Raw genomic sequence first — 1,153,433 nt, forward strand, 5'->3', positions numbered from 1 at the left:
CTCCTGAGATTTACCTACTAGGCTATTCTGTATGTTGCATATCCCTTAAAAAATATAAGCAAAAAAAACAATTCCACCGACTATATGCCACGATGAACATTGAAAGCAAGTCTTCGATTGAAATCAACCACGCACCCTCATAGTTGTATGGATAATATTAAATTACGAAGTTTTGAGTTTGTGGAAAGGAAAAAATCATGGGGCGATAGATCCGGTGAATAGAGTGGCTATAATTTAAAAATTTGACTGTAGAACGAACTTCTTCTCGTTATTTAACAATCAGATTTTGTATACTGTCGATTTAATACCAATACTTGATTATTATCGTTATCAAAACACCATTTTAATAAAATTCAGCCATAAATACACGATACTGATAACATTATACCTTCTCTTTGGTGAACATCCGCGTATATGACAACAAGTACACTCCTGTTTGGGAAATCGCGACGTGTCGTTCACGCAACAACAATAATTTTCTGCAGTTTGTTTGCAACAACATCTAGTAATGTAATCCTGATTGTTTTCAGGGCAATGTCCACGATATTTAGAAGAACGATGTTTTCTTGAAGGAGATACAGTGCGTATAGTAATGCAAGGACCCATTTCTGTACGTCTGGGAGACGTTTCAGGTCTATCTTCGGCATAAAGATGTTTGGGATTACTAAAATGAGAAATATTAAGTTTCTCTAAGCAGAATCATCGAATTACCAATATAAAAATTATTAACTTTCTCGTCATTTTTACCCAATTGATATCTATTTATGTTACCAGACCCATTTAGTGCTTTAAACTGAAAATATAGTCTTGTCTCATTAACGTAAGCCGTCTATAAAATAAAAATCATCCGACAGAACTTGAAACATAGAGGAATGAATTGTATACTTCAATTTTAATTAATTCTTTTTTAATTTGCTGATTCTTACTGTGTTTTTTTACATTTTTTGATATTTTAAAGTCTCTATTGTAGTTTTGTGATTTTTTAAAAAAAATTCTTATTTTTATTTATAATTAACAATATTTTTACAACAAAAACGCGTCATTTTTACCGAATTGATATCTATTTATATTACCAGACCCATTTAGTGCTTTAAACTGAAAATACAGTCTTGTCTCATTTACGTAAGCCGTCTATAAAATAAAAATCATCCGACAGAGTTTGAAACATAGAAAAATGTTTCCCATTTCGAGGTTATGGTTATGACATCACCTTGTATATAAATTGAATTGGATACTTCAATTTTAATTAATTTTTTTTTAATTTGCTGATTCTTACTGTGTTTTTTTACATTTTTTGATATTTTAAAGTCTCTATTGTAGTTTTGTGATTTTTTAAAAAAAATTCTTATTTTTATTTATAATTAACAATATTTTTACAACAAAAACGCGTCATTTTTACCGAATTGATATCTATTTATATTACCAGACCCATTTAGTGCTTTAAACTGAAAATACAGTCTTGTCTTATTTACGTAAACCGTCTATAAAATAAAAATCAGCCGACAGAGCTTGAAACATAGAAAAATGTTTCCCATTTCGAGGTTATGTTTATGACATCACCTCGTATATAAATTGAATTCTATACTTCAATTTTAATTAATTTTTTTTAATTTGCTGATTCTTACTGTGTTTTTTTACATTTTTTGATATTTTAAAATCTCTATTATAGTTTTGTGATTTTTTTAAAAAAATTCTTGTTTTTATTTATAATTAACAATATTTTTTACAACAAAATCGCGTCATTTTTACCCAATTGATATCTATTTATGTTACCAGACCCATTTAGTGCTTTAAACTGAAAATATAGTCTTGTCTCATTTACGTAAACCGTCTATAAAATAAAAATCAGCCGACAGAGCTTGAAACGTAGAGAAATGTTTCCCATTTCGAGGTTATGTTTATGACATCACCTCGTATATAAATTGAATTCTATACTTCAATTTTAATTAATTTTTTTTTAATTTGCTGATTCTTACTGTGTTTTTTTACATTTTTTGATATTTTAAAATCTCTATTATAGTTTTGTGATTTTTTTAAAAAAATTCTTGTTTTTATTTATAATTAACAATATTTTTTACAACAAAATCGCGTCATTTTTACCGAATTGATATCTATTTATGTTACCAGACCCATTTAGTGCTTTAAACTGAAAATATAGTCTTGTCTCATTTACGTAAACCGTCTATAAAATAAAAATCAGCCGACAGAGCTTGAAACGTAGAGAAATGTTTCCCATTTCGAGGTTATGTTTATGACATCACCTCGTATATAAATTGAATTCTATACTTCAATTTTAATTAATTTTTTTTTAATTTGCTGATTCTTACTGTGTTTTTTTACATTTTTTGATATTTTAAAATCTCTATTATAGTTTTGTGATTTTTTTAAAAAAATTCTTGTTTTTATTTATAATTAACAATATTTTTTACAACAAAATCGCGTCATTTTTACCGAATTGATATCTATTTATGTTACCAGACCCATTTAGTGCTTTAAACTGAAAATATAGTCTTGTCTCATTTACGTAAACCGTCTATAAAATAAAAATCAGCCGACAGAGCTTGAAACATAGAGAAATGTTTCCCATTTCGAGGTTATGTTTATGACATCACCTCGTATATAAATTGAATTCTATACTTCAATTTTAATTAATTCTTTTTTAATTTGCTGATTCTTGCTGTGTTGTGTTTACATTTTTTGAGTTTGTGATTTTCTTCAAAAATTCCAGTTTTTATTTATAATTAACAATAATTGTTGCAAAAAAATCGCGTCATTTCTACCGAATTGATATCTATTTATGATACCAGACCCATCTAGTGCTTTAAATTGAAAATCTAGTATCGCTTCAATCTTGTCTCATTTACGTAAACCGTCTATAAAATTAAAATCAATCGGTACAGTGTGAAACAAAGAGAGAAGTTTTGCATTTTGAGATTTTATTTATGAAGTCATATTTGCTTCAATTCAAACTTAAACAAAAATGGAATTTTCCAGTACTAACATTTTCCGTAATCGAAACTAATAAATTTATCCCAAATTATCATATTAATAAGAAAAATAATTCAAAAAAGTAATTAAATAATAATATTTCATAATTAATATCAAACTTACCCCTGTCTCCTCATATTAATTCTGTTGTAGTAATTTGCTACCTCTCTTGGAATTGGGAAAGCAAAACAATACGACTTGTCTTTATTGAGATCGGGTAAACAACTACAAGATTTAATAGCCTTTGATGAAATATTCTGGAAACACAATTAAAAAAAAAACAAATTCGACACAAATCACAAAACTTTAATACTTAAATCACCTTTAAATCCGATGGTATATGTATATCGTATTTTTTACAATAATTGAAAGTTGGTGCGGGAATCGTATTTTTTAAATGCCCGGTATCTTCTTTTGCACAAATACAATTTGGCGAAGAAACTACTCGACAAGTTTTGTGTACTGGCTGAGAAAATGATTCTAAATCATCAATAATCATACCATAACAGCGGTCACAAAATATATCTCCTTGAAAAAGTCTAGCCGAATATTTATTCAATAAACAATTACAATTACCTGAAAAAGTTTACTACAAAATTTTGAAATAAAACGGAATATTGACAACTATTTTTGAAATCTATTTACTTCAACAATATTTGACAGAATGTAGTTACAATTTCTCTCAAAAGATGTCTTAGAAATAAATTAAAATTATTGTAAATTAAATTATGAAATAACCTGTTAATTCATATATTTTACAACAAAAATAACCAGTGTTAACAAATCATTTAAATACAATTACCATATAATTATAAAAATTCAAAAATTACAACAATTTTTAATAAATAGCTCATGCTTAAACTAAATTTCAAATTAATAAATTTTCATACATAGGTCTTCCTGACATCTAGTAGACAATATGGCTACTATCATTCGATATAATGAAGAATACTTCTTTTGTATTCGTTTAATGGATTTATTTTGTCTACATATTTTAATAAAGGTGAAAAGTTATCTTAATATATTAGTTTAGTTATTGCTAATTTCACAAGATTATTGAATATAATTTTTAAATTAATGTTATTGATAAACTCACCGCATCGAAAACAACATTTGTGCCACACTTTGGTCATTATAATTTGATCCTCGGCTCTATAAACACCACAACCACATCTCGCACAGGTCATTTTAATCGGATATTAATTATTAAAATTTCCGTGAATAGTTCCAAAATTTAAGTCAATTTACTTGAAATTTTGATTAACTAATATGACAAAATTAAAAGTCCCGCTGAACTTGTCAAAATATTACGTCCAAAGCGGCATCTAACGGTGAACTTGACTAGTAAACATTGACAGTGAATTTTGTCATAACCATGAAATAATAAAACAATCTAAAGTAAAAGTACTAATTTTCCTAAAAATACTGTGATTTATTGGTGTTTTTTTTTGTGTTCACATGACCTATATATATGTTATTTAGGTAAGTCTTAAATACTTCGATTAAGTTTATTTGATTGGATTCGCTTGGTGTGGGTGTTGTGTATCTTCACCTACAACTGCAAGACAAGTCGAAGTTATTTTTAGATTATATTTACGTTAAATGGACAGAATTTATTTACTTATTCTATTTACAATGAAAACACCGAGCACTGAAATCTGTTATCGTCACGGAAGTTCTGCAAAAATAGCTTAAGTGTGAGTTTTAGTTTTGTTTTTCTTCTCGAACTGGGTAGCGTAAATCTTTTAGTTTAGATTTCCAGTCCTTCAGTGGTTACCAGTTTAAGTAAGCTTACTGTTTTGGGAAACATATTAATTAACACGAATGTTTTTATTTGCCGCAAAGTAACCTTTTCCTTACGTGATGAGTCATATTGACCTAAAAATATTCAAATTTCATATCTTGTGTTGTTTTTTCATTGAAAATGTTTCAGTGTTTCATTAATTTTTTATTAATGAAAGCAGATTATCGCTGGTATTATATTTTTACAATAGCTTGTAATTATTAATAAATCATACATATTATTGTAAATATTTAATCTATAAGTTAGATAATATAATATATGAAGTTATAAATAATTTTTGTAGCGTACTGAACAGTATATAATCGATTTCTGAAAGATAACGTAATATATATTTATATTACCTGTCTAATTAGATAGAACTTGAAATTTAAAAGTACTAATTAACCTTAATTCATCTATGGCTTGGTACTTTATTTTATTTGTCCAAATCAGGGAGTTTTTCTTTTAAAATATCCCGATTTTAAATCAAAATGTATTTTTATTCATGAAAGTGTGAGACTAGCAACAAATTCGATCAAAAATTAAGGGTGAAAGTAATTATCATTATAAAAAGTGAAAAATACACAAACCAGTTCACAATGACTACAATTTAAGCACAATAGAAATTCACTCTCACTATTATCATGGTTATGTTTCACAGGAGTTAAATAATGATTAAAATTTATTTATGAATGATAAATAATCTTTCCAGTTATTCATAGTTGTTAGCTTGACTAGGTGAGTATCTAAATTGAAGTGTCTTTAAAGATATTTGTTAATTGTATGCAATTTTTAGAAATTTTTATGTAGTTAATTCTTATGTTATCACAGTTCTACCTTAGATAGTGTGAAAATTGAATATTTAGGTATGTAAAATATGAACAAAATGATCAATTTTTATCAAAAAAAAAAAATCAAATCAAATTTAGTCTGTAAACTTTGTGAAACACAAAGTTTCTTAGCAATAATCATATCATAATGACATGTTATGTTCCAAATTGAATCACATGGACTAGAACTAGAAGAAAAGCATGGAAAAAAATCATGTTAATAGACTGTATGATGATTAAATAGCAAATGAAGAAAGATTGTTTACCAGTAGTATAAGAAATGTAACATATCATTAAAGACAAAAGACAATAAAACTTCTAGCTAAAGAGAGAAAAAATAATTCCACTGACTGTATGCCATGATGAACATGCTTTTCTGTTATAAGAGATCTAATAAATAAGTAATGGTGCTTACAAATTCATTTTTATAAAATTATTCGGTGAAAAAGTCAAAGTGACTCCAGCAGTTTTTTCAAGCAGTGCAGCAAGTCTTTGACTGTAATTTACAACAACTCCCTCATCATAGTTGTTTGGGTATATTCAATCGTTCAACGAAGTTTCCGATTTTGGGGAAGGGAAAACAGGCATACGATGATTGAATAGCAAAGGCAGAAAGACTGGTTACCAGTAAACTTCAGGGGAGACCACCGAAGCCAGTGTAAAAGTTGGATTGTTGGTTAAACTATGATGGTGATCTTGTATATTATGGTAGATATGTAAAGATATATTTTAAATCAAAGATTACCCGTCAACAGTAGCTGACTTTGTAGCTATTGCATGATGGGGAAGAGACTCACTAATTTTGATTTCCCTCTGCAGACTGTAGTAGCTTGAAAAAAGGTACCAAAAGCAGGCTACAACTTCCTTTTGTCAATATCTAGGTAATACTGGAATGTATTCAGCTATGGAGCTACCAAATACAATATAATTTTTTTTGGTACATACTTTTCTGCAAATCGTTTAATTCTTGATGCGAGACTGCCACAAATCAAGTTCAATAACTAATTCTTTCTTGGTCTAACATTTTTTCTGTCTTCAAGTATAACTTTCACATATAAGATTGAAATATTCACTGAAGGAGTCATTATGACAAAATTATACAGTGTGTCATTGAAATATGACCAACCGTGTCCAGAGTTTTCTTAAAATTGTGACTTCTAAGGTTTAGAGGTAACAATATGGTCAGTTTTGTTTACCAAATGGAAGGTTTTCACTATTTTGCAATCTTATTTTCTGACAGATTTCAGAAGAGTTCTCTTTTGCAATCCACTAAATTAGTCAATATTATGTTATATTATATATGCTATACAGTGTGTCCCTAAAAAATGACCAACAACCCGATAGTTTTCTTAATATTGTGACTTATAAGGTTTATAAATAACAATATGGTCGGTTTTGTTTAACAAATGGAGGGTTTTTACTATTTTGTACTGCTTAGTTATTTTCTGACGGATTTTAGAAGAGTTTTCTTTTGCTATCCACTGGATTATTCAATATGATGTTATATTATATATTCTATACAATGCATCACTAAAAAATGACCAACCAAGTCTATAGTTTGCTTAAAATTGTGACGTATAAGGTTTATAAATAACAATATGGTCTGTTTTGTTTAACAAATGGAAGGTTTTTACCATTTTGTGATGCTTAGTCATTTTCTGACAGATTTTAGAAGAGTTTTTTTTTGTTATCCACTGGATTAGTCAATATGATGCTATATTATATATTCTATACAGAGTGTCACTAAAGAATGACCAACCAAGACCATAGTTTGCTTAAAATTGGGACGTATAAGGTTTAGAGGTAACAATATGGTCGGTTTTGTTTACCAAATGGAAGGTTTTCACCATTTTGTAATGCTTAGTCATTTGCTGGAAGCTTTTAGAAGAGTTTTTTTTGCAATTCACTGAAGGAGTCATTATGACCAAGCTATACAGTGTGTCACTGACTGACCTTAGTTTGCTTAAAAATATTACTTATAAGGTTTAGAGGTAACTATATGGTCGGTTTTGTTCACCAAATGAAAGGTTTTGAAAATTTTGAGATTTTTAGTTTTCTCTGTAGTTTTTGAAAGAATTTTCTTTTGCAATCCACTGAATGAGGACAATATGACGCTATGTAATCTAATTTTTTACAGATCTATTACATCACGGTATATACCATGGCAAAACGTCATCGGCACCTAAGTCAAATTAAAAAATACTACAGAGCTTGCATCAGTAGGTGAAATAGTCCTCTAACAATGTAGTTTCTCAGGATCTAATCTGTTAGTTTATATGAAATACGTAACAGAAACATTAAGACTGTATAAAAAAAGAAGAAGATTGAATTCAACGTCCTTTTAAAGACAAATAAGTATTGTACATATATTTTTTTTGTGGTACTACATTCGAATATGGCGGTCCAAGAAGACAAGAAGAAGTTTTACTGCAGGGAATGGGCGTTCCAGAAATTGGCGCACTGTTTGGACCAGAGACCAGTTTCGAAAACTTGCGGTGCATTATTATTAGGGGGTCCAGGATGTGGTAAAACGACCTTTTGCTCCGAATTATGTTGGCCTTCCCAAGGACCGGCTAGTAGACAACAGAGGGCCTTAAATAGACGCCTATTATGTTATCATTTCCTTCAAGGTCATAACGAAAAGAGTTTGTCTTTAAGCGAGTTCGTGAGATCTCTAGTAACACAGATTTTGAATCATTCCACCGAAAGTCACAAAGAGCGCAGCATAAGACGAAAATTAGCTCAAGACGTACAAAAATCGGAAGACCCTAAATTCGTTAAAAATATTTCGTACGAACAAAACCTTTCGGAAAATTGCAATTTACCTCAAGAAAATTTATATTGTAACGTCTATTCGGAAAATCTCGTATCGCCGTGTTTAGAATCGAAGAAAATCCAAGAAACTCCTCCTATACCAAGTTTACCGATAAACCCACGCACCGTAATAGCGGACGCTTATTTGGAAAAACTAAAATCGGATCCCGAAATCCAGATAGCTCTTAGAGCTAAAAACATAGAACTAAATCCGGACGATTGCCTTAAGAGAGCTCTACTATTTCCTCTACTCGAAATAGACCCTCCGAAGACTTCTCTATTCATCATCATCGATTCCATCGACGAACATTCATTCGTTTATTCGAATTCGACGCTCACTAGGTGCAAACCACGCGAAAGGACGTCGCAAAGTAAAACTATAGCGGAATTATTAGCGAATCACCATCACCTGTTCCCCCAATGGTTGTTATTAGTTTGTACGGCCAGGAAACAATCTAAAAGCATCGCGAAAATGTTTACCGGTTTTAGGAAATTGAGTTTGGACGATTTACGTAAATCTCAAGTGGTGCGCGACGTGCAGCAGTACATTCTAGCTCGGTTAGACCAAGAGAACAGTCTGCGACAACACATAAGTAGAGACACGGCCGAGATGCTCAATCAACTACACATAAAAAGCAACGGTTGCTTTTTATATTTAGAAAAAGTGTTAGACGGCGTGTCGGATAATTTCATAGTGCTTAGAGAAGTGCGAGAAATACCTGGTACTTTGAACGGTTTATATTTGTGGTTATGTCAGAGGTTATTCAACCGAAGACAATTCGCTAAAGTCCAACCGCTATTGAACGTCATATTGGCGGCTAAATGCGCTCTAAACGACGCTCTTTTATACGACATCATCAAAGTTTATAATCCTAAGATAACAGCGGAGGATTTTAAAAAAAGATATCAGCTGTTAAGGAGAGTGGTGGTGGTTTCGAAAGGGGGTACAATAAGATTATTCCATCACTCGTTCGCAGAATGGTTATTAGATATAAAACATTGTACTCAAAAATATCTGTGTAACATTTTCCAAGGACATTGTATCCTTGCTATGTACTATACTTTACACGCTAAAGTACTGAATAATCAGGAGATATACGATTACGCTTTCCATTTAACTAGAACCGAACAATATTTATCGGACAAACAAAATCAAAAATGTCCTACACTGATGTGTAAATTGACCCAAGAAAAGAACGTCGCGTTGTCACAAGGCGAAAATAGTTTAGAGAAAACGTCGACGGAAATTTATTCGGACTTGAAAGCCCTACAAGAATTAACGAAAAATTACGAAAGAGAATTAAGTCTCGATGTCGATAATTTGGAGACCAGTTTCGTTGAAACTGAAACTAGTCAAAACAATCTCGACGATTGTCAGTTTGATTTGAGTTTGACTAAATTGGAACAACAATACGAGAATATTAACGTCAAAAGTCCGATTTCCGATAAGAATCCCATTTACGCCGAAATAAAGAAACACAGAAAGAGTAAACAGCAAGTTAAAGTGGAAAACAACGATTTGAATATAAACCCTTCGCAAGATTCGAATAAAATTAGTTTGGACGTTCATACTTTGACGGTTCTTTGGTTAATTAACAGCGGATGTAACGTGGAAGAATGTCTTTTGGAAGGTAACGAAATGGCCGGTGTTAATTTCGGCGCTTTTTTACCTACCGATCAAAAAGTGTTGAAGTTACTACTGGAAGCGGGGGCAGTGGAACAGGCCGATGTTGATGGCTGCGATTACGAAAGTCAGGTGAATATAACATCAAAAATTTCTTTAAAATCTGTTTTATTTTTAATTAATTGTCTTCTGATTAGTAATTATTTTTTAAAACATGTAAAAAATTTATTCTTCAACCTATTTGGGTGGTTTCAAATTATTTTACAGCAAAAGAGACCTAAAATCAAGACAATTCCTTAAATCTTCACATGTTTTTCTTGTTAAATTATTGATAACTTTTTAAATATACATTTCGTCTCAATTTCTGTATATCAAAATACGAGATTCAAGTACGTAGCTGACCTAGAGATGGCGGTAGTTGCTTCAAAAATACCACTGTATTAGAAAATACACAATCTGTACAGCATATGTTTCAAGTTTGAAGACGCCACGTTGGATAGAAGAGTTTAAACGAGGCCGTACAATCTATGAAGAACAGCATCGCAGTGGTTCACCAAATGCTTCAGAAATGTTGAAAAAAATAGCAGACTTATTAGTGGGGTACATCGCATATTAATCGTTTCCTAACCATGGATGAAAGAACAATCAAAACAATCGACTGAAAAGGAAGAACCAGTTCAACAGAAGTAAAAAACCGTTTCACCTGAAGACAACGTCAAGGCGTCGGTTTTTTTTGGAATGCGCGCGGGATAATTCTCATTGAAAAAGAAAAAACTATCAACGTCGAGTAGTATGCGAACTTATTGCAACGTTTCAGGGAAAAAATTGAGCAAAAACGGCCGACTTTGGCTAAGAAGGAAGTGTTGCAACTAGGTTTTGGTTTCTTCTTTCGCGAGTGACCGAGCACTGAAACGCGCAGCCTTCGATCAGCAGTTTTTGAAAGACTGTTTCACTAAATCACGTTATGGCTTGTATGCGATGTTTCAGCGATGAAATCAAGCAAATACGACCGAATTTGGCTAAGAAGGAAGTGTTGCAACTAGGTTTTGGTTTCTTCTTTCGCGAGTGACCGAGCACTAAAACGCGCAGCCTTCGATCAGCAGTTTTTGAAAGATTGTTTCACTAAATCACGTTATGGCTTGTATGCGATGTTTCAGCGATGAAATCAAGCAAATACGACCGAATTTGGCTAAGAAGGAAGTGTTGCAACTAGGTTTTGGTTTCTTCTTTCGCGAATGACCGAGCACTGAAACGCGTAGCCTTCATTCAGCAGTTTTTGAAAGACTGTTTCACTAAATCACGTTATGGCTTGTATGCGATGTTTCAGCGATAAAATCAAGCAAAAACGGCCGAATTTGGCTAAGAAGGAAGTGTTGCAACTAGGTTTTGGTTTCTTCTTTCGCGAGTGACCGAACACTGAAACGCGTAGCCTTCATTCAGCAGTTTTTGAAAGACTGTTTCACTAAATCACGTTATGGCTTGTATGCGATGTTTCAGCGATGAAATCAAGCAAAAACGGCCGACTTTGGCTAAGAAGGAAGTGTTGCAACTAGGTTTTGGTTTCTTCTTTCTCGAGTGACCGAGCACTGAAACGCGCAGCCTTCAATCAGCAGTTTTTGAAAGACTGTTTCACTAAATCACGTTATGGCTTGTATGCGATGTTTCAGCGATGAAATCAAGCAAATACGACCGAATTTGGCTAAGAAGGAAGTGTTGCAACTAGGTTTTGGTTTCTTCTTTCGCGAGTGACCGAACACTGAAACGCGTAGCCTTCATTCAGCAGTTTTTGAAAGACTGTTTCACTAAATCACGTTATGGCTTGTATGCGATGTTTCAGCGATGAAATCAAGCAAAAACGGCCGACTTTGGCTAAGAAGGAAGTGTTGCAACTAGGTTTTGGTTTCTTCTTTCTCGAGTGACCGAGCACTGAAACGCGCAGCCTTCAATCAGCAGTTTTTGAAAGACTGTTTCACTAAATCACGTTATGGCTTGTATGCGATGTTTCAGCGATGAAATCAAGCAAATACGACCGAATTTGGCTAAGAAGGAAGTGTTGCAACTAGGTTTTGGTTTCTTCTTTCGCGAGTGACCGAGCACTAAAACGCGCAGCCTTCGATCAGCAGTTTTTGAAAGATTGTTTCACTAAATCACGTTATGGCTTGTATGCGATGTTTCAGCGATGAAATCAAGCAAATACGACCGAATTTGGCTAAGAAGGAAGTGTTGCAACTAGGTTTTGGTTTCTTCTTTCTCGAGTGACCGAGCACTGAAACGCGCAGCCTTCAATCAGCAGTTTTTGAAAGACTGTTTCACTAAATCACGTTAGTGCTTGTATGCGATGTTTCAGCGATGAAATCAAGCAAATACGACCGAATTTGGCTAAGAAGGAAGTGTTGCAACTAGGTTTTGGTTTCTTCTTTCGCGAGTGACCGAGCACTAAAACGCGCAGCCTTCGATCAGCAGTTTTTGAAAGATTGTTTCACTAAATCACGTTATGGCTTGTATGCGATGTTTCAGCGATGAAATCAAGCAAATACGACCGAATTTGGCTAAGAAGGAAGTGTTGCAACTAGGTTTTGGTTTCTTCTTTCGCGAATGACCGAGCACTGAAACGCGTAGCCTTCATTCAGCAGTTTTTGAAAGACTGTTTCACTAAATCACGTTATGGCTTGTATGCGATGTTTCAGCGATAAAATCAAGCAAAAACGGCCGAATTTGGCTAAGAAGGAAGTGTTGCAACTAGGTTTTGGTTTCTTCTTTCGCGAGTGACCGAACACTGAAACGCGTAGCCTTCATTCAGCAGTTTTTGAAAGACTGTTTCACTAAATCACGTTATGGCTTGTATGCGATGTTTCAGCGATGAAATCAAGCAAAAACGGCCGACTTTGGCTAAGAAGGAAGTGTTGCAACTAGGTTTTGGTTTCTTCTTTCTCGAGTGACCGAGCACTGAAACGCGCAGCCTTCAATCAGCAGTTTTTGAAAGACTGTTTCACTAAATCACGTTATGGCTTGTATGCGATGTTTCAGCGATGAAATCAAGCAAATACGACCGAATTTGGCTAAGAAGGAAGTGTTGCAACTAGGTTTTGGTTTCTTCTTTCGCGAGTGACCGAACACTGAAACGCGTAGCCTTCATTCAGCAGTTTTTGAAAGACTGTTTCACTAAATCACGTTATGGCTTGTATGCGATGTTTCAGCGATGAAATCAAGCAAAAACGGCCGACTTTGGCTAAGAAGGAAGTGTTGCAACTAGGTTTTGGTTTCTTCTTTCTCGAGTGACCGAGCACTGAAACGCGCAGCCTTCAATCAGCAGTTTTTGAAAGACTGTTTCACTAAATCACGTTATGGCTTGTATGCGATGTTTCAGCGATGAAATCAAGCAAATACGACCGAATTTGGCTAAGAAGGAAGTGTTGCAACTAGGTTTTGGTTTCTTCTTTCGCGAGTGACCGAGCACTAAAACGCGCAGCCTTCGATCAGCAGTTTTTGAAAGATTGTTTCACTAAATCACGTTATGGCTTGTATGCGATGTTTCAGCGATGAAATCAAGCAAATACGACCGAATTTGGCTAAGAAGGAAGTGTTGCAACTAGGTTTTGGTTTCTTCTTTCTCGAGTGACCGAGCACTGAAACGCGCAGCCTTCAATCAGCAGTTTTTGAAAGACTGTTTCACTAAATCACGTTAGTGCTTGTATGCGATGTTTCAGCGATGAAATCAAGCAAATACGACCGAATTTGGCTAAGAAGGAAGTGTTGCAACTAGGTTTTGGTTTCTTCTTTCGCGAGTGACCGAGCACTAAAACGCGCAGCCTTCGATCAGCAGTTTTTGAAAGATTGTTTCACTAAATCACGTTATGGCTTGTATGCGATGTTTCAGCGATGAAATCAAGCAAATACGACCGAATTTGGCTAAGAAGGAAGTGTTGCAACTAGGTTTTGGTTTCTTCTTTCGCGAATGACCGAGCACTGAAACGCGTAGCCTTCATTCAGCAGTTTTTGAAAGTACTGTTTTACAGTCTAGTACAAACCTAAAGCACGTTATGGCTTGTATGACAGTTCTACTGTGTGAGTAGATTGAGATTACTGTGTTTATATGACATGGATTGATTATCAAACATCTACTTATCTACTTCGGCTTGGTCGTATGTTCCCCAAGCCAAAAAAATTACTTATTTTGAAGTTTTTGTCTGCAGAAGATGGCACTTCTATTCGAAAGTCGTAGAAAAACATCGGACGAAAATGTTAAAAATCGTATGACAACACGTTCTGAATAAGTTCCACATTTAAAACACAGGAGTGCTGACGTCACACACACCGCCATTGTTAGCGCAAGACAGGGATCACTTTCCAAACAAAGTTTTAACTGCGTTGACGATTTATTCGTAACTTCTTTGACAAATTTTGAGAAAAAACCTTCTGGTACAAAAACACTATACATGCTAACTTTGTTTTGAAAGTTAACTATAACGTAGGGTAACAATATGACGTCCGTGACGTCACGCTCCGGTTGTCACTTTATAATGACAATGTCACATTTGACATATTGAAATCAATGTTGCCATATCTCAATATTTAAGTAGCAATCCTAGTATTTTTGATATTTTCAACATTATTCTTGTTAACAAAGTTAACAAAGTTTGATTCCAGCTGGATTATTGGATCTTCCAATTTCTAAAATCGTATCCAAACATTTCATTTCAAAATATTATTGTTTCATTTGAACTCAATATCAATGTCATTGCTACTTATCAGTATTCTATCTGTCTGTTTATTGCGTTTCCTGTCAACAGACCAATCTCTTATTTCTTTTTTTTTATTTTTGTGTGATAAATCTTTATTCGCAGCTCGTACTTTTAAGATTTACAAGTCCATAATAATATTTAAATCGAAGGTCGTTGTGCATAAATGTGCGAAGGTTAATTTTTATTAATATTTATTAAACAATAACAAATATTCGCCTGCGTGTGTGTGTGTGTCTTTTTATGTTTAATTGATTTAATTATACAATAATTGTATTCAATTAACCCAGTCATTTAGATCCGACAGATAATTTTAATAATTTGCATCTCGGTACCGCCCCTCGTTTTATTTAATTGCAGTTTTCTGAAATGTCTCAACAACTTCATAAATTGAATAATACATCGATTTAATAACATAATTAATAACGAAAATAAAAAAAAAGATGCCGTCCCAAGTGGTCGGCCATTTTGGTAATACCCCGTCTATTATGTCTCATCGATTTTGAAAATATATATTTTCGAAATCACCTGAGTATTTCGGGGAAGATTCGCACGTCAGATTGTATTGGAAAGATGACTTTATCGATATCAAAACACCGACATTTTCATGACTTTTTGAAGTACTAAAATGGAAAGTAATTATATTAGCGGCCATAATTTTAAAAACATGGTCACAATACTTTGATATCGCCACCTTATTACCCCGATCTCGATTCCATTGAACTCGTTAAAGCGTCTCTTAAGCAATACGTTTCAAATAAAAAACTCTACATTTAGATTGTGAGATGTAGAAAATTTTTAGATAATTTTTCATTATTGGAATGGAAAAGTTGCTCTTAAATGCGAAAATGATTTTTTAAATTGGGACTGAAAGTTCGCGAGCTAGCAGACATAGTAGGCATGTCAAGATGGGTGCCGCGTTTGCGCAAAATCAAAGTAATCGATTGAAAAGGAAGAACCAGTTCCAAAGAAGTCAAAAACCGTTCCATCTGAAGGCAACGTCATGGCGGCGGTTGTTTGGGGATGCGCGCGGGATAATTTTCATTGACTAGCTTGAAAATGGAAAAACTATCAACGTCGAGTATTATGCGAACTTAATGCAACGTTTTAGCGAATAAATCAAGCAAAAACGGCAGAATTTGGCTAAGAAGAAAGTGTTGCACCTAGGTTTTGGTTTCTTCTTTTTCGAGTGACCGGGCACTGCAACGAGCAGCCATCATTCACCAGTTTCTGAAAGACTGTTTCACTAAATCATGTTATGGCAACGTTTCAGGGAAGAAATTAAGCAAAAACGGCCAATTTTGGCTAAGAAGAAAGTGTTGTTTCATCAAGACAATGCGCCAGCTAACATATCTGATATCGCAATGGCCAAAATTGATGAATTAAAGTTTGAATTGCTACCCCATCCGCCCTATTCGTCAGATTTAGCACCATCGGATTACTTCGTCCTAGGCGGTCCTTGGCAGTTCTTATTATAAAAAGGTTTTACCGAACTTATTGAACATCGCTGTGAGAAGTGTATGGAGCTAAAAGGAGATAACGCTGAAAAATAAATAAATTTTTTTCCAAACTTTTGGTGTTTTCTTTGTTGAACCACAGTCGTAAACAGCAGAGCTAACTGCAGGGACGTCTTTAAAAGATTAAAAATTCTAAATTTACTCTGATTTAAACACTTTTGGAGTGTAGATAGATAGAGGACGATTTAGCAACGAATCTGGGGTTTTATTGAATTATTCAAATGGAGTGGGAGTTCAAGAACAAATTAATTTTTTCAAAAACTCGGATGTTAGAATTAAAATAGAAGAGACAAAATACATGAACAAAGGAATACTCGAAATGGTTGAAGAAAAACTTAACAAGCTACAAGATATAGCAATATATCAAATTATTATTAATCTTGATGATGATGATGATGAAATGAAAATGATATAGTGAATTCTGTGATTTTTCATCTAATAAAAGACAAAGTTTTCCCTAAAATTAGTGTTTATTCCATCTTGTCAGTGGATGTGCCAAACTATTAGTTATTTTACATTGAAAGTAAAAAGTATTGGAAAGCCTCAATTATTTTTAAATAATAATGATAATAAATTAGTTCTTCAACTAAATTAATATGTTGTAGTGAATCAACCGGTATATTATGCAAATAAAGTTAATTACCTTTTTATTTAACGAATCCGCTAATTATTTCTTTGGAAATTAACTCAATTTTGTGATATTTTTCAATATTTGTACACGACTAATTTAAACAGTGGCATGAATACCGTTTTCGGGAATTCAATGTGTCATTTTATTTGGTGTTAACAAGTTACACATTTTCTAAATTCCTTTCCTCGTAAACATCATTAACATGGTATTTTACAAACATTTGCGATATATTAAGTGTCAGGTAGCCGACTGTGTATAGTGCAATAATTAATCCATGACGTGAATATTATCATGTAAGTCATTTTCATAAATTATAATTACTTCGTATTATTAAATGTGAGGTTAAGTTCACACAGAACCAGACACTAACTAAGATAGATATACGAAGAGGTTCAGTAATTTTGTGTAAATTAATACTTCAAAACAATTTTCTTGTAAACAGGAATCTGCCATTTCATTTGTGTCAAAATTTGTACAGATTTGTAACCGTGTATCCACCACATCTTCCAGAACTGACACCGCAATCATTTTTTGGGTGAATTTATTCTAAAGTTGAGATTTTCAACTTATTGAGTTAATTGCATGAAAAAATAAAACAAAAATGTCCTTTTTTTGATAAAGAAAAGGTGCTGTAGTATAAGAACAAGGCAATTGTGAAGTTTCCGTGCTAAAAATCCATGTATCAGACTACTTTTCGCATCCTCATCCACCATGCTCTCAAGATTTAATCTCTAGTGGTTATTTCTTGTTTCTTAATTTCAATGACTATTCAATAATTTATATTCATCTATCTCACGTACCCGAAAATTACGCTACAATCACCTGCTGGGTGGTGGGTGCCGCGATTGATTAATGCCGATGAAAAGCTCGCTCGTATTAAAAAATCTCATGATTTCCATAGGAATTCAGCTTCCTCAACGCATCTATTTAGAAGGGTATTTAATAGATTTTTTTATATATAATCTATTCCTTCCCTTGATCTAACTTCTTGTTGTATGTTAATAAAAATTAATCAAAATTATAGTTGTCACTGGCTAGTACGTCTAGTGAGCCGAGTCCGGAACCATTATTCGATATACACGATATGCATGGTCAAGCTGCGCTTCACGTTGCAGCGAGATTGGGACAGGCCCAAGTAGTAAAGGTAAGTTAAAAATCACATTGACTCGATTCTGGATATCAAAGGTGACTTATCTTACAGTTTAAATATGATCCATAATTATATACAGTCGACTTGTGGAATTTCAAATGTTTCAGGTACTTTTAGAAGCAGGCGCTAACGCCGATCAAGCAGATGTCGATGGTTGGACTCCTCTTAGAGCGGCGGCTTGGGGAGGACATACAGAGGTAAGTCCACAATCTAATATATAAATGAGAAAATCTTATAAAATTTAAACTGTTTTTAACAATGGGGTGAATTTATATTACTTATTATTTATTTATTACACTATGCACTAAACTATTCACTAAATTATTCACCAATACGTAACTATTCACTGACTTTATAATTTATTTAAATTTCTTTCACTATTTCTCGATAATTAGGTTCTAGAATGTAAACAAATGGTCTCTATATAAACGGCCATAATATATTGTAATTAAAGTATAAAAACAAGCTTTTACCGTTCTCGGAAATTTTTTTCCCGGCGCGTCTACCAAATTGTACATTCTATTAATATAATAGAACAAGACCATCCTCACGATCTAGGTCAATAGACGAATTCGTATTATGAAACAACTGGAATAAGAAAAAGGACGATTTTTTCACAAAAATATGATATTTTAATTTCTTAGGTTGTCGAATTGTTGGTGAAACATGGTTGTAGTCTCGATAGCGTCGACGCCGAGAATCGAACCGCCTTACGAGCCGCCGCTTGGTCCGGTCACGAAGAAATAGTAAAAATCCTTCTTCAAAATGGAGCTAATGTCAATTTAACCGACCACGAAGGTCGAACAGCCCTTATAGCTGCCGCTTATATGGGACACGCCGATATTGTAGAACATTTACTAAATTTCGGAGCCGATATTAATCACGCCGATGCCGATGGAAGAACGGCTCTATCGGTAGCAGCTTTGTGCGCTCCGAGAACACCAGGGGCTAATGTCGTCGCGACGTTATTGGAAAGGAACGCTACCGTCGATCATAAGGATAAGGAAGGGATGACGCCGTTATTGGTGGCGTCCTTCGAAGGTCACAGGTACTATTAACATGTGGTTATGATCGATTTTTTTTTTAATTTTCAATTTTTACAGGGACGTTTGCGAACTTCTTTTGGAAAACGAAGCGGACGTAGATCATTGCGACCACGGTGGTAGAAGTCCTTTATGGGCGGCGGCTAGTATGGGACACGCTCCTGTTGTTGCTCTACTATTGTTTTGGGGTTGTTGTATAGATTCCATGGATTCCGAGGGGCGAACTGTATTGTCAGTTGCAGCCGCTCAAGGTAGAGACGCTCTAATATCTCTATTCTCTATTTATCCGTCAATATCTTTTGTTTTTTTATTTAGGTTGCGTTGAAGTCGTCAGACAACTGCTGGACAGAGGTTTGGACGAACAACACCGCGACAATTCCGGATGGACGCCATTACATTATGCAGCATTTGAGGGTGAATTTTGTACATTTAATAATAAAAATATAGTTTTAATACCCTTATTATTGAAAAAATTTGACCAACGCATTGATTTTGAAGTGATTTAATGATGATTTACTATTTTTTTGTTTTCTTTTTACCAAAATTGTATGTTCTACGGTATGACTTTTTGAATTTCCCACCTTAAACTAAAACTTTTGAATTAATTGAATGAGAATTTAAAACAAAAACGACCTTTTTTGATAAAGAAAAGGTGCTTTAGCATCAGGACAAGGCAATTGTGAAGTGTCCATGCTAAAAATCTATGTATTAGGCTACTTATATCATCCTCATCCACCATATTCTAAGTATTTACTCTCTAGTGGTTATTTGTTGTTTCTTAACCTGAAGGTATGGTTCAGAAATATCTCAGGTATGAGTTTCTTGGAGTTATTCGATACCAAAGAAGATCAAGTTGGGTTTTTGAGTTCATTGGGTCAATTTAATAAGAATTTGAAACAAAAACGACTTTGTTTGACAAAAAGAAACTACTTTTGTATGAGGACAATGCATCGGTGTAATTTCCATGCCAAAAATCTATGTATTAGCCTACTTCTGGTATCCTCATCCACCATATTCTCAGGATTTAGTCTCAAGTGATTATTTCTTGTTTCTGATCTGAAGAAGTGGCACACGAGAAATGTTAGATGATTAGTATAAAGAGTCTTAGGGAAATATAAAATGTTTTTTATATTTAAAGAAAACTTGTTGACTCTCCCTCGTAATACTATTGTAACTATTATTAATGAAAAAAAAGTTATATAACTTTTTAGAAATTTGAAAATACCAAAACCAGAGGCTTTTCGCATTAAAATATGACAACAGTGTAGCTTTTATGACAAAAACCCATGAAATAGGCTACTGCTAGCTTCCTTATCCACCATAATCTCTGGATTTAGTCTCCAGTGGTTATTTCTTGTTTTTGAACCTAAAGAAATAGGTTATAAATAACTGTTTTGATGTCATCGTCAAATATTATTTTTTTGGGTTTAAAAAATTTAGACAAACGGTATAAAGAGTCCAAGTGGAATACGTTGAAATATAAAATGTATTTTTTTAACCCCCATGATACCATTTCAACAATTGTTAATGGAAAAATTTTCAAATAACATCCAGAAAGTTTTAAAATATCAAAATTTGGTTGTTCGTTAACATTTTTCGATTCAAAAATAACCGACATTAATTGTTGTTAAAATTTTTCTACATATTAACTAGGAAACATTCAACTACTAGTTTATATAAGCTGAAATACTCTTTTGGGACCAATACTGTACCAAATACTTATTTACCTCAGTAGTGAACCTTCTTCGGCAATGAACAATGGTTCAAAACATGGAGAATGAAAATCAAATGATTTAATCCCCATTTTGAACAAAAATAATATCCTCCAATTTCCTTAAACGTCAATTCTGATGTTTTTTGAAGCCATACGGGTTATTCCATTTTCCCATGTAACTTTGCTTTTGTCCATATGATACAGTTAACGATTATTATAGAAATCGCATTATCTATAAAAGGAAACGTAAGGAACATTATGAACCATTTTTTTCTCATCATTCAGGACATCTTGATGTTTGCGAAGCTCTATTGGAAGCAGGAGCTAGAGTAGATGAGACTGATAACGAAGGAAAAGCTCCTTTAGCGTTGGCCTCGCAAGGGGGACACACGGCCTTAGTTAATTTATTCATAGACAAATATAACGCACCTGTCGATCAAAGACCTCACGATGGAAAGACTGCTCTAAGGTAAGTACTAACAAGATTAAAACTCAAATTATTATCGACGAAGATTTATTTAATCCCGTAACTTGTACCTTTCAGTGTTCAATTTGTATTGTCTCATCTACACTTTCCTTCCATATTTTTCTAGTTCCATTTTTTCAGTTCTCTTTTTCAATAATTATCCTTCTTGAACTACTTTTTTTTTAATATTTCATTTACTAATTAAGTTTTAATTCTTATTAACCTTCTTAATTATTCTATCTAAGTTTCTACTGGTTTTCCATATTATATTGCCTCAATATAATCTCTTGTCTTTTGGTTTTTTTGTTCTACTCCCAACTTCCCGGTACCTTCATCAGATATTGTATAAGGGCTCCAGTCACTTTGATACCTAATTCTTCCACCGTATCCTCAATTTTTTCTATCTTTCTCAACTTATACTACAGTTTTTCTTCTTTTTTATCAAAGACCATGTCAAAGGGTAATTTCAAATTAATTATATTTACAGATTGGCTGCTTTAGAAGGCCATTATGATATAGTCCAAATACTGGTTTCCAATGGTGCTGATATGGACTCCAAAGATGCCGATGGTAGAAGTACCCTGTATGTATTAGCTCTGGATAATAGATTGGCAATGGCAAAATATTTTGTACAACAAGGTGCTGATGTAGAAACCAGAGATTTGGAGGTAAAATATTAAATAAAAGCAGATTTTATTCACCAAATTAAATTATGTAGAAAAAATAACTGCAGCAAATGGATAAATAATGGAAAATATTCAATGAATTTTTTTTATTTTTGAACATAATTATTAAATATTTGTCTTGTACTATTCTTCTCTATTTCTCGTTCCACTTTTCCATGTTTTGATCTCAGAAGTACCATGGATAAAGGATTAGTCTGTTTAGGACATCGTTTGATTTAGAATTGTCTTTTTCCACTAGTTTTCTCCACTTTTCTTCATTGTTAACTCTGCTGTATATATATATTTGTCTTTTTAAACCTAGTGCTAAATGTATACTGGTATCTTATTCCTTTATTTTTACTATTATTCTCCATTCGTTTCTATTTCTGGTACCACCTTTCCATGTTTTGATCCCGGAAGTACCGTGAATAAAGTATCACCCTGTTTAGGACCTCGTTTGATTTAGAATTCGCTTTTTCCACTATTTTTCTCCACTTATTTTGACTATTATTCTCCATTCGTTTTTATTTCTCATTCCACCTTTCCATTTAGTGACATTTATGGTTGTTAAATTTTCCAAATTTTGGTTTTTCCTCTCATGCCTTGATCAACCTTTACATGTTTTCTCTATATGGTTCCTGTCTATACATTTCAACTTTTTACAGTTGTATATCAATAAATTGAGTTCCCTATTCTTCTCCATTCTTCTGTCTTAATTCTTCCATATATATTCTCAGAATTTTTCTTTTCCACTGTTTTACAAGCTAATGTACTGCAGATTAAGAATCTAGAATCTCGTTTGATATCGAATTCATTGGGTCATTTGATCTACTATACTCTACGTCATTCTGAACATACTGTATATTTCATATTGGATTTAATCTTTTATATTTTTAGGGTCGGACGCCTTTACATGTGTCATCTTGGCAAGGACACACGGAAATGGTATCACTTTTATTAACTTACGGTAAAGCACAAGTAGACGCTTGCGATTTAGAAAATAGAACGGCATTACATTCTGCCAGTTGGCAGGGTCACAGCGATATTGTTAAAATGCTTTTAGAACATGGAGCAATGCCCGATCATACTTGCAACCAAGGAGCCACAGCTTTAGGTAAGTTATTTAAAATTTCTTTCGTTCCTTATAAACATTTTCCTTCTCTTCTTCACTCATCTACTGGCGGCTTCACCAATGATTTTTTTTTATTTATATTCCATATCCATGTATGTTGCCATTTTCCTTGGAGAATCATCACCCATTGATCTGGTTCCAAATATTTTGCCATCCGCTGGTACAAAACTGGACGGATTAAAAGACAAACTTAACTTAATTCAGTTAAATTGAATTCTTCAAATATCTAGTAGATTCGACCCGAAAAGCATCATATGGTGGTATCGTTATTCATTTTTGTCACTTAACTGAATTATGGAAAATCTTTCCACATACCAATATTGTTGCTTCGTTCATTAAAAAAAATGTTTATTCATCAAATACTTATAGGTATAGCGGCTCAAGAAGGTCACGAACTGTGTGTGGTGGCATTACTGGAACATGGTGCAGATCCAAATCATTCGGATGCATGTGGGAGGAATGCATTGAGAGTTGCCGCCAAATCGGGGCATAGGGGAGTAGTAAGACTGCTGGAAGAGTACAACGCTAGATCACACAAAGTGGCGCATACAAGTAGTAGTGCCAATTCTATTACCTCGGGTAAGAGTCATCGATAACAGTTTCTTATGATGTATATACATTAACTTTTTGAAAGCAAATTGTAAGACCAAGTAGTTAATTGATTGGGTGTACCAAATAATGAAGAAGCCGACAGCTTTGCCAAAGAGGAGCAACGATTCCATATTTTGGACTAGAATTCTATTGAACTGAACATGTGGTTAAAAGATTAGATGGAGTTTTACTAGAGACACACTCCAGGCATAAGATAATCTAAAGGAGTCATAACTTTTTCTCGAATTGTCCAGAAACGACATTACACTGGTTACTGATCCATCAAATACCATCTTAAGATGATGGTCACAGCAGAGGGCTACACCTGTAGATTCTGGGAGCAAGCCAAAGAGACAGTAGAGCAATTACTCTGCCCATTTCAGCAAAAATCTTGGTTACCTCGAAGGAGTAGTTTTAAGGGACAGAAAACCCTAGAAAAATGGATTTCTTTGGGAGGAGTCTACGTATTTTGGAGACAGAACAGTGACAAGCAAAGTCATATACAAAATATCCTTTTAGGTATAATTACAGAGCAGCTGGAAGACAAAAACGACTTCCCAAACTATTCTAATCTAAGATATTTTGATATTGTTCCTACGATCATTATGAGATTATTATGGGAAGTCGTATACCATGAGCTTGGCTAAAATTAAGAAACCTGGTCCTCTCTGACTAGTCACTTTTTATAGCAGGAAATCTTTCTATAGATAAAATAGGCATCAAAAAGGACTTTACGACGATACTAATAAAGAATAATGACAGAGGGATACACCACCGAATTAAAACTCAGATGTCTCAAAAAAATAGCCCAAAAGGTGGTACTAAGGTTTTTGGGACTGGTACCAAAACTTTCATCATCCATGTGTCTTACAAGCAGAAATATTTGCAATTGAAAGATTAGTGAGCTCTGAGGTCGTCAACTCGAAGGTAATCCTAAAGAAAAGGAATAACAGAGAAAGTTGGGTTCCTTGGGTATCATTCCCGATGAAAAGTTCCCGAACCGTTAAAATGTTTTGGACAAGATACCTGTTGTAGTACAGATCTAACATCCTTGAAACCAGTACATGTACTGGATTAAAGTCGAGAGCTGTAAATATCAAAAAGATTTCTGGTAGTTGTATATATCTATTTTTGTTACTAATTATTTATTATTTTCAGCTTCAACTGCAGAAACTAAACCATCCTGCGCTATTCTATATCCTTCCGGAAGTACAGGAGACTGGTCTGATCAGCAGAGGAGATCGATGGTATCGTTAGGAAATCACAGTTCTAATTCAAAGTCTAGTTCCAATTTGACTGGATCGAGTCAGTCAAGTAGACACGGAGATAGACAAAGAGAAACCGTACAAAATACTCAGGTAATTAATTATGGAGTAAATTAATTTCGATAATTTAAGAATATTTTTTGTAGCCCATGTCGTTTACGCAACAACTTCAACAGTGTACCAGAGGTGGTAAAACCAGACCTCTAAGTAAACTGCTGTCGCCTTTACAAAGTGAACCTCAGAGTCCTATTTATGCATCACCTCCTTTAAGTCCTGTTAATGATACTCCCAATGTTTTCGGTAAGTTTAGGCCCTCCAATTAGTTATGAACAATAAAAATCGTTTTAAACAATTATATTTCCTCTAATTAAATTTACAGATTCCTTCTTAGGCGCAATGAATATATACCAACCGGTTTTGAGACACAATAATTTCGCTAAGGCTCCTGATACTCATTTCGCTCGCGATACTCACATGAGAATCATTTTGGGAAATACGAGTAGTTCGCCTTTTAGCAAAGACAAAAAACCGGAACCTGTACAGGAAGCTCCAAATTCCAAATCAAGGTAATCGAATATGAAATTAAACCACAATTGAAATATAATTTCACATGTTTTTTAGTAATCACAAACCAAAAAGGAATGGAATAGTAACTAATCCAGCTTTAAGACTCGTCGCCAACGTGAAAAACGGACTCGATACCGCGGCGGCGAATTTACGAAAATCCACATCGGGAGCTAATCCCGCTTCCAAGACGAACAGTTTCCATTGGCGCAAGGAGACACCTTTGTAGAAAACAAAAGGATTTAATGCGCCAACAACTAGTCAATATATAACGGTAAGTATTACACCATGGTCAATGTCCAATTGGCGTCCATAACCCATTCTTGGAGTTGCTAAGACACACTTAATATGAAACAAGATAAGACACATAGATGGATTTTCTGCCTCTATTATCAAAAAAACTACTTCAATTAAACAGGCGCGAAATTCGAGTAGTGACTGGCTTTTAACTGGACATGGTCATCTAAGATGCATCAGCATTCGAACAAGTACAGTTCAAACACACAGTTTGCCTGACAATATCAAAAAGGTGCTTGATTGATGTTCAAATTGAATGGGAAGAAGCATAATGAATTCCAATTTTGATATCAACTTGAATAGTCTTCTTTGAAGTCTACTATCATTTTCAATACTTGTTCTTTCTCTTATTAGAAGACTATGTTTTGATTTTTCAAAAAAGTTGTGGCTTTAACTACAAACTCTCACGGTCTCACCTGCAGTCTACTCGTATTTGGTCACACTTTTTTTATCATTTTTACAGACTATTTGATAAAAATGATCTTTGAATGCTGTTTTCATTGTCCAGGTGCATCTTTTTATATCTGGGATATGAGATATTCTTCTTATTTCACATCTCCTTGTTTTAATCACTTCCTGTTTCATTGAACATAATGTTTTCATCAAATTGTCGATTAAAAGCTGTTTAGTAGCCGGTAACTCTGTCCTTGTGAATCTAACATAGGTTTTATTTATATTTTTAATAGGGTTTCGTCCCTTAAAAGTAAATTTTTCCATATTATGTCTCGGACGAATCTCAATATAATAGCAGATGCTACTGTAGGTGCTTTTACTTCTAATTTCAGATTCCCATGGCTTATTCTTCTTCTTATTTTCATATGTTGTCTTGTTTATATAAGATGGTCTTCCTTCAAGTCTACTGGTATTCCATATGACTTCTTTTGTCATTTTCACAACTCTATCATCGCCCATCTTGTGAAAAGAATCCTTAAGTGCTCTTTTTCGAATCTATGTCAATTTTGCTATATTTGGCATATTAGATATTGTTTTGATATCATCATCCCTTGTTCTAACTGTTTTGTACAGTCATTGGTTATAAATTTTCAAGTTAATTTCTTTATTAAAAGCTGTTTAGTAGTTTTGTTTGTTGTTAGTTTTTTGTTTTAACCTCAATATCATAGCAGATATTGTTGTTATTGCTTTTAATTCTTGTTTCAGATTACCATAACTTGTTCTTCTTATACAATTTTTCATTCAATATGGTCTTCCCTCAGTTCTACTGGTATTCAGTCTCTTCCTTTATCATTGTAACATCGTCCATCTCATAAAACTGACCTTTGAAAGCTCTTTTCCGAGTCCAAGCCCACCTTCCTTTTTTGTTAAGAATTTGCGGTAACTGTTGGAGATGTAACCACTACCACTATCTTCTGCAGGCAGTCCAGGTTTATATTACTACATCTGGAACACCAGGTATTGTTCAGATATCAACGTTTCTTGTTTTAATTGTTTAGTACTGTTATTTAATGAAACTTTTTCATCTAATTCGTTCTTAAAAGCTATATCCACCCCTTGTGGACCTTTCTATTCTTAGAAAAATATTTTTCCATATTAATATTTCGAAGGAATCTCTATAACGTAGCAAATTTTGTTATTTGTGCCTCAAGTACCAAACACATTCATTCATGATTCAGTTCCCATACTTGAAAATATATTTTTCTTTATTACATCTTAAAGGAGTTTGTTGTTTGGACTTAGACCTTCAAAATCTGGATTCTTCAATCATTATCATCAATAATTAATTTGTAATTACTTAATAAATTGTTTTTTTTTGTTGTAGGTTTTAAAATCGACTTTAAAAATAAAATGAACAATGCTAACGTATAACAACACTCACCTAGTCTTAAATATATCAAAGAAATAATTTTTAATAGTGATTAATTTTACAATAAGTTTTTTATGTTTAACTTCCGCCCTCTTCTATTTTTTTATACAAGATTTTTCAAAATATTATTTACTTGTACTCCAATAACAAAAGCCATGAAATAATCTGGAGTGGTAATGTTTAATAGGTTTAGATGGTTCTAGTAATGATATCTTTGGGATACCCAGCACCCGTGATTCTTGTTTGGATTGTTGGACTACTCTCGTGCTCTCAAAATTATATGGTAAATCGTTAGACTTGATTTTTCCATATCCTGTGAACAGTTTTTGCATTTTCTTACTTCCAGTTGATCTTAAAGATCCATTGTTGGTGCTACTTGCTATGGTTCACGCTAGAAATAAAAAGGCACAATAAATTATGTATATGTAACTGTATACTTACTTTTGAATCACCCTATAAATCTAACTGGAAAAAATAAAACAAGCACAATAACTTTGAACCTTAAACTGTTGAATTAGTTCAATTTTTCTGTAATTCAACTTCAAATTTTGAAAAATCTTGTATATGACTACTATTCATATACATAGTGTCCGAAAAATCTCGTACCAAATGCAAACTAGTTTCTAGATGTATAATTTTATCCGAAAGTTCATTCTAGAAAATATTTTTCTAATAACTTTATGGTAAATTTTTTTCAAAAACTGCTCAATAAACTGGCCTTCAAACCCCCGTATTTATTAATAAAGTTAGATGGACATCACATCTACTATCTGTATTTTACATTTGACTGGAGAGTTTTGGACACCCTGTATATATATTTCGTTCGGCCTATGTTATAATTCAACGATGTATCATAATTTTTTCGATAAATACGTTTGACTTTTGTGATAGCTTAGTGTTTAATAATAAGTAATTAAGTATTCTGTAAATTGTTTGAAAGGCGTTGATTAGGGTGTTTTTGTAGTGGTTTTTTTTAATTGATAATGGATTACTGCCGATCTAATATAAAAATGTCTGTCATAACGATAATAAAATATTCAATATCAACGTTTAAAAATTATTATTAACATAATTAGAAGCATCCAGTATAAGAAATTATCCCCGAACATATTTTATTATAACCAGGTACTAATTTTTTGTCAAAAGTTGCATTTATTCGTTTTTTTTTTGATACATTATAGAAACTAGTGTATTTATAATCGAAAAATAGTTTGAAAAACCGTATTTGGTTGGAGTAAAATTCAAAATCTAGTTAAAAATTTGATAAATCAGACATTTGAAATTTGTTGCAAAGTCAACTTTTTCAAAAATTTTGTGTTTTTTTCTCAATTTTACATTAACGATAATCAGAATATAGCTTTTGTTAGCTTTGGGCACATTATGTGATTTGATTGGACATTTCATATGAGAATTCCAAACTTATGAAGGGAAATTTACAATCTTTCTCTTGAACTTTTAAATACATAATTAAATGGATAATTCGAATGTGTAACATCTTATTTTCTCCAAAATTAAAATAACTTTTATGGTCTTCCATTTTCGTTTAACCTTGGCAGGCTTTGGTCTGTGTTGTACCATTTTTACCTATAACTTCCTATTGTACCTATTTCTCCCACTATCTTCTGCTTTTGCCTTTCTACTCAATTATCCTAAAACTTTTTATCTTTAGTCCTTTTTATGTTTGTTGTCTTCTTCATATTTAATGATTTTTTCAGTCGTCTCACCAATTCAGTTATTTCTTGTTGATTTTTTTGTATTCTTAGGTATTTCATTCTGTTATTTCTATTTTTGTCTCAATTTGCCCTCTAATTGTCAAATTTACTATAGCATATGTTTATTTTTCCATTTTCATATCTATATCTACATTTTTGTGTCACATATTTTGGTAATATTTGATCGGCAGTTATTTGAGTTGTAATAATACCAATATGAAAAGTTCTCTAATAAAACTGATGAGTAATATTTTAGGGCAATATGAATTTTTTGTTGCAAATACCTACAGTTTGCCAAGTAGCTTTATAAATTTTGATAAAGTATCCAGATATTCTATTTGTTCAGTAGGATCTCAATTAAATATTTTTTATATTCGTCATTATTAGTTTATAAGGATAAAATTAACTTCCGGGTCTAGTTGCAGGATTCATATATCGAATTTTGTCGCTATTTACATCACAAATATTACATATTTTCACAATCGCTAAAATTTATAAAAAAAAAAAATAAAAAATTGCGCATTTTCACTTGGTGTATTCGAAAACAAATTAAAATACCGATTTGTTTACAGTACACACAATATTCCCATCGTCTTACTTTTTTTCTCTTCGAATGTGATCTTTCTATTTAAATATTTTGTTATGTACTGGGTGAGTCAAAGAGCAACCTGTTTGAGGCCTTTTTGTCTTTTTTGAGCAAAATTTCCCCTTTCTCAATTTATTATTATTGGTTATTCCTAAAACTAGACCTCGAGATCAATAATCAATTTAATTACCAATGAGTTATAACAATCGTGGAATATTTTTTTGTAATTATTTTTGTAAATTTTTTTTATTTATTAAAAATGTGTCCTAAACTAGTTTACATTTGAACAGATTGGTCTAATTTTGTTTTCTGAGACGTCTGTGTTCAAATGTAAGTTCAGACCACTATTGGGGTAGAACCCCTTTATATCAATTAATATTATATGCCTTTTGTATTTACATAAAGCTTTAGTTTTATACAGTTTTAAAACTTGTGCACTGTATATGTTGAAACAGTATTAAATAAAACTATTTAAAATATATATAACAATAAACTTCTGTTTTTCGATTATTTCCCTAACATGTAAAAATTAGTCAAAAACTAAAGTGGCTCATGAAAATTTCGATATTTGACTCTGAATGTTCCTATGAAGGTAGAGGAAACTCCTTCTATGCCTTTTTTATTTTAATCTTGTTAATAAGACAAAATATAGCAAAAAAGTCATCAAAAATGAGAAAAATGTTCCAATGAAGGTATTGGAAACTTTTTGTACTTTATTTTAATCTTGCCGAAAAAGACAACATACTACAAAAAAAGTAATTTTTGGTTCATTTTTTCTACTAAAAACTCAATTTTAGAAGGTAAAAAGTAAATCTTAGACGGTAAATTAAAAAGCCAATCTTCGAATCATCAAGGAGAACACAACAAATTTCAAGAGCTTCAAGAACACGGCTCTAATGAACTGCCCATCATAAATGTCTTATATATAAATAATTTTATTCTAGATCTGTTTTAGGATAAATCTGTAACACTCGAATAGTATCGAACCAGCAAATTGAAGGAACGATGGGAGAATATGATTAGTGTTTTAAAATGATGTGGAGGTGTGGAAAGGGGAGATAAAAATGCTACTAAAGAGTCAAACAATTTATTAATATACGTTCGACAGTTTCTATCTATTTGAAAGAAGCTTCATAGTTATCATATAAACGATATCATTCAAACATATTCCCGATATCTGATTTAAAACTAAAAATATTAAAAACGGATAAACATCATATTTACATGTGTTATTTCCCGATGTAATCATAAACAAATATCTTACTTCGGGAAAAGTCCGCTTTAGACACACTATTTTTATAAATAATTGGAGATTAATAAATGATAAAAATAAAACAATACAAAAATATCAAATATTTAAAATGTACTTTTTGTTTTTATATATTTTGCATAAAACTAGAATTATGTTGAATAACGTGATGAAAATGTACATTAGTTGACAAAAGTCTAAAACTTTAGTGAAAAATAAAGGAAACAACTTCTGAACAAAAATTAACATATTATAATAAAGAAACAAGAATTTCTTGTAACAATAAAAAAGTAAATTGAAACAATTTTTAGTCCATACACGATTAACTGGAAAATTATTTTGTTAATAGGTGAAAAACTAATCACATAATTGAAAATTAGTATCAGAGTTTTTAATTTAGCCCAAAAACTTTTTTAAGAACTTGAGGAAGCAGATGGATAACTTGGAAAAAATGAAAATTCGACAGGGAACAAATGAACCACTAAAAGAAATTAAAAGTTTACTGAAGAAACTTGCTTTAACAACAAAATAATTGATGGAAAAAAATAATACAATATATGATGAACAAATTAACTACTAAAAGAAATTGCAAAACTTTACAACAAAATCATTTTCTACATTTCATGTAATAATGACTTGGTTTTTTAAGACACTAAAAGGAAAAAACTAAATTAAGCAAGAGGTCAAATGAACTATTAAAATAAGTTTTAAAACTTATACTAAGATCATTTTGGATTACTTTTGTCTGTAGCGCCAAAAGAAGCAAATTAATTACCAGTTGGTACCATGAAAATTGGAAAAAGAATAAATGAACTACTAAAAGAAATTATAAAGGTTATAGTACACTTGTGATACTACAAAAAGCAGATGGATAACCAGGATGAAAATTAAATGATGAAAGGGACCAAATGAACTACTAAAAGAAATTGTAAACGCATACAACAAAATTATTGATGGCCAGAAAAACCGGACAGAGACCAAATTAATTACTAACAGTGTAAAACACAAAGTTGTTCTGTGCTACATTCCATATAATTTGTTTTAGATACTAAAAGGACCAAAGAAAAACAATCGAGGAAGTTCGAAAGAAGTTAAAAAAGCGTACAACAAAATTATTGATTACTAAAATGGAAGTGGGTCAAATGAACTACTAAAAACTAGTAACACGATTAAAAACAACTTTTGATAAAAATAACTGAATTTGTTTTTTAAAATAACGTAACTACATTTTATTTAAATTTTCACCGATTATTTCAATTTGTATGTATCACAACAATTAATATCAAACACTATAATAGATGTAATTGTATTTGTTGTCACTTAAAACTATATTTTTTTAATAAAATCGACTATTATTCTGGCTATATACTGGAAATAATTTGTTTTTCTGGATTTAGACTAGGGCGCGTTTAAAAATAAATTCAGTGATTTCAGTTCAATTAATAGAATACTTGGTATTTGTGAAAGGTTTTCACTTTCTACGTAAACATGATCCAATAAGAACACAATGAAAACCAAAAATATTGGTAGTGAAAAATCCTAATTAAAGAAAAAATGAAGATGTAAGACAAGCTATATGAGAAAATAAAAGCATAAGGGTTTAGACACCTACCAATATAAAGTAACCGATGGTCAAAAAGGGACAAAACCTGAAAAGAAGTATATCGAGGAAATCATCAAAAGATTATTGCACAAATTTCGGAATATCATCAGTGCTTCTTTACGGGACATGAATACGAACTATGGAAGTTAATATGGAACAGTTGTTCCAATGGACTAAAATAGAAGCGCAATAATATTAAGACACTTTGGGTATAGGTGTATTGAGATTAGTGAATAATCAAAAAATTACAATAACCAGAATGGTAGCCCACCTTAGACATCATAACATGAAAAAGATCAACAAATAATTCCATTACACCTATTATTAAATAAAATTAAAAATACAATACGTTAAATAAGTTAAAAAAAATTTCAGTACCGTTTGCAAGTTAAATTCAGTCTTTCCCGAAATGAAATTGAAGGGAAAAAAATAACATACTTTCAGAAAAAGCTAAAAATTTTTCATTTACTTTTCAAATTTACTTGTAACGGTTTAATAAGAAAATACACGTTGAAACTAGAAATTCTCACATATTTATTTATCAAAGAATTTAGGAGTTACACTAATTAATGAAGCTTTCAACATTTTCTAAACATATAACAAACGTTACAAATACCCAAAAAGTGAATGTCACTACCATAAAAACTATTTTACTTTTAATAAAAACGTATTAAAATGGAAACTTTTCTAACCATGCTTTAATAAAAATTTGCATTTTATTTACATAATTTGTCATATTTTTTTTATATCTGACCTACTTAATTATCCATCAGCAAATAAGATAATCATGAAATTTTCTCAACGATATCCTGGAAAATTTCATCCACTCACATAATTAAAGACAAAAAAAGCAAAGACAAAAAAATCTTTGCTATCACTATCATTTCAACCAAAACAAACTATGAAAAAATCAATGAGTTCTATTCTGAATCAAGTCAAAAAGTATCGTATTCAACCCAACAGGCATCAAATTAAAGCTGATAAACAAACAAATAAACTACCAACAAAATGCCTAAAACTTTCAGAAGATTTACATTTTTAATTTATATTTGTTGAAAAATCTGCCAATTTCCATTCCGAATCAAAAACAAAATAATTATGCACCAAAGTACACATAATCTTAATTTGACTGTTACCAACAGAAATAAAAGAATGACCAGGAAAACAATGAAAAAGGAACAAATGAACTACTAATAGGAATTCTAAAGCTCATCGAAGATACAAATTTACACTTTTAATTGATGATTATGAAAATATCTACTAATTTATTTGTAACACAAGGAAAACCATAAAAATTGAAAATGGAACAAATGAACTACTAAAAGAAATTCTGCTAGACATAATTACTCTGCACAACACTAAGCAGGACTTAATGTGTTACGTTAACCACTAAAAGAATCATATGGATTACCAGAAAAAAACATTGAAAGTGGAATGGAAACAAATGAACTACTAATAAGAAATTTCAAGCTTATAGAAGATACAAATTTACACATTTAGTTGATGTTTGTGGAAAGATCTGCCAATTTCCAAATCAAGTCAAACTAAAAATAAAATATTTTGTGCTAAATTACATATAATCAAGAGTGTGTCAATAAAAGAAGTAGAAGGATGACCAAGAAAACGCTGAAAATGGAATAAACGAACTACCAAACGAAATTCTGTTAAGGTCCAAATGACTCTGCATTACAATCAATATAAGGTCAACTTAAACTGCCACTAAAAAAATCACATGGATTACTATGAAAAAAATGAAATTGAAATGGGTCAAATGAACTACTAACCGATATTGCTAATTATTTCAAGATTAAATATACTAAGAGGTTTTAAAAATATCCAAAGATATAGATTTTCTTTGTAAAATTTATTATTGTGAAGATTGTTTTTAAAAATTCTACCATAGGATGTGAAACTAATCACTTTTATAACAAAACAGAATTTTGAAAACGATTAATAACTTGTTGAGAAATTTATTTGCTCAGAAACGTCATTTGTTAGTTGTAGTTGATTACCAGGATATGGTGGAGAAATGAATATCTAAGTGCCGACTATGCATGCAATAAAAATTATTCGAAACAAACAAATCCACATAATAAAAATTGACATGTACATTAGGCTGCCTATATTAGTATTAACATACTAATCCATTTATCAACAAATATCAATTTTTGATAATAAATCTAGTTTTTCTTTTGTAAAAATAATTAATACAAAAAAGACTCACCTTACACTTTTCAAGTATTGTACATAGATCTCTTTAAAGTAAGAATTTAAAAAAAATTGATAATAAGTTAAATTACAAGCATACAAAATTGAAGAAATCATTTTTCTCTTAATTTTTTTTACACATTTTTCATTAATCACTCATATCTCACTTAACTCGAAGTTACAAGTGAAATATGGGAGATAAATTGCTAATATATTTATTTAAACGATGGAATTACAATCAACAAAATATTTTTCCAACAATGATCTCTTGTCAAATTTTAAAATATTAAAACGATTGCAGTGCTTGTCAAATATCGGCGCTGGTATAGTATCTATGGGAGTAGGTATCTTGTTAACAGTTTCTATTTGTTGCGCCCAGCTGACCAAGAAATTCGACCATGTATTTTGCTGTTTTTCCGTTACGGAATCTGATGATAGGAGGCATTCAACTCTTATTAGTAATACTACTAACGCTGACACGCCAAACTAAAAAATATTTTTTAAATATACAATTTTTCAAAAATTAACGCACTACTTATTAAATTAGTTTTATTTAGATAAATAGATAAAAAAATTCTCCATTTTGGGTCAAACCAAATTCAAAATGTTGGGGAAAAAATTACTTACCTTATTTAACAACACAAAATACAAGGGTGATTTTCCCGCGTGACTTAAAGGTGTACTCCTATTATTTTCTTGTCTAACTACCTCCACTAAACCAGTAACAATATCTAAGATATCAGACATATTACTAGACTGTATGTACCTAAAAAAATATCATTACAATAATAGTTAACCATTAATATGCAGTAGGTTTACCTTTTGAGAAACGGATAAAATTTAGGTAAAATATTATCACCAGCAGTGTCCCTTCTTCCAGTAACTGGTAAAGTGAGGAGAACTTTACTCCACAATTCTAACAATTGTGTACCAAACATATCTATTGAAAGATGAGGCAAAAGTCTCAAGAGCAACATCTAAAAAAAATAGTATTTAGGACTAAATCTACCATCTAGTGTTTAGGAGGTGTACAAATAGAAATATTTTCTAATCATAAATGGAGTCAGGCAGAATTGAAAGAGATGGATAGAAACAAGACCAGAAGAGATGAAAAGAAGGCAAATGGGTAGATGATATAAGATAAACAGCATATATGAATCTGAAAGGAGACAAATGAACTACTAAAAGAAATAATATAACTACAATTTTCATAAAATATTTATGGAAGGAAAAAATAGACCGAATAAATTACTAAAAAAAAGTTAGTGACACTAAAAAGAGACGAATTATTAGGGAAAAAATGAAATTTTGAAAGGAACCAAATGAACTAATTTCCAAAGAAATTATAAAGCTTATAGAAGATACTAGCTTTCACAACAATATTTATAGCCAGAAAAAAAAAATAAAAGTAAGAATGTTGGACCATTCCTTTTACTAAAAGATTGTGACACTAAAAGCGGATTGATAACTAGGAAAAAAGTTGAAATTGGCAAAAGATCAACTGAACTACTAAATGAAATAGAAAAGCTTGTAGAAGTTATAAACAAATACAACAAAATTATTGATGACTAGGAAAAATTGAAAAGAGTCAAATGAATTACTAAGAGTTTGTAACACTAAAAGCGGATTGAAAACTAGGAAAAAAGTTAAAATTGGCAAAAGATCAAATGAACTACTGCAAGAAATACAAAAGCTTGTGGAAGTTATAAACTAATACAATAAAATTACTGATGACTAGGAAAAATGGAAAGGGGCCAAATGAACTACAACTTACCTTTCCTTTTCTAATATTGAGATAACTGCTTATTTTATCTTCCTGTAAAAGACCTTGAGTAATTTTCATGATATAGTCATATTGGTGTTCAATAACAATTTCGCTTTCCAACTTGAACAATCTCAAAACTTCCCTTTTTTGTTCCGGAGTAGGTGCTAAATCTAATTCTCTAAGTCTAAAAGACAAACATATAGATAATAATTTGAAAAATTGATAATAAACAACATGGGTTTGTTATTTCTGATATTTTAGACTTTGAATTTATCTAAAATGCTAATCATCAAAAAACTTATTATTTTCAGTTGCCTAAAAGTTTTATTTTTCTTATCACATTTGTGTTAATACTTATTTGTATTATCTCTGTCCTTTAAGCAAGCCACCAACTGTTTAGTACAGCATCTCAATAACAGATTCGATTTCATAGTTAAACTGTAGAGTATAATACAGGAACAAAATTGAATTAAAAAATTCAGTATCAGTGAGTGATAATAAAAATATATATTTACCTTTGTTTTTGCTTGATTTCCCTTAATTTGTCCATATTGCTTATATACAAGGGATTATTGATATCTTCTGCTTTAAGAAGCAACGAATATAACACTTCCAATTCTAACAATAATTGCTTGGTCTTTCTTGTATCTCTAGATACTTGAGGATTATCGGTATCTTTGTCTGGAGTTACAATATCCATATCGATAATCTTCCTTGGCGCTGTCACTGAACCGCACTAAAAATACAAATTTTTGATCCGATCGAAAAACAATAATTGAATTGATACTTACCTGTAACTTTCCTAGAGAATTTTCAAATTGTAGCGGCGTGTAAACTTTTGGTGTTAACGTATTTTGATTTTCCTGTCTATCGCTATTTCTATGTATTCTCTTTATGTGGTGGGAAATGCGCTCATTTTCTTTGTTATTTTTAGCTTTCCTTTCTTTAAATATCTATGTAGATTAAAAACAACATGTGAGTTAATAAATTAGGAAACTGTTAGGATAATTTGATGAAAATGAACTAGGAAAATCAAACCATAGAGAAAAATAAATATAAAACAATGTATTTGAATAGCTAAAATCTTTTTTTGACATCAAAAAACATAATATTCAACCAGTGTGTACTTTTATGACCCCCGAATGTCCTAAAAGGAACAGATAAAATTGCCAAAGCACAATATGATAAAAAAGGAAAGAGGGTAGCAGAAACATAAAAAACAAACAACCGAGTATAAGCAAAATGATAAAAAGAAAACTTTTAAGACAAAATATCAGACAAAAGAAAAGGATAATACAATAGAAGAAGTGGGAATATAGAAGAGGCATTCATCAATGTGGAAACGTGTCAGAAATTATGCCTGTGAATATTAGATACCCCTTAATTCAGATATTAGTAATTTTAGATCACTGACAATATAAAGAACAAACATATAAATCACTGGAAATCGTGAAATTATAAAAGACTAAGACCACAAGTGATAAGGGCAGATTATCTGGAAAAAAATGTTAGATTTAAAGAAAGGAGTCTTTGTACAAAAAAAATTATCCAAATAGGATAATAGATAAGAAATACTACCAAAGTAACAGGCAATTTGGTATTTGCATCAAAGATAAGTAAAAAGAATTCCTGGACTTAACGGAGCAAAGTGAAATGAAATAAAAGAAAAACTTGCTAAAGTAGGGGTGGATAAACCCTTTATAGAACCTGAACCGTGTTGAATTAATTAGAAGATAATAAGAAAATTCTAGAAAAGCAGATAGAAAAAATTAGTTAATGAGACAATCTACAGGGATTGAAAGAAGCAAAGATATTCGTAGGAGCCTATAACCAAACAATGCACTAGTCAAAATAAAATAATTTATAAGGAGTCTTGTAAGAGCACCTGAAGATAGTAGGTTTAGTAGAGATAATATGGGAATCACTGGATTCACAAGAAGTACTGCACAATCAGCAATCCTGCAGCCTATAAAAGTCTCAAAAAATTGCCTTTGAAGGCAAAAGAATTATGGACATACAGCTTCTCAAAATGAAGATCTCTGACAGCTAGAGTAGTATCTCGAACTTTTTAAAGGGAATGGGATTAATAGAGCATTAGTAAACATTGATTATACTCAGTGGCATGTCTAGCAAAGAGGATACAATAATTGGGGGATACTATGAGATTATAAAAAAAAGAATCACAAATTGGACAGACGAATCAATGAAAATGATAGGGAGAGATCTCCACAAATTGATTATTGAACCATTTATCAATGTGAAATAAGTGATTAGAATGTTTGTATCATCTGTTGGAAAATGTTATTAAAAATTACCATCTAGGTGGTAATCGTATCTTATTTTTGAAGAATATCAAACTGGTATTTTGTGAACAAAACTTTCTTTCAACAAGAGAAACAAAAATTGGATTTTTGTTATCCATTGTAAAAATCACAGAACAGAGTTGAAAAAATTAAACAACAGATGATTTTTCAATGACACATAATATCACAGTTTTTAAATGATAAATTCCCAATACTTTTTTGACTCTATGTATAATATATTTTACCAAAACCCGAATCTACTCACTGTATAATAATAATCGTCAAAATATGGTGTCCCTGTGTTTAATTGTAGCATTTGAATATTCAGCAACCACTGTTTTTCCTTCATGGACATTAAACCAGCATATTCATCTTTAGGTTCTTGATCTTTATGCGGATGTCGATAGTTACCACTGTCGATTCTAGATCTTAAATCAGACATATCAAAATATTTACTATAATTAGCATTAAAATAAAAAAAATAGAATATAGAATAATATCAGATAGATTTGTATGGAGTTATGTGAATTTGCAGATCCCCACAGAGAAAGGTTGAAAAAATAAATTATAATTGTGACAAATGAAGCAATGTTCTTTCTAATTTGGTCTAAAACCACATAATTTCAAATAAAAGTGAAATAAACCGGATACTAGATTTGAAATATGATTAAAGAGGTCAGAAGGTCAGTCAAGAAAAAACTAATAGCTGTTTGATACCAAGTCATCTACTACTTTCCAACATTTGAATAAATCAGTTTATATTTTATTGAGAAGAAGACATTATATATCATAAGTATCAGAAAATAGAAAAATATATGTGGACTGCTACTCAAATTTTTATCCCAAAAAGAAACTAATCAAACATGGAATCCATGTTTAACAGAAACTGACTTAAAAGATATTGAGAATCAAATTATGAAACCTTTACCAATTTATTCCTACAATATTTTGTAGTGACTTCTTAGTGTTTCTTTCGGATTTCTAGTCAGTTTCTAATACTATAATTTATTAAAACTGGAAATTACTTACCTTTCTTTTAATTGATGTGGAGGATGTTGATGCTGACCGATGTTATGGTGTAATCGGACTTGTTGTTGGGGATTCATATTGATCATATTACGTGGTGGTGGTGGAAAAGTAAACGGAGGAGCAATCTGTAACATACAGATCGTTTATATATACTTTAAAGAAGAATATTCATAAAAAAATAATTTAATGAATGTATTTATACTTATAGATTCACCATACTCATTTCAATAGCTATTATAGTTAGCGGAATACCAAAGATACAGTGAAATGTTACAAAATCCACCATGTCTTCAAATTTACTTTTCTCATATACAGAGCTATATAGAATAATTGAACAGAATTCACAAATATGAGTATTCTATACAACGCAACAGAAGCATTTAGCGAAATGCCTACATCTCAACAGTGCTGTAGGAAATGGAGTCTTTGATGGTAATATTATGGATCATCTTGATGCCTCCCAGATGTAAAGCCCTTGAAATACCTTGCACAACAAATTTGAAAGTAATAAGAAATTGGATAAACCACGATTAAGTTGCTTTAAGATCTGCTTTACTAAATTTAGCTGCTTATTTTGTGTTTTTTTCAAAAACAACAAAAGTTATAAATTATAACATCATTCCTGACATTAAGAAGACGACGACATATCATTGATAGCCATTTCTTTAAAAGAAATGCTTCTAATTATGGATGCAATATTTTAATTTTGATTTAAATCAAACTCATTTTTTTTATAATCACACCTTGTATATTGACCCAAATACTCACTTATTCGATATATAAATAAAATTCTTTGAATGTCCTAGTTTGAACAAGACTTTCTAATAAATGAAATAAATTTTCAATAATATTATTGTTTACAAAATTAATATTTATATTATATATATAAATAAGAAAGTGTCTTCATAAAAAAGTAAATTAAATTGATTGCTTCAAAAAATAACACAAAAATTCTGTTTTCTTATTAAAAACTAAATTACTTCACAAACAAACCCAAAATATAAATTGATACAACATCTACAGAATTACATAAAATACTAAAATTATTTTATTTACATTAAACTAAAAATTTTTTGTATTCCTACAAAGCAGATTACAAAAAATGTGTAAACAACGAACATATAAACCTTCCTATGTTGCCAAATGTTCTAAGAAATAATCGGATAAAAAGATATTTGAAACTTAAAACATATAAGAAAGGAATGAAAGAAAAAACCAGGAAAACAAGTACCAAGGGAGAAGACAAAGGAAACAACTGAAAAAAAATGTCCTCTCTAAAGGGTATAAGGAAGAAAATAATTGTAGGTACTGCTAATTTATATTCATAAGCAATCTAAAAATAAATTGCTGTTGAGGTAAAAATTGATCTTGGTTATAAAAAAATATCTCATAATACTTACAGGATATTGATTATGGGGTGGATATAAAAATCCAGGTGGTCGATGTAGACCATTTTGCATAAACTGAGGATGAGGTGGTATCATCCGTAACATTCCAGGTGGTAGCATTGCTGGATGTGCGTTCAAAGGGGGTCGCAGTCCCGGTGGTGGGATACCCATTGGAGGTAAACCAGGTGGTGGAAGTCTAGTATTTGGAAGGGGATGCTGTAATACCAAAATATTTGTCATAATAAAGTGATGATTGATGATCATTTAAATAATCAGTGTCTATATATTTTAGAACATTTAAATAAATTAAATTAAATATAAACATTGAGATAAAATACATCATTTTTTAACATACTTGCAATATCGGATGAAAACCATGTGTCTGATGCTGGTTAGGTACAGGTAATAGTGGCCTGGGTAATTGCTGAGGATGATTCGCCGGATGAGGTAAGGTATGAGCTGGAGTTGGAGTTTTTGCAGCATTCTTACTTGAGTTGATAAGACTTTTTTCCAGTTCTTCGACAGTACAAATTTTCTTGGGTTGCGCAGGCAATATTGGCGTCGGCAATACACTATCGAGGTTGCTGGGTATATTGTCACGAGAATCAATCTATAAAACGGGCAAATTGGTCAGAAAATATTTCAGCAAACTACAATTATTGCACGAAAACAAAAATCAAAATATCATTTTTTACATGTATAAACTTACAAATGTTTTAGAAGAAGATAAAACTGAGCCATTGTAGACATCTCCATTTTTAGCTGAAGGAGTATATGACCAAACAGAGCTAGACAATGATACACGGTCTTCATGCTCATGAAGAACCAACTGCGATACAGATTTTTCTGGAAAAAGAAGAAATATTACAATAAAAAAATTCTGATTGATATTTCATTGAAAACAAGAAAATACAATATTCAAAAAATTTTGTGGACCAAATGAATATCAATATAATATCAACTGGTAATATAATAAGAGCACTGGATCAGAAGAAGGCTGTCATCACTTTGGATTACTCCAAGGTGTTGGATGTGTTGGATCATGATCTTCTTTGTGCAAAGCTGAAATATATGAGATTTGATGACATCTTTTAATACCTTTAGGTCTTACTTAAAAATAAGAAGGTAGAGTTCAAGTGAGGCTGGCTAAATAGTAACTGGCAAACCACAAGGTTTAATACTTGGCCCACTTTTATTCCTCGTATATATTTTTGATATATATGACATTGTCTCTCAGTTTCACATTCATTCATATGCTGATGACACTAAGGTCCTGCACGACTTTATTTCTGCAGATCCAGAAGCAGCAGTTATACACCTAAATAAAGATCTGTTAAGCATTCTTAAATATTTCCCTGAACATAATCTAAAGCTGTTTTGTTTTCAGAGATGTATAGACAATTTGCTAAGACTAATTCTAGATTGGATTGCACTATTGAAATATGTTCCAAATTTGTTCAAGTTTAATTTAAATAAAATCAAATTGAATTTTTATCTAAAGTAAATATAGAAATTAAAACAATTAGTAATCTATTCATACTACAATACAACAATACAAAGAAACCAAAACATTACCAGTATAAAATTGTGGGTTATTTTTTGTCTTAATAGCTATATAGAAGAATTTTAAAGTAAGATGACTGTAAATTGGATCAATTTCTAAGAATGATTTAATTTAATAGAAAATTGTGAATACTAACCTATGTTATCTCCATGTATAGAATTTTTTGCAATTTCTGCGAATTGTTCGTGCTGCTGTTCCCAGTCATCCAAACTAGAGACATCTTCCCCGAATGTTTCATCATTAAGTGCATCATATTCTTCCTCATTTTCTAAGCAATCATCATCATCAGGTGCAAGCAAATGATCATCACCCTAAAACAGATGGTTAAATCGAACTAGTCAATCGATTCGGTACAAAAAGTGTCCCAAATTTAAAGTTATTATAAATTGATGATTTGTATTCTTAAAATTGTTGCGCAAATCAAAAAGAAAATTGTCAAAAAGGAATATTAGTATGGTTAAAAAATTCCAATATTTTGATAAAATTTTATCGAAGACACGTAGCTCGTAAATAGTGAAAGTTGAAATAATATATAAGCATTATTAAAAAGTTTATAAAAACAAACAAAAAGTTTATTTTGGCAATAAAACCCTGTAATTTTTTTCTTGGGAGATAATAAAAAGCCATATAATTTGAATGAAAACCAGTATTTATTAAAACTAATATGAATAATAACTTACATTTAAACTTGTATCAAAATTGAAAAACGTATTAGCCATTGAATTTTTCCAAAAATACCATTTCTCTCATATTGTCTAGACTCGAATGAAGTTGTAAGTTGTAAGCAAAATGTGGAAGATTTTAGAATATCGACTTATTTTATATAAGCTATACAGTTGCATAATAAACCGTATCTGTGGTATAATATAAAATTATAAGTAATTTATCCATCAAAAGCCCATTATTTATGTATTTATCATTTGTACTAGAGAAAATACAATTGAATACAATACGTTTATATTTACTATATTCAATATAGTAAAGTATAGAATGGTACATCGCTGTCCTATTCTGTAGTTGAAAAGAGAATAAATAATAAAAACGAAGAATAAAATGACATAAATTGACAATTTGTCAACCATTAAAACTAGTTGTTTATGAATATAATATTTCTAATCTATAGTATATATAGATGATTAAACAGTTTTTATTCAAATACTTCCCTTGATTATTTTTTTTACAAAAAACGTAAGAATATAATAAATCGAAGTAGTGACCTACTTTAACATTTCTTTCCATCTAAACATTTCCAGGTGAACGTTGCGATGGACGAAAATGTATCGGAGGTACCCTTTTCTGGGGCCGATATAAAACAAGAAAGATCGGAAGAAGGGGTGCCGCAAATTTCTACAACTATTCCCTTATTTATCAAGAAACTTTGGAAAATGGTGAACGATCTTGATGCCGAAAATATAATAAGTTGGAATGATAAAGGAGACGGTTTCATCATACACGATCAACTTGAGTTTATTACCAAATTATTACCATATTTTTTTAAACACAATAACATGGCTAGTTTTGTAAGACAATTAAATTTTTATAATTTTCACAAAGTACCAAGTACTAAAAATGACATAGAGTTTTCACATGAATGTTTCTTAAGAGATATGCCCGAATTGTTACCATATATAAGAAGAAAAATCCCAATCATAAAATCAAAACCGGAAACTACGTACAAAGGTAAAGAAGTCGAAGAACTTCTTAGAGATGTTAAAAATCTCAAAGGCAAACACAGTTTGGTTGATAAAGAATTAGCTATGCTGAAACGTGAAAATGTCGCTCTATGGAGAGAACTTAACTCGTTAAGAGTTAAATACACCAAACAATCCACTATTATCAACATGCTGATACATTTTTTAATAACTTATATCCATTCACATCAGAGCGCTTTTTCCAAACAAAATATTCAAGTTTCCGCGGATCAACGCAGCGGTAATATCAGACCGCGACCCACGTTATTAGAAATAGGTTACAAAAACCCTAGAAAAACCACATCTAAAAATTATTCCATTTTACAACCAGGAACAAGTAATTCTGTAACATATTCATTAAAACTACCTAAAAATTGTGGACCTGACATTAAAAGACAAAGAACCACTGGTCCAGATATAAATAAAATGCTTTCAGTCGAAGATCAAGTAGGATTATCAAGTATGAATAGGATGAAAAAATCACAGAGACCTGGAATAACATATTCAATAAAATTACCTGGACAAAACGATCAGCTTAATCAATCAGATATCCAAAGGTATTTATGTACCTATAAATATAATTATTTTTTTATCATACTTATTTATCTTATTTTCAACTTATCTGTTGAATTTGAGTTTCCAAATCTCCGAGAAGTTTGCACTGCACATGGTGCAATGAATCTTAAGGTAGCAACTTGAAGTAACTCCTAATTGTATCTATCTATTTATATTCTGTTTCATTAAAATATTTAATTCTTGACGAATTTTTAAAAAGATTACAATGTTATGATTACTCAGAAGTTTTTTAAGCTATTGAAGACAAGTACTTTTGATCTTGACCCTCTTACTAATCTGTACATTGAGGATATTTATTTCATCTAGTAGTTTTTCAGATAATTTAATATTTATATCTGCATCTGAAAATGTATAATAGACACTTTTCCCCAAGAGTAATTTTAAAATTTTTTTATTGGTTTAGGACATCGACTTCCAAGTACAAATTAATTTTTTTTCATTCTCAAGGGTAAGTTAGTGATAAAATCATCATTGTTTTGATAGGTCCTCATTTTTTTCAAAATATCTCCTGTACTATTTCAAAAATTAAATTAAAAAAATTGTTTTTTATAGAACCGAAGTGGACTTTCCATAGATGTAGGTCAGTTATTATGGGGGCACATATAACATTTCTTAAGTATACAATGTATTTTATATCAATTAATTTTTATTTTTTTAAGGTCTCTTCTTAACATATTGAAGGAAAATGAACAATTGTGTGAAGAAGATAACAATGACGTGATCACAGAGCTGGATTCTGAATATGATCATTTAGATGAGCAAGAAGAAATGCAAGATGTAATGTATGATACCGCTGACGAAATTACTGCTGAAGGTTCACCTGGGTACACTGTCAGTTATCCTAATGAAAACCCAGATGAACTGTACACCCAAGTTTCTGCTGCTGAAGAACCAATACCAGAAATCCCACAAGAATATGTTGATATAAATGAACAAGAATCTAAATATGACAATCCGAAAATTCTTATGAAGAAAGTACCAATTAAATTGGGATCTAATCTAACTAACTATACAATTACACATCCAAATTTGGAAAATTTCGATCAGAAAGTTATAAAACAACCTATTAATATTGTCGATCACGTATTGGTACCGAATAATAACCAGCAGACGGTCCAAACTGTACCAAAATTACCAGCGAAGAATGTCAATGTAGGGAATACCACGCTAGGAAAGAATAAAAAAATATTGAAAGTTCCTCAAAAAAGTGGTAAACCGAAAGCTATGAAAATGGCAGCATCACCGCAATCTAATAATATGGTAAACGCTGAAGGAACTCTATTGGAAATACTGAAGGAAAACGAAAAGCTTAAAAATGATGAATTGAACGTACAGTCATCAGACATGAATATACAGAAAAGTAATTTGGAAAATTTAATTAACGACGTACAAATGGGCGAGGCTTTTGAAAATTTCTATCCAGATGGTAAGTTCATGGAAATTACTTATTTAATACTTATGTCTACCTTTCAAAATTCTCTCTATATCGTTCGGTCTTTTGTTTGTGATAGTACCTCATGTAGTTTCTCCATCCAGGTCTTCTCCTGTTCTGGCTCCTTGCTTTATCAAGGATCTCATCAAGTCAGGGGGACACAATAGATCTTTTGGGTCACGGTGTATATGATACCCTCCAGAAGGGTTAGATCGGCTTCTACTTCCCATTATTTAAAACCCTTATCATACAGTGTATTAAATTTGGAATTTTCAAGTTGAAATTTTGCAAAGAAATTAATTTTTTTGATATTTTGAGACCCTATAATTTGTCAGACTTGCAACTTGGTATATAGATAAATCACCCCCAAATTATTATATATTATGCACCCCTATACGCCTTTGTCCTGTTTCAGTTTTTATGTAAGACCCTTAGAATTTCTCTCTTAAATCGTAAATCATCTTCTCTCTTTATTCCTTATTTTCAATTTTGTTTAGTATTAAAATTATCATTATTATCTTCTTCTCCACTATTATCAAGTTTTTTTTGGTTGTTTCCCTTTAATTTCCTCTTCTCTCTTTATTCCTTATTTTCAATTTTGTTTAGTATTAAAATTATCATTATTATCTTCTTCTCCACTATTATCAAGTTTTTTTTGGTTGTTTCCCTTTAATTTCCTCTTGTTGTAATTCATCTTCTCTCTGTATTCCTTATTATCAGTCATGATATTATTATCTTCTCCACTGTTATTAAGTTTTCTTCGGTTGTTCCCCTTTACTATTATTCTCTTCTCCACTATTATCAAGATTTCTTCGGTTGTTTCCCTTCAATTTCCTCTCTTTTATCTTAATTTATATACTCTCTGTATTCTTTACTATCAATTTTGTTTAATATTAATAATATCGTTATTATTATCTTCATCTCCACTATTATCAAGTTTTTTTTGGTTGTTTTCCTTTAATTTTCTTTCTTTTGTTGTAATCCATCTTCTTTCTGATATCCTTATTATCAATCTGTATGAGTCATGATATTATTATCTTCTCCACTATTATTAAGTTTTCTTTTTCTTTCTTTACAACGTTGTAGCGAACTATCACATCCAATGGAACAATATTGCTAAGAAAGCTTCGACCTTGTAGTTTAAAGACCGAATTCGTTCTTTATACCATGTTTTTATTTAATGTGACATATTACATTTTAAAAAACATTATGCTGCTTCAGATGCCGATACGTCTGAGAAAGATCCTGTCATTGATATTCGACCGCAATCCCAACAGCCGATATCAAATACAGACAAAAATATAAAAAAAGAAAGTTCCACTTTCAATATTTTAGCGAATCCTAAAGAACATTTGAGCACCTATGTGGATAATACTCAAGAGGAAATCGATATGTTGCAAGATATTTTGAACGATTTGACGTCGAAGGATCTATCCGAGATCCTGAATAGCCAATCGAGTCAGATGCCTATAAACGTGGATGATTTCCTGGTGGTAGAAGACGATGTAGATAATAACGAAAGTGTTAAAGAAACAGAAGCTGAAAAAAGTGAAACTAATAGCGAGTATAATTACGACGAATCTGTCGATAAGTATTTTAAGAAGCATTTTCTAGATTTTTAGTTTTTTTGTTGTATATTTTTATTAATAAAGGACGTTAATATTTGATCGATTAATGAATTGTGATTTGAAATTTTGATTATTGGAAAAGGGTCGTCACGCTTTGTATAAATGTTGTAGTTAAATAAAACACGTGATGAATTTTTTTGTTTTTATTTTTTAAAAACCTTACATGAAGAAAGGGTTAGATTACACCCCTCCGGTTTCGTTGAAGTTTTACTATATTATAGAGAAAAAGAATATATATATATATATATATATATATATATATATATATATATATATATATATATATATATATATATATATATATATATATATATATATATATATAGGGCGCGAAAAGCACCCCTCAGGTACTTTTTTTCGTTTAAAGACTGGAAGACTGGGATAATAATGATAATATCTCTACCTAACCCAAAAATTGTAAGAATTTATTAATAGGGCGAGGAATCCATCCCTTCAGGTACTTTTTTTCGTTTAAAGACTGATAATAACCTAACCATACCCAAAAATTGTAATAATTTATTAATAGTGCGAGGCAACCCCCCTGAGGTACTTTTTTTCGTTTAAAGACTGGGATAATAATGATAATATCTCTACCTAACCCAAAAATTGTAATAAGTTATTAATAGGGCGAGGAATCCATCCCTTCAGGTACTTTTTTTCGTTTAAAGACTGATAATAACCTAACCATACCCAAAAATTGTAATAATTTATTAATAGTGCGAGGCAACCACCCCTGAGGTACTTTTTTTCGTTTAAAGACTGGGATAATAATGATAATATCTCTACCTAACCCAAAAATTGTAAGAATTTATTAATAGGGCGAGGAATCCATCCCTTCAGGTACTTTTTTTCGTTTAAAGACTGATAATAACCTAACCATACCCAAAAATTGTAATAATTTATTAATAGTGCGAGGCAACCACCCCTGAGGTACTTTTTTTCGTTTAAAGACTGGGATAATAATGATAATATCTCTACCTAACCCAAAAATTGTAAGAATCTATTAATAGGGCGAGGAATCCATCCCTTCAGGTACTTTTTTTCGTTTAAAGACTGATAATAACCTAACCATACCCAAAAATTGTAATAATTTATTAATAGTGCGAGGTAACCAACCCTGAGGTACTTTTTTTCGTTTAAAGACTGGGATAATAATGATAATATCTCTACCTAACCCAAAAATTGTAAGAATTTATTAATAGGGCGAGGAATCCATCCCTTCAGGTACTTTTTTTCGTTTAAAGACTGATAATAACCTAACCATACCCAAAAATTGTAATAATTTATTAATAGTGCGAGGCAACCACCCCTGAGGTACTTTTTTTCGTTTAAAGACTGGGATAATAATGATAATATCTCTACCTAACCCAAAAATTGTAAGAATCTATTAATAGGGCGAGGAATCCATCCCTTCAGGTACTTTTTTTCGTTTAAAGACTGATAATAACCTAACCATACCCAAAAATTGTAATAATTTATTAATAGTGCGAGGTAACCAACCCTGAGGTACTTTTTTTCGTTTAAAGACTGGGATAATAATGATAATATCTCTACCTAACCCAAAAATTGTAAGAATTTATTAATAGGGCGAGGAATCCATCCCTTCAGGTACTTTTTTTCGTTTAAAGACTGATAATAACCTAACCATACCCAAAAATTGTAATAATTTATTAATAGTGCGAGGCAACCACCCCTGAGGTACTTTTTTTCGTTTAAAGACTGGGATAATAATGATAATATCTCTATCTAACCCAAAAATTGTAAGAATTTATTAATAGGGCGAGGCAACCACCCCTGAGGTACTTTTTTTCGTTTAAAGACTGGGATAATAATGATAATATCTCTACCTAACCCAAAAATTGTAAGAATTTATTAATAGGGCGAGGAATCCATCCCTTCAGGTACTTTTTTTCGTTTAAAGACTGATAATAACCTAACCATACCCAAAAATTGTAATAATTTATTAATAGTGCGAGGCAACCACCCCTGAGGTACTTTTTTTCGTTTAAAGACTGGGATAATAATGATAATATCTCTATCTAACCCAAAAATTGTAAGAATTTATTAATAGGGCGAGGAATCCATCCCTTCAGGTACTTTTTTTCGTTTAAAGACTGATAATAACCTAACCATACCCAAAAATTGTAATAATTTATTAATAGTGCGAGGTAACCAACCCTGAGGTACTTTTTTTCGTTTAAAGACTGGGATAATAATGATAATATCTCTACCTAACCCAAAAATTGTAAGAATTTATTAATAGGGCGAGGAATCCATCCCTTCAGGTACTTTTTTTCGTTTAAAGACTGATAATAACCTAACCATACCCAAAAATTGTAATAATTTATTAATAGTGCGAGGCAACCACCCCTGAGGTACTTTTTTTCGTTTAAAGACTGGGATAATAATGATAATATCTCTATCTAACCCAAAAATTGTAAGAATTTATTAATAGTGCGAGGCAACCACCCCTGAGGTACTTTTTTTCGTTTAAAGACTGGGATAATAATGATAATATCTCTACCTAACCCAAAAATTGTAAGAATCTATTAATAGGGCGAGGAATCCATCCCTTCAGGTACTTTTTTTCGTTTAAAGACTGATAATAACCTAACCATACCCAAAAATTGTAATAATTTATTAATAGTGCGAGGTAACCACCCCTGAGGTACTTTTTTTCGTTTAAAGACTGGGATAATAATGATAATATCTCTACCTAACCCAAAAATTGTAAGAATTTATTAATAGGGCCAGGAATCCATCCCTTCAGGTACTTTTTTTCGTTTAAAGACTGATAATAACCTAACCATACCCAAAAATTGTAATAATTTATTAATAGTGCGAGGCAACCACCCCTGAGGTACTTTTTTTCGTTTAAAGACTGGGATAATAATGATAATATCTCTATCTAACCCAAAAATTGTAAGAATTTATTAATAGGGCGAGGCAACCACCCCTGAGGTACTTTTTTTCGTTTAAAGACTGGGATAATAATGATAATATCTCTACCTAACCCAAAAATTGTAAGAATTTATTAATAGGGTGAGGAATCCATCCCTTCAGGTACTTTTTTTCGCTTAAGACTCGGATAATAATGATAATAACCTAACCAAACCCAAAAATTGTAATAATTTATTAATAGGCGAGTAAACCATGCATTCAGGTACTTTTTTTCGTTTAAAGAATTAGATGATAATGATAATAGCCTAAGCTAACCTAAAAATTGCCATTGCGAGGAAACTATCCCTTCAGGTACTTTTTTTTAGTTTAAAGAAGCAAATAATAATGATAATCAAACCTAACCCTAAAAATTGTAATAATTTATATATACAGGGTGTCATACGACGATTTAAAACTCCCATACGATCTTTTTAATTAAAATATTTTCAAAGATGACCAACTTCCGGTTCTACCGTTTACTTTGTTATTTTACATGGAAACCCTGTATATTAATATATTTTTGAAATCTACTTAAAATTTTATATAGTTTTGTCGAAAAACTTTTTCTAAAAATGCATACTTTTTGATTTATTAATTTTTTTGTAAAAAAATTGACCGTTGAACACCCTTATAAATTATTTTTTTACGAGGATACCCTTAAAGATATGAAAATGGGTTCTATTCTGTTGCTTTTAGCAAAGTCAGATCTATTTGAATCTATGTTGAAAATTTTTACATTTTATACAAGGTTTGTATAAAAAGTGTTCAAAGTTTAATTTCATAAATATGAAATTTCTTTTTTTTTAAAATAGAACCATCCGGTTTTTTGTATTTTAATGCATTCAGGGGTAAAAAATAAGTCGAATCCATGTATACATTATTTGCTTTCAATACATGGTGACTGTGACAAAGTTGTTACAAGTACTTCATTTGCTGCTATTTACATAATCAAATTCAATAAACAAGTTGTAGGCTAACGAACTTGAGTAACACGATGTTCGACAGTATGAAGTTCAATTAGAAATGTTCGAATGTGTTTTGATACCCTTTGCAATAATTAATTACAATTTATAGCAGTACCTAACAGGCACAACATATCCAACAGTGTCTCAAAAAAATGTTTTGTACATTTCTAAAGTTGAATAGAACATATAAAGACAGTCCAAAAGTAAAGGAAAAGCCGTAATTGTCAGTTCATCACCATATTTAGATGAGTTATAACCCAAAAATAGCGTCATTGAAGAGGCCAAGAAAGTGGAGAGAGTAAAAAGAAAAAAATCATTAGACAATGAATAAAAAGAATTAAATTAAAAAGAATTCAAAGAACAGAGAAATAGAGACATTGTCAAAAAAGAAAATATTTCAATTGAAAAAAAAATCTGATTATTCAGATTTAGATTTTGAAGAGGATTCAGAGTGTTTAAAATGTCTGCATCTATTTGAAGTAGATTGGATTTTCATATTTACAAAACGAGTTTAAATCTAACCGTTTCCCGTCTCCCCTATATTTCATCGGGACGAAGAATCTACCCCTACCTTTATTCAATTATCATAAGTATCATACTATGTCTCTTCAAAATAGATCGATTTTCATTTCTATACTTTTTTATGACCAATAAATAGCTACGTCGCCACATTATTAAACAATGTGATTCTTTGTTATCTTTTTTTATCGATCGTCATCTACGAGAAAATTCTCCGTAACTTGTACGGCCACATTGAATATCACTTTATTAATTAAATGATTAATACAATTAACAATTTTAATTCGATAAACTCATATAGAAGCTCTCGCTATTTATGTATTTACAACCTATATTTTAAATACAAATCCGTAATTCCCGTGGGAATACATATAATCCCCAATTGACGTTATGTTTATCAATTTTGTTCTCACAAAATAAACCTCAACTACTAAATATAAATACAAAAAAAGTCGTAGACTTATAACTTTACTGAAAAGTCGATTTCAATGTTTCTGTTTCGACGTCCTGTTGACTAGACACTACGGCGCTTCTATTATCCTGGGGAATTTGAGGGGTTTGAAAACTAAACGCAACGTCCTTAAGTTTGTTATTTTTTCAATATTAGTAACCCTGTTCCAAATTGATATTAATGATATTCTAAAAAACAAAATTTACTTTTTAACCAGAAAACTAATTTTGGTTACAAAATTTTCAGCAGTTAGAGGACAAGCTCGTGTTTTAGGCAGCAGTGCAAGTCCTGTAGATGTTTATCGAAGATTCTTGTGGGATATGTAGCGGTATAACAACCGGGAAAACAATTGAGTGAAGATAATTAATAGTGGAGATGAAGAAGAGACCTCTACAACAACGATAAAAAACCAAATGAACAGTTAAAGCAACAGATGCGTATGTAATGGTCCAACAAAACAAAACGATTTAGACTTTCATGAACAGGTATCGTAAAGGTGATTTCGAGGAGCACAATACTCGACCGTTTAGTGGACAATGACATACTTGACACCACTGGAGGCAGTCTTTTTGTACACAGGATTATCTCTCGTTGTGACGAATGTCCTTTGAGTGAATGAAATATTAAATTTTTGACCATCGGTGCAAAGGGTTTTCCACGAGGAGTTTCAGCATCGGGAGATTTATAGCTGTATCCTTAGTTGAAGCTTCTGCGCGTCTCCCACGCCTCTTCTAGGAAACTATAAAGAGAAAAGTTTCCCGAAATTTCGCTTAGTTTTGAGTTGAAAGTCCATTAAATATTTCGTTCATTCTAATACCTCGGAAAATCATTTTAATTGTGAGTATAAAATAATTAGATACAAATACACTTCTTCAGAAAATTCAATGGGCTATAATATGTTATACATTATTGTCGTATTTGCTTACCATTTATTCAATAGTTTGTAATTTACAGCGAATGAATTTTTTTTTATTAAAAATTCAATCATACACTTTTCAATAAGGTCGTTGAAGTAGGCTTGATCGAAGATTTAGATAAAAAGCTCGTAGATTGTCTGTAAGATACTTTGGAACTGATCTCATACGACATACCATAGTTTAGAAATTTATTGTACCAAGCGGGTTTGATATATAGTGCAGTCATTGAATCGAAAAATAGGGTTTTACCTCCGAATTTTTTTACTGTGAAGCGATTTGCATGAAATTTGGGAATTAGGCTAATCCTACCCTTAACTTTAAAAGTGAAAATGATCTGAGCTCAGCCTATCACTTTTAAGGGGTGTAAACAACCCCTTAATGGAAAGATTGACATTCAGCGATTTTATCGCTAGAAAACGTATTTAATATTAAGGGGTGAAATTGTAAAGTGTTTTCTAACACAATTACCTCATAATAAAATTATTTTAAATCCCTTGAAAACCTCATAACTATTAGAAACAACCCCTAAATTGAAAAAATTACTTGGTATGACATAAAAATATTTAAATATAGAGAAACTAATATTTTATGTTCTCTATCTTAATTATCGAATTTTTATCACCCTTTTGACCCTTAAAAAAACAACTCTTTGATAAAAAATTGTTTAAAAAAATTTATGTTAATAAAATAAAAGGGATTTTGTTATAAAAAAACTATTTTAAAGGTAATTGAAATAGCTGCAACTTTTTTCATTATAATATATAGTGAAAAACCTTTTATTTTAAAACAGTGAAGGGTCGAAGGGCTCGAGGGAGACTGTGATTGTCTTTAATTTGATTTGAAACGATACATGAAACGTCTAATTTTATATAGTTGCTCTGGTACCTCAGATCAACCATCTACTTTTGATAACCAGCTTCGGCGCCATCTCTGGGTACATTAGCTATATTAAACGTAAATCGAAACAGCTTCCTTTCTGCTTATGACAGTATATTTCAAATTATATGTTGATTAACTCTTTTTCGAAACAATTCAATGAAGTAGAAACTAACCTAACCTTTTTTAAAAATTCGAAATTTTTTTCTTAAAATCGTAATTTTTTGGAAAAATATGTAGTAGTAGCCAAACTACTAGAATCTATCAAACTCTTTATATTAAAGTTAATTTTATACGGAATATGATTAATTTTGGTGGAAATGACACTTATGAAACCCATTGATTTAAAATTAAAAACCATTAGATCCTCTTATTTGCATCACAGCTCACTCATTTTACGTGCAGAAGATTTTTAACAGTTCTCATTTTAAGGCTTATTTCAAGCACTACAAAATCATATTTCATTAGAATGCATAAAATGTATCTGCTCGCCGGTAGATGGCATTGAACACATAGATTAAATTTCAGACACAATATAAAATTGATCTTTAATATATCGCTTAATATTGCACTTAAAACATTTTATAAAAAAAGCGATTTGTTTAGTTTTTTACCTGCTACAATTTTTCCACAATAACATTTTCGTTAAAATGCATATTTTTGGAGATTTTTATAAAAAACCGATGAAAAATGTGAAAAAAATTCCGAATTTCCAATTGCCAATAACTTGAAAAGTATTGGGTTTTTTGAAAAACTTTATAGAACATTTTTTTCTCAAAATTAGGCAACCATCCCTAGGGTGGATGCAGATCACTTTCAAATTTAAGGCTAAGATGAGCCTGATTCCAAAATTTCATGCAAATCGGTTCACAGTAAAAATTAACGCTTCAATGACTGCACTAATATGGTATATCGTTAGTTTCCGTCATGTTTTCTATATCTACAGTCAAATTTTAACAAAAAGAAAACTGTTTTTACCCATTATTTCTTTTAATTCCTCATTCCCTAGCCTAGCTAGTTTCTATTAGACCTATTTTCGAATATTCTAAAGTTTTCTTTTTTTTTCGCGTAATGAAACACATAGTTTCTCTGCTGTATATGACAACAAGTTCAATGACTACTTTGCAGATTTTAAACTTCAATTCTTGCCTCTTATAAATATGTTTTACGAGGGGTTCTACTTAAGTTCTTAGATAGTCCATCTTCTCTGTCAAACGTTGGTAAGTTATTTCAATTTTCATATTTGATTACGATAATGCCCATCCTCCAGCATATTCACCCGATCTGTCTCACTCCGACCTTTCTGAGCATGGAAAAGATGCGATCATCATCAAACGAAAGCTAGGGACTCTCTTGAGTTTGCGACGCAATTTTTAACATCTCCTGTGCAATTGCTGCTTCAATTTTCCTTATAATTAACTGTAGTTTCGTTTTTTTTTCCAGTCAAGATGTCAAAAGCGGTTTTATTAAGTGCTCTCGTACTCATTTTCGTCACAATAGCCTTAGAATCATCTAAAGTAGATGCTAGGTATCTACCAACGAGATCCAATGGAGATAGGGTAGAAAAATTAAGAGAAATGCTCAAAGAAGTGAGTAAAGTTTATTCGGTAAGTCACATGAAATTCACATCCTTTATTTCCTCGCTGTTCAATACTACCATGTTTTTTATACAGGGTATGCTAGAATCATGAAATGGTGGACTGAAACGAGAGTTTGGTATTCATTTATTAAATTAGCGAAACCCTGTATAATAGCATTTGATTTTTGCAAATTTTGGAGGAGGATTTATGAATTGGATTGTATTAATATTTTTTTGTTGTGAAAAAAAGTAGCAAACATTTTCTGTAGATCCAAATTCTATCGGAATACGACTGCTTCTATAAAAAAGCAAGATTTATGCCAAAAATTTGATTTTTCAGTTCACCTCGTATCTAAAATCCAATAAATGACATTAATTTACTTTCCAACCTAATTGCCTACAAAATTTGTGAAAAATTGGAAATAAATAGGGTGTTAATGTTATGTGACAGCTTAAAATTATATTTTGTTGCTTATTTCAGCTCCAATAAGTTATTCAAATATTTATTCACGAAGTATTCATCTGTATTATCAGACGAATACTTTCGTGGATAAAACATCGTCTTCAATTTGTTTTGAAACGATACATGAAACGTCTAACGTCTATAGTTGCTCTGGTACCTCAGATCAACCATCTACTTTTGATAACCAGCTTCGGCGCCATCTCTGGGTACATTAGCTATATTAAACGTACATCGAAACAGTTTCCTTTCTTCTTATGACAGTATATTTCAAATTGTATGCTAATAAACTCTTCTTCGAAACAATTCAATGAAGTTAAAACTAACCTAACCTAACCTTTTTTAAAAATTCGAAATTTTTCTTCTTAAACTCGTGATTTTTTGGAAAAATGTGTGTCCTAAAGCGACCAAACTGCTAGAATTCATCAAACTCTTTATATTAAAGTTAATTTTATACGGAATACGATTAATTTTGGTGGAAAAGGCACTTATGAAACCCATTGATTTAAAAGAAAAAACCATTAGATGTTCCTTTTGTTTGCACTACAGCTCACTCATTTTACGTGCAAAAGACTTTTAACAGTACTAATTTTAAAGCTTATTTCAAGCACTACAAAACCCTATTTTATTAGAATGCATAAAATGTATCTGCTCTCCGCTAGATGGCATTGAATACATCGATTAAATTTCGGACAAAGTAAAAAACGGCTTCGATCTTTAATATCTCGCTTAATATTGTACTCACAACACTTTATAAAAAACCGAAATAATTTCCTTTCTGCTTATGGCAGCATATTTTCAAATACATCTTGATAAACTCTTTTGCGAAACAATTCAATGAAGTTGAACCTAACCTAACCTAACCTAACTTAACCAAAAGGATCACGATACTTGTCCAGCATCAGAAAAGGGCAGGAGACATAGTATAATAAGTTAGTAGATAATAGTACACATGGGCGGTTTAAATGGTTTTGTAGTTTATTTACTTTCGGATCTACTCGTACCGTCTACCATGAGGACATGATTGCTGATGTCTTTAAAGAATGGTCCGAACAAATTATAGATCTTCCTCGGTACTATAATAGTAATTAATAATGGAGGTTAATTAAGTGAAAATATAAGTCTACATGTTTTATTATTTTAATACTCTCTCAAATTATAAAAATATATTATATTTATGAATGCCCAAAAATGTAAGACAAATTTTAATTCAATAATAAAGAACAATTATAATATTTTCAAAATATTCCGTAGAGAAATCCTGGTAGAAAGGACGTAGTTTGTTAGTTTTGACTTTGAGACGCGGCAACACTGTTGTTGCCATGCGACACTCAAAAACTTTTGAATCGATTACAATCGAAATTGCACCCGCGTCACTTTTTCTTTTTTGTTTATTCAATAATTATCTCAACACCCTCGTATTAACTAACCCTAAGGGCTTGATTATTCTTGAGCTAATTTTTTATGGCGAGTTCAAGATTGAATTTTCAGACAAATCCGAAATAAAACCGTTCGTTAAGAAACAAGTTTTTTTTTGTTACTGTTCGACACCCGTTTAAATGATGGACTTTTTATCGCTTTCTAAATTCTTTTGGTGTCCAGTCGAAAGACACAAGGTCATTCTGTTTGGAGGACTATAATTATAACTTGAAAAGTCCGTCATCTTTGCATAACGTAATTATATTAGAGTTACGATTTTATCAGGTTTAACCATCATCTAAAACTTTCACTAGACGAATATTTATCTAAAAGGTATTCGAAAAATATGTCTCACAATATTTGTAATGTTATTTTGATATTCTCAATATATAGGGTGTCCACGATAGTGATACTAAGTGGATTTAAAAAAGGCAAATTTTTCGAAATGAAAACTTACGTTCAGAAATGTAGTTTGTTCCAAATTAGTTGAATAAAATGGAAAAAAACTTTCGGGTCTCTAAAATTATTTTAAGTAAATAATCAATCAAAAAACAAAAGTTTTTCTTCTACTATGTTCTAAAAAATAAACTGTTAAATAATATAAGAATTAATTGGGAACTTCTGAGTTAATACGTGCACATTATTTGACGAATTTAAAACAAATTATTACAAAATGAAGAATTAATTAATTAGAATAATTAGAATTAAAACGTATTCATACGAGGATGGTCCTAAAACACAATCTACACAACATAGTGAACGTTTTCAGTGAATTTGTAAACATGGAAAAAATTGTATATGTAATACAATACAATACTAAGCCGTTAGTCCAACGAATAAAAAAAGCTGAACTAGATTTTACTCTAGGTGAGAATGCTTCCTTGTTATCAACAGTAAAATATTAGTTAGTAAAGTTTAGACGAGACCGTAAGATCTGCGAAGACCAGCAACGCAGTGGTCGACCAAATGAGGTGACGACTCCAGAAATGTTGAAGAAAATCCACAAAGACGTACTGGATGGTCGTCGACTGAAAGTGCGCCAGCTAGGCATTTCAAAATGTTCGGTACATCGCATATTAACTGAAAATTTGGACACGAGAAAGTTGTTCGCAAGATGGGTGCCGCGTTTGCTCACAAAGGAACAAAAACAGCCTCGAGAAAATGTTTCCATCTTTTGGTGTTTGGTGATCTTTCAAAGAAATGAATGATCCATCACTTCACACCCAAAACAATGCTCTGAAATGGGAGAACCGGTTCTAAATAAGGCAAAGACCGTTCCATTTGCAGGCAAGGTCATGGCGTCGGTTTTTTGGAATGCGCATGGAATAATTTTCATTAACTATCTTGAAAAACGAAAAACTATCAACGGCGAGTATTATACGAACTTATTGGAACGAGATACTGGTTATATAGTATCAGAGTACAAACATTTAAACAACGTTACGTTCATAAATAATCTAATTTCTATTTCTTACGAATCCAAATTAGAATTGGAATCAGATGATGATCTGTCGCAACTAATATTTGCAATGAGTAGTTTGATCAGTTCATCAGTATTATTATCCAAGTAATTTTTCGGTGATTACGTGGCTTTCTGAAGTAATCTTTTATACAAAAAGTTTTTGACCAGTCCAAACTTTTCTTTTGTTAACATCTCTTACTAAAAACGATCTAAATAAGTTTAGCGATCGGAGAAGTTTCAAAGCAAATTAAATCCATGAATCCAGTTAATTTAAACAGAAAGAAAATGTTAAAAAAAACATAGAAACTCGCGGTTTTTTTGGAGGCACTATGGATTTTATGTGTTTTAGTTATTGGAAAGTGAGATTGAGAAAGAGGAAATGGGCGAAGCACCAAGATGGCATCCGGAAAGCAAACTTTTCTACAAAAGGGAAGCACCTACAGAAACCAAACCGTCACTCAAAAAACAAAAAGATTAATACCCGGATGAAGACGACAAACGCAAAGGAAACGGAAATGATTTTTGGTAATTGTAAATAAAATAGTAGTTAATATAAATTTTAGATATTTTTATGAATGAAATTTTGGCAGACTATAAGATGAATGTTAAATTTTAAACAAAAAATGTGCAGAGTATTTGTCGTAAATATAAAAATTATTTTTTGATTGAATTTGTGTAATATTTAAAATAAATATATTCATAATATTATAGGTATTAGGATAGTACCATGGGGAAATAAAAAATTATTACGCGAAAATGTCACAATCTAATGCTCTGTATATTTTTTTAGACATTTGTTTAATTACCTGATAGTAACTAGAAAAATTGTAGCAGAAATTGTAAAAAAAACATTTCTCATTACCAATATACAAATTGCTGTATAACAGGCAATCATTGGTAGAATCTACACCACTGTGAATATGAAATTTGAATAAACCAATGGACTGAAACCATTTTATAATATTCTTAATAAAACATTTTATATCTTGGATGATTCTCCAAATGGTTTGGGTTGAATCTGCGTGTACTTTGCTAAAATTTTTCGAGTTATTATATCCACAATTGTTAAGGTAACATCTTGTATATTGTCTTTATATTTTCTCGAAAAAATTCCGAAATTTTTATAAACAATATTGTTGAGATTTCAACAAAACTCTTTTTGGATTCTTTCACTAACAATTCATTAAATTATTAGTTTGATAACAAATAATACCGATTTTAAGTTAATTATTTGTTTATAAACAAAATAAATCATTCTTTTTATTCGTGCCGCGCTTTTTTCTTTCTCGGTTAGGTCGTTCTTCTTTTTTTCTAAATCAACTAATGTCTTGTAGTGTATCATAGAAAAATGAAAAACAAGAATCTCTGATAAGGAGATTTTTAGAGATTTTAATATATTTTTTGCTAAATTCGCATTATTTAAGTAAAGAAAAGATCAACCAATCCTAAGAAATGACTGAGATATATTTTGTTTACATAAATTGACAATAAGAAGCATAAATGTCAATTATACATCATTTTAAATTGTCAAATTAATGATATATATTTCAACTGTGTTTTAATCGAACAAATAATTAGAAAACTACATTGAACACAGTTTCAAATCAATTTTGACATATTTGCAAAAAAAGTAGTAACAGTAGAACTTAGTCTTGCAGTGTGCCAAAAGATTGATAACAAAAATAAGTTCCATGCAATTTATGTAAAGCAATATTTTAAAAAACAACAGATGTTTAAAAATAATGAATGTGATTCAATATTGATGTGTCTTAAAGTAAAAAAAAATGCATGAAAAAAAATTTATGAAGTTAAAATGTGTTTTATTTAGAAACAAATCCTTTGCTCATGTGTTAATCAGATAACCCTCACCTCATCATCAAACAATAAAAGAAAACAGCTGATCTACGTCAAAATGTAGGGTAAATAATAAACTTTCTCGTATGTACCCGTGGTAGATTTTCTTGATTATTCCAGGTAGTTCGGTGTTTTTGTATTGTTTTTTTTAATTTTATGGTGATAGTAATAACACAAGGACGTTGAAAATTTCAAAAGTTATAAAATTTTTGAGCATTTATCAATGTTGGAAGGTTATTCGGATAGAAGATTTTTTGCTAATTGTAGAAAAAATACGCAGCAATAATAATTCTTCTTCAATGTTCAACTAGGGTTTTATTGAGTAAGCATAGTGGTGACACTTAATTCATGCTCTTGTACACCATTTTTGGCCAATAGACTAAGCGAGGTCGATCTATTGAAGTGATTAGTAGTTTTGTTTCTTTGGTATTCAACCCAATCGCTTCGTCAGAATAGAACCAAATCGTGGCATTCGCAAATCGAAATAAATCATGTACTCATGGCAACGTTGTAGAGTGAAAACAGCCCATTGGATCCGCTTTCAGTATAATGTTGTACTAATTGGTTGTCCTCAATCAGATGCCTTCAAATCAGTTGATTTCATTGGATTTCTTCCACTATAATAACCTGATTGGCCAAAAATGAGCTTTTGGACCAAATTTTATTTGTGTTTTAATAATGTTAAGTAGTTCCTTAGCACGTTGCACTACAGCTCCATGTGGACCTTAGCCTCATCAATAATGTAGTTCATACTTACCATCTCATTTTTCACCTCCCTCTTCTCCTGACTTTGTAAAATTCAACATTCAGATGTTTTTTTGACATTCGGGAAGTTCCCCATGCATTCTTCGAGCATTGATGAAAATCAATGTCTTGGTTTTGTTGAATGTCTCTTTTCTTTTTCTTGCCTCCATAATTTTCCTGATACTTCTCTTTCAAATCTTCTTAATCTTCTTTGTCGCACTCCATCAGCGTTCATTTATCAAAGAATAAAATGTAGATCTATATTTTGGTAATGCGGTTTGTTCTTCAGCAGACTCAAATTTGCACAGTAGACCCTGAATCCAGCTTGTATTCGCTTCCTGATGGATGTTGAGCAATTTGCATTGTTGCCTATTAGATTTCCGAGGTACTTGAAGGCTGTAACTCCATCAAAAAATCTGATTTCTATTGTAAGGATTACTTATTGGAAGTTTTCTGGAAGTTTCCATTGGTTATGAGTTGAGTAGTTGTAAAAATATGAAGAATGCGGGACTCACACAAATTGTTGTGTGAGTCCCAGGATCTTTTAATTTTATTAACCTTCCGGATAATTTAACAACAAAGAGTTTAATGTAGCCTAAGGGGGTCGCTGTGGAAGACATTTATCTAGCACGGTAAAAAATGTGGATATCTTTGTTTTTGTGACAGGTATATTGACGATAAGAGCTCCGTTGAAATCTTCTTCACCTTCATTTCCATAGAATTTGAGTCGTCTTGAGATAAGTTTCCATTCAATCCAAGAACAATGCTTTACACAACTTCATTGAGACTATTCTCGTATATTTAGTTGATGTGGCGAAGGAAAATTTTAATACATTTTTGGAAATACCTAGAAAAGTATTTCAGAATCAAAATATCAAATAAACAACCCATTAAAATGTTGTTAATATGAAATTATGAAGGTGGCGAAAGAATCGAAATTTGTAACGAAACTAAAACTCAAACTAATGAATTTCGAAAACAATTCCTAAGTGACAAAGTGGATTTTAAATGTTGTGAATATGTTAATAACGGTAAGTTTTTATTTTTCTACAACACAAGTTTCACATAACTCAGATCAGGGTCCATTAAATTGTGGGAACGTTCAAATCAATTTATCGACTTTTGAATACAAACCTGAATTGTCTTCCTACTATCCTCGTATACCAAGATTATTCTGGAAGTGATAGAGATTAAGACAAATGCTGCTAAGACAAAGTTTATAGTCTTTAGAAGCCATCCATACCTCAACGCGTTACTACAGATAAATGAACAGAACGTTGAGAGAGTCTCCAATTTTAAATACCTAAGATGATACATCACCAAGCAACTGGACCAGAATGAGAAAATTAGATGTAGTATTGAATAGAACTGTCCAGCTTTTCGGAAATTGAGATCGATGTTTTGTAACAACAATATGAATTAAAAACTGAAACAGAGAATGATTGAATGTTATATTTGATCAGCTCTGTTGTACGGAGCTGAAGTGTGGATACGAAAGGCAACAAGAATCAACCAAGTGTTTGAAATAAGGTTACGAATGCTAAAAATACGAGTGGGGGTGCCGAAAATTGTCATACTTTGATCTCTTCAAAGGAAATCGTTGCCCATTTCTACAACTTCTAATAAGAGGCAAAATAGAGGGGCTTGTAAAGAAAAACTATGGTTTAGGAACATATATAGCCTCGAACAATTGCTTAGGATGGCAGAAAACAAGGAGCAGCCTGCTATTTTGATTACCAATGACAAGGCACAATATGAAGAAGAGCATCACCATTATTTCATATATAATCTGAATCTATTTACATTTATAATCATTATTATATATAAGATATCCTGATTAAAACAAGGTTTTCGAAGTTAGATTTTCCTTTAAAACAAAATTTCCTCTAGGAATTTAACTGTAACTGATGTTTGAGCATCAGAATGTTTGAATTTTTTCCATATCGTCGTTGATCAGATTGTAATTAATGAGTACGAGGTCTGTCTATTAAATAATGAGACTGCCCGCCTAGAGGGCACCCTAGACGGGTGAGGTGTAAAACAAGTAGTGCGTTAGGTATCTAGATATCTTGTCTATGCACGTACCAAAACACGTTTCCGTCACTATTATAATATTAGAGCACAAGCGACTTGAAACGAACGTGTTTTTTTCTCTCAATCTCAATATTCTTGTTAAATTGATAAAAACTTCGATTGAGTGCTATAAATTGTTGCAAAAAGCCTATGGGGACAATTATCTATCTCGTGGGCTAGTTTTTGAGATGTGCAAGCGCTTTAGTGATGGCCGAGAGAGCACTGAGGATGATCAGCGCCCGGGATGCCCTGTGACTGTTTCAACTACGGAAACAGTGACCAAAATCAACCGAATGAGCATTCGGATTATTACCGAAGCTGTACACTCCGATAAAGAAACTGTTGAAAAATTTTAGACCAGGAATTGCACATGACGAAGTTGGTGCCAAGAAAATTGACTTCTGACCAAAAACTCTTGCGTCAACGGATCTGCTGAGGTTTCCTTGAAAAATTAGAAAAAGATCTGCTTTGAAAAAAACTCCTAAAGGCGCTTACCAAAGAAAACTTCCATCACTGCTTCTATTAATGGAAAAAACGTATGGAAAGGTGTGTGGCGAGGGGAGGGGAGTATATTGAAGGGAAGTGTTCGAATGTAGACCCTTTTTCGTAACCAGTCTCGTTATTTGATAGCCAGACCTCGTATATAAGAAGAAGAATATAACAAAGATAAGTGCAACATCAATAAATGAGTTTTTGATATTAAAAAGCTTCCTGGAGCACCTCAAACTCCCTATTCACCTTATTTTGTATTCTCTTGACTTTTCTTATTATCTAAATTGAAAAATTATCTAAAAGTACGTGATTTGGAGACATTAGAAAACTCGTTTTTCACTAATTCGATTCTAAGTAGAAAATTTCTATTTTATTTGTTCTCTATTCAAAATTGAACAAAATGAAATCAATGGATTTCCTTTTTTTTTTCAGGAAAAAATGATATTGCCCCAAATTTTAATATGGCTATGCTGGATCATTTCGATCAATGGATATTCAGATCATTCCAGACACTTACTACATCTAATAGATACATTCAAACATTCCCCGATGAGGCGCTTCTTTCAAAGAGATCACACAGACTCTAATTTGATTAGAATATTTCTTCCAATGACTCACCAAACAGATTATCGCCATTTTCGAAATGGTGAAATGGTGTTTCATTATACAGTAACGCCTCACAAAGATTTAGATGTCAATAAATATGAGGATAATTCACCTTTGGATTCACTACCGATAATAATGCAGCCTTCTGGACCATCTGAAACTGATCCACAGCCTTTTTCTGAACTATCTCCAGCTGAAAATAGTCCTAGTCCACCAATATCTACAACTGGCTCAAAGTTTTCGAATGAAAAAGATAAAATATTGATCGATACTTTAGCGAATACCACAAAACAAATCAAAGATGATGTATTTTCCAAACTTTCGGGGGATTTACAAACAAAACCGATCACGGGATTCGAAAAAAATGAAGATATAGAGCAAGTATTTCCAATAATTCCAGTTGTAGGTAGCCAGAATGGATATCTTGAAAAGACCCTTCCTGCAAACGAAATAAATCAAACTATTGATGACAATATTGTTGGTAAGATTATTTTTCAACTTTTGTCGGTCCTTTTTTATTTGGGAATATATTTGCGGTCCTTTTGGTCACTTTAAAACAAGTCCAACTGCTTTATCTCACTTCGGCCACGCATAAATGAAGCCAATCCTTTTTGTTTGTTCCCTTTCCTATAGGCTCCGATTTTGATAGTGATTGAATGACTCTTCTCTTATGTCCAGGGGTCTAGAGCACCTCTATTATTGTTACCACATCCAGATTATACTTGGGATCGTTATCATGCTGGAAGATCAATTTTTGACGATCTCTAATATTTCTTACAACCTTTTTGCAAAATTCCTTCGATTTATCCAGGTTTTTAGTCGCATTTCTTCCAGGACATCCCCAAATCATCTTCGAACCTCCGCCGTGTTTTTCAATCGGGATTACACATGGATCTCGCACCCGATCTTCCTTCTATCTCTTTATAAAACTCTCTCTCATACATCATACGTTTAATTTTTATGTTATTTAGTCCACTGCAACCTCTTAATTTTATTTTGACGTCTCAAAAGAGATTTCTACACTACTACCCTCCAAAAAGTATCCAAAGGCAGACACCTCTAGATTCATTGATCTAAGCTACTATCTCAAGGCTCGGTTGTGGTTTTTCGTGGCCACCCTGAACGTTTTCTATCGCCTTAGCTCCTGTGGATGCATATTTTTTCACATTGTAATGGTGCTGTTACTTTGGCCTAGATTATGAAGATTTGCGATTAATGTACGAGTTTCAACCGATAGTTTCTTGGTTTTATCCTTTTTAAAACTTACGAACTTCACAAAAAGATGTTTTGGTCTAGAAAGTATAAATCAAATCACGTTTTTGCTTAACTGGGACTAAACTACAATCATAAACACCGAAGAAATTATTCACAGTCGGTACTTGCAAGCTTTAACTTGTCACAAACACCGACAAAATATAAATATGAGCTCGTACGAGTATTAAAGGATTGTATGTGATCCTCTATCTCTTCTGATCTATCATTCTTTCTTAAATTTGAGCTTTTCTATGTTTATGGTGGTTTCATTAATTTTTCATCTTATTTGCTACTTCTTCTATGATCCTAAAAGTCGCTTCCTTTTTATATGTTGCCATTAGTTCTATGTCGTCTCAAATGCTACGTCTATCTCCTCTGTCAAACCTTTAGAAAAAATAAACGAACTGTCAAACTTTATGATGACAGATTTGACATAATCACATCAGTGTTGCCATATCTCAAAATTTAAGTAACAGCCTTCGTATAAAGTAAATAAATAACGGACACTGTTACTTTTGGTGAGTAAATCACCGTTCCGACGTTCCCTAGACAATATGAAAGATACATTTTTTGAAGTGTATTATTTTGAAATTAAATGAATGTATTGACCAAATTTTTTGACCTCTAGTGTATTTCAAAGATTTTTGAAATAATTGAAGCAATGTTTATACGTCAATTAGAAATATAAAGAGTGCATTACTCTAAAAAAACTCTTTAAATATAATATTATATAATATATTTAATCATTTTTGCGATTTCAGAAGATTTAATAGCAGTTGAAACTACAACGAATCCTATAGATGGAACTGAGCTTGTTATAAAACGTCCATTGTTTGTATCACCTGATAACAAAAGTGTAATAATTTCACCAAATTTTGATAACCTGGAATATTTATTGAATCAAATAAAACCAAATACGACAACAACCGTTCTAACAGGATTGGTTGAAAAAGCAGATCTTAAATCAGTACCAAATTCTTTATCTTACAGAACGAATTTTTTGAGCGAACCTGATCCAGATATTTCTCCGGCTTCTTTGAATCAACAACCGAATACTTTGCTTATAGACGACTGGTTAGATTTAAGCAAGAAAATGTATGATAAACTTAGCCCGGAAGATAGAAAAAAAGTATACGAAAATAGTAAAGCAATCACTAAATACCCTGATGATGAAATAGGTTATAAATCATTAAAAGATGTGTATTTGGTAGAAGGAAAAGATAATAGTACAGATAAAGTTGACGTTGAACTTGTAGACGATGATTTGAGTGGAAATAATTTGAAAGTATCCAAGTATTTGAATCAAAACGTTTCAAAACAAAAATTATTGGACGCATCCACGAATAGTAATAATGATACTGAAAATTCAACGAGTACTACTGATTTATCACCAATATTTGATCAGGAAAATAAACAGATTATTAATAAGAATTTGAATATTAGTAATTCTTCGAATGTCAATAAAAATGAAAGTCTAAAAAACAAATATAATTCACCGATTAAAATATTTCGAAATAGAAAATTTCGACCGCGGAATAAACACGAAAAAGCTGTTAGAAATAAGTATATTTCAAATTTCAATATTCCCACCAACTTACTTTCAATATTTGACAGAAATTTTAACTATAAGAAAAATATAACAAACAAATCTAATGATTTAAATCCCAAAAAAGATCGTGAAATAAAAATAATGAATATAAATATACCAACCGATTTACTTGAAGTATTTAACAAAAATTTCAATAGTAAAAAAAGTGGAACACACAATTCTGCTTTTAATAATTATAAAAAGAATAATACTGATAGAATCAGAAACAAAAATATAACAAGTTTTAATATTTACAACTTACTTTCAATATTTAATCTTAATTTCAATAATATAATAAATGGAACGCACAGTTCCGTTCGGGAATGTGAACATAAAAATAATAATAATAATAGTATAGAAAGTACTAAAAATAAGAATACAACGAGTTTAGATGTTCATAAGGGTTCACTTTCAATATTTGATGGTAATTTTAATAAAAAAACGAATGGAACGCTTAGCATTGAAAGATTTGATGTTAATGAAAATAATGAAAGAAATAATAGCGTAGAAGTTGATAAAAATGGTAATACCACAAATTACGATATACGTAATGAATTATTTGAATACAATTACAAAAATAAAATAAATGGAACACACACCTCCATTCCAGAATTTGGAAAACTTGATATCAAAGATAGTAATGATAGAAATGATTCTGTAGATGTTACTAAAAATGATAATAATACTAATTTCGACATAAATAATAAATTATTATCAATATTTGATCGTGATTATCAGAATAAAATAGATGGAACACCTAACTCCGTTCCAGAATTTATAAAATTTGATATCAAAAAAAGTAATGAAACAAATAATATTGTAGATGTTACTAAAAATGATAATAGTTCTAATTTCGACATAAATAATAAATTATTATCAATATTTGATCGTGATTATCAGAATAAAATAGATGGAACACCTAACTCCGTTCCAGAATTTATAATTTTTAATATAAAAAAAAGTAATGAAACAACTAATATTGTAGATGTTAGTAAAAATGATAATAGTACTAATATCGACATAATTAATAAATTATTATCAATATTTAAACGTGATTATCAGAATAAAATAGATGGAACACATAACTCCATTCCAGAATTTATAAATTTTAATATAAAAAAAAGTAATGAAACAAATAATACTGTAGATGTTACTAAAAATGATAATAGTTCTAATTTCGACATAAATAATAAATTATTATCAATATTTGATCGTGATTATCAGAATAAAATAGATGGAACACCTAACTCCGTTCCAGAATTTATAATTTTTAATATAAAAAAAAGTAATGAAACAAATAATACTGTAGATGTTACTAAAAATGATAATAGTACTAATATCGACATAAATAATAAATTATTATCAATATTTGATCGTAATTATCAGAATAAAATAAATGGAACACATAGCTCCGTTCCAGAGTTTATAAAATTTGATATAAAAAAAAGTAATGGAACAAATAATATTGTAGATGTTACTAAAAACGATAATAGTAGTAACTTCGACATAAATAATAAATTATTAGCTATATTTGATGATGGTTATAACAATAAAATAGATGGAACACATAGCTCCGTTCCAAAATTTGAAAAATTCGATATACAAAATGGTGACGGAATAAATAATAGTGAAGAGGTTACTAAAACGAATACCACAAATTTGGATATTCATAATAGATTTTTATCAATTTTCGATGGTAATTTTTATAATAAAATGAATGGAACACATGGTTCCCTTCAAAATGTTTAATAATTTGATATAAGAAACAATAACGAAATAAAAAATAGTGTAGCTGTTATCAAAAATGATAATATTACGGATGTCAATATTGATAATCAATGTTCAATCGTAATTTTTATAATAAGATAAATTTAAGATGCAGTTCCGTTTCAAAATTTGAAAAATTTGATATAAAAATTAGTAAATTAATAAAGAATAGCGAAACAGTTATTAAAAACAATAAAGATTTAGATAATCACAACTTATTTTCAGTATTTAAACCAAATTTTAAAGTAATGTTACCAAATTTTTCAAGACATTGATTGTTTCAATAGAATCAAAAATTTGGAGGACGCGTCGTGTACAAATTTCGTGGAAATAGCCTTTGATATTGTTTTTTCTAATTCATCGTTGTCATCTTATTCCTGATATCCAATTTAAGGGATGAAATTGTCGAAATTGAAAATGAAATGTCGTCCTTAATAGTCGAAATCTTCTCGTCCATTGTCTTAGAAATATCGTCCTTCATCTTAGAAATTGACCAGTTTCACTCTGAGTCTTTCTACTAATTCACTCTTCTTACCGTGCGTTTCTAACTCTATTAATAAACTATGCACTAAACACTGAATTACTCGCTATTTATAATAACTATCCACTAATAGTTGACTAATCACTAACTTATATAATTTATTTAAACTCATCACTCACTGTGGCATAACCAAGCTACTATTTATACAAAAAGAATTTCTCGATCGTTCGGTTCTACAAAGTAAATAAACAAGTAAAAAGTCCTTTCTAGAATTTGTTTTCACTAAAATCATATAAACAAATGAGTTATGAAGAGGAATATTAAAGGTTTCCGCTTTATTTTCATGAAATTTTTAGTCACCGCGTCCATCAAATTCTATTGAAATAATCAAACCGGCTTCACAGTGCATGTCGTGGACGAGTTCGTAACAGTAAAATAAATGACTACACTTTGAAATCAAATAAATTTGAAATAAAAATAAACACGGTTCAAATATTCCTGACGACCTCGCATTTGGATAAAATTTTGATGATGAAAAAAGAGAAAACGAAATAAGTTGAAATAGAACATCGCTGGAAAAATTAAAGAAAATCCAATCTTATCGATATTTAAACTACTTCTAAAGCCTCTAATTTTGAAAATATTACAAGGTCTCGTAATATATTTATAATATGATCTGATTGACGGCGGAGTATTATATTTTTTAACGTTGTATATGTTTTCATTTGTAAAATTAAATTTTATTCTAAAATTTCTAGTTTTTATATTACAACCTAACCCAATCCATTGTTTTTATGTTTCCCAAAGAAAGACAAAAAATTAAGTAAGTAAGTGTAGGAACTCTAATAGATCATAATTTTGGTGTTTAGTTTTGCCACATTCCCACTTCTAAAACGCTCATAATCTAGCTGGCAAAGACTTCGTTTCATTATATATATATATATATATATATATATATATATATATATGAAGGAAATGTTTCCGCGGTTAGGATTATGAACAAAAGGTCATGGATTAAACCGTGCTGGAATTTTGAAAATTTTCGACGTTTCGGCTCCCACTTTGAAGCCATTATCAATAGAGGGTTGGTTATTCGTTTATTGGTAAAAAATGATCCGATTCAGTGCTCTTAATCTGTCTACGCCACACAAAGAATCACCCTTCTTTATTGGTTGATTTCAAGGCCCCAATCTGCCTACTCCTAGGAATTCCATCGAGGAAACGAAAAACTGAAACAAATAAATATAAAATGATTAAAATAAATATAAACATTAATATGTTTATCATCGAAAACACTATCACAATCAATTATGGTCTTGAGCGTTTTCGTGGCGGGATTGTGGCAAAATTAAACACCAAAGTGTACTAATTCTAATATATTCCGAGTTTATAAATACTTATGATTTATTCATCGTTTGAAAATTGTTTATTTAAGATTTGCGGTGTGATAAATTTTTATTAGCGAAATTATAAAATCCAGAAGACTAAGATGGTTGTGACATTTAGAAAGAATGCCGGAAACAACAAAGGCAAAGATGGGTCTAGATGGCGCGTGTGTGGCCAAAACTGTCATTATCAGAAAAAAATTATAGCGGAGAAGAAAATTCTCATGTATGAAGAGATATCTGTAACTTAGAACAATGATAGACTTCTAAATATTACGTTACTAGATCTACTAAGTAAAACACAAGCTTCACTTCCTTTTTGGGTGTTATTAGGACTAACTAACGATTCTATTGTTAACTTAATAAGTATTTCTGTTCCTCGATACCTTTTCTCAGCAGTTCATAACTCTTCTTTGCGTTAATCAGATGTATAGTCGTAAATACCAAAGAAAATTCTTTAGAAATGTAGTTCGATGTGATATAATCTTATATATTAGAAAAATTGATGATTTCCATTCCGAGTCCGTTCAGGCGTTCTACCCAACCGATTTGCTTAATTTTTTTTTTCAATGAAAGGTATTGATGCAGAGATCAGACATCAACCATCGGATTTCATCTAATTTTCACCATTCTCAAGTTATACTCAAATGCGATTTCCCCCTGTACATTACTTATGGGAGTTTTTCACATACACACGTTCTATCCTCAATATCTCCGGTTCTATTCAAGATAGAGACTTCGTTTTTTGGTTTGAGAACACTTGCTGAAAAATCCTCTTTCTTTTGAGTTTTTGTACACTTAAATCGGTTGAGTTGGAGAGGAGCTAGGCGCGGACATTCAATGTGGAGTTATGGATTTTTGTAGGTTTTTGGCAATTTTTCGACATTCAAAGATCTATATCTCAGGTTGGATTCAAGATAGAGAATTCGTTTTGGTTTAAGAACACTCGCTACAACACCTTCTTTCTTTTGAGTTTGAACTCTTAAATCGGTTGAGTTGGAGAGGAGCTAGGCACGGACATTCAATGTGGAGTTATGAATTTTTGTAGGTTTTCGGCAATTCTTTTACTTTCAAAGATCTATATCTCAGGTTCGATTCAAGATAGAGACTTCGTTTTGGTTTAAGAACATTCGCTGAAACACCTTCTCTCTTTTGAGTTTGAACTCTTAAATCGGTTGAGTTGTAGAGGAGCTAGGCGCGGACATTCAATGTGGAGTTATGGATTTTTGAAGGTTTTTGGCAATTTTTCTACATTTAAAGATCTATATCTCAGGTTCGATTCAAGATAGAGACTTCGTTTTGGTTTAAGAACACTCGCTGAAACATCCTCTTTATTTTGAGTATTTGTACACTTAAATCGGTTGAGTTGGAGAAGAGCTAGGCGCGGACATTCAATGTGGAGTTATGGATTTTTGAAGGTTTTTGGCAATTTTTCTACATTTAAAGATCTATATCTCAGGTTCGATTCAAGATAGAGACTTCGTTTTGGTTTAAGAACATTCGCTGAAACACCTTCTTTCTTTTGAGTTTGAACTCTTAAATCGGTTGAGTTGGAGAGGAGCTAGGCGCGGACATTTAATGTGGAGTTATGGATTTTTGAAGGTTTTTGGCAATTTTTCTACATTTAAAGATCTATATCTCAGGTTCGATTCAAGATAGAGACTTCGTTTTGGTTTAAGAACACTCGCTGAAACATCCTCTTTATTTTGAGTTTTTGTACACTTAAATCGGTTGAGTTGGAGAAGAGCTAGGCGCGGACATTCAATGTGGAGTTATGGATTTTTGAAGGTTTTTGGCAATTTTTCTACATTTAAAGATCTATATCTCAGGTTCGATTCAAGATAGAGACTTCGTTTTGGTTTAAGAACATTCGCTGAAACACCTTCTTTCTTTTGAGTTTGAACTCTTAAATCGGTTGAGTTGGAGAGGAGCTAGGCGCGGACATTTAATGTGGAGTTATGGATTTTTGAAGGTTTTTGGCAATTTTTCTACATTTAAAGATCTATATCTCAGGTTCGATTCAAGATAGAGACTTCGTTTTGGTTTAAGAACATTCGCTGAAACACCTTCTTTCTTTTGAGTTTGAACTCTTAAATCGGTTGAGTTGGAGAGGAGCTAGGCGCGGACATTTAATGTGGAGTTATGGATTTTTGAAGGTTTTTGGCAATTTTTCTACATTTAAAGATCTATATCTCAGGTTCGATTCAAGATAGAGACTTCGTTTTGGTTTAAGAACACTCGCTGAAACATCCTCTTTATTTTGAGTTTTTGTACACTTAAATCGGTTGAGTTGGAGAAGAGCTAGGCGCGGACATTCAATGTGGAGTTATGGATTTTTGAAGGTTTTTGGCAATTTTTCTACATTTAAAGATCTATATCTCAGGTTCGATTCAAGATAGAGACTTCGTTTTGGTTTAAGAACATTCGCTGAAACACCTTCTTTCTTTTGAGTTTGAACTCTTAAATCGGTTGAGTTGGAGAGGAGCTAGGCGCGGACATTTAATGTGGAGTTATGGATTTTTGAAGGTTTTTGGCAATTTTTCTACATTTAAAGATCTATATCTCAGGTTCGATTCAAGATAGAGACTTCGTTTTGGTTTAAGAACACTCGCTGAAACATCCTCTTTCTTTTGAGTTTGAACTCTTAAATCGGTTGAGTTGGAGAGGAGCTAGGCGCGGACATTCAATGTGGAGTTATGGATTTTTGTAGGTTTTCGGCAATTTTTTTACTTTCAAAGATCTATATCTCAGGTTCGATTCAAGATAGAGACTTCGTTTTGGTTTAAGAACACTCGCTGAAACACCTTCTTTCTTTTGAGTTTGAACTCTTAAATCGGTTGAGTTGGAGAGGAGCTAGGCGCGGACATTTAATGTGGAGTTATGGATTTTTGAAGGTTTTTGGCAATTTTTCTACATTTAAAGATCTATATCTCAGGTTCGATTCAAGATAGAGACTTCGTTTTGGTTTAAGAACACTCGCTGAAACATCCTCTTTCTTTTGAGTTTGAACTCTTAAATCGGTTGAGTTGGAGAGGAGCTAGGCGCGGACATTCAATGTGGAGTTATGGATTTTTGTAGGTTTTCGGCAATTTTTTTACTTTCAAAGATCTATATCTCAGGTTCGATTCAAGATAGAGACTTCGTTTTGGTTTAAGAACACTCGCTGAAACACCTTCTTTCTTTTGAGTTTGAACTCTTAAATCGGTTGAGTTGGAGAGGAGCTAGGCGCGGACATTCAATGTGGAGTTATGGATTTTTGTAGGTTTTCGGCAATTTTTTTACTTTCAAAGATCTATATCTCAGGTTCGATTCAAGATAGAGACTTCGTTTTGGTTTAAGAACACTCGCTGAAACACCTTCTTTCTTTTGAGTTTTTGTACACTTAAATCGGTTGAGTTGGAGAGGAGCTAGGCGCGGACATTCAATGTGGAGTTATGGATTTTTGTAGGTTTTCGGCAATTTTTTTACTTTCAAAGATCTATATCTCAGGTTCGATTCAAGATAGAGACTTCGTTTTGGTTTAAGAACACTCGCTGAAACACCTTCTTTCTTTTGAGTTTGAACTCTTAAATCGGTTGAGTTGGAGAGGAGCTAGGCGCGGACATTTAATGTGGAGTTATGGATTTTTGAAGGTTTTTGGCAATTTTTCTACATTTAAAGATCTATATCTCAGGTTCGATTCAAGATAGAGACTTCGTTTTGGTTTAAGAACACTCGCTGAAACATCCTCTTTCTTTTGAGTTTGAACTCTTAAATCGGTTGAGTTGGAGAGGAGCTAGGCGCGGACATTCAATGTGGAGTTATGGATTTTTGTAGGTTTTCGGCAATTTTTTTACTTTCAAAGATCTATATCTCAGGTTCGATTCAAGATAGAGACTTCGTTTTGGTTTAAGAACACTCGCTGAAACACCTTCTTTCTTTTGAGTTTGAACTCTTAAATCGGTTGAGTTGGAGAGGAGCTAGGCGCGGACATTCAATGTGGAGTTATGGATTTTTGTAGGTTTTCGGCAATTTTTTTACTTTCAAAGATCTATATCTCAGGTTCTATTCAAGATAGAGACATCGTTTTGGTTTAAGAACATTCGCTGAAACACCTTCTTTCTTTTGAGTTTGAACTCTTAAATCGGTTGAGTTGGAGAGGAGCTAGGCGCGGACATTTAATGTGGAGTTATGGATTTTTGAAGGTTTTTGGCAATTTTTCTACATTTAAAGATCTATATCTCAGGTTCGATTCAAGATAGAGACTTCGTTTTGGTTTAAGAACACTCGCTGAAACACTTTCTTTCTTTTGAGTTTGAACACTTACATCGGTTGAGTTGGAGAGGAGCTAGGCGCGAACATTCAATGTGGAGTTATGGATTTTTGAAGGTTTTTGGCAATTTTTCTATATTTAAAGATCTATATCTCAGGTTCTATTCAAGATAGAGACTTCGTTTTGGTTTAAGAACACTCGCTGAAACACCTTCTTTCTTTTGAGTTTGAACTCTTAAATCGGTTGAGTTGGAGAGGAGCTAGGCGCGGACATTCAATGTGGAGTTATGGATTTTTGTAGGTTTTTGGCAATTTTTCTACATTCAAAGATCTATATCTCAGGTTCTAATATAGCTACAGGGTTCGTTTTGGTTTAAAAACACTCGCTGAAACACTTTCTTTCTTTTGAGTTTAAACACTTGAATCGGTTGAGTTGGAGAGGAGCTAGGCGCGAACATTCAATGTGGAGTTATGGATTTTTGAAGGTTTTTGGCAATTTTTCTACATTTAAAGATCTATATCTCAGGTTCTATTCAAGATAGAGACATCGTTTTGGTTTAAGAACACTCACTGAAACACTTTCTTTCTTTTGAGTTTGAACTCTTAAATCGGTTGAGTTGGAGAGGAGCTAGGCGCGGACATTCAATGTGGAGTTATGGATTTTTGTAGGTTTTTGGCAATTTTTCTACATTTAAAGATCTATATCTCAGGTTCTATTCAAGATAGAGACATCGTTTTGGTTTAAGAACACTCGCTGAAACACCTTCTTTCTTTTGAGTTTGAACTCTTAAATCGGTTGAGTTGGAGAGGAGCTAGGCGCGGACATTCAATGTGGAGTTATGGATTTTTGTAGGTTTTTGGCAATTTTTCTACATTCAAAGATCTATATCTCAGGTTCTAATATAGCTACAGAGTTCGTTTTGGCTTAAGAACACTCGCTGAAATATCCTCTTTCTTTTGAGTTTTTGATCACTTGAATCGGTTGAGTTGGAGAGGAGCTAGGCGCGGACATTCAATGTGGAGTTATGAATTTTTGTAGGTTTTTGGCAATTTTTCTACATTCAAAGATCTATATCTCAGGTTCTAATATAGCTACAGAGTTCGTTCTTTTCTATTATAATGATTTCTGATACTTATTTAATGGATTCGATGCGAGCGAAGCCGCGGGTAAAAGCTAGTATGCAATGAACTTTTAGTTTTAATTCGATTCGATAAAACAACTTGAACAATCTATTCGTTTTATTATTTAGAAGTTTAACCCTCTAAATGGTGATTCTGTCGGGCATTTTTGCTATTGTTGTACGTGGCAAACGCTCCACGTCTTCAGTTAAAAGAAATAATCGTTGTTGAACTTGAAACCGCGTCTAAGATTAATGTAATTATCTCGATAATATTTAATAGTTGTCATAAATTAATTTTTAATAGCATTACCATCGTATCCAACATATAAATACAAGATGAACCGAAATTCCCCTCTGATACCTGAAAATGTAAAAGGAAAAAAGAAAAGAAAGCTTTTCCTTTAACGTGAGGACAATCCTAATTACCACTACACTTTTTTACAAGTTGAAATATAGAAAACTTAATACATATATAAAATACCAAAACACGCGAGTGAATGAACCTATACTTAAAATATTAATTTTACGGAAAATTATACGTCGAATCGAAATCAACTGAAAAGAAGAAAACATGTTATTAAATCACGTATACGCTTCTTAAATTCCTTTGATACATTTCCTTGCGTAACAAGAAAATAATTTGATAAACCTGAAGCTGTTTACAATTCACTGGTATTTTTTTTATCGATTGTATCAGTTGTTCGGTTTCTTCTTTTATGTGTAATTTGTACAGTATCTCGAATGGAACTATTATTAAAACAAAACAATATTCGATTGCAAAAAGGAGGCTCTTCATAATAAACGTACGAATCGAAACAAAAATATGTAAATGATAATAATATAAGCAGTTAATTAATTAATTAACAGTACAGCCATTCAAGCTTAAAATCGACCGAAAACTCGCAATTTTAAAGACCTTCATCATCGATCTTCTTGAAGAAAAGTTCATCTTATCCCCCTCTTCAAACCTGACTTGGTTGCAAAGTATGCTTTTTATTTTTAAGGGGTGAAAATCAACCCTTACTCCAATAAATTGATGACTAATGAATTAAAGCGGTAATGAGCTATAGTTACATTCGAATATAATAAATATTGATTGTTTTGTATCATGACTTTAATATTTTGATATTTTACAACTCACCTACCCTTAAAAACAACCCCTCATACAAAGATTATTTAAAAAATGTGATAAAAAACAGAATTTTTTTTTATTTTGGATCGTAATAGGAGAATTTTTTCTCTTCAAGTATAAGAAATCTGACCCTCAATATTTTTTATAAAGCAACCACCAAAAACCACCCCTCAGAATGTAAAAAACTGCAAATTAATAAATGGAAACAGTTGTAGGTCTTATTATGTTCAAACATGTGAAATGATTGTTTTTTTAAAATGTAAGTAATATTTCTATTTTTTATATGTAACTACCCTTAAAAACTACCCTAATACAGTTATTTTAAAAACTTAAAAACTCTCTCTAAGAATTACGACGGAAGAAACGCACCTTTATTTTCTATAAAAGAGTAAATACTCCAAAAAGATCAAAATTTAGACGTCTCGTGATTTTCCAACATTATCTCTAGAAAAATGTTTTTTAATAATAACTCGGCTTACCTTTAAGCTTTTTGCATTCATCCATACATCATTTTGTAGGGAATTTCATAAGCTATAAAACCATGAAAGTTGGAACCCTTCTAGGCCCTTTTCTTCAGAGAATTTTGATGTCAATTCCCTTAGCATTGAAATCAATACTTTAAAAGCTTATATCTTGTTTAATTTTTAACCTACGTCAGTTTAAAAAAAATTTTTTCAAAATATACGTGTTCCAAACTATTCAAACTGTTGGAACGTGTTGTTAGGCTTAAATGAAGATAATTTTACATGGGCAACGATTAATTTTAATTTTTTTGCACATGGTGTCAAATTTAGCGACACTTACTCAAATTATTTTCGTCATAACTCGCTTAATTTGCATGCTAGACGGTTTTATAAAAGCTCATTTTAAAGGTCTGAGAAAGTACTTTGAAAATGTTTATTACAATTTTTTATGAAAAATTGATCATTTTCCGTTATTTGAGATCAAACCTCTGCACAAATTTACGAAAAAGAAAAAATTGGCTTTCAGTGACTCATAAGTTGCTGAATTTTATTTAAAAAATTTAATTTAAACTGACTAATTTCTTTGTTTTTTTATAAGCTCCAATTTTGGCAAGAGTAATTTTTTCCAGAAAATGCGTAATTTTCGAGTTTTTCGTGAAAATATATTGAAAAACGTGTTTTTTTTAATCGCGAATAACTCGGAAATTATTGAGTTAAATAAAAAACTTCATTCCACATTTTCTTCATAAAATTCATTTCTCTATTGATTTCTGGTGTTATTTAGAAATTTTACATTTCCACCCACGAGTAAAGGTGGCATTCACTCCTAAGGTAGACATTGCATTGCAAGCATACATTGGCACCAAATCAGGTTTGTAATTTGTATCAATTTTGAGCTTCTGTCAAAATTTCAGACTAATCCATGAAGGTCTTGGTTCACTATACTATAAAGGATAAGATCTTTTGTTTTCTTTCTTTTCTACAGCTGTTGCATTTGATTTGAACGCTTAAACGCTTCTTCAGGTGTAGAAAAACCTTGATCTCAAAATTTGATTTTTTATTTGCGAGAATAAAAGCCAATCAAGGACTGTACGGCGGATCTCCCATCAATTGGTGATGTTTTGACTGTTCAAAAACGTTTCTGATGTGTGACAACTAGCATTGTTGTGGTGGTGGACAATGATTCGTCGTCTTCCGCGATTGGTTTCCCTGATTTTTTCGTACAATTCCGGCAAACCTGGTGTACCATTCAGAATTGACTGCTCTTAGTTGCTTTAATGGAACAGTTATTTCGAAGAAACAGGCTACCATTTCCTTCGAAGACCCATACAGTCGATTCTCGTTTAGTTTCGGGTTCATATACGTAGAACCACGATTCTTCTTCTGTCACAATCTTATAGACCTCTTATGAAGCACCGCGATTGATTTTTTTTTTCAGTATTTCTTTGCAAATTTTTGTTGAACGATTGTCCAAATTATGCAGTACCCAACGCGAGCAAATCGTGGAACTAATAACGCCTCAAACTCACCGTATGTCACATTCCAATTTACTAAAAGTATCGATGTTTTCTGGCACAACAACCGATTTTGGACAATCTTGTAGCAAGGTGCGACCACGATTGAATCCAGAAAAACCACGGTGGGGCGAAGTATCTGCCAAAAACTCAAATAGCGTACTGAGTCCGTTCACCATTAAAATGTAAATAGCCATCCACGTGTAATTACAAACATATAGTGAGCCTTCTAAATTTATTAGAAACATGTTGAGGTATCCTTTGTTCATTTGTAGTTGTCTTGTCCGTTTCATCCATTGTTAGTATGAACAATAAGTAGGCGTAAGTCTATCCTTGTTTTATCCCTTTTTCCATCTTAAAATTTCTTTGTTCAATCTGTTTTACGTTCCATTTTACTCTCTTATATACGCTTCTTTGGATAGTGTCGAATGCTGCTCTCAGATCTATGAACGTAAAGTTAATCGCCATTTCTTGGTATGAAAATATTATCTAATTGTTTGTCTTCCATTTTTGCTGCTTATTATTCTTCCAGTTTCTTGTCTACTTCTTTCCTTAGTCTTCATTCTATTATCCTATATCTTGTAGAATACTGAAGTTAGACATATTGCTTCATAGCAAGAAGAATTATTATTTTATTTACTTTATTCAGGAACTGAGCGTCTAAGAGCTTCGCAAATCAATTCTAGTGATTATGGCTGCTTCAGATTTAAAGTTAGAAGCGGAAAATTGTTTTTAGAATGAATGAAATACCTGCAGTTAACGCTAAGTGCACGCAAGTTTTCAATAATTGATTTTCCATTATCGGAAATTCTTTAAACGATTTGCGAGTTAGCTTAAATTGAATAACGTTAATGACTTTTGAAATCATCATTTGCGTTAATGACAGGAATTTAAAATATAAATGATGTGTAAAATTTTGGAAATTTCAAACCCAGTGTTGATTGAGAATAGACAAGAAGTTCGTGTTGTATCATAGTTGTTCAAAATGAAGATTTTCCAGTTATCTTTGGTTAGTATATGTCATATTATCTATATTTTGTCTCATAATAAGTTATTTCGATTTATATAAAATTCAGGATCATATCTTAAGGATAACGCACGAAAAAATTCATTCTAAAAGATATAATTGAATTATATGCCATTCGGATTGTTAGGTTAGGTTTTCGTTCAAATATTTCGAATACTCCTTCGGTCATTGAAAAAAAAAAGAGTGAAAAGACAAAAGCATTTCATTTCTTTTTCTCGCAGCTTCTCTCCAACATCTATGCTTCCTTCCTTCCAGGTCTTTGAGGGTCTTCCTCGTCTTCCTCTATTCTGTGGTTGATACATCAATGCTTTCTTTGGTCAACTGTTCGGCTCAATCCTCATCACATGTCAGTTGCCAGCACTCGTATCCATAAGTTCGAATGGGTTCTACTATGACTTTGTATATTGTTATTTTTGTGTTAAATTCAATTTTTTCTGACCAAAGCAACAAATTCAGATTTTAGTTGCACTCTAGGTTCTATTTCTTCTTTTGTTGTTCCATCTTCCAGAATTATGCTTCATGTTTTTGACATATCCATAGTCAAACCCCATTTTGCATTTTCGTCATCCAATTTTCTCAGTATATAATCTGCATCGACCTCGTCGCAAGCTATAACAACTCAGAGCTTCCTGAATGTATATTTCAAAAAGTATTCGTGATAAACCTTACACTTAACCAATTTTCTTAAATATGTTTCCTTGAATATTTTATATTCTTTGTATTTGTATGATTTTTTCAAAAACTTGTGGGTTTTTCTATTACTTTCTTAATCAAAGCAAACAATTCACTACAACTCGTTGTTAAGATATGGTGCAGTCTGTCGTTTTTTCTCTGGGATAATTCAACGCTCGTCGTGACATATAACTAGAGTAGCAATTGTTTTTCTCAAAATCTAGTTAAAATGAAAATAATTCGGTGCTTTTTTTCAACTTTTCCTAAAGTCTTTTGATTTTTAAATCACAAAGAAAAAAGAATGTATGAATATCTTCAACGTTTTGTTTCTTTACAGATTCTCTTTTTGGTTAGGTTAGGTTAGGTCAGGTTGGATATAGCCGTTAGTTTAGGTTCGAAACGTTCCGTTTTTTTACAGATTCTATTTTTGGTTAGGTTAGGTTAGGTTAGGTCAGGTGGGATAGATCCGTTAGTGTAGGTTCGAAACGTTTCGTTTCTTTACAAATTCTATTTTTGGTTAAGTTAGGCTAGGTAGATCCGTTAGTTTAGGTTCAAAACGTTTCGTTTCTTTACAGATTCTCTTTTTGATTAGGTTAGGTTAGGTCAGGTTGGATAGATCCGTTAGTGTAGGTTTGAAACGTTTCGTTCCTTTACAGATTCTATTTTTGGTTAAGTTAGGTTAGGTTAGATCAGGTGGGATAGATCCGTTAGTGTAGGTTCGAAACGTTTCGTTTCTTTACAGATTCTCTTTTTGGATAGGTTAGGTTAGGTTAGATTAGGTTAGGTCAGGTGGGATAGATCCGTTAGTGTAGGTTCGAAACGTTTCGTTTCTTTACAAATTCTATTTTTGGTTAAGTTAGGCTAGGTAGATCCGTTAGTTTAGGTTCAAAACGTTTCGTTTCTTTACAGATTCTCTTTTTGATTAGGTTAGGTTAGGTCAGGTTGGATAGATCCGTTAGTGTAGGTTTGAAACGTTTCGTTCCTTTACAGATTCTATTTTTGGTTAAGTTAGGTTAGGTTAGGTCAGGTGGGATAGATCCGTTAGTGTAGGTTCGAAACGTTTCGTTTCTTTACAGATTCTCTTTTTGGATAGGTTAGGTTAGGTTAGATTAGGTTAGGTTAGGTTAGGTAGATCCGTTAGTGTAGGTTTGAAACGTTTCGTTCCTTTACAGATTCTATTTTTGGTTAAGTTAGGTTAGGTTAGGTCAGGTGGGATAGATCCGTTAGTGTAGGTTCGAAACGTTTCGTTTCTTTACAGATTCTCTTTTTGGATAGGTTAGGTTAGGTTAGATTAGGTTAGGTTAGGTTAGGTAGATCCGTTAGTGTAGGTTTGAAACGTTTCGTTCCTTTACAGATTCTATTTTTGGTTAAGTTAGGTTAGGTTAGGTCAGGTGGGATAGATCCGTTAGTGTAGGTTCGAAACGTTTCGTTTCTTTACAGATTCTCTTTTTGGATAGGTTAGGTTAGGTTAGATTAGGTTAGGTTAGGTTAGGTAGATCCGTTAGTGTAGGTTTGAAACGTTTCGTTCCTTTACAGATTCTATTTTTGGTTAAGTTAGGTTAGGTTAGGTCAGGTTGGATAGATCCGTTAGTGTAGGTTTGAAACGTTTCGTTCCTTTACAGATTCTATTTTTGGTTAAGTTAGGTTAGGTTAGGTCAGGTGGGATAGATCCGTTAGTGTAGGTTCGAAACGTTTCGTTTCTTTACAGATTCTCTTTTTGGATAGGTTAGGTTAGGTTAGATTAGGTTAGGTTAGGTTAGGTAGATCCGTTAGTGTAGGTTTGAAACGTTTCGTTCCTTTACAGATTCTATTTTTGGTTAAGTTAGGTTAGGTTAGGTCAGGTGGGATAGATCCGTTAGTGTAGGTTCGAAACGTTTCGTTTCTTTACAGATTCTCTTTTTGGATAGGTTAGGTTAGGTTAGATTAGGTTAGGTTAGGTTAGGTAGATCCGTTAGTGTAGGTTTGAAACGTTTCGTTCCTTTACAGATTCTATTTTTGGTTAAGTTAGGTTAGGTTAGGTCAGGTGGGATAGATCCGTTAGTGTAGGTTCGAAACGTTTCGTTTCTTTACAGATTCTCTTTTTGGATAGGTTAGGTTAGGTTAGATTAGGTTAGGTTAGGTTAGGTAGATCCGTTAGTGTAGGTTTAAAACGTTTCGTTTCTTTATAGATTCTCTTTTTGGTGATATCGTCTTCGATAATTCAAGCGGCTCGATCAACAGAATATGTATCCGGAGATACCGACGTCGAAGAATCTGACGCCACCAACTTAATTGGTTCTATAACATCTACAATAGTGCAAATAATCACCAGATTCGTGCAATACATTTACGAGATTTTCGATTTAAAGCTGCGCACTATAAGGTTTATCGCTTCTTTGTACACAGACGATAATTTGCAATTGTTCAAAAAGTATGTGAACTTGATGTTAAGATTCGGTAGCTGGATCTATAGTGTGGTTCCTGATAATACTAATGAAGGTGGGGCGAGATTGTTATCAGCGATCTTTCCCGAGCAGAATCTACCGAACGAATATTCGAGTCAAAGTTCCAGAAATAATGAGATAGAGATGGATAAGGATACGGAAGATCAACTGATAACGTTGGAGAGGCTCATAAATTCTCGGGGGGCCGGTAGTAAACGTTAATAGTTTATTCCATTTTGTACATATAAATAAATAGTATTTATAATAAACGTATTATGATGATATATGTATTCGAAAGTTCCGAATATATTAGAGTTAGTACACTTCGGAGTTTAGTTTTGCCACAATCTCACAACGACAATCCAAATATGTTAATATAAAAATTACTTTGATACACCAAAGTTATTTAACAAACGTTCTATCAAAGATAAAATATACGATTAACGTTTTTTTATGACACAAAAATTATTTATGAAATATTTACATTATAAATCAATAACGGATCTACTAAACACTTTCTCTTATTTATAAGCTATTGTAATACTACGAATTTGCTTTATTAAAATTTCCCGTAGTCTATTTTGTACCTACCACACATCACGTAAGTCAAATAAACCCAATTATGTATTTCGCATTGGATGTTTAACCTTTTTTGATGTCCACCAAGTACCGAACGTGAAAATATCTACAGCGAAAGTGAAATGTAGTTATAAATCCGATCACGATACAAATTTTGGTGATTGCTACGATCAGTTAAAAGACATAACAATCGAAGATACCCAGAGCTGTTATATCAAACCTATGAAAGGTTAAGTACCCTTAGTGATTGATACAGAACATACTGTAAATCGACTCTCGTCATAAAACTATCTGAAGTACGTTTCGATCATCTTCAGAGATCGATCTTGAAGTTTATTTCGATAATAAAAGAGTGCAAAGATTGGAGAACAAATCAAATTCAATGCCTCCTTTGAGGAATTGATCTTCACATTTTAAAATTATTTACAAATTTACAGGGTATTCCAAAATATGGCAAATATCAAAATTTCATTTTTCTAAATAAAGCACCGTATATTTAATTGCATATTTGGAATCAGCTTGACTTCCCCGTGTCGAAGATATAGAGTTGTGATATGTTATACGGGGTATTTTAAAAGTTATAACCAATTTTCCATAAAAATCTTAATAAGTTCAATACCCTGTACAATGTAAGCGAAAATCAAGAATGAAGATCTGCTTTGGTCAAAACATACGAATAGTAGTAAAAATTTTAGAAAATTATTTATTTCGTTAATATTCATTGAATCTGATACAGGGTGAATCGAAACAATAATATATTATTTTCTCGATTCTTTAAAATGAATCACCCTATATATTATGTGTCTAGCAAAAAGTACTACCAACAAATTTCTTTTTCTATCAAGCATTTTATTAGTTATTGAGATATTTTGATTTATCTGAACATTTTTTGCCCAAAATCGATTTTATTCATCCGTTGTTTATTTTAGGTCAAGTCGCGTGCATATTTTTAATTTATTCATGAGAAAAAACAATCGAAATATAAATAAAAAACGTAAATGTAATCTCCTTCAAGAGCTATACAATCATTCCAACGCTTTCATAACTTAGCGATGCCGTGCTTGTAGAAGGATTTGTCTTTTACTTCAAAATAGGCTTCAATTTCAGAAATTGCTTCTTCATTTGAACTGAATTTCTTATCCACGAGCATTTTTTTGAGATCAGCGAATAGCTAGTAGTCACTGGAGGCCAGATCTGTACTATACTGTGGATGAGGAAGCAATTCGAAGAGTAAGTCGTACAATTTTATCGTCCTTTCCATCGAATTGTAAATCGGTATATTGTCTTGGTGAAACAGTAGTTTTTTCTCGATATACGAGGCGGCTTTTTTTTTCATTTTTGCATTCAAACGATCCAAAAATTCTATGTAGCATTCGCTATTGATTTTCTCTCGCTTTTGAAGATAGTTGATGAATAATATTCCCAAAATACTGAAGCCATAACCTTTCCAGCTGATCGTTGTGTCTTCGAACGTGGTTCACCGGCTGCAGTCCACTCAGATGATGATCGTTTTTATTCCAGAGTGAAGTAATGAATCCATATTTTATCCATTGTCACATATCGTCGCAAAAAATTTGATTTATTACGTTTAAACATGCCCAAACACTGCTCTGATTTATCAACACATTGTTGTTTTTGATCGACTGTGAGTAAACGCTTTCTCATGGACAAATTTTTATGCATAATTGTAAACACACTGTCTTCTGATACCTTTAAGGCATCAGCTAACTCAAACAGTTTCAATTTACGATTAGAAATAACCAATTTTTGATGTTTTCTAACCTCAATTAGACGATCAGAACGCTTATCATCCACGTTTAAATTCCGCAATTCATTGTTTTCAAAATATAAAAACTAGCTCCACTTCAAATGGCTGTCACTTTTTTCTGACTAATCGAAATATCTTTAGAAACGTCATATTGATTTGACAAAGACGGCGCCATCTGTGTATGAGTCACACGAGTTATTGAGTAATGTTATATGTACTTATATCTAATAATTTAATAATTAACACATTTTCGAAATAATTTTGAAATATAAAGACTAATTCATCAAATTTTGAAATTGGACAAAGGAGGCACTGTACTTTATCACAGTAATCAATCACCCTGTATAATTCATTTGCTAATATTTGTCGGAACGACAAAAATATCAATATTAGTTAATATCAAAATCTCAATTTGAAATTTATCTCTAAATCTTCTATGATATATTAACAAAATGGCAACACGATCTTGTTTGTTATGTCATCATCTTTGATAAATTATAGAAGTTTTTTTTATTACTTTTACCAAATCATCATAATTAAGTGAATACAAAAATGTGTATATTATATAACAACTGCAAGCAAAAAGATTATTTTTTAATAGTGTAGAATATTGCAAACCCTTTCTATTTCATATGCAAATTAAATGTTACATACACACAAAATAAAAACAAAACGTATTCGCTCTAAATAACTTAAATTCATCATCTCACATTTGAAAGAAAAATCCGGATGTATGGTAGCTTCCTTTCCTGAAATAATTGTTTTTTAAACACTTTTTATTGTTCTTCTTTTAATTTATTTCATAAGCATCAAAATATTTAATTAACAATGAACTTTCTTTTCGTAGTTTTTCAAGATTGTAAGTTTAAATTATTCAAACAAAAATTATTGTCACTAATATCTCTAGGAAACATTTTAATACAAAATGTAGTATTTCAGTTGCAATATGATATTTACACCATTTTTTATTTACTGAAGGAAACAAAAGAGAAATTTCGTATAGTTACGAGGGTGAAGTTACCTCAAAGTTAAATTAATTTAGCACACATGGAATCAAAAGAATTTTTTTTAATGGTAAACCCAAAGTCTCCTCAAAAATTTATCTCGCTGATGATTTTTGTTATTTGAAATACATATTTTGACTAAACAATCATTAGATAATAGTTATTTATATAACAAGCGCGTAAAATAGCCTTTTTTCCAAGATTGTGAATACGTTTACACACGAATTGTATACAATTTTCCTTATAAAATACATTATATATTTATTAACATTTTAATCGAGATTAGAACAAAGTTACATCAACGCGACTTGAACCTGGGACCTTCCGCATGTGAGCCTCATACACTACGAAGACCTTAATAATACGTTTTTCACGCACTACCGCTAAAAATATATTTCTTCGCGTCCTAGTCCGTAAAATAAAGTTTTACGCACTCGAAGATGTGTCTATAGTACGTACTTTACTCACGGTAGTAGAAAAAGTCATTTTTCAGTTATTTTTAAATCAATCATATCGTTATTGAATATTAGAAAGTGAATTAGGAGGTGTTGGTATTAAAAAACGAGATTACTATTACTACAAAAAAAGTACGCAGCTGTTTGGCCTGAAATCTACTCTTTCGAATGCGATACCTACTGTGACAAATCAGTGTAGCCGTTCCTTCGTTTGTATACAACCTGTTTTTTTTTGTTTATTCGTAAACATGATGAACATAAAATTTGAACAAACCCAATTATTTTGCACTCTTCTGTATCATCATCATATACATACAATCTTACGAGTTTTTAATCTATATTATTAGTTAGTCGGGTCCAAGTTTATCCTTTTATCTTCTTTATATCATAGTCCCATCTTGGGTCTATTTCTGGGTCTTTTTTTGTGGTTAGATCAGTCTTTCTTAGAGACTAAAGAATACAAAAGACAAAAGACTAAGTTATGGATAGGTGACGAGAAAACTTTGAAGGGCTCCTGGTTAAGATGAAAGTGAGGAAAAAAAGAGAAGATGCAAATGGATAAATGAAGACAAAATGGTGAAGGCATAAAGATACGATAATGTGTCAAATGAAATGATAAAAGAAACATCTAATAAATGTCCTAATGAGAGTTTAATACTGAGACAAACTTGGAGGAGGCGATACAAGAAAAGAGGACTTTAGAACGAGATAGAGAAGACAAATGTGAGAAATTTCAACAGGCATAAATCAAAATTTAATAAGAAATATCAACCAAAGCAGGAAAAAGGTTTAAAGCGTTCAAAATATAATTTCTAGGAAGCAATAATACCCAAAGAAATGAGAGTTGAAATTTACATAAGAGTAGTTGTACCCATACTAGCATTAGGCTCAAAACTGTGAAAAGGGATCTGAAGACATAGGAAAAACAACAGATATGAGAAATTGGGAAAAGTCTCGATCAGGACACACCAAAACTATAATATATAAGGGAGAATCTACTAAGATTGTTCGGATATATGAAAAAGATAACTGAGGAAATAATTACAAGAAGAATACCAGAATCCAGAACAGGAAGAACAAAAACAAAGCGACTGAGAACTGAAGGAAGAAACCACCACACCCTAAAGGGTAGATAGATTAGGTAAATGTAAGTTCTTGATGAAAATAAATGAAATTGAATGTGTACATCCCAGTTCGTCTCTGTCTACTGCATACTTCACGCATCGGCCGACTTAAAATTTATAATTGAAGCCAACGGCAAGGTCTGTAACAATTACTTTTACCTGCACTTATAGAACATCTTCCTTTAACGCTTTTTTATGTACTAGAGTGGGGTGAAACGTAACCAATAGTCTCTTACTTTTATAATGAATAGATCGGGTGCCCTTTTGTGTAGATTATATAAAAAGAAAATCTTCCGAATTTTCATTTAGTAGTTCAGTACACTTTGGTGGTAGTTTACAGCCTCCTCAGCTTGAAGATGATTATTTTTGTGGTAGGTATTCAAAGGGTTGTCGTTTAATTGCGAAAATATAGTGATAGTGATTTTTTTTAGTAGTGATAGTGAATAGTGATTTAGAGAAATGGATTGATTCATCGATGAATCTCTGATTTAATTAAGGACGTAATTGATTTCTTTTGTCGATAAATTGTCTTCATTTCAGTTTTCTCTCCATTTAAAATTATTTTTTTAAGCAATTCGATCTATTTCGGACTGTATCGAAATATAATTAGACAACCGAATCAAGTTATTGTATAGTGATTCAAAATTTAACTAAAATCATTACAAATTTGGCTATTAAATTGTAATAAATATTTTTCAGTTGATGCTTTTAAATCTAACTTTAATCAGGTAGGAATTTCACTCATTATTCATCGAAAAAACTGTTTGATTAGAAATAGATCGCAATCAATTTGACAGAATTCATTTGGTACTTTCAAAATAAATTTCATTACATCATTTTTGTTTTTTAAGAAAAATTTTCTGCTAGAATAAGTTTATAAACATTTGTATTTTACATTTAACAAAATCCTAGATGATTTCTTTAAATCTTTATTTTATTTGACTTCCAGTTTTTTATAATATACTTGCGTCCATAGAAACTGTAAACTATATATTTCTTTTAAATTATTCATCAGCTATGAATAGACTGTTTAGTCTAGCTCAAATTCTGTTTTTAGCTCATCTCATAACTGTTCTATCGGATTTAGGTCAGGAATGTATGCTGGCCACAGCATAAGTCGAAAACCGACTTTATGCGATGCTGGAGAACCCAGTGTTTACAGCTGATCCATGAATTTCACTCCTTTCAAAAAGTTTAAAATGTGCGATGGCTTTAATTGCCAGAGATCTTCGTCTTTTATTTCAAGTGTACTGCTCTGGAGTTTCTTAGCCCACCCAGGTGTAGTGCTCTGGTAGTTTTTCACACTTCGAAAGAATGTGGATAGAAATTTCGTCCTCCAAAATCTGCTCGCTGCTTCTTTAGCGTCTTCGGGTGTTTGTTGAGGCGATGTAAGCTTGCCCAATTCAAGCACAAAAGTAAATTCGTCTCCAATTTAGTCGACGTAAGGTACCAAATGAATTGCTAAAGTCTCCTCGATATATCTAACAGCAGTTAAACCTCTTCTTCCGTCAAGACGCACCCCAGATCATGCAGGAACCACCTCCATAAGCAGTCTGTTCTTCAAAGCAACAGGCATATTCTGATCTTATTTGAGAAGCGTCTCGCTTCAATTATTAATACTCCCTTATCTAGTTTATGTATTTCATTGTTTGTTATAAGAAATTTTAATTTCATCTGTTTGTTTAGTGAAATCTTTTTGCAACAGTTTGTTTTTGTTTCTTCGTTTCTCTTAAAAATTTTACTGAATTCTCCACCGCATTTGTTATTTTTAATAGGTCTAAAACCTTTCTCTCTTTTTCCATCATATTTGCAATTTATTAGAACACAACTACCCAGAATTTTTTGTTTTTTTAAGTTTATTATTATCGTTTTCGATTCCAACTGAAGTGGTTGCAGTTTCTACATTTCCTTTTCCATTTAATCCTTTATATATCAAATTCAAAAAACCGTGTAATAACAATAATTAACTAAACAAAGTATAACGAAATTATTAATAGATTTTGATAATTGTTTTTTCAACTTTCTAATAATTATTATATATAATGTTGTTGTTAATTATTTGTATCAATTTTTACGTTAACAAAGTGAAAATATTGAAACCTATGGGAAAGTTATAATTAGTTACAGTTTGTTGATAAATATCAAGAACCATATCGATGGTTTGATATATAAATGGGTGCAATATACGGTCAAACTAAACAGAAAAAGGCAATTTCATTTTATATCATGATAGTTTTAAATAGACTCAAAAAATTCTCAATATCCTCAGTACGATAGAACAAACGGTGTAAGATAAAATTAAACTACAAAAAGAATATGATGAATACAAGAAAAGAAAAAAGAGTCCAATATAAAATAAAGAACTTATGGATTCGTTTTAATTGATTTTCAGGTAATATTTTTGTTCTACGTGTAAGATACAGTCGAATTTATTACCTGTGCACTGATTGCAGAAGTTATCAAACTGGGAGGGAATGAACTCCTCAAAGCAATAACCAAACTCTTCAGTAAATTCTTGAAGGAAGGAGCAATTATAGACTGATGAGTCTGCTGACGCATCTAAATAAATTATTCACTAAAATCATCACTGCACAGCTGACTAATAAACTTGACCTATATCAGCCTAGAGAAGAAGCAGGCTTTCTAACTGGATATGGAACGAATCACCATCTTAGTGACACAATTTCTCCCAAATTTTTCACAAATCTCTTTGAATTCTAATCAGTTTTTGATATTGTGGAGCCACGACATTCTCTTCCTGCCCAATCCTCTTTCCCTTTATCTTTCCTTCTATCAAGAGTTGAAGTAACGTTTTATCGTGACAAGAAATTCACGTTTTCTTTCTATTCTCCTCAGAATTTCTTCGTTGGTTTCTCCTGCCATCCATAAAACTCTCAAAATTCTTCGGTAGATCCATAACTCAAATGCCTCCAATCTGTTCATACTGACCATACATACATTTTGTAATTTTAGTCTAAGGTTTAGGTCAAAGTTTGTATCCTATACTTGATCTCTACGTCTGACGACATAACCAAGCTCCCAGATAGTTAAACTTTGTTACCAATTCAATCACTTTTATCTTTCTGTGTATTCCAATTATGTCCGGGAGGCTTTGGAGGTCATTCAAGTCATTCGCTATCAGAGCTGTGTCATATATTGTTGATCCATGCTCCTTTTAATTGTTGAACCTCTAAGTTTTCCGTATAAATGTTAAACCTGAAGATTTTCTGGCTTTTAAAAGTTGATTGTCAATAGTAACTGTCGATGATTGGTTATTGCACTGTTTCAAAGGCTTCTTCATAATCTATAAAAATATACCTACATCTTTTCCTCTGGTCGTAGTAGTACTTGGTGCTTTGTTTGTAACCAAGATCCCTTCTAAATCCGAATTGGGACGAACCAATAGAGCTTTCACATTTTATGGCATTTCAGAGTATGACGCATCAAGCTAATTAATCTATGGTCTTCGCATCATGGTGCGTTTTCCTTTTTGGCAATGAGATGGAAAAAGATGTAAGCCGTTTGGTTGAGAAGTTTCCTGTGTTGTAAATTTAGTTAAAAACCTGTTGATACCTTTGATGTCTAATAGTTTGAGCAGTTCAAGAGGCACTAGATCTGGCCCATCCATTTGTTTTATCTTTTGAGATATTTCTAGCTCTAGTGATCTCTTCTGTTGTAATTGACAGCCCATACAAATCATCTTCCACGGTATTTTCTAATTGAGGTCTTTCATCTGCATATAAGTTCCCACATAGCTGTTCTCTGTTCGTTGTTCTTGGTCTCTGCTTCCTTGGCTCATTTTGCCGACGATTATGTTGATCTCAAAGCTACTAGAAGAGGTAGTAGCAGCAGCATTGTCAAGATCCAATTAATGACAAATTTGGTTTCGTCTTAGCCTAATGCTAGAAGGAAAAGAAATCGAAAACGTACAAATATCTGGGACATGAGATCCGGATGGGAAAAGATAATCAAACATTTGAACTAAGTCACATTTAAATTGAAACAGCGCTAGCCATGTCTCATGTCAGACACTAGGTGGACGAAGAAAATAATAGAATGGCGTCCCAGGAATGAAGAAGGGACGACCACCGACGCGAGTGATGGATGATTTGTGAAAAATATCTTCCAAATGGACCCAAGATGTCCACGACTCAGCATAATGGTCTAGGAGAAGCTTATATCCGGCCTGCTAAGTGATGATGATGATTTATGATTCATATAAACTATTTTTAATGGTATTTCTGTGTAAACCGCACATGTGTTTGTATGAGTGACAGTATTAGATGAAAAAAAATATTTTGATCGTGAATTTTTATTAAAATTGATCGCTTAATCACAAGTATGACATATTGGACACCTATTTAAGATAAAAACAACGACCCCTGAGAAGTTTTTAAATCAGATTATATTTTTAATACTTATAGTTGTTTTTGAACTGATATATTGATGAAAAAAAGTGATATCACATATTTACTATTCAAGGCAATTTGGAGTTTGGTAGCGGTAGCTACAGCGAGACCTGAAGCCGGATACAGTTATAGCGCTCCTAGTGGTCCTAGTGCTTCTGGAGGTGGATATCCTTCTGGACCATCACCGCAATACGGACCTCCACAAGCCGCGCCCGTTGTACAAAAACACGTGTACGTTCACGTACCTCCACCGGAAACCGATATACCAGCTCCCAGGAAGCCAATTACTGTAGCTCCCCCACAAAAACATTACAAAATCATTTTCATTAAGGTAAGATTCGTTTTTTGTCTTTATTTTGCATTAATTAGAAATATTTGGTTCCGTTATAAAATTATTTACTTTATCAAAAGTTTTCTCCAAATACTCTTGTTTTGAGTTTACCATGGGGGAAAACACAAAGTATTTTCTATTAGTGGAAAATGCAAATATTTTTAAAAAAAGGTGAAGTCGCCGGGTCTTTCGATTCAATGAGCCAATTTGTGAAAGGAACATTTCATTATATCGCATAAATTTGTTTTTCTATGAATCAAAATATTCTATTTTGCGTTTTTACTATTCTATATACTACAGGGTGTCTCAAAAGTAAGTTTACATTGAAAAAAAAAACAATTTTAAGAAAAGTAAGCAGTTTACTTTACAAACGATTCCGTAAGGCAATAATAGCGGTCAAATCATGTTCAGAAGCCAATATGAAGTCCGATCACGTCCCAGTTGTGGCTCAACTACAGGTGCGACTAAAAATTTCAATAAAAAAACTTGTTAATGTAAATATTTTAAGAAAAAGGTGAAGTCGCCGGGTCTTTCGATTCAATAAGACAATTTGTGAAAGGAACATTTCATTATATCGCATAAATTTGTTTTTCTATGAATCAAAATATTCTATTTTGCGTTTTTATTATTCTATATACTACAGGGTGTCTCAAAAGTAAGTTTACATTGAAAAAAATTAAGAAAAGTAAGCAGTTTACTTTACAAACGATTCCGTAAGGCCATAATAGCGGCTAAATCATGTTCAGAAGCCAATATAAAGTCCGATCACGTCCCAGTTGTGGCTCAACTACAGGTGCGACTAAAAATTTCAATAAAAAAACTTGTTAATGTAAATATTTTAATAAAAAGGTGAAGTCGCCGGGTTTTTCGATTCAATAAGACAATTTGTGAAAGGAACATTTCATTATATCGCATAAATTTGTTTTTCTATGAATCAAAATATTCTATTTTGCGTTTTTACTATTCTATATACTACAGGGTGTCTCAAAAGTAAGTTTACATTGAAAAAAAAAAACAATTTTAAGAAAAGTAAGCAGTTTACTTTACAAACGATTCCGTAAGGCAATAATAGCGGTCAAATCATGTTCAGAAGCCAATATAAAGTCCGATCACGTCCCAGTTGTGGCTCAACTACAGGTGCGACTAAAAATTTCAATAAAAAAACTTGTTAATGTAAATATTTTAATAAAAAGGTGAAGTCGCCGGGTTTTTCGATTCAATAAGACAATTTGTGAAAGGAACATTTCATTATATCGCATAAATTTGTTTTTCTATGAATCAAAATATTCTATTTTGCGTTTTTACTATTCTATATACTACAGGGTGTCTCAAAAGTAAGTTTACATTGAAAAAAAAAACAATTTTAAGAAAAGTAAGCAGTTTACTTTACAAACGATTCCGTAAGGCAATAATAGCGGTCAAATCATGTTCAGAAGCCAATATGAAGTCCGATCACGTCCCAGCTGTGGCTCAACTACAGGTCCGACTAAAAATTTCCATAAAAAAACATGTTAATGTAAATATTCTAAGAAAAAGGTGAAGTCGCCGGGTTTTTCGATTCAATAAGACAATTTGTGAAAGGAACATTTCATTATATCGCATAAATTTGTTTTTCTATGAATCAAAATATTCTATTTTGCGTTTTTACTATTCTATATACTACAGGGTGTCTCAAAAGTAAGTTTACATTGAAAAAAAAACAATTTTAAGAAAAGTAAGCAGTTTACTTTACAAACGATTCCGTAAGGCAATAATAGCGGTCAAATCATGTTCAGAAGCCAATATGAAGTCCGATCACGTCCCAGTTGTGGCTCAACTACAGGTGCGACTAAAAATTTCAATAAAAAAACTTGTTAATGTAAATATTTTAATAAAAAGGTGAAGTCGCCGGGTTTTTCGATTCAATAAGACAATTTGTGAAAGGAACATTTCATTATATCGCATAAATTTGTTTTTCTATGAATCAAAATATTCTATTTTGCGTTTTTACTATTCTATATACTACAGGGTGTCTCAAAAGTAAGTTTACATTAAAAAAAAAAACAATTTTAAGAAAAGTAAGCAGTTTACTTTACAAACGATTCCGTAAGGCAATAATAGCGGTCAAATCATGTCCAGGAGCCAATATAAAATCCGATCACGTCCCAGCTGTGGCTCAACTACAGGTCCGACTAAAAATTTCCATAAAAAAAATTGTTAATGTAAATATTCTAAGAAAAAGGTGAAGTCGCCGGGTCTTTCGATTCAATGAGCCAATTTGTGAAAGGAACATTTCATTATATCGCATAAATTTGTTTTTCTATGAATCAAAATATTCTATTTTGCGTTTTTACTATTCTATATACTACAGGGTGTCTCAAAAGTAAGTTTACATTGAAAAAAAAACAATTTTAAGAAAAGTAAGCAGTTTACTTTACAAACGATTCCGTAAGGCAATAATAGCGGTCAAATCATGTTCAGAAGCCAATATAAAGTCCGATCACGTCCCAGTTGTGGCTCAACTACAGGTGCGACTAAAAATTTCAATAAAAAAACTTGTTAATGTAAATATTTTAATAAAAAGGTGAAGTCGCCGGGTTTTTCGATTCAATAAGACAATTTGTGAAAGGAACATTTCATTATATCGCATAAATTTGTTTTTCTATGAATCAAAATATTCTATTTTGCGTTTTTACTATTCTATATACTACAGGGTGTCTCAAAAGTAAGTTTACATTGAAAAAAAAAACAATTTTAAGAAAAGTAAGCAGTTTACTTTACAAACGATTCCGTAAGGCAATAATAGCGGTCAAATCATGTCCAGGAGCCAATATAAAATCCGATCACGTCCCAGCTGTGGCTCAACTACAGGACCGACTAAAAATTTCCATAAAAAAACATGTTAATGTAAATATTCTAAGAAAAAGGTGAAGTCGCCGGGTTTTTCGATTCAATAAGACAATTTGTGAAAGGAACATTTCATTATATCGCATAAATTTGTTTTTCTATGAATCAAAATATTCTATTTTGCGTTTTTACTATTCTATATACTACAGGGTGTCTCAAAAGTAAGTTTACATTGAAAAAAATTAAGAAAAGTAAGCAGTTTACTTTACAAACGATTCCGTAAGGCCATAATAGCGGCTAAATCATGTTCAGAAGCCAATATAAAGTCCGATCACGTCTCAGTTGTAACACAACTACAGGTCCGACTAAAAATTCCAATAAAAAAACTCACTAACAAAATATTAGAAAGGAATCAGCTCGGAAGCTTTAAAATAAAAGCTCAGCTTACGGAAAACAATAAGAATAGTCTGGCAGTAACAGCTACCACCAGTTATATTCAAAAGGACCGGATTTATTTACGTGACACTATACGAAATAGCGCGAGAAGAAACTTATCAATGACAATCTTCGATACCGGTCAAATTCCATCTGATTGGTTGAAATCTACTCCCCAAAAAGTGCAACGAATATCGCATGATTAGCTTAATGAGCCACATCCTGAATGTATTCTTATGAATTATTCATTTCAGGTTAAGAAAAAGATGAGATCAGATGCGGTTATGGGACACAGGAGCCCCTCTTTGCGATGTTTGCTTTATCAATTACGAGAAAGAATTTGACACTATCAACCACAACAAACTTCTTCTTCCTCTTTCAATAGGACCCAGTCCTGTCCAATTCTGTACGTTTGGTCCTCTTCTTTGATCTTCCCGAAAAGCTGAGCTCCAGCTCTCGTACCACCTCTTTGGTGGTCTATCCACAGGTCTCTGAGTTTTAGCTAATCTGTTGTCTGGCATTCTTTCTACTTGATCCCTTGATCCAGAATCTTTTTCGTGCCCTGACCCATCTCACCACATCCTGTACGCCCAATTCTTCTCTTATGTCATCACTCCTTATTCGGTCCCTGAGGGTGACTTTCTTGATGGTTCGCAATATTTTCATCTCTGTGATTCTCATTATTCTTTTTGTTGTTGATGTCTCGGCTCTAGTTTCTGAGGTCTCACACACGTTTTATAGATTCTGGTCTTGCTCTGACAAACTTATAAAACTATTATATCGTTCAGGACTCGATACCAAGTATATTCATATTATAAAAAATTTGTATTGGAATCAAACAGGACATATCCAATATGGAGACATGAAAAGTCAGGACATAGGCATTGGTAAGGGAGTTAAGCAGTTAGGCATTCTATCGCCATTGCTGTTCGACTTGTACTCTGAGCAAATATTTGTAGAGGCACTCGAAGAATGTGATAAGGGGATCAAAATTAACGGTGTACCAATCAACAATACTGTCTTAAAATCAACAGAAAGAAAACCAAATTTATGGTGATTAGTAAGAGAAAAGCACAAAATGTAGACCTTTATATAGAAACGAATCCCATTGAATGAATAGAATCTTGATTTAGAGATTAAGATTAGAATTGAAATGGCAAGATCCACGGTCATAAAAATGAGAAAGCTTTTGAGCAACCGCAACCTGAGCATTGATATCCTATGGCGAGCCAATCTGCTTTACGATGTGGAAGGGTGGACAATAAAAGTAGCAACAATGCAAAAATTAGAAGCATTTAAAATATGGTTGTACAGAATACCTTGGACTGATAGAGTTACCAATACGGAGGTACTGAGAAGAATGGCTAAAGATCTAGAATTGCTTGTAAATTAAGAAAAGAAAAGCGTCCTTCCTAGGCCATATATACAGCTTATCGTGGAAGGCTATAGGTAGGTAGAAGATAGGTTATATAGAAAGAAAAAATCCTGGCTGAAAAACCTAAGCGAATGGTTCCAAATCTATCAAATAATGATTCTCAACCTTAGGTAGAAGACGGTACTGAAAAGAAACAAAAAAGCAGTTTACTGAAAAAATATTCGTTACATTGGGAGGTCAACTTGAGTCACCTTTTCTGGAGATCAAATTGCCAGGAAAAATTTCACGAACTCGTGACATCTACTGGACGTGTGTGCAGTTGCTTAGTCCTGCTGGAACTATAATCTTTGGTTATAATCATGAAAGATTTGGAGTTTAGGCACGAAAAAGTCGTTTAAAATCTAAATATAACGCTCTAATTTCACTGTAACTGAGCGTCCTCTTCCTTCTTCAACGGTTTCATAATTTTACGCGCCAACACCGCAACCCATACGGTCCTTTTGGACTTTGGAAAATTGCTTATTCGTTTTTGGGTTCGACACAGTATTTGAGAACATTATTTCAAAAGCCAATTAGAATAATTATCTTCTTTAGTATTACGTCATTTATTACAAGAAATTCAACACTCTGTATCTCATTAACGACAAAACTTATCACTACAATATTTTATATTACTTAAAAAACACTCTGTATATTTACTAATTTATCCGTTTTCGTACTTTTTTCTAAATATGGAAATGATTTATTTATGAAATTGGTTTTTATTCAGGCTCCAACACCACCGACTCCCACAGCACCGATAATTCCCGCTCAACCACAAAACGAAGAAAAAACTTTGGTCTACGTTTTGGTCAAAAAACCAGAACCCGAACCTGAAATAGTCATCCCGACACCAGCACCGACTCAACCCAGCAAACCTGAAGTATACTTCATCAGATACAAGACCCAGGTATAGTTTTATTTCTAAGATTTTGATATAGACAGCGTTTTCACTATTTCATAAAATAATAGAAAAGACAAACATTATGTGGAAAATTGAACTGAATCTTCAGAGGATGATACATACAGGTGACACCGTCAGCACGCTTTAACCGTCTCAGCGATGCGCCCAGCTACCTGGATTCCGAAAGGTATCAGCGCGTCTGAAGCGGGTATACAGAGCCTTTAATGCTTAAAAACCTTTGAATAGGATTCCTTCTTAATCTTTTATCGATTTTGCAACGGTTATTTGAATCTAAAGATTATATACACGGAACAATATCAAACAACTTTGCAAGATGGACGTTGTTCATTAAATAATCTTAGGTTGTTTCTCGATACAAGATGCATTTTAGTTTCAGAATCCAGATTGACAAACATTCAAAAATAAAACACCAAAAAGTAAGCTTTTAGATGTGTGCCTGTCACAGAGATGGCGTTGAAAATCGTCCTGAACCTCTCCTATTCCAGTGCACAGACACTGTTTGAATCCGTCTTCGACATTGGAAACGAAAACATCGTAGCGTCTCTATTTTTTGTTTTTTCATTAATTTCGAATAATTTATCCAAAAATTGTACGCGAAAGATCACCCGAAACAGTACGGGTGCAAAAATTCGCATCTGTAACCCCCTAATATCGTTCACAAGCACGTCAGCGCAGAAAATTTTGCAAAGTGGCAAAATCAACTAAGTGTACTGCTTTTTAAACTTCGTATTAGTTTTTAACTTTTTATTCGATAACTTTTTGTGTAAAATGCTTCTTGTGCACTTACCGGTAAAGTAGCATTGTGGCCAAGATGCCGTTGAGCACGTAGGCCCACACAGAATTACCCCACTTGACGTTACCGATCAGGCTTCAGCCCTTTGATCTAATTAGCTGTTTAAAGCGCGTTCATGAGAGTGCTGGGCATTCACATATGACGGGATCTACAGTTCATCTTCCTAGTGAGACGCCCAAGGTCCATCTATGTATGTCTTTGCTTGTCTCAAGGTGTCACTATTCATCTCCGCCGAACCCGCCTTGCTGGCAGACAATTGAGAGAAGCAATAGCAACACTTTTAGCTACATCAAAGATGGGCTTTGAGTACGCCGGTGAGTTCGTAAATCCCAGTCTTCTGCCTCGTTTCTTGTTCGAGTGACCGGACTCACCACTCACCAGATTTTGTACGACTTTCTTATACTCAAGCACTAGTAGAAAGCACATCTTTTCGATCGATATGATATGTATGGCATCTCTGCTGTCAAGTCATTCCTTCTGAAGCCGTCTGTGTACCAGGCAGCGTCGGATTAAGATGTAGTGGGACCTGGGGCTCAAATCGACTCAGATCGCACTTGAGGAAATCAAAATCGACTCGAAATTGCAAAGTTTTACTACGGATCCAATATTGCTTTTAAAGTGAATGATCAAATTAGTTATTTTGCGGTGCCTTTGCGAGGCCCCCACCGGCTAGGGGACCGGGGCTTCAGTCCCCTTTAGATCCTTCCAAAATCCTTCGCCAGTACTAGGTAGCTTCATTATACAGTATCAATATCCATGTATTCATGCATTCGATTTATTTTTTAGAAGGAAGAAGGCGGTTATCCTGCTAGCGGAACTCCAGATACCTCCTATGGAGCTCCATCTGCTGGTCCTTCTAGCGAATACGGCGCTCCAAGGACGTTCTAATTCAAATTTATTAACGAAGAAGAGCTGTAAATTTGTAAATATAGTTAGTAGATGCAGTTATATACTTTTTTTTATACAATGTGATTTTTTACGGTGAATTTAGTATAGATTTATATATAAAAAAATGCGTTTACGTAACCGATTGTAGATTAGATGATCTCCTGTTCATTTATTAAACATATAATGTTATATATGACAACGTATAAGGTCGAAATAATTTAAATGCTGATGGATTTGCGTATAAACACTTCCAGAAAATTCGTCAGTCATCTTCTATTTTTCATCTACTTTAATCCTTTTGCTTTCCCTGTACATTTTCGCATTTCACAGCCTCTAGAAAATCTAAATTCTTAGCAGACTTTTTATGGTTTTTTTTAGAGATCAGCAGATCCTTTAATCGTTCATTTCTTTTTTTTGTATTGGAATTTGCTATTTGTAGTTTAGTTATTTAATTTTATTTTTCGATACCTGGCAGCTCTTGAATTAACACCATCAAGAAAAATTTCAACAGGCACGAAATCTACTGCAAACAACTTGAAACTGTTATTGGTGAATATCTTACGACAGCAGTATGAATATTAAAGAAAATGTATAGTGATATTCAAAAATTAACCCCCTACGCATTGAGTAATCAAAGACAGGAACTAGTTATAGGGTTAACTGAGTTAACTGAAAATATTCCACAAATTTTTCCCATAAAAATAATTTTCCAACATAATTTATTGATTTTATAGTGAATTTCGTTGTCAAAATTATTATATTCATTATATGTTTTCCCACTTTCGTGGTTCCTATTTTTAAATTTTATAGTTTATAAACAAAAGCTTTATATGAGTATCATGATCCCCTTAATATTCGATAGAACATAATTATATTTTAATATTTCATATAGATTGTAGAGAAATATCCATTTTATATTCTTTTTTTGTAAAAAATAATAAAATATTACAATAAAGTTATATTATTCAGTTTACAACATTAAAATATATATTGAAAAAGAGCTGAAAAGTTCGTAGGCTGACACATAGATGACGCCACTAGTATTAAATCTATATGATTTTGACGATTTTGAAAAGGACGCTCGTTGAAAATACATTTGGCAACGAGGAAATTGCCGAAACTGAAGCCTATTTTGAGGATAAAGACAAATCTAATATTATCGACTTACTTAAGTTTTGGCAACACTGATGCAAATATGTCAAATCTGACAAGTTTGACATTTTTAATGAATGAATAAATGAAATATTAAATGAAATCCTGCGATTAAACCAACAACTATGTGCCGATTAAATCGCTTCGATATTTGGTGATGAAATACCATTTCGAGCACGAAAATTTTAAAGCAAATGGTCGCTGGTAACATCAGTTTAAACAAAAACGTTTTTGAACAGTCAAAACTTCGAATTGAAGAGTCATCCGCCATATAATCCTTGTTTGGTACCAAATGATTTCTTATTATTCCCGCAGATCAAAAATTAATTACTTGGTCAAAGTTTTTCTACACTTGGTATGAAAAAAGCTAGAGAATTGGTTCAAATACATGATAATGATGGAGAATATTTTGAAAAACAATCAAGCCATATCCAATTATAAAGATTTGTTTTTATTTGTCTATTTTAAAACTTGAGTAGCAGCCCTGGTATACGATGAGCTTATGCAGTAGTATATAGACCCGATTCCCGCCACGACTTAAATAAAAAACTATGTCCTCGTTCATTGTAAGTGGCACAAACAAAAAAAAAATTAAGAAATATCGTCGTGTGTCTGCAATTCGTTACTTTCCCCAAAAAATCGAACCTGTAATTTCACTAAATAAAACTGCTCTTCTTAAAATTAAATAAGGACAAACTGGTCAATAAACAAGCGTGGGTACGAAGTTTTAATTAATTTAATGATAAATTACATCTTTCGAACTTGTACCATCGATTATTTCAATACCAAATACGGATGGTTGTTTCTTACATCAACTCGATCAGAAAAGTATGAATGGGAAATTTTTCGTTATACAAGAACACGTGATTAAAGAAGTTATTTTATTTTTATGGTAAACGTGAAATAGATGTAGTAAATATGCGGGAATAGTGAACAATCTAGACGAACTAGTCATAAATGAAGACTGTACACAAAAAGTGGAAATTCGAAGAAGAAGCGGTATGTCAATTGGATGTTTTGACTGTTCAAAAACGTTTTTATTTGAAGTTGCTGGTGTACCATTCAGAATTGACCATTCTACGTTGATCTAATGGAACGATGTCAGTTATTCCGAGACAACAGCGACCATTTGCTTCGAAGTGCTTCATGCGCGAACACCATCTAAAAGCTAGTACCACCACTTGACGTTGATGATGATTATGTTTAGTATATAATACATTTTCAGTTTAATATTGGACATTTGAGAACCAAATATATGTAGAATGATAAATTTCAAGTTTTGTTACAAATTAAAGTTCGGAACGCACCATAATATTTGACATTTGACAACCGACCATATATAGATTGATAAATTTTAAGTTTTGTCACAAATTAAATTTCTGAACGCACCATAATAGTTGACATTTGACAACCAACTATATGTAGATTGATAAATTTTAAGTTTTGTTACAAATTAACGTTCGGAACGCTCCATAATATTTCACGTCTGACAACCAACTATATGTAGATTGATAAATTTCAAGTTTTGTCACAAATTAAATTTCTGAACGCACCATAATATTTGACATCTGACAACCAACTATATGTAGATTGATAAATTTCAAGTTTTGTCACAAATTAAATTTCTGAACGCACCATAATATTTGACATCTGACAACCAACTATATGTAGATTGATAAATTTTAAGTTTTGTTACAAATGAAAGTTCGGAACGCACCATAATATTTGACATTTGTCAAACAACCATATGTAGATTGATAAATTTCAAGTTTCGTCACAAATTAAATTTCTGAACGCACCATAATATTTGACATTTGACAACCAACTATATGTAGATTGATAAATTTTAAGGTTTGTTACAAATGAAAGTTCGGAACGCACCATAATATTTGACATTTGTCAAACGACCATATGTAGATTGATAAATTTCAAGTTTCGTCAAAATTAAATTTCTGAACGCACCATAATATTTGACATTTGACAACCAACTATATGTAGATTGATAAATTTTAAGTTTTGTTACAAATTAAAGTTCGGAACGCACCATAATATTTGACATTTGACAACCGACCATATATAGATTGATAAATTTCAAGTTTTGTCACAAATGAAATTTCTGAACGCACCATAATATTTGACATTTGACAACCAACTATATGTAGATTGATAAATTTTAAGGTTTGTTACAAATGAAAGTTCGGAACGCACCATAATATTTGACATTTGTCAAACGACCATATGTAGATTGATAAATTTCAAGTTTCGTCACAAATTAAATTTCTGAACGCACCATAATATTTGACATTTGACAACCAACTATATGTAGATTGATAAATTTTAAGTTTTGTTACAAATTAAAGTTCGGAACGCACCATAATATTTGACATTTGACAACCGACCATATATAGATTGATAAATTTCAAGTTTTGTCACAAATGAAATTTCTGAACGCACCATAATATTTGACATTTGACAACCAACTATATGTATATTGATAAATTTCAAGTTTCGTCACAAATAAAATTTCTGAACGCATATTTGACATTTGACAACAAAAACAAATATGTCGATCCATCCTCTATGTCGATCAATACCTCAGACAAAGAGTGCATCCTTCTATCTTTGTAAGTAATGATGACTTCGGTGATCCTTTGTGATAGTGACATTTCAACTTATGAACTCTTTTTTTGTTGATCTTTTGTGATAATGACACTAAGTGCGTGACAACTTTTTTCACTTCGATTAATTACAATTTACGATGCCGAGGAGAAGACTTAGATCGTCGCAGCTACCTCACGTTCTAACCGCACTGAAGACCAGAGAGAGACAGATAAAGAAAATATTCGCTATGTCAGAAATACGAACAATCATAAAGTAAGAATATAAAGAATAGGATGTCTTGATCTCGCGTATACCGATGATTCCTAAAGATTTACCATTCGATTTTAAGCAATTTCCGGTACGTCTGGCCTTTGCGATGACCATAAATAAATCACAAGGCAGTCATTGGAAGTTCGCGAAATCAACTTGGAGTTTCCCCTGTTTCGCGAATGGACAATTAAACGTCGCGTGTTCTTTGTTAATTTACGCAGCACAAAACAAAATAAAAAATTTATCAGAAAGCTTTAAATTGATTAACAGACTGTATCATAGCTGTGTGCGTCTGTTAATATCAAATTAAAACCTTATAAAACTCTGTTTTATAAATAAGCAACATCATGTGTAATTAATCGAAGATAATAATAAAACTTCATTCATACCGAGCATTTTTTTTTATTTGTTTTAATAAAAAAAGAATTATTTTAGTTTGTTTCAAGTTTTTTATATACAAAAGTTTAGGTCTTTTAGTTACCGATTCAAGCAGTATGAAGTCTGCCGAATCAGCTAGTCTATATATAAATTCACTTCCAACTCAAATATTTCATCTACTATGTCAACTTTATTTGATCCTTTTGGATTTTCATCCAACAAGGCTGCTTAAAACAATTAAATCTGTCTCAAGGACTCTTTAGACCTAGCGATACAATTTAAGGTTTTCAGAATGTCATGTAGCTTAGTAACAGCTGGCTATGCGACAATCTGTTTGCAGTCCTTCTGGATTTTCATCCAACAAGGCTGCTTAAAACAATTAAATCTATCTCAAGGACTCTTTAGACCTTGCGATACAATTTAAGGTTTTCAGAATGTCATGTAAGATTGTTAACAACTGGCCATGCGACAATCTGTTTGCAGGCAGTTGAATATTTTGATACACAGATGAGTCTAGGATGATAAGCTTTGTCAAAATAGAATTCTGCAGAGGACACTCCCAAAATAAACCAAATATTCTCGCTTGTGGAACACACTACTGTCTATCAAGTCAAAGTATTAGCTATGAAAGGATATAGTCGGCTGATACTGGCCTAGATGTCGTGTAAACTATCCTTGCAAGGTAGTCTTTGCTAAGATGAAAGGAAAGGCAAAGGCACACGTAGATGGTCTGTCTGTTTAACTAATCACCTGCTTCATTTGAACAGGCAAGATTGGTCTTCAACCCGAACACAGTCAAGACACCCCCTTCATAGTATAGACATAAATCAATCTAAACGTCGCTTGAATATGGAGGATGAACCAACCGTGAACCACGCGCGAGGTTCAAACTTCTTGTGGTGACGATGACCTACAGAGATTACTACTCAAATTAAACACAACAGGTTTAAAAATGAAGGTATCTGCAGCAAAAACGAAATGCATGACCACCTCAAAAACACATATAAGATGCAAACTGGTTGTAGATGATGAAACCAAGCAGCACGAACTTCAGCTTATCTAAACGATACAATCTTCCGAAACAAGTATATCGGAAACGAGACCAAATTCCGAATCTAGACAAGTCCTTAGCCCTTAGGGCGCCGAAGCGTTGGAAGACCCATCAAGAGATGGAGCAACAACCTCTCTAATAATTAAACGGCAGAGGATACGAAGAAAAACAAGCATTTTACTTACATTAAAGAAGATCGGAAATTCATAATTTTTACTTGAACTTTTAGAACTATGCACTATAAAATCTAACTCTAGTATATCGTTCTATATGAATGGAATAGGACTTATGTTTGATTTAGTTCATATAAAATTGATTAATGATTCAAAATGTATATACAGTGCGTTAATAATAATTTTAACAACAAACGCCGCAAGTGAATTGCTTTGTATAATCATCTTATCCACTTCATTTGAATGAATTTCATTTTATAATACCGAATATTACGAGTCATCATAAAATTGAAGCAATAAAAATGTTTTTACAAACGGTAGTCTCATTACGATCGTAAAAATGATTTATATAAGCCTTCGTTTCAGCTAGCGGCAATCTACTTTTCCAATACATAAATCATTAAAGTGAAGTAGTTGACCTAAAAACAGTTAGTGCCGGTAAACAAAGTTAGTTTAACTGCCACTAATCACTTTCATTCGTTACATAACCTCAAATTTTTTTAAATCTTTGTAGTATACTCAGTTAAATTAAAAGTATAACACTTTTTCAATAGGGTAATTTAGAGTATTTAGATAAAAGTATCAACGTATACATATACAATACGTTTTATACAGGTTTTAATGCAGTTTAGTGTGTCAAATATATATAGAGTGTCTTAAAATGTACGTGACAATGAAATGGTAGAATTGATAATGTTTTTACCGAAAAAATAATCAGAAATTCAAGATATGCGATATAAAAAGCAACATGAACATATATCTTGATCTAAATGGCAAAAACATATGTTTTTTCACTTAATTTTCATTGAAAAAACGTGTTATTATCTAAAAAACCCTTTTATATTTGATATTTCATCATTTTTAGAACAAATGCTGCTTAGTGTACGAAATAAATAAAGGGTGTGTTAAAATATGCGTAGCAGTTAGATTAGAAAAGTTTTCGTGAGAAAAATGAAAAGTTGCTACAAAAAGCTTGCTTTTTCACTTTATTTTGATTCAAAAACGTATTATTCCCTAGATATTCCTTGTGCAAACTCTTTTGATAATGTTTTTGCTAGTAAAATAATTAGAAATTCAAGATATGCGATATAAAATACGACATGAACATCTATCTCGATCTAAATGGCAAAAACTTATGTTTTTTCACTTAATTTTCATTAAAAAAAGTGTTATTATCTAAAAAGCCCTTTTATATTTGATATTTCATCATTTTTAGAACAAATTCTGTTTATTGTACGAAATAAATAAAGGGTGTGTTAAAATAATGCGTAGCAGTTAGATTAGAAAAGTTTTCGTGGGAAAAATGAAAAGTTGCTACAAAAAGCTTGCTTTTTCACTTTATTTTGATTCAAAAACGTATTATTCCCTAGATATTCCTTGTGCAAACTCTTTTGATAATGTTTTTGCTAGTAAAATAATTAGAAATTCAAGATATGCGATATAAAATACGACATGAACATCTATCTCGATCTAAATGGCAAAAACTTATGTTTTTTCACTTAATTTTCATTAAAAAAACGTGTTATTATTTAAAAAGCCCTTTTATATTCGATATTTCATCATTTTTAGAACAAATTCTGTTTATTGTACGAAATAAATAAAGGGTGTGTTAAAATAATGCGTAGCAGTTAGATTAGAAAAGTTTTCGTGAGAAAAATGAAAAGTTGCTACAAAAAGCTTGCTTTTTCACTTTATTTTTGATTCAAAAACGTATTATTCCCTAGATATTCCTTGTGCAAACTCTTTTGATAATGTTTTTGCTAGTAAAATAATTAGAAATTCAAGATGTGCTATATAAAAAACGACATGAACATCTATCTCGATCTAAATGGCAAAAACTTATGTTTTTTCACTTAATTTTCATTAAAAAAACGTGTTATTATCTAAAAAGCCCTTTTATATTTGATATTTCATCATTTTTAGAACAAATTCTGTTTATTGTACGAAATAAATAAAGGGTGTGTTAAAATAATGCGTAGCAGTTAGATTAGAAAAGTTTTCGTGGGAAAAATGAAAAGTTGCTACAAAAAGCTTGCTTTTTCACTTTATTTTTGATTCAAAAACGTATTATTCCCTAGATATTCCTTGTGCAAACTCTTTTGATAATGTTTTTGCTAGTAAAATAATTAGAAATTCAAGATATGCGATATAAAAAGCGACATGAACATCTATCTCGATCTAAATGGCAAAAACTTATGTTTTTTCACTTAATTTTCATTAAAAAAACGTGTTATTATCTAAAAAGCCCTTTTATATTCGATATTTCATCATTTTTAGAACAAATTCTGTTTATTGTACGAAATAAATAAAGGGTGTGTTAAAATAATGCGTAGCAGTTAGATTAGAAAAGTTTTCGTGAGAAAAATGAAAAGTTGCTACAAAAAGCTTGCTTTTTCACTTTATTTTTGATTCAAAAACGTATTATTCCCTAGATATTCCTTGTGCAAACTCTTTTGATAATGTTTTTGCTAGTAAAATAATTAGAAATTCAAGATATGCGATATAAAAAGCGACATGAACATCTATCTCGATCTAAATGGCAAAAACTTATATTTTTTCACTTAATTTTCATTAAAAAAACGTGTTATTATCTAAAAAGCCCTTTTATATTCGATATTTCATCATTTTTAGAACAAATTCTGTTTATTGTACGAAATAAATAAAGGGTGTGTTAAAATAATGCGTAGCAGTTAGATTAGAAAAGTTTTCGTGAGAAAAATGAAAAGTTGCTACAAAAAGCTTGCTTTTTCACTTTATTTTTGATTCAAAAACGTATTATTCCCTAGATATTCCTTGTGCAAACTCTTTTGATAATGTTTTTGCTAGTAAAATAATTAGAAATTCAAGATATGCGATATAAAAAGCGACATGAACATCTATCTCGATCTAAATGGCAAAAACTTATATTTTTTCACTTAATTTTCATTAAAAAAACGTGTTATTATCTAAAAAGCCCTTTTATATTCGATATTTCATCATTTTTAGAACAAATTCTGTTTATTGTACGAAATAAATAAAGGGTGTGTTAAAATAATGCGTAGCAGTTAGATTAGAAAAGTTTTCGTGGGAAAAATGAAAAGTTGCTACAAAAAGCTTGCTTTTTCACTTTATTTTTGATTCAAAAACGTATTATTCCCTAGATATTCCTTGTGCAAACTCTTTTGATAATGTTTTTGCTAGTAAAATAATTAGAAATTCAAGATGTGCTATATAAAAAACGACATGAACATCTATCTCGATCTAAATGGCAAAAACTTATGTTTTTTCACTTAATTTTCATTAAAAAAACGTGTTATTATCTAAAAAGCCCTTTTATATTTGATATTTCATCATTTTTAGAACAAATTCTGTTTATTGTACGAAATAAATAAAGGGTGTGTTAAAATAATGCGTAGCAGTTAGATTAGAAAAGTTTTCGTGGGAAAAATGAAAAGTTGCTACAAAAAGCTTGCTTTTTCACTTTATTTTTGATTCAAAAACGTATTATTCCCTAGATATTCCTTGTGCAAACTCTTTTGATAATGTTTTTGCTAGTAAAATAATTAGAAATTCAAGATATGCGATATAAAAAGCGACATGAACATCTATCTCGATCTAAATGGCAAAAACTTATATTTTTTCACTTAATTTTCATTAAAAAAACGTGTTATTATCTAAAAAGCCCTTTTATATTCGATATTTCATCATTTTTAGAACAAATTCTGTTTATTGTACGAAATAAATAAAGGGTGTGTTAAAATAATGCGTAGCAGTTAGATTAGAAAAGTTTTCGTGGGAAAAATGAAAAGTTGCTACAAAAAGCTTGCTTTTTCACTTTATTTTTGATTCAAAAACGTATTATTCCCTAGATATTCCTTGTGCAAACTCTTTTGATAATGTTTTTGCTAGTAAAATAATTAGAAATTCAAGATGTGCTATATAAAAAACGACATGAACATCTATCTCGATCTAAATGGCAAAAACTTATGTTTTTTCACTTAATTTTCATTAAAAAAACGTGGTATTATTTAAAAAGCCCTTTTATATTTGAAATTTCATCATTTTTAGAACAAATGCTGTTTAGTGTACTAAATAAATAAAGGGTGTGTTAAACTATACGTAACACTTAGATTAGAAAAGTTTTCGTGGGACAAATAAAAAGATGCTATATGAAAAACTTGCTTTCGATCTAAATGGCAAAAAATGTGTCTTTTCACTCAATTTTCATTAAAAAACGTGTTATTATCTAAAGAACCTTTTTATATTTCATCATTTTTAGAACAAATGCTGCTTAGTGTACGAAATAAATAAAGGGCGTGTTAAAATAATGGTGTAGCAGTTAGATTAGAAAAATTTTCGTGGAAAAAATGAAAAGCTACATAAAAAGCTTACTTTTTCACTTGATTCTTGATTTAAAAACGTATTATTCCCTAAATATTCCTTGTATAAACTCTGCTTGGGAATATTTCATCATTTTTATATAAAATTTTGGATAGAAAATTTGATATTAACGGTTTGTCGAACTTCTATGCGACAAATTGCAGACCGATGCTTTGGAGAGAGAGCTTTTGTCTTTTTTCATTACGTTTTTATCAGCTTTACCTCTATATGAGCTTATTGTAACACTTCTTAGGATTAAGAACTATTGGCTTGTTAGTTTACCCCACCACTTCAATTGCGTTCGTTAGACGAGCGGGCTAAGGCGTCAACCTCCGGAATCGCCGGTAATGGGTTTAATTCCCGTTCATGCTTTGTTCCTTATTTCTCGTACAACGAGCGCCCGATTTTTTTTCACAATAACAACAGTATTTTTCTTTTATTAATATATTTGTAACGTCCAAATATTGCACGTCTACAAGAACAAAAAACCTTCGAACCTTCGAACGTACTGCTCGTACTATTTATTATAAAAAAATTGTTTCGTAAAATAAGTTTTAATGCTGATTCATCTAGGTACGCTTTACTATTATGTAAAGAGATGGTGTTGCGAAAAATTTAACTGTAATTTGTTATAAAAAGATACCTTGACATAGTCGCTAATATAAGAATTATTAAAAGAAAGTTACGATATAATAATTGACAGGACTATTGTCGAACTCTCGTGGAAAAAGTAGAAAAAATAGATTAATGAACGAAATAATTATCATCAAATTATTTAAATAGTCTCTAATATAAGAATTAATTGTTATTTATTGGATTCGCATCGTTTAATTCAATATCATTTTGATTTAATTTGAATAAATTTGTTCATTAATCGGATCTCAGATCAAAATAAACGATTCCTACTGAAATAATTTCGGAATTTATTATTTCGAAAATATATTTCGCCGTTCTTCAAAAGAGAAAACAACTACTTTCCTGGCTAATCCTTCGATTAATAGTCAATTACATCTCCTCTGAGGTGCGTGATATAAATCGACCTTTCTGGCGATGTTAACATCCCCAATAACTTGCTTGTAACAACTGACTAGTTTGGACGTTATTATATCTCATCAGAGTGGTATAACAGCCTTTGCTTGCCGAAATTGCTGCTTTTAGAGTTCTGTGTCATATGTGATTGTCGAAAAACAAATACATTCACAACGTGTGACTGTTAGGTGTGTATTTTGGGCTACAGGTATAATTGGACTTGAAAATGATGACACAGCTGGTTTTGCCGAAATTTTATGATATTAATGTGGTGAAACTTCAATAACTACATGAAACATTGCTAGGTCGTTTCGGTGATCAAATTTGGCCCTCTATATCGTGTGATCTAATACCATTAGATTTCTGTTTATGGGGTTGTTTGACTACGTCAACAAACTCACAACTACGAGTGTCTCAAAGAAAGAGATTCAACGTTGCTTCAACGAAATTCAGCCACTTCGATCTAAAGCCGTGGAGGCGATTTAATCGATGTATTATTCTATAAATTATTCTGTTTTATATTTAATTCAAATATTGCGTTAATTTTGGGACACGCATTACTATTTTTCCAAAACATTTTGGGTGGTTTTATTGTCCCAAGAAAGATATATATCCTTTTATTTCTCAATTAACATCATTTAAAATCATTTTTCTAATAATAAGTCTAACAAAAACGCGATTTTTGATTTAACTTCTACGAGGAGTTCTACTTTTGGCAAAGGTACTTAAAACATGATTCAAATTTAGTTAAAACCTTCAAAGGGCTTAACTTAATATGTTGATGTGCTAGGCGTCCACACACACACCAAATCGTGAGAATAAAAACTTCTAAGCAAAAGCAATAATTGCATGAAAACACAGTTTTTTTTCTTGTATTGAATAACTCGTTCAGAGAGATACCAAGCGGATTCAGATCCAAAGAATCACTTATAGAGACTATATTTTTATTCTGAAACAAACGCAATTGATTTTTAAATCAAGTTTCAAGTGAAAAAGTAGCATCTTTTAATTTTTCCCACGAAAACTTTTCTAATCTCACTGCTATGCATAGTTTAACACACCCTCTATTTAATTCGTACAATAAACAGAATTTGTTCTAAAAATGATGAAATATCAAATTTAAAAGGGCTTTTTAAATAATAACACGTTTTTTTTATGAAAATTAAGTGAAACAACATATTTTTTGCCATTTAGATCGAGATATATGTCCTTGTCGCTTTTTATATCGCATATCTTGAATTTCTGATTATTTTTCCAGCAAAAACATTATCAATAGAGTTTATACAAGGAATATCTAGGAAATAATACGTTTTTAAATCAAAAATCAAGTGAAAAAGCAAGCTTTTCATATAGCATCTTTTTATTTGTCCCACGAAAACTTTTCTAATCTAACTGTTACGTATAGTTTAACACACCCTTTATTTATTTAGTACACTAAACAGCATTTGTTCTAAAAATGATGAAATATCAAATATAAAAGGGCTCTTTAGATAATAACACATTTTTTAATGGAAATTAAGTGAAAAAATATATTTTTTGCCATTTAGATGGAGATATATGTCCATGTCGCTTTTTATATCGCATATCTTGAATTTCTAATTATTTTACTAGCAAAAACATTATCAAAAGAATTTGTACAAGGAATATCTAGGGAATAATACGTTTTTGAATCAAAAATAAAGTGAAAAAGCAAGCTTTTTATGTAGAATCTTTTCATTTTTCTCACGAAAATTTTTCTAATCTAACTGCTACGCATATTTTAACATACCCTTTATTTAATTCGTAAAATAAACAGAATTTGTTCTAAAAATGATGAAATATCAAATATAAAAGGGCTCTTCAGAAAATAACACGTTTTTTAATGAAAATTAAGTGAAAAAATATATTTTTTGCCATTTAGATGGAGATATATGTCCATGTCGCTTTTTATATCGCATATCTTGAATTTCTAATTATTTTACTAGCAAAAACATTATCAAAAGAATTTGTACAAGGAATATCTAGGGAATAATACGTTTTTGAATCAAAAATAAAGTGAAAAAGCAAGCTTTTTATGTAGAATCTTTTCATTTTTCTCACGAAAATTTTTCTAATCTAACTGCTACGCATATTTTAACATACCCTTTATTTAATTCGTAAAATAATCAGAATTTGTTCTAAAAATGATGAAATATCAAATATAAAAGGGCTCTTCAGAAAATAACACGTTTTTTAATGAAAATTAAGTGAAAAAATATATTTTTTGCCATTTAGATGGAGATATATGTCCATGTCGCTTTTTATATCGCATATCTTGAATTTCTAATTATTTTACTAGCAAAAACATTATCAAAAGAATTTGTACAAGGAATATCTAGGGAATAATACGTTTTTAAATCAAGAATCAATTTTACAAAAAAAATTTTTTTTGTAAAATCTTTTCTTTTTTCCCTAGAAAAATTTATATTTCTATATTGAAAGCTATTAACATGTGAACTACAACAGTGACACATTACTGGTCACTTTTTTAATGAAAACCATGCTTTTCAATACCAAACTAATTTATCAAATGAAAAATATTTAACAGTATATTTAATCAATCAATCTAGAGGCAACCAATTCAACTTTCCTCTCAGTTTTCTTCAATATTTTGGTATAGTAATATAGAAATTTCTTTAATTTCTCATTTCTTAGACCTTTCGATATGTTTTTGCTTCCAAATATTCTTGATTTTGAGTCTTTTCTGTTTCAAAATTAGTTCTTTCACTCATTTTTAAAAGATAGATAAAAATTGACGTTTCGACTAATTTTGAAAAGACATAAAATTAGTCGAAACGTCAATTTTTATCTATTTTTCAAAAATTAATAGAAAAATTAATTTTAAATCAAAAGAAACCTAAAATCAAGAACATTTAAAAACATAAAAGTAATATAGAAAGACATATGTCTTATGGTGGTGAGTGGTTAAGCGTTGAATTTGAATGAATGAAAAGAAATATTTAAAAAAAATACATTTATTTGTCACCGTATTTTAAAAAAATATACAAAAATATATGAAATATATTATATAAAAACATACACTAATAATACAATATTTACATAATGAAATTATTGTCGATAAAATTATAAAAATTGCCTCAAAAATAATTTCAAACAAATCAACAAGTCCAAATGAACAAATTGCAAAAAACGGCGTCCACAAATCGAACAAAACCTTCATCACCGTTATCAAATAAGACCAAAGTTTAATCAAAACTTAACTTCTTCCATCCATAAACAAACTGTACGTTAAAAGATATTTCCGATAACCATTAGCTGTTTAAAGGGGGGGTGGATGTTCAGCTATAACAGCAACGACCATCGAACTTATCCATCTTGATTATAAGTTTGTAAATATGAAGGAAGCAGTAGAATTGTTTGGGATAAATTTTGGTGTAACGATTGATTGACGCCGTCTTAGAATATTTAGTAAGATCCGGATTTACCAGGTGGTCCATAGCTGGTAGAAACACCACCACTTGATCCACCAATACTTCCGTGTCCACCTCCGATTCCTGATCCAAGACCACCTCCAATACCGGAACCATGACCACCTCCGAGTCCATCTCCTAGTAGATTAACATCATTATAATCAAATATATTTGTAACTTATATGAATATTTATCTACCTCCTCCGATACCGCTTCCAAGATCACCTCCAATACCACCTCCGATTCCTCCTCCAATACCACCTCCGATTCCTCCTCCAATACCACCTCCGATTCCTCCTTCAATACCACCTCCGATTCCTCCTCCAATACCACCTCCGAATCCAGAGCCACCATCAGCTGTTTTCTGTAAAAAAAAATTCGAATGTTCATAAAAACTTCATTATTAAATGGTTAATGGATTATGTTTTTAGAACGTACTGTATAAAAACTAAACTAAACTTACTTGTGTCTTGTATTTGATGAAGTATACTTCAGGTTTGCTGGGTTGAGTTGGTGCTGCAGTTGGGATGGTAATTTCTGGAGCTTCTTCTGGTTTTTTAACCAAAACGTAGACCAAAGTCTTTTCTTCGTTTTGTGGTTGGACTGGAATTACTGGAGCAGTTGGAGCAGGTGCACTTGGTGCCTATAATAAAGTAGAAAAATTATTAATATGATTAAACTTGAAATTCCAACAAACTCACCTTGATGAAGATGATTTTGTAGTGTTTTTGAGCTTGAGGAACAGGGATTGGTCTTTGTGGTTTGAATTCTTCAGGTTCTGGTGGGGGTACGTGAACGTAAATATGTTTTTGGACGGTGGTAGTACCACCTCCGAATCCACCACCGAATCCGCTACCAGCACCATCGCCGAAACCACCTCCGAATCCTACAACGAATTTTTTATATAATATTTCATTCATTTAAATAGGACTTATGATTTTAAATTACCACTTCCAGATCCACCGCCGATACTACCTCCGAATCCGCTACTGAATCCACCTCCTAATCCACTGCCTCCTCCAATACTGCCGCCGTGACCACCTGCTTCAATGAGACCTGCGCTACCTCCAAAACTACCTGAAATTTTTTTATTGCTAGTAATATAGTTTTGTTTATATAAATAATGATAATTACCTCCACCGTGTCCTCCTCCTAATCCACCTCCGATGCCTCCACCGCTACCAGATGGAGCTCCGTATGAGTTAGATGGGGCGCTGTAGCTGTATCCTGCTTCAGGTCTGGCACTGGCCAGTGCCACTAAAGTAGACAATAACTGAAAAATGATTTATTAGTACTACAAACGATGAATATAAAAAAGATATTCGCAGAGTTTGACCAAGAACGAAAGAAGAAAATTTAGGAAAAGTAGAAATCCTGAATATGTTCAGTCGCTAAATTAATGCGCAGTTTGAAATGTCCAGGATTTGAAATCACGTGTTTGTGGAGTACAGACCACCGAACCGGTTCTGAATGCGTCAGATGTATCCTCGGACATGGGTGAGGATTTTTACCACGAAATAACCTCTAACCCATTTGTTTTTTTTTACGTAATTGTATTTAAAAATACAATTAGTGGAAGAAGGTTCAGCTCAGAACATATTTTGAACAAAGCATGCGCTTATTTGACACATTCAGGATATATTCAGAATACATTCGGGATGTGTCCGAAATTATCGACCATGAAAAAATGATGTTCTCCGTTAAAAAATTGTTGTATGATTAAATAAATAGATAGTCAGAATTAAACAACAACTTTTCTATCAATAGCTTCAATTTCTTGAAGAAAAACACAAAATCATCGATGTCTTCTGACCAAATTAAGTTTTCATATTTCATATTTTCGTATACCCTGTATTAATTAATCAATTTTATTAATCTTGTATCTCACGAAGGAGAATGTCTATAAACGCTACTCGAGCTGATTTATTTATACTGTTGATTATATAAATAATATGGAATAGAAATCGGACGGAAGTATATTTAACAACAAAATTTGCGTAATGATTGTCGAGAAAAATTTCATTTTGTTTAAAATAATCAAAAATTACGTCAAATATACGAGAAATTTGAGTGAATTAATTAGAAACTTTCGAGAGTCGACAGATAAACAATTATCATCAAAATTTACATTAATTAATTGAATTAATTTATTTTGACTCGTGTATTTGTTGTTGAATTCGTATTTTAAGCTATATGGATATGACTCATTTTTAATTTTTATTTTATAATCAAGCAAAGATATTGTTTCTTGTTATAAATGAAAAATATTGGAAATATGTAAACTATTATATATGACACGACATCCTTTTTATGGCACGTGTCTGACCTTTATGAAACCCTTTTAAGCGGAGGCTTTTTTACATCTTCAGTTTGTTCACCAACCCTTACTTTTTCTATTGTTTTTCAATTCACCACCCCCATTCTATCTACCACGTCAAACCGTCTCGATCTTAAATCTTAGACATTCTTTTTCATCATGTTTTCGGCTTCTTTTTATCTCTTAGGTTTATTGTTGATTTCTATATTTTTAATTTTGTTTTTTTTGTATGCTCTTCATTATTTTTCTATTCGCACCACCATCTAAGCTTTACGGAGACTCATTTTCCATTTTCTTACACCTTCAATTTGCTCTTTTGCTTTTTCTATTTCTATTTTTTCTCAAATCCTCACCCTTATTCTTCTCAAACAAATTTCCACCTCATTAAACCATCTAGATCTTGATTTTTTTCTCCAACCTAGAGATCTAGCTCTCCATGTTCCACTCATCTTATTCTTGTTTTTTTCATTATATTTATCACATTCTCTCTCACAAGCAGTTCTTCTGTACACGTCATTTGTTTTCGTTCCCATAAGAATTCTTCAGTATCTTTTTGACCTCTTTCTTTATCTCTGCAGTATAAGTCTTGACAAGGCTTATTATTGATTTGTATATTTTAAATTTTGAGTTTATTTGTTTTCTGTACCATATATTTCTATTGGCACCAAGTGCTTTAGTAGCTGCTTGATTTCCTCTTTCACTTGTTCTGTCATCTGCAGTTTATGAACCCCTTGCTCAATGCATAATATACTTTATTATCCTTCTCTCTTTTCTATTGTTCAAATCCTGTCTTCCTGTTTCTTCCAGCACGATTCTTGTTCCTCCTCAACTCTGATTTCAATTTTTTCCACTACCATAAGTTTAATTTTCTTTTCGATCATTTTTATTCAATTTTCTATCAATATTTGGTTCCAATAGTTCAAATTTACTTGTAGATCTAGTTATCGAAATCCAATTTGAAGCGGATTTTCTGCACTTCCATCTAATTCATCAATTATAGCTGTTAATAGTAATAGCTTAAGACTGCTTCCTTGTCTGACTTCATCTTTCTGAACTTTTTCTTCGTCAAACTACCAAAATAGAAAATGCAGAAAGAGAATTCACGTGAAGGCATCAATAAATTTGGTAGATTGGTTCAAGACATCGCTAAATTTTTGAAACTACCTAGAAACTTCCAATCAGCGATAAAACTGGTAATCCTCTGCCTCTTAAGCGCCATTGTGGATGGCAATCCAAAGTAACTACTGAAAGTTAAGTAAACGATTCGATCAATCAGAAGTGTAACTACAATTGCAGCACCAGAAAGAAATCGTTAGTCTGATACGCATCAAATCCGACATCTTGTATTAATTGAGGAACATAAAATGGTCAACTGGTTGTTGCCAAACTTCACCATAAACTTTAGTTAAAAATAAAACTACGTTTTTAGTAGTTGTAGGAAACATATCGTGTACAACACGTGGCTCAATTATGCAGATACGTGTGAAATTTTCAATTTTCATTAAGATATTTATATATCTAAATGATGATCATCATTATCCAAACATTATCACCATACTATTGCAGAACGAAGATTTACTATTGAAACGACATTGATTGGATTAAATTTTAGAACGATTATGATTCTTAAGTTATCGCAAGATAAAGAAAAACGTCGGATTTTCAACTAAAAACTTGGAAGAATCCCGAGTATGTAATAGAATATAGTTCAATTGATATTGAACGATATTTGGTAGAAGAAAATGATGAAGATGACGAAAAAATCATAAAATATTATAAAACTCGTTTTTCGCTTGAAAAATTCGTTAACAAACAATGTAACCACTTAATAACTGGTAATGTACCCCGAGAAGATACAGTCCTTGATAACGTAAAAAATTTGATGTAACTTTGGGTATCCGAATCACATCTCACTGTCACTACGTAACCAATAAACAATAACAAAAAATTATGTACGTACCACAAAAGGTCTCATGATGTAAAATCACTAACTAAAATGATCATATGATGCAGAATGTACATCCCGATTGATTTAAATACGTTTGTCTCCCACTAGATTCCTAAAAAGATTCACACTGGTTTTTACCTTCACCTCACAATTACGAAAAATTACTTTTACTAATTTGATGTTCAAAACTAATTCGGTTTACGATGTTGATTCTAAAAGTAGTAAAAGTGTTTTATCCCTTTCAATGTCGTAAGTTGATTTTAGTTTTTACGTAGGATCAAGATCAAAACAATTAAAATCTACATAACCAAATACTCGAACAGGATTTTAAACAAGATGCGATCCTTATACATTATTTTCGAATAATCTATTCAATATATTTGGAAATAAATGTCGATCGTTTTTTGTGAGTAGAGCAAAAAAATAATAATTATTAGATAGAATAACTTAGATTTTGAACCAAATGATTCTCACGAAATCTTCTATTGAAGCAATCTTTATACTATTAACAGGCTTTCAAAGACATTGGATTGCTTTTCGGGTAAGATATGAGTTTGGTCTCGATTTTGCCTTATTTTGATTGATTAGATTTAGTTTAAACATTATCCACTTATCAATAACTTAGATTCTGAACCAAATGATTCACACAAAATCTTCTATTGAAACAATCTTTATACTATTAACAGGCTTTCAAAGACATTGGATTGCTTTTCGGGTAAGATATGAGTTTGGTCTCGATTTTGCCTTATTTTGATCGATTAGATTTAGTTTAAACATTGTCCACTTGTCAATAACTTAGATTCTGAACCAAATGATTCACACAAAATCTTCTATTGAAGCAATCTTTATACTATTAACAGGCTTTCAAAGACATTGCATTGCTTTTCGGGTAAGATATGAGTTTGGTCTCGATTTTGCCTTATTTTGATCGATTAGATTTAGTTTAAACATTGTCCACTTGTCAATAACTTAGATTCTGAACCAAATGATTCACACAAAAACTTCTATTGAAGCAATCTTTATACTATTAACAGGCTTTCAAAGACATTGGATTGCTTTTCGGGTAAGATATGAGTTTGGTCTCGATTTTGCCTTATTTTGATCGATTAGATTTAGTTTAAACATTGTCCACTTGTCAATAACTTAGATTCTGAACCAAATGATTCACACAAAATCTTCTATTGAAGCAATCTTTATACTATTAACAGGCTTTCAAAGACATTGGATTGCTTTTCGGGTAAGATATGAGTTTGGTCTCGATTTTGCCTTATTTTGATTGATTAGATTTAGTTTAAACATTGTCCACTTGTCAATAACTTAGATTCTGAACCAAATGATTCACACAAAATCTTCTATTGAAGCAATCTTTATACTATTAACAGGCTTTTAAAGACATTGGATTGCTTTTCGGGTAAGATATGAGTTTGGTCTCGATTTTGCCTTATTTTGATCGATTAGATTTAGTTTAAACATTGTCCACTTGTCAATAACTTAGATTCTGAACCAAATGATTCACACAAAATCTTCTATTGAAGCAATCTTTATACTATTAACAGGCTTTCAAAGACATTGCATTGCTTTTCGGGTAAGATATGAGTTTGGTCTCGATTTTGCCTTATTTTGATCGATTAGATTTAGTTTAAACATTGTCCACTTGTCAATAACTTAGATTCTGAACCAAATGATTCACACAAAATCTTCTATTGAAGCAATCTTTATACTATTAACAGGCTTTCAAAGACATTGGATTGCTTTTCGGGTAAGATATGAGTTTGGTCTCGATTTTGCCTTATTTTGATTGATTAGATTTAGTTTAAACATTGTCCACTTGTCAATAACTTAGATTCTGAACCAAATGATTCACACAAAATCTTCTATTGAAGAAATCTTTATACTATTAACAGGCTTTTAAAGACATTGGATTGCTTTTCGGGTAAGATATGAGTTTGGTCTCGATTTTGCCTTATTTTGATCGATTAGATTTAGTTTAAACATTGTCCACTTGTCAATAACTTAGATTCTGAACCAAATGATTCACACAAAATCTTCTATTGAAGCAATCTTTATACTATTAACAGGCTTTCAAAGACATTGGATTGCTTTTCGGGTAAGATATGAGTTTGGTCTCGATTTTGCCTTATTTTGATCGATTAGATTTAGTTTAAACATTGTCCACTTGTCAATAACTTAGATTCTGAACCAAATGATTCACACAAAATCTTCTATTGAAGCAATCTTTATACTATTAACAGGCTTTCAAAGACATTGGATTGCTTTTCGGGTAAGATATGAGTTTGGTCTCGATTTTGCCTTATTTTGATCGATTAGATTTAGTTTAAACATTGTCCACTTGTCAATAACTTAGATTCTGAACCAAATGATTCACACAAAATCTTCTATTGAAGCAATCTTTATACTATTAACAGGCTTTCAAAGACATTGGATTGCTTTTCGGGTAAGATATGAGTTTGGTCTCGATTTTGCCTTATTTTGATCGATTAGATTTAGTTTAAACATTGTCCACTTGTCAATAACTTAGATTCTGAACCAAATGATTCACACAAAATCTTCTATTGAAACAATCTTTATACTATTAACAGGCTTTCAAAGACATTGGATTGCTTTTCGGGTAAGATATGAGTTTGGTCTCGATTTTGCCTTATTTTGATCGATTAGATTTAGTTTAAACATTGTCCACTTGTCAATAACTTAGATTCTGAACCAAATGATTCACACAAAATCTTCTATTGAAGCAATCTTTATACTATTAACAGGCTTTCAAAGACATTGGATTGCTTTTCGGGTAAGATATGAGTTTGGTCTCGATTTTGCCTTATTTTGATCGATTAGATTTAGTTTAAACATTGTCCACTTGTCAATAACTTAGATTCTGAACCAAATGATTCACACAAAATCTTCTATTGAAACAATCTTTATACTATTAACAGGCTTTCAAAGACATTGGATTGCTTTTAGGGTAAGATATGAGTTTGGTCTCGATTTTGCATTATATTGATCGATTAGATTTAGTTTAAACATTGTCCACTTGTCAATAACTTAGATTCTGAACCAAATGATTCACACAAAATCTTCTATTGAAACAATCTTTATACTATTAACAGGCTTTCAAAGACATTGGATTGCTTTTCGGGTAAGATATGAGTTTGGTCTCGATTTTGCCTTATTTTGATCGATTAGATTTAGTTTAAACATTGTCCACTTGTCAATAACTTAGATTCTGAACCAAATGATTCACACAAAAACTTCTATTGAAGCAATCTTTATACTATTAACAGGCTTTTAAAGACATTGGATTGCTTTTCGGGTAAGATATGAGTTTGGTCTCGATTTTGCCTTATTTTGATCGATTAGATTTAGTTTAAACATTGTCCACTTGTCAATAACTTAGATTCTGAACCAAATGATTCACACAAAATCTTCTATTGAAGCAATCTTTATACTATTAACAGGCTTTCAAAGACATTGGATTGCTTTTCGGGTAAGATATGAGTTTGGTCTCGATTTTGCCTTATTTTGATCGATTAGATTTAGTTTAAACATTGTCCACTTGTCATTAACTTAGATTCTGAAACAAATGATTCACACAAAATCTTCTATTGAAGCAATCTTTATACTATTAACAGGCTTTCAAAGACATTGGATTGCTTTTCGGGTAAGATATGAGTTTGGTCTCGATTTTGCCTTATTTTGATCGATTAGATTTAGTTTAAACATTGTCCACTTGTCAATAACTTAGATTCTGAACCAAATGATTCACACAAAATCTTCTATTGAAGCAATCTTTATACTATTAACAGGCTTTCAAAGACATTGGATTGCTTTTCGGGTAATATATGAGTTTGGTCTCGATTTTGCCTTATTTTGATCGATTAGATTTAGTTTAAACATTGTCCACTTGTCAATAACTTAGATTCTGAACCAAATGATTCACACAAAATCTTCTATTGAAGCAATCTTTATACTATTAACAGGCTTTCAAAGACATTGGATTGCTTTTCGGGTAAGATATGAGTTTGGTCTCGATTTTGCCTTATTTTGATCGATTAGATTTAGTTTAAACATTGTCCACTTGTCAATAACTTAGATTCTGAACCAAATGATTCACACAAAATCTTCTATTGAAGCAATCTTTATACTATTAACAGGCTTTCAAAGACATTGGATTGCTTTTCGGGTAAGATATGAGTTTGGTCTCGATTTTGCCTTATTTTGATCGATTAGATTTAGTTTAAACATTGTCCACTTGTCAATAACTTAGATTCTGAAACAAATGATTCACACAAAATCTTCTATTGAAGCAATCTTTATACTATTAACAGGCTTTTAAAGACATTGGATTGCTTTTCGGGTAAGATATGAGTTTGGTCTCGATTTTGCCTTATTTTGATCGATTAGATTTAGTTTAAACATTGTCCACTTGTCAATAACTTAGACTCTGAACCAAATGATTCACACAAAATCTTCTATTGAAACAATCTTTATACTATTAACAGGCTTTCAAAGACATTGGATTGCTTTTAGGGTAAGATATGAGTTTGGTCTCGATTTTGCATTATATTGATCGATTAGATTTAGTTTAAACAATGTTCACTTGTCAATAACTTAGATTCTGAACCAAATGATTCACACAAAAACTTCTATTGAAGCAATCTTTATACTATTAACAGGCTTTTAAAGACATTGGATTGCTTTTCGGGTAAGATATGAGTTTGGTCTCGATTTTGCCTTATTTTGATCGATTAGATTTAGTTTAAACATTGTCCACTTGTCAATAACTTAGATTCTGAACCAAATGATTCACACAAAATCTTCTATTGAAGCAATCTTTATACTATTAACAGGCTTTCAAAGACATTGGATTGCTTTTCGGGTAAGATATGAGTTTGGTCTCGATTTTGCCTTATTTTGATCGATTAGATTTAGTTTAAACATTGTCCACTTGTCAATAACTTAGATTCTGAACCAAATGATTCACACAAAATCTTCTATTGAAACAATCTTTATACTATTAACAGGCTTTCAAAGACATTGGATTGCTTTTAGGGTAAGATATGAGTTTGGTCTCGATTTTGCATTATATTGATCGATTAGATTTAGTTTAAACAATGTTCACTTGTCAATAACTTAGATTCTGAACCAAATGATTCACACAAAAACTTCTATTGAAGCAATCTTTATACTATTAACAGGCTTTTAAAGACATTGGATTGCTTTTCGGGTAAGATATGAGTTTGGTCTCGATTTTGCCTTATTTTGATCGATTAGATTTAGTTTAAACATTGTCCACTTGTCAATAACTTAGATTCTGAACCAAATGATTCACACAAAATCTTCTATTGAAGCAATCTTTATACTATTAACAGGCTTTCAAAGACATTGGATTGCTTTTCGGGTAAGATATGAGTTTGGTCTCGATTTTGCCTTATTTTGATCGATTAGATTTAGTTTAAACATTGTCCACTTGTCAATAACTTAGATTCTGAAACAAATGATTCACACAAAATCTTCTATTGAAGCAATCTTTATACTATTAACAGGCTTTCAAAGACATTGGATTGCTTTTCGGGTAAGATATGAGTTTGGTCTCGATTTTGCCTTATTTTGATCGATTAGATTTAGTTTAAACATTGTCCACTTGTCAATAACTTAGATTCTGAACCAAATGATTCACACAAAATCTTCTATTGAAGCAATCTTTATACTATTAACAGGCTTTCAAAGACATTGGATTGCTTTTCGGGTAATATATGAGTTTGGTCTCGATTTTGCCTTATTTTGATCGATTAGATTTAGTTTAAACATTGTCCACTTGTCAATAACTTAGATTCTGAACCAAATGATTCACACAAAATCTTCTATTGAAGCAATCTTTATACTATTAACAGGCTTTCAAAGACATTGGATTGCTTTTCGGGTAAGATATGAGTTTGGTCTCGATTTTGCCTTATTTTGATCGATTAGATTTAGTTTAAACATTGTCCACTTGTCAATAACTTAGATTCTGAACCAAATGATTCACACAAAATCTTCTATTGAAGCAATCTTTATACTATTAACAGGCTTTCAAAGACATTGGATTGCTTTTCGGGTAAGATATGAGTTTGGTCTCGATTTTGCCTTATTTTGATCGATTAGATTTAGTTTAAACATTGTCCACTTGTCAATAACTTAGATTCTGAACCAAATGATTCACACAAAATCTTCTATTGAAGCAATCTTTATACTATTAACAGGCTTTCAAAGACATTGGATTGCTTTTCGGGTAAGATATGAGTTTGGTCTCGATTTTGCCTTATTTTGATCGATTAGATTTAGTTTAAACATTGTCCACTTGTCAATAACTTAGATTCTGAAACAAATGATTCACACAAAATCTTCTATTGAAGCAATCTTTATACTATTAACAGGCTTTCAAAGACATTGGATTGCTTTTCGGGTAAGATATGAGTTTGGTCTCGATTTTGCCTTATTTTGATCGATTAGATTTAGTTTAAACATTGTCCACTTGTCAATAACTTAGATTCTGAACCAAATGATTCACACAAAATCTTCTATTGAAACAATCTTTATACTATTAACAGGCTTTCAAAGACATTGGATTGCTTTTCGGGTAAGATATGAGTTTGGTCTCGATTTTGCCTTATTTTGATCGATTAGATTTAGTTTAAACATTGTCCACTTGTCAATAACTTAGATTCTGAACCAAATGATTCACACAAAAACTTCTATTGAAGCAATCTTTATACTATTAACAGGCTTTTAAAGACATTGGATTGCTTTTCGGGTAAGATATGAGTTTGGTCTCGATTTTGCCTTATTTTGATCGATTAGATTTAGTTTAAACAATGTTCACTTGTCAATAACTTAGATTCTGAACCAAATGATTCACACAAAAACTTCTATTGAAGCAATCTTTATACTATTAACAGGCTTTTAAAGACATTGGATTGCTTTTCGGGTAAGATATGAGTTTGGTCTCGATTTTGCCTTATTTTGATCGATTAGATTTAGTTTAAACATTGTCCACTTGTCAATAACTTAGATTCTGAAACAAATGATTCACACAAAATCTTCTATTGAAGCAATCTTTATACTATTAACAGGCTTTCAAAGACATTGGATTGCTTTTCGGGTAAGATATGAGTTTGGTCTCGATTTTGCCTTATTTTGATCGATTAGATTTAGTTTAAACATTGTCCACTTGTCAATAACTTAGATTCTGAACCAAATGATTCACACAAAATCTTCTATTGAAACAATCTTTATACTATTAACAGGCTTTCAAAGACATTGGATTGCTTTTCGGGTAAGATATGAGTTTGGTCTCGATTTTGCCTTATTTTGATCGATTAGATTTAGTTTAAACATTGTCCACTTGTCAATAACTTAGATTCTGAACCAAATGATTCACACAAAAACTTCTATTGAAGCAATCTTTATACTATTAACAGGCTTTTAAAGACATTGGATTGCTTTTCGGGTAAGATATGAGTTTGGTCTCGATTTTGCCTTATTTTGATCGATTAGATTTAGTTTAAACAATGTTCACTTGTCAATAACTTAGATTCTGAACCAAATGATTCACACAAAAACTTCTATTGAAGCAATCTTTATACTATTAACAGGCTTTTAAAGACATTGGATTGCTTTTCGGGTAAGATATGAGTTTGGTCTCGATTTTGCCTTATTTTGATCGATTAGATTTAGTTTAAACAATGTTCACTTGTCAATAACTTAGATTCTGAACCAAATGATTCACACAAAAACTTCTATTGAAGCAATCTTTATACTATTAACAGGCTTTTAAAGACATTGGATTGCTTTTCGGGTAAGATATGAGTTTGGTCTCGATTTTGCCTTATTTTGATCGATTAGATTTAGTTTAAACATTGTCCACTTGTCAATAACTTAGATTCTGAACCAAATGATTCACACAAAATCTTCTATTGAAGCAATCTTTATACTATTAACAGGCTTTCAAAGACATTGGATTGCTTTTCGGGTAAGATATGAGTTTGGTCTCGATTTTGCCTTATTTTGATCGATTAGATTTAGTTTAAACATTGTCCACTTGTCAATAACTTAGATTCTGAACCAAATGATTCACACAAAATCTTCTATTGAAGCAATCTTTATACTATTAACAGGCTTTCAAAGACATTGGATTGCTTTTCGGGTAAGATATGAGTTTGGTCTCGATTTTGCCTTATTTTGATCGATTAGATTTAGTTTAAACATTGTCCACTTGTCAATAACTTAGATTCTGAACCAAATGATTCACACAAAAACTTCTATTGAAGCAATCTTTATACTATTAACAGGCTTTCAAAGACATTGGATTGCTTTTCGGGTAATATATGAGTTTGGTTTCGATTTTGCCTTATTTTGATCGATTAGATTTAGTTTAAACATTGTCCACTTGTCAATAACTTAGATTCTGAACCAAATGATTCATACAAAATCTTCTATTGAAGCAATCTTTATACTATTAACAGGCTTTCAAAGACATTGGATTGCTTTTCGGGTAAGATATGAGTTTGGTCTCGATTTTGCCTTATTTTGATTGATTAGATTTAGTTTAAACATTATCCACTTATCAATAACTTAGATTCTGAAACAAATGATTCACACAAAATCTTCTATTGAAGCAATCTTTATACTATTAACAGGCTTTCAAAGACATTGGATTGCTTTTCGGGTAAGATATGAGTTTGGTCTCGATTTTGCCTTATTTTGATCGATTAGATTTAGTTTAAACATTGTCCACTTGTCAATAACTTAGATTCTGAACCAAATGATTCACACAAAATCTTCTATTGAAGCAATCTTTATACTATTAACAGGCTTTCAAAGACATTGGATTGCTTTTCGGGTAAGATATGAGTTTGGTCTCGATTTTGCCTTATTTTGATCGATTAGATTTAGTTTAAACATTGTCCACTTGTCAATAACTTAGATTCTGAACCAAATGATTCACACAAAAACTTCTATTGAAGCAATCTTTATACTATTAACAGGCTTTCAAAGACATTGGATTGCTTTTCGGGTAATATATGAGTTTGGTCTCGATTTTGCCTTATTTTGATCGATTAGATTTAGTTTAAACATTGTCCACTTGTCAATAACTTAGATTCTGAACCAAATGATTCATACAAAATCTTCTATTGAAGCAATCTTTATACTATTAACAGGCTTTCAAAGACATTGGATTGCTTTTCGGGTAAGATATGAGTTTGGTCTCGATTTTGCCTTATTTTGATCGATTAGATTTAGTTTAAACATTTGCCACTTGTCAATAACTTAGATTCTGAACCAAATGATTCACACAAAATCTTCTATTGAAGCAATCTTTATACTATTAACAGGCTTTCAAAGACATTGGATTGCTTTTCGGGTAAGATATGAGTTTGGTCTCGATTTTGCCTTATTTTGATTGATTAGATTTAGTTTAAACATTATCCACTTATCAATAACTTAGATTCTGAACCAAATGATTCACACAAAATCTTCTATTGAAGCAATCTTTATACTATTAACAGGCTTTCAAAGACATTGGATTGCTTTTCGGGTAAGATATGAGTTTGGTCTCGATTTTGCCTTATTTTGATCGATTAGATTTAGTTTAAACATTTTCCACTTGTCAATAACTTAGATTCTGAACCAAATGATTCACACAAAATCTTCTATTGAAGCAATCTTTATACTATTAACAGGCTTTCAAAGACATTGGATTGCGTTTCGGGTAAAACATGAGTTTGGTCTCGATTTTGCCTTATTTTGATTGATTAGATTTAGTTTAAACATTATCCACTTATCAATAACTTAGATTCTGAAACAAATGATTCACACAAAATCTTCTATTGAAGCAATCTTTATACTATTAACAGGCTTTTAAAGACATTGGATTACTTTTCGGGTAAGATATGAGTTTGGTCTCGATTTTGCCTTATTTTGATCGATTAGATTTAGTTTAAACATTGTCCACTTGTCAATAACTTAGACTCTGAACCAAATGATTCACACAAAATCTTCTATTGAAGCAATCTTTATACTATTAACAGGCTTTCAAAGACATTGGATTGCTTTTCGGGTAAGATATGAGTTTGGTCTCGATTTTGCCTTATTTTGATCGATTAGATTTAGTTTAAACATTGTCCACTTGTCAATAACTTAGACTCTGAACCAAATGATTCACACAAAATCTTCTATTGAAGCAATCTTTATACTATTAATAGGATTTCAAGGACATTGGATTGCGTTTCGGGTAAAACATGAGTTTGGTCTCGATTTTGCCTTATTTTGATTGATTAGATTTAGTTTAAACATTATCCACTTATCAATAACTTAGATTCTGAAACAAATGATTCACACAAAATCTTCTATTGAAGCAATCTTTATACTATTAACAGGCTTTTAAAGACATTGGATTGCTTTTCGGGTAAGATATGAGTTTGGTCTCGATTTTGCCTTATTTTGATCGATTAGATTTAGTTTAAACATTGTCCACTTGTCAATAACTTAGACTCTGAACCAAATGATTCACACAAAATCTTCTATTGAAGCAATCTTTATACTATTAACAGGCTTTCAAAGACATTGGATTGCTTTTCGGGTAAGATATGAGTTTGGTCTCGATTTTGCCTTATTTTGATCGATTAGATTTAGTTTAAACATTGTCCACTTGTCAATAACTTAGATTCTGAACCAAATGATTCACACAAAATCTTCTATTGAAGCAATCTTTATACTATTAACAGGCTTTCAAAGACATTGGATTGCTTTTCGGGTAAGATATGAGTTTGGTCTCGATTTTGCCTTATTTTGATCGATTAGATTTAGTTTAAACATTGTCCACTTGTCAATAACTTAGATTCTGAACCAAATGATTCACACAAAAACTTCTATTGAAGCAATCTTTATACTATTAACAGGCTTTCAAAGACATTGGATTGCTTTTCGGGTAATATATGAGTTTGGTCTCGATTTTGCCTTATTTTGATCGATTAGATTTAGTTTAAACATTGTCCACTTGTCAATAACTTAGATTCTGAACCAAATGATTCATACAAAATCTTCTATTGAAGCAATCTTTATACTATTAACAGGCTTTCAAAGACATTGGATTGCTTTTCGGGTAAGATATGAGTTTGGTCTCGATTTTGCCTTATTTTGATCGATTAGATTTAGTTTAAACATTTTCCACTTGTCAATAACTTAGATTCTGAACCAAATGATTCACACAAAATCTTCTATTGAAGCAATCTTTATACTATTAACAGGCTTTCAAAGACATTGGATTGCTTTTCGGGTAAGATATGAGTTTGGTCTCGATTTTGCCTTATTTTGATTGATTAGATTTAGTTTAAACATTATCCACTTATCAATAACTTAGATTCTGAACCAAATGATTCACACAAAATCTTCTATTGAAGCAATCTTTATACTATTAATAGGATTTCAAGGACATTGGATTGCGTTTCGGGTAAAACATGAGTTTGGTCTCGATTTTGCCTTATTTTGATCGATTAGATTTAGTTGAAGCATTGCCCACTTGTCAATAACTAATGATAATACAATGATTCGATCAAAATATCTGATTTTCTCTTTAGATTCGCTAGGAATCATAAGTTTTCTTATGGATGAAAATAAGAAAGGCAAAGCTAGTGAGTGAACTACGTATGATCGCCCGATATGCAAATATCAATATATCTGTACATGTTAAGTATAGGTTTAAAAATGGTAAAAAGCAAAAATTTAAAATACAGTGTACAAATAATAACATGTTTTCACCTATAATGAAACTTGTCTTTATTATAAAAGATTGGGGTGGGTGCTTTCTATGAAATTTTAGAACTGACTCTGTATTTTGGATGAAACTAGTAAAAATATCCAGTAGAGTTTTGGTAAGAAGAAAATGGATCATCTGAGGAATGTGCGTAGATACAAATTTTCGTCTGAAATTTCAATAATTTTCATAAAATTTTTGGAAAATTTTGCAAATTCATTCCAAATGTCAAATTTTAATTGTCAAGTAGCATTTTTATTTCTAATTTCAAAAATACATCTTGGTTAAAAATAGAATTAAATCGTGACGATTTTCTATGACTTTCGACGTGGTTTAAACCAACAGCAGTACGCCGATGCTTCTTAAGATCGTGTTAGGCGTCGAATCATAGATCAATGCATATGAACCCGAAACAATCGACTGTATGGGTCTTTCAATACGATCCAAATCACAAACAAAAGTTGTTCGCACACGAAGTACTACGAAGCAAATGGTTGCCCGCTTTTTCAGACTAATCAGAGATGTCACCACAGTTCCATTCGAGCATTTCAGCATTTCAGTCAATTCTGAAAAGTTCACAAATATTTGTTTGCCAGAAGTGTTCGAAAAAATCAGTTAACAGAAGACGAATCATTATCCACCACGACAAAAAGTTTTTGAACAATCAAAACATTGAATTGATGGGTCATCAACTTTCTTAACATTGTATTTTTCTATTATGTTGAATAGCATTTAAAAAATATATCGATACAGGGTTCAAACGGGTCAGGCAAAATCTGGAAAACAGACAGGAAAAAGTCGGGGAATGTTAAAATTGTAAAGGACAAAATAGGTGTGATCCGATCTCTTAAATAGTCCAAATGCTTGAACCAAAAAAGGTGAAAAATTGTCAAGAAAAATGTCAAATTTCACATACCTATATGTCAAAAGTTTCATATCGAACGGTGACCAAATCGCCGTATACCTAAAAACGGAATTTGGCATTTAAAACTTATATACGAATTTTTACATGCGAGACACATCTCCCTTTACCTAAAAAAACTTGTATTTTTTTCGAAAATTTGGAACTTTTTCTATCTCATCCAAAAATAGAGTAACTCGCGCTCCGTTCAGAAAATTTTCGTCGTAGTTGTCGACGGTCCATACTTATAACCTATGCAGGGACCGTTTAAAATTTCATGAATTCATCAAAAAACACGTCAAATCGATTTTTTTTACTATCAAGTGTTCTGCTAGGGAGATAAAAAAATCACTTTGAACCCAGGTTGGTTGCTCTAAACACTTCTCGAGATATTGCACATTTTGCACTTATCTTATTGCTGTTAATAATAAAAACACAACAATATTTAAAAACAAAAGCTGCTCAGTTGTTGTCAGATGTTTTTTTAAGGTAGTAATAAAATTTTGTGAGCAATCAATAAAACAAAAAATGTTTCGTTTCCATGTGATGCAACTTTTTTGATTAATTTGCATATGTATAGATTGCTAATATGTCATATTTTTCATAGTCAAGGGAGAGAGATCGTCTCAAAAGTCCTTGACTTTATTAAAAAACAAAAATTGTGTGTGTCAGCTGCGACGCACGACTGGAGTTTACTCCTCAAGTTCGATAGTCTAACCAGACGCAAAATAATTTTATTTAACTTAAAAAAGATTGATACTGTATAAAAAGGTAAATTTGTTAATTAATGAAAATAATATACATATATAAATATATATTTATTCAATTTATTCATTTCATATACATTTATTATCTAACTAATCGACGAAATATTTTACATTAAACTTTTTACAATAGTCAATAATCTCGATAATTCATATTGGGTTGATTATCTAATTTTATGTGTTGTTTTCAAATATATATTTATATGAACTACATCGATAATTATTAAAATATTTAATAAATACAAATTGCACATGCTCATACATATAATACATGAATTATAACGTACCTTGCAACCACGTGTTTGTTAGATGTTCCGGCAATATCATTTACACCTCTTTCTGCCATAGTTATTTGAAAATACTTTCAGTTCACTTTAGCGGAACACAATGATAAAAATTAAAACGTCACAATAACAATATTAATTATTGACATTTATAATAGAAACAGCAATATAAGTATGTTGACACTGACAAATTAGAAAGTTGCGCATCATAGGGTGCGCACAAAAAACGTAACGAGGTCATTCATCGATAGATTTTACTCCTCACATTTTTCTCATACCGGGCCCCTTATATATGCAAATCGATTCTTAAGGAGTAAACTCCAAAAAAAAAAGAATAAGTATTCATAATATCATCATTTTATTTGACAACTCAACAACACATCAACTAACAAAATTCAAAGTAACGGCTTTGAAATAATATTTTTTCCTTCCATCTATTCGTTTATATTAAATGGCAATGACGATACGTACGGCCCTGCTACAGAGTTCGGCCCTGCCTTAAACAGAGACGACAAGCGAACGCCGCGCATCGCCCTTGATTATTGTGGCCCATTTACTTAATAATCGGACTCTAACTTTGAGTTCTAAATTTCGTTATCACCATTTGAGGATAGTCCCAGAAGTACCTGGCACAAGAAATAAAAAACAAAAATTTTGGAAAAAAAATATATTTATATTTCAACGTAATCTCATTTTATCTCCATTCGCTTTTTTCCAGCGATGTACAGTAAGTTCGGTAACCTTGTTATAATAAAAATCGTCAAAATAGTCATTAACTGCCGTCATTATTGTAAAATCTTTGATCGCCGCTCCATTTTTTCAAGTTTGGGAATAGAAAATAATCCGAGACGGCTAAATCTGGCGAATAGGGTGCATTATGTAACAATTCAAACCTTAATTCATGAATTTTGGTCATCGAGCTGGTGCATTGTCTTTCTTCTTAGCCAAATGCGGCCGTTTATGCTTGATATCTTCGTTCAAATATTGTGATAATGAAAATTATTCCACGCGCATTCCAAAAACCAACGCCATGGCCTTGCTGCAGATTGAACGATCTTTGTTCTGGACCAACGTTTCATTCATGTTACGAAACAGCACAAAAATTCATTTTTATCACAAGTGCAGTTTTTTTAGACTCTAAATAAGAGACAACTTCATATAAAACCCCAACCAGGTCATCTAAAACGGTAGATTTGCGTCTTTGACCGCCTTCATCATGCACACCATCACTCATGAAATTTTCCCCATACATACGACTCATTTTCCTATGGATTTTTGCAGAAATATGACCTTCAGCCTATAGAAAACGAATCATAATTCGCAATTCACGCTTGATGGAATCATTAGTAATGGCGGACATGTACATGGCTGTAGCATAACGCCGACTGAATGTCAACAATAGCGGAGTGTGTAGTGCAAGAGCTTCGCAGTCAACTAAAACGCGTGCCCGCTTTCTTCTGTCCGCGTAGCGTCTGCACGGAGCGATTGGAGGTTGAAAAAAAAACAGTTCTCGTATTTATCTATCTCAAAACTTAAATAGCAACCTTCGACGTAAGAGGTTTGTTTTCGAAGCAATTAGAATGCCCTGCACAATCACTTGCTGATTGAAATCAAATCTATAAAATCTTTTCCGGCATTTGCCAATAATTTGAATGCATATTTACTGGAAAGTATATTGTAATTTATATATAAAAATTTTGAAAGGTAATCCATTTTCTTGTGTATACCTTATATTAGATTTCATATTGTTTGTGTCTTTATTCAGTTATTTGTATGTTTTTTTACAAGCTTTTGTCTACAAATTGTGAACAATTTTTTTTAAATAAAGCATTTCTCTCTCTCCCTCTATTCTAGTTTTTTTTTCATTCATGTTGATTCCTAATTTTGTTTTATATTTCTTTATAGTGTAATTCAGTAATTTTTTAGGCTTTAGCAAGTTTTTCTTTTTCTTTCTTTGACACCCTTTCTGTTTTATTGTACATAACCCTGTGTATGGAAAGAATATGTGTTGTAATAAATAAACATGTAAAATTATTAAAAAAATACATTTATTTGTCACCGTATTCATAAAAAAATATACAAAATATATAAAATATATATATATAACATATTTATATTGCACGTATTTACAAAACGGAACCATTTCCATTAAAGTTACAAAATTCTTTGAAATAATACGGCGAACATTTAAAACTTTTTGTAAGGATTTTAAAACTTTAACAAAATCAGTCCCATAAAATCAACCTGTCCCATAAAACAAATTGAAAAAATAGCGTCAGCAGTTCGTTCAAAAACCAAATTCAAAAAAAATATGAATTGGAATTTTTGAAACGAAACGCAAACGTACCAGCATCACCATTCATTTTTTTTGAGTAAAACCTATAGTTTATTAAAAGATCATTCCATTCCACGATTTTCTGCATAGTAGTTCGAAGACCGTTTGCCGTTTGTGGGGGGGTGGATGTTCAGCTTTGACAGCATCAGTCTTCTTAACTACACGTCAACATTTGATTTCAAATACAGGAATGATTTGTAATAAACTATGTTGCAACGATTGGACATCGTCAACCGTTGCAGAGGTATCTTAGTATGATAATTAGTACGGTCCGGATTTACCAGGTGGACCGTAGCTTGACGATACGCCACCACCTGATCCGCCTCCGATACCTCCTCCGATTCCACCTCCATGTCCACCTCCGGAACCTCCTCCAATACCACCGCCGATTCCTCCGCCGATACCACCTCCGATACCTCCTCCGAGTCCATCACCTGAAACAATTCGTAATTATTACGATTGAATCTATGGGAACGTGGACGCAATTACTGAATTCGTCCTATGAGGATTTTTATTTTTCAGTAGTCAATTTATGATAAAAATTTATATTTACCTCCTCCAATTCCTCCTCCGATTCCACCTCCGATGCCACCGCCAATACCACCTCCGAATCCAGAACCACCTCCTGCTGCTTTCTGTAAACACAAATAGAGATCATTAAAAACTAATTTTTCTCAAGAAAATTTTGAAAAAAGACATGAGAGAATTTTGAAAATGATGATGAAGATGAAGAAATGCCTCCAAAAAAATTCGATTTGTACAAAAAGGTGTAGGTGTGTAACAGCTTTTTGTCCTGCTGAAGGATGATCGTTTTATTACACGAATTGTTGATTGTGATGAAATATTAATTTATCTAAACAATTCCAACATGGAAAATCAGTAGTTTAGTGAAACTATTTCAGATAATGGAACTGTCAACGCCGATGTATATACTAGACATTTGATTCGAAAGTTTTATCAGAGAAATATCCATATTTAATTACTTAAAGCAGATTCTTTTACAACAAGACTGGTGGTATCGAACTTCTACTATATCCAGCATTTAATCCGCACCCTGCACCGTCAGATTACTATTTATTCAGATCTATGGTGAAATTATTGAATCCCAAGAAGATGTTGACAATGCAAAGCGACAATGTTTTACATCCAATCCCAAATAATGGTTTAATCAATGCTAGCTGAACTTTAGAATACATTATTATATTATTTATAAAACACCCTATATATTTGTTTTCTATTTTTCGAATAGCAAACATTCTTTACAACATAACTCTCTCATTGCTTTTTGTTGAAAATAAAAAATACTGTCGTACAGACAACGATGATGGTGAATGTTCTGGTAGTCCAATTGAAGTGGTTACTCCAGAAAATATCAAAGAAAGTCCACGAATTGGTTATATCTAATCGTAAGTTGAGATAGTTGAGGCCATAAAGACACCAGAAGGCAATGTATTTACAATTATGCATGAACATTTGACCATGAGAAAGCTGTGGGTGCCGCGTTTACTTACAGTCGATCAAAAACAACGCGTTGATGATTCAGAGTAGTGTTTGGACATGGTCACACTTAATAAATCATATCTTTTGCATCGATATGTGACAATGGATGAAACATGGATCAAAACTATCTCCAAAAGGAAAAACAATCAATAGGGAATATTACATAGAGTTATTGGATGCGAAAATGCAAAAAAACGGCCTCATATATCGAAAAAACCACCAAGACAATGCGCGGATTCACAAGTCTATGACAACGATGTTTAAATTGAACGAATTACCCTTCGAATTGCTTCCTCAACCACCGTATAGTCCAGATCTGACCGCTAGCTATTCAATGACTTAAAAAAAATGGTCGTCAGGAAGAAATTCAGCTCAAATGAAGAGGTAATTGCTTATACTGAATCTTATTATGAAGCAAAAGACAAATCCTTCTACAAGCACGACATCTAAAAGTTATAGAACCGTTGGAATGATTGTTTTGCTCTTGAAGGAGATTAAATTTACGTTATATATATATATATATATATATATATATATATATATATATTTCGAATGTTTTTTCTCATGAATAAATCAAAAATATGCACGCGACTTGACCTAAAATAAACAACCCAGTCGCTGACTACTTTCATTCCTTCCGTGACCTCTGGCTTCCGCGTGAAGATCTGCGGAGAATTCTCGATATAAACAATCGTAGGTAGACGGTAAACGTACGTGAGAAAGTGTTTACTTTCACCTTGTATATATAAGTATTAAACAGACGACTGGGATGACTAATATAAAATTTTGTGAATTCTAATTATACCAAAAAGATAGTTATAAAAATAATATGAAGGAGATAATTTTAATAAAGAAATCGCAACATCTGCATAAATTATATACTGAAATCTATTAGAATATAAAATTAAAAACGAAGTTTCTTCAAAATTTCAATATGCAAAGAAAGGAATTACCACAAAAGGAGGCGGATGTCAATACAGCCTCAAAAAATATGAATCTGTACAAATAAATAATTTAAGCAATCAGGAAAGTTGTAGTTTAATAACATATTTGAATAAGATGAAGATAGTTAAGGTTATTTTTGTGTATTGGGGCTCTTATCCTGATGAATGTGAAGATGTTTTCTAATCGCAAATTTACCTCAGATTGCTTGTCTAGTTCGAGGAAGCTACTCTTTCATGGTAAACTACATTCAGAATGCTTTAAATTCCGGTTTGAACTACGAATGTATTTATTCAATAATTAAAAAATTGGGCTTCTCAAAGTACGTTGGGTTCCAAGGTTGCTGGATGATGACCAAGCATTCAATTTCATCCAATTCGTTTTGAATAAGAATTGGAAGCATTTTTGCATAAAATGAAACCTAATCTAGAGGAATTTGATAATTTGCGATACAAATCGTGGATATTTACGTAGTTTTTTCTACATAATGTTGATGACATTGTGTACACAGAAATTACAGTGTTGCTAAACGTATATTTTTCTCTCAGACTTTATTAAAATTGATAATTTGGTAAACATGAAAATTGACATGTTGTCTAATATACTTTTTATCCAATATTTCGTCAGCTTTGAGGACATTTTATACCGAAAAGTGCAGTTGCGGTATTACCAAGATAATAATTTTTTGGGTTCTATGTAATTTGATGATTTGTTGCACAGAAGCATATTGAGGTGTCGCCAAACAAATTTTACTCAATCGTTTGCCAACTTTTACCGTCATGTTTACTAAAGTTATAGTTTTTTTCTAGTTTTAATGAAATTTCGTGATTTTTACAAAAAAAGTAAAGATAAAAACTTTATGTAGCGTAATTGTCTCTAAATCTGGGAAATTTCGACGTATTTCACAGAAAAGTAGAAATGGCAGTGTTGCCGAATGTAAATTTTTATCCCAGATCTAACAAAAATCGATAAACTGGTGAACATGAAGATTTATGTTGTCAAATATACTTTTTATCCAATATTTAGTTATCTTTTTTTACAGAAACGCATACTTGCGGTACTGTCAAGCGTAATTTTTTTCTGAATTTCGTGAAATTTGAATGTTGGTTATACGAAAACATAGTGAGGTGTTGCTAAGCACAGTTTTCTTCGAGCTCTTACCAATTTTTAACGTCAAGTTCCCTTAATCTGTTGCCAAATGTAATTTGTCTCTAGTTCTAGAGAAATTTCTTTTTTTATATAATAAAAAAACACAAAAAAAGTAGAGATTAAGACGTGTAGAGATTTCAGTGTTGCTGAATGCAAAATTTTATCCTAGATCTAACGAAAATCCATGATTTAGTGAATATAAAAATTGATGACATACTGATGACATACAGTTGCGGCATTGCCAAGCGTAATTTTTTCATGAGTCTCATGAAATTTGATGATTTTTTATAAAAAAAACTTGAAGATTAAGACGCTGTGTAATTTTCTCCAAATCGAATTTCTTCCAACTCGTTTTGAATAAGAATTTGAAGCATTTTTGCATGAAATGAAACCTCAGGGAAGCAACATCTGTAATATCTACAGATTTATTGATTCCATTTTTCGTTTTAGTAATTCAAATCATCGTTGTGTGCAGCTCTGTGAATCTTGATCCAAACATCTGACTTTATTTACCAGGAACACAACAACGAAAAGCTAACTAGCATTGAGATAGTCTATAGATCTATATGAGAGTCCTCATCCTTCTACATCCATCAGCATTCACTTTAACATGTCTGATCGTCGTTAACTTCCTTTTTTTCCCCCTGTTCTCTTCATCTAATATTCGATATCTTTTCTTTTCGGGTTTGTTACCTATCTTATCTATATTTGAAACGCAAATCCATGTCATTCGAAAAATTCTAATGAGATCTATTATTACTTATCGTATTTGCATTCAATATAAGTGAAAAGAACTAGTCGAGAGTGAACTTAAACGAGTTTCTCTTCGATACTTATCTCGAAGGTGAATGCACAAGATTATTTGATAGGTATGGGTCACGGTCTTCATCGCTACCTGGGTCATACGTAGAAAAGATGAAAATGTTTATTGTAGGTCGATTCGATTTTATTGACACTGCTAATGAAGAAGTTGCTTCTACATTCTTTGTATCAACATTGTCAATAACGTCATTAATTTTCTCCTAATAGATCATAAAAGAATGTAAACGTAAATGAAAAATTAACTATTTTCGTTTAAAATTTGAAGTACTTGATGCAAAATAATATTATATATATTAATTATATCTAAATAAATATCAAAAATATGAATAAACTTACTTGTGTCTTGTATCTGATGAAGTATACTTCTGGTTTGCTGGGTTGAGTTGGTGCTGCAGTTGGGATGGTAATTTCTGGAGCTTCTTCTGGTTTCTTAACCAAAACATAGACCAAAGTCTTTTCTTCGTTTTGTGGTTGGACTGGAATTACTGGAGCAGTTGGAGCAGGTGCACTTGGTGCCTAGAATAAAATAGAAACATTATTAATATGATTCAAATTGAAATTCCAACAAATTCACCTTGATGAAGATGATTTTGTAGTGTTTTTGAGCTTGTCCAACAGAGATAGGTCTTTGTGGTCTGAATTCTTCAGGTTCTGGTGGTGGTACATGTACGTAAATGTGTTTTTGGATGGTAGTAGTACCACCTCCGAATCCACCTCCGAATCCACCGCCGAATCCGCTACCACCGCCTCCTCCGATTCCACCACCGAATCCACCTCCAAAACCTAATAAAATAAGTATTAAATCCATTGTTTTTTACTTATATTCATGATAATTATATAGATTAATTGAGAAAAATTACCTCCTCCAGATCCGCCTCCGAATCCACTACCTCCTCCGAATCCGCCACCACCGAATCCACCTCCTCCTCCACTGCTACCTCCGAAACCTCCTCCAAGTCCTTCAACATAGTTTTATATTATAATGTGATTTACGAGGGTTGCGATATTTATATTTTTAGCCCTGACTGTTTTAAATATCCATATGATCCAGATATAAATCAAAATGAACCAAATTCAATAAAAGTTCTTCGAGAAGAAGAAAATATCGATTTCATCCACCATACAGTCTTGATTTGGTACCCTTTGACTTGCTTTTGTTCCCGTAAAACATAAACAAACAACATGGTCAATGATTTCATTACTCAAAGTTCGAAACGACTATTTTAGAAATATTTAGAAAGTCGAATTCAAAAATTTGACTAGAAATATAAATAACTTTAAGTAAACTTTAAAAATCAGGTGGTTTATAATTTACCTCCTCCGTGTCCGCCCCCTAGTCCACCTCCAAAGCCTCCACCGCCACCAGATGGAGCTCCGTAAGAGCTAGAAGGGGGGCTGTAGCTGTAACCGGCCTCAGGTCTGGCACTGGCCAATGCCACTAAGGTGGACAATAACTGTAAATAAAAATAAATTAAAAAAATATCATTTATTTGATATTTCCACTCCTATCCCTTTAGATACATTTTTTTAAATCTGTATTCGATAATATAGCACAATTTTTTGACGTATTTTTTAGAAAAATTAATTTATTTGATATTTCAACTCCAAAAATATTCCAGAGAAGTCTGATCTCAAAGATGACCGGTTGTACTGCTGCATATTATGGTCCAACTCAATATTGTGTAAAAAATTTAAGTTACAAAACAATATGGTCTAATTTCTATGGTTATTCAGTTCAAAATCAGTTCAATTGCTGTTTCTCTTGAATTTAAGACATACGGCTAAAAATGGTTAACAGGTAACGAAATTTTGGTTGTAAAATGGACGTCGAATAATTCAGATCATCTGCTGATTCAAACCTTGTGGTATAGCATGAAATCCTGCAAAAACCATTCTAAATAGACCAGTCAATCATGACAAATTATTGACCTGAGGGTTATTTCTTTGTCCACAAATCCAACTTTCTTAAATATCTAGGTCTTAAAATCAAAAACGTACGATATTCCTGAAGAGATTAAATTAAAATCCGGTATAGTTCCATATACCAAATGATCCTGCTGCAGGACTATTAATTATTGTTAAATTATCCGTTACTTCATATTTTTGTCTTAGTACACAAAATTATAGTAATTAATAAATAATAGACGATGTAATTTAATGTTATTATAATTTGTAACAAAGATGAAATTTTTTGATATACTTCATAATATAAAATTATCTTAATCAGGTTGTGAAAGTCTCAAATAAAATATAAATAAATAATTTTACACATAATATAATAAATATTGCTAAATGGAAAAATTCACAAAATAAACAAGGAATTTCTATTTAATTGGAGCAATGAATTTCAATTTTATATATACTGACAATAGATTTGATTTACGTGAGATTTTATTTCGAAAATGTGGGACAGCAATGAAATTCGCGAATGTTTATTTCTGATTCATCTTCACCTACATTTATTGTTAAATAAAAAACACATATGTTGAATAGAAAGATAAACAAAAATTTATGTGAGTACAGTTATAAGAAAGTTGCGTTTATAATGATATAAAAAAAAATCATCAATCAACAATAATGATTGAGGCAGGTTTAGATGATCAACTTTTGCTAGCATTTCGTTTACTGTAAGATATCTTTTCATTATTTGTAGATTGTAATCTGCTATTAAATGTGTCTTTGGTTTTTAAAGTGAATTCTGCAAATCATTCGTTCAAAATGACGATTTTGGGAAATCTTTTTTCCTTATAGCTTCCTCGGTGTCTTTCTTCTATCCTTTTTTTTATTTATTCGATTGTAAACTGCAGAAAAGCTCTGCTCAAAAATGTGTCTTTGATTTTTAAAGTGAATTCTGCAAATCAATCGTTCAAAATGACGATTTTTGGGAAATCTCTTTCCCTTATAGCTTCCTCGATGTCTTTCTTGTATTTTGGGAAATCTCTTTTTCTTATAGCTTCCTCGGTGTCTTTCTTGTATCCTTTTTTTTATTTATTCGATTGTAAACTGCAGAAAAGCTCTGCTCAAAAATGTATCTTTGATTTTCAAAGTGAATTCTGCAAATCATTCGTTCAAAATGACGATTTTTGGGAAATCTCTTTCCCTTATAGCTTCCTCGATGTCTTTCTTGTATTTTGGGAAATCTCTTTTTCTTATAGCTTCCTCGGTGTCTTTCTTGTATCCTTTTTTCTATTTATTCGATTGTAAACTGCAGAAAAGCTCTGCTCAAAAGTGTGTCTTTGATTTTTAAAGTGAATTCTGCAAATCATTCGTTCAAAATGACGATTTTTGGGAAATCTCTTTCCCTTATAGCTTCGTCGGTGTCTTTCTTGTATCCTTTTTTCTATTTATTCGATTGTAAACTGCAGAAAAGCTTTGCTCAAAAATGTATCTTTGATTTTCAAAGTGAATTCTGCAAATCATTCGTTCAAAATGACGATTTTTGGGAAATCTCTTTCCCTTATAGCTTCCTCGATGTCTTTCTTGTATTTTGGGAAATCTCTTTTTCTTATAGCTTCCTCGGTGTCTTTCTTGTATCCTTTTTTCTATTTATTCGATTGTAAACTGCAGAAAAGCTCTGCTCAAAAATGTGTCTTTGATTTTTAATGTGAATTCTGCAAATCAATCGTTCAAAATGACGATTTTTGGGAAATCTCTTTCCCTTGTAGCTTCCTCGGTGTCTTTCTTGTATCATTTTTTCTATTTATTCGATTGTAATCTGCAGAAAAGCTCTGCTCAAAAATGTGTCTTTGATTTTTAAAGTGAATTCTGCAAATCATTCGTTCAAAATGACGATTTTTGGGAAATCTCTTTCCCTTATAGCTTCCTCGATGTCTTTCTTGTATTTTGGGAAATCTCTTTTCCTTATAGCTTCCTCGGTGTCTTTCTTGTATCCTTTTTTTTATTTATTCGATTGTAAACTGCAGAAAAGCTCTGCTCAAAAATGTATCTTTGATTTTCAAAGTGAATTCTGCAAATCATTCGTTCAAAATGACGATTTTTGGGAAATCTCTTTCCCTTATAGCTTCCTCGGTGTCTTTCTTGTATCCTTTTTTTTATTTATTCGATTGTGAACTGCAGAAAAGCTCTGTTCAAAAATGTGTCTTTGATTTTTAAAGTGAATTCTGCAAATCATTCGTTCAAAATGACGATTTTTGGGAAATCTCTTTCCCTTATAGCTTCCTCGATGTCTTTCTTGTATTTTGGGAAATCTCTTTTCCTTATAGCTTCCTCGGTGTCTTTCTTGTATCCTTTTTTTTATTTATTCGATTGTAAACTGCAGAAAAGCTCTGCTCAAAAATGTATCTTTGATTTTCAAAGTGAATTCTGCAAATCATTCGTTCAAAATGACGATTTTTGGGAAATCTCTTTCCCTTATAGCTTCCTCGGTGTCTTTCTTGTATCCTTTTTTTTATTTATTCGATTGTGAACTGCAGAAAAGCTCTGTTCAAAAATGTGTCTTTGATTTTTAAAGTGAATTCTGCAAATCAATCGTTCAAAATGACGATTTTTGGGAAATCTTTTTCCCTTATAGCTTCCTCGGCGTCTTTCTTGTATCATTTTTTCTATTTATTCGATTGTAAACTGTAGAAAAGCTCTGCTCAAAAGTGTGTCTTTGATTTTTAAAGTGAATTCTGCAAATCATTCGTTCAAAATGACGATTTTTGGGAAATCTCTTTCCCTTATAGCTTCGTCGGTGTCTTTCTTGTATCCTTTTTTCTATTTATTCGATTGTAAACTGCAGAAAAGCTTTGCTCAAAAATGTATCTTTGATTTTCAAAGTGAATTCTGCAAATCATTCGTTCAAAATGACGATTTTTGGGAAATCTCTTTCCCTTATAGCTTCCTCGATGTCTTTCTTGTATTTTGAGAAATCTATTTTCCTTATAGCTTCCTCGGTGTCTTTCTTGTATCCTTTTTTTTATTTATTCGATTGTGAACTGCAGAAAAGCTCTGCTCAAAAATGTATCTTTGATTTTCAAAGTGAATTCTGCAAATCAATCGTTCAAAATGACGATTTTTGGGAAATCTTTTTCCCTTATAGCTTCCTCGGTGTCTTTCTTGTATCCTTTTTTTTATTTATTCGATTGTAATCTGCAGAAAAGCTTTGCTCAAAAATGTGTCTTTGTGTTTTAAAGTGAATTCTGCAAATAATTCGTTCAAAATGACGATTTTTGGGAAATCTCTTTTCCTCATAATTTCCTCTATACCTTTCTTTTTTGCAATACCACGAAGGTTTTTTTCTTGAAATTTATGTACCGTTTTTGAGGTATGTAGACAGCTTAATCTAGATATTATTGAAGATACGGAATACATTGTAGTTGTAATCGCAACTTTTAGGATTTTTTTCTAATTGAATCTGGAGCTCAAGATATTCGATTACCCTGTTACCATTATACTTTTCAAACTAAGCTAAGCCTCATTTAAACGATATGTTTTAGGTTATAAAACAATCATCTAATATAAAAAGCTTTAAAAATCAAATTATTGAAAAGAATTAGCTCAAAATTGGACAAAATCACTCGAAAGTCATAAAATTTATACATTTTGCTAACTTTATCGTTAGAATCAAATTTTTTTGTTATTTTTCTATTTTTGCACCATTCCACTTGAAAAAAATAAAATTTTTAACATAGAATTTTATAAAAATTGGAAATACTAGAAAATAATGCATCTTATAAACCTGTTTGTACTTGTTCCCATTATTTTCTTCATTGTTAACAACTTCTATAACAGTATAACAACATTTTGTTAGTTTGAAACCAAAAAAGCAATCAGAAAACGGAAAGAAACGTCTTTGCTTTATAGATCTCGAAAAAGCATTCGAGAAGATACGACAACATTAGGAGAGAAAATTCGAATTGACCAGGTTATGACAATAGAGAAATGACAGGGGAAAACGAAGAAAATGATGACAGGAAATAAATCAGAAGAAACAGATGTAAAAAAGGAGGTTAAGGAATGACTTAACTCAAATACTTATACCTGAAAAGGTAGAAAAGCATCAGGATTAAGTACGTAAGATGAAAATACATAATTTGATTCGAAAAATAGTGAAGGAAAATTGTTCTCGAGTTTTTGAGATAAAAAATTTATTCGTAGGTTTTCCTATAGTTTTCATAATTTTTTTCTTATTTATATTACAGTAATAAAAGTGGAAATAATTATTTTTCAATAAATTAATAATTTTTATAATTATTTATCATTCACAAAAATAATTTTCAATTTTTTATAGTTTCTAAATGTTTGATAATTTTTCTACTGAAAAAAAAATATTTTAAATTATTATATTATATGAAAATATCGTTTGAAAAAATAGTTTTATCATAGTTTACAATTTCCTATGTTTCGAAATGAATTTGATGTAAATCAAAAATTTTTATCACGAAATCTGTCGAATAAATAAAGTATCCAATAAGTTTCACTCACTATCACTTTCTGTGTATATCAAAAAAAAATTTGTACGTACCACAAATGGTCTCATGATGTAAAATCACTAACTAAAATGAACATATGATGCAGAATGTACATCCCAATTGATTTAAATACGTTTTTCTCCCACTAGATTTCATGAAGATTCACACCGGCTTTTACCTTCACTTTACCAATAAGAAAAATTACTTTTACTAATTTACGATAAGGACTAATTTGGTTCAAAACAGTGGATGCGAAAGAGGTAACAGTGTTTTACCCTTTTAATGTTTTTATTGAGAACGCGATAGGAAAATAATTCTTTCAGTAGATAATTGTATGGATTCCAAACAACATTAAACTTTAATTTATTCCTATTCGCTCATGAATTTATTCGTATTTAATTTTTTGTAAGTAAAATTTATCATTTTCAAAGTTTATTTCCAGATAATTTTCATTGAATTCAAATAAATATTTAGATGCCACAAATTTTGTATCATTGCATCTAAAATATTATATGCAATTCACAAAAATTTATTTCTCTTCAACTAAGTTTTGTATTTGAAATATATTTCATAGATTTCGCATCCCTTGAACTATTTCAACAATGATCTACTCTATGAGTTCCATTTCTAAAGTCAGAATACACTTCCATGGTTTCTTTTTGCCTCTTTGCTCGATAGAAATCATTTTCTAGTCATTAATTTTTTGAAAACAGTCAGAAATCACCGTTAGATCTATATAGAACGGTCAAATGTTCGAAAAAACCAATCGAAGAAGACGACTCATTCTCCACCAATGCGAGCTCTCTCACATCAGTTCAAACAAAAATGTTTTGGAACAGTCAAAACATCGAATTGATAAGTCCAGTCCTTGTTTGATTGATCAAATTTTTTTCTACACCTGAAGACGTGGTTGATGCCTTCAATTCGTCAAAATATTTTGGAAAACAATAAAGCCATATCCAATTATAAATATTTGTTTTTTATTTGGTTATTGGGGATATCCACAAGCAAACTTCCTTTTGCATCTCAAAAAAACCTTCTCGTCTGCTAATTGGACCTCAACTCGCTTTGGAAACGAAGTACCGGATACCCACAATCTCCAGGACCCATTGTTTTGATTCAGGATCATGATGTTTAATCTCAAGTTACAAAATTATGTACAAAATCTTTTTAATCGCTTAAAATATTGTCGATAAGTCACGTACGAGTATTTTAGTTCAAACAAAAACGTTTTTGAACAGTCAAAACATCGAACTGATAAGTCCAGTCCTTGTTTGATTGATCAAATTTTTTTCTACACCTGAAGACGTGGTTGATGCCTTCAATTCGCCAAAATATTTTGGAAAACAATAAAGCCACGTCCAATTATCAATATTTGTTTTTTATTTGGTTATTTGGGATATCCACAAGCAAATTTCCTTTTGCATCTCAAGAAACACCTTCTCGTCTATTAATTGGACCCCAACTCGCTTTGGAAACGAAGTACCGGGTACCCACAATCTCCAGGACCCATTGTTTTGATTCAGTATCATGATGTTTAATCTCAAGTTACAAAATTATGTACAAAATCTTTTTAATCGCTTAAAATATTGTCGATAAGTCACGTACGAGTATTTTGGTTCAAAGAAAAACGTTTTTGAACAGTCAAAACATCGAACTGATAAGTCCAGTCCTTGTTTGATTGATCAAATTTTTTTCTACACCTGAAGACGTGGTTGATGCCTTCAATTCGCCAAAATATTTTGGAAAACAATAAAGCCATATCCAATTATAAATATTTGTTTTTTATTTGGTTATTGGGGATATCCACAAGCAAACTTCCTTTTGCATCTCAAAAAAACCTTCTCGTCTGCTAATTGGACCTCAACTCGCTTTGGAAACGAAGTACCGGATACCCACAATCTCCAGGACCCATTGTTTTGATTCAGGATCATGATGTTTAATCTCAAGTTACAAAATTATGTACAAAATCTTTTTAATCGCTTAAAATATTGTCGATAAGTCACGTACGAGTATTTTAGTTCAAACAAAAACGTTTTTGAACAGTCAAAACATCGAACTGATAAGTCCAGTCCTTGTTTGATTGATCAAATTTTTTTCTACACCTGAAGACGTGGTTGATGCCTTCAATTCGCCAAAATATTTTGGAAAACAATAAAGCCACGTCCAATTATCAATATTTGTTTTTTATTTGGTTATTTGGGATATCCACAAGCAAATTTCCTTTTGCATCTCAAGAAACACCTTCTCGTCTATTAATTGGACCCCAACTCGCTTTGGAAACGAAGTACCGGGTACCCACAATCTCCAGGACCCATTGTTTTGATTCAGTATCATGATGTTTAATCTCAAGTTACAAAATTATGTACAAAATCTTTTTAATCGCTTAAAATATTGTCGATAAGTCACGTACGAGTATTTTGGTTCAAAGAAAAACGTTTTTGAACAGTCAAAACATCGAACTGATAAGTCCAGTCCTTGTTTGATTGATCAAATTTTTTTCTACACCTGAAGACGTGGTTGATGCCTTCAATTCGCCAAAATATTTTGGAAAACAATAAAGCCACGTCCAATTATCAATATTTGTTTTTTATTTGGTTATTTGGGATATCCACAAGCAAATTTCCTTTTGCATCTCAAGAAACACCTTCTCGTCTATTAATTGGACCCCAACTCGCTTTGGAAACGAAGTACCGGGTACCCACAATCTCCAGGACCCATTGTTTTGATTCAGTATCATGATGTTTAATCTCAAGTTACAAAATTATGTACAAAATCTTTTTAATCGCTTAAAATATTGTCGATAAGTCACGTACGAGTATTTTGGTTCAAACAAAAACGTTTTTGAACAGTCAAAACATCGAACTGATAAATCCAGTCCTTGTTTGATTGATCAAATTTTTTTCTACACCTGAAGACGTGGTTGATGCCTTCAATTCGCCAAAATATTTTGGAAAACAATAAAGCCATATCCAATTATAAATATTTGTTTCTTAGGGATATCCACGAGCATTCCTTTTGCATCTCAAAAAACACCTCCTTGCCTGCTAATTGGACCTCAACTCACTTTGGAAACGAAGTTATTGCAATGAACAAAATTAATGAATTAAAGTTTGAATTGCTACCTCGTGCACCCTATTCACCAGATTTAGCGTCCTCGGATGATTTACTGTTCTTAGACAAGCTTGACGATTCTCATTATAAAATATTATTATCGAACTTATTGAATATCGCTGGGAAGAGTGTATGAAGATAAAAGGAGATTACGTTGAATGTTTTTATCATACCTAAACTATGCTCGAGGTTTGTTATAAAAAATTTATGCATATAAACATTTTATTACTATAATGTATAATAAAACAAACTGGTGCCTAAAACTTTTTCTTTACGACAATAATAAATAGATAATAAAACACTTTTACTGCTTATATTTCAATAAAAAGCAAAAATGTCAAGAATTTAACATAAATATCGACGTATAATTTATTTATAATGTCGAGGATGTTCTTCTTTTTAAATTTTTAAAATCGTATAAATCTCCAAACAAAAACGAATTATACCCGATATTACTATAAAAAAGACTAACAGTCTTTATTAGAAGACTTATCGTGTTTTTTCGTGCTAGCTTCACGTGGAATCACATCTCTGAGTCTTAAAGAAACTTTAGAGTTAGTTGAAAGAAGACTTAACCCCGAAACTAATATATCAACCTTCCTTTTATAAACGAAAAAAAAAATTCATTCATTTACATACCGAAAGTTGCGTTTTAAGTGTTCCATGTAGTGAAACTGACAGTTCCGTTCTGCAAAACACTTTCGGAACGCTCTGGAGTGACTCTAGCCACTTCAATGTTGACAATTGACAGTTTCATTTAGATGATTTTGACAACTGACAGTTTCACTTCGATGATTTTGCATAACCTTAAATTTTTAATTTTCTGAAAAGGTACTTTCTCCAACATTCCAAGATATTCCATCCATCAAGCACCTGTAAAACCGGGGATGAAGCAATAACGGCAGAAACGAGAGACCGCCAATCGCTAATCAACACAAAATATGAAGTCTACGGATGTGCAAATGTAATCTTTAAGAGATGAAGGTCTGAGTATAAATTAGTATGTTCCAAAACTCATCATAAGAAGTCGAACTAGACCTTGAGTCAGAAACAACACCTTCAAGCAGTAAGTCATAAGGTTCGAATTGGTTTATACAACTGCTGCAGTATCATCGGCGGAACATATAGTCATAAATCTAAAAGAAACAACCAAAATTCTCTGTGAGTGCGTGACCATAGATAAATAATAAGTTATAACAATTTTTTTAAATTATACAACATATCTTCGGTTCTATCTTCATAAATATTAATAAAAAACCTCAAGTTTTAACTTGAAGTGATGGTTAAGTAAGACAAGATGTTAAAGTATTTCATGGACAAAATTCTTCTGTTTTAACGCATTGTAACTTCTATATGGTCAGGTTCTTCAAGTGGGAGCTGCTCCGACTAGGGAAGACAGAATAGCAACGATTTCTCTATCCTCCGAGGTTTCAGCTCGGTTCTGCGCATTCTCAAGCATGCGCAGTATAAATAAAGTGTTTCGAACGAGAGAGATAATGAATATTGACTGCACAGTAACGTAGAGACGTTTTTACCCATACCAACTATAGGATTACATCTATAAGTACATTATTTTCGCTTGGTTAACTTTAAGTGTCATTTGAAGGTGGAGGAATTATAAGCCTTACTGACAGGTGAAGTTATAACCTTTCTTCCCATTCAAAACTTCTTGAATTGCTAATATTAGATGTTCCTCACTTAACTCTCCTCAATTAGTTTCTTTTATTTTAAAACTTAAAACCATAACCTAGAAAAAATATGAGTTACCAAGCCTGTCTTGTCCTCATCTTTCTCAAATTAGACTTGTATTACATTTTTTTTGAGGTTATAAATCAAACCGAGAAGAATTAATGAATTCAGTTATATTAGAAATGGCGATTCTTTTTAAAAAAAGCGATTTTTAGATCGATTCGAAATTTTCTGAAAGATCGATTACTAAGAAATCTAATGTCGATTTTCAAAGGTGAAATATCGATATACTGAATCGATTCAGTACACCATATTGATTTGAAAAATCGATTTATTTAGTCTGAGGAATCGATTATAAATAACTATTATAGAAATGTATGATATGATACATCTCTTTACACATTTTTGTTCAATCTTAATGTGAGTATAATGTTAGGTTAAGTAACCAATGCGCAAACTTCAAATTTTTCATTTCCGTATCGCTTTGTAAACAATGATTCATAATGTAGAACAAATGTGCTTTGATTTGGATGAATTATTGGTTTATGTTTACCAGACCGTAATACATAATGTTATAATTTAAAATACGATTATTACTCAAAGCTTAACCTACCGTAAACTACCAATAAAATCCATTGTTTCCTTTAGTTTACGGTGTTTGACGCAAGCTATTTCATTGATGGATATTTTGTAAATAAAAAGCGCAGTAAAACGTAATAAAAAATCTTTCGTTTCACTTGCAGAAAAATCTTTGGTGTTAATGAAAATATAAATAACAAATAAATATATCAACTATAATTAAAGCGAAGACAACCAGGTCCGCGGGTAAGATTATGTCAACTGTATTCTGGAACCGGCGATTTATGGTGATTATAAAATAAAATTTGAACAAAAAATGAGGCCTAAGAACTTTCTACTTCCACTTATTTTAGTGCTTGCCCTGTATTCTCCAATTTCTCCAGTCTCGATCTAAATGTCGTTGTCCATGATTTGGGAGCAGCCTGCTAATCTTCTGGTGGTTGGCTTCGCCTTGAATCCTCGTTTCGCCATTCCTCCCCCATTCTGTCATGATAAAGGGGGTCAAGAATACAAATCTGCCTTCGCGACCCTTACGGGAGCTATTCAAAACAAACTGACTTCTGGAATTGTTCTGATCCACGAGAACGACCGTCCCTACAGCGCTTTTCTAGCCCAACTACCCCTTCCGCAAGTTCTATGGGACATTTTGGAACACCCACCGTACAGTTCCGACCTAACACCGAGTGATTTTCATCTTTCTGAAGAAGTGGCGCTTCCAAACTAAAGTGGTGCTCAAATAAACCGTCATAACTCACTAACTCAAGATTGTTCTTGATAAGACAAATACCTTAATCATCAAGGTGTTTATGTAATACTTGTCCCTTATTTTTAGTGATAAATTTGTTTTATATTCACCTGTCTTTTTTTTACAGCCCATCGGAGGTTGATAGAAAACAACCCGCGTAATTTATTTTAGAATCTCTTATACAGAATCACTGGAAGTATAACATCTTCATCGGTGTAAAATTTCTATTCTGCGAGCATACTCTTAAAATCTGAGAACAGGAAAAGGTCACTGAGTGCCAGATCTGGGGAATACTCTGGATGCGGAAGCGATTATTTCAATTTTAACCATGGTTCTAATTGATTTGTGACACGGTGTATTATCTTTATACAACAGCGCTGTCTTCATTTCAACTGAGACCGTTTTTCGTCTTTTATAGTTTCTTTCTCATTTCGAGATGGTCGATGAATATCCTGAAACGAAGTCCCAATAATTTTCAGGCCAAGGCTATGCTATAACTCAAACTGACAGCTGTCAATTTAATACACGTGACATTTGATACTATCGCATACTAAAAGTCATTTAATTTGATATTAGTGGCGCTATCTATTTGCTAGCTGACGATCTTTTTAGCCCACCGGATGCCTTAGCGTGCGTGATATAAAAACGAAACTGAAGTTCTGAATCGTACGCGGCGGGAAATCAAAATTCTAACCTTGTATTGGATTTTACCATTCTAAATCAACTTCATCGAAACGTCTATTGAATTTTGTTGATTTCTGATCAAATTTAGTAATCGATACCACCGTATACGATACGTTAAAATGAAAGGAAACTAACATTTAATTAATAATTAATAAACGAATCTAATTATTATAATTTTTAAACGAAAACACGAACATCATAAATCCTCTACTATGAATAAACTGTAATTATGATAAAAGTAAATTCGGTGATATAACATTTATGTAAATATAAATGAAATCTATGGTATTAATCCATGGTAAATTGGGTCATAAGTGATTTTATTTTTCATATTAATTATTCGAAAAATACTGCGACCGATTTGGGCAATCATATTTTCGAAAAGGTGAGTAGCTGAATGGGCCACACAATCTACATATTTGGTAATATTAATTAGAGGTGTTTAGATCTCCATCGACTTCTATTTAATCATGGGTAAATGTTAGATGAAGATCTAGACCAGGTTTGTGTTGGTTTTGCATATGTGATCTTTATCTTGGTCTTGCTTTTTCTGCAAAACCAAGGTCTCAGCACCAAAACTAAATACCCAAATAACATTTTTCGACTCCTGATTAAAATCACGTAACCCAACGTCATATTGTATCTAAATTGAAACATATCAAGTATTATTTTTTTTGTTTTTGTTTCATTGTGAGCAAAAACACGGCTCCTATTTTGCGCACAGCTTTCTCATGTCCATATTTCCAGTTAATATGCGATGTACTGAACTTGTTGAAATGCCTAGCTCGTGCACTGTCCGTCGACGATCATCCAGGGGATTTTGTTCAGCATTTCTGTAGTTTTTACCTCATTTGGTCGACCTCTGCCATGCTGGTCTTCCCAGATTGTACAGCCTCTTCAATGATCAATTATTTACATATTTACATGAAAACGTTCACTATTGATGGCTGCCAAACAAATACTAAACATCTCTATGTCAGACCAGGTACTTCCCTTCCTTCCTGGGACTTTCCTCCTGAATCATCAGTCTAAGTTGTTACTGAAGAGGACTTAGTGGTAGATCAGCAGTAAGAAAGAAGTATAACGTTAGCCTTAGGATGGTACTCCAGCAGATAGTAGTAGTATTTCAGAGTGGGATTAGTTTATGTTGACTTGATGATCTGTTGATATGTTTGATGATCTGGTATGAGTTTTCTTTCGCTCACATTTTCCAATAACCGACCGTTTCATAAATTTTGTTCCTAAAATAACCTCACCAAAAAAAATCAAAGTGACTTAAATCGTGGTATCTTGCGGAGCCATAAAGTCTCTTCTCCCAACTCATCTATAGTAATTTCGTAAAAAGTTTTTGGTTTTTGAATGACTGGGGGCGTTCTCTCATATGAGCGGTTTTTTTGATCTAATAAAGATAAAAGTCATTTTTATTTGTTAACTTTCAAAGAAACAAGCTGGAAATTTTTTTGAGAATCACCCATTGCAAACGTAAACTTTTCAAACAACTCTTGTACAAAAAAACTGTCAATTTGATGTAAGATGATTTATTAAATGTTTGTTTTTTAAAACATCACGTAATATCACAAAAACTGTACTTTTTCAAGTTATTTTAATAGAATTTTGATCGGATAAATATAAAATGAACATCAACAACTTTTTAACAAGAATTTACCACCAACTTTCCATTAAAGAATGAATAAATTGTGTTTGTTAACACTTTCCCGGCACCACATTGTTCATCAAATGAATATTTACATATTCAAAAACGGTTTCATGCATTTTTTTCCATTATCGTTAATTTACCTATACAAGACTTTCACTTTACTTCACCTAATACCACAAAATTCGTATGAGTGGTTAAAAAATATCAAGGTTAAGGTCAGATATCGCGAAATAGATGTTTATTAATAAATATGAACGAGTTTAAACTAATATGAATTAATTGTATTGCATCAAAACAGCAAAAACCGCATGCCGATATCTTTTTTCTGATTCGCCCAATCAACCAACTTTGAAAGATAAAATCTGGAACACACGTTGGACGTATCGTGTAGTAACGGCTTAACATTCCTCGTTGGATGCACACATGTTAGACGTATCGTACAGTACCGGCTTAACAATCCTCTTTGGATGCCCACACGTTGGACGTATCGTGCAGTACCGGCTTAACAATCCTCGTTGGATGCACGCATGTTGGACGTATCGTGTAGTACCGGCTTAACAATCCTCGTTGGATTCACACCCGTTGGACGTATCGTGCAGTACCGGCTTAACAATCCTCGTTGGATGCAGGAGATTCAGCATCAGGTCTGTGGATGTGTGGTGCGGGATTCTAGGCGGACAAATAATAATTGGACAATTTTTTTATGATACAGTTAATCCAGACCAAGGCGCAGTTACGTGGATCATAATTGCAAGATGCACGAGATGAACGAAATAAAAAGAGACAATAAGAACGAAGAGAAACGCGCAGATTCATGATCAACAGACGTAGAGAAATTGACCAACAAGTTCTTCGAGCATTTACAATGTTTAGATATCTGTCAAGAATTATACATTGTCTACAACGTTTTCCAAAAACAACGTTTGTCGAATCAGCTAATCTCTAGAATACGTCTAAAACTTTTTGTTCAAAGTATAACAAATATAATATTATATATTAGTCCGGATCTGTCTATTTATATTGTTCGTGTGTCATTGTTAATTAAATATTTGTTTTGTTTGAACCTGCCACCTTTGACTAAAAGCCAAATACCAGATCTCTCTCATGAATATTTAGAGCGGAGATGAAATGACCTACGAATATTTATCATTACCTCAAAACGTCTTGATATTGATCTTGAATAATGTGGAGGTTTCTTAAGAGAAATTTTGATTAAAAAAATTTCAATTTAAATATAATAGCGACGACGAAATTTTATTGTAATATGAAGGTATTGTTCTAATAAAAAATATATTTAAATTATTTTTTTCGAAGCAAAAGTTGAATACTAATTTAATAAAAAAAAGTAAAGAAAAACTTCTGTAGAGATACTCACGAAGAAATGCGCTCCATCAAATAAATTTTTTTCCAGCTTCTATCAAAATAATGGAAATTATTTTTATAATTCTTTAATGGCTGCTAGGGATGTTATTAAGCTTATATTATCAAAAGATAAAATAATAGGCGTCCCTATAGTATTGGCCCAAAATATACTATATATTTTTGCAATAACATCTCTAATAATTCTTATTTGAAATAATCAACGGATTAGGATAATTCTTCCAACGAAGCTGTCGGAAAGCATATGTACACAATTTCTTCGAAATATTCCTGCTAGACAGTTCGTATAAGCAGTGGCGTGGCTTGGTGAGATTTATTTAATTCATATATTTCAAATATGGCGATCGGGGGCGAATTACGACAATGAAATTGCATAGTGTATTGAGAATAAAGACAGGTATGAATTTAATAATGAAGATTTAGAAATGCAAACACAGTATATATTCGAATGTTTAAAAAAGGAAAAAATCTGATAATGCAATCATAATAAGAAAATGTAATCAATCTCCAGAATTGAGTAAGGAGGTTGTAAAGCTCGCGAAAAAAATTCTAGCAGCAGATTTTCAAGAGTTTTGGAAAAACTGTGTTGAGCAAAGAAGAAGATGAGTATGTCGCATCACCCTTTTCACAACCCTTCATAATTCAATCAAATGATGACTTTAGTTCAGACGATTCTGACTACTATGATTATTTATAGAGATACTTTGGAATTGAAGTATTTTTTTTTGTTTTATTTGCAAAGAATTTATTTTGTCTATGGTTTTAGCTTTGAAATTTCGTTTTCCAGAAATAAAAAACGAATGGAGTACAAAAAGGGCTCAGTTCACGTCTGATATCCTGTTTAAGCCAAACTCCCTTACAGGCTGCTACATTTCACTCGTCTATTCACGTTTTATAATTTAATGTTCAGTTGTAACAAGTTAACGAGGTTTAATAATGATTTTTTTCCAAGTTTCAAGTGAGACTACAATTAAGTGTATCTGCCTAAATAACAGCGTGTAATGCCGTCCAAGTATTTATAAAAATAATAAATGTATAAAATGAGGTATCTACGCCTATGGTATATCAAACAAAATTGTCGGCAACGGTTTTTATATAAGTTTTTATAATCTACAATTGATATTGGAAAAACTATAACTGCAAACATCTTCCATTAGGTTTTGGATGGCCAAAACATTATATCGTCTCCAACGTAATAATGACCTACAAAATCAACTAATTTAGTGAAGCAGTTAACTTTGGATATCCCTCTATCCGAGATCGAACAAAAGACCAGAGCTTCACCAGCGAATTTTTCTTTTTCTTGTACATTGTCAGGCGACAAATTTCCATTAAGAGAAAAAATTGTAGCGTCAAAGTGAATTTATTAAAGAAAATTACAGAAGGGATTACTGTAAATGTTCAAATTGATCCCTTTCTTGATCAACGCATTCACGGCAACGTTTCTCAACGCAGAAGCAGGTCCAGCGATTTATGTCTTACACATTTTTCTTCAATTGCAGTCCGAAGATCGGGAACTGTACGTGGTCCTCTTGCAAAAACGCGGTCCTTGAAAAGACCACACAAGAAAAAAACACAAAGTGTTTGGTCACATGATTGTTAGGCCAGATATTCAAGTATTTACCCTCCGAATAACGCACCACAGATTTATTTAAAATTTTGACAGATGATATATATGATATAACCCCAGAAATCGAAAGATCAGCAAATTTAAAGTAAAAAATGTCATATACAGTTTTTCCGCCAGATCAATAGTTTTTGAGTTATTCGCAATTGAAATGTACGATTTTTTGTCAAAAAAAAACTGCATTTTTCAATAATTTTCAACGATTTATGTCTTTTCAAATTATTCTTCAATTGCATTCCGGAGGTCGGGAACTGTACGTGGTCCTCTTGCAAAAAGGAATCACAAAGTGTTTGGTCACATGATTGTGAGGGCCACTCAACAAATACTTTCTCCAAAATGATTATTAGGGTAATCCCGCAAACAAAACTCTTAGTACCGCGAAACTCCATCTTGCAACTTGACTTTTTTGGATGATAAAATTGGTATGACGATAATTGTACAACTAACAAACAGTTGATTAATGTTCTACTTTTTGTTCTTAGACTGGTAGTTAAGTAGTAGTGAAAACATTCTTAAGAGGGCGGTATGTTAAGTCTTCGCACGCGGACTTCCGACACAGTGTTTTCACCATAAAATTTACGTATTAACTAAATTTTAAAACGCCCCATTGATTAAAATGACATTATTCATCTTAATCACAATAATTTAATGGATAAATAATAAAAATAATCGAACAATTTTCCGATAGAATCTCAACTCTATTAAGACATATTGTTTAAGAGGTCATATAGTAGGAAATGTAAAATGAATATGCTTAGCATGTCTTCATGGGATTTCGAGATTCACTTTCACAATACAATTTAAGTTTAGTGACCGGTAACTAAACACACCGTTGAAGTTACTGCTTTTTTACTGTTTCAGTAAAATTTACCGGTTCTTATGTAAAATGGTGATTGCGAATATCATAAGTAAAATTATAAATTTATCAATGAAATATTCTAAAATAAGATACATTCTATTTTATCTAACGGAAGTTAACAATATACACAAAATTTTGTCTATGGAATATATAATTTCATCATGCACGAACGTCAAATTTTTGACAGTTGAATTCAAACGTCGTCCTATCCGTTTGACAAACGACGAGCGTTCGTGATTTGCTAAATCGTTTGTTCCTGATTGTTCGATCAAATCTGATATTTGTTCGAAATTCATTTTTTTATAAATTATTATCAAAATTTTGGCGTTCATCCAACTCTTAAGGTAATCAATTATGAGTATTTTTTATTATTCTCCTCAATCTCAGTCAGTTATGCGCATGCGCGCTTATACAAGATTACGCGGTTCATTTGAATCTTGTTTATGTGCTCTGTAAATTTGACCGGACTTTTCGAAGTATTTTAACCCGCTGAATCCGAATCCGAGGTCAGTTTGACCTGTATACTCCTAAAACTTCAAGAAAACTAAAAAAAACGAAAAATAAAGGAATTTATGGTAGTTATGGTGATATAAAAAATTTTTGGAACTCAACCAAATATGATTATCGTGAATTTTGATCCGCCGAATAGAAGTCTAAAGTTTATTTTGATCATTAGCTGTTTAAAATCTCAATATATATGTTAAAAATTGCTAGAGTATCGCATTTTTGATGATGTAAAACATTTTATGGAGCCAATTTATGATTTTCATGTATGGAGCTGTACGACCATCACAATAAGTTTTGATTTAGAGATAGAAAAGACTATTGGCATATCAAAAGAACGCATTAGCTATAGACTGATTGAGTTGATTGCCACAGCGCATATCCCAGGACTTATTAGGATTTGGAATAGTCATGGGATTGTGTTCATCGAGTATCTTTAATTTTTGACCCTATTTGACCGCAGAAATCGAAAGATCAGCAAATTTAAAGTAAAAAATGTCATATAAAGTTATTTCGCCAGATCAATAGTTTTTGAATTATTCGCAATTGAAAATTACGATTTTTCGTCAAAAAAAATACATTTTTTCACATATAACTCTGTAATGATGCATTTTTTAGAAAAAAGTGTAATAAACAAAAATGAAGCTTATAAAAAAACAAAGAAATTAAGCTAAATTTCAAGATATTAATGTTCTACCTAAAGCAAGTTATAGATACTTGAATAGCTTTTGTTTTACGTAATTGAACATTTTACCTCAAATAACGGGAAAGGGGTACATATTTCAACAAAAAATCATAGAGTATTTTTTAAAGAGCTTAAAAAGACCTTTCAAATGACTAGATAAAAGTCGTTTTGACTGAAATTTCAGTGAGATATGATGTAAAATAGTTAAAATCGAAAAAAAGTTGCACTAAAACTGAAGACATTCCATTGAAAATCAAAATTAAATTTATTCCTTGTACCAAATACCTTATTTGGATGTTATGTACGACATATGAAAGTTTGGTTGATTAGAAATGCCTAATTTCGCAAAAAAATGTGCATTAAATGATACTTTTTTTTGAGTTTTAAAAAAAATTTTTTTTGTTCAATTTTCCTCCATAACTATAAGAGATACGGAAACAAATTAAACAAAACAGAAACAGTAACAGAAACCGTCAAATTAAAGCATTTTTTATGACGATTATTTTACTTTTTTTTATTTTTTTGTAGAATAAAAATTGACGGAGTTATAACCAAATTAATCTGTCGCTTAGTGCTAGGATTGCTTATCCATAGCCCTTTGACCCTTTATTAATAAAACGTGGAGAGTTTCAAGCTCTTCTAACATACAAAGGCTTATAGCCCTGAAAATTATCTTTGAAATGGTTGTTTGTACGATGTGATAGCTTCAAAATTAATGGAGTTACATAAAAAATTAGAATTTGAATTTTTTTTTGTGAATTATAGGATATGAAGTTTCAAATTTTGGCGCACGGATTTTTTCTGTTGAGACTAAGTTGCCTGTAGATACATTTGAGAGTACCAAGAGATTATATACTTATAAACTTGGTGAAGGGGTGGTTCTTAAGGGGTGTCAGGGTGTAGAGAACGAAAAATCACTTCGTGTTTGCAAAATACCCTTGAATATCGAAAGAATTCAAAATCGAAACATTAACAGTCATTAAATTTTTTTATTTTTTATCAAAGGGGTGGTTCTCAAGTTATAAGTTGGCACTCATTAGATTTATTTTAATTTCATTTTCTGGAAAGGGGTAGTTTTTAAGGGTTGAATAATAAAAATTGATAACCAATCAAATTCTATTAAAATGCTATGAATTTTTCACAGTAAAAATGAAATTGTAATGTTTCAAATCGTTAAAAGATTTTTTCCTACATTATTTTGATCAGGAAGATAGTTTTTGAAGTTTTTTAAGGGTTGATACTTCAAAATATATAAATTTTCTATTATATACTATGTTAAGATATTTATGCTGCATAAACGAAAAACATTTGAATTAAAAAAAGTAGGAAAAACGATAATATTAGTATTTTTCGATAAGGGGTGGTTTTCACCCCTTAAAAACAATTTGCACACCTTGCGACCATTTAGATCTTGATATGGAGGGTAAGATGAGCTTAATTCTAAATTTTCAGGTAAATCGGAGCTGCATTAAAGATTTCGGAAGAAGTTTGACACCATTTTTTTGAGCTTGAATGCCTGCACTATGTAGATTTCATTTAATAATTACTAACCTATTTTTTATTCTTCTTTTTTAACTACATTAGTTGAATTAAATATAAATCAGTGTTAGTATTATATAATCTAGTCGGTATATAAACTTTTTATAGAAAATAATTACTATTGCAATCAAAATCTTTGTTCAATAGAAGCTATTACTCAATAACAATGAATAATTACCAGTTCAAAATATTAAGATCTACAGAGGATCAATTTAAATGGTTTCCAAGCAATAGCGCACATTTTGCCATGCTCTTCTTTTTACAGTGTCTAATTGATCTTTGAAAGTATAAGGAAAGGTATTTTTTTAGATAGTGACAACGTTCAGTTGGGAGCACTGCGTTATTTGAAAACCAATTGTTCTTAGTTGTTTATTTTGACATTTCATTATGAATTGTTCACTGTCATATCAGAACCATGGGCAACCGGCATTTGTTTCCGCTGTATAACAACACTGATTTCAAGTTAGTTTTTGACTTGGATCACATTCAAAATTACAATAGACTAAATCATCTGCTTTAGAAAAGTAATAATCCATTTCATCGTCACGATGTAGAAATTTTCGTAGCTGAAGAAAGTAAATTCCAGTCGTATAATCTAGACACCGAAAGCTTGTTTTTTAGACCAATTCCAATCACGTACTAAATCGTTTAAATCACTTTGTATCAGTGAGTGCAGTTCTTTTGAAGTTGACAGTTGTGGTACTTTTTTTTAAATGGAGGATTGTTTTAATAAGATATCTTAAGTGGGAATAGAAACTAAGAAAAACATCTTAATCAATAAAAAAAATACGTTGGAAAGAACGATTTATAAAAATGTACCGTACTATCAAATAAAAAGATATTCCGGTTAGAAAATTTTTCGAGATACGCCTATGAATAAACAATCTTATTACATGAAGGCGTTTACAAGTGATTGTAATTAAAATATGAGATTTATGTGTTAAGAAAATGTAGTTTCATTCATTAAATGTCAGTATTAGGTCAAGAACCAATAAATAAATAAAGTGTTGAGTCATTTGTACTTACTCTCTCTAATAACTGGAATATTTATTTGTTAAATATGTCTAAGAAATTCATTGGATTATTATTATATGAAAATATTTTTTTAAATATGAAACTTTATCATTATTTGTACCAATTCAAATCAAACTTTCGAAATATAGTTTACGGTAAAGTAAAAACATAAAACTAAATAAATTATAGTTTATTCGAAAGTACACGTGAAATAATAAACCTTTTTCATGATGAACATTTCTCTGCCGAATCAAATAACTTAATTCACAACTTTGAAAAAACTATTTATCAACATGAAATATAAATAACTAAAGTTGTTTCAATAATCTGACTACTGTACTACTGTTGGATTTCTTAAGTACTAATTCTATTTTATACAGAAGCTATAATTAATTATATTTATGGTCGTCAAGTCACAACAATACAAAAATAAGTGATTTGATAAGTAAATGGAACTTTAAGTGTCTAACGGACATGTGGAATCGCTTAAGTAAGACGTTGAGGACGGTTAGTTAACAATAATATAAGACAGAAATTAGATAATCCGCGATGATAGGTTAATAGAGCATAAAATAAGAGACATATTCTATAATTCAACATAAGGTTAATAGATTTTAAATAGTTCCCGTTAGGAGTGGCGGAATAATTCCTGAAAATGAAATTTTTAGGTTAGGAAACAGGATAATGTAGATGAAATAGTGAATTTTGGCCATATCCATCACCGAAATGGAAAAGGTGCGTTGTCCTGATGGAAAATCACTTTCTTTCCTTTCAAAAACATCTTACAACAAACTAGCAGTGACTAAACTTCAAATAGAGATAATTATTCAAAGATGGTGGTATTTAGAAAAGCATTGTTGCCAGTTACGACTTGTTTCGTGGATCTTAGTATTTGAAGAGATCTTATTTCAAAATTCATATGAAAAAGATTTCTCGGACTAATCACTTTAGTTTCTTTAATAAATACGAAATTATTTTTTATATTTACTCGTTTAGGACAAAATTATATGGAGTAAGCATTTGTTGCTTACAACTCGATCTGTTGGTCTCATAAATTTTACTTTACTATTAGCGAAGAAATAAAACACAAAAAGAGCATAACCGAAAACATTCTGAGCAGTAAGAATCAAGATGCAACAAAATTGCATTCGTGCATTTTGAGAAGTACATATTGAATAAAATGAAAAATTTAGGGAGGGTTAAGTCGCAGAAAACAAGAATAACATAACTGAAAAGATTTACGAGGTACCTAGTGCCCAGGGTGGCGGTTTATACATCTTCTACGAACAAATATATACATCGTGGGGATTTTCGAGATTTTCCAGTGCAAATGTGGCCCCACTGATTGAGGATTTTGCGGATGCAAAAACGGTTGTGGCAATGCATGGGGAAACAGAAAGCATGGTTTACAATGCAGTGTCGTTAATTATCTCACCAGCACTTGTCTACTAGATATTTATAATTTTTTTGTATACGATAAGATTTAGTATTTAAGACAGCTTGCACGTATACTCGGTTCTTAATAGTTTGATAAATAGTGTTTTTAAAGCGTTTGTTTGTACAAATATTTAAAATTATCCTTCCAAAGGAACTGCAGACGAAGATAATGAAATGGGAAGCGACGAAAATGAAGAAACTGAATTATAATGTAGCAAAAAAATTGATATTGAATTATTGTTGCGCAATTTTATGTAGAAAATAAATGAAAAATAAAAATGAACTAGTTACTAAGACTTTTACTTGCAATCATTAATTATGAGAACCTGTCTTAATATTCGTACTTAACGACCTCGAAAATCTCCAGGATATATCTTTTTGTCCTGTTTCACGAGGTTCCAGAGAAGGGCGTACGAATCAGCCACCCCGTGCACCAGGTATCACTGTCCTGATCTCAAAAACCCCAAGGATGTATATATTTTCTAAATTTCATAAAGGATGTTAATAGGGCACCAAACTATGACGTATAAACCAGCCACTATGGGTACCAGGTAGCTCGTAGATCTTTCCTGCCATGATATTCGTGTTTAGCGGCCTTAAAAACACCAAGGATGTCTATATTTGGCAAATTTGGCGATATAAAATCATAAATCACGCTAAATTAAACAGTTTTTTATTCATTACGAAAAAAAACTTGATTTTCACTTATACTTCCTTGGAACATTAAACAAAAATGAAAAAAAGGTCTGATGACCTGATGTTGTTGAAAAGCAACCGATTCATTTGATTCTAAACTACCAGATTCAGTTTGATTAAGAAATTTCATCAAACCTGAACTTAAAACCTAGTTTGATGCAGTTCTTTCTGCTTTTCTTTTTCCCATTTTCTCCCTTTAACTCTATCTCTCTTAGTGCCTAAGCCTGACATGACTGATAAAAAAAAATAAGAAAAACCTTGTGGCGCGTACTTTTGGATTTTCCATACTTTTTTAAATTTATTTTCGGCTGTGAGGCGCAAGGCCCCTAGCACCACGAGGCCGTGGGCTGTGTGGGCCACTGGGTTCAGAAGTCGACGTATATACCAGTCACTCTGGGCACCAGGTACCTCGTTGAACTTATTTGTCGTAGAATTCCACTTCAGCAGCCTCTAAACCCGTTAAGATATATATTTGACTGCTTCCATAACGAATTTCAGTGGGACTTCAGAAGACGACATATATATCAGTGACGATGGGTACCAGGTAACTCGTAGACCTTTCCTGTCATGATATTCGTGATCACGACCTCGAAAACCCTCCAGGATGTATATATTTGGACAATTTCATAATGAATCTGAACAGGGCATCAGAAGTCGACGTATATACCAGCCACTCTGAGTACCAGGTACCTCGTTGAACTTATCTGTCGTTGAATTCGACTCAGCAGCCTCTAAACCCGTTAAGATATATGTTTGACTGCTTCCATAACGAATTTCAGTGGGGCTTAAGAAGACAAAGTCTTGATATTTGTATTCAGCGACGTCAAAAACCCTCGAGGAAGTATATATTTGGATAATTTCATAATGAATCTGAACAAGGCATCAGAAGTCGACATATATACCAGCCACTCTGGGTACCAGGTACCTCGTTAATCTTATCTGTCATAGAATTCGATTTCAGCAGCTTCTAAACCCTTGAGATATATATTTGACTAATTCTGTAACGAATTTCAGTGGGGCTTAAAAAGACAAAGTCTTGATATTTGTGTTCAGCGATGTCGAAAACCCTCTAGGATATATAAATTTAGATCATGTCATAATAAATCTCAACAGGGCATCAGAAAACGACGTATATACTAGCCACCTTGAGTACCAGGTACTTCGAAGAAGTAACTGTCGTAGAATTCGCGTTCAACAACCTCTAAAACCCCTAGAATCTGTATATTTAACCAATTTCATAACGAATTTCAATGGAGCTCTAGGAGACGACGTATATACCAACCTCTATAACTTATTAACAATTCGAAATGCACTTTTCAAAATGCATTTTTCCCTGCGCGAATGAAATTTTCATTTCTTTCGTTTCTCGAATGCATTTTGTTTCATATTTTGGCGTCTTACTGCTCAGAAATCCTTATATTTTGTGCTTCATTTTCTCAACTACATGTAAATTGGTTTTCTCTAGAAATACAAACATTAATTTTTATAATAAAACGATTGTATCTGTACCAAGAAGACAATTATATTAGCATCACTAATTGCTAAGAGAAGAAAAACAATATATTTCGTTATTCCATGTGAATATTGCAATTAGATTTGGTAACGTGAAAAACGAATCCTTGTGTAAATATTATTATACCGTGGTACGAAGTACCGGTTCATTATCCATTATGTTTCTCCTATTGCAATGAGAATTGTGTATGAAAGCATAGTGTTGATTAAGTATTTCTGTATTTTCTAAAAATATAAGATACATTCTCAAACCAAACAAAATCACATCTTATCATATAGTTAAATAATCCAAAACAACCCTTTTCACAGCGGCGCATCATCATAAATTGTCTGTGTTTAATATTTCTGTCAGTTTAATAGATTCAACTTCAACTCCATTATAGTATCGTTTTCAATTATTTATTATTTAATCATTATTAATGAACAATAAATATATTTATCTAATTTTATAATTATTATTGTATATAAAGAAGTTGAGTTTATTCAATTTGATATTCGTCTAGTACGCCGGTCAGATTAGTGTAAGAACTTGTAACTTTAAATTATTAAATCCTCAGTTTGCTAAATAAATTGTTTTTAAAAAAGCAAATTGGTTAATTGAGTTATTTAATTATATCAAAATTTTGAAAGAGATTTAATGTTTTGGTTACAACTTGACGAGATTGGTTAAATCATAACCAACAATGATGAAAAAGCAAAATATCTCAAGGTAGTTACGAACGCAGTTTTCTTCCGTAGCAAAGAATTAGTGAAAGCAAATAACCTTGAAGATTACAGGTGTTTTTCAGTCAAGTAACAGTCGGGGGTTAATTAAGAATCAAAATAATACATCAACACCGGCTGGTAACTTCCTCAAGAAGTGGTATTTAGTTGAGAGGATGATTTGATATTACCACCAGCTTTTTAATGTAACGAAATTAAAATACAGATAAGAGTGAAGAAGCGGAAATCATCTTCGTGGTAATGAGATTAATTATATCAAAATGACAAAAATAGTTTTCCGAGACGATCATGTACACGGTGTTTTTGGTGTTTTGGTATCCCCTTTTGATACGATTTAATAATTCGAGGGTGGAATATGAGTATAAAACTTTATTTTCTTCATAGTCACCTGGACAGACCTCGGACAATTTAGGAGATATAAGCGAAGAACAGGGAAAGCATATAAATCGGGACTTACGCGATTTGGAAGAGCTCTATCGGGGTTTCTAGGTTATGAGTATATCTGACAATCGTTGGTTCATTTCACGCCTACGGCGTAGGTCTGTTTCCAAGCAACAAGCTTCCGAAATCTGTTATCAACTTTTGTCTAACAACACTGGCCGACAAGATTTTCATAACACAGGCCAGAGCTTTATTTTTCAAATAGAAATAGAATAGAAAACATATTTATTAAGCGCTAACAAGTACCACTTTTTAATAGCTTAATTATTCCTGTTTACATTAGCAGGTAGATAATTTTATAAACGGGCGGTTGATATGAGTGAATTTTATGGCCGAAAAAATACTTGAACTGTATTATTCAGAATAATAAACATAAAAATTAGTATTTTGTTGAGTTTCATAGTAAGTTCAAAATGCAAAAAGTGATTATAAACTTCTTGCAAATTTTGCTATATTTGTGGAGAATTTATAGTGAAATCGCAAGCATTTTCCGAAAATATGAAAAAAGCCTATTTCAAATATTTTGGTTCTTTAATTGGAGACAAGCAGTGGGCTCCCCACGTGTGCTGTATAAGTTGTAGCGTGTATTTGGTGCAGTGGATGGATTGGAAGATGCCTTTTGCAATTCCAATGGTATGGCTGGACCCTACTTACCATTTTGGCGACTGCTATTTTTGTCTAACAAATACTGAAGGTTATTCTAAGAAAGGAAAGCACAAGTTTGCCGTCTGCTATACGACCTGTTCCCCATAACGAAGATTTACCAATACCGATTTCACCTTTAGATCCGCAAAATATTGTTTTAGAAGATACTGGAGACAAAACGTATCATCAGAAAGCTTTGAAGAACTCAATTACCAGTTCTGGCGAGTCACATTTTATTGTTCAAAGTGAGTTGAATGATTTGGGGTTATCAAAGCAACAGTCTGAACTTCTTGACCAAAAATTACGACCTTTAGAAAAAGAAATGCTACATTTTCTGCATTCTACAGTATGGGAAATTCATTGTGTGTTTGTACGGATATTGATGGTTCAATGAAGGAACTTGATATTGAGCATAATTCTAGTGGGTGGCGTCTACTTATTGACTCGTCTAAATACAGTTTAAAAGCAGTGTTATTACACAATGGAAATTTAAAATCGTCTATTTGCTCATTCTGTAAAGGTGAAGAAAATTCGCTTGCTTTTAGATAAATAATTAACTACAACAAGTGGCAGATATGTGGGGACCTGGAGGTGATTGGAATTTTAATGGAACTTCAGGGAGAGCTCATGATACATGTTGTTTTCTTTGTCTGTGGGACAGTTGGGTAGTAGATCAACACTGTGTAGAAAAATTGGCAAGCAAGAAGTGAGTTTCAACCGGGATTTCAAAAAGTTAAGTTTATACCCCTTGTATATCCCAAAAATGTAGTTCTGCCCCCCTTCACATTGAACTTGGATTGATGATAAACTTTGTAAAGGCTACGGATAAAGAGGGTGATGGATTCAAATACCTTACAGAAGTCTTTCCCCAATTGAGTGATGCCAAATTCTTCTCTTCTTCTTCTTCTTACGTTAGGACTAGGTCCTGTATTTTCATCAAGGGTTTGCCAGGAGTAGTTGGGATTAAACGAATTAAACGAAGGTATTTGGCATTTGGTTATTGTTGGACTATGAAAATTTTCCAAAGAAGCTCACCAAGCAGGAACTCAGAGCATGGAAAACATTTGTTAGTGTAGTGAGATGATTTTTGGACAACAATATGGATCCAAACTACCAACAGTTAGTTGGTGAACTTCTAGACGCCTACAAATCCCTTGGTGCTCGAATGCCATTTAAAATTCATTTCCTCCATTCCCATCCGACAGTTTTTCCCGAAAATTTCGGAGCTGTTAGTAATTAGAAGGGTGGAAGGCTCCACCAAGATATTAGCACAATGGAAATTCGGTATCAAGGATGATGGGATTTGGCCGTGATGGGTGATTACCGTTGGTTTTCAAAAAGAGAAAGTGCAGCTAATCAATATTTAAAGTGATTGTTTTTTTTAAGTTTTTGTTTTTAATAGATGTGAGCCATGTTTATTAGATGTAAACTATAAATATTATCAATATATACGATTTAAAAAACGTGAAATTATTTTATTACACTATGGTATTCATTGTTGAATAACTACAAAAAATGTTTTTTATCAACCAGTGTAATTAATGAATCAAACTAATTTTATTTACAAAAAGATGAAACGAAAACAGGCCGCCGTTATGCTGATTTGTTTACAAGTCTTAAATGTACAGTAAAGTATCTTTTTTATTAAAACTACCCTCGTATAGTTGGTAGACGTCAACGCATTCCGTCACATGTAATCTTCTTCAAGAGAGAACAATTTGTCTAGATAATAACGCTTTCTACGGGTAATAATCAGTATAGTTAATCGGTAAAAAAGAAAGGCAATGTTCTTCTATGCGAATCTGCATCGAGGAAATTAATTAAATGAACTCGACGACCTACCGAAGATCTCAATCTTCTCTACTGACAATTATTCGATATACCAAATGGTGCAACTCATCTTGCGTTAGTTGTTATTGCAATAATAACACTCAATAAGACATTATCTAATACTAAATTTTAATTTTAACTCAACGTTTTGTTATTTGCATAATATTACTTCATTATAGCGTTAAGTTAAAGTTAGTTTTCAACTATGAAACAAATTAAAGTCTGTCAAACTAGAAACAGTCAAATTAGAGTAAAAATATAATCTGTCAAAACAGAAAAGTGGGATTTGAGCACAGGAAATAGAAAACAAGAACTGGGACACAAGTTAAAGGTGCAGAAACTTTCTTACATGCTTTAGACCTGGTTGTAATTTCAACAATCATACACTCAAAAACATTCCGATTGAACCACCCTTCGTCTTTTGCCTTTTCCGAATCCAAAGTGTTTTTATGACTTTGACGCTCTTCACGTTTTTCTTCGATTTTCTTACCTAAAGCGCTTAAATTATTGGATGCAGCGACTGAAGATAAGTTTTTCCTTCGCAACAACTTGTTTATAAAGTCCACGTTTACTAATATTTCAAATTACAAGTGGAGGAGATTTTGCAATCAATTTTCTCGATATGGATCTCACTAAGGCTCTTAGAGAGTTTCGAAACGTGGATCTTTCGGAGGATACTTGGAATTCCTTGGAACGCTCATATCAGTAATGCAAAGAATAAGCATGTAATTCTATATTCGTCGAAGCATTAAGCAAGAACATATTTGTTTTCTCCATTGGACAACAACAGACTATATTTTCAAAATAATTTTGGTATGATAAAGTTAATTGCCTCCTTTTTTACACCAAATCATGTATATTAGATGATCTACTTTCGTTAAATCTTGTCAAATAACAATTCATTGAATCCGATTAATGTCGATTGTAACTTTATGTTAAATGAGGTCTATTGACGTAGACTGAGATCGAATCACTTCAATTCATGTATAATCAAGTGTATTGGCGTCTACTTTTGTCAGAAATTGTCGATTAACAATCGATTGATGTCAATTGTCACTTCATGTTGATTGATGTCAATTGTCACTTCATGTTGATCGATGTCAATTGTCACTTCATGTTGATTGATGTCAATTGTCACTTCATGTTGATTGGTGTCAATTGTCACTTCATGTTGATTGATGTCTATTGACGTCGACTGAAATCGAAGCACTTCAATTCATGTATATTCAGGTGAAGTGGCTTCAACTTTTGTCAGATATTGTCGATTAATATCCATTGAAGTCGCTGAAATGAAGCACCATTCCTTTTTTCCCTTTTCCGAATTTAAAGTGTTTTTATGGAAGCTTTAGTCGACGCTTTGAAGCTCTGCACGTCTTTTTTCGCTTAAATTATTGGATGCAGCGACTGAAGATAAGTTTTTCCTTCGCAACAACTTGTTTATAAAGTCCACGTTTACTAATATTTCAAATTACAAGTGGAGGAGATTTTGCAATCAATTTTCTCGATATGGATCTCACTAAGGCTCTTAGAGAGTTTCGAAACGTGGATCTTTCGGAGGATACTTGGAATTCCTTGGAACGCTCATATCAGTAATGCAAAGAATAAGCATGTAATTCTATATTCGTCGAAGCATTAAGCAAGAACATATTTGTTTTCTCCATTGGACAACAACAGACTATATTTTCAAAATAATTTTGGTATGATAAAGTTAATTGCCTCCTTTTTTACACCAAATCATGTATATTAGATGATCTACTTTCGTTAAATCTTGTCCAATAACAATTCATTGAATCCGATTAATGTCGATTGTAACTTTATGTTAAATGAGGTCTATTGACGTAGACTGAGATCGAATCACTTCAATTCATGTATAATCAAGTGTATTGGCGTCTACTTTTGTCAGAAATTGTCGATTAACAATCGATTGATGTCAATTGTCACTTCATGTTGATTGATGTCAATTGTCACTTCATGTTGATCGATGTCAATTGTCACTTCATGTTGATTGATGTCAATTGTCACTTCATGTTGATTGGTGTCAATTGTCACTTCATGTTGATTGATGTCTATTGACGTCGACTGAAATCGAAGCACTTCAATTCATGTATATTCAGGTGAAGTGGCTTCAACTTTTGTCAGATATTGTCGATTAATATCCATTGAAGTCGCTGAAATGAAGCACCATTCCTTTTTTCCCTTTTCCGAATTTAAAGTGTTTTTATGGAAGCTTTAGTCGACGCTTTGAAGCTCTGCACGTCTTTTTTCGCTTAAATTATTGGATGCAGCGACTGAAGATAAGTTTTTCCTTCGCAACAACTTGTTTATAAAGTCCACGTTTACTAATATTTCAAATTACAAGTGGAGGAGATTTTGCAATCAATTTTCTCGATATGGATCTCACTAAGGCTCTTAGAGAGTTTCGAAACGTGGATCTTTCGGAGGATACTTGGAATTCCTTGGAACGCTCATATCAGTAATGCAAAGAATAAGCATGTAATTCTATATTCGTCGAAGCATTAAGCAAGAACATATTTGTTTTCTCCATTGGACAACAACAGACTATATTTTCAAAATAATTTTGGTATGATAAAGTTAATTGCCTCCTTTTTTACACCAAATCATGTATATTAGATGATCTACTTTCGTTAAATCTTGTCAAATAACAATTCATTGAATCCGATTAATGTCGATTGTAACTTTATGTTAAATGAGGTCTATTGACGTAGACTGAGATCGAATCACTTCAATTCATGTATAATCAAGTGTATTGGCGTCTACTTTTGTCAGAAATTGTCGATTAACAATCGATTGATGTCAATTGTCACTTCATGTTGATTGATGTCAATTGTCACTTCATGTTGATTGATGTCATTTGTCACTTCATGTTGATTGGTGTCAATTGTCACTTCATGTTGATTGATGTCTATTGACGTAGACTGAGATCGAATCACTTCAATTCATGTATAATCAAGTGTATTGGCGTCTACTTTTGTCAGAAATTGTCGATTAACAATCGATTGATGTCAATTGTCACTTCATGTTGATTGATGTCAATTGTCACTTCATGTTGATTGATGTCATTTGTCACTTCATGTTGATTGGTGTCAATTGTCACTTCATGTTGATTGATGTCTATTGACGTAGACTGAGATCGAATCACTTCAATTCATGTATAATCAAGTGTATTGGCGTCTACTTTTGTCAGAAATTGTCGATTAACAATCGATTGATGTCAATTGTCACTTCATGTTGATTGATGTCAATTGTCACTTCATGTTGATTGATGTCATTTGTCACTTCATGTTGATTGGTGTCAATTGTCACTTCATGTTGATTGATGTCTATTGACGTCGACTGAAATCGAAGCACTTCAATTCATGTATATTCAGGTGAAGTGGCTTCAACTTTTGTCAGATATTGTCGATTAATATCCATTGAAGTCGCTGAAATGAAGCACCATTCCTTTTTTCCCTTTTCCGAATCCAAAGTGTTTTTATGTTTTTAAGCTCTGCACGTCTTTTTTCGCTTAAATTATTGGATGCAGCGACTGAAGATAAGTTTTTCCTTCGCAACAACTTGTTTATACAGTCAACGTATACCAATATTTCAAATTACAAGTGGAGGAGATTTTGCAATCGATTTTCTCGATGTGGATCTCATTGAGACATTTAGATAGTTTCGAAACGTGGATCTTTTGGAGGATGCTGAGAATTTCCTCATATCAGTAATGCAAAGAATAGGCACCGACAGGGAACCTATAGAATTAATAAAAACTCAAAAAACCTCGTATCTGGGACATGTAGCTTCCATTCTTTATTGTTCGTTTTCTCTTTTAGAATAATGTATAAGCGTTTAATATTCTATCCCACAGATTTTATTGTCTGCCTCTTCGATGACCATCAAGTGTATCCTTTTAGAGTTGTGCTCAAGTATGGTTTTACAAATTCCCATCGAAATGGAACTGGAAATAGAAACCCGTTTAGTATCTCGACTGACAATGGAATGGAAACATACATCTGAGATCTGGTGGTTTTAATCTCACTAGAAAAACATCTGTCAAAACATTACATAGACAACACTGTACAGACGCATTCTAGTATTGCTCGGTTGCAATTGGACAGCGAAAATTCCTCATTTTTTACGAACTTGTTGTTTGATTATTTGGAAGAATATCTTTTGGTTAACATTTCCTTTCGCAAATATTATTATTATAAGTTGCGTTATTTTATGAACATACTGTATAAAAATGGTGTAGAAAGTTTGTAGAACATTAGACTGATTGTATCACTATCAAAATAAATGTATTTCAAAAATTTCGAAATATGAGGACTGTCTGAAAATATTTCGACCATACAGAGGACCAAGACATCATTCTTTCATAATGATTTTCATTTTTCAGGCTTCTTTTAAGTCTATAAACTTTTTTCAACGACGCCTCAACTTTTTTAACCTCCTCAATTGATATGATAATCTCTCTCCTACAAGCACAACTTTATGGTTAAGAAACAGGAGTCCAGATCTGGTAAATACGATGGATGGTCAATCAGGTAGTGAATTTTCACCAAAATGATCACCGATGTATGAAGATGAAGATGCGGTCGCTTGTTATTGTTTTCACTGTCACTTTTCCGGCCAATGAAACTGTCTCTGCCTTTCTCTAAAACGGATCAAGATGTATAGGATTCGGGACAGCTTTAGGAAACTGTTTGAACAAAAATTATGATTAAGAAATGTAAATTTTGTATTTTTGTAACGAATTCTCGCAGAATCCTAGTAGACGACGTAGATGCTAACCATCCTGAGCACCAGGGACCTCTTAGACCTTTTCTATCTTGGTATTCGTACTCATCGACCGCGAAAAAAGTTATTTAAACTCATATCCTCGAACTCAAATGCAATTTTCATTTCTTGGCAATAATTTTTGTTCACGAAGCTTTCCGGAATCAATGTTTGTTGCTTTTGATCCTTCTTACTGCTTCCTAGGAATTCCTTGGGCTTTGCACCGTGCCAAACATCGTCAGTCGAGCTAATACGGCCACTTCGAATTCATCTGCTCTAAATTTGCGTATGACTGTTACCAAAAACAAATATTTAAAGATAGTTTATTGCTCAGAAAAATTATCAAAGCCCTCGTATTTACGTTTCGAAAAAAGTATTTGTATTATTTCGAATGAGATATATTCATTCCACGAACAACTATAAACTTTTGAAATGCTTTAAGAAGTAACTGGTCAACAAGAAATAAAGTGGACGTTTCGAAATAAGTTATTAGATGAATTGAAATTAGCTTTAATTTGTTAGCTATTATGAAACAAATCTTTAGAAACTGATTTTAGAATTTATTCCATCAGCATGTTAGATATTTCGCGTTCGCCGTATGCTTGGTTTTAACGTACATCTTGATAAATTACGTTATGTAATAATTTTTTTAGAGAGTAAGATTTTATTTTTATAGATTGTTGATGCAATAGATGGTCGTCAAATAGTTTTCCTACCATATAATTGTACCATGTATATAATATACATATATTTGGTTGATTATTATAATTTCCACCGAAAAGTTTATGGTTTTATTATTGCGTTACGTTCCAATGTACGTGTTAGTCAAAATTATGTAATAATTATGAAAATATATAAAAAGTAAACAGGTAGATCGGTTTATTCATTCGCAACGTCTATATCGATCGTACAACTTCAACATAAGCTTCAAGATATCGGAAAAACCTATGAAATTTCTGCGCATGTAGGTATATGTCATTTGTCAGCTCATTGTGATGATTTTTTTAAGGTTATACTGACTTTTTCATTACAGATAAGTGTGAGGTGAAAAACATATCCGGCATTATATGCTTCTTTTGTTTTGTAAAGGTTTCAGTCTTTATCAAATAATTTAAATAAGTCGAAATGTCAATGAAACTAATCTAAAATCAAAAATTTATCAAGAAAAACCTCTCCAGAGGAGATCTAATTCAATATTCGTCGAGGCATTAGGCAAAAACATAGTTGTTTTCTCCATTGGACAACAGTAGACTATATTTTCAAAATAATTTTGGTATGATAAAGTTAATTGCCTCCTTTGTCACATCAAATCATGTATTTTAGGTTATCTACTTTCGTTAGATCTTATCTAATAACAATCCAGGTAAATTGGCGTCTACTTCTGTCAGACATTGTCGATAACAATCAATTGATGTCAATTGTCACTTCATGTTAATTGATGTCAATTGTCACTTCATGTTGATTGATGTCAATTGTCACTTCATAGCGATTGATGTCTATTGACGTCGACTGAGATCGAATCACTTCAATTCATGTGTATTCAAGTGAATTGGCAACTACTTCTGTCAGACATTGTCGATTAACAATCAATTGATGTCAATTGTCACTTCATGTTGATTGATGTCAATTGTCACTTCATACTGATTGATGTCTATTGACGTCGACTGAGATCGAATCACTTCAATTCATGTATATTCAAGTGAATTGGCGTCTACTTCTGTCAGACATTGTCGATTAACAATGAATTGATGTCAATTGTCACTTCATGTTGATTGATGTCAATTGTCACTTCATGTTGATTGATGTCAATTGTCACTTCATGTTGATTGATGTCAATTGTCACTTCATGTTTATTGATGTCTGTTAACGTCAATCGAGGTCGAGTCACACAGATTTATGTATATTCAAGTGAATTGGCGTCTACTTCTGTCAGACATTGTCGATAACAATCAATTGATGTCAATTGTCACTTCATGTTAATTGATGTCAATTGTCACTTCATGTTGATTGATGTCAATTGTCACTTCATAGTGATTGATGTCTATTGACGTCGACTGAGATCGAATCACTTCAATTCATGTGTATTCAAGTGAATTGGCAACTACTTCTGTCAGACATTGTCGATTAACAATCAATTGATGTCAATTGTCACTTCATGTTGATTGATGTCAATTGTCACTTCATACTGATTGATGTCTATTGACGTCGACTGAGATCGAATCACTTCAATTCATGTATATTCAAGTGAATTGGCGTCTACTTCTGTCAGACATTGTCGATTAACAATGAATTGATGTCAATTGTCACTTCATGTTGATTGATGTCAATTGTCACTTCATACTGATTGATGTCTATTGACGTCGACTGAGATCGAATCACTTCAATTCATGTATATTCAAGTGAATTGGCGTCTACTTCTGTCAGACATTGTCGATTAACAATGAATTGATGTCAATTGTCACTTCATATTGATTGATGTCAATTGTCACTTCATACTGATTGATGTCTATTGACGTCGACTGAGATCGAATCACTTCAATTCATGTATATTCAAGTGAATTGGCGTCTACTTCTGTCAGACATTGTCGATTAACAATGAATTGATGTCAATTGTCACTTCATGTTGATTGATGTCAATTGTCACTTCATGTTGATTGATGTCAATTGTCACTTCATGTTTATTGATGTCTGTTAACGTCAATCGAGGTCGAGTCACACAGATTTATGTATATTCAAGTGAATTGGCGTCTACTTCTGTCAGACATTGTCGATTAACAATCAATTTATGTCAATGGTCACTTCATGTTGATTGATGTCAATTGTCACTTCATATTGATTGATGTCAATTGTCACTTCATGTTGATTGATGTCTGTTAACGTCATTCGAGGTCGAATCACACCGATTCATGTATATTTGTACAAAATGGCGTCTACTTTGATAAAAAAATAAGTATGTAATGAATTTTAAATTCATTACATCCAAAAAACATCCTTAAAAATGACAGTAAAATACAAATATGAAGTTTATTGATTTTGATTGCCATTCATATGTTATTTTTCAAATTGAAATCCATCTAATACAAAGTTTAGATCGTTTTTTATTAAAACAGTGATCAATTTGAGCAATATATCTTGTTTCTAGAAATAGAAATATATAAATTTTTTATATAATCCATAGAATTACCCTCATAGAAAACGTGTTCAGCAATCGAGCATCTATAACTGTATAGTTTGCTGTCACTTTTGTGAGAGGTTATCCGATTAAATCTCTTAGACCGACCAATGTATTTTTTATCACAATTTAAACAGAAAGATTTCATAAACGATGTTAGTCAATTTATTGCTTGATGTTTCATGTTTAATTTTAGTAAAAGCTGATTAGTTTGTGAGGTTTTGTCTGAACGCTATCCAAATATTATGTTGCTTAAAGATACCTGAAAGTTCAGTAGTAACTGATTTTATACAGGGTGTATAAATAGGTACGACAGCACGTTAGAACTATTACTGTTCTGTGTCTAATGTCAAAGTCAGTGTACAATGTATTATATAGAAATTATAATGACCATGTGCAGGTTTAACTTCGTCCTTATTGACATGGTCATTATGGTCGAGCTTATTATAGCAACATAGGGTAAATATAAGGTTAGGTCAATTTTTTTTTGATACATCAGTCCACTTTTATCAGTGACTTAACCATATTAACTCGTGACTTGGTCAAATTCTAAAAAGACTAAAAAGCAAATCTTGGTTATTATCTTACACATTTGATTATCTGTTTTTTCGAATATTATAATTTGTATAATTAAATTCCAATAATTCGTTCTACTCTAATAGAAAAAATTTCGAGCAATTATTTAAAAGTTTATTTAGGTGTGTATAGAAAATAAGTTTCCCCTTCACGATTCTCAAATTTAATGTACATCCGGCAATAAAATAAGCAGGTGGATGTCAATATCATAATCGAAGCAGCACGTTAAATTATAAAGACTCCAATTACCAGTTTGATATACTCGAAAATCGAAGATAAATTAAGAAAAGAAAGTGATGCGCCTCCTCGAAGTGAAACATCAATATGAATCAAGTGTATTGGAATTTTTTTTCTAAAACTGCGTTCTCATTTCCCTTTCAAACAAGGTCGACAAACTCTTGATATTTTCATATTTTAATCAGATTTATTATGAAATGTTAGGCCTTCTCTTCTAATCTTCTATTTTTGTCATTATTATTTATGCATTATTTAATTTATTAGTTTAGGTTGTAGATTATCTCGTCTCACCTCGGCCTATAGCTTTTTACACAAAAAATGGTCTGACTAGGCCAAGTCAGGGCTATATGGTGGGTCTTCAATATCTGTGAAGCCACATTCGTGTACAGAAAAGAAGCAGTGTGGAATGGAGCATTGCCATGATGTAAGAGCACACCTTGGTTGATTTTGCTTGCCCTTATTCGATATTTTTTTGATTCAACGGCCTTAGTAAATCAGAGCAATATCCCGAATCCAATACCTTGCAGTACCAAAAGATTGTAGCTATCACTTTTTTGATGCTTCTCGCGACCCTTTCCAATACCATTCCATGGAATATCTTTCCCATGATTTGCTGATAAGACACAGATTTTGCACCTTCTTTTCGCTTTTCTTCCCTATTTTCTATATAAAACTTTCCCAATTGATTCTTATTTTGTGGATCGAAAAAGTATTATCAGGTAATTACCTCCAATTTTCTTTATCTAAAATTTCCGAATTATGTGGTTAATGTAAGATCTATGACCGAATCGCTAATCCTATTTACGAAGGAGGGTGTATTCTCCCTTTTGCTAATATTAGGGGTAGTCGTATCCTAGCACCAGCAGCTTCCTCTGTGACCTGGTCCTTACTCAATCAATTTTTAAAAGCTTTGACTCACTTTTGAGCAAATATTCAAAATACAGAAAAAGAACTTTTTTATTACTCCCTGTATTTTACTATTAAAAGCAAAATACATTACTTAATAATCACAGTGTATTAATAACAATTTTAATAACATTTATTATTCCACAAATTCTTCTTTTTTATAGCTAACAGTTCATTAAGCAACAAAATGTTTTCAATCGAATCAATCGTCGAAAATTTTCCGAATCGGTTCAAACTTTTATTATAAACTGTTAATTAGAATGCGGTTAGAAGCAGAAATATCGTCATTTGATCAAAAGAAACGTGCAATAGATAAATAAATATCATTCGAACAAATACTCACTGTTGCAAAGTGATAGTTGTCTCATTACGTGTATATACATAATATATTGTTCAATTACATTTAATAAAAATGTGGGTACCTCTGCAATGAACATAGCAATATTAATTATCTCAATGGGGTCATCTTAATTAGATGTATATAATAATCGATTTCATAATAAGTTTGTCGTAAAAGTACAAAGAAGTTCATGATGCATCGTCTACTAAGTAAACTCTAATCAGAATCAACGTCGTTTTCAAAAGTCCTTCTTTTTACATACATACGATTATATACAAAAAGCTTTGTATTAATATAATAATGCATTCATTCTTTTATATAAAAATATATGTATAAAGTCAAAGAACATAATAAAGTTAAAAGAAAATGTATAGAAAGAAAAATATCAAAAAAATGAGATATTAGGGAAACGAAGATGAACAAAAATCAATAGAGATGAACGAAGATCATAATAAAAAACATAGCAATTAGTAGAAATGAACGGAGATGAACATAAATCAAATGAAACGAACGGAGATTAATATAAATGCTCAGCAATCAATAGAACTCAACAAAAACGTACATAAATGAGAAAGCAATCAATAGAACTAAACGGAGATAAACATGAATCACTTAGCAATCAATAGAATTGAACAGAGATGAACATAAATCAATTGAAACGAACGGAGATGAATAAAAATGATCAGCAATCAATAGAACTCAACAAAAATGATGCAGCAATTAATAGAACTAAACGGAGATAAACAAATGACTTATAAATCAATATAAATGAACAAATATGAACAGAAATCAACACAAATGAACGGATATGAACGTAAATGACTCTGCAATCAATAGAAATGAACGAAGATGAACAGAAATGAATTGAAACGAACGGAGATTAATATAAATATCCAGTAATCAATAGAACTGAAAGGAGATGATCATAAATGACGCAACAATCAATAGAACTCAACAAAAATGATGTAGCAATCAATAGAACTAAACGGAGATAAACATAAATGACATAGAAATCAATAAATATGAACAGAAATCAATACAAATGAACGGATATGAAAGTAAATGACTCTGCAATCAATTGAAATGAACGAAGATGAACAGAGATGAATTGAAACGAACGGAGATTAATATAAATATCCAGTAATCAATAGAACTGAAAGGAGATTATCATAAATGACGCAGCAATCAATAGAACTCAACAAAAACGATGCAGCAATCAATAGAACTAAACGGAGATAAACATAAATGACATAGAAATCAATAAATATGAACAGAAATCAATACAAATGAACGGATATGAACGTAAATGACTCTGCAATCAATAGAAATGAACGAAGATGAACAGAAATCAATTGAAACGAACGGAGATAAATAAAAATGGTCAGCAATCAATAGAACTCAACAAAAATGATGCAGCAATCAATAGAACTAAACGGAGATAAACATAAATGACGTAGATATCAATATAAATGAACAAATATGAACAGAAATCAACACAAATGAACGGATATGAACGTAAATGACTCTGCAATCAATAGAAATGAACGAAGATGAACAGAGATGAATTGAAACGAACGGAGATTAATATAAATATCCAGTAATCAATAGAACTGAAAGGAGATGAACAAAAATCAATAGAGATAAACGGACATGAACATAAATGTTTGTCGTCGTGAAGAATTATTACGAGTACATAGAACTATTGATAACATCGAAGATATTGAATTGTCTGTATTATCCCTCCCAAACAAATTAAAATTTCTGATAAAATTGTGGAATTAAATCTACAAGAAAAATCTTAACGTTCTGATCAGCAACAACATGGAATATCTTCAGAAATTTATGTTGAAAGTAACTGTACAAATTCAAAGCAGAATATTATCTCACATATACGTGTGGGTGCATAAATATCATTTCATATTATACAGAGTGGGCCACAAAAATTGTAAAAATGCATCAACAAAACTCGACGTAATTTCAGTATCAACTTAAAATCTAATGAATACTACCAATGATTTCTATTTAGAACGTTATATTTATAGATACGTTTTTTTTCTTTTATTGATCTTGTATCGGTTTAAACTTAAACATGAATGTTATGTATTTGGAATTGACCCTCAGCTGTGAAGTCTGTTTATACATATTATATAATATTTATGTACATTGATCTGCATTACTAATTGTTATGCTCCAAATACTTATAGAAATCGAGGTGATTCTCGTAGACATTTAATCTCAATAGTTCTTGGTAACTAGAACGCTGCTATTTTATCTTATTTCGGCGTTCATCCATTTTAAATAAGTGTTTGAAATATTCAAGTACCTTGAGATTCAAATCAAAATTGTACCCCGAAATTTTGGGATTAATTCATAAACAAAAACTCAAGTAAAGTAAAGAAAATAATGTAGAAAAAAACCGAAATTAGCAATTATTTTAAAAAATGCATAATCACGCAGTTTATTGACCTGCAGCGCTAAAATTTTCAGATAGTAATGCAGAAAAAACTTAAAGAAGAACAGAAGAAATAACTAGAGAAAAAATCGCTTGTAGCACCAAGGTTTATATAACAGAATCATCCTCAACTAATAACTTAGGTACCATTTCGACGACCTAGTTGACAAGATGAAGGGAAAGACCCATTGGGATCCTTTCCAAGCAACAACTAAAGACCAAATAAAAGAAAATCTTAACACTAGCATACTGTACATGTCTACAGCGTGGGGATACACTTCTAAGAGCTTCTACAAGAAACTTCGAGACCCTGCATCGACGATATCGCCTGGAGAAAACTCGAAGAGCTGTGGACTAGCCCTAATATTCTTCTGAGGAAAGTAGAGGAAGATTTTGGAATATCATGTACCGAATCTACGACAGGTATATAATGTGGAAAGTCATCATCATCATAGATAAACCACAAGCAGTATTCGTCAAAAAGAACAAGACATAACTAGAGATAAAAGCGATTGTACCATAAAGGCGAATATCATAGAACCATCCACAACCAATGACTCACTCCATTTCGTGGACAAGACTCTACTATACTATCCAAACTGCAACTGAAGATCTAATCCCTAGCATAAGAACTGTATGCGTGTGAAGCGTGGGGGTACACTTCAAAGAGCTTCTACAAGAAACTGTACGACCCCGCATGCCTGCCGAAAGTTAAACCAGAAGAAGACACAAGAAATCGTCGATGATAACGTCAGAAGATTCGAAAATATGTGGACTAACCCCAATATTCAGCTGAGGAAAGCAGGGGATAGATATAATCAGAGAAAATCTTTTTTATACGCGTTTACAGCGGGGGTACACCTCAGAAAGTTTCTACAAGAAAATTCGAGTTAAACCAAATTGATATGCAAGAAATCGTCAAGGTTACCGCCAGAAGAAGATTCGAAGAGCTGTATACTACTCAAACATCGAGATGAGGGAGTTGACGTACTACATCAGACAGATATCGGGAGTCAAGTTGAAAAAAACAAAATGCCGTTAGTTTATCCCTCAATACTGATGAAATATCGTGTGCTTTAGAGTTGTTACTCAATTAAATCTTACGTGGATGAGATTTTTAATTCTTCTTCCTGATTATCAATACCCGGCAGTAAATAAATTTATCGCGGGAAGAAGTACGATTAGAAACTATAAAAGAATACAAGAATAATAGACCAACGTTGTGATGTGGCTGCATATAAATAAAGGTAGAGATGAGATATTCTGTTAAAAAAACGTAAAAAGTAACATATATTATAAAATCTTCATCGATTAAAGCGAGTTTGTTTGTTTACTTCATAAACTTCAGCTTTTAACGCTTTTGACAGTCATAAAAAGGTCTTATGACAGTTATACAACAATTTTTCTTATAATTTAACTAGGGAGATTTAATTTGAAACGTTGGCAGCCGTGTATATCGGTCTTCTATGTTGTAAGATTTATTTTTGTCGAACCAAGCAATTGTGAAATTTTCTGTTTCAACATTTTAGAAGTAAAAAGTCATATAATTATCATTACTTTCATATTATTTAAAAGAGGCATGGCGTTCTAATAATTTTATAATTTCAACTCTTCTTTCTTATTAAGTGAATTAAATATAACTATAATCAATTTAAATCATATCAGTAATAGGAAAAAATTCAGAACGTGGCAACGATGTAAAACATCTGTCATATTATGTCTGAAAATGTCGTAAAAGTTGTTTACTTTCGTAGATATCGTTTTCCATCTTCATTCATTCAACAATACATAAAAAGATTTGATAATTAATAAAGAAATTTTCAATTAAGAAATTAGCTACTTTCCAATTGCACAATTTGAGCACTCAATCGAGCACATGCGTGCGCAATGCTACAATGCATGTTCCAAATTGTCATTTTTGAGACCTGCGCGTCAAACACAGTTGCGTGAGCTTCAAAATTGCGTTTTAAACACAAAAAAGTGCCTAAAAAGGTTATCTATAGTGAAGAGGATATTTATAAATAAGGACTTTCATAGTATTCCTATTCCTAACAAATAAATAACTCGCCGATTTTTGTTCCATTTGATTCTTGTCCGTCAAGCTCATGTGCGTCGAGCCTACGAGTTTCGTGCACAAAAATGTACTAGATAAATTGGAAAGCGATTATTATTGTAACCGTCCATCTCTACAACTCCGTCCGAAGATGTAAATGGTATAAACTACATAATGTTGCGCTCAGACACTGAAGGCAATAGGTCAGATATTCTTTAAACTTTCATGTCTTTACTTTCACACAGATAATTGCATCGACCGTTAATGTGTTCATAACGCCCATCTTTTTCTTACTTACATTATTCTCAACCAGGAAAGCTTAGTGCCGCATATACTCGTATTTCATTTACTCGGTGATACGCCGTCAACATGGATTTTATGAGATAGATTAGGTAACTCCTAACGGTCAGTTGTTAGAAATGTATAATTAAATTATGTTACAACAGAGACTTCATGAATAATTGTAAAAAATAGTCTTAAACTCGTAGTTTTGACAATAATAGTATACTGAATTTTGTAATTCTGTGCTGATTTTAACACTTATAATTATTATAGGCTAGAAGTCATGTTTCCAAAAATTTATAACTCAAAAATCAATAATTATCCTTCCTTTAAGTTTTATATCATCGATTCTACGAGTTTAAAGTATTCAAACCATCAATACAAAATTTTGACGTTCGTAATTTACCGCCATAAATATTGAAACTAAAAAATAAAATATATAAATCATTGATGATACCAACTTAACCGTTTCTGTTCGTTTCGTGTAATTCCAATCAGTTCGGGTCATTTTACTAATGATGTATTGCTATATTAATTTCAATGTATATTACAATTTCTATATTATTTTATACAAAGTAATAAAAGATATTTTTATAAAAATTATACCCAGCTTGAGTCTTATTATGTATTAATTCTGTATTTTTTTGGATTGGAACTCTGAGAGCAGTTGACAGTTAATGTTGGCAGTTGAACGTTTTTGACATATTGCCAAATTAGTGTTTTACATTTCCCAATACAATTTTACTTATTATTGAGGAAATAAAACAGTTTCGGATATTTCAAATAAAACGATTTAATATTTTATTAGTCTTTTTCTTTTCTGATAATTCTGGTCTGAATTTATGTAACTTAAAATAATGAATCACAATTTATTTCTTACAATGTCTATGGAGAAAGGATTCAAGAATTCAATAGTTTCAAGGAATTGTAGACCTCGATGCTTAAATTTTTGGTGCTAATTACCTGGCTAAATATAATTACTCGTCCCTTTTTATTGATAACATTGGCCTCAATTGAAATATTAATACACCAATATGTTATTTTTGTAAATAGAAAGGTTTAAATAAAAACCACCGAATTATCCAATTATTATATTAAATGGACAATAAAAATAACACAAACCATCTCTACTGACCTCCATAGTTAACGTGATTGTATAAAATAACCTTTTGAGCATTTAACGTTACATAAACAGTAAAAAGAAATCACTTTCGATCATTTATAGGTATTCTAATGAAGCTAATAAATATTGTTAACTTCAATTTCATACTATTAAATGTTTATTTTAAGAATTATTGTTCTAAAACTCATTATAATACTTTGGAATATTCTCATTATATAAAATAACAAAATAATTTTTTCCCATAATTTATCTGTCGTATCTTTGTATTTGTTATATTTTTACGAGAAGATACAAGGGAATTGGAAATTAATTTTGTTTTAATCGAATCGAAATTGACGTTCGACGTGGGCTTAGAGCATCAAATGACGTTACGTGATATAATTTTGGCTGGGGCGCCATTTTTAATTAATGCAACGTCAAATATAAGAGTGGTATGATGTAAAAAATATTGATAAACTACTACAAATTATTTACTTTGTAGTTCATTGCACTTTTCAGAAAACTGGTGATTTATAAAGTTTTTTGCTATAATATACGATTTAAAAAGCTTAAAAGTATTTAGTTTCGACGCTGCATCAATTTAAGATGGCGCTCTAAATCAGCGTCGAGCGTCAACATGTAATTGCACCTTTAAAAAAATATATGGCGTCACCTATATATGATTTAAGATAAGTTGGCAGCCCTGTTCTTATGTCATATTTATTTTTGAATAAGAAAATTATTATTATCCGGAATATGTATTGAACAAAAATTTCATACATTTACACCGAACCATGTAAATGCACTTCACCATATTGTAGGATTCCAAGGAAAATGAAATTTAATTGAACAGTAGTTTTTAAAGATTTGTAAGCTGACAAACATACACATTACCTAAGAATAACTACAAAAGATAAGCACGTACATTAAAGATTTGTTTATTTTGTAAATTCCAAATATTGAGGGTAAACAGGCCGAAGAGTCAGGTACCTAATTTTGTAATGATTGGGACAGTCTTGAATATACGTTGTTTGGGTATAGAACTCTGTTTGCTTTATTTCGATCTCTGCATCTTAAATTATTTACAGTCAACACAATATTATTTTCGATTGCTGATAAAAACATTTGAATTGGAGAAAAGTAGAAGGGAAAAATTTTATAGTTTAATATGATTTTATTTGGAACATTATGAAACAGAGAAAATATTTTCAACAATAATGCCACAAAATACTCCAAAGTGAAAAAGTAAAGGTATTTATGCCATTATTTTTAAAAGGTTTTTTTGGCTTTATAAACTGTCTCATAGTATGTACCTATGTAGGAATATTAATATTTGAGGGTTTATGTGACCCCTCCATTTGATGTCTATTGACCCTATTTATAAACTTTGTCGTTCTTTTTGACATGTGAAACAACTTTTGTTTTCGAGATTTTGTTTGTAATCCGCTATTTACGGCCGATATTATGAAAAATAACAAAGAAAATTTTTATTGGGAGCATTAGGCAGTTTCATAAACTTGACGACTTTCCTTTTGCCGTTGCCGTTAGCGGGTGACGTTTGCCGTCCATTAATAAAGTTAACGTTGCTGCCGTATGTTACAAAAGTAGAATATACCAAATATATCAGCTTATGGTGCTTTGAAATAAATATAGTTTAATGAGGACTTTTTATTGAACTTTACATTGATAGATTTTGAATTTTTAATATTTTACTATTTACACCCTTACAGTAGTGGGTTGTTTACAAGAGTTGAGTATGTTAGTCTTCTTCTCCAGCTTTCTTCTGATTTATTTTTGTCCTGCCTTATTTTTCCATTTCTTTATACTCCAAGTTTCTTCAACTATGATTTTCTTGGCTTTCCTCTGCTTTTTTCTTTTAAATTCTAGCTTCAAATACTCGTTTTGATATTCTTTCTTTCATTGTATGTAATCAAACCATCTGACTGGTCTTCTGTTGGAGTTTCTCAATATTTGCATATCTCTTTTACCTCTCCTGGTATTATTTTCTAGATTGCATACTATGAATAGGTAAGAAACTAATTTTGTAGAAGATATCCTTGTAGAGAAAAACATTACAGTTTTTTTTGTTATATTCTCAATTATACTCAAATTACGTGTAGAAAAAACCTTTCATGATGAATCAACATTCTTATAAATGTTTAATTATCCTGAAACTATATGTAAATATATACTAAAGGGAAAGGATCATCAGAAAAAAATTAAAACAGGTTTAGTACTGAAAAAATTATTTATTTTTGCAATCGAATTTACAACTTTATTCTTATTCATTATTTTCAAGCTCATATGTAAAATTTCAGATTACTAAAAATTTACTACTCCATAATTTCACGCTCTTTCGAATAATTTTCATATTTGAAATTTACTGTATCTTCGCAAACAATTTCCATATTTTCATGAATAGTATTCTGATGAACGTTTAAATCCTCTTCGGCAGTAAAAATTTCTTCGCATACCTCGCATTTATAGTTTGTCTCTTGATGTTGTTGAATGTGTAATGTTAATTTGTAATTTTTTTTACATGTATAAGAACAAATTCCGCATTTGAAAATGTTCTTTCCTAAAATTTCGAATTTATTGATATTAGAAAATGGGGCATTTCATAAAAGTTGGTTAAATCTTTATATTTAGTAATGTTTTTTATAGAAAAATAATTTAAATAATGCCCTTTTGATGGGAAAATTTGATACAACACATATTAGGTCAAATGTCCCATCAGTTAGCTATAATATGTCATTATGTATTTCACTGTATCATTTTTTACAGCATAATTATAACAAAGTAGATCAAATGTCACTTCAGTCACAATTACTAAAAAATAGAGGAGAAATAACTAAGGAAATAAACAGTTTTTTATAAGTTTTAAACAGTTCTTAGTTGATTTATGTATTTCCCTACTTGTCATTATGTATTTCACTGTATTATTTTTCATTATAGCATAATTATAACAAAGTAGGTCAAATGTCCCATCACTCACAATGAAATGTTTTGGGTCAAGTTTGACTTTGAATACAGAAAAATTACAAAAAAGGGTATTTATACTGTGTCACACTCTTTTATTGTCACTTTCGTTTAATTAATAGACATTTTTTTCATGATTTTTAAAAGTGATTTATTGAATTAGGTATTTACCAATATATCATCATGTATTACAATGTTATAATTTCCATTATAGCATAATTATAATAAAGTAGTTCAAATGTCCCACTAGTCACAAAGATTTGGGTTTAATTTGTCTTTGAGTACAAAAAATAATAAGAAAAAGGTATTTCACCCTCCCAGACTTTTTTTTCACCAGAAGAGCTGATGGAGATGTAGGACGCCCATACCCCACAAACTAAACCACCATCTTCTGGCATATCCGTCCAACCAGGAACTATGGTGACATTACTTCTGGTTGAGGTATCTGTCAGTGTATGCCTAGTTGTTTTCAACTTCTGGTTGAGGGATCTGTGCATGTATGTGTGGTTGTTTCATCCCAAACTTTTTACTGTCAATTTCACCTGATTAGTAGTCATTAAAAAATACATTTTTTTATAGTTTTTCACCATTATAGTTTTTATTATAGCATAATTTCAACAAAGTAGTTCAAATGTCCCACTAGTTGATATGTGTTCCAAAAGTGAAATATGCTCTCGTATTGAATACATGAATTTTTCTATTTAATGAGGGTCAAATTAATTGTAAAACTTACCTTCATGCACACTAATATGCCCTTTCAAGGTACTGGATTGCTTAAAGGCTTTATCGCAAATGTGGCATTTGAAAGGTCTGTCATCAGTATGAATTTTGATGTGTTCTGTTAAGTGACTTTTTTGTATGAAAGTTCTATCACAATATTGGCAAGCATACGGTTTCTCTCCTAAAAATGTATGACCTTTACATGAAAATAATTTATATTTAAAAAAATATTCAAATTCCTAATTTGTTGATATTTTTGGAAATATGGAAATAAAAATGTATCCAGTTTTTGGTGAAGATTTTCGTAACTAACAACAAATTAGAAATTTGAAGAAAAGAATCTTGAATAAGAGGGAATTTTAATTAAAAAAGTTCCACTGCTCAAAATTTTGTTACTGTAATTTATAATTTTTGATTTAAAGTTGAAAATAGGCTACCAAGTGTCTATTTCAGCATGCAGTTTGTATTTTATATATATTTCCTTATACTTTATAGTGGATCAAATGAACTACTGCACATATTTTTATCTCTATGTGAATTGAATAGCTAAAAAGAAGAAAAATTATTTCTAAATGGTACCAGTATGTTTCCTCATATGAGTTCGCAATTCTGATGGTCTACAAAACTTTTTCGGACAAAGATGACATTGTTCAGTACGACCTGTATGAATTTTCAAATGTGTTGATAAAATACTGCGTTGTATAAATGCCTAAAATGAAATGAAAAACATTATAACAAAATAAGTTAAGTAGTGGTAAATATAATAAATTATCATACTTTTCCGCAAAATTTGCATTTGTAGGGCTTTTCACCGGTATGAGTCCTTTCGTGTTCCTGAAGATGTGCTTTGGTTACGGTAGTAACGTCGCAATATCTACATTTAAACGGTGTATCTTTGGTGTGTCTTCGTAGATGTATCGTTAAATATGACTGATTTCTAAAAAATATAATTTTCTATGTATATAAATAAATATTTTGATATTAGTCATAAGCAAAAAATCATAAAGTTTGGATTTTTTAGAGCACTTGTTCTCGTTAGAATTAAAATGAAACTTTACTTGAACTGTTTCCCACAATAAGTACAAAGGCCTCTTATGTTATCTCCTTTATTATGTTGGGCTTTTATGTGTTTATCCATGTCACCTACTGTCTCGTTGCAATCAATGCAAAATTTATCGAAATCTGATTTAGTAACTCTAAAAAATTAAATAATCACCAACAAAAATAATTAGTTCAATTAAACTTAAATTTAAGGATGTTTTCGTCTTTTTTTTGGTCTATGTAGTCTATGTAGGAAAAAATTGAATAGCAACGATTTTAATGACAAAATATTATCAATAAAGAAAATCGGTGATTACAGGGTGTTTTACCTTTCCTGTTCGTTTTTTCCTTCTCCCCGAAAGCAAACATGTGTATCAAATTTTTCAATATTAAAATTTTCATTGCATATTTTGCATTTCAGTATATTGTGAATTTTATTGTGTGCCAATAAAGACCGCCTGTTTAAAAACGTTTCGGAACATATCTCGCAAACTATTTGATGGATTTTTAAGTGGTATTTCAAATGACGGATAGTTGTAAAACATTTCTTGCACGTTTCACATGTGAATTGATGATCAACTGCAAAATAAAACAAAGTCAAGCAGGGGAAATCAATTTAATATAGAGGAGGAGAAGTAGCATAAGAAGATGAAGGAGAAATTTATATTAAAAATGACAAAAAAGAAAAAAATTAAGTTGAATACCTTACCGCAATGATGCATCAAATGTTCCACAAAATGGCTCGACATCCTACATTTTTTACCACAAAATTTACATTTTAAATCATCTTTATGAACGGTTTCTACATGTTGGGAAATATTTTCAACTATTTTATTACACTGCCGACACCATTTATCCTTAAAATCACTAAAAATGATTGATGTATACTCGTATATACTTAATAATCTGATATTTAGATGATGATTGTTTATAGATTTAAAATATAATAAAATAGAATAAAAAACCTACAAATCATCATAATAAATAGTCCATTTAACTAAATTTCAATACTAATCATTCAAATAATGATAATATTTAGATATCATAACAAAATATCAATTTTCAATGCTGATTAGATAAGGATTTCTTCTTTTCATTGGAAACACTACAGACCTTGTTAATAGCAGAGACCTACAGTTGAGAAGCATGGATCCTGACCCTATTTTGAAGCATAAACTAAGGAATATTCAATGTTTAAACAGATAGATATATAATTAGGTATTATATTATGCTGCAACTTTTGCGCCCCCTCTATCAAAACTGTTTTCGACATCTATAGCTACCTTTAAATTAAAATAATATATGTGCTGGCTTCAAGAGCATTATATCTTCACCCAGTTTCTGCATTATCTTGCAATTATGAGACATTTTAGGACTGGGTGAATGGAAACATAATTATCCTTTCCACATAATAACATAATCCACAGATTCTGCTATAACTAATCTCATCAATTATTATGTGATGAGATTCAATACTTATAAGCATAGTCCAAAAGTAGATATCTGCAGTGGGTTCAATATGTTAGATTACAAAGATATATGAGACATCCATGGCTCAGCTGGAGACAGGATAAATTTTAAAATTGGTTAAAAACCTCCAATTAATAAAAGACCTATGAGACGGCTGGAGAAAGGGCAAATTGTGAGATCTGTTGAAAATCTTCAATTAATAAAAGACCTATGAGACATCCAAGGCAGGCAGGAGTCAAGATAAATAGTGAGATCTGTTAAAAACTTTCAATTTATAAGAGACTTGGCTGGAAATGAGGCTAATATTAGAATTAGTTGAAAACCTCTAATGAATAAAATACCTATGAGACATTCAAGGCTCAGCTGAAGACAGGATTGATTCTGAAATTAGTTCAAAACATCTGAGCTAAAGAGCTCAGTTGAAAAACTCCAATTAATAAAAGATCTATGAGATATCAAAAGCTCAACTGAAGACAGGGCAAGTTGGTTGAAAACCTTCAATTAATAAAAAATAAATTGTTACCTGTGATTTTTAGTCATATGACGAGACAGTGTCCTATTGTTTATCGCGGTAAAATTACACAATAAGCATTCTTTGGATTCATAAAATTTTAGTTTTGTTTCCTTAATAATGTTCATTACTTCATTTGGATCATGCTGACTGAGCTTAATTTTTGTTGTATTCCTTCCAATTTTCTTTTTTGGAAAATCTTCATCTTTACTTTCATTATCACTACAGCTATTATTGTTATTCTCGTAAAGGACAGAAATTTCTTCCACTGTTTCGATATTTTCCACTTTCAAACTTTCATTTGGTGTGAATTCCGCAATGGAAATATATGGATCTTTTTGTTTAATAACTATGAGTGGTGTATCTATGTATTGTAAAATTAAATTATTGGATTTTTGGCTCATTTGTTGAAAGTCGAAACATAACTTTAGTTTCTCTTCACAAGTTTTACATAAATAACTTGGAAGACAATCCATAAGATTGATCTAAAATTGACAGATAATTGTTCTTTTAATCAGTGCTATCCAAAATGTTTTCAGTATTCATTACATATTATATTTTTAAATTTGGATAATAAAAAATATCAGAATAAAGTCAAAAAGAACGAAAAAAAAATAATAAAAAGAAATATGAATGGATTAATCAGATAACAAAAAAACGGGAAAATAAAGTGTACCAGAAATGAAAATAGAAGAATTAAAAACGAATGTGCCCAAGAGAAATAAAAATTTTCCTTTCATTCCTAGTAATTAGAAAAATATGATACTTAATCTTATTGGATCAAAGTTATCTTATATATAAAAGATATTATACCTCAGAATTAATAATTGAAGATAACATTGAAATTATCTCTGTAATTTCTGTAGAGGAATCAAGCAAATATTTCATATTGTCTACTTTTGATAAGCAAATTCGACACAATTCTCCAAATTCTATATTCATATTGAGATTAAATAGTTTTTAAAATATTAAGATGTAAACAAATAATTGACATCGTAACCTAAAAATTGGTTTATCTAAATCGACTTCTTTTTTCTTGGACACGTCTTGAAGCATATTAAAGCAGTTTTATATATATATATATATATATATATATATATATATATATATATATATATATATATATATATATATATATATTACTTTATATCGGTAGAATCAGAAAATATTGAAGTTTAACATCCAAATATTCATTCATGTTCAAGAATTCTATATAATTGGTAAAAAAATATAAAAGAATTGTAAATATTCTAAATTGAGTGAAGTTATGAACGAATCATATGACAGTTAAAACCTCGTTAGTTGTTTTACACCGTGTTGTACTAGGGACGATAAGATGTGAAAACTAAATTACGTTCTCCAATGCAAAACAAATTCGAAGCTCTATTTGAAGTTTATTGAACTTTTTTTCCATACCACCTTCAACGACTACTTTAGTAAAAAATTAAACGAGAAATATGGTAGAATTTTTATTAAATTTATCAAAAATTTTCAATTATTAACAAAAACATTAAAATATAATACCAAAAAACTTAATCAAAGAATGTCTTCATAATTCTTCTTTATCTTTAGAAACTACTTGGTCCAAAACGACTCTAACTCCATCTTTGGTCTCCCTAGAATAAATATTTACAGAAATTTTGAAAAAAATCCACTGCTTCATCCACAAAACCACACATCTCCTTAGAAAATGGAATAGAATATCATTTCATTAGTTATGTTGATACTGTAGGCACGTCGAGAAGCTCCAAATTTAATCCTAAATGTTACAAAAAAATTATATACTGACCTTTTTAAAGAATTTTCTTTTTCTTCAACAAACAAATCATATATTCCCATTTTGTTTAATAAATTCAAACCATTGCCAGCTGCTATGTTACGGGCACCAGTATCTGAAATACTTTCTCCAAAACAAGTCTACAACAAAAGAACAAGAGGAGTAATCCATCCCCATAAAGGGATTTGTTAGCCAAGATATTGAATGACATAATGATTGATGATAATAATTGGAACTAGATGACCTAAAAAAAATTAAAACTTACGTATTCTGGATTAGTGTATAGAGATAACAATGATACACTTTGGTCTTTTTCTGTAAAGTCAGAAAATGACATTTTTATATTTAGTATTTTACTAAGTTGTAGCAATTCTTCAGTGAAACATTTCTTATTGTTTCTAGGTATACCACCATCATGTCGATTTGTACTTTTTCTCTTGCTATCAAAATCATCTGCAGCTTTAGTAGACTACAATAAATAAAAATGGTATACAGGGACTGGCTACATTAAGACAGTGACAATAAGCAAAAATGTTATCAGACAAAAAAAGATGAACATTTTGAGGAAGTTTTTGGGGCAATTATTGCAATAAAAACATGAAAAATCGTTAGAAAATGAAACAATTGTCTCAAAAAAATAGTAACTCACCAGAACATGAAGCACTTGTCCTAATAAAAAAATGGAAAATAAAATCAGTAAACCTGACAAAACATCAAAGATTATTTATAAATACAGAAAATTTAGTATTGTAATTTTGACGAGTACTTTTAATTCAAAAAAATGTTCTAATATACAGGGTGTTTTCATAGTAATTAGAAGTATTTCCATAGAATCTGAAGTACTTCAAAGCCAGCTATACCTGGAAGATTCTCCATGGGATAGGGAAATAGTAACCAAGGTTATTGCAAAGATAAACATTTTGAAGAAGTTTTTGGAACAATTGTTGCAATAAAAACAAGAAAAATCATCAGAAAATGAAACAGTTGCCTCAAAAAAATAGTAACTCAGCAAAACTTAAAGCAATAAACAAATGGAAAACCATAAGGACATGAAACAATAAACTCTAATACAAAAAACAGAAAATTAAATCAGTAAATCTTCATAAAACAGCAAAAATTATTTTTAAAAATAGAAAACATTGTACTGAAATTTTAACCAGTATTTTTAATTTGCAAATATATTTTAATATACAGGTTGTTTCAATAATAATTGGAAATATATCAACTGAATCTTGAAATCAAAATAATATAAGAGAGCTATGACCAGAAGATTTTCCAAGGACTAGGAAGAGGGTTGCCAAGGGGGTTTCAAGCGGATTGCCCAGGTAAATATGACTGAAAATGCCTTCCCATTCTTAATAATTAGTAATTTTACTATTGCTAGTGTTTAATTTGAAAAATTAAAAACTATTTGTACCTGTGATACTTTAAAACTAGTTTAGGTACTAAATTATGTCAAATAAAGGGGTACAACAAGAGAAAGTTTCAAAATTCTACACAGTTACTGGACATTGTTGTACACTTTTGGTTATAGCTAGTTGAAAATGACAAAGATACTTCGAAACGTTTAAAAGTGCTGGAGACAAATAGTTCAATTTTCCAACTGAGGAACCCTGTAAGATGCTAGGTGCTGTTTAAGTTGAATCTCAATAATTTGAGGATAAGAATTGATAACCAAAATATTTCCAGTTGTTATTGAGACACTCTGTAAAATGCTATATATTGTATAAGTTAAATCCCAATAATTTGAGGTTAAGATTCGATAACTGAAATGTTTCCAATTATTATTTAGACACCCTGTATAATCAAAAGAATTCCAATATTGAATAAAGTGATACACTAAGATAATTATATTGAAATGGTTAAAAAAATGATTTTAGGAATTTACAAAAAAGTATTAACAATTAAACAGTTAATAAAAAAAATGGAATAAGGGCTCAGTATTCATTGATTTAGAAAAGGCATTGGACAAAGTTGATCGAAAGATGATCAGAATAAAAGGTGATATGAAATCTGATTAATCTGATAGATACTTTATGAAGCTCCGGAGTTAAGATTTGCTCAAAATAGAGAATATAAGGTGAGAAACAGGATCAGAATAAAGGATAATATGCAGTTTGATATTCCACCTTGATCTTCAATTCCAACATTTCAATAAAACCCAGTAACTACAACCAAAACCTGAAAACCTGTACCAGTAAGTTATTTCACTTGACTAAAAGAGAAAAGTAATAAAATAATGACAAATTAACATAAATAGAATAGAATAGAATAGAATAGAATAGAGGAGATTTTAGAAGTTACCTCATCAGAATCTCCAAATATCGATGTCGCCATTCCTAGTACAGATTTACCAACTTTATCAAGAACCATTTCTATTTCATCAAGTTTAGTTTTGATCAATTTATTCTTTTTATTTCGTTTCTTATTCTTTGATTTGCCCAACAAATGTTTGGTCTCTGCTTCTATCGATAAAGGTTCCAACTCTGCTATTTTTTCCAACATATTAATTGCTGCAACTTTTTTGGATTCCTTTTTAGACTTGCCTTCACCTGTAGTAACCAATCCACCTAGTCTACATTGCGTAATGAAGGTTCTTTTGTGAGGAGGTCCAGATTCTTTAGTTATTTCAAACTCTACTCCCAATTTTCTTTTTTGAGCTTCCTCGTATACTTTGGATACAGGAGATTTTAAATCATTTTTGTTCTGTTTACATTCAGCTTCTGAACCTACAACCGGGACATCAATTGGAAATGTATTAGTCAAAAAATCAAATTTTACCTTCTTTAAGACATGCAATATCCATATTATCCTTATTTTTCACCAGGTAATCAAGTGCCATTGAAGCCACTTCGTGTCTACCTGATTGTATGGAATGTGATGTAACAAAAAAAGTTTGTTCTCCAAATTTCAATTTTAATCTAAAAGGACCTTTGGTTGCGTCTATATCTTTTTTCATTCGTAAATTTTTATCAGCATAAATAGAGGAGTTCAGTTTCTTCAGGTAATCTTTTGATTTTTCAGTTAGGATTATATTTGAATGAAGAATTTCCTAGGATATGAGAAATGCAATATAATTTTTCACTATAAAGATATTCTATGATTTACTAACCTCTTTATTTTTATCTAAAAGGTAATATGTAACACCAATGCCCAATTTAAATGCGACATTGTTTAATAAAACTGTTGGAGTTAATTCTTCGATTTCATCTTTATCTTTAATCGGAGGTGATTCATACTCAGTTTTTCCAAAAACTTTCATAGCAGCATCTTGTTTGGCCTTCTTATGACTCTTTCCTTGTCCAAAGTAAGTTTCTTTGCCCAAAGTTAGCTTAACAGTGAATAACTTATTATGAGCGGGGCCCTAAATTTATAAATAGTATTTTAGACAACTAAATCTGTGTGAACTAAAATTATTCGATTTACCTCTTCACTTTCAAGGTTAAAATATGAATCAATTTGATTGTAATCTACTAGTTCGTTTAATCTAGATAATACAGACTTTTCAGATGCTTCTGTTTTTCCGAACAACGTGAGGTTCAAAATACCATCTATACTTGTGTCTTTTTCGTTCTTGTGATCCGATAATTTCGAAGTAATTGAATTTATGTTTCCTATAACAAAATTACAACGATTTTATTTTACGTATATAATTTTGAGGTTATAAATCATAATAATTACTACATATTATTAATATATTTATATATAATTACCTTCAATACAAAATTCATCTTGAAAAATATTTCTTAATTCTTTAACAGAATAAGCATCCAAAGGGGTTAGAAAGATTAAGATATTGAAATAAATACTGAAATCAGATAACATTTTCGTCTTTTTGTACATAAAATATTAATATGCCAATTATTAAGAAAATTAAAAGCTAGTGAAAACTGAAAAAAATCGGATTACGTGTTCATTCTACTATTATACATATAGTTATGTACTTTCCTTAAAATTACAAAAACAGTTTGACCAATCGTCCAAAGACAAACGGATTTACAGTAATATGTAATATGTTTTTCCAGTTCGCGAATGTTTTTCTTTTAAATATATTTATTTCGACTTATAATTTATCACTTGAAACGGTTGAGAGTTTTTTAATTTCTTTTATAACAGAATCAGAAATCGATACTATAGATGGATATCGAACAGATTTTGGATTTGTTAGAAACAAAAAAGAAGAATAAGACGTTTGTCAATTTGTTTTGAATCTGGTGAGGAAAAGCAATAACAGAAAAATGGGTATAAAACATTTGTGGAGTATTTTAACTCCTTTTTGCGAAAGGAAACCTTTGTTTGAACTTCATGGAAAAACTGTTGCCGTAGATTTATCCTGCTGGATATGTGAAGCCCAAAATATTGCAGAATATCAAATACAGCCCAGAATGTATTTAAGGTTGGTAGTTTTAAATTTAATATTTTAAATAACTTACAATTCGGATTTATGATGTTCAATGTATAAACAATTATTTAGTTTCTCGTTAAAGGAGATTATTCTTTTAGAAATTTGTACTTCAGAACTTGCTACCTTCTACTGCTAGATGTAAATCCTGTTTTTATTTTGGAAGGTAAAGCACCAGAATTAAAATATGAAACTATTGCTGCTAGAAATGCCTTACAATTTAAAGGGGCAAAACCTAAAGCAGATGGTATAAAAACCGGCAAAGACAGATCTAAATTTAATTTTATTTTGAAAAGATGCCAAGAAATGCTCCATTTGATGGGACTTTCGTGTATAGTAGGAAAGGGAGAAGCTGAAAGTTTATGTGCATATCTTAACGATGAAGGGGTAGTAATTTTATATTCTATAGTTAAAAGATAGGATATATATTAGTAGTTTAATTTGAATTTTAGTTAGTGGATGGTTGTATATCACAAGATTCAGATTGTTTCGCTTATGGTGCTAAAGTAGTTTATAGAAATTTCTCAGTTACTTCTCAAGGGGCTAATAAATCAAGTGGTGGTGCTGTTGATATCTATGATATAGCAAAAGCCAATGAAAGTATGAGTGAGTAATTTTACCTTAAAAACTATTTAATCACTTGATTTATTACAATATTCTCTGTGGTGGAAACTTCAAATCGTATAGGTTTTGGTAGAAATAAAATCATTGCAATGGCCTTGTTTTGTGGAAGTGATTATGGTGATGGTGTCCATGGAATTGGGAAAGAAACTGTATTGAAATTCTTCGAAGATTTATCAGATGAAGAGACATTAAACAGGATACGTTCTTGGAAACAAACTCCTGAAGTATATGAGGAATATGAGAGGTTGATATCTGATAAAAATATATGTACATCCTGCGGACATCGTGGGAAGATAAATGCACATAATAAAAGTGGTAATTATATAAAAAAATTTCACACATTTTGCATTTGACTGTAAATTTGTAACAAAATTAACTTATTCGCAGATCTTTACTTATTTAAATATTTTTAACTTTATTATTTTTATGGTTATTAAGTTAATAGATGGTATCACTACATTTGGTTTGTTATTTTTTCTTGATAATAATGGATTTATTCCTTAAGTGGTATTTGGCTACTTTTACTACTGATATTTGTGTTGTCAAGTCAAAGTTTGCTATTTCTTGTACAACAAGGATCATCAGTGATAATCCTTAGTATTTTTATCTGGAACCATTAGATTATTCATGAGAACTGGAAGATTATTCAATGCAATTAAGACACAGTTTTTAGCCAAAAAGAAAATACTAAAACAAATAATAACATTGGCAATAAAAATAATGAAAAGTACAGAAATGATATTTCCAAGACAAATAGAGAATAATTGAAGGTACAAAAAAATAAGGAATAACATTGGAAGAGAAAATTTCAATTCAAAACAAAATCAAAGAAGGACAATTGAGATTAATACGGATGATATGTGAAGCACAAACCTATAAAAAAAGGAAAGGAAGACCAAGGAGGAGCTGGACAGAAAAAATTAAGATAACGGAAAATCGAGGGATAAAATAGCAGGAAATAGAACAAAAAACAGAGGATAGGAAAGAATGGAAACTGTTGTGGAAAAGGGAACCTACGTAATAACTTAATTCCAGCAAGCTTTACACCTGAAAAAGTAGAAAGGCATCAAGATTAAGTAGATTAATCATAATACTTTCTATTGTACAATCCCATAGTTGGATATTGTAGATCCATAATGAAATAGTCTCCTATTATCCAATAAATTTTTCTGAATTTCCCAACTTCTATTTGACATGGAGTTTCAGAGCAACCTTGCACCTAAATTATTCAGCTGTATTGATATAAATTACCGGAATATTTAACTGGTACATGTATTTAATTTTGAAATTTAAGGTTGTGGCCCTTGTGGAATGATGAAAGGTTGTTCCGATAAAGAATACAAAATGAAAAGATTCAAGATAAAAAATGAACTGCAATTGAGAAGTAAAGCTTTACTGGATCCCAATTTTCCAAACGAAGATTTAATTAGAGAATTCTTATCAAAAAAAGAGAGAATTTCTAAACTAGATCTTGAATGGAAGAAACCAAATTTAGTGGAATTTGTAGTAAGTATTGAAATATTTAAAGACAAAAAAATAGGTGAAGGAGTCGATTGTTTATAATATTTTCTTTTTAATCTGAATTGAGTTGTTACAAACACTATTACCTACTTTTGAACACTACTGGAGATGAAAATGTCTTATATCCTCAGGTGTTTTTTGATCACATATCCACTTTCGATTCACTTTCATTTTATTATATTGAACTTGGTTTTATTAATTTTTTTTAGCGCTTTACCACGAAATATTTGCAATGGGAAGAAATTTATGGATTTGAAAAGATACTTCCTATTTTAACTCGGTGGCAATGTCTTAATTATGAAAATCTGGATTCAGAGAAGACCAACGGCATTGTATATCCAGATTACATAAAAAAAATACGAAATCCGAAAGGTATGTATGTATCTACAATGGGGTTGGAACTGAAAGACTGTCTTTGAAGCCAGTAGGTCTTTTATTCTTGATTCTTTGATAAATTTTAGGAAGTGCACTAACTTCAGTTTGAGTAAATCCTCTTGCTCCACTCAGTATTCCAACAATTTATGTCTTGTATTCGATAAATATATAAATAGATGTTTCCTTTATAACCCACAGAATCTGCATTTTTTTCCATCAGTTTGAGTGTTTTGAGGTGTCTATTCAGGTGGAATATCCTGTTGGAAGTCTTAGATCTTTTTTGCTCAAAACCTTTTCTTCCTGCTAAATCCCAGAGGAAGATAAAATGGGTTATATAATTTACAATAATGCCTTCTCTATACCTTATTCTGTATAAAAATTTGAAATTAATTTCGTTACAATTTTTTTTCCAATTTTTCACTTGTACAAAAATCCAGATATTTATTATTAATTATTTGCAGGTGTTCCCAGTTATGAAATAATTTGGTCAGATCCGCAAGGATATTTTACAAATCTCATTCCCAAAGAACAAATCGAAGATTCCAATACGAATGTGGAAGAACTGTGGTCGACGATAGAACGTCAAGACTTAATTAATAAAGCTTATCCAGAATTAGTAGAAACGTTTCAAGAAAGTAAAATTAAACCGAAGAAATCTACTAGAAGAAGAAAAAAAGATGCTACTATAGAAGGGATTGAAGGAATGATGAAAAATACTTCAATTTCAGAGCCTAAAATCAAGAAATCGAGGAAGAAAAAGGAAAACCATGAAAAAATCCAACAACAAATAAAGAAACCTACAGTGTTGGATAATTTTTTAAAAAAAGCGATATTGAAAAATCACAGAGATAAAAATAATTTGAGAAATGAAATTGATTATCATACTTCAACACCATGTAAATCGTCAACGAATCTAATGGACATTTCAAGATTCGGTGATGAAGAAGATGATTCTGATCTGTCAGATATAATCGATAATATTATTTCTCGAAAACCAGCTGGTATACAAGAAAATTTAGTAAAACTGAAAGACGTTGTCAACTTGGAAAATGAAATAGGTGACAAAAATTCCTCGAGTTTCTTCATTACTGGACCGGTAGAAAATGACTTGTTTGAAAAAACTTTTAATGAAATGTTTCACTGTGATACTGACAGTACTGTGGAATATGAATATGATAAGCTTGAATTTTCAGATGACACTGAACCTGATCAAAAGGAAGATAAATCTGAAGAAAATAATGAAATAGTAAACGAAGATATCAAAAGTGATGAAAAAGATGAATACAGTTTTTGTAATAGTTATGTACCGTTAATAGAAAGGATAAAAAAGAAAATGTAACCGTGAAAAACTCGAATTTGTTAATATACGAGGTGTTTTCAAAGTAATCGACGTCTAATGGATTGAGGAAACTAATAAAAGAACCAAAGATTAGTACAGAAAAATGATATTTAATGATTTGCATTGAATTATCTTCTTTAACTTCTAACAACTGAAAATGGTAATTTGAAGTGATTGTTTAGATTTTGCAGAAGAAAAAGAGAGATGTCAACGTCATTTTAGAGAAATATAGTGATTGTTGGATAGTTTTTACCAATAATATCAAGAATTTTTCACAAAATGAAACAAAACAGGATGTTAAAGAAAAATAAACAAGAAGTTCTATGAAATACCACAATATCTTACTTGGTATGTAGTATATAATGGAATAATCATGTACTAAAGCAGAATAAAAAGAACATATTAAGAAAAATTAGAGTGGAGATGCAGTAAAAGACCTAGAATATAAATAGAATTAAAATATACATGAAACGGAAAAGAAATGAATAAATTTCATTTTTCTATATGAACTGTAGTGTATTTGCTCTTAATTATCTTGTATGACTTCTAACGAATGAAAATAAGTGCTAATTTGGATTCTGTAAAGAAAAAGAAAGACATTGAAGTCATTTTAGATAAATATGATGTTTGTTGGATAGTTTTGACCAAAAATTATAAGCTTTTTGAGAAGATACCACAGTTTCTCAATTGATACGTAGTGTACAATAGAATAAGCATGTACTAAAGCAGAATAAAAGGAAAGTGGCAAGAAAAATAGAGCAAAACCCTCATAAAAGATGAAGAATACAAGTGAGTTCAGAAATGACATGAAACAGCAAAACAAACAAATCAGCTAAATACAATTTTCATTTTTCCATATATACTGTACTATATTTGCTTTGAATTTTCTTTTCCGATTTCTAACGAATGAAAATAGGTACTAATTTGGATCTGTAAAGAAAAAGAAAGACAGCGACATCATATTATAGAAATATGGTGTTTGTGGAACAGTTTTGACCACAAATATTAAGAATTTGTTACAAAAAGAAACAAAGCAGAACATGCAAGAAGAATGACCAAGAATTTGTATGATATTTGAAGAAATTCCACAGTTTCTTTCTTAGTATGTAGTGTAACTATCATCTTGTAACCATGGAAGAAGCATATATTATAAGAGAGTAAACAAAAAAGATCAAGAAACAATAGAGTGAAGCTGCAGTAGAAGATCTAGAAGATAAGTTAGTCTAAACCTGGAATTAATTAAGAAAGGCAGAAATCAATGATCTACATACAATTTTGTTCTTTTGATTTACACCAGTCATTGTTTAGTTTGTTTAAAACGCTACATCTATCTTAAATTTTGTATTGCAACATTTCATTTTTGATATTTCTACCCAATCACATATTTTTGACGAGAATCTCCATATTCTCCCAAAACTTAAATTACCACTTAGAATTACCAGGTTTCAATTCATAGAGCATTGAAGTCGGTTCCTGAAAATGTGCTTAACTTTATATTTTGGAGAGACATCTTTTAAAGGCGATTTAATAAATTTTAATATTTATGGTGTTCCATTGATTGATTGATTGATTTATGTCCTTCAAGTTCATTTTCATTTAATACCACAATGAATAAAACATTCAAATCGAATTCTTAACATTGTAGATGCTTCTTGATTCCTCTAAGGAAAGCATTGACATTACGTCTTGTGCTTTCTATAAAATTTGGTAGTTTCGCTCGATAACAAACAAAAACCATGGGCTTTATTTGTTATTATTTTCCAATTTTTTTTCTTCATTTAATTAATGTTTAACATGCAGATCTTTTCGATTTAGTTTCTGTAACAAACTAACAACAGCTATTGTACATTAAAACAACTTAAATCATTCAAATATAAGTATAATTAAACTATTCATTAGATAAAAGTATAATTTTTGGCATTATCACATACTATATAAAAACTACTTCCCACAAAATACAACGCTGCCTAGTTTTTTATACAAATAATAAAGCTAAAAGTTTTCCTATATGGGGTATTCAATTTTTTTTACACTGAAATATACGTCTTAATACTTTTAATAACATAAACAGAATAAAATAATACCATTACGATAAAAATATTAAGGCACCTTTCATTTTTTTCTTTTTATATTTACACTGTTGTAACCATCTCGTTTGTATAATGAGGATATTCGCTACTGTTGGTCAAAGATTCCCATTCTTGTTCATTCGAATCAAATTCATACATACTAAGAATATTTTTACGTAGTGTATCCAGCCTCCTTCTTTTCGCCATAAAATATACCTATGAAAACAACTTATTTTATAATACATTTAGTGACATATAATAATAATTTATGGAGAAGCTTTGTGTTGATTGAAGGGTCGCCAAATGTTGTAGCAGGTTCGAGAGCCTCCAATCTGTGGAAATTTTAAATCAATGGTATATCTTCAACTTACACATTTAATAACAATTTATAGTATTCTAATATTGTCAGTACTGACCTCCGACTACATGTCAGTATAATAGTAAATTGATAACTAGTCACTGTTGATGCGTTTCGAGAAGAGAGGACATACTGAAGCATTGCTAGTGATTATAATCTTACTGTTTTTTAATGACCTTCTGGTCTATCAACCGTCACAGCTTATTGGTGAAGTCAAGTTTTTAATACAAATTTTTCAATAATTTTTGATGGGGTTTCTGTTGTTAAAAAATAGGCACAGGTAACTAACATTGAAACAAAAAAATTCTAATGTTGCAAAATTTGAATACATATACTTCACAAATACATATTTACTTAGATATGTAATACCGAATTACTAATATAGTCTTGTATTTCCAACACTGTGATACCTACCAACGTCCTAATTTTTTTCTACGTGAATTTAACCTTCAAAAACACCTCTCTATAATTTCAGCTCAATTCTCCAATTATTTTGGCGTGAGTGAATTTTTGCATATAGTTTCCTTTGATATTTGAACAAGTTTGAATCTTGAACCTATTTGTAATATTGTGAGACCTACTAATTTCCTGATTTTTTCTACACAAATCCAATCTACAACATTTCTCCATAATTTTAGCACAATTCTTCAATTATTTTGGCGTGGGTGAATTTTTAAACATACCTATGTTTTTCGTTGCTATTAGAACAAGTTTGAACCCTCATATTTACAATACAGTAAGTCCTAGCAACTTCCTGATTTTTTTCTACACAAATCTAATCTCCTTCAACATTTCTCCATAATTTCAGTACAATTCTCCAATTAATTTTAAACATGCCTATGTTTTTCGTTGATATTTCAACAAATTTGAAGCCTCTTCCTTCCAATATTGTGAGACCTGTTGTTTTTTTACATTAATCTTACTCTCAAAAACACCTCTCCATAGACTGGCAGAAAATATGCCATGAATTTTACGTACTCAATAATTTTATATGTAGTCAAGTGAGCATTAAAAAATATAAAAGATTAACCAATACAAGTAAAAATATAAAATTTGAAAAAAGAATAATGTGGAATACTATTTTGCAGTTTCATTATATTCAAAAATATCTCAATTAATCTCACTTATTATATAAAAAAAAGTACATTTTTTTAATTGATAAGGGATTAATTAGTATCATGTATATTCAATTATAATGACTCTTCAATTGCAATTTCATAAATGATAAAAATAATTTTTCTAAGTACAGATATTTATAATAATTTACAAACAAAAAAATTCTCAATTTCAGTTATTCATAGTTACATTAATATTTATATTTTTTGTTCAAATGCTTAGGGTTTTAAATTCCTCTTCTTTTGTATTTGTTCCTGAAGATTTTTAAATTTATTTTGCTGTTTCATATTTTAACAATACAATTTTATAATTGAATATTTGTTTTCCAATGATTGCCAATTAAATACTTTAATCCAGATATATTGAATGTAAAACTGATACTAATTTAAACATCAAAGCATTTATATATCGCAAGTGAAGACCAAGAATGTTAAAATTTCATACTTACGACATAATTAACTTGATAAAACCCCAAAACACCAAACTTTGTCCATATTTTTTTTTATCAACAGTTTTAATAATAACCGTTAAAGTTACTTGCAAGAATCAATTTCGAGTTATATGTAAACGAATTGTTAAACTTACCAACAATGATAAAATCATTACGAATATTATAACAACTAAAGGTACTATGAGATATTTTGAATCATCTGGAATATCGTCAGGATTTGGTACAGTGGATGGCGATTCTGTTGTAGAATTTTGAAAATGAGACATAATTTATTTTTACCATCATGACTCGTTACATCCGTCGTTAACCCATAGTTATTATTTTTAAATATTTCTAAATTTTTGAGTAACAAAAAATACCAACTTAGAGGTTAAAAAACAAAATCTAATAAACGTTTGACAGCTTTGCTTTTTTGCATTCAGAGTAAATAGAGTAGTTCGATATTTACACCGAAACATTCTTTTAATAACCTTCTGACGTGCGTTTCGATAACAAAGTTATCGTCTTCAGAGACTGTAAACAATGTATTCAGTGTGAATATCGCTAGCGGTTCTAGAAATTCCAACTTAACTCTTAGTAACCTGACAAAAAGATAGATGATAATTCATTTAATTATCTACAGATATTAAAAAATGTAGTAATAACGCTCATTATATCCCCAATTTTGATTAAAATTATAATTTTATTAATTTTTACCATAAAAGTTGACCTAAATCAACTCTAGTGTAGTACGGAATCTATAACAATGACTTGTTACAAACGTCACTTTTATTATTGTGTCAATTACATTTCAATTCATAATATTACTCACCTATAGTATTTTAAGGATTAAATAATTTAATATCAAAATGTCTATTGAAATACTACAGGCTGATTGCAAGAGAGCTGTAGCAAATATATCGTCTTTAAGCAACGATGAACTAGATGCCATTATAAACGATGATGAAAAAATTCAAGAAATTATTACAAACTTAGATCAGGTAAACCAAAAAGGAATGTTATACTAATATTCATTTTAATTTATTAAAAATTATGTCCAGGCTTTCAAATGAAATTCACATGAAAATTTTAATAATATGCAACAAATATAAAAGTAAAATACGATTCTTCTTATTACTTCATTTAATTATAATTTTGATATTAATTCTTACATTTTTTCTTAAGTTTGTTGTAAAATTATTTAACTATTATCCAAAATACAATGGTTATGTCTTATATTTGTGCTGTAGTCATACTTGAAAGAAATAGAGCAAGAAAAAGAAAATATATTAGCTAGTAATAATTCTATGGCTGAGTTTAATCTTTCAAAAGAGCCAGAGTTGGTTGAAGGGAGAGAAAAAATAAAAGAATTATCAGAGTTAGGGGAACAGTTGACAAGAACGATTGAAGAAAAAATGAAGGAATTAAGTAAGTATTGATATTTAAGATAACAATTGAATCCCTCTTTCTTTATCAAACATTTAAAAGTAGAAACAATGTGTGCCTGTTTTATCATTGGATAAACATTCTTGAACTATAGTTTTTAGATAAGATCTAAATTTACAATAATTTGACTATAAAGTTTAATACAAGATTTCAACTATTAAACTTAGTTTTCACAATTAGGAAAATTGAGCAGCACATTTTTTATTTTTTTTTTTTTTCATTTATTACGATTGATGCAGTGATTGGGGTTTGTAATTGTTAAGGATGAAAGAAGTGAGTGAATAATGCAATCACTCAGAGATTTAATTTTGTGAGATTAAATGTGTCATTTACAAAGGCATATGAACATAAAATGACATCCAGTATCTGAAGCTTTAGGTTTTTACAATTTTTCAAAATAAATAGTTGGTTAAAAATTTGAAATGGTTTCTAGGAGACAAGGGAGGTGACATGTCTTTAGAAACCGCTTTGGCATTACTACAAACATCGGCTAGTGAAATGGAAGAAGAATCTGATAAAGTAGCAAAGAGATATTTGGATGGGGAAGGGGAATTGGATGATTTTCTAGATGACTTTTTAGAAAAAAGAAAAATCATGCATTTGCGTTTAGTAAAAGCAGAAAAATTATCCAAAATCCTACAATCGCCATCAATGAATAACGTATCCAATTATATAAACGCACCGCCTGTTAATATCAACTCTAATTTCTTTCCGGGGGTTAGTATACCCGGATCTATGCCACCACCGTATCCCATCGGGCAAATAAATAATTACATGCCCATGCCGCATCCTCTTGGCAATAATTATTTCCAGAATCACTATTAACTTTCAAATATATATAAAAAAATGCATTAGATGTTCGAAATTTTAAAATAAAAGTCCTAATTTACTGTGAATACCTATACTATACAGGATGTTCTAAAAAAAAGTGAGTCATAATTATTATAACACAGCTAAATTACCTTGAAGAGATTCATTTATTTGTTTAAAATAATTTAGTTTATTAAGAAAGTTAGTTTATACTTATACCTGTTGATACAGGGTGTCCCATAATTTTGAACTAATTAAAAATTTATCATTATTTTGATTATGTTTCTTATTTTCTGTAATTAATCCTTTTGTAAGTTGTTTTTTATATCATTATTTTTTTATTTTCTTATTGTTTCTCATTATTTGGCATGAATAAGTAGTTTCATCGAATATTTCGTCCATATATGTTTCAGACGAACTCATTCTGCTCCATAATTGAACCCTTTGTAACTATAAAGAAAGTTAATTGTAAATCACACGAAATATTTGAAAATTGAACTTACCAGACTGGTTACACCAGCACGAGTTACTCCATACATAAGGAGTTACTTGAAAAAAACTCAAAAGTGACTGAAGTCACTAACTGATTAGTGATATGTCTCTGCAAACACAGCAGACTCAGTGTTGTGATCTAACCTAACCTAACAACCAAAAATAAGAAAAGTTTATAACAACTTGAGATAAATTGAGTCACAAATATTTGGACAGTGACAGGAACTATTCTACGCCCCCCTTTGAAATTTGACTATAAAAAAATGTAACAATCCAGTCCAAACTTCTTTTGCAAATCTACATCATTAGATTCGAATAATAGGCGATCTAGAGTTTACCAAAAACTTTCAGTTAGAAGCGTAAAAGAAAGTTCGCTAACCTGAATCTATTCTATTGATACTACCAAGGCAGATGCTCCTCAACATAATCCCACCTTCACCAGTATCTTCTATACCTACTCGACATTTATCGGGACTCCTTTTTTTGGAGAATTGGCTTAGCTGCTTATACACCTACATCTCGTCGAAACTTATATGGATCCACAACGGTTGTTAAATACAATGTGTGTTAATGACTCGTTGTATTTACTTCTCACGGCGTTAAAAATATTCTTTCAAAATTTAGGTTCGAAGAGTAAGGAAGTAAAATGATTTAAATATTTTAGACAACAGTGGCTCCCCCGATGGCACCTGGCGGAGTAATAAGCATTGACTAGCGACGTTGCTACGTTGTTTATAATATAATACTTCTTATAAAATAAAAATAACATTTAAGACGCAAATAACGGTGTAGTTGGTAAGGTTATCGAAGTGCTTGGTTTCCAACACGGAGATCGGAAGTTTGAATCCTCTGCCGAACGATTTTTTTATTAAACAAGCCACTTGCTCTTAGTCCAAAGGAAAGTTACAAACAAAAAAAATAAATGACTCTCAAAAACCTAACGAGAAAACAAAGCAATATAACCAACTTTACTCACACAATCATTCAAAGTGTGTGTAGGTTTTAGGTAGTCAAAAAATCGAATTAATACGTGTTATCTTCATATATTTGTAATATTATATATTCTTTAAACTTCATCGTATATTCAGTTTTGTCACTTGGGTGGTTGTTTCGTTGACCACTTCTTTGTTCAAAGTAAACGTAATTTTCGTAAAATACGCTTTACGACAGAGTCTACTATCCGAACAAAAGTGAATAAGAGAAAACTCTTTTTCAACGACCCAGGCGTATCCTACTGACTGCGCCAGTTATAACTTAAAAAAATAAAGATAGGTTTTTAAGAAACATACAAAGTACAATTAATATATTAACAACGAATTCTGAACAAAGGCTAAGACAAGATTGAGTATACACAATGAATTTTGAAAAATATATAAGGTGGCTTCGTAATTAGGTAGTCAGATTTTTACAGATTTTCATATAAAAATAATTTGTTTTTAAAAGATGTGATTAAAAAAGCGGAAATTTGGTTATTTGAATGTTTCACATAAATTTTGAGGTTATGTGAAAAAAATGTGAATACAAAAGTTGTAGACTTTTTATTTCCTACAAATTTTTTCCATACGACTTGTACTTTTAACGAAAATCGAGATAAACCCTTGAAAAATCATCCTCTTCCATTTCCTAACCTCAAATCGCTCGTAAATTATTTTTTTCTCTGTTTTCCCGATAGGTTTCATCCTAATACTACTACTTTTTACCATGTTTAAAGGATTTAACCCTTGTCTGTAATGAATACATTCGAAAATAAATTTTGTTTGGGTTATCAAGAAATTTTACTAGACTTGGCAACGTTTTTAATCCATTTGATGTTGAATCAAATTAGCACATCTCGTTTTCAGATACCCCACACCCCTTTACTTTATATTAAAAATAATCAAAAATTTGTTAAAAGTATTTTTTATAATTTTATGTATAGAAAAAGAAATGTTTTTCTTGGCAACGTTGATAAAATTGTATGTGCACAAATTGGAAATAAAAATACTTTTCTTAAATCGTTTAAATTTATTTGAATCAACAAATACACATTCTTGGAATTATACATTCACTAAATTAACTGTAATCAAAGTACCAGTTGTCCCCATGACGGTCTTTAAAGAAATGCGTAATTTTGCGAATGTATTTTATATACAAATATCACTTTTTATCCAATCAAATGTACAAATAATAAAGGCACTAAATAATACAGACCAAATACTTTGATTTCAAACTGTTTAATTGGTACTTTCGTTCTAAAATAAGAAAATGCAAAGTTAAGACATATAATGATACCCCATAGTACTATTTATTCTGAGGTGATAGTTCCATAACGAAGAAGATTAGTGCTTCTCAAAGCTGCACCTAACCCTAACCTCTATTTTTTTTAATGAAAAGATTGGGGTCAATTCACAACTAACTACCATTACTACTTTTTTGCTTTGGCATCAGAACACAAGGATTAAAAGTTGTAACAGCTGAAGAAGACAATGACGTTGAACATACAGACATAAAAGAAAATAATAGCAGCTCCAAAGTTGTAACTGCGGGTTCCGATAAAAATTTAATTATATTTGTTCGGAGTTCAAAGTTGGGCAAAACTCTTGAAGACTTGGGAACTGCTGAAGAGAAGTTTCTGCTTCATTTGTATGGTTTAAAAAAATATTCTGTAACATTGGCAGAGAAAAGTACGATAAAATCAAGATTTGACCTACCACCAACACATAATTAGAGTCTTTTCACAAACTCCCAGCTGTAGAGAGGAGTTGGAAAATTCAAAACATTCAACACAATGTAAAGAACCCCGAAACAAGTTACAACCATCAAACCATTTGCTCCTAATGAACTGTTGAATCAATTATCATATAAATTGGCTCTAAATCCACATTATAGTGGATCAAAGTACTAAAAAAAGGAAGATATTGAAAACTCCTTCAAGTTCTTGGTTGGGTCAAAACTTTCCACAACGATTTTTACAAGCCTGAAAGATTTAGTAAAAGATATGAGACTTCCAAAAGCAAAAAAAATTGTTTGTCTCACAAACTACCTTCTTTTGGTATAAAAATCGTGAATTTGTAAAAAATTTGGCACAAAATGAACCACTTATGTACTACCAAGCAATTGCTGATCTAGTTACACGCCTCTGAACCATATAAAGACGTTTTATATTAATAAATCTGTTAAACGAAATATTTAACAATTTTTACTCTATTTGGGAAACGTGTAAAGTCATTTTAAATCATACCTGGATACGAATTTACTGTAGTAATGAATCTGAATAAAAAATTTTTAAAAATAATACCAATGAATCCTTTCCACTTACTTATTCCTTATTTGTTACAATTTTTTTTATAAAAACCTATAATACTTACATCCGAAGAATCACTGGATAACTTCCCAAACAAAATCTCTAAAAAACGAAATTAAAATGGTCAACAACAATGTTATAACTATCGAAACTCATCAAAACCTATTTTGTTCCAGATGAAATAATAATCATACTGCATACATATATAATTTCCTGTAGTGTTAGAATTAGATACTTGATAAATATCTTACCATTCTGCCTTTCCATATTGGTAGCATCATTTTCAGAATGGATCAGTTCGAACCTAGAAGACACCTGAAATATAATGGAAACTAAAAAAAATTGGGGCACTTTAAATTATGTTTCCCACTGACCGCATCCAAATCAGCAGCTAACAAAAAATGTAATTCTTTTGATAAAGCTTCAGCTTCGATTGCAACATCCTTATTATATAAAGTTTTTCTAAATCGATTTTTTTTGCAGTTTTTTAAAGGTGGGCAATAACCATGTTGTAAGTGACGCGGGTTTGTAGTGTTTTCTTCATATCCACATTCTGCTATATAGCATATATCGGCAGTTTTAAACAACAGACATTTGTTGTTGTTAATGTTGGTTTTGTAAGATTCTATTATAGTGGGCAGTTTTCTTAGAGTACCGAAAAGTTTTGTTTTTTTTATATCAACTATTAATTTAAGACTATCTGGATCCAGGGAAATGTTCATTAATTTTTTTATTTTTCTTGGTTTGCTGTGTAAGAGTTTTCTAACTTTTTGTGCTTGTTCCTAAAAGGTATTTTTTATTCGACAAAATATTACATGGTTTTACTATCGACCAAACAAAAAAAATCTCACTAAACATTAAATATTGACCTAGTGAAAAAATTTTCCAGTGGAATAGCATTGGATGATTAATACTCTGAAGCTTTTCTAGATTTTATTTATATTTCCCATTTTCTTAAAAGGCATTCTAATAGTGAGATATTTATATTTTACATAAACGTCAATAAAAAAACATTTTTTTTACTTTGTGCTTACATACAGTACAAAAAATGCATACGTGAGTTGAAGATATGATATTTAGGAAAAAATAGAATAAATCGATTACATAGGTACGTAGTTTGCTTACCATTGGAAGCCGAAGAATAAATTGCTCTTCTAAACATATCTTTTCTTCTTGTTCTTCCATTCTTCAAATAAAAACTATGGTCATTAATTATTTTTTCACTTGTTTTATTTGAACATGGAACACTTATCATAGAACATATAGTTTTACAGGCTGTCCAAACTAGAATTTAGTTCCACTATACGAATCACTTTTTAAATATGATGTTAAGTATTTTCAAGAATAATGTTACGATCATAATCAAATAAATTTTAACAATAAAAAAATTGATTATTAAATTCATGACGAAACAGTGACTGTATATTCTATAGTACTAGAATTGAATTTATTATAGAAGAAAATGTCGTATGCGGCAAAGCGACATCTGGTTGGGAATAATGAATATTTATTAGTTTTTAAAGGTGTCAAAATTGTTTCGGGGTGGTGTCATTTTTCTCTAAGAATGTGAGTTTTTTTCGTTAATAAATTGCTTTTTTGTTACATTATACATGTGTTGGAGTTTTTACAATATTCTTGGATACCTAAGTACTGTTTGCCCATTGGATTACGCATTTACATATATGAAATTATCATTTTAGTCGGACTACGTTTTATTCGATCTAACTTAAAATATTTATTGTAATTATGTGTTTATTCCAAACGATATCCTACATTTGCAATAATAAGAACTCATTTATTATTAAACACGTAGAAATTACAGTGTTTTTGACCATTTAAAATCGGCATACCAGATCATCTTTTGACATAAATTATCAGTGGCGTTACACAAGGTTGAATGAAGGTTTACGTTTATTCATAAAGTGCTTATACTAATTTACATTTATTTTTCAAATCAATCTTGTATCGAGGTTATATCAAAACTTATTGTGTATATTTAATTGTGGTAACTTCAAAACCCCAAGTAAAACCTGGATCATTAGAAAATAATAGTGTTTATTACTACTTAAAGGAGAAATAAATATCTCATCAAAACTTTTAAAAGGTAATTAAGCTTTTCTTAAACAAATATATATCATTTTATTTCAATTGAAATTACAAATTTTCAACATGACTTTGATTAGTTTCACGTTTTTTATTGGAATATTTTATGTCGTTAAATGTACGTAATTTAACAATATTTGCAATTATCTGGGATAAGTGATCAAAACCTGTGACCTAAGGATGTGAAAAATTTGTATATATTTTTGTAATTTAAATTGTGACATTGATAACCATGTGGAACACATATACTATTATTCAAAGTATAAAATCATATATAATGTCCTATTTACTACTTGTAATTATATTTTTTAATCATTTCTGTATTAGTAAATGAAAAATATGCAATTTTATAAATTAATAGGATGGTTTCGGAGCATATGGACTTTGGCTTTGGGCTTTGTCTTAGCTAGAATAGGAAGAATGTTATATTGACTTCTCTAACCTGTTCAACTTTCAGCTATATAAAGAAATACATTGTTTGTATTCAAGCCTTGTTTCAAGATCATTATTATATCCTCAATTTTAATTAGCAATTTAATTGTTAAAAGTGTAGTTTATAAGTACTAAATCTTAGTAGATATATCAATCAAAACTCTTAATATTGATATATCTCGTTTTCAACAATTTATTGACACAAAATTTGAATTTTATTATTTAATAATTACGTTGTTTATTTAATTCTTCGATGTGTTGAAGATTAACTTTATTAGTTTTTATTAGATTTTCAATATCATAATATAGTAATTTTATTCAAAAAACATTTTTCCACTATAAATTTCTTTTCATTCATGCAATAATAAATGGTAATAAAGACAAACTTTATTACGATACAATGATATTTGCTATTATTAAATACACTCAAGTATGGAAATTAATAGAACTTTTTTAAATAGAATTCAAAGTAAATTTGTCATTACATAACTTACATATTTAGAATGAAAAGGTACATGTAAAATCTGATGTTACTTAACTTCTTTAGCTAACGGCTACAAAAAAACATCCTGTATCAATTGAGAACTATGGAAATTATGCTATACATGTGTCATAGTGCTTACATAAGTTTTTAATTACATTCCTAACTTCTTGAGGGATAATTTCTATATATGCCCATCAAATTCTTGCACAAAATTCGTTTCTGTCTATTTTCTAAACTTTTTGTGTGATTAGTTGCTAGAGAAAAAGTAAAAAAATTGATAGATCTGGGTTTTTTATGTAAAAAACAAGAGCAGCCCATCAAGTAGTTTGAGTGGTGCTTGCTGTATGGAGATATCTGTGGATATTGATGTTGTACTTTTCTAGGTGGAATTATGTTGAACATCAACCGATGTGGTAGTATTGGTAAAACAGAATCAGATTATAAGTCAAAAGGCTTTTTTCTGTATTGAGTCAAGCATTTTCAGATGGACAAATAGACCTTGTAGAGGACTAGTAGCTTTTGCGAAGTATATAGCTTTTTGGTCTTAAAGAGGGCTCTAAGTTTTTTTGGACCTGCCAATTTGGCCACATACCTATGCCGGAACATATTGCTCCTAACCTCAACACCCAACAAGCGAATTTATGTCCAGACAGGACCAAATCCTGAGCTGCAATGTCAGCCATCTTTGCTGGATTTAACTCAATTGCTGTCTATGGATTTGGGTGTTAGCTGATTTGAACGGCGACATAAAAGCTATAGATTAAGGCTGCAGTTTTAATATACAGGAGATAGAGAGTCTATGAAAAGATTCTTCCCTGAGGAACACCAGTGTTTGCCTCAAACCTTTCCGATGGGTTAATTTAATATTTATTCACTCATTGCCTCACACATTTATCATAACGAACTCATCTAAGTAGTATATTTCATTGTTCATTAATAATAATGAATGTCATCCTACAAATTGTTATTTAAAAATTATATAAAGGACCAATAATTTGTTTCTTTAGTTTCTCTGTTGATTTTTTGGGATACTGGCTTTTACAGCAGGTATTATCTGCTGTACAATAACGTGAGATTCTCATTCGTTTGCATTGAACATGGTTTTGTCAGTAAATATAACTTTTTTAAATAAAGTTCTGTTATTTTAATATTACTTTTGAGGTTATAAACAATTTTCGAAATGTTTTGCCTAGTCGCCTCCTCAAAGTGTGTTAAAATATTTCACTTTATAAAAGTTTTTGTAATTTATAGTTTTATCATATTTTTGATCTAATTTAGATGAATTGCCCTGTATATGTTCTACTTAATAAATTAACCGGAAAATTGAATATTATGATATCAAAAACTGGTTATCAATGTTAGTATTTTCCTTTAATTCGTAAATTAAATAGTTCACTGATTAAAATTTCTTTAGTCCATTATATTAATGATGGAATGTGAGTAGTAATTTGAAATTAAGGTTAGGAGAATGCAGAATAGACCCAGTTATTTTTTTAATTGTATAAATTATTGCTGTGTGCATAAATATTCAGTTTTATCGGCATTTTAATTAATTACCATCCCAAACTTAAATAATGTTGACAAACCATAATTCGACGTATTATTATCGTCAAGGTCAGTTAACAATAAATTGTTATACATTAGCGTCTCCTACTGGAATAATATTTATATCTTAATATCTAATCTCAAAATAAATAACATTTTTGTTTTGTTTTAACAATTTCGTAAGCTGCAACAATAAAAAATATTTTCTAGAATTTAAATGAAGTAGAGTCACATTAATAGAAATTTTTTATGGTCTGTTTGTTGATCTGTCGAAATAATTAAAAAAAATTTTGAATGCTCATTTAATCTGTTTTAAATATTTTTTTCTTTGTTGAACATCTTTAAACAATTAAAAAAATTTTGTGAGTAAAATGAGCGTTTCAAATACCATTGACTTGAGTATTATAGCGACTGTTCTGTAGGAAAATCAAGTGGAAAGTATGGAAAAGTGAAATTGAGAGTGATAATAGACATGAAGAAAGCATATGGAAGTGTTTACACTATTTCATATGAGCTTTTAAGCACAAAAAAGCTTCTTTCCAAACATAAACGGATTGTTAATTTAGAGCACAGTTTGGAAATAAAAAAATTTATGTTTTGAGTTGATATGTGACTATGGATCAATCTTAGATTCCCTATTACATATGAAGGAACTGGACCGGGTGAAAACTGTTCTTTTTTCCTGAAAATTAAAGAAAAATTGGATACCATTTCCTTTCTTTTGCGGAATCCATATTAGTCCTAGCTGATTACCATAATTAACTAGAAAGTTATCCTATATTCAGCTCCGAATCTTTAATACAATGCTAAGTAGGGAAGAAAAATCTATATCTATATAAGATTGATATAATTTTAACCTTTTGATTACATAATTACTGTTTTTTATTGCATAGCTATGATATGAATTATTTTTTTCATCGAAAAAATATTTTATAGCACGTTTTATTTTTTCTTTGTAAACCAGGACAAACAAAAAGGATTCCAGCTACTAGTTTTCTTACAAGGACATGCATAAAAGTCCAAGGATTCAATAGATTCATTGCTCCTCCGACTGCTAGCAACATCATACGAAGACCTCCCTGAAATCTACCTTAACTTAACACACACATAATATTTTCAAAAAACAAACAACAGCATGCAACCACTACAATCCCTGGCCTGCAGAGGAGCAATTCCTACATCAGGGCCAACCCCAACTGATCTTCCTCTAACAAAAAAACTTTCCTTATCCTACCTAAACAATTTTTCAACGATTATCTCTCTATAGGTCCATTTAATAACATTAGAAAAGGCAATGTCAGCATGTTTTATATCACATGAACATTCGAGATTATTTTACATTTAATTATTCGTTTTTTTCCAGATTTTTCTATGTACACTAAGATATTAAGCACTATGGACTGTCTCAGAACTGAGTGAAATATGTGATAATCGATTGAACTGAAACTCTTTCCTAGAATATTTAAAATTGTAGTACAATAAGTTATTTTTTTGTTGAAACCTGGTGCTGTTTAGTAATCTATTAGGAAGAAAAATCAATCCCGTAGATATTAGTGATTCGATCGGCCTTCATACTGGAATTAGACGATTTAAAAAAATTTCCCATACGTATTTTGAAACATGGCACTGCAAGGAAAAAAATTGTCGGCCGACAAATTGTAAAGGGAAGCCGTTGTCAAGTTTGTTATCCGGAACAAATCAAAAACACGGGACAGTCTTGCCCAAAACTCGACTCCAGAGGGTAAGTACATTCTAGATGGTATTCAATTAGACTTTTCCTTACCCCTATGAGTGTTACAGCGGTTTATTCAACTTTGGTTATTCTTAATTTTAAACAAGGATAAATATAAGAAATTTTCCATTTGGTAACCTGTAGAGGTACAAGTAATTGCATTTTTAATAAAAATTTAATTTGTGACAGTTTTTTTGTATTCCTATGAATTTTAATCCCAATTTTTATAATAAATTATCTAGAATGTCGAGTTGTTATACTTTTAATTTGTACAAATTTAGCATAGTTGATATTTTCATTCAATATATAATATCCGTTTTCCATTTCTGATATAATTTTGAATTTAAATAATTCGAAAATGTGGTCTTCCATTCCTTAAAAGGAAAACACAATTACTTTCCGGGCTAATTCCACGACGAGCATTAAATTACATCTTCACCGAAGAACGTGAGGATCTTTTATTCGTAACGACTCACAAATATAATGACATGGAAGTAATCGCTGACTGACATGAAGTGTGGGCTTTTGATGTATACAGTGGGAACAAATTTTGAAACCGCATATGGTATTACAATATTCATTTACTTTCAAACAATTTTTTCACAGATTATAAGAGTGGTGTTTTTTTAAATAATGCCACTAGTTTCCAAGACATCTCTCACCTTCCTCCTCAGATGTGCAAAGGGGTCACTATACTACGCTTTTCAGTAGAAACATTTTTTCTAGATCCTTTCGCGTTGAATACGATTTGTGTTTTGTTATTGTAAATCATCCCCTGTCACCACTTCTCAGAGTCATCTCTAAGGCTACCACTATACTAGGATGCTGGCATCTGGATGGTTAGCGGGGCATTAGTCTAGGGATGCCAGTATCGGATGCTAAAACAGCCACCCGGAGGCTCGATTTTGTGCATATCCGCTGGGATGATGAAATGCGAGCAGCCGGTCGCTTTTTGCATCCCGGAATGCATAAAATCGGTTGTAGGGCATTAGTTCAAATGCGGCGCATTATACTAGGCTGCTAGCATCCGAGCAGGCGCTCTATTTGACATATGCGTGCGCGCAGTTTGATCAGGGTTATGACTAGTTTTTCTTCGGGTGAAATTGGTCTGAGGAATCTTGTTTAGAGATGAGATGTGACATTCTAAAGTAATTAAAAAATCTTGTTTCACTATTACACATTTTATCAAACAAGTAAAATACAGGCTTTCAACACGACTGACAGCTAAAAAGGGGTCCACACTAAACTTCCTTTTTGCACGACGCTTTCTTTTCTTAATTAGTAACATCAGCAACAACAACTCTTCATTAGTTGGAGCCATATTGACGACTGGCAAAAAATTAAAATAAAATAGCAGTCCGGGATGCTAGCATGCCAACACAAATTCGACTCAAAGTGGGATGCTAACATCCCGGATGCTAGCATCCTAGTAGGTAGCTTAAGGTCTACTTGTTTTAAACCTCTTTTCGTTTCAAAAATTGCGGATAAGTTTCCTTCGACAACTACTTCATTTTCGCGTTTGGAATAAATGCTTTCTACTTTTTGAATAATATTTTTGCTTGTGATCCACAAGAAGAAACTTCAGGTTTCATCCTTGGTCATGGCTATTGATCTGGATTGCCTTCAGACTGAAAATTTGATCCCTACCCTTTTTTGAAACCCCTCTGGTACTTAGGGAAAAAACAATTACTTTCCCGGCTAATACCATGACGAGCATTGAATTACATCTTCACCGAAGAACGTTATAATCTTTTAGTCGATATTTTGCCCACTTGTTCGTCCAAGTATTTGCCTAATCTATTTCTAGCTAGGAGTTTGTATACGATAACCAACAAAATTATACTATAACTCAAACAGTGTATCCAGTTTTTCTTTTTTACCCCCTGTTTGGTATCTTACTTCTTTTTCCCTCCCGATAAAAATTTGTATTGTCTTTGTTTACATAATTTCAATTTTTGTCAGCTTGTCCTCTAGATGCTTTCGTTTCCTCTCTGCTCATTTTCTTTGCTTTCTTCCTTTCCTGTGCGTACTCTTCTGAGTCCTCCGATATTCTCAGTCCTGTTTGGTATCTTACTTCATTCGCTCCATCTCAATATCCTCCCATGTTTGTTTTTCAGATTTGTGGTCATTGCATTTTCGATTTTTTCCTTTGCACCTTTTTCATTTAATGTATTTACGTCATATTTTACTAGATACTGAGGCTTCCCTCTGTTCTTCGGTATTTCTTTGGTATTTCTTCTTTCAGCTTTTTTGCTATTTCTTCTTACAGTTTTTTCAGCAGTATTTGGTCCGCGTCCGCTCCTCTGACATTTGTTATCAATTTTGAATGCTCTCTTTCACATATTTTTTGCAACTAATCGATTTTATTCATCGGTGTAATCTCCTCAAAGAGTAATAAATCATTCCAACGCTTCTCTAATTTCTCGATGCCGTAGTTGTGGAAGTATTTGTCTTTTGATTCAAAATAGGCTTCAGTTTCAGCAATTGCTTCATCATTTGAATTGAATTTCTTACCGGCGAGAATTTTTTTCGAGACCAGTTAATAGCTAGTAGTCATTGGGGGCTAGATCTGGACTATACGGTGGTTGAGGAGCAATTCGTTCAATTTAACCATCGTTGTCATCGACTTATGAATTATCTTGGTGTAAAAGTGGTTTTTTCTTCGTCGTTTTTCCTTGATTTTTGTATTCAAACGAACATTTGTCATTCGTCATCAAGTTTCTTATAATTTCTGAGTACGTACTTTTTCGTATAAGGTTGAATATAGTGAAAATTTGAATGATATGATTTAATATTTGTATGTATGTTCGGAGGCCGGCCTCCAGTTTGACGTAACTTTTTGTGTACCTCTTGCCTACCGATTTTATTACAGATACAATAGTTCTACAATTCCACGCAAGAGTAGTGAAAGTAGTACGACCAGCAAGGGAAGTACCCGTGCCGGCAGTATCCATGCGTGGACCAAATCCTTAACGAGGCATTCGTCGAAATTATCGTCTGGCGGAGGCGGACATAAGAGAACACCATCGAACGCTTCGTCGACGTCTTGCGAATTGGGGGAGGAGGCTACCCAGGTACTCGTAGGCGCGGGTACCTCCTCCCCTACAGTTACTTGTTCTCAACCAACGCCTATTCCTAAAAAGAATGCTGTAAGTGTTTGTTAAGTTCGCTTGTTGGTGCTTGCGGTGTTAGGAAATGAATTTTAAGCTAACTCTCGAATAGATTCGGCAATAACACGTCAAACTGGCTTGCTAAATATTCGCATCTGTATTTAGATATCACTATGTATTTTGTTATTAAAGCACTCGCTTCGATATTTTCGTTTATACTAAAACAATTTAAACGTCGCATCACGTAACTTCATTTATCGAAAATTTCGTCGACAATAAGTCCGTGAAAGAGATAACTCAAGTTTTTGTACCGCCCCCGTATCTAAAATTGAATCACGCTCATTTTTAGATAATCGCGTAAATGTAATTTGACCAATCCGGTATTAAAAGCTAATTACATTAGTTTACGAAATTGAACTTTTTTTATATCCCAAAATAAAACTATATAAATACAGGATGTTTCTAAATTCACGCGACAAAGTTTAGGAGGTGATTTTCTACAACAAAATCTCCTCAGTTTACCCCTTTTCGAGATATAACCCTCAAAAAGTGGTGACTAAAATTGTCATTTTTTTTTCTAAAATTTCAGTAATGCTGGAAAATCTGTAATTTTCGTACACTCGCAAAAAAATTTCAAGTTTCTAGTAGCTTTACTAAAATTAAAAAAAAAAAAATGAAAATTTCAGTCACCACTTTTTAAGAGTGATATCTCGGAAAGGGTTGGGCTGAGGAAATTTTGTTATAGGAAAGTCCGATCTTAAATTCATACAAACAATCACCTCCTGAAATTTGTCACGTGAATATAGAAACACCCTGTATATTAATCCACCTTCCTTAAACCTAAAAGTCACATGTCACAATTTTTTGTTTATTTATTTGTTATGTTTTATTCGCTTCAAACGACAATTACGACAAGTCTGGCTATCAAATAACGGCATTGCGCGCCTAGAGGGCGCCCTAGACGGGGCACGTCGCAAAACACGTTTGTCTCATTATAGTATTCGTGCAGTAGCGGTTTGAAAGGAACTATTCCAAAAACCATGTGTGACGAAAAACAGGATAAAAAACTCCGACAGAGTGTAATAAATTGTTGCAAGAAAAATTTTACACAAGGAATTACACATAACGAAGTTGGTGCCAAAAAATCTGACTCTTGAACAAAAGATCTTGGTCAACGGGTCAGCTCAGATTTCCTTGAAAGGTTAGAAAGGAATTAACAGACTACCTGCACTGTTTGGAACAATGGAAGATTCGCATGGAGAGAGTAGAGCAACAGATTGTTATGGAATTTCACACGAAACTTGGAAAAATTGCAACTTGCAAAACAAGTGTTTGGTAATGAATTTTGTCACGTCCACGTGTTATTAGGCGTTTTTAAGATGGCCGATAAGATATTGAATATGATGAAAAATCTGATTCCTGACCCAAATCTCTTGCATCAACGGATCTGCTTAGATTTCCTTGAAAAGTTAGAAAAATAACTGCTTTGAAAGAGACCCGATTTGAGTGGATGGAAGCGGTAAAGCAAAAAACGGCAGAGCTCCTAAAGACCCTCACCAAAGAAGACTTCCAGCACTGCTTCGATCAATGGAAAAAACGTATGGAAAGGGGTGTGGGAAGAGGAGGGGATTATATCGAAGGGGAGCATTCGAATTTTCGATTTCCTGGTGCAAATCAAGATAAAAAGTGAACGCTTCACGTGTTTTGCTAAAGCTGGAGAATCGTTTTACTCCAGTGGAGAAATCGTCGGCCATTTGGTTCACTGATGCTATGGATGCAACTCATCCAGTGTGAGCCGGTAATTCGAGTACGAATATACTAGATGACAATGAAAGTGATGTTGAAATTAAATCGATTTCTAGTGATTCTGATCAGTTCTCACTTCAAGAAAATACTCCACATTGAATTAACCATGCCTATTTGAATGATCTTGTATAATATTTACAATGATCAAGATCTAAAGTAGAACTTCTTGTATCCCGCTTACAACAATGGTATCAGGTACGTAAGTAAAGTTTACTCCTGGGATTTTTTGAAACAATGAATCAAAACTATGATTTAAACAGAGTGTAGCGTCCATACTAATAGGACACGTATTTATAAAAAAAATCTTTCCAAACATAACAGTGGCAAAACTGAAAGATTCTCACTTTGAAAGCCTTTTATCTATTAATGAAAAAGTCATTCGAAATGGTTGTGATAAACTCAGTTTCCTGTTTCCATAGTTTACCGTCGATACCAAAATACTGATAACTTCCATCGAAGGTGCACATTAAAAAGAAATGGCCGATATTGTTCTGAGCCGAAAAGTCCAGCTACTGCCCCCAAATTACCCACAGCTCATCGATCATCGAGTAGCCCGTCTAAGAATAAATAATTCAATAACGCTAAAACTAACGGCTTTAACAGTTAAAATAAGAAAAAAAACATGGAAGATCCAGATTTTTTGGTAGCTTTCCACCGCCCGCGTGCGACTTGAGTCGATTTTTTTGCTCACAAGATAAGTAATTGTAAAAAAAATCATCCATTGTATTTTCTTATTTACCCTCGTAATTTTGAATTTATCGAAGTAAACTGGTTACAATGATAAAAAAACATCCCCCACCTCGTTAAAGATAAAAATCGCCACATGTGTTTATAACAATACAATACAATAATTAAGTAATGTATATGTTACGAGGGTAGTTCGATAAGTATTCGCCGCCTTATGGCGTCAATATCGATCGGGGAATCTAGTATTGTCTTTGCGACCATCAAAAAATGTCTCTACTTGATTTTCCATGCCCAGTTCTCCAGTAAACGACTACCACGAAGGATAATATAACAAAAATCGACGATCTGGTAGTGGTATGCCGTCGATTTAAGATGATAAACGAAGCTGAGGCAGTAGAAGATCCAAGAAATTGCGTGTATCATGTCCTGCATCACATTTTCGACATGGATGCTCGCCAATGATAAAAAACGCCACCGTAAGACTGTTTCAGAGCAGATTTAAGCGAAATATGACCAAGAAATAGTCGACTTCATCGTCTTATCGGCGGAAAGGTAATGGCTACCTTTTTCTGGTATTCACTAGGTGTGATCTACCTGAGAAGGATAAAACCATGATAACACACCAGTTCTAAATTTCCATCTTCGACTTGGCCATATCGGTCGAATTGGCAACTGGTAGTTTTACCCACAATATTTTCCAGATTTCGTTTCGTACGATTTCTTTTTGTTTCTATATTTGTGGAAGTAAAATCGTCTCGGCTCCAAAATTTTCGATTTTTTTTTGGTAAGAGAGTACTTATTGAACCGCCGCCGTATTATTGGTGGTGTTATTGAAAAAACCACATCCTGTTTTATTATTGTCTTATATTCAATTCAGCTGTGGTTTTCTAGGCGAAGAAATCAATCAAGATATTCAGACCAGTTGTAAAATTTCTTATCGATTTTCGTAAGGCAACAATTTCGAAAATACCACAGGTCCGTAGTTTAAATATTTTCAAAAGTATTGCTAGATATCATGTAATATATGCTAGTCGCAATATTAAATTTTTTAAATATGTTCAGTCAATTATAAAAATAGAAAATATTTAAAAGATATTCAAAAATGTGAGAAATTGGGTCGTACGAGGTCTGGCTATTAAATAACGATGTTCTACTTCAAAATACTCCCATCCTCCCGCCACACATCTTTCCATACGTTTTTTCTATTGATCCAAGCAGTGCTGGAAGTCTTCTTTGGTTAGCGCCTTTAGGAGCTTTGCCGTTTTTTGCTTTACCGCTTTCATCGATTCAAATCGGCTCCCTTTCATAGCAGATCTTTTTCTAACCTTTCAAGGAAATATGAGCGGACCCTTTGACCAAGAGCTTTTGATCAGAGTCAGGTTTTTTGGTACCAACCTCGTCATGTGTAAAATTTTTCCTCGGCTTCGTTTCTTTATCGGCTTTTTAAGCCTCTGCAATAATTCGGATGCTCATTCGATGATCTGCACGCACAATTTGGTTGACTTTGGTCACTGTATTCGGAGTTGAAACAGTCACAGGGCGATCTGGGTACTGGTCATCTTCAGAGCTCTTTCGGCCTTCACTAAAGCGCTTACACCACTCAAAAACACGCCCACGAGATAGAGAATTGTCCCCATAGGCCTATTGCAACAATTTATTGCACTCAATTTGAGTTTTTTATCCTGTTTTTCGTCACACATGGTTTTCGACACGTTCGTTTCAAACCGCTACTGTACGAATACTATAATAGTGAAAGAAACGTGTTTTGGGACGTGCCCGTCTAGGCGTCTGCTAGGCGGATTTATTCTACGTATTTTCGAGAAATATTATTTTTTTTTAAAAAGGAAGGTCATTTATAAATATAGGACAATAAAAATTAGGACTATGCTTCTGGTTTTTTATCCCTCAAGGTCCCATAAATGGAAAAATCTTAAAAAATATTATACAGACAAAAAACTTGTTATATTCATAGTTTGATATCAAATTTTATCGAATAGAAGGAATTTATTGTTTTCCTGTACTATACTTCGTTTAAAAATTTATTAAGTGCGAAACCCATGGGCTCGACGTTCATGATCTCCACAAGCTTCAATTGGAACAAACCCAGTGGGTTATGTGTCAAATGTCAAATTCGAAAACATTTTACAAATAACTTGTTTCCGTTTCCGACATACAAGATACTCGATTAATCGATTAAAAGATACGAATGTTTGAAACATGTATTCATATTAGGACAGATAAAAAAGAAAAAGTAGAAAATAAAAAGTAAACCGATTTTATAAACATTCAGAAAGCATTCGACAGTGTAAGAAGAAATATAATATGGAAAAGTACGATAAAAAAGTTTAAATTGATGCGTGAAAATCGATCTTATTTAAAACGCTGTTTCCACCTTAATAGTACAGTAAAAACTGTTATTAGTTCGGAATATTTACTATTGACTTTTATCGATTTTCAATTATAAAGAATTGATAGCCACACAGTCAGTACATAACATCTAGGCCCACATACAAAGTTTCTAAATCAATCAATCAGATCAAGTGATGGAAAACGTATCGAGGATTCACAGGCCCAGAGATAGCAGCTCAGATCAATCAAACTATGGATCTGCTTTTGAGTATTTCTACAGTGAAAAGGAGATTGAGAGAAAGTGGATCTTTTTGGGAGGGTGGCATTGGAAAAAACGAAACTGATGCAGTAAAATATTTATCCCAATCATGGTGCAGAAAACCTACAACAACTGAAGACAAATCTTTAAATGTTTATGTCATGTTAGAAGTAATACAGTAAAAGCCATTACAGCAGATGCTGTTGTCCATTTACTTGAAAACAACAAGTCATGCGATTTTTAAAACTTTGCAATACTTTTTGCAACATCCCTAGCTGTTCAATTCTTCTAATCTCTGTGGTAATCCTATCTTTTAATTCCTGAATCATGGCAAGCTTTGTTTTATAAACGATGTTTTTTAAGTAACCCCAAAGGAAATAGTCTAAAGGATTCATGTCGGGTGATCGTGGGGGCTAATCGCTTTTCAGTCAATCTTCTGGAAACACATTATTTAGGTATTACCTCACCACCCTCTGTAAACCAACGACTTTCTCTCGCCTTAATAGTAAAGTCAAAATTGTTTTTTTTTTTTAATTTTGAAGAATTTGTAGCCATACACGAGTGATAAGAGTTGGTTGAAGTTATGATCATGTCTCGTATTCCATTTTTATATATTGAAATTCAATTCTGCTTGTCAAAATATTAATTTAAGTTTAGAAAAATCAATAATTTCGGAAATTTTTCAAGAAATATATTTTTTTTTTATTGAGAAAAGTGGTTTGGGATCAATATCTAGGCCCATTTACCAAATTTTTGCTACTAATATTATAACCCCGTTCTTTGTAAAGCATAAATACGAAAAAATCGACTAAGCTAACCAAATGTCATCAAAAAAAAATATTATTTTTTAGAAAAAAACGTTGTACAATACATATATTTATTACTGGGCTCAAAAATAGCTCTGGAGTAATATCCATTAGACAAAATTAGTTTTGGCAAGTATCTATGTAAATATAATCGTAAGATTCATAGTATTATGTCAACCCTTTCGGTAGTAGGTTTATATTTGGCATACTTCGCTTTAAAACTCTATGGAATATCATTTGAAAATTACGAAGGTTTCTATATTAATGATTAACAGTTGCAGCTTCGATTAATTGCGTAGACGATTGAGTAATAGGCGACAGTTGTCATTTTTAAATAAATTTCATAGTAATTACGTCTCTGTAATAATTTTAAAAGATCGAACATATAAAAAACTGGCCAGAAAATTAGAACACAACTTTATTGAATATGAAAGTTTGTAAGTCACCTAACTACAATTTAATACAACACTTTCAAACATCCTCATAACGTAAGTCACCTAAGGACAATTTAATAGTTGTTTTTGCTCAGTTCACACTCTCAAACATCCCCATAATGTTTCTAAACCTTTTAACGTTATCTAACTACAATTTATGAGTTGTTTTTATTCGGTTTACACTTTAAAACATCCCCATAACGTTTCTAAACATCTGTAAGTCACTTAACGACAATTTATGAATTGTTTGTGCTCAGTTTACTCATTGAAACATCCCCATAACGTTTCTAAATCTTTGTAAGTCACCTAAGGACAATTTAATAGTTGTTTTTGCTCAGTTCACACTCTCAAACATCCCCACAACGTTCCTAAATATTTGTAAGACACCTAACGACAATTTATGAGTTGTTTTTGCTCAATTAACACTTTCAAACATCCCCACAACGTTCCTAAATCTTTGAAAATTACCTATGGATAATTCAACAGTTGTTTTACTTAATTTACACATTGAAACATCCCCATAACGTTTCTAAATCTTTGTAAGTCACCTAAGGACAATTTAATAGTTGTTTTTGCTCAGTTCACACTCTCAAACATCCCCACAACGTTCCTAAATATTTGTAAGTCACCTAACGACAATTTATGAGTTGTTTTTGCTCAATTAACACTTTCAAACATCCCCACAACGTTCCTAAATCTTTGAAAATTACCTATGGATAATTCAACAGTTGTTTCACTTAATTTACACATTGAAACATCCCCATAACGTTTCTAAATCTTTGTAAGTCACGTAACGACAATTTATGATTTTGTTTTTACTCTGCTTACACTCTCAAACATCCCCATAATGTTTCTAAATCTTTTAAAGTTATCTAACTACAATTTATGAGTTGTTTTTATTCGGTTTACACTTTAAAACATCCCCATAACGTTTCTAAACCTTTTAACGTTATCTAACTACAATTTATGAGTTGTTTTTATTCGGTTTACACTTTAAAACATCCCCATAACGTGACATTTGTGAGTGACTTAACGACAATTTATGAGTTGTTTTTGCTCAGCTTACACTTTCAAAGACCCCCTTGAAGTTTCTAAACCTTTGTAAGTCAATTTTCATACTATATTCACCGCTTACCCACACAAAGCACATCGACAAAACTATGTTGTTTTGTCGTTGTTCAACAGTTGTTTCCTCGAGGAAATCTGTAGTTTGTAAGACACTTTTTTAAACAAATAATAGTCTTTAATCAGTTATATATTTTCCATTTCGCTCAATGACCTTTTACCATCTTTCGTTCAGCTTCATGATTTAGCGTTCGTAAAATATCTGGTCCTTATCAGCAAAAAACTGAACCAGGTACGATTGAAGGTCATCGGCATTTGCGTAAGTTTCACCATTCAAAGAAAACTGCAAACTTTGAAATAAATGGTAATCAGATGGTGCCAGATCAGGGCTGTATGGGGGATGTGGCATCATCATAGTTTTCCACGAGTTGCCAAAGATGTGTGAGGCCTTGCATTATCATGGTGGAACACTAAACCTTTCTGATTTTAAATTTCTTTGACAGTAAACATCAGAATTGATCGTTTGGTTCCTTGGAAGCAGCAACACCTTTCATAAACTGACAGCATGAGCTTTTTTTGTTGTTTTTCAGCTTTCGATGTGGTTTGTACTGGTTCATCGTATTTGCTACATGAACTATGTTACTATACATGATCCATTTTACATCACCAGTAATGATTGTTTTCATTTCTTCCAATTTGTGATGTACCCAAATATCAATATCAACTACTCCAAGACGTTTTAAGTGTTTTTCAATTGTGTGTGATACATGTAGCCTCTTGGCAACCCCTCGAACAGTTATAGGACGAACCTTTTCAATTATGACTTTGATTTGGTCATCATCAACGTCAGTAGGTCAACCAGAACGTTGCTCATCTCCAGAATGGAATTTTTTATGCCAATTTTGATACGTGCGTTCTTGTTAAGCCATCCGCACCATAAACTTGACATATTTTGTTGTGAGTTGCAGCTTTATTTCCTTTAATGAAATAAAAAAGTAAAATATGTCGAAAATGTTCGTTTGTGCACTCCATTTAAAATTTACCCTTAAATAAACATTACGCACTACTTCTGAAGTTACCTCAATGTGACCAATAACACGTGACTAACGGAACTGTAAGGAAAGGAACAAAGACCTATCTCCAAATGGTTTTTTCCATAAAATGTTTTATATTTATTAAAATTCTGTAATATAAATGTGAAAAATGACTTGAATGTATCAAAATAAGTAAAATAATTTCAGGATAAGTCAAATCTTCCACCTATCAAAGGCAGCGTCCCGACGCCGGATACACTGTCGTCTGTTATCGATAACATCGAATTCATAGATCAGGTGACACCTACCGATATAAATAATTTGAATTACAAGGGATATCATACAATCGATACAAATCAAGAAAATAAAACTAAAGAAACGTCACCGGGTGACGATGATGTCTTCAAAACACAGCTCGGCAAGCAACAGAAATCAAAGGTGAGATAAATTTACATATCATTGTGCTATTTTAAACACCCTGTATAACAATCTTCTAATATCAACTATTAATTCATTTAATAATTAAATATATTTTTATTATTTAATAACAATAGACAAAGTGGGGCCCACCGGGGGGCAAAAATCGAGCAATCACCAACCCCAATCAACTTCCCGTTGGGGTGGTAAATACCTCTTGGTCTCCAGATCATAGTAAGCGAGTTTGGTCGAGGTGGATGGTTGTGGGTGGCGAAAACGTGAAAACATATATTTCTGTCCTTTTCTAACGCATTAGTACTTCTGAAAAGATCTCTAAATTTCTAGGATGATCTAGAAACTTCTATATCTATATATAAAATTCTATATATATATATATATATATATATATATACTCGATTTAGAATGTTCAAGAAAGTTCTAGAAGTTTCTAGAATGGCATAGAAAATTCTACAATGAGCGCACTTTATTATGATTGAGTTAGAATGTTCGAGAAAGTTCTAGAAATTTCCGGAATGATCTGGAAAGTTCCAAAATGATTGCACTTTATTATGATCGGTTTAGAATGTTCGAGAACGTTCCAGGAAGTTCCTGAATGATCTGGAAAGTTGTAGAATGAGTGGAAACTATTGTAATCGATTTAGAATGTTCGAGAAAGTTCTAGAAGTTCCTAGAATGTTCTAGAACATTATAAAATGACCGCAATTTATTATGATTGAGTTAGACTGTTAAAGAACGTTTCAGAAATTTCTAAAATGATCTGGAAAATTCTAAAATGAGTGCAATTTATTATGATCGATTTAAAAAGTTCGAGAAATTTCCGGAAATATCTGAAAAGATCTAAAATGAGTGCATTTTATTAAGATCGGTTTAGAATGTTCCGAGAACGTTGTAGAAGTTTCTAGAATGATCTAGAAAGAACATTCTAAAATGAGCGCAATTTATTATGATCGATTTAAAGAGTTATAGAAATTCCCTGAATGATCTGGTAAGTTTCATTTTATTATGATCGGCTTAGAATGTTCAAGAACGTTTTAGAAATTTCGAAAATGATATGGAAGGTTCCAAAATGAGTGCAACTTATTTGGATCGATCTAGAAATTTCCCGTATGATCTGGAAAGCTACCAAAATGAGTGCAATTTTTTTTTGATCGATCTAGAATGTTCGAGAACGTTCTAGATATTTCTAAAATGATCTAGAAAGTTCCAAAATACAAAAGTGGGTAATATTTTGAAAAACAATAAATCCATATCCAATGATAAATATTTGTTTCAATACTTGAGTAGCAACCCTCGTATTAATATTGCTTATATTTTTCTCTGTCATAATAATACATTTATTTTTAACACTTTTAGGTTTATATCTATAATCTAAATATATAAAAAAATGCAAAGATCGTCTAAAAGTAATAAGTTATTAACTTTTGTCTAATCATTTTTATTTGTTCACCATTTTTCGAGTCAAGTTCATAACAGTATCGTCTTACGCAATACGAGTCAGCAAATAACAACTTACCTACGTTAATAGTGTTTGAATTGAGATTTCTTACTTTATTTAGCTTATAGACGAAATTCCAGTTTTGATCACCCTGTAATTTCGACTTTGAATCCACTGTCATTTTGTTTTCTTCGTCTGGTATATGGTCATTCGAGAAGACATAATACCATTATCGTTTTTTTATGTATAACACGTGGAAATGTGTGTCGACGTATCTAATGTTCAATTTATTTTAGGTTAAGCCAAAATCAAACGGCAATAAAAAGAAAACCAAGAAAGATAAGGTAAAACCGATCATAAACATGGAACTTTCTTCAGAAACTTCCGATGTTATTGAAGATAAGAAGAAGTGTGATTCTATTGGGAAATCGGGAGGGAAAGAAAAATTACAACAGAAAGAAAATATCACCTCTATACGTACCGTTACAACTGATACCGAAACAACTAAGATTATTACCACTACTACGAGCTTAAATAGGTATATTAAACAAAATTTTTGAATTATACCAGTTGATTCTTGAACTTTTATAATATTCCTACACCTTTATTTCGCAATTATTTTACTGACAACACTGTGATTTTGAGGTATCAGATTCAACTTTTATCTCTGTTAAAACTTGTTCTTTATCGTATACTTATTAACTCAGTTTTCAAAATTTATCAGATTAATTTTTATTGTCTACTATAAATAATTAGACTTGTCTCTGCTTTTACGGTTTTCTTTGGGTTTTCTGTATTTTTGGCTTTATTATTCACTACATCGAGCTTTCCTTTTCCTAGTGTTACCTTCAAGCTTTCTCGTCGTTTATTTTTCACTGAAACAAATTTTTCTCTTCTTAGTGTCAGTGTTTGAGATTTCTCATAGTTGTTTTCTCATTACATCAAACTTTTCCTATCTTAATGTCATCGTTTCTGTTTTCTTATGGCTTATTTCGCACTGTGCCAAGCATTTCTTCTCTTATTGTCATTATTTGAACTTTTCCTTGGTTTACTTTTCACTATATCAAGCTTCTCTTTTCTTAATGTCATTGTTTGACTTTACTTATGCCTTATTTTTTACCTTTCTAAGCTTTCCTTTTCTTAACATCATCATTTGAGCTTTCTTATAGCTTATGTTTCACTATTTTAAGCTTTTCTTTCCATAGTGTTATTATTTGTGCTTTTGTATAATTTATTTTTCACTATATCAAACTTTCTTTTTTTCTTAGTGTGATTGTTTCACTTTTCTTTACCTGCACCAAGCTTTCCTTTTCTTATTGTCATTGTTTGAGGTTTGTCATAGTTGTTTTCTCATTGCATCAAGCTTTTCCTGTCCTTGTCACAGTTTTATATGGCTTATTTCCCACTATGTCAAGCTTTTCTTTTCTTATTGTCATTGTTTGAACTTTCTCTTGGTTTACTTTTCACTATATCAAGCTTCTCTTTTCTTAATGTCATTGTTTGACCCTACTTATGCCTTATTCTCCACTTTTCTAAGCTTTTCTGTTTTTTAACATCATCATTTGAACTTTCTTATGGCTTATGTTTCACTATTTCAAGCTTTTCTTTTCTCGGTACCATTGTTTGAGCTGTTTCATGGTTTATGTATGTATTCTCAATGTCTTTCTTTGAGCTTTCTTATCATTTCTTGCCAACTGTATCAAACTTTTCTTTACTTTGTGTCATTGTTTGAGTTTTCCTATGGTTTATTTTTTACTATATCAAGTTTTTCTTTTCTCAGTGTCATTATTTGAGCTTCTCTATAGTTAATTTTTCACTGTGTCATATTTTTCTTTTCTCAGTGACATTATTTGAACATTCTTATAGATTATCTTTCACTATTTAAAGCTTCTTTTTTCCAAGCATTATTAGAGCTTTGTTACAGTTTAGTTTTCACTACGCCAAACTTTCCTTATCATTGTTTTAGCTTTTTTATGTTTTATTTTCACCGAACCATGGTTTCCTTTTTATGATATCACTGATTGAGCTTCCTTATAATTGTCTACTTATTACATCACGCTTTTTTTATCTAGTATAATTGTTTGACTTTTCTCGTGATTGATTTTTCATTATATCAAGCTTTAGTGTTATTGTGTGACCTTTCTTATGGTTTTTGTTCCACCATATCAAGTTTTTCTTTTCTAAGTGCCACTATTTAAGCTTTCTTATAGTTTAGTTTTCACTACACATTTTGTAATTTATTGTGGTTTATTTTTCACCATATCAAGATTTTCTTTCCTTGTGGTCATTGTTTGACCTTTCTTATGGTTAATGTTTAACAATTTCAAGCTTTTCTTTTCTCTGTGTTATTATTTGTGTTTTCTTATAGTTTATTTTTTACTACACAAAGGTTTTCTTTTCCTAGTATCATTTCTTGAGCCTTTTTATGATATATTTTTCACTGGTCTCATTGTTTCAACTTTCTTATTGTTTTTTTTTCACTATATCAAGATTTTCTTTCCTTGCGGTCATTGTTTGACTTATTTAGGATTTCTGCTCTTAGTGTCTTTATATTAGGTTTCTAATAGGTTATTTTAACTGCACCAAGCTTTTCTTCACTTATTATCACTATTTAAGCATTCTCATAGTTTATTTTCATCGGTAACCATATTCAATCGTGCATAATATGAATTGAGTACTTATTGGTTATTATGCTGTGTTGCCACTCGTTTATTTCACTAGTTGATTAAAATTTCACCGCTTCTTGAATCGTCCTCCTCTAGCGCCGACCCTGATCCGATACACATATACAAAACAAAATTAATGAAGTATGAAATTATCACTAGAATGAATCAGTCGACATAAATTTGTGAGTACTTATTTTTATTGAATTACCTAAATTGGTAATAATGCGAATTGTAAGCGGTTGATAAAGCGAGACATCTTATAATTTAATGCAGTACATATTTACATTACTAATGACACTACCACAAACAAATTGTAAGCTCAATAACTATTCCTTAATTATCATCAATATGATTGATAAATAAATTTTTAATTGTGTTCATTGATTTTTTGTTGACCCACGTTTAAATATGTTTCTAATTAGTTCAAATAACTCTACAAATAATTTCAATTGGATATTTTCAACCGTGATACCTTCCTCTGTGATACCTTCCTCGACAAAATTGACAAACAACAAAAACATCCGTTCTCATTTTAGATATACTTTTATGAAAATTATGGATGAAGATAAAATCGTGAAGGATGATAAGAAGATACGAACTCACAGTTGCAGTAGCATTCCTTATGATAACATAATAGAAAATTTGGCGCCTTTCAGAAAGAGATTTTGCAATATCCAGTTGTTTAGAGACAAAGAAGACGAAGAAAAGGAAGAAGGTCGACCTGGTAAGGTTTTTTTATAGAGCTTAAATTTCCACCTTATTGTATTCTATTCGTTATTTAAAATTTTCAAAGTTTATAGTATTTTTATGCTTTTCTTTTACACATTTTTCATCAATACTTTCCCTATTAAAACCCTGTCAAATACTTTTACTAGATCTGTATAGGTTACAGTAAACTCCTCTTCTTTCGGTTACTGAAGATGATAACTCAGTTATTGATACGCATATTAATGAGTGTTGAAGTAGTAGTGTTTAGTAATTTGATTATCTTCAATAATTAATTGAAAAAAATTAACATTTTAATTCTTAAATTCTCTGGTTTTATTTATTTTAACAGTTGGATTTTTTTGAACCTTCTTCTCTTTCTTCTATTATAAGTCTATCGTCTGTTCCTTCTTTAATATTTTTCTTCATCCTGGCTCTAGGTGTGTGTGTGTGTGTGTGTGTGTAAAAGAAAATTGCTTGGAAGCAAGTCCATCAGCTACAGAATTTCATCTCTTTCATGGTCGACATCTACTCGTATTTCTGATGTATATTTGGAGTTATTTCATCTTTTCTATTAAATTTCACTATTTCAAGCTTTTCTTTGTGCCACTTCACTCACAGGTTTTCTTGTCCTAGTATCATTTTTTTTATATAAGTTTCAATAAACCAAGCATTTTTGGAACCGTTGGTGCGTTGGTGATATACATATCAAATATGATTTTAAATTTCATACACCAACTCTCACAATTACACTGTCTGGTCTTCTGGTCTTTCGAGCCGGATATAAACCAGGTATCAGGCTCGAAGGACCATAAACTGTGTATTTACTAATTCTCTGTCTCGAGGATGATTTCATTGAATATTTATTCGGTCAAAGGAAGATTCGGTAGGTGTTGAAACCAAAAACGAAGATGTTGCTAATACTTGTGTTAATTTTGGTTTATATTCGGTAGGTATTGTTTTCTGTCACTATACTTGCTACTATTTTATATGTTTAATTTCTGTTTTTCGTTGGAAAATAATATTCTGAACTTATATTAGGCAGACAGAAAATAGAAAGTTATTTCATCTTGAATGCGACATACTGTATATGGTATCTTTTTATTTTCCACGAATGTTTTTGTGCGAGTCTCCTGAATTATTTTTGTCCTTGTTCGAAAAATAATATAGGCAGATCCTGAAACCGATACTGATTAATATCGTTATTTAAAAGGAAAGTGCCTATAAATAAAAATTATCAACCAATTTTAACATTCGCAAATTGATAAATGATTTTATTACAACGAAATATAATATTTTAATCGTCTAATTCAGATAGACACTCAAAATTGAGGGAATTAATTTAGTTTTGTCTTCGAACTTGTCAAATATGGATGAGAAAAAAATGTTTTTAACGGTAAGTGTGTTTTTCCATTATCAAAATTTAATAAATTTAAATAATGAGGGCAGTAGTTAATAGAACCAAACAAATTTTTAATAAAAATATGTAGGATATCATAATAATTCACAAAAACTTATTTAACGATACAGGTGTTGAAAAAAGTGAGAAAAAATGCATATGAGGCAAAATGACTATGTGAAAACAAAAAACCAACAATAATGAAAAAATTAAAATCCATTGAAATATTGCTACTTCTTTAACAACATTTATAACGTTTTAAAAAGGATAACAAGGATTTAGTACATAGTTTCATAACTGTAGATGACATTCCGGCTTACTAAAATGATCTTGTTATCAATTTTGTTGATTCAGAAACACAATAAAAGGCTAAGAAGTGGCACGAACCCTGTACTTTAGTTCTAAAGCGAGTAAGAACGTTTTAGAAAAGATAACAAGAATTTAGTACGTAGTTTTATAACTGTAGGTGACATTCCAGTCTACTAAAATGATCTTGTTATCAATTTTGATGATCTGCAAACAAAATAAAAGGCTAAGAAGTGGCACGAACCCTGTACTTTAGTTCTAAAGCGAGTAAGAACGTTTTAGAAAAGATAACAAGAATTTAGTACGTAGTTTTATAACTGTAGGTGACATTCCAGTCTACTAAAATGATCTTGTTATCAATTTTGATGATCTGCAAACAAAATAAAAGGCTAAGAAGTGGCACGAACCCTGTACTTTAGTTCTAAAGCGAGTTAGAACGTTTTAAAAAGGATAACAAGGATTTAGTACGTAGTTTTATAACTGTAGATGACATTCCAGTCTACTAAAATGATTTAGTTATCGATTTTGATGATCTGGAAACAAAATAAAAGGCCAAGAAGTGGCACGAACCCTGTACTTTAGTTCGAAAGAATATTGGACGGACTGGATGTAGAAATCAGTGGAAAAATACCACGTTTATGCACGGGACCTTACCAGTTGCAACCTAACTGAACTGTTGAGATTACACAACTTGGACTATATGGAAAAACCTAAAATAGTATTTTTGTTGGGAATATATTTTTAGAATTAAAATAAAATAAAATTTCTAACCTTTAGTGGCAATAGAAAAAAATATGATTCGGCTATGTAATCTTTAATACAGAGGGCTTATGGCCACTCCAAACCTTTTTCTATTGTTCTGTACAGCTTACTTGTATTGACTCAGATATATTTATGAAAAGTTTTGCAATAGAAATTAGGCTTCATTACTCTCCCATACATAAAAAAGTGTCTATAAATTCCGAAGTTGGTAGATTGACTATTAATAGAAAAATATGTAAGTGTGACATCAAGGTAAACATCAATTTCATCGACTACATTAAGCTAGACTAGGTAGTAGGGTTTGGTATGTGAGATGGGATAGGAGTGAGGAGGCTAAATATGGAATATACAATTGTCAATGTGATTTTTTGACCATTATAACGTATTCTGGGATTCTTATCAAATCCATAAATACAATAATTTCTTTTAAAAGGATAGTCTAGATTAGGGGATAATGAACTTTTAATCGTGCAATATCTCCTAACACATGCATAGTCAAATTGATGAAGATGCTTGACATGGCGTATACCAAGGTTCTGGATCCGAGTCTAAAAAGAAATTTTTTAGGTTAGGTTAGGTTAAATTAAGTGAGGTTCGTTCTAGTTGTCGTTTCAAACTAAAGTTATTTCAAGCAATTTCTCTTCAAATTATATACCCTTTATGATATTTTCTCGTTAAAATACCTTTTTTTTTCCTCATTACAGCTGTAGAATAACTTTTTCATAACCTCCAATCCTACCTATATACCAAACCTCATCCGTCATCTGCCAACGTTTCGATTCGAAAGTCTTATCCTATATCGATTATGTTCTACCTAAGTATCGATTGTAATCGTAAAATCGATTCGTTTCTAAATTTAAATATATATTAATATTTTATTGATAATATCGAAGGCGTTTCCTTTATCCATCAATAAAAAAAATAGTAGAATGATTCATTAATTATTATCGATATATAATTGTAAACAAATCACTACCGAGCGCGCTTATCGTTTTATATTATATACTTCGTTTTGTTATCAGTTTATCAATGACCGTATTTCTTATTCGTATTTACTGCGCCTACCGTCTACTTAACGAAATGCCAATTAAAAACAGTTATACTCTGATGGTATTATATTACGAACCCGGCGGCGGGCGGCGGCGGGATCCGATATTTTTTTTTATCGTATTGTGATGTTGGAAACATTTTTTTTTTCTAATTCAGTTTATTATTTTTTTATAAAAAGTGAGTATTAATACTGCATATACAAAAACAACAAAAATTTACAACATGAGTTGTGTAATTTACTAAAGGACTAAATTTACGTACAGGGTGAGTCGACTTGTAAATTAAATATTTTTCCGAAAGTATTTTCATTTTTTTTTCATAACTTTCGGTTATACTTGAAGGGTTATCTGTTGTTTTAGTGGAAATGAGTTAAAAAAAATTTTTTATAATACGAGGTTCGTTCGAAAAATATCTAGCCTACGTTCATATCTCGGAGTCAGTGAGGCCACACAGAATGGTCGCCATGCTTAACCAAAACTCGACTGATTTAGCGTAAACGCTTATAAAATCGTAATTTAAATTCTCAAAAACTTTTCTAGTGCTCAATAGTATTTTAAACTAAAAAAAGCTTGGATTTAAACATGGCGGCCACTCTCATGTGGCCACACTGTCTTTTATCAAGCCACTGTGTGCGTCAAACCCTCTCAGCGACCTCTGTCGGGTAAGAGCGTCACCAATAAGACTTTAAAAACTCGTAGGCGTATACAGTTATCAACTACATCATCATTATAAAAACGATTTTTGAAGAAATATTTAGATTATTACTGATTATGGATCTGTTCTGATCCAGAAACAACCGTCAGTCTTTATATTTTGAACCGCTTATACCAAAATAAAGTACAAACTGTTTTTTTTATTGTTATGAATGTGTTGGCATCGAAAGGTCACACGATCGGCCACAGCTATGGACAAACTATGATTGGCTACCTTTGATAATTATTATCCGGCGCTTTGTTGAATTTTCTGTAACGATATCTAACAAAATAGTAAGTCGTACAGCGTCGTCAGTTTCCGTAAATACTTGAAGTAGCTCTCTGCGACTTTTGTCTTTCTCTCAGATAAAATTGCCGTTTTAATCCATCGATATATAAGCAGACACCATTATAACTGAAAAGGTTACACTCTAAGACGAGTTTTCAATATTCAAAGTCAATTTTCAAGGTATATATAACCGGTTCGAGGTGGTCCGGAACCTCATCAGCAATCGTAACCTAACACAGACCAGAAAAACATGTTTTCAATATTCAAGGTCAATTTGCGAGGTAGATATAACCGATTTGAGGCGGTCCGGGCCCTCATCAACAATCACAACCTAACACAGACCAGAAAAACATGTTTTTTGTCCAACTTTGATTCTTATCGGGGTAAAAATGGAATTGGTATTCCGTATTTGCGTTTTTTTATACAAAAAATATTTTTTTGTCTCTTTTTGTCATTTGTGATTGTCTTTGACAATATTTGCGTTGATTTCTTTATAAATTTTTTGACGGTTATATATTTAAAATGTTTCAAACAATTATTTTTACTCGTTTATTAGGAGAAATATGCTTGAACAAGAGAAAGTAACACGTGTTTCGCGGAAAACAATATTATAACCATAGATTTTTACGCAGACACCATCATAACTGAAAAAAATTACACTCTAAGACCATATAAACGATTTTTCAATATTCAAGGTCAGTTTTCAAGGTAGATATTACCGGTTCGTGGCGGTCCGGAACCTCATCAGCAATTGTAATCTAACACAAACATGTTTTTTGTCCAACTTTGATTCTTATCGGTGTAGACATGAAATATGGATTTCCTATTCATATTCTTTCATCAGTTTTATCAGACAAAAAATAAATTTTCGCCTCTTTTTGTTATTTCTAATTGTCTTTGCGTTAATTTCTTTATAAATTCTTCGATGGTTATAGTCCCATTGTTATTTAACTAACGGGTAGGTGGTTAGACATGAAAGTATGTAGGTCATAACAATGGGGTGTTGTCTAGGACAGATTTAATTTTTTTCTTGCATACTTATTCATTGTAATAACACAATATATCTATTAATTTATAAGTCAGATTTATTTGAGAAAAAGTTCCACCGTATCTTGTATTGTGTTAGTTTGTTTTAATGTCTGTTATCGTTTATTTGTTTTAAAAATGGTGGATAAATATGAACCAGTACTTTGAACAAAACGTAGGTAAAAGTAATCATCACTATTTTTTTTTTAAATTTCCATTCGTGATACGAGCATATAAAAAAATTATTTCTATCAAATAAAATATTGGAAAAGTATCAATCTAATAGTACATGGCAACACTGTTAAAAATATTACTAGTGATTAAAAAATTGTTTAATGTATTGTTTGAGAACTTTCTGCAATGTTTTGATTAAAAAATAAATTCGGGGTTAATAACCACCACATGATGTTGTAATGCAGTTATTTTTAATTTTAACACCCCATAACTCGTCAATGCCTATGTGTAAATTTGCTTTTGCAAAAATTCACGCCTAGTTTGATTATACAAATTGTATGTTTATATAAATTCCTAACTTTCAAATGTTTAACAATATTGTGAACGTAACTTTAGTTTCTATCCACCTTGTCCTCGCGGCGGTTAAATTTAGTTCATATTGGGTTTTTATTACCTTAGGGGTTGATATCCACCACATAATGTTGTAACGCATTTTTTTTAACTTTAACATCCCGCAACTCGTCAATGCGTATGTGTAGATTGGCTTTTGCACATTGTATATAAATTATTTATTAATCGCCAGAAGTGTTATTTAAGTTCATTTGTTTATCATATTCCTTGAAATCCGCATCTTTAAAGAAAGAACTTCGTCGTGGTTCAATGGTAAAGATTAAGCATTTTAAAGCATTAAAATAATATTAAGATAAATAGCGATAAAGAAGTTAATATACCAATAATCATCGATTTATACATCGTACGACATTGCTATATCCTGAACTAACAGGTGTCGTCAAAAAAACAAATCTACCGAGGGTATTCGAAATTATAACTCTGATTATAAATCTTGAATGATTTCGAATGTTTTTATTTTGATTATAGAAAACTTGATACCAACCAGATCTGAAATTCAACCGATAGTCGAATCAATTCTCGATAATATCATCGATATGGCCGTCGAAATTATCGATAAGAATCAACTCCATATTGAAAAATTACACGAAGATACTAATCGAGCCATCGAAGTGACTCGCTTAGATCCAGATTACAAATGTCGAATTAGATGCAATACTGCAGATACTATAACTCCATTTTACGTACAGAAAATTATGCATACGTCTCCTAATGATAATTTAATAGATGCCAGAAATTTTGTCGAAGAATACGAAGAGTTCCATGAATCTTGTACTGAGATGCAAGAAACTGAATTGACCATAGGACAGGTAAATAATTAATATTTCGTTATTTTTTCATTTAGTTAGATCTAGGCTATTCTACGTATCAATTATTGACCCAATTAAAAAAAAAACGCCACCTACCGGATCCAATTGTTAAACCATCCAGATAATTATAATCAATATTTAATTTTTTTTTATTTCTTCAATATTTTATATATGTTTATGTTTCTAAATCGTTTTGATTTCAGGTCTTTTTAGTTATAGAATTATTATTTTTTATTTATAATATTAGTTTTCCAAAAATTACAATATTTATTATACATTAAATAAAAAACAATTTCTTTTGGGCACTTTGTCATAATATAATCTTTTCTTTTCTATATTTTCCTCATTTTCAGCTACTAATATTCCTTCTTTCACACTAATTATTGATATAAGTAGAAATTTAATACCACAAAGTCTACTTTCCCATAAAATTTTCTATTTTTAGATAATGACAGAGTTAAGTACCACCGTCGATAGAATAATAGCAGAAAAACAAAAAAATAAGAGAAAGAAAGATAAATCTGTGAAACATGGTGGAGTAACCAGTTTGATTTCAATAGAAACCGATTCGAATGCTGAAGATGATTCGGAAATAGTCCAAAACGATAAACGACTGTTGGAAGTAAGTTTGGATACTATATTTTTTTTTGTTTGCGGGCGTGTCATTTTCACCAGAAAATAATCAGATCGATTTGACTCATTATTATTAACTGATAATTATTTATCGAGAAACAATAAATAAATTATTTATCCAGAAAAATAGTAAACAGAACGTTATTTTTAGACATTTATGGTTTTAAAAATTCATTTATCGTAGAAGATATCATACAACAAATTCGAAATTATATTAGAAGAAAAACAGGGTTGCAACTTTGGAAAAAAATTGAGCGATAAGGAATAGAATACTGGTACTATTTGGATGTACTTGTGACATGGTAATGTAGGCAAAAATAAAAAAAACCTGGAGATGTTCAAGAAGGTGCTACAAAAGAGGATAAACAAAGAAAAATGATGATCATGTTAATAGGAATGAAATAATTGTATACAGTACATACAGAAGAAGAGGAAATGTCTAAATAATGAACTAAATAGAATGCCAGTACTCTTCGGATGTGCTTGTGACATGCTGACCGTTGGCAAAAATTGAAGTAAAAACTGGAGATGTTCAAGAAGGTGTTACAAAAGGGGGATAAACAAAGAAAAAATTAATGAAATGTGAATAGAATAAACAGTTTATACAGCCAGAATGGCAAAAAAGTGGATTAAAACAGTCTTAGCAAGTGGAGAGGGTGGAAAAAGTAGAAGACAGAAGTTAGGGATAGCGAATAAGCCAAAAACAATCGTATACAAAATAAAATTAGAGAAAAGCAGTGGAAAGACTTCAAGCCATAGGCCTATGAGGCCTGCTGTGCCTACCAATAACTTCAACAATAGTAAATTTACTTCTAAATATTCTTTGAAACAAAAATGTGATTTGAATAAAGAGCGTCTGTTGGTGCATACAGCCAGAATGGCAAAAAAGTGGATGAAAACAATCTTAGCAAGTGGAGAGGGTGGAAAAATTAGAAGACAGAAGTAAGAAATAGAGAATGAGCCAAAAACAACCGTGTACAAAATAAATTGGAGAAAAGCAGTGGAGAGATTTCAAGCCATGCCTGCAGTGCCTACGAATAGTCCAAATAGCTTGAATTGTATTAAATTTAATAGAATTAAAATCTTGAAAATTTGAAACTACCCTCAAACTTGTAAACGGACATCTTTCTAAGCTATTGGATAGATTCCGTTAAGAACCTGGAGAATTTTTAAAACTTACGGTTTATTACATTATGGTTTTGTAATGAACTTTCCAATTACTATAACTTTCAATATACCCGGTGTAATAAAATTTATCTGTTATAAAATTATTCCAATATTTGCTACTTAGGTGGGAGCGATGTACAATATTCCGAAGAATCTTTTTCTCAGTACAGAATTAACTGAAATTACGGAACAGACCATCGACGAATTACATAGAAATGACGAGAACGCGGAAAATAATCCAGACATGGTCGAACAGAGCGTGATGGTGGTGAATTTATCTAAAGAAGGAAAAGTCGAAGATGACGACGACGTTTACAGACCGATAGCTGTCAGTCCCGATGGAAGATTCTTCAAATACGAAGAAGAGGTAAAAAATATATAATTTGTTTGTCGATATTTCATGTATGTCTTTAATTACAGATCGGAAGAGGATCTTTCAAGACTGTTTACAGAGGTTTGGATACTCAGACTGGTGTTGCGGTTGCTTGGTGCGAATTACAAGAAAAGAAACTAAACAAAACTGAACGACAGAGATTTAGAGAAGAGGCTGAAATGTTGAAGAAACTTCAACATCCGAATATAGTTCGTTTCTATAATTATTGGGAATCCCCCGGTACTAAGAAGAAGAATATTGTTTTGGTTACGGAACTGATGTTAAGTGGAACTTTGAAAGCGTGAGTTCAGGTCGAAATTGAACGATCTATCGAATAAATAATATGTTGAATTTTTATTATTTTTCAGTTATTTGCGGAGATTCAAAAAGATCAATCCGAAAGTATTGAAATCTTGGTGTAGACAAATTTTAAAAGGATTAGCTTTCCTCCATTCGAGATCTCCACCGATTATCCACAGAGATTTGAAATGCGATAATATTTTCATAACGGGTGGTACTGGTTCGGTTAAAATTGGCGATTTGGGTTTGGCAACTTTGAAAAATAGAAGTTTCGCCAAATCGGTAAAAACTTTTTACTATATCTATAGGAAAATCTACGATTTATTTTATTGAAATGCTTTTTGTGACATTTTCTTCTATTTTGATACTGATTTCAAAAAAAATAGCAGAAACACCCTTAATGTAAGCTTGTTCTTTTCATATATTAATTTTTTTAAGGTAATTGGTACTCCTGAATTTATGGCACCTGAAATGTACGAGGAACACTATGATGAAGGTGTGGACGTTTATGCTTTCGGGATGTGTATGCTGGAAATGGCTACAAGTGAATATCCGTATTCCGAATGTACTGGGCCTGCACAAATCTACAAGAAAGTCATTTCGGTAACTGCAATTCTCTATCCTCACAATATAACGTTTTTCACTACATTTTTTTTTCAATAATTCCGTCTTGTAAATCATGTTTTCTGGTATTTTTTTTTTCTATTTTAAATAACTTCTCAAACAATAATCCAGTAGAGTCGAATTTTGTCAAGTCTACTGATCTTTCATTGTGAAAAAACTACTGCATCTTGGAAAAATAAGCAACAATAAACGATTTTTCTTCAGCCTGGGAGCTGCTTATACAATAATGAAACAAAATCAAAATGCCAGCAAACTCTTCAGAAAAGTAGAACCTTTTATTGAGCTGGAACTTTTCTGTTGTGTAGAAAAATGCTCCTATAATATTTTCTGATGAGAAAACGAAATCCTGGGTGTTAATTTTCAGACTGGGTCTCCTTTTGCTACCTGAAATCCAAAAAGTATTTGGATATCAACGAAAATAGCTTACTGATGCAGAAACTGATGAATGTAGATCTTGTGATGAGGAATTTTAGTTCTGCTAGTCCTAAAATTACTTCTCATTCCAATACAACGCAAAAAATGCTTCAGGAAGGAAAAAGAAAGTTCAGTTGCTTGAATAGCTCCGAACAACACCCCATAGGAATCAATTTTGCTAACTATTTCGAACCCTTAATGTGGAAAAACAGCTGCATCTTGAAGAAATAAGCAACAATTAAAGATTTTCTCTAGCACTGTACCACAATCGTAGTAAATGAAGCTGCCTGTTTGGTTCCCGCCTTTCTCATAGGGTATTATTGATACAAACGTTTTATTTATATTATTATCAACTTTTTCTGTGAGTTTTCCTCAACTTTCCACAATATATTCAATTTCTCTGATACTAATATATCAATTTCATTAAGGTTTTAAAATTGTGCCCACATAAGCATCAGGTTCAGTTTTATTATATGCTTCCTTTTCCAACCGTGTTCAGTACAAACTTTTAGCACTTTTTATCAAAAACCAGTTTCCTTTCGATAAATTTAATATAATCTTGACTTTTTACAGGGAATCAAACCTGCAAGTTTTGAAAAAGTTCAAAATCCCGAAATAAAAGATGTAATAGAAAATTGTATAAGACCCAGAAAGGAAGATAGACCGAAAGTGAAAGATTTACTAAACCATGCTTTCTTCGAAGAAGATCTCGGATTAAAAGTGGAAGTTGTTTCTCAAGAAACTAAAAAGATCGTTTTCAGATTGAGGGTAATCGATCCCAAAAAGAGGACTCATAAACATAAAGAAAACGAAGCCATTCAGTTCGAATTCGATATGGAGATGGATAAACACGTTACGATTGCTGAGGAAATGGTAATTATATTTATTTATTGTGCAAAACCACCCATTTTAAGAATAAAGTTGGAGTATAATCGAATTTTTTACTATAACGACATTAATATTATCATTTCTTAATTTTTGCTAACTACTTCTTGTAGTAACCCTGTAAAGCATGCTTCAGTATTTTGACAATTCTTTCATTTTATTTTGACATTTTGGTTATTTTGAAAGATCATAATAAATCATTTTAAATGTTATTCGAAGCTCACATATTACTAGAATTGCTTTGTTGCTTAAATAAACAATTATATTTAGTTTTAACCATATATGTAAGTATTTTTAAGGCTCTTCCTACATATTTTGTTATGTCAATTTTTATTGTTTCAACACCATTCCAAATTATTTATTAATTTCCTAGTTTTTGCTATATTTATTGTAAATTCTCTTGATGTATGTTTAAATTGCTGCTAACACAGATTTAGACTCAGTCAGAATAGAAAATTTTTAAAATAATTTGTTATTACAACAAAAAAAATTTTGCAAACTGCTTAGATAGTATATTGTGTAAATAATTAAAATACTCATTTTTTTTAAAGTGATTAATACCAAAAAAGTGAGGATTTTTATACAATTTGAATCATATATTGAGTATTATATGATTGATGAAGTAAATTATGCTCAAACATAGTTTAAATTAACGGTTACAACATATTTCTTCAAAAAATTATTATTCGTAACGTTTCCCAAAAGAAAATTACATTTCAAGCACTATATATCATTAATATATTCAATATTTGTCAACAAAATAAATTATAAACGTTATTTTCTATTTATTTTTTAATATTTTCAGGCAAAGTCAGGAATTATCTTTGAGGATGACGCAAAAACGGTTGCCCAACTCTTAAGAACGCAGATAAACCAAATAACAAAAGAAAGAGAAAAGAAATCGAAAGAAGAAGAAGCGTTAGCACAACAATTACAATATCAACAGTACTGCATTCAGCAACAGGTAATTATTATTTACAAAAAAAACGTTTATTCTGTCTTTAATAAACTTCTTTTATTTCGATAGGTTGAACAACAAATGTCTCAACAACAGGCCCAAAGTGCTGTTTCCCAACAAGCACCACAGCCACAACAACAAGCTCAACCACAATCTCAACCTCAGACTATGACTGGTTATCCACAGGCTCAGCAACCTCCCCAGTTTACGCAACAACAGTCTTTCCAACAACAAAGTTATCCACAAAGTCAACCAGTCATTCAGGTACGTAATTTAATAATGATGCCTCGCTTTGTATACTAATCGAGTACTATTGTAGACTACTGAGCAGATTCAATATCAACAACAGCAGGAACAACAGTATCAGCAACAACATTCAGTAGAGCAACAACAACAGGAACAAGTGCAGGTCTTACAGAATCAGTATATCCAGCAACAACAACAGCAACCACCTCAACAGACACAACAAGGGGATGCAACCGTTATGTATACGCAACAGCATTCTATAATTCAACAAGAACCACAACAACAAACTTTCCAGCAACAACCAATGGCACAAGAACATTCAAATCAACCCATACAGAGACAAGGATCCATTGAACCTGTTCAACAACAACCAATTATACATAAGCAACCTGCACCTACGCATTTCGTTCAACAAAACTTTTTAGAAGGACAACCTCAACAAGCTGAGTATCTACAGGTATGATACTAGTTGAATTTAAGTATTGGAAAAAACATTTTGGTAATTTATTAATTTTTCATTTTAGGTTCAAGCTCAACAGCATCAAGAGAATCAACATAAGATGTCGAGTATATCTCAGCCAGAGTTACTCCATCCCGCTCCTCCACAAAATGAACATAGATTAAGTGTTGATAGTCAAATTGACAAGGTACAACAAGGATTGATACAAGATCAACAACAACAATCCATAACAAATTATCAACAGCATAATTATTCACAACAACCACCGCAACCAACATATGCGCAAGTGGTACAACATCAATCACAGAATTACCCACAGCAACAGGCATATCAACAGCAACCGGCTTCCAATTATGCTCCACAACATAGTTATCAATCCCAAGATAGCCAGAGTTATCCACCGCAAAACTTCCAACAACAACAGAGCTATCAACAAGGACAACAAGATCAGATTTTGCATATCATACCCGGAAATATGCCACAGATAAACCAAGAATTAAATCAACAATTTGTACAACAGCAAGTTAATTATCCACAACAGCAAAGTCAACCGCCATCGCAATCCACTTACCAACAACCTACCCAACCACCAAATTTCGCTCCACAACAGACCACTTTCCAGCAGAATTATCCTCAACAAACAACTACTCTGCAATCTGCTAATTACCCAGCACAACAGCAACAACAACAACCTCAATCAGCTCCTCAAACTGCATATGTTCCTCCACAACTTAACTATCAGCAACCACCTCAACAACCAACTTACCAAGGACAACAATATTCTCAACCAGAACAGCAACAGACGTACCAAGGACAACAGTATCAACAGAGCGACCAACAAACGTATCAAGGACAACAGTATCAACAGAGCGACCAACAAACTTATCCTGGGCAACAATATCAATCACCTGAACAGCAACAGGCTTATCAAAGTCAACAATACCAACAACCGCCCGAACAACAAACTTACCAGGGACAACAGTACCAACAACCGGAACAACAGCAAGTTTACCAACAACAGTTTATTCAGCAAACCGTCGAACCTAACCAACAGTATATTCAACAGAATATCGATCCGAATCAACAGTATATTTCCCAAAGTATTGATCCTACACAAACTCATACCGTCGAACAGACCCAGCAACAGGTATGTACAAATCGCGATCTATAATTTTTTTTAAATAAAAATTTCAATTCATCAGGTCCCGCCTCCCCAATATGTCCAGCAACAGGGTACTCAACCACAATTGCTAACCCAGCAAGTTGTACAAGGCGATCCTAATACTAACGTCGCTACTCCGCCTACGAATTTGGTCGAACTCCAACAAAAATTAGCACAGCAACATTTACAACCTGTTAAGCAAGAACACAGAGCTTCCACCACCTCTTTACCGCCGATGCCTAGTTTCGAGGCTCAGAACGATCATAGACGTCTCTCGACTATGTCGCAACCAGTTTCGGTACAGGATTACGTACAGGCATCTCTACAACAACAAATTAATGATATACATAGTCAGGAATTTGTCCAACAGATTACAAATCAGGTATATTATAGATATGAATCTAAAAAATTAGCTCCCTTCATGTAAAGGTGAGGATTCAAAATTTTATGCCAAAAATCAACCCAATTGGCTTTCTAGTTCATTTTTGACCAATAAAACTATGGAATTTATGACTTTTTGAGCTATTGAACAGGGAGTACATATTACCATCAAGCTTTTTATACGAATTTCGAATGGTGTTTCACTATTTAACATTGTCGGAGATGGAGAAATGGCTGGATATTGATATTTATTGTCTTCAAAGTTAGGAATGTCACTTTGAGAGACTTATTAGACAGTGTTTTACTATTTAGCATTGTTGGAGATGGAGAAATGACAAGGGCATTGATGATTGCAGTCAGTGTTGGTACTTTAGATCGATAGAAAGGTGTTTTGTTTGCTCACAATGGAGCTAAAACCAGAATAGAATAGTCAAATGATGACGACGTGTCTAGGATACTACAGATAGTAGTGACGTTGATTCTGGCCAAGGAGAAAAGACAATGGTTCCATCAATGGTATTAAAGTTCAAGGTTTCAGGGTTCTCAGGAATAGTTTAAGTTTTTTTAAGTAGATAGAAGTAAAAAATAAAATAGGAACCGATATAGTTCACTGTAATTGTTAATTTTTTAAGGTACCATTACCGCAGCATCAAGATTCTCAAGCGTTAACAGTCGAAAACGTAAATACTATCCACACATATACCGCCCCTTTGGAAACAATTATTTCGGTGGATTCGTTAACGCCAAAATCATCGTTGGATGTTATAACCCCTAACCAAGAGATCGATCAACCCGAACAACAAGTAAGTCAAATCGTGGAGATCTCCTCCTCGTCTTCTTCAGACGAGAAGCCAAGGAGAAAGAGGAGCTCTTTAAAATATCAGCTAATCGTTGATAACGTTCAACCGGACGGGATCGTTGAATGTCAACTACTTTGCAAACAGAAGTCAGTTAGTTTTAAGTTTAACAGATTAGAAACTACCCCTTCCGATATTATCGATAAGATGATAAAGCAAGAGGTATTAGACGAGCCTCACAAGCAATTGAAGGACCATTTGCAGGACGTTATTGATAAATTGAATCTGCAACCTTCTGAAGGCGCCAAAGTTAAACCGTGGACTTATGTGCAAAAGGTAAGTATTCTGTTAAATGTTGTCTTTGATGAGTGCCATAATTGATGTAGGTACATATCTGATATTAAAAGACTCATTGCGTAACAACCGACAACTCACTTTTTAGATTAGAGTTAATTTGAACATATCACCATATATAAAAAAATTGAAAATATAACATCTAGTACATTTTTTCAAAATATATATCGTATCTGATGAAACCGGATGTTTTACAGGAGTATAAATGTTGATTAAACATGATAGTTTTTCTCATTTTAGTCGATCAGGTCTGATTAGTCTTTATTCGAGTCTTCGGGAATATAATACTTGTTTAGTAACCTCCTTAATGTCACATCATTTACGAACTAAACAGATGACTGAAAAATCAGTTGGAATCTTACTGGAGAAATACTCCAGGCTTAAGACAATCCGAAAGATTCCAGAAACGAAATTAAATCGATTATTTATCTTTTGACAAGTCAAATTCGACCTTTTAAGAATGGGCATAGCAGAGGATGTTAACAGCAGATTTTGCGAGAAAGGGCAAATATCTTGTTCATTTCATCAAAAGGCTTGAGAAAATAACCACTTTTGGGAGTAGTCTAAATATTTTTGATCTGGAAAATGCGGGGTCTTCTCAACTTATTCTTCTTATTTTTCCTCCATAGTTTTCAACTGTAGTTGCTGCTGCTGCAACGTTTAGTTCCAGAAATGTTTTTTCTTTGCCATTCCTATAATTTCCTTCGGTGTATTAGTTTGGTTAGGTTAGGTTAAGTTATTTTTCTCCTCGGTTAGGTTTTACTATTTTTTGTATGCTAATATGAGACAGACGAATTGTTTTGTTGTTCTTGTGTATTTATTTATTTCTATTATCTTCCATTATGTTAATCTGCGTAATCTCTTTCTATCATTTTCAAGAGATAGATATAAGAAGATATCCATTTTATAGTTTTGACCCTATTCAGTCACTTCCTTATCCTTTATCTTTCAGGTTAACTTATACTTCGTTCTTTACCAATTCTTGTGTTTCAACTTTTTAAAATTTATTTTAATATTAATCATTCAATTCTTCTGATATGTCTTCTTCTTTAGTGTGTTTGTAGTATCACTTATTTTACTTCTTTTCCTCTTTTGCTTCTTAACTTCTTTTTGTTCATCCTATTCTGAATTTTGTTATCGTGATTCCTACCTATTTTAAATTTTCTGCTCCTATCTAGTCATTTTTTTCTTTTTTATTTACACCATGTACTACTTTTGATACCTGTATTTCGATATTTCAACTTTAATTTTCATAGTAATCTTTCCATTCTTTTAATATGTCTTCTTGTTTGTAATATAACTTTTTCTACTTCCTCTCCTCTTTCGACTCGACTACTTTTTTATCCTATTCCTTCTTCTTTTCCACGTATCCAACCGTTTCATGTTGTTCTAATTGCTCTACATGTCTTATAATCATCTTGATACAGATTTACTTTTTCTTTTGTTATTAGAAACTCACAAAATTGAAATTTCTGAGTACTACCACTACATAAAAGTCAAAATTATACCTTCCGTATGTAATTGGTTAATATCCGGCTCGAAGAATCAGGCATTATAATTGTAATTGATGATGTAGTGGTAGTAAACAGGGTGTTTATTTATAAATTCATTATTTCCCGCATACCATCTTTCATTATATGCACATAACATTAATTATTAGAGTTGTTTTGGTACTTGTAGTGGTACCAAAATAAAAAAGTACAGTGATTTTTTTAATAATAATAATAATAATAATAATAAAAATTTAAAATCTTCCTTTGACATCTTTACACCTCAATAACATTGAGGTAATGGTTAATAATAAAAATTTGCATCGTCTACATACAGTGATCACCTATAGTATGGAAATATGAAAATATCTTTAATACTTTTTGCATAGCGCCATCATTAATATTTGTTTGTGTTAAAGATATTTTAGAATTTTCTAACACATCCCTACTTAAAAAACTTACATTTTGGTAGCACATTATCAAATTGGCACAATGAAATCATTAAAAAAATTTTTGCACGCTGCAATAAAAAGGTTAGGCATGCTTCACTTACAAGGCACTCCCACAAAAAGACTCATCGAAGACATAGATCGGTAAGTATCGTTTGTATCGATAGAAAATCCATTTATAAACACTTATGGTACATTTTAATCACATGCTAACTATGGTTTTCGTTTTAATCGTTTTTTTAACCTGATTAATATCCGGATTTCTTTACCAGTGTCTTTTCGTTCTTCGATATTAAAGTACTGGTACTAGTAGCCCTAATATATCTAAAAAATACCGATATCTGGTTTTATTTATTTTTCCTTTTTATTTTCTTTTATTCTGTTTGCAACGTAGACCATTAATTTTAACTTTAAAAGCATAAGTGGTTTCTTATAATTCTTAAATTCATTGATAAATAAAAATCTAAAATTCGATCTTCAAATAGTATTATAAAATAAACCTATAAATTGTAAATTGTAAAAAAAATCCGGAGGATTAAGATCTGATTATTTAGGAGACCATAATACAGATACATACATTTTAATCTGATTAATAATATTTAAAGATTGAATTCTAGATTTAAACTAATTTATTACTCAAAATATATTTAATATAAGTTTGTATTGTATTAATAATTCATTTTTGAATCCAGAGAGATGACTCCAGCGGACAGACATTCGTTAAATCTGTGTACGTGGACCCGACGCCCGTTCCAGATGAGTTCCAAAATATAAAAACAACTTTAACGGAAAATCTCTATCAGAATTTGAGGTGTCGTGAAAGTTTAAATTCTAGTGGGACTGTTTCCCGTAAAACTAGCACAGCTTCGGAATATACTCCGGAGCATACTTATATAGTAAATAGACAGCCAGGAAATGTTGATCAAACTAATCTTGGTTACGTATCCGAAAACGTTACTGCTACTCCAGTCGAATTACCTTCGCTTCGCCAGAACGCACCGGTAGATTTAGAAAAGAATACTTTAATCGGAAGTCCTCCTAATGCTTCTTCTCAACCTGATTGTACTGATAATACAGATGCATTTAAAGCCGAACTTAATGATAGTTTACTTCACCAAGAATCTGGTAAATTTACACCGGTACCAGGTCAAAAAGTTAATCTCAAAGTATTTGTAATGTCTGTCGATCAAAACGCCGATCATCAGAAAGAAGATTGTACGGAATCTCCAAAGGAAAGAATAATCGAGGTAAAACTTACCGATGAAATTGAAAAGTCGACCGAAATTGATCCAAAGAATGAAAAAGATTCAGAACACAATTTAAAACTACCACCTCAAAGAAAGATATCTAGATTTTTAGTCAGTCCTGTATTATCTGGACAATTGAATATGCCGAAAGATAAAGATGTAGTTGAAACTCCCATACAACAATCTCAAGTTTCCGAAGTAGTACCATCTGTTGATACTACAATAGAAGTAATACACCAAGGAAATGAAGTTAAAACAATCGTTCCGAACAACGTGATTGCTTCTACTGAACCTTTAAGAAAAACCTCAGCTCCTTTAGAGACAACTAGAAACATGATGGAGTTGGAAAAACCAGAACCTAAAATGAGTGTTTCTTCTTTAAAAGAAGATGTTATTAGTAAAGATGATCCAATTCCAATTTGTGGACCCGAACACATTAATACTTTAGAACAATTAAAAATTAGTTTAGATAATTTGAAACATAGCAGTCATCCTAAAAAGGATACCGGTGAAACAGAAAGCAAAAAAGTTTCCTCAAGTATAGACGTTAGTACAAAATCATCGACTATCGCATCACAATCTTCTACAGCTCAATTTGCCCCTCAAGCTTCACCCCAACAATCATTGCAAACACAACAAAATTTTTCTATTACCTCACCACAATCCCAACAGTCTCTATCACAATCTCAACAAATGTCGAATTCTCATCAATCCCAACCACAGCAGACACAACCACAACTAGCAACTGGACAACAGGTATCTCAAAACCTTCCGGGAATTCCACAGAATCAATCACAACTTCCTGCTACAATACAATCGAACCAACCACAGCAGCAATTACCACAACCTTTACCCCAACAACAACAATTACCACCACAACAAACGATAATACAATCGCAACAACCACTCACGTTGCCTCAGCAATCGATGCCTCAACATCATCAAACTATACCTCAACAACAGCAAGCTATATCTCAACAACAACAAGCTATGCCTCAACAACAACAAGTTATGCCTCAACAACAGCAAGCTATGCCTCAACAACAGCAAGTTATACCTCAACAACAGCAAGCTATGCCTCAACAACAGCAAGTTATACCTCAACAACAGCAAGCTATACCACAACTGCAGCAACAGTTACCCCAACAGCCATCCGTACCGAAACAACAACAATTACCGATACCCCAACAGCAGTCAATGCCTCAACAGCAACCCGTATCCCAACAACAACCATCGATGCCGCAGCAACAGCTGCCGATATCTCAACAACAGACAATGTCGCAACAACAGCAACCAATGACGCAACATATACCTCAACAATCTCAGCATATGCCACAGCCACCGCAAACCGCATCTCAACCGCAGTCAATCTCACAACAGACGATGTCTCAGCAACAGCAGCCGGTTCTTCAGCAACAGCAACCTGTTCCTCAGCAACCGCAGCCGATTTCTCATCAACAAACAATTTCTCAGCAACAACAACCGATGCCTCAGCAGCAACCACAGTTGCCTACACAATCACAACCAATGTCACAACAACAGCAACAGTTTGCGCAGCAGCCACAATTGTCCCAACAGCAACTTTTGCAACAACAACAGCCGGTACCTTCACAACAATCGCAAATTCAACAACAGCTGTCTCAACAACCGCAAATTGTGCAACAATCGCAGTTGGTGCAACCTCAATTGCAACAGCAGCAGATGCCTCAAATTCCGCAGGCGCAATTAACGCAGCAACTGCCTCCTCAACATCACCCACCGTTTTCTCAACATTTATCTCAAACTCAATTATCTCAAATTCCACCATCAAATGCAAATCAGCCTCAACAGGCAGTTGCATCTGTACAGCAGCAAAATTTTGTAACTTCTTCGGTACCACAACAGTACGCACCGACACACGCAATGAACATACCACATGTTAGTGCTTCCATACCACCGCAACCAACATCGTCTGTGATGACCGGTTCTGTTCCAACTCAACCAATTTCAGTGCCATTGCCTCAGTCTTTATCAAGTAGTGTGCCACATCAACATGATATTCCTACATCCGTAAGTATTTTCATTATTAATTTTTAAATAATCTACTAAAAATGTTGCACAGTTGCTAAACTAAAAAAAAATGCTTTGATTGTTGACTAAATAACTCAAGACAAATACTTTATGTGCTTCGTGGTCCTCACTTAAGTTATTCGCTTCAAAGGTTGTGTAATGTTCAAAATGTTACATTTTATATTTTGGTATTTTACATGAAAAATAATTGTGAAGAAATGTGCCCTGAATTTGCCCCCCCCCCCCCCCCACAAAAAGAATATCGTAGCGCATTTTTTGTTCTTTAGATAATATACGAAAGGAGCCAAAAGGCTTCTTATAAAAATTAATTTAACGTATTACAACAATTATTTTTTCACCTTTTGGACATTTTTTATATCACATATAATTAACTCGAAACTATCAATCTCTTAATTCCAGATACCTCAACCTCATATGATGCCAAATAATGCAACTAGTACATCTCACGCAATCAGCCAATCGACAATACACCAACAACCACTATCTCAAAATTACCAACAGTCATCGGTACCTCCCATATCTCAACATCTCCCTACGTCGCAGCCGATGGTATTGAACATGAATCAACCACCCATCGATATGCAAAACGTTTATCAACAACCAGCCTATGTTAGCCACGGACATACCATCTCTAGTTCTGTATCTGTCCAGAATTTTTCATCGTCACCTGGACAACAGTTGGCTGGTTTTCAGCATTCTATGTCTATAGATGATACCTTGCAAAATTATGCAGCTGCTGTTAAAAAAGTTCCAGATAATCTCAACCAATCGTTAGAAAGGTGAATTTTCTAAGCAGATTTATACTGAATTTGAGGGATATAATACGTAGAAGTAGCTTTTTATTACTTAACCTAAAAACAAAAGAGAGCGAAATTATTTTTTGTTGCAATTTCTGGAACCGATGGTGATTTTTTTTATTAAACACACTGTTTACTAACCAACGATTACTATATCTGGTCCTTCGAGCCTGTCATATGTGTTGCTAATTTGTATCATGCTCGAAAGACCAGACCGAGTAGAAGTAAATAGTGTGTTCAGTATTTTATTAATTTACTTTTCAAAAATTAATATGCTCATTATTTTTTAATTAGTTCCGTTAAAACTAGTCAAGCCTCCGCACCTCAAGGTGATGTTAAATATGACGCTCATCTTCAGACTTTGCAACATAAACTGTCCGCCATTCCGTCTTCAAGAAATTCGCAAACAAACACCGTAAGTAATGATCTCAGATTTTTTTTATGTCGTTTAAAAATTTATTAGGTACTTGTCAACGTTTATTAACATGTTTTTGTTTTTAACATTGTGTTTTGTTTAAAAAAAATTGAATATAGTAGTTGTTATTTGGTTACTAATTGTACCAATAAGATAAACTATTGGAATTTAAAAATTAGATGCCACATAAATGTTTTTGGAAGGTTTTGAGGTAGTAAATTGGCAATGATAAAGGATGTTTCAAAATTTTTCTATACCTCATAATCATGATGGAATGAATTCTGCAACTGCAACAATTTTTATTTGTTTGTACTGGTTTATTCTTCTTTGATGTGGAAATGAAACAAAGACAATGCTTTACGAGACTGTCTTTTACAAAAACGAACCGTCATTTGTTTTTGAAAGTTTTTGTTTTTCTATAAACCCTATGTGAATGTCTTTTTCACAAAAAAAACTGTTATTCATCTTTAGAGACAGTCTATACAATGTCCATATGTCAAAAATCAAGTTACTCCAATGGTTTTCAAAAAAATTATCATGATGTTGATTGGGAAGGAAAAGGGGTTATATAAAACTAGTAGATATTTTTGGAATACATGAATTATAAATAAAAACTGTTTTTTTATTATTCATATGTTTCGCATTCGATTTCATTTAGTAGGTTTCCACTCCGAATACCCTTTTCCCACCTCAAATTTTCTTGTTTTGGAAATTCGTTTCCCCCATCTTGTGTACTAATGCTACTAAACTTTTTAATGAGAATATTGTCTATTTTTGAATTCTGTTAGGGCCCACCCTATAGACCATTAAGGTGAAGTGAGGTTAGGTTTGGTGGTCGGTCAATTGATATTCGTACTGCAGCAGTCAAAACTCTTGGAAGACACACTTATAAATAAATAACATTTTAATGTTCTACTTTTATTAAATTTCCAAGGTCTAAATACTATATGAGAATTATAATCTTCGTGTCTTTTTTGTTCAGTAACAGTTATTTTGAAATATATTTATGAAAAGCTTTAATATATCAAATTAATATTGAATTTTGCTGATACAGTTCCCAGCAAAATTAACGCATCATTTCCATTTTTTTTATTTAGGAAATATATTAATTTGAGCAAAATTTACTAATTGGAAATGGGATTAAAACTTACCAAACGCAAGATTTGACAAAAAAAGTACACAAATTGAGAAAAACAACGAAAAAGTCTATTTTAATAGAGAGCAATTCCCCCCCCCCTGGTGTCAATTAAATGTTGGAAGCATCTTGGATCATTTTTTAAATTTTTTCTTTACCACAATTCCAATTGCCAATCCAACTGGTTTTTAAATAACTGTAGTCCTGCTCCTTAGTTGTATTGCGCTTAACGGAGATCATGCTACAATAAGGTCTGTGCCTCAAAGTGTCCTTAACTTATCATTGATCTAATAAACCTTGTAGTCTCAAAAATCGGTCCTGATTTGTGTTACTAACATGCTTATAGCCCTGACCTGGTCTTCTTTGATTTCTTCTTTTATAAATCGATTCTACAACATGGTATCTTCGTACTTACTGAACACACTGTTTACACCAACACTCACAAGGAGTTTACCGGAGGTAAACCGTCACCAAATTAACCCTAATGCTCATTAAAATCATTATTTCACCCCAACTGCGTTGGTCGTATAAAGCACAAGTTTAAATGGCAACTAAGTTGGAATTTCTGAAACTGTGACATTCATGGTTAACACTACCAGTACACCAACACTCACAATTACACTGTCTGAAGCGCGTTTCGATAACCAAGTTATCGTTTACCTTCAGTGAACTCCTTTATCTTTAATCTCAGTGTTGGTGTAGTTGTAGTGGAACAGTTCACTTTTAATATCACCAACGGTTTCAGAAATTCCAACCTAGTTGCCATTGCAATACTTACAGTTGGCGTGAAATAATGATTTTTATTAGCATTAGGGTTAATTTGGAAAGTTTTTCACGATTTCAAATAAAATATTTTTTTGAATTTCATCAAATTTACATGTTTTTGAGCAGCAATAAAATGTATGTTGATAAGTAGTTATTGAAAAAAAATTTGACAGCAATAAAATTGAGTCAGTCGAAGAGACCTTTGGAAAGATTTTAGCAGTTAACAAATTATGCGTTAATTTTTGCTGGGGGTGTGTATATTGCATTTTTTTGAATGTTGCTATGCATGTTTTTTTCAGGCGCCATCTAGCCCCCAGCTGATAATAGCTTCGCCAGAATTCCCACAAGAAAATTTGCCTACTAATGCAAATGTTAATACAAGCAAAGTAACTAACTTTTTTGAATACAATAATTTTCGTTGTTAAATTATTTTTTTCTATATATTTAGTAACGAAAATGCATTTTTACAATATTTGTTACCGAATAGTGTATTGGCAAATAAATATTTTCTGAAATAATTTTCAAATACATTGAAAATGTTGTTAAAACACTAATATATTCGCTAGATTTTTCTTTTTTGACATAAAATTTATCATATCATTGATATTTGCTGAATAACACAAGATATACAATGTGTCCACTTAAGTTAGTAGCACACGGATAATATTTGCACCTAAAAGGCAACTACATAGTTCAGTGAAAGGTAAATAACTATATACCATAAGCTAATTAGGCACCTTGACTTGAACCTTTTGACGTCACTGGACAAACTGTAAGGTTTGTTTTTTCACATTTTTTAAAAATATTTTTAATAAAAGAGTTGCGATAACTGAGTGAACACACTGTGTTTTTAATAATAAAATTCTGAAAGATTTAACAAAAAAATTTGCTATATAAATAAACAAAAAAATATAAATTATTCAATAATTATTTATTTCTAAATATACTGTTCATTTTTAGAATACTAAACTCTTAATCTGGTAATAATTGACTATTTAACAGTTAGAAAATATTTTATTTTCATATTGATAGTGTTTTTTAGCTTATATACTGCACAAAGCTTCTCACCTGCCCAATTTCGCAGTACCTGCGCTGCTTAACTTGAATTTTTGATATGCATTGTCACTTAATTTACAACAGAAGAATAATACAAAGAACCAGTATCACCAGATATTCAACAAAAGTCATCAATGCTTAGCTTAAGCCGATGATGTGACTTTGATAGCAAGAAACAGAAGAAACCATGCTTACACTTCAATGATAACAAAACAAAGTTTATGGAAATGAAGAATGAATGTGGACACAAGACAAAAAACAATTTCAAAGTACATAAACATGATGGGACGTTAATAGAATTCGAGAAAGAAGAAAATTTCATGTATTTGGTTGTACTAATTGATAATAAATGCCAAAAAGAAGAAGAAGAAATCGAACTAAGAATTGCCTAAAGTAACTGTGAAACTTGGATAATAACGAATAAAACTAAACAGAATTTTGGATATCTGGGGGAGGAAAATGCTAAGAATTTTTGGAGGAAACCATACAGAGTTAGGAAGGAAGAGAAGATCAAACGGCCGTTGCTTGGAAGATACCAGAGGGCAAGAGGTAGACTATGACAATGATAGAAGGAAGTTGTGGAAGAAGACCTTAGAGAGAAAAACATCCAGAGCTGGAGACAGTTGACATAAATGCAAAACTACATGTTCATCGAGTAGTGTTTTCAATTTTTTTAATGATAATTAAAACAACTACATTTGTGGCTTTAACTAAATCTTGATTTTTCATTATTGTTAATAATTTTGTTACTAATACTGATTTTATATTTTAATAATTAATCCAAACACATTTTATTTTTTTAACAGCATACCACAAGTTTTATACACTTTTTATTTTTTTCATAGGTACTCAAATACCACTGTTTATGTACACATTTCCATATAAAACGTAAATGGTGCTTTAAATTATTTAAAAACCGTGCTCTTCAAGTATACTCATGAATTTAGTTTCCGGACTCTAAGAAAGCCACTGTAGGATCTGAAACTATCACTTTGAGTCATTATACTATCGAAATATGACTCAATTTAACCAGAATTTCAACAGATATATCATGTACTTCCTTTCATCTACATTTTCTTTGATTTTATAAATTGGTTTGATAGTATGAACCATTAGACAACCGTAAAATTTATTATGACCACCACTGTGTGTTCACCTTCTTTCTCCAGGTCCATTTATTTAATTTGATCAAGATAGTCCCGTCCAATAATTCTAGTTTAATTAATATATTGTTTTGCAGATTTTTTTCTGGCTTCAGCACATTTATCTCATTTCACTTATTATTGACGTATCAGTATATTTGAAAACATCATTTTTACATTTCACTAGATTTCGATCAATAAATAACTCCCCTCGCGGTTCTAATTCTTCTTTTTTTAAATTAAATTCAACTCTTGCCTATGTTTCATGTTTTTCCAAAAAAATCTCATTTGTAGCTGCATTAGCTCAGATCATTTGTGAATAAAATGTCGCTGTGATACATTCCTAATGAGATTCTCCAAAGGAAAACATTTTTATTACCTCAGCACACTGATAGTATAGTAGTAGATATAGTAGAAACTCTGCCAAAATTCACATTTGGCAACATCGCTTCCGTAAGGCGAATACCTATAGAGTGCTGTAATTTTAAAATGTTTACTAGAAAGAAAAGTGATTTTTGTATACAAAAAACATGATTTTTTATGCATATACCCAGTAAAATTAATTCATGTACAAAAGTCGTTTTACTGAAAATCTTGAAAATTTCTTATAGAAAAAAATTGTGTGGACAACCTTGCTTAGTCGGTATTTTTTTTATATGAAGAAAACTATTTTGGCACCATCTATTCCATGCAACTATTCGATAAATTTGTATCTAAATTTTGTCTAATGATTTTATCTTTTCAAAACCATTATTTTAAACAATTGTCCTCAGTTTAAGTAACAAGAAGAAGAACTTCAAGATATATCGGTTGATAAATATCATACGTAAACTATTTTGTCACATTAGTGATCCTCTTTGTGTTAATTTCCCTTCTGTTGTCCACAACTTCCAATCTCTAACAATTTTTGTTCTCCTCTCCACTTCTTCTATCCCTCCAACTTTTATATCATCAAAATTACAGTAACAGTTTGGAAACGAATTGAAAAATTCGTTTCCAAACTTAGTCTAATGTTTAACAGTTTTTTTTCTCCTCTTCATTTCTTTTATCCCTTCTACTTATATCTTAGTACTTCCTACAATTGATCTTGATCTTCTTCTGCCAATATACCGTAAGCTTATCAATATAAAGTGAAGAAGAAGTGCGTACAAAATGGAGTCGAATCAAAATGGTGATGTTATTATAAAGATTTTGTAACCTCACTTTTCATTGCCAGATTAAGGGTCTACAATTTATTTTTTGAACGTTAAACTCCATAGCAAACAATATAAACCCTATTGCAGTTACCGATAGAATTGATAAGCGGTCCTAGTAGCGGAACCACGACGTCAGACATCTTATCACCAGTTATAGAACCAGAAATTACATCGTCTAACGCTCCCGCAGAAGATCCGCTTGTAGAACTCAATAACAAGTTGAAACAGATTAACAGTAGATCTGAAGCTGTAGAAAAAAGAGATCATGCTAACGTTATAGAACAGATAGACGATATTAAAATCGAAAATAATGTCGGTCCAGATATAACAGGTGCCGCACCGGGGGCTGTCGGTGGAACTAACGTTAATGTGTTTAGTGGTAACCAGGTTAGGGCTTTACTAATTGAATTTATTTAAAAATGTAGATTTAGTAAATGTCTTTTTATTTTTTCTTAACGAGGATCATTAGATTTTGCAATAATATTTTGTTTCCTTAATATTAACCAAGTAAATGACCGTGACACAATTCAATATCCTCGTATACTAAGAAATAGTTAGTTTTTTTTCAAATTGTAACAGGGTGGATAAAAAAACCTATCAAAATAGTTAATTCAAACAAAAAAAATTATATTAAATGATAATAATCTGAATTTATTTTCAGTATTTTGTAGCATATAAGGTGTTACTTTCCACATGTCCTACCAAATTTAGGTCTATTTTGAAAAATTAATAAAAATTTTATTACAAGAACATTTTCTGTATTATTTTCTTAAATTTTTATAGACCGCTTTGTATTTAATATTAAGTTGTAAAATCTAATATCGTCTTTAAGAATCGTGCGTTGTATGTGGTCGTACTATTTGGTTTTTGCTAAAAATCCTTAGGGGTAGTTCATTTGTTTTTTGTTCGATGACTATTTTTTAAAATTTTTTTAGGATCCAAATGTGGAACCTGCTTCTTCGCCTGCTTCAAAAGACCGCCGCATATCTAGATTCCAAGTCAGTGTAGTAACTGAACCGGATAAAGCTAACGATTTAGAGGACATAGAGATACAAGATAGAGACGATAGTACGGTTTCCGTAGATTCAGAAACTAGAAGAGAAGCCGATTTCACTACAGTTATTAATACCACTTTTGATTCCTTAAAAACTACTTTAGTTAAAGCCTGGCCTACTGGAGGGGGTGAGTAAACTACCGGAAAACATTTTCATTAGTTTATTTCAAGTACTATGGGACGTTAAATAAAAATAAATTCTCAATTTTTTACACTAAAATATTTTTCATATGATTTTCGTTTCAGTAAAACTCAATTTGAAATTATAAAATGTCGTTTTTCAAAATCAGGTTTCAGTCGCCACCATTTGGTAAAATATTCCTCAATCAGATTTGATTGATTCCAATTTTATACTATGAAGATTGTCCCAGAAGTTTCCTACAAAAAAACACTAAATAATGCTTGTTTTGAGCCTTTTTACCATTTTGAAGATTTTCTTTACCTTTGGGAGAGTTCAATTCATTTGGTCGACTATTACAATGCTAGTCTCTGTAGCGTTTAGGACCTGTTACCATTTAGAGGATTTTCTTCACCATTTAGAATACTTGAGTTCATTTGGTTGACCATTAAGATTTTTATCTTGGTAGTACCCCTTCCTTTTGATCACTTTGAAGATTTTCTTTACCATTTAGAAAACTTCAGCTCATTTGCCTGACCATTTCAATGCTTGTCTTGGCAGCACTTAAGTCCTGTTATCAATTTGAGGATTTTCTTCACCATTTGGAAGACTTCAGTTCATTTGGTCGACCATTAGGATTTTTATCTTGGTAGTACCTCAATCTTTTGACTACTTTGAAGATTTTCTTTACCATTTAGCAGACTCCAGCTAATTTAGTCGACCAGTAGGATGCTTGTCTTTGTAGCATTTGAGCATTCTTACCAATTTGAAGATTTTCTCTACCATTAGGGAAAGTTTACTTTATTTGGTCCACAGTAACGATGCTTCTTTTTGTAGTATTTGGTCCTGTTAACATTCTGCGACTTTTCTTGAACATTTGAAATACTTCAGTTCATTTGGTCGACAATTACGATTTTTGTCTTGGCACCATTTGGACCTGTTACTTCTTTAAGACTGTTTTTCATCATTTGGAAGACATCAGCCAGACAATGCTTGTCTTGGCAGCATTTAGGTCTTATTACCACTATGAGGATTTTTTTCACTATTTGTGACCACTGCCATGGTCGTCTTGGTAACCCAGTTCTGAATCAGAATCGACTTGAGTGGAATTTAACTCACTTTTAAATTGGTAGAGATGATATCTGTCGATTAAAAGTATCGTATCACATTATGGTAACAAATTTATTCATTAGTGCAAATTCACTATTAATGGTTATCGAACAAATACTAAACAACATGGTGTCTTCAAATTTAAAACTGGTACTTTCTAATACTGTAATATTCTTAAAAAAACTACCCTTTGGTGAGTCTGGGTACTTATGGGACCACCTAGGTATCAAGAAAATTTAATTTTTGATGTTGTATCAAATTAAGTAAATAACTATTTTTATATTTCAGCTGAAGAAGTAAATTCAGAAGAAGAAGTACAAATTTCGAATATAAAAGTAAGTGCGTAAGTTGCTTATGTCGATTAACTAATAATCTGTGTGACCCTTCTTAATGTTGTTATGATTTTTGTGACTCACATTTTCTATATCTCGAAGGCTGGCTAGGTTAGAACAGGCTATTTATTTAAAAAAAAATTGTAGGAATGTTTTTCTTTAAAAGAGATGGAGATTTTATTTGTGAAACCTATGCAATATTTGAATAATATATCTGAAGGTACTGCCATTTAGATGGAGAAAAAAAAAGAAAAATATGGAAACGAAAAAGGACCACCGATGAGGATTTGATAAGAAAATAACAAAATTGGAAAACTAGTAGAAATAAACTTTCCATTTATCGAACCAAATAAAAGAAATTTGAAATTTATGGAACCGTTGATGATATTCAAACACCAACATTCACAAGTTCCATTTATCATAACTTATTGGTATATGAACCAACTTACCATGGAAGGTTGGAAAGACTAATAGTGGAATTATAGTGGTAGTATACTACATGTTCAGGAAGAACATATAGAACTATATAAAAGGGAAAGAAAATCAAAGTAAAAATGGAAGTTCTACCAATTTAACATATAAAAGAAGATGATTGTACGATTGGAAAACTTGACCGGTTTAAAATCATACACTGTGTAGATTAGTTTCCTGCATTGTATCGAACAGTTTTTTTATTGGAAATTGATCTTATATTTTAAAATGGAGTCTTTTAGTTCCCTATTTGAGACACTACACATGTATAGGGTGTACCAAGTTGACATGTATATCAGAATCTATTGGTAACTGAAAATTTGTATATGTCAATTGTCTGTAGGCCCAAATTTGTTCTTTAATGGAAAACCCTGTTTTAAATTGTTTTTTTTATAATCTACGATGATTTTCGAAAGAACTTTCGGTAATTTTTTTTAATTTTGACAGATGCAGTATTTTACAAAAAAGTTAATATTTTAGAAAGTTTGAATCAAAATTATCAGAAGTTAGCAGAAAATTTCTAAAAAATTAGAAAATTTTCAAAAAATAATTCTATTTATTGAAATTTATCACGTAGTTGATGAATTTTATCATATTCCACACTTTATGACAACTATCGACTTCAAGGAAGCATTCAATATTGTCAAAAAACATTGGGAATTGGTTTTTTAAATAACAGCAGATGAAAATTTACGTTCAAGAACCCATTGAAATAAAAATAGGTCTAAGACACACTTGGAAATGGAGATGCAGAGTTGAAATGATTTTCAGTAACTCCCAGCAGTTATCAGTAGGGACTATTATTGTCTATAAAAATAACATCAAAAGAAAAAAAAAAGGAGGAAACGAATGTTTTAGTAAAAATGGACATAATATCATAAAAAAAGGACCGAAAAATTCACTAGAGCTCCTGAAAATAAAATGAAAGAAAATTACAATTGGGATGAGGATATATTCCAAAGGAACATCCCACATAGTAGATAGATATAGATAAATACACTACTGCCCAAAAGTAATAAGGTAGAATCAAATGAAGTTCATCTCTTATTGGTTCAAATGATATTCTGCGCTTAAAAAATTTCCCCACCATTTACACTAAGGCCTTGAATCAATATCCTGTGGAAATGTGAGATACTAGGTATAAAAGAATCCTTAAAAATGGTCAAATAACTTTCCTCTGTCTATAACTGTTATATTACCTGCACCAAAGGGTTGTTCAGATGCAGGATTTTACTGTACACCCAGATCATCTTCTGATTATATACTGATTTTTCCATATCGGTGTCAAAAATCTTTAATTTTTCGGATTTCGATTTCATTTTTGTACAAAAGGCTTTTCTCTTATTTGTTATTCATCATAATGATAAATAATACACTGTGTCTTTTGTGTCCCCTTTTCTTGCTGCAATACTGGGCAAACCAATGTTTACAGCTGATCTGTTAATCCCATTCCTTTTAGAAAGTCCAGAATGTGGGATAGCTGCCAGAGATTCTTCTCCTCACCCTCAGGTGTCTTGGTAACAAAATCTGCACATTATTTGCTAAGTCTAGCATCTTTAGGTGTCCATTGAGGCGACAGTTCCCCAATAGGAATCCTGTTGTTATCCATCTAGGTATTTTATGCTGGTATTTTATTATCCTTAAAATGAGCTTCTTGGTTTGTATGAATCTGCTTATAACTTTTGGACGATAGTGTATATATTTTAAATAAGAGATTGTTTCTAACAAAAAAAAATGTATATTATCAAATGGTGCATAGGTTTGGAGCAATTTAATGTATAATTTGATTACCTCACAAATTTTTTTAGGGGAGGGGTCAATAAGAAATGAAAAATTAAATAATTATTGTGAATTACAAATAAATGGTATCTTAAATTAGAAAATTTTTAGATACACAATAATATAATATTGATAATAACTTTCAACTTCCATGGTCTTGTATGTATGCTTCATGGGGTGAAGACTGAGATCTCTCCTCCACCTCGTTTCCGAGGACTCCCTCTGGAACCAGTAGTGTATAGCGAATCCTTTAATAAATATTAGAAAATTCATTGGCTTTAGTTTTTCTTGGTGGTGCATTAGAAGTGGGTGCAGATTTTTTTGAAAAGTCTCATTCGGGTTTAACTAACTAGGGGTAAAGAGGATTTTTATTTTGTTGGTGGTGCATTGGGGTACATTAAAAGTCAATGTTACCGCCATACCATTTTGGAAAAATTGCTATTGGTGAGGGTTAACTTTACATCCAATAATATAACCATGAAGAGGGAAAATTTTTGTCGAAAATTGTCTAGGAGTGTAGGAAGTTTCCGCTGGAATTTATTTTATTGGAAAATATAACTTCCTATGGAAATGGATAATGTTAGTTCTGTTGGTGGTACAAAAATTTGTATTAATGGATGCAATTATTGGTATTTTTTTGAAAAATGTCGCTAAAGGAAAAAGGGAATTTTATTTCACAAAATAATGTTGATCTAACTAGATGGATTTTGGTGGATTGAAAATGGATACCGCTCACATATTCTTTCGAAAATAGCCTTTAGTTTTGTTAAAAATTATCATTTTGGAGAGTGCTAGAGGGAAGAAGACGTTTGATACTGTTGGGAGTACATAAATGTGAATTATTAATGGGAGGGTTAATTCTACTTCAAATAATGGGGCATGATTTTTTTTATTTGTTAGTGGTGTATAGGATTGCATCATAAATAGACGATGCTACCTCATTTTCCTAGAAAATTATCAATGGGGAAGTGAAATCTACTTCAAATAATGAGGTTTCAACTGACTAGGGGTATGTTTTTTTTGTTTTGGTAGCGAAACATAGGATTGTATCAGAAACATATGATGCTACCTCATTTTTGTGGAAAATTATCAATGGGGTAGTAAATTCTACTTCAAATAATGAGGTTAAGCTGACTAGGGGCATGATTTTTTTTGTTTTGGTAGTGAAAAAAGGATTGTATTAGAAATGGACGATGCTGCCTCACTTTTTTCGAAAATTATCAATGGGGGAGTGAAATCTGTTTCAAATAACGAAGTTAAAACTGACTAGGGGCATGATATTTTTTGTTGAATCATTCATTTCGAAAATTATCAATGGGGAGTAAATTCTACTTCAAATAATGAGGTTTCAACCTACCAGGGGCCTGAAACATAGGATTGCATCCAAATTTATGAGGCTGCCTCACTTTTTTCGAAAATTATCAATGGGGGAGTGAAATCTACTTCAAATAGCGAAGTTAAAATTGACTAGGGGCATGATATTTTTTGTTGAATCATTCATTTCGAAAATTATCAATGGGGAGTAAATTCTACTTCAAATAATGAGGTTTCAACCTACCAGGGGCCTGAAACATAGGATTGCATCCAAATTTATGAGGCTGCCTCACTTTTTTCGAAAATTATCAATGGGGGAGTGAAATCTACTTCAAATAGCGAAGTTAAAATTGACTAGGGGCATGATATTTTTTGTTGAATCATTCATTTCGAAAATTATCAATGGGGAAGTAAATTCTACTTCAAATAATGAGATTTCAACTGATTAGGCGCATGATTTTTTTGTTTTAGTAGTAAGACATAGGATTGCATCCGAAATGGACGATGCAGTCTTACTTTTTTCGAAAATCATCCATGAAGGGGTAAATTTTATTTCAAATAATGAGGTTATGCTGACTAGGGGAATGTTTTTATTGTTTTGCAAGTGATACATAGTATTGTATCGGAAATAGATGAAGCTACCTCATTTTATTAGAAAATTATCAATGAGGTTTCAATTGACTAGAGCCATGATTTTTATTGTTTTATTGGTACTGCTGTACTTTTTTTCAAAATTTGTTCTGTTGGGGCGGTACTTCTACTTTTAATAATAATGTATAACTAAATAGAAGAAGTTTTGGTTTTTGTTAGCATAGGAACGTGTTGAAAGTGAACATTGCTATTCGCAATGGATGAGGCAACAATTCGTATTCCTTTCAATCCTATTAATTTAGGGAAAGGGTGAAAAGGATTTTTTAATTCATAATAATGTGACATAACAAGATTTTGAAAGTGTAAAGTTTAATTTTGTTAAGCATTTATCTGTGGGGTGCAAAATATCATTTATGTAACATATTATTCCATAATTACGAAATTCAGGAAGGAAATTGAAATAAAATTGATCAAAACTAGATTTTTCTTTTTTACGATACCTATTGGGAAAAAAATCCTCCATCTCTTCCTTGGAATATCGGATTAATTTAGTGGGGTATACTATATGCATTATTCGTTTTTCCTGAGTAGTTTTTTTTCTAGTGTTTTTTTTTATTTTTGTATTTGTAGCAGCATGAAGTTGGTAACAACAACGACATTAAGCACCCCCGTAACATTGGCACCACTCATCACAGTCACCACCTTAATAATAAACTGCATTTGCATAATCTAACATACCCGAAAGATAATTCCATATTGCACGGTGTCGGAAATTTCAAAAGGTCATTATCCTATATCGATCTGAAAAAAGAAATCGAAAATTTAATGCCCATCAAAGAAAAATCCGAACCGGTAGACGTTAACCCGAGAAGACTCACTACCGGTCGTAAACATTCGAAATCTTTCAGGCATTTCCCAAAGATAATCGTCCATCCAGCTGAGGATACCAATTTAACTAGTAGTCTACCGAATATCCACACAATGGCTACCAATAAAACGACCGGTTTCGTTATTAACAACGTTTTCGATCACAACGCTTCTTGTCCCGATCTAACCGACGAAAGATATTTCAACGAAGAAGACGTTTCCGTTTGCGGCGATAGAGGATTCAGAAATTTCGGCGAATCTCTTCGTAAATACGATAAACAAGCCGTTGTGGAAGCTAGAAATTTCCACGTCAAGCAACCCGATAAACGGAAACGTACGAAGAAAAACGAAACGCCCAGCGATTTACTGAAACGTTCTTGGATCGAAAAACATTCGAATTCGATGCCGAAATTACACCGAAGGACTAATCTGGATACTAATTTGGAAACTTATCACACTTACCACGGCGGTATGGATATCAGTAATAATTTTCCGTCGTTAAAACGGCGAGAAAATACCGATTCTCGTTCTACGCCGATTCGAGATTATTGTACGTGTTTTCATGGTAGTTTGAATAGATTCGACGTCGAATATCGATGTAACGAAAACAGTTTATCGACTAGAAGTATGAATTCTTTACCTAGCGTCGATACTCAACGTTACCCTCAATTATATACCGACGTCGTAACTAAATGTTGTTGCGGTGGTGTAAACTGTAAACAAGTGGTGCCAATATATGAATATTTGGAAACGTATTTGCCTAAAACGGTAAGATATTAAAATGAGGCGGGTCGTAATCATTTTTGTGAAACGTAGTAGTAAAAAAAAGGTTATCATTCTGTATCGACGTATGTTTTAAGTGATTTTGGTGTAGAGTGAGTTTTGAGTATGGTACGCCTTATACATTCTATTTTACACATTTTTGTTATCATTTAAATCACACACACACACACACACACATATATATATATATATATATATATATATATATATATATATATAAGCTTTTGCTTATGTAATCGTTGATTACATTTTACTCACCAGATTTACCACTACGTGATTTTTGGTGCCGGAAATAAAAAATGTGCTAAAAGAGAAACGTTTTGACATTCATAATTTAGAAAAGGTGACAGAATAGCGAATGAAAACCGTTATAAAAATAATTTTGTCACCTTTTCACATCGTTGTACACTTCTCGAAACGTACAGACAGTTCCTGAACAACCCAAAACGCTCGTGACATCTAAATGTTAATTTTTAATTGTCATAGCATATAACTGTTATGATATTGCCCCCTTCGAACTATCGAATTTTGTTTTTTACTCAATAACTCGATAAATATATCAAAAGCGTGCTTGTATTCTTACATATCGTGCGACAGACTCGCCAAGGTGGAACAAAAGAGAAAGAATTGGAAAAGAAGAAGAAGAAGACACTCATGGGAAACTATAACCGCATGCTGAACGTATCAATCTAGGCAAGAACAACCTACGAATACTGACAAAGAATCCTGTTGGAGTAATATCGTTTCAATGGATACCTAAAGATGCTAAATTGAACAGATAATCTCTATCCACATACTCCCGAGGAAGAGAAGAAGACGAATATCTCTGGCAGGTACTAACCATCCCACGTTCTGTACTTTCTGAAAGGAGTGGGATTAACAGATCAGCTGTAAATATTGGGTTATCCCGTATCTCAGCAAGAAAATGGGATATAATAGATCTTTTGGATTGCAGTGTATATAACACCCCCAGTATGATGAATAACAAATTAGAAAAAAACTTTTTGTAGAAAAATAAAAAAATAAATGAAATCGAAAACCTCCAGAGCACTACGCCTGGGAGTGTATAAATTAGAAGACGAAGATCTCTGGCATCTACAGCCAACCCGCATTTTGAACGTTTTAAGAGGACTGTAATTCCCCAGTATCGTAGCAAGAAAGGGGTCACACAATAGATTCTTCGGATCGAACTGTACATGACATCTTAATCATATAATACGTGCTGTTGTGCTTATAATATTCTATTCATACTATTCTTGTGCTTATCATATTATTTTTGTACTTATAATATTATTATTTTGTCCATAATATTATCATCGTGCTTATTATTATCATTGTATTTATTAATTTACTGAGATTTTTATGAAAACCGAATTAGGTCGAAACGTCAATATCTTTGCTTTGTTCTAATCTAATTTTGAACCAGAAGTGACCTAAACTCAAAACAATTTAATAACAAAATTATAATTTTTGTGCTTAATATGTGAATAATATGATTATTGCAATCATAATATTCTTATTGTGCTTATCATATTATTTTTGTGCTTATTATATGATTGTGCTTAATTATGGTATTTGTCATGTTATTATTGTACTTATATTATTTTACTCATAATATAATTATTGAGCATATAATTTCATTATTATCGTGCTTATAACAATATTATTACAGTATAATATTATTTTATTAATAATTTAATTCTTTCACTTATTATTTTACTCTGTACTTATCATATTATTATTGTACTTATCATATTACTTTTTGCATATAATTCTATTGATTTGGTGCTTATAATTTTGTTATTGTTCTCATAATATTAGGATTCGTTTGTTATTATTGTACTTAAAATATTATTTATGGCGCCTATAGTTTTATTATTTTCGCGCTTATCATTTTATTTTTGTGTTTTGTGCTTATAATATTATTTTTGTTGTTTCTATTATATTATTCTGTGTATAATATTATCATTGGAATTGAATTCCGATTGAGCCTGGCGCCAACTAGTTCTGCCATTGTACCCCGTCGTTATGAAGGACCACACATAGTTGGAGTGTGGTAAACCTACTTTGTGTACTGAATGAACACCACGAAGAAGAAAAACAATATGTGGCATCTTGGCATTTGGATATTGAGCTTCTTGCTTCGTTTGAAGCAAAGCAAAGTGGTATCTCATTCTGTAACTCCACTTTCTATCCACATTCCAAGGATACTTTCATGTTCTCTCCACTGTCTTAATGATTCCTTAGATCCTGTTCTTGGTGCCCTATCTGATAAAATAATCCACGTTTCTGGCGATTCTCGATTGTTTTTGTGTTCGATATAGAATCGCCAATAGAAATTTTGAACTCGAACTAAACTTTATAAACGAAAATGTGTTGAAATAATGGTTGTTACCGAAATAGCGCGTTCCATATTTACGACTCACTCTGTTTTTTGATAATTGGGTACCATCTAATTGTTGGAATGATTTCCTTTATTTAACACGACTGGATGTAATTCCAAAATTTTTTAATCGATAATTATGAGGGTAGAACTTAGAGAATTGTTGAAATTTTAGAAATACATCTTCCGTTATCGAAAATATTTTAGCTATGACTATTAATAAAGGGCTGAAGATCATTAATAGATGTAGAGTAGTTCTAGTGGTAGAATTATTAATAATTAGTTATATTGGACATCGCGAACTAGGACATCAGGCCAATTATAAAAAAAAAAGATATTCTAGATACATGTTTTCATTAAATTGAATCCTCCTCAACACAATACTCTAAATCCATCTTTTATTTCGTCCACATACCGAATTTTAATTTTCTCAAACTTTCGCTATCAGCTATTATTTTCCATGGATCTTATCTACAGGGTGTTTAAACATTAAGCTTTTAACTCAATCCCTTGTTGAGTTACAGCGTGTCATATTTGGGAATTTAAAAAATTGTTTGACATACTTGAATGATTGTGTAGGTCTGTAATTTTTTAAATGGAAAAATTATCCGAAAATTTATTTGTGAGCGTATGTCATCATTCAGGTTTATGAAAATATTCACTAGAAGCTAAATCAGGAAAATAGATTGAATGAAGAAGTAATCTACAACCTAATTCGTAGATTGTTGGAATGTAAGAGTTTTTTTTTGGCTCTCAATGGCATTCTTCGGTGTGAATTTACCTTAATGTGAATCTTTGTTCATTAGTTTCCGATATATTTGGTTATGAAATAAGTAGGACAACGACAAACACTAGGTAGAGACCCCGACTGGAGGGTGCAGTCGTTGACATAACCTCATATTGCATCTCGAAGACCTAAGAGGTGTTTTACTGTATATAGCGTTGAGTACCCGGTGTACAGCTACCCTTAATTCATCAAAAGGGGTAGTTGAATAACTTTATTCTCTTAATCTCTTCTTCTTGTCGATCAAATCTCCGCTAGATATTTTTGGAAATGCAATGCACCCAAATGCCTGTAAGCTTGAAATATTATAAACTGCATCTAAACGAGTAAGTAGAAGTTATTAAAATATGTTTAATAGTGCCTTTTGTCCAATTTTCAGATGTCTCGATAGTTAGATTTAGCTTATACTAATCTAGTTAGTCTCCTAACAGCTAGACGTTGCTTGGCGTTTGACTTGATAATGTAGTTACTAATATACTTTTTTTCCAAAATATATGATGCACTATTTAAATATTAGAAAAGTAACATATTACTAATTATATAAACATTTTCCTTTTAGATTACGTTATTTATTCTTAAAAATATGTTTCTCATCATATGTATAATGTTAGAAATTTTAATATTTTCATCAACACACTGTATATTTTTAGTTACAGATTACGGATCAACTCTTTTTATTGCTAAAAATGAACAACTACTTCTTCTTTTTCATTAACACGTGTAGGACGAGGGTTTTTCATAGAGATATTACAGATAGAGTAGGCATGCTATAGACGCCCATACAAGTGGGAGCGTCTGGCCGATAGAAAGAGAGAGAGAATAATTTATGTATTGTTGTGTCTGTCTAATGGCGCATGCGCGTGTACGCACTTTACCGTTGCCCGTTGAATCAGAGACACGCGTGCGCAGTACGCAACAAAAGAAAGAGATAGAAATACATAAATGATTCTCTTTCTCTTTTCATTCGCGAGACGCTCTCACTTGTAGGCATGCCTACTCTATGGTAATATCTCTATGGGGTTTCTGTACACTATTTTGTGCCTTTTTTCTTCTCAGTTTATTTTTTTTGCTGCTGTTTAACAAATAACAAAATTTATCCCAAAAAAAATTGTTTTGTAGTTTCCAAATAACCATCGTGACAATTTTAATGAATAGTGGAAGTACTTTCTTCTTAAAATACTTCTTTTTCTTCCCATTTGTCACTAAAGTCTATCTTCAAATCAATAAACTATTTTTTAACATCTTTTTGATTCTTAGTACCTTGATGGTTTTTCATTCATCCTTCTTCGAATTCTTCATACAACTAGATATGTTTTTCTACACTTATTTCTGTTTTTTTTTCTATTTTTTTTAATCTTTCGTAGTCAAAAGTATTTTTTATCACATCTCGTATATAGCGTTAAAATTTTTCTCGGGGTATTTTCAGTCATGTTTTTCTACAATTATATCTGTTTTATTTTATTTTTCTATTAATCTTTTTGTAATTTCTGTAAACCCCAATTTCTTTTGGATTGCCACTCGTATAAAAATCTAAAAGTGTACATAGGTAGAAGATCACATGTTAACAACTAATAAAAATTTAAAATTTTGTTTATAAAGTATCCTAACAAAAAAAAATTGTATACATTATTTATTTTAAATATTTCTATTTGCTTAGGAGGAAACATTCGAGGAAATGCTGAATCGACAAAAGGCTGAACTTAATGCTTTAATGGAAGCTCACAGAAAGCAACAGTTAGAATATATGGGTAAATATAAAAGGCAGAAAGACGGAGAAAATAGATGAGTTTTATTTTCTTTTGTTTTTGTTACAGAGTTTCATCGAAATTTAACTGAAGGTACTTATATTTTTTCGTTTTACTTTTTTTATTTATTCGTCTTAGTCAATAATCAGAAAACGAGGTTATGTACATTGTTCGATAGGTTAAGTAATTCTTCTTTCATACTTCTCTTTTGTAAATATTAGTTATACAGTTATCGAATATTCTAGAAAATCCTATTGAGCATAAAAACGTCAAAATTGAAGTAAAACATTTTATAAATAAAAAATTTTTTGTCAAATTTTAAGAGAACGTTACAAGGGTTTTACATAAAGTAACGTGTCACTCTGCCTCCAGTAATCACATCATTTTTTTTATATTAAAATTTTATCTCTCAAGTTTTGATGTGCAAAAGTTTTTCTTGGTAAAACCTCTGGAAAGTCTGTCCAAAAACAGTGCATCTAGTTTAAAAATGACCGATATAACGTTCACTATGAAATAAAAGTGTACGACCGACAAATTTGATTATAAAGTTGATAAAAAGATTCGTGAGTCCATTCAAATGAAAAGTTTTCTCTTGTCCTCTTTATAGTCCGGATCTTGCACTCAGTGATTTTTACAATAATAAATATTTGTTTAGCAATACAACGCTTTGACGACGACTAGGAACTGCAGGTTCACGTCACTGTCCACATCTATGATAAGTGCTTCAATCTGTACTTCCTTTCCTATTATCTCAACAACCCTTGAAGAGTTTTTCTTTGATAAAGATCCATGAGGCTTCAATTATAAATTTTGACCGTCGCTGTCCACATCTATTATAAGTGCTTCAATCTGTTCTTCGTTTCTTCCTTTACGAGGGCTGTTGAGAAGCTTCTATGAAAAACTATGAGGCTTCAATTATAAATATTGACTGTCACTGTCCACATCTATGATAATTGCTTCAGTCTATACTTCTATGAGGGCTGTTGAGAAGCTTCTTTGAAGAACCATGAGGCTTCAATTATAAATATCAACTGTTCAGTTTAAATATCTAATAAATGTAGTAATTGTTTAAATATTTTCTTATTCGGTTATTTTTTTTACAGACAGTAAGAACCATTGAAGAGGATCAATTGATTAAAGTGAGAATGTAAGGCTGTATAATAAATAATTATTATTGTTTATATTGTATTATATTTCAAAAATTAGATATTAATAATTACGATTGATGATAATTTATTTTTAATATCTCCTTTTATCTCTGGTTTCGTTTTATTTACTTTAGAACGTGAAATCAGTAATCTTATGGGAGATGATTAATTTTTTTGTTGATCTTTTTTTCTATTATTCCTGAGATTATTCCTACATTATATTCATGTATAATTTCGTCTTGGAATCAATATAATATTGTTATCATTTTATTGACGTACTAATTTTATTTCTACCTATATTTCGCTTCCCGAAATATATATATATATATATATATATATATATATATATATATATATATATATATATATATATTATGAAGATACAAGGAGGAAAATAAAAACTAGCAGGTAATTAACTTATTTATTATGGACATTGAACTATCAATTAGTTTTACGTTTTTTCCCTTTACTATTAAAATTCTCACCGACCCCATTTTCTAACAAGTTTTCTAAACATTTCCTCTTCTTTTTAGATTTCTTATCAACTACCACTACACTTTCTTGTGTCCTTTCCTCACTACTTTCATCATCGTTACCACCTGTTACCATATTTTCTTCATTAGCCGAGGCAAAATCTAAATTTTTAAAACCTTCTGACAAACTCTCCAACCGTAAAGCTTTAGCATCTTTCTTTAACTTGAGTTTCTCTTTATTCATCTTCTGTTTATTCTTTTTCTTTTCTTTCACATCTTTAGGTTTTCCTTCGACTGATTGTCTAACACTACTGACGGTTGGATTCATTTTAACTATATTAGAAATTTTTAAACGATCACAAAGTTTATTGAAAGCAGTTTTTGCATCTTTCGCCAAGGAAACTGTGCTCCTGTATTCCCTAATCGTTTCAGCTATTCGCTCCCAATCGATATTCTCGATATTCAATACACAAGTTTTTAAAACTGACAGTAATTTAAACATTGAACAGATAAATTTTTCCGATGGTTTCTTATCACAAAACGATTTAAATAAAGATATAACGTTATTTGAAAAAGCAGCATGGCTCTCATTTAAACTTTCTCTAATCGATTCTGTATTAACACTCAAATATCGTTGATTTGTATAGAATAATAGAGCCAATTCAGTTGCTTGAACTTTTTTAAACATCTTAACGTTTTCATCGAATATGTATTTCAATATAAGAGGCATCAAAGTTATATTTCCCGACCAAGATATTTTTACGAGGTTTTTAAAAACCAGATAGGGCGTTATGCACTCCCTTTTATTAAAATAAGTATCGAATTCATTACTTATCAATTCATTTATAGAATTCTTCAATCGTTTTCTCACTTTCTTTGGGGTTGATTCACTATTCGCTAACAAATCCGAACATTTTATAACAAATATACAACAATCGGATATTTGTTCTCTCATATCTTGAACGATCCAAGTATTCTTCGTTCCTTTTTCTAATAAACTTTTAAGTAAATCACCCAGTACTGTCTCGTTTACAAGATCAGTATCACTGAATTTCTTCAAACTCGATAATTTTTTTATGGAAGTTTTCAATCTGTTTAATAAAGGACTTTGATGTTCATCTCTAACACAAAACTCTACGGTTTTCAAAAGAGGTAACATAATTTCCAACGATAACATCATAGATGGAGTCGAATCCAAATATTTATCGATTAGATCCAAAACTCTTATTCTAAAATGAGTCAAACTTCGTTGTTCTTCATTTTGTTTATTGCTTTTACCATGATTAGGTCGGAATTGCTTGAAAGCTCCCGCTAAAGCCTTATCTAATTTTTCTCCTTCAGTTTCACTCATTTCATCAATATCAATACTTTCCTCATCAGATTTATAACCGTTGGAATTTAAAACTTGATGTAGTGCCATTCGTAATTTATCGTGGGTACTCTGGTCTTCAACATCATCCTCAGAATCATCATCATCATCATCGTCATCAACATCATCGTCTTCCTTTTCTGATTCTTCATCTGAACTATCAGAATCTTCTTCATCGCTAACAGCGTTCCCTTTGGATAGCGGATTCTCATTTTCTGGGTCCAGAACTGAAACTAACTGTTGAATAGTGGATGGGGTCATGTACTCACATAAATATGGAAATACAAGGTTAATTATGTTCCTCAGTAAATGAGAATTTTGCGATAAAAAGTTTAAAAATAAATCCGTTACTACTTCTATCCACATCATTTCTTCGTTATCATCTACTTCAGTCGATTGATCTTCAGACAATACACTATCGTTTCGATTTTTTCTAGTTTTTTCGTAACATACAAACAATTCATTCAAAGCATCCGAAGCTAATTTAGGGTCATTAAAAAGTAGTAGCGCCAAATGAAGGAAGAGAGTTAAAAAAACCGATTTCAATCCTCTCTTTTTCCTCTTTTTTTCAATTTTCTTGATGATGGCTACAGTTTTCTCCCAAATCGCAAATTCTTCTGAGGTAATTGGTGTCCTTAAAATACTCTCCAGATTTTCTGGGGACAATTTGGAATTTAAATGAAGTACGATGTGCGATAAAATGTTATGCAACTCTTCCAGTTTGGATAATTTAAGATCTAATGCTCCAAAAAACGCCGCTTTTAACGAAGCTGAAATAAAAAAAATATATTGAAAAACAAAAGATTTTTGTAGAGTTTCTAAGAACATACCTGATAATTCAGTACCGATTTGAATATTGTTTTCTTTCAACAATCCTAATTCCATTATGAATATGAGTTGCTGGATTTTCCATTCATTTTCTTCTTTCATGTTTTTATGATTCAATAATTTAATTAATAAATGGGCAGCATACAATTTATCATTATTTAACCAGTAATCTCCGTGCCCATATTGGCTGTCCACTATTTCACTACCATCTATTACACCTGAGAATGAAATGAGATCACTTGGATTTCTTACAAAACCATTGGAGTGCTAGATACAGTCAAATAATTTATTATATCCACATACAACGATTGGAACAGACACAATTTAAACACGGAGCAGAAGGTCAACCAAGAAAGAGGTGGAAATGACAATCTAGAGCCAGGATAAGGAAAGATATCAAAGAAGGAACAAGCGGTAGACCTATTATGGAAAAAAAAAGTTGCTACTAACATGCAAATTCTAGTTTATATTCGAATGAATACATCTGTAAGTCATTTAAAGAACCTATAACCTCCTTAATTCCAATCTATCAGTGCAAATTTCCACATATTGATTACATTAAGTTTTATTTTTCTACTATATTCCCACTTTTTGATCCTAGTTTGGTTATAAGAAAATCAAAAAATCAGAAAGACCTAACCAATCAACCTATTAATACGATTTGCCCCAATATATATATATATATATATATATATATATATATATATATATATATATATATATATATATATATCCTAATCATCCACCATTTTGTTCTGATTTGATCTAATGTACTTATTGAATAGATGATCAACAGGAAATTAGCTCCAAATGATTTCAAAGCTGGTAGAACTGAATGAGCCATTAAATAGATCAGATTTACTCTCAATTGACTGGTATAAAAGACTGAGTTTTAAAAAATTAATTCACCAAGCTCTTATTCCAAGTAGAAAAAAATGTGTCTGAAAAATAAATCAGATACTGGTATGAAGAAGTTAAACATCAAGCTGAAGAAAAAAAGAAAATGTTGACCAAAATCATGAGGATTAATTTGCAGAAAAAAAGATGAAAATATTCAACAGTAAAAGGGAAAATGAAAAAAGTGAGGTTAGAAGAAAGAAAATGAAGAATGAAACAGGGGTAAGATTAAAAATAAGAAATACAAAAATATATTAAAATAGAATAGAAAGCATAATGAAGAGTCTGAGACTTCAGATGAAGAGTGGTAGTAGTTTAAGAATGGGCAGACAAATTTTTGTGTAGGAAATTATATTGTTGCATTATTTTTGGAAGATAAAAGAAGATTTTCAAAGAAGTTGAAGTTATGTACATAAAATCAGTTAAAAGCAGAAACATTTTATATTTGTCGAGAAAGATATTTCGTTTATCAATAAAAAAATCGATATCGGGAATGTTACCAACCCCTGAAATTCACCGAAAAGGTAAAAATATGAATTTTCTAGACTATTTTAGAACTTTCACATTGCTATTGGCAAAATATATCAACAAAAATCACTTCGTTTGATTAAATTTTGGGTATTTGAATTGAATGTTTTTCATATTTCATGATGTTTAATTTAAATCAATTATTTATTTCAATAAACTGTTAATAATTATTGCTTGTTAGGTAGCTTATCATCCTGTATGTATTTTTAATTTGTAAAAAAAAATAATATTTCCATGTATCCGATGTCGATAAATACTTCTCTATAAAAATTTGAAGTCAATAATAAGGTTTTTGTGGTGAAATTGGAATCAAAAAATAATTTAAAAAACGAAATAATATATATAGTGAAATCAAATAAAATACTTTTTTTAATGACTATAAAATTATTAATAATTAATTGCTTCGAAATAAATTGAAGACAATGTAAGACAAATCTTCACCCATATCAATATTCCAATTTTTCAAATATTGAATAAAGGAGAAAAAAATGTCTCCAAACAGGAAATGACTCAAAAAATACACAACTAACTGAGAAAATGATACTAAAAAGAACAATTAAAATTCAGTTTGGTAAAATGATTAAATCCAATATTTAAGCCCCACAAAAAAACAAATTATTCCACTCTGTACATTGTTCAGATGTTATTACTTACCTTTATAAACTTCTCCCAGTTTTTTGACTCCCTCTGTATCCAAACTCCAAGTAATACTTTGAATTATTTTAGAATGCGTTATTTTTTCGAAGATAAAAGTTCCTGGAGAGAACAACAACTTTTTTAAGATGACAATTTTAATAGTCGATGTAACTGTTTCCATCTTTATTTTTTCTGACAATGTTCCAAAGAATTTGGTGATTCTACTTTTGAAATCTACATCTTGATCTTTGCCTTTCAAACTTTTAAAATGATTCAACACTTGATGAATGAAATTCTTTGTTAATATAAGTGGAATTAAAGAAACGTCTTCAAGTTTTTCCAAAAATATGGTAAACATTTTAACGGCAACCAAGAATTTATTCCTGCTAGGAATCTCTAGGTATCTATCGATTTCTTCTAAATATCTTGGTAGAATATCCGAAGTTACTAATTTCGTACTAATAACATCATAAACTGGATGTTGTAAAGCTGCAAGTTTCTGAATTATCTGTAAAAAGTGTAGATGTTAATTTTATTCATTAATTACTATATACCGACATAAAAACCTAGCTTACCATTAAAATCTTACATAACTTAGGAACATTTTCTTCCGAAAAGAAAGATGGATATTTTATATCAAATTTTAACTTCTTCGGTAGGTTGGGATACTTTGTTTGTATATTGAAAATCAAGTACAGTGAATCCAAATTGTGCTCTTCCACTGGCTTGGAAATTTCATCTTTAAGTAATGGACATAGGTGGTAAAATTCTTGTTCATCCACCTATAAATTATATTAATCTAGAGTAAAAGCACCAATGGTAGACACTTTGTATTTAAGTTGACTAAATGCATATGTTGGTTTGGTTGAAAGATACCTCACAACAGTAAAGGAAAAAAGTAAATATGGTTTTAGTCTTTGCTGTCTTGTAATAAACCCTATTCCATGCCCAGCGATTTTAAGCATCCCACCCAATAGTAGACACTATTGGTTACAGGTGTTCTAGCCATAGCAGAATGCAAAAAGGCATCCCAATTAAATTTGAAATTTCTAAACATAGGAAATGTTGGTAAAATGGGCAAAAGAAATGTTTAGATTACGATTTCCTATACCAAGAATACTGTGAAAAAAAATGTTGAAGATTTGCACCTAGATACACCTTTGAAAAGAGGTAGACCTGGAAAGAAATGGTATTGAACTGCCACAAAATTTGATCAGCTCAAAATCCTTCTCTACTAAACCCCAGTTGTCCTAACTCCAAAAGGAGTAATATACCTGGAGATAAATTCGAAATAACAAGAATGATACCTACAAACTCTTTTGGAAATAGTGAGATGGTACTGCTAATGATTCTTTTTAAATATGAAAGAATACTAAAAGGTGTAGTCCCCTGTCAATACCCCCATCAGGCCAGTGAAGGTTTCACAAATATGTAAGCATCATTCAGAAAATGATGGACAAATCTTTGAGATTCTTCCATTGCCAGCAATGATAAGAGCAGGAGACAAATATAAATTTGAAGTAGACAGTTGAATAAAATCAAGTTTACTTAGACCCAAAAACAGTTTTTTATGTGTAGTAAATAAGAAACAATGATCAAACCCTGACCTTCTTTTATAACCTTCTTAATATTTTATTAGCAAGGAATTTACTCAATCCTCTCCGATATACCCAGTACACGTTTTAGGAAAAACCAACATACTTACATGAGCCTAGCGACTCCTGACCCAGAAATTCCAAGTTACCTTTATTTAACATTTTTAATATCCTAATATGAAGCATATCGATATATCTGGTACAAGTTTTAGGAAAAACCAAAACACTTAAATGAACCTAGGCGAGACGTTTTAAATTCAAGATAAGTTCACTCTTTTCTTAGAACAGAGCAGTGTACAGAACTCAAACGCCCAGATATCAGTAGATCTATAGTGTTCCTAGAAATTCGGCACGGGCGACTTTGTTTAAATTTTCGTTTTATATATAATTTTGTGCATATTGTTTTATATAGTAACTTTAAGTAGTTACTGAACTTTGATTATTTTGCCACCTCTTTGCAATCCTCGATCTTAAAACTATCGCTCATACAGCTAAATATGTGTTATACGAGTTTTTCAAACTTAATAATACAAATTACTCAGGTTAAAATGCCATAAATAAGTTTGTTATTAAAAAATACCCTTTTTCTTCTAATAGTGTCTAGCATTGGTGCTTTTACAATACCTTTGATTAAAAGTATAACTCAACCTACCTTGTTGAATGCATTTATTAAAAATTCGAATCCTAATAATCCTTGATAATCGCGTTCCTTGCAAGCATTTAAAATACATTCGATAATTCTGATTCTTTCTTTATCGGCTTTAAACCAAAGATTTGATCTGATTATTGCTCCACATGCAAGAATTTGACCGGTTAAAATATCTGCATTTTCCTGTTAAAACATTGATAACAATATTTTGAATAGTTTTAGAAATAAAAGAGCTTACTGATTTTGAATTACTTCCCGACGTGTGGAGATGTTTATGAATTAGTTCAAAAATTTGATCAACTGAAATATTAGGTTTTAAATTTAAAACTGCGACTAAAATAGTGTAAAATCCTGCCCTAGAGTTACTAGAAGAAGAACCCAAGCCTCTTACTATTCTAGATAAGGCATGATTTAATTCACCTTCCTAAAATGAAAACAATTAAGCATGGTCTTAAGTATAATCATAACCTTACCTTTTCTCCAGTATCACTTAAATGTTTTACTATATTGAAACTACCTTTTAAACGAATTTTTTCTTGTGGGCTTGTTATTAATTCGAACTGATCTAATGCGTTTCTTTTTAAATTCTTAACTTTCTCTTCACCATTCATTTTTTCCATTTTTGACCCTTATAGTTAAAAATTGAAAATAAGGAAAAATTGTTATTATCTGTTGGCGAAACTGGCTGTTAAATTTTATTTGTCAATATAACAGTGTGACCAACAAATAGTAGAGGCTATTTCGATTATTTCGTAATAGTTATGATGCACTAAATAATCGAATTTCACTCATTACATGATTGATAACAAAACGTTATCGCTTTTAAAACTTAAATATTTAGTAATATTTTCTGCAGCTAAATTGTTCTACGGATATATATTTATCATAACGTATATTAAGTAATTCAATATTGATAATATAACCGTTCAAACATATTTATTGAAAGTTGTCAAATTTCATAACATTTATTATCATCACATTTTGTTTCCCATTATAGTGGCAATTCTTGATTGACATATTAATTCGTAAAATTATATTACTGCATAAAAAAGTCCATATCATTTATCTTGGCCGATATATTTTCGAAAATTTATAGTGTTTTAAAATGGCATGAATCTGTTGGCTGCCTTTTTGTGTTCAAGTACGCATTGCGCACGTCTAATTAGATGAAACATGGCCGGCCGTAGCGGTTATGACGAAAGAGACAACAGGTAAAAATTAAAATTATCACTAAACTAGTGGACAATTATTATGTGATTAAAAGTGAGGTTGAAGAAAAATATCCACCGATTGCTGAAAGTTTTAAAAAGTGGAAGAATAGTGTTTTTAGTGATTGTTAGTGGGAAGCGGCAATGCTGATCGTGATGCACATGCTAAATTTTTTCTTTACAAAAATAAAAAAAATCATGTTTCAGCAAATATTCTAATGTTTGCCTCTCGTTAGCCATTGCGCTCATATTGTAAAAAATGTATAATTTTTCTAATGTTACTAGTGAACCTCGTTTTTTGTTTACTAGCGACTATCAAACTACTTTGTGTCAAAGAGAATTCAAAGCTGAGGATAATTAAATATTATCATTTTCAGTAATAAATAACATCAACATAATCAAATCACATTACTTTATTTATCGATAAGCTAAATTTTTATGCAATGGAAACTTTTGAATTTAAAATACTGTGTTTGTTTATTATCAACAAATTATGAAAATCATTTACAAATATCCACACCTAAATGCCATGAGGTTGAAATATATTAGAAAATGCATAGGTTAATGAAAACAAATATTTATTTTGAATCATATTATTTATCATGATCAATTTAAATATCTATGTTTAGGATAGAAATGAATATCGAAATTTCCCTCTTTGAATTCATGCACTTTATTTCAATTCTGATTATTATATGTTGCATTAGAGAAAGTTAAAACTGAACATCTGAAGAATCAAACTCAATTACTGTGAATACACACAGCAATATTAAAAAAAATCAGTATGTGAAGTGTGAATAAAGATCAATTGGGAAATTATGACGTTGAGATAGCATACATTGTCTTATCCATTTTTCCCTATTCGTTCTTGTAATAAATGTAAAACATTTTTATCTTTTATTAAATAAATTTTTTATAATAAATCGTCTTGATAGAAAATCAGTTATAACAGGTAAAAATTGACATTATTTTAAACTAATTGTGATCTATAATCAAGACGAATTATGAAAAACATATACAAAGGTCTAAGAAATAGGAGTGGACCCAGAGATCTGTGTTTGAAGAGAGGGACAGTTAAGATTCAAAAAAGTCAATTGTTTCATATTTACTAGTTTTTGCAATTGACATCTTATAGTACCTAAGTTAACAAAAAGTTCTAATTCTTCAATTTCTGTAACTTCTCATTTTGAACTTTCTTATTTATGATTCAGTTCAGGATTCCTGTTGTGATAGTAATTTTTCCATTTGTAAGCAAATCTAATCAACTCAATTCGAACTACAATTATATTCAAATACGTGCTTGCCTCTATTAACCCAAATCAGCTTGCACTTGGACATATTTACATCCTGCCCATACAAGCCATAACGGCTGCAAAGGTGTGCTCTAGGCTAGTGCTAGAGTGCAAGTCCTACAAAATCTGGTTAGTGATGGTTGCAAGATCCACTTTGTTTGGGTGTCCGGTCACTCGGGCAACAAACCAATGACGAGGCAGACCCACTTACCAGACTGGGATTGACGAACTCACCAATGGGCCCAGAATCCATCCTTGGTGTAGCTAAAAGTGTTGTTATTGCATCTACTTTTTAATATACTAATATTAGTTTAAACTGAAGTTGTTTCTTCGATTTTTATTTATTTTTTTCGTATTGGGATGATTTAATTGGGGGAGGCGATCACGCCCCATCCCTGGATCCGACCCTGTTAAGAAGTTGAAAGAAATAATTTGTTCTCCATAAATGTTACTTCAATCACTTTTGTTCTAGTATGAGGAATTTTTTTTATTCAATTATACATTATTCCAGAGATTTTGGTGGCGGAAGCCGAAGAGGCGGTGGTGGTACTGGAGGTGGTAAAAAGCCTCTTCCCACTGAACCACCATTTACTGCTTACATAGGTAACCTTCCAGCTGGAGTGATCCAAGGCGATATAAATCTTGTTTTTAACAATTTAAATGTCAAGAATGTGAGACTCGTGAAAGATAAAGAAACTGACAGGTTTAAAGGATTCGGTTATGTGGAATTTGAAACTTTGGCAGATTTGGAACAAGCCATTGCAATGAACGGGGCTGTAGAAGTAGATGGCAATCTAGTTAAAATTGATGTTGCTGATGGTATGTGTTTTTACTTGATTGTTTATAATAAATTTCATTCTCTTAAATATAAAATCATTGTATTTCTTATTACTATTGTTAGTCAAGTAGATACTTATTTTGATTTTTTAGTTATTAAACAACGGTTCACTGTTAAATATGGTGGATATTTTATAATCTATTCAATTTTAGGTAAAAGAAATGATAGAGGAGGAGGCTTTGATAAAGGTGGTAGAGGAGGTAGAGGAAGAGGCGGAGGAGGAGGATTTAGAGGAGGTGATAGATATGGTAATGACGAATTTGATGGACGGCCTCTTTCTAGAGGAAATTTCAATGATAGAGATAGAGGTGGTCATCGAGGAAATTATGGTAACTTTGCAGGTGAGCAATTTTTAAGTTACAATCAGTTTTTTCAAGGAAATAATAATAATTCTTCAATCCAGTGGTTGCTGTAGTATATTTTCTATAATTTTATTTTTATCGTTTTGTTTCCTATCTCATTCTTTTGTTGGATTCTACCTTAGTGTATGGAAGTGATCTTGTGGACTTGGATCTCCGAGTTGGAAGCACTGGCTGAACGAGGGTTGGGAGTCGAGGCAACCTTATAATCTGGGGCCGTTAAGCCCTGAACTCTCTCGGCAGTCTTAACTTTCCTTTTTTTTCTCTGCACCACTGTTACTGCGGCGTTTGAGCTGGGTTTTGTCAAAAGCAATGGTCAGAGATAGGATCCATGGTCTCTGTTTGCTCAGAGGCCTCAGAGGGAAGAAAAGGATTTGTCATTGTTCACGACGCCTGGTTAAGACTTAAGTACCTTTAATCTTTTGGTTTGATTGCTGCTGCTTTAGATTAAGCTCATGAAAATGAGCCCCTCATCAACGTCAAGGTCCAACGGCTCCTTGAGGAGAGTTATGCAGCCAATCATGTGTAATTTTAATTCCAAAAGCTTGTTAATGTTAATAAAGCAACAGTAACTTCAATATTAGTGAAAGGAAACACAAGACCCATTACACTGTGGTAAAATGAGGAAGAAATTCAGTTAATGAGTTCTATACTAGATTTTTATGGAGTTGATTGATGATTTTCCATTGAAAGTTTTGTAATTTTTTTCCAAAATTGATTTTTCTGTTTAGGTGACGATGGACATAGAGGTGAGTGGTCTTCTCAAAATAGAGGTAGAGGTGGTGGCGGTCCCCCTAGCAGTGGTGGTCCTCCTAGTGGTGGAACGGGTAGTACTGGTGGATTCGGTGGAAATAGGTCGCGACCAGATAGGAAAAGTTTTTCAGAAGAGCTTCCTAATCCTGCCCCAGGTAAGTCAATAAGTTTTCGTTTGTAGTAAACCAAACATTTCTACTAATTATTATTTCAGTACGTTTTAATGGAAAATTTATTTTAGATACATCGGGTAGACAGAGATTAAAATTGCTACCAAGAACAGTAAAAGCACCAATAAATTCAACGGCAGATACGGAACGAAGTGTATCTATATTCGGTGCAGGTAAACCGAGAGAAGAAAAAGTCTCTACGGATAGCAAAGATGATTAATTTTGTGTGTGTCTCTTGTTTTCTTTTTATTAAGTTATTGTGAGAATAATTTTACATTCATGCAGAATGTAATCCTAATAAAAGTATGCGAGGGAATTTTTAAAAAAGAACTTCTGTTCTACCATTATTTTTTTTGTTTCAATTAGGTCTTTAATAAATGCCGATTTATCTGTTTAATATCTTGGAGAGAAAGTTTTAGTTATCGCTTTTCATGAGAACGTTCTAATAGCTGCATTTTACTGTTTTCTTTTTTTTTCATAAAGCAGGAGTTCCTTGTATTTAAAAAAAATCTATATATGTTAATATATATTTTTTTCTTCTATAGGCGAGACTCTCCCAAAACATACTAGTTATTAATTAAGAGCGTTATATCGCAATCACTTTAAAATTAAGAACACAAGTGTGATACATCGAATTTTTTTATTTAATTAAATGTTGTTTGTTGAGAAAGTGTTATTCTTTTTGGGGCATTTTATTATTTTAAATATAATTTTTGCTTTTAGTAAAGTTGAAACCTTATTGATTTTTTTGGAAACTATTTCTAGCTTCCCGTTTAATCAAATTGTATTATATGAACAAATATGTTTTTTATTAAACATTGTTCTTTTGTCAAATTTCTTACCTTTTTATCCCTTAGCTTTTCAAATTTTCTACTGTAGCTCTTATTCTACTTCGAATTATTTACTTCACTACTACTCCAGGAGTTCCTATATTATCCTGTAAGGGCTTCTTCAATCTTTCAATCGAGAGAGGATCTTCTCCATATTGTTTTTTGGCATATATATTTTCTTGCCTTTTTGGTTTAGTCTATCCTGCAATGGATGATTACTTCCACTTTTTCTATTGTACTCTCTTGAACTGGATCAATTCAAAGGACTATTTTAAGTACTCACCCTTCAAGGGCTGTTCCTTATGACAGCTTTTGTTTTTTCATATTCCATATTGCTCCAGGATTTCCTCTACTGTCCCGTAGGGTGTAGGGGTTTTATTCATAGAGATACAATCTTCTTATGTTATATTTAGTTTTTATTCTTCTGGGGTTTCTTCTCTCTTGAATTAGTTGATTATTTCTGCCCTTTCTATCGTATTCTCTGGGATTGGTTCAATTAGAACTTCCACTATGATGAAGACTTTTGGAAATCCTCTTTTTATTCTGGCAGCTTTTGTTTTACTCCTCAATAGTTTCTCCTCTTTACCATTGTATTATAACTTCTTTTATAACTAACATATTTCTCCAAGAGTTCCTCTATTGTCCTGTAAGGGTCTTCTTAATCTTTTGCTGAAATATATTTCCTGGATAATTCTTTAAGTTCACGTCTCTTCTTTTGACCATTTATCCAAAATGCAAAGACTTATCCCATATTGTTCTGGAAGATCCGGTATGGGCTTTAACTCTTTGAGAAAGAGAGAGAGACTCTTCTCCTTGTTTCCTTCGTTTCAGTATTTCAAAACCCTTTCTCTTGTCAACTATGGATTACAATAGAAGATCGTATCGTTTCTTTCATAATACCTGATTTAAATCAATTCGGAGGACTTGATATAGATTTTACTTGAATATATGGAGCATTTTTTAATTATCTTCAATAAATTAAAGCTCGATGAGGATTATTTCGGAATACTTTGTTGTATCTAACTAAATTGACACTATAATCCACTGTGGATAGAAACCTAGTTATTTCAAAATAATTCCCAATAGCGTAAAAAGTTTCTATCCACATTTTTTTAATATTTCTAATAATAAAGTGTCAGTTTTAATTATACCATTGTATGGTCACTATTAATAATATTTGCTTCTGGTATGTTTTGGTGAAGCTTCCAGTTAAAAGTTTATTCTAAAAAAATTGTGTATTTTGGTTAAAAGATGGCATTGTAAAAAGTCCGGATACAGCTTCTGTATCTTTTTTGTATATTATTAAATTTTTACAATGCTACAGACGTCGTTTACACATATTGTGCGAACTACTGTCATGTATAATATATTTAAAACAAATAAACATTGTCAAGTTCGTGCTTACCTTTTATTTGCATAGACACACAGATGATACCTGTACAAGTAGAAGGAGTCCCAAGAATGCCCAACTTGCAGCAGAGTATGTCTTTTTTGAATGCCTAAAATTTGAGACATACCAACAAGAACTGGTCACCACCCTGGATGAAGGCATCACACCTGAGACCTTAGGCTATACAATGCTTAGCTCTGAAGACATCTTCCATCACAAAAATTTTCCAGGACCTGCGATGCCAAGAACAAAGTAGGACGTGTCACAACTGACACAGTGCGTGATCCCAAGATATGTAATAGCTCCTTACACCAATTAGAGGAACGTAGAAGTTTGGGTTATGCCTAGTCTCCCTAGAGGAGGACCGGATGCGCTCAAATAAGAAGAGAAAGTAATCAAGAGGAAAGAGTGGAGTGGGTTTTCGTGATATACTCATATAGGCACATATACACACTCACTAAGACTAAGACCAAGCATATAGACACGAACCACTCACACAAGCAGATACACCGATGTCACACTCACACAAGCAGATACACCAATGTCACACTCACACAAGCAGATACACCAATGTCACACTCACACAAGCAGATACACCTGTCACACTCACACCCAGAAACAACTGTTTTTTAGAAAATTTGAATTTTCATCTCTTCCTCCTTGTTGTATGCATGAAAAAAGGTTTTATTTCCATTGGTGCAATACAATAATTAAATTTCGAATTATAGACTGAATTTCCACTTATTTTTTGGTTTGAAATCGAAAGGGAGTATAGTTACAAGAAAAGATTTGCAATACCATTTATTAAAATATTTTTCATTGTTCACACAAGTGGGCAATATAATAAAACCAATTTTATTACAATAAAACTATTCTAAATATTTTTTTAGGGCAGTTAATCGCATAAAATAGTTTCAGCTACAATTATCATGGCTAGAAGCACAATTTACAAAAAATAGAAAAAATTATTACAAAACTACTTCAAAAGTTTATAAAAATCGTAGCTATAAAAAATGATTTCATTTCAAATTGTTTCTAACGACAATTTTTTAGAATACATCGAACTAAGGAATGAATCTTATTGAATTATTTTGTAATTTTTTAATAATTTACTCAGTTTGAATTTTTTTAATACATCGAACACTAAAAATTGAAATGGCAGTGATTTCCGACACTCTATACGTTGCTGAACCTTTTTATGCCAAAAAACCTTTGGTATAATAACAAACATTGAATACGGAACATAAAATGCTTAAAATAAAATATTACAGGGTGCAGACAAAATGTGCAAATTTTTTTTCGTACTTCGATTATATTACAAACCAGTGAACACAAAAATCAATAAATTGACACTTAAGGCTTGTATTCCGAAATATAGACCAACATTGTAACCAATGGTTGATAATAATGATAAGAATCGACACAGTTGGTGGTATTCATACTGAATTATGAAATTAGTCTCATCATTATCAGCTTCGTCGATTAGTTAAATTATTAAAAAAAAAATCTAAAAGGTTAATTGTTCTCCCTAACATGGATAGTAGTTCAAATGTACCGCTATTGCATTTATAATAAATGAAGAAGCCAATGAAGTTCATATGTTCATAGATACATTTCAATGTTGAGATACGTCGTTAACAAAAACGAACATTATTTTACATATTGCTCCCACATATACACTGCCCAACATATTCAGTTGATTTACTGATGTAAATCTTGGACTACAAGCAAAATTGTTTCGTTCGGATACTTGAAATATTAAAGTCCGCTTACATATAAGTTTTAATTATTTGGAGTATCATGTCACAACGATAGAAATTATGGAACCGTTAACCATCTTCAAGACCTGAAGATAAAATACTGATGAAGTAGAAAAAGTGTTGAAGTAGCAGAGTAAGGAAGTTGATGCACATAGTAAATTTGGAACCATATGTATTAAACAGGAGTAGAATACAACATATTGGGACTCTTTGGAAACTATAATGCTGGTTCAGGTAGATTATCAATCAACTAAATGCTGCTACTACTCTCCAAAACGAGATTTTATTATCAGAATTTCCATTTTGTTTACAGTACACATCAATGCTGGGCAATTTAAGAACTAAGCTGCTCCTAGATGACCATATATACAGGAATTTCATAAAAAAGACAAAATAAATCAAGGGATTCCTAAGGAGGAGTCTAAATATTTCAAAATATCCGATAAATTTTTGAGCAGGTGCGACAAGCAGCAACATTATCTTAATATCTATATTATTTATTAATATTTCCAAATTTTTAATAAAAATTTGTTTGCAAAAACTACTTCGTTTGTGATGTAAATATTTTTGAGAAGTAGCTAAAAATTTGCAAATTTTTTTTACAATTTATTGAAATATTAACCCTTATTAAGCCGTAATTAACAATTCGTGAGTTTCAAGCTCGAGATTGTTTAAAACAGTCAAGGTCCCTTATATTATAATAGTAAAAGAAAAACAAAAATTAAAATATAATAAAATGATAATTGATACAAAACAAAAACTAAATATTATATATTATTCTTTCAGTTAAATATGTGAAAACTTTTTTGTTTTACAATATTCTGGAAAACATAAACGTCCAACATTGCGATAGATATAAATATTAAAAACAAAAAGACTTAAGTGAATTCGAAATATATAATTTTAAAAGTAGTTTATTAAAGTTATGAAATAATTATTTGGAGAGGAAAGGAAACCAAAAATAAAACATTTCTTCATCAGCAAGATTGTACTTCCATATCTACCCTGTTAAGGATCAACACATTCATTTAGCATTTTCGAAGTCTTAAAATCCATTTATCGAGCTCCCAGATTTTACCGATTTCCAGTTCGGCTTTGAAAATTGATAATTCTCTGGTTAGGTTTGGATTATTTTTAAAATCAGTCTAATTACAATTCTGACCGACATTATCTTTGCTTGGTAGTGTTGTTTTGACCTAATGTACGAAATGGCTGCTGCATAGACCTTCATAGAAATATGTGTTTATACTGGCCGGGTCATGAAATAGAACTTTTCTTTTTCTTGATCCTCTTTACACATATTCCTTCGAACTATAAAATCCATATTCCAACTGTATCAATAGTATTTTGATCTGATACAAAAATTCGTCGTTTTCTTTATTTTAGTTTCCTTCCAAGTTTCATTTGAAAATATTCCGCCGTTTAGCTTTTGAAAAATTATAATTATGGATTAAATTTGATGTAGAAACAATAATAATTAGCTTGATTTCTATTGAAGAAGAATCTTTTTGATTACGTTTTTTTTTCCAATAAAGTCTGTGGTTCAAGAAAGAAGAAGATATTTCTATTATAGACCAGGGTCGATAATTTTTGAAACAGTAGAATAATTGGAAAATGAAAGGAAAAATAATTCGGCGATTTCAGGCCGGTAAGGAAAAGGGGTAAGTTTTTAAGAGTAAAAAACAGTTTATCTCGATTTCCGGTAAAATGACAATTCCTATGGGAAAAAGTCACATAGCATAGTTGTAGATAGTAAGAATAACTACAAATTTTGTACATATTGCTTTTTCACATAACCTTAAAATTCATGTGAAAAATTAAAAAAACTAAGTTTTTGGTTTTTTATTTATATCCTTCACAAAAAACATTTTTTTTCATGAAATTCGGTGGAAACTTACCATTTTATGTCCCAAATATACTTTTTGCTTTGAAATATTTATTTTTTAATCTTATTTTGACTTAATATCGAAAAATTACCCGAATCTTCAATCAAAAATTGTCCCGTCAAAATATTAGCTTTTCTTAAAAAGTTTTTTGTTCATTTAAATCTCTACTTTTTGATGGTATAAAGAAATATTACCATCACCATGATAAATTTTCTCAGAGTATTATGAAAAACTCAAAAATAGTCTCATCATATCTAATCAATTTTTAATTATTTATTAAAATTTCACTTTCTATACGAAAAACATAAGATTCCATGTTACATTGATAAATATAACTAATTAAGAGTCCAACATGTTAATAAATATCTAACTTTTATGTAATAAAAAAATTTTCAAATGAAATTTTTTTGCCTTTTCTGAGAAAATTTATTACGATAATAATCATAGTTTTTAATACCATCAGAAAGTAGAGATTTTAACGAATAAAAAACTTTAAAAAAAAACTGACTTTTTTTACGGCTTCTACCCTGGTCTATTATTATAGTGTTTATTTTTCTGTTGGTTCCAGTTTTAAGGGAAATAATAGTCACTAGATCAGATTAATAAATAAAAAATGTATAAAAATTGTTAATTTGCAATGTGAAAGACTAAAATTTATACGAAGCAATCAAAACTGTAAAGAAATTAGTCTTTTATTCTATATATGTCACACGAAGAACAAGCTAATTTTGAAGAATTGTACACTGTGTATAAAACCAACTAGTTTCACCACTGCTTGAAGTTTCTATTTTATGTGGACTATTAACATCAATCTCTCAAAAAGTTTTATGAAGAATGTCTTTATATTTATTTCATATGTCTAACTCATTTTATACATCAAGTTATATACTAGAAAAAAAAGTATTTAATAAATTTTTCTATCGATTCATTACAAGGCTTTTATGATGGGTGTGAAAAAATAAAACGTTTTAGAAAAAGGGATCTTTTAGGGGAGTAGAAAAATACATCGATTGTGTAGGTCTATTCCTAAATATTTTTTTCCTACAATTTATGAGTTAAATTTCTTTTAGAGATACAACCTGTTAACAATGATATTCGAAATATGACCTGCATCTCTAGTATAAGTTTAATTGTACCAAAAAAGTTATTACTATTTCTATAATACATTTTAATTAATAATTACTTGGAATTAGAAATACCATAATTGCATTATCGAACTCATGTGTCTATAACCAACTATCAGAGACTGAAAATGAATAGTTTACCCTTGAAGATGTGAGTGTTTGTCTGGAAAAAGATAATTCTTTTTGATATTATGTGCAAGAAATATTCAAAGTAATAAAAAAAAATGAAGTTTGGAAGGTTTGAAAAAAAACCACACAAATCACAATATCGACAAAATTGACATTTTGTTGATGAAACTTTTAACAGCAAGAGATTAAAAAATATTCAATCTTCAATAATTCTTTTTTCTGGTGGGATCAAAAAGAATTTGTGCCGAAAACACAATCTTCAATTTCAACTGGACATAATTCTGAAATAGGAGCAATACAAGCTGATGGATCGAAAATAAATAGCGAAAGGGAACAAACCGAAAAACCCAAAATGTGGTTTTTCTTTGTGCAATAAATGAACAAAATTAATTTCACAACAAAATCTCATCATTATCAGCTTCGTCGATTAGTCAAATTATTCTTAAAAAAAAACTACAAGACTTATTGTTCAAGCTAACATGAATAGTAGTTCAAATGTACCGCTATTGCATTTATAGTAAATGCAGAAGCCAATGAAGTTCATATGTTCCTTTAGATACATTTCAATATTGAGGCACGTTGTTAACAAAAACGAACATTATTTCAAATATTGTGTCCACATATAACGTCAATACACTGGCCAACAAAGAAAAGTAACCATCTTTAAAATCCGAAGATAAGATAAAATATAAGGTAGTAAAAAGAATGTTGGAGTAGACAGACTAAGGAAGTTTATCAAAAAGTTTGTTGTCAAACTTTTTGATTTTGTGTTTTTTTTGGAAATATTCTTACACATCACATTTTAACCAGTTATAATTTTATTAATTCCAAAGTAGTAACAATACGAATGAATGAAAAGAAATGACGGAAGGGTTTATGGTGAATTAATATTGAAGAGAACAAACTGAAAAACTTCTTAAACACGGGTTAATGGGTAAGTGATCTTGAAAATGAACGTCACAACCATAAATCCCAATGTTAGAGGTTAAAACCAAAAAATTCGTTGGATTTTTTATTTTTTTGAAAATGTTCTTGTATAACGCTACATTGATGGACCATAATTCCTAAATAGGAGCAATAAAACTTGGATTTAATCAAAAATAAATGGGGAAAGGTTCATGGTGTATTGATATTAAAGGAAACAAACAGAAAAACTTAAACGTTATTCTTCTCCGTGCAAGAACTGCGCAAAATGTACCTGATCAATTTAAAAAAGTTCTATAAATCATTTAGTTTTTTTGAAAATAGCCTATAAATTCTAAAATAAGAGCAATACAAGCTTATGAAACAAAAAGGTTCATGGTACAATAATATAAAAGATTGTAAATTGTTTCGAAATATCAGTTTTCAATTGTCTAAACATTCATAGTAAAAAAATGTATAACATAAAAAAGAAAGGACGAAAAAGACTATTATCATTTGCTATAGATAAGGGAGGAAAATTAGTTTTCTTTATCATTGGTAACAGGTTAGTAAAAATTAACAGTTATATGAACAATATTTTATCGCAGTACCCAATACATTTCTTAATTTTTGTTTATTAATTTCTTGTATTTTATTTGTTTTGCAAATTCAAAATATACTATAATATTATGGCAAATTAAATCCGAAAGGTAATTACTGATTTTTTAATTAGAGTAAGATCACTTAATCATAATTTACTCTGTTACAGTATATTTTATATTTGTCTGAATTGAAAAAAAAAATAATTAATTTAGTCTAAAACCTGAGACATTGCAAATGCAAGAAACTAAATTAACAAAACATAAATTTTTATAAAAAAAAATAAAACATTCCATAGACATATACCATATTCAGAACACATAAGCTGTAAGCCAAGCCCATAAGAGTTTTGTCAAATTTTATTTTGAAATAGTAAAAGATAAATTTTAACACGTTGACTGCAGTTTAAATTATGATTAATGAGAAATTTATTCATAATAATGTTGTTTTAATTCATAGTTTTAATATCTCGCCAGTAAACGTGTTAAATGATAAATTCTTCCATTATGAAGTGTGAATGTGGTAATAGTAAACATTGATTAAACTTGACTGGAATATTCTAAAAAAAAAATTTGACAAATTTGTTTCCAAATTACAATTATTTGACAGCCGTCGGTTTAGGGGTGTACGAAGCGCCAGGAATTTTCGATAGAGTCTTTGAAATATCGACTCCGGTTAAGGCATTAATTGCTGGTGGTATCTGACCAACCAAACGAGTAAGGTCCGCAGTAGTATTATCCGGGCCCCCGATAAGAACGATTTCGTCTGTCTTTGCAAGAGGTGATGCAACTTCGGCAGCGATCTAAGAAAAATATAAATTAAAATATTAAAAATTGTCGATAAGTTTGATAATATTTGATATAAATACCTTAGGTAGTGCTTCGAGTACTAATGACATAATAGCGGCATCTCCATATTGCTTATAAACAGCGGCTTTTTGTCTCATTCTTTCGGCCTCCGCTTTACCCACGCTAGAAATAGCCGAAGCTTCAGCGGTACCAAGCAATTTGATCTTTTCACTTTCAGCTTGAGCAATCTTGACAGTTTGAGTTCTAAAAATTACCACATTAGATATAAAAATTATAATTTTTTCACTATCATCGATATTTTCAAATACTTCTTGAAAAATATCAGTTTAATGTTCATGTACCTTCGTCCTTCTGCGAGTATTTCTACTTTGTAGCTTTCAGCTTCGGCTGGTAGACGAACAGTAGCATTCAATTCCCTTTCTTTTCTGAGTACTTCCTGTGCTTCAATTTCGATCTGCTTCTTCCTTTCTACTACTTCTATTTGGATTTCTTCGTTCTTTATTTTTTGTCGGATTTTCGCGGCTTGTAATTCGTAGGCTAACTGAGCTTGTGCTTTCTAAAATAAATAAAAAGAAAAATATTTAAAATCTGTGAAGAAGAACTCCACTACAAACATAATGACAACGATTTCAGCATAATCAAGATGTTGGTGTCAACCCAAACAAAACTAGGAAGCAAAAACTCAATCTTAAGCTCATCAATCTAGATGAGCAAGTCATTCAGTGGGAAACAGAGAGGAAATATCTTGAACTCATCCTAGATAGTGAACTCCTCTGGAACAAACACGAAATGGAGATAACCAGTAAAGCCACAATAGCCTTGATGGCGTGCTGAAATTTCGTAGGGAAGATTTGGGGTTGTAAACCAAATATCCCGCTGTGGAGATAGTGAGATCAATAATCACATATTGGACAGTGGTCTGAGGCAAGAGATTCAAACTCTTGAAGGTACAAAGACAACAGACGCCATGAGAACATGCCCAATGGCTACACTAGAAATGATTCTAAATATTCTGCATCTCGAAATATTGTGTGATGGAAAATACCTCATTCTGAATGTTGAGAGAAGGAGTCACCATATGCATCAGGATGAAATACCGAAAGACTATAGCTTTGACAAAAAGTTTACCTCAAAACTAAACTGTACACACAAATGGGATCAAAACAAGATACTAGAAATAAAGATTTGCCATTGAATAGTATATGGATGGTTCCAAAGTAGTAGGCATAACTGGTATAAGAGTGTATGGGCCAGAACCAAACACTCTGGAAGCCTGGGTAACACACCAATTATTTTTTCAAGCAGAAATATACAAAATTGGAAAATATATGCAGTTCAATTTAGACAGGAATTATATCAACCAAGATATTAGAAGACTGAACTTCAATGTCATAAGATCCAGGCTGGTCTGGGAAACTATAACCAAAGAAAATCTATAAATCTTAGTAAGTACGACTACTAATAGGAGTTATGTCGGGAAATTGCCGCCTCAATGTATACCTGATGACGCTAGGTTTAGCAGAAAATGTAACATACAGATTATGCCACGAAGAGGACCAAATCTCTATACAGATTCTTTCCAAAGTGAAGATATTATAGCTTCAGATCATATAAAATAGAAGATTAAGATCTTTAGCAGTTAGAGCTATTCCATATCTTGAACTTTCTGAGTACTGAGCATCCTCAGTGTCGCAGCAAGCATAGGGGGTACATCACCAGTTTCTTATAGATTCTAAATAAAAAATATAGAGTAATACATTTGAGAATTAGCTTTAAGCTTTCTAGTCCAGCGCACTACAATTTCCTTTTCGAGTTAGTGTTTTTTTGCTATTTGTAGTTAGTGCAGTGTTGCCTATAACTGAATGTGAGTATATTCTTGAATTTTCTATGTTTTTTTTTGTTAAATATGTATTACCAGTGAAAGTTTTGAATAGAAAATCTAATGAGCAAGCAATCAAATTTTGTTAGGTTAGGTTAGCATATACTTTTACTTACAGCTGTGTTGACTTCTTGGTCGAAATTGGCTTTCTGTAATTTAAACATTCTGGAATTGTCTTCGATCTTTGTGTCTGTGGAATATTTAATGTCCATAGCCGATTTTTGGCATTCGGCTTCCTGAAACAAACATTTATTTATTTAAAATGAGGTCAAGATAATAAGGAAATGAATTCTTTTCGAATATTCATATTGAATGCTAGATAACAAACCAGAAATAAGACAATATTCAGTTACATACATACGTGATGCGATTTATAAACAAGGTCAAAAAAATTGCAGTGATTTTATATACAATGTGAGGCATTTAGAAACGCATAAATTAAAAAACATATTCACAGGTTTTCGAAATTTAAGTAATCATAATTTGAATATTTAACATTCTGCAAGACACTCTTCATTACATGATGGCTGCATCTAAACCTTTTCTCTAACGTGTGGTTGTTAATCGTCAACCATTGAAATCAAAGTAAATAAATGCTAGTCAGAAATATCAAGAACAAATATTAGATTTACCCCAGCAAGGATTATCAAAAACTAAGGTTATATTCACTACAAAAGACGAAAAATTTTGATTCGATTGAGATAAGTAACTGAAATATTGAAATTGATGAATACTGGACGTAATTTAACATTCTGCAAGACACTCTTCATTACATGATGGCTGCAATTAAACCTTTTCTCTAACGTGTGGTTGCTAATCGTCAACCATTGAAATCAAAGTAAATAAATGCTAGTCAGAAATATCAAGAACAAATATTAGATTTACCACAGCAAGGAATATCGAAAACTAAGGTTAGATTCACCACAGAGGACTTAAAATTTTAATTGAACATATAATATTAAATCACAAAACAATTTCCCAAATCTTTATCAGCTCTTTTGGTTTACTCACCCTGATACCAGCATCTCTATTTGCTTCAGCAACACCCGCATCAGCGTCTCTCTTGACCATGGCGGTTTGCGCTTTACCGAGAGACGTGAGGTATTGCACATCATCATAAACGTCCTTGATGGTAAAAGATAGTATTTCGATACCCATTCGGCCGACATCTGGAGCAGCCACTTCTCGAACCAGGGCAGCAAATTGGTCCCGATCGCGATAGACCTCTTCGACTGTAAGAGTTCCTGGAAACAAAGAATTAAATAGAATGATATAGGAGTACGTAATAATTCTTTTTTCATGGTTGTCTATCGATTTGGTAAAATTTCATCAAGCCTCTATCAACAAATCTTCTATTTATTCCAATATGAGTGATAATTGAAGAACGATTAACTATTTGAAAATCTTCTATACATGCCTGACAAGCATCTCTCACAAATAATACTTTTTCCAACAAACACTTTCAACTTTCTTAATTTTTTATAGCTTGGGCTATTAAGCCGTCGTAGAAGATAACTATTGCTACTCAGAAGATCCCACTTGGTAACAAAAGCGTATTGACGCGGTTTAAGCAGAATGAGTCGGATTTTTTTAATCGATTAATAACTGTGTGCTTTCCCATCAGGACAACTCACTTTCTCATATTTCTGAGATCGTCATGGCTAAAATTAAGAAATTTCAAATCGAACTGGTTAACCGTCTACCGTATTTACCAGATCTAACAAACTTTTTCCTGTTTCCTTATCTTAAACTTTCAGTTGAAGGAGAGATGGTCTCATCAGATCATTTTCGGTTTAATGGAGTTTTTCGTGAGAATTTTCATTTCTGTAGTCTCGTTTTTGATGTTTCTGATGTATGAGTTATTAAAGGTCTGATTTGATTTGTAAATGCGTGTCTTTGTTTCTTGTCTCAGGTGTTTGTTCTGAATTGTCATCTTACCGCACCTAGCCGTCTATCATTATTTTAAATAACAAAAAAAGAAACATTTTGAATAATAAGCATGATTATGAAATAAAATGTTTTGTTTCTTTGATATATCGCAAATTTTGACAAAAAAATCATGATAAACATTTCTCAAAAAACTACGAAAAACTGACAAGAGGTTTTTGAAAAAAAAATCGAAAAAACTTTTAATTTTAATATTGCAGTTGTTTTGTTTTTCCTATATAATCGAAATGTAGTGTTTATGTAATAATTAAATATCAGCTTTTTGATAATTATTCAAAATAGACTAGATACTTAAAGAAATGTTGATAATTGTTGAATTCCACTTAAAAATTTTTTTTATCAGTATTTTTATAAGATACATAAATGTGTTTAGATTTAATAAAATGATATAAAACATTTACGTAAATCGTATAGAGACGCACGTGCTTTCTTTATCTTCACAACAATCGACAATTGTCTTATTCCTTTTATGGAAATAAATAAGATAAAATTTTAAAACACGTTTCCAACATTTCTTTTATAATTATTGCCCATAATTCTTCCTCATCTGGTAAGGTACTGTTTATGATTTAGGTAAAGGCACTTATTGGATCTTTTCCTTTTAAACAGTACCCTGAGAACTATTTTTTTTCGAGATAGTCGACTCCAATTCAACGTCTACTAAAGTTCAATTCCATAACCCGATTCAAATTAATTTCCAATCTGCTTGAAAATATATCTATGTACCTAAAGTACAACACACTGATGTTGGCTTTTGCGTGAAAGATTATTTACAGAGGACACACCAGAATTATATTGATCAGTAGAGGGATTCAGATCATCAACAGCGTTTTCATCCACTCATTTACATAAACCAAGTTTTTACATTTAGTATCTATCCCATACGTGACGATTTAGGTAAATATTTTCTGTTTATGAGCACCAACTCCCGATTACGTCGTTCAAGAAAAGTCCAGGATGTACTAAAAGCAGGATATATCACCAGCCAACTCTTTCTTCTGAAGTGAATCTAAATGATCGAAAGCCGATGATTTAGGTATATATTTTCTGTTTATGAGCACCAACTCCCGATTACGTCGTTCAAGAAAAGTCTAGGATGTACTAAAAGCAGGATATATCACCAGCCAACTCTTTCTTCTGAAGTGGATCTAAATGATCAAAAGCCGATGATTTAGGTATATATTTTCTGTTTATGAGCACCAACTCCCGATTACGTCGTTCAAGAAAAGTCCAGGATGTATTAAAAGCAGGATATATCACCAGCCAACTCTTTCTTCTGAAGTGGATCTAAATGATCAAAAGCCGATGATTTAGGTATATATTTTCTGTTTATGAGCACCAACTCCCGATTACGTCGTTCAAGAAAAGTCCAGGATGTACTAAAAGCAGGATATATCACCAGCCAACTCTTTCTTCTGAAGTGGATCTAAATGATCAAAAGCCGATGATTTAGGTATATATTTTCTGTTTATGAGCACCAACTCCCGATTACGTCGTTCAAGAAAAGTCCAGGATGTATTAAAAGCAGGATATATCACCAGCCAACTCTTTCTTCTGAAGTGGATCTAAATGATCAAAAGCCGATGATTTAGGTATATATTTTCTGTTTATGAGCACCAACTCCCGATTACGTCGTTCAAGAAAAGTCCAGGATGTACTAAAAGCAGGATATATCACCAGCCAACTCTTTCTTCTGAAGTGGATCTAAATGATCAAAAGCCGATGATTTAGGTATATATTTTCTGTTTATGAGCACCAACTCCCGATTACGTCGTTCAAGAAAAGTCCAGGATGTACTAAAAGCAGGATATATCATCAGCCAACTCTTCTGAAGTGAATCTAAATGATCAAAAGCCGATGATTTAGGTATATATTTTCTGTTTATGAGCACCAACTCCCGATTACGTCGTTCAAGAAAAGTCTAGGATGTACTAAAAGCTGGATATATCACCAGCCAACTCTTTCTTCTGAAGTGAATCTAAATGATCAAAAGCCGATGATTTAGGTATATATTTTCTGTTTATGAGCACCAACTCCCGATTACGTCGTTCAAGAAAAGTCCAGGATGTACTAAAAGCAGGATATATCACCAGCCAACTCTTTCTTCTGAAGTTAATCTAAATGATCAAAAGCCGATGATTTAGGTATATATTTTCTGTTTATGAGCACCAACTCCCGATTACGTCGTTCAAGAAAAGTCCAGGATGTACTAAAAGCAGGATATATCACCAGCCAACTCTTTCTTCTGAAGTGAATCTAAATGATCGAAAGCCGATGATTTAGGTATATATTTTCTGTTTATGAGCACCAACTCCCGATTACGTCGTTCAAGAAAAGTCTAGGATGTACTAAAAGCAGGATATATCATCAGCCAACTCTTCTGAAGTGAATCTAAATGATCAAAAGCCGATGATTTAGGTATATATTTTCTGTTTATGAGCACCAACTCCCGATTACGTCGTTCAAGAAAAGTCCAGGATGTACTAAAAGTTGGATATATCACCAACCAACTCTTTCTTCTGAAGTGGATCTAAATGATCAAAAGCCGATGATTTAGGTATATATTTTCTGTTTATGAGCACCAACTCCCGATTACGTCGTTCAAGAAAAGTCCAGGATGTACTAAAAGCAGGATATATCACCAGCCAACTCTTTCTTCTGAAGTGAATCTAAATGATCGAAAGCCGATGATTTAGGTATATATTTTCTGTTTATGAGCACCAACTCCCGATTACGTCGTTCAAGAAAAGTCTAGGATGTACTAAAAGCAGGATATATCACCAGCCAACTCTTTCTTCTGAAGTGGATCTAAATGATCAAAAGCCGATGATTTAGGTATATATTTTCTGTTTATGAGCACCAACTCCCGATTACGTCGTTCAAGAAAAGTCCAGGATGTACTAAAAGCAGGATATATCATCAGCCAACTCTTCTGAAGTGAATCTAAATGATCAAAAGCCGATGATTTAGGTATATATTTTCTGTTTATGAGCACCAACTCCCGATTACGTCGTTCAAGAAAAGTCCAGGATGTACTAAAAGTTGGATATATCACCAGCCAACTCTTCTGAAGTGGATCTAAATGATCAAAAGCCAATGATTTAGGTATATATTTTCTGTTTATGAGCACCAACTCCCGATTACGTCGTTCAAGAAAAGTCTAGGATGTACTAAAAGCTGGATATATCACCAGCCAACTCTTTCTTCTGAAGTGAATCTAAATGATCAAAAGCCGATGATTTAGGTATATATTTTCTGTTTATGAGCACCAACTCCCGATTACGTCGTTCAAGAAAAGTCCAGGATGTACTAAAAGCAGGATATATCACCAGCCAACTCTTTCTTCTGAAGTTAATCTAAATGATCAAAAGCCGATGATTTAGGTATATATTTTCTGTTTATGAGCACCAACTCCCGATTACGTCGTTCAAGAAAAGTCCAGGATGTACTAAAAGCAGGATATATCACCAGCCAACTCTTTCTTCTGAAGTTAATCTAAATGATCAAAAGCCGATGATTTAGGTATATATTTTCTGTTTATGAGCACCAACTCCCGATTACGTCGTTCAAGAAAAGTCCAGGATGTACTAAAAGCAGGATATATCACCAGCCAACTCTTTCTTCTGAAGTTAATCTAAATGATCAAAAGCCGATGATTTAAGTATATATTTTCTGTTTATGAGCACCAACTCCCGATTACGTCGTTCAAGAAAAGTCCAGGATGTACTAAAAGTTGGATATATCACCAGCCAACTCTTCTGAAGTGGATCTAAATGATCAAAAGCCAATGATTTAGGTATATATTTTCTGTTTATGAGCACCAACTCCCGATTACGTCGTTCAAGAAAAGTCTAGGATGTACTAAAAGCTGGATATATCACCAGCCAACTCTTTCTTCTGAAGTGAATCTAAATGATCAAAAGCCGATGATTTAGGTATATATTTTCTGTTTATGAGCACCAACTCCCGATTACGTCGTTCAAGAAAAGTCCAGGATGTACTAAAAGCAGGATATATCACCAGCCAACTCTTTCTTCTGAAGTTAATCTAAATGATCAAAAGCCGATGATTTAGGTATATATTTTCTGTTTATGAGCACCAACTCCCGATTACGTCGTTCAAGAAAAGTCCAGGATGTACTAAAAGCAGGATATATCACCAGCCAACTCTTTCTTCTGAAGTTAATCTAAATGATCAAAAGCCGATGATTTAGGTATATATTTTCTGTTTATGAGCACCAACTCCCGATTACGTCGTTCAAGAAAAGTCCAGGATGTACTAAAAGCAGGATATATCACCAGCCAACTCTTTCTTCTGAAGTTAATCTAAATGATCAAAAGCCGATGATTTAGGTATATATTTTCTGTTTATGAGCACCAACTCCCGATTACGTCGTTCAAGAAAAGTCCAGGATGTACTAAAAGCAGGATATATCACCAGCCAACTCTTTCTTCTGAAGTTAATCTAAATGATCAAAAGCCGATGATTTAGGTATATATTTTCTGTTTATGAGCACCAACTCCCGATTACGTCGTTCAAGAAAAGTCCAGGATGTACTAAAAGCAGGATATATCATCAGCCAACTCTTCTGAAGTGAATCTAAATGATCAAAAGCCGATGATTTAGGTATATATTTTCTGTTTATGAGCACCAACTCCCGATTACGTCGTTCAAGAAAAGTCTAGGATGTACTAAAAGCTGGATATATCACCAGCCAACTCTTTCTTCTGAAGTGGATCTAAATGATCAAAAGCCGATGATTTAGGTATATATTTTCTGTTTATGAGCACCAACTCCCGATTACGTCGTTCAAGAAAAGTCCAGGATGTACTAAAAGCAGGATATATCACCAGCCAACTCTTTCTTCTGAAGTTAATCTAAATGATCAAAAGCCGATGATTTAGGTATATATTTTCTGTTTATGAGCACCAACTCCCGATTACGTCGTTCAAGAAAAGTCCAGGATGTACTAAAAGCAGGATATATCATCAGCCAACTCTTCTGAAGTGAATCTAAATGATCAAAAGCCGATGATTTAGGTATATATTTTCTGTTTATGAGCACCAACTCCCGATTACGTCGTTCAAGAAAAGTCCAGGATGTACTAAAAGTTGGATATATCACCAGCCAACTCTTCTGAAGTGGATCTAAATGATCAAAAGCCGATGATTTAGGTATATATTTTCTGTTTATGAGCACCAACTCCCGATTACGTCGTTCAAGAAAAGTCCAGGATGTACTAAAAGCAGGATATATCATCAGCCAACTCTTCTGAAGTGAATCTAAATGATCAAAAGCCGATGATTTAGGTATATATTTTCTGTTTATGAGCACCAACTCCCGATTACGTCGTTCAAGAAAAGTCCAGGATGTACTAAAAGTTGGATATATCACCAGCCAACTCTTCTGAAGTGGATCTAAATGATCAAAAGCCGATGATTTAGGTATATATTTTCTGTTTATGAGCACCAACTCCCGATTACGTCGTTCAAGAAAAGTCCAGGATGTATTAAAAGCAGGATATATCACCAGCCAACTCTTTCTTCTGAAGTGGATCTAAATGATCAAAAGCCGATGATTTAGGTATATATTTTCTGTTTATGAGCACCAACTCCCGATTACGTCGTTCAAGAAAAGTCCAGGATGTACTAAAAGCAGGATATATCACCAGCCAACTCTTTCTTCTGAAGTGGATCTAAATGATCAAAAGCCGATGATTTAGGTATATATTTTCTGTTTATGAGCACCAACTCCCGATTACGTCGTTCAAGAAAAGTCCAGGATGTATTAAAAGCAGGATATATCACCAGCCAACTCTTTCTTCTGAAGTGGATCTAAATGATCAAAAGCCGATGATTTAGGTATATATTTTCTGTTTATGAGCACCAACTCCCGATTACGTCGTTCAAGAAAAGTCCAGGATGTACTAAAAGCAGGATATATCACCAGCCAACTCTTTCTTCTGAAGTGGATCTAAATGATCAAAAGCCGATGATTTAGGTATATATTTTCTGTTTATGAGCACCAACTCCCGATTACGTCGTTCAAGAAAAGTCCAGGATGTACTAAAAGCAGGATATATCACCAGCCAACTCTTTCTTCTGAAGTGAATCTAAATGATCGAAAGCCGATGATTTAGGTATATATTTTCTGTTTATGAGCACCAACTCCCGATTACGTCGTTCAAGAAAAGTCCAGGATGTACTAAAAGCAGGATATATCACCAGCCAACTCTTTCTTCTGAAGTGAATCTAAATGATCGAAAGCCGATGATTTAGGTATATATTTTCTGTTTATGAGCACCAACTCCCGATTACGTCGTTCAAGAAAAGTCTAGGATGTACTAAAAGCAGGATATATCACCAGCCAACTCTTTCTTCTGAAGTGGATCTAAATGATCAAAAGCCGATGATTTAGGTATATATTTTCTGTTTATGAGCACCAACTCCCGATTACGTCGTTCAAGAAAAGTCCAGGATGTACTAAAAGCAGGATATATCACCAGCCAACTCTTTCTTCTGAAGTTAATCTAAATGATCAAAAGCCGATGATTTAGGTATATATTTTCTGTTTATGAGCACCAACTCCCGATTACGTCGTTCAAGAAAAGTCCAGGATGTACTAAAAGCAGGATATATCACCAGCCAACTCTTTCTTCTGAAGTTAATCTAAATGATCAAAAGCCGATGATTTAGGTATATATTTTCTGTTTATGAGCACCAACTCCCGATTACGTCGTTCAAGAAAAGTCCAGGATGTACTAAAAGCAGGATATATCACCAGCCAACTCTTTCTTCTGAAGTTAATCTAAATGATCAAAAGCCGATGATTTAGGTATATATTTTCTGTTTATGAGCACCAACTCCCGATTACGTCGTTCAAGAAAAGTCCAGGATGTACTAAAAGCAGGATATATCACCAGCCAACTCTTTCTTCTGAAGTTAATCTAAATGATCAAAAGCCGATGATTTAAGTATATATTTTCTGTTTATGAGCACCAACTCCCGATTACGTCGTTCAAGAAAAGTCCAGGATGTACTAAAAGTTGGATATATCACCAGCCAACTCTTCTGAAGTGGATCTAAATGATCAAAAGCCAATGATTTAGGTATATATTTTCTGTTTATGAGCACCAACTCCCGATTACGTCGTTCAAGAAAAGTCTAGGATGTACTAAAAGCTGGATATATCACCAGCCAACTCTTTCTTCTGAAGTGAATCTAAATGATCAAAAGCCGATGATTTAGGTATATATTTTCTGTTTATGAGCACCAACTCCCGATTACGTCGTTCAAGAAAAGTCCAGGATGTACTAAAAGCAGGATATATCACCAGCCAACTCTTTCTTCTGAAGTTAATCTAAATGATCAAAAGCCGATGATTTAGGTATATATTTTCTGTTTATGAGCACCAACTCCCGATTACGTCGTTCAAGAAAAGTCCAGGATGTACTAAAAGCAGGATATATCACCAGCCAACTCTTTCTTCTGAAGTTAATCTAAATGATCAAAAGCCGATGATTTAGGTATATATTTTCTGTTTATGAGCACCAACTCCCGATTACGTCGTTCAAGAAAAGTCCAGGATGTACTAAAAGCAGGATATATCACCAGCCAACTCTTTCTTCTGAAGTTAATCTAAATGATCAAAAGCCGATGATTTAGGTATATATTTTCTGTTTATGAGCACCAACTCCCGATTACGTCGTTCAAGAAAAGTCCAGGATGTACTAAAAGCAGGATATATCACCAGCCAACTCTTTCTTCTGAAGTTAATCTAAATGATCAAAAGCCGATGATTTAGGTATATATTTTCTGTTTATGAGCACCAACTCCCGATTACGTCGTTCAAGAAAAGTCCAGGATGTACTAAAAGCAGGATATATCATCAGCCAACTCTTCTGAAGTGAATCTAAATGATCAAAAGCCGATGATTTAGGTATATATTTTCTGTTTATGAGCACCAACTCCCGATTACGTCGTTCAAGAAAAGTCTAGGATGTACTAAAAGCTGGATATATCACCAGCCAACTCTTTCTTCTGAAGTGGATCTAAATGATCAAAAGCCGATGATTTAGGTATATATTTTCTGTTTATGAGCACCAACTCCCGATTACGTCGTTCAAGAAAAGTCCAGGATGTACTAAAAGCAGGATATATCACCAGCCAACTCTTTCTTCTGAAGTTAATCTAAATGATCAAAAGCCGATGATTTAGGTATATATTTTCTGTTTATGAGCACCAACTCCCGATTACGTCGTTCAAGAAAAGTCCAGGATGTACTAAAAGCAGGATATATCATCAGCCAACTCTTCTGAAGTGAATCTAAATGATCAAAAGCCGATGATTTAGGTATATATTTTCTGTTTATGAGCACCAACTCCCGATTACGTCGTTCAAGAAAAGTCTAGGATGTACTAAAAGCTGGATATATCACCAGCCAACTCTTTCTTCTGAAGTGGATCTAAATGATCAAAAGCCGATGATTTAGGTATATATTTTCTGTTTATGAGCACCAACTCCCGATTACGTCGTTCAAGAAAAGTCCAGGATGTACTAAAAGCAGGATATATCACCAGCCAACTCTTTCTTCTGAAGTTAATCTAAATGATCAAAAGCCGATGATTTAGGTATATATTTTCTGTTTATGAGCACCAACTCCCGATTACGTCGTTCAAGAAAAGTCCAGGATGTACTAAAAGCAGGATATATCATCAGCCAACTCTTCTGAAGTGAATCTAAATGATCAAAAGCCGATGATTTAGGTATATATTTTCTGTTTATGAGCACCAACTCCCGATTACGTCGTTCAAGAAAAGTCCAGGATGTACTAAAAGCTGGATATATCACCAGCCAACTCTTTCTTCTGAAGTGGATCTAAATGATCAAAAGCCGATGATTTAGGTATATATTTTCTGTTTATGAGCACCAACTCCCGATTACGTCGTTCAAGAAAAGTCCAGGATGTACTAAAAGCAGGATATATCACCAGCCAACTCTTTCTTCTGAAGTTAATCTAAATGATCAAAAGCCGATGATTTAGGTATATATTTTCTGTTTATGAGCACCAACTCCCGATTACGTCGTTCAAGAAAAGTCCAGGATGTACTAAAAGTTGGATATATCACCAGCCAACTCTTCTGTAGTGGATCTAAATGATCAAAAGCCGATGATTTAGGTATATATTTTCTGTTTATGAGCACCAACTCCCGATTACGTCGTTCAAGAAAAGTCCAGGATGTATTAAAAGCAGGATATATCACCAGCCAACTCTTTCTTCTGAAGTGGATCTAAATGATCAAAAGCCGATGATTTAGGTATATATTTTCTGTTTATGAGCACCAACTCCCGATTACGTCGTTCAAGAAAAGTCCAGGATGTACTAAAAGCAGGATATATCACCAGCCAACTCTTTCTTCTGAAGTGGATCTAAATGATCAAAAGCCGATGATTTAGGTATATATTTTCTGTTTATGAGCACCAACTCCTGATTACGTCGTTCAAGAAAAGTCCAGGATGTATTAAAAGCAGGATATATCACCAGCCAACTCTTTCTTCTGAAGTGGATCTAAATGATCAAAAGCCGATGATTTAGGTATATATTTTCTGTTTATGAGCACCAACTCCCGATTACGTCGTTCAAGAAAAGTCCAGGATGTACTAAAAGCAGGATATATCACCAGCCAACTCTTTCTTCTGAAGTGGATCTAAATGATCAAAAGCCGATGATTTAGGTATATATTTTCTGTTTATGAGCACCAACTCCCGATTACGTCGTTCAAGAAAGGTCCAGGATGTACTAAAAGCAGGATATATCACCAGCCAACTCTTTCTTCTGAAGTGAATCTAAATGATCGAAAGCCGATGATTTAGGTATATATTTTCTGTTTATGAGCACCAACTCCCGATTACGTCGTTCAAGAAAAGTCTAGGATGTACTAAAAGCAGGATATATCACCAGCCAACTCTTTCTTCTGAAGTGGATCTAAATGATCAAAAGCCGATGATTTAGGTATATATTTTCTGTTTATGAGCACCAACTCCCGATTACGTCGTTCAAGAAAAGTCCAGGATGTACTAAAAGCAGGATATATCATCAGCCAACTCTTCTGAAGTGAATCTAAATGATCAAAAGCCGATGATTTAGGTATATATTTTCTGTTTATGAGCACCAACTCCCGATTACGTCGTTCAAGAAAAGTCCAGGATGTACTAAAAGTTGGATATATCACCAGCCAACTCTTCTGAAGTGGATCTAAATGATCAAAAGCCAATGATTTAGGTATATATTTTCTGTTTATGAGCACCAACTCCCGATTACGTCGTTCAAGAAAAGTCTAGGATGTACTAAAAGCTGGATATATCACCAGCCAACTCTTTCTTCTGAAGTGAATCTAAATGATCAAAAGCCGATGATTTAGGTATATATTTTCTGTTTATGAGCACCAACTCCCGATTACGTCGTTCAAGAAAAGTCCAGGATGTACTAAAAGCAGGATATATCACCAGCCAACTCTTTCTTCTGAAGTTAATCTAAATGATCAAAAGCCGATGATTTAGGTATATATTTTCTGTTTATGAGCACCAACTCCCGATTACGTCGTTCAAGAAAAGTCCAGGATGTACTAAAAGCAGGATATATCACCAGCCAACTCTTTCTTCTGAAGTTAATCTAAATGATCAAAAGCCGATGATTTAGGTATATATTTTCTGTTTATGAGCACCAACTCCCGATTACGTCGTTCAAGAAAAGTCCAGGATGTACTAAAAGCAGGATATATCACCAGCCAACTCTTTCTTCTGAAGTTAATCTAAATGATCAAAAGCCGATGATTTAGGTATATATTTTCTGTTTATGAGCACCAACTCCCGATTACGTCGTTCAAGAAAAGTCCAGGATGTACTAAAAGCAGGATATATCACCAGCCAACTCTTTCTTCTGAAGTTAATCTAAATGATCAAAAGCCGATGATTTAGGTATATATTTTCTGTTTATGAGCACCAACTCCCGATTACGTCGTTCAAGAAAAGTCCAGGATGTACTAAAAGCAGGATATATCACCAGCCAACTCTTTCTTCTGAAGTTAATCTAAATGATCAAAAGCCGATGATTTAGGTATATATTTTCTGTTTATGAGCACCAACTCCCGATTACGTCGTTCAAGAAAAGTCCAGGATGTACTAAAAGCAGGATATATCATCAGCCAACTCTTCTGAAGTGAATCTAAATGATCAAAAGCCGATGATTTAGGTATATATTTTCTGTTTATGAGCACCAACTCCCGATTACGTCGTTCAAGAAAAGTCCAGGATGTACTAAAAGCAGGATATATCATCAGCCAACTCTTCTGAAGTGAATCTAAATGATCAAAAGCCGATGATTTAGGTATATATTTTCTGTTTATGAGCACCAACTCCCGATTACGTCGTTCAAGAAAAGTCCAGGATGTACTAAAAGTTGGATATATCACCAGCCAACTCTTCTGAAGTGGATCTAAATGATCAAAAGCCAATGATTTAGGTATATATTTTCTGTTTATGAGCACCAACTCCCGATTACGTCGTTCAAGAAAAGTCTAGGATGTACTAAAAGCTGGATATATCACCAGCCAACTCTTTCTTCTGAAGTGAATCTAAATGATCAAAAGCCGATGATTTAGGTATATATTTTCTGTTTATGAGCACCAACTCCCGATTACGTCGTTCAAGAAAAGTCCAGGATGTACTAAAAGCAGGATATATCACCAGCCAACTCTTTCTTCTGAAGTGGATCTAAATGATCAAAAGCCGATGATTTAGGTATATATTTTCTGTTTATGAGCACCAACTCCCGATTACGTCGTTCAAGAAAAGTCCAGGATGTATTAAAAGCAGGATATATCACCAGCCAACTCTTTCTTCTGAAGTGGATCTAAATGATCAAAAGCCGATGATTTAGGTATATATTTTCTGTTTATGAGCACCAACTCCCGATTACGTCGTTCAAGAAAAGTCCAGGATGTACTAAAAGCAGGATATATCACCAGCCAACTCTTTCTTCTGAAGTTAATCTAAATGATCAAAAGCCGATGATTTAGGTATATATTTTCTGTTTATGAGCACCAACTCCCGATTACGTCGTTCAAGAAAAGTCCAGGATGTACTAAAAGCAGGATATATCACCAGCCAACTCTTTCTTCTGAAGTTAATCTAAATGATCAAAAGCCGATGATTTAGGTATATATTTTCTGTTTATGAGCACCAACTCCCGATTACGTCGTTCAAGAAAAGTCCAGGATGTACTAAAAGCAGGATATATCACCAGCCAACTCTTTCTTCTGAAGTGAATCTAAATGATCGAAAGCCGATGATTTAGGTATATATTTTCTGTTTATGAGCACCAACTCCCGATTACGTCGTTCAAGAAAAGTCCAGGATGTACTAAAAGCAGGATATATCACCAGCCAACTCTTTCTTCTGAAGTGAATCTAAATGATCAAAAGCCGATGATTTAGGTATATATTTTCTGTTTATGAGCACCAACTCCCGATTACGTCGTTCAAGAAAAGTCTAGGATGTACTAAAAGCTGGATATATCACCAGCCAACTCTTTCTTCTGAAGTGGATCTAAATGATCAAAAGCCGATGATTTAGGTATATATTTTCTGTTTATGAGCACCAACTCCCGATTACGTCGTTCAAGAAAAGTCTAGGATGTACTAAAAGCTGGATATATCACCAGCCAACTCTTTCTTCTGAAGTGGATCTAAATGATCAAAAGCCGATGATTTAGGTATATATTTTCTGTTTATGAGCACCAACTCCCGATTACGTCGTTCAAGAAAAGTCCAGGATGTACTAAAAGCAGGATATATCATCAGCCAACTCTTCTGAAGTTAATCTAAATGATCAAAAGCCGATGATTTAGGTATATATTTTCTGTTTATGAGCACCAACTCCCGATTACGTCGTTCAAGAAAAGTCCAGGATGTACTAAAAGCAGGATATATCACCAGCCAACTCTTTCTTCTGAAGTGAATCTAAATGATCAAAAGCCGATGATTTAGGTATATATTTTCTGTTTATGAGCACCAACTCCCGATTACGTCGTTCAAGAAAAGTCCAGGATGTACTAAAAGCAGGATATATCATCAGCCAACTCTTCTGAAGTGAATCTAAATGATCAAAAGCCGATGATTTAGGTATATATTTTCTGTTTATGAGCACCAACTCCCGATTACGTCGTTCAAGAAAAGTCTAGGATGTACTAAAAGCTGGATATATCACCAGCCAACTCTTTCTTCTGAAGTGGATCTAAATGATCAAAAGCCGATGATTTAGGTATATATTTTCTGTTTATGAGCACCAACTCCCGATTACGTCGTTCAAGAAAAGTCCAGGATGTACTAAAAGCAGGATATATCACCAGCCAACTCTTTCTTCTGAAGTTAATCTAAATGATCAAAAGCCGATGATTTAGGTATATATTTTCTGTTTATGAGCACCAACTCCCGATTACGTCGTTCAAGAAAAGTCCAGGATGTACTAAAAGCAGGATATATCATCAGCCAACTCTTCTGAAGTGAATCTAAATGATCAAAAGCCGATGATTTAGGTATATATTTTCTGTTTATGAGCACCAACTCCCGATTACGTCGTTCAAGAAAAGTCCAGGATGTACTAAAAGCAGGATATATCACCAGCCAACTCTTTCTTCTGAAGTGAATCTAAATGATCGAAAGCCGATGATTTAGGTATATATTTTCTGTTTATGAGCACCAACTCCCGATTACGTCGTTCAAGAAAAGTCCAGGATGTACTAAAAGCTGGATATATCACCAGCCAACTCTTTCTTCTGAAGTGGATCTAAATGATCAAAAGCCGATGATTTAGGTATATATTTTCTGTTTATGAGCACCAACTCCCGATTACGTCGTTCAAGAAAAGTCCAGGATGTACTAAAAGCAGGATATATCACCAGCCAACTCTTTCTTCTGAAGTGAATCTAAATGATCGAAAGCCGATGATTTAGGTATATATTTTCTGTTTATGAGCACCAACTCCCGATTACGTCGATCAAGAAAAGTCCAGGATGTACTAAAAGCTGGATATATCACCAGCCAACTCTTTCTTCTGAAGTGGATCTAAATGATCAAAAGCCGATGATTTAGGTATATATTTTCTGTTTATGAGCACCAACTCCCGATTACGTCGTTCAAGAAAAGTCCAGGATGTACTAAAAGCAGGATATATCACCAGCCAACTCTTTCTTCTGAAGTGAATCTAAATGATCAAAAGCCGATGATTTAGGTATATATTTTCTGTTTATGAGCACCAAATCCCGATTACGTCGTTCAAGAAAAGTCTAGGATGTACTAAAAGCAGGATATATCACCAGCCAACTCTTTCTTCTGAAGTGAATCTAAATGATCAAAAGCCGATGATTTAGGTATATATTTTCTGTTTATGAGCACCAACTCCCGATTACGTCGTTCAAGAAAAGTCCAGGATGTACTAAAAGCAGGATATATCACCAGCCAACTCTTTCTTCTGAAGTGAATCTAAATGATCAAAAGCCGATGATTTACGTATATATTTTCTGTTTATGAGCACCAAATCCCGATTACGTCGTTCAAGAAAAGTCTAGGATGTACTAAAAGCAGGATATATCACCAGCCAACTCTTTCTTCTGAAGTGAATCTAAATGATCAAAAGCCGATGATTTAGGTATATATTTTCTGTTTATGAGCACCAACTCCCGATTACGTCGTTCAAGAAAAGTCCAGGATGTACTAAAAGCAGGATATATCACCAGCCAACTCTTTCTTCTGAAGTGAATCTAAATGATCAAAAGCCGATGATTTAGGTATATATTTTCTGTTTATGAGCACCAACTCCCGATTACGTCGTTCAAGAAAAGTCCAGGATGTATTAAAAGCAGGATATATCACCAGCCAACTCTTTCTTCTGAAGTGAATCTAAATGATCAAAAGCCGATGATTTAGGTATATATTTTCTGTTTATGAGCACCAACTCCCGATTACGTCGTTCAAGAAAAGTCCAGGATGTATTAAAAGCAGGATATATCACCAGCCAACTCTTTCTTCTGAAGTGAATCTAAATGATCAAAAGCCGATGATTTAGGTATATATTTTCTGTTTATGAGCACCAACTCCCGATTACGTCGTTCAAGAAAAGTCCAGGATGTATTAAAAGCAGGATATATCACCAGCCAACTCTTTCTTCTGAAGTGGATCTAAATGATCAAAAGCCGATGATTTAGGTATATATTTTCTGTTTATGAGCACCAACTCCCGATTACGTCGTTCAAGAAAAGTCCAGGATGTACTAAAAGCAGGATATATCACCAGCCAACTCTTTCTTCTGAAGTGGATCTAAATGATCAAAAGCCGATGATTTAGGTATATATTTTCTGTTTATGAGCACCAAATCCCGATTACGTCGTTCAAGAAAAGTCTAGGATGTACTAAAAGCAGGATATATCACCAGCCAACTCTTTCTTCTGAAGTGAATCTAAATGATCAAAAGCCGATGATTTAGGTATATATTTTCTGTTTATGAGCACCAACTCCCGATTACGTCGTTCAAGAAAAGTCCAGGATGTACTAAAAGCAGGATATATCACCAGCCAACTCTTTCTTCTGAAGTGAATCTAAATGATCAAAAGCCGATGATTTAGGTATATATTTTCTGTTTATGAGCACCAACTCCCGATTACGTCGTTCAAGAAAAGTCCAGGATGTATTAAAAGCAGGATATATCACCAGCCAACTCTTTCTTCTGAAGTGGATCTAAATGATCAAAAGCCGATGATTTAGGTATATATTTTCTGTTTATGAGCACCAACTCCCGATTACGTCGTTCAAGAAAAGTCTAGGATGTACTAAAAGCTGGATATATCACCAGCCAACTCTTTCTTCTGAAGTGGATCTAAATGATCAAAAGCCGATGATTTAGGTATATATTTTCTGTTTATGAGCACCAACTCCCGATTACGTCGTTCAAGAAAAGTCCAGGATGTACTAAAAGCAGGATATATCATCAGCCAACTCTTCTGAAGTTAATCTAAATGATCAAAAGCCGATGATTTAGGTATATATTTTCTGTTTATGAGCACCAACTCCCGATTACGTCGTTCAAGAAAAGTCCAGGATGTACTAAAAGCAGGATATATCACCAGCCAACTCTTTCTTCTGAAGTGAATCTAAATGATCAAAAGCCGATGATTTAGGTATATATTTTCTGTTTATGAGCACCAACTCCCGATTACGTCGTTCAAGAAAAGTCCAGGATGTACTAAAAGCAGGATATATCATCAGCCAACTCTTCTGAAGTGAATCTAAATGATCAAAAGCCGATGATTTAGGTATATATTTTCTGTTTATGAGCACCAACTCCCGATTACGTCGTTCAAGAAAAGTCTAGGATGTACTAAAAGCTGGATATATCACCAGCCAACTCTTTCTTCTGAAGTGGATCTAAATGATCAAAAGCCGATGATTTAGGTATATATTTTCTGTTTATGAGCACCAACTCCCGATTACGTCGTTCAAGAAAAGTCCAGGATGTACTAAAAGCAGGATATATCACCAGCCAACTCTTTCTTCTGAAGTTAATCTAAATGATCAAAAGCCGATGATTTAGGTATATATTTTCTGTTTATGAGCACCAACTCCCGATTACGTCGTTCAAGAAAAGTCCAGGATGTACTAAAAGCAGGATATATCATCAGCCAACTCTTCTGAAGTGAATCTAAATGATCAAAAGCCGATGATTTAGGTATATATTTTCTGTTTATGAGCACCAACTCCCGATTACGTCGTTCAAGAAAAGTCCAGGATGTACTAAAAGCAGGATATATCACCAGCCAACTCTTTCTTCTGAAGTGAATCTAAATGATCGAAAGCCGATGATTTAGGTATATATTTTCTGTTTATGAGCACCAACTCCCGATTACGTCGTTCAAGAAAAGTCCAGGATGTACTAAAAGCTGGATATATCACCAGCCAACTCTTTCTTCTGAAGTGGATCTAAATGATCAAAAGCCGATGATTTAGGTATATATTTTCTGTTTATGAGCACCAACTCCCGATTACGTCGTTCAAGAAAAGTCCAGGATGTACTAAAAGCAGGATATATCACCAGCCAACTCTTTCTTCTGAAGTGAATCTAAATGATCGAAAGCCGATGATTTAGGTATATATTTTCTGTTTATGAGCACCAACTCCCGATTACGTCGATCAAGAAAAGTCCAGGATGTACTAAAAGCTGGATATATCACCAGCCAACTCTTTCTTCTGAAGTGGATCTAAATGATCAAAAGCCGATGATTTAGGTATATATTTTCTGTTTATGAGCACCAACTCCCGATTACGTCGTTCAAGAAAAGTCCAGGATGTACTAAAAGCAGGATATATCACCAGCCAACTCTTTCTTCTGAAGTGAATCTAAATGATCAAAAGCCGATGATTTAGGTATATATTTTCTGTTTATGAGCACCAAATCCCGATTACGTCGTTCAAGAAAAGTCTAGGATGTACTAAAAGCAGGATATATCACCAGCCAACTCTTTCTTCTGAAGTGAATCTAAATGATCAAAAGCCGATGATTTAGGTATATATTTTCTGTTTATGAGCACCAACTCCCGATTACGTCGTTCAAGAAAAGTCCAGGATGTACTAAAAGCAGGATATATCACCAGCCAACTCTTTCTTCTGAAGTGAATCTAAATGATCAAAAGCCGATGATTTACGTATATATTTTCTGTTTATGAGCACCAAATCCCGATTACGTCGTTCAAGAAAAGTCTAGGATGTACTAAAAGCAGGATATATCACCAGCCAACTCTTTCTTCTGAAGTGAATCTAAATGATCAAAAGCCGATGATTTAGGTATATATTTTCTGTTTATGAGCACCAACTCCCGATTACGTCGTTCAAGAAAAGTCCAGGATGTACTAAAAGCAGGATATATCACCAGCCAACTCTTTCTTCTGAAGTGAATCTAAATGATCAAAAGCCGATGATTTAGGTATATATTTTCTGTTTATGAGCACCAACTCCCGATTACGTCGTTCAAGAAAAGTCCAGGATGTATTAAAAGCAGGATATATCACCAGCCAACTCTTTCTTCTGAAGTGGATCTAAATGATCAAAAGCCGATGATTTAGGTATATATTTTCTGTTTATGAGCACCAACTCCCGATTACGTCGTTCAAGAAAAGTCCAGGATGTACTAAAAGCAGGATATATCACCAGCCAACTCTTTCTTCTGAAGTGGATCTAAATGATCAAAAGCCGATGATTTAGGTATATATTTTCTGTTTATGAGCACCAAATCCCGATTACGTCGTTCAAGAAAAGTCTAGGATGTACTAAAAGCAGGATATATCACCAGCCAACTCTTTCTTCTGAAGTGAATCTAAATGATCAAAAGCCGATGATTTAGGTATATATTTTCTGTTTATGAGCACCAACTCCCGATTACGTCGTTCAAGAAAAGTCCAGGATGTACTAAAAGCAGGATATATCACCAGCCAACTCTTTCTTCTGAAGTGAATCTAAATGATCAAAAGCCGATGATTTAGGTATATATTTTCTGTTTATGAGCACCAACTCCCGATTACGTCGTTCAAGAAAAGTCCAGGATGTATTAAAAGCAGGATATATCACCAGCCAACTCTTTCTTCTGAAGTGGATCTAAATGATCAAAAGCCGATGATTTAGGTATATATTTTCTGTTTATGAGCACCAACTCCCGATTACGTCGTTCAAGAAAAGTCCAGGATGTACTAAAAGCAGGATATATCACCAGCCAACTCTTTCTTCTGAAGTGGATCTAAATGATCAAAAGCCGATGATTTAGGTATATATTTTCTGTTTATGAGCACCAACTCCTGATTACGTCGTTCAAGAAAAGTCCAGGATGTATTAAAAGCAGGATATATCACCAGCCAACTCTTTCTTCTGAAGTGGATCTAAATGATCAAAAGCCGATGATTTAGGTATATATTTTCTGTTTATGAGCACCAACTCCCGATTACGTCGTTCAAGAAAAGTCCAGGATGTACTAAAAGCAGGATATATCACCAGCCAACTCTTTCTTCTGAAGTGGATCTAAATGATCAAAAGCCGATGATTTAGGTATATATTTTCTGTTTATGAGCACCAACTCCCGATTACGTCGTTCAAGAAAAGTCCAGGATGTACTAAAAGCAGGATATATCACCAGCCAACTCTTTCTTCTGAAGTGAATCTAAATGATCGAAAGCCGATGATTTAGGTATATATTTTCTGTTTATGAGCACCAACTCCCGATTACGTCGTTCAAGAAAAGTCCAGGATGTACTAAAAGCAGGATATATCACCAGCCAACTCTTTCTTCTGAAGTGAATCTAAATGATCGAAAGCCGATGATTTAGGTATATATTTTCTGTTTATGAGCACCAACTCCCGATTACGTCGTTCAAGAAAAGTCTAGGATGTACTAAAAGCAGGATATATCACCAGCCAACTCTTTCTTCTGAAGTGGATCTAAATGATCAAAAGCCGATGATTTAGGTATATATTTTCTGTTTATGAGCACCAACTCCCGATTACGTCGTTCAAGAAAAGTCCAGGATGTACTAAAAGCAGGATATATCATCAGCCAACTCTTCTGAAGTGAATCTAAATGATCAAAAGCCGATGATTTAGGTATATATTTTCTGTTTATGAGCACCAACTCCCGATTACGTCGTTCAAGAAAAGTCCAGGATGTACTAAAAGTTGGATATATCACCAGCCAACTCTTCTGAAGTGGATCTAAATGATCAAAAGCCGATGATTTAGGTATATATTTTCTGTTTATGAGCACCAACTCCCGATTACGTCGTTCAAGAAAAGTCTAGGATGTACTAAAAGCTGGATATATCACCAGCCAACTCTTTCTTCTGAAGTGAATCTAAATGATCAAAAGCCGATGATTTAGGTATATATTTTCTGTTTATGAGCACCAACTCCCGATTACGTCGTTCAAGAAAAGTCCAGGATGTACTAAAAGCAGGATATATCACCAGCCAACTCTTTCTTCTGAAGTTAATCTAAATGATCAAAAGCCGATGATTTAGGTATATATTTTCTGTTTATGAGCACCAACTCCCGATTACGTCGTTCAAGAAAAGTCTAGGATGTACTAAAAGCTGGATATATCACCAGCCAACTCTTTCTTCTGAAGTGAATCTAAATGATCAAAAGCCGATGATTTAGGTATATATTTTCTGTTTATGAGCACCAACTCCCGATTACGTCGTTCAAGAAAAGTCCAGGATGTACTAAAAGCAGGATATATCACCAGCCAACTCTTTCTTCTGAAGTTAATCTAAATGATCAAAAGCCGATGATTTAGGTATATATTTTCTGTTTATGAGCACCAACTCCCGATTACGTCGTTCAAGAAAAGTCTAGGATGTACTAAAAGCTGGATATATCACCAGCCAACTCTTTCTTCTGAAGTGAATCTAAATGATCAAAAGCCGATGATTTAGGTATATATTTTCTGTTTATGAGCACCAACTCCCGATTACGTCGTTCAAGAAAAGTCCAGGATGTACTAAAAGCAGGATATATCACCAGCCAACTCTTTCTTCTGAAGTTAATCTAAATGATCAAAAGCCGATGATTTAGGTATATATTTTCTGTTTATGAGCACCAACTCCCGATTACGTCGTTCAAGAAAAGTCTAGGATGTACTAAAAGCTGGATATATCACCAGCCAACTCTTTCTTCTGAAGTTAATCTAAATGATCAAAAGCCGATGATTTAGGTATATATTTTCTGTTTATGAGCACCAACTCCCGATTACGTCGTTCAAGAAAAGTCCAGGATGTACTAAAAGCAGGATATATCACCAGCCAACTCTTTCTTCTGAAGTTAATCTAAATGATCAAAAGCCGATGATTTAGGTATATATTTTCTGTTTATGAGCACCAACTCCCGATTACGTCGTTCAAGAAAAGTCCAGGATGTACTAAAAGCAGGATATATCACCAGCCAACTCTTTCTTCTGAAGTTAATCTAAATGATCAAAAGCCGATGATTTAGGTATATATTTTCTGTTTATGAGCACCAACTCCCGATTACGTCGTTCAAGAAAAGTCCAGGATGTACTAAAAGCAGGATATATCACCAGCCAACTCTTTCTTCTGAAGTTAATCTAAATGATCAAAAGCCGATGATTTAGGTATATATTTTCTGTTTATGAGCACCAACTCCCGATTACGTCGTTCAAGAAAAGTCCAGGATGTACTAAAAGCAGGATATATCACCAGCCAACTCTTTCTTCTGAAGTTAATCTAAATGATCAAAAGCCGATGATTTAGGTATATATTTTCTGTTTATGAGCACCAACTCCCGATTACGTCGTTCAAGAAAAGTCCAGGATGTACTAAAAGCAGGATATATCATCAGCCAACTCTTCTGAAGTGAATCTAAATGATCAAAAGCCGATGATTTAGGTATATATTTTCTGTTTATGAGCACCAACTCCCGATTACGTCGTTCAAGAAAAGTCCAGGATGTACTAAAAGCAGGATATATCATCAGCCAACTCTTCTGAAGTGAATCTAAATGATCAAAAGCCGATGATTTAGGTATATATTTTCTGTTTATGAGCACCAACTCCCGATTACGTCGTTCAAGAAAAGTCCAGGATGTACTAAAAGTTGGATATATCACCAGCCAACTCTTCTGAAGTGGATCTAAATGATCAAAAGCCAATGATTTAGGTATATATTTTCTGTTTATGAGCACCAACTCCCGATTACGTCGTTCAAGAAAAGTCTAGGATGTACTAAAAGCTGGATATATCACCAGCCAACTCTTTCTTCTGAAGTGAATCTAAATGATCAAAAGCCGATGATTTAGGTATATATTTTCTGTTTATGAGCACCAACTCCCGATTACGTCGTTCAAGAAAAGTCCAGGATGTACTAAAAGCAGGATATATCACCAGCCAACTCTTTCTTCTGAAGTGGATCTAAATGATCAAAAGCCGATGATTTAGGTATATATTTTCTGTTTATGAGCACCAACTCCCGATTACGTCGTTCAAGAAAAGTCCAGGATGTATTAAAAGCAGGATATATCACCAGCCAACTCTTTCTTCTGAAGTGGATCTAAATGATCAAAAGCCGATGATTTAGGTATATATTTTCTGTTTATGAGCACCAACTCCCGATTACGTCGTTCAAGAAAAGTCCAGGATGTACTAAAAGCAGGATATATCACCAGCCAACTCTTTCTTCTGAAGTTAATCTAAATGATCAAAAGCCGATGATTTAGGTATATATTTTCTGTTTATGAGCACCAACTTCCGATTACGTCGTTCAAGAAAAGTCCAGGATGTACTAAAAGCAGGATATATCACCAGCCAACTCTTTCTTCTGAAGTTAATCTAAATGATCAAAAGCCGATGATTTAGGTATATATTTTCTGTTTATGAGCACCAACTCCCGATTACGTCGTTCAAGAAAAGTCCAGGATGTACTAAAAGCAGGATATATCATCAGCCAACTCTTCTGAAGTGAATCTAAATGATCAAAAGCCGATGATTTAGGTATATATTTTCTGTTTATGAGCACCAACTCCCGATTACGTCGTTCAAGAAAAGTCTAGGATGTACTAAAAGCTGGATATATCACCAGCCAACTCTTTCTTCTGAAGTGGATCTAAATGATCAAAAGCCGATGATTTAGGTATATATTTTCTGTTTATGAGCACCAACTCCCGATTACGTCGTTCAAGAAAAGTCCAGGATGTACTAAAAGCAGGATATATCACCAGCCAACTCTTTCTTCTGAAGTTAATCTAAATGATCAAAAGCCGATGATTTAGGTATATATTTTCTGTTTATGAGCACCAACTCCCGATTACGTCGTTCAAGAAAAGTCCAGGATGTACTAAAAGCAGGATATATCATCAGCCAACTCTTCTGAAGTGAATCTAAATGATCAAAAGCCGATGATTTAGGTATATATTTTCTGTTTATGAGCACCAACTCCCGATTACGTCGTTCAAGAAAAGTCCAGGATGTACTAAAAGCAGGATATATCACCAGCCAACTCTTTCTTCTGAAGTGAATCTAAATGATCGAAAGCCGATGATTTAGGTATATATTTTCTGTTTATGAGCACCAACTCCCGATTACGTCGTTCAAGAAAAGTCCAGGATGTACTAAAAGCTGGATATATCACCAGCCAACTCTTTCTTCTGAAGTGGATCTAAATGATCAAAAGCCGATGATTTAGGTATATATTTTCTGTTTATGAGCACCAACTCCCGATTACGTCGTTCAAGAAAAGTCCAGGATGTACTAAAAGCAGGATATATCACCAGCCAACTCTTTCTTCTGAAGTGAATCTAAATGATCGAAAGCCGATGATTTAGGTATATATTTTCTGTTTATGAGCACCAACTCCCGATTACGTCGATCAAGAAAAGTCCAGGATGTACTAAAAGCTGGATATATCACCAGCCAACTCTTTCTTCTGAAGTGGATCTAAATGATCAAAAGCCGATGATTTAGGTATATATTTTCTGTTTATGAGCACCAACTCCCGATTACGTCGTTCAAGAAAAGTCCAGGATGTACTAAAAGCAGGATATATCACCAGCCAACTCTTTCTTCTGAAGTGAATCTAAATGATCAAAAGCCGATGATTTAGGTATATATTTTCTGTTTATGAGCACCAAATCCCGATTACGTCGTTCAAGAAAAGTCTAGGATGTACTAAAAGCAGGATATATCACCAGCCAACTCTTTCTTCTGAAGTGAATCTAAATGATCAAAAGCCGATGATTTAGGTATATATTTTCTGTTTATGAGCACCAACTCCCGATTACGTCGTTCAAGAAAAGTCCAGGATGTACTAAAAGCAGGATATATCACCAGCCAACTCTTTCTTCTGAAGTGAATCTAAATGATCAAAAGCCGATGATTTAGGTATATATTTTCTGTTTATGAGCACCAACTCCCGATTACGTCGTTCAAGAAAAGTCCAGGATGTACTAAAAGCAGGATATATCACCAGCCAACTCTTTCTTCTGAAGTGAATCTAAATGATCAAAAGCCGATGATTTAGGTATATATTTTCTGTTTATGAGCACCAACTCCCGATTACGTCGTTCAAGAAAAGTCTAGGATGTACTAAAAGCAGGATATATCACCAGCCAACTCTTTCTTCTGAAGTGAATCTAAATGATCAAAAGCCGATGATTTAGGTATATATTTTCTGTTTATGTGCCGATGTCAAGCTAATCAGGCACCTTGTTTTAAACATTTAACGTCATTAGGCAAACTTTAACGCTTGCCTATGTGTTAGAACCTCGCGCATGTCAGTGCTGAGTATTCACCAATGATGTGGCCTGAAGATGCTTTCTTATCCATGCACTAGCCCTATTCCAAACCGCCCGTGACGCCTGTAGCATAGAGATGGATACCTACGTAGATACCTGTGTCCAGTTAGAAGGCTAGTTATTAGCCGTAAGCATGTTGGTAGAACAAGCTTGTATCATACCAGGTGTTTCCGTAGAGACTGTCTTATGACTAGATTTCTAACAGCTATACCAAGAAGATACTGGAGATTTTGCTGTTACGAAACAATCAAATTTGTTAACGATAGCATGTTTCGCAAGCATGAAAAATTGCTTATTTTCGAAGTATTCTCCGCAGAAGCTTGCTCCGGGTAAGCCATTCATCTTGGAACCGTCCGTGTACCAAATGACTCCATTATTTAGTATAGCGGTGGCTTCGAGTCCTCCTTCTACTTATCTCTGTCACGTGTTCATACCAGAGGATATGGGATCCAACGTGATCTAGATACTTCATCAAGAATACAAGAACTATTAGATGAAATTTAACTTTTCTCATTGTTGTTATTTCTGAAGGATTCCATGGAAAAGTATTTTTTTTGGTACTAAAATTAATTACACATTCGCTTTGGTGGAACTAGCTTTTTGTTGATGTGGATTTTGTTGGAATTACAAGTCAACTGTCGATTCACTTTTGGTTCTACTGCGTGTCTTGTGAAATTCTCTAGTATTAAAAATTGGATCTGAAATGTCAGATACGCTTGTATTTTTTCAATCTCTCCACGTCCAACATTCCCATTCGCATAAAATTGAGGATAAAGTTAGGGATTTTGTTGACCCTCTCACAAAGTTGATCGTTTCTCAGATGTTTACACCTTCCGGTAGGTTTTAGTTGGACCACTTAGTTTTGAGGTTCACAAATGACATTGAAACACGTGAATCCAACATTTACGTGTATCCGTGACCCAACAACGAATTCCAAATGTCTAGGTCACTGAATATTTAATCCTAAAATCGATTTCTTGTTACTACACGCAAGTGAATCGATCCATAATTATGCTAAACAATAAAGGGATTTGAATTCTCGTGGCAACTACATATTTATACCTTATCGTTGGTTCTTCTTGGATAACAAAATGTTTTGTTAAAACTATAAAATGGACTATAGAGAGCGGTTCAACATGAGATTGAATAGTATAAGTTTATACCTCTTAAAAATGAAAAGTGATGTTTTCTTATGGTGTTATTATTTCCCAATCAATTACAGATAATTCGCTGAACAAAAAAAAAAATGCTCGCCGGTAAGAAATTCAATTCAAATGATGAAGCAATTGCTGAAACTGAAGCCTGTTCTGAAGCAAAAGACAAATCAAAGTTAGAGAAGCGTTGGAATTATTGTATTGCTCATGAAGCAGCTGACATTGATGTATAAAATCGATTTTTGGGAAAAAAATATGTAAAATACTTATATAAATATATAAAAACAAGGATTATTTCGGTATTGGAACAACGTTATTCTCGCATCCATTTTTACTTCATTCTTAAGCGATTTTTGGTAATTTTCTGCCGTGGGTTGGTACCCCTGAATAACAGTTTCATTTTGACAGCTGACTGGACGAATATTTAACGTTAACTTTAACATGGAATAAGTCTTTCACATTGTTAATCATTTATAACTTTTATTCTTGGCATCAAAAACACATTTTCTGTGATGATAGAAATTATTTATAACGTTATAACGCCACGTCCCGTAATTCTTGTGATGTAAATTGAAATTCTACACCCGTTTTCTTCTGACATAAGCAGATTATTTTTCCAAAGTCAACTGTCAAACATGAATCAGTGCTACCAACCGACCACCTACGTTACAGCGTAATTTCCCTGATGTATATTTTTTATAATTTTTTTATAAATTGATGTGAACACAAGCCGAAACAGAGGAAATAGTATAAAACACACGCAACAAAGTCCATTCCAGTATTCGAAAATTTTGCTGGATTGAAAAACCTTCTGTTCCTTGTGTTTTAATATACTACTCTGTGTCTCATAAATAAATCAAAAGTGACAATATTCTTCGATCATAGGGAATCAATCTAATGAGAAGTTGAATTAATGTCGTTCATTATTTCAATAGATAACTACGATGACCTCTGCATGCCTATTTATTAGAACAAATAATAAACTTAAATATTTAATTACAAAATTATTTAAGAAAAAATCGATACTCATAGAAACACTTTTAATAAGTAATATTTGGTACTAATTATAATATTTTTATTGCGCAATATCAGATTATATCATCGGTTCGTATTGGAAGTGAGAGATATCGGAAACGTGAGATCATTTATCCGAAAAAAGTGAGTGTAACTAACCTACTTCAGAACCGTGAAAGGGACCTTGTTCTTGACCTGCTACAACAAAATTAACAACGTGAATTATGGAATGGATTCTACTAGATACACAGGAACTTGAGGCAGAAATTTCGAGAAGTAAATAAAGATCGAAATAATATTAGAAGTTGAAATAAGTTTTTAGGTTATGTTACCCTTACCGATTATTTAAATTACATACAATAATTCTCAAGTTGGTGTTTACTGATTAACAATAGTAATAATAACAGGGACATCCTGTATACTTCAATTTTCCAATCTATATAATAAGAACAACGTACTTTTGTACAATATGGATAGAATGAACGATTTCCCAAAGATCGATATAAATGAAAACTGATTTTGAACGTAACTTTTTTATTAATTACTTCATATCTACTACTTTCATTTATTTCGTTAAAATTTCTACGAGATTCTATTGAATTTACACATTCAAAAGACGATTTTAGCTACTGGACAACAAAAGTCGTCTAACGTAAAGGCCTAGAGGGGGCTTTAAGTTTATCAGCCCATGCAGAGTCTGTCCACCTCGACTAACTGGGAATGGAAACATAGCAATGGATGTAGTTGAAGAAGGATTCTTAGCACAATTTTTGGTTCTAATAACCCGTAGTTTGTGTCCATTGTTATTTTAAAAGACGATTTTAGCTACTGGACAACAAAAGTCGTCTAAAGTAAAGGCCTAGAGGGGGCGTTAAGTTTATCAGCCCATGCAGAGTCTGTCCACCTCGACTAACTGAGAATGGAAACATAGCAATGGATGTAGTTGAAGAAGGATTCTTAGCACAATTTTTGGTTCTAATAACCCGTAGTTTGTGTCCATTGTTATTTTAAAAGACGATTTTAGCTACTGGACAATAAAAGTCGTCTAAAGTAAAGGCCTAGAGGGGGCGTAAAGTTTATCAGCCCATGCAGAGTCTGTCCACCTCGACTAACTGGGAATGGAAACATAGCAATGGATGTAGTTGAAGAAGGATTCTTAGCACAATTTTTGGTTCTAATAACCCGTAGTTTGTGTCCATTGTTATTTTAAAAGACGATTTTAGCTACTGGACAACAAAAGTCGTCTAAAGTAAAGGCCTAGAGGGGGCGTTAAGTTTATCAGCCCATGCAGAGTCTGTCCACCTCGACTAACTGAGAATGGAAACATAGCAATGGATGTAGTTGAAGAAGGATTCTTAGCACAATTTTTGGTTCTAATAACCCGTAGTTTGTGTCCATTGTTATTTTAAAAGACGATTTTAGCTACTGGACAATAAAAGTCGTCTAAAGTAAAGGCCTAGAGGGGGCGTAAAGTTTATCAGCCCATGCAGAGTCTGTCCACCTCGACTAACTGGGAATGGAAACATAGCAATGGATGTAGTTGAAGAAGGATTCTTAGCACAATTTTTGGTTCTAATAACCCGTAGTTTGTGTCCATTGTTATTTTGAAAGACGATTTTAGCTACTGGACAACAAAAGTCGTCTAAAGTAAAGGCCTAGAGGGGGCGTTAAGTTTATCAGCCCATGCAGAGTCTGTTCACCTCGACTAACTGGGAATGGAAACATAGTAATGGATGTAATTGAAGAAGGATTCTTAGCACAATTTTTGGTTCTAATAACCCGTAGTTTGTGTCCATTGTTATTTTAAAAGACGATTTTAGCTACTGGACAACAAAAGTCGTCTAAAGTAAAGGCCTAGAGGGGGCGTTAAGTTTATCAGCCCATGCAGAGTCTGTCCACCTCGACTAACTGGGAATGGAAACATAGTAATGGATGTAATTGAAGAAGGATTCTTAGCACAATTTTTGGTTCTAATAACCCGTAGTTTGTGTCCATTGTTATTTTAAAAGACGATTTTAGCTACTGGACAATAAAAGTCGTCTAAAGTAAAGGCCTAGAGGGGGCGTAAAGTTTATCAGCCCATGCAGAGTCTGTCCACCTCGACTAACTGGGAATGGAAACATAGTAATGGATGTAATTGAAGAAGGATTCTTAGCACAATTTTTGGTTCTAATAACCCGTAGTTTGTGTCCATTGTTATTTTAAAAGACGATTTTAGCTACTGGACAATAAAAGTCGTCTAAAGTAAAGGCCTAGAGGGGGCGTTAAGTTTATCAGCCCATGCAGAGTCTGTCCACCTCGACTAACTGGGAATGGAAACATGGTAATGGATGTAATTGAAGAAGGATTCTTAGCACAATTTTTGGTTCTAATAACCCGTAGTTTGTGTCCATTGTTATTTTAAAAGACGATTTTAGCTACTGGACAATAAAAGTCGTCTAAAGTAAAGGCCTAGAGGGGGCGTAAAGTTTATCAGCCCATGCAGAGTCTGTCCACCTCGACTAACTGGGAATGGAAACATAGCAATGGATGTAGTTGAAGAAGGATTCTTAGCACAATTTTTGGTTCTAATAACCCGTAGTTTGTGTCCATTGTTATTTTAAAAGACGATTTTAGCTACTGGACAATAAAAGTCGTCTAAAGTAAAGGCCTAGAGGGGGCGTAAAGTTTATCAGCCCATGCAGAGTCTGTCCACCTCGACTAACTGGGAATGGAAACATAGCAATGGATGTAGTTGAAGAAGGATTCTTAGCACAATTTTTGGTTCTAATAACCCGTAGTTTGTGTCCATTGTTATTTTGAAAGACGATTTTAGCTACTGGACAACAAAAGTCGTCTAAAGTAAAGGCTTAGAGGGAGCGCCAAGTCTTACAGCCCACGCAGAGACAATCTAGTTCGACTAATTGAAAATGGACATAGCAATGAATGTAGACGAACACCTTTATAGCCTAGGCTACCAAGTGCAGGAGCGAAAGCAAAGCGCATTGTTGAACCAAAATGAACTAAATTTGTTATTAGAATTAGTACCAAACCGATAAAGTTATTTTTCACACGCTGTTTTAAACTGATTTTCATAAAATACACACCTATCGAGACAAATTAATACGAACAGCATATAAAAAGATCTATGAAGTGAAAACGTTAATGAGAACTATGTACAGAAAGTTTTAATATAAATAGTGTATACACTCAAATTTCCTTTTTTTGTGTTGACTTGTCTTGATTTTACAAGTCTTTTTCATGAAAATCAGTTTAAAATAACATTTAAAAATTTAACGTTTTGACATACTTCGGTCTATATCAATATCAATCAGCTACATCATGAATATCAAAATAAAATCAGAATAGAAATCTGCTTAAACGAGGAAAATTGACGTTTCCTCAGTTTTTACATCTTAAAAACCTATAGCAGCCATCAATTAAATGATTACATATTTCAATTAAAATTTATAAAATAGAACCATAAATTTTACACAAATTATTTAACTCTTTTTTATCACTGATAGCTTTCTCTATGTATGCGAATCATTTCTAAAAATTCTCTTTCTCGTATATTTGATTTCGTTTCAAGAATTTTTGTTACCTAATCTAGTTCTTTTTATCGTATTGATGACTTCTTAGTCTATTTTCTAAATACTGAGATGTCTGCCCTATGTACACAGCGTCGCAATCATTATAAGGTACTTGACATATAATATTATTTATTTTATTTTTTATTTCATTCATCATATTTATTGAAATAATTTCATAGTTGTTGGGAAAATCCTTTACATATGGTAAGAAAAAATGTTTTTTGTTTTAATGTTGTTTGATTCCTGTTTTTATTTTTGATTAGTTGAAGTTAGTATTTTATCGTATAGCTTTAATAAATTCGTTTTGATTTATGTCTAGCATGTAATTTTGTCCAATTTTTTCATTAATATATCTTTCATCATTTGTATATATGGAAAATACATCTAACGAAATCAATACATAGCTATTCGTCAGGAATTGTTATATTTTTAATTTTTTCTTTGAAATCTCATGTGTTTTTGATATTGTTTATATATATGAATATTTGAAACTATTGGTCGAGGAGGTATGTCAAGTTTTGCAGATTTGGGTGTATAGCATTGTGAGTTTTCAATTTTCTTCCACCTGATGGCGAAATCAAAAAGATACAAGCTCTTTGACGGACTTTTCTATCAATTGCAATGAAAATATGTCTCTTTACATTGACTTTATACTCAAAATCTCGTCGAAGTCGTTTACAAAATATATTGAAAAATTACTTATATTGTTTATTCCATTATATTGGATCTAGACTTGCTCGATGTGGATTTTTTCCTTCAACCAGCATTAATTTATATGAAACAGAGTTCTGTCAAAGAAATTTCACACTACAAATATGTTAGCAAACAATCTTCATCATATTTTGAAGTGACCAAATTGTAGAAATATATAAAACCAGTTGAACAAACTGATAAAAAAAACAATATTTCATATTTTTTATTTAAAAATCAATTATAAAAATAATTATCTAATCGGTAGACTATAGGTTACTGACTAAGATAAATATTTTAACATTAGAACTAACTACCAGTTTTTTGGTATATTGTTTTCGATTCAAAAAAAACGTTTAAAATCAAGCAGCGAATTATTGAAACAATCATTTTCGTTTGTTCCTGTATATCCTCAATTCAAACATTTCGAGGGTAACGACATAAATAGTTATTTTTTCAAAACATACCTCGACACTACTCCATATGTAGCTCCGATTGTTAGCCCAAGACTTAACATACTCATCCATAATAATTCCATGTCGTAAACACAATGCACTATTGAATATAATCGCGTTCACAATGTTTAAATAGTTCTCTGAAGTTAAAAGGGTTTCAATATTTTATGTATCTAGTCAAAACGAATCGAGACTACACGATTTTCAAGCCGTCTAATTTATTTAAGCACGTGTGTTTTCCCCGCCAACGAACAAAGCGCAGTGGATTGTTCGCTGTATTTACAAAGTTTGTTTAGAATATTATGAAGAAAAAGGATACAGAACCGGTTTGGAACTTTTTTATCAGAAAATAAACTCAACAACAAAAAAAACTTTTGGTAATCTTATACTTTCCCGGTCCCTTCGTTTTTTGGTTCTAGGAAATAGAAAAATCATCCGATTTCGATTAACTTTTTTTTTAAATATTTTTTTTGCGGCAGATTTATGAAAAAAAATATGGGAAATATTTCACCTGGAAATTTTATATAGTTTTATGACTTTAAATGTGATCATAAACGCATATAACTTTTTCACAAAGCATCAAATGCAGTTTATATATTTTTTTTTGTTAATGTACACAAAAAATCGAATATTTTGAAAAAAAAATTTTCAAAATCTTTGTCTATTCATTTTTTAACTCACTTAAAGATTTCATATTGTTTTCTGACTTTAAAAGTTTTCATAAACGCTCTAGAAAATCGAAAAATCATCCGATTTCGATGAATTTTTTTTAAAACCTTCGTTTTCACGGCGAATTTATGTGAAAAAATATAGGAAAAATCACATTTGAAGATTTTATATGGTTTTATGACTTTAAATTCTCTTTAACAGTAAACCTTAGTAACATACCGTTTTTTGAATGTTGAAAATTTTGGATTTTTCAAAATTAACTTATTGTACACTTGTTTACAATAAGTACAATTTTAAGAAAAATTGTTTTAATTTATTTTAATTGTAAAAACATGATAAATCAACATTTTTATATAATTTTTTATTCAATTTATTCGTTTTGTATGTAGATTATAAAAAAAATATAACAACTTCATTTGATTATTTGGAAAAAAGTTATCAACAATTATACGTGGATAAGTGCATTTTCATAAACATTCAAAGCCCTGAAACCAACATAAGTTTTAATTTTTTTTTATTCCCATAATTTTTTTTTCGTAAATACACCGTAAAAACAAAGATTTAAAAAAAATTCATCGAAATTGGATGATTTTTCGATTTTCTAGAACGAAAAGTATAAAATTAATGGTAAGAATTGGTAAATTTATAAGTTATTTACACAAAATCAAGTCAAAAGTGAATTATTTTTATTGATTACTTACGAAAAATACGAAATAAAGAAAAAATAATAAACTAAAACATTTTAAAAAACCCTTATTCTTCATTTCTATTAAGTTATCTAACAATTTATCTAAATCTAATAGCGGTTATTACTCCCTCTGCTACGGCTAAGGGCTCTAACCCTATCAGACATCGAGGAAATTAAATTCTGGATGTACTCCATCGGCATATCATCCCATTCCTCTCTAAGATCAATTTGGAGCTGATTTAAGTTACTACGAGGAGGACGACCACGTCTAACACTCCCCTTTAAATTATCCTACAAATGCTCTATGGGATTCATATCGGGAGATCGTACAGGCCAGTCCAGAACTGTGATTACCACTTGCTCCAAAAATTCGGTAGCAATTCTGGCGGTATGTGGACGAGCAAAGATCACAGTCTCAAGGAGAATTTCCTCGATGTATCTCCGAGCAATCAGAGCCCCATTATTTATGAAAATCAGTTCAGTCCGGACGTGATGATCTCCTTTCAAAAGGCCGTGATTCACGAATGGTACATTGGGCAAAAATCGCTGGTTTTGCCGCCGGAGTACATCGTGCTAGACTTGGCTACCCCAAGCGGCAATGTACCGTAAGCTACGGACTTCTCTGACCAAGCCATCAGCCCGGGCTAGGTCAACATTTGAAAGAAACATTATTCTCGACCGAAATAAGAAAAAAAACATTTCTATTAATTATAGAAAGGACTTGGTTAATAAATTTGAGATGTTTAAATGTGCGAAAAACTACTAACAATTTAGAATAGTTCCGACAGGAGTTTTATCTAATTGTTTACTAATCTTGAAAGGATTAGTTCAATGGACTCTACATTCTTTGTAATAACTAGAATATCCAGAAAAACAAACAGATTGATGAAAATTGGTTTTTAATAAGAAAAATATGAATTGTCCGGTTCTTTACGAGTTTTTGATATGGATTTAATGACAGGAAATAAATTTAATAACATAATACGAATTTAATGACAATATGGAATATCTAGTAATTAAAATTATGAATTAATTTCACTTTAGGAATTGTTAGACTAAAGTTTTAAAAATAAGAGGAAGAAAAAATGTTTATTAATTTGTTAATGTTATTTACCAAAAAAAAAGTTAATGCTCAAAAAAGACCAAATTATCTATTAGAATTGATAAAAATGTGTGTAATATTTTGCAGTAGAGGTTAAATATGAAAAATATATCTTCAAGTCGGTTGCCGCATTTGCTTAATGCTAATCAAAAGCTCGTATTATATTCTAGAAAGAAATATACTATCGAAACAATGGACTTCAACTAGGAAGTCAATCTTATTCTTTATTTATATCAAAATTTTCTTTTTATTTCTTGATATGACGTCAATGTGATGTTTAGGCAAAGGACGAGCCGAGCTTAATTGACAATTTGGAATCTGCTAACTCTCTAGTGACCGTTTATTGCACTACTTTTCAGATAGTTTTCGCAAATGTTACCAATACAAATAGATAAATAAGTTTATAATAGGCTAGTGCCTCCCTGGTAATCCAAAACATCGATTTTGTATTTCTATGGTTTCTTGAATTATTATAACTGACTAGAATCGCTTTTTTTACATTATGTTTGACCGTTAGTTTAATAATATACACATACATATACTTTTCATGCTCGGAAATGAGTTTAATGGTTACTGTTTATTACAAAACACTCGCTATTGATTTTAGGCAATATTGTGAAACATTTTAAAGTAATCTTGTTTCGTAAGCTGTTTACACCATCAGTATTGTCAAAAAATTAATATTGACATAATTGATTTGAAATTTATTTAATATAAACCACATAAAGTGATAACAAAAACCGTTACCATATTGATTTACAGTAATGAAACTTTCTCGATACTTGTTGGAGTTATTTGGCGTATTCTGGTTTGGCACAAATGGAATGTTCCAAAACAACCATGTCAAAGATATGGCCCACGGGCCGTTTCCGGCACCTGGGCCTTATCAATAATGTTCTTTAGAGCCTTTGGACTTAATTCGATTCCTCTACAAATGTTTATAAGTAATTTCAAGGGCAGCACGTGTCTAGACAAACGAAAGAGAAAGACAGTATCGCCAGTAGCAAGCAAGTTATAATAATTCAGTTCATTTTTTTTTTAATTTTCAATCTGGCCCACCTAGGAATTCAAACTTTAATTTATGGCCCTCTGCAAAATTGAGTTTGACACCTCTGTTCTAAAATATATTAGTCTATTATTGATATTACCTTGAACCTCATCAAATTTAACCTCGTTAAACGCTCAAGGTCGGTCGAAAATGTCTTCGGGTAATTTGCAACAATGTTAAAATGTTTCAAATAGCTTCCGGTATTAGAAAAAATTTAGTCAATTAAAATTAAGGACGTTTTTCATGACCTCTTTAATTTAGAGATGATCATATTTATTGTTAAGCTCGTGTAGTCTAAGTAACTAAATTTAACAATGTAATAGTTGGTCTTAAACGTTTTCAATTCGAACCCTAATTTATTTTTTTTACTAGGAAATCGAAGAAGCGATAAAGAAAATAATACTAGGTAAAACCAGTGGAGGTGGCAACATAAAAATGATAAAATATTTACGTAAACGGAACACAAATAAAATACCCAGAGACTGAAAAGAAAATCAATGATACTACTTCACAAGGATGATGTAATGTGCGAAAACTACAGAGAAATTGCTCATCATTATATATGAGGATTATAGAGGCAAAGAAAAGGAAATTTGGCAGTAGTAAAATGCATATGGAAAAGATTGGCTCAATATAAAGGAAAATAGACCATGGTGACAATCTACTAAGATCATGATATTTTTGAATCCATTTTTCATCCATTGTCAAATATAGAGGCAAAAATTCTGATTTATTAAGACCAAACTCTGCTCTAAATCATCAGAAATGTTGTTGTTTTGGATCGACTGTGAGTAAACGCGGCACCCACTTTGAAAAAAACTTTCTTCTGTTCAAATGTTCATTCGTAATTGCAAACACTGCTATCTGATATCTTCAAGGCATCAGCTATCTCACGCAATTTCAATTTACGATTAGATATAACCAATTTATGGACTTTTTTTTTGTTTTCTGGACTACTAGTACCTTCACCATAATCGGTGCAGAGTCTAGTTAACACTTTTAGCTTGTACAATATTTTTTTTATCAAGAGCAATGATAAATTAACACAAGAAATTGTTTTGAAAATAACGAAAATAGTTTCACTGAAATGGCTGTCACTTTTTTCTGACTAATCGAAATGTCACGAAATTTGACACATAGTCTTTTAAAAGTTGGTACTCCATAAACGTCATATGGATTTGACAATTGCAGCCCCGTGTGTCATGTCACATGACTTATTGAATGATGTTATTTGTTTTCATACAATTCCTGTAGATATTTGTCGTTTTAATAATTATTGTTAGTTTGTTAAAGTTTATAATATAATTAATGAGATTTTCTATTAGACTTTTCGTCAAAAAGAGCGGCAATTGATATTTTGAGAACATCTTTAATGATCTTTATAATTAAATCGACTTTAGTACTACAGCTAAAACGCGTGAACGATTTTTAAGCATTTTGCATAATGTTACGAGAGGAAAAAGCGTATAGACTTTGTTGAACGTAAAATATTATTATGGAAAAGTGATAGATCTGAAACTTCTCAAATAACCCTCGTACATCCAATACATTTGGTAAGTTCTGGGTTTAGTAAAATCGCGATTTTTAAAATGCAACACTGTTCTTTGTTTGGCTAAAAATTAAGTTTATTTTTTATTAAACAAATTTATCTGGTGAGATATGAGAATAATTTCGAAAACAACGCAATTGACGTTTTATTAGATTAAATTATATAACCATCATTAGTAGAAGTTGTTTTTTAAACTTGTTATAATTGAGAAATGAATCAATTCAAATTATCTCGCGATTTACGAGTACGTTTCACTTTGCTAAGTACGTAACTCGAAAAAAATAAGCACCAGGGTGAAAATATTTATTTTCATTACGAAATTAATAAAAATAAAATACTTGAACTTATTAAAATAAAAAAAGTCAATTTGTTATCTAAATATTATTTTAAAAACTTCTATCAATTCCCCGGATGTTCACTTAGCTTTTGCCGAAGATGTGTCGTGTGAGTTAATTGTTAAAAATATAGATTTCAATTAAAAATATCACGATAAGAAAGATCAACAACAATTTCGAATGTCAATCGCAATTGAAGCGTCCTATGGAAGTTCATACCCTAAAACGAAACGCCAGGTCTTTCTGGCTACCACCAAATGGCGTTATCATCGATTTTTACCATCTTATCTTTGCTGCTTTGGAGATTCTTTTTGCTTCATATTATTGAAGGATCTATTTGCTTCTTTGACCACCGTGATTTGATCCATGAAGAGTTAGTTCCGTCTGGTCAGATCATAAATCAAGTATTCTACCTGTAGGAACTTATAAACATCGACAAAAGATCATTTGAGTGCAAGTTGAGTATGACGCAGTTTTGAGACAAAATGGCCACTTTTATGTAAATCAGACTATTTGGAAACGAAGAGATAAAGCAGTGATGAATATCTGACAATAATTCTTTGGAAGGAACAGTTCTAAATCGATTATGTTTACCATACAGGTTACGATTCGTCGTTGAAGGTCTACCTGCACATGTGTTTCGAAACGTCTGTAGGTTTTTGCTACGCTACAGACATTCAGTTGATCTGCGCAAGAAACATGCACATGTAACCTCTCTTATATACTGTATCGTGTTTGGCTTATATTAGAGTAAACGTACGACGAAAACCATAAACAGTCTTTGGAAATAATCGATTGATTAACATAAAAATAAATGCTCGATGCATTTCCGAACCTAATCAACAAAATTTGTTTGATTCGAATTTTTATTACCGATATAAAATTTTTCTTTATGTCGTGATATACTTGAAAATGAGAACAGTGAATTTTCTGAGTTCAAAGATTATGTAATGAATAATTTCAAAGATATTCAACGACATCGTTAGTTAAAAATATTGAGGTCACCTTTATAAAATCCATTTGAACCATTGTTGTCGGTGTTATCATTTTAAAACTTACAGTATAAGTCAACATATTTCATATTGTTGAACTGTCCTCTTTATTTGTGTACATTATTTGATAGTTTTTATTTATTAAAATAATTTGTTTTTTACCTTTTTGATAAGAAAATAAGTTTACATTTTTTTCTTCTTAACTTTGCTTCGTTGTTTGTTTGTTTGTTTGTTTGTGACTGAATCTTCAAATTTGAAGTTAATTTTGACTTCCCGATAATATATTTTGATTAAAACAGCTCTCTTCAACCACAATAATTAATTTTGTGGCTTTGAAAATGATAAAGCATCCAAAAGGACTTACGTCTTACATGGCTATGTACAATTTTATTTCCCTTGACTCCAAGCTACTTTTACATTTGGCAAGGTTTGTTCCAGCAGTATGTTCTGATCATATTCCGATCTTGAAATTGATACTGTTAAATTCAAACTTTCATATACCACATGATCAAGGAGTCTGCTAGAACAAACCTTTTACTGGTGGAACGTACAGTAAAACAAGTATGTCCTGACAAGGATATGTCTCAAAACTTTTTGCCTTCTCAAGAATGTTCACCAAAACAACTCTCAAAGCTTTCAGATTTGATAACGTTGAATCTGCAAAGTGTACAGCTCCAGCAATTGATCGCAAACCAACTGTCACACGAAGAATGAGGAACGAAACGTTCAGCAGATGCCTGTTCAGATTATGAAAGAGTCAGCGCATCCTCAAGTTGGTTTTTTGCCAGTGCAAAATGAACTGATTCAAATTTTCATATATTTGTGGTTCATGTCAGAACAGTCCGTGTTAAAATCATCAAAATAATTAAAGAAGAAGAGGAGTAGACGAAGAAAGAGTCGTGGAGGAGAAGGATATATAAAGGGAGAGCAGGATAAAAATAGAATAAGATTCGGCGTGATTATGAATATTCACCGAAACTCTCGGATTTGATAACTTCAAACGATTGCTTCCGAAGCAAAACGCAAATTTGCCATCTACCGTTGAATCTGCAAAGTATATATACAACTCCAGCAGTTGCTCGCTAACCAACAGTCACTCAGTTGTCACAGAATGAGGAACGAAGCCTGCAGAAGATGCCAGTGCAGATTATGAAAGAGTCGGCAAATCCTCAAGTTGGTTTTTTTCCAGTGCAAAATGAACTGAGGCAAATTTTCATATATTTGTGGTTCATGTCTGAATAGTCCGTGTTAAAATCATCAAAATAATGAAAGAAGAAGAGGAGTAGACGAAGAACGAGACATGGAGGAGAAGAAGATATAAACGGAGAGCAGGATAAAAATAGAATAAGATTCGGCGTCATTGTTGACTAAAATATAAATATAATTTCAAACATTAACAAACTATCTTTCCAAAATCTTTAGCCCTATGTCTCGAATTTTCTTTTTGGGGGGCTTGAAGCATCTGGAAAATAGTGATTGTCACAAGTTTAGGATCAATTTTTTAGCTCCACCCTCAAATTATAATGTTGAGCATTTATCTCTATGTGAAAAATCCTCTTTGCGACCCCCGACCATGCCCAGGGTTTCTCATTTATATGGGGAGGAAACATAGCAACGCCATCTAAAATGTGTCTTAACGAAAATTCTATATTTACGGAGAAATTAGCGAAAAACAAATTGTTGGGGCAAATTTCTGGAGCCTCCATGTCGTGTTTCTCCGAAAAATTATCGGATTGCAAAGTATTAGTCAGGATTTATCAATCAAAACTTGAAAAAAAATCATGATTTGCTTGGAGAATGATTTGACCTTCATTTACTGTCATGTAAAAATAATTTTAATTGTTTTCGAAGAATCACAAATGAATGTCCGCTTCCAAGAAAGCGATTCGAAAATATCCAATAACTTCCTACTATAATTTCAACAGTGTTTAAAGGTTGCGTCTTTTTGAATTTAAATTCAGTACCTAACATCAATTATCCAAACAAATATACTCGGGAAACAGTAATTTACTTAGTACTTACCCAAAATAGCTCTAAGATGACCTTCCAAGGTCTGTAGAATGGTCATCTTTATTTCCCTAACAGATTTTCCTAGAAATTGTTCGGAAGCTGTGTGTAACAATTCATCAGCTTTCATAATTTTGCATTGGGCTACACCGGAAACGGAAAGCGGAACCCCTTGAGACGTTTCGACGCTTTCGCAATGCGGATTGAGCGTCATAACTTCCAAAGAAAGTCGCTGTACGTCTGTAACTAGCCACCACGCCCACGACCATCCTCCGACTGTGGTGACACGTTTTGTTGATCCGCAGCATCCACCTGAAATAAAAAACAAAAGATTCTAGGGTATTGTCGCTTGAGCGAGGTAAGGACGATCTGTATCGCTGGACTCTCTTTCTTCCCGTTGAGGACCAATATACAAATCATTCATTTTTAATATGCGAAGACATTAAACAATGATGAGACGATAAAACAGATCCACAGGATGAAGAATTTGATTCCGGAAAAAGCGACGTATACACAATTCTACTATATCCAGAAGAGCAAGTCTACAAATAACAAAAAGGCTGAGAACAGACGAGATAAGGTAGAGAAAGAAGGAAAGAAATTATGGAAACCATACAAAGAAAAATGAAAGATCACTGACAAACAGATTTCAAGATGGAGATAGGGGAAATAACTTCCCTCGACAGAAAACTAATAGAAAATGAAGATATGAAATCTGAGAGATGTAAAGGAGAGCTGAAGAAGAAAAAAAAGGGAAGGAAGGATGGAGAAAGTAGCCCTTCAAGAAACGGGGTAGCTATGCAGATTTATAAAGAATAATCAGAATAATCAGCATGGAATGGAGAAAAAACTAGATATATAAAGGCACGAATCTTTTAAAAATGATTTAAGAGGAAGAGCTTGACAAAAAGATTGCGTTTTGATATTGGATACAATAAAACCATCACAGCTGGCTGTCTGGCTGGAAGAAGGTGTGTTAATGATTATTTTTCTTCACTACAGTAAATGTTTTTCGTTTAGATGAACGTAGACGCATCCTTCATGGATTTATGTAAATATTTACGAGTTTATAGAACATTCACCTTCAATCAACGACAGTTTTTAAATATAATTATTCATAGTCCGTTATTGAGCACTTGTTTTCGAAACTATTAAAAAATAAAGCATGAACCTGTCGAAGGTAACGGAATTCCTTCCAGTTGGTCAGTTTATTGAACAAACAATATTTAAAAGTGAATTCAACTTTCTATTTACAATGTCTAACTGCGACGTTTTAACGGTAAAATTATATAGTTTAACATCGCGGCAAATACAGAGTGTCTTAAATAAAAACATTTCCTTTGAAATTTGCGAAGAAAATATTATTTAAAAAATGGATATCGTAGCCGTATGCTGTATTCTAAAGCGGATCTAAAGTCGATATGTCTATGTCATCGAATCCTTTGTAAGGACTAAGACTATTCCCAAATTTTTATACGAATTTAAAGTTAATACGACATAGTTTTAATAACAAAATGGAAGGGTTAAATAGAAAAGGTTTTTAGTATAGTAGCCATATTTAAACAACGGCTTACACTCAAAATATTGAAATAAAAATTTTGTATTGTAGTTTCTCTTCCACCCTGTATAACTTGGTATACATTTCATTAAGTAAACCGTGAATGGCGCGAGAGTGAATATTTTCTTGGTTGTTTCTTCTTGTAGTGATCGGAGAAGTTTGTCAAGTTCAAGTACAAGAAAACGGGATCATTCATCGTCATTAGAAACTTGGATTTTACATCTTCAATTTCATCTTCAGCGTGTTCAAATTCGTTTGTCTCATCGACTCTTTTATCGTTGGCGGTTTATATGGACTAGATTTATTGCGATGTGTGTCAGTTTAAAGAAATTGAAGTATTATATTATGTTAAAATTATGCGATTTCTTGTAATAGTTGTAGTTGTAAAATTCTAGACAATATTCGAAGGAAGATTTATTATAAAAATTACAGGTGAGTGACGATTTAAGATAGTGCTATAAAAAAAATCGAAGGAAATCGATGGATTTTTGAATTTTTTTTTGTATTATAAGGTAATTAAACATTCTAAATAAACGAAAATACATTCTAGAGTTTTGTAAATAGAAAAATATATAAATATAGGGATGATTTTTCACATTCTACTTAAAATTCATGTTTCATGTGATTTTTTTTAGAAAAAGATAATCAGTTTCTTTCTAAAGTTATTAATAATAAATATTCAAATCACCGTATAAAAGAAAAATTTATATTTGTGATTATTTCTATTCATGTTGGTGTATCCTCATCAACAATACTCGATAATTTTCGTTTCAATCATGTCCATTTCTTTCTACCTAATGGACGTGTTTTTTTGAGTAGCTTCATCTAGACGTAAATCTCTCACTCTAGACCATAAAAATGATCCTATAGTAGACCCAGATGACTTTTTTTTTATTACCGTCGCACATAAAGCTCGACTGATAAAAAAAATGTAAAACCTATGCTTAAAAATGGTAAAAAGATGGAATGGCAACTGATGGTGATGATGAAGGATAGGATCTTTGAAAAAAAACTGAATAATCACAAAAAAATTGGCCTGGAATTGTTTTTGAACGTTGTCTAAAATTTAGGAAACCATATTACAGACTCACCCTCTCACATGTCCTTGAAAATAAAAATGCTTCAGTATCATTTGGATTTTTCCGGTAACTTTGGGTGCTGTGGGTGACGAACAAAGGTGGAGATTCTATCAGGAGATTTTCCTAATGGAGAAGCGAAATGGAGTCGAGGAATGCTATCAGATTATTGTTGGATACAGATCTTTCAGAAGCCAAAGGAAATCTGAAATGTTATTTTTCTTTCTTTCATAAATATATCTTATTATTATGCAAAAGACTTTTGCACTATTCAGTTTAGAGCCGGTATTATTAGCTCGGTTTACACAATAAACTTGCGCACTGTGTGGTGTATTGATCCTGGATTGTAGCTTTTGCCTGCTTGTGGTCCAGTAATTTAGCCTGTTGAAATCCTAGGTACTTGTAGGTTTTTCCGTTTTCCATCGCCTGTACGATATCTCCATTGGAAAATTGTACATCTCCGTTCATGACAATACCTTTCTCGATATGTAGAGTCTTGCATTTAGACAATCCAATCTCCATATGTATATCGGTTGTGAATCGATGTGTTATATCGAGAAATTGATTGATTTGATGCTTATTTGCTGCGTATAGCTTGATATCTTCCATGTAATAAGACGGTGTCTGTGTCAGCTTCAATGTTGAATCATTACTATGCAGAACCACAATGGACTCAAGGAGTCGCCCTGGTGTATTAACCTACAAACGGGTATTCCGTCAGTACTGAGGGAGTTTATACCAAATTGCAAATGTAGGTTCGTTTGCAATCCCTTCATCGTCGCTGAAATAAAACTCACCATACTTGGGCAGACTTAAAATCTGCCTCACCTTCACAAACCAGGAATGAGGTACACTATTAAACGCTTTTTTGTAATCCACGAAAGCAGTATGTATATTCCGTTGATCTTTCTGCGCTTTTCGAACTATCTCACGAGTCCATAATAAGTTGTCATTTCTACCCTTGGTGATCTCTTCTACAAACCTTCTGTTTCTCTGCAAAGATGTTATCTTCCTCAACGTGCCCATAAATTCTGTTAGTGATACAAGCTGTAAATATCTTATATAAAGTGGGTAGGCACGTGATAGGTCTATACTGAGTTGGGTCATACGTCTCGAAGCTCTTTCGAATCAAATGAGTGGAACCCAGTGCTAAAAATGTTGGGATATCTTCTGGGTTCTGTAGGAGGAGAGAAAATTGCTTCGGTAATTCACTGTGTACGCTCGGGTATTTCTTATACCAGACGTTTTGGATAATATCAACTCCGGGTGCTTTCCAGTTGTTAGAATTTTGGATTACATCAGTGATTTCTTTTAGTATGATTTAATCGCATCTATTCGGCCGCTATCAAGTCGGCATTTCTCTTGTGGATTTTGGGAGTTGACCATACTTTTCCAACGTCTTTTTTGATGGTATTGGTGTAGCATCTTCTTTGTGTCCTTAATGTATCTTGATAAACGTTTGGATTTCGCTTTCTGCTACTGTTGAAGCAGATCAATAAACTCGAAAATATTGTTGATGTTCTGGATGCTGTGTGTGGTGGTTTCTCAATCTTTTAGAGGGTTGTGCATACTTCTTGTACTCCTAATGGTATCTATGGAACGTTCTAGGCGGCGTTGCCATCAGGGTTTTTTGTTGATGATATTTGTCACGTATATTTATTGATTATGTAGACCGAGTATTGCTTATTATTATTATTATTGACTGGACTATAAATAATAGAAAATGTAGAAGAAAGTTTGATGTATTTGGATCCTAATATTATGAAGTAATACCTTCAAAATAGTGCTACGTGATATGTATTTACGTATTGGGGGATAGATGCCTCTTCATTTAATATATATATTTATATATTATTGAATCAAAATAGATCGAGCTATTGGTGTGTTAATCGGTATCGGTAGGTTTGAAAAAAAAGTCAAATTTATGATTACAATTATAAGATTTCGTTGCAGCTATGAGTGCAATTACTGCACCGTTGTACGGATTAGGAGCAGAAGCATTTTCGAGCCTGGCAGTTTTTTTACCGACATTAGTAGCAGCTTTGGCTTATTTCCAATATGAACAATTAGATCCAGAGAGTAGACCTATCGATGTCCCCACCGAAGAATTGTTGGACACCTACGATTTCATTGTCATAGGAGCTGGTTCGGCAGGTACATAATTATCACAAAGTTTTGATTATTGTATACATTATATAACGCGTGCATAGTCTTACCAATTAATTCTTCCATTGTTCTGCTTTTTATGTTGACTTGAGGCGAGAATTGCTTGAAATTATTGTGCCAAATACATTTCTCTATTCAGATAGATTGTTAATCTGCCCGAACCTATCAGTATGTTTAATATATTTTCCAGAATATCTACGTAAATACTCCATCCGATTATTCCAACTTAAACCTTGCAGAGAAACATAATCCTTCTTCGACGTCATTACAACCTCTTTTAGACATTGGTCTGTTCAATGTCTTCTGTCTAGAAATACCGTTGATAATTCCTTAGAAGCGTTGATCTATCTTGACTTTGCTCAGTCCAAAATTCGTTTCGAAATAATTTTAAGACGACTCAATCATTATTTATAAGTACCAGGAGTCTCCTACATCTTTGCTATGATATTCGGTTAACCAAAATCACTTGCAAGTTCCAAATTCCTACTAGTCTGTCTAATATGTTTTCCAAAGTATCTACGTCAATACTCCATCCGATTATTCCAACTTAAACCTTGCAGAGAAACAGAATCCTTCTTCGCCGTCGTTACAACATCTTTTAGGCATTGGCCTGTTCAATGTCTTCTGTTTCGAACTACCGTTGACAATTCCTTAGAAGCGTTGATCTATCTTGACTTTGGTCAGTCCAAAATTCGTTTCGAAATAATTTTAAGACGACTCAATAATTACTTATAAGTACCAGGAGTCTCCTACATCTTTGCTATGATATTCGGTTAACCAAAATCACTTCCCAGTTCCAAATTGCTACCAGTCTGTCTAATATGTTTTCCAAAGTATCTACGTAAATACTCCATCCAATTATTCCAACTTAAACCTTGCAGAGAAGCAGAATCCTTCTTCGACGTCGTTACAACCTCTTTTAGACATTGGTCTGTTCAATGTCTTCTGTCTCAAACTACCGTTGACAATTCATTAAAAGCGTTGAATCATCTTGACTTTGGTCAGTCCAAAATTCGTTTCGAAATAATTTTAAGACGACTCAATAATTACTTATAAGTACCAGGAGTCTCCTACATCTTTGCTATGATATTCGGTTAACCAAAATCACTTCCCAGTTCCAAATTCCTACCAGTCTGTCTAATATGTTTTCCAAAGTATCTACGTTAATACTCCATCCGATTATTCCAACTTAAGCCTTGCAGAGAAACAGAATCCTTCTTCGTCGTCGTTACAACCTCTTTTAGACATTGGTCTGTTCAATGTCTTCTGTCTCAAACTACCGTTGACAATTCATTAAAAGCGTTGAATCATCTTGACTTTAGTCAGTCCAAAATTCGTTTCGAAATAATTTTAAGACGACTCAATCATTATTTATAAGTACCAGGAGTCTCCTACATCTTTGCTATGATATTCGGTTAACCAAAATCACTTGCAAGTTCCAAATTCCTACTAGTCTGTCTAATATGTTTTCCAAAGTATCTACGTCAATACTCCATCCGATTATTCCAACTTAAACCTTGCAGAGAAACAGAATCCTTCTTCGTCGTCGTTACAACATCTTTTAGGCATTGGCCTGTTCAATGTCTTCTGTCTCGAACTACCGTTGACAATTCCTTAGAAGCGTTGATCTATCTTGACTTTGGTCAGTCCAAAATTCGTTTCGAAATAATTTTAAGACGACTCAATCATTATTTATAAGTACCAGGAGTCTCCAACATCTTTGCTATGATATTCGGTTAACCAAAATCACTTGCAAGTTCCAAATTCCTACCAGTCTGTCTAATATGTTTTCCAAAGTATCTACGTTAATACTCCATCCGATTATTCCAACTTAAACCTTGCAGAGAAACAGAATCCTTCTTCGTCGTCGTTACAACATCTTTTAGGCATTGGCCTGTTCAATGTCTCCTGTCTCGAACTACCGTTGACAATTCCTTAGAAGCGTTGATTCAACTTGACTTGGGTCTGTCTCCAAGTTCGTTTCGAAATAATATTGAGACGACTCAATCATTATTTATAAGTACCTGGAGTCTCCTAAATCTTTGCTATCATATTCTGTCACTTACCAGTTCCAAATTAAACCGATTCTTATCTTCACACTTTGTGTGAGAAAGTTATTTATAGGAATTGCTCTCGTTTAGATTACCAAGTTATCGTCTTCAGTGAGGTTAGTAAACTTTGATCCGATTGTAGTTTGATTTTAATGTTGCAGGAGCTGTAGTAGCAAATAGACTAAGCGAAATAGAAAAATGGAATATATTATTATTAGAAGCTGGAGGAGATGAAACTGAAATTTCAGATGTGCCTCTAATGGCAGGTTATTTACAATTATCCGCTTTGGACTGGAAATACAAAAGCGAACCACAAGGACAAGCTTGTTTGGGTAAATATAAGAATTCATTATATTCATTGGTTTGATAGTTAATTCAAGTATACCATTCAGTTTTATAAATTCTGTCATTGTTACATGTAAGTCGTGTACATTGTTGAGTGTCCAGGTAAATAACTGTCGAGTACGCTGTCCACTGAATATTTGAAAGAATCATAAGCTTGGTGGTCAGTTGAAAGCAAACAAAATTTATGGTAGAGGAAATTGGAAACTTTGTAGAAAGATCGAAGAAGAAACATATTTCAAAGAAATGGATGAAATGATATCTCTGGGGACGTTAATATAAAAAAAATACCAAGAAAAAGTTATAATACCTTGACTCGTATCTCTTAAAACCATTGGAAGTGATACCCAGGAAGGTAGTTGAGTTTATTCAAACCTTGTTGTCTGAATAGTACCCAGCTATTAGTAGAAATAGACCCAGAGCAAGTAATTTCTAATATAGAACTAAGTTTATATCGTATATGATTCGTAGATGTATTGAATTCGGATTATTTGCAGCTTGTACTTTTTTCCATATTTTCAATTGATTTATTTCAGCCATGAATAACGGAAGATGTAATTGGCCGAGAGGAAAAGTGATAGGCGGTTCGTCAGTATTAAATTACATGTTGTATTTACGAGGAAATAAAAGAGATTACGATAATTGGGAATCTTTAGGAAACCCCGGATGGGGTTCCAAAGATGTTTTACATTATTTCAAAAAATCCGAAGATAATCAAAATCCGTATTTAGCCAAGACTCCTTATCATTCAACCGGGGGTTTTTTAACCGTTTCCGAACCTCCTTATCAAACTCCTTTAGTTTCCGCTTTCATAGAAGGAGGTAAACAACTCGGGTACAAAAACAGGGACATCAACGGACAGTATCAAACTGGATTTATGATGGCGCAAGGTATATACATCAAGTTTACTAGAATCGCAAGAAATTTTGATAATTTTCATTGTTACAGGTACAATTAGGAGAGGAGCGAGGTGTTCAACAGGAAAAGCGTTTTTAAGACCTGTAAGGCTACGTCGAAATTTGAATGTAGCTATGAATTCACATGTCACAAAGGTTCTTATAGATCCTAAATCAAAAATCGCGTACGGTGTTGAATTTTACAGAGATAAAAAATTATACAGGTGGGTAATTCCAGTTTTCCTATTTACCAAATGAAAGGTTAACTTTTTTACGACCAAAAAATGAGGTGAATGAATTGTTATACCAGCAACCATGCAAACTGTCAACAAATTTCACGAAATATGTTGTGTAGTACCTGAGCCATAGAAAGAAAGATCATAAATTGAAGAAAATTGCTTTCCAATATATTCTTCCTAGATTTCCACATACTTTACAGAAAGTGTGACTAAAGCTTCTATCTTTAGAGTCAAAAGGTTTGTAAACCGCCTCTTTAATTTCATCGTCGCGAAGAAAATAGTCGGATGGGACCACATCAGGGCTTTATGGTGGGTGTTTAATCTTTTTAAAGCCACTTTCGTATTCAGTAGACTTGGAAAGCGAAGCAGTGTGGACTGGAACATTATCGTGAAACAAGCGCACACCTTGGCTGATTTTGCCGAAGCTTTTCCCGATAATTTTTTGACGCAACTGCCTCAGTAAGTTAGAGTAATACGCTGCCTTCACGCTTGCATTTGATTCCTTAGAGTAATCATCAAGACACCTTCGCAGTCGCAAAATATTATGGCCATCACTTTTTTGGTGCTTTTCGATGACCTTTGCTTTTTTTGGCACAGGCTCTCCTTTCGAATGTCACTTCATGGGATCTCTTTTGGATGTCGGAGCATAGTGAAAGACCATAGTTTCATCACATGTTGTATTTAATTGGATTACCACGTATTGGTCCTCAGAAGGAGTTTCTAAAAATCGTTTACAACATTCTACTCGACCTTGCAATAATTTTTGTATTATTTAAATGCTCATGTAGGATCCTTATAACATTTTACTGTGCTGCAATTACTCTCATTTCTAGGCGTCGATCACTTAGAACAATTTCTTCGACTAATGTGTTCTGGAAAAGTGAACACCACAGGACTTCCCGCACTTAGGACATCTTCTAATGGTTCTCGTCCCCGGTGAAACAACTTAGACCAATTTTCAATTCATCTTAAACAGTCTCCATTCTGTTTTTGATTTGTGTTAGTATTAATCTTTCTTTAGTCAAACATTTTATAGCAGCGTGAAACTCACGAGACAAAACAACTTGACAGCTCTGATATAATGAAATAGATCGAGGTAGCAAGTTTAAACTTGCTTGTTGAGACCAAGTGCTCATGGACCGCAGTTCGTATCAAAATGTTAAAGATTACTTACAAATGGTATGAAGGATTAAAAAAAAGAAACGAGTCGGTTAAGGTCGAGGGATAATTAAGACGTTAATCGACCTCGAAAACAGATGAAAGTGAATTGAAAAATGGATAAACTGATATCTTCTTCATCATGACAACTCGCACACTTTTGATTGAGGAGATTTTTTGGTTGCTAAAAGCCTTCTTTTCTGTCCTTATACTCATTAGATTCAGCACCATGCGTTATGATACCATTCCATCCAATTCAACGTTGAGATATGGGCATTGCACTAATTCAAATTTCAATTTAACTTTTCCCTTTTCCCTTTTGTAATTAGACATGCAAAAGAACTTCCATGGATCCACTTATTTTGTTCAACTCTTTACAACAATGTATAGTTGTTTTGAGATGTTAAATTAAAAAAATCAAGTTGCCTCTACTCCTCTCGTGAATAATCGAATTGTAAGACAGATAGTTTTTTTTTTTAATTTCAAGGATTCGAGCCAAGAAGGAAGTTATCCTTTCTGCGGGAGCAATAAACTCTCCTCAGTTATTGATGTTGTCTGGCGTTGGTCCAAAAGCGGAACTGAATAAATATAAAATTCCAGTGATACAGGATTTAAAAGTAGGACATAATTTACAAGATCATATCGGACTCGGAGGACTTACATTTCTAGTAAATAAAGAAGTGACTGTTACATTGGATCGAATATACGCAGTTGGTAAGAATTATAAATTCAATGGTACACGTTAACTAATCTTATTGATTTCTAAAATAATAGATTCGAAATAAAATGAGAAAGCCGTAACTTATGGACCGATTTTGATCTAGTGAGGTCTCATCAGGATATAGCAATACCTTCTCAATACCGAATAATCATATTTCTTAAACATTTTTAGGTCCTCTGATGCAATATGCTGTTTTCGGTGGTGGACCATTGACAATTATGGGTGGAGTTGAAGGATTAGCTTTTGTTAATACGAAATACGCCAACGCTTCCGACGATTTTCCCGATATAGAATTTCATTTCGTTTCCGCGTCAACTCATTCCGATAAAGGAGCTCAAATTAAAAAAGCGCATGGACTCACAGACTCATTTTATAATAAAGTTTTTAGACCCATACATGATAAAGATGCTTGGAGCGTTATACCAATGCTATTAAGACCACAAAGCAAAGGTAACTTTCACCAAGTTTCACTTTGTTATAACCTCCTGGCTTAATACTGTTATGTACTCCATAACATACTTTTTTACCTCGAAGTTCATACTTTTATATCTTATACTATGAATTAATACTTCTATAATTGATACTTTATAACTATAAACTTTTATAATTTAGGCTTAGTGACTTAATACTTCATTATTAATACTTAAGGCATCATTACTTCAATCACTTATACTTCATGACTTAATTCTGTTACATATATACTCCATAACATAATTTTTAACCCCGAAGTTTATGCTTTTATGACTTAAACTATGAATTAATACTTCTATACTTCGTACTTTATGACTATAAACTTTTATAATTTAGGCTTAGTGACTTAATACTTCATAATTAATACTTTAGGGTTCATTACTTCAATAACTTATACTTCATGACTTAATTCTGTTATATACTCCATAATATACTTTTTTACCCTGAAGTTTATGCTTTTATGACTTAAACTATGAATTAATACTTCTATACTTCGTACTTTATGACTATAAACTTTTATAATTTAGGCTTAGTGACTTAATACTTGATAATTAATAATTTAGAATTCATTACTTCAATAACTTATACTTCATGACTTAATTCTGTTATATACTCTATAACATACTTTTTTACCCCGAAGTTTATACTTTTATATCTTATACTATGAATTAATACTTCTATAATTGATACTTTATGACTATAAACTTTTATAATTTAGGCTTAGTGACTTAATACTTGATAATTAATAATTTAGAATTCATTACTTCAATAACTTATACTTCATGACTTAATTCTGTTATATACTCTATAACATACTTTTTTACCCCGAAGTTTATACTTTTATATCTTATACTATGAATTAATACTTCTATACTTCGTACTTTATGACTATAAACTTTTATAATTTAGGCTTAATGACTTAATACTTCATAATTAATACTTTAGGGTTTATTACTTCAATAACTTATACTTCATGACTCAATACCATTTTAAACATATACTCCAAAACCAATTACTTTTCTACCGTAAAGTTTATACGTTTATAACTTACACTATAAGTTAACACTTCTATAACTTTACGACTTTATATTGTTGTACTGTTAAAACCTAGACTTCATAAACTCATACTTATTTTCCTTGTACTTTATACTTTTCTAACGTATATGTTGACTCCATACTTTTGTAACTTATACTATGATTTAATACTTTTATAACTTAGACTTTATGACTTTATATTGTTAAAACATATACTTCATAATCTAATACTTATTTACCTTGTACTTTATACCTTTCTAACGTATATTTTGACTCCATACTTTTATAACTTACACTTCATGACATTATAATATTATAACTTTTTGGAGCTCATACTTATGGTTTATACTTTTACTAACTTATACTATGGTGTCATACGATTATAAGTTATAAATTTTTGACCTCATATTTTATAATTTTTGACTTATACTTTGCGACTGTTATTTCACATGTTAGGTTTCATCAAATTACGTAGCAACAATCCTTTCGACGCTCCATTGATTTATCCCAACTATTTTCTGGAAGAACAAGATATGAAAACTTTAATAGAAGGTGTCAAAATAGCAGTTGCTTTAAGTCAAACACCGGCTTTCCAAACTTACGGAAGTAGATTTGTGGAATTTCCTGATTGTGCGCACTTTAAGAAACATTCAGACCAATATTATGAATGTATGATAAGACTGTATTCGGTTACGATTTACCATCCTATAGGTAACAGTAGTATTCATATTTTTTTTTTCATATTAATTATTCAGGTATATCATTTTTTTAGGTACTTGTAAAATGGGTCCCTATTGGGACGAAGGTGCTGTAGTAGATCCTCAGCTTCGAGTTTACGGAATCAAGGGTTTGAGGGTGATCGATGCCTCAATTATGCCTAATATGGTGAGCGGTAATACCAATGCTCCTGTTATTATGATCGGCGAAAAGGGATCGGATTTGATTAAATCATTTTGGATGAAGACAGTTAATAGTGGAAAAATCTTGTATGGGGCTTGACAACAAAAAAACAGTAGGATTTTGAAGAATAGCAAAAACACGTGATTAATTTGATTTGTAATGTCTTAGAGACGTTTTTCAATGACGCAGAAAAACTTTGTTTTTGCTTATACGACTATTGTTATGGATTTTATTAAATTAATTATAATTTATAATATATATAATTAATAATGTTTTTGTAATTAGTTTCTTCCAAAGATTTTGTATTTATTTTGATTATAGTTGTAATATAAGGCATTAAATAAATATATATAATAAAAAGGATTTTCATTTTCCTATTATAAAGCCTTAAAAAAGCCGAAATCATCGGCCAAATCGCATTAGAGCATTGGACAATTAATTTCCTGGAATTTAGAACCTAAAAATGGACTCAAATTAGGTATCTCCAGGCTGATATCGCATATGATCTTCCAATTTATTAATCGCGCACCTGGAGAGTCTACATACCGGATACCTTGTGTAATGGACGTCATCCCCAGAGGATTTCTTGCAAAATTCGCACAAACTGAAACTCTGAGAGAGGTCTTTTAGTAGGCTTTTCTCTATTTTGGTGCAATAACTTGAATTCGAGCAATATTTGCAGAAAAAAATCGAATATCTTAGCAAGGAGTTGTGAGGCGGCTTTTTTTTGCTTTTGGAATCATCAACCACAGAGCAGGTACATGTTGCTACTTAAAATTGTACTAGGGGTGGTTTTCAGGTCCCTTTTCTTGATTCAAGTACTGGTAATCACCTAGTGGGGATCTAGTGCATTGAAGCTTGGATGTCTTCTCCAGGAGATTTCCTACAAAACTCGAGCAAAAGATTCGAAAATCATTTTTACTGCTAATCTTCGCCATTACAGCATCGTCGATCACCCATCGGATCCGTGGTATACTAGAACCTCGACGGCATCTTCTGTAGTATTCCGGCAAAGCTCTCACGAAACGAACTAGGAGGTTTCGCGCAATAGTATGGGGATGGATATCTTTTGATGCTCGTACATAGTTAGCCTTTATCGAGAATGCGACATTGATTGCGCACAGGTACCTGAGAGTCGTTCTAGAATACCATGTTGTATCATTCCTGGTTATTCTTGGAGATGACGCAACCTTTATGTATGATAATACACGGCACCATACTGCTCGCACAGTTATCAAGTATCTTGACGATGTTCAAATCACGCAATTTGTTTGGCCCGCTCGCCTTCCAGAGTTAGATCCCGTTCAACAAAATTGGGATGAGATTCTAGAGAGCTAGTGCAAGAATGTAACCAAAAATCTGATCCAAAGTATGCCTCGTCGTTTGCAAGATGATATCACTGCCAGAAGAGAGAATACTCTCTACTGAAGAAATCAAATTTTTTATTGTAGTGTACGATCAAGTCGCTTCGACTTTAGGTGATGAAGCATCATCTCTAGTTCCCGTGTTTCGCTGGTTTTTCGAATTCAAACGTGGTTACACTTCGCTACAGGAAGAATTTCGAGAAGGTCGTCCAAAATCGGCTGTTGTGCCAGAAAACATCGATGTTGTGCGTAAACTAATATTGCAAGATCGTCATGTGACATACCGTGAGATTAAGGCATACTTAGGCATTGATTTTACTGGCATACATTGCATATGAACCCGAAATTGCTTCCAGAAGTCTTCGAAAAAATTAGAGACACTAATCGTGGAAGATGATTAATTCTTCACCGCTACAATGCAAGATATCATATATCAGCTCAAACAAAAACGTTTTTGAACAGTTAAAACATTGAATTGATGGTTCATCGGTCGTACAGTCTTTGTTTGGCACCCAATGATTTCTTCTTATTATCGTAGATCAAATATAAATTGCGAGGTGAACGTTATACCACCACTGTACATATTTTCGTTTATTTTGTAAAAATTTCTGATTTATCTGTATGCAAAGTCGGCAAATTTGAAAATAAATCATCAAAAATTTTACCAATCATTTCGTGTTTTTGTTATTGAACGTTCAAATCGGTCAGATATAATTTTTAATAAAATTAAATTCGTTTTATTTCTAGTTTTAGCTCTAAAATAATTTTCTAATTAATTTCCATATGGCATCTTTAACTCAACAAATGAATTTATTTTCCATGACCAGGATGGCCCTCACCCTCGGTCCTAGTATAGGTTTTCTGATATATCTCCATTCGAGTATTATAAATTTAAGGCCCGATTTATTGGATAGGGATCACAGAGTTCAAGATGTACCTTTATATCAAATTAGAGACACTTACGATTTCGTTATAGTAGGTGGAGGAAGTGCCGGAACCGTTTTAGCCAACAGGTAAAATCATATATAAATTTCTAATTCTATCTGTAATTATTATCAAATATTTTAACAGACTAAGTGAAAACTCTGATTGGAAAGTTTTACTTCTCGAAGCAGGACCTGATGAAGTAGTTTTTACTGACTTACCAATAATGTTTCCTGTTTTACAACTAACTCCTTTCGATTGGCAATATCGAACTGAACCCGGTGAAAATTACTGTTTGGGTTTTCACGACAAAAAGTGTAATTGGCCGAGAGGAAGAATCCTTGGAGGCAGCTCTGTACTAAACGCTATGCTTTACGTGCGAGGAAATAAAAAAGATTATGATAGGTAAGATAGAATAACAAACTTAGTAATTATCATTTTTTTCAATTCTATACCCATACCAAAAAGCCAGAAAAAGGCGAGTAGAGGTAGCCGAGGACTCTACGTACATCAAAAGCATCATAACTGATGACGAGACGTGGGTTTCTGATTATGACGTCGACATTGACCAAAATCTACCGAATGACGTTCTCAAACCGCCAAACATCATCGTTCTCTTCGACTACCGTAGTGTAGTTAATCATGGATTTATTGGTAAATGGTCAATGCAGAGTACTACTTGGATGCGAATAATTTAAAGCGCAATTGCATTCCAGCCTGATTATGACTGATTTTTCGGCCAAAGTCATCACGCAGCGTATTCGCCAGATTTGGCTCCCTGTGACTTTTTTCTTTTATACGGAACTCAAAAATCCTCTTCAGAGAACGTGTTATGAGTCCTTTGAAGCCATAAAAAGTAATTTACTCAAGATTTTGAATTCCTAGGTTCTTATCTTCAAGTATTTTCTCCTGCCGAATTATCTCGTTTAGCAATTCTGTTAATTGGTTTAGTCTTTTTCTGGTTCATTTCCTTACTAAAGAATAATATTCTCAATAATTAATGAATATTATTTTTTGTTTTTTTTTTAGATATAGAGATTTGGGGAATGTGGGATGGAGCTATGAAGATGTTTTACCATATTTCAAAAAATCAGAAAATATGACGATACCCGAATTTAGAAATGATAAATACCACGGTAAAAACGGTTATTTGACTATCGAACATTTCAGGTAAAATTTGATACATTGTATAAAATATTCTATGTTTGTCCTTTGCTATTTGGTGATAAAATGATCCCCTTTAAAATGGTTCTAATAGCAACAGTTGTAGCAATTCTAGAAGACCTCCGAAGGCACCATCTTCATCGTTGTTTGGATGTTCTTAACCGATGCAAAATATACGACATATTTGATTTAAGGGAAGAGAAAGTCACTGGGGATAGATCCGGAGAATATTGTGCTCATTCGATACGAAATATACGACGTATTTGATTTAGAGGAAGAGAAAATCACTGGGGATAGATCCGGAGAATATTGTGCTGATTCGATGCAAAATATACCACGCATTTGATTAGAGAGAGAGAGAGAAAGTCACTGGGGATAGATCAGGAGAATATAATGGTCGTGGTAGCACTGGAATTATTCTAAAAGTTGCGTAATACTCGTAGTAGCAGTGTACATTGTCGTTAAGCAGCAACCAATTGTTTGCGCACTAAAATTAGTGACCCTTTTTCGAGGTTTATCAAGTTCTTCGTTATAGAATACTTGATTTCGGGTGGAACAACCCGCAGATGTAGTTTATACATCGATAACTTGCAACCTTAGCTGTCGAACTTTCAAATTTCAGATACTTTTCCAAACTTGTAGACTGGTTCTTAAATGCTGCCCAAGAATTAGGTTACGAAGTGAGAGACATCAACGGGGAACAACAAACTGGTTTCACTTTGGCACATGGTACTTTAAGAGACGGTCTTCGATGTAGTACAGCAAAAGGATTTATACGACCCATTGCTAAAAGAACCAATCTTCATGTTAGTTTACATTCAATGGTGAGTCCAAATGAAATGATTAGCGATATCTGGTAAAACGATATAAATAAGAATCAACTTATTATATAAATATCATCATCATCATCAATCAAGCCTTTCAATTACTCCTCGTTTTCTAATTTTTATTTTCTTTAGTTTGTCATTTGTTTTGGTTGCTTTTGTTATTATTTTCCATTCTTTTCGGTTCCGGCATTTTGCTATCCAGTTCTCTATATTGAATGCTCTTATGTCTTCCTCTATTTTGTGTCTCCAAGTTTTTCTCGGCCTGCCCCTTCTCCTTGGCCATTGCGTTATTCTTTTGATCGTTTCATTTGGTTTTCTTCTATTAAAGCCGTTGCTGGCTATTAAATTAGATTAAATGATTTATAAACTATATATAACGAATAAAAGTTTCTTAGTAAAAGTGAATCATAGTGGTCAATTAAGAACAGAGGGATAGAGGGATCTTATTCAAGTGAACACGAGCCGCTGATTCTTATTGGATCGCCATGTCGTAGAAGTTTCCAGTGGTGCCAACTGACAAAGAAACGGAGTTAATGAAACAAACGAAGTATTACGTCGTTTCTTCTTCTATTTTTGGTCGTTTACTGTAAATCATTCATCCATTTAAAACTGTAAGTATGGTTAATAGCTCATATTATCAATGTTGATGTCAAATTTTATCTGACAAGAAAGTTCCTTAATTAAGTGGAATGGGATATGAATTTTATCAAATATTGACAATGTTAACATGAAAAAACAGAGTATGTAGGGCAGAGAGAGCGATAATAATCTGTGTATAAAGTATCCGTCCAAAAGCGCCAAATATTAATCACGCTGTGAATAACTTCTCACACTTCTGTATATCAAGATTTTAATAGTAAGTAGAGCGAGACAGAGAGTGGAAAACCGATTATCTTTCTCTTCTAGGACAATTCCACTAATATCTTAATCTTTAGTATTAACTTTATATATCTATTATTTACCACTGATAAATCGTCGTATAATCAATTTCAAAATCTAAAAGAAGGGCATTCAACCTCACTTAAAGTCCCTGTATTGAATACGAGCGGTCCTTCACGCGATTGGTTGGCCTTGATCTAAGAAATTAATGGCGTTTCCAATAAGAGAAGCGCGCGAAACAGCAGTCTGTTTAAATTATCGAACAATGTTATTGTTATATTGGGAAATATTCGAATTACAAAAATTTTATGAAGGAAATAACGTTTATAAACATAAATAGTAATGATAGTAGAAAAAGAGACGTGTCAAATGCAAATTTGGTGTCTGTTTTGTTTACATTCGCGAGACCAAATGACAGATGAGGCCGAGGTAGCGCGCAAGCGCGGGCGCCATTGATTTCTTGAAAGGAGATAATAGGAAAAGACACAGAGTTCTCTCTGTCTTACACATGGAAGTTATAGCTCGTGGCCTGACTTTCCAATAAAAAATTCACTGCAGGATGGTGCCAGTATCACCGCTGGTTCACGGAGGCCTACTGAGAAAACGTTCTCGACGAATTAATTATTATTATCGAAATAAAATATGTTGGATCAAGTGTATCGAAGGAGATTATATTCAAAAATAAATCGTCCTTTATATCGTTTTTCGTAGGCTAAATACTTCTCGTACCACTCTCGTAAATATTGGGAAAAATAACAAGAATTGATAAATGCAACTAATTAAAACAAATGCATTGAGAAACTTAGTTCATTAAGACGTAATATTCGATTTATCTTATCGATATTTTTTTCTATTTAATAGAAAATAAAACACTTATTCACTCAAATAATTAATTATTATATTAATTAAATCAACAGCAAGTTTACATATAAGTAAACATAATAATTATTACTGATTATTGATCAATCCACTAGTTAGGCAATACACAATACTATTGTATATTTTGTTCGGCCGATACTCGTAGGTGGTATTATCTAGACAAGGTTTTGCTAACATGAGATGTTGGCATTTTTTCTCGTTTTGACGAAACGAAATGATTGAACCTTTTACATGAAGATGTTGTTCAATCATCACAAACACATCATCAATTACTAATCGCTCTTAATGACAAAATGTTGTTGTTGAGGTTATGTTCAATATAAAGTTTATATCGGAGACAGTGTTGCCAAAACTAAAAATATAAATATCAGAATACAAATGACGAAAACTATTAAATGGGTGATAATAGAATTTACTGATTTTTCGTGGCGGCATTTTTAAAAAATACATTGCGCTTGTAAATTTTCCTCTAGCGTCATATATGTCGGATGTTTTTGATATTAAAAAATGTTCAGAAACATTTTTACCTAATAGAAAGCTGCACGTTGGCTTCATAATAAACGACCAGAAAACAAAATGGCGCTTACTAAAAAAATCTGTAAGACTTGTCCGTATCAAATTGGTAATGAGCTGCGCAATCTAACGGCAATGCTATTCCAATTATTATTTGGTCCCCTAGACGAAAATTTATGTACACAATTGATATTTTACTTTTTGATTATATGTATAATTTCAGGTAGAAAAAATTCTAATAAACGAAGAAACTAAACAAGCCTACGGTGTTGAATTTAGTAAATTTGGAACCAAACGAACCGCACACGTAGCAAAAGAGGTTATATTGAGCGCGGGAGCTATCGGATCACCGCATCTTCTAATGTTATCGGGTATAGGACCGAAACAGCACCTCGAAGATATCGGAATAAAGGTTATACATCATTCTCCAGGCGTAGGACAAAATTTACAGGTGAAGTGAAAATCATTTTCAATGATTTTATCTTAACAAAGATATAGATTGAGGTTATAATTTTATCATATGGAAGATAAAAGTCAGATGACATCAGGTGGATCATCGAATGTCGAACCATAAGGGTATGGGGACAAAAAATCCGTATATTTTTAGATATTTTAGAAAGTTGAGTAGATTATTGCCAAGTTTTATGAACAAAATCAAAATCTATAGAAATCGTTTACAGATGATCACTTTATAAGAAAGGGAATAGCCAAACGAACAATTTACGATATCTGTCTGCTTGTTAAGACAAAAATTTCGATTGAAAGAAAGTCAGGAAGCAAAAAAAGAATGGGAAAATTTTGGTTGAAGCAGCTCGCGGGAAAACTGGGAGCAGAAATATCAAAATCGATAAACAGCAGTCTAAACAGAAGTTTATGAATTTTCAGTTGATACATTTACATCTTTATTAGCAATTCATTGGAAAATCAGATGGAAATTCAAGGACAGTCCATTTGTAAAGCTTCGTGCGGATCCCTGGGGATACACCTGAACCATTTTAGAAATCACTGGTCTATAAGAACAGACTGTCATTCAAAAATTGTTGTATGGCTGAGGATATCTTCTTGTGGTCGTTCTTCAGCATACATTTATCCTTCTGAACCGCCAAAATATATGAAAAAGGGTGTCTTAGATCTAGATTAATGAAGTTCATAAGGGAAAAGCATCCCGAAGGAAATTTTGTGTCTTGGTCACATATGACAACTTCTCAATCTGTAAAGGACGTTATGAGAGCTTCTACTTGAAAATTTCGTCTAATGAGATGTCTAAGAATATTCCTAATGTGCCTCAACTGAGGCCAATTGAACGATTTTGGCAAAATTTGGCTCATGTTCAAAAACTACTTGATATGATTCTAAAGACATATTTAATGTTTTTTCTGATCAATCTATCCCAGTTAATACAATGTGCGTGTTTAAAAGTAATCCCATAACCTCAAACTTTATTTAAATTATGTTTTAAGATGAAAATCAAGTTGTTATAGCTTTAAAACAAGTCAGGAACGACATAAAAACAGAACCTGCTGTTATTTATATTGGGTGGTTGTATATTGCTCAATGCATAAATAAGATCTATAACCTATAGAATAAGAAAACCGCCCTCGATATACGCATGAAGTTCGCACCGTAATGTTTATTTAAGTTCATTTAAGACTTATAACTTCATTAAACCACAATTAACACATTGTATATGGTTTTACATGTTTCAGAACGTTGTAGAACTTTCTGTATCTAGATACAGCTACATACAATAGTTTAACGTAGCCATCCACCATTTTTTCTAGTTTTCACTACATTCAGTGCGTTCAGATGACGTGCGGCTGTGTACCCATCACACTATACTTCCCATTACATTAATATATGGTCGGCGCTTTTGGATAGCGTGCGACTGTGTATCCGTCACAATATATTAGTATAGTACTGTATTAAGCTATTGATTGAGTTGGTGATTGTGATTTAGTGATGGTAACCAGCCATTGTTAACTTGTTTACTACAAGTTGTTGATCACCAAACTTTTGTACAATTTGTAGGATCACGTATCTATTGGAGGTGTCGCGTACCTTTTTGACAGACCTGAGGAATTTGGCGACGAGCCACTCAGTTTCAATTTACCGAAAATATTTTCTACAGATACCGTGAATGAATTTGGGCGAGGATACGGTCCAGTTTACTGGTTACCTGTATGCGAGGTACGTAAAATACCTCCCTGTTGACCAATTATCTTTTGTTAGTCAATAAAGGTCACACTCAGTTTAATTTTTTTCGCTACTAAAACGTTTTTGTAGGTTATGGGTTTCGTAAACACCAAATATCAAGATCCCAAAGAAGATTGGCCTGACATACAATATTTTTTTGGTTCTTTCGCTGATAGCTCCGACGGAGGTATGTTTGGTCGAAGGGCAGTTGGAATGACTGATGAATTTTACACAGCCGTTTATGAGGATATCATTTATAGAGAAGCTTTCGGTATTTATATTCTTCTTTTACGACCAAAAAGTCGGGGAATGATTAAATTGAAAGATAAAAATCCCCAGTCGCACGTATTGATCTATCCAAATTACTTCGACCATCCAGATGATTTGAAAGTAATAGTAAGTAAATCTGTACAAAAATATCCGGTTCATTCTTAGTCAGAAGTCGTAGGTAGTATTTCAAGATGTCAAAAATAACATATTGGTGATAGCTGCCATTTTCTTTTAATTGTACCAGAAAAGTCGGTTTGTTAGGAAAAAGTTCATAGGTATTCAATCGGGACTGCGTGGAGGCCAACTTATGTCACCTCTTCTGGAGATTAATCTGCCAGGAAAAATTTCACAAACACGTGGAAGTGTGTGAAGTAGCTCAGTCCTGCTGGAACTAAATTTTATTGTTATGACCATTAAAGTTTTCCAGTTCAGGCTCGAAGAAGTCGTCTAACATCTGCACGTAACGCTTTGAGTAACGTTAACGTTTGAAAGCGCTCAGTCGCGTGATTTCAAACCTCTAACGAGCATCCTGAGGCTTCAAGACACCTACTGAATTTGCAAGGAAGCAGCCTTAAATATTTGTGTAAAATGCAAAATAATAGCTCGTCACGAAACAAACCAAGTATTACTGTCTACGTTTTCGATCATTCTAGATGCCCGGATGCCCGGTTTTTGGTTTATCTGGTCTCTAAAAACTTCTCGATCCATTTGCCAAACAGTCGAGCGTCTGGTGTAGTATTCAAGTTACGATCATAGCTACTAAATTCCTAAGAGCCAGATTACCGATTGACAAACCTCCCACGCTTCTCTGAATGGCTGCGTTCAAGCAATAATAATACAAAGGTGAAATTGTTGTGTTTATACTTGGTCTTAATTAGTTCAATATGAACTTCGCTTTGGTGTTGATGTCATGAATCTTTGGTGAAAGGTTTTATACAGAAATTTTTGACGACCCTTATATAATATTAACATGTTACTATATATGAATAATAGTTTTCCTATTTATATTTCTCTGCCATATATAAAATCAGATAATTTTCAACGAAAATCGCCTTGAAATCCAAACTATTTAACGTAAATTCAAAGATTATAACACCTGGCAATCAATTGATTAACAAAGATCATGAAATTGTTTGTTTTGAATAAAAAGTATTTGGGTAAATCATTACATTTCATAACAGTGTCAGTAAATTATACCCTGACAGATATTCCTCTGTTGAACAAGTCTTTTATGAAAAACGCGGCTTTTGAGACCTTCGATCTTTCAATGAGCAATTTTCAGCATTTATTTATGTGTTCATGTAAATTTTAAACTCTACAGGAATTTTACAGTACCAATTCTATACCTACCTGTTATTTTTTAGGTAGAAGGTGCTAAAATTGCTCACAATTTGACAAAAACTAGATTCATGCAACGATTCAATGTAACTTTTAATCCACATCGTATACCAGGTTGTAAGGATTTGGACTTTTTGTCTGACGAATATTGGGCGTGTCAAGCAAAACATTATACATTAACAATATACCATCCAACGGGTACAGCAAAAATGGGCCCGGACAATGATTCTATGGCAGTTTTAGATCCGAGGTTACGTGTACGGGGTAAGCGAGTTTATAATTATTTATAAAAATTTAATTTAATTTTTTTATATTTTTTTTTAGGAATAGATAATTTGAGAGTTGTAGATTGCTCCATATTTCCGTATATACCAAACGGAAATACCAACGCTCCGGTCATAATGGCAGCCGAAAAGGCGTCCGATATGATTAAGGAAGATTGGGGTGTTATGAATAACGATTCAGATGAAGATGTAATTGAAATCGTTGATATTGATGATGATGGTAAATTATTTATTGAAATATACATTGTGAAAAATGTTTGCCCGTCCTACCCATTAATCGTTGCAGCCCCCTTTAACTTTTATTATTTTGGCACAAAATTCTGTAAATTCGATAAATAATCGTCATCTACTTAGTTTCAGTCGTTTTTCAGGATACTCCAAAGATGTGAAGTGGAACTAGGACACTGATTTTTGACTTTCCTGTTCAATTTGTCCCAAAACAACTCAATTGGGTTGAGGTCGACCAAATAACAACTTTCAGTACATTCTTATTTTCAAATTCTTTCAAATACTCTTTGCACAGATTCGAGAAACGCTCGAGATCGTTGATATGTTGGAGGATAAATTTTTTGCTGATCAGGCGCTGCTACTACATTTTCCTTTAATATATGTTCACACTCTTCATTCTTCAAATTCAAAATGCTTTCATTTTTACCATGTTTCCGAACGTTCTTTCTCTAAACCATTTCCAAATAATCATTCTTTGACATTCTTTTCTCTATTCTCTCCTATTCTTCATAGAAAGTTGTCTTGGGTCAAAAAGTATAAATCACAACAAGTTCTTGCGTTTCCTAGGGTTAACGGTGACTAAACTACAATCATAAACATCAGTCGTTCTTTCTCTAAAACATATCCAAATCATCACCGTGTCTTCGCCGTGTTTTACAGTCGGGATAACACTTAGATCTAACGTCTATTTTACTTTGACACTCTTTTCTTGGAGTCAAAAATATCAAAGTTTGACTCATAACTCTATAAAGCTCTCTTCTATTCTTCATAGAAAGTTGTCTTTGGTCAAAAAGTATAAATCACAACAAGTTCTTGAGTTTCCTAGGGTTAACGGTGACTAAACTACAATCATAAACATCAGTCGTTCTTTCTCTAAAACATATCCAAATCATCACCGTGTCTTCGCCGTGTTTTACAGTCGGGATAACACTTAGATCTAACGTCTATTTTACTTTGACACTCTTTTCTTGGAGTCAAAAATATCAAAGTTTGACTCATAACTCTATAAAGCTCTCTTCTATTCTTCATAGAAAGTTGTCTTTGGTCAAAAAGTATAAATCACAACAATTTCTTGAGTTTCCTAGGGTTAACGGTGACTAAACTACAATCATAAACATCAGTCGATCTTTCTATAAAACATATCCAAATCACCGAGCCTTCGCCGAGTTTTATAGTCGGGATTACAAGTGGATCTAAAGTCTATTCTTCTTTGACACTCTTTTCTTGGAGTAAAAAATATCAAAGTTTGACTCATAACTCTATAAAGCTTTCTTCTATTCTTCATAGAAAGTTGTCTTTGGTCAAAAAGTATAAATCACAACAATTTCTTGAGTTTCCTAGGGTTAACGGTGACTAAACTACAATCATAAACATCAGTCGATCTTTCTATAAAACATATCCAAATCACCGAGCCTTCGCCGAGTTTTATAGTCGGGATTACAAGTGGATCTAACGTCTATTCTTCTTTGACACTCTTTTCTTGGAGTCAAAAGTATCAAAGTTTGACTCATAACTCTATAAAGCTCTCTCCTATTCTTCATAGAAATTTGTCTTGTGTCAAAAAGTATAAATCACAACAAGTTGTTGCGTTTCCTAGGGCTAACGGTGACTAAACTACAATCATAAACATCAGTCGATCTTTCTATAAAACATATCCAAATCACCGAGCCTTCGCCGAATTTTATACTCGGGATTACAAGTGGATTTAACGTCTATTTTACTTTAACACTCTTTTCTTGGAGTCAAAAATATCAAAGTTTGACTCATAACTCTATAAAGCTTTCTCCTATTCTTCATAGAAAGTTGTCTTGGTTCAAAAAGTATAAATCACATCAAGTTCTTGCGTTTCCTAGGGTTAACGGGGACTAAACTACAATCATAAACATCAGTCGTTCTTTCTATAAAACATATCCAAATCACCGAGCCTTCGCCGAGTTTTATAGTCGGGATTACAAGTGGATCTAACGTCTATTCTTCTTTGACACTCTTTTCTTGGAGTCAAAAATATCAAAGTTTGACTCATAACTCTATAAAGCTCTCTCCTATTCTTCATAGAAATTTGTCTTGTGTCAAAAAGTATAAATCACAACAAGTTGTTGCGTTTCCTAGGGCTAACGGTGACTAAACTACAATCATAAACATCAGTCGATCTTTCTATAAAACATATCCAAATCACCGAGCCTTCGCCGAATTTTATACTCGGGATTACAAGTGGATTTAACGTCTATTTTACTTTAACACTCTTTTCTTGGAGTCAAAAATATCAAAGTTTGACTCATAACTCTATAAAGCTTTCTCCTATTCTTCATAGAAAGTTGTCTTTGGTCAAAAAGTATAAATCACAACAAGTTCTTGAGTTTCCTAGGGTTAACAGTGACTAAACTACAATCATAAACATCAGTCGTTCTTACTATAAAACATATCCAAATCACCGAGCCTTCGCCGAGTTTTATAGTCGGGATTACAAGTGGATCTAACGTCTATTCTTCTTTGACACTCTTTTCTTGGAGTCAAAAATATCAAAGTTTGACTCATAACTCTATAAAGCTTTCTTCTATTCTTCATAGAAAGTTGTCTTTGGTCAAAAAGTATAAATCACAACAATTTCTTGAGTTTCCTAGGGTTAACGGTGACTAAACTACAATCATTAACATCAGTCGTTCTTTCTATAAAACATATCCAAATCACCGAGCCTTCGCCGAGTTTTATAGTCGGGATTACAAGTGGATCTAACGTCTATTCTTCTTTGACACTCTTTATTTGCAGTCAAAAGTATCAAAGTTTGACTCATAACTCTATAAAGCTCTCTCCTATTCTTCATAGAAATTTGTCTTGTGTCAAAAAGTATAAATCACAACAAGTTGTTGCGTTTCCTAGGGCTAACGGTGACTAAACTACAATCATAAACATCAGTCGATCTTTCTATAAAACATATCCAAATCACCGAGCCTTCGCCGAGTTTTATAGTCGGGATTACAAGTGGATCTAACGTCTATTCTTCTTTGACACTTTTTTCTTGGAGTCAAAAATATCAAAGTTTGACTCATAACTCTATAAAGCTTTCTTCTATTCTTCATAGAAAGTTGTCTTTGGTCAAAAAGTATAAATCACAACAATTTCTTGAGTTTCCTAGGGTTAACGGTGACTAAACTACAATCATTAACATCAGTCGTTCTTTCTATAAAACATATCCAAATCACCGAGCCTTCGCCGAGTTTTATAGTCGGGATTACAAGTGGATCTAACGTCTATTCTTCTTTGACACTCTTTTCTTGGAGTCAAAAGTATCAAAGTTTGACTCATAACTCTATAAAGCTCTCTCCTATTCTTCATAGAAATTTGTCTTGTGTCAAAAAGTATAAATCACAACAAGTTGTTGCGTTTCCTAGGGCTAACGGTGACTAAACTACAATCATAAACATCAGTCGATCTTTCTATAAAACATATCCAAATCACCGAGCCTTCGCCGAGTTTTATAGTCGGGATTACAAGTGGATCTAACGTCTATTCTTCTTTGACACTCTTTTCTTGGAGTCAAAAGTATCAAAGTTTGACTCATAACTCTATAAAGCTCTCTCCTATTCTTCATAGAAATTTGTCTTGTGTCAAAAAGTATAAATCACAACAAGTTGTTGCGTTTCCTAGGGCTAACGGTGACTAAACTACAATCATAAACATCAGTCGATCTTTCTATAAAACATATCCAAATCACCGAGCCTTCGCCGAATTTTATACTCGGGATTACAAGTGGATTTAACGTCTATTTTACTTTAACACTCTTTTCTTGGAGTCAAAAATATCAAAGTTTGACTCATAACTCTATAAAGCTTTCTCCTATTCTTCATAGAAAGTTGTCTTGGTTCAAAAAGTATAAATCACATCAAGTTCTTGCGTTTCCTAGGGTTAACGGGGACTAAACTACAATCATAAACATCAGTCGTTCTTTCTATAAAACATATCCAAATCACCGAGCCTTCGCCGAGTTTTATAGTCGGGATTACAAGTGGATCTAACGTCTATTCTTCTTTGACACTCTTTTCTTGGAGTCAAAAATATCAAAGTTTGACTCATAACTCTATAAAGCTCTCTCCTATTCTTCATAGAAATTTGTCTTGTGTCAAAAAGTATAAATCACAACAAGTTGTTGCGTTTCCTAGGGCTAACGGTGACTAAACTACAATCATAAACATCAGTCGATCTTTCTATAAAACATATCCAAATCACCGAGCCTTCGCCGAGTTTTATAGTCGGGATTACAAGTGGATCTAACGTCTATTCTTCTTTGACACTCTTTTCTTGGAGTCAAAAGTATCAAAGTTTGACTCATAACTCTATAAAGCTCTCTCCTATTCTTCATAGAAATTTGTCTTGTGTCAAAAAGTATAAATCACAACAAGTTGTTGCGTTTCCTAGGGCTAACGGTGACTAAACTACAATCATAAACATCAGTCGATCTTTCTATAAAACATATCCAAATCACCGAGCCTTCGCCGAATTTTATACTCGGGATTACAAGTGGATTTAACGTCTATTTTACTTTAACACTCTTTTCTTGGAGTCAAAAATATCAAAGTTTGACTCATAACTCTATAAAGCTTTCTCCTATTCTTCATAGAAAGTTGTCTTGGTTCAAAAAGTATAAATCACATCAAGTTCTTGCGTTTCCTAGGGTTAACGGGGACTAAACTACAATCATAAACATCAGTCGTTCTTTCTATAAAACATATCCAAATCACCGAGCCTTCGCCGAGTTTTATAGTCGGGATTACAAGTGGATCTAACGTCTATTCTTCTTTGACACTCTTTTCTTGGAGTCAAAAATATCAAAGTTTGACTCATAACTCTATAAAGCTCTCTCCTATTCTTCATAGAAATTTGTCTTGTGTCAAAAAGTATAAATCACAACAAGTTGTTGCGTTTCCTAGGGCTAACGGTGACTAAACTACAATCATAAACATCAGTCGATCTTTCTATAAAACATATCCAAATCACCGAGCCTTCGCCGAATTTTATACTCGGGATTACAAGTGGATTTAACGTCTATTTTACTTTAACACTCTTTTCTTGGAGTCAAAAATATCAAAGTTTGACTCATAACTCTATAAAGCTTTCTCCTATTCTTCATAGAAAGTTGTCTTTGGTCAAAAAGTATAAATCACAACAAGTTCTTGAGTTTCCTAGGGTTAACAGTGACTAAACTACAATCATAAACATCAGTCGTTCTTACTATAAAACATATCCAAATCACCGAGCCTTCGCCGAGTTTTATAGTCGGGATTACAAGTGGATCTAACGTCTATTCTTCTTTGACACTCTTTTCTTGGAGTCAAAAATATCAAAGTTTGACTCATAACTCTATAAAGCTTTCTTCTATTCTTCATAGAAAGTTGTCTTTGGTCAAAAAGTATAAATCACAACAATTTCTTGAGTTTCCTAGGGTTAACGGTGACTAAACTACAATCATTAACATCAGTCGTTCTTTCTATAAAACATATCCAAATCACCGAGCCTTCGCCGAGTTTTATAGTCGGGATTACAAGTGGATCTAACGTCTATTCTTCTTTGACACTCTTTTCTTGGAGTCAAAAGTATCAAAGTTTGACTCATAACTCTATAAAGCTCTCTCCTATTCTTCATAGAAATTTGTCTTGTGTCAAAAAGTATAAATCACAACAAGTTGTTGCGTTTCCTAGGGCTAACGGTGACTAAACTACAATCATAAACATCAGTCGATCTTTCTATAAAACATATCCAAATCACCGAGCCTTCGCCGAGTTTTATAGTCGGGATTACAAGTGGATCTAACGTCTATTCTTCTTTGACACTTTTTTCTTGGAGTCAAAAATATCAAAGTTTGACTCATAACTCTATAAAGCTTTCTTCTATTCTTCATAGAAAGTTGTCTTTGGTCAAAAAGTATAAATCACAACAATTTCTTGAGTTTCCTAGGGTTAACGGTGACTAAACTACAATCATTAACATCAGTCGTTCTTTCTATAAAACATATCCAAATCACCGAGCCTTCGCCGAGTTTTATAGTCGGGATTACAAGTGGATCTAACGTCTATTCTTCTTTGACACTCTTTATTTGCAGTCAAAAGTATCAAAGTTTGACTCATAACTCTATAAAGCTCTCTCCTATTCTTCATAGAAATTTGTCTTGTGTCAAAAAGTATAAATCACAACAAGTTGTTGCGTTTCCTAGGGCTAACGGTGACTAAACTACAATCATAAACATCAGTCGATCTTTCTATAAAACATATCCAAATCACCGAGCCTTCGCCGAGTTTTATAGTCGGGATTACAAGTGGATCTAACGTCTATTCTTCTTTGACACTCTTTTCTTGGAGTCAAAAGTATCAAAGTTTGACTCATAACTCTATAAAGCTCTCTCCTATTCTTCATAGAAATTTGTCTTGTGTCAAAAAGTATAAATCACAACAAGTTGTTGCGTTTCCTAGGGCTAACGGTGACTAAACTACAATCATAAACATCAGTCGATCTTTCTATAAAACATATCCAAATCACCGAGCCTTCGCCGAATTTTATACTCGGGATTACAAGTGGATTTAACGTCTATTTTACTTTAACACTCTTTTCTTGGAGTCAAAAATATCAAAGTTTGACTCATAACTCTATAAAGCTCTCTCCTATTCTTCATAGAAAGTTGTCTTGGTTCAAAAAGTATAAATCACATCAAGTTCTTGCGTTTCCTAGGGTTAACGGGGACTAAACTACAATCATAAACATCAGTCGTTCTTTCTATAAAACATATCCAAATCACCGAGCCTTCGCCGAGTTTTATAGTCGGGATTACAAGTGGATCTAACGTCTATTCTTCTTTGACACTCTTTACTTGCAGTCAAAAGTATCAAAGTTTGACTCATAACTCTATAAAGCTTTCTTCTATTCTTCATAGAAAGTTGTCTTTGGTCAAAAAGTATAAATCACAACAATTTCTTGAGTTTCCTAGGGTTAACGGTGACTAAACTACAATCATAAACATCAGTCGATCTTTCTATAAAACATATCCAAATCACCGAGCCTTCGCCGAATTTTATACTCGGGATTACAAGTGGATTTAACGTCTATTCTTCTTTGACACTCTTTTCTTGGAGTCAAAAGTATCAAAGTTTGACTCATAACTCTATAAAGCTCTCTCCTATTCTTCATAGAAATTTGTCTTGTGTCAAAAAGTATAAATCACAACAATTTCTTGAGTTTCCTAGGGTTAACGGTGACTAAACTACAATCATAAACATCAGTCGATCTTTCTATAAAACATATCCAAATCACCGAGCCTTCGCCGAATTTTATACTCGGGATTACAAGTGGATCTAACGTCTATTCTTCTTTGACACTCTTTTCTTGGAGTCAAAAGTATCAAAGTTTGACTCATAACTCTATAAAGCTCTCTCCTATTCTTCATAGAAATTTGTCTTGTGTCAAAAAGTATAAATCACAACAAGTTGTTGCGTTTCCTAGGGCTAACGGTGACTAAACTACAATCATAAACATCAGTCGATCTTTCTATAAAACATATCCAAATCACCGAGCCTTCGCCGAGTTTTATAGTCGGGATTACAAGTGGATCTAACGTCTATTCTTCTTTGACACTCTTTTCTTGGAGTCAAAAGTATCAAAGTTTGACTCATAACTCTATAAAGCTCTCTCCTATTCTTCATAGAAATTTGTCTTGTGTCAAAAAGTATAAATCACAACAATTTCTTGAGTTTCCTAGGGTTAACGGTGACTAAACTACAATCATAAACATCAGTCGATCTTTCTATAAAACATATCCAAATCACCGAGCCTTCGCCGAGTTTTATAGTCGGGATTACAAGTGGATCTAACGTCTATTCTTCTTTGACACTCTTTTCTTGGAGTCAAAAGTATCAAAGTTTGACTCATAACTCTATAAAGCTCTCTCCTATTCTTCATAGAAATTTGTCTTGTGTCAAAAAGTATAAATCACAACAAGTTGTTGCGTTTCCTAGGGCTAACGGTGACTAAACTACAATCATAAACATCAGTCGATCTTTCTATAAAACATATCCAAATCACCGAGCCTTCGCCGAATTTTATACTCGGGATTACAAGTGGATTTAACGTCTATTTTACTTTAACACTCTTTTCTTGGAGTCAAAAATATCAAAGTTTGACTCATAACTCTATAAAGCTCTCTCCTATTCTTCATAGAAAGTTGTCTTGGTTCAAAAAGTATAAATCACATCAAGTTCTTGCGTTTCCTAGGGTTAACGGGGACTAAACTACAATCATAAACATCAGTCGTTCTTTCTATAAAACATATCCAAATCACCGAGCCTTCGCCGAGTTTTATAGTCGGGATTACAAGTGGATCTAACGTCTATTCTTCTTTGACACTCTTTACTTGCAGTCAAAAGTATCAAAGTTTGACTCATAACTCTATAAAGCTCTCTCCTATTCTTCATAGAAATTTGTCTTTGGTCAAAAAGTATAAATCACAACAAGTTCTTGCGTTTCCTAGGGTTAACGGGGACTAAACTACAATCATAAACGCCAAAAAAAGAATTCACAGTTAAAGAATAATGAACAAATAAGCCGGTACTTGCAATTTTTAACTCTTATTTTAAAACAAAAATTTCGGTAGCTATTAAAAGAAATCGATTACTGAAATTTGTTTTGTAGACATTTTGGGATCGAAAAGTGACCAAGCAAAACCAGTGGTTAAGGCAGTGCTTAAGCAAGTACCAACTAGAGAAGATCCCGATTATTGGTAAATCTTATATCTACTCATTACTATGATAATACTAATTTTAATAAAGAATTTTTGAAACAAATTGTTATTTTTTTTTATTAATTATTAACCTTCTTAATGTACGCAGTCTTCTCGTAAAGTGCTGGAACCCCATTATTGAGATAGTCTCTAGTTGATCGGTTTATTCACCCTCGGTTAAAAGAAAAGTCACAAGACCTCTAGTCAGGAGAATAAAAAGGCATATAGAAGACACATGTTTATTATAAAACGCATTTTTGAGGCAATGTGTATTTGGTCTAACAAGAAATCGAAATCTATTAACATTTTCATCGATTCTCCCTGATGAAGAGTATAAGTAGTACAAATCCAATCGATTTATCACTTTCTGAATCAACTTTCTTGATCAAAACCATCTGTAGTAATTGGAGCTTAGATCTCTAATGGCGCTAGCAGCTTAGAAAGAAAATATATGCAAAAGTGTTGAAGGAGCCTTAGGAACCCGCGATGTACCGCATAACTTACCAGATCACCAACCTTGGTTCACATTAGAAGGAATTTTAATTTTTAGTCATGTAGGCGTTAACTAAATACCTAGGAGAACTCTGACAAGCTCTAACTTTCTAAGTCAAATTATTACATAAAAGATCGGGTTGAGATCAGGAGTTCGCGTTGGCCAATCTAAAGTATGGCTATCTAATTTTGGTACTCCTTTTGCTACTACGTTCGCTATAAAAAGAACTTATGGTATTACATGAGGCTGCGGTCGATTCAAAGCAGAATTAGGTCCATGTAAGCCTCCAAACTAATTCCATTCGTTATCAAAACAAAGGTGCCACGTTTACTTAATGCTGATCAAAAGTTCGCAAGCATTAAAAATTCAAACGCATTCAAAATTTGAATTCATTTCAATATGATCCTTTTGATTTGCTCGCTTCTTCGAGGAACGTGCTTCCAAGGAAGCATAAAGATGTATGTAGATAATATAGACAAAAAGAAAACTATAACCAATATTATGCTTATTAGCTGACAAGTGTTGTTACATTGCGTTACAATTTATTACTTTCTGTTCTGAAATTGAAAAAATACCCTTTATAACCCTTTATAACTGAAGTTGTAGACAATTAAGTTTGCTACAAATAATTGATTGACACTGTTATGGTGACCTCACAAACTTGAGCTTATACTAACCTCTACACAACCCTAAATGGACTAGGGTGATTGCAAAGACAAACGCGTATATAATTGAATCCCTAAAAGGTTTCCTTCAATATTCGTTTACATTACTGCAAAGGGTTGATCTTGAAGCCATGGTTGTCACTATTTTATTGTTCCCAAAACTTTTATTCAAGAATAATTTGACCTGACTGTGAAATGTAAACCCTACTAAAAGTACTTATCTGATGATTATGGGAAAAAATCAAATGGATAATACATAATTTTCTCAATATTATTTGTTGTTTATCTATACTTTTAAGTGATCCACTGATTTTAAAAATAAAATGTTATAATGCGGACCTGGAAAAGTTGAATTCGCAGTGGGGCGTCTCTTATACTGTTTATTTTTGAATAGTGCGACGCTGTATCTAATTAACAACGTAATATAATAATAACTATTATTAAAAAAATGTAATCCCCCTCTATAATTGTCATAATACTTATAATAATGAAAAATTAAATAAATTTCTTACTCCTTTTCGAATTTATCCAAACAATTTCAAATATCGTAAATGGATTTAGCAAATTTAAACGACACATGTCCGGGAAATCTACAGGGTGTGTCGAGATATTTATTTTTAGCTTTGATTACTAATTTCGTCGATTCTAAATGTAAATTAGGCTCTATCCAACAGTACAATGAAAATTACGCTTCATATTTACAAGACGGGGACGAATTTGATTTTATAGTAATCGGTTCTGGTTCGGGAGGATCTGTGGTAGCTAACAAACTAAGCGAGAATCCAAATTGGAAAATTCTTGTTATAGAAGCTGGAGGATATCCATCTGCTACTAGTGATGTAAGTATTTTGAAAGTTTGAAATAAAAAACAGCAAAAACTCTGTCTATCCTATCGTAGATACCTGCCCTTTTGTTCACACTTCAAGGTACTGATGAAGACTGGCAGTATAAAACTGAACCTTCCGAAACTTCTTGTTTCGGTTTTAAAAACGAACAATGCAGATGGCCGAGAGGTAAAGCACTAGGAGGTAGCAGCGTTCTCAATGTCATGTTGTACATAAAAGGAAATAAGAGAGATTACGATCGATGGGAACAAATGGGTAATGTAGGATGGGGATGGGACATCGTACAACATCATTTCAAACAACTGGAAAATGTACAGCATCCAAATGTTAGCAGCAAATATGGACGGGAGGGATTTATGACACTGACTAAATATAGTATGGGTAAATGATTCTTTTATAATATCAGTTTTAGTCTTTAATCAACACTCAAACTTACTCGAACCAAATTTGTTGTGCAAATAGTGGTCAAATAATAAAAATTCCCGAAAAGCCGCCAAATATTGGCTCGGGTTTATGTGCTACAAAAGTTATTCGGAGTCAAAATTTTTGAATTTTTCTCGAAAACGGTAAGTTTTATAAAAAAAAACCTAAAACCAAAGTTGTAGATCTTAAAATTCTCTACAAAAATGGTCCTTATGATATTTCTCAAGACTCACGATTTCGGAGATATCGCGATCAGTCCCTAACTTGCATTGATAAATACCGTTACTTAACTTTTGTAAAAAAATACGCGAAACAACAAATGAGTGCAACTATCATGTCTTCCTCCAACATCGGCATCTGCTATTTAGCATTTCTATCAAGTTCAAACATGGCTAGGCAATAAACTGAATTCAGAAGACTCAGGTTGAAAATTGATAGATAATACTCTGGAACTTTGATCCCACTTGCTCCAGAAAAATTCCCCGATACTATTTTTGCAATTACAAAAAAGTTGTAGTGCCAAATGTGGCTGTAAAAAAGTCTGGTTGCTTTGTTCTCCAGCGTGTACCAATTGACAAGGTAAGTCTTGCTCAAAAGTCTAGTTGAGTACAATAGAAAAAGATTCCTGTGATTTTAATAAAGAGATCAATGACTCAGCTACATTTCAACAATTTATGAACATCCAGCAAGACGAAGAGGAAGAAGAAGAAATCGAAGAAGACACGACTGTTGAAATAGACTTTTAAGAGTATGAATCTGATTAAAATATCTAAAGAAATCAAAACAATATTAATAATAAGGTAAAATCTAGAATTTGACAGGTTTTGTTACCTTAAATTATTCTAAAATTGTCATATTGACCATAGTATAAAAACGTTACCTCACAGGTGGCTTATCAAGTATAATGTGACTCTTTGAATCGCGATATCTCAGAAATGGTAACTCTTAGGAAAAAAATCATACAAACCATTTTTATAGAGAATTTCAATATGTACAATTTTGGTATGAGGTTTTTTTTGATAAAACTTACCGTTTTCGAGAAAAATTTAAAAAACCTCAAATTTTGTTTTTTGACCTCGAATGTAGCACAAATAGGATCGATAGGGATTTTTGAAACTTTATTTGTAATAGTAAACGCCAGCTTTCCACCAATATTTGGTTTTCCGGAAATTTTTATTATTTTAAATGTCTATCTCTATTGTCGGAGAGAATTTCCGAAAATAGACAAAGTTCTTAAACAATTCGAGATGATAAGAATTATAAGTCAAAGCACACTAAGGAAACTTTTAATACAAACATGCTTTGGCTGGAAATAGCATTCAGAAAGTCTATTTTGATAGACAGGGGCGTAAGGTAAACAGATTACCTGAGGACTTTGAAGGAAATGAGAAAACAAAGAAGAAATATATTTTATTTGTATGAAACAAATGATGGATCTTCTTTCTCAAAACTGTATAAAATTAACAAATAAACCAAGGTATTACTCAGTGGGAAAATGCAGCACAGCTTACACATTTTCGAAACTTTTCACTTATACGATCCCCAAACAGAAATTAATCGCCAAAAATTGTTGAAATTTTAATAAGAAATATGCGTAAATACTTGTAACGATGAGTAATGACTAATTTATCAGATAACCCTCGTATACTATAATTTGTTGTCGATAAATTGTAATCAATTTATATTTTGTGTTCAAACGAAATCATAGTAATAGTTAAATTATATAGTTATAGATAGAAATCATGGATTATTTGAAATTACAACAATCAAAAAAATTACAAATTAGACTTATTGCGTGATAGCTAATCACACTGTATGTTTACAAGACTGTACAATTTATTACGAGTTATTAAGAGTATTATGACAACAATTAATCAGTTTATTAGCAATATTTATCATTTTGGAATGATCCAATAATAACAATTATTGTGTAAAATAATATCGATTGATTTAATTAACATTTCATTAAAAATATTTCATCGTTAATAGTTATTTATGCAACAAGTGCAAAAAGTAAGTGTTTATTGCACGCGAATTTGTCTAACAAAGCCGTTAGACCGAGTTTGATAACACGTCGAGTCAAATAAATACTTTTTGCACGAGTTACATACAATATTTTTTCTACTTTCGCGAAAAAATTTTTTTTTGACTGATATTTCTAAAACTGCATTATCCAAATCATAGTAGTCGTGATCGCGTACGTTTGAGTCAGTTACGTTTTTGTTTATAAATTGTAATCATATGGAATTTTAGAAGAAAAAAGCATTTTCTATGATTGATAATAAAATAAAATCCGCAATTCTTCGAAACGTATTATAATTTCAAAGAAAAAGGACTAAATACATTTGAATGTTTATGTTTGTCTTGATAGCAAACCTCTGTAGTAATGACAGATGACAGATACTGCACTAGTGCTATAAAGATACACACTTTTCACTAAATATATTTAAAAAAAGTTTATGTTTATTGCATGAACGTGGAAAAACTATATTTTTAGGTCTTCCAGTGATGAATGCTATAAGGGAAACGTTAAAAGAACAAGGTTTTCCCATACTACAAGAAGAAAACCCGACAAATCCTCTAGGAACCTTAGAAACGTTCGTTTGTATAAAAAACGGTATGAGATACAATACAGGAAAAGCTTTTTTAGGAACGGTTAAAAACAGACCTAATCTTTATACCACCCTACATTCATTGGTAGAAAAAATAATAATCGATCCAGAAACTAAAACAGCAACGGGAGTACAAATTCGTATTGAAGACAAGATATTGACAGTTAAATCGAAAAAAGAAGTTATAGTTTCTGCCGGAACGATAAATTCACCTCAATTATTAATGTTATCTGGGATAGGACCTAGACACGTTTTAGAAAGATTGGATATAGAGGTGATCCAAGATCTTCCAGTTGGAGCTAATCTACAAGATCATTTCCTCAATATGGGTTTCTTTATAACGTTTAATCCCGATGGAGGTATAGCGGAAAACACAATGGATTTACTTTCCCAATACTTCTTGTATCAACAAGGTACTCTAGCAACTGTCGGTACGACTAATATTTGGGCTTTTATAAACACGAAAAACGATTCTGAATATCCCAACGTACAACATCATTTTATTTTCCATCCTGCCAACGATAAATTTCCTACAAACTCATTGATGAACGCTATGGGTGTTAAAGATGAAATTCTACAGAGTCTGTTGGATGTTTCCAACAATACACCCGGTTTATCCATTTCTGCTACGTTATTGAATCCGAAATCTACGGGGAAGATTCTTTTAAGGAGTAAAAACCCCGAAGATAAACCCATCATCCATTCCGGGTATTTAACTGAAGGGGAAGATTTGGAAGTGATGCTGGAAAGTATAAGGTATTTGAAATGATTATATAGCTCGACCCGTGACTTAAGTGGGAAGCTCGCGGTCAAAAGTCTCTAGCAACAAATTTGTAGCTTCTCTTCTTTTCCTGATTTTAGCATTTCGAAGCTCATTGTTCAGTTTTGAGGTCCGATTTCTTGGTTGATGCAGGATTTCTAGCCCAAGCTTTTATTTTAAGTTTATCCTTTAAATGCTCGATAGGATTTAGGTACGGTCCCCTAAAATTTCTCTCAGTATCGGTTAATCCACCACTAGTTTCAATAAAAACCGTCTCGGTTTTTACTTCCATTGAAATGCTCGCCCAAACCATCCAGGAACCTCCTCTAAAAGCCTTTTATGTAAAAATGCAACAATATTTCTTTAGGTCTCCTGTAGACTCGTCCTCTTCTATCGCTACAATGCTTTCAACTGAGCAAAGAACGGAGCCCCGTTGCTCGTCAGTTCAATTAACGTGTTTTCTGGCAAATCGTGGATGAGCTGCTCGGTGGGCTGAGGTTAATTAGAGGACAGTAGCTGGCATTCTTGGCTCAAGGTTAGCTGTCTTAAGTCTTTCCTCTGACTGTCTCTCTTTGCGTTTCTCTGAGCTCTTGTTGAGCTTGAACACGCGAAGGCCTTAATAGGCGACGAAAACAAGTGGATTTCTTCGATTTAGTGATTGATTCTCATTCTTTATTTTCACGGCCACGTCCGCGTCCACGACCTCTTGTACTTCCTCGGCTACCACCGCGTCCACCACGTCTGTCGGTTGGATCTACGTCCACTATTGTTCAGTACCAAGAAAGAAATGAGGTTAGAACTTCCGAGTGATGGAATTTTATTTTAAAATCTCTTTAAATTGACACTCATATTGATTTTATTTGTCATAGAATTATCCACTTAGCCTTCTGCTATCGATAGGCTCTTCCAGCCTCCGTGTCGCTTAAGAGCAGTTATATCTCCACCTGGATAAACCAGCAAGGTTGTAGAAGATCTACAGGAGCTATATCTGGTGTATAGATTTGCATTCGGTATTTGTTTTCCCGAATTTTTTGTATTGTGTGCACTTGCCATCTGTGTATAGTGTACTACAAACATTCTTTTTAATTTTTCATACGATAGAGCTTTTGATTAGCATTAAACTATTGCGACACCAACAAATTCACAATGTTTATTTACACTCTATATAGAAATTTATAAATGTTTTCACAGATTTATGGAGAACGTTCTGGATAGTCCCATTCTTCAAAAGTACAATCCTAAGATAGAAAAACTTCATCTTCCCGCTTGCCATCAATACGTATTTAGATCGGACAACTTTTGGAAATGTACTTTGAGATACCTCGGTACGTCTTGCTTCCATCCTGTAGGTACTTGTAAAATGGGTCCGGAAGGCGATCCTACCGCAGTAGTCGATTCAAAACTGAAAGTGCACGGAATACATAGATTGAGAGTGGTAGATGCTAGCATAATGCCGAAGATTGTTAGCGGTAATACGCATGCTCCGACCATGATGATCGGTCACAAAGCTGGTGTAATGATAAGTGATGAATGGTCCAATGAATAATGCGAATTTTAGAAAACACGAAATATAATTTAGTAGTAGATAAAATTTTATTTTATTTCACTTTGTTTGCCTTAAATTTTAACTGATATATCGATCAATAGAGAAGAGGTTTGGCTATTAAATAACGAGACTGGTGATATTATATATTTTATTTAGGTATTATTTATATTTATTTCTTATTACCTTCAATATATACCCCTTTTCCACTTCTACATCGCTCCATTCTAATAATCCACTGTTCGAAACAGTACAGAAAGCCTTTTTCTGTCAGTTACTTCAGGATGCGTGCCGTTTTTACTTTCACAGCTTCAACAGACTCAATTCTTGTTACTTTCAATGCGGATTTAACCTTAAAAACGAGGTAGAAGTCTCATGGTACAGTACAGAAAGCCTTTTTCTGTCAGTTCCTTCAGGACGCGTGCCGTTTTTATTTTAACAGCTTCAACAGACTCAATTTTTGTTACTTTCAATGCAGATTTAAACTTAAAACAGAGGTAGGAGTCTCATGGTACGGTACAGAAAGCCTTTTTCTGTCAATTCCTTAAGGACGTGTGCCGTTTTTACATTCGCAGATTCAACAGACTCAATTTTTGTTACTTTCAATGCAAATTTAACCTTAAAAAAGGGTAGAACTCTCATTGTACAGTACAGGAAACCTTTTTCTGTCAGTTCCTTCAGGACGCGTGCCGTTTTTACTTTAACAGCTTCAACAGACTCAATTCTTGTTACTTTCAATGCAGATTTAAACTTAAAACAGAGGTAGGAGTCTCATGGTACGGTACAGAAAGCCTTTTTCTGTCAGTTCCTTCAGCACGCGTGCCGTTTTTACTTTAACAGCTTCAACAGACTCAATTTTTGTTACTTTCAATGCAGATTTAAACTTAAAACAGAGGTAGGAGTTTCATGGTACGGTACAGAAAGCCTTTTTCTGTCAGTTCCTTCAGGACGCGTGCCGTTTTTACTTCAACAGCTTCAACAGACTCAATTCTTGTTGGATGGACTGCCATTAGATTTTTTTAATATATAAATAATTCTATCATATTTGAGCCGCTCCGTACGTTGTTTTTTGATAGTTGTAGATAAACTACAGTGTTCTATTCGCGAGTAATGTCTATTACTTGCCGGTGCTGTGCTAGTCCAGTTTAAAATTGAATATTTAATACAAGTTAACATCTGTTTTGGTCTGTAGCTTGATAAAAATGATGATTTTAATTTTTTCGTAAATATACTGAGAAAAAACGAGACAAATCTCAATATTGATGTTGTAAGGTGTCATTGCTATCTCGAAATTCAACATTTTTTATAGGAATCGTATCAAAACCTTTTGACTTGCGAAACTTTCAACTTTTAATGATAAATCACCGTTCAAGGTCACTGTATATCATCAATACACTAAAATTGAACGTGGCCCTAGTTTATTTAAGGTCCAAATTAGATGAAATTAATTATGTTAACACTTGGGTTATCCGTTACATAATGGTAATACATGATGAAATCAAAACTAGACTTGAGGTTATCATTATCACGTTCATTTTGAACAAAATGCGAATTAAATCATTTTCGAATTATTTTCGACGTCAATGGAATGACTATACTATTTAATAAATCTATGCGAATTTTACTTCAAAAATATTATATAGAAAATAATAAATTAGAATTTTTTTTTACTATGTATGTAAAAATCGTGAGGCTCCCCAAAATAGCCATCTACTGTCAAAATCACCTCTTCATTGTTGGAAAATCTTTGACCTCCGAACCATCTGTGAACAGAAAATAATCCCAGAGGGCTAAATCTAGCGAATAGGGTGCATGATGTAGCAATTTCAACTTTAATCAATCAATTTTGCCCATTCCAATAACGGATGTGTGATCTGGTGTATTGTATTGATGAAACAACATTTTCTTCTTAGCCAAATGGTTGATTTCCTCGGCCAAATATTGCAATATGTTCGCATAAAGCTCATTGTTAATATTTTTTCTATTTTCAAGGTAGTCAATGAAAATTATCCCAAGAGCATGCCGAAACATCGACTCCATGGCTTGTCTGCAGATGGAACGATCTTTGCCTTCTTTGGAACCAGGTCTTTCCTTCTCAGTCGGTTGTTTTGATTATTTTTTTGTTTCAGGTGTAAAGTTATCATCCATTCTAACGAAACGCCGCTTTATTTCTGTTAAACACTCGATGGAAACATCTTCACGACGCACTTATCTTGCACGCACAGCTTTCTCATGTCCATCCAAATATAACGGATTGAACAATAATTTTTATTATTTCGTTTTAGTTAAAATCAAAAAAAAAAAAAAAATTAAACAATTAATAACAATTCTTGTACAAGAGTTATTAATTAAAAATTAATTATAAAGATAAAATTTTTTCGAAAAGAACATGTGAAATTGTTGTATAACCACGAGAAATAAAGTGTGACACCGTATATAGGATTATGAAAAACATCAAGAACTGTACTAAAATTGTTTTCGCAATAAATTGCTACCCAAGTATAAATATGATAAGGGCAGATTCGAAATTTCAACAAAACATATATAAATACGTCGATTTTGTATATGAATTCGAATTAATTATGAAAGTCAGTTGCAATTAGGGAAACTACTTTATAAGTAAAGTACTAGTACCAGTGATTTTCGAATAATACAAAATGATGGATGTCGGTGCCTCTATGGTGGACACCTGTCCTGGAAACCTACAAGGTTTAAGCAGTTACTTATTTATTACTTTAATAAACAGTTTGTTCGGATCAAAATGTAAACTTGGTGCTAGAGAATTGTACAACGATGATTACGCTCCGAAACTTAGAGATGGCGACGAATTCGATTTCATAGTCATAGGATCAGGATCCGCAGGGTCCGTTGTATCCAATAAATTGAGCGAGAACAAGAATTGGAAAGTCCTGGTTTTGGAAGCTGGAGGATATCCTTCCGCTCTCAGCGATGTAAGTAGAATTATAAAATATTATAGAAATATTTCATTAAACTCAAATTTGAATCGCCAAAAAAGGAGTAATATTCGTTTTTATATAGGACATACATCTCAATACTTATAAAATAGAATAAGAACTCATCAACACAATAGGAAATAGAATAAAAGTAAATAACTTTATACTGATATTTATGTTATGATTGATAACGCGGGGCCTTAGAATTTTCTTTTAAAAGTGAGTGTCTTGACGTAAAATAAATCCAGTCGCTTGAGGTAATCATATTTTTTGGGCATGGTATGGTTGGAGTAAATTACGTCTAATAGATCGGTGTACAGTGTTAAGGACGGTTTTTTGATGGGTTGGAACGAACCTATGAACCTAACCAATGTTCAGCGCATCAATCAAGTGACAGATGATTAAATTTCTTGCTTTAAATGTTATATTATCAAAGATAGATTCTCTCGTTTTTCATAGTGAATATTTAAGTTTTTATTTTGAAAATTTGAAATTTAATTTTAGGATGAATAGGACGTTTAAATAATATATTTGTACAGATTCCAGGTCTGATGTTTTTCCTTCACGGCACTGACGAAGATTGGCAATACAAAACTGAACCTACGACAAAATCTTGTTTGGGTTTCAAAAACGGTCAATGTAGTTGGCCTAGGGGAAAAGTTTTCGGAGGTACTAGCGTATTTAATGCTATGTTATACATAAAAGGATACAAGAAAGATTACGACCAATGGGCGCAGCTTGGAAATACCGGTTGGGACTGGGAAACCGTCAGACATTATTTCAAAAAAATTGAAAATGTACAGGATCCCAACGCCAGCGACCAGTACGGAAGGAATGGTTATATGATGTTATCTAAAATTAGTATAGGTACCGTATCAGATAATTTTTTTGTTCAACGACAAAACGGCATTTTTTCGAATAGTTATCTAAATCCTCTTCCTTCAATCTCTGTCATATGACCTCTCAAAGTTCTAAGATCAATATTTAAAAAGATACAGGACTATTAGATGTCCAATATACGAGGTTTACTTCTTTGACAGTCGCGAAATAGTCCAAAAGTTCCTTCCTTTTGAACAGACCACCTAAGTACTTGATAGACTTCGAAAAATGATCATCAGGGTGCGGTCAGATATCGCGAACAATCGAGTGCTGCTGTTTTCAGCTTCCAGAAAGATTCCAGTATTAGCACAGCCACCCTATTCGGCGGATCTATCATCCTACGACTTCTTTTTCTTTCTCAAAATCAAAAACGTCCTAAAAAGGATGTAATAATAACTGTAATCACGTGGATAGGATTTGAAAAGATGTAAATAAAGTAAAGCTCAAACAGGAACCAATACAAGCACATAAAGACATGAACACTACAAAGCCTAATAATAAAAATAACAGAAGCAAGCAGATATAATAAAATAAATAGAGAAGACCGAAGAAAACTGGATACTAGGAAGAGAGAAGACAAAAGAAAACAATACAGTAGATGAATGATGTAGCAAAGGATTGGCAGGAATGGAAAAAATAGATAAAAGGAGAATGAGAATTGGAATATCAATACTCTGATACTCAATAGAATTCTAGAGAAGAAGATGAAACTACAACACAGAAAAGAGATAAAAAACTATCAATCAAGAACGATAAAAACACCTAATGCGATATATAAAAGTAAAAACCGGATTGAACAAGTGATAGAGTGGGATCTAACACAAATAGATTGATGATGATATAGGATTTGTAGACTAGAAGACGAAATGCTGGATTAGAAAGAGAAATTTAACACTATCTTTAACTCAAAATAAGATCTAAAGTCTTTTATATATAAACCAAGGGCAACTTATTATGATCCCTTTCTATTCATTTTTTTTATAGTTTTTTCTCCCTTGCCATCTTCCTCCAGAGTTTTTACTCCCTTGTCATCTTCCCTCAGAGTTTTTTCTCCCTTGCCATCTTCCTCCAGAGTTTTTTCTCCCTTGCCCTCTTCCCCAGAGTTTTTGCTTCTTTGCCATCTTTCTCCAGAGTTTTTTCTCCCCTGCCATCTTCCCACAGAGTTTTTTCTCCCTTATCATCTTTCTCCAGAGCTTTTTCTCTTCCTGTACCCATCTTCCCTATTTGTTCTATTTTTTCCCTTCCTAATACTCCTCTTTGTTTTTAATGGTGTTTGCTGCCTTTGTCTATCTGTTCTGATTATTACATATTAATTCAGTTGTTTCTTGTTGAGAGGCATTTGGGGAGGCCTTAGAATAACTCAAAATATTGAATTCGTTTATGTTATTGTCCACTAGTGGTTGATTTTCATTAATTTTTGTCTTAAATCGACTAAATTGACTTCTACGTTATATTTGAACTTAGCTCAATTTAAAATCTACAGTTTCGTAATATCACATTGTTAACATTACTTTTTGAATTTATTTCCTGATCAAAGTTTTATTTTTCACATTTTTTCACAGTTTTAGGAGAAATGCTTGTGAAAGCGATGCGAGAAGCTTTCGAAAATATGGGATATTCCAGTTTACAAGAAGAAGAACCAGCTTATCCTATGGGAACGTTAGAAGCATATCAATGTAACAAAGACGGAGTGAGATATAATGCAGCTAAAGCATTTTTGGGAAAAGTTAAAGAACGTCCAAATCTATTCACTTCTCTACATTCTTTCGTTAACAAAATATTAATAGATCCTTCCACTAAAACAGCGACCGGCGTCGAGGTTAAAATCGGAGGAAAGATATTGAAATTGAAGGCTAAGAAGGAGGTTATCCTATCCGCTGGTTCCATCAATTCCCCACAAATTCTCATGTTATCAGGTATAGGACCCAAGGAGCATTTGGAAAGTTTAAATATAAAGGTATTAAAAGATGCTCCTGTTGGTTACAATTTAGAAGATCATATGATCAATATAGGAACGCTCGTAACATTCTCTCCAGAATGTTGTAAAGCAGAAACTTTCCAAGATCAACTATATCAATACTTTATGTATCAAAAGGGATTCTTGGCTACGTCTGGTATAATGAACTTCTGGAATTTCTTTAATACGAGAAACGATTCCCATTATCCTAACATTCAGAATCACTATTTCTTCTATCCATTGAACCATCAACACTACCTGGAACAGTTCTTGAAGTCTGCGGGTGTTAAACCGGAAATTGTAGCAGATAGTATGGAGTATATCAAACGTCGTCCTAGTGTAATTGTAGGTAATACGCTTATGAACCCCAAATCTAAGGGAAGATTAACATTGAAGAGCAGCAATCCCGAAGATAAACCTCTTATTGAATCGGGATACTTCACCGATGCAGAGGATGATGATCTGCAAGTTCTACTTGAAAGTATCAGGTAAAAAATTTTGTAGTTTCCTAATCGGTTATTCTTAATACAAAATACGCGGGTCAGTTTTATTAACCTCCAAAGTGCTATAAACAAAAAACAACTTCATATCAAATCATAAATGTATTACCAAAATATTGAGGTTAAATATTCAAACAAGAGTAGCGTATGAGGGGTTCGGAAATTGAAGGAAAAGTACCCCAACAATGTAAAATATGTAATTTGCCCATAAAGCTCTGGTCCTCATGTGTGTCGAGTAAGGAGTAAAGCTGTAGATACTGAACAGATTTAACGGCTTGACTACATCAAGATACCGTCAATGAATTTGAATTGTCATTATGATTGTTTTGAAAATCTTCGTCCTCATCCTCGTAACTACGTATACGTTGTTGAAAAAAAGTGAAATTCACTGGGTACCACTGTAGGACTGTCGGAGGATAAGTGCATAAATGGCGCAGTTGTTTACAGTACATACTTATTTCCTACTACTCGCGTAGCGAATTTCTAGCAATCGGAGGTTACAAAAAGAATAGATTATGTAAAGAAATGGTTACAATAGGTGAGTAATTTGATTCCTTAGTGACTTTGTCTTGGTATCCTTCGGTAGAAGCACGATGCTAAATCAGCACTGGAAAAAAAGTACGGATGAATTTCATTATCCAAACATACAATCTGATGTTATTATCAGTTCGGACTAGAGCTTCCTAATTAGTATTAGAACGGGCTGAAGAGACCTGATAGAGAAGCCAGTCAGCTTTCTTCTTACTATTGGAGATATCGACAAAAAGGTCTAAGCAGAAAAAGTGGTGATTTGTTAATTTATCTAAGAAGTGATGCGATTCCGTGGTCTTCTTATTATTTATACTGTTTTTCGTCGATGTTTCAAAACGAAAACTAATTATTTTTTTTTTTTAGATTCGTGGAAAAAATGATGCAGACGCCTCCATTGAACAAATTCGATCCACAAATATTGAGACTGAACCTCCCTGATTGTGATAAATATGAATATCGTTCGGACGATTATTGGAAGTGCTCTTTGAGACATCTCACCACGACTCTCTACCATCCAACAGGAACATGTAAAATGGGACCTGTTGGTGATAAAACTGCTGTGGTAGATCCTAAATTGAAAGTACATGGTATTAAAAATCTGCGAGTAGCCGATGCTAGCATTATGCCGATAATAGTTAGTGCTAATACGCATGCTCCGTCCATGATGATTGGTCATAAAGCTGGTGTCATGATCACAGAGCAATGGTCGAATCAGAAAACAGAATTGTAATTATGAAGAAAAAAAGACTTATAGATCATTAGATTTATAATAAAATTAAGTATAAAAAATTGATTTCGTAGTTATTATATTTGTTAACAAAGTTAAGGTATAACCGCTGACTGGTTTCGTCTTCTTGGATCTCTTCAGCGCGGTCTAATACTCGTTTAGAAGCTCTAGACTATCAGATCATCATATTATCTGATATTCAAGCAGCTATTAGAGCTATAAGTTTCAATATCATAAACTAGTTTGGAAGGGTTTTAAAATTATGACAATAAACCTTTAGAGAATAACCTCATATCACTATATCGGAATAATTTTTTTGTTTATTTTCAACAATTTGTTTGGAAAACTGTCTAAAAAATTTGCGTGTCAGCAGATTGTTACCTCTCTTTGATTAGCAGCTCTCTTATATCAATATATAAGTCATATTTTTATAAAACGAATGGACATTGTCTTACGATATCTTGATAAGATATCGTAAGATACAAGAATACAAAGAAAAATATACTGGTACGCTCACGTGAGAAGAATGGAAGAGAGTAGACTGCCACGCATCGTACTTGAAGGGAAACCAATAGGGAAAAGAGAACCCGGAAGACCACCAAAGAGATGGATGGATAGCTGGCAGTCCACCTCCCAGGAACTGATACAGAGGAACCTCTAAAAACTAACAGATCATGAGATCTTAAAAATGAATAAGAAGAATAGAGATTAGAGACAACCAAGTCTTTTTGGAAGCCCTTCGTCAGCATTGTACTAAACTTTAATAGCAATAAGAGGGATATAAGCGATGACTGTAGTCGGCTTGTCAGGTCTCTTCTGAGCGGTCAAATAATTGAAAATATCATCAGATAATGTAGCTATATAATACTGAAACACGTACCTCCCTTTTTTCCTCCAGTGCTGATTCTACCAAAGGATTTCAAGACACAGTTTACTAAGAAATCAATTTATTCACCTATTAAACATAGCTTTCCAAAAAATTGACCATAATCTGCATAAGTCATTCAAAACAGCCGAAAAGAAACGCTGAGTTTTGTACTAATCCATGACGAAGCTTGTCCACATATTTTTGGTGCAACCAAACGGTTCCTCTAACCAATTCAATAAGACATTCACATCTGCCCTTCAGTCGTGACTTGTACCACTTTTCCAAAACTGAAAACGTAGTTACGAAAGCGAAGACAAAGATGTTCGAAACAATGTTCATTGGCGTTAATTTTCTGCGAACATCTCTAGTTAGATAGGTATACAGGGAGGTTTTTTTTTCGAACGATCTGTCTCTCCGTTCAGATCTATTCATTCCATCTTACAGATCTGATCTGTCACGGACCAAAACCATTATTACTCAAACATAAACATCTTCAGACTACCAGATCTGATGTTTGGAACGACGAGTCCCTTAGTTGATGGTGAATTCTGTCGGATTTCGAGAAACCTGTTTAATACTGACGGACGGAAGGATAAAACTTAAAATAGATCTTAAATGAATCGAAAGAAACACTGGGTGAAAAAATGGGTGCGAGAAAGAAATCAATATGGGCACAAAAGAATTTCGAGAACTATTTTTTTTGTTTCTTTCCAAGCCATATTTCTTAGATTTTGCAATTTTGCTTTCACTTCCTTTAGAGTCTGATAATTGAAAGTAAAATTTTGTCCACTCCATTCAAAAAATCTTCAATTGAACGGGTTTGAGGTAAATTAGCTCGTTATTCTTTGAAGTGTGGTATCACTTGTGTAACTTAGATCAATAAAATAAACGCCTGTATAGCCTTAGATGTGCCAAAGACAATCGACATCAATGGGCTTCAAACTCCAAAATTTTTTGCCAAAATAATTCACCAATTTTGGAATTTGTGTGTCAGAGTTAAATCAATTTATCTCACAAATATTGGGCTACAAAATGTTTAAACAAATTAAGCAATGATAGAGATAACCCGAAAGTGTTAAACTTCGTATTAAAATGAATAAATTTGAATCAGTACAGAAATTTGTAAAAAAATTGCCTTGCTCAACATTTTGACCTACAATTTATTTTTCATATCACATCCAAAATGCATCTACAATATAGATCATAAAAATCAAAATGTTATCAATGAACCGATAATCGGAAATAAGAAAAATACCAAAACCAGCACGAAACGATTCAAAGAAGGGATACTGAAGATTAAGATAATCATAGAGGTTACAGAATGGGTGTTCAACCATTGAAAGTGGTGGCAGAAATTGTTAACAGATAAGTTAAAACATTAAGAACAATTAAAGAAGTGAGCCCAGGATATAGAAAGAGAAATTAGGAGATAAGAGAAGATCTAGGAATTCAGGATATGATGAGATGGGTTGGAACAAAGATAGAGGGAGATCACTAGATAGATCATCAAAATAATTGTGTGGGAAATGAAAGTTGGTGTCTCAATAAGAGCTTATCAGGAGTTTGATTAATCGGGAAAAAGAAGAAGGACCATTAATAATAATTGAATAATTCGAAGCTATCTTAGAGAGGGTGAAAAAAAATGTGTTCCCGTCTCTAGGATAGATAGAAAACTGAAACATTTACATATTTTTTACGATTTTGCTGCAACTACTGGCAACACTGTATTTAAATTTTATACGAATATGTTTTGGAAGCTGATACATCCAATGAATGTGTTTTTCTGTCTGATTCTCATAGAGGGCGCTAGTTACAAGGTTCGTACCAAGTAGTTTTGAACATAAATTTCTCAATATTAGATTTATTATGCAAAATTTCAATTTTTGAAACTTTGAAAACAAATAATCAAATTTTGAGTACATGAAAGGTCAAAAGTTCGAATGGTAATCAAACTTCAAAAAGGAAATGGAATAAATATATGAAAAGGAAGTTGATCACGATAAGATAATATGCAATTAACGAAAATAACAATATTAGTTATACTAATACGAGGCAAATTATGACTAATATATGAAAAAGAAAATACTCTTCAAACGTTTGATAATTGATTGGAAACTAGAGAATAGAATGAAAAGTAAAATAGAGGTAAAGTCGTCTCAATATTGAGTATTTTCCAGTTCCAATTTCAAGCTGCAAAAAAATTGGTTTTATGTTTCACACGGCAGTAAAAAATCATATTTTCGAACAGTTTGGTTCAAATTAGCATAATAAGTATTTTTTCCAAGTAATCTACCGAAATTGCGTTCCTAGCATCCAAAAATATGCGTAGGTAGTATACTTAAGGTTACATCTTGAATTTATCCTACATTTTGCTTTTCACTGCACTAATAGACTACTAAAAATATATTTTGAAGTTTGCTTGTGTGCTTATGTTAACATTCTTGGTATTAAAATAATTTTAATATAGTTCTATTTTTCCTTCAGTGAAAATTACGTACTCTATGAACTAAATCCTCTGTCTCTTCCATCAAAACCCAGCTTGTAACTGTTGGATCACATTTCGTCGGGTTGACTTGCTCCTTCTTTTCCCTCGATGAGTCGCTATCAAATCTAGACCACCCTTTTTAGTGCGCAGAACTTCTTAAATGTGTTCAGAAACCAACTATTGTACAATTTCTCTCTAATCGCCATCCATCGTTCATTCTGCACTCCATTGCAGTATGCGAACCCATCTTGCCCATCATATGCAAGTAGCGCGTCATGTCTGGACAAAAATTGTTTTGTGATGTAATACCCAACATCGACATGGTACCTTTCTATCTAGTAAGTATAGTACAACATGATATGAGAGACGGATATCTTCCATTATTTGATGTTCTTGCAGCACTAGATCAATAACATAATATGTGTAGTAGCAGTCGCAGGTGTTTTCCATATTTTAAACTCACGACCACCAATTTTGGATCATATCGTAAGATATCCCCGTACATTCCATGTATCTAGTATTTGTATCTTTCTAATAATTCCTTAATCTTCTCTACGAGAATAATTCCAGAAGTACCTGGCCTGAATTAGAGATGGAGGTAGTTGCTGTATTAGAAAGTACACAATTTATGTTTCAAGTTCGAAGACACCACGTTGTTTATTATTTGTTTGGCTGCCATCAATAGTAAACGTTTTCAGTGAATTTTTAAGCAAGGAAAAGTTGGTCATGGTTATGTGATGCAATATTTCTATTTGAAAAACCTTTGTCTAGCTGAACTAGATCCTACTGTGGGTGAGACTGCTCGTTTGTTATCAAAAATAAAATATTGAGTAGCAGAGTTGAAACGAGACTACACGACCTGCAAAGACCAGCACCGCAGTGGTCGACTAAATGAGGTGACGACTCTGGACATGTCGAAGAAAATCCACTGGATGATGATCAAGTAAAAGTGCTAAAGCTAGCAGACATAGTAGACATTTCAAAAAGTACGAAACATCAGAGATATTAACTGAAAATTTTGACAATGGAACAATAACAGCGTCGTGAAGATGATTCGGGTGATTGTTTGACAATGTTTTATAGAAATAGAGCCGATTTTTTAGGACTTTTCATATCTATTGATGAAATGTGAGTCCATCACTTCACATCCAAATCAAAAGAACCATCAAAACAACGGACTGAGAAGGGAAAACCTGGTTTCAAAGAAGGCAAAGATCGTTCCATATTCAGGTAAGGTCATGCCGTCGGTTTTATGGAATGCGCTTAGGATAATTTTCATTGAGTACCTTGGAGAAGGAAAAATTACCAACGTCGAGTATTATGCGAACTTATTGAGTGAAGAAATCAAGCAAAAACGGCCTCATTTGGCTAAGAAGAAAGCGTTACATATCTAATATTGCAATGGTCAAAATTGATAAATTGAATTTTGAATGGCTACCTCATGCACCCTATTCGTCAGATTTAGCCCTCTCGGATTATTTTCTGTTCCCAGACTTGAAAAAATGCCTCGGTGATCAAAGATTTTCCAACAATGAAGCGCAGTTAATTGCTATTTTGAGGAGCTTGACGATTCTCAATATAAAATATTATTAACGAACTTATTGAACTTTTTTCCCAATTTTTTTGTCTTTTTTATTGTTAAGTCAGATACTTTTGGAACCATCCTCGTTATTTCCTTCTATTAATGTTTTTTTTTCTAAATACATATTTTGACTTGTATCTATTTATCCTTTTTAAATTCTTCCACCCAGTCGTTTATTTTTGATATTTATTCCTAGTTATACATCTTACTTAATATTAAATTTCTATAATTATCCGTAAGATAAAAAATTCGTATCGATATAAAAATAAAATAATATATCAGAATCAATCATTACCATATCAACAATGGATCTTGGTAGTTCGTTGGTGGATACTTGTCCTGGCAACCTTCAGGGGATATCAGGTTACTTGTTTATAAGTTTAATAAACAGTTTAGTTCAATCGAAATGTAAGTTAGGATCTAGAGAAGCATACAATGAAGATTATTCTTCAGAAATTCGCGATGGAGACGAATTTGATTTTATAGTAGTAGGTTCAGGATCAGCAGGTTCTGTCGTTGCTAATAAATTAAGTGAAAATGACAAATGGAAAGTATTGGTCTTGGAAGCTGGAGGATATCCTTCAGCTGTTAGTGATGTGAGTATAATAATTTTTCCACTCTACGAGTAAAGCAAATGAATATTATACATTTCTTTTATTCTAGATACCAGCTCTTCTTTTTTACCTTCAAGGTACCGACGAAGATTGGCAGTACAAAACTGAACCTTCGAAAACTTCTTGTTTGGGTTTCAAAAACGAACAATGCAGTTGGCCGCGAGGAAAAGTTTTTGGAGGTAGCAGCGTATTTAATGCAATGTTGTACATTAAAGGTAATAAAAGAGATTACGATAATTGGGCAGAGCTCGGTAATACCGGTTGGGATTGGGAAAACGTGAGACAACATTTCAAAGAATTGGAAAATATGCAAGAGGAAAATGTTAGCGATCAATATGGAAGAGATGGTTTCATGAAACTGACTAAATATGATCCAGGTAATGTTTGTTTCTAATTTTAATAATCACATCATGATGTACACATAAGAAAATGTAGCAATCTTTATATTGTATTGTATAGGGAAATTATGAAATCAACTTGAAGACTTTTTGTGTTTTTTCACTCATATTTATTATATCATAATGTATCATCACGTATCACACTTCATATTTCATCCGCTAGTTAGATTAGGGCCGTTTTACATCGCGTGTTTTTTGTTTTGGCGTACCAAAACTACTCTGTATATGCAGACAACCAAGAGGGCTCTTAGGGCAGTGATTTGTGTTGATATTGTGATAGGTTGAAATATCTTGGAACCACTTTTAAGGTTTTTAATGATGATATTTTTTTAAGGGGAACCAATAACAAACTCCATAGAAGAAGCCGTCGCACAACTAGGTTACCAAAATTTAGAAGAAGAAAATCCTACGAATCCTTTGGGAACTTTGAAAGTGTTTGTATGCATTAAAGATGGAATGAGATACAGCGCGGCTAAAGCCTTTTTGGGAAATGTTAAAGAACGTCCGAATCTATTCACTTCTCTACATTCTTTCGTTAACAAAATATTAATAGATCCTGCTACTAAAACCGCAATTGGCGTCGAAGTTAAAATCGGTGAAAGGATTTTAAAAGTAAAGGCTAAAAAGGAGGTTATTTTATCTGCTGGTTCTATAAATTCTCCGCAAATTCTCATGTTATCAGGTATTGGACCCAAGGAGCATTTAGAAAGTTTAAATATAAAGGTATTGAAAGATTTGCCTGTTGGTTATAATTTACAAGATCACATGCTAAATGTAGGGGTGTTAGTAACATTTGCTCCAGAAGCTTTCAATCTGAAAAATAATCAAGACGAATTATATAAATACTTTATGTATCAAAAAGGATCTCTAGCAACCGTGAGCACGTTGAATTTTTGTAATTTTTTTAATACGAAAAACGATTCGCAATACCCCAATATTCAAAACCATTTGTTCGCTTTCGAGTCAAACGATAAAAAATATTTAGAAGGTGTATTGAATTCTTTTGGAGAAAAGGAGCATATTCTAAATAGTAAACTGCGGGGAGTAAAAGATCGTCCAAGTTTATTAATTTGCAATACATTACTAAATCCAAAGTCTAGTGGTAGGATTCTACTGAAAACTATTGATCCAGAAGATAAACCTTTAATTAATTCAGGCTATTTTACCGATGAACATGGCGAGGATTTACAAACATATCTTGAAGCTATAAGGTAAACGTTATATTTTGAAATTTTTTTAATACTTTAGTCTCTTTTGGTGCATTTGATTTGTATAAATACACTATTAGAAACTATGTTAGAGCTACAGATGTTTTTGACTGATATATTGGTGTAGTTATAAAACTGAGTGTGCCCTTGGTTTGTGCTTAAGTGGAAAGAATCTGCTGGTGAACATTGACTGCGATGGTAAAATTGGTCTTTGTAAAATTAGTTTTTTGCTCAAAATTTGACTATTCAATCCTAATTCGCTTTGAAATGTCCATTTTGAATAAAAATTTTCTTTCTTAGGTTAATTTGATCGAAACTAGGCCCCTACAAGTTTAAAAGGTTTGAAAGGTCTAAAATTAACTTTTCTAAATCCAATTTGCTAAAAATATTTAATTGTAATTTAGTCTGAACTGTTTATTATGGATAAAAATCAAATTTCCAAGATTAATTTGACCAGAAATTGGGATTTCTAAGTTTAACTTAGCCATAAATTGACTTTTTCCAGATAATTTTATCAAAATTGGACCCTTTCACTTCTAATTTGCTTTGAATTGTTTATTATGGATAAAAATAAAATTTCCAAGATTAATTTGACCAGAAATTGGAATTTCTAAGTTTAACTTGGCCATAAATTGACTTTTTCAATGCTAATTTTGTCAAAATTTAACCCTTTGAATTCTAACTTGCTTTGAACTCTTTATTATGGATAAAAAACCACTTTTCAAGATTAATTTTGTCAAAAATTGACATTTCTAAGTTTGAATTGGTTACAAAGTAATTTTTCAAATTCTAATTTGCTAAAAATATGCCTTTTTCAATTCTAATTAGCTTCGAACTGTTTATTATGGATAACAATCAAATTTCCAAGTTTAATTTGACCAGAAATTAAAATTTTCAAGTTTAACTTGGCCATAAATTGACTTTTTCAATGCCAATTTCCTCAAAATTTAACCCTTTGAATTCTAATTTGCTTTGAACTCTTTATTATGGATAAAAAACCACTTTTCAAGATTAATTTTGTCAAAAATTGACATTTCTAAGTTTGAATTGGTTACAAAGTAATTTTTCAAATTCTAATTTGCTAAAAATATGCCTTTTTCAATTCTAATTAGCTTCGAACTGTTTATTATGGATAACAATCAAATTTCCAAGATTAATTTGACCAGAAATTGGAATTTTCAAGTTTAACTTGGCCATAAATTGACTTTTTCAATGCCAATTTCCTCAAAATTTAACCCTTTGAATTCTAATTTGCTTTGAACTCTTTATTATGGATAAAAAACCACTTTTCAAGATTAATTTTGTCAAAAATTGACATTTCTAAGTTTGAATTGGTTACAAAGTAATTTTTCAAATTCTAATTTGCTAAAAATATGCCTTTTTCAATTCTAATTAGCTTCGAACTGTTTATTATGGATAACAATTAAATTTCCAAGATTAATTTGACCAGAAATTGGAATTTTCAAGTTTAACTTGGCCATAAATTGACTTTTTCAATGCCAATTTCCTCAAAATTTAACCCTTTGAATTCTAATTTGCTTTGAACTCTTTATTATGGATAAAAACAACTTTTCAAGATTAATTTGGCAAAAAATTGACATTTCTAAGTTTAACTTGGTTACAAACTAACTTTTCCAATTTTTATTTACTAAAAATATGCCTTTTTCAATTCTAATTTGTTTTTAACTGTTTATTATGGATAACAATTAAATTTCCAAGATTAATTTGACCAGAAATTGGAATTTTCAAGTTTAACTTGGCCATAAATTGACTTTTTCAATGCCAATTTCCTCAAAATTTAACCCTTTGAATTCTAATTTGCTTTGAACTCTTTATTATGGATAAAAAACCACTTTTCAAGATTAATTTTGTCAAAAATTGACATTTCTAAGTTTGAATTGGTTACAAAGTAATTTTTCAAATTCTAATTTGCTAAAAATATGCCTTTTTCAATTCTAATTAGCTTCGAACTGTTTATTATGGATAACAATCAAATTTCCAAGATTAATTTGACCAGAAATTGGAATTTTCAAGTTTAACTTGGCCATAAATTGACTTTTTCAATGCCAATTTCCTCAAAATTTAACCCTTTGAATTCTAATTTGCTTTGAACTCTTTATTATGGATAAAAAACCACTTTTCAAGATTAATTTTGTCAAAAATTGACATTTCTAAGTTTGAATTGGTTACAAAGTAATTTTTCAAATTCTAATTTGCTAAAAATATGCCTTTTTCAATTCTAATTAGCTTCGAACTGTTTATTATGGATAACAATTAAATTTCCAAGATTAATTTGACCAGAAATTGGAATTTTCAAGTTTAACTTGGCCATAAATTGACTTTTTCAATGCCAATTTCCTCAAAATTTAACCCTTTGAATTCTAATTTGCTTTGAACTCTTTATTATGGATAAAAACAACTTTTCAAGATTAATTTGGCAAAAAATTGACATTTCTAAGTTTAACTTGGTTACAAACTAACTTTTCCAATTTTTATTTACTAAAAATATGCCTTTTTCAATTCTAATTTGTTTTTAACTGTTTATTATGGATAACAATTAAATTTCCAAGATTAATTTGACCAGAAATTGGAATTTTCAAGTTTAACTTGGCCATAAATTGACTTTTTCAATGCCAATTTCCTCAAAATTTAACCCTTTGAATTCTAATTTGCTTTGAACTCTTTATTATGGATAAAAAACCACTTTTCAAGATTAATTTTGTCAAAAATTGACATTTCTAAGTTTGAATTGGTTACAAAGTAATTTTTCAAATTCTAATTTGCTAAAAATATGCCTTTTTCAATTCTAATTAGCTTCGAACTGTTTATTATGGATAACAATCAAATTTCCAAGATTAATTTGACCAGAAATTGGAATTTTCAAGTTTAACTTGGCCATAAATTGACTTTTTCAATGCCAATTTCCTCAAAATTTAACCCTTTGAATTCTAATTTGCTTTGAACTCTTTATTATGGATAAAAAACCACTTTTCAAGATTAATTTTGTCAAAAATTGACATTTCTAAGTTTGAATTGGTTACAAAGTAATTTTTCAAATTCTAATTTGCTAAAAATATGCCTTTTTCAATTCTAATTAGCTTCGAACTGTTTATTATGGATAACAATTAAATTTCCAAGATTAATTTGACCAGAAATTGGAATTTTCAAGTTTAACTTGGCCATAAATTGACTTTTTCAATGCCAATTTCCTCAAAATTTAACCCTTTGAATTCTAATTTGCTTTGAACTCTTTATTATGGATAAAAACAACTTTTCAAGATTAATTTGGCAAAAAATTGACATTTCTAAGTTTAACTTGGTTACAAACTAACTTTTCCAATTTTTATTTACTAAAAATATGCCTTTTTCAATTCTAATTTGTTTTTAACTGTTTATTATGGATAACAATTAAATTTCCAAGATTAATTTGACCAGAAATTGGAATTTTCAAGTTTAACTTGGCCATAAATTGACTTTTTCAATGCCAATTTCCTCAAAATTTAACCCTTTGAATTCTAATTTGCTTTGAACTCTTTATTATGGATAAAAAACCACTTTTCAAGATTAATTTTGTCAAAAATTGACATTTCTAAGTTTGAATTGGTTACAAAGTAATTTTTCAAATTCTAATTTGCTAAAAATATGCCTTTTTCAATTCTAATTAGCTTCGAACTGTTTATTATGGATAACAATCAAATTTCCAAGATTAATTTGACCAGAAATTGGAATTTTCAAGTTTAACTTGGCCATAAATTGACTTTTTCAATGCTAATTTTCTCAAAATTTGACCCTTTCAATTCTAATATACTTTGAACTGTTTATTATGGATAAAAAACAACCTTTCAATATTAATTTGGTTAAAAATTGACATTTCTAAGTTTGACTTGGTTACAAACTATCTTATCCAATTCTATATAAATAAATACAATTTAATAATAATTTTATCATTTTTAGATACGTGGAGAACCTTTTGGAGATACCCCCTATGAAAAAATTCGATCCGCAAATAGTAAAAGTTGACCTTCCCGATTGCGATCAATACGAATACCGTTCAGACGATTATTGGAGATGTTCTTTGAGACATCTAACTGCAACCACTTATCATCCAACAGGAACATGTAAAATGGGACCTGCGAGTGATAAAACTGCTGTGGTAGACCCCGAATTGAGAGTACACGGTATAAAAAATTTACGTGTTGCCGATGCAAGTATAATGCCGAAGATTGTTAGTGCTAATACGCATGCTCCGTCCATGATGATCGGTCATAAAGCGGGTGTGATGATTCAGGAACGATGGTTGAATAAAAAAATAGAATTATAAGGAAAATTGTTTGTATTTGTTATTGTTGTTTATATGTGAATAAAAAAGATCATCAATCAACTTATCAATTCAGTGACCCAACGCCAAAATATTTATTCGGATTACTTTATAGAAATAAACATCACCTACCCCTGCCAGGGGGGTAAAACATTCACAGAATCTGGTGTTTTACTTGGCAATAACATTCAAAAAACAATTTTTTTTATGTTTTATAGACTAAATAACTAACATTCTCTTTGTATATAATAAGAACAATTGCTTATGCAGACTCCTTGCCAAGATAACGAATTTTTTAAAGCTTCTCGACATGTTTTGTTGCTACTTGAAGATAATACTAATTTGGAGTCCTGTTTATCGCTATTTGAAGATGTTGCAGCTGCTGATTGGATCACACAGATTGGAAACAGGAAGAATGCCACCAGAAAGTTTATTCTGATTTTCAATGGAGTCCTTGGGACAGTTGAGGACCTCCATCCTCGGTGGCGTTTAATAGTCATCAGATCCGTTTCTGTATTTTTCAAGTAAAGACGCTGACGATCTTTGGAAGCAGTGACAAGTAACGATATGGGATAATTTTGCATTATCGGCCGGCATCTTACCAACGTGTTCATCCCAACTGGTTGGATAGTGCGTTTATTGTTAACTATCTAGTAGCATATATAGAAAATAGTTGTTAAACTACAATTTTACCCACTAAAATAAACCGTGAAGTCAGTTCTGTTGCAATGTTTCGTTAATGCCCCAATTACCTTTTCAAATTTTTTATTTGTGACCTGTTTACTTTTTTTATGACAGTTTGAAGACCATTTCTAAAAAGACTTTATTGTATTCAGGGAACTCTAGAGATCTCAAGAATCCGAAAGACCTAGAATGTGATTTAAATATATAAAGTAGTCAGTAAATAATTTGATGTCATAGTGGAGATATCAGGGCAGTGACCAATGAGCTTAAAAGTGTATTTCAATAAATTAGATATTAAGTGCGTGAATAAATAGTGGTGGATAGTTTTAATTGTGGAAAAGTTTGTATATAAATAATTTCGTAATTGAAAAACACCGTGCTTATAAATTCATCTCATCGTTTTCTGATTGCAAATAATTGTTTACATAAATAAGAAGAACATAAAATATTAATTCCAAATTATGCTCTAGCAAACGATAACAAATGTTTTTATGACAAAAATTTGTATGTAATTAGTTTTAATTGCACATGAAGTGTTTTGATAAAAAACTAGAATTTATGAATATATATTAATACAGATTGAATCATAGATAAGTGTACCGGGTGGGCAACTAAGAACTGCCGTCAACCATATTACAGAAACGGATTATATTAAGATTAAGGATTAAACTGGATTAAGAAAAATAACGTGGAAATCATTTTTAGATTTTCAAATCCCCATTAGAGTACGTATTTGAAAATGAAAAATTAAAAAAGCGAAAGTGGCACTACACATATATTTTTCATTTCATAAGTTTTAGTCTAACTCTTCAAATAAAAGGTGGGGGATATATAAAAATGTGTTTTTTTTTCAATATTTAGCAGATATTTATATAATAAAAGAATAGAAACGAAATCATACCATGAAAACTAATGCATAATAAGTACGGGGTGTAATAGAGTTAATAGTTAATTTATTTATCGGATGTTATGAATTAATCAAACTTTGCATGGAAATCTTTGAAATTTTTCTCTAAAACCGGTTGATGATGGCATAAAAAACATCTGTCCACGTTTAACTTTAATTAGACTGAATCAATTCACTCATATTTTATCTCAAATGAAGGGGCTTGTTTTACCTAGTTTTCTTAGTCCAAAAGGAACAACTTATCTCAATAAAAACTCGAGAGATATGAAAGAAGAAAGATAAAATCATAGGAAACGAACGGGGAAAAAGGTATGATTCATTTTATATATATATATATATATATATATATATATATATATATATATATATATATATATATATATATATATATATTAATCGGGTTAAAACGTTCTTCGCCGTCTTCCGATTCCCAGTTTCCATTTTTCTCGATCTTCCCAAAGATCTTCTTCCAATCCTCTCTCTCGAATATCCTTCTCGATACCTTCTCTCCAACTTAATCTTAGTCTTCCTCTCTTTCTTCTTTCTTGTGGTGCCCAATTTAAAATTTGTTTGGGTATGCGGTCTTCAGGCATTCTTTGGACATGTTCGTACCATCTTAACTGATTCACCCTAATGTCTTCCGTAATCGTGTGTTGCACCTTCATGATCTCCCTGATTCTGTCGTTTCTTATTTTTTCCAGTCTTGATATTCCTGCCGCGCGTCTCCAATAATCCATTTCTGTGGCTTCAAGCATTTTGACTGTTTTTTCTTTTAGAGGCCAGACTTCGCTACTATGTTGTTATATTTTTTATTATGCTATTGTATATTCGATGTTTGTTTTCCTTGGATATTTGTTTGTCCCACAGTACACTATTTAGTTGTCTTATTGCTTGTCTTCCTTGGTTATTTCTTTGTGCTATTGCTTCATCTAATCTTCCATCATTAGTGATGATCATGCCTAGGTATTTGTATTTTGTACAATGACTTATTTTTTGTTCGTTTCTTCAAGTATTAAATTTTGTTGTTCTCCTCCAATACACATATATTCCGTTTTACTAAAATTTACTTCTAGACCCCATTTCCTGTATTCTTCTACTAGCTTTCTTGTCATATATTCTAAGTCTTCGTAGTCCTGTGCCAAGATTATTTGGTCATCTGCAAAACACAGGGTATATAGTGTGGAATCGATTAGTGGAATGCCCATGTTCTTACATTTCCTTTTCCAGTGTGCTAGTGCGTGTTCCAGGTATATCTTGAAGAGTGTGGGCGACAGATAGCATCCTTGTTTTAACCCATTATTGCTGGAGAATCCTTTTGAGACCTTGTTTCCTATTTTTACTTGTGATTTACTGTTTTCATAAAGCTTTTGTACTGCTTTTATTAGGGCCGCATTTATATTTGTTCTTTCCAAGGCATCCCATAGTTTTGTTTGCGGTACGCTGTCATATGCTTTTTTAAGGTCAACATACAAAAGGTGGAGTTCTTGATTTTTGGCGGTTTTCTTATCAATTATTTGCGAAATCGTAAATAAATGATCAATAGTCGACCTCCCCGCTCTGAAGCCTGCCTGTTCTTCTGCCTCCATGTTGCAATATTCCTGTTCGATTTTATTTTTTATGATTTTTCCATAAATTCTGGATATTGTACACAGCACTGCAAGTCCCCGGTAGTTGTCGCAATTTTCTCTTTCCCCTTTTTTATATACGGTAGTCATATAAGATGTTTTCCACTCTTGGGGTAGCGCTTCACCATTTATACACTTCTGGAAAAGCATTTGCAGATGAGAAAAAAGTTTTTCAGTGCCATTTTTAATTAACTCTGGTGCTATTTGACCCGGGCCTGGAGATTTTCGATTCTTTAGTGACTGACAAACGTCTTTTACTTCTTTAATTGTAATTCTAAGCGGAGATGTGATGATGTTTATATTGTCCTGTTTTTGATTTTTGAACTCTGGTCTTGTTTCTGTAAACAATTTAGAGAAGTACTCATCCCATTTTTCTAATGTTATTGGCGATATAAGATTATTTGATCTATCTTCTCGAAGAGATTTTTAGGTTTTCCAACTTTCTGTGTTTCTGCTGCCTCCTAGGTAGGTGTTTATTTGAGTGCAGGTCTTTTCCCATGTCTCGTTTTTCTTTTTTGTTATAGCTTTTCTTACTTTTGTCTGTGCTTCTTTAAAATTTCTTTTATCATTATCATTTTTCGTGCATAGAAACTTGGAGAACTTTACTTTCTTATCGTTTATGAGATCCTCAATTTCCTTGTCCCACCAGTACGTTCTTGGTCTTCTAGTGTTATCGGATCTTCCCAGGGCTTCTTCCGCTGCAGCAATCATGCTTCTTTTGATAAAGCTGTAGTGTTGTTCCGGATTGTCAAAATTTTCCTGTACCAGTTTTAACACAAGTTAAATGTTCGATGATAAATCTAGGCATAAATAACATGCAGTCAAAAAAAAAGAAGGAAATCGGCTGGATAGAACATCCAGACGGACTGTCATTAGATTTTTTAGATATATAAATGAAGAAAGTTTGGGTACAATTGGTAACCTAATTTTTTAAAACCTAAAATGATTTACATTATTTCCTATTCTTATCTTTAATACTTTGTAATCTTATTGTAAATATTTTTCCACACAAGATCAATTTTGACATTGAGGATCTCAGTTCCAGCGTCATGTTTCTATATTAATTAGTATGTTGCTTGACGTAATTATTCTCAAATTTTTCTTCGACTACCACCTGGAATAACTTAATCCCTTCTTCTTCTAACGATTTCTATGTTTTTCTTCTCTTTTCTTAAACTAAATTTCGCGTTTCGAATAGTAATATTTCGCAAAGATTGGCCTAGTTTTCTTAATCTATTTACAAATATTTTTACTAGCTTACTTTTATTAACGAAGGTCATATCATTATCAGTTATAGTTTTTACAAATGGTATTATTTTTAACACGCTTGTTAATAACATTCAGTTAACACTTAACCTCTTAAAAAAAATAGAACACAACATCTAGATCTGTTAATATCCACTTCAGTTATTAATTGCTCCGATAAAAGACTGGTCTAGTTCAGAAATACTTTGCCAGATGACCAAAGAATAATTTACTTAAAGTTCAACTGTTTTCATTGAAATTCTGAATAAAAATGTGGCAATAAAAACCTTTATAAGAAGATATAACAGGTATAATGTTTTAATGCAGCAATGTCTTAATGTCAACCAAATGTGTACGGCTTTATTGATTTAATAAAGCTTTTGATAATGTGAAACACAAAAAAAAATAATCTTGCCACAAGAGATCTAGAAATAATAACCAAACTGTACATGAATCAAACTGCGTCTACTCTCTTTCAGTCCAACATGACAAATGCGGTGGGTATCAAGCCGGGAGTTAGATAGGGGTGTGTTTTTTCTCCACTGCTCATCGTCTACTCAAACGAAATCTTCACCAATATCTGCGGAATAAGAGTTAATGGTACTCACTAAACAATCTGCGTCATTTAGTACTTCTCACCAAAAACATGTCAGATTTACAAAACACTACGTTAAGAAGACCAAATCACTAAAACTGATTGCCCCAACGAACAAGTTACTGTATGTGGTCAGACTTGAGGTGTGACTGCTCTGTTAAGTAATTCTTTGTAGCCGCAATCAGAGCTTAAAGCTGAGAACTCGGAAGCTCAGTTGCTATGTATTCCCAGTCCTCTGGTATGGTACTTAGATACGTTATCCTACCGTAGGATGCTGACGATATCATGGTCAGATCTTTCAATATTTTAGCCACACCATGAGAGGTCCAAAATATGAGATCCCTAATTCAGGAAAAAAGCAGATTTATTCTGGTGATACCTCGACGTATCATGGACTACCATGTGAACAAATATCCATCAACCAGGAGCTTTGGCGATAGAAAACCTTCAGGGCGGTATGGGAAAACGATTCACGGACCTAGAGATAACAGTTGAAATCAATTAATTTAGGGATCTGCCTTCTACGGTGGAAAAGAAATTGAGAGAAACTGGCAGCTTTGGAAGGAACATCTTTGAAGACGTCAAAATAAAATTACGAGGTTGAAGAGTTTGGGTTTGATTATTTTGGATCTAAGTGTTTTAGCGCGTACGTCAAAGCAAGAATAGATGTTAGATCCATGTATAATCCGGAATATAAAACACGGCGGAGGCTCGGTAATGGTTTGGTGATGTTTTGGAGATATGGCTAATGGGATTTTCAAGTGACAAGGTTATAAAAAATACTAATGGAAAATGTGGTAAGTTCTGGCCAACAACTGAAAAAAAGTAATTATTTGGCCGTTAAAATCACGCGACCCCAACCCGATTGAGTTTTTGTGGGACAAATTGCACAAGGGAAGTCAGAAAGCAGTATCCTAGTTTGTGGATCACGTGAACTATAGAGTGGGCAAAATTTTTTCTTGGTAGTGGACATCTCGAAAAATTGTAGCTTCTATAGTATGAGGATTATAAACTGGATAATAAACGTTATGGAAAAGGTCGAGGCATGGGTTTAAAACAGATCTAAGGGTTCAAAATGTTAATGATGGCTGTTGGTATCGAGAAGTGCATTAACATCAAATGTTAACGCATAGACAGAATATTTAATAGAATATGAACTGTACTATTTTTTTTTCTATCGCCAATTAAATGATAAACACAACTTTTCTTTTTATCTAAATCATATGAAAATATTTAGTATGCTAAATATATAAACACGTACCACAACACTATTTGGTGTGAAAAATGGATATCGGTAGTTCGTTGGTGGATACTTGTCCTGGAAACCTTCAGGGGATATCAGGTTACTTGTTTATAAGTTTAATAAACAGTTTGGTACAATCGAAATGTAAGTTAGGATCTAGAGAAGCTTACAATGAAGATTATTCTTCACAAATTCACGATGGAGACGAATTTGATTTTATAGTAATAGGTTCAGGATCAGCAGGTTCTGTCGTTGCTAATAAATTAAGTGAAAATGACAAATGGAAAGTTTTGGTCTTGGAAGCTGGAGGATATCCTTCAGCTGTTAGTGATGTGAGTATAATAATTTTTCCACTCTACGAGTAAAGCAAATGAATATTATACATTTCTTTTATTCTAGATACCAGCTCTTCTTTTTTACCTTCAAGGAACCGACGAAGATTGGCAATACAAAACTGAACCTTCCAAAACTTCTTGTTTAGGTTTCAAAAACGAGCAATGCAGTTGGCCGCGAGGAAAAGTTTTTGGAGGTAGCAGCGTTCTCAATGGAATGTTATATATTAAAGGTAATAAAAGAGATTACGACCATTGGGCAGAGCTCGGTAATACCAATTGGGATTGGGAAAATGTGAAGCAGCATTTTAAAAAATTAGAAAATATGCAAGAAGAAAATGTTAGCGATCAATATGGAAGAGAAGGTTTAATGAAACTGTCAAGAGTCCATGCAGGTATTTGTTTTATTAAAATTTTTATCATTATTTTAAATAACTGTGTTTGCTTTACTTTATGCATCATCGTTGAGAAGATTTATCTGATATACACTTGATATATGTTTTAACAACCAAGGTATCGTTAGCAAAAACCATGCGCTTCCTAATATTAATCTATTTTTGCATCTCTACACGCTTTGGAAACAGTTCATCACGTGCAATGGACTGTCGATTGGACAACGATGTGAAATGATTGATCCGTGTTCTATCCATTGTTACATATCGACATAAACACTGCTCAGAATCATGAATTTGTTGTTGTTTTGGGTTGATTGTAAGCTGTATGACACGGTATGTCTATCATCTTCATGGTCACAGCTAACTAAATCAACTTCTCTGAGCTTTTTTGATGTTTCCGAAAGTGACAGCCTGTTTGGGGCGTCCACTGCTTGTATCGTTCTCGATGCAAATTTCGCTTTGTTTAAAATCTTTAAACTACTTTCTAACGGTTGATTCGAAGAATCCGAATAATGTTTATTAACATATCAATAGTTTGTTTATTTTAAAAAAGAATGAGTTATTAAAATACGAAACTCCTTTTATGAGTCAGTCTAAAGGCTCTAATAGAATGTTTGTATCACATAAAAATTAGGAAAATTATTTAGGGCATTGCATTTAAGTTTTAGTATAAGGTAATATTAGAAATGAAATCAACTCACTTTGCTCTTTGTCCTTATTTAATTAAATAATTTTAATTTAAAAAATTTCAATTCATTTTTGCACTTACTTAGCATACTCGTAAAACTTCAGATGTAATTAATATATTAGAATAGGACCGGCTTCACGGTCTATATCAGTGGAAGAATTCGCAATATATTTACTTAAATCACTTTTTTAATAAGTATTATCGATAAAACGAGATTTTAATAGAATGTTTGATCAATTTTTAACCAGATTAACAAAAAAAAAAACTTTACACGATTTTTGTCAGATTTGACGTACTTCCACGAGTTTGATTCATTTTTAAATTGCCAATTGCTAAATTATTGGACAGTTTCTATGTAATATTGATAAATTCACGTCTCATCATCAATAATGATGCGTTTGATGAATGTAAGGTCCTCAACTTCGATGTTAAGAATCTCTACTCGACATAGTTTGTGCAAAAGGTTCATGTCTTCAGGTATGAGTCAGGGTTTGAGTTTCAAAGCATCAAATGAAGAGATTTTGAATCTCTACTATTTCTCGAATGTTTTTACAACGTGTTTCGACCACTACTTTTAACTTTTTTATGTTATCGTTATGGATGGATGGAGCATGTTCTCCAGTGAACGTTTTGTGCCATAAATTACTTTAGTAACATCTTTAAAACTTCTATAGCTGTAATTTCCTTGGAAACACAAAATTTCCAGCGAACTCGTTGCTCAACTGTTTTTTCATATTCAATATCGTTAAAAAACTTTCCAAGAATACAAAAAAGATCGTACCAATTTGCTGAGATCATGTATTTCTTCGATTATTTCATTTATTTTTAAATTTTCCAGATGAGCCATTCGTAGAATCCTTACGCGAAGCTTTCACATATTTAGGGTATAGAAATCTACAAGAAGAAGATCCTACGAATCCTTTAGGAACATTAGAAGGGTTTCAATGCATCGATGACGGGATAAGATATAACACAGCTAGAGCTTTTTTGGGAAAAGTTAAAGAACGTCCAAATCTATTCACTTCTCTACATTCTTTCGTTAACAAAATATTAATAGATCCTGCTACTAAAACCGCAATTGGCGTCGAAGTTAAAATCGGTGAAAAGATTTTAAAAGTAAAGGCTAAAAAGGAGGTTATTTTATCTGCCGGTTCTATAAATTCTCCGCAAATTCTCATGTTATCAGGCATAGGACCCAAGGAACATTTAGAAAATTTAAATATAAAGGTATTCAAAGATGCTCCTGTTGGTTACAATTTAGAAGACCACATGTTAAATATAGGCACATTAGTAACATTTGCTCCAGAAGCTTTCAATTTGAAAAATAATCAAGACGAATTATATAAATACTTTATGTATCAAAAAGGAGATTTAGCTTCTGTGGGTATATTGAATTTTTGGAATTTCTTCAATACAAAAAATGATTCGCAATATCCTAACGTCCAAAATCATTTAGTTGCTTTTCCGTTGAACGACGAAAATTTCTTAGAAAATGTATTGAGTTCTTTTGGAGAAAAGGAACACATTTTGAAAAGTAGAGTACATGCAGTGAAAGGTCGACCAAGTGTAGTGATTAGCAATACACTTTTGAACCCCAAGTCAAAAGGTAGGATTACTTTGAAAAGCGGCGATCCTCAAGACAAACCTTTGATAAATTCAGGATATTTCACTGATGAAAATGGTGAAGATTTGCAAACATTTTTGGAAGCTATAAGGTAATTTTTTGTTCAATATTACTAAAGAAAAACTCTCTCAATAAAACGTGGAATATTTTTTTAAATTACAAACAATTGAGAAAAAAATTAGGAAGCTAGACTATTTAAACGACTTTTTTATTGTGATTAAATTTGTGTACTTGCGATTTTTCATATTATTTTATCCAATAATGTTCACGACAGTGTCTGTTTCTTAATTATGGAATCCTCCACTTATTAGATACAGTATTTGATTTCCATTTCCATACTGTTTGATTCTGAACAATTCATAATCAGGAGGATAACTAATAACTGCCAAAAATACTGACAACTATTCAAAAAAACTTCGGTAACTATAGAAATTGGACGAATCGAAGAGTTTGCACTTTTATAAATATCAATATACATGCCATCAGCAACAAGTGTTATATTTTCCAAAAATCTTTATAAAATTCGATAAGACCCAAAACTCGTAAATTTATAGCTATTTATTGATAGGGCAATGTGCAGGGCCACAATATTACGAGGTCTGGTTATTAAATAAAGCAACTGCGCGCCTAGAGGGCGCCCTAGACGTTTCCGTCACTATTATAGTATTTGTGCAGGAGCGGTTTGAAACGAAAACCATGTAAGACGAAAAACAAAAGCAGCGCGTCTCAAATTTCTCGTTAAATTGAGAAAAACTCCGACTGACTGCTATAAATTGTTGCAAGAAGCCTATGGGGTTAAATCTCTATCTCATACGCGTGTGTTTGAGTAGTGTAAGGGAGGACCGAGAGAGCAAATCAAAATTCAAAGCAATGTTGATCATTTTTTTCGACATTAACGGTATCGTGATGAGTGAATGGGTTCCAGAGGATCGGACTGTAAACCAGACTTACTATTCGTCAGTTTTGGCAACACTGCGAGAGCGAGTTCGTAAAAAACGTCCCAATTTTACACCAGGATAACGCACCTGCCTATAACGCGCTATCTGTGAAGCAGTATTTGGCCAGTAAGTGCACTTTAGTGCTTGAACCCCCGCCGTTCTCACCAGATTTGGTAACGTGCGACATTTTTTGTTTCCGTAGATAAAATCTGTTTTGAAAGGTTCCCGATTTGAGTCGATGGAAGCGGACAAGCAAAAAACGGCAGAGCTCCTAATGGCTCTAACCATAAAAGACTTCTAGAATAACCAGTCTCGTTATTTAATAGCAAGACCTCGTATATTATAATACCTGGCAATCTTTATAATTTGATTTTAATACAGGGTACATTTGATTTGAGTTTGAAATATTAATATGATGGGACTGTTGAATTTTCATCTTAAATCTGTTAAATGATACGCAATAGATTTATAAATAAAAACATTTATTACATTTTATTTATTACCAGATATTATCTAGTTGAACTTCGCTATCGCTGCTATTTTGCAAATGAATAATAAGTTTTTTTGACGTTTCAAAACTATTTATATTTGTGTACACACATCTTTATGAATTTACAATTTTTTTCATGTGTTGAATACAGTTTCTCCAGTTTTCAGCAATTACATTTTTAAATTCCGTCTTTATCAACTACTGTTTAAAGTAATTGTAAATAGGTAAATTAGACTTACTTCGTGACCTGTTCCCTTCGCAATTTTGTCACAAATTTGAAAAATTATAACCTTTTACATTTTCTAGCAATTTTTGAACATTACAACTTTTGTGGAAATATATTTAAAGTTCGTACAAAAAGTTAATACAACTATTCGGTGGTACATTCGGCATTAATTTATTTTGAAATCAATCTTGGTTTCTAAAAACATACTTTCTGGTATCCATCCTTCTTATGACTCCGTATGTAGATCAGTTATTCTTTTATTTTTATTAGACGGAGCTTTCGGACAATATTTTTTCCAACCAGCAGCCCATCCTTTACTGGGAGACCTACCAAGTCTCATCGTTGGTTTTACCGATCGATATATTCTATTCTCAGTCAATGACTCCATTTTTTGTCTATCACAAAGTTGTAATGGAGCAATTAATCTCACCATCAGTGTTTCCCTGAACAGCCTCCGTGAAAATGACAAAAACATTGGCACTTTTTGGTCTGCATACATTCCACAAAGATTGCAGCGCATCTAGGTAATTATACACTTTCACGGTCACCTGGTTTTTTGGCTCTAGAAAATCGAAAAATGGATGGATTTTAATGATCTTGATCTCAAAATGTTCCAATTACGGCGGATTTATAAAAAAAATTAGTAGAAATAGCTGGAATGAAAATTTCTCATAGTTTTACTGTTTTAAATCGTAAAAAAAAACGGTTTTGCAAAATAATCCTTTACAAAAAATTATCTCAATATCAGATAAAGTTCTTATATTTTTTTTGTATTCTACATAAATTAATAAACAATTTTAAAAAAATCCAAAAAGAATGATTTTTTCAGTTTTTATAGCTTAAAATGAAATCGAAGAAAAACAATCAATTTTCGTGAATAGTTTCGTACTATATTCTTCAATGTTAATAGTTTGTGGACCATTAAAAATCGAAAAATAGATAAATTTTATAATTTTGGTCTCAAAATGTTCCATTTTACGAAGAATTTATGAAAAACACGGGGGTAGTGGCTGAATTTGCGGTTTTTAATAGTTTTAAACCTTAAATAGTAGAAAAAATTTTTTTGCATTTAAAGTCATGAAACTGTAAAAAATATTTATTTTTTTTAATTTTTGTATTTTTTTTTATAAATCCGCCGTAAATGGAACATTTTGAGACCAAGATCATTAAAATCCATCCATTTTTCGATTTTCTAGAGCCAAAAAACCAGGTGACCGTGAAAGTGTATAATTACTCGCATCAAGTCTTTTTGATAGAAATCAATGCACTTTGATACACCATTATCTTTTTTTGTTTTTTTTTTTGGAAGTATCGAATTATTCACAATTTTTCAAAGAGTACTTTGTAAAGTCTGGCAAAATTTTGGTCAAGTTTTCACGTGCCAGACCAATTCTATTTGAAAGAGGAATAAAAGATAAAAATTTTGACGTTTAATTTTTTTTTATACCTTGTATAGAAAATTTGTTGTTGTTATAAGATTGTTGGGGACTGTATGACACACAGTTGCGTCAAAAACAAGAACGTCAGACTTGAATTGCTGTTTTTATCTAGTCAAAACGCCATCGTAAACTGAAAAATTATACTTAAGTTATGTAGATCGATTTTACGAAAAAATAAATTAGAAATTTTATTAAAATAACAAAATTTGGACAAGTCAAAGACCGCCAGACCAATGGTTTATGTTCCTAAATGATCTCTGTCATATATCTTATCACTTTTTGGTGCTACATCTCTAGAGTGCCCAAAAGAAGTACTCTTCCAATATCAAGAAGTACCGCCAGACCGATATTTCCACTGTCCAATATAATTTTTATCAAATGATGTGGAGCGATATTCGTGGATTTTTCGGGTGTGATAGGTATTGGAGTTAGAGCCCTGATCTATGACTTAAAGGTTTCCCTCTGTATCCGAAAGGGATATTGAGCTTTCCTGCCAGTACAACCTTGCATAGACGCGCCGCCAGGGATACTAGCAGGTATATCTACACTTTAAGGAAATGAATAGCAGATTCCATAAAATTAAAAACTTTTTTACTTGATATTATTTTCAATATCTTCTTCATGAATCGTTTTGTTACTTAGAATACATAAAGCTTGCAAAGCTGAATCAATGGTGATTTTTTATAGCGTTCGAAAACTTTAGACAGGTGGTGTGTGAACTATTTTCAACTACAACCTCCCATTTTGTGAAAAAGCTGACTTTTTATTGTTTTCAGATTCGTAGAGAACCTTTTGGAGACACCTCCTATGAAAAAATTCGATCCGCAAATAGTAAAAGTTGACCTTCCCGATTGCGATCAATACGAATACCGTTCAGACGATTATTGGAGATGTTCTTTAAGACATCTTACCTCTACTACTTACCATCCAACAGGAACATGTAAAATGGGACCTGCGGGTGATAAAACTGCTGTGGTAGACCCCGAATTGAGAGTACACGGTATAAAAAATTTACGTGTTGCCGATGCAAGTATAATGCCGAAGATTGTTAGTGCTAATACGCATGCTCCTGCTATGATGATTGGTCATAAAGCTGGTATGATGATTAAAGAACGATGGTTGAATGAAAAATTAGAATTATAAAGAAAATTGTGATAAATTGTAAGGTGATAATTAAAATAAAATTTAGTACTAGTTTGGAATATATGACCTGCTTTTACTAACTTAATTTATATATTAGTTATTCAACAGCTTTTGAACCTTTGGCCCGTACTCATAAAATTGAAGGATTTCTTTGATAAGACTCCTAAATCCTTCAAGTGAAAGTTGTAGGTTAGTAAACTCCAAGCTCTTTTCGAAGATAAATTCATCAAGCAACGATAGTGAAATTATAGAAAAATAAAATGCTACAACTGAACATAACAGATGAAATTGCCGACGCCCCAATCACCAAAAATAGAAGCTAGAAAGAATGCGGCCATTAAACATGTTACAAGAAAGTACAAGGTGACATTTGATAAAGAACTTGATGCGGAAGGAAATAGACACCAAAATGTGAAGATCGAAGAGAAATACTGAAATAAAAAAGCTGGAAATTAAACAATCAAACTGATGGAATGGGAGAAAAAGTTATTGAAGGCTATGGAAGAAATTGAATCAACCATAAAATCCCAACCTAGGAGTATTAAGATATCGAATCTGTTTTGACAACAAGAAAAAACACCAACAAAAAGGTACGATCAACCAACTACTGCAGTCACTGTACAAGCATTGAAGCTTGATTTACACCTGGAGCCTTTCTGATACCTAGGGTTACTTAAATAGCGTGAACCATTGCACATTCCCCCCTTTCAAACTCGTATAATTATTTTTTATCGCGAGCAGATGTTGATAAACGATGCTTGTAATTTTTAATCTCTTTCAGTTCCATCTACCAGAGTGATAACTATCACTTCACGATTGAGTCTGCTATCCACCACACACGAAATTATTGAACGATATTCTTAAAGTTAAAGTCTCCAAATACTATTTGTGAAGGACATACTCATGAGGTTATACTTGGGATGATATGAACGATTATATTCTGAAAGTATACGCCTAATCATTGATAGTATCTACAAGGACCGTTTTTTTTTCAACCTCCGATGCACTGTATGCGACTGCGAAGCTCGCAGACTACACACCCCGCTATTGTTGAAATTAAGGCGTCAGTCGGCGTTGTGCTACAGGCACTATTGACGATCCTACTAAGTGTGATTCGTTTTCTACAGGCTGAGGTCTATATTTTTGCGGAAATCTATCGGAGAATGAGTCATGTTTTCATGAGTGATGGTTTTGTTAGTGAATGATGTCCATAGGACTCAAATATGTCGTTTCAGATGACCTGGTTCAACGAGTTGAGAGAATGGTTAAAGAATTCACCATTACTGCTTTGTCTACAGAATTTCTAGAAGTTTCAATGTCTCTCTTTCTTTGAAGAGTGTATTGAAAAGCTTGTTAAGCGTCTATCAGACCAAATTGATTAACAAAAAAATCAAATTATTGTTTAGAACTTATTTATTGATGTATTTACAATAATATACGACACCGTCTACCGTTAATCTGAACGGTGAGGAAGGTATTCGGATTGATAACCTTTCTGCCATTTTTCTCTCAAAATTTCGCCCATCTTGAAACCGATCATGGCGTCAGAAGAAACGGTATTTCCGATGGGTATATTATTTAGGACACTTGAATCTGCTACTCGCAAACATCTAATAAAATAAAATAGCTTTGAAATTGTAATTAGAAGCACTTCAGGAAGTCGGATTGTTGTAATTTTTTTATACAACGTTCTGGTACTAAGCAATGTTATAATCAATGCTTTTTGCGATTAATCTGAGGCAAAAACGTCGACAGTTAGTATGTGATGGGTCACATTTGAACAAATATCGTTCGCTTTTAGAACCACCACCTCCTGGTGGCGTATTGATACACTATTTCATGTCAAGACAAGGAAAAGGGTTTCATCGACCGGAAAAGTGATAACGAATTGGATTTTGGATTGTGTCCATCGACTATCTTTATAAAATGATAATATTTAAAAAGAAAATAAAATGCTTTTACATCTCACTCTTCCGAATTGGTTGACCGCCTATTCACTAGATCTGGTCCCCAGTGACTTTTTCTGTTTCCTAATTTCAAAGTTTCACTTTTATGACGATGACGTTATGGTATACGTGAATGCTTATTTTGAGGAAAAATACGAAAAATATGACGGTTGCTACTTAAGTTTTTAGATATAGACCAGAAGTGTTCGAAAAAATCAGGGAAACCTCTCACACATCAGTTCAATCAAAAACGTTTTTGAACAGTCAAAACATCGAATTGATGAGTCATCCGCGATACAGTCCTTGTGGGGCACCCAGTGATGTCTTCTTTTTCGTGCAGATCAAAAATAAATTGCGAAGTTGACGTTTATCTACACACGAAGAAGCGGTTGATGCGTTCAAATCGCATGTTTTGGAGGTACCTCAATTGGTTCAAGCCCATGTAGAAGTGTATTAAGTAGCGTATTAATTGGAAAGGTTATAAACGTTGGAACATCGCAGGAAAAAGTGTATTCTTTGAAAAATAAAAATGATTATCGAAAGACAAAAATGTCAGAAATAAGTCATAGAACGCTAATTCCAACTAACCTTATTCCTCTAACTTCTAAATTTTCTTTAACCACCGCGTTCGTATCACAATCTGGTCCCATGAAAACGGTACTCGTAACATCTTCAGGAAAAGCCATATTATGGATATAACATTTAACGTAAGCTGGTGTACAAAATTTGTAATTTCTACAATTCGGTATATCCAAATCCAAAAACTCTGCTTTTACGTCTTTCATGGCATCCGTTAAATTTGTTACGAAATCAAAACCTGATGGAAGTAATTTTTATAATGTTGCTAAAGCTAAAAAACTAATTTTTTTTCTATTTTGCACCTATAACATAGTACGATACGGAAACGGATGCCGTACTGAGTTCCAATACGATACGCAAAAGTTTTAATGTTGGCAATGACGACCAGGTTTTTTTGATGATCTCGTCAACGAACTGGAATAATCACCACACGCATCAAAATTATAATGATTTCGACAGAAACAGGTACTTTGAAGATAGTAGAGGTAGCCGGCAACGAGTCAGTGACCAACTAAAGTCGAAAGTTTTAAACATAACCTCAAAATTTCAACTGTTATTTTGTAATTATTGTAAATTTGAAACCAGTATTTTAAATAAATGTTGTTATATCAAACAAAACAGATATAATGGTGTTTTATTTAATGAGTCACTCAACGAAAGCCTAATCTACGTCTAACATATTGTTACGAACTCCTTCACGGCATGGACCGTAAAGCTGGTACTGTTCGGATAGGGAGGAAAAGTCTAAAATTTGTAGAACGTGCTGGAATCCGTTTGATATTATTTTTCTACATGTTTTTATAAATACGGCGACGATTTGTTTAAGATATTTTTAGAACCAATCTCTGTTTCTTCTAGAATCATTCGAGAACTTCTTTTGGATATAAATTTAGGATATATTTGATTTTAAGTTGACACCAAGTTTTATCCAACGCTTTGGTCACCACTAGCTCCAATTTTCTCAGTTGATGATTTGTTTTTATCATGTAAACATTATATTGATGATGATGATGATCTTTTTGAAGAAAACTTTCTTGATAGAATTGTCAATATAGCCCTCCGCAACAGATGAGGATCTCCATTCTCCATGCCGTTCTATTGTAATCAAGTCGCGGCCTGCTTTTGCCAATTAGACCAGCTTCGTTCTTTATTCTTCAAATAGATAACGTGATGAAGGTGTTAAAATTAAAAATGGCATTCGTACTAGACCTAGTAATCAACGGAGAAACAAATTGCTAGTAATTAATGATTTTAAATTAAAAAAAAAAACAAAGATTATAAAAATGTTTCAAAATTCCTTTGAACACCTCAATAGACAATAGAAGGATGTAAAACAAACCGCCATACCGATGGAGGTAAGTTAGGTTAGGTTATGTTCATGTCAGAATTAAAATCACGAGCTGCGTAATCATCCGGCACGAGTTGTCTAATCTTCAAGACAATCACGATCAGGAGTTGGCACATGTCATCAGATTTTAAAACTTTGAATTAGGTTTATAACCTTATAGAAACGTTTTCAGGTAAGCGTAAAGTGAACTACAAGGTGGATGATTTTTTATTTTTACTCATTAAAATATTTTCGGTTATTGTGTGCAGATTGTTAGAGTCGCACCATTATCGAAATTGCTGAGTCAATTTCGTAAATGCTGCGCGACTTTTTCAGCAAGCAAATTATTTATGGCGTCTTCTGCCATTTTCGTAATTCCGGAAGTGTGTAATTAAATTCTTCACCTCGTTTTTCACCTTCTTGTACTATTATGCCAATTTTTTCTATTATATTTGTCTAACTTTTTAACTTGAGATACAAAATAGGGGCAAAATAGAAAAAAAATATATTATACTTGTTTTATGAGACAATTTAGTCCCAATCGTTGCGCTCGTCGCGGTCTAAAAACGTGTACCACAAAATGCGCTCGTCGTGCTTTAAAAACGCTTGCGACAAAATGCGCTCGTCGTGCTCTAAAAACAAGTGCGACAAAATGCGCTTATCGTGCTCTAAAAACGTGTGCGATAAAATGCGCTCGTCGTGCTCTAAAAACGCTTGCGACAAAATGCGTTCGTCGTGCTCTAAAAACGCTTGCGACAAAATGCGTTCGTCGTGCTCTAAAAACGCTTGCGACAAAATGCGCTCGTCGTGCTCTAAAAACGCGTACGATAAAATCTGCTCGTCGTGCTCTAAAAACAAGTGCGACAAAATGCGCTCATCGTGTTCTAAGAACGCGTGCGATAAAATGCGCTCGTCGTGCTCTAAAAACGCGTGCGATAAAATGCGTTCGTCTTGCAACAAAATAGTGTCTCATAAAACTTGTATAATAAAAGATTATTTTGTGACTACCTGAATATAGTACTTGAAAATCCACATTTTTGATATCCGACATGAATCTTGGTATTATTTTCGGATTACTCAAATAATGGGTGTCGTTTAAAAATACTTCGCCGCGAGATAAAGGGTGTAAAAGTTTAATCAAAAATACCAATATCGATCTCTCTCTATTATACTTGACTAGAGTCTTACTAATCTTCAAATCATATTTCAAACTTTCCGTCCAAGCTTCAAGATTATTATCATCGATTTTAAAATGCTTATGGTGAATTGCCAAATTGGGAAGGCTGCCGCTGGATTTAAACGTAGAAATATACGTCGTTAATTCATTTACATCCGTGTTAGTAAAATTACCGTTCCTGTTGATAATGTAATTGAAGGTATCAGTGATTAAATCTTTCTCTGTGTAGAATTCTCGGTCACATGCGGTTAGAGGTTCGTATGCTACATACAGAGGAACTAACAAATGCATTTGAAGATTTTTCCCAACGCCTGAAAACATACCTTAATTATGTATAAGTTAATACTAAGTCTAGATTTTGCACCGTGCGACTTTTTTTTATTTCCTAAGATAAAATCTGCTTTAAAAGGGACTCGATTTGAATCAATGGAAGCGCTAAAGTAAAACAGGGCAGAGCTCCTAAAGGCCCTCACCTCCAGCACTTCTTCGATCTATGAAAAAAACGTATGGAAAAGTGTCTCGCGAGGGGATGGGGGTATATTGAAGGGGGGCATTCGAATGTAGACCCTTTTTCGTAACCAGTCTCGTTATGTAATAGCCAGACCTCGTTGGCTATAATGAGGATTTTTATGGACTCCTCAAGAACCAGTTTCTTCTTACAGAATGCTCTTGTTTAGCTCTAATTTCTCAAATATATAAGAAACAGGGAAACCACTTTGTTTAACGAGAATAAACATACTTAAAAGGTAAAAGGGAGTAGCTGTTAAAATAAAAAAATATATCGAAAACGAAAAGGAAATACGTCGAGATTAAATATAAAGCATCAACTGAAGAAATGATTGAGAGAATATTTACGAAATAAGACAATTGAACACTAGTAAAAATTGTTAAATTCAAAGAAACCAGGTTAATGATATGGTAATCATAACGAAACGAGTAGCAGGGAAAAATTTTAGGGAGCTACTTAATGTAGAAGACGAGAAACAACAAGAAATGCGAAATGCAAGGTACTAGAACGATTCAATATTGTTGAATAGAAATGAATTTATTAACATGAAAGACAGCATTAAAATTAAGGAGCATGAATATCAATTTATAGAAAACAAAAATTGTAATGGAAAAAAAAACCAGAAGACCTCAAAATCGATTATAGTTGAAATGCAGTTGGAAAAAGTGAAAAGTTTAGAATATTTAAACTTTGACATACAGAGCGTTGGTAATCGAGAAGCAGAGGTGACTGACATAAATAGCACGAGAAATGAACGTTAAACAAACATTATCTGGGAAGTAAATAACAAAAGAAGCCAAAACGAACATGTATGAATAAATATTTGAACTAGAGCAGTAACGAAATATGTGTACTTACAAAAACAATCAAAAACAAAATTTAAGCGACATAAACTTAATGTTACGACCCGAAACTATATACTCCATTCGAAAAAGTGTAGAGTAATAGATCAATCCCTGGCTGTCATAGCCGTAGTCACATTTAAGAACAATTTATTTTATTTTATGAAACCAACATTTATTTTCTAAGAAATTTATTGCATCAAGTTCAAGTTTCCAACTATGTTTACTTATTGGCCAAAACAATTCCTTTGGGGTATTTTAAGAAAGGAATGATGTTGACAGGTACATATTTCACGCCCTTTATAGTATATACTTATACCGAGAGGTTAATTTGAATACGATTTGTGAAATGTTTTCTTGGAAAAATGATAATTAGGTACATTTTGCAAGAGGTTAATAAAAGATTAAAATTAAATACTTAAATGGTTATTGACAAGTTTCAGTTTAAGAAAAAGTCCTATAAAAGAAAATTCCCAATACACAATTGCATTTATAGCGCAGTGTTTACCACAGAAACGTTTACAAAACTTTAATGAATATTCAGTATGTCGACTTTTGAAAACTATACTCCAATACATAAAGTGAAGACGCTGTTAACGAGAAAGCCATGGCTTTAAATGTATATGATACATTAAAATCAGTGAGTGTGGATGGTCTAACAAGTATGTGTTCGAAGATGACAGGTCTAGGAAAATCAACGGTCTACAAACTTCTTAAGGAAAGGAAAACAAATGGATGTTTAGGTGGTCCAAAGTCTGGGTCAGGAAGGCCAAAGGTTTACATCGATGAAGATTACAAATATGCAATCCGCAGGAAAGTCCACTCATTTTACTTTAAAAAGAAAATTTCTACCATTGATAAAATTTTGACGTCCTTTTTGGAAGACGGATGGCCACCAATCAGCAAAAATAACCTTTGGCAGGTTCTACATGAACTGAATTCATATTTAAAAGATTTCGAAAAACTCGTGTGTTGGGGAAAGGTCTTATTTACGGACGATTAAGGAACTCGGGGAGGAAGGAAAAACTATTTTTTATTTGGACGAGACTTGGGTTAACGAGGGGCACACTGTAGGAAAAATATGGCAAGATAAGACGGTTACAATTTTAGACAAGCTTTCTTGGAAGGACTATTAACAGGATTGAGAGCTCCATCAGGAAAAGGCAGACGATTAATAGTAGGGCCTACTGTTATTTGAATAAAAAAACCGGTGACTATTACGAGGATATGAACGCAGATGTGTTCGAGGAATACTTTAAACAAATGCTAGAGCTAGATCTAATTCCAGCCGGATCTGTAATTGTTCTTAACAACGCCAGTTACCACTCGAGACAAGTTGAAAGTCTACCTACGACGACATGGAGAAAACAAAGACATTATTAACTGGTAAATACAAAAAAATATTACATTCAACAATGACTTAGTAAAAAACGAACTTTTGTCAATTGTCAAAATAAATAAAAATCCCCCAAGAAATATAATATTGTTGAAGTGGCAAAAAATCGCCGAATAACTATTATTCGTCTTCCTGAATTCAATCCGATCGAAAAACACATTTAGAATATTACTAAACGAAGCTTTAAAAAATGTTACTGCTGAAAACTGGCAAAAGTGCATTCAGCATTTAATCAAAGAGGAAGAAAAAATGTGGAAATTAGACAACATTATTGATCAAACTGTAGAACCTCTCATGATTAATTTAAACAATTCATCCACAATTCATTTTCGAAATAAAATACATATATTGCAAACATGTACCGGGTGTCCCAATAAAAATGGCTCGGGAAAAAAAATTATAACAAAAGTGACCTCGAATAAAACTTGGAAATTATTTACAGAGTTGTAGGTCTACCGCCAGAGGGCGTAATTAAATACCAAGAATTATAAAATGAATAATTTACAAATTTTCCCCAATTAAGATGCATTTAAACTATGATTATCGTATTCGTAAGAAATTTAGCGTATTTTGATTTTACAAGTTTCAGTCTATCTCTTAAAATAAGACGTGGGGGAGAGTGGGAAATTTATTATGATAAAACGCATGTAATTCCAGTTCTACTTAACCTATCTATGCAAACTTAGTCTTTTTGAAGAGAGCTCCTTTTTGCTCTGTAAAAGTTATAATTTCGAAGCAACCTAATGAATAACGTATACGCTAGAGGGCGTGTTTTATTTATTTTTTAAATATATCTATCCTTGAAAAATTTTGAATAGAAGCATGCAGTTTCAATGAAGGAATATAAAAGTAAACCAAATTAGCAACATAATAGCGAAAACCGCATGTCGATATCTTTTTCGTATTACGAGATATCCTAAGAAATGGGTAAATTTTAAGCATTTTCCTTTAAACATAAATTACTCCGGGTTGACTGAAGGGATTTTAACATTTTTTGACTCCTCAAAATTGTCTTCCTTGTTCTATTGATAATAGTTCCAATTATTATGTCAATTTTATTTATGCTGTCACCGGAAAACAACGTTATGGAATTTACACATTTCTTAGGATAACTCAGAATACGAAAAAGATATCGACATGCGGTTTTCGCTATTCTGTTGCTAATTTGGTCTACTTTTATATTCCTTCATTAAAACTGCGTGTTTCTATTCAAAATTTTTCAAGGATAGCTAGATTTGAAAAAAATAAATAGCGCCCTCTAGCCTATACGTTACTCATTAGGTTGTTTCGAAATTATAACTCTTACATTGGTAGAAAGGAACTCTCTTCAAAAAGACTAAGTTTGTATAGATAGGTTAAGTAGAACTGGACTTACAGGCGTTTTTTCATACTACAGTTCCCACTCTCCCCCACGTCTTATTTTAAGAGATAGACTGAAACTTGTAAAATCAAAAATACGCTGAATTTCTTGAAGAATAGGATAATCATAGTTTAAATGCATCTTAATCAGGTAAAATTTGTAAATAATTCATTTTATAATTTTTGGTATCCAATTACGCCCTTTGGGGGTGGATCTACAACTCTGTAAATAATTTCCAGGCCACTTTTGTTATCAATTTTTTTCCCAAAGCTGTACTATAAACAGTTCCCGAGATACGGCCGAGAGCCATTCTTATTGGGACACCCGGTACATACTTTAAATATGTTACAGGAAATATTTGTTGTATATAATATAGAAATGAGTAGTTTAGTATATTTTCTATTTAGTATTTATAAATAATTAAATAAAAATAACTGTAAATATTAAAAAGCAATAATAATATTTTATTAATTACGAAAAACCCTTTGCAACGGCTACGATAGTAAAGGTCTTCTTACTTTTTGGGGAGATTCAGAGGTCTGTGTGAAAGTATTAAAATAGAGAGAGAAATAAAGATATCCTTTACTTTTGGAAAGAAAAGGATGGCCATTCGGATTATTTAGGTAACCGCTTGCATTTTAGTCCTGTCAATTATGGTGAAAATATATCTCTGTCCATTTACTTATTTATCATTGGCATATTTAAATATTCCAAATTTTGGACGAAAAGTAACGTATTAAAAATTTCAAGGTTTTGCATTTATAATGAGCATTTATTACTCTACGTTCTTTCCCAATAGAGTATAACGGAGGCTATCCTCAAATGCTCCAAGAGCAAAAAAAATTCGTATAAGCAAGTCGAAAGTCATCGGCTTCTTTAACAGCTGCGCGATGGTCTATAAAGAGTTCGCTCCACCTTGACAGTATTCTATGACGAGGCTTCGAGAAATTTTTTTATAATAAAATATATTGAAGACTTGGTACAACTTTACTGAAAATGAGTTCGTGTATTTTAAGGCAGTAACATGAATAAACCATAACAGAAATACTTCCTCAAAACGTTGAATATGAATGATTTAGCACGACCTTATTAAACATTCCAAACATTGCAATTCAACTACATTTTCATAATATTCTACAGCTGCGTAGTCACATAGGCGAACGTTAAATTCAGATGGAAAAGAAGAATAATTTTAACTAACGTTCTTAAATATACGAACCTGGAATATCTACATACGACTGGAGACCTTTGGATTCGATGTAATTTCGCGGACCGATTCCGCTTGCTAATAAAAGCTTGGCATTATTAATTGCACCAGCAGTCAATATAACTTCTTTTCTTGCTTTTATGAATAACGGTACGTCTTGGACTGTTACGTTAACTCCACTTACTCTTCGATCAATTGGTTCTATAATACAAATGTCAACAAAGTAAAGTCAAACATTCTCGTTCATGTCCCAGTTAAACTCTTAATTTTGGGTGATATTGATATTATCCTAATCTAGTTAAATCTAAATATTTTGCAGATTTATCTAGCTTGGTATCGGTTTTGGGATTAGAGACGTAGTGTGGTCAATGAATTCTCAGCCTAACATAGAAAGAAAGGTCATAAATAAAAAAAACTCTGCTTGTTTTTCAATATATTCTCTCCCTTTATCTGCACACACTTTTCAGAACGTATGACTAAAGTTTCATACCACTATAAAAATATTATACAAGCTCTTGGCTGATTTTTAGTGAATAAGGTTGTTTTTGATTCGTTAAAATCAATCCAAAGGATACCATTGCAGTCCCAAAATATTGTCGCTATCATTTTTTTATGCTTTTCGTGAATTTTGCATTTTTTGGACAGGCTCTTCTTTCGAATGCAACTCTATGGGATATCTTTTGGATGTCGGATCATAGTGAAAGACCATAGTTTCATTATCCGTTACAATTGATGGGAAATTCCAAAAATCTCTTACAACGTTCTATTCCACACTGTTTTTGTACTGCACAAAATTTTGTCATATTCAAATACTCATGCATAATCCTTGGAAGACTTGTTTTGGAAATGCCGATCTGTGCTGCAATTTCTTTCGTTTTTAGATACTCTAAACAATTTCTTTCACTAATTCAACGTTTTCTTGGATCAGCACCGTCACAGGACCTCCCGCACGTGGGTCATCTTCTAATGGTTCTCGTCCCCAGCTTAGTCCAATTTAAAATTTTTGGGCACAAGTGATTTGTCTTCTTTAGTCACAAATTTCATAACTCAATTTAAGACATGTTTCAAAATCACTTGACTGAGAGGTGTTTCCAGATGTACTATAATAAAATGGATCAAAACGACCAGTTGAAGCTTTGTGTAAAGCTTGTTGAGACTTTGTCGACGACGCGTGCATTAAGATTGTGTACGCACTCTGTTCCCTAGATCAAGAACTCATGGACCGTACTACGCACTCCCTTGGAAGGTCTCATAAATTCGACGTTTCATTGACGATAAGTTGTGAAGCTACTAGAAATGATAGAGAACAAAATTTGTGGATCAATTGGTGGGTCCCTTTCTTTTTGTGCATTGTTAACTTTCTCTAATATTCAAAGATATATTCGAGGTTAACCCAAAAATCTAAATGCAAAAAATAACAACAAACCTGTTAATACAATACCAGTAACTTCTGAATCCGTTGTGAAAAATAAATTTGGACGATCCTTGATCGGAGTTAAAAAATTTTTCGCCATATTAATCCTTTCTCCAGATCTTTGCGTTACCAGATGGTCTTCGAAGCCTATGTCTTGTCTATGGGGTTTCGATAATATCCCAACGGATCGGTAAGTTTTTTGTAATAAAGTTTTTGATGAACCGGTGAAATTCTCGTGGTCCAAACGGATCAAACCATTTCGACCGTGTATTACGTTATGAATAATGGGTCCATTATAATTTTCGAGCCTACAGAGAATCGTTTCAAAGTGAAAATTAACAAGTTTTGAAGAGAAAAAATCAAAATAGAAGGGAATTATCATTACACACATTTTGTTTTTAAATATTGCGTTTGCTGGAGTTTGTTCGAAATTGTCTTTTATAATTCTTCATGTGTAGTTGCTTTCCAACCTTCAGAATATACGTTTCGTTTCAAATTTCTTCAAAAACGTTCAATTGGCTTCAGTTGAGGCGCTTTGGTAACGTCTTTCGCATAATAAGCAGTTGGCATATCTAGACAAAACATACAATTTCCTTTGGGATGCTTAATCTAGATCTAACTCACTATTTTTCATATATTTTGGAGGTTACAGAATTTCCAGAGAGACAAATTTATGCTGAAGAGGAAAGATCACGAGAATATATCGTCAACCATACCAGCGCTTTCGATTTCGGGAATGTGTCTTTTGAAATATACTTCTGAATTTACTAAATCGCCTCCGACAATAATAAATTTTGATTTTTGTTTCATTTGTTGATTTTCAGAACATTTGGCTGCCGATTTTCTTAATTTTTGTACTACATTTTATTGTTTCAGAATGTCTCCAACAAATTTAATAACGATTTTGAATATTCTGTCCAATGTTCGCAAACTGAATCCTAAATTTCCGAGAACCGCTTTAACCAAAGATTCCCTCTTCTTTGTTGACATTTTTCTGCTTGTCTGGCCTTGCGATTTATTTTTGATCAACGCAAAGGCCAGACATACCGGAAATTGTAATCGTTTAAAATCGAATTGTAAATCGTTTGAAATCATCGGTATACGTGGGATCAAGACGATTATATTTTCCTTCTATCACCTTTTTCACAGCCAGTCTTGTTCAATTCCACAGTCGAGGTTGATTAATGACAACTGATACTACTTTCAATAGCGAATTGTGAAGTGGTAATCCAGTGAATTTTAAAACAATTTTTTGACAATGAAGCATTTCTCTTTCCCTGTATTTGCACGATTAGTTCTATTTGTGAAGACCACTTCGTCATTTTTCGTTTTCTCACAATAATACATAGTTTAATCTAAGAAATGTAGCAGGTTTTTTCAAATTTCTCAAGCAAAAACGTTCAAAATTAAAAAGAAATCTAAAGGTCTAATTCGAACAAAATCAAATTAAAATTATGATATATACCTATTGAGTATAGCATACGATACATTTGATCCCCACGATTCGAAATCATTGACATCGTAATCGTAAGTAGAAGCCCGAATATAAAGTAAATTATTGATGGTGCTTGTACCACCCAAAGCTTTTCCCCTACTCAGAGTACACCGTTCGCCTTCGAAGGATTTACAAGCTTTCTCGTCCTTTTCTAAAACAAATTTCCAATCCTCTTCGCTACCAACTAACAATCTATAAAACGCAGGAACCTGGGAAAACATAGATTCAATTGGAAGTTTACTACATCTGTTTACATACTTCTGAAGTTATCGAGGGATAGTTTCCGGCTTCGATTAGAAGTACCGACCATTTTTCGTCTTCTGTTAATCTGTTAGCTAAGGAGCATCCCGCTGATCCAGCTCCAACTATTATAAAGTCAAAAACATCTTCATATTCCTAGAATCGATAAGATAAGTTGTAAAATATTTTTATTACATTGATTATTTGAGTAGGTTTCCCTGAAATGTCCTGTAATGGTACCGGCTAAAATCTGTAATCGATTCTATCATTAAAAGAAACATCGATTTTGAACTAATTCAAATTGAATGTAGTGGAATTATTTTCAAAGCTAGAGCGATAAATAAAATGTACGTATATCCACTCACTTGCATTAAAAAATCACCGAAATCTTTCGGATAAATATCTGGAACTCCTATTAATTTCACATGGAAAAACAAAGCATTTATAAGGATGATAAAAGCATTCGCTAAAGGACCTCTTAATGTAGTCATGTCGTATTCTACAATACCTCGTATTCCCTCCATCTTTAATCAAACTAATAATTTATTTATCATATAAAAATATACTATTTACAAGAAATTTGATATATCACAAACAGATCAATCAAATTTAAATAGCCTGTCAAATTTGACATATCCATTGAACCAGTGCTGTAGAAAAAAAATTTATGAACATCAAGGGTGAAACTTTGGATTATGGACCGTCGATTTATAGTGAAGGTGAAAGGCGCAGCGAGGGGTGGTCCTCCTCTGCTGAACCCTCCGGTTTTGTTCAATTAGAAGATACAGTTTGAGGTTATGTCGAGTGAAAATCAGCACTGACCAGTATAAATTGCAAACGGATTAAGGCGTTTTCCGCGTCCCCTGCGAGGGGTGACTCTAACCCCGGAAAAAGCTACGAGATTCCACCCGTAAAGGGAGCCTTTATTTAAGTAATTTAAAACTGATGTTATATTGGGGGTTGAAGTTTTAAATAAGATACGAAATAATAATAACCTAGCCTAACCTAGCTCAACCTAACCTTTCCTAACCTAACTTTCTCAACTGTAAGGTGAACAATTACTAAAAATGACACGCCATATAGTGATAATAACTTTGTGTCAAAATTTCAAAGTTGTAAAATAAAAATGAAAACATGAAGCTGAATTTAATTATGACATCGTAATAATTTATTATTCAAGACATAATCCGACCTCTGAATGATAAATGGCAACATTGGTCACGCTATGCATGACATAGTACAAAATGGCGTCTTGTATGACATAATGGCGTCTTAAACGAATTACGTTTCGTTCCACATGAAGCTGGAAAACACATATTTTCAAAAATTAATTTCTCAAAAATTATTTATATTCTCGATTTGGAATTTTGTATATAAACTTCTTACTTCATGGACTATTTGATATAAAAATATGAACATCTAGATCAACGTTTCATAATTTAAAATTTAGCCACATCAAGATGATCTGGAGTTAAGTTGATCGCTTTGAAGCAATGGGAATAGCCAGACAAACAATTTACGATATCTGTTGCCGTGTTGAGACAGGTATATGGATTGAAAAGGAGTCAAAAAAGAAAAAAAATGTCTAAATAAAAAGAGGGAAACTTTTGGTTAAAGCGGCTCAAGGAAAACAACTACAACAATATGATCTGTCATACATCAGTTCAAACAAAACGGTTTTGAACAGTCGGAATATCAAATTGATCCGCCATACAGTCCTTGTTTAGCCCCCAGTGATTTATTCTTCGTCGTCGACGTTTTTTTACACCTGAAGAAGCGGTTGATGCGTTCAAATCACATGTTTTGGAGTTGCCTCAATCGGTATGGAAAGTATTAACTCGAAAGCATGCAAAAGTGTATTGTATATATTTTGAAAAACAATAAAACCACATCCAATCAATATCAAATATCAACAATCGTATATTTTTTTCTGTTGGACAATAGCTTTTTCAAATAACATCAAAAATCGGTGAAGCAAAATCGGACTTACAGGCAAGTAGCAGCCCTCATATCAGTATGACATAATACCTTGTGGAAAAATCGCCTGCTCAGAAGTTATAAGCAGGTAAATTGGATGAAAATATAAATGTACAAACGCCTAGTACTAGATATAGTCCAAGAGCACCAACCAAAAAAGTATTTTCTGAAAAAAACGTACGGGAACAGGTATTTTTTTGAATATGTTCAGGGGTGTCCCCAAAATGTAAATCCAAGTGGGCGTTATGGGGGGTGGCTTCTTGAAAAACACGTTCACACATTATTGTAGATAATAATATTTACCATCTTTTTTATTTGAAATTTTTTTTGTATAACACATAGGTTTTTAATTATAGCGCTCCAAACTTTTTTCAATATGGTTTTTGTAAAATATTTAGTTACGCTACAAGGTAAGAATTGTTATCGTTATTCTTAATATTATTATTCTTAATTAACATTATGCTTGTATTATGCTATTTTATATGGTATATTATAATATATAGTAATATTGAAAATGATTTCTTTTTTAATAGAAGAATATGAAGGATCTGAGTTTTTCGAAAAATCGCTAAACGGTTTCAATTATTGCAAATTTTGTGAAATACTGTGTGTATACGTCTGCACTTTATTTTCTCTGTCTAAAGTTTCCAATGAAATTAATAGAAAATTTTATGCTCTACAATCCAGTTCTCACCATTTTTAATTTATCATTGACCGTTAATTAAATATTTAGCAAAAACCATATTGAAAAAAGTTTGGAGCGCTATAACTAAAAACCTATGGGTTATACAAAAAAAAGTTTCGAATAAAAAAGATGGCAAATGTTATTATCTATAATAATGATTTTCAAAATTTTTGTCGTACGATGCGCGGTTCGCGAGATATTTAATAAAACGTATTTTTCAAGATGGCGGCTGAAGTGAAGCCGCCCCCCCATGACGCTCACTTGGATTTACATTCAGGGGACACCTCTCAATATATTAAAAAAAAAATACCTGTTCCTGTACGTTTTTTACAAAAAAAACGACTCTTGGCCTAATATTTGAAAATGAAGTTATTCGCAATGGTTTGCACATTTATATTTCATGATTTATTGATATTTCGGAGTTGCTTAACTAAAATCTAGTGAAAATTTAGTTAGTAAGGGTGGTATCATTCAATTTATAATAAATTATAATAAATTATAGACTGTGGTAATTCGTGGATTATAGTTAAGCATCTACGTGTAATGGTAATTGTTCTAAAGGAAAATATTTCAGACACAAAAGTCATTACATTAACTTAATAGTTCAAATTACAATTATCTAATTACGTAATTAAAATATGGACACGTTAATGACGCAACATTGGGTAACGTTCGAATGTTTTCTTCGATGAACCTAATATGTTAATTCTATTTGGAAACTCATAATTATTGTCTAAAAGTAGTACGAGCAATTTTAAATTGTTTATTGATACATCGTTTAACTAATTGATTATAAAACTAAGTTTTCACTTCAAGAATCGTTTTTTCGAAAATCATCAATCATCAATTCATCAGTAGCAGAACTCGAAGACATTTCATATCTACATATACAGGGCGAAAACGATTATGGTGGTATTTACATTGTTGTCAGATATTCTGTTTTCTTAGAAATACTACTTTCACGATGTATACGAGGAAGGTTTGACGTAATAGTGATTACCCGGCGGTTTTATAGGTTTTATGTGATTTCTCCGTGACTAACAACTGGTAATACAGTTGCAACTGCACTAATCTAAATTTAGTCACACACGCTGAGCCAAAAACGATCACTAGTACAGTGAACCTAGCAAATCACCTCGCAAGTTTAAAGACCTCCATGGATTAGTTTGAAATTTTGATAGAAGCTCGAAAATGATGCAAATAACAAACCTGCCAATGTATGCTTCTACCCCAGGGGTGAATACCACCCTTACTCGGGGAAGGAAATTTAAATTTCTGAGTTATTCGCGATTGAAAATTAAAAAAAAACGCGTTTTTCAAATTTTTTTCACGAAAAACCCGAAAATTATGTATTTGGTGGAAAAAATTATTCTTATTAAAATTGAAGCTTATAGAAAAACAAAGAAATTGGTCAGTTTAAATTAAATTTTTTAAATAATATTCAGCAACTTATGAGTCACGAAAGGTAATTTTTTTCCATTTCGTAAATTTATGCAAAGGTTTGAGTTCAAATAACGGAAAAACAATCAATTGTAATAAACATTTTTAAAGTACTTTTTCAGACCTTCGAAATAAGCTTTTATAAAACCGTCTAGCATGAAAATTAAGCGAGTTATGACGAAAATAAGTTAAGTAACTCGCATTTGAAATAAAAAATGTCGTTAAAATTGATACCATGTGCGGCAAAATTAATCGTAGCCCATGTAAAATTATCCTCATTTAAGCCCTAACAACACGTTCCAAAAGTTTGAATGGTTTGGAACACGTATATTTTGAAAAAAGTTGTTTAATGTGAAATTTTTTTTTCGATTTAAAAAAAAACGTTATTTTTTCAAAATATCTCAAAAACTATTGTATCAACGAAAGAATTTTTTTGTAACTAAAATTTAGCTTTCATTTTACTGGACATTTTGCTTTTTTAAAGTCACATAGCTTGAAAATTAAACGAGATATAAGAGTTTAAATTATTGATTTCAATGCTACGGAAGAGTCTTTTTTATACTTTAACATCAAAATTCTCTGAAGAAAAGGGCCTAGAAGGGTTGCAACTCTCATGGTTTTGTAGCTTATGAAATTTTCTACAAAATGATGTATGGATGAAAGCAAAAAGCTTAAAGGGAAGCCGAATTATTATAAATAAAAATCCCCATTCCTAGCACTGCAGAGGAACATTTTTCTTATGTCCGGGCCATTTTACAATCAAAATTATATCCCACAAAAAACTACTCTGTTTCTATTTTTTCTGAATAGTGATGTTTCAAGTATAGTGATTCGACAAATAGTTTTGATATGAAAAATATTTTCCTGAATGTGCTCTATACCACGGAATGATTTGTTAGGTTAGGTTCTCTATTTCTAGTACAATATTTCACTTAAATAAATCGATATTTGCATTGATGTCATATTCTGAAAATTTTTTTAAAACTACTAACTTCAAAATGAGTAAAAATATCAAGAAACAAGCTCCAACGAATAGGACATAAGCCTGAGGAAAATTATGGACCCCTATTGGTACATTAGATTTACCAAGCAAGAGAAAAAAAGGAAAATTATGGACGAAATCGCTGGAAAAATCAAAAAGTTGAAGAGCCTAGCAACATCCAGATGATGTATTAGACTAGGGAAGACTCAACACGACTAGACAAAACGAAGACAAGATCAAACAAAAAAGTAGAACCAGAAAGTCTGGCGATTTTTGACGAGATAGCTGATCTACTTTTTGAACCAAGACTTCTTAGGGTAAAGTTCCAGCAAATTCAATCTAGAAAGTTTTAAAATGGATAAAACCAAGAATCTATCGGTTGAAACTCGTACATTAATAGCAAGTCTTCATAGTTTAAAGTGAAAAAATATGCATCCACCAGGAGATTCGATGATAGAAAATCTTCAGGGCGGTCTAGGAAAGCCACAACTATTGGGGAAAACCACAACTGGTTGTATTTTATTGATCAGTGAACGTGATTGACGACTCACGAGCCTAGAAATCGCGAAAGGGAGACGATGAGGGAAGACTACACCACGACTAGAAAAAACGAAGTGTAGAACAAAGAAAAAAGTAGAACCAGAAAGTCTGATGATCTTTGACAAGATAACTGATCTACTTTTTAAACCAAGACATCTTTGTGTGAAGTTCTAGCAAATTAAGACTTGAAAGTTTTAAAATGGATAAAACAGAGAAACTATCAGTTGAAACTAATGCATTAATAGCATGTTTTCATAGTTTAGGCAAAACCTTCATGGCGGTCTATAAAAACCACAACTATTGGAGAAAACCACAACTGGTTGTATTTTATTGATCAGTGAACGTGATTGACGGCTCAAAAGCCCAGAAATCGCGAAAGGGAGACGATGAGGGAAGACTACACCACGACTAGAAAAAACGAAGTGTAGAACAAAGAAAAAAGTAGAACCAGAAAGTCTGATGATCTTTGACAAGATAACTGATCTACTTTTTAAACCAAGACATCTTTGTGTGAAGTTCTAGCAAATTAAGACTTGACAGTTTTAAAATGGATAAAACAGAGAAACTATCAGTTGAAACTAATGCATTAATAGCATGTTTTCATAGTTTAGGCAAAACCTTCATGGCGGTCTATAAAAACCACAACTATTGGAGAAAACCACAACTGGTTGTATTTTATTGATCAGTGAACGTGATTGACGGCTCAAAAGCCCAGAAATCGCGAAAGGGAGACGATGAGGGAAGACTACACCACGACTAGAAAAAACGAAGTGTAGAACAAAGAAAAAAGTAGAACCAGAAAGTCTGATGATCTTTGACAAGATAACTGATCTACTTTTTAAACCAAGACATCTTTGTGTGAAGTTCTAGCAAATTAAGACTTGACAGTTTTAAAATGGATAAAACAGAGAAACTATCAGTTGAAACTAATGCATTAATAGCATGTTTTCATAGTTTAGGCAAAACCTTCATGGCGGTCTATAAAAACCACAACTATTGGAGAAAACCACAACTGGTTGTATTTTATTGATCAGTGAACGTGATTGACGGCTCAAAAGCCCAGAAATCGCGAAAGGGAGACGATGAGGGAAGACTACACCACGACTAGAAAAAACGAAGTGTAGAACAAAGAAAAAAGTAGAACCAGAAAGTCTGATGATCTTTGACAAGATAACTGATCTACTTTTTAAACCAAGACATCTTTGTGTGAAGTTCTAGCAAATTAAGACTTGACAGTTTTAAAATGGATAAAACAGAGAAACTATCAGTTGAAACTAATGCATTAATAGCATGTTTTCATAGTTTAGGCAAAACCTTCATGGCGGTCTATAAAAACCACAACTATTGGAGAAAACCACAACTGGTTGTATTTTATTGATCAGTGAACTGTGACGACTCACGAGTCCAGAAATCGCGAAAGGGAGACGATGAGGGAAGACTACACCACGACTAGAAAAAACGAAGAGTAGAGGAAAGAAAAAAGTAGAACCAGAAAGTCTGACGATCTTTGACAAGACAGCTGATCGTAGGATGGAAAATGATCGGCAAAGGACACTGTTAGGAAGATCTTCCGATATGTATTCTTTCTTATTGGGTGTATTTAGGAAGAAGTTGTTTTGAACTAGCCCTGAGTATTTTAAAACATTTTAATAACTTCTCGAACTATAATTAATCACATTATTTCATTTATATTTATGATAAGAAAGACATGAAATAAAAGGAGTGAATAATAAAAGTGATACATATGAAATTTTTTATTCAGATACCCCCGAAAATTTCCCTGTTCTACTTACAATCCCCTCGCAACACCAACCATATAATAACCAAGTAACTGAACTGCGTTAAGTAACATTCAGTAATAGCGTAGATTCCTAAATGAATGTTCTCGTTTTATTTTGTTCCGTTTTAAGAAAGCACTTTCACTATCTCGCTTACTGAATAATACGTAAAAACTATTCAGATCTAAGTTATCAAATTACACTTAATATTGTTGATTTTAATCTTAGAAGTGCGAATGTGTTTGGAAAGTGAAAAACGTTTCTGAGGATTTGATATGAGGTAACAAGAATTTGATATTGTAGTATATAGTTGAAGTCATAATGGAACGCATAGTTTATATGTTCGATAATTCTTTTCAAACTTATAATCATTTGAAATGGATATTTTTTTGTTCTTGATATTTCATTTTGATACAGAAGCTCGCATAATCCGCAATAAACGGTATAATTTCTATTTGAAAATGAGAATTTTTGGCACAAATATATACTTTTGAGGGTTGATATTGATTTGACACGAAACCATCGTATTCTATGAGTTTAACTCAACTTTCAGACAACTCTTTAAAACCATGGTAAAACCTAACGATTTTCGATTTAATTTTAATTTGATTGTTGGTATGTCTAGAAGATGCAATGGAGACCGATAATCGGTCCTAAGCTAGTTTTTTACAGCTTCTTTTGTAACCTGAAGATCCCTCTCACGTGGACGATATTTGAGCGTTGAATCCCCACTATTAAAACAATTAGATCAACTGTTTCTTTTTGTTCAATTTCACATATTTGGAATCCAAAAATGATAGTGTCCGTTATTTGTTCCCTATACCCGATCGCATGTTTATATTTCGAGCTAAAACTTGCACGTACCGGCTGATTTGTTCATTATTCCTCAACTGTGAATCATTACTCCGATGTTTGTGATTATAGTTTAGTCCCAGTTAGCTCTGTGAGACTCAAGAACGTACTTTTCGGACCAAGACATTTTTCAAATTCAGACCAGAAAGTTTTTATAGTATAGGTAAAAGTAATCGTACCATTACCACTAAATTAAAAATACCTCGACGTATCGTGGACTACCACGTGAACAAATATGCATCCACCAGGAGTTTTGGCGATAGAAAACCTTCAGGGCGGTCTGGCAAAAGAAACCGGAGGGGGAAAACCACAACTGTTGAAGATGATCGTATTTTAATGATCAGTAAACGTGATTGACGCCTCACGGATCCAGAAATCGCGAAAGGGAGACGATGAGGGAAGACTACACCACGACTAGAAAAAACGAAGAGTAGAACAAAGAAAAAAGTAGAACCAGAAAGTCTGATGATCTTTGACAAGATAACTGATCTACTTTTTGGACCAAGACATCTTTGTGTAAAGTTCTAAAAAATATGCATCCACTAGGAGCTTCTGTGATAGAAAACCTTCAGGGCGGTCTGGGAAAAGCACAACTATTGGGGAAAACCACAACTGGTTGTATTTTAATGATCAGTAAACGTGATTGACGCCTCACGGATCCAGAAATCGCGAAAGGGAGACGATGAGGGAAGACTACACCACGACTAGAAAAAACGAAGAGTAGAACAAAGAAAAAAGTAGAACCAGAAAGTCTGATGATCTTTGACAAGATAACTGATCTACTTTTTGGACCAAGACATCTTTGTGTAAAGTTCTAAAAAATATGCATCCACTAGGAGCTTCTGTGATAGAAAACCTTCAGGGCGGTCTGGGAAAAGCACAACCGTTGAAGATAAACGTATTTTATTGATCAGTGGACCTGATTGACGACTCACGAGCCAGAGATAGCACCTCAGATCAATGAATCTAGAGATCTGCCTTTGAGAATTTTACACTGAAAAGAATATTGAGAGAAGCTGTCCATTTTGGGAGGGTCGAAGAAGAGGTCGAAATGAAATTAAGAGATTGAATTGAGCTGAAGAACATACAAATTGGTCGCATGCTTAGGGGAGGATTTGAGGTAGTAATTGAAGGGAAGAAAAACTATTTTTTTTTTGTTTTTTTACGAATAACTTTTCTTAAATGGTTTTATTTTATTAACAAGTCGGATCTAACACTGGGGTGATTAGGGACAAGGTTTTAACTAGATATTAATGTCATTTGAATATTTAAAAATATTCTAGGTATTCAATTTTGACTAAGTTCTATATTACTGAATGTTTTGGTAATCGGTTACTACATATTTCATAGTAATTTATGTCCTGCGTAACTCACATTTTGAAGGTTCAATTTTAATAATTAAATAACTATGAGTTAGTTTATTTCCGACGACCAGGTTTTCACTTCTGATTTTTTACATCGCGTAGTTTCGATTTTGGATGTTTGCCTCTCATTTTGGTACAGTCAATGCACTTTTGATTTACGAATTCTTCGATGTTAGTATAAATGACATTTCTAACATTATTATATAATAGTTTATTCGTTGTTACGTGATCTCGTATTAAGAAATAGTTTACTCACTAAAATTCTTTCTTAAAATAACAAGCAAATACAATTATTGGTTTTTACAGATTAAAATTAGGAAAAAAAATATGAAAACTATGTTAATTTGGCAATATTTAATTGACTCAAGGAAACAAAACAATAGAGAACAATAATTAACCTCAATTAGTTGTCAAAATATATATGGTTTAGTAGTTATAACGATCAGCTACTGATATTGAAAAAAATGGCAGGGGTAGCATGTTAGCATTGAAAAATTTTCACATCAAGTTGCTATAAGGGAACCAAGATTCACGAATTGGCTTCCTCTTTGCCTTTCCTTTCTTTGTTTCTTATTTCAGTTCTCTCTTCGTCTGTTTCCATCAATCAGACTCAAGCTTCACGCTTCTTTTTGCTACCTGCTAAGTGCCATTTGTTTTTGAAATCGCAAAACAGAAAACTTGCAGAAAAAGTTTGGTAGTTTGGAAACATTCTCTAAAAGAGAGACTCCCGTGAAGTTCGGATTCCCCATCGACTTTATGTGGATTGTTAAAACAAAGAAATACCAATTCCGATAAAATTTCTCGGCATGGAAATCGAAAACGTAAACGTTAAATTGTTGGAAAAGCGAAAGATGTTAAAGAAGCTCTTCTCCAGAGGTTTCAAGCTGTAATATTAAAGATATCTACTTATCAATACCAAAAACGAAAAAAATTTCTTGCTTACAACATGACTGGAATCCTGAAAAGTATGATATTCATTATTGGATAAAGGAAGCATTGCTTCAGAGAAGTAAACAATTTTTTGTAGCATATTTCAACAATGCAGCTGCTCCTCTTAATGAAAATAAAAAACGTGACCGTCAAACAGTTGAAAAAGCGAAAAACTAGGGATGATTTCTTAGTACGAATACTCTAAAAATGTTTAATTCATATTTGAAGGATGAAAATTATTCTGGAAATGCAACAAAAGCAAAACTTGATAATGTGTATGAAAATCAATGCAAAGATTTACATATTATACCCGAAAGAATTGTAGAGTTGTGTCTTTTTCATTCAGAAGCACATGATGGAAAATGTTTTTATGTAAAAAGGTTTTTACTAATGTTCATATTTCGAAGTTTTCCCGAGGAATCGGATTTATTGGTTTCAAATAATTGAGATATAAATTCATTTGAATAAAACTTACGTAAAAATCATAAGAGTGGCGCTTCATCATTACCTGAAAAGAAAAGATACTTAATTAAAAAAAAATAAAAATAAAACTATAAATTTAATTATGGAAACAGTTACCTAACAATTAAGAGGCTTCTTATATAATTTCGTGATAAACACAAAAACCGTGCATACTAATTATTTAAATTCATAGCTAAAGTAAAAGTGTCGAAAAAACCAGATAAAAATAACATTTTTGTTATATTAAGACATAATGTATACAATTAAGTAACAAATCATGTAGCTGCGTGTTTTTTTCTATATCATTTTGATACCATTAGTTAGATAGTTTCTGAACTCATCTAAAAGAAAAATGCGTTAATTCAAAAACATCGCAGACTCCAGACCGCCATTTTGTTTAAAGCTAATTCCGTGTTAATTTACTAATTTTGTTTTTCTTCAATTATTTATTATCTGGCTACTATTTCAATCCTTTATTGAAAAGAAAACAAGTCAAGTCTTCATTCAATTTTCCTCATAGTTAAGATTTTTGAGGCGATTGTAAAATGTAAAAATTTTTGGGGTATATTTAAGACACTGTCGTGGTTTCGCTATTTTTAACTATTTCTTGCTAATTCCCTCGATACGATACTTTTTAAAGTATGGTACTCACGGGCTAATTTTCAAACGGTAACCCCGATTCTTTCTTTTACTTTTCTTATTACTCTTTCTGCTCTTTCTTGAGTGAAATTCTTGACTTTTGGGAGGTTCAAACTATTGTAACAGTGAACACACGTTTCCGTTTCTAAAGACTAACTTTTATTATTTAATAGTAAATAAATAAAGGCGTAAAACAGCCCCCAACAGGAAGAAAGGAACGAAATGATGTCAAACAGATGGCTGTAAGTAAAACACCATACAGTGGTGCTACATATACAGTGCTTTTCAGATAAAAGTATCCACCTTTAATAACTTTTGTAATACTGGTATTTAGAAAGAATCCAAAAACACGTCAATTTATGTTGGAAGGGGCAAGCATTATGGCTTATTTAAACTTACTAGAAAAGCCACCCCCTCACCCCTAGCAGCATCCCCTTTATTTTTTTAAATTACTTTTCATATTTTTTATGTAAAATTTTGATACTCCTCTTTGAGCTGATTTCAAAAATGTATAATACTTGTAGGTTAAAGTGGTCAGTTTATGAGATAAACAATTTTTCTTTTAAGAGCACAAATTTTACTTATTATTTACTTTCACCTTATTTGCCTGTACTAAAATGGGTTGAACAACAGTTCAAACTCTTTAATCTTTTTAACTGTGCTATTTATTATGAAGTTACAATAAGTGTTCAAAATGAGTACCATTCACTTCCATACAATGGTATAATCTATTTTGAAATGCCTCTCTGACATTGCTTAATACGGCTGGATTTAATTGTCGACATTCATTTTCTATCCTCTCTCGTAAATCATCCAGAGATTCTGGTTGGGTAGCATAAACTTTTGTTTTTAAATACCCCCATAAAAAGAAGTCTAGGGGTGTTAAATCCGGTGACCTAGGTGGCCACTCCATCATCTGCCCCCTTCTACCTATCCAACGAGCGGGGAATGTTTCGTTTAAAAATTGACGGACAGGCATAGCATAGTGTGGGGGAGCTCCGTCTTGTTGAAATACCAGTAAATCTTCGGAAAGGTTATCATCATTTTCTATTATTGTTGTAATACGTGGGTCAACCCCTTCCCTGAGTAACTCAAGATATGATTCACCATTTAAATTTCCGTTGATGAAGAAAGGTCCGACAATGTGGTCACCTAGGATACCACACCAAACGTTTAACTTTTGGGGATGTTGTGTATGGAATTCACGCATAATATGTGGATCACTTTCAGCCCAATATCTACAATTATGCCTACTTACTAAGCCATTTAATGACCATGAGCATTCATCAGAAAAGCAAATATTGTTTAACAATTGTGGATTGTTATTGATAATTTGCGTCATTGATTCGCAAAACTCTAGACGACGATCAAAATCATCTTCATTCAACTCGTGCACCAACTTAACTTTGTATGGGTGGTACTTGAATTTATGTAGAACTCGGAAAACTGTAGAAGATGAAACACCCATCGCTCTACTTATTGTTGACAACGATTGGGGTTGTTGAGCCTCTAAGCTGACTTGCCCTAAAATTGCCACTTGGATTGCTTCGTTATTTACGAGTCCCTCTCGCTTATGCACTTTATTGTAAACAGACCCTGTTGTGGTAAATTTCTCCATTTCAATTTCAATTCTTTCTTGCAAAGAGTAAACCATTTCAGAGAAACAAAATAAATAATGTATCAAATTACACTATCAATAGTGACTACAAATTCTAGTTGACAATGTCAAACTTTAATAAAAAGTAGAGTTTTTTGTTGTTTGTATTTTTTAAGTAGAATAAATAGCACAGTTAAAAAGATTAAAGAGTTTGAACTGTTGTACAACCCATTTTAGTACAGGCAAATAAGGTGAAAGTAAATAATAAGTAAAATTTGTGCTCTTAAAAGAAAAATTGTTTATCTCATAAACTAACCACTTTAACCTACAAGTATTATACATTTTTGAAATCAGCTCAAAGAGGAGTATCCAAATTTTACATAAAAAATATGAAAAGTAATTTAAAAAAATAAAGGGGATGCTGCTAGGGTGAGGGGGTGGCTTTTCCAGTAAGTTTAAATAAGCCATAATGCTTGCCCCTTCCAACATAAATTGACATGTTTTTGGATTTTTTCTAAATACCAGTATTACAAAAGTTATTAAAGGTGGATACTTTTATCTGAAAAGCACTGTATAAATATTTCGTGCTAAAATCACCACAGCCATGGTATTCCTTGTTCACTTTTTGCTATAGCACGGTAAATGCTTCCGCGTGAAATATTTTGATTTTGAAAAATGGGAATTTTCAGGCTTAGGGATCTATCAACCAAATTATATTCTATTTTCAGCTTACAACTTAATCTATTCTCAAATTAAATTAAATAAGAATTATAAACGGAAATTATGAGGAAGTAAAGGTATATATAAACAGGTTCATGAATATTTTTCGATTGACCAACAAGTAGAAAGTGAAATCTTTCACTTCTTTTTACTCAAAACATCAACTCCGTAACAACCTTCAAAATAATCGCCTGCCGTGGTATCCGAATTCACTTGAGCGAATCTTTATCAAGGTTATTGCTGTTATTGAACGTTGTAGTGGAAAAATTTTTCACGCTCTTAGAGTTCGAAGTAATATTAATGTCATGGGCATAAGAAATTGTATACAAAAATTTTGAAATTGATCAGACCGAATTGAAAAATTCGTCGTACATTGTAAAAGTTGTAACAAGTCATAGAAGAAGATGAGTTGACATAACAAATATAACACCAAGGCTTAGATATGGTATGGAAGTTATGAAATGGACTTGTTCTGACCTGATTTCGAAACACCACGTCCCTAAAATAGGGAATCAAACTTTGAGTCTGATTAATCAGTTACCAACTTTCAAGTACAAAGAATATCGTCGCCCAAATTACAAAAAATTCGACGTTTTGACTCACATGTTTTCGAAGCAATATATTTTGGGATGGTTATCATGTCTTGAAAATTTTCTATCTACAAATTTGGATACTAGATAACCATGGGACAATAAGAGAAACTGAAAGAGATTGGGAAACAGGAATAAAAAATTTTGGTGTTGAAAAAACGGTAGTCCCGATTAAGTGGTAATTTTAATAAATACATGTAACCTTAAAAAGGTCATTTTCAATATTAATCACCGTGCAATTAGCGCCCTGCATAGTTATAACAACAAAATAATCGAATTTATAAGCCTCCAAAACATATTTATATCAAATTTCATCACAACGTTGCCGGCAAAATAGTAAAAAATGTGTATCCTCATCGCTCATTATTTTAAATACGAATACCGTATCCCCAATGGACAACCATTGAGGTTGCTTCAATAAAAAATTAGTTTTTACTAATCCTAGAGATGTAGTTATCTGGTTTTGATACACCAAAATTAAATTTTGAGTGGAAATACTATTCCCAAAAGCCGCCAAATTAGAAAGATCTTAACTACAACGCGAACAAATAGGCAGAGAGAGAAATTCGTTGGAAAATTTTTAGGTATGATAAGGAAAATTTGCTTAGGAAGGTTTGTTGGAACTGGCCCTGATATAGGAGGGCTTGAATAGGCATCTACTAAGAGCGATAGAAAACCTTCAGGGCGGTCTGGAAAAAGCCAACCGTTGAAGATAAACGCGATCGACGACTTACGGGTCCAGATATAGCAGCTTCGTTCAATAAATCTGATTTTGAGTATTTCTACAGTGAAAAGGATTGAGAAAAGTGATGATTAGGCCGTCATAGTCGCCCGACCTCAAACCGATTGAATTTTTGTGGGAAGGCAGAAAGCAGAGAATTCCCAAATTGCACAAAAAGGTTTCCAATGGCAAACAATCCGAAATTGTGAGATATGTCCTTACCCTGATAGGATATTACAATGGGCGCAGTATAGGCCCAGACTTGGATCAAGTTTGTACAACTGTAATTCAATTACTTGGAAGTAATTATTGGCCCAGACTTGGTGAGACTCTGGGATGATAACTGGGAAGTCCCTCGCTTGGTTTGCAAGCCTAGACAAGGCCTGTTTACCTGGATAAATCAAGGACTGTTCAGCAGTCCTGGGCCAGGTTGGTTGCTTGTAAAAATAGCTTTTTAATATATTGTTAATAAAAATATAGTTTATGATCAATTTTTTCAATGCACTCTACTAATTAATGTACATAAAAATATCTATTATTGATAAGATATTAGAATAAAACTTTATATAGTTATTCAGAGTTCTGCCAAGCCTGGTGATGGTCGATGTCGGGTTATCCAGACTTCAACCAGGCTTGGATCATTATTGGTTTGCCAAGGCCGGGTTTCCCAGCGTTGGTACAAGCTTTCAAATCTGGGGGCTATAAGTTTACAAGTTTTTTGTTTCAGGTTATGATTTTATGATAATCCAATGGCAAACACATATTAAAAAGAATGATGTCGATACGTACGAAAATAAAATTATTAGCAAGTTAATATAAAAACGTTCTGCCATAAGATTCTTCACTAGTCAACTAATATTTAGTGCCATCAAAGTTCAATTTGAATTCCAAAGAATATAATATTTAAATCAAGAAGGATTATTATCTACGAGCTTGAAACGTTGTAACTATATAAAATCTAAGTCAGTACCATAATCTAAAATGGCTGTAATCGCTTTAAGTACAATTGGAACTGCTATAAAAGCTGGAGTAGCGCTAATAGGAGTTGGAAAGATAGCAGTATTGCCATTTCTCATAGCCGCCGTAACGTATTTTCATTATGACCAATTCGATCCCGAAAACAGAAATGTCGATAGAAAAATTTTAGATGCTTCCTACGATTTTATAATAATTGGTAAGTTATTCGAGTACATCAATATGAATAAAATGATATTTATCTGAAATAGAGGCAATTTCAAGTGAAGTATAGAAAATCACAAACACCGATAAAATCTGGGATACCACAAGGCACCATGCTAGGACCTATATGTCAACTATTCTAGCCACGCTGTTACCGCCTCCAGACGTCTTCAGTACCATATCAATAAACTCGACCTGGTGCATCAGAGCGAATACCTCCAAATCTATTCCCTTTAAGAGAGAATCTGGTTGTTAAATCTCGGAAAGAGCTTCCATTACCTGTTACCTACTAACATATCCTCTACTATTCTCAAGAAATTGAATTTTTGGGCACAGATGACACAGAATAGATACCACCTACATGGACAATGAAGAAACTAACTTGATACCAACGAGATCTTGCACTGTTTGAAAGAGTCTGAGACAAATGTCTGTATGAACTAGGTGTGGTGTAATTACATGCAATTTTTGTGAATCTGGTGATGACATTTAGAGCATAATAATCAACGTTACTCGAAAAGAACTTTTCTTTAACTAACTAACATTTCCTCCATTATTACCGAAAAATAAATTCTGTGAATGGACAACGAGAAAACTAACTTGATACCAACGAGATCCCGCGTTGTTAGAATGATTCTAATACATGTGTCTGCATGTACTATGTGAAGAGCTACTTTAAAGAGCTTTCCTTTACTCTTCCGGGCATATTTCTAGTGAAAATAAAAAAGTTTTTACGTTTGATTGTTTTAGGGGCTGGTTCAGCAGGATCCGTTCTGGCTAATCGTTTGACAGAAATAAGCGGATGGAAGGTTCTGCTTATGGAAGCTGGTGGACAAGAAACCGATATTTCAGACGTACCAATACTCAGTTTATATTTACACAAGAGTAAATTAGATTGGGGATACAAGTAAGTGACGTTTATAAAAATATAGATACTATATTTATTTAATAAGGATAAACCGGTACAGAATTCATACAATTTCATATTATGGAGTAGCCACAGACAGCTGTACAATTTATAAACTTTTGAAGGTTGGGGCTAACTGTTTATTATATGGTTTTAATACCAGTAGCGGCATCTACGAGGATATATTGAAAAATTCTTAGCCTGGTATAGAACCAAACAAAGTTTCAATGTCAAAATATTTTATTACTCAACATATTCTCCTCTTAATTGGATACATTTATTACAGCGAACTTGCAACGTCTCTAGACCTAGACCTCAAGAAAAATGTTTTTTCTGCAAACCAGACCTCCACAGCTTTTATTATCTCCTCGTTGAAACAAAAGTTACGGCCCTTTAAGTTTTTTTTCAGTTGAGGAAAGAGATGATAGTCGGACGGAGCCAAATCTGGTGAATAATGGGGTTGTTCTAGTAATCCAAACCCTAAAACACGAATTTTTTGGATGGCAACATGAGATTTGTATGCAGGGGCGTTGTCCTGCAAAAACAAAACACCTTTAGATAGCTTTCTACTACTCCAGTTATTGTTATACTCTTATCCAATAAATCAATAATGATTACTCCATGGTAATCCCAAAAAACTGCAAGAGCTTTTCCAGCAGATTTTTGGACACGAAACTTAGGTCTTGGAGAACCAGAGTGTCGCCATTCTTCGATTGTTGCTTTATTTCTGGATCGTAGAAATGTACCCAAGTCTCATACATAGTCACAATTCGGTTTAAGAAGTCTAAATCGTTTTCAAATCGAGCACAGATCGAACGCGATGCTTCTACCCTTGCACGCTTTTGGTCAACATTCAAATATTTGAAATAATAAATATCCAGTTTGCAGCAATTTTCCAATTGTCCAAATTGACGTGAACTGAAGCACTGAACGAACGAGTTCAGTGCTTCGGATATCCATTTTCGGGGACAGACACAGAAACTGGCCGCCTTTCCGATTGGTCATCATCTTCAATGGAAAATTTACCTCTTTTGAAGCTTGCAGTTCAATTTTTCATCATTTATTCATATCAATAAATCCTCGTACGTAGTGCTGCTACATTTGATTCCATTAGTTCATTATTATTGATGATAATGATGATTAGGGATCGCATCAAGCTAGAAGAAATACTATTGAGTTATTTATAAAAACTATTGACTATTTATTGGTTAAAAGCATGCTGTGATAGGTGTAAATGTGGAAGTTTAACAAAATATTAGTTATTGTTTTATATTTTCAAATATAATTACGAAATATGCATTTATTATAAAGGACAGAAGCACAAGATACAGCTTGCCAAGCTATGATCGAAAACAGATGTAGCTGGACACGAGGTAAAGTACTAGGCGGATCAAGTGTTTTAAACACTATGCTATACGTAAGAGGAAATAGAAGAGATTTCGATAGATGGTCAGCTCACGGTAACTACGGTTGGTCGTACGAGGAAATCTTGCCTTATTTCAAGAAAAGTCAAGATCAAAGGAATCCTTATTTAGCTAGAAACAAAAGACATCATTCAGTGGGTAACGTGTAAAAAATTATCAATTCCTTCTAAATTATATCTAATTTTCATATTTTATTTTTTAGGAGGTTATTTAACAGTTCAAGATAACCCCTACAACACACCATTAGGGGTGGCTTTTCTCGAAGCGGGTCAAGAAATGGGCTACGACATTCGTGATATAAACGGCGACAAACAAACCGGTTTTGCTTTGTACCAATTCACCATGCGACGAGCTTCTCGTTGTAGTACAGCCAAAGCTTTCCTCAGACCGATAAGACTTAGAAGAAACCTGCATATTTCCATGTACAGTCACGTTACTAAAATTTTAATCGACCCCGATACACGACGAGCTTACGGGGTTGAATATATAAAAAACGGACAAAAACAAACCGTATTGGCCAAAAAAGAAGTAATTGTTTCGGGAGGTGCTATTAATTCTCCGCAGTTGTTGATGTTGAGCGGGATCGGTCCTGCAAAACATCTACAGGATAAGGGAATAAGAGTAATACATGATTCACCGGGAGTGGGTGAGTTATTTTTATAATTTTATATATTACAAACTTTAATTATCTTCGTAATATATTCAGGACAAAATCTACAAGATCATATAGCGTCGGTGGTAACATTTTTGATAGACCATCCCATAAGTTTAGTTATAAATAGATTAGTCAATCTAAATACCGCTGCTAGGTATGCTATTAAAGAAGATGGACCCCTCACATCTTCTATAGGTAATATCTTTTTATTATTATTATTGAATATAGGATATTAATTTACATTTGATGATAGGTTTGGAAACTGTAGGGTTTATTCCAACGAAATATGCTAATAAATCCGACGATTGGCCAGATATGGAATTCATGTTGACTAGCACGACAACCGCTGCAGATGGTGGTACTCAAGTTAAGAAAGCGCATGGATTGACGGATGAATTCTATAAAGCCGTTTATGAGGAAATTAATTATAAAGATACCTTCGGTATTTTCGCTATGATGCTTAGACCGAAAAGTAGGGGTGAGATCAAATTAAGGTGAGATTACTAATAGTTTTGCTCACAATATTTCCGTTTGTGAGAATGTCTTGAAAAATTGCGAAACAAGAGGAGATTTTTGTTCCAAATCTTGCACGAGAGTCTCAAAAAAGTCAATTTTAATTTACTCAAAATGTAGCTGTTCCAATTATAAAAATTGTTTTTTTCTATCTCAGTTTTATCAAATATAGAGCTTTTGGTTTCAGTTTTGACAACAATTGGTGGTAGTAGTAGTTTGAATATGGTCAAATTTTGACTTTTCCTATTCAAATTTGGTTAATAATTCAACTTCTTAAAATCGAATCGGTTTTTTCGATATCAATTTGATCAAAATAGTTATTTTCCTAACAAGTGCGGAACGCACGCGATTGCAGTTGTCCCGAACGACGCGAAGCGGAGTTCGGGCAAGCGGTCAAGTGCGGGAAAGGTACTTTACGCATGAGTTAGGAACATTATTTTTTCTACGACCGTATATACAAAAAATAATACCAACCCATTTTTCTAAAATTATTTTATTCCAACAAACATAATAATATACAAAACTTTAACTTAAAACTACTAATTATTATAAATATTAATATTGAAAACACAATTTGTTGCATTCTTTAGACTAGTAAGAATTGCCAGTCCAGTGGAGTTATTTGGTTCCATCTGGAAGGTAGATGACGTCGATGAGGATGGCATCTGTTGCAGGTCGCATAAAGATGACGATGACGGTGACAGCAACGGTTTTAAGTCATTTGTAGTACAGAGAATTTTATTTGATATTTTTTTTTCCTGATTCTCGGAGTCCTCTAAATAGTCTTCAGCGACAGTAGTAGACTTCCAGACACCGAGGCACTTTAGGTTGGTTATTTCTTCGCCGGAGTCTGCTAGGAACGTTGCCGAAGAACGTCTGAAACTGTGTCCTGTCTAACGTTCCGGATTAGGTAGGCGTAAATATGCTACGAATGATTTTTGGAATCAGAAATTTTCACAACAATTAGGTTGCCTTCATCTTGAATGTCGTCGACAGTGATATTTACAAGCTTGGATCTGCGGAGAGCGCCAGCCAGTGCAAAAATGATACTCACTTTAATCATCAGGTATACTTCATCGGGAGCTAGCATAACCCTGGATATATCTTCTTTGGCAAAACTTGTGCTTTCTGTGCTCGAAAATCAATATTTTTTTGTTTAAGAAACGACGTTAGATTATGGAAGTTTCCTATATCCAAATTTTGTTTTATTTTTACTAAACTTTTTACCATCGAATAGCGGGACCATAATGTATTAGATTTCAAAACCTTACTTAGTTCTGAAAAATACGCCAAAAATACCTCTTCCTTATAAGATTTGGCCCCTTTCTCCTTACACCATGTAACAAAATGGTCGTATTGCTTCTCATACCTTAGTCTGGTTTTGGCAGGTAACAGCTCGGAATTAGCTTCATTTGCAGCCTTCAAAATGGCTTCGGGAATTTCTTCGTCGGATGAATCAATCAATATTATTGTATCGGATTCGGTTTAATGTGGTTTAATTTAGAAGAAGATTGTTCTTATTCGGTCACTTCCAAGACGTTTTGAACAACTTTGACGTTTTAGTAACAATTACACGCTTGGGTTGTCATAGCAACTGATATCAAACCCGGGTGGTTTGATAGTTGTTTCTCCTTTGAGGAATGTCACTTTCAAAATTAAAATGCGTGCGGGAAAGTGGGTTAAAACGCACGGTCGTAGAAAAATTAGTTTTTCTACAACTGCTATGAAAAGTGACGTATTTCTCATAGCTAACTAACTACATATTGCTCTCACTGTGAAAAATAATTAACTTTAAATAGTTGGCACAACTATGATATTATACAGGGTCATTCATGGGAACCGGATGTTTTGAATTGAATTGAATATTTACTTTAAAAAAGTTTTATTAGTACAGAAACCCTCGTTAAATCACAGCATTTGTTACTTTTTTGTTACGAAAAATTATGTCCGGCGAGTTATGTCCATTTTGGGCAATACATTGTTGTAGTCTTTGGCCTCAATTCTTTGCAGCACACCAGACAGTCACATTTGGGCTCTCGTGAAGCTGATGTGGGTTTCTTTCTGCCCAATACCGGCAATTTTGTTTGTTGTCGAAGCCATTAAGATGAAAATGGGCTTCGTCTCTCATTAACAATATCAAATTTTCATTTTCTTAAAAAATGGTAAGCATTTGTCGACAAATGTTAAATGTCGAAAACTTTAAAGGCGTCTACACTTTGGTCACATTATTCAATGTTGCGAAGTACTACCCATAATAAAAAATAACATTGATATATCCACGTATCAGAAATTACGTTTATTTTTAAATAGATGAAAAGTCCTATAATTACGTCCCCACAAAAATCAAACATATTGACAGCAGTCTAATTGCAGATATTGCAAATACAAGAAATATCTACTAATAAAAGAAAATTTATTTAGAAGGAACTATTTTCAGAATTTTATTTTATTTTTTCGTTGAATTAACATAGATTTTTCTAATTAGTGGGTTTTTCAGTAGATAAAAATAATCAAATAATCATTAAAAATTCATTTGTACTTTTAGCAAATACATTTAAATCAATGGTCAATGGTACAGTGGATTATAGTGTGTCCGCTTGGATCTCGGGTGGCAAGAATTTTTTTATAAGATTTTAATATTTAGTTAATTTAGAGGATTTAAATTCAGCTTTACTTGTGAAATTATATAACACGAAAACAAAGCAGCAGAGCTCCATCACGAAAGTCGAATTTTTCGTCGAATGAAGAATTTAACTAATACACAAACAAATCTTTCCATAAAATGAATTTCTTGGAAATGATATCAATTCTCAATCTTATTTCTTTATATGGAAAATTTGCTATTCCTCAATAACTTTTCATTTCACAAGTTAACTCTTTCTCTCGAATGAAAATTCATAATTTCAATAGACCCGGTGGTCTCGAACCCTCTTGTTCAATTCCAATTGACAACAAAGAAAAAATTGTCATAATGACAAGAAATTTCGAAAATGGAAAGTAAAAAAAATCACCCTAGCAACGATCATACTCGTATTATTCATTAAATAGGAGGCGGTCCAGTTTAACAATTACAACGATCAAAATGATTTCGGGCGTTTTGTGCTAAAAGAACTGAAGAAGAATACTTTGAACTTGAGAAACACAATTCATCAACACCACCCCTACTTACGTGCGAAGTTCGAACCCTCTAGTTAAACTTTTTCTGGCCAAAAAATAAGAAAATATAACAAAAATGGCCATAAAATGGAGAGGGGTGGAGATGGAAAGTTTCGACCTTAGACAGGAAATCATCTCGCAACTAATTGAACCTACATGTGAAATTTCATTTTTCAGTCGCTTTTCGTTTGACCTGCCGAGGTGAGCAAAGGTCAAAAACCACTTTTTTGCACTGCGACCCCTCGAAATATTCATTTATTTTCAACCAAACTCTAATAACATCAATCCGCCGCCAAAAAAGCCATGTATGCTAATTTTGACCCAAATCGGACCCATAGCAATTGCTCGAGAGATATATATATATATATATATATATATATATATATATATATATATATATATATATATATATATAAACTACAGACATTCGAAAAACCATCAAAATCGTGTTCAGGAGGTCTCAAAACATGTGAAAAATGATGTGCCCCCCCATTTTTCTTCTAGGTCATGCCTACCGTAATAATCTAATTTTTCCTTGAAAAATTCGACTAAAAAGCCAAGAACGTTCACTGTAACGGGATAATTTTATGGAATATATAAAAAATATGCTGCTCTTCGATCGATTGGTTTACCAGAAAAACGTTTCTTTTTAAATTACCAACACGGAAAATGTACTAGTCGGGTAGTTGGCATTGACAAATTCAGTACTATAGCTAAGACAATTGCAATTTTTTGAAAATTAGAAAACCCCCTATCTATACAAAGGTCACTGCTGCAGACGTTCTTCGGCAACAATTTTAGTAAATGCAGGAGGGGACATATTAATCTTAAAGCGCCATGTAGGATGGTAATCCAGTACCGAGGCAGAAGGATACATCGAAGATTCTATTAAAAATAAAATTAACGTTGCAAATCATTCAATATTATTTTACTACTACTATTATTATTTATTTTATTAGTTGTAGAAAAAGTATAGTGTACAACATGTGAGAAAAGTACTTTTCCCACTTGTTGCACAATATAATATTTTCTTTTCCATTGTGGTGAAAAAATGGCTTTTCTAGCTAAGGAAATCGGCGTTTGTTAATATCAAGTGGGGCCTATTAGAAGGCCTATTTACTTAACGGCCCTTGATCGCCCATTATTCTACTACGAACTGATAAATCGGATTATTGGAAGTATGAATCTAGGAATCGATAAGCTTTCAAAACAATTCGGTCAACTTTTTGCTTCACCCTGCGTTTGAAGGACAATATTGGAAATTTCAGAAGATTATTCAAATGAAATTTATTAGACGTTTTCACGCTTTAAATATAAAGCTTTCAAAAAGCTTATGATCATCATTCAGATGTTCTAATGAATCTATTACTTTCCTTAATGAAATATGTTTAAGCATGCAAGATGTGAAAAATTTTGTTTGGGTAGACAATAGTAAAAAATCCGTTTAAAGGGACTTCTGTATCCTGAAAAGAACAGCTTATATTCTACATTATATTGAACCCAAGGGCGGATCCAGGAACTTGACAAAGAAGGGGGGAAGTTAATTACGTTTTATTTGACATTTGACATTCGACATTCGACATTCGACATTCGACATTCGACATTCGACATTTGACATTTGACATTCGACATTCGACATTCGACGTTCGACATTCGACATGCGACATTCGACATTTGATTCTTTAGACTTAATAAACTCCTAGAGCACTAGACCGAGTCCTGGTTCTTTTTTCGACTAGTTTGATTTGATTATTTATATTTATTAGCTTATGTCAGATTCTTCTACTTCTCAAAATATTTTTTGGTATTGGTTCCCTTAATCCACGGTGTGAAATAATTCGTACTTTTACATATTCCTACTTATGGGGGGGGGGTCATGACCCCATACTATCACCCGCGGAAACACACAATGAAATATGAATTTATCAATTTTCATAACATTGATGATGGATTTAATATTACGTCTTACTTTAAGTTTTGAAATTTTAGATCCAAAAATCCTTTGGATTATCCTCTGTTATATCACAATTATCTCACACATCCTCACGATGTTAACGTCTTAAGAGAAGGAACTAAAGCAGCTGTAGCTTTCGGACAAACGGAAGCAATGAAAAGATTTGGATCCAGGTTTTTGACTAATCCACCTCCCAAATGCAAACATTTACCAATATATACTGATGAATATTGGGAGTGCTATATAAGACAATACACATTGTCTATTTATCACTATTCTTGTACGGCGAAAATGGGGCCGCCAAGTGATCCTTACGCTGTTGTGGATCCTGAATTGAAAGTAAGTATCCTTGTTTTATAAGGTCCGTGATGTTTTTTGTCAAATTGCTGTTTAAATCTCCAACACGCTTATTATTTGATTACAAACGAAATGTCATTAATTTAATTTAAGCATTTTTAAGTGATTTCAATGTCGATCCTTTCAATTGTGGTATTTGATGGCTAACTCAAAGACACCAAAACTGATGTACCGACAAAAGTAGAGTATTTTACCAGTGACTAACCCCATAAGAAGACAAAGAACGCGTGCGTTTAGACCAAAAAATTGATTACTTTAACGAAACTGCCCAATTACTTGCATTTAATACATTCAAGTTTTACTTCTTAAAAAGCTTTTTTTTCATACTATCCTTATGCAAATGCCTTCTTATCACCAAAAGATTGATCATAATGATGTGATTAGAAAGATGTATTCATTGCAGCAATATCATGTTTGCATTTGTTTGTTAGAGAAGTTGATAGCCACCACAACAAGACAAATGTTTTACTACATTTAAAGCCCATTTTAGACTCTCTACAAAGCTATAAGAAGGAACTCGAATGGTTTGTTCGTGTCTCCTCGCTTCGCCTCGTTGCAACTCTACCTCGTATCGATTTTCGCGTTTCACGAAAAACTAGTACAAGGTTATAAACTAGGATAGTCTCGTCTGGGTTCTACTAGTCATTTATCTATTAACAGTTTTGATTAGTAATATTTTCTTGTGGTTTTAGGTGTACGGGGTTTCTGGTTTGAGAGTAATAGACGCTTCCATAATGCCGTTTATCACTAACGGTAACATCAATGCTCCAGTTATAATGATTGGTGAAAAAGGCGCCGATATGATCAAATCCTACTGGTTACAACCCACTACCAAGAGGAGAAAAAGAGATTTTGAAGTTGTTTATAACGCTAAATTGAATTATGTCTACCATAATGATAGTAGTAATGTCACATGATGTCAATGAATAAAAATGGAAAGTCGGATTGTGTATAAAACTAAATAATTTGTTAATGTTTATTAAATTATACTTATGAGTGTACGAGTTTGTATCGTTGTCCTCTGAGCATCCTTAACAATAACAATCTATGAAATAATTGATAAAGAATTAAGATAACAGAATCATACTAATAATAAAATAAATGTTCCGTGAAACAAAAGAGGAAAAACCCTTCTACACCCGAGTAGATCTAGTGATACCTTCACTGTGTGAAAATTCCGATCGATATTGATCTTGAACTTCTTTATGTTGTTGTGTTTGTGAAAGGCGTGCCTTGGTAGCTGACGAGGTGTTCATGCTCCACGTCTGTAGAGTAGATACCAATATAGGTGGGATTATGTTGCACAGCTCGGAAGAACATCTGCTGTGGTAGTATTGGTGAAACAAAATCAGATCGATGCTCTAAGCTGTCCAAGTTACTGGTCAACTCTGAATCCTCTATATGTCGAATTGCTTTCTTCTGTATTGAGTCCAGCATCTTCAAGATATGCTTCGGAGCCGAATTCCAAATGTGAGGGCAATAATCCAAAGATGGACGAATCTGGGCCTTGTAGAGGAGCTTCTTGTTGCATTTTTCTTAATGTATCGATTGTTAGGTTAGTTTTTTATTGTTTTCCTTGTAACCTCAATATCCCACGCAGGATCTTTTTGTTCAGGTATACTACAAGGACCCAATAATAACGGAAATACCGAACAGAGCTTTTGTGGTAAACCAGAGTCAGATCGACGATCTTTGTTCTATGCTCTAAGTTGTCCAAGTTTCTGGTCAACTTTGAATCCTCTATAAGTCGAATTGCTCTCTTCTGTATTGAGTCGAGCATCTTCGGAACCGAACCCCAAATGTGCGGGCAATAATCCAAGATGGGCGTATCTGGGCCTTGTAGAAGATTATAAGCTGTTGTAGAGCTTCTTGTTTCATTTTTCTCAATGTATCGATTGTTAGGTTATTTTTTTATTGTTTTCCTGGTAACCACAATATCCCACGCAGGATCTTTTTGTTCAGGTATACTACAAGGACCCAATAATAACGGAAATACCGAACAGAGCTTTTGTGGTAAACCAGAGTCAGATCGACGATCTTTGTTCTATGCTCTAAGTTGTCCAAGTTTCTGGTCAACTTTGAATCCTCTATAAGTCGAATTGCTCTCTTCTGTATTGAGTCGAGCATCTTCGGAACCGAACCCCAAATGTGCGGGCAATAATCCAAGATGGGCGTATCTGGGCCTTGTAGAAGATTATAAGCTGTTGTAGAGCTTCTTGTTTCATTTTTCTCAATGTATCGATTGTTAGGTTATTTTTTTATTGTTTTCCTGGTAACCACAATATCCCACGCAGGATCTTTTTGTTCAGGTATACTACAAGGACCCAATAATAACCGAAATACCGAACAGAGCTTTTGTGGTAAGCGTTTCTTCCGCGAAACGCAAAATAGAGCAACTCATTATCAGTATGGTGTTTGTGATATTGATGAGGCTTGTTTTGTTTTTTTTACAGGGATTTTTCTTCTTGCACTGCTTTGAACATTTTTCAAGTAGAGTGAACAACTCGCAGGGGTGGAATTTAGTTTTCTTTTCGACTAAATTTTAGTCAAAACCATTTAATAAAGCGCGGATTGTAATATAGGTTATATCATGATCTACAAAATTCGTAGTCTACTTTAACGATTTGTTGCTATTTCTATTAAACTATTTAAATAGAAAATTTATGTTTTAGAGAAAAAATCTAGTTACTTTTAGATTTAGATTGCATGCAAGTTCCTCCAAGGTTGTTGTTGTCTTTCTTAGCAGTATCTATCTTTTGTTTTCCTTCTTGAGAAAATTCTTAGTTCGTGTCTTATAATTCAAACATTATTTTTGCTTTCCATAGGTATATAGGCTTATATACAGACCATTTCAGTCCACAGCCTTAAAATTTCTCTCCATTTCTTTTGGTCCTTTTTCTCTTCAGCTCTGGATGTTTCTTTCTCTAAGATCTTCTTCCACCGCTACCCTCCAACGTTTTTTTGGTCTACCTCTTTCCCTCTTGTCCTTTGGTATCTTCCATGCAACTCGTTCCAAGAGTCTGTCTTCGTCCATTCGTTCTAAGTAATCTTTTTGTCTTTATAAACGCGCTGATTGATGCCTTATGAATTCCATGGTTTGATCTTCCTCCCATCCTAACTCCGTCTGCTTTCATCCAAAAATGTCCAATATTCGTTTAGTTTTATTCATCATTATACAAGTTTCACAACATTATCTTATAAATTCGAACTTTCTTGGATTGCATATCTCTTTGGATGTTAATATTCCTCTAAGACTCCTTGCATGACTGTTACTTTTGGTTATTTTTAGTTCGATTTTTTTTTCTCCTTGGGATTTATTATCTAGTAGTACATCCAAATACATGAAGTTTTCTACTTCTTCGAGTTCTATTAGCTTTCCATTATGTTTATGTACTTTACCAATTTTTTCTCTTACATCCACATTTATTTTTTATTTCCATTATTAAAGTGTAATCCTATGTCTTCTCCTGATTTTATTAGTTGTATTTTAGTTACTTCTAGCTTTCTTCTATTTCTTGCTATTAACGCCACACCATCAGCATAAGCTAAGCTCTGGTGACTTTTGTTAAATATCATGCTATTATTCACACTGTACATAATATACAACCAAATGAATTTTTCCATTCGATTTCCATACTCTTTTTTAAAATATTTTAAATGGATGATAGTGAATTTTAATAATAGCTTTTACTTCAAGTGGATAGAAATCTTAATGATCTTGACACCCTTTCGATCAAATGATTTTTATGACAAGTTACCGGATTTGATACATTGTTTGCTGAGAGTATCGTTGACTAGCTGACTCATCGGAATTTAGTTGTAATAATTTGAAGAAAATAATATACGGAGGCGGTCATTTACTGTAAAACAAATAATTTAATTAATTAATGTAGTATTTTTCCATAAGAAATTCAGCTCTAAAAAGTTTGATTTTTCTTAGGAAGACGTTCCTCAAAAAAATTGTACTTTTATTTATGGGTATTTTCATCTACAGTGACTAAAAATAATTATCTATGTTACGTCTGAAGTTATGCAAGCAAATTCATTGTTCTGAAAAATTCCATGGTAAAGAAATCGCAAAAGATGTTCTTTAAATTTTAAGATGGAAGATGTCATTGACACTAACAAAAAATTCAGTCCAGTCAATGATAATTATCCCTAGACTATATTTTACTACAAAGACTACGCTGGAGGTGCTTCTTTCCTGGTGATTAATGCCTTTCCTTTTCAGGGTGATAAATTTTTTATCGAAAATAAGTGCGATAAATCGATTAATTACAAGTAACTTGTGATCTATGAAGTTTTTTCCAGAAATTCGATACTTTTCTGGAGAGGAATTGTTGATTTTCAGGAAAAAAATCACTTTTTCAGACAGTTTCTCGCGAATAACTAAAAAAATATTCATTTAACAGAAAAAAATGAGGAGAGTTAAACTGAAGCTTAAGCTAAGCTGAAGTTAATTGGTATTTTCAAACGCCAGAATGGAAAATTTCTACAAACAATAACCAAAAATCAAAGCATTTTTCGGGAAAGCTTATAACATTACTCAATAAGTTATTCATCAATGTTATCTCCTTCAAGAGCAATTGCTTCTTCATTTGAAATGAATTTCTTACCGGCGACTATATTTTCAAGATCACCGAATAGCCAGTAGTCACTGGGGGACAGATCTGAACTATACTCTGGATGAGGAAGCAGTTAGAAGTGTAATTCGTTCAATTTAACCATCGTTGTCATCCATTTGTGAATCGATGCATTGTCTTGGTAAAGCTCGATTTTTGCATTTATGTGATCCAATAAATAATTCTATGTAATATTCGCTATTGATTGTCGTTCCCTTTTGGAAATAGCTGATGAACAATATTGCATATGCATCCCAAAATACTGAAGCCATAACCTTCCCAGCTGAGCATTGTGTCTTTGGACGCTTCAGACGTGTTTCATCAGCTGCAGTCCACTCAGATGTTTATCGTTTTGATTCCGGGGTGAAGTGATGGATCCATCAGATTTATCACGTGTAAACATGACCAAACACTGCTCTGAATCATCAACACCTTGTTGTTTTGGATCGACTATGAGTAAACGCGACAACCACTTTGATGGAAGCTTTTTCATAGTCAAATATGAACACACTGCCTTCTGATATATTGACGGCCTCAGCTATCTCACGCAATTTCATTTTACGATTAGATTTAACCAATTTGTGGACTTTTTTGATGTTCTCTGGAGTAACCACCTCAATCGGACGACCAGAACTTTCACCATCAACGCTGGCTGTACGACCACGTTTAATTTCAACCAACCAATAACAAATGGTTCTTTTCGATAGATCAGAGTCCGAATAACACTTTTGAAGCCATTACTGAGCTTATACATATTTTTTTTCATCAATAGGCAATGATAAATTAACTCAAGAAATTGTTTTGAAAATAACAAAACTAGCTTCACTTAAATGACTATTTCTGACTAATCGAAATGTCACGAAATTTGACACATAGTCTTTTGAAAGTTGGTACTTCGTAAACGTCATATAGGATTTGACAATGGCATCGCCATCTGTGTGTTAGTCACACGATTTATTGAGTGATTCATAAAACCTTTATTTTTATTTTTTACAAAAGTTCCTAGCATCAAAACTAAGGGAGTTATCGATTCCTTGTTATTTTTTAATGAAATTAAACTAGTACATAACCTCAAATTCAGTTTTTTTGTTAATTCAAACTGAAAGAGTTTTACGTAAAAGGTACATAAATGGTTGCATAAAGAAGAAAATATTGATTGTGGTGGTGATTAAAATGATAATTTGTTAAAACACTACTTCCAAAATTTCTCCACTTATGTGCAGCAATTCATTTCACACATTTCACAATATGTTCTACCTATAACGACACAAAGATATAAGTCAGTGCTGGTTCGGTAATATTAATTAGAAGAAAGTGATTACATAAACAAAACGAATTTGTTTGCCGCCTTAACTCGAAATATTACAATAATTTTTGCACATAGGAAAAAATTAATGGTATTAGGGATTAGACAACTCGACTTATAAACAGTGGAGGCTACTCAAAAAATCTAATATACTTGTAAAAATAATCTTCATTTATTTTTTAACGAGAGATTTTGTGTGGACCAACGATGTAGGGTTTTCAGAAAAAATTATTTGAGACATTTGACAGAGAATATTGGAAAAAGATATTTTGGGAAATGGGAAAAAGACACCATGAAACGAATGGTTTGATAATGAGTACAGAAAAAAGATTTTGGCTTGAAAAATTTCGTTGTCATGAAACAAGACAGAATGTGATGTAAATTGCGAAATACCAACTTTTGAAGAAATAAGAATTGATATAAAAACTTAATAAATGGAAAGCTACCACCAGACTTAATGAAATAGGGAGGGAAAAACCGCACAAGTATGTTTAACGATCCATTGAATACTGCATGGATTCAATAGACAATAAAATGGTGAAATGTCAACTTTTGCTTGGAACACATATTGAAATAAACTTATGGTAGTCAAAATGAAACAATTTTAAATCGAGTTTTAATAGTGCCTAATGAAAATCTGTAGAGATTTAGAGGGAAAAGAACGAGCTGTATTTAGAGTCGAGTAAGCTTCATAAAGAATAAAACATGATAAAAATAAGAAAAACTAAGGGCGTTCCAGAAAAAAGTAGTTGGACAAAGTAGAACTAGAGAAATTTTAAAATTGGAAAGCCTGAAATCAGGCGAAGTTCAGCTGTGTTCTTAACGATGCCAAAGTTCATAGTGGGCTTTAGAGCTGAGGAGTTCGATAGTGGATGGAAAATTTAGACGAACGTTCGACTGATCGAGAAAAATTTTTTCCATGTTTTTAGTTGAACCTTCAGGGGTACACCTAGTGTGACAGCCTAAAAAAGGCAATTTTTGGAATAAAAATAGTGAATCAATCGTCTTAAAATTTTGAAGGTATATTTATAAATGTTATGAGAACACACAGTAAAATTTTTGAAATAAAATATTAAATATTTTTGAAAAAAAGGTCCTCCACTACTGGAGTGATTGCAGCCTTCTCCGTTGATAAAACGTAACAAAAAAAATTCTTGTTAAACTAAAGCATATTTTCTTTACGATGACCCTCGGGCGAACAAAAAAATCAAAAATTGACGAATTGGCGGCATATTTAAAAAAAATGAATTTCTCCCAAAATTTTGGTCGTTTTTGGCCTGCCAAAATTCGATTTTTGATCAGATCAAAAAACTGGAGGGTCATCGTATGGAGAACTATTTGTCTCCGAGTAATCCCTCCAGCAAATTTGAAAAATGCTGTTTCGAGAAAAACGCGTTTAAAGATAAAATGATGGTATGTCCCGTAGCCAATGCAATTATCTAACTGCCTACTCTTTTAAATGGATGTAACCCAAAAACTATTCAAGATATCGATTTAAAATTTTAGTATGTTATTTTTAAAGATATAACCTATCGAAATATGAAAAAAAATCGATTTTTTTTAAATTTAACATGATATTAACGCTATATAACGCTATTAACTTTTGGGTGTTAAATTTTGGAAAAACTGCTAATGAAACGAGGTGCAAAGAAGTCCACCGAAGACTATTTTCTATCAGATGTATGAGGCTATAACAAGAAATCCACAGAAAATTGAAAAGTCACAGAATACGAGGGTTTCTACTAAAGTTTGAAATAGACAAATATTTATAATTGGTTATAGCTTTGTTGTTTTTCAAAAATATTTAATCAATTTCCATTCTGATTGAACATGTGATTTGAAAGCACCAATCGCTTCTTCAGGTGTAAAAAAACGTTGACCACACAATTTATTTTTGCTTTGAATAAGATACAATCATTGGGTGCCAAAAGGCGGTGGATACGGTCCATAATTTATTCACCACTGATGATTATACTTAGATCTCACTGTGGGTTCGTTAATATATAAAATTTCCGTGTTGGAGTGGCAATAACCAACGAAATACTGACTAAAAGCTTTTCCATTCCAAAAGGTAACTGCGTGATACGTAATATCGTTTCAAGGTGTAGTTTATCCTTACTTTTTCAAAATTGGTAACAGTAACAATCTAAAAATGAACAATGTGGTGAATTGTTAGCGTTATTTTGCAGTATCTCTTTTGAAAACGTGAAGGATAAGACGTTATTACAGCAAGATAATGCTGCCAACTATACTGCTGGTACGTTTCTTCGTTGGTCAACTAAGAAAGCCCAGCCTTATTTGGATGGAATGGTTAGTATAATCTACTAACATCTTAAAATTGTTCATAAACAACAATCTGTTATTGTTTATATAAAAGGACGTGTAAAAAAAGTAATATCTGTAAATATAGTTTTAAAAACGATTCATTTATAATGAATTGCATGCATGAGATTGAATAAATAAAAGCGTAGACAATAATTAACGCTTGTAAGTACCATTCTCCAAGTTAAACTTTCGTTTTTATTCTTATGTCTACAAGACTACCATACACACAGTGAAGTTATCGAGAAACACAACAAACACCTCTCTAAAATTTCTCTCGTGGCATTTTGTACGTCCGACGCGCATCGTCGAACATTTACTTTATTGAAATACGTTCAATCGAATCTAAATTGCGTGTGTTCGTTTTGTGGTGATTGTGACAAATTGAAGATGGTGTACATCAAGGATTACATTTTCTGCTTTAGTGTAAGTTTGTTACTTACAAAATTTCTATTTAAATATAAATGAAAAGATTATTTCTATTGAAAACTACACTTTTTCGACAACGGTTTGCCATTATATCGAAAAGTAATGGCATTCAGTTGTACTTACTATATAAAATTGAATTTTTTTATTTTAAAAGTAACAGAGAATTCGTTTATAATTTTCTTTATCAATTAAATTTGTTACGTATGCAACAACGTAATCTGAACTGAACTGCAAATGTATAAAATTAATTAAAAATTGAACAAAATTCTCAAAAACTGTTCTACTTATTGATTGGGATCATCCTGAATACGAGAACGGTCCCAGAAGTACCTGGCCTAATAAGGAAAACACAAAAATTTTTGGGAAAAATTTATTTCGACATCCTTTTTATAATAAGAATCATCAAAATAACCATACCTCGTCATTTTTAGAAAATCTTAGACCACCGAGTTATTTTTTTAAATCTGGGAACAGAAAATAATCCGAGGGGGCTAAATCTTGGGAATAGGATGCATGAGGTAGCAATTCAAACTTTATTTCATTAATTTTGGCCATTTCAATAACGGATTTGTTAGCTGGTGAATTTTCTTGATAAAACAACACTTTCTTATTAACCAAATGTGTCCGTTTTTGCTTGATTTCTTCGCTCAAATATTGCAATAAGTTTGCATAATAAACACCTTCTTCTTCTTCTTCTTCTTCTTCTTATTTTAAGACTGTGTCTTGTGTTTTCAAAGAGGCAGCCTAAGTTGTGACTGCGAGGACCAGCTCTCATACCAGCGCTTTGGTGGTCTTCCAGGCGGTCTACTTGTATTGGGTCTCTCTTCCTTTGCGATTTTCGCCAGTCGATCGTTGTTCATTCTATTGACATGAACTCTCCATGCTCTTCTTCTAGTTCTGGCCCATCTCACTATATCCGGAACGTTACACATTCTTCTGATTTCATTGCTCCTTATTCTGTCTCTTAGTGTTTTCCCTGTGATTGAACGTAATGTCTTCATCTCGGTTGTTCTAAGAATCCGTTTAGTAGTTGCAGTCTCCGCCCTCGTTTCTATGGCGTATGTCATTACTGGTCTGACACAAGTTTTATATATCCGTGTTTTGCTTTCGATACTTAAAAATTTATTCCTCCACATCACGGTTCGAAGGAATCCTGATATCCTAGATGCTGCTGTTGTTTGCGTTTTGACTTCTTGTTTCAAGTTCCTATTGCTCGTGATGTTAACCCCTAAATATTTAAAAGACTTAACCTGCTCTACACTTTTATTATAAATTGCCAGTTTGCATCTTCTTGGTTCTCTCGCTATTGTCAAGGATTGTGTCTTTTGTTTCGATATGATCATATTGAATTCTCCTACAACTGTTTCAAATATGTGTAGCAATTTTTGCAGATTATCCTCATCTTCAGATATCACAACCGCGTCATCAGCGCAGCAAACTATCTTAAACTCATGTTTTCCCATTCTGTATCCTCTGCCTGCCGTTTTGACTTTTTTTATGATTTCGTCCATTATAATGTTGAAGAGTATTGGGCTGAGACTATCTCCTTGTCTGATCCCTGTTGATACTGGCATTTTACTGGAGAGTTCGTTGTTTACTCTTACATATGTGCTATTTCCGTTGTTCATGTCCCGAATGATGTTTATTGTCCTTTGGTTTACGCCTCGTTTTTTTAGTAGCTCAATGACGTCATGTAATCTCACTCTGTCAAATGCTTTTGTTAAGTCTATGAAGCACATAAACGCGGTTTTATTGTACTCTATGGCCTTTTCGGCAATCTGTCTTAAGATGAATATAGCGTCTATGGTTGATCTATTTTTTCTAAATCCCTGTTGTTCTTCGCTCATGCCGCTACTTGAGATTTCTTCTGCAATAATTTTTGTTAGTAATTTTGAAGTCGTGCTTAGGAGGTTGATCCCTATATAATTATTTGGATCTTTCTTTTCCCCTTTTTTAAAGACGGGGATCGTTATGCTTACTTTCCATTCCTCTGGTACTTTTCTCTGGTCGTATATCTTGTTGAACATGACATGCATTTGGTCTATTAATTCATTGCCACCATATTTAAGAAGCTCGTTATTAATGTTATCCAGCCCTGGTGATTTCCTATTTTTCATCTTGCGCATTGTTGCTTCAATTTTGTCTTTTGATATTAATTGTTGTTGGATGTCTTCTCCTTCCTCAGATATATTTCCTTGTTTCTGTTCTGTGGATTGGTTTGTTATTATGTCACCGTAGAGCTCATGGAAATACCTTTCCCATTCTTTTAACGTTATTGTTTTCGTGTGGATGTATTCATTGATTGGTCTTTTGATGTTCCTTATCATATTCCAGATCTTTTTTTGTCCCCATATAAGTCGTTTTCCATGTCTGATGAGTATTTCTCCCAGAATTGTCTCTTAATCGTTTGTATTTCCATATTTGTCCTATTCCTCACGACTTTGTAATAATATAATAATAAACACCGTTAATAGTTTTTCCTTTTTCAACAAAAATAATGAAAATTATCCTACGCGCTTCCCATAAAACCGACGCCTGCAGATGTAACGATATTTGCCATCTTTGGAGCCGATTCTCCCTTTTCAGTTCATTCTTTTGATTTTTCTTTGTTTTCGGGCGTGAAGTGCTGGACCCGCGTTTTATCCATGGTTACGAAACGACGCAAAAATTCTGTGAAGCATTGTCAAACACTCGATGGAAACATCTGTAGTTGTTCCATTGTGAGTCAACGCGGCACACATCTTGCGCACAGCTTTCTCATGTCCAGATTTACTGTTAATATGCGATGTACGTCCCTTTTTGAAATGCCTACTATGTTTGCTAGCTCGCGCACTTCCAGTCCACGATCATCCAGTGGATTTTTTTCAACATTTCTGGAGTCGTCACCTCATTTGGTCTCGTCGAAACTTTGCTACCCAATATTTAACTGTTGATAACGAAGAAACAGTCTCACCCAGAGTAGAACCTACTTCTGGGTTGGACTAAGGTCTTCCAAATAAAAGTATTGTGTCATTTTTTTCGATGTTGACAAATTCACTGCAAACGTTTACTATTGATAGCTTCCAAGCAAATACTAAACAACGTGGCGTCTCCAAACTCAAAAAATACGCTTTCTGTACTTTTTTATTGCAGTGTTAATTTTCAAGCAACTACCGCCATCTCTAGGTCAAGCCAGGTACTTCCGAAGCCTTCCACGTGCTCCTCCTAATTTGCAATTTTTGTCCAATCAAATATTTCTTTTTTCATAAATTTTTTTCCATATGCTTATCTCTAATTTCATTTCTTGATACCAGATAATTTTTAGGTTATATTTATTTAACAATGTTTTCAAGTGACTCCAAACGATATGATATATAGAACTCGTGTCAGGAGATCGCGGGAGCTGTTCGATAAATCGACTCTTTCAGATATATTTTTCGGGAAAGCTCAGTTTTGAATGCACATGAATTTCATGAGAGACATTCCTCACATAACAAAATAAATATTTCTATTAGAAAATTGTGAAATACTACGATAAAATCGGTCATATTTTGAAATATTAACAAACCAAAATGTATGGAACTCACTTTGTATATAGCGGGAAGGATAATCACCTTATTACATATACATCTGTCGATAATACAATACACAATTCTTGTTACGAAATGAAGAAAGTAGTGAAAGTGTAAACATATTTATAAATTCCTTATTAAATAGGATGTAGAAACAGTACTGAAATCTTGCTGTAATTCAACGAATTTTAAACGTATATTTGTAAAACTTTTTGGCATATTAATTAAAGTAGGACTAATAATATCAATTCAGTTTATTATCAACAATAATAGTCCTGATGATTTTTTTCGCAACATTAATATTTCCCAATTTTAACAATATGAAAATATGTCAGTTTCTTCTCGAATTCGAGGTCCAGGAATTTAAAAATACACGTTTTTCCTATTCGCGAAATTATAACGACCTTCAGCGAAGGCCCCAAGAATTCTCGGAGTGCAAATGTGATTATTTCCTTCGGGAATAATCACTTGGGCTATCTTAGGTGGATCACCAAATTCTAACAGTGATAACATGAGAATGGGGCCGGAAAATTGGTCAAAAAAATTGCAAAAATCTGCTTTTTGCCAATAACTGCCGAACTATGGCACTTAGGGGGTTCTTTTTGGGCTGAAAATAGAGATCAGTTCATTATCTATCAATGAAAAGATCAGAACGTGGCCTTTTAGAAAGTAACATTCTCGAACGGACAAAAATCGTGGGTGAAGAGAAAATAATGTTCGAAAAAAAGTTCAGTTTTCACTCTAGTCCACGGTTTTTAAATTTTCTAGAAAACTACGGAGAAAAAAAAGAAAAGAGGTACTAAAAAGGTTTCCAATGATGTGCATTTGCGGCGATCTGATGATTAATTATTTTTTATTTCCTTAAAGACCCCAGGATTTTTAAAAACTCCAAAAATCCAAGAAAAAACGACCTTAAAACATATCTTGTTTGTTAATATACCCGGATGTTACGAAATTAATTTTTCTGAACACCTTTCAAAGCCTCAGAATCAAAAAAGATTCAACTGAATAACAATTATTAACAAAACTTGGCTGAATTGGATAATAGTCGAAAAATATCGAGGAGAGAGAGAGTTATTGAACAATTTGACCACCTGCTTCTACGAGAACGCGTGGAGCGAGCCCTTCTGCATCCCGGCAGCGCGCCAAATGCGGGATGCGTTTGGGGTTTGTTATCTCGACGAAGTTGTTTCGACAATTTTTGTAGATAATGATTTAATCTTGATTTTTAGCCCAAAAAGTTATTGGCAAAAAGCAGATTTTTGCAATTTTTTGGCCAATAACATTCTCATGTTATCACTGTTAGGATTTGGTGATCGAACTGAGATAGCCTAAGTGATTATTGACGAAGGAAATAATCACATTTGCACCCCGAGAATTGTTAAGAAATGGGGCCGTTATAATTTCGCGAATAGGAGGAACGTGGTGGCCCCATCTACAATTGGTCTTTACACTTCAAAACATCGAAATCAGTTTTTAAAGTCCTAAGCCTCGAAGTCGAGAAGACATATTTTCACATTGTTAAAATTGGGGATTTTCGAGCCCCTGTTTTCTCGAAAAATATTAATGTTGCGAAAAAAGTCATCAGGACTATTCTTGTAGATAATGAACTGATGTTCATTTCAAGCCCAAAAAGAACTATCTAACTGCCATATTACGGCAGTTATTGGCGAAAAACGGGTTATAGGAACTTTTGAGCCATTTTCCCGGTGCCTTCCACATGTTTTTTCTGGTAAATAATTTGACGGTTGAAAGTACCCATCAATAACTGCCAATTAAAAAAATCAATCCCTGGTAAAATCGCAAAAGGTATTTTGCGATCTTTATTTACTGTACTAATACTTTTATGGCTCTTTCGACCGCTCGATAGGGAGGAGAACTTAAACGTACCACAAGCTTTTATTGGCTAAACCTTATTGTTAATTTGCGATTAATCTATACGTTATAAACATGTGATTGTTTGGTGCACTTAAAGCAGTGATATAACACGCATGCGAATGTTTTGAAAGACACGGTATTGAGTCTTTTAACATTATCATCAATACGGTTTTCTCATAGTAGAACACTCGAAAATCTTCTGGTCCATGAACTGAGGGTATAGAGAAAAATGGGAAATCAACAGCAATCGCGCTGGACATATCGAAGGCTTTTGATAATGGCATACTTTTAGGATAATCGTATGGCATACCTTTAGGAGATTTGAATACATAAAAGAGCAATTAGACTTAATGGTAATCCAGACAGCTCAAAGCATAGAAGAAATGTCTATTTTACCGATATTACCACGGCAGATGATCTCCCGAGCTGAGACGTCCAGAACGTCAATTTATCGTAACTTCTTCATTTGGAGAAGTGCAAGCCTATGAAATCACGTCTTACCCGAAGCTACAGCCTACACAACTTCAAGACTAATATCCACAGATATATCCAAACGGCAGACACCACTCGAACTAAATATTTGCGTTAAAATAGAAACATGATATTGCGAGGGAAGTCGGTTTGTTAGCGTAGACTTTACACATAACCCCACAGAAAAAAGTCCATAGATGTTCAATCATCATTGAGTAGAGTACGAACTTGTGGTAGAGATCTATTGGACGTGAGTGAAGTTGTTACGTCTTGCTGGAACCATGTTCTTTAGTTATAAATTTTGGAGTTCATTAGTCTAACATTTGTACATAACGCTCTGTAACTTTACTGTAACTGTGCGACCTCTTTCATTTTCCAAAAAAGTAAGTGCCTATAGTCCCTTTTGGCGAATGTAAGGAGTGGTGTTGCACTCCAATAGTGACAATTTTGCTTGTTGTCGTGTCCATTAAGATGAGCTTCATCCGAAAACAAGAGTTGGTAAGAGCTCAATCATCTACTTTACAAAACCAAATCTATAACTAGCATCCTGAGGCTTCAATTCTTCCATCAAATGATTTTTTAAGAGTACAAGCATAAATCTTTGTGTAAGATGCAAAATAATGGTGATCTATACACGTTTAAAGCAACAACACGCTTCCGAATAGACAACTCAGGTTCGTGACGAATAGACCAAAGACTGTCTACGCTTTGGACCGTTCTAGAAGACCTTGGATGCCCGGATTTTGGTTTTTCCATTGTTCATCTGGTCTCTTCGAACTACTCAACCTGTTTTCTCATTTTCTATACGCCTTACTCTCGAATTGCCGTTTATGTGAAACAACGCACGGTTCACTCCCGAGAAACACTACATAGCGAGTCAATTCCCAAGGGCCAAAGACGAAATAAACATGATCTACGACCAATGTCTAAAGTTTAGGGGTAATGATAATCCAATTAAAAATATTTAAAAAAAATTACTTCACATAAGTTGTTGCATAAATTTGTTGGTAAATAATTTCAATTCATTACTTCACAAAAATTTGATAATACTAATTTTGATTTCGAGATCTTCATTCATTAAACAAATTTGCATTGAGTAATTCACACATAAAGCAATTTTTGGATTTCACAAACGTGTTAATCCACTCACCTTAATAGTCGAGGTCGCAATTAATGATATAGTAGAAAATATGTCGAAATATTTATATTTTGAAGATAAAATAATAATAATTTTATTATACGATGAATGTTCTAATCTGTACAAAAGAAGACTAGAACTTTAACGAACCGAAAGACTTCCCATTCACAAAAACAAACTAAAGAGCTTCCTTTAAGATGTTTTCCCAGTAGATGGAGCCAAATTCTGAAGCTGTTTTTACTTGAACTTAGCCATTACACTTTTTATGATCCTGGAGACATGTAAGCACTCGACTTCGTGAAAGGAATCACTTTCTTCGTGAGCAGGTTTTACTCCAGATTCCAATCAGTTGACTCAAGTAAATGGATTACCCGTTTGATATTTGCTGTTCCATCAGAAAAGCCCATCGCCCGGTCAGGGCTCCCCACATTTATCAAGCCAGGCAATGATATTTTCGTAAGCGGCAATCGAACATTGAAAATGGATGGTCGCACGAAGAGAAGCTGCAACCGAGGAGGTAGCCTGCTAAGTTGATAACCATGCCAAATACGATCAAAAGAACCCTAATGTCTTCTCACCATTTGCCAGCGTGTCTTGACATCGGGGTTCGTATTTTCTTAAATGACAATTGAAGCGACAATTATCTATTATTTCAGTTTGAATATCCGTACAAAGGGAAGCAATGTCCTAAGAAGTGGACAGCTAACTTAACTATCAATGTAAATGAAATGAAAATGAAATATTAGATCCCTCTAAACAATGAGTGTAACAAAGCACATAGATAATTGCCGCTTGATTTGCCATTCACGGAAATATCATTGCTGATTTCGGGGCTCGTTGGCATCTGGGGTAAAACAAAAAGGCAATTATCTATATAATTATAGGGGGTGGCTTGATACTAAAGTTAGCGAGCGACCCCATTATTTTTTAAAATAATTAGCGGAAATTTCACGGCAAAAAACGGCAGTTTTTGAGCTTGTCAGAATTTATTTTTGGTCTGCTAACTTGACAGACCTGAAGTTATGGCATCAGCTGTGGTCATCGATAACAAGGGTGTGTTAACCGTTAACCCCATAACCAATTCACTAGTTTTTCGGAACTTACTGCGTACGTTACCAGGTGGTCTACATTCCACTTTCTACACTGACCTGTTGGAGATACAATTTTTTGAATATACGGCAAAAAATATCGACTGGTTTAGCAGCTTGTATCAGCTTTTAGATTACGTTAAACACCAATCGTTGAATTTTGTCACTCCGTTATCCCAAAATGTCATAATCAAATTTCAACCAGTTTGGTTATTTCAACGTTTCGCACTTTTTCGTGTGAACAACACTGGTGGTAGCACAACTCAGAGTAGCTTAAAGAACTTGCTGGTGAGGTAGATAGATGAATATAAAGTTACAATCTATTGTACATTATTTAGAACTCCATTTATTCAAACCTCAAACTTTTTTCCATGATTTATTTCCTTGTAATATACGAGTGCCATCTTTTTTCAACCTCCGATCGCTCCGTGCAGACGCTATGCGGGCAGAAGAGAGCGGGCATGCGCTGTAGGCAACTGCGAAGCTCTCGCACTACACACTCAGCCATTGTTGACATTCGGGTGTCAGTCGGCGTTGTGATACAGCCATGTGATTCGTTTTCTAAAGGCTGAAGACCATATTTCTGCAGAAATCCATCGGAGAATGAGTCGTGTATATAGGAAAAATTTTTTTTGAAGAGGGTATTGAAAAGCTTGTCCACAGATATGACAAATTTCCAATCTCTTCGGTGATTATGTGTACCAATGTTTTGGTAATAAAATTATTGTTTTTCATGAACTTTTTTTCTATTTATAGCCTATCGGAAGTTGAAAAAAAAACGGTCCTCGTAATATATTTTTCTATTTTACAGTACTTCTTCATCTTCCTGTAGAAGGCAATGAACACAGCGGGAACAATAACAAAAAAAGTGAAATATCCAAACGCAGATCACAGAATCAAATACAAAACTGACGTTGTAAAACCGAAATTAAGAGAAGTATTCACGCCAATTTACAATACGACACCACATTGTTGTAAACAAAATATTCAATATAAAATATCCGACAGATATAATAAAAAAACTGATACGGAAAAAGATAAAACCGATCAATTGGACTACTTAAAAAACAACTTATGCATCAAATCTTGTATAAACAACAAAGATTTGCCGAGATTTCAAATGAAGAAAGTTAGTATAAGAAATTATACACCGAAAATATTGAATCATGAGATTAATATGGGTATGTGGATGTAGTGGAATGCTGAACACATATATTTAGGAACTAGATTAAGTTTAACGTGCCAAAAATTTGTGATAAACTTGATACAGAAGTAAGTATGAAAATTTTACAATCAGATTTTGATGTACTCTAACTGTATATATATACAAATTGTAATGCTATGCAAAAAAACGAGTAGTACGTTGGGTATTGAAACGAACGTGTCGAAAAATAATCAATCTCAAATTTCTCATTAAATTACAAAAAATTCCTACTGAGGGTAATAAATTGGGCAATAGACCTATGGGGACAATTCTCTATCTCGAACGCGTGTTTTTGAGTGGTGTAAGCGCTTTAGTGAAGGCCGAAAAAGCTCTGAATATGACCAACGCCCAAGTCGACTTGTGACTGTTTCAAGTCCGGAAACAGTGACCAAAATCAATAAATCATACATGCAAATCGCCGATTGAGAATCCGGATGCTTGCCGAGGCTGTAAACGCCGATAAAGAAACGGTTAGAAAAAGTTTATACATGACAAAAGTCTGTGCGAAGTTGGTGCAAAAAAATCTGACTCCTGACCAAAAGCTCTTGGTCAACGGGTCTGCTCAGATTTCCTTGAAAGGTTAGAAAAAGATCTGCTTGAAAGGGACCCAATTTGAGTCGATCGAAGCGATAAAACAAAAAACGGCAGAGCTCTTAAAGGCACTCACCAAAGAAGACTTCCAGCACTGCTTTGACCAATGGAAAAAATATTTTTTATAATAAAACTCTTATTCGTAACCAGTCTCTTTATTTAATAGCCAGACCTCGTACTTATTGATCTGACATATACAAATTATTGTAATTAGTCTTTGATTTATCAAACTTACCTATAAAAGAAAAATTATTTTTAATATCTCTTCAATATAAGATAAAAACGAAAATCGGATAGGTCAGTCGTTTAAGCCCGAAGAAATTTGGCTCTGGAGGTCTAAATAACTTGGAAATCACTAGTTCAGGTATACAGGTGCAATAGGTATGCCGTTTGTTCAATTTTTATCATTCAAATGAGCTCTTTTTGCATTAATTTAAACACTACTTTTCCGAAATGAAATAATAATTAGAGCAATTAGTTGTAAGAAAGTAAAACTGTTTAAAAAATAGCGAAGACAAGTTCGCCGACCTAGGAGATTAATGAACTGTTTTTTTTTGGTAAATACATGATTTTTCTGATCCATTATCTTTAAAAAAAGTACAGTTTACTTGAGAATAGAAAGATAGAGATTCCAAAAAACGAGCATATTTGAAAAAGAAATAACTTTTCTATAAAAACAACCCGCACACACTTTAAATTAGTTAACCATGTATAATAGTCTCCATATCTAAACTAAACATTTTCATCTCACCCCAAAGAAATCTTTCAAGGGAAATTCGAAAATTATTTTAATTGGAAAGGTTAAAAGAGTTGAAGATAAAACTAAATTTGAAGTACCAAATTTAATACTTGACTTCTGAAGCCTTTCCATTCGTTTATATTTTCTAGAAGGAATCGAAATGTCGGCTTTAGCAGCTATAGGACAAGTAGCGAATTTTGCAATTGGGATTACCACGAATCCTTTGACGATATTAGGCTTAGTGCCTGTTTTTGCTGCAGGCATAGCATTCATGAGATATTTAGCTATAGACCCTGAAGTACATCCAACAAATACTATGCACGTAAGTAATTTTTTTGTTTTTGCGAAAAATGTGTAGAAAAGTCAGATAATTATCAGTTTACTTTCTCTATTTTCTCGGACTAGTTTTTTCGGGTTCAACCTGAAGCCTAATTGCCACTCTTTCATGTGACTGCATGTCTTGGTATTCCTCTGCTTTTAGTCTTCTGTGGGATCTACTTCACAATTTTTTTGGTAATTTTTCCTCCCTCTTCTTCTACACGTGCCAGTACCAAATCAACTTCTTTCCCTCATTATGTTCTATAATTGTTTCTTTCAAGTTAATTTGCCATTTTATAGTGTCATTTCTGACCCAATCTAAGCTTGACCTTCCAGCTCTAAATCTTCTTCGTATTTAACTCATATCTGGTTAGGAAGAGAAGGAAAAACCAAAACAAATGGTACGCGGAGGTACAAGGAGTTTAGGACTGGACGGTGGTAGCTACCACCAAGAAAAAGTATTTTTCAAACATATATGAGTTAATATCCTGGTGATATTCACCAGTTTTCGATAAGGAAACAAATTTAAGTGTAGTTAAAATTTGAGCTCACTTCAATTAAGATAATGATTTTAATTTGGCGCGAGTATGATCATAGTTTATGAGATCTTGGATCTTGAAATAGTGTGCACTCTTTGAGGTATGTACTGCTTGAAAGTTTCCATTGGAGCTAAGATGTATGAATGGTTGCGAGTATGACTATTGGATGGTGGCCTACCCCATAGTTTCGATCCTCAGGAGTATTGTGTATATACAAAGGTCATTAATAGTTGATTATTTTTTTTATTGAAGATCAGGCCTCAATACGACTTCATAATAATCGGAGGAGGTTCAGCTGGTGCCGTAGTCGCTTCCAGACTATCCGAAATCTCAAACTGGACGGTTTTACTCATCGAAGCAGGTGGTAACGAAAATGAAGTTTCCGATATACCAACTTTAAGTGGATATCTGCAAATGTCGGAAATGGATTGGATGTACCAGACTTCCCCTCCGGTGGATTCACCTTATTGTTTAGCGATGCTAGGGGATCGGTGTAATTGGCCAAGGGGTAAAGTATGTAATTACTTTTCTGTACTTAATGTATCAGAATAATGCTAAATAAGCACTAAAATAAACCCATGGATGTTAGAAATGTAGAAAGATAGTAAAAAGCTGCAATTAGATATATCATATCTGTCTTAAAGATGTTCTACGTCAAAGATGTCCAAAAAGTGCATCAATGAAATACTAAAAACCAAGAACTATCTAGACCAATGATCGTGCAAGTTTTATATAATTTCCACATGATGGACAATCTAGTAAATCCATCCAGTTCAAGTAGAAATGTTGATATAGATCCACGACTGCAATATAATGAAACTATCGATGATAATATTTCCCAAGATCCAAATAATTTGAGACATATTTGTATTTCCGATGAAGCTACATTCTATTTAAATGGTCATGTCAATCGACAAGATATTTGTCTGACCAAAACCCTCGATAGATATTCAGTTTTCAAATAAATTAAATGTTTGGTTAGTGGATCATCCTTTCTTTATCGGGAGAAACCTGTTAACCTGGCAAAAATAATCTATGCAATTCATTGGGGATTTTATTTTTCAGCTGGATAGAGCTCAACCTCAATTTGCTGATAGAGTTCGAATTTTTTAAATTTATTCGTATCCGAGAAGTTTCATTGAATGGCCACCAAGGGGTTATTTTAATCTATTGGATCAACTTGTGATAAAAGACTTAGTATACACAGGACAAAAATCATCTCACACACAAAAATCAAATATTTTTATCAAAAACTTTTTTTAGACGCGGCCATATGAAAGTTGTTCGTTCTGTATTTCACATACCGAAAGTTGCGTTTTGAGTGTTCCATGTAGTAAAAGTGACAGTTCAAAAACACTTTCGGGACACTCTGGAGTGACTCTAGCCACTTTGTTGACAGTTGACATTTTCACTTCCATGATTCTGCATAACCTTAATTTTTTTATTTTCTGAAATTATTTGTTTTACCCGATGTTTTGTCTAAATTAATTAAAGATGATGAAAAAGAAAACATTGCAAATATCATTAAGTACATTATATTGTTCAATAAATAAAATGTTTATAATTCTCTATTATTTATTTTCTTTCCTCAGTGTAATTGAAAAAGTTTTGGATCTTATGCGTCGTCTGTTACTCGCCTCGCTTCGCTCGTCTCGCAATTTTCATACTCGTCCAGCAAAGTCCTTGGCATACAAATAACTATTATTGACAATATTTTCAATTTTTTATACATTCTAGGTACTTGGAGGTTCAAGTGTCTTGAACGCCATGATTTACATCAGAGGAAATAGTCGCGATTACGATTATTGGGAAGAACAAGGCAATCCTGGATGGTCTTATAAAAAAGTTTTGCCATATTTTTTAAAATCTGAAGACAATAGAAATCCGTATTTGTTAAAAACACCGTATCATAAATCGGGAGGTTACTTGAGTGTACAAGAATCCCCTTGGAGGACTCCCCTATCGATAGCTTTCCTTCAAGCCGGAATGGAATTAGGTTACCAGAACAGAGATTGCAATGGAGAGATTCAAACTGGCTTTATGCTAGCACAAGGTGAGTTAAAGTGATGAAATTATGGGAAACTTTCCGACCAAAAGGTTACCAACGACAACTAGAGCTTTGAGGAAGGCAGATAGATCAGGTTTTCATTAGTGAAGACCCTGATCCTCTAGAAGGCGAGAGGTTACTATAGAATAAAGATCAATAAACAGTTGGGAGACTAGTACAAATCAATGATGCAGAAGATATCAATTCCATGGATTTCAAATTTTATTACTTGTCCTGATGTTATTAAAGACATTATTGTCACCTAATTCCATTTTCAGGTACTATTCGGAGAGGTTCGAGATGCTCGACAGCCAAAGCGTTCCTAAGACCTGTTCGAAACAGATCGAATCTTCACATTGCCATGTTAGCTCAAGTAACAAAAATAAAAATAAATCCGAAAACTAAAGAAGCTTATGCTGTAAAATTGGTAAGGAATAATAGACCACAAACGGTTAGAGCTAGAAGGGAAATTATATTGAGTGCTGGTGCCATTGGAAGTCCTCATATCTTGATGCTGTCTGGTGTAGGTGAGGTTTTCATTTATTTAGCATTCGATTGATTCCTAATTAGATACTATTCCTCAAACCAAGTATTTTCAACATTTATTTCGAGTCTGGCAATACCGCGAAATTTGAAATTTGACTGATGACTTAACTCAAATGTTATCCTCTGGGTTAGGACGCACTGTATAATCAAAATTGATATAATTATGTATAGGGATCCTTAATACAATCATAGTTTAAAGAATATTAATATTTCAGGACCAAAGGAGCATTTAGAATCCTTCAATATACCCGTATTAAGCGACTTGAAAGTTGGACATAATCTACAAGACCACATCGGGTTAGGTGGTTTGACTTTTATAATTGATGATCCGCTTACTGTTAATAGGAAACGTTATCAAACAATGCAGGTCGCTTTGGAATATATAATCAACGAAAAAGGACCTTTAACGTCAATAGGAGGTGTAGAAGGTAATGCAAGTATAAATTTGATTGGTTTCCCTTTAACTTCATTTGCTTATTATTCTTCAACTGTGAATGTTTTCGTTTCGTGTTTATGATTATAGTTTAGTCCCAGTTAGCCTTAAGAAACGTGAAGTCGTGCTGTTATTTATACTGTTTAGACCAAGACATCTTTTTGTGAAGTTAGTTCTTGCAAATTCAGACTTTGAGTTTGAATTGGATAACAACAAGCAACTATCGATTGAAACTCTTCCCAAGTCTTCCTAGTCTAGGTAATAGTAATTTATTATAGGCGCCAAATTAAGAATACTTCGACGTACAAAGTGAAAAAATATGCATCAACCAACAGCTTTGACGACAGAAAACGTTTAGGGTGGCCTCGAAAAACCACAACCGCTGAAGATTAAGGTAAAACACAGCGGAGGCTCAGTGATGGTTGGGGGATGTTTTGAAATTGAAGAGATTTTGAAGAAGGAAGGCTATTGAAAATATTGTAGTACTCATTTGATTCGTAAAAAATGCTTAATCTAGCATAACAACAATCCCAAGCATCCTCGAAGCTGTGCAACTGCCACTGTTTTTATTTGTTTTGTACCACTCAAACTATATGGTGGGCAAAAACTTTTGACCGGTAGTGCCCCTGAAGGGCAATAAGGTCAACGAAAATGCAGACGAAATAACTGTATTAATGCAATTAGTTAGATTTGCTACCAAAAATTATAATAGTTTGATAAAAATATTCTGTTTCAGGTTTGGCTTTTGTCAATACGAAATACGCTCCAAAATCCGGTCTATGGCCGGACGTGCAGTTCCATTTCGCTCCTAGCAGTATAAACTCGGACCCGGATCAAATTAGAAAAATCACAGGACTACGAGATAGCATTTACAATACCGTTTATAAGCCTTTAAGAAATGCGGAAACTTGGACGATATTACCGCTTCTTCTGCGACCGAAAAGTACTGGATGGATTAAATTAAAATCTAAAGATCCCATGGTGTATCCAGATATAAATCCGAATTATTTCACACATAAAGAAGATGTGAACGTATTGATAGAAGGCATAAGGATAGCACTAAACGTATCTGCTACCAAAGCGTTCCAAAGATTCAATTCCAGACCACATCAAATTCCTTTTCCAGGTAATGGAAAGATCTGATAATTTTTTTTTAAATTTGATATAATATTTGGTATTTGTATGGTTACTGTTTACACCCCAACTACACTAACACTCACAATTACACTGTTTGACTCGCGTTTCGATGAGTTATCATCTTCAGGGAATGGAGATCTGGATAAGAGCTTAATGAACCCCATGAAATCAACACCATTATTTCAAAACAATAAAAAGTGTACATTTCTTTTTCTGTAGAAGATATGCAATGCTTCTTTTGAAGAAGCATTCAGTAGGAATCAAATATGATACGTTATCTATTGTTTTAGCTTGTGGTCAATACGCTTTCGATACTGACGAATATTGGGAATGTGCTTTACGTCATTTCACCTTTACCATATACCATCCGACGTCAACTTGTAAAATGGGACCATCTACGGATCCTGATGCCGTGGTAGATCCACGATTGAAAGTATACGGGATCAAGAAACTGAGAGTTGTTGATGCTTCTATAATGCCGACTATAGTAAGCGGTAATACAAATGCTCCAACAATTATGATTGGAGAGAAAGCTTCTGATATGATCAAGGAAGATTGGGGGATTGAAATTCAGTAGTTATTATGAATTTTGATTTATTTCATTCAATTTTTTGTATAGATGTTCATATTTGTTAGATATATTTCTCCATAGTAAATAACTAGTCATATTTTTGTAAATTATTTAAGATCTAATTTATTAATAAATATAAAGATATATGGAAAATATAAATCCAAATAAAGAGCATGTAATGAAATGTCTAGACTCATTTTTTGGCTACTTTGAACCCCGGTTCACCAGGTTAGCACCTAAATAAAACTTTGGACTGGCAACTTTTTTTATAGCCACTTCGAATGATCACAAAAGTACAAAGTTTTGTACTTCAGTCAAAAACTAATGACGAGATAATATTTTCATAAATTAGTAACATTATCCTTGCCAGGATCAGCAGGATTGTACATAAGTAAATCTTCAGACACTTTGAATGATCAAAAAAGAAGAAAATTTTGGAAATCAGTCAAAAACTAATGACGATTCAATATTTTAATAAATTAGTATCATTATCCTTGTCAGAATCATCAGGATTGTACGTAACTAAATTTTAAGACTCGAATTTGTTTTTCAGCCATATTGACAGATCAGAAAAGTAGAAAATTTGGTAATTCAGTCAAAAACTAATGACGATTCAATATTTTAATAAATTAGTATCATTATCCTTGTCAGAATCATCAGGATTGTACGTAACTAAATTTTAAAACCCGAGTTTGTTTTTCAGCCAAATTGAATGATCAGAAAAGTAGAAAATTTTGTAAATCAGTCAAAAACTAATGATGATTCAATATTTTCATAAATTAGTAACATTATCCTTGTCAATCAGCAGGATAGTACATAAGTAAATCTTCAGACTCGAGTTTGTTTTTCAGCCACTTTGAATGATCAAAAAAGAAGAAAATTTTGTAAATTAGTAAAAAACTAATGACGACACAATATTTTAATAAATTAGTATCATTATCCTTGCCAGAATCATCAGAATTGTACGTAACTAAATCTTAAAACTCGAGTTTGTTTTCCAGACATTTTGAATGATCAGAAAAGTAGAAAATTTTGTAAATCAGTCAAAAACTAATGACGACACAATATTTTAATAAATTAGTATCATTATCCTTGCCAGAATCATCAGAATTGTACGTAACTAAATTTTAAAACCCGAGTTTGTTTTTCAGCCAAATTGAATGATCAGAAAAGTAGAAAATTTTGTAAATTAGTAAAAAACTAATGACGACACAATATTTTAATAAATTAGTATCATTATCCTTGCCAGAATCATCAGAATTGTACGTAACTAAATCTTAAGACTCGAGTTTGTTTTTCAGCCAAATTGAATGATCAGAAAAGTAGAAAATTTTGTAAATTAGTAAAAAACTAATGACGACACAATATTTTAATAAATTAGTATCATTATCCTTGCCAGAATCATCAGAATTGTACGTAACTAAATTTTAAAACCCGAGTTTGTTTTTCAGCCAAATTGAATGATCAGAAAAGTAGAAAATTTTGTAAATTAGTAAAAAACTAATGACGACACAATATTTTAATAAATTAGTATCATTATCCTTGCCAGAATCATCAGAATTGTACGTAACTAAATTTTAAAACCCGAGTTTGTTTTTCAGCCAAATTGAATGATCAGAAAAGTAGAAAATTTTGTAAATTAGTAAAAAACTAATGACGACACAATATTTTAATAAATTAGTATCATTATCCTTGCCAGAATCATCAGAATTGTACGTAACTAAATTTTAAAACCCGAGTTTGTTTTTCAGCCAAATTGAATGATCAGAAAAGTAGAAAATTTTGTAAATTAGTAAAAAACTAATGACGACACAATATTTTAATAAATTAGTATCATTATCCTTGCCAGAATCATCAGAATTGTATGTAACTAAATTTTAAAACCCGAGTTTGTTTTTCAGCCAAATTGAATGATCAGAAAAGTAGAAAATTTTGTAAATTAGTAAAAAACTAATGACGACACAATATTTTAATAAATTAGTATCATTATCCTTGCCAGAATCATCAGAATTGTACGTAACTAAATCTTAAGACTCGAGTTTGTTTTCCAGACATTTTGAATGATCAGAAAAGTAGAAAATTTTGTAAATCAGTCAAAAACTAATGACGACACAATATTTTAATAAATTAGTATTATTATCCTTGCCAGAATCATCAGAATTGTACGTAACTAAATTTTAAAACCCGAGTTTGTTTTTCAGCCAAATTGAATGATCAGAAAAGTAGAAAATTTTGTAAATTAGTAAAAAACTAATTGCGATACAATATTTTAATAAATTAGTATCATTATCCTTGTCAAAATCATCAGGATTGTACGTAACTAAATCTTAAGACTCGAGTTTGTTTTCCAGACATTTTGAATGATCAGAAAAGTAGAAAATTTTGTAAATCAGTCAAAAACTAATGACGACACAATATTTTAATAAATTAGTATCATTATCCGTGCCAGAATCATCAGAATTGTACGTAACTAAATTTTAAAACCCGAGTTTGTTTTTCAGCCAAATTGAATGATCAGAAAAGTAGAAAATTTTGTAAATTAGTAAAAAACTAATGACGACACAATATTTTAATAAATTAGTATCATTATCCTTGCCAGAATCATCAGAATTGTACGTAACTAAATTTTAAAACCCGAGTTTGTTTTTCAGCCAAATTGAATGATCAGAAAAGTAGAAAATTTTGTAAATTAGTAAAAAACTAATTGCGATACAATATTTTAATAAATTAGTATCATTATCCTTGTCAGAATTATCAGGATTGTACGTAACTAAATCTTAAGACTCGAGTTTGTTTTCCAGACATTTTGAATGATCAGAAAAGCAGAAAATTTTGGAAATCAGTCAAAAACTAATGACGATAATACGATAATTTCATAAATTAGTATCATTATCCTTGCCAGGATCAGTAGGATAGCACATAACTAAATTTTATATTCCGAATTTCTTTAGTAAATACCCTCTTTTTTTCTAACAATATTATTATATAAGTAATATATATTAGCTGATTAAAATGTTATTTTTACTATTCTACTTTCTAAATAAAAGCTTTTATACTTAAACTGTGTTTTATTTTCCTTTGTTATATATACATTTGCTCCGGATAATGTAAAACTAGTTGTAAATAATATCATTCTAATTTATTCACGTTTCGTGATAGTCTAATATAAAATGTTCACTTCCTTTTAGTATTTTCTAATAACTTTTTATTGACCAGTTTCTAAAAACAATGTTTATATTCAGGCTCGTACTGGCCTTGTCCGCACATCCGAGTGCGCGGAGGGCTCTCGAAGGGCCTTTCCTTCAAATTTATTTCTGTTTTCAAAGTAATTTCTTTAATGGTAATTTTGAAAGCAAATCTTGGTTCACACCTAGAAACCTAATAAGTCAATGATCCAAATTTGAAAACTTCTAATCTATCTAAGATTGAAAAAGTTATGTTACTTGGTACGAACCGTGTAACTAGCGCCCTCTGTGAGAGTCAGACATAAAAACAAATTCATTGGATGTATCAGCTTCCAAAATATATTCGTATAAAATTTCAATACAGTGTTGCCAGTAGTTGCGGCAAAATCGTAAAAAATGTGTATATCTTGGCGTTACGAAAATTTTTCACTGAGGAATAATATCCGGTGATCTAATTCACGATGACAAAATCACCTTTATACCTAGTTTGTTACAGAAGAATTAATAATGAACTTGGAAGAGAAAGTATTAGATAATGCGATTTGCATGTGGTGCATTTCAAGATAAACGAACAAAGTAATTATTAATAGTGATATGAAAGTAGGCTGATTTATTTCATTGTTACATAATGCTCTTTAAATATTTTTCCTTTCGTTTTTGTTGTATGTAAACAAATTGAAATAAATAACGTAGAAAGTGGATTGGAGACAAAAATTTTATAAGATTTGTCGATGGCGCCTAAATGAACGCATTTCTTAATTTATTTTATAAAGTGTGGGCAAAAATTGATGAATATTCATCGGTAGGCTAAAACAAATAGCAACATTTTAAAAAGTATCTTTAATATACCGGGTGGCCAACTAATAACGATCGTCGGCCATATCCCAGGAACGGATTATATTACAGGAAAAAAGTCGCAGTTAGATACGCGTGGGAATTATTTTCAAAGTTTTTAGTTCACTACTAAATGACGAATTTGAAAATATATAATTAAATTCACCTAATTAAGCGACACTTTATATACGACGATCGAAATCTTTAGCAAATTTTTTTGGCCACGTGGTTTATTCTTTCTTTTCAAATAAAACGTAGAAGAGAATGATGAAGAAATGCGAAATTCGAAAGAGCTATTGTCCATCAAATGTAAGTTTGGAGATAGACAAATAAAAATCAATATTCATAAGTGTATACGTCTTTATTGTTTTTCAAAATATTTTCCACTTTTGCACGCGTTTGAACCAATTATTGAATGATTTCTTGCATTCCGATTGAGGTATTTTTAAAACATGTGATTCAGGTGTAGAAAAAGTTGACCTCGTAAGAAATCATTGGATGTGGAGCCAAAAATTGTACGGCGGATGACCCATCAAATCGATGTTTTGACTGTTCAAAAACGTTTTGGTTTGTGAAAGCTCGCGTTGTCGTTGTGGAGGATTCGTCTTCTGCGATTGGTTTCTATTTTTTGTCGAGCACTTTAGGTAAACAAAAGCGACCATTTGTTGCGAAGTACCTCGTGCGCGCACACATTTTGCTGGATTTGGCTCATCTCGAAAGACCCAGAAGTCGATTGCATAAATCTATGACACTCGTATGACAACACGTTCTAAGTACGTTCACAATTAAAAATGTCAAACTTTATGATGGCAATGTCAGATTTGACATATTCACAACCCTCGTATTATATCTCAGATGAAAGCGCTTAAATTACTCAGTGTTCTTAGACTAAAACTACGTCTGAGTATGAGATGACAAATCTAGGCATAAATACCGTACAGTCAAAAAAAAATGAAGGAAATCGGCCAGATAGAACGGCCGGACGGATTGCCATTAGATTTTTATATATTTTTTTAATATACAGTGTGTTTACTTAAATTGGAAAACTTTTTTATTGATGGTTTTATAATAAAAAGTTCTGCATGGTCCAAAAGTTAAAATGCAATCATCAGATATCAATTTTTTAAAGCAGTATACGAGGTTTATTAGAGTTGTTTACAGATACTTAAAACATTTATCTTCCACTTGCATTTATTCAATATTGTATGAACATTTGGCTGTCAAAAAGATTTGTTCGCGCTGGATACCGCATAATTTGACAATCGCTCAAAAAAGCTCGTGTCGATTGGTGCAAAAAATGCTGTAAAACTTTAATCGCCATGTTTAAAAAAATGTCTATAAGATCGTAACAGATGACGAATCATAGATTTATGCATGTCTTTGCAATCGACTAATAGGTCTTTTGAGACGAGCCAAATCCAACAAAAGCTGTTCGCGCACGAGGCACAAACAAAAACACCAGCTTTTGTTTACCTAAAGTGCTCGACAAAAAACACAGAAACCAATCGCAGAAGACGAATCATCCTCGACAACGACAACGCGAGTTCTCGCAAACAAAAACGTTTTTGAACAGTCAAAACATCGATTTGATGGGTCATCCTTTTTAACTTTTGGACCATGCACTTTTTATCAAGAATAACCACTAATAAAAAAGTTTTCCATATGGTTCCAAATTAAGTAGACAAAGTGTATATATTCCCAAAAAAATCACCAATTAGGTATAGTATCTTAATGAATGTATAAACTAATAAAAAAAATTTTAATCACGGATATTATTCACATTCTTCAACCAATTTAATTACAATTCAAGAACATACTTCCTATGTAATAAGTTCACTATGGATTAACGCGTTATGTAATAATGTTTAATTGAAGAGAACCTTATGTGCTTCATGTTGAAAACGCGTGCACTAAACGTGTATTTCCTCTACATCCCTTCTTCATGCATCGCGTTCTTTCTTGCAAAACAAGACCAAGAACAGTGATAAGTTCCCCTATGTACCATCACTCTCACTTTCAGATCCCCAAGAATCGTTAGATAGTGCACGATCTTTAAACAGGTAGTTTAACTATTTAGTTATTGTACTTTGTTTTTATTGTTTGTTTTATTGTTTGAATGAAAAATGGGCTATTTTTAGTTTTTATACCGGAATTGGTGGTGTGAAAAGGTGAAGTGTTTTGAAAAACTTGGTGGATCCTTGGGATTATAATGGTTTTGTGGATGTAGAACAGAAAGACTTTCAAAGTGAGTAATTTATTTAAAAAAAAATTATTGGACAAATAATGACCAATTAAGTACAAAATAATTATGCTTCTGGGTTTTTTTAAGTTTATTTCGAAATTTCTAACTTTAATTTGAAAAAAAAATTAATTTATTGTTTAGAGAATCGTATTGAAGCTTGGGCTATTTTAACTCATATTAGAGGTAAGCTTTTTCATTTAAAATGTCCCTAATTTGTTTAATTTTCATCAAAATTTGATGTTTCATTCAAATCACTTTTTCCTCGTGGATAAAATTATTCGTAATTTGGATCACATTTTTGTGAGAAATTATTTTGTCTCAAGTACATATGAAACTTCTGTTTTATTATCAGCACTAAAAAACATGTTTTTACATGTCTCCTAAATTCGGAGTCTCTAATTAAAGACCAAACATTGCTGGTTCCGATTTTCCTTGGTAGAGCTTTTCAATTGTAACGAAAGCTCGTCACTTAAAGCCCCCATATTTTCCTGAAAAAACTATATGAGAAAGTAAAACCTGTATTATCACACATCCCAATTTATAATACGCACTGAGCATTTTTTTACCCCAAAAGTTTTCAGTAACTTTGACAAACGCTTCAAAGCTTGTTTCTCTTTTTTATTTAAGGTAGTAATGAACGCCGGATCTTTAATTAATTTTTTGACGTCGGTTACAACAAATACACCTCCCTTTAATTCAGCGTCACTCAAAGAATTTTTTTTTAAATTTGAAACCAGTTCCTTGCTCTTACAAAATTTTTGATTAGCCCTAATTTTCGGGGTTAACTGAAGGTTCATTTCTCCCACAGGAAACAGTTCATGGCGACCATATTGTTCATTTCTCTTTTGGCTGCTTCACTCGCAGAAAAATTTTCTTTTACGACCTGACGTGGATGAATTATTGGAGTGGCAAAAAAACTCCATGAAAGCCAAAACTCGTATTTCTATGGGGAAAGTGTTCTTTAGGATTGTGCTCCTGGTAGATGTCTAATATATACGTGGGACCATCAACGGAACCCACTACTTCAATCTCTTAAATCAAGTTTCAGTATCTAAGCGAGATTTTCCCTTCTGCGAGGTTTTGTTGTTTCATGACAACTCCAAAACCAATACCACAACTGTAACGTAGCAGAAACTGTCCAGTAGATGATACTGGATTAGCAGGATTACCTATAGGTGGTCCCTCTACTTGCTTTGTTCTTCCTCTTCTTTTCTTCACTGCTAATCGAAGCCCAGCTGTAGTCTCCACTAGTAGTAGCCCTTCAGTTTGAAATTGGGGTGGGTTCTCTTCGATTTTAAACTTTTAAGAAATAATTCATTCAACATCTAAGGATATATTAAGTAAGTTCAGTATACCACAATTCCTGTCTTTAATTATATATTTTTTCGTTCAATCTAAACCGCACTTTCAAGGATTCTTCAAGTAGAAGAAATTGAAAACATATAAACATGATATTGTAAAGGTCGTATACAAATAAAACCAAGAAAATCTTCAAAGTATAGGTAAATGTAACTGTACCAATGACACCGAATTAAGTATAACAGCTGAAGATAAACGGAATGTATTCATCAGTAAACGTGATCGACGAATCACGGGCTCCGAAATGGCAACTCAGATCAATTAATAAATCGATGAAACTAGAGATCTGCCAATGAGTAATTCTAGGGTGGAAAGGAGATTGAAAGGATCTGGATTCTTTGAAGGGCGGCAGAGAAGAAATCTATTTCAAGAGGTTTCAGTTCTGGTCAGCGGCTAATTTGAAGGACGACAGTGAAGAAACTTACAATAAAATTAAGAGGTTTCAGAAAGGCAAAGACCAAAAAAATTGGTCTCCAGGAAAAGTGAGAGAAAGTTTCATGGAGTGACGGGTCGAAGTTTGAGGTTTTTGGGTCTAAGAAAAGAGTATTTGTGGGCAAGTCAAAGGAAGAAGGGATGTTTGATCCATATATTATCTCGATTGTCAAACACGGTTCGGTGATGGTTTGCAGATGATTTGGTGGAAGACCAACCGGAGACCTGGTAAAAATTGAGAGGCATTTTGAAGAGATAGAGCTATAAAAATATTAAATGAAAATGTAGTACGTTCTGGTTAGCGTCTAATCGACATACAAATTTATCTTATAGCATTGCTGTGCAAAGAGTATTTCGAAGGATTAGAAGGGAAGAATGTACTTAAAGCAATGATTTGTCACAATCGCCCGACCACCACCTAATTGAGTTGTAGGACAAATTGAACATGGAAGTCAGAAAGTCTTCACATCTTTGGAATATTCTGAAAAGCGGAACTAAATAAAAGACAATTATTCGTCGAAAATTTTTGACCGGTAGCGTATATACGAACTCCAACTCAGTGAAGTTTCTAAAGGAATAAATACTGATTTGAAAGATAAACAAAAAATAATAATTTTTAAATTTCAGTCGTTAACAATAACATCAAAGCAAAGAAAACTGATGAGAATGTTGGAATTGAGGTATTAGCGGCATCAAATATTATTCTTTGTTCTTTATTCACTTTATAGAAGCCGATAGACAAACCATTCAACTGAAGTTGTCTCCTACATCTATTTTACTAAATGGTGAAGACGATGCGTTGTTAATTAAAAAAATTTATGGCTGTCAAACAACTGACCAAACAAAATGATTGAAAATCAATAATTTTGTGTCAATTTTCAAAATTAACAACAACTGCTTTCATAAAATTAACAGATCCAACTTGTGAATGTGAAGTGAACAAGTTTCGTCTGTTGTTTTACTTTCCAAGTTTTTTTGTTTGATTATTAGTTCAATTACTTGTCAAACATGAGCTCTAGTAGTTTGAGCTCTGAAAAATAAATGATATTTTGATTAATTCTCATAACTTAGAAGACTTCGTTATTCAAATATTTGTTTTAAAGATAAAATACACGTCAATTTGATTACGTGATAATTATATCCATGTAACCTGATGACACACATTCTTGGTGACCATTTTATCTTATATAATTTCATTTTCACGCCATATGTAGGCTGCACAAAATAATTTCGTTATGTAAGTTCGTTAAAATTTTGTAGATAATTGTGTATTAATGAATATCATGTTTCTGGTTATACCGGGACAAATAAAACTGTTTTCAATAAAATTTCCTCAAAATTTACCATCACCAATCTTCAAATAAAATAAAAACCGACAATTTTTACCCAAGAAAGAGCAGAAAGCCTGCTATCATTAACAAAAGACAGATCACTTACCTTCGATTATTATTGAACAGTAAACGTTATCGACGAATCAATGGCCAAGAGATGGCAGCTCAGAGCAATGATGAATCTATAGATCTGCCTAACCTAACCAATACCAAACAATAGATAAACCAAGTATCTTCTAATACCATATTTTTCCAATAAAACGTTTCCTCGTGATTCAAAACACGACAATTTTTACCCAAGAAAGAGCAGAAACAAAAGACAGACCTTTCACCTTTAATTAATACATGGCAATCATGGTGATTACAATGGATGCATGATTCCATTTTAAAATATTGAAAATTTCCTAACGAATATAGGTACAATATGAAAATTTTTGTATCCACCAGGATCTTCGGCGATAGAAAACTTTCAGAACAGTCTATTACAACCGCTGAAGATAAACGTAATGTTTCATCAGTAAACGTGATCGACGAATCACTGGCCAAGAGATGGCAGCTCAGAGCAATGATGAATTTATAACCAATACCAACCAATAGATAAACCAAGTATCTTCTAATGTCAAATTTATCCAATAAAACGTTTCCTTGCGATTCAAAACACGACAAGTTGGTAATTTCTTACAAGCTACTTATGTAATTTTTAAACTTTCTACCGATCGAATTCTTTTCAGTACCATTAGCAACACGCGACCTTAAGTATTTCAAGTTTCGCAGCCTTGCTATTGATCACATCGCATTATTTCGAAAGTGTACGTGCCATAAGGGGTTACTTAATCATTATTTCAATATTTGATTAAATAATATTAATAAATAAAGGAAAGAAAATAATACCAAGTAATCATAATGATTGAATGATGTTTTCTTTGAGATATCTGAACGAACGTATTTGCTCATATAAAAAGAGTTTATCGAGCTTACGTATAAATCGTTCTCAAATAAAAAATTTCGGACCAATACGTGGATGCTTCTGCTCAAAAGAAATCTGTAGACGTGTCGCAATACACATTTGGGCAATGTATAAAAAGAAAAACGTTCGAGGCAATGATGACATTAACTATTCCATTGTCAAAACTGCGTAATCTAAATTTCAGATCTTCTCCAGGAGTACTGCAAATTCAATGTACGTTTAACTACGATACACGCATAACTGAATGCTGAATTTACGGCTCAAATTTGACAAGCCTCGCGCATAACGTCACTTTGGAATCAGAATGTTTTCTTGGCCATTTTGTATGTTATTTTATATTCGTTGGTGCTTAGCGGCTTAGTCAGTATTCAAGACTATTGTATAGTTGACCTAACTTATTATTTTCTTTAAAAACATTGTATAATACTTAGTATTATGAAATCAGATTCTAGGGGAAGTTGAATTGTTCATTTATTGATAGGTGTGCTTAGCGACATCAACCAAAATCTTCAATCACTGCTTCTTGAGAATTAGAAAAAACGAATGCACTGACACTAGCCAAATTTGTACTAGATATTCTTTCAATATTATTTTCTTTCTACGCCTAACGCCGAGATTTTTGGTCAGTTTGACAGATGCTTTAAATAGGGTTGTTGAAAAGACCAGAAAACATTTTTCTCTTGTAAAAAGTTTAGACATGAAAAAAATCTTCCTTGAAGCGCCTTTAAGGGTTCAGTTCTATAAAGAAACACCGAACACTCCTCTTTCATCTCAACTTATTATTACAGGATGGAGCACTTTGTGCATATTTTGAATTTCCATTTGTATATTCCGGATTCCTCAATGATAAGCCTTATATTGACTAACTTTGGACTACGACATACAAGAAAAACAAACAGAATAAACGAAGACGATGCGATAATGTAAAAAAATGATAATCCCGACGTTTGGCATACAGGCAGATTATATAAAATCAAAAACTGTCTTAAATCACATACTTCAAAGAGACAAAATCTTACCTAATCGTGAGAGAGTTCAAAAAAGAACAAAAATTAATAAAAAAAGTACCCGAGGGGATCATCTTGGGAAGCATTATTTTATGTATTATACACGACAGATCTACGAGATCAAATAATTGAACCATTATGGACACCATCGCGAAAGACACAGTCATATTAGCAAGCAACACATTTAAATGACATCCAATCAAGACATCAAGACCAATATCCTTTTGTGTATAGACTAACATGGAAAGACCATATCATTAAGAAGATTTATACTGCTCCTACTGTATAAAAGTATAACTAATCCTATCTGGATGTATGGTATCGAGCTCTGTGGTTGTGTAAATGAATCAGATATAGCCATCATACATAGAAGCCAGTCGAAAGCCACAAAATGGTGGAAGACTAAAAAAAATTCGGCCAGCAGATCTATAAGACAGGTGAAGATGATATTCTCTGAAACCATCCCAAAAGCTTGAAGAACTGTATATGTTTTGATTGATAATAAAGTAAAAACAACATAAATAATTGGAACCAGTTGAATGATGTATTCCTATCTATTTTAACAATAACATTTGGTGTCATTTACAACCATTTAAATGAAACTACGTTTGTTATTTTCAGAATGGATTCAAAACAATTTCGTATGTTAATTTATCATTGCTTTTTGATGAATAAAAATACTGCACAAGCTAAAAGTGTTATCCAGACTCTGATCTATCCCAAAGAACAATTTGTTATTGGTTTGTTGAATTTAAACGTGGTCGTACAGACACCGTACAAAAAACATCAAAAAAGTCCACAAATTGGTTATTTCTAATCGTAAATTGAAATTTCTTGAGATAGCTGAGGCCTCGAATATATCAGAAAGCAGTGTGTTTGCAATTATGCATGAACGTTTGACCTTGATAGAGGTTTTTCGAAAGTGGGTGCGAGTTGATGATTCGGAGCACGTTTGGTCGTAATGAGTCAGATTTTTTGTGTCGACATGTGGGAATAGATGGAATATGGATCCATCAGTTCACTCTGGAATCAAAACGATCATTATCTAAGTGGACTGTAGTCGATAAACCACGTTCGAAGCATCCAAACGCACAACAGTCAGCTGGGAAGGTTATGGCTTCACAAGTCGATGGTTAAGTACACTTCGAATTGCTTCCTCATGCACCGTATAGTCCAGATCTGGTTCCTAGTGACGACTGGTAGAAATTCAGCTCAAATGAAGTCGCAATTGGTGAAACTGAAGCCTATTTTGATGCAGAAGACGAATTCGTCTACAAGCACGGCATCGAGAAATTAGAGAAGCTTTGGCATGATTTTATTGATCTAGAAGAATGAATAATTCAATTTTTGGCAAAAAAATGTGTTAATCTTAGATTATTGTTATAAAAAATATCAAATAAACGATTAAAGTCTTGTTTGAAAAGCGTGTAAAAAATTCTTTTTGTTTCAAATGAATTAGTATTAATTAAAATTGAAAAATGTTAGTGGAAAGTTTCATTAACACTATAACCTAGATTTCATAGTAGGTAGGAAGTAAGATAATATTACTAAACCGAAGAAAGTATTACGAAAGTAGATTATGAATCAAGATATTATGTAATTGCACATAATCGAAGAATTCTAATTGATAATCATGGTGGACATATGAAAGACTGTTGATAATAGTTATTAGTTATTATCATAATAATGATATAACTAACGCGTCTAAGATGAATATCCCTTAGATATAAATATGCACGAGGGTGCAAAACCATTTATTTGAAATCAAAGGGTTCTCATTTGGTCATAAAAAATTGATATTTTCAATACTATGTTTATTTTTTCAGCGCACTAATATTGAAAATCAAACTTTCAACACTTTTTAGGTTAAACCAAATACCAGAAATTCCCCGATTTTTCTCTAAAAATTGTTTTAAAAAAGTTTTGGGTTAGGACGTTTTTCATTTATAACATTGCGTGAGTTTCATAATGATTTAATAAAAACTTTCGTTTTTATCTAAATGGCGCCGGAAAAATGATCAAAATGAAAAATAATTTTTCGAATGTTTATGACCAGAAATTAGAGCGGGTACCAAATATTTACCAATCATGTGCATGCTAACCTAACCTAACATAACCAAACATTTGACATTCAAAGTATAATAAAATTATTAATGTGCATTTTTTTGGCAAAATATAAATAGTTTTTTGCATATTTTCGCTATGAAGGTGTATTTTCAGTCAAAAAATCCAGAAATTTAATAAAAAGATTTGATATGCTTCTATAAAAAATCATATATTTCCGAGGCCATTTGAGGTACCGATTTATTTTCGACATTAATCAATTGAGAAAACGTTTTTTGAAAAATAATACTTCAAAAACTCACAGCATCTACAGTTGTGGAAAGACAACGTTCTAATACAAGAAAATCATAACTAAAAAAAAGTTTAAGAAAACTAAAAAACGAGCTTTAAAGCAGATCACACTAAAAACTAATATAGAAAATCGAATTTTCAACACTTTTTGGGCCAAACCAGATACCAGAAATTCCCCGATTTTTCTTTAAAAATTGTTTTGAAAAAGTTTTAGGTTAGGTTAGGCTTCAATTATAACGTTGAGTGGGTTTCTCAATGATTTATTAAAAAATTTTCGTTTCTACCTAAATCGCGCCGGAAAAATGATCAAAATGAAAAAAAAATAATTTTTCGACTTTTTATGACCAAAAATAGAGCGGACATCAAACATTTACCAATCAAAGTACAATAATATTATTAATGTGTATTTTTTTGGCGAAATACATTATTTTTTTAAATAAATTACAGAAATCTAGTACACTTCTAAAAAATATCTCATAGTTTTTTGCATATTTTCGCTATAAACGTGTATTTTCAGTCAAAAAATTCAGAAATTTAACATAAAAATTTGACACTCTTCTATAAAAAATCATATATTTCCGAAGCGATTTGAGGTACCAATTTATTCTTGACATTAATCAATTGAAAAAACGTTTTTTGAAAAATAATAATTCATAGCATCTACATTTGTGGAATGGCAACGTTATGATACAAGAAAATCGGAACAGAAAAAATATAAACTAAGAAAACTAAAAGCAACAAACTTTTAAAGCAGCTCAAACTGAAAAGTTAAAAATAATTTTTTTTTCCAAATAAGACAATAATGAATAAAAAATACGACAATATTGTGAAAACGCTTTTATTTATTATTGTTTCCAGATTAATTTATTGTCAAAAATATTTTTTTTTCAAGTTCTAGTCATTATTATTATAAATCTACAATAGAATATATAAATAATAAATTTAAGGTATTAAATTCTAAAGTAATACTGATACAGATAGTATAGTAAATCTCCAACAGAGGGCAGTAAGTTTCGATGTAGAGAAAAAATTTACAATGATGATTTCTAAAAAAAAAATTGCCGAAATTTTTTTTAGAACGTAAACGGGATTTGAAACTACGATCGGCGAATCTAGAGGTTGACGCTCATCTAACGAACGCAATTAAAGTGCTGGGATATACTAACAGTAAAAGTTCACAAATAAACAAACCCCCCTATACAGGTGAAGCTAATATAAACGTGCTAAAAATTTATTTCGTGACCATACAAAGCAAGGGTGTCCACAATCTCTCATATTTTGATAAATTCCTGTGCAAAGAGATTGTTTGATACGAGGAGTTCCCGGAAAAAAAATTTTATAGGCGGAAAATTCATTCATGAGAATTGAATTTTGGAAAATGACATTGGGGCTATTTGAAGTCTATAGTTTATAAGGATTGAATCTAATCTCTCTAGAGACTGGAAAAGCACATGCTTAAGGTATATCCAAATACTACCTATCGTATCTTGAAAATTATGACATAAACAGAAAATCTTCAAACACTATTAGATAGTATACGAAATATATGAAAAATTTTATTTGTGACAATTTTTCAAAAAGTCATAAATAATCTAGAAAATCCGGCGTTCCGTTCATATTCCTCGATATTAATGCATCGAAACTTAAATCTTATTTTTTCTTCCAGGCTAATCCAGAGATGACGCTGCATCCATTAAAATAGTCATGCTTCTTTTAAATCTTGGCAACAAGATAAGAAAAGCCCAGATATTTCGTCGTATAATAATGTTCAAAGTCCGACCACCGGACTAACATAAAAAAAAATTAGTAGATACCTAGTTACTAGTCAGACTAAGTAAGTATCAACCCTATACATTACAAAATAACCCCCATAGATTTTTATGGTATGTAATTGTTCTAAAATTGTTAGTGAGAGAAGAATTGTTCATGCTCTAATTATTGAGCATGACTTTTCTAGATAATAGTTTTCAAACTAAGCCTAATGTTAAAGGTTTTTAGATAATTTCATAATTTTTCAGTTACCTGTGATATAATTATGGTATTCGAAACTCTTTTGGTATCGACGGCCGTAAAAACTATAGGAATAGTCGGTTCGACCCTTTGGCTTATACCTTTAATTTTGGCGGGACTTTCGTACGTTAATTATAACAAATTCGACCCCGAAACGCCTATTATGGAAGCTCAAAGGATTTACAGGGACTACGATTTCATTGTAGTCGGTGGAGGATCTGCAGGAGCAGTTGTGGCTTCCAGGATATCAGAAATATCCAAATGGAAAGTAAGTTTTTTGTTCTAATATGAAAATTTAATCATTAATAGCCCAACTTCACTCAGAAATTAATTTAGAAATTGTAATTTATATTGTAAAGCTCCACCATGTCAGTAGAAGATGCTTCAAATCCAACAGCCTGAAACTAATCATGTTCCAGGTGTGTTCAATTGCAGACGGATCTGGAAGATCCTGGTGGGTCAATAATTGATTTTAATTCTATGATTCTCACCCTCGCCCTTCACCAAAACGTTATTTATTATTGAAAGTATTTAGTACATGGAGACCACGAAGATGGAAGAACACCTTCGAGCTGTTTAAGTCGCCAGGAGTGGACGGAATTTCTCCAGCCCTTCTTCAAAGAGGACAGGAAGAAGTCTTGCCACACTGCCTTGGTCGAAGCAGTCTAATGCTTCGAAGAAGGGCGAAAGTAATTTTCATTCCCCAAGTGGGAAAGAAGGACACCACACATCCCGAAGCCTTCAGACCAATCAGCGAAACATTTTGCGAAATTATTTGTCGACAGCTACATTAGAACAGATATGCTGGAGTGTACACCACGCCATCTTTGTTAATAACCAGAGACAAGTTTTCTTTGACATAGAAGGCACCTTTGACAATACTCCACATGAGGCTGTCCTAAGAGCATTAGAAGCAAAAGGAGTAAACGGGATAATTTCCAAATAAATGGCTACTATCCACTAGAAAAGTAGAATTGAAAGTAGGTCACTATTTCTATTACTGCAAACAGAAGATGTCCACAAAGGGTAAACAAACTCTTAAACGGACTGATTGATGTCAGCTTATCCCGCGAAAGATATGACGACAACATAGTCATGTACACAAGGGAGAGCTTTGAGAATACTCTAGGAGGTGGTGTCAACAACAAGACTTACCTAATTACCTCCTGTAAGAAGAAAAAACTCCAGACGATCAAACTTGATGTGAAAGCCATTGAGTGGAGAATAGGGAAGAAATATCTTGGACTCAATAGAGACACGAAAGTCCTGATGGTGTGCAGAAACTTCGCAGGGAACAATTGAAATTGTAACCCACATATTCTACTGTGGATGTACACGATAATAGTCATGTATAGGGCAATGGTTTGGGGTACTAGAGCTAATTTGGATACAACGAGGACCAGTTGCTCGAGGGTGTAAAGAATGACTTGCGTATGTGCACTCGGGGTCATGAAATCATGTTTAACGGATGCACTAGATTCTAAATCTTCCACCTCTTTATATAGCGTGATGTGGCGAGAAAAAATGTAACTCAGAAGGAAGTATCAAAGAAAAATCATCATCATAAAACGACATAAATTCTGACACTTACTTGAGTAAAATGGAATCTTTTCAACCATATAACTTTTGTCAGTTAGTATATGTAAAGTACCAAATCGTCAAATCTTAAATTTCTTGTACTATTTTGTATATTATTACTCGTATCTTCAAACAAACGTTTCAGGTTCTTCTTCTAGAAGCTGGTTTCGATGAGAACGAAGTAAGTGATGTGCCATCCTTAGCTGCGTATTTACAATTATCGAAATTAGATTGGAGTTACAAAACTGAATACACCGGCAGGGCCTGTCTCGGAATGAAGAATGGCCAGTGCAATTGGCCCAGAGGAAAAGTACTCGGTGGATCGAGTGTCCTCAATTACATGTTATACGTCAGAGGCAACCGAAACGACTATGACATGTGGGAAAAATTAGGTAAAGAACTTAACAAAAATACGTATATAATTGGAATTTTTGGGGCAAACAGTCCATAGATATTGTACTAGCATGATTCAAAATCATTTTAATGTCTGGTATAGACATATTTATTAATTTAGAAAGAGAAATTAAAATATTATCCTTTGATTAAAATTGCAGGATTGAAAAAATCATTTTTATTTGTTATAAATAGAGTAAACACGTGTTTTATTGAACTGAAACCATTCAAAATGGTTTTATATTGAAAAACGTGTTTGGTATTTGTATATTCATCAATTTGGGAAAAAAGATATCAAAGTTAGAACCTTTAAATAGAGTTGCAGGACCAAACAACACTCTTTATATGTTCTAATTGAAGTAAACATGTGTTTTATTGAACTGAAACCATTCAAAATGGTTTTATATTGAAAAACGTGTTTGGTATTTGTATATACATCAATTTGGGAAAAAGGATATCAGAGTTAGGACCTTTAATGAGAGTTGGAGGACCAAACAAGTCTTTTTGTATGTTCTAATTGAAGTAAACATGTGTTTTATTGAACTGAAACCATTCAAAATGGTTTTATATTGAAAAACGTGTTTGGTATTTGTATATACATCAATTTGGGAAAAAGGATATCAGAGTTAGGACCTTTAATGAGAGTTGGAGGACCAAACAACACTCTTTATATGTTCTAATTGAAGTAAACATGTGTTTTATTGAACTGAAACCATTCAAAATGGTTTTATATTGAAAAACGTGTTTGGTATTTGTATATACATCAATTTGGGAAAAAGGATATCAGAGTTAGGACCTTTAATGAGAGTTGGAGGACCAAACAAGTCTTTTTGTATGTTCTAATTGAAGTAAACACGTGCTTTATTGAACTGCAACCATTCAAAATGCTTTTATATTGAAAAACGTGTTTGGTATTTGTATATACATCAATTTGGGAAAAAAGATATCAAAGTTAGGACCTTTAAATAGAGTTGCAGGGCCAAACAACACTCCTTGTATATTCCAATTGAAGTAAACACGTGTTTTATTGAACTGGTAGCATTCAAAATGTTTTATATTGAAAAACCTGTTTGGTATATGTATATACATCAATTTTAAAAAAAGGATAGCAAAGTTGGGACCTTTAAATAGAGTTGCAGGACTAAACAACACTATTTGTATATTCCAATTGAAGTAAACACGTGTTTTATTGAACTGAAACCATTCAAAATGGTTTTATATTGAAAAACGTGTTTGGTATTTGTATATACATCAATTTGGGAAAAAAGATATCAAAGTTAGGACCTTTAATGAGAGTTGGAGGACCAAACAAGTCTTTTTGTATGTTCTAATTGAAGTAAACACGTGCTTTATTGAACTGCAACCATTCAAAATGCTTTTATATTGAAAAACGTGTTTGGTATTTGTATATACATAGGACTATTATAAAACTGCCGTTGATAAGAGGTGTCTTAAAAGAAACTTTTGTATTGCTTTTTGCGTGAATTCAGCTTCTTAGAACGGGCGCGGAAAGTATGTCAATCGATAGCGGTAATCGAAGGTCTTTTAGAACCGTCAAAATATAGACGGTGATACTCGGTCTGTTCTCGAGACTTCACTTAGTAAACCAGATGATGAAGCGATTTCCAACATCCACATCTTTTTTTAGGGTGTACCTCATGGACACGTAAACAAGCAAAATTGCCTTTACTGGAATGCAACTAATGCAACACAAAAACATCAGGAGCTCCCGTAGTTGCTCTTATCGCAGCTCTATTAGTTTATGGTTATATTTATTTAAATAACTGTATTATTGTTAATATTGGATCTTCAATAGATTTTTATTAATTTTTGTAGGTAACACAGGATGGAATTACGAAAATGTTCTAAAATATTTCATAAAATCAGAAGACAATAGAAATCCGTATTTAGCTAAAACTGCTTATCATGGTACAGGAGGACCGTTGACAATTCAAGAATCTCCTTGGAGAACTCCTTTAGTAGTGGCATTTCTAGAAGCAGGTTCCGAAATGGGTTATCCAGTAAGAGATATCAATGGAGCAGATCAAGCTGGATTTATGATAGCACAAGGAACAATAAGACGAGGTACTTATACTACAATATAACCAAGTATAATATCCCGATTAAATTCGGAAAACCACCATGAAACTCACTAATTTTCTCTATTTTCCAGGTTCTAGATGCTCGACGGCGAAAGCTTTTTTAAGGCCAGTAAAGTTACGCAAAAATATAGACATAGCTTTGAATGCTCATGTCACAAGAGTCCTTATAAATCCTGCAACGATGAGGGCATTTGGTGTTGAATTCGTCAGGAATGGTAAGTAATTGAACAACAGATCTCAATTTATGTGTATTAACCAGATTTTTTTACAGGAAGGAAACAAATAGTCACAGCAAAAAAAGAGGTTATTCTATCTGCAGGAGCTATCAATACACCACAAATTATGTTACTATCTGGATTAGGACCGAAAGCAGAATTAACGAAGCACGGAATACCCGTACTTAGAAATCTGGCTGTAGGAGAAAATTTACAAGACCATGTCGCTATGGGGGGTTTAACGTTTAGAGTAAATAAACCAGTATCTATAGTACAAGATCGATTTCAAGCGATTACCATGACTATGCAGTACGTTCTGCATCAAAAAGGACCCATGACTACCTTGGGTGGTGTGGAAGGATTGGCATTTGTAAATACTAAATTCGGTAAATAAACTTTTTTTTAATTAATATATTTTGTACGCATACAGAAAACTGTACAAATATTTGCGTTTGGTAATTTCTTGAATATAGATTTGGGGTTTCGAATAAGTATTTAATCACTATGCGTTGCTCTATACGATCTGTTTTGGTACTAAAATGTAACTCTCTCAAATTCGGGCACGCTTCAACAAGTTCAGATTGTTTTGATCCATCAATGGGCCTTTATATATTAGGAGTGCTTTTAAAAACAATTTTTATTCATAAAAAGATAATTCGCTGACTGTTTTTACGAAACGATTACTCAATTATGAGCCTTCAAGGTGAAATTACAGTCTCTGAAGACGTTAAGCACGCATTAGATAGTGTAATTGAAAGTTTGGGTGGAGTAGTTGTATAAACTTTCAACATTTAACATCATCCTATCTATTTTTTGGCCATTGTGAGCTAATTCCAGAAGATTTAGGCCCTGCGAACCTACTAGGTTAGAGATTCTCTAGTCACTTTGCTTTCTGTTTATGTTTCGATGGATTTTCTTTGCTCCATAATAAATGAAATACTACAATTAAACTAGTTTGAAGTAGATCTGTTGCCAAAGAAATTTTAGATGTTTCTGACTATATATTCCTAGTTTCAGCTATGTACAGGGTCCTTCACGACGAGCTAAATCGATATGTATATGGGAAAGTACTGCGACTAGTGTTCTGAAAATTTGCTTGCATGGGTTGTTTTCCGAAATGCTCATTTGAACTAAAATAATTTCAGTTATCTGAAGTGAACCCAAACTTCGATATTTTAATCGGAATGCTATGGTTTTTATTAATTTTTTGGAATCTACGCGAAATTTCAATATAACTTTATATGAGGCATCGAATGCCGAAAGTCCACCATTTTTTAATTATTTCACATTTTCGAAATTTTTGGACACATGCAGCATTCAGTTTTTTTTCAAGTTTCTACAAAAACCGATAATTTGACATATATGAATTTACCAACGAAGTCCTCTTAATTTTAAACGTAGAATCCAATGGTAAAGAGAAAAATGGGAGTTGCCATTTGAAAAAATTAAGTTTTCGAAGTTTTTAGAAATTCGACACCATTTTCTGAACACCCTATATGAATTTTTGTCAAGGTTTTCACAGATTTTGAAAGCTTTAAGTGTTATTTGTCCAAATCCCAAAAATATTAGACATGACTCACTTAAACTTAGAAATATAATTTTTTTAGTGTCCAAAAATTTAGAAAATGTGAAATAAAGTTATATTGAAATTTCGCGTAGATTCCAAAAAATTAATAAAACCATAGCATTCCGTTAAAAATAAAGAAGTTTGGGTCCATTCTGTACCACAAAGACGAAACATTCCAAGCCTTTAGTTTCAACTCAATCATAGAATTGTGAGTTGAGGACATTTTTAGCAAATGTAAGAGAAGCAGTTAACGTCTTTAACTAGTGAACAAACTGTTTCATGATGATCCAGTTTCCTATGTAATGGTGTAAAGATACTTTTCCTACGAGCTACTAATGTATTCTAGTCTATACTTTTCTCTCGTTACATATATTATTTTTAGTTAACACAAATTACAAAAATTCTTTCTTGTTCCAATTTTCCATAAAAGAAGAGAAACTTTTTGTAATTTGACGTGATTTTCGTTATAAATTTACCTCGCCGGTTCAAATTATGGCTTGGTCGCAATGGATACGTTTTTAGAGCATTCAATTATGAAAAAAACCCATCCATGGTCGAATTTTCTGTGTTTTTATTAAGAGGAAATCTTTACAAACCTCGGTCAAAGACTTAATATTAATATTTATGGCCCGAAATTTTTTTTTGGTTTCTGCTACAAAATTCCATGATTGGACTGAAAAAATCATCCTACTATTTGCGTAATTTTGCAAAAATGTTTGAGATTGAGCAGCTTTAGAGATTTTAATGAGCTGTATCCTCTTTATATTAGAATTTAATCCTTGATGGGTTCTATGCATTTCGATGAATTTAGATGATTGCGTGATTCCCTTCTACTCTTTCCTATTTTTTTACTTTCGTTTTCCAGTCCTGAAATCCTCTTTCTCTTAGCTCTTACATCACCTCTGCATACCATATTTTCCTTGGTCTTCCTTTGTTTCTTCCTGATCTTTATCCATAGTTTTGTTAGTTGCTTTAATATCTGGCATTCTCTGGATGTGACCCTGCCACTCTATTTTTTGTTTCTTGGTTCTGCATCTCCAAAATAAATTTCGTATTTCAATATTTGTTCTCCTCAGCCATAAATCTCCCTCCTTTTTATCGCCTAGTATCCTAGTATTTTTCTTTTCCATATATCTTCATCTGTTTTGTTAAGATCTTGGTTTCGATCACTATTGGTCTTATCATTGTTTTGTATAGATGTAGTTTTGACTTTCTGGAGATTTTTTGGGATCTTATTATAACCTCCAGCACTCCCAACTGTTTATTTCTCCTCGTCATTTCCGCTTCCAGATTTTCTCCCTCGTCACCGTCGTCCTTTGAATATCACACATAATATTTCACTTAAATCTATTTACATAGATATTAAACTAAATTTCTATTTGAATATTCATGATTTTCATTTCAGGAAACCGATCTTGGCCAGACATCCAATTCCATATGGCGCCTGCTAGTATAAACTCAGACGCGGGGGCCAAAGTTCGCAAAGTTCTGGGTATTACGGACGAATTATATAACACGGTTTATAAACCCATAGCGAATAAGGACGTTTATACATTGATGCCGCTTCTTCTACGACCGAAATCCAGAGGATGGGTCCGACTGAGAAATAAAAATCCATTTGCTCCTCCATTGATTAACGCCAATTATTTCGATCATCCTGATGATATTAAAATATTAGTTGAAGGTAATTTATTGAAATTTGAATAATTTGTTTTGTTTATTACCACGAAGACACGATGGTCATGGAAAGTACCAGTTTTTCCACTAAAAATTTCGTTACCTCGACATTATTTTATCAGGTTTATCGATACTTTTTGCTTTAGGTTGAATAGAAAAACTTATTGATCACATATTAGTTAAGCAAAACCTGACAGAGGAAATACAAATACCAACGGGTATCCGACACAGGGAAACTCCTTAAGCCAGCAACTGTTCAACAATAGACGAAATAATAAAGCTCAAAAGCTCAAAACCTCTAGCATGCAAGTATCCACCGCAAAAACCAAAACTCTTGTCATCTTATGAGGTCCAAACTCGCCCTAGAAAATAAAACCATAGAACAGATAATGTCATTTGACTACCTAGGCACACAATTCAGCACAGACCAGAATAAAATAAACGAAGTGAACAGACAAGCAAATAAAGCCAGGCGAATATCAGGTGCACTCCAGGACATTATCTGGAATAATACCAGTATGAACAAAAGGGCAAAAGTTGAAATATACAAAATTTGCGTTAGACCAATGGTGAACTATGCTATAGAAACAAGAGTGGACAACAAAAGAACTAAAAATATCATTCGAACAACAGAAATGAAAATACTCTAACAGACAGAAAGACATGAATGTGAGGTGGAAGACATAATCAGATGGAGCGAACACGTGGACAGGATGACGGTAAACCAGGAACACGACGACCTTTAGGAAGACCTCCAAAAAGATGGATGGATTCATGGACATCAAAATATCAAGGATGACAAGTTCGAAACTTTGGAAACTGCAGGTCTAAGGCCTACAATACATTGAAGAAGAAAAAGGTTTAACGAGAGCGAGGAACCGTCCATTGCAACTCCAACTTTACCAAATGCTAAACTCTATAATATCCTAATTGTTCCAAATGAATTCAGCGATGAAATAAATACACGAGATTTTTTTTTCAGGTGCGAAAATTGCGATGAATATTAGTAGTACGCAGGCGTTCCAAAAATTCGGCAGCTTTTTGCACAACATCCCCTTTCCTAATTGTAGACAGTTTGAATTTACCAGTGACAAATATTGGGAGTGCCATATACGAACCATTTCGATGACCATTTATCATCCTGTGGGTACTTGTAAAATGGGACCATCTTGGGATCCAGAAGCTGTTGTAGATCCGAGATTAAGGGTTTACGGTGTCTCTGGATTGCGAATTATAGATGCTTCTATTATGCCAACAATACCTAGCGGTAATACGAACGCCCCTACGATAATGATTGGCGAGAAGGGTGCTGATTTGATTAAAGAAGATTGGTTAAATAATAATGTTATTGTTAATTGAATAATAATTTTATTACAATTTGTTTCATTCCTTTATTTACCGAAATATATTGTAATGTCCTAAGTCGATAGACAAGTTGGGATTTTTGCTAATATCCCAGGATAATAGGCGCGCGCCACGCATGCCTATTCTCCCGGAGTATTAGCTAAATGCCGAACAATAGATTATTCGTCGAAAAATGACCCCCAATGACCTGGGACTTTAGCTAAAATTCGGATAACGGACAATTGAATTTACAGAATAAGATAAAACGAAAATAGGATAAAAGATGTCTTATTTATTTATTTTTCTCATGTCAATCAATCATTTATTGCAGCACGTGGAGGCTTGGTGACGTAAACAAACACAGGTTTGTTCCACATCGTTTACCTAACCTAACTTAACCTAATCTAATCATCTGTTTGTTTTTTTCTTTTTACGATTACGTGACATTCATTTTCGATTTGCAATAGTTCATAGCTTTTTACATAATGATCGTAAGTATTGTAAGGTTTGGGTCCAGCTTCTTTGTCTGGAGGACCAGCGAGTAAAATTTGCTCTAGATTGTCTAACTGTACTTTATCCCATATACTGCGTTTACTTTTCTGACTATTAAACAATTCGTTCAGCTCCTTTTCAAAATTTTCACGATCAACAATGATCTTCTCCATGCTAAAGAGTTTTTGCAAATGACTTTTCAAGTTCACGTATCGAATAATAATATACAAAATTGGACAAGACACTGTACGTTCGACAGAAGCGTCAGCACGACTGATGAATCTGGAGACAATGAGAAAGAGAGAACAAAGTGGAAAATACGGAAAGTCAAGAAAGTGTCAGTGTTAACTCAAAAATAAAAACACGGTATTGGCCCTTTCGCTAGAAGTATAGGACAGCAAATAAACGCTTGGCCTTTTCCAATAGATATTCTATTATCCGAATTTTAGCTAAAGTTCCAGGAAAATAGACAAACGCTTGGTTATTTTTCGACGAATAATCAGCCAACTCAGCAAAGATCATACTCGTATTATTCATTAAATAGGAGGCGGTCCAGTTCAACAATTACAACGATCAAAATGATTTCGAGCGTTTTGTGCTGGAAGAACTGAAGAAGAAAACTTTGAACTTGAGAAAGGAAATTCACCATCACACAATCACCCCTACTTGCATGCGAAGTTCGAACCCTCTAGTTAAACTTTTTCTGACCAAAAAATAAGAAAATATAACAAAAATGACCATAAAATGGAGAGGGGTGGAAATGGAAAGTTTCGACCTTAGATAGGAAATCATCTCGCAACTAATTGAACCTACATGTGAAATTTCATTTTTCAGTCGCTTTTCGTTTGACCTGCAGAGGTGAGCAAAGGTCAAAAACCACTTTTCTGTACTGCGACCCCTCGAAATATTCATTTGTTTTCAACCAAACTCTAATAACATCAATCCGCCGCCAAAAAAGCCATGTATGCTAATTTTGAACCAAATCGGACTCCTAGCAATTGCTCGAGAGACTAATTCGATTAAAAATCTGTCGACATTTGGGGTCATGAATTGTGTGATGAAAACAAAAATGTTTTTAAAGAAATTATAGCGTTGAGAAACGAACTTTTTATCTGAAAATAATACGCAATTTTCGTAATAACAATCGTGTTAGTTTAAAATCATTTTTTGATGATTTGAAGCCCGATTCGCCATCCATATTGATGTAAATGAAGGAAAATAGCCACAACTAATACTCACGAGGAAATAAAGTATAACATGTCTTGTTTTCCTCCAGAAACATCTAAAACGAAATAAATCTTGGAGACCATAGAAATGAAAATTCTCACGCGGATCTTGGCAAAAACACTTTAGACCGAGAAAGAAGCGATAACAAGTAAAATAACAAAATAAAAGAAAGAAGTGAAGTGACAATCTAGATCTACGATGTGGAAAGACATGGATGAAGGAACAAGAAATTTGAACTATTTCAATCAGAATTATTTGAATAACTTCGTGGGTTTGTTAAATAAGACGTCAGGGTGAACATCAGTTCGTTGGACTGTACAATACAGTGACTAATTATGATTATAAATAGTTACCTAGAAACTATTTAGTACAAGTATGTAAAATAATTTCTAGTTCAATTAATTGTTTGCGTAAACTTCTACGAAACTCTGTAGAACCCAACTATAATAATGATTGTTCGTTGTTTATTCACGATAATATTCCATTAAGATATTTAGATAGATTGTTTTTGAAATAATTATTGAAATCAGCAAGAATTGTCATTTAAAAAAATTCCTTTGAATATAAAACTTGATAGTTTTTAATCGATCAGTTCTTAGGCTATATAGAACGCGCGCTTATGGGTACGTGCAGTTGAAGCCTGTAGTGCGGTAAGGAGCATCAGCGCCTCTATAATCAAAGAAATCCCCACTCATATTGATCTTCCAATAGATTTATTTTATTTTTATTGATTAAAATGTTTTATATACGATACCGCGTGTAATAACTAAATGAGGGCGTGTTGGCAAAAATGCCAAGACTCGTCTATTTATATAATAGAATAGTAAAAAAATTTTACGGGGTGTTTCATGTGGTAGTAGCCAATACCAACTTTCTTATTTAAAATCCAACTGTACTATCTTTTCTTATCATGTTCACAGCCCAATATTTTGAAATCAACGCCAATTCTATAATTCCATTAACGTCAAAATCGAAATAAATCCATATATATATATATATATCAATGGCAATGTGATAGAGCCTTTGGGATCTGTTTTCAGTATAATGATGTTGTACTGATTGGTTGTCTTCAATCGAATGACTTCAAATTAATTGGAGGAGCAAAAAATTTTCAAAGTAATCATAATAGTACCAAACATTAGAGCTAGTGAGACAAGTCAGTGCTGATTTGTTACCAGCAAAATCCAGGTCGAGATATGGAATGGCGAGATCTCAAAAAATTGTAAGTGATGATATTCTTTTAGTTTATTTCGTCGTAAAAGCCGAGAATATGAAACCTTCTACATTATGGACTCGGTTCTTAATGTTAAACAGTTGTTTAGCTATAAAAAAATTGCTAATAACACAAAATATCAAAAAAGTAAAAAACCAGCGCACTAATGGAACAATAAGGAACCAAATTTTTATGCGAAACTTCAGATGAATTATATCTACAGACAAAAATGATTTTAGTGTTTGGGATCTTCGGTGCATGTCGTAGATAAGATCTAACACGTTTGAGTTTCGATGATGTAGAATATAATGTTTTTACGAGATGGCAAAAAATCATATTTCAAGAAGTTTTACCATTACCGACGAGGGATGTACATTGGGCCTATAAATATGAACAGCAGAAGATTATTTGTTGCATACGGAAATCGTATTGGATGCAATAACTGTCACGAAACTTGCTGCAAATACCTGAAACTGAAAAATCTCGAAGAATATACCGGACAAGGGCTGAGACGTTCTTCGTAAATTATGTTGGCGGAAAGCAGCGTTTATTGGAGTCCTTTCAACGTAGTAAAAAAATCCGTACAAAGAAAAATAGAAATCGTCTTTGGTTTTTACTGGAAAAAAAAACATTCCAGAAAGTCTAATTCGCTAGAAAGAAACGATAAAGTAGTATGGGGAAGAAATTACCTAGATATCTTGTCCATGCACGTCCTAAAACCCAGGAGCAACGTATCAATCTCAAATTCTCTATCTCGTGCGCGTGTTTTTGAGTGGTGTAAGCGCTTTAGTGCGAGCCGAGAGAGCACTGAAGATGACCAGCGCCCGGATCGCCCTGTGACTGTTTCAACTCCGGAAACAGTGACCAAAATCAACCAAATTGTGCGTGCAGATCATCGAATGAGCATCCGGATGATTGTCGAGGCTGTGAACGCCGATAAAGAAAGGAAACGGTTAGAAAAATTTTACATGAGGAATTATACACAATTATATACAAAAGTCAGTAGTTCGCAAGAGTATGATAGAAAGGCCAGAGACGTCAATTCGTAATCGAGCACAAAAATTGGACATCTCAACATGTACTCTTCAGCAAATTCTCAATAAAGATTTACAGCTGTATGCCTAGAAAATCCAACTGACTTAACAACTGCTGCTAATAAACAGATAAGAGAATTCTTGAGCAACCTACTGACTTTGCAAACAAAATCATTTTCAGTGATGAGGCCCATTTTCAATTCGGTGGCTTTGTTAATAAGCATAACTGTCACATTTGGGACTTGCAAATCCACGAATAATTCATCAGAAAGCTATGCATCCACAACAGGTCACTGTATGGAGTACATGATAGTCTGGAGGCATAATTTGACCGTTTTTTATTAAAATCGAAGAAGATAATGCTATAACGGTGGATGATGAACGTTACCGTGTGGCTCATTTGGAAGCTATTGATCTTGATGATATGTGGCTTCAGCAGGACGGTGCCACATGTCAGGAATATATTTGACAGAAAATGTATTAACTTAATTTTAATAAAATTTGAGTATTTTGGATATTGGATTTAAAAAAATTGAGAGAAATGTATTTTCATACGGGTATAACAATTTCGAAGATAGTTTTTCGAAATTGTAATAGTTAAGAAGGGGGAAAATATTTATTAAAAATTCTTAAAGTCTATGTAAAGTTGGTGCCAAAAAATCTGACTCCTGACCAAAATCTTTTGCGTCAACGGGTCTGCTCAGATTTCCTTAAAAGGTTAGAAAAAGATCTGCTTTGAAAAGGACTCGATTTGAGTCGATAGACGCGGTAAAGCAAAAAACGACAGAGCTCCTAAAGGCACTCACCAGAAAAGACTTCCATTGCTTCGATCAATGGAAAAAAACCTATGAAAAGGTGTGTGGCGAGGGGATGGGAGTATTTTGAAGGGGAGCATTCTAATGTAGAATAATTTTTATAATAAAACCATTTTTCGTAAAAATATAGATCAATGAGGGACGTATACCAAATAAAATTTGGCAAGATGGGACTGTTACAGTTTTTTATCTCCAAAATTCTCCACTATTAAAACGATTAAACCAACGCTGTTAAGTTCGTTCATAAACTTTGTCGTATCCTCTATTACACTCGAAAATTACCGAGATCATGCAAAGACGGTCACCTTGAAAAAATACCCGTATTAAGATTCATCTCAATTTTTGTCTGAATCAAAAATTGGTTCTGTCTGTACCGGTTAACATTGGCGTAAAAATCGATAGGTCATTGTTTCAACATATGTGGTTGTAAAGCAAATATATCAAGACAACGGCCTTGAAGGCGCTTTCTAACTACTTATAATTATACTTGTTTCCGAATACATAAACATCTCTCATATTCAAGCGTGAAAAATCGACAAGAATTTGCAACTTAATGCAACTATATCCGAAAAACAGTGTCGGTGAAATAGTTATCGATAAAAGGAGGTCTAGCGAAGTCACTCATGATTCGAAACAACTTCTTTTATTGAATATCTGGAAACTAAGAGTTCCGGGATCACAGAAAAAAAATGTCCATCACTACAACACTCTGGCAGCACTCTTCATCACACAAAAATTGATCACTCTGCACGTCAATGCTTAAGTCTTCGATCCTCGTCTTTCCTCACGTAAAAAAAGTACTCAAAGTCTCCCGTTATACGTCAAATCCTGTCTGGCACACTCTTCAAAACTATTATTTTCGTAATCTCACCATTCCCATTTTATGACTTCCAAAATGAGCCCTTATAGAGCAGCACTACTATACTATATATACTATACTATATTTGCAGCTATCTGTAAAAAAAATGATAGTTACACGAGGGTTGCCTTTTAATTTTGAGTGAAGGCTTATGTTGAACAATTTTTTATTATTTCAATTCAAAACCTTACTCAATAATGCATAGAATCGTTTCGTGGAAGCTTCAGAGAAGCGAAATGTTTGAGCCTATGCAAAAATGTATAGACCTTTACTAATCAGAACTTTTTCGATCTAACTTGTTATTTATATTATCGTCTATGTAATCTTTGGTAAATGATGTTGATTTCTACCCTCCTATCATCGACCATTACACTCAATAGGGGAAGAATTCAGCGACCTCAAAGCTGAACTAGATTCTTTAGGTGAGACTGCTTCTTCATTATCAACAGTTAAATACGGTGTAGGAGAGTTTAAACGAGATCGTACAACCTGCAAGGACCAGCATTACAGTGGTGGATTAAACGAGGTGACGACTCCAGAAAGGTTGAAAAAAATCCACTGGATGATCGTCGACTGAAAGTGAGCGAGCTAGCAGACTTAGTAGACATTTCAAAGAGGCGGTATATCGCATATTAACTGATGTAATTTTGACATGATGGAAGCCGAGTTGTCGTAAAGATGTTTCCATCGAGTATTTGGCAATGTTTTACAGAAATGAAGGCAACCTTGGTTGAAACGTGGATCACTTCATACCCAAAACAAAAGAACAATGAATTGAAGAGGGAGAACTAGCTTCAAAGAAGGCAACGACCGTTCCATCTGCAGATAAGGTCGTGGCGTCGGTTTTTCGGGATGCGCGTGGGATAATTTTCATTAACTAACATGAAAAAAGAAAAAGCAATTGGCTAAGAAGTCAAGACAATGCACCAGTTCACTCAGCGTTATTGCAATGTCTTGAATTAATGAATTGCTACACCATGCACTCTATTCACCAGATTTAGCCCCCTCGGCTTATTTTCTGTTCCCAGACTTAGAAAAAGGCCTCGGTGGTCAAAGATTTTCCAATAATGAAGAGGTGATGTCGGCAGTTAATGACTATTTTGAGGAGCTGATTCTTATTATAAAATGGGTATCGAACTTTTTGAACATCGCTGGGAAAAGTGTATGAAGATAAAAGAAGATTACGCTGAATAATCAATATATTTTTTTTCAAAATTTTTGTCTTTTCTTTGTTGGGTTAGGTGCTATATTGGACCATCTACGTACACTCACCCTTGGTTTGCAACAACTTCTCATATTAAACGTCTGTTAAGTAGTAGTACCAAGATCGAAAATAAAAAGTCTTGTCAAAATTCTTTGGAATGTTGAACGAAATACAAATACTTTATTAAAATATTCAGCAATCTAATCAAAAAAGATGAAAATTACTTTTTTCATTGCCTTGACAACAGGATGGGTATTAACATTTTTTTTTTTTCATTTTAAAATTAGTATTATATGAATTCAAATTCTAGAAATAAAATTAGTATAAAGTTTTAGTGGCTAACTGGTCTTGGAAGCTTAAATTTCTTCAATTTCTTATCTTTTAGTCCTTTTGATATTTTTATACATCTAAACGTTCTCGATTTCAGATCTTTTCTGTTTCAAAATTAGTTTCCTCTATTGATTAATATAAATATGCAAATTTTCAGTGTCAATATCATATTTTGATAGACTAAAATAAGTCGAAACGTCAAATTTTCATCTGTTTTTAAAAAGTTATAAAAGAAACTAATTTTAAATCAGAAAAGATCTACAATGAAGAACATTTAGAAGGATAATGAAATGTTTGGAATTTACTATTCCATTTTATATTAGGAAAATGTAGTTTTTAATTCTTGAACATGATTGCTAAATAATTCTTTGGACCACGCCGCTGATACGTTCTCGTGTTCTAAGGCCGACATGGTATTATCTGGGGCAGACTATTACAAAATAAGAAAATAATTCGTTGCCATTAAGAAGGTAAATAATTTGTTTTCAACATATTCTTATTGGAATATAATAACACTAAATAATTTTTTATGAGGTTCTCTAAATTTATTGTTGTACATCAAAACATCTTCGTTTTAATACATTTTTGTTACAGAATTTTTAAATAATTTCGGATAAACTTGGAAGGTAAAAATGAACGGTCAATCGAATAAGGACTAAGAAAACATACCTGGGATCGTGCGCATTCGCGGAAAATGTGAAGTAAATATACGGTCAAAAAAGGCCTATTCGTACCACGAAAAAGGAAAGAAAAATAGAAATACGATAGTAAACGCACCGGACCTAACCTAACCTAACCTAACCTGACCGAATCGATAGCATTGACTTATTTCCCGATCCCGAAAGAGCATTAAAAACAATACAAATAAAGAAAAGAAATTTTGTTCCACAAAAAATTTAGTTACTCTTCCATTGGAAGTCGATCATTCTTTCCAGGATACAAAAATTTTATATTGCATCGAATAGATCCACTTTTATTCGCCGGACTCGCCGTATCCATAGAAATTCACAAAGATGCATGTCCAAGTTACTTCTGATTCTCTACCTCTATATTCTTCTTCTCATTTGCCTCCCAAGAGGATTCAATATTTTGGGTGTAGGCCCCTGTTTCAGTGTCAACAAAGTGCTGGTAGCCTTCACTTTCTAGCGCCAAATATCCTTTCCAGGAGTCAGTATAAATGATAGTTCCCACTTTGACATGCTTCTTCATCAGCTCCATCAACGTTTCGGTACTTCTAGAGTTATCAGGACATATTTCCAATCGGTAGCCGTCGCCGCCTCGCTCGATCATTCCTAATATCCAATGACCTCGACCATGCGCCCTTTATTGTATTTTCTTCTATTTAACGACCCCACCATCCTCTCAAATTTGTCCCTCATCTTTATATTATCGGTCTAAACTGGCCATACAAACTTCACGGGCTTAACTGAAGACGTTCGTTCACTGATTCTGAAGAAACTATTGTTTCCAAGATTGAAGCCTCTTTTATCGTCACACAATAGGTGATGATTATTCTTTGACGGAGGTTAATATGCAATCGTTCGAACCATGTGAACCATCTGAAGTGGCCAAAAACGGTACCGTCATCATACCATTTAGCAAACTGATTGTGCTTGTTGCACCATCTATTGACTCGCTCAAGATTATTATTAATGGCCCAAATTATTGCTTGAACCTCTGTTGGCATAATTGTTGCTATTTTAAAAAGGTTCCATTTTTTAGGAGGGTCTGTGTTTGTTATTTGTGAATAATATTAGAGCTTAAAAATAAAAAATTAATCATCAATTGACGAAACATTGGAATATTTAATAACTAGTTACATTTTTGAAAGTATTCCTTTTAATTTTAACTCAAAAAACCAAACCACAAAAAATGTTTTAAAATTGCAATGTTTTATTTACCACTAATTCAATGAACGAGCAAAATGGCGGATATTTCTGCTCCTACTTACCTGCGCACGAAATGACCTTGCGAGGTCGCGGGAATTTCAAAAATATCGACGTCACCTGTAAAATTTCATTGGCGTTTTCCCGAAATTCAGCCATAATTTCTGATAAAAAACTTAAAAATAAACAGAAACCTCAATTTTTGTTGTCGTAACAGCGTGGATATGAAGTAGATTTGGAAAATAGCGTCGTATGGAATTACGACGATTTCGTTGATTGGAAAAGTGATGGGAATGTGCGCATCAAATATTTTCAAAAAGATAAATTCACAGGAAAGTAAAAAGCATCAAAGCTTTATACAGTAGAGGGAAAATTGCAAAACAACGATCGTATTTGCAAGTTTTTGCTCACCCTATACATTGAGTGATAAATGAATAAAAATTTCCTCTACTCCAACGATTTTTTTTCTATTGAAAAATTTCCGTACTCCATAAATGAAAAACTAAACAATATTATTTTTTAAAATTTTTTTATAGCCCAATTAACTTTTTATTATCTATGATTTAGACACCATTCCGGATATAATGAGATAATCTACAGAATTTCAGTAACCGCACGTAGATTGTGAATTAGACTAAGCTGGCGACATTGTCGTTTTCCAGTTTATTCCACTATGCAATATTATCTACTCATTTTCGTGAAAAACGACGTGTCGCATTGATAAAGATAATTTTTTTCATCTTTAATTAGTCGAGTCTGCCCGATTGCACTTCAAATCACCTTCAATTAACGTTTCATTTCAAAACTTTTCCCAATTGACTTAAGACGGTTGCATAAAGGATGAGATGAAAATCAAGCATCGAATTATCGCCCAATTGCACTCCTTCCAACGTTATCTTAGATCACAGATAGATTAGTCAAAAAAAGTCTTTTATCACTTCTGTTTAAATATAAAATACTTTCTACTCATCAATTTGGGTTTTTAAATAACAAATATACAAAATGATTCTATATTCTTCCTCGTAAATAATGTCTACTCTAGCTTAAACAGCCATCAATCCACTGCAACAGCTTTTATGATTTCTTTAATGCTTTCGATTGTGTATTTTAATTAACAAATTGCAGTACTACGGTTCCAGGAGAACACCTCTCCCATGATCTACGTCATGTCTTACCAACAAAAGTCAGCTTGTAAGGGTTGGTACAACGATGTTTTCTAACAAGCCATTAGAATGTGGAGTGCCTCAAGGTTCAGTACTAGGCCCTAATTTGTTTCTTCTGTTTATAAACGCCTATCTAGACATCAGTGGTAAAATATGTCTATTTGTAGACTACACTAGTTTCTCTTGGAGCATATCTAGTGACCTAATCACCCTTAAATCAAGGGGCGATTCTAGTTTTCTCTGTCTCAACGTTTCCAAAACGAAAGTTTTATCATATAAAAATACATTGCAACTACCACTGTTTCTTTCTTTGTTTCTGTTTCTTGTTACAAAATAAACAAAGAGTAAAATATATAAAACAACAAATAGATCTATAATGACATATATAGCAGAGACAAAACCCGATTCAACTAAGACAAAAAGACTACTAGAGACAACGGAAATGAAAGAACTCAGAAACACTTTTAGACAGAGAAAGAAGTGAAAACATAAGAAATACGTGCAAGGTAGAAAATGTAATTGACTGGGTACTAAAACGAATACAAGAATGGAATAGTCACATTAGCAGAATGACTAGAGAAAGAATAGTGCGTATTGGTCGACAGAGAAAGAGATGGTGTGACAATCTGGATCCAGGAGGTTGAAACTGAAGAAGAAACAGATTTTAAACCTACCATACAAGAAGGAAGAAGAAGAAGAAAAAGAACTGTCACTGACGTTGTTGAATCTGTAAAATTCTTAGGGTTTGTTGTGGACAATTCCTTGAAATGGGAGTTACGTATTGCCGTCTTATCTAAAAAATTAAGTGCCTCCTGTTTTGCGCTGAGATAAGTTTCCAAAGAACTCAACTTATTCACCTCCTTAACAGTTTATTATGTGTAGTGCGACTCAATTTGATCAAACTACAAAAGAGAGTTGTTAGATATTTAGCCGGGACTAAACAGTAGGGCTCACTGCAGGGACTTCTTTAAAAGACTCTTCCTTATTTCAATCCGTTTGCCTAATTCGTAAACACGCTTTTCCAATGTTAGAGCACGACCTTCACCTACCTACTCCACGTTCAGAATTAAGGGCTCAATATTTACAATGCAAAAAATGCACAATCACTTGCTAATTGAAATCAAATCGATATCATTTTTTTCCGTATTTCCCAATAATTTGAGGGCATATTCACTGGAAAGTTCCTTCTACTATTTTATTTTATTTTATTGTGGTGCGACTCAATTTGATCAAACTATTAAAGAGAGTTGTTAGATATTTACTCGGGACTAAACAGAGCTCACTGCAGGGACTTCTTTAAAAGACTCTTCCTTCCTAACTACCTACTTCACGTTTAGAATTAGTTAAGGGCTCAATATTTTACAATGCAAAAAAATGAACAATCACTTGCCAATTGAAATCAAATCGATATAATATTTTATCATCTTTTCCCGCGTTTCGAAATAATTTGAGGGCATATTTACTGGAAAGTGCCTTCTACTATTTTACTTTATTTAGTTATTTTTATGTTTGTCTTTTAGTTTTTACAAGCTTTTTTCTACAAATTATAACAATTTTTTGATAATTAAGCATTTCTCTTTTTTCTCTCTCTATGTATTTAATGGTTTGTTTATGTGACGCGAAATTGATGTTGTTATAATTATCTTTATTAACCTAACGATATATAAAAAAACCAACTGATTGAATATAAATTGCAGTCAATAAAAATTACTTTTGAATTGAATGAAAACAAAGTTATAGTAGTATTTATACATTAAGAATATTTTATAAGCATTTTTGTTATAGAAATCGATTTTAAAATCATTTTATCGCAATTAATCCGGATCTTATAAAATTCCATGTTAGTGGGGAAATCTATTGCAACACGTAGCAAACACTCAACAGTGCTTTTCAGATAAAAGTATCCACCTTTAATAACTTTTGTAATACTGGTATTTAGAAATAATCCAAAAACACGTCAATTTATGTTGGAAGGGGCAAGCATTATGGCTTATTTAAACTTACTGGAAAAGCCACCCCCTCACCCCTAGCAGCATCCCCTTTATTTTTTTAAATTACTTTTCATATTTTTTATGTAAAATTTGGATACTCCTCTTTGAGCTGATTTCAAAAATGTATAATACTTGTAGGTTAAAGTGGTTAGTTTATGAGATAAACAATTTTTCTTTTAAGAGCACAAATTTTACTTATTATTTACTTTCACCTTATTTGCCTGTACTAAAATGGGTTGTACAACAGTTCAAACTCTTTAATCTTTTTAACGGTGCTATTTAATATGAAGTTACAATAAGTGTTCAAAATGAGTACCATTCACTTCCATACAATGGTATAATCTATTTTGAAATGCCTCTCTGACATTGCTTAATACGGCTGGATTTAATTGTCGACATTCATTTTCTATCCTCTCTCGTCAATCATCCAGAGATTCTGGTTGGGTAGCATAAACTTTTGTTTTTAAATACCCCCATAAAAAGAAGTCTAGGGGTGTTAAATCCGGTGACCTAGGTGGCCACTCCATCATCTGCCCCCTTCTACCTATCCAACGAGCGGGGAATGTTTCGTTTAAAAATTGTCGGACAGGCATAGCATAGTGTGGGGGAGCTCCGTCTTGTTGAAATACCGGTAAATCTTCGGAAAGGTTATCATCATTTTCTATTATTGTTGTAATACGTGGGTCAACCCCTTCCCTGAGTAACTCAAGATATGATTCACCATTTAAATTTCCGTTGATGAAGAAAGGTCCGACAATGTGGTCACCTAGGATACCACACCAAACGTTTAACTTTTGGGGATGTTGTGTATGGAATTCACGCATAATATGTGGATCACTTTCAGCCCAATATCTACAATTATGCCTACTTACTAAGCCATTTAATGACCATGAGCATTCATCAGAAAAGCAAATATTGTTTAACAATTGTCGATTGTTATTGATAATTTGCGTCATTGATTCGCAAAACTCTAGACGACGATCAAAATCATCTTCATTCAACTCGTGCACCAACTTAACTTTGTATGGGTGGTACTTGAATTTATATAGAACTCGGAAAACTGTAGAAGATGAAACACCGATCGCTCTACTTATTGTTGACAACGATTGGGGTTGTTGAGCCTCTAAGCTGACTTGCCCTAAAATTGCCATTTGGATTGCTTCGTTATTTACGAGTCCCTCTAGCTTATGCACTTTATTGCAAACAGACCCTGTTGTGGTAAATTTCTCCATCAGTTGAATTACATACTTATGAGTTGCATGTCTTCCGTCATGTAATTCGTTAAATATTCTAGCAGCAGCTCTTCCACAATTATTATTTTGGTAGTATAAACCTACAATTTCAATTCTTTCTTGCAAAGAGTAAACCATTTCAGAGAAACAAAATAAATAATGTATCAAATTACACTATCAATAGTGACTACAAATTCTAGTTGACAATGTCAAACTTTAATAAAAAGTAGAGTTTTTTGTTGTTTGGATTTTTTAAGTAGAATAAATAGCACAGTAAAAAAGATTAAAGAGTTTGAACTGTTGTACAACCCATTTTAGTACAGGCAAATAAGGTGAAAGTAAATAATAAGTAAAATTTGTGCTCTTAAAAGAAAAATTGTTTATCTCATAAACTAACCACTTTAACCTACAAGTATTATACATTTTTGAAATCAGCTCAAAGAGGAGTATCAAAATTTTACATAAAAAATATGAAAAGTAATTTAAAAAAATAAAGGGGATGCTGCTAGGGGTGAGGGGGTGGCTTTTCCAGTAAGTTTGAATAAGCCATAATGCTTGCCCCTTCCAACATAAATTGACGTGTTTTTGGATTTTTTATAAATACCAGTATTACAAAAGTTATTAAAGATGGATACTTTTATCTGAAAAGCACTGTATAATCAGTTTCATACTATCATAGTCCAATGCTAGTAGTACCTTAAAAATCGGACTTCAGGCAATTAAATGGAAAAATAATTACAATAAAATTTCTTTTATCCAGAATACATACGATTCTAAACTAGTCAAGTAAATCGAAATGGTTTTCATTTTTAAACCGTTTTCATGAAATTCCGTTAGAACTATCACCCAAATATTAAGGTACAGAGAAAGGTTATTTTCAATTTCAAGGGTTTAAAATGTAAGGCCCCGCTGCTTTTCAAGAATGAAATCAATAGCTTTTTACCCGGAAAAAACATTTCTTTATATGCATGACATAGTTGTTATGGGAAGTATCATCAGAACAATCTCGAAAAAGTCTTCGAAACTAAATTCAAACTAATTTGTTTTTATTTCAGTTTAACGTGCCTGGACAGCGTTTGTCATCAACAATCAAAAGATACATAAGCTACATGATAACTTCACGATTTTCTTGATTTCTTTTGGGCAGTTAAGTGACTCCTTGGATAATTTTTAATTTTCTATATATTTCTAAGAATCGTGCAAGAATTTGTGACTAAATTTGTAACTGAATTTCTTGATTCTTTAGAAAATATCCTAACTCGACTAATTATAATCTAGTTTAAACCATTATCCAGTTCAACTGGGTAGAATTTTCCACATTAGGTATTTCCAACTATTTTCTCAGTAGTTGCGGGGGGAGGGGGTTGATGTTTGCATTTTCTTTTTTATCATAAATTCATTTCTTCACCACTTCACATCAGTGACCGTTGGTCGGTCTACGTGAAGTATTTTTGTGTCTATATGTCGGAGTTTGGTTAATTCCTGGATCAAAAGCTCGATTTTAATTTGGTTTTCAACTCATGCCGCCACATATTTCATTTATAGTTTTGATTTCTGGATTCCTGTCGTTTTCTTGCGGTTACTACATTTTTCAAATTTCATTTGCTATGTTTTTTATCTACTTTGTTTTTCTTATACATCACTCAATAAGTCATGTGGCTAACTATTTTTTTTGCCAAAAATAAATGTAATATCCTTCAAGAACAATTCAATCATTCCACCGGTTCTCTAACTTCTCGATACCGTGCTTGTAGAAGAATTTGTCTTTCGCTTCAGTTTCAACAAATTGAGCAATTTTTTGAACAATTTCAACATTTGAGCTGAGTTTCTTACCGGCTAGCGAATTTTCAGTTGCCAAATCTGGACTATACAGTGGATGAGGAAACAATACGAAATGTAATTCGTTCAATTTAACTATCGTTGTCAATGAATCCGTGCATTGTCTTGGTGAAACAGTTTTTTTTCTTCTTGATTTTTGCATTCAACCGATCCAATAACTCTATTTAGTATTCGTTTTTGATTGTCTCTCAATTTTGGAGATAGTCGATGAACAATATTCCATCCGCATCCCAAAATACTGAAGCCATAACCTCTCCAGCCGACTGTTGTGCCTTCGGACGTTGTTCACCGGCTGCAGTGCACTCAGATAATGATCGTTTTGATTCCGGAATGAAGTGATGGATCCATGTTTCATCCATTGTTACATATCGACGTAAAAAATCTGATTTATTACGACCAAACACTGCTATAAATCATCAATACATTGTTGTTTTTGATTGATTGTTAGTAAACAGCAGCATCCACTTTCTCATGGACAAATATTCATGCATAATTGTGAACACACTGCCTTATGATATCTCCACGTCCTGGCTATCTCAGCTCACGTTTAGATATAACCAATTCGTGGACTTTTTTGATGTTTTCTGGAGTAACAACATCAATTAGACGACCAAATCGTTCACCATCACCGATGACCACGTTTAAATTCAGAAAACCAATAACAAATAGTTCTTTTCGACGGAGCACAGTCCGGTTAACACTTTTAATTTTAATTTTAATCAAGAAGCAATAATAAATTAACATTCGGAATTGTTTTGAATCTAGTTTGAAAATAACTAATGAAGCTTTACTTGAATGGCTGTCATTTTTTCATGACTACTCTAAATCTCATGAAATTTGAGACACAGTCTTTTGAAAGTTGGTACTACGTAAACGTCATATGGATTTGATAATCAGCGCCATCTGAATCACACGACTTATTGAGTGAGGTTATATTTATTCAATTTTCATACTTTGTGATTTTTTGAGATTAAATAATTTCTATATTTGATCAGTAATACATATTGAATTGTATTTTTGTTCGCAAGTTTTTATACGGATAGTATAAGTCTTAGTTTTCTATTTATTATCGGTAATAATCTCTTAATAACTAAGAAAATAATCGCGATTGTTTGACTAGATCTAACCGAATGCAGAATATTGCAATATAGTGAATGAAGGACGCTTTCGTTTATTGCATATAATTTCCGATACTCGTATATTAATAATAAGAGTGTAATAAATTTAATAGATGACAATAAGAAGGTATAAATGCTATTCAAAGTAAAATTTGTGTATTGTAATGTAACCCATACATTTTCATATAACCTTTACACCTATATATTATTTACTAATATTATGTAATTAATTTACGACGTAATGACTTTATAAATATATGTTTTTATCATATCCTTTATAAATTATGGGATCAAATACCGGGAAAAACCAATAAAAGAATGTTAAACGATTGTCGGTCAACGTTTATCGTCATAAAAACGGATATTCTTTAATTATTGACAAAAAAATAGCTAACGCAATGAATAATTTGAATTTTCTTCGATTTTTATTATTTTTAACACGCTTTTTATACGTTTATAGAATAAAAACAACTTAAAATATTACTAGAAAATTTTTTTTTCTAAAATGCCCTATGGTTACAATTTATAAAGACAAACGTAAATACGCGGTCATAACTACTATGATTTGGATAATGCAACTCAGCAGTTTTTGAAATGTCAGTCAAAAATTTGTTTTTCATGGACGTAGAAAAAATATTGTAAGCCACTCGTGCAAAAAGTGTTTATTGCACTCGACGTGTTGTCAAACGTAAACGCCTCAAATACGACTACTATGATTTGGATAATGGAACTCTGTAGTTCTTGAAATGTCAGTCAAAAATTTGTTTTCCATGAACGTAGGAAAAATATTGTAAGCCACTCGTGCAAAAAGTGTTTATTGCACTCGACGTGTTGTCAAACGTAAACGCCTCAAGCACGACTACTATGATTTGGATAATGGAACTCTGTAGTTCTTGAAATGTCAGTCAAAAATTTGTTTTTCATGGACGTAGAAAAAATATTGTAAGCCACTCGTGCAAAAAGTGTTTATTGCACTCGACGTGTTGTCAAACGTAAACGCCTCAAGCACGACTACTATGATTTGGATAATGGAACTCTGTAGTTCTTGAAATGTCAGTCAAAAATTTGTTTTTCATGGACGTAGAAAAAATATTGTAAGCCACTCGTGCAAAAAGTGTTTATTGCACTCGACGTGTTGTCAAACGTAAACACCTCAAATACGACTACTATGATTTGGATAATGGAACTCTGTAGTTCTTGAAATGTCAGTCAAAAATTTGTTTTTCATGGACGTAGAAAAAATATTGTAAGCCACTCGTGCAAAAAGTGTTTATTGCACTCGACGTGTTGTCAAACGTAAACGCCTCAAACACGACTACTATGATTTGGATAATGGAACTCTGTAGTTCTTGAAATGTCAGTCAAAAATTTGTTTTTCATGGACGTAGAAAAAATATTGTAAGCCACTCGTGCAAAAAGTGTTTATTGCACTCGACGTGTTGTCAAACGTAAACGCCTCAAATACGACTACTATGATTTGGATAATGGAACTCTGTAGTTCTTGAAATGTCAGTCAAAAATTTGTTTTCCATGAACGTAGGAAAAATATTGTAAGCCACTCGTGCAAAAAGTGTTTATTGCACTCGACGTGTTGTCAAACGTAAACGCCTCAAGCACGACTACTATGATTTGGATAATGGAACTCTGTAGTTCTTGAAATGTCAGTCAAAAATTTGTTTTTCATGGACGTAGAAAAAATATTGTAAGCCACTCGTGCAAAAAGTGTTTATTGCACTCGACGTGTTGTCAAACGTAAACGCCTCAAGCACGACTACTATGATTTGGATAATGGAACTCTGTAGTTCTTGAAATGTCAGTCAAAAATTTGTTTTTCATGGACGTAGAAAAAATATTGTAAGCCACTCGTGCAAAAAGTGTTTATTGCACTCGACGTGTTGTCAAACGTAAACACCTCAAATACGACTACTATGATTTGGATAATGGAACTCTGTAGTTCTTGAAATGTCAGTCAAAAATTTGTTTTTCATGGACGTAGAAAAAATATTGTAAGCCACTCGTGCAAAAAGTGTTTATTGCACTCGACGTGTTGTCAAACGTAAACGCCTCAAACACGACTACTATGATTTGGATAATGGAACTCTGTAGTTCTTGAAATGTCAGTCAAAAATTTGTTTTTCATGGACGTAGAAAAAATATTGTAAGCCACTCGTGCAAAAAGTGTTTATTGCACTCGACGTGTTGTCAAACGTAAACGCCTCAAACACGACTACTATGATTTGGATAATGGAACTCTGTAGTTCTTGAAATGTCAGTCAAAAATTTGTTTTCCATGAACGTAGGAAAAATATTGTAAGCCACTCGTGCAAAAAGTGTTTATTGCACTCGACGTGTTGTCAAACGTAAACGCCTCAAACACGACTACTATGATTTGGATAATGCAACTCTGCAGTTCTTGAAATGTCAGTCAAAAATTTGTTTTCCATGAACGTAGGAAAAATATTGTAAGCCACTCGTGCAAAAAGTGTTTATTGCACTCGACGTGTTGTCAAACGTAAACGCCTCAAACACGACTACTATGATTTGGATAATGGAACTCTGTAGTTCTTGAAATGTCAGTCAAAAATTTGTTTTCCATGAACGTAGAAAAAATATTGAAAGCCACTCGTGCAAAAAGTGTTTATTGCACTCGACGTGTTGTCAAACGTAAACGCCTCAAACACGACTACTATGATTTGGATAATGCAACTCTGCAGTTCTTGAAATGTCAGTCAAAAATTTGTTTTTCATGGACGTAGAAAAAATATTGTAAGCCACTCGTGCAAAAAGTGTTTATTGCACTCGACGTGTTGTCAAACGTAAACGCCTCAAACACGACTACTATGATTTGGATAATGGAACTCTGTAGTTCTTGAAATGTCAGTCAAAAATTTGTTTTCCATGAACGTAGGAAAAATATTGTAAGCCACTCGTGCAAAAAGTGTTTATTGCACTCGACGTGTTGTCAAACGTAAACGCCTCAAATACGACTACTATGATTTGGATAATGGAACTCTGTAGTTCTTGAAATGTCAGTCAAAAATTTGTTTTCCATGAACGTAGGAAAAATATTGTAAGCCACTCGTGCAAAAAGTGTTTATTGCACTCGACGTGTTGTCAAACGTAAACGCCTCAAACACGACTACTATGATTTGGATAATGGAACTCTGTAGTTCTTGAAATGTCAGTCAAAAATTTGTTTTCCATGAACGTAGGAAAAATATTGTAAGCCACTCGTGCAAAAAGTGTTTATTGCACTCGACGTGTTGTCAAACGTAAACGCCTCAAATACGACTACTATGATTTGGATAATGGAACTCTGTAGTTCTTGAAATGTCAGTCAAAAATTTGTTTTCCATGAACGTAGAAAAAATATTGAAAGCCACTCGTGCAAAAAGTGTTTATTGCACTCGACGTGTTGTCAAACGTAAACGCCTCAAACACGACTACTATGATTTGGATAATGCAACTCTGCAGTTCTTGAAATGTCAGTCAAAAATTTGTTTTCCATGAACGTAGGAAAAATATTGTAAGCCACTCGTGCAAAAAGTGTTTATTGCACTCGACGTGTTGTCAAACGTAAACGCCTCAAACACGACTACTATGATTTGGATAATGCAACTCTGCAGTTCTTGAAATGTCAGTCAAAAATTTGTTTTCCATGAACGTAGGAAAAATATTGTAAGCCACTCGTGCAAAAAGTGTTTATTGCACTCGACGTGTTGTCAAACGTAAACGCCTCAAACACGACTACTATGATTTGGATAATGCAACTCTGCAGTTCTTGAAATGTCAGTCAAAAATTTGTTTTCCATGAACGTAGGAAAAATATTGTAAGCCACTCGTGCAAAAAGTGTTTATTGCACTCGACGTGTTGTCAAACGTAAACGCCTCAAACACGACTACTATGATTTGGATAATGCAACTCTGCAGTTCTTGAAATGTCAGTCAAAAATTTGTTTTCCATGAACGTAGGAAAAATATTGTAAGCCACTCGTGCAAAAAGTGTTTATTGCACTCGACGTGATGTCAAACGTAAACGCCTCAAACACGACTATTATGATTTGGATAATGCAACTCTGCAGTTCTTGAAATGTCAGTCAAAAATTTGTTTTCCATGAACGTAGGAAAAATATTGTAAGCCACTCGTGCACTCGAGTGCATACACAATATTGCACTCGACGCGTAGTCAAACTCGGCTTAACGACCTCGTTAGACAAATTCGCGTGTATTAAAAACTTACTTTTCCACTTGATTCGGGAACTGCGAGTTATCATTGGGAAGGCTCCAAAGGAAGAAACCATAGTGTGTCAGGACACAACGAATCCTCGTATGCCTATCCTTTCTCAAAAAGGAACATTAGACACACCGGCATTGTACGGCGAAGCTCTATTCTGTATGAAATGATGGATGTTGGCGAGTATTAGACCATTGTCCATTTGTCCACGTAAACCTTGAGCATTTTCAGATAACTTAGGCCCGTCGCGTGACTCTCAAAAAAGTTCAGACCTCCCAAAAACACAACCCCAGGCAAATTCTTCTTCAGTGGAGACGTGAGGATTCTAGTCGTTCCCGTACACGCAGTTATCCCGATTGACTGTACCGTACCGTTCAGCTTGAAGGTTATTTCATCCACAAAATGGATTGTTGGAACTGCATCCGAGATACCACTTGCAACATTCCAATTTGTGATCGAAATCATCCTCGTGAAATGTGTGGAGGAGACGCGGACGAATGATGCGCGGTTATCCACTTTGAAACGCGAAGCACTCCACGTTCAAAATTAGTTAAGTGCTCAATACTTTACAATGCAAAAAAAACGCACAATCACTTGCCAATTGAAATCAAATCGATATAATCTTTTCCCGCGTTTCGCAATAATTTGAGGGTATATTTACTGAAAAGTGCCTTCTGCTATGTAAAAAACTTCTATTTTATTTTATTTGTTTAATATTTTTGAATATTATTATAATATTAAATGATCATTATATTTCCGCAAATCGGGCGAGTATGGAAAAGATAATTTAAGAGAAAAAAATGACAATTATCATAAAAATTATGGTGGGGAATAATCGTTTCACGTACAAGTATAGAACTACGTATATATAATATAAAATCAAGGCAACCGATGTGAAATCATTTGAAAATCGACGCCGATTGGGCTTAAGAAGTTTAAAACCTGATCGCCCTCGACCGTGTTTGTGTTGTTACAGCTGCAACAAGTACGTGCAGGTGAATTATTTGTGATATTGACAATATAATTATCATAGAAAGGATTTAACTCGAAAGGTAATTACTTAAATTCTTTTTATTTGATTGTTATTCAATTATCAACTATAAATCGAATCGATTATGATTTCTAAAAGTAATTTGTAAATAATTGACATTTTATAACAATGCTATTTGGAATTGTTTTCAGTGTATTATGGTTGAATAAATATTAAATTATGTAAGTGGTCATTTAAAAAAAAAATTGAAATAAAATCTTCTAAAATTTTTATTTTACTCAGCTGCAATACGAAAGTTGCTACTCGAGTTTTGACAAATGAAAACAAATATCGTTTTCCAAAATATGCATGCGTTTGAACCATTTTTCCATTTCGATTGAGGCGCCTCCAAAACATTTGATTTGAACGCATCAACCGCTTCTTCAGGTCTAGAAAAACGATGGTCTCGCAATTTATTTTTGATCTGCGATTTTTTTTGTGAGAGCTCGCATTATCATTGTTTCATCAAGACAATGCACCAGCTGATATATCCATTATTGCAATGGCCAAAATTTTCCGTTACCTGACTTGGTGGTTCAAAGATTTTCTAATAATGATGAGGTGAGGTCTGCAGTTAATGGCTATTTTGATATTTTGAAAAACTTGACGGTTGTTATTATACGATGGAAAAAATGAACAAAGCTAAAAGGAGAAATTTTTGAGTTGTCCTTGTTGGACCAGATACTTCTAGACCATCCTCGTAAGGTTAATAACTAGTGTATTGAACATCTGAGTATATTTCGATTAATAATTTCTATTTTCAAAGATATCGATGTTTCATAAATCTATTTATTATTGACAGTTTAAATACGACAGTTTTTGGTTTAGACACACTAGTTTATGGCTAACTATAGTTACAATTATTTTTAGATTTAACAAGAAGACATACAACATAAATACGTTTTAATAATTTTTAATTACGAACAGAAAATGAAAGTTTACTTAAAATTGAGTAATTTCGGTAAATAGAAAATAGTAAAACCATGAATAACAACCTTAAATTAACCTTAGTACGATGTTCACGTACTAATTTAATTAAGTACCTTTTTTAAAAAATCAGTCAAGAATATTCATTCATTCTATTAGTCGAAGAAGAAAACATTCATTCTATTAATATCGTCGACAATATCTTCTGTCTGATGACAACAACTGACCTTCAACTAATTAGTCCAATCTTTATTCTGATCAGGTGTATTACTTGGTCTTGAATAAGAATGTAGGAGCATAATCAAATGCAATCAAACTGGGTAATGAATCACTCAAAACTGTATAAAGTTTAATAAAAACATAGTTTTTTTTAATCTAGTTATTTAGAAATAAAAATTTTTACTGTATAAGACCAGTGAACGCAACGTTAACCTTTTCAATACTGCAGAGACATATTGTTCCAAAAAATTACTAAAACACCAAGACGAATAGTATTTGCTGACTAGTTAGAATTAACTAGAATATAGACGATTGCAGCAAATTTAGAAATGAGGATTATAGTGTTATAATTATTTCCAAACTTGTTGCAATCTCCAATATTCTAGTTACGTTAAGACTCTGTTTTATCTATCACCCCCAACCCCAATCAACTTCCCCTTGGTCTCCAGGTCATAGTAAGGGAGTTTAGTAGATGTGGGTGGTTGTGGGTGGCGAAAATGTCTAAAAATATATTTCTATTCTTTTCTAACGCAAGAGGAGTTTGAAAGATTACTGGAATGGTCTAGAAAGTATTAAAACTATTATAATCGATTTAGAAAGTTCGAGAAATTTCGTACATAAAAATAGGTAACATTTAGCAAAAGAATTAAATCAAAAAAGGCAACTAAGTTGAATAGTTACATAGCTTAATTTGAATGATTTATTTTTTTTAATAGATCATAAATAGAAAGGGAGAAAGGCCTTCTCACCTATTATTACTTATAAAATTCTAGATAAAATGCTCACAGTAAGTACGTTTTGCCATTTTACTAATCCACCACAAGCAAAATTTTGGAGAAAATATGTTCACACAAGCTGCACAATATGATTTACTAGGTTTGAGACAAAAAATGTATTCTTATCATTCATAGTTTTCAAAAACACGGTTATTGGCCTTTTTTGTCAAAACACGTTTTTGTGGCTAGCCGCTGTCTTTTTCATCAGGGCAGACATTCGTGTACAGTAGTCTTAGCTGCCTTAGTAAATTAGATTAACATGGGGCAGTCACGGTTGTATTGGATTCCTTCAAGTCACTTAAAAGAATACCCTCGCAGTCCCAAAATATTGTAGTCATCACTTTTTTGGTGCTCTTCGTGACCTTTGTTTTCTTAGCACTGGTTTTCCTTTCCGATGCCACTCCACGGAATCTTTATTGGAAGTCGAATCATTAACATTTTCAAATACTCATGTAGGATCCTTAAAACACTTGTTTTGGAAACGTTGCAATTTTCTTGTTATAAGGCAGCCACACTTCTTCGTCGTCGTCTCCAGCGAAACTACTTTAAATTGTTGAATATGATTGACACAAGTAACTGTGGCAGCCACACTTCTTCGTCGTCGTCTCCAGCGAAACTACTTTAAATTGTTGAATATGATTGACACAAGTAACTGTAAACAACCTTTTTTTATTTGTGTTGCTGTTAATCCTTTTTTATTTAAAAATCATGGTAATAACTTTCTTTTAATTTATGGCTTCGATTTATTAGACTTGTGGCGAGCGAAACATCTTGTAATTGAAGCAGGTGTATTCGATGAGGATGAATATTATGATTTTATCAATATTTTAATGTTGGATAGGTATAAAACAAGAAAATGAAATAATTTGCATGAGGATTTGTAAGTTTAGTGAATATACATACGCGAATTTGGTGGAACAAAATTTTTTTTATTATCAACAAGTATTTTAACCAAAAAAATATACTTTCATGTCTGATATTTGACACGCCCTGGCAAATTCATTACAAATATTAACACTTGCTATCTAAAAATATTGACGTAACCTCTCTTTTATGTTTATCATGTAATTATTAATAAGTTATGCGATTTTTATTTGTGTCCTAGAATCTTCTAAATAATTCAAGTTTGAGAAATTAATATTTCACGGTCAGTTATTAAATATTACAAATTGCATTAATGCTTCGAATTATTATTAGTTATGGATTCTTATTATTCATGAAATCGATTGTAATTGGTAAATAAAAACGGTGTTTATTTATTTTTAATGAAATAAAATAACTTTTATGACTTTAACTCATGATGATACTAATGTTTTTCGTAATTTATGAGTAAAAATATCTTCATCCGTTTCAAATCATCAATTTTAATTAATAGATAAAATTATAATCACTAAGAATATGAAATGTTGGTAATCATTGGAAATCTCTTTGTAATCTCCTTGGTCGCATTAGATCATTAAGACATTCCAAAATTCTTAGGGTTTGGCCTTTTGGAAACAAGAATCTTGCACTAGGTAGAATCCTACGAATGTAGGAGTATTAATGAGAGCTTGCAATCGCAAAGAATGTTTTGGTGGAAATCCATATCATCGTGGAAGCCTTTTCAATCACAATTGCTTGCGTAAACTCTTTAAAATCTTTTTGGTTGCCTTATACCATGAAGACAAAGAATTGGAAGCTTACTCGGGTTCAACCCATACCAAAAAAAGAAAACAAGATGGTTCCCAACAACTACGACTGCTTCAGTTCCAACTTTTTCCAAGGTCATGGAAAAAGTCGTATACTCTGAGAATGCTCTACTCAATACAGAAGAGACTAATTACACTACGACTCCGACTGCTTTAGTCCTAATCGTTTACAAGGTCATGAAGAAAATTGTATACCTTGAGGATGATCGACTCAATACAGAAGAGACTTATTACACTCCGACTCCGACTGCTTTAGACCTAACCGTTTATAAGGTTATGGAGAAAATTGTATATTCTGAGGATGCTCGACTCAATACAAAAGAGTCTAATTACACTACAACTTCGACTACTTTAGTCTCAACCGTTTCCAAGGTCATGGGAAAAGTCGAATTCTCTAAGGATGCTCGACTCAATACAGAAGAGACTAATTACACTACGACTCCGACTGCTTTAGTCTCAACCGTTTCCAAGGTCATGGGAAAAGTCGAATTCTCTAAGGATGCTCGACTCAATACAGAAGAGACTAATTACACTACGACTCCGACTGCTTTAGTCTCAACCGTTTCCAAGGTCATGGGAAAAGTCGAATTCTCTAAGGATGCTCGACTCAATACAGAAGAGACTAATTACACTGCGACTCCGACTGCTTTAGTCTCAACCGTTTCCAAGGTCATGGGATAAGTCGAATTCTCTAAGGATGCTCGACTCAATACAGAAGAGACTAATTACACTACGACTCCGACTGCTTTAGTCTCAACCGTTTCCAAGGTCATGGGAAAAGTCGAATTCTCTAAGGATGCTCGACTCAATACAGAAGAGACTAATTACACTACGACTCCGACTGCTTTAGTCTCAACCGTTTCCAAGGTCATGGGAAAAGTCGAATTCTCTAAGGATGCTCGACTCAATACAGAAAGAGACTAATTACACTACGACTCCGACTGCTTTAGTCTCAACCGTTTCCAAGGTCATGGGAAAAGTCGAATTCTCTAAGGATGCTCGACTCAATACAGAAGAGACTAATTACACTACGACTCCGACTGCTTTAGTCTCAACCGTTTCCAAGGTCATGGGAAAAGTCGAATTCTCTAAGGATGCTCGACTCAATACAGAAGAGACTAATTACACTACGACTCCGACTGCTTTAGTCTCAACCGTTTCCAAGGTCATGGGAAAAGTCGAATTCTCTAAGGATGCTCGACTCAATACAGAAAGAGACTAATTACACTACGACTCCGACTGCTTTAGTCTCAACCGTTTCCAAGGTCATGGGAAAAGTCGAATTCTCTAAGGATGCTCGACTCAATACAGAAAGAGACTAATTACACTACGACTCCGACTGCTTTAGTCTCAACCGTTTCCAAGGTCATGGGAAAAGTCGAATTCTCTAAGGATGCTCGACTCAATACAGAAGAGACTAATTACACTACGACTCCGACTGCTTTAGTCTCAACCGTTTCCAAGGTCATGGGAAAAGTCGAATTCTCTAAGGATGCTCGACTCAATACAGAAAGAGACTAATTACACTACGACTCCGACTGCTTTAGTCTCAACCGTTTCCAAGGTCATGGGAAAAGTCGAATTCTCTAAGGATGCTCGACTCAATACAGAAAGAGACTAATTACACTACGACTCCGACTGCTTTAGTCTCAACCGTTTCCAAGGTCATGGGAAAAGTCGAATTCTCTAAGGATGCTCGACTCAATACAGAAGAGACTAATTACACTACGACTCCGACTGCTTTAGTCTCAACCGTTTCCAAGGTCATGGGAAAAGTCGAATTCTCTAAGGATGCTCGACTCAATACAGAAGAGACTAATTACACTACGACTCCGACTGCTTTAGTCTCAACCGTTTCCAAGGTCATGGGAAAAGTCGAATTCTCTAAGGATGCTCGACTCAATACAGAAGAGACTAATTACACTACGACTCCGACTGCTTTAGTCTCAACCGTTTCCAAGGTCATGGGAAAAGTCGAATTCTCTAAGGATGCTCGACTCAATACAGAAGAGACTAATTACACTACGACTCCGACTGCTTTAGTCTCAACCGTTTCCAAGGTCATGGGAAAAGTCGAATTCTCTAAGGATGCTCGACTCAATACAGAAAGAGACTAATTATACTACGACCCCGACTGCTTTAATCTCAACGGTATCCAATACAGAGTTACCGACATCGGCGATTTTAGTGGAATAACATCCAAGCTGATCTAGGCACGTGGCTGGTAGTTTTCTGTCACGTGACAATTGAACAGCAAGTGATAGTTTTGGTTATTAGTGATTGGTATTGTGATTTAAAATCTCTAAATAAGGACGAAAAACTAACAATGAAAGACGCATATTAAGAGAAGAGGGAAAAAGCTATGCGATAAGGAAAGCGCAAGAAAAACGTGAAAAATAAGAACAATTGCTGGCTAGTGGGAAAACGTCATATGTGACGAGTTTTTTCTTAACTTTGTTAAGTGAAAAAGAATAAACAGAAATGTATGAATATTTTAATTCATATTTACCTTTATAATTTCCTTATAAATTAAGGATTTCCTGTTAAGTTTAAAAAGTAAATATGTATCTACCACGTTACAACGTTTTCCTACAATATCTTTATGTTTTTGCATAAAAAAAACTTGATTTCTGAAAAATATGTGATGTCTTTGTTTTATCAACTCAATTTTAATAAATAATTCACAAACTTATGAGATTATGACTCTAACAAAAAAAAAACGTGTCCTGAAAAAGGTTATTTGCATGTAAAATAAGGAAAATTCAGTAAACAATTTATTTTATTTCGAAATATTTGATTTTTGTAACGAAATTTAACATAGATAATTATTTGCATTATTGTTTGTTTTAGTTAATTAAATGATGTCAAGGTTCACGTCGATATGGATTTTACTTCTAACTCTATTAGGAGCGACTACGTCTCAATATTTAAATCTACTAGATGGAGTTATTAAACTTCTTATTGACGGAGGAAATCAAGCGCAAACTGAACCGCCGGACATGCCAGAAGATCGGTTACTGAAAGAATATGATTTTATTATTGTTGGCGCGGGAACTGCTGGTTGTGTATTGGCCAACAGATTAAGCGAAAATCCAAACTGGAACGTGCTCTTGATTGAAGCAGGTAAAAATTCAGAACTTGCTATTTAAAATTAATATATTACCCCATGTAGGGGGCCCCCAGACTTAAACAACGGGGCTTAGCTTAGACCAACGCTGGGAAACTCTTCCTTAACAAACCAATAATGGCCCAAGCCTGGTTGAAGTCTGGGTAACTTAGCCCCGGCCATTCTATAGGTTTTTCCAACGTTTTGATGATTCAGACCAGTGTTTGGTTAGATTTACACGTAATAAATCAAATTTCTTGCGTCGATATGTGACAATGGATCCATCACTATATTCTAGAATCAAAACTATCTTTATCTGAGTGGACTGCAGTTGTGAACAAGGTCCGAAACGTCCAAAGCTATAACAGTCAGCTGAGAAGGTTCTGGATTCAGTATTTTGGATTATCGTTGATCTAGTATCTCCAAAAGGGAGAGACAATCAATAGTTAATACTACATAGAGTTGTTGGATTGTTTGAATGTTGACGAAAAAAACCACTGTTTCAACCCAGAGAATGCACTGATTCAAGTCGATTGCAACGGTTGTTTAATTGAGCGATTTGCTTCCTTATCCACCGTAAAGTCCAGATCTAGCCCCGAGTGACTACTGGCTATTCACTAATCTCAAAAAAATGCTCGCCGGTTAGAAATTCAACTAAAATGAAGAGGCAATTGCTGAAACTGTCGGAATGTATTGTTCTTGAAGGAGATTACATTGATGGATAAATTCGATTTTTATAAAAAAAAATGTTTTTCATGGTTAGTTACACGACTTATTGAGTGATGTGTTAATAGATGAGAATAATATTTCCGCGGACATCGATTTTTTATAAATAATACAGTTGACACGTTAAAATTGAAGTCTTGGGCGAAGCCTTTGACTGAGCGATATAAGTTAAAAGGATAGACGCTGGAGAAAAGGAAGCTGAACAATAAAAGGAATACAAAGCCTATATAAGCATGTTTGCCACCAAGTTTGGTAAGCAAGCAATTATACAAGCAAAAAAAGTTGGTATAATTTTAAAGAATGATAGTAGAAAATAATATTGATATCAAAACTCTGCTGCGCCGATTACGTGATAATCACAAGCGAAAATATGTCAAAGATAGTCTGAACGAACTAAAAATAAAAAATTGCCTCAATCGCTCAATAGAAAATGCCTTAACACCAAGAGATATCCGTCTTCTTTTGGGACTTGCTATTGGATGAGTCTCATCATCAATTCTGCGTTACAAGTTTTCCACCCAGTACAATATTGATTTACCTACGGCCAGGTACATCATTCCGACAGAGGATTCGAAGCGCAAACTCCACGTATCATATTGCCGCCCACATCGGAATTTGGTAACTTTAGATGTTGTGCTATCAGACTAGATATCTTTCTATTACAATTTGACGTTTTTAGAAAATTTTACTGTAAAAATTTCTTTTCGTTTAAGGTCGACCAGAAAACTTTATGATGGACCTACCCATATTGGCCAATTACCTTCAATTTACAGAAAGTAATTGGAAATATAAAACTGAGCCCAGTAATAGATATTGTCTTGGTTTCGATGACCAAAAATGTAATTGGCCTAGAGGTAAAGTTGTTGGAGGATCTAGCGTTTTAAATTATATGATATACACTAGAGGCAATCGCAGAGATTACGATCGATGGGCAGACATGGGTAATACGGGATGGTAAGTAATTGAAAAGTCTAAAGTTGAATCATACGAAAAAATATGTACAACTATTATCGATATCGATAATTTTTGGTTTACCCAGCTGAACAGACTGGTATCAGCAAAACTACCACTGAGATTAGAACCCATTCTTGGTGTGACCAAAAATGTAGGTATGTCATGTCTGAGTAGTATAATCACAAGACAGTTTCTACTTGGTTCGACGAAATTAAAGGCACACATAAAAGAGTTTCATCAATCAACTGCATCACATAAAAAGGTCCATAATACGACTGGTGATTGGTATTTTTACCAGACCTGGTCATCTATGATTTCGTCTTCATGCCGTGCCATGAAAGTGCAGTTTTGTACACTTGCTAAGTTTAAATGCATGAGCAGGCCTTACAGTTTTCCTAGTGATGTTGAAAGTTTCAAACATAGATGCCTAACTAACTTCTTTGGCAGTTTGAAAAGTGACACCTTGGTTCTATTAAAAGCACCAAGTGTAACTATGATTTATGATGAGTCATCTAAAGCAGACACATAGATGAACCTTTTGCGTCGCTGGTGCATGAAGACTTACAGTTTTCCTAGTGACGTTAAAAGTTTCAAACATAGATGCCTAACTGGCTTCTTTGATCGGCCTTTGGTAGTACATCAAACGGGGCATGTTGGGTCTAAAAGAAATTTGTAATTATGAACTATTTCCACAAAATTGATACCAATATTTGGTTTCAGGTCATACGAAGATGTACTACCGTACTTTAAAAAAGTCGAACGTTTTTCAGTACAAGAACACATGAATCCGATGAACCATCACTACCACGGAACCGATGGTTACTTAACTGTCAGTTACGCTCCTGGTAAAACAAAAATAGCAGATGCCGTTATTAACGCTAGTCAACAATTGGGTCTTCCTACAATAGACTACAATGCGGCAACACAGGTAAAGTTCAAAGTCATAAGCAGCTTTTTGTGAAAATATTCGATTTTAAATACAAATGTACCAACACTTCATTTACATTGTAGAAAAAAAATCTGATCTCTGTTTCATTTGTTTCAACTTTCATCATTTCTTGTTAGTACTGTTTCTATCCTAGTTATATTTTGTAATTTTTCTTAAAATTAATGTTTGGTGAGGAATTAAAACCCAATATTAACACAGTTAGGAGCGTTCACCTGTATTTTGCTTTGCCTCTATGCTTTGGTAAAATCAGAAATGAAACGATATCAACAATTCAAAATGCGCTCAATGAATAAGGTTAGGAAACAAAATGAAGCGCGAACTCGGTGCGAGTATTAAGCGAGCGTGGGCTTATCACAACAGTAGATCCAGAGTCAAAAGTGTAGTAGAGAAGTCAACTCGGAAGACACCTGGTTGGAGCTGCTTGCCCAACCAATCTACTTCTTCGTTTAAGCAAATGATATCCCCATGCGACAATCCAGAATGCCGTTGGTGGAAAGAAATGGAAGAAACTGGAGATACATCATTGGCAAGCAAGTGTGAGGTCCTAACACAAAAGAAATCAGTAAGGTTTAGCCAGTGCGGTTAAAACGTTCGATCCTAAGTGCCTGATTGAATTTTCCAAAGATCTCGGTTTTTAGGAATTTCAAGTGAACCTCGAAGGGACTATTAGAATGTCGAATTGCTTGTTGACGAATTTTTCAGCACACCTGTTAGATTAATATCTATAAAAACGAATCTCAACTTTACTCAATAGCGGATTTTTTAGCTAATTATTAGAAAGTAATAGTTAATATATGAGTTAAATGGTAGACACAGAGCTTTTAGTCACAAAATAACGCGAGGTCAGACTAAACTTTATTGCTACCTCTTGTAGAGAAGTTTTAAATTAAAAGTTTTCGAATGGTTTGAATCCTAATTATCAAGTTCTATATAGTGTTTCATGCATGTAGCAATGATCTAACTTAATTAATTTGGGTATTAGAAGGGTTTTGGTGCAGCAGCTCTTCCACTTCCTTATAACGATTACCATCCAATAGTATCAGTCTTTAAATATGATTCTTAACATTAATATCAATGTCTTAAGAAATCTGTAAATGTTTCAGGTGGGAGTATCGCGTTTACAAGTTTCAATGAAGGACGGAGTCCGTGATAGTGCCAGTAGAGCGTATCTTCATCCGATATCACAAAGACCGAATCTTCACGTCATAAAATTCACTATGGTATCTAAAATACTCATAGATCCGAATACCAAAGCAGCGTATGGTGTAGAATACATAAGAAATAAAAAGAAACAAACTGTATTTGCAACGAAAGAAGTTATCTCGTCGGCAGGCGCGATAAACTCCCCACAACTTCTCATGCTTAGTGGAATAGGACCTAAAAAGCATCTTACATCGTTAGGAATTGAAGTTTTGAAGGATCTCAAAGTAGGTTACAATCTAATGGATCACGTAGCCACGGGTGGTATAACCTACGTTATAGATAAACCTTATTCTATAAGAATAGAAAGACTTATCAATAAAGAAAATTTGGATTTATATTTGAATCACCACCAAGGACCATTATCGATAGCGGGAGGTTGTGAAGTGCTGGTATTTCACGATTTTTCTAATCCTAATGATACCGACGGATATCCGGAAATCGAGTTACTATACGAAGCGGGATCGGTGGTTTCCGACTACACGTTCAGAAGGAGTTTCGGTATAACAGACGAAATATACGATGCTGTTTACACCCCCATACAAGATAAAGATACTTTTATGGTGATGCCGATGTTGATGAGACCGAAAAGTAAAGGTAGAGTCATGTTGAAAAATGCGGATTACAAAACGAAACCGCTCATTTATCCGAATTATTTCGCTCATCAAGAAGATATGGATATAATGATTAAAGGGATCCGATTGGCTATGAAGATATCCGAACAACCCGCTCTCAAAGCGATCGGAGCTAAATTGCACGATATCCCGATACCGCAATGCGCGAAATTTAAATTCGCTAGCGACGAATATTTCGACTGCATGACGCGACATTTCAGCTTCACTATTTATCATCAGAGTGGTACTTGCAAGATGGGTCCTGCGAAAGATAAAAGGGCCGTAGTAGATCCGCGTTTGAGAGTTTACGGTATCAAGAATTTAAGGGTTATCGATGCTTCTATAATGCCCGAAGTACCTGTAGCTCACACCAACGCACCTACTTATATGATTGCAGAAAAAGGAGCTGATATGATTAAGGAAGATTGGAATATGAAATTATAAACATTGTGATAAAAGTAGATTTAGAATTGTAAATACAAAGTAGTTTGTAAGGATTTGCGAAGGTTATTTATTAAAAATATATATAAAAATTTGTTTTTCTTTGACATATGACATACCAAAAAAACCCATTAAAAAAAGCGCGAGGCAACAATGATGAAATGTTTTTATTAATCAAAAACCATGTCGTAATATGATACATAAACGACTTTAGCGTTTTTTGTACACCGAGACAATCTGTATATTGATTTTTTGAATTATAATCGGATGCAAATTAAAATCGATTCAAATAAAACAAAGGAAAAATTAATGAAGATCCTGGACGATTTGCTTGGGCCGGCTTATGGTGATGATGCACCATCCCACATGTAGGAGCCCACAGACTTGAACGATGGGGCTTAGCTCGGACCAACGCTGGGAAATCCGGCCTTAGTAAACCAATAACGGTCCAAACCTGGTTGAAATCTGGATAACTTACCTCGGCCATCCCATTTCGCCTGGCTGAACTCTGGGTAACTTGACCTCGTCCATCCTATAGTCAGCCAGGCTTCGCTTGATTCGAAACTGAGGGACAATCGCCTGGGTCTTCCAAGACGATCCAAATGCAACAAAAGTTGATCGCGCGCGAAGCGATTCGAAACAAATGTTCGCTGTTGTCTCGGAATAACTGACATCGTTCTATCAGACCAACGTAGAACGGTCAATTCTGAATAGTACATCCAGAAGTGTTCGAAAAAATAAGGGACACTAGAAGTAGAGGACGAATAATTCTCTATCCACGACAATGCGAGCTCTCACACATCAGTTCAAAAAAAACGTCTTTGAACAGTCAAAACATCGAACTGATGGGTCATTCCTTCTTATTCTCGTAGATCGAAAATAAAATGCGAGGTCAACGTTTTTCTACACTTCGTTGCGTTCAAATCAAATGTTTTGGAGGTAACTCAATCGGAAAGGAAAATTGGTTTAAACGCGTGAAAAAGTATATTTATTTTAAATAGATTTGATTTAGATGCACTGCTTTTTTAACTTTGGATTAAAATTATTCCCTCGCAACAATTTCTTCATAGATCTACTTAAATAATTATCTGACAGCGCAATGTCTAGATTAAATTCTAGATCTGGTATATTTCTTCGAGTTTTCTTCCGCAGCATTGTTTTGTTCCAAGCGAACCCGATATCAGTTGATTAAACCTCAATATTTCTCCGCTAAAACCTCATATATTCAGTATATACTCCGGCATTAATAGTCCCGCCACCTGGAATGATTAAGAAGCCTCAAGATTCCATCAAACAAACATACACGAATCGACCTCTCTTTGCGACGGGTTTTGGTGATTGCCCTTAGTCTAACCACGGATTTTCCATGTTTCGATTGTTAAATTGAATGAATTACTTTGTTTTCTACTGTTTCCTTTATAACCTCAATATTCCACGACCGGAAGATCTTCAAATGTCAAATTTCGTTCGTTCATTAAATGTGTCTTCAATTTTACGTATTTTCCTTGTTACCACGACCGTTTAAATAACATTTCCATTAAAATTTTACCCGCTTAATACAAAAAGATCTTACAAATGCCGGCGATGTTTGATCTAGATTATCCAAGTGACTCGTACGAAATTACAAAGGTAGCTGTTTAGAGCAACGATTCTTCGTATATGAAGTTTGGAAACTAACCAGACACTTTTTTAATTTCCATAATGCTCACACCTTTTGCACATGATTTCGATGTAGAATACGCAGTGAATCCACTCCAGAAGAGGTCAACGTCGATTTGATTCCACGACTGATTGTTTCATTGCCTTATGTGGCTTGTTAAATGAAACGAATAATGAGTCATTGATTCCTCGCAGGTTTTTTTGTTATCATGAAATACTGGTTTAAATTTTGTGCAATACACAGCTGAGATTTATCATGGAAGAAGGGATCTATTAGAAATAAAAACTTTTCTTTTCATAGCAATGAATTAGAAATTTAAATTAATGAAAAGGTTTGAGAGTGATGACCAATACCAAGTTTTTCGTTATTTGTCTAAAAACCACGTATCCAACTGGATCTAGACCTGGCCGTGGCCTCTTACTTTTATAAGAAGGGTCCTATCTGATTATTTGATGAATCAACTTATCAGTTGATTATTTGTGACTCTCGGATGGTTTAGAATGTTAATGTTGGTGAAGAAGAGATTGAAATAACCTTTATCAATAATTATTGGCAGATAACTTGGCGGCAACCGAGTTTATTCGCTAGAGAAGTTCGCGTAATCTACAAGGAGAAAGATATTAGGATATGGTTCAAACAGGATTCACTCGCCTACCGATAATTTTTGGAAAGTTGGGAACCAGATCAGTGAGGTACCACCAAACATCTTCTATCTTCTACCACAATCAGACCAACTGATTGTGAATGCATCGAAAGACTGCAACTTATAATTGGTGTAACATGCCAACTCATGAAGACCACAAAACCGAACGCTAGATCTCTTGGATCAGCTGCAAAACATTTTAAGGCTAGCAAAGCGACCTTGAGCTCAAAATTATTAAACAACTATAAGAAGGCGACTAGAAGCGACTGTGTTTTATGTTTTTGCTTTGAACTTGGACAAATATTCCAATCACGAATGTACATAATTAAAGATCGTTTATGGTTTTAATGTTTAATTGATTGCCACATATTCGCGTATAAATTTCCAATCTATCTATCTATTGAAGCCAAATAAATAATCACTGATAAACTTTAATGATTATAAAATGTCGTTTATAATTTTTTGAAATTTTTCGGTTATTATATTTCAATAAAATCATTATTGGATTTTAATGAAAATGTGCAGAGATATGGAAATAGCATTTTTTATGAGGAAATTTTCGATATTAGTTCGACGTGTACAATTAATAAACAAAAAATACGAGATGGAATGAAAGAATGATTATGTTATTAAAGTACTACCCTTAGTTGGCTAAATATTTATCTAGACGCTAAAACTATGACTGGAAGATTTTGGCATGCTTTCATTGATGTGAATTTTGCGTGAAAGAAATATAAAAACTTAAATCCAATCTCTCTCACTCTCCCTCATTGAGTATCTCATTTTACTCATTTACTTTATTAGCATCGAAATCAATCAGTATGAAAACTGAAAGATGAACAGTTAAACCCATAGAAAAGAGAATTTTTTCGTATAATTTTTTGCTTTGCTTTTTATTCTAAGGATATGTTAAAATAAATTTAGCAACATTGCATCTTGCTTTTCTTTATATAATAACTTTTTTTTGATATTTGATACTATTTTTCAATATAATTGTCTTAGATTCAACGATTTCACTGGTCGACAAAAAATTTTTTATGTAGTAACACAAGAATTAATACCACATTGTGATAAAATATATACAAATACGAAAATATGAAAAAAATAAATGTAACATGTAACAAATGTAAAAAAAATAATGTAAGGTTTTTATGTTACATTTATATATAAAATTTCACGTTTTTTAAATCGTTTATTTTGAAAATATTTATAGTTTATATTTAATAAATATTGATTAGCTGTATCTACTTTTTGCGACAGTAATCACCTATCACGGCCTAATCTCATCGTCCTTGATAACGAATTTACATTGTTCTAATATCTTGGTGGAACTCTCCACCCTTCTAATTACTGACAGCTCCGAAATTTTCGGGGAAAAATGTCAAAAGGGAATGAAGGAAATGAATTGTCAATGACATTCGAGCACCGAGGGATTTGTAGCCACCCTGAAGTTCATCAATTAACTGTGGATCAATATTGTTATCCAAAAATCATCTCACTACACTAACAAATGCCTTCCGTGCGCTAAGTTCTTGTCTGGTGAGCTTTTTTGCAAAATTGTCGTCGTCCAGCAATTTTCTTATTTGTGGCCCAATAAAAATACTTTCCTTCAATTTGGCATCACTCAACTGGAGAAAAGCTTCTCTAATGTATTTGAATCCATCATCCTCTTTATCCATAGCCTTTTTCATCAATCCAAGTACATTTTTGGGATCTACAAGGAGTATAAACTCAACATTTTGAGATCCCGATTGAAGCTCACTTCTTGCTTGCCAATATTTTTTACATAGTGTTGATCTATTGCCCGACTGTCCCATAGGCAAAGAAAACAACAATGTTTCGTGAAACCTCCCTGAAGTTCCATTAAAATTCCAATCACCTTCAGGTCGCCACATATCTGCCGCTTGTTGTAGTTAATTTTGTCTAAAAGCAAGCGAATTTTCTTTCATCTTCACAGAATGAGCAGCTGGTATAGACGGTTTTAAATTTTGTCGGCCAGTTTTTCGAGACTAACTATCCTAACGCCATTTCTAATAAAAAAGCCTTTCGTCATCCCTTAGAAAAGGTCCGAGTACATGTGGGCGATATCCACTCTCTCTCGACGAAAATTTTGAACCACTCAAGTCTTGGGGCGAAATTCCAAAACCCGCGGAGAATCTGTCTATTTGATAGTTACATTCACAATCTCAGTTGTATGGTCAATATGAACGATACTTTGGACAAAGTACGGAGGCGATTCAGTCTCATCAAACCTACAAAACCGTCCCATAATCACCTATTGCACCTTCACGCAAAAACTCTTGTATTGTATTGTATTGTCAATAAAAATGTTGCTTTATCAATACTGTTTACGTCGATTTTTGCATGAAACATTAAGTTAATAGGTCTGGAAAGCTCGCAGAGACAAGTTATGACCTTGAAATTTATTTAGTTGCTCGCGAAAAAACAAAAAGGATCTCGGTCACCATAATACCAATGATTGGAATGAGACAGTCCAAGCTGCAAGACTTTGGTGTAGTTGAAAGTTGCTTTTAATGAGGTTCCACGAACTCCTGCAGATACCTAGATCAGTAAAGGAGATTCTTTAGCTACAAAATCACCAAAACCGAGTATATATTGATGAAATTTATGGGTAATCACCCTATGGAACAGGGAACTATTTCTATTTATCAATACGAATAATTATTGTAGTAGAGATAATGAAAGAAGTGTTTCAACAATATAATCCTAGCATGATTATTATAAATGATGATAGAAATATTTTAATATATTCCACATAATTATTAATAATAGAATTCGTTCGATAATTATCAAAAATTATGTAGTTCCATAAAACTGTCATTAAAATTCACACAATTTTGTATATAAAAAGGTGAAAAATTAACAGAAAGGTATTATTTCTAGTAAGTCACTAGTAAATATGTTCAGTAAATTCTTTGTCGTTGTTTTGGTTCTTCAAGTGGCCGGTGTCTTGATGGCGCCAGCTGTAGAAGAAATTAGAACCAGCGTTGTAGGTGACAGAAGAGTGCAAGATCTTTTGGATTCGTTTTCTGCTAGCAAATTGGTAAGTAATTGTTTATTTTTTAGTATAAAGTCTCCTTCAATCACTCACTCACTTTCAATTGTTCCATGGAAAGCTTCAGTAACTCCCTTCGAACTAGTTAATCTTCTGGATAATTCCAAAAGGAAATTGTTGCTAGGAAAATTTCTTTGGCAACTAAATCTATTTAGGTGACTCCACCACTACTTAATAATCAAATATTATATGTTCTTTGCAATTTGGGACGAAATGACTAGCTCAATACCAGATAAGCATATCTAGTATTGGATGCTTTTTGAATTCCGCAGCACAGGCGACCAAAATGGAAAGACCAAAGAGGAAGCTAACTGATCCATCACATACATAAGGTACTATTTTAACATCACCCATCAGAGTTGTTATTTGATCATTGGTAGCAAAAAGTTTATTGGAAAACCTCAAAAAACGTGACTAGAAGAAGTCGCAAACAATCTTAACAAATTCCAAGAGGGCAGGGAACAACTGGGGAAGTCAACAGAACAATAAGTTGACAAAGAGATTGATGATTAATAAGAAATAGATTTAGAAATATCGAATTTAAAAGAGAGAAAAGGAAAGCGTCGACTGGAATGTAGACTCAAACAAATAGAAATTAAAGATTTTTCATCAAAATTTCATTTCAAACCATGAGCCCTTGATTCTTTATCATATCCATGGCGGTGTGCAGTGTTTTTTTTATTCTCGTTTTCAGCCACCGATGGAAATATACTAATTTAATAATTTTTTATTTTATACTTTCAGAAGTCGCCTAACAAAGTCGTTGTAACCACCACCACCACAACCACAACTAATAATTATGACAATGATCAGCAACTGCAAAGAATCTTGCGAGATCCCGTCTTGCTAAAACAACTTAAAGAATTTTTATATCACTTCTTGAAACTGTTCAATTCAATAAACAAGGGATCAACAACTCAGGTAAATATATCATTTCAAAAATTGATTAATCATATGATATAGGATCAGAAAATACCGGCAATCATTTTTAACTTATAGCGACAACGCATTCTTTTTTTATTTTCTCTGATATTTGAGATATTCACACCAATGTTGCCATATCTCAAAAGTTGCTTGATTTTTATTGAATTCTCATATTTTCAGGTGGTAACAAGCTCTGAGAACGTGGATGTTGAATCTGTTTTACAAGATAAATCGATCCGCGATATGGTATACAGTTTATTCAATAGGGTTTGTACAATTTAGATATTAGAAAAAAATCAATTTAATTAACAGCTATGGAATGATTCAGTTTTAATTTTAGAAAGACAGTTCATCCGGATTAGGAGATTTATTAACACAAATTCTCATTGAAGAACAGAAAAAATCGACTCCAGTAATCACAGAAGTGTCTAAACCAATCGTAAGTACTGATTTTCTTTTTAGAAATAATTATAACAACAACAACGTGAGGTTAAATCGCATTAATATCATTGATATTGATGATGCGAAATACTGAATTAATGAAGCCGCCTGCAACCACTTCCATAGCATAAATACCTCATCACATTACAGTTTTTTAAGCAAATGAAAGAGATATTACCAATACCAACGACAATTTTCATATTTGGTGGTTAAATGAAGGAACCACATTGGTCAGAATTGGAGAAGATTGGTTCGCAATACGTGGAGGTTGAAGCCCGTTATGGTGTAGCGACTAGCTTTGCTCGTCATAACCAAAGCAATTAAAATAATTCACAGGAATTTAGGCTATCCTTGGAGTAAAGCAACCGACTCTTTATGCTGGTGGGTACTGGGATTAAGCCCAAGAGCTTTGGAGAGCCGCGTAGTATATAAATAGACTGAGGTTTCTAACCATAGAGTTGTCTCACCTACTACAACTTCTAAACCAAATTTGAAGTCATTCTACTAATAGGCTGGACTGGGAATTGATTTATAATTTCCTAAGTCCAATAGTGGTTTGCTGAGCAGATTAGTCCAAGGCACAACTGGTAGTAGGCGACTAAGGCTAAATACTGCAGTTTGAATCTTTCAAATGAATCTGTATACAAATTGTGTCAAGCTATCTGCTGCTCTAGCCGAGAGTCAATAAAAGCTGTGGTTATCACGTCTGGCGTTGTACAAGACTGAATTGAGCCTGTCGCTGGACATCCTGGTGTCAATTTAAATAAAAGAACAAAGAGTTTAATCGGTTTTCCCAATTCCCGTACCCTATAGTTTTATCAGAATTCTAAAGTGTTTGAACCAGTTTTCTGAATAGGTAGACGAAGAGAAATTAATCGCAGGGCAATAGATCCGGCGAAAAGAGTGACTGCAGAATATAAAGGATGCATTTGGACCACCAAGTGTCTGTCAAAAAAGCAAACGAGTGTCATTTTCACTTTAGACTTGCTCATGTGAGTTTTTGGTCTGGGCTCCCTTGGTGGTAGATTTTATTGACTCTGGGGCTAAAAATACTATAATAATAAATATTTTGGTTCGTCTATCAGGTTTTTCGGTACCAATTTTGCAGAGTTAATAGTTGTTTGTCCATTTCACGCTGTCCTTAAACATTTTGTGCCGATAAAACATCCGTGCACGGCTCATAGAATCATCACTAAACCCTTTTAATACTTTACTGGAATTTTGTGTTGTATTGTTCATTTTGGCATGATTTATCTCCATTTTTGGATGTTTAAAAGATACAGTTTGAGAGTAAACTGCTGATTACACGTGATTTAACAAACTATTCATGGATAGAGAGAGGTCACTACACCGTTCGGTTGAAGTTTCGTTGATATAGTCACCACAAGCGCCTCAAATTCTTTATTTAATAGTCAAACCTTATATAGGATGGATCAGCTTGGTTTATGAACATTTTTAGTAATCATGCGTTCATTTTTTTTCAAGATAATCAACAGGAACGAAGATGTCAATGTGGAAACAAGCTCGAATCTCATAGATGAGTTGAAAGGAGAATTAAGAGGAAGAAGCCCCATTGATAGGAGTTATGGTAAGGTTATGACGATAAAAATATTAAGTAGATTGTTTTCTTTATTCATTCTCCTTCTTCCAGTGCCTGCTTCATTCTAATGAATGGTTGGCAATCATCCTCTGGAATTCCTCTCGATCTTCAGTCATGCGTATTAGATTTACGGCTTCACCTACATGAAACCAAATTCGAAGGTTTTTCAACCATGAAAATCTTTTTCTATCCAGGCCGCGCCTGCCTTCTATCTTCCCTTCCATGATCAGCTGTAACAAGACATACTGAATATACTGTTAACACCACCACTACACCAACACTAACAATTACACTGTTTGACGCCCGTTTCGAAGGTAAATCTTCAATCTCTGAAGACGATAACTTGGTTATCGAAACGGGCTTCAGACAGTGTAATTGTTAGTGTTGGTGTAGTGGTGGTGTAAACAGTTTGTTCAGTATGATTATCGCCAACGTTTCCAGATATTCCAACTTAGTTGTAACAAAGCATATTTTTCATTTCTAAAAATGTTTCCAAAGTAGGAAGCTTTCCTTCTCTTTATGGTTAATAGTTCTCGTTCTCTGTTCATTCGTCTTAGCACCTCGTCGTTGGTCACCCGATCTTTCCATGGTATTTTAAGGATCCGTCTAAAGAGCCACACTTCAAAAGTTTCCACCTTACGCATGCTGGAGACCAGCTCTCAACACCATAAAGTAGGCTAGTCAAAACATAGCAATGTGTTCTCAGGTTAAGGTTATTACTTGTGAGAAGCGAATTTAATTTAAAAAACGTGTTCTTGGCTATCTCTACATTTGTTTTAATTTATTCATTGGACAAAATAATTACAGCGAAACTAAATCGGATCTATTTACATGACGTTATTGCAGTTTTTTTTATTGAATAAGCTGCAAAAGATTATTTCTTGAGCCACAATTTACGGAAAACGTGCCTATACTCAAATTAGATATCTTCTAATTTTAAGAATACAATCATGAAATAAGATGAGGACGAATAACTGGTAATAAGAAAATTTATGTTGTTTGGATATTACAACAGATATTTTATAGAAGTTCTATGATTTTGAATCTTACATTTTGGAAACAATAACACACCAATAATTTTGAGATCACTGCACACTTTCAATTGATGTTCTTCAAACTCAATTCTTGTCCTTAACATGGACGCTTCTTATTTCCGTTGTGCAATGAAGCAGCTTCAATTTTTGTTTTATTAGAATTTTGATTCATTGTTTCAAAAAATTCTGGAATGTCCTTTCACTATTGAAAAAATCTGTATCTGGACGACGTAACTTTCTATTTGATAATTTGTCATTCAGCTTGATTATTCAAGAATGATTAGATCTCTTTCATTATCCTCTTTCGACATATTTTGATTATAATTACTAGGAAGATTGGACATGGAAGATCTTTTGTATGTGAAAAAGAAAATATCTAGTACGAAAAATTAACCGAAAAATGTTAAGTTTCAGTAGTAAAACCAACCAAACAAGTGACAGTTATCCCGACGACAACATGGGAACCTAAAGATCTAACAGCGGAAGAATTACAACAAGCAAGAAATGCCAAATACGAATTCGCCACTCAAATTCAAGACGGTATTGAAGGTAGTTTCCAACAGAGAGTTGAAATTAGAGATAACGGTGTTGTATATGGAAAAACGTCTTACGATGATGGAAACGAATTCAGGACTACGTATTACCAAGCTGATGCTGATGGCTATAAAATTACTGGGTAAATATATCCTTTCTTTTTGTTTTTAGTAACAGGAAAAGTTCATTATCATCAATTTATACATCCCCTAAAATCTTATACTGTTGTCTATTTTTCTACATAGTCTTAAGTTTAAAAACGGTACTGCAGCTTTTGCATTCCTACATCGAAGAAGTCTTCCACTAATCTGTTGAGAAAACTTCTACTCGGACATCGTCGTCGCTCTTAAAGCGTTTACCACCTTGGTGTTGCTTTAACTTGGAAAATTGTTGTTAAGAAATGAAGGCTAAATGTGGGATGTATAAAAGCAGAAAAATCCTCCCCATTTTCTTTAAAAGCTCCTCTATTTGAGAAGCGTTCGTCTTCTCTAGCAGTTCTGGATTGTTCTCCGGAGTTTCACAATATGTGTCAGTGTTTATTTTCGTCCCAGGTTGCAAGAAATCGTTGAGGAGTATCCCAAAGTACAAGCCTCGATAACCTTTCCTGTCGACTGCATTTTTTTGGAATTTCATTGATGGCAGTGAACCGTAGTGACGCCAATAATGAGATTTTTGGTTTGTTTCACTAATATGCTAAAACATCTTCTGTAATGATAGAGTCAAACCAACTTCTCCTTCTTGCCTATTCCCTCACATCGTTGAAGAAATTAGAGAGTCGACGCTTCCTCCAATCACTAAACTAACGACAACCCAACGTTTATTTAATTTTTCCAATTGTTCCATTCAAAGTGACTCTCTTTAAGCAAGTCGCTGTCTGGACAATCCCTTCTGGAACCGGCGATCTTTCACTCCTTACTTCATAGTGAATTCCGTACAACTGTCAGCAAAAGCACTGCACAATTTAGGGACGTGATTTCGATTGTTTTTATCTATCGATAATGTAGATGATTAATTTTGTTTTTACTTTGTTATACTATAGTAAAGAAATGACAATATTTTTTCAATTATCATCAATTAGCTTCAGTTATCTAAGTAATATGATATCATAATTATTTTTCCAATTGTAGTGAAGAAGTACTACCTTCTAAAGTAAAGAGCCGTACTGGTGAAGCTAATGTACAGACCATCGTTAATGGTAACTTAGTGGATTACCATATTACCGAAAGTGATGTAAACCATCCACTAAGAAGAGAATGATTATTACAATAATATTTTGAATTGTGTCATTGGCAAGAAATATTTTTTTATGATTATATATGTATAGATTTGCATGATTGTTTATTTTATTAGTTTACAATACTGTACGTCAAATAAAAATGTCAAGGAGGTCTCCAGAAATTAAAAAACAAAAAATACATAAGAGATGTGACTGTTGAATAACAAAAATAGCTCTGCTACATAAAAAATACGCACGCGCCAAAGGTAAACGACTGTTAATTGTTTAGCTTGAAAGTTACTCCTTGGAATGCGATGCCTACCGCGTCTGTAGACAAACCAGTGTAGCCGTGTAATTTAAGATAAATTTTGAAAAAAAATGCAACTGAAGCTTTTTATGATAAATAATTTATTGAAACAAGTGTATAGCCGAGATGATATACATTCGGGTCACGTCAAAAATAAATATATAAATAAATAATATCTTGTTTGATCTGACTAACGGTCAAGTATTTCATGCGATTGCTGAATCTATAGAAATTGAAAAAGAATGTTTGCGGCAAATTTTATTTGAAAATTTATAAGAAAATGTAATAACGTGTGACGTCTGTTGAAGCTGTAAAAAAAGCGCCGCACGACCTGAAGAACAGAAGAAGACTTCCTGCACTGTTACGAACAATTCGCTTGCATTCATGTATTGATAAAGGAAGGGTATATATCGAAAGATAATAAATAAATATACATAAAACCAAAATAAAATTTATTATATCCCCAGTCTTGTTACTTAATAGCTACACCTCGTAATTATATATCAGTAATCTAATACTCCGCAGTCGCCTTGATAAATAACTTGATACAATCGATCAATTGAATAATTGAAAGAATTATTATTAGATATTTATCTGGCATACATGAACGTGCTCTGCGCGATCTTTCCATGACCTACAATCATGCGCGTTATAATTCCAACGGTCTTAAATAATAACGCGGAGACGTTCGATCTAATCAGATTAGCTCAACGAATAATATGGTGAGTAGATGTCTAGTCGATTTGAACTGAGAACTATATATGAAGGTTTTACACTTAACCAGAAACCAGACCTTTTTTCCATCAATATTTTTTATTTTTCCATTTCTTTTAAACTTATTCACTTGGTCCAGCTATGGTCTAACCTTTTTTGCAAATGAAACTTTGAGGTTATAAAACAGGGAAACGGGTAGACTAGATTTGATGAATACTGCATGATTGCTTTTTTGGAAGACTTTTGCATCACTTTTTGGGGAATTTTTCATTTTAGGAGATTCAAGTTTCATCTACAGTTATGATTTAACGCGAAAAATCGACTTATTTTACTTAAACTGCGTCATTTCAATCAGCTTTTGATCAAAATTGAGCAAATTTGACAGCTCGATTCACTATTTTCATTTTCAGAAGAATTTACATACTACACGAAATTGAAATGAGTGTTAACATTTTCAAGTTGAGGTAGGCTTATACGACTAGGTCTTTGGTGACTTCATTTGAAGGACGGCAAAATTTTTGATGTTTCAGAATTTTAAAGACGATAAAAAGTAAAGACAATCCATTCCAAAAATTTGTTCGGATTTTGTTATGACTCTCATAAAATTAAATCAATAAAAATAAGAGGCGATTAAGAATGAATAGGATATCCTCATAATGGGAATTTTAGTGAAGCGCCTGCTTCTAAATATCCGACATAAACAAGTTGGAATATTCATACTAAACACACTGTTGACACCAACACATACACTTTCTGACGCGCGTTTCGATAACCAAGTTATCGTCTTGAGAGTCTGAAGGTAAACAGTTTACACCAACACTCACAATTACACTGTCTGACGCGCGTTTCGTTATCCAAGTTATCGTCTTGAGAGTCTGAAGGTAAACAGTTTACACCAACACTCACAATTACACTGTCTGACGCGCGTTTCGTTATCCAAGTTATCGTCTTGAGAGTCTGAAGGTAAACAGTTTACACCAACACTCACAATTACACTGTCTGACTCTTGTTGCGATAACCAAGTTATCGTTTTCATAGTCTGAAGGTAAACAGTTTACACCAACACTCACAATTACACTGTCTGACGCGCGTTTCGTTATCCAAGTTATCGTCTTGAGAGTCTGAAGGTAAACAGTTTACACCAACACTCACAATTACACTGTCTGACGCGCGTTTCGATAACAAAGTTATCGTCTTCATAGTCTGAAGGTAAACAGTTTACACCAACACTCACAATTACACTGTCTGACGCGCGTTTCGTTATCCAAGTTATCGTCTTCAAAAACTGAAGGTAAACAGTTTAGACAAACACTCACAATTACACTGTCTGACGCGCGTTTCGATAACCAAGTTATCGTCTTGAGAGTCTGAAGGTAAACAGTTTACACCAACACTCACAATTACACTGTCTGACTCTTGTTGCGATAACCAAGTTATCGTCTTGAGAGTCTGAAGGTAAACAGTTTACACCAACACTCACAATTACACTGTCTGACGCGCGTTTCGTTATCCAAGTTATCGTCTTGAGAGTCTGAAGGTAAACAGTTTACACCAACACTCACAATTACACTGTCTGACTCTTGTTGCGATAACCAAGTTATCGTTTTCATAGTCTGAAGGTAAACAGTTTACACCAACACTCACAATTACACTGTCTGACGCGCGTTTCGTTATCCAAGTTATCGTCTTGAGAGTCTGAAGGTAAACAGTTTACACCAACACTCACAATTACACTGTCTGACGCGCGTTTCGTTATCCAAGTTATCGTCTTGAGAGTCTGAAGGTAAACAGTTTACACCAACACTCACAATTACACTGTCTGACGCGCGTTTCGTTATCCAAGTTATCGTCTTGAGAGTCTGAAGGTAAACAGTTTACACCAACACTCACAATTACACTGTCTGACTCTTGTTGCGATAACCAAGTTATCGTTTTCATAGTCTGAAGGTAAACAGTTTACACCAACACTCACAATTACACTGTCTGACGCGCGTTTCGTTATCCAAGTTATCGTCTTGAGAGACTGAAGGTAAACAGTTTACACCAACACTCACAATTACACTGTCTGACGCGCGTTTCGATAACAAAGTTATCGTCTTCATAGTCTGAAGGTAAACAGTTTACACCAACACTCACAATTACACTGTCTGACGCGCGTTTCGTTATCCAAGTTATCGTCTTCAAAAACTGAAGGTAAACAGTTTAGACAAACACTCACAATTACACTGTCTGACGCGCGTTTCGATAACCAAGTTATCGTCTTGAGAGTCTGAAGGTAAACAGTTTACACCAACACTCACAATTACACTGTCTGACTCTTGTTGCGATAACCAAGTTATCGTCTTGAGAGTCTGAAGGTAAACAGTTTACACCAACACTCACAATTACACTGTCTGACGCGCGTTTCGTTATCCAAGTTATCGTCTTGAGAGTCTGAAGGTAAACAGTTTACACCAACACTCACAATTACACTGTCTGACGCGCGTTTCGTTATCCAAGTTATCGTCTTGAGAGTCTGAAGGTAAACAGTTTACACCAACACTCACAATTACACTGTCTGACGCGCGTTTCGATAACAAAGTTATCGTCTTCATAGTCTGAAGGTAAACAGTTTACACCAAAACTCACAATTACACTGTCTGACGCGCGTTTCGTTATCCAAGTTATCGTCTTCATAGTCTGAAGGTAAACAGTTTACACCAACACTCACAATTACACTGTCTGACGCGCGTTTCGATAACCAAGTTATCGTCTTCATAGTCTGAAGGTAAACAGTTTACACCAACACTCACAATTACACTGTCTGACGCGCGTTTCGTTATCCAAGTTATCGTCTTGAGAGTCTGAAGGTAAACAGTTTACACCAACACTCACAATTACACTGTCTGACTCTTGTTGCGATAACCAAGTTATCGTCTTCAAAAACTGAAGGTAAACAGTTTACACAAACACTCACAATTACACTGTCTGACGCGCGTTTCGATAACCAAGTTATCGTCTTCATAGTCTCAAGGTAAACAGTTTACACAAACACTCACAATTACACTGTCTGACGCGCGTTTCGATAACCAAGTTATCGTCTTCATAGTCTCAAGGTAAACAGTTTACACCAACACTCACAATTACACTGTTTGACGCGCGTTTCGATAACCAAGTTATCGTCTTAAGAGTCTGAAGGTAAACAGTTTACACAAACACTCACAATTACACTGTCTGACGCGCGTTTCGATAACCAAGTTATCGTCTTCAAAAACTGAAGGTAAACAGTTTAGACAAACACTCACAATTACACTGTCTGACGCGCGTTTCGATAACCAAGTTATCGTCTTCATAGTCTCAAGGTAAACAGTTTACACCAACACTCACAATTACACTGTTTGACGCGCGTTTCGATAACCAAGTTATCGTCTTAAGAGTCTGAAGGTAAACAGTTTACACCAACAATCACAATTACTCTGTGTGACGCGATACTGGGATCTTCCTGAGAAACTGAACTCCAGCTCTTGTACCACCTCTTTGGTGGTCTGCCTACAGGTCTGCGTGTATTGAGTCTCTGAGTTTTAGCTCACTTTGCCCATCTGTCTTCTGGCATTCTTGCTACGTGATCCCTCCAGAATCTTTTTCGTGCCCTGACCCATCTCACCACATCCTGTACGCCCAATTCTTCTCTTATGTCATCACTCCTTATTCGGTCCCTGAGGGTGACTTCCTTGACGGTTCGCAGTATTTTCATCTCTGCGATTCTCATTATTTTTTTTGTTGTTGATGTCTCTGCTCTTATTTCTGAGGCATGTGTGGCAATAGGTCACTAGATGTATTCACTCTCAGGTAATTGAATCTTGATACCTGCGCTGTATTATTCCGTTATCGACTGCCAATTTGCATCTAATGGGATTTTTTGATTACCATTGATTGTGTCTTGTTGACTGAGATGCTCATATTAAATTTTTCGGCAGAAATTTTCAGCCTATGTTTGCATTCAAGTGTTTCAAGTGCAAATAATTAAATTGAAACAAACAGTTTGAACAATTTTTTAGAAGATTATGTTTCTTATACCGCCCATTCTTTGATTTTGGTAGGATCCTGTACAGTGGAATCCAACCAAAATTTTTATTCTTAACAACAACCGTCTTATCGTGTTAATTAGTTAACACACCCACAATTTAAATAACTTAATTCGCTAATTTGAAAAAAAAACTATTCATTAAACAAGAAAATAATGAATTAAACTTGGGTACAATAATCCGACTAGCCTACTCGACGAATGTCAAACTATTAAAAACACCGCATCCATGCACAAGTCGCCTTAAATACTAAATCTTATCGTATACAAAAGCTACAATTAATTATAAAAACAGACCTTTATGGTTGTTTAGATTCACATTTATATAAAATAAAAGCAAGCAATCTCTAATGTAACTTCAAATGTCCCAAATAAGGGACACTTTGAATCACTTAACTATATGATTAACAAATCCCAATGGTTCCCCTTTGGGAATGTTGAGATGATGTATCACTGTCTGGGCTATATCCGTGCAATGTTGCCTAATTTTAAATAAGAAATTATTATATCAGAAGAGGTCTGCCCGACATTATGAATGCTACCCATTGATGAAAAAACGTCTACGCGATCTGAAGCGAAAATTATAACATTTAGAAACAGCAATCCCAGTCATAGTTTGGGATGTAATTTTAGATCGTTTCAATGCTGAGTGAGAAGCTTCAAGAATATCAATCTGATTTATCGTCCACTGTGCAGTTAAAATTTGCTTGGATTGAGATTCCACGAACAGATACCAACCTAAACGTGTACAGAAGTCTCTTTAGTTACGAAGTGACCTTACACGAGTAAATCTTGATAAAATTTCTGGGTTATCTTTCCACATGATTGTTAATAATAGAATTCTTTCGATAATTACCAAAAATGATGTAGTTCCATAAAACTGTCATTAAAATTCACACAATTTTGTATATAAAATAGTGAGAAATTAACAGAAAGGCATCATTTCTAGCAAGTGACTAGTAAACATGTTCAGTAAATTCTTTGTCGTTGTTTTGGTTCTTCAAGTTGCCGGTGTCTTGATGGCGCCAGCTGTAGAAGAAATTAGAACCAGCGTTGTAGGTGACAGAAGAGTGCAAGATCTTTTGGATTCGTTTTCTGCTGGCAAATTTGTAAGCAATTTTTTTCAGTTTGAAGTATATTTTGTGTACTTCAGAGTCGTCCCATAGACAGTCCACAGTTATAAAAATTTGGGGTGAAATGGCCAACCAAATATCAGGCTAGCATATCTGGTAATCTACGCTCTTTAAGTTTCATAACAGATGATTCTTCAAGTTCAGGAACACCAACAGCATTAAATAATGACATGCTGAGGGCGGACGTAGCAGCAAATCCATATGAGACAACCGATGAACTCTGAAGCACCTTCAATCAACTTGACCTACCATCCATGAATTTGCATCGGATTGGAAAATAAGCAGAGTACCCATTCCATAGGCTCCAAAAAAGGAGTCCCGATGAATTGACGTTCTGGGCTTCTGTAGGCAAACTCAGTGTTGATGAACCACGTCTGCCTGTCGAGTAGGTCTTGTAAATGTTGTACAGATCTGTTATTCAATTACTGGTAGTAAAAAACTTTCTATCTAATTTAATAAACAGAAGAGCTGAACGCAGCTTTCTGAATAGATGCCTGAGATAAGACTAGAATCTTCCTGGTTGCAAGATGCTGTTGAAATTTTGTCGAAGTATATCAAGAAATAGATGAGAATTGATTTGTTCATGAGAATTTTGGATCACTTGATCATAACAGCTGTTGACTCTGGCGTTGAAAATGTTTTGCTTATTTCAAACTGCTCATCTGCAAACTTTCAAATCATTAATCGTAAAACTTGACAGATTGAGATGCCTATAAGCTACGCCTTGGTTTGTGTAGACGCATTGTCCATGGTTACTATATCATAAGGTTGAAATTTCGTTGGTATAGTTTAGTTTATGAAAATTTTTAGTAATCATACGTTCATTGATTGGATCGTATTAATCTTTTTAAGATTAAGAACAGAAACGAGGATGTCCATGTAGAAACAAGCGCAAATATTATTGATGAGTTGAAAGGAAAACTAAACGGGAGAACCTCTATAGATAGGAGTTATGGTAAGAATATAACGATAAAAATTTTTAGTACCATATTTTTCTTATTAGTTTGTTAAAATAAATAACTGGACTGAATCAAAATCTCTGGTGACGTTCTCAAAAATATTTTAAATCTTTCTAAACTGTCAGGGAGAAAATAAAATGTGGATGTATAAATAAATCCTCAATATATTCACTACTATTTGTTGGTTTTTTTTGCAACTCAGTCAAAACATCTCCATAATTTTCATATTTTTAAGTTTTCCAATAATTCAACAGCAGCTTCTTTGAATAACTTTTATTTCTTTGACACTCACTTAGGATATTTACCGATTTATAATTCAGCAGTTTCTTATTCCCGTTATTTAAAGAAATAGCTTCTAGACTGTATTTCGAAGAATCAACGCCATTTGATTTTATTATAGTTTTGATTTACTTTTTCAAAAACTTCCTTTCACTATTGAAAAATTCTGTATCTGGACGAGGTAACTTTCTATTTGGCTTGAACAGAAATGAGATCATTTGTCAATCAGCTTAATTATTAGAATTACCAGGAAGATTGGACATGGAAGATCTTTTGTATGTGAAAAGGAAAATATCTAGTACGAAAAATTAACCGAAAAATGTTAAGTTTCAGTAGTACAACCAACCAAACAAGTGACAGTTATCCCGCCAACAACATGGGAACCTAAAGATCTAACAGCGGAAGAATTACAACAAGCAAGAAATGCCAAATACGAATTCGCCATTCAAATTCAAGACGGTATTGAAGGTAGTTTCCAACAGAGAGTTGAAATTAGAGATAACGGTATTGTATATGGAAAAACGTCTTACGATGATGGAAACGAATTCAGGACTACGTATTACCAAGCTGATGGTGATGGCTATAAAATTACTGGGTAAATATATCCTTTCTTTTTGTTTTTAGTAACAGAAAAAGTTCATTATCATCAATTCATACATCGTTGAAAAGCTTATACTGTTGTCTATTTTTCCACAGTCTCGACTTTAAAAACGGTACTGCAGCTTTTGCATTCCTACATCGAAGAAGTCTTCCACCACTCTGTTGAGAAAACGTAGGACTTCTATTCGGACATCGTCGTCGCTCTTAAAGCGTTTACCACCTTGGTGTTGCTTTAACTTGGAAAATTGTTGTTAATAAATGAAGGCTAAGTGTGGAATATATAAGAGCAGAAAAATCCTCCCTATTTTCTTAAAAGCTCCTCTATTTGAGAAGCGTTCGTCTTCTCTAGCAGTTCTGGATTGTTCTCCGGAGTTTCACAATATGTGTCAGTGTTTATTTTCGTCCCAGGTTGCAAGAAATCGTTGAGGAGTATCCCAAAGTACAAGCCTCGATAACCTTTCCTGTCGACTGCATTTTTTGGAATTTCATTGATGGCAGTGAACCGTAGTGACGCCAATAATAAGATTTTTGGTTTGTTTCACTAATATGCTAAAACATCTTCTGTAATGATAGAGTCAAAACAACTTCTCCTTCTTGCTTATTCCGTCTCATTGTAGAAGAAACACGGGAGCACAGTCAAAGCCTCCTCCAATCATTCATTTAGCAACAACCCAACGTTTCTTTTATTTCTTTCAATTTTTGCATCGAAGGCTCCAGTGATTCTCTTTGAGCAAGTTGATCTTCTGGACAATCCCTTCCGGAACCGGCGATCTTTCACTCCGTACTTCATACTGAATTCCGTGCGACCGTCAGTAAAAACACTGCACAATTTAGAGACGTGCTGAACGGTACTCTTTACAAAAAACCTCAGTTAGTTGACGATATACCTCCACACGTGGTAAATTCCTGACGTGGAGAAACCAAATCTCGCATTCGCGATCATCTACGACGGCTGTCAAGCGAGTGTGGATTTGCTTAGCACCTTCCCTAGAGTCCGTACCTCAATGGGAACTCTACTTTTAGTACACCCTAGAATACTAGATTATATAGTATTTGAAGTTCATTAACAAATTAGGAATGAAATTAATGAGTAAGGATGCAGAAAACAAAAATATCGGAAAGTACGTGGAATAGCAAATCATAGATTAGAAGGAATCGTTTTAAGTATTCTTAATAATTACAACCGATGTTTCAAATTTTATTATAAAGAACTCATATTAGTGGAGGGAATGGAAAATATAACCAACTATTTCTAATATTTACCCATATAAAATTATCCTTTATTGTATCATTTTGGTTGAGCAGCTAAACAGTATTATAGAAATAGTTCCACGTGGTGATTTAAAATAAAAACAATCAATTATTGAATTTTGAATCTCAAAAAGGTTGCGTTGTATTTTGAGAAATATTCATTGATAAATTTGAAAAGTTGTGGATTGAATCGTCTGACTTAGATTCTTCTATATTAATTATCACAGTTTCCATATCGTTCGTGATCTATACATTTTTTATATCATTTTTTTCTTTTCTACTTTTAATTTTACTTTTAATTCTACAAAACACTAAGAGAAAATGTTCAACGCCAATCGTTAAATCTTTTGTTTCGATTGTTTTTATCTATCTATCTGTGGATGATTAATTTCATTTTTACTTTGTTATCCTATAGTAAAGAAATGACAATATTTTTTCAATTATCATCAAGTAACTTCAGTTATCTAAGTAATATGATGTCATAATTATTATTTTTCCAATTTTAGTGAAGAAGTACTACCTTCCAAAATAAAGAGCCGTACTGGTGAAGCTAATGTACAGACCATCGTTAATGGTAACTTAGTGGATTACCATATTACCGAAAGCGATGTAAACCATCCTCTAAGAAGAGAATGATTGTTATAATAATATTCTTTTAATTGTGTACATGACGGCAAATATTTTTTTATGATTATGTATGTATGGATTTGGCACAATTGTTTATAATACTGTACGACAAATAAAAAATGTTCAAAAAGTAATATTCACTCTTCGCAAAAAAACTGCCAAAGTATAAGACTTTTTAAAATTTATATTTATGATGTCGTTGATGATGTGATGATACAAGGGCTGCTTCAGAAAAAATACGGATGCGCCAAAGGTTAACGATTGTCAGCTTTGACTGTAGACAAACCAGTGTAGCCGTTTACTTCGTTTGTATAAGGGCTGATTTCATCGATAGAGTTACGAATTGTTGTAAAATTTTACATGAAACTTGAAGAAATTTCAACTGAAACTTATAATTTATTGGAAAAAATGTATGGCAATGAATGTTTGTGTTTTTAAGTAGTTTAATTGTTTTCAAGATTGCGCAGAAGATGTTGAAGATAATTCACGTTCAGGTCTCTTTCCATCGTTTTGACATATGAAAATTTCAAAAAATCTCGATAAACTTGACAGTCAGCTAAGTATTAGATACGATTCCTGAAACTATAGGAATTGACAAAGAAGATGCATCTTTAAGTGACTTCCGAAGAATAAATTAGTTTAGTGAAACATTTTTTAACGTTATTAAGTTAAGTTAGTGAAAGTGTTGAGTCTGTTCAGTCGTTCAAGACATTTTTGTAAATTGAGATATTGAAAATTTCTTTAAAAACAATGAAACTAAAATAGTAAAGTATAATTAAGACCTCGCTGAAGACAAAATCTCAACACGTTTATTTGGAAACATTGCAGAACATTGATTGCAGATAATAAACAATCTGAAACGTTACCTTTAACGTAGAAAAAATTGATTCAAATATTTTTATAAATGATTTCCGACGTAAAAGACATTCAATCTATTCGCAATGATTTGCAAAAAAAAAATTAAGACGGTCAGGGTGATCGGATTGTAATCATAAGGGACAAATTTATCGATTGGCATTTCTTGGAATATACAATAACAAAAGATAAGTACGTTATTACAATGGGGAAATATTTCATTTGGGTGGGTCTCGGAAATATTTGCATGAATGTATAAATTAGATTTTTGCAATGAACCGTAGATTATTTGTTATTGAATGTAAGAAGTAAGAGGCTCGTTGATTATTCAACCAAGTGCTGTTCTCCACTACATATTTACATTAACGGGTGAGTAAAAAATACCGTTCTTCATATTAATTAGTTGAATTGGTTGGGTTGTCAATTTGGTTTATTTTTGGTACAGCCCTGATATAGGAAAGCTTCATCTCTGCAGGGCTGGGATTGTGGTGCTTTTTAGGGTTTTTATAATCGCGCGTGCGTCTGCCTACCACCCCGTGAGGCATATAAAAAACTACTAATACTGGATGTGTACAGAGTGTCTCACGTTTTTTGCATCCAGTTTGATTCACTGATTTGATATTTCATATCGATATTTTTTTTCTGAACAGCTATTTGAAGATCATAATTGATTTCGTTCTTCTTCTTTTTCGCCCATTTATTCATCGTTTTGGTTCTAAGTTGTCACTCCACCCCTTTAGTGGTCGACCTCTACTTGGAGATTCATCCCTCGCTATTTGCTCGATCTTATTTTCCCCCAGATCCGCCTGGGAATTCTGCGGTCTCCAAGGGTTGTTTCTTTTTTGATGTTTCTGACGTATAAGTCTGATGTCGTGGTTTCATGTCTTAGGTGTTTGTTTCACCATACTACTTTCTGAAGACGTCCGGCGACCTTATTTGCTCTAGCTACTTGTTATCTTAAAACTGCTCTTGTCAAAGCCGAGGTACTTGGATTTCACTCTTTGGTGTATGATTTAGTTCTAATTGGATGTAATGCATAATGTTTTTTCAGTCTAAATAGTCAGTTAAACTGTTTTCCTGTTAGATTGAAGGTATTTAATCATCTTCAAAGATCATCTTCATTTTTTTTTCTTGTTATAATTAAGTAAATTTGATTTAATAACATTTTTCAATTCTACATGGACAGTTCGGTTAACTTTGATTAATATTTCATATATTTTTGTGGAAATGAAGAGTTTAAACCCGCTAAAAACCTTCATTGTAACGAAAATGTACCTCCATACCAGAGTTCTAGCTCAACCCCATGGTTAAAAACTCTAATCTGCGAATTCGATACTAAAGGAACTAGGACATAAAGCATTCTTTGCGGTCTTGAATTGTTGAGTAGTAAACAGTTAGCTTTGTTCGCGGGACTGATTCCGAATCAGTTTAGGGACCGATCGCATGCGCACTTTCAAAATTGTCGTTCGAGGGAATGGAGGAGAAATCATCGACTCGCGAAAGACGATCACTTATTCCAACCATTCTTTACAAACATCAGCATTTATCGATACATGGTAGCCATCGAAACGAGTAGATTGTAGATTTTCTTTAGAAAGAAGAAAACGTGCATTTTCTTTCGAAGTCTTTCTTTTAAATGATAAACTATTCGAAATTATGCTTTTCCTGAGCTTCATGTTTGAAACTCGTCACATTTATCTTCTTTAGTAAGATGATATCGATTTGATATCAATTAGCAAGTGATTGTGCATTTTTTTCATTGTAAAGTATTGATCCTTTAACTAATTCTGAACGTGGAATGCTCCGCGTTTCTAAGTGGATAACCGTGCAACGACCTTTCTGAAATTGGAGAAGCGTGCTTACGAACTAGGCAAACGGATTCAAAGATGAATAAGAGAGGAAGAGTCAGTCCCTGCAGTTATCTTTTATAGTTTAAGATTCGCTCAAATTGAGTCGCAACATACATACCCCAGAAGGGAAGGGCATATCGGAGATGTGACTCAATAAGGGCATAATAGACCGTTAAGGACGTTGAGAATACACAATTTGAACTTCCTTACTATACGAAAAAACCGAAAATCGTAATTTCGGTGAAAATTTGTAGGAAGAGATTCTTGAAATTAGAATAAAACAAAATTTCTAACGTTTATTATCAAACACAAGTTATAAACCAAAATCTTATAATATATCTACGTAATCTTTAATACACAGGACTTTTAAAAGGTTATAAAAGGCCAAAAACAGCGGGAAAACTTGATAAAGATAAATATTCACTCTAAAATTATCATTGTTAGTATTTGTAATGTAGCTTCTTGCTAACCAATGATGGTTGTTCATAATCGTTGTATAAAAATATCAATATACTATTTATTAAATAATAAAATAAATAGTTGAACTTAATTTTAATAATAATCGAACGAACACCAGAATATTAAGACATCTATGTGTTTACAGACCGGTCTTTAATACTAAAAAATCGATACAGAATAAAGTACGTAATTTGATAGTTTAATGGAACTCAAATGTCCAAGGAACAACCGGAATCAATCATCTATGATGTGGGTCCCCATTTAGATCGTCTACCATAAATCTTAATGAATACAATAACATCTACGTAATCTTTAATACACCGGGCTTTTGACCAGTCTAAACCTTTTTATAAAAGGTAATAAAAGGCCAAAAAAGCCCGAAAACTTGTATCATATTATTTTTAACAATTTTTTCTTGAATTATCCACTTTCTATTACATAAAAAAGTGGTTAAAAGTTTTTAAATACCTTTTATTATATATTACAACTTTACATTCTTGTTACATGATAAATATTTGTAATAAAATTTTAATTTAAAAGTTTTTTAACGCAACGAAAACGATTAGTTCTTATGCAAGTTTCCATAAAATATGTATAAAGTATTGCCTATCTTCACAGTGGATCAAAACTACTGCGTAACATTGAATAGGACACTGTTGTGAAGGTTGATAATTAATTTTCGATGTAATCACTCTAAAATTATCATTGTTAGTATTTGTAATGTAGCTTCTTGCTAACCAATGATGGTTGTTCATAATCGTTGTATAAAAATATCAATATACTATTTATTAAATAATAAAATAAGTTGTTAGTTTTAATAATACTCGAACGAACACCACAATATTAAGACATCTATGTGTTTACAGACCGGTCTTTAATCCTAAAAAACCGATACAGAATAAAGTACGTAATTTGATAGTTTAATGGAACTCAAATGTCCAAGGAACAACCGGATTCAATCATATATGATGTGGGTCGCCATTAAGATCGTGTACTATAAAATCTTAATGAATACAATAACATCTACGTAATCTTTAATACACCGGGCTTTTGACCAGTCTAAACCTTTTTATAAAAGGTAATAAAAGGCCAAAAAAGCCCGAAAACTTGTATCATATCATTTTTAACAATTTTTTCCTAAATTAACCACTTTCTATTCTATAAACAAGTGGTTACAAGTTTTTAAATATCCATTATTATATATTACAACTTCACATTCTTGAACAAACATGATAAATATTTGTAATAAAATTTTAATTTAAAATTTTTTTAACACAACGAAAACAATTCGTTCTTATGGAAGTTTCCATACAATATGTGTAAAGTATTGCCTATCTTCATAGTGGATCAAAACTACTGCGTAACATTGAATTAGACACTGTTGTGAAGGTTGATCATTAATTTTCGATGTAATCACTCTAAAATTATCATTGTTAGTATTTGTAATGTAGCTTCTTGCTAACCAATGATGGTTGATCATATTCGTTGTATAAAAACATCAATAAACTATTTATTAAATAATAAAATAAGTAGTTAAACGTAGTTTCAATAATACTCGAAAGAACGCCATAATATTGAGACATCTATGTGTTTACTAAAAATTCGATACAAAATAAAGTACGTAATTTGATAGTTTAATGGAACTCAAATCTCCAAAGAACAACCGGAATCAATCATCTATGATGTGGGTCCCCATTAAGATCGTGTAACATAAAATCTTAATGAATACAATGAACCTTGAATTTAAGTAGCTAAATTTATGATTCTTCACAATCACATTAATAAAAGGCAGAAATTTGGTAATCCGAGAGGATACGTTGATGGTGGATAAAAATAATTAACAGATTTATACAGAAGACTGCATCTCTGTTTGGGTTATATTTGTTCAATGTTTTTCAAATTTAAATAATTTTAAATGGGAAATTATTATGTCAAAAAAGTATTTGAATTCTATGTTGATTGAATTATTAGAAAAGAACGTTTGCCCTTGTATCAAACAATTTTTTATATCATCGTATAAAATACTTCATTATTTCACTTTCATAAAAGAAAATATCATTCGTACGGGATAAAAAATAAATTCAAAGGACAAGTAAAAGTATGGCACACCCATAAAAGCAAATGAATTAATGTTAAATATTATCTCACAACAAACAATGAGGTTTCATTTATTTCATTTATATTATTTTTGAAAATATGGCGTATTCTGTGTAAACAAATTAATGTATCTAGTTTAGAAATCTAATTAGTTTTTTTCGATTTCAGATATGGCAATTTTTTCTTGCATTCCGTTTCTCATCGGTTTATCCATATCTATCGCAACATGTTCGTCACCAGAACCAGATCCTAAAAGTACATATTTCGAAAATTTTTCGAAAGGACTTGCCGAAATGGAACGAATCGCGTCTGAATATGAATACAAAGAAAAAAATTTTGAAGATGAAAAACGTAATGTAACAGGTGAACGAAAAGCAAATTAAATGACTTTACTCGATAAACGAGGTTGCTTCCAGAAGTACCTGGCCCAACAAAGAAAAAAATATATCATATTTTTCCTTTTCCTTTTCCTTTTCCTTTTCCTTTTCCTTTTCCTTTTCCTTTTCCTTTTCCTTTTCCTTTTCCTTTTCCTTTTCCTTTTCCTTTTCCTTTTCCTTTTCCTTTTCCTTTTCCTTTTCGTCCCATACACTTTTCATAACGATTTTCTATAATAGCATTTTATAAGGAGAATCATCAAGCTTCTCAAAATAGCAATTAATTGACCACCGAACCATTTTTTCAAATCTGGAAACAGAAAATAATCCGAGGAGGCTAAATCTGGCGAATAGGGTACTGGATCTAGCAATTCAAACTTCAATTCATTAATTTTGACCTTTGCAATAACGGATTTGTAAGCTGGTGCATTTTTTTGATGAATCAACACTTTCTTCTTAGCCAAATGCTTGATTTCTTCGACCAAACGATGCAATAAGTTCGCAAAAAACTCGCCGTTGATAGTTTTTCCTATCCTAAAGAACCGACGCCATGACCTTGCCTGCAAATGGAACGGTCTTTGCCTCCTTTGGAGCCGGTTCTTCCTTTTCAGTCCATTATTTTGATTATTCTTTTGTTTTGCTTCTGATTTGATGGACTCTCCACTCCCCCAGAGCAAAAATTCGGCTTCATTTCTGTGAAACATTGCCAAACACTCGATGGTAACATCTCCACGACGATGTTTTTGTTCCATCGTGAGCAAACGCGGCACCCATCTTCTTCATGTACAGATTTTCAGTTTTTATACGATGTAACGCATTTTTTGAAATGCCTACCATGTCTGTTAGTTCGCCCACTTTCAGTCGACGATAATTCAGTGGATTTTCTTCAACATTTCTGGAGTCGTCACCTCATATGGTCGACCTCTGCGATGCTGGTCTTCAAAGATCATACGGTCACGTTTAAACTCTGGTACCAATATTTTACAGTTGATAACGATGGCAGATTTAACATAACGATGACCAAATTCACTGAAAACTTTCACCATCGATGGCTGCCAAACAAATACTAAACAACGTGGTGTCTTCAAACTGTATAGATTGTGTACTTCAGGCCAGATACTTCTGGGACCATAAAACGGGAATATCTGCTTCCCTTTTATCGGCCATTTGACTGGAGTGAAAAATACATTTTTTTTATCTAAAGATTGTCCCCGTTAAAGAACAAAATGAACAATCGTTTAACAGAAAATTTATTTCCCCTTACAACACATTCTAGTTGCTCTAGTAGGACATTCTGTATATGACATATATTGTAAACTAATCGAAATCTGAAACTGGTCGCAAGAGCATCGATTTTTCAACTTTTCACCATTAACAAGTATTTTCATTTATCACATTGTTCAGTCGTTTTACATATATACAGGTTGTTTAAAAAAAGGTTATTTCGTATGAAAATTGAATTACTGAGTTTTCTAGCTATCCCAGAAGCGGGTTAGGGTGTGGGGCTAAATCTCTGCTACACTAAAATGATTTTTTAAGAGAATTCCAAATAAATTGTTATTTATTTTCATAATTGGTCGATTGGCTAATTTCGAGTTTAGACTATAACATATCCGAATCGTTTGCAGCTTCCAAAGAATTCGATTTTATAATTATTGGAGCGGGACCTTCTGGCGCGGCTTTGGCAAACAGACTTTCAGAAGTACCAGAATGGAAGGTACTACTTTTAGAGGCGGGTTACGTGGAAACTACAATATCTCAAACGCCTTCAATGTCCAAATATCTACAGACGACGCCTTACGATTGGAGCTATACAACCACGGAACAGAAACATTCGTGTTTAGGTATGACATATTTATAGGGGGAGTTTGAAAATTATTTAATTCAGAGTTCATTTTAATCAAACCGTAGGTATGGAAAACAATAAATGTTCTATCAAATATGGAAAAGTCCTTGGCGGTATCACGTCGGTCGATAACATGATTTACACTAGAGGAAATCATAAAGATTACGATAAATGGGCCGATCTCGGATTAAAAAAATGGTGTTGGAATGACGTATTACCTTATTTCAAGAAAATTGAAGATTTCCACGTTCCAGATTTCGACAGAAAACATCACACTTTAGGTAAAAATGACAAATTCATGTTTAGTTATTTAGAAAATTGTTTCGAGTCTGAAAATTGCCAGCTGAGCGAAGAGAGGCGAGCAACAGACGAGTCCAACAAAGTAGTATTTGAGCCGCGGCGTACACAACATTTTTTAAACGACGCACAAAATGTAACAAGAATTCTATTATATTTTCTCTGGTTAAAGTTTTTGATTTTTTTGCAGTGTGCCCTTTATTTCATTTCTTCGGGATGAGTTTTGGATATTTGTTGATGTGAACAACTTGTTTTATTGCGAGAGTACTTTTAATCATCGAGAATGTAGACCATAAAGTGGAACTTTTCCAGATTTTAGATTTTACTGAAAAATAAGCGAGCGCTGCGTTTTCCGTTGGGTTTTACGCCTTTTTCTGGTGACACAACTTCATAAAGAGCTCGTACTGTTTTTCGTACTTGCACGAGATTTATCCGACAACGAATTAAAAACGGCCGCATGGCTTTCTTCGGTGAAGTTTTCTTTTTCATCATCATTCATTGTTATTCATTAATTTAGACACAACTTCGGATAAAACAAATAATTTGAGAAAATTAAAAATTTAAGGTTATGCAAAATCATCGAAGTGTCAACTGTCAAGTGGCTAGAGTCACTTCAGAGCGTCCCGAAAGTGTTTTGCATTACGGAACTGTAACTTTCACTACATGGAACACTCAAAACGCAACTTTCAGTATGTAAATGAATACAGAACGAACAACTTTTAGATGGCGTCGTCTAAAAAGAAAATAATTAATTATCTTGAAAAAATTATAAATAACATATTCTAGAAAAAGATAAACAGATCTATAACTAGGTATAATCATTTAAGAAACAAGGACTTTCCCAACAATTATAGAATTATTTTAACAAATATGATATTAGCATAGTCATAAAGGAAATTATATATTATCGAAATACGAGGGTGGTTCAAATATAAATCGAAGTTTTCGAAAAAAAAAAAATTAGTCTCGTAAAAGTGGATGTTAGACTGGCCCGCTTAACCTCACTTTTTAGTGTACTAATAGCCATAAAAGAGAAGAATGTACCAATATCTGTTGGGCAACGAATAGTTATTCATTTTTCGATCAAACATGAAACAAAATCCGCGCGAAATTTATCTCCAAGACTTCAAGTGTATGAATGATGTTCCATATATCGGAAAGGCCGAGAAATAGTGGCACATTGGGCATCAGCGTAGTAGCAAATAATTTCATTAACGGCTCGGTTACCAGATGACCAGATGGGTACCAGGACTTCTAAATTTTGAACAAAAATACCCGCGCTGGGAAGTTTGCACGCGTCTCCTGCAACGATATGAAGAGGAAAAAGAAAATTTCGAGACTTGAGTACTATATTCCGGAGAGTAAACGCCTGTCCATGGAAAGTTACACTTTCAGTGGGGAAAGCGTGATGTACTGTGTTTTAGGACGTGATAGGATGATTTTATCACCGAACCAAGTACTGTGGAGGCTCAGTATTATGATAACCTCCTAAAAAACTTGGTGAAACAGATCAAAACGACGCGATATTCCAATCCGTAGTGCCAACCGTTGCAAGGCAACACCATATCGTATACAACTCGGTTTACGACAGAAACGTTGAACGAATTGGGTTGAGAAATACTGGAACACCCTTCTCGTAATCCCGATTTGTCGCCTTGCGACTATTATTTATTTACTATATCCGCGAATGGTGCGTGACAAGTCGGAAAAGGCATCCGAAAGCTGCCACTTACCACTTGATGCTCTTAATAGTCTCATACAGTGTACCAAATGTGGTATTTTCAAAATGAAGTAATGAATTTTGAGTCTTACTTTGAGGCCCTATATATATAGACCTTGTATAGAGGTAAATTGCCTCCAATATTTTGAGCTACATTGTGTCGGTTCTAATGCAAAATATGTTGTAAAACGATTCTGACACTATTTACATAGGACAGACAACGCAGTATTAAGAAAGATTATCAAAAGATCATCAAACGGGAAAAAACTCAAGAAATATGAAAAATACATTGAATAAAATTTAGAATTTTTAGAAGGTTGCACGTTATCTATTGCTCAATATAATTACGCAGATTGTCAATGTCATAATCTACTTTTTATAGGTGGCCCCGTATATGTGGAACATTTCCATCATTCCAATGGATTAGGGAAACATATTTTGGAGGCGGCTCACGAATTAAACATAAAAACAATCGATTATAATGGTAAAGAACAACTAGGAGTATCTCTACCTCAAGCAACTACACGCGACGGTCATAGAAACAGTGTTGCTCAAACGTATCTAGCTCAAACCGTGACTAGGCCGAACTTAGAGGTACTTCTAGGAGCTCAAGCTCTACAAATATTGATCAGTCCGCATACAAAGGAAGCCTACGGAGTGAAATTTTTACAAGAAGGTCATTTATTGGTAGGCAAAGCTACTAAAGAAATTATTTTGGCAGCTGGATCAGTGAATACACCACAATTACTTTTACTTTCAGGTATTTATTTTTTTTAATATCTTTGTATATATAATCTATATCTATTATATTATTAGGTATTGGACCGAAAGAGCAGCTTGAGGCCTTAAAAATTGAACCAGTAGCCGATTTAAACGTTGGTAGTAGTTTGAAAGATCAAATGAGTTTTATAGGACTCAACTTTCACTATAACGAAAGCTTTAAAATACCTGATAAACATGAAATAGTTGAAGAATTTTTGAAACACGCTAAAGGTCCTTTAACAACACCCGGTATTGAAGCTATAGGGTTCTTAAAAACGGAAGCATCGAAAGAAAGTTTGGATTATCCTGACATACAGTTTCTAGTAACAAAAGACGATCTTGAAAACGGTAAATAAACAACCATCAACATATTTCTTTTGAAATTAATATTTCTCTTATAGGTGAGCAATTCCAACGTACTAATCGTATCAAAAAAGAAATCCACGACGAAATATACCCCAAATCAAATTTTTTCAACGTGGAAGTAACCCTCCTTCATCCAAAATCGATTGGGGATATAAAACTCCACGATAACGATCCCCTTCACCATCCTCTAATCAACACCAATTCTTTAACCGATTTCGATGATCGAGATATCGATTCTTTGGTTGCGGGAATAAAAAAAGCGATCGAATTAGCGAAAACTGATACTTTACAAAAATTAGACGTTCATCTTAGCGATAATCACATACCCGGTTGCGATAAAAACAATCACGATGAATATTGGAAATGCGCTGTAAGACATTTGGCTGTTAATAAAGGACATATCACTGGAACCGCTAAAATGGGTACAGAAGAAGATGAAAATGCCGTAGTAGATGAAAATTTGAAAGTCAGGGGAATACACAAATTGAGAGTAGCTGATGCCAGTGTGATACCTGTAACTATTTCGGGAAATTTGGTTGCCCCATCGATTATGATCGGAGAAAAAGCTGCAGATTTGATAAAGGATGAATGGAAATAGACTACTCGATTATTATTCTCTATTTTGATATACGAAATTAAATATTAAGAAAAAAAATCGTAGTTTATTATCTCATATTCCTTTTTAGTACAGTGAGTACAGTTCAATTAGAGCCGAAACCCACGAAAATTGATAATGTTGCTGATTTTCTGGATTTAAGTAGTTCTGAAAGATCAAAATTTTTGCCGCTAAGCGGTATATTTTTGTTTAAATTTTCAAAATTTCGAATTTTGCAAATAACTCGGAATCTATGCTGAATTTCGAAAAAACTGAGGGGTTCAAAATGTAGTTCAAAAAATTTCCTACAAAAAAGGTTCCCTGTGATTTTTTCTTAATCTCAAAATTACTCTTACAAAAAGCGTGTTACTGGATTTTTCCAACAATGCATTTTTTGCGGATAACTCAAAAAAGTTGAAATTTCCGAAAAAAAAAAATGCCGAGCAAGAAATTACCTTCGAAGAAACTCAAATATGATTTTTCGTATGATCAATTTTGTGAAAAAGAGCCTCTACAAACTCAAATCAGCTTTGTTTATTAAGATAATGACTCAACATAGTAGAATTCATCATTTAGAAGCTAAAAAATCCAAAAACACATAAAAAAATTGGGACGATGGGAATACCTGAACCGTACTCAAACAAATTCCCATTTGCTGATAAATTTTGTAAAAAAAAGGCTCTACAGAGGCAAATTTATTTGGTTTAAGAAGATCACGATTTAACATTGTATAATCCATCATTAAATTATAAATATATACGAGGATGTATTGATATCTAGTTAGCCTGAATCAGTTCCATGCATAAACAAAATATTTCGTTACCATAGCAACGAACAATAACTTATTAGAAGTGTCAGTGTAAAGATTGATGTCAAAAAAGTGAACCAGAATTACGCAATAAATTAAAAGAAAAATGATGTCCACCGAAATTGTGAAAATCGAAAAATTGGAGTATTTAAAAGGGTTAAGAGGTAAGCAGATTTACGAAGATATGCTTAATACCCTTGATGATCAATGTCCTTCGTATGCGACCGTGAAAAATTGGACAGCAAGCTTCAAAAGAGGTAAATTTTCCATTGAAGATGATGACTGATCGGGAAGGCCAGTTTCTGTGTCGGTCCCCGAAAATATCGATGCAGTTCATGACATGATTTTATCAGACCGTCGAATTGGGCTAAAACGGATAACTGAGGCACTAAATATTTCATAGGAACGCGTTCATCATATAGTTCACGTCAATTTGGACATGAGGAAAATTGCTGCAAAATGGATCCCCAAATGTTTGAATGTTGACCAAAAGCGTGCAAGATATAGACTTCTTAAAATTGTTACTATGGAAGAGACTTGGGTACATTTCTACGATCCAGAAACAAAGCAACAATCGATGGAATGGCGACACTCTGGTTCTCCAAGACCTAAGAAGTTTCGTGTCCAAAAATCTGCTGGAAAAGTTCTTGCTTCAGTTTTTTGGGATTACCATGGAGTAATCATGATTGATTTTTTGAATAAGGGTAGAATAATAACTGGAAATTACTATTCCACATTACAACGGAAAAAAATTAAAGAGAAAAGACGCGGAAAGCTATCCAAAGTTGTTTTGTTTTTGCAGGACAACGCCCCTGCACACAAATCTCATGTTGCCATGCAAAAAATTCGTGATCTCATGTTTGAATTACTAGAACACCCCCCCTTATTCACCAGATTTGACTCCTTCCGACTATCATCTCTTTTTGTGAAAGGTCTAGAGACATTGCAGGTTCGCTGTATTAAATGTATCCAATTAAGAGGAGAATATGTTGAGTAATAAAATATTTTGACATTGGAATTTTTTTTGGTTCTATAGTAGGCTAAAAATTTTTCAATATATCCTCGTAGCAACTCCTTGTTATCAAGCATGGCTGTCCACTTAACTAAACTGCTATCCTAGCCACATTTTAAAGTAAAGCCTTATTTCACGACTTGATATTTTGGGCTACACTTGCTATGAACATTTACATCAGACTCGTCAAGAAAGTCTCCTTCATTCTCATATTTATCGAAGAAAATTGAGATCAAAACAATAAAAACAATTCAACATTTCACTAATCAAAGATTTGATGCTTTACGTACTAAAAAAGAAACACAATTAATTTTTCACTTTGAAGCTTTCCCATTGGGTTCCTTTTCTGCCATTTTCACTATTTTTTTCACAATTTTCATTCAACAATTAACGTTAAAACTTTACACGTGCACTAATAATATGCCTTTTGCTTTTGTCTGTTCGACGGCGCTCTCTACACCCGTAGAATCTTCGGCTGATGTATTAAAGAAACTCTCCCAGTAGAAAGAGGTTTCTTTTTTGTACCACGTAATCTTTCGTTTCCCCCCGTATGATGCGTTAAAACCAAACCCCTGGAAAATCGCAAAAAGTTTTAAGAAAAAAATGTCTTTTTGGAACTCTTAGTGAATTTTCAAATTTTTGATGGGAAACCGAAGGTTTTACGAACTTATTTGAAGCTGGAGAACTCAACTAAAAAAATTATGCTTTAGTTTTCTCATTATTTTGCGAAAATGACTGGTATTCAACAACCAAACTTGTCCACTATGAAAAAATCTAATATTAGTAAAAGTAGTTTTTTTTCTATCACATAGTGAGTTCAAAGATCTCATTTCAAAGGTAATCGTCGAATTGACGATCTCAAGCAATGGTTCGCTGCTGGATGTAGCATGTGTTTTAAGGCATTTCTCGAACATCTATTCACAAAACATATTTATATGTTTATATATAGAAATCATCTATAGTGCGTCTCGACAACTGCGTCATCTTCTTCAGAGATTGACACTAAGTCAAAACTGATCCGAATTTTGGTTTACGTAATTGACTGAGTTAATATGGGTTGAGGCTGGAGCAAAATATTTTTTTCCGTTGTTTGACATTTTACTTTGTTAACGAAAACTATGGAAAATCAACTACGACTTTTTCCAGTTCTAATTATTATCCTTTTCTGTTCGTTTCCACGTTTTGTCTGTTTAGTTAAAATTAATTGACTGCTTAGAACATCAGTAATCAGATTCAAAAAAAGGAAGACAAAAAAATTAAAATTTCCATAGAGATAGCAAAATTAGTTTGAATAACATTAGATTTTGTATACGGCGAACGAATTATTCGCTTTTTTGTTTGGAAAGAAAAGAAATCGACTCTTATCGATTTTAATGTTCATAACGTCTACTCCAATAATCATAATAGATTTTTATTTTAATTCCCTGCACAAAAATGTGAAAATAAAAATAATACGAATTAGAATTTGAAAGAAACTAATTGTTGTTGCTGTTGCTGTTTCAAAATTTCACATACGAAATAAACTCTAATTGACATATGATCAATTTTTTTCAAATATGACAAACTCAGTTTTTTTTATACACAACACGTTTTGAAAATTTGAGTTTCCTCTAAACCTGAACTACGTGCCTTTCGACTAAACTTTCTTCTAAAAAAAGTTTTCCCTCTAGGATCAACAATGAAACTTTGATCTCGGACACTTCAATAAAAAAACATTTAGAAAAACAATCCCCAGATTCTATAAACGTATTGTATTATTTATTTTATCTTATAACTATTTTAGTCTACGGTCTCTATAAGAGACTGTGCAACCAGCAAAAAACAATCCCGTCCGTGTTGTTTGCCAAGAAAATTCTACAAGTCTGAATTTTTTGCAGATGCAGTTAAAAAGTAGAGACTCTAACTAGTAAAATGCACTTTTTTCGTCCCGAAATGTTAAGTTTTCGAGGAGATACAGCAGTTTCTTCTTCAGCCGGGGACGTAATTTTCCTCAGACTCTACGTGACGCGAAAACTTTTTAGTAAGATGCGACCCCGAAGTTTGAGCGCATTTTACAAAGAAATGACAGTTCTTAGAGAAAAATCACAAGGAACCTTTTTTATAGAAAACTTCTTAAACTACATTTTTGATCCCTTCACTTTTTCCGAAATTAGGCATAGATTTCGAGTTATTTGCAAAATTCGAAATTTTTCAAAATATATCGCTTAGCTTAGCAAAATTTTGTTGTTAATTTTCACTGTATCGATAAATCACCTGGAGAACTACCTAAATCCAAAAAATCAGCGACTCATTGTCGTAGGTCAGGAGCTGTGATCACTGTATTATTTTTAAACTGTCTAATATCCAGGGTGAAACAACCATATAGAAATATCTTTTAACGTTGCTCAACATCAATGGTATGACTTATCTCATTGCAAGCTTATACATTTAAGTTGAAGGGTTTAGTTTCCCTACAAGAAAATGTCTAATGGCGTCAGATCAGGAAATCGTGCTGGCCATTATATAGATGCGAAAATAGAAGAATCGTCAGTTACTATTATTCAAATCTATGACGAAATTTTTGCATGGAAAAAAATTAAATCCAAAGGAAAGGTTCTACCAAGGTCCCAAAGAGCTTATTGAACGTTGAGCAAAAACGATGTTGAGGCTTTCTTTTTGTATGATTGCTACGCGCATGATTGAGTTGGGTTTAATAAAAGCTGTAAACTAAAACACTGTGGATATGTCAAATCTGACATAAAGTTTGACATTTTTAATGGTGAACGTACTCAGAACGTTTGGTCAAACGACCGCTTCGACCTTTGGTGATAAAGCACTCGAGCTACCGTATTTCGCTGGTTTTCCAAATTCAATCTTGGTCGCATTTCTCTAAAGGATGAATTTCGTGAAGATCGTCAGGACAAGGTGCAAAGAAATGTTGAAAATACTCAATCACGATGTTTCAAAAGACGTCTGTAAGATCTCGACAGGCGATGAATCATGGATCTATGGAAACTAAACAAAAATCAACAATATGGGTCTTTCAAGATGATCCAAGCACTTCGAAGCAAGTAGTCGGGTTTTTCGGGATTACTGGACTTTAAATCAATTCTAAATGAAACTTTAGCATTTTTTTACCAGAAGTGTTCGTTAAAAAATAAAGAAACCAAATGCAGAAATCGAATCATTCAATATCCACGACAATGCGAGCAGTCACACAACAGTTGAAACAAAAAACCTTTTTGAACAGTCATAACATTTGATTGATGGCTTATCCGTCGTACAATCCTTGTACAATATTTGTTTTTATTTGTCTATCTAAAGAAAATCATTAAACGAACACATTAACTTTGTTACTTTTCGAAATTTTTGAATTTAGGTTTGTGCTGACGAAATAAATTATAATCTATTATTGTGCAAAGTACATAAATTTTTGATTAACCTTGAGAAATTCAAAGGGAAAGACGTTAAATTATCCAAAACATCTAAAAGTAGAAATCATTTTATTTTCATAGAACTAGTTAGCTCGTTGAATGATTCTGTATCATCCTCTCATTAAGCAGGTTAATTAGAATGTTATACATGAAACTGGTTTTCACGTATATTCCTAGATTTGTTTATATAGAGAGCGTTTTTCCTTGAAACGATACAGGTTCAATCATATATAAGCTGCTGATAGGTTTGGAATGAAATATGAAATCTTAGGTAGACCGGGATACTGCAACTTGTACGAAAATAATTCGGTTCAGCTTATTTGATAGATGACTGGAAAATTTGACTCCAAATTTACTCTAATACCTCAACAAACGAGCTCAATTCGAATTAAAACAGATCGTTTTGAAAAGGAAAGTTATGAATAATATAATTTCAAATATTTAGTGACCAAACTTTTTTATTTAAATTATTTTTTCGGGCGATCAAATCGACTTTCATGGGGATATTTCACTTATTATAGTAATTGGTATCACTATTATAGTTTTTCATAAGTGGCAGCACTGACAGTCAACGTCAGTTGTCAAATTTTGTTTAAGACTACTCGACGTCGAGATGCTAGATTCTGCCACGTAGAAGATATAACCTCTATTCACATTTTAGAGCCTTACATCTCGCAGCGTATGGAACACAAAAGAATATTTTTTTAGGAACGTATCAAAGCGTGTTTTTGAGTGGTGTACACGCTTTAGTGATGGCACTGATGATGACCATCACCCAGGTGACTGTTTCAAGTAAGGAAACAGTGACCAAAATCAACCAAATTGTGCGTGCAGATCGTGAATGAGCATTCGTATGATTGTCGAGGCTGTGAACGCCGATAAAGAAACGGTTAGAAAAATTTTACACGAGAAATTATACAAGACAAAAGTTTGTGCGAAGGTGGTGCCAAAAAATCTGACTCCTGACCAAAGGCTCTTGCGTTAACGGGTCTGCTCAGATTTCCTTGAAGAGTTTGAAAAAGATCTGCTTTGAAAGTGATCCGATTTGAGTCGTTGGAAGCGGTAAAGCAGAAAATTACACAGCTTCTAAAGGCCTTCACCAAAGAAGACTTCCAGCACTGCTTCCATCAATGGAAAAAACCAATGGAAAGGTGTGTAGTGGGGGGATAGGAGTATATTGAAGGGGAGCATTCGAGTGTAGAATAATCTTTTTCGTAACCAGTCCCGTTATTTAATAGCCAGACCTCGTATATCTAATTACTTTACTTCTATCTATATCTATCGATAAAATATTTTGAATAATAAATGAATTCACGCCCCCCGCGCATTTTTATTATATGAAATTTGTTTTTTAATCAGTTAATATTTTAGTTTAGTGAGATTTATGGGGTTAATCAACTTACATATTTGGCTAAACAGCTTGCTTACCTAAAAAAAAAGAAGAAGCAGCACATTAATTTAAAATATAAATTTAAAATTGGTATCCATTTCGTAAATATCAGTCATTCATATTTTCATATACGTGAATATAATTAAATTAACGATTATGTTAGGATTGATATGATGTTATGTATATACTTTACATGGACGGGTCAAAAAGTCTTTGATTTGTATTCTTATTACAGCTTTTTACACATTATTTAACGTTCCTTCAACGTTTTTATAATAATATACATAAATAATAAGCAATTTGACGCCTAATTCACTTATTTTTAAAGTGAAAACTACATCGATGCAATATCCTGGCGCGAAGAAACTTAATTTGTGATAAATGTCATTTTAAGTACTGCGATCCATCAGTTGTTAGTCTAACATTAAAAGAAGAGTTATAAATAAAAATTATTTTCCAAAATTTTATTTCCACACACTTTTCAGAACGTTTAACTAAAGCTTCTACGGCATTATAAAAATATGAGCATGTTTAGAGTCAAAATGTTCACCATCTTTGTGAAGGCTTGGAAAGCAAAGCAGTGTAGACTGGAGCAATTTTTGACGAAACAACCTTAGTAAGTCAGAATAAAAAGCGTTTGATTGCTTAAAATAAATCGCAATCCGAAAATATTGTAGCCATCACTTTTTTGGTGTTTTTCGTAACCTTTGCTTTTTTTTGTACGAGTTCTCCTTTCCGGTGCCATTCAATAGAATCTCTTTAGGATGTTCAATCATAGTAACATGATTTTATAATTGATCAGAATACACTTTCGTCGGTAAAGTTTTTAAAATCGCTCTCGACATTTTACATAAATTTTTGTCATGCTTAAATGCTCATTTAGGATCTTTAGAACACTTGTTTTTGAAATTCCGGTCTGTACTGTAATTTCTTGTATTTTAGGGGGTCACAGGACCTCCAGCACCTTCATCATATTCTAATGATTTTCCTCCCCAGCGAAACAACTTAAGCTAATTTTTAATTTTTAAAATAACGTCACGAGTTATTATAAACAGCCTCCATTCTATTTTTGACTCGTGTTGGTGTTATTTCTTCTTTAGACTCGAGACTTTTGAGAACGCACTTCATTTTCTATATGAAAAACTCCTGGACAGTACTACGCATATTCATGAAACTCTATGCAACTTACTCTGTTAATCGCTTTTGATTTCGACAATATCGTTTGAATGAATTACTTTCTATATGAAACAAGTTATTATAGAAGTTCTAAAACAAAATTATTTATCCGAAAAATTGCTTGTCGATGTTTGATTCAATTTTCCATACATTTTTTGCAAGCCTCGGTTAAAATAGCTTTTAGTACGTTAAGCAAATTACTTTGTAATGGTAGACAAATCAACGTTAGCCTTTATGCCATTATTGACGCCGATTTATCCCTAGTAACTTAATATTTTTATTGCTATATAATCTCTGGTCAGTTGTCTTAGATCCACGATTACAAAAACAACGGAATAACTCCTAGAATTTTGCCCCACGATTTCGTTAGTTAACAAATACACTTAGGATTTTGACAAAGTCTTGCATGTTAGCCTCCTGAACAAATTAAAATCTTCCTAACTGATTTCAGAAGGGTTTACGGTCAACTTTAGTGTTATCATCTACCATCTTTCACCTGTACATCAACAATATACTCGATAAAACTATCAAATCGATGTATATGGTGTTTTATTTCGAGCTAGCTGCCCCAATAAACTTGGTTAACATCCAATTGATCTTGGAAACATTCTGTAATGGAGTAGAATGGAATTTAACGCAATAAAGATCCAAGTTGAAGTGATTCTGCATTTGGTTCTGTCTGGACTAAAATATCACCATCATAGCAAATAAGGCTGTAGAGGGTCGAAGAAGCTAGGCAGCTCAACAAAAACCTGTTAACTCCTCAACAATTTCTAATCTTCCACAAGGCACAGATTCGTTAATCCTTGTAGTGTTTCTCGCCTCGAAGCTCGGCTTCCAAGCATACCAAGATAGAAGGTCATAGAATGTCGCTCAATACCACGGCAGATGCTCATCCAAACTGTCTAACATAATGTCATCTAGAGCAGTACTTGTTAGATCTACCGAACTAGCTCAGAAACCACAAGTTCTCTTCTTTTGGAGAAATGCAAGCTACCAATGTACTTCTGTCTTTTTCGCACACATAAAAAATCGATCTGTCCTCGTACTAAATACGATATTTTCGATATTTATACATCGATTTAATATGTGTTTGTTAATTTTTTCCAACGAAGCGTAACATTCTCATGCATAATTTTTTTTATAATATACTACATCATTTTTTTAATTATGGTCCTTCCCCAGCGGTTTCTGCAAATAAACCGGTTGGTAATTAACGCATAATACGTTCTGTCCACTAGACTCTAACGTCTACAAAAAGAAAAAGTCACAGGAAAATCCCGACTGACGGAAAAAAAAGCGCAAGCTGCTTATAAAGCGCTAAAATCAACAAATCAAATCAGTCGTCCAAGAAATACCAATCCGTGAAGATGATGCTGAGGTCAAGTGTAACTCTTTTAATTTTGGGTATTTGTAAATTCACTGTTAAGGCCGATTTTTCACCTTTCGATATTGTTGACGAATACGTTAAACAATTTAGATCTGGTATCGGTAGTTTGTGTCAATGGTCTGACACTTATAAATACGAACAGAAGAATTATGAAAAGTCGACATTCAATAATACTTTGGCATTGGGAGGTAAGTACTTTTTTTGTATACTTAACTAGCTTTTTGCTGCGTAAATTTGTACTTTCGTTAAAGTCTGTCCAAATTTCATTATTCAGAAATCATCTTCAACTACTCTTGTTTCTGTATCTACTTTTCTCTTCTCCTTCTATCGTTTTCTGATTTACTAAACTGTAATTTCGTTTGGAGAGTGATTATTGATTCAACAATTTCCAGTTCTATACGAGGGGTTACTCAAAAGTAACCGAAATAGCGTTGCCATGGGTGGAGCTTTTATAGTACTGATTTCTGCCGCTAGGGTCTGCCTAGCGCAAGTCGTCGCCAGTTCAGTGCCACGCGGGCCGTTGACCTGTCACGTTCTGTTCGTCACTAATGACCGTTTTTGCTAGTGCTGTTTCAATGCTGCTTCGTTTTTTTATGATGGCAAATTTAAGTGAACAACGTTTGTTTTCTACTCGGTAAAAACGCTGCTGAAACGTTTTTATTGTTGAAAACTGCTTACAAAGATGATGCTATGGGGAAAACTCAAGTGTATGAGTGGTTTTCTGGATTTAAAAATGGCGACATGTCGATTGATGACAAACCTCGCTCTGGACGTCCATCAACTGCCCGAATAGATGAAACTGTTGAAAGAATTCGAGGGCATGTGCGCACAGACCGTCGACAGACAATTCATCAACTGTCTGAAATCAGTGGAATATCTTGGAGCTCGGTTCAGCGAACAGGTGACTGGTTCTTCCACATGACAACGCACCTGCGCACACAGTCATCACTGTTATATCCAGTTTTTAGTTAAAAATAACATGGTTCCGCTGCCCCACGCACCTTACTCGCCTGACCTGGCTCCGTGCGACTTTTTCTTGTTTCCACGCTTGAAAAGGGACATGAAAGGACGACGATTTGAAAACATTGAAAACTTCAAGAAAAGAACGAGACAGGAGCTTGCAGCCATCTCTAAAGATGAGTTCAAACAATGTTTCGAACAGTGGAAGCACCGCTGGGACTAATGTATTACTTGTAATGGAGAGTATTTTGAAGGGGAAAAGGTTGTTTTGTAAATATATAGCATTTAAAAAATAATCCCGGTTATTTTTGAGTTTCAAGCGATCTTATCTGTTACCGAATGTTACTAGTGCTATTAAAATTTTTACATCCACTTCTTTCAATTAATTCACTCCTTTTGAACCTCTCTTTTGCTTTATACCCTAATCTCTTTTGTATTAAGCTTGTTTGTCCAAACTTGGTCATTTGAGCTTTCAAGGTCCAAGTTTCCAACAGTACTAATCACACATAACATCCCATGAATCCTATTCTGACGTGGAGGTTTAGATTTCTGTTTAATAATTGTCAACAGTCATAGTTGGTGATTCTGAAAGTCACTTCAGGATGCGTCTATAGAGCCACATCTCAAATGCCTCAAGTTTTTTGAACATTTGAGCTTTCAAGGTCCAAGTTTCCTCTCCGTAATTCAGTACTGATCACACATAACATTCCATGAATCCTATTCTGGAGTATTGTCTCAAATAACCAAAAGAAATTTCTTGGAATTGTGGAATTCTGTTCGAAATTATGAAACTCATTAGATGTGAGATGATTTAACACCCGGTTATTAAGATAAATGATTTTTACAAAATTTACCAAAATGTATCAATTTAATTAAAAATGGGAGTTTGAAGAAGCAGAAGGCAAGGCGTTGGTAAACCATAAATGCAACAAATTTATACTACCAAATAACGCGGTGTGCTGTTTTTTAAGGCACACTCTGTATATTTCAATTCGTAAAGGTTAATATCCGATTTATTAGAACTAGATACAAAATTCTCACCTGAAGGTGAGTTCAAATGACAACGAACTTTGATTCAGTTCTTATTTATGAGCATTTTGACTTCACAAATTCAACAATTTTTAACACGTTTACTGTCAACTACGAAATAACTCAAATTTTTTTTACATAATTCAAATACTACTAGATAACTTTGTATTTGAATTAGTATTTTCAACGCTTAAATGAAATTGTGAAAATTCTCTTGGCAGTCGACGTGTTAATTTTAATATTGGTTTTGAATAAATTGCAAAATTCGATTATGTATTTTGACACAATGACAATTTAAGCTGGAGCGCATAAAGTTTTTCTAGAAAATAATTTATATCAGCTATGTTCGAATTTCCAAATCCATTTTCTATTTAATATTCTTTATTCAAAGTTAGCTGAAGAAAACATCACATACGAAGTGAATTTTCATTCAATATTTACAATATAATCAACATTAACGAGAAAAACTGAATGATGTAACATTACAAAACAAACGCCTTTTTGGTTTTATCATTTCGATGCACAATTTTAGGACTCTCTGTATTTTCGACAAATAGTCTATTTGGATCCCATTCCTTTTTCAGGATATTCCAAAGATGTGAAGTGGAACTAGGACACTGCTTTCTGACTACCCTTGTTCAATTTGTCCCTCAACTCAGTACATTCTTCCATAAAAACTCTTTGCATAGCTTTGAAGAATGCTTGGGATCGTTTTCATGCTAGAAGATAAATTTTCTATTATGTGCTGGTCAGAATGTACTACATTTTCGTTTTATATTCTTTTATAGCGTTTTTTCTCCACAATCCCTTCAATTTTTCCGGGTCTTCAGTAGCCCTTCCTCCAAAAGTCGTCAAGCCTCTGCCGAATTTTACAGCTAGAATTACCCATGGATCTGCTCTTCCTTTGATCAACGCACTCTTAGACGCAAAAACTTCAAATTTTCACTCATCATTCTATAAATTTCTATCCCACTCTTCATGAGTCCAATTTTTGTGTTTTTTAGTCCACTGCAAGTTCTTAATTTTAGTTTAACGTTTTAGAAGAGGTTTCTTCACTGGCACATTTTTAAAAATTCCAGCTTCCCACAGCAGTTTATCCACAATCTTTTCCGTTTTTACCGGGTCTCCAGTAGCCCTTCCTCCAAAACATCGTCAATCAACCGCCATATTTTACAGTTAGAATTACCCATGGATCAATTTTTCCTTTGATCAACGCCCAAGCAGTCTTAGACGCAAAAACTTCAAATTTTCACTCATAACTCTATAAAATTGTTTCCCACTCTTCATGAGTCCGATTTTTCTGTTTTTTAGCCCACTGCCACCTGCCTACCAAGTTTCTCCACTACCACCCTTCCAAAAAGGCCAACTTCTCTGTTTCCTTTCCATTTTAGAAGGCAGAGGTAGAGTGCTATCTCTAGGCACTTAAGTTGTCGATCACGTCTACCAATCAATAAAATACGTTTACCATCAGCAGTTGTAATTTTTCGAGGTCGCCCTAAAAGATTTCTATCACCAAAGCTCCAGGTGGATTTTTCCACATTGTAGTCAAAGGTACGTCGAGATATTTTCAATTCAGCGTCAATGGTTTGGTTTTTTTGCCTACAGTAAAGTTTCAACCGATAGTTACTGTTGAAGTGCATTATTTGGAAATTCAATCAATGGATTATGGAATAAGCAAAAACTTTTGATCTGTAATGAATATCTAGATAAAAGTACATAATACAGAATGTGTTTTCATATGTGAAAATTCGAACGCCTAAATTTGAACATGGCCAAACTTGTTGAGCTCCTTTCTAATTTTCTTAATTATTATCTTCTGGATCTTCTAAAGATATCATACATCTAGTTTATGCCCAAAGTCTTGCAGACGTATTATTATGTAAAGCGTAAGCAGTGGTTAGGAGAGATCGTCTTCAGCTAAACAGACTCTCTTAATGTAGTTATTTGAAATATTTATTTTCTAGATGCCGAAGAATACGACTTCGTGATAGTAGGAGGTGGTACCGCTGGTCTTACACTCGCTCACAGATTGTCAGAAGAACCAAGATGGAAGATATTAGTACTAGAAGCAGGAGGCTTGGAAACGCCAATAACAGAAGTACCGGCTATGCAGCCGCAGCTGCAAACAACCGGATACACTTGGGGATATAAAACATGTGCCCAAAAACACGCCTGTTTAGGTGAGTTTGCATTTAATTAGTTAATTTTATTATGAAATTTATATGATTATTTACGCAACAATAAACTGTTGAAGTAGGAAAACTATAAACTAGAAATAGACAGCAACAATTACATCGAAAAAATAGAAATAAACAAGAGCATGCAAACGTAATAAACCCTACAGCAAAAGACCATCTAGATGGGTAAATACATTTTCCTCGAAAATTCAAGATATATGATGGTGTCAAGCAAGATCGATAGGGTATTTACCAAATATAAGGAATTTTTTTTATAGAATGTCTTCTTTTTTCTCTCAAACATTTCAATTTATACCCAGAATCGTTTAATTTCAGTTTAGAATGTGTGCAGAGCAGAGTATTTGCAATCAGATCATTTTCACCACCACGTTCTGTTACCCCAACAAAAATTAAAGCTTGTACGGGGTGTGTATCGATATCTCACACATTGTTATTGTACGAATACAAGGTTCGTACAAAAATGCAATGTCAATCGTATTTATACAATCATCTTCGTCGATGTTGCAAGTTTTCAGTGATTTTCCAGTAATTTGGTGAACCCGCTCGCCTTCCAAATAGACGACGATAACTACTTACTATAAAAAAAAAATCTATTAAGCTCTAAAAGTAGTTTGGTTCATATTTTTCTCAATTGCCAAAGCATTAACACAACAAAAAAACAAACTGAAAGTTCGCTCGCAATCACATTGTCTGGTGTGCGTTTCGATAACCAAGTTATCGTCTTCAGAGACTGAAGGTAAATTGTCTCTGAAGACGATAACTTGGTAATAGAAACGCGCGTCAGACAGTGTGATTGTTAATATTGATGTAGTGGTGATGTAAACTGTGTGTTCACTATGAATATTACCAAAGAAATTCTAATTGAAGAATTGCATACAATTTATTTTTTTTTTAGGTTCTGTTGATAACAAATGTTTAGTAATTAAGGGGAAAGCACTAGGAGGAGATACGGCCATAAACGATTTGTTATACACAAGAGGACATCCCAGAGACTACGACATCTGGGCTGATAGCGGAATGAGAGGCTGGTGTTGGGAAAATGTTTTACCATATTTCAGAAAAATTGAAGATGCTTGTGTCGAAGATATGGATAAAAAATTTCGTCATTATGGTAAATGAAAGAAACTCACTTCATCTTCTTCGCTAGCAACAATTAGATTTTCACATTTTGGTACATTTAGACTTAATATGATCCTCTTTTAATATATTAGGTGTCTTCTATCCCTACATCGCTCCATGCGAATCTTTTATTGTCCGAAACAGTGCAGGAAGTCTGTTTCACAGCTTCAACAGACTCAAATCTTGTTCTTTTAATGCGGATTTGATCTTAGGAAAGAAGTAAAGTCGTCCGATTCAAGATCCGGAGAATATGAATTCCTATATAATCAGCAATAGCGCGACGGTCACTTGAATGACGACCCGAAAGTAAATCATCCTCAACATCTTCTCGGACATCTTGAAAACCTTTAGACGACTCTCAAACCACGAGGACGCGACAAACATTCATTACCATACACTTGTTTCAATAAATTATAAGTTTCAGTTACAGTTTTACAACAATTCGTTGCTCTATCGATAATTTTTACGGTAAATCATGCAATTATACAAACGAAAGCCACGGCTATACTGGTTTGTCTACACGCGGTAGTCACTGCATCCGAAAAAGTAGGTTTTAGGTTAAATATCTAACAGCCGCTAACTTTTCGCGAATGCGGGCTTTTTCTGTAGCAGCGCTAGTCTCGTTACCTTATAACCACATCTCGTAATAATCAATTTAAACCAAATATTACAATCAAATATATCCAATAAGTTTTAAAATCATACACCCAAATCTTAGAAACATACTTATAACGAGGTTAAGTCATTATTTAGTACTTTTCGTTCTCTTCTGTACTATTTTAAATCAACTAATAGTATAAATAATTACACAGGAAGAAGTGAAGATATTTGGTTTGTTGCTTTCAGGTGGCCCAATTCATTTGGAGAATCTGTACCCAAGTGACCCGATTTTAGCCGAACATTTCCTCGAAGCAGGTTTGGAATGCGGTTTGGATCGCATCGACTACAACGGTAGAGATCACATCGGTTTGGGTTTACCGCAAGTTATAACGAAACAAGGAAAACGTCATAGTGTAGCTAAGGCTTACTTAAAACCTATTTTACAAAGAAAAAATTTGGTATTATTACCTAACAGTCAAGTCGTCGAAGTACTCATCAGCGATATTACCAAAGAAGCTAACGGAGTTGCTTATATTCACGATGGAAAAGTCTTCCTGGCAAAAGCTACTAAAGAAGTTATTCTATCAGCCGGTGCTATAAATAGTGCCCAACTTCTGATGTTATCTGGTAAGTAAAAGTTTTCCTGCGTTAAATTCTAATTAAAATACACTTGTGTGCCTTGGTCTAATCAATTTTACGAAGATTCGCGGATATACTGTAATCTGCTTACTTTTATCACATCCCATTTCTCTTTCTTTACTTCAATTCTATATTCGTCTGCTGATTTCAGTCAAACAAACTTTTCAATCCACCTCATTTGGTTGGTTGACTCAATATCTTTGCCTCGTTGATTCTCGTATATGATTTTAGTTGTATCAATCGATACCCATTTTATTTATGTTCCCACTTTTCCTATTTTCATTTTCCTTATCGCTTCTTCCACTTCCTCTTCGAAGATTTCCTCTTTTGTTCTTCTATCGTCCTATAATTCCCGTTTATCCTCGAATTCTTAATTTATGGTTTCTGCCTCTGCAGCTAAATTTTTCTTATTCTTTCTTCCTCTAATATGTGTCCGTGTTTCTTTTATCTCTTCTTATTTCTTTTCTTGTTCTTCTGCTCTAATTTTGTACCAAAAGCTTCTGTTACTGTCTTTATAATTATTTGCTGATTCTTCATCCCATCTCAATGTTTTCTCTTTTGATTTTTCAATTTCTCTCATGATTTTTTCTTCACTTATATCATTAATATCATTCTTCCTTGTTGTCTTTTTCTGCTAAACCATTTTCTTTATTTCTTCTGTCTACCATTTGTGGTCTTTACTTTCCATCGTCCTTCTCCTGCTTTTCCATACATTATTTTTTTAATGCTTCTTCTAAAGTTAGCTTTTGTTCGAATTCTATCAGTTTCATTTTGTTCTGAACTTATATATCGAAATTCTCTCATATCCTCTGTTCTTCTTCCTACTTTCTTCTTTTTATATATCCAGTACTTTGTTCAACAGTCTGTAGTTCGTTAGAATTAACGTAATGCGATAAGTTTCCAACTAGTTTTCCACTATAAACAAAATTATAATTTTTTTACAGGTGTCGGTCCAAAAGAAGATCTAAAGCATTTCGAAATCGAGCCCATAGCTGATTTAGCAGTAGGGAAGCAGCTCAAAGATCAAGTTTCCTTCGTCGGTCTCAACTTCGTGTACGATCCCTTGCACGAGAAACACGCAATTGAAGATTCCATACAATCCATTCAAACTGTCGAGACATCCGATTCGATGGAAAGACGCAACGAACATGATTCCAAAGATTATACTAAAGAAAATAATTATAATAGTAAAAGTCACCACAATTACCAGAATATTAAGGACGATTACCATCACAAAAAAGATCCTGCTATTGAAATCGCTCACATATCTGAAGGAAATTCGTTATTAGATGTGCGTTTTCATAATAAAAATCATCGATTCATTCCCCAAATAGGAAAAGATTATGAGAGTGAATTTTACCACAAACATGGAGGTATTAAAGACGAAAATAACGAAACGAGTACTGCTTCTAAATTGTTTTGGATTAACGATAGTACCGACGAAGAAATAATTAAATATTTACGTTACGGAAAAGGTTCTTTAAGTACAACAGGGTTGCAATTGGTGGGATATATAAAAACGGAATTTTCAAGGGATAGCACGGCCTATCCCGACGTCCAAATATTAATTAAAAAGACCCATCCCAAAGGAGGTAAGATAATTTCCAAATTGCAGACAATCGCAATAAGAATATTTTTCAATATTTTATTTCCACACACTTTTCAAAACGTCTCACTAAAGCCACTATGAAAATCATAGCTGTAGAATATTGTACATCCTAAACTCGACCTTCAACTTCGGGAAAAAGAATAGTCAGATCAGGGTTATATGGTGGATAGCTTTCTACATAAAACTTATAATGTGTGTCGGTTAACTTTAGGAGGAAGATTAGATAACTTAGGTAGCTCCAATCCATTGATCCATGTCTTCCAATTCACCTTCCTTCAAACTGGTTATCCACATTAGGGTGGTGGGAGGAGATTTTGGAGCTCTTTCTATGCTCAGTGGCAGTGGAAAAGGAATAATGGTTTTAAATGCCAAAATCTCGCAATAGACATTGAGCCAAGTCAAACCATTTAAGTGTGCGTGTTTTTGAGAACTTTTCGGGTATTTTTCCTGATGATTGACGTACATATACCATACCAAAAGTTCACCTAATGTAGCATCTTCACTGCAATTAACATCTAGCAATTAGCAACAAGTTGTTTCACATCCTTCTCGTCCTCTTCAGACAATGTCAATTTATCTTTTGTTGGTAATGGGTATTCAATAGATTTCAAAATGCCTGTACGTTCAATAAACCGGTATTTCAGTTGTTAGATGGTTCGAGTTTCTACATTGCACATTGATTTTGTGAAGATAGACGTGGAAAAGGCAATTCAATGTCAAGACAATCAGCCTTTAACTGTGTAGTTTGCATCTCATTGCATTTGACAGCCCACTTCCTTTCGTGGGCTATTTATCTGATGAAGAAATTAAAACTAACATCGATACAACTGTATTTAGTGTTTCGAATGTTCTGTTTACGTAAAAGTCTACTCAAGATTACCCCCTTGAATTTAATAACGATGCGATAAAATGTTTTAGGTTGCTATCATTTCAAAGGGGCAAATCTACGTAAAGACCTCCACGACATCTTCTGCAAAGCTTATGAAGGTTTTAACGTGGAAATAGTTCTACTGCGTCCCAAGTCTCAAGGTTACTTAAAACTCGACGACGTGGATCCCTATCATCAACCCTACATTAATCCAAATGCTCTAGGTGATGAAGACGAATACGACGTACAAACCTTATTGGCTGGTATAAGAAAAGTAATTAATATGATTAACGGCCCCGCTATGCAGAAGCTTGGAGTTAAATTGGTAAAAGAAAAAATTCCAGAATGCGATCAAGCTATTTTCAACGATGAATATTGGAAATGTGCTATAAAGTAAGTCATACAACATAACGTTGGAATTGAAAAGAATTTATTCTTCTCGAAAAGTATTCCATATTCAACATTTAATTGGTTCTTGTTCCAAAATCAAAACAATTTTAAATAAGATTCGACCTTCAAACATCCACCATTCCCATCAAGATCCACTTCTAGTGAGGTCATAGAAGAAAAGTCATTGGAGGAATTTTTGATGGTTAGAAATTGGAAGTGAAATTTTTCTTGGCAAGAATCTCTTGCTCTTAAAGATCACTTCAATCCTGTTGGAATGGATAATTGCTGAGAATATGGTGACATATCAAAAGCTGGTAGATCAACCTAACCTATCTTAAACAAATTAGGAGTTGAAGAACAAAATTAAAAAGAAATCGATTTTAAATACAATAATTGATATTGGCCCAAAACTCCCTCTCATCAAAATCCACCTCTTCTAATAAGGTCATAGAAACAAAAGGATTTTTTGATGGTTAGATAGAAATTGAATATGGAATATTTTTTGAGAAAAATCTGTTACATTCAATAAGTATCTAAATATTTCATCATTTCCGTTTTTATTTTTTCACCTCCACTCGATTCTATTTTTATTGTCCCTATCGTTTCTTCTACTTCTTTTTCTATCGTCATATAATTTCCCTTCATCCTCCAGATTTTCATCTCTTACGTATCTGAATTTTTAATCAAAAACTTCTTCCGTATTTACTTTTACACTTTTTTACACTTGTTCTCATACAGTGTTCTCTAGATGCGGATGCTTCAAGGATTATCCTCACAGGTTCAAAAATGAGGATTTCCCGAAGGTACGCAAGCTGCGAAAGAGTAAACGACAGTGCCTACTTGTATTCTTGATATGTTCGGGCTTTGAAATGTTTTTCCGTACCTTACAAGTCGCTTGGGAATGTAGTTGAGGATGTGGTGTCATCAGAAAACGTTTTGTGACTGAAATACTAAAAAAAATTCGTATGGAAAAAAAGCAAGAAGAAACCCAAACGAGATAAGATGTCTCAACCATCCCGCAATATAATTGCTATCTCATACAGACGTTCTCTAGATGCGGATGCTTTAAGGATTATCCTCACAGGTTCAAAAATGAGGATTTCCCAAAGGTACGCAAGCCGCGAAAGAGTAAACGACGGTGCCTAGTTGTATTCTTGATATGTTCGGGCTTCGACATTCTTTTCTGTACCTTAGAAGTCGCTTGGGAATGTAGTGGAAGATGTGGTGTCATCAGAAAACGCTTTGTGACTGAAATATTGAAAGAATTCCGTATGGAAAAAAAGCAAGAAGGAACGCAAATGAGATAAGACGCCTCAACCATCCCGCAATATAAATACTAACTCATACAGATGTTCTCTAGATGCGGATGATTCAAGGATTATCCAAACAGGTTCAAAAATGAGGATTTCCCGAAGGTACACAAGCTGCAAAAGAGTTAACGACAGTACCTAGTTGTATTCTTGATATATTCGGACTTCGACATGCTTTTCCGTACCTTAGAAGTCACACTAGTGGTGTCATGGTGTCATCAGAAAACGCTTTGTGACTCAAATACTGAAAAAAATTCGTATTGAAAAAAAGCAAAAAGGAAAATAACCAATAGTCAGATAGAAATTGAAGAAAGGATTGTATAGCTAGATCCTCTTCCCGCTAATCATGTCTAGGGTGGCTCCACAAACGCCAGTGGTAGGGGAAGTTTCAATAGTCAATATTGAAATACGTTCAGAGTCTGATATACTAGACAATATACCTATAATCCTGAATATAGGTGAAAGTATGTGCTAGACCAAACATACCACTAAAATACAGCCATCAAAACGTTTTACCATCACCCAGATCTCATCCGATGGGTACATCAGTCTTCTTTGCTGCTCATTGTCCATCCTAGTTTATTCGTTTTGGTAGAAATAGTAGAAATATCCTTTTTTTTAACTCAGGATAGTATCAGGATAATGATTGAGCTGATTCTTGTTATGTTGCTGTTCTTCCGTTTCCTATAGAGCACCCCATAGGTTTCGAAATGCTATTTGGTGAAATTGGTAAAAAATTGGGAACCATCTTAACTTTTATCATCAAATTTTCCTTTCATTGATCTCAATTTCAAATTTTTAGATCTAAATGAAATTTCCAATGTTTTCTTTTAGGTACATGTCAGTAACCAGAGGTCAGATCACCGGCACGGCTAAAATGGGCTTAAAAACCGAAAAAGACGCAGTTGTCGACGAAGAATTGAAAGTATACGGGGTGAATAAATTAAGAGTTGCCGATGCAAGTGTTATTCCGGTCAGTATAAGCGGAAACGTGATGGCTCCTGAAATAATGATTGCAGAAAAGGCTGCGGATATCCTTAAAAAATGTTGGATGGTCTAAACAAAAATGTCGCAGTTTAATTTTCATAATTTTAAGTTCAAACAACAAAATAAAAAACTTCATCTTCTCGTTTAATATAAATAAACAAAGTGGTTCTTTATAGAAGTTCACTAGAACATTGCCCTTAGAGTTAGGTTATTGGGAGGTCAAGAATTGTTGAAACTACCAGCCAATGTCCAGTTTCTTTCTTCTCCATATACCAGCAGCTATCCGGATAGTTTTTAATACCCACAGCGTGTAGATGGCGCCTTAGATACTCGTGCCCGGTTAAAAGGTCAGTCACCAGTCAAATTTCGCCATTTTTCAAGTGAAGTACTAGATTGGTAAGGCAGACAGAAAATCCAATAATGTGTGTCTCTGCTTTTCAACAATTTAAGCAGAATTTCTTTTGAGAGCAGACTACTTTCCATCCATCTTGGAAGACTATAGCATGTACATCAAGCTAGAAAATTTGCTTACTGTAAGTGGAAGCCTGCTTCGGCCATGCCATTCATCCAGGAGCCGTGCATGTACCAGGTAGCTCCATTATTTAGTATTGCCAACTTAAACTACTCCGGCTATTATTTACTGCAACGAGTGTCTTCAAGCTCTTATTATTAAGAGTAGCCTGTCGTCCATATAAACTGAATGATGTCTTCCAAAAATTGCCTTTTTCCCGGTGTTTATAAACAAGTTAGGTATTTGCAGAACGTACCGATGATTTTTTAATTAGTTTTCAAGATTTCAACATGAGAAAATGATACATTTTCTGCTAATACTTGCTGCCATATTGTAAAAATTGACTGAAATTGTATTTGTAGGTTTTTCTTGAATAAAAAATTCAATTTTTTTTATTTATTTATTTATTAACACGCGGGCGTTTGTTCTAGCCTCCGAAATGTGGAAAATAAAAAACAATAAATTTATCACCAAAAATTTCATAGATTTGAGGTTATTTTACAAGTTTTGCAATACCCTTCAGACGTCAATTTAAGGATATTAGTTCTCGATCTCTTAGCCACGTCTTGAATTCTGGAAAAAGTTGAAATTCACTGGTTGTTAAATCGGGTTTGTACGGTGGAAGAAACAAAAATAGCAGCCATGTTTGTCGTTGCCAACTTCACCATAAAGTAAAACTGAAAATATGTCAAAAACCGCTGTAAATAACAAAAATTCATATCGGGTTATCCATTAAGAGTGATGGAAAGTGTTAAAGCATTTGAAGACGACCTGTCAAAGTACTCAATGAGGAACGCAGTAATTATCATAAGTTTGGATAAGAAATTTTAATGAAATTCTGACAGAAACACACGAAACTAACAAATTATACAGTGGTTTCTACTGGAGAGGGCATAGTTAATAAAGCCATCGATTTTCTTCACGGTAATGCTCATCCACAAGCATCTACTTGAATTCTAAATGTCATCAGAGCATTCGGTTATGCGCCCAATGATTAAAACAGATTGTTTCAGCTGAATAAACATTTATACTTCCATTTTAAAAGATGCAAATGCTTAAAAACTGGAGGATAATGCCACCCTTTCCCGGTGGTAGTAATCAATGAATTCCAAACTAACCTCAGAAATCGATAGGCGAGTTATTTTAAGTAAAACACGTCCTGTGTATATTTTTTAGCTATTTACCATTAAACCTTCCAGTTTTCGACCGAAAATGCATGTTTTTCAACATATTTTGAATAACAACTGAAGGACTATGCATTTTATGAGAAAAAAATCATTTAGAAAAAAGTTGAAGTATATAAGTTGGGGAAGATTTTTGTATTTTTTTGTTTTTATAGTTGAAATATTTACTAAGTTATCGCTCGTCAAAGAGACTTTTGAATTATTGGAAATTTGAAACATTTGAAAGATGAATAACAGCCATTTTTGTTAAGAAAACGTTCAGAAAGAACTTAAAAAAATCTTCAAAATGAGCTACCTTAAAAGTCTGTTTTTAAAAGATTCGTAAAGTTGTCATGAAAATCGAATGTTGAAAGTCTTCATTATTACAACACTATATTTATCCCAAACGATCGGATAATATTAACTATGTGGCAGCAGCGCCGCGCCGTTTCCAAATTAAAAGGAACAGTACCAATATATCAATATCTTAATATTTCTCTAAACGATTATCACAAAAAAAGTATGAACTTCCTGTTTAGTTTACCTTAGTTCACAAGACTTCAGTGAATCAGGATATTACCAATTATCAGCATAATAATTATTTTGTTTATCACCAAGCAAATGTAGCAACGCTATTATATAATTGACGGCCACATTACTCGAAAAATGAATGTAATGTCATCTCACAATAATTCATGTTTCTCAAAACAAATACCACAAAAATGTGTGAACTGCAAGTTTAGTTTACCTAATAAATAGATATGAACAAAAATATGTTTTCGTTAATTGATAAATTGATAAAAAAACATTTACAAGGCGTCAGTGAATCACGATATGACCAGTTATCTGTATAATAATTATTTTGTTTATCACCAAGCAATAGGAAAATGTAGACGAAGTGGCAACGCTGTTATATAATTGAAAGGTCACGGCCACATTACTCGACAAATGAATGTAATGTCATTTCACAATAGTCCATAATCTGTGTCTAAACAATATTACAAAATATGTATAAACTTCCTTTATCAACTAAATAAATATTAATATATTTTTACGTAATTAATTTTATATAAAATAACAATTAAATTTTTATATTTTTCGTCCAAATGAATATTTGACGTATGATCGAATTAAACAGAGCGGTAATAGATTGTTGATTCCATCAGGTCATAACCTCATTTTCATCGCTGACAAAAATAGAATAATCCAATAAAACTGGGTGTGTAGTCTTTAAACACCGACCTAATTTGTGACTACAGGATGTATATGAAGGAAAATTGGATTTTTTTTCGAGAGTGTTGCGATTTCAAGCATTTCATTGTAAATTGATATAATAAATAGCGGAATAATTGGAAATAATCAGATGTTGTACAGAATGTCAAAATATAACTCTACTATCTACAAAGTGAAAAACCACCTCACTCCATGGGACAATTGACGTATATGTAATACTCCATATTTGTAATACTCCTATAATGGACAGTTTCTATAAGTGGAAGGTGTTCTTTACTTTATCTATACTGCGCATGTTTGAGAATGCGCAGAACCGAGCTGGAGCCTCGGAGGATAGAGAAATCGTTGCTATTCTGTCTCCCTTAGTCAGAACAGCTTCCACTTATAGAAACTGCCCATATTGAAGTATTGCATATATGGTTTATGATCATCATGAGCTCATGAAACAAATCTAAACTGGAAAAACAATTCTAATCCTTTTGTCCTTTATTTAGATCTTTCATTGCGTCAAATTAGCCTGTAAGCTCGATATTTATTTCTTATAGGTGTAATAGGCCAGAAACGGACTTGCCTAAACTCATTTCATTGCAGCAAAGTAGTTAATTAACCTAACCTGACTCTTCTACATCCATTATGAGCCCATAAACAAAATGTAGACTCAAATCAAGACCCTATTCTATTATTTTCCTCAATATAATGATTAATTGCACCATTCTAGTCTGAGAGTCAGAGCTGGTTTACCAAGTAGGTCCGTCCAGGAATATGGGTGCAAGCTCCCAGGGGGGCAAGACCAAGAAGAAAAGAAATTAAGAAAATATCTAGTAATAAAAACACGAATTAATGTATGGAGTTTATGTTAGTGGGCATAAAATTTGAAGCCGCTGCAGTAGCAACAATGGCTATGCTTTGTTGCATAAATGTTCTGAGGGTTGGATCATTTTGTTCCACTCCAACGAACGTTAGCTAACTATTTAATACATAAAATTGGTAAAAAAGTTTCAAGACGGCATTTTGTTAAGCCCAGAGCCAAGTAAATTCCTCAAAAAATGATAAAATTGCATCCTGGAATGGTGTTCAAGCAATTAACATATAAGCCTTATATAATTTTTCCATTTAGGTTTTTAGTTAATTAACTTTAACTTGACTTAAGGGTGGAAAAATTATTAGCCTTAATATCGCCTAAATGCTAAATCCTGCCTTGCTGAGAGCTCAATAGTGATTTCAAATATGTGTACTTAACTTGATTCATCTACAGCCATTATGAGCCCAAAAATTAAGACTCTATTCTATTTGTCTTTTCAGTTCGATTCTTCATTGCACCACTTTAAGAAAATGATTGTTATTTGTTATAGGTATCAAGGTATCTATAGCTAACCTTAAAAGATAGTGATTTCCAAGAGCTAATACCTTTGAAATATTAAGAATTATAAACTGTACAAGGGGTACTATAACAGCAGCTAGGAAATCTATTTGAAATACTCCAGTTAGAATAATTTTGGAATTCCATTCAACAAAATTGTGGAAGAAAAAGTATATAATCAAAAATTTTATATTTATGTTTATCAAACTTTTGAAGGGTGTTCACTTAGTAAAGTCTGCTTGTAAAACACATTGTTGTATTTTGAATCAATAATGTATTATAGACTTTAAGACGCTTCCGTTGTTTGTATATAATAATAACTATATCTACAACTTCAATATTAAAAAAATGCCTTTAATTGCTTTATAATTATTAAAACGTAAATACCAAATTAAATAATAATTTCTAACTTAAAAAAACCCTACTAGACAGTAAAAAAGTTGAAAGAAGATATAAATTTATTATAAGTATTATAATTACATTGACTAATATCGCGAAAATATAGAAGTTACAATAATTATACCTGCCAAAACAAAAACATAACCTCAGTTACTATTTGGGTGTATACAACACAGAAAGTATTATGTAGATGGTGTTACAAGAAAAATTCGAAATTGTATAATTAAATATAAGACTTGGACTTTAGTTGATTATCGAAATAAGAAACAATTAGTAGTAATAAGTGTGTTTGATATCAATGTATTGAATGTTTTTCAAATTAAAACCCACTAACCTGATACTATCAATGCTTCATTAGGTCCAACAGTGTGAATATTACCCATATTCAATTGAAATTTATCACTAAATTGTTAATAAAAACACAAACAATAATCTAATTGTTAAAATAATACACTACAACAACTTCACGCACTTTAACTAACCGATATTTGCAACACTGCTTTTTCGTAAAGCACAAAAACGACGTCGGGGACCGCCGATTATTGAAATCAAAAATTAAAAGAAGATAACCACATTCCCTATATGAATGCAATATATTACGAGGGCCAATTGATGTGTACTGCGCATATACTCGATATATTAGGATTAAACTGGTTTTATTTAAAGATTATTCATACAAAAAAGCATTTAAACAATATTAATTTTTTTCTAGTTAACAAGAATGCATAAGAAATTGTTGATTTATAATCATTACCAGTCTTTTTTATTAGACTTGTTTTTCTAGAAATATAAAAAAGAATGTCATTTAATATTGGCTATAAATTCATGCAAATATATTTCAAAAATTCAGATAATACAAGGTATAAACAAAAATTGAACAAGATTTTTATTTTTGATTTCAACTAACGCAGTTTTTAAACGATTTGAACAAATTCAAATCCACATTAGCCGGTAACTACGTAAATATAATGATAAAAACTAATTTATACTACAGGGCCGTATTTGTGCTATTGTTATATTATTCATATTATTATTAATTTCGAGATGCTAATGAATTTATTTTGAAAATGAAGTTATACCGCTACATTATACTAATGAGAAGTACTTTCTAGACATAAAGACTAAGAAAATCCATGAGAAACCAAATTGAAGAAGATACCAGATTCGTAGAAATAGTAGACTGGAAAGCAAAATGCAGAAACAGAAAATAATGGATAAAGTTGATAAACGAGCCCAGGATCAACAAAAAACTATAATAAAAAGAGCAAGTAATAGAATATAATAATCAAACCCAATAAATGGATTTATAGACGTAAAAAACGTCAGCCATAATCCAAAAGATTTAACGACATAATGGCGATGATGATAATATTTGCTCCAGATTCTGTTAGCAAAGAAGCGGAAGATGTATGAAAACAGTTAAGTGTATATTGCTTTGGTTTCGACAGTTTGAGAAATTCTGCAAGTAGAGGACATTTATTTCTACAAACTATTAAAAGTGATTTCGTTTTGTTCGTGAAATTGTTCAATTCGCTTAACTAATTTCACGAACGGTTTTACTCACAAAATAAAACATCACATTTAACAATCAGATCATAAATAACTATGATATTTATTAAAAAAATATGCTTATGCAGTTTGAAAAAAAAATATAATTTCAATATTTTTATCAAGTTGTCGACTTCCCCTGGTATTTCTATTGCGACTGCGCTCTTATTGTTACATTTGATTCCTTCATTTTTCTCTTTACACAAGTTTTATTTTATATTAGACAGAATGAAGTGCTTTTTATATTGATTAAAACTTACAAAATATTGTTAATTTCTTACATTTCATTTCAATTTAGTGATACATATTTATTGTTATTTACGACATTACTACTACAACGTACGTTCTCGGCGTCTTGCGTAAGTGAAAAGGAAACTTATTGGATAACGTAGGTGCTTTAACAATCCACATTCATAGAAAAAAGAAGTGTGATTATCCAAACATTACACCAAAATGTGAGATATTTCATTTTTCTTTACCATTTTTTTCAATATCTTGTATTTCATAAAGTGTCAAATATTATGAATTTCCTTTCTGTGTTTTTGTAGCGTAAACAAAATGTCGCTCAAAAATATATGTCAACATAACCTACATTTATTTACTGATTTTTTAATTATTAAATGTTTACATATTTAAATCAAAATTGTGTTTCAGATGGGCGATACTAGTGATTTGGACAGACAAATAGAACAGCTTAAAAGATGTGAAATTATAAAAGAAAGTGAGGTCAAAGCCCTATGTGCTAAAGCAAGGGAAATTTTAGTTGAAGAAAGCAACGTTCAAAGGGTCGATTCTCCAGTTACGGTAAGTTTAATTTTTAAGTATTGTACGTTATTTTTATGTTTGAGGCATGTTGAGAATATATAGTTATTTTAGTAGAATCCAGCTCTTGTTCTTTATAATTATTATCTACCCCAATTGATTGTTTGATATTTATGATTACTAGCAATTAGTTATGAAATAACTTTCAAATTGTTACATTTTTCTCCTATAATTCTTCATGGTGGTAAAAAAAGATCTTGTTAAACATTGTTACATTATTTTATCAGTGAGGTATAACATCAATAGGATTGAGTTTTTAAAGTTAGTTTCGAATTTTTTTTCCATTGAAGGATTGTCTTGGGAGGATTCAATTGTGAGTAAATATACAAAATGATTGAAATTGAAAAAAAAGTAGCATTTTAATTTAGTGAAAAATGAGAAATTTAAGAAATTTAAGTGGGAGCAGCTCAAATTGATGATATCTGCAAGGACTAAATCATCCTCATACTAAAATGTTGTAATGTAAATATCACGAAAACTGCATTCATTCCAACTCTCACTTCTAGTGGTATTCAGTACACAATAATTACTCTGCCACAAATTATAAATCAAGTTCTCCAATATTTTTTTTTGTTTCATAAATAAATTATTTAAAAATGACTTGTTATTTATGGGAGGTGGAAAAATCATATGTACAACAGGGAGTAAAGTGTCTTTTCTTCCCTTAAATTATAAACTTCATTCTTGGGAGGAGAAGTAGCACTTTCCTCCCTTGTTGTACAAATAGCTATTATTTTTATACTTTTAGGTTTGTGGAGACATACACGGTCAATTTTATGATTTGAAGGAATTGTTTAAAGTAGGTGGTGATGTTCCAGAAACAAATTATTTGTTCATGGGCGATTTTGTAGATAGAGGATTTTTTAGCGTTGAAACATTTTTGTTACTATTAGCTCTTAAGGTACGTTCGATTTTTTTATGATATTTTTTAAATTCTCTATTGAGTTATATAATATTTTAATATTGTAATGTTTTTCTTATTTATTTATACTGTTTCTAGCTGTTGGGGAATTACCTCTTTCACTTATTTAATTTATTTAAACACTTTACACTACACTTAACTAACTTATCACTAATACTAACTAACACTAACTTATTTAAATTATTTGGTTACTTTTCTATTTTGTTCCGCTCACTATGACTATTCATTATAAACTAACTAACTAGGCTCAACAAACTCGTTTATATATTCAAAAAGATCCTTCTCTTTTAAAATATTATAATTTTATAATATTAATTTGGAAGTAAAGTTTTCTATTTTAAAACATCTGTTAAAGGCATTTTTAACCTTGTTAAAGAATATTTCATAAAATAAAGAGAAAACGGTTTTCGAGCTAGAGGTCATAAAACCAGGTATATGTTTAAATATAAAAATTAAATATAAAATCGATAATACAAACCTTGGAAACTCTAGTATAAATAAAATAATCTTACAATTGATAACATATTTAGTTTTTTTTTTCATAAATTTATCAACCTAATCCATAATCCCAACAACTTATATAAAAAACATCAAATGGGCCGCGACTTCATTCAATTACATCCGGACAGGACTGGCTTCATGTCGGTAACAAGTTCATAACAATATATTGGGTCGTAATTTGAAGATTTAATTCAAAATTGTAACCATTTAAGTTTACTTCTTCATTATTTATTCTTATCGATATTTGTTCATTATTTTTGTTAGTATAATTACCATGCAGACGTTTACTTTCATTCTTCAACGTTTGTACTTATTTTATTTACTCTAAAAGCTCGTTCCAATTATTTTTAAAAGCTTGTACCGACTCTAAGGAGATGGAGAAGCTAATTTTCTTATCTCTAAATCCAAACTGATGTATTAAGGGAGGATTATTTTTATCTATGATAAGTTTAGTCTCTTTAGTAATATTTTCTCATCCAATTTAGAGATTATGGAAAAAAGTAAAATGAGATCTTTCTTTGTGGTTTTCCTGGTTTTAAAAATGTCTGATACTAAACATATCTCATTCTAAATGATACAATGAATAGATTTGTGAAGGTTTATCATCATAGTTTTCTTCTGGGATATTTTGGAGTCCTTTAGGTATTGTAAAATGTTCTGGAATTGTTTGGAAGAACTTGCAAGGCTCCAGCAATTGACAGGAGAGAAGGAAAGTTATCAAACACATTAAATCACCAATTTTTAATAATAAATAATAACAAAATAAATTACAATCTTAGATTTTTTCCTCTAATTATGTATTTTTAGGTTAGATATCCAGATCGTATAACTCTCATTAGGGGTAATCACGAATCACGTCAAATAACACAAGTTTATGGTTTTTATGATGAATGTCTAAGAAAATATGGCTCTATTACAGTTTGGAGATACTGTACAGAAATATTCGATTATCTCTCACTGTCTGCCATCATCGATGGTAAAATATTTTGTGTCCATGGCGGTCTTTCGCCTTCTATACAGACTTTAGACCAAATTAGAGTAATTGATAGAAAACAAGAAGTACCTCACGACGGGCCTATGTGCGATTTGCTTTGGAGTGATCCCGAAGGTAAATTTCGATTACCTTACACTAAAAAAAATGTTCAGTCCAATTATTTTACTACTACTACTACAATTTATCTTGTAATTATTTTAAAAAATATCTCAAATTCATTTAAAATCATATTTTTAGACACACAGGGTTGGGGAGTATCACCGAGAGGTGCAGGATATTTGTTCGGATCTGACGTAGTAGCACAATTCAATGCTGCCAATGATATTGACATGATATGTCGGGCCCATCAATTAGTTATGGAAGGATACAAATGGCACTTTAACGAGACTGTATTAACCGTTTGGTCGGCCCCAAATTATTGTTACAGGTTAGATTATTTATCGATTTTATATTTCTTCCTTTAATTGGAAAATATTTTGCAGGTGTGGTAACGTAGCTGCCATTTTAGAACTTAACGAACATTTACAAAGGGATTTCACGATATTCGAAGCAGCACCTCAAGAAACGAGAGGAATACCTTCGAAAAAACCGCAGGCCGATTACTTTCTATAAATAGTACTATTGATAAGACCTATTATTTGTTATTTTTTTTCCATCCTCCTCTTCGCCACTCTTTATGTTCCCTTTTTTTTTTTTCTTCTTCCAAGTCTCCTTTACGTAATTTAATATTTATGTATTTGATTTTAGGTTTATCGATTATAATAACGAAATTGTAAACCGGCAAGGGTGGTAAAAATATGTGTTGAATTTTTTTTAGATGCCGTAACTTAAATATAACACTCACCTTAGCAGAAAATATCCTTTTCAATGATTGATGTCATCGTTCCTCGACGTTCAACTTCACCTCAGCTTAAATTATATTAGAACCATTCATCCAGTACATGTACCCCCATATATTATGATGCAATTTCTACGTAAATTATGGTTTTCTATTATTTTTTCACAAATTATTCGAAAAACTTCCATCAACATAGATCAAACTTCAGATATTGGGATTAATATACCCTCAAGTAATTGACAGACAAAAATTTTAAACCAGATTTTGAAAATGCTTGTCGTTTACGTCCCCAACGTCACTTTTATCTCAATCAAAGCCATATTATAGAATTTTATTGACATTTTCCACCAGATTGCATCATCAGGTATTGGTATCAGTTCAATTTCAGGTCTTCTATTAAGATTAATTGAGCAGGATGTAAATTAAGATCCTGAAGATGACGGTCCTTCTCTTAGAGGTTTGGTGATCCCTCACTTTGTACAAAAGGATGTTGGGTTGTTGAACTCAGTTTAAACTTCACTTTTATCACAATTAAAGTCAAGACATGGTTTTCCTTTAATTTCTCATTGGATTTCTTGAAAAATGTTCACCAGAATGGATGGAGTTTAGATATTGATGTCAGTATACTCTAAACTTTGCTAGGAAGGTCAGGGGGGGTGAAGTCAATTGAGCTAAATGACAATTTAAATCTTGAAAATATCGATCTTTTATTTGTGTCTAGGAAAACTCAGTTGCAGCTTCACTCAGGGACAAAAAATGATTTTTCATTACTTTTTCCTTACCTATAGTTGCCAGATCATAAAATAAAAGCAAATGAGTAAAATGCCAATCGTAATCTTGAAAGGACTGATCTTTTGCCTCAAACAGACTTTTTTATTTGAAAAACTCAATTGGAATTTTACTTTTATGTTAATTAGATTCAAATCGTGGTTTTTTATTAATTTTTCTTGACCCATTGTTAACATAATACGAAGGAAATTGAGTAAACAACAATTGAGATCCTGAGAATGTCAAGCAAACTTTTCTGTTTTTGGAAAACTCAGTTGGAACTTCACTTTTATGTCATTCGGAGTCAAACTATGTTTTTCCATTCGTTTTTCTGGCAGATATAAATTCCTAAATATTTAATAATTACCTTTTAAATGTTTCACATTGGTTTCTATCAATCTGGTCCTCGAGTTAGTTCATCTCAGTTCATATTGGTCTTTTTGACCTTCAGGGTTAATAACCACCACAGAGGTGTGCTATAAACAGACTTAATACTGAGATTTTTGAAAATATATAGATTCAAATTTGGATAAAAAGACCTTTCGTCATGTCATGAATAAAAATGTAAAAAATATTGAATTAATTAGGGATGCTTCTATCAAAAATTTCTTTTTGTCAAAATACTTTACCTCTTTTGTATTTTTTTTTGTTTTTGATTGGGATTTTACATTTAAGTTACGGCATATAGCCGCAAAATAATTCATTATCAAAACCAATTACAACATCAGTTAATAAACAATTAGATCATTTTGTAGATACTGCATTTTATTGTGAACGTTTTTGATATTAGTACTTTTTAAATTTTTAATAAAAATTGTACAACAAATTTTTTTAGTTTTAGATTTTATTATACCAAGTATTCCCACTTTAATCTATTTCAATATATAAAGGAGATCGTATTAAATATGGAAAGGAAATTGGCTATCAAATCAGTGGTAAGCGGAATTTCTGGAACAGTTGGTGAACAGTCTCTGAAGATGATAACTTGTTTATCTAAACGCAGTATCGGTGAAGTGGTAGTGTAAACAGTGTGTTCAGTACAGTGGCAACTATCAGGGTTACCAATTGTCTTAAAACTTTCACCTTGTTTTTCATTGCTTTTATCTAAAATAACTTATGATTGAAGTATGTTTCAAGTATACAATCATTTCAATTTTTTTTATAGTTTTGACAGTTGCAGTTTTTCCATCCTCATCATCGTCATATAGCTCCCAGTGGAGGAGATGTTTCAGTAACTGTGGTAAAACGTCGAGGTCGTTCTGTAGCCTTATTACTTCTTGTATTTCATTTGTTCATAATCCGGTTCTCTTATGTTGTTTTTCTACTAACGAATTCCTTTTATCTTCTTTTATTTCTTTCCTTCCGATGCTGTTATGCTATTCCAACATTTTCTGTTGTTGTTATCATATTCTTTGTTCATTTCTTCTCTGGATTCTTCACGAAATTTCTTTTTAGCTTCTCTTACTTTTTTCTTTACTTACTCACTTTGTTTTATGTACTCCTCTTAGTTATGATCTTTTCTCTTCTTTATTACTTCTTGTATTTCTTTTGTTCACCTGGTCTTCTTATGTTGTTTTCCTACTGTCCTTGTGGCGCATATTTTTGTATTTTTGGAATTTGGTATATTAAAATTATTTCTAGTTTATCTTCCCGTGGAAAAACAATAAAGGAGGTCGTTTTCACGTCTACTAATTTTGTCACGAAACAAACGTTTACGATAATTAATAAAAATTGAATTTAATGATATAATTGACTCAGTAATAAACGAAAAATGTCATAATAATTTTTAATTATTATTTTTAATTATTTAAAACATATGTAAAACATATAAAAAAGATTACAAGATAGTTTGGTATAACTAAAAGGTATTAAAGCGTTTTAAATATCGAGGGGACGATGAAGTTATTTTTTTTAATGTCCCTTATCATTTTTTTGGTTCCCAGAAGTAAATCCAATTTGATAGATAACATATGGAGAAGTGTACAAGGTTCTGCTATGATGCATATGTCAAATGTTGCAAATGAGCTGATCAGATTGTATGAAAAATTCATTATAAAAGTTGATGAAGAAATATGGACGTTAACAGACACACCAGGTATATTCATTTTTTCCTAATTACATTTAGATTGATACAAACTTTGAATATTCAACTTTTATTCAATATTTCATATTAAGAGACGTGGTTATACAAATTTTTTTATCGAATCATTGGGAACTGTATCAGGACTCTAGGGTGGGTGGTTAGAGCAAAAAATTTAATATCGGGGAGGTTTTGAGAGACTACATAACGTATATGATTACAATTATCAGAAAACGGTCATATCAACTAAAAGTAAAGTTTAAAACTTGCATATAAACGAAAATTTATTAAAAAAATGAAACAGAATAAGAAATAGTCTTGCCTTGTATCCATACTGTATATGTAGGATTTAAGTAGACCTAAAACATCTCATGAGGTATCTAAATATCAGTTTATGTCGTTTCTGAACTTTCTCAGACTTCTTTACTGATACAGTATGAATATTATACCTGGAGCATTTCTTAATATTTCATCTGATCCTTCAGTTTGTTGTTGATGTGATATCTCAGAGGCCACAGTGGGACTTTGGTTCAAGATATAAAGTTTTTGCTTCTTCATTATTTGGTGGCCTGATTAGGGTTACTTTGTTTCTGTTAGCTGCAGCTTTTAGAGTTTTTTTACACTCCCAGGCTAGTTTGGACGTGTACTTAATGGTATATCCCAGACCAGAAACACCTCAGTTTGTTTTGAATTATCTATCAAAAACGAAGTGGATTCTCATAGTTTCTATGCCATTTTAGTACCATAGAATCGACAAAAAGCTGACACCATCGCTTTATTATGTGGCTCTCAAACTTTTGGGGCTCAAATGGAGCACAGATTTCCTATCATATTATACATGATGTCCCAACGAAAAGTGCCCACTTTCAAAAACTCCATTATACCATTGTATGCAAGCCATTTTGAAATAGATATACGATAGTTTGAATAGTTGTGAAAAGGTATCAAAGATCTTTTAAAAGACATACAATTCCCTCTTACCATCTAGATTTTATATCAAGTTTCAATTTCATTTCCACAACCATCCATACATCTTAGCCCCTATTGAAATTTTCCATTTTCATATACTCACTTGCGCATGCTTGAACTCAGTGGATTTCAGTTATCTTCTATTCTTGACTATCTAACAGCATCAAAATAGAATTTATGTGGTGTAGTGTTAAATATGAACACGAATTGAAAACTATATTTTTTCTACGACGTTTATAAACCCAGAAGTTCTAATCTTATACTTAAATTTTAGCCGAAGAATACGATTTTATCGTAGTAGGTGGTGGTTCAGCCGGTTCCGTTGTGGCTGCCAGATTATCGGAAATAGCAGATTGGAAGATATGCCTTTTGGAAGCCGGTGTTCCTGAAACCGAATATGTCGACGTTCCTTTACTCGCCGTTACTTTCCAAGGTATTTTCATATCGTATGTATACCTAGTTTAATCATAAATCCTTTCGGAACAATCATAAATCAATCGAATCTTCAAATGTTTAAGAATGAATTCCAATTCAAAAATACCTATCATACCAATCCGCGTGCACCTCCGCATCATGCACGTGATGTTCGATAGTCTTTGAACCGGAGTTTTCCTATGAAGTAGAAGAGGATCAAGTGACCTTCAAGATGTACAGATCCTATATCTCTACATTTTTTAAGAATCCAAGGCAAACTAAACCTAACCTAATTGAAGCTAGAGTAAAATAAACCCAACCTAATTGAAGCTAAAGTAAATCTAACCTAATCGAAGCTAAAGTAAATCTAACCTAATTGAAGCTAGAGTCAAATAAACCTAACCTCATTGGAGCTAGAGTAAAATAAACTAAACCTAATTGAAGCTAAAGTAAACCTAGACTAATAGAAGCTAAAGTAAATCTAGCTTGACCAGAAAATGGATCCATTCCTTGGTTGCTTAACAACAACAAGAAACAGTTCCCAATTCGAATGTAAATAAAAGTTCATTTTGAAATAGGTCCCCAAAAATAAAACCCTTTGTTTAATTCATAAATCTAGCTTGAAAAGTCGAACCGGAAGTCAACCAATTGAATTATTAGAAAAAGTGAAAGTACTACGACATCTGGGACCTCGATGAATGGATTCTAAGACCTCGAAAACGCTAAATTGCCGTGTTTTGTGATTCTAAATGGAGGAGAGTGTACTTAAATGTGGATTTTAACTCGGTGATTCCCCCTCAACTTCTTCTTATACTTACTTATAATAATATTGGAAATAATATTGATATAACAATAACTTTTTTTGTTCAGGAAGCATCTACGATTGGTCATATACAATGGAACCTCAGCAAAATGCATTATGGGGTTTGGTTGATGGTAGAATGCCGTGTCCAAGAGGTAAAGCGTTAGGTGGGTCTAGTGTGCTCAATTTTATGATATATTCTAGAGGCGCTAAGGAAGACTTCGACAAATGGGAAGAATTAGGAAACAAAGGTATTTTTTTTTTAAATTAAAAATAAGTATGAAAACCCTCAACGCTAACCTCATATCCAGCATCTATTGATAATAGTACCAGAAACACGAAGATTATCTCCTTAATAACTAAAACCAAAATAACAAGAAACTGTCATTGATATCACTATTGAAAATTATGGCATTCTATCTCTCTCTCTCTCTCTCTCTAATTTTGTTGTCTGTGTGCTTTTGTCCGCCTCCCATGTCTTGTCTCTTCCTAGTCTATATCTACCTTGAACATTTTTTTTCCGATTTGTTTATCTCTGTTTACCTAGTCTATGTTCTAACCCTCTGTCTCTAATTTCTATTTGTCTCTCTCTGTTTCTTTCTTGTATCCTCCTCTCTCAGTGTTACTTCTACTCTCTGCCTAGTCCCTGTATCCTCTTTGTCTGTCTCATATATCTTGTCTCAGAATCTCCTCAATGTAAAGTTTCTGTCTGACAGTCTATGTTTCTGTGCTCTGTTCTCTCTCTCTCTCTCTCTCTCTCTCTATCTATATGTCTATTTCGTATCTATGTCTTGTCACAGCTTCCTTTCTGTCTAGTTTCCGCTTTTTTCTGTGTTGTCTCTGTCTGTTTCTTCTCCATGTCTTGTCTCAGCTTCCTTTCTGTCTAGTTTCCGCTTGATTCTCTGTTGTCTCTCTTTCTCTACCAATGTCCTATTTGTATTTTTTATCTCTGTTTCATCTCCATGTCCTCTCACCGTGTCTCCTATGCATCACTGTACAGTTTTTTCCTGTTTCCATCTGTTTTTGTGTTGTCTCTCCCGTTTTCTGTGTCCTCTTCGGTATATTTTCTTTGTCTTTTTCCTATGCGCTGTCTCATTTTCCTTTCTGTTTATTTTCTGCTTGCTTTTGTGTTATGTCTGTATTGTCTTTCTTTATCTATATCTCTCTCTGATTCATCTCCTGTCATCATTTGTTTTTGTGTTGTCTCTCCCTTTTATGTGTCCTTTTTGTATCCTCTCAGTCCTATCTCTTGTTCAAGTTCACTCTTTGTACCATAAGAATAAAGGAATAAAAAAATTTTAACGATAGATAAATTTTTGGTACTATTGGAAAGAAAAGATTCTGGTAAAGTTAAACTGGTGAAATTAAAACGAAAATATGTGACTCGACAGTTCAAAAACGGAAAAATAATACCTTATAGTATTGTTTTTTTTTTTAAGGCTGGTCCTACAAGGATGTTTTACCCTATTTTTTGAAATCGGAAGGAGCTCATAACCTAGGAAAAGCGGATATGGATTATCACAATACCACTGGGCCTTTAAGCGTTGAAAACACTTACCGATCGTCTATTGTAGATGCAGCAATAGAAGGTAAAGTCTAGTGGGATACAAATCTTTTAGAAAAATAAACATTTTGACTGCCGACTACAAAATAACTCAAGTTTTGACTTCATAAACATGGTGGAACAGTCACTGTCTTCGTACGTGAACAACTCCAGTAGCTATTGATAATAATGAATAAAAAATGATTACAGGTGGGGCCGAGATAGGTTTGGAATATGTTGATTACAATTCTCCACGTTCCGAAATTGGCGTTTCTCCAAGTCAATCCACAACCCGCAACGGTAGAAGATTCAGTACAGGTAGAGCGTTTCTGGTACCGGCGTCCAGCAGAAGTAATCTAGATATAGTAATAAAGGCTCTTGTTACGAAAATTATCATCAACGAAGAAACGAAGCAGGCTCAAGGTGTAATATATGAAAAAGATGGTAAAACTTCTGTTGTTCTAGCGAGGAAAGAGGTGATATTATGTGCAGGTAAACTAATATCACCTAATGTTTAATCTTATTGGTAATATTGATTACTAGACAATAATTTGTTATAAAAAAGAACAGCACTGTATTTCTTGTATAGATATCGATCGATGATTATAAATAGTACCATAAGGGGTGACTTCCCTCATTTTTTATCGTTAAAAACCAACTGAACTAACTTTTAGACTGCATTTTTTAAATAATCAGATTGTCACTATATGCAACCATCAATGTCATTAATTTGTTCATACTTAGGTTATTTTCTCATGAAAATTATGTATTTAGCTAAAGTTACCCTAAAAAAGGGGTAACTTTTCCCATTTTTCCATTTTGAATATCAATAGCTCAATTTTTGAACAAAAGTTGTCAAATAAACTAATTTTTTCTGTATACAACAATTGGTGTCGTTTAATTTTTCATACTTCGGTAATTTTCTCGACAAAATTATGTATTTAGCTGAAGTTACCCTAAAAAAGGGGCAACTTTTCCCATTTTTCCACTTTGAATATCAACAGCACAATTTTTGAACAACCTTTTTCAAATAAATTGATTTTTTCGGTATACAACAATTGGTTTCAGTTATTTTTTCATACTTCGGTTATTTTCTCGTGAAAATTTCGTATTTAGCTAAAGTTACCCTAAAAAGGGGTAATTTTTCTCATTTTTCCACTTTGAATATCAATAGCACAGTTATTTGACAACAGTTGTCAAATAAACAGTTTTTTTTTGTATACAACAATTGGTGTCGTTTATTTTTTCATACATGAGTTAGTTTTTCGTGAAAATTATGTATTTAGCTAAAGTTACCCAAAAAAAGGGGTAGTTTTTCCCATTTTCTCACTTTGCATATCAACAGCACAATTTTTGAATGACATTTTTCAAATAAACAGTTTTTTTCTGTATACAACAATTGGTGTCGTTTATTTTTTCATACATGGGTTAGTTTTTCGTGAAAATTATGTATTTTGTAACTATAGTTACCCTAAAACATTATAAATTTACTTTTTTGGAAGTCTCACTTCTCTAGGGTGTTACAAGATCCATAATAAAGAATAGAATATGTACACGAGAATATTTTTATTGGGAAAAAGAATTCACTATAATTATTTCAATAAAAAGTTTCTATAAAACGTGATCCTTCCAGTAGGACTTGTTTCAAGAGAAAAACACTTTGTTTTCCTCCAAATGCGGCCGCTTTTTTCTCTCCTTTTATTTTATCAGAAATGATGCATATTACTCTCCTGTCGCCTTTGACCTTTTCGGATCAGGTTCGACCTTTGTAATCATCTGTATTGACCATTTTTTCGTTCCAGGCATATAGTGATTCATGTACAGTTATGTATCGATTTTTTTTTCAATTTAAAAAAATACTCACAACGACTACTATTAAAAACTTGGGGGAATTAATAATAGTTGGTATTTAATTAAGTCTCAGAAGATGAATACATAAGTATTCGAAAGCACGGAAATATATTAGAGTTAGTACACTTTGGTGTTTAATTTTGCCACAATCCCATAACGAAAAAGCTCATAGTCCAGCTGACAAAGACTTCTTTCAAAATTTTTATTCATATACTAAATACTCGTAATATTTTTTAGGAGCTATTAATTCGCCCCAACTATTGATGTTATCAGGAATAGGACCGGAACACCATTTACAAAAATTCGGAATACCGGTCATAAAGGATTTGCCCGTTGGACAGGGGATGCTCGATCACGTTTGTTTTTACGGAACTATATTTCCGGTGTATTTTGATTGGGATCAAACTTGGATATCCTACTTAACGAGCCTCCCAAAATTTGTAACGAAAGGGGAAGGACCGTTTGCTACTATGGGAGGAGTGGAAGGACTTGGTTTTATCAGAACGAATGTATCTAGTTATTCCCCAAATTCTCCGGATGTAGAATTTTTACTTCTTAGAGGATATCTTGGAACCGACCACGGTACTTTTCTCAGACAAGGTATTTACTAAATTGTATTTTTTTATCAGTAAAAATGAAACTGTCTATTAGTTGATGTTAGTAAGGAGGTACTCAATTTTATTGTTCATTAAAGATTAAAAAAATAAACTAAATTTAAGTATATTAGCTGCCGTTTGATGATGTTTAGTCTCTTAAGTTTCTCATATTAGACTATATTGCAGGCCTTTATTATTTATTTATTTTTCTTTCTAATCTGTCTTCAACTGCTTCTACAATTATTTTCCACAAGCTACAATTCGAGACTTTGGTTCTACCTCTCCAATATTTTCAAACACTGTATCGAATAATTTTTTCTTTATCCTTCTTCTTTTTCTTAAGTGCAAGCAGTACAGTGAACTGGGTGAACTAGTTCTCTTGCACTGCTACTAAGAACAGCGACACTAGCGCTGTTTCTGCTACAAACGCTTTAGTGTACACTTCCTGAACTAGTTCCGCCAGTGCAGCTACCAAGAACAAACCTATGAACTGACCTGCACTGGTCTAGTTCCAGTGCAGCTACCAACCTAACCTCTGGTTTCTGCTCGAATCTCTAAGCATTATTCGTTTTTATTGACCACACATAACCTTACCATATACTTTGCTCGCAAAAAATAATACGTTGTATGTTTAGCTTTCAGAATAACGGACGAATTGTACAGTTACACTTACGAACCTTTGGAAAACGAACCAGTTTGGACCATAGCACCAATTTTACTTCACCCAATGTCTGTTGGCGAAGTGCAATTACGATCAGCTGATCCTCATGATAAACCTCTCATTTACGGTAACTACTATTCCGATAAATGTAATAGAGACATCAAAAGAATGATAGAGGCTATAAGATATATAGAGAAGTTTCTAGATACCAAAGCGTTTAGGAGTAATGGTGCTAAATTAAGTCCGTATCCGGTATATGGTTGCCAGAATATTGAGTTCAACTCTGATGAATATTGGGAGTGTGCATTGAGAACCATTAGTGTTACACTATATCATCCAATGGGAACTTGTAAGATGGGACCTACAATTGACAAAACAGCGGTGGTTGATAATAAACTTAGGGTTCGTGGTATTAAAGGATTAAGGGTTGCTGATGTTAGTGTTATTCCTTTTTTAAGCGGTCACACCAATGCTGCTGCTATTATGATAGGCGAAAGGGTTTCAGATTTTATCAAAAAATTTTATAATAAACTATAATTTATGGACATGTTTTTTATAATTAGTCAACCCCTATTACTTTGTGATGAAAATGTTTATTTTATAACGAATTATTTACATACTTTTATATTCGTCATTATGGTCTTTCCTTTTTATTCCCTAGATTGTAGATTATATTGTGGGGTCCTTCCAAAGGAGGTTAGTTTTTAGGGTTCTTGTGTCCCACTTACCTAGGTATTATTACTACTCCTTCAAGGTACTTAAGCCTTTTAGCGAATTGGGCAGAACATTCGCAGAGTAGATTACAGAATCTGCAGTTGTCGCCTTCTACAATGCGTATCGTTTTAAGGTGGTATTTGACCTGCCAGAATACCGACCACCAGTTTACTATCATTTCTGGTCATCACGAGAAGTTCTTCATGGTTAAGAATCTTTCAGATTGTCCTAGGCCAAGAGTTCAGGTTCAATAGGAATTTTTGTCTAGCATTCTATTTTATTCGCACTGTATTTGTAATTTTCATCACTTTATGTCTTATTACAACTTGTTACTTCAACATTATTTAGTTTTGTATTGTGTCCGTTACTCTTTGTCATATTTATTTTTTTCTTCTTCATCTGTTATCTGTTGCTTTTAATTCAGGAAATCAAAAAAAACACATTAGAAAAAATCTTAGATAGATTTGAAAAAATGGGGAAAACGATAAAAAACAAATAGTATGAATGGAAATAGAGAAAATAAAATTATCAGAAAAAAAGAGATAGAAGAAAATATTGTAGAAAACAAAATCCTAGAACTAGAAAAAATGGAGATAAAAGGAATAGAATTAAAGGGTCAATGTAGAGAGGTTATAAAGATGATTTTGTTGATTAGGTTCTTCTTCTTCTCAAATAACTGTTTCTATATCAATATGCAGCTATAGAATATTTTGGAGGTGTTCTAATTGTAAACAATGATTTCATCATTCACAATTGATTATTATACAATTGTTTTTATTTTGAATAAAAGTTTTTTTGGTAAAATTTGAAGGTAAATTCAAAAACACCCAAATTAAATTTAAAATAAGTTTTATTCACTAAATATCTTCAATATACCTAATGACAAATGTATTAATATTTCAATATACTCTTGGACATTTTAACATCAATTTTGTAGTCTCAAATTGAGAAAAAACACTTGTCATAGTTCCTTTGTTACAAATCTCTAAAAGTATCCGAATTTTTTGAAAAAATCATTTACGATATCGCGTGAAAGGAATGTTACCTATCGATATTTAGGACGAAAACATTCAACAAGTTTAGACACAACTATTCATGTGTATTTTTCTTAACACGCTCACTGCCATCTATGCGTGAGTTAATATTTAACAATCGCTTTATTATATCTAGCATAGCACGGCAGTCAACGTGTTAAGTTTTTATAACAAAATACATTATCTACCGACGTAAAATATTAATTTCAGTCCTTTTACCGTTTAAATAAGGTACAATTTGCATTTTTTTATTATATTATAAAAATAATAGTCTTTAAAACATTAACAAATTAGCTGGTGGGTTATATTTACAAAAAGTTTTACATACACGATTTATACAAGAAGACCGTGTCTCCAACGAAAAGACTAGAGCTAATTAGACCTCACCAAACCAAACTATTCAATTCTGAAAGAAATTTGATTCTTGGTCTGGTACTTTTCACCAAAAACTGTTGTGCGTATATTATATACACAGTGTCTGATCCTAAAGCCAGATCAAAATGTATCGTAATTTGTATCTAGATTTTTTTTTTGAAATTTTTAATGCATCTGAGGAAATGACTTTTTATATCAAGATACTACAATTGTAACTCAAGTTGTGCTTTTAATTTTCATACTATTTTGTGCTCTCCATAATATAAGTTAAGGGAAAAGCACATTCATATTCTCTACGATAACCAAGTACCCTTGAAGGTTCTGAAAGTTATTGAGTGCACGTCCACATTAGCGTGAGAGCCTACCAGGCGACCAGAGTATACCAGACAATGAGGAACAGGACAACCTTATCAAAAAAGGGACAAGGACTCTATACCTAGAACCAGAGCCCTACTGTGGCCTCACAAGATGCCACATCAACAACGAAATGAAAGGATGAAGAAATACTCCACGTCTAAGACAATCCAAAAGATTCATAACCACTTCAGCTAAAAAATCTGAAGAACTTTTCTAGAAGCGACACTAAACTGGTGGTAGGTGTTCTGACAAACCACTGTCTAGTCAAGTATCACTTTAAAAGAATGTCGGATTAGAAATAACAACACAAGTGTGAAAAATGGAAGCTTCTAGGGACGAAAGAACAAGAATTGTATGAAGATGACTACATCTGACAACCGATTTCCAATAAAGATCTGAGACAAAGATATTGTATTTCGTTAAAAATGGAGAAGACTGATCACGACGGCCTATCAGGAGCTCTATATGGGCCACGGTTTATAATCTAATTATGAAGAATTGACCATAGTTACACTATAGTAACGTCTAATTAACGCTGAATAAGTGATGGCGAAAAAAATATTGAAATGAAGACTATTAGGGGAAAAAACTAAAAGAAAGAGCAGTTATAAGAAGGAAAACTGTCATAAGAAAAGAGATGATAGATGAGGATTTGAAACAAATACAATGTGGCAAAAGAAGTATCAAAAAAAGTTGTTAGGAAAGAAACAAAGAGGAAGAGCAGTTATAAGATGGAAAACTGTCAGACAAGAGATGAAAGATCAAGATTTGAGGCAAAGATAATGTGGCACAAGAAGTATCAAATAAAAAGTTTTTAGGAAAGAAATAAAGAGAAAGAGCAGTTGAAGTATGGAAAACCGTCAATAGACAAGCGTAATAGATCAAAATTTGAGACAAAGACATTGGAATTGTATCTGAGACATCATGGAAAACGCAAAAGAATAATCTCAACGAATACACCGAGAGGAAGTTGTTAGGTATGAAACAAACAGGAAGAGCAGTTAAAGAATGGAAAACTGTCGTAAGACAAGAGATGATAGATTAAAATTTGTGACAAAGGCATTGTAATTGGGTCAGACTCATAATGGGAAAAGCAAAAGAATAATCTCAACGAATACACCAAAGGGAAGTTGTTAGGAAAGAAACAAACAGGAAGAATGGAAAACTGTCATAAAACTAGAGATGATAGATCAAAATTTGTGACAAAGACATTGGAATTGGATGAGATCCATCATGGGAAAAGCAAAAGAAAACATCGAAAGGAAGTTATTAGGAAAGATACCAAATGGAAAAGCAGTTATAAAATGGAAAACTGTCATAAGACAAGCGATAATAGATTAAAATTAGAGTTAAAGAGATTGAAATTATGGAAAAAACCTATAAATATTTTCCAGGAATTTTTTAATCTCTATCCAAAATAACACTGGGTGCAAAAGTCTTTTGAATAGTTGTTTGAAAATAAAATTTACATATTTACTAATAGAACGTCACAAATTGTTAAAAAGTCTTATAGCTGGGTAGTTTCTCTTTAAATATTTTTCAGCTTGAACACAATAAAAAATAAAATTGAGATTATTTTTTAAGCGCCAAACGGATATAAAAATTCGATTATATATGCAGCAAATTTTCGTTTTTATAGTATTTAAAGCATCACAAGGGCATACAAAAAATTCACCTAACCATAAAACTTTTTATACATATCTATATACACTTTAAAACCAAATTAAAAACATTCAATAGCATCCCTTTCACAATATCGCAAATAAACATATTGAAAAAATATTCTTTTTATTAATTACTCGAAGCTGCGATTTGGGTATTTGCGTTTGTTGATTGGGGGTTAGTTTGTTTACATTGATTAGGAATTTGTGTACAGTCCCTTCTTAATTCTTCGAAACATTTTCGGCAAACTCGTACTGGATTATATAGTTGTTCTGATGGTAAGGGGGCGCTGTGTTCGGAACAGTCCGCGCAGAATATCTTCCCGCATTTTCTGCAATCAAAATATCTGAGTTAATCATAAAATCTGCGTCGTGGTTTTGTAAAAATTATTATGATCTACATGAATCAAATCTATATGAACCGAAAGCTGATTTGCTTTGTTTAAATCCAATGGAGTTCAAGTGGAGTTTCTTCCCAGATCGCCAATCATACCTTTTAGTTGTAAGTGTTGAGAGGATTATAAAACAATGATGGTCGAAAAACTTGATTTTTGGCATACAGAAAACTAGTTTTTCATCATAACAATGCACTTGTACAGATAACCATCTCCCTTCAATAGTTGTTGGCAAAAATTAGTTGCTTCAGACACCTTAATCACCTGATCTAGCCACGTGTAATGTTTCTTGATTCTATGTATGAAAGAAATTATATGAGGACATCGATTACACAACATTGGAAAAGAAAAAAAAAGGATTTGTCAGCCATTTCTACAGATGAGTACAAAAAATATTTGAAATAGTTATAAGCATCGGTGGAACAACTTTTTGTAATATATAGTATTTTCAATGGGATAACTTTGTATTGTGAAAAATTTGGAATTAAATATATTTTTTTTGAATAATCTTAGTTATTTTTGTGTCCTCCCTCGTATTTCATTTATATTCATAAATTCACTTTTAAAAACATGAGAAAAAACTGGAAGTCTAACGAATAAATTATTGAAGTGACTTCATTTCGTTTGAAACCTAGGGCTTAAAAATTATTTTCACCATTCAAGTAGAAACATCAAATTATGTTTGGAGAAAGATGTATTGAAAAAATTCTCATCATTTATCAACGCATACCTGCAATGATGTTTTCTCCTTCCCATCCAGAATTCTGTATCACATCCTGTACACCTATTAACCGCGTGATCAGGTACCCATAACGTCCGCGGACATTCGATAATGGAACCTTCTTCTATCCAAGAAAAATCAGACTTCAAGGATTCTCCGGTTGCTGAAGCTTGTCCTTCGCTTGTACTACCGACGGATTCAACAACGGAATTCTGGAAACAATCAATTTAACACTGTAATCAGTTGGTGGTTTGACAATCACAATATCAACTCCTAATTACTATTTTAGAAGGGTTAAGTATCTACCTGTACCTTCCTGGGAGCTGAAGGAGTTCTTGTTAGTCAAGGTGGTGGTATATTTGAGCAGGAATAGTAAAGAATGAAAGTTGTACGTCCAAGAGCCTGCTATAAAGTAGCCCTACATTGGTGGTTTTAGAAGAACCGTAAGAAAATTTAAGAACCAAAAAATGAAACAGTGTGGATAAGAGGTAACTCGATGGTAACAGCAACACGATACGAGACTTTACCAGATTCAACACCGGAAAGTGATATAATCTCTTCAGATGAAAAAGGGAATTGAATATAGTACAAGCTAGAAAAAGGGTTGAGGATCGAAATAGATCAAATACGAAGATATTTCCCTCGAATTTATCTTAATAGCAAACACAATTAGGGTGAATCTACATTGAGAAGAATTTAGAATAGAAGAGGCAGTTAAGTATCGGTATGTGAAGATAATACCACCATGGAGAGGTTTGGAGCAAACCGATAACTAACCCAAAACAAATTTAGGATTGTTCCATAGATGTAGGAGGCTACTGATAATGTCTTTTTTTAATTCGCATAGAAGATAAAAATGAAAAACTATGCGATCAATTTATAGGTTAGATTACATAACAGAAGATATGTGAGGTTAGAATCATTGTCTCATTGAGATAAGTAACACAGAGTGTGGTAGAAGTATCTTTCTTCAGCAGCATTAGGAATAGAAACAAATATATTACTAAATGCTGTCCCCATTTTCGCAGTCACTAAATTCACTTTGTGGGTAACACTCAACAGATGAAAAAAACTGCTCCAGAAAAATTATGAGTTATGTGGTCATAAGTATACTTACATTATCGTCTTGTCGATCACAGTCAAGATGGGTACATTTCGCACGAGGTTGCTTGATTAAATTTTTTCTAGCGGCGTACAGATCCTTTTTAAGACTCTCAACTTCTTTCTGCATAAAAATATTTATTAAAAGTCATATCTTTTATCATAACTATGATTACTAAGTACCGAATATTCAAGGGTAATCGAAGAGAGATTGAAAAAAAATTGATGAAATATTTATTAAAATAGAGTGAATTTAATAAATTCATTTATATAAAAATCATAATTTTATAGAGCCTTCAACTCAAAATTTACAATTTCACTAATAGATGGCGCTACATTGGAACACAGCAGATTTATAATATCCTAACCAAAAGTTGTCATTTCTAAGTTATATTCATTGAGAAAATAAATTATTAATCTATTGATTATGATGTTATACATGAATTATGTCGCACAACGATTTATTATAAAAATGCTTTGATGGTCGTTAGGTTAGGTAGTCGCTTGCAGTCGAATGGTCGCAGGTTCAAGTCTGACTGGAAAATATGCAATTAAATTGACTTGATTTACAATTTTTTAAAAAATAAATCATTTATATAAGTCTTATGCCGAATTAGGCATTAAATGTAAAATAGCTTTGATAACTCAATGGTTCCTGAACGCAGCTTAAAAGCTTATGGTCGATATATGAAATTTCATTAGGGACTTGAAAAGAAAAGGGTTTTACTCAATAGCGGATTTTTCTACTAATTATTAGAAAGTAATAACTATATGATCAATTTTCCTTTGTATATCTATGTACCTTTATGTCCACAATATACTTTTTCACATTCATCATTATCAGAATCTTATTTTAATCATTTGTAAAGACCAATTGTATCAAAATTTTATTTTTTGTTCAATTTAATCATTTGGTTATAATGACGCCATTTTAATTTGAAAATTAGCAATAATAATTGAAATATATCGAATTGGTGATAGTTCATAAGGGAAAAAACTGCCACTGTATTATTTTTCAAGAACCCTAACTAAAATATGACCCAATATATTTTTTTGTGTTACAACTAAATATTTTTTTGTTCCCCACCCTTTAAATCATATTCAATTTAAATATTTGCTGTAACAACTTCATAAAATAAATATTTTGTAATTTTATAGTTAGTATTATTGTTATTATGAACTTACTTGATTTTCCTCAATGATCTGGTTGAGTCTTTCTTGAACCTCACAACGTAGTATGACTAATCCGTCTTCGCCTAAAGGATTTTGATAGGAAAATATGTTCTTGTGGTGCGCCATAATGTGTAACGAATGATCCCAACCGTTACTATCGGTTGTCATCTGTGAGGAATTTGAATTTTTTGACCTCTCTCTTTTTCGAGGGATGCCATTATGGTTACTACCAATAGTGCCTCTAAAAATATATCTTTTATCGGACACATAGTATATTTAAATCGATCAAGTCCCAATTTATAATTATTTCATTTCATAAATTTGAAATATATTCAGGTAAATAGTTGTAGTTCAGACAAATCCAAGTATAATTGATATCTGATTGGTAATATACAATGATAGAGAAATTAATTGAGCAATAGTTGTATTTTTATTTGTTTACAGTACACATCTACTCACATTTTCCTTGTACGAGGAATAAATGACACTTTTAGTCACATTAGTGAACAAATTAATGTCTTCGGGAAGCAATTTAGGAAAATAGGGGACGTGTGATATGAATTTGAAGCATACTTAGCTAAAAATATGAATAAAGGTCAAATATTCAAAAAATTTCTTGTTCAAACATTCAAACAATAGACTTACTTGAGTTTTTGAAGGTAATTGATAAACAAAATACGAATGCTGAAACTATTTTTTTATTTAATCGAAACGGTTCAAAATAGTGCTCAGAATGATGAGAAATTTTTATTTTGGTATTTCAAACACTACTTACTATTAAAGAAATGATATTGTAAAATAAATCTGGCACACTAGAGGTAAAAACTTTTTCATTTTATCAAATTCATTCACAACTGTGATCGGAATGATGAAAAATGTTACATTTTGTATCCTTTGATATTTCAAAAACTATTTACTGCTAAACAAATGCTCCTGTATAATATAAATCCTGCATATTCTCTATCCGAATCAGTCTCCTTTATTATCAATTCAACTCACTGTAATAAAATTCTGATGCATCTTAAACTGAGGTCAGCTTAGGTTGTGCTGTAGCCAATTCACACCAAATAATCAAACTTTCGCTAGCGTCTCAGAGGAGAATTACATGCAATCATCCAGGCTTTGAAGACGATATTATTCATAATATTCTTGACCCTATTGACCGTCTTGCAAGATTTGGTGTTGGCATTACTTTAATCCGGATACCGTTTCAGAGTGGAATGCATTGAAATGAACTTGCAGATCAAGTTGCAAAAGAAGCTTCGTCGATTAACCTCCACAGTTAGTCGATACAAATTTAAAATGATCTCATAACTAGAATAAGCGACCGATGGGCAAATTGCAACACCAACCCCCATGAGTCACAGAGACTCAGTTGTTATATGCAGACTATGTATTGGTCGCTTCTGATTTCTGATCCTTCTAAGTATCAGCAATGCAAGACAGTTAACTGCATACTAACAAGTTGGTCACAATACTCCAATAATCGCCGTAACCACCAGCTAGGAATAACGCTTCAAGAAAGTTTAAAGTGTCGTAGTTAAAATTAATAATTGTATCATAACTGTACCGTGTCTTAATGATCTTAGTTGACGAGACAAACTAAATGTTCCAATCCTACTGTACAAGACACTGTTTTAATTAACAGCATCGTTCTTTATTAGTGTCCAAGATACAGTAACGACGATCCAAAGAAAAAAATAATAAAACGAGATTTAAAAAAAAGTCCAATACGATCTATACATTTATTAAAGTACAACAAACTTACGGTGTAATGCTGTCATCGTCAACAAGTGTTTCAGTGCTGGTCTCATTCGATCTTTCATTGTCTATATTTCCAATATTGGCATATTTAACACAAACACTTCCATCCAACTTATCGTCTATATTTGTACAAGTCTCGTTTCCCCCCTTATTATTATGATTTAATATATCACCTTTAACGACAGTCTTATCATTTTCTAACGGTGCCCCCCCATTTATGTCTATGGAATTTTCACCAACATCCCCTTCTATAATCACGTGGTTACAATTTTTAGACCCTTCGGGTTGTTCTCGATCTAATTCTACATTTATTAAAGGTTTCCGGTGGAGTTCTGGTACAGGAGGAGGTGGTTCTCCGAAATCTGTTTGGTCTGAAATAAATTAATTAAAAAAAAACTAGATCACGAAAAAAAATAGCTACCTGTATCAAATAATTTTTCATCTTCTTGGTCTAATTCTTCAGTAGTTGGTTGGTACTCGGAATTATTTTCATTGTACATGCAATCTTTGTTACAATCGTTTGCGTCGTCGGAACCATTCGTCACCTCCAAGTGTACCGTATCATGTCCGTTCATAGCCGATCCGTTCGACGTTAAAACCTCTAATTTTCTGTAATGGAAACACTTAATATTTGAGAGTGGTACACAATTTTTTTCATAGTTGAGATATTTACTCAAACACGTACAGGGCACACTAAATATCTAAAAGTTTAGCAAGTACCATGGTCAAAATAAATGCAATCACAAATTGGTTCACTTGGAAGAGTGTTTGTAACAGAGACTGTTTAAAAACATTTTATTTTGTCAAATTGAAGGCGATTTGTACAATAAATTTATCCAGAGAACGTTACTAGATGATATTCTATACAAAGACCAACATTAACACTGCCATGTCAAGGAAGACATTCAATTTTGTTGATGTTAAGGGGCTCAGCGGTCGTCTTCCTCGGACATACCATGTGGACATGAGGAGGGGGGCTGGTAATGAAGACGTCTAATTTTGATAGGTTTAATCCGCGATAAAGCCAGCCTGGTAAAATTTCAAAATCAGGAACCCTAGCAAACCTCCTCTTCCCATATTACGGAACCCACTACCCCCAAAGCAACTCGGAGGTCCAGGTGAAGCCTGTTAAAGATCCAAAAACTCCCCTCGAACAACGAGTTGGCTCTAAAAGCAATAAAACTGAATTCGCATTAGGACCTGGTAAAATCAGATCGACGATCAAATCTGCAGCTAGCCTTGAGTCTAGCGGGACAACTCGATACCGGCTTCACGGAAGAACAGTCATATGGTATCCAACCGGTAGTAGAACCAAACCACCGCAGTTTCTCCTTCATCGGCTTGTTAGGAATCACCCTAATTTGTCGAAAAATTCAAGCCAAAGCGTCTGATTAGCTTTTCAAAGAGCATCAGGAGCTTAACGGCTCTACCAGTATAATGTGAATGAACTATGGGCATCAACACTTTGTATAGAGTTCAACTACTAGGTTACCATAGAGGTTGTTGAAAATTAGAAACATATTTTCACGAATAAGGAGAAGATCAATTCAATTGTGATGCTTATTAGGCTTCAATTATAGAAGAGGTGGTGACTTGCTATAAAAACAGACCTCTCAAGATCTATTGAAAAAATTCAATGAAATGCAAGATTTTTTAGTACAAACTTTGTCAAGAATTATGGAAAATTTTATATACAGTAATTGGTAGTAGAAGGAATAATTTAGCAAAAAACCCACTTTTCTAACCAGAACCCTTAGCGGAATCAGCTCTGATACATTGAAAGAATACATCAACCAAAGAAAATCTGTACTAAGAGTTAGAAGAAGTTCTTAGAGGCCATTATCATCTGAATGGACACCTTGAGAAACCTAAACTAGTGGAGAAACTGTGATTCTGAGGATTAGAAATCTAAATACTCGTAGAGCGCAGCACGCTACAATATCTTAGTGTTAAACACCTGAGAGTATTATTGGATAAAATAGTCCAATGAAACTGAGTCAAAAAGGGGACACGATACATCACAGAAGTGGCTCACATTAATATTTCTCAGGAATTAGATCTCTACTTCCATCTCAAAGTTGATTTTGAGTTCTGTCCTCAATTTGAAATGAAAATTTTCTGTAAGTTGTAATATTTTTACTTACGGATCACATTTGATACTAGGATCGCTAGATCGTCTGTAGTGATATGCAGAATTTTCACCATCGTTAATAAGGTCTCCGTAAGATCTTGTCTTTGTCATATAATTTGGAGAAGATTCATATGATTCAACAGAAAAATTCGAACTCTCCTCTGCATTGCAATTTTCTTCTATAGTTCCTAAATACACTGCTGACCATAAATGTAAATCTCTGACGTTGTACTGAGGCCACAATACCTTAAAAAAATCAATTTATGACGGTAATTTATGGTATTTAGACTAGCACTGGAAAAAACAATAAATTGGAGAATAAATTGGAGAATTTATAAAGAAAAAATTTAAAAAAGTGATTTTTATAAATTGATGCGCTTAATATCGAAATACTAGTAGAAGTTTGGAGTTAAGAACTGCCAATAGTATTGTCTGTTATTATAAAAAATGAAATAAATTTATTTAGGGCTTTCTGTAGTCTGTCCTTTTATCACTGGTAACACAAAATCGAGGAATCGGGCATAAAATAATCATAAACCATAGACTTTATATTTCTCCCATGTGATATGGAAACGGATTTTTGTATTATATTACAAATGAAAAGTCATTTACCGAAAAGCACTACAGTATTAAATCTAAATAATACATTTTTCTACTCAAAATTTCAAGTATAACAAAAATGAGTAGGAAGGGCCCATTTTGATTTAGAATGGAAATTTTTTTATAATTGGATTTGTTACATTTACAGGATTTGGCATTTCTAGGGAGAAATTGTCGTTATCCTCGACTTGAGCAGTAGGAATCATTATTTTAACGAATTAGTACCAAGTCCCGTTCCTTAAAGCATCCTTAGCTCTTATCCTACAACATTCTTATCCCGGCATGTTTTGATAGGGATTTTTGTAATATAATACAATGTAAAGTCTTTTACCGAAAAGCAATATAGTATTAAATCTAAATAATACATTTTTCTACAAAATTTGAGCAATAAAGTTTTTACTTTTCTGGAAAAATAGTGCCAATTTGGATTAAAACACTTTTATAACGATAGAAACTACCACAGTTAGACTAATACTGTTTTCAACAGTTAATTTTTTATTTGGAAGAAATCAACTATTAGACCCTTGTGAACTTACTCTTTTATTGTATGTTGTTAATGCCGTTACGGAATATAAGTGATTTCTGAAACAAGGCGAATTCAAAAAATCCCAAACGGAAAAAGTTTTTCCATATACCAATTTCGATCTTTCCCTTTGTGTGTTACATAAGAAAGTACCAAATAAGTTAGAATACACATGGTTCACTAATTTCACCTGAAACAAAAGATACGATTATATGAAAATTGAAAATTAATATGATGTGCAAATAAATATTTTTCACTATAACTCCATAATCGAGCTTACAATTCAGAACATAAATTTTTTCCCGATTGTGGATTTAGATTAAGCCTACACCGCGTGTCCTTATCCTGCTGCTACAGAATAATACTAAATATTAGGTTAGGTCAGGTTGATGTTGGTTCCGCGCTACAAACTGCCTACACGTGGTTTTTAGATGAATAATGATGAGATAAAAACGTATCTATCCTGCGAAACAACGTACTTACGAGGAATATTTGTGAAAATTCAAATGCGCAAGGAAACTGAATCAGCAATTGATGTACACAATCTAACCATTGTAAAAAAACAGGACATCGTTCGTTTTGATCGTCGCTACCTGAAGAATGGCCACATCTATCTGCGAATTTGTGACCGAACGCCAACCATTCTCGTTCGACCAAAGTTCGAAAGCCCTGAAAAATAAAAAAATATACATGCATATAAAGAATTAAGTAAATTAGAATCATAAGTTGTATATCTGTCTGTAAATCCTCTTACGGAATATATGTCACGAAGAAGAAAGGATTCAACTAAAATCTGGCAATTTTCACAATGTCAACTTGTAGTACAATATCCTGTAGAAAGACGAATAAAAATCAAAATATGGCAGGTAAGGAATCTATAAAAAAAGAAGCAGAGAACTATTAATGGAATAGCAAAAAAAAAGAAAATACTGAGAAAAACGTGAAAATGTTAATAAAAATTTAATGAGGAATATAAACAGGAAGAAAAAAAATAGAAATGTCTGGATGTGAATTGGACATAGATATATCAAGAAAAGCAAGAAAAAATTTATAAACAACATAGTTAAACTGAGGAGGGTAAATAAATTTGAAATAAACTTTAGTAAACAGGAAGTAAAGAATAGTAGATAAGAAATATGGGAGAGAACAGACAGAGAACTAATAATATGGAATGGTGAAAAATTATTTAATCTGGAAGAGAAACAGGAAGAAAATAAAAATATATCTGGAAATAAAATGAACACAAATTAACGAAAGTAGCTATTATAATATTATTAAAAGTAATAACTGAACACAAAAAAGTCAAGAAAATGAGAAGAATAGAAGAAGGTTAATAAATGTGATGCAAACTGTATTAAAAAGAATCAAGGTGTGATAGATAAAAAATAAAATAAAAAACAGAAACTACTACTAAAATAATAAAAAGTAGAAGAAAGATGTTGAGAAGAACGTTGAAATGGTAAAAAAAATATTTAATAAAAAAGAGAAACAAGAAGAAGGAAATAAAAATATATCTGGAATAATTATGGACACAGATATAACAAGAAGAGCAAGAAGAAATGGAAAAATTTATATAAATAAAAAAAATTATAGTAGCTCAAAAAAATCAAGAAAATAAGAAAAAGATATGATGCAAACTCTGATAAACATGAATGTTTGGGAGAGAAATAGAAGAAAGAAGAGGCAGAAAACTATTAATGGATTAGTAAACACCAGAAAGAAAATTCGGAGAACATGAAAATGAAAAAAAAAAAAGTTTAGCAAGGAGTAGAAACAAGAAGAAAAACAAAATTACATTTGGAAGTAAAATGGGCATAGATAAAGCTAGAGTATGAAAAAGAAATGGTAAGAGATGATTTAATAAAAAAGAAGAACGGGAAAAAAGAAATAAACATTTATCTGGAAGTAAAGTAAAGAAATAGAAAAATTTAAATTTTTGTGGATGGAATGGAGAGGAGAAAAAACAATGTATACTTAGAAACTATATTTTTGTATATAAAAAAAGAAAAAGAAAAATAAAAGAAAATCCAAAAACAGAAGGAAAAGTATATAAAATTATGGAGATGAAACAAATGGTGAAATAAATTAATTAACCGAAAAAATTAGTTTGAAAAACGGGTACAGGACATAAACCAGGACGGTCCACAAAATAAAAAATATAAAAGAATATATAAATATTTGCATTGAAAATTGAAATATACCTGAAAAATTTTATAAAATTTCTGTATCAAAAAAATATTTTCCACTAAAATATTTACCTCAATGGTACGGTAATAAGGATCTAATAAAAGTTCAGCTAATGCCACTATTTGCGGTGTCCTATCCCATCCGTCCGAACAATGTACTAACACAGGTCTGGCGTCCCTTTCTACAGCTGCCACCAGAGTTACTGCAGCTTTCATCAATCCAGACATATTCGATAACCAACGTGTTCCTTCTAATTGACTGTACCAACTGAAAACGACGTTAGCTATCAATATTTTTGTCTAAATATGAATTATAGTTAGTTTTTCATAGAATTTACACCGTTACGGTCATAATTTAACTGATTTGGGAATGCCTGGGCAACCTGAGTGAGCTGGGCGACAAGAATAATGAGAATAAACCCTTCAATGAGATCCAGGACACACTGGAGTGGAAGAAAATGAAATAGCAGACAGACTTCATAGTGTAGGTACCATCAGAACCTTATTGTGGAATCGACAACAAGACAATAAAGAAAACACTAGAAAAAGACAACTTATAGGTGACATAGGTGCAGACACTCTTGGAAGTCTATAACGAAAATAACAAACCCTTCAATGGGATCCAGGACACACTGGAGTTAAGGAAAATGAAATAACAGACACACTAAAGAAAAGAATCATTTTGTATAATCGGCTACAGAATAATAGAGAAAACACTAGAAAAGAAGATAGATAGAGGGAAAATCTGTTACTGGAATAATATCCAGGGGTTGAGACAGGCAAAGATACGAACTATAACCAGAGATTTATTGAATGTATCAACCTAGGAAAGAACAATCTACGAAAGGCTTGTCGAAACTTAGCCCTATCACTAAACACCTGAAAAGGTTTTGCAGAGTGCAGATTCTGTTAAAAAGAGGACGAAGCTTCTGTCTAAATTCTCTCCAAGTGTGAGAGTACTCTAGAGCATTACACCTGGTAAAGTATAAAATAAAAGATGATCTCTGGAATCCATCTTGAACTTTCCAAAAGGAAGAGTTGTTAATTTTCACAAAACCAATTGAGTTTCAATTTTTTTTTAAACAAGTTGGTTAGAGTAGAATGTCAAGTGATACAAACTATTACCAAAGGGGCCAAATGAGTACCGTGAAAAATATTTTGAAGTAAGTTAAGGCAAAAAAATTTGATTATAAGATGATTTTTCTCTACTACCTCAACGTTGTAATTAAAATGTTCAAATTATTGTTGTTTTCATCCTCAGAAATTGCTAAATCTCACAGGAAAAACATCAGACCACCTCTATAACTTCTAGACCATCGATGACAGCTGTAACAACTGATTCTTCTTCAGATAAGTTCCCTAACCTTATATCCAGTATACATAAATTGGCATTTTTGACAGTTGAAAGATATTTTAATTGACCCTACAGATAAAAGTCAAAACGGATGAGATCTGGCGATTGAAGTGGCCATGGAAATGTTGTTGTTTGAGTTACTTACTTTGCTTGGTCAGCGGAAGTGCAAAGTTGTCTCAAAGCATGGAAACTCTTTCGGATGGAATGTATATTGGCTAAATTCATGAATTGAATTTCGCAGTTTGGATAATACTCTGGGCATTCACAACCGCCGCCTCTTGCTCTATTAGCTACTGCTGTTGTATAAGAACGAGCGTCCATGATTAAAACCTGAAAGGGAAATTTTACAACTTTCCGTTTAATAATAAATTGTACTGTGGACATACTTTTTTTTCTGTATTTTCGATACTGTTCGGTATAACTGATTCATCAGAATGTATTGAACCAAGCGAACAGGACAAATTAGATTCTTTCGGTTCGTAATTTTTGAATGGACCATCGAAATTACATGCTTGGGATATTGCCTTTAGGAGAGCTTCGTCTTCGTTAGATCTCCAACCCAACCAACCCACTTCCGGTTGACTTGAACGAACTATCACAGCTCCATTACGAGAATGTCTGAAATACAACAATTCAGAATTAAATTTTGTATTAACTTTATCGCCGCCCTATTATTCCAATCTTGAGTAAGAGGTTCGAGAATAGTTTTAGGGAACATGAATCTTTTTAACAATAATGGGATCTGGAACAGGTACAGACACCTTTTTCACAAAGGGTATTGGATATTTTTGGTAAATGTTCACTGAAACTTGAGCTTTTACTTTTACTAGTACTTTCTGCACAACCAGAACATGAACAGGTACATCTACTGGAGCTGAAGAATCTCTACTGGAATTTTTCTCAGCTTGGATCCCTCAAACATGGACACCAACATTGTATATTACATGAACATGGTTTTGAACTTCTCTTACAGAACAGTTAGATGGTGGGTAAGAAGTAATAATTGAGAAAATAAGTTTGATATATTACAATGTTGTGGGATAAATTAAAACCTCGTATTTATAAACGTACTTACCTCCAGACCACCGCCGGAATTCTTCTGGAGCTACGAAACTTTGCAACGCTCTCTAACATGTCATCATCAATACAAGACGGTACAAGAAGATACGGCGGGTAGGTTGGACAAAATTTATATTGTTCATTAACTTTGGATATTCTCCAGGAATGTCCTTGAAATCCAAGACGGCTCATCTGAAAATAAAAATTAGATCAGATGTTTATGATGAAACAAAAATTGAAAAATTATTATATAACTAAAAATTTCGAGGTAAAAATATTAGGGGATTATTCAATTATGTTCATTTCAGTTTAGAAGTCATTATAATCATAATTAGATTGGTATACTGTCCATTGGGTAATTCGAAAAGGTAAAAACAAGTGAAGAAGGCACCTTATGCAGAATAAAATTTTTTTTCGAAAGATATGGTCAAATTCAATGAATTCAACCTCTGCAACCACCATTTACTTCAGATTTCACCATTAGTAATTACTAGCTATTTTTAGATCTAAAAAAATGCTTCGAGGAACAAAATATTTATCAAATGAGAAATTCGAAGAAAACGTTTCGTGAAATGGTTTGAAGGAAACTATCTCAATGAATAAAAGTTATTATTCAAATTTGTGGTATCAAAAATACGGTAAATTATGGTATCAAAAACAGAAAAAACAAAATATGATTCAATTTGCTTAAAAGAACTATTATCTTCGGCTAGCAACAGATTTATCATGTTATAGGAAGCATTTCTGGAAAATTCTTTCGAAATGGCTTCCATCTGCTCAACCCTGGCCTTTTCATTATTGGAAATTGTGTATTGGAAATGGTGAGGTAGATGCCAAGAAAGTAAAATGAAATGAATGTTTGTCTATATTATCAACTTTTGTGGAAAACATCTTCATGATCATCATAAAATTTGTGCATCTTTAAATCTAAATTACATTCTTCAGCCTTATTCTTTTTACTCAACTGAATCATTGCCAGTGACTTTTGTAAGCAAAGTAATGAAAGCTGCAAGCTTAATAAACTGTCAGTATCACTTAGATTGTGCTTCTTAGCTTCTTCTTCTGAACGACAGCATCTACAAAAGTACTTCTTGGATATATTTCTTGAATAAATTTGTTTTATTCCTCCTCTTTTATTTCAACAAAAATTAATAATGAAATTTTTATTTTCCCTTCACAAGTTTCATGATGGATTTTGTTTTTCTCCATGGATTCTATTGTTCTAGTTGCTTCTGTATCTCCTATTTTGTTCAATATTCTTATCTACCTACACTCTCCAAGAGGATATTGGGTTTGATTAATTTTTAGTCGATATAAACTAAAAAATTTCAAAGATTTCTGTTCTGTAAGCATTTTGATTTAAAATTTTGAAGAAAGTTTGGATCATTTTTGTCATTTTATAAATAAATTTTCATGAAGATACCACGATCAGATCTTTTTGAAATGTGGTTTAATAGAAACTTATCAGTTTTGTAAATTTTCCAGATCCAATCAATGGAGGAAAATCTAGTTTTAGTTCAATATTCAATGACAATCAGAATGAACTATTTTTCTTAGGACCTTTTTGATCTACTAAGTCATCGTTTATTAAAAAACAATTTTCTATTCACATCTAATGAAAGTACTTTTAATCCCTTTCTTTATCTTTCATCCCTAAGGAATTAAATTTGTATTTATTTCTTTAGAGATAAAAATTTTCATTGTTTTTCTTCGGGATTCAATTTTGGTATGGTATCGAAAGGTCCAAAATTTGTTAGAAATACTTGGAAAAACAATTTTTTCTGTTAATTTGATAACTTCATTTTTTTAATTCACATTCCCCTTACAACTGAAGTTTTATCCACAATTATGAGTCACATAAAGTATCACATTATTCCACCGGGGGAAAAAAAGGAAAATATCTTGACTTGTAGTGCCTGTCAAAGTTTTTGAACCATCTCAGGAATCAATGGATGTATACCCTTGTAAGAAACCATCAACACCAAAAGAAACTTTAAAAGTTTCTTTAAGTCACTTTTTACTGTAGCAGAACTTTTTCATCCAGCAAGGGGACAGTGAGCAAAATGTCCACCACTTCTTGAAAAGAACTAAATTAGAGAGACAAACGTTTTTTTTTTAACTACCAAATTGGCAGAATCAAGATTTTTGATATTACAATTACAAGTTGGAGAGGTTTCCCCAATTAGTTCTCATTTTATTCAAATATCTTCAGCTAAAATGAGTATTAGTACAACAATGATTTTTTAGTTCATTGTGGTGATTGGTGTTATTTTCTTAACGGTACCTCGTAATTATTTGACACAAAACGTATTTGCCACGATTCACATTCAAAACATTTATTATTTATTGAAAGTATTGAATTATTATCACTTTATTCACTCATGTATATCTAATAGTTTTCATTTTTTGTAAATTGTCCCATTTTTTTCATTTTCTAATCTCGCTTTCTATATCAAATTCAAAATTGTATCTTAGATATTCTTTAGTCATGTTTAACTATATTTTATGGGACAAGCAACACGTTTAGAAAATTTATGATGACTTAATTTTATATTAAAAAAATACACTGCTGGTCAAAAGTTTGGAAAAGCCAAGGTAAAACTTAATAAAACAAAACAGTCATAAAAATTTATTAATATCTACATTCTATTGATTAAAAATAATTATTTTCGTCTAACTTGTCGAATGACACAATTTAGATGATTCCACAGGATCAAAATTCCATTAAAAAATGTCCTGAACAAATGATAATCAATGGGTACGGTGGTACCCCGAAGAAAGTTCAAATAGTCTTCTTCAGTTTTATTAGGTTTCTTACAAGATTTTCATAAGTACTAGTTTCGAATAAACCTTAATTTGATAACAAGCACTAAACAAACGTATACTAATAAACATCTACTGGATGTTTATATTTTGTAGCCCAATTTTTATACACCTTTACACTAGTTTGATGTCCTCTTTGTAAACTCAATAATTTTGATCTGAAAATCAACTACACACGACTACTTGAAAATAAATAACAATAAAATCTTGATTAAATGGTGGACCGAAAAGGAATTCTTTTCACAACACGACACTGCACAGCCCAGTTGCTTGTTATCGATTCCGAATGACGAATTTATTTCTGGATTTCAAACCCCAGAAGATAGTACAATTTTTTATAGCAGTTGGTAATATGTTTCTTGTATTTGGAACTCATAAATTACATATTTTTTCATTATGCAGAATTGTAGTAGGAAGAGAAGTATTTTAAAGGAATGTGAGGTTTGTTTTCTGGGAATATGATGATATACAGTGGACAGGGGAAGTTTTACTTTTTTAGAAGCTGATTGTTCCAACACTTCACAACACATAAAAGTTCAATTACTTCTTCAGAAATAGAGTTGTCGGCGAGTTGTACTGCCTCATAAAGCCTTTCCTGGTAGATTATATTCAAGTTCCTCCGTAATCAAAAGGATTAAGGAAGTACTAGGTTCCGAAGAATCATTTCTATGTACTAAAGTAAGTAAAATGACGTTGATTGAGATGTCAAGTTCAGGAGTAGTTCATTTGTCCTAATACTTTAACACACATACATATTAAACTTGGTTTAATGAGTTCTTCATTTTAAGTTTCTAGCTTTTAATGCTTGGAAGGATTTTTATTGTTTAGTTCAAAAAAACATTACCACAAATAAAACATCTACATAATTTACATTCAATTGTGAGGAAACAATAGGAAGTTTGAAGTACTTTGAATTCTATTGCCTCTCAAAGCTTTTTTTGCGGATTGTGGTGAAGTGTAAAGTTTTAATTTTGAAAAATCGTATTTTTGTACAAAATCCCTTTCATTATCTAACCAGTGACGTACTTACATTTATTCCTTTTAATAAATATTTCAAAAGACATTTGTGAAGAGTGTTCAGGTCATTTCAAAATTCTAATGGTCTAATGGTTTCTGGTTATATTACAAAATATCTAATTCAATTTGTTTTTATAATTTATAAAAATACAATGAAAATGGTATTTTTGTTAGATAATATAAACATTCAGCTATCCCATAGACGTTACGTGTAAAATTTTTCAAGGGATATTAAATAGAAGTTATATTTGTTAGAAAAAAATAAATGAATAGATCAAAAAGTAATAACTGAAATTTTTTTTAGATTTATTTTTATACAAATAATTCAAGTTTATGAAATTTTGAAATAATAAATAAGTAAAAAAGTATTTTGTAAAGATTTTTCGAGTAAAAAAGATGTCCAATAATACAAATATTTGCATATCGAGTGCTATTAGATACAGTTTTTATAATTTTCATTATTGGTCATGAAATATTCTGGAAAATCCTAAACTAGTGGTTTTTGGTGGTTATTAGTTTGGATTAAGGACAAATAGATGAATTCTTCGTGGACCATAAAATCTTTATACCAGACCGCTGTTGAAAAACAGCATTTCAAACTAATTCTCAATAAAAAAATGTGATTTGCCAGATAGGAAATAAAAATAACAAGCTTGCCAAACATGTAAAAAAGTAAATAATTCAAAAAATAATCATTTTATATATCATTATATTCGGTACATTCAAAAACATAAATTCTAACCTCAATTTTTTCCAGCAATTAATAAACTTGTCAAAAAACAAAAATATATCAACTGCCTTTATTTTGAAATTGAAGCATTATCTGATTAATTTTCAGATTTTTTGTTTGAATTTACCTCGTTCTCAAAAAGCGTTCTGTCAAACGTATATCGACTTTGATTCAATAACCGAAGATCCACGTCTCCTTTCCCCTCTTCTTTTGACCAGATACAATGATAAAAAGCAAAAAGTTGTTCGACTTGTTTCGGGTATTCCGTAGCTTTGAGTAGATAGTCGCACCATAACTGGCAAGTCTCGTTATTTTCGAAAGTACACCTAACAAAAAATATTTTTTCAACATTATCATTCAAATCACTGAAATTTAAAATTAAATTTCTACTAAGCACTAAGCAGTCACATACTAAGCTGGAACTTCTGAAACCGTTGGTGATATTCATACTGAACACACTGTTTACACCACCACTCACAATTACACTGTCTGATGTGCGTTTCCACCAAGTTATCGTCTTCAGAGACTGAAGGTAAAGGAGTTTACTGAAGGTAAACTGTCTCTGAAGATGATAACTTGGTTAGTGAAACACACATCAGACAGTGTAATTGTGAGTGTTGGTGTAGTGGTAGTGTAAACAGTGTGTTCAGTAAAAGATTTTCTGAAACTTATAATACATGAAACCAATGTGATAATTCAGAGAGTTTGATTAAAAAGAAATATTTTCAAACACCTTGTACATTAAGATCATGAATAATAGGAATTTGAATGTAGTACGAAGAGTGTATCCCCAATTATCTGTATACTCAGATAACTAATTTAGAGCAACAAAAGAAAAAGAAGAAACTATCATCTATATATAAAGGGATTTTCATGCCTGACATTTTCTGATCTGTATTGGTAATGAGATGAAGCTACAGGTGAAAAAATACTGCTGGAATCCAAGAGGAGATCCTTGGTGATCACTAGTGTGGGAGAGCTCCAAGAACAAGATTATGAGTCAGGGATCGGTTAGTCGATGATGTATCAGAAAATGTAACAAATATATCACAATGTTTAATTAAAATGGAAATATATTGAAGGAAATATCTTTTTAAAAGCAAAATGGTATGAAAAGAACAAACTCTTGATATCCAATTTGGTTTGAAATTCGAAATAATCCAAATTTGAAAGTATGACATGCTGAAACAAATGAAAATTGATTCAAAATAAGTAAAAATCCTCATATTCGTGTCCAAAGGTGTCGGATACTTACTTGTACGACCTTGCATCTTTACATCCAATAAATAAAGTTGACATTTCTCTAACCTCGACGTTTTCGACAAGCGATACAGGTATGTGAGAGCCAGGCCTATTTCTCATTTGCAAAAAGAGACGATAATTAGTAATTATAACCAAACCCTCCACTGAATATCCATAATGTTGAACAGTTTCCCCTGAAAGCATCGTGAAGGGTATATCTTTGATGTTGGATGGTAATAGCGGATACATATGTATTGACTGGACGTGACATATTGAATTCGGTTGATCTGTGGAATCCATACTAAAAAGAAAATAATAAAATAGCAATATTTTTAATTAATAGATTCGGTTATTTCGTACTTGTTGACGGAACTTTCGCTTTCTTCGGTAACCTCCTCAGAATTTTCTTCTTTTGAAAATTCTTCTTCTAGTGATTCCTCTTCTGAAGATTCTTCTTCTACAGATTCCTCTTCTGAAGATTCTTCTTCTACAGATTCCTCTTCTGAAGATTCTTCTTCCTCGGAAGTTGTGTTAAAACTTGCTTCTGAATTCTCTTCCGAAGTTTCCTCGGGAATCTCCTCGTCGTTTTCCTTGGGAGTTTCCCCGGGATTCTCTTCGGTGTTCTCTGGGAGAGTCCCCGACAAGTAATTGTAGACTCTAAAAAAAAAACAATAAGAATTTAACCTATAATTACTGGAAAATACAAAGGAGATAAAAAAACAAGTTTATCGATTGGAATATAATTATAAATAATAATTATGTTAAGTGCAAAAAAAGGAAGTTTATATTTTTTTTACAAAGCAAATGTTAGCAAAAAATATCACATTTCAATTATTTCAAATTTCCTCAAAACGCACTCGATAATTTTTGTGTAGTAAAATTCTTAAATTAAATAGTCCGGAAGCTCGGAGACAATTATTTTTTATGAATAAAACAGTATTATATTTCTTCTATCATAGAAAAAACCACAAAATAAAACAAAAATCCCCCACTGTTGATAAAATTAAAAAACTAATCGTGTATTTTCTATAAGAATATGCCACGTCAAAAAAATAGTCGGGAAGCTTTGATTATTATTTGAAACTCATACTAACTTTTCACTTGACATTGTTGTGAATAATCTTCAATCAACTCTAAGCACGTCTTACTCAAACTAAGTGTATTATTCGACTGAGACTTGTAGCTACCCCTAAATGTCCACTGGAAGCTTTGGCGCTGTGAGTAATTACTTTTTCGAAACACTACACTTATAAAGTTACAGATGTACACTTTCTCTTTCACATTTTTATTTATACGGCTGTTTCTTGTACTATACAGGGTGTCCTGCATAAGTATCGATACAAAGCAGAGGCGTATAGGGGATCCCAATATAAGACGATTATAATATAATAATTTATTTCCTACCCTTTAACTTATAAATACTAAATTTGGTACAATGTTAGAAATTGTTAATTAAGGGGTTAATGGGTTAATTGTTAATTAGGGGTGAAAAATAATTTAGTAATATTGTAGAAAGAATACGAACATTTATAATTTGAATAAATTGCTGTAAATACAGTGGCGCCCAAAAGTTCGAGGGAATTTCTTGGGTTTTATCTTTTTATTGAGAGTTAGCCTGTGTGTTATACACTCTTGTCTTTTTGGTTGTCTGAACGACTTAATGTGTGTGTGTGTGTTTTCACTGCCTCGCGTAAACCCTTTCGAACCTTCTTCGGCAAGAAAACTTATGCTGACAGATCCTTCCTTTATAAGGAATGAGTGCATTTTAATCAAGATTCTCTCGTAACATACACAGTATATACCAGAAAGATACTATAAAATTATTTGCACCTCCCAAAAAACTGAAGAAAATGAGGAAAACCGTGCTCTAGGAAAACGTATACTGGTGGCAGAAAAATGGCATCCTTTTGAATAAATCAAAGCGTAAATAGAAAATAAGTGGGTACTTTTATCTTTGCAATGATTAATTAGAATTAGAATAAAAGAAAGGTAAATAAAACTAGAAATCGATAAAAATATGTTTTATTATTACATACGGAAGCGTATGTCATCGATTATTGTCACTGATTTAAATTTTTAACAAAATTATCATTTAAAATGTGCCAGAACTTTTTGAAAACTTAAAACTTTTCAATACCATGCAATAGGTAAATCGATATATTGAGCGTGATTTCGACAGAAAGGTCCCAGATGCCGGAAATAAGTACTTCCTCTTTTAATAAGAATTGGATTGGTTGATTCCCGGTTTTCGAATTGCATTTACGAATTACACGAAATGACAGATCCTTTTAATTAAGAAAATATTTCGCATTTCATAGAAAAATATGTTTTTCTCGAGTTACCGGCCAATTAAGATAACCTAACCTAAGATATATTAAATCTAACCTAACTTAATCAAAGCTAAAGTAAACTTAACCTAATCGTAGTTAAAGTAAACCTAACTTAATCAAAGCTAAAAGTTAACCTAACTTAATCAAAACTAAAGTAAAGTTGACTTAATCGAAACTAAAGTAAACCTAATCGAAACTAAAGGAAACCTAACCTAATCTAAGATGAAGTAAAGCTAACCTAATAGAAAATTAAGTAAACCTAACCTAATCGAAGATGAAGTAAATCTGACCTAATCAAAGCTAAAGTAAACAGAAGATGGATCCGTTGCTAGACCTGCATTTAATAAAAACGCGAAATACAATTATTTGCCTTTTTTCTTACTGTAGGTTATCAAAATAACATTTCGTTTATTTCATAAATCTAGTTCAAAAAGTCGAACTGGAAATTATTGGTAAAACTGGTAGAACTAATTTTCGATATCAGGGACCTTGATAAACGAATTCTACAAACTCGAAAATGCTAAATTAACGAGCAGATACGGAAGTATAGCCCTAAAATATGATATCAAGAGAACAGCCGGACTTAACTGGTACCAAGTGGCACAGAACAGGGAAAACTGGAAAAATATGAGAGAGGCCTATATCCAAAGGATAGAAAACGGCTAGAAGAGAGAGAGAGAGAGAGCCCTAAAATGATTAAATCACCTGATTAAAATACTGATCCTATCTTTTGTTTCGGGTTCTTCAAGAAATTACAGTTTTCATTCATATTCATAACAAACGAAATTTTTGATGGTTATTTGTCGTTTTTATGGTGCTTTCAACCTTCGGAAGACTGTACATTATTTTGTATTATGTTGCAGGTAAAATGTCCAGTGACCAGTGACCTTTTTTCTTAAATTTAAGAAAGCGATTTATTGTATATGGAGTGGAAAAAGCCACGCTTGCAATGAACAAATAAGGAGTCATCCTTAATCGCTTGTTCTAATTTACTAATATCACTAAAGTAAAATTTATTTGTGTCAAAGTGAGGGATGCTAATTCTACCCCCTTTCAATGACAAATTCGCAGTCACGAAAATTACAAATGTTCAAGTTTTTATTTTTACTATTTGAATCAAAGTTAAATTAAACCTAACCTAATCGAAGATGAAATAAACCTAACCTAATCAAAGATGGTGTTCTGGTATATGTGAACGCTTATTTTGAGGAGAAAGACGGCAACTATTAGTTACGAGGGTTACCAGAATTCAGTGGACCAGAAAACCTTCATGGGAAATGTGTAAAATCACATTATTTTATATACAATTTTTTAAGGAAAATTACGAAGCATGAATAATTACAAATTGATGAAAAATAATTTAAAGCAAGGACGAAATTCAATTCCTGCATCTATTGTAATATTGTAATTTGATATATTTCAGGTATGTCATGGTAAATAACTTCGAATTCATTTATTACAAATATTCTGTGATAAAATGAACCATAAAAATAATTATTTATTACAAAATGTCGAATACCAAACTACTCATACAAATATTACATACTTAAGTGATATTTAATTGTGTTTTACTCAAAATTTAGGTTGAATTGATTAAAATATTTTTAACTATTATGTCAATGCACATATTTGTCTATTCAATCATATTCCTTTCTAATTAACTTTCTAAAATGATTTCCTAATAACAATAATTGTTTGATATTTAAAAACCAATATTTACATATTATAACAATGAAGTATTTCAAATATGCCTTTTCCAACGATAAATATAAATCAATACTAATATTTTAAAGCTGAAGATCTTGTTTGTTTGTTTGTTTGAACGCGCTCATCTCAAGAACTACTTCTTCTAACTGAAAAATTCTTTTTGTGTTGGATATTCCATTCATGGAGGAACGCTTCTGACTACATAACATTAGGAAGCATTTGTGAAAAATGCGTGCGTGCTCTGCATAAACGATTTAAGTTACCCAAAAAATATGTATGTAAAGAACTAGCTTCGTCAGGAATCGCTGCAACTTTATTAGAAGTTGGACGCGCAGCTCAGTCCACTTTTAAACTGCTTCTAATTTTTTCTTTATAAGATAACGTAAATGACTAATTAGGAAAAGTTTTGCAAGACGTCACTTTAATAATCTGGGACGAATGTACCATGATCCATAGAGCTCAAGTGGAGGCTCTAGATAGGACTTTTAGAGATATTAGAAGCTGTTTGCTGGTTTTGGAGGAAAAGAGACTAGAAACCTGGTAGAAATTAAAGGGATTTTAAACAAAGAAGGCTATAAATATATTAAACTCTCGGCGGTTTGGAGATGTTTTGGATACTTTATGATCATTGTGCAAACTGGTACAGAAGTGCTTCACTCCTTGTCTTTTGATTTCTTCTATACAGCACCAGATACACTGTATATTCTCCTGGAAAATGTGGTGCTCTTCAAATACCATATAAGTCATAAATTATTTAGTACTTCAATTATTTGTTGTTTATATTGGTTACTGCGGTTGTGACATAGAAAGTAAGTAAATAGTGAAAAGTGGTCGCCGCGTGTTGTTGTGAGTGGAGGTAATTGGTTGTTTAGTGTGATTTGTTTTTTGTAAGGGTTTCAAAAACTATTCTAATTGAAATGATGGAAATAGGATTTATCGAAGCAAGATCAGACAATCTACCTAAGGGAAATGCATTCATGGTTGCTACGTTCTTTGCTAATAATCAATTATTTACTTCGGCTGAAATACGTGAAGTAGAAGCAGATACTTAAGTACTACTAATCACACTTTCTTATAGTAACGTCATTAAGTCATTATGTTTATTAAAATTTAGTTATAAAGATGATGGCTTTGAAGGTTATGTTTTGATTAAAGCTTTCGATGTTAAAACATTTGTACTATCTTTCAGTGTTGGTCCCCGAAGCACCTATGGGGATGCTGCTATTGAATACGTCCAATTAAAACGAGAAGTTTGTATTCTAAAAGGCAGAATATGTCCTGAGCACAAAGTACGAAAATTTGATTTGGTGTTTTTTTGTATACTAGTGTTTGTACATTCCTGTGCAATGCACGAACAGTAGGTCATCTCTACAAAATTGAATACTCACAACTGTGCTAGTGTTTTTTAAAAGAATCCCAACAACTGTATTTACTTCTAACCTCACTTAAGTCTGTTTACTTACTTTCTACGTCACATTTAGGTATTTAAATTTATTTATTTTTTTACAAAAAGAGGAAATTTCGTTAGACACAAGATACATACATTTGATGTTCTAATTTTTTTTATTAATTAGAAAACACCCTATATATATATATATATATACCTCAACTCTCGAGATAAATAAAAAAAAGCTCAGAAATTTTTAATTCATTCCATTTTTAAGCTTAATTATTTTTGAATAAAGTTATTTAAATTAAATCGATTTGTGGGGGACTGTTTACAGATTATAAATTCATAATTATAATTTAAAGATAAGTTATTTTTAGAATGAAAACATGTTCATTTACATTCTGTATTCAGGTGAATATCATAAATTCCCTGACATATTTCAGTTTATCCAAAGAGTGATTAAGTATAGTAGATTTTTGATAAATATATAAAAAATGTTGATATGAAGGTTACTCACACCAAAATACAGTTTACAACAAAGTGAAACTGAAAATGATGGACTGTTTATGTAGAACAGAAGCAATGATTTCTGGAACATGCTACTGGATGTTGAAATGGATTTTTTTAAGAAATTTAATGAAGAATATGGTAACATAAACAAAAGGTATGAACACCTTTAGTAGACAGAGAGATTATTCATCAAATAGTACATATGTACATGGGATTGAAACAAGACACTCTGAAAGTTTGTGAAAACCCCTAAACACATTCCAACTAGAAATTTACCCAAATGGCAGTTCAATATCAATAAGAAATATAGAAGAAAAAGAAAAATAAGTTTTAGGTAGGCAGTCATTAAAGCATCAAACTCTTCTGTAATTAATTCCAACATGGTTTTTGGAATGCTCAGGTATAATTAAACCAGGGTAAACTGGAATAGAATGGATCAAAACCTTTTGTAGAAAATATTGTACTATAGGGACTACACAGTAAGGTAAAAACACTATTAAAAAACTACTACTAGAAGAGTTAGAAGAATGCATTAGCTAGAGGAAATATGCATTAAGAGTTTTAGCAGAGATTCTATCATTTCAATCTGAATGGAATCCTAAAGAAACTTATACTAGTGGAACAAGATAACTGTAACATAACATAGGGGATACACCAGAAAAACTTATTTACGCTAAAGCCATGGATATTGTGAAAATAATTTGGAAATAAAAGAACTACTAATTTTGGAGTCAGTCCTTGGAAATTGAGTGGAAGAAAGAGTACAATAGATTTTTTCATATATGCCTACAAACTTTATAATTCAACTTTCATTCTTTAATAATAATAATCCATTTTACAAATTATTAATAATTTAAAAACTTTTGGAAAAAAATGGTTTTTGTTTATTTTATTTAAAATAACATCAACTCCTTTCAAAGAAAATTTATTTCACATTAGTTCTTAAAAACTTTTTAAAAATATTGGATATAATTTGAATTAAATTTCAAGACTGCACTAGAATTTACTGATAGGGTAAAATGCATTTGAGAATTTTTCACAAAAATAAAAACTAAAGATACATACTGACACACTTAGCATCTGGTTTGAAAGCTAATTCATTAACAATCAAGTTATAGTTGTTATATTTTCTATTAGATAATTAAGATAAGAAAAAAATTCGAATATTGATTTTAGAAATTAAAATCCTGCTATCATACATTTGGTTTGTACATGTCTGAATTAATAGATATATCTGTTTTATATGAATAGTAACAAAATTGGTAAACATTTGATATATTTTTCTAATATATTTCAACAGAATACATGTTTAGAAAGCTTGCAGAATTTTTGTAACACATTATTTTTAACTTTACTATTAAACTTTCTCATGTTATGATTGTCATATGATATTGAAAATTAGATTAAAAATGTATCTAGGTAATTGGATAGATTAACTTAAAAATTATATTACCAATATTTTGCCTATGTGATGTTTTTAATTATAAAAAATAATAATTTAAATAAAATATTTCAATTATTTGTGCTACAATTTGTTTCTTAGAAAAAAACTTTTAAAAATCGAAGTTAGTTATGATTTAATACCTTAATACAAGAAATTCACTATAAAAGTGTGTATATATAAGCAATAATTATTTCAAGAAACCGGAAGAATTTTATAAGTTTCACTTTTAATGGTAACCTAATTTCGGTATGGTCTAGACTTGAGAAATTTGGGCGTCTCCAAAATCTGCCCTTGTGACTATTAGCAAAATAATACTTATTTTATCAAGTACGTTACTCAATTTATCAACATGTAATTTTATGAAAATCAATCGAGCTTATATCTTAGAGCGTCTGTGACATTGAAAAGCAATTTACTTTTAAAATGACAAGCTGAACAGAAAAATTTGAGGATGTATGGAATGCAAACGTCCTTAAAAAAGTGTGTCAAATGCAATCTGTTGCCAGTATTTACCAAGCATGTAGCTACTTACTTTGTTTTCACAATAACGATGTTTAATCACACACTTAAATAAGATAAAAACACCATTTTTATCACAAAGATAGTAAAAATAATTAATAAACAATCACGTCTCACGTCACTTAGAGAAATGTCAACTACAATTGACATCTGTCAAAATATTCAGGGGTGTCCTTCCGTTCTTTAAAAAAAAAACATAATTAGATATATGTATACCATACGGAATCAACATTCGCAATGTTAAAGTTAAATATAAAAGCCGTAATTCTGTAATATGCTAAAAATTCAGTTAAAATTTTTTTATTGAGACATCACGTGAGATTATTTTTGTTGTCAAAACACAACTGTTCGTTTATGCACGGTTCAAGGTTATTCAAAGTCTAAAGGTTGGTGTAACTCATTGTGTTATGCAGAAAATTATGTATATTAAAATATACTCTTCTACTACCCGATAATAGATGTCGGTATAGTCCCCTTAAAACTATTATTTAGTACAATTTACAAACCATCAAATTTTTTTCATTGAAAGTACCAGTAAATAATTAAATCAAACAATAGAAATGGGTTTGCCCAATTTTACACATTAGATTAATTTTTAACGAAAATAGATTTTATTGATTCTACTTTCATTTTAACGAAAAGTTAATTAAGTTAGATATATTTAATAGTTTTTTTTTAATTTTTGTATTAGTTAGAAGAATGGTAGGTCGTTCAGAAATATTTGAAGTACTAAAGAACGTTCTACTTAGTTTATTAATAGTTTATATTGAAAATTTATAGTTAAAGAAAACTGAAAAATCACAGTTTGTTAATGATAAGAAGTATATTATTTAATTCATTATAAGTCACAGATCAAAGTGTCTAAATTGTTATTTTGGAACTTGTTTATTGTGTCGTTGATTAAATAAAGAAATTTTATTTATCTCTTAATGACTCGGATATAGCTAAAAATGACCATCAGGTTAAAAAAAAAGACATTTTAACCTTGAAGTGTACACTATTCCCACACCGAATATCATAAAGTTCGTTCCAACCATCGAACTCGATAAATAATTTTTTACCAAGTTCGATGGTTCCAACCCATCAAAAACCGTTCTGGTGAAGTGACGATTCTGCGCAATAAAGATTATGTGTTCCAACCAACTTAGGCATCGTTTTTGAACCGTTTCCTTGAATATTAACTTGATAGCAAGTACTATTACTAGAACCGTGCATATCCGGATTTGCTCAGAAAATACGTTCCAAGAACGATCCAGATTAGCAAGCTGGAACAAACAAATAATCGTTGCTGCGTTGGTGACTGGACTAGATATCCCATTGCAGTTTTCGTTAAAAAAAGGCATAAACGACGTTCTAACTTCTTAGAATAGTAATCGTTTTTTTCGATATTATCTGTTAGTAGGGTTTGTACAGATGATGACTTGGTATAGGTATAAATAGCCCCGCAGACAGACGTATAAATCACATAATATAATTCCAACCACTGCCCCTGTAGATATCAGCTGATCCGCTCGATAACGTCCCCCGGCAATGTTAGAGATGGAAAGTCACATTTCAAATATTGGCGAAGGAGCTAATCCTATTATTTAAATTATTTTGAAACATTTTGATTCGAATCAATTTAATGAAATATTTAATAATAATATAATATTTTATATACGAGGATATGAATCAGATGAATAAAGTAGTAAGGGATTGGAAAGATTGGAAAAAAATGGATAAAAAGAGAATGAGAACTAAAATTCTAAGACTTTAACGTTCGAAAAGGCATAAGGGGTTATAGAGAAGAAGAAGATGTACGAGATTTGATCAAAAAATACTTATTTTCGAGTCTGAATCTATTGAAATGTGATTATAAAAAAAACCGAATACGGGAGAGACAAAAAGTAATATTGCAATTGATTTTGTTGAGCAACGCATGGTGATGAAATACTCGCGTTTAAAATATTTAACCCTAAAGTAAAATAGGTGAATATGTGAGTTTAAATGTAGTACATATGAATATACAGGTTACCCATTGTCTTGTTTATTATTTCGTTCAATGAGTGTAGTGCTGGAACGAGATTTGATCTATAGTTATAAATCGACGCAAACATCCCACTTATCTTGCTTACACTCAATAAGGCATGGAAAATGTTCATCCGAAAAGATTTTGGACACACAACGCATGTTCAATTCTTTAGTTAAACTATCGATAAAGCAGCCACGTTTAAATTTAGCTGCCCAATATACTACGGTCGTAAATAAAAACTCGATATTCAGTTGTTTTCATTTTCAAACAGAAACTATGTGACAACAATGGCCGAGTTTGACGTCCTCAAGATTGGAAATTACCCTTGTATTTGCAAGGTATCGTATAAGATAACCTCAACCAAGATTAATAGGACTAAGATCGTGATGATATGGTGGAAATCTCATGTATGAATGCATTATTCTATCCTGCAAGAACTATGACTAACCGTTGCTCTCACGACAACTTTTATTAATGTTATCTGACAAAATTTTTACGTACGTTTCGTCCAAGTACATAATTGGTCGATAATCTTAAAGATTTTGTTTTTATTCTTCGTTAAAACATTCTTCACCCACATATCATTTTTCCAACTACACTTTTACGTAGTCCAAGGTCTTATCGTATCTAAATTAAAGTCAATTTGTATTGAAAAGTCGGATAGATGGATAGACAACAAAGATAAATATCCTAAAACTGAGAAGGTACAATGGTTTTCACTAAATCGATACACTACAATCAGTTGTGCAATGATACCGTTCGTGACCCGTAGTAAAATAATCGGATAGGGTCTTTTCCCATGGTCTATAATATATGAAACGTTCCACAACTAATAAATAGTTTAACAATATCCCAATCTATCCAAACAAAATTTTTGTATTCATATTGTACCTGATTAATTTCTCATTTTGTTTGTTATACTTTATCAAAGTATCTTTGACAGATCTGTCAAGAAAAAAAACGTTCGTTATCTTGGCACTGGAAAACGTAAAAATTTGCGATTCGGGCAAAAAAAGAGGGGGATTACGGTAGGTTTTATTAGAATCGATAGAGTCCCATCTCTATTTTACCCCAATCGCATGCGAAGGGTAGGTTCGGAGCGACGTGTCAAACTGCGATAGTATACATATAATGTGGCGAACATGCTACAACCGTCCGTGAAGAAAGTGAAACTGAAACGAAAATGAAGTTAACCCCGCGGCGTTTCGGTCTATTATAGAAACGAATAAACAATCGGTTACTTATCTCTCTGAAAAACAATAGGACGATAAAGCGTCGCTGAATTTATACACCGTGGCCGCGTACAAATACGCTACGATGACGGTGTGGAGCGAGGTTACTGGGATGGATTAGGACAACGCAAAACACAAAGTAAAAGACTATCAAGAAGAGAGGTTGTGTCTCACTTGTTTTCTCTCCTGTTATGAGCGTGGCGCGCGTGAATTAGATACGAATCTACGTGATAATTTCAATTTCGGCTTTTTTTTTCAAATTTTTTGTGTCTGTAATTTTTTTGTATTGAAAAAATAATAAAAAGTGTTGTAATCAACACGACGAGGGATAATTTTACATTGGTTAGTAGTTTTTTTTCTAATTAATTTTTTTTTATTTGTCGTAGTTTATCTTGAATTATTTGTACGATAATAGTATACACAGTGGCAACGTGATTGAAAATGTACATACATTAATTTTCATAATGATTTTTGAACATATATTTTTTTTTAATATTTGAATAATAAAAAAAAGTAAAGAGTGTACGATTTCCGTGGAGTCGCGATTTAACACGGCTTAATTAGGCCAAAATAAATCAAAAATGAAGAATGAAATTTTTTGATATCTCGTTTAGTTTTCGAGATATCGATACTTAAAGTTATAATCAAACGTTAATTCAAAATTCGCTTTATTGAACAGATGGCGTTAAATACTTCGTTTCAAATGAATATTTTATCACTTCAAATTCAATATGAATCTTGTAATTTAATAAAAAAAATTTTTTTATTCAATTTTTATATTATTTATTTAAAAAATAAAAAAATATTTAATGATAGTTTGAATATTTATTTAGCACTTTAATGTAAAAATATCCTATTTCGAGCAAAAAGTATGTTATGATTGCTTCCAAAAGTTATTTATTTTCGTATGTTTTATAATTGAAGGGGCGAGGGAGCGAAGCCCCCCATAAGAAAAAAAAATAATGAAATAAAACTAAAATAATTCTCACGCGAAGAAAAATTTTTTTAGACAAATTGGGCTGTAAAAATTCACGATTTTTGAACTTTTCAAACTCAAAGTGCACAACGAGAAAATTAAGTTAGGTTGATTAGTTGATTAGTTTAGGTTGATATATAAAAATATTAAATAAAAATAAATTTTTCCAACTTCCCGAAAACAAAGCGAGATATCGGAAAATTTTATTCTTCATTTTTGACTTATTTTCGGTCGATTTACAAAATTGTATAGTCAAATGCAGGCGCCATAGAAATCGTACTCGTGCTAAAAAAATTTTCAAATTAATTTATGTATGATTAAAAAACTTTTTCCGTGTAGGTTTTCTTGAAAACCAAATTATTTTGGTAAAATTAGTAAATAATAATATGGATTGTATTTTTAAAACATTTTTTTTCACAAAATGTTAGTTAAATGAATTAAATTAATCTCTTATCTTGTTGTATATTGTTGTATATTAATTTATGATTCTTTCTTATTAAAATTATACAAATTTTCATCAATTTTCGCTAATCTGCATTCAGGGTTGTTCCTACCGGTGGGGTGTTGCGTGTCCATCACGCATGCAACGTGCGGCCGCTAAAAACCGATTTTATACAAATTTAAATTGAAAAAAAAAATAAGTAATTTGAGAATAATACATCTCTGAAAAATGCAAACTATTAACAAAAAACAAACATCACTTTATTGTTAGTAGGAATTCCAATTTTTTTTTGTATTTGTGCAATTTCATTTTCTAGGAGTATTTCATTCAATTTTTTCTACCTCCGTTATAATATCCAAGTTTTTTTTTATCGATTTGCATTCATAAAGAATGTAATTTCTGTGTAGGTCAAAAAGCATGAAAAAAAGTACCGTTGCATTTCATTTTTTCACGCTATTGCGTTAAAAAAAGTGTCATTTTTAACGCCATAAGAAAATTGTTTTATGTGGAAGTCTTCAAAACTTTGGTCGATTTATTCCAAACTGTAAGGCACCCTAAAGGTAAATAACGACGTAGACATCAATAAATACTCGAAATTCATTGCATATTTGAAAAATAAATCAGTTGGTTATAGACCCAAAAAATTTTCTCGTGAAGAAATTAATAAGTTTCTATTGCAAGCTCCAGACGATCATTATCTCATGAATAATGATGTAAATGATACCGGAAATATTTTAATTATCCGTATACCCAAATATTCATTCGCGATATGTCCAACGCGTTCTTTGATATGTTTGAGGTGTCAGCTATCTCAATCAGCTTCACTTTAGGATTATCCGAAATTATTTTGTGGACTTTTTTGATGTTTTCGTCGGTGACTGCCTTTTTGGAGTGTTGACTGCGTACATAATCGTCGGAGGTCGTTTTTTCTCTTCTAAATTCGTCTTCAATGGTTGATTTTCTTGGAGCAAACTCCGAATAACCAAAAATATTTATGCCATCAGCTTATCAGCCGATTCTCCGCGCTTTGAGGTTAGTTCATCATGCTTAATCTACTCGGCTGATTGTCGATTGGACTGCTCAGAATAATCAATGCGCTGTTGTTTTTGATCGATATCGAACTCGCACGACAACTACTTTAAACAAAGCTTCCTTATACCCAAATATTCATTCGCGATATGTCCAACGCGTTCTTTGATATGTTTGAGGTGTCAGCTATCTCAATCAGCTTCACTTTAGGATTATCCGAAATTATTTTGTGGACTTTTTTGATGTTTTCGTCGGTGACTGCCTTTTTGGAGCGTTGACTGCGTACTTAATCGTCGGAGGTCGTTTTTTCTCTTCTAAATTCGTCTTCAATGGTTGATTTTCTTGGAGCAAACTCCGAATAACCAAAAATATTTATGCCATCAGCTTATCAGCCGATTCTCCGCGCTTTGAGGTTAGTTCATCATGCTTAATCTACTCGGCTGATTGTCGATTGGACTGCTCAGAATAATCAATGCGCTGTTGTTTTTGATCGATATCGAACTCGCACGACAACTACTTTAAACAAAGCTTCCTTATACCCAAATATTCATTCGCGATATGTCCAACGCGTTCTTTGATATGTTTGAGGTGTCAGCTATCTCAATCAGCTTCACTTTAGGATTATCCGAAATTATTTTGTGGACTTTTTTGATGTTTTCGTCGGTGACTGCCTTTTTGGAGCGTTGACTGCGTACTTAATCGTCGGAGGTCGTTTTTTCTCTTCTAAATTCGTCTTCAATGGTTGATTTTCTTGGAGCAAACTCCGAATAACCAAAAATATTTATGCCATCAGCTTATTAGCCGATTCTCCGCGCTTTGAGGTTAGTTCATCATGCTTAATCTACTCGGCTGATTGTCGATTGGACTACTCAGAATAATCAATGCGCTGTTGTTTTTGATCGATATCGAACTCGCACGACAACTACTTTGAACAAAGCTTCCTTATACCCAAATATTCATTCGCGATATGTCCAACGCGTTCTTTGATATGTTTGAGGTGTCAGCTATCTCAATCAGCTTCACTTTAGGGTTATCCGAAATTATTTTGTGGACTTTTTTGATGTTTTCGTCGGTGACTGCCTTTTTGGAGCGTTGACTGCGTACATAATCGTCGGAGGTCGTTTTTTCTCTTCTAAATTCGTCTTCAATGGTTGATTTTCTTGGAGCAAACTCCGAATAACCAAAAATATTTATGCCATCAGCTTATCAGCCGATTCTCCGCGCTTTGAGGTTAGTTCATCATGCTTAATCTACTCGGCTGATTGTCGATTGGACTGCTCAGAATAATCAATGCGCTGTTGTTTTTGATCGATATCGAACTCGCACGACAACTACTTTGAACAAAGCTTCCTTATACCCAAATATTCATTCGCGATATGTCCAACGCGTTCTTTGATATGTTTGAGGTGTCAGCTATCTCAATCAGCTTCACTTTAGGGTTATCCGAAATTATTTTGTGGCCTTTTTTGACGTTTTCGTCGGTGACTGCCTTTTTGGAGCGTTGACTGCGTACATAATCATCGTAGGTCGTTTTTTCTCTTCTAAATTTGTCTTCAACGGTTGATTTTCTTGGAGCAAAGCTCGAACAATGTTTATCAAACAAAGCTTTGGCTTCAATAGTAGTTTTTGCCAAGAAGCAGAGCTATATTAACACACGAAATATCGTTTTTATAATTTTTTTCAAAATAACAAAAGTTGCTTGACTCAATATGCCATAATTTACAAACTAATAGTACGACAGCTGTCATATTCATACGTGTGTCTTTTTAAGGTTAGAGTTTATCACATCGATGCAAAACTAGTAGCGACATCTATATGTCAACAAATTTTTCAGCATTCCTAATACATATTTCGTGATATGATGTATGGTGGGTTGTTATTTTTAAAATTACATTGATTCGACAATATTATATAACAACTTATTCATATAGTTATTGTATTTATTGATGAAATAAAAAAAATATAAACGATAAACAAATGGCACAACCTACACTTATTTATGAATGTTATTTAGATTCTGACGGATTAAACATTTTTATGGTTAAATTATATAAAATATAATTTTGATGAAATTCGAAAGATAGTAAAGAAAATGAAAAGGTTTTGTAATTTCAATTAACTTAATATTCTTATGCAAATTATTTATTATTACGAAGTAGGTGGACTTTAAACAAAAATGGATAAGTGACATTTATTATAAAATTATTGTTATGATAAAAACCTTCTGTTGACGATGCAATTAAATATAAATTTATTTACTTAACAGATGCAAATATTTAAAGGTCACTACCGTAAAATATCAGATCTTTATTGATAAAATTGGGCGCGTTGAGGGTTATGGTAAATGCTTTTATTAACATTAAATTTGACTCGAATTAATTTTGATTCATTTATCTTATAAAATATGAAAATGACGACACAAACTTAGGACAGCTCTAGGAAATGAAGAAAATTCAAATAGTTATGAATATTGATGGAATCCTGAAACGCAAAAACTAATTGACAAAAATGAAAATTAAAAACAAACAAAGAACCAACACCTACAGATAATACCTGCACATGAATGGGATATAGAGATAAAAATTGAAAACGAAAAGATACAAGTGAAAGTTTGCACTAAAAATCGGAAATAAAGAATGACAATCAACAAAGACCTGAGAACTGCATCTCCCCAACACTTTTTAAAATATTTGTTCAAGAAATGCGAGGAATGGGGATCATAAACGACAATGACACCTGTTTATACAGGGTGTTACACGGCGAGTTAAAACTATCTGTATATATGACAAAATACTTATAGTAAAATTATGAAAATTTCCATGTTTGGGTTTTCGGATACGATATTTTTAACTAAAATATTTTCAAAGATGACTGTAATTTTGTTATTTTAAATGGAATACCCTGTATATTAATACATTTTTGAAATTAACGTAAAATTTAAGTATACTTTTGTCTGAAAACTTTTTTCGAAAAATGCATACTTTTTGAGTTATTAATTTTTTTGTAAAAAATTTGACCGCTGCAGACCCTTATAAATTATTTTTTTTTTTCGATGATACCCTTAAAGATATGAAAATGACTTCTGTTCGGTTGCTTTCAGTAAATTCAAACGTATTTGAATCTATGTTGAACATTGTTTCATTTTATACCGGGAGTGTATAAAAAGTGTTCAAAGTTTAACTTCATAAATATCAAATTTTATAATTTTTTTAAATAGAACCACCCGGTTTTTTCTATTTTAGTGCATTCAGGGGTAAAAAATAAGTCAAATTCATGTATACTTTCTTATTTCTAAACTTTATCGTTATCCTATTACATCTTTTAGTCGTTTCCGAGATATTTGAGGTTTTAAATTAATATTTTTATATTTTTTAACAAGTTTTGATTTTTTATCTATACTTTTAGTAGGCTTTGTAATAAATGACACTTATTTAACTGTAATTAGTAAATTGATACTTTCGAAAATTGTTAATCAATTTAATAACGAATAAATAAAATTTAGACCACACCTGCATCTCTAAAAATTTACAGAAAACGTTTAATATCTGGATAATGGTAAGGTTTCGGTATAGGTATACATGAATTTGCCTCATTTTTTATCCCTGAATGCATTAAAATAGAAAAAACTGTGTGGTTCTATTTAAAAAAATAAAGAAATTTGATAATTATGAAGTTCAAAATTTGAACAGTTTTTATACACATCCTGTATAAAATGAAAAATTTTTCAACATAGATTCGAATACGTCTGACCTTGCTAAAAGCAACCGAACAGAAACTATTTCTATATCTTTAAGGGTATTCTCCTAAACAAATAATTTATAAGGGTCTGCAATTAATAACTCAAAAAGTATGCATTTTTCGAAAAAAGTATTTAGACAAATGTATACTAAAATTTTACGTAGATTTCAAAAATTTATTAATATATAGAGTGTTCTATTTAAAATAACAAAGTTATAGTCGACTTACGGTAGAACCGGAAGTCAGCCATCTTTGAAACTATTTTAGTTAAAAAGATCGTATCCCAAAACCCAAACTTTAAAATTTTCATGATTTTACTATGAGTATTTTCCCATATACAGGTAGTTTTAACTCGCCGTGGGACATCCCAGTTTGTAATATGTGCAAACTATGGAGATGACTTAAAATACATAAACGGCAAACTAGAGGAAGAATAAGGAAAATGTAGACTACAGATAAACGTAGAAAAGACACAGCACTTGTGTATAGAGAAAAATAGAACGAAAATATAACTACAAAACAGCGAAATTATAACGAGATGTGATAACTATGAATATCTAGGAGTTATTTCTGACGAAGGAGAAGATGATAAAGAATGTAGAATAAACAGAACAAGAAGAATAAGTAAATCTATGGAATACTGAAATAGGAAAACAACGAAAACTGAGAATCTACAATGCAATGATTACGTTGATATATGGACCGGAAACATGGAAAATAAAAGAAAAACTGAAGAAAAAAAAGAAACAACAGAAATGGACGCCTCAAGAAGAAAAAATAGAACGTCGAGGTTACATCGGGTCAGAAATGATGCAATAAAAGAAACTTATAAAGAAAAAAATAATTGATTTGGTACGGGCACGTGCTGAGGATGAGGGAATGGTCCAATAGGTCAAAAACTTCTGAGACAGATAAATATACTTATTTCTTAATCTTCAATTATAATTCTTTCTGTTTTGATCATTTACATTTGAAATATTTTTCATCTCCAACGTGTATACATCAACACGTAAAGCCCAAGAAGTCATCTAAGCTCACGGCCTCTTAATGTTTTAAACAAGTCCATTGAAGCTTTTTGGTCTTACAATATGTGTAGTATGGTAGGATAATTGATAAACGTATGGTCCTTTGAATTTTTTCCTACCTTCATCAGAATCATGCTTTTGATTGAGAATATACGAGAGACCGAATAGACTTTAATGTTAACTTTTTGTAATGATTAAGTTTGTTTATAATCACGCTTTATATATTTCGTTATCAACTTAATCCCAGTACATAAAAAATACTACGTATTGTGTGATAAATCATTGCCAGGATGTTATTCACAATTTTATAATAATTGATGATATAAAAATAAATCTTCAACGTTATATTTACTTATTCTTGAATGTTAGTTTGTTCGAAATTCTCCGAACTTGATTCAAATGGTAATGACATTAAAATTTCGATAGCCGCGGTTTTTAGAAATAGTTATTCTAAATTTTGTTGATTCATATCCACAAATAATAGATTGCAAACACAGATAGTCTATAGTTTGGAATAAATCCAAAGTTTCAAACATAAAGGATGTCTCTTTTTGTTTATGAAATGGCATCTTTTGGTTTTGACCCAAAGTTCAGTCATTAAAACCTTAGTAAAACCATTATTTGGGCTTTGATGTAAAAAAACTGCATTTTCAACATTTCCTATGGATTAATTTTTCCTCGTAGGAATTGTGCCATGGATTTGAATAAATATTAATCTTCATGCTAGATGTGTTACCACCAAGCTCTTTGATCTTGGGGGGAGTTCGATAATCGGTTAATGCTGGTACTAAATTTGTTACTGCTTTCTTGTAGCTTCCATCTCCAGCTAGGTGGATGACCTAAGCGCGCGAACCATCTTCAAGCGTTAAATCTCCACTATTAAAATGATCAAACCAACGCTGTGCCTTTCGCCCATTAACTGTTTCTTTTCCTCATCCCACGTCTGCTTTAAACTTTTGTTTTCAATAATTTCTCAACAATACCCCATAAAAACGTAATGCAAAAAAGTATCAAAAGAAAGTAAAGCAATTGTACCCTTCATAAAATTAGAAACTAGTCTTAACAAATTGCGACATGTTTGAATTGAGGCGAAGGAATTTTCTAATATAATTACCTATACAGGGTATTAGGAAACTTCTTTGCCAAAAGCAAATAAAAGATATTTATATTTATTGTGTTTTATTTTCTAAAACATCATTCATAGTCTCTCCGTTTTGTAGGAAATTTATTTCGTTTTATTAAAAGAATTGTTGTGGAATTAAAAAGTACAATGTATCATTGAATCGAATGTGGTATGCATATGTGATAGCGGGTGACGAGTTGAAGGAATTTTTCTAAAAATAGAATATTTCAACTTATTTTTAAATGGTTTAAACCGGCTTTGTTCATTTCCTAATGGAAATTGTGTATTTGGATTTATGAAAAGAGACTGGAAACAGGGTACAATTTATATTGAGCTGAAGCTAACTTTGAATTTTTAACGTTAAAAATATGATAATTTTATAGATTCATAACATTTTTCTTTGCCAGAATCACTAGTTTAAGATTTTGAACAATAAAAGTAATCCTCTTGTTAACTAACTACACTACGAGCTAAAAGTTTTTGCCCACCCTATAGTTTGTTCCACAACTCAGTCGGGTTAAGGTAGTGCGACTGTGACGGGACTTTTAGTAAATTCTTCCTTTCCGATTCTTTGAAATTCTCTTTCTCAACTTTGAGGAATGCTTGAGGATCAGGCGCTGACCAGAACTTACTACATTTTCTTTCAATATTCTTTTAAAACTTTCTTTCTTCAAAATCCCTTCAATTATGAGCAAGTCTCCAGTCGCCCTTCCTCCAAAAGATCCCCAAACCATCACCGAGTCTTCACTGTGTTTTACAGTCGATGTTCCCTTGACCTAAGCACAAACAGTAACTCTCTCCCAATTTTTTTACCCAATGTAACCTCCTAATTTTATTCTCATGTAATAAAAGAGGTTTTTTCAGTGCCATTCTTCCAAAAAAAAACCTTCTCTTAATCTCCTTTTCATCGTAAAACTACTGGAAGGCAGATCCCTAGATTCGTTAATCAGAGCTGCTATCTCTGGGTCCTTAAAAGTCTTTTATCGCTAAAGTTCCTGGTGGATGCATATTTTTTCACATTTTAGTTCACTATTTCGGGTCTGTCCAGATATTTCTACTCAATAGCCTGTTAGTCCAAATTAATAGACTTGAGATTGAGCCTGGTGACTAGATGGGTCTTGTTCGGGTTGACGTTCAGCTCCACCAACCGACACCATCTTCTTTTATAGTTAAACTTTGTCGAAGGATGTATTCTCGAAGCCTCCCATTGCAAAAATGACTATGTGGTCATGTATCCTCAACTAGCTCAGCTCCCATAAGAATTCATCTACTTCACATGTGGGTATTCTCCATTTAGATTAATAGAAACGATATTTAGTGGAGATGACACTTTCCCTTGTAGTGTGTAGTGGCTAGTAGTTGCGACATTCATCTGGAGGTTATCTCATTTACTCCCCTAGTATTTAATGCTCTTTAATCGCCTCTTCAAAGGCACCTTCTATGTTCAAGAATGCATATCTTCCATTTTATTTGATCGTCAAAACATTGTGAATTTCGTTTGTTAATTTGCACCGATGTAATCTCAGTTTGATATGCATTTGAGAAGGATGGAGCGGTTGACACTGTTGTTACCAAAAGCTACTCTAATTATCTTAAGTAAATGTGGGGTTACTTGGTTAGTCAAGCCATATATGATCCAATATTTTCAAATCTATTTCCCCAATATTGTTTTATAATTCTTCAGCAAGCTGTTTTACTTTTTTCGTAAAATTTTTTTAATAGTATAATAATTTTTTTTCTATCAATACGGCTTCTGTGAACACAGATCAATCGGGAATCTCTGGGAATATGAACTGAAACTATAGAGAATCTAGAGCAAATGGACATATCGAAGGGTTTTGTGAGAATTTGGCATGTCGAGCTGCTAAATAACGACCGATCCATCCAGGTCACTCACGACGAACACACCTCAAAAAGGTTTGAGGTCAATGCTGGTGCTCTATTGGTTTCTAGTTCTATTTTATTCAAAGCTTTCTGCATTCTGATCTCTCTTTCTATCAATACGGCTTCTGTGAACACAGATCAATCGGGAATCTCTGGGAATATGAACTGAAACTATAGAGAATCTAGAGCAATTGGACATATCGAAGGGTTTTGTGAGAATTTGGCATGTCGAGCTGCTAAATAACGACCGATCCATCCAGGTCACTCACGACGAACACACCTCAAAAAGGTTTGAGGTCAATGCTGGTGCTCTATTGGTTTCTAGTTCTATTTTATTCAAAGCTTTCTGCATTCTGATCTCTCTTTCTATCAATACGGCTTCTGTGAACACAGATCAATCGGGGATCTCTGGGAATATGAACTGAAACTATAGAGAATCTAGAGCAATTGGACATATCGAAGGGTTTTGTGAGAATTTGGCATGTCGAGCTGCTAAATAACGACCGATCCATCCAGGTCACTCACGACGAACACACCTCAAAAAGGTTTGAGGTCAATGCTGGTGCTCTATTGGTTTCTAGTTCTATTTTATTCAAAGCCTTCTGCATTCCGATCTCTCTTTCTATCAATACGGCTTCTGTGAACACAGATCAATCGGGAATCTCTGGGAATATGAACTGAAACTATAGAGAATCTAGAGCAAATGGACATATCGAAGGGTTTTGTGAGAATTTGGCATGTCGAGCTGCTAAATAACGACCGATCCATCCAGGTCACTCACGACGAACACACCTCAAAAAGGTTTGAGGTCAATGCTGGTGCTCTATTGGTTTCTAGTTCTATTTTATTCAAAGCCTTCTGCATTCTGATCTCTCTTTCTATCAATACGGCTTCTGTGAACACAGATCAATCGGGAATCTCTGGGAATATGAACTGAAACTATAGAGAATCTAGAGCAATTGGACATATCGAAGGGTTTTGTGAGAATTTGGCATGTCGAGCTGCTAAATAACGACCGATCCATCCAGGTCACTCACGACGAACACACCTCAAAAAGGTTTGAGGTCAATGCTGGTGCTCTATTGGTTTCTAGTTCTATTTTATTCAAAGCTTTCTGCATTCTGATCTCTCTTTCTATCAATACGGCTTCTGTGAACACAGATCAATCGGGAATCTCTGGGAATATGAACTGAAACTATAGAGAATCTAGAGCAATTGGACATATCGAAGGGTTTTGTGAGAATTTGGCATGTCGAGCTGCTAAATAACGACCGATCCATCCAGGTCACTCACGACGAACACACCTCAAAAAGGTTTGAGGTCAATGCTGGTGCTCTATTGGTTTCTAGTTCTATTTTATTCAAAGCTTTCTGCATTCTGATCTCTCTTTCTATCAATACGGCTTCTGTGAACACAGATCAATCGGGAATCTCTGGGAATATGAACTGAAACTATAGAGAATCTAGAGCAATTGGACATATCGAAGGGTTTTGTGAGAATTTGGTATGTCGAGCTGCTAAATAACGACCGATCCATCCAGGTCACTCACGACGAACACACCTCAAAAAGGTTTGAGGTCAATGCTGGTGCTCTATTGGTTTCTAGTTCTATTTTATTCAAAGCTTTCTGCATTCTGATCTCTCTTTCTATCAATACGGCTTCTGTGAACACAGATCAATCGGGAATCTCTGGGAATATGAACTGAAACTATAGAGAATCTAGAGCAATTGGACATATCGAAGGGTTTTGTGAGAATTTGGCATGTCGAGCTGCTAAATAACGACCGATCCATCCAGGTCACTCACGACGAACACACCTCAAAAAGGTTTGAGGTCAATGCTGGTGCTCTATTGGTTTCTAGTTCTATTTTATTCAAAGCTTTCTGCATTCTGATCTCTCTTTCTATCAATACGGCTTCTGTGAACACAGATCAATCGGGAATCTCTGGGAATATGAACTGAAACTATAGAGAGTCTAGAGCAATTGGACATATCGAAGGGTTTTGTGAGAATTTGGCATGTCGAGCTGCTAAATAACGACCGATCCATCCAGGTCACTCACGACGAACACACCTCAAAAAGGTTTGAGGTCAATGCTGGTGCTCTATTGGTTTCTAGTTCTATTTTATTCAAAGCTTTCTGCATTCTGATCTCTCTTTCTATCAATACGGCTTCTGTGAACACAGATCAATCGGGAATCTCTGGGAATATGAACTGAAACTATAGAGAATCTAGAGCAATTGGACATATCGAAGGGTTTTGTGAGAATTTGGTATGTCGAGCTGCTAAATAACGACCGATCCATCCAGGTCACTCACGACGAACACACCTCAAAAAGGTTTGAGGTCAATGCTGGTGCTCTATTGGTTTCTAGTTCTATTTTATTCAAAGCTTTCTGCATTCTGATCTCTCTTTCTATCAATACGGCTTCTGTGAACACAGATCAATCGGGAATCTCTGGGAATATGAACTGAAACTATAGAGAATCTAGAGCAATTGGACATATCGAAGGGTTTTGTGAGAATTTGGCATGTCGAGCTGCTAAATAACGACCGATCCATCCAGGTCACTCACGACGAACACACCTCAAAAAGGTTTGAGGTCAATGCTGGTGCTCTATTGGTTTCTAGTTCTATTTTATTCAAAGCTTTCTGCATTCTGATCTCTCTTTCTATCAATACGGCTTCTGTGAACACAGATCAATCGGGAATCTCTGGGAATATGAACTGAAACTATAGAGAGTCTAGAGCAATTGGACATATCGAAGGGTTTTGTGAGAATTTGGCATGTCGAGCTGCTAAATAACGACCGATCCATCCAGGTCACTCACGACGAACACACCTCAAAAAGGTTTGAGGTCAATGCTGGTGCTCTATTGGTTTCTAGTTCTATTTTATTCAAAGCTTTCTGCATTCTGATCTCTCTTTCTATCAATACGGCTTCTGTGAACACAGATCAATCGGGAATCTCTGGGAATATGAACTGAAACTATAGAGAGTCTAGAGCAATTGGACATATCGAAGGGTTTTGTGAGAATTTGGCATGTCGAGCTGCTAAATAACGACCGATCCATCCAGGTCACTCACGACGAACACACCTCAAAAAGGTTTGAGGTCAATGCTGGTGCTCTATTGGTTTCTAGTTCTATTTTATTCAAAGCTTTCTGCATTCTGATCTCTCTTTCTATCAATACGGCTTCTGTGAACACAGATCAATCGGGAATCTCTGGGAATATGAACTGAAACTATAGAGAATCTAGAGCAATTGGACATATCGAAGGGTTTTGTGAGAATTTGGCATGTCGAGCTGCTAAATAACGACCGATCCATCCAGGTCACTCACGACGAACACACCTCAAAAAGGTTTGAGGTCAATGCTGGTGCTCTATTGGTTTCTAGTTCTATTTTATTCAAAGCTTTCTGCATTCTGATCTCTCTTTCTATCAATACGGCTTCTGTGAACACAGATCAATCGGGAATCTCTGGGAATATGAACTGAAACTATAGAGAGTCTAGAGCAATTGGACATATCGAAGGGTTTTGTGAGAATTTGGCATGTCGAGCTGCTAAATAACGACCGATCCATCCAGGTCACTCACGACGAACACACCTCAAAAAGGTTTGAGGTCAATGCTGGTGCTCTATTGGTTTCTAGTTCTATTTTATTCAAAGCCTTCTGCATTCTGATCTCTCTTTCTATCAATACGGCTTCTGTGAACACAGATCAATCGGGAATCTCTGGGAATATGAACTGAAACTATAGAGAATCTAGAGCAATTGGACATATCGAAGGGTTTTGTGAGAATTTGGCATGTCGAGCTGCTAAATAACGACCGATCCATCCAGGTCACTCACGACGAACACACCTCAAAAAGGTTTGAGGTCAATGCTGGTGCTCTATTGGTTTCTAGTTCTATTTTATTCAAAGCCTTCTGCATTCTGATCTCTCTTTCTATTAATACGGCTTCTGTGAACACAGATCAATAGGGAATCTCTGGGAATATGAACTGAAACTATAGAGAATCTAGAGCAATTGGACATATCGAAGGGTTTTGTGAGAATTTGGCATGTCGAGCTGCTAAATAACGACCGATCCATCCAGGTCACTCACGACGAACACACCTCAAAAAGGTTTGAGGTCAATGCTGGTGTTCTATTGATTTCTAGTTCTATTTTATTCAAAGCTTTCTGCATTCTGATGTCTTTTTCTATCAATACGGCATCTGTGATCTCAGATCAATCGGGGATCTCTGGTAATATGAGCTGAAGATCTACTCGACAAAACTGTAAACTTGATCTACAGCTTATCTATATAGTATCTTCACAAAAATTTTAAGACCAAAGAGCTATTTACTCCTTAACAGCTTCTAGTCCTCTCGAGCTCCAGATTCGTCTAACTTTGGAATATTGCTCCTACATTTGGAGCTAGATTGCCAAGCATACCCTGAGATTGCTCAACTTGAAACAAAACAAAGCAATTTGACTTTTAGGCGATCTGGAGTTGACCTGGACAGTTTAGAACATAGAATAAAGGTCTTTGACTTGATTCTGTATTACCAAATGCTCTTCTGAACTGTACATAATTCCATCTAGAGCAGGTTACTTGAGCTTGCTCTAACTTGGATGTACTAATTCAAATCATGTTTTTTTTTAAATTTTGTGTTACGTTTTGGTGTCACAAAATATATTTGTAATTTTCTTTCTTCTTGTATGCTCTGTTTGGTTTTTGCCTATTGGGATATTTATTTATTCTTTAAGTAATTTTAAAGCCTAACCTGGTTCTAAGTCAAGACATAATTGTGGTAATCATGACGGGATTATATCAATTCATTTACTCTTTAAATAGACAGCAGCTACTATAAGCAAAAAAAAAATAATAGGCCAGGTATTTAAGCTTTTCCCCTCTGAATTATTTAATGCAACACCGATTTACTTGAAATTTTGACAGATAACAGGTGTGTATTTGAAAAGCGAGATCTACATGGTGTCGAAGTGATTATTTTTCATTCAAAATAATCGAAAGATCAGCAAATTTAAAGTAAACAATAAAGTTTTTTCTCCAGATCAATAGTTTTTGAGTTATTCACAATTGAAAAGTACGATTTCTTGTCAAAAAACGCATTTTTCAATAGTTTTTTTCCGTATAACACTGTAATGATGCATTTTATCGAAAAAAGTGTAATGAACAAAAATGAAGCGTATAAAAAAACAAAGAAATTAAGCTATATTTTAAGATCTTGATGTTCTACCTAAAGCAAGTTATAGATACTTGAATAGCTTTTGTTTTACATAATTGAGCATTTAACCTCAAATAACGGGAAAATGGTACATTTTTCAACAAAAAGTTATCGAATACTTTTTAAAGAGCTCAAATGATAATTGATAAAAGTCGTTTCGACTGAAATTTCAGTGAGATATGATGTAAAATAGTTAAAATTAAAAAAAAGTTGCACTAAAACTGATGACATTCCATTGAAAATCAAAATTAAATTTATTCCTTGTACCAAATACTTTATTTGGATGTTATTTACGATATCTGAAAGTTTGGCTGATTAGAAATGCAAAATTTGGGAAAAAAATGAGGATTAAATAATATTTTTTTTGAGTTTTCCAAAAATTTTTTTTGCTCAATTTTTCTCTATAACTATAAGAGATACAAAAACTAATAAACAATCAAATTAAAGAATTTTTCATGACGATTATTTTGCTTTTTAATTTTTTCTTGTACCATAAAAATTGACGGAGTTATAACCAAATTAATCTGTCACTATAGTGCAAGGATTGCTTATCCACAGCCCTTTGACCCTTTATTAATAAAATGTGGAGGGTTTCAAGGCCCTTCTAACAAACATAATCTTGTAGCCCTGAAAATTATCTTCAAAATGGTTTTTTGTAGGATGTGATAGCTTTAAAATTAATGTAGTTACATAAAAAATAAGAATTTGAAATTTTTGTTGTGAATTATAGGATATGAAAAAGTTTCAAATTTTGGCGCACAGATTTTTTCTGTTGATGTTAAGTTGTCTGTAGGTACATTTGAGAGTACCAAGAGATGATATAGTTACAATCTTAATAAAGGGGTGGTTCTTAAGGGGTGTCAGGGTGTAGAGAATGAAAAATCACTTCGTGTTTGGACAATACTCTTGAATACCAAAAGAGTTAGGGGTTGACAGAGTATAGACAATTAAAAATTACTTTAAGTAGAGACAAGAAACTTTGATACCAAAAAGAATGTAAAATCTAAAAGTCGGCAGTCATTAGATTTATTTTTATTTCATTCTCTGCAAAGGGGTAGTTTTTAAGGGTTGAATAATAAGAATTAATAACCAATTAAATTTTATTAAATCGCTATGAATTTTTCACAGTAAAAATGAAATTGCAATGTTTCAAAACGTTAAAAGATTTTTATCCTATATTATTTTCATCATAAGGGTAGTTTTTAAAGATTTTTAAGCGTTGATACTTCATAATATATAAATTTTCTATTATACAATATGTTAAGATATTTATGCTCCATAAACGAAAAGCATTTGAATTGAAAAAAAGTAGGAAAAACTATAATATTTGTATTCTTCGATAAGGGGTGGTTTTCAACTCTTAAAAAAAATTTGCACACCTTGCGACCCTGTAGATCTTGATATGGAGGGTGAGATGAGCTTAATTCTAAATTTTCGGGAAAATCGGAGCTGCATTGAAGAATTCGGAGGTTCGACACCATTTTTTTGAGCTTGAATGCCTGCACTAAAAGTAGATAGTAAACATTATAGACTATTAATTTTTATTTGCGAGTGAGTTAAAAAACTAGATATTCAATTTATTTGCGAGATTGAATTATAAAACGGCTTTAACTGTTTACGTAATGATATACTGAACTTTTTATGATCTTTACAAATGAATGTAAGGAATGGGAATCAACTTTTTTATTTTATATTCGCTAGGTATCCTTGTTGAATGTTGATAAGATAACGAACGTGTCTCCGTCAAGCAAATAATGAAACATGTTTATTATTAAAAATTTTCAAGTTTATACGTTGTGGATTATGATTATACTGTAAGGCGGATCTTGATATTTATTTTGACTAATGAATGTTGTCGATTCATCATCATTTTTTTCCGCTATTTTCACTGTTAAGAAAACGAGGTTTTTCCTTAATACTACGTGATGAATATGCTATAATCATAAAAGATATCGATTTTACGTCTATATCAATAGATAAAGTATTTTTTTTTGTAATTATTATTGACATTTCGACGTAGGTAATTTGGGTGTTATCATTGACAGTAAGCAAAAAATCAGTGATAAGTTTGGCTGGTAGATCTATAGAACTAGCAGATCTTGAATTTAGATACTTAGCTATTCGAAAGCAAAAAATATTTTATTAAAGAGAAAATAATTATCCTGACCAACAGGTATACGGTGTGGAACAACCTAAACTAACCTAACCTAACCAAATGGAATAAATTCTTGAATAAAAACTAGTTATTTGTATGCCAAGGACTGAAAGTGCTACTTTGCTGGACGAGTATGAAAATTGTGAGACGAGCGAAACGAGGCGAGCAACAGACGAGTCCAACAAAGTAGTATTTGAGCCGCGGCGTACACAACATTTTTTAGACGACGCATAAGAATGTAACAAGAATTCAATTATATTTTCTCTGGTTAAAGTTTTTGATTTTTTTGCAGTGTACCCTTTGTTCTATTTCTTCAGGAAATTTTATGAGTTTTGGATATTTGTTGATGTGGACATCTTGTTTTATTGCGAGAGACACCACTTCATAAAGAGCTCGTACGGTTTTTCATACATTGCACGAGATTTATCCGGTAACGAATTAAGAACGGACTCATTGCTTTTTTCGGTGAAGTTTTATTTTTCATAATCATTCATTGTTATTCATTAATTTAGACAAAACTTCGGATAAAACAAATAATTTCAGAAAATTAAAAATTTAAGGTTATGCAAAATCCTCGAAGTGTCAACTGTCAAGTGGTTAGAGTCACTCCAGAACGTTCCGAAAGTGTTTTGCAGTACGGAACTGTCACTTTCACTACATGGAACACTCAAAACGCAACTTCCGGTATGTAAATGAATACAGAACGAACAACTTTCGAATGGCGTCGTCTAAAAAGAAAATAATTATCCTGAAAAAATTATAAATAGCGTATTCGAAAAAAGGATAAATAGATACTACTATTTTTTTTCTCATTTCTCATTAATGTATTATTTTTTTGTTCAATCAATCCAATCAACAGTACACTGTCTTGCCCTTGCATTGTGGAATCTCATACAGCGCTCGTTCTCCCTTTTACCTACATATACATACACTCCAAAACTTCCATGGCCCGTGAGAAACTGGGTGATCCCACACTCTTACATCTCCAATCAGTCTATTCGTTGATTGGACTTTTTCTGTCTCAATATGTTACATTCTCTGCCATTTATTTATTATTTCCATTCTGATTGCTTTTCGTACTGGTCACAACTTGTAGGACAGTCCTATAAGCACTAGCAATGACTTGGATAACTGAAACCGTAATAAGTGTGCAAACAAGGTGTTTGTAAACTCTTTCAATCATATAATCTCTTGTCGTGCGTATATTGATGTAAACGAGATTTTTCTTTCGGTTCAACAAATATAAATCTAAGCTAGTTAGGTCTGGAAACTTGGGTGGCCGGGCGACCATTTATATTGTATGAACTGTCTCGACGAATGGCTGAGGGTATGTCTTCTAAAATAAGTGGTAGTTTGGTTATAACAATAAAAACTTGATAATTAATACTGTTTATTTCTTAATCATATAAGAAACATTAATGTCAATGTAGATGTTCAAAATGCTCGCCATGAATGTCTATACCAGCTGATCTAGTGTAGAAATGTCTTCTAACGTTCCTCAACATTTCAGGTATCTTTTTAAATCATCTAAATGGATGGGTTTAGTTTTGTATATAATCCTCTTGACATATCCTCTCAAACAAAGTCTAATAGCTTAGATCAGGATTTCGCGCTGGCCATTCTCTAGATCCGCGCCTCCCTATTCACCGATATGGAAAAATTTAGTTCAGGTATTGTCGGACATTAATTTGGACGATGCTTTATCTTGTTGAAACCATATTATAGTAGCAGGAACTTGTGAGTTTGCTGGATCAGGATATAAGCTAGAACGATTTTATTTTGGAGCAGCTCCAAATCTACGATATGATTTCCAACAATTCCTTTGTAATTTTTTTCATTAGTTACCAAAGTTTTTAAACTTATCTTAAAATTCAACTCATTTCCAGCGATGTTTTCAGAGTTATGTTTTTTTATTTTGTAACCATTAGAGATACACTTTTCAAAATTCAAAATATTCATTTATTATGCATAATTTTTGTTTACAAAGTTTTCCGATGCTCTCCCAAATCGAATGCACTCTAGATACGTTTTACTGCTCAGAAATTTTTCTTAGAAATTTTTATTTCATCGCTTTTAAATAAAATTTTCTTTTAATTAGATAAGTTTCTTAAAAAATAAATTTTTAGGTCAAAATAGAAAACACAATGTTAAAATAATATAATCAAATAATGTTGATTTTTTTAATCCATAGTGAAAAGGTCAAACTGCGATGTTGACACGACTTTTGCATTACATCTATCGATAAATATAATGTATGTACATTTAAACATACACAAAATTGGCAGGTTCAAATTACAGTACAGCTCATAAACAATCCTGCAAATAATACACCGCATTTCGATTCTTATATAAAAAATTTAAATATTGCGCATCTGTTATTTACAGCAATATTAACAATAGCAGCGCTTCTTCTTCGCCTTAAAAATCATCTTTAAATCCTCTTTAATTACTTGATACAAAGTAACGCCATTTTGACAAATTATCACAGAGGACGGAGTATTTGAGATAAACTTTTGGCTTGATGATTAAAAAAATCCCAAAGTTCTATTTCCGATATTAAGCGGGTGCGTCTTGGCACGCTTTCCGTCAGTGGTTAAGGAATCAGTTTACCTGTGTAGCGGATAGCCTAACTTCGTGGCTCACCTTTTAACTAATTAGTTGTTGGTTGCAATACCGAGAAATTGAACTAACAATAAAAAAATTACATATTTCACCTTTTTTATTGTAAATTAAATAAAATTGTTGTAATTAACATTTATATAAATTAAATTAAAATTATATTTACAATTAATAGTAGATTTATTTACTAAAATTAATATAACAAAATTTATATAAATTCAGTTAAAATTATATTTACAAACAATACACTTATGTACTAAAATTACAACTCCATATTTTTATGATAGCTTACGAAAAAGTCAATTAAGCACAAGTGGGGTTTAATAAGACAGGCCGGGTCGGGGTTTTTCTCTAAGGGATGTTCATTATTATATCGTATTCTAACTTAGATTAGAAAAAGTGAGAATGGGATACAGTGAAATCAGAAACAATAAAAACATATATCCCAAATATATCCCAAAACTTGAAAAATAACTAAAAAAAAACAAAACAAAGAATTTAAAAATGATTATAATTCTAAAAATGGTCTCAAAAATAAATGTTTGGTCCAATTTACAAGAATCTTTATATACACCTTGCGAATTTATTTATCAAAATAGTTTTATAAAATAGACTGAACGAAATGTTGAAATTAAGTATTTTTAATTAGAAAAAAAGTCAATTTAAGTGAACGATTTAGTTATTTAATTGTCATATTTGTTTTTCAACATGATTTTACTTATACACAGGTGGAATGTAAAACTAATAGCTATAACAAAAGTATAATCCACGAAAAATATGGTTCACTTACCTGAAATTCAATTTAAAGAAGGCATATTTTCACTTTTCCGAATTTGAAACGGTACTGGCACTGTTTATTCGAGAATCATGGGTGTACAAAGCTGAATCCTTTGGTTGCAACGGATAGTTTTGTGTCGAGTCGTATAGTGAAGGGAAACGTGCGCGCCGACACGCGTACCGTCAGTGGTTAAGGAATCGAAGAGTGCGCCGGCACGCTTTCCGTATTGAATGAGCTAAATAATCGAACTGTAGTGATAACACAAGTTCATCACCTCTGATTAACTTTATAAGTCGTTATCATTGTTAAAATCACTACTGTAAGACCTCTTCAATCGCTTTTGTTGTAACCACTTCCATACTCCCTTCTCGCATCGGTTTTGACCAGCGCTTGATGGGTAGTAAATTTATTTTGCAGCATAACAACAATCCCAAACATTCTCTCAAGCTGTGCAAAGAGTATTTGAAAGAATCGGGATGGTGGAATGTATTAATCACTTGTTGTAAAACAAATTGGACAAGGAAGTCGAAAAGCAGTCCACATCTTCGGAATATCCTGAAAAACGTCCTGGACGACGATAACTTGTAAAAATTGTTACAGAGAATACCAAAATTTTGCATCAAAAACATCGATGAATCAAAAATTTAAATATGTTACAAAATCCATAGAATTTATGAGCAAAAACTTTTGACCGGAAGTGTAGATGAATGTCGAGAGTTCTAAGAAGCGGGTAATTCAAAATTGACTCGTCCTCGTAAACAAGACGCGAATGAAATAACATCAGTTAAGATTATGTCTAGCCACTCTGTAAAATCGTTATCTGAAACTTTATTATTCAATTTAAATATCGTTTAGAATGATTTATTATCAAGTAATTGTTTTAGGTTATAGAAAGTAACTAAAAGTCGTAAATAATGTCGAATTGAGCAAGTTTACATCGGTTGCGGTTCGAGTTTCTTAATAATACAAAATCGAAATGGCGCTACTCGAAGCAAGGCCTTTTAGACCGTTCAAATCTAGCGAAGAGTATCTCTACGCGATGAAAGAAGATTTGGCAGAATGGTTGCAAACTATGTATCCACATCTGAATATAGCTGTCGATAATTTTATGGAAAAATTGGAAACTGGCGTGGCCTTATGTGAGGTGAGTTATAATTTATAACATAATAGAAAAATTTTGGGCGTATAGACGTTGAAATTTTGGACAAAAAGTTTATATCTCGCTTCACTTGATTAGAATAAACAGAATGATGTAAAAATTATTAAAACTGATATTGAAACTAATAAAGGGCCATTCAAACTATCTTGGAAACGTATTTTATTGTACACTCTGTATATATAATTCAATCAGTTAGTACATTTTCAGTCGGGACGTATCAAATGCTAAAACACCATTCAAATTTTTTCTGTTTTCTCAAAATCGATGTAAATAGATGGGAGGGAGGTCAAAAAATACTGCGCTTGACGGTTCAAACAAATCTTCATTTCAAATCTACATAAAAATGCGCAATTTCAATAGGAACCACCTATATAATAAATCAAAATTAATTTTCTGACATATTTATTAATGAAAACTCTTGTTTATAGCTCACATTCTGTTTATATCTTATTTTCGCTGCGATTTATGTCTCTAGATGTTTCTCTTTCTATATTAGTTTCTAATATAGAGGGTGTCTGATAATCCACAAGTGATGGTACTAGGTAAGTTTTCTACTGCTTCCCTTGTAACCTCAATATTTATTTCCCATATATTCCCAACTGCTTAAGCTGTTTTCATTTTTCTAATATCTTAGCAATAAACTAATTTCATATTTATCTTATTCCATACTATTTATTATGAAAAGGTACGAATTCAACTCATTTTGCTACAATTATTTAGCTTAGATCTGGTTTCTTGTTGGATAATATCATGTGTTAAAAACTACCAAAAACCCAAAAAAATGTGCCCATGACCACATTGGTCAAGAAACCGTTGAAGTTTTGATGGAGTGCATTGTGTACTCAAGTTTCATTTAATATGATATGAACATTCATTTGAAATACGTTTGAAGATATCCAAACAATCGTTTGAATTGTGTTTTTTATCCGAGCGAGCTTTTGATCAACATTAAGCAATCACCTTGCATAAAGCTTTTTAATATGTAATCTCTTATCTTTTTTTAAATCTAAAAATAGTTTTATCGTTGTATTTGTTAATTTTTCACGTTTGTATCGTTTTTTTTTTGTTGTTCCAGATAATTTTTTTGCTCAGGTTTTTTTCCAATCCACTGTCTTGACTGTTTATCTCGTTAGATGCAAAAATCTGACTTATTTCGTTTAAACCTCATCAAAAGTATAGTGATAGCTTATTGGGTCATCGACCAAACTAATCATAAACCCAACGATATTCTATAGAGTGAATTTTCGAACTTTTATCCCTTTTCTTTATGTTTCTTTTCTGTTTTTTGCTGTAGTTATGATGAAGTGAATTGTGTACTCAAGTTTCATTTAATATGATATGAACATTCATTTGAAATACGTTTGAAGATATCCAAACAATCGTTTGAATTGTGTTTTTTATCCGAGCGAGCTTTTGATTAACATTAAGCAATCACCTTGCATAAAGCTTTTTAATATGTAATCTCTTATCTTTTTTTAAATCTAAAAATAGTTTTATCAGTTGTATTTCTTTTTTTTTTCACGTTTGTATCGTTTTTTTTTGTTGTTCCACATAATTTTTTTGCTCAGTTTTTTTTCCAATCCACTGTCTTGACTGTTTATCTCGTTAGATGCAAAAATCTGACTTATTTCGTTTAAACCTCATCAAAAGTATAGCGATAGCTTATTGGGTCATCGACCAAACTAATCATAAACCCAACGATATTCTATAGAGTGAATTTTCGAACTTTTATCCCTTTTCTTTATGTTTCTTTTCTGTTTTTTGCTGTAGTTATGATGAAGTGAATTGTGTACTCAAGTTTCATTTAATATGATATGAACATTCATTTGAAATACGTTTGAAGATATCCAAACAATCGTTTGAATTGTGTTTTTTATCCGAGCGAGCTTTTGATCAACATTAAGCAATCACCTTGCATAAAGCTTTTTAATATGTAATCTCTTATCTTTTTTTAAATCTAAAAATAGTTTTATCGTTGTATTTGTTAATTTTCACGTTTGTACAGTTTTTTTTTGTTGTTCCAGATAATTTTTTTGCTCAGTTTTTTTTCCAATCCACTGCCTTGACTGTTTGTCTCGTTAGATGCAAAAATCTGACTTATTTCGTTTAAATCTCATTAAAAGTGTAGTGAAAGCTTATTGGGTCATCGACCAAACTGATCATAAACCCAACGATATTCTATAGAGTGAATTTTCGAACTTTTATCCCTTTTCTTTATGTTTCTTTTCTGTTTTTTGCTGTAGTTATGATGAAGTGAATTGTGTACTCAAGTTTCATTTAATATGATATGAACATTCATTTGAAATACGTTTGAAGATATCCAAACAATCGTTTGAATTGTGTTTTTTATCCGAGCGAGCTTGTGATCAACATTAAGCAATCACCTTGCATAAAGCTTTTTAATATGTAATCTCTTATCTTTTTTTAAATCTAAAAATAGTTTTATCGTTGTATTTGTTATTTTTTCACGTTTGTATCGTTTTTTTTTGTTGTTCCAGATAATTTTTTTGCTCAGTTTTTTTTCCAATCCACTGTCTTGACTGTTTGTCTCGTTAGATGCAAAAATCTGACTTATTTCGTTTAAATCTCATTAAAAGTGTAGTGAAAGCTTATTGGGTCATCGACCAAACTGATCATAAACCCAACGATATTCTATAGAGTGAATTTTCGAACTTTTATCCCTTTTCTTTATGTTTCTTTTCTGTTTTTTGCTGTAGTTATGATGAAGTGAATTGTGTACTCAAGTTTCATTTAATATGATATGAACATTCATTTGAAATACGTTTGAAGATATCCAAACAATCGTTTGAATTGTGTTTTTTATCCGAGCGAGCTTTTGATGAACATTAAGCAATCACCTTGCATAAAGCTTTTTAATATGTAATCTCTTATCTTTTTTTAAATCTAAAAATAGTTTTATCAGTTGTATTTCTTTTTTTTTTCACGTTTGTATCGTTTTTTTTTTGTTGTTCCACATAATTTTTTTGCTCAGTTTTTTTTCCAATCCACTGTCTTGACTGTTTATCTCGTTAGATGCAAAAATCTGACTTATTTCGTTTAAACCTCATCAAAAGTATAGCGATAGCTTATTGGGTCATCGACCAAACTGATCATAAACCCAACGATATTCTATAGAGTGAATTTTCGAACTTTTATCCCTTTTCTTTATGTTTCTTTTCTGTTTTTTGCTGTAGTTATGATGAAGTGAATTGTGTACTCAAGTTTCATTTAATATGATATGAACATTCATTTGAAATACGTTTGAAGATATCCAAACAATCGTTTGAATTGTGTTTTTTATCCGAGCGAGCTTGTGATCAACATTAAGCAATCACCTTGCATAAAGCTTTTTAATATGTAATCTCTTATCTTTTTTTAAATCTAAAAATAGTTTTATCGTTGTATTTGTTATTTTTTCACGTTTGTATCGTTTTTTTTTGTTGTTCCAGATAATTTTTTTGCTCAGTTTTTTTTCCAATCCACTGTCTTGACTGTTTGTCTCGTTAGATGCAAAAATCTGACTTATTTCGTTTAAATCTCATTAAAAGTGTAGTGAAAGCTTATTGGGTCATCGACCAAACTGATCATAAACCCAACGATATTCTATAGAGTGAATTTTCGAACTTTTATCCCTTTTCTTTATGTTTCTTTTCTGTTTTTTGCTGTAGTTATGATGAAGTGAATTGTGTACTCAAGTTTCATTTAATATGATATGAACATTCATTTGAAATACGTTTGAAGATATCCAAACAATCGTTTGAATTGTGTTTTTTATCCGAGCGAGCTTTTGATGAACATTAAGCAATCACCTTGCATAAAGCTTTTTAATATGTAATCTCTTATCTTTTTTTAAATCTAAAAATAGTTTTATCAGTTGTATTTCTTTTTTTTTTCACGTTTGTATCGTTTTTTTTTTGTTGTTCCACATAATTTTTTTGCTCAGTTTTTTTTCCAATCCACTGTCTTGACTGTTTATCTCGTTAGATGCAAAAATCTGACTTATTTCGTTTAAACCTCATCAAAAGTATAGCGATAGCTTATTGGGTCATCGACCAAACTGATCATAAACCCAACGATATTCTATAGAGTGAATTTTCGAACTTTTATCCCTTTTCTTTATGTTTCTTTTCTGTTTTTTGCTGTAGTTATGATGAAGTGAATTGTGTACTCAAGTTTCATTTAATATGATATGAACATTCATTTGAAATACGTTTGAAGATATCCAAACAATCGTTTGAATTGTGTTTTTTATCCGAGCGAGCTTTTGATGAACATTAAGCAATCACCTTGCATAAAGCTTTTTAATATGTAATCTCTTATCTTTTTTTAAATCTAAAAATAGTTTTATCAGTTGTATTTCTTTTTTTTTTCACGTTTGTATCGTTTTTTTTTTGTTGTTCCACATAATTTTTTTGCTCAGTTTTTTTTCCAATCCACTGTCTTGACTGTTTATCTCGTTAGATGCAAAAATCTGACTTATTTCGTTTAAACCTCATCAAAAGTATAGCGATAGCTTATTGGGTCATCGACCAAACTGATCATAAACCCAACGATATTCTATAGAGTGAATTTTCGAACTTTTATCCCTTTTCTTTATGTTTCTTTTCTGTTTTTTGCTGTAGTTATGATGAAGTGAATTGTGTACTCAAGTTTCATTTAATATGATATGAACATTCATTTGAAATACGTTTGAAGATATCCAAACAATCGTTTGAATTGTGTTTTTTATCCGAGCGAGCTTTTGATGAACATTAAGCAATCACCTTGCATAAAGCTTTTTAATATGTAATCTCTTATCTTTTTTTAAATCTAAAAATAGTTTTATCAGTTGTATTTCTTTTTTTTTCACGTTTGTATCGTTTTTTTTTTGTTGTTCCACATAATTTTTTTGCTCAGTTTTTTTTCCAATCCACTGTCTTGACTGTTTATCTCGTTAGATGCAAAAATCTGACTTATTTCGTTTAAACCTCATCAAAAGTATAGCGATAGCTTATTGGGTCATCGACCAAACTGATCATAAACCCAACGATATTCTATAGAGTGAATTTTCGAACTTTTATCCCTTTTCTTTATGTTTCTTTTCTGTTTTTTGCTGTAGTTATGATGAAGTGAATTGTGTACTCAAGTTTCATTTAATATGATATGAACATTCATTTGAAATACGTTTGAAGATATCCAAACAATCGTTTGAATTGTGTTTTTTATCCGAGCGAGCTTTTGATGAACATTAAGCAATCACCTTGCATAAAGCTTTTTAATATGTAATCTCTTATCTTTTTTTAAATCTAAAAATAGTTTTATCAGTTGTATTTCTTTTTTTTTTCACGTTTGTATCGTTTTTTTTTTGTTGTTCCACATAATTTTTTTGCTCAGTTTTTTTTCCAATCCACTGTCTTGACTGTTTATCTCGTTAGATGCAAAAATCTGACTTATTTCGTTTAAACCTCATCAAAAGTATAGCGATAGCTTATTGGGTCATCGACCAAACTGATCATAAACCCAACGATATTCTATAGAGTGAATTTTCGAACTTTTATCCCTTTTCTTTATGTTTCTTTTCTGTTTTTTGCTGTAGTTATGATGAAGTGAATTGTGTACTCAAGTTTCATTTAATATGATATGAACATTCATTTGAAATACGTTTGAAGATATCCAAACAATCGTTTGAATTGTGTTTTTTATCCGAGCGAGCTTTTGATGAACATTAAGCAATCACCTTGCATAAAGCTTTTTAATATGTAATCTCTTATCTTTTTTTAAATCTAAAAATAGTTTTATCAGTTGTATTTCTTTTTTTTTTCACGTTTGTATCGTTTTTTTTTTGTTGTTCCACATAATTTTTTTGCTCAGTTTTTTTTCCAATCCACTGTCTTGACTGTTTATCTCGTTAGATGCAAAAATCTGACTTATTTCGTTTAAACCTCATCAAAAGTATAGCGATAGCTTATTGGGTCATCGACCAAACTGATCATAAACCCAACGATATTCTATAGAGTGAATTTTCGAACTTTTATCCCTTTTCTTTATGTTTCTTTTCTGTTTTTTGCTGTAGTTATGATGAAGTGAATTGTGTACTCAAGTTTCATTTAATATGATATGAACATTCATTTGAAATACGTTTGAAGATATCCAAACAATCGTTTGAATTGTGTTTTTTATCCGAGCGAGCTTTTGATGAACATTAAGCAATCACCTTGCATAAAGCTTTTTAATATGTAATCTCTTATCTTTTTTTAAATCTAAAAATAGTTTTATCAGTTGTATTTCTTTTTTTTTTCACGTTTGTATCGTTTTTTTTTTGTTGTTCCACATAATTTTTTTGCTCAGTTTTTTTTCCAATCCACTGTCTTGACTGTTTATCTCGTTAGATGCAAAAATCTGACTTATTTCGTTTAAACCTCATCAAAAGTATAGCGATAGCTTATTGGGTCATCGACCAAACTGATCATAAACCCAACGATATTCTATAGAGTGAATTTTCGAACTTTTATCCCTTTTCTTTATGTTTCTTTTCTGTTTTTTGCTGTAGTTATGATGAAGTGAATTGTGTACTCAAGTTTCATTTAATATGATATGAACATTCATTTGAAATACGTTTGAAGATATCCAAACAATCGTTTGAATTGTGTTTTTTATCCGAGCGAGCTTTTGATGAACATTAAGCAATCACCTTGCATAAAGCTTTTTAATATGTAATCTCTTATCTTTTTTTAAATCTAAAAATAGTTTTATCAGTTGTATTTCTTTTTTTTTTCACGTTTGTATCGTTTTTTTTTTGTTGTTCCACATAATTTTTTTGCTCAGTTTTTTTTCCAATCCACTGTCTTGACTGTTTATCTCGTTAGATGCAAAAATCTGACTTATTTCGTTTAAACCTCATCAAAAGTATAGCGATAGCTTATTGGGTCATCGACCAAACTGATCATAAACCCAACGATATTCTATAGAGTGAATTTTCGAACTTTTATCCCTTTTCTTTATGTTTCTTTTCTGTTTTTTGCTGTAGTTATGATGAAGTGAATTGTGTACTCAAGTTTCATTTAATATGATATGAACATTCATTTGAAATACGTTTGAAGATATCCAAACAATCGTTTGAATTGTGTTTTTTATCCGAGCGAGCTTTTGATGAACATTAAGCAATCACCTTGCATAAAGCTTTTTAATATGTAATCTCTTATCTTTTTTTAAATCTAAAAATAGTTTTATCAGTTGTATTTCTTTTTTTTTTCACGTTTGTATCGTTTTTTTTTTGTTGTTCCACATAATTTTTTTGCTCAGTTTTTTTTCCAATCCACTGTCTTGACTGTTTATCTCGTTAGATGCAAAAATCTGACTTATTTCGTTTAAACCTCATCAAAAGTATAGCGATAGCTTATTGGGTCATCGACCAAACTGATCATAAACCCAACGATATTCTATAGAGTGAATTTTCGAACTTTTATCCCTTTTCTTTATGTTTCTTTTCTGTTTTTTGCTGTAGTTATGATGAAGTGAATTGTGTACTCAAGTTTCATTTAATATGATATGAACATTCATTTGAAATACGTTTGAAGATATCCAAACAATCGTTTGAATTGTGTTTTTTATCCGAGCGAGCTTTTGATGAACATTAAGCAATCACCTTGCATAAAGCTTTTTAATATGTAATCTCTTATCTTTTTTTAAATCTAAAAATAGTTTTATCAGTTGTATTTCTTTTTTTTTTCACGTTTGTATCGTTTTTTTTTTGTTGTTCCACATAATTTTTTTGCTCAGTTTTTTTTCCAATCCACTGTCTTGACTGTTTATCTCGTTAGATGCAAAAATCTGACTTATTTCGTTTAAACCTCATCAAAAGTATAGCGATAGCTTATTGGGTCATCGACCAAACTGATCATAAACCCAACGATATTCTATAGAGTGAATTTTCGAACTTTTATCCCTTTTCTTTATGTTTCTTTTCTGTTTTTTGCTGTAGTTATGATGAAGTGAATTGTGTACTCAAGTTTCATTTAATATGATATGAACATTCATTTGAAATACGTTTGAAGATATCCAAACAATCGTTTGAATTGTGTTTTTTATCCGAGCGAGCTTTTGATGAACATTAAGCAATCACCTTGCATAAAGCTTTTTAATATGTAATCTCTTATCTTTTTTTAAATCTAAAAATAGTTTTATCAGTTGTATTTCTTTTTTTTTTCACGTTTGTATCGTTTTTTTTTTGTTGTTCCACATAATTTTTTTGCTCAGTTTTTTTTCCAATCCACTGTCTTGACTGTTTATCTCGTTAGATGCAAAAATCTGACTTATTTCGTTTAAACCTCATCAAAAGTATAGCGATAGCTTATTGGGTCATCGACCAAACTGATCATAAACCCAACGATATTCTATAGAGTGAATTTTCGAACTTTTATCCCTTTTCTTTATGTTTCTTTTCTGTTTTTTGCTGTAGTTATGATGAAGTGAATTGTGTACTCAAGTTTCATTTAATATGATATGAACATTCATTTGAAATACGTTTGAAGATATCCAAACAATCGTTTGAATTGTGTTTTTTATCCGAGCGAGCTTGTGATCAACATTAAGCAATCACCTTGCATAAAGCTTTTTAATATGTAATCTCTTATCTTTTTTTAAATCTAAAAATAGTTTTATCGTTGTATTTGTTATTTTTTCACGTTTGTATCGTTTTTTTTTGTTGTTCCAGATAATTTTTTTGCTCAGTTTTTTTTCCAATCCACTGTCTTGACTGTTTGTCTCGTTAGATGCAAAAATCTGACTTATTTCGTTTAAATCTCATTAAAAGTGTAGTGAAAGCTTATTGGGTCATCGACCAAACTGATCATAAACCCAACGATATTCTATAGAGTGAATTTTCGAACTTTTATCCCTTTTCTTTATGTTTCTTTTCTGTTTTTTGCTGTAGTTATGATGAAGTGAATTGTGTACTCAAGTTTCATTTAATATGATATGAACATTCATTTGAAATACGTTTGAAGATATCCAAACAATCGTTTGAATTGTGTTTTTTATCCGAGCGAGCTTTTGATGAACATTAAGCAATCACCTTGCATAAAGCTTTTTAATATGTAATCTCTTATCTTTTTTTAAATCTAAAAATAGTTTTATCAGTTGTATTTCTTTTTTTTTTCACGTTTGTATCGTTTTTTTTTTGTTGTTCCACATAATTTTTTTGCTCAGTTTTTTTTCCAATCCACTGTCTTGACTGTTTATCTCGTTAGATGCAAAAATCTGACTTATTTCGTTTAAACCTCATCAAAAGTATAGCGATAGCTTATTGGGTCATCGACCAAACTGATCATAAACCCAACGATATTCTATAGAGTGAATTTTCGAACTTTTATCCCTTTTCTTTATGTTTCTTTTCTGTTTTTTGCTGTAGTTATGATGAAGTGAATTGTGTACTCAAGTTTCATTTAATATGATATGAACATTCATTTGAAATACGTTTGAAGATATCCAAACAATCGTTTGAATTGTGTTTTTTATCCGAGCGAGCTTTTGATGAACATTAAGCAATCACCTTGCATAAAGCTTTTTAATATGTAATCTCTTATCTTTTTTTAAATCTAAAAATAGTTTTATCAGTTGTATTTCTTTTTTTTTTCACGTTTGTATCGTTTTTTTTTTGTTGTTCCACATAATTTTTTTGCTCAGTTTTTTTTCCAATCCACTGTCTTGACTGTTTATCTCGTTAGATGCAAAAATCTGACTTATTTCGTTTAAACCTCATCAAAAGTATAGCGATAGCTTATTGGGTCATCGACCAAACTGATCATAAACCCAACGATATTCTATAGAGTGAATTTTCGAACTTTTATCCCTTTTCTTTATGTTTGTTTTCTGTTTTTTGCTGTAGTTATGATGAAGTGAATTGTGTACTCAAGTTTCATTTAATATGATATGAACATTCATTTGAAATACGTTTGAAGATATCCAAACAATCGTTTGAATTGTGTTTTTTATCCGAGCGAGCTTTTGATGAACATTAAGCAATCACCTTGCATAAAGCTTTTTAATATGTAATCTCTTATCTTTTTTTAAATCTAAAAATAGTTTTATCAGTTGTATTTCTTTTTTTTTTCACGTTTGTATCGTTTTTTTTTTGTTGTTCCACATAATTTTTTTGCTCAGTTTTTTTTCCAATCCACTGTCTTGACTGTTTATCTCGTTAGATGCAAAAATCTGACTTATTTCGTTTAAACCTCATCAAAAGTATAGCGATAGCTTATTGGGTCATCGACCAAACTGATCATAAACCCAACGATATTCTATAGAGTGAATTTTCGAACTTTTATCCCTTTTCTTTATGTTTCTTTTCTGTTTTTTGCTGTAGTTATGATGAAGTGAATTGTGTACTCAAGTTTCATTTAATATGATATGAACATTCATTTGAAATACGTTTGAAGATATCCAAACAATCGTTTGAATTGTGTTTTTTATCCGAGCGAGCTTTTGATCAACATTAAGCAATCACCTTGCATAAAGCTTTTTAATATGTAATCTCTTATCTTTTTTTAAATCTAAAAATAGTTTTATCGTTGTATTTGTTAATTTTCACGTTTGTACCGTTTTTTTTTGTTGTTCCAGATAATTTTTTTGCTCAGTTTTTTTTCCAATCCACTGCCTTGACTGTTTGTCTCGTTAGATGCAAAAATCTGACTTATTTCGTTTAAACCTCATCAAAAGTATAGCGATAGCTTATTGGGTCATCGACCAAACTAATCATAAACCCAACGATATTCTCCAGAGTGAATTTTCGAACTTTTAACGCTTTTCTTTATGTTTCTTTTTTATTTTTTGTTCAAAAAATTTCTGTTCGATCTAAATTCAAGATATTTCATATAATATATAATCACACCTTCAAAAATATTTTCCTAAGAAGAATGTCCTAAACCTAAAACAATGTGCCCATGATCTAATTGGTCGAAAAACCGGTTTTTGCTGTAGTTTTGATAAAGTGAATTGTGTATTCAAGTTTCATTTACAATGATGTGAACATTCATTCGGAATACGTTTGAAGATATCCAAGTTTGAATTGAATTTTTTATCCGAGCGAGCTTTTGATCAACATTAAGTACCTTGCACAAACCTTTTTCATATGTAATCCCCTCTTCTTATTTCTTGGACTCTACTTATTTTTTTAAATCTAAAAATAGTTTCATCATTTGTATTTGTTTTTTTTTCACGTTTGTATCGTTTTTTTTGTTGTTCCACATAATTTTTTTGCTCAGTTTTTTTTCCAATCCACTGTCTTGACTGTTTGTCTCGTTAGATGCAAAAATCTGACTTATTTCGTTTAAATCTCATCAAAAGTGTAATGAAAGCCATTGGGTCATCGACCAAACTGATTATAAACCTAACGATATTCTTTAGAGTGAATTTTCGATCTTTTATCCCTTTTATTTATGTTTCTTTATGATTTATTTGTTAAAAAAATTCCTATTCGATCTAAATTCAAGGTATTTTATATAATATATAAAATCACACCTTCAAAAACATATCCCTAAGAAGAATGTCCTTTGTGATTGTGAAGAGATTGACTTGACCGTGGAGTGCTAACACTTTCACTGATTGGTGATTCCTTATATGGCGGTCTGGATCTTACACATATTCAGCCCACCTTGACATGAGCCGTGTAGCATGCCGATATTAAGTTTACAAATGCTAATGATCGATCATTTAGTACAGTAGAATTATATACACCGTTAGTCGATTTATAATAATTGTTCCACATTGTTACTATCTCCCTTCCAGTTGAAGCTACACTTTGCTTAATTTAATTTTGTCTCTGAACTATGATAGCGCATTGGTCATGCGTGCCGACAGTTGTAGCTGCTACCCATTCATAAACAGAAAACAACGACAAATCTTGGACGTTTAAACCAAAAGGTTGATGAAAGCTAGAGGATCAGCGATAGCAAAGACTTAAGAAGATACATAAGAGAATTAATGACTAAGTTTTTACGAAGAAGAAAACAATACTGTGAAGTTGTTTTCTCTATGTATTGAAGCCTCCACTTCGCGACGTCTTGAATCTCCCCCTACCTTGTTTTATGTAATTTTTGTGTTTCTTATTGAGTGTTCTGTAGACGCTGTTTCTTTTCCACGTTCTCCTGCGTCTGGCCGCATTTTACCATAACCTCAACGCATAAGCAATAACTGAAAAAACCGAGAGACAGATGCCCAGACAGAGGGCAGTAGCATCACCACTAATATAGTCATTAGTAGTCGAAATGCATGATGATGTCTTATGAAATCAAATGCAACCTATCCTGATGATCTAGTACTTTTAAATAACCCTCAGAATGAACGGTGTTGAACTAGCCCTTAAGCCAGATATGAAATATCTCGGGAATCTCGAATCGAATTGATTTATATAACTGCCGCAGATTGGTCCACCTATCATAGCCTATGCAGCTAACATATAGTGGTTAAGAACAAAAACCATTATTGGGTAATAACCCTAGATCAACTGCAAAGGGCGGTTATGATACAATTATGTCCCACGGCAGCGCTAATCGTACAAGTCATTTTAGATTGAAGACTTCAATAGAAAGTAAAGCAATAAAGGAATAGAACATGAAGCCTGGAGACCTGACTAGACATCTCAGCATTCTTCAAAATGTAAAATGGACAAGTAGGGCAGTAGAAGAGCAGTCCTTCGATAACTTCGCTGATATAAAGTAGAGTCAAAGCTAATATGGAACTGCACCCAATCGTGGAACTCGTAGGAAATAAACAATAAAGTTAATTCAAAGCGGGTACCTGGCCACGCGGGAGTGCACAAAACCACAACCTTTTATTGGTCATAAAAAAGTGACGAAACGAAAATAAAATGGAAACATATCTGAAACAATCGAAGAGATTTCTGTCTTATTCTATCAATTGGTCGGAAGGACTCTTCCATTGAGTGAAGATGAGCTGTGCTTATTGGAAACTGACCGGTGAGTCTAAATAACTTCCTGTCAGTTCTTATCGTAGGGCAGTAGAAAAGCAGTCCTTCGATAACTTCGCTGATATAAAGTAGAGTCAAAGTTAATATGGAACTGCACCCAATCGTGGAACTCGTAGGAAATAAACAATAAAGTTAATTCAAAGCGGGTACCTGGCCACGCGGGAGTGCACAAAACCACAACCTTTTATTGGTCATAAAAAAGTGACGAAACGAAAATAAAATGGAAACATATCTGAAACAATCGAAGAGATTTCTGTCTTATTCTATCAATTGGTCGGAGAGGACTCTTCCATTGAGTGAAGATGAGCTGTGCTTACTGGAAACTGACCGGTGAGTCTAAATAACTTCCTGTCAGTTCTTATCGTAGGGCAGTAGAAGAGCAGTCCTTCGATAACTTCGCTGATATAAAGTAGAGTCAAAGCTAATATGGAACTGCACCCAATCGTGGAACTCGTAGGAAATAAACAATAAAGTTAATTCAAAGCGGGTACCTGGCCACGCGGGAGTGCACAAAACCACAACCTTTTATTGGTCATAAAAAAGTGACGAAACGAAAATAAAATGGAAACATATCTGAAACAATCGAAGAGATTTCTGTCTTATTCTATCAATTGGTCGGAGAGGACTCTTCCATTGAGTGAAGATGAGCTGTGCTTACTGGAAACTGACCGGTGAGTCTGAATAACTTCCTGTCAGTTCTTATCGTTTCTGTAAGTAACTAAAGAACACCAACACCTTCCTTTGAGGGCGAGGCTATCCATAATTAAAGGTTGCGGTATTTACATTCAATTTTGAAAGCATAAGCTCTATAGCTTCCAGATAGTAGCTCACTTTGCAAAATCGTTAAAGAGAAGTATTATCTTTTTATTCGTCTTTAAAGACAGATTTCGAATGCTTGTAATATTTGGTTCATATCTTTGGTGAAGGTCCAGGACTCAAATCAACAGAACGGGATAAAGAAAACGTAGCATCTCAGCATTTTTATTTAAAAAAAATGTGATTTTTGATAAAGACACATTTATTTTCTGGTTTGACTGTGACTGGAGATAAAATTCACGAAGGTATCATCTGCATATTAGATGTTGGCCCTTTTCTGTCTCCGCTGAATATCCTGAATACAAGCTGAAGATTCTAAGGTTTGTCCAATTATTCCCAGGTGTTAATTCCTGTTTCTTTAAGCATCTTCTTCATATTGAGTGCGCTTATGGAATTGATTGAAATTAACGGAAATATATTGTAATTTCGTAAACGTGTAATTCTTGAGAAGGTGATGTAAAACGTGAAAAAGATAGGATGTGGATTATTTCGACTGTACTATAAAAGTTATTGACGATTAAATTAATTCTATTCGATGCGGTTTGAAATATTGGGAAGAATGATTCACCGGATTCTAGACAAATGTTTTGCCTGAATGAACGTACTTGAGATTTCGTAATAATTATTGTGAATGCCACAGAATGTTTTCGATTTATTCCAATTGTTAATATTTTATAATATAGTTTTATTATTCTGAATCAATTTTATTTATATTTCATTACGAAATTCAAACAGCAAATTTATCTTTTATCAGATTTTATTAAATTGATATCGATGAACTTTATCTAATGAAATAATTCAAAGTGTATTTTGAAAGTGATTTTACGAACAAATTTATCTACTTTTGAATGAGGAGTCATTCGGATTCGATAGATATCATGGCCGAATTTGTAAATTTTTCTTGTGTAATATTAATGATCAATAATTTTTTAATTTATCTTTTAATATCTTTCCATTTGATACTGCAGTTGCGATGGAATTCGTACATTAAGCAGAATGTTGAGTAGAACTCAAATGATAAAGTAAATCATTTGCCTTTTTTTGTAAGCTTCGAAATGGGTGATTCAGGATCAAAAATCCCTAGCAAGTGTTGTTGCTGATTCTTTCAAATATTTTAAAATTATCTTTGGAATGTTTTCTAAAACTATCTAAGCCTTAAACGAATTCCGTTTTTTTGAATTTAGAATTTTGAGGCATTAGACATCAATAATTTATAATGATATTTTTTTTTCGTACCTGATAATACAATTAAAAATGATTTATGTGCTGATTTTCCCTCAGTTTTAACATTTATTCAATTTGTTATTAGAAAACGTGATTTGATAGCAAAATATTGCTTTTTTCTCATAATATCGATTAATTGTAAACATTAAACGGACATATCAATCCTAGTACACGAGGTTTTTGTTTAAATAACAAACTAAGTATAAAATAAGACTATTTTGAAAGTTGTTATAAATCCATCTTTTAGACACACCCCGTATATATTTCGCAATTACGATGAACCTTATTAAGATAACAAACGTGTCTCCATATTAATGATTAATTTAAATTTTAAATATTAAAATGTTTTGTTACTATGACAGTTATGATTGATAATATTGTTTTTATTTTATTTTATTAATTAATTTCAAGTCAATTATTTGTTTTGAATTGTCTTTTTATCGTATCTTTATGTGATAATCTGAAAAGAATCGACGAATAAAAGCAAAATAAACGAAAATAAAACTTAAACAACCGTTTAATACCTTTACTATAATATTTGGACAGGGCATGGACTTCTATTCGCAGTTTCGTTTGAATTTCGGTATTCGCAATATTCATAGAACTACCTAATGATGACCATTTTGTCCGACCCTGTATATGCTTTAGTATCTTGAAACGTGAATAAGGACGTATTAATATTAAGTTTTACTTTACAAAAAATGGTAACGAAATCTGTTTATTCTGAAATTTGGGGCACTTAGAAGTATCCAAAGCAAAATCATTGAATCCATGGATTAAATGTTGCCGAATTAGCTAAGGAAACTTCACAAAACCTTGGGACCCTCTTAAAAACTATAAAGTTATACATTCCGCAACAGCTTTTAATACCAAGGCCCAGATTCGTCCATCTTTGGAGTTGTGCTCGGCTCCCAAGCATATCCTCAGGATGCTCGACTCAAGAGAGTAAATCATTTTATTGGCGATCCAAAGTTGACCAAAAACATGGATAGTTTAGAGTATAGAAGAAATTTCGCTGACCTGACTGTGTTTTACCGATACCACCAAAGAAGATGCTCTTCGGAGTTGTTCAACTTAATCTCACCTAGAGCAGTTTTTGGAAAACCTACTCGACACCGAGTTCGCCTGAAGACACATGTGGAATTAGCTATGAAGGCACGTCTTTGCAGGAAACTACAACCTATAGAAGTTCCAGATCAATGTCCACTCGAACTAGTTGTTGGGTGTGTAACAGGGTTTGCCCCCTTGTGCTTCGTGGACTGCAAGAGATCACCGCCATTAATACCGATCTTGAAAACATTCTGGAATAGGGTGGAAGGTATATGATTGGATTAAATGCAAGAAATATCCAGTCTGCTGTTTTTACAAAGAAGACTGACACTTCAGCTCAGGATTTGGTCCTGTTTGGACATAAAATATCACCATCACTGCAAATTCGCTTGTTGGGCATTAAGGTTGGGAGCTATATGTCTTACCATAGTCACGTTGCCGAATTAGCTAAGGAAACTTCACATAAACTTGGAGTCTTCTCAAAAACCAAAAAGTTGTATACCCCGTAACAGCTTCTAATCCCAAGGCCCATATTTGGAACACGGCTCTTAAGCGTATCCTCAGGATATAGAAGAGAGTTCATCAATTTAACGGCGATCCAGAGTTGATAAGAAACGTGGATAGCTTAGAGCATAGAAGAAAGGTCACTGAACTGACCGTGTTTTACCGATACCACCAAAGAAGATGCAAAGAGTTCGCCTGAAGACACCTGTGGAATCAGCTATAAAGGCACGTCTCTCCCTACAACATATAGAAGTTCTAGATTAATGTCCATAGGAATCTCCACACGATTGGCACCACTCGAACTAGTTGTTGTGTGTGTGTAATAAGGTTTGCCTCCTTGTGCTTGCTCTGTATATAAAAGAAAAGCATCCAATTATGCTTTGCTCAACATCAAGAGCAAAATCCTTTTATTCATTGATTCAACGTTGGGATAAGTGCAATGCTAACCAAGGTCATCAATTCCCAATCATTTAATTATGCTTGACAGAAGTCTATTTGAAATTCTAATACATAACCTATAATTATTATGAATAATTCATATTAGATACACAATCTTGTAATTTGATACCCACGTATATGTTTTATTAAAAAAAAAAAATGATAAATTCTTATACTAATTCACTTTTTTCTCGCCATCTAGAACGATCTTACTGTATAGTCATTTTAATATTTCGTTTTTGATTTATTTTAAAGTGTAGGCAAGCAAATACCGGGACCTTATTATTGATCAATTTGCAGTCACGGCAAAAACCCAATGAGAAATGTGTGTAGCAGCCCAATCGATATTAGACAAGTGCGGAGTTTTCTTATTCAATTTTGGATAATATCGAAACGTTTTTCCTTGAATTTTATTTTCTCAAACAAACCTTTTAAATCTCTTAATCTGATTCAAAGCCAATTTCACCTAAGTGAATTAAATGTGTCATATATCCGATGAATTTAACAAAAATTATTATTTTTATTATAGACATTCCAGTTCCACCTATGTTTTATAATGTTTTTTATAATATAAGTAAAAACGGGTCCACTAAAACTATCGAAAATTTTGAATCCGTTGAGATACGCCAACTCGAAACGAGGATATTTTAGGTAAACGAAAAGGTAGTTTGAGTATATAATACTCGTGACGAATTCGTTAAGAGTATTACTTGAAATTCAGTATATAAACCACTTTGTGAAATTGGAAAATTCAAAAAATAATACTAATTAATAATAATAGAATTTGTAAATCTTTTAAATTGCAAGCGTACAAGAAAATTTAATCTGCCGAAGTGAGTCCTAGAGATGGGCAAACATACGAACTTTTGAATAATTATTATCCTTAAGATAAAACGAAAAACCATCAGCAACATCTAAGCTTTTCCAAAATGAGCAAATGTTTAATATTATATAAAATATTGAACAAAAATTATTCTTTCCAAGAATGAATACATTTTTGGTATTACGTTCAAAATAATTGAAAAATTGCGCAAAAAAGCCTTTTAATTTAAAAATGGTTAGGTTAGGCTAAGTTAGATTAGGTTAGACTAAGTTAGGTTAGGTTAGGTTAGGTTAGGTTAGGTTAGGTTAGGTTAAGTTAGGTTAGGTTAGGTTAGGAGACTATAACTATAATCGCATTATTTGAATTGATGAGAAAGTATCAACTCTCTGTTACTCTGTTGTTAAATTTGTCTTTATACCTGCAAATGTGCGCTCGATACACTTTCCTATATAATCTGTGCGTTTGATGCACGTATTCTTTAACATTAGGTTGGTACTGGATAATTTACAATAGGCAAATGAATTTTTGAAATTTTTGAAAGCCGTAATTTGTAAAATTCCATATAACAAAATAATGAACACTTGCAATTGTTATTGCCGTTTAATTTAAGAACGTTTAGGTTAGATTAGGTTAGGTTAGGTTGAGTTAAGTTAGTCAAATAAAATAACAGAATATGAATTTGAGAAACAGGTATCTTATATATACAAAATATATTATTTTTTATTGCTTTTTTGAGTTTTATTAAGTGTTTAGAATGTAAAATATTGTTTATGGAAATAAACAGTAAATATATATATATATATATATATATAATTTTGTGTTTCATTTAATAATGAAAATCACGAGTTGTCTAATCTTCATAACAACCACGATCACGAGTTAACACATTCACGAAATCACGAGATGGCGTACGGCCGTAAAAACTAATTAAACATTAATTCATTTGCAAATAAGCTAAAGCTGAGTAAAGTCTAATTTCCTATATTTGAGATCTAGTTCATTCTTTTTCTTCTTGATGTGTTTTCTATCGTAGTTTATAACTAACGTATTCTATATAATGTATCTTTTACAGTTTTCAGATATTATTTATGGGACATCCTCTATATTTCACTTTAAAATAGTCCATACTATAGTACATTTAGAAACAATATATTTACTCCAAAATAATTACAAATACAGGGCGATGCAGTTAAAATATTAACCGATGAAATCGTATCTGAAATACCATTACTTAGTATGTTAAAAAATGAAATTAAAACCAGCTTTTTTTTTCAAATTTTTAGTTGTTTCTTAATCAGTATTGCTTCCATATGATTGTATAATATAGTCGCTTGCAATTGACAGTTTTCCGGATGCTCACGAACTGCACGTTTTCAATGTAAATTAACCGAATGAATGACTTCCGATTCATTTCTATTTTACCAAACATTCGTGGTACTCCAAACACATTGAAATTAGCTGCTACGTAAATTTTAATATCGACAATAAACGTTTCATTTATAAAATGATGATAATGTTCTTAAGAGAGGAATGACTAATTGTTTCAAATTATGCAATTCAATGTGAATATGTACATACATGCACGGCAGCAACGGATTGAAAGGATGTACAGAACCGAACTTAATATTTTATCTATTACGACAGTTTTCAAATTCGCGTTTAACAAATTTTAAGTATCCTAAAATCGAAATCAAAATTGTACGTCAAGATCGCGGAGACAACAGCAACATCAAATTTGAGATAAAGAAAATGCACTTTGCGCAACCGAAGGTCGTAGAAAGTGTTTGGGAAATATCGGAGAAAAACATTGAAAAGTCAAAGAAGGAATCAACCAAAACTGAAGAAAATCACTGTGTAAAATGCTGTGGGCCTTTCATTGAAAGTATAGTTTAATCTACATACACATGAGCTTCATGAACAAACTTTTTTATCAGGTAGTCTCAGTTGAACCAAGGAGTTGTTTGGTTCCATAGGTTAAGTCAATAACAGTTAATTAATTAAGTGAAATTCAGTGAAAAATTTACGGGAAAGGAAAAATATCTAAGTGAAATCGATCCTCATCATATGATAAACAAAGTGATGCGGAAAATTCCTGAAACATAATTCATATTAGATAGACTGTAATTTGATTCCAACTTGAATGTTTTGCTTTAATTATTGGTAAATATCAACTAATACTAAAAACGACAAATGCCTTATACGTGATGCGATCCATGAGTTCTTAGTCTAACATCGAAAAAAGGTCTTAGATTAACTCGGCCTTCAGCTTTGTGAACAAAAATAGTCGGATGTGGCTAGATCAGGGCTATATGGTGGGTGTTCAATCTTATTGAAATCACATCCTTGTGTAGTAGTGCATTGTGGACTGGAGCATTATAACGAAGCTTTTTTGATAATTTGTTGACCCAATTACGTTATTAACTCATTCAATACGGCAGCCATTTGTTAGGAATCGAAGAGCGCGCCGGCACGCTCTTCCGTATTGAATGGTCAGGGTAATATGCCGCGTTCATGGTTGTACCAGTCCTAAAATATTGTCGCAATCACTTTTTTGGTCCTTTCTGTGAACTTTGCTTTTTTTGTTACTGACTCTCCTTTCCCATACCACTCCATGGAATCTCTTTTGGGTTTCATAGTAAAACATAACATGCGGTAGGCCTCTTTAGACCGTAATCCACTAATTTAATATTATTCCATAGTAGTCACCAGGACTTAGACAACTTAAATCAATTTTTAATTGCTTAAAATGGACACAAGTCATTATAAACAGATTCTATTCTGCTTTTGATTTGTGTTGGTGGCCACCTAAATCACCTAATCTTGCTCATCTTGTTTTTTTATCATAACCTCATATTGGGAACAGAAATATATGAATTCCTAGTGAGTGTTTTAAATTCGGAAGGTGTTGAAGTATTTCAAAATGTGTCGCACGATTGTGGATTCACTCACAAGCAAACAAACAATGAAGCAAAGTTAATAGATAAGAAAAAAGTAGTTCTACAAACATTGGAAGATTACGTTGCGAAAGAGCTTAAAAAACAAACTGCCGGTAAATATAAGAAACAAGTTTTTAAACTGTAACTGTAGATTCACATCAGATAAAACGTAGATTTAACAACAGAGGTTAAAATATTCTTACAGAATGAAAAGCACGTATCTCGTAAATATTCTAGTAAAAAATTTTTTTTTAATCTATCCTTCAACATCTTTTTTGAGGTTTTTTATATGAAATATATTATTGTATTTTTTTTGTGAGAACTTAATACATATCTCAAGATTGAGACCTCGTTGTCTCAAAACAATAAACAAATATATCTACAAAAAGTAACATTAAACTCTGTCGCGCGTGCTTAATCTCTAGGAGTAGCGTAGCTCTGTTTGAGTTAACTAAGTTTCGATATATACTGTCACAAGACAGTGCGTCCTTATTCAATGTCTCGTGTAAGTAAGAAATAGGATGGGTGCCGTGGAAGGTAGAGTGATGTAGCTAAGTTGGTTTTTCCTGACACAGGCGTATCGGAAAGAAAGTTAATTGCATGCTGTTAGGACATTAACAAAGTTATAAGAGAAAGCTTATTCAGAATACCAAAAAAAAATATATCAACATGGAATACCATGGGTCAGGAATCGGTCAGTTTGGGGTCGAAAGATTATTGTTTTATGTATTACTTATTTACTAATCCGCAACCTCTTGAATCATAGTCCTAAATGTGATATTTCTCCTCCATTCAACTTTATCTTTAGCTTCCTGTTTAGCCTGTCTCCAGTTCAGTCTTTTGTTTTTCATATGTTTTCGATATTTCTTCTGGATCTGCCTCTTCTTGTCTTCCTGTTTGACCAAACCATCTCAACTGTTGTTTAATTTTTGGCACTACGTTGAACGAATGAATGGGGATAACTCAGGAGCACTATGATGATAAAACGCCTCAAGACAAAAAACGTTCATTGTAGATTCATTAAGATACGTAAATATTTTGAATACATTTGAAAGATTAGAATTTCACATTAGAGGGTGGAAACTTTATTGAAATAAGACATGATGATGAGTATATCGATGCTTCCAGATCCCGTTACATAAGAGGAACGGAAGAACCTTATTTCTCCTCAGGAAGTTCCCCTGATACATGATGTTATGGAAAATTTTAATGGAAGCTGGATGGACAAGAAGGAGGTATCGTTTAAACAGTATTAAATATTCAAGAAGTACTTCAATTTGACAATACTGGAAAGTTTGTTTTTATTTTTATTTATAATTACCTAAAGTCGTACTTCACCAAGTTTTTTGTGGTTGCTTCAGATTTTTTAAAGTCGTAGCAGAGCTATTATATAGTATATAAAATATTTACAACATCTGAAGTATGTTACTGTTTTTTTTGTATTATTCAACTTAGTATAATTCCCAGACTGGATCATTCCAAAACAACACTGACATCTTCTTCGCATTCTTCGGATCTTTATGGATCTTTGACTCCCATATTTCTGTCCAGTTCTTACTTTACAGTTAATAATCTTATCGACCCAACTTATCTCTAAAATACGGAGATAAACGCATATCTCAAACGCATCAAAAGGTTTGAGCATGAATCTGAAGGTAAGACCATAGCTGTGAAGGATTTTTCTAGTTTTATGAAACTTGCTCTCGCTTCGGATATTCTTGGTCGTACCTCCAGACTACGATCTCGTCTATTATAGTTACCAGGTACTCAATTTTTTCTACTTGATCTATTCATTTATTATTTACCCTAATTTTTTCTTCTGGTGCGCTTTATTCATTAGTTATGACTATATATTCAGTTTTCTTTTTATTAAGCTTTAGTTTGTAATTCTGGCAGACTATAACAAGGTCTGTCAAAGTATTATCAATGTATTGTTGAAGAGTTTTCCGAAAATAGCTCTTTACAACTTGAACATTTCTCCAGAGTACAAATTAAAGACCAATCGAGATAGAATGAACCTTTCTCTTAGTCCTTTCGACCTCAGAGGAACATTGGGGGAAACCTAACTACGTCTTTGGAACCACTTAATGATGTTTTGCCTTTGAAAACAAAAAATACTTTGGACAAGAAACATTGCAATCAACAAAGATAATGAAGTTCCTTAATACTAATATTCATTTATATATTCGGTTTATTTAACGATAAGAAAATTTATTTAACGAGTTGACAACGACTTTTCTCGATTAAGAATATGCAGGCACTATATGTATGCATATCATCTCTATTTATCTATAAAAATAGACGAGGAAGTGAGAGCAGTCGGATACAATGTAATCTCGCATCCGGTAGATTTTGTATCAACACAAATGAGCTTCAACGTTTCAGAAACAAACAATAAGGGCATTAATATTTCTCGGCAGTCAAATGCATCCATAAATAGACACCCCCAGCCTCAATGAGACATTTTAATGACTGACATCTGTGTTTCTAACAATAAGGGACGGACTTAAAAAATTGTTGCATGCATAACTGATTATATAGATGACCATAAACTGTACAGTACAATAGAAAAAGGTTTGGAGTGGTCAAAAGCCGTGAGTATTAAAACCGTATCAGAAGATAAACAAGGGAACGTCCATAAACCACGTAGCTCGACCAAGAGCAGGAGAAATACTATACTGAGCCACGTGACGAGGGAGGGAGGAGGTGAGAGCAAAACTACGTAGTTTTCTTCAGAGGAAGTCTTGTTAAAGAAAATGATTTTACAAGAAGAATCAAGAATATATTGCTTGAAAAATAATGACATTGGTTAGATCTCCACCATATCATTGCGAACTAAACCTGATTGATCTGCTATGAGCATAGATAAATGGAGAAGTTTCAAAAAGAAATAATTCTTTTAAAATGGTAGTTAATCATACGACCAAAGAATAAGACTGTTGAAATGATCCTGACACTCATTGTGAATATTCGTTGCAACAGTTCATTAGAATTATTCTTTATGAACGTAAAGTTGTTTTAATATCAAAATTTAAACCTTTATCTTTATATAACCTTGTGAAAAAATGAAACAGTTTCGACAAAATTTCAACGAAAACTGAGCAGATCAGTTGACGCAAGAGCTTTTGGTCAGGAGTTAGATTTTTTGGCACTAACTTCGCACAGACTTTCGTCATGTGTAATTCCTCGTGTAAAATTTTTCTAACCGTTTCTTTATCGGCGTTTACAGCTTAGGCAATCATCCGGATGCTCAATCAACGATTTGCACGCACAATTTTGTTGATTTTGGTCACTGTTTCCGGAGTTGAAACAGTCCCAGAGCGACCTGGGCGCTGGTCATCTTTAATGCTCTCTCGGCCCTCACTAAAGCAATTACACCACTCAAAAACACACGCACAAGATATCGAATTATCTCCATAGGCCTTTTGCAACAATTTATAGCACTCAGTCGGAGTTTTTTTCAATTCAACGAGAAATTTGTGATTGATACGTTGCTCCTATTTTTATAATAGTGACGCAAACGTGTTTTGGGGCGTGCATAGACAAGATATCTAGATATCCAACGCACTACTAGTTTTGTACCCCACCCGTCTTGGGCGCCCTCTAGGCGCGCAATCTCGTTATTTAATAGTCAGACCTCGTATATTCTAAAACTCGTAGTATATATATATATATTAAAACATTTTAGTGTTTGATTGCCACGGTCTCGCAACAATTACGTTTATAATTTCATTTTGAGTCGAAATTAATTTGAATTAAAAAGAATATTGAAAAATTTATATTTCTAAAACCATTTTTTCCTAGAAAAAAGGGATTTATTTCAATAAATGGATTTAAAAATTCTAAATAGGATAGAATGATTTCTTGAAGATTCAAAATTCTTGATTATTATAATAAGACACTATTAAAAAAATAATGATAACACATTTTTTTATTTAGACACCCAACGCACAACTAGTTTTTTACCTGATTCGTCTAGGGCCCCCTCTAGGCGCACAATCTCGTTATTTAATAACCAGACCTCGTAAATTCTAAAACTCATAAAATATATTAAAACATTTTGGTGTTTGATTGCCACAGTCTCGCAACAATTACGTTTATAATTTCATTTTGAGTCGAAATTAATTTGAATTAAAAAGAATATTGAAAAACTTATATTTCTAAAACAATTTTTTCCTAGAAAGAAGGGATTTATTTCAACAAATAAATTTGTTGACGATTCAAAATTCTTGATTATTATAATGAGACACTATTAAAAAAATAATGATAACACAATTTTTTATCTAGACACCCAACGCACAACTAGTTTTTACCCGACTCGTCTAGGGCCCCCTCTAGGCGCGCAAACTCGTTATTTAATAACCAGACCTCGTAAATTCTAAAACTCGTAAAATATATTAAAACATTTTGGTGTTTGATTGCCACAGTCTCGCAACAATTACGTTTATAATTTCATTTTGAATTTTATTTAATTTTTAATTATAAAGAATATTCGAAAATTTATATTTGTGAGGGGTCAGAAACAATTTTTTCTTAGAAAGAAGTGATTTACTTCAATAAATGGATATAAAAGTTCTAGATAGGATAAAACGACTTGTTGATGATACAAAATTCTTGATTATTATAATGAGAGACTATAAAAAATAATTTTTTATTCCAAAAGTATTTTGTAGAATATAAATTCATTTATCTGAAGAATTTAAACAAGTATTCATATATTTTCTAATGAAATTAATCTCACTTGTCATAATATATATGAATATTCGGTATTTTTGACATAATTAGGTAAAAGATCATTCGAGGTCAGATATTTCAGATGTTTTCAAGAAGCAAAAAAAACCGCTATGGTATAATTAAGTAGATTTAAACAAAATTAGTTTTTATGAGAAGATCATTAGATTTATTTTTTTATGTAAAGTAGGAGTATTATAGCTACGTTGCTTTATAAGGAAAACAATAATAAGTAGGGACGTACGTTTTTGATCAACAGTGGGTATTAGAATTAATAAAACCGGCACCGCAAACATTTAATAAGCCTTATATAATATTAAACTCTGCATCAAAATTATTGACGTTTTGGATATTTATTTAGAGATTCATTGTACGCAAATCCTTCATTTTGATACGAAATTTCACAAAAAACGGGCTCCTAATCCAATAAGAGTTTTTTTCTTTAACTTGTGCTGTTATATTTAAATTTAATCGTATCCAAATATACAGTTATAGGTTATAAAACATTTTTATACACAAATGTTGTCTACAACCGGCATTAATATTCACCAAATGCAACAAAGACCTACTGTTTTTACAAAGAAGGCTGACACTACAGGATTTGATCTTATCTGGACATCAAATATCACCATCACCGCAAATCCACTTGATGGACGCTCAAGTTAGGAGTAATATGCCGTAATTGACGAAGACAGCTTCACAAAAACTTGGATCCCTCTTTAATACCAAAAACTTGTATGTTCCGCAACAGATATAACCGTCTACAAAGCCCAGATTCGTTAATTTTCGCAGTAGTGATCGCAAATTTGGAGCTCGGCTTCCAAGCATACCCAGAGGTTACTCGACTCCATACAGAGTACAATTCGACTCCTAGACGATCCAGAGTTGACCAGAAACTTAGAGCATAGAAGAAAGGTCATGACCTGACTCTGCTGTCCTGAGCTGTCCAAGCCCACCTACAGCAATATTTGCAAGATCTACTCGACAAGCAGATCAGCTGTGAAGGCACGTCTTTCCCGAACCCACAGCTTTTATATCCACAGACATCTTCATACGATAGGCACCATTCGAATTATTCCACCACCTTTCTTAGACGTCAATAGGGTTGAATTTTTTTATTATAGAAATTTAACGATCTATTCTTAACAAACAATTTTCTACGGTGAAAATTCAACGAACTGATTACATAAATAAATTAGAAGCAAATTCTTATTTTTATTTACAAAACGATCAAGGATTTCTGAAATAAATTATAGGTTTAATAATTATTAAAATAAATATGGGTTTCGAAATATTTTCAAATGATTCAATTTTTGATGTATCTTTAATGTAAATTCTAAACCTCGCATCATCTTCGATGACATCATTAAACAAACATCCTTTGTGTGTAATTGATCAAATTGATTTAACAATTTTGTTTGTTGATAACAAAAAATTGATTTAAAAATGGCGACGTTGTTAAATTTTTGAGTAACTCCATACTATCTTGGTTTTCGGTTCTTGGAAATCGAAACATCCATATTTTTGAGCGTTACTTATACTCATGTTAACGTATTCGTTCAAGTAGCGACTTTTTCTTGTTCTCTGACCTCTTGAGGATACTGGACAGAAATCTTGTGGTGATCGTACTATAAAAACGGTATAAGTAAATGGTAGATGTCACCAACTCGATCGAGGTACCTTTGTATCGAATCTAGACGATTTGAAACTTTAGCCTTCAGAATTCGACTCAAATATCAAAAAAATTCCCTTCCTACACAGACCACCTAGCAGTGGCAATTATTCCCAAACCCTGCCGATCAATTACCTTCATCAGACAGAACTGACTATGTGGGACTCAAAGCTGATGTCAAAATTCACGGGATGACCCATTTTCTTGATCGAGATGGTGACTTTGCTAGCCTCTTAGACCTATTTCTAACAACCCACACCAGGTGTGAACAAGAAATCCAAACAAATGGAAGTATATAACCGGTTTACTTTCTATATTCCCTTGGAATTATGCTTGCTTCATTTCCAATGACCCATCAGTGTGTAATCTTGGAAGGTATGGAAGGGTTTTGCAGTCAACAATCCATGATTTGATGAAAATGAAAAAAACAACAAAAATGCTGCTAGTCGCAAATGATGCTCCAATCCCAGTCCCGAAAATAGAATAAGTTAGTTTCTTGCAAGGAACGATATAATGGAAGAGATAGTGGAAAACAAAAGATGGGTCAATGGCAGTAACCGCGAAATAAAATACTAGCCTACGGACTTTCAATACTACTTGTTATTTATGACAATAATTTCGAGTATCGATAAATATTCATTCGATTTATTCATCCAAATATATTTTGGTATTTTATTGCCATAATCCCACAATAATTTGAATCGTATACAACTTTTTTATGATTCCTGTTAATGTCACATTAAGAAAATTAACTAAAATGACTTATGTTTAATATCAAACCACAGGAAACGATTTTCTACATTTCATTTTATAGTTTTCCGCGATTTTACAATCAAAATGGTCGATTATAAAAGAGGAAAAGATATTAAAAAACCAGTTCTGGTTTACCCTGTAAACAATATATCGTAGCTATAACGTGAACCCACAGAATTGTTGAAAATGGAATGGCAAGTTCTTTATAAGGCTACTAAATCGTGAGTCATACGGCGATTATTTTTAAATCATAATTATGTTGTTTCTTTAGTGTTTTTGACATTATCGCTTTTCATTGTTGCCAACTTTAAACAGTTTTTCATTATTTTCATATTTAGTACAAAATCTATATAGAACTTATCAAAATCCATAGATAAATTTCATTCAAATAACTGAATTAGACAAATAAAGATAGGATAGAAATTTTAGTTTGTTTATCAAATGTTAACATAAATGGTCAAATAAATGAAAAGCATTTTAATTAGAAGATCTCAAAACGATGAAAAAATCAACATATAGCTACCACATATTACAGACCTATCAGCATTCTCGAACGCCGAGTTCTCAGAGGAGCTACGCTGTTTCCAGAGACATACCTCGCGCGACGTAGTATAATCTTCGTTGTAAATATTTTCGTGTGTATTGTTTCGTTAATGTATATAGTAGAAGTGTCAAACTCAGTTTTTCAGAGGGTCATATATTAAATTTTGTATTCGTAGGAGGGCCAGATTGAAATTAAAAAAAAATGAACTGTCTTTCTTTCTTGCTTGTCTAGGCATGCGCTGCCCTTGAAATTACTTATAAACATCCGTAGACTTGAGAGTACGAGTATTTAAAACATCCGTAGAGGAATCGAATGAATTCTAAAAGCTCTAAAAAACATGATTCTTCTTTCTGTGACGCATTGCGATCGCGGGCCTTATTGATACGGCCCAGGGGCCGGAAGCGGCCCGCGGGCCGTATCTCTGATATGACTGGTATATAGTATAGTTCACTAAATTTCTTATACGATATTAACATGAACGGTCAAATGAATGAAAGTAAGTTTAATCAGACGAAATTATTATGCAAAAAATAGCTTAACTGGCAACTACGCTACGTTTGCAGTTAGTTGCGAAAGTGTTAAAATCCTTTCTGTTTCTATTAATGAAGATTACCATTTAATCGGAATGTACGAGTCCTCATTTTGTATTGCATAAAATTTACGAATCAGATTTATTGTTTTGGTAAATGAGTTTCAAACTTAATATTTATAAGGCAACTTTTAATTTTTAATTGAGTCAAGATTGACACTATTAACATGCTTTTACCACTCTTTATTCAACTTATCTATTTGTTTGTGTGTTTAGATGAAATTTTCTAATAAAATTTTCTTTAGTATTCAATCAACTTTAAATTTCGCATACTTTCTCGCTCTTAATGACAATATTTTTTAGTTTTTATTAACATTGCATGAATTAATCAGTCTCTATATAGTCATTCAGTTCATAGTACCATTTTCGTAACGAACTTTTTTGAGATAAATTATATACAAAAGTCTATTGCCAAAAGAGGCTTCAAAAATAAAATAGTCGTGATATGAATTGTTCGTTGGTACTTTTCAGACCAGAAATTAATCATAAACAATCTGTAATGCGATAGGAAAAAGTCACTGGAAGCGAGATCTGGAATATATGGTGGGTACGGAAGCAATTCCAAGCCAAATTCTTGCAAATTTTGCCATGATTTTCACTATTTTGTGACACGGTGCATTGTTTTAATGAAATAGCCCTTCATCGTTTTTCAAATGGGCCCGTGTTTTAGCGATTTCGTCTTTAAAACGCTACGTATTAGTCGCTGTTTATGGTTTATCCGATACTTCAGAATCATCATTTCTTTGTTGTTTTTGGTCGAATGTGAGGACTTTGAACAGAGCTTTCGCATACTCAAATATTTTTTCGCCATATGTCCCAACACGTTCATTCGATGTCTTTGTGGTCTCAGGTTTCTCAATCAGCTCTATTTTTCTATTATCTTAAATTATTTTGTGAACTTTTTTAATGTTTTCGTCGGTGACGACCCCTTTGGGGCGTCCATCGCTTGTATCATCTCCGGTGTTCATTTCGATTCATTTAATCCGGACAAACTCAGCAAAAAACAAAAGCATGTAACTTACAATTTGGTGAAGTCTCTGTTCAAACTGAAGAAGTCAAATTAACGTCTAAGGAATAGAAAGATACTTTATCCCAAAAACTTATCCAAAACAATAAAAATCATGTGTTTGTGTGCCTTTTTTTCAAATTTAACAGATTTAAGTTTGAAGCAAAATAATTCATGGGCAATTTTGATTCAATTCTTGAAGAAAAAACATGATGTAAATTACTTTAGTATTTATTTACGCGGCTTGTCCAAACAAAAGGGTTCCCAATGAATTTTCACAATGAAAAACATGTTTATTAGCTTTGAATAATACATATTTTGAAAGTTTAGACTTTTCTAGTCGTAATCGCTATTTAGGTCAAAGAATTTTTGCATCCCCAGTGACATCAGTGCCTAAAAATTCCTCCCAGTGGTTTCGTAGACATGAAGAAATTCGTGGGCCGTTTGCACACGTTGCCGTTTGTTGTCATCCATCAACATTTTCGGGACCCACTTCGCACAAGCCTTTCCATATCCTAAGCGGTTTCACAAAATGTTCAGAATGCAGGATTTGTTGAAAACAGGGATCATCTAGCGGATTCCGAACCGTCACCCTTCAATCTTACTATATTACATATAAAAACTTTCACATGTACATTTTGAAAGGTAATTTCGTTATTAATTATAGTTTTCTTGTATATACTTAATTTTTTTTAATTTTACTTATGTCTTCATTTATATGTATGTTTACAAGGTTTTTTCTACAAATTGTACGATATTTTTTGACAATAAAGCATTTCTCTCTTTTGTTATGGACGTCTCTATGTGTCTCTTTGAATTCTCTAAACAATTTGGACACTCATACACTTCCCCACACACCTTACACAGTTGGGAATGAATATCCACCAGTGGAACGTTTTTTGTACACAGTAGCTAGCGTGGAGCTGGAACTCCGTCTTTCACGGCTACCAAAACAAGAATGAACGTTTTAGACCGCAGATGCGGGAACTGGTGGAAAGTGAGCAAAGCTACACAACAGTCTCGCCCAATCCCACTTAAGAGCGTTCCTAGCGTCAGCAGCTTCTTGGAAACCTTATTTTATGGACAACCCTCTATACTATAATATAGTATATAAGTTAAGCTAGAAAATGCAGAATAGGCAGTTTTGGTAAACATCTTTGGAATCCCAATAGACACTCAATTCTCAAGCACCCCACCTTATCTTCTTCGCTTTTTCTCCTTTGCCGCAGTTTCTAGATGTTGAAGACTGCACCACGTCTTTTAGATTCTAGATTTTTTTCTCCAGTCATCTGGTAATGATGCGACAAAACCGGAAGTTGAGGGTGCTCAGAATCGGAGTCAATGTCATTCGTAACAATCCGTTTTTTCTCATTCCTGAATCGAATCCAAGCAGACCTTCAATACCCAAGCAGTTCATCCTCACTTCAAAACCAAAATCGTCACATAGCTGGGATAAATGTCATCTCGACCCAAGGGAAATGCTTTTTTCTCGGAGTTTCCAGATATAAAAGACGTCTTTTGGATTCTATGCTAGATTTTACTTTTTCATTAGCCTTCTGGTAATGGTACGCCCAAGGCAAAATTTGAAACCTTCTCGGATTCGTAATTAATATTTTTCTCATTTCTGGAGATCAAGATTCGCAAATCCTCAATAGTAAGCTTGAGTTTTTTTTGGGAACTCCGTTATCGTAATTTGTTGACTCACAACGAACTACCAGTTAAGGTCCTTCTCATGACTTCAAAGTGCTTCTCTCAGTCCTCGGATACTTGGAACCCGTTCACTGTCTTCTTCCTCTATGGGAAAGTGAATTTCCATCTTCTTCGTGTCTAAGCTGTAGATGTCTGGCGCCGCGTCAAGAAGATAACTAAAAACTTCTTCTTTCAGCTTTTCGTCGGTTGTGAAATGCGTTCCTCCCAAGGGGTTTTTAATTCATGAAAGAGTTGGACCAAATCTGGTAGTAAGAAGGATGTGAGACAGTATTCCATGAAGAAGCACTTCATTTGTGAGCATGTCTCGTCTTGATTTGAATCGCGCAACATCCCTTTTCTGCCCCAAAAGACACTCGCCATCACTTATCCGGTAGACAGATTCTGCTTAAACTTCTTCGGCTTCAGCGAGCTTGAACGTTCCTACTGATTGAATAGTTCTTTTGTTTCCAGTGTCAGATAGTGGATCCAGGTCTCATCCACAGGCAACAGAGTCCTAGATTTCCTCGCCAACGGTTTCATACACATGAAGAAATTCGCAGGTCGCTTTTACACGTTGCCGTCAGTAATTTCGGTACCCATTTTTACACATACCTTGGCATATCCTAAGCACATTCATATCATTTTCCCTATACACCTCAAACAGAGCGTAATTCGCACATGGCATGAAAATCAAATGGAATCTCCGTTTTCTACGGCTACCAAGACAAGATTGAAAGTTGTAGTTAGCTCGTCGAGGCGGAAACTATAAGAAAGAGAGCCAAGCTCCAATGTTATTAGCGCTCGCAACCCCTTGGGAATCTCATTGGAGTGTCTTCCAAAGAGGTGAGCTGGTTGGATTCCATTATATTCTAGGAGAGTGGTTGGGCTTAATGCCTACTCTAACTGCTTTTTGTTCACTCATAGTTGTTCGGTAGTAAATTTCTAGTTTATTTTATGATCGAATATTCTTTTTATAGAGTGAAACACTTGAAACACCACCAGTAATCACCCATCATAGTTGAATTCCATGAAACTTGGTACTGAATTTCCATTGTTCTGATATCTTAGTGAAATCTTCCACACTGCTCATCACTTACATCCTCTATTGGTAGATATCAGTATTATAAAAATAATCGTTTAAAGACCAAATGAGTCGATGGATGTTTCTATAAAAACTATCGCATCTAACATTTAAGTAATTAATTCAAATATTGTGATATTTCCGGTATACGCATTCGTTCAATAAAATCCGTTCCTGTAAACCTGCCGACCGTTTAAAGGCAACAAACAAAATGTAATAAATATCTCGAAGGAAGGATATTATTCCATTTAAGTCATTGTTATTGAAAACTGGACGATATTGTAAGAACTGAGACGGTGACTGTACGATTGTTTTTTCTCTCGTTTGGGTTAGGTATGATGAATACGCAATTCTCTTGATTTCTGTGAATGTTGCTGCTTTAAATGGATATATCAAGGATTGTTGATTGTTTCGAGCATCATCTGTTCATCTGTTAATAACCCCAATTCGATTTACAGGACTGAGAGCTCTTGAAATATATCTATAATAAGTTATTGTAAAGTTTCAATATTAATCTAGTCAAATTACATTCTATGTAACCTTCCATCCCTGCAATAACAACTTTTTCCACACACCGAAGTTCATTCAAGTCTTAGTTTCTTCGCGAAATTAGAAAAATTATATTTTAACCCTTCAGACAATGATTTTAACAAAAAATTATGACCCACATGAAAGTTTATGACTTCTTTTTGTGTTTGTTCCATTTGATGATGTTTTAATTGACTCATAGATAATCGCACACACACACGTGTGCGCGTGAGTAAACCCGTTCCTCTAAGCATCCACCACCAGATAAATACACGATTGGAGCGGAGAGGGAAATTCAACAATCTACTGTCATTTCGACAGGTCTCCATCCTCGTTCAAGTCGCATTTTCGCTTGTAGATTCCTTCCTTTCCCTTGAGTTCTATTAAAGATTTTGGAGGTCTTATATTTTTATTAAGAGTTAGCTTGATGGCTATGCACTCTTGTTTTCTTGGTTGTCTGAAGGTATTAATGTGTGTGGGTGTTTTCGCTACCTCCAGTAAACCCTTTCTTCGGCAAGATCTAATCCGAGTGGTCTTCCAGATTCTTTACATCTGTCCTCTTACTCTGCACTTGCTTATGAAGTGCGGAGTTACTAATAGTTTGTGTTGCCAGCTCTTCGAGTAGCTTTTGATGATGGCCAATACTTTTTGCCGTGCCGTTTCTACTTATAGTTCCAGTTCCAGGACTTTTGTTTCCCTCTTCAGCTTGCTTTTTCTACCGATTCATCATCATAGTTTTGCTCTCGCTGGTCTCACTTTGTCGATAGTGTACTTGTTAGTTGAAAGTGAAACTTGATTCAACGTTGCATCTAGGTATCGGGTCCTTGTCTACTGTATTCCTTAGTAGTTGATTTTCATATTCTTTTCTTGTAGAAAACTTGGGTTTTTCTCGCAGTTTATCTGTTTTTTCCATGTTTACACCATCGTCTATCTAGTCAGCAACGTTTCAGAGTTTTGCTATACAACATCAGTGATAGTACCGGTCCTTGCCTGCTGCTCACCGACTTCCCATTCTCGTTTGTAACTTTAACCTGGAACTTCCTGGTGCTGTGGTTTCAGAATCCTCATACGCTCTCTCTGCGATTTTATTCATGGCAGTAAGCAAACTTAGCGGTCAGGAAACTGGGATCTTTTCCGGATTTTCTCAGCATGATGATATCTGCTTGTTTCTGTCTCGATGGGAAGTGTTTGGTTGGTGTCTTTCATTAAGAATTGAATGATAAAAATATTCACTTAAATTCATATATACTGAGTATTGAAGTTTCTATATTACCTATAGCTTGAACGGATCATAAGCACAACTTATCTAAAATTATTGAGTTATAATATGATTTCAAGATTAATCATCTACGTCTAATGCAAATTTTTTTTCATTCAATTTATTGTCTACAAGATAATAATACCTCGCCAAGTTTTTTAAAAGTAATTTATTCTCTTTTCTCGGATATTTAATCAGATAATTTACTTAGTTACGTCGTTTTGAATAAATCGGAAATTTATCGATGGTATCTGGAGGTAATATTTATATTAATATTTCTATTGAATATCGGCCAACCTTTTTTATCGATTTATATTGATCAATAAATACAATACGACCCTGCCATTAAACTACTTAAGACTAAGAATAGCATAGTTAACATTTTTTAAGATGATTGATAATAATTATTATTGTAATTACAAGATGGTTATGGTAGTATTTAGATGTTTACCTTGATTCAATTATCCATGTCAAAATCATTGTTTAAAACAGTAACGGTCCGAGAAAATGTTTGTACAATCATCATGTTTCGTATTTTCATCAAAAACTATCAACATTCTATATTAATATCGTTCGCAAGTCATATAGTTGTTATTTTTAGTATATCATATTTAATTTCAATTTCTAATGTTCATTTTGTTCATTAAATCATCATACAAATAGAAAACTTTAATACTCAACGTTCAAAAAGCTCTTAAAAACCATTTTTTTGACGAGATGTCTTTTGGATTCAAACTTTTATATCAATTTCTTCGATCTTATTCCATGGAACTTTCAAATACGAGGCTTGGTTTTTAAATAACGAAACTGGTTACGATAAAGGATTTATTATAAAAATTGTTCTATATTAGAAAACTTCCCTCCAATATACGCCCTTTCCGTTGCCACACATGTTTCCATAGGCTTTTTCTATTGATCGAAGCAGTGCTGGAAGTCTTCTTTGGTTAGCGCCTTTAGGAGCTCTGCCGTTTTTAGTTTTACCGCTTCCATCGCCTCAAATCGAGTTCCTTTCAAAGATCTAACTTCTCAAGGAAATCTGAGCAGACCCGTTGACAAAGAGTTTTTGGTCAGGAGTCAGATTTTTTGTCACCAACTTTGCATAGACTTTTGTCATGTGTAATTTCTCGTGTAAAATTTTTTAAACTGTTTCTTTTTCGGTGTTTACAGCTTCGGCAATCATCCGGAGGCTCATTCGACGATCTGCACGCACAATTTGGTTGATTTTGGTCACTGTTTCCGTAGTTGAAACAGTCACAGGGCGACCTGGGCGCTAGTCATCTTCAATGCTCTCTCGGCCTTCACTAAAGCGCTTACACCTCTGAAAAACACGCGCATGAGATAAAAAAATGTTCCCATAGACCTTTTGCAACAATGTTTTGTACCCCACCCGTCTTGGGCGCCCTCTAGGCGCGCAGTCTCGTTATTTAATAGCCAGAACTCGTACATTCGTATCAGTTATCAGCTCGATCATCTGGAACGATTTCGAATCACACTAATAGTTTATAATTCCCCCAGAATCACAACAAAACCTTCCGCTTGAATCGACTTCTTTTTGCAAGGGTTTCTGGTTATTGTTCTTTGCCTAACAACCGATTTTGCAAGTTCGGAATTGCTTAGGTAAATCTATTTTTCATAAGTAACGATGCGGCTCATACATCAATCAACTTTCTGCAAGACAAGGAGTTGTTTATATTCCTCTACTCAAACAACGTTTCGCTTGGATCTTGGTTGATTCGTGTGGCACTATTTGACAACTTTCATAGATCTTACCGTTAATTTTATTATCTGTGCCTTCCTCTCCAATTTTACATATTCTCTTTGCTCGCACTCTATATTATTTATATATGCATCGTTATTAGATTAAATTAACTTCACTAGTTTGACGAACGTGAAATAATCCTGAGTTTGATCTGATTATCTTATTGTCACATTTTCTTTCGTATTCAGTCAATTTGAACAAGCCATTGAGTTGAAAACAGAGGAAAAATATCTGGGACGAACCCCTGGAACAGATATGAAAAGTAAATAACCGGTAAAACCAAGAAAGACCTCATCGTGTGTAGAAGCTTTGCATGTAAGAATTTATATTATTGATTGATATTAAAACTGAATACTCCGAGCAATAATATATCGAAGTTGGAAAGCTTGGTCTGTAAATCGACATACGAGACCAAAGAAACATGCCCAAGGGCTGAACTTCTTCAACATTTCTGGAGTCGTCACCTAATTTGGTCGACCACTGCGATGCAGGTCTTCGAAAGTCTGCTACACCATATTTAACTCGCCCAGAGTAGAATCTAGTTCAGATTTTATATGGGTTGGGCTAACGCCTTTCAAATAACTTGAAACATACGCTGTATAGATGCTTTCTTATTGCAGTGGTATTTTTCAAGCAACCACCGCCATCTCTAGGCCAAGCTAGGTACTTCTAGTACTATATATATAATTCCATAATGTTAAAAAATATAATTTTCAAAGTGTTCTCACTTCTTTTGAAGTGAGGCCGTTAAGTTGTTAAAAACTCTATAATAAATATAATGAAGAATTCATACAAATACAATGAATCTCTGTATATATTTAATAGTGTTTATTTCTTATAAACTGCCCACCCACATAGCTAAATCTCTGCTATTCATATAAACTTGTCGAAGCAAATACAAGGGAAGTTTTAAAATTAGATCTTAATGTAAATTATATAATCATTACCTGCATAATAATATAAACAATAAAATTCATTCCAACTCTGTCTGTTCAATTTCCGCATATTTTGGAGTCGACTTGTAACATTTTAACAGTCGTCGAGAAAATGGAAATATAAAAAATATGTATTTATTTATTTAAATAAGATTTGATACATCTAATAGATATTATTACTAATTTCTAGAATCGCGAAATATAATTAAATCCAAAGAATTAATTAAACAAAACAAACTTTTTGAATGTTTGGAAGCAGATGAAATTCAATCATTTTCTACAGACAATACTGAGGTTTGACAATTTACTATCAATTTTTGCCGTTTTTTAACATTTTTTCTTGGGTTTATCTGATTTTTATCATTTTCCGTAAATTTTTTCTTGTTTTTCATACTTTCTATTTTTTTATTCCTAACTGTAAGCATGTACCATTATTTGACGCCTTACATCGATTTTAGTGTTTTTTGTTATTTTTGTTTTGCTTTTCTTTTCAATTTTACTTATTCTGTAAGTTGTTCTAACAGTTTTTCATCATTTTCTCTATAGGTTTCACTGATTTTTTTCCGTTTTTTGTAGTTTTCTGATATTTTTTCAAAGAGGGAAAGGATTTTTGACAGTTTACGAATTTTTCTCTCAATTTGTGCTGTATTTCGACATTTTTTTTGTTTTATCTTATTTTTATCATTTTCCGTTAATTTTTTCTTATTTTACATACTTTCTATTTTTTTATTTCTAACTGTAAGCATGCACCATTATTTCAGGTCTTACATCGATTTTTGTGTTTTTTGTTATTTTTGTTTTTGCTCTTCCTTTCAATTTTACTTATTATGTAAGTAGTTCTAACGGTTTTATATCATTTTCTATAGGTTTAACTGAGTTTTTTCCGTTTTTTGTAGAAAGGATTTTTGACAGTTTACGAATTTTTCTGTCAATTTTTGCTATTTTTTGACATTTTTTCTTGGTTTTATCTGATTTTCATCATTTTCCGTTAATTTTTTCTTTTTTTTCATACTTTCAATCACTTTTTTTGTTTATAAGCATTTACCTTTATTTGAGGTTTTACATAGATTTTTCTATATTTTTTGATATTTTACTTCTTCTTTCAATTTTGACTTATTCTATGAGTTGGTCTGTCAGTTTTTCACCATTTTTTGTAAGTTTTCCTAATTTTTGACATTTTTTGTCATTATTCTTTGTTTTTCCATAGTTTCCTGACTTCTTTCTTTAGTTTCAACTGATTTTTTTGAGAGGGGATTCGAATTTTTGACATATTTTTAAAACAAGCTGTGATAACTATTGACATTTTTTATAAAATTTCTTGTTTTTTATAATCCCACTTTCTCGTAGCTTGATCGATTTTTATCATTTTCTCCCAGAGCTTTTCTTATTCTGAAATATGTTTTTTATCTGTTTTTTTTAATTCTCCGACATTTTCTGTCAGTTGTGTCTTAGATTTTTATTTTTTTTCTGATTTATTTCATGTTTTTCACGATTTTTTTTTCTGATTTATTTCATGTTTTTCACGATTTTTTTTTCTGATTTATTTCACGTTTTTCACGATTTTTATTTTTTTATGATTTTATGACAATTTTTACATGTTTTTAGACATTGTCTGTTAATTCTATTTAATGATAATAATTTTCTGGCAGTTTTTTCTTCTTACAGGTATTTTCTAATAATGTCATACTTTTCTTGTTCTTTCTTCAGATATTTTATATTTTACATGAAATTTTCATTTTTTACCTTTTTTTTTCGCAATTTTTGCCGTTATTTAAATATGTTTCCAGTTCTTACTACATTTACAACATTTTCTGTAAGTTTTTTCTTATTTATTACGTATTCTATGTTTTTTCTGTTTCTTTTTATTTTCTGAATTTTTGGACGTTTTAAGACATTTTTTGTTAGTTTTATCTGTGATTTTTCTCTGTTTTTTATACTTTTCTGCCATTCTCTATTAATTCTATTCGTTTCTATATTTTTCTTGTTTCTTCTCAGTTTCTTTATATTTTCTAATTGTTTTCTGTTTCATCATTTTTTCTTAATATTTGCCATTCTTTGCACGTTTTTCTATAGGTTTTTCCTATTCTTCATAGGTTTTCTGTATGTATCAACTGATTTTCATCGTTTTATGGTTTTTTTTCCTGATTTTTGACATTTTCTATCAATTTGAACCTTTATGTTAGATATTATTCCTTATTTTAGTTATTTTCATCTGATTTCATTAGCCTTTTTTCTGGTTTATAATATTTTTTTGTAACTTTCTTCTTACTTACTTTTGTTTTTTCATAGTTTTCATACATTTTAGGTTAATTGCATCGTTAAGGATTGTTCGATTATTGACATTTTATATAAACTTTTTCACATTTTTTCACATTTTTTGTCAATTTTATCTTATTCTGTTTGCCGTTTTTTCTAATATTTGATATTTTTAGTTCACTTGTTTTTTATAATTTCTTTCGTTTTTCCTTAGATAGATAGATCACTCGTAAATAATTCAACAATTAAACAATATCTGAACGTATGCTCTGATCACTTTAATTTGACAAAAAACATAACCTGTAGTCGATGCCCTTCTGATCTTCGAGACTTTTTTTTATTTAATTTAGACACGTTCAAAAAATATAGACTCCAGCATATATTCAAATTAGTTCCCACTACTGATAATTGTCGATTTTTACACAACCACCTCTCTAATCGTTATCATTTATTTTCCTTATTTGTTATTGTCGCTAAACTACGATTATTTAGCTAAAAATCACAATCTGAGTAGACGTCCCTTAGACTTTTAATTCCACGAGAATTAAAATTCCATGTACGTGCTTCGAAAGTCATAGTTCGTCGGTAAATGTTACTTAAGGCCAATGTGCTTTACTTCATTTCAATTTGTTATTTCTGTCTCTATAGAGCTGTTGTTCGCTAGAGAAGAATTTATTCTTATACGTGGTGAAACAAATCAAGCCCCCGTTTCAAAATACATTAGAAAATTTCGTTTCAAAATAATCCAAATTAATAATATACAATGGATTAAAAAGTTTTGGTGAAGTTGTGGACAAATCGTCAATACCTCTTAGAGAAATAAATTAGAAAATTGTCGTTCAATCTGCCATAATTGGGACATTTTGAACGAGATTTTGGAGCTGAATTTTTCATTGTCTTCTGTCTTCTGCGTTTTCCCGTGTGGAAATTCTTGGATAGCGCCCAGTACCGAAGTCGATAAACTTTCAAAACCTGGTAATTAGTAAAGCAAAAAATGCGCTACATATCTTAAGGTTGTGTAGAAATGAGTTAATTGGAGTGGACTTTACAGCTCTAGTAAACTGAAACTATTGATTTCATATAAAAAAAGGTTACCACATTAATTGTAGAAAATTTTCTTTGAATTTATTAATTTAATTCGAGCACTAATTTTTAAAACTTCAGGGAAACTTTCTTACTAGACTATAAACACAAATATCATGAATATTACATGTCAGTGTCCTGTAACAACAAAATTCGCAAATACTTGATTTCCTGGTAAACTAATTAACAAAATTTTTTAATTTGTAAGCTGATTACGTATGATTAAGAAACATATCAACTCAAATTAAGGCTTGGTCTCAAAAATTTGTTCATTTAACAAAACTAACGGTACTTTTCATGCTCCTTTTACTGAATATTTTATGAGGCTTCACATTTAGAATCGCGCACATTGTATAGTATTGTCAACAAAATTCGTTCAAGACTAGTTTTGTAATCGGAAAAAGAAGATTCTGCCCATCCAACTTAAGGGTATTTTTTAAAAAACGTATTTCAAATTTAGAATGTAGAAAATAGATCGATACGCAACGAAGGAATCCAGGGAATCGAATGAAGTTTGTCTTAAGTGCATCAAAACAAATCCCTTCCCAGTAAGAACATTTACCACAAAATGGAAGTGGTTATCTCAATCCTACTTTTCTCTAAGGCCACGGTACTGAATAAGCTTCATCACGTGACCATGCATACTCATAAGATGTTTCTGATAAACTCTATGTTTTTGATTGGACCCTCCTTGTCTCAAAAAGGGGGTATGACGCGCTAAAAATGGCTTATCTTGTTTTTTTTTCGGAAAACGCTTTTCTGAATCTCCAGATGTAAGAGCTTGAATTCTAACGTATTTTTCAGCATTATAAGGGCTCCTATAATGAACGCACAAACTCAAGAATTTATTGAAACGAATTTTGGGGAGCTTATCTTCAAATTAATTTCAGTTAAACCCTTTCCGCGGGCCGTAAATGACCTCTGGAGGTACGAAAGTGGTTTCTCCAAGATAATCAGAAGAGCTTAAATTTGTTAATCTAATTTGTAATGAAATGTACGTAACATGCCTAATCGGTAAGTGTGCACTTACTGGTTATGCCCATGGTCGCTAGGAAGTTTTAAAGCGAATGTAGGTAAGATCATTTTAAGGTGAACCTCGTAAACTATTTATATATGTATTTATTATTTTTTTTTTGACTTCTAAATAGAGAAAATCGACTGACCGCAATTATTTATTCCAATTTATAAAAGTATACTTGACGTCAATCAACGTCAGCTGTTTAATTCGGACTTGTCGACTCAAAAGGAAGGAAACTTTATTCGAGTGGCATCCGTTTGTGAAATTTATTTCACTTGCTTGTGAGCAGCCATACATAAGAGTTTATTGTAAGCATTGTTATGCATAATAGTGAATTCGATTCGATGAATGGCTTTTGAGGACGTTGCACATGACATAATAGTTTCTTTTACCAAATCCTTTCGGTGTCATTACTTCGTGAAATAAGGAAAAAAGAAATTCGAGTTGTTTTTTAATGTTAACATTATCAATTTCTTATAAAATTCTTTACGTTAAATTTATAATCCATTCCGTTCAATTGTGGGATTTGCTTTTCAGATAAAATTTGACATCAACATTGTTAGTATGAGCTAATACCACATTTACAGTTTATAATAGATGAATGCTTCAAAGCAAAAGTCCAAAAATAAAAGAAGAAACGACGTAATACTTTGTTTGTTTCGTTAACTCCGTTTGTTTCGACAACTCCGTTTTAGCAACGTTTTTCGATCATAGAGGGTTTTGGAAGTAATTCATTGATAATTAAGAATAAAATTAACCAAAATACGTATTAAAAATAAGATTTTCATGCAATAGAAGACAAGAATTAATAAGGGTGAAGAAAAAGAGGAGTATTTCTTATGGGCAAAAATTGAAAAAGTTTCCACCTAAATACGATAAATGACAATTCAAAAACCTTCCAAAATGGCGATGATGTAGACGAAGGGAATGATATAAAATAGTTTTTTGTTTATAAATTGAAGAATGTCGAGTTAAAAATTCAATATTATAGTTCAGTATTAAACATTTTGATAACTTGCGTTATACAGAAGTGTGAGAAGTTGTTCAGAACGTGAAACAATATTAGGCGTTTCCTTCAAAATTTTCCCTGATACTAATGTGGCGCCACCCTTATTTAACACATTTGGACAGATAATTTATACACAGATTATTAACGCTCTCTCTACCCTACATACTATATTTTAACAAGGTTTTTTATGTTAATTATGGAATTTTCTTGTCAGATTAAATTTGACATCAACATTGTTAGTATGAGCTACTTACCACACTTACAGTTTATAATGGATGAATGCTTCACAGTAAAAGACCAAAAATAGGAGAAGAAACGACGTAATACTTTGTTTGTTTCGCTAACTCCGTTTAACAAACGTTTTTTTTTTCAAATTAATATCATAGAGGAAATTAAGTAAACGGAAGACCTTGGAATATTATACTTCTTTATTATCATATTTTTACGCATCAAAATAATTATATCACTGAACATTTGAAGTAGCTCTTATAGAGTTCTTTTAAAGCCATAAACATTATTAATACGATTAACTATGAATTGAAAGGAGATTTGTTTTATGGAACACAATAATTGATGAATGACGAATTTCACTGATATGTGCAAACAACTTTGACCCAGTTACATGTACTTTGAAGATTACTTAATGCAATCATGAGTTCAAGTACAATGTTTTAAACATTACAAGACATAAGATACAAGTACATATCTTGTAAGGCGCCTATACATAACCTTGTTTTTATTGCTAAGTTACTTTTCCGCATTATGCATTATTTAAGTATACATAAATTATTTATTGCGAATTTACCTCCTAGAAATAATTTTTTATACAGTGTGGATGAGTATGGAATTATTTTTGATACCGTATATTCTATAAAAAAAATCTCGAAAGATGCAATTGGCAAGGATTGAAGCAATAGTACGACTAAACGGTCTTATTTCTCAATAATTCGTTTTATGTAGATAAAGTAAACATTTATGAATACGAATTATTAAGACTGTTACAAAAAATGTCAAAAATTTTAATTTTTTCTTAAAAACCATCAAATTCGTCATCTTACCCAATGTGCGGCTAAGATGACTTTCTGTCTGCGGGTAAAATGACAATTATTGAAAGTTTAAGTACGAGGGCCTTTTTTTTAACCCCCGATCGCTTTGTACAGACGCTACGCGGGCAGAAAAAAGCGCGCATGCGACTGCAAAACTTTCACACTACACATTCCACCATTTTTGACATTCAGGCGTCAGTCGGCGTTGTGCTACAACCACATAAACAAGTCCGCCATTATTGATACTCCCGCAAAGTGTGAATTGCGAAGTGTGATTCGTTTTCTACAGACTGAAGGTAATAATTCTGCAGAAATCCATCGGAGAATGGGTAGTGTGTATGAGGAAAACTTCATGAGTGTTGGTGTTGTGCGTGAATGGTGTCGAAATTTTAAAGATGTGCATGGTGAAGGGGGCCAAGAACGCGAATCTGTCGTTTCAGATGAGCTGGTTCAACGAGTTGACAGAATGGTTAAAGAAAACCGCAGATTTACCATTACTGCTTTGTCTACAGAATTTCCAGAAGTTTGAAGGTCTGTTTTGATTCTACTTAGCTTCTGCTTCTTTCACGTCTAGTCCAGTGCATGCAGCACGAGCCCATTCTTCACATTTGGCATATACCAAAGTTCATTATTTTTTCCTGCGTTGTCTGATGTAAGCTGATTATATCCACTTCATCTTTAGTGTCTATTGTCTGAACCTCAAAAGATTATTCTGAAGATGAGCTAAACACTTTTCGCTTAATGGTTTTTTTCATTTTTTGGCGACTTATTCTGGCTTCATTCTCTTTTGCTAATTGTCTTGATTTCTTTTATGGTTCTTTTCCAAATTCCCTTTTTGTATGACTTCCAAAGCTGTTTTAATTGGTGTGCTGGAAGTTACTAAGGAAAGAAGTTTTTTTCTATAACGTTTATTTTGAACTTCAGCTACAGGTGATGAAGAAAGTCCAGTCTAGCTAGAGTGAGGTCTTAATGGGTGTTTTTCGTTAGATTTTGATTTTGCTTTCGAGGTAGATGACTGAGCGTTATTTAGATTCGCACTTTAACATAAAACATTTTCAACAACTTGTACAACTGTAGTAGGATTAGGATTTTCTTGGGCTTTAAGAGGCTTGTCTGTAGTTTGGGCTGCCATAAAATCTAGGTCAAAAAAGATATCGGAATGAAAAGTTCTCTTCCACAAGTCTTAAATACATATTGTTATCTTATCCTCAATTGCGAACTTAGCCTAAGTAAAAAAGTAAAAATGATTTAGGGTGTTAAAAAAATAGTATAAGCAACATTTAATATGCTAGGAGGCAAGAAAATGCTTTAGATTTTAACCAAATTCAAGTAGAAAGCAATATTTACCTAACCTAACCACTAAAATTGCAATACCACTGGCCCTCATCTTTTGATGATTGATATCGCACTAAATGTGATTTCTATTGAGTCTACGATGTTAATCAATAGTGGTTAACCGAAAAACTAATGTCTGTTGTAGACCTCATAGCTCCATCTTGTTTTGGGTAGCTTAAGCTCACTATTCGTCATATTAGAGACTTACTCTATATCATTTCTTTTCTCTGTATTTTCCATTATACTTATTTTTGGGTCTTTTTTCGTTAATAGATAAATTTTTTGTATCACATTGTATGTTTGTTACAGCACGCGAATGCGGTAAAAGCTCAAGCTCAAGAATATGCGGAGAGGAAACAAGCAAAGAAAATTATGACGAGATCTGTGACCGGTTCTCTCGCAGTTGCCCAAGCACTTATACAAATAGTAGATGTCAAATATTTCAACACGGCCAAACCAGGCACGTTTTTCTCAAGGTAAGTTTCCGAGGAAATCAATAAAATATCTTCATATTAAAATTGGGACTCGAGTTTTATTAGACGTAGCATCCGATTTTCCGTTTCAACCTTAGATATAGATTGACAGTGAAATGGTGATTTCTAGTGAAAAACTACAGTCATTTCAAACATTATTATCGATTAATTTGAATGAAAAAATATTAATTTTCAATTGTTTCAAATCAGACAAACATTAATGTAGAAATGTTGATGACAAACTGAAGTGAGTAGTTATTAAAGAAGAGAAATATGGTTTCAAACAGCACGTGAAGCTCCAAGTAAACCAAAATTTCAAATAGAAAGACTGCGAAGGAATGTAGATGCTTTCATCTTCAGAAATGAATTTCCGACAATATACAAAGTTCTTGCAACGATTGGAGGTGATAATGATTACCCTGAAATAAGTCGAATCCCACTTTTCGCTAGAAAAAGTATTGCAGAAACTGGAAAGTCGAAGACCTTCAATTTATGTACTGGTTTAAATCCATCAACAGGAAAAGGGCGCAGACTGATTTTATTACACATAGGCACGGTTTTGGACATGAATGTTGATGTTTTTAAAGGATGGTTGGAACCGATCTTGTTCTTTTGAACGGTATAATAGTAATGGATATTGCAAGGAAACACTTTTAGTAAAACTGCCCAAAACTAAGTGGAGTTCTGTGAGGAAAGAACTGATCTTTATGTTTCCTTCATAGAGATAAATCAAAAAATTAAATTGATGAAATAATATTGATTTTGGGTATGATATCCCATTATATGATAATATTGTGTATCTATAGAAGACACTATCTTGATTATACATCATTCAAATAAATAGTTAATGAGGTAACGATGTAATCTTGACAGAATTACCTCATTTTGATGCTTAAACATAAATTCTAGAGAAAGTAAAAGTATAAAATTGTACTAGTACTGAAGTATTTTAGTTTCCACAACTTGAAGGTCTTTCCAAAATTACAGATACATTAGAAAAATCAGTAAAAAAACCGTGTACGTATGCGTTAATTAGTATTTGATTACTAGTAAATTTTTAATTGAAGAAAGATCCACGGGATGTATTACAACCGCTGAACAGTAGCTCAGAGATTTTAGCACACCATGAGCGGAATTTCTATTGACCAATTGAATCTTCTAAAAGGTCAGAAATTGATCATAAATGGTCAGTTAGTCTTATGGTCAGTGCTAGAAATGTTTTTTTATAATGGGTTGTTGTTTTTCAAGGTCATTGAGAAATTTTAGCACTTCATTCGCGAAAAAAACTGAAAATTGCGCGATCGAGAAATATTGGCTGATAATTGGTTAGCTTATATAAATATTTGGTCAATTTGATATTGAAAAAAAAATTAAATGAGGTGTCATTGTGGTCACGGTTAATTGTATCAGGGAATTGAAGTATAAATATAAAGTCGAAAAAGTTTTTTTATAATAAATATATTTTAGAAATTAATTTTCATGCTTATTTTTTATGTAAATAGTATATTTCTTATTTAAAAAATTTATGATTATATTTTCTAACCAACTAAATCACTAAAATAACATTTTAAATAAATCTTTTTCGTTCGAATGAAGCCCGAAAAGACAGAAAGTAACTGTATGAAGCCTTTTCTTGGTGGGCTATTGTCGCACGAGAAATCGCAGCTCTGGAAATTTCTGTAGACGTCTGTCCGAGCCATCTTCGCAAGTCTTTCAGCTATGAATTTTGTCTAAGGCCGATCGATGTTCCTTTCTCTTCTTAATTGTCGTAAGAAGTTACCCATTTGCTGTAGTACTTCTATGTTTGTCCAAGATATCCGCAGCATGCGCCTGTAGGTACATTTTGAACGCATCGGTTTCCTTCACTGTGGCCGCATCCGTGGTCCAACTTTCGTATCCGTTTAAAAGAACAGGAAAGATGTAACAGCGAAGCATTCTGGTCTGGAGTTTCAGGCTGAGGTTGCGGTTTACCAGAAGTGGCCTGATGTTGTTCAGAGTTTTCCGCGCTTACTCAATTCTTGATCTGATTTCGAGTGTCAGGTCGCAGTGTTGGTTGACGAGCGTACCGAGGTATCTTAGAGATGGCACTTGTTCAATGATCTCTCCATGGAGTCTTAGGGTAGGCTTTCTTTGTATTTTGAGAATATCAATAGTTTGGACGTATTCATATAAAGGCCGAATTGCTCTACAATAATGTCCATAAGAGATTGAAGTTGTTGTAGGCTACTGACCATTACCATTGGTATCATCTACTTAACGAAGATTGTTTCTAATGTTTCCATTGATCTTTATGCCTGCAGTTGTATTCTCGAGGGTTTCGATGAATACTTCCTCAGAGTAAAGGTTAAACTATAGGGGAGACAATACACATCCTTGTAGCACGCCTCTTCTTGTTGCTATCTCTGATCTGGACTCTTCCATTTAGACTGTTGCTGTTTGGTTCCGGTGCTACTACTACTGTTTTGAATAAAAAAAATCCTTTTTTGATAGTCATACCACGAAAACTCTTTTCTAGCTATGGAGAAGTTTTCTTTTTCATATTGAATTTGAAAAAGTCATTTTTGGAGGTAAGTTACGCACGAAACGTGTTTTTTGATAAAATTAAACTATTTTATGTACGTATTATCAATTTGAAAGTCAATTTTCAGTAAAATTAAACTTGAAAAAGTCATTTTCATCATAGAAAGTAAAGCTACGAGAACTCTTTCTGAAAAGCTGCTCTTGGGTCCTATTACAGCAAAAAGAGTATTTTACACGAAACTTAACTGGAAATGTCATTTTTTTTGTAAAATTGAAATAGGGAAAACTATGTCTTTGTCACATTGGACTTGGAAAAACCATTTAAGAAACTATTAAAGAAATAAGTAATTTTCTGATCAAATTAACACTCTAACTCTCATTTTCTAAAAAGGTAAATCGAGAACATAAAGTAAAACTTCAAGAATTCTTTTCCCAAAAATATTTAGTCATTTTCCGTTTATTTTTATTTAGAGAAGACACATTTGACAAAAATAAATCAAAAAATGTTGTTTTTCCTTTAAATTGAATTTGAAAAAACCATTATTTGGTCCAATTAAAACAAAAATAGTATTTTCCACGAAACTTAACTGGAAAATACATATTTGCCACCATCTTATAATAAGAAAACTCATTTTGTAAGAAAACCAAACTACGGAAACTATTTTTCCAAATAGGAAGTCATTTGCAGTCCATATAGAATTTGAAAAAATCATTTTATGTCCAAAATAAACCGAGAAATGTCATTTTTTTTTGTAAAATTGAAATAGAGAAAACTATGTCTTTGTCACATTGGACTTGGAAAAACCATTTATGAAACTATTAAAAAAATAAGTAATTTTCTGATTAAATTAACACTCTAACTCTCATTTTCTAAAAAGGTAAATCGAGAACATAAAGTAAAACTTCAAGAATTCTTTTCCCAAAAATATTTAGTCATTTTCCGTTTATTTTTATTTAGAGAAGACACTTTTGACAAAAATAAATCAAAAAATGTTGTTTTTCCTTTAAATTGAATTTGAAAAAACCATTATTTGGTCCAATTAAAACAAAAATAGTATTTTCCACGAAACTTAACTGGAAAATACATATTTGCCACCATCTTATAATAAGAAAACTCATTTTGTAAGAAAACCAAACTACGCAAACTATTTTTCCAAATAGGAAGTCATTTGCAGTTCATATAGAATTTGAAAAAATCATTTTATGACCAAAATAAACCGAGAAATGTCATTTTTTTTTGTAAAATTGAAATAGAGAAAACTATGTCTTTGTCACATTGGACTTGGAAAAACCATTTATGAAACTATTAAAAAAATAAGTAATTTTCTGATTAAATTAACACTCTAACTCTCATTTTCTAAAAAGGTAAATCGAGAACATAAAGTAAAACTTCAAGAATTCTTTTCCCAAAAATATTTAGTCATTTTCCGTTTATTTTTATTTAGAGAAGACACTTTTGACAAAAATAAATCAAAAAATGTTGTTTTTCCTTTAAATTGAATTTGAAAAAACCATTATTTGGTCCAATTAAAACAAAAATAGTATTTTCCACGAAACTTAACTGGAAAATACATATTTGCCACCATCTTATAATAAGAAAACTCATTTTGTAAGAAAACCAAACTACGCAAACTATTTTTCCAAATAGGAAGTCATTTGCAGTTCATATAGAATTTGAAAAAATCATTTTATGACCAAAATAAACCGAGAAATGTCATTTTTTTTTGTAAAATTGAAATAGAGAAAACTATGTCTTTGTCACATTGGACTTGGAAAAACCATTTATGAAACTATTAAAAAAATAAGTAATTTTCTGATTAAATTAACACTCTAACTCTCATTTTCTAAAAAGGTAAATCGAGAACATAAAGTAAAACTTCAAGAATTCTTTTCCCAAAAATATTTAGTCATTTTCCGTTTATTTTTATTTAGAGAAGACATTTTTGACAAAAATAAATCAAAAAATGTTGTTTTTCCTTTAAATTGAATTTGAAAAAACCATTATTTGGTCCAATTAAAACAAAAATAGTATTTTCCACGAAACTTAACTGGAAAATACATATTTGCCACCATCTTATAATAAGAAAACTCATTTTGTAAGAAAACCAAACTACGCAAACTATTTTTCCAAATAGGAAGTCATTTGCAGTTCATATAGAATTTGAAAAAATCATTTTATGACCAAAATAAACCGAGAAATGTCATTTTTTTTGTAAAATTGAAATAGAGAAAACTATGTCTTTGTCACATTGGACTTGGAAAAACCATTTATGAAACTATTAAAAAAATAAGTAATTTTCTGATTAAATTAACACTCTAACTCTCATTTTCTAAAAAGGTAAATCGAGAACATAAAGTAAAACTTCAAGAATTCTTTTCCCAAAAATATTTAGTCATTTTCCGTTTATTTTTATTTAGAGAAGACATTTTTGACAAAAATAAATCAAAAAATGTTGTTTTTCCTTTAAATTGAATTTGAAAAAACCATTATTTGGTCCAATTAAAACAAAAATAGTATTTTCCACGAAACTTAACTGGAAAATACATATTTGCCACCATCTTATAATAAGAAAACTCATTTTGTAAGAAAACCAAACTACGCAAACTATTTTTCCAAATAGGAAGTCATTTGCAGTTCATATAGAATTTGAAAAAATCATTTTATGACCAAAATAAACCGAGAAATGTCATTTTTTTTGTAAAATTGAAATAGAGAAAACTATGTCTTTGTCACATTGGACTTGGAAAAACCATTTATGAAACTATTAAAAAAATAAGTAATTTTCTGATTAAATTAACACTCTAACTCTCATTTTCTAAAAAGGTAAATCGAGAACATAAAGTAAAACTTCAAGAATTCTTTTCCCAAAAATATTTAGTCATTTTCCGTCTATTTTTATTTAGAGAAGACACTTTTGACAAAAATAAATCAAAAAATGTTGTTTTTCCTTTAAATTGAATTTGAAAAAACCATTATTTGGTCCAATTAAAACAAAAATAGTATTTTCCACGAAACTTAACTGGAAAATACATATTTGCCACCATCTTATAATAAGAAAACTCATTTTGTAAGAAAACCAAACTACGCAAACTATTTTTCCAAATAGGAAGTCATTTGCAGTTCATATAGAATTTGAAAAAATCATTTTATGTCCAAAATAAACCGAGAAATGTCATTTTTTTTTGTAAAATTGAAATAGAGAAAACTATGTCTTTGTCACATTGGACTTGGAAAAACCATTTATGAAACTATTAAAAAAATAAGTAATTTTCTGATTAAATTAACACTCTAACTCTCATTTTCTAAAAAGGTAAATCGAGAACATAAAGTAAAACTTCAAGAATTCTTTTCCCAAAAATATTTAGTCATTTTCCGTCTATTTTTATTTAGAGAAGACACTTTTGACAAAAATAAATCAAAAAATGTTGTTTTTCCTTTAAATTGAATTTGAAAAAACCATTATTTGGTCCAATTAAAACAAAAATAGTATTTTCCACGAAACTTAACTGGAAAATACATATTTGCCACCATCTTATAATAAGAAAACTCATTTTGTAAGAAAACCAAACTACGCAAACTATTTTTCCAAATAGGAAGTCATTTGCAGTTCATATAGAATTTGAAAAAATCATTTTATGACCAAAATAAACCGAGAAATGTCATTTTTTTTGTAAAATTGAAATAGAGAAAACTATGTCTTTGTCACATTGGACTTGGAAAAACCATTTATGAAACTATTAAAAAAATAAGTAATTTTCTGATCAAATTAACACTCTAACTCTCATTTTCTAAAAAGGTTAATCGAGAACATAAAGTAAAACTTCTAGAACTCTTTTCATATGTCATATTTTTCCTTTAAATTGAATTTGAAAAAACAATTATTTGGTCTAATTAGAGCAAAAAGAGTATTTTCCACAAAACTCCATGCTTACCATTTTACAACACGAAAACAAATTTTTTTAAAAGTCATATTACGAAAACCTTTTTTTGAAACGTCATTTTCTGTCTATATTGAATTCGAATAATTGTTTCCTAACAAAAATAAACGAAACCAATACAAGTCATTTTTTGAGAAAATTGAACTAGAAGAAACTATTTCTTGTTCATATTGGATTTTTTGATACATTTAATTTTCTATTTTCCAAATGATGAAAAACACATAAATCAAAAAACAATTGAAAAAACCTTATTTCTGTAAACCTAGACTTAATCTCGTAATAATGAATATTGAAACTCAATTTGCACTGTGTATTTTCAAAATATGATCTGGATTTTATAGAAAAAAACTACAATTTTTTCGTTGTTAATACTTCAATTAAAAAGCCAATTAATGTATACATTACATGTCTGCTGAATGCGAGTACATCTTTAAAAGATTTACGAGATCTATAAATCTTCTATTATATAAAATTTGAAATCGTTACTCATTGTCAGTGACACATTGTAATTAAACCTCGGTTTTTAATTACAATTTTTTTTTGTTACAGAGACAACGTCAGCAACTTTATCAATTGGTGTCGTAATTCCTTGAAAATAATTGAATGTCTGTTATTCGAAACAGACGATTTGATAATGCGAAAAAATGAAAAACATGTAATTCTATGTTTATTGGAAGTTGCCAGGAGAGGTGCCAAGTAAGTAAATACAAAAATATTTCGATGTTTTCTCCGATTTATCGTACAAAATTATAGTGGAAGCAAGAATATAAACCAAGCTTTTAAAACCCGGCACACACGATACGGTATACCCATCAGGTACACCTAGAATTCACACACGTGGTGGTAAACCGAAAGATTTTAGCTTAATAGAGCAAATAAGATGCTGAAACTGCGGATTCTCTTTATTCACATTATTAATACTATTCATTTTTTCGACAATTGCTACTCTCGTACACTTTTTTCACTTCATGCATCCATGATAATCTCGGTCGTCCATAATTGTTGCTTTCAGTCCCATTTGCCCTTTTATTGCGTCGTTACTGGATTTACATAACCTCGACGTTCTATTTGTTTGTCTGCGTCAATTTCTGCCCTCTACCTGCGAAGAGGTCCTACCGAATTAACCCAAGCAGATCTCATGAATGAAGAAAGGAAAAACAGCTTACAACGATAGCACAAACAGCGAAATTCATAGGAAAATGGCCGATGGACTTACCGCCTTTTTCCACAGATAGATACCAGGTTGAACCGTCAGCATGAAGAAGTCAATTATTTCTTGAAGTATGGATGTTTCCGGGAATACCAGTATCGTCCTGAGCCGGTGTAAACGAATATCATCCTGCAGTTTCATCCGGAGACCTTGGTGAGGACCATGCACTCAAAGGAGACAGCTTGGAAAAAGACAAACTTTTTCGCGACTGAGGTCCTCAAAAAATTCAGCTGTTTAAAGATCGATCGGGTAGCTAGTGAAGCAGGCAGTTGAAGAAACTGCAAAGCTACCAGATGGTTGAACTTTCTTTTTCAAAATGCTCGCCATGCAGTCGGTTGATATCGTAGTGGACTCCAAGTATCTTTAGATAAATTGTTGCACTGTAGTGTCTGAAGGCATTACATCAAGACGATCGAAATCATAAAACGTGAAGGAACTCCAAAGCTCCATTTAGTCAATTGATGTAGTATTGGAGCTGGTGGTCTCTTTTGAGAGGCATAGTTTAAGAGGAGCGTGCGTTTTCCATAGAAGCCTATGTTTCGAGCAAATGTTTTGTAATTGCAAATTGCTTCAATTTACCACCGGCGGTTCCAGTTCCAGATCGGAAACCAGATGTTATGTGGATCATTACGTTGGTACAAAGTAAGAACTAGAATTCTTTATCACATTAAATCACCTGAAAACAATGAGGCGGTGGGAGCTTCATCACAGCATATTGCGCCTCTGTCCTTGGAATATTCTAACTTCTGTGAGAGGAATCCTCTATCTATAATGTGATGTTTATGTCGACGCTATTATTTTTTCAGTGATATCACTGTGTTTTGCTATATCCTCGGAAGAAATTATTAGTCTTTGATTCTTTGAGGGAAACGACGTAATTATAGTTGGTATTACAGTCTAGATGAATTAGGCCTGGGGAATATTTGGTTCCAACTGGGCGGTGAGACGGTACACACCGCAAAAGCATCGATTGTTTTATGGGAACACTACCCTGAAGGCCTTATCTCAATCATAGGAGTGGCCGATTTAATCTTCCGATTTATCCCCTTGATGTTTTTTGAAATCTCGTGTTCATTTGAACCTTCAAAGGACTTACAAAGATTTAAATAACAATATCCAGGAGTATATTACCACCAAAACACCTGCTAGATATTTAACACTTCTGGTGTTCGTGTAAAGGATAATTATATGAATTTATGAAATTATTGTTAAAAAACATTAAAATGTGATTTCTATTCGACATGTTGTTGAATAGTTGTTGAAAGTTTTCACCTACTGGGAACTGAATATTCAACTCATTCACTTATTTTCACATACTCAATAAGATGTTTATCTATTAATTGTACGGGATTCTCACTTATTAATTCTATAACTGATTTGGACATAATAGAAAGCTAATAATGTATAATTCTCTATACAAATAAACAAAAAAAATTATCTACCTTCTTCCAATTCACACAATCAATATGGAAATCCACATAATTGTGTATTTTCTAATTGGTTATACGTAAAACGAAGTTTCTCATTTTTTAGAAAAAGAGGTTATGTCTCAGATTTATAACACAATAGATAATTGTTAGATGATTTAATTATATTAATACATACTTCTATATGGACAGTTTCTATAAGTGGAAGCTGTTCCGATTAAGGAAGATAGAATTACAACGATTTCTCTATCTTCCGAGTGTCCAAGTCGGTTCTGCGCATTCTCAAGCATGGGCAGTATAGATAAAGTGTCTCGATATATACAGGGTGTTCCCAAATTCATGCACAAACATTCAGGAGGTAATTTCTCGTATGAAATTCGGATGGGTCTTTTCTATAACAAAATTTCGTTAGCTCACCCTTTTCCGAGATAATACCTTTAAAAGAATGTGACTAAAATAATTTTCTTAATTTTCCTTTAGAATTTTTTTCAAGTGAAAACGTATATTTCTCATACAATTACATATACTTGATGTATATAGTGAATATATACAGGGTGTTTCCAAATTCATGCGACAAAATTCAGGAGGTAATTTCTCGTATGAAATTGAGTTGGAACTTTTCTATAACAAAATTTTAATTATACCTTTAAAAGGAGGTGACTTAAATTGAGTTTAAAAGTTAATCGACTCCAAATTAAGTACAAATCCAATTAACTCTTGGTCTTAATCTTGTGGAGTTTTTTATTTTCGTTAGAAATAACAAATAGTTCAATATTTTTTATAATCATTCTTACAGTTTATTTCTTATACAAATTTTCATTAAAACCAACTATGAACTATTAAATTTCAATGCACAAATCAAACACTGTATAACCGAGGAAGTGTTATTTCGGTTTGTTTGAGGTAGGTACCCGTATTTGTTTTCTTAAGATCACAGCTGCTAACCGTTATTTGTAGTAAGCAAACTGCGAATTATTTCATTTACATTACCTAATTGAATTTGTTCTGCTGATATTGTAATAGAGAAATATCACAATACACCTTGTGATGTGTGAATATTTACCAGGACTTCTGGGAACGTCTAGAAGGAATTAAACCAGATGGTGCATGTCACTGGGATTTTATTTCACCACTAATTATCATTTACAGATATTCCTGACCCCAACAAAAAACTTTTATTTTCAAATTTTTATAAAGTTTCTAAGAATTTTGATTAATTAATAATTAATAACTAATTAATAATCGGAGTATAGCCCATCGTATTCTATGGTTTCAAAGCAACGTTCAACGAGCTCTTTGGAACCATTATTTAGGCTTCGATGCAATAAATTTTCGCGCTGCGTTTCTCTCCTTTGGATTCAAATTTTTCCCACGCAAGAATTTCTTCATGGATTTGAATACATAGTAATCTTATGGTGTAAAATCCGAACTAAACACTGTACGTAGTAAGAGTTAAATGCTCAATGTTATCGGTTAACTAAATTTGGATATTTTTCCGATCAATCCTCATACATTTGATAGTTTGAGAATCTAAAATATACTGAAGTTTAATCATTTTACCAGATATACAAGAATTTTCGCTCAAATCGACCTCTTGGGTTCTGGTACTTGTCTCCCGCTTCTCACCAGTTGAAGTTGGTTAGAATTGTCACTTTTTATGAGTCAAAAAACTCAAAGGAAGTCCACAACTTCCTCCAAGACTTTCTTATAGCTTTATAAGTGATTCTATTCCATGCCTCAGCTCACCAGTAAGTTACAAATGTCAAATTCTTAATTTTATATTCCCTAAATTCATTCCTCTGCATGTTTTAGAAATGCAGCGAGTTATTTTTTTCATTTAGCATTTGAATGATATTATTTCAAGATAAGGAAATATTTTATTACTCATAAAAAACTCAAAAATATTAGGTGGGATCACCAGTCAATGGTAGACCAGTTCAATAGACGGTTATCGTTCTACAAGAAGCTTGGGATAATTTTTGTTAATAGACTTAAGAGAAAAAAATACATGGAAAGTATTATGCAATATTTTGGCGTAAACATCAGGTACAAAAACTGCATTTTGCTAAGCTGAACATATTGTTTTGTGTCTACAATGAATAAGAGCACGGCACTTGAAAGCTGGAGAGCCATGCGTGATCTCATTAATTTTTAAACAAGCATCAACGATTCTATTTAAACTTTGAGATACTTCAACGGATTTCAAACAATTAAATGAGTGTCTTCTTAAAATTTCTATTTTAATAATCAACATTTTGAATGAATTTCACTTGAAAACTGTAGAGCCATGCGTGATCTCACTAATTTCATTTTTAAACAAGAATCAACGATTTTATTGAAACTTTGAAATACTACAACGTATTTCAAAAAATTAAATGAGTTTCTTCTCAAAATTTCTATTTTATTAAGCTACATTTGGCATGAATTTCACTTGAAAACTGTAGAGTCATGCGTGATCTCACTAATTGAGGAAAATGTTTTTCGACTACTTCCGACAACAATCTTTCTAACTCTGAGAAATAAAAATATTTTCCACTACATTTGATTCATTGTGTCTAACGTATATTTCAAAATTAATGTGAACAGTGTTTCACAATCTATCCCGAAATATTTCTACCGAAGCAATAGTCAAAATTGTCGAGGCAATTCCTTTGGATTCCTCTGGATCGATCTACATCGTTTTCGTATTTATTTAAGATCTTCTAATTATTAAGTTGTTTGTTTCAGATTTGGTATGTTGGCACCAATAATAGTCCAAATGGAACGACAAATCGATAGAGAAATAGCAGCCGATCAAAGGAAATCAGGTGTAAATTTCAACGAAGGATTAGACAACCATAATGGTATTGACGACGATAGCGATAGCGATATAGAAGACGAAGAAACCGTTCTTATGTACGGACCTATGCCACAAATCATTACCAACGACCTCAAAAGCTTGGATGAGATGGTAAGTTGATTTGTACATCAGTAAACGTTTACAAATTTGAAAAAATTAAAGAAACTGTATATAAACTATGAATTAGAAGAAGAATAAGCATCATTCATACAAACGAAAGAAAACGGGAACAAGAAGACTTTCATTGATCTAAGAGCAGCAGTTGACGCTGTAGATATAACAAAAGGTGCTCGGTGGAGATGGAACCATCAGAAGTACGAAAAATAGGAATGAAATCTAATGAAGAGATAAGATAACTAAATAAATTAAAGACAAAACCAAAATAGAAATAAAATAAACTGTAAAGACAAGAAACAAAATATATATGGGGGTTATAACAGAAATAACTATAAGGAAGAATAAATAACGAGATTCTTCTATACATAGACAAGGCCACACATGTGGAAATGGAATTGGAAATGAATATAATAACGAAACCAGCATATACAATCGAAAATTAAGCTTTAAAAGAAAAGGATGATTACAACAAAAAGAATAACAATAGAAACAAAGTGAAACAAATGAAGAAATAAGGCAACTAACGGAACCAGAGCGAATGATGAGAAAAATAAAGAGAAAATGTAGAAAAACGGTAGAAAGGAGATAGACATACATTAAAGAAGATATAACAAATAAGGGAGATATGAGAAATGAAAAACGCTGGAAGAAAACTAAAGAAGACGAAAATGGATGAATGAATGGGTATTTATCACTTGTTATACTAGGTATGGCTATTAGTAACGACACTATAGGAAATGCATTCGGTATCGGAAAAGTATAAGATTTTCTTTTCAGAAAATTTCATTCTAAATTGTACAGAGTTACATTCAGATGATATCAGATCAGAGTATCGATATTCACTTTTGTTTGTATAATTTTTTATATAGATCTTTGTCATAAAAACAGTGTTTCTTAAACTTTATGCCTCTTCAAACTAGATACACTTTCTCAGCTCAATCTAAACCTTTCACACCACAAATTCCTCGGGAATCAATGCATACAAAATAACAACAAGAATGGTACATCCACATTTGTTTGCCAGAAGTCTTTTTCTTCCTCTGTATCAGATCCTGGGACGTGGACTGCCAGCTGTCCATCCATCTCTTAGGTGGTTCTCTTTTCCCTATCGGTTTCCTTTCAAGTACGATGCGTGGCAGTCTACTCTCTACCAGTATCTTTTTCTTTGTCTCCCCCATCTTACAATGTCTTGTCAGAAGTGTTCGAAAAAATCAGGGAAACCAAACGCAGAAGACGAATCATTCTTTACCACGACAATGGGGGCTGTCACACATCAGTTCAAACAAAAATGTTTGTGAATCAAAAGTCAAATCATTGAATTGACGGGTCATCCGCCGTTTGACACCTAGTGATTTCCGAAGATCAAAAATAAATTGCGAGGTGTTTTTCTACACCTGAAGAAGCGGTTGATGCGTTCAAAGCACATGTTATGGAGGTATAGGTCTTAATGGAGACTGTTTTGGAAAATAATCAAGTCATATCCAATTATGAATATTTGTTTTTTTTTGTCTATCTTAAAACTTATTTAGCAACTCTCGTTTCTGTAATAAAATACCAAAATTTGAACTATCTATCTTAATCACCAGTATATCGATGATGAGAATTTTGTAATAATAAAAAATTTATCGTTAACAAAGTTTTCTAAAACTGCAGTATCATTTTCAGAATACATATTGTGTCTTAAACTATTGACTAATGTCTTTAACCAGTTTCTTTTTTGTGGTTGTTTTTTTTTAAATACATTAACAGACTCTCGCATTAATTTTTTCCTTAATGTGTTAGCGAACTGAAAGTACCTATGAACATATGCAAATCAAGCAATTATGGAACAACTAATTAATTCAATAGTCTAAAGAAACACCTGTTCTCTAAAAACTGGAGAAAAATATTAATGAAGAGAAGAGAAGTTTTTAAAATAAACAAATGTAGTGGGATTGTAGAAATTTCAAAAACAATATCAATTAATATCGTTAATATATTCCGAGTTTTTTTTATTAGTCAATAAGATTAATAGACATACAAAACATTGTTGCAAACTGCGTGAGAAATTCTTTTTAATTTACTTGTATTCCCTTGTAGCTAGGCGATCTGAATATCTGCGTGAAATTAGTAATAAAAGAAGTAACTACCATAATATCTATTACTTAGACAAAAACTAGATTAATATTTCATAAAGTATAGGCAAAAAACAATATCACACTTCCCATAATAGAAAAACTTTCCACTAGAGTAAAACATCATTCGAGTAAAATAAAGAAGAATGGATGCGTGCTAACTATTAAATTCTATTACCAAGTGGCACTAATGATCAATCAAAAATTCTGCATTTTTTTTTGTCAAACATTGCCAATGGAAACATCTTTACGACGCTGTTTTTGTTCCATTGTGAGTAAACGCGGCACCAATCTTAAAATGCCTACCATGTCTTCTAGCTGGAGCAGTTTCAATCGACAATCATCCAGTACCGCTTGGTGGATTTTCTCAAACATTTCTGTAGCCGTTACCTCATTTGGTCAACTGCTGGTTTTCGCAGATCGTACGGCTTCGTTTTAACTCAGCTAGTGTTGATAACGAGGAAGCAGTCTCACCCAGAGTAGAACCTAGCTCTGGATTGGACACTAACGCCTTTCAAATAACTTGAAACATACACTGTATATATCGTGTACTTTATTATTGCAGTGGTATTTTTCAAGCAACTACCGCCATCTCTTTGTCGTAATAGAATGAATACGAAATGGGATTTAGAGTGGAAATTCATACTACTGTCCAATTTGCTCTTCGAAAAGTAAACGCTTGTGTCGAAAAGGTAGAGCGACGTACTTTTTGAGTTTTTTTTGCGTCCACAGTCTTCTCTTTTGCTATATGACATTTCTTATTGGGATACCCGGTAAAATTTAGAGGGAAAATTGCTGATCACAACGTTTTCTGTTTCGTCATCCACAATAACTGTATTGTAATTCTTATTTACGGGCGAATAAACGTTACGACAAATAAATATAAACAATAGTATTTAAAAAATAGCGAGGTTGAAATTATTTGAAACATTTAATTAATTAAGAAATCATTTTTTTAGTTTTCCGCTTGTGTAGTTTCACTCGTGTACATTTTTACAAAACTTTTTTCAACAAAATCCTTTGAATTATGCAAAGAAACTACTTGACCTGTTTTATTACATACTAACTAAAAATATACGATAAAAATTAAAAAGTACGTTAAGCTACGTCACAATATTTTCGAGAATAGTTTATTGGTATGGACTTAATTGAGGGTACAAAAAAAAATTTACAAATTAAGCATTTATTAATTATAATATATAAACGCAGGTCAATAAAACAGCATATTTCTATGGTGGGGAACTTAGTTGGAAGCGATAATCTTTCTTATTTAATTTAAAGTTGAAAACGCTATTGAAAAGGCACAAAATATTGTTACAAAAGCTTAAGCGATAAATCAACTAGCTTTTATCAAAACGCATCACAGATTTGTAATAAAAATTCAAAAAACAATTTAGAATAACAAAAAATATTCAATAGAATCGGTTGAAATTGATAAACAATTCAAAAAAATATTTCCAAGGTTTGAGGTAAACTTCTTAATTCAGTAGATGAAAAACTATTTTAGAAAAAAGCATAAGCTTCAAAACCCTCGAAAAATTTACGATATTCTGAAAAGAAACTTCGAAATTGATGTAGGCATATAATTTTCTGGTTAGTTAAGTTGCGAAAACACCTTATCAGTTTTAAATAAGAAAAATACAAAATGCGCATTTTTTTATTTTTGTGATTTAAGCTTATTTCGATCGTATAGCCACTGCAAATTCTTCATCAACACCTCCTATGAAAATAACTAACTGGGTTGTGATTCAAAATGATTGAAAACGCTTCAGAACCAATCAATTTTTCGGTATCTGGAGCCTTGAAATAAGACAAAAATGCTAAACTTCGATAATCTCGAGAACGATCCGGAAGAAATCGAAAATATTCTATAAATTATCGGAGAATTTGCAAAAACGACAACGAGAATTCTGGAAAACTCGGAAAAGAAACCTTGAAAAACGAGAAAATGCCGATCAATTTTCGGAAGATATGGAAAACGCGAGATATCTCTATCAGTTGAGAATTGTATGTGTCGATAATCCTATTAAATATTCCGACAGTAATTTCATTTTGAATACGGTTTAACACTTTTTTTAACTGTACCTACAATGATGGTTTTTTTTGTACGTTCGTTTCGAAAATGTATTAATTTCATTACGGGACAAAAAAGCTACCGTTATCTTTTATTTCCGTACTTGTTACATTGTTTGCGTTGCAAGATTGGGCGTTTTAGTGAGTCAGAAAAATTAACCTCCATTAAAACTATTGAATAGAATGAAATGAATACAAATCGGTTCTTGAATGTCTAATTAATTATGTGCACTTAGTACTTACGTTAAATTTTTGAATAATTAGGAATAGAATGCTTTTGAATAATGCACTGTTAACAAACAATTATTACTATAACATACAGAGTGCAACAAGACAATGAGAACAAAAATATTCGCTTTTAGTAGCTTACAACGATAAACTGTTAACGTAGCACACTTATATAGTAGCCTACAGTATTGAAATAGTAGCCTAAAACGCTATTAGTTGCCTAAATGGTAGCCTACAATACTACAGTAAGGCACTATTATTGCCTAAATAGTAGCCCATTGTATCAAAATAGTAGACGAGGACACTTATTTGCCTAAATACTAGTCTACAGTAACAAAATTGTTGCTTAAGACACTATTAGTAGCCTAAGTACTAGCGTACAGTATAATAATAGTAGCCTAAAACACTTATTTGCCTAAATAGGATAGTACAGTATTAAAAGTGTTAGTATTACTTGCTTGAATAGTAGCCTACATTATTAAAAAAGGTACCCCAAGACACTATTTGCTCAAATAATAGCTTAAGATAGTATTAGTTCCCCAAACAGCAGCCTACGGTATCAAATAATAGCCTAAGATAATATTAGTCCCGCGAATAGTAGCCTATAGTATCAGATAATAGCCTAAGATAGTATTAGCTCCCCAAATAGTAGCCTACAGTATCAAATAATAGCCTACGATAGTATTAGCTCCCCAAACAGTAGCTTACAATATCAAATAATAGCCTAAGATAGTATTAGTTTTCCAAACATAGCCTACAGTATCAAATAATAGACTAAAATAGTATTAGTCCCGCAAATAGTAGCTTACAGTATCAAATAATAGACTAAGATAGTATTAGCTCCGCAAATAGTAATAGTAGCCCACAGTATTAAAAAAGTAGCCTTACAGTATTAGTTGCTTAAATAATAACTTATAGTATTAAAATAATAGCCTAAGATACTTATTTGCCGAAATCACAGTATACATTATTGAAATAGTAGCCTACGATACTATTAGTTATCTAGATAGTAACCTATAGTATTAACATAGTAGACCAGGTCACTTATTTATCTAAATAGTAGCCTACAGTATCAAATAATAGACTAAGATAGTATTAGTTCCGCAAAAAGTAGCCTACAGTATCACATAATAGACTAAGATAGTATTAGTTCCGCAAATAGTAGCCCACATTATTAAAAAAGTAGCCTTACAGTATTAGTTGCTTAAATAATAACTTATAGTATTAAAATAATAGCCTAAGATACTTATTTGCCGAAATCACAGTATACAGTATTGAAATAGTAGCCTACGATACTATTAGTTACCTAGATAGTAATCTATAGTATTAACATAGTAGACCAGGTCACTTAATTATCTAAATAGTAGCCTACAGTATCAAATAATAGCCTAAGATAGTATTAGTTCCGCAAATAGTAGCCTACAATATCAAATAATAGACTAAGATAGTATTAGTTCCGCAAAAAGTAGCCTACAGTATCAGATAATAGCCTAAGATAATATATAAGATATATAGTAGACACTATAAATTGTTTAAATTGAAGCCTAAGACACTTAATTGCCTAAACAGTAACCCACAGTAATAAAGTTGTAGCCTAATACACTATTGGTTTTATAAATTGTAGTCTACACTATCAAAATATTAACCTTTTCTTTATTATTATTTCACTTTTTACTCATTAGTTTTATCTTCTTTTTCCTTTGATTGTTAGATGACTTCTATAATTTCTTGAGCAAATCTCATGGCCTCCCCCCTGCCTTGACGTTCGTAGCAGCATGGCATGTATGTTTGGTGTTGCTAATTGATAGTCTTCTTATTAACATAGAATCTCTTCTATGAAAAAAGTTCAAGAAAATGTGAGAAATGGATAGATAGGTGTTGTGAGTTGCTGTCATACTGCTGAGCTTAACCTCAAAGTCTTCAGCTTAAGAATCTTCCTCAGGAAGAGGTATACGGACTCATTTGAGGGTACTAGTTGATATTACATTGGACGCCACAGTTTTGTAAGTTCGGAACCAAAAGTAATCAGAGGTAGCAAGATCAAGTGCATATGACGGATGAAACAATAAATATTAATGCTATTAGATTAATTATTGATCCAACTGGAAGTATTAACTTTCATGGAAGCACGGATAATGTCCGAAGTTTCGGCCATTTATTGATCTTCTTTATACATCCACAACAATAAATAGAATTTATTGTTTTAGATAGAATCGAAAAATAATTTTTTCTAGACGTTGCTAATGAATATTACATCACAATTAACGGACTAAGTTTAATCAAAATCGTAACAGGCCAATTGGCACGTTACATTGTTTGGTATTATTTCTTTCTTCATTTTTATTAACTTTGTTATTTATTTCGTCAGCACTAGCTGCTCCTAGAAATTAACCTTATCTCCAATCTCAAGCAGTATATTGAATATAATCATTCTGATAAGTGATCGATACCAGGTATCTGATTTCGGTAGTTAACAGTACAAATTTCATCTAAGACAATCGTTTTCTATTAGTAAGAATTCAATTAGAATAAATTAATGCCACTGTCATTTATGAATCGGTAGATTGATTAGAGATATTGATATTTAAATTCCACTCTCAACGAACGGAAATCCTTTTAAATAATTAAAGGTCCTTATTAGTCAATTGAATGGTGTTAATATCAATTTTAAACCGGTATCTAATGTTACTTTATATAGCAAGGACTTCATCTGATAATGTATTATCCACCTGGGTCGAAGATTTGAGCTCGATGGTTAATGAAACTTATTCCTTTGATCAAATCGTCGATGGTAACGGCAGTTTTGCAAAAATTTTTCTTAAAACGAAAGGTATAACCTCTAATTCCTGACCAGAATTTTTTGTGTGGACCTGATAAAGATCTTATCAGGTTATTCCGCAACCTGGATAGCCTAACAAGGACTGATGAGGATATAACGCAGATCAGTAATGAGGTCCTGATCAGGATTACCTTATATGATTCTAATCAGAATCAGCTCATAAGATCCTTATCAGGATTACTTTACATTACTTGGACTTGGACAATTAACTGACATATTCCTGATTAGATTTTCCTTCTCGTTTGTATTGAAGTGAGGGGCTCACACAAGGAAGAAAGTCTAAAGAAAAATCAATTTATTTTCAAACGGGTCAATTTAATGTGATCCTAGTGTGAACCTCGTCAGGATAAGATAATAAGTAATATTTTGCTTTCCAATAAGTTGATCCTGGGAGGTTTTTTATATAGATTTGATCAGGAAAACCTGATGGAAAATTAATTTATTGTAAATGCGATTATCCTTATGCGTTCCTAGCGTGGATCTCGCCAGATTTGTTTTAACCTGATAAGGTCATTATGAAAAATTCTAGTAGGGTTATTGAAGGACGTCTAAATAAAGGGATCCATTTAAATTTCGTTTGAATTAGGTCCTTGAGAACCAGAACCAGAACAATTGAGACACGTCAATTTGTAATTTTAAATGCGCATTTTTAGTGGTATTTCTTTTAACGTTAAATGGTGATGGCCTCTTTTATAATGGCAACATACGAGGTCTGACTATTAAATAACGATGCTCCCCTTTAATATACTCCCCTACCCTCGCCACACAGCTTTCCATACGTTTTTTCCATCGATCGAAGCAGTTCTGGAAGCCTTCTTCGATAAGGATCTCTGCCGTTTTTTGCTTTACCGCTTCCATCGACTGAAATCGGGTCCCTTTCAAAGCAGATCTTTTTTTAACCTTTCGAGGAAATCTGATCAGACCCTTTGACGCAAGAGGTTTTGGTATAGAGTCAGATTTTTTGGCACCAACTACGCACAGACTTTTTCTTTTTCTTTTTGGCCACTGTTTCCATAGTTGAAACAGTCATAGGGCGACCTAGGCGCTGGTCATCTTCAGTGCCCTCACTGAAGCGCTTACATCATTCAAAAACACGCGCACGAGATAGAGAATTGTCCCCATAGGCCTTTTGCAACAATTTATAACACACAGTCGGAGTTCTTTTCAATTTAACGAGAAATTTGATATTGATACGTTACTCCTGTTTTTCACATGTTTTTATTTAATAACCAGACCTCGTGTGCTTTCGAATACTTGATGGAATCTTCTTTATTTGTTTGCGTATCTCAAACTGAAAGCGAAATTAGAGAAAATGTACCGCAATAGTGGAAGAATGGGGCACTGTTTACTAAAACTTGTTTCTCAATGAATCACTTCACGACAATTACAAACTTCTATAAACAGTAGGTATTAGTCAATTAAAAATAAACCAACAACAATAAATCCTTTAAACAAACAAGACGTATCCATTTCACAGCCTACTGTAATAATAATTCGAACTAATGTTATAAGAAACAGCTATTGTTTGAAGACAATTGAATGTTGTAGTAAAATAATCTACGACTTTCTATCGACAATTTTAACTGCAACTTCGTGCTCGAATCTTTAGAAAAATCGAAAAATATATAAACAAAATACGTGGGAAATTTTATTATTGATGACCTGCGGGTGTTCCGTCTCAAAAATAGCTTTATTTGGACGTAGAAAACACGTACAGAGTAAACAGAAATGAAAATTTCAAATTGATCCTACCCGAAAAGGAATGTAACGAGCTTAAGAATGAAAGTAAAAGGTCTATTCAAAAGTGAATAGAATCGTTGACATCTGGTTTATAACACGAGCTATAAAATACGATGTGTAGTTATTAATATAAGAAACTACAAGCAACCCTAAACTTTATTATCTTAGTGCCTCACTCGATACACTTTTATTTTAAAAGAATACTTTTTTTATTAGAACAAATGAAAAAAAAAATGAATTTGAAGAATGAGTTTTCCTGAAATACTATTTATTAGGTTTCAATTTGATATTGATAGACACACACAGTTATGATACAGTCTGTTGATCAATTTGAAGCTTTCTGGTAAACTATGTTTTGTTTTGTGGTACGTAAATAACCAAATATGTTGGTTTTCCGTTGCGCGAACACATGGTCCAAGAGCGAAGCTACTAACTACTGGCCATGCGATTTATTTATGGTCATCGCAAAGTCCAGACGTACTGGAAATTGAAAAGACACCCTCTCCATTATAATTTTCCTTTTTGACGTTATTCATCACCTTTTTCACAGCCAGTCCTTGTTCCATTGCACAGTTGAGGTTTGAAGGTAACCAACTGACCTGGAAGAAAATTTGATTGATATCCTAGACATCTGTCTAACTCAACCAAAATAGTTATTTAACTGTTGCACTAGATCTGAGAAAACGCGCTGAATAAGCTTCTCTTTTGAGTCTGTAATGGGACAGAAATCTGTGGGTAATTTGATGAATCCGGTCGAGGTGTCCACTGGAACTTGATTATTTCCAACGTCTAACAACTACTTCGCAAATACAAAATATTTTACAGCTTTAGTATCGTTTTAATAATTAAAAATTGATGTTCAAACCTTTTTCAGTCTTAAATAAAATATATTGATAAAGACGGTCGATTTTTACCTGCTTATTGAAACTAATTTTTCATCAAATATGACCAAAAATCAAAAATATATCTGTCTAAGAATGAAAAAGTTAAATAAATATTAGATCATAGGAATATTCGTAAAGGTTTCTAACATAAAAGAAAAAATTGTAAAATTTAAAAAACACAACATTACATCACCTTTTTTTATTAATAATATTGAATTGAAAATTCTGTTTCAGGTTAGGGATTTAGTTGAAAAATGTACCTGCCCCACCCAGTTTCCCATGATAAGGGTATCTGAAGGAAAATATAGGATTGGAGATACCAAAGTACTTATTTTTGTTAGGGTGAGTGTATACATATATTTTTTTTAATTAATATGTCAACAAACATTTAAAAAAAACATTGACTAACCTACTAAAATCTTAAACTTAACTCCTGATTGATTAGAAAATAAAAAAATGGTACTCTTAATTTTTGGAAATGATTAAAAACATGTAAAATTTTAAGGTTAGGTCATCCCTAATTAACTTTTTAAGTTAAAGGGCTCTGAAGAAATTAATTTTCTACAAAATTTTTGGCTCAACTTTGAAGCCCTATAACTCGTTAAAGATGCAATTTGGTATAGAGGTAAACGACTCCCAATGGGTCCTCGAATAGTTTGACACCGCAAAGCCTTAAAAGAAAAATGACAGAACCAAACAGACCTAAGAAAAAAGGAAAGAAAGACCCAGGATAACTTGGGTATAACAAGTAGTAAAGAAAGGAAGTTGAAAGTAAAAAGCAATACGATTAATAAATGAAATGGGATACGAACGAAACATGAGGTAAAAATTGATAAAAGGAGAGTGAAAACTGAAACCCCAATAGTCTGAGGCCCGAAAGGACATAAACAGAAGAAGAAGAATGATTTAGAACTATCGATAATATTTTCTAACAATGTAAAAAGCGAAAATTGTATTTAACTAACTTATTGAAAGAAAAGAATGTTTAATTAATTTATTTTTTTAGTTTTTAATAGTAAAATTATGATTTTCAGTGTATATGTATATAAATGATTATTTCGTAAAAATCCATTGAGTAGGTTACACGCTCTATACAAAGATGGTGAGCTCACACACATATCGTTTTGTAATTTTCAAGGATTACTTGTTTTTTTTTTTTTCATTATCCTTAATGCAGGTGTGCTATATCATAAATAATTAGGCATCTATTTTTATTATTAAACTTTGTGACATAACAGACTAGAATGAATTCAGTTTATACATATCCAAATAACCAAAATTGGTATTCAATTACTTGTAATATCATTTGAAATGAATCATAATGAATTCTAAATAAAGTAAATAGATTACTCGTCGCATGTATTCATTCCAACCATAATTAGAATACTCCAACAGTCCAAAGAAAACATAAGAGTTCGGAAACTAGGATTCCGGATTATATAAATCACCTATCAGTTGATTGTGGATCCTAATCATGGAAATAGAAAAGATTCTTTCAGACCTTATCACAAAATGAAATTTTTGTCGCGTTCGATTTTCATCTACCGGAAAAAAATTTAGTTTCGTGTAATTTATAGCTTTATGGACCTTAATTAGGCTATACAGGGTGTCCCGCATAAGAACCAACACAACAAAATGACAGAAAAATTTCTTTGCAACGCAAGTTAAAAATATCAAGTTTTGTACACTGTTAGAGGTATTAAACGCCTAGAAGACGATCGAAGTATTCTGGAGGGTTAATTAGGAGTGACTTGATATTTTGATGTAGTACCACCGTTTCCATACTACACTTAATGTACTGCACAGGCTGAACTGACTCTAGACAAGCAGTACAGTTAACTGGGTGAACTAGTTCTCTTGCACTGCTACTAAGAACAGTGACGCTGGCGCTGGTTCTGCTACAAAGAACGCTTTAGTGTACACTGCCTGAACTAGTTCTGACAGTGAAGCTACCAAGAACAAACCTAATAAAAAATAAGAAGACAAACTTATTTATTTAACCACAATTCGTCTTTTCTTTCTACTACAAGAAATAAGTGTGAAGATATTCTCGGATTTCTATTACGATTATTTTTTCACAAAATAAACTAAACTTGTGGAAAAAATGTTAATAAAGATAGGATTCTGAACCGAAGATCCAAAAAATAAAAAGAAATTATCAAATTATTACAGAGTTCACCTAATTAGTAAATAATTGGCTAAAAATTGTGGTGCAACTATTTTTTATAATTTTATAGTCTCAAAATTATAGTTTTCTCTATCACTTCTCCAATACATGTACAAGGTGTCCTGAATAAGAACCAACACAACAAAATGTCAAAAAAAAAATATCAAGTTTTGTACACTGTTAGAGGTATTAAATGCCTAGAAGGCGATAGAATCATTCTAGAGGGTTAATAAGGAGTGACGTAACTTAAAAATTTCACAAAAGTTTTCTTTCTATCAGTCACGGAATCCAAGTAACGGACCAGGAGCGTTGATTGAATATGTGAGATTCCCGAAGTCAACCTACTAAACCGGAAACTTTCTCAAAATGAATTTTTTTTTGTTACCATTTTCAGATTCTCCGTAATCACGTGATGGTTAGAGTCGGAGGGGGATGGGATACACTGTCACATTATTTGGATAAACACGATCCGTGTAGATGTAGAACGCAACATAGAACTACCCAAGGAGCGAAATTGGTAAATAAACCAGGAGCAATAGATTTACATGGATCCCATGTTTACTATGAAAGGTAAATATAATGACTACCATACGTGTCGTAGCTTATTTATCGTCGGAAACTTTCCCTTTATTTTTCTCAATTTCAGATCACAAGCAACAAATAACGACTCATTCAATGTATGCAACGGCTCCAGTGGTCCTCATTCTTTAGGTCCCCCGATGAATTCTATAAATCGATCTCGATCTCGTTCACCTAAGAGATCACTCAGTCCGAATCTTTCTACGAGAAGATCCCTGGCGCCGCCTTTAAACAGGTCTAGAAGTCCTACACCGAATTACACGTCAAATCTTAATACGAAACTTTCAACGAATAGAAGTCCACAACATAAAAATAACTATGGTCCACAATCTTTGCCAATATCACTCAATAGCTATCGGCCTAAAAATATTGTCAGTAGTATGCAAATTCCAGTAGATTCCAAGGTAAGTATATCATTTTAGTTATTGTGTCTAATATAATAATAAGTTTTCGCCGAAGAAACTGACCTAAAGAAAGACAGGATCTCTTAAAATTTCTATGTTTGCCGTTAATCCTCCCGCTCCATCGCTAGTTTCAATAAAAACCAACTCGGTTACTACTTCTATTGAAATGCCTGCCCAAACTATTAAGGAAACTTCTCCAAAAGCCACGTCTTTTTCTTCAACATTGACAAACACCGCCGAAGTTGTAGAACACAACCACTATCAGAAGAAAATTAAACAAAATGACACTTTAAAAACAAAATTGGATAGATCGCGTTTACTTATGTTATGAGTTACTTCTTGATTAGAAGATTTGCTTATCAATTTTAGGTTCTAAAATCAGAAGTTAGTTTACACGTAAATGATACAGATCATAGCGACACTACTTCAGAAATGTCCGATGAAGGTTACAGAAGCTTAGGTCTTATACACGATAGAACCAAACAAAGATCATCTCTTTATAGTCAAAATTCCACAGAAGATGCTGAAGAAACTGGTAAGTTATTGTTAAAATTCGACAATGAAAACTTAGATATTATTTAGAATCTTTATGGAAAATTTCATTTTTTCAGAGCATCAAGTTTATACAGACGACGATCTTAACGAATTTGGTCTTAGAAGAACCCACTTTTCGCAAAGAATTTATGGGAATGATATGAAAACTACATTAGAAAAGAATCTCCAATCGATGGAAAAACTTTCTGAATCCTCAAGTACCTCTCCCGAAACGACAACTCACGAAACGTTAATTAAAAAGAAAGAAAAGTCATTTTCTTTGACCAAGGACGACGCACAAATTAAGAAGAAATCTTTTAGCAGAACCAACAGTGCAGAAGTTAAAGGAGACATTCAAATTCAGAAAAGTCCAAAGAAAACACCGTCTCAAGTCAGAAAGGGTGATTCTAGGATTAACACCTGGAGTGGAAGACCTCGACAATCCAGACCGAGTATTGGACAAGATACTTTCGTCCAACCGTTTGCTAGAAATTCACCAGGTAAGATTTTATACAAAAATCCCTATCCATTCTGTATAATTTTATACTTATTTTCGTTTAGTGCGAAGAAGCGTCTCGGGTCTAACAGAACGAAGATCTTCATCTACAAATACATCCCCTACAAAAACTAAATTAAAACAGGAACTTCTACAAGTCGTATCCCAAGCAAGTTCAGATGAAGATGCAGCATTGCAAGTCCAAATATTGCTCAAGAAATTCGGCAGTTTAAACACTCTAAACGACGAGGACAAATATACATCATTGGGTCCGATAAGAAATTCGCCGGAAAGAATGTCAATTAGAAGCCCCAGAAAGGATTCTCGACCTGAAAATCATATTTCGAGAATACCGGCTCCGAAAGCTACAAAATTATAAATTTAAACACAGAATCAATAGAAAATATCAATTTGAATAATTGTTTATGAAATATTTATGTTGATATTTTGGTGTGAAAATGAATAATCTAATCTAATCTAACCAGTCCAAACCAAACTTATATCTCCCTGTACAGGCTGGATGTGGTTCAAGACCGTAATTCTAAACAAATTCCCTCTGGAATTTCCTATGCAATAACTATCATTTGATCATACAAGCATTTATGGTCCAGGAAAAAATAGGGCCACCACTTTTTTGGACTTTATTCCATTCGTATATGTGGGTATAAATTGGTCAAATCGTTTCATCGGATATGAACTAAAATCGTTTAAATCGAGATTCTTTTTGAAATACCAATTCGCGAATTTTGAGGCCCTAGAACACATTAAAACTGTATTATTGTCATTTAATCAGACCATAATTCTCAAGAAAATGAATGTTTATATTCTGTAGAGGTGGTTTTTTTTATAATTTACTCTATTCCCTCAATATATCAAAAAATATAATTTTTTTTCACATATTGTGGATCATAATTCAATTTTTTTACCCTAATAGAACGAAGGATTCATGAATATGCAAAAAATAGCTCTGTTTGAAAAAACTAACTTTTCTTTTTCTATAAAGAAATTCACAATGAGTCTCATGATATTGTCAACCACAACGCATGTTAATTTTTTCACCTTCACGCCCTTTTAACCTTGAAAGTTTCTCTTAAAACGTGGTGTCCCTACTCCTACAGGACTTTTTGTTAATTTTAATCAAGTTATGTTCTCAATATATAAAAAAATATAATTTTTTTTTCACATATTGTTCCTAATAGAACGGAGGATTCATACTAGCTCTGTTAGAAAAATATAACTTTTATTTTTCTATAAAGAAATTCCCATTGTCAACCAAACAGCATGTTCATTTTTTTCCCTTCACACCCTTTTAACCTTGAAAGTTTCTCTAAAAACTGAAAATGTTTCAACTTCAGTTGCAGTTGGGTTAAATCAAGATTATATACTGAAATTACTTTACTTAACATGTAACAAGTTTAATATTTTTTTTCATTTTTCATATATAGAATCATAATAATAATAATAATCCAACTATTACTTGGAATATCAAAGAAATAATATGTCCTTCACTATAAATATCAACATATTTATTTTATTTAGTACTCGTTTGCATTAAATGCATTTAATATTAACGTAATATACTTTTTTGAATTAAATTTTATGCAAATACACCCATTAATGTATACCACATTTTGCTCTAACGAGTTATGTTACATAAGTTTTTGTTATTTTGTTTAGATATTTAGAAAGAAAAAACAAAGTTTCGCTTTATTTAAGTTGCCTATATGTACCTCTATCAAGAGGCTTTAATTTTTATATAAATACCTACCCCTACTTGTTTAAAAATTCCTATGGTGCTATTCTTTTTCATTAGGTAGGTAGATAAGTTAGATGTAGATTTTTTTATATAGAAACGATACTGACATTAATAAAATATACATAGTGTGGACAAAAATGGTTTATTACTTGACAATAAACTAAAAAGCTTTTTATTCTAGAAAGCTTTTAATTGCTAAAGCTTAAAGCTTCACTTCTACTAGTTATTAGTTTAATTAATATCAAAATTTCTTTATTATCCATTTAAACCTATTCTTCATTAGTGATCTGTTTCATATCAGTTTAAAATTTGCAATTTTATTCAATATTTTCATTTATATTAAGGAAAGTTTTCAATCATCAAAACTAATAGTTTTTCAAAATAGAAATTTCAAGAGATGATCAGTTTTTGAGTAGCTTGGACCCTTTCTGATGAAATGACTTCAAAATATGTTAATAGGTTTGTTCTTGGTAGCTGCACTGGAACTGTACTGAACTGGTCCAGTGCAGGATTCATGAGTTCATGAGAATTAGATCGATGGGATACAAAGAACAATATAGTTTGTAGTATTAATAATAATGGAAAACGATTGAATACTTTTTGATGTATTACCACCGTTTCCAGATTACACTTATTGCACTGCACTGGCTGAACTGACTCTAGACCCAGTGCAAGCAGTACAGTTAACTGGGTGAACTAGTTCTCTTGCACTGCTACTAAGAACAGTGACGCTAGCACTGGTTCTGCTACAAAGAAGGCTTTAGTGTACACATAATGAACTAGTTCTGACAGTGAAGCTACCAAGAACAAACCTAATTAAAAATTAAAAGACAAACTTATTTATTTAACCATAATTCGTCTTTTCTTTCTACTACAAGAAATAAGTGTGAAGATATTCTCGGATTTCTATTACGAATATTTTTTCACAAAATAAACTAAACTTTTGAAAAAAATGTTAATAGAGATAAGATTCTGAACAGAAGATCCAAAAAATAAAAAGAAATTATTAAATTATTACCGAGTTCACTTAATTAGTAAACAATTGGCTAAAAATTGTGGTTCAACTATATTTTATTGCCTCAAAGTTATAGTTTTCTCCAATACATGTTTACTCTGAAGGAATTTTATTCGTTTTATTATTGAATTTTCTCAAAGCAAATGCAAATAATCAAACAATTAGCCTTAAAAAACCATTTTTGTTATTTCTATTTTTATACAACATAAATACTAATCAGGAATTTTTAACAAATAAAAAATACATGAATATATGATAAAGTATTAAAATCAGTATAGTTTCAAATTTTTTATTTTAGAAAAATTTGGACTAGTGATACTAAAAATTAGCTGGACAATTTTGTAACCCTATTGATTTTTAACCCTAGATATTTATATACAAATTATTTAGCAATACATTTTTAATAAATTTCAAAGTTGGTTTTTTATTCGTTTGATTCTATTCTCATCAAAACTCAATCCTTCATATCCTAAATCGTTTCATGGAGTAACAGCTCTAAGACAAAGAAGATTCATAGTTTTAACTCAAGCCAGTATATTTTCAACAGTTGAAGAAGAACTTATTCAACTGTATGTAGTAGAAATTATTTTTCTCGTAAGCATTGGAAAGAACTCATATATGATGAAGATATAACCAATGCTGTAGCCATATTAAAGACAGTAACATGAAGTAACGGCAAATTTTAACCCTTAAAAAAAAAGTAAAAGAAACAAAAAATTAAAGAAATCTATTTATACATCTACACATATAAGGTAACGTTACGCATTTTTTGTTTTAGTTCGCTGGAATCTGATTAAATAAACGACATTTATTTATTTTAAATCTATTAGTTTTTGTTATACAAATTATGACAGTAGAAACTTCCAATGGCCTCCATCTGAGTGCATCTACAGGACTATAAAATACAAACTAACAGTATATTATCGAGTACATATATAATCTTTGCAAACTAACCTACCTAAATGTGTCAATCTAATCCTTGAATATGACAGTTGACGTGACATTAATTAAGGCTCGTTCAGACAATGACATTTTATGTCGTGGCACCTAATGCCGTGACGTAATGCCGCAACAATGCATTGTCTGAACAATGAATTTCGAAAGGAAAAAATAAGTGACAACTTGTTCTGGGGCCTATTCCACAATGATACTTGCAACTTTGCATTTATCACTTTTCAATTTGCATTTGCTGCAAAGTGAAAAGTCTTTGTGTTCCACAATTAACACATTAATTTTGCACTTGTCACTTTTTTTGCAAAGACTTTGGAGATAAGGACTTACAGGACTTACGTCAATTTGATATTAGATTAAATTTTGTTAGTTCCTGTCTGAATTTTGCTGAATATTTATAAAAAATGTTAAAATTTGAATTCATTTATTCAAGTGAAGATGACGATAACGACAATGCTGTCAGAAGACGCAAAAGATATTGTGTTGCAACATATTGGGCAACATTTAAGACATCCCCCAGGAAAGAGTAAAGCGCTTCAGCCTGAGAAGCAGTTGCTGATTACCTTGCATTGGCTGCGAAATGGAGGCCAACTTGCAGAACTGTGCATCGGGTTGTCGATGCTATTGTACTAAATATGTTCCCAACATTCGTACGTTGCGGGGTTTCCTTGTGTATGTGGGTGTGTTAATGGTACTTTAGTAAATATCGATGCCCCCACTGAAAATGAAGCAGCTTATGTAGACAGACACGGTAACCATTCTCTTAACTGCATGATGGTTTGCGGCCCTAATTTTGGTCAAGGATTCCGACCTTTTCCTAACGCAGTGATCTTGGGAGACAGCGCATATGGACTGAAAGAGTGGCTTATGGTTCCCCTGAGAAGAAATCCAAATGAACATAATTATAATAGGAGGCATAAAAGCACATGGCGAGTTATTGAGAATGCTTACGACATTTTGAAGGAGAGATTCCCATGTCTTAACCATCTTCAGAGCTTCACCACGAAGAGCGGGGAAGATTATACTAGCCTGTGCCACGGTACACAACATTTGCTGCCAGATTGAAGGTGTATTTTATGAACTTAACGATGAATGTTTCAATAACCTCGGAGCTGGTGACAACGAAGTCTTATTACGACATTTTGAAGGAGAGATTCCCATGTCTTAACCATCTTCAGAGCTTCACCACGAAGAGCGGGGAAGATTATACTAGCCTGTGCCACGCTACACAACATTTGCTGCCAGAATGAAGGTGTATTTTATGAACCTGACGACGAATGTTTCGATAACCTCGGTGCTGGTGACAACGAAGTCTTATTACGACATTTTGAAGGAGAGATTCCCATGTCTTAACCATCTTCAGAGCTTCACCACGAAGAGCGGGGAAGATTATACTAGCCTGTGCCACGCTACACAACATTTGCTGCCAGAATGAAGGTGTATTTTATGAACCTGACGATGAATGTTTCAATAACCTCGGTGCTGGTGACAACGAAGTCTTATTACGACATTTTGAAGGAGAGATTCCCATGTCTTAACCATCTTTAGAGCTTCACCACGAAGAGCGGGGAAGATTATACTAGCCTGTGCCACGCTACACAACATTTGCTGCCAGAATGAAGGTGTATTTTATGAACCTGACGACGAATGTTTCGATAACCTCGGTGCTGGTGACAACGAAGTCTTATTACGACATTTTGAAGGAGAGATTCCCATGTCTTAACCATCTTCAGAGCTTCACCACGAAGAGCGGGGAAGATTATACTAGCCTGTGCCACGCTACACAACATTTGCTGCCAGAATGAAGGTGTATTTTATGAACCTGACGATGAATGTTTCAATAACCTCGGTGCTGGTGACAACGAAGTCTTATTACGACATTTTGAAGGAGAGATTCCCATGTCTTAACCATCTTCAGAGCTTCACCACGAAGAGCGGGGAAGATTATACTAGCCTGTGCCACGCTACACAACATTTGCTGCCAGAATGAAGGTGTATTTTATGAACCTGACGACGAATGTTTCGATAACCTCGGTGCTGGTGACAACGAAGTCTTATTACGACATTTTGAAGGAGAGATTCCCATGTCTTAACCATCTCAGAGCTTCACCACGAAGAGCAGGGAAGATTATACTAGCCTGTGCCACGCTACACAACATTTGCTGCCAGAATGAAGGTTTATTTTATGAACCTGACGACGAATGTTTCGATAACCTCGGTGCTGGTGACAACGAAGTCTTATTACGACATTTTGAAGGAGAGATTCCCATGTCTTAACCATCTTCAGAGCTTCACCACGAAGAGCGGGGAAGATTATACTAGCCTGTGCCACGGTACACAACATTTGCTGCCAGATTGAAGGTGTATTTTATGAACTTAACGATGAATGTTTCAATAACCTCGGAGCTGGTGACAACGAAGTCTTATTACGACATTTTGAAGGAGAGATTCCCATGTCTTAACCATCTTCAGAGCTTCACCACGAAGAGCGGGGAAGATTATACTAGCCTGTGCCACGCTACACAACATTTGCTGCCAGAATGAAGGTGTATTTTATGAACCTGACGACGAATGTTTCGATAACCTCGGTGCTGGTGACAACGAAGTCTTATTACGACATTTTGAAGGAGAGATTCCCATGTCTTAACCATCTTCAGAGCTTCACCACGAAGAGCGGGGAAGATTATACTAGCCTGTGCCACGCTACACAACATTTGCTGCCAGAATGAAGGTGTATTTTATGAACCTGACGATGAATGTTTCAATAACCTCGGTGCTGGTGACAACGAAGTCTTATTACGACATTTTGAAGGAGAGATTCCCATGTCTTAACCATCTTTAGAGCTTCACCACGAAGAGCGGGGAAGATTATACTAGCCTGTGCCACGCTACACAACATTTGCTGCCAGAATGAAGGTGTATTTTATGAACCTGACGACGAATGTTTCGATAACCTCGGTGCTGGTGACAACGAAGTCTTATTACGACATTTTGAAGGAGAGATTCCCATGTCTTAACCATCTCAGAGCTTCACCACGAAGAGCAGGGAAGATTATACTAGCCTGTGCCACGCTACACAACATTTGCTGCCAGAATGAAGGTTTATTTTATGAACCTGACGACGAATGTTTCGATAACCTCGGTGCTGGTGACAACGAAGTCTTATTACGACATTTTGAAGGAGAGATTCCCATGTCTTAACCATCTCAGAGCTTCACCACGAAGAGCAGGGACGATTATACTAGCCTGTGCCACGCTACACAACATTTGCTGCCAGAATGAAGGTGTATCTTATGAACCTGACGACGAATGTTTCGATAACCTCGGTGCTGGTGACAACGAAGTCTTATTACGACATTTTGAAGGAGAGATTCCCATGTCTTAACCATCTCAGAGCTTCACCACGAAGAGCAGGGAAGATTATACTAGCCTGTGCCACGCTACACAACATTTGCTGCCAGAATGGAGGTGTATTTTATGAACTTGACGATGAATGTTTCAATAACCTCGGTGCTGGTGACAACGAAGTCTTATTACGACATTTTGAAGGAGAGATTCCCATATCTTAACCATCTCAGAGCTTCTCCACGAAGAGCGGGGAAGATTATACTAGCCTGTGCCACGCTACACAACATTTGCTGCCAGAATGAAGGTGTATTTTATGAACCTGACGACGAATGTTTCGATAACCTCGGTGCTGGTGACAACGAAGTCTTATTACGACATTTTGAAGGAGAGATTCCCATGTCTTAACCATCTCAGAGCTTCACCACGAAGAGCAGGGACGATTATACTAGCCTGTGCCACGCTACACAACATTTGCTGCCAGAATGAAGGTGTATTTTATGAACCTGACGACGAATGTTTCGATAACCTCGGTGCTGGTGACAACGAAGTCTTATTACGACATTTTGAAGGAGAGATTCCCATGTCTTAACCATCTCAGAGCTTCACCACGAAGAGCAGGGAAGATTATACTAGCCTGTGCCACGCTACACAACATTTGCTGCCAGAATGAAGGTGTATTTTATGAACTTGACGATGAATGTTTCCATAACCTCGGTACTGGTGACAACGAAGTCTTATTCGAACCGGAAGTAGTTCCCGAAGGTGCCATTAACAGACAAAATCGCCTTTTGCAATTATTTAATGTATAAACTGAAAATTTTTCGGTAGATACTCTTCATTGATGTTTGTAGTTTCTTATAATTGTTGAGATGTGGCAGCATGCACATGATTGATTAAATGTTAATTCGTTGGTTATTTTTGCAATTTATATATCACTGTGACTATTAAGTATTAGCCACTGGTTTTATAATACTTTGTAAGCTAATAAGCTGATTAATAAACTGATTATGCAAGAGTTTAGAAGCTTTCAAAATAGGTCCCGAAATAAACTTGCTTTGCAACGATTTTAGATGCCTCCTTAAGAAATAAACATGAAACAGTCATAAAATTCTTTTGTAAATATACTTGGTTGTAAACCTAAGTCTTTTTCTAGTTTCAATACATCCAGTTTTTTTTTTATATATCTCAATCTCTAATAAAAACTCTTTTAGTTTGACTCTCCTATCTTCATTGTGGTTTTACTTGTTTTGCACACAATTTTCTGCTGTCTTCCTTCTTTTCCTCTTGTGGTAGTCAATTTCAGCTTTCAAAATTTCAGTTCCAGTTTCGTTAGAAACTGTGTTGCAAGAGGTACTCGTACTTGGCATTGGTTGAGCTTCTGGAAGATTTATTCCATCCACTACCGCATTATCTTCATTCAAAATATCCAGTATTGCCAAGTCTAATTTTTTGTCTTTCCCCCCCAATGGGTCCACTTTTTTCCTGGAGACGCCAATTCTAAAGACTTTTAAATAATCAAACCTTTTTTTTCCCATATTTAAACGAATAAACTATTTTTGCAAACCACTCAAACACTTAGCAGAATAATTTGACAAGTGTCAAGATGACAATTGGTATTTTGCGAAGAGATATATATTGTGGAACAAAAATCGGGAAAAATATAGCTTATCGATGTATTCTTTGCACTTGGCACTTTTCACTTTGCAACTTCTTGTTGTTGTGAAAATAAATTGCAAACTGCAAAGTATTATTGTGGAATAGGCCCCTGGTGTTAATGAAATTTATAAGCCCAAGATCCATTGGTATGATTTTGCTCACGCCTTCCTTTCCAAAAACGAAGAATTAGAACCTGAGTCTGAGACAAATTTGGTAAGAAAAAAATCATTAGTTTAGAATAATTTAAATTTATTCATGTAATGTTTCCATTGCCTTGTTAGTTTGAAGTAATTGCATTTTACTTTGTGTTATAGTAAAGTTAAAGGAATTATGATAAAGAAAAAGGAAAATGCAAATTTTTCTGGAATTTCATCAGTTATCGCCTACACCCCCGATGACTTGTAGATTCACCATCCTGTATTGCCATTATACTTCGCCTTCGCCCATAAAGTAATCGACTAATTGTGCACGCTTTTGATACGCAGCATTATTGAAATTTCTAGTATTTGTTGGAGCCATATTTATCAGTGCTTGAGAATGAAGTTGTGGTCTCCATGTTCCTAAAACAATTTTAGCGTTCTCTGTATCTTCAAAACCAGGTGTTAATCCATAATTTGACTTAGCTGTTTTCCTAATCTAATTATGTGAAGCACAGCACGTCTTCACGATTTTAACAACTTTTTCTGGTTCAAGATCTATTGCCCTTAAAAATATCCAGAAATCTTTTGTTAAAATTCCGAATCCATTCTCGCTTATTCTTCTTGCTCGACACAATCTAGAGTCAAAAACACGTTCCGTAATACTATGGTTGGGCCGCCTAGGATAAGGTTTCATCAGATACTCTTTTAAAGGAAAGGATTCGTCTCCTATTATTTCCAATTCCCTCAGTAGTGTTCCTGATGCGCCTAATGTGTTCCTACGTCTAATCAACTTTCTTACCCACACTCGCCTTTTTAATTTTTGCCTTAACTTCAAATTAATTAGTTCCTCTAATACATCCGCTACTGCAGTTAAGAGTTCCGCCATTTCTGTTAATATTATGTCGCAACACAAGTGTTGGTACGTGTGAACACCTAGTGTCATAACGTCGAATGTCAAACACTGTCACAGTATTTGATGCCACGACATGAATGCCACTGTCCTAACGAGCCTGTACTAATAAATACACTTAGTGTACTTAATCTAAAATTATTATTATTCTGTGGTTATTAGGAATTACAAAAATAGGTTATAAATTTAGTTTATAACAATTATTTGAAAAAGTAATTTTTGCTGTCTTATCTTTTTGATAAATTCATAAGAATGCTCATTTGTTGACTATTTTATAAGTAAATTTGTGGATAACTTTAACGATAAGCGCAAACTTAGTATTATAAAAGTATAAAACAATGGGAGAAAATATAGAGTTTCCCTTAAAATCCAAGGAATATTACAAATCAATTTTCAACAAGGTAAAGTTGCTTCAAAATTTTAATAGAGATTCTATTAATATATTTTTTGTAGTATGATAGAGACAGGGATGGTTTAATCGGTGTAAGGGAGTTAACTGATCTCATAGAAAGTAGGGAATATGAAGAAGACATTCCTAAACATTGTGTTAAAAAAATTTTAACTATGCATGATCGCAATGATGATAGAAAATTGGATTTCGAAGAATTCTATGAAATGATTCATAATCCTAATCTAAGTTACATATTTGGACACTATGTACAAAGGTTTTCACATTTTTTTATTCTGAGTAATTTTACATGTAGTAATCTATTCAAAATAATGATTTTTACTGGTTTTGAAGTCTCTAGTATTGTATAATCAATGAAAGTGTAAACCATTAACATCATTCCACAAACTTGACCATCATTGATATTCTTGTCTTCATTCATTCAAATATGTTTAACTGCTCCCATATATTTAAAATTTTATTCACATTAATTTCATTTTTACAAAATATTCAAATTTCCTATCATTTTAATTATTATTTAAATTAAATGTGATTATGGGTTAGTAGAGTTAAAGATATTTAATGTGTTGCTTGAAATATTCGAAATATGGAATATTTCATTAGTTTTTTTAACAAATTTCTGTCAAATAAATGAAAATATTTAGTGAATTATTTAGGTGTATGCTGAGAGTCGGTTCTAGTGGGGAACTAGCAGATAGAGGTCTTGCAAAATTACTAATTTGATCATTTATTTTAAAAGCAATTTTGGAACCATAGGAATTAATCCTTTTATTTAGCTACCTTTGCATTTAATTCTGGCACATTGTCTTTGGTAGCTTTCCATTGATATTTGTTTTTCCTCTGCTTTGGTTAAATTGTCTTTACCATAAGTCAAGTTTCTTTCCCTTATCAGTAAGTCTATAGGTATCAAGTCTGCTAGTAGTATTACTACTTCTGTTGAATTATACTGGTTGAAACATGCTGCATATTCTAATGACTAGTTTTCTTTAAATTTTCTAAAGGATGTTGTATTTTGGAATCTGAGTGCAAGAGACTAACAAGGAGCTACATTCGATTGAGTTACTGTACTTTTTTGCTTTACAGAACCAATTAGATATTGCACTAAGGATCATCTCATTTTTTTGCATGTCCTCAAAATTCTTGACTATATGTATATATTTTTTAACTTCGTATAAACAGAAATGAAGAATTTCTTACATACCAACAAATATATTGAAATCCTAGATACATTAATTGGGTAGTTCCCAAAAGACATTACACCAGACCTGATGCCACCGATGGTATTTATGAAGAAGAATATTCCTGTTATCCTCCAGCTGTTGGAATGATCATATTATCCTTAATAGAAATAATATTTTTTTGTGTTGATGAAGCTACTGAATATGATTCTACAAAATATGCGAGTGGTCCGTGTGCAACGATATTTATTTACGAACCATCTAGGAGAAGAGAAGTTTGGAGATACATAACTTATATGTTTGTTCATGTAGGGTGAGTATTATTATTGATTCACTTTTATTAATTTTCAAATTAAAATGGATTTTGTGATTATTGTTGCATAATACGGTAAATGAAAGGAAAGAAATAATAGTGAGTAAAAATTGAATAAATAAAAAAACTCAGGTGTTTGATTTTCATAAAAATTTTCAATTCATTCTATATCAAAATATATAAAATTTTAATATATGTATTCAAAAGTGTGAAGATTTAATTTAAAATATTAAATGACATTAAATAAGCTTCAAGGAAGGTGAAATTGATCAAAGCTCGAATTCTACAAAGCATTAGCTCACTTATAATATACTTTTTTCATCAGAAATTTTTCTAAGCATATTTACACAAATAAAACCTTTTAATTTGTTATGAAACTGTCAGGGAAAATGGAAAAAGTAAACATAGAGCCAACAATACAATATATAACATGCAGTATATAATACAGAATTGTTTAATGTAATGGGAAAGGACTCGAAATACATAAGGGAAGGGACGAGTCAAATACCTTTAATTAATAAAAAAATAAGAGGATGATTTTCGGAAATAAAAAATTTTGAGATGTAAATCAAAATTGTTGTCCTAATTACTATTAGTTTTAAATAACGGGAAACATAAATATGGGAAAATTGCTGCTAACATCAAGTTTAACAATTTTGTAGCAAGAAAATGGAGGAAATTTGTCAAAACAAAAAGAACATTCTAGGAACTGTATTAGAAACAGAAATGGATGAAAGAGGACAAATATTTCCTCGGTGAAGCCAAAAAGAAAATTAATTTGGTTAAAAGTTTTTTTTTTCATTTTTAAATTGAACTTTATATTAAAAACGAATTTTCAATCTTAGTTTGATTTCATTCCTTTTGAACCATATTTTGTTTTCAGTGTGTTTCATTTGGTGATAAATCTCTTTGTACAAATACTTCTTGGAATACCTTTAGAAATGGTGCACAAATGGTGGAGGGTGCTCATTGTTTACCTAGCAGGAGTTGTAGCGGGTTCATTGGGCACTTCTATAATGGATCCGACAGTTAAATTAGCTGGTGCCAGTGGAGGAGTATATTCACTTGTTACAGCTCATATCGCTTCTATTATTATGGTAAATAATCATTTATATTACAATCTATTATTTTTTGAAAAATATCCTTTTTTTCTTACATAAAATTGATGTTAGAGGTATCTATATGGATTTTCCAGGGTTATGGTTAAGAATACAAATTACTATCAAACACTTCTTTAAAAACGTAAGTGCACGATAGACGTTTTTAACCGTTAAATTCATTTTTTGCATGCAACTAGTGGTCAAAATAAAACGAAAAACATTAATAGAAAGGTGTTTAGGATATTAACAAGGTATTGAGGTAAAAAAATGGTCGTTGTCACCTAATCAGTAGTCAACAGTAAGTTCAAATGGAAAGAGCATTAGAGCAAGTTTTGCATGGTACTCCTGTATCTACAGCTGTTAAGCAAAACGAGGTTCCCAGGATCGGTCCAAAATAAGAAAAGAAATGGAGTTGAGGTGCAAAAATGCTTTTGAGAATGAACATGGTTGACTTCAAAAATTTAAAAACCGTCATCATGAACTGTTCAAAATTTAAAAACTACCCTAGCATCAGTGTTAAAAGAAAGTTTCATGGTTTCATGAAAATTTTTTTGGCAAACTCTGGCAATGAAGAAATACTACTTGAATTTACCAGCGTGTTTAATGGGGATGAGACAGATTTCATCCCCAAAGGAAGTAAAGTGTCTGCACAAAAAGGTCAAAAGGGTATAAATCGGAAAATCAATACTAATGAAAAAGTTCTAATAACTATCAACATAGATGGAAAGTTGGTACCACCAATGGTGGTTTTCAAGTACTATTGTCTTCCGCTTGAAATTGTCTTTAGTCGGAAGGGATAAGGCCGGAATTTGGGATAAGGCGTTCTTAAAACGAGTAAATTTCCTTTGAATACGAATCGAGGACGATTACACAACCTTAAATTCCCAGGCAGAAAACTCCTCCTCAGGAAGTGGTATTCAGCATTAGTTGAAGTATATAAATAACTGGTACTCAGATGGGGTAAACAATTAATATTAAATTATACGTCACCTAACCTAACTTAACCTAACGAGCTTTTTAACGAACTACGTTAACAATCAATAAAAAAAGGCCGAAAAGCTGAAAACACCTTATGAATTTGATCAAAAATTAAAATTAAACAATTTAAAACTATCCCCGGACACGATTATCCAAATATTGCTGAGAGCAACAAAAAAATTTATTGTAAAAATAATATTTATTTATATATTAAATATGAGGCTGGGACTTATATATAGAAATCCGGGATGGTTGCAGCCCTCAACTGGATTCCTAATTATTTTAATAAGTTGAATGTGTAATCGGGTGGTTGAATCCTGGTTGAAACTCCCAACCTGGCAGCTGTAGAACTGCGGGAAAAAATTAAACAAGGAAGGAATGGGAACACAGATGAAAATCACTGCAAAAAGAACGAATAGGTAGAACAGAATTGAATAAAAAGGAGCCAAAAAAAAATGAAATTATATTTTTTAATAATATAAATAAATTGGAATCTATTCTATTTGTTCTGCTCTCCAAATAAATAGAAAATATGAATTTATATGAAAACTATCATACAAAATTTGTTTAAAACAAAAGGAAATCCATGAAGATAACCGCCTCCAAACTGTTCTGTTCCCCATTCTTTCACATTCATTGTTTGTAAGTCTTCATGCACTTGATCTGATACAGGGTGTGCCTCTTCTTCTGTTGCATAAATTTTGACTCTCTTATACATCTTCCATTTTACATCGTCATTGTCTAGTATTTCATCAATTTCTTTATTATTTCGGTTTTTCCATTCTGTTTTAAATATCTTTCTTTGAATTTTTGTGTCATCATCTAACATTCACTGCCATGAGTTATGATTGGTCTTATTAAAGTCCTGTAGATTTTTAACTTCGTTATTCTTGTTATTAATTTGTTTTTCAGGAGTTTCAGGTTTGCGAAATCTACAATCTTTTGATCCCGGCATCTTCATAGATACACTTTTAGATTAATTAATATATAGGGCGAGCTTTTTACATTTTCTTATAATAGATATGATGATATTCAAATATTTTTTTTTAGAATTGGAAAGAAATGTCGTTCCCCATCGCCCAGTTTCTCATTTTCGTTTTATTAGCCGCATCAGATATAGGAACATCGATATATAATCGATACGTATTAGATATCAACGAACATATCGGATACGCCGCTCATTTTGCCGGAGCCCTAGCGGGATTATTAGTGGGAATCAACGTTTTGAGGAACCTTAAAGTAACTAGAACTGAAAGGATCATATGGTGGATTTCTATACTGACATACGGTGTTCTAATGGGAACTTGTATCATTTGGAATTTGGCGTGGAAGAGTTATTTTCCAAAGGAAAAGTATTAATATGAGTAAAGCACATTATTCACTCATGTTTAACTGTTAAATTATTTGGTGCACTTCCATTTCAGTTCTTTACCATTTGATGGTATTTATAGTATTCGGATCCCATTAAATTTTGAGTTAGAGCTAAAATTTTCATCCAGAGACGTGGATCTAAATCTAAATATTCTGTTTAAGGTTTTCTTCAAATGGGCATGTTCTTATGACTCTGGTTGTACATATGTTGATTAATCTTTGCTTTTTCAAGATATTGATTCTTTTCAGAACAGTTTTCGTAGCCAACACTGTATAATTGGTCTCATTATCGCCATGCACATCCACAGCAAGATTTTACAACCCCACACCATCAGGGTTTTTGTGGCGTTATTGTAAAGCAAATGCTCGATTTTCTCTTCTTCTTCGTTACACTCTTTCCATTGTTGTCTGATGTCACCCTTATCTTTGGAGGGTTATGACAACAGTACAATGTTCAGTGGTTACCCCTGTGGTCTATTGGGTTGAATCTTACCTTTATTGATCTTTGCTCAAAATCAATCTGGATATCGTACAATCACTTCTATTTGACAGTATATCCTGCATTTTGTGTCAACGGCATCTACTGATAATTTCTTCGGTAGTAACTGTCACTTTGGGATCACTCCTAGTCCCATTTCTTGCTTTATAGTTTCCTTCTACTCCATAGTGTCCAGCAGAGGCTTACTCCAGTCATGAACCCAGGAAAGTGCCACGCAACATCTCATTACCACTTTCTTTTTGATACTATTTCAATTTGATTTTTCAGTAGTTTTCTTACTATACGTATCTAGTAAAACGCTTTTTGAAGATCTATGGTTACTATTTCTCCTTTTTTTTTTATATTCTTGAGTCTTTTGGTAGTTTCCATACTATATAGACCAAATAAAATGCTTTTTCAAGGTCTATGGATACTATTTCTCCTTTATTTCGTATATTTTTCAGTCTTTTGGTAGTAAAGTAAGTAAGGGACCAAGTAAAACGCCTTTTTGAGATCTGTGATTACTGTTTTTCCTTTTTTCCAATATTATTTAGTGTTTTGACAGGTCTAGACTTTATGGACCCATTAAAATGCCTTTTCAAGGTCTATAGATATTGTTTCTCATTTTTTTGTATATTCTTCGATCTTTAGGCAGTTTCCATATTACATGGACCTAGTAAAACACTTTTTCAAGATCTGTAAATACTGTTTCTCATTTTTTCATGCATTCTGCGATCTTTCGGGTTTCGATAACAAAGTTATCGTCTTCAAAGACTGAAAGTGTTCGGTATGAATTTCAGTTTTCTTAATTGTTGGACACATCAGTGGATAATGTTTTTTAGTATTTGATTTCATTGAATGTCATCGAGATTATTTACACTTGTTTTTATTGACACCTTATATATTTTATTATTTAGTATCTGTTTATTGTTTTGGTTGAAAAATCGTATTATTTATAGTCTAATTTAAGTTGTTAATGTCAATCGAGATTTTTTAGAACTTTTTTTTAAATTCTATAACAAATAATACCTAGGTAAGGTATAGGCAGCTAATTACTTTTATTAGACAAAATTAAAACAGTTATGAAGCAGCAAGTTTTTGAATCGTTTTTATACATATATATACCATGTTACGACCGTTTTAATAGAATTAATTTTTAGGAAAACTCATTAACTCGAATATGTTTTTACCTCAAATTTGTTTGTGAAATTGAATTTTATTTTTATTTCCACGTCTTGACTCGATTATAAAAAATCTCGAAAAACAGTATTTTAGTTATAACTATTTTTATTATATTTTTTTAAATATTTATTACCGAAACTGTATCAAAATTGTTGTGAATTTATAATTTGAGTCTTGAGTTGATACTCAACAAACACAAATCAGTGAAAATCAAAATTTCAATCGATTTATGAAATTGGCACATTGTTATTTTTAAGTAAATTAGGTATACCACAATTTCTTGGTTATTGTTTATTGGTGTCTGAAGATGATAATTTGAGTATAGAAACGCTCGATAGTACATCACAACTTAATTGTGCTAATTATTAAAATTATTTTGACATTTGAAATTAAGTTTTTGAATTTTTAGTTTAAACTTTGTGCTAAAACGCGGATTACCAATATGGCGGTGCTCTGACATCAATACAAGTAAATAAGTAAACACTTAATGGTATTGGCATTCTTTAGTGTTTATTTGTTTTTTTTTTATTATACAATGTTTTTTAAAAGTTATATTTAGTTTATACTACCTTGATAATACTTGAAAAATTATAGAAGTGATGAATTTGAGATTTACAACAACGGAAATATAAAATTTTATTTTTGTAAATTCCTATATACATTATTTGTACTTAAATATTATAAATAAATTATACAAATTTCATATTCAGAAGGCTAATTTGTGTTACCATAGATTATCTAATACCAGTTGATTCCATCTATCTCCACGGATCCTGTTTTTTGACTACACCAATGAACGAATCAGCCTCTTTGTTGTCCTAAATAATGTGACTTATTTGACATGGGAATAAAAATTATAAATAAAACAAACTGAATAAAAAAAGTAATTTACGTATACTATAATTGCAAATAAATATTAATTTAATATCACAGTTCAATTAAAAATGTCTTATTACTACTCCCTGACTACGCATACAGAGTTATTTGCGAATTATGATCGGTGATATCGAAATCAATTATAGTCTGGCTCAATTAATGTACGATTAAAAACTTGTTGCGATGATATCGTCGAATTAAAATTGAAACAATCAATTTCAATAGGAAGTTTAAAATCTAGAATGATAAAAATCATCGCTAGAACTATTTGTATTAACAAACAAATATACCAAATGATATTTTCTTTTTCTGTAATTTGTAGATTCCTGAGAATGTTTACTCCTAGTAGTAATCCCACTATTGCTCCTCCCGCATGACACACATGACTTGTTGAATCAGTTGGATTTGTAATTACGTTAATTACAACTTCTACAACCACAACGATACCAAAAAGTAACAATCTAACTGAGGGATGGCTCATTTCTCTCCAGTTCTGAAAATTAAAGAATATATGGTACATGATAAGATATAACTTTGTTTTATAGAAAAATCATTCCACTACGTGTTTTCGTCGTAGTAAATAGCACTCTGCCTTTTAGTGATGATTTATAACCTTTTCTAGAGAAAAAAAGCTTCTTTCTTTAGATATTTTGAAACTTTTAACATAATTTCTGATCAATAAAATTGATTTTAAAAAGTTGTAACCTCAAATTCGTACATCGAGTTGGCTAAATCGGCACAACAGCCTTCGCGCAAGGCGGGCTCGGCAGAGATAGATGAAGAAGACTGATAGATCTCTCTCTCACCAAACAACTGCTCCAGGTAAATAGGCGCGAAATTAGACTAGTGACCGGAATTCTAACCGGGCATTGCCATTTAAGACGTCACCATCACACCATGGGCATAACGGATGATCCGGAGTACCGAGGAAGAGGAAACTGTAGACCACGTTATCTGTGAGTGTCCTGTACTCACCTGGGCACACCCCACAACCTGCCAGACCACATCAAAGGGTTCAAGTCGGCTTCTCAAAGGACATTGAACTTTGGTAACGTCAAGTGGGGTACGACGGGCCTATCTGAAGGCACATGAACTATGAAACTTTTTTTTTCTAATAGTCATATAATAAAATATGAATTTACCATTATAACTTCAGCAATGTGAGCACTAAAAAAAGAAAAAACGCCTCCACTTCCTCCAACAAGGAGTGCTTTCCTATCCAATACTGAATGGGTCATAGATCCTCCAATAGCTCCGGCTATATATATTACGGCGACTCTCCAGCTGTGCATCATCTCCAAAACTATTCCAACGGAAATTTGAATTATAACGTTGCCGAGCAGATGTGTGAGACTGAAAATAATACAAATATTTAACACTGAACTCAAGTTTGATATTATTATTAACTCCAACAGAAAGTTTCTGCAGGGGGCGTTTGCAGCTAAAGGAGTCTGGTTTATCATAATTTATGTTTTTTTAGTGTACTTTGATCTCTATTTTGGACTAAAGTCTTTTCTACATAGAAAAATAGATTTATAAGTCTAATTTGATCAGAATTTGGTTATTCTTGGTCTAATTTGGACAAATTTGGTAGAAGCAGTTTATGTGAGTTCTATTTATGAAATTTATTTTTATCAAAATTTGCCTAGTATAACTTTACTTCGGCGTAGAGGTAGCTTTTCTATGTATAGTTTGAACAAAAATATTTAATTTGACTTTTCTTGGAATAATTTAATAAAAAATTGCTTTTCCTTAGTCTATTTGAGCTTTTTTCTGTTAAATTAGTTTGAAAAATTGAAAAATTTTGATCCGAAGTAGCAAGTTTAGTTTATTATGATAAAAAATGACTTTTATGAACATAATTTGATAAAAATTTGCTTTTGATAACTTACTTTGGCTTTCCTATGTATAGTTTCAACAACAAAATGGCTATTAGTCGTTTAATTTTTAGTCTAGTTTATTCAAAATTCAGTTACTCTTGGTATAGTTTGGCCACAAGTGGCTTTTCTGGCCCCACAAGTCTAATTTGATTAAAATTGAGCTTTACTTCATCTAAGAAGTAGTATAATTTGGTTTTTCTTGATCCACATTAATCTAAAACGGCTTCTTTTAGGCTAGCTTATTCAAAAATTTTTTTTTCAGTTCATATTGATAGAAAAACGACTTTTCAAGTTTATTTTGATTGAAAATGGGCTTTAATAACGATTATTAGATCAAAATGTGACTTTTCTCTCTCTAATTTGTTCAAAATTTGGGTTTTGAAATATAGTTTTATCCAAATTAAGTTTTTCTTGGTCTAATTTGACCAGAAATGGCTTTTCTTAATTAAATTTGGCAGAAAAACGTCTCCACATGTCTAATTTGATGGAAATTAGGCTTTTCTTTAGTTTACTTCATCTAAAAGGTAGTTAAATTTGACTTTTCTTGGCTTAGTTCGATCTAAAAATAGCTTTTCTGAGTAATTTATTTTATTTATACAAAAATAGTTTTTTTTCTGGAGAAAACCTGCTTTTTAAGTCTTGTTTGATGCAAATTTGGCTTTTATAAGGCTTATTAGGTTAAAAAGTAACTTTTCTATATCTAATTTGTTCAAAATTTGGCTTCTCGAATATAGTGTTGGCTTTTTTATAGTTTAATTTGGCAGAAAAAAAATTTTTCAAAAACTAATTTTTAAAAATTTGACTTTTTGAATTCATTTTGGCAGTTTTTCTATGTCTAGTTAGGCTTTTCTTCGCCTTATTTGAATCTTCAGAGTTTAATTTTATAAAAATTTGGCTTTTTTCAGTCTACTTTGCCCAAAAATGGCTAGCTCGGTTTCATTTCATGAAAAAAAATTTGTAAGTTTAATTAGATAGATATTTAGTGTTTTTTGTACTAATTTCATAAAAAATTTAAAAAAACTGCTCTTAGTTCGATTTAATAGGCAAACGACTTTTTTAACGTTTAATTTTAACTCTAATTCTCAGTTTAATTTGGATGTAATTTCTTTAAATTTCGCTTTCTTAAAATATAATCTGGCCAAAATGGTTTTTCTGAGATTACTTTAGCCAAAAGGCTGCTTGTCCACGTCCAATTTACCTTTTTTAGCCTGATTTTAATCAAAAGTTGGTTTTTTTAGTCTAATAGCTCTCGTTTTAATTTCTTCTTTAAAAATAAAATGAATTCGTACGTAGAAATTGAAAAAATAGTTGAATATACTTACTCAGCATGTAGCAGCGCATAAGTAAAATATCTATAGACTTCTCTTTTTTTACATGGATTGAAACATAAGGCCTCCGCCACAGGACCCCAATCTTTTGGCGTTTTTTTATAAGCTGCGTTCGCGTAAAAGAAAATTAACTGTAGCAATGAAATAATAGCCATCCCCATTAAGTTTGTACCAAATTTAAGATTATTTTCGTACTCCCCCGTCATTGTAATAGTCCTTTGAATTCGCATACGACTTCTACATCCTTTTGGAACCACTACGAACTTAAAAAATCTGAAAAAAACAACACTAGGTTATGAAAATTATTTTTTTTAATTACGAATGCACGTCCAGGTAATTTTTTGTACGTAGATACTACACTATCTCCCCAGTGAATCCCCTAAATGTAAATACCACTCCAATAAAGAATAACATAAGTAAAGTTGTTAGTTCTTGATTAAATATTAACAAAATCACCAAGATAACATGAAGAATTTTTAACCTTGATTCTTAAGCATTTCAAAATCTCAATAAAAACGTAGATAGGTTTATACCAAATATCCCGATTCAATTCTAGCACTCTCCAAGCGTAAGTTAATTATTTAAACGTGTGCACAATTAAATTTGCTCAGTTACTACTCGATACGATAAAAAAAAAGTTTGAAGATGAAGAACTGGAAGCATTATTCGATGAAGATTGTTGCAAAACACAAGAATAGCTCGCAGAGTCTTTGGGCGTCACTCAACAGCCATTTCAAAACGTTCAAAAGCAAGGAAATTGGGTTCCACATGAAATCAAGCCGAGAGACGTCGAAACGTGTTTTGGCATGTCCAAAATGCTGCTGGAACGTCATTTTTGCATCGGATTGTTACTGGTGATAAAAAATGGGTCCATTACAAAAACCCCAAACGCAAAAAATCATATGTGAAATCCGGCCAAGCAGCCAATTCAACGGCAAAGCCGAATATCCATCGCGCGAGAGTGATGCTCTCTATTTGGTGGGATCAGAAGGGTGTGCTGTATTATGAGCTGCTAAATCCGGGTGAAACTATCAATGGAGAACGCTACCGAACACAATTAATCCGTTTGAAGAGAGTACTAACCGAAAAACGCCCGGAATATGCGACCAGACACGAGGCAATCATTTTCCATCACAACAACCCTCGGCTCCACGTTGCTATTCCGGTTAAGAACTATTTGGAAAACAGTGGATAGGAAGTTTTACCTCATTCCCCTTATAGCCCAGATCTTGCCCCTTCTGACTTCCATTTCTTCCGGTCGATGTAGAACGCCCTCACTGGAATACGGTTCACATCAGAGCAAGATATCAAAAATTGGATTGATTCATTCTTGGCTGCCAACTGACACTGAACGAACTAGAGAATGGGAAAAAAGCTCTAATATAAGTGCGGTCTCAAATAATATCATTTCTCAATGCTGTGGAGCTGTAAGGAGATCTGTGGCATAACTATTCATTACAGCTCTGGCAAATGGGAGACAGAATAGATCTTTCAGTTTGCAGTGCTTATATTTCAGTCTAAGTAAGTTTGAGGATCGATGACGATACAATATATATGTAATATGTGCGATTTACCTATTAGCTACTGAGTAAAAAGTTTCTTTGAACGTGTTGTTGTTGATCATATCGAGAAATTCTTCGAAATCCAATTGCCTATCTTTGTTTCTATCGAATTTTTCATAAAGTATGTCTAGAACGTCTTCAGAAATGACCACTTCTTCTTGAGTTTCAAGGAATTTTTTTAGTTCGCTTACACTCACGTAACCATCTTTATCCGTATCGCACTGAAACAAAAAAATTGATTAGTTTGCGGGGATATGTGACAAAATTTGAAAAATTAATTATTGCATAATTCAAAAATTGTCTCCTATAAATGTATACCGAAACAGCGCAAGACTTTGTACACGACTATGACCATTTATACTGCAAGACTTCAAATGAAAAACAGGAAAAATTTGATCTGGTACCTTAAAATCCTGTTTATACCAATGGATTGGCAAGAAGTAGGTATAATATTGGTTTATGAATTCAGTAATAGAATAAAACAATTGGTAATCCTGAAGATAAAATATCAGATTTGGAAATAAACTTGGTAATTATGAAATTAGCTGGATTGATTGTGACAGGAAGTAAGTTCGGCAAACTAAGAGGTCCGTTAATGTACGATCTAAAGAGCACGTAGCTCATTCAAAATATAATATTATTAATCCTTATCCAATCCTTTGAAAATTTGTTTTAGAAATGCCGGTCCGTGCTGCAATTTCTCTTGATTTTAGGCGCTGGTCACTTAAAACAATTTCTTCTACTAATTTAAAGTTTTCTGAAGTAGTCACCCGCACGCGGTTCATCTTCTCCCCGGCGAAACAACTCAAACTCAAAGTTTAATTATTTAAAATTCTAGCTCTATTATGATAAAATGGCAAGTTCAAACTTCGTGTAAAACTTGTTGAAACTTGTTATTGGCGCGTGCATGACGATTTTTGCGAACGCGCCCTATTTACTATATAAAACAAAGAACTGATGGATCACACTATGTGTATAAAAGACACATTGATTGGTATATAACTCTGCGACGACCAATGACTCTTCCTTAAGTTAGAGCATTAAATAGAAAAATTTTCAAATCCGAAATAAATGTAGCATAAACATAACATTTTCTTCTTAAGTTTCTAGAGAAAAGCTTTCCAGAGTTGGAGTAGAATTAAAATAAGCCACCAAAATTCTTTTATATTCAGACGATTTGTTATCAACCAGAAAATTCATTAATCATAGTTCATTACCCATCAGTAATAAAAAAAATGAAAGTATTGTGTGCAACCTAATTTTAATGATGAATTCTTGGTAGTAAATGAATAATCAAGGTCCATTTAAAACAATTGATATAATTGATGACAACCTCGTAAGGAGAATCGAATATATTATTGACTGTATTATTTAAATAGTCAATTATTTCAAAGAAACCAATTAATTTGAAGACATTATACTGAAAACAGATCCCATGGACTGTTTTCACTTCACCACTCAACTTTTCTAATTGTTTTTTGTTAATTGCACTGATAAATTGTTTTGCTCTGCATTTTTTCTATTGACAAGCTTTAGAAATCTTATTTTTGCGGACAATTATAAATGTCCTTGGGTTATTACTACTGAAAAGTATGAGATCGATTTTGAAGTACTTGACTGAACTTGTGAACAGTTTTTGTCAGGTTCACATTCCACTCTACGTAATTATTCCATTTCTAATATAAAACATTATCAATGGTGAATATTATGCGAACTTATGGCAACGTTTGAGCGAAGAAATCAAGGAAAACGGACACAAGAAAGTTTTATTTCATCAAGACAATGCACGCTCACATATCCGTTATTACAATTGTCAAAATTAATGAATTAACGTTTGATTTGCTACCCCATCCAACATATTCGCCAGATTTATCCCCTCGGATTATTTTCTGTTCCCAAACTTGAAAAAATGGCTTGGTGATCAGAGATTTTTTAACAATGAAGGGGTAATGTCGACAGTTAATGGTTTTTCTGTGTTTTCTGTGTTGCATCAGGTACTTCTGGGACGTACAAGTATTGAAAGTATTTTCACTATCATGCCTTTTCTTCTAAGAAAATTTCTATGTAATACATAATTTAATTTTTGATTTTCATTGCTTCATATGAATAAATATTTAAAACTGTTCACTATTTCCAGCTAAGTTTCGTTTAATTCTTATTTCATCACAATTATTTATGTCTTCTTTTTCTGTTATATCTTTAATTATATTCGTTTTTTTTAGTTTAATTGCCGGCTTTCTTATTAATACATTATATTTCAACTCGTTTTTAGTTAAAATATTAAAGTCTTCATAAAGACATCCAGACATTCCAAAGGCCACCATATTTTTTTTAACTAGTACAGGACTCGGTACTCTTCTATGTTTTAATCCTTTTTGGTAATCTTTGTTTTCTTACAAAGTTCTTGATTGTTTTTTAGGTGCTATTATTAACTAAAACCTTCTTTGTTGTAAAATTTTTTCATTTCTTCTAACTGGCATCAAAAAGTAGCAAATTCTACTTATTTCCGGATCTTCCGGAATTTTGTTTTTGCTCCATATTCTCTGTTAACAGTTAATTCAGCCCCCTTTTTTCCAAATTTTGTAGCATTTATGAACTAATACTATGAAAACGCCATTTATCTTGAATTCTGCTGATTTTTTTTCTACCAGTATTATTGACACTTTTTATTTTCCACTAATCGTTGAAAAACTGGTATCTTTCATTTATAGAAAATATTCTAAACGTCGTCGTTTAGAAGTTATTCAACCTGTATCTTTTAAAAATGATGAAATCTCGTTGGATTTGGAATTTAACTTTATGCGTTATTTTATACACGCACTGTATATATTTTTATTATAAATAATACTTACACGCGTGAATATACTTTTGAAATATTCGCAAACTTCGCTATTATTCAAAATAGGGTTTCTCAGTTGAATATTTTCATCTTCGTTACCTTTTGCTACTTCCATAGTTTTTACTGTAACCACGACGGAATTTTTACATAACATTAAACACACGTGCACCACTCAACGGAGATCCTCTACCATACTCGTTGATTTATTTTGTTTTGGAGACTCAACACAAAACCAGTTTTATAAATATACTATCTATTGAACTCGCTGTTGCCAATTTATCATCGAAAATATATGCGGAAACGCGGGAAATACTCATATCAATCGGGATTTTCCAACATTTGAGCGTGGGACCTTATTGTCGTGATGGGATTTTCGCTTTAATATTAAAATAGATAAGTTTGATATAAAAATATTTGCGTTTTAATTATGAATTTATTCTAGTGTCTAATAAATCGTGTTTTATGGTTTCAACGCAACTTTCTAGACTTTGGTAAAACCATTAGATGCAAAAAATTGTCGTGATGTATTTTCAGCATCTCTTTCGGATTTCTCACGCTGGTAGACGACCCGACCAACACTGTATCTTCTGCTTATTAACTGGGTCTTCCTCTTCGATTTCACATATTTTCCTTTTGAGTTAAATTTTTTATCAAAGTGGTATTTGATCCTAGCAAATAAATATGACTTAATGAAAAATTAATCATTTGTTGTAGTAGTAAATTTGTTAATAGGATCTTGTAGGAATTTGGCGTCTTCAAACATGAAACATATACTGTATGTTGTGTACTTTCTGATACAGTGGTATTTTTCAATCAACTACCGCTATTTCTAGGTCAGGCCAGGTACTTCTGGGATCATCCTCACTAGTTTTCAAAGTTTAGCAAGACCTCAGAGAAACGCGAAAAGTGCCCACCGAGCAGCCTGTGTATTGGGGCTCCTCCGTTCTCTTCTCAGACGAAAGCAGAGTGTGCGAGTGTGCCTGTATAGTAGCGATAGAAGAAGGTGAGTCTGCAGAAGACCTGGATAAAAATTCGCGTAGTGGCGCATAAAAGAAAACGTAACTTTTGGAGAAGGTTCCTGGATGGTTTGGGTTATCATTTCAATGGAGGCAAAAATCGAGTTGGTTTTTATTGAAACTGGCGGTGGAGCTGGAGGACTAACTGATACATAATGAAGATTAATGTCCGTCCATTACAAATTACAATTGGCCAGCGCGTAGCTCGGACTTCCTATCGACCTTTTTTGAGATGAACTTAAGAAAAAAGATCCAACACAAGCTACAAAATAGTACTTACTGAAGAATGAGTTAGCATTCAAGAAGATCGAGCGATTTGAAGCTGTTATTCCAGCCAGGGGATGGAACACTTAATATTATTAAGTTAATTTCAAATAAAGTATGATTTTCATTAATTTAAGCTTCAATAAAGCAATAACAACATGTAGCACTCATTATAAATCTAAAACGGTTGAAATTAGAAGACACTAAAATTAGAAGAAGCTACAAATTTTTTGCTAGAAACTTTTGACCTGCGAGCGTGCGACTTGAATCGACTTCTTACAATTATTGTTTCAATCCTTTTTTTAAAAGGATTTAAAAGTAGTCACCCCATCGAAATATGCAAATAATTACATTATATCCAATAAAACTAATGTTGATATAATTTTGAACTCGTATTGTACAGAAAAAGAAATAAAAAAGATGTAACATACACCTCTATACATCTGGACCCTTCTTAGGACAAAATATTTGAAAATATTGATTTAATAGTTATTTATGCAACAAGTGAGTAAAGTAATATTTTTTTGTCAAGAGTAGGCAATTTCCACGAGTGAAAATATAGTTACTTTACTCACGAGTTTCATACAAAAATGGTTCTTCATCCATAGACTTAAAGAAATTCGGCAGGACTTTTATTAATTTTAAATACAACTGTGAGCATTTTTAATTTTAACTAAAGAAGTTAAATTACTGTTGGTGCTTGAATTGGTAACATTTAACATCGTCTATAGTTGTATTACTATTTATTGTTTCTTTAGTTGAATTATATAACCACCGATATCCACTAATAGAGTTGTCGAAGAACCTCGAAATGTATGCCTAGTGTAGTTTTTTTAATTTGCATTAGGTAAATTCAAATATGTTGCGATAAACGAGGGAATTTTTGAAAATTTATTGATACCTACAACTTGTGTTTTGCATTTTCCATTTTTATACTGCAAAAAGGATTTTACTGCAAAAAGAAATGATCTGTTTTGACATTTGTGGGTCGTTGGTTTTTATATTTTTTATATTTACCAAGTTTAATCTATAATAATAGTAAATCGACGTTGAAGGTGAGTTTTTTTATCAGGTACTGCGATAATTAATTAAAACATTTCCGGTATTATTTACATTAAAATTTTTTGTATCATACCTTACGCATGAGATAAAGATCAACAGAAACTTATTAATTTCTTCATGAGCCAATGTTTCGAGCCAACTGATTTATTTTTCAAATATGCAATTAGTTTCGAGTATTTATTGATATCTACGTCGTTATTTACCATTAGGGCCCCTCTCAGTTTTGGGTAAATCGACTAAAGTGTTGAAGACTTCCAAATTTTGGATTTAGTTCCAAAATAAGCTATTAACACTCTATGTGAAGTTGTTTATGCTTTTTTGTAATTATTTAGAATTACTCCAGGCAAAAAATTTTTCACACATTTGGGGTTGTTTTTGAGGGTACAAATAGTAAATCTAAGGCGGGGGAGACATATTATTTCCATTATTTTAGGCAATACATGGTATAACTTACATATGATAAATCAATGAAACGTAACCTAACCTAACCTAACCAATTCTTAATATTTACCATCTTAGTTAGGTTAGGTTAGGATTTTCGGAACGAATATCGAGAAATTCATCGGAGAAACAAATTGATATGAGAAAAAAACTTTTGATAAAACAATTTTTTGACTTGCGTTAAAAAATGACACGTTAGTTACATAAGGAAACATCAAGATTAGTATTAAAATTAAGACGTAAAAAGATCATATTTCGTAAATATATATCAGCATTTAAGTATTTTAATATAAAATAGGATTTCTGTAAACACTTTTCAATTAATTATAGTTAATACCGTTCATTCAACTTTATAAAATTATTATAATTTTGTGTTCAATAAATTTTTAAAAACATATTTTCGGAAATCGAAAATATAACTTATAACAGCACTTTTTTTCACGGTTTTTAATCGATTCAAAAATTACATTCTTGCTAACGAATGAAAAGAAACGTGAATATTATAATGGACGTAGAAAAAAATATTTTTAAATCTTGTTTACATAATGTAATAATAAAATAACATTATTTCAAAACAAACACTTTTATGCGATCATAATAATTATAATTAATCAATTTTTTCTCACTTACACAATTGAAGAAACTCAGACAATAATTCTTGAAATCTTCATCACTTAGTATACTCAAAGGAATAAATATTTCAGTAGATTCTTCCGGTATTTCGATATTATATGTACTCTTAGCCATTATACCTTGCGAATTACACTATTTGTTGTTTACTAAACGTTAAATAAAACTGGAATGGATTATACACTAAGTCTTAAAATAGCTATTCATGTTTTGAACGTTTCTGTTAACGTGCTCAGCCGTGAAAGTAACTTTGATGGGGTATTCCCAATTGTGAATGTAGCCGAACATTTTTGTTAAGTCACGCACCAATTACTTATAGGAAGAGATATTTTTACATATGATTATAATAATACGAGGATATATTGAAAAATTCAATTCAAAATATTTTCATTACTCAACATATTCTCCTTTTAATTGGATACAATTATTACAGCGAACCTGCAACGTCTCTGGACCTTTAAAACCTCTACAAACCAGACCTTCACAGCTTTTATTACCACCTCTTTGGAAGAAAATTTATGACCTTTTAAACTTTTTTTCAGTTGAGAAAAGAGATGATAGTCGGACGGACCCAAATCTGGTGAATATAAGGGGGTGTTCTAGTAATAAAGCCAACATGAGATTTGTGTGCAGGGGCGTTGTCCTGCAAAAACAAAACACCTTTGGATAGCTTTCCGCGTCTTTTCTCTTTAATTTTTTCCCGTAGTAATGTGGAATAGTGATCTCCAGTTATTGTTCTATCAATATCCAAAAAATCAATCATGATTACTCCATGGCAATTCCAAAAAACTGAAGCAACAACTTTTCCAGCAGATTTTTGGACACGAAACTTCTTAGGTCTTGGAGAACCAGAGTGTGGCCATTCCATCGATTGTTTCTTTGTTTCTGGATCGTAAAAATGTACCCAACTCTCATCCATAGTAACAAATCGGTTTAAGTAGTCTATATCGTTTCCAAATCGAGCACAGATCGAACGCAATGCTTCTACCCTTGCACGCTTTTGGTCAACATTCAAACATTTGGGGATCCATTTTGCAGCAATTTCCCAATTGTTGAAATTTACGTGAACTATATGATAAACGCGTTCGTATGAAATATTCAGTGCTTTAAATATCCGTTTTAGTCCAATTCGACGGTCTCATAAAATCATGTCATGAGCTGCATCGATATTTTCGGGGACTGACACAGAAACTGGCCTTCCCGATCGGTCATCAACTTCAATGGAAAATTCACTTCTTTTGAAGCTTGCAGTCCTATTTTTTACGGTCGCATACGAAGGACATAGATCACCAAGGGTATGAAGCATATCTTCGTAAATCTTAACCCTTTTAAATGCAGTTACTTGGTGATGGTTCAATACTCCAATTTTTCCATTTTCGGTGGACATCATTTTTCTTTTAATTTATTTCGTAACTCTGCTCCACTTTTTTGACGTCAATCTTTACACTGACACTTCTAATAAGTTATTGTTCGTTGCTATGGTAACGCAATATTTTGTTTATGCATTGAACTGGTCTAGGCTAACTAGATATCAATACATCCTCGTAGTAGTACTGCATTATGTGATTCTTGTATTATGAAACAGATCTAAAGTAATGTTTTTATATTGAATTGACTCGCGCTGCTATCGGAGAACAATAAAAAAATCATGTTTGATGTTCGCGCTCAACTCAATCAATTCACACGACGGGAAAAGAGTCTTATTCTAGTATGACTTGAGGAGGGTATGAGTTGAGTGATTTTGAATCCTTAACGACAAACTTATTTATCAATTGCGTGCAGTTGATCGAGTATTCAGAATGCTGTAAGGGTTTTTATTTGTATTAGGGGAAGTTTTTTTTATATATTAAGTATATTCAAAGGCGTCGTCAGCTTAAAAGGGGCGCAATGGGGTAAAGTATGAACTTTGTAAGTCTTTGCCTCGATGACGATTGTAATAAGAACGGTTCTAATATCAATGTATAAAACTTCACAAGCCTTCGACAGCAAAATAACCAAATCAAACTTTTAAACACTTCACCATTAATTTCATTCTTTATGTTAGGTAAATCATAAAACTGGGCAATAGATTCACTAGTTTGTTTCATATTTTTAATTGTCATCTTTTGCATTTGCACTAACTTAAATAATGCGAATTGATGGCGTGTTTTCATCAGCAAAACGTACTTTAAGGGAGGTGATAATTGAATCCAAGTATGGTATTACCAAATACCTCTTCCAGTATTCTGAAGGGCTTTCTGCTGGATGATTGCTTCTATGACTTTGTTTCTTCGTAAACATGGATGTAATGTCCTTCTCCGATCCGACTTTCTCTGCAACATAAGCTTCCTCTAGAATTTCGTCTGTCACTATTACTGGATTTTTACGGTGGTTTTTAATTAAAAGTAAAATCCTTTTAACGTGTTCCAACGCTTTGACCACGTCCAAAGCTACAGATTGGAGTACGTTGACAACGGGTTACATTTGATCTCTCCCTTGGAAACTCCCTTGAGTATATCTGAGTATATGTTTCGATTCTTATTTTTTCAGTGTAACAATCAAATTTTGACTAATGATTCGTATCATATTGTCTCTTCAATATAAACTCCTTACAAACAGTAACTGTTCGATTACAAATCAAATACAGTGGTTTACCTTTCCATTCTATGAAAAAATATGCAATTTCTCATTTAGATTAAAAAAATTCCCATTTAGATTGAAAAATTCTGCACTCACTATCAAATTTACGTTTTTGTGACATTATGCCAAAATCGTAACAATTATGGAACTCGACAATAGTTCGCAGTACAATTAAAATCCTTCTCCAACCGTATCGCTTCGATTACTCGACTCAACTGACTCACGTCGCGTCGACGCACTCGTTTTATATGGTTAAAGAAGGTTCTAGTCTAGATGGCGATACCGTCTTTCTCTCTCGTTTGTTTAGGTACGTGTTGTCCTTGAAATTACTTATAAACATCCGTAGAGGAATCGAATCAAAATCTAAAAGCTCTAAAAAACATGATTCTTCTTTCTGTGACACATTTCTCTGAAATGACTGATTTAGTAGTTATAAAAGTTAGGTGGGAAGTACGACATGTATAAGGGAATTTCTCATATTGACACATCGGTTTTCTAGCGTAATCGGTGACGCAAAAAGTAGGAATTTTCAATTAGAAATGTAGTAGGGAAAAGACACGAGAGAAAATTAAATAATTTAACCGTTTTTTGTCGCGAATGGTGTTAAGCACTATCCATAACAATAAATTAATTGGCAGGTACATTAATATCCCATACGGCACCGTTAAATTTATAAAAGCATCCTTTTTGAATAATTTTCAAAGTCGGAATAATTAAATATCAACGAAAAATACAAGGTCAGACTTGAAACATTTAACTGGATCACAAAATGGAATCAAATCGCTATCATTTTCTTAGGAAAATTTTTTATAACTTTCGAACCAACGAGTGTTGCTGGTTTTCGGAATTCAATCGTAGTCGCACTTTCGCTACAGAGTGAATTTATAAATATTTGTTTTTATTTGTCTACCTCAAAACTTAATTAGCAGCCTTCGTATTGTATATATATTAGATGGAAACACTAAAAATAAAGGTTTTCTTCAAATAATACGAAGTTTAATAACAAATGAAATTCAAACTTACAGCCTACGTACTATGTAATACGTAATTTTCCACATAAGGAGACATTTGCCATTATGACTTCATTTGAAAAAAAAATAAACATTGAACGTTTATTGAATTTCGGGAATTTAAAAATAATATTTACGGGTTGTAATAAACTGAACATATTTACATCTTTACACCAACATTCAAATCTCATGTCTGACGCGTTCCGATAACCAAATTGAAGATATAAAATTTGTAATAAAACATTTAATTAAGTCGTTTGATTGAGCATATATTTTAAAAAGAATTTTTTATAGAAGTGATAATAAAAAATTGAAATATCTAGTAATACTACACGTTTTACAACATTCTATAAATTACACATCTTTGAAATGAACATTATGCTGTGTATTGAATATCCATGAAAGCAATAAAGAGATAAGTAAAAATATCCAGATAATCCATAAAATCGGGTAATAAACTTCACGGGTTTAAAAAAGGAATTCAGACAAAAATATAGGTCACGGTTAACCAAACTATTGAATAGAACCCTTAATAGTGTTAACCTCGTGAAAGCAATCGACACAGCCATCCTAATCTACGCTTTCACGCTCAGAATGCACCATACTAGGTAAGCGATGGATAGTCAGACGTCACAAGTCGAATTTTCTCAAATAATTGAACACCAGACGATGATTAAACACCTTTAAATTTCACCAAGCGAGAAAGAGAATAATATATACTGATATTTAGAATCTAAAGTCCAGCATGGTAAATATCTCGCAGACGTTGAGACCTTAATAATTACTTTTTGAATTTTATCAAAAATTGTTTAACTTTTTATCAGGATCCGCTTTCATATCTTCCCGATGCTAATGTAAACGTACACAGTTTCTTCTTTATTTCGTAGTTTTATCAAAGTTTCGCTTACATTAAATGTGTCGTGATTTACATCCAAATACTTTATTTATGTATGTACTTTATTTAAATTATAAGAGAAATTACACGTGGTAGGCCAACCTTTATAATACAATACACAGGTTATGAAAAGTATCATCAATAAAAAAAATCTTCTTTTTTAACATAATCATAGAATAAAAGGAACATAAACAAAAATATATGTATATAACTTACTGTTTCAACAAAATGTGTTTGCCGAAATGCACATCGAATCACCTTAACACTTTGACAAACAAGGAGAAGATGAAGTAGAAAAAACTACCCATCAATTTGGGTTTTTAAGTAACAAATACACAAATTGTGTTCTCCATCCTGAATTATATTTACTCCAATCCCTCCATTGCAACAGCTTTCAGTAATTTTTCTAGCAAATTGCAGTACTAAGGTTTCAACGGAATACCTCTCGCAAGGTTTAAGTCATACCTTCTAATAGAAGTCAGCTTGTAAAGGTTGATACAACGATATCTTCTTGCCAAAATACGGAGTGTCTCGAGGTTCAGTACTAGGCCCTATTTTGTTTCTTCTGCTTATTAACTATATCTAGCCAGCAACCTAATTACACTTAAATCATGGTGCGATTTCTATCTTCAATTTAGGCCAATCTTCAAACTACAAAAGAGACTTTTCACGTTCAGAAGTAAAGGCTCAATCCTGTACAATGCGAAAAAAATGCACAATCATTTCCCAATCGATATCTTTTTCGGCATTTCTCAAGAATTTGAAGGCATAGTTACTGGAAAGTACCTTTTTACGCTCTATTATAATACTAATATTTAATTCTGCATTAGTTTTAATCAATTAATATTTATTTTTAATACAAATTTTTTCATATTTTAGGATTGCCGTAAACAAATTGTTTGTTTCGTGTGTATATTTTATTTTTATTTTATTTGCGTGTTTGTTTATAGTTTTATACAAGCTCTTCTTCTTCACTTTCTAAGCACATATCTATGATTTCAAGATTGACCTAATTTTGGTAATTCTTCACATAGTTTTTTAGGATTGAAAAATATAAAAATTGAATAGTGTGTTATTTGTACTTTATGAATGTGTGACGCAAAAGGAAGTTCTAAGCTGGGGCGTGGAGAAGGATGTTCAAAAGTTGTGTGGAAAATTATTATTTGACTATTTTTTTAATACAAACTAGAGGTTAGGTTAGCAGGATATGATATTTTGTGCAAATTATTCGAACGATGTTGTCATTTCATTGAAATTACAAGGTGATCGGAGATGAGGGGGTTAATCTGCATAATTTTCTATTTAGAATACAAAAATGTCATCAGTATTACGTTTTATTTGTTCAACTACTTTTCGGACGTCCTGTATGATCGGGGATAATATTAAATAGTAGCTGTAATTGATGTTTTTATGGTTATAAAAATTTCTAAACATGTCACCTCGCAATCAGCATTCTTGGAATAATCCTGTAGCCTGAAATTTTGTTTTAAGTGGGCATCGAGATGAAAACTTCTTAAGAACGTATCAATGCTTTATTTATTATATTTTGATTACTTGCTTATTTAATACTGCTTATATAATATATATAATATTATATAATATTGCTTATTTAATGGTTGGAAATATCAGAAGTTACATTACACATTAAATAAGTTTTATTCCCGAAATCCGAACAATTATAAGATTCAAGAGTACAGTCTAATATTATGAGAGTAAAAAAAAACAAACACAATGTTACGCAAGATATATACCACATTATGTTTTCTTTTTTTGTAAGATTAATATTTCGTATTATGTCGATTCCAAGTAGTAAACCGACGACGGCGCCACCTACGTGACACAAGTAGCACACGTTTCGAATCATTTTGATGTATACATTGATAATATCCATAATTACTAAGATAGCAAATATCATAAGATGAACTGCAGGATGACTCATTTCTCGCCAATTCTGAAACAAAACATGCGTTAAAAACACCCTAGTGTTAAAAAATGTTGTAATCGCATTATATAATAAACAAGAAGTTCATAATTAACACATTTTTTTTACAGAAGGACATAGAAAGTAGGAACCAACTAAGACAAACGCGTTATTCTCGACAAAACGCAGTATATCGAACGTTCTGTCAAAGGAGTGTTTCGTTATTTTATTATGAGGATTGTTTTTGAATTAAGTACCGTTTTAGGGTAAAAAAAATAAGTGAATATTTTCCAAAAACAATGTATTTACTTCAAAAACCATACTACTACCTTCCTATAGTCTAATTTCAAATACAAAACTTAGTACAGTCATTTTAAATATTATTACTTTGCCATAAACTTCCTCCTATACACTGCGACCCAAATCATCTATTGTGTCCTGTTTTTTAGCTGCGATACTGAAGAGCCCAGTATTTAAATCTGATCCATCGATCTAACTCCTTTTAAAGAGCTTGGTGCGTTGCCCAGGCTTTCAGAGTGTTTGGTTCTGGGCCGATACACTCCTATCCAAGCTCTGTCTGCTGTTTTTTATCCACCCGTATACAATTCTGTTAATTTCTTGCTTGGTGTTTTGATCCCGTTTGCTTTTACAACTCATCTCTGAACATTCTAAATGATGTTTTCTCTGCCTCGCTTTCCAGTACTATGTTGACAGATGCGAGATTTAGAATCACAGCCCCAGAGATTGATTCTCGTGGTATTTAAACTAGTTCTAGTACCCCAAACCAGAATCACTTCTAGTGCAGTTGTTGAGCAAGATTTCATGGCCCCAGAGATTGTCCCTCGTGGTATTTAAAGTAGTTCTAGTACCCCAAACTAGAATCACTTCTAGTACAGTTGTTGGGCAATATTTCATGGCCCCAGAGATTGTCCCTCGTGGTATTTAAAGTAGTTCTAGAACCCCAAACTAGAATCACTTCTAGTACAGTTGTTGGGCAATATTTCATGGCCCCAGAGATTGTTCCTCGTTGTATTTAAACTAATTCTAGTACCCCAAACTAGAATCACTTCTAGTGCAGTTGTTTGGCAACATTTCATGGCCCCAGAGATTGTTCCTCGTTGTATTTAAAGTAGTTCTAGTACCCCAAACTAGAATCACTTCTAGTGCAGTTCTTGGGCAAGATTTCATGGCCCCAGAGATTGTTCCTCGTTGTATTTAAAGTAGTTCTAGTACCCCAAACTAGAATCACTTCTAGTACAGTTGTTGGGCAAGATTTCATGGCCCCAGAGATTGTTCCTCGTTGTATTTAAACTAATTCTAGTACCCCAAACTAGAATCACTTCTAGTGCAGTTGTTTGGCAACATTTCATGGCCCCAGAGATTGTTCCTCGTTGTATTTAAACTAATTCTAGTACCCCAAACCAGAATCACTTCTAGTGCAGTTGTTGAGCAAGATTTCATGGCCCCAGAGATTGTCCCTCGTGGTATTTAAAGTAGTTCTAGTACCCCAAACTAGAATCACTTCTAGTACAGTTGTTGGGCAATATTTCATGGCCCCAGAGATTGTCCCTCGTGGTATTTAAAGTAGTTCTAGAACCCCAAACTAGAATCACTTCTAGTACAGTTGTTGGGCAATATTTCATGGCCCCAGAGATTGTTCCTCGTTGTATTTAAACTAATTCTAGTACCCCAAACTAGAATCACTTCTAGTGCAGTTGTTTGGCAACATTTCATGGCCCCAGAGATTGTTCCTCGTTGTATTTAAAGTAGTTCTAGTACCCCAAACTAGAATCACTTCTAGTGCAGTTCTTGGGCAAGATTTCATGGCCCCAGAGATTGTTCCTCGTTGTATTTAAAGTAGTTCTAGTACCCCAAACTAGAATCACTTCTAGTACAGTTGTTGGGCAAGATTTCATGGCCCCAGAGATTGTTCCTCGTTGTATTTAAACTAATTCTAGTACCCCAAACTAGAATCACTTCTAGTGCAGTTGTTTGGCAACATTTCATGGCCCCAGAGATTGTTCCTCGTTGTATTTAAACTAATTCTAGTACCCCAAACCAGAATCACTTCTAGTGCAGTTGTTGAGCAAGATTTCATGGCCCCAGAGATTGTCCCTCGTGGTATTTAAAGTAGTTCTAGTACCCCAAACTAGAATCACTTCTAGTACAGTTCTAGTATATATGAGAGCTAATATTAGAAAATTTTGAAACGGCAGCTGCAAAACTGCAATTTTAAAAGTCGCAAATTCCATTTCTGCGTTTGGAAAGGAAATCTAGGAGCGTAATCATGACAGAACGTTTCGGTTCCAACTGCCGATCGAAGCTACGGGTTACAGTTTCCATTTCATAGTATTGCATGTGCCAATGTCAAACTTACCATAAGGACAACGGATATATGCGCTGTATATAGAGCGAAATCACCTCCGCTGCCTCCTAGAAAAATAGTAGATCTTTCGAATACGGAGGTAAGCAATGCACCCCCAACCGCTCCTGCTAGATATATCACAATAACTCTCCAGCTGTGAACCATTTCCAAAGGAATACCGATAATAATTTGTAATATAACATTTGCCCATAGGTGTGTTTGGCTGAAATAAGTGAAGACATGACTAATTTATTAAAAGAAAATAAAATGGTACAAACAAGGTCGATCTTAATAGGTGCGCTAGCATCTAAAACAATGGGCAGCTAATTTTATCACTCAAGCAAAATTTATCATGAAATATTGACATGAAAGAAATAATTGTCGTAGGTATAAAGTCCGAAAAATACTCCCTAAGTTATTTAATTACAAATATCACACTAAGTTCAATGAAATGTGTCAATACTTACTTCAAATGTACCAACAAATAAGACAAATATCTATAAAGGGTGGACCTATTGCATGGTAAGAAATATAAAGCTCTCCTAATCGACCCTGGTTCATCACACTTCGAATCGGAATAGAATAATATAACCTGCAATATCGATATAATCAGAATACCAGTGGTGTTGAAACCAAATTTAAATTGTTTTTCGTATGATCCTGTTCTTGTCACTGTTTTCCTCAAAACAGGATGTGCACTTTCCTTTTGCGGAAGTAGTATAAACCTCAAGATTCTGAAACAAAATGGACACGAACTTTCATAGGTTATACACACAATTTAATATGTGATAAGTTCCTTTTATTGTTTACACAAGGTGTGAAAAATTAACGAGATAATTGCTTATTTTTCCTTCAACCTCCGATAGTCTATAAATAAAAATACAAGTTCATATAAAACAATAAATTTATTACCAAAAAATTGGTACATTTAGGGTTACTTTTCGACATAATCACCGAAGAGATTGAGACATTTGTCATATCTCTCGACAAGGTTTTCAATAACCTCTTCAAAGAAACAAAACAGACCTTGAATCTTCTTCAAATTCCGTACAATTGGTGAACCTACAGTTTTCTTTAATTATTCTGTCAACTCGTTCAACCAAATCATTTGAAGCGACAGATTTGCGTCTTTGGCCCCCTTCACCATGCACATCTTTAAACTTTCGATACCATTTACGCACAAAACCATAACTCATGAAGTTTTCCTCATACACACGACTCTTTCTCCAATGGTCTTCTGCATAAATATGACCTTCAGCCTGTAGAAAACGAATCGCACTTGTCGGGAGCATCAATAATAGCGGACTTGTTTACGTGGCACAACGCCGACTGACGCCTGAATATCAAAGATGGCGGTGTGTGTAGTGCTAGAGCTTCGCAGTCGCCTATAGCACATGCCTGCTTTTTCCTGCACACATAGCGTCTTCAAGGGGCGATTGGAGATTGAAAAAAAAGAGTATATATCTCTATAAGGTACTATAATACTGTAATGTATTCCAAAATTTCGTAAATATCTGCTCTAAACAGAGAAGAAGACATATAAGATAAAATTAGGGGAAGCAAAAATAGAGCATATCAAAAGCTTCAAATACCTTGGTACGACTCTAACACAACATAGAAGAGTGGAAGAAAAAATAAGCGCGAGAGCTGGAGCAGTTGGAAGATTATTCAATGCAATAAAGGTGCAGTTTTTAGCCAAAAAAGAAATCCAAAAACAAATAAAAACAAAAATATATAAAAAAAGTAGCCACACCCATGTTAACATTTGGATCTGAGACATGGATACTAACACAGAAACAAAAAAGTAAAATACAAAGTACAAAAATGAGATTTCTGAGGAAAATAGATAATAAATCAAAATACGACAAAATAAGGAACAATACTGTAAGAGAAAATTTGATTTTAGAACCAATTCAAAACAAAAGAAGGATAATTAAAATGGTTTGGCCATGTTGTGAGAATGGAAGAACGATTAATAAGGAAAATATATGAAGCATGAACTTACAAAAAAAAGAAGAAATACCGAGGAGGAACTGGACAAAAGAAATTAAGACAGCACGGGAAAATCTAGGGATAAGATGGTAGGAAATTCACGAATAAGACACAGGATAGGAAAGAATGGAATCTGCCATGGAAAAAGGACTCGTAATGAGAGAATATTCAAAAAACTGATTACATCTATTTCGTTAACATCGTTAAAAAATAAAAAAAAAATAAAATGAACCTCATCACTCGTTCTATGAATATTTGTAGTTTGATGCAGGTACTCTATACATACCTGTTGGTCGCGTTCTGAAACGTTTCAATGAACGTAATGTTATTCACCATTTCTAAAAATTCCTCAAAATCCAATTGCGTATCACAATTCCTATCGAATTTCTTTATAATGCATTCGAGTACGTTATCTGGAATAGTCGATCGTTCTTGTGCTTCCAAAAATTCTTTCAATTCCAAAATGCTAACAAATCCGTCGTCATTCTTATCACACTAAAATAATACGTAAAAAAAAAGAACTTCGCTCCAAAGTGTATCATTTACAAGAATAAAAAGCATCGGCAATTGTTACAAACGAGTTGCGTCCCGCGGTCAAATTTTAATCCGTATATGAATTTACGACCCCAAGAAATGTCGTACTGAATACTTCTGTATTGCATTCAGAGTCAGGAAAAGTCTTGTATATTGTAGACAGTTTTGAATTTAGATTTCGAAAAATATGAGTGATCAGATGCTGCAAACGATGGAGAGGTAAAGCTTGAAATACAAAAAAATAGTTGTGGACGCCAGTTTAGAACACAATCCTAACTTAACATAAACTAATCAACCCGGACCCAACTAGTATAGACCTTACAGGTTCGGTTGACCGCGGTACGCGTGCTGAACACTCGCCTCGACATTGGCCAAAACGCCATTCACCTGCGCTAGATCTTAGTGATTTGAAGCCACAAATATTTTAATCAAATAAAAAAAGTTACAGAGAGGTTTGATGGAAATCCATCTACATCTATTAAAGAATCAAATCAATTATTTTCTAATCCAAAATTAGGTCAAACTTTTATTCACGATAATTACAGAATAATCATAAGAATTATTTCCAAACAAGTGAAAAGTTGAGTAACGTTATTCAATTCAAAACAACTCGTAGTTTACTCAGCCCAAATAGCTACTGCCCGATAAATTTTTGGAAGATTAAATAAAGTGCTAACTAAAAACGAAATCTTCATAATTTTCAACAGAAATGATTATTGAACCTTGTAATGTCTAAAATAAAAGAAAAACAAACAAAAATATGTATAAAAACAGCAGTTCATTTGATTACATTACAGATCTAATCTTTTTTTTTATATAAGCAGTTCAAAGCGGATTTTGGAATAGGGGAGATGATAGTCATATCTTTAAGTTCTGCTCTAACGATAGATTTTGCAAGGCTGATTTAAATATTTTCAAAGTTGTATAAGCTGGTACGGACACTTAAAGAAAGGAACACCGCAAGTCCTAATAAGAAAAAGTAACAGAAGCAAAAAGATATGATAAAAGACGGAAAGGAAGACCCGGAAAAACTTGGTTACAACAAGTAGCACAGGAAAGGGTAAGGAAAACCCGACAGCAGATGAATGAAGCAGATGTGACGCTTAGAAAAGCTTCTTATGAAGAATAGAAGAAAAATTTGGAGTCAGTAAATACAAGAAAATGAAAATGGAATTATGCATAGTCGTGCAAGCTCGTTTTAAAGTTAGTTACATTGAATTTTTGTTACTTTTTGTCAAAAGTCTATATAACTGTATGGTCTACGATGAAAACCACCCCTATTCCTTAATGAAATTATCCTCCAATAAGTGGAGTATTAGTAATCAAAAATTGTATTAAAAAAAATACTCACTGATTTGAAAACACTCTTATAATAATTCGTCAATTCTCTATTAACCAAAATTTTCGATTTTCTTAAAGGTTTAACTGGTTCTTCCATTGTGTGTTAAATATTATTACCATCGAACGTTTGAACTCTGTTTCTGTTTATACTTGACTAAAATACTGTGGCTGGGGTTAGTCCATTTTCCCAAATAAAAGATATTGAGTTTTTTTTTGTATATTACTAACATTTGTGGTCTCCAATGCGGTTTTATTGAATAATATTTACATAAAATGGTAAAAGAATAAAGGAAGCTGTATTTAATATGATGATTTAATAAAGATAACATATGATAATTTGAATATATAATATTATTTATAAAAATTTAAGAACATGATGAAATTACGCAAAAAAATATGAAAAATAATCGATGGAATGAAAAAAAATTTATCTCGTTTCATGCTGAGTTTAGAATCTTTTTTATTGTTAAAATATTGAAAATTTAGTTCTTGGTGATATTTATTATTCTTTTTGTGGTTCAATTTATAAAAACAGCAAGGTATAATAAATTTTTATTTTTTTACATTCTGTTTTTAGTGAATTTTTATTATTCATTATTGCTATAATAGTTATTTTTTAAGCATTTCTAAGTAAATTTATCAACCAGAATACTTTTTGTTCATTACAACCTACAATTCCCAAGTTAAAACAGATATTTCCTATTTTCCATCCCAAAAAAAATTATTCAGTGTGGTCTTTGGTACCCAGTCCGGCACTGCTATATTCCATAGTATTGAATACAAAAAAACAACTATGGTACACCTGTTATAGTCTATTGAGAATGAGAAATCCGTTATGAATGCTTATTAATTGTATACATGGTCATAATTCCATTAATTTTAAAACGAAATTTACAGAAGTGTGAAAATCTTATGTACATTTATTAATGCATGACACTACTGACTCAGAAAACATTTCAATCAACCACGAAAATTTTATAAATTTTACCTTTAGTTCATAGACAAAATAATACTAGACTGCGCTCTCAATAAAATTCATGTTCTAATATTAGAATGAGATACAAAGAAAGTTATAGTAGAACTATGTTTGTCAAGTGTTCCTTTTAATTTCTTGTACCGTACTCCTCCCACCGTTACCATTTAGTTCTATGATTACGAGGTATCGAATTCAATCAACTCCAATAATCGGGTAGATAATACATTTAGTTCTATGGTTGCGCCATCATTACGAAATCATTAGCTCTGTTCGAGAGTCGAATTCTGAATCAGTTTTGAATTGTCGATGACTTCACCCCTACGCGAGCGGAAATTTTGAAACTGCGCATGCGATTGGTGCCTAAACTGATTCGGAATATGTCCCGTGACAAAAGCTATTGGTTTATTTATGATCGCACTATAAATCGGGATGCTTATAATATTAGAAAGTTTCCCCACTAGTGGTCACTCATATTTTCCTATTCCTCTACTTCATCTACCTATAACATATTTACAGCTTTAAAACATTTCTTTCGTTTATATTATTCTCAAATAATGACAAATATTTTTTGAAGAATTATAACCGAGAAATTGGGAATCTGTATCAATCTACTGTTTATAGGCAACCAACATTATTTATTTTAACCTGAGTAACTAAGACAATAAAAGCATTTTTTTTTTGTTTTTTTGTATGAATAAATTATTTAAACACGTTGTTTTCTACGAGATTTATCATAAATAGAAAATAATTAGTTGTTAGGTGCTCTAGCGATCCACTAAATGTAGGCAACACGCATTACAAGTAATACATAAAGGATTCGGTATGATGAACAGTTACTCGATGATCTACTCCAAACTAGTTTGCTCCAAGTGTTTGCTCGTAGTAAATTTATAACATTTTTTATTCTTGTCTAATAGAATATGCCAATATATCTATGTTATTCGAATGCTTCGATCTGATTGATTAATCGATTCATTACTTCGTTTGAAATCGAAGCTTTAAGTTTGTATATTATATCGAAGGTATACGATGAAGTCGGTCGATAAGTGACGTGATTGTGATTTCCTCAAAAACAAGGGGATTACCCCAATTGAATTTTTCTTGTAAAAACTAGAGAATGTCTTATATTGTTGAATTGAATTTTGAAGATAATATACTGAATTGAACGTACAACTAACCATTTATCGTCGAGCATTATTTTATTGATGCTACGCCATAGAAGTAACCTAATTTTAGGTATTGAGTAAGGCGATGGAAATTGTTAAACGCGTAATAAAATCTAACCATTATTCCGAAACAATTTATTGTTACAAAACAGAAGTAGTGAGTGAGAATAGTAGTCTTCTCGGCTTCAAGGATTCTTTACCAGTTTTAAGCAAACCTATACATAATAATATTAATATGGCATCTGCACCTGGCAAACGAACTGTTAGAGTTGAAACCAATAGTAATACTGGCGAGAAGTTTATAATGCTTAATGGTAAGAAAATCAAGATATTAGCGGAATCTGAAATACCCAAAAACAGTCAAATAACAAAACTAGCTTCACTTCAAAATCTAAACAATTCCAATTGTCCTGTGAAGATAAAAATATTAAAAGGGATCTCAAAGAAGAATGAGGAATATCAAAATTCGTTAACTAATCATACTAATATCTATCCCATAAATATTGATAAGAAAGTTACATCACAGATAACTGGAAAAATACCATTAAATGAAAACAAGTTTAAAATAATACCAATCAGTAGTGTGGAGAACATCGTAGCAAACACAACTGATAAGACTACTATAGATAGCCTCAGAATGTTAAAAAATGATAATGTTACTAACAAACCCATCATTGTCAATACAACTTTATTGAACAATCTTATTAATAGTACAAGTAATATTCAAAGTGCAGCTCTAGATCTAACGAAAAATTGTGATATGCAGGAAACTACCAGGACAGGTTAGTAAATTGTATCTACTATATTTATGGTTAGAATTTATTATTTATAATTTCTTAAAAAGTTATATAGATCACTATTTAGCTTACTATTTACATAAGTTTAGTTATAATTTGATAGATGCTTGCTTACATATTTTTCAGGTGTAAAAACTAAGAAAAAACTAATTTTTCTTGTTAAAACATATTTTTATTTTGATATTCATAATGTAGGTGATCTATTGATTAATATAAATAAGCAAATCATCAGTGTCAATAACGTAAAATTTTTAGCTATATAAGAATATTGAATATAATGTGAATGTAATTCACATTGTGCGACTAAGTGGCTTGACAGATCATTTTTGGCTTTACATTCACTATGCATCTCATTGATCTGCTTCTAAAATGTATAAACTAAACTCTTCCTAAAGGAGGCTATTTTTATGGGGTTTTTATTTCCCATCTCAAAAACTACTCCTTTGAGGTATTTGAGCCTATTGAGGAAATATTATGCCTATCACTGTATTTGAGGGGTGGTGGCCTATCAGAAGAGTATCCATCAGATGAATTTAGCCTTTACAAATCTTCAGAAGCTCAGGTCTCAAGTGTTTCTCCAGTTCTTTAGCCATCAATTCAGTTCTTTGTAGATGTTACGTCTCATGAGGCTCTCATCTAAAATATGGAATTGTTGTCTCTTTTTTTGACACAGCTGTTTGCTTTCAACCTTAATGTCCTGGTAACCATAAAAGTAATCGTTGGTGCTAGATTTACAGCTGGTGAACTGAGAGATGTGAAATTATGCTTTTTAAAAGTTTTAGATATTGTTTAATTGAAAGAAATACATTATTCGAGCTCTTATTAACAATAAGTTTTCAAGTCATTATGTTTTGGTACTGGGAATTCTATTCTAATAATTCATGTGAATACTTAATACTGTATCTCAACTTTTTGTTGACAATCTTGCTGAAATATTTTTTCAAATTATAGCTGTAGTGAGCAAAGACAAATGTTTACAAGCAGACATTAAACCCATTATGGTTACTAAGGAGGTGCAAACCGATGATGATCTTGAACTTGATTTGGATTATTTATTAAGAATGGATATATTTGATTTACCCAGTATAATTAACGACATAGAAACGCAAAGTCCAATATCTGCTGGCAAAATGATAAATAGCAATATTGTTGATGATGGTACTACTAAAAAATATACTACATTGAATAATGTGGTTTCTAAAAAAAATAATGAAAATTCTTTTCTACCTAGTAGTAAATCATCAAAAAACTGTGCAGAGAACTTTTTCAAGGAATTGCGAAATGCCCTTATTTTTGATGAACAAGGGAATTTGTAAGTACACTAATTTCTCATTAAAATAATTATTTAGTTTTCTTTTTACTTCCAATTTCCTTACGTTTTGAATTCTATTTTATAAGCGTTTAAACAAATTTTTGAAACACTTTTTCCCCCCCTATTAATAAAATATGCTTTTTGAACACAACAATAGCTTCTTCTGGTTTTCACGAACAAAAAAATTACTTAGTGCTAAATCTGGGCTGTATGCTGGATGGACAATGAACTTAGCCTTTTGGTTGTTTGTACTTCTAAATGTTTTCAATTTTAGATCTCTTCTGATTTAAAATTAGTTTCTTTTATCATTTTAAATCAGAAGAGAGCTAAAATCCAGAACAATTAGAAGCATAAACATATCGAAAGGTCTATGAAATAAGAGATTCCATTTGTTTGAGAAGTAATGTCAAGATGAGTGTGGTTTACAAAATTTATATTTTCTCAAAATTTCCCCTACATCCTTGCAAGTTTTCTGTATTTACTATCAATATCCACATCCTTTATGATTATGCCAATACAATTGTATATTTTCAATATAAAAAATTTCAGGTGATTAACCATTTCATTCAAAATAATCCTTATCAACAGGATAAAGATAAAGTAAAACTATATTGGGTTTTCTGTAACAGATTTTATTTTTGTGGGTTACATAGAGATAACAAATTTCATGGTCGATTATAATTTTCTTATTAATTAAAATCCGTATTTTTTTAATAATTTAATTTTAGTGTCCAAATATTTGTATATTAAGTAAAAAAAATTGATATCCATACTTTTAAGAATTATGTTAGGGTAGGTCAACTTTTAAATTGTATTTTCCACAATTCAAACATAAATTTTACTATACAGGATGATTCACGCAACTCTTTATTTTGAATAACTAACCTAACCTAAATATCATATATATTTTCTGAATAATTTATGATACTGAAAATACTTCCCCCTCAAATAATTCTTCTTCTATCCAATGTTTTCTTTTCCTTCACAGCATAAGATCTGGTGATATAGCTGGCGACTTAATGTTACCTCATCATCAAATCTATTTGTTTGAGAATACTAGTTACCATTCAAGCATAATGAGATGTTTCCTAATCCTTCTGTCACTTTCATTTTAGAGGTTCAGATTTGTAGTTTAGCAAACTTAGTCTCTAATAATGCTTTAATATTTTTCAACTGTAATTTCCTTCTGTAAATATAGGATAACATATTCAACTATTAAGAACGTTTCTCAAATAGTGGATAGGATACTCAGCTGACCAATTTCTCCAATTTTGGTCGGTTGAAGAGATCTTCTGGTCATAAACTAGCAAAAATCATGATCAGTGGGATGAGATTATCACGTACTTGGTGTTTAAAGGCAATCTAGTCTTTGTGTCATTACAGAGGTCCTGGTAGTGATATAGGACTGCTGCGTGATTTTGTTTTCATTTTAATGTCAAAGTTAAGTTATTTGTAATAAAAATTTCGTTATAAATGATTGGGAATTGAATAAACAATGTAGAATTTGTTTTTCACTTCAATTTTGTCTTCTAACTTCAAATTTATTGTCTTTGGCTCCACTGTTAATATACTTTTCAGACCAATTCATGTAGCAGTTCTGACGAATGACATCAAGTTTGTTAAGCGTAGTATATTTATCCTGAAACTTTTGAAACAATCAATGGATATACCGAATAATAAAGATTATGTAAGTACTTATTTATGTATAATGAGATTTATAAAGATTTTGTCTCCAACACTTACTTTACATTTAGCTTTAGCTATGGAAGACGAGGATGCATCATAGAACCAATAAAATATCCGTATACTGAAGATTTTAGTGCTATTATGGGAAAATTAGATCAGATTGAGTCCAGTGTTGAAACGTTGAATGAGTCTTGTGTGAATGATAGTTTTCATAAGTAAAATTAGATGAATTATGATCTAAAACAAACTATTTACAATTAGCAAATTTTTAAGACAATAGCAGTTTGACGAACCCAGCCCTTATGTCTGGAAATTCTTTCTCAATCATATTTCCCAAAATCGTTAATTAATTACCTAGTGAGGGAGGTCTAGTGTTTTTTTACAAGCTCCGAAGGAATTTCTTTACCTATTTTTCTTGAAAATGTGAAAATGTATTGAATTTTACTTAATGTAGATAGTATTGCTGAATATTGTGGTACATATGTCGTCTAGCATCAACATATGTTATATACCATACTGTAATTGATGGGGGATATGGAAATTATGAGTAAAGGTGATCAGATATGGTGGTTGATTCCATTATACAACACATTATAGTTGAATTGGTTTAAATGGGAACCATTGGGAAAGAGATTTTGGATGAGCTGTGGCAGATTTGATTGAAGAAAAATGCAAACTAAGAGATTTGGGGAGGAAAACAAACTGCGAATGTGGAAAATGTTCATTTATCAACTCCGTTTTTATTTTATTGTAATTTTTGTTATTATTACCTTCTCTTTTAACCTATATTTCAATTATATTTTATTGTAAAATAACTTTCCCTCTCAACCTAGATTCAAATTTTAGCCTTTTTATTAACAAAATAACCTTCCCTTTTATCTTATATTTTAATTATAGACATTTTATTCTCAAAATAACCTGCCCTCTCAACCTATATTTCAATTAAAGCCATTTTATTGTCAAAATAACCTGCCCTTTTAACCTATATCTCTATAGCCATTTTATTGTCAAAATATCGTGCGTTCTTATCCTATATTTAAATTATAGCCATTTTATTATCAAAATAACCTACTATTTTAACCCATATCTCAATTATAGTCATTTTATTGTCAAAATAACCTACTATTTTAACCTATATCTCAATTATGGTCATTTTATTGTCAAAATAACCTGCCCTTTTAACCTTTATCTCAATTATAGTCATTTTATTGTCAAAATAACCTGCCCTTTTAACCTTTATCTCAATATAATCATTTATTTGTCATCCATGATTCAAGCATGAATAATTTTAATGACACTAAATCTCATATTTTGTTGAACATTGTAAATTTTTCGATTTATTTATGTTGTATCGTTATGGTTATATGGTTTGTTTATTTTGATCACGTGTACACTTATATTTTACTCATTTTTAATTTGGATTTGATACACTAACAATCTATGAGTAAATTCTCGGTGAAGAACAAGTTTTTTATAAAAATTTCATTTATACAACAAGTCTTTTAACTTTATAACTTTTTTATACCATTTGTATAGAAATATTTTCATTTAGCTGTTGTCTTATAGCCATGCTATGATCCAAATAACTTGATCTTTCAACCTTTATCTCAATTATGATCATTTTATTTTTAAAATAGCCATTTCTTGGTGAAATAAGTTGCCCTTTCAACCTATATCCCAAGTATGATCATTTTATGGTCGAAATTACCTGCCCTTTTAACCTCTATATCAATTATAGCCATTTACTGATCCAAATAACCTAACCTAACCTTTATCTTGATTATAGCTCAATTATAGCCTCTTATGATCCAAATAACGTGCCCTTTTAACCTATATCCCATTGAATTACCCTATTTAAAAGCTGCAGAAGAAGTAGACAAAAATAATGATAAAAACAAATAAAATGACTTGTAGATGGTAGATGTCAATAAAAATAAATTATAGAGTATTTACGAGGTGTGCTAAAGAAATTGTTAGAGTAAAAAGGGCTGTCGTAACGTAATTCAAGTGGCTACTGTTACTTTGTCGTGTACATAAATATTTTCATTATTTGAATATATTTTGTTGTAGCAAATTTTCTGCTTATTCATATTTTCGAATGATTTTTTGTTGTTGACTTTATCACTAAATAATAAATATCACATAAGATGATACTTATCTATATTTTGATATTAATTTTAATAAAAAAGAAATTAAATAAACAAATAATGGTTTGAAACAAGTTGATACCATTAACTGTATTTGATTACGAAGACAGTTGTTTATAGTGTTGCCTCTCGTGTCCTTGATTTATGTTCTATTACACAATTAGTTATAGTTTTGTAAAAAAAAAGGGGGAATCACTTTTAAATGTATACATTTCTGATAAAAACATCCGAGTTAAATTATCGGTTATCAGTCTAGAATGATGGATTGAATTTAATCGACTGATTTCGCGTAATTTTGATCCTATGATGTATCACCAACATCGAGGTCAACAGAGGCTGCTCCAAAATACACTTCAGCAGTCAAAAAAATGGTTTTTTTGGAGGGGGGAATGTATCGGCGCTAAACAAAGTCAAGATGCCTTTAGGCACAAGGTTTAAGTCGCTCTATGCTTTCCTCCATCAATTTTTGTTCATGGTTGTGCACGTTGCAGTTCTCTATGCTTCTATCCAGACGCCCTCGCTTCATCTCCCCTTTTCACCCAACTGTCTTCGTCCTTTCTGGTTATACGCCCCATTCAACGGAGACTTTTTGTTTTGATCACATATCCCATCCCAGCTTAACCATACAGTATTGATATCTGCGTTCGTTCTTCTTCTCGTACTCCTCCGAACATCCTCCTTAGTACCTTTCCCTCCCATACGTTTATTTTGTTTTCTTTTTTTTTTCATGATCCATACATCACCGTTGGTTGTATGACTGCCTTGTAAATGCGTCTCTCGAAATATCTTTTGATCTAAATGGTCCTCTTAGGGCTCCAAACGTTTCGTTTCCTCTCGCCAGTTTTTTGTCGATTTCCCTGGTTTCACCCCCTTCGTTTGTTACTGTCACTCCCAGGTATTCGAACTCCTGGACTTTATCAAATTTATAATCCTTGCTTTGTTCTGTAGATATTTGCAGCTATTCAGATCTCTTCTCGTCCCCATATATTTGGTATTTTGTTCAATTTATGCGCAGTCCATATTACTTTGCTTTCTTTTCAAGTTCTTTTTCTGGAGCCACTCGTTCGACATCCAACCCCTATAATTCACTCAGTCAGTCACATCCGCCTTCTTTTGTACTGGATAAATAATTGGTGTGACATCTGCTCTTTCTACCATATTTTTTTAATCAAATTATATCGCTCCCTTAAGGATTCACCATCAGACTTTATAACTTTTATTGGAATCCCATTCCTATAGGCACTTTTGCTTTAATTGAAATTCCTTTTAAAGGACACATAAAATCTTTAGATATTGTGATACAGATCGAAATAGGTCGAAACATCAAGATTTTATCTGTTTCATCCCCCAAAAAATATGAAAAGGTCTTAGAAGGGAATAGTTAAAGACAATTCGATTATCTAACGTTTATCCGTGGTTACCCTCAATAAAAACTCAGCCCTATAGTCACGATGCTTCTATTTTAGAGTCCGCTTCAACTAGCAATTATTAATGACTCACCAGTGAATATTATCGGCGCTCTATTAACTAACGGCGCTAGCGTTCATCTCACGGATTCCGAAGGAAATAATGTTATCCATTACGCAGTTGAATTCGAAAGAGCCGAAGCCTTGAAATGGTTATTGAGCTACATTGGACCGGAGACAAACTGTATAGACGAATATAATCACGAAGGTGAGTTTAGATGTTGATTATTCACTAATCAATTTCTTTTCAAGCACTTTAACAAACTAATATTTCACTTTCAATAGCGTTATTAATTTTTATAAAGCAAACAGATTATTTTCTAACATCTTAAAGAAAATCTGGATCCCTTGATAAAATCCCTTGTTCCTAAAACTACCTCGTCGTAACGACTCTGTATATTCCCAAATTACCAGAAACCTCAGAAGATTTTGACGAAGACTGAGACACTACTACTACTCTTCTTAACAATAATCTGGATTGTTTGGTCTTCCTTTGCAAGGATGGCATTTGTTGGCTTTAGATACTCATTATTTGATGTTTTGAAACAACTAAATCATTGAGTTCCTGTTGGAATATTGATGCAACTTGTTTACATGAATCGGAAGAGTGGAGAAACTTTTAAGTTTGGAGACAGTACTACTAAACCTTTTCTGTATATTCCCATCAAAGTCTTTTTGAAGTTACTACTGATGATACCTCTTTGATTTTTCGTCTCCTTTTCTTTTTATTAAGTCAAATAATATGATTTGTAGATGATGTGCTTTGTAGTTTCCTTCTCTATTCCTCGCAACTGGAAGTCGGGATCCATTTTTTATTTGTGGTAACCGTGACCAGTGATTAGTTTAAAGTTTGAAGATACATATAATCCATCTATTCCCATGAAAGCATGGATTTTACCATCACTAACTAAGAATGAGGATGCCTGCTTTTCGGAACTGGAAAATTCTCTTCTATTAGGTCAAATAATATGATATACCTCCTTGTATAAGACCTTGACCTTTGCAGATGATCTGCTTTTTAGTTTCCTTTTCTATTGTACAATATCGGAAGAAAGGATCTATTTTTTATTTGTGATAACCGTGCCCTTACTCCGTCTGCAGCAACACCTCTTTGTTTTTTCCCCTTTTCACAGTTTAAGCAATTCCTTAAACTGTGAATAAGGAATTTAACTGAAGATTTGGGTCCTATGTCCAAGGATCCAGTTCCACCTCCAGCTAATGTGAATTTTCTTTGGGATAAAACTCAATACAAGTAGAAAATTTTCTTCTATAGCTGAAGATATTCCCGATGGACATGATAAGGACAATAGCACTAAATTATTAAATTAGTGTTCTGTTATCGATTCTAGATAAGTGTGGAAAATTTTGAATTTACTTGAAATAGATATAAAACTTATTATAGAGCCACCTAAAGTTTATTATGATGATAAATATTTCCAAAAATTTTAAATATATCGATTCATCAATATTCTAGGTATATATGACTATAAAAATATTATCGGAAATAATTTTCTTGACATGTAGGCAAATAAAAATAATTTGTTGTCTATAGTGCGTATTAAAAAATATATTTCTGATTAATTTCCATGATTTAAAATATATTTTAGGTGTTTAATCACCAATAAAAAAATTATCATCATATTTGTCGGTAATGAAAGAGTTATATTTCCAAATGTAACCACCATTTAGCTACTACCGAAGATTTACTAAAAACTACTTTGTCTTCTTTGACGATTCTCTGAACGTTATAACGTGAAATTCACATAGTTTGTTCCATCCAGCCACTTTAACGTTAAAACACTATACATAACGTACCCCCGCGCTAAACAACCCTATTAAAACATTCCAACCCTAGTTATGCAAAAGAAAAGACTTCAAATAACCTTGCAGAGGAAAATAATCCTATATCAGAGCCATAACTAAATCCTTCCGAGAGTGATTTTCACTTAAAAATGTTGAAAAATTTTTATTACAGGATTAATGCCCACATAGTTTGTTCCATCAAGTCACTTTCACGTTAAGACACTATACATAACGTTCCCCTGCGCTTAACAATCCCATTAAAATAACCCAACCCTAGTTATGCAAAAGAAAAGACTTCAAATAACCTTGCAGAGGAAAAGAATCCTATATCAGGACCATAACTAAATCCTCCCACGAGTGATTTTCATTTGAAAATGTTAAAAAAAGTTTTATTACAGGGTTAACGCCGTTGATGATATGCTGTTTAAATGGTTATCACGATTGTGCAGAAATTTTGTTGGAATCTGAGGCTAACCCAAATGTCAAAGATCAAATTTCTGGTAGGACGGCCCTGTTTCATGCCTCCGAAAGGCAAGATGGTATGTACCTTTTTGGGAATCTTAATGTACCAAAATGAATTTGATTTTTTAGAAGTTTTCAACGTAAAGGAAAATTTATTATCCATCATAATGGAAAAATATTTATGTTTTCTTAGCTCTTGTCATTTATATATTCTAATATTTATATATATATATATATATATATATATATATATATATATATATATATATATATATATATATACACGGTGACCCAACGAAAACTACTCACTTTAAAGTTGTAAAAGGGGAACTTAATAGCACAAAAAAAAATAATTATTATATGTACTTGGAACCAGATTCGAGTTCCTATCCTTCCAATTTTGAATAATATTTATCCATTTTGGTCATCGTTATGCTTTGAACTTGAGGATTAAACTGATGGAAATGGATTTAGTGGAAACAGTTTCAGGTCACTTATAAATGAAAGGTACCCAGTCCATAAGGAAACTATTTCTGGTGTACAGTAAAATAATAAAATTTAAAATTTCAAAATTGTACTGTTTATTTAAACAAAACTTTTTTTTGGTTAGGAAGAAGACAACAATATTATGGATCAGGAATTGTTTTTTTTGTCAATAAGATGGTACATCATCATATCTTATTGTACCGGTTGATAAATTTCTCAATAATCACTTTCCTGGTATATAGGTTGGATGAAGAGGACTTGTGGAGAAGTCACCAGAATCGATCCATTTATATTTATTTCTCTGGTGTCATTTGGGGTCGATGGTATTTGAAACAATTCATTAATCGACTCCAAATGTGCTAAGATCATGTTAAAGGACACATTCGATAATGAAATTTCATCATGCTTCGTATTTATAGTTATTAAATCGAAAATTAGGGATTGGTGATCAAATAGTTGATATTTTCATATAATTTTCACCAACCAAAGGAAGACCTTTAGGCTGATCACCGAAGAAATGTAGAAGATCCAAGGAATGAGATTTTAGTTCCAAAATAGGACCAAAAAACGAAAAAGAAATCCAAAATTAACAATTATTTTTACAAATCCATTGAAGAATTTTACAAAAAAAATATAGTCGATTTTAAAGAGAATTCATAGTTTTTTAGAGCACTGGCACCAATCAGCAATGTTCTTGAAGTTTCTCAATAGGGTGATAAGTATTGGTTATATTAGGGTATCTTTATAAAAATTTGATGAAATCCATTGACTTTCATTTCAAAGGTAAATGTGTTACCTTTGTCTATGAATTTCATCAATTTTTTATAAATCAGCAGTTATTTAGAATAAATAGTTTTTGTTGGGACACACAGTGTATAAATAAAATGGTTTTGGAGATTTTTTTTATTAATTACATATTGTGAATGAAATATCAAATGTGCCTATTTTTTAATGTTACTTCATAAAAATTGATAACACCTAGAAATGGTTTATTTTTATTTGCTTTAGTATTTTCTACATTGTTAACAACTTATACAGCAGCATTTGCAATATTTTGATAAATTTCTAAATAGAAGTATGAGCTTCAGTTATTGCTGGGTTGCAAACCTTCTTAGAGCACTTGAACTAACCGAATTTCTTCTAAAGCATTTGTGCTATTATTAATTATTTGACTTGTAACTTCTTCGTCGTTTTCTACATTGTCAACAACTTCTAAGGCAGTGTTTGCAATATTTAGTTCTTAATTGATTAAATTCTTAATGCAAGTATATTCTTTAGTGACATTGCTGGATTGCAAAACTTCAAAGAGCACTTGAACAAACCAACAATGTTTCTGAAGTTCTTTTAAAGCATGATTATGCATTTGTGCTATTATTAAATATTTGACTTTTAACTTCTTCGTCATCTGCTTCATTGTTAACAGCTTCTATAGCAGAGTTTGCAATCTTTTGTTTTGAATCGATTAAATTCTTAATTCAAGTATAACCTTTGGTGACATTGCTGGATTGTAAACCTTCGTAGAGCACTTGAACCAACTAACAATGTTTCTAAAGTTCTTCTAAAGCATTTGTGCTATTATTAAACATTTGACTTGAAACTTATTCGTCATTTGCTTCATTGTTGACAACTTCTACAGCAGTGTTTGCAATCTTTTGTTTTGAATGGATTAAATTCTTAATTCTAGTATAACCTTTAGTGACATTGCTGTATTGCTATCTGCTAGTTGTAAAAAAATAGTAACTTCCTAGGTACTTTGTTTATTTTGTGGAGATTAGCACATTTACATATTTTAAAAATTATAAATTTTTATAAAAATCTTTTTTGTTTTTACATTGTGTTTTTTTAAAATAAATTTGTTGAAAAATAAGGATATACCTAAACTATTTTAGATATTCAATTAATTCGAATAATGTTTTATAGTATATTTTCCTTGAATTTTGAGGTAATTTCTTGGTAACATATACATAGATAAGCTTATCTATACTTATGTATTTAAGATAAGTTTCTGATAACGCAACACGAGTGTTTAAAAACCATATTTTATTTATAACATTCAAATTTGAGACGTATTTTTATATTTCGATTATCATTCTGTAATTTACAGATTATTTTTTGTTTTGTGTCTGCAATGTAATAATCTTATTATACATTTTGGTATTGAATTTTTTTACAAATTCGTGTCGCTCCTCTTATTCTAATAATTTATTTTCTGTTATTTCTCAAAGTTTTTCTCAATTCTCTTCATATTATGTATTAAATTAACTATCGATTTTTTAATACTAGCAATAATTTAAGTTTTTAAGAATTTATATAACGAAATTCAATATAAAATCATTTTTGTATTATAGTTTTGAGTATGAAGCAAATTAAATAGTGAAAGGAAATAAAAAAAAATTAATAAAATCGAAAATAATCAGAATTTTTTTCATAATCTCAAATCTTCGTTTTTTCAAATTATTTTCAGGAGTTTAAATGTTTATGTAAACTCACTTGTTGTCTATAATTGTTCTAAACTTTTATTACAAGTAATATACTGAAATATTTATTTTTTTCTTTGGTGTATAAAAAAACGAAAAAAACTAAATAAATTATGCAAAAATTCAATTTTTCATGATTTTGCAGGTTCATATTATCAAAATAGACTTTATCTTACATATTATCGTTTCTATTTTCTTTTCAAGTACCATTAAAGTAATATAAACAAAAAATTACCTATGAATGAAGGTTATATACGATTATTCAACCTTTACCACTGCGGTGCCCCCCTAGAACCGATTCTAAACGAATTGGAAACCCTGTATATCATTTGTAAAAGTGGAAAAAATATCGATAATCGTTGAGGACAGTTTGTAAACGATTCCGAATCAATTATAGACACTGTATGACACCCAAAAGGCTAAACAAATGAATTTTAATTAAAAACCCTGTATATCACCTGTAAAGGTGGAAAAAATATCGATATTCGTTGAGAAAAGTTTGTAAACGATTCCGAATCAATTATAGGCACTGTATGACGTCCAAAGGGCTAAAAAAATTATTTTTTATCAAAAAATGTTTCTAACTGATTGTAAATTAATTAGATACCTTGTATATTAGTTGTAAAGGTAGTAAAAAATCAAGGTCTAGAATAATGTTCTGTGATGCGGACCCTTAAAGTTCGGTGTAATATTTTCAACATTTAACTGTTGCAATCGACTTGAATAGGTCAATAAAGGCATTCTAATGGATTTCTTTAACATCTTAGCCTCTATTCCATCTCCTCCCATCACGCAGTCATCTTATTTCTTCTTCTATCTCAGTGTTCGTTGAGAATTTTACTTTTTCCTCTTCTTCTTTTGTCATTTCTGAAATTTTCCTGTTATGTTTTTACCATTTTCGTATAGGGGTCATTTTGTATTACATCATTATTAAGTTTGAGTTAACTATAAGTTGACTATAAGGTTAAGTTAATAAATATGAACATGACACTTATTCATCTATCCACTCAATTTGTAATCGTTTGATTAATTAAGGAATTATTATTTTCAGTTGACATGGTTGAGATGTTGTTGCAATTCAATGCTTGTACCAAAACGAAAAATTTCTTCGGAACCAGCCCGCACGACGCCATGTACGAGATCGAAGATATGCCGGAACAAATAAAATTCATGATTTTAGGAAAAAATAAACGGAAAACCGTCGACGATCCGAGACCTTCAAAATATAAAAAGACGGAATTGAATAAAGCCGGTTTGAAAACTTATGCCAGATTGGAAAAAATCCAATTCAAACCTAACGTAAAAACGTTTTCAGTTGTTAAATAATAACAACTTTTAATTAGGTTAGTAGAAATAATTTGTCATAGAAATTAAGATTGCTACAAAAATTAATTTCAAATTTCCAAATATCAAACATACTCCAGTCCAACATTCTAATACCACCTATTTTTAATGTATAGAGTATATTCAGGTGATTATTTGGTTGAGGCATTAAATCATTCACAATTGGATGCTTTTTATTGAAATGCATTTATTTTCTGTTGTTGTCACATGATTATAGTTAGTTGCTACATGAGTAATCCACCAGAAACTATTCAGGTGAACTAGGAAGTTCCAATAAACCAAAAATACTCCAAAAATCTCGTTATCTTGCTTCAAAACCACTAAATCCAATTCATGAAATCGAATTTTTATTCATATAGGAAGAAATTATATTGAAATTGTAACAATCTCATCTTCATTGTACTGGGTATAGATTACTCATCCTTTATGATCGTAGCAATGTCATTTTTTTTTTAAATTCAACCACAATCCCATTTATTTTCACTCCATAAGATCTGCTTTTGTCGAATACCATTTACAGTTCCAAGTTTCTTATTAATTTTCTTTTCTTCTTTGTTTTCTACGAATTTTCTATTTTCTGTATCGAAAATTCTGTAATTTCTTCTTTTTCTGCTACACTCAGTTCAACAGGTGCTTCTTGAGGAAGTAACGTCTTATAAGGAATAAAGCTAAGGTCCAGATCTCACATCAAAAGGAACTTTTTTATAAATGGTCCAGCCCTAAAAGTATCCTAGCCAGTAATTCTTTTTAAGATTGTCCTTTCTCCTGAAATTATTTCTTATATGTGCGTTTTCTTGTACCGCAGAAAGACTCCGGTCCAATGAAAGGTTTTTTCGATTTTTTCTTTGCATGTATATCGGCTCCTCCCCAAACTAAAATGACAATATTGTTGCCTAGGTTATTGAGTTTCCAGTGGCACTTCCATATCAACATTAAATATATGAAAATTTTGGACTTTGAGTTGTATTTAAGTACTTTTAGATTAATTTCTGTAGTATTTAAATACTTTTAGAATTATTTCTATAGTATTTAAGTTCTTTTAGAGTATTTTGTACAATATTTGAGTACTTTTGAAGTACATTCTACAGTATTTGAGTACTTTTAGAGTAATTTCTATTGTATTTAAATACTTTTAGAATTATTTCTATAGTATTTAAGTTCTTTTAGAGTACTTTCTACAATATTTGAGTACTTTTCTTATAATAATTATCCAATTTTTAGCTGCGCATATTATGATCGATAGATGTAGATTGTTGTACTACAACTTTAAAGTTTCAACATCTGCAGCTATCACCAATCGTGCAGCTACTATAAAGACATAATATCTCAAAATGGAATTGCCTTTATTGAAGCATGCGACAGCGGGGGATAAGTTTTTTAGTGAAAAATTCTTAGTGACGTAGAAAAATGGCGACACTAGATGATATATATGTTATCTAATGTTGCCTTATGATATTTACTTCGGAATTTAGTATCTATAATGTTTGTGTTCACTTTAATTTTATGCAGTTGTTAATAATTTTATTGTCTAGTATAGATAGTGCCAGATGGGTGTACTTCATGATATGAATTGAATTGTAGAATGTAATTATCTATAGTTTTAAGATAGTTTTAAGTTTAATAGGTAAATATTTATTAGGTAGTTATCTGAAATTTTAAATGCGTATAAACAAGTTAACCAATTCACTTAATGCCTACTATAGTGAATGTAATGGTTTTCATCTCTATTCTGTTGTTATTTTTGTATTATCAGGAATGTTGTTGAAACGTTTTTTTTTCTTGGAGAGTGGGGAGAGCCAGAAGTCGTATAGTACTGGATCTACGAGGAGAAACAGAAAAAGCTTTGCCAAAAATTCCCCAATCAAAAGATTTGTAGTACTCTGTTTTATGGAACATGTTTTTGTACGTTTTCCTTTGTTTTCAATGTCTATGCATGAATCGAACGTTCTTCGTCCTGAACCATTTTTAAAACAGTCTTCACAGTATCTAGCTCATTACCGTAGACGAATTTTGATGTCTTTGGTACATTTTTAAACTTCAATTGTTATTTTAGTAGCACCTCGAATAAAAAGCGCTCATGCGTTTTGATACCTGAAATAATGAAAATTCTATTGTAGCAAATATATATCGGTACCATATAGAACATTTAGGTAGTATTTAAGTACTCTTTGAGTACTTTCTACAATATTTAAGTATTTTCCGAACAAGTTCTATAGTATTTCAAGTACTTTTAAAGTGCTTTTTGTGGTATTCAAGTACTTTTCGAATATTTTCTACAGTGTTTGAGTACTCTTCAAACAATTTCCATAGTATTTAACTACTTTTAGAGTACTTTCTGCAGTATTTGAATACTTTTTGAGCATCTTCTGTAGTATTTAAGTAGTTTCTGAATACTTTTCGAGTACTTTCAAGTAGTAATTGCTGTAATACTTGATACTTTTTTGATTATTGGAGAATTCAAATTAGTGAGGCTGTTTTTTAGATTTTTTTTTATTGAACAATTTTATACTTATAATTCCATAAAGGAAAGTCAATTATGACTGGTACTATTCTCCTTTTAACAATTCCAGTAACTACCTATTTATAGCCGGAAATAATCAGTATTAGAAAACTTATTTTCTTAATAGTCGTTAGAAATTTCTTCTAATTATTTTCATTAAGTTTCAATTAGGTTTTTATCAAGTTCAATAGTGGAAACAAAATTATTGAACCAGAACCTTAGAAAATTGTAAAAAGCATAAGTAGTAGGATGAAACCTATTAAAAAAGGAATAGAATATAAGTAAAATGAAAGAAAAAATAAATTACGGATGATTTGAGGTTAGGAAAAGGAAGGGGGGGGGGTGATTTTTTATAGGTTAAAACTTTATCTGGCTTTGTGGTAAAACTATGAGTCTTATGGAAAAAATTAGATACTAAAGTTATAGGTAATAAAAAATCTACAATTTTTGTATCCACACTTTTTTCACATAACCTCAAAATTTATGTGAAAGATTTAAATAACTAAGTTTTTAGTATTTTTTGTACGAAATTCTGTGTAAAAACCGTTTTATGACTAAAATAAACTGCAATTTTTTTTATTTTGACTTACTATCGAAAAAATATCTCCTTTTTCAGGTCTGATAAAAAGTCAAAATAAGATGAAAAATATTTTAAATCAAAATGTGTAATGTAAGTTTTCACCGAATTTTTCACAAAAAATTATTTGTTTTCAAAAGTTGGAAATATAAAACCTAAATATGGTTGCTTGAAGCTTTCACATGAATTTAGAGGTTATGTGAAAAAATGTAAATACAAAATTTGTGGATCTCATTATTTCCTACAGCTTTTCTCCCTAAGACTTTACCGCAAATCTTGATAAACCCTCCCTCTTCCAGTTCCCGACCTCAAATCTTCCGTAAATTATTTTTTCCTTCCATTTTTATTATATATTACACGAAGTTGAAAGGAAACGCATTTATTTGGAAAACACAATTTTATTGCCACTGAATTCAACTATTTAACATCCGCGCCAGTCGCTTGCTGAGAACATAATAATAATGACTGAAAACTAAAATCATACATCGTTTCCTTGTGTACAAATTCGTCAGTGATAAACGATTAGTCAGGTTCTTGAAAAAAGACAAATACATCGATTACTCATTTTCGTAATACTCCTTAGAAAAATACGAATTCTTTATGATGACAAATCGAAATAAAATTATACAGGTTGTAACTAAATATGAATCTAATAAGAACACGTGTAAACTAATAACAAACAAGTATCTAATCATAATACATAATATTCTAATCATAATACATAATATCTTCCTTTTCCAATAAGTTTCATCTTACTACTATGTATTAAAAATTATTGACTGGCCTATAGGAAGCATACCGTAAATTGTTTACCTTTTTGTTCATTTGTAAATATATTGATGTATTAAATTCTTAAACTATAAATCAATCTAACTTACTTACTTTAATGTTTTTATTAAATAAATTTAATTTATAAATGTGTAATTATTATTTTTGTTTCCGTTTCCTACTTCCCCGGTATATTACGACGTATTGGAAGAGAAACTCGAAATTTCTAAGAAAAAGCAATAAACAAAAAAAGATAAACAACGTGGAAGAACTGAATTTGTATTTGATTTCGTTCTCGTTGACGAGCTTTTACCGTTTAAATCGAATTCGAGGGTGTAATTAATGAGATTAAAATACTGTTCATAGGATAATGTAGCAATTTCCACTGTTAATAGAACCCTTTATTAATAAATTTAATTAAAAACTGAAATTATCTTTTACTAATCTGTAAAAATTTGTAGCTCCATTGATCTTTCGAAATAATTAGTAAAATAACGTTTCATGTATGGAAAAAATGTCCTCAAAGTTATATAAATTGTAAAAACCTCAATAATTTTCTGGAACCAGTATAATCTGAAATAGAAAAATGAAGTTTTAAATTGTTGTATCTCGTTTGTGAAAAGGCGTATTGTAACACGTGGACTGAAAAGTTTACTGTTGACAATTTCTTTGATAATCTTATTAAGAATGTGTAGGAAATTTTAACAGAAAAGAATTTAGTAAATTTACTGTGTACTGTATAATGCCGGTCATCAAATAGCAAAATCTTATTTCTACCAAAAGAGATAACAATAACCTAACCAAAAGATATGAATCGTCCCACTGCTAACTGAATATTAAGCAAATTAATCATTTGAAAGTATAGATAAACAACAAAATTACACAAAAAATAATCCTTTGTAAGTTTAGATTTATCTTAAATAAAAGTTTTGTGACCGTGGCTTCAAGATCAACCATCTACAAGTGGATTTGCAGATTTGGTAAACGTCCTACTAGAGCCTAACACAGAGAAAGGTCAAACAGTTGAAAAGAGACGGCAAGATCTACCAAAAGATGCTCAAAAAGTGATTTTAACTATTTTTAACCGACTTTGTAGTCAAGGAATGTCTAGAAGAGATGCTACCCAAGAAATAATGTTTTTGACAAATACTTCTCATACTAAGTCCACAAAAGGTGTCACAATGAGATGAAAAAGGAATGTATCAGAGAAATTTTTAAAAAATCAAACTTGATAGGTTAATTCTAATATACGGAACAATCTACAGTATGTTCAAACATGATGCCAAATCTTCAAGGTATTCTTGCAGAACTGAAAAGGAGAGACCCTTGAATTTGTTCGGTTAGAACACTCGCTTAAACTTTTCAACGGTCAATTTTTCTGGAGTGAAGTCAGAATAATGTTTATTAAGCCAAGCCTTGGCGTGAATAAAAAACAAAATTTATTAACACTAGAAATTCTTATTCATTTTTTGAAATTAACAAAAATTGCTTCAATCGTGATACAATACGACAGCTGTTAAATTTATACACATGTCTTTTGAAAGTTAGAGTAGCTGAAAATAATTTTAATACTATTAGCGCCCTCAAATTTTCAGCCCATCCATTACATTGCCTCAACTGAAAAAGTATGTGGAAATAATATTTTCTAGATACAAACCTTCGTAATTTTTTTCTAGCTTCTACCATACTTTTCATGTCATCTTTCAAAATGTATTTCCTTACTCCTAAATTAAAAGTCTCAACATATTTTGCCCATTGAAAACCGTTATTGATAGTTATATCAATTTCAAATTTGTGTCCATCCGGTGCGTTTTGTACTGCCTTTATCAAACTTTTCATTGTACAAACTTGGAAGTTCCATTCTCTAGTAGATGAAAAACTTCCTGCTAAAAGAGCGTCGTAGAATTTTTTGCTTATTCTTAACATTCTGAAAAAAATTATTTATACTATAATAAATTATAACATTTCGAATCTCGCACTTACATCGGTTTTTTACCTACGGCATACAGGTAAATATCTAATAAAGCTGAAGGTAAAATTTGATAAAAAATCGCTAAAATCATATGTATTATTTTACTCGTTCTATAGGTAAATGATGGATACCATGTGACGTATTTACTTGGAAATGCTCTTGTATACTTTAAAGTTAACTCTTTAAATCTGCACCATGTAATTGGATTTATTTGACCACTTGTACAATTATAAACTCTCAGAGAATTTGATCTGAAATCAAAAAATCAAAATTTGTTCATTCTGTACACATATTACCAACTGGAACCAACAACTAAATAAGATAACCTAGTAGTCAACTGTCAAATGCCAAATCAAAACATAAGCAACACCGTTCATGTCAATATAGATATAACCTCAATCTAAAGTCGTCTAAATGATCTATAACCCCTTTACGTGATTAACATCATCAAAACAAGCAACGTCCTTGCCAAAAACGTACTTTTTATCTCGAGGACCACTACTAGACGTCCTCTAATAACCAGAGTCGTTACTCGTCGGTATTACAGATTTTCTGTGATTTCCCTGTACCCTGTTGACATGGAATAATACCCCCGTATCTGTACCATTATACACACCCATCTTCTCAATACAATCTTTGTTTCGATCATTTATTTTTTAACCATTTGTTTATTTTTTTTTTCATTTTTCTAGTCCCAAACCCAAATTTAACACACACTATTCTCCAAAGTTTGTATACTGAGCTGCTGACGAAGCGATCGCATCCTAGTAAGGTTAGGATCGATTATGAACCTGTTTCTAAAAGATAAAATATTCGACGCTTACTGATATAACGTCCTAGCCTAATCCTTGTAGGAGTCTACAGTCTGTAAGCTACTGAACCTATATTTTTACCGAAGAATCATTGAAGTACTCATCACTGTTTTTACTTACTCGTATTTGTCTATGAATTTCAATTAGTTCGACGTTTCTGGCGAAAAAATAATCAAAAATCAAATAGAACGAGATTTCTAGTTAGTTTAATAATATCAGCAAACGAATAGATGCACATTTGGAGGGTGGAGATAAGGATAACGTTTTCTTATGGAGTTTTAATCACAAATGTGTCCGCCACAAAACGACGAATAGTAGTTCAATAATTCTCCACAAAAACGCTTGATACATTAGCGCTATCTTTAAGTTTCGCAATAGTACAGACAAAATTTTAACAAACAGAGAGAGCTCTCCTTACCTCTACCCTCTACGCTCAATCAGCATTGAGCTCATGTTATGTCATAATGTACAATACTGAGCGGAGAATAATGCAAACGCCACTTGCTTTACGATTATACCTCTAATTTTATTGAGAACAGAGTAATAATCTCGTGAACTATCCTTGATGATGAAACTAATGAAATTTTCCGTGTACATAACCTCAAAATTAATTGGAAAGATATGAGTAACTCCGACACATGATATATTGAAATGATTAGTTTTTCAATAAACACCACCAAGTTTACTTATATAAAATTGAATTAAAACAAAAGTTTTACCTGTGTTTCACTGTACGCCAAGCAGAGGTGATCAAGGTGCTTACAACAATATCCACTGGTATAATATCCATTCTATATTTTTCGTTACATAAAATAGATTTGATTGTTCCTCTTCCGCATTCCATGAATATTCCCGTGATTCCACTAATGCTGTCCACCCAACCAGGAAACGGCTCTTTCCAAGCTGCCGTGACTAACGAGAATTAAACGATGAATTAGTAACTCAAAATTATTAGAAAAATTTCAAATTTGCTCTTTAGTAATAATTTTTAACCTTAATACAGAATTTGAAGCTTTAAACAATAGTTATTTGTATCTAAGGAATAAACTTTGTTGGACGAGTCTGAAGATTCTGAGACGAGCGAAACGAGGCGAGCAACAGACGAGTAGTATTTCAGCCGCGGCGTTCACAACATTTTTTGTACGACGCATAAGATCCAAAACTTTGTCAATTACACTGAAGAAAGAAAATCAATAATAGAGAATTATAAATATTTTATTTATTGAACAATATAATGTCCTTAATGATATATGCAATGATAATATTAATTTATTGGATTGGATGCAGATTGTTTATTATGTATATCTCTACTAGATGTTGATGGAATCTCTGAAGGTGTGTTTTGTTTGTCATCTGAGTCATCTATAAAAGCTTTAAGGTTATGCAAAATCATCGAAGTTAAACTGTCAACTGTCAACATTGAAGTGGCTAGAGTCACTCCAGAGCGGCCCGAAAGTGTTTTGCAGTACGGAACTGTCACATTCACCACATGGAACACTAAAAACGCAACTTTCGGTATGTAAATGAATATAGAACGAGCAACTTTCAGATGGCGTCGTCTAAAATAGTTATTTATGGTACAAGTGAGTAAAGTAATACTTTTATTCACGATTAGTATGGTTTAACCGCACAAGCCTACGAGTGAAAAAAAATTACTTTACTCACGAGTTTCATACAACATTTTTTTACGTCCGTAGACTTATCGGAGAAACGAATCGGCATGAGAAATAAAACGTTTACACTACACTATTTCGGTTGAATTAATTTTATAATTGCGTTAAAAGATGACACGTTAAGTCACTTTTTATAACGCAAATGCGTGAAAAACAGAACCGCTACGGTACTTTTCTTCACGTTTTTTGACCGATTCAAAAATTTCATTTTTTTGTAAATGCAAATAAATGAAAAAAAAACGTCAATATTATAACTGACGTAGAAAAAAATTATTAATTGATGTATCAAAACGTATTTTTTGCGAGGATATTTTCCTCCAGTTGTTTCACTGTTTGCTTGAAAGATACCATTGTTTTGTAAGTATATTATATTATATATCGCTCTGGCATTCAGACAGACACACAATAATCCATAAGAATGTAGAAAAGCCAAAAACTTTATAGGTGGGACAAACCCCATAGCTTGGGGGCGAAAATACTGTAACTAATTAGAAGGAAGGCTGAGACTTTGGTAGGCCTAATCACAGAGCACGAGGAAGTTGGTTATCATAGATACAACACAGGGTCGCCGATTTGGACTGTCGGTTCTGTAGGATACAGGGGGATACATAAATTTTCTAATTTTGGAGAGTTTAATTAGAGCGAGGAGAGTAACCATTATTACAATATCAATAATTGAGCAAATCTAATTTGAAAGGGAATTAGGGAAAGGGAATAATAATTATCTTTCTTATCTTACTTATGGCAACTTACTAATTGATGGTCTGACAATAGCACAAGGTAATGCCCTGGAGTATTTTAAAACCTCAAATTCCGCCATCGATTTCGTGAGAATATACGTATTAGGATGATTTTTCTACAATAAAAAAATATTAAAATGTTTTGTTACATTAACTAAAATAAATTAAAGAGTAAAAAGCAAAAAAAATTAAAATAATACGGCTATGGAAAGGAAGGATGTATTTGCTCTAAATTAACAGGAAATCATTAATCGCAAGATCTTGTATTTGCAGTGCGTTACTTAATTTTCGAGAATGGAAAATCATTAAATTTCTAAATACAAAACAAATGTTTAACGGTGAATAGAGCCACAACATAAACAACTATTAGCAATCCTTATTTGATTATCTTGTAGGCGATCATACCAGATGAGAAAAAAACCACCAAAGGCGGCCCATGTGAGCTACATCTTAAAGTTTTATGCCCAGCCTCATTTGACATTTTGATACTAATGCAGCACATTGTTAGACCCTTTTATGCAAATGAGCCTTCGAATCAAAATGCATTTCGAGCATTATTTAACACGTTGACTGCCACGGCAAGGTTCAGAATTCCGTTTAAAATTTGTTCTAATTACATTATATACAGACCACAAAAATTATCACTGGTATTTTAGGATACTTTTAATACTTAATTTTAGTTTTTTGGGACAATCTGTATATGTATCAACTTGATAGATATTTCTGGTTTCTTATCATGAGCAAAAATATTACAATTTCTTACAAATTTTTTTGGAAGCAAAAATGCTCGAGTAAATCATTTCTGTCTTGGAGAATGCATTGAGATCGAGAACTTTCTAAGCAAATTGTGTTATTGTATGGTGAAAATTTAAATTTATTTTGTTAATAATGGATGCACCCCAACGTTTAACAAGACATGTGACGAATGATGAAGCCACTAGAATCATCGCGCTCATACAAGATGGCCGCAGTCAAGGATACGTCGCCGAGGTAATTGGAGTTTAAAAAAGCAACATATCCAGAGTTGTTATTCGCTACCAAGAAACAGGGCAGCTAACCAAAAGACCCGGACAAGGCCGCGGAAGGGTAACTTCGGTATTAGATGATCGCTATTTGAGGTTAACGGCATACCACCGCTCGAAGGCTGCAATCTGTTGGCTGCTCGTAATGTCCGAATAAGCCTACAAACAGTTCGAAATAGGCTGAGAGGGTGTCAGCTAGAGGTTCACGTCTTACCAGAGAATTTGCTCGAGAACACGCAAATTGGAATATTCAAGATTGGTCCAATATTTTATTCACGGATGAATCAAGATTTTTTCTGTACACATCAGACAGGCGTGTACCAGTATATAAGCGACGTGGTAAACGGCACAATCAGGTTAATTTTTATCAAACTGAAAGTTTTGGTGGGGGCTCTGTCATGGTTTGGGGAGGAATTTCTTTCGAGAGTCACACCAGTGTTAGTACCAGTGAACGATGGAAGACTAAATGCTGACAGGTACATAACCAATATCCTAGAACACCATGAAGTGCTCTATATGCCTCATATCGGTGACAACTCTGTGCGAATGCACGATAATGCTCGTCCGCACGCTGCTAGAGTGGTTAGCCAGTACTTAGAAGAGGTCGAGATACCCACCCTGAATTGGCCTGCATGTAGTCCGGACCTTAACCTAAGAGAGCATGTCTGGGACCATCTAGGATGGCAAATTCAGCAACATCCGGCGGCAATAAGAACACTAGATGATCTTCAAAATGTTTTTTTTAACTTCTGGGGAAACATGCCGCAAGGATACGTCCAGAATCTGTTTAAAAGCCTTCCAAGACGAATGGAAGCTGTAATTAGAGGGAGGAGCGGCAACACACGCTATTAGAAATTCATTGGATGGTTTTAGTTTAAGCACCGCTCATTTTTTTGTATACATGTATACAAAAAGGCGTATCTATTGGTGTTTTAATTCGTAATAATAATAAAATTCGAAAAACAGGCAACACATTTAAAATATTTGAAAAATAATGAGTGATGCGATAATTTTTGTGGGGTTTTTATTATTAAAAACTCAAATTCTACTGCATAGTTATCATGAAAAGCATAAAAAATGTGTGTTTTTAAAAAGTATTACGAATTATCTCTTAGTTGGCTATAACATAAATCTCTTCGTACGCAGACACTCACAGACACGATTCGATCTGTCGAAAAAAACTAGTGAATTAATGGTTTTAAAATTTTGAAGGTATATTTATACATGTTTTGAGAATATATAGTAAAATTTTTGAAATGAAATATTAAATATTTTTGAAATGACACGCGATCTCCAGCGGCGCCAAAAAAAGTTCCTCTACTGCTGGAGTGATTGCAGCCTTCTCCGTTAATAAAACGTAATAAAAAAAATTCTCGTTAAACTAAAACATATTATCTGTACGATGACCCTCGGACGAACAAAAAAATCAAAAATTGACAAAATAGCAGCATGTTGAAAAAAAAGTTAAATTTTACCCAAAATTTTGGTCGTTTTTAGCCTGTCATAATTCGATTTTTGATCAGATCAAAAAAATGGAGGGTCATCGTATGGAGAACTATATAAAGAAGATGCAAAAACAATTTGATAGCGATCGGATGATTTGTCTCCGAGTAATCACTCCAGCAAATAAAACGATGGTATGTCCCGTAGCCAATGCAACTATCTATGGCTGTAACTCAAAAACTATTTAAGATATCGATTTAAAATTTTAGTATGTTATTTTTAAAAATTCACACTTGGTGTGCCCCTTAAAATAAAACTGATGAAGTTCAGAGAAGAATTTGTCGTCGCATTGATTGGAGAAGAGATTCAACCAGTTTCGAAAAAAATGAAATTGCAAGAGTCTCATTATTTAGAGAGTCTGTTCCACAAACAATAAAATATTATTTTATTTACTGAATTTCGACTTATTTTTATATTTAAATATTTTGTTCGTTTTTTAATAAATTTTCTGTTCATGCAAGCCAGCATTGTCTTTTTTGTTCTTTTCCCAGAAGCCATCTATCTATATTAGCACTTATATGCTCCGAATTTAATCGTAGCTGCACAAAAATGGCAAGTAAACACCGGACGAGTTATCTCGTAGTTGGCAGTCAACGTGTCAATCACAAGAATCGTTAATTTGGATGTAGAAGATCTAAAAACACCTTTTCGTGTTCCACCAGTTCGCTCTGAGGAAAATATTTCACCAACGACTGTTTGAAGAGGCTTATAAATTGGCGGCATCATCAGACCATACGAGATCAGCCTAACAATTACCGTATCAGACATATGTGGCCAGCAAACGACGACATAGAACTGTACCTTATGTACGGAGCCATTTACCACTGCCAATGTAATAATGGTTTAATTTCAAAGTCAAAAACAAAAATTGAATGACAAGATAGCTTTTCAAACATTAGGATTATTACTCAATAGTCAGATCTCGTTGTATTTAGGGAATAATTGCATGAAGTGAAACAAATATGGCATTGGTCAGCTGCATTATAAAATGTTTAGGACAAATATTTTTCAATAATTATTTTTAAATACATAGCCAATTATCCTTCAATAAAATACGTTTACATTACCAATAATCTTTTTGTGTATACTTGTAAATCATAATCGGAGAGGTTATCAATTATATTGAAAATTTCTTCTGGATCGTAGGGGGTTTCGTAGACAGTTTCCTCGATATTTTCCTTATCCGAGTTACTGAAAGCGGTCGATACGTAAACAAAACTCTGGAATCAAAATTATTTCAAAATACATCAAAAATGCGATAACTTATATCTCAAAATTGAAGCATTATTTGAACTCACTAACAAAATAATATTTCTAAATTAACCAACACAGAATTTCATTCAACGTACCTTCAATCGTTTCAGATTACAACAAAAGTCCAGAACTTTTTTAGTTCCTAATGTATTGTAATTTAAGGCAGTTTTTAGATCCTCATTGAATCTATAAAATATTTTATTATTAGAAAGTTATAAATAAGGGGAACGTTTATCACAATTATCTATTCAATACAATTATGTACCGTAGTAATACAACGTCTAGGAAGCCATCCTCAAATTGAATTCATTCACTTATACAACTAAAGATTTTTCAAATTCATTTTAGATTTCATATGGTTTTTCTTTTTCTAGTTTATTAAAGAGTTCTCTTTTCTAAATTTGCCCCCATCCTCAATATTCTAGTTCTAGTTCTTGTTATAAATAAATTGGAACGAAGTCTTTGCCAACTAGTTTATGAACGTTTCAGTTGTGACAAATCAAACACAAAAGTGTATTCTTTTAGAATAATAAACAAAATCCAAGACACCACAATCATCAATCAATTTATTCCCCGATGATGAGTACATAAGTATTTGAAAGATCGGAATATATATTAAAAAGAATACACTTTGGTGTTTGATTGCCACAGTCCCACAACAATAATGTTCATCAGCTAGTTAGCAAATAATATACCATCTTCATCTGTTTCTTTCCTCTGTTCTTTCTTTCTATTCAGTTTTATTCCCACTTTTCTCAAATTTGTCGCAACCTCTCTTATCCATTTCTTTTTCAGCCTGTCTTTTTTCTTCTGAGTTTCTCTTCCTCTATTTGTGCTCTTGTGACTTCTGGACTTTGATAATGGATCATTTCTGAGGAGTCCTAACCAATTATTTTGATTAATTCAGCTCATGTTGGATAAGAAGTTTCTTATGAATTGTGAAGAAGGTAAGTACTATTTTGTTACATAACGATTCTATTGGAATTATGATAATTGATAAATTAGCATTTCAAGTTGAACGAAAATAATATTTTGTATGCTACTTACTTTACAGTCGCAGCTGAATGAAATACAATATTTAGATTTTCGATAGTAACATTTAAATCTTCGTTATTCATCCCTAAGTTCGGTAACGAAACATCTCCCAAAATTGGTTTTATTTTTTTAAATATTTCCCCATCAAACTCCCGTATACGATCAAATACCTATCAAACAAAATTTTTCATTGATAATTGTCTGTTCAATCAAATATTTTATTGTGTTGCTGTCTACATAGGGCAGACATCTCAGCATTTACGAAATAGATTAAAAGGTCATAAATACGATAAAGAAAATATTTTTTCATTTCTTAATACTCTTTATTTATTCATTTAACGTATGGCCTCTGCCCCTTCAGCTTCAATCATGTCTTTTTGCTTACACCTCTAGCGAGAATTGAATACAGATTTTCTTGTGCTCAAGATAACTACACTTATAACACCGAAACAGCTGTACCAAATACTTACCGGATTCTGAAGTAATTCATCCAATCTCTCAATTTCATTTTTTCCTTTTTTATGTCGCAATAGCAGATAAATGCATTTAATATCCGGACAAGATCTAAGAAGTTTTTCTATAAGGGCTTTTCCTAAAAAACCTGTACCGCCGGTGATTAAAATATGGGTATTTTTGTAAAAATCAACAATACTATTCCTGCCATCGTAGATATGATTCCATGTGTTTGATCGTATTTCGTTAAAAACGTTGGGCATATTTCTAAAAAAAGAACAAATAGGATTATCATATGATGATGAAAAAATCTGAAATTTATAGATGATCAGCTTTTATTGACTTATAAAATTAGTTTTATCTTTATATATTATTATAATAGGGTAGGTGATAAATTTATTAACGGAATTATTGATTGGATTAAAAATTTGGGAACCACAACAATAAAACCGCTTCGTGATTTCTGTGTAAAATCTATTTACTTTCAAGGCAGTCACGGGAATGCATATAAAAAATTATTATCACAAATATATGATGAGGAAATGTCAATTATAGTTCATCATAAATAGTTCTAATTTCCATTGCAATTTTTGTTTCCAAACGTATTATTTAAAGTACGTCTTTTAAAGTTAAAACTTATCGCCATGAAATTATGTTTGAAGAAAGAAAATGTCCTTTAAGTATGATTTAAAGATACTTTAAAATTGGTGTGGTACTAATTTCTTCAGTTAACATTACAGGCCTTTTGACAACACCTTATCGAAGTCTTAACTGTCTGAAAATGCAGTCGAAAAATATCTTTTGTTTTCGAGATAATCCTTGAAAGCTTGTTCGGCAGTTATCTGTCGTGGACACGAGGAAAGAACTGAAAAGTTATAATACCGCTGGGAAACATCTTGGAATGTATAAGAATGTAGGAAAACACATCGTGGAAATATGGCAGATTCTTGTAAAATATGGAAGTTGTTTTTTGTTTCAAAACATACTAAGATATTCTAAAAAGATTTTAGAATAATTAATTTTTAAAAAAAAATTGAACTCACCCAATTTGTTATAACAAAATATATGATTAATCGGATTTTCTTCACACATAGAATGCAACTAGAGTGTATTTTCACTTGCAATTGCAATTATGCAGTTCATAAGATCTTAATGGGATAGTTGTTAGTATACGGAGAAAAGAGAAAGCAGGAAGATCATATCGTGATAGATTTATTTTTTTTCTGTAGAGGATATAAATATATATACAATATGTCGTCTACTTAAGTCCTTTTTTATCTTGAACTTCAACTTTTCTATTATTTATTTCACAACAAAAATTTTTAAGATATCAAAAATTGTTTACTGAGATAATTCAGTCAAAATTTCAAACTATCCAAAAACAAATTGTTCCCAAACTCAAACCTAGTGGAAATATAAACAAAAGGCTGCAATATAAAAGTTATAGCAGAAGACTTTTACAAGATTAAAAAGATAGGAAGTTTAAGGACGCTACGTTGTTTAGTATTTGTTTGGCAACCAGCAATAATGAACATTTCCAGGGAATTTGTGAACAAAGAATTTCTTGGATTATGGCTAACGCTTACATATCCCTTTATTGAGGTGAATTACCCCCTTGTTCTTTTGTTATAGTTTTTTTTGATCCCAGCTTCGTTTGTCAGCTTTCACCATTCTTTTTTTGTTGATAAATTCGTTTTTTCTTTTGTTCTTTTCCGTATTTGAACAGCTCAGCTTCTATTTTCTTTTCTCCAGGAGCTGTTCTATTACGTAGTCTTTTTATTTCCTCTTATACTTCATTTTTAGTTGGCATTTTCTTCTTTCTCTTCTTTTTTTGTTAATAAATTTGTTTTTTCTTTTGTTCTTTTCCGTATTTGAAGAGCTCAGCTTCTATTTTCTTTTCTCCAAGGGCTGTTCTATTAAGTAGTCTTTTTATTTCTTCTTCTACTTCATTTTTAGTTATGCATTTTCTCATTCCTCTTCTTTTTACGTTAATAAATTTGTTTTTTCTTTTGTTGTTTTCCGTATTTGAACAGCTCAGCTTCTATATTCTTTTCTAAAGGGGCTGTTCTATTAAGTAGTCTTTTTATTTCTTCTTCTACTTCATTTTTAGTTGGGCATTTTCTTCTTCCTCTTCTTTTTTCGTTAATAAATTTGTTTTTTCTTTTGTTGTTTTCCGTATTTGAAGAGCTCAGCTTCTATTTTCTTTTCTCCAAGGGCTGTTCTATTAAGTAGTCTTTTTATTTCTTCTTCTACTTCATTTTTAGTTATGCATTTTCTTCTTCCTCTTCTTTTTACGTTAATAAATTTGTTTTTTCTTTTGTTGTTTTCCGTATTTGAACAGCTCAGCTTCTATATTCTTTTCTAAAGGGGCTGTTCTATTAAGTAGTCTTTTTATTTCTTCTTCTACTTCATTTTTAGTTGGGCATTTTCTTCTTCCTCTTCTTTTTTCGTTAATAAATTTGTTTTTTCTTTTGTTGTTTTCCGTATTTGAAGAGCTCAGCTTCTATTTTCTTTTCTCCAAGGGCTGTTCTGTTAAGTAGTCTTTTTATTTCTTCTTCTACTTCATTTTTAGTTATGCATTTTCTTCTTCCTCTTCTTTTTACGTTAATAAATTTGTTTTTTCTTTTGTTGTTTTCCGTATTTGAACAGCTCAGCTTCTATATTCTTTTCTAAAGGGGCTGTTCTATTAAGTAGTCTTTTTATTTCTTCTTCTACTTCATTTTTAGTTGGGCATTTTCTTCTTCCTCTTCTTTTTTCGTTAATAAATTTGTTTTTTCTTTTGTTGTTTTCCGTATTTGAAGAGCTCAGCTTCTATTTTCTTTTCTCCAAGGGCTGTTCTATTAAGTAGTCTTTTTATTTCTTCTTCTACTTCATTTTTAGTTATGCATTTTCTTCTTCCTCTTCTTTTTACGTTAATAAATTTGTTTTTTCTTTTGTTGTTTTCCGTATTTGAACAGCTCAGCTTCTATATTCTTTTCTAAAGGGGCTGTTCTATTAAGTAGTCTTTTTATTTCTTCTTCTACTTCATTTTTAGTTGGACATTTTCTTCTTCCTCTTCTTTTTTCGTTAATAAATTTGTTTTTTCTTTTGTTGTTTTCCGTATTTGAACAGCTCAGCTTCTATTTTCTTTTCTCCAAGGGCTGTTCTATTAAGTAGTCTTTTTATTTCTTCTTCTACTTCATTTTTAGTTATGCATTTTCTTCTTCCTCTTCTTTTTACGTTAATAAATTTGTTTTTTCTTTTGTTGTTTTCCGTATTTGAACAGCTCAGCTTCTATATTCTTTTCTAAAGGGGCTGTTCTATTAAGTAGTCTTTTTATTTCTTCTTCTACTTCATTTTTAGTTGGGCATTTTCTTCTTCCTTTTCTTTTTTCGTTAATAAATTTGTTTTATCTTTTGTCCTTTTCCGAATTTGAATAGCTCAGCTTCTATTTTCTTTTCTAAAGGGGCTGTTCTATTAAGTAGTCTTTTTATTTCTTCTTCTACTTCATTTTTAGTTGGGCATTTTCTTCTTCCTCTTCTTTTTTCGTTAATAAATTTGTTTTTTCTTTTGTTGTTTTCCGTATTTGAACAGCTCAGCTTCTATTTTCTTTTCTCCAAGGGCTGTTCTATTAAGTAGTCTTTTTATTTCTTCTTCTACTTCATTTTTAGTTATGCATTTTCTTCTTCCTCTTCTTTTTACGTTAATAAATTTGTTTTTTCTTTTGTTGTTTTCCGTATTTGAACAGCTCAGCTTCTATATTCTTTTCTAAAGGGGCTGTTCTATTAAGTAGTCTTTTTATTTCTTCTTCTACTTCATTTTTAGTTGGGCATTTTCTTCTTCCTTTTCTTTTTTCGTTAATAAATTTGTTTTATCTTTTGTTCTTTTCCGAATTTGAATAGCTCAGCTTCTATTTTCTTTTCTAAAGGGGCTGTTCTATTAAGTAGTCTTTTTATTTCTTCTTCTACTTCATTTTTAGTTGGGCATTTTCTTCTTCCTCTTCTTTTTTCGTTAATAAATTTGTTTTTTCTTTTGTTGTTTTCCGTATTTGAACAGCTCAGCTTCTATTTTCTTTTCTCCAAGGGCTGTTCTATTAAGTAGTCTTTTTATTTCTTCGTCTACTTCATTTTTAGTTGGGCATTTTCTTCTTCCTTTTCTTTTTTCGTCAATAAATTTGTTATTTCTTTTGTTCTTTTCCGAATTTGAATAGCTCAGCTTCTATTTTCTATTCTCCAGGGGCTGTATTATTACGTAGTCTTCTTATTTCTTCTTCTACTTCATTTTTAGTTGGGCATTTTCTTCTTCCTTTTCTTTTTTCGTCAATAAATTTGTTTTTTCTTTTGTTCTTTTCCGTATTTGAACAGCTCAGCTTCTATTTTCTTTTTTACAGGGGCTGTTCTATTAAGTAGTCTTTTTATCTCTTCTTCTACTTCATTTTTAGTTGGGCATTTTCTTCTTCCTTTTCTTTTTACGTTAATAAATTTGTTTTTTCTTTTGTTGTTTTCCGTATTTGAACAGCTCAGCTTCTATTTTCTTTTCTCCAGGGGCTGTTCTATTACGTAGTCTTTTTATTTCTTCTTATACTTCATGTTTAGTTGGGCATTTTCTTCTTCCTCTTCTTTTTTGTTATTTATGAATTTCTCTGTGTTATGTTTTTTTTTCATCATCGTTTAATTTATTTTCATAGTACTGTTTCCAATTATTTTAGGATAATTCTGTATTTATAGCATTCTTATCTTTTATTCGTTTTGGTTTGAGGTAGAAGTTTGATGTGTTATCTCCCGATAAAATTGTCTACGTTGACAAATAAATATATTTTTTGTTAAGAATTTTTGTGTTTTCTTTGTTGGGCCAAGAACTTTTGGTACCATCCTCGCAGTTTTGAAGTTTTCCATAAGCCACGAACTTTAGTAGACACTCTGTAAAATCGACTAAGAACTCCAATACGTTTATTGTTATGTCACATTTACAAGTTTTATTTTTCACATTCTAATTTATTATGCAATGAGTATTAATGTACATGAGATACAGGTACGCATTTCAAAAAACTTTTAATGTAACGAAAACCGAGAATCAGTTTGTTTACTTTTTTCCATCAATCCAACAGAGTAATAAAAATTCATGACAATAGCAAAATAAAAACAGGATAGACCTTAGCAATAATATCAAAATTATCCTGAACATTACTTTTTTTTCAATTACGGTAGTACTATTAAAAATAGGTGCTTTGTTTACATATCTGTTTATCTGTTGCTCAATATTTATATAATTTTTTATATTCAATGCTAAAATAAAAACTCGATATATTAATTTAATATTGAATATAAAAAATTATACTTATATTGAGCACAGGTAAACAGATTTGTGAACAGATCACGTATTTTTAAGTAGTATTGAAAATGAGTATTAGATCATTTGTCAAACTTTTTGATTTAGTCTCTTCCCGATTGCCAAATAATATTTGAAATATTTTACTGGAAAATCACTTTCTAGAAAATAAAATCCAAACTAGTTTATTGATAAATTTATTAGGTACAAATATACAAATGGATACAGTGATAAAATATACAAAACTTCATAGAAGATAATAAGTAAAGGCATTAGATTTAATTCTAAACTCAATACTTTTCTCGGAATCACTAAATTTGCAAAACTATCACGAAATTCACTTTCTAAAATAGATATAATGAAATATCTACAGAAAAGAAAGCTACATTTTCAAGAGACATCACTACTTCATACCACAATATACTCAGCTGATATTTCAGGAAATAAATTCATAAAATTGGTTTCTATATTGATCTGACTATATAGATGATCGAGAATTGAATCTGATCTTTGTGTGGATAGTTTCGAAAGGGTTCAGTAGAGGAAGACGTATGAACGGTTGCCTAACCAATAAATTAGTTTTTTCATGTATACTCAAAGTTTGAAAGACTCTGAAGACTCAGAGTGGTCAAGCTAAAATATGAGGGACAATTTTTCTTTTTCAACACTTTTACAAATAAATTTTTTAAGTTTTTGGTTTCGATATGTCAAATGTTTATCATTTACCTATAATAGATTGTTCACGCCTTATTTGTATTGAGACTACTGTTATACAGCTAACGATTTTCATGGGTTTCTTTGAAAAAATTTGATTGTGGTAAGAAGGGAAAATTATACAAGATTCAGATTTAAATATTTTCACTTGCTTGAAATATAGTTAAACAATCTTGTACATTGGCCACTGTTAGTAAGTAAGCAAACGTTTATGTTAGTGAGTTAGATAAATAATTAGATCACAAAATGAATGAGATTATTTTTTTAATACCTCGTACTACTAGAAAGTACATAATTCTAAACGCTGTAGTGGGCTGGTGCCCCTGAATAGTTACATTTTGACATTCTGCCAGTTGTCACATTTGTTCATCATCATCGTCGAGCTCATCAAATATAAGGTGCAAATCTTCATTTCACCAAATCTCCTAATAATATTGTAAAAATGGAAACAATATGAAAAAAAATACATTTGGATCCCCCGTGTCATGTTAAAATGACTACCTCCAGAACCTAAGTTTGTCAGTAAAATCATCTATAAAACGTGAAAAAAACTATGTGTAGTTTAAACCGACGTTTGTGGTTCAAACTTCACTTGTAAAATTAGGTCTCAAGTAACTTTTAAATCAAATGATTTAAATCCCAAAGTCAAATGTCAAACATGAATCAGTGCTACCAATCGACCACCTACGTTACGATGTAACTTCCCTAATGTATATTTTTAACAATTTTTCTATAAATATATAATGTGAACACAAGCCGAAACAGAGAAAGCCATTCCAATTGGAGCTCTTGCTGTAATGAAAAGTCTTTTGTCATTCATATTTTCATATACTTTTCCAGCTAATAATGATTTTCTTTATTAGCTGTTCCATGTTCATTACAGAAACATTTAACTGGGTGTATGTGACAACTGTCAAAATGGAAGGTTAGTTTTTGATACTCGTCAAATCTTATATCAAATAAAAGCACTTAAACAGCTGGATGTTAGTTTTATTCCATGAAAAATACGAAGAGTATTGACCTCCAAGGGCTTTGGAGAATATACTTATTATTCTTTTTCATAAATAAACTATATTATGATTCAGCAACTAATAGTATGTTAATTTAGTAATTCCATTAATATATTAGAAAATTAGAGTTAAAGAGAATGAAATTACAAATTATAATATAAAATATGGGATATTATTAAGGTTATTTGGAGAAAATGTGGATTAAAATCAATCAAATATTCTTATTATTGCTAACTGTTAATATTTTGGTTATAGGATTAGTTTTTATCTAACGTTGAAGTTAAGAGCCATCTAATTTCACAATAACATCATTTCAAATACTATTTTCGGATCTTAAGACCTTTAAATATGATAAATTTAAAAAAGTTAAGTGGACAAAAAAGAAGAGTAGTGTTAGAAACTGTGTGAGAGTATTCAGAACTCTACAAGTGCGCCGCCACTGTGAACCTACACAATTAAAAAGAAAAAAAGGAAGAAAGAACTCACCAAATGATGATAAAGAGAAAATAATTATGAAATAGTTTATGAAGAAGTCTAATTAATAAGTTTAGAATTACAAAAAGTTAAAAAGATACTTCTGAAGAGTTGCAAATTGTAGTAGATTTAATAGGACATGTGAATGAATGAGTGTTTCCAGTAAATGAAATAATATTTACACGTGTTTAAATCATCAGGTTTTTGTGTCCTAAATACGCTGATTACAAAAGGTAATCTTGAGGTCAACGAAATGGCCAAATAAACTGCGTCAATGCCATTCGTTGGACCTGAACGACAGCCAGGAAAACGGTCTAAAATGTTTGAAATTTTATTATATACGATATGAATTATCAATGAAAATAGCAAAACTTTATCAGCTTTCTACTTGTTATAATATTAATAAAGCTGGTTTAAATCACTTCTTCGAAAAAATGACAACTAACATTAGTCAGATAAAACATGCTTGTTATAAGTATTATAAATAAAAATATGACGTAAACAGTGGCCTCATGTCACTGAAAACGCAATAAAACGAATAAACTTTACTCCATAACTTCTGTTTTTCACTTTAACTATAGTCAAAAAGTAAATATTTCGTCAAACATTTCGGTAAATCAAAATCTGATACAATAGTCAACAGTTTAGGTCCCAAGAGTTTCCTCAAGTACAGCCTAACCTGTCGTTTCAAACTCAACGGACACGTGGATAATTTTAAAAGCGCCGCCTTTTGTTCCGGAGATAAAACATTGTTTCTTCTTATCATACAAGGATCGAAAGATTCACTGGATTCTAACAGAAGAAAGAAGATTGAAAGGCAATCGTCGGAGATGACATTTTGGAGATAATTCAGCATTCCGTCTGGATCTCTAAATTGAGTTTTCATCACAACCTGAAACATACAGTACAGATATTATAATGAGTTGATCAATAAATCAAAAAAATAAACTATCGAGTAATAAGCGTTTGAAATTCAAATACTACCAGAGTTACTCTTATATTAACTATTTGCATGACATTATTTGAGATTAGATTGTACAATAGAAGAGATTTTCCATTTTTTTCACTTATGACACTATTTTACAAGATTCCAAATCATTGTGGAACATTGCGGTTCATTGTGGAAACTTTAGTATCATTTTTGGAAGATTCCAGGTCATTGTGACACTATACAAATCGTTGTGGACGATTAAAGATAATTTTTTATAATAACTGATCAGTGTGGAATATTCAATATCATTTTGAACGATTACAGTTCAATGTGAAAGACTTCAGATCGTTGTGGAACATTGCAGTTTATTTTGGAAGATTCCAGGTCATTGTGACACTTTACAAATCGTTGTGGCCGATTCCAGACAATTTTTTATCATAACTGATCAGTGTGAAATATTAAATATCATTTTGAACGATTACAGTTCAATGGGAAAGACACCAGATCGTTGTGGAACATTGCAGTTCATTTTGGAAGATTCCAGATCATTGTGGCACTTTACAGATAATTGTGGAAGATTTCAGATTATTGAGAAACATTGTAGGTAATTTTTACACATTTCAAATCCTTGTGTAACATTGCAGTTCATTTTTAAGCATTCCAAATCATTATGGAAGATTCCAGATCATTGTGAAACATTGCATTTCATTGTGGAACCTTCAGTATTATTTTTGGAAGATTCCAGGTCATTGTGACACTTTAAAAATCGTTGTGGACGATTCCAGATAATTTTTTATCATAACTGATCAGTGTGAAATATTAAATATCATTTTGAACGATTACAGTTCAATGGGAAAGACACCAGATCGTTGTGGAACATTGCAGTTCATTTTGGAAGATTCCAGATCATTGTGGCACTTTACAGATCATTGTGGAAGATTTCAGATTATTGAGAAACATTGTAGTTAATTTTTACACATTTCAAATCCTTGTGTAACATTGCAGCTCATTTTTAAGCATTCCAAATCATTATGGAAGATTCCAGATCATTGTGAAACATTGCATTTCATTGTGGAACCTTCAGTATCATTTTTGGAAGATTCCAGGTCATTGTGACACTTTAAAAATCGTTGTGGACGATTCCAGATAATTTTTTATCATAACTGATCAGTGTGGAATATTCAATATCATTTTGAACGATTACAGTTCAATGTGAAAGACTCCAGATCATTGTGAAACATTGCAGTTCATTTTGGAAGATTCCAGATCATTGTGGCACTTTACAGATCATTGTGGAAGATTTAAAATTATTGAGAAACTTTGTAGTTAATTTTTAAACATTCCAAATCATTATGGAAGATTCCAGATCATTGTGAAACATTGCATTTCATTGTGGAACCTTCAGTATCATTTTTGGAAGATTCCAGGTCATTGTGACACTTTAAAAATCGTTGTGGACGATTCCAGATAATTTTTTATCATAACTGATCAGTGTGAAATATTCAATATAATTTTGAACGATTACAGTTCAATGTGAAAGACTCCAGATCATTGTGAAACATTGCAGTTCATTTTGGAAGATTCCAGATCATTGTGGCACTTTACAGATCATTGTGGAAGATTTAAAATTATTGAGAAACTTTGTAGTTAATTTTTAAGCATTCCAAATCTTTATGGAAGATTCCAGATCATTGTGAAACATTGCATTTCATTATGGAACCTTCAGTATCATTTTTGGAAGATTCCAGGTCATTGTGACACTTTAAAAATCGTTGTGGACGATTCCAGATAATTTTTTATCATAACTGATCAGTGTGAAATATTCAATATAATTTTGAACGATTACAGTTCAATGTGAAAGACTCCAGATCATTGTGGAACATTGCAGTTCATTTTGGAAGATTCCAGATCATTGTGGCACTTTACAGATCATTGTGGAAGATTTAAAATTATTGAGAAACTTTGTAGTTAATTTTTAAACATTCCAAATCATTATGGAAGATTCCAGATCATTGTGAAACATTGCATTTCATTGTGGAACCTTCAGTATCATTTTTGGAAAATTCCAGGTCATTGTGACACTTTAAAAATCGTTGTGGACGATTCCAGATAATTTTTTATCATAACTGATCAGTGTGGAATATTCAATATAATTTTGAACGATTACAGTTCAATGTGAAAGACTCCAGATCGTTGTGGAACATTGCAGTTCATTTTAGAAGATTCCAGATCATTGTGGCACTTTACAGATCATTGTGGAAGATTTCAGATTATTGAGAAACTTTGTAGTTAATTTTTAAGTATTCTACATCATTGTGGAAGATTCCAGATCATCGTGGAATATTACAGATCATTTTATTATTAATTAGAATTATTAATTCTTCTTTTTTTGCTTTTCCCCTTTCACTGTGTTTCTTCTATATTTTTCCTTCTATTATCCGTCGCTGATCCTTCTTTCCTGCATCTTTCTCACCTTCGATTATATGGGTAGAATGAATAAATGTTTAGTACTGGTGTTTAATAGACGACATCAATCAAAACAGTTTGATAATGATGATGGTCAAGAAGTTGACAAAACGTTTAGGAAGATAAAACAATAGTTTAGTATTTGTTAGATCTAATATTATCAATCAGAATACTTATGAGATATCTCTTAACTCATCATGTGCTGAAAAGTCGAATGAGAACATTTGGATCAGACTCATAATTTTAATACAGCTGGTATTTGATAGCTCAAATTATTATCACATACCCTAGCGCCGTACTGAAGTAATAGATGTACTACATCCAAGCTGGGGTGTTCGTTGCTAGCTAAATACTCCACTAATACAGGTCTTAGTTGAGAATTTCTGTCGAATTCGTCGTTGTAAACTTTTAGATTTGGATCTGCTCCTGATTGAAGTAACATCTGTAAATAATAAAATTTAACTTATAATCATTGTGGACTTAGATAAGAAGTTATTTATTTTTACTCACAGTCATAATTTCGTATCTATTTGGAATATTATCGGCACAAGCGACATGTAGTGGTGAACCAATTATTGGTGAGCTGCAATTAACATCAGCGCCTGAAAATTATGATAAATTGATACTGGTTGAACTGATTACCAGATAGATAAACTGTAGTAATAAAAGAAAAAAAGCAAATGATGAAAAGTTAGAGCAGAAAAGAGTAATAGCAATTCTGGACCAATAAGATGTTTAAGTAATAAGTTAATAGAAAATAAACTGTAAGCACAAAGAGTACTACAAAGGGCAGGACCATACATAGTAAGTTGTTAGTGTTTTCTTTAGGAGGTATAATGTTTTCGATAGCTTCCCCATTATCCCACGCAGATGGACAACCTGAGCGTGAACAATCTTCAAGTTTATCGGTAAACGATATCTATAAAACGTGAAAAAGTCGATATCTGTAAAACTGCATATAAAAGGATCAAATCAACGCTGTGTCCTTGGCTCATTAACTGTGTCTTCCTCTCCTATTTCACATATTTTTTTCACTTTAAACTTTTCACACATTTTGACGATTGTTCAACCAGAAGGTCGTTAAGAATTAGTAAGGTAAGTCACGATGAATCAAAAACGTGTAATTCGAGTCGATTAATAAACGGGTACAGTTAGAAATAATGTAACAAAACTTTGTATCTATAACATTCATTTTGTAAATCACAACATAATATTTTGTAAAAATATAAGATTATGCATAATACATGTGGATAGACATATTGATATTTCTCACATACCGACGTTTTGACGTTTTGTTAACTGAAAAATTTATCAGTGATTTGAAGATATGGTTTTATTAGTTTCCACTAATTGGAGGCCCCTTCCTTTTAATCGACACAGTATGAAAGCCGAAATTACTTATGATATACCCTTTGTATAACTTTATAATTGCTTGTATTAGTTGTGCTTTCTTGAATATGTAGTAAATGGAATGGTATCCACTACCTGGTAATCAATTTTAAGCCTATAATCACCAATAATTCCATGGAACAGGGTCCTTATAGAATAATACTTAAGTAATACTTTTCCTCGGTTTTTAATTGTTTTTCCGGGTAAAGATAATGTTCAATTTTGAAAACTATTATAAATTTTTCATTCACTTACCTGATTTGATAAGAAGTTCAATAATCTGTGGATCGCCTTTCAAAATTGCCAGATCTAAGGGGCTAGGTTTTCCGAGTTCATATTCTTCGTCGTAGTTTAACTTAGCCCCTTGTTTTATCATCAAATTCACAATTTCGTAGTTTCCCGATAAAACCGCATAGTGTAATACCTAATAAAAATATTCAATTATTTAATGTTTCGAAATAAAGAAGTTTAATGCTCAGAACTCTTCTGATGTTGACTATTTCTTAGCTTAACTATAGAACTACACAGATTTCAGACTCCTACTGTGAAAAGTTAAGTTGGAAGTAAATTTAAAATAGAGTGATTTTCCTCAGGTATCTTAATACGGGTTTATAGCCACAATTTCGATATATAGGAGCCACAATTGAGCTCTCGGATACCTATGAATATTTAAGAACCATCTTCACATTTAATTAAACATTTTTGAGTAATCTAAGACAGCAAAAACAAAAAACGAGACTGTATAACATCGTTGTACTCCCTACCGTCATATATGTAAGAGGTTTTTGGAAAAACCTATTACTTCAAACGCAAACAGTAGCTTATATCATTAGAAGCCAAATTGGTCTCTGTAGAATAAGCTACTTTGTAATAAAGCAGACCTAGTGCTCGAGCTAAGAATAGAAGATAAAAACTCCAAAACGTACCCTCATACAGCACTTCAGTCTCTGAAGACGATAACTTGGTTATCGAAACGCGCTTTAGACAGTGTAATTGTGAATATTGGTATCGTGGTGTTGTAAACAGTGTATTCAGTAAATCCATCATCTCCTAAATTTATTTTAACCGAGTTTATTGCTCCAAAATCAATTGATTTCTGGTCAATTTGGGCAAATTTTGTCAATTTTTTTTTTGATTACCGTTTCACTCATTTTTACTCACCGTTCTGTAGTCATGTCTTTCATCTGCCATTGCATTGACATCCGCTCCATATTTTATCAATAATAAAACTGCTTCCATTCCCTAAAACAAATTCTTACATTTTTTAATTTGATGCTGTGCAGTGTGGTCTAAACCAAACAGTAAGCATAAGACGACAAAAACTAAGGAGGACAAGAAGATGAGAAAAAACTAGGAGAAGCTCGGTCAGCAGAATGGATGGTGAAATGGATGAAGAGTTGGTGATAAGACGTAAAGCTTTGTAAGAACTATTTACTCAATAGTTTCTCAAATCTTACTTGGGGTTGTCTGACAGCTTTCATTAAAGGAGTGAGTCCGGATCTATCTCTACTATCCGGGTTCGCTCCAAAAGTTAATAATAGCTCCAAGAATTCTAAATCATTAACTAAATTAATTTCGGAACCGAAGAAATATCTTTTGTTAGGATCGGCACCGTGTTCAAGTAACATCTTAGCTATATCCATATGTTTATTCCTAATTGCAAGTCTCAAAGGTTCGTCGCATTTAGTTGTTCTCGGAAATTCTTCATCGGTATCTTCTCTATAATTGACTTTTGCACCGGATGCGAGAAGCAGACGAACCACTTCCGTGTAACTGAAACAACCGGTAGCTGTGATTATGAAACTAAATTATGGTAAATCCAAAGTTTTAACTTACCCATGTTCGGCTGATAGATGCAGAGGACTGTAACCACATTCATCTGTAGCATTTACGTCTCCTCCTCGGGTCACTAATAATTGAGTAGCTTCGTAGTACCTCTGCCAAACAGCATAATGTAATGGCATCAACCCCTGAGTAACTGGTTCATTAACCTAATAATAATAATTTATATTTTCACTCAATGCCTGTGGTAGTACTTTCATTTTAATATCACCTTTGCTCCACATGCCAATAAAATTCTTATTTCATCCAAAGGTACCATACGAATTATAGAATCTGCCAATTCCCTCTGAAGAGGGTTGGTAATACATTCAGTCGGCATCTGAAAATCACAAAATAATATATTTAGCTAATCCGTTATCTTTTTTGTTATAGTTATAGATATTTTAGACAGGATTTGTCCAAACAACAAAATAAAATTTTGCAGTGTTCAACTATAGTCCATTCTTGTAGCATTTGAAAGTAATTACATTAATGAAAGTAATAAGAATAAGGTCATGTAATGTACCAAAATTATTAGGAATTTATTATTGCTTCTGTATTATTATTAGATTAATTCTGATCATAGTATAATCAAAATGTTTAAGGAGTTACTATCGAATAAAAACTAAAATATCAGTATACAATTAGATACAATTTAATTGTAAAAATTATCAGTTTGCTTCGTTATTTTCGCCTGCGGTAGCGACTAGCCAAAGTACTTCGAACAGATCGAATCAATACCTTGCACAAGCACTTCGCTCAATATTATAAAATTGTTTTGTTAATTATTTAGTTTAGGTTGCATACGCTCGATTTTCTTGAAATTTTAGTATATTGTGGAGAAAATTATGCTGATTAAATATATATATATATATATATATATATATATATATATATATATATGTAAAGAAAAATATAATTTTCTTTTGCGTGTTATTTTTCCGTACGTCACATAAAGTCCGTTTGTGACAGATGATCTGTCACTGTCATCGATGGGAAGCAGGGCATAACCTCGAATGTCGTGTTGTGTGATTGTGTGCTGGAAAACAATTTCATTTTTAAGTTTATTTTAATTTGTGATTTTGGAACAGACATTGTTAATAATAACATTAAATGTCGTTTCTTTCCTTACAGGTATGAAATATTTGTTTAGTACTAAATAGGTGCATACTTTTGTTTCATGTAATTTTTAGTTTACATGTTAATAACAATAAATCTCTTTTCTTACAGAGAAACACAATTGTGTTTGATTGACTGTGTCACCAAAACCACAGATATATTGAAAATTGTCTTATAAAACGACATTTAATGTTATTATTAACAATGTCTGTTCCAAAATCACAAATTAAAATAAACTTAAAATATGAAATTGATAGGTTAGGTTAGGTTAGGTTAGGTTAGGTTAGGTTAGGTTAGGCTCATACTCAAAATATTGAGCGAGATATTCGTGATAACGTATTTCGTTATGGAAGAACTAGAACTCATTATCGTCAGTATTTTGTGGAATTTCTATTTGAAAGTAATTATTCATATTGATAGAATTGAAGCATTTATTGAAGAAATATCACGAATATTTCCAATAGAAATTGATGATTATTTGTACGTGTAAATAAATGATTATTATTAGAAATTGATTTGTGTCATTACATTAGGCATAACTAATGTTGGAGAGGATTGGGAGCGGGGGGGGGGTATGTTAAAAGATAGTCTAAATGCTCAACAGTCCCTCCCGCGCCTCTAATCCTCTCCAATATCAAGTATTTACAAAATATCAACTAATCAAGATAGTGTACATTTTCCAATGTTCAAACATATTCAAAAATATTCTTTATTAGCATAAAAAACTGTATAACAAACTAAAATTTCAAGAAAATCGGGCATGTGCAGCCTAAACTAAATAATTACCACTATTTTAATTGTTTTTTACCACAAACTATATTTAAAATTAATTATCGAACATCGAAGCAAATTGAAATTTTGTTGCTACGTAAAATTTATTAACGACGCGGTCGTTTTGATTTGAATTTTGATCTGATCTGTGTTAAACCCAGTCCTGGTTCTTATATCTATCGCAGCTCGTATCACAATTTAATACTTACATAAGTTTTTGTTAGAAAGTAGTTACTGTTATGTGAAACTATATTGAACAACATTCTACGGTTTCTCGGCATTTTTTTTGAAGAAATTTTTTAGTACACTTATTGCTGGTTTCTAAGCTAAAACAAAAGCATTGGGATCTAAACTAATTCACGAAACACGCCCCAGTGAACGTTACGTTTTTCTATTTATAAAATCATTGTGACGTTCAACATGCCAACAGTATTAAAAAGTTTATCGTTTGCTCTCACATCTTAGAAAAATATTATTTGTCAAGCAAAACATGTAAGCTAATGGTTAGCTCAAGACCCGCAGTGATAGAATTACTGGACATGATGCTGTTGATGCCTTCCATTTCTTTGGTGAAATTCCAAGGAGTAAGCATTAGAATCAACCAAAAAAGGGATGGAGTAGGCAGATTGAGACCACGGAATCGTCTCTCTCTTTATAACATCTTCGAAGTGGGAGTCTAAACGGTTAGAATTTTGAGAATTCCAACGCGGTTCAACCCGCGAACCGAGTTCTTCTGTTTATAATGTTCGTTTACATCTTATAAGCATTTCGTACTTGAGAAAGAAGATTTATTTATTTTGGTAGGTTATGCAAAATCATCGAAGTGAAACTGTCAATATTGAAGTGGCTAGAGTCACTCCAGAGTCACTCTAGAGCGTCCCGAAAGTGTTTTGCAGTACGGAACTGTCACTTTCACAACATGGAATACTAAAAACGCAACTTTCGGTATGTAAATAAATAGAGAACGAACAACTTCCAGATGGCGTCGTCTTAAAACGTAATTTGTTATTTACAAATTATAGTTCTATGTTTTGACTGCATTTATCTCATATGTTTTTTTTTGAAACCACACATTTACCCTTAATTATCCTATATATTGTTCGTAGTAGTACTGGATATCAATACACTAAACGATTTAAATATCCTCACTACTTATACAAGAGATCTATTTTTAAAATGTTAGCATAATGTTTGTATATATAAATATATCCTGATTCCAGTTAACCTTATAAATAGTTTGTTTTGTACATGTATTTATAAAATATTCGCGTCTCTCGACATCCTATATTCGTAATCTACAACATTCGAAAACAAAAGCCTTTGTTGTGATTCCACGAAGGAATTTAACTATGCTTTGCTTTCTAATATTTATACCACATTTAAAATAAGATCATAAAAATGAAAATCAAAACGTATTTTGAAAATTGGATGTGCAAGAAGAGCAGCGAAGAAAATCAACTTCATCACTTCACAACTTCATCACTCATATGTATTGGTGGTCAAACGAAATCAGTAGATAATGATTTTTTCTAACAAGATGATGCACCACGACATTACTGTAGAACTGTATATCTTCGTAAGCACGATTCTCCAAAATCTTTAATTACTTAGTCCACCTTCAGAATTAAAGGCTCAATATTTTACAATGCAAAAAAATGCACAATCACTTGCCAATTGAAATCGAATCGATATAATCTTTTCCCCCATTCCTCAATAATTTGAGGGCGTATTTACTGTAAAGTGTCTTCTACTAAGTAAACGATTTCTATTTTAATAATAATATTTAATTCCGTTCATGCTGCATACTATGGATTTATATTACTATTACCTATAATTTTGTCACAAATTGTGGTCTTTATAAAAATATTATTTGACATTGACAAAATTAGATTGATTAATAGATCATCTACAACATGAATAACAAAATAGAAATCTGAAGTAAACACAAAAATTTTTTTTCTTATTTTTTCAGTTGTTATTAAACTTAAATTCTTCAGATCTTCATTATTATTGTCAATTTTCTCGTTTCAATGTATGTTAATCAGTTATAAAAATTCTCTTTTTCTTTGAATCCGTCTCAAGAATTATTGAATTTTCGTGATTGAATCTCATTGTTTGTTAATGCTTAGAATCTATTTTCTAACTTCTAAGATGTCTGTCCTATGTATAAAGTTTGTGAGTCTAAATGAAAACAGTAATTTAGGATTCTTTGAATCCGTCTCAAGAATTAATGAATTTTCGTGATTGAAGCTCATTGTTTGTTTATGCTTCTAATCTATTTTCTAACTTCTAAGATGTCTGTCCTATGTATAAAGTTTGGGAGTCTAAATGAAAACGGTAATTTAGGATTCTTTGAATCCGTCTCAAGAATTAATGAATTTTCGTGATTGAAGCTCATTGTTTGTTTATGCTTCTAATCTATTTTCTAACTTCTAAGATGTCTGTCCTATGTATAAAGTTTGGGAGTCTAAATGAAAACAGTAATTTAGGATTCTTTGAATCCGTCTCAAGAATTAATGAATTTTCTTGATTGAAGCTCATTGTTTGTTTATGCTTCTAATCTATTTTCTAACTACTAAGATGTCTGTCCTATGTATAAAGTTTGGGAGTCTAAATGAAAACGGTAATTTAGGATTCTTTGAATCCGTCTCAAGAATTATTGAATTTTCGTGATTGAATCTCATTGTTTGTTAATGCTTCTAATCTATTTTCTAACTTCTAAGATGTCTGTCCTATGTATAAAGTTTGTGAGTCTAAATGAAAACAGTAATTTAGGATTCTTTGAATCCGTCTCAAGAATTAATGAATTTTCGTGATTGAATCTCATTGTTTATTAATGCTTCGAATCTATTTTCTAACTACTAAGATGTCTGTCCTATGTATAAAGTTTGGGAGTCTAAATGAAAACGGTAATTTAGGATTCTTTGAATCCGTCTCAAGAATTATTGAATTTTCGTGATTGAATCTCATTGTTTGTTAATGCTTCTAATCTATTTTCTAACTTCTAAGATGTCTGTCCTATGTATAAAGTTTGTGAGTCTAAATGAAAACAGTAATTTAGGATTCTTTGAATCCGTCTCAAGAATTAATGAATTTTCGTGATTGAATCTCATTGTTTATTAATGCTTCGAATCTATTTTCTAACTACTAAGATGTCTGTCCTATGTATAAAGTTTGGGAGTCTAAATGAAAACGGTAATTTAGGATTCTTTGAATCCGTCTCAAGAATTATTGAATTTTCGTGATTGAATCTCATTGTTTGTTAATGCTTCTAATCTATTTTCTAACTTCTAAGATGTCTGTCCTATGTATAAAGTTTGTGAGTCTAAATGAAAACAGTAATTTAGGATTTTTGAATCCGTCTCAAGAATTAATGAATTTTCGTGATTGAAGCTCATTGTTTGTTTATGCTTCTAATCTATTTTCTAACTACTAAGATGTCTGTCCTATGTATAAAGTTTGGGAGTCTAAATGAAAACGGTAATTTAGGATTCTTTGAATCCGTCTCAAGAATTATTGAATTTCGTGATTGAATCTCATTGTTTGTTAATGCTTCTAATCTATTTTCTAACTTCTAAGATGTCTGTCCTATGTATAAAGTTTGGGAGTCTAAATGAAAACGGTAATTTAGGATTCTTTGAATCCGTCTCAAGAATTATTGAATTTCGTGATTGAATCTCATTGTTTGTTAATGCTTCTAATCTATTTTCTAACTTCTAAGATGTCTGTCCTATGTATAAAGTTTGTGAGTCTAAATGAAAACAGTAATTTAGGATTCTTTGAATCCGTCTCAAGAATTAATGAATTTTCGTGATTGAAGCTCATTGTTTGTTTATGCTTCTAATCTATTTTCTAACTACTAAGATGTCTGTCTTATGTATAAAGTTTGTGAGTCTAAATGAAAACAGTAATTTAGGTTTCTCTTTTTCATTGAATCCTTTGACTTGTAATGCTGTTGTAAACATGATCGTGACGTGCGTGTCAATTTTGGTTTTTGTGTTCCCACCATGTTCATGATTGGTGGCACCATGGATTTTGGACCTTAGACCTCCCACCATTGTACAGTAGTTATATAAAGCGTTTCGTGTTTTATGACTTAAAGCTTGCATGTCAGCCTATGATCGAAGATTACCTCGAAATTTCAATATCTGACTACTTCTGGCTTGTTAAACCTCGTTCATTCTAAGAGTCTTTAAGAGATTTATGCTTAGATCTTAACACATCAGCTCTGGACGATTATTAGGACAGATTGCATTTGATTATTCTGATGCTTACTCTGCACTGTTATCGTTAGGTAATCAGTCTATCCGCAGACTTCATATCTTGTCTTGGTTAGTTCAGTAAGCAGTTGATCGATCACTATCGATAAGTATCCGTCTCCCAGCTGTGTAGTTGTTGTTGATATCGCGACTAACCATGGTTAAAGCCATCTTAATCGGTTCCACTGCTTGTTTTGCCAATTTCTAATGGATAGAGTGTCTTAATGTGATAAGAAAAGCATATAATGCTTCTATTAATACCTTATATCCTGTTAGATTATGGATAGCATACATGATTTCTATACACAAGGAACTTAGTAAGCAGCTCCGTTTTGATGTAAGAATCAATATTTGTTTTCATAAAGAAGGATGGGTGACTGATGGGATTTAACTTCTAAGCTGGGTCTTCTCAACAATGAAGCTAATTCTAACGTCTCTCCAAGAATGTAACCACACATAAAGCTAGCATGAAAAACCGTATCCTCAGTATTGATAGCCCCTATTAGGATAGGACTAGGTAAATTCAGTTTTTTCGTGGAGGATTTGAAAATATATTTGATTCTTCGTGAAGGATTTGGAAAGATATTTGATTTTTTCTAAAGTTTTCAAGAGTAGCCCTCTGGCAAGATATATATCTTTGTATTATGGTGAAATATGAAAAATGATTATCTAAGAGAAACATCTCATAGTTTGCTCAAAATATAATAAATGAACTATGGCTCAATCTTTGTTGTGAATGGAACAATATGAATAAACAGACTCAATACTTCAAAATCCTTGTCCTCAAGATTTCCATGAAATCTTGAAGGTTATAGATACTTTTATATGTTTGTATAAGACTTTTTTAACAATAGAACCAGATTCGGCAACATTATTTGTAAAGGTGTCAATTGATACTGTTAAATATTTAAGGACAGGAAGCTATTCACGAGAGATATTCGATTACATCATTCTTTCACATTTAAATAAGAATGAAATCTTCTTACGGTATTTCCAGTATCAATAATAAATATACGAACATTCTTCACATAATAAATTATTGAAGGTATAAATAGACAGTTGTTTATCACCTTAAGGAAACAAAAAACACTCGTGTTTATTGTCCTATTTTTTAAATATTCGCGGCTCAGTCAAAACAATAAATTCACAGTTGTGTTTTTATTTTGATTTATTTTTAGATATATAGTAGATTGTATTGATACGCATTAAAATCGGAAATCTTTCATTCTACTTCTGAAAACATAATATGAACAATTTCCTTTTTTTTAAACTTCGTTATTGTAAAAAAATTATTCGAATACTAAATTTACTATTGGTAAAATGAATATACTTGGATCTATACTTCATAAACAATTTTTTTAAACCCAAATTTAATATATTCATATACGGGGTGTTGCATAAATCCGTTATTTAACTAGATAAATAAATATATCAGCTGAAGCAGGTCGAGTTTTAATGTATAACACGCTGCTTCAAGTTGGTAAAGAAAATAAAAAAACTTTGAACTCAAACTTTAAAATATACAATGACAATCTATAAATAATGAAAATATATAAACGAATATATAAATAAGACGATGATAATAAGTCGAAAACAGATATAAGATAAAACTAGAAAAATCCAGCAGGTTAAAAGTATTGAATATCTTGGAATGACTTAACACAAAATTGGAATAAGAAATATACGAGAGGATTAGAGATTATTCAACGATATAAGACATAGTTTCTATCCAAAAAAAAAAAATAGATTAAAAAAAGAAAAGTACAAAGTACTGAAATAATGTATCTAAGAAAAATAGATAATGAAACGATATATGTCAAAATAAGGAATCACAATGGAAGATAAAACAAAATTGAGGAGAGATATATGAAGCATAAACTCACAAAAACAAGACAGGAAGATCGAGGAGGAGCTAGACAAAATAAATAAAGATACCAAGGGGAAAACAAGGATTAAGATGATATTAAAGAATAATTAATAATGGATAATAAATTGTGAATCCATTTTATATAAATTATTGAATGAATGATTTTGTTAACGTGCTATTTTATAGAAAATATATTTAATGTTTCGTCCTAACGTTGTTTTTTTTTAACAAAAAATATTATTCGAAATTTTAGAAAATACAAAAATATTTTATATCAAATTTTCGTCTTTAGTCTCAAAATTGATGTTGGTATCAAATATTCTGTATTATCAGACGAAATGCATTCCACTCCCTGCTAATATACAGAAAATACTGCAGATCTACTACAAGGAAAAATTTTTGACTTTCATCCAGTACTACATACTATTCCATTCAGTTTATATAGCAAACAAAGTTTCCAATTCACCCTACACGAAATGTCGTCGATTATACACACATAGCAAATATCCTTTTATTCACAATTGAGGAACTTGAAGGCGCTACGAAGTTTCTGAGCAAGAAGAAGGCTTCGAGACCGGATGGCATACCGAACGAGATACTGGAAGTGGTTGTTGGATGTATACAAATCTTGCATGCTAAAAGATGTCTTCTATTTACAGCCCCTTGTGCTCAACAACACATCGACCATCATGTATGAAGTATAAAATTGGAAAATTGCTGGAGAAGCTCATAAGATAGAGATTACAGCCTTCAATAGAGAACGCTGGGAGCTTGGTTTGAAGAAAATATGGATTTAATTACCTTGGACGTTAAGAACGCGTTGTGAAATACTCAATTCCTAAGCGCCGAGGTATCTTCTGAGGATTTTGAAATTTTGGACCGCTACTTAAGAAGCCGAAACCTGGTGTATGATATCACAGAGATATCACAGAATAGAATTTAAAGCAGGAGGTGCAAGTAAGAGGCTGTTGCTGATGAGCAAAGTACTTTTTTGTAGTGCAGAGAGTGGAAAAATGCAGAAGTACCAAAAGAACGACATTGAGAGTTGTTTCAGTTTCTAGGACGGACTTGTAGCCAACCGTGATGGTGATTGCAAGAGTTATTTCGATAAAACATCTTGTTTTTGAAAAGAAAAACAATATACGTGAGGAAAGTAGAGATATTTGGTGTGTGAATAGCACAAGAAGACAGAACTCGATAGAGGAATGGCAATTTTTGGGAACAAGATCGAAGAGGAAGGTGGACGAAACTATAAAAACCATGCAAGCAACCTTGGATAGAAAGTTGGATATTACTTCACACAATTTCTATATGGACATGGGTATTTTGAGCGCTACTTGCAAAGGGTGGGCAAGAGGAGTTTGCCCGAATACCCCTACTGCGATGGAGTGCAGGATAATGCTCTGGAATTGGAAGGAATTGGAGTCGTACATCGATTCATATTTGTGAAAATTATTCTTATCAAAAATAGATTTTCTCTTTGTTTATATTTAAAAGCAAGAATTTCTGAATCATTATCCTATTACATGGTTCTTTTAATGCAATTTTATTCTATATAGTAGCACTGATGACTTCACAATCTATTTTTTTATTATTGCGCTGCCTGTCCTCTGTAAATAGTATCACAATTACAAGAATATATATAAGTTGTTAATTTTAAAACGCACCACCTTGTATATTTCGATTTTTTTAAGAGGGGAGGGCTATGTAAATAGTATATCAGACACAACCCCTGAAATCTCAAATGGTTAGGGGTTTTTTTTAAAATATTTTAATATCTATTGGGAAGAAAAAAATAGTACATAAGGTGTTTTATATTATGATGTTTGCACTCTGTTTTGATTGTTAATATTATTATTTATACTAAAAAAAGATGGAAATTATTTGTATTAAGAACAACAATCAAAATTTATTATCAAATCTTTTAGCTTCGGTTGTGGAAATTTTAAGCAAAAAAATATTACCACTCGCAAGCATAATTATTCAAAATTGCGTTTGAAATTAATCATTTTAATAAATGTAATTAAGCTTGATTAAGAATATTTTGAAATCTGCGTGTATTTGGAACGATGAACAGTTTGAACTTACCTCTTATACTTCTGAAAGGGATAAAGAAGCACTTGAGACACTTTTGAAAAATGAAAACTTTTTTTCGTACCCCTAGTACGTGATTGAAAAATTAGCAATTGCACCACAAAATATTTACGTCAAACTGCGTGGTCTATTTACAAATCATCTATTTATACCACGAATTTGAAAATCATGCGCCGAATCTCGCGCTAATACGTCCAAATGTCAAGTCGCACTTCCCGAAAATCTTCAGCTCAATGTGTCCATAAACTTTGTTAAACATTTTTTTTTTATTCTCTCGACGACGAAGGGTATTGATAGCTATATTTAGATTGTTTGGTGTGTTTTATGGAAACACTCGAGCTTATTTTTGAAGTCCTTGAGCACAATTGTCTGAACAGCATCCAAATTGGCAGTTGTCCAATTGCAAAGTTTTTTCTTTTTATGGTTCAAGAGCTTCTGTTGCTTGTTATATCGTTGGTTCGTTCATAATTTAATTAATATCAAATTCAATTTGAAAAATGCATAGTTAATATCACGTAATGACATTTGAACTACATTACAGACGAATAGAGGGTATATCATGTGCCAGGGGTAATACCAACTTTTTATTTTGAATGCCTGAACACCTGTATATTATTTTTTTTTTGGATTCTGCAAAACATTCAAAAACAAGTCTTTTTGGAAAATGATCAATAGTATTTTAGCATATTAACATTGAAAAGTACATTTTAAAATAAAAACAATAAATATTTTTGCTTATCAAGAATTAAAAATTATTGATAGTAATTCAAATTTTAAATTGAAAGTTTTTTACAGATTTCTTATGAAAAACAATGAATTTATCAATGAATTTCGTTACAATTTGTTAATAAATAGAAATAAAACAATCAATAAGTTAGTTTTTGTGAGTTACCCGCAAATTTTGAGGTTATACAAATGCTCTTTACAATTGTAGATTTTTGGATAATTTGAAAAGTTTTCGAAAATTTTTTGAATATAATAGAAAAATTTCATGTTTTTTCCGTGGAAATTTGACAATTTTCTAGATATTTTCGGAAATTTTGATCATTAGTTTTTAAAATTTGGAGACTATATGGATCAGGGGAAATTTATTGTTTTGTTTTTCGAAATTTTATGGGATATTCTTGAAAGTTTCAGCTTTTTTCAGAATTTAGGCTATTTTCAGGATAATTGCTGGAATTTTTATGGATTTACTCGAAAAATTGAAATATTTTTTGAGAAATTTGATAATTTTTAGGGGTTTTTTGAAACTTGGTTCATTGCCATGGCAATTTTTGGAATATTTTAGGGTTTTCTCGAAAATTTGATGATATTCCGAACAATCTCCGAATATAGGCGATTTCTAGGACAATTTTTAAAAAACTTTGTAGTTATTCCAGAAACTGTATGTGAGTTTTTGGAGAATTTTATGTCTTTTCGAGAATATGCTGACTTTTTGGACCTTTCTCGGATTTTGAGTATTTTTGTCAAACTTTTGGAAGTTTTACTATTATTGTATGATTTTTGGAAAATTTCATGTTTTTCTTTGAATATATGACGATATGCTGGATTTTAAAAAGTTTGATGATTTTGTTTACAATTTTGGAGACTGTATGGATTTGGGAAAATATATTGTTTTATTTTTCGAAACTATAATTTTATGGGATTTTCTTGAAATTTTCAACTTTTTTTTAGAATTTAAGCTATTTTAAGGATAGATGTTGGAATTTTTATGGATTTTTCCGAAAAATTGAAATATTTTCTCAAGAATTTTGTAAGTTCTTAGAAAATTTAATTTTATGTTTTTTCTCTGAAAATTTATTGACTTTTTGGATGGTTTGAAAATATATTAGCTTGTTTGGAAATTTAGAGACTTTTTTCAGAAATTTGATAATTTATAGGAGTTTTTTAGAACTTAGGTCATTGCCATGACAATTTTTGGAATAGTTTGAGTTTTCTTTAAAATTTGATGGTATTCTGAACAATCTCAGGCGATTTCTAGGACAATTTTTCAAACAATTTGTAGCTTTTCCAGAACATTTTTGTTAGTTTTTGGAAAATTTCACGTTTTTTCTAGAATTTGAGGACTTATTGAACCTTTCTTGAATTTTGAGCATATTTTTGAAACTTCTGGAAGTTTTACGATTTTTGTATGATTTTTCCTAAAATTTGGTGAAAATATGAGTGTTGTTGGAAAATGTGATTTTCGGAACGAAAACTTTTTGAAATATATCATGTTTTTCTGATAATTTGATATTTTACTGAATATTGTTTCTATTTTTGAACATTTTTTTACGAATTTCTGAACATTTGGAGACTTTTTTTTATCTATGGTTTATGGAAAATTCCAAATTTTTTCCAAGAATTTGTGGGTGGGATAATTTTCATTGACTATCTTGAAAAAGGAAAAACTATCAACAACGCGTATTATATGAACTTATTACATGTAGTGTGTACTTGAAAGTAAATTATTTATTCGACGCTACTTATATTCGTGTCAGTTCTGCTTTCGTTGTTTTGAGACAACGGAAACATAAATAGACATGAAATTCTTTTTAAAACATGTTGCGTTCTTAATAATTTGCTGCTATGCAGAAAATTGTTAAAGCGAGTTGGAAATTAATTATTGCTACCGACTGATTTCAATTTTTTTATGAACAGATGTACGCTCGTCTTGAATTTATTGGCAAGCGAATGAATGGGGAGATTTTTGTTATCATTTCTTATTTAAAATTGGTTGATTTACGTAGGTATCAAACTGTGCGATGATTATATCTACGCCCCCGAAATATATGTTGATAGCCAACAAAAATACTTAAGTTTGAAATTGGTACTCAAAATTTTATATTTCCAATATTGAAAATTAGATATTGGACAACGAAAACATATAATGATCATACTTCAGTTCTAGAGAAATGCAAATATAAATATATGCAAATCATTTTGTCAAAATAAGCACTAAGATGTTGAGAAAAAATCTCATATATTAATTAATTGATTTACTTTCAAATAAACAGAAATTTTAGAGACCAAATTAAAACTTAATACAAAGATTGTCCCAGAAGTAACTGTCTAAAAAGTCTGGGAACAGAAAATAATCTGAGGGGGCTAAATCTGGTGAATAGGATGCAAAAGGTAGCAATTTCGGCCATTGCAATAACTCATGTGTGAGCTGGTGCATTTCTGTGAAAGATTTCCCCAAAAAATATTTTTTTTAGGCTATGGGTGTAAACTACAAATCACTGATGAAACTTTTGTTGCAAAGCAATTTCTGTTGTAGTGGGGGTTGTCTCCGAGTGACAGCAAAATTTCTGGTCTTTCAGATTTCGAAGCATCCTTCGTTTCATTAAATTTCCTAATAATTCTGATTAATCTGCTTAAAGCAGCTGGAGGTCTTTCAAAATAAATGCTTCTTCATGACTTTGAAGCCTATGGCTATAATCTACCATATTATTAAAATTTCCATCCCTTCTCTTTCAATTGAGTTTTTGCAATCGAACGATAGGTTAATAAGTTATGGCATCACTGTATTTCGGAACACTGATGTTCATTGTTGCGAAGCCAGTGGCAATTTAGAAATTGATTGAGTGAGTTATTGAACAGTGAACATTTAAATACAAGTTTATTCTAAAATGGAAATCAACCGTGAAGGCTTACGTCGTTTTTTTTATTATTTTAAAAAAGCCTTACTTAGCAACAATTAATAGAATCGTTTCGTGCAGAATGAAACACCAACAGAGAAGACTGTTCACAACTAACGAATGTCGAGAAGGTCGGCCAAAATCGATTGTCATTCCGAAAAAAATCGATGCTGTGCGCAACATGATCAGCATGTGAATAGTCTCTTAGAATAAAACAATTGATTTTGCATGAACATTTAGGTGTGGAAAAAATAAATTCCGCATATCAGCTCCCGTAAAGCACAAAAAAATGAATATTTGAAAGAGAAAAACATCGAATTAATGTCCGTTTTCACCCGATTTATCGTCTAATGACTTTTTTGTTTTTGTTTCTATGATATCAGCTAAGAGTGTGGAAGTTATTTTCAAAATTGATTTGAATGCATGCAAAAATGTATAGACCTCAAGGAAGAACATTTCTAAAAGCAACAAAATACTTTGATTAGAACTGTATGATAGGTATTTCGATAATTGATATGACACTGAGAAAAATTGTTTTGAAATAATTGAAAAAATTGATAAAACAGATTTTCTTATTAGGTAACTACTAGGTAGTTTTAATACTTATAATTATAAAGTTTTTTTTCTTAAATTGAAAAGCAAGTTTATTTTGGATTCATTAATTCTCTTAGTTTTTTCTTTTGTGACGAGTTTTTGTTTTTTTTTTTCAAAAATGAATGTTGCACGTTGTATTACTTTATCATAACTCTGTATAATTAATGGTAATATATATATGATTGAAGAAGTTTTTTGTTTTTTACAAATATGTCATTAATCATGAGAACTTTGCGCCTTAAATATTAACAATCCCTTATACATAGCAATGTAAAACTGGTTATCTGCTTGAATATATATAAACACGTAAAATTTAATGTACATATACATAGTATCCAGTATAGGACTACAATTTTCCAGTAGCAGGATTTCAGTGTTTAAATTTTGTATGAATAAGCTCAACTTGAATCCTTACAGCTTAGAGAATACGAGGGGAAAGCTATATATTTTGAGATACGAGAAAACCGAAATTATTGTTAAGAAAATGATTTTATTCATGTTGTGAGCTTCCAAAATTTAGAAACTTGAAACTAGTTATATTTTGAAATTAATTCACCACGCAAATGACTCGTTGGGTTAAAAAATAACAAGAAATCACACTCAACCCAATCAGGTGAATAGGGTGGTGGTTACTATTTTACAAAGATACTTCTTGGAATTCGTTTAACGTATGTGGTAACAATTTTTTCACATGAAGAAGAAATTTAAATTCATTATTGCGTTTCCGACACCTCAATCGCTTGATAATGAATCTTGGATCATACGTCTCATTTTATCAACATTTATATAGCTATAACTGAAAAATAGGGCCTAATAGTAATTAAAAATGCAGTATTGCCAGATCTAACACCTGTAGTGTCTTGGTATACCAAAATATACAGAGTGCCCATCGTAAAAGTGTTTATTTTCCCATTTTAGAAATTTATAAAAAATACTGTGACAGATCAAATTTTAATGTTGAAATATGAATTGTACAAAAACAAAATAGGTGGAATTACATATCGAATATCTTTTAATTATTGAGACGGATAGGACAGACTTCTCAGTATTTACGAAATAGATTAAAAGGTCATCAATTCGATAAAAAACTACTTTAACAAATTGACTAAAACAAACAAAATTTTAGTAATTCTAATACAATTAGGAATAATTTAATTGATTGCTACTACATATTTTTGGAATATAATAACTAAAAAAAAATATTTTTTATGGTTAAAATAGGTTTTTATCTCGATATTCATATTGTAGGTGGTCTATTGATTAATAAAATTATATCGATGTCAAGTCTAGTACTAGGACGGTTAAAATATGATCGAGACCCTCTAGAACATTTATTTATAATATTTACAAAAATTTATAGGTTTTCTAGGTACTAGTTACACATTTTTGTCACGTCTCCCGAAGCTTTTTGATGCTTGGGCAGCTCGGACAGTCACGTATGCACAAACTCCTCTACCTCGTCGTCAGTGTTGAATTTTTCACCTCCAAGGGCTTTTTTTAATCGCACTTAGTGCTGTAATGCTCATCGAGCGATAAGTGGTTTTCACGTGATTTTTTTTTAGAGTAGATAGGGTAGTATTTATGGGCGTTGTGTGCAAAGAAAGTCAACGTACAGCATTCGTCGTCGGTCGTTGTTTTCTCTTCTTATAAAATCTTATAGCCCGCATTTCTCAAAAAACTTGTGAGGCGAGTAATCATTCAACGTTTCATCTATAAAAAAGTATTTATCCGGAAAATATGGTCCTGCTCTTAAATGAAGGAGCCAAACGCTCATATAAACCTTTAACTGCAACTGAATACTTGGTAGATTCGCGAAATGTGTACCGCCCATCGTCATAGAAAATATACAGTACATAGCGCACCCAGGATTTCCCAATATAACCCAGAGAACACTCCGTAACAGCTGATCCGCCGGATGCCCGGCGACCGACGCCGTCAGTATCGCCGTCGTGACGACACGGGATACAACACAGTCTCTTATCTACATTTCACTCCCTCTATCACGAAACACGTGGATATTCGGAGATAAGAAAAACAAAATCATTTGTTAAACGCGTTTATCTTTTTACTCTACGGCCGTTTTTTGTGTTTGTAGAAGATGATTTTGTAATAGTTGTGAATTTACCAAGAAAAATCGACTACAGTTTTTTATGAGTGAGTATTTAATGTATTTTACAATTTTATCTCGTAAAACTGATGTAGTTTGAAATCGAAATCAGAATTAATACTAAACTAATAAATAACTGTTTAAACAGTGACCAATCAACTAGAAAGTCTACAAAATATAGTTAAGGAAAACTCAAGATTTATTCCGTAGAGGATGTCTCAGAAATTTCTAATATCTCCTTTAGATTTTTCCCCAAACAAAAATGTCGCCGTGGATCTGAGTAAATAGTAATCTGATAGTACTAGGTCCTGACTAAATTATGGATGTGGTAGGAGTTCAATGTTATTCGATTCACGCTACTTTCACATTATGCGGTTTAGCATCGTCTTATTGGAAGACAATCTGCTTTCGTTCATCTAAACCTGGATATTTCTACGATAAAATCTCATAAATTCACATCAGATGACCCTGATATACCTTGGCATTGATATATCGACCTTCTGGAACGATTTAAAAGTACACTAAATCTTCATAATTCCACACAAGACTTTCTGCTCGAATATACCTCTCCTTGCAACGGATTCTGGTAATTATTCTTTGACCATTGATGTTTCATGTTCGAGTTGTTGATCAATTTTCCATCGCAGGAGTCAATGCGTCTAATTAAATAATAAATCATCTTTCGCTCGACGTTTCGCTTGATTCTTGGTTAATGATGGAGATGAAATAGCCATGTTTGATATTTTTAGAAGGTTCCAATGAGTCTGATAATCGCGAGTACTGGTACCAAGTCGATTTTCTACTACTTCCTACTGTAATTCAATCCACCGAGCTATTTTTTCAAGTGTTGGAACGGAAAATAATCCGAGGGGACTATATCTGGTGAATAGGGTGTGTGAGGTAGCAATTCAAACTTTAATTCATTAATTTTGGCTGTTGCAATAACGGATGTTTGAGCTGGTGCAATGTCTTGATAAAACAACGAATTCTTCTTAGCCTAATACGGCCGTTTTTGCTTGATTTCATTGACATAATTCTCGCTGTTGATAGTTTTTCCTTTTTCAATACAGTCAATAAAGATCTATTTGAAAAAACCGCCGCCATGACGGACAACCCCTGAAGATAAATGTATTTTATTGATCAGTAAACGTGATCGATAGCACAGATCAATGAATCTAGAAATATGCCTTTGAGTACTTCTACAGTGAACAGGGGATTGATTAAAGCTGGTTAGCTGGTTGAAGGGTGGCAGTTCTAATACGTCAAAAAAAAATGACTTGCATTCTCACAAGTAGCAAAGATCTAACTTCTGAAAACGGAGATAAGTAAATGTGGAAAACACCTTTGATATAGATGCACAATAAGGTTGCAGCGAAAGTTGTATTGAAGATCATATTTTGAGGAACATAATTTATGTATACCGACACTTACAATAACACACGTTTATCGTCTTCAGAGACCGAAGATGAACTGTTGAAATATTGAAACAGTAGACAGTATTGATACTGTTGAAGTAGAAAATAGTTTAAAACAATTAAGCAACAGATAAATATAAACAATCTCATTGCAGTACGATAATACGATGCCGTTTCTGTACTACACTTAATCTAACGGCTTTTTCAGCGATGCAAGTGGATTTTTATTTGTGGTGTGCCACTGATTATGACCAATAACGATGCTGCGCTGCGCTGCGTTTCGCCCTGGACGTTCACGTACTGATCAAGTACTGATCATTGTTTTGGTTGACTATTTTTCTTCGATAAATAAACTTTAGTTGCATTTTGTTTATTGGTCGGAAAAGTGAACACAGAAATACATGATGATATTAACAATTTAGAAAGCATTGAAGTGAATAAAACATTAACAAATCTGTTTGTATTATATTTAAAAAAGAAAATCAAAAATAACGTTAATCAATCTAAGACATTATAATAAAAAACAGTTTAAATCACAGTTAATTGAAGTTTTCATTTCAATTTTCGCCACTAAATTCTCGTCAAATGAATTTATAACCATTTGCGGAGCTTCATAATTTCTTATTTTGGATCCATAACGGCGGTTGCTTGAAAAGAAAAATAAAATAAGTAGAAATGATATAAAATGTGAAAAGAAGGGTTTTAAAGAAATAAATAACATAATTTAACACATAAGCTCCATTTAATCGAGGTATAAAGCTTCCTGCATGCGAATGTATATTGTTGGTATCTATCTACAAAAAAAAAAATTCACAATCCCTAAAACACCATTAGACTAAACTCTTATTTTTTTTTATTCTCGAGCTTTGTCTGTCGTGAAAGATAAATTTTTATGAATATTAAAAGAAATATAACCTTTACCTTTACAGTAACGTGTGATAAGTTTGGGCTAAGAACAAGTTAAAAATTGGACGACGTTGACGAAAGAGAAAATTTAAAAGCAAGGATTGCGAAGTAAAAGTAAACAATTGGAAGCACTGAATACGATAATAAGTTTCAAAAGAATTTGGTAAAGAGGCGAAGCTACATCTGTAAAAAACAATAATAAGAACAACAGTGTGCTACGAAGGAAAAATGTGGATTTTTAACAAAGCAGAGGAAGAGATAAATAAGAAAGGAAAATATTCATTAGCATACTAGGGAAAGCGAATTATTATCGAGAGAAACAAATAACAATACGGAATTTATTTGGAGAAGCAAAACTAAACAAAAAAATAAGATCCAAAAGTTTAAAGTGGCTTGGTCACATATAGAGAATACCAAATTTTAGAGCAGCAAAAAAAATATTAACATAGAACAAGGAGAAACAAGAAAAAAGGAAGTCTAAGGTAAACATGGGAGGAAGAGGTGATGGAAGATTTAAGAAAGAGAGACATTTAGAACTGGAAAATGGAAACAAAAAAAAAGGAACGATCAGTTCCAAGCTATGAAATCTTGAAAAATCATGTTTGGTTTGAGTAATAATAAAAAACGGACCAGCTGAGGAATTTGAAATAAGTGCTGGGATGACGGACTCTCAGCAGTTGAAGGCATAACAAGAGAATGTAATATCGATGGTAGTATCATTAATAAATCAATACAAGTAATAGGATAAGCTAATGATGTAACTCTAATAGCCAAAGAACGAAAGAGTCTAGAGAAAATTGTAAGAGAGACAAGAGATTGAAAATAAATCAGAAAAATTGGAAGAAAGAAGGAATTTCGCAAATAAGAAATGGTGAACATAAATGACATCATCTTCGAAGTCTTCTTAAGTACTTAAGAACAATGATAAGCATCAAAAATAACACAGAAAACGAGACAAAACAAATAATTGAAGCGGGATATAGGGTATGTAATAAGTACAAAACTGTAATGCGGAGCAAAAGAATTAGCAGAGCAACCAAATTGAGAGTCTACAAGATTACGATAAGACCAGTAGCTAGACATTTACGCCGTTAAAACAATGAGACTAACAAAAATAGACAAAGAAGGATATATAAGAGGAGAATAATTAGGAAAATACATGGACAAGTAAAAGTTGGAAATAATGAGTACAGAGGACTTATGAACTATGAAATTAAGAATATATTAGAAAATGAGGACATAGTGTATACAATTGAAGCAAAAAGAATACAATGGAAGAATCGAAAAACGACAGGATAACAGGATACAAGGAAAATCACAGAATCGAGACCGAGCAAGAAAAAATTACCTGGTAGACCAGATTGTGCATGATATGGAAAAATCTGGGAGTACGTGACTGGAACAAACAGATGCAGGGCAGAGAAAAATTGAGAACTATAGTCGAAGCTGCAAAAATATGCGATAAAAACTGTAATTGAATAGGATAAAATACAGTGTCAAAAGAGCTCAATGTTGAGCGGCTACAATTCTCAATAGAATGTATAGCTTTGTATATATATAATTAGAGAATTTTAGAATATAGACCTTAAAAGCATTTTTCTTAATAATATTTATGATATCGTTTAAAACTGAATTTTACTGTAAGTTATATACACCTAGTAATAAATTTATACATAAGTTGCAAATTTTTCTCAGTTTGTTTAGTTTTTTTGTAAAGGGTTGATTTCTAATTTTCATTATTATAATACCTAAAATGTTGTATTGAACTTTCTCAATTGAATATAGTTATTTTACCTATTTGAAAGTTTTGAATGCAGTTTTTTTATCGTATCGATGATTTCTTAAACTAAAAAAATTTCTCCCCATAGTCTTTGTTGTACGATTATAAATTATATAAAAGGGGAATTTAATTTTGTCCCCAAACTTCATTTTTCACGCCAAAAAACTTTCTAAACTCATTTTTATTTTCTAAGTATTCAAGCTGTTCGTTGAATATTTGAGAGAGATTTTTGTGGCTATAACAACAGAGAAAGGTTTCCGGAGATTAGATTTTCTCATTGTTGAAGGGTGGAAACTTTACTGGAGTAGAGAAAATTGCGAAATGGAAGGCTAGTAAAAGGTTTATTTATTTTAATAATGTTATTTTTACTTTTAAACTAATATTTTGATATTATCACATAGACGATCAATTTCTTTGCAAAAAGGTATGTCCAAAAAGGTTTTACTTTGAATATTGAAAATTAGATGAAGACAAGATGAATACAATTCAAATAAGACACATAATAATTGTGGGACAAATGTAGAAATAAAAAGTTTAAACTAATAACAAAGCAAAAAATAATAATGAGTAAAATAAAATGTTCACGATGAAAACAAACAGATTAGTACTATATAGAAAAAAAGGTAGACCGAGAAAAAAATGATTAGACTAAATAAAGGATAAATAAGCTCTAGACTACTACTGCCTGTTCATTACCAGCAAGTCTTTGCGGGAAGACGAGCCCCAGCATTATCTCTATCGTGGTCTGCTCTGTGGCCTTCTTCCATCTGAATTATCTAGTATCTTACATTCCTTTCATATGTTTGTTACACAATTTTCATCTCTATTTCCTCTACCTTCCTATGTTCTGTATTCTACTTTGCTACTAATATCATCATTCAGTATTCTGTCGTGTAGAATTTACCCTTGTATACTTCTTAGTATTTTCATTTCGTCCGTACTATCCTAATCGTATATATCTTGATTTTTCATTCGGTATTTAGATATTTATTTTTCCAAACTATATATTTCAAGCATCCCGAAATTCGAGACGCTTTCGTTGTTTAATCTCTTATTTCGTTAAAAAGCTTACCATGAATCGTTATTTCTATCGATCATATTTGAATCGATTTGCAACTTAATCATATCGATTCTTTGGAAGTTACTAGTCATTTATTCTTCTCGATAAATTGACTAATGGATCTGTTCTTTCGGGAACCCGGTTATTCTTTTCGTATACTTACGGTTTGAGTGATTTCTTCCAGAAAACATTTTGTAATGAACCTTTTTTTAAGTGGGTTCTCTACCAAATTACTAAATTCCGATGCTTTTCGTAAAACTGATAAACTACGACTTGAATTGTCGTTGATACTTGAAAATTTCTGGTAAAATTAGTTATTGTGGAGACTACCCGCAAAATATAGCTTGTTGTGCTAACTTAGGTGCATCAGGATAACCTTTTTATCGATTTTTTCTTCGGTATAAAGTAATTCATATTTTTTTTCAATGAATCACTTGTATATGTAATTATTTAAATCTCGAGGCTCCTTTATATGATTGACGAATTAATTTATAATTTATATTAAATTTATTTCAAAGTGCAAATAGGTGTAATCGCTAATATCAAAAAGATAACAAATTTTGTGTCTTTTGGCATCAATCGCCATTTAAAATATGTTTAATTATAGACTGTTCTATTCCAAGGTTCAGAGTATATGTGTTTGTTTTATAGCAACACTAAACTTACGGCTAGAAATATTTTATATTTCTTAACGGGAGGCATTGAAAATATCTTCATAATAATAATGATCGGATAATTAGTCTCATGGAATGTTCTATTTATTTACGTTACAAGTTTGTTTATATCTATTTTTTATTACGTTAACAAGTGTTAAAATAGACGCGATCAGTCACAAAACTTTCTGCTAATAACTATTCTATACGAGGGTTGTTACTTAAGTTTCTAGATATGGCAACACTGACGTGAAAATGTCAAATTTGACAATGTCATCATAAAGTTTGACATTTTTAATGTCAAACATATTGTCATTTGAGTGCTGTTTTAATTGTTTACAAATATTTAAAACAGTTCAATGCAAATCAAAGTCAAAACATCGAATTGATTACTCATTCGCCGTATAGTCCTCGTTTAAGACCTAATGATATCTGTAGATCAAAAATAAAATACGAGGTTAACACCTGAAGAAGCCATTGGTTCAAACTCATGCAAAAGTGTATTGATATTAATGGAGAATATTTTGAAAAACAATAAAGCCTATTCATTTATAAATATTTGTCCTCCCAGCTACTTGACGTACGGGTATTAACATCGGCAAATATCGGCACACAACACGGTTTAGTATTGTGTAAATACCGCGTATCCCACATAATAAAGAAAAGAAAAACACCCAACTACGTATCGAAATTTAATATAGAGTCGCTTAAGGATGAAAGCATTAAATACCTCTATCAAAACAGACTCCGCGAAAAAATTGTCCAAAACCCTATAAAAGAAACCGACAACGTAGAAGCCGCCTGGGAGAAACTAAAGAATAACATAAAGAACAGCGCAAAGGAATCCCTAGGAGAAAGAACAATAGACACGAATAGAACACACAATAAACCCTGGTTCACTCTAGAAATTAAGGAACTGGCAAATGAAAAAAAGAAAGCGTACATAAAATACATTACCAATAGAACACAGGAAGAATAAGAAGTCTATAAAAGAGTGAGAAATAGAACAACCAACACAATAAAAGAACTGAAAAAAACATACTGGGAAAATTTCTCAGTGGAAATGGAACATGATTTGTACGGAGGCCAGAAAAAAATATGGAACATGATACGAAAAAGGAAGAAACCAATCAACGAGGAGGTAGTGATAAATGTTATAAATCAGGAAACATGGACAGCACATTTTGAGATCCTATATGATAACAACGGAAGCAGGGACGAAGAAGAAGTCGCAAACCCGTCATCCCCAAACGAACAGGAAGAAACCATCACATTAGAAGAAGTACAAACAACCATAAAGAAACTAAAGAATAGAAAATCACCAGGTACAGACAATATCCCAAATGAACTACTGAAGAACGGGGGCCCAGAAATCGAAAAAGAATTAATAAAACTGTACAATAAAATAGAAAGAACTGGAGTAATACCCGAAGAATGGAGAACTAGTATAACTATACCTATATACAAGACAGGTTTAAAATCAGATCCGAAGAATTACAGAGGCATAACGCTGCTTAGTAGTGTGTTAAAGTTATTTACCAAGATACTTGCAAATAAGATAACTGCTAAGATAGGCATCTCAGAAGAGCAACAAGGCTTCCGCCCAAACAGATCCACTATAGACGCAATATTTATATTACGCCAGTTGATAGAGAAATCCATAGAATACAATAAACTCATGTACACATGTTTCGTAGATCTAAAGCAAGCATTCGATAGAGTAAAACTCAACGATGTAATCCACCGACTAAACCAAAAAGGCGTCAAGAGGCATTATACAAATCTATTAAGGCAACTTAACATCAACACCAAAACAAGAATAAAAACAGACTGTGGGCTAACAAGAGAACTCAAAGTCCCATCCGACATAAGACAGGGAGATAGCCTCAGCCCATGCCTTTTCAACGTTATAATAGACCAAATAATTGAGAGCGTAAACGAAGTTAATGCAGGATTCGAAATGAATAACCGTCGTCTGAGAATCCTTTGCTACGCAGATGACGCCATACTTATAGCTGAAAATGAAGACGATCTACAACGCCTCCTTCATAAATTTAACCTGACGGCACAGAGACTTAACATGCAAATTTCATGCGAGAAAACACAAAGCATGGTAATATCCAAAGACCCAATAAGATGCAAGTTGGTAGTAAATGAGCGCATTATAGAGCAAGTAATGAACTTCAACTACTTGGGCGTGGAAACAACGAGCAGCAGAAACATAACGGACGAGGTAGATAAGCAGATCAAGAAAGCAACTAGAATATCGGGATTTTTACGGGACATTATATGGAGAAATAAATATATGAGCATAGAAAGTAAGACGCGAATCTACAAGACCTGTATCAGACCCATACTAACCTATGCCGCAAAAACAAGGGCAGACACAACACAAACAAAGAGAAAAATGAGAACAGCAGAGATGAAGATATTACGAACAATAAAGGGTACCACACACCACGATAGAATACCCAACACAGATAGCTTAAGAGAACTGGGAGTACAAGATGTCGTTAGATGGGTAAGAGCAAGACGCCGCCAATGGAGAGACCATGTAGAACGAATGGCTCCAGAACGTGAGTTCAAATATTGTCAAATGATTCATTCATTTTCACAAGTTATAAAAGAAATCCTTTTATTGTGTAATTCCATGTATTACCAAACCTGACAAACTTACAAAGCTTCTATCTACGAGGGATCCGGACTTTAAACTACACCATCCACGACAAACCTAATAATAAAACGTGGTGCATACAATGGGACGAGGTGAAGGCAAAAAAAGATGTAATAAAAAAATAAAAGTATAAATCACAGCACGTTCTCACAGGGCTAACTAGCACTGAACTATAATCATAAACACCGAAGATATGAAGTTGAAGAGTAATAAAGAAATCAGCCGAGTACTTGCAAGTTTTTTTAACTTGTCACTTCGTTGATACAAACCTGGACATGAGGCCGCAGTTTCCCAGCTGGTAATTCTTAGTTCTATCTATAGAATGAACTAGAAACTATTATTGTAGCAAAAAATTACATTTTGTAGAAGAAGAAGAGATGAATACAAGATGTTATAAATAATATGATTACTCTATTAGAAAAGATTTAAAAATAAAGAAATATGAATATTGAAGAAAACAGGCGATTGTCGTGATGCTCAAAAAAAAAATTAAAATAAAAAAACTTGAAACAATAATTAATAAAACATATTTCTATTAATATGAAAAAAGTTTGATGTGCTTTAGAAGCGTGTTTTCAAGTTTTTTTTTAACAATATTCATTATATTTCAGTTTTTAGTTTCAAATGCTATGGAAACGTTTTTTTGATTTTTTTATTTTCCACTTTTCAATTCGATTTAAAGTCAAAAATACAATTTTTCTACAAGTTCCAGTCACAAAGTCATAGGGCGTACAATTGTAAAATTTGATTCGATGTAAAGAAAAAATTTGCAATGATAATTTCAAAAAGAAATTTGCCGAAAAAACAAATGTTTTCACAGGATTTGAACGACTGACGAATCCGTAGGCTCTCGCCTTAGCTCGCTGGGCTAACGAACACAATTAAGCTGGTGGGATATACTAACAGTAATAAGCCACAAAGGAAAGTTACAAATAATATGTATTTGTTCCATCCATTGGGTACTTGGTTATTGATCAATTCCTCATTAGTAGACATTAAATCCTATCAAATAGAGAGAAACTAATAATAGAATAAATAAAAAAGAAACAGTTGAAGTACTACTACTACATAATAATAAGAATAGATAGGATAACTAGAACAATGAAAGGAAACAAGAAAGAAACGGCTAGACAAAGACCAAAGACGCCAAACCTTTCGTGTTCATGGGAGTAGAGGGCATGTTGAAGACCTTGGTTGGTTCCAGATTAGTAATTTAAGTTGCTGATTGATCCTAAGATCAAATTGTGATGTTAGCACAATGCCTCGCAAAGGTAATTGACAATGACAATGAAGATTCCATATATAGAAATCTTGTAGTTAATTCGACAACCTTTCAACAAGCTTATGGCGTTTTCTTCCAGATTGATTGATACTCATGTTTTCAAATCTTCTTCTTCTTATTCATTTTCAAAATATCACGATCTGTTAGTTTTGCAGGTTCCTCTGTATCAGTTCCCGGGAGATGGACTGCCAGTTGTCCATCCATCTCTTTGGTGGTCGTGCGGGCTCTCTTTTCCCTATTGGTTTCCCTTCAAGTCTACTCTATTGCTTTCTTCTCACGTGAGCGTACCAGGCTTACAAATGAACAATTAAAATTCAAAAGTCAAGATTCTAAGTTAGTCGATTATTATCCTTAAAATTATTTTTAGAAAATTTTAAAAAATAGGACATTTCCCTGCACTTGACCTAACCGTTAAACTGAAATAATTCGACCTGAATTTTTTCAAAGAATTTGGTTTAAATATAAACTTTATTGCTAAAGTATTTTAGGTAATTACGGGTTATGGTTGAGTAAGTTTTAGGTGTGATAAATTTACTTTTATTACTTTAGCCACGCGCTTCGTGTAAATCATAATATTTTTTAATGTGATTTAGTTCATTTACATGTTTTTTTTTTCTATTTATATTTCGATCTTCACTCGGTGTATGAACGTGGTTAGTAACTCTTGTATTCTCAAGAAATGAAAGCAATGTTAAACAGTGCGTTCACAAGTAAATAAACGTTGATATAAACAAATAGCGAACATCTTATCTTTACAGAGATAACAGACGACCCACTGTGAACTGAATAGTAAACAACTTGTCCAAGTCAGCATTACAATATTTAATTTTCAGAATCAGTGAATCATTTGAAAGTATTGATAAACAACAACACTAAACAATAAGTAAATCCCTTTGCATTCCTATATAAAACCATGTACTAAATCGAAGGTTACTGACAAAATAATCAATGTAAATAGGTAGTATACGTAATTACAAATCAGGTAGGTTTTTTCAGTAGGGTTTCCGGTTCACAGTCAGTAGTTAATTGTGAGCTGTGCAAGTGTGTGTTGAATTAAATGTTAAATTATTCTCAAATGAAGTATGTGGCTTCAAGATCAACCATCATTATGTCGATTTGCAGATTTGGTTACTACTAGAGCCTAACACAGAGAAAGATCTAACAGTTGAAAAAAGACAACATTTATCAGCGGATGCTCAAAAACTGATATTAACATCAAATATAATGCCAATTGTTCAAAGTATTCTAAAATCTAAATTCTAAAAATAAGAGACATATTCTTGAGGTATGTTCGGTACGAAAAAGAAATATGGCTTCAGGGAAACAAATATATTACTTGGATGGACAGTTACGATACGGTAGGGAGCAAGGTTGGGTGAATGATGTATGTAATATTATTGAATTCGAAGTTGTTGAGGGCACCAGGATATCGAAGGGACCCTTCTCGAGTCTTGGTTCAAACAAAAACTGATTGCATTAGATAACGCTTTCGAAAGTACTTCGGCGTATCTATGGCCTAACTCAAGACCAAGGAAAATGGCGCATCCATACTAATACTGATACTGGAGAGGTTAGCCTCAAGAGCGGATGCTGGAGGATCGAGGAATCAAACTTGCATACCTGCAAAAGCCGTAAGACTGCAGACTACCACGTATAATGGCAGAACGACGTAGAACAGGACCTAAAAGAGCTTAGCGTTCGAAACTGGCGGAGAAAACTACAGCATGGGGAAGAATCGAGGACAGTCCGGGAGGCCAAGGTTCTTTAAGGGCCGTGTTCAAGAAAAATTCGTAAAATTCTAACTAAATATTCTTCCAAAGCGGACATACAGGAGTTTCTACTTGTACAAGATTAATATTTCGGAGAGAATTATAAAAAAAGTAACTTATATAGGTTTCAAAAAGAGAAATAATTACCAAATAATATGCAGTAGACAAAATGGTCAAAAAAATCACATTGCTTTAAGATTACCTCCGTACTATTGTGTTTTGAATCCCGTAGATCCTAACTAAGAAGTCACAATTACAGTCTTAAGAACTTGTTCAGTCACAGATATTTTAGCTCTATGAGTAACTTTTATCAAAAAGTGCGTTGTAACTTTCATTCAAGTTTCTAAGTTACAAATAAAACTTTGAAGCAACAAATTCATCTTCGTATTTAATTTTACTGAAATTATATTCGCTTGTTATATTAAGTATAACTCTAAATGATGATTAAGCCACAGATGAAGTACAATATAAAAAATGTATGGATTTTTGAATGACAATTACATTTAAAAATAAACAATATTTTGATCCATTTAAATTATGATCCAGTTAAAAATTATTTTATTGAAAGCTAGTATTGATAATAAATGCTTTGTTAATATGACTTTAATATTTTGATGGAAATATTAATAGGCATGAAACTCACAAATATAATGTCAGTTTTCAAAATTAACCTTGTTTATTGAATAATCATACGAAAAAAGTCTTGAAATTTCATTCACCGTACTCTATTTTAAACCAATGTTCAGAAAGCTGTTTGAGACCTTGGTAAAACTAATCTTAAGGCTAAAGTGCGAAAAATTGTCCTACTGCATTTAAGCGAACCTGATTTCTATTAACTAAACCTGGTTATTTCCCTGATAGAACCTTATACATTCGTATCAGTTGTCCAGTATATACTAGTACCATGGCATTGACAGGGCGACCATCTGGAATGATTTCTTAGTACACTAAACCTTCATAGTTCCAACAGACATACAACACGAGGGGTTCTGAATTTTGTCCTCTGTCTAACCGCTAATTTTCCATATTCATAAATTAATTTTTATTAGATATTAGACGTCTAGGAAAAACACCTTTAAATAAATGAATTTGTATCGTGTATTTTGTTTAACAGCAAGCAAATATTTTCATAAGTTTCTCTCATTTTCACAGAATGGGCAAATAGACGATTTTAAATTTCCATTGTGTAATAGTACTGCTTTTAAACTGTATTTCAAAGAGTCAATAAATAGGCGCCACTTATTGGGATTATGCTCAATATCAAGTTCCTTTATTAGACCATCAATATCCGTACATGCACACAATGAATTTTCCATACTGTAGAATGCAAAAAATGCAGCTTTTCTTTTTCTAAAGGCCGTCTCTGTGGCTAACAAGTTCCATTTTTTGAGACGGGAAGCAAGAAGTTCAGACTGTCTCTTTGATAACCCCAACTCATTTTGAACAATCAAATGTGGATCACCGGAACTGTTACTTGGGTTCTTCGGAGCTTCCTGATGATACCTTGTGTTTCCAGTATCTTTTTAAACAATATTTTGCGAATCTAAAGGCGCATTAGGTACTGGTAAATCTTCGTTATGGGGAACAGGTCGTATAGCAGACGGCAAATTTGGATATTCGATCTTGTCCTTTCCTTTCTTAGAAGAACCTTGTTAGACAAAAATAGCAGTCGTCAAAATGGTTGCCATACCATTGGAATTGCAATTGCAAATTGCAATTAAAGTACCAAAATATTTGAAATAGGCTTTTTTCACATTTTCGGAAAATGCGTTGACTTGCGATTTCGCCATAAATTCTCCACAAATATAGCAAAATTTGTCAGTAGTTTTTCAACTCCGGCGCATTTGACTGGGCATTTTCGACTTTTTTATATATGAACAGAGAACCACTTACTATGAAACTCAACAAAATACTAATTTTTAATGTAATTTTTCTGTTTATTATTCTGGATAATACGGTACAGGTATTTTTTCGGCCATAAAATTTACCCATATTAACCGCCCCTTTATAAAATGACTTACCTGCTAATGTAAACAGGGATAATTATGCAATTGTAAAGTGACCCTGTTAGGGCTCGCCTGTGTTACATAAATCTTGTCAGCCAGTGTTATTAATCGACGCCATAAGAGTGCAAAAAAGTACTACATTAACTTGTGAGCGGTGGCTGCAACGGAAAATCGTAAACAGAACTCTTGTAGTTTGTTCACTAACAATACGTATAACGTATCTAATTTTATTTTCAATTTGGAAACCAAACAATAAAATCGAAATTTTTTAACGAATTTATTTGTAGTAGTTCTGCTGAAACACGCATTCTACAAGAACATAAATTACGCATTAATGATGCGTGTGGGTTCAAAAACGCGGTCAGTATTCCAAATACCTAAGCAATGTTAAAAATCTTGTATTTTAAGATAGAAAATTTCGCTTGATTTTCTCACGTTGAAAACGTGTTAATTGCATTTGAAAATTTGTAATCATTATTGCACAAACAAGATATCGGCCTAGTTTTACTAGCTATTTCCAAATTTATATTTATATCTAAGATTAAAACCACAGACGATTAACCGAATAAAAAATTTTATTATCTTGGAAGCTTTTTTTATAGTCAGAAGATCATAATAATCTGGAAATAAGACTGAATAACGTTAACTTTAAGAGTAGAAGGTCACGAGATTTTGATGTTAGAGAACTTGTTTTATGGACGATCATGCAATTTAATAAAATTAAAATAATTATAGATCAGAGAAAATATTTTCAAAGGCTCAAGCTTAACGTTTCAGTTACTTCTAAAAGATATGCATAAATTACACTAAAGTTATTTAAATCAGTTTTGTTTCTAGCAATAGACGTTTTTTGTAGTTTCTTTTAGTTGTTAAAACTTTCGCAGATTCATAATTCATCTTGTGTCCATTGTCTAAATTTTTGGACACTAAAAAAAATATATTTCTAAGTTTAAGTGAGTGAGGTCTAATATTTTGGGGATTTGGACAAATAACACTTCGCTAGAACAACCGACAATTAAAAACCATGAAAATTTCAGTTTTTTCAATTATCCACAAAAACCGTTAATTTGAGATATATAAATTTGATCTCATGTAAATAAACACGTGTTGTAAGTTCCTTCATCCATCCGTCGAAGCTTTCTCTAAACAACTGTTAGATATTGGCGAGGGGAAAGTTGCTGTACATGAAAATACTAAATGCATAAAATTACAGACGGACTTTAGCACAATCATCGATTCTCATCGATAACATAATTCCCGATGTACACACACAATATGAAAAGCATAATAGTCCAGTCAAATAAGACTTTGAAGGTTACAAAAATTCCCAAAGAGCTAATAATTGGTATGAATGCTCAGAATACTATTATAAATGAATTGTGAAAAGTCCCCATCAATCCCCTTATGCAAAAAATTTGATTAGTGGTGAAAGTTTGCAAAATTAGGTTTTTTCGCGTTTTTCAGCTAAATGGTGAGTTTTACAGCAAAAATAGTTCAAACAAAAATTGTAGATCATCAGATTCTCTACAAAATATGTATCTACACTTTTTTTCATAAGTATTGCCATTTCCGTGATATAGGGGTTGAGAGAATTGAAAAAAAATATTTCGTTTGTTTTTTTGTAACCTTACTTCTATTTTAAGGACTAATTTGACTGGACTATAAATGGCAGAAACAGCGATTTTGGCAGCACGAAATGGATTAAATTTAAAGATACAACAGTTGTTGCCTAGGGACTTGATGTCATCCAAATCTACGATGCAGTTTGCGATACCACAGAATTATCCAATTGAGTTTTTAAATTAATTGGATTTGCCAGGTATGAGGCATGCCACTAAACCATTTACAATTGAAGATTGGAACTCCGATTATTCTGCTTCGTAACTTGAACCCACCACGGCTGTGTAAGGGCACGCGATTAGTCATTAATGAATTAATGAAAAACGTTATTGAAGCCATTCCTACGGATGTGCCAATTGAATTCAAACGCACTCAATTTCCAATTAAATTGGCATTCGCTATGTCGATCAATAAGGCACAAGGCAAGACATTGTCTGTATGTGGCTAGGATTTGGAAACACCATATTTTTCCCACGGAAGACCATCCAGTTTGTATGTGTTGGCTAAAGACGGAATAACCAAGAATATTGTACATTCTATTGCGCTGAGAGATTAATCTTTATTTTTTTCAACTCACATAATTAATAGTAAAAATATAAGCATAATTTTTTTATCTAAAACGGAATGCTAAGGTTTTTATTAAATTTTTGAAATCTACGCAAAATTTCAATACAACTTTATATAAGGCATAGTATGCCTAAAGTCCACCATTTTTTAATTATTTCACATTTTCTAAATTTTTAGACACTAAAAAAAATATTTCAAAGTTTAAGTGAGTCAGGTCTAATATTTTGGAGATTTGGACAAATAACACTTCGCTATCTTCGACAACTTTTTTGATCGCTCCAGAACAACCGACAAATAAAAACCATGGAAATTTCAGTTTTTTCAAGTATCTACAAAAACCGTTAATTTGAGATATATAAATTTCCCAATAAAGTCTCCTAAATTTGAAGCGTAGAATCCATTGGTAAAGAAAAACATAGTTGCGATTTGAAATAATTAAGTTTTTAGATAGCGAAATTCGACACCATTTTCTGAACACCCTATATAAATGTTTGTCAATGTTTTTACAGATTTTGAAAGCTGTAAGTGTTATTTGTCCAAATCCCAAAAATATTAGACATGACTCACTTAAATTTAGAAATATAATTTTTTTAGTGGAAGGCTACATTTGTCAAAAAATTTCGAAAATGTGAAATAATTAAAAATTGGTGGACTTTAGGCATACTATGCCTTATATAAAGTTATATTAAAATTTTACGTAGATTCCAAAAATTTTATAAAAATAATAGCATTCCGCTTAAAATAACGAAGTTTGTGTGCACTTCCGGTATAACCAGAAGTTTCAGAAAACTGAAATTATTTTAGCTAAAACGAGCATTTTGAAAAACTCATGCAAGCAAATTTTCAGAGCACTAGTCCCAGTACTTTTCCATATACATATCGATTCAGTTCGTCGTACATCCCCACACATTTATAGTCTAAACTAGCTTTTACCCGCGGCTTTGCTCGCATCGAATCCATTAAATAAGTATCAGAAATCATTAAAATAGAAATATATCAATCTACTTCTTCAATAAACTGACAACGACGGTTTACTTAATTTTGTCCGTCACCCATAAAATAAACCTGCAAAAATTTATGCTGCTCATTATCACCTGGAAAAATTGATCCAATTTGATGATATATTTGTCCTTGAACTGTAAAAGTTGGTGAAAACCCGGGCATTCTTATAACTTTATCCACTCCAAAGGATGTTATTTGAAAGCAAGAGTTGTATTTTCTGATTTTACTCAAAAATCGCTTTGACTCATCGGTAGCATTCAACTACAAAGTTTTCAACGGTTCTTCTGTTTCACCAAGCAATGGAAGTGAAACTTTACCTCTGGAACAGTACATTCCAGGAGTTTCATCTTTCCATTTAAGTGCATTGCAATATTGACATTTTTTATTCATTTAGCCAATAACAATTAAAGGACGATTGTGAAATCCAGCGTTTCGACGACGCGTAGTATCTATTTCTGCTCGAACAATTTTTCTAGCCTGTGATCGTTTTGGCGTTTCTATAGCTCTGCTAGCTACCCGCTGCTGAGCATATCTTTCTAAACGACGTTGGGTCCGAAGAGGTGTTCCAGAAGCTCTTAAATCACTTTGTCGCTTTGCTTGCTGTTGTCTTCTCAGTTCTGCATGAACCGAAGATTTCGTGCAACTTTTGCTGCACTGGCCCGTGACGAAATACGCTTTCAGTTACAGTTGAAAATAACAATGGTACCTAACCTCAAAAATTCCAAACAGCTGAATAAATATTGACTTGACCGTCGGTAATATAGTACGTCGATAATATAGTATACTGTATGTTAGATGGCGATGAAGTTGCAAAATGTTGTTATTTGTTGTTACTTCTAGTACCTCGCAGAATATGTGTACAAAGTTTCATGATGATTCGTCAAGTAGTTTTTGCGTGAAAGCGTAACAAACATCCACGTTTCCAAATTTATAATATCAGTAAGGATTTATAGCATTTAATTTCTATTAAGCCGAGACAGAAATCTTAGTACATTTTCTAATAAAAACCGAACATTCTTTATCGTTTTTTCTTATTTCTTTTTCAGTTGTAATACGAATGATCGTGAAAGGAAATACCGTGAGGTCGTGAGCTCGTAACGAAATGTCTAGTGAACAAGAGACTAACAAACATCGTAGTGGTCATTCTTCCGGAGGAACAATAAAAAAGTCCAAACACAGGTCGAGATCTACTCCCCGACACAACGATGTGGAAAAGCCAAGAAAAAAAAGGAATAATAGTGCCGCTACGTCGTTCGCTTCCATTCCAAACGCGATTAAACTGTCGATGCTCAATAGTGGTTTACTGCCTACTAGTCGGTTCAACAGTGGTAAGTTATTCGATTTATTTATTTGATAAAAACTAAAAGTCGAAGTCTCAATATTATATGCTTCCAAACGAAAATTTAATTGATGCAGACCTGAAATCAAGATAATTTATCAACAAAACCATAAAAAAGAGATCTGAAAAATAAGAAATTTATTTATTACTTTAATTGATACCGTATACAAAAGATGTAGTATTGAATAACGAAATTTGCGTTGTTAAATGTTTTGAATTATAACATTTTTATTAATAATAACTTTTAACATATACCCCGTATTTCAATGATTCTCTATTTATTTAAAACAGCACTAGACGTCAGTTGCTTCAAGATTTTTCAATCTTTCTATCTCGAAGCTAATACGTTAAACTAAACTATACAATTAGGTGCAATTTCTTACGAATTAAGTTTTGTTTTTCATTTTTGGCTTGCCACGCTCCGTAATACACTTTTCTGTTTAAAAGTTGACGTACAAAATCTACTAATTTAGTGAGGCAGTTTCAGAATTTACAACTTCTCCCTTATTCGACCTATATAAGATCTGAAAATCGCACATCCGGCCAGAACTTTATCAGAGAATTTTCTTTTTCCTTCATGTTTTACATTTTTAGGCAATTCTTCTATATTGTCTAGGGTGTTTCATTTTTAATGGTAAAAAATAAAATATAAAATTCTTGCTGACTTTGCTTTTGCCCTGAGTCTAGGTGATGTATAAGTTATCTGTGTGAAATTTGGAGATGATTGGATAATACATTACAAAATACAAATTTTCAACTTAAATTGATTTTATTGCTGAAATTATAAATCACAAGGTTAAGATAATGATTGATATAAACAATAAGATAGTCCTTTAGAAAAAAAATCACATATTGTATCAATTATTCAACTATGTACGATGCAATAGCCTTTTTAGTTCGTTTAGTGACGGCTTTTCTGTGATGTTCGACGATCCTCAATAAGAATTGTTTTTGTTGTTCGTCTCTTGCTGATTCATTGAACTGTTTTATTAATGCAATACCTCTCTCTGCAGTATCATTAACAACCTTAAGGGCATCAACATGACTTCGTAGAGATTCCATACAGGATTCTATGATATCGGTAATTCCAAACATTTCAAAGAAAAGTTTTGTTTTTTTAGTAACAAAGTCACTGATGTCCTTCCCTTCAAAATCAAAGGTTTTGCTTTCTAATATTTTTGTTTCTTTTTTCTTTGTAGGTTTTTGGTCTAAATTCAAGAACATTTTTTCCTTTACAGTCTTTAATTTAGGAATCGCTCGTTGTTTTTTTGTTACTGGAGCCAAAAACTCACTGTCCTTTTTCATCTTCGGATTATGACGCAGATGAGAATTCAACTGCTACTGTCTTATTAATCTCAGCTATAGATTGGAAGTGTTTGCTTTTGTATAACTCTTGTTTTTCTTTTTTTAAAGTTTTCGTTTTAGCTTTAGCGGCAAAAACCTTATCAACACCACTCATTGATGAACTCATACGATCTTCTCTTTGAGACATGAGAAAGTTTTTATCTTCTTGTGATACTTCAGTCATATCCATTACATTTTGGCGGGAAATGTCAAATAATTCGACCAGATCACCTTTCCACATCTCGCGTTTTAACTTAGCCTTATCCGTATTTCTTGATTTTTCTTTGCCGAGATTTTGATATCCTTTGTACAGTTTCTGTATTCTAATACGAATGTTTTCTTCAGTTTTAACAGGTATATTTACTTTCTTCCAAACTACTTGAAGTTTAGTACTGGTGGTTTTAGATGCTTCAGAAAGTGTTTCGTTCAGTTTCTTATGATGGTAAATGAATACTAAGAGTTCTTGTTCCTTTGAAGGAAGCCGAGCTACTAAAAACTCACTACTAGGCACTTTTTCTAACAGCTAAATTTCTCTTTTAGTTGCCATTTTATATATTAATTATAAAACTCAAAGTAAACAAAGCCCATTAGAACTTAGTGTTTCCGATATAATTCAAAATTAGAAATACGTAAACCAGGTTAAAAACTGTTCATGTTCAAACGTTTACATCACTTGGACGCAGGGCAAGAGCAAAGTCATTTGAAATTCAAACTTTTGGAAATTTGAAACACCCTAAATTGTCCGTCAAAAAGACATCGTTGCAAGTGTGAAATATTTTTTATTGTTCATAACAATGTTTTTCTCAATCGCAAAATTTACTGGTTTACACTGCTCCAAAGGAAGGAGCTCCGAACTCGCGAACTCGGTGCTCATGAGTCACATCTGTTTGTCAAATAGGTTTTGCAAAAACTTCTCAACAGAGTCCGGTCGGCGAATTTTCTTCTATACTCTAACCATTTCAAGTTTCCGGTCAATTCTGCATCGCCTTTTAGTCGAATTGCTCTTTTCTGTATTGAGCCGAACATCCTCAGATTAATTAACGTTCTGGGCATCTACCAGCGAACTTGGTGCTCATGAGTCCCATCTGTTTGTCAAATAGGTTTTGCAAAAACTGCTCAATAGGTCAATGACCTTTTTTCTATGCCCTAAGTTGTCCTGGTATTAAGTCTAGCATCCTCAGGGTATATTTAGAAGCCAAGCAATATTTTAAAGATAGGGGAATTATAGAGCTGCCTAGACTAAATCGATTACGTAACTATGCCAGGACATATTGCTTTCAACCTCAACACCAAACAATGAATTTGCGGTGATGGTAATGTTTTATGTCCAGACAGGGCCAAATCCTGTGACGGAGTACCTTCCCTCTTTGTAAAAACAGAAGCCTGGTTGATCACTGAATTAAACTTAATCAGATCCCTTCTACCCAATTCCAGAATGCTTTCAAGATCGATAATGATTGTTGCTGTCTACGGATTTTGGTATTACCAAAGTTCCTTGGGGCAGTTGATTTGAACGAAGACACCAGTATGTTATTGCCGGCAAAGCTATAGATCGGGTTTGACCAGAAGTCTATCTCATTAATCAAACGTTGAAAGATTGGTTCTTAGATGTCTTTAGTCGGGATATTAATCCATGGAGTGTTTTTGTGTCTTGTTTTTCTCATACCATTTTAATATTTTCCTTTGTATAATTGAAATTTTTTGAAATTAGGTTTGTTGTTTCATAGACAACTTAAGATTTTAACTGAGAGTAAGTAAGATTTCCAATCACATCCACTTGATCCTATTCAGAAAATAATTAAATCCTCCAAAATACTAGAAATGATAATTTATCCACAGGTAACAAGAAATGGCGTGTAATTTCTTGAGAAATTACATAGTACCTTCCATTAAAATTAGATTATCGATTATGAAATTAAAATTTTGATAAGATTATACCGTCTATCCAGAATAAACATTAATTTGAAATTTCTCCTTCGCCAAGATCAAGTTCAAGTTTCTCATTTCGGCACGTTTCCTTCTGACTCGTCCCTACAAAATTGAATGGCATAAATCGAATATCGACCAAGTTTAATTCAGTATTCATGACATAAAACTGCTTACTGAATGAGAAGACACTTTCTACGGATACTGTGGAAAATTCTGAGGATATTTAAACGGCAATTATAGGATGATAAATAGGGTTACAATAAAGAGAGCGAGACTTATTCGAAAAATAATTATTGTATATTCATCAAATGAGACGGGTGTCTGGAAATAAACAATATTTTTGAACTCAGTTCCAAATAAAAAGAAAGAAATTGTGCTTTTCTAATAATCTAGGAATTTTAAATGAAACTAAATATCTACCTCATTATTATATAAGCGTTATCGTAGTGGGATTGTGGCAAACTAAACACCAAAATGCACTAATTCTAATATATTACCAAGCTTTCGGATAACTATGTATTCATCATTAAAACTTAATTCGTGCAGTTTGAAACCTGCTTTGGAAAGCTAATTGTACGTCTTTTCAGTATATGTCATTCATTTGAAGCATTAACAACAATTTTTTTTCACTCAAATATGTCGAACTTTGTTCCTGAAAAAGTTTTTTTGCGGGGAGTTCTTCTTCATTACTTTAATATGAAGAAAAATGCTGCCGAAAGTCATCGTATTGTTGTGGAAGTTTATGGTGAATATGCTCTAGCTGAGAGAACGTGCCAAAAGTGGTTTGCACGATTTATAAGTGGTGATTTTGGCTTGGAAGACGATAAACGTCCTAGATGGCCAAAAAAGTTTGAAGATGAGGAACTGGAAGCATTACTCGATGAAGATTGTTGCCAAACACAAGAATTGGGTTCCATATCAACTCAAGCCGAGATACGTCGAAAGGCGGTTTTGCATGTCCAAAATACTGCTAGAAAACCAAAAAAGGAAGTCATTTTTGCATCGGATTGTTACTGGTGATGAGAAATGAATCCATTACAACAACTTCAAGCGCAAAAAATCATATGTGAATTCCGGTCAAATAAACGGCAAAGCCGAATACCCATGACGCGAAGGTATCTCTATTTGGTGGGATCAGAAGGGTGTGCTGTATTGTGAGCTGCTAAATCCGAGTGAAACCATCAATGGAGAACGCTACCGAACACAATTAATCCGTTTGAAGAGAGCAGTAGCCGAAAAACGCCCGAAATATCCGATCAGACACGAGGCAATAAATTTCCATCATAACAACGTTGCTATTCCGGTTAAGAACTATTTGGAAAACAATGGATGGGAAGTTTTACCTCACCCGCCTTATACCCTAGACCTTGCCCCTTCTGACTACCATTTGTTCCGGTAGATGCAGAACGCCTTCATTGGAATACGGTTCACATCGGTGCAATATATCAAAAATTGGATTGATTCATTCTTGGCTGTCAAGGCGGCGCAGCTCTTTTGGGATGGGATCCACAAATTGCCAAAAAGATGGCTAAAGGTCATAGCTTCAGATGGGCAATACTATTGTATGTTTTTCTTAGATAAACTTTCAAATTTCGAAAAAAAAATGTTGGTGTAAATCATATGCTCAAGTTACATACGATATTTTTTTTTTAAAATAACGTATCTATGTTATTATTTTATTAATGTTTTCTTTGATTAAAATATCGAGTCCACCAAAGCGTGATTTTTGCTGTAAAATTTGAACCAGATCCAAACTAATGTCTAATTCTCTTATCCAATATAACCTATTTCAAAAAGACAAATTCGGACATTATTTCTATATGAGAATTGCTTAATCTTTATTTGTTTCAGAAGATAATGGTGGTGGAGTAGTTGCTACAGTTACAGATAGTCCAATAGACTTGAAGAATTTTATGAAAATCTGCGACCAGAGACGAAAATTTCCCGTGTTGTATAAATTAGAATTTGAGGTTAGTAAAATTTGTAGCTTTTTATAAATTTATTTGCTATTTATATAAAATATATCTGTTAAAAGTTGAACTCACAATGGTATTCCAGATTTTAAATCTAACGGCATTATTGAGGCACGTTACGCCACGCCACGCCACCCTGTACCACGTGTCTAATATGTGTGCATATGTATCTCCGTTTAATTCAAACTCATACCACACTACGCCACGCCATCCCCCTTGGGACGAATCAAAATTCTCAGATGTACCAGACTCGTGTTAAAACGTTTGAATGCCCCCGTCTTGCCTTTGTTTGTGAGTCTATGGAAAAGTTTTATCGCAATCTCTAGGTAACTGGAGCTACTGGAGTTAATTAATCCAAAACAACCCTTTTCACAGCGGCGCATCATCATTAATTACTTATTTATTATTATGAACTCTAGCCTCATTAAGTTATAGTTGCTATAAATTGTCTGTATTTAGAATTTCTGTCAGTTTTATAGATTCCAATTCAACCCCATTAACGTATCGTCTTCAATTATTTATTATTTAATCATCATTTATCAATCATAAATATATTTATCTAATTTTATAATTATTATTGTATAAGAACTAATATATAAAGAAGTTGGGTTCATTCAATTTGATATTGAATGTAACTTGTAACTTTAAATTATTAAATCCTCAGTTTGCTAAATAATTGTTTTCAAAAAGCAAGTTGGTGAATCAAGTTATTTAATTCTAGTGCACCACGTGAACCGAATTCGTATAGCGTGGCGTGGCGTGTTGCTAGTGGGTTCCGACTTTAACTCGAACTGATCAAAAAAGTTCAACGGTAGATTTGATAAAAACATGCGCAACACATACGTTAACATGAAGGGCTTGTTGGGCTGAATAAAGTACAAAAAGGTGAATTATTTTTGTTTATATCAGTTAAAAATACCAAAATATGTTTATGAAACCTTGATTTAAGTTTTATTTTCGCTAAAATCGACTATTTACGAATAATTACAGGTGAACATTGCTCACACGCATCGTTAATTTATTTTAAACGTATTTTCTGGGTCAAAACATCCAGAATTCTTAATCATTGTCTGCGAATCTAAGATAAATACCGTGAAGGGTTTCTGAGAAGGGTTTCAAAGGAAATGGATTATAAATTTATTTCGTTGAGTTGTTTTCAAAGCAAATAAGTATTTCGTGGCTTTAGAGGATATGGAATTTGATCATGAAGTAACATAATAAGAGCTCACCAAAATACATTAGAATATTATTAACTCACAAAGAAAAATGACACTTTTTATAAAGAGACTGTTTAATCTTTGACTCTAAACGAAACATCTTAATTTCCTCTAATTTCAATGACTACCTCTTTGGATTCGTAGCAACCTAAATGCTTTTATTGATTTTTTGTAAGCAAAGCAGAGAAAAAGGAGACAATCACCAACCGTTAGGCTCAAGAGGATCCCCAGCCTAAATAAGTCAGTCTCTACGAAAATGGATTCAAACACCTGGCACGAAACAAGCTAACTCAGTCTTCCCAATCAACTTCTCTGGTTAAATAGGCACGAAATTCAACTGGTGACTAATCTTTCAACCTAACATAGTCACAGACATTACGAACAGTCTAGAATACACCTGGTGTCTGGAGGAGGGTACGACGAATGTATTAGGAGGCCTATGTGCGCAAAGGTGCAACGCTTCATCACTGCTCACTCTCACCATTATGAACAGAAGCCTTAACAAAGGACACTGCATTAAATTACCATTATGTTTAGCGGCAGTAATTACCTTCCTTATAAAAAGATCATTCGTCCTCCAGACACCAGGGTTATTCTAGACTGTTCATGATGCCTTCAGCATGAAGATGACTAACGTCAAATCTCAGACAGTCCTCAGATATAAGCCAGAGTCTCTATGGACTCAATTCTAAATAGTAATAGCAGTACCTAGCTTTTTCGTTTTGTTTTAATAATGTTCTGATTAATTTCTTATTTTATTTATTATATATGACATTAAGATGAAGTCTTATAGCTTAATATAAATCAGTAGCACAGAGGTAAACCGTCGCATCTCCACGTTTAGCCAAATTTAAGTTCACTACACTTTACCGCAAACAAAATTTTCTTTTTTCTAACGGCAAAAGATCGTAAGTATCAATGCATTTAGTATATGTGATATTCGAGGTAGAAACTGTAGTATCTCCTGTACCCACGGAAGTAAATAATAGTAACTCCACCGAGCGGTACTGCGCAAGAATCTGAAGCTAGATTTCAGTAGTGGTAAATGATCGTATCTCCATTCTTCAGTGTTTTCCACCTGTTTAGAACTACTAATAATGACGAGCAGAAGCAGAAACCTTGTGCAGCTGGCTTTGGAAAATGTAAGAAAAGGTAATGACAGATACGGTGTGTAAAATTTTCACTGATAGCTTAAATTAACATGAAAACATGGTACGTTTTGAGGTTATAATTTTAAAAATCCTGGGCAAAGTAATGTATTGTTATATTCTAATACTAAATGAACGCTTGTGACAAATGTGAACATTATACAAGAACACATTTTTTGATTGTCTGTTACAAGAAAAAATGATGCCCTCAGTAATTAATCAATTTGCAGATACGACTGTTTACCTCTAAGCTTCATTTCAGAAACCACAACTAATGAATCTGTCCCAGTTAGAAAAAATATAGCAAAAAGTGTCGACAATGCAAGGAAAGATTTTTCATATAAACTTACGAATAAAAGAGAAATGATTCTCTCACTGACCATGTACTTTGAAGATACGGCTATTTAGGAATCTGTAAACTTTGTTTCAGAAAACACATCAGATGAAGCTGTTGTAAAAAACGTCACGGAAATTGTAGAAATTTTTGATACTGTGTCTGAAACCGCAAATTATGATTTTATGCTTAATTCTCGCCTTAAAATTCAACCTGAATCTTTTCCCTTAGAACAAACGCAAAATAGAGAAGTGAGAACAAAGGGAATCTCAAACTGAGTTTGAAATTTCGAAGAATTTAGAAGCAGTGGCTTCGAACTTTAGAAATAACTGTACAGAATTAAGCAACCCAGAAGATATGTCCATTTCCGAAACCGAATCAGAGGACAATTTGCCTCTCTCAAGCATAGCTGCAGAACTAGGCCATTCTTCTAGCAGTTCTACTGACTCACACCTCAAACAAATGGAAGAAAATACAAGTAAAACGACTCCAACAGCTATTGATGATTACGATGGGATTGGGGAAGCTTATCTTGGTGATGACAGCGACGCGGATCCTGACTACGTTCCAAGTTCAGAATCTGAAACAGAACAAGCCTCAATCCAAAATTTGGAAAGTGAACAAGAGAATGTCGAAAATCTATATGGTGCTGCAAACCCGACTGCAAAAAAGGAGATTAGGGAACAACTAAGAAATATCGACCAATGGAAAGCAGCCAAGAGAACAGTGAAGACGTTATCTGGAAAAGAGCATATTTCTAAAACAGGCAAGTTAATATGTGCAAAATCCATGAAACAAGCATGCGGGCCCTGCAAGAAAAAATTTCAGAAAAAATTAAACAAGATGTACGAAACGAAATATTCCACAGTTACTGGGACGCATAAAAAAACTGGAATGTAAAGCGGCAATTTATAATATCACATGTCAGCAGTAAGCCCCCGAATCGAGTAAGATCGAAAGACGGCAGCAGGAATGGTCAAAGGAAGCAAACAATTTCCTACTACTTTGATGTAAATGGGTCACGAATAGAAGTCTGCAAAGTGTTTTTCCTAAATACATTAGGAGTCTCAGAAGCTGTAGTAAGAACGTCATTGAAAAAGGGAACTCTGGGGGGTTTTGCTGCACGTGATATGAGAGGTCGACACGTACCTTCAAACAAACTTCAGGAAAATGTCCTCAACAGAGTTAGATCTCATATCAGGGCATTTCCTTTGTACCAGAGTCACTACAGCCGCGAGAAAAGTGCTAAAAGCTATTTGGGAAGTGACCTAAATACAGAGAGGCTTTACCAATTGTACAAACAAAAGAGTGTAGAAGGTAATGTTACACAGAATGAAATCGTGAAGCATTGGGCTTACAATCGTGTCTTTGATAATGAATTCAATCTAGGATTTAAGAAACCTTCCAGTGACACATGTGATACTTGTGACAGTTTTGTTTTGAAACTTAAAGACAACTCTCTTGACGAAAAAGATAAGCAGAAGCTCAACACGCTTACCGTGCTCACCATGACGAAGCCGAAAGACGGTACCAAGAAAAAAAGCGAGATAAAGAAATGAGTAGGGGCCTTGAAAAAACCAAGGTAATAATGTTAGACATTCCATATCTGTCGAATTGCCAAAGCTTCTATTTGCTAAAATTGTGGACACTCAATCTCACGATATACGATGCTACCGATAAGAAATCCTACTGTATAACTTGCAAATGTAACTCCTTGGGACTGGGAGCAACTTATACGAGCTTCTGGTGCAACAGTTTTCAGTATGGAAATAGAAGATTTTAAAAATTTTGAAGCACCCTTCACAAGCAGGAAACAAAATACGGACAAAGAAAATTTTCTAATATCTGCAGTTGTTTGGTTGGAGGCACGTGTTGAGTCACCATCCATTATTTATTATAAAACAAAATTCGACCAAGAAACCTTCAAAACTGTTAATTTTGCAAGATCTGTTAGACAGGTGATGAAACTACCTGACAACTTACCTGCCATAAGAAATAGTCCAAAGGGGGTCAACAAAAAGAAGAAAGATCACTTAATTACACTTCTCAAGTGGGTCCCGACCACCTTTCATGACTACTACAGAAATATACCGGTAGCATCAAAAGATGCGCAAGACGATGACGAATAAATTTAACTGTTTTGTCTTTTTAAGCTTGGCATTCAGTGCATGTTTCTTTTTGTGTATTTGAATAAAATTTCAGTTTAAAAATATGATTTTTTAAATTAAATGAGGAGTAGTAACTACCCTTTACCTGCTATTTGACGTTGAAGTAAATAGTCGTAAGTCCACAAAATCAAGTTCAGGTATGGGTTATGGAAACAATGAATACTTCTTTTTATCATGCAGAGCGTATTTTTACGGAGTGCAAGAGTAGGAATTCCTGCTATTTTTCAATTTTCGGCAATTTTTTTAATAGACGAATTAAAAACTGTTTTCGTTAATTTCTCAAATCTCTCTATAATGGAGATGCGACGGTTTACCCCTGTGCTACTGAAATGGATATTGACTATTTCATATGGGGGCAACACACAAATTCGTCATATTTTCAAATTTACTGAATATTTATACGAAAAACAAATTTTTAAATACTATCTACTAGAAATCAAGCTTATACAGTTGGCAAATATGTTTTTTTTTAATTTTGTAATGACTCCAAAAATAAGCGCAAACCACGTCAAAATAACGTATGTATAAAGAAAACACCTTATATTTTGAAAATGTTTAGATGATCTAAGATTCAAAACAAGTTCCATACAATCATCGTATTGTGTAATTTTTCTTAATTAAAATCCGTAAATTAGTGATACTAAATGAAGAAAAAAAGTTGAATGGAATGACATAATTAACAAATTAAACATAAGTGTTAAACGAAGTAATAAATGAAGTGATAAAATACAGGGGAGATAAAATAAGATATAGAATATCAAAGATCATAGAATTAGAAAAAATGGTGAATTGACTTTATTTATATAGTTATAGTATCAAAAAACTTGGCATATATTATTGATTTGGAATGGAAATTCTATTCGTGGACGTCAAATAAGCATTCGACAGCCTTAAAAGGAGGATAAGGGATATACAATAACCAAAAGTACCCCAAAAAATGAATAGGATTAGTGGAAATAACTAATAAAATTGTTTGGGACGAGTATTGACAAAATAAAGAGGAATTCGAATGTAATATCGATAGAAATATCAATAAATCAAGTCTTGAAGACACATTAGAAAAAATTGTTAGAGTGGCAGGGAAAAGAAGATTCAAAATTAATCAAAAGAATAACAAATACGTGTTCCGGGTTTTGATGCAAAAAATTCGGGAGTGGAAATTTACTACACTACCATCTGAAGGTCAGGGACCCAATGATTAACAATCCGTAACTTGTCCAAGGACAACCTGTGCAATCTAAATATAGTAATTTATTAACAAAAGACACTCTTTGTTTTAACTCGATAAAATCAATGGTTTACGAGATATTTAGATTTTTAGATCGTTGTAAAAGCCAAGAAATCCGTTCGTCATAAAGAGTTATTCTGAAAAAAATTGTCATAAATATTGTAATCATTTAGTGAATATACTTACAGGAGGTTTTAAAACACATTCAAACATTTGTGTATACTGTCGAACATCGTGGAAAAATTGAAATATATCAAAGTTTAGTTGGTTAGGGTACAAATATCAAATAAAAACAAAAAAAACTATAATATAGATACTTCAGGAGTCTACGCAGGAATCTTGGAAGAGCATTCCAAGATACTACCTTATAGCGTCACAATTTATTTACCGGTGCTGCTCATATCAAGTTTTTAAGAAGCTATTCATTAATATTTTTAGAGGATTGCAAAATATGACTTCAACCTTTTAAATTCCGAAGATTCAGTTACAAGAATGCGTTATTTTGAAAATATATAAAGTTATTCTCTTAAAAATATTTGTAGTTTTCGCATATCTCAAAGTATATAGCATCACTAATGAAGATATACGATTTATCTGCATAACGAACATCCAAGCTGGCTGACAATTTGTTTGGAATGAATTCTGTGATGGTTAGTAGATTTATCAAAGTTTTTTCAGTTGATACAACGAAAATAATGTCCGCTTTTCCAATTTTCACAGTTTTTTGGCCTCTATATTGACAGAAATTCAACAGAATCTGGATTTAGTTACGCATTTGCCATTGAAAAGCTTCATTATTCCAAAATACATATCTATTATTGCCTTGATTTGTTTGCGTATCGATTTCGCTAAGCGAAACATGATTATACAACAAAACAACGAATGTTAAATAACTTTTCGCCCAGAGGCAACGGCTAAATGTTACCTCTCGATACGAATGACACCCAATTAGAATAAACAAGGCTAGTTTTCCCTGTTAATTTCGATCAAACTTCATAAAATGTAAAGGGTATGATATAAATGTTTAATATAAATTAAACTCAAGTAATAATTACAGAGACATCATGTTGTTAAACACCTATAAAGCTCTACCCCCTATACACCCAAAAATAATTGAAAACAAGCTTTTATTATTTATAAATAAAATGAACTAACAAGCTAAAAAACTTTTTAGTATTTTTAATTCGAGATTCATTATTTTCTCTAATCGTTACCCCTTGTTGACATAGCTTTAATTAGCAATTTATCCCTGTCGTTTCGTCTTCTGTAAACGTTATTTACTTTGTTTCCCCGCGGTCCATCACCCCAAAGGTACATTGTAGCCGGATAAGGGCTTAAGTACAACAGGGTTCATTCTGGTATTCTAAGGCCGTTAGCGATATGAAATTTTCATACACCCCTATACCATTAACCCCTCGGCACGTGCTCACCTTGGTATTGGGTCATCTATCTAATTAATCAGACATAATCCACATTCATAACAAACGTTGCATATTCACACCGTCAAGACGAATCAAATGAGTCCAAACTCGATGGGGTTGCGTCGTTTATTTGAGTACGGAATCCTATGGCGATCTTTTCCATTATAAAACTTGGAGACCGGGAAGCGGATCAAATTTAACTTGGAAGATTTGATTACGCAGATGAATTAATTGGTAGTAATTAGATCTCAAATCACAGTTCAAAGGTATCTGGGTTCGTAGCCTCATGGAAATCGTCATTTTCCTAAATATACAGTTCTTACCATCAGTGTCAATTCTTATATGAGTTAGGTAAGGGTTTTATTGACCCATAATGCTTGAGCGTTTGCTCCATCTATCACATCTTTACCAATAATTCCATTGGGTATTTTTACCTTCAAGGAAAGGATAGTTCAAACGTTTTAGTGAGTTGTATCTTAGTGAGTATTGGAGTAATAGAGTAGAATCTATCATGAAATTGTAATAATTTCAATCTAGTTAGACAAACAACGTTAGTAGAATCATAATTAACCGTTTTAAATTTTAGCGATTTACGTTGATATGAGTATCAATCAATTTTAACACTATACGAATTTCTTTTATACAAATTTCGTTCTAATACTGTTTGCATTACTAATTGAACATGAAATATTTGTTCACTTCATTTATTTATAACCATAAAGTACCATATTTATTATGGTAATCAATCTTAATAACGCCTATTGGAAAATTTTCGTCGTGATATGTAAAGCTATAAAAATCTCATTCACCCTAGTTTTACGGCATTTTTTCTATACAGAAAGAATTCAATTAAGGCGAAGTATCATTTTGTTTTTCATAAACGCCATTAATTTTGATTTAATCCCATAAAAGGCTTTCGAAAATCAAAATCTGACTAACGAATAGAGATCTACAATGGATCAATAGGTCAAAGTGTAAGCGAAATCGATTCAGGTCGTTTACGCATTTGTTCAACTAAATCTGTATCTAAAAAATTTAAACTGAAAGAAAAATGTTTCCTATGAACGTTAATGTCTGCTTTAATAACCAATCTGAGGTACTATAATATACTTTTAAGCCAGAAGTTACACGTGACAAAAAAATTGTTGGAAAGGTTATCACGCAAGAAAAATATGGATCTCCATGTACATTTTTACCGAGGTTTTTACTATACAGCAATACCTCGACTTACGCGAATTCGGAGATACGCGGTTTTTCATTTTGATTGCCGCACGCTTCGGCTCTATCGCTCCGTTCTCTTAGTGTTCAGTTTGTGACAGGTTTGAACGTGTTCCGCGTGAAATTGTTTGACGTGCGCAGTGCGTTTTACTTATAACCTCTCATTATGTCATCTAAAAGAATGAAAAATGCATTTGAGCCTAACAAGAAAAAAAAACGCTGTCTTTGGAGTGTAAACTGTGAAGCAAAAATTAAAATTTGTGAATTGGCAAACAGTTATAGAAGGTAAAGAAAAAATTATGAACCCTGTGAAAGACTCTCAATCTTTGAATTTAAGTATCATCAACTAAGAGTGAAAAAATTGTCCTGTTAATCACAATACAGTGTGCTTTCAAGCAAAGCTGATTTTTGAAAAACTAAAAACGGCTAAAAATGAAGTGTTTAAAGCTAGTAATGACTTTTTCAGCCGATTTACGAGTCGTAATTGGTATAGCAAGCGCTGATAAAGAAGCTGTATCCAGAAAAACTCAAGACAATGATAGATGAAGGTGGCTACACTAACCAAACCATTTTCAATGTAAATGAAACTGGTCTTTTTGGAAGAAAATGTCTAAAACAACTTTTATGAAGAAAAAACTTTGCCTGGTTTTAAAGCCGGATTCGATTGATAGTAATGGTTGAAACAAATGCAGCTAGAGATTGTAAATTGAAACCTCTTTTAGTTTATCGCTCAGAAAATCCAAGAGGCTAGAAAAATAAATCCAGACCTAGTTTGCCTGTCTTTGGAAGTCTAATGCGAAAGCTTGTGTGACAGCTTTTCTTTTTAAAGACTGGTTTGGTCATCATTTTATTCCTGAAGTCGAACGTTACTGCAAATTAAAATAAATCCCATTTAATGCACCAGGTCATCCTCCCGCAACTCTAATTAATTTCGATCCGCGTGTGGAAGTTGTATTTTTGCCAGCAAATTCAAACATTCAAAGCTTACTACACAAGAGGGTCATTTGCACTATGAAACAAAACAATGAGCTTACTGTTAAAGACTTTTGGAAGCAATTCAATGTTTTAGATGCTGTAAGAATTATTGAACAATCTTGGAATGAGGTTTCACTCTCCATGGTGTCTGTAAAAAACTGTGTCCATTTTTTTTCCACCACTGAAACCCAAGGAGAATCAGTTTCAGATCCTGAACAAATCGCATATAGCATAATAGAAGAAGTGGTCGATATCGTCAAACAATTAAATTTAGAGGTCGATAATGATGACGTTCAAGAGTTGCTAGATTGACACAATGAAGAGCTAACTAATGACGAGGTTATAGAAGTGCGTAAGTATGACGAAGACATTGAACAAACTGATTCGCTAGAACCAGTTGGATCGGTAAATCAAATGACAATTGCAAACTTAAAAAAAAGACTCAATTACAGGGGCTACAAATTTTAGAATAAATAGATTCTTATGAAGAACGCGTTTCTACTACAAAACGGGGAACACAAAATGGGGAATACAAAAATTACTGGTATGCTACGAGTAAATTTTGCGTGAGAAGAAGAAAAACTTACTCGTCAGGCAACAACAAAATAACTTCGGTTTAGGTTACTTTATTCATAACTATGTAAATTGTTTTATTGTCTTTCACTTCATTAAATATTTTCCTTCTAAATGATTGTTTTCTTTAAACTCCGGTCCCGATTGAGCATACTTTATATGTATTTATCTGCAAAGTTGAACCCCGACTTACGCAAATTCGACTTACACCGCCATAAGTCCAACAAATTAAATTAATTAATTCATCAACTTCACTAAGCTAAAGTATGCTTTGGGACATACATGAAGTTGCATCTTCTAAATTTTCCTGTTACCATGTCCATTGTTACCGTTGGTCTAGTAGGTACAACCTTACCTAACCTTATTAACATCAAGGTCATAGGAGAGTTGTACCGTAAAAGAAAAAATTTCCAAATTTTAGGTTAGGTTCGTTTTGTACCCACTGGACCGATGGGTGCAATGAACTGAAGATAAAAAAGCATAGAATCATACAAAATGAAAAAATGTAGATACGAAGTTTTGAACCGAAAAATTTATATGACTAAAATATGTAACGATTATCACTCAAATGCCCCAAAAGATGAAATAAAATCAATAATTTATTGACATTATTCTTTGAAATATTTTCATTATATTGCATGCAACCAATACGTAGAATATAATTGAGCATGCAAGTATAATGATGTCTATTGGAGTTTAATGTATTCATTAATATATCATCAAACTCAAGTGTCTAAAAACACTGACCCCTATTGACATCCAAGCTTACCAGCACCAAAAAAACAATATAATGCATGTTTTAGTTCTTGATTTTTATAAGAAGAGGTTTGCAGCACTGTGGAGCTCATACACTTGACAACAAAGCTGCAAAATTATAAAAGATTAATCTAGTATGGTTTCACTAGAATTACTGTACACCACGAAAATTTGTTATCGACCCCATAAAGTTTTCACCTATTTTATACAGCACTTATTTCCTAATTTCACTTAACATATTAGAAAGTGAAAACTTGAGAGATTATTGAATTCAACGTAGACGTAGATTAAACGTCGTAGATTAAACCTAAAGAAGTTTGCGGATCAAGTCGATGGTTTTTTTTTTCATAATAATGAATGAACAAAAAGATTTATTAGTGTACAAAGCTACAAAAATGTCTACATCCAATAAGTTCTTCATAAACCGTCAAGCCGATCGATTATCAAACACATTATACAGTAAAAAAATACGGAAACGAGTTTCAACAAATCCCGTACGAGAGAAACAATTCCAGTAAACTTATAATTTCGAACTTCTCTTCGAAGTTTTTCGACCGTAATCACAAGATATATATCTAAAGTTTATCTCTGTCTTTCTAAACTTGTTTATATGCTACTCTATAAGCCAAACATCAATTGTTTTTTGTTTGCGTTCGTTCTAGATGTAACTTCTCCAACTTACCGGAAAATATATGTGAAAGCACCGTTTTCCGTTGTTAACCGAACTTGATGGATTTATATCCCATAAAAAAACTTCTTGAGAAATGTTCTACGGCCGATGTTTAATGCACAATATCGAACCCGTATGATTCGTAGTCTCGAACCATAGATGGCAGAGTTGAATAGCAACAGTCAATTACAAACAGCCAACTTCTAACGCGAAAAGTTACTCGTGTGAAAACGGCCTGATTATCGATTGTTTTTAAAAAGCCTCAACGTCTATCTGCGTCGAAAAAATAAACAAATAATAATCTGAGCAGGTTATTCAATAAACATACCGATAAAAATAATATTTCGGGATAACATATATTATTAGTATCTCGATTAAATGTAGTTTGATTGATTTGTACAAATATAAACACGTATTCGTGAGAATTAATGATTAGGTATTCCATATTTATTTGGATTATCGATATCTGCATAAATCCGACATTGCATAAATATTTATTTTATACGTCAACCACTAATGGATTTTGAGCGATATCAGTTTTTAAAAAGTACATTTAAAAATGATTTTTTAAAACCTTATACGAAGGGGATAGAGGGTACGAGAGGTCAAAACTTGATTCAGACTTGGCTCAATGTTTTAGAAGACTAGGCTTGTAAACTAGCTTTGACTCAGTCTTATCTATTCACGTTACACAAATTATGGTTATTTTAAATCATAAGAATGCTTCACTTGGTTCCTTAAGCTATTCTTGTCTTAATATTTCCAATAAACGTGTCACCATTATCAATTTTAACAAATTAAGGTTATAGAGAAGCTTGTTATACAAAGTTGTTGTGTATGTACATGTAAGTAGTCTTGATCAAAGCTGAACTGCCCAGTCATGAGACAAAGCTAGTTTACCAATTTTTGGACCAATTCAAATTGAACAGTCATTTGCCAAAGCTGATTTTTCCAGTTTTGGAGCATTCCTGGTGAATCAATTATTAGAGAAAGATAGCTTTATCAAACTTGACCAGAAAATATGTAAACACATTCATTACCAAAGCCTAACTGCCCAATCATAAGCTAATGCTGGCAAAAATGATCTATTCTATACCAAGCAGTCTTAGACTAGTCTTACTTATCATTAATTGGCTAAAATGGGTCTATCAGTTTTAGCTCAAGCTTGAGTGACCATATGGATGGCTTAAACAAAGCTACCAATTTTTAGACCAATTCAAATTGAACAGTCACTTGCCAAAGCTGATTTTTCCAGTTTTGGAGCATTCCTGGTGTATCAATTATCAGAGAAAGATAGCTATTTCAAACTTGACCAGAAAATATGTAAACACATTCATTACCAAAGCCTAACAGTCCCGAGTGTGCCCAGTCATAAGCTAATGCTGGCAAAAAAAATGATCGATTCTATACCAAGCAGTCTTAGACTAGATCATACGTATGGCTAAAACAAAGCTACCAATTTTTTGACCAATTCAAGTTGATCTGTCATTTGCCAAAGCTGATTTTCCCAGTTTTGGAGTATTCCTGGTTTATCAATTATCAGAGAAAGATAGCTATTTCAAACTTGACCAGAAAATATGTAAACACATTCATTACCAAAGCCTAACTGCCCAATCATAAGCTAATGCTGGCAAAAATGATCTATTCTATACCAAGCAGTCTTAGACTAGTCTTACTTATCATTAATTGGCTAAAATGGGTCTATCAGTTTTAGCTCAAGCTTGAGTGACCATATGGATGGCTTAAACAAAGCTACCAATTTTTAGACCAATTCAAATTGAACAGTCACTTGCCAAAGCTGATTTTTCCAGTTTTGGAGCATTCCTGGTGTATCAATTATCAGAGAAAGATAGCTATTTCAAACTTGACCAGAAAATATGTAAACACATTCATTACCAAAGCCTAACAGTCCCGAGTGTGCCCAGTCATAAGCTAATGCTGGCAAAAAAAATGATCGATTCTATACCAAGCAGTCTTAGACTAGATCATACGTATGGCTAAAACAAAGCTACCAATTTTTTGACCAATTCAAGTTGATCTGTCATTTGCCAAAGCTGATTTTCCCAGTTTTGGAGTATTCCTGGTTTATCAATTATCAGAGAAAGATAGCTATTTCAAACTTGACCAGAAAATATGTAAACACATTCATTACCAAAGCCTAACAGTCCCGAGTGTGCCCAGTCATAAGCTAATGCTGGCAAAAAAAAATGATCGATTCTATACCAAGCAGTCTTAGACTAGATCATACGTATGGCTAAAACAAAGCTACCAATTTTTTGACCAATTCAAGTTGATCTGTCATTTGCCAAAGCTGATTTTCCCAGTTTTGGAGTATTCCTGGTTTATCAATTATCAGAGAAAGATAGCTATTTCAAACTTGACCAGAAAATATGTAAACACATTCATTACCAAAGCCTAACTGCCCAGTTATAAGCTAATGCTGGCAAAAATGATCTATTCTACACCAAGCAGTCTTAGTTTATCATTAATTAGCTAAAATGGGTCCATCAGTTATAGCTCAAGCTTGAGTGACCATATGGATGCCTTAAACAAAGCTAGCAAATTTTGGACCGATTCAGATGTATCAGTTAATTACCAAAGCTAATTTTCCCAGTTTTTAATCATTCCTGGTTTGTCAATTATTAGAGAAAGATAGCTTTTTCAAATTTGTCCAGAAAATATGTAAACATAGTCATTAGTAAAGCTGAATTGTCCAATCATAATCTAATGCTGACAAAAAATGATCGATTCTACACCAAGAAGTCTTAAACTAGTCTTAGTTCATCATTAATTGGCTAAAATGGGTCCAACAGTTTTAGCTCAAGCTTTAGTAACCATACGTATGGCTAAAACAAAGCTACCAATTTTTGGACCAATTCAAGTTGATCTGTCATTTGCCAAAGCTAATTTTCTCAGTTTAGTACCATTCCTGGTTCGTCAATTGTTGAAGTTAACTCCTCCAATATTGGCATAAGCAACTTCCCAGTCGTACGACAGGTCTGGAAGGGAATAGAATGAGTCAATTTTAAATAAAGCAAACGGGAACTGTTGATTTGTTAACCATAGGATTGCCACAGGATATTGAAGTTACAAGGGAAGCAGTATAAAAGACACCAAATACCAGCATTGGACGTCGAGTAGAGGTGTATAAGCTTCTTGTCCTGTTTCTTGCGATTGAAAATTAATTTATCCAAACAATCTGAGCAAGGAAAATCAGTGGATAGACAAATGACAATTACCAGAGCTTGTCGCAAAGAGAGGTTGATCCGAGCAGAAAGTCTTGTTGTATGTCTGCTGGAATAATGAAGATTTAGTGTTTAATCAATTCCGAGGTATATAATGGACAGCTGATACCAATATATGAAGTTTTATTGTAAAAATATTCTTCATTTTGTAGGATCATTTAATAAAAAACATTGAAAAGAGACATTATTTATGGGTATATTTACAAGTATTTTGTATGTGGCCTTTATTACATTCTTTTTTTTACTTTTTTCGTTGCTTGTTTGTGAGTGAACCCGAGTTTTAAGGGACTTTAATATCTAAAATCCTTTTCAAACTTACAACACTAACTCAAAGCTCATGTAAATTATAATTATTACAAATTTTGGATCATGAAACTACCCATCAATGATATTTGTTACTAGATTGTATCAATAGAAAAAATATTTACACCCTGCGGGTAGTTAATAACTATTAAATCGTTCAGGACAATTTATTATCCTGATAAATGTTCCTTCATCTGATTGTAGTGTCGAGAAAAATGAGAAAATCAAATGTAGGTAATAAAATCCACGGTACGTCAACAGTTTACGAAGATGAATTGTCGAATGAAATTCACTCGTGTTTTCAATTGGAAAGCGAAAAATACAATTAAATTATAGATTTTTTATAGTTATAGAAAGAATAATTGAAAAATAAAAGGAAAAAACAAAATTGGGATTGAATTGATGATTACGAATTACCCAACTTAGTAAAAGAATTGAGGTTTAAAGGAAAGTTCTTCTATAGTTTTCATTTTCTTATCATCCATATTTTTGGGTCAATAACTATGAATTTAAGCGTTTCTTCGACAAGCCAATTCTATATAAAGTTAAATTAGATAAAATTTCCCACATCTCTTTCATAAATCGTTGTTTCGACAAACGAACTACCGCTAGAGGGCTCCGAAGCTATATTTCAGGACTCAGTATACTTTACATGAACTGCTTCATCCTCTTCAGTTAGTTCAATCTACATTTTTCGAGTTGGTACAGGTTCTGTAATTGATAAAAGATATTGGTCAGACATTTATGCTTGAAGTTTTGAGTTTCATCTTTGTACACACATTCTCCGACGGTCTAAACAACCGGCGAAGAGGTGAACCCCAGTCTGCGACTGCGACGTCGAATAATCCTTCCTCAGTGGTATTTGTGAGATCTGTCTCAATTCTAACTGCACGACCCCTCACAGGTGCTGAAATTTTGCAGCTACATACTTTTGCGCAGGTCTTAAAGCATCTGCTTGGTACGAGATGCAGCAATTCGGGAAGAGCAGAGGCTTGCAAAGAGCTGATTAGCTTAAGGTATTTTTCTCAACCCCCAACCATTGCTGCACCTGGTGATTCACCCTAAAACTACGTTGTGCAGCTGGTGGTGGTAGTGCAGTTGTCTCAGGGTTTTTGAAAACATATACGTTTTCCAGAGTGTGAATAGGAGCGTAGGTGATAAGAGGAACGTAGCTCAGTTCTGGTTGCAGGAAAATAGATGAGGATAACCAACAGGTCGATGTTCTCTCTAACCATCGCTACAGTATATTTGTATGATACCAAATCTTTTCTTGGAATTACTTATTTATATCAGAACGGGTAAGCAACTTAACTAAACCTATCTGCTATTGATAAAGTTCAAATAGTCAAAAGAAAAACTGTTTTTCCACAATGAGAAACATTATCATCATCATTTTATCCTTTTATCTTTACGTAGTTTAGTTACCTATTAATATTGAATAACGATTATTTGTGATCATCTCTTATATATTTTCGGTTTTATATAAATATTCACCTCAGAATCGTGAAAATCGAATAAAAGAAAGCTCTTTCTCCTTGAAAGTCCCGAAGTCGTAAATTCCCTAAGGGTTTTCGTGATATAACTAGACATAAATTCCCATGTGCGTGTTCAGGATTTCTTTCTATTTTACTTTCTACTTACTTTTTTCATAAAATATTCTCGATCTAGATAATCTTTTATTTCAAGTGTTGTTGTTTCAACAAGCTTCCTTATATTGTTCGGAAGAGAAAAATAAGAGAGAGGAGGAGAATCAAAGGCGTAATTGCATTTCATATACTTGTTTTGAATCAAGTATATGGTTATAATGTTGAATACGAAATTTATACAGTCCGTAAAATTATTTCAGTAATATAATTGACATTCTCGACTTGAACATGCGATCCCTACCTTCAAAATCGTTCTAACAACAAGTACAACACTCAATTTTATAAATACAAAGCTTAGGCTTATAATGAATCATATGAGTACAGAAATTCGTTATAATGTAACCAGTATTCTAACACAGAGCTATAGAATTCATTAAATCACATTCTAAAGGGTCAAAATATGGTTTTTCTTATTTGTGTTAAGGAAGTTGTAGATATGAAAAAATTGATAATTAAAACTGCAGTTTCTGATACATCTTTTTACGATAAATAAAATCCTTTCCACAACTAAAAACACTTTTTCTTTAAAATTATTTATCGATTAAAATAAGATGGTAACTTCTAATCTAATCATTTGGTTTTTACATATTGTATACAAAACTTGATGTAATAATTGAAACCCGTTTATATTTGTTTGCTTTGATCAATCAACTGAACAAATATCAAGTAAACATCGATTTCAAATTCGCAATTCACAATGCGGTATAACTGACAGTTTTAATTGACTCAACAGATGCGACATATGCAATGGTCAGTCAAGGTCGGTTAAAATGTGGATGCATTTAGATAAACCACAAAAAATCCAACCAACTATATGATATTCCAAACCGAATAGAGGGTTGAAATACTACGAGAGGTAAAAACATAAACTAGAACCACCATCTATTGACGAAATGTGGCTCTATTATTTTTGAGGTTAGAAGTTTTCCATTTCGTCATCACTGCAGAAAATTCTAATTTCGCCATCCTTCTAGCAATGTCTATTTTGACAGTTGTAGCCGAGAACAATGATCGAGAACATTCTAGATGAGTCGGTTATCTATATAAAGCTGTGTGGCCACGACATAGAGGCAGTCAGTCAAGTAGTCTTGAAACAACAGCGATATAAATGAAGAAGTAATTTGGACTTCCTTGTAAATGGTATAAAATTCAATTAATTGAAATAATTGTAAATTTTAGTGTATATATATAGGTATGAATAAAATAGTAACCCAGAAGTTTTTTAATCTGTTATTTTCCATTCCTTGTCACCAAATTTCTTGTGAATAAAGTTCTATGATATGGTATTCACACTTCAACATAGAACTGAAATTATTCTAACTTATGAGGAATGAAGAATATAAAAGAAAGATTTTAGATTTAGTTCAGTGGAACCGACTACGTTGCTAATTAAAAAAATGCTGTGCACTATAAATATATAGAGTTTTCAGATAAGTCTTTGGGTCTATAGTCTTGGAAATATTTCGAAATTTGTCTATATATATATATATTGCTATAAATCTTCAATTCGTTATTTCTCTTTGAACAACATTTACCAACACAGCTTCTTTTCATTTATTCTTTGGCTCTTCTGTCTTCTTCTTCACATAGTGAATTGTCCGAGTTATATTTTTAGGAACTCAGGTTTTACTTCTGTGTAGTATAAATACATAAAGACTTCATTTCAATCTTTATCAAATTATTCAGTGAGAAGTATAAAGTACAAAAAGTAGTAAGAAAAAATTACATGTGCAGGAATCTTTTGAAATCTCTAGAATGAGTTACATTCAGATTATTATATACCATTAACTGTAAAGTATCATGAAACTAAAAAATTTCTGTTGTTGCAGATTGCCATCAAGGTGGAAACTCATTCTTGTAGGCATGGAACTAAAAAGAGTAATTTAGAAAAGAATCAAAACCAAAGATGCATTCCTTGTAAGTATAAATAATCATCGTCCATGTTGTTCATCGATCCCTGATATGTGAAATTACCTTTCCAGATCGTGGCTTTTTACTTTAGGCTTATCCACTGTCATTATTTTTGTTTTGGTTATTGTTAGAACAAAACTTCCATTCTCCTCGTATATTCTGATTAGAAGAACAACCATTCCTTTTTCCGTTGCAGCAGTTCCTCATTGTCAGAGATGTTAAACAGTATAATTGATAAAACACATCTTCTTCTTTGTGGGTAGGTTCTATTTTGACAAACGTGGTACTTTCCTTGTAAAAATTTTTGATTAAGTAAGTTCATAAAGTGATCTAGAACGCCCAGTTGGTTAAATACCTCCCATAATCTATTCTAACAAAGTCGAAAGTCTTGTTGTACTCTATAAAGCATATTTTTATCATTTGTCTATGGTTGACAATTTCGTTTCGAGTGACTCTATCCTTCAAAAAACCTGCCTGTTCTTTTGCGTTGTCCACGTAGTACCTAAATCGATTATTAATAATAAATGTGTGATGGAATCATAAACGATGTTGTCCGATCTTTGCTCTTCACAATATTCTCTCTATTTTTCTGTTATTAGTTAGTTAACAGCATTGTATGATTACGAAATAGCAAATCTATAGATATAAGATAATTACTGAGTGTTTAGAAAATGCAATTTATATTTTTTATATACTGAGAATGCTGCTAAATAATTTTTTGACTGTATTTGTATTAAACCAAATCAACTCTCGGTTATATTACTTAAGACACGTTCTCACGAATCGATATTAGTTATTGACAAGCATATTTTCATTCGATTTTGTTTGATCAATAAAAAAAATCGATTCGTGAGAACGCGTCTTATCGAAAGTGGATTTACTTCAGAATTCTCGCTCTCAAACGAAGAAAATGGTTACGTTGAATCTCATTGTAACTATGGCAACTAAAGTGAGGAAGGTAGATCGAATTTTCTGCACATATATACATAATCCTAATTCCATTTCAACGTAATAAATATTGGAACGTGTCAGAATTAATTGAACATTCAGATAAAAGTTATTTTATACAAAAATCGATAGTCTAATAAACAAATATCTAGTTTATTATTTCAATATTATGAATACCTCATTATTCTTGGTACGAATCAAATCAAACAGAAGGTGAACTCATCAAAACTTCGTAATTGATTGTATAATCAAATTAGTTATTTATCAAATAAAATTACTTTGAAGTTTCAAAATATTGCAGTTTCAATAAATATGAATAATATGCATTGATTTGGTTTTATATTTGATTGTTTGCAAATAGTGTGCCTGGTGTATCATAGACGTACGAGGATTATCTAAAAAATTTCCAACCTAACAAATAAACAATATATTTATTGTCAATAATTATTTTAGTGCCTTTTAAGTCTAAGCCCTTAGTTCACCTTTTTTCAAGTGAAACTTTAAGGTCGAGAAATAGTTAAAAGTCATGGTAAACCCATCCGAAGTACAATTAGTGTCATGGCGATCTCCGAACTGTGAGAAGGTGCGTCGTACTGCTGGAGCAAAAATTCCATTCCTTATTTGAAATTTCTTTTTCTTTATCAAGTCTTTATCAAGGAAACCGTCTTTGAACTTTTACAGATTCTCTCGTTGTAATCCACTGTTAGTAAACTTAGTTGAGGATCAAGTCTTCATCTACAGATATCGATTGATGCGAAAAATTTAACTCATTTTGCTTAATCTGCATGAATAAGACCCGGGAAATGATCATTCAAATGGAGCTTTAGTCCAAGATAAGCAAATTCGGCACCCAACGCACGGTGCCAACGCATTATACTACAGTTGTACCAAAAGTACAAGAGTTTCCTATTTTTTTAACACATTTTTCAAGACGCTGCTGCAACTTTTCTATTGCAACGTCGAAGAAATCTCCTTGAGGAAAGGTTGGATCTAATTTCAGACTTCATCGTCGCTCTTGAAGCGTTTACCTCCCTCTTATTAGTTTGGTTGATAGATGTTATCACTAAATCCTGACTGAATGGGGGGTGGTGCTAGTTCCTTCAAAAGCTCATGTGTTTGACAAGCGTATGGTCAAGCATCGTCTTCTGCGGAAATTCTGCAATACTTGCCAGAGTTTGATTAATGTTTCACAATATCTGTCTGAGTTTATTGTCGTTCTAGGTTGCATGAAATCGATAGGGCGTATCTCGGTGCGACTGCGTTTATTTGAATTTCTTTGGTGGCGCCACTGTCGATTTTGTTTTTTTTTCGGGAATGTGATGCCCATGTTTCACTCAGGCCAAGGTGAAACTTTGAAACTTTCTTCTTGTAGTAGCTCTTCTTGTTTCTTCTTCTTATTACATCCTGATGCAATAGCTACTCTACCATCTTCCTTTTTCTTCATTTCAGTTCTGCCAGAACTCTTAACTAGATTAACTTCTCTATTATTACAATCTTGAGACATTTTTAACGTTACCGCACGTCCATTGCTTCCAAGGTTGAACGCTGGTATGATTACAAGTTTCGTGTGGTCGTTCCAGTCGTTGTCATTGGAACGTTGGCCATGAATGTCGGTTCAAAGGAGTACCCAGCATTGCCACGTTTTCTGTAGGTAAATTTATGAGAGGTTCCAGCCTTGATCCAAAGTTGAAAGGTGAATGTTGTGTAGGCAGTACTGCATTCAATCATATTTTCATTACATACCTGTATATTGTGACAATAATTAGAACGAACTGTTTGAAAATAAAATAGGGGAGATAAAAAAGACGAAAAAATTCAAATTTCTCCACTCACTTTTTCGATCAATACCTCTCTTGTTTGCATTCACTCTCTACAACTCTTAAGTGTTTATTGATTCGTCAATCCACGAACTATTCTTTTATTGCGAAAATCCCAAATCAAGTCTTTAATATCAAGGTCAGAAACTTCATTTATAATCCGGTCAATTTAGACATTCGAAGTTACATAAATTCCTATCAAGATAAAAATCAGTAAAATTGTTGAAAATACAATTGAACATAGAATTTGAATGTTTCCCAGCATTCCCGTGCATTAAAAAAAATTTTATTCAAGTTCAAAGGTACAAAAAATGAGTTTTTCGCAATTTTCAGCGAAACAGTGAGTTTTATCATAAAAACACCTCAGGCAAAAATTGTAGATAATAAAATGAACTACAAAAAACGTATGAATACTTTTTTTCCTACAAGCCACTGATTCTCAGATATAATGATTCAAAAAATTGTGTAAGTTGTCGTACTTGATGGTTTCACCAATATATTTTCAGCAGTAAACTTTTCTTACAACATTGAATTGAATCGAGACTTGTTGTGAGTATTTATAAGAAATTTCTGTCGAGTGCTGGGAACTGTCAGAAGTTCATCAAATAAATTATCAATTAACGAAGATGTTGCTAAAGTTCGATGACATTGGTATGCAGCTTTTACAACTTTTTGAATCGTTATATTTCAGTAACGGTGGCTCGTAGGAAAAAAAGTATTGATACGTTTTTTGTAGATAATGTTATGATCTACAATTTTTGTCTAAGATATTTTCATGATAAATCTTACCGTTTTGCTGATAATTGCGAAAAACTCATATTTTTGACCTTAAAATTTTTTCCATACACGGAAATTAAACAATTTCAATGATTTTCAGCTTGATGGAAATTTATGTAGCTTCACTTTTATTTTTTGGTATAATTTGACCGGACTATTATACGATTATCATATAAATTTGTTTCATTCAATATGAGAATTCTTTTAGATTACCAAATTACATATCGTAATATATTTAAATAGCTTCATTGGAAATATGGGAAAATAGATGTTATTGAAAATTGACCGCATTCTCATTAGGAATCTATTAGAAAGTTTTCTTTTTTTTTCTGGTTTTCGTTCTTCTCTCTACGACGAATTTGAATACCGCGTAAGACGTTTTTACCAATTAAAATATGATTTCTTCTTCAAATTATTCTAGTTCATTGTTTTGACTGCTTTTCATCTTTTTATATATCCACGCCCGCCTTAATTTGTTACCACACTACTTAAAAGTAGAAATATAGGAAAGAAATGTCGAAAAATAAAAAGAAAAGTTCTAAAAGGTAACGTTTTAAGACACGACAGAGTAAATAAAAGCTTTCCAAGATGTTCCCTCGATGTTTTCACTCATAAAACATTGTATAGATTAAAATATTATATTCCATTTGTAACCAAAGAACGATATCATAGATGGCACTGTACTGGTAATGATTTGCGTATTTAACACCCCGCGAAATACAAATACGAATGTTTTTTCGGTTATTATTAGGTCCTCATAATATGATTTACTTTGTCAGCGAAAGCACAAACTCAGGTAAACATAGATTCAAGAAAATTTATCTGAATTGATCTGTTTTTAGAAAATTACGTACATAACTATATATTGGAAGAGAATATTCTTCAATCCATGCTCAATATTCGTACTAACTTATGAGGCAAGATGTAGAAATCGATATTGGGTTGAATAATATCAAATAAAAAATTATCTCAAATAATTATGAGTATGTAATTTTTTTTCAGATGATTATAATAGAGTAGTATTAGATACTATAGAAGGGGAACACGATACAGATTATATTAATGCTTCTTATGTAGATGTAAGTATTTTTTTCCATAATATATCTTATCCTTAACACATTTTTTATATTAAACCAACATAAAATCTCTTCATAAATTGAATCTCGATTAACTCAACTCATAACTTCAACTTTTTGAAATAGTAACGGAAAGTTTGTAATTCTCTGAACAAAGCTTGTTTGGTTTAAAAAAAAATCAATAAGCACTGTTAAAATTCTCTTTTGGTTGATGAAGACAGCGCACATCCAGGTATTCTCCGAGAAGTTGCTCGCGGCCATTCCTTTCATCGTTCATGTGTGGTAAATTTCAGCGGTCCAATTTGCACCAATATCTACAGATTCTGGTGCAATTGATCCTCGAAGTTGTAGCTTCTTTGAACGAGGTGCTACAAGCAGACAGCGGTTATAACTCTTTGCGTTCTGGAGAAACTATATCAAAATGAGAAAACTTCTATCGTACGTCTCATGAAACATACCAAAGTGAGACTTGTGCTTTGTAGTTTCTTCCTTTCTTCATGTTCTTAATTTGAGTTTATTAAATTGAAATCGAGATGTGGATTTTTTTGGAATATCTTATTTTATTTTCCAGAGTTTATTGAAACCTAACGCGTATATAGTAACACAGGGTCCAACCGAGGAAACAGTGACAGATTTTTGGCGAATGGTATGGCAGGAGAAAGCTAGTTGCATAGTCATGTTAACAAAAACCTTCGATTTCATTCGGGTATGTAAACTTTCACAATAATATAATAAAAATGTTATTTCTAATATTTTTTTTCAGGTTATGTGTGTTCAGTATTGGCCGGCATCTAAAGATATAGTCGAAGCTTATGGAAGAATCAATATCGAAATACTTGAAGAAGAGGAATTGGCCAATTTCCATATAAGAACGTTTAGATTGTTCAAAAAAGAAGATAACGTAAGTTTCTTTCAAATATTACCTCGATATGTACGTTTTAGTGATATTTGACAGCAAAACATATTTGAATTCGGATTCAAAACATCCATCCTTGGTCTAATCACATGTACAATGAAACCAAATTAATGTGTTCGCAATATGCCATGTATTTAATTCCAAAATCGCGCTGAGTTTTGATAATTTATTTGGACATCTTTTAATCCAAGCTTAACAGTGTTAAAAATTTTTTAGTGACCATTCCTTAAAGAAATAGCTAAACAGAAATAAATTAAGAACAAAGAATATTGAATAACGGTGTTTATTTTATACCATTCACATAGTTTTTGTTGATTCCTACAACATCTACGAGTTAACTTAATCCTTTCACATATTTCTTGAATAAAACCAATCGGTATCTACTTTTCACCTTGAATTAACTATATTATCTCCACCAAAAATAATACATTATACTGAAGCTTAACTTGATTCCCAGATGAAGATAGCGTTGATGATCTGGTATTTTGTGCGAAACATTCAATAGCAGGCCACCCTTTTAACCCCAAAAAAAAAACTTTGTCAATACTTTCAATGCGTAAAATCGAGTTTTGGGGTTTTCTACCCTTGTACTATTATCCAATTATCGCTAAAAACAAAGATACGTATTTTATTATCAACTTTTCGAGTGGATTTATTTTATTATTACATTTTAATGACTTCCAAGTATTTCAATAACGTATGGATCAATTCAATTTATAGATTCAAATGAGATTACTCGGATAAATAGCTCGCCATCTTTCATTTAGATTGGAATTTCTACTTGATGAATTATTTTCCTTTTTTCCCTGAATCGTGGAACATTGAAAGGGAGTCGACGGTAGCAATCAGGGAATGTTGAAAGCTCAATGCATAGCCAATGAAAAGGGATTTGAGAAGAATCATTCACGCTCGTGTGCGTTGAATAAAAAAGTTTGCCCTAAGTTAATATTTAAATACACTTCTATATGATCTGCTGCAGATCACTCACATTTTCAGTGGCATACTTGCCATCTTGCCACGGGATAAATGTTCATTTTAATCATCGAATTTTCATTTCAAAAAGAAGCGAACACATATAGAGTTGTCTCGAAAACGATCATGTTCATAGAACATATAAAGAATTGAAAAATAATTGGGGTTTGTTCAGTGAAAAAATTTACTGAATATTCATTATCTTCATTTTTATCTCTTAGAATTTCTCTCACACAAAAAATCTTTTGCTTTTTTGTAGAAAACTGTCATATTCTTCTGATCACCTTTCTAGTTTATTTTCCTCAGTAATTACTTCATCAGATTCTGCTTCCCAATCAGTATCATCTTCTGAGATGTCGGACAGACCAATGTCTAGCTATATATAATTACTTTTCTTGGCAGTTTTCCTCAATTAATTTTCCTTAATTCCCGCTTTTTTCAACAGCAGTTTTTTTCATTTCAACTTCTTATTTTTTCGTTGTGCTTTTGATAATGATACTTCGAGCAAAATTCTTAGGTTTTCTTAAATTTTTTCGAGTCCAACCGAGATTTCCCCAAGGCCAGCGAAATCATTTTTTTCTTGATTCTACAAGTCATGCTTAGTATCAATTCAGGTGTTCATTCACGTGATGGTGGTGGTTGTGGATCAATAATCTGGATACAATCTATTGTAGCCTGCTCTACATTTAAAGATTTCTTCTAATACAGAAAGTCGGCTACAGGGAAAATGCTTCTGGTAAAGATCCCTATTTTCTTAATAATATTTCTAATTCCATGGATCTATGACCACAACTTTGGAAGACCCCTAAAACTCCTGTATCCAATCGTTGTTAATGAGATGTATGTGGATGCCATGTTAAACTGAGAACTCCTGGAGTTTTAGCCAAGTCTAGTGCTTCACAAAGTGTTTCATAACTTCTGGGAATAATTCGTAATTCCTCCAAACTATAGAAGTTACAAAACCAAGTGTTCCTGTGGGTGCCCTTCTAATAATATGATGTTTAAAGGTTTTACGTGGAAAAAAACTTTTGTAACCTTCTGGCGTAATCAAAATCTATGGAGTTAAAAATTCTCGTGCTATTTTTGATAAAAGCAATGGCTCTAATTAAACTACATGGCTCTAGTGTTCTAAGACTTAGCTGTGGATTTTTTTCTGATTAACGGCTGCCATTTCGTATGCAAAAACATCACTAGGTTCAGTAGTCCTTGCCATACGTCTCAATAGAATTCTGTAATATTCGTCAAGTCTCATAAATTCTGTAATCATATCAATTTCTACACGATTCTTGCTAACACTGGTCGCTTTTCGAATAAATATTCATACAATTATTTGATTCTGGAACTATATTATTGTTATGGTATCTTCTAGAAGCTGTTAATGAACGTGCTGTACAAAAGTTGCGAGAAATTATCACAAAGAGTTGATATAAATTAAAACAACTTCCTAACTTAACCTCATAATATATGTTTTGATTATATTTGTAGAGTATCACGGAAGAGCGAACTTTACTTCAATTTCACTATACCCAATGGCATAGTCATTCTTGTCCGTTTACGAACGCTCTATTAGAATTTAGAAGACGAGTCAGGGCAGTAGTAGGACATGTGATAAAATCTAATGAAGCCGGTCCTATGGTGGTGCACTGCAAGTAAGTAAATTGTTGATCTAATATTCTAGTTTTAGTATGAGTGGATTGGTGCTTCGAAACTGAATTATGTCTAGAAAAAAGAAGAAAACCAAAATGACTGTGTATGAGACCTAGTGAGCTGGGTACTAACGAATAGAACAAAAAACAGAATACAAGCAAAGGAGATGAAGGGGTTAAAAAGTGAATACTGAATTAGAAACAGAGATAGTTTGGACTATAATGACGAATAGTTCTATTTAGGAAACAGGATCAATGTAAAGAGGTAGACCGAAGAAAATCTAAAAATAAATGATATAAATATTGGAAAAAAGATGGAAAACATCGCACCAAGCAATAGCTGTGGTAAAAAATAAGAAAGAAAGGAAAAGTTTATCCATTTGAAGAAACAATTGACGAAACTGAGGCTATATATACCTTTGGGAGGACGTTGATGATGAAGTTGATGATTCTGAAAAAGAATAATGTACATTAATAACATATATGCAACAAACAAAAGAAAAAAACGATAAACTTTCATAATTCAGTTCCTCATATTCAGTTAATTTAATAAACAAAATCTTGTTATAAGTAACTATGAAATAATGAAAATAATGTTTAGTATGAAACTTACGGTAATGGTTATAACTCACTTGATGAATTACAGCATTGTACAATGCTCCAAACATTATCTGCGTGAGTTATGACCTACATTATCATCCCTAAATATTATATTATCATTTCATTTTAGTGACGGAGGTGGTAGATCTGGTGTGTATTTATCGGTTGATGCTAATATGGAACTGGCCGAAGAGGAAGACAAGTTTGACGTATTCGGATATCTAAAAAAGCTTAGACAATCACGGAAAGGACTGGTCGATAATGTGGTAAGTCCACTTTAATGTATCTACTAGAAGATCCCTCATAGTTCTCCAATAAGCTCTATCACGTCTAGTAGTTGCTCAATACTCCGGAAAATATTTTGGAATATCGGTACTTTGACTTTTCTGATGAAGAAATTTATGATGTCAAATGTAGAATTTTACATCAAACTCGCAAATGAAATACAGCATTTATTTAAGAGAAGTGTTTTTTGCACTACGACAATGCTTTCATTGGATATACTTTCTGTTCCAAATTATAAGAAAATGGCTTGGTGGTAAGTGATTTAAAACAAATGGTAAGGTGATAATAGAAAAAAAAATTGATTATGTGTTAAGACTTCAAAAGAGATTGATATAATAATAAGATATAATTTTTTTATTTAATATCAAACCAGATTACGATGTATGTTTATTTGATTGATGATTCTGATATATACTTTTTTCTCCATGGCTTCTTTTTCTTTTTTATCCATGTTTTTTTGGTTTACTTCTATAATTATCATCTACTATTCTCCAACGTTTTTATTTCATTGTTTCATCTTTATTTAATACCTATAAATTCTTCGTTTTTTGCTTGTACCATATTTTTTACATCGTTTTTATCATTTTTATCGTCTTCTGGTTTATATTATGGTCAAGTATTTTAAATATAAATATTTTCTCTTTACTTAATCAAAGGCTGTGTCCAAATCTAGAAAACATAAATAAATTTCCTTATTTTTAGTTTTAGTTCTCACTACAATTGTAAATATCAAGTCGTTGGTGCTTCTTCAACTTCTAAAGCCACTAAAGTGTTTTCCACCTCATTTCTTAGCTTTTTCTATATTAATCTAGTCATTATTTTTGCTAATTATTTCACGGTAGTTTTTACAATTTCATTTGTTGCGACGTTGCCACTTTTATATGTATACAGTATAATGTTAGGTTCCAGTCTTCAGGTATTTTCTCCTGTTGGATTATCTCGTTTATTAATTCTGTTATTTCATATATACAGGGTGGTATTGGAATTTTTTTAAGTCACAGTATTATTTCCACGTCATCAACTGAATACACACCGAACTTTTTGCATAAAATCCCAGTACATTTCATCATCAGTATTTATATATTTATATTGTTCATTGTAAATAATTTTCTGTTTTTGCAGGATCAATATAAATTTATATACGACACTCTTGAAGAGCACGTGACTTGTGGTAATTCTTGGTTTCCTGTAAGCGAATTATCTCCTCGACTAAAACAAAAATCTCAGAAAAACCCTTTGACGAAGCTCAACGAATATCAAAGAGAATACATGCTAATTTGCAAACAGACGCCGAGATTTACGATAGGGGATTGCGCTGGGGGACATAGGGGAGACAACAGAAAGAAAAATAGAGATGTTTTGATTGTTCCTCGTGAGTAAACATCTTTTACATCTTATATATATTCGAAGTATACACAATGAGACTTGTAAAACTGTACATACTTCTACCATATTTCCATATTTAGAGGCCCTCAGGACATAAACGTTTTTCCATTGGCTATTCCACCCCCTTCTCTTCTTGATTCCAATACTTACAGGGCTCCAGGTGCTTCAGACAGAGAGTGGCGCCGATAACTGATAGTGCTGGCAAAGAAAGTAAAGTATGAAGTGTAGTTGCCACGGACACCGATTTCTTCTTTTTTCTCGTTGCTCTCTGTCAGCGAAAGGAGTGTCAGTATGATTATTTCCACCGTAGCCAGCAGCGCTGAGCCAGAGTACGCTGCAGAAAGGTATTGAGTATACAAAAGACAGCGCGCTGCCCTAATTCTGACGCTCAATAACCCTCAATCGGCAGAAAGGAAGGCGAAAGGAAATTGCCATATTCCTGTACCATCGGTGGACCCAACTGCGCCTCAGTGCCTCCTCAAGATGGGTCGCTGGACATGCACCAAGGTCTATGGTTACTGCACCGAAATCAACTGCTTCTACGTAAAAAAATAGAACTATGACGAATATCCTGATCATCCACCTTCTCTTTTATTGATTTATTGGTATGCTGCGTCAAGGATTATCGTATGTGAAAACAGTACCAATGAATAGATTTATCTAAAAAAAGTCGGAAGGGACTACTTGTTTTTTAACTTTCAGAATGATTAAGTTATATTCTGTGCTTTTCATGAAATAAATACCCATGCGACGTTGCATACGACTCCAGCTCCAGAAAACTAGATAGAAAAATCAGTCAATTTGGCCAGCGAACTCAAAAGAGCAAAATTTTGACAGCGCTATAAACTTTTCGCTTTCCAAGTCGGGAAAGTCCCCGCAGTCCTCCATCTTGTAATGCCAACTACCTCATCTAAAGACACCCATAATCGATCAAAAGTAATTGTCAATGGAAATTTTCCGAGAATTAAGCTTCGACAGCTCTAGAAAAAAATACTGTCGTGTGATTTTTCTAATTTTTTGATTTTCTGAAAGAGCATGGAATTCTGAACAAATACTGTAATTTTCACGGCTACACATTTTTTTTTCCATGTTATATTCTACAATTCTTGTTCTAATTAGTTAAGCTGGTGATCTTGGCGACCAGTTTACCAACGGCGACTCTCTGACGCTCGTATCTACTACACCCATGAGAAAGCCGAGAGATGAGATTAGAATTAATTACACAACTCTAAATCCATTTCCTTCTGTAACTATCGTTCATATTATGGAACGTTAAGTTATTAGGGAGAATTTAATTATTCATAAAACCGAATAAAAGAAAAATGAGAAAAATAATGATCTTTAGTAGGTTTAATACGATTACGTCATTTTATGTTTGAACAAGAATGAATTTTTTGTTCTTCTAATTTTGTTTTTATTTTCAAATATTCTCCAATGGTATAGATAGTGTCCACTGATTATTTTGGAGAAGAAGCAAAAATATTTGATTTAATGTGACATATAACCGTTCCACTTTACATTTGACAAAATTTGGTTTTCTCAATTTTCAGCTGACAACTTTCGACCGTACCTGACATCATTCCAAGGAAACAGTTACACAGACTACATCAATGCAGTATTTGTAGATGTGAGTACCTCTTAAACATATAAAATAAACTTAAAAGTAAATTTGCTTCGATAAGAAACAATGAATTTCTTCTACTTGGATTATTCGTTATTCAAAATAAACGCGTCATAGTTATAGAAAGGAAAATCGTGGTAATTTCACAATAATACAAGGGTTGCTACTCAAGTTTAGAGATATGGCAACATTGACGTGAAAATGTCATATCTGACATTGACATTTGACATTTTTAATGGTGAACGTACTCAGAACGTTTTGTCATACGAGTGCTATTTGAGTATACTTGAAACATTGATCTTGTAAGTTTCTTGCGATGATTTTATACGATTTTCGACGCGATTAAACACTTTTCTCTCATAGAACGATGAAATGTACTACGTGAGCTCGCGACATATAGAAAACTTATCTATTATAAATACTACGAATAAATTTATTCTTTATAAAAAATACTGCATGGTCTTAAACCAAAGACGCAGTCATCAGATATCAAGTTTAGCAGTCGTATACGTGGTTTGTCAAAAAATGTAATATTTTTTTAAGAGTAAAATAGCAAATATGGAATACCATTTTGCTTTAAGAATAATTCGAACGCAAAAAACAAAAAAAGTGGCAAAATATAAAACAAGACCCCATATATGATCAAAAGTAATCATATTAATAACAACAATATAGATCAAGTAAACTCAATTTACAAATGTAGTTAATGAAAGCTCACAAAATTCGCAGATTTAAGTATTAAACTCTGCTCCAGGACAGTCATAATGAGCCTAGATACTGCATATTATGTAATTTATCTAGTCTTCCACTAATATCGGTGGGAAAGTATTTTGAATAAAATATTTGGTGGGAATAGTTTTCACTGAGATTTCAGCCATTTTAATGGTTTAGTTTGATCGAATCGAATCTAAATGTCATGAAATATTTGTTTTTGAAAGGCAATACGTTGACTAATCTAAAAGTAGTTTGGGTAACTAAATTCAAACATGTCCGTATGAGCTAGACTGACGCCGAGCGTTCGGAGGGACAAAAACTGCTATAACTATCGAGGAAATTCATCAAATAATACTGGTTGGCCATTGGAAAGGATATAAGTATATCAAAATAACGCATTTGCCATTATACTGACTAAATTACGCTTGCGTTAGATATCAGCGCGTTGGGTGCCGCGTTCGCTCGCTTTGAACCAAAAGTACATCCGATGAACCTTTCCCAGCGTTTATTGAAACCTGGGCCCACTACCTCACTCATGAAATGAAAAAAACAGTCAAAACAGTAGTTTACAAAAGGCGAACCTGGTGAATTTGCAAAAAAAGCGATCCCAGCAACTTCTTCTTTTTTCCTAACCTCAAATTTTCTTTTGTAAAAGAAATATTTTCTTCTAACGAAGTATTAGAAAGATTAAAGCATCGCTGAACTAAGTGTCTACACTTAAAAGGAGAATGTATTGACGATTAAAAATTATTCTTGCTCTCTTATTGGACTCGTACATCTTATATACTGAATCCATTCCCATTTCAGGGTTATACCAAACCGAAGGAGTATATAGTAACCGAATGGCCGATTAAATCAACGTGTGGAGAATTCTGGTCGTTGGTATATGATTATGATTGTTCAGCTGTGGTTATATTGTGTGTACCTCCTCAACATTCTGTAAGTATATATTTTAAAACACTTATCAACTTCACACAACCATCCATGTATCGATTTCATCCATCATATCTATGTTAACATAGATACAATCATTTTATTGATCTCATAACATTAAAATGGAGCCTGTAGTCAATAAAACAAAATGTGGATTTGGTGCAAAATCAGCAACGTTAATTATTTTTTACTTTAATCATCGACTTAAGTTATCTCCTACATGTATTGTCTTTAATTCTAACTATTTTATATAGAAAATAGAGACCATTTCAAAATGAAAACCCTTTAAAAATAACCTAAAAATAATTTAGTTCACATCGAATGTTACACGTTCTCAGGTCTTTCATTTTTTGTATGAAGGTTATAAGAAAGTCGAATGAATAAATGAGTAACCCATAGTGGTGGGATAACGAAATAGAAGAGGAAATCATAGAAAAACAAAATAGATAAAATAGTGCGATAAAATAAAGAACGAAGAAGCAATAGTAAAAAAAATAACCCAGAAGAAAAATGAGCTGTGGGAGAGAACTCTCAGAAACTAAATATCTACTTGGGAAGGGAAAGAAGCTCAGAAAGCTAGAAACTTTTGATATGAATGACTTATATAGGAAGACAAAAGTGGGAACAAAACTTTATGAGTATATTAATTAAAAACAGAGCAGAAATCAACATAGAAAAAAGATATAGTTTCGTCCGCACTAAGGGTTAATCAAAAAGAAATCGAGGAAGTATTTAGGTCCCCGAAAAACGGAAAATTTCCCAAACCAGGCGATTATCCTGGCGAACTAATTGAAACAGAGACACTATACGAACATTTCTATGATGTTGATAATCCACAAGAAAGGCAACAGACACCAATGCGAGAAGAAGAGTTAGACCACGAAGAAGCTGGAAAGAGGCGTGGATAAGTAAATGTAAAAAAGAAAACTAACAGACGGAATAGAGACAGATGGCGGTTAGAGATAGGAAGACTTCGGAGAATGTTGTAAACATCAGAAATATTATACATTCATACTTGAGATATATGATGAACTCATCTCTATTTGTATTTGAATAGTTGCGAGTTAATATTTAAACGCAAATAATACGTTTTTTTTTTATTTTTAGCAACAGTTTCCAACGTTTTGGCCAGAATATAAAACATCAAAGAAATATGGTCCGGTATTCACCATAGATTATGTATCACACAATCATTATCCAAACATTAGAACTTTTGTTTTCCAAATTAATAAAAAAGTGAGTTTATTTATGAGGTTATAATAAATTCAGAATTAATACGAACTCCATCTTTTTCTACATAATCATCATCATTTTTTTTTAATTTTTAGATAGTTTCCTTGACAGAATTAATGGCAGGTGTTAAAGCTCCTCCAAAGAAAATTCAACTGTTCCAGTTGACTTGTTGGCCTATGGGTCATAAAGTGCCTACTTCGACGAATTCCCTCGTAGAACTTATGAATATTGTTGAAAAATGGAGGCAAAGATCGGACTATGGACCTGTATGTGTAGTTTCACCGTACGTAATTTTTTTTAATAACGTTTCAATGTTCAAAAAATCGAATTTCTAGGTTATGTGCGCGACGCTACTACCCATTTTAATTTTTAAATTTTGTCTTTTTATTACAAAAATATGGAAAAAACTAACAAAAATACACTAAAGATTTATATAAAAAATAAAAACAAACAAATTAGTTATTTATTTTATTTTTCGTGTTTTACTAATATATATCCTAATACAAATCAATTCATTGTTGAGTTATGTTTAAGGGATGGCAGAGGCAGATGTGGAATATATTGTGCAGCAAACGCTTGTATAGAACAAGTCATACAACATGGTGAAGTAGATGTATTTCAAGCAGTTAGGACCGTCCGAAGACACCGACCTCAACTGATTGAGAATATTGTAAGTATAAGAAACAAGCTTGAGTACAAAGAACTGAATCGATATGTTCCACGCACTTTTGAGAACGTCTGACTAAAGCTTCTATGCAACAATTTAAATACGATGCATCTTTAGAGTCAAAATGCTCGTAAGTCACCTGTTAAATTTCATTGTTGCTGTTAAATATTATACACCTCAGCTGAAGGTCACGATAAAGTACACTCGTTAACAAAAAAAACTGGAACACGACTACACGAACTAACTTTCATCGAAGACGCAATTCCCGAAGAAGAAGCGAGATCGGGCCCTCATTGGTATTCAAGTCCAACAAGAGATCAGAGAAACGCGATGAGTGACTATGAGTGCCTGGATAGTCAGCAGAAGACTTAAGGCAGCTAACTTCAAGCCAAAAAGGTCTACTGGCACCAAATTAAGCCCAGCCCACCGAGCAACTCGTTTACTATTTGCACAACACGTTAATTGAATGGAGAACGCTAGGGCTCCGTTCTCTCCTCATCCAAAAGCAGATGGTGCCTGTATGGTAGCGATAGACGAGGTTGAGTCGACAGAAGACCTAGAGAAAGATTGACGCATTTTTGCATAAGAAAACGTGTCTTTTGGAGAAGGTTCCTGAATGGTTTTTGGGGGCTTTTCAATGGAAGTAAAAACAGAGTTGGTTTTTATTGAAAGTGGTGGTAGATATATAATTGATATATAGAAGATATTTGCAGGATTTGTTCAAGGCAGTATTTACAGGATGTTAAAATTGCGAACACGTAGCCCTTAACTTGATTCATATCGAGCATTAATTAAATTAAGAGGAAAGTTCAGGCTAGAAACCCTGCACCAGCCACGAAATCAGACCTCAAAAAGGCGCTCATTGAAAAATAGAATAGCCTCAAACATAATTAAGTAAAGAAACTTATTTGATCCACGATAAAGCAATTGGAAGCTGTTATTAGAGGTAGCACTAAATACCCAAAGGAATATTTTGAACAAGATTAATTCAAATCTTCTAGTGCCTTTATACTTTAGAAGCCAAGGCTACAATGTAACTTTAACCTTTGTATAATCTGACTTTTTATCTTTGTTTTTAGTGAGATAATTCACCATATATTTCGATCACACCTCGTATCTTCATTCTAATCAAACTTGATTGATGACTATACATAGTTTTTGTTACTCTTTCTACCTATAGAAATACGTAAGATTCAAATGAAGTGCCTCTCCTGTACACTTTTTTGTTTTTATTTCTGCTTACTTAATTTGTTCTTCTTCTTGTTTTAGACTGAGTATAAATACTGTTATGATGTAGTCCTCCATTACGTCCTACACTACTTGCAAAAGGATCTTGAAGAAATGGGCTCGAAGCAGAAATAATTGGATTCTTACAGTCGAATAGAACCACGGATGTCTCATGAAAACACACCAAGAAGGAAATAAAGAGAAAACGTATCGAATATAACTGAAATATTGTGTCCAAAAGAGGTCCAGCTTTATATATGCATTTGTACTTTATAAATATATATGGCACAAACTGAGGTTTTAAATTTGCCTTATTTCTGTTAAACCAAATTAAGCACTAAATGTTTATATTTATTATGATTAAAATATTTGAATTGAATTTTTATTTATCTTCCCTACATACTTGAAACCAATGAACCTAAAACTTATTATAAGGAAAAAACTTCAAGTCTTGTAGTTGCTACATTTATATTGAAATATTTATAAGGATAAAGACTGTAGCTTGTACAAAGAATTACACTGTGTTAATCCATCAAAGCTACTTTGGTTGAAAATCATTTGCAGCTAGTGGTCCAGTTACAGAGTCCTCATGATTTCAGTAGCTTAGCTTGAAATTCTTACATCATAACTACTACTACAATTTTGTGAGTTTGCTAAAACTCTTTCTTCTATTGTCTCAAAATTTCACTTCACTTACTCCTTACCATCAATTAAAACTGCAAGTTTTCAGGTTCTCTCGAAGATAAAACTGTTTCTAAAAGTTGAAATTTAAAGTAATAGAAATGAAAAAAATGTATTTCTATGTAGAATAAGGTATTACTCTGGTGCCCTGCTAATTTGCGATGTTTCTTGGAATAACAGTTTATTTCTAATACTTCATTTACTTTTTATTATAAATATAGGGTTATATTGATATGATAGGTGTGTTCCATTGTATAATTTGTTTCCAAGCTACGTTCTAAATTTTAACATATTTACCACAGAAATAGAATATTTGGTTGTAGAGAAAATAAAACTATATTACAACACAACAGCGAAAAATTCATCTAGAACAAATACGGTGTATAACTAAGTATGTTAAGTGCGATTCTTCATAGACTAGAACAATCTTATCTTTGAAAAATTAGTAATTCCTTTTACCGTTATGTCAATAATCATGTGAAACCACAGAAATTGCATTTATTTACGTGTGGAAATTTGATCCAATTACCTCCGAATTATGCACTATAAAACGCTCCGACCGAGTAAGTTCAAAAATAAGTCCACAAACTGCAATAAAGAAGAAGAATGATCACGTAATATTAACATAACCTTATAGTACATATAAAATCAGACGAATAAAAACAAAGGGAAATATTTGAAATCTAATGTTTAGAATAAGAAAACCTAGATATCTAACAGGGGCTCAAATATTTGTTGCGTCTGCGTTAGGTATTTTCTCCGGTTTCTACATTTGGAAACCTGTTTTCACTTCCGAAAGGTACGATAGGTTAACTGCAACTAAACTACAAAAACCATCTGAAGAAACTACTAAAGACAAGTAATTAAAGAGTACATCAGCAAACATGTCATGGCATAAATCATTTGCAGCTAAACAGCGGGGAAAACCCATTTGGTTAGGTATTGCTACTATTGGATTTACTCTTAGTTTTATTGGTTTTTATAAATACGGTTATCAGCCTTGGGCCAGAAGAAGGCAACATGCTGAAGCAGAACGGTATGCAGATTATATTTATAGAAGAGAGAAAGAAAAAAAGAATCAAGAAGTTTTTTAGTTTATTTGTATGAAGAAGTAGGTATCTAACTGTTCCATAGAATGATTTGTCTATTCAAAATTGCAATTATGTTTACTGAGGTGAAAATACGTTACTTGTAAATGGAAAAGTATATAGGTACTTACACTGAAGTAATTTTTTGAATCATTGGACAAAACAAATTGATTACTCTTTCTAACTATGTGAATTTGTTGTCATTTCCAGTTTGTAAATAATTTCATTATTTTCAAATATATATTCATAAATAGTTGTGTATTTTTATTTATTAACATTATAATGAGTACTGCTCATTTAATAATGATCTCATTTTAATTACTATATATGTACCTAAATAAGTAAATATCAAATCATTAAAACCTCTTGAAATAGAGCGAAGAATGAATGCAAAACAAAAGATGAAGAGGTTAGTTTCAAAAACTGAACAGCCTTTTTAATTTATTGTGGAAAGTAGTTTCTAAAAAATAATAAAGAAAAAAATTGACCTAGCAAGGATTTGAAAGAAAAAAATGAGAATAAAGATGAAAAAATGTCTTTAAGCTAAACGATATCCAAATTTATTCTATAGGATCACTCTCATATCTCTCAGCTGTAGTTCTATCCCAAAGTTGGATTATTATTTTCCTTAATTTTATAATATTTATAACCTTTCTAAAGTCATGTAAATAAATATTTTATTTCGAATGAACTGATACAAAAAATCGTTTGAAGGGCACTTAAACTCATCATGTAAAAAATAATTATTAAAACTATTTCCAAATCATTTTGAATTTCACATTTTGGAACCAAAACTAATAGATAATGAATAGGAATAATCCAGAAGGAGCCAATGAAGGATGTTTTTTTAGGTAGAAACCAATCAAAAGAGTCAACCTCTTTTGCTTGCCCCTTTTACACTCGACTAGTTCGAGTGGTATCTACCATGTGGAGATGCCTATGGATATTTATCTTGATCTTCTGTAGGTTATAGTGTCCGAGAAAGACGTTCCTTGATAACTGATTCCACAAGCTTGCACTTCTCCAAAGAAAAGAGCCTCGATAAATTCACCTTTTGGGCGAACTCGATGATAACGAGCCACGTCTATCTGTTGTAGGTCTTGTGAATACTACTCTATGTGGGATTATGCTTGGAAAAGCATCTGCCGTAGTAGTATCGGTAAAACAGCGACCTCTCTTCTATGTCCAAGACCTAGTTAGCGACCTTTGTTCTATGCCCTAAGCTGTCCAAGTTTCTGGTCAACTCTGGAAAGCTTATAAATCGAATTGCTCTTTTCTGTTTTGAGACGAGCATCTGAAGAGTACGCTAGGGAGCCGAGCTCCAAATGAGCGAGCAATATTCCAAAGATGGCTTTGTAGTGAATTAGAAGCTGTTGCTGGGTGTATAACTTTTTGGTCTTAAGCAGTTTTCCTGAAGCTACCTTAGCTAATTCCACTACGTGACTATGCAAGGACATAGGTTGATCGATTGAAAGAGGTAATTGGAGGACTGCGATTCGAAAGCAATGATAAGGTAGAATCCTTCGTGGGTGATTGGTTACGTAACAAGCAGAGAGAATTTTACGAAAAAGTTAACCGAAAACTTCCTGAGAGATGGCAAGAGTGTGACGAAGACTATTTAGAAAAATTGTGTAAAATTTCAGTTTAATAATAAAATTTTTTATAGCAAAATTCTGGTTTACATTTGAACTACCCTCCTACATATTGATAGAAACAATAAATAAAAAACTCGTGAGACATTTGTTCCCACAGATCCAAACATTAGTTCAAACAAATTTAGGGATGAATTGTTATCAATATGTAGCTTGAGAATACTTTCTATAGGAGCAGTACAATTTTTTAGTTCTGTAACTTTAAATACTGCAGAAGGTCTATTCTTCTGTAATGGGAGAGTTGTTCAAAGAAGAAGGCATATTATTTACCATATGAAACGCGGACTAAATAAGCATGAAAATACTTGATCGACTGCTGCGTTGACTTTAAAACATAACATTTATATATATGATAATTCTTTTTGATCGGATCTACACGAAACTTTCTCTGGTTTCCAACATTTATTATTTGTGCATCGTACGTAAATTAATTTGTAAAGAGATGCGGGAAACTTAATAATACCAAGATTTATTCAAACGACTAATCTCTTCGTAGGAAATATACCTCCCGTTAACCAAACGTGATTAAATCCATTGTTCCCATCACGTTTAGTTCATTTTAATGAATAGTTAACTCATTTATTCATCAGACTTGAACCACGATTAATCCTCAACACAAAAAAATAACGAATTCACGAAAAATTCTCTCTGGCTTCATTATGTTTTAATTTAGATCCATAGTCGTTGCAGGCGACTAGAATAGAACGAAGTAGTTTAAGTTTAGAGTACGGAGGACCATTCGTCAAACTCGGATGTCCGCCAGTCTGAAAGCCAGCGAGGAAAACAGTGCACAATTTCTCAATATCTCAATTTCACTCGCTCAAACCACCGTTTGAGAAAATAGTCCATACACATGAAGATTGATTACATAAAAAGAACAAAACCAAATAGACGAAGGAGTGAAAGCAGAGACGGTACAAACCTTCACATTACACAGGATTTTACTTTTATAAATTAATCTATTACTTTGGAAAATAGCTCGAAAATGTATTAATTATTATGAAAAATCAAAACCACGGATCATATAGAGTTATAAAAATGTTTATAATATTTTGATAAGCTAGAAAATCGTACTTTCGACCATATTCTAATTCGGAAAGTAATATTTCAAAAAATCGTGGTGCCAGTTATCATATCTTATCATTAAAGAATTCACCCTTTAAACCAGAGACAGTTTATTTATATTTATCATCATTTTTTAAATGCTTTCCACCAATATTTTTTTGGAAAATGGATGAATGTCTGATAGTACCAAGTCCGGCCGTTTTGTTTTATTTTCTTGTATCAACAATTTCTGAAAATATCTCGTCGAAAATAGTTTTGTTGAATTTTTGGTCAAGTTTCCATTAATGATAATAGAACGTGTCAAGATCATTGTTTATCATGAAAATTTGTATTTTATTCGATTTCTACCTTCTACTCTTTGTTCCTTTTTTTAATCATGAATCTCAAGTGCAGATATTTATAGAAATCATAAAAAATATTATGGTCGTCGTTATGAATTTTGTAATTAAATTTACTCGATTTCAGAAATTTTATAACAACTTTTATGTCGAATAAATTATTTATATGCTTAATAAGGTATCGATAAAAAATAGCTTCGACATCTCAATGGTACCTGAAAGCGGTTCCAATGGTTGGTAGATCGAATTTAATTAGAGACGTGAATAATAAAAGTCAAATTGAGAAATTTTGTTCTTCAAAAGAAAACAATGTAAAATCTAAAGAAAAGTTGGCCATAAAAGAACTATTACTTTTTACTAAGTTGAAAATTCCTGCAATAAATTTAAGAAGTACTCATTTTCGATGTCTCATAGACTTCCCTTGGAGTTTTACCAAACACATATTGTATAATCCGAAAATAATGATTTCCAAACAATTTCCAATTTTTAATATCAATCACGATATATTCGGAAAACGAATAATGAAGAATGCATCTACTGCAGAAAACATACAATCTACTGCCCAATCTGGGAAAAAGAGATAGAGATAGGGAACGGCTGTCGAAGTGTCAATGTCAACTGTCAATGTCAGACCTAGGGAGGATAATCATAATACTGATAATAGGAGATTCAAAAAAATGGGAAGCAATAGGAAAATATAATAGAACAGAAAAGTAAGGAAGATACTGGAAATCAATATCAATAGACGAAAAGCATTAAATATCTTCACCTGAAGTAATACGAAAGCTGTTTCAGGTGGAATGCCCAACACATCAACACATCCCCTGCTTCTACAATACCTGTGAGGAAATTTGGTAGCAAATTCCCCATTAAAAAATAGTTTAAATAGGTTAGGTACTGCTATACGGTACTTGAAACCTTGAAAGTTCAAATGATCAAAAAACTTGAGGTATTTGAGACGTGGCTCTATAGACGCATCCTGAAGATGCCCTGGACTGACCACGACGACTTACTAAGACGAATTGGTCGCAAAAGGAAGCTGTTGACAATTATTAAACAGAAATCTAAACGTCAACGTCAGAATAGAATTTAAGGAAAGTTATGTGTGGTCAGTACTAATTGAAACTTGGACCTCGAAAGCTTAAATGATCAAAAAACTTGAGGTATTTGAGATGTGGCTCTATAGACGGATCCTGAAGATACCCTGGACTGACAGAATCACCAACGACGAAGTACTAAGACGAATTGGTCGCAAAAGAAAGCTGTTGACAATTATTAAACAGAAATCTAAGCCTAAACGTCAGAATAAGATTTATGGAAAGTTATGTGTGGTCAGTACTGATTGAAACTTGGACCTCGTAAACTTAAATGATAAAAAAACTTAAGGTATTTGAGATGTGGCTATATGGACGCATCCTGAAGATGCCATGGACTGACAGAATCACCAACGGTGACTTACTAAGATGAATTAGTCGCAAAAGAAAGCTATTGACAATTATTAAAGAGAAATCTAAACCTCAACGTCAGAATAGGATTTATGGAAAGTTATGTGTGGTCAGTACTGATTGAAACTAGGACCTCGAAAGCTTAAATGATGAAAAAACTTGAGGTATTTGAGATGTGGCTCTATAGACGGATCCTGAAGATGCCTTGGACTGACAGAATCACCAACGACGAAGTACTAAGACGCATTGGTCGCAAAAGAAAGCTGTTGACAATTATTAAAGAGAAATCTAAACCTCAACGTCAGAATAGGATTTATGGAAAGTTATGTGTGGTCAGTACTGATTGAAACTTGGACCTCGAAAGCTTAAATGATAAAAAAACTTGAAGTATTTGAGATGTGGCTCTATGGACGCATCTTGAAGATGCCCTGGACTGACAGAATAACCAACGACGAAGTACTAAGACGCATTGGTCGCAAAAGAAAGCTGTTGACAATTATTAAAGAGAAATCTAAGCCTCAACGTCAGAATAGAATTTATGGAATGTTATGTGTGGTCAGTACTGATTGAAACTAGGACCTCGAAAGCTTAAATGCTGAAAAAACTTGAGGTATTTGAGATGTGGCTCTATAGACGGATCCTGAAGATGCCTTAGACTGACAGAATCACCAACGACGAAGTACTAAGGCGCATTGGTCGCACAATAAAGCTGTTGACAATTATTAAGATAAGAAAATCATCTTACATAGGATACATCTTACGCAACTACAAATACCTACTTCTACAGAAAGAACTGTTCCATGTTGCGAGACAGAGACGCATTGAGAAGAAGAAAGTTAGGATACTATTTCTACATGCTTTCTTTGTAACTTTGAGGGAATTCAACAATGATTCAATTAGTGTATTAAAATTTACTTCTTGTTAATAAAAGTAATAATACGATTAATAATATGATTTTTATTAGTTTTTCAATCAAAAAAGTGATGAAATTTGAGTTTTTAGACTAAGATTCCATTGCTGTCTTAAGCTTGTCTACAAAATTAACAGAATATGAAAAATTATTTTAAAATGTTCGTTTTTCCATATATGATATTCTTGGAAAAAAATTTGAGCACAGCATATCGGGAAATTTATAGTTTTTAGACTTTTTATTGAACAAAAAAGTGTTACAATTTTGGTTTCCAAATTTAAATCACATTTTTATCTTAGATGCGCTAAAAAAATAAAGAAAATGAATAGAAATATATCGAAAATATATGACCAAACATAGGGTTGACCATAACCTAACCAAACATTTGTTATTTAGAGTTGATTAGAAACTGATGACTAATTTAGTTGTTACAACTTATTATTATTTAAGGAGCCCTAAGTACTTACCTGTACTAATTGTTTGCGAACTAAATAATTATTTTTCATCTACAAATAGAGGTTTCTTTATGAATAAAGTGTCTAATATGATAATCTCGTATAAAAAAATTCTTAGTCTCAAAATTTATTCCAAAAATGAATTCAGCCCTTGAGTATTATTATTAATCTTCAGTGAAACCCGGGGTAGATTGTATATTTAATTGGATTTCTTACGTCGGGCAACTTAAAGTGTTTGGAATGAATAACCTTTAGCAATTATTTGATCCTGTCGGCCCGCCTAAAGTTGAACCCTTGAATAGGTTATATATACACTGTTATGGTGCATTCATTGTCGATGATAGCCGTCTGGCTTTTGCCTAGTTAATAAACTTCAACTACTAGACTTCATACATCAAGGCGTCACTATTGTATACCCTCTGAAAGTATATTGGTGTCGTTATACACTTATAAAAGGTGCATTATATTCTACCAATACCGATATATAAACTCTTTTCTTTGCGATAAATTTGCGGGCTGCGATCGCATGGAAAAACTTTTTATTCCACAACCGGTGAATTAGCTTCGTTCGCTCTTCTCGACAATGAACTCAGATTTCCGCCGGATATACAGGTCGTTTTTAGAACGCGCCTCTTCTATTCCATCGGTGTTTCGCAATCATACATTATACCTATAAGAGAGAGAAACTACCTTTTCTAAAAGCTAGAGAAATCCGTAATTATTAGTAGCGTTAACAATGTATATAATAAATAATTCTTTGGAATCGCCTAAAGTATCTAAAACAATTTATTATACGAATTAAATCTAATTACATTTTTTAGTTTTTGCATGAAATATACGCGGAGAAAATAAGAAACTAAGTTTCTTTAAAACTCAATCGAATTTAATTAATTTATCAAAATATCTTGGCAGTTATGTCTGCGAGGTAATCGTATTGTTTTCAAATCGCAGTCTGACAAGTACCTCTTTCAATATACCAAATAATTACTAGTCGCGTGATGACAAATCGGGACTATAAGGAGGGTGTTCTAATAATTCCATTTTGATCACAGTTTCCATAGTTTGCGGCTTGCAGCAATATCGCACTACGGATTGAAAAATCGCGTCGTTTTGATCTATAGACAGGCTTCACCACGTTTTTAGGAGGTTATTATAATACTACTGCGCCTTCACATTCGTTGTACAGTGATCCAAAACACGGGACACGACACCTTCAACGCTGACAATGTAAAGCAGAGTTTAAACGTAAAAGTTGTTTACACGAGGTCATTCATTCACGAATTTCTTTTCTTTTTTTTCGGGCGTGTACACGTTTGAAATTAAAAAATAATGAATTCACTCACTCCTTCTATATTAATTCCTATACCAAGTTGTTCTATTGCATTTCTTTATTTTTTTTTATCCATGACAACGTTTATCCCACAAGCTTTATGTTCTCTATAAAGTTATACGAGTTTTGACGATTTCTCCTCGGTGAATTTTCACTACACTACAATTCCCAACAAAACCTGGCATTCGTTTGCGACTTGCCAGCGTTGGTAGCTATCTGTTTACATAAGGCTAATACCAATCCAGCGGTGGCTGCTAATCTCAAAGCAGTTCCATTTTTCGACCAAGATTGTTGGTCTGAGTACGTTCACCATTAGAAACGTCAAACTTGATTAAGATAATGACAGATTTGACATATTCCTATCAGTGTTGCCATATTTCGAAACTTGAGTAGCAACCATCGTACTTAATCAGTTGTCGAACAGATATTCCGTATTGTTTTAAAACAAAACTAAACTTTTCGTTGCTAACGTACTAGAATTGGATTGTTGAATATTTAACTTAAATTTTTTATGATTAAATTGTGTAAATAACAAGTAAAACTCTGCCCAACTCTAGAATACGTCAGGAAATGCACCGAACCGCAAATAGATAATACACTTCTTGCAGTTTTTGATCTGCTACTATTCAACAGGTAGATGCATAGCCATCGCTTCGATATCTTCGTCCCAGACTATCCGGTGATGACTTAGCACAACATCATTATTTTTTTTTTACTTCCTTTTCTTGTACATTGTTTATAATACAAACTGTAATGTAGAAAATGGTAGTCACGATTGTACGTTTGAATAGAGTTGAAATTGACTAATAAAACAAGTACGTGTTGAAAATGAGATGCGGCGATAACTCGTGAACATTCAACCATTTTTAGAAACTATTCTTGATATATGTAGTTATACGTATTAAACCCTCATTTTTCTAATATTTTTACAGCTTTAAAGATATTTGTATTAAATATATTTGATGCATTCGAATTTAACAGTTTTATAGCCTCTTATAACCAATGAAATGATAATGTGACAAACACAGCTGATGGCATCTTTCTGACAATCGTTTACAAACCACAAAATCATTATTATAAACGTCATTGCTATTAACTAACAAAATTTCAAAAGAATTTATAAAATTGTTTATTTATCTACTACTAATTATTTTTTTGTTTCTAAGTGTTCTTAATGTTAGGTCTCTTCTGTAATAAAATTAATTTTTTTTCAATAACTTTTAAAAGATAGATAAAAATTGACGTTTTTTATCATTTATAGCTTTTTCGTTCTTATGAATGTGAATCATTTCTAACAATTCTCTTTTTCGTGTATTAGATTCCGTTCAGTTTAATTTTTTTTATCGTATTGATGACCTTTTAGTCTATTTTCTAAATGCTGAATGTCTGCCCTATGTAGACAGCGTCACAAGGCACTTGATATATAATATTTCTTCTTTTGTTTTTTAATGTTTTAGATTCTAATTTATATAACTTATTATCACTGATCTTTTTTGTGACATAGGATGACCTGAATTGAAGTTTAAATATCTTAAGGACCAAGTTCTTATGTTATTGTTAATTTCAACATCAAGAAGTTTGCTTCTTGGACAGATCTTCCATTACTAATTGTGCTATAACACTTGAAATGGAAGCTCCCATAACACAACCATCAATTTATTTGTGTATTTCATTTTCATAATTGAAATATGTAAGTGTAAGATCTATAGCTTTTATAAATTCATTTCAGATATTTCTGTATATTCTTTAATTTTGTCCCATTTGTTTAATTTTTTTGTTTCGTTTTTTGTTTTTCTATTTATTTATAATCAAAAGATATTCTTGAAGTAAATGGTCACAATTTATACAACTATCACTGATGTTGAGGGGTTTGCTTCCATATTTTTCAAATATGTATTATCATTTCACACTGAAAACATCGGAAATCATTGAATAAAACGATGGATATGTTTATAATGCCAATTTTGTATCGAAAAATTAGGAAACGTCGAAGTAAATTGAAAATAACCGTAAACTCCCATCATGTGACAATCTATGATTATTTTTTTATCAGTATTAAGTTCTGGTGGAAGGACTTCCCTTCTTTCTCACTATAAAATCTCAAATTATTTGGAAATCCATCTCCAAATTATCCGGATATGAATATTTGCTCTTAGAATCTGAATGTTTGTGGTTATCTAGATAATTTTTGACTTCAAATAAAACTCTTTCCAATCTTCATTTTGCTTCAATTGCTCAATTATCAAATATTCAACTTTTAAGCATTTCCACATCGATTCTATCTCGCTCACCAATTGCTAAAGAATTTCTTACAAGTCAAATATCTCTTTCCCAATTAAGTTGCTTTGCTTTACAAATTTTTCATTTTTGCTCCAATTAATTAATTTTTCTCATATTCTTCTATGATTTTGAACTATTTCAAAACTATCATCGAAAAGGCGCTACCATTGAATCATTAAGTTTATTTTGAGACACATTCTCAACGTGTCTCACAAAATATGATGTACTTTGTATAACAAAAATTTTTATTCATCGCCAAAACACACAGAACAAGCTTGGTTTCCCATCTCTTCAAATTTTAATATAGAATTGTTTTTATTGACTTCCCAGTGTATCACAATGTTTGTATACAACCTAAATAATGTTATATAGGGCAGACATCTCAGTATTTAGAAAATAGACTAAAAGATCATCGATACGATAAAAAAATAAATAAAACTCCATTAACGAACTATGAAATACCAAAAAAACATTAATTCAAATATAAAGATTAAAAAATTTTTGAAACGCAATCTAATACATGAAAAAGAGAATTTTTTTTAATAAAACAAAGTTCTAGTTTTATTTTATTCTTATTTTTATATAATACGCAAATTATCAGTGTCATGTTTTGCTAAAGACTTAAGGAAAAATCGAAACTTCAATTTTATCTATCTTTCAAAAGTATTAAAAAAATTTAATTAATTCTGAAATTGGAGAAACCTAAAATCAAGAAGATTTAGGAACATATTAAAAGGTCTAAGAAATAACAAATTAAATACTTTTTGCGGGCACATTTAGATACACTTTTCTGAAGTTTTTTCGCGTATTCTTGATTTCTTCTTTGACATAAGATAGATCTGCATTCTGGTGAATGGTTTTATTGGTTATAAACCCTGGAAATTTCTGTGAATTTTCAGCATTAATCTAGACGATAGGTTCAAACTGGTTTTAACATGGTTTTGCGAATGAATGTTTTATCATCAATTGATGATTCTGATTTTGGGAGAAAAGAATTTTAGATTCGTATTTTAATTAATTTAATTTATCAACAACATGGGGGTGTTTCAAGAGAGTAAGAAAAAAAAATGAAATTACTTCTAACACAGTATTATTAGATATTAAATTGAGAAATGCATTTTAGTATTAAAATCACAAGGTTTTGGTTAAGGACAAACTTTCTATTTCTATTTCTACATTAAGTTGTTGTCCAATTTTTGTTTTCGAAACATTATAAGACTTTAATTTAACAGATGATTTGTGGATTCTAGAATTCGACTACACCGTATATAAAACAATGTTTTACAAAATCCTGGTATTAAATCATCTCGCGTGCTGTTTTTTATACAAATTGACATGCAATATGATTAAAAAAAAATTCCAATGTGTAAGTAGTACACTGAACCGGAAAATATAAATTCCACAAATGATAGATACCGAAAAAATAATAATTACGAACGTTTCAATATAATATTTAACTATGAGTTAGATCTGGAATTTGATAAAGTTAAATATTTTGGCAATGCGATGAAAGAAATTACTGAAATAATGTATTCGCTGATGATACGTCAGAACATTGAACCGAATTAGACTGAAATAAATGAAATATTGGAACTTGTTAGTGTCTATTTCAAAAAAATTGTTCTTACATGAAAATTTTTAATAAAATTAGACTTTCTACGGAAAGCAACAATTTGCAAAGCTTGTAAAAACTAAAAAACAAACATAAAAATAACAGAAGAAAACCACAATGAGTAACAAAATTATAGGTAATAGTAATAGGTAATGATTGAACTGAACATTTTTATATGTCAATTGCTCTATTAAGATAAGGGAATATCGATACTTTAGAGTAGAAATGAGCTGTGTTGGTTTTTAGACCACTTTTGGATAACTAAAGTTTTGATAACTACACAAAAATTGCTTACAGATGTTTAATAATATTTTCTCTGTTGAAATGACGACAACCAAAACAACCTATTGTTCAGAATACGATTTAACCTCTTAATTTTTGATAAAATTAACTACATCGATGTTAATTTTACAGCTGTTACGAATAGTTATACAGAATCACCTCATTAGTAATTTTATGATCTGCAGCTTGTGCAAGAATATTTCCAAAAAACTTTTCTCACCCTGGAACCTGGTTTCGACTTATTTATTAACTAAATATAGCATATTTGAGCTCGTAGATATTAGATTGATATCATGGGGCTCTATATCCTACATATAGAAAGTAATAGTGAAATTAGAGAACGATTGAGCTGGTTACAAACTTTCAATATGAGTAGGTTACACTTTTGAAGGTGATGGATTTTTGGCGACCATTTTTCCAAAACCATTCATCCTAGAATGTTAAATAAAATTCCCAATTCCCGAGAAATTAGAATTTCTGAAAATTAAGAACATACTTCAATATTTCTAGAAAAATTTGGCGATTCCAGTTCCGAAGAATGTTTTACTTGTATGTTTTTATACTGGTAACTTGGCGAAGACTGACGAAAATGCAATAATTCGATTCAAATATTTGATTATCCTGATTAGAGTCGCCAGGATTCATAAATTACTTTCTGTATCCTTTACATGAGAGTAAGAAAGATAGTACTTGAGAGCTAACTACGTAAGCCCGCAGTCTCAAATTTGATAAATCGAAATACCACCATCAACCTATGAATTACATACAATCATAATGATCTTGGTTTTCTGTTTATGTTCTTCAGTGGGATCCACTACATATTTTTTTTTTTTTTTGGCAATATATCCTTCCCGATCCTCTGTACGTGCCAAATCAAATACTTTTCCTTAATAAGTTTATAATTGTTTCTTTCACGTTCATGCTCTTTTATGATGTTCATTTCAGTGGTTTCTATTTTTTTCTTTAGTTGTACCACCACGTAGTCCTAATCATTGCATTCTAGATTCTCAGTTTCCTTTATTTCCTATTACAATATCCCATTTAATGATCTATTCTTGCTCTCGTTTTATTTCACTGCACTCAACTTCTTTGAGACGTAATTTGCTTCAAAATCCTGCACGGGACATGACCTATTCAAATTTGGAAACAAGAAGAAGTTGATTTTTGGAGAATACAGTGAAATGAGCGGGAGTTTGATCGATTTGGCTCAATAATTGGGTAAAGTTTCGTCTTTTCCGGCTATTGAATCGAAATCAAACCTAGTGACTATCACTATTTCGGTCGATGGAAAAGTCTACGTCTTCTTCGTGGTACGTTTACCAGATGATGACCACTTTTTCGACTATTCCTTGGTCTCTGGTACGTATCAATATGCAGAAACCATCCGAGTTGCTCTTAAACAGCGTTAGATACTACTCTGAAGTGGTTTCACAGAGAAACAGCTTTTTCGTGTTCAAAATTTCAAGTAGAATATCACCCAAGTAATATTTTAGAATGCCTGCAGTATCAGTTAACTGGCACACGTTAAATCGGTGTTCTGATGCTAGGAAATTGTTGACTTTTATCCTGTTTTCAGGACACCTGAACGTGACTGTGAACTATCAATTTTTGACTAAAAAGGGAAAAGTTACCATACACAGTATCCAAAGTATTTGGAAAAATATTGAAAAATGTCTCAAATTCAGTTTCGCGTTGTTCACAAATCAAAAATAGAATGGAGGCCAAAAAAGATTCCATGTAGTGGCATTGTGAAAGATTCCGTGCCAAAAAAGCAAAGGTTACGAAAAAAAATCAAATAACAACATTTTGGGACTGCGAGGGTCAGTTTTTGATTGATTTTAAGAAATATTAAGGTAGTTTCGTCAAAAAATTATCGAATAAATCGTGGCAAATCAGCCGAGGTGTGCGCTTCGCTTTCTTAGGCTACTGTACACGAATCTGGCTTTACAAAGATTGAATATCAACCGTATAATTCTGATCTGGTCCGATCCGACTATTTTTTATTTGCACAGCTGAAGATTGAGTTAAGTTAACATCAACGATGAAATTAGACAGACCGTGTACGAACTTTTTGACTCCAAATATCATATTTGTGGCATAGAAGCTTTAGTCAGAAGTTCTGGAAAGTTTGCGGAAAAAAGGGAGAATATATTGAAAAATAGGGGTACCTACTTTTAATCGAATCACGCAGATGGTCAAAATTATTGTTAAAAACATTTTGTTGAGATAAAAATCAAAATATCACGCACTGTATTTCACAACCAATTTAAATGATCATCAATATTCAAAAGCACTTACGCACATCCTCTAAAGTTTATCAATTTCTTGGTAGAAAATATAAACAACATACCTTTAACATGCGGGCAGAGATTCTTCCAAGCATAGCGCTACTAAATTTAGAAGTCACTTCATAATCAATATATTTTTTACACTGATAGTTCAGGAGCAATATGTAGATAGTTGAAGTTCTTACTTTTATTCAGATCGTTAACACGTTGAGCCCCAACCAAAATGGATGAAATTTCCCCCTGGCCCAATAATTTTTTTGCCCTATTCTAGTCTCCATATGGGGTTTAATTTGAAAGAAAACAAATAAAAAGATTTATTTCGAATGAAAAGTGCAAATAAATTCATTCTGGACCTTGGGGAAAGTTGTACCGATAAACTTTCCCTCGGACCCAGAGCGGGTCTATGGACCGCACGCAAAAAATTTGAATTTATTTGCACTTTTCAATCGAAATAAATCTTTTCATTTGTTTTTCTTTGAAATTACACCCTACTTGCAAATGTATGAAACTTGCAAAATAATTTTTTTTCTCGTTTTTTTATCTTTGAAACCTATGCTTTTATATAAAACCATAAATAAAAGTATACGATGAGTAAAATGAAAAATTATATTTCATATGAAAAATTACAAAAATAATGCTTTTGGGCATGCTCAAATGCTAGATTTGGCTCTGGAGAATTGAAAATTCACTATTCCAAAAATTTACTTATTTTCAATGTCTTTGTATTTTTGTGTCAAAACATTTTGAAATGTACGTATTAGTGGTTATTTTTATACCTGCCCAAGCATCCCTTAATGGGTGATTTATAACTTTTTCAGATTTTCTATTATCCTCATAACGGATGTCATCCCTTCTTTGTAGTAATTTCACCCCTTCTTTGCAATCCTTTCACCCTTTTACTTTCCAAATAACTGGAGGTTTGCTTCAGTATTGAAAGAACAACAGGTACAGGTAATGTAAACATTTCACATACTTAATATTATAATCCAAGTTTATTTGAATAAAGTCGAAAAAATCTAACCAAAATATGAAAGTAAGCTTTTTGGGTTTACGATGGAGTAGAAAATGAGGAAAAAAATCGGACGGCCCAAGGGTAAGGTAAGTTTCAAGGACCCAGGGCAGTCCAACCCAACTGTAAAACCCAAGAAAATGCGGCTCGTTGGGCTTTGGAGAAGGTTTAAAATAAATCGTGCGGTCCATAGGCCCGCTCTGAATTGTGAGGAAAGTTACGGGCCTATGGACCGCGCCGGGGATCAACGTGTTAAAATATACCAGTTATAAATTCTTTTTTTGTATTAGATAATGAATGTAATAGACACGGAGTTTTAGTCTAGACGTTTATTTAAATAAACTTCAATTAATTCAAATTATAATGATCATTTATTTACAATTGTACGTTATAGTTCAAAAATGCGCGTAAAAAAAGTTTCAACGCACTCATAATATCATTAATTAATTAATATAACGATAATAATCGATATTAATTATGAAGTAAAATATTTTCAGGAAAACGTTTCTGAGTCTCAATTCATTTATTGATACCGTAAATAAAAATGTTTCCACGTTCCAAAATAACAGTCTCCCCGAATCTCTACTTTTTTTGAATATCGCTGGCAAAACTAAAAGCACAGCGGACGCACTATCAGTCGCATGGTGGCCGGTGTCGAAGTGTTCCTGACTCCTGGGTCTCGCAGGTGTTGTACCAAACTCGTGCTCTTCTTAGACGACTACGACGTGCCGTCCGTTATTACTTTTTTTACGATCGTTCTTCGCGCTGCATCCTAGACTCAATTCGAATCTTTCGTTAGAAGATGTTCGGTGAGTTTTTTTTTACATATTTATCTAACTATTACATATGAATAGAATAAAAATTCGCTGATGTGAATCAAGGAAGAAGATTGTGTTTATATACACATTGAATGTAAACTTTTACCGTTTAATATACATTCGTTTATTAGAATTCTAAACATAATTTGAGAAAGTGTTAATTTGTTATGTAACTATTACGAATTTCGGCGTCTTAGATGCTAATTTTTTATTGAATTTATTTGTTTATGTGTACTAAACTATCTGAATAATTAAATTTTAAAACGGAGTGGGTACAATAATAAATAATTGTTGGGAAAAACGCTTCGATACGTCGATTTATATTTTTATAAAACAATTGTACAGAACATTCAATACTTTGTATTTTATTTATTCTTTAGATCGAGAAAATTTTTCAATCTTATCGTTTTTAGAGACTCAAAAGGTAAACGATCTCTGAAGACGTAAACTTGGTTGTCGAAACGCGCGTCAAGCAGTGCAATTTGTGAGTGTTGGTGTAGTAGTAATATTTTCAATATGAATGTAACTAATAGTTTAATTTACTGCAGCCTTATATCACACAAATTAAATGAAACAAGAATATGAGTGTATGCAAATCTATTATTTTTTTTTGTTCATCAAACTATTGATTGATTTCATTACTATCAAAATGATTTTTATCGCTTGTGGCTACTCAAGTACTGTGGAGTACTGCTTTGAATGTAACGTCAATATTATTCAATTGAAAAAACTAAAAACTGTCATCATATTCTCTTAATAATATATGGATTTTGTGATTGTAGAAAAAACGTTGTATATACTACGAATAAAAATTGTTATTCCTTTCGTGCACGAGGAATTAATGAAACAGAGATATATATAGTAAACTTAAATTGCTCAAGTTTTTTGTTACACTAAAAACCTATAATAAAACTGTTTATTTCTTAATAATTTAAAAAAATTCTCTCCACTGACTTCTTAGCAACAGAAACGTCTTATAACGTTTGGAATATTCCCACAAAAAGAAGTCTAATGGCATCAGATCAGAAGAACTTGATGACCAGTCTATTTATCCACGTCTTCCTATACATCGATTTGGAAAAATTTGGTTCAGGTACTGTCGAAAATTGATTTGATAATAAGGTGTTTCATCTTGTTTCCATATTATATTCCCAGGAACTTGTAGTTTTGCTAGATCAGGCTATAAGTTTGTCGAAGTTTGCACAACATTATTTTGGAGCAGTCCCAAATATTTATTTCCATTGCCATCACTAAAAGAAGGATCTAAGATATGATTCCTGTCCAAATAACCTCATGCCCACAGTGAGCCCGATTGCATCATAACGTGGACAAAAGTAAAGTTTTTTTTTGTTTATAGTTTATTTTTCCAAAAAGAACTTAGTTGATTCACAGATGTTTTATACTTTATCAGGAGGTGCCAAAAGTTGTAGTTTTTTGTAAAAATTTGCTTCAGGTACTGCCGGAAATTGATTTGATAATAAGGTGTTTCATCTTGTTTCCATATTATATTCGCAGGAACTTGTAGTTTTGCTAGATCAGGCTATAAGTTCGCACAACATTATTTTGGAACAGTTCCAAATATTTATTTCCATTGCCATCACTAAAAGAAGGATCTAAGATATGATTCCTGTCCAAATAACCTCATGTCCATAGTGGGTCCGATGGTATCAATACGTGGACAAAAGTACCTTATCAGGTGGCGCCAAAAGCTCTAGATTTTCCGTTGATAATACTTTCATTCGTTTCAGAATCGATAGACTCTTCCTTAAATTTTTATTTGTACCATCGCAACCCCATTTAGGATTTAATATTAAATCGGAAGACAAATCAAGGTTAGTAACGTCGAAAATTTCCATAATTTTTTTAGTAGTGTGGTCGAGAAAGGATTGCGATTTAACTCCTGTCATATTTTCAGAACCAATTAAGTTTCCATTCGAATAACATCTTTTGCCACACGAATATTGTTATAACTTTTACATCAACTAAAAGCGCAATGATTTATTTATTTATTTTTCGACAGTTTCGACGTCTCCAATTTCCCTTCTGTTCTTAAACCCATTTTCTTCTTTTATTTCCTTAGCTACTGAATTCAAAATTTAGTTTTGGTCATCCCATGCGTAGAGTTCATGGCGTCTCTTCAAGCAATTAGGCAAATAGGCATTGTTTCCATTGTGAAACACAGCGGATATATGTTATTAGATGATTGCGAACAACATTCTGAACATGTCAAAATTTTTATTACGTTTCAAAGGAAAAATTGTAAAATGGAATGACCGCATATAAATATCCTTTACATAGAGATTAGTATATTTTCAAAAGGAGCTAAAGTGGGCAGCTAATTTCCTTTTAGCAGATTCTATATACTATGTTCTTTTATTTAAGGAAAAACTTGAAACGTGACTAATTTGAATTCTCTACAAAATGTTGACTATTTATCGGTAATTATCTAGATTATGTTACACCCCTCCGATTTCGTTGAAATTTTAGTATGTTATAAAAAAAATTACGCTGAACAAGTATATATATATACGGCGCGGAAATCATCCCTTCAGGTACTTACGTTCAAAGAATCAAATAATTGTAATGATTTTTCAGTGATTGTAATATTTAAATTAATCGTTGAAACCTAACCTAACCTAACCTAACCTAATCTAACCGTGTGGTGCAATTGGGCAATAAGTGCATTAAATGGCACTTGGTTTAATCAAATTCGAATAGATATACAAACTGTATGTTTGTGGAAGAGTTTTCGATAACAGCAATCCCTGCTTGTGATCGGATCTAATTTTGTAGAGAAATATGTAGGTTAGGTTAGGTTTCAACGATTAATTTAAATATTACAATCACTGAGAAATCATTACAATTATTTGATTATTTAAACCCAAAAAAGTACCTGAAGGAATTCTTGTTCAGTGTAATTTTCTTTATAACATATTGAATTTTTAACGAAATCGGTGGGGTGTAACCTAATCTAGATAATTACCAAATCTTTAGATCTACACAATTTATCTTTTGCATAACCAGCAACTTTTGTAACATTCATCAACGCTTGAGAATTTGGATTGTTGGCCAGGTTTTCAGTACATCGGATTCACTGTGATCAGATATGCCGTGGGAATTCTCATAAAAATTGTCCTCCATGAGCTCCTGAGTCTCCTTAAATGTTCGACAAGTTGCTGTATCACTAACTTTGACCAGTGGAGCTGGGCTTTTCGACCAGAATTATGCGGATTTTCTTGAAAATCAAGCATAAATCCAACGCCGTATCACCTCTTAATTGGCAGCTACTTTTTTTATTTGTTGTACATACTCGCAAAATTGCTGAAATAAACCAGCAAACTCCATTTGTGTCCGTATGTTCTCTTCCAGGAGGCCGAAGAAACATCGATGTATCAACCGAAGAATACAAGAAGACTAGGAAGACTCTTGACGACCTGGAAGAAAGGAATTGAAGAGAACATGAAAGACAGCACTAACTAGGAAAATGAGTGGATAGATGTGAGATGCTGCGAAAGAAACTATAGGATTCTCGTGGTTAGATTATCCACTCAGGCTAAGTGTATATATATAAATGAACCATTTCTGTGATATCTTTACTGAAAGAAATTCAAACGTCAATTGGACTGACACTGTCCTGTTGGCAAACAACAAGTTGCTAAACGAAAACAAACAGACTTTTTTAGTATTTTTTTTTTATCAATAGTTTCTACAACAAAACATATAATTTCTTAGTAATTGGACATTAAACATAAGTTAATATTGTTATGTGGAAAATTATATTTTAACCTTAAAATTGCAATTTAATTCCGTTGACTAACTACAATCATCATTTTTGTAGTCTAAACAATCGGTTATCAAAACAAATTCATCATTTTCTGATTGACTTGAAACGAATCAGATAACGAGGTGTTTGTCTAAAATGCTACTACTGGAATGTGATTTGAATGCATCTTCTTTTTAATCTGTAATTATTGTATTAGGATTCAATTTGTCTACTTGACAAGCATAATTCGGAAATATTTCATGAAATGAACGATGCAACTTTCGTTTTATTATATTTTTAATTCATAAATGTAATGGTATCAATCATCCAGTAACATGTAATCCATTATTCTCAGGACATTGATGGGATAATTCAGTTTTCATATAAAGATAATGTACTTTGTATGAACGTTATATTACTATGTTATAATGGAATACATTGATTTTATACTTCACGTAGGATGAAAAAAAAACTAATTCATTATGCTTCATTTAATTTTATTTAAAAAAATATTGGGAAACTAATTTAGTGAGTCAGAATGATATAGCACATGCTAGTTCGTCCCAGAATCCAAGAGGTATGTCTAAACTTCTAAGTATGCATGTTGAAGCGTGTACACAAAATCTCTTAAAGGTTAGATCACCTCTAATTAACCTCTAGAATGACTCGATCACCTTCAATTTAAAATTACTTAAAGCCCTTATCAGTCTCATATACTGTACAAAATTTGGTATTTTTGAGTTAAAGGGTTGCAAAGAAATTAATTTTTATCGAAACTTTCGTCTCAACTTTGAGGACTTATACAGGGTGCGGCAGCATAACTTCCTTTTTTAAAAAGTTCGCCATTTAGTCGGTAGATGTCGTAACGGAGTGCTAGTGGTCTCGTTCGAGAGAGGGGACTATAAAGTTTTGTCCCGGCACAGTTCAGTCGCCATCATGCGTTGGAACAGTGAGGAGCGTGCGTTTGCCGTTGAGGTTTACTTTTCGAGCGGATGTTCTGTGATCGCAACCCAGCGCGCCTTTCGGAATCGCTTTAATTTAGCCCCCTTGGCCCCTGTCCCGGACCGGAAATCAATTGTTACGTGGGTCACTACGTTCAGACAAACTGCAAGTGTGACAAGACGAAGAACTGGAGTCCCTCGGCCCATTAGATCACCGGAGAACATTGAGTTAGTTAGAACTTCAGTGTTGCGATCACCACGGCGTTCTGCGCGCAAACATGCGTCTGCCCTTGGACTTTCCGATCGTTCTGTGAGGAGAATACTTCATGATGATCTTCATTTTCATCCATACAAGATGGCAATTGTGCAGGAACTTTCTGAACGTGACTTCAATTCTCGGAGGAACGCGTGTGAGGTTTTTCTGGAAGTCGTTCCTGAGGACGCTATTGTTTTTTTTAGTGATGAAGCCCATTTTCATTTGTGTGGATCCGTAAACAAACAAAACATGCGCTACTGGGCTGATACCAATCCTCGACAATTGCATCAACGGCCTTTGCATTCACCTAAAGTCACAGTGTGGTGTGCAATTTACTCACGTGGAATTATTGGTCCCTGGTTCTTTGAGAAAAATGAAGTCACAGTGACAGTGAATTCGCACCGGTATGTAAACATGTTACAGGAATTTTTTTTCCCACGGCTAGATGAGTTGGACTTAGGGGACACTTGGTTCCAACAAGACGGAGCAACGGCACACACTTCAAGAACATCGATGGCTGTTTTGAGGGAACACTTCCCAGAGCGCCTTATCTCAATTAGGGGCGATTTGGAGTGGCCAGCCCGCTCTCCCGATTTGACCCCTTGTGATTATTTCCTATGGGGTTTTTTGAAATCCCGTGTGTATGTGAACCGTCCAAGGACCCTACAAGATTTGAAGACGAACATCCAGGAAGAAATTGCCAACATAACGCCTGCTATGCTGGCAAGAGTCATGACAAACGCCAGAAATCGGTTTACTCAGTGTATGGAGAATGGGGGACGTCACCTAACTGATTTGATCTTCAAAACTCAGTAAAACAAAACTTTATGTATGTGCCTGTATTATAAAAAACGAATAAAAATTTTCTGATTCATACAATAAGTTTTATTAACTTTTGAAAAAAGGAAGTTATGCTGCCGCACCCTGTACTTCGTCAGGTATGCAGCTAGGTATACAGGTAAATTGCTCCCAATTTTGGGCCCATACACCTCTACTTTACGTCGGTTCTTATGCGAAACACCCTGTATATTAATCTTTCCAGTATAACCCTAACACAGCAAATACCTCAGTCTATCTATTTAATTTTTGAAAACAACAAAAACATTACAATTTGAAAAGAAATTACACAATTTAACTTGAATATAGTAAGAATTAATTAAATTATTAACCGATTCACCACATCATGTAATCTTTCATACATATTCACGTATTTCCGATAAAACATTTGAATTCTAAAAAACAATTTGCGGTGATTGAAAACAATTAAACATCATCACGATTCAAATTTATTACAAAAAATGTAAAACTTATCAAAAATAAAATGTAAACAAAACAATTAAAACACCAAGAGACATCGCTAACATAACCTATTTTTTCACATTGATTTGAACACTCCTTTTTAGATGTATCTCTCATTGTGTGTACCCCGAGGCGTAACTTACTTGTTGCAAAATAAATTGAAACCACATACTGAGTGGCTATTCGAGAAATAAAATAAATACAAACTTCAATACATCTAATCTAATGAATTGTACAAAGTTCAGGAGACAATCTGTATAAAGAACAGGTGAAACGTGTATGTTTTTTGTCCAGACTAAACACTCCTGTATATAATGTAATCTGGTAATGAGTCTAGTGGTCGCTGGGCATGGTTAATGGGTATGGTTGGGTCTGCGTCTCTCTGTTGACTGGTGAGATTACCCATCCATAGTCGGACTCTGACTCACTAAACGGCCTTGGAGAACAGCATTTGTCTCGGCAATATATAGGTCATGTTGAGTGAAATATTCAAATAATCGTTTGAAAACCTTCACAAGGACATGCAGAGGCGGCTCTTCTTCGACCATATTACCAACAATGTGATAGAGTTTGAGCCAATAAACATTCTCTTACATTATCTTGGCGACAAATATTGAACTTCTCACATCACCAATTGTGTTTGTACAAAAAAAGCTTGTTGCGAAAAAATATCTCTTATTTTCCTAAATTCCTTCCTAAAGTCGAGTACTTAATATATAAAATGGAAATTAAATTGTACTTATTACAATTTATTGCTAGTGTTTTTTTTAAACACTGAAAATTAATTAATCCAAGTGTCCAGTATTTCCTATTTTTAATCCTTATTTTTACATCTAATCTACAGGGTAAAAAAATATATTCAGTTAATGAGATTCACCATGGGTAATATCCCTTGATAGGTTTCTAATCTTTACCAGCTTCACTTAGTACTCGGTTTAAATCCTGTTAAGACGTTTGTTATCATTGGCAATGTTTTGAACTGAAGAAAACTCTTTTTGTGGCTCCTGACCATGATTTTTTTTCAATAAAAGAGTTTCTAACAGCAATTTCTACAAACAAATGAGTCTCTAAAGACTCTAAAGTCTCTAAAGTGATGATTTATTTTCGTAAAAGACAGTTTCTTAAGACAAATAAAGATTTGTTTTTGTAAAATATAATATCTAGAGACTAATAAGAGTTTGTATTTGAAAAATTCATTTCTACGAACAAATTATAGTGTGTTTTTCGAAAAAATAATCTCTAAATATGAATGAAGGTTTGTTTTCGTGAAAGACAGACTCTTAAAACAAATAAGGGTTTGTTTTTGTAAAGTACATTATCTAAAGACTAATAAGTGTTTGTTTTTGAAAAATTCATTTCTACGGACAAATTATAGTGTGTTTTTCGAAAAAATAATCTCTAAATATGAAGGAGGGTTTGTTTTCGTGAAAGACAGACTCTTAAAACAAATAAGGGTTTGTTTTTGTAAAGTACATTATCTAAAGACTAATAAGTGTTTGTTTTTGAAAAATTCATTTCTACGGACAAATTATAGTGTGTTTTTCGAAAAAATAATCTCTAAATATGAATGAAGGTTTGTTTTCGTGAAAGACAGACTCTTAAAACAAATAAGGGTTTGTTTTTGTAAAGTACATTATCTAAAGACTAATAAGTGTTTGTTTTTGAAAAATTCATTTCTACGGACAAATTATAGTGTGTTTTTCGAAAAAATAATCTCTAAATATGAAGGAGGGTTTGTTTTCGTGAAAGACAGACTCTTAAAACAAATAAGGGTTTGTTTTTGTAAAGTACATTATCTAAAGACTAATAAGTGTTTGTTTTTGAAAAATTCATTTCTACGGACAAATTATAGTGTGTTTTTCGAAAAAATAATCTCTAAATATGAACGAGGGTTTGTTTTCGTGAAAGACAGACTCTTAAAACAAATAAGGGTTTGTTTTTGTAAAGTACATTATCTAAAGACTAATAAGTGTTTGTTTTTGAAAAATTCATTTCTACGGACAAATTATAGTGTGTTTTTCGAAAAAATAATCTCTAAATATGAATGACGGTTTGTTTTCGTGAAAGACAGACTCTTAAAACAAATAAGGGTTTGTTTTTGTAAAGTACATTATCTAAAGACTAATAAGTGTTTGTTTTTGAAAAATTCATTTCTACGGACAAATTATAGTGTGTTTTTCGAAAAAATAATCTCTAAATATGAATGACGGTTTGTTTTCGTGAAAGACAGACTCTTAAAACAAATAAGGGTTTGTTTTTGTAAAGTACATTATCTAAAGACTAATAAGTGTTTGTTTTTGAAAAATTCATTTCTACGGACAAATTATAGTGTGTTTTTCGAAAAAATAATCTCTAAATATGAATGAAGGTTTGTTTTCGTGAGAGACAGACTCTTAAAACAAATAAGGGTTTGTTTTTGTAAAGTACATTATCTAAAGACTAATAAGTGTTTGTTTTTGAAAAATTCATTTCTACGGACAAATTATAGTGTGTTTTTCGAAAAAATAATCTCTAAATATGAATGAAGGTTTGTTTTCGTGAGAGACAGACTCTTAAAACAAATAAGGGTTTGTTTTTGTAAAGTACATTATCTAAAGACTAATAAGTGTTTGTTTTTGAAAAATCATTTCTACGGACAAATTATAGTGTGTTTTTCGAAAAAATAATCTCTAAATATGAATGAAGGTTTGTTTTCGTGAAAGACAGACTCTTAAAACAAATAAGGGTTTGTTTTTGTAAAGTACATTATCTAAAGACTAATAAGTGTTTGTTTTTGAAAAATTCATTTCTACGGACAAATTATAGTGTGTTTTTCGAAAAAATAATCTCTAAATATGAATGAAGGTTTGTTTTCGTGAGAGACAGACTCTTAAAACAAATAAGGGTTTGTTTTTGTAAAGTACATTATCTAAAGACTAATAAGTGTTTGTTTTTGAAAAATCATTTCTACGGACAAATTATAGTGTGTTTTTCGAAAAAATAATCTCTAAATATGAATGAAGGTTTGTTTTCGTGAAAGACAGACTCTTAAAACAAATAAGGGTTTGTTTTTGTAAAGTACATTATCTAAAGACTAATAAGTGTTTGTTTTTGAAAAATTCATTTCTACGGACAAATTATAGTGTGTTTTTCGAAAAAATAATCTCTAAATATGAATGAAGGTTTGTTTTCGTGAAAGACAGACTCTTAAAACAAATAAGGGTTTGTTTTTGTAAAGTACATTATCTAAAGACTAATAAGTGTTTGTTTTTGAAAAATTCATTTCTACGGACAAATTATAGTGTGTTTTTCGAAAAAATAATCTCTAAATATGAATGAAGGTTTGTTTTCGTGAAAGACAGACTCTTAAAACAAATAAGGGTTTGTTTTTGTAAAGTACATTATCTAAAGACTAATAAGTGTTTGTTTTTGAAAAATTCATTTCTACGGACAAATTATAGTGTGTTTTTCGAAAAAATAATCTCTAAATATGAATGAAGGTTTGTTTTCGTGAAAGACAGACTCTTAAAACAAATAAGGGTTTGTTTTTGTAAAGTACATTATCTAAAGACTAATAAGTGTTTGTTTTTGAAAAATCATTTCTACGGACAAATTATAGTGTGTTTTTCGAAAAAATAATCTCTAAATATGAATGAAGGTTTGTTTTCGTGAAAGACAGACTCTTAAAACAAATAAGGGTTTGTTTTTGTAAAGTACATTATCTAAGGACTAATAAGTGTTTGTTTTTGAAAAATTCATTTCTACGGACAAATTATAGTGTGTTTTTCGAAAAAATAATCTCTAAATATGAATGAAGGTTTGTTTTCGTGAAAGACAGACTCTTAAAACAAATAAGGGTTTGTTTTTGTAAAGTACATTATCTAAAGACTAATAAGTGTTTGTTTTTGAAAAATTCATTTCTACGAACAAATTATAGTGTGTTTTTCGAAAAAATAATCTCTAAATATGAATGAAGGTTTGTTTTCGTGAGAGACAGACTCTTAAAACAAATAAGGGTTTGTTTTTGTAAAGTACATTATCTAAAGACTAATAAGTGTTTGTTTTTGAAAAATTCATTTCTACGGACAAATTATAGTGTGTTTTTCGAAAAAATAATCTCTAAATATGAATGAAGGTTTGTTTTCGTGAAAGACAGACTCTTAAAACAAATAAGGGTTTATTTTTGTAAAGTACATTATCTAAAGACTAATAAGTGTTTGTTTTTGAAAAATTCATTTCTACGGACAAATTATAGTGTGTTTTTCGAAAAAATAATCTCTAAATATGAATGAAGGTTTGTTTTCGTGAGAGACAGACTCTTAAAACAAATAAGGGTTTGTTTTTGTAAAGTACATTATCTAAAGACTAATAAGTGTTTGTTTTTGAAAAATTCATTTCTACGGACAAATTATAGTGTGTTTTTCGAAAAAATAATCTCTAAATATGAATGAAGGTTTGTTTTCGTGAAAGACAGACTCTTAAAACAAATAAGGGTTTGTTTTTGTAAAGTACATTATCTAAAGACTAATAAGTGTTTGTTTTTGAAAAATTCATTTCTACGAACAAATTATAGTGTGTTTTTCGAAAAAATAATCTCTAAATATGAATGAAGGTTTGTTTTCGTGAGAGACAGACTCTTAAAACAAATAAGGGTTTGTTTTTGTAAAGTACATTATCTAAAGACTAATAAGTGTTTGTTTTTGAAAAATTCATTTCTACGGACAAATTATAGTGTGTTTTTCGAAAAAATAATCTCTAAATATGAATGAAGGTTTGTTTTCGTGAAAGACAGACTCTTAAAACAAATAAGGGTTTATTTTTGTAAAGTATATTATCTAAAGACTAATAAGTGTTTGTTTTTGAAAAATTCATTTCTACGGACAAATTATAGTGTGTTTTTCGAAAAAATAATCTCTAAATATGAATGAAGGTTTGTTTTCGTGAAAGACAGACTCTTAAAACAAATAAGGGTTTGTTTTTGTAAAGTACAATATCTAAAGACCAGAAAGGGTTTGCTTTTGAAAAATTCATTTTTACGGACAAATTATAGTGTGTTTTTCGAAAAAATAATCTCTAAATATGAATGAAGGTTTGTTTTCGTGAAAGACAGACTCTTAAAACAAATAAGGGTTTGTTTTTGTAAAGTACATTATTTAAAGACTAATAAGTGTTTGTTTTTGAAAAATTCATTTCTACGGATAAATTATAGTGTGTTTTTCGAAAAAATAATCTCTAAATATGAATGAAGGTTTGTTTTCGTGAAAGACAGACTCTTAAAACAAATAAGGGTTTGTTTTTGTAAAGTATATTATCTAAAGACTAATAAGTGTTTGTTTTTGAAAAATTCATTTCTACGGACAAATTATAGTGTGTTTTTCGAAAAAATAATCTCTAAATATGAATGAAGGTTTGTTTTCGTGAAAGACAGACTCTTAAAACAAATAAGGGTTTGTTTTTGTAAAGTACAATATCTAAAGACCAGAAAGGGTTTGCTTTTGAAAAATTCATTTTTACGGACAAATTATAGTGTGTTTTTCGAAAAAATAATCTCTAAATATGAATGAAGGTTTGTTTTCGTGAAAGACAGACTCTTAAAACAAATAAGGGTTTGTTTTTGTAAAGTACATTATCTAAAGACTAATAAGTGTTTGTTTTTGAAAAATTCATTTCTACGGATAAATTATAGTGTGTTTTTCGAAAAAATAATCTCTAAATATGAATGAAGGTTTGTTTTCGTGAAAGACAGACTCTTAAAACAAATAAGGGTTTGCTTTGTAAAATACAATATCTAAAGACTAACAAGGGTTTGCTTTTGAAAAATTCATTTCTACGAACAAATTATAGTGTGTTTTTCGAAAAAATAATCTCTAAATATGAAATATGAATGAATTATCGTGAATGACCGACTCTTAAGACAAATAAGGGTTTATTTTTGTACAATGCAGTCTCTTATAACTAAATATGTAAGCCCGTCTCAAAGTAATACTGAAGTTTTTCATGAAAATAGGATGTTAGAAATTGAAAAACCTTCTAAAAATGAAACTTTATGGATATATAAGTAAAAACATATGTTGGCATTTTAAGACAGGTGTTTCGATCGAAAAAGAATCAGGATCAAGTAGAAAAACAAAAAAATGCCAAAGAATAAGAGCGAGCTTTGATTTGAGCGGCTCTCGGAAAAATGGGAATCAGTTTGTGAAAATTGGACAGAAAATTCATTATCGGTAAAAAATTTGTGAGCAAAATTCTGAAGGAACATTATGTAGTTGAAAAATCAAGAAAATCGACATTTAAATATTCTGAGATACAACAAAAATCAAAACTTAGGAGTCTCAATGACAACGAGCTTTCGCTTTAGTAGATTAATAATTTAATAATAAGAAAAAGCTTCCTGATAAAATTTTGGTCAGATATGGCAATTGCTCATTATGCAATAGGTGTTGTGGGAGCTTTTGCAGACTTGAATATTCCGTCTAGGAGTCAACTTGATAGTTTTTGGCAAAATTTGAAACGAAACTATATTCGGAGTAAATTCCGGCAAACGCCAGATTCACTAACAAATATTAATAACAAATATTACACTTCCTTCATCTCTTAACCGACCTTCCAACTAAATACATCTACTCAATGATCTCTTCGTATCTTCATTCACCTGCTTTATCCTTAATGGTGATGAATCTGTTCAAATCTCAATATTCTTATCCAATATCATACACTAAGTGTCAAAAGTTTTTGCCCACCTCATAATCCATCCAATGTCAAAGGAAGGACGTTTGCTACATCCATGTATAATCATGTTTGTAAATACAGCGGATGCTCGGTGATGGTTTGGGGATGTTTTGGAGGAAGGGTGACCGGAGATTTCATGAAAATTAAATGAAAGCTATAAAGATATTAATGCAAAATGCAGTACGTTCTGGCGAGCACCTAATCGGCAAAAATGTATTATGACAACGATCCCAAGCATTCCTAGAAGCTGTGCAAATAATTAATGTCCTACAAAACACACCTTTTTGTTTGTTTGTTTGAAAATTCCAGTCGAAAGAGCCTGAAGAAGTTCCTAATGAAGTATCTCGACATTGAAGGAAGTTCAGATCCATTAATATTGAAAGAAAAGCATCACAGGGATATCTTAGATAACTTTTTGGTCAGTTCTGATCCCAAAATTTCAAAGCTTAGTTCAAATTACCAAGAAACTATTGCCTAACTAATTAGACGATCATAATTTTTTTATATGGTACAAATTATTGGAAAAATGCTATAGAGTGTAACTGAAGGTGGATTGTTCAACTGATTGTAATCAAAGTGATCTCATGATTCAAGTTAACACAAAAAAATATAAAGAATATGATCTACAAGTAAGGAAACTTTATTATAAAGTAATAACCATTGCACGGCAGTTAAATATCAATATAATTTCTTATTTTTCACTTTAATACATTCTTGTTTTTTACGCCTATTTCCTTCTTCTATTAGTTATCGAACTTAACGATGCGACGTAAACCAAAACGGAAAATTGTAATTGTATATTTTATAGCGAAGAATATATCTCGATAAAACATTTTTATTGTCTCATTATAATATGATATAAATGGAAATAACGCAACCACATTGTTTTTCTGTATCTATCCATCATTTAAATTAATCACTGATCCTTTTTAACTGAATTCCTTTTACTACTAAATTTTATTAACTTTTTGAAAAATGGTTGTTCAATAACTTGAGTGATTCGATTGGAAAAACACGATTTAAAAGAGTTTTTACTCTTTGATATACTTTTTAAAGCATTTGTTTGAGTGTATGGACTTCCATCTTTGAAGATAGAATCTAGAATACTGTCCTAAATCAAACAGATTTTAGTCTGGCGCATAGAATGGACATTGTAAGTTATCTATACGCAAAACTCATTGCTATCAGAGAAACTGAACCGAATTACCGAGTTCAACCCACTTTAATCGCGTACCCAAGTCGTACAGTTATAAAACAACGCGCAACTTTTTTTCCTTTCTAAAAGTCTTCTCAGTATACCTAATGAAATATCAAGTGCTTTCAATAAATCTCCCTCGTTAAATCAACGATCTGGCATACTAATATCCTGTAATTTTTGGAGTTTTTTTCAAACATTCTTAATTTGAATCGTCTTCAAGACACGTCTTTCAAATGCAGCAGAGTCCGTCTTTCTGGAGGCCGAATTATATGTAAAGAGTCCTGACGCAGTTTCAACAATCAATTTGGTACTTCACCTTCCAAAACTAACTATTACTGTACTTCTTGCAGCTTGGAATATACAAAAGTCTTAACTGATGCACATAAAAATTGTAAAAATATTGTATTGTAATAGCTCTAAGGTATTCCACATGGTATTTTCTTGACTTTTTTATCACAATTGTCAGGATTTCTTTAATATTTTCTCATGAAAACATCTTTTTTAATTGTCCTGAACATCATCTGTACTGCTACAATCAATTTTGAACTCCGCATACAAATAACTAATAATCGATTTACTCAGAGAATACTCGTGATTCTGCCCCTAATTTCTATGAATTATATACTTCCAGTCATTTTTTACGTAGATTTTCTTCTTTTTGCACCTTCTCCACTTATTAAGGCTCTTCGCACCCACCTATTTTCTTTAATTCTGACTATACTTCACAAGAACCAGTCCCTATAAAGCCGATATCTACCTAACTATACACAACTCTTTCATGCATTTAATCTCCTTTCCTCTTTTTTCTACATGACTCAGCATTCTCTTCCATGAGTCTTATGAGTTCTTAGCTTCGCTACCTTTGAGATTTCTTCAGATCTTGATAGGTTTTCTAGAGCTCCAATTGTTCCATTGCCTATTGCTTCATCACCTTTACTTGTTAATGCTACTCCAAAGGTTTTTTACTTTATCGAACTGGAACTCTTTGTTTTGCTCTGTTGTGATTTTCATTTTTTCAAACACTGAAAACATCTTTTGTAGCTGCTGTTTTGTTTTGGTTGTGAGCACTACTTCATCTGCATCCACCATAAATAATTCCTTTTCTATTCTGAATTTTTCGGATAAGTTTCCCTCTATGAACACTATGTTTTCGATATGTGTTGTTATCACTAATTGTATTAATTTCTTCGGTATTATATTCTTGATCTTGATAGAACTTGGTGTAGCTGTTTCGAGTCGTATGCATGGTTAGTCCAGAAACCAGAAATAATAGCTTCAAATTCAGTCCTTATTCATAACTATCATCCAAACAAAAATTTGATCGCTAGTCTCTGATGCACACCTAGATGTTCATCTCAGGATTTGTTAAAATTTTTCTTATCTTATCCCTACTCTATCCCGTGCATTTAATCTCCTTTCCCCTTTCTTCTACATGACTCAGCATTCTCTTCAAGAGTCCTATGAGTTCTTAGCTTCGCTACCTTTGAGATTTCTTCAGATCTTGATAGGTTTTCTAGAGCTCCAATTGTTTCATTGCCTATTGCTAATTTATGTCGAATTTTCTTGTTTAACCTGTTTCGTATGATTCTAGCTAGTACTTTATACAATATCCAGAAGGTAAAAGCAGTTAGCCTTTTCTCTCTTCTTACATATGGAGCAAACAATTGCTAAGCATCTCATCTAGATCCCAGATTTTTTTAAATGTTTAACATTCAGTACTACAGAACGTCTCCCACTCACTTTATCATTCCCATTGGAGCACCTACGTCCGGCATTTTTATTGTAGTTCTTTGCTTATTACCTCCATTATCTCAGTTTTAGTTGGTGCTTCTACCAAGTGCATTTGGTAGCTCTCTTCTTGTCTCCGTATTAGACATCCGTTTCTTACTTGTGCATTTTTTTGCGTTTTTGCTTTTTTTTTTGTTCTCTATCTTTAGCTGTTGTTGAGTCACTTTTTTTATTGCGTCTTCTATTTCTTCCTATTCCATTTCGATCTTTTATTTGCTTATTCTTTAAATTTGTGGTCATAGTATTTTGAAATTTTTCACATACAAGTTCATTCTCATCTAAATATTTATAGTGCGTAATAATTTGGAAATGAATAATAATCAATTAACGATAATCCTGATGAAGGATGCGCCTCTGGTTGACCAGGTGGGCCAGACCGACTGTGGAATTATGAAAAAATAAAAAAAAAGTCTACTGCAGCTACCGCAAGCAATGAAATGCATCGCAACTCGCAACATCAGCGTCTTCGTTTCTCAAGTGGTGTCTGGCGAAGATAAGCCCAAAATTCGAAGAAATGCACCTCTTGCCATTTTTGTTTGTCAAAAAAGAAGAGGCAAGGTCATTATTGAATGAACAAACAAGAACATTAGACAGTGAATTTAACAGATAATGAATTAGGTAATTTATCTGAATTAAAAAAAAATTGACTTGAATACAGGTTCGGTATAACGATTATTATATTTTCATAATTTACCGGGTGAGTAAATATGGTAAAAACATATTCGATTCAGTTGCAGTACCTCATCTAATTTTTCCAATTTCTTCCGGTTTCTATTCATACATATCTTTGATGACATTTCTGATATATTTCTTGCCATTTTCACTTTTCCACTAAGGCACCACAATTCCAGCATTTCTTCGGAAAACTTCAATTCGCAAACAACGTCAATTGGCTCAATGCGAATGCAGTAATCAGTTCCGCAATCGTATCGAGACGCTGCAGGATTCAAATCAGTACTTCATATAAATCTCTTTCTTCAAAAATTATCTATTCGTTCAGGTTTTTTCGACGATTTGGCATTGCCAAACGGCGTTTCGCGAGATGCCTCGTTTTGCTCTTGTGATCGAGAAGCACGAAGCATAGTTAACATTACGGTTCCGTATTAGTTGCGTTTTATGTATCACGTAAGCAAAATAAGAATATTATGTCCTTCTCCTGGTTCTAAGCTACCTCCCCTCCAATTTACAGCCAAATCAGTTTAGCCGTTCTGCAGTTATGAATAGTGTTACTAACACGACTTTTTTATACATATATGTGCCACGTAAACGGGATAAAAAGTATCCTGAGTGGTTCTCCTGGTTCTAAGCTACTTCCCCACCAATTTACAGTCAAATCGGTTTAGCCGTTCTGCAGTTATGAATAGTGTTACTAACACGACTTTTTTATACATATATGTGCCACGTAAACGGGATAAAAAGTATCCTGAGTGGTTCTCCTGGTTCTAAGCTACTTCCCCACCAATTTACAGTCAAATCAGTTTAGCCGTTTTACTAACACGACTTTTTTGCATATACATGTGCCACGTAAACGGGATAAAAAGTAGCCTGAGTACTTCTCCTAGTTCTAAGCCAGCTCCCCACCAATTTTCAGCCAATTTGATCTAGCTACTTATGAGTTATAGTGTAATAAACGAGAATTTCTTTCATGTATACAGATTGCGACTTACGAATAGGAAGTACGAAAATGAATGATGTGTTGCATGCTAATTTTTCCGGACTGAAAACATCCTAACGCTTTTTCAAATTTGTCTATCCAAATATTCTTGGGTCCTTATTTGATTAAAGTCTGATTTCTAAACAGTTTGGGGTTAACGTCGTAAAAGATGAATTTAATTCATTCTACTGATTTATTGGAAGAAGAGAATTTGTATTTTCAAAATTATATTCAAGAACATCATAATAACCGAAATATACTATGCATTAATATCGTTATTTTTTCCATGGATTAAATTAAATCACAGTTTGTTTTGTAATTTCATGTCTGTCTGGATCGTCTAGTTTACAAAATTCAATTATTCAAATAGTTTCATTAAATTCAATTAGAGATCAGTAAATGCATATAAACAATACGAAACTAAATCCAATTACACGAAATATACATACCTGATTAATATTTAGTTAGAATCTCGTCTCTATAAATAGTTTGTCATATTTTGTTCTAAACATTATGATCCTACGAGGATTGCCTTTTAAGTTTTTACGAAATGTGAAATAGAAACAAATTCGAAACAGAATGTTTTATTGCGTTCCAAAATATTAACTACGTACGCTCAAACCAATTCTGGAAACATTTTTTCACTCTGAAGCTGATATAGTACAATCAGCTTCTTGACGTGATGAAAATCGAGTGTCTGCGCAGAGCTATTCTTTGTCAATGGGGAACAAAAAAGTAGTTAGGAAACGAATCAGTTGAATACACACATCAATTCCATGTTTTTCTCAGTTGTTTATCGTGGTTTATACATAATACATATCAAACTTAAAACATATGTGCATACATGTCACAGCCAGTGTCCTAAATATTCTTTTTTGCACCCTGTGAAAGCTTCTACAACTGCACCTAGGGTGATAAAATAAAGCACAAAAACCTTGGTGTTGGTGGACCAATTATTTAATATTTTGGAAGAAAAATCAATTTTTTTAAGAACTAGAATTAAGCAGACGAGCAGACGAATGTCTCATTTACTAAAACTCGAACGCATGTTGGCTAGTGCAACTCGTTTTTGATGATGATTCTATCAGGTAAGTATGTGTTGAATCGAGTACTAGGGGCGCAGCGCGAAATTATCAGGAGCAAATCGAAACAATAATAGTCCTGATGGTCTGACCATTCTTCTCCCACTTAAAAAAAATTAGGGACATATGAAAAGTGGCTGGATGGATGTTGTTTAGAGCACCATACTTCGCGCCAAGATTCTTGGATGAGATTTAGGATTTCCGAAGGGTTGTTGGAAGTTTTCTTTGAGCTGTTCAAGTGGATCCTTCCCGTCTTATACCATCCACTGTGTCTCATTTACTAAAACTCGAAACGCAAGTTCACTAGTTCAACTAGTACTGTCAGGTAAGTATGTGTTGAATCGAGTACTAGGGGCGCAGCGCGAAGTTATCAGGAGCAAACCGAAACAATAATAGTCATGATGGTCTGACCATTCTTCTCCCACTTAAAAAAAATTAGGGACAGATGAAAAGTGGCTGGATGGATGTTGTTTAGAGCTCCATACTTCGCGCCAAGATTCTTGGATGAGATTTAGGATTTCCGAAGGGTTGTTGGAAGTTTTCTTTGAGCTGTTCAAGTGGATCCTTCCCCTCTTATACCATCCACTGTGTCTCATTTACTAAAACTCGAAACGCAAGTTCATTAGTTCAACTAGTACTGTTAGGTAAGTATGTGTTGAATCGAGTACTAGGGGCGCAGAGCGAAGTTATCAGGAGCAAACCAAAACAATAAAAGTCCTGATAGTCTGGCCATTCTTCTCCTATTTAAAAAAAATCAGGGACAGTTGAGAAGTAGCTGGATGGATATTGTTTAGAGCTCCATACGTCGCGCCAAGATTCTTGGATGTGGCTCGTTTTGAGATTTCGGATTTCCGAAGGGTTGTTGGAAGTTTTCTTGGTGTGGTGATCTGTAGATTCGTTTCAAGTGACTACAGGATACAATAGAAGCCAAATAAAAGAGACTATAATGAGCAATGACAGTTGGGTAGATGTCATGGACGTTATGGACTATTGTAAAAGTTTGTTTATTGCTTGCTATTCATTTTGTGAATTTTTTAATTTCAGTAATATTTAATCTTAGTTTCCTTTCGAAACAGAGAGATTAATAATAAATGATATTAGAAGACCAGCGCTAATGGAGTTGATTAAGTTCAGATCGACTTTATCATCATCTGTTGGTAATAACTACCATAATTAGATTTTCTTTTGCGAAGATATTTTGACAAGGAAAATCATTAATTGTTAGATCCTTGGGGCATTTTCATAGTGATATTCTTCTTTCTTATACATTTAATAGTGTACTGGTTTATATACTTTGAAGTGAAACTTGTTTTTAATTTGATAAATTGTCTTTGAAGTCTGGAATAGGTATAGGTAAATTACACACTTTATTCAAGGAGAGTAATTATTTTCTTGTAATGAGGCGGTTAAATTAGGTTAATACCTCGTCTAGCCTCTAGATGTAAACGATAAATTGAATTCATTAATTACCATGGCCAAGTTGTCAACTAAAATATACGTCTGTTATTTGTTAGTATAATTTATTTATATTAATACTTTATCCTGTTTGTTATCTAACTTTTCATAACCTCAAAAATTCAAATGAATTCAGTTTGATTACATTCTCTCAATATCGTTCAACCATCTCGTTGGTGGACAGCCCCCTTACTACATTATGTGTCTTGACGAAGTCCTAATTCCAAAATCTTTATTACTCAGCGTTCATCTGCAAAAAAGCAGTAATCTGATGGTGACAGATCCGGACTAAATGTTTGATTTGGTAGGATTAACTACCTAGCACCAAGTTCTTCGCAGTATGTCTATTTTTATGTATGAGAGAGTAATAAAATGATGAAGCATTCGTAATCCATAGACGTATCTCTTCTTTTAGTAGATAGTTAAAATATTTTTCCATCCAATTAACCTGCTTATAACTTCTAAACAGCTGAAGGTGAAAAAATTCAATTTCATTTAAAATGTTTCGTTTTTCCACAAGGTATGAAAATTATTGAGTCGTACTGTTTATATAAGTATAACCTTACGGTCACAAATCCAAATCAGAAGATTTTTCATATTTCATTTCCTCATATTAAAATCACTTACTATTCATTAACAAAATCGTTTGGTTATTTCTGTGGAATTCACTGGTATTCTATTAATAAAAATTCTCATATTGCACTAATAGTCCGGCCAATTTAGATATTCGAAGTTACATAAATTCCCACCAAGCTGAAAATAATCCTTTTCCCATAAAACCATAGTGCATCAGGTTTTTTGAGGAAAGACACCGCTTCAATTCCATAAACAAAATATTTAATTTACTGCAATCTACTACACCGTCATTTTGATAGATCTGTACTTGAGCTTTTGCCTTGAAATTTTTTGCTTAAAGAGCTTTTTTAGGGCATAGGCTCTTCTAGTAAAACTGATTTTTTTGTTGTAACAATTTTCAGCATTGTCTGCAACGTATTGAACGAAAAATTGAAAAATTTTTCTGCCTGGTACACATAAACGCTTCGATGAAAAAAACTGCCAGACCCAATTATAATCTAGACTTAAAAGAACTGTCGTTGGAACGACAATCATGATACTAAGGAAAATATTTGTGCATATTAATTTTTAATGATCTAAATTTGATGGTGGATTCTTTAAAATCACTCGTTCAACGATTCTGGTATTTTATTACTTTTATCTGTGACCTGGTGCAGGGTAGTTTGAATATCTTCACAAATAATAGCTGCAGCTACGCCTAGAACTCTGAATCATTCTTTTTTATTAATTTTTTTTTCGTAACCGGGGTTGATTCAAAAGCATATGAATGTTGATTCTCTTGATTTCTGATAATAATTTCATCAACATACTTCAGTTTAGTCGTAGCTTTATCTCCGTTATCTAAAGTCGTAGTTTTGCATTCTGTAATTCGTTTGAAGTGAACTGACAGTCATCGCTAGTTTCAATTCGTAGCTTCGTCCTTAAGCCGACCTTTTAGCTCTAGTGGAAGGTTTCAAGGAAGAAGAATAGCAATTATGATAATATTTAGCTTCAGCAGCAACTAAATCATATTCAAATTCGTGTGGAGCAAGGACAGCTTTTGCTAAAGCATCGTCAGAGTCCGAGCTACTTCCAGCATTTAATCACTGAATGGAAGCGTACTTCTTGACTAATTCGACGACAAAAATCCGAGTATTTTCTTTTCTCATACTGTTCATTCAATTCCTGGCAACAAAAGAAGCATAGTTTTCCAAAACAAAAATCTGATTCTCTGGAACGTAGTTTAGTACCTACGAGTAGGACTTACTGTGGATCTACTGGCCTCTTGTTATTCACGTTGTCTTTTATTAGCTGCAACAATAGAAGACTTTCGAGTTTTTACGACATGTAGTTTCCAATTTTGGAGATAATCAGAAAATTTAGAGATACTTGCATGAATTAATGTCTTCATACAACGTTCAATAGTAACAACTTCCCTTTTAGTTGAAAGGTTAGCACTAATAAAACAATATTCTGACATTTTTGTAATAAAACTCGAAACATAAGGATATAGGTTAGGATTAAGACGTGTTTTCACTATCAATTGACACTCAAGACTAACGGTATTTTATTTATTCCAGCAGGTATACAACCCTAGCTACGCACACAATTGAACAGGAGATAGATATTGTCTCAAGGTTATATTGTCGTATAAATTAAGAAACTTACTTTAGATTTTGAGTTATAATGATCGATAGAAAAATATTTTAACATAAGTATATTACAATTATAGAGATGTATACTCATGAATATTATGACGATTACAACTTTTCGAATCGTTATATCTCAGAAACGGCACCTCGTAGAAAAAAAAGTATCAATACGTTTTTTGTAGATAATTTTATGATCTACAATTTTTGTCTGAAGTAAATTTATGATGTAAGTCACCGTTTTGTTGAAAATCTCGAAAAACCCACCTTTGAATAAAATTTTATTTTTAATCATATTTTACTGATTTTCAGCTTAGTGGGAGAAGTTTATGTAGTTTCACACTTATTTTTAGGTCTAATTTGACCGGGCTATTATTCTTTTATCCGCCTACTTCATACCACGCGAACAAATTTGTTTAGTAGGCTAGGTTAGTTATGGTTAGTATATATATATTTCGATGAAGTAGATATTCATCGTTCTAAATATTTTCGATAGCTATTAATAGGATAATCTGTTTCTGACTTATTACTATGTTTACATCATGATGTTCTGTTTTTGATATTCCACAAATCGAAGATTTGCGGAAACTACAGATAAATAGTTCAGGATTCGAATTTATTTTTTTAACGCTTCTTTGTGTTCTGTCCCCTAAATTGATGTGGTATTTGCAGTGCCGTTCTTGTTGTTTAATTTTGTTCTAATTTCATTTTGGTTTATGAAATAAACTAATTCTTTTCTCTAGGATACGATGTGTTAAAACATTAATTCAGTTGAAAAGGGTTATTGGTATTAGCTAGGGCACAGTAAAAAATAACCAAATGATAGAAGTATATTGATTGAATCCTATTTTAGAAAGTGGAACAAACAAAAAATTTCATTGTATTCCTTCACAGTTTTATCTACCCTATTAACACAAACGACTTTTTTTCAATCAAAATCAAAACTAACTGGTCTAGAGGAACTAATATTCAATGAATTAACTGAAATTTCAAGTATAATGTGCAAATTTTGGTACAAACCTGATATATGTTCAAATATCTTTCTAATAATTATCATTAATGGAACTTGCTCGTGCTCGTTGATCATTTTTGCTCGCCACCCACCTTTCTAAGGTTCTTCTTGTACAAAAAGTATCTTATTTTGATGTAGTGTACTCACTCAGCTCGCAAGTACACCCTGAGGATGTTCGACCCAATACAGAAGAGAGCATTTCAATTTATAGACGTTCCAGAGTTGACCAATAATTAGTAGAAGGAAGGTCTCTAATCTGTATCATAATAAAAGATTTCTACTGATCTCCTCTGAAATAATTTCGAAATTCAAAATTTCGAAAATGAATTTTGTCGTTCTTCAAAGGAGAAAACAACTACTTTCCTGGCTAATACCTCGCCAAGCGTGATGTCAATCGACCTTTTTGTTGTTGTAACTACTGACTAGTTTCGACGTTATTACGTCTCATCAAAGCGGTTTAGCAACCCTCGTTCGGGTTTGAGACCCGAATTGAAGACAACGTCAATGACCTTGAAGTGAGTTAACAGGTTTACACTCTAGGGTGATGAAAATCTTCTTAATTCCAACTTATGAGATATTTTGTGCCGAAACTATTAGGACATACGTTATATATTATAAAACAATTTGATTCGCAAAACGAATGAGACGAACCGAAACTCGTGAGAGTTATTGCATGTAACCACAGTGTCGGTCAAGAATGATATACTTAAATGCTATGTAAATTTGTATCCTCAGGCGGAATATCGTTACATTGTAACTTGTAAATTATACTAGGTGGAAAATTGAAATAAGACGGTTATGTCTTACTGCCGTATAATCACTAATTAACGGACAACATCCTTTCACCCATTTATGTAAAAATCCAATTCTTAGTCATTTTTATATAACTGTAATTTGGAATGAATTCGATTATTCAATTAGTAATTTTCATTGGAACCCGTCAATTAATATTTTCAATTTATACATACAATAATAATGTATACAGTATGTCCTAATTCAAACATACGATGTAATTGTTGTTTAATTGTTTTCTTACTTGAAAAAAAAATCAGTGAAAGAAAAAATAACAACGTCTTCAGCAGAGTTTTCGGTGTCGGAGGTTTCTAATTTCCTCTTCCACCCTCTTTTCGGGGTAATGTTGTTCTAATTGTGGTTGACTTAGTGATGGTTGTTGTTATTCCTCGTCATCATTGGTATTTCGTCACTACTGATTAAGTTTAAATCGATTTGATGACGTAGATTTGTTTATCTTTATGGAAAGGAAGCTGGGAGAGTTTTCGTAAATCTGCAAGACCCCCCATAAACCAAAAATAACGTATATTAACGATTCCACAATTCTTTACACCCTTGGTGAGTGGAGAGGCACGTGATAGACCTGTACTGGGAGAGGTCATTTGTTTGGGATATGTTTGGGAGCATCTGGGTGGGATTCGGACTTAAAAACGTTGGGATGTGTCCTTAGTTATGTGAGAAGACTTCTTCTTATATCAGAAGCTTGTCCATACTGATTGACAAGGTCAATTAATACTCTTCCACTCTCTTTTCGGGGTAATACTGTTCTAATTGTGGTTGACTTAGGGTGGTGGTTGTTATTCCTCGTCATCATTGGTATTTCGTTACTACTGATTAAGTTTAGATCGATTTGATGACGTAGATTTGTTTATCTTTATGGAAAGGAAGCTGGGGAAGTTTTCGTAAATCTGCAAGGCCCCCATAAACCAAAAATAACGTATATTAACGATTCCACAATTCTTTACACCCTTGGTGAGTGGAGAGGCACGTGATAGACCTGTACTGGGAGAGGTCATTTGTTTGGGATATGTTTGGGAGCATCTGGGTGGGATTCGGACTTAAAAACGTTGGGATGTGTCCTTAGTTATGTGAGAAGACTTCTTCTTATATCAGAAGCTTGTCCATACTGATTGACAAGGTCAATTAATACTCTTCCACTCTCTTTTCGGGGTAATACTGTTCTAATTGTGGTTGACTTAGGGTGGTGGTTGTTATTCCTCGTCATCATTGGTATTTCGTTACTACTGATTAAGTTTAAATCGATTTGATGACGTAGATTTGTTTATCTTTATGGAAAGGAAGCTGGGAGAGTTTTCGTAAATCTGCAAGACCCCCTATAAACCAAAAATAACGTATATTAACGATTCCACAATTCTTTACACCCTTGGTGAGTGGAGAGGCACGTGATAGACCTGTACTGGGAGAGGTCATTTGTTTGGGATATGTTTGGGAGCATCTGGGTGGGATTCAGACTTAAAAACGTTGGGATGTGTCCTTAGTTATGTGAGAAGACTTCTTCTTATATCAGAAGCTTGTCCATACTGATTGACAAGGTCAATTAAAACTCTTCCACTCTCTTTTCGGGGTAATACTGTTCTAATTGTGGTTGACTTAGGGTGGTGGTTGTTATTCCTCGTCATCATTGGTATTTCGTCACTACTGATTAAGTTTAGATCGATTTGATGACGTAGATTTGTTTATCTTTATGGAAAGGAAGCTGGGGAAGTTTTCGTAAATCTGCAAGGCCCCCATAAACCAAAAATAACGTATATTAACGATTCCACAATTCTTTACACCCTTGGTGAGTGGAGAGGCACGTGATAGACCTGTACTGGGAGAGGTCATTTGTTTGGGATATGTTTGGAAGCATCTAGGTGGGATTCAGACTTAAAAACGTTGGGATGTATCCTTAGTTATGTGAGAAGACTTCTTCTTATATCAGTAGCTTGTCCAAACTGATTGACAAGGTCAATTAATTCTCTTTCACTCTCTTTTCGGGGTAATACCGTTCTAATCGTGGATGACTTAGGGTGGCGGTTATTATTCCTCGTCATCATTGGTATTTCGTCAGTACTGATTAAGTTTAGACCGATTGGCAGACGTAGATTTGTTCATCTTTATGGAAAATAAGCTGGGGTAGTTTTGAAAATCTTCAAGATGCCCATAAACCAAAAATAACGAATATTAACGATTCCACAATTCTTTACACCCTTGGTGAGTGGAGAGGCACGAGATAAGCCTTATACTAGAAGCTTTTTCATTGCGACCTAAAGGATCTCTAGTGTCCCCCTTTCTAGCTGCGATACTGGGGGACCCAGTGTTTACAGCTGATCTGTAAGTAGTCCCAATAATTGGTTTGGTTTCTATCTACCTTCTTTTCTAGTGCTTTTTCCATTGTTATGTAGCTAATACCACAAAAGGGTTCAGGTTCCATGAAGGACTTGTCTGCCCCCGTGGGCTTATTTTTTATTTCGTTTCCCATCATTCCAGGGTGTCTCAGAATCCATAATAGGGTAATTTTGATCTAATAGTGAATTGATAAAGTCTGATGAAATACTATTTGTTATTGTTGTTGGAAAAACCTTTGGTGAGACAATATTTTACAATAACAATAACAAATCAGAAACAGTTTCAAAAAAACACACATTACATATTATAATCGCACATATAATGGTGAATTTTCATATTTGTTTCTTTAATTAATCTTCCTAGTATTACCTGGAGGACGCCTATGAAAGTTGTTGTTGTTGTTGGCTCGCGAACTTAAGAAAAAGAAAAAAAAATTAAAGCGTGACACAGTTGAGTTATGAACCAGAAACTTATGGGTAAGGTAACAGATAATTTTATCATTTTATTGGTAGTTTCGCATTCCACATTGGCACAATTCTCGCACATGGCACTCATGGAGCCCAATTTATTATAAGTAGTATATTTTGAGTGTTACCTATACCAAATGAGTGAACAAATGGACAATACGGTTCATTATTCATGGAGTTGGGTACCATTATCTTTGCTCAACCAATAAAACGTGAATTTATTTTATGCTGGACGTATTTGTTGTTAATAAAATAACACCATTTTCCACAAACCCTCAGAAGCAAATTCCTCAAACATATGTTTCGATGCCCTTTTTAGGTTCATCATCAAATAATACTTTTAAAAGAGTTACAAACACCCTTTTAGTGATGTCGTACCTTGCCATTATGGTTTCTACATGAAAAGTAATCTTTTTTGAATCTGGGAATTATGGTGGCCATTCAATATGACAGTTACAACAAGTACTAATTCGAATATTCAAAGTCTATGTTGTACATTTTCAAAATTTTGCTGAATTCGGTGAACCTCCCTGCATCTACCGATTTCCATATCTTTAAAAAAAGTGACGATTAGATGTATCTATAGAAACTTGCGTTGTGGCTGAGTTTCAACGACGAATTAACAGTATTCGAAAAAAAAAAGTTTGATACTTTGATTTTGTGTTGAAGGTATTTAAGTAATCGCTTCATAAAATATAATCCGCGTTTATTGATAGAAGTCAAGTCAACATTTTAGTTTTTTACTATCGAAACCTAATAAATTTTCATGAACTCCTGGTGGTTCACCTGGACTACTTTGGAAATCACGGTTTTATACAATACATTTTGACACTTGAAAGACGTAAATTTTGACCTTGGCGACAGGCTGCAAGTCAATTTCATAGAGGGTTAATTCTATTAACTATAAATATATATATATTTCAAATGATATAAATCAAAAACAAACGGCTCTATGTAATCAAAATGTTTTGAGGTTAGATTTGAAGTCGACAGATAAGAATTCTTGAAAATATTCTTGAATATAAGTGAAATCTATTAACTATTTCCATTTTTTCAGGTTGAATGGTTGAAAATCGAGGAGCATGTGAATTCTTAGGGGCTTAAGGGCCCCCGGGCCCGTGACTAGATCGTCATTAGACTGTCTTAATCGAAATGAATGCTGCACTTGCCGTTAGACTTCGATTGCTGTTCATTGCCCATTTCATTTATTTGTTTCATTTTTGTTTAGGTGAGTATTCATAATCGGTGAACAATTAATATAGTAGTAATGGTGGAGGTCTTCCATCACGTGACTCAACTGATAACATTGTCTTCTTCACAAGACCAACTACAAGACATACGTAATAGTTTATTTAAATTGACAGTAGTTATGATGAAAAGAAACAACGATATAATTGACGTAATATGTATATCTGACCGAAGCAAAAGTTGAATTTGATATGGGCTTTGTTTACTGTGTTATTTTTAGCGAGTTTTTGGAGTGAGCTTTTAAGAGCTAATTTTCCATCAGTAAGTACAAATATTAAAATTACGATTACACATAATCCACCTAGTCTTTTTATACAGTGTGATTTTTCATCAGCTGCTTACAATGTGGGACGTGAAATTCTCAGAAATTCAATGTAAGTTTGATCATTAAAATTCTGAGTTATGAAAGTTTCAGATTACAAAAAATTCTATATATTTTCGAGTTGATTGTGATAAATTATACGGTTAACTACGTATTTTCAAAAATTTCACAAAAATTGTATAGAAAGTTTTTTAAAAAACGTGATGAAGAGGAAAATTCAATGTAAAGTACGACTTAGATATAAAGCGCTTTGCTAAGGATATTTTCATTCTTGTGTTACCCTGATAATGGTAATATATTTGCCGAAACGTCGATTTTCAAATTGATTGTGATAAATAATACGATTAATTACTTATTTTCCAAAATTTCACAAATATTGTATAGAAAGTTTTCTAGATAGCGTGTTGAGAAGAGAAATTCAATATAAAGTACTACTTAGATATAAAGCGCTTTATTAAAGATATTTTCATTTCTGTATTACCCTGATAATGGTAATATATTTGCCGAAACGTCGATTTTCACTTTGTTTAAGAACTTTAGACCGCCTCCCCCCCAAAAAAATGTTCTAATATAAATCGGATTGTTCAGTATTGTTTCAAAAACATTGTTGACTGTACTATTTGTCCCTGATAAAAAGTCAAGTCCATTCCGATTCAGATTTATCTAACAGTTTAAGATCTGAAACAAAGATCTCGAATACTAAGAGACTGTTAAGTACTTACATATAAGTAGATATAAATCTGCATTGGGTACAGTTATTTCGTATCGCGATTACATAATTTGTAATTAGAAAATGTAAATTGTTGCACGTAGTATTTCTTTTGGAACCTGCACTCTCGACTGCTATAGAAATAGTTTCCCACATTCACCCATTAATAATAATTATTCCTTCTAAAGATAATACTGTAATTAACTTATTTTTGAGAAAAAATAAACACGGCAACTTCTTCATAGTTAACCTCCATTTTGTCTCGAAGTAGTGGTGCAGTTATCACACTTCTTTATACCGGATATTCACATTGGAAACGTGTGCTGTCATCAACAATTCCCGAAGACCAGGAAGAAAAATGTTTGGCCAGCAAACTCAAAAAAAGACAGATTTTGAAAATTTTGACAGTACTAAGTACTTAATTGTTGGTTTGCGGGTCGGGAATACCATTGCAGACGTCCATCTTGGTTTTGTAATGCCAACTACCTGATCTGAAAAGTATCATTTATCATAACAAGTCAAATTTAACGGAAAATTATTTTGATGGCTCTAGAAATAAAATTTATCGTGCGATGTTTCTAATTTTATGATTTTCTGAAAAAGCATAAAATTTTGAACAAACCCTGTAATTTTTGCGACTGTACGTTTTTTTTCCACCTTGCCGTAGTGGATTTTTAACTAAAATTTCTGATCTATGAGGTTAACAACTCAAAAATATCATTATGATTCTTCAGATAGTCGTTAACAATTTCTATCAATATCTGATGAGTACCTTGGTGAAATCGCTGTCATAAAGATAAGTATAATTAAAAATCGTACAAGTTTGAGTAATTGTTCACATTCTTGAAATAAAAGTTGAGAAAAGTACATCTAATAAATGAACCAAATATATCAGATGATGAATGTTGATCAATGAAAACAGCATTTCGAAGTTTTTTTTTTCGGAATCTCGACGCCACATTATTTTTTATTGTTTTTGGCGTCATTCCCAGTATAAATCGTGTTGTGTACGTACAAAATATGTTTGTTAGGACCTACCTTATTTTAAAAACAAACACTTATTTCGGGTGACATAAATTTTAAAATAAGTTTAAAAAACAATTCATAATCCCTTCAAGTTGAATACACTCTTATTTATTTGGATTATGTATTTATTTTATTTTAATAATACACAAAACAATCGCGACAATATTTACAATAAAAATTGTTGTTAAAGTGACATGAAGACACATACTACAACTTCGTTTGGAGGACTCCACGGGGCGTATCAAATGAGGGTTGAAAAATAATTTTAACAATTCATTGCCATTGAAAATTCTGAGTCAGATTTGTTTAATTATAATTATTTAATATAAATATGGGTTCGTGGAACTATTACTGTTTACTTCTTGTTTAAAACACACTTGATTGTCATTGTTGAAGTCATTAAAAATATTTATTTGGAGAGGTTTGTCATTGAATTTTCAATGAAAAAGTTTACAGTGCGGTCAAATTAGACCAAAAAATAAGAGTGAAGCTACATAAACTTCCATCAAGCTGAATATCAGTAAAATTGTTTAAAATGCAATTGAAAATAAAATTTGATTGTCCCTCATCATTTCCGTTTATAGAAAAAATTTTATTCAAGGCTAAAGGTCAAAAAAATGAGTTTCGATTATCAGCAAAACAGTGAGTTTTATGATAAAAATACTTCGAAAAAAATTTTAGATCATAAAAATATCTACAAATAACGTACCTATACTTTTTTCCTACGAGCTACCGTTTCTGAGATATAAGATGGAAAAGTTATAATGTTTCAGATTTACTATCGTATTTAATGTCTATAATGCGAGAGAAATTGATTGATAATTTATTTGATGAACTTATATGACAGTTCCCACCAGTTTACTACTGAAACCATTAAAAACTTTTTGAATCATTATATCTCAGAAACGGTAGCTCGTAGGAAAAAAGTATTGGTACGTTATTTGTAGATATTTTTATAATCTACAATTTTTGTCAAGAATATTCTTTTTCACCTTTGATCTTGAATAAATTTTTTTTGATTCTAAATTGACCGGATTATTAGACCTACATTTCACCTTTTACCTACTTTATGTTCCTGTCTTTATCAGTGATAAATAATTCAATAATTGATTTGAGTTTAGTTATCTTTTTTCTTCTTCTTCTTCTTCTTCTTCTTCTTCTTCTTCTTCTTACCTTAGGACTAGGTCCTGTATTTTCATCAAGGATTTGCCAGGAGTAGTTGGGATGCTGAGGACCAGCTTTCATACTACTATAGGTGGTCGTCCAGGAGGTAGAGTTGTGTCTGGTTTCTTTTCCTTTGCAATTTTTGCTAACCGTTCATGTGGCATTCTGTCAACATGCTCTCTCCATACACTTCTGCGGCTACTTGCCCATCTTACTACATCCTGAATATCGCACATGTCCCTTATTTCTTCATTTTTCTTCCGATCGAGTAACGTATGTCCTGTTATTGATCTCAGAGTCCGCATTTCTGTTGTTCTTAGGAGCCGTTTAGTGGTTGTGTTCTCCGCTCTAGTTTCTTACGCAAATTTTATATATTCTAATTTTACATTTTGTGCTCATGTATTTATTTCGCCAAATTAAATCTCTAAGGTATCCTGATATTAATGCTGCCTTCGTTGTTTGTGCTTTTACTTCTTTCTTTAGTTTTCTATCGCTTGTTATGTTTGTCCCTAGATATTTGAAGGACATCACTTGTTCTACGTTCTGATCGTAGATCGCTAGTTTACATCTTCTCGGTTCTTTAGATATTGTCAGAGATTTTTTTTTCTGGATACTTGCATTTTGTACGTGTTCGCTATTTGTTGGAATTTATATAGGAGCTTCTGTAGGTTATCTTCGTCTTCCGAGATGATTACTGCGTCATTAGCATAGCATATTATTTTTATCTCTTTGTCTCCCATTCGGTATCTTCTCCCGGCTTGCTTTACTTCGTTGATGATTTCGTCCATTATAATATTGAACAGGATTGGGCTTAGGCTATACCCTTGTCTGATACCAGTTGCCACAGGTATTTTATTGCCTAATTTGTTTGACATTCTCACAAAGGTATAATTATCGGTGTTAAGTTTTTCGATAACTCTTATTATATTGGGGTGAACGTTCCTTTTTTTTAGTAGAGTTATAACATCAGTTAAGCGTATCCTATCAAACGCTTGGGTGAGATCAATGAAGCAGATAAAGGCTGCCTTATTAAACTCTATGGCTTTTTCAGTTATTTGGCGCATTATAAATATAGCATCTATAGCAGATCTGTTGTTTCTGAAACCTTGCTGTTCTTCACATATCCCGGTAGACATTACTTCTTCTGCTAAGATTTTAGTGAATAGTTTCAGAACCGTACTCATTAGGCTAATGCCTCGATAATTTTGGGGATCGGTTTTTTCTCCCTTTTTGAAAATCGGTATCAGTATACTTTCCATTCAGATGGTACATTTTTGACCTCTAGTGTTTTATTGAAGAAGGATTGTAGTTCATCATACAGTTTGTCGCCTCCATATTTGATCATTTCGTTTGTTATTTCGTCGATGCCTGGGGCTTTTCTGTTCTTTATCTTGGCTATCATTTGTTGTATTTTATGCAGGGAGAAAATCCTATTTTGTATTCCATTGATGTTTTCATCTTCGTAGGGTAATTCCTGTGCTGATACGTTAGCTTGTGTTGAACTATAAAGTTTTTCAAAATGTCTTTCCCATTCGTCTGCCGTGATTTTTGTATTTTGTATCTATTCTTTTATTGGTTTTCTCCCTTCCCTCAGAAGATTCCACATTTTTTTCTGTCCCCCATATAAGTCATGTTCCATATCATTCGAAAACTTCTCCCAGTGATCTCTTTTAATTTTTCGAATATTTTCGTTGACTCTATTTCTTACAGCTTTATAGTCATTATATGTTGTTGCATTGGATCTGTATTGCAGGTACGATTTTCTTTTCTCTTCGGCTAGAATCTTGACTTCTTGTCTAAACCACGGTTTTGTATTTGTTCTTCCCCCTTTTTTTATAGTCCTTCTTCCGCAGGCTTCTTCTGCTGCTTGTAGTATATTAGTTCTTAGTTTTGTCCATGCTGTTTCGATGTCATCTGTCTCTTGGATATTATTAGCAGCAATTTTCTCTCTAGCCTTTGTTGATAAAGGTATTTTGTCGACTAGTCTGATAGGGATTCTATATTCAATTTGCTTACTTCTTCGATAGGTTTGTTACAAGAACGTTGAATGGTTGTTCGCATTTTTGCCATTACAAGCTGGTGGTTTGTTCCTGCATTTGCAGAAGTTAGAATTCTAGTGTCCTGTATTCTTGTCGGATGGATATTTTTATTTGTAATTACGTAATATATAGTTATCTTTTTTAATACATTAAAATATAGATAAACACCAAAACCTCACAGGATGGAAATGCTTCTACGAAAATTCCAAAAAGTCTATTAGTTAAAAAAATTCTTATGTTCCTAGTGTACAAGGGGTATCTGAAAAGTTTCTGACCTAATAAAGGAAAGGAAAGAAAAGACATCTTTTATCTATAATCATAATGATTTTTATTGGCAGTTGGATACTTAATTCTTTCAATTTTAAGAAAAATCTTACTTAAACGATTGTCAAACGGAAATCAAGCGTCAAAAATGGCTTAAATTTTAGCAAGAATCTAAAAAATATATATGAAAATGACTATTTAATCTACCAGATAAACATTTTAAACACGTACCAATCCAGGATGCAACTGTTGGCAACTGTGTATAATAAATCTGTAGTTTTTATTGAAATATACGGAAATATTAATTAATATGGAGCCAGAAATAATACGAGCCATCTATTTTAGAAATATATTTACGTAATTATTAGTAGGAAATATATAAATAAATAGATGTCATATGGAAAAAAAATTTATGAGTAATTTGTCATGCCCAACGAAAATATTTGGCAAAGAAGCGTACGTCAACAGGTAATACGTTTTATTTCTGGAACTAATAATTTTTTACGATTCTTTTAATTTAAAAAGTATCAATATTAGTTGAAGCTATAAATATTTTGGAAACCGGATTCATTTCACAATAATATTTCACATAGGATGTAAACAGATTAAAGAAATTTGGAATTCTCAACAATTTTTAATACATAAACGGCGAATGTTGATGTATAAAAACCTAAAACATATTTTAGACGTTACTCTCCTTTCCTGAAGACTGGTTTATCGCTATCCCTAGAAAACCAGATGCGAACCACTGTGAACAATAATAAAATAACGAAAGTTTTAACCAAAATGATACAAAATTGAATATACAAGTTCTTATCCAGAGATTCAGAGATATGAACAAAGACGTACACCTGTACTTTATCGATTTGTCCAAGGCTTTAGATAACGTCAAACACGAAAAACTTATCGCACTGGCGTCGACAGGAAAGATATCCGTGGAATGTCATCTGTTAATCTATTTAAAAACGCAGTAAACTGTTAATAGCTCAACGTTGGCAACGGATAAGGCAATGAAATTGCTTCCTGCATGGGTTAGACACTCCAGATGATCTTCATTTTTGAACTTGTGCAGGTATTCTCTGAAGCATCCGTGTCCAAAAAGCATCTGGTTTGCTAACCCAAGTGTCTACCAGCGGGATAAGTCCGTAGGTCCATCTTCCCTTAGTCGTGGCATCTCACAACATTTGTCAACGCCCAATGCTTTAATCCGCAACTCCGGAATCTTCTTTTCTCTTCTTCACCGTTGTTGTCTACTACTATGTAGCTCCAAGAGTGTTTAATAGCTACCGACTGGAGATATTATGACATTTTTTGTGATAAAAGGATGTGATTGTTATTTTCATTCGATTTTCAGGTATAATTTCAATTGATTTTCTTCAATTTTTTAAGTAGGATTATTCCTTCTCGTTCAATTTTCTCAATCAAATCACTCAATGTCGTACCTTGGGGTATTTTATAACACTTTATCTTAGCTTCCAGCTCTTCTTTTTTCGTGTTATACGAGGTAAAAATCTGATGTAATATATCGCAATATCTTTTAAATAATTTGTGTCTTCTACAGCTCATTTGCCGTCTGTTTCGTTTCCTGTATTTTTTTATCGATTTATAGCAAATGTTTTACAAGTTTTAAATTCAAATTAAAAAGAAAAACATCCTCATTGATTGATATGAAGATGAAACCCGCTGATAAACTAATAAACTTGATTGAGAGATCTATCTTGACCTAAATCAAACCCTGTATGAAGTATCGCCCATTCTTCTGTTACACAAAGAATTTCATCTTCATTCAAACGTGTCTACAATAGCAGGTTTTGTAACCGCTTTACTATTTTTTCATTTTTTGAATTCGATATTTATTTCATTCATTCTTTAGATTATTATCGTTATATTTATTCTCTGATTGTTTACTTATAAATCGCAGCGTTATTTTGTCCTATGAATATATACTTTATATTAAATTATATAAGTTTTTTATATACGAGTGTTATAAGGAAAGTTCCCGATTTGATAGATGAACAAGCCTTATATAGTCTTATTTAAATATTTACACGTTTTCTAATGGAGCTCTAGCCAATTGCTGTCTTTCTCTTCAAAAAAAAGCAGCAAATAAAACTTTGCGTCCAAAATGGCTCAAATATTAATGATAATAACCTAACAACACATGCACTTATATCGATGAGTCTTTAGGTTGAGGTTCGATTTTAATATCCCTCATTTAATGTGGACTCAAAGGAGTTCTATTCAATTATATATATATAATTATAATATTATTACTCTAATTAAATACAATTATTCCATCTTAGTAATTGTCAATTCGCTAATTTTATCTCCGACTTTCTTTCCACTTCCATTCCAAGTTTCTGCTCCTTTATATACGCTCCAATCTCCTTATAAACTCTTTTAATTTTGATTGGGTTTATGTTATATTTTCAATTAACGTATTCTTTGTTAAAATTGGTTTTATCTACACAGAATTAGAAGATCCTGCTACATTTCCTGCAGCATTTCTGGAATCGCAGAATTTCAGGAAACGCAGGATCCAGATTATACACCTGCCAATATTTTTAAAAAATAACCAGTTGGGTTGTTCAAAACCAGATATTTTGCAATAATACAAAGAATTATCCTAAATGTATTCTTTCCAATATGTTAAACTACCAGAAGACCTTAACTATAGGTTAAAAATAGCCTTTTTTTCCTGGCGGCTACGAAGCTGCAACGACGAATGCAAAAAATAATAAGTTTCAGCATAATAGCAAGTCGATTTTTGATGAACCACATCCAAGTACTTCGAAAACGGTTACGACGAAGGATTTTGTACCAAATATCCATAATCTCGTATTGATTTACCACCGATTGAAAGTTTGTAAAATAGCTGAGACAGTAGAAATTCTCTATAGATCGTCAGATAGCTTCAACAGACTAATTTAGAGTAGTGCTTAACGCTCCGAATGAGTTCCTCTAGTTAGTGAAGGAATGGGAGCTTTGTCCACCCTTCCATGATTCCATCTTTCTTTATCGAACTGTTACTATTTATATCAAACTTTTTAATAAGAAAAGTAGACAAAGGTTATAAAAACTTTGATGCATTCTTGCATATTTTTTTTTCTATTTGTATAATAATTTCAATCTTTAATCCCCATTCTCCAAGAATATCCGCTAAGTTTCGTTGAATGCTATTTCGGCCAAATGATATTCAACGTTTTTGTTTGTTTGTTTGTTTTTACGTTCCATCTATCCTAACCTTTCTTAGATTTCTACATGTTTGCAACTTTTTTTCTATTTTTATAATAATTTCAATCTTTAATCCCCATTCTCCAAGAATATCCGCTAAGTTTCGTTGAATGCTATTTCCTCCAAATTATATTCAACGTTTTTGTTTGTTTTTACGTTCCATCTGTCCACACCTTTCTTAGATTTCTATATGTTTGCAACTTTTTTTTCTATTTTTATAATAATTTCAATCTTTAATCCCCATTCTCCAAGAATATCCGCTAAGTTTCGTTGAATGCTATTTCCTCCAAATTATATTTAACGTTTTTGTTTGTTTTTACGTTCCATCTGTCCATACCTTTCTTAGATTTCTATGTTTGCAACTTTTTTTTCTATTTTTATAATAATTTCAATCTTTAATCCCCATTCTCCAAGAATATCCGCTAAGTTTCGTTGAATACTATTTCCTCCAAATTATATTCAACTTTTTTGTTTGTTTTTACGTTCCATCTGTCCATACCTTTCTTAGATTTCTATGTTTGCAACTTTTTTTTCTATTTTTATAATAATTTCAATCTTTAATCCCCATTCTCCAAGAATATCCGCTAAGTTTCGTTGAATGCTATTTCGTCCAAATGATATTCAACGTTTTTGTTTGTTTGTTTGTTTTTACGTTCCATCTATCCTAACCTTTCTTAGATTTCTACATGTTTGCAACTTTTTTTCTATTTTTATAATAATTTCAATCTTTAATCCCCATTCTCCAAGAATATCCGCTAAGTTTCGTTGAATGCTATTTCCTCCAAATTATATTCAACGTTTTTGTTTGTTTTTACGTTCCATCTGTCCACACCTTTCTTAGATTTCTATGTTTGCAACTTTTTTTTCTATTTTTATAATAATTTCAATCTTTAATCCCCATTCTCCAAGAATATCCGCTAAGTTTCGTTGAATGCTATTTCCTCCAAATTATATTCAACGTTTTTGTTTGTTTTTACGTTCCATCTGTCCATACCTTTCTTAGATTTCTATGTTTGCAACTTTTTTTTCTATTTTTATAATAATTTCAATCTTTAATCCCCATTCTCCAAGAATATCCGCTAAGTTTCGTTGAATACTATTTCCTCCAAATTATATTCAACGTTTTTGTTTGTTTTTACGTTCCATCTGTCCATACCTTTCTTAGATTTCTATGTTTGCAACTTTTTTTTCTATTTTTATAATAATTTCAATCTTTAATCCCCATTCTCCAAGAATATCCGCTAAGTTTCGTTGAATGCTATTTCCTCCAAATTATATTCAACGTTTTTGTTTGTTTTTACGTTCCATCTGTCCATACCTTTCTTAGATTTCTATGTTTGCAACTTTTTTTTCTATTTTTATAATAATTTCAATCTTTAATCCCCATTCTCCAAGAATATCCGCTAAGTTTCGTTGAATGCTATTTCCTCCAAATTATATTTAACGTTTTTGTTTGTTTTTACGTTCCATCTGTCCATACCTTTCTTAGATTTCTATGTTTGCAACTTTTTTTTCTATTTTTATAATAATTTCAATCTTTAATCCCCATTCTCCAAGAATATCCGCTAAGTTTCGTTGAATACTATTTCCTCCAAATTATATTCAACTTTTTTGTTTGTTTTTACGTTCCATCTGTCCATACCTTTCTTAGATTTCTATGTTTGCAACTTTTTTTTCTATTTTTATAATAATTTCAATCTTTAATCCCCATTCTCCAAGAATATCCGCTAAGTTTCGTTGAATGCTATTTCGTCCAAATGATATTCAACGTTTTTGTTTGTTTGTTTGTTTTTACGTTCCATCTATCCTAACCTTTCTTAGATTTCTACATGTTTGCAACTTTTTTTCTATTTTTATAATAATTTCAATCTTTAATCCCCATTCTCCAAGAATATCCGCTAAGTTTCGTTGAATGCTATTTCCTCCAAATTATATTCAACGTTTTTGTTTGTTTTTACGTTCCATCTGTCCATACCTTTCTTAGATTTCTATGTTTGCAACTTTTTTTTCTATTTTTATAATAATTTCAATCTTTAATCCCCATTCTCCAAGAATATCCGCTAAGTTTCGTTGAATGCTATTTCCTCCAAATTATATTTAACGTTTTTGTTTGTTTTTACGTTCCATCTGTCCATACCTTTCTTAGATTTCTATGTTTGCAACTTTTTTTTCTATTTTTATAATAATTTCAATCTTTAATCCCCATTCTCCAAGAATATCCGCTAAGTTTCGTTGAATACTATTTCCTCCAAATTATATTCAACTTTTTTGTTTGTTTTTACGTTCCATCTGTCCATACCTTTCTTAGATTTCTATGTTTGCAACTTTTTTTTCTATTTTTATAATAATTTCAATCTTTAATCCCCATTCTCCAAGAATATCCGCTAAGTTTCGTTGAATGCTATTTCGTCCAAATGATATTCAACGTTTTTGTTTGTTTGTTTGTTTTTACGTTCCATCTATCCTAACCTTTCTTAGATTTCTACATGTTTGCAACTTTTTTTCTATTTTTATAATAATTTCAATCTTTAATCCCCATTCTCCAAGAATATCCGCTAAGTTTCGTTGAATGCTATTTCCTCCAAATTATATTCAACGTTTTTGTTTGTTTTTACGTTCCATCTGTCCACACCTTTCTTAGATTTCTATGTTTGCAACTTTTTTTTCTATTTTTATAATAATTTCAATCTTTAATCCCCATTCTCCAAGAATATCCGCTAAGTTTCGTTGAATGCTATTTCCTCCAAATTATATTCAACGTTTTTGTTTGTTTTTACGTTCCATCTGTCCATACCTTTCTTAGATTTCTATGTTTGCAACTTTTTTTTCTATTTTTATAATAATTTCAATCTTTAATCCCCATTCTCCAAGAATATCCGCTAAGTTTCGTTGAATACTATTTCCTCCAAATTATATTCAACGTTTTTGTTTGTTTTTACGTTCCATCTGTCCACACCTTTCTTAGATTTCTATATGTTTGCAACTTTTTTTTCTATTTTTATAATAATTTCAATCTTTAATCCCCATTCTCCAAGAATATCCGCTAAGTTTCGTTGAATGCTATTTCCTCCAAATTATATTCAACGTTTTTGTTTGTTTTTACGTTCCATCTGTCCACACCTTTCTTAGATTTCTATATGTTTGCAACTTTTTTTTCTATTTTTATAATAATTTCAATCTTTAATCCCCATTCTCCAAGAATATCCGCTAAGTTTCGTTGAATGCTATTTCCTCCAAATTATATTCAACGTTTTTGTTTGTTTTTACGTTCCATCTGTCCATACCTTTCTTAGATTTCTATGTTTGCAACTTTTTTTTCTATTTTTATAATAATTTCAATCTTTAATCCCCATTCTCCAAGAATATCCGCTAAGTTTCGTTGAATACTATTTCCTCCAAATTATATTCAACTTTTTTGTTTGTTTTTACGTTCCATCTGTCCATACCTTTCTTAGATTTCTATGTTTGCAACTTTTTTTTCTATTTTTATAATAATTTCAATCTTTAATCCCCATTCTCCAAGAATATCCGCTAAGTTTCGTTGAATGCTATTTCGTCCAAATGATATTCAACGTTTTTGTTTGTTTGTTTGTTTTTACGTTCCATCTATCCTAACCTTTCTTAGATTTCTACATGTTTGCAACTTTTTTTCTATTTTTATAATAATTTCAATCTTTAATCCCCATTCTCCAAGAATATCCGCTAAGTTTCGTTGAATGCTATTTCCTCCAAATTATATTCAACGTTTTTGTTTGTTTTTACGTTCCATCTGTCCACACCTTTCTTAGATTTCTATGTTTGCAACTTTTTTTTCTATTTTTATAATAATTTCAATCTTTAATCCCCATTCTCCAAGAATATCCGCTAAGTTTCGTTGAATACTATTTCCTCCAAATTATATTCAACGTTTTTGTTTGTTTTTACGTTCCATCTGTCCACACCTTTCTTAGATTTCTATATGTTTGCACCTTTTTTTTGTATTTTTATAATAATTTCAATCTTTAATCCCCATTCTCCAAGAATATCCGCTAAGTTTCGTTGAATGCTATTTCCTCCAAATTATATTCAACGTTTTTGTTTGTTTTTACGTTCCATCTGTCCACACCTTTCTTAGATTTCTATATGTTTGCAACTTTTTTTTCTATTTTTATAATAATTTCAATCTTTAATCCCCATTCTCCAAGAATATCCGCTAAGTTTCGTTGAATTCTATTTCCTCCAAATTATATTCAACGTTTTTGTTTGTTTTTACGTTCCATCTGTCCATACCTTTCTTAGATTTCTATGTTTGCAACTTTTTTTTCTATTTTTATAATAATTTCAATCTTTAATCCCCATTCCCCAAGAATATCCGCTAAGTTTCGTTGAATACTATTTCCTCCAAATTATATTCAACGTTTTTGTTTGTTTTTACGTTCCATCTGTCCACACCTTTCTTAGATTTCTATATGTTTGCAACTTTTTTTTCTATTTTTATAATAATTTCAATCTTTAATCCCCATTCTCCAAGAATATCCGCTAAGTTTCGTTGAATGCTATTTCCTCCAAATTATATTCAACGTTTTTGTTTGTTTTTACGTTCCATCTGTCCACACCTTTCTTAGATTTCTATATGTTTGCAACTTTTTTTTCTATTTTTATAATAATTTCAATCTTTAATCCCCATTCTCCAAGAATATCCGCTAAGTTTCGTTGAATGCTATTTCCTCCAAATTATATTCAACGTTTTTGTTTGTTTTTACGTTCCATCTGTCCACACCTTTCTTAGATTTCTATATGTTTGCAACTTTTTTTTCTATTTTTATAATAATTTCAATCTTTAATCCCCATTCTCCAAGAATATCCGCTAAGTTTCGTTGAATGCTATTTCCTCCAAATTATATTCAACGTTTTTGTTTGTTTTTACGTTCCATCTGTCCACACCTTTCTTAGATTTCTATATGTTTGCAACTTTTTTTTCTATTTTTATAATAATTTCAATCTTTAATCCCCATTCTCCAAGAATATCCGCTAAGTTTCGTTGAATGCTATTTCCTCCAAATTATATTCAACGTTTTTGTTTGTTTTTACGTTCCATCTGTCCATACCTTTCTTAGATTTCTATGTTTGCAACTTTTTTTTCTATTTTTATAATAATTTCAATCTTTAATCCCCATTCTCCAAGAATATCCGCTAAGTTTCGTTGAATACTATTTCCTCCAAATTATATTCAACTTTTTTGTTTGTTTTTACGTTCCATCTGTCCATACCTTTCTTAGATTTCTATGTTTGCAACTTTTTTTTCTATTTTTATAATAATTTCAATCTTTAATCCCCATTCTCCAAGAATATCCGCTAAGTTTCGTTGAATGCTATTTCGTCCAAATGATATTCAACGTTTTTGTTTGTTTGTTTGTTTTTACGTTCCATCTATCCTAACCTTTCTTAGATTTCTACATGTTTGCAACTTTTTTTCTATTTTTATAATAATTTCAATCTTTAATCCCCATTCTCCAAGAATATCCGCTAAGTTTCGTTGAATGCTATTTCCTCCAAATTATATTCAACGTTTTTGTTTGTTTTTACGTTCCATCTGTCCACACCTTTCTTAGATTTCTATGTTTGCAACTTTTTTTTCTATTTTTATAATAATTTCAATCTTTAATCCCCATTCTCCAAGAATATCCGCTAAGTTTCGTTGAATACTATTTCCTCCAAATTATATTCAACGTTTTTGTTTGTTTTTACGTTCCATCTGTCCACACCTTTCTTAGATTTCTATATGTTTGCACCTTTTTTTTGTATTTTTATAATAATTTCAATCTTTAATCCCCATTCTCCAAGAATATCCGCTAAGTTTCGTTGAATGCTATTTCCTCCAAATTATATTCAACGTTTTTGTTTGTTTTTACGTTCCATCTGTCCACACCTTTCTTAGATTTCTATATGTTTGCAACTTTTTTTTCTATTTTTATAATAATTTCAATCTTTAATCCCCATTCTCCAAGAATATCCGCTAAGTTTCGTTGAATTCTATTTCCTCCAAATTATATTCAACGTTTTTGTTTGTTTTTACGTTCCATCTGTCCATACCTTTCTTAGATTTCTATGTTTGCAACTTTTTTTTCTATTTTTATAATAATTTCAATCTTTAATCCCCATTCTCCAAGAATATCCGCTAAGTTTCGTTGAATACTATTTCCTCCAAATTATATTCAACGTTTTTGTTTGTTTTTACGTTCCATCTGTCCACACCTTTCTTAGATTTCTATATGTTTGCAACTTTTTTTTCTATTTTTATAATAATTTCAATCTTTAATCCCCATTCTCCAAGAATATCCGCTAAGTTTCGTTGAATGCTATTTCCTCCAAATTATATTCAACGTTTTTGTTTGTTTTTACGTTCCATCTGTCCACACCTTTCTTAGATTTCTATATGTTTGCAACTTTTTTTTCTATTTTTATAATAATTTCAATCTTTAATCCCCATTCTCCAAGAATATCCGCTAAGTTTCGTTGAATGCTATTTCCTCCAAATTATATTCAACGTTTTTGTTTGTTTTTACGTTCCATCTGTCCATACCTTTCTTAGATTTCTATGTTTGCAACTTTTTTTTCTATTTTTATAATAATTTCAATCTTTAATCCCCATTCTCCAAGAATATCCGCTAAGTTTCGTTGAATGCTATTTCCTCCAAATTATATTCAACGTTTTTGTTTGTTTTTACGTTCCATCTGTCCACACCTTTCTTAGATTTCTATGTTTGCAACTTTTTTTTCTATTTTTATAATAATTTCAATCTTTAATCCCCATTCTCCAAGAATATCCGCTAAGTTTCGTTGAATGCTATTTCGTCCAAATGATATTCAACGTTTTTGTTTGTTTGTTTGTTTTTACGTTCCATCTATCCTAACCTTTCTTAGATTTCTACATGTTTGCAACTTTTTTTCTATTTTTATAATAATTTCAATCTTTAATCCCCATTCTCCAAGAATATCCGCTAAGTTTCGTTGAATGCTATTTCCTCCAAATGATATTCAACGTTTTTGTTTGTTTGTTTGTTTTTACGTTCCATCTATCCTAACCTTTCTTAGATTTCTACATGTTTGCAACTTTTTTTCTATTTTTATAATAATTTCAATCTTTAATCCCCATTCTCCAAGAATATCCGCTAAGTTTCGTTGAATGCTATTTCCTCCAAATTATATTCAACGTTTTTGTTTGTTTTTACGTTCCATCTGTCCACACCTTTCTTAGATTTCTATGTTTGCAACTTTTTTTTCTATTTTTATAATAATTTCAATCTTTAATCCCCATTCTCCAAGAATATCCGCTAAGTTTCGTTGAATGCTATTTCCTCCAAATTATATTCAACGTTTTTGTTTGTTTTTACGTTCCATCTGTCCACACCTTTCTTAGATTTCTATGTTTGCAACTTTTTTTTCTATTTTTATAATAATTTCAATCTTTAATCCCCATTCTCCAAGAATATCCGCTAAGTTTCGTTGAATGCTATTTCCTCCAAATTATATTCAACGTTTTTGTTTGTTTTTACGTTCCATCTGTCCACACCTTTCTTAGATTTCTATGTTTGCAACTTTTTTTTCTATTTTTATAATAATTTCAATCTTTAATCCCCATTCTCCAAGAATATCCGCTAAGTTTCGTTGAATGCTATTTCGTCCAAATGATATTCAACGTTTTTGTTTGTTTGTTTGTTTTTACGTTCCATCTATCCTAACCTTTCTTAGATTTCTACATGTTTGCAACTTTTTTTCTATTTTCATAATAATTTCAATCTTTAATCCCCATTCTCCAAGAATATCCGCTAAGTTTCGTTGAATGCTATTTCCTCCAAATTATATTCAACGTTTTTGTTTGTTTTTACGTTCCATCTGTCCACACCTTTCTTAGATTTCTATGTTTGCAACTTTTTTTTCTATTTTTATAATAATTTCAATCTTTAATCCCCATTCTCCAAGAATATCCGCTAAGTTTCGTTGAATGCTATTTCCTCCAAATTATATTCAACGTTTTTGTTTGTTTTTACGTTCCATCTGTCCATACCTTTCTTAGATTTCTATGTTTGCAACTTTTTTTTCTATTTTTATAATAATTTCAATCTTTAATCCCCATTCTCCAAGAATATCCGCTAAGTTTCGTTGAATACTATTTCCTCCAAATTATATTCAACGTTTTTGTTTGTTTTTACGTTCCATCTGTCCACACCTTTCTTAGATTTCTATATGTTTGCACCTTTTTTTTGTATTTTTATAATAATTTCAATCTTTAATCCCCATTCTCCAAGAATATCCGCTAAGTTTCGTTGAATGCTATTTCCTCCAAATTATATTCAACGTTTTTGTTTGTTTTTACGTTCCATCTGTCCACACCTTTCTTAGATTTCTATATGTTTGCAACTTTTTTTTCTATTTTTATAATAATTTCAATCTTTAATCCCCATTCTCCAAGAATATCCGCTAAGTTTCGTTGAATTCTATTTCCTCCAAATTATATTCAACGTTTTTGTTTGTTTTTACGTTCCATCTGTCCATACCTTTCTTAGATTTCTATGTTTGCAACTTTTTTTTCTATTTTTATAATAATTTCAATCTTTAATCCCCATTCTCCAAGAATATCCGCTAAGTTTCGTTGAATACTATTTCCTCCAAATTATATTCAACGTTTTTGTTTGTTTTTACGTTCCATCTGTCCACACCTTTCTTAGATTTCTATATGTTTGCAACTTTTTTTTCTATTTTTATAATAATTTCAATCTTTAATCCCCATTCTCCAAGAATATCCGCTAAGTTTCGTTGAATGCTATTTCCTCCAAATTATATTCAACGTTTTTGTTTGTTTTTACGTTCCATCTGTCCACACCTTTCTTAGATTTCTATATGTTTGCAACTTTTTTTTCTATTTTTATAATAATTTCAATCTTTAATCCCCATTCTCCAAGAATATCCGCTAAGTTTCGTTGAATGCTATTTCCTCCAAATTATATTCAACGTTTTTGTTTGTTTTTACGTTCCATCTGTCCATATCTTTCTTAGATTTCTATGTTTGCAACTTTTTTTTCTATTTTTATAATAATTTCAATCTTTAATCCCCATTCTCCAAGAATATCCGCTAAGTTTCGTTGAATGCTATTTCCTCCAAATTATATTCAACGTTTTTGTTTGTTTTTACGTTCCATCTGTCCACACCTTTCTTAGATTTCTATGTTTGCAACTTTTTTTTCTATTTTTATAATAATTTCAATCTTTAATCCCCATTCTCCAAGAATATCCGCTAAGTTTCGTTGAATGCTATTTCGTCCAAATGATATTCAACGTTTTTGTTTGTTTGTTTGTTTTTACGTTCCATCTATCCTAACCTTTCTTAGATTTCTACATGTTTGCAACTTTTTTTCTATTTTTATAATAATTTCAATCTTTAATCCCCATTCTCCAAGAATATCCGCTAAGTTTCGTTGAATGCTATTTCCTCCAAATTATATTCAACGTTTTTGTTTGTTTTTACGTTCCATCTGTCCACACCTTTCTTAGATTTCTATGTTTGCAACTTTTTTTTCTATTTTTATAATAATTTCAATCTTTAATCCCCATTCTCCAAGAATATCCGCTAAGTTTCGTTGAATACTATTTCCTCCAAATTATATTCAACGTTTTTGTTTGTTTTTACGTTCCATCTGTCCACACCTTTCTTAGATTTCTATATGTTTGCAACTTTTTTTTCTATTTTTATAATAATTTCAATCTTTAATCCCCATTCTCCAAGAATATCCGCTAAGTTTCGTTGAATGCTATTTCCTCCAAATTATATTCAACGTTTTTGTTTGTTTTTACGTTCCATCTGTCCACACCTTTCTTAGATTTCTATGTTTGCAACTTTTTTTTCTATTTTTATAATAATTTCAATCTTTAATCCCCATTCTCCAAGAATATCCGCTAAGTTTCGTTGAATGCTATTTCGTCCAAATGATATTCAACGTTTTTGTTTGTTTGTTTGTTTTTACGTTCCATCTATCCTAACCTTTCTTAGATTTCTACATGTTTGCAACTTTTTTTCTATTTTTATAATAATTTCAATCTTTAATCCCCATTCTCCAAGAATATCCGCTAAGTTTCGTTGAATGCTATTTCGTCCAAATGATATTCAACGTTTTTGTTTGTTTGTTTGTTTTTACGTTCCATCTATCCTAACCTTTCTTAGATTTCTACATGTTTGCAACTTTTTTTCTATTTTTATAATAATTTCAATCTTTAATCCCCATTCTCCAAGAATATCCGCTAAGTTTCGTTGAATGCTATTTCCTCCAAATTATATTCAACGTTTTTGTTTGTTTTTACGTTCCATCTGTCCACACCTTTCTTAGATTTCTATGTTTGCAACTTTTTTTTCTATTTTTATAATAATTTCAATCTTTAATCCCCATTCTCCAAGAATATCCGCTAAGTTTCGTTGAATGCTATTTCCTCCAAATTATATTCAACGTTTTTGTTTGTTTTTACGTTCCATCTGTCCACACCTTTCTTAGATTTCTATATGTTTGCAACTTTTTTTTCTATTTTTATAATAATTTCAATCTTTAATCCCCATTCTCCAAGAATATCCACTAAGTTTCGTTGAATGCTATTTCCTCCAAATTATATTCAACGTTTTTGTTTGTTTTTACGTTCCATCTGTCCACACCTTTCTTAGATTTCTATATGTTTGCAACTTTTTTTTCTATTTTTATAATAATTTCAATCTTTAATCCCCATTCTCCAAGAATATCCGCTAAGTTTCGTTGAATGCTATTTCCTCCAAATTATATTCAACGTTTTTGTTTGTTTTTACGTTCCATCTGTCCACACCTTTCTTAGATTTCTATATGTTTGCAACTTTTTTTTCTATTTTTATAATAATTTCAATCTTTAATCCCCATTCTCCAAGAATATCCGCTAAGTTTCGTTGAATGCTATTTCCTCCAAATTATATTCAACGTTTTTGTTTGTTTTTACGTTCCATCTGTCCACACCTTTCTTAGATTTCTATGTTTGCAACTTTTTTTTCTATTTTTATAATAATTTCAATCTTTAATCCCCATTCTCCAAGAATATCCGCTAAGTTTCGTTGAATGCTATTTCCTCCAAATTATATTCAACGTTTTTGTTTGTTTTTACGTTCCATCTGTCCACACCTTTCTTAGATTTCTATATGTTTGCAACTTTTTTTTCTATTTTTATAATAATTTCAATCTTTAATCTCCATTCTCCAAGAATATCCGCTAAGTTTCGTTGAATGCTATTTCCTCCAAATTATATTCAACGTTTTTGTTTGTTTTTACGTTCCATCTGTCCACACCTTTCTTAGATTTCTATATGTTTGCAACTTTTTTTTCTATTTTTATAATAATTTCAATCTTTAATCCCCATTCTCCAAGAATATCCGCTAAGTTTCGTTGAATGCTATTTCCTCCAAATTATATTCAACGTTTTTGTTTGTTTTTACGTTCCATCTGTCCACACCTTTCTTAGATTTCTATGTTTGCAACTTTTTTTTCTATTTTTATAATAATTTCAATCTTTAATCCCCATTCTCCAAGAATATCCGCTAAGTTTCGTTGAATGCTATTTCCTCCAAATTATATTCAACGTTTTTGTTTGTTTTTACGTTCCATCTGTCCACACCTTTCTTAGATTTCTATGTTTGCAACTTTTTTTTCTATTTTTATAATAATTTCAATCTTTAATCCCCATTCTCCAAGAATATCCGCTAAGTTTCGTTGAATGCTATTTCCTCCAAATTATATTCAACGTTTTTGTTTGTTTTTACGTTCCATCTGTCCACACCTTTCTTAGATATCTATATGTTTGCAACTTTTTTTTCTATTTTTATAATAATTTCAATCTTTAATCCCCATTCTCCAAGAATATCCGCTAAGTTTCGTTGAATGCTATTTCCTCCAAATTATATTCAACGTTTTTGTTTGTTTTTACGTTCCATCTGTCCACACCTTTCTTAGATATCTATATGTTTGCAACTTTTTTTTCTATTTTTATAATAATTTCAATCTTTAATCCCCATTCTCCAAGAATATCCGCTAAGTTTCGTTGAATGCTATTTCCTCCAAATTATATTCAACGTTTTTGTTTGTTTTTACGTTCCATCTGTCCACACCTTTCTTAGATTTCTATGTTTGCAACTTTTTTTTCTATTTTTATAATAATTTCAATCTTTAATCCCCATTCTCCAAGAATATCCGCTAAGTTTCGTTGAATGCTATTTCCTCCAAATTATATTCAACGTTTTTGTTTGTTTTTACGTTCCATCTGTCCACACCTTTCTTAGATTTCTATGTTTGCAACTTTTTTTTCTATTTTTATAATAATTTCAATCTTTAATCCCCATTCTCCAAGAATATCCGCTAAGTTTCGTTGAATGCTATTTCCTCCAAATTATATTCAACGTTTTTGTTTGTTTTTACGTTCCATCTATCCACACCTTTCTTACATTTCTATGTGTTCAATTCTTGGAAACTATTCTCTCCAATATCAAATATTTTCCGTATTTACTTAAGCAATATGATTTTTTTGTTGCTGTCCCAGATGAAACACGTACTGTATATAATTGTTTATTCAGTTCATAAATGGAAACCTCTTTTACCTGCTTATAAGGAAAGTTCGTTCAATAAAGTGTTACCTGTTGTTTGTATTATTATTATGTACATAAATTACTTATGCAGAATTAAAAAAAAACATTGCCAAAAATATTTTCTCCAAAAATATCCTTGAGACACTCTTAACACACCCACAATTCTCTATTAGTGTGATATATATTGTAAAGGTCTGCTAAGAAACTCCAAAAACATGACAAACAATAAATTAAAGGTGATTCATAAGTGAATATTTCCATATGGGGTCTGTGGTATTTATTCAATTTACGTCGATGGTAATTTAGACCAGTCAATACATAATCAAAAAATAATCCTCTCACTACCTTTTATGAATCCACTATTTATAGAATTTTGATAATAAAAAGAATTTTTTGTTGAGGTTCAGATACTACGAACTATTATCAAAAATCTACTCAAACAGACAACAGCACTAAGTCTTTATAGAAGTTTGGCAGTTCACTATTCATAGTTTTTGATGAGATAAATAAAAACTCTACAGGAAGAAGTATTATATTCAACTATTAATGTGATTATTTCAGAAAAAACAAATCAGAATAGAAATTCTTGTAAATCAATCATTGAAATATGAGTTACGTTGTTTTAGAAACACACTGTATATAAAATGATACTTCCTGAATAAAATTATTTACCTACAGCCACTACAGAAATTTCTGAAAACGTGCAGAGCTTTTGAAACTGATTTATATATAAAATTTTTGCATTTACATTTAAATATCTCTGTTTGAATGTATCTGTGTATTATGAAATATGTTCGTTACTAATATTTAATTTCTGTATTGCCTGGTCTAAGAGACAGACTGGTGGCAACACTGATTCTTACATAATCAGTGTTGAGGCGTCTGACGTCGTCAGTTGACCGGCGATCGGCCTTTAAAGGTTATTACCTCTGCCAAGAAGAAGAAGAAAAGAAGAAGTCGCATGGTTGCATGTCTCTGGGCCAGTCTGCACCCACCTGCTCTTGCTCGTGCTCTCCGAACTCCGTTGCCATCCGTATACTGTCTGTGTCTGCGCTTAACGTATTAGCAATTGCTCGCGACAGAAATTTTAACAAAAAAAAAATTATTTCGTTTTTCCTTTTTAAATTATTATGAAGCCGTTGTTTTCTCATAACATTCCACTATTGGTTTTATACGATGATTTAGTAGTTTTCGTAATTCAATCATTTCATATTTCAAATCAAAAAATACTTTTATGATGAATTCAGAATTGATTATTCAATTGAATTTGATTCCTCACTTAATTTGATATTAATCCATAGTATAATGCACAAATTGCATTGATAGTGATATTAATTGTTTCATCAATAATTTCGGACAACAAAATTTATACTTTGTGGTAGCAATGACTTATTCACAGTTTCCAAGGAGTCCAAAAAACCTTTGATACATATAAAATCCGAAAATTTGTCAATTACACTGAGGAAAAAAAATAAATAATAGAGAATTATAAACATCTTATTTATTGCACAATACAATGTATTTAATGATATTTGCAATGTCAATTTTAATTTATTAATTATTTGCAAAATGTAATGTTGATTGTATCAGGACAATTATTAATATTTATTGTATTGGATGCAGATGGAATATGTATATATCTACTAGATGTTGATGGAATCTCTGTAGATGTGTTTGTGCTTTCGATAGAATTTGTTGATTTATTCGTATTTGTGGTGGATGAAAGTATTCTGTTAGCAATTTCAATTTTGTTTGATATTAAATCATCTATATAAACTTTAAGGTTATGCAAAATCATCAAAGTGAAACTGTCAGCTGTCACATTTAAGGAAGTTAAAGTTGTCTACTCCAGAGCGTCCCGAAAGTGTTTTGCATTACGGAACTGTCACTTTCACTACATAGAACACTAAAAACGAACTTTCGGTATGAATACAAAACGAACAACTTTCAGATGGCGTCGTCAAAAAATAAAATTGATGTATCCTAAATATTCAAAGAAAAAAGATTTGATACCAACTTACGTTAAGTACGGTTCTGTAACAGATTTGAGAGTAAAGAAACGATTTAAACGAATAGAACAGTTCATATTCTTAAGAAGTAATTATAAACACAGGTGCATTAATTGGAAAAAAAGTCGAGAAATGCCATAAATTGTAGGTAATTTGAACACACTGAAACACCAACGTCTATTCTTGAGAGTTTTCTATGTGGTTATGTGGAAATACTCGAGAGCTCTGACGTTTATTATAACGCAATTACTGTTTCTTGATATTCTAAAATGAAACTATTAAAATACACACTATCACAATTAATAACAAAAAAGCATTAATACTGGTGTATACTTAAAGAATAAATATTTACAAACACACTTGAGGTTAAGTATAAAAGTTCTAGACATTTTTACATGTTTTGTTGTCCTCAGTTGTGTGTATTACATTTTATATTGTAACTAAGAGATGTAAAGGAAGAGGAAGCTTTGTTTATCATTTCATTATTACCAAAACACACCAAACCTGAACACTGAACCATTTTTAAATTAGAATTGTCTTTTTATAAAAATTGATCTGTACGAACACTTCATCAAGACTAATATGCTGTGTAATATGAAGTCTGGTTATTAAATAACGAGACTGGTTACGAAAAAGGGTTTTTTTATAAAAATTATTCAAATGCTCCCCTTCAATACACTCCCCTCTCATCGCCATACTCCTTTCCAGTGATAAAAATTTTCTTTGGCGAGTGCCTTTAGGAGTTCTGCCGTATTTTGCTTTACCACTTCCATCCATTCAAATCGGGTTCCTTTCAAAGCAGATCTTTCTCTAACCTTTCAAGGAAGTCTGAGCAAACCAGTTGACGCGAAAGCTTTTGGTCAGGAGTCAGATTTTTTGGCACCCACTTCATCATGTGTAATTCCTTTTGTAACATTTTTCTAACCGTTTCTTTATCGGCGTTTACAGCTTCGGAAATCAACCGGATGGTCATTCGACGATCTGCACGCACACTTTGGTTCATTTTGGTCATTGTTTCCGGAGTTGAAACAATCACAGGGCGAACTGGACGCAGATCATCTTCAGTCCCCTCACTAAAGCGCTTACACCACTCAAAACCACGCGCACGAGATAGAGAATTGTCCCCATAGGCCTCTTCCAACAAGTGTAGCACCCATCAAGGTATCCTCTAGGCGCGCAGTCTCGTTATGTAATAGCCAGACCTCGTATCTTACTTTAAGTTAACCATACTGCAGGCTTCTCTGTATGGTTCAATCTTACTTCCATGATTGATGACCATAACAAACACAGCTTACAATCCTATGATTGGTAGATCGAATCTCATCAGGGATGTCTTAAAAAACTAAATTTTCTACTCTGATTCTAATTTTAATCTTAAGATTAAATTTCTGGATCGAATTTTGATATAACTATTACTACTACTGTGACCACTCAAATCCATGTTGATTTTTGTCTCGCCAACAAGTGGCCTCCATAATTTTCTATCGTCAACCATGTCTATTTCTCCACCAAGTCTCCTTATATCTTCACCCAGTTGGTCATTCCATATTTCCCTTGGTCTTCCCAGTGGACACCTCTCTTTTGGTTGACATCTCCACATTCTTCTTATTGTTGTCTCTTCATCCCTTCTTTTTACATGGCCCAGCCACCTAATTCTTCAACTTCTTATCACAACCACAATATCTGGTCGTCTGTACCAGTCCCTGAGTTCCTGAGTTTTGATAAAAGAAGTGTTTAAAAATGATTTATATTACAGACGTTAATAATAATAAAGTTGATAAAAACAGTCATTATTGCATTTTTGAAATAGGTTTCAGTCACCATGGAACTGTGGTGAAAACAACACCCAGCGTTTACTGTGGATGCGGCTTACCAAACCGCAGCTTACCATCGTTTTTATAATCAAGCGCCTAATGTAAATTCAATGTAGTTGAGGGTGACGAATTTTGGAAATATCTGTGAAACAGCGAGCGAAATATGTGGCACTAGGAAATCCGTTGAACTCCTGATAATATTGAGGCTGCTGTAGGAAGAAACCCAAAGACATTACCACTCTTGGAATTTTCGGAAGGATCTTGAAATGAGATTTGGACTATCACCCTTAGAAGATTCAAGTGGTTCAAGCATTGAACGAAAACGACGGAAATTCTACGAAACGTTTGTGGACATGGTTAAAGAAAATAAGGAGCTTGTTCAAAACCTTTGGAATGATCCCAAGCCTCATCAAATTCATCAACAAGCTCTCCACTTAGCCAAGGTAATAGTTTGGTGTGCCTCATCGGGAATCATAGCTCCATTTTACCGTGAACACAGAGCAGTATTCGGAAATGTATTAATTTACAATGTGATGAAGTTAAAATAGTTGTACTGTGTGACAAAACTGACATATTAATATTAATTGAATATTTATCAAATATTAAATTTGTGCAATTAAAATCACTCGGTATAAAAAAATGATTAAATGGAAAACTATCCAGACAGAGTCTTGTTGTTAATATTGTGACCGACCGAGAAGAAAGGCCATTGAACGCCAATATGATTTTTTATACGTAGGTATCTTATACATGTGAAAATGTACGTACAGGTATGTCTACAGTACGTCCCAATTTTTTTGGAATATTTTCTTGATATTAGGAAGCATTAATAGACAGTAATTAATATGTGATATCACACTCTAATATAAAAATTTTTTCTATTCAATCTATCTAATCATTTAAATCAAATGATTGAATTTTTCATTACTGTCAATGAAAGTTTTTTTATTAACTTTCCAGTGCATTATAATCTATATATACAACTAAATAATGTCGATAAATATTACGCAATTAGTCAATATGAGAAAACAGCTGATCTACGTCAAAATGACGGCCGTGGGGTAAACAATCGACCTGCTCGTATTTACCCATGTTAGCTTTTCTTGATTTGTTCTGGTTGTTCTGTATTAACTTTTTAAATTTAATCAAGTGAAATTAATACAGCAGAAACTGAGTATTTCGGCAGATTTTTTTAGTCGGTCTGCAAATAAAGTTTCCATTATTGCGTTCAAGTTTATCAAACATGAGTGAGGTTGCAAAGTGATAACCCAGAGGCAGCTGAAAGGTACAAGGACAAACTTGAGGCTACAGGAGGAGTTAATACTTTTTCATTAGATGAAAAGAGCTTTAGTCAGAATCGTTGCTCAGTTTCAAATAGTTCAGATTATATTTACCGGTTGCCTAAACTAAGCACAACAGTGCATATTCGACGAAGACAATTTTTCAATAGTTTGCAATAAATAAATGTAATAGTATAAAATGTAAAAATTCAGTCACATAGAAACTTACCGCAAAGGTATTAGTTTACCCCACGGCGGCCATTTTTAAATAATCAGCTAATTTTGACGTTAGATTGCTACCTAGGTATGACAATTCAAAAGACAAGAGTAAAGTAGAATAAACATCTGCGTCAAGAATTGAAAACCTCATCAGAAAAGATTTCTCCTGCAATAAGGTAGAATCCTTTTGGATCAATATTGAGTTTCTTGTAAATCCTTGTCCTGGCGGCTCCAGCTGATAAAGCTGAATAAATACAACTGCTTCTTTAGCTTGATGTAGATATTTCTCATTATTTTTTAACTATGTTATCTAAGATCATTGGAAGATTGGTCAAGAAAATACTTTTCTGTTTAAACATAAAATACTTATTACCAATCAATTTGAATTTTTATGTCAAAAATGCATAAATGATGCCATATTCAATAAAATGTTTCAAAAAATCAACAAAACCCAAACCGAGAAGATCCGTTTTAACTTGCAAGCTCTTCTTTTCTTCCCCCAAAAAAGATAATTAACACAACCTCACGCAACCACTACAACCCCGGTCATGCAGAGGAGCAATTCCTATATCAGGGCCAAATCGAACAAACCCTCTACACTGCAACAACTTTCTAGGATTCTTCTAAGGCTTTCGATTGTGTAAATTCAACATCTCTCGCATGGTTTAAGTAAAACCTTACCAGCAGAAGTCAGCTTGTAAGATTTGATATAACGATGTCTTCTTGGAAGCGAATAGAATGTGGAGTGCCTCTAGGCTCAGTACTCTGTCCTTTTTTGTTTTTTCAGTTTATGAAAGAAATTTCCTATGTTGACATCAGCGGTAAAATATTTACATTACTACATATTTAGCATCTACTAATCACCTTTAAATCATGGTGCAATTCGAATATGCTGTCTCAACATTTTTAAAACTAAGTTTTTTCATATAAAATTACTGTAATGTATCTTCGGGCTAACCAATGATAGTTTACCGTATTCATTGTACCAAAACTTCGAAACTACTGAAATAAATTATTTATTAAATAATAAAATAAATATTTAAACCACTTGACGAATCTAATTGTATAAAATTATCTATAAGTTTGGTCGTTAGAGTCATAAAATACGTAATTTGATACTTTAATGGATCTCAAGAGTCCTAGGAACACCCAGATTCAATCATATATGATGTGGGTCCCCATTAAGATCGTGTACCATAAAATCTTACTAAAAACAATAAACCTTGAATTTGAGTAGCTAAATTTATGATTCTTTACAGTCTTTACATTAGTAAAAGGCAGAAATTTGGTAATCCCAGAGGATACTTCGTCTTGATTACATTTGTGCAATGTTTTTAAATTCAAATAAATCTAAATGGGAAATTATTATGTCAAAATAAGTACGTTGCAGCCTTTTGTAGTAAATAATACCATCATTGATTTCGTTGAATCTATAAAATTCTTAGGCCACAGTGCATTCAGGATTTGAAGCTCCCGGACTATTAATAGGACGATCAAAATACTTTATTTAACTAAAAACTATAACTAGTTATGATCGGCTCTTACACATCGGAAATTCTAGTCTATTTAATTGTCAGTTACTTCATGTTTTATAATGATTTACAGTTTTAATTTGTCGTTGGAGGAATTTCCAAATTTTTTTTGATACGTGCAGTATGTCAAGAAAAAAAAAGTAATACCATAAATTATTGTTACGACGACAAAATACCGGTTGAGATTTTGTTGCAAGGCAGCATGCCAGATGACGGTTTATTTTGTATTTTGACTTTTTATTAATTCGATATAGCGGCGCCTACTTAAGATAATAATTATTATAATTATGTATATTGATCAGTTGTAAATTTTTCATCGCATTTTTATGTAGCAACAACAAAATTATGGAGAATATAGTTAATTCAACAAGAAGGTTCTTAAATATCAGAAAATAGATTCGCACCTTTTTTATAAAAGAAAAAAAATGTACTGTCATCAATCCAATACCAACAGTTGTATCAATCGTTTGAAAGATACATCTTGAAATATTTCTAAATGGTTCCAATTGTAACTGAAGAGGTATATACGTCTTATTGATGTGGCACGAAGGACTTTCTTCGCCAAATGCGTATTGCAACCACTCAACACCTTAGAATCAAAGTAAACTCCATCGAAAAATTCATATTCCGAATGTCTTCTTTTCTAGTTTCTTGACATCCCAACAAAGTGGTTTTCGTTTAAACGAGTGTCATCAAAGACAGATAATGATATTTCTAAAGCTGAAAAAATCACTTTTCTCCTTTTTTTTGTAAATAACTGATATAATTGTGGTATTCACAAAACCTCAAAGGTAACCTTTGACTTCGCAGTTCGTCTCTCAATGGAAATATCATAGTGTAGATCTGGGATCAAATATTTAGGAATAGCCACCGACAAGAAGTTTCTTTGGAATTTGATTGAAATTGTTGCTAGTGAAGTTATAAAGACTTACTATCTCTGGGTGGTAGAAATTAGGGTTTGGCGTAAATCTTGGACAACTACTATTTAGGAATAATTAAAATAATAGATGTTGATGATGACAAAGATGAAAAATTATATTGTACTGTGACCGTTATCAATCGTTGGCTTCAATTTTGTTCAACATTTTGACGATCATTGCTTCATTTACTGCTGTGTGGGATTTCCTGAATCATTATTGAACATTTTTTAACCACGATGTTGTGCACCCATTATTTTCCCTTGAATTACCAAGTGAACACTTTATTTTACTTTCTACATAGATCTTCTATAAGTTCTCTATCCTGTATTTCTTTATCCATGCTCTCTCGCCAGCTGTGTTGTGGTTTTCTCCTTTTCCCTCGTGGTGTCCACTTCAGAACCCAAAACCATAACAGATTAGTTACTTAGTAGTTATTTTATCGTTTAATGTGTGTCTGATTCCTATCATCTTCCTTATTCTGTCATTTCTTAACCCGTACCTCCAGGATTCGCCCGCTGTTTTTCTCCGCCATCTTCTTCGTGGTTTTCTCCTTTTCTCTCGTGGTTTCCACTTCAGAAACTGTTTAGGTATTCTGTTTTCTGACATTCTTTGTACATAACCACACCAGATTAGTTACTTAGTAGTTATTTCATTGTTTAATGTGTGTGTGATACCCATTATCTTCCTTATTCTGTCATTTCTTATCCCGTACCTCCAGGATTTGCCCGCTGTTCTCCGCCAGCTTCTTCGTAGTTTTCTCTTTTTCCCTCGTGTTGCCCACTTCAGAAACTGTTTAGGTATTCTGTTTTCTGACATTCTTTATACATAAACATACCAGATTAGTAACTTAGTAGTTATTCCATCGTTTAATGTGTGTGTAATTCCCATTATCTTAGTTATTCTGTCATTTCTTATTCTGTACCTCCAATTAGAGGTATTCCCATCCTACTACAATTCTGCTTCTTGAATGCCTGCTCCAAATAGATCTCAAATAGCTTTAGCAACACCCTCACTTCAGATTTTCCATGGCAGTAAACCCATTCGATAAATTCCAGTTTGATTCAATTTTTGTTATATTATTGTCTTCATTATCCTATTTGGGATTTTTGCAAATTTGGTCAAAAATATGCTTCTCTTAGTTTAATTTCGTTAAAAATTGCCTTTTTAATTAAATTTGTAAAAAATTGGCATTTTTTGAGATTAGTTTTGTTCCAAATATTATTTTCTTAATTCAATTTGGTGGAAAAGTAGATAACTGGAATTTTTTGTTTACTTAGGCTTTTCTAAGTTAAATTGGATCGAAAATTAGCTATTTTGACTTCAATTTAGTCAAAATCTTGGTCGAAAAATGGAATTTTTTAGTTTGATCAGACCTTTTTTTAGTCAAAAAATGGCTATTGTGAGTTCAATTTTATCAAAAATTGGCTGTTTTGAGTTACTTTAGTCAATAATACGCATTTCTTAGTTGCAATTGAATTTTTCAGTTTCATCAAACTTTTTTTGGTGAAATTTGGTTACAAATTGGCTAATTTGCGTTTCATTTGATCAAAAATAGAGGTTTTGAATTAAGTTTGGTCAGAAATATGCTTTTCTAAGTGAAATTTAATCACATGAGGATTTTTTCAGTTTCATCAAGCTTCTCTTGGTTAAATTTGGTCATAGGTTGGCTTCTTTTAAGTTAAATTTGGTCGAAAATTGGCTATCCCAAGCTTAATTTTGTTAATAATAGGCTTTTCTTAGTTGAACTTGGTTTCCGCAGACTTTTATTGGTGAAATTTGGTTACAAATTGGCTAATTTGCGTTTCATTTGATCAAAAATAGAGGTTTTAATTAAGTTTGGTCAGAAATATGCTCTTCTAAGTGAAATTTAATCACATAAGGATTTTTTCAGTTTCATCAAGCTTCTCTTGGTTAAATTTGGTCATAGGTTGGCTTCTTTTAAGTTAAATTTGGTCGAAAATTGGCTATCCCAAGCTTAATTTTGTTAATAATAGGCTTTTCTTAGTTGAACTTGGTTTCCGCAGACTTTTATTGGTGAAATTTGGTTACAAATTGGCTAATTTGCGTTTCATTTGATCAAAAATAGAGGTTTTGTATTAAGTTTGGTCAGAAATATGCTCTTCTAAGTGAAATTTAATCACATGAGGATTTTTTCAGTTTCATCAAGCTTCTCTTGGTTAAATTTGGTCGAAAATTGGCTATGCCAAGCTTAATTTTGTTAATAATAGGCTTTTTTTAGTTGAACTTGGTTTCCGCAGACTTTTATTGGTGAAATTTGGTTACAAATTGGCTAATTTGCGTTTCATTTGATCAAAAATAGAGGTTTTGAATTAAGTTTGGTCAGAAATATGCTCTTCTAAGTGAAATTTAATCACATGAGGATTTTTTCAGTTTCATCAAGCTTCTCTTGGTTAAATTTGGTCATAGGTTGGCTTCTTTTAAGTTAAATTTGGTCGAAAATTGGCTATCCCAAGCTTAATTTTGTTAATAATAGGCTTTTCTTAGTTGAACTTGGTTTCCGCAGACTTTTATTGGTGAAATTTGGTTACAAATTGGCTAATTTGCGTTTCATTTGATCAAAAATAGAGGTTTTGTATTAAGTTTGGTCAGAAATATGCTCTTCTAAGTGAAATTTAATCACATGAGGATTTTTTCAGTTTCATCAAGCTTCTCTTGGTTAAATTTGGTCGAAAATTGGCTATGCCAAGCTTAATTTTGTTAATAATAGGCTTTTCTTAGTTGAACTTGGTTTCCGCAGACTTTTATTGGTGAAATTTGGTTACAAATTGGCTAATTTGCGTTTAATTTGTTTAAAAAGAGAGGTTTTGAATTTAGTTTAGTCAGAAATATACTCTTCTAAGTGAAATTTAATCACATAAGGATTTTTTCAGTTACATAAAACTTTTCTTGGTCAAATTTGGTCATAAGTTGGCTCATTTTGAGTTAAATTTGGTCAAAAATTGGCTATCCCAAGTTTAATTTTATTAACAATAGGCTTTTCTTAGTTGAATCTGGTCTCCACAGACTTTTCTTGGTGAAATGATGTTAGTTCACTTGAAATTTTCCTTAATAAATTTAATATTGAAAAAATTATGTTCCATACTAGTTGGTACGAACCGTGTAACTAGCGCCATCTATAAGAATCAGACTGAAAAACAAATTCGTTAGATGTATCAGCTTCCAAAATATATTCGTATAAAATTTCAATACAATGTTGCCAGTAGTTACGACGTAAAAAATTTTTTGAAACACCTTGTTTACATAAATATATTCAGTGGTATGAATAGTTTCACCTTAAAAATATTTTTATGTCTTCTCAGCAAGCGTTATAGCAAAACAAATAAAATAATAAACTGTATCACATATTAACAAAGTACATTTGAAGTTCAATTGATTAATCGTAGAAATGATTGTGGCAATTATTAAATTATTATTAACGAATTATTTTCTTGATGGCAATCGCTATAGAAATAATTTGCTAATTAAACTTATATCTCAGAAATAGCAGGGCGTCTGTTTCATAGCATTACGTTAATCGAAATTGACATCCACGAGACACTCATAAACTATTTAATTGTATAGAAACTGCAATTAGAGACAAATTAATTATTATAAAAGATACAATCAGATATTTTCTACAAATAAAAAATCAAAAGTAAGACTTCTAAACCTTCTCTTCATTCATGTCATATTTGCTTTTGTGTTTTAAATACTATGGGGGGTAGATACAAGATAGAGTACCTCTAATGGGAGAAAAGTTGAAGTGTCCAAATAACTAAGAGAAAAACAAACTTCAAGAGCAATACAATCATTCCAACGCTTCTCTAACTTCTCGAAGTAGGCTTCAGATTCAGCAACTGCTTCTTCATCCGTATAACGAATTCTCATTGACAGATTTTTGGTGAATTTGAGAAATATTTGGTGAAAGGGCAATGGCGCCTTCGGCAAAACACATTATTCATCATTATTTTGACACTTTTCTGCGTCTTCTTGACGAAGTTGCCATCTCTTGCGGGGACTTGTATCTCTTGTATCTAGCTATAATGTCCTCGCTTCTCTCCCTGTCAAAAAGTGTTTTTCCAGGGACCCTGCCCCTATTTTCATTTCGGTGGTTTCTAGTATTCGTTGTATCAGGTCTGGTTTCCGCTGTGTATGTTAATACAGTCCGGATGACGGCCTTGTAGATTCAGGATTTGGTCTCGATTCCGATATATTTGCTTCGGAAGATTGTGTCGTCCAGGTAAGCTGAGTTTTGTGCTGCTTTGGCCGCTAAGTGGATATTTCCTAGACATTTAAATTCCATCTCTTCCATCGAATTTCATCATCTAGAACCAGTTTGCATCTTATAGGTGTTTTTGAGGTCATGCATCTCGTTTTTGCTGCAGATATCTTCATTTTTAAACTTGTTGTGTTGAATTTGAATAGTAATCTCTGTAGGTCATCTTCATTTTCTGCAATCAGAACAGCATCATCGGCATAGTATAAGATCTTGACGTCTTTGCTCCCCAATTTATACCCTTCCAGGTCACGAATGTTTTTTATTACTTAATCCATAACGATTTTGAACAATACGTGGTTAAGAGAATCTCCTTGTCTACAGGAATTCCTTTAGTAGTTATACCATTGATTTTGGCCTGTATTTTGTTTCTTAGGTAAACGTTTTCGATGGTTTTTATGATGTTATATGATCTTGTCTAAAAGGTGTACCATTCCCTCCAGTTGTATTCGATCAAACGCCTTTTCCAGGTCTATAAAACACATGAACGCCGGTTTGTTATACTTGATGGGTTTTTCAGTTATTTGTCGCAGAAAAAATATCGCATTTATACAGAATCTTCCTGATCTGAATCCTTGCTATACATCGCTCAATGTGGTGAGTTCATTTATTTTGTTTGTCATGATCTTTGTTACTAGCTTCAAGGTTGTATTTAGAAGGTTTATGCCTCGGTAGTTTGCGGGTATCTTTTTGTCTACTTTATCTTCTCTTCTGTTTATTTTACTTTCTATCCTCAACTTTTCTATAACCCCTTCAATACAACATTTCAAATGTATGAAAACATTAAATCACTTGTTTTACGTCAGTTAAAAGAAGGTAGATAATAGCATTAATGTGATGACTTATTAATTATAGTTCCTTCCATAAACGAAGTTTTGACATATGGCTACACTGATGTGAATATGTCAAATCTGACATTGCCGTCATAAAGTTTGACACACGTACTCAAAACGTGTTTGGTTTTAACGCATACAAAAGTTTATTGATCTTAATGATGAATATTTCGAAAAACGATAAAGTTATATCCAATTATAAATATTTTTTATTTGTCTTTCTCATAACTTTAAATATATATTTCACGTTTTTTATTTTTTTATTTGAGGCATTATAAAAAAGTTACTAATATCTCTAGTTAGTACAACATTTCAAATTTTTGAAAAGGTTGAAACACTCGTTTTACGTCACTTAAAAGAAGGTAGATAATAGCATTAATGTGATGACTTATTAAAAATAGTTCCTTCCATAGAGGAAGTTTCAACATATGGCAACACTGATGTGAATATGTCAAATCTGACATCGCTGTCATAAAGTTTGACACACGTACTCAGAACGTGTTTGGTTCTAAAGCATACAAAAGTGTATTAATCTTAATGAAGAATGTTTCGAAAAACGATAAAGTTATATCCAATTATAAATATTTGTTTTTATTTGTCTTTCTCATAACTTTGAGTATATATTTCACGTTTTTTATTTTTTTATTTGAGGCATATATTACTAATATCTCGAGTTAGTACAACATTTAAAATTTTTGAAAAGGTTAAAACACTCGTTTTACGTCACTTAAAAGAAGATAGATAATAGCATTAATGTGACGACTTATTAAAAATAGTTCCTTCCATAGAGGAAGTTTCAACATATGGCAACACTGATGTGAATATGTCAAATCTGACATCGCTGTCATAAAGTTTGACACACGTACTCAGAACGTGTTTGGTTCTAAAGCATACAAAAGTGTATTAATCTTAATGATGAATATTTCGAAAAACGATAAAGTTATATCCAATTATAAATATTTGTTTTTATTTGTCTTTCTCATAACTTTAAGTATATATTTCAGGTTTTTTATTTTTTTATTTGAGGCATTATAAAAAAGTTACTAATATCTCTAGTTAGTACAACATTTCAAATTTTTGAAAAGGTTAAAACACTCGTTTTACGTCACTTAAAAGAAGTTAGATAATAGCATTAATGTGATGACTTATTAAAAATAGTTCCTTCCATAGAGGAAGTTTCAACATATGGCAACACTGATGTGAATATGTCAAATCTGACATCGCTGTCATAAAGTTTGACACACGTACTCAGAACGTGTTTGGTTCTAAAGCATACAAAAGTGTATTAATCTTAATGATGAATATTTCGAAAAACGATAAAGTTATATCCAATTATAAATATTTGTTTTTATTTGTCTTTCTCATAACTTTAAATATATATTTCACGTTTTTTATTTTTTTATTTGAGGCATTATAAAAAAGTTACTAATATCTCTAGTTAGTACAACATTTCAAATTTTTGAAAAGGTTGAAACACTCGTTTTACGTCACTTAAAAGAAGGTAGATAATAGCATTAATGTGAAAACTTATTAAAAATAGTTCCTTCCATAGAGGAAGTTTCAACATATGGCAACACTGATGTAAATATGTCAAATCTGACATTGCTGTCATAAAGTTTGACACACGTACTCAGAACGTGTTTGGTTCTAAAGCATACAAAAGTGTATTAATCTTAATGAAGAATGTTTCGAAAAACGATAAAGTTATATCCAATTATAAATATTTGTTTTTATTTGTCTTTCTCATAACTTCAGTAGCGATCCTCGTATAACTGCCGCAATACAATTAACGTAGATATTAAAATAAATAATAGTATGACCTTGTATTCGTTGTTTCCTCATAGACACAACATTTTCTACAATTCAGTAGTTACACCCATTTTTCTGGGACAACAGAATGAGTGAATGGTTACCTATTGTTTATTATAGTAATTTATAATCAGGAAAACAGAGAAGTTAGCAGCACCCGAATGGAAAAAATTATAGTACGGAAATGTTTTAGATGCAAGCATTAGCGTCTCATACCGCTTATGCCTTTCAACCTTGAATGAATTATATAAGTTTCGCAACAATTTTCCAATGAACAAATCTTTAAAATGCAACTATCAAAATGTTATTATTCATTTATTGCATAATGGAAAATAAACTTTGATGATAGCTATAGATCGAAAATCAAGTGACTATAGTAATCTCCGCAACCATTCATACATCTTCGCCTCATATAAACTTTCTTATTTCGTTATCTGCGCGTATTCAACCCTCTGTCACCACCCCAACGATTTGAAAGTCTTCTTTCAACGCACGTGATATTTTGAATAATATTTTACAAGTTTACAATCATAGGGTAATTTTGAGGTTGAATAATTATTAATTTAATTACCAAAAAGTGAATAAATAGGAAGAGATATAAAAGACGTTACTACTGATAGAAACCTTGCAAGAGTGTCTGGGACAGACGAAAAGAAGCTTAAAAATCGATTAGTTTGACTAACAAAGTAGATTGATGCTAAAGAAGATAAACCAGGTCAGACTTACACTAATGAACCAAAATACAAATAACAACAAAAGAAGATGTGATGAAGGAAAAAAACAGGCAAAAGAAAATGTCGAAAAAACACATGAAGGAACAAGTGGAAGTAATAGAAGGAAAGTATTTGAGTGAAATAATAAAAAATCTTTACAAGATGGTGAAACAAGCATCAGGTAAAAATTAAAGAACAGTAGAGATAAAGAGGGAGCAATAATAGAAAACCAATAATTAAGATTAAAAATGTGGGGCCGATATTTTGATAATCTACTGAATGACAATATAAAGAAACTGGTACAATAAACAGAAGATCAAGTTGATGTACCGTTAGATTACAATATATATACGTGGTGAAATTCTAGTGTGGAAAAAATTTTAATCCAAAGGAAATGTTGAAAAGGCAGTGCGACAAATAAGAAGGATTTTTACTAAAGACTCAAAGAGTTTTCTGATCGTTAGATTGAAACCATTGAAACTATGAGCTATTCTTTACAAGCCTACATCCTCTACAGATTGGAGACAAATAGAAGCTCAAATTCTCGTATAAATTGATTTAAAATGATCATGTTTAATGTGTATTCATGTCATTTAGATTAACAGTAAAATGAAAGTACGAAACTATAGTTATATTACATTGGTACATTAGAAACAACATGAAGATTTAATGATCGTTGCGTAACTGTAAGCCCTTATTAACCGACAATTAATTTACATTTATTACTAATAATATTTAATTCGAATTTTATGGAGCAATGTAAACGGAATGGACGAATTAATAAAATTAATGCAGACGATGTTCCGTAACCTGATACAGTGTCAAGGTTATACAGGGAAATACAGGGTTATTCATCTTATATACGGATAGGTGGGAAAGTGAAAATACTCAGCTACCCGTATTCAAGATATTGTTACACATTTTTCATGATTTTTTCAAAACTAATGACAACATTGTAATGAATTTTTATGTTTGGGGAGCTGATAACATTCCATTAATTTGTACTTATATCTAAACTTCATTCAATTTCATACCAAAAAAGTAAAATTCGATCTTGTGTACGGTTTTCGAAATTTTGAATCAAACATGCCTAGTGTGTGTGTCTGTGTAGTCAAGTATTCATGCGAGAGGTCTCGTAGATCCGTACTTTTTTAAGGGTCACGTGACGGGCAAAAATTTTTGTTAAAATGGACAACGTTGCACTACTGGTTATATGTGCGGGAGTACCTAATGTTTATGGAGGAGGCAAAAGAGGATTCGTTGAGGTTATGTCACCTGATACCCTATGATGACCTACAAACTGCAATTGAAGCAGAATTTGAAACTCCTCGCGAACAGCTTGACGTGCTTCATCAGATCTGTCCTTTAGTTAAAAAACGTTGCCATGAATGCATTGATCAATATAGGTATCGAAAACTTCTTAATAAATTGATTTTGATGAAGTGCGGGAGTACTTTAATGTTCATGGAGAATGGATAGGCAAAAGAGGAGTCGTTGAGGTTATGTCACCTGATACCCTATGATTTCTTACTGTGGGGCATTCTCAATGACCACGTTTTTGCAAGAGGACCACGCTTCCTCTCGACCTCCGAACTGCAATTGAAGCAGAATTTGAAACTCCTCGTGGACAGCTTGACGTGCTTCATCAGATCTGTCCTTTAGTTAAGAACCGTTGCCATGAATGCATTGATCAATATAGGTATCGAAAACTTCTTAATAAACTTATTTTGATGATGTGCGGGAGTACTTTAATGTTCATGGAGAATGTATAGGCAAAAAAGGAGTCGTTGAGGTTATGTCACCTGATACCCTATGATTTCTTGTTGAGGAGCCTTCTCAAGGACCGCGTATTTGTAAGAGGACCACGCTTCCTCCCGACCTCCAAACTGCAATTGAAGCAGAATTTGAAACTCCTCGCGGACAGCTTGATGTGCTTCATCAGTCCTGTCCTTTAATTAAGAAACGTTGCCATGAATGCATTGATCACGATAGGTATCGAAGATTTCTTATTAAATTGATTTTGATGATGTGCGGGAGTACTTTAATGTTAATGGAGAATGGATAGGCAAAAGAGGAGTCGTTGAGGTTATGTCACCTGATACCCTATGATTTCTTGTTGTGGAGCTTTCTCAATGACCGCGTTTCTGCAAGAGGACGACGTTTTCTCCCGACCTCCGAACTGCAATTGTAGCAGAATTTGAAACTCCTCACGGACAGCGTTAGTCGAAAAAAGTTGCCTTGAATGCATTTATCAAGATAGGTATTGAACACTTGTTAATAAATTCATTTAGTCGATACATTTTTTTATTTTACTACAAATTAAATATGAATATTATCAACGATTCTTGAAACTTCAACTTAGCTCAAATAGCAACAACTAAAATCTTTGAGTTTTATCATTTGGATCTTTCTATACTAAAAAAACATCATGACTAATATCATTCATCATCATTTATTAAATAAAAATGTTTTTTTAACTTTTTCAGTGAAAAAACAATCCATATTCATAAAATAAAAAAATTTATATGAACCATAAATCTGAATTGTAGAAAACAGGGGGTCATCGTTTCACCCTTAAACGTAATAAAATCATTCTAAGGCAATTAACACGCTTGTTATTGTCTAAATTGGTGAATTTTTTTCGAGAAAATACATCAAAGGTACATAAAAAACGTTTAGATGGTAACGATGGATGGTTACAGGTCGGTTGTCGCGCCGCCGTGCTAAAATTTTATTAACATGTTTTTTATTTGATCATCAAATTCCATATCTCTTGTTTATTATCATTTACTTAAAGTTGTTTTTATTTGTTTGTTGTATTAGCGTCTGCAGACTCTTCAAAGTGTCTTTATGAACAAGTAAATATTAACAAATTACTATTAATAAAATATTTGTATATTGTCCCGAAACGGAGTCGATGGTCCGCTTAAAGTAAATAATATTTGGTCATATGCACACAGAAAAGTTTCGCCCCTTGGAAAGTACAAAATGAAAATCGACCCATTAGCCAGTACGTTTTCTTGTAAATCTTACCAAGCTGTAATCTTTTTCGCTGCATCTTTATGTAGGTAAATGCTTAAAATTAGGTGATCTGATGCATCAAGTCTTCATAAATTTTTTGTTAAGATGGTACAGCAACATCTTATTTTCGTTATTAGTCAAATACCTTCTGTTGGGAGTTCCTTCAGGAGGATCATACTAGGTGCTTTTCTAGGGTTGAAATAGGGTTAAAAAAATCTTTTGTTTGGGTTTGTAACATAGTTATTCCTCACTTTGTCTTATTCAAGATAATTTCAAAATATAGACTTCAAAGATATCTATTATTTTTCCCCATAACATTTTTTATATACCCTAACCTATATAATGAAGTTTCTTGTTCACCATATTCACTACCGGTCAAAAGATTTTGTCCATTCTAAAGTTTTCATGATACTACAAGTAAAATTGGCATTCTCTGTAACAATTTTGACTTCCTTGTCTAATTTGTCCCACAGTAACTCAATCGGGATTAAATCCGGCGACTGTAACGGCCAAATCATCACTTCTAGTACAATCTTCCCATTCAAATTCATTATATAGCTCGAGGAATGCTGGGAATCGTTGCTGTGCTAGAAGATAAATGTACTGTCGATCGAGGACTGACCAAAACGTACTAGATTTTCTTTTAATATTTTTTTAAAGCCTTTTTTCTTCAAAATTTCTACAATTTTTACCAGATCGCCATTTCTCCGAAGAATCCGCGAACCATCACCGTGTTTTACTTCAAAAACTTCAAACTTTGATTCATCATTCCATAAAACTCTCTCCCAATCTTCATGAGTCCAATTTTTATGTTATTTAGCTCACTGCAACTTCTTAATTTAATTTTGACTCCTTAAAAGAGGTTTTTCTCTGTCATCTTTCCAAAAAAGCCAGCTTCTCTCAATGTTGTCTTCATTTAGAAGTACTCAAAAGCAGATCCTTAGATTCATTGATATGAGCTGCTTGTGAGACGTTTTAGAGGCCGCTCTAAAGTTTTCTATCACCAAAGCTCCTGGTGGATGCGTATTTTTTAACGTTGTAGTCCAGGGTACGGCGAGGCATTTTTAATCTGGCGGCAATGATACAGTTACTTTTGTCTTAACTTTGAATACTTGCGATTATTGTACGAGATCCTACTAATCGTTTTTTGGTTTTACCAATTTTAAAACTAACAAGTCTGAATTTGCGAAAACTAAAACAATTCGTATCCGAACTTCATAAAAGATGTCTTGGTACAAAAAGTATGGATCACAGCACGTTTTTACGTTTCACAAGGCTAACTAGGACTAAACTACAATCATAAACATTAAAGAAATAATTCACAGTTAAAGAATAAGAAGCAAATCAGCAAGTTTTAACTTGCTTAAGCATGCGCTCGTATAAACTCAACAAATAATTTGTTTGGAGTGTATTATTTTAAAATTTAATGAATGGATTATGGGGTAGGCAAAAACTTTTGTCTTGTTGTGTATTTATTACTTTGGTATTCATGAAATTGACATTTACATTGACAAACCTAGGTAATTTTATACTTTCGCGGTCCCCTTGTTGTTTGGCTCTAGAAAATCGAAAGATGATTCGATTTCGATAAATTTGTTTTTAAAATTTTCGTTTTTACGGCGGATTTACGAAAAAAACCATGGGAATAAAAAAATGGAAAGTTATATTGGTTTCTGGGTTTTGAATGTTCATGAAAATTCACTCATTCACGTATAATTGTTGTTAACTTTTTTCAAAATAATCAAATGAAGTTTTTATATATTTTTTTCCATAATCTATACAAAAAACGATCAAATCACTTATTGTAATCAACTGTACAATATTGAAAATTTGAAAAATTGAAAATTTTCACCATTAAAACAATGTTATGTTACTAAAGTTAACTGTTAAAGAAAATTTGAAGTCATAAAAACATATAAAATCTTCAAGTGAGATATTTCGTATATTTTTTCACATAACGAAGATTTTTTAAAAAAAAATTCATCGAATTCGGATGATTTTTATTTTTTCTAGAGAGTTTGTAATAACATTTTAATTCAGAAAACCATATGAAATTTTTAAGTGAGATAAAAAATGAATAAAAAAACATTTTTCAATTTTTTTCCCAAAATGTTTCGTTTTTTGTGTAGATTAAAAAAAATATAAGAACTGCGTTTGATGCTTTGTAAAAAAGTTATTTCCCATATTTTGTTCATAAATCCGCCGTAAAAACGAAAATTAAAAAAAAATCCATCCAAATCGAATGATTTTTCTAGAGCCAAAAAACGAGGGGACCGCGAAAGCATAAAATTACTAAAACCTGGTATATCTCTTTCATACAAATATTTTTCTTTCTTAATTGTCGAGATTTATATTATTTTCTCCAATTTTCTATTTCTTAGACCTTTTTATATGTTTCTCGTAATAATTTATCTTGATTTCAAGTGAAAAAAAAATATTTCAAACTACATCAAGATAATATATGAAACAGTTAATTACCCAATTCATAATCTCGATTACTATCAATTAACAACCTCTTGAATGAAAAAATAAAGAAACATATTCTCATAGCTAAATTCTATTTAAATTGATTTGGGTTACATGGAATGCAAAGCATGCAATTATCCGCGTAAAGGTTATAAATAAAGGTGTGTTGTTTAATCTCTGGTTACGGAAGAATTAGAAACCTCTGTAATCAAAAAATTATTCAACACACCTGTCTTGTATAAATATTATGTTGATGATTGCATGCTTTGCATTCCACGCTGTCTACGCAGATTAATTCGACTAAATTTATAATCTTCGTATTATTATAATAATATCAAATTCAAAACTTCGGCATTGAAAAACCTTCTTTATGACGACAATTTTATAAAGTTGGTTTTCTTGCTTATGTTGTTTGTTATATGTGATTTTTTTTGTTTCTACTACTCTATTTTCACTTAAAAAAGTGCCTTCTACACAATATAATAGGGTAATTTTGTTATATTTCTAACGATTCACACTTTTCCAATAAATTTCCTCTATTCGACCTGAATTGAACCAACGGCAGAATGTCGATCAACTCGCTTCGACTTTTGGTGATGAAACACCATCTCTAACCACCGTTTTTCGCCAAAAATCCGCTGTTGAGCCAGAAAACATCGTAGCAACTCTCGTATTAACAGTCTCAAGATCATAAATAACGACATCCACTATTTCTTCTTCTGGTAACGTTCCTACTGTGGATACTTCTTCGACGGATGGGAGGAATTCTTTGAAAGTAGTGGAAACTAGGTTGGATTTACCCAAATATACTCGGAAACTCTAAACGATTCACGTGAAACATTTTGAAAATGAAAAATGTATCAAGTCTCCTATATTTAAGGTGGGACGTCATGTTATAAGCGTTATTTGTCACGTTTCATAAAGCTGTGTCTGAGGATATTATTGCTTACTGCACCACCAAGTGCTCTACATTTATCAATGATAAGATGTCACTTAGTTGTTGTTTAACAAGTTCTGAGCCTTCCAAGCTTTTTAATTTTTCATGATTAAGTGGCAGTAATCTGCAACTCATGAATAGCTTCAGCAAAGCAGAATCTTTGGTGGTTTTTTCGTGTGCTTCACCCCCTGATATTGATTATTTTCAAATGTTGTTGTTTTGAAGGTAACACTTTTGGAAAAGATTGGCTTTTCCACTTTTTACAAACTTTTTACTCTTCTCTGCTTTAGATTAGACTTTCAATTGAAAAACTTAATTACGAGGATGTATTGATATCTAGTTAGCCTATACCAGTTACATGCATAAACAAAATATTGCGTTACCATAGCCACGAACAATAACTTATTAGAAGTGTAAGTGTAAAGTTTGACGTCAAAAAAGTCAACCAGAGTCACGCAATAAATTAAAAGAAAAAAAATGTCAACCGAAATTGTGAAAATCGAAAAAATGTCAACCGAAATTGTGAAAATCGAAAAATTGGAGTATCGAGCCATCATCATCAAGTACCTGTATTTAAAAGGGTTAAGAGGTAAGGAGATTTACGAAGATATGCTTAATACCCTTGGTGATCAATGTCCTTCGTATGCGATCGTGAAAAATTGGACTGCAAGCTTCAAAAGTGTGAATTTTCCATTGAAGATGATGACCGATCGGGAAGGCCAGTTTCTGTGTCAGTCGCCGAAAATATCGATGCATTACATGACGTGATTTTATCAGACCATCGAATTGGGCTAAAACGGATAACTGAGGCACTAAATATTTCATATGAACACGTTCTTCATATAGTTCACGTCAATTTGAACGTGAGAAAAATTGCTGCAAAATGGATCCCCAAATGTTTGAATGTTGACCTGTGCTCGATTTGAAAACGATATAGACTTCTTTAACCGAATTGTGACTATGTATGAGACTTGGGCACATTTCTGCGATCCAGAAACAAAGCAACAATCGATGGAATAGCGACACTCTGGTTCTGCAGGACCTAAGAAATTTCTCGTCCAAAAATCTGCTGGAAAAGTTCTTGCTTCAGTTTTTTGGGATTGCCATGGGGTAATCATGATTGATTTTTTGAATAAGGGTAGAACAATAACTGAAAATTACTATTCGACATTACTAATCACTCTACGAGACAAAATTAAAAGGAAAAGACGCGGAAAGCTACCCAAAGAGTAGTTTGTTTTTGCAGGACAACGCCCCTGCACACAAATCTCATGTTGCCCTGAAAAAAATTCGTGATTTAGGGTTTGAATTACTGGAACACCAGATTTGGTTCCGTCCGACTGTCATCTCTTTCCTCAACTGAAAAAAAGTTTAAAAGGTCGTAAATCTTCTTCCAACGAGGAGGTTTGGTTTGCAAAGCAAGAAGAAACATTTTTTTTGAAAGGTCTAGAGACGTTGCAGATTCACTGTAATAAATGTATGTTATTGAAATTTTCCAGCTAGCTCTTCTCAGATCAAAAATTACGAATTTCAGCTGTTCTCTTCAATATATGTCCGCTATAAATATAATTTTTACTTCTTAGCTATTCAAACCATTTAAATACACTAGAAACACTTCTCTCTTTTACAGTTTGTCCTTCGTTTTTTCTTCTAATTCCAAAATTCAGCTATTTTTTCTCAAATTTTGTAAAATTAGATACTCACCTTCCTTCTTAGTGTATTTTATACGTTTAAAGCCCATTGAGCCAGATAATTTGAGAAAAATATCTGCCCAACAAGATTTTTGGAAACGTTTGAGGTTTTTTTGGCGGGAAAAAGGATGGGCTGGACATGATAGCGAGGACGCAGAGTTTATGTTCAAAATTTTAACTTTTTATCTTTCTTTTTATTGTCTTCACCTTAACATTACTATATGTTGTATCACTTTTTAGTATTCACGCTTTAACCGACATCGACTTTCTATTTAATTAGATTCAACTATATTTTCAAAATATAATGCACAATATCTTAGGAATTCATTAATAACTTATGACAAATCGCAAATACAAGAAATTATATAATTAAAATAAGTGATAAAACTGGATAATGTTATTATGAATTTAAATTTATTCAAGATTTGATTAGAAAATATAAAATAGATAACGGCAACATTAAATCGCTTCATAGATTGTGGGAAATTTTAGTGTTAAATATTTAAGAGTTGAGAAAAACTGAATAAATATCACAGACGTAGTCGTAGTAACGATCAAAACTTCTAAGAGGATTAAGAAAGCTCAAAACCTTTGGTTTTATTCCCACGTAAACTAAAATTATTCACATAAATAAGAATAAAAGTTTATCCAATTTTCCAAATATTTGAAGAAGAGACGATAAAATTAAAATAATTTTAACACTATTTAGTAAAAATAACCGTTAGTTTTTTTTTCTCCTTCTTGTACTGTTTAAAAGATCTGAGAGGTTGCTTATTTTAATAAATTATAATATATAAACTATTACATCAGATCGGGAATTTAATAACTGTCGTTTAAAGTTGATATTTCTTAGACCCTTTTATAGGTTTTTGTTGTTAAATTATCTAGAATCTCTTCTGAAAATATAATACAATATTAACGTCATTATATATTCTCGCAGGATAAAAAATATGTTTGTATTTTTGATCTTCAGAAGGCATAGAAAATTGTTTTCATAACAGTACTGCTGATACTACTGGTGGAAGGGGCTCTGAAGATCTAGTTTTATGCCTCAGGAAACATTTGTAACAACATAGAAGGACATTCAAACTTGCTTAAGATCGCAAGGAAGAAACTTATCAAGTTTAATATCATCGAAACAGCAAAAATGAAAAAAACTCATGTTAAAGTTGTGATAATACAACTAGAAGTGTTTTTGAACAAAAAACAATTCGAAGATAAGAGGAGAAACAGGAAAAAAGACACTGAAAATAGAAAATTGTTTTCATCACAGTACTGCTGATACTACTGGTGGAAGGGGCTCTGAAGATCTAGTTTTATGCCTCAGGAAACATTTGTAACAACATACCAGGACATTCAAACTTGCTCAAGATCGCAAGGAAGAAACTTATCAAGTTTAATATCATCGAAACAGCAAAAGTGAAAAAAAACTCATATTAAAGTTGTGGTAATACAACCAGAAGTGTTTTTGAACGAAAAACATTTCGAAGAGAAGAGGAGAAACAGGAAAAAAGACACTGAAAATAGAAAATTGTTTTCATCACAGTACTGCTGATACTACTGGTGGAAGGGGCTCTGAAGATCTAGTTTTATGCCTCAGGAAACATTTGTAACAACATAGAAGGACATTCAAACTTGCTTAAGATCGCAAGGAAGAAACTTATCAAGTTTAATATCATCGAAACAGCAAAAATGAAAAAAACTCATGTTAAAGTTGTGATAATACAACTAGAAGTGTTTTTGAACAAAAAACAATTCGAAGATAAGAGGAGAAACAGGAAAAAAGACACTGAAAATAGAAAATTGTTTTCATCACAGTACTGCTGATACTACTGGTGGAAGGGGCTCTGAAGATCTAGTTTTATGCCTCAGGAAACATTTGTAACAACATACCAGGACATTCAAACTTGCTCAAGATCGCAAGGAAGAAACTTATCAAGTTTAATATCATCGAAACAGCAAAAGTGAAAAAAAACTCATATTAAAGTTGTGGTAATACAACTAGAAGTGTTTTTGAACGAAAAACATTTCGAAGAGAAGAGGAGAAACAGGAAAAAAGACACTGAAAATAGAAAAATCAATTGGCTTAAGACATGGTGGTTGAACTTTGATAAATGATATTAAAGGATAAATGCATCTTCTAGTGAAATTTCGGAACCTTCAATATCTCGAAAAAGATCAGTCCCTACTCCCTATTATCCCCAAATTATCAAACCCAGGACAACGAGCAACTGAAAAAGATGATTAGTTTTTTATGTCAATAAACTTTTCATTTCAACTAAACAATGATATTTTCTTTAATATTTTTACTTTGATCTCTAAGTAGTGTATTAACAACACTTGGAGTTAGTTCATTATCTTCTTAAAATAATTTAGTTAATAAAACATTGAATGTCTTTAAACTTTTTTGATTAAATATATACTTTTAATAATATCGTCATGTAATTTTGTTATGAAGCTTCTGTAGCTCAATAATAGCTAAAGAGAATTTGGTTTACTTGTTTCTGAATCTATGAAATCTTCATTGTTATCATTAAATTTGTTTTAAATTGTTTCAGGTGGTACTTGTTGGTCAGCTATGGTACGTAACGGAAACGGGCGCTGTACAGAACTGCTTCACGAGAAAATTTCTAAAGAAGACTGTTGTTCTGGTCGCTCAGTGACGACTTCCTGGTCTTCCGAGGAATTAGACTCTGGAACGTTATTTTTTTGGAGAATACTCGGCGGTGGAGTACGATGCTCTTCGTGTCGAGGTGAACATATAAAAATTTAGTATCTTAAATAGTTATTAATTATTTGGAGATAATACTACATACGAATTTTGTTCCAGATTCTTGTAAAGAAGTCGTATGTGATGTAGATAAGACTTGCGTTTTGAGGAAAGGTACTCCAAAATGCGTATGTGCTTCTAAATGCAAAGAAGGTAAATTGCGTTCGCTTAAAGGACCTGTTTGCGGTACAGATGGTCGAAGTTATCGTAACGTTTGTAGATTAAGAAAACAATCTTGTCGTCGTAGATCAAACTCCCTGACTATCGCTTACAAGGGCATATGCCAAAGTAAGTATTCAAAATTTCAGGATAAAGTATAAATAAATAAAAAACTGAACTGAAGGTTCTAAACGAAAATGATTAAGAAGAAATCTTCTCAAAATGAGATTATGAAAGAATTTTGGATGAATGTCATACCCAGAAGGAATAGTTTGATTTGGTGATGGCTTGTCAATACCATCATTCCAAAAGTAAAACGTTTATTTATTTAATAATACACTTTTCACCTTAAATATCATTAGGTAGCTTTCATATTAATAATTTCAAAGAGTCCTTCTACCTATAAAGACATATGTACACTACTCCAAGGTGTGTAAAAAGTATTTGAAATATATGACCCTCACAATCACCCGATCTCAACCCGATTGAGTTGTTGGGGCAAAGAAGACAGAAAGCAGTGCCATACGTCCACTTTAGAATGTACCATTTTGTACTATTTTCTGACCTTTGACCACTCATATCTCGAGAACCCCTGAAGATATAAAAAAATGGCTTCTGGCCACCCTTGAGACTTAACCCTTTCCAACGATACCCTACTTGACTTTCTAACGTCAATAGTCTAGGAGGAGTTATCGGGGACAAAAAAACCTTAATGTATTAAATATAAAGATATACGTCCTTCAAAATATAAATATCGATTGTACTGTTTTTATGTCTAGTCATTCACTCAAACGATAAGGGGGCAATTTTTGACTGATAGTGTATATACTACATATGGTGTATCTATGAATGTAATCAATAGTAATAAGACTTGACACATACTTTTTTTGTGCAAGTTGAAAATTTTCCAATTTCGCTTAAAGACGCTTGACGTGCATGCAATTTCTTGCGAGGTGAAAATATTGCTTAGATGAATATTGCACGTCATGTGTCACTTTGTGCCCAGTTTAACAATGATGATAACAAAACTAAGTAAGTAAGTAACGAAGTGAAAAAGTGGTCAGTGGATCACCTCGGTTTTGGAGTCTGATGCTAAGCAAAAACTAACTAGATTTCTTCCTAGAATTGCAGCTGGCACGCAATAAAAACGGCATCGAACGAATGATGTTGCAAGTGCGAGATCTTGCATGAAACAATCAGCTGAACTTCATTTGCGCAAGCTTTTGATCAAGAAATATTGCATCTTGCATTGCATTGCATCATGTCGCAAGTGCAAGGTCTTGCATGAAACAATCAGCTGAACTTCATTTAGGCAAGTTTTTGATCAAGAAGTATTGCGTCTTGTATTGCATTGCATCATGTCGAGCGGGCTTAATGTCGCAATTGCAAGATCTTGCACGAAACAATCAGCTGAACTTCATTTTTGCATGAATTATTGCTCACTAACGTTTTGTTAATAAAATTTTGAATATTGTTGGCTTTTCAATAATGTAACCAGTTTTACAGAAAATATTTATTGCTATCTTTTTGTGTGCGGAAACCTACTATACGATCTTCCTAGAGGGGGACGCCAAAATTCTTAACCTAAAAAGTGGCTTGCAGCGTCCACTCATTTTTCAGAGTACTGAAAATGAAAAAAATGAAACATCCACATATTGATTTTCTTTTGATTAATAAGTCTTTATCCGGAAAGTGCGAGATATTGCATGAAACAATCAGCTGATCTTCAGATGCGCAAGTTTTTGATCAAGAAATATTGCATCTTGCATTGCATTGCATCATGTCGCAAGTGCAAGGTCTTGCATGAAACAATCAGCTGAACTTCATTTGCGCAAGCTTTTGATCAAGAAATATTGCATCTTGCATTGCATTGCATCGTGTCAAGCGGGCTTAATGTCGCAAGTGTATGATCTTGCATGATACAATCAGCTGAACTTCATTTTTGCATGCATGCAAGAAATATTGCGTCTTGCATTGCATTGCATCATGTCAAGCGGGTTTAATGTCGCAAGTGCAAGTTCTTGCATGAAACAATCAGCTGCACTTAATTTGCGCAAGCTTATGATCAAGAAATATTGCGTCTTGCATTGCATTGCATCATGTCAAGCGGGCTTAATGTTGCAAGTGCAAGATCTTGCATGATACAATCAGCTGAACTTCATTTTTGTATGCATGCAAGAAATATTGCGTCTTGCATTGCATTGCAAGTTGTATTGCATCATGTCAAGCAGCCTTATTAAAAAATTATCCATGAATTATTGCTCACTAACGTTTTGTTAATAAAATTTTGATTGTTGGTTTTCCAATAATGTAACAAGTTTTATAGAAAATATTTATTGCTGTCTTTTTATGTGCGAAAACCTACTGTACGATCTTCCTAGAGGGGGACGCCAACATTCTTAACCTAAAAAGTGGCTTGCAGCGTCCACTCATTTTTCAGAGTACTAAAAATGAAAAAAATGAAACATCCACATATTGATTTTCTTTTGAATAATAAGTCTTTACTCGGAAATGAATATTGTTATTAGAGTAGAAGTTGTTTACAGAGTAGAAAGTACTTTCCAGTAAATTTGTCACCAAATTATTTCGAAATGCGGGATTGTCAATTTCTAATAAATGCCAATCTACCAAAGTCTTCTCTAATTTTTTTTCACTCGCTTTCAGGTTCCTGTGATAAAATTGTGTGTCCATCGAATAAGCACTGCTTACTGGATCAAAATTTAACCCCGCATTGCGTTAATTGCACGAAAAAATGTCCTAATTCTCCGAAACGTCGACAAGTGTGCGGATCGGACGGATTGACATACACCAGCGCTTGTCATTTGAGAGAAAAAGCTTGCAGAAGAGGGAAAGCTATCCCTATAGCATATAAAGGAACTTGTCGAGGTAACTAACTTTCCTTTGTTTATTTACTCAACTATCATAATAAATACTTTTATTTCGGCTCTACATATTGCAAAGATAAGTTTAAATCAACATGTGGTAGATGTCACCCACTGGCATCGAAAGATATCGGATCTAGGCGTCTTGAATTGGACCAAATTTCGTCGCTATGCTAATGCGTCCAGTTTCTATGGTGGGTGGTAACAAAAATAGCCTCCAGTTCTTATTTTCGGGTGGAAACCAGTCTAGAGGATCTATTAAGCAAAAATATTTTCAAAGTAGGCTTCTTCAATATAAGAGGTCTCAATACCAGCATCTGCAGTCGAGGAAACCTTATACTCTAGCTAGCAAAGGTAACTTAACAACATCCAAGTATATCCTGGATACGACTTAGACATCCGATTCTGGTATATCTTTGAAGTCGTTTTCTTAGTTAGGGACGACATATCTTCAGAACTTGAAGTGATATAGTTTAGGACGACGACTCAAAAAACAACAAAATTATTTGTCTTTCTATACAGACAACTCTACTAGCAATACCAGTTAAAGGCGGCCGTACAATTGCTGTTTCAACTCTTCAATGATATCAATTGTTCTAGTTGTACGATTAATATTAATGTTCAAAAGTAATAATTGTTGATTATGAAACGTTCTCTTCATAGTATCTGTTTGTTTTCCAACTTTTTTCATAACATCTTCACGTTTGAGAAATAATTTAACCAAATATTTTCTCGTGTTTCAGCAAATGCTACTTGCAAGAAAGTAAAATGTCGAGATGGTCAATCGTGTCTGAAAGATCTTAATTCGGGTATGCCGAGATGTGTTAGCTGTACGACTAGCTGTAAACCTCGACATGTTATGAGGGGTCCAATATGCGGTACTAATAACAGTACCTACCATACTTGGTGCCACATGATGCAAGACGCTTGTTTCAAAGGATACTTCATCGATACGATGTATCATGGAAGGTGCAAGGTAAAAACATCACAATTTAATTATTAATTAAAAGTATTTACACGAAACGTTTAGATATGGAGATAAATCTGTTCTTTCCCCTCGTATATAACATCCATCCGTTCCATACACAAAATACGAGGGTGATCTGGAAAGTTTATATATCTCTCTCATATACGATAATCAAAATAAGCTGAAATTTTAGAGATAATCTTTTCAGATAACACTTGTGATTTATCCCTTATTGAACAAAGCAAAAAAACACAATTCGCATATTTCTATACCTCACCTACTGTACTTTTATCATTGTACTTTGTTTTCAATTTCTTTTTCTGCTGTCGAACTTTTTGTATCGTTCTATCGTTCATTCTTCTATTTTGATCGTATTTTCTCCTCTCTACTTAACACGTTTTATATGATGAAAATTTTTATCATGCTTAAAGCAACGTTGCCGTTGGTATTTAGTCTAACGTATGAAAATTTATGACTCAAGATGTTCTTAAAATCAATTCGATTTGTTACCTATCGCGTTTCCTGATTGAATATCTTTCGATATCATAAAACGAAGTGAAATGATTATGTAAGAAGGAAGGGATGCCATAATATACTTTCTAAATACTAAAAGTCATTTATCTCGTGAAATAATAATAAACTTGGCAGTTTAGAAATACACCCAACACCCACTTGTCGTAATATAATGAATAATACAATATGGAAGTGTGCCAGTAAAATGTAATTGGTCATTAAAATTATTGCACACACTGTTTCATGTAAAATGTATCAAAACATATCCACAAATTGACAATATTTACAGAAAATATTATTAATACGCGCAAAAAAGTTGAATTAGTTAATTAATAATGAATTTAAATTTAGATTAATGTCTTTAAAAGTACTACATACATTTATTTACTTATAGTCTCTATTTTTATCAATAATACGAGGGTCGTTTTTTTTCAACCTCCGATCGCTCCGTGCAGACGCTACGCGGGCAGAAGAAAACGAACATGCGCTGTAGGCGACTGCGAAGCTCTCACACTACACATTCCGTCATTGATGATATTCAGGCGTCAGTCGGCGTTGTGCTACATCCACGTAGTTTTTCTGTCTAATTGATTTTGGTTAAAAACTTATAATAAGATGCGTAGGAGAAACATCAAAACATACACAAAATAGTTCTAAAGTTCATGAATATGATAAAAGTTTTAAAAAAAGTTTATCTTGACAAATATATGAAAAAAATTTTGTTTCGGCTCGCCCACACGTGTCCCAATGTGTAACTTTTTGAATGAAGCTGATATAATTTCTTCCACGATAATACACCTGCACAAAGCCATCAATCTAACGCACCTGACTTAGTCCCGTGATATTTTTTTTATTCCCACTATCAAAATAATGAAAGATGGTATATTAGTACAAAAAATGTTTATAACAATGATAGTACTGGTAGGATTACTTGTAATAGAGTATATTTTGAAGAGGTTGACTTTTTCTTTATATAATTTCTGGTTCTTTCTCGTATTATTATCTATTAACTATTTTTTTTTTGTTTCAGCACAAACTAACGACGATATGATCATCATATTGTGATTAGTATTAAAATAACCAAGCCAAAGAATTACAACGATCTGGATATATATTGTTGAAATAAATTTGTAGTAGTAAAATTAAACGTACATTTGTAGCTAATATAATTGATAACATAATTCCGATATAGAAACATTGAGTATATAAAATGGTTGTTATAGTTAGTAAGGTTAACTAGGTATTAGCATTGTAAAGAGTTTTTTTTAAGAATTAAATTGCGATTAGAGAAATAACATTTTGATCTTTTATTTAACCCCACAATGATTTTTCAGAAAGAGAAGGGACGTTTCGAACTTGAGGAATACTAAATGAAAAAATTATTTGGTACTAACTGACCCTCTACGTATGTTTTTTGTGAATTTATGCGTTCTAATTGTCTCTGTTGATATAGTTCATCGATTTGTAAAAAATGTTAAGTACAATATGTACAGGTACGATAATGGCCGTTGTTAGCGGGAGTTCACAACACGTGTTTATTTACACTGAGAGTAAAAACTGTCTTTTTAGTTATTAATAAATAATTATTGCAATTGAACTTAATGATAAATTTACGATGAGAATAAAATTAATATGAGAGCACAGAAAAATCAAAATGATACGTATAAGAGTCACTGCTAGGATCGATACAAAAAAGAAATCGTAGAGGGTTGAGAATTTAGGATTGTATGTATTTAATACTCTCTCAATCGCACTCTTAGTCAAGACTATTATTCGTTCAACTTCGTCTAAGCATCCATCTATGTTGATTATTATTGATCCCAGATATATAAAGCTGTTTACCCTTTCGAGATCATCAAGCGAATAGACTTATACACTATCATTAGTTTATTTAGCCTCTGTTGTGAGACGAAACTTTCCACTATCCCGCTTCTGTTTAGGAAAACCGCCATTTCCTTCTCTGTTGCAGCAAATATGATGGTATTATCAGCAAAGACTAAAAGTACACTAGTAGAAAGAAAGTCCCAACACAACCCATTGATCCCATGTGTTATTCAAGGTAAAATTCAAAATTTAAAATTTTCTTGAAAACATAGCTTTGACTAAAATTGTAGTTGATGACCTATCACAAAGATATTGCAATTCTAAAAGTTTTTTTGTAAGAAATACATGAAAAAAGAAGCAAATCCCAAAAATTGGGATTCGAAATTGACTGCAATTGCAAATCGATGAAAATATAGTAGATTCATCATCGGTTGCATAATTGATAGATTTCCATCAACACGAGGAGGAAGAAGACATATGTATATGTATTGGAGCTTTAACTTAAAATTAGCAGTTAAAACTTCAAAATAAATCCCTTTAATTCCTTATTTCTTAGACCTTTTGATATGTTCATGCTTCTAAATTGTTTGATTTTGGATCTCTTCTGATTTAAAATTAGTTTTTTTTATAATTTTATTAAGACATACAAACTCTCGCTGATAAACAAGCTCGAATATATATAAAAAATTTTTGAAAATTTCAAATCGAGGATGAGTTCTTAACATAATTTTTATCAATGTAACATGGAATCTCACGTTTTTCATTTTCATTTTAATAAATTGCTAAATATTATACAAATAATACGTTGCTTCTAATTTTTTTTTGATTTCAGGTCTTTTCTGATTTAAAATTAGTTTATTTTATAATTTTATAAAGACAGATAAAAACTCTCGATGCTAAACAAGCTCGAATATATATCAAAAAGGAATTTTCAAATCTTGGACGAGTTCTTAACATTATATTTATCAAAGTAACATGGAATCTCACATTTTTCATGTATTTAAAGTGTAAAATTTTAATAAATTGCTAAATATTGTAGAAAAAAAATTCCGGTTGCGACCTTTTTTCTTGTTTTTGAAAAAATTTACCATAGCGATGATAATATTTCCATTTACAAAAAATGTTTTTTGTAAAAGATAAAAATAAAAAAACAATAACTTGGTTATTTCAATTTTCACAAAAATGTTGAGGTTATGTGAAACAAGTGAGGGACAGTAAATTCTTTCTCCTTTCATTTTTATTACACTCTCCTTCTTCTCCAATGGGTTCCATCCTATTGTTATTTTTTTAACACTCATTTTGGGAAAAAAGATTGCGCTTGATTTACATATACAAAAAGTCGTCTCAGTATCTGGCTACCTATGCAGCTTAAACGTTAAATTTTTGTAATTCTAAATGAAATAACTGTGCGAAACATAGAAAACTCTGCATTTTAGTTTAGTTGTACATGGGTGGTAAATTGGCGGGCGACCAAAGATTACATTTACTTAATTTTTCATTCATCAAAAGCGGGTAATCTTGGCTGACAGGTTACATTCTAATTATAATATATTTTTATTTGTATCGACCAACCATATGCTTGAACAACATTGTTGCATTTTGATATGACGACAAAAACAGTTGTTGAAAGAATATCACCAGCAGGTGCAGGCCCGTATTAAGATTTATAAGGCCCGGGGCTAAAATAACGACGGGGCCCCCTTAAGGAATTCGGAAACTCGGAAAAATTCAAAAAATATTATCAATACGTTAGATTTGTAGTATCAACACATCCAAAAATACAGAATGTTTTCCAAATGACGAACCTAGGGCCCGGGATTATAACCCCCTAAGCCCCCAGCTTAATCCGGCTCGGAGCAGGTGTGTTTCAAAAACAGATAACCCTGTTTTGGATATGTAGAAAACTGAACAATAATTTATGAAAAAATATCGTAACTCCGTTCATATTTTAAATAAAGGGCGCCGAAAAGAAAAATTTATACGATTTATTCGATTTTGTAATGAAATTTTATAACAATATATTTTGGAAGCTGATATATCGCATGAATTGGTTTTTATATCTGATTCTCATCATTTTTAATGGTAGATTTCTGTATAAACATTTTAAATGAATTAAAACATCATTCAAATTTACAACAACAAATTTCAAGAAGGGTTTAAAACGCCAAAGACGAGTATGGGACAGGACCGTAATCCGCACTTATGGTTTCATACAGCAGATTAATAATATAAATTACAAATACTTATTAATACAAAAATATATAATGTACAAAGTTAGGAATAGATATAAAGTGATCGGCCAAAATATGGAACAAGTTCATTTACAAATGATTTTGTATAGCATCTTATTGCTAACACCGAGTATGCTTACTTTAAGGATTGTATGGAAGACTCCACCCAAAACTTATCCCCAATATACCAGCGTTTACCCATGTTTCATCCTGGTAGAAAATTTTTCTATTTTCTCCATGAAATTTCTCAATTCTTCCGAGGTTTTCTCAGTTTCACACAATTATTTCTTCTTTTTCTAATAATAAAATGGTCCTTCCTCGTTTTTTTTATTGAAATCCCATTTCCTGTAATCTTTGATCTTTCAAATCCGGCAGGTCCTTATCTTCGTTAACTACTCTCAGAACTTCATTCACTGTAGGTACCTCATTTTAAAAAATAAAATTGTACACAAATATTTCCATTCCCATCGAAATTATCAATTGAATTGGTAATTTTTTTTCTGATGGATACTTTTTGAATCAATCGCTGAATGGAAATAACGTCATCAACAGTCTTCATTTTTAAAAATATTCACGATTTGTTTTTCGTTAGAATGAAGCCTATTAGCTCTCTCTCTCTCTCTCCGTGTCAAACATGTTTAAGAAAATTACGCAACAGCCAAATATAAACGGCATTCGCAGCGATGCGGCGCTCGCCCATCCCACGCGACTTTTTATTTGTGATATATTATTGTGCCACTGATTTCGACCAATAACGATTCCGCGACGCGTTTCGCTTGGCGTTCACGTGCTGATCACCCACTGATCATTTTACTTTGAGAAATCGACTTTAGTTGCTTTTCGATTACACATTTTCAGCAAACAATCGAGCAAAACTTTAAACGCACGCTCTAAATTCCCGTTTTTATAATTTATGCTACAAACACTTGCCTCTCAAGCACCAGATAAATGATTGAGCTTCATATGCTTCAAATTGCGTTAAAAACACAAATTGTAGATAGATAAGAGGTTATGTGGGCATTTATTTAGATTTATATTTGTTTTTTTCAAATCACAACCGGGACTTTCAAAATAAATATGTTTTTTATCGTGAATTCAGGAAATTGCAGAATCAGAACTTGGTGGAAAGTTGTGAATTTAAATGATTAGTTCTGCCACGTACTATTGAGGGCACTGGTATCGAAAATCCTCCATGTTGTTTCCACTGAATAACACCTAGTTTTGTGTTTCTTCTTAAGGTTTGTTCTGTGGTTTTAGATAAGAATATAATCCAGCAGCATGACTGATTGACTATTTCTCGATTGTTTTCCGAATACATGGTTTATCGATGGACTGTAACCTGGTAATTAGTCAAAAAATAACTAATCACATATTATAATGTCTACCAGATACTATATCTGATATTAATTAGATTTCTTCGCTTAAAAATATCCCGACTAGTATGTTAAATCATTCCGGTTGCATTTGAACTATTTTTAAACATCCTCTGAATTATTAAATGCGTTGCTCGTTCTATCTCTCTCGATGGATCTTTCATACACCCATTACTATTCAATATACGTCGTAATTGACAAAAACGACTTATTCATGTTCTCAAAAGTTCGTTGCCATTAAGAAAGTACCTTACTTATTTCTGTCGGTATAAAATTATGCGAAATATTGTCCCTGATTCCTAAAATTGATAAAATTATAGCCACGGTAAGTTATAAGAAAATTACGTATATACAGCATCGAATTGGCCAAGTTATCACAATAATACTTGCAAAAATTGAAGTTATGTCTCTCTAAATGTTTTGTCCTCTTCTCTCATAGGTGTTGCTTCCTGTTTATCCCGTCTCCAGTTCAATCCTCTCTTTTCCAGGTTGTTTGCTTTTTCTGTTTTCCATTTCCTCCTGCCTCTGCCTCTTCGCTTCTTTTTGCTTTTTCCAAATTCTCATATCACCCTAACTGTTCACTCTTCTTCGTTTAATTAGCGTCTAATTGCGTCATTGCTTATTTTATCTTATCCTGATATCTCTTTTCTGTTGAAAACTTGCAACTATTCACGCCACTAGGCAAAATATAAGGCTTGTACGTTCATTTGAACCTTTAAGGCCCATCTATCCTTCCTTGGCTTGTCTCATGACAGAGTTTGTTTTACCAGCAGACTCCTCAAAGATCTAATAGCTACACCAAGAATAGGTTCTTAGCCCATTGGAGGATTTGCTGAACCGAGTCTAGCGAGCAAATTAGCCTAGTCGTTGACCATGTTACCTGAGTGACGGGGCACTTAAACTATCCACCCTATTCGACGGATTTATGACCATAAGACTTTTCTTTCTCTTCAAAATCAAAAACATCTTAAAATGAAGACATTATGAATTGATTGGGGTCATTCAAATATAGTTTCAGATGTTGTGGCAGCTACGACTTCTGAGATATATGATTGGATACACCAAGAATCAGTTCTGGATGTATTCACACCAATAGTAACCTGATCCAAATCCCCGGTCTTGTTGCCTGATTTACTCAATGGGTTGTTGTGAATTCAAATTTACTCTTCAATATTCATATTCATATTCAATACTCATCACATAATAAAAAATAAAGTGACTGAAGACGAAATAGCCTTAAGGAATTAAGTTACAGTTCAAAAAAACGCTAGAGTTTGCCAAATGGTTAGAAAAATAAACCACAAAGTTTTTATCAGCCCTCGTATATATGGTGCTGTAAAAATTATCTCACTGATTTTTTGAATGCACCTCGTATTTCGCCAATTAATTTTTTTTGTTGTGACTAATGTAAATGTAAATTTCATTTAAAAACAATCAAATAAATGATCATAAATTAAACAAAGCGTTAATTTTTTAAATAATTTCGAATATAAAAAGGAAAATTCTACTGCAAAATTTATCTCATAGATATGAGTTGTGTTGAAAAATTTGATCCAACGTAAATCTAACAATGGTATGTTAAAAAAAATGTGTTTTTCGTGTATTATTTTCTGAAAAGAAATGAAGAAATTTGGATTTACTTACAACACGCATAAATAAAAAATTCCGGTCCGGACCTGCCTAGGTCAAAAATCACGTTTTACATTCCAGTGCACCCATATGCAACTTATGATAATGTGTTTCACAATCTGACAAAAGTTGGCCAATTTACTTAATTTTTCGTTTTGGTCAGCTGAACACGTACAATTTTCAGTTTATCCGTCTGACTAAGAAGAATTTTAAATTGGCAATAAATAAACATTTGTTTACATTTCGTGGTTTTTATTTTCCTTACCTTAAAGTTATCTAAACAGCCGTTTTTATATTCTCGTAACTACTTAGTCGTGAATTTAAAGTAATACCGAAGGTGTATAATGAGGACGAAACACAAAATCTCGTTTATTTTTTTGCAACTTATCGTCTTTCCCATACAGTATTTTCCACTTTAACAAACAACATTCCAGTATACGACAAATATGAATTAAGAAAATTTTCGAAAACTATTCCATGATTAAATCTAAATTTTATATTAATTCAGAAATGCTACGAGGATAGAAATAAACTACGCTGGTTATTTAAATATATAATCAGTAAAAAAATTCTCTCACAAATTTTTACCAGGTGTGATTAAAAATAAAATCAGAACGTAAATAAATTTGAAATATCTTTGTTTTTAACAGGTTTTTATTTCTAACTTGTATATATGTAATTAACAATAAATAATTTCATAAATTCCTATATTTATCGTTTATCAAAAATCAGATGAACCACTTTACATGATCAGATGAATTAAAAAATTTTTACACTTATCAGAAACTGAGGCTAATAGATTCATTTCATAAATTCGTATTAGTATCCTTTTCAGGTATCTTTGTAGTCGATTATTTGACACTTTAAACGATCTTAATTGTTCATAATTTTGTGACAATACAATAATTTCATAAATTTTTACCATTATCCTTACTAGGAGCACCAGGAACTATATAATTATATATTTAAACTCGATTTATTAATAATAAAATAATTTCATAAATACACAACACTATCCATGCTAGGTATCCAGATGTCTCTTGAATCGATTTACACTCACTTTAAACTATCACAATAATTCAAAATGTCACAAACTCGTCAAAAACTGATGATGATACACTAATTTTATAAATTTCTACCATTATCCATACTAGGAGCACCAGGAAGTTTATAATGGTGTCTTTAAACTCTATTTATGTGTATTACAAAACGTCGGATTTATTTGAAAATGTCCACACTTATTAATAATTGATAATAAAAAAAATAATTTTATAAATACGTAACAATATTCTGGTCAGGTTTCCAGGTTTCTTCGGAATAAAATTTAACCACATTAAACGGTCAGAATAATTTAAAAAATTTTTACATTTGCACAGATTAATTCGACAGTGACCTTTTATAATAGATAATTACAGAAATTCCTATCATTATCCTTGCAAGATTCACTAAGAATGCTTGGACTCAATTTTTACCTTCTTTAATGATTATTTTTTCAAATTAATTTTATAATTTTATAATTAATAGTACTACAGTATATGGAAAGGTAATTTCGGTCTAGAAGGTCGCTATGATTTAATACAATGGCTACAAATTATTTCCTGAACTAATGGATGTGTTTTTGTTAATGATAACTAGAATTTAGTGAGCGATGACTATCGAATAACAATTTTAAGATAACTGAGGCATAGAATATGCTAATCAAGTCGCGTTTCCAGGATTAATCAAGAATTTTCTTGTCAGTTTTATCTCCAAATTTCAATAAATGTTATAGTTTCTTGTATTAAATTGATCTTAAATCAAGTGACTAACTTACAGAGGAACATACCTACAAATTAAAAGCATTTTAGTAATTGAAGAAAGACATAATAAATAGTTTATTTACATATATAAAATCACAAAAAAAATAAATAAAATAGTATACGTTATAATTGATGAGGTTTGTTTTATTTTTTTTTTTTTATTATTGAGCTTCTTTTGTTAGTCTTTTGAGATTCAGTTCGGCGGACTTTAGATTAGGATCAATTTGAACTGCTTTCGTATACATTTGACGAGCTTTGTCCTTTTTACCCCATCTGTGATAAAGAACACCTGAAAATAATCATTTTCATTAATATATATTAATTAATTAGAAAAAAGGATAAAAAACGGATAATTAACAATAACATTTGATTTGTAACATAAAATTTTTCCTACTACCATTCATGAGGAATAATTTAATTAATAATTATTATTAATTATAAACAAAACCAAGGATAATGAAGGGGACTTCAATAAATTAGTTTATAACATACTAATCAGTATAAATTATTTACTGTAATATTTATTTTGTGGGGCTGATTCTGTTTGAATGTTTAATTTTAAATTAATAAAGGATTGTACGAAATTAAAAGAAAATAAAGAGAGAAAAAAGATATCAAGACAACAATGAGAAAAAGATGGTACATAGAATAAAGTGCAAAATGATATTGGAAATTGTTCGAAACTTGTACATTTGAAAAAATTATAATGAAAACTATGGAAGAAAAGGATCTTATATAAGAAGGAGAAGTAAAAAGAAATGTCTGACTGGCTAGATTAATTAAAAAGTGGAATTAGGGCATAATTCGAATAAAATTTTTTATTTCAAATCCATTTATGTGAAACCAAAAATCTTTTTCTCATATTTTTACTCCAATTTTTCATCATGTTTAATAACATGCTGTTTCATGATTTCCAATTTAGTTTATCCTCTTTTCGACTTCGAATTTTCCTTAGACTCGTATCTCTTTTCATCCATACACATCTTTTTTGTTAGTTCACATTTTATTTCTGTTTAACTATATTCAAACTTAATCCTGCACTGCTATCATTTCCATACTTCAATCTTCTTGTTTTTTCATCATTTTCACCATGACTTCTTCCTTATAAGACAGTTTATTTACATTCAAACTTTCTCCTGCACCTCTATGTTCATCCATACTTCAATCTTCTTGTTTTTCCATCATGACTTCTTCCTTATAAGACAGTTTATTTACATTCAAACTTTCTCCTGCACCTCTATGATCTTCCATACTTCAATCTTTCTGTTTTTTCATCTTTTTCTTCATGACTTCTTCCTTATAAGACAGTTTATTTACATTTAAACTTTGTCCTGCACCTCTATGATCTTCCATACCTCAATCTTCCTGTTTTTCCATCATTTTTATCATGACTTCTTCCTTATAAGACAGTTTATTTACATTCAAACTTTGTCCTGCACCTCTATGTTCATCCATACTTCAATCTTCTTGTTTTTTCATCATGACTTCTTTCTTATAAGACAGTTTATTTACATTCAAACTTTCTCCTGCACCTCTATGATCTTCCATACTTCAATCTTTCTGTTTTTTCATCTTTTTCTTCATGACTTCTTCCTTATAAGACAGTTTATTTACATTTAAACTTTGTCCTGCACCTCTATGATCTTCCATACCTCAATCTTCCTGTTTTTCCATCATTTTCATCATGACTTCTTCCTTATAAGACAGTTTATTTACATTCAAACTTTGTCCTGCACCTCTATGTTCATCCATACTTCAATCTTCTTGTTTTTTCATCATGACTTCTTCCTTATAAGACAGTTTATTTACATTCAAACTTTCTCCTGCACCTCTATGATCTTCCATACTTCAATCTTTCTGTTTTTTCATCTTTTTCTTCATGACTTCTTCCTTATAAGACAGTTTATTTACATTTAAACTTTGTCCTGCACCTCTATGATCTTCCATACCTCAATCTTCCTGTTTTTCCATCATTTTCATCATGACTTCTTCCTTATAAGACAGTTTATTTACATTGAAACTTTGTCCTGCACCTCTATGTTCATCCATACTTCAATCTTCTTGTTTTTTCATCATGACTTCTTCCTTATAAGACAGTTTATTTACATTTAAACTTTCTCTTGTACCTCTATGATCTTACATCTCCTCCTATCTTCTTCTTTTACACCATTTTCATCATAACTTCTCCCTTGTAAGACAATTCTTCACCTGGTTATCATTTTTAACATTCCAAACTTAACTAATAGTTGAATTTATAAATTGTATCAAAAATATAAAAAGTATTCTCTTTTTTTTAAATACCTAATTAAAAAAGATTTATGTCAACATTTTCGTGGAATTTATGGAAAAACGTGTCTAAACAAGTACCTAAGTTAGAGTAATACAATCCGTTTGTTGGATTTAAGTTGATGGCTTCCAAAAAATGTCCCTCGGCTTTTTCGAATTGCTGTAATTTACCAAGAGTGTTTGCATAACTGAAATGTAACGCCGGAGCTTTCGGATTGTGAATAAGAGCCGTTCGGCCCAATTCTATTACTTCATCGTATTTTTTCATACTGTCCAATAATACTAAAGTATTACTCCAAGCTGCCACGTGATTCGGTTTATACAAAACAGCCATTTCCCAAGCTTTTAAAGCATTCTCGTTTCGTTTCAAATCCAAATACTGAAAATGTTTCATAAAATTTCACATAATTCACTATACATTAGATCTCACCAAATTTCCAAGGTTGTAATAACAATCCGGATATTTGTTTCTATATTTTATCGCCATTTTGTAACAATGTTCTGATTCATCTGATCGATTCAGGTTTGTCAAAACTATCCCTAAATTCATCCAGGCTGCTGCGAAATTCGGTCTAAAAAAATATTTTTTTCCAATATTCCAATAACATAATTTATTATAACAATTCCAAGATAATTAATAACACTAACAAAATAATCGTTAACCGTGGAAATCGCATAGATGAAGCCTAAATCACAGATCAAGAAACATAACCTCCAATAGAACCCCAACCACTTGTTGAATTCATTCAACCAGAAAGAAACTATCATAATAAGTCACCTTCAGAACAACAAAGATTTTCTATACGACAAGTGATTGATGAACTCCAGATTGAATACCAATTCACATGACAGAACACAGATCAGAACCTCCACAGTTGTCTGACCTGAAGACGTTTCGGTACTAGATTTGACTGTCAAAGAAAAGTCCTCCTAGAACTTTTATAGTTATTGTTATTCACCCAACCGTCATCTTGATAGCTAATCTTCTGGAAACTACAGTCAGTTTCTTCTTCCTAGAAACGTCATCGACAATTGCCCAATTCATACTTTTTTGAAACCGTCATCAGTGTCTTTGTCCTGTGTAATAAATATGTGTAGTTCCAGCTCATTTCTGAGCCTCACCACCAACAATTAACACACTAACTGCACTTGAAGTGATTCTAAATCTCTATAGATTATAGGAAAAAAATTCAATCAGAATGTTCAGATAAGGAGCTAACCAATCTCTTAGAAGAAAAGGTATGAGGATGGCTCTAAAACAGCAGACAGAACTGAAGTATATGGGTCCAGAACCAAGGCAACAACACACCAAGCATTGTTCAAGTAGAAATATATGCCATTGAAAAATGTGTCCAGTTCAATTTAGAAAGAAGAAAGAACAAACAGAAGATTATTATTTTATCCGATAACAGAACAGTCACTAGAGCTCTAAGCTCCAATATCATAATGAGTTTGGGAAAAATGAAGAAGAAGTATAAAGTTACCCTTCAATAGAATACATTGAAGTGGAGGTAAACGCTTACAGTTGCGGATAAACTCTTTAGAGGATCTCAGTCCTTTTATAATTTCAACTACAGAATAATAAAAAAAATAATAAAGAACGTGGGTAGGGGTAAAACCAGTTATTGGAGAAAACTACAGGTGTTCAGACAGGTAAAGATACTCCTGGGAATCACATACAAATTTCAAAATTCATAAAACTCCATAAAATAACAATTTAGGCTCTTATTATAATGGTTGTAATAAAAATTTTGGGGTTTTTAAATGATATTTTGAATAAGAAAGTATACAATTGTGATGTTAACAAACTGTTCCAATTACCTGTGTAGAAGAATGATTAATATAGTGTGACTCATTTAGATTGGATACATAATTATAAAATCTCAAGTTATTTAACGATTTACAAGTGAAATAACATTGGGATAATATTTATTACAAAGCCTACCGATTCAAAATCTTTCCACCATGATTTTACAGAACAGAAAATTTATAATGATAAATTTATGACACCTTAAAGTTCGAAAACTTGCATTTACAAAAGAAGCAGTTACAAAAGAACACCCTGTATCAATAGATAACCAATATTTCATTTTTTTTAATAATCCTTCGAATAAATTACCATTAGGGGGATCAAAACACTTTCTGTAAATTAAAGAAGAAACAGAAATGAACATCTTATTTCAACTGAACACACTATTTACACCAACACCTATAAATACACTGTCAGAAGCGCGTTTTGAAAACGCAACGTAACGTAAACTATTATCCTTCAGTCTCTCTTTTCAAAACGCGCTTCAGACAGTGTATTTATGTGTTGGTATAGTGCTGGTGCAGTGGTGATGTAGCAGTGTGAATATCACCTACGGTTCCAGAAATTCTAACCTAACTTATTTCAAAATATTTTAGAAACAATACATACAAAATTAAACTTTTGTAACCGAAATTGTTACAAATATAAGAAAGAGGATAAACGTACCGTATAGCCCTAAAAATTACGGACACAATTTTGTTTTTTAACATTTAAATTGATGAATAACCTCAGATTTTCCATATCTATTTCCAATACAAATGAATCACACTGTATAATTCCGAATAATTTAAAGAAAAAACTACATGGTTACCTTACGTCAACAGCTTTTCTGAGCAATACTTCAGCTTCCTCGAATTTTTTATCTTCCCTTAGTAAATTTGCCAAATTATTCATCGCTTGTTCATATTTTGGATTCAACTGAATAGCTTTTCGATATTCTTCCAAAGCAACGGCTTTATTATTATTGTCTGCGGCAATTTTCGCTATATTATAATGTACTTTGGCATTTAATGGGCAAACATCTAATGCGGAAGAAAATAGTTTTTCTTCCGTTAGCCAATTCATGTTTCTCAATATCGTTCTCAGCACAAAAATTATTAACAAACCATAAAAAAAACAAGAGCAAATCTAAAATTGGAAATATATCGATTTATCAATAAAGTTACACAGTTTCTTCTGGAATAAAAGAATATTTATAAATTCCAATAGAAAAATCATCCAAATTGGCGCAATTTTTGTTATATGGGGGGTGTTACACGGCACATACTGTATATTTGGTCTAACCGTTTGAAGGGATACTCGGGGCATACTGTATATTCGGTGAAATTGTTTACATGGATCCCCCGAGTTGCCACAAAGTTCGTAGAAATTGACAAATACAAGGGATGTACTAATTTTTTCTTTTTATCAATTGCGTTTATTTCGGGACACACTGTATATTTGGTCTGATCGTTTGATTGTATACTCAATCTCCAGTTATGAAAAAAATCATCCAAATTGGCACGTTCTTGTTATATAGGGGGTGTAACAATTTTTGATTTGTCATTATTTTTCTTGATTGCATTTATTTGGCACATACTGTATGTTTGATCTAATCGTTTGAAGGGATACTCGAGACATACTGTATATTTGATTAATCGTTTATATGATTACTCTAATATGCAAAAAAGTTCAAAGAAATTCACTTTCGATTGATGAAAAAATCATCAAAATTGGCACGTCCTTGTTCTACGGGGGGTGTAACAATTTTATATTTGACATTATTTTTCTCGATTCTATTTATTTGGCACATACTGTATATTTAGTCTAGTTGATTGAAGGGATATTTGGAACATTCTGTATAATGGGAAGTTTACATCAACATGCAAAAAAGGTCCTAAAAATTGACTAATGCAACTTATACAAAGGATTTACTACTACTCACTTTATTATTTTGAGTTTTTCTGAAAAGTTTTTTATATCCGATAACGACCAAAAGACAAAATCCCGCACTCGGTAGCAATAAAGTTCGTTCAGCTATTACAAAACCAACAGTAAAAAAAATATTCGAAGCTGGAAAGAAAGGTAATACTATAATACACACTGCCATTATTCGAGCATCTCTAAAAATGAAACAAAAATTTTGGGTTAATAAAATCATTTGATTTCAAAAGCGAAAGAATAATTTCAGAAGAATTTAATAAGTAGAAAGCCTGAAAATAATTAACTGGGTTATGTTTACATCAAATATAGACATTTTTTTTAATGAGGAACATTTTCCGGCTTCCTGACCACCCTATATATTTAAAAAAATCGATACTCACAAAATTTCATTCTCATAATTTTGCTTCAACAAAGAAAACATTCCAAATATTAGGATCATCCAAAATAGTACAACAAATATAACACGAATATCACAAATATTTTCTATTAGTGGAATGCATCCCATTGACCAATCAAAGCATAACCATTGAGGCCACAGCATTAATAAAAAATTTAACAAATAAATGTAGTTGTACGTAAAAACCTTGAGAAAAAATGACAAATTATTAAGTCTGGAGATAAATTTTAGTAGTACAAATATTATTTGATAAATAAATTGATACATCACCCTAGTAAAAACATTTTGAGCATAAGCTGCTGGATTATCCATGTCAGTAAAAAGAGGACCTTCGAAATTCATTACTTCTAAACGATAATACATTATACACAATCCTGCAATAAGAACTAATGAGCATCTCACAATTAACCAAAATTTGAGCATTTCCATCCAGGATATTGATTTTCGTTTCACTCTATAGATATCATATACTATTAGTACACCCTAAAAACATTAAATAAGTTACAACCAAAAATCGCAATTATTTTGTTTGGTCCTTAAACCCATCTCAAAGGACCAAACAGTGTAATAGTGAATATTTTTGAAGCGGTAAGTTCCAGAAATTATAACTTAATAACATAAAATAAATATTTCATTTCAGGGCAAAGAATACCGACTCAAAAATCCGTAGAAGAAAATTAAGATTAGAGAAAAATTAGTATAGTTGAAATTAAACCTTAAGAAGAATAGTAGGAAATACTAAGTGAGACAAGATAAAGAACAAGGACAAAAGGAATATAACAAGAATTAATAATAGAAAAGAGAAAAAACTTTTGAATTCATATGGGCAGATAGATTATCAAGAAATATGATGGAAGCTGAAAACACTATTAAAAACAATAAAACAAGGTATTTAAGGTGCGCCAAACAAAGAGGAAACATTATAAAAATTGAGGAAGATTGCATAAGGCAGTAAAAGATTAAAAATTTGTTAACAGTAATTATTGTGTTTTTTAATTACTTTTATTCTGTATTCTTCAAGTTTTTTTATCAGCAAGTTAATTTTCAAATCTCTAACTCATGTTACTACAAACATTAATTCATTTCCAGTTTCTTATATTTGACAAATTTTGTTGTATTTCCAATCATCTCATAAATCTTCTAAATGTATGGTTTTCCTGATCACTTATTATCAATATTTGAATCAAAATAAAAACGTATATTCGGCATTTCGATGATAACTGAACCTTTTATAATAATTTGTCATATTTGTGTGTGGTTTTTAGTGAAATCTCTAAAAAATACTTACCACTACAGTTATTGAAGTTTCTTTACAAAGTACAGCACAACCAGTCAAGACGACAACAACAGTAAACCAAAACACTGTACATTCTCCAGTACTGTTTCTAACTTTCTGATACAGTAAAATTATCACGAAAAATAAGACTGAGCTTAGTATATCTGCTCTACCTACTAATCCGGCAACAGCCTCAGTATGTACAGGATGTACTGTAAAAAGTAGACCAGACAAAAAAGCGATATCATGGACATTTGTAGCATATTTGGATTTTTTCAAAAATAATTCAAAAACAGGTACAGATAGCAAACAAAGAAGACCATAGAGTATTATATTAGTAGCGTGGAACTGAAATGCGTCTAGTTTATCTTTTGAATAAAGCACATTCAATCTAAAAACAATAAATATATTCAAAACTGTTTATGGAAGATTTATTTATAGAGTTTGCATTTATTAGGATTCACTAGATAAGTATACCTATAAGATAAAATTGTGAGAGGCCTGTATGATTTATGACTACTATTCAAAGTAATGTCTGTTCCCCAAAAATCATTTTTGAAAATGTTCCAAATATTCGTGTACGGCATTACATCTTTATTTTTAACAATAGCTTCATTATCATCAAAAACAAACGTTCCACCCAAAGTATTGCAGTAACAAATAAATGCTGCTACCGATATTGTAATGTACTTCTGTGAATTATCCTAAAAATATATTTGACAATGTTATAAAAAGAAAATATTTCTATTAAATCACTCGCCATTCTTAGCACAATTCAATGATCCTGTATTAAGATATAAGTATAAATAATCCACACTTTTTGTTGCTTCTTAAGGAATGCATAATGATTTTATAAAAAGAGATATATTTTTATACTTAAATTTACTTTCACTTAATAATTATTAACGTTCAAAATATATGAACGATTTAAATTTTAAAAATATTGTTTATTGATTTTTAAATATTAAAGTCACCTGTCAATAGTGTCATCTCAGTATCTTACAAAATATACGTCAGAAATAGGTTATTGTTAACCCATCGAACTCGATAAATAAATTTATTTATTAATCGAGTTCGAAATGTTAACCAATGTTGTTTTATCAATGGTTTTCTATAGATTTGCATATTCATCCATAGAACAGAAACCTACTGCAAAGGTTGTGTTATAGTAATACAATATACAGAAAATATTGAGTTTCAGAAATATTAAAATGAAGTCAGTAAATTATTCTATATTTTCTTAAATAATAAAAGGAGTATTTGGTTATATGTATCAGTCTGTTTGAAGTGAACGACCGAGACTATAGAAACGAACGCAATTCTTTGAAAGACCAATTACACGTCAACACGTCAAATTTTGAGAAGTAAATCAAATTGGTGATGTGTTCAGGTCTAAGTTGTACGAATTTCATTTAATATAATGATCAAGTTATTATGTTTATTGACTGTATTAGTGTATGTAGATACTGCAGAACAAATTAACAACAATTTAATATACAAAAATGTGGATAGAACCGTTTACTTAACCTCACAACTTGTTAAAATTACTAGCATCATAACCCTTGAAAATACCGGCAAAGAACCTGTTCAGAACATTCTTCTAGTGGAAAATCCAGATTTAGTTGGAAAAATAGCATACAATGGAGCAAAAGATGCTACCAGTCATGATTTAAATATTCTATCAGCTGAAATAAATAACCAAGGTGACAAAAGATTTCATAAAGTAATATTAAGACAAAACCTCGAGCCAGGCAGGACTACAACAGTTACGGTAGAAGAAATACTCGTTAAAAGTTTAATACCATATCCAAGTAGCATTACGCAAAAGGAGAAGCAGTTAGTGAGGTACTTTGGTAATCATTATTTGTACACACCTTATACAGTAGCTAAACAAAAAACCGAGGTTATACTGAGTTCTAAAAGTATTGAAAGTTATACTAAACTAAAACCTGTAACACAATCTGATAGTACAATAAGTTATGGACCATTCACTGATATACTACCATTCACTAAAAATGAAATGATTATTCATTACGAAAACAACGCCCCTTTCCTAACTGTTACTCATTTAGAGAGAACCATTGAAATCTCTCATTGGGGTAATATTGCTGTTGAAGAGCAAATTGAAATAAAACACACCGGAGCCAAGCTGAAGGGTTCCTTCTCAAGATATGATTACCAACGAGATAGTAGCAGTTCACATCACAGTATAAAGTCCTATACCACAGTTCTACCGGCTGCAGCCCATAGTATTTATTATAGAGATAGTAATGGTAATATTTCAACATCTACAGTTAAACATCGTAAAGATTGGATTGAACTTGAATTGAGACCACGATTCCCGCTTTTTGGAGGATGGCAAAGCTCATACACACTTGGATACAGTGTTCCCAGTTATCAATACCTATTCAAAAATGAAAATGGAGATAATGTGCTTAATATGAGACTCATTGATCATGTTTTTGATGATATGTATGTTGAAGAAGTCGTCACATCTATTGTACTTCCTGCTGGAGTAGTTGACTTTAAATTGAAAACTCCTTATGATGTTGAGAAGTTGCCTGAAGGTATTACACACAAATATTTAGATAATGTGGGACGCACCGTTCTAAGACTGAAAAAAAGGGATCTAGTGGAACAACATATTCAAGATTTTGAAATAATTTACAAGTGGTCTCCATATTATTTGATACACGAACCTTTATTATTAACTGCGGCCATTTTTATATTATTTTTGGCTGTAATTGTATGGGTGAGATTAGATTTTTCACTTGGAGTTCCAGATCACAGTAAAAGAGAGTAATTTACACAAGGTGTATCTGTTGAAATAAAAATATTAAGTAACTTATTTCTGTTTTTTTTTTTTGGTTGATAAGCAAATATTTGATAAATTATGTTACAGTAAAGAATTTGAAAAGATTTTGAAAAATTACAAATCTTCCATGTTATATGAGAGCTACCATATTTGAATTTATTGCCAACTTAGCGCTACTGCTACCTACTGGTAGTGATTGGGAATATGTTGAACGTCCTCAGACACGCCATTTTTGATTTATGTAAATTGTTAGTTTTTGACAGGTGTATTCAAACGAAATATTTGTACTCTACTACCGTTCGTAAATAAATATATTTCAAGCAGTGGTGGGTAAAAAAATTATTATTGTCTCCGTAGTGTATTGGCAAGAATACGAAGCTATAATGCGGGAGGTCCCAGGTTCAAGTCACGCTCAATCAATTTTTCTACCCATGTAGTAATAATTATTTTAGTTTTATTAAGTTTATGCATGCATGCATAATTGAATTCGTCTGTTGTTTTATTAATTTGTTCCAGTCTTGATTAAAATGTCAAAAATATTAATAAATACATAATATATTTTATAAGGAATCAACAAAAGCGTTATAATTTAGTACGTAAAGAAAATTACCATTAAACATCTGTATTTTGATAAAATTTTCGCTAGTAGAAAAAACATTGTTAGTAATTCGTGCGTAAGTTCTTTTTTTGACTCATGTGATTGTCGAATATTCACATTTGTCGAAAAAAGGCTACTTTACACACTTGTACGTAAATAACTTATTAAACTTAACGGATGTTCATTATGTTATGTCTATTTGTTTTTAAATTATTCACTCGCTTTTATATGTATATAAAAAAACATAATTCAAAACTAAATTATGCAAGTACACCATGTTCAAGCCCAATCTTATTTCCATACACTTGCAAGCTTCGGCTGGGATGATTTTCAACATTACTCTTTATTACCTCAATGGCGCGTTTCTCAAGCGTATTTTTGAGTTTCGAAAAGGTAGCAAAATCTGGCGGATACGATGGCCGAGCAATGACTTTCGTTCCGTGTTTGATTAAAAAAAAATCAGTCACAATCACACCAGGGAATAATGCGGATAAACTTAATTTTCCACCGACTTCGACGTGGTTTTTTTCGTATTAAACACGCTTTTTACGCTACGACTACACAATTACACTGTCTGACGCGAGTTTCGATAACTTCAGAGACTAACTTTACCTTCGTTATTAATAAACAAACACTAATTGAGAGTCAAACTTTTGAAAAATATCAATGCGTCTTGGTTTCGCCATCACATTTAAAGTCTAAATTCATTTACTTAAGACCCTCTTTTATTTTAAAATGTTATGTTACGCCAATGGAATTGTAAGTCGAATCAAATTTGAGTGTAGTTTTAAATAGGTGCTGTAATTAGAAGATTCGTTTTCATTTTTATTTGGTTAGTACTTGAGACTATAAATTGATGAATTTTTAACATTTGAAAGAAATAACAACAATGGAATTTGTTTTCAAGGTGAGTTTTTTTTAATAAAAAAGTAGTTGAAACTAAAAAATTAGTCTTTATGTATAACAGGGTTAGGTTAGGTTATTAATCACGAGTGTTAGTTGCTATTTTTAATTTACATTGTTTTTTATTCTTTCTCAATTAAAATAGGAGCCCTACGTTAGTACTAGTTTCATAGTCTATTATTTAAATCTCATATAAACTTTTTTTGGTGAAATAACGTGTCAATATCACGTGGAAAAATGGTTTTTACGTCTTATTATCTCATCAAAAACACAAAACTTTCGTCAAAAATACTGTCATCCTCAGGAATCATTACCTGATCAAAAATATGATTTTGTGACTATTTTGAGAGAAAAATGGTAAATATGTAATCAAAGTAAAAAAATCAACTTTAACATCCTGTATATTATTCCAATTAAGAAAAAGTCTGTATTTAATTTTTCTAATATTTTGATCTGTACATATATTTAAAATTTTTATTTTGATATGTAGTGTAGCTTTAGATGTAATATTTTGACATTCCAAAGTTTTTTTTACATAGAACTGGGAAGTTACTAACCTTTACCCATGAATAAAAAGACCTGCAATAAATACTTTTTAAAATGAAACTTTTACTATTAAATTCCATCATAATGTTCAACTCCATCAAATATTTTCAAATATAAGTGAAACGTGTTCCGACTAAGTGAAACAAATAGTCTCTCATTCTCTCTCCATCGAGCGTTTCAGTTAGTTCTGCGCGTATTAAGGATGCGCAGTATAGATAAAGTGTCTCGAGAGAAAATTAATGTTGTCGGCACTGTAGCGTAGGGAAGTTTTTCCCCATACCAACTATCATTACATATATGGGCGGTACAGATATTTCGATCTTCACATGATTAAAGCTTGTGAAACTTTCTTGGTGTTAACCAATAGAAAATCTTTCTATGGGTACTTATAGTCATACAACTGTGGAAAGCTTCTAACAGTGTTGTATAGTCTAAAAGACGTTACTGACTTTCAGATATTACTTTTTTCTATTTTTTTTTTCCATATTAGTTTTGAAAATAAAACATTATTATTAATATTTCCATAACCAAAGAACAAGGATGTTGTAAACAAGACAATTCCACAAATACAGACTCACCTGAAGTATTCTGTGGTCATAACCTCAAAAAATTAAAGAGTTAAATTAAGAAGTTGAAAGATGAGGAACTCTTAGTTTTATTTTAATTTCAATTTACTGTTAATTATCTGCATGGATTGCAAGTACCATTTCAGTGTCTTCCAACTAGTTATATTGTTTCTTGGTATGAAAACATCAATGTCACCAAGTATATCGATGAGTTTGAATCCTTCTTAAAATAGTGAAGTATAAAAAATATTTTCAGGATGAAAATGACGTTACCAATAATATCCAAATATATTCTTCGAGAGTATCTACACCACTACCAAAACAAAGAAGTTTTCTTAAACATGACGACACTCAATATGAAAAATTTTGTGACTACCTGAATAAACCACAAGCCAAATTGAAAATATTATTACCTCATAAGTATGGATCTAGAATAGGATTAAGAAAATTCGATTTTCAAAAAATTGATGAAGTCTCAAGAAAAAATGCATATAAATGCGTATATTCCGAAAGATCTACCAAAATTTTGGGACATACCGAAATATTTCCTAAAAGGCGTTTGTATACCAAGGATATTCCAGGGGTAGATGAAAATGTACAAGATGGTGATAGAAAAACCAAATACAAGCGAAAGTGGAAAGGTGCTGTAGAAAAAAGCAGGAAACAATTATCACAAATTGTGAATATATTTGACAGGAAATCAAAAACAAAATTAAAACCGGAAAATATGGAAAAATATGTTAAACTTTTTGATATAAAAATTCATGAATAAGTACACATTTATTTTGAATGCGATTTGATGCTTCGTAATATCGAAGATATAATTTTGTATATTATTTTTATGTTTTCTGTTATTTTTAGTGATATGGGTTGAAAATTTTTTATATAATGCAAGTTTAGTTGCATTTACAAAATCTAAACAATTTTGTGTCGTTGGAATCAGTTTACTACGACTTTACAAACATTACACTCTCTGGTCCTTCAAGTCTGGTTCGTATCCGGCTAGAAGGACCAGTACAATAGTGAATTTTTATACTTCCACTGTTGGCTACGATTATAGAAACACTATATTAGAGCTTGGTTCATTTCCGGCTCGAAATACCAGTACAATAGTGAATGTTTCTATTTTCATTGTTTACTACGACTTTACAAATACTATACAGTCTGGTTATTCGAGCCTGGTTCATACCCGGCTCGAAGGACCAGTACAAAGTGAATGTTTATGTACTAGTGTAAATATTAAAATTTATATAGATGCATTTTGGACAAATGAAATTTAATCATGATAATGAAATGACAAATAGTATACTCAAGTTGTCAATGCTAATTATTGTGCTGGACGCAATATATAAGTACATTAAAGAAATTGTTATTAGAAAAACATAATTTATACAAGATATTATTGTTTATCATTTATTTATTTATTAGGTTGACTATATATATCATTGTTATATTTTAAAATAAATATTTATAAATATATCACCGTTTATTTTTTTTTTCTAAATTTTGAAATACAACAGAACAAAAATTGAATATTGAATTGACTTATTCCCAATCCACCAGTTTTATAATAAATTTAAATGTTCTAAATTACCATTTCTATGATATTATTAGCAACGAAATCAATCAATATCAAAACAATATATAATATAGTAGAACAAGAAAAATATAATAATTTACTTATAGAATGAAGAAAATTTTTGTAACAAAAAAATTAATTACAATCTCAAAACTGACAAAATTTTTAATAATTGTATAGGTTAGAAATAGAAGGAGTCATATTTTAGCATTTTTAAGCCCTTGCAAGAAATGTGTAATTAGAAAGAGAATTCAGGTATTCATACAGGAATTGGTCTTAATTTACAAAAATTTCTTTGTTAAATTTACCAAATATGTAGCAAAAATTATTGGGTAGTAATTTAGTAAAAAGTTATTTCTCGTTAAACTTCATTAATCCAGAATATATCCTCTAACCAACTTTTGTACCCAGGTCCCATGAAAAGTGTTCTCTGGAGAAGAACGCAGTTCAACAGTACTTGGAGAGGAGTTTCCTTTTTACATTTGCATTTTAGATATTGAGCTAAACAAAAGTTGATTCTTTAGGGGGTATTAAGACCCATGAAGTCGGGAGTACAATTTAGCCTTTGTGCCCAGGTCCCATGAAAAATATCTCCTGGAGAAGAACACAGTTGCAATATGGTTGGAGTGGAGCTGGAAATAGAAGACGAAGATCTTTGGCAGCTCACATTCTGAACATTCTAAGAGAAGTGGGATTAATAGTTCAGCAGGAAAAAAGGGGTACCCTAAAATCCATATATACATACATGGTTGCAGTGGATTTTCTTTTTTACATTTGTCGTTTATACATTGAACAAATTGTGTAATGTCTAATCATCTCGAGGTGATTTACTCTGGTACCAGTGGCCAAAATGATGATTAGGGTTAGTCTTTCGGTGTATCATATAATGGTAGACAACTATTCGGAAGGTTGTCTCCAGCGCTTTGTCCATTAGACTTCTGATTAAATCATTGGATAAACCATACAAGTATTTGTATTTATTTTCTTTATCTGTCATGTAATTTGGAGACAATTTAGTGTTACGGCTCAAATATCTTTAACTGGTATTGATAAATTATTTCTATTAATCTAAAGGTCCAGAGAAAATTAAATAACAAGGTAAAAAATTTATTCACAGTCTATAGTACTACTACTTATGTATTTCAAGAACTTGTCATTTTTAGTAAAATCTTCGTTGTGTTTCAATGCTTGAAGACAACTCCCAAAAAGCTTACGGTAATCTTTAGATATGGTTTCTTCTGCATTCATGTGAAAAAGCCATTCCAAAACCTAATAACATAAAATATTTATATAAAAAATTAAATAATACAAGGAAAAATTCGACATTAGAGTTTCATATGAAAAAAATACAAATTTTCTTGTAAATAAAAGTTTGCAAAAACAAAATCAACTTAATTTTCGTTTAAATTTTTTAACTGATATTTCCATCAAATAAATGAATTTTTTTACTGAAAAAAATATAAACAAATTATTTAAACATAACAATACACACACCAATAAAAAAACAATAATACTTCGGGTGCCCCAGTGACTTACATCCACATCACAAACGATAGCCAACTGTATCCCATGATTTATCACCTTTAAACTATTTTTTTTTTCGGAAATACACACAAAAAAAATTGTGTACAATATTTGTTAATATAGAATAAAGTAGAATATAGTTGTAGTTTTGTGGTTTTGACAGCTTATTTTTTGTACTTTAATAAATCATAAAATTAAGGAAAATATATATATATATATATATATATATATATATATATATATATATATATATATATATATATATATATATATATAGGGTGTACTATTTATAAAATTATGTTAATATATTATTTCAGAATACTTCAACACCATGTATACTTCCAATCGATTTATTATGTTTCGATAGTCCCTGCCCAGCTACAATGGAATTTTAAAATTTGGTGAAGGCGCATATGGCGGAATTCTTTTGATGTTTGAATGTAAAGAATTCTTTTATAGCAAGCGGTTTACTTACAGGAAGGTCTATTTATTTATTTGTTTTGTTTCTTTTTGTTTTAAATCTAGAGAATTCTCTTGAGATAGGTATAAAGTACATAATATAGCGCAGTTGGTTTAGTTTTAAATAAATAATCGTAGTGAACACAACGAAATAGAAAGTAATCGAATAATTTGAATAAATTGTTTTTTGATATTGAATTATTATAAGTTAGTTAAGTGTAGTGTAAATTATTTAAATAAATTAGTGTTTATTTTAATTAACCCCACGAATACAATATTGTGAATGAATACGAAAAACGTTAGAATATATTTATTTTTATCACCTACTTGAGCTGAACAAGCCTCCCACGTAACTCGATCTAAAAGGGCAGCAAGAGAAGCTGGAAACAGTTCCTTAATTTGTTTGTACTCGTTTTGGTTTTTATTAATGAATGTGTAGAAACCGGAGAAGTGTACAACAACGTATATTAAAACGTCAAACAGACAGCTGATAACTAAAACTTCAGATCTATCGGCAACTTTCGCTTGAATTCGACCAATTAAATCAAGACACCAAGGTACGGATTCTTCGATGTTTTTAATGTGCGTTTTTAGAACTTCTACCATATCAGGCCAAATAGACGTATCTCTGAAATATTGAAACAATTTCTATACAGGGTGGTCAAATAATCGAAGTAAGTAGCTATATTTGTTATTATAAATGTGATCAACAGAAATTCCTGGAAATTAAGTTGAAAAATTGTCCGCTAGGGGGAGTAACAATGATTCAAATTACAATAATTCAATTTTTTTTTTTCAATTCGATTAATTAACGTACGAATTTCAGGATTTATTGAACGGTATGCAAATTCTTGATTATTCAAAGTTTCTCTAATTTTTTTATTCCTTTGTTTGTCAGGTTGTACCATCGTTGAAGTCAAATCCTTCACAGTCAAACCATTCTTTGAAACTAGTAACAAGAAATAGTCACTCGCGATTAAATATCTAGAATTTATGGAACATTACCATGGAAACTGCGTCTTTGCATTGTTCTGGTGAAGAAGAACTTGTTTATTGCCAAAAATGATCAAAAAATAGTCACTCGATGTTAAATACGTAGAATAAGGTGGGTGAGTCAGCAACTCATAGCCTAATTCATAGACTTTTGTTATGGAAACTGCACAGTTGCGTTGTTCTGGTGAAAAAAAAAATGTTTCTTGGTTAAAAATAGTCAATCGGGACTAAATAGGGAGAATAAAGCGGATGAGTTCGCACTTCGTACCCTAATTCAAGGATTTTGACCATGAAAAGTGCTTCCTTGCATTGTTTTGGTGAAAAAAACTTGTTTCGTGGTAAAAATATAATCACTCGGTGCTAAATACGGAAAATAAGGTGGGTGAGTCAACAATTCGTAGTCTAACTCGTAGACTTTTGTTATGGAAACTGCACTCTTGCATTGTGTTGGTGAAAAAAAACTTGTTTCTTCGCCAAAAATAGCCACTCGGAGCTAAATACGGAGAACAAGACGGATAAATAATGGAAACTGCACATGTTTGTACTTTTTTCTGTTTGTTTTTACTACTGTCTGGTTTCTGGTGTATTTTTAGTGAATCTACGGTTACCAAACTGTGCAAAAATTAATTAAACAGTTGTACGAAGTCAAAAGCGATACCCATGTTTCAATAATATTTATTATACTCAAATGAGAATCAAATTAGATGCTTATAGCTTGATAAATTTCTCTAACTTTCAATTTCCCATCGTCCACCACCATATCATGACTTTTTTTTCAAAAGTTTCGGGTATAGTGACACCAACTGGACTACCAGAACGTTCGGCATCACAACAAACCACTTTTTTGCCATCGAACTTGATGGTAATTTAATGCAGGAAGTAATGTGCTGTCAACCACAAAATAAATGTCCCAGCTGATTCAAATTCAAACATAAAATCACTGAATCATTGACCGGTCTTCGTTTTATTAACATATATATGTAATTACTTATTCAAAGCAACTCACAGCAGTAAAATTGTTAGAAATTAGTGCTGAATTTTCAGTTTTTCACTCTAAAAATAAGAAACGAACCAAAAGTCAAAGTTAACTTAATATTTTGGATGAAAGTTGAAGTGTAGTGGTAGGATATTTTGTAATAAAAGAATATCAACCTGTAATTCATACTCCAAACGTCAATTAAATCATTTATCCAATCAAGTGGTGTCATTTTGGCATTTTTAGCTAGGGCACATCTCATTTTAACACTTTTTGGAAAATCCTCTGCATTATCGGTTATTTTAACACAGGCCGCTTCCTTTAAACACTTTGTAGGGGCAACAGCCATAACTTCGCACAGTTTCTTGAATAACTAAAATTCAAAAATCGAGAATACAGATAAGTCAAATCAAGTAAAACTTCAAATCCATATTAATAATGTCCTAATAAAAAAAGTAGAAACGAAATATGGACGAACTACCAGACCCATAAATTGGTTAATAGAAAGAAATTCCATGAAAAAATAACAAAATATTGAGCAAATCTAATTAAAATGTGCAAATGTTATAAAACAGTAATAGATGCTCCAGGATTTAAATTTGGTAAAACAATCCATAAAGGAATCAAAATAAAATTGGTTAAACACCTCATCCGACAAAGACCACGGAAAATCAGTCCTAAAACACTTATGGTCAAAAGAATTTTGCCAATAGACCTTATGTGAAGTATAAGAACGTGGTAAGCATCTAGGAAGAAAAGGAAAATGCCCCCAAAAGTTTTCAGATTGAAACCACTGATAAACTCAAAGTAACCAATGACTGTTAAGCACCTAGGCCTTCTGATATTCCCAGCGAGCCCCACTAAAAATCGATGTCTTTTGAAAAAACCAATCATGCGGTTGTATGGCATTGATTAAGCGCACGCATGAGTGCTGGGACGTGATTGCAACACTTTTAGATACACCAATAATGAATTCTAGGTCCATTAGTGGATTTGTCAATCAAAATCGGACGAGAAAAGTCGCTCCATTATTGCCCGGGCACCTAAACGAACTAGATCTTGCAACCATCACTCACCACTTCTTGTAGGACTTTATTCCACTCCAGAACAGGCTACAGCGCAGATTTAAGACGTTATGGTTTGTAGATTGTAGAAGAATTTTTTTTTAAATAATATCAGTGATAAGGGATAAGGAATTTGTAAAAAAAAACATTTTTTTGAGGTAGGTGCTTGTCCTGGTTAATTAAAACTGTACTCACTTTTGAATTCACATCCGTTGTAAAAATTATACCATCCAAAACTTGAACTATGGTAATTTTATTAGTTTCTTGTACGTTTTCTTCGCGAAGAACGATCTTCAGTTGATCAAACATACGATCTATCAAATTATATTCATCCGTATCTTGTTTCAATACATGCCAAATTGATATTTCGAAAAATGGTCTCAAAATCATGGGTTGTATACTTCGAACCAAATATTTTAAATTTTTGAAAATTAATAAAATATCCTCATCCTGCAACGATAACAATTTATCTTATCAATAAACAAGATGTGATCAAATAAGACGTTCGAAGAAGAAAATTTCATGTATTTGGTGAAAGAAGAAAAAGAAGAAATCGATGTAAGAATTAGCAAAAGTAACAGCTGTGCAAACAGCCTTAGAAGAATATCAACATTCGAAAGAGATATCCAAATCTACGAAAGATAATTTTTAGTAAGAAGAATTTTTGGAGGTAAACAGACAGACTTAGGATGGGAGACAAAATCAAACCATGAAATTTACACACTTTTCAATCAGTCACCAATCAGCGTGTTTATAAAGACAAGAAGGTCACTTAGAACGTATGCACGAAGATAAGATTCTTGAAACGAATTGCATGGAAGATACCAGATGGAAAGAGTTAAAGAATAAGACCAAGAAAACAGTGGAGAGAAAAATCAATGGACCGAAAGAAGTGGAAAGAAATTACAAGGCTATGGATCTAAATGGTTTAAGTCTTTATATACACCTTCTTCATCCACTTCACTCCAATACCACTCCAGCATCCAGCGAAGCCCTAAAACCCCCAAATCCGCCAAAAGTTCCCGTTTAATTACAAGGTCCAGGCGACTAGCTCAAGACGAGCAGTGAGTGAATCGGAATCGGATTTCTTCTTAACAATAAAGGAATAACCACCTTATCTCCAAACTTCTCAAGGTAACATTAGAAGCTATGCTAAAACTCGATTCCAAATGGAGCTTGTGTGAATGGAGGAACCTATTGGTACCTCTGGGTATCAAAACATCAACTGATTCTGATATGGTGGCATAATTGGGTGAAGTGGATAAATGAATGACTGTAGAAAGAACAGTTTGATAGTGATAAAGTTATTAAGATCTGTAGAGAAGGTACAGTCCTCACAAAACTAGTAGAAGCTGAGCTGACCTTTGGGACATGAAGGTTTTAAAGGGAATGAAATTCCAAAGGAGTCGCTTTGGAAATGACCCTTTCCAAAAACATCTTACCTTTGGATTTTCTGTAACAGTTATTAAATAATTGTCGATTAGTCTTCTTGCAGTACCGGACATCACTACCTGATGTGAAGCGATATCTACAGCATATTCTTTAGTTTTAGGATCGTGAATCAATTCTTGTAGGAAACACCAATCTAATGGAGGTAACGGTTTGCTGTATACTTCACTGAATATTTTTAGACATTCAATGTAGAGTTTATTGTGGATACTACCCCTCCATTTGTTTACCTATAAAATTTCATGATAAATTAAAGCATAATTTGAGCAAAAAATATTATAGGAAGGTTGAATTAAAACTCTGTAAATATAAAATTAAAGTATTTTTAATTTCAACCACTATTGAAGAAATTATAGCATCTGATTTCATTTAATCGAGACAATTCTGGGGTAGATTTACTAAAAGTCGCAAGGCACTATCAATTACACCCCAAAAAAAGTGTAGGAGATGAAGGTTAGTGCTTTTAGTCGGCCATAGGATTACTGGGAAGTTCGGTAATATGTCATCAAGAGTTGCCATGCAAGAAAAAAAAATTTACTCCCATAAAAAAACGATTTTTGATACAAATATTGTAACAATGAACCTATTTCAATGATTTCGGATGGCTCTCCATATATATGCTACTCCATCCTATGACTGATCCACCACCACCACATAATCTGTAAGGGATGACGATACACTGAAACTTAAAAGATCTCTTGTCCTTTCTCCCCTATTCAGTTTCCGAAGACTGTCTTGGTTATTTATTTTATTCCTAACCCTTAAATAAATTCTAGGACATCCAATATCTTCAGTTTCTTCTTCTTAACTTATAAAATTTGCTGTCTTTTATTTGCACCAGGTTCCAGTCCACCCTTCAGAACTTTCTGGTTAATGCATTCTTTAGATTTTAGATTCAAAGTCGCATTTTTTCCGTGTTTTAGCCTTGTCCCAATATACCATTTTTTATTTATTTTGGGGCTCTTTCTTTGCTATAATTTATCATCCATCTCTTCATATGGTTATATACACAAATATTTTGTTCGCTATTCTGCACTCATCTAAAAACATTTTTGTTGTTATTGGTAGTGTTTCCAGTCCGAATGATCTCTAGTTAACTGTAGTCATATTCTAAGATATGATGAGGTCAAAGGAGATCCAATTTGGGGCATTATGAGCTTTAAACTCAACTACTTACATCACCTGGTGTTCTTTGAAAACTTCCTATCACTTAGAACCTTTTAACAGTTGTGTCATACGGAAGTTTTGTACTGTTCTCCAATCTCCAATCAATCCAATGAATGAATAGCTGCAGCACACTGTTTAGGGTGAGATTATAGTTGAGTTTAGTTCATTTATATACACAAACATTTTTTTTAATAAATATTATCATGAAAAATTTCTGTCATATTCAGAGTAACGTTTCTTAAAATTATCTTACCCATGCTTTAATAAATACTCCTATTTCTTTAACTATACTATGAGTAGGTAAATAATTGTAGTTAATTGGTTCTTTAGGTCCTTTCTGTTGATAAACATACTTTAAATATCCATCTATTTCAATGGACATCATGTTTTTTATAAATTGTACAGATGCATCTGACGCCCTATGTTCTATTAAAAAATATATCCATGTCTTACCTAAAAAAATATTTACATGGGAAGCGAAAGAATCAAAAAAATCCAATTCAAAAAGTATTTTTGGGTAGATTTATTGGAGTTGGCTGTGACATAGGAATTGATCCTCTGCAGGGAGGAAAATCGGACGACTAGTGACCAGAAGACAATGAAAAAAGAGCTCTAGTCAAAGTAAAAACAGATCATCCCCATTTGGGGTTTATTTTGTAAGTTTTTTTTTGTTTTTGGCAGGTGAATCTTTTCGAAACGATTTTTTTATTCAGTCCCATAGCTCAATACATGAAGTCGTTTGTTTTAGGGTGGTTATGTACACTTTGTATAACAAAAGCTTGTCTTCTAATCGCAATTTGAGTACACTTTTGGAAATTAAATAGAAATAAAAATTTTTTTCTAAATATATGATGTTCCCATGCTAGTATTGAGTCTTTTTTTCAGTTCCCAGGTTTCCTATATTTAGGGAATGTTGTATTTGTACGTGATTTAGAAAAACTAGTAACTAGTTGTACTCTATTAACCTGTAGGTATAAAACCAGTTTCACAGGAATTCATTTTGTAAAGAAAACCTTTATAACCTTTGTTTGTACCAGCTATAGGGTTGGAAATTGATCTCAAAGGGGTATAAATCGATAAAAAAACAATCTACTAGAGTGGAAATATATGTTAGGTTGTTATTTGGAAGAAGACGCAAAGTTGATAGGTTATACCTAATACCGACTGCGCGGTGGAAACACTTTCGGGCTCGAGATACTTCTCGGGTAAAGTTTTACTAATGTGTTCAATCCCAAATGATACCAGACTCGAAAGAGCAGCTTCGCTTATTTGGGTATCTCCGTATTCTACGTATTCCCATAATTTTTTTGTCACTGCTTCAAATAAATCTTTATATGAATCCGAATCCAGCAACTGAGGAACTTCTTTAATTAACGAACATAAACTGAAATATAAGGTTTTTGTAAACTACACATAATCATGAAATATCTGTATAAAATGCAGTCGAAGTTTATTAAAAAAAATGAATTATATAAATACAAAATGATTTGGATTTGTTGAGGAATCAAATAATTCCCACAAGAAGAAACTAAATTGGTAACAATTTCAGTGCCATTTCACCACAATCTGATCTGAAATTTCCATATATACAAGAAAAAATCCCACACCAAAGTATAAAACACCACAAAATACAAAAAGGAAATGCCCAACTAACCTAAGAATTGTTGAGAAGGGCTTTTCGTCAAGGTCAAATAATTCCTTCAATAAGAAATACAGTTCCATATATACAAGAAAAAATCTTAGAAACCATCACGATAGACTTGAAAACAAAGACAATCATCACTTCCTAGAACCCCAAAACACATAAAGACTGGAAAGGAATTGGCCAGGTGACGTAAGAATTGGTTAAAAGAACTTTTACTGCAATAGGACAGACAGTTGGCAACAATTTTAATTCCATTTCATCAGGATGGTGCTTCACTTCACTTTAATGTTGCCGATGAATGAAGTTTTCCAAAAAAAATGGATTAGAAGGAAAAGTACAATAGAGTAGCAAGCTAGATCTCTTGATTTCGACAAGTTTTTCTAATGATAACTGAAAAATGAAATGAAATGAAAACAAATCCTAATAATTTGAATGAACTGCAAAATGGATATTGGTAACACTCCCATCAATACCATCCCTACCAGCTTGAAGACCTGTTATCACACTTAAATGAAGCAGCGTCGTGGGTAACTCCTCGACAAAAATAATCAAAGATCTACCAGCCACAGTTCGAAAAACAATCTTTGAAAAGATGAAATGTAGATGACGCTGGCAAAGTACCAAATCACCTGAGGACAAACGAAAGCTTTCATGATTGCTGGAGCTTACAAAGAAACCAAACAGAAAAAAAATCCTCAAACTTTATCCCTACAGTGTAAAAGAAGAATTTAATGGCTTTGGTGACAGATGCATTGCATACTTTGGAAATCTTGAACAGTTTTCGTGAGTCAATCTGACGAGAACAGATGCTGTTGATTAGGAAAAAACCGAAACTTTTGTTGAAATCATCGATAGCAGTCTTCTTAATGAAAATATGACAACAAACAATGATCAGTTGTTTGACAAAATTGTGTCAAATGCAGTCAAATGGGAAGCAGTGGGAGACTACCAGAGATGTAATTCCAATCACATTATGATTCTTTGTTTTTGTGTTAGTACCATGGCTTCGACTCCTTCGACTCGTCAAATGAAGACAGATAACCCCCGTTTTGAAGAGTGCGCTTATATCTTAAGTGAAGATATAAATGCGGAATTCCAGTAATATCTAGAGAGATTGAATCGAAATGAAATAAATGAAAAGTTTTTAAAGAGAGTCAAAAATTTGACCAATCCATGAGTCCATGAAATCAAATCCGGTTATTCGAGACTCCAGAGGAGATTGGGCGCGATCAAATTCTTACGAGTCACCCTTGCAAATGAGAATTTTAAGGAAGACAAATCAGTTGATTACTGATCTTCATTTTGTATTCCAATTACAAGTTTTTGCTTGATTTTAATTGGCTAAACAGCTTATCAGACGAAAATTTTATTATAACGGCGGAGTCTTGAAGAAATATCAAAAAAAAAACAAAAAAATATCGAACGCGTTTTCAATCTAATCCCAGTTATTACCTTTTGACAACTGGAAGTCGTCTATCATTCGTAAATTTAGGTGCTAATGTACTCCAAGTAGTTTGTATATCGATAATTCCATTTCTGCATAAGATAGTTATGGCTTCTATAGCTAAAGAACAAGGCAGAGCACCATTTTCATTATCGCAGTCATTCAAGATTTTTGATAAATGAGCTACAGCATCTTTTCCATATAGTTCAGGCCTGAAAAGATCATTTTTATAAATATTAACAAATGTACATTAATAATCATTTATTGTTAAATTTTCAACTTAAAAACATTTTTGTAGAGTTTGAGTTTCGAAAATGATAAAAATATTGATAAGCAAGAGACTTTTTATAGCCAGTGAACCACCTAGAACTCAGTTTTTTGCACTTCGAACCATACAATCAATGACCAGTATCTCAGGTAACTGTTACTTTGAATGAAATATAAAACCAGGATAAAAATTGAAACTTCTAATCAAAAATCATTCTTAAAACAATGTCTTGGTAGTTATATCAACCACTGGGAAAAGGATGTCGATCTTGAGAAGACGGTATTGATCACTTTATGAATTGCTGTGCTAAAAAAATTTGCTTTAAGCTACATAATATCTACTTGCTAATTAAGGGTGCAAAAAGTAGGAAATTTACTTGGATCCTTTTTATACCAAATAAATATGGATTTTATAATTTATTTGACCTCTTTGGAGTTGCTACAAACATTGGACGTTTGTATTTTGCTAAACAAAAACAATATTTCCAAAAAGTTGCAACAATAACTTCAATATATGTGCTCAAAATGTGCTGTAAATATTAAAATATCCATCCCAAAGAAGTATTTTTCCTCATAAGGGTCCTTTTCGACTTCCTAAGTTACTTTGCATTATATAAAAAAAGAATTATCCTGTAATATCCCCACAAAATCCTTTTATTCGCAGGAATCGAGATTCAAGAAAACATTTGTTTGTACTACTTGGAAAATCTTTTCTTTTCAACAGATAAATTTGATTTTTTTTTATTCGACTCGATATTTTTTGTTTCGTAATTTCAGATGCAATTTTTTGGATAAAATTAATTTTTGAAGGTAAATATACAAAGTGGTTACATAAAAAAATAATTATTCTTACTTCCTGTCACAGAGTTCTTTTAAAACATAAGCTTTTGTTACATATCGTTCCCACTTTTTCTCAACAGGTGTATCATATACCAGGAGATCTTCTAAATATATGTAACACTTGTTATTAATTTTCCATGCATCCAAAGCCAAAGAAATTCCAACATTAAAAAGATTTTCCGATCTTTTACTAACTGCTCGTATTAACGCCATAACTTTCGGAATGTTATCTTGATAAATTACTAGTTTTGGTAAAGATTTCAAAAGAGCGAAATGGTAGTTTGGATATAGATTGTTCGATAACTTGTATAAAATTAATGTTAATAATTTGGAAGAGAAAATTATTTCTTTTTCCGCGCATTTAAGTAGAAGCTCTAAAATTATTAGAGATATTTCTGGATCTTGGTATTCGATCATCATAAAACCGCAAAGGAAATTAAAAATATCCACAGTATATTCATCGGGAATTTGTTTAATTTCTTCCAACCATTCCTTGAGGTCCTGTTCCTCGGAAAATCTTTCTAAATTTAATGTTAAATTAACGGTAATGAATATCATTTTATTGGTGCAAATTAGATTTTTATATCTGGAAGAAAAATCTTTTAATTTTTCATTCGCATTCAATTTATAGTTTGTGTTATTCCTTTTGTTCACTGATGTAATTATTTCTTTTGCCAATTGATGAGCTTCATTAAGAAATGTACAAGGAGAAGTTAACCAAGGTAATAAAGAAGCTTTGAGAGTTTCTAATGCGAATAAAGAAGCGTATTCTTGATCTAGCATCGGTTTACCTTAAATAAAAATATATCATCAATTTCCTCTATAAAGATTAAAAAATATAGATTAGAACGAAATCTTTGTAAACCTGGCAGTCAAAAACCAAATTGTACTTTAATATATTTTACAAGCTTTCGAATAATTTCAATCCCTGATGATGTATACTATTAGTTATTCGAAAGCTTGGAAAATATATTAAAGTACAATTTGGTTTTTGATTTGCCACAGTACCACAACAATTAGTTTATTAAAAATTATATATATAAATAAAAAGTGATTATTACACTCATAAAAATGAATACTTACATGTTAAAAGTATATTTTTCAAATGTATGGGTGAACATACATCAATTATTTGAGAAAATATCAGAAGTATACTATCGATCATAACTAATTTTCTGTTTTCGAATATTTGTCGTAAACAACATAGAGCTGGTTGCATGTCAAATTTATACAGTGCCATATTATAAAGAAGACTCGCGTGCCATAATATTACTACTTCTATATTTAAAATTGTTTCAATGTTTGGATTTCTTAACGCCTCTATGAAATGATTATTTATTATTTGAATTTCTTCTTTTTTTTCTACCTAAAACAACAACGATTCATTGATATCACAAAGTTTAGATACCAAGAAAACCAACGCCACATCCATGCTAAATGAAGATGTAAAGAAGATACATACAAGAAAAAATAGAAAGAGACTATAAGGAACTAGGAACATAAAATATCTTACAGGAAAAAAATTAATAAGGAATATAACTTGAAGATATAGAGCATCGGTAGTGATAAAACGACTTAATGTGGATGATGCAGAAGATAATGAAAATAAGTTTTGGGAAGAAATGACAATAATAATGGAAGAAGCAAAAGGAATGATAATAATAATAAAACACTTCAAATGTATCTGTACTTGGAGAAATATTAGTTAACATTGATATCCATAGATAAACCAGTGGAAAGAAGAATCCATAGTAGATAACATATAAAAGATGAAAAAGAGAATTAATTATAGTGTGTACATAACCAAATACCTAATACTGAGAGAAATTATATTATTGATGAAAGCAATTCAGCTGAAATGTGCTCAGATTATACTTTAAATATTAAAAAATCTATTCCAAACGTTTATTTTTTCCCAGAAGGTCCTTTTTGTAAAGCGAAGTTAAGAAGCTCTTTCTCAATAATGATTAATTAATATGATAAAGTTTGTTATCTAAAACAGCAACAACAAGACCAAAGCAGCATCCGGGCAAACTAATAAAAAAGCAAAATGAAGATGTAAAGAAGATACAAACAAGAAAAAAACGTTTATTTTTTTACCAGAAAGTTCTTTTTTCATACCAAAGTTCGGGAGCCCTTTCTTGTATTCTGTTCAAACTGACCTTGGAAAGAATATTCAGGAGACTGTAGACCAACCCTGGAAGAACCCTACTCAACCGATTAAGACAGAAGGTGGCCTGCGCATTCGATGTAGACCTGCTAAGCAGTATTAAATAGAGCTTTGAGTGGACTTCCGAACATTCAATTAAAAATCCAATCGAGCAAGACTCAGTGTTCACGAAGCTAAAATGCTCATACTTGAAAACAACGAGACTGCACTGGAGATATGGGAGAGTGCTCAGAAGATGATGGAATCCCGCCTACTTAACAGGCGCACAAAAGAAAGATCTATTAAGACCAGTTGTCATATATGCTTCTAAAACCTGGGTAGTGACTGCTGAAGACAAACTGAGACTTCATTCGTGGGAGAGGAAAGTACTTCGGCGCATCTATAGCCCAATCCAAGACAAAGAGAATGGAGCATCTGTATGGAGTCATACTTAGTATTTTGTGGATTAAGAAAAATGTACAAAAAAATGAATCTAGAACCCTTTATACATGCTATGTCTTCAATTATTTTTAAAAATTCATTCGTTTGTAATAAATGTTTTAAAACATTATTATAATTAAAATAAAACTGTTTAAGATATATTGTTAATTACTCACTTGTAACCAAGAAATTATTTTACCAAACAAATGTGTACCAGCATCTTTAGAATTTAATAATAATGCCCATAATCTGCATCTCAACAATTCTATATTATTTCTCGATGGACAACACAAGCAGTACAAATAGAATGGTTCAAATATTTTGTTAATCATAGACCTAAAATATGGAAAATCATAATTGAATTTTCAACTATGTAAATGCCTCAAACAACCAAAAGTAGCCGACATTACAGCAGTGCCAGAGTAAAAACCCAAATAATGTTAACACACAGACCCATTACTATTTTTTAAATTATATCTAAACTCCTAATATACAGAATGAGTCCTATTCTAACTGAAATTCTGCATTAGCAATTTGACTTCCCCATTTACACTCTACCATTCAACAAAAAACATATATTGCCCATCAGTATTCCTTGACATGAATCAAGCCTTTGATAAGGTGTGGTACAAAAACCTTTTTTTCAAAATAAAACATTACCTTCCATCTTACTTCAAATAAATACTTAACAAGCAGACAGTTCAGAATTAGAATCAATGAAGAAGTCTTAGATACATTCCTGATCAAATCTGAGGTACTACAGGGCAGCATTCTGAGGCCATGATTTTATTTACTATATACATCAGATCTCTCTACAGAAAATACTGTAACATGAAGGATTTTACAGTCAAGTCATTCAATCACCTCTGACACCAATTAGACAGTTTAGAAGATGGGACAAGAAACTGGAAAATGGAAATAACATTCAGTTAAAGAAAGAAAAAATATATAGCCCATCAATATTCCTTGGCATGCTGTACATGAAAAATCTAAATCTTAACACCTTGCAAAATCATTGGATTCAAGTTATTTCAGCACTAAGTGACATTTAACCAACAGGTTTTGCAAATTACATATTAGCCCCACTCGACTCACAAATTGTTATCTAATGTCAGCTTTTCCTCTGCCAACATTGTCATATGAAGCTGACAGTAAAATATATTCTATCCGAGTGTCCCAACTACAACTAAAGACTTCATTTTCTTAGTATAAAATCAAACAGCTTCCAAAATATACTATCTAGCCATTACACTGAAATTGATTGTATTTAATCTGATGAATTCCTTAACTTCTAATTTATTTGTATAAAAATTATATTATGTATTGTTACTTAATTGTTTACGAAAATAATAAACCACACCTTGACCAATTTTACGTTTAATTTGAAGATTTTTGTTTTCAAAATGTTGCATTTCTAATTTACTAGTCATTTTTTTGAATGCAATAGAATATGTTTAACTTAAAATATATTTCAAAAAATGTGAGAAAGCAAAATCCAAAATTCTATTTCTAAGGACAATGCATGAATGTTAAGTATTATAGAAAACCATACCCATCAAAATCTTCCAGTAAATTTTGTATCTTGACAAAAATATGATAAGCTGCATCTGGTTTTTCCATAATTAATGTTATAAAGGGATGTTGTGGAGAATATAACTTGAATACATAGTTTTTATCATTCGGTAATAAGCACAATAAATCTCCTAATATATTGGTTAAAGTAGAAAGACACCTAAAATATAATATCCTATTATTAAAATAAGAATCTATAACTTATCATTTTATAAAGTATCTTGATATTAAACTGGTATTTAATAATAAAAAATTTGATCAGCCTTGGATAAAAGATAACCTGGCCAGTATGTAGAATACACATTATTCAAAAGGATTCTCAAATTTACAAATTCAAATGTTATAATTCCGAGTTTCAATACACACTTAAATTTACTATTGGGCCGTTTTTTATTGTTTCTTCTAAATTGTATCTTATATCTTACTTTATTGAATTCATGCTACTAATAAAATCTGTGTGAATTACATCAGCAGATAATATTCGATCACTAATAAGCATCATGATAGCTTTTCCCGACACTTCACTTATTAAAGGATCAGCGTTCATCATCTTTTCTTTTAAAAACTTAACTTCGGGAAAATCTCTAAGACCTTCGGCATGTTTTCTTTTCACGTTATTAATTATTTTTGATATTAAATTAGATATATTAATTGGATTATTAGAATACAATTTATTTTCTATTATATCCATATTTATGGATTAATTACTAAAATGTGTTAATATAAATTTAATATTTTTAAAACACAATATAAAAAACAAAATAGGTTATGTTATCAGTATCTTTGTATGTCATCATGGAGGTGGAAAATTGTAAATAAAAGTATAAAGCCTGTTACATACGTATGCGGTTCCATTCGGCTCGGTAGAAACCGGAAACGAATGAAACCATGTTACACATACACGATTTTCGCAAGGTTTATATTACGTTTTTTCGAAGACAAATTTTTCAAATACTTTAGAATGTCAACTAAATCATTTGATGAAGGACCGTCATCAACGCCAAAATACATTTATGAGGGAATGTATTCAACCGATTCAGAACCTGTTCGTGTCGAGGGAGTATTCGGTGTTTTACTGTTTCTATTAGTTACCGAAGCATCGTTGCAAACCTTGTTGGTTGCGACTGAAAAAGAACCGAGATTGAACCAACCGAATGAAACAGCATACGTATGAAACAGGCCTAAGAGTGTTTAGGACTAATTGTACATGTATTAAAAAAAGTCTCCAAATTGCATTTTTATATTCATTCGTAAATAATATATTTATATATACTTTCTCTTATAGCAAAATCCAAGAATACAAAAACGTAGGTACTGTTACCTACTTTTATTAGAATATTTTCACAAAGGACATAAAGTCGTAAAATCAAGATCATATATTTTAAAAAATATATCTAAAAAGTTACTTATTCAATTTTTTACTAATTTGTCCCTTACATACATAAAATACTCTTGATTTTTGGTCTTAATAAATATTTTTTTACGTTTTGGACAAAGGTTAAAATACGTTCCAATAATAAATTATACACTTACCACTAGAGGTGGAGACTTCTAGTATTAGTTACTGTTACTAATGGTAATTATTTAAAATATTAGTTTTGATTTTTTGACAGGCCTTATATGATTAAATCCGTATATTTTCCAGTATTTTTTCCAAAATATGGAGAAGCTTGCGATTTGACATTATTTTCCAACGTTGGAATACAATATACATTATCTCACTTTCATATTTTAATTTGTAGTTGTTTTAATAATGTAAATATAATAGGAGTATATATTTTATGTATAGGTCATTTTGGGATGACGTCACAATCAGCCGCCATATTGTTTTTGGGGATAAATACTGCGTTATTAACATTAAAATTATAGTTATATTGGTGTTTTATTTTCGTATTTTTTATTTTGCTCTAAGGGGGTACGCTCTAACACGCGTTTCGACAACCAAGTTATCGTCTTCAGTAAGGGTGTTTAATATGAATATCCCAACGATTCCAAAAATTTCAAGTTATTAAAATGATAAAAAAATAAATACTATAGTGAAATATATATACATTTTATAACGTACTCGCTATCAAGGTATTACCTGTAAGTATATCTAACGCTACGTAGCGTTGTATATAAATAAGGGTTATAGATCATTTCGAGTAATGTGACTTGAAACGTCGGCCATATTGTCGTGTGAACAAACAAAGATTCATCATTCATTTATGTATAGAGAATTGATTGTTTCAAGTACTTTTTATTGATATGAATGTCTTGGATGAAAAAAATAAAAATAAAACACAACTATTAATGATAATTTTAATGTAGAGAAGACAATGTTTGTCCCCAAAGTCAATATGGCAGCTGATTGTGACGTCTTCTTGAAATAATACATATTTTGAACAAGGTAGTAAGTAACGACTACTGGATAACTACTTTTCCACATCTCTATTAGTTATAATGGGAAGCTGATAATTAACCTATACGAATACAACACATCTAGATTTTATTAGTGCATATGGAGACGTATAGATAAGTGGTGGTTTAAAGAAAATAACAATCAATTAAAAAAATTGTGTTGTAGTTGTCTGAATTTTTAGTTAGATCTTCATTAGATATGGGATTATCTAGACAAGAAGTGAACTTGAGGAGGTTATTAGCAAAATGTGAATTAATGTGTAAAACGAAAAAGGAAGATGATAGAATTGAAAAATATGTAGAAACGTTAGAAGATATGTTACAAGAATTAAAAAAAATAACTGAGTAAGTTGTAGGGAAATTTATGATAACATATTTGAGTATTATTAATTTAAGATCTAGCGAAAGTATACAAGCTTACAATAGAAGAATTAATTATATCAAAACAGCCTTAGGGATAACTAAAAATAAATATGAGGATGAAAACGATCCGGAAAGTATGAGAAAAGACTTATTAGGTGAAACATAAATGTATTTTATATATTCAGAATTTTGAGAGTATTAAGTATTGTAGGTTTAAGACAACGTATAGTTGATAAGCCAGAAATTAGTAATTCTGGGGACTTTGATAAAGTAATAGAGCACAATGAGAACATACAAAGAAAGATAACGGAAGATATGCTGCATTTAACCATGACCTTAAAAGAACAATCAGAAATTTCTAACAGGATTATTAAAAAAGATACTGAGGTAATAAATGGTTGAAAATATGATAACTTATAATGAAAATTGAATAGTTTTGTACTGATATATTCAAAATTAGAGCAGTAAGGGCTTTAATACATCAGTTTTATTCAGATTTTTCATCAACTCATTTCATTCATTTCATCAATGAGGTGTTGTTCGATTCAGCTTAACAAAACAAGTCAAATTAACACCAAAACTTCCAGCCGGAAGCAACCTATTAAAAACTTATGAATTTTTGATCTAAAGTCTGTTACTATTACTAGCGTTTTGTCTGTCTGTTTGTAGCAGAGATATCTCCTCACAGGAAGCATGTAGTGAGCTCAAATTTTTTGCATTTAATTCCTATATGTGTCAAAATGAAAAAAATTATGGGCATTATTAGGAAAAAATTAATTAAATCAACCAAAATGTGATTTTCCCTATACAATATTTTTTCTCTTTACAAATTTTATACTCTATCATGATTTAACAAATTTTTGTGTTGATTATTAAAACTAGTTATATGACTAGTAGACAGGGCCGGATTAAGATTTATAAGGCCCGGTGCTAAAATAACGACGGGGCCCCCTCAAGGAATTCGAAAACCTGGAAAAATTCACAAAATAATATCAATACGTTAGATTTGTGGTATCAACACATCAAAAAATACAGAATGATTTCCAAATGATGGGGCCCTCTTGGATCTGGGGCCCGGGGCTATAGCCCCCCCAAGCCCCTAGCTTAATCCGGCCCTGCTAGTAGAGTTGCCTCTACCTGTAGTTGAGTGGTGTTTGTACAAATACTAGTCTGCTACTTTAGCTTCTAGCTTCAATATTAATGGTCAGTGGCCTTTAAGTTTATATATATATATATATATATATATATATATATATATATATATGATGAACAATATAAAAACTATATAATTTGCAGGTGGTGTCAAAATCAACAGAAATAACAGAAAACAATTTCGGTAAACTTTCTGTTGAATCTTCCAAATTAGCTGAACATTCCAAAAGAGCCTGGAAATGTTGGATGTGGATTATGTTGGTTGCGGTTGTTATAGTATTCATAAGTAAGTTTCTTTTTATTTAGCAAGTAATAGAAGACTAATTTTTTAATTCAATAATATTGGTCAAATTGGGCATACAAACAAAATTAAAACATCTCCTACCTGGGTTGTATCAAAATTCGTTTAATTGTGGATCAGCAATTTTTTTTCAATTTATCATCTAATAAAAGTGAAGTTTGAATGTTGGCTGTTAGTTTATTTGATTAGATCATTAAAATTTTCGTAAAATCTATAAACTGGGTTATAGGAAGGAAAAAAACTATTAAAGGATTCATAGTGGAATTGCTTAGAATTCTATTTACATATACCAATATTTGAAGTCAACGAAAAAACACTGAAATTATTAAACCAAGATGAAAAACTATTTACTTTTTGTCATCATTGGTAGAAAAAATTGTGGAGTCTGTTTTTTGTTTACTCATCAACTCGAAAAACATTTAGAAAAGATACAGCCCGAACTAGTTCATATATTGGAGATCTCCTCAAAGAGTTGTGAAATTTTGAAAACATTTAAATACCTAATGGAATGGATTGGTGTAAAATATGTTTACATTTGGGTGTATTTAAGAATTTGTTATATCGGTATCTGGTTTAAATATAAATTTAATAGAATTTGGAATGGAAGTTTTTGAAAAAAAATGAAATCCAGGTATCTAACAATAATAGATACCAGTTTGGTTTGTGCACGCAAAAGGATTTCTACAAATTTGAGCTGAGAGGTTAAAACAGGAAATCTACAAAATTCATAAATATATTTGAAATTGTTAACATCCTACTTAAGCGATAAAGAATTTAGAATAAGAGTCAATGAAAGTATTTCCAACATCTTCCCAATAAAATCATGTGTTCCTCAAGGAAGTGTTCTTCTAAATAAGTGGAACACCGAAAACTGTCCAAGTGCCATTTACATTGAAAAGAGAGTAGAGAAATATTTAGGAATGCATCAAGACTCACGTGGAATGTATATATCCTAAAGTGAAAACAAATTGTCTTAAGAACGAAAGACTTGTACTGATTACTGAGAAAAAAATCAAAAATGGCACCGGAAAATAAACTCGTAGTTTATAGAACCAGTTTAGATGTATGGTATCCGCCTATGGGAATGTGCCAGTAAAACAAATACAAGTTTTATACAAAAACACACACCAAAATGCTACGTATGATGTTGATATGTTTTAAATCAGACAAACACTGCAACAGTCTAGAACTGCAACACAATCCATTGTTAGAATCTCAACCGGATAGAATACTCAAAAGAAACTGGTCTGCTGACCTGAAAGATGGTTGAAGAGGTCCTATAACTTCGAAAGGAGCTTAATAGCTCACAAGTCAAGCAAATTGGCTAATTATAAAGTTTTGACTGCTTATAAAACAAAATTAATAATGAAAGTCCTTTTTAAGATATTGGAAATTATAAGTTGACTCACATTTTAAACTAAAAAACCCGGTTTGTCCAAAAAATTGAGAGTTTCTTATTTTTTCAGATATGGTTCTGTTTATGAAGTTAATGAAGAAAAGATACTAATCGGTGAATGTAGTTATTGGTTATTATTTATAAAATATATTTAAAAAATTATACAATTTTTAGGTCAAACAATTTTATTACATCCTGTATACAATCATTTAAAACCCAATGATTAGATGTTCCTATAAAGTGTCATTTTAATAAGCTTATGCCAAATCCATCACCAATACCAGGAAGTTGTTGAGAGGGTTTCAGTGTAGTTAAATTCGAATCTAGGATCAAACTTTGAAAAATCCTTATTCCAAGTTGTTTTTAGTTTAACCGGAGCCAATTAAACTAGTTCCTCAGTCAATAGAGTGAATCGAAGTATCTCAACTATAGTAGGATCAGTATCTTTGTATAGTATAATATATGAGACAATAACTCTGATTCTTTCGTACTTTGCAACAGAGTTTTGTTGGAAAACTTTTTTGGTGAACGCATAAACCTGGTAGACTGTAATAGAAATCGATTAGTGGCTACAATAATATCTAGAAAAAAAATTTGTGGCGGTGAAAGTAGATGTAAAGGTCTAGTAAGAAATCCTATCAAATAAACATTTAGGGAATACGGATTAAGTTGAAGAAATTTGTTATATAAAGGAAATTGCTTTTTAATTGGTCTTACCTTTACCTGATTTTCTCAAGATTAATAACATTAACAAAACCACCTCTGTAAGCCAATGGGGGAGTCAAGTAACTCCATTTACAGCTACATTGTGTAGTAAAAACCGATGGGGGTTGTTCAAGATTATTTAAAATATTTTTTTAAAAGGTTTGTATATCATTTCTGGTTCTGCTGGGTTTAGGTTTAAAACACTTCACCGAGGTACAATTACAGAGTTGGTATAATATTTGAAATTGAAAATATTCAAAATAAACTAACAAATTTCGAAAAACATTTCTTTTTTCTAAAAATTTTTTTGGGGCATATGGTAAGAATTTAGTTCTGTTTTGGGTCAAATCGACTTCCTTCGATTTGGACGAATTTTGGTCAAAAGTTTTCTTTTATTATAAAATAGAGATTTGTCAAAACAATAAAAGTTATACAAAATTTGTAATTAAAATACGGTCAAAGGGGTTTTTTTATTCAAAATTATGAATTTTGACAAAAAAGTTTGTTTTCCACCTCTGAGTCCAGTATAGTTAAGAAAACATATGTCAAATTGAATAATAATTTTTTTCCTTTGGAGATTTTTGTTTAAAGATAAAATTTTTCCAAATTGATATACGAAAAATTCATTTATTTATCAACTTAACATGTTTATAAACTATTTAAATAACACTCGAATTAGTATCCGTTTTATGTTTGCTAAAATATCTGTTAAAATCTAATTGTGACAATAATTGTAATAAATGTTCACCGCTGGCTTTTTCACGTAGCCTGTGTAGTATAAACAACATTGATTCTACGACGACATCGCTTTGACCTTGGAAAATTTCTAATTCCTCCAATTCTATATCGGATAATTCCGAATCCCAAATACTGGCGACCAAACAAAAGCGATCGCACAATTCTAATAATTTTATGATAATGCTGTATACCTGTAAACAATAATGTTATTAAAATCATTTCTAAATTCTCAATGGTTAATAACAATTAAAATAAGAAAATCTTAGTGAAGACTGGCCAAAAAAGATATTCACTTGAATAAATCATTTTAGATTTATTTCAATGAATACTGTATGTAGAAAATATTTTTGAAATTTCGAACTAAATTTGGTCTTTATAATAGTGTAACAGTTACGCAGTGGCACGCCATCTAATAGTGCTGTGAAGAAAATTTAATTCAGTAAAAATCAGAACTGCTCCTTGATTTGAATCTAGACGTTAAGAACGTAATCTTGATCTATTTCTAAACATGATTTGGACAAAATTTTAGACTTTGAACTTGATTTTGATACCATTTTTAGACCCAGAATTTGGTCTAATTTCTGATTGAAGATAGGAAATTCCAAGCCAGTGCGATCCTGCCGTTTGTTTATTATTTCTATAAAGTTCCCCATAAACTTCTAGAGAATTTACTGTTCGACTTGGGGCAATGGAAATCATAGTGTGACAGGTAACAGTTGCACGCCATCTATTGGCTAATTGAACATGATTTTGATAAACCTGAATATTTTAAAACAGTTTTGGTAGTTCTTCTATTACAAAATTAGTACAAATAAAACAGAGGCCCACGAAAACAATTACTAACCTTACTAGGAATTTCACATTGGATTGCAGGCACTTGATAAAGACTACGTTTGTTTTTACAGGTGTGTTCCTGAAAATGTAATTAGTGATTTTTAATAAAATAATCAGAAAATTCAAACTTAAAACTAAATACAGACAAAAACAAACCTGTTCTATTACATTAACAGAATTTAAAATTTGGCGGATGCGACGGGTATAATCCCCATTATATTTTTTATATACGGTAACAATTTATTCAAATTTTTTTTATAACTTATTTACAATATGTTGTGGTGTCCTAGCAGATTTAATTTCTTTTTGTTCGCAACAAAATAGAGATTTCGAACATTCTAGATATGATGTATATAAACGAGTCTTTAGCGGCCTTAGTAGTCAGTAAATAATCTTCAATCATCCCTAACACATTGGGATAAACAGGTAAAAGGTGTGTTCAAATAAATTATCATAATAAGTGTTTAATAATAAATTAGTGAATAGCTTGGTGTAAAAATAAAGTAAGTAGCAGTCAAATTTTATGTACTAACCTCATCAGGAGTTGAAACAAAAGTTTTAGCTAATAAATTAGAAATGAATTCGTGGTGTACTTTGATTATATCTTCGAAACCATTAGCATTTTCTACGGCTTTCAGTAAAAACGAGAACTGTGCTTCTATAACGTCTACTTGGAGATAATACTGGAGATTATTTACCAAAAACATTAAATTTTGCCTCAAGGTCCAAACTCTTCTGTCACTAAAAAAAAAGTGGAATTGAAAAATTGTCGATGGATAACTATGTCAAGCTTGTGGACACTTTGGTGTTGTTACTAGTACACTGCTTGTCTCCTCAATTCTCTCACCCAATGGGTTCATAAGTTGTAAAGAAGAGATAACTGAAAACCATAACATACGACATACCAAAACCATCTTCAGAGAGTTATCCAAGGTACTAGGAAACATTCTTATCCAACTCATCTGATTTAAGGCAAAGCACCTCAAAACGATTAAAATCATGCAAAAGGTATCAATATACATTATGCGAAAGAAAAGGAAACTCCAATCCACGTATACGTATAATCAATTACGTTCCTCTTCAGGGTGTTCTAGAAGATATTATTGAAAGGATTTTAGGAGAACAAATCAAAGAGTCAGATATCTGTTTTGCTTTTTTGCTTCCCACATGTTGAAATAAAGTATCGGTTGGGGGAAACACAAGAAAGGACAAAAATACAAATTGTATAAGCTACTAGAAAAACATTTGGAAGGTTACCAAGGGGAAGATCAGGAAAAACCTGGAATGATGTAGTAATCCTTCAAAAACTTGGATTAAATTCACAGTAGATGGAATTAAAGACTGAAAACAAATAGCCATAATAAAATTTTGATTATATCATAAATTAGTTATTGTAATATAAAAAAAATTATTTGAACAAACTATAACAATAGTTAATTTCGTGGAGAAGTGCTTTAGCTATTTACTTACATCCTTTTTTTCCTGGAAACTTGTTCGGCCCATAATTTGTGCAAATCGATTTGAGTCTTACGCAATCTCAATAAAAAACAAAATAACTTGTTATATAATTCCATAACTTTGGGGTGAAATACGATATGGAGGGGCCAATCAATTTCGAAATTCATTTGTAATCTAGACCATGGATTTGTACCTGAAAAAACATTAATCGTTATGACTTTTATTCGGTGAGACTGATTCCGTATATACTGCTAGCTACTGATATACTCACGAGTAATATCTGAATTAGATGTTAATTCAAATTTGAGGTATGTCTTATCGTTATCCCCATAAATTTTTCGAGCGGTTTCTAGAAATATGAAATTCAGATTTTGTACCACCAAATCTGATGTAGTATCTTTTAGATGATCTTCTGCAACCCTTATAAATTGTTGAAACAATTCTCCTCTTCCTAAGGCGTAGTAATCTCTTATTAAATGTAAATGTTCCACCAAATTTCCCTCGTCTAACATTATAGACCAGAGATACTAAAAAAAAAAATTAATATCTCGAGTAGTTTCATTCAAATTGAGATCTATTGAGATTAAATATTTTAATTTTAGGTATTTACACAGGACAAACATCTCAATATTTAAAGTACAGATCAAAAAGTCATCAATACAAGAAAAAGTAAAACATTAACAAATAATGGAATAGCAAAAAACATTCAATTATAAAATTCAAGAATTTTTGGAACAGGTTACGTAAAAAAAAGGATTTTTATAATTTTTGAAATATATAAAAAAATGTAAAATACATCAGAAATTTTCTTGTATCAAAATTTCATAATTAAGAATAGAGATAGAGTCTAAATTTTGATATATATAAAAACTTCCAAGAATTATGAGGTTAAAAAAATTTTATATATTTTCTAAATTGGAATTTTGAAACAATTATCAAAATACTCGGTGGTCTGAAATCTAAAACAAAATCAAAGAATCAATATTATGTATCGTGATACTGTTAACATAGGACAAATATCTCAATATTTAGATAACAGATCAAAAAGTCATCAATACAATAAAAAATTAAATTACATTTACAAATCATAAAATAGCAAAAACACTTTAAAATTCAAGAATTTTTAGAAATCTACAAGACGGTGATAAAACTAACGGTGCTCTATGGTGGTGCCTGTTGAATTACGAATAAAAAGGAGTGAAACAAAATATATGGGAGAAAAAGGTACCAAGGATTTTCAGAGAGGTATGGAAAAGAGGGCGAATAATTTATCCAATTCCATAATAAAAAATAATTATTCCATTCACTAATAAATATCAAATTTAAATATTCACCTTAGTTAATTTCACCCTACATTCTTCCATAGTTTTTTGAAATTCGGTATTATTAAATAATTGATTTTCCAACATCTGCACTTTATTATAATATTCAATATCCTGACCTCCCCATATATTTTTTATTTGATAATTTTCGTCTCCACTCTTTCTCGGATCGTTTCTAATTATCCACACTATACGCCCCATAAATAAGATACTTTCAGCCATATCTTCGCTTATAAATATAGGAACCATATCCCAATTTATAAAGAATTTTCTTACTACAGGGGGTCTCCGAATTCTTCGTTTCTAAACAGAACAAATATTTAAAATTATAATCCTAATGAGAAATCCTGTCTCATAAGTTATCACTGTATTGGAATGAGAAGTAGATACTGTGGCGGAGAGACTTTTGCTACGTTCAATAATTCCCCTAGAATGTGTGTATCCTTATGGATATTTTAGTTTAACAGGCTTAAAGTGAAAAATAAACAAAGGAGAGCTTCTGTTTCCTTAATATTTTTGTATCAATGAAATATGATAATATAATTATCCTTAAAACTTGAAACTTATGAGTCAGTTAAATATTTTTTTCAAAAAACTTGAAGAGCCTTGTACTCATGACACATATCTTGCTGTAAAGTACTATAATGTTAAAACATCTAGTCACCTAATTTTTATACCAAAATCATTATTTTGAGTACATAGGTTTGCAATCTTTTATAATATAAGTTGTACACAAAAAGTTTTTTCCTTTTTATTTGATATCCTTAACCCTTTTATTAATTAATAATTTTGTTGGAGCTGTGTTCCACTTTCTATCCATCATAAAAAATGGATTAATGAGGAAAAAAACATTTTAATGACTTTTACAAGATGAAAATAAAAATATACCACCAAAAAAATTCCTTGTGCGGAAATTTTAGTGCTTCATAATTTTTTATTGGTATTTATGACAAATACTATAGAAGTATGGATAATTTTGAAATGAATTTTAAAAATATTGCTTTTTTGGATGTTTTGGTCCCGATTTCAGAAGCTCAGAAATTCCATTTCACTAGACCATCAAAGATATTATTGTTGGAGATCATCCAATTCATATACAAAAAACAACTAATTCTCATTTGCTCAACTTATAATATACCAAAAAATTGATTTTGAAGTTTCCACTCAGAATAATGCTATCGATAAATTTATAAGGGATACCATTGATTTAATTGTATCCCATATTGGGATATATTTGTCTCCCAGCAAACCAGTTAAAAAGAAAAAGCAATCAATAATGCCCTTATATTATTTGAGAACCAAATGCTGAACTGTGCTGTTGAGTATCTTGTATGTATTGCAAAAAACAATTGGGAAAGAAGTCTTAACAAAATAATTTGGGAAAAAGTATTTCTTGCCTGTATATTAAGACTAGCGGAACTTTCTAACGACAATTCTACCATTTGTTCCGGGTATAAAAAATTTTCATCTGGACTTTTACCATCCCTTATAAAAAATTCTTCAAATGTATCCACCAAATCACCATATATGATCCAATTACATAAATGTCTATAGAAAACTGAGTTCATTGATTTGATAATTCTGAAAATAAACGAAACAATTATAAATTAGTGTTACAATTTATATTTAGACACCAATCCAACTCAACAGAAAATAATAATAGAAAAATAAAAAAGCAAGCTGCTTGGAGCTACTGAGTTTTCACTTTTATCCAATACTGTGTCCAAAATTAAAGTGGTGTTAGAAATTTAAAGTGGCCTATAAGGGCCAATAAACCTTAAATCATTTTTGAACTATGTGGTTACCCAACATAGGTTCCTATAAGAAGATGCTGATGCCACATATCCCACAGTTGATTTCCTAGAATCAGCATTTCTAGAAATTTAGCAGATGTTCCAAAGGGAAGCCACATAAAATTCAGTTTTAATCTCACATTTGTACTAACAACACATCTTTTATTGTGATTGTTAACTGCCAACTACAAAATAACTCATATTTCACACTCCCTGACAAGATTTTTTTGTATAATTCAACTAAGAAATAATACATTTTTTAAAAGAACTTCATTTTCTATACTTTCCAGTGATTTCTTATTTAATGATTCTCAACACAATTAAATAAAATTGTGAAAATTTCCTTGGCAGTCAATGTGTTAATATACATCTCTAACTCAGTAGGCACACCTGTGGTGTTTAACCAAATACGAATTTCGTTCTAATGTTAACAAAAATATTGTACAAAGGGGAATGTGTTGAAGCCTACCAACATTAAGGTCTAGTAGCTCCTGTAGGGGGTTCCTTTCCTTTTTTCACATTTATATTACATACTCTATTTTTAACATTATTTTATTCTTTAGCTAAATAAGAACTTACTCGTCAGCAGCTGCAGCAACTTGATCGACACCACAACTGACATATTTATGTAGTCTTCCTATCAACAAACAACCATGTACATTATCATTTTGTATAATGTGGATCATCGACATTAATGCTTGGAATAAAGTTCTGTATTTCTCAACATTGCTAAGAATAAATGTCAAAGAAAGCTGAGGGTTATCTAAAAACATCTGTTCTAATGCAACGATATTTTTTCTATAACCATCGAGAGTTTTATGAACTCCAGCACAAAAAGCAGTTAGATAAAAACCGGATTGAGTTGATTTCTCATTCAACTGTGCAGAATTTGCTAAAATAAAATTGCATATTACATAAAATCGAGAATATCTGGTTATTTACCTTCAAAATTAGCAGTTTGGTTTAATTTTCTTTTAATAAAATTATTTATTTTATGATAATCTGTAGCGATTTCAACAATCGTTTGCAAGAGTTTTTGTTCTCCTGGGTGTAAGAAATCTTGCAATTCAAACAGATGCGTCCACTAAAAAACATAAATGTAATTCATGGAAATTAACGGTTAAACTATTACATTATATGTTTCAGACACATTTTCACCATCTGCATTATTCCATAAATTGAAAAGACATTCATGTATCATATTTTTAAGTTACGAAAATCATCCAAAGCAATGTAACATATAAATATATATTTTACTTTCAAAATTTTTCAATTCAAATTTAAGTTATTTGGTTATATGTTATGTCAAATTTAGAAACTCTGTTTAGAATCTACACCGGTGTCAATTTGGTAATACTCTAACTCCAAAGGAGCGTTAAATCATTGAAATAAATTTACAGTTATATTACATTAAAACAAAAAATTGCATTTTGTAACTTAGTCATTGAGTTAATATTAAAGCTACACACCCTCTTTCATTCTTCAATTTATTCTAATTAGATCTTCAATATGAACTCTATGCATAAAAAATTAATAAAAATAGAGTTAATTTCAATTCCAATTACATGTTGCACTTAAAATGAACTCTAGCTCTATGAACTTAGTTCGCGCTCAATTTATTTTTCTATATATATATATATATATATATATATATATATATATATATATATATATATATATATATATATATATATATATATATTTCTTCACATAAAAAAATATAAACGCATTGAATGGTATATAAGGCAAATTATGAAATAATAATCGGGCTCCATATTCTAGTAGCTAACGTTTTAAAGTTTTAAACCTCAAATTTATCAGTTATTTTACATATTTTTGGTCTTGTTTATATATACATAATATGATACGATCCGCTTTAAGGTTCGATCCAAGAATAATAAAAAAAAACGTTAAGATCGTCCAAAGTACAATGTTATAAATATTTGGACAGATTTGAACCGTTCTTGGTTTATCAATAAAGTTTGTAGATTTTTGTGGAATTAGGTGCACACTTTCGCTTATAACGAATTGTTATTTTTTAACATTAATTATTATTAATCTGAGTTGTGTCTATGATTTGATTTGTGCGCTTTATAATAGACAAATGATAGGTTTGTTCCTCCAGTATGCTCTGATCATTTTTCGAACTTTGATGCACTACGCATGACTATAATCTATTATGAGCACATACCTAACAATTGCTGACGGAACACCAACTTTAACACAGTTAGGAAAAAAATCATCTCTCTTGTTTTCAGGTAAATTCACTGGACCATTCATTTTTATCTCCACTATCAATGATAAAGCTCGTATCGAAACAAATTCAATTTGTTGCTGGAACGTAAAACTTTTTGTTCAATAACTATATATATTTATAAGTATACATAGTGCATAGAACTATAAACCAAAACAAACCATAAAGTTATGTGACCTTCAGTTGTGTTAAGTAGGAACTGCAGAAATAAACGCAAAGCAAGAATGCTTTTATGATTGGTTGGTACTTCGTTTCTATTGGTGTATTTCTTCAGCGACAACTGATTTCATGAATTGTAATAATGGCTTAAGGTACAGTGTGTACGTATGTTAATCTGTCTGTGTGTCTGTACATCTTTTCAGTAAGTGTATTGTGATAACCGCGTATGTTATAAATTTATAAAAAACTATATTTTTGAATAAATTTGTATCATCCTTATGTGATTTAATAGACAATGTTGGAACATTGCAATTACATACTTGTTTAAGTTGTGTCTTGTAGTTATCAAAGTTGCAATAAGTATTGGTTTATCCCGACAGTGGTAGTACTTTCTGTTTTAAATGGTGGCATTTGTAATTTATTGGGCGGTGAGTTCGAAAATTCTTCCCCAAGGAAATGTCCGACAACACTGATGAATTACGGGTAAGTAAAATTTAATAACTTTCTCTCACATTAAGAATGAAAATTTTTAATCACATCAAGACAAAAATGAACAATAGATTGCTAGATTTCTGATATTATATACCCCTAATAAGTCTCTGAGTGTAAATAATCATTAGCTTTAATTGAAATTATGTTTATACTTGCTGAGGTAATCATGGATTGTAAATGTATATTGTCGCCTAATTTGCTGAGTGAATAATTTATAACAAGAATATTACAATTGATGTAAATGAAATTACAAATTTTGAAATGTAACTTATTTGTATATCCTTATAAATGACCATTTATCTTATATTTATTTGATTAAAATCATAAGGAACCTAGAGAATACTGAAGTACAAATTTCAGTTTAGATGTAACTTATTAACTATATTTTTATAGTTTATTCTGTTTGAAGGTATTGTATAAATTATTTTAAAAGTGTGAAATATTGATGTATTAACAAAATACCAAAGCAATGAGTACAAAAAACAAATTTTAAAAATTGCATAATAAAGTGAACCAGCAGGTTTATATTATTCTATCTGAAACAAAAAGTAATTAGGTGTAATACACAACAAGCATTTTCAATATACTAACAACCTACAAATAAACTTTATATTATATAAATTTAAAAATCTAATAATTTTGCTTATTTTTATTTTGAAATGGGTCTTAAATGGAAAGTCTCCTTAGCTATGCTATTTTTATATAAGAAAAAACCTTAATCTACATCTACATTTTTTAGAAGTCTGTATTAAAGTTGAAAAGATACTACCATTGAAATAAAGTAGAAATGCAGTGAGACTCTATTTATACCAGATAGATTGAACATTGAGATGTAATAGTTTGGCCTCACCTTAAACCTTTGGATTCTTTTTTTGATTTACTATAATGATTGTGTGATTTCAGAGCTTGGTTTCCAAATTTCACTAATTTATAATTTTTACAGAGGTGGTTTAACTGATTGAAATCTTGGCAGACATTTTACCTTTATATTTATCATGTGATAAGTTTCAATACATAGATTTCCAAAAAATCGTTTTGTTTGCTTTCCTTTGACAATAAATAAAAAAATATAAAAGTTTTTATTTACTGAATAAATGTAATGGAATATTTTTTTTAATTTATTGTTCTTTCTGATTGAGTATTCCTCTTAGTCATATCTTTTCAATTATTTTCTGCAGTAAATTATTATTTATAATAAAAAATAATAGCAAGTTTTTATATTTTCGAGCTTTTTTGATTATGTGAATTTTTTTATAAAATCATATCAACTAATTAATGTTCAACATAAATACTTGCAGTTGTTTCAAATGATGAATGTAATGGAATTTTTTTTAAATTTATTGTTCTTTCTGATTGAGTATTCCTCTTAGTCATATCTTTTCAATTATTTTCTGCAGTAAATTATTATTTATAATAAATAATAATAGCAAGTTTTTATATTTTCGAGCTTTTTTGATTATGTGAATTTTTTTATAAAATCTTATCAACTAATTAATGTTCAACATAAATACTTGCAGTTGTTTCAAATGATGAATGTAATGGAATTTTTTTTAAATTTATTGTTCTTTCTGATTGAGTATTCCTCTTAGTCATATCTTTTCAATTATTTTCTGCAGTAAATTATTATTTATAATAAAAAATAATAGCAAGTTTTTATATTTTCGAGCTTTTTTGATTATGTGAATTTTTTTATAAAATCTTATCAACTAATTAGTGTTCAACATAAATACTTGCAGTTGTTTCAAATGATTGTTTATGATAGATTACTGTTGGGTTTGTTGAGTGAATTTTTCATTTTCAAGTACAGGTAATTAAGTTTGTTATTGTGGAAAACTATTCGTTTTTCTGTAAATAATTGTTACACTTTTGCTTTGAATGATTTGTCTATTCAGCTTAATGTATTATATATATATATATATATATATATATATATATATATATATATATATATATATATATATATATATATATATATATGTTTCATGTTATTTACATTTTTAAAATATTATAAAGGCTTTTGATAGAATGATTGAAGATTTACACTTTATATTTGATGAACTTGATGATGATGATGATGATGAAGAAACAATAAGTTATTTCTTCTAGAGAGAATCTTTAAATTGTCCCACAATTTTTTTTGGCTCTATCGAAAAACTTATCGTTTTTATTATTTTCACAATTGAATTCCCTTGCTAACTGCTACCAATTTTTTTCTTTCCCTTCCAAGTTACCTTAACGAGGATAGCCGAAAGCACTAACTACTTGAGTGACTTATAAAATAGAGAAATCTTGTTTATTCTTGGTTTAAATTAGAGTTAAAACTTTAGTTTATTCTCCAGTTATACCCTAGGTTGTAAAATCGATCTCTGGACTGTTTGATTTCTTTTAAAACTTGCTACTACCTTGCCAAATGACAAAATCGTTTCGTCGTTTTTTTTTTGTTAGACATGGATTCTTTTTCTCATAATGGTTTTGTCAAACTGATTCAAGAAGTAGTAATTTTAATTATCTTAATTGTTATTTCTTCGTAAGATATGATCACTTTTGTCTTATATTACATCACCAATAAGTATTGTAACTTGTCATTCAAAATATTGATTCAAAAATTATAAAACTAAACGGCTAGTTGATCCTAAGAACGCACTTCTCTTCATAAAGAACTTGGACTGTTCAAGAATTTTCTTAAATGTGAATTTGTGGTTTAAAAAAAACGACCCTCGTACATTATAAGCTGACAAAGGCTAGACAAGTAACAACAATTTCTATAAAAATAAGCACGTACACCAAGGGTTCGAGGGGAAAGGGGCCAAAGGTCAGGTCAAGTACCTATTTTTGGCGATGAATAGTTGGGACATTCTTGTTTTATTTCTGCATTGTATATTATGATTGTAGCTCTCGAATGACGAAAACTGCCTAATCATTATGGTTTTTTTTAAATATTGAAATTTTATTTTATTTGTATCTTCACTAGGCTATTTTTATGTTTTTTTTTTAGTTTTTACAAGCTTTTATCTACAAATTATAACAGTTTTTTTACAATAAACCATCTCCCTCTCTCAAACAGAATTAGCCTTCTTGCCTGCTGTTAAATTTACTGTTTTAAATTGTGGGGAATTCCCTAAATTTATAATGCATTTTTATGACAGTAGACCCAAATGTAATACATTATTCTTTGTTACTTACCTACATATTTCTATATTATTGGAAAGTACAAGCTCACAATTTACTTACGAGGTTGGTACCATAAGTACCCGGTCCAACCAAGAAAACACAAAAATTTTGGAAAAAAATATATTTATTTATTAACTGCCGATATTGCCTCTTCATTTTTGGAAAAATCTTTGACCGCCGAGCCATTTTTTCAAGTCGAGGAACAGAAAATAATCCTAGGAAGCTAAATCTGGTGAATAGGTGGCAATCAAGCTTTAACGAACGTGTTAGCTGGTGCATTGTCTCGCTCATCTCAAAAAACCGACCCCATGACCTTGCCTCAGATGGAACGGTCTTTGCCTTCTTTGGAGCCGGTCCTCCTTTTTCAGTTCATTGTTTTTTATTGTTCTTTTGCTCCGGGTGTGAAATAATGGACCCACGTTTCATCCTTGGTTATGAAAGGCGCAAAAATTCTGTGAAACACTCGATGATCTTCACGACGCTGTTTTTGTTTCACTGTGAGTAAACGCGGCACCCAGCTATCTCATGTCCAAATTTTCAGTTAATATGCGATGTACCGCACTACTATGTCTTCTAGATCACGCAATTTTGAATCGATGATCATTCAGTACCGCTTTGTGGATTTTCTTCGACATTTCTGGAGTCGTCACCTCATTTGGTCGACCAATGCGAAGCTGGTCTTCACAGATCGCTAAATATGCTACACCATATTTAACTGTTGATAACGAAGAAGCAGTTTCATGCAGTTCAACATTTCAAATAAAAGTTTTGTATCACATAACCATGACCAATTCACTGAAATCGTTCACTATTGATGGCTACCAAACAAATACTAAACCACGTGGCGTCTTCAAATTTGAAACATATGCTGTTTGCACACTTTCTAATATATAGTGGAAACTCGATTAACCGGACTAATTGTTGTCGTTAGGGATTCGGATAATTGAAAGTTCGGATAATTGCTTGTTTTTTATCCTGCAGCCGAATTCTCTCGCCTAGAAACTAAATATTTTGAAGGTAATGATTTCCAGTTTAACCCGATTTCATCTGCATTATAATCAAAGTCTAAGTCATAGTTATTTTCATCCAATTTCTTCTTAAAATCATCTTTAAAAGAGTTTGCTGCGTCTACATTAGCTGACATTTTCAACTCACGAATTCCAAGACGAGATTTAAATCTGTATAACCATCCGTTACTTGCGACAAACGATTATTCACCACATAATTTTTCATTTAACAATAATGCTTTTTCGTAGAGTAAAGGGTTGCCCAGTTGATCGTTTTTAAAAAAAATCAACAATACAAAGCGTCTTCTAAAAGTTCGTTTTTCGGTTTCTTCATCATTTTCCGATTCCCGTCTAACTAACTAAAACAATAACGAAACGCGTGGGGCAGCGATCCCGTGGGACGCGGGCTGGGTAATGCCAGTTCCGACTCGTTCGTGCTTGCATAAAATCGACTTTTAGTACATACGAGGTCTAGCTATTAAATAACGAGACTGGGTACGAAAAAGGAAGCAGTTTTGGAAGTCTTCTTTGGTTAGTACTTTATCGAAAGATTTAATAAAAAATTTATAAAGTCAACAACAATTATTTCAGAGAGATAATCATTCTCAAAGATGCGCTACGAAAGCCAGTTATGTGTTGGCTTATAATATTGCTAAATCTAATAAAGCATTTTCAGATGGTGAATTTATAAAGCAGTGCATGATAGATGTGTGCGATATTATGTGCCCTGAAAAGAAAAATGATTTTCATTAACTGTTTCTCTCAAGAAGAACAATCACCGAGAGAATTGAAAATAATGATAAAAATCTAATTTCACAACTGACTACACAAACTGAAAAATTTATTTTTTATTCAATTACCATGGATGAAAGTATGTACATATATCAGTGATACTGCACAGTGAAGGGAACATCGACTGGTGCCTATATATTTTGTGAATTTGAAAATTGATAAGTTATGTAATGTAACTACAGATGGTGTTCCTAATATGGTTGGAATCAATCAAGGATTTGTTGGGAAATTTAATTCTAAGTATCCGAAAAATGATGTTTTTTTGCATTGCATTATACATCAGGATGTTCTCTGTAAATCGGCTTTAGATATTGACCATATACTTAATATTGTTGTAAAACTAGTAAATATGATTCGTTCCAGAGGATTATTACATCGCCAGTTTCAACAGTTTTTGGAGTCCGTTTATGCTGAGCATTCCGATATCCTGTATTACTCAAAAGTTCGTTGGTTAAGTGGTGGAAAAGTATTTCAAAGAATTTGGGATTTAAGAGACGATATTGTGAATTTTCTTCTTGATAAAGACATTTATAATCAATTTGACGTCTTAGAAAACGAAACGTAGCTTTCTGATTTCGCTTTTTTCACAGACTTCCTCGTACAAATGAATAAACTTAATCTCAAATTGCAAGAGAAAAATCAGTTTCTTCACGATATTTGGCAATACCTGAAAAGTTTCGAATTACAGTTATTATTATTTGCTAATCAGGTCTCTAAATCTGATTTTTCTCATTTTCCAAGAATACAATCTTTAAAATTCACTATATCAAACAATAAGATTAAAAAATACGAAATTAATTTGAGACAACTATCTTCAGAATTTGAAAGGAGATTTCAGGACTCTAGAAAAATTTCAACTTGAGAGATAACTGAATTGTAATATTCTCCTGAAACAAACTTTTCATAATTTCCCAAATCTAATTCCTCATGCAATGAAGATAATGACAATGTTCGGTTCATCTTATATATGCGAACAAATCTTTTCAACAATGAAGCTTAGGAAAACTTCTTTAAGAAACAGAATTACAGATGAGCACCTTTCATCAGTTTCAGTTTTAAAAATTTCTGTTTCGCAATTGGAATCGGACTATGATGAAATTTTGAAGCAACAGTCTCAATTTCATTTTTCTCATGCACCATCAACCTGACACCAGAAAATAAAGTAATAATACCTCACATCAAGAACTACACTAAATTCATTTTATATTTTGTGCTTATAATTTTCCTACCTTTTGCTTTTTTTACTAATAAAATAATAAGTGTATGTAATAATATATGTATATGTTTATAGAACACTTAAATTTTTTAACGATTAAACATTATTCTTTGTCTAGTTATTACAAATGGCCCGTCTTAAAAAAAGTTTCCCCACCACTGATCTGCACGCACAATTTGGTTGATTTTGGTCACTGTTTTTCCGGAGTTGAAACAGTCACAGGGCGATCCGGGCACTGGTCATCTTCAGTGCTCTCTCGGCTCGCAATAAAGCGCTTGCACCACTCAAAAACTAACCCACGATATAGAAAATTCTCCTCGTAGGCCTCTTGCTATTTACAGCACTCAGTCGGAGTTTTTTTTTCTTTTCAATTTAACGAGGAATTTGAGATTGATACGTTTATATTATTTAATTATTGAGCCCAGTTAAGGGCCGGATAATCGAGTTTCTACTTTAATGGTATTTTTTAAGCAACTACCGCCATCTGTAGGTCTCTGCCAAGTATTTCTAGGATCATCCTCGTAAATGGTATCTCGAAAGGTGGTAGTAATTTTTCTCGTGGTAGTAATTCTACAAACTCGCCGTTCATTCCAAAACATTATTTCCGTAGGAACGCTTCGATTATTAATTTATTTATTTATTTTTTCCAGAATATGGTAGTTACTTTCCGTGTATCGGAATTACAGATGTTATTAGGTTTTGCTGGCAGAAACAAATCCGGAAGAAAAACTGAATTGCAACAAAGAGCACTCGAACTCGTTAGAGTTAGATCTCATCCGATTCAGCAAAAAATTAGAGACTTATATAAAACAATTCAGTAAGTAGAATCTATTATATTCCGTTAATAGACTTATAAGGTGATTCTTCAAAAAACCTGATGACATCGTACCGGCTTCTTACCAAGTGATTACTGAATTGAAACATTTGTAAAAAAAAATCGAGATTTTACCGGGAGTGATCTACGATTGTATATTTTGTTATATCGTAGACTTCGTGTTCTAATAGTTTTTACTTTTGATTACTCAATTTATTTCTAAAACATTTTATTGGCGTGCCTTGTTGTAAGATGGTTAGGCAACCTACACAAAACGTAAGATCGAAACGTGTTCGCTCGTTACGAAGGTAAGTTTTCAACAAAGTATATACTAAAAACATAAAATATCGTTAAATTAGTAGTTAGTATATTTTTTTTTAGTTTCGTTGATCAATTATCTTGATTTTAGGTCTCCTATAATCGAAACTTCGTTTAAAAACAGATAAAGTTTTATCTGTTATAGAAGACCTAAAATTGAGTTAATTCATCAACAAAACTTTATAAAAAAAAAAACGTTTAAGAAGTGAGAAATTGGAAAAATTTGTTATTTTGATAATTATTTGGATGTACAGTAAGAACTCGCTTAACGCGTTCCATCAGAGTAGACCTTAATGCGAAACATCGTATTAAAAATAAAACCGAAAAGTTCTAGTTCAGTCTATTCTGTGTTTCCAATTTTTTGCCTTTTTTTCGAGAAGGCATCTCATGCATTTTGTCTTATGTTAGAAGTTATTGATCACAATTTTTTTATGTAAAAACCAGGCACAAGAGAGTAAAGCCTAGAGAGTAGTTCGACTGGTGCTTAAGATGTGGATATTGATCTTAAACTTGAATCTGTAACTTGTAGATATTGCACTTCATCAAAGAAAAGACTTTCTGGGCGTCTGCAAGTGAACTTGGTGTTAATACGTCTTCTTATCGAGTAGATCTTTGAGATAATGCTCTAGGTGGGATTATGTTGTACAGCTCGGAATAGCATCTGCTCTAGTAAAAAATACTCAGATTGGCGATCTTTCTTCTATGTTTTAAGCTGTTTAACTCTGGATCGCATATGAGTCGATTCTCTGTTGAATCAAGCATTGGGACCTAAACCCTTCTGTGGTATCAGCTACAGAACAATAGAAGCATTGGTAAAGCAGGTAGATAGAAGTAAAACCAAATATTGGGATAATCTACAAGGGTAGAGGCAGACAAAAACATTCCTGGGAATCAATAAGCAGAGAAGATCTGCTGAATGTATCAATCTAAGTTAGAACAATCTTCGAATGCTAACAGGAGTTCTATCGGGGAATTGTCTCGATAGACACCTAAAGATACTAGACTACGAAACTCCAGAGCACTACATCTAAGAGCGTATGAAATGTTAGAAGAATATCTTCCATAGCTACAACCATTCCACATTCTGGACTTTCTAAAGAGAGTGGGATTAACAGATCAGCTTTAAATACAAGATTCCCTGGTATCGCAGTAAGAAAGGGGGAACAGATCCTTAGGGTATGCTTGGGAGCCGAGCTTCAACTGGACCAATATTCCGAAGATGGATGAATCTGGATCCTGTATAAGATTAAAAACTGTTGCACTGAGTATAGGACTTTTTGGTCTTTAAGAGAGCTTCAAATCTTTGTGAAGTTGCCTTGTCTAAATCGGTCACTTGGCTATGCTTACAACCTCAATTTACAGGACAGGACTACATCCTGAACTGCAGTACCGGCCTTCTTTGTTAAAAAAACCAGCCTGGTCTTTGCGTCTACCCCACATTGATGGTGGGGATCTGTGCATTCCTGGACTGACCTAAAACCTTTGTTTGTTGTGTCCATGGATAGCGAAATAATTTCAGTTATACTAGTCAGATTTCTTTCGTACAAACACCATAGAAAGTTCGTTTTGCTCTTTTTCGAAATTACCACTATCAATATTTTTGTTTTCTCCTTGCTCAGTAAATTCCTCTGGCTCATCACTAGAATAACTGGCTGCTGTTTCTTGAACTATTTCTTTGACGTCTTCCACATTTACTTATCTAAAACGGTTGTTTAGAAAATTCCATTCTTTAATTCATATTGACATAGTGTCCAATATCTTCGCTTTTACTTATGGCCAAAAATTCTTCCATACTCCTTTCAAAGATTTTTCTGTTATCTCATTCTAAGAAAAGTTTATATTCTCTACAGCATTCATGATATTGTAGTTGTCCCAAAATTTCATCTTTCTCCGTCTGTTTATTCAATCATCTTCAATATAACGCCTTGGTCTATTGGTTGGATGAAGGCAGTTGGATTAGGCGGTAGGAAAATCGATGATAAATTGGTTGGGTTAGCATTCAACAGATAGGCAGAAATGTTCAGTGAACCAATCCTAAAAAATTTCCATAGTAATCGAGGATTTTTATTAAACCTCTGGTTGATTTAGATATGCCTTCATTGATGTTGGGTTTTTGGATTGGTAAACTAGTAGTGATTTTCATTTGAAATCTCCGCTTGCATTACTACCAAGTAAAAGTTATGAGCAACTTTTGCAGCTTTAAAACCTGGTGCTTCACGAGATAGAAATATTCGTTTTGGAATTCTTTTCGAAAACAAACCCGAAAACCAATTCTGGAGGATAGTTTCCTTGTTCAATTATTGTTTTAAATATCAGCCGCTGCTTCTTCTGTAATCTTCATGTTGTGAAGATTATTTCGATGTTTAGATCAATTAAACCGTCCTCGACTAACAACGAAAGTTTCATTTATGTCACTTGCCTCAGCCTGAATGGAATTGAAACTTAATCGAATTGTACTTTTTGTTGAAGTTGCCAAATTGGATGCAGCACCAATTTGAGATTGACGTTCACCAGGAATCTAATCTTCTAATCACTTGCATTCTAGTTTCCAGTGGAATGCTTTTTCTGGTTGCTTCTTTTCTTGTTTTCCATCACCGACCATGATAAAAACTGAATATTATAATATTTGTATCTGTTATTAATCGTTATTTCATTGATGAATTTAAACTTACAATAATTTCGGGATGACCCCAGGTTGAAATAAACCGAAACAGGGTTAAGCGGGGTCTTACTGTACTAGTATTTATTGACTTAACATAATGAATATATAAAATACAATTAGGTTAGGTACTTTTTATATAAAATGGCTGACATCTAGGTGGAATTACTAAGAAACGATTAACCCCAGAGTTTTCGATACATAAGAAAATGTTTCGCTTTTCGAGGTTATGTATTCTACGTCATTGCGTGTCCTAATTATTTTGTTTACTTCACTGTTTCAGTTAGCTCTTTTTTATTTCGATAGTTTGTCATTTGTTTCTTGCTTTGTTTTTTTTTAAATTGTATTTACAGAATATTTGAATATGTTTGTCTCTTATAAATCATTTGCTGGGACTATAGGTGCAATTGGGTCTAGAACAACAAAAATTATCAATGAGAAGTTGAAAATATGTTTTTTTCAATGGATTTTTGTATATAGACTAAAAATAGTGAAAATTTACAAGTTGCAAAGGGTTAAAAACCGCGTTCACAAACCATTGAACTATTGAAGCTATTTTACATTTGGAACCCCATTTGGCGAAAAGCTTTTATGATGAAATTTGTGATTTTCTTGAAAATACTATTTGAGAATGACAAAAATGCAAAATAGCACACTTCTCAGTGAGCTTCCAATCCGCGACCATTTGACTTTAAGGTGATGACCTAACCTCGCGACCATCAACCCATTGTTGTCTCAGTAATCAATGATAATTTCAAAACCATGATTTTTTCAGTCAATTTCTGTATATACGCTAAAAATGATGGAAGTTTCCAAGTTTTTTTTCAAAAAAAAATGGCTTTTATTCACGTTCCAAATGAAATTCGATCTACTAACAATAGGATTAAAAGCCGCGTTTACGAACCATTGAACTATCGAAGCTATTTTACATTTGAAACGTCATTTGGCAAAAGGCTAATATAACTTATTTATTTTACAAAAAATCGTTATGAAATTTGTGATTTTATTGAAAATACTATTTGAAAATGACAAAAATGCAAAATAGCACATTAGGAAATACAGTGACGCCACGAACATAACCTAAAAATGTAGTACGCGTTACGTTACACTGATTGTAACCGACTTTTCCAGTTACGTAGATAATAGAAAGATCGCACAGAGCCAGTCAGTGTATCCCAGTTAAATGAACTTCAACAACGTGAATCCGAAAGTAGATAGATTATTCAGTTAGTTTACTTTAACGAGTTGCTTCTAAAACTAAGTATAAAACATTTTCTTTTGAATACTTAATAGAAAATTTTGCGTTCGTTTATAATGTAATAATATTATAATAAAGATCTGTGTAGAACTTATGCACTAGCCGCCTTTTACCAAGTCTTGGATTCTAATCAAACTCCTACGTTTGTGCGGTCATTTCGAAAATTTTGACAATTAGCCCCCAAATTATCGGAGAGTAGTTTCGGAATACGCCTAGTACATTTGAATGTAAACTATTGTTTTACGTCATATTATTTTTACTGATATGTTTAGACAAAGCGGAGCGCTCAACGTTCAACCAGCTAGTAACTCACCTCCCACTTCTGAGGTACCCCCAGGAGCAACAGTGAATAATATGTCCCAAACACAAGGCAGTATGCCAAGGATAGCAGCAAATGTGCATCCATTCAGCAACGATGGAAGGCAAATGGCCGTGAGTTTTTTTATAATCTTATAGTTTTTTTTTCGTTCATAGGATCAATGAGGTACATTTATTTTTTATTACAAAACGTTGACCTCCCAATTTATTTTTGATCTGCGGGAATAAGAAGAAATCATCGGCTACCAAACAAAGATTATACGGTGGATGATCCATCAATTCGATGTTGTGAATGTTCAAAATCGGTTTTGTTTGAACTGATGTGTCGTGGTTAATAATGATTCCTCTTCTGCGATTGGTTTCCACGATTTTTTCTGGCAAACAAATACTGGTGTGCCATTCAGAATTTATCGTTCATGGAACATGTTCAACTTTTGTTGATTTTGGTTTAGTTTCGGGTTCATATGCTTTAATCCATGATTCGTCGCCTGTCACGATCTTAAAGAAGTCTTTTGAAGCACCGCGTTTGAATTTTTTCAGAATTTCTTCACACCAATCGACACGACCTTTGGTGAAGAGACCACGGATCTTATTACGGAAAATAAAAAAAGGGAGAAGTAGTTAATGGAATTCTGTAGATTACAGAGATAGATGAACTAAAGATCATGATCAAAAGCACGTTAATAAGTATATGTATGGCGATTAAAAGGAGAAATTAAAAAGAAAATAGAAGCTACAAAAATGGACGCAATAAAACGGTATCTATGACGGGTGTAGAAGGGACAGTTATAACATGTATAGAAAGGAAACGATTGGTGCGGTATGAGCATGTTAGCAACAGAAACAAAATTACCAAAAATGAGATGGATACCCACAGAATATATATTTTCCAACTGGCTCCAATATGACCAAGAAGAATCTCTCAAACCATGCGACCTAATTTGATAAATTCTGTCACCTACAGATCGATTTCGGAAACTTTATATAAATTTTTTATGAATATTTTTTTATTTTCAAATCTAAACAATATATAAAAATTAATATTTTATAAATTTTTTTCTGTTGTAGGCCCGTCAGACGCCAATGTATCAACAAAGTATGTATTCTCCTTATCCCCAGTATTCAACGGCGAAACAACAGCAGAATGTACTTGCCGGAAACTATCCCATTTATCCAGATGTTAAATTTAGACGATTACCATTTTATGATGTACTAGCAGATTTATTGAAACCCTCCTCATTAGTTCCTCAGAGCAACCAAAGGTTAGAAGGATATATCTACTTTGAAAGTGATAAAACGGTTTAATTAAATGGTTTTTCGATCACTTTACAACCATATAAAAAACAATAATTAACCATCCAACGATAACTTTTTATAGAAACCAAAAATGTGAATTTCGAACAACAAATTTCCTTCAAGTTTTATTTCAAGTTGAAAAAATAGTACCAAAGATGCTTACGGAAGCTAACTTTGAAGATTTTTTACCAGTACTAAGAGAGATTTAATAGTGTAAATGAGTCGGTTGAAGCTTAAGAACGAAAACTGTGAAAAAATTAGACAAAGCCTTTGGTTTAAACAACCAATTAAGGTACTGGACTGATGTAAGATGAACATGACTTTTTTTTACTTAATAACGTAACTCACAACAAATTACTTGTGAATCACGAGTTTTTAATGTATCCGCAACCGCCTTACTCACCAGATTTAATACCATGCGACTGGTTATTACTGAAAATAAAAAAAAGCAAATGGAAAACGTTTTTATACTATTTGTTACATTGAGGAATCACGACAGCGAAAAAAACCTTCTATTCATATATTCAATAATGGAATAAGTATATTGATAGCCAAAAAAGAATTTGAAGGAGATTAATAAAATTTTATGTTGTGTAAGTTGAAAAATAGTACCAATGATGCTTACGAAGGTTAAATTATTTATATGGTGATGATTTAGTCACATCTTACAAGTGCTAGAAGTGATTGAAAGGTGTAAATGAGTCAGTGGAGACTAAAGAGGAAAAAATGAGCAAAAATTAGACAAAAACTGTCGTTTAAATAAGCAATCAGGGTGCTAAAATGACATGCGAAGAAAAAGACTTGAAAAATTGGACTACTGCTTTTTTCTTCAAGTTAATTATGTGCTTTACAACAAGTTGCTTTTGATTTACGAGTTTATTGCAGCTAACGCTGTTCTTGTCTACCTATATCAGAATTACTACTATGAGAGTGGTTATTCTTCCCGGAAATTAAAAAATATGCATAAGGGAAACGTTTTGACACCATTTGTGACATTGAAAAACCACGTCAGCACTTTAAAAACCTCCAACTCATAAATCCAACCATGGAATAAGTGTATTGATAGCCAAGGAAGAATTTGAAGGAAATTAATACAAATTTTATGCTTTCATTTTTATTGTACTTCCGACTTAATGATTCCTCGTATTTTTTAAGTCCGCCTCGTATATTATGTATTATAAAACAACCGAAAGCTCTCAGAGAAAATAAAAGTTTTTTTTCTTTAATAAAATAAATTTTTTGATTTTAGGTTTCCTTTGATTGAATGTTTATTTAAAAACAGATAAAATCTTGAGGGTCTTTGATATTTTGATAAAGACCGAAGTAGATCCAAACGTCAACATTTTATTCGTTTTTAAACGAAAATTCAATTAAAAAAGACCTAAAAGCAACACAAATCATCACAAAAAATATATAAATAGGTTCAAGAAACGAAAAGTTCAAGAAAGTAATTTTTTATGACACCTCGTATGTTTCTTCTTCATTATTTTCTTATTTAAATAATTTCTAATTTCATTAATTTTTAATAAACTCTAAAAATAATTTTTCTAATTATTTTCGAATATGGATTTATCAAATATACTTTTTCAGGTTGTTACCAAATTTTGAGAAACGAAGTAATCAGATGTTTATTTTTTTATATTTCAGTTTTCAGTTGTCCAAAATAACCAATTTAAAGCTACAAACGCTTTTATTTGAATCAAATAACCAAATCATTTGTCAGATCAATATTTATTATTTAAAATGTTCAATATCAACATATTTATAGAGTTATTGTAGGTATACATTTAGTGATTGTGATTTCAGGATGCAAGAAGGCACTTTCTATTTCCATTTAACGCCACAACAAGCTACAGATATAGCCAGTAGTCGAGATATCAGACCTGGGGTGAAATGTGATTACGTGAAACAAGTACAAATGCGTTTTTGCCTTTTGGAAACCAGTTGCGAACAAGACGATTATTTTCCACCGAATGTTATAGTCAAAGTTAATAATAAACTGTGTCCATTACCAGTGAGTATATAATACAACGAAACCATATAAAGCTCTCATAAAAATATTAACAATGTAAAGTAAAATCATATCTGGAATTCCAACCTATTGGATAGGCAACCTTTCGTACTTCATCAGCAATCAATGGCGTTTTCGCCCCCTCATAACTTTCCATATATATATATATTCATATATATTCATCATTTGCTTGTGTCATCTTTATGAATTAACTATTTAGTCACCGTTATTTTCAATTACATATGACTATCATTGTGGGTTTAATGCCTTCTGGAGTCACAAAGTGACATCTTCCGCCAGAAATTCCGATTTTTCTATTTGAACCCAACCTATTGGATAGGCAACTTTTAGTACTTCATCGGCAATTAATGACGTTTTCGTCCCCTCATAACTTTCCATATATAATGAGTTTAACTTTTTTTTTGAATTCGAATCAAATCCCAGCCAACAAACTAGTATTAAACTCATTTTATATTGTTTCGAAATTGATAATTTTATTTCTGTACCGTGTTCCCAAACTTTATAACAACGAATTTAAATTATGAAATATCAATTTTCGTGATGTATTTTTCTTTTTCAGAATCCTATTCCAACTAATAAACCCGGCGTCGAACCGAAACGGCCGCCTCGTCCAGTTAATATAACCCAAATGGTAAAATTGAGCCCAACTGTTGCAAATACAATAACAGTATCATGGGCGGCTGATTATGGACGTGGTTATGCCATCAGCGTATCATTGGTACATAAATTGAGTTCGATGGATTTATTACAAAGACTGAAATTGAAGGGAGTCAAAAATGCTGATCATACCAGAGCGATAAGTAAGTTGTTTAAATTTGATTCAAAAGAATATTTAAATATGCAAAAATTTCGATTTTCAGTCAAAGAAAAACTTAATGATGATGGAGACGAAATAGCTACGACTTCTTTGAGGGTATCGTTAATGTGTCCCTTGGGTAAAATGAGAATGACGACACCGTGTCGTCCGCTGACCTGCGGTCATTTGCAATGTTTCGACGCTTCCCTATTTTTGCAAATGAATGAAAGGAAACCGACGTGGAGTTGTCCAGTTTGTGATAAACCCGCCCTTTATGACAATTTAGTTATCGACGGGTATGTAGTAATTCACATTTCAAAAACCAAATTACAGTCTATTTAAATTTCTTGTGTATTTATTTTCAAATTTAAAGGGTTGTAGGCTCTCATGGGGATCGTAGTGCAAGTATGTGGTTTGAAAAATCACCAGATACCACCATGTTGCATCTCTTTATGGCCTTTTTTAAAAAGGTGGCCTTACAAACCTCATCTTGTCCATAAGGAAGATCATAATGATACAATTTGAGATGTAGAAAAATATGTATTCGAGTGTTATACAGCTCAAATGTGTTTAGAAATAGATGGCGCTCACTTCTAGTTACTCATTTTCAACTAGAATAGGAGAATACCAAATACTCTGTAAGCCTGAGCAACACGCCAAACATAGTTGAAGCAGAAATATCTGTAATTGAAAAATGTTATCAGTTCAATCTAGAAAAGAATAGAGATAATCATTCTGACCGATAGCCAAGCAGTTAATAGAGCTCTCTCTAAGCTCAAATATCATCAAATCCAAACTGGTTTTGAGACCAAGTTAAACGAGCTAGACATGAAAAATAAGGTTACCCTGCAATAGATTCCAAAACACGCTGGAGTAGAGGGAAAGAAATAACTGATAGACGCTAAAGTAGGGTCAGATAAACCCTTCATAGGACCTGAACCTTTTTCGTGGTAACAGCCACTAAATAATGGAACAAGCATATATAGAAGGTAGATGGGAGAAATCCTCAGGGGTTGAGACAGGCAAAGATAGTCTTAGGAAACTATATCCAGAAAAAATCTGCTGAAAGTATCAGCATGACTAAAAGCAACCTCCAAATAATAGCAGGAGTCCTGTTATTATTTGGAGTTGAGGCACTGTCGTCTTGACTTTACTCAAAGTCTGAGGCACTCCATATGATTACACCTGGAAGTGTACAGAATAGAAGATAAAGATCTCTGGCGGCTAGAGCTATCCCACATTCTGAACTTTCTTCTGTGAGGCTAGTACCAAAGGGGACGTCCTTTGAAAAGATAATCAAGCACCTTGGCTTGAACCTTTTAACGTCACTAAGTTTGCCCGAGTTTTTGAAACTTGTAAAGTTTGGGATCTCCATAATGGTATGGAGATGACATATTAAATGACCCTGTTCCGTTAGATGCCATACTAACAGTCGAATTTGACGCCTGTTTAAGTAATGGAGTTGATTAGTAAGATTTGTAGTACTCCCATCCATGTTTGCATTAGCTTGTCTCATGCCAGATATTTCCATAAATCTCCACAGAGTTTGTCTTATAAGCAAATTGCAGTCTATAAAGCAAATCTGCTTCTGCGTTGTCCTTGTCAATAGATGCCCAAACGAGCTGGTCATCACTTACCAGTTCTTGTAGAAATTTTTGGAACTCTAGTACCCTCTTCAGTGGATATTTCATTATTATTTCTAATTTTGTCATTCGTGGCAATAAAAATGACTAGGAGTCCAAAACTTGAGCATATATCTGTGATGTTTAGTGATCTAAGTAAAATGGTTCATCCAACAGAAGAAACAATCACAAATAGGTTTTAATTATTGTTTGATAAAAGACAATTTCGCAAAAATTGCACCAATTTTTTTTTTCAGATACTTTACGGAAGTGTTGAGTTCGACGCTTCTTTCTTCAGAATGTAATGAAATTCAATTGAACAAAGACGGCACTTGGTGTGTACAAACTCCAGAAAAGAAATGTACAAAAATAGAAAAACCCACAGTTATTGGTATTGATGATTCAATAGAAATAATAGGAGATGACATTGGTAAGTAAAATAAAAAGAATTGAGATTTTGTTTTGTGAAACAACTTCATTTACCAGCCTTTTATCTATCCCAATTAAATATAAAAGAAGTTTTGAAAAAAATCAGAGGCAATCGACACCTGATTTACCAGTGTATTTTTCAACTTTTATCTATGCTAATTTGACCTTTTTTTAATAAAACAGGAGGGTTGAAAAAATCTGGGGTTAGACTTTTACTAGTTTGTGGAAATTACAAAATTCCATATTTCCACCTTTTCTCAATTTTAAGAAAAAAAACTGAAAATTGTAATCACCATCTTCTAAGGATATATCTCAGATAAAATTTTTTTTATCACCACAATCAATTAAGCAATCAAATGCTTAATGATGCTTTTTAGTGAATATAATTATTTAGTATCAAGAAACTAGTCCAATGTCCTAATTTCCAGGTGTTTATCATATTTGTGTTCATTTTATTTTTTAGAAATAGTTAGTTCAAATATAGCAGCGACTTCTTCGACGGATAAGCCAGCCGAAGTTCCAAAACTTGAGGAATCCCGCAAAAAAGACATTGTCGATTTAACTATATCGGATTCGGAAGATGAAGAACCGGCTGCTAAAGTTAGAGCTATTGCCCCCAAACCAGGTACGTCCATACACATACCGCCTAGAGCACTTAGAACTAGACAAAAAGTGTGTTATACTGAAAAGGATAATTGAAATTATTGTAAAATGTGATTTGGGTATGGTAATACATCACAAAAGGAAACATAATTTACTAAAACTTGGAAAAGACATTTTTATTATTTAAAAATAGGTCATAACGCAATATGTCCAGACATTTTTTGGATTGATCTTATTTGCGGAAGTTTGTTTTTCAAACAAATTTCTGAAGAGTCATTAAAGTGATGTTTCTTCACATATTTTATTCATTTTCCAACTCTAACAGTGCTACAATATTTTCTTTACATTTAAACTGTTTATAGTATATTTTGTGACTAACGAAGACTGTGGATGTCAATTTTACCATGGTCTGAAATCTGCTAGTATTAACAATTAAACCAGAACCAATCAATTTTTAACTAGTCGCAGAAAAAGTTAAACAATATTGATAAACAAAAGTTGAGGATATTGATTAAATTCGATTTAAAAATTCAAAGTATTACTAAGAAGAGTATTTATTTGTGAAACGTCTCAGGTAATGATCATCAATAGGACTTTTCGGAAACTATGATCGGATTGATCCAATCATGATCTGAATGTTTTAACCACTGTTAACATAATGATAAATCACTTCATTTGGGATTGAATAGTTCAATAATGCCGATTAATGACATGATTGAAGAAAACTTCGAACGAAACTGGACTTTTGATTAGTTTTATGACTAAAACTTACTTTAAACTGCACGAGAATTATTTTTTAATTTTGTTGCAATCCTAACATAGCGCAACACTGACTTTGATCTTGGATGAAAGCTGCCATTTGTTTATTAATCTAAATACTAAAGTAAATCTTAATAACAGTTAATAAACATCTAGAATCTAATCTGATACAATTAGATACATATTGGGGGAGAGTTAACCCACAAAACATCAAAAGTTCTTGCAGATCATGTTCTAAATTTAACATTTCCACGCGAGGTTCGGAAACTGATCAAAATCTTGTTTTTGGTTACGATCCGTAATCAACTGATAGGTGATCTATCTTAACCCTAGTTGTAGTTTCCTAAAATGACACCTGTTACTCTTGGTATTCCAGTTATTCATCTTTTTGCAACAGTTCTAGTTTCCTGGAACGATTGAGCATCTTAGAAATCGCACTTTTTCAAATTTTTTTCTTGTCCGATTTTGTTACTAATAAAATGTTTATAATTTATGATTAAAGAATGAGCATCCTCAAAAACACACTTTGGGACGCATTTAGTCGATTTGTGATCCAATTACCCCAGAAGCTTCTTCATTAACTAATTTTTTTGTTACTTTATTATAATACAGATTAAAACAGATTCAAAAACTTCCCAAATAGCTACACTGTAGAAACCAACCTTTAAGTAAGACTATGAGAAGAGTCAAGCTTTCTGGACTACTATTTACTCCCAAAATATGCTTGAAATTGAGTTTCAATTTGAAAAAAAGTTGCCAAACTCCTTCAATAGGGAAATGACTGTCATGTTGTCTCCAATTCATGCCAACTTCTTGTTTCGAAATTCAATTTTTCAACAGAGATCTCAATCCAATGTTCTGTTGATTTACATTTTTTTAAGATCCTAGATTAGAGAATCCCCTTAATTGGATATAAAAATATCTTTAATATTTTATTAATATATTTATATTTAAATATATTTATAAAAATATATTTAACTTATAGTTATTTAAAATTTTGTGATGTTTCGCCATACATCAAGTTAAGCGTAAAGTACACTGAAATATTTTAACAATCATTTTGTTCAAATAATATTTTTTTATAATTAGCAGTGAAACTAATGACTATACTGACAGATACTTTTGAAACTGCCACTATGTTTGTAAAAATTGGGGTAACATATACACTGCGATCCAAAGGATATATTGTGTCCCCTTTTCCTGCAGCAATACTACTATTTACAGCTCAACTATTAATCCCACTCTTCTTAGAAAGTTTAGAACATGGGCTGCCAAAGATCTTCGTCTTCTATTTTATACTGTCCCAGATATAGTGCTCTGGAGTTCCTTAGTGTCTCACAGATCGTGAAAATGTGGATCTGCATCATCTGCTAAATCTAGCATCTTCAGATGTACATTGAGACAACAGTGTCACGTTACTATTCGTAGGTGCCACTACACAAAGATTTTTAAGAGGTGTAATTACTAACCATTATTTTGAGATAATAACCTCTCTCACCAATGCCAAATGGTCAATATAAGTAGTCGTCATTGATATTTACATGTGGTAAATTACAAAAGACCTAATGTTGAGGGTGACAGAAATCTCCAATGATATTTCGAAGAGGTCTTGCAACTTGGTGGCTTTTCGGTATCGCTGGCTTTACAGTAAAGACTTTGTTGTGTATTCTTATAAAAAAAAACTAGAGACCCAATCTTTTTTCACCAATATAACAAAACATAATATTCCAGTGTACGAATAATTGTTTTATTGTATAATTTAAACGGCCTTATGAGGCTGGCACCCCTTGGTGTCTTCTATAATTTACAAAAATATTTTAAACACAAAAAATTGTGTATAATGTAAGTTCAAAATACTGAGTTTACATGTATTTTTTTGACATTTTAAAATCAAATTGTGTGTTACACTAGTAAACGTTTTTATAAATCTTAATGCTTTTCATTCCACATCTCATATAATTGCGAAAACTATCAACTTACAAATTTTCTTTTCTATTCGGGCTGTATCCTGAAGTATAAGTGAGTTTGTGGAAGTACAAGTCCTGTTATGTGAAATAATTCTACACAAATGGAGATTATTGGTTACTATGATATTATTTATCCTATGAAAATGATGATGATACTCACAAGTTCATAATCTGGCCACAAAAATATCCATCTTTGATTAATTTTCTTGGAAGTACGTTTTGAAGATCCCTTTTGTTCAAGTATTATGACACAGTAATTAATTTGTTATCTACCTCCCACTCTATTCGAAGAAAAAAAAAACATCAAGGAATCACTTGATTTTTTTTATTCGAATGTAGTGGGAAATGGAAATTACTAAAGAAGGAACGAGTAGGACAGATTTGAATAAAAAGAAGCTTATATTCTAACGTATGAAAAAATTATTCTGATCTGTTTCCCAAATAATTAGAAAATACGAACTTAAACAGAATATATTATACAAAATTTGCTTCAAACAAAAGGAAATTAATAAAGATAACTTACCAGCGAATATAAAGAAGAATATCACCACAAATTTCACTAAATTTACTTTAGTTTAAACACTTTTGAGTGTAGTTACATAGAGGACGATTTAGCAACGAAACTGGAGTTTTAATAAATTATTCGAATGGAGTCAAACTTTAAGTATCTGCCTCTTTTTTCACTATAAGGTGAAGGGGGCAGTTTTAGCAATGTTGATATTATACACGGATGTTTCAAAATTAACTTAAATTGAAAAGGAAAGTGTTTTTAAATTATTTTTAATTAAGGTCATAGTTATTGCCATTATGTATTATATAGCTCAAATTAAACTTTGAAACATTTTAAATTGTACAAAGTACACCAGGATGAGCTGCTTCAACATCTATATAAGAAACTAATGATGATATTTTCCTGAAAATTGTTTGAGAGGGTTTTCCAAAGTGTTCAATTTAGTTAAATTATTTTTAGTTTCCTTGAGAGTTTTGGTAATACTTTAGGGAGATTCCTACTCTTTTTTATTGGATTATCTTATTTTTTTCTTAAATCTATGATGAATTTATATATGTCTAAAAGGTTACAGATTTTTGAAAACTTTTACTCATGCAGCCTTTCACAAAAAATGATTTTTTTGGAATTCTGAATATCTGGCAATTGCATATAGTTGCGGAATGTTTATTAGAAGTAGGTAGACACGGTTTAAGTAGAGGGGAAGTTCTGAAAAAAAAAGACTTCCCTCACTAGCCAGAAAACAATAATCCCGGAATATGTCACTGGATGGAATGAGGTAAAGCATAGTTTTTTTATTGAATTTAATACAGAAACAAAAAGGGGAGAACATAGTTGGGGTAAGACATGAGAAGATACTACTAAGAATCTATGACTAGAGGAGATTGGAGAAAATTAGTAGCCAGATAGTGCTAAGAAAACTCGAAACTAATGGATAGTGACCATGAGCTGAATGCACTACAGAATTTAATTTAATTGTATGACATTTGGAAAATTTACCCAAACTGAAACCAGTGAATGTCCTGAAATTTATTGAAGGTTCAGAAATAAAACTACTAGTTTACAAGACAGTTATCAGAAACTGAATTTGGAAGGGGATACAAAAAATTTTTTAAGTTTCAGTGAATCATCACCCCTTTAAGCATGGACATACATGATACTTTGAATAAAGTTATATCGAAATTCATTTTTAATTTCAAAAATACAAAACTGGCATCTACTTCCGGTGTACATCGGAATTAATTGTTCTATAATCATACTCAACACACACAACTTCAATTTTATTGCTAATTTCAAATTGAATAATAAATTTGAAAAATTGATTTCGTTTCGCATCACCTTCAAGTGAAAATCATTTCTAATAAGATCTTTGTATGGCATAGAACTTCTCTTATTGTTTTTTCGATTATTATTTTTGATTGTTTAGGTTTATCTTATCTTTTAACCCCCCAATCTTCATATAAAATTTCCAATTTTTAAACTTCTGTTTCTTGGGTAACTTACCTATTTACCCTTTAATGTTACTTACGTCTATTTTTTGTTTTAGATTCTACTAGCATCTCGTCAAGTAGTAACCAATCTAGGGTTACAACTACTCCGGGTCCGTCTTCAGTATCCAGTTCAGGCTACCCGGCAAGTCCTTCAGTTATTAATCTTGATAGTCCTTCTCCACCTCATTCGCCACAACAAACACCCCAACCAGCACCTCAGCAGCAAACCCCTTCGTCATGTATGATGACAGGACAGACCAATGGGAATTCCAATCAGACAAATCCTCCTTTTATGAGCCCAAATTCTATGCCGTACTTAGATCTGGAAAGTGAGGCTGCCGTTGGATCTATTACAAACATAACTTACCCCACAAGTTACTAGATAATTAGATTGTGAAGTTGGGAAGGGTAAATTGAACAATCAATTCAAATGGATTTTTCAAGGTTGTTTTGTATCAGTTTATTTTATATTTACAAATAAAAATAATTTTTTCACAAAAATAAAATTATCAAGGGAAAGTCGATTTTAGTTCTAGTCGAAATTGAATCCTGCCAGTTGGACATTTAGTTTTATTAGGATCATGTGAAAAATCACGTTTTCTAATAAATCGGATTTAAATATAATTTGACAAAATAATTTTTGTTTAATCGATTTTGAAAATTTGTTTCTTATGATCAAGAAAAAATTGTGATTTTCTATTATGAACCTAATTTAGATCCGGCTTTAATTGGTTTATTATTGCACTTTTTTTATACCTCTGTCCCATTGATTTTATATACAGGTGAACTTTGAGACTAATGGGACAACCCGAACCAATTTTGAATTATTTATATACTTTCATAAAAGCTTCTATTAGGAGTTTGGTTTCAAAAAAATAATTTTTGTATATACTTGAATGACTTGTAGAAGCATAGTAATATAACTTTTTTGTCTAACCGAATGTTTAATTTGTGAAAAAAGATCCTGAAAAACTGACTTATGAATAATAATGTCTTTATTGGAAAAAAATTGTTCCAAAATGTATATATATTTTAAAAAAATCATCCTAACTATTTATTTTTTCTTATAAGATTCTTTTTAGCCATTTAGGTTAGCTCTGAATCAAAAAAGAAGATGGAAGTAGTACTTGATAAATTTGGGTATATAACGAAGAATAATTAAAAAAAAAGTAATGACGAAATCGATGAAGTAGATAAGAGCATAATAGTAGGAGTTGCCAGTGATTTACTGAAATTTACTTTCGATACAAGCAAAGGTAGTTGCGAATCCTGTGTACCCACAAAAAAGACCGAGAACAAAACTTTTAAGTCCAAAAACTAGAAAATGGTTCTTGGAGAGAATAAAAAAACTTTTGGAGATCCGGAAGCGAACTCATCTTTTGAGGACAAAAGACTAAGAACAAATATTGGTAATCTACAAACTAAAAAATGGTTCTTTGAGATAATAAGGAAGAAGATTGTGGCATGTAAGCAGAATGGTAGTTGGGAGATTTGATAGTAGAGTTCACTTCTAATGGCAGACCAATAAAAAATGGCAGTTGCCAATCCTAGATAATAGAATAAAAAGTTAAAAAAACTAGAAGGTGGCTCTTGGAGAAGACTAATTAAGAAAGAAGCTTTTGGAGATCCGGACCGAACTCTTCTCTTAAGAGCGGACCGAACAAAAAGAGGCTAGAGAATCGAAGGAAGAAACAAAGAAAAAGATGATTGAGGCCAAACTTATATTGAGATGCAGAAATGAGAACGGAATACGAATTATCCAATTTTATTACAAAAAACTGATAACGAGCAGCGAAATCGGTTGATTTATTAATCCGACGGATTTATAGAAAAACAAAATCACGGTTTTCCTAACAAGATTAGCGATTCGATACGTTTTGAATTATACGCTATTGGCGAAGGAATTTAGCACGCATTCCAAGCGAATGCTTGGTATTTAGCTCGTTTTTATGTCAACCTCCTATCTCATTGATAATATTGGTATTCTCTGAAGGTAAATTGGGTACCAATGTAGATCATAGAGTATAACCAATTTAATTTTATACTGTATTGTTTCCATAGAGTTAATATCGAAGATAGAGTGGAATTATACTATTAGAAAAGAAGAGCATCGATCACTCTTCATCTCGCTCCAATCACTATTATAACCAAAACTTGTTATTCTCCTTTTTTGTCGTTGTCACTTCGACGTTTTGGCGATCAAATTAGAACATAATAGAGAAAGATAGGGTGTGGTATACCGATTTTTTTTCTTTCTCATTAGTAGTTCGTGTCTATTTGAACAAGCTCCCCTACCTCGCTCTATCTTTACTATTAACTCTATCATTGTTTTTATTTTAAATGTGAATAAAACTTTATATAATATTTTTGTTTTATTAAATGGATGAAAACAACATGTTCTGACCGTTCCTAGCCATTTACTAACGTTTTTTTACTTCTAAAATTGTTAAAGCTTCTTATTTCTATTAATAGTAATATCAGAAATTACATAAGAGCATAAAAGTTCAGTCCAGTCGCGATTTCTTCAAAATATCTCCAAACCATTAACAAGCCTTCGCCGTTTTTCCTTTGACCTGCGTTTAAACACTCTTCTTAGAACCAAAAATCTCAAACTTTGATTCATTACTCCATAAAACTATCTCCAGCTCTTCACACGTCCAATTCTTATGTTATTTAGCCCACTCCAACCTAATTTGACCTCTTAGAAGAGGTTTCTTTGCTCCCACCCTTCCAAAAAGACCAGCTTATTTAATCTCAATTTCATCCTAAAAGTACTCGAAAGCAGTTCCCTAGATTCATTGATCTGAGTTGCTATGTCTGGCCCCGTGAGACTTCTATCACGTTTACTGATCAATACAAGATGTTTATCTTCAGTTGTTGTATCACCAAAGCTCCTGGTGGATACATATTTTTTCACGTTGTAGCCCACGAAGATAATTCTAATTCAAAGGCATCGGTACAGTTACTTTTATCTAGAGTATTATACTGAAATGTAACGAATGGATTATGGAGTGGGCAAAAACTTTTGACCGGTAGTGTAGTAATGCAGATCAAATTCACTGATCGAAGTAATCGGGTCCTAACCACATATTAGGATCCTTCCTGCCCTAGTATAAGAATGCGATCGTTTTTTTTTAATGTTTCAACTTCAATATTTCCCTTATGTGGTTTCCTATGATTCCTATCCGTCAGATGTTCCATTTTCCCTGCGGTAACAAAAGTAGAATTCAAAACAATTCGTTAAAAGGAAACTTATATTAACAATCAAATAATTCTCCAAGAAGTAAAACCTCTAGTTTTACTCGTTTGCCAACTTATCTAGAATGTAAATAATCATCTCAAGAATTCGTTCCAACCACTGTACTACATTGGCTTTCTTACATAAAATTAACAAAATATCTTCGGATTTATGACTCTGTGACGAAAAACACCTATCATACATTTTTTGTAACTATTTCTCTAATAGCTCGAATATTTACTTTCTCCATGGTTTTCTCATGAATTAAATGTCCAAGCAGTGAAAACATCAAACTTATTTCTAAATTTTGAGGCCTCTGATCTCTTTGACTACGCAGTTCAATTTTACTGGTTTTGAATAAAAGACTAAGTCGAGGATTCTACCTAATTTATTCGACGTTTAGAGTAAAACTGAATCACAAATTGGTTCAACGCTACCATGTACCGGAAGTAGTAATAAACTAAATAAATAATACATATTAATATTCAAATTAAGGCGGGATATTCGAATGGCATTATTTCTATACAATACTACAAGGTTCTTTAAACATTAAAAGAGGATCTAGAAAGTTGGTCAGTACTAGTAAATCTAAAGTGTAAATAAAAAGACCTTATATGAATCATAAGTAGATTAAAAACCTGAAAAACTCACCACAAACAGGCCGAATAGCTTTGACAACTGAGGCCTTTCTAACCTAAACAAGAAGATGAGCAACGTAATTCATAGATTACTGAGAACCGGTTGATCAATAGACAGTTTAAGTCTTGAAGTCACAGAGACGGGAGAAGCTCATACCGACTCCAAACAATTTCGTTAATAATGGTAAATGCCCATAAGCAATTTATCAGTGAAATAAATTTTAATTGTCAGTTATTATTGTAAACTTGGGTTTATCGACAACAGGATAACTTCTAACTGTTGGTTAAATTGTGAGATAGTTATCTCCCACTTTCAACTGTCAGATAAGATAGACCATAGAACACCAACTTGAGGATTGGCATCTGAATCTAAATATTGTTTTGTGAAAAAATATATTCGTTTCCGGTCTGTGTGAGCTTTGACAATTTTTTGCCGGTTCGTTGTGAGCGCAATTTATTTTAAAGAAATGCAAAATACTAACACTAAAAAGCGAGGCAGCAATTTCACATTCGAAGACAGAAATTTACTCGTAAGACTTGATATCAGAAAATAATAGAAAATAAAAGAATTGATCGAATCCAGTATGAAAATAATGCTGATCCTATTGCTCAAAATTATCCAATTTTTTGTTTACTACATAAGGACTTCTTTCTTCAAAGAAATTCCACAATATCACTGTCCAATAAGTAATCGAAAAAATTCATCAATCAAAATAATAATTCAATGATTATATCACTTATTTATTAACGACAAGAGTTCAAATGAAATTTCATAGCGTATAATATTTTTATTTGTCTATGGAAAAAATATACAGCTAATATTTATTAATTTTAATAAAATTCGTCTCTTGAACTTCATAATACATTCCATGCATTTAACATAGTATTTTTTATAGCTGGCAACCATCTATTGATAAACAGTTTAAGTCATTACGAAGATTTGGGAACAAACACATCACTTTAATAGATTCTCAGTGTTATACACAACGGTTATTGAAAGTTATTTTGAAAAATTAACCACAGCTAACACTATACATAATCAAAAGTATACAAAAACACGAGCACAAACAACAATAATGAGTCAGATAATCTGCACAATGTCTACCAACATTAAATTATCCAATTCGCCAACTTAATACATAGTTCTGCTCGCAGATCCATCTAGAGTTCTGAATTTGAATTACAAAAATGATTCATTTGGCCATCTGTGTGAAACATCTATGAAATAGGTGGTTTGTGATCAACTTAAGATACAATTAAACAAATATTATTGATTAGAACGAATTGTTTTAAGAAAAATTGATGTTATTTCAAAATAAAGAATAATGAAATTATTATATTATTTGTTTTTATTTTATACTTTATTTAATATCCTAATCGCTTAAAATATCATACATGACGTCTGTCGGGCTCGCTAATTTCACTATAAGTTGTGCGTTCTTCAAAGCGTTCTCGGCGTAGAATTACCACGACCACCGTTGTGATCGCGGCGGAACGTCACTCATGACGCCTTGACTAACGTTTACGACACTTGTCAAGGATTGCAAACATGAGAAATTATATGGTGACATAAATCACCTGTCAAACGCAATTATACGAATATTTTTATGACGAATGTCATTAAACTTAATTTTTTTATAGAAAAATTAAAAGTATACCGAAATGTTCGCCTCAACGAGTAATGCTCTAAAACTACACGCAATTTCAGATCAGTACCTCGAACCAGTATGTACGTATAAACCTAAAAAAGCGGTAAATACAACTATAACCAACCTAACCTGGTGTCACGATAATTCGTATATCTGCATCCTACAGGAAGATTCGTTCCCTCAAATCGTTTCTTCTAAAGATAGAACTAACATCGAATTAATCCACACCGTACAAGCTCTAAAGAAAGTGACTGCCATTAAATTTAAACAACATACTAAACGAACTATGGCGCTCGGAAATTACGAAGGAGAAGCCGTTTTATACGACACGAAAAACAGAAATATTTTAAAGAAAGTATGTCAACTCAACTCCCCGGTTAGATTTATAGATTTTAATTGTAACGATGAAAATCTAGCGATATGTACTGAAGAATTAGTAGCACTGTTTAGTGACAACGAAGCTAGTAATAATTTCGTGAAAACAGCTTGTTTTTTAGAAAACGCTTCGTTTATAAAATACCATCCGACAATTTCCAACATTATAAGTATCGCTAATAATAACGGTTGTTTAACTTTAAAAGACATCGACCACGAGAAAGATTTATTCAACTATAAGAACCATAATGGCGTCATTACCGGAATCAATTTCACTTGCAACCAAAAAGTAATTCTAACAACAGGTTTAGATAAAAAGATATGCATCTACGATTACGATAATGGAGAATGCGTATTTCGTATTAATATTAATCAAGCAATTACTTCGAGCGATATTAGTATAGATGACGTATGCGTTGCGGTAGGATTAGAAGATGGCAGCATATCCCTTTACGATATTAGAGACCCGTTAAAGCCTTTAATGTGTAGTAGCGCGCATAGCGGTCCGGTTACGAGGATAGCTTTCGAGAAAGCGCCTTTATTTTTTGAAGCCGCGCCACCGGAAATGTCTGTAACTAATCTAAGTACCAGCGACATCGATGAACAATCTGATTTAGTTAAGGTACTTTACGAAGTTGAATCTGATCCGAATGAAAAATTTATGCAAGGGATTATGAGAATGATTAAGAGTAATACGGATTATTTGGAAGCTCAATTAAACGATCACTGTAGTAAATATCAGAATTTTGTAATGAACGAATTCGAATCGATACAAAACGCGATGAACCGATGGGACGTTTTCAACGTTGGGGATCCTACGGATTTCGGAAAAACGTTGAATCTTTCCGATAATAAAAGTGTTAAAAACGCTTTCACTAAATATTTTTCTGCTAAATAAAAAATGGTTTATTTAATTACAAGTTTGCTTTCGAAAAAATGTTAGATTATAATTTCGTATATTTTTATTACGAAACCCCCATTTCTCCAACATAACATATGAAATTCTGTTTTTGTTTTAATGTTATCTTTCGTATTTTTTTTTCACATTACGAAATGAGCGGCATCTGTTGATTTTCTTTCAAACTTCAGTAGAGGTGAATAATAAAGCCAGAATACGAACTAATTTTGTTGTTGTTTTAGAAACAATAGAAAGTATTATTTTGAATTTTTAGTCTAAATAGTAAAATATTATACCTGTTTAGAATGCTTTTTTCTACGACCGTAAACGTCAACGCGCTGTCAACATTCCTTGTAAATGACATTTAATAATGACACGTGCGTTTTGAGAAAAAAAACTTAAACTTCATGGTCTGATTAAATTACAATCAAATTTTTATTTACGCATGACTTTATTTGGTCTATTTACACAAATTCAGTCAATCAAAAAACATAAAAACTTTTAGCATTAGTGAGATATATTTAGGATTGAAAGAGTGACGCCCCTAAATTTAGGCAGCACATTATGCAATTCATTATAATATAGTTTAAATAAAAACGATGTTTTTTATTTAATGGAAAAAAATGAATGGGCGTAGAAAAAGTATAGTACGTTACACGAGTTGTAAGCCCATTACGCACTCATGAAATTTATGTACTCGCACCCTTACAGATTATATTGTTGAATACCGCTATAGAAGCCAAATTCAGCGCCATCTAGTGACAATTAGTTTGCACCAATATATTATGGATGTTCCATGTGTCACTTTCATTATTATCGTCATTTTCTTTCGTCAGAATACTCATGTGAGCTCGTTTCAATGTGTGAGTCCTAAGCAATTGCTTTGTTTTAAAACGCTTTAAAAAAATGTGGTGTTATGAATACACTACTTGTTAAAATCCCATTCTAGTACACCTTTTTGGGTACTTTCGTGTAGATAATCAAGTCTCTTCCTTCCGTACTTACACGAACAAGTGCAAACACGTTTAAGAAATAATGAAAATAACAAAAATAGAGAAAACCCTACCAAAATCACTAAAAATACATAAAAAAACTAAACACCCTTACAGATTGTATTGTTGAACACCGCTTTAGAAGCTAAGTTCAGCGCCATCTAGTGACAATTGGTTTGCACCAATTGTACGTCAATATATTATGACAGTTCCACGTGTCACTTTCATTATTACCGCCATTTTCTTTTGTCAGAATACTCATTTGAGCTCGTTTCAATATGTGCGTCATAAGCAACAGTTCAGGCATCGAAAGTTACAGTTTTTTATCTGCTTTAAAGATGGCGTTAAACTTAAGTGTAATGCAATTATAAACCGAATATTACAATTTATAACAGAGATATACAAAAATATATTATATATTTAAATGCACCTAAATTAAAAATATAAACGTATTTTATAAATTTCGTAATGTGAACTATTTTTTTAAACTATAAAGTAGAAATAACTCATATAAAATTTGGTTTGTTCCTCATACTATAATTATTATTGACGCACGCCTATGATCCTCCGATTTCCTTTTCCCTTGTACCCGCAAAGGTCAACGTTGAAAATATGAGCCACTCTATACGTTTGTGGCATCCTACTTTAAATCTTGTGAATAATTTCACAACATAGCAACAATGTCATTCTAAAAACCACGAAAATCGGTGAAGAAGAGAGAAATTAAACGAGATCCGGCAACTAGGCAAACTATAAAAAGCGTCCGCGTCTGAAAATTCCGTTGGAACAAGAACCGACGAGGTTGTTGTTCCAACGGAAAAGCTTTCATTCGAGTGAGAGAGTAGACTGACTTCAAAAAAGTCTTTTCATCTCCTTAGAGCTGTATCCTCGTTGTAATACAACATATCTGTTATTTGCCGGTTTCTTTTGAATAAAATACGAGTTTGGCGTGTAAACTGAGTTTTCGTATGGTGGCGAAATACACACGTTTATACAAAAATTTTTTAAGTATAAACAATCAAACCAGTACAACTTTGTTTTTTTACTATTTAAATACCTTGTGCAATTAGGTATCTAAAGAACTGAATAGTCGTTTTGATTACATTCATAAATTGATAAATTCCAGAGAGTACAATTGAAAAAAAATTGTAATGAAAATTAGAATCATTATTTACAAAAAAAAAACATAAATAGTATCACATTATTTACATATTTACTGTGTTACTAAACATAAAAGGGTTGTAGACATTTTTTTATCCGATTCTAATGACCCCAGAAAAATGAAACATTAAGAAAAAATTTTATACATAAACGGATTTTAAGTATTGTTTTTATACCATGATAACAAATTTTGAAAATAAAAATGAAATATCAACATTTTTATTCCTATCAGTTATTTCATGGAATAAAGTTCCCAAAAGATAAATCACCCGATTTTTGGACAAAGCTTCTTAATTCGAGAAGATTATATCTAAAAGGATTCTAACTGACAAAACTGTCCTCAAAGTTTAGTGATTATCTCCAAAAATATTGATTTTAAAGAAAAAAGTTTCAAACAAAAAATGAAGCTCATAAAAATCTCTACGAAAAAGTTATATATAATTTTTAGGTTAACTGTTTCTGTGTTGTGACCAAAAATGTCTTCCCAGGAGTTGAATTGACTAACCTAACCTAATTTCCTCCAAGTATGTAAGCGAGCGGTAGCGATCGTTAGTAAACCCCCTTCCATGAAAAAATGGTCAATTTGATTCCTGCCGAAATTTTTTTTGAATATTATAACCCAAAATATCTACATAAAAAATATATCTAGCCTGTATTCGAAACGCCCGTTTTATAGTACTGTTTATATAATTGGGTATGTTGATTTGAAATTGTATAATTGCATTAAAGACCTCAATATACATCTGTTGATTAAATCACTGTTGAAACTACCTGAAATTTGATTCATGAAACCGAATACCAATTGGCTAGAAAATTTATTGTTTTTTGTTCAATGATTTCAGGGTGAATTCAACTTTATATTGTCACACATTAGGGATATCATTAGAATAGACGTTGTTTCATTACTTTAACCTTCCTACCTACTTCAAATTGGAATATTAACTTCTAAGAAGTCGATTTTTCTTAGTTACCCATGGGCTCAACGTAACAAAACTACCTGTCTGTTATTTTTCATTGAAATACCGTTTATTTCTAAGAATATAATAATTTTACTTTATTATTTATTAAAAATATATCTGTAAGCAATAAAATTGTGGAAAGTAATTAAAGACACACTACCACACAGGCTGATGAATAGTTCTAGCGTAAATTTTAAATTTGTACAAGATGTTCTATTATGACGTGTGATATAGTATTTAACCGTAGAGGTACACAGTGTTGACATACTTGTTGAAAATTTTTCTTAAGTAAACGTTTTATTTAATTAAACATGAAGATATGCATATTTAAATTTGATATACAGAAATTTGTGCAATAAAAAATTGTATATCATTTAGATTAATGCCCATACACATCCACTTGATAGACTTTTACATATACAAATATAAATACTACAATGTAAATTTCCATATTACTAGTGACTTTAATTAAATATATATTTTCTTAAACCAAGAAATGATCATATTATCATTCATATACCTTGATATTTGGTACTAAAAATATAATTAAATAATGAGATATCCAATTTTTCCGGAAATACAGATAATTTGGCAACATTAAGCTTGGTTATCCTAAGGTTGTTTGTACTTCGTTGATGTTCGGATATGTTCGTTTCAAAACTAAATCGTTCCCACAGTCGTTGTGCCTTGTGCCTGCCGCCTGCCGTTGACTTTGTGAACGGTATGCGTGAGGAATGATTTTTGTGCCAATAATATTATTCTATATAACCGATTTATGTGTTACGGTGTGCCGAAAAAGATTATTTCGTATTCGTATGAAGTGTTTTGTGCATCAGTGATCAAGTGGTTTGTGTTTTAGTGTGATTACCCATTACAAAAAGAGGATTACTTTTATACAATTTCGTTGGATATACTCGCATTTCGAGCTCCTAAAGCTGGTAAGTACTGTGTACAAGTAAAACGGTAGATTTAGCTTTTACATTGAACGTTATATCTTTGTTCTTTATGGGAAAAATAACCAATTTATATCTCTTTTTATTGTTTTTCTCACTCTGTTGATGACGCTGTCGTATTCACTCCATAACCTGGAAACTTTTCTTTCTGTCACGTTTTGATAGCACGGTGGGCATATAAGTCTATCTCATTTTAATGGTGGAACTCGTTTCGTCTCCGCTGTCGGACACCCGAAGCCATTTTGTAATTGTTTATTTTTATTTATCACATTGATAACTTCGTCACATTAAGAATTTATCGACTTTTATGATTGTTACGATACTTAAAATAAGTCTATAATCAACATTCAACGACTTTATAAATGTTACCTACAATAAATTTCAAATTGCGATTTTATAGTTATGTTTTTGTACATATATTATAAATGATTTGTCTATCGACTTTGGTTCGCAATTGAATAGTACTTTTTTAATACTATACTTTGATGTACAATAATAATGACAAAATATTTTAATTATTTCTATTCACAAAGAATGTGTAAGACGTCCTTATATAGTTATTTGTAATTCTAGCCACGATTAGTGCTTCAAGATCAATTTGTTTAAGTGTTCCATTAAGTTCTATTTAAAAATTACTTATTAATAATATATTTTATATTGGTGATTGTTAATAAACTTGGAAATACAAGATACTTAATTTCATTGCAAAAAAATCATGTATTTCAACATTAATAACGAGAGCGTTGTACTATGTAAATATAGATCTATTTCCTGAAATAAGTGGGCGACTATGAGTATCAATCATCTTAACTTGACAGTTTTACTTTTCCGAGCTTTTCCGAAGTTAAAGATTAAGCTCCTTCTACACGTACCTACCATGCTTAGGTGGCACAGTAATTTGCAATCATTATTATTAATATTAAACTTTAGGTATTTATCAGAAATCCAGTTTTGAAACGATGAAAATCTCGAGGTGTTACAGTTGTTAGGCAGTAGAATCAAATATAAGTTGATTGATTAGTAGGTAGATAAAGTTCAGTATATTTGATGTCCTTTGATGTATCAAAATAAACTTGGGAGAGATAAATTGTAGCTATCAGTTTTAATCTTGCAGACTTATATTTATAAACTTGATTATAGGATTTATTCAACGGAATATGCGTTTTTTCACAGAAATACTAATCCCAATTCAGTCTATTTAATTTGGAGTTAGTATTATATTAAAGGTACTTAAATAACGTTGCGCCATATAACAATTATTTTCAATTGAATTTCTAAGAATTATAAAAAAAGTAAAAGGCTTCTAAATTTTATAAAGAAAATTTACAATTAAAGAAAATAACATTCCTGTATCAATTGGTACATCCTTGAGCGAATAAGTTTCGGCTGGTTGATTGAGGAATATTTTCCATTCCAAAAGAACAGCATTCTGTAACTCTTGCAGGTTCATTGGGACAAGAACCCTCTAATGGAGCTCTATTTGATTTATAAGGAATACATGGTGGCCACTAGTTATCCAATCCTTGCAATGTAAAGCATTTAATCCTTCTATCAAAGGCGTGTGATCTTGAATAATATCTTCCATTCATAGATCGACTCTCTGTGTACCTCAAACAGTTTTCCCTGAATATTTTCGACCATTAAATAGTTTAATTGGAGAGATAATCAGAAAATCATTTCTGTACCATACCACGGTCATCTGATACTAGCTAATTTGGTTTCTCTTAGTCTTCTGTTAACATTTAAGTTAGGAATCTTGACATTTCTAACAGTTGATAATTCAGTAATGATTCTTAATACGCCTAAGAAATTGATCAATTTGACACGTAGCCATATATGTTCGATGAAAATAAGTCGGAAAATATAAATGGTGTGTTAATTTTAAGTTCGTGTTGACTTTTTGGTATAATTTATATTTAAATGTTATGGGATCAGATCAGTGTCAAAAATGACCAGATTACCAATTTTGATAATGAAATCTGTAGAGCTTGCTTTGACATGTTTTTTTTTAAACTGAGATTGTTAGATCTTCCAGTTTTCTGTATTTTCTCACATTTCAGATGATGGTTCTTTTATACCCATTTCTTCCACTGTTTTCCTTCTTTTGCCATCTTCATTAATCCAAAAAGTTACCTGGTATACGTACAGTTTAAAGATATCTGAGGGTTTAGAACATTGGTTCCAAAACTTTTATTTTTCATCACTTCCAAAATGTTTCTGGATCCGGTGGAGCTTCAGTAATGAATTGGCGGTTTTAGAAAGAAAATATCAGAATTGATTGTTTTATAGGGTTATTTATTTGATAATGAATCGACTAAACAAATTTTTTGGGTATTTCTACTTGCGTTTCATCAAATGGTTGGTATTTCCATCGACAGAAACTGATTTTAAAATCATCATGCAGGGCATTAAAATATTGAACGTATGTCTGAATATCTTCATCAAGGCATTCCAACTTGTTTGTAATTGTTAAATTGCTGAGCTCCTTGAAATATCTGTTTATATTGATAAGAACAACATCTTACTTCTTTCTTTACTATCGAAAAGAAACTAATTATCATGGACCCCCATGAACGTCACGCCCAACGTTGATCCCCGAGTCCCCCGTGGACCTCTAGTGATTCACATGGACCACTTTGGGAATCGAGGGCTTAGGAGCAGTACTGAAGGGCACTAAAACAAGAGATAGTTTTCCTACTAAGACTAATTAAAATTAAGACTGCCACAATTTTCCAGGTCAAAATGTTTTTTTCACAAATTCTTCTGGTATTTATCTTCTCGGATAGATTTTCCTATTTTGATGTTTTTTTGGTTCATTGCGTTGTTTTGCAATTGAAAATATCATTTTTCTTCTTTACATATATTTAGATATTTCCTAATCATTAATAAATTCGATCGTTTTTTTTACTTTGTAGTCATTTTAATTAGGAAAACATCTAGGTTTTGGGTTGAACATTGGGATTTTCAGATTCTTGAAACATTTTAAGCGAAAACCCAGTTTATTTTGTCAATCCAACCCTTTAGTTAATTTCCAATATCTGCTTCCAGTTTACTTAAAATAAGTTTCTTCTATACAAAGCAATTGAATTTAATTAGTTTGAAGCTTAACACGAAATGTATAATCAGACTATATAGAGGGACAGGTGCAGTAAGCTTTATGTATATCGTAATAAGTGTCATTAAAACTCACCTTGAATATATCATTTAAATTCATAAACGAGTCGGTTGAAAACTATTTAATTTTTTTTTGTTTTGAGTATTTTATCAGCTTCGTATTTTCCTATAATTAAGATAATAATTAGTTTTAACGAAATTGTGCTTCACTTATTTACTAATTTTTACGCTTAAAATCAACTTTTACTTAATTATATTTTATCTTGATTAAGTAACGTGTGATAGAAAAAGAAATCCTTTCACCAATTTTCAAGTTTCTTTCTTCGTACATAATTATAAAAAAAATGTTTCCCAATTTTTGCGTATTTGTGTTTGGGATCGAGGTCAACAATTTGCAAAGTTACCACATTATCTTCATGAGCTTCTTCAGCTATAGTAGAAGATTTATAAGCCATCATGGGTTTAAATGGTCACTGCTTGGCTCAATGTACAATTTCAAAAATTCTAAGGAAACTATCATTGACTCCATCTATCCCTTCATGTATGTGTCGTGTTAAACAACTGACTTTGTGCCATTTATTGGTGTGAACACGTCAATTAAATGTCAGATATAATCTAAAACATGTTATTTGAACGAAATCATTGGGTGCCAAACAAGGACCCATAAATTCGATGTTTTGACTATTCAAAAACTTTTAGGTTTCAACTGATATCGCAAGAAGTTGGCACCGCACTTTTAAAAATATTTTGACAGCTCTTCTGGATTGTACTAGGTTTGTTCTAAGTACTTTCATAATATCAAGTTTTGAAAATAAAATATTTCTCACGAATTCAAGATGATTCGTCGCCTATTACGATATTATAGACGTCTTCTAGAGCACCTCGATTGATTTTTTTCAGAATTTCTTTGCACCAATCGACATGATCTTTTCTTTTGATCGATTCTTAAACTATACGGTATCTAATGCGAACAAATCTTTCTGATAGAACGCCCGAATTTCACGGTATGTCACATGACGTCTTGCAATATCATTTTACGCACAGCATCAATGTTTTCTGCAGATTTTGGATGACCTTCACGAAAATCATTTTTGTAACTATTGTAACACTGCTTTTTGGCTTAATTCACGTTGAGAGTCATAGAAAAGTCATATTTGAAATATTGAATTGCCATATCTCAGAACTTATCTAGTAGCCTTTGTATTCGATGATTTTGCATGGTTCAATTATTATAAACGCAACTATTTATTGACTGTGCACTGCTCCAGATGTTCCATTTTGTTATCGTCTGGTATATTTTGCAATAAACATTTAATGATGGCTATTAATTAATTACCTAATTATCATTAAAGTAAAGTAAAAAGTATACAAGTAGAAAAAAATTTTTGATTTATGAATGGGTTAAGGACGAAGCAAAGGTATCCGCCCTCGTATAATAAGGTATTATAGAAATTTTATGAGATAACTTAATCAAATCGGAGACATGGAAAAAACAATTAAATATATTTTTAATTAAAATTCCGGTATTTTTAGTCTTAATTTTTTTGTTTCTCTTTTATGGTTTGAAGGACATAATGGTATAATCGTTGGTTCGAGTTCGCGTTGGCAAGTCGCGAGGAAATACTACTTGTCCTGAAAACGTTCTTCGCTTTTATATTCCTCGCCTATAGCACCGAGTGTCGCCGTCTTTCCCCTTTTGTGAGAAGCGAATCTATGAAAAATCGATTTGTCAAGGAATCAGTTGTCAGCGATAAGACGCTCAGGATTCTTTAAACGCTAAAAGACAAAAGAATTCCTTTAATAAGCGAAAGTCGTCGAAAATAATAAAGTTGTTTCGAATTTTTTTCAATGGGAATAATTGAATGAATGAAAAATACATATTGCAGCCCTTTTTTTAATTTTCCATTGTGGTTAAGTTAAACCTTAAATAGACGTGTTGTAGAAGTTTAAGAAAATTATGAAAACTTACGAATTTAATCAGGATAATCAGATATCAGTGAAAGAAAAAATAAAAGTGAAAGACGTGGAAATTATTTTCAGAATTGTAGGTCCATCTGGAAAATCAAAAACCAAAATTTTTTAAAATTCACCCAATTGAGTGATAATCAAAATCTTCAACAAATTCTTTGGGGGAAACTTGTTATGATTCTGTACAACAGATTTCTATAAACTTGATGTTATTTGAAATAAATTTTATCAAGCAATACAAAATATCTATATCTTTATGGAAAATTAAAAAAAAATAATTTACAAGGCATTGTATTTGAAATAAGAAAGTTGATATCGGCCACTATAACATGACTCACCCTATATAATTCATTTTATTTCGATGTTCCACTCCGTATATTCATTCAACAAATTTTATAACGATTTTTCGTAAAATAATTTATTTGTATGACACTTTAATTGTAAAATAATCTTTTTTTAACACGTCCTCATTTATTTATTGACGAATTTGTTTCATTTCGATGTTCCACTCTGTATATATTTGGTAGCTTAACGATTTGTAACTAAAATTCGTTTACGGTCTCGTGGTTAGGTTGTCGTCTTGCAGTCAAATGGTCGTGGGTTCAAGTCTAAATGTAAAAAGTACAACTTTGCATATTTTTTATTTTATTAATTAGATTCAACAAATTTTATAACGTTTTTTCGTAAAATAATTTATGTGTATGACACTTTAATTGTAAAATAGCCCTTTTTTTAACACGTCCTCAATTATTTATTAACGAATTTGTTCCATTTCGATGTTCCAATCTGTATATATTTGGCAGCTTAACGATTTGCAACTAAAATTCGTTCACGATCTCGTGGTTAGGTTGTCGTCTTGCAGTCAAATGGTCGTGGGCTCAAGTCTAAATGTAAAAAGTACAATTTTGCATATTTTTTATTGTATTAATTAGATTCAACAAATTTTATAACGATTTTTCGTAAAATAATTTATTTGTATGACTCTTTAATTGTAAACTAGCCTTCTTATCAACACGTTTTCATTTATTTATTAACGAATTTGTTCCATTTCGATGTTCCACTCCGTATAGATTTGGTAGTTTAATGAATTGTGACTAAAATTCGTTTACGGTCTCGTGGTTAGGTTGTCGTCTTGCAGTCAAATGGTCGTGGGCTCAAGTCTAAATGTAGAAAGTACAATTTTGCATATTTTTTATTGTATTAATTAGATTCAACAAATTTTATAACGATTTTTCGTAAAATAATTTATTTGTATGACTCTTTAATTGTAAACTAGCCTTCTTATCAACACGTTTTCATTTATTTATTAACGAATTTGTTCCATTTCGATGTTCCACTCCGTATAGATTTGGTAGTTTACTGAATTGTGACTAAAATTCGTTTACGGTCTCGTGGTTAGGTTGTCGTCTTGCAGTCAAATGGTCGTGGGTTCAAGTCTAATTGTGAAAAGTGCAATTTTTTATATTTTTCATTTTATAATAATTTTATTAATTGAAATAGCCTTTTTTTCAACACATCCTCATTTATTTATTAACAAATTTATTCTATTTGGATGTTCCACGCCATATAGATAAAAAATATCGCGTCAGACGTGCTATTAAAGATATCAGTGTGTGTGAGAGTGTAGATTTGTTGAAACCTATTGTCCCTTTCATCCTGTCGGTTTCTGTCCGATTCATTCCTTTCTATCACTTGATTTGCACAAAGAAGCGTTATTTAACTTGGTAGTTTTGTATTGTATGTGATTCGATTGTATGTTCGTGACAATGTTCCTCATGGGTTACGGTCTTCGCGTAATTGATCTGCCAGTGACAATATGGTTGCTTCCGAACATGTCCGGACCGACAGAACGCAACAGCGCGACACTTTATTATCTTAAAATGCGCGACGTATCGTGTATTTCGAATACGGATATTACTCGCATCCCTTTTTAGTAGGTACATAATCCACAATTAAATAGAATCTCAATTTATCGCGTGGAACTTATTATGGAATTTATCCATTGCTCAACAGTGTCGAATTGAAAAAATAAATTCTTTTATACATGTATTTATTGTAATTGGAATGTCATACAAATATATTATGATTATAAAATGGAAAATATGTAAAATTGCACGTTCCACAATCATTCTTGAACCCACGACCATTTGACTGCAAGGCGACAACCTAACCACGAGACCGTCAACGCATTTTAATTACAAATCGTTAAGCTACCAAATATATACGGAGTGGAACATCGAAATGTAACAAATTCGCCAATAAATAAATGAGGACATGTTGAAAAAAGACTATTTTACAATTAAAGTGTCATACAAATAAATTATTTTACGAAAAATCGTTATAAAATTTGTTGAATCTAATAAATAAAATGAAAAATGTGCAAAATCGCACGTTCCACAATCATACTTGAACCCACGACCATTTGACTGCAATTTACTACCTAACCACGAGACCCTCAACGCAGTTTAGTTACAAATCGTTAAGCTACCCAATATATACGGAGTGGAACATCGAAATGAAATAAATTCGTTAATACATAAATGAGGGCGTGTTGAAAAAAAGCCTGTGACAGGTCGATTTGTATTTTTAAACGCGTAAGAAAATATCGATGTCAATGTAAGAATTGTCCAAAACACGCTAATCAGGTATAGAAATGTCTTCTAACGTTACTCAACCTCTGAGGCAACATTATAACCGTCTTTGCACAAAAATAAATCTAATGCGTCAGATCAGGAGATCGTGCCGGCCATTCTATCGATCCGCGCCTCCTTGTCCACTCATTTAAAAATAATTAACGGCAAATTCTGGGAATTTCACGGTAAAAAACGGCAGTTTCGAGCTTGTCAGAATTTGACAAGACCTCTTCAATACACCGGGCTTTTGAGCAGTCCAAATCTTTTTCTATTGTTCTGTACAGCTTATTTGTATTAGGTCAGTTTGAAAGTAAAAAAAATACCTCTACCAGTACCTGATAATTGAATAATAAACTTCATAATAGTAGCATTCATCGAGACATTAAATTGTTTTAATATTAATAATTTAAAACATTCTTTAACTTGCGAAGTAAATTAAATAATAATTATTTGACTTTTTTTTTAATAGCCCACTTAACATAAATTATGGGAGACGTAATAATTGTGGGTTTTTTGCAAAATCGTGATCGGTAACTAGAAATTATCAGGGAGGAAGATCATTAACCGTTTTTTAAAGCTAATGTTTTTAGAAAATTAGTCCTTGTATGATCTAGTCCGTTCTCAAGTATTGAAATACATTTTTCTACCTGCTACTGAGAAGAAAAAAAAGATTTTAGATGTACCTAATAATGGGTTTAGTAAGATAAACATGTGAAGATTAGATGATGTCATTGTTATAATTACTTTTGGGCTTTTCTCAAAGGCGTTTGTCTTATAATACGAGGTCTATCCGTAAACTAAATTCCGTTTGGTTATAGAAAAAAACTTCTCTTAGCCAGCTTGAACCCTTAAACGGCTTGAGCAACAAAATCGCGGTTTCAGCAACCAAAAAGCTACAAATTTTGCATATTTTTTAACGATTTTTGCTAATTTGAGACTGCTTCCTTGATAGAACTTTATTAAACCTAACTTGTGTCTCACCTATAACTTTTTTGAAGTTAAAAGCAGGTTACTTAGGTGACGAATGCTTTGTTAAAATAATACTCTTTCATAAATAAAAATAGACTACAGTTCGGAGCAATGGTAAAAATTTAATGTACAAAAATGGAGCATATATAAATATTTCGTTTATCAATTTACGAGGGGGGTTAAAGACGTCAACAACATTCATTATTTCAACCGTTCTTAAATACTAATTGTACTATTTTATATTTTACTGCATTCTAAAGAAATGGGTGGTTTTTGTGAAAAATTTTTCGTATATAATTCGTGTAACTTCCCTCATTTTCCATAACACATTTCTACTAATATTGGTGTTTGTTTCAGAAAGAATTCGGCCGACTTAGTGTGAGTATATGATTCTATAGTAAAATAATTTTCATTCATTTGTTGTTTATTCGTGCAGTATGTGCCCCTCAATCGTTCGTGGGGAACTGTACGCAGGGTTTTATCGATAATATTTTCAAATTTGTATTGGAATAGAAAAAAAAACATCCAGAATTTATTGAATTAAATATTATATTCACGAAAATGATTTTTTATATACAACTAGCATTTAATTAAGCTCTATCAAAGTAGCAGTGTCAAATTAGCAAAAATCAATAAAAAATATGCAAAATTTGTTGCTGAAATCGCAATTTTGTTGCTTAAGCCGTTCACGAAAAATCGCAATTACTACTAAATTCATATAAAGCTAGCATAAAATTTCGATAAATCAATAAAACTACCTAAAATTAGATAAAAAGACTGGACGGATTTTTAATACTAGCAGTAATATTCTTGACACATGCTAGTTTGAACTCGACTTGCTACACGGAAAATGGAGACAAGATTTAGTTGCTACATTGAACAATGTTCAAACGAGCCTACATGCCACCTTGAACTTGACTTGTTGAACAACAAATGTTAAAGAAATGTATTCGCTACATTGAACAATGTCTAAATGAGCCTAAAGAATAAGCAACAAAATGGGAACTAAAAATCGATCAGCAAAACACGTTTTTCGGTTTTTTTTCGACAACAATAACTCACGAACGAATCAACCGATTTTGATCTGCTTGGCGGCAATCGACGTGGCTTTTTGTTGTTAAGAGCTGATTCGTTTTTGGAATCGATCGATGAAGCTAAAGTTGAAGATAAAAGTTATTTAAAAAAAAAACAAATTTGGAAAAAAAATTCGTAGCTTTTTTGAGATTTCTTCAAATCTACTGGTCCGAATCGGTTCAAATAAAAGTTTGGTCAAGCCGTTTCGAATGGCTCTAACCGCGATGGAATCGGTCGAGCCATTCAAAAGTTATAAGAGGGTCACATAAATACATACGGACATCATCGCGGAAATATTGGCGGCGATCGACGTGGTTCTTTGAGGTTAAGAGCTGGTAAGTTTTGAAATCGATCAGTAGAGCCGTTTACAAATTATTTCAAAACAGATTTAAAAATCGATTTTGTTGCTTATTATTTAGACTCATTTGAACGTTGTTCAATGTAGCAAATAAATTTCTTTAGTATTTGTTGCTCAATAAGTCAAATTCAAGGTAGCATGTACTAGAAAAATTGTTGCTGATCGAAAGTATAGGCCAATTTTTAGTTTCCATTTTGTTGCTTATTATTTAGGCTCATTTGAACATTGTTCAATGTAGCAACTAAATCTTGTCTCCATTTTTCGTGTAACAAGTCGAGTTCAAGCTAGCATGTGTCAAGAAAATTACTGCTAGCATAAAAAATCGTCCGGTTTTTGTTTAATTTTCGGTAATACTTACTTGCAGCAACAAATTTTGGTTCACTAGTTGACTTGATATTTATTGATTTATCGAAATTTTATGCTGGCTTTAAATGAATTTAACATTAATTGCGATTTTTTGCCAACGGCTTGAGCATTAAAATCGTGGTTTCAGCAACTAAATAGCAACAAAAAGCTACAAATTTTGAATATTTTTTCATTGATTTCTGCTAATTTGACGCTGATACGCATCACCTAATTAATTTAAACTTTATATACAAATTCCTCAACAAATTCGGCGCATTTTTCATCTCACAAGTTTTAGTCTGTCTTCAAATTAGAGTTGGGGGAGAGTGGGAACTTTCTTATAAAAAATTGCGGTTCTGCTTAACCGATCTTTATAAACTTGATATTGTTTGTTTGATAAACTTTCGTCCAGCAATACAAAATAGATAAATCAAATTAGTATTGTTAGATTATATGAGCAATTGTATTTTGATCAATGATGACAAATTTTTTGACTGTATCCCGATACTTTTTCTATACCTTTGAAGACATAAGTATTGATTCAATTATTCTTTGATGTTAATCTTAATATTATTGTCCTTCATCCTCCTTCTTCTCAAAATAAAACTGTCCAAGAACTTCGTCAAAATGACAACGTTTCGATCTTTTATTTGATCTTTATCAAGCCTCTGTGTAGATCCAGGGTTTTTTGAATGTTGAAGTCTTGATAAAGATCAAATAAAAGATCGAAACGTTGTCATTTTGTCAAAGCTATTGGGCAGTTTTATTTGAGTCGTCAACCCATTAACACCATTCGAATTTATTCTTTTATAATATTCAAAATGACGGTACCAAGTTTTGCATTAGAACTTTGGTTTTATTAATATCTCGTATATATATATAAAAATAGACTCTAGATTTGATTAATTTACTCGTCTCGAATAAACCAATAAAGTATATAACTTATTAACTAACGCATAAATAAATTTATTGGAAAGAAACATGTTTATATTACTGATAACGATCTATCGTGAACCAGGGCAAATGCCAATTAATCATTTACTTTGTATACATTTGCTGAAACACGTATACGAATTAAACTAATTATTCACAATTACGATCGTAGCTTTTCTTAACGATTTGAATCGATTGAAATGATTAACGTCTCTTTAAATCAACTTTAACATTATATTAATTTATTTTTTTTATACGAAGACTATACCTGGCCTGACCTAGAGATGGCGGTAGTTGCTTGAAAAATATCACTGTATTAGAAAGTACACAATCTATACAGTTTGAAGAAATACGCCACATTGTTTATTATTTGTTTGGCAGTCATTGATAGTGAACGTCTTCAGTTATGTGATGTTTTTATTTAAAATATAGAAGCTAAACTAGATTCTAATCTGGGTGACCAGCATCCCTGTGGTCGACCGAATGAGGTGAAGACTTCAGAAATGTTGAGAAAATCCACAGAGCAAGTTAACAGATACAGTAGATATTCTAAAAAGTGCAGTACATCGCAAATTAACTGAAAATTTGTACATGAGAAAGCTGTGCGCCCAGTTTTTGCTCGCAATGGAACAAAAACAAAAGAACAATCAAAACAGTGGACTGAAAACATGCTCAAAAGAAGACAAAGACCGTTCCATCTGAAAGCAAGGTCATGGCGTCGGTTTTTTGGGATAATTTTCATTGGCTATCTTGAAAAAAGAAAAACAATCACTTATAATTACACAGGTTACATTATAATTTGCATCCCTTATACAATGTGTCCAAAAAATTGGTATATAAATGCACTATGTTCATTTGTATAAGATTGAATTTGTTTTTTCAGTCATTTTCCTCAAAAAGTTTAATAAAATGACACTATATTGGTGGACTATTAATTTGCATCACTTATCTAGTGTGTCTCCAGATAACTGTTAAGCCTGAAACTGACTATGTGATAATTAAATATTAAAAAAAAATTATAAATTTCTTTAATTTCTTATTTCTTAGACCTTTTGATATATCAATGCATTTAAATGTTCTTGATTTTAGGACTCTTCTGTTTTAAAATGAGTATTTTTTTAATTTTTAAAAGAAAGATAAATTTTGACGTTTCGACTTTTCTTTAAATCTTTATCAAAATATGATAATAATACTGACAATTTGCTTATTTATATTGATTTATAGATCATCTTCATCATGAATATCAAAATAAGAATAAAATATTTTTTTTAACCAGAAAGATTGATTTTTTCTAAGTTTTTACGTAGCAGTCATCAATTAAATTATTTGTAGTTTTATTAGAATTTACAAAATAGAATTAAAAATTGTACTTAAATTATTTAGATCTTTTCTATCATTTATAGCTTTTTCGTTCTTATGAATGTGAACCATTTCTAAAAATTCCATTTCTCTTGTATTAAATTCCGTTTCAATAATTTTTGAATCTTTATAATTGAATTATTGTTTTTTTTGATATTTCATGGTTCGTTAATGCAGTTCTATTTATTTTTTTTTATTGTAATTATGATTTTTTTAGTCTATTTTCTAAATATTGAGATATCTGCCCCCTATGTACACAGGGTCACAACTAGAACAAGGCACTTGATGCATTACTTCTTTTGTTTTTTTTGTGTTTTAGAAAAGAAAAGTCGAAACGTCAAAATTTATCTTTCTTGTAAAAATTATCAAAAAAAAAAAACTAAAACAATTATATTTATATTGTTTTTACGTACCTTGTATACGAATAAAAAAATAATATCCAATATTTATTTTGTGAGTTTTATGACAGAGATTTTTATGATAAATTGTTTTCTCCAATAATCAACATATTTTTGGGACACACTATATTATATAAGATGCAAATTTTTGAAATTTAATAAACGAGGGCTTACTCCAAATTTTCAAATTTTTACAATTGGAGTACACTAGTTATATTATTAATTTGCGTCCCTTATATAGTGTGTTCCAAAAAATTGTATATAGATGCACAGTATTGTTGTAATCGATTTGAGTTTCATAAAAATGTCTCCAAGACCTAAAACCGATGATAAAATGATTATATATTATTTTTTTTTACACTCATATACAAGATTTTTCAAAAAATATAAATTTTGCTTAAGATCAAACTTAATATCAATACTGAGTCAATTATTTTAACTTAATTTTATAATTTTTTAACTGCTACCACTATATAAAGGATAAAAATTAATAGTATGACCAGTAGTAATTTTATTGTATTAAAAAGTATTGTTTCATCAACACAAAGTACCAGTTCACACATCCGTTATTGCAATAGCCGATATTAATAAATTGCTACCTCATGCACCCTATTCAACAGATTTAGCCTCCTTGGATTATTTTATTTTCCCAGACTTGAAGAAATGACTCGTTGGTCAGAGATTTTCCAACAATAAAGAGTTGATGTCGGCAGTTAATAGTTATTTTGAGAAACTTAACGATTTTTATTATAAAAAGAGTATCGAACTTATTGAACATCGCAATTTTGGCTTATTTATACACGTCAAGACGCCATCTCCCTATTAAATCTCGTAATCGTTTCCGGATACAGAAGTATACATCTTATGTACAAACACATAAAGATGATTTGTATGCAAGGGGTTATAGTGAATGCGTTGGAGTTTGATGTTTGAGTTGTAAATTTAAAATAACTTTAGTTTTTCTTTTGTTCTCTGGTTTAATGGCAGAATGAAATGTGCTCGATATATGTTTATTATTGAATTTGGCGTAATTACAATGAAATTTTATTACTTCGACGCTGTAACAAGTCAATAAAGTGGGAAAATGGAACATCATCATAAAATCGACAATTCATTGTTAACCCTGTACATATCCATCGATTTTTGCTTTTTCTACTAAACCGTTTATTCATCTTAGTTTTTCCTTCATCTACACTATTATATGTCTTTAGAAACTGTCTTTCTCAACGACAAATCGTTAGTTGTTTTTAATTATTGTCTTTGTTAAAAAGAAACTGTAATTTGTCTTTAGAAACTGTCTTTCTCAATAACAAACTTCCAATTGTCTTTAGAGATTTTCTTTGTTAAAAACAAACTGTTATTTGTTTTCAAAAACTATCTTTTATAAAATCAAACCCTTATTTGTCTTTAGAGACTTTAGAGAACCGTCATCTGTACGTAGGAACTGTCTTTTTTGAAAACAAACTTTTATTTGTCTTTAGAGACTTTAGAGTCTTTCCTTTAAAAACTTTAGAAAATCGCCATTTGTACGTAGGGACTGTCTTTTTTGAAAAAAAAAAAAAACTTTTAATTGTCTTTAGAGACTTTAGAGAACCGTCATCTATACGTAGGAACTGTCCTTTTTGAAAACAAACTTTTATTTGTCTTTTAGAGACTATTTTTTTCAAAAATAAACTGTATGTTGTCTTTAGAGACTGTCTTTGTTAAAAACAAACTGTCATTTGTCTTTAGAAACTATCTTTTATAAAAACAAACCCTCATTTGTCTTTAGAGACTTTAGAAAATCGTCAACTGTACGTAGGGACTGTCTTTTTTGAAAACAAACTTTTATTTGTCTTTAGAGACTCTTTTTTTTTTTCAAAAATAAACCGTATGTTGTCTTTAGAGACTGTCTTTCTCAATGAAAAATCGTTAGTTGTCTTTAGATATTGTCTTTGTTAAAAACAAACTGTCATTTGTCTTTAGAAACTATTTTTTATAAAAACAAACCCTCATTTGTCTTTAGAGACTTTGGAAAATCGTCAACTGTACGTAGGGACTGTCTTTTTTGAAAACAAACTTTTATTTGTCTTTAGAGACTCTTTTTTTTTCAAAAATAAACCGTATGTTGTCTTTAGAGACTGTCTTTCTCAATGAAAAATCGTTAGTTGTCTTTAGATATTGTCTTTGTTAAAAACAAACTGTCATTTGTCTTTAGAAACTATCTTTTATAAAAACAAACCCTCATTTGTCTTTAGAGACTTTAGAAAATCGTCAACTGTACGTAGGGACTGTCTTTTTTGAAAACAAACTTTTATTTGTCTTTAGAGACTCTTTTTTTCAAAAATAAACCGTATGTTGTCTTTAGAGACTGTCTTTCTCAATGAAAAATCGTTAGTTGTCTTTAGATATTGTCTTTGTTAAAAAACAAACTGTCATTTGCCTTTAAAAACTTTAGAGAATCGCCATTTGTACGTAGGGACTGTCTTTTTTGAAAACAAACTTTTATTTGTCTTTTAGAGACTATTTTTTTCAAAAATAAACTGTATGTTGTCTTTAGAGACTGTCTTTGTTAAAAACAAACTGTCATTTGTCTTTAGAAACTATCTTTTATAAAAACAAATCCTCATTTGTCTTTAGAGACTTTAGAAAATCGTCATCTGTACGTAGGGACTGTCTTTTTTGAAAACAAACTTTTATTTGTCTTCAGAGACTCTTTTTTTTCAAAAATAAACCGTATGTTGTCTTTAGAGACTATCTTTCTCAATGAAAAATCGTTAGTTGTCTTTAGATATTGTCTTTGTTAAAAAACAAACTGTCATTTGTCTTTAGAGACTCTTTTTTTTCCAAAAATAAACTGTTAAATTAACGACTTATTCATGAAGGGGTGATCATCAGATCGGGAGACTTCACATAATGTGGATTTATGCTTATAGGATTTTGAATTATTACCCCAAAAGAGACGACATTTCAGTGAATGACTGCGCGTTTCTCTTTTATCATAAACTTTCACGTTTCGATCGTGACGCTCATGAATCGCAAGTCCATACGAGATCAATTTTCTAAACATTTTGACGCGACTAACAAATTTGTCCACATATTTAAATGTTCCGATTCGTAACCTTGTTTTCTGGTAAGTTTTTATTCAAATCGTCCCTGTCTAAAATTTGTCTATGAATAATTTAAACCACTTAAGTAAGTTGTCTCATAAATATATCTTCATCCACGTTCATATGAATGTTTCTCAAGAGATCAACCAATTAAATTCTATTCTAAGAGATGTTTTTAAGGCCATATTGTATTTAAATTGTTTGCCAAACGATGCGGTAGGTACGCTAACCGGAAGTGGTTTATGTAGTACTAAAAGGTTGTTAGTCTTTAGAGCGTCGACATACGAATGCGTTGGCAACGTCGATTTAGATAAATAGAAATACCGGTCGACGTATACAATTGTATTATACGTATTATAAACATCATAAAAACATTAAAACTGGAAACAGTCAAGCGTATCAGCTTAAAACTGAATATTGAATGCATTGCACAGAATCAGTCTTGCGTGGTAAAACTACGTATCGAGTAACGTCACATTTATGTCATTCATAGTTGAAAATTTTAATAATATATAATTGGATAGCCAGTAAGCCAGTTATGAATGAAAACTTTACAATATAAATGAATTTCTATTGGCCGAAGCTATTGGAAAGCGAATGTACATGATTTCTTTGAAATATTCCTGCTAGGCAGTTCGCGATAAGCAGTGGCGTGGCTTGGTGAGATTTATTTTTCACCCTCTATTTCAGAAACGATTTACCGTATGAAAAAAATTTTGCAACAAAAGTTGTAGAGAATTTAATGCTCTACAATATTGTATAGCGTAAAACCCATAGGAAACGAGTTATTTGCAAAAAATTATACGTGAGTTTTGAGAAGAGATGTTTTTTCTTTAAAATTAAATCATATGTTGTCTTTAAAGACTGTCTTTCTCAATGACAAATCGTTAGTTGTCTTTAGTTATTGTCTTTGTTGAAAAACAAACGTTCATTTGTTCTTAGAAACTATCTTTTATAGAAACAAACCGTCATTTGTCTTTAGAGACTTTAGAGAATCGTCATTTGTACGTAGGGACTGTCTTTTTTGAAAATAAACTTTTATTTGTCCCTAAAGACCCTTTTTTTCAAAAATAAACCGTATGTTGCCTTTAGCCAGTAAGCTAGTTATGAATGAAAACTTTAAAATGGTTTAACATTTGTTATACGGAGAGGAAAAATAAATATTGATATTGTGGAATTAATCATACCAAATTAAAAAATTAAAAATAATGTTCACTCCCCGTATAAAATTCGGTAAACATCTAACAAGACCATGTCAGTCCACGTGGACTTATCTTCAGTTTACCAATAAAAACATCGAATCGTCAACATAAATGCATTTATATTGGTCGAGGCTGTCAGAAAGCGTATGTACACGATTTCTTCGAAATATTCCTGCTAGACAGTTCGATCGTGATAAGCAGTGGCGTGGCTCGGTGAGATTTATTTAATTTTTAAATTTCTTTAAATATGAGCGCGTACTCTGCATTCTATTTCAGAAACGATTCATCGTATGAAAAAAATTTTTAAACAAAAGTTGTAGAGAATTTAATGATCTACAATATTGATAATAAATACAAATAGCGTAAAAGCCGTAGGAAACGAGTTATTTGCGAAAAATTTGCAAAAAATCGTTTTTTATGAGCTTTAACCCCCGATTTTTAAAGTTGCTCACATCGAATTATACGTGAGTTTTGAGAGGAGTTTTAACGACTTCATAGCTGGGAATCTAGATTTTCTGAAATTCTTGCCTAAATCTACTTAAAATTACTGGACAATTACGTCAGATAAAAGACAAAAAAAGTTCTAATAGACCCCTGGGGTACAAAAAGGTATCAGTTCACGTCTGGTACCCTGTTGAAACCAAACGCCCTTACAGGCAGGTATATTTTACTCGTCTATTTGCGTTTTATAATTCAATATTCAATTGTAGCGAGTTAACGAGGTTTAATAATGATTTTTTTCTAAGTTCCAAGTTAGTAGATCAAACAAAATTGTCGGCAAGGGTTTTTATAATCTGCAATTGATGTTTAAAAACTTATGGACAGCACTACGTATTTGGTTGGGTGGGAGTGTTGATATCACAGCTCTGTAAAAACTAGGAGGATGCTAATAAACCGAAGTTACCGAAGGTTACATCAACGACAATATAGATAAGTTGAAAATTGTGTTATTAACAAGAAGAAAGTATTGATGATATTTTTTATACTTCTAGTTACTAGATATAATATACTTTTTCGAAGTAAAGCAATTTTTGTACTAAAAAAACAATCTCCTTTCAAACCGCTCTCGTTTGTACAAACAAATAGTTGGTAAATGAATCGTTGAATGTTAAGACATCTCGATTTGAAATAAATATTAATATTTATTCTGATTTTCGAGGAAATGATGAATTTGCCAAATATTAAACAAAGAAAAAGTATTCCGGGAACGTTGACTTGTATTATATATACACGTATAACGTAATACAACAAATTACCGATTAAGAACGTAGAAAATAATGAAAAAAAACGTGAAGGTGATTAAGTTTTAAGACAGTGATTGATATTGCAATTTATGTTATTTCTGAAGTTTATTTATTACGAATCTAAACTAGAATGTTTATTATTGAAAGAAGAGTGTCATGGTAAATTTCATAATAAAAAATAACCGATTCGATAATAGAATTATCGATATTTGGAATTTGTATTTTGGTAATATTCAATTTTGGTTCATTTTTTTTTTCATAATCAATCTCAAAACCTCGACAATGTCGTGCATTTTTATAATTATTAGTAACCATTTTATTATGGTAATTAGGGCCTATGTGCCCGACAAAGTCCATGTGGCACTAAATCATAAAATAACAATTTTTTTACTTTAATAGATATTTATAACTCCTCTATCGATATATTTTGATTTCTTTTATATTTTCTCCCAAAATATTAATGCACTGTTGGAAAAAATGTATAAACCCATTCAAGATTAGATCTTTTTCCATAAAATGAATATAAGAAAAATAAACAGTACCTAGATGTAGCAAAAAAACAATAATTGCTTGTAAATAACTACAAAACAAAATTGGCAAATGATTGTGCATTTTTTTCGTATCATACAGTATTGAGCCGTTAACTAACTCTGAACGTGGAGTGGATAGCTGTGGAATGACCTCTCTATAATAGAAAAAGCGTGTTTACGGATCAGGCAAACGGATTCAAATATAAATAAGGAAAAAATAGTCAATATTTCGAATATTACAAGTACTGGCAGTGAGTCCTACTGTTTAGTATGGGTAAATATGTCAAATTGATTCACACAGCACATACCCTAGATGTGATATGAAAAGAAAACTTCAATTTCAAAGAAGTGTCTACAACAAACCACATGAATTTTACAGCTTCAACTACGTACATATAGATGACAGCTTTGAATGTTACAAGCAATATCGCTAACTAGTCAGAACTAAAAACCGCAATTTCAGCAGCAAATCGCTAAAAAAACAGAATTCTTCAACAATTAATCCTTGATTTTAAGGTACGTCCACACTCGAGCAACATGTGGCAACTTGTAGCAATTTTATGTTGCATGCTGTAGTTTTGTGACATGATGGAGGAAGACTTATTAACTGCTTCCGCGTGCTTTCTAATTTTATGTGGCGATTCACGATAACGGAAGTGTAAATGTTGGGTCCGTCCAAGTTTGAAGAAAAAGGAAGAATATGGTGGACAGGAATTATTATCGGATTGAAAGAAAGATGACGTTTTATTAGAACTTCGAACCGATGGGTGCTTCAAAAATTTTTTACGCATGAGTAGTTCAGATATGGAATTTTTGCTGCAAAAAATTGCACCAGTGTTTAGAAAACCAGATATAAACTGGAGAAAGGCTATACCTCCAGAAGAACGATGCGCTTTCTGGCAACTGGAGATTCCTACGGCAGCTTGATGTATTTATTTAAGATTTTGAAACAAGCTATCTCAAAGATAGTACCAGAAGAATTATTTTTTAACATAGTAGTATTTAATATTTGTAGGATTCCAAATACATGGATGTTGTCTGTAATTGTCAATTAAATTTAAACAATTCTCCGAAGTCCACTTAAACGTCATCACGCGGCAGTCTGTCTAGTCAGTCAATTTGCAACAGGTCTCAAATCGCTACAATTCGTGCACATCGAAGCAATGTTGACAAATGTTTCACTTTGTTTTATATTATCCTTTGATCTTTACAGCTAAAAACTGATTTATGCAATATAATACAACTTATGTTGAATCGCAACACAACATATTCCAACAAATATAAACATTTTATGTTGTATTATATTGGAAAATGTTGCTCCAGTGTGGACGCGTCTTTAGAGACGCCAAGTCACAGCTATTTTTTTCGGTAAAATTCCAAGAAGTAAATAGATTGATTACTTATTCAGACCTTGCAAAATTAAACGTTGGAAGGTCATTTTTGCCTCTAATAGTTTTAAACTACATTTTTTTTTATCAATCGGTGTTGATATGCATCGAAAGTTTTCAGTGCTGTGGATGGTGTAAAAGAAGAAATATCAAAAAAATACCTGTATAAAAGAGATGCCTTAAAAAAGATAACTATCTTGTTTTATGTTCGAGGTAAACATTAAAAACCCATTTGAAAGTTCATGGTTTTGTTGGGAGGAATTGTGGTATGTAAATGGACGTGTCTCGCTTGGCTATCGGTTTTTCTTTTATACTTTCCTGCATTCTTTCACAAAGCTTTTATCCCGAACTCTTTAGATATTAAGGAATATCATTATTTTTATTTTTTAACGCGACTCTAATTTAACTAAATCACTAGTTGGATTGCGTTCACTAATATTAAAATCTGTAATTATGAAAACAATCTGATAATCAAACTAAGTAAGTAACTTGGCATAAGATTAAAATTACTAATGAGAAAATTAATGTCACTGTTATAATAAGCATCCTGGACGCAGTGAAATGGATCCAGTACTCAACTCATGCCCATCCTCCATTTTCTCTAGGCTACCAGGATGAAGAATCTATCACAACTCATAGGTGTGGATCCTGGCGGATCTCTTGAGTTAGTTTTTGACGACTATTTTCGAGCGCCATTTTCTCAACTTTTTTGATGTTTTCGATTACTTCAGAATCTTCAATGATTTGTGCTTCTTAAATATTTGCGCTCGTTATATTTGACATTTCCATAACCATAACTCCATTGGAAATGTTAAATTTCGAGCAAACTCGTCCAATTTTTTTCTTCAGCTCGACAAACTTTTCCCATAAAATTTAGAAATATTACTGCTTCCAATAACAATAATAGAACGTTTTCATTTTAAAATGAATGAGTTTCAATAATTATTAGAGCTCATGCTGTTTGTTTCTGGATATCCTTGATTGATTTTTAAACATTGAAAGTCGTATGCCACATTCTGCTGAAATATTTACAAACGAAATTTGACTGAAGGTTGACAACATTTTGACTACGCCATAATTCGGACGTCATCTGTAAAAATTCAACATAAATCTAGCAATCTAGTTTTTAAACTCATATAACGAATACTGCTTATTAAAAATTACTTTTTACGTTTAAAAACAATTGAAGAAACCGAAGAAAAGTTTAGTGAATATTATTTTATGGATAATTTGAATAAATGGGAATCTGGGTGAACTGAATTACCTTTTATATGTGACTTTTTTTATAGAGACAAGTTCTAAAAAGGTTTTTTTAATTTCAAGAATTCGAAGGTTCCAGAAGGTGGTTTTAATATATGAAGCGAGAGTCCAGCTGCTATAATTCGTACGCTAAACGGTGTATTTGAATAAATATTTGTGAATATTAGAAAAACGCATGAAATCTTCTTAGTACATTCAATTACATTTGGAAATTTATTGTTACGAAATCGCCAACTGATATAGACCGTGAAGCCGGTCCTGTTCTAATATATGAATCGAAGCTAAAGTTTGTCGAATGCACGGAACATTTCCATTTCCAAAGGTTTGTTTGCCGTTAATTTTATAAAACAACTTCTAATAAAGGCCTTTTTGATTGTTTACGGCAATTTAGAGATTTCCAAGAAAAGAAGATTCTAGAATATGATTATAGGGACTATGAAGCCATTCTCTAACAGCCAAAGGGATTCAGTAAACTATATAGTGTCATAGTGAATAAATTGGGATAGTGAAAAGTTAATTAAAAGGTGTATTTGAAAAAATTCGATAAGTGTTAAGTAGTAAGTGTTAGTGAATAGTGGATACCTCACTCTATTTAGTATTATTGTATAAATAAAAGGAGTATTTGAATAAATTAGATAAGTGTTTAGCAATAAGTGTTAGTGAATAGTTCAGTCTATTTGGTATTATTGTATAAATAAATTACGTAAGTAAGGTACACCGTTCATACAAATTTAATCCACTGTAACATCAAAATCAAGATCCAAGAGAAGAAGATTCTAGAATATGATGATAGTGACTATAAAACGATTCTCTACCAGCCAAAGGGATTCAGTAAATTATTTAGTGTCATAGTGAACAAATCGGGATAGTGAAAAGTGAATTAAAAAGATGTATTTGAATAAATTAGATAAGTTTTTAGTGCTAAGTGTTAGTGGGTAGATAGAAAAGTGTTCTCCAAATTCGATATGAATGAAAGATTACCTCGTTTTTGCTCAATTTGGTCACAATTTTTTCACAATATAAAAGGTTTTCTTGAGCTGCAAAATGTTATTTTTTTTTAATGAATGAATGATTATCTCAATTCTGCTCAATTTATTCGCGATTCTTTCGAATGTTAACACGTTTCTTTGTCCTGCAAATTGATTTTTTGCTTAGAAAAATTTACCACTTTATATATATATATACTTAATTTTATATTCTCATATAAAACTAACCCTTCGACAAACAATAAATATATCACCCTTATGCATAGAGATTATCATTGTCATAAAAACATGTCTCGAATAGGCATTAACCGATTCGTCCTGCCTCTACACATATACGTACACACAGTTGATTGCTCACCCTAATATATAAAATCCTCCACAACCGGTTTTGTACAAACAAGCTCGACACGACACGGTTGAAATTAGTACTTATCGACTTTTTTTTTCTACCGAAGGAAATTACACACCACTTGATTATCAAAACTGCTTGTAACAACATTTGTGGCATCGAATGATAATGAATGTTGAGTTATGTTAACGTTTTGATGTGTTTTTATTAGATAAAAAGTTGAATATCGAAACAACGATAATATCAACACACATATTCTCACTACACCGTGCAATTTCATTGTCTTCATTCGTCCATGGTCTAAAGAACGCCCTATTTAAAGAAATTTAAGAATTAAATAAATCTCACCAAGCCACGCCGCTGTTTATAGCTGCCTGTCTAGCAGGAATATTTCGAAGAAATCGTGTACATATGCCTTACGACAGCTTCGGCCAATAGAAATGCATTTATGTTTACCATTCGATGTTTTCATTGGTAAACAGTGAAGATGATAGCTCAAGAGGACTGACGGTTTGTTAGATGTTTACCAGCGCAAGTTAAAACTTGCAAGTACCGGCTGATTTATTTGTTATTCTATATAAATATTCATAGTATTAAAAGCCTTCAAAGTCCTTTATTTTTATTATTTTATTAAATTTATTTTTGATCTCTTGTACAGGTTGTCCCTGTAAAAGTTACGGATTATTAACCATTGGGCTTGAGCCCACCTGGCCTTGTTCTAATGTATAATTTAGTAGAGATATTCATTCCTGAATTTTTTGAGGAACACCCTATATAAAACCACTACTAAATTATGACAAATCAAGTTTCTGATGAGTCAAATCAGTTCACGTGTTGTCATGTCAATATGAAAGGTGAATTCGTATTTTTTTTTCAATAAAGGTGTGGAAAACTTGCACTAATCAACTGTGTTAGCTTAAGGCTTTTTTTAAAGCTCTTTCATTTTTGTAGAGTGAGTAAAAGAAAACAGTTTTTGTGAATTTGTAAACAACTAAACGGTTTTTCGTAGAACTCAGTTTTTCATGAACATCTAATTTGATTGGCTTAACAAATCGCTTTTCAACTAAATATAAATATTAGCTTTTGATAAATCGTTTTATCAATAACTAGATTCAAGTTTTTACATTCTTATTGATCTAATTCAAATGATTATATCGTCATCGATCATTTAATCACAACCATTTCAATTTATCAAATTCCTTTTTGTGTTGACTATTAATTTTATTAAATTCTTCTTCCACTATCCAAGAACTGGATATGAATACTGTATAATGTAATTGCTGTTAACGCTATAAAAGATAAAAAAACAAGAATGTTGAGGCGTTTACTATCGAAACCTATATAGAATTCGATAAGACTCAAAAGTTGCAAATTTATGGCTATTTATCATAGTGATCCAGAGATTTGCTCAAATTCCATAGCATCAGCACTCATTGTAAACTTGCAGTTTTGATTAAGCTTCTCTTCAAACGCGAACAAGTTTTAAAGTTAACCAAAGACGGACATCCACATCTTTCTTCATCGAGCACTTGATCACGTCAATTTCTTTTGCTTGAGTCCGAGGAGGTTAACATCGAAGGAACATTAATCAACAACTCAAGATTAAGATAGCGAAGAAGATCTTCAAACGCCTCCACGTCAGAGCAGGATTCGTGGAATGTTATGTGTGGTCAGTACTGTTGGAAACTTGGAACTCGAAAGTTCAAATGATCAGAAAAATTGAGATGTGACTCTATAGACGCATCTTTAAGATACCCTGAACTGCTGAAGACGCATTGGTCTCAAAAGAAAGCTGTTGACAATCATTAAACAGAAATATAAACCTCCACGTCAGAATAGGATTCATGGAATGTTATGCGTGGTCAGTGTTGCTGCACGAAGTGGAAACTTGGACCTTGAAAGCTCTAATGATCAAAAAACTTGAGGCATTTGAGATGTGGTTGTATAGACGCATCCTGAAGATACCCTGAACAGATAGAATCACCAACGACGAAGTACTAAGCGTATTGGTTGCAAAAGCTGTTGACAATTATTGAGATAATAAAAATATCTTACAACAACACAACATAATGCAGTACAGAGAATGGACAGATCTCAGCGTCGGAAAACTATTTTATGTTCCGAGGGACAGAGACGCATTTAAAAACGTGATTGCCAACCTTCAATGAGAAGTCGATACGAGAAGAATAAGGAGAGTCTGAGGAATTGCTCGCAACTGTCATTACAGCGCTGCTGCTGATAGAAATATACCCGTTTAGGATTTTAGGATGGGCCCAGTATAGGCCCAGATTTGAACTCTGGCACTAGCTTGGAAGCCATTATTGGCCTAGACTTGGTGGAACTCTGGGATGATAACTGGGATGGCCTGGTTGCCTAGATAAACCCAAGTCTGGTTCGCAACCGTAGGCCAGGCTGGTTGCTTACATAGACTTCAACTAGACTTGACTGACTTATAGAATGGCCGGGGCTAAGTTACCCAGACTTCATTATTGGTTTGCCAAGGCTGGATTTACTAGCGTCAGCGCAAGCTAAGTCCCGTCGTTTAAGTCTGTGTATTTGAGAATTATCTTATTTCGTATATTTTTCGATGAGAGTATTAGGTTGTGATGTTCTGATTTGTTTCAGCAGGGATAAAATGCAGTGTGTGGTGTTTAGGGGCGCCGCGGGGCAGGGACTCGGCGGGCTGGCCCGCCGACAAAGCGGATGGCGACCCCAATGAGATCCAGTTCGCAAGAAGCGCCGGGCCACCGAGCGAGGGTGGCGGACTCGTCAAGGAGCGGGAACGCCACGGCGAAGTCATCAGATCAGAGTATTACCACCTCTGCCACTGCGACTGTTGCTGTTACTGTACCAGCTGCACCAGCTGCAGCTTCTTCGATTACCAACGCCAATTCGTCAGTTGTTAGCGGTAGTACCGCCGTTACAACAACCCACCAACCGACTAGTAATTCTAATTTCGAATACGATGACAACGAGTGGGATATAGGTAAAAAATTTGTTTATTTCATATCTTTACTACAATATTTGACTACAATATAGTGTCCATTGACATAGTATGGACTTGAGAATATTCTTATTTATCCCTCTCTCATCTTTAATTAGATAGATTGCGCCATCTAGATGTTTACAGGTATCGGCGATTTGATTATCGATTTGGATGCGGATATAGAAAAGACAAACGATCAGTCGGGGGGTATGGCGGCCAACGCCGGCTCCGGGGGACCACAAGCCTCCAAAACACAAGCTACGGCTAAAATGCACATCGAACATTCGGCTACTGCTGATAAAGGTCTAAAAATGAAAATAAAGCGCACAAAACCCGGTACTAAAACTTCCGAAGCTAAACACGAGATCGTCAAATCCAACGAGCAAAACGGTAAAGTAATTTTTTTTTTGCATTTTCTAAAAAAATATTTTTTCGTTAATTTGTGTTGTTTTCTCTGTTGAATGAATTTACGAATTTGGTTTTGAATTTACTACCGTTGTTGTGAGCAATAACGCAGTTTCTTTGATACGATGAAGGATTTTTTTAAGCGACCGAATGTGTCGCAAATGCAAAGTAGCAGAAACTACTAGAATTTTTCAAAATAGCACCCTTCTGCATTTATACATTGCTGCCAATAGATTTTTCATTTTTCTTACGTCTCCAGGAATACCTGGACTGTCGATTCCATTCTCTGGAATCGCGTTCCGCTTGTCGTTTTGCTTTCTGGACACTTCATTTGAGGAATTCTCAACTTATAAGTAATTATTTTGATACCACGAAAAATTTGCGTTGGTCTTGCTGGTCGAAGGGTGTCCAGAATAGTCGTCGTCTTCCACACTTCCCCTACCTTGCTTGCTTCACATAAAAACACCCTATCCAGTAAAAGCTCCATGTACTTCGTACAGTATTAGCGATCTGTTCTTTTTAATGGCCAAGACTGACTGAGTACCGATTTTTTACCAAGTTTCCAATATCCCACTCCTCCTGTCGTGCGCACGCAGACCGGCTCTCGTCCGCACGATCTCTCAGGACAAAACCAATCTTGCACTTTCAGAACAGACCCTGTATAGACACGGAATCTAAGCGTACAAATACGCTTGATGACGAGAAAGAGCGACAACTCTTGCTCAAGATCATTTAAAACTCGAAATGTTTCGAAAATATATTTTGCCGTTCTTTAAAGGAGAAAACAACTACTTTCCTGGCTAATACCTCAGCGCTTATTGAATTACGTCTCATCTGAAGAGCGTGATGTTCCTCGAACTTTTTGTCGGTTTCAATATCTCTAATGACTCGCAGTTGCATAGAGTGGGTTGTAACTAGGTTCGACGTTCTAGCGTCTCCTCAGAGCGGTATAACAACTTCTCGTTCGGAGTAACTAATCGTAACTGGAAACATCACCAGCCAGTTTTACTATTTGGTTTCTGTAGTTAAATATTCCCTTACTTCCATTTGCGAACCACTGTTTAGATAAAAATCATCGTAGTTGCCTCTACTATTTACCTCTTAACATTGTTTCGAAATTAATTATTTTGAGAATTCAGTCTACTGGGCAATGTTCAACTACACGAATCAAATAACAGCGCAAGCTCAGTTCGGATGAGATACTACGAAGAAGAGGTTGTTACGCCGTTCTGATGAGATGCAAGAACGTCGAATCTAGTCAGCGGTTGCAACCTCTCCTTTCATTTGTGAGGTAGATGAACATCACGCTATTTGGAGGAGATGTAATTCAATATTCGTCGAGGTATTAGCTAGGAAAGTAGTTGTTTTCAGTTTAAAAAGAGTACAGACTATATTTTCGAAATAATATTCAGATGTGAATAGTAGAAATCTGAAAGATAATTTTTATTAGGTATAGTGGACCAGTCAGATATGAAAGGAGTTCCTAAACACGGCGGTCCACCAACAGGTGCCGGTAATTCGAACGTACTTAGTCCAGCAGCGGCGGCGGCGGCTGCTGCGGCGGCTAATACCAAACGTGGTTCTAGCGGTCATCGTCGTGATAAAATAAGGGACAAACACAGTTCTTCTTCGTCAAATTCCTCGAATTCGTCACAATCTTCGTCGTCGTCATCGTCGTCGTCTTCTACGTCAAGCGATAAATCTACTACGAAAGCGGTACCCAGTGGACAATCGGGATCCGCTCAAAGTGCTGTGAATGTGACCGTGTCCGAAATGAACGGCTTAATGCGTGTTAGTGCGCCACAAACCGGTCCACCGCGTTCGGTATTTCCGGCTAGTACAGGACCAGGACCACCACAAGGTTCGTCAGTAACAGGCGGTCCCTCGCCCGCGGGTCCTCCGCCTAGTCCTGCAGCCGCTACCGCTCCCGGTTCCGCGTCGAAACCGGAACAAGCTAAAGTGTTATCGTCGACGAACTCCGCTACTGGTGCTAGTGTAAGTGGTGCCGGTGCTGTTGGCGTTCAGGTGCAATCTTCGAATCCCGCCAATACAGACGACAGAAGTACATCGCCGCCTCCACCTAAAAAGGTCAAAAACGAATCTAGGGTGAGTTGGAAATTTTTTTTACATGAATTATGTTGAAATATTTTAAATTTGAGGCATTTTTTATTCTTTAATATTTCAATGTTGTTCTTATTTATATAAAAGAATTTCGATCACAAAACGGGTGGGACAAATTTATATACTAACTATTTACTAGCACTTCAACATTTAACTATTTGCTAGCACTTGAACGTTTAACTTTTCACTAGCACTTGCACTCACACATTTAACTATTCACTTGCACTTACTCGTTTAATTATTCACTTGCACTAGAACGATCAACTATTCACTAGCACTTGCATTTACACGTTTAACTATTAACTAGCACTTCAAAGTTCAACTATTTACTATCACTTCAAAGTTCAACTATTTACTATCACTTAAATATTCAACTATTCACTAGCACTTGAACGTTCAAATATACACTAGCACTTGCACTCACACGTTTAACTATTAACTAGCACTCACACATTTAACTTCTACTAGCACTTGAACGATCAACTTTTCACTAGTACTTAAACGTTTAACTATTCACTAGCACTTGTACTGACCCACATTTAACTATTCACTTGCTTTCACACGTTAACTATATACTAGCACTTGAAACGATCAATTATTTACTAGCACTTGAACGATTAACTATTTACTAGCACTTGAACGATTAACTATTTACTAGCACTTGAACGATTAACTATTTACTAGCACTTGAACGATTAACTATTTACTAGCACTTGCATTCACACATTTAACTATTCACTTGCACTTACTCGTTTAATTATTTACTAGTACTTGACGATCAATTATTTACTAGCACTTCAATATTCAACTATTCACTAGCACTTAAATATTCAACTATTCACTAGCACTTGATTTTACACGTTTAAATATTAACTAGCACTTTAACGTTCAACTATTCACTAGCACTTGATTTTACACGTTTAAGTATTAACTAGCACCTCAAAGTTCAACTATTTACTAGCACTTGCATTTACATTTTACACTTTACATTTACAATTGCACTCACACTTGTAACTATTCACTTGCACACATACTTGTAACTATTCACTAGCACTCACACGTTTAACTATATATTAGCACTTGAATCATCAATTATTTACTAGCACATCAACGTTCAACTATTCACTAGCACTTGAACGTTCAACTATTCATAAGCAATTGCACTCACACTTGTAACTATTCACTTGCACCCACACGTTTAACTATATACTAGCACTTAAACCATTAATTATTTAGTAGCACTTGAACGATCAATTATTTCCTAGCACTTGCCCTCATATGTTTAACTATTCACTAACACTTAATATCTAATTTATTGAAATGGACAGGTACTTCCGGGAGTATCCTCGTGCATAAAATACTAATGTTATGTTGACGCAATAATTCATGAAACAAATTGACATATATCCGTTTAAACAATTAATAATTAACTACTTATTATTATATCACAATAAAATTATAATGTCAATTGAACGAGAATGAAATTACGTTCAAGGAAACGAATTCATAACATTAACGTAATTACTTAATTAAGATAAAACGAGCATGTAAATGAATCGAAATCAATGAACTTTGCGAATGTCAATTAACAAACCATAAAAAATTCAGTTATGTAAAATATACAATCTACGTGTTATCTTTAAATGTTTGTTTTATTTATGTAAAGTCTATAATTTATTTATTTATACGATCGACAACATTTATTAATCGGTTAACCGAATTTATTTACGTTACACGCACTTATTTATATATTTATACGATGCAATTATTTACATAACTATTTATATTTACTAAATAGTCGATGTTAATAAACCTAAAATCCTAGTGAATGGAATTTATTTAGAAACGACGATGATATAAGCGATTAAAACCAACCGTTTAATTCATCCACTTCTCTTTACAATTCTTATTGGAGGTATTTGAGACGTGGCTCTACCGAAGAATTTTGAGAGCTCCGCAGACAGCAAGAAAAACCAACGAAGAAATTCTGTGGAGAACGTGAATTGCTGGATACGATAAAACGTAGACAAACAGCGTACCTGGGACATGTGATGTGAAGCTTCAATTAATAAAAAATTGGACAGAGGTATAAGAGAATTAATTTATACCACCAGAGACAAGATAAAATGGTCAGAAGAGATCGCAAACATCCATGGATAGCATAAAGAAGTAGAAGAAACATATTTCGACATGGATATTCGCAACCAGGTTGAAAATTAGCGGGAATCTATCAATCCAATAAACGAACATTATTTTTGCTTGACCAATATCAAAAGCTTTTAGAGGAAATCGAATCATACACTAAAATATGCGGAGGTGTCTTCTGTAATCAAAATAATCCCTCAATCAGAAGAAGTTTCTGCGCCTTCATTTAGTTGTTGGAAAAAGTTCAAGTAGTTCTGGAAACGAAGCAATTGAAACAGAACTTACAGCTTCTGTCAGTCCTCAAGCACCGTATTTAATTGACTAATTGGAACTTGATGATTTGGATTCGACCAAAGAAAAAGTTGAGACTGAAACATTGGAATCTGCTTAAGACGGGAGACCACAAAAGTTCTGTAATGACATTGACTGGGTTATGAGCATAGCTCAGAGGAATGGAGACTGTTCATTGATTCCTCAAAGTCAAAGTCTATAGACTGTACTGCTTTGGTTTTAGAACTACAAACTAATGTTGCTTTTTATGCGAGCTGTAAGAGCAATATGGCCGCCAAAAACTGTTTACGTTTACGCAGTATGACCTCCTTTGCAAATCAAATTAGGGCTAATCAAAAATCTTGTTAAAGCCATGGACAAAGTTTCAAACTCAAAGAACCGGCATTTGTTACCACCTTAAATGAGAAACAAAGCTTGAATGGCGTTTTTCAAACTTTTTTGGGTTACTACAGATCTCCTGAATATTCTGACCTCTTGAAAAAAATACTCCACGTCCTTGAGAACACACAGCAATGCTTGCAGACTCTTGGACACTCTGAATATAAAAAGAAACATGCGGTTTAACTGATACAACGTACGATTTTTTGAATGATAATAGACCGTGAACCACGTGAAAGGTCTAAAGAAATATGTTTTTTTAGTACTGATAATAAAACTTGAGATCCATAAATACAAGTACATAAAAGGGCAAAACCTAGGAATTTCTGATTAGTGTATTCGTGTAACCTCAGGAAACTTTTCGAACAAAAATTAGTAGGAAATTGAATTCAGTTTTACCACTCGGGGGGGTTTCGAGGTCGTTGAACACGAATATCACGATAGAAAATGTCTACGAGGTACCTGGTGCCCAGAGTGGCCGACATCCACGTCGTCTACGGAGTCCCGCGGAAATCCGTTATGAAAAAAAAAAGTTTACATAAATTATGTAAATGATTGAAAATGATGAAATAACGAGGTTTGTTAAATTATATTCCAGTTGGTCGATACGTATCATTAGAAGTCGTTTCTTTTTTGTTTCTAAAATTCCACTTCCTACTAGCGAGAAGCTAATTGCTTGTAACATACAATCTCGACATTAGTCGGAAAACTTACCATTTTTTAATCCAATAGATACACACAAAGTCTATTAGTGAACACGGCTTCTGTATTAGAGAATAATAATCCGGTTGTTCCGTTATATTTATAGCATAACCGTACACCTAATATCTATAACGGAAATAAAAGTAGAACAGTATATTTTCCCTTAAAAACATAAAATTGGACCGCTTCCACACCTAAAAACAAAGACTGTACGACGGATGATCCATCGAATCGATGCTTCAACTGTTCAAAAATATGTTTTTTACAGTGTCGTGGTGGTTTCCCTGATTTTTTTCCAACAATTCTGACGAACAAATGCTGGTGCACCCGTTCAGAATTGAACGTTCTACGTTGAACTAATCGATATTTTCGTAAATTGGATTTATTCACACACTGTCTCTAACGCTCTCAAATCATTTACTCACTTAACTTTCAATAATTTACTTATAACTATCACTTGCATAATTTTTACAAATACTTTCACTAATTCGTTCTTTTCACTACGCATATTAATTAAAACTAACTAAACTTACATAAATCATTTATATACAAAAATAAAATCCTCCAAAGCTCTAGAACAAATAAATAGACTCTCCTAGAACTTATTTGATAGAAATACTGTAAATAAACCGCCTTCTATTATAAAAAGTTCTAAAAGGAAACATCAAAGGCGTGTACGAAATTTATAAAAAAAACGGATGAAAGGCGCCGAGTGAATTCGCCGAATTCTAATATTACTATGTAGTTGGGACTAAGGACCCGCGAGCAGTAAAATATTTTCCTAGATTTTATAAATTCTGTTGGAATCTTTGTTATTATTCTTCGCTTTTTTAAGTATTCTGTTATATCTTCTTTTTTCGAAACTATTAGAACTTGATCTTTCTCTTCACTAACTCCTTTCTCCGATTCATTTTCGTTTAGTTTTTCCTCACTATCGTTCAGGAATAAATCACCCAGAACTTAATAACCTTAAATTTAACGCCTTCAAACTCTTGAGAAATACAATCTTTTCAACAGCCAAATATTCATGAAATATTGATTGTATGCTAGTGAAACAAATGCCTCAATATCAAGGTATGTCATGTAGATCTGACACAACAGTAGATTTTGGACGAAATTCATCCTGTATCGAAGTGCAACCACTATTTGATTCGAAAAACAAACTCGAGATGGTGCTTCGTCACCAAAAGTCGAAGCGAGTTGATCTGTACACTGTTTTTGGTTTAATCCAAGTCGAATAAAATGTCAAATTTGACATATTCAAATCAGTGATGCCATACGTCAGGCATTAAAGTCGTTATTCTTTTCTAGTTGGTTCCTGATGAAAGTGATGATTTTTTTCGAAATTATTTTCTCAATCTTGAAACCTTATAACTACTCAGATAAGTAAATTTCACCCAATCGTCATATTTTCGATCTCTGCTCTGTATCTGTTGTTATGCGGATCACTCTGTATAAGATATTCGCAGTATGTGATATGATACATTCGACAAAAATTTTCATTATTAAACACATTCCTTTTCATATTACGTGACTAATTTATCATATTGTTGATAAATAGTAATACGATCATTTAATGTACAGTATCTCGAAAAATTTGTTGCATATACAAATATTAATATATATGACTTAGAAACCATAAATAAAAATCAATTATGTATTTATATATTTGCTTACGTTGCGATTTTCCTGGGATTTCGTATTGATTTAATCAAGTTTTTTTGTTTGTCTGATTGAATATGTTATTTAAACAAAAAAGAAAATGATATATTTGAATACTATACACTTTACACTTCACTAACTTATAATTCACTTATCACTTAACTTTCTATTTCGGTCTGTTCACTACGATTACATATTATAAACTAAACTCCTTGTATTTATATCCTAAAAGAATTGTCAAAAGTTCTAGAAAATAAATACTTCCTAGTAATTATACAAAAGAAACAATGTAAATAAACCGCCTGCTATACTAAAAACTTATATAAAACAAATATCAAACGGATTCCGGGTATTTTCAACGTACATCAAAGGCACCGCGCTTCCGCCGAATTTTCGAATTTCAACACATCTAGACAGGACCGGCTCAACAATACGATTTAATATACCTAAACAATCAAAAACATGGTTTTAAATAAACTTTCACTATAAAGAAAATACGGTTTTTAGAGGGACAACGATGACATATTTTTCTCATAGACATATAGGGTGTGTGGAAAATATATTTGAATCTCATAGAGGGCACTAGTTACTCGGTTCGTACAAGTAGCATTACCATTTTTGAAATACCAATTAAAATTATTTCTTGACATACAGGTTGTCCCAAAAGTAGTTTAACAGATAAGACGTACGATATTTTGAACCAGAATCAGAACGAACCAGAAATCTCTATATCTTTTTCAATTTCTGCGCTTCAAAACTTCGAAAGACTTTATTTTTCTCAACGCTCAATAATGCAGGAATACATACAATTTTCTCAAGAAAACAATAATCTTTCGAACCCGGGTTTCTTGTATAAACTCTTTAATGTCCTAATAGCATGCAATTACTTAATCTTCTCCGATATAACTGGTACACGTATTAGGAAAAACCAACATTTTCGCTTGAAACATGGATGGATCCGTGGAAAATTCACTTTTTCTCCGGACAGCAAACGAGCAGACCTCGAACGCCAGGTCTCAGCGGAGCTACGCTGCTCCTAGAGATTCGTCACGGGTAACTTAGGTTACGTTTATTGATGGCAGAAAAAAAGGCAAAAGGAAAATTCTTTTTTGAATGTTTTGAAAAACAAACTAATTAACTTTTACATTGAAAAGTAACTCCTCTATTAAATAGCTCTCCGTGTCGAGAATTATGGATCATCGGTACATGAATTTCGATTCCCTCGTCATAATATAAACTTATTGAACAAGTATTACAAGGGTTCGTGTAAACAAGATCCTTGGGGAGGTGAACACCATCCCTTCATATTATATACAAAATACTCCCTTTCGCAAAGTAATCAACAAAGAGATAAAGCGACGGTGGAAAGCTACAGAAAATTTTGAAGTGCATCTGAATTTGAGGGGTTTCACGAGTTTCCCGATCAGTGTTGTCAGATGTCAAGAAAAATCAAATAATTCGTGACAATAATTGATCAAGATTGCTCTGAATTATTCTGTAATTATCTAGATTACGTACGAGTTTCAAATTTCAATTTAAAACAAGTCTGAAGTGATTTTAATCGATGTGTATTAATTATATCGATTTAAAATAGTTAAGAATTATATTGAAACTCAGTTTAAAGTGATTCCAATTGTTCTAGATCAAAGATCGATAATCTATGACTCTTTTTTTTATAAAATGATAATCAAAAGCCATATAAATAAAATTATTGCTTCATTCTTAAAACTGGGACTTTTTAATTTATAAATGAGACAGGTGCTAAACAAATCAGTCATCCCTCGTAGGTTTCTATGATTTGGACGATGTAATTGAAATTAGGACAGATACACGTTCGACTATTTTATTTCAGGAGTTCCTGCTGCCTAGAATCGATTTCGTTGGAACTCGATGAAAATTTCATCCAGTAGCTAATTTCATCTATAGCGTGATTGGTTTTTAGAAGTTAATTTTCGTTCCGTGCAAGGTTGATTTACATTCTTTCTAGCTCGTTTGAGATATTCTGTCTCGGTGCGGCGTCGAAAGCATTTTTAATATCAAAAGTAATTAAAGCACGCCGCTAAGTAACTTCTCAATATGACCATTTCAGCAGTTGCCCAATCGAATACATAACTCTGTATTAGTTCATTATTTTTTGTTTTCATACTATCCACAACCTTTTTTTCATATTATACATCCCAGTTTTTGGTTACATTGCCGTATTTTTTTCTTCATTCTAAAATGAATGATTTCAATACTTTATTCTTGATATTTCATTATATTTGGCAACCTTGTAGCGATATCTCCCAGATAGAAACGGATCTTCGTAATGACCGAGATAACGAAGAGGAGCAGGTGCAGGTTTACGCACTTAATCGCGTTTTAACAGCCATGTGGGGGACGAGAAGACGCCCTCGACGACGCGCTACCACAGTCATTTCCCATTGATTCTTTACCCTACTCGAATTAATTGAATATTGCATATGTTTGACGCGTGCGGTTATTAACGCCTTATCATCAAATTGCCGGGGTATATTTTGATCACATGCTGTGTTTTAGTTCTTGGAGGGGGTGTTATTTATATATTATCCGCGCGGTGTAGTCGACTTCTAATAATAACCCTTTTTTGGTCACTTCCATTAGTAATTATTCGATTTCTATTTTATTTTGTATGTTATTTAATAAAAAAATGCTAATAAAAAGCCGAGGAAATTTTACCCGAATGAAAGTAATGAAAATAAGTTCAATTTGAGATTATTCCGATTTTTGTGTTTTAATAATAATATGGAATGGAGGTATCATCCATTATACATACAAAATATCATGTATATTATTATTATTCCGATTATTCCGGCCTTGGATATACACCACCGATCAAAAGTGTTTGCTTATAGTTTGTACACAACAAATAAAAACAATACGATCGACAAATAATCGTCGTCTATTTGGTTCCAATCGTTTTTCAGGATATTCCAAACATGTGAAATGGAAATTTTCTCACTTTCCTGTCCAATTTTTTCCACAACAACTCAATCGGGTTGGGTTCAGGCGATTACGACACCAACTCTTTCAAATAATCTCGACAGCTTTTAGGAATGCTTAAGATCGTTGATACCATGGAACCATTATTTCTTCAAAATCCCTTCAATTTTTATATCAATGGATCCAAAATCCGTTCTTTTTTGACGTTTCCATAAACTTTTTTTCTTAAATTCAAAACTCTCAAACTTTGACTCATTACTCCATAAAATTCTCCCCCATTCGTCATGCGATTTTTATGTTCTTAAACCCATTGCAACCTTTTTATTCTATTTTGACGTCTTAAAAGAGGCTTCTTCACTATCACCTTTTCAAAAAGACCAGCATCTCTCAATATCCTTTTTACAATAGAAATACTCAGAAGGACAGTTCCCTAGATTCATTGATCTGAGCTGCTATTTCTGAGCCTCCGTCTCTCAACCTCCTTTTCATTGCAGAGCAGTTCCCTAGATTCATTGATCTGAGCTGCTATCTCTGGGCCCGTCTATCTTTAGTGGTTGTGGTTTTTCGAGGCGATCCTAAACGTTTTCTATTGTCGAAGCTCTTGGTGGATGCACATTTTTCACTTTGTAGTTTACGGTACGTCGAAGTATTTTCAATTCGGTGGCAACTTTACGATTTTTGTCCAATCTATGAAGACTTGCGATTCATGCTTCACCAAATGTGCGGCGCCCCAGACCGCTGTAAAAACACTCATTTTGGAGACCGACTCAGAACTGTACGCGTTGTGGCTGAAGAATTAGTCATCGGCGTTGGTAGTGGTGCCAAAATTTCTGAATTTTGAGCAGAAATTCACACAACGGGAAGTTCCCACGCGTCTACTGCAGCTTTGTGATTGCACCGATTATTCACCACAGATGAGAGATTATGGTGCGCGTCTATGGAGTGGAGAAAGGCGCGTCAGTTGAAGCGAAGGTTTCACTGCCAGCAGGGAAGGTGGTTCGGGAGTAATTACATTTGATTTGCCCACTGAACAACGAAATTTGAACGTGCAGTATTATAGTAACCTCTAAAACACGTCGAAACCTATTTGCAGATGAAAACGATGGAATCGATGATGAAATTGGGTTGGGAAACACCCTTTCTGATAGTTCCGATTTATCTCCATGAGTCTTTTATTTATTTGGTCCATTGAAAGAGGCACTTGGGGGAGAAATTTTTACGTAAAATGCATCCGGAGAGGTGGCGAAAGCAAAATTTTTTATAGTAAAATTCCGTTTTATACTATAACCACCTTCGTATTTAAAATTAATATCCCGTCCTTTATGAATGGTTCAAGGATAGAGAAAAGGGATCAGATTTTGTGTATCATTCACCATACGTTTATCGTACCGTTTTGATGAATGGAAACTGACTGCGAAATTCATAGGGCCCCGTCTGACGGTTCACGAGTAATGGAATGTTGATAATTTCCATATCCAATCATCAATAAATTACAGACGACAAAAATATTGTATCACTGATGTGATTTTGGATATAACGATACTGGAAATGAAGCGTCGATTGTCGATATGGAAATTAATATCGAACTTAAATCGATTTTCGTTGTACTTTTGACAACGGCTACATATACCACAAAAAGCAACGAAACGTAAAATGGAATTAACCGCATTTAATTGAAAAATTATGTAACTTTGTGATACGCTTTAACGAACAATCTGGGTATATGGGAATAAAATTAAATCGATTGGAAAATCTACCGTGATTCGAACGGAGGGAATTATGGGTAATTTTATGAGCTGTAACTGGTTATGGGGAATTTTGAACGAGTTAAATCTCATATATTATAAAGATCATTTCGCAATACGCAAAATAGTAAATATTCAACCGGATGTTTAGTATAATCAGTTATAATTAAATATAAAACAACAACTAATGAATTGACTAACATAGTTTATGGAATTCCTTGTTTAAATTAGGATTAAAAATACATTGGACGCTCACCAATCAGATTACCTCTCAATAAAGTGATTGCAAATTATACCCTCACAGATGATCGCTTGCTTAACACGGTTTCTATGAAGGTCATTCTATGGATTATGAATCTGCCAAAATTTTGACAACTGAAAACAACTAGAAAAAACGCCTATTTTATATTGCTCAAAATGATCAGTATACTCATAATCTTTTTGATTTAAAAAAAAATTATAGAAACTTTCAATTGGACTAATTTCAATATCAAAAGAAAAACAATTAAATAGCAACCAAAATCAATAAACTTGTGTATACTGTGTGTAAACTGTGTAATATTTGTGTCTGATTGTCATTTTGAAGCATTTTTATGAACCAAATTCATTTAAAATTTTACAAAAAATGTTTGATACCTCAATTCTCCTTTAATTAATGTAATTTTCAAATTTTTAATACATTCATAAATATTTACAATGTTTTTATATTACATTTCAACCATAATAAGAGTATTCTTTGGTGTTTTAATGCCACATTCTCACAACAACAACGTTTTTATATCTTATTTGAAGATAAAGAAAGAAGATAAAGAAAGAGTTTCATCCAACATCAAACAAGTAGAAGCTTATTTCGAGGAGAAAAACATTGACTATTATTTTGAAGGGTTAAAAAGGGTACATTATCGCTGGAAACTACGTTAACTCTGAAACTTTCTAGATAATTCTCAGAATTTTGGTTAGTTTACTGTTAGAATCCATCCCGTTGAGCGTAAACTACCCTGTACTGTTTTGATCGCTTATAACAGATTTTCGAAGTCTAGTTTATTAGAAGTTATTTGATTTTCAATAGCTTAATGTTGCTAAATCTATTCAATTCAAACCATCAAACGCACTTTGAAGACACCCTCGTTTATTGTGTATCACTCAAAAAAAAAGAGAACTATAACAACCCTTATAAAACGATAACTTAACGCTCATTTAACCTTTCCCTTTTATCGAATATCTAAAGGACGATTATCTAATAGTCAACATGACAAGCACGTTCGTGTTTTATAATTTTTTCGTCGATTCCCTTTCCCGAACAATATCATTACGCAAAGGGTCATTACCTCCCACTTGGTTCACGAAATGGACTAGGGCTATCATCACAATTATACAGAGTAGAGCAAGATTGAAGAAATTGTGGCTTTATTATAACTTTTATGAAAAATATTGAGTTGTAAGATTCCTAATGAGGAAAAGTTCAAGGCTAGACTAAATCGGACAACAGCGTGCCTTGCAAAGTAACTCTCTCTCACTCTCGAGCCCGCCTGTCCGCTTTTCTCCACGTCGCTCAGTGTTCGCTTGGCAGTTGTCAAAGGTGAAAGTGTTGACGCGAGTTATTGAGGTTTATAGTAAAATTGCATGTCCATTCAACACCTCCGCAAAGGCTTTTTCTGAGGGTTGCACGAGAGTTTACGAAGAAGAACCTAGTGGACGACAACCAGCTTCGGTTGCGATCATCTAGAATACTCTAGAAGATCAACAGTTAGCTGCTCAAAGATCGCAGGATCACTGTCTGTGGACGGCTTCGCTCGAAAGTTCACGAAGAAGAACCTAGTGGATGACAACCGGCTTCGGATGCGATCTTCTAGAAGATCAACAATGAGTTGCTCAAAGATCGCAGGATCACTGTCCGTGGCCTGCGTTGCACGCAAGATTACAAAGAAGAACCTAGTGGATAACAACCGACCTCGGATGCAAATTAGAAACACGTTAAATAGTAATTTACGAATTTTACGACATAAAATAATACCAAAATTCTTTTGCTTACCAATCGAATGCATGTTTCACCTCTTTATGCAGCTTAGGGTTAGGCATTACCTGACACTACATCAAAGATCTTATGCCCTTAGCAAATATTCTCAACAAAAAATAAGAGCGCTACGAGGTCCGCCTTGCTGGCTCATCAGGCGTATCTTGTTAGTCTTTGAATTCAACATTGAAGACAATTCGTTGATCCACTCTTTCTTGGTCGATTTCTTTGATGTTTCTAAGTTAAAAATAACACAAACTGTATGCAAAAAGTTCAAAAATAATTACAACATTATAAGCATTCCAAAAACCCTTTCATGTCTAAGTTACGATTGTCCTTATGATAAGAAACGACTTTACGAGAAACGAGTCCCAACAGAAATTAAATCAAGAATTGTTGTTATCAGATTTGGAAAAATTTTTCTCCTTCAGACTCTTCATATTTAAAAAACTTATTTGTCATTACCTTCAGGCTTTTACTTGCAAAAAAAGCGTTGTTATTGGTGATGAAACTGACGAAAGTGTTTGAGCCAATATAATAAGAAAAAATTTACCATAAGTAACTTGGTTTGCTGGTTGTTTGTATTGACAATAAAGTAAGCTTCTGATGAGTATCAGGACAATATGAAGTGAAAATAAACTCTAAAGCAGATATTGTTGAAAGATGTCATTGACATCAGGATATATGGTCAAACAGAAGTTATTGTACAATATTTAGAGCGATTTGGTCAAGAATCAATGAAGAGAAAACACATTCACGAAATATTAAATCCAGTAAAACATTGGAACCTTCATTATCGGCAAAAGTCTCCAAAAATTGGTAACAGCCGACAACTATGTAAAAAGTGCAATTAAGAGAGACGATCCATCATGAGGTAAATAGAACTCTATTTTCTAAGAGTTTGTTTGTAATGATTTTATAACATAACTAGAAATCTATTGATTATCAATTGATATTAAATCGGAAAATCTGTTCCTGAATCGCTCTATTAAATTACCTTCAATTTATAAGCGTTTTATCATCAACCCTCATAATTATCAGACTTGAAGTGAAAGAATAAAAAAGGTAAATCGAGTTTTATTTTTTAATAAGAGCAGCTTTGAACTATTCATCATTGGGTATACACTCTCTCATTGCAGCGTCTGCTTTAATTAACATTTAGTAATTAGTAGAGCTGAAGCACATCATTTGGCAACGTATTCAACTGGTTCACTAGACAATTAGCGGTTTATAAGGTCTTTGAACACTGAAAAGATAGGGGCGAATTAGTTGTGAGGTACAGCAGGGGTGTATTCATTTGATTTTATAACTAGACTAAATCTAATGACATATTTTAAATCTGGTGCAGACCGGATACGTATGCGTGACTACGACGTAATCACGGGCGTAATTACGGCGTAAGTCTGAGGAAAAGTGTTGTCAGAGTAGCAAAACGCCAATCGGAAAGCGATCTGTTAAATCTTTTTTATTATGTGACTAACTCCAATTTTTTGGTCAATACGGTGAAGGATGGTGAGACGTGGGTGGTTTTATAATGTTATTATTTAGTCGTATCTTCTTTTATTTTATATTTTTCTTAGAAATCTCATTTCTCTATTTTGTTTTTGCTTTTTTGTTTCTGTGTCAGTGTCAATGTCTCTGACACGTATGTCAATATAGGTGTGGATAGTTTTTTTATATTTATTTATTCATTTGTTTCTCTATATTCTTTTTGACCAAAAACTGTCTTAATTGCATTAAATAATCTTCCAGTTGATGCAATTCTCTTGTTCCAATTTTCCATCATGTTTTGACCAAGGTATTTAAAGCTTTTGACCTGCTTCATATTTGATTCTCCTAATTTTATCTTACGTGTCTTCTCCTTTCGGCTCATTATTGTTTTTATCATCTTCTGTCATTTTTACCATGTCATCTGCTAGTATATAGACCAGGGAGATTTACAGATCAAACAAGGGTCGACATCTGGTCAATATGATCATATTTTGCGGTGACGGTGAAGGGTACTTTCACCCTTATTATTCTATAGGTATTTCTAAATGTAGTAACAACTTTTTATTAAATGGAAAACTTTTATGACTTGTAACTTGAGGGTTTATTGAGACCTTTGTAAGTAACCGCTTCAATTGTAATATTATTTATTTGATTTTTTAGTCTGAGCACTTCTAAATCCACTCCTGGGTAATCAACGTTCTCCTTATTAATGGAATTTTAGTTCCCGTCTGCGCCGCCTTTGTAAACAGCCGGAACTTCGTAACGTTACAAACCGCAGTATTGATTTCGTCCACGTGATACTCACCCCTCGCGAACTCCCCTACGTGACTACCGACGATAAGAAAATCGTCCGATATTTCGCGCTTCATCTCGTTCAACTGACAACGGTTTGTTTAAAGGTTGGTTTTTAATTGGATTTTTTTCTTAAATCCAATCATTTGCTTGTCAAATAATGGGGTTTATTTTTAGGAATATACCTCGTAACGAAACTGAATACACAAAAAAACATAAACTAGTTGATGATAAGGGAATACAGACACTGTTTCATTCTTATTTTTAAGTCTTCTCATCAGATCCTCCCCAAGGATCTGCGTATTTCAGGATATTTCTGGAAATTTTCTGACTTCCCTGTCCAATTTTTCCCACAACAACTCAATCTGTAGAGGTCTGGCGACTGTGATAGCCAAGTAATTTTTTAAAAGCCTTCTTTTATCAAAATCCTTCTAATTTTTACCAGTAGCCTTCCTCCAAAACATCTAAAAACCATCACCGAGCCTCCGCCGTGTTTCACATGATTCTAATATTCGTTATTCCTTCGACCTCTTCTATTGGACCCAAAAATTTCTTCCACTCTACATGCGTAAAATCAGCTTCCCTCAATCTCCTCTTTACTGTAGAAATACTCAAAGGCAGTCCCACGTTCATTCATCGTTTATCTCCAGTTGTTGTAGTTTTTCGAGGCCGGTCTAACCGTTTTCTATCGCTAAATCTCCGCGTGAATGCATATTTTTTCCCGTTGTATTCTATGGAACGCCGAGGTATTTTTGATTCGTTGGGAATGGTACGGTTACTTTGACCTAGATACTAATGCACAAGTTTCAATCGATACTTCTTTGGATTTTTATACGAACTTCTTAAAAAGGTGTCTTGGTCCGAAAAGTATAAATCTCAAGACGCCCTTGCGCCTCACAGGACTAAACTACAATCATAAACACCCAAGAAATCATTCAAAGTTGAAAAATAATCAACAAATCATCTGGTACTTGAAGTTTCAACTTTTCGTATTCGTCGAAAATATTTTTGCTTGACAATATGAATTACGTACCGGACAAAAACATTTGACTGGTAGTGTATGTTATTAACTGTGAGTTTGATATCGATTTCACGAATGATAACTTTCAACCCTCCAAACGAAAAGTAAAAACGGTTCTTCGCGAATTGGGATTTTATTTTGATTTTTGAAAAAAGTTCTTTTTATATTTATTTTTCAATAAAATGAGGGTGGGCGGGTACAACTGCGTTATTCCCTATACGTAAGGGAAGATAATGAAATATAAGATTCAAACAGCAATTGGGAAAACGTTAAAAGAACGACAACGGAAAAGGTAAAAGAAACATATAAAAATAATTGAAATGTTTTTTTCTATGATCAAAAGATTTATTTGCTTGGAAATTTATTGATAATATGAAAAAAATGTCACAGCTGATTAGTTAAAAATTGAAATTGAAAGTTACCAAATGCTTCTCGTAAACGAACGGTTAATTAACCGAGATTTGAAAAGAGGCTCTGATATAACTCACGATTTCTCGTTTGGTCTTTTCTACTACTCCCTAAGGACTCATTTTGGATAAGCTTTCGGAAATACGGAAACTTTCCAATTAGGTATTACGTTACAGGAATAAAATATCAGTTCGTTTCCAGGAATTTAGTATCCCATAACGTGGGGAACAAGAGAAGTGATTTAGGTCATTCAGATTGGTAACCCAAGATTTTATATTTTCGGATAAAATCTATTTACTCGTAAAACTGTTTATAAACGCTACTAGTAGAAACTTAGTTTACTGAACTAAAGAAAAATTAAGTTGCGTGAATTATTGTAATTATTATGGGAATTGATGCAAAAAGATCGGGAGTACATGTCGTGGAAATAATGCTGTGACATAAAAATTTTCTCATACGATCCCTAGTGTTTAGATTATAAGATATAAGCTGCGAAATCAGAACTGATTGCCTCTCCTTTTTAGGGGCTGTAGGTGGAGCCAAAGTCAAAGCACGTTTTAAAGACAAAAAAATATACATAATACCATGGACGGAATTTGGGGGAGTCATGGGGTAAAATTGATGAGAAAAAATTGGATATTTGGAGTCCGTTTTACCGGAATTTTGAAGCGAAACGTCTTGACATATCCTAATCATATGGGAGGTGTCCAGGAGTCGCTAAATAATCTGGAACAATAATTTTCGAAAGCTCTTTTGGATTTTGAGTGCCTATAATCGAAATAGGACTCCCCTAAATTCTCCTTCGCCCCCCCCCCAACAGAGGCTCCGAACTGCACCGGAGGGCAAGTAATTGTGTTGCTAGGTATATGGACATCGTGTATTTTGTAAATTCTAACCTAACACGTGACGCCATATTTTGTCTCTGATTGTGGAATCGATAAAGGAAAGAAAAATACTTTTTCTAATTCAAATTCTCGAAATTTCGAGGATATTCATGTGGAATGAGGACAATATCTTTAAGCCTATATAAGCGATTCAATGTTTCCCACATTTTTGGTATATTTCAGATTTTCTGTATCTCACAATATTAAGAAAGTTGTTTTCTTGATATAGCCGGGGGAGTGCAAGCTTAGCGTGGGGGAAAATGACTTTTTTGTCCATATAATGCATGCCGTCTATGAAAAAATATCACCATGTAAACTTTTTAAAGGGGGAACCGCCTCTCACTCACAAGATTTGTTTGTGAGGGGTAAGAAGTTATCTGAGTATCTAAAGATAGTGAAAATTAATTTTTAACAAAAAACATACACTTCCTTTAATTTGATAAACTTCATGGTTTAGGAGATTTGTATATTTTTAGATCGTTGTTCATGCCAAGAAAATCGTTCGCCATAACGAGATATTTTGAAAAAAATTATCATAAATTGTAATTTTTTATTGAAAAGAACACTCTGTACAATATAATAATAGTTCCAACTCTATCTATTCTAGTCTCGTCGTATACAAAATGGCTCTCATACATTGTTTTAAATTGAGAATAGAACGAATTTTCTTTAAGTCATATAAATATCGAAATTTAACTTGATAATGACCGTTTTTATCTGGCAACATCGCATTTGTTATTTTTCGGTTTAATGGTTATAATAAAAATTTATGACTAAAATTCAAGAAACCCTTACAACTTATCCACTTTACGATCATTCCAAACAACAAACAATATTAGGAAATTATTAAAAACCGATTTAAATTTTTGACATTTATTTATTAGAAGTTCTTCTGTCCATAATTGTTTGGTAAATAAATAATTGGAATTTTAATCACATTTTTATTACCTCTTTTTGTATCCAGTTCGAATGGTTAAAGTATTTTGAAACTTTCAGTAATCATTAGTAGGTAAAAGAGGAAAAGCTTACCTGACCTAATATATAAAAATATTTTGCAAATTAAGAGTCAGTATTGAATTTGAATTATCGTGTAAGACATGTCAAATAAACGGAGAGTGTTTTCGGTCAAAGAAAAAGTAGAAATTTTAAAAGAAATCGACAAAGGATGTAAACAGTACGAAGTAGCTCAAAAATTCAACATCGCGGCTAGTACTTTGTCGACTATTAAAAAAAATAGGGAACGCGTCATGTCGGCGTTCGACCACGAAAACGCCGGTTCGAAAAAACGGATAAAACCGTGTACATTCAAAGAAGTTGATAAGGAAGTTTTAAAATGGATATTAAATACTAGCAACAACGTGAAAATTACTGGAACTGCGATAAGGAAAAGGGCCTTAATGTTCGCCAGAGCTCATGGACACAATAATTTCAATGCCAGTTTCGGCTGGTTGGAAAAATTCAAAATCAGACACGGCATCAATGATAAAATAATAAAACCGAAAAATTTTAATAGGAGAAAAATTGTAAGTTTCGATCGTATTTTCAAATATTTAATAGTAAAAATTTATATATAAAAAAATTTCGTCGTAATACAAATGCAAATTATATAATTTTTGTCAGTTGTAAAGTTGAGACGATTTATTCACAACAAATACAAAAAAAAAATGAAAAAATTAATAAATTTATGAAACATTCTATACAAATTAACGATATTGACGATGATGTTTCAAAATATTTTGATTGACTTAAAGAAAAGTCGAAATGTCTATCGATCTCTCAAAAATTATTAAAAAAATCAATTCCTTAACCTAAAATCAAGAAGATTTAGAAACATAAACATATCAAAAGGTTTAAGAAATAAGAAATTCATTTGGAACAAACAATTGATACGTTTTCTATAACTATTTTTCGTTTTGTTGCTTGATTTGAGCGTATAATTTCTTTTGAAATATTATTCTCTGGTTCCATCAGATTACAAACACCGAATTAATGGGTCTTTCTCTATAAACTCGTACAAGTCCCATACAAATGCTGTTTTAGAAATTATTTATAACATTTACTATAAAACCATGTTCTATTTCGAAAAAAAGTTTTCTAGTAGAAATCCAATGAAATCAATTAATTTGAAGTCACCTGATTGATGACAACCAATCAGTACAACATTATACTGAATACAGATTTTATCACGTTACCATGGAACACATATTGATTCATTTCGATTTTCACGTTTCAAATAATCAATATTTCAAAATGTCATGAAAATGTCTATGGAAAATATTAATGAACTTTTCGAATGATACAATATGGACGTCGGAATGATTGGCATTGATTTTAAAGGATTGGGCCGTGAACATGTGAAGAAGAGATGGTACATAGTTTGAAGAAACTACGTTGAAAACCACGTGGAACCTAAAAAGTGAGCTGTTATAAGAAAAATCTAAAGAAATGAAGTTTTGTATTTAAACTACAAAATTGCAATCAGATCCATGTGGAAGAAAACAAAGTTCGACAGCATTAAGTTTCATAGAAATAAAGAAAATGTTAAATTTATGGGATGAAAATATCCCTGAAGGGCTGCGAAAGTTTCAACAAGTCGATTTGTTGTACTTTCGGTAAACGTCCTACTAGAGCCTAGCACATAGAGAAGCCAAACAGTTGAAAAGAAACGGTGACTTCTATCAAAAAATGCTCAAAAAGTAATCTTAACTGTTTTTAATAGACTTTGTAGTCGAGAAATGTTTTTGGACAAATACTTCTCAGATCACACTCTACAAAATTGAATGAAATTTTAAATCAAACCTGATAGGTTAACTCCAATATGCGAAATTATCTACAGTATGTGCCTATCGAACATAATGCCAAAACTTAATGGTATTCTTGCAGAATTGAAAAGGAAACTTGTTCAAATATTAGCACCGAGAATTGGAGAAATTCCATAAATCACGCGATAAGAGTTGAAAACCAATATTTGTAATATGTACCAGTTTTATATAGACTTGTAATTGATTTAAACGACAGTGACAATTCTATTATAAATGAAAACCACAGGGGAAAAACTTATTAACTCACAATTTTAAAATTTTCCAGGGAAATGTAATGGTTTTGAGTTTTAAAAGTTATTCCCCAGTATGATTTTACTGTTATAAAATATTCACAAAGAAAAAACAAAAAATAGTTTCAACAACTTTTTCTACCAAATTTTTCTTAGCTATATGAGTAAATTCTCATCAAAAAGTGCCTTATAAATTTTACTCTTGTTGAGATACAAATAAAACTTTGAAACAAAAAATTCATCTTCATGTATTTAATTTTACTAAAATTCTCTTCGCTTGTTATTATTAAGTACAATTCTTAATGATGGGTCCTTATCTACGTTTGTAAGCTGATTATGATTGTGACAACATCTTCGATAACATTCGATAACAACGATAATAAATTTCATTTATAGATGTAAATGCAGTGATGGGGACTTTATTTTTAGATCTTCTATCGCGTCTAGAAAAACACTTGAAAGGGCTCTAAAAACAATGAGTTCGTAAAGTTTCGGAGTTAAGATTTCATTTGTAGTGATTTTTTTTTAAATTGAATCGCTCTTATATATCTTGATGTAATACTTAAATATGTGAATTTTACAATTTAAGGTTTTTTTCATTCGATATTTTTATTGCAGGAAGTCGCTGACGTGTGTGTTGGTACCAGCGTTGGTACAATAACAGAACCAGATTGTCTTGGTCCTTGCGAACCCGGTACCAGTGTTACTCTAGAAGGAATAGTTTGGCATGAAACGGAAGGCGGTAAGTCAATACTTACAAAACTCTTGGCATCTCAAAATATAAGCAGCGATGGCGATAAATTTGAAAGAACCAGTTTTGGGTGACATTGAAACATCTACAACTTTAATTTGAAATTTTAATAACTTTTCTTCGATCCGCCATCAGAATAACAAAAAAAATGATGCCTTAGATCATATTACGCATTTAGATGTTTGCAAATTATGTTTTTCAGGTGTGCTTGTAGTTAATGTGACCTGGAGGGGGAAAACGTACGTCGGAACATTACTAGATTGTACGAGACACGATTGGGCACCACCACGGTAAGTATATTAATCTTAAATAACGATGTTGATTATATTTTTAACCCTCCATTATATGAAACACCGCCGGAAATCTTCTTCTATGAGTTTTTTCAGGACGCGTATCTTTTTCACAGCTTCAACGGACTCGAATCGTGTCCCTTGTCGCACCAAACCCCATTAATGTTTATTTTTTCTTCTACAAATATTATTCAATGGTCTATTAATGTTGATTAAGGGTGTTTGAGAATTTCCGGATTATCTGACATGGATTTGCTTCCAGTTCTGCCCTTAGGAATAGCAACAATCGAATGTTGTTGCTATTCGTGGATGATAAGAGTGAAAATCTGAACCAACAGAACCATATTTGGCATTTATGAATGCCCAATGTTACTACCCCTGCCAAATCCAAACAGAAGTCACTATAACGTCAAAATGTCGACGACGACACGACGTAAACAATATCCTGACAAATGATAATTAAATATCGACATGCGCAGAAACGATATTTTTCCTATTATATTCAAAAAATAAAAATTTTTTTCCAGTAATACTGTATCATATCAAAAATACTTTTTTCCTTTCAGTTTTTGTGATTCTCCTACAAGTGATTTGGATAATAGGACGCCAAAAGGAAGAGGTGAGTTTAGAAAAATTTTTGGTTTGTTTAATTTTCAAATTTCATTATTTTTTACATGTTATCGATATCATTTAATATGTAGTATAAATTCTCGAAATACCAAAATGATTTGTAGTCGCTTCAGTTGAATAGGGACAAGGTAATAAAAATATTTCTAATTTATTGATTGATGTTTCTGAAAAAATTTTTGTTCAACATTTTTTAAAAAATATCTGTGTGAAACAACTTGTATATTCTACGAATTCGTCGAAAAAACGTTAATTCCCTGCCGCAGCAATAAGCGAGTTTTTCATCGGGGTAGAAAACGCGTCAAATTTTTTTTTCCGCTCTACAAATTCGATTTATTCAATATAATTAGGTATAAAAGATATATGTGCGTGAAATCCAAAAAAAAACTAACATATTGTGATGTTTTTCTTATTTTTGTTCCGTTCACTACGACTTTCAAGTATAAACTAACTCTAGGTGCTAAACAAACTCGTTTATATACCCAAAACGATTTTCTCACAAATTCTAAAACATTAACAAACAAATAAATAAAAAGATCTTTCTAGAAAAAGACCGGCTACATCGTGGACGATTTGTAACAGTATTTACGTCGATAATGATTTAAATAGTTGATAGTTACCCTTTTTCTAAAGAAGATATAATCTATAACTTTCACACTTTCAACAGTTTTCGATATATTTCAAACAATTGACTCAAAAACTTAACAAGTCATAGATCGAAATCTTCGTTTTGGATTTATCTATTGGTAAAAAACATTCATTCGAATTTTCGAATGTAAATCGATTTTAAAAAACATTAACCAAACGCGGAACCTACCTTGCAAGTTGAGCATATCTGCAGTAATTAGTCATGGTAGTTCAGCATAATCCGTGATTATGAAGACAATTACCAAGCAATCAATGGGATACAACACTTTGACGATAATGTTTACGTAACTTTTCCTTGGTTTTTCCAATCGTTTATAGTGTTAACTTAACAGTTGTCTCTATATTGAGTGAACCAAAAAATTGACTCAAGTCGCACACTGTATAAAAAAATGTGTAGCTTCCGTTAGTTTTAGCTTGTAGTTGTCTATATTGTTATTTCGTTATTTTTTTGGTAAAAAAAAAACTTTCAACTGGACCTCATGATGATAGCTTTTCCATAGATTGAATAAGCGCCATTTTGTGGTCCGCTTCCGTGGTCTGTACAGAATTTCTAGCCAAACTTTTCTGTCGAGTTCATCCCATAAATGTTCGATATGATTTAAGTCCAGACTACGCGCTGACCAACCCATAGCAACAATATCATGTAAATACTGTCGCACGGAACCTACAGCATATGGACGGGCATTGTCCTGCATTAGCATGAAATTTTCATAGATATCGCCGTGATCCCCCTAAAATGTCTTCTATGTATCAGTTCGTCAACATTTTCAATTTTTAATTCTATTGAAATGTCCGCTCAAACCACCCACGAACCTCCTCCAGAGACCAAGTTTGCGTGAATGTTTCTCCAGGTCTTCTGTAGACTCGTCCTCTTCTATCGTTACCATGTACACACGCTTCTTGCATCTGAGAAGAGAACGAAACTCCATTATTTGTCAGTTCAATTAATGTGTTTTGGGGTTAATTTTGAGCCAGTAGCTGGCGTTTTTGGTTCAAGGTTAGCTGTCTTAAATTTTCTTCTGACCGTTCAGCCACTCCTCTCGTTTCTCTGAGCTCTTGAATACCGATTTCTAAGCACCTTTTCTTCCGAAACTGCGTCTGAAGAAAGTTGCCCGTCTCTTGGTAACGACGGTAAACTCCGGAAACAACAGACTGCTCCATCGTCACCGCATAGATCACTTCTCGCTGGATTTGACCTTGTCGCAATAGGGTGACCGCTTGAGCAACTTGTTGTGACCATTTTCAGGTAGAATTCTTGTTTGTTGTTAACTGAGATGTGTATCGGTTGACGTTTGGTAGTGATGGATCAGGTAAATTAGCTTTTATAAGGGTCAGTTATCCGCTAATCAGCATATAAAAGGTATTTACCGATCAAGATATATTGTTGGACTGTGAGAACAAGAAAAATTACAATATTTTATTAGCAATTAGCTTCAAGATTTTACTGAGAAAAATTCATCCGAGCTGATTTTTTTATGGAAGAAATTAACAATATAATCATCGTAGTAAACATTTCCTGGACTCAAACAGACGAATGATGAAATTATCTTATTTTATTCGTAGAAACACGTTCATCGGTTCATAGTAAGCTTAGAAATGGAGGCGGTATTGGCAGCAATTCGGGCGGTAAAGGCCGTCGCGGAGGAGCCGCTAACGGTTCCGGTCCATCTACAGCCCCGTCTTCACCCACACCGTTCGTTCCGCCACGACCAGACGCAGCGAATAAACGAAAAAGCCGAGCAGGAGAAGAAGAAAGTACTCCCCAACCTGGAGGAGCTGTAAAAAAACCCAAAGCATCATCTGCATCCGCTTCCGTAGCACCTTGTACAAGTCCACCTTCGTCACCTATATTACTCGAATGTCCTGAAGCGAATTGTTCCAAAAAATACAAGCATATCAATGGCTTGAAATACCATCAGTCCCATGCTCACGGACATGGTTCTGTCGACGATGAAGATGCTAAAGATGTTACTTCGATGTCTGAAAACGACGAATCGAATATAGAAGCCCCTAGTCCTAGTATGGTGGCGGTAAAATCCCCAGAAAAGGTACCGGAAAGCCCATTGACGCCACCACAACAACAGAAAAAAGAAGAACTTCCATTACTTCTTAGAGGTTTGTATATTTTATGTTAATTACATTTTTTGAAGTGCTGTAATGTTTTTACACTCTTTTCTATTCGTGAGGTGAATTAATAACCACTAATTTATTTAAATACTCTAGACTACACTTAACTAACTTAAAATAATTCACTTACCACTATCACTTAAATAATTTATTTCCATTATTCGATTATTTTGTTAATTCGTTCTGTTCACTACGACTGATTTATTTTAAATTAACCAAAATTCGCTACACAACCTCCTTATATATCCCAAAAAAATTCGCTAGATCTAGAAAAATAAAGAAACAATGTAAATAAACCGTCTGCTGTAATAAAAACTTCAAAGACTAAATGTAGAATTCCAAGTATTTGAATCGCCGAATTTTAGAATTCCAATATAGCTGGACGGGACCGGGCTTAGAGACCGATTTAGCGAAATTGTTCGTAACAGTACTTGAAATTTTATAGGTTCCAATTTATTAGAAGTATCCAGTCAACCTGCCACACCTCGTAGTACTCCACCTTCACCGGCAACTCCTCAGAGCATACAAGAATTGCCACCTGTAGTCAGTTCACCCACCGTGCCTATAGTAGAGCCTTCGAAAAGTGTTGTCAAACCGGGTGTTTTACGGTATTCTTCTACTGAAGAATATCCAGTAGCTGTTGGATTATTCTCAGGAAGTAAACCTCAAGTACCAGGTATGGTTTACCAATAAACCCAAATATCCATCATTCGAAAGCAATTTAATTAAGTAAAAATGTGGATACGGAAAGATTCAAGCCCTTCGATGTTAACAAAATCAGTTAGATTGTGAATTACTATTATAGAGTCAGTAAAATATTATGGAAGTTTGAAATACCATTATATGATTAGCACAAACTTAGTAAGAAAAAAATGTATTTGATTAAAAAAGAAAAATAATATTTGTTATTAAAAAAATCAAGCTTTTAATGATTTAATTTCTGTTTTATTACTGGATATAAGGTAATGTTTATACATATTGTCCTTTGTTTCTTCAGATTAGAGACACTCTATTATTCCAAAAAGATTCTCCAGATATTCACACCGGTAGGTCCAAAGAGTATTTGGATTTCCAATACTTCCTCATTAGCTTTTTAATAAGATACTGTCGCCTCCGGGAGCATTTGATGAGGTTAAATTTAGCAATAACCTAATGAGGAAGAAGCAAATCCAGTTTACATACTTCTAGAATTATGTAAAACATTCTTATGCGCTGTTTCCTAAGACCTAACATTTTTTTTTCCATGGTACACACATTTTTTAACATTTTGGAGACTTAGGTTAAGTTACATGGTACATTCTTCAATTTCATTCCTCAAATTCTGTCAATACTCTTTTTTCCAATGAGACACACTGTATATTTCGTATAGTTTGTTCGTATAAGTAAATTTCCGACGAATTCCATGGATATAGCAACATTTCTGAATATTTAGCAGACTCAGTTTCAATAAAATTCCTCAAATTTGGTCAACCCTCCTTTTTTAATTAGACACACTGTATATTTCTCATGGTTTGAAGGTATAAGTAAATTTCCAACGATTTCCATGGATAAAGCAACTTTCTGAACATTTAACACACTCAGGTTAAGTTACACGGTACATTTTTCAATAACATTCTTTAAATTCAGTCAATCTTATTTTTTCAATGAGACACACTGTATATTTCTCATGGTTTGATGGTATAAGCAAGAGACCAACTATTTCCATGGATAAAGCAACGTTTCTAACATTTAGCACCCTCAGGTTAAGTTACATGATACATTTTTCAATAAAATTCCTCAAATTTAGTCAACCCTCCTTTTTTTAATTAGACACACTGTATATTTCGCATAGTTTATTCGTATAAGCAATTTACCTAAATTTGGTTATTCAAAAATAGCGCAAATTTTTTATTTTTCAATATCCAAAATCTAAATAAAGGATCTTTTCAGGGTAGATAAAACACTAGCAGTTTTAATATTTCAGAAAGCAAGTTGGTTTTGTATACCTAGATTATTAACAAAATATATTTGATAAACCATAATAAGCGTTTAATAATTGATATTTCACGAGTACTTTTTACATTTTCAGGATCATCAATATCAAATACGGGTTCATTATCAACGGCACGTTCAACTACAGTGCCTTTAGATCAACCAGTCAATCAACCGGAATCGACTCCTCAACCTTCATCTTTTGCTAATCAACTGCAATCCCAGTCACAGTTCACACAACCCCCATCGATAATAATCCCATCTCAAAATACTGTTACTGCATCAGTACAACCGCTGTCTCCCCATATGCCACAAAGTCCCAAAATCGCCCAGTTCAAGGTATACATATTAAGAAATTATATAAATATTTTAAATTTATTTACAATTTATACATAAATGTAATAATTTTTTGTAATTTATAAAATTTTCTACTCCTTTTCAAAATTAGTTTATTAGTGCCTACAGATGGTCAAATAATCAAGGTAACCAGTTGTATCTCAGAAACTTTTGAACTTACAAAATTTCAGTAAAATTATTATTATAAAAGTGCCCAAAAAAATTTTTTATAAAATCTTTTTATGGAATTTTAATTATTGTTACAACCCTTAAAGAGCATTTATTAAATTAACAATAATTTGTACCGAAAAATATCTGGTTACCAAATTACAGTAAATAATCTTGTTTAGTTGGAATTCTGGTCTGAACTAAATAAATCGAAAATTCTCTACAAAATAAATCCAAAATATTATTTATAATTATTAAGAATTAAAAATTATAATTTAATTTTTATCGTGTTACAATCATTTTTATATGAATTGTTACATTAATTTTTGGAAATAATATTATTAAAAATGATTAACAGGTTAAACCGACATCAGCTCTAATGCCCGAAGAAAAGAAACAACATAATATGTCACAAAGTTGTAACAAAACTCCAACTATTACGAAAAAGAAGAATAGAAAATCTCCAGCAGGTAGTCCTCATCCTCCGCAATCTGAACAACCTGTTTTTAATACAGAACAATCAGGAAGAGACGAAGTTAGTACTACATTTATTATTATTATTATGGTAACAGATTATAATCTCTACAAATATTGAAGTCAGAACTAAATTTCGATCCAAATTAATATTAATTATGTCGATCAATGTAGTTGGAATTGCGGAGAATTGATTAAAACAAAATATTTCTTAGTTTTTTATTTTTGACATTATTTTGTTATATTTGCAAATTTTTTAAAAATTCTCCACCATTACTTTTATTTTTCTAACATCCAAATGTAATTGTTGATATTATCCCTCCATATGTAATTTCGAATGGTGTTTGGGATTTAAAATATAACAGTTTCTTTATCAAGACTTCAACATTTACCTCTGTAATATAGCTATATAGCGTCGGATTTTGGAAGGGTCTAAGGGGGACTGAAGCCCCGAGCAAGGGAGGGGATGTCGCAAAATAACTAATTTGATCATTTATTTTAAAAACAATATTGGATCCGAAGCAAAATTTGTATTTTCTTCAAAAATTGTTCAGAAATATTACGTTTAAAAAATTTCGAGTTAATTTTTGTTACCTTAAATGGGCCCCACTACTTCTTAATCCGACGCTAGTACCATATAGTTTTGAATAACCCTGGTGAAGATGTCATCCATTCCATCAACAATAACATGGGTTTTTCAAAACCATGGATAACACATATGGTACAGAGGTAACTCGAATGTTGAAGCCTTGATGAAGATTTAATAAAATCAACTCGTAGCCAGTTTTATTTTGAGTCCTAAATCCGCAACACTATTCGAAATTATTGAAAATGCAAAATTTCTTATTTCTTATTCTATTTTATTTTTAATAATAATCAGAATTTACAATTCTTTATGTTAAAACAAAAAAACCTATCATATGTACTGATGAGACTTCTCCAATGAGATTTCCTACATACCCAAGTTTAGGTCTGTAGTTTCTTTTTAGTCTTTGATCGTTTTTTCCTTGCACCAACGGTTGGAGTATAAGGTAAACGTGGTTTCCAGCATTTTTGTACTTCTTAGGTAAAACCAATACAATCCTATTTGTTGTAGATATTTTTATCATCTAAAATTATGCTTTGTATATATATATATATATATATATATATATATAGAGAGAGAGAGAGAGAGACCGTTTTTACCCTTAAAAACTTACCCCCTTGCATTTACTGTTAATTAGTTTTCCTTCAATTTGGTTGGCAGCATAATAATATTTTGGATTATCCAATTTTCCAAAATGTTATTTCGAAAAATTCTATACTCAAGTCATGTATTATCAGAAAATATGGGATCTGACTGTTACCTGTTGCCTCTTTCACACATTGAACACTGTATATTTATACAAAGTACGGGATTAGAGGATTTTAGTTACCGGGCTTTATTTGAAATACGATTTAAAAACTATCATTCTTTATTTTGGATAAACATGATGGCAGGACACTTTGTATAATAACCTAACAGCTCCTTCAACCCCCAAACAAAATAAATAGTTATTTGGTACCAACTCTGGACTGTATTGTGGATGATTCCAGATTTCCCTAATGAACTGTCTTAAAAATTCTTAATTATTTACTGGGTGCTATATGAGGTGTCACAATTCACTAAAATACCTATAAACCCAGTATTTGATTCATAATATCATTGTATGATCTATTCGGTAATATTTGTAATTTCTTTTCTTAATTATGTAGATGAAAGTTTTATTTTAACATTCATTAAATCTGTTGTAACAAATAATTATTTTTCTTTTTTCTTTATAGGTGCAGAGTCCAGCATATTCGGATATCTCAGATGACGGAGCCCCCGTTATAGAAACAGACATGTCAGATAAAAATAAGAGTCAAGATAAAAAGACAGAACCTTGTCAACCTTTACCTCATATGACACAATACGGTATGTACCATCCGTTCTACGGTCAACACCATCAATATTTAGTACCCTCTGCAACGCAAGAGAATAAACCTAAAGAACAGGAAAAACAACCTGAAAAAGTTGTCGAAAAGGAATGTAAAAAGGATTCGAACGAATATCCTCCTAAAGTGCTTCAACAACACTATTATCCTTATGGATACGTACCCGGTTATGCTTATAACATGGAAGCTAATTATGGAGGTAAATAAATTGAATAACATTTTTTAAATTATCATTATAATTATTTATTTTTGTTTAGGTGTCCAGATGGTACAAGATGACAAAATGAAGGAAGAACGGCGTAAAGAAAGTCCAAGTCCCATCGAGCAAAATGTTAAACAACCAACTCCTATCCCTAATCCGATACAAGTACCTAATCCAGGCAAAGTTAAAGATCCAAATCTTAAAGATAAACATTCTAACGAAAATCATCAAATTTTAAAAGAGAGTATAGAAATCAAAAATCAGATGAATCCGTATTTGTACTCCAGACAGTCGCAACAACAACAACAACAAATATCTCAACAACAACAGCAGCAGCAGCAACAGCAGGCGCAACAACAGGCGCAACAAGCTCAACAGCAGGCCCAACAACAGGCGCATCAACAAAACCAGCAACAACAACAAGCTCATCATAATCAAAGGGAGGACGATGTCAGGAGGTTTTATGTCTATTCAGAACAAAGGCGAAAGGAATCTCAACCAATGTCCGATCATAAATCAAGTTCAACGGCTAATAAAGTAAATATTTTTTAGTAGTACTAATTATATTTACATATTTCGTCGTTTGTGGGGTCGCATCAGCATGATGTAACTTAGTATTATAACGCGTTCTAGCGCGGGAATTTGTCTATGGCCGCGTAATTTTCGTCGTTTTGCATCTTATTACCGACCGATCACGCTGATAGATGGCTTCTCGTGGCAATGGGGTGAGACTTGTGAGACCTGTGTATTGTATTATAAGATTATCATCTCGCATTTTGTATAAGAATTCGAATTTATTTTTGCGCGCAGTAATTTGCGCTAAACTCGTCAAGATATCAAATTAAACGATTTAAAAGATTATAATGTTTTGTACATGGTGTCCCATTAAAATAATTGAAACAATTAATCGTACAACGAAAAATATTTCTCTAACAAAGTCACATTCAAGAATCTACTGCCCTCTATGGGCCGTTTTTCTTAGTAATAATATAATATCAATAATAGATGCATATGATAATAAATTCATGATCATTTTACTAAAATTTCTCCTCTATTATGTAAAATAACTGATAGGAGTGAATGGGAAAGTTGACTTAACCCTCAACATCTATCTGTCAAACGGATATAGTTTACAGATTTGGTACTAGGGAACTAGTAATAGTAATTTTTTTAATTTGATCTCATAAATAAAGATTCATGATTAGTTTCCTCAGATTTTGTAAATCTGCAGCAATGTATTTTATAATATTGATCTCCTCTATTTTTGTTTTGTTTCTTTTTTTTTATTCTTCTATGGTCCTTTAAAAACCAGGATCTTCTCAACAATCGATTGCCAATTTTTTTGTCCTGATCATGGTGCTTCTCACGTCGAACTCATAGCTGGATCAGGTCCTCCTCAAATTCCTCTAACCAGCAAAGGCGCGGTTTTCTTCTCAGTCGCCGTCCTCCAGGAACTTTTGTGTTTCTTTTTCATAGAGTAAAATTTCGAACAGAATCGGTTCATTTTAAACATTTTTAAATGTTCTGTAGCAAAAATAACTTTTAACTTTGAGTCATATACGAGGTGTGATAAAAAAAATCTTCAAATGTCATTATTTACACTGTCAGTACTTTTCGGTGTCTGCTACTATAGCCCCTTTAGGGAAACCGTATTTGCAATACTTGTGGTGAAATATGAATATTAAGTTTTGCTTTAAGCTGAAAAAAGAAGCTCACAAAATATTAAAATCGGTCTATAGTGACAATATGATTACTTTGTAGATTTTACAAGTGATATGAAGGGATTTATTAATGGAAAGCCATTTGAGAAGAAAAAGAAGTTAATAATTAGCCAACTACTTGCTTCTTTATATCATCTTAGTAGATTTAGTACCTTGCCTCTTTGACACTATAAAAATAAAATTATGCTAATAGTGAAACATTTTGATACCATTCATGACAGGGAGAGATAATGATAAACCATTTTGGAAAAAAATTTTTTATAATGGATAAGTGTATCATGAAATACAATTTTCTTTGTTATAATTTTATCCTAATAGAGTTATTCATACCTCGTATATTAGATTATATTTTCATAATATTTACTAATTTTATTTTATCACAGGTTCAAATGTCTCCGGGTCCGAATATAAAACCAAAGGATATAAAAATGGAGGAGAAAAAGGAGAAGGAAATTAAACAAGAGGGAGTGAAACCTACAATGGAAACTCAAGGTCCACCACCTCCACCTACGTCCCAATATGCCTATATACATCCAAGTTATATGCAACAGGCGCATTATGGAGCATTACCTTTCGATCCAAGTCATCCCATGTACAGAGGAATAATGGTCCCTGGACCGTATAGTGGTAGTCCCTATCTTCACCCGCCCATACAAAGGTAAGGTTTAGTAAGGGGACACTGCAAGGTCATAAGTTTTATACGTGAGAGTTCAAATCACCAGGTTTCCTTTTTTCACAATTTCCCAGCTACCAAAACTTTAATCTAAAAAAAATTAGACTTACATTCACTTATCTAGATACTATTATTTAAAATTTGTACGAGGAGGTAAACTTTTCGAAATTTATCAAAACTCAGATTAAATTACGAATATCAATGTAATATTTAAGAAAAAAATCTGTGAAATCGAATTAGAACTGTTTTATCAACTAAAGTATATAAAATGTTAATTTTTTTTGCAGGTATCACGCCCCCGAAGACTTGTCTCGAGCACCGCCTCCAACCAAAACTCTCGATATGCTACAACATCACGCACAATATTATTCGTCTCACAAAATTCACGAATTACAAGAACGCGCCATCAAATCGCCCACTCCTAAAACGTCTATGGCTAGTTCGAGTCCATCGACAAACAATACCGGCGGCGGAGCACCAGGAGGAGGCGGAGGAGGAGGTAGCGGACCGCAACCTCAAGGTCCTCCGTCGGGTCAAGTGCAGATGAACGCACCGCCAACGTCTCAATCTGGAGGTGTAACACCGTCAAGTGGTAAACAGACTCCAGGCGAAGGAAAGGAGCCTAGGTCTCCGCCTCCGCAGAGACATGTACATACGCACCATCATACTCACGTTGGTCTTGGTTATCCAATGTATCCCGCACCATATGGAGGTATATAATATTTTAAGATTTCTATAAATGATTCGTATACTGATGGGAATACCAAGACTTTTGACTATCTGTTGCCAAATGTAAATTAGAATTGAATATTGATCTGCGACGGTTGAAATTTTCATTTTATTAATGTAAAAAAAGACAGTGAACATTGTAGCCAAAATTTATAAATTTTGGCTACTACTTACTATGGATTCCCTCGAACTTTTGGTTGTGTTTTGTCTCTTCTACTACAAGATCAATTTCGAAATTTAAAATAATGATTTGTTTTGTTGTCATAGTTAAATTCCTTCCACGTTTTGACTCATCCTATTAGTAGTAGTTATATTAAAAAATTCATACAATCTTTGATCCAAATTTTAAGAAAAAGGGATAATTAAGGATCTAAAATAAAAAAAGGGGCTTTTGGGGACTTCACTAAAAGCGCTGCTGATAATTTATAATCAGATACTTCATATAAGACGGTGTTATGTTTTTTTTTTAATTTTTGTTTTCTTTTTTAGCTGCAGTGTTAGCCAGTCAACAAGCGGCGGCAGTAACGGTGATTAACCCCTATCCGACAAAATGAGTACTCGCGTTTCCCCCCAAATATCAGACTGATAAATAGGAAGCAGTGCTGTAGGACTTATGCATTCCATAATTTTCGTCTCTTTTTATTGAATAATGTGTACGGCCGTTCTTATTTGATACCGATTCACCTTTATATAAATTTGGGAAAGTATTCCTAACGAAATAAAAGTATTTTTTATATTTCGTGGTAAGGGTATAGAGAAAAACGTTTATATATAAATTGTGACATCTATTCGATGTAAGTAAGCTCTCTAGGATATCCAATTTTTTTTATCGATCCCTTTGTATGATATACTAAAATTATTGTTTAAATGTTTTGCGGCTGCTTGCTAAATATAAATGTTATTTGATGTCCAGTATCTAAACCGCGCCCCCGTACGTTATATAAATAGATATTTTAAGTCTTGTAGATATATTGTAATGTTTTTATTTTTTTTAGAACTATTTTCTATTAGAGGGTTTTATACGACAACTTTTATTTTGTTTTTACAAAATATAAAGTACATTTTGTAAATTTTTTCAAATGTTCAAAGTTACAGTGTATCCAATTAATTTAAATATCGCTTGAAAAAATATTTTAAGTTCGTTAGACTAACTTTTCCATTAATTCGAAGAAATAACTGCTGCATTGCTAAGACGCATGCGGACTAGTTGTAAATTATTATTAATTATTAATGAGTGTATATAGTGTAAAGGCATACGTCTTTGGAAAAGTCATGTTTAGATGAAGTACTTGTAGTAGACTGATATATGATACTTGACCTATTTTAAAATGATAATTGGCAGTAAAATATATTAGATGATTTTATTGAAGTGTTTCTTTTATTTTTCATCCCCTACCTCAATACCTTTTCCATTCATCCACACCAAAACTTTTTCCTTCATCGACACAAAAGCTGTCAGTTCATCAAAATAAAACCTTTTTCATTCATTGACACAAAAGCTTTTCCATTCATCCATATAAAACTTTCTTCGTTCATTGATACAAAAGCTTTTTATCAATTATTAACATGAAAGCTTTTTCCTTCATCCACACAAAACCTTTTCCATTCATCGACACAAAAGCTTCTTCATTCATTGACACAAAAGCTTCTTCATTCATTGACACAAAAGCTTTTTCATTTATCCACAAACCTCTTTTGTTCATAGACAAAAGCTTCTTCATTGATAAATATGAAAGCTATTTATGATTCATCAATATAAAACCCTTTTCATTCATTAACACAAAAGGTTCTTCATTCGTTGACACAAAAGCTTTTTCTTTTATCAACATGAACCCTTTTTCATTTATTTACAAAAGCTTCTTCATTCATTGATACAAAAGCTTTTTCTTTCATCAACATAACACCTTTTCTGTTGATTGACAGAAGCTTTTTAGCTCATTTACACTAAATCTTTTTCTTCCCTCTTATATTACAAATAATTTCAATTTGATTTTTTTGTCTTGGTTCCAGCCATCTTTTTAATATAACAAAAAGGTAATAATAAAATCAATACCCGAAAGTTAGAGGTATGTAAGTTAACAATAACTAACTTTACAGTAAATTCCAAAACCCTTAAAACTCACTTTCTTCTCGGAAACCACAGCCCTGCAAAGGAGCACATCATATATCAGGACCAACTCCAACAAACTTTCCTCCTATAAAAGATTTTCTGTCTCTCTCTCACAGGCACCATAGTTCATAATAGCATTCTAGGTGAACAAGGGCTGATAGAACAAAGACCACGTTGACGTGGTCTGCAATTTCATTCTCCTCCATGCACCAGCGACACTTCGGATCATCTCTGATGTCCATGGTATGCAGAAGACGCCTTAGATGACTACTACATTGCAACTTTTCAGAAGTATTGACACAAACAAAACTTTGGACAGTGGTTTATTAGTAGTTTCATTTACAATGATAAAAAATATGACTTATTTTAAAAATTGGGATTGATTAAAATTGTGTTATTTGGACTATAATGATTTATTTTACATACTACAAAATTATTAACCTGTATTGAAGGATCTATTGTGTTTCCCTTTCTTGCTATGACACTGGGGATCCTCAGAGCTCAAAGCTGATCTATTATCTCACTTCTCTTAGAAAGTTCACTTTGGATTTTAATTTGCATAGTGTTCATCCTTTGCTCAACAAACTTTGTACGCTGCATTATCTGCTAAATCTAGCATCTTCAGGTGTCCATCGAGACGACACTGCTCAACAAGACTCCTATTGGTATTTATAGGTTGCAGATTTTTCTGGCTATAGCCTCCCAAGAGTTCTTTGCTTGTCTCAAACCCTGTAGGTTGCCCCCATGTACCTCCTATTCCAGAGCTTATTCCATTATTTTGTGGCTGATATCACAAAAAGGTTCAGGTCCTATGAAGGGTGTGTCAGCCACTAAAGGGCAACTTTATTTTATGCCTATCTTGTTCAGGTAATCCAAAACCAGTTTGGATTTTCTTACATTGTAGCTTAGAGATTTAATAGCTATTCAATAATTCCTTCCTAGATGGAACTGGACACATTTTTCAATTGCATGTATTTCTGCTTAAAAAATGCTTCATGTGCTGCTCTGAATATCAGTGTTTGGTTCTAGATCTGTACACTCTTCCATCCTTATACCAAGATGTACAAACTAGTTGTAGTACTACAAATCACTGTTCTATACGTGATGATTGCTATGTATATCCACTGCTGAATCTTAGGGTTAACTCCAATTTTTCCCTGTGAAATTTCTGCATCCTATCAGGGTTTCAGAATTTGTTCCAGAGGAGTTCACTATTCAGTGTAAGTCTTAGATACAAAAGACCTGTTACATTGTTCTCTGGTAGTTTTGATCCCCAAATTTTAGATGTACTAGTGGATGCAATAGAATTACTGATAAGAATTTGAGCAAGGTTTTTGGCAGCCATTCCAATTCTTCTTTTAGTATATTCTCATTTAATACTGGACTTAATCTCGTATAAGAGCTGTATAAAAGTTGTCTGCAACAGAGAAATCAGTTACCAGACATTAATTTAGTCCACAATGGCAAAACAAACATAATCAAATATGAGGTTTCGGAGCTCAATATTTATAAAAAAAACCAGATACAAAATTTAAGAAAAAATTGTATTTCCAATCAACAAAGCTTCTAGGTACGCCACCATACAGGATCAATTACTAGATTCAATCAAAAATTGCAATGTTTCTCTAGATATGTTTTCTATGCTCATCTACTGCGGGGTATAACATAAAATTAAAATCAATTTTTTATCGGGCGTCTCTAGCTTTTCTATGTTTTGATTTGTTAAAAAACTGTTGACGCTCAAATTAATATCAATTATTCAGTTGCTTATTAGATTCAATTATCACAATATTTGGAAAATAAATTAAAAAGCCCTACAATAAAAAAATGAAACAGCATTAACTAACTATGAAATAACAACGGACATTAATTAATAAAAACCAAAATGCTGGAAATAGGATCAAATACAAAAAAGAAAATTTCTATTATGTTCTGTAATATACCAAAAAGTGGGGAAGCTATTCATGTTGAAAAATATCAAATAAAGTGTATCAGTGAATGTAATTTGTATAAATATTCATATCCAAAAAAATCGTCAAATTTTTCTCACAAAATCATTTTATTTAAATTTCACACATGGTACAAACTTAACCTAACTTATTCTAAATAAAAATGTACTTATTCGTTTTATCAGTATACCGGACTAGGTTTTTGTGTCATTAACAACGAATATCGACTTTTCATTATTATTCTTTCTTTAGAATATCGGTCTTCAGGTGAAAATCTTGCTGGATGAGCAGACATCGTGGGTTTGCCACTTGGATCGAGTTTCTTTAGAGTGTAGACACGATTACCAGATTCGTCTAAATAGTACATCAAATACATTTTGACACGATAAAATTTGATTTTTTACGTGTTTATAAACAATTCTAAGTTTTAAAAAAAATTTAACCAGATTTCAAACAATGGTAAACGACACTGTTTACCATAACAAATGATGTGAAAGACGTGAAGTAATCCGGATCACGTTCAGTGTAGTTTACAAACTGTTATATCTTCCTACTCCAGTGTATCGAGAGTAGGTGCAATCAACTAGAGGTTTGTTTTGTTTCTAATGTTTTTTTTAGCTGAAAACAAGTTTAATTAATTATGCCCTATATAAAATTATCTATTATTAATTATTATGAGCACAGTAATTTACAGATTGGTAAATCGCTAATAATTGCTCAATAATAAAATTTATTATACAATAGATTAAAGGTCTATAAACACGAAATATCATAAAAAATCAATACACGAAATTAAAGTAATGGAAATAAAATAGTTTTGAATTTTAAATTTGAAATTTCCATCGAAAATTGAATGCGACATTTGGAAACTGTGATAAGATTTCGTTCTGAGTTATGATCTGCCATCATCTGATGGGTGATTTATCTGATTTATCAGCATAGTTTCCTTTTTTATTTACCAGTGATCTTCATGGATTCCATCCCATTTTAACTTTTATGATGTTATATAAAATTAATTCATTCATAATACTTATGAATTCTTTAATCGTTTAAATAATAATTATAAATTTTCCAAATTCATTTGCTATAAAGCTGAGGTTTTGTTTTGAGGATTTTACAATACGAGGTGTGTCAAGAAAATAGGCTTGATATTAAATTTGAATTCAATTTTTTAAGTAGTTTCCCACTTAGTCCAACATTGAATCAATGACTGGAAGCATTATGGAACACTGTTTTCATGATCACTTTATTTGCGCTGTCTTGATGTGTGTCGAAAACGTTTTTCTTTTAGTACTTTTTGTTGAGGGAGAACCAGAAGTCTCGTACTAAATCTGTCGAGTAAAAAGATTGTGGATAGACAAGAAAACTTTAACCGCCAAAAACTTACGAATCTAAAACGTACTGTTGCAGGATGGATATGAACGTAGAAATTCTTCGACTTATTGGAGAGAGGCTGAAGATCATTTAATCACTTATCTGCCTTTTACTTTTTGATCACATCTTGTATAATACCATATAATAATACATACAGGTGTTATAGTATGTTAGGAACATATCCATATTTCAATTTTTGACTTTTTGAGTTGCCTATTGAGAAAAGTGAGGCAGAGACTTTCAATTTTATAATTATGATGAATCATTTACATAATTTCAACTGATGATTAAGTAAAAGACAGCGGTGAGAGTAATGCCTATACACATATGATTTGAATGAAGATTACTCAGTTGTTTAGTGAACGTGACAATTTTATGGAAATATCATTTTCCCTTTGGCAATAATGGCACTTTCTAAGCCGTCGTTCAGTGTCGCTATCTGAAGACCTGTTTGCTTCTTCGTTTACACTTTTAACTCACAAACTCCACTTATATATATATCTAAAGATAAGTTTTCCAAGACGCGTAGTGATTTATTTGGAAAGATAGGGAGCTTTCTGTCGCCGACAAACTTGCTGTTACATATGCTACAAGTTGATAAATGCACGGGAAAAAGGATATCATTTAGAAAAGAAATGCCGTACAGGATGTTCTTAAATTTACACACTAGAGAATACATTTATTATTTTATTCTTAGGTTAAATTATTACGTATATCATTTTCTTACAAATTTACATAATTCTATTTTTGTGAACAGCATCAAACTTAACTGCTAGCAATAAACTTTCTGATAGAAAATAGAACCAAAACGATAGATTTCAGTATATCTTCTATTTATTATTGGAATTTCAAATATTTTCTTTGATTTAGATAAATATCTTCTGGCAAATCAATCAAATGTAGTTCATAAGATTTGATAAAGTGAACATTTAGTGTAAGTACGCGATTTGATCAAATTTGTAAAGTAAATGGAATGCCATGAGCGAGTACAGACGACACTACAGATGATAGCAGATCCCCCTTTCTCAGCTTTTGACCTGTATTGGGTATTAGTCGTGCTAAAACTGCTCAATTGCTGTACCCGCTTTTTGCAACTAAGCTGAAGGTCAAAGTGAACAAAGTGAAAAATGCTTGAAATTTGGTGTTCTAAATGTAATTGCGGCTATGGAATGATTAAAAATGTTACACAAGGGTTTTGGGCAGTCTACCCCATCATAGACACAAGTATTCGAGTGACACAAAGCATTCAATGGTAATGGCTCGTAAAATCGTCGAAAACTTACCCCATGTAAGTCGCTTTTTTACCTCTATTAACAACGATGAAATCCAAAAAATACTGTTGGTATTCGAGATATAGCGACATCTATGGATCGATTCAATATATTGTTACGAACTCGTCCACGACATGGACTGTGGAGCCGGTAG

At 32.4% G+C, this 1,153,433-nt stretch overlaps 46 protein-coding genes and 1 long non-coding RNA gene across 67 annotated transcripts; 29 read left to right on the plus strand and 18 right to left on the minus strand.

Moving 5' to 3' along the window:
• The first annotated feature begins 4,321 nt into the window (after positions 1–4,321).
• LOC130447115 (ankyrin repeat domain-containing protein 50) lies at positions 4,322–30,426 on the plus strand. Of its 2 annotated transcripts, none has more exons than XM_056783774.1 (16): positions 4,322–4,470; positions 7,739–10,171; positions 17,951–18,070; positions 18,184–18,273; positions 18,721–19,124; positions 19,180–19,370; positions 19,435–19,533; positions 21,119–21,302; positions 21,787–21,967; positions 22,862–23,078; positions 23,466–23,675; positions 24,846–25,045; positions 25,099–25,252; positions 25,332–25,518; positions 25,574–25,790; positions 27,591–30,426. In XM_056783774.1, exons 2-15 carry the CDS (start codon positions 7,997–7,999, stop codon positions 25,743–25,745), a joined length of 4,584 nt encoding a protein of 1,527 aa, XP_056639752.1. In that variant the 5' UTR covers positions 4,322–4,470; positions 7,739–7,996; the 3' UTR covers positions 25,746–25,790; positions 27,591–30,426. The 2 variants fall into 2 exon arrangements, with proteins under 2 accessions (XP_056639752.1, XP_056639759.1); XM_056783781.1 differs by having other exon boundaries at positions 4,439–4,685.
• A 580-nt stretch (positions 30,427–31,006) lies between these two features.
• LOC130444574 (protein PAT1 homolog 1) lies at positions 31,007–43,833 on the minus strand. The gene is made up of 13 exons (XM_056779787.1): positions 43,723–43,833; positions 43,179–43,353; positions 42,188–42,324; positions 41,834–42,088; positions 41,491–41,694; positions 40,091–40,215; positions 39,327–39,489; positions 37,550–37,711; positions 37,274–37,494; positions 36,768–36,942; positions 35,813–35,970; positions 35,621–35,759; positions 31,007–35,479 (listed from the first exon to the last, which is right to left on the minus strand). The coding sequence occupies exons 1-13, from the start codon at positions 43,759–43,761 to the stop codon at positions 35,213–35,215; spliced, it is 2,220 nt and encodes a 739-aa protein (XP_056635765.1). The 5' UTR covers positions 43,762–43,833; the 3' UTR covers positions 31,007–35,212.
• A 212-nt stretch (positions 43,834–44,045) lies between these two features.
• On the plus strand, positions 44,046–48,503 carry LOC130447155 (heat shock factor protein 1). 2 transcript variants are annotated; one of them, XM_056783840.1, is made up of 4 exons: positions 44,046–44,230; positions 44,296–45,290; positions 45,969–46,735; positions 47,963–48,503. In XM_056783840.1, the coding sequence occupies exons 2-4, from the start codon at positions 44,308–44,310 to the stop codon at positions 48,361–48,363; spliced, it is 2,151 nt and encodes a 716-aa protein (XP_056639818.1). In that variant the 5' UTR covers positions 44,046–44,230; positions 44,296–44,307; the 3' UTR covers positions 48,364–48,503. The 2 variants fall into 2 exon arrangements, with proteins under 2 accessions (XP_056639818.1, XP_056639828.1); XM_056783850.1 differs by having other exon boundaries at positions 44,098–44,230; positions 48,077–48,503.
• A 45,678-nt stretch (positions 48,504–94,181) lies between these two features.
• Positions 94,182–101,756, plus strand: LOC130451786 (uncharacterized). The gene is made up of 3 exons (XM_056791037.1): positions 94,182–94,475; positions 99,881–100,060; positions 101,655–101,756. Exons 1-3 carry the CDS (start codon positions 94,182–94,184, stop codon positions 101,754–101,756), a joined length of 576 nt encoding a protein of 191 aa, XP_056647015.1.
• A 14,457-nt stretch (positions 101,757–116,213) lies between these two features.
• Positions 116,214–120,510, minus strand: LOC130443545 (uncharacterized). The gene is made up of 7 exons (XM_056778275.1): positions 120,496–120,510; positions 117,359–117,491; positions 117,170–117,295; positions 116,920–117,104; positions 116,682–116,861; positions 116,429–116,582; positions 116,214–116,356 (listed from the first exon to the last, which is right to left on the minus strand). Exons 1-7 carry the CDS (start codon positions 120,508–120,510, stop codon positions 116,214–116,216), a joined length of 936 nt encoding a protein of 311 aa, XP_056634253.1.
• A 15,908-nt stretch (positions 120,511–136,418) lies between these two features.
• LOC130443707 (uncharacterized) lies at positions 136,419–147,472 on the minus strand. The gene is made up of 7 exons (XM_056778463.1): positions 147,453–147,472; positions 142,302–142,440; positions 141,847–141,945; positions 141,561–141,769; positions 141,323–141,502; positions 137,127–137,208; positions 136,419–137,007 (listed from the first exon to the last, which is right to left on the minus strand). The coding sequence occupies exons 1-7, from the start codon at positions 147,465–147,467 to the stop codon at positions 136,835–136,837; spliced, it is 897 nt and encodes a 298-aa protein (XP_056634441.1). The 5' UTR covers positions 147,468–147,472; the 3' UTR covers positions 136,419–136,834.
• A 39,926-nt stretch (positions 147,473–187,398) lies between these two features.
• On the plus strand, positions 187,399–191,714 carry LOC130440929 (uncharacterized). The gene is made up of 3 exons (XR_008909567.1): positions 187,399–187,644; positions 187,747–187,909; positions 190,853–191,714. It is a non-coding gene; the product is annotated as an uncharacterized LOC130440929 (long non-coding RNA).
• LOC130440928 (zinc finger protein 260-like) lies at positions 188,721–194,402 on the minus strand. Its single transcript, XM_056774316.1, has 9 exons — positions 194,193–194,402; positions 193,392–193,864; positions 192,108–192,265; positions 191,728–191,977; positions 191,416–191,553; positions 191,135–191,294; positions 190,937–191,066; positions 190,371–190,538; positions 188,721–189,236 (listed from the first exon to the last, which is right to left on the minus strand). Exons 1-9 carry the CDS (start codon positions 194,319–194,321, stop codon positions 188,992–188,994), a joined length of 1,851 nt encoding a protein of 616 aa, XP_056630294.1. The 5' UTR covers positions 194,322–194,402; the 3' UTR covers positions 188,721–188,991.
• Positions 194,403–194,833: 431 nt separating this feature from the next.
• On the minus strand, positions 194,834–199,134 carry LOC130452919 (double-stranded RNA-binding protein Staufen homolog). Its single transcript, XM_056792451.1, has 8 exons — positions 198,870–199,134; positions 198,583–198,770; positions 198,269–198,520; positions 197,938–198,208; positions 197,461–197,885; positions 195,422–195,625; positions 195,169–195,296; positions 194,834–194,995 (listed from the first exon to the last, which is right to left on the minus strand). The coding sequence occupies exons 1-8, from the start codon at positions 198,997–198,999 to the stop codon at positions 194,929–194,931; spliced, it is 1,665 nt and encodes a 554-aa protein (XP_056648429.1). The 5' UTR covers positions 199,000–199,134; the 3' UTR covers positions 194,834–194,928.
• Positions 199,135–199,154: 20 nt separating this feature from the next.
• LOC130452907 (flap endonuclease GEN) lies at positions 199,155–204,975 on the plus strand. 2 transcript variants are annotated; one of them, XM_056792429.1, is made up of 7 exons: positions 199,155–199,552; positions 199,660–199,945; positions 200,011–200,164; positions 200,246–200,497; positions 201,477–201,688; positions 201,913–202,075; positions 202,540–204,975. In XM_056792429.1, exons 1-7 carry the CDS (start codon positions 199,395–199,397, stop codon positions 203,415–203,417), a joined length of 2,103 nt encoding a protein of 700 aa, XP_056648407.1. In that variant the 5' UTR covers positions 199,155–199,394; the 3' UTR covers positions 203,418–204,975. The 2 variants fall into 2 exon arrangements, with proteins under 2 accessions (XP_056648407.1, XP_056648417.1); XM_056792439.1 differs by lacking the exon at positions 200,246–200,497 and having other exon boundaries at positions 199,354–199,552.
• Positions 204,976–205,279: 304 nt separating this feature from the next.
• LOC130452927 (uncharacterized) lies at positions 205,280–207,796 on the minus strand. The gene is made up of 2 exons (XM_056792463.1): positions 207,546–207,796; positions 205,280–205,702 (listed from the first exon to the last, which is right to left on the minus strand). The coding sequence occupies exons 1-2, from the start codon at positions 207,675–207,677 to the stop codon at positions 205,550–205,552; spliced, it is 285 nt and encodes a 94-aa protein (XP_056648441.1). The 5' UTR covers positions 207,678–207,796; the 3' UTR covers positions 205,280–205,549.
• A 367-nt stretch (positions 207,797–208,163) lies between these two features.
• On the plus strand, positions 208,164–210,309 carry LOC130448278 (vacuolar protein sorting-associated protein 37B). The gene is made up of 3 exons (XM_056785564.1): positions 208,164–208,391; positions 208,641–208,818; positions 209,270–210,309. The coding sequence occupies exons 1-3, from the start codon at positions 208,260–208,262 to the stop codon at positions 209,659–209,661; spliced, it is 702 nt and encodes a 233-aa protein (XP_056641542.1). The 5' UTR covers positions 208,164–208,259; the 3' UTR covers positions 209,662–210,309.
• A 1,813-nt stretch (positions 210,310–212,122) lies between these two features.
• Positions 212,123–214,656, minus strand: LOC130448284 (transcription initiation factor TFIID subunit 7-like). 2 transcript variants are annotated; one of them, XM_056785579.1, is made up of 4 exons: positions 214,547–214,656; positions 213,796–214,203; positions 213,673–213,736; positions 212,123–213,523 (listed from the first exon to the last, which is right to left on the minus strand). In XM_056785579.1, the coding sequence occupies exons 1-4, from the start codon at positions 214,604–214,606 to the stop codon at positions 213,444–213,446; spliced, it is 612 nt and encodes a 203-aa protein (XP_056641557.1). In that variant the 5' UTR covers positions 214,607–214,656; the 3' UTR covers positions 212,123–213,443. The 2 variants fall into 2 exon arrangements, with proteins under 2 accessions (XP_056641557.1, XP_056641551.1); XM_056785573.1 differs by having other exon boundaries at positions 212,123–213,736.
• A 3,973-nt stretch (positions 214,657–218,629) lies between these two features.
• On the plus strand, positions 218,630–278,694 carry LOC130451795 (uncharacterized). The gene is made up of 30 exons (XM_056791047.1): positions 218,630–218,647; positions 219,533–219,726; positions 222,590–222,866; positions 231,475–231,705; positions 233,437–233,678; positions 236,343–236,530; positions 243,089–243,429; positions 243,875–244,051; positions 245,354–245,596; positions 245,650–245,903; positions 245,971–246,184; positions 246,341–246,505; positions 247,514–247,813; positions 248,631–248,789; positions 248,853–249,047; positions 249,103–249,486; positions 249,554–250,636; positions 250,692–251,033; positions 251,665–252,165; positions 254,815–257,418; positions 257,839–258,218; positions 258,531–258,651; positions 260,851–260,937; positions 264,033–264,332; positions 264,881–265,127; positions 266,516–266,562; positions 271,345–272,349; positions 277,189–277,279; positions 277,346–277,369; positions 278,380–278,694. Exons 1-30 carry the CDS (start codon positions 218,630–218,632, stop codon positions 278,394–278,396), a joined length of 10,431 nt encoding a protein of 3,476 aa, XP_056647025.1. The 3' UTR covers positions 278,397–278,694.
• A 136-nt stretch (positions 278,695–278,830) lies between these two features.
• Positions 278,831–286,108, minus strand: LOC130451425 (myb-binding protein 1A). The gene is made up of 7 exons (XM_056790436.1): positions 285,873–286,108; positions 285,638–285,823; positions 285,403–285,582; positions 283,731–283,937; positions 283,174–283,663; positions 281,097–281,312; positions 278,831–281,036 (listed from the first exon to the last, which is right to left on the minus strand). Exons 1-7 carry the CDS (start codon positions 286,017–286,019, stop codon positions 278,866–278,868), a joined length of 3,597 nt encoding a protein of 1,198 aa, XP_056646414.1. The 5' UTR covers positions 286,020–286,108; the 3' UTR covers positions 278,831–278,865.
• A 97-nt stretch (positions 286,109–286,205) lies between these two features.
• LOC130449315 (eukaryotic translation initiation factor 4H-like) lies at positions 286,206–292,247 on the plus strand. The gene is made up of 5 exons (XM_056787057.1): positions 286,206–286,610; positions 288,411–288,718; positions 288,890–289,078; positions 289,828–290,004; positions 290,091–292,247. Exons 1-5 carry the CDS (start codon positions 286,573–286,575, stop codon positions 290,237–290,239), a joined length of 861 nt encoding a protein of 286 aa, XP_056643035.1. The 5' UTR covers positions 286,206–286,572; the 3' UTR covers positions 290,240–292,247.
• A 776-nt stretch (positions 292,248–293,023) lies between these two features.
• LOC130449307 (flotillin-2) lies at positions 293,024–595,595 on the minus strand. Its single transcript, XM_056787044.1, has 7 exons — positions 595,001–595,595; positions 342,958–343,254; positions 302,341–302,573; positions 301,446–301,565; positions 299,792–300,006; positions 299,510–299,693; positions 293,024–299,443 (listed from the first exon to the last, which is right to left on the minus strand). The coding sequence occupies exons 1-7, from the start codon at positions 595,047–595,049 to the stop codon at positions 299,240–299,242; spliced, it is 1,302 nt and encodes a 433-aa protein (XP_056643022.1). The 5' UTR covers positions 595,050–595,595; the 3' UTR covers positions 293,024–299,239.
• LOC130450061 (uncharacterized) lies at positions 346,231–375,240 on the plus strand. The gene is made up of 19 exons (XM_056788232.1): positions 346,231–346,327; positions 347,530–347,730; positions 349,955–350,125; positions 350,672–351,025; positions 351,084–351,255; positions 352,916–353,142; positions 353,321–353,599; positions 355,112–355,366; positions 355,428–355,648; positions 357,691–357,932; positions 357,991–358,248; positions 358,873–359,013; positions 359,630–359,831; positions 362,329–362,556; positions 364,134–364,292; positions 364,389–364,694; positions 365,933–366,170; positions 366,231–366,410; positions 375,089–375,240. Exons 1-19 carry the CDS (start codon positions 346,231–346,233, stop codon positions 375,178–375,180), a joined length of 4,023 nt encoding a protein of 1,340 aa, XP_056644210.1. The 3' UTR covers positions 375,181–375,240.
• LOC130449299 (glucose dehydrogenase [FAD, quinone]-like) lies at positions 376,845–382,679 on the plus strand. The gene is made up of 4 exons (XM_056787032.1): positions 376,845–377,173; positions 377,233–377,560; positions 380,100–380,970; positions 382,166–382,679. The coding sequence occupies exons 1-4, from the start codon at positions 376,886–376,888 to the stop codon at positions 382,518–382,520; spliced, it is 1,842 nt and encodes a 613-aa protein (XP_056643010.1). The 5' UTR covers positions 376,845–376,885; the 3' UTR covers positions 382,521–382,679.
• On the plus strand, positions 385,035–390,160 carry LOC130449275 (glucose dehydrogenase [FAD, quinone]-like). Its single transcript, XM_056786994.1, has 4 exons — positions 385,035–385,468; positions 386,011–386,338; positions 387,913–388,795; positions 389,702–390,160. The coding sequence occupies exons 1-4, from the start codon at positions 385,175–385,177 to the stop codon at positions 390,066–390,068; spliced, it is 1,872 nt and encodes a 623-aa protein (XP_056642972.1). The 5' UTR covers positions 385,035–385,174; the 3' UTR covers positions 390,069–390,160.
• LOC130449283 (glucose dehydrogenase [FAD, quinone]-like) lies at positions 407,816–415,175 on the plus strand. Its single transcript, XM_056787007.1, has 4 exons — positions 407,816–408,169; positions 408,237–408,564; positions 410,091–410,967; positions 414,746–415,175. The coding sequence occupies exons 1-4, from the start codon at positions 407,879–407,881 to the stop codon at positions 415,110–415,112; spliced, it is 1,863 nt and encodes a 620-aa protein (XP_056642985.1). The 5' UTR covers positions 407,816–407,878; the 3' UTR covers positions 415,113–415,175.
• LOC130449261 (glucose dehydrogenase [FAD, quinone]) lies at positions 444,717–455,022 on the plus strand. The gene is made up of 8 exons (XM_056786969.1): positions 444,717–445,054; positions 445,810–445,966; positions 447,278–447,528; positions 447,593–448,036; positions 448,097–448,240; positions 448,299–448,539; positions 453,704–454,007; positions 454,718–455,022. The coding sequence occupies exons 1-8, from the start codon at positions 444,862–444,864 to the stop codon at positions 454,940–454,942; spliced, it is 1,959 nt and encodes a 652-aa protein (XP_056642947.1). The 5' UTR covers positions 444,717–444,861; the 3' UTR covers positions 454,943–455,022.
• Positions 462,420–479,139, plus strand: LOC130449269 (glucose dehydrogenase [FAD, quinone]). The gene is made up of 9 exons (XM_056786982.1): positions 462,420–462,701; positions 471,642–472,102; positions 473,514–473,686; positions 474,474–474,734; positions 475,959–476,274; positions 476,547–476,795; positions 477,030–477,242; positions 477,984–478,373; positions 478,675–479,139. Exons 3-9 carry the CDS (start codon positions 473,525–473,527, stop codon positions 478,959–478,961), a joined length of 1,878 nt encoding a protein of 625 aa, XP_056642960.1. The 5' UTR covers positions 462,420–462,701; positions 471,642–472,102; positions 473,514–473,524; the 3' UTR covers positions 478,962–479,139.
• Positions 484,981–536,912, plus strand: LOC130449237 (glucose dehydrogenase [FAD, quinone]). 3 transcript variants are annotated; one of them, XM_056786927.1, is made up of 12 exons: positions 494,642–494,945; positions 496,401–496,647; positions 498,485–498,733; positions 498,822–498,965; positions 499,022–499,351; positions 501,938–502,216; positions 503,192–503,553; positions 511,975–511,990; positions 531,741–531,953; positions 533,376–533,616; positions 534,337–534,544; positions 535,669–536,912. In XM_056786927.1, exons 1-12 carry the CDS (start codon positions 494,703–494,705, stop codon positions 536,821–536,823), a joined length of 3,687 nt encoding a protein of 1,228 aa, XP_056642905.1. In that variant the 5' UTR covers positions 494,642–494,702; the 3' UTR covers positions 536,824–536,912. The 3 variants fall into 3 exon arrangements, with proteins under 3 accessions (XP_056642913.1, XP_056642921.1, XP_056642905.1); XM_056786935.1 differs by lacking the exons at positions 511,975–511,990; positions 531,741–531,953; positions 533,376–533,616; positions 534,337–534,544; positions 535,669–536,912 and adding exons at positions 484,981–485,034; positions 485,113–485,219; positions 494,334–494,501 and having other exon boundaries at positions 494,686–494,945; positions 503,192–503,586; XM_056786943.1 differs by lacking the exons at positions 511,975–511,990; positions 531,741–531,953; positions 533,376–533,616; positions 534,337–534,544; positions 535,669–536,912 and having other exon boundaries at positions 494,627–494,945; positions 498,822–498,969; positions 499,026–499,351; positions 503,192–503,586.
• On the plus strand, positions 559,022–569,162 carry LOC130449293 (glucose dehydrogenase [FAD, quinone]-like). The gene is made up of 7 exons (XM_056787019.1): positions 559,022–559,105; positions 563,311–563,505; positions 565,145–565,360; positions 565,428–565,643; positions 567,762–568,139; positions 568,196–568,489; positions 568,543–569,162. Exons 2-7 carry the CDS (start codon positions 563,313–563,315, stop codon positions 569,103–569,105), a joined length of 1,860 nt encoding a protein of 619 aa, XP_056642997.1. The 5' UTR covers positions 559,022–559,105; positions 563,311–563,312; the 3' UTR covers positions 569,106–569,162.
• LOC130449255 (glucose dehydrogenase [FAD, quinone]-like) lies at positions 578,249–590,902 on the plus strand. Its single transcript, XM_056786958.1, has 7 exons — positions 578,249–578,479; positions 582,245–582,460; positions 583,374–583,589; positions 584,444–584,824; positions 585,781–586,428; positions 587,364–587,706; positions 589,848–590,902. Exons 1-7 carry the CDS (start codon positions 578,272–578,274, stop codon positions 590,071–590,073), a joined length of 2,238 nt encoding a protein of 745 aa, XP_056642936.1. The 5' UTR covers positions 578,249–578,271; the 3' UTR covers positions 590,074–590,902.
• A 769-nt stretch (positions 595,596–596,364) lies between the features above and the next one.
• On the plus strand, positions 596,365–601,885 carry LOC130449340 (serine/threonine-protein phosphatase 4 catalytic subunit). The gene is made up of 6 exons (XM_056787105.1): positions 596,365–596,669; positions 596,869–597,018; positions 597,785–597,937; positions 599,267–599,567; positions 599,691–599,880; positions 599,936–601,885. The coding sequence occupies exons 2-6, from the start codon at positions 596,869–596,871 to the stop codon at positions 600,063–600,065; spliced, it is 924 nt and encodes a 307-aa protein (XP_056643083.1). The 5' UTR covers positions 596,365–596,669; the 3' UTR covers positions 600,066–601,885.
• A 75-nt stretch (positions 601,886–601,960) lies between these two features.
• On the plus strand, positions 601,961–610,520 carry LOC130449336 (glucose dehydrogenase [FAD, quinone]-like). The gene is made up of 7 exons (XM_056787091.1): positions 601,961–603,154; positions 604,383–604,541; positions 605,393–605,575; positions 606,764–606,913; positions 607,078–607,359; positions 608,956–609,318; positions 609,950–610,520. The coding sequence occupies exons 1-7, from the start codon at positions 602,956–602,958 to the stop codon at positions 610,510–610,512; spliced, it is 1,899 nt and encodes a 632-aa protein (XP_056643069.1). The 5' UTR covers positions 601,961–602,955; the 3' UTR covers positions 610,513–610,520.
• Positions 610,521–610,526: 6 nt separating this feature from the next.
• On the minus strand, positions 610,527–641,181 carry LOC130449322 (myotubularin-related protein 3). 2 transcript variants are annotated; one of them, XM_056787071.1, is made up of 17 exons: positions 640,849–641,181; positions 633,296–633,592; positions 632,949–633,236; positions 631,821–632,019; positions 627,140–627,315; positions 626,451–626,682; positions 626,210–626,394; positions 624,783–624,978; positions 623,008–623,193; positions 622,538–622,714; positions 621,415–621,647; positions 619,692–619,879; positions 619,275–619,641; positions 617,519–617,747; positions 616,350–616,457; positions 615,242–615,444; positions 610,527–614,463 (listed from the first exon to the last, which is right to left on the minus strand). In XM_056787071.1, the coding sequence occupies exons 3-17, from the start codon at positions 633,233–633,235 to the stop codon at positions 614,247–614,249; spliced, it is 3,183 nt and encodes a 1,060-aa protein (XP_056643049.1). In that variant the 5' UTR covers position 633,236; positions 633,296–633,592; positions 640,849–641,181; the 3' UTR covers positions 610,527–614,246. The 2 variants fall into 2 exon arrangements, with proteins under 2 accessions (XP_056643049.1, XP_056643058.1); XM_056787080.1 differs by having other exon boundaries at positions 610,527–614,448; positions 640,849–641,141.
• A 2,784-nt stretch (positions 641,182–643,965) lies between these two features.
• Positions 643,966–741,057, plus strand: LOC130449345 (GAS2-like protein pickled eggs). Its single transcript, XM_056787117.1, has 11 exons — positions 643,966–644,420; positions 665,967–666,226; positions 711,598–711,764; positions 718,770–718,916; positions 723,585–723,807; positions 733,926–734,033; positions 736,253–736,428; positions 736,505–736,841; positions 737,211–737,376; positions 737,453–737,875; positions 737,937–741,057. Exons 2-11 carry the CDS (start codon positions 666,059–666,061, stop codon positions 738,248–738,250), a joined length of 2,229 nt encoding a protein of 742 aa, XP_056643095.1. The 5' UTR covers positions 643,966–644,420; positions 665,967–666,058; the 3' UTR covers positions 738,251–741,057.
• Positions 741,058–747,700: 6,643 nt separating this feature from the next.
• Positions 747,701–755,365, plus strand: LOC130449368 (rhomboid-related protein 2). The gene is made up of 5 exons (XM_056787150.1): positions 747,701–748,048; positions 748,101–748,312; positions 749,281–749,547; positions 750,431–750,644; positions 752,676–755,365. The coding sequence occupies exons 1-5, from the start codon at positions 747,986–747,988 to the stop codon at positions 752,982–752,984; spliced, it is 1,065 nt and encodes a 354-aa protein (XP_056643128.1). The 5' UTR covers positions 747,701–747,985; the 3' UTR covers positions 752,985–755,365.
• LOC130449354 (rhomboid-related protein 3-like) lies at positions 755,145–766,680 on the minus strand. Of its 2 annotated transcripts, none has more exons than XM_056787138.1 (5): positions 763,155–763,392; positions 760,315–760,523; positions 758,735–759,013; positions 756,675–756,885; positions 755,145–756,025 (listed from the first exon to the last, which is right to left on the minus strand). In XM_056787138.1, exons 1-5 carry the CDS (start codon positions 763,293–763,295, stop codon positions 755,669–755,671), a joined length of 1,197 nt encoding a protein of 398 aa, XP_056643116.1. In that variant the 5' UTR covers positions 763,296–763,392; the 3' UTR covers positions 755,145–755,668. The 2 variants fall into 2 exon arrangements, with proteins under 2 accessions (XP_056643116.1, XP_056643109.1); XM_056787131.1 differs by lacking the exon at positions 763,155–763,392 and adding an exon at positions 766,555–766,680 and having other exon boundaries at positions 755,474–756,025.
• A 5,916-nt stretch (positions 766,681–772,596) lies between these two features.
• On the minus strand, positions 772,597–779,420 carry LOC130449377 (rhomboid-related protein 3-like). Its single transcript, XM_056787163.1, has 5 exons — positions 779,242–779,420; positions 777,643–777,851; positions 775,832–776,098; positions 775,377–775,587; positions 772,597–773,029 (listed from the first exon to the last, which is right to left on the minus strand). The coding sequence occupies exons 1-5, from the start codon at positions 779,326–779,328 to the stop codon at positions 772,688–772,690; spliced, it is 1,116 nt and encodes a 371-aa protein (XP_056643141.1). The 5' UTR covers positions 779,329–779,420; the 3' UTR covers positions 772,597–772,687.
• Positions 779,421–781,228: 1,808 nt separating this feature from the next.
• Positions 781,229–799,354, plus strand: LOC130449386 (uncharacterized). Its single transcript, XM_056787175.1, has 7 exons — positions 781,229–782,155; positions 783,122–783,482; positions 785,061–785,169; positions 788,782–788,989; positions 790,983–791,123; positions 795,061–795,352; positions 796,575–799,354. The coding sequence occupies exons 1-6, from the start codon at positions 781,459–781,461 to the stop codon at positions 795,333–795,335; spliced, it is 1,791 nt and encodes a 596-aa protein (XP_056643153.1). The 5' UTR covers positions 781,229–781,458; the 3' UTR covers positions 795,336–795,352; positions 796,575–799,354.
• A 61-nt stretch (positions 799,355–799,415) lies between these two features.
• Positions 799,416–809,925, minus strand: LOC130451823 (putative fatty acyl-CoA reductase CG5065). The gene is made up of 9 exons (XM_056791112.1): positions 809,680–809,925; positions 809,222–809,379; positions 808,270–808,360; positions 807,988–808,140; positions 804,409–804,511; positions 802,702–802,894; positions 801,182–801,421; positions 800,856–801,125; positions 799,416–799,771 (listed from the first exon to the last, which is right to left on the minus strand). Exons 1-9 carry the CDS (start codon positions 809,923–809,925, stop codon positions 799,639–799,641), a joined length of 1,587 nt encoding a protein of 528 aa, XP_056647090.1. The 3' UTR covers positions 799,416–799,638.
• A 5,225-nt stretch (positions 809,926–815,150) lies between these two features.
• Positions 815,151–834,160, minus strand: LOC130449390 (ankyrin-3-like). 2 transcript variants are annotated; one of them, XM_056787195.1, is made up of 9 exons: positions 833,879–834,160; positions 824,007–824,114; positions 823,790–823,944; positions 823,411–823,726; positions 823,115–823,195; positions 822,209–822,377; positions 821,075–821,166; positions 820,851–821,006; positions 815,151–818,059 (listed from the first exon to the last, which is right to left on the minus strand). In XM_056787195.1, the coding sequence occupies exons 2-9, from the start codon at positions 824,112–824,114 to the stop codon at positions 817,739–817,741; spliced, it is 1,398 nt and encodes a 465-aa protein (XP_056643173.1). In that variant the 5' UTR covers positions 833,879–834,160; the 3' UTR covers positions 815,151–817,738. The 2 variants fall into 2 exon arrangements, with proteins under 2 accessions (XP_056643173.1, XP_056643167.1); XM_056787189.1 differs by lacking the exon at positions 833,879–834,160 and adding an exon at positions 825,874–826,331.
• A 5,802-nt stretch (positions 834,161–839,962) lies between these two features.
• LOC130449402 (receptor-type tyrosine-protein phosphatase kappa) lies at positions 839,963–899,534 on the plus strand. 2 transcript variants are annotated; one of them, XM_056787207.1, is made up of 16 exons: positions 839,963–840,252; positions 857,986–858,267; positions 863,403–863,521; positions 882,256–882,343; positions 886,882–886,958; positions 887,527–887,661; positions 887,719–887,856; positions 890,329–890,492; positions 891,220–891,355; positions 892,497–892,746; positions 894,311–894,387; positions 895,903–896,034; positions 897,136–897,264; positions 897,357–897,544; positions 897,796–897,931; positions 899,198–899,534. In XM_056787207.1, the coding sequence occupies exons 2-16, from the start codon at positions 858,042–858,044 to the stop codon at positions 899,288–899,290; spliced, it is 2,088 nt and encodes a 695-aa protein (XP_056643185.1). In that variant the 5' UTR covers positions 839,963–840,252; positions 857,986–858,041; the 3' UTR covers positions 899,291–899,534. The 2 variants fall into 2 exon arrangements, with proteins under 2 accessions (XP_056643185.1, XP_056643193.1); XM_056787215.1 differs by having other exon boundaries at positions 863,406–863,521.
• A 16,676-nt stretch (positions 899,535–916,210) lies between these two features.
• LOC130449419 (follistatin) lies at positions 916,211–998,107 on the plus strand. Its single transcript, XM_056787227.1, has 7 exons — positions 916,211–916,399; positions 944,434–944,604; positions 992,083–992,277; positions 992,355–992,582; positions 995,118–995,339; positions 996,079–996,311; positions 997,846–998,107. Exons 2-7 carry the CDS (start codon positions 944,529–944,531, stop codon positions 997,864–997,866), a joined length of 975 nt encoding a protein of 324 aa, XP_056643205.1. The 5' UTR covers positions 916,211–916,399; positions 944,434–944,528; the 3' UTR covers positions 997,867–998,107.
• Positions 998,108–1,005,731: 7,624 nt separating this feature from the next.
• On the minus strand, positions 1,005,732–1,014,375 carry LOC130442956 (protein O-mannosyl-transferase TMTC4-like). Of its 3 annotated transcripts, XM_056777384.1 has the most exons (10): positions 1,014,124–1,014,375; positions 1,013,841–1,014,067; positions 1,013,376–1,013,754; positions 1,012,358–1,012,570; positions 1,012,071–1,012,273; positions 1,011,692–1,011,869; positions 1,010,579–1,010,895; positions 1,008,388–1,008,529; positions 1,008,039–1,008,336; positions 1,005,732–1,005,960 (listed from the first exon to the last, which is right to left on the minus strand). In XM_056777384.1, exons 1-10 carry the CDS (start codon positions 1,014,124–1,014,126, stop codon positions 1,005,833–1,005,835), a joined length of 2,088 nt encoding a protein of 695 aa, XP_056633362.1. In that variant the 5' UTR covers positions 1,014,127–1,014,375; the 3' UTR covers positions 1,005,732–1,005,832. The 3 variants fall into 3 exon arrangements, with proteins under 3 accessions (XP_056633362.1, XP_056633354.1, XP_056633369.1); XM_056777376.1 differs by having other exon boundaries at positions 1,012,071–1,012,570; positions 1,014,124–1,014,339; XM_056777391.1 differs by lacking the exons at positions 1,011,692–1,011,869; positions 1,012,071–1,012,273; positions 1,012,358–1,012,570 and having other exon boundaries at positions 1,014,124–1,014,351.
• Positions 1,014,376–1,014,687: 312 nt separating this feature from the next.
• LOC130452561 (dolichyl-diphosphooligosaccharide--protein glycosyltransferase subunit 1) lies at positions 1,014,688–1,016,211 on the plus strand. Its single transcript, XM_056791919.1, has one exon. The coding sequence runs from the start codon at positions 1,014,784–1,014,786 to the stop codon at positions 1,016,164–1,016,166; it is 1,383 nt and encodes a 460-aa protein (XP_056647897.1). The 5' UTR covers positions 1,014,688–1,014,783; the 3' UTR covers positions 1,016,167–1,016,211.
• Positions 1,016,212–1,017,008: 797 nt separating this feature from the next.
• Positions 1,017,009–1,020,270, plus strand: LOC130452562 (uncharacterized). 2 transcript variants are annotated; one of them, XM_056791920.1, is made up of 2 exons: positions 1,017,009–1,017,683; positions 1,019,048–1,020,270. In XM_056791920.1, the coding sequence occupies exons 1-2, from the start codon at positions 1,017,666–1,017,668 to the stop codon at positions 1,019,561–1,019,563; spliced, it is 534 nt and encodes a 177-aa protein (XP_056647898.1). In that variant the 5' UTR covers positions 1,017,009–1,017,665; the 3' UTR covers positions 1,019,564–1,020,270. The 2 variants fall into 2 exon arrangements, with proteins under 2 accessions (XP_056647898.1, XP_056647899.1); XM_056791921.1 differs by lacking the exon at positions 1,017,009–1,017,683 and adding an exon at positions 1,017,735–1,018,036.
• Positions 1,020,260–1,037,277, minus strand: LOC130452560 (focadhesin). Its single transcript, XM_056791917.1, has 13 exons — positions 1,036,786–1,037,277; positions 1,036,341–1,036,520; positions 1,034,965–1,035,124; positions 1,033,282–1,033,564; positions 1,032,212–1,032,989; positions 1,031,100–1,031,303; positions 1,029,157–1,029,386; positions 1,028,256–1,028,455; positions 1,026,829–1,027,065; positions 1,025,582–1,025,836; positions 1,024,499–1,024,695; positions 1,022,681–1,022,981; positions 1,020,260–1,021,639 (listed from the first exon to the last, which is right to left on the minus strand). Exons 1-13 carry the CDS (start codon positions 1,037,049–1,037,051, stop codon positions 1,021,478–1,021,480), a joined length of 3,453 nt encoding a protein of 1,150 aa, XP_056647895.1. The 5' UTR covers positions 1,037,052–1,037,277; the 3' UTR covers positions 1,020,260–1,021,477.
• A 1,543-nt stretch (positions 1,037,278–1,038,820) lies between these two features.
• LOC130446704 (vesicle transport protein USE1) lies at positions 1,038,821–1,042,152 on the plus strand. Its single transcript, XM_056783100.1, has 5 exons — positions 1,038,821–1,039,105; positions 1,039,157–1,039,278; positions 1,039,335–1,039,510; positions 1,040,420–1,040,561; positions 1,042,043–1,042,152. Exons 1-5 carry the CDS (start codon positions 1,038,960–1,038,962, stop codon positions 1,042,081–1,042,083), a joined length of 627 nt encoding a protein of 208 aa, XP_056639078.1. The 5' UTR covers positions 1,038,821–1,038,959; the 3' UTR covers positions 1,042,084–1,042,152.
• Positions 1,042,153–1,043,128: 976 nt separating this feature from the next.
• Positions 1,043,129–1,050,148, minus strand: LOC130446714 (gamma-tubulin complex component 4). Its single transcript, XM_056783111.1, has 10 exons — positions 1,049,955–1,050,148; positions 1,049,765–1,049,906; positions 1,049,402–1,049,714; positions 1,048,427–1,048,610; positions 1,047,042–1,047,332; positions 1,045,979–1,046,234; positions 1,045,720–1,045,900; positions 1,044,783–1,044,990; positions 1,044,260–1,044,328; positions 1,043,129–1,043,606 (listed from the first exon to the last, which is right to left on the minus strand). Exons 1-10 carry the CDS (start codon positions 1,050,021–1,050,023, stop codon positions 1,043,337–1,043,339), a joined length of 1,983 nt encoding a protein of 660 aa, XP_056639089.1. The 5' UTR covers positions 1,050,024–1,050,148; the 3' UTR covers positions 1,043,129–1,043,336.
• Positions 1,050,149–1,051,368: 1,220 nt separating this feature from the next.
• Positions 1,051,369–1,075,718, plus strand: LOC130453047 (E3 SUMO-protein ligase PIAS3). Of its 3 annotated transcripts, none has more exons than XM_056792643.1 (10): positions 1,051,369–1,051,718; positions 1,058,564–1,058,730; positions 1,063,235–1,063,394; positions 1,064,349–1,064,542; positions 1,066,383–1,066,590; positions 1,067,168–1,067,408; positions 1,067,469–1,067,700; positions 1,069,284–1,069,456; positions 1,069,919–1,070,080; positions 1,074,839–1,075,718. In XM_056792643.1, the coding sequence occupies exons 1-10, from the start codon at positions 1,051,692–1,051,694 to the stop codon at positions 1,075,162–1,075,164; spliced, it is 1,890 nt and encodes a 629-aa protein (XP_056648621.1). In that variant the 5' UTR covers positions 1,051,369–1,051,691; the 3' UTR covers positions 1,075,165–1,075,718. The 3 variants fall into 3 exon arrangements, with proteins under 3 accessions (XP_056648621.1, XP_056648628.1, XP_056648633.1); XM_056792650.1 differs by lacking the exon at positions 1,051,369–1,051,718 and adding an exon at positions 1,053,402–1,053,534; XM_056792655.1 differs by lacking the exon at positions 1,051,369–1,051,718 and having other exon boundaries at positions 1,058,692–1,059,035.
• Positions 1,075,719–1,085,359: 9,641 nt separating this feature from the next.
• LOC130444092 (zinc finger protein 609-like) lies at positions 1,085,360–1,147,944 on the plus strand. Of its 6 annotated transcripts, none has more exons than XM_056779112.1 (17): positions 1,085,360–1,085,630; positions 1,094,687–1,094,707; positions 1,111,473–1,111,830; positions 1,111,975–1,112,220; positions 1,113,686–1,114,341; positions 1,134,521–1,134,644; positions 1,134,856–1,134,943; positions 1,135,510–1,135,562; positions 1,137,782–1,138,333; positions 1,138,791–1,139,021; positions 1,140,414–1,140,655; positions 1,141,179–1,141,355; positions 1,143,098–1,143,449; positions 1,143,508–1,143,989; positions 1,145,557–1,145,831; positions 1,146,134–1,146,558; positions 1,147,065–1,147,944. In XM_056779112.1, exons 3-17 carry the CDS (start codon positions 1,111,548–1,111,550, stop codon positions 1,147,127–1,147,129), a joined length of 4,251 nt encoding a protein of 1,416 aa, XP_056635090.1. In that variant the 5' UTR covers positions 1,085,360–1,085,630; positions 1,094,687–1,094,707; positions 1,111,473–1,111,547; the 3' UTR covers positions 1,147,130–1,147,944. The 6 variants fall into 6 exon arrangements, with proteins under 6 accessions (XP_056635090.1, XP_056635081.1, XP_056635072.1 ...); XM_056779094.1 differs by having other exon boundaries at positions 1,085,384–1,085,630; positions 1,111,470–1,111,830; XM_056779121.1 differs by having other exon boundaries at positions 1,085,384–1,085,630; positions 1,094,691–1,094,707.
• A 2,749-nt stretch (positions 1,147,945–1,150,693) lies between these two features.
• LOC130444120 (H/ACA ribonucleoprotein complex subunit 3) lies at positions 1,150,694–1,151,138 on the minus strand. Its single transcript, XM_056779143.1, has one exon. The coding sequence runs from the start codon at positions 1,151,008–1,151,010 to the stop codon at positions 1,150,816–1,150,818; it is 195 nt and encodes a 64-aa protein (XP_056635121.1). The 5' UTR covers positions 1,151,011–1,151,138; the 3' UTR covers positions 1,150,694–1,150,815.
• Positions 1,151,139–1,153,433: the final 2,295 nt, after the last annotated feature.

This window comes from Diorhabda sublineata, chromosome 1, assembly GCF_026230105.1.
Source record: "Diorhabda sublineata isolate icDioSubl1.1 chromosome 1, icDioSubl1.1, whole genome shotgun sequence".
NCBI lineage: Eukaryota > Metazoa > Arthropoda > Insecta > Coleoptera > Chrysomelidae > Diorhabda > Diorhabda sublineata.

Coding starts and splice junctions, on each gene's coding strand:
- LOC130447115 (XM_056783774.1), top strand. CDS start 7,997: ATGGCGGTCCAAGAAGACAAGAAGAAGTTTTACTGCAGGGAATGGGCG. Junction 19,371..19,434: donor GTCAGTTGCAGCCGCTCAAG/GTAGAGACGCTC, acceptor TTTTTTATTTAG/GTTGCGTTGAAGTCGTCAGA. Junction 25,519..25,573: donor GCTCCAAATTCCAAATCAAG/GTAATCGAATAT, acceptor CATGTTTTTTAG/TAATCACAAACCAAAAAGGA.
- LOC130444574 (XM_056779787.1), bottom strand. CDS start 43,761: ATGGCTAATACGTTTTTCAATTTTGATACAAGTTTAAAT. Junction 39,490..40,090: donor CCACATCAATTAAAAGAAAG/GTAAGTAATTTC, acceptor GTCTGATTTAAG/ATCTAGAATCGACAGTGGTA. Junction 36,943..37,273: donor GAAATCAAGCAAAAACAAAG/GTAAATATATAT, acceptor TTTGTCTTTTAG/ACTTAGAGAATTAGATTTAG.
- LOC130447155 (XM_056783840.1), top strand. CDS start 44,308: ATGGACGAAAATGTATCGGAGGTACCCTTTTCTGGGGCCGATATAAAA. Junction 45,291..45,968: donor AATCAATCAGATATCCAAAG/GTATTTATGTAC, acceptor TATTTTTTTAAG/GTCTCTTCTTAACATATTGA. Junction 46,736..47,962: donor TGAAAATTTCTATCCAGATG/GTAAGTTCATGG, acceptor ATGCTGCTTCAG/ATGCCGATACGTCTGAGAAA.
- LOC130451786 (XM_056791037.1), top strand. CDS start 94,182: ATGAAAAAAAGTGATATCACATATTTACTATTCAAGGCAATTTGGAGT. Junction 94,476..99,880: donor ACAAAATCATTTTCATTAAG/GTAAGATTCGTT, acceptor GTTTTTATTCAG/GCTCCAACACCACCGACTCC. Junction 100,061..101,654: donor TCATCAGATACAAGACCCAG/GTATAGTTTTAT, acceptor TTTATTTTTTAG/AAGGAAGAAGGCGGTTATCC.
- LOC130443545 (XM_056778275.1), bottom strand. Junction 116,862..116,919: donor ACAAAATCATCTTCATCAAG/GTGAGTTTGTTG, acceptor ACTTTATTATAG/GCACCAAGTGCACCTGCTCC. Junction 116,583..116,681: donor TCATCAAATACAAGACACAA/GTAAGTTTAGTT, acceptor TTTTTTTTACAG/AAAACAGCTGATGGTGGCTC.
- LOC130443707 (XM_056778463.1), bottom strand. Junction 141,946..142,301: donor AGGGGGCGGACACGGAGGAG/GTAAATTATAAA, acceptor ACTATGTTGAAG/GACTTGGAGGAGGTTTCGGA. Junction 137,209..141,322: donor TCATCAGATACAAGACACAA/GTAAGTTTATTC, acceptor TTGTGTTTACAG/AAAGCAGCAGGAGGTGGTTC.
- LOC130440928 (XM_056774316.1), bottom strand. CDS start 194,321: ATGAATATAGAATTTGGAGAATTGTGTCGAATTTGCTTATCAAAAGTA. Junction 191,978..192,107: donor ACATTTGATGCATCATTGCG/GTAAGGTATTCA, acceptor TTTATTTTGCAG/TTGATCATCAATTCACATGT. Junction 191,554..191,727: donor GGAAAAAACGAACAGGAAAG/GTAAAACACCCT, acceptor TTAATTTTTTAG/AGTTACTAAATCAGATTTCG.
- LOC130452919 (XM_056792451.1), bottom strand. CDS start 198,999: ATGTACAAAAAGACGAAAATGTTATCTGATTTCAGTATTTATTTCAAT. Junction 198,771..198,869: donor AGATGAATTTTGTATTGAAG/GTAATTATATAT, acceptor ATTTTGTTATAG/GAAACATAAATTCAATTACT. Junction 197,886..197,937: donor TATTGCATGTCTTAAAGAAG/GTAAAATTTGAT, acceptor TCCCGGTTGTAG/GTTCAGAAGCTGAATGTAAA.
- LOC130452907 (XM_056792429.1), top strand. CDS start 199,395: ATGGGTATAAAACATTTGTGGAGTATTTTAACTCCTTTTTGCGAAAGG. Junction 199,946..200,010: donor CATATCTTAACGATGAAGGG/GTAGTAATTTTA, acceptor TTTGAATTTTAG/TTAGTGGATGGTTGTATATC. Junction 202,076..202,539: donor AAAAATACGAAATCCGAAAG/GTATGTATGTAT, acceptor AATTATTTGCAG/GTGTTCCCAGTTATGAAATA.
- LOC130452927 (XM_056792463.1), bottom strand. CDS start 207,677: ATGTCTCATTTTCAAAATTCTACAACAGAATCGCCATCCACTGTACCA. Junction 205,703..207,545: donor TAATGATTTTATCATTGTTG/GTAAGTTTAACA, acceptor TTGTTTTCATAG/GTATATTTTATGGCGAAAAG.
- LOC130448278 (XM_056785564.1), top strand. CDS start 208,260: ATGTCTATTGAAATACTACAGGCTGATTGCAAGAGAGCTGTAGCAAAT. Junction 208,392..208,640: donor TTATTACAAACTTAGATCAG/GTAAACCAAAAA, acceptor TTTGTGCTGTAG/TCATACTTGAAAGAAATAGA. Junction 208,819..209,269: donor AGAAAAAATGAAGGAATTAA/GTAAGTATTGAT, acceptor AATGGTTTCTAG/GAGACAAGGGAGGTGACATG.
- LOC130448284 (XM_056785573.1), bottom strand. CDS start 214,606: ATGGAAGAACAAGAAGAAAAGATATGTTTAGAAGAGCAATTTATTCTT. Junction 214,204..214,546: donor TTATTCTTCGGCTTCCAATG/GTAAGCAAACTA, acceptor AATACCTTTTAG/GAACAAGCACAAAAAGTTAG. Junction 213,737..213,795: donor TAGCTGCTGATTTGGATGCG/GTCAGTGGGAAA, acceptor ATTATATTTCAG/GTGTCTTCTAGGTTCGAACT.
- LOC130451795 (XM_056791047.1), top strand. Junction 264,333..264,880: donor ATGTGTTTAGTGGTAACCAG/GTTAGGGCTTTA, acceptor AAATTTTTTTAG/GATCCAAATGTGGAACCTGC. Junction 265,128..266,515: donor AGCCTGGCCTACTGGAGGGG/GTGAGTAAACTA, acceptor TTTATATTTCAG/CTGAAGAAGTAAATTCAGAA.
- LOC130451425 (XM_056790436.1), bottom strand. CDS start 286,019: ATGGAAAAAATGAATGGTGAAGAGAAAGTTAAGAATTTAAAAAGAAAC. Junction 285,824..285,872: donor TAAGTGATACTGGAGAAAAG/GTAAGGTTATGA, acceptor TTTTCATTTTAG/GAAGGTGAATTAAATCATGC. Junction 283,664..283,730: donor AGTTATGTAAGATTTTAATG/GTAAGCTAGGTT, acceptor CACTTTTTACAG/ATAATTCAGAAACTTGCAGC.
- LOC130449315 (XM_056787057.1), top strand. CDS start 286,573: ATGGCCGGCCGTAGCGGTTATGACGAAAGAGACAACAG. Junction 286,611..288,410: donor TATGACGAAAGAGACAACAG/GTAAAAATTAAA, acceptor ACATTATTCCAG/AGATTTTGGTGGCGGAAGCC. Junction 289,079..289,827: donor AAATTATGGTAACTTTGCAG/GTGAGCAATTTT, acceptor TTTTCTGTTTAG/GTGACGATGGACATAGAGGT.
- LOC130450061 (XM_056788232.1), top strand. CDS start 346,231: ATGCAGAACCACAATGGACTCAAGGAGTCGCCCTGGTGTATTAACCTA. Junction 353,143..353,320: donor GGATCGAATATACGCAGTTG/GTAAGAATTATA, acceptor AAACATTTTTAG/GTCCTCTGATGCAATATGCT. Junction 362,557..364,133: donor GCGTAGGACAAAATTTACAG/GTGAAGTGAAAA, acceptor TACAATTTGTAG/GATCACGTATCTATTGGAGG.
- LOC130449299 (XM_056787032.1), top strand. CDS start 376,886: ATGGATTTAGCAAATTTAAACGACACATGTCCGGGAAATCTACAGGGT. Junction 377,174..377,232: donor ATCCATCTGCTACTAGTGAT/GTAAGTATTTTG, acceptor ATCCTATCGTAG/ATACCTGCCCTTTTGTTCAC. Junction 377,561..380,099: donor ACTGACTAAATATAGTATGG/GTAAATGATTCT, acceptor CTATATTTTTAG/GTCTTCCAGTGATGAATGCT.
- LOC130449275 (XM_056786994.1), top strand. CDS start 385,175: ATGATGGATGTCGGTGCCTCTATGGTGGACACCTGTCCTGGAAACCTA. Junction 386,339..387,912: donor GTTATCTAAAATTAGTATAG/GTACCGTATCAG, acceptor ATTTTTTCACAG/TTTTAGGAGAAATGCTTGTG. Junction 388,796..389,701: donor GTTCTACTTGAAAGTATCAG/GTAAAAAATTTT, acceptor TTTTTTTTTTAG/ATTCGTGGAAAAAATGATGC.
- LOC130449283 (XM_056787007.1), top strand. CDS start 407,879: ATGGATATCGGTAGTTCGTTGGTGGATACTTGTCCTGGAAACCTTCAG. Junction 408,170..408,236: donor ATCCTTCAGCTGTTAGTGAT/GTGAGTATAATA, acceptor CTTTTATTCTAG/ATACCAGCTCTTCTTTTTTA. Junction 408,565..410,090: donor ACTGTCAAGAGTCCATGCAG/GTATTTGTTTTA, acceptor TAAATTTTCCAG/ATGAGCCATTCGTAGAATCC.
- LOC130449261 (XM_056786969.1), top strand. CDS start 444,862: ATGGCTGTAATCGCTTTAAGTACAATTGGAACTGCTATAAAAGCTGGA. Junction 445,055..445,809: donor CTACGATTTTATAATAATTG/GTAAGTTATTCG, acceptor TGATTGTTTTAG/GGGCTGGTTCAGCAGGATCC. Junction 448,540..453,703: donor AGGGGTGAGATCAAATTAAG/GTGAGATTACTA, acceptor TTGAAATTTTAG/ATCCAAAAATCCTTTGGATT.
- LOC130449269 (XM_056786982.1), top strand. CDS start 473,525: ATGTCGGCTTTAGCAGCTATAGGACAAGTAGCGAATTTTGCAATTGGG. Junction 474,735..475,958: donor GTAATTGGCCAAGGGGTAAA/GTATGTAATTAC, acceptor TATACATTCTAG/GTACTTGGAGGTTCAAGTGT. Junction 477,243..477,983: donor GTCAATAGGAGGTGTAGAAG/GTAATGCAAGTA, acceptor ATTCTGTTTCAG/GTTTGGCTTTTGTCAATACG.
- LOC130449237 (XM_056786927.1), top strand. CDS start 494,703: ATGGTATTCGAAACTCTTTTGGTATCGACGGCCGTAAAAACTATAGGA. Junction 498,966..499,021: donor TGTTGAATTCGTCAGGAATG/GTAAGTAATTGA, acceptor ATTTTTTTACAG/GAAGGAAACAAATAGTCACA. Junction 499,352..501,937: donor ATTTGTAAATACTAAATTCG/GTAAATAAACTT, acceptor TTTTCATTTCAG/GAAACCGATCTTGGCCAGAC.
- LOC130449293 (XM_056787019.1), top strand. CDS start 563,313: ATGGCAATTTTTTCTTGCATTCCGTTTCTCATCGGTTTATCCATATCT. Junction 563,506..565,144: donor TGAAAAACGTAATGTAACAG/GTGAACGAAAAG, acceptor AATCGTTTGCAG/CTTCCAAAGAATTCGATTTT. Junction 565,644..567,761: donor CAGAAAACATCACACTTTAG/GTAAAAATGACA, acceptor TACTTTTTATAG/GTGGCCCCGTATATGTGGAA.
- LOC130449255 (XM_056786958.1), top strand. CDS start 578,272: ATGATGCTGAGGTCAAGTGTAACTCTTTTAATTTTGGGTATTTGTAAA. Junction 583,590..584,443: donor TAAAAAATTTCGTCATTATG/GTAAATGAAAGA, acceptor TGTTGCTTTCAG/GTGGCCCAATTCATTTGGAG. Junction 586,429..587,363: donor AAAGACCCATCCCAAAGGAG/GTAAGATAATTT, acceptor AAAATGTTTTAG/GTTGCTATCATTTCAAAGGG.
- LOC130449307 (XM_056787044.1), bottom strand. CDS start 595,049: ATGGGTAATATTCACACTGTTGGACCTAATGAAGCATTGATAGTATCA. Junction 300,007..301,445: donor ACCAAGAAGTCAACACAGCT/GTAAGTAAAAGT, acceptor TATTTATTTTAG/AAAGCACAAGCTCAGTTAGC. Junction 299,694..299,791: donor ATACTCGCAGAAGGACGAAG/GTACATGAACAT, acceptor GGTAATTTTTAG/AACTCAAACTGTCAAGATTG.
- LOC130449340 (XM_056787105.1), top strand. CDS start 596,869: ATGGGCGATACTAGTGATTTGGACAGACAAATAGAACAGCTTAAAAGA. Junction 597,019..597,784: donor GGGTCGATTCTCCAGTTACG/GTAAGTTTAATT, acceptor TTATACTTTTAG/GTTTGTGGAGACATACACGG. Junction 599,568..599,690: donor GCTTTGGAGTGATCCCGAAG/GTAAATTTCGAT, acceptor TCATATTTTTAG/ACACACAGGGTTGGGGAGTA.
- LOC130449336 (XM_056787091.1), top strand. CDS start 602,956: ATGAAGTTATTTTTTTTAATGTCCCTTATCATTTTTTTGGTTCCCAGA. Junction 603,155..604,382: donor GACGTTAACAGACACACCAG/GTATATTCATTT, acceptor CTTAAATTTTAG/CCGAAGAATACGATTTTATC. Junction 606,914..607,077: donor TGTAGATGCAGCAATAGAAG/GTAAAGTCTAGT, acceptor AAATGATTACAG/GTGGGGCCGAGATAGGTTTG.
- LOC130449322 (XM_056787071.1), bottom strand. CDS start 633,235: ATGGATTCCACAGATCAACCGAATTCAATATGTCACGTCCAGTCAATA. Junction 626,395..626,450: donor TCGAAAATACAGAAAAAAAA/GTATGTCCACAG, acceptor TTTCCCTTTCAG/GTTTTAATCATGGACGCTCG. Junction 622,715..623,007: donor AATTTTCACAAATATTCCTC/GTAAGTACGTTG, acceptor CTTTTGTTTCAG/GTGAAATTAGTGAACCATGT.
- LOC130449345 (XM_056787117.1), top strand. CDS start 666,059: ATGGCGCTACTCGAAGCAAGGCCTTTTAGACCGTTCAAATCTAGCGAA. Junction 736,842..737,210: donor AAATTCCAGTAGATTCCAAG/GTAAGTATATCA, acceptor TATCAATTTTAG/GTTCTAAAATCAGAAGTTAG. Junction 737,876..737,936: donor GTTTGCTAGAAATTCACCAG/GTAAGATTTTAT, acceptor ATTTTCGTTTAG/TGCGAAGAAGCGTCTCGGGT.
- LOC130449368 (XM_056787150.1), top strand. CDS start 747,986: ATGGGAGAAAATATAGAGTTTCCCTTAAAATCCAAGGAATATTACAAA. Junction 748,313..749,280: donor TTTGGACACTATGTACAAAG/GTTTTCACATTT, acceptor TTGAAATCCTAG/ATACATTAATTGGGTAGTTC. Junction 750,645..752,675: donor ATATCGCTTCTATTATTATG/GTAAATAATCAT, acceptor ATTTTTTTTTAG/AATTGGAAAGAAATGTCGTT.
- LOC130449354 (XM_056787138.1), bottom strand. CDS start 763,295: ATGTTATGTAAAAATTCCGTCGTGGTTACAGTAAAAACTATGGAAGTA. Junction 760,524..763,154: donor TCAAAAGTATATTCACGCGT/GTAAGTATTATT, acceptor TTTTTGTTTCAG/TGCGATACGGATAAAGATGG. Junction 756,886..758,734: donor TATGCGCTGCTACATGCTGA/GTAAGTATATTC, acceptor TATTATTTTCAG/TCTCACACATCTGCTCGGCA.
- LOC130449377 (XM_056787163.1), bottom strand. CDS start 779,328: ATGGAAGAACCAGTTAAACCTTTAAGAAAATCGAAAATTTTGGTTAAT. Junction 776,099..777,642: donor TTTCAGAACGCGACCAACAG/GTATGTATAGAG, acceptor ATTTTGTTTCAG/AATCTTGAGGTTTATACTAC. Junction 773,030..775,376: donor ATATATCCGTTGTCCTTATG/GTAAGTTTGACA, acceptor GTTTTGTTTCAG/AATTGGCGAGAAATGAGTCA.
- LOC130449386 (XM_056787175.1), top strand. CDS start 781,459: ATGGAAATTGTTAAACGCGTAATAAAATCTAACCATTATTCCGAAACA. Junction 782,156..783,121: donor GCAGGAAACTACCAGGACAG/GTTAGTAAATTG, acceptor TTCAAATTATAG/CTGTAGTGAGCAAAGACAAA. Junction 791,124..795,060: donor TGCCTCCGAAAGGCAAGATG/GTATGTACCTTT, acceptor TATTATTTTCAG/TTGACATGGTTGAGATGTTG.
- LOC130451823 (XM_056791112.1), bottom strand. CDS start 809,925: ATGCCCAACGTTTTTAACGAAATACGATCAAACACATGGAATCATATC. Junction 809,380..809,679: donor ATGAATTACTTCAGAATCCG/GTAAGTATTTGG, acceptor TTTGTTTGATAG/GTATTTGATCGTATACGGGA. Junction 802,895..804,408: donor TATTGTCAGACCATCAATTA/GTAAGTTGCCAT, acceptor AATTCTCGTTAG/TCACGGCAGCTTGGAAAGAG.
- LOC130449390 (XM_056787189.1), bottom strand. CDS start 825,945: ATGCCGAGAAACCGTAGAATGTTGTTCAATATAGTTTCACATAACAGT. Junction 824,115..825,873: donor ACTTTCTAACAAAAACTTAT/GTAAGTATTAAA, acceptor TGTGATTTTCAG/ATGCCGACTGAATGTATTAC. Junction 823,196..823,410: donor AAGCTGTCAGACAACCCCAA/GTAAGATTTGAG, acceptor AATTTGTTTTAG/GGAATGGAAGCAGTTTTATT.
- LOC130449402 (XM_056787207.1), top strand. CDS start 858,042: ATGTCTAGTGAACAAGAGACTAACAAACATCGTAGTGGTCATTCTTCC. Junction 863,522..882,255: donor TGTATAAATTAGAATTTGAG/GTTAGTAAAATT, acceptor CTGTTGTTGCAG/ATTGCCATCAAGGTGGAAAC. Junction 887,662..887,718: donor AAACCTTCGATTTCATTCGG/GTATGTAAACTT, acceptor ATTTTTTTTCAG/GTTATGTGTGTTCAGTATTG.
- LOC130449419 (XM_056787227.1), top strand. CDS start 944,529: ATGAATGCTGCACTTGCCGTTAGACTTCGATTGCTGTTCATTGCCCAT. Junction 944,605..992,082: donor TTTGTTTCATTTTTGTTTAG/GTGAGTATTCAT, acceptor AAATTGTTTCAG/GTGGTACTTGTTGGTCAGCT. Junction 992,278..992,354: donor ACGATGCTCTTCGTGTCGAG/GTGAACATATAA, acceptor ATTTTGTTCCAG/ATTCTTGTAAAGAAGTCGTA.
- LOC130442956 (XM_056777376.1), bottom strand. Junction 1,013,755..1,013,840: donor CTCACAATTTTATCTTATAG/GTATACTTATCT, acceptor TATTGTTTTTAG/ATTGAATGTGCTTTATTCAA. Junction 1,012,571..1,013,375: donor AAACTTCAATAACTGTAGTG/GTAAGTATTTTT, acceptor TAATGTTTTTAG/GGTGTACTAATAGTATATGA.
- LOC130452561 (XM_056791919.1), top strand. CDS start 1,014,784: ATGATCAAGTTATTATGTTTATTGACTGTATTAGTGTATGTAGATACT.
- LOC130452560 (XM_056791917.1), bottom strand. CDS start 1,037,051: ATGGATATAATAGAAAATAAATTGTATTCTAATAATCCAATTAATATA. Junction 1,035,125..1,036,340: donor TTACTGGAAGATTTTGATGG/GTATGGTTTTCT, acceptor TCCATATTTTAG/GTCTATGATTAACAAAATAT. Junction 1,025,837..1,026,828: donor CTGTTACAGAAAATCCAAAG/GTAAGATGTTTT, acceptor TTATCGTTGCAG/GATGAGGATATTTTATTAAT.
- LOC130446704 (XM_056783100.1), top strand. CDS start 1,038,960: ATGGGATTATCTAGACAAGAAGTGAACTTGAGGAGGTTATTAGCAAAA. Junction 1,039,106..1,039,156: donor GAATTAAAAAAAATAACTGA/GTAAGTTGTAGG, acceptor TATTAATTTAAG/ATCTAGCGAAAGTATACAAG. Junction 1,039,511..1,040,419: donor TTATTAAAAAAGATACTGAG/GTAATAAATGGT, acceptor TATAATTTGCAG/GTGGTGTCAAAATCAACAGA.
- LOC130446714 (XM_056783111.1), bottom strand. CDS start 1,050,023: ATGATACATGAATGTCTTTTCAATTTATGGAATAATGCAGATGGTGAA. Junction 1,048,611..1,049,401: donor GTTGCTGCAGCTGCTGACGA/GTAAGTTCTTAT, acceptor GTTTATTTTCAG/AATTATCAAATCAATGAACT. Junction 1,044,329..1,044,782: donor TTGTTTCAACTCCTGATGAG/GTTAGTACATAA, acceptor TTACATTTTCAG/GAACACACCTGTAAAAACAA.
- LOC130453047 (XM_056792643.1), top strand. CDS start 1,051,692: ATGTCCGACAACACTGATGAATTACGG. Junction 1,058,731..1,063,234: donor GACTTATATAAAACAATTCA/GTAAGTAGAATC, acceptor TGATATGTTTAG/ACAAAGCGGAGCGCTCAACG. Junction 1,070,081..1,074,838: donor AGCTATTGCCCCCAAACCAG/GTACGTCCATAC, acceptor TTTTTGTTTTAG/ATTCTACTAGCATCTCGTCA.
- LOC130444092 (XM_056779112.1), top strand. CDS start 1,111,548: ATGGCGACCCCAATGAGATCCAGTTCGCAAGAAGCGCCGGGCCACCGA. Junction 1,114,342..1,134,520: donor AGGTCAAAAACGAATCTAGG/GTGAGTTGGAAA, acceptor TTTTTATTGCAG/GAAGTCGCTGACGTGTGTGT. Junction 1,145,832..1,146,133: donor CTTCACCCGCCCATACAAAG/GTAAGGTTTAGT, acceptor TTTTTTTTGCAG/GTATCACGCCCCCGAAGACT.
- LOC130444120 (XM_056779143.1), bottom strand. CDS start 1,151,010: ATGTATTTGATGTACTATTTAGACGAATCTGGTAATCGTGTCTACACT.